At 38.2% G+C, this 1,153,433-nt stretch overlaps 8 protein-coding genes and 1 long non-coding RNA gene across 12 annotated transcripts in view; 5 read left to right on the forward strand and 4 right to left on the reverse strand.

Moving 5' to 3' along the window:
- The window catches only part of LOC131683202 (elongation of very long chain fatty acids protein AAEL008004-like), a 94,236-nt gene extending 71,637 nt beyond the window's left edge, over positions 1–22,599 (reverse strand). For both annotated transcript variants that reach the window (XM_058965038.1, XM_058965039.1), the window contains exon 1: positions 21,740–22,599. The gene's annotated coding sequence lies outside the window, so the exon portion shown is untranslated. The remainder of the gene's footprint in view (positions 1–21,739) is intronic.
- Positions 22,600–121,064: 98,465 nt separating this feature from the next.
- On the forward strand, positions 121,065–122,326 carry LOC131684529 (uncharacterized). Of its 2 annotated transcripts, XR_009304660.1 has the most exons (3): positions 121,065–121,662; positions 121,790–122,004; positions 122,096–122,160. XR_009304660.1 is itself a non-coding variant. In XM_058967488.1 (2 exons), the coding sequence occupies exons 1-2, from the start codon at positions 121,091–121,093 to the stop codon at positions 121,842–121,844; spliced, it is 627 nt and encodes a 208-aa protein (XP_058823471.1). In that variant the 5' UTR covers positions 121,065–121,090; the 3' UTR covers positions 121,845–122,326. The 2 variants fall into 2 exon arrangements, 1 of the variants encoding a protein (XP_058823471.1); XM_058967488.1 differs by having other exon boundaries at positions 121,790–122,326.
- Positions 122,327–143,182: 20,856 nt separating this feature from the next.
- Positions 143,183–718,471, forward strand: LOC131683213 (lachesin). Of its 2 annotated transcripts, none has more exons than XM_058965050.1 (12): positions 143,183–144,641; positions 249,949–250,858; positions 515,962–516,006; positions 530,276–530,376; positions 622,619–622,826; positions 624,561–624,716; positions 624,894–625,022; positions 640,790–640,927; positions 670,094–670,258; positions 683,024–683,083; positions 684,743–684,814; positions 717,799–718,471. In XM_058965050.1, exons 2-12 carry the CDS (start codon positions 250,753–250,755, stop codon positions 717,933–717,935), a joined length of 1,317 nt encoding a protein of 438 aa, XP_058821033.1. In that variant the 5' UTR covers positions 143,183–144,641; positions 249,949–250,752; the 3' UTR covers positions 717,936–718,471. The 2 variants fall into 2 exon arrangements, with proteins under 2 accessions (XP_058821033.1, XP_058821032.1); XM_058965049.1 differs by having other exon boundaries at positions 143,184–144,641; positions 530,273–530,376.
- LOC131683214 (serine protease snake-like) lies at positions 705,038–706,350 on the reverse strand. Its single transcript, XM_058965051.1, has 4 exons — positions 706,240–706,350; positions 706,160–706,180; positions 705,588–706,100; positions 705,038–705,527 (listed from the first exon to the last, which is right to left on the reverse strand). The coding sequence occupies exons 1-4, from the start codon at positions 706,307–706,309 to the stop codon at positions 705,130–705,132; spliced, it is 1,002 nt and encodes a 333-aa protein (XP_058821034.1). The 5' UTR covers positions 706,310–706,350; the 3' UTR covers positions 705,038–705,129.
- Positions 718,472–780,107: 61,636 nt separating the features above from the next.
- On the reverse strand, positions 780,108–780,905 carry LOC131679439 (uncharacterized). The gene has a single exon (XM_058960169.1). It carries the CDS (start codon positions 780,903–780,905, stop codon positions 780,108–780,110), a length of 798 nt encoding a protein of 265 aa, XP_058816152.1.
- A 139,027-nt stretch (positions 780,906–919,932) lies between these two features.
- LOC131679440 (multidrug resistance-associated protein 1-like) lies at positions 919,933–924,752 on the reverse strand. The gene is given in 4 exon segments (XM_058960170.1): positions 919,933–920,022; positions 920,072–921,429; positions 921,488–922,678; positions 924,542–924,752. Coding segments are annotated over 4 exon segments (2,850 nt in total).
- A 38,995-nt stretch (positions 924,753–963,747) lies between these two features.
- On the forward strand, positions 963,748–964,241 carry LOC131679215 (uncharacterized). The gene is made up of 3 exons (XR_009303811.1): positions 963,748–963,996; positions 964,057–964,129; positions 964,190–964,241. It is a non-coding gene; the product is annotated as an uncharacterized LOC131679215 (long non-coding RNA).
- A 16,236-nt stretch (positions 964,242–980,477) lies between these two features.
- Positions 980,478–980,849, forward strand: LOC131679441 (CCHC-type zinc finger nucleic acid binding protein-like). Its single transcript, XM_058960171.1, has one exon. It carries the CDS (start codon positions 980,478–980,480, stop codon positions 980,847–980,849), a length of 372 nt encoding a protein of 123 aa, XP_058816154.1.
- Positions 980,850–1,024,301: 43,452 nt separating this feature from the next.
- Positions 1,024,302–1,131,057, forward strand: LOC131683275 (neurotrimin-like). Its single transcript, XM_058965112.1, has 8 exons — positions 1,024,302–1,024,438; positions 1,111,358–1,111,455; positions 1,111,558–1,111,765; positions 1,129,699–1,129,857; positions 1,129,993–1,130,121; positions 1,130,212–1,130,349; positions 1,130,421–1,130,579; positions 1,130,641–1,131,057. The coding sequence occupies exons 1-8, from the start codon at positions 1,024,360–1,024,362 to the stop codon at positions 1,130,847–1,130,849; spliced, it is 1,179 nt and encodes a 392-aa protein (XP_058821095.1). The 5' UTR covers positions 1,024,302–1,024,359; the 3' UTR covers positions 1,130,850–1,131,057.
- The last annotated feature ends 22,376 nt before the right edge of the window (positions 1,131,058–1,153,433 follow it).

Raw genomic sequence — 1,153,433 nt, forward strand, 5'->3', positions numbered from 1 at the left:
AAAAAAAATAAAAACTCATCTACAACCAACACTACCAAAGAGCCTTCAACATCTGCTGATACACAACAGGCTGCCGGCCAAAATATAAATGCCGGATAAACAATATTACACGATATACCTCAGCTAATAGTTAACATACTTAAGGAAGAAATAAACAAGAAAGAAAACGGTTATACTAAAGTCACTTGAAAACACAAAAAGCACCTAACATCTAACAGCGAAAATCAAAGCTCTAACATCAACGACATGAACGCAAACACGAGCGTGCCAAAACTAGTCAACAAACAGAAGAATCACTAAGAAAAAAATAGTAAAAGAAGCGGAAAGTAGTAGAATAGACGGTACCAATAATATTAAGTTTTTTTCTATTATTTTTCATGAATTTTAATTTATTATTAATTTGATCTGAATATGATTTCCGAAAATCTAATTAAGAAGAATGATCCTTGGAGTTAAAACCCTAATAAAAGGACATAAAAAATATAAGTATTGAAGGTATACATTCCATCTATTTTACAAGCTCTAACGATTACAAATCTTTCCCTTCGTGTACATCAGTGTATAGTTTACTCCCTCTGATCAGAAAACAAACAGGTTAATCAGAGTATTAGATTCCTGAACTGCATGAACTGATATTACTTTCATTATTTCAAAAGTTTCCATTCACACCGTTTAAATGCGGCAAGCGTCGTACGTAACACAGTTCAAGAAAATAACAAACTACTCCGACGCATTTTTTCTCTCTCGAATCACGTTTACTTAATCTGTTAGCTAGCTGAACGAATCGACTCAAGTTCAACTGCCTAAAAAACCAGCAAGTTTATTGTAAGCCATTTAACAGATTATCGCGGTTCAGTATTGGTGACCCTGGAATCGAAGAAAATAAACGATCCGCTATGCGTTGGAGTAGGTACTGAAATTCTTACTCAAATTTCAGTGTCGATATTATACAGCTAGAGAAAAAAGAAGTCGGAAGAGAATGTCTCAAAAACCGTATCCGTCTATGAATCGTAAATCAAAGAATTGATTGTAACATCGCTTCCAAGCGTGTTTGGATGACAAGCACATTTATTGAAGAAGAGGCGTCAACCCACGTTTTAGTATGAAATCATTCCCAAAACAATGTCACAGTTCTGTTAAACATATATGGTAAAACCTGCAATAAATTTCCGGATTTATTAGTCAATCCGGAAAAAAATATTTGCATTCATTAGAACATGTAGTGTTTACACTCAATGAGTTTCTTTCATTTGTAACAACAAGGTTTTTCGATTCCCAAACATTGAATTCCACAAAAAAGTCAAAATAACCTGATTTTGGTTAAGACAAAAAAAGAATCTGGTCCGACCCAGATAGAGTCTCGTTCCGTATGCTCAAGTTAATCAAGCCAAGGATACCTTCTATTTACTAGGGTTTCGTCGAGTAATTGTTGTTTTTGACTTGAAAATGTATAACCGTATCAAAACCAGTACCGAAACTTGTTCGCAACTTGTACGAATCGGCAGTTCAGATCGAAACTTTTTTTTGTCGTAGATTGTTATGTGACTACCCACGCCGTAAACCACTTAGCTTAGACGAAAACAAAGGCAAAAAATGGTTTTCCCGCACGTCACAGCATCATTTTTTCGAGTCACATTAGTCATTATACTAAAGCACAGCAAGTCAAAGTCAATAGCTACGCACGCTACTGGATCTGACACACTTTCGTCGGCAAACGGTTTCGCAGAGCACTGTTCGATTTAGTATCGCCTAAACCAAAAAAAAAAAAAAAACTATCAGTCATTTTTGACTATTTATGTAATCAAAGACCGCAGATTCGAGCTCAAGAAAATCCAAAGGGGACTCGAACTCGATCGGCTGCGAAATTTCTTCAGTTCGCGGACACCGGCCCCTGCCATAGTTTTCGAGGTATGCCAAGGTTACGGAAGGTGTCCATAAAATCCATCATCATAAGAGATAGGGGTTTGAAAACGAAACGTATGTATAAAAACCCAGCTAGCTTGCAGTCAGAGTCAACTTCACGAACGACACCGCGCGCTGCACCGGCATGAGAACCTGACGACGACGACGACGACGGTGGGGCGATTTGGCTGCGAACTCTCGTAGGTAGGTTGCTGCTGCTTTGCTTGATTGATTTTTCCTGCGTGGAAAGTCGACAAACGGTTCAGAACAGAACTCGGAGAAGTGAATTCTGTAGCCGGTTGTGCTGCTTTGATTGTGGACATTCGTTAGGGTGACCGTGTGAAAACTGCTCCATTGAGCGAAAAAGGTTAAGCTTGACAGGTAATTACCAACACCAGCATGGAACTGGAAACACGCACGGTGGGGCTGAGAACCGACGATGCGAGGATTATTGTTACTGACGTGTTTGTGATTGTTATTTTGATAAGCAGGTGTTAAATGGTCGGAATTAAATGTTTGATCGTTTTGTTGAATCCAGTTAATCGAAGCCCAATACTTTTTTCAAGTTAGTAATTCAATTTATGCATTTATACGTTTTGTTGGTTTCTCGTACATTGCAAATTTGAAAGATCAATTGGGAAAATTTCGTTCATATAACAAATTAAAAATAAGAAGGAACACCACACATCGAATGCTGCACAAACCGGAATAAGCCATCACTAATTAGTTCCGAGTCTAGAAGCAACACATCACTCACATTCAGTGAACAACAAATTATCAACCTGATGTAAACTGCGCTTTCTCACTTATTAAGCCATTAAGATATTGTTTGTTCTACGGCGTCATGTGTGGGAAAAGCGTCTAATTTTTCAACCGGAATTCCCAACGGGGGTGATTTTTTGCCTGATGCAGCATGACTCGACACAATTTTTTTTCTCCATCATATTTCGTCAGTCAATTTAGGAAACATCCACAAAACAACAACAAAAAATCGATAGTCATTCTAGAGACGAACCGAGAGGAGGCGGAGAGGTGATCCCGGTTGGGTGGTTGGGTTTTCCAGTGTTTTTGATTTTTTTTCTCTTCCTCTAAATATGGGACTATTATTAATCGATAGTGATACGATGATTACATACCGTTTTCGATCTGGAACTGCTGCCGATAATCAGTGGTGGTTTTGCGACTTCGAATCGAGTGTGCAGTTCGGGCAGTAATCGAATGAGAAACGATCAAATCGATCACCCTGGGGGCGGGAAGAGAGCGGTTTGGCGTACGGGTTACGCGTTAATGGGTGATGTGTGTAATTTCCGATCGACTACCGATCGGGGGCTAATTGGTTCTAGAATGGACGAGAGTTGAGCAATTACAAAAATACTTGTCGCCTATAGTTGCCGTGGTTAATGGAATACAGTGATTAGTCTCGACAGGTGTAAAATTTCTATTTCCGAATACCTAAAATTTCACGGAAGTGCAGAGTGTGATCGTATCCAGACTATTTTTATTTGTCGTCAATTTCACATATTTTGGTTTGTGTACTATTTTATAGTCTAACCTGTATTGTTGCAGTGGATGTATTACATCCTATTCAGTCAGGGCTTGTTTTCAATGTTTCTGATTATTTTCACAAATGTATGCACATTTCAAATACGGAATGAGAAAGAACTTTTAATCTGGCAAATTGCGTATGAAATAACCGTCAACAGTTCATAAGAATTTACATTTAATAACATGTAAATGTTGGGGTTGGCTTGAATTCACTAGTATTGAGAGTAATTTTCAGAGACACCATATCTTAGTTACATGTTTAAACATACGTCCTTCTCTTATCCAGCAATTAAATACGTACCTTACGTACATTTCTTACGTAAATCGTTGAATAAATTTTATTTTATTTCGAGAAGTTAGAATAATTCAGTTTGAGTAATTTCTATCTAATTTAGTAATTCAATATTAAAATGCACTGAAAAACATTTTAAGAGCCTCCTTTTCGTAATAGTAAACGTATTTTTCTCTAATAGAATCTGAAATAACGTATACATTCTTTTCGAACTGACACCGTGAAAAAAGTTTGAGTCCGTATAGTACAGTATTAAATTGTTGAAAATTTAACATATTCCAAAATAGCGACTCCCCACTCCAGTGTATATAACATTACTCAGTTCCCCTACTTACTGTGAGAATAGTGATGAGTGTCGATTAGGGTATTGCAGAAAACCCTCACCTTTGAATTCTAAAAGCACACCCCCCCCCACCCCCTTCATGTTGCGTCAAATGTCAAAGCAAGCTCAGAAGCCAAATTTCTCATCATTTGGACTATTTTTGAATCCCGTCTACTACGATTAAATTTTTTACCATTGTTAGGGGAGAATGGGGTCAAATAGGTATGGGGGTACAATAGGTATAGGGTATTATCTTTGTTGTTTTATTGCAGAGGTCGCTCGTGTTGCGTGAATTAAATACTCGGTAGTGAACATCGTCGATGACTGTAATTTCGGCTGTTACCGTGGATCAGCTGTATTAGTTATGGCGTCGTTTAAGTTTTCGCGTGTTGTTTTGCGAAATCGTATTGTCTTTCGTCCTTATTACAATACATTTAATCAATGTAAAAAAAAGTTCAGTGAGGTTTTTCTTATGTAAAAATTAATGCTGAATACGAGTTTTGTATTGGTTTTTTGGAATTTTTGTTATTGAAAAAAATACGTACATCAACATGAAACATGCGCTTGGGGGCACGATAGGTCAGCCGTTTGGGGACACTATAGGTCACTACTATAATGTAAAATTGAATTATTTTGACAGGAAAATGATGCGCTTTTTTGTGCGAAATACGCAAAAATGAAGTGAAGAGGACATAAAGAACGCAATTGCATCTGTTCAAGATGGCGCCAGTAATCGATCAGATATGTAAACAATTCAAGTTTCCATTCGAAACATTACGTGCTCGGATGAAAGGAAAGTACTTGTCATCAATGAAAGCGCGTCAGATATTTTGCGTGAGTTAACAAAATATTAATTTGAGGTGTTGCAGTAGATAAACAAAAAAAAACATGATCGAAAAAGAAAAGGAAAAGGAATCCAAAAAATGCTACGAAGCTCAAGCGCGATCCTCGCACAGATAATCAACCACGTGAGCCGGAAAGCACAACTTCAATTCCACACTCTGGCGATGACGAAGGCACCGAAGAAGTCATTCGCAAGTACACAGCCAGACGCAGCTGCTGAAGAAACATGTTTTACATTTCTTATAGAAGAAATGTATAGAATTCGCTCAAACTTTCAAGATTTTTTCCGAGGACCGGAGGGCCGAGTCTTATATACCAATCGACTCAGCTCGACGATTTGGAACAATGTCTGTCTGTGTATGTAACGGACAAATTCTCATTCGTGTTTCTCAGCTGAACCGATCTTATCCAAACCAATTGAAATGAAAATGAAAGACCTATCACCCAGACAGAACGCTATTAAATAGTTTTCGTTTCTGATGTTTAGTTTCCAAGATATGAATGTTTGAAGGTGCAAGAATGGTGCTTTTGCAATTTTTTGAAATTTACTGCCGAAGTTGACGATGTAACTAAACAATTTATATACTTTTAGATAACTTATACGAATACCTTTCGAACAAGCTATAGATTGTTGAAATCGGACTAGCTTTCAAATGATTTACACTATCACCTTGATGTCAAAGGGAAAGTTACTGTTATTATGTTATGGAAATATTATTAGCCATTTGAAAAACCTATTGTTGTTGATGGAGAGACGCGAATAACTTATGAAAAGGTCGTAATAAAACAAAATATTTGTGTTGTTAAAACAAAATTTAAAACATCTCAAGAGCTACATTTCACGAAATTTTTGTTAAGAGCATTTTGATTTAAAATGGCAACAAGAAAAATGTATTTTTGACTGTAAACTGAAAAAGTTTTTTTTTCGTTTTTGAAACTATAAACTTTATATTATTGACATTTTATGATGGGGTAACGCGAATCATTTTTAAAAAGAGCATAATTACACGAATACATTGTTTTTGTTAGAGCAAAATTCCAAATATCTCGAAAGCTATCGCATTTTGGAAGATATTTGATAAAATGATACTTAATAAAATTTTAGCTTTGTATGATAATTAGTATTAAATTTAAAAATAGGTATAAAGTTGTTGTTAGAAAAACTTTTTTTACCGGCAAGCTCTCCATCATGCAATCACATTCAAAATATTTCTTCTCTTTAGGTTTTTGTTGACAAAATATAAAAAATTAGAAAAATGGGTTACTTTTGCAATTTAAATTCTTAACATAATTTTTTGTTTTTGTGAAAAAGACACAACATTTTTTTCAGTGTATATTTTTTTCGTGCTGAACTATTCATTCCCTGTAACTCGTTCTCAGATAGCTATACTGTTTAAGATACAGTAAGCGAAAAAAAAAATAATTGAATGCACCTAAAAACGTTAACGCCCTTTTGAAAAATTGTTTTTGTATCAAAATATTGCAATTGGCAGAGAAAACCCTGGGGATTCATAAACCGAACACAACTGCATAATTTCGTTCGAATCGACGATAGTCATATTTTTCGGTCGGACTGATTCACATGGAATCCCTCTAATTTTTTCGATCTTGCTTCATTTTTAATAAGTAGTCTTCATTTCCTAATTTTCAAGCAAACTTGCACATATTTTGACGCATATAATGTCTGTTGCTTGATGGCATTTTAAGGAAACACATGTCCACTGGATTATGCCAATCAATCTAACATTCATTTGGACTAAGCAAACTAATTTTGTTTGTTTGTTTGATGTTTATTTGACCAGCTGTTTATGTGCGTGGGTAATACGCATGATCTTGTCCGAGAGAATTATGACTGTTGTATCATGTATTAGGATCGAGAATTCAATTTCACGAGAAGGATTAGTTAGTTACAATTTTGCGGCAGTCATACCTGCACGAAGAACAAATGTTTTACTATCATATTTATTAGTTTGGCTTTAACGTGTGTTGCAATTGCTACTACTCAAACGTCTGCATTTTTAATGCTGGAAGGAGATTCTTTGTCCCTGTGGAGTGCGCATAAGAACTTCTGCTTAGGGATCCAACTGTTTTTCGTCCTTCATACAGCGATAAATCGAAAATCGTTTGCTGGCAACATTTGGATATGCTGTTAAAAGCGCTTGCCCTGAAGGTAGGTTCACTACATCATCATCATAATCATCTTATTTATTTTGTTTGCCTTTAGTCCGTTTGCCTTTAGTTCATTGTAATAATTACTCTCGTTACATTAATAACGCTCTTTATTATATTTAATTATTTTTGAAAGTTCGTATTCTGCCGGAAGTCGACTCGTTTGTATGAATCGTTTCTATGAACCGCGAGCTTCAGAATAATTGAAACTATTTGACTCGCCATTCCAAAATAGAAGAATCTTGATAAATGTTAGTTCGGTATACGTAAGCAGACAAACTGTGGGCTAGGAAAAATCCGTACACATTTCACCTCAAAATTTAAAACACAAAAGTTGAGTTAGTATTTCTCTTGTTTACAATATTTTTCTACAGGCAATGGAATTTTTAACAATGATTTTAGGGGTTGGCATAGCGTAGTTGCTAAAACGATAGGGGAAACCCACATTGGGTTTTTTTTTGAAAAGAGATTTTTCTACCCTGGAAAAAAGAGGCAAATGACCCTAATATTAATCGAAATATTTTCAGGATTCAGTGTAAGTGATGGAGCACAGAAACTATATGTCAGAGTTCCTGTGTTAGTGTTCAGATCGGTTTCCTCCATTTACGTTTGTTATTTAATTAGCAGTGCGTATTTATTGAACCAAACTATATTTAGTGTACCATCAAAGTCTAGTTCGACTATTCCGAGACATCGTTTCGTTCTTCGCATTACGCTTTAAAAAAATCCAGCAAAATTGTCTTCTGTTCAACATTTTTCATATCAAGTTTACAACGAACTAAAATTTCTTGCTATGCAGGAAGGTTCTTTGAAATTATATGGGTTTCTGTAGAAAATTAGATGTTCCGATCGAAATGAACTTACGAAATTATAACAGACTGTTGCTCAGCATATTGGATTCAAAATAATTAGGTTTCGAATTTAAATATGCACGACCATCCAATCCCGGGATTATGAATTTTGATTAGAATCTTAGTACAGATAATAAAAAGGATGTATTCTATACTTCAAATTCACAAAAACAGCTGTTCGTATGAACAGAGTTCTATACAAATCGACAAATTAAAAATTAAATGCTTATGCGTGTCGAATTCATCTCATCAGTACATGCACGGTTGGATCTTCTTTCTTTCTTCGTTCCAACTGAGAACTCTGGCTTTTGATTTGAAGTTGCACGCAGTTTTTACGGTTTTGCAGTTGCCGTTATAGCCTGAACAAGTGTCACAAAGTTGGCAATCATTTGGGGATCAGGCAACGGAATTGAAGACTGTGTATTGGTATTAATTGTCAGAGATGAGTTTTCTTAACGACTGATGTTACGGTTTATGATAGTGAACCGTTTCATCATAGAATGTGGAGGTAGGAATCTGTCATTGATAACTGCAAAGCGTTGTTTGTAATATAATACTGTCGTGTTTTGTATTGTCGGAACAGGTAGGAATCTTACCGCGTAATCACCATTGAAATATCTAGGCATAATTAGTTTGTTCATGTATCCTTTGTAACGATTCTACTTTTCTGTACAGCGATACTTTTAAAGACCGTATCACAAGTTCGAGGTGCCGTATCGGGCAGTTGAATCTTGATTTTATCCATAAACACGAGGAATTTTATTATAGTGCTTCACGATCAACATGTTGTAAATTGTTCTGCAAAATGATTTTGTTTGCCTGGCGCAATCTATCGAAAATTATCATTACTAAATGCCTAATATGATGGCATCTGATAGAGGTGACTTTCGCAAGGCTAGGCTGTGAAACCTGCAACTAAATATTCCAAAAACTCGGGCTAATACGAAAAGAATCGAAGTCTCGTTCTTTGACCAGAGTTCCACTTTTGTTTTTAATGTTCACACATCTCGACACTAAACGATCACTTTGGCAAGAATTAAAATATTACAGCGATTGTTGTTCAAATTGGCACTTCCTGACAGATTATACAATACACTAACTCCTCCAAACTCACCCAAAAATCTTTAAAATCGCGAACGACCATCTTCGATACAGTTGAAATATTAGACGTTTTATCAGCATGGGATCTGAGCATTTTGCACGCAAAGCAAAGCACTTTGATTCAAGCGCAATACTTTCAAAGGGCCTAAGAGTTTTTGCAGGCATCGTTTTTAAAAAAAAAAATGTTTTGAGATTTGTATTTTGTACAGCAAAACACTCCGAGAAAAAATTGCAGGGAATAATCTCTTCGCAAAAAACAAATGCTGTATAAAAAGTTCTGAATTTTTTAAAAAATTAATTTTTTTTATTAAAAACTAAAACTACAAAAAAAATCATTTTTAAAAAGCTTTACTTTTTGGCAACGAAAGTCTGAAGAGAATGAAAATATATCTAATGTGGTTGCATCGCGGAGAAGTAATTGGTAAAAATGTTTTTCTCGCAACTGCTTTAAACATGTTCCTAAATTTCATACTAACTGACAGACAAAAACATAATTTTATTACAGATTGCGATTCTCATAGATATTTTAAATTTTGTTTTCTTTCTTTCTTTCTTTTTCGAGAGTTTTCCTACTGGAGCTGTAGAGCTGAGTTCACGGAAGGGCTCCCCATCAGAATCAATCATTACTGCTACGTCCATGATTCTGATTGTGATATCGACTGTACGGTTCAGTTGTGTAGGGGTATGAACTTGACGATCGCGTTGGAATGAGCGTTTATTTTTGTGCGCTTGATACCGCGTTAATCGGATTAGAAGTGCTGTAGGGGTCACTAAATCATTGGGGGCGTTTTTGTGTTTATGAAATCTTGGGCGTAGTTGTGCGTGGATGATCGCGATTGTATGTTCGTCTTTGTGTACCATCGCGAGAGGCTCGGGTGTTTGGATGTTATTGTGTTCGATTGCGTGGGCGTTTGTTTGTCGCGTAGATGTTTGTGTGCCGCATGTGCTAGCGTGTCACTTCGCATGCTTAAATTCGATTTTAAAACCGGGTGCACATTTGCAGATTCGCGTTTGTTCTTGGATGATCGCACGGACCGTGAATATAATACTTAATTTTCAGTTTATGGTTCAGATGCTAGAAGAGAGTGAGTTCTCTATCACTATCAACTCTATCACTAGAATTCCCGGTCATGTCGCCATGGAACATATTGCCTAGTAGATATTAGCATCATTTTTCCTGATTAGTCCAGCTGAGGGCATGGACCTAGGCGAATGTAGGCTCATTCTTCAGACCGCGTTTGTAAATTTATAAGTGCTAGAACGTTCACTTAGTCACCGGAGTGTTATCCTGTTTGCAAGATCGTAAGCGTAGATATGCGGGGATTATCGCGAAGGGCTCAAACATTTGTATGTGAACGTGTTTGTCGCGTGTGCTAGCGTGTATGTAACTTCTCGTGTATAAATTCGTATTTACAACCGAGTGGCTAGTCCCATATTTGCGTGTATTCTTGCATGATCGCGCGCAGATCCTGAATCTGATACTTAATTTGCAATTTATGGTTCATATCCTAGAAGAGAGTGAGTTCTCCCATATCACTAGAGTTTCCGGTTATGGCCAAAAAGGCATCCACGTAATATAAAATCACCCCAATAACTGAAATAGAAGTAACAAATCTCACCACGACAACTTACAGCAGTAAATATGGACGGTTTTTGATACAAACGAACCTGATATATAACACAATTTCTATTATGCCGCTATTCTATTATGTACCGCTGAGACTTAGCTCAGCTTGTGGTGGAAAGCTATTTAAATACAAAATTGGTAAAGAAATGTGGGATCAGCGATCAGACAATGATTATATCGAGAAAGACTTATCAAAATTTTTAGATTCAAACGAGTGCGCGACGTTAGGCATAAGTACGTTAGGCATACATACGTTAGGTATAATGAATGTTAGGCATAATGGACGATAGGCATAATTCACAAAAATATAAGAGTAATCGCAAACCTTTCATTATTGTAGGATTCTCAGCCTTAAACTCGTTTTTGTCGGATTAGAAAACACTACGCTTGCTATACCATGCCTTTTAACGAGGGACAGCAAAAATACCGTCGGTTCTCATGGTAAAGAGGGACAGTCTGTCTTTGCCTTGAGATATGTTGGTAGACTTGAGCGATTCGTAGTAATGCTGCCTAAGCTCGACTCCTGCCAGCAGAAGACAAAAGATTAGTCCGTAAGATTTTAAGCCACTTCTAGTTTTCCGATCTGTATTTTATATATTTCGCATCCTTGCTCTCACCTGAGTACAATGGCTCTAAATTTTCATAATTCTCCCTACTTAGTAATCTGTAGCTAATTGAAGGTCGTTAAAGGTCGTTAAAAAGAAACTGTGATTACATATTAGTGGAAATAAAAAAGGCTATTAATACAATTGTATCAAAATATTGAAATTGTGAGAAAAACTAACGACTGTTAGTGGAGTTATGCTCGGCTTCCAGTCTTTGAAGTATTGACCAAACGAAGCATTCACTTTTCATCCGACATTTCGGCGGCATGTATTGCGCCTTTTTTAATGAATTATGCTAGTTACCGTGTTATCGTCAAGCACACCTTCGTATATTGGTGCAATAGTCATATTCAGCTATTTTTGCGTATTGCCACTGACTCACGAACGTTGCGGTTTAGTGATTATCCGAAAACGGTCCGTAACGAAGAAATCTATTTTGTGTTCTTTGATGACTTCGGGAATATAAACATTGATCTGAATAATATCGGAGATAATCAATATAGAAGTTATAATATTCGTATATTAGTATGATGAATAATAAAATTCATCATTCTTTATTTCATGAGCTGTTCTTCAAGGCATTTTTTTCTTTGACTTTTGCACCATTCATGTATGTAAAAGCTAATCTAAGTTAATGTACGTTATTCATACCTTAACCCCTTCATGCTCATGTTGTTTATAAACATAGCGTATTGCAATTAATCTGATTGGATTCCAATGAATCAGTGCTGCCAGAGACAGTTTATGTTGACGACGAACAATGAAATTTTAATATATCTTCGTTATTTTGCGATATTATTAAAACCTATCAATGTAGACTGGCTTCCATTACGTTTTCCACGCACTAGGACTATTGTAATTATTCTATCAGAATGGTATTGAGCAGAAGGCAAAATTTGAGCGGCTTCCAGCAATGCGAGGGAAGCACCTATCCTTATGAAAAAAGGTTATTCGTGTTTCTTGACCCCACCCTTTTTAAAGAAAAATAATTTTGGAGCTTTATATGCACTATAAAAAAGATGAACATGAAAGGGTAAATACATCTGGGATTGATTTTACAAAAGTAATAAAACTATTTTAGTCATGTGAAATTTATTGGTTGTACGCCGAGAAATTTACGCAATCTGAGTATGCTTTTATTTGAGCAAAGATTCCTTCAAGTATATACAGCAGAATAAAATGTTGACCGAGGTTGATCAGTTTCCAGTATAATTCTTCAACATCAAAAAAGTTCAAACATTCATATTCTTACCACCCGAGGCCATAATGGCAAAAAAATCCTTTAGGTGATATTTCAACATGATAATTTATGCCTATCGTTCATTATGCCAATCGTCCATTATGCCTAACGTCTTTATGCCTAATGTCCATTATGCCTAAGGTATGAATGCCAAACGACCGTATGCCTAACGTATTTATGCCTAACAGAGTTAAAAATAATCGAAGCTTTCTTTTGACGACTGAAAATGAACCTGATGCGACTCGCGGTGAATAGAAAAAATATTCATTCAAATAGCGATGTTATTCATTCAGTTGAATATCGTACAATATATTCGTTTCACTAATTATCTAGGAAAATGTTTTCAAATGCTGGTAAAGCATATGAAACAACAATCATCTTCTCTTACATTGTGCCAGGGCCTACTTTGATGCGTTTGATTTGTTTATGCACGGTCGCTTCGTGTAATAATCGGAGACGAATGAAAATCTGCATGGATGAATGGGCGATTTGTTCGTTTGACGTTTTCAGCTGCATCACTGAATATTGAAAATGAATGCGGCTGAATGTGGTCAATTTTCATTCAATGAATTTGAATATTTTTAACTCTGATGCCTAATGGGGTACACCCGATTCAAACCAATCTTAATGACAATAATGCTCATAAATCAAAAAAAAAAAAAGTTTAGGTAACAATACATTAATTTTCTTTTATTAAAACATCAAAAACTTCAAAAAAAATTTCCCATGGAAAAACCGTTTTAACAGGAAAAGAAACCTTGAGTTTTTGCACCAAAATTATAAAAACCCGTCTTGGGACATCACTGTACGCCATAATTTTATAAACGCACACATTATACTACGTTCACACTACAAGTTGAAACGTATTTTAACGCTATCTTGATGACATTTTTCTTGTTGTTAATTGCAATAAAGTATTTTAACTCTGTAGTGTGAACATAGTATTAAAGTCAAAAAAGCGTTTCTTTGTACAAGAAGAAATTGATTACGGAATAAAAAAATAAGTGTACACGCATTTTGTACTTATGCTCATAATGTTCCTTGTGTGTATCAAGCTACCCAATTCTGGCTGAAAATCGAACGTAAATTTAAATACTCTATTGTACTTAACAGTCTCGTTTCTGTATCTAATGTTTTTCGTGTATGATGAAATTTTTGGTTCAACCTTTCAAATGAAATTAAAGGAAAAACCTATTTTAATCCACCTAGCGGTGCAATTGTGCCTTTCTCAATCATGAATCACGAGAATGTGTGCGTTGTTTATATTCATTAAAAACTTTTAAATGCATATATTACATTTTATTATTATACAACACATGACAACTATATACAAGAAAATAAATCATTATTCGAGTTCTAAAATTTTGAAAAAGAAAAAACAGCCATGGTAATATTAAACTGAAAAACTTGTTTTAATCCACCTAGCGGTGCAATTGTGCCTTTCTCATTTCTCTAAACTATGGCACGGAGGCTTTTTAGGTTCAACATAATTGTGGAAATGTCCATTACATTCTTAGTACACTTTGCACTTATACACAATGGCATGCCAGCCACGAACTTGATGAGCTACGTGTCGACGGTGAAACACTTGAAACAAAAAAATATCATACTCCATTAGCCTAATCAGCATTAGATCAATGTTATCTACTTGCTAACTCATTTTGTCATGCGGGGATGGGTATGTGAGGAGGACGAAAGTCCCATGAACGAACGACTCCCCAGCTTAAATTGGTATGCTTTGTAATATAGTGGTGGTTTAAAGATGATGGGGTTGAAAGGGAGGGGTATGAGGTGGTGGTCTGAGGGGTGATTTAAGGAGATTTTTAAAGGAGGGGAGTAAACAGTAGAGGGGGAGTGTAACCCCTCTCCGTAAACCATCAACTACGCCCCTGTTAAAATCCAGAAACCTTATGCGAGTCGAAAAAAAATTTGGCCGGGATTAGGTTGACGTTTTTCAGAGTGATTGCATAACCTTTCTATATGAGAAAGGCAAAAATGTGCAAAATCCAAAAAAGTGAATCTTCGTCAAATTTTTTTCGTGTTTGCATCAAATCTCGACGTTTTATGCACCTTGAATACATTTAGCATCAAAAATAAAAATTCTATTTTTAATTTTTCCTATAGTGTTTATGAGAAATTTCTGTGTGGCCGCACTCTGAAACCCGTAATTCCGGAACCAGAATTCCGATCGATCCAAAATTCAATAGCAGCCGATGGGAAGGTTGCACCTTTCATTTGAGACTAAGTTTGAGCAAATCGGTCCAGCCATCTCTGAGAAAAATGAGTGACATTATTTGACACATACGCACATACATACACACACACACATACACACACACACATACACACACACATACACACACATACATACACACATACACACACACATACAGACTTTTTCCGATCTCGACGAACTGAGTCGAATGGGATATGACACTCGGCCCTCCGGGCCGGGATTAGGTTGACGTTTTTCAGAGTGATTGCATAACCTATCTATATGAGAAAGGCAAAAAGGTGCGAAAGTCCCAAAAAGTCGATTTTTATAAAAAAAAAATTTTCGAGATAACATAAAATCTCGACGTTTCATGCATTTTAAAGATGTTTGGCATCAAAAATACGAATTCGATTTCTGAAATTTAATGGGGTCCCCCCTTTGAAAAAAAAATTTGAGTTCCGGCTTATATGGGAATTTCATATGTGACCGGACGATTTAGTCTATATTTCCGGACCCATATAAGCGATCCGTACGAAATTTTATAGACATCTGTGGGGATATTATAGCTATCATTTGGGACTAAGTTTGTGAAAATCGGCTCAACCATTTTCGGGAAACTGATGTGAGTTCGTAAATTTTGAAAGATGGCCGCTTTTCCCGGGCACTTCCGGAACCGTCTATGGTGGTCAATGTAGTCAACGAAAGTTTGGTTGGCCGTCGGTGACCTAAAACAGCAAATTTAAGTTGTTTGAGAGACATTTTAGCGAAATTTTTACCTTTTTTGCTTTCATCGGAGTATCGGTTTGAATCACAATTTGCTATGTGATCGCACGCCACAACCTGTAACTCCGGAACCGGAAGTCGGATCGGGATGAAATTTAATAGCCATTTACGGGGACGCAATACCTTTCATTTGAGGCCAAGTTTAGTCGAATCGGTCTAGCCATCTCCGAGAAACCGATGTGACTGTTATTCTGAATATGGATACTTCCGCCGGGGCTTCCGGAACCGATGATGGTGGCCAATGTGGCCAAATAGACTTTGAATGGATGTTAGTGACCTAATACTACAAATCGAAGCAGTTGTGGTCATATTTTGGAAAAAATTTCACCTTTATACATTCATTGCAGAATTTATTAAAATCGACATTTTCTGCGTGATCGTACTCATCACCCTGTAATTCCGGAACCGGAAGTCGGATCCATTAGAAATTCAATAGTAGCCTATGGGAACGTTGCACCTTTCATTTGGGACTAAGTTTGTAAAAATCGGTTCATCCATCTCTGAGAAAAGTGAGTGAAATTGTGTTCGCGTACACACACACAGACGCACATACACACACATACATACACACACAGACATTTGCCGAACTCGATGAACTGAATCGAATGGTATATGTCACTCGGCCCTCCGGGCCTCCGTTAAAAAGTCGGTTTTCAGAGCATTTGCAATACCTTTCTATTGAGAAAGGCAAAACATATTTATCTATGTAAATGGAAGACAGAGTTCCAGAATCCACTGCAGATTTTAATTGTATTATATCTCAGAACTACAGAATAGAACCGAACTGCAGCGGTAATAATTTGGTTCCGAAAAAGATTTAAAATAGAAATTGTATAATTCGGATCATTTTGAGATACCTTCATAGGAGGCAAATTGAATTGAACCAAATGTGTACATCGAGCACTATATTTTTCATAACGGAAATTAATCGGGTAAATTGCGTTTCGACTTAGATAGAACGACCTGGCGGCTGCTAGACACTGATTTTCAAAATACCACCCAACTTGGGAGAACGACTTAAACAACTAGTCGAGGCGGATGGCGGGACACATAAAAGTTAAATTTTTTCTTTTATGTTAGAAAAAAATGCAAAGTTTGCTTAGTCCCAGAGCTTATAAAAAAAATTACAAAAATCAAGTTTTTAGCACTCTTCTTGTTCACCGGTTTCCTTTTGCTAACAAAAATTGCATTTCTGGAACCTGGGAAACTAGTTTGCAACCTTATTTGGTCTGTTTCCATTTGTGGAAGATTTTTTGTTGCCCGGGAATACTTCCACTTCTACTGAGGTTGAAAATTCCGTACAAATTCCGGACAAATCCGTACAAGTATTTTTTTCCGGACACGCGACCAAAAATCCGTGCTGTCCTCCCAAATTCCGTACGGTTGGTCAGCTTACCCGATCAGAAGGACATAACTGATTTATAACACCTGGAGTTATTTATTTCAAAAATATTGTGAAACAGAACCTGTTATAAATCTGGTTAGATGTTAAAATAAACAATACAGTAAAAACCTGGCTAATGATAACAAAATTGTAACAAAATTTGATATGATTTTATCAAAGTTAAAACTAAATGAGATATTTTTTTTCCAAAAGTATATACGTCCTCTGTGAGAGAACTGTATTAGATATAATCATCTAATGACAGTGACCTAGTAACAAACGATAAATTCATAAATTGGTGGTCTCATAATAGATTATGTTATAATATTGATAGTATAGAAAACTGTCGGCAATACACTTTCAATTCCGTTATCTGAATATAATTCCAGCTGTAATAAATATCAACCATAGTTATAATAGTGTTATTTTTTTGTTATGCTCTTCTGATCGGGTAGGTATATCCAAGTTGCAACTGAATAATACGTATTTTTATCCCACTAAAAAGTCGCACAAAATCGGTATGTGCGTGCCAAACTGGAGGCGAAATACGTACATAGCTATTGAAATTGACCATTTCTGCCAACAATATAAACATTAAGTGCGACAATTTCTAGTATTAAAGCTATTCTACCGAATGTATTTACGATTGGATATGCGAAACAATCTCAGATTATATACGATATCCACAACTAGTATACGATTCCGAAACATTATATACGCTTAACTCTGATTCGTCGGTAAAGAAGATTTTTTTTAAAAACTGTGATCGGCCCAGCAAACCAGCAATCGTATATAAAAGTTTACAATAAATTACATATAATGACAGACTAAATCAAAATTACAAATAGTGCAAGTAAAAATTATGTTTTGTTGTAAAAATTTCACATAAAATGCAAATCTGTGATCGAAATACAATTTTGACTTGAATTGTTATTTATTAGTCCACTACAACTTAAAACAAAATTGTACATGCGGAAATTTTGAAACATTGTATAGAAATTAATTTGCAATTGGATTAAACTGCAAAATCATTCAAAAAAAATAGTCACCTCCTTATAGCATTTCGCAAACTCTCTGCCAGACTAGTTTAATATTTGAGCAATAACAAATGGCTTGAGTAAAGAATGTAGGTTTTGATTTGACAGGTATAGAAGGTATCATTGGAGGGCTATATTTAGGTTGGATTATGGTATTTTTAGATCGTAATCACAAAGCGATAAAAATGATCAAACATAATCGTTGTTTGACAGTGTATAGATAGGTGAGTACATAGCGGCTATCCTGGGAATACGAAGATCTCAGGTTCGAAACTGTGGAAGTAAACCGTAGCAGCTGCTAGGTAATTTAATAATTGATGTTCCAGTAACTCCAAACTCACCCATGAAAAACATATCTACCAGTGTGGGTGTAACTATGTTATAAGACATAGAATTATAGAAATTTCATCCTGATTTTTTATTTTCATGTTATTTTTAAAAAAATACTCCTTGTTACCACATTGGGGACCTTAAGCTGCATAAACCTTCATGTGTGATTGTAAAGTTGATCACATATAAACAGATAAGCTAGATGATTGTATAATGCTTCTGATGAGATCAAAATTCGTCGTAAATCACATAGTTCTACTATACCGATTTGTTGTACGTATATGGCCTCCACTTTTGTTCATATAAAAGGGATCTGTGCATTTTATACAATCAATTTATATCGTTTAAGAGTACAGTTAATCAAATTGCAACTTATTAAAGTGAATCAAAATGTTGGCTGGGGGGCATATCAATTATTTCCAGTATAACAAAATACGTAAAAGCGGGATTTGGGGAGAACAAACGACTGCTGGATTGTGAACCCGATATAACCAAGATCCTTCCCATATTTAGATAAGATTCTAACTCGCGACGTTTGGATTATAGAGCAGGACTGACTACCAGGAACGATTTTAATTATTACAAGTGCAGTAATATTTCGTAATCATATGTATTCACGTAGAGAAACTTCATTCTGGTAAACTTATGCCATATATGCCGAAATCTGCATTTCAAAGATATGAGATAAGTCGTAAGTAATTTCGCGAACTCGGGTTTCTTATATGTTGTGATATATTAGGTCGTGTCCAACTTTTTGAAGTCGTTGTAATGTATATCGAAGTATGTTTGTATGTTTATGTTGATAACTGACTGTTCCCACACATTGAAACGACTACGATGATTTTATGTAGTTGTTAATCCGACACTTATCGAAGTAAAACACGAATAAATGTGAGCAAAAATACGATTTTTTATAATTTAAACATTTGTAGCTATATGAATTTAGCTTGTCAGTGCTCTACGAACAATTCAGATCGAACGCAATTTGATTAGTACATCAATGCGATTCTGAGTCAAAGGTCGTACTTAAATTATGTTTCTAGTAATATGCGATCAGAAATCAATTTTTGCAGACAAAATTAGACTCTCGTAACAATTTTAACTCTTTGTGGACATCATTACGAACCGTTTTCTACTTTGTTATACGTTTTGTGGTTTGCTGGGATGTTGATTATCAGGTTCGTGACAGTCGAGCACTTGTATGCTTACCAAGTGTAATAGGAATGCAATAGACATTTTCCCAATGTTATATTGAACATAATTAGGTATTAAATCATAGTTTAGATAAATGAGAAAGGCACACAATTGCACCACTAGGTTTTTTCATTCATTTTTTTAGTTAACCTCAATTCAATTTATTCGCTTAATATTGTAACTATTTTTGAATCTCGCTCATTGTTTCATTTAATCTAATTTCATTTATTCATTTTATTAATTTAATTTATATTAGCAATTTCATTAATTTTATGAATTTGGTAATTTTTATCTAACTTTTGCTCTAATATTTTTAAAAATTTCATTTCTTTTATTGACTTTCTATAATTTATTCAGTTTATTCGTGGTTTTATTCCTACAGGACTCGAAACCGTGTTCATCCCTTCTCTAGTTGGGTGCCTACTTTGCATATGTTCTGTAAACTAATGAATGAACAGTGAATTCTGTAACAAATGTCTCATCTCACTGCTAAGAGGCTTTCTAGAGATTCTACACAAAAGGTTTTTTTTATTGCTAATTTATGCTTGTACATTTCTAACGAGCTATATATCGTTTAAGCGAGGAATTACAGGCAGATTCCCAACACAATGTATAGAGGAAAGATTATTACCATATTTAATAATCATTTAACCTAAATTGGATTCTCTTCGGTCATTAGTGTGTTCGGAATATTTTATGGACGTAAGTGGATTTCATGCTGTGCTTCCCTTGGTTATTTGAATTTTCCTTTAAGCAAATGTAATGAAACTAAGCCAAAGATAAAGCCGTTTGCTACTTTTTAGCGATACAGAAAGTGTTAGTTTATTTAGTCCATTTTTGAATAGTAACGTAACATTTGAACAATATTTTCCCAAATTTTCACAGCAAAATATTGAACAATGTGCATGTGACAATGGATCTCCAAAGGCTCCTTGGTATTGTTATTAACTACATCTATTTCACCATATATTATTATAATATCATGTATGGACAAAGCCACCTACATGCAAAAAGTACTGCTCATACATAAAAATCAGTTTGCTACGCGTAAACTTATTCTTCAAAATGCCTACTAAAGGAAGCTTAGTGCTAGGAGGAAATCTGAGAAACACGTCACTGCAATCGGGATTATCAAATACAACTACAAACGATAAACCTGCTCAGATCGTACAAACAAACAACCTGTATACTAAGTGTTTCGCAACCAATACTAAACAATACCATAGAACCAAACCAATAAACCAACGGAAATGTAACGCCAATCGTAACTTGCATGATGATCGACGACACCTGCAGTAATGACAGCGTGGATAAAGACGACCCCCTCGGAGCAAGCGAATTCAGTGAATTGTAAGCAGTATTATACAATATGGTTAATTGCTTCGTCGCCGAGTAAAAAGATCCTCGTGCGCACTGTTATATAGTGCATATAATTTACAACTGCACCATGACGTATCATAAAGTCACTCGACGAAGGAACACCGTGTTTTAACTGAACAATTAAAAAAAATATCAATCAAAATCAGTTCTCGTTTCAAAGTAGAATATTTTGATCCATTCCTTTTAACGTTGTAATTAAATATTTTATGCGAGTGCACAACAAAATCTAAATTTGTATAATTATTTTTGGACAACTGGTTCTCTAATTCAAGAATATGCAGAACAGCAAGTGTCTGATTATTAACTTCATTCAAAACATTGCTCTGTCTAAGTTAAATTAAAAGTAATCAATTTTTGGATGACATTTCGATGAATCATCTTTTCGTGTTTGTACTGTTATTACGGAAATAAATTTATTGAGATAGTTATTTATGGGACTCTTGTAAGAGATTCAATTTTAAACTACTTTTCAGGTTATAATTTTTTCAATGTTAACATTATCTAAGAATCATTGGTGTTTGAAAATATCTTGCATGTTCTATACTTGTAAATTGTTCCAAGTGTCCAACACTCGAACTAACATCCACCATCCACCCGCCGTTAGCTACTAAGAAATTACAACACCCTTTCCTCACTGTTCCTCGCATGAACCACAGATCTGTGTGCACATGTAATTTGTAATCTCTGATGTATTTGTCGCCAGTTGCCAGTTCAAACTCGCTGAGCTGTTGTTATTTCGGCATATTATCACATTTCATTAGCGAAATTCAATCAAGAGTGCCCCAGTTTACAGATTAGCCATGTCATCGCCCCTGAATTATTCAGTTTATGCAACACACACCCCGCCGCTTATGTCTCCGTCCTTCCCGCAGAAGAGTGCAAGCCCGGGACCGGTGCGAATGAAAGTCAGAGAACTTACCACATTGGAAACACACGAACGTCAGCTACTACTAGTCTTCTGTTTTTTTCTCCAGAAACACACTCAACTGTTTCGGTTCGTTCGGGATCGATGGGGTTCTAAATTGATTGATCAATTCTTCACAAAAAAAAATCACAGAACTAACGGGAAGTCTCTCGGATCCTTACCACGAACTGTCACTGCGATTCACTGCCACACAGACACAATGTTTTGGCTGCAATCCGTGTATCCGTCAGTTCTGCTTCGGTCGCTAGTGCGCAACTGCGAGACTAAATCCTGCGGCTATTTGCCCCCCAAAAAAATGCAGACAGTAAGGAAATAATATCACAAACACCACCCACACACCGAGGACTGCTTTTGCACTGATGAGCCCAGATGAGCCTACCGTATTTAGGACAGCAATCGATTGACACTGCAGGACAAAATTGTTCCACACGGATCTTCCCCGGCCGACATATGCTTCACGACTGGCGGCTGGGATCGAGTTCTAGCCGTGTTTTCAAAGCACCAACACTAATTCACTCACTCGTTGAGGCTGTGTTCAACCGAAAATCGGATCACGTTTCAATCGAATCAAGTTTGGTGCAGTGTCAAACGCCAGAAGTAGGCAGGATCTTCTTGATCACGCTTCGTACCATCCGGTGGCAAAAAACGGAGTGTTTTCAGAACGCGATGAGCTGCGAACTTAGAACACGCTGCGGAGTAGGGGTTTTTCTATTACGCAAGATCCGCGACGCGACCCGCTGGAAGAAGTTCAATAAATTAACGTACGAATAAAAACAACATCGCACTTTATAAAAGCTCTCGGCAGTCACAAACCGCAACTCTCCGTTGACTCTCCAAGTTCTCCCAAGTGCAAAAGCTTCTGAATGTCGTTTATTGCTGCTGCTGCTGCCCCTACCGAGGGGGGTAGTTTTTCGCTCTCACTCACAGCAAGGGGTTGGATCGATCTAGCCGCTCACACGCAGAAACACATATGGAAAACTGCATACAATGTCGGTGTGGTTGGCCTCCAAGATCGGCGGCACCCTTGCACGGTTTGCTTTTCCTCCTCTTACGTTTGCTCTTGTTTGCTGACTATCTGACCATACGAGATAGTGTCAAAGAGGACCTTTTCGGTTTTCCGTTCGGCACAGGGGGGTGAGACAAAAACTAGCTGCGACTAACTTGGCTCAAATCTGCGACTAAACTGAGCGCGTTAGCCGTTCGGGTCAGGAATTAAAAAGTGAGTTGCGTGAAAGCCAACCCGCGCGCCAAGTCGCGACGCAAGTCGATCAAAAACAGAAATGTCGAGTGGTTTTGATTTTTTCGAAAAAAAAAGATCAACGACATGGAGGGCTTTTTCCGCTAGTTTGAATAGATTGAGATTTGCTAGAAGCGCGGGTTTTCAGGGCTTGTCTATACAGCTATGCGCGTACTGCATGAACGATGACGTTTTCATAGCGTTCGGGTTTAAGTTCCGCGGCGAATCAGATACATACACAGATGAACAGAAACTAGTTGCGTGCATTTTAGCTACGATGTTGGATGAAGTAATTTCGATTAGCAGCCGATTTGCCAAGTGTTTGTCGATTGAGTTATGCGTGCCTAAGTTTTATTACTAACTGAAATTGATGTTTGATAAAGTGAGCACAGTCTCTCGACACTAGACTCTAGCTCATCTTGGAACAATGATTGTTGATTCACCGCTTTGGGAATAAAATCTATTTACGATATTCACGTCTCTCCACCTGAATCTTTCAAGAACACGTAGAGTTAACATTCCACAAAATCCTCTCCTTAGCGTTAATTTGAATCACTTTGAGGTACTTACTTAATTCAAAAACGGTGTTACGATCAAAACTTAGTTAATCTGGGATGTAAATAAAATTAAATTAACCTACAAAGCAATGTCACCTTCTTTCTCCGAGTAGCCTAGATAAACCGTTTGGTGTTAGTAGCGGTTGTTTTAACCGGTTCCGGTAATAAAAACCCACCAAACAGGTAAACCCAATTCCATAGTTCTATGCGACCCGTGCTATGGTAGTTGAGTGGTTTTAAAATATCCTCAATTACGAACGGAGTTTGGAGCAAACACCGCAGCATGATGCCCTTCCTGCATTACGATAAGGCAATCATGCAGCGGACCGTTCGATCTGCACACACCAATCGTTTTACCGATCGGATTTACGTCGGCTGATGATTTGCGCTGGCTTTGGGCTGATGGAAGTTCGGTGGAGTTTTGCGAGGTTTTCTTAAAATGTTGGTGTGCATCAGGGCCGTCTTAAAACCACTCGGGGCCCCTGGGCACTATTGAACGAAGGGGCATCTATAGTTGAACAGATGTTGATTAATTTTTTTTTTTTTATTTCATGGACTTGTTGACTTTTCTCGGTGAAAATGAAAACTCCAAATTTTCCCATTACCACACGTAACGTTTCGGCTTACTGCTCTTCAGCCATCGTCGGACGCCTACAAACATTTATTTAGCATTAACGTTAACATCAATTTGTTCACAAAAAATTACAAAGCTAGCATTCACAAATTAAACACAATTTACAATTAACTGTAAATTGTAAATTGTGTTTAATTTGTGAATGCTAGCTTTGTAATTTTTTGTGAACAAATTGATGTTAACGTTAATGCTAAATAAATGTTTGTAGCCGTCCGACGATGGCTGAAGAGCAGTAAGCCGAAACGTTACGTGTGGTAATGGGAAAATTTGGAGTTTTCATTTTCACCGAGAAAAGTCAACAAGTCCATGAAATAAATATGTTGCGGTGACCATAAAATCTTATATAGATGTTGATTAAGCCTAACAGTACAGAGATGATGGTAAAAAGATAAGAAAACAATTGAAGGCGGAAAATATGCGTTGCGTTTCTCTTAATACCATCCGTATAATTGAATGCGCAGTTTTCAGTATACTGATCGAATTAACAGTAGTAATTTGACCACCTTAGTTACATTGCGTTAAAAGTTTCTTGACCAAGAAGGAGGAATAAAGGAGTAGAACAGATTTACCGCATATTTAACATCTTCTTGTCAAGGCCAGCAAAGAGTTCTTTGTACTTCATGATTAGGGTGTCCCAAAATGACATCATGTTAAAACAGTCATCGGGCTCACTTCTTAAATGAATGGTTAGGGTGTTAGGATCACTTTCTTCTTCGGAGTGAATTTGTTAAAACGCTTCCTACTGGTGGCGAATTTAGATTTTTTGAAAAATGGGCCGATTTTGTATAAAATTTCAAATTTATGCCTGTTGAAGTGGTCCGGAACTGTCTTAGATTTTTTCAGCATTTTTTTAAATTTTCTGAAGATCCAAATGGAGAAGTTTGGATAGTTAGTTTGCACAATTTTTGAATTATTGGAGCGGTAGAGCCATTAAAACTTAGTGAAATTTTTAGTATTTTTAAGTATTTTTTTCTTCAAAATTGGGTATCAAATTTTTTTTAAAAGAATAGAAAATACTTTATATAGTTGAGCCGTATACAGGGGCGTAATTTTGCTGAGAAAAGTGTATGGCTACGGCTAATGGGGTATGGGTTATTTAAGTTTTTGTTAGATAACCTTAGATATTTTTAGCAATTCATCAAAAATAATGCTGTCCCAAAATGTAAATCAGTTCAAATGTGCTTTAACCACACATTGTTTTTCGGAAAATAGAAAGAAAATGATGAAAATGACGTTTTATGTAAGTCTTTGGTATGTCAGGACGAGGTTTAATGAGCATCTGATGATTTTTTGTAACTTAAATTATAAAAATAATGATAACTTTGCTAATGACGCCAAGTCTCTAATTATTTTTTGAAGAGTTAATTCTCCATAATTACTTCTATAAGGCATCTTCAACAAAATAATTGTGTCAGAAGATGCGCTGTATTCTGTTGTAAAACTTTTTCGAGCATATTTGCCCCAAATTTAACTATTTCGGAATTATGTGATCTAAACAGTAAATATCAGTTTTTCAACACTCACCTCACTCTTCTGCATTTTTCTCCACTTTAAAGTTCCTAACATAGAAATAAGACCTTATATACAAAATGTGAATACGCCAATTAGTTCAACCTTCAAATATACGCCATAACTTGCCATTAACTCGACATATTTGTTTAATTTTAGTAATTTTCAAACCCGCTAGGCGGATATTAGTATACAAAATAATTTAAAAAAATCGTCAAATGCCCATAAAAACCGATTCTGATGTACTAGAGAGCTTGAGCTTGTGCGACCACCCCTGGCTGCTACTCCGTTATTGATCGGGACTAGCTGAAGTTGCACAGGGAATCAATAGGTAATTAATTATGCTTGGGATTAGCGAAACATCTTTGAATGTGCAACTCCTGGTAATCCTACAATGTTTCTGATCAATACCGGCGCCGGCCAGGCCCGAACGTAGATCGCGGAAGGAAAGGGAAGGAATGGTTAGTCCGATACTTGCTTTTGCTAGAGGCCGTATATACTACTGCGCACTCCACAAGTATCACAGGAGGAGGATATTTTTGTTAGTAAGATTATAGAAGTTGAATCACTTCTTCTTTACCGACGCCAGAGAGGTGACTTCACTATCTGCACTAGATATCGATCCACCAAACTCATAGACCGGGGACCAACGGCTTTACTTTCCTTCCGAAGGAAGACGTGACCACAGATTTTTTCACCTCAGAAAAATCTCAACGACCTCGGCTGGAATTGAACCCAGGCCAACTGGAATGAGTGGCGGTCGCGCTTACCACTCAACCACCGGCGCCGTCCAAAAAACCGATTCTGATGCACTAGAGACAAGCGGAAAACGCCATTTTTCATCATTTTCCTTCTGTTTTCCGAAAAATAATATGCGGACTAAACACACTTAAGTTGTTTTATTTTGTAGAACAGTGTTATTTTTGATTAATGTCATAAAATATCAAAAGTTTATTTAACAAAAACTTTAATAACTCATATCCTATTGACCGTAGCTATACACTTTCTTTAGCAAAATTACGCCCCTCTATTCGGCTAAACTACGTAAAGTGTTTTCTATATATTTAAAATTTTGTAGATACCCAGTTTTGAAAAAAATAAACTACTGAAAAACCCCAAAAATTTCCTTTTTACGAAGTTTTGATGGCTCTGCCGCTCTTATAATTCAAAATTTGAACAAACTAACTATCCAAACTTCTCCAATAGGACCTTCAGAAAAATAAAAAAATGCTGAAAAAAATCGAAGGTCGTTCAGGAGCACTTCAAGAGGCATGCATTTGAAATTTTATCCAAAATCGGCCCATTTTTCAAAAAATCAAAATTCGCCACCAGTAGGAAGCATTTTAGCAAATTCACTCCGAAGAAAAAAGTGCTCCAAAAAGCTTAACTTTTCATTTAAGAAGTGAGCCCGATGACTTTTTTAATATGATGTCATTTTTAGACACCCTAATGAACATACTTTCTGGTCTTGCACGAATAAATACTAAAAAATCAATAAAACGAGTGAATTTAAAAAAATAATAGAGCAAGAACAACGATAAAAAGTAAACCAATCTAACTCAGCCCATTAAATGAAAAAATTGCAAAATTTCTAAATAAAGTTACTCAATAATTGAATAAATTGAACAGAGAGAAATCAACAAATTGTATGAAACGAATAAAAGAAATGACTGAAAAGAATTAATAATATTAATGAAATGAAAACACTACATGAAATGCATGAACTGAAAAAATAGAATAATAAAACGAATTAAATGAATTAAATAAATTAAATAAATTAATTAAATTAAATGAATTGAATGAATTGGCTGAATTGAATGAATTGAATGAATTGAATGAATTGAATGAATTGAATGAATTGAATGGATTGAATGAATTGAATGAATTGAATGAATTGAATGAATTGAATGAATTGAATGAACTGAATGAACTGAATGAACTGAATGAACTGAATGAACTGAATGAACTGAATGAACTGAATGAACTGAATGAACGGAATGAACTGAATGAACTGAATGAACTGAATTAAATGAATTAAAAGAGATAAATGATTCAAATGAATAAAAGCCACCAGACAACCAAGTGACCCGAAAAACGGCACAGTAAATCCACAGGAGACCAGGATGGTGTTGAACCAATTCTAATACTTACTAATTACTCCTAATCAGGATATTGCAGAAATGATTCAAATTGTTTTGCATAAAAACCAAATAAACGGTTTCGACTACACGGGACGTTCGGAATCTTTAGAAGAAACAGCTCACGAAATGGTTCCGCATTTTGATGAGCACTCCTCCAAAACGACCATTCCTGAGAGTGTACGGACCAAGTAACTGTGGCAATTCGCTAAATAATTCCTTCTCTGGCAAGCGATCTGAGGATGTAATAATTTAGCTTTTATTCATATCATATATGGGCCTGTTAGCTGACTGGTAAGGACTGGTACAAACAAGTAATGTTTTTTCATTCAATTCGTTTATTTGATAAGGCACGTTTGCGTTAGCTTAAAGGTGCCAATTTTGTTTTGTTTTACATTTTGAATTACTTAAACTAGGGGATTACATATTGATTTTTTTAATGCAACTAAGGAGATTTTATAGCTATCTTATACTATTCGCAGGGAGTTTATTTTTTGTTAGATTAGGGGGGTCATTTAGTTTCTATGGCAATATGGTTTCACATTTTTAGCAGGTAGATTATTTGAGCAAATAATTTTTAACTAAGGTTGTTTACAACTATCTTAAAAGTAGGAATAACTAAAGGGCGCGATTGAATTTTGTAAAGATTCGGGGAGAATAATTAGAGTTAGTTATATGTGGTAGTAGAGTTGGGCATTTGCAACGAGAACGCGAAGATATTTGGGGGGGGGGATGGGGTAGGGGTTATGCTTGTGGGTGTAAGAGTCAGGGGAGGGAGTGCGGACAAAGATGACAGGGGGGAGAAAAATATAAACTTTCAGTTTCAAGCATCGGGAGATCAACGGCAAAGATTACAGACTCGGGTGGCCTTCATTAGGAAGAATCATGTACTGGGACGCTGGGTGGTCCTCCTCGATTTCGATTTCGTAGTACGGCTCAGATATGGATTGGCAACACTTCGAGTTGCGCGTGTGATGTTCGTACTGTAGGTCCCGTGTTTGTTGGCTCATTCGACAGAGATGTTTTGTGTCGCCTTGGAGTCGCATCATACCTTCGTGGGTGTATGGTACAGGTGGAAGAGAAAATTTTTAAATATTTATATTGATGGTTTTTAAGAAGGTGTAAACGAGGGACATATAGAGGACATCGCGGCTTGCCAGCACATCTCGAACCGGGACGTTGGTTGGTTTTCCTCGGGCCCGCAGGGTATCCATTAGCCGAGACCTGGCGGAACTGTATTCGGTGCACGCCCAGACAGTGTGCTCGATGTCGTGATAGCCGTCGCCACAAGCGCAGATACCACTCTCCACGAGCCCAATACGCCGGAGATGTACATCCAGCGTGTAATGGTTTGCCATGAGTCGGGACATCACACGAATGAAGTCACGACCCACATCCATCCCCTTGAACCAAGGTTTTGTCGATACCTTGGGGACTATCGAATGTAGCTACCTTCCTAGCTCCTCATTGCTCCACGAGTTTTGTCAGCTTTGGAGGGTACTCTGATGAGTAATACTGAAAAATTCGCTGAAGCAAATTGGTCTAAATTGGTCTTTCATAAACGTCACCTTCTAGGGCACCCACTTTAGCTAAGGAGTCCGCCTTCTCATTACCCGGAATGGAGCAATGAGAAGGGATCCACAGTAAGGTAATATGTAAAGATTTGTCAGATAAAGCACTCAGTAGCTCCCGTATTTTCCCCTAAAAATACGAGGAGTGCTTTCCATGTTTCATCGAGCGAATAGCGTCAATGGAACTGAGGCTATCCGAAACGATGAAGTAATGGTCTGCGGGTAATGTTACAATGACTCCTCAACAAATAATGTTGGTTTGAGCCAAAAGCGAAATAATCTCGAACCGATCGTTTATGATAGATTTCTGTGGTACTGCTGCTGAAAGATACAAACCAAAATATAATGAAATTTAAAATACATATGAACCAATACGGTTGTAAAGATACATTGTTTCAATCAAAACTTAGATTGAAAATTCAATTAAAATCAATGCATCAAAGCGTATCAAAAAGCATATAATATAATATAATATAATATAATATAATATAATATAATATAAAATAATATAATATAATATAATATAATATAATATAATATAATATAATATAATATAATATAATATAATATAATATAATATAATATAATATAATATAATATAATATAATATAATATAATATAATATAATATAATATAATATAATATAATATAATATAATATAATATAATATAATATAATATAATATAATATAATATAATATAATATAATATAATATAATATAATATAATATAATATAATATAATATAATATAATATAATATAATATAATATAATATAATATAATATAATATAATATAATATAATATAATATAATATAATATAATATAATATAATATAATATAATATAATATAATATAATATAATATAATATAATATAATATAATATAATATAATATAATATAATATAATATAATATAATATAATATAATATAATATAATATATATCATATAATTTCTCACGTCATATATTTTTCAATCAAATAAACGTAAATACAAACGCATCGGTTTTCATGCAATGAAACTGTAATTTTTTATCAACGTGTAAAATTGTGACAAATTTAATTTATGAAAGCACATGAAATGTAAACGTCCTGTGTATTTTTGGAAAGATTTAATTGTACATTTTAACGACATTTAATTAGCTAGAGATTGCTGGGTAGGGAAAGTTATTAAAACTTAGAACCATAGTACTCATGTGAGAGCAAGGATGTGAAGTATACAGATCGGAAAACTAGAAGTGGCAGGGTCATTAGAACAGGCTTAATATCGTACGGGCTTAACTTTTGTCTTCTGCTAATGAGGGTCGAGCTTAGGCAGCATAACTACGAATCACTCGAGTTCACAGCATGTCTCCTGGCATAGACAGACTTGTCCATCTTCACCGTGAGAACCGACAAAAGAAATGGCTCTAATTTTCATAACTTTCCCTACCCAGTAATCTCTAGCTAATTGAGTGTCGTTAAAATGTAAAAAAAAATGTTTTCGTAAAACACTTGTATCTCAAAATTTTCCCAATGCACGAATAAAATACTATACATAAAAAGTTGCCCAGAAGTCTAACTGGTCTTTTGGTTAATTGTGGGAATGGGATCTTATAACTGATCTTAGTGAAAATCTTATAGTTGACAAATCATGTCAATATCAAATAAAATACCTGCATGAAAACATCTACATAGAAACTGATGAAAAATAACGTTCTCCGTTGGCCTGTAGTAGATCAGGATCAGTTTTTATGAGCATTTGATTATCTTTTGTACCATAAATTATTTAAATACCCACTCTCGTCGTCTACTGCTATTTCGATGTTCTTCATAATACACTTATCGATCAACTCACACTCGGTCGTGAGAAAGTCTCCATTAGTATCTCTTCATATGTCGTCCTGGTGCACATAGCCTTCGCTCGAGCGATTTACCTACTCGTAGAATTTTTGTAACTCTGTATAGATGCTCCATCGCCTCGGTATCGCGATCTTCCTGTAGGCGATTCCGAATCTATATTCGCACTGCGGAAGGTGCGAACATTTGTGATGTCGGAGAAGAAATTTCGATTCATTAGAACGTGTTAAATTTGGTTCTCAGTAATCTCAAGGGTGGCGTTCATTTCGCTGATAAGGAGCTTCACATTCTGCCGTGGGCTTCAAATGCGTGTAAAATGTATTTTTCTCGTTCTCGGATTGCGTTTCTACTTCAGAAGACGGTAGTTCCCGGTCGATGCCGTCGTACAGATTAAATGTCGTCAATAGACGCATAGGGAAGCATGAGATAGAAGATTGTGAACACTGGGAAGTATTCACCATTTGACGACCAATCTTCGAAGTTGATGGCCCTTGTGATTATAAATTATGTGATGTTGACCGTAAGAAAAGTTGTCGAACATATATTCCTCTTTAAAAGTGTATATTCTTTGATTTTATTGCATTTTATAAAATTTTATTGTTTTCTCATTTGTAGAATAGTATGGCAACTGCTGAACTGTTTGTGTTTCTGAACCCCCCTTAACCCAAATTTCTGGCTACGCCACTGCTGGAAAGGAGCCAAAAATTCATTTGATTTCAGTTCAACTTTATATCTTTTGCAATATCCTCAATGAAACAGCGAAGGTCAAAACGGCTAATTCTCGCTGAAAACACGAAATGGGTAAATGAATAAAAGTAAAAGTTTAAATTGGTAAGGTGGACTTCATGCAACTTCCTTCGGCAGGATACCTTATCAAGCCACACAAGTGCGCGCAATTCGCCCCGATGGAATTGTTTCAACTAAGGGCAGTTGCAGCCAGAGGTCACCGGCGCAATTAGGGCATGTCGGATGGGTGCAGTAAATTGCAGACAGCGCACACGACTGGACGGAAACATATTTACGATTAGCAGCCAGAGCGAGTGAAGGTTTGCGGCCCGGCCGGTCCGCGGTGAAAACTGCGCCATCATTGTCATTGAGTGAGGAGGTAAATGCTAGAGACTCGAATAAGCAAGAGCTGAGGTTTTTGTATCTCTCTGTGTCTTTCTTGTAGTTAAGAATGTTTTGAAGGTTGTTCGGTTCGATGGCAGTACCTGATTTGAAGATGCGCAGTAGAAAGTAGCTTTTCACCTTGATTTGGTCAGAACTGTGGCATTGAAGAAAGGATAGGAATATAAACTTGATGCCGATTTAAGCGAAAGCAAAAGATTGGGGGATGCGTGGTAAAACGGGAAATGAACATGAATCAAGGCAACTAATGAGAATATGAAAAAGTATATATTTCCACATGACTCGTATATTTTTAAACGATTTTCAAATAAATAATATTTAATCAACGTATAAAACAATACCAACATTCGTGGGAAAAGCAATGAAAATGAGCAAAAGTCATGAATCAACTGACAGATTACACAATAACTTTAGCTATGTTTGACAGCCATATTTGCCTAAAGAATATTAACCACACTGTCTCTCAATTGCAATTAGCCAACCCAGCCGAAATCAAGACCGCCACAAAGAGCCATCTAGTTCCAGTTCATCAGCGTAAATTTGATGGCATTGTGGCGGTCACAATAACTGGTTTTCCGGCACGTGCTTGCCTCGAGTTCAAAGCCATCGTTTGTCTAACCGAAACCGCCACGGAGCAAAAAGACAGTCAGCAGATATCCAAAGAGTAAGTACAATTCACATAACTATATTCAATGATCACTAATCTTGAACTTCCACTAATCCATTGCATTGTTGCTTCCATCTCCAGTAGCGAACAGACGAAAAACAACGCCAACAACTGGTAATCGGTATAGAATCCAAGCCCATCGGCATCACTAACGGCGACAGTCAAAAGACGAACTACGTACAGGTACGTGAACGCGGTAAAGACATTGAATTAAACGTCAAATAGAATGGTTTGTCACTGACGGAGTGTCAAAAGGCGAGTTAAAAAATTTATCCTAATCATGGATTGCTTTCTGCTGCGAGCGGAGCAATGCTGTCCTAGCAACTTTGAAATGTTTCCAATCGAGCCTGGCGCTGCGTCAGTGACGGAGCATTCTGTTTGACCCTCATTAGTTGCATGCGGTATGGCGTTGCGTAAGATGGAAACTGTAGGTACAAACGTTTCTTCGGTGATCGATCACTACCATTTTTTTTTTTTCGTTCCGTCCGGTTTCGTCGAACGCCACTCTGAGAGTCAACAGAATTGTGCCATTTGTTCGCTCTTTTTTTTTCTCTGTCCCGGCTCGCCTCGGTACTGCCGACTGCAAACACAGTCGATGGTTAATCGTACTAATGCATTTGCCAGCCTCCCTTCACCTTCGAAAGCCTTCGAACTTGTCAGGTACGATGGTTACGGCATGTGTACTGCCGATTTTTGTGCGGGTCATTTTTATTTTTAAAACTCATCAAACGATTAATAAAATGATGGAAAGTCAATCAGTTCAAGCGGTGACATATCGCGTTCCTAAACGACGAACCCGAAATCGTATTTCTTTTCAACATTTCTGATACACCACCTCACCGTTCCGGTACTCGAATCTGCAACAGAAAGAACCAAGCATACGACACACTATGACCGGTGGTCTATTTGCAGACATTGAACTAAGAAGATTGGACGTATAGCAATGCGATTCGCTATTTTATATTTACGATTTTTTAGTTGTTGTTTCTTGCCCCTTGCCACTTGATCAAGCGCCGAACGGTCATCAATGGCTTCGCTGGCATTGACTGGCGCAGTTGAATGATTGCATGTACTTAGTCTTGGGCTTTCTATTTAACAATTTCAAGATCACCCGAACTGGTTCCAGGGACTCGTCCGATGCCTGACGGATGCTGTTTCGAGGATGGACCTTGAAATTCGACATTCATCATGTTTTGAGCACTTCAAGAACGCACAACAATCGGCTGACGGTGGTGTGAGGAAGACTTGAAGAGTAATTATATTGATTTGAAGGTGGCTTAAGTGAACGGAAGAAAACGAAACTGGCGAAAGGGGTGTTCGAATGTATTTTGGTAACCTACCGGAACGAATCGATCTACGTGCTTCGATTTTGTGTGCGTCCTTCTTTAGGATAATTTGGGAAGGTGCAGTGTTCATAGCTGTGGGCAGGTTTTGATTTATGGTCTTTGATTCTCTTTGATCTTTGATGATTTTTTATCTTTGATGATCTTTAATCTTCGATGATCTTTGATCTTTGATGATCTTTGATGTTCTTTGATCTTTGATGATCTTTGATCTTTGATAATCTTTGATCTTTGATGATCTTTGATCTTTGATGATCTTAGATCTTTGATATTTGATCTTTAATCTTTGATCGTTGATCTTTTATTTTCTAAATTCGAATGTTAAAAGAATATTTTTTATTCTCGAAACTTTTTAAAACTAAATTCTAAAAATAGAAAAAAAAAACTTCATCAAAATTTACTGATCGAAATATTTTTGATTTTTTTACTATTTTTGATTTCATGAGCTTCGAATTTGGATTTTGGTTTGAAATTTTAGATTGTGCATTTTGGATTTTGGCTTTTTGATTTCGGATTTTTGATTTTCGATTTCGATTTTCGGATCTTGCATTTTGTATTTTGGAATTGTCGTATCAAGATTTTCGATGTTGGACTTCGCGTTTCAGATTTTGGAATTTTTGTATTTTGAATTTAGATTTTGAATTTTAGATTGTGGTTTGTGGATTGTAGAACATAGATTTTTGATTATGTATTGCGGATTGTGGAATGTGTAGTGTGGATTGTGGATGGTGGATCGTCGATTAAGGATTGTGGATTGGGAAAATGGATTGTGGATTGGGAAAATGGATTGTGGATTGTTGATTGGCAATTGTGCATTATAGGTTTGTGATTTTGGATATGGGATTTTGGATTTTAGATTTTGCATTTTGGATTTTGGATTTTGAATTTTAGATTTTGAATTTTGAATTTTGGATTTTGGAGCTTGGATTTTGGATTTTGAATTTTGGATTTTGATTTTTGAATTTTGGTTTATGGATTTTGGATTATGGATTATGGATTATGGATTTTGGATTTTGGGTTTTTGATTGTGGATTGTGGTTTGTGGATTGTAGAACATGTATTTTTGATTATGTACTGTGAAGTGTAGATTGTGTAGTATGGATTGTGAATAGTGGATTAAGGTTTATGGATTAAGGATTATGGATTATGGATTATGGATTATGGATTATGGATTATGGATTATGGATTATGGATTATGGATTATGGATTATGGATTATGGATTATGGATTATGGATTATGGATTATGGATTATGGATTATGGATTATGGATTATGGATTATGGATTATGGATTATGGATTATGGATTATGGATTATGGATTATGGATTATGGATTATGGATTATGGATTATGGATTATGGATTATGGATTATGGATTATGGATTATGGATTATGGATTACGGATTATGGATTATGGATTATGGATTATGGATTATGGATTATGGATTATGGATTATGGATCATGGATTATGGATTATGGATTATGGATTATGGATTATGGATTATGGATTATGGATTATGGATTATGGATTATGGATTATGGATTATGGATTATGGATTATGGATTATGGATTATGGATTATGGATTATGGATTATGGATTATGGATTATGGATTATGGATTATGGATTATGGATTATGGATTATGGATTATGGATTATGGATTATGGATTATGGATTATGGATTATGGATTATGGATTATGGATTATGGATTATGGATTATGGATTATGGATTATGGATTATGGATTATGGATTATGGATTATGGATTATGGATTATGGATTATGGATTATGGATTATGGATTATGGATTATGGATTATGGATTATGGATTATGGATTATGGATTATGGATTATGGATTATGGATTATGGATTATGGATTATGGATTATGGATTATGGATTATGGATTATGGATTATGGATTATGGATTATGGATTATGGATTATGGATAATGGATTATGCATTTTGGATTTTGGATTTGGATTTTGGATTTTGGATTTTGGATTTTGGATTTTGGATTTTGGATTTTGGATTTTGGATTTTGGATTTTGGATTTTGGATTTTGGATTTTGGATTTTGGATTTTGGATTTTGGATTTTGGATTTTGGATTTTGGATTTTGGATTTTGGATTTTGGATTTTGGATTTTGGATTTTGGAATTTCGATTTTCGATTTTCGATTTTCGATTTTCGATTTTCGATTTTCGATTTTCGATTTTCGATTTTCGATTTTCGATTTTCGATTTTCGATTTTCGATTTTCGATTTTCGATTTTCGATTGTCGATTTTCGATTTTCGATTTTCGATTTTCGATTTTCGATTTTCGATTTTCGATTTTCGATTTTCGATTTTCGATTTTCGATTTTCGATTTTCGATTTTCGATTTTCGATTTTCGATTTTCGATTTTCGATTTTCGATTTTCGATTTTCGATTTTCGATTTTCGATTTTCGATTTTCGATTTTCGATTTTCGATTTTCGATTTTCGATTTTCGATTTTCGATTTTCGATTTTCGATTTTCGATTTTCGATTTTCGATTTTCGATTTTCGATTTTCGATTTTCGATTTTCGATTTTCGATTTTCGATTTTCGATTTTCGATTTTCGATTTTCGATTTTCGATTTTCGATTTTCGATTTTCGATTTTCGATTTTCGATTTTCGATTTTCGATTTTCGATTTTCGATTTTCGATTTTCGATTTTCGATTTTCGATTTTCGATTTTCGATTTTCGATTTTCGATTTTCGATTTTCGATTTTCGATTTTCGATTTTCGATTTTCGATTTTCGATTTTCGATTTTCGATTTTCGATTTTCGATTTTCGATTTTCGATTTTCGATTTTCGATTTTCGATTTTCGATTTTCGATTTTCGATTTTCGATTTTCGATTTTCGATTTTCGATTTTCGATTTTCGATTTTCGATTTTCGATTTTCGATTTTCGATTTTCGATTTTCGATTTTCGATTTTCGATTTTCGATTTTCGATTTTCGATTTTCGATTTTCGATTTTCGATTTTCGATTTTCGATTTTCGATTTTCGATTTTCGATTTTCGATTTTCGATTTTCGATTTTCGATTTTCGATTTTCGATTTTCGATTTTCGATTTTCGATTTTCGATTTTCGATTTTCGATTTTCGATTTTCGATTTTCGATTTTCGATTTTCGATTTTCGATTTTCGATTTTCGATTTTCGATTTTCGATTTTCGATTTTCGATTTTCGATTTTCGATTTTCGATTTTCGATTTTCGATTTTCGATTTTCGATTTTCGATTTTCGATTTTCGATTTTCGATTTTCGATTTTCGATTTTCGATTTTCGATTTTCGATTTTCGATTTTCGATTTTCGATTTTCGATTTTCGATTTTCGATTTTCGATTTTCGATTTTCGATTTTCGATTTTCGATTTTCGATTTTCGATTTTCGATTTTCGATTTTCGATTTTCGATTTTCGATTTTCGATTTTCGATTTTCGATTTTCGATTTTCGATTTTCGATTTTCGATTTTCGATTTTCGATTTTCGATTTTCGATTTTCGATTTTCGATTTTCGATTTTCGATTTTCGATTTTCGATTTTCGATTTTCGATTTTCGATTTTCGATTTTCGATTTTCGATTTTCGATTTTCGATTTTCGATTTTCGATTTTCGATTTTCGATTTTCGATTTTCGATTTTCGATTTTCGATTTTCGATTTTCGATTTTCGATTTTCGATTTTCGATTTTCGATTTTCGATTTTCGATTTTCGATTTTCGATTTTCGATTTTCGATTTTCGATTTTCGATTTTCGATTTTCGATTTTCGATTTTCGATTTTCGATTTTCGATTTTCGATTTTCGATTTTCGATTTTCGATTTTCGATTTTCGATTTTCGATTTTCGATTTTCGATTTTCGATTTTCGATTTTCGATTTTCGATTTTCGATTTTCGATTTTCGATTTTCGATTTTCGATTTTCGATTTTCGATTTTCGATTTTCGATTTTCGATTTTCGATTTTCGATTTTCGATTTTCGATTTTCGATTTTCGATTTTCGATTTTCGATTTTCGATTTTCGATTTTCGATTTTCGATTTTCGATTTTCGATTTTCGATTTTCGATTTTCGATTTTCGATTTTCGATTTTCGATTTTCGATTTTCGATTTTCGATTTTCGATTTTCGATTTTCGATTTTCGATTTTCGATTTTCGATTTTCGATTTTCGATTTTCGATTTTCGATTTTCGATTTTCGATTTTCGATTTTCGATTTTCGATTTTCGATTTTCGATTTTCGATTTTCGATTTTCGATTTTCGATTTTCGATTTTCGATTTTCGATTTTCGATTTTCGATTTTCGATTTTCGATTTTCGATTTTCGATTTTCGATTTTCGATTTTCGATTTTCGATTTTCGATTTTCGATTTTCGATTTTCGATTTTCGATTTTCGATTTTCGATTTTCGATTTTCGATTTTCGATTTTCGATTTTCGATTTTCGATTTTCGATTTTCGATTTTCGATTTTCGATTTTCGATTTTCGATTTTCGATTTTCGATTTTCGATTTTCGATTTTCGATTTTCGATTTTCGATTTTCGATTTTCGATTTTCGATTTTCGATTTTCGATTTTCGATTTTCGATTTTCGATTTTCGATTTTCGATTTTCGATTTTCGATTTTCGATTTTCGATTTTCGATTTTCGATTTTCGATTTTCGATTTTCGATTTTCGATTTTCGATTTTCGATTTTCGATTTTCGATTTTCGATTTTCGATTTTCGATTTTCGATTTTCGATTTTCGATTTTCGATTTTCGATTTTCGATTTTCGATTTTCGATTTTCGATTTTCGATTTTCGATTTTCGATTTTCGATTTTCGATTTTCGATTTTCGATTTTCGATTTTCGATTTTCGATTTTCGATTTTCGATTTTCGATTTTCGATTTTCGATTTTCGATTTTCGATTTTCGATTTTCGATTTTCGATTTTCGATTTTCGATTTTCGATTTTCGATTTTCGATTTTCGATTTTCGATTTTCGATTTTCGATTTTCGATTTTCGATTTTCGATTTTCGATTTTCGATTTTCGATTTTCGATTTTCGATTTTCGATTTTCGATTTTCGATTTTCGATTTTCGATTTTCGATTTTCGATTTTCGATTTTCGATTTTCGATTTTCGATTTTCGATTTTCGATTTTCGATTTTCGATTTTCGATTTTCGATTTTCGATTTTCGATTTTCGATTTTCGATTTTCGATTTTCGATTTTCGATTTTCGATTTTCGATTTTCGATTTTCGATTTTCGATTTTCGATTTTCGATTTTCGATTTTCGATTTTCGATTTTCGATTTTCGATTTTCGATTTTCGATTTTCGATTTTCGATTTTCGATTTTCGATTTTCGATTTTCGATTTTCGATTTTCGATTTTCGATTTTCGATTTTCGATTTTCGATTTTCGATTTTCGATTTTCGATTTTCGATTTTCGATTTTCGATTTTCGATTTTCGATTTTCGATTTTCGATTTTCGATTTTCGATTTTCGATTTTCGATTTTCGATTTTCGATTTTCGATTTTCGATTTTCGATTTACTCTTTACTCTTTACTCTTTACTCTTTACTCTTTACTCTTTACTCTTTACACTTTACTTTTAGGACATTGACTTAACAGCGTAGTTTCCTTGGTTCATTTGGGTGAAATACTGAAATCTTTTTTATAAGGGGTTACGCACCGCATTTTTTGGAAAAGTTATATGAAAAAGACGCATTAAATTATCGCATTCTTTTTTTTTACTTTATTTTTATTTACGTGACTTTATATCGCATTCAAGATTTTGTCGTTGTTCGCGAAGGAGAAGCGTGCCACCCAATTTGTGAGCAATCATATCATTAGAACTTTCAATTTTCTGCTGAACACCGTCTTTGCGCCATACAAAAATTCGAAGTTTATTTACGAAACGATTCAAAACAGAGAGCTGAAGGCTTTACGGCTTGTGGTTGAAAGGAAAACTCCTCGAAAAAAGGTAAAAGTTCAAACTATCGAAACTACTTACCACACCCCACCGCCACCGGATTGGCCAATAACCGAATCCGCTTGATGCTAATGTATATACTAAACTAAACTCGAAGCTAGTTTAACGCCATAAAAATAGGAGATCTTTCACTCAAACCGGCAAGCAAGATCACCAAACCCACGGCTACTAAATATGCGCATGCTCCAGTTGAAAATAGCAACCCAAGGCCATACGCAGGAGTTCAGCAAACTGGTTGTGCCAAGCTCCTGTTGAGAATGTGCCGAGCCACTCAGGTGTTCGTCGCTGTTGCTGTTGTGCGACTTGTGGCACGTATGGGAGGGAAAACTGGTGTTTAGATGGATTAATATATGACAACAAAATGGAAAAGATGAGACATATGTATCAGTATTTTTTTTGTTAATTACACATCGTAAACATTGCACAAAAGACTCGCCTTCGATTGTCTCTAATTTCCTGGACAAGATCAGTTCACCATTCTTATGGAAATATTGCTAACCTTATCGTCGTAAATATCAGATTATCTTTTTTGCACTAATGTTTCAACTTAATCTGGTCATTCTATCTGTCGGTCAGACTTAAGTTATCGGATGGTCCCCCCTTCCCCCTGAAAATAGCTAGTCCGAACAAACAACTTATTTGATCCCGTGAAATCGAAACGACTAAACGTCAACATTGCTTCCTAAACATTTTCGGCACGTATGCCCCAATATTAAAGTGCGAAAAAAAACTGGTCTTCGAAGATATTGCACATATTTCGCGGTTCAGCAAACCGGTAGCCTTGAAGAGCGAACCAGGCAAATTTGGATGGCATGTCAATTTAACCAGATCCTCAAATCACTTGTGTCTATTTTTATTTCTACTCATAGTTGATATTTAGATTGTTGAAGCCTTGTGTTAACATTGAAACGTCAATTCCGGAAATAGTAAGCTATGATCAGTGTGATACCTTTAACGTTGAGTTGATCATCTAATGTGATAAAAAGTGCATAATATGTGATGATGGAATTATCTAAATTAGCCAGTGCCGTGGCAATCAAAATCACGTTTGGTTAGTTGTGCAAAATAGGGCAGCGGTCTATGATTGTATTTGCAATAATTGAACGTGGCTTGTTACTTTGATTCCCTAAACTGATTTTTTTTGTATTTTTTAATTGTTCAAGGAATCTTTCGAGAAAATGAAAAAAAAATATTTTTATTTTATTTTTATTGATTATTATCAAAGTTGGCCATGATCTCAAACCCAGTACTAGCGAGCGTCCAAAAGGGGGTAGCCGCATGTTGCGTCTTTTGAAAACCCGAGATTTCATAATTCCATAAAGTATGCATGTATACGTAGAAAGTGATTCTTGAAAACTAGAAATTCTATCTTTATTTTTGATTTTAAAATTTGACTCTAGATCTTGTATAACGCCAACAAGGCGGAAAAGACGGACCAACGATGCGTATGACGGACAAGTCGGAATACTTAACGATTTATAGTAATTTTATCGATGAGTCGGTATTATTTCTTAAAAGCTATGAATAAGGTAATAAACTGAGCCGAAAATACTAAGCAATTCACCCATACTGTACAACTATTTCAACAAAATTATGGCTCTCTTCACCGAATAATTCAAAATAACTTACACAAATCTACCGCAGTTCATCGACAGGCAGTTTTTTCTTATCGAATGTCGCTGCAGAGACCTACCATGACCACAAATACCGTGTGCTCCAAATAAGTGACCAGTTCAGTGATACCAGATATAGACACCCATAGACCTCCACATGGCCACAGACGGAGCCTTCGCTGCCAACCGGAGTCAGCCAAGCTAGTCAGTCAGTCAGTCAGTCAGTCAGTCAGTGAGTTAGTAAGCCAAACCACAGATACCTTTAGACACTTTGCACTCGCTCGCAATCAAAACAATCCATCCATGCGATGCGTGATCAGCGCGCCGGGCAGAGGGGGTGGGGGTGGTGGGAAAATTCACGATTAACAGGTTCACCGGTAGGTGAAAGAGTGAGAGGTTACTTCGAAGTTTGCTTCTCTCGCAGCTCGTTAGCGGTAAAAATCTGGTCCGGTCTGGTCTGGTCGTCGTCGTGGCCAAGGGGTGTAGCTGTAGTGGATGCAGATTGAGGCGGCAGGGCCGATAGAGTGTTACCGGTTGCTTGCCTAGGCCTACGAACTGAGAGGCGATTGAACGCACAAGAAAGAAAATCTTGTGGCAAGGTCGCGTACCATAAAATAAGAAAAACGTGGAAAAAATCAAGGAGTGGAAAGGGGGAAACACGCGATCCGATTAGTTCGCCAGTTAGCTTGTCTGGCGGTGTTGAGGGAATTATGCAATGCATGATGATATAGTATAGCGGTAGGACCGAACAGCATCTTCGAAGTCGATGCTCGGTGGTGGAGTGCGTTTATTAGTTTTGCGGTTGCTTTACCTAACTTACAAGTGATTGGTGATCGATTGTGAATCGATACGAATCTAGTGGAATGTTATTCTAGTACAACGGTATTCATTTTCATTTTTGTTAAGTTTTCATTACTGTAATGTTCTTTTTTATAGATTTTGTTGATTTATGTTTTTGTAATTCCAACGAAAAATTAAAATCATTTGTCCATATTTTTAGCATAAATTGTTCTTCGAAACATACTCTAACGTTTTGCTTAAAAGGAAAAGCGTTTTCATTTGACGTTAGACGTTTGCGTCGGCGGTAAAACATGATGATGACTTATGTTCAATCGACGGCCACGCGGTAGACTTGGGTGGAACGGCCAAGCCCTATCAACAAAAGGCAAAATATTCTTCACATTTCCTTCCATATGAAGCTGCCTACTCCCAGTTTTCTGTTCTATGTTTAGAACTGATTCGCTACAGAATACCTATCCGTCTTTGAATTTCATTGGTTTCGTTTCTTTTAGTCTGAATTTTGCAGAAAAAAATCGATAATGTATGTACGGCACTTAAAACATAGTAACATTGACCCAATTTGTTGACTGGTTCACAGGATTCTGCTCTAGAAGCCCTGGATTTCCTTTTGTTCAAGGTTCCTTACGTTTCTAATAAAAAAGGAGTTCCTTTTTTATTAGAAACGAAAAAAATCTAAACCAGCTTCTTGAGATGTTTCAGCGCATCGGCCTAAATTTAAATAAAAAATGTAAAAACACCCTTTACTACGCTGGGTGTGATGATGTTAGGGTCAAGATATTGAAAATAACGCACGATCTGTCTCCAATTATTCGAAATGCTGAGAAGTGTTATTTAGCAAAAAGGATTATTGGGGAATGTTATTACCTGGTATTAACAATGTTGTTCGAGTAGTGAAAATGTGATTGGACACACTATTCATTCCTTCCTGCAACGCAGCCCACGCTGTATACTTATGACAATCAGTCTCCCACCTGTCAGTAACGTGAACAAACCCGGCGGGAGATTATACTGCTACATGACAGAAGCCTTATCATTTTCAGGTTAATCAATCGACTATGTCCCGCGCGCTTAAGAGGGGCGTCTGGCGTAATGTACTTAGACCGAAATCGAATTTACAGTTTTGAAGGCAAGGCAAATATGGAACTCTTGTGTGTTGTAAAGGTTTATTTATACATTCACTACGTACGAAAAAAAATATTTTCGATCACGCAACCACACATACGAGTGTTTCAGGAGTAGACGTTCAACCATTTCAACGTCGAGGAGCTCCATGGCGGACATGATAACTATTGACAAAATTTTCCGAAGCAGGAATTTCAATAAGATTTTTAAAACCTAGACTAATAGCTACTCGATGAGTCAATAATAATAGAAAAAAGTTTAAATTTCGGAAAATGGCATCATAAAAACCGAAAAATCTCATATTTTGAAAGAAAATTTACTCACTATTTATAAAAATACCGGGGAAAAATTATTGTCATCGGTTTTCCGTGGTTCATCGACTGGCCACATAGAGCCGTAGCATGATCTTCTGGCGCCCTTGACGGAAACTCAGTTTTGCATCCCTTTGGTGTATACTTTGGTTCCTTTTTAGTTCGAGAACAATAATTTGGAAATGGCAAAGATACTCCCTACTTAATTCATGTTCAACTGTCGTTCATATCACATAAATTCCAGCCACAAATTTATTTATGAAGTCAGTTAACTCTAGGTGTTTGAAGGCGCCGGAGGGAGCATCTATTCAGAACACTGTCAATGGCATGTTTGGGAAACAGGTGACCATCGAATATAATAACTGGACGCACCTCAACAGCATTAGCTTCTCGAAAAAAGCCTCTATGAAAACTTTAGCTCAATCGGACACGATAAACGGGTTGCGCAAAACGGTCAAAGTGCAAAATATTTTCACCCGTGAAAAAACAAAAAAGGACCCTTGAATATTCAGAAATTGAAGCCACCCTGAAATATTTTTTAAAGAGAGCCTCATAATCAAATTCCCATATAAACTGAAATGAAAGATTCTCAAAGGGAAAAGTAAGGGAAAATTTCAAAATCGAATTTGCATTTTTGATGCCAAATGACTTTAAAACGTTGAGATTTGATGAAATCTCAAAAAAAAAATTGTGACGAAAATTGACTTTTTTGGACTTTGGTACATTTTTGCCTTTCTCATATAGAAAGGTTATGCAATCACTCTAAAAATCGTCAACCTAATTCCGACCAAATTTTTTTGACCTATAAAGGCTTAGGTAGGGGCATGCAATGAGGAGTTGCTACTTTAACATTAAAACTAGTTTAAAATTACTTTTCAAGTTGAAAATTTTCGGCGTGGTCCGGACCCCCGGATCTTCCTCCTTGATCTGCCGCTAGTTTCAAGCGATGTTTCACTGTCGACACATAATATCTCAAGATCTTGGCTGTCGATCCATTGTATGTGTCTGCAAATCGTACTGAATATGTAGTATGTTGACACATTCACCGAAACGTACACGCCGCACCAACTGCTTACTATACGCCGCTCTAAGGTTGCCAGTAAGTTTTTTGTTTAACTAGTACTTGTATTTGCTATTTGCTGTAGTAATAAGCCTCCCATTTTAGTTTAAACGCAAGGACAATTTTCAAAACAGAATTTGATTGATAAATATAGCTCATTAAACCAATTTTATCAATTCTGTAATCTAAAAACGAATTTTTGGATTTTACTGAACGTGGTGAATTTGCCACCACTTGCATCTGGTATATTCAACCTGCACAAAACGTTACATACCGCAGGGCTGATTTTTGGAACAACTTGTTTACTTATTCAGCCCTTTGTTATACAAAATTGCAACATTATAACAGATTGGCTAAGCGCGGTGTTTCAAGAAGCGCGGCCGTTCCTTTCGATCGGGAAAGGCCGCGTGGAATTTTGGGCAAATGCGCTAATACATTTCCATCATTATATTGAACTTAACCAGCCATGGAATCGTAGTTTGGAGAAATGAGAAAGGAACAATTGCACCACTAGGTGGATTAAAACGTGTTTTAATAGTCTTATCAATTTCGCATTTTTTTTCTTAGATAAGTTTCTGTAAATTATCCGAAATGGTCGAAATGGCCGGCGTCATAGTAGTGTATCATAGAAAACTCCACAAATGTGTTTTGAAATCAAATCTTCAGCAAAGTTGTTTATATTATTATATTCTTTTGCTTCTCAGCTTAAGTGGGATTAATCACAAAACTAATGCTTTAAAAAGATGGAAAATATTTTATAGACAAACTTTGCCGAAGACATTATAGCTCGAAAATTGTTTTTTCGTGGTCAAAACAATTTCGATCACGTTTTTGTCTATTTGGAAACACTATGCGTCGGCGGTAAAACGTGATGATGAGTTATGGTTAATGAACGACTCTGCGGTTGACTTAGGTGAAACGGCCAACTCCTACCAACAAAAGGCAAAAAAATCTTCACATTTCCTTTCGATCATATACTTAGTCCTAGTTTTCCGTTCTAAATTTATAACTGATTCGCTCGTAAGTAACGGTTGCCCACTACTCAGGTTCTGTTTTCCCGGCGGACCCTATGTATTAGGGCGGCCTAGAAGCATCTACAAGAATTTCGGATTTTCGAATGTAAACAATAAGGGAAAAATAAATTAACTAATTTTTACCGTGTTTATTTTTCTCCGATCCACTTTCCACTGCTGGTCGTTTTTTATGGTTCGCTGCTGTTGACGATGGCGAGAGGGTGACGGTTTTTTTTTTTCCGACAGGCCGGGACTCCAACGGCCGTATTCTCCTGCTGGTTTTCGTTGTCTGCGCCGGCAGCGGTCCTTGACTGTTAGCTAGGGAGCTGAACTTGGCTCCTTTGTTGGAAACTCCCTAGTGTCAACGGCGAATTATCGCCGGATCAACTTGCTCCCCGCAAGAGATCCCAGAAGTCACCGTAGTATACTTCCAAGGCGCACCCTTGGCCGCTCTGCTTCGCTCTCTTTGACGTTTAGCTGTGAAAGAGAGCTTGGCTCGTCCGGCTGATCCTTCATAGCGAGAGCGGAAAGGCATCTTTTGGGTCCTTTATACTTAGCCGGAGAAGCGAGTGACTCCTTGACGCTTAGCTTCCTCTTCCGGCGACCCTATACCAAAGCACTAGTTCTTGAACCACAGACCGACACTTTTGCGGGAATATTCTTCCGCACACTAAAACTGGGTTTGTTCAGCAAAAAAAAACGTCCAAACGGGGCAAAAAAACACGACGTTGTTCACTCACTGTGGCTAGAAACTTTCTATCTCAACTACGATGGCCGCCTTCCTTACGACCAAAGAGAAGAGAAAACAATCGCGTAGCTAATTTGACCAAGTCCTAACCTCAATATTGAACAAGCTTCTGATTGGTTATTATGCCAGCCATGAGCGTTCATTATATTTACAATCGGGATGGAAAACAATGCTTCAGAATCAACAAAATTTCATGAAAATTGAAGAAAAGTTCTGAATGACGATATAATTACGTGTATTGTTAATAGAAACATGAATAAAATTAAATTTAATTTTTAAATGCAGCTAGCATTGTAAATTCTTTGGTAGAGGTGCGATCTTTGAAGTGCAATTATTTTCATCAATTGTGAAAAGCATTCAAAAGGAATCTGGCAACGATGAACGCTTGTTTTCTTTAGATTTACGGCAGCGCCAAGTCGAGAAAATTAAGAAGAGAAAGAAGCCTGCTGTCGTCTCTTCTCTTAACTTACGACCAAAACAAATCGTCCAACCCCATCGCCGCATAGCTGTCATTTACAATGCGCAGCATAATCAGCACTCATTTTCCAGCAAAAGGAGAATGGTGGCCTATCTAATCCCTATGTTACTTTTTCACAAACATGAAAAAAAATTATCTAACCTATCTGTACGAACAAAACCGTTCACAAACGTGAAAATGAACAAAAATTGACAACTAAATGTGAACGGTATCGAACAGCGGTGAGCATAATTTTACGTGAATAAAAACACTCTAAAAATGGTACATTACCACCCAGCGCTGAATTGTTACCCTGACCGGTTGCAAACATATGGGATTTTCCATTGATGTGCACCGGTGTAGTGGAGTGCACTGGTTTTGCACTTTCTAGCAAAAGTTTCAATGGAACATACCCAGTTTTCTGCACTTCTGCTAGAAAGTGCAAAAATGGTGCAGTTCCAGTGCACTCCACTACACCGGTGTCAATCGATCAAATATCCCAATAGTAACCCATTTCTCATTTATATTTACTTTTATTGAATGAATTTGTAATGGTCTGAGAAACCTGTAAATCGTCTATACCTTAACCGGAAAGCAGGATAAATCGGCGGTTAACGCATAGGGAAACAAAAGGCGTAATGATGACAGATTCAAACAACGTTGCCCGTCGCGCTTAACCACAATTACTCATTTTTTAGCTAAACGTGAACGCTGAACGTGAAGCTAAACGTTCCTGCAAGAGTAGTTTTGTATAATTTATTACATGTATTAAATTAAGCTATGCCAATTGGCAATTTGTATTCGACAATTTACACGACGCCACCCGCGTTACTGGTTGATACGGTCAAACTTGTGTGAAGGGTGTCATTAAAGGTTCTCTGAGGCGTTCCTGATGTTACATTATTGGTTAGGACGGTATGCGCGCCAGTAGAGATGCTAGCGATTCAAAGGTAGTGAAGTGGTAGGTTATACAGCCTTTTCAAGCAGCCCTAGTAACAATTGAGATTTTATGGTAGTTTTATAGACAGTGATAAAACTTAAATTGCACTTGCAATTAATTATAATTTCATGAAACTTTAACTTTTACTTGCGATGTCTGTCCCATGTCGTACTTTATCGATTTCGACGTTTTATCTCAAAACGTTATAAAATCAAATATATTTTCATGTAAATATTACAAAACGTAGGGCTTGTTCTAAAAATTTGGAAAAACATATCAAGTCATTTTGTCACACCGGAAGAGTTCCACGCATCTCTGTCCCGTGAAATAAAATCAACGAAATATTAAGGGACGTATAAATATTGTTTCCATTAAAATAAGAACTAAAAGCTAAGTAAAACCATAGTATTACATCCTCATGCCGAATTTGGATTCTTTTAGAAAAACTTTTCGAAGTCTAGCGTAAGGGGTGCCAATACAGCGTTCCCACTTACACGATGTAATTTACGGTTGATGCTCAAATTGAGTCTGTTCCAAAATAAAGTGCTATCAAATGAAATTGAATCCAGTTTCGAGCCTAGGTTGGTGGCCTTCGAATTGAATATCAGGTTGGGTGCTAACTCGTTAAAGAAATTAGGTTCGCTCTTACCACCGTCCATTTGCGATAACTCAACTCAGTTTTATTGAAATCGTTTTTTTAAGCAACTAATCTGTTTATGTTTTAATGGAAAACGAATTTCCAGAACCATAGCTTTACAGGTTTGCTACTGCGTGTACCGCACTGAGACAATCATGCTTTGATTGGGCACTAAAGAATTTTAACGTCAAAAGGAGAATTTTACGATAACAAGCAGTTCATTTCATGATGACGATTAGATCGCAGTAGTCCTACGCGTTGAATGTGAAAAATTTCTGCTCCCGTCAAAATTGTGCAAACCACATGTCGATTTCTAAAAATTCATAATATTTCCTCGGATATGAAAGGATCGTACAAGGAAGTGAAAGCGGTGTTTGGCCAACGAAGAGTGTTTGACGTAGGTGCCCAAGCACCCAGACGTACTCCGATAATAATCGCGAGTGATGAACTGGTGCTTGCCCGGAAAAGGATATGAGTTCGCTTCGATCTGGTTCTTGTCAAGAGGAACTTGGCAGGCTTCGGCACAGCAGTAAATTCAAAATCGACAGATTCATGATTTGCGTACGCTGAAAAGGAAGACTGAATTTAAAGAGAATAAATGCCGAATGGATGTTACGCTGCTAACAGTTTGAATGAACTTCCATCGCAGCTAATGGAATCCGATGAGGTCGTTTCTTTTCCTTATAAAACGTCTCCAAATCACTCCAATTTCTACTTGGTCATCACTGAAAACCTTATTGTATCGATATGAATTGGTTTTCGACATGCTTACATCTTTTTTCGAGATTTTTTTTTTCTCGATTGTTGTCAGCAGAAATGTTATCCTGGTCCGCTGAATACACTCATATATAATACACTCGAAGGTAAATGACGGTAGGTATAAGGTAATAAGGAACAGAGTTAAATCTTGAAAACAATTAATTATAATTTCATGATGGGAATACTCTGACAAACGGGATACTAGAAGCATTGTTTTGCTTTAAACAGAAGAACATGTTCTTTCATCGCATTTTTCTCGACTGGATGATTTCGAATATGGAACTGATTAGAACGGCAGTATATGTGACATCCATTCGTGTCACGAAGTTAAGTTAATTACTACAAAAAGGGACTGGGTGTTGTGTAAACAGCGTCAAATGGTGTGAAACCCGAACGCAAAAGTTTAAAATTTCAAAAACCCGGGCCCGACCCGAGCCCGAAAAATTCAAATTTGAAAACTCGGAACCCGACCCGAATACGAGCAGTTTAAATTTACAGAACCCGAACCCGACCCGAAATCCCGAGACTAGTTGAATTTATGCAGAGAATCATAGATCGCAGCAGAAAAGGAATGGATGTTGGCCCGGCATTTGATATTGCCAGAGGCCTTCTATACTACGCACTCCGTAAGTCTCATGAGACTAGGAAGATCGTTAGTAGGGATAGGGATTCTATTGATAATTATGCTGAAACTCGGACGCGATTTTGGATTTCAGCTTTCTCTGTGCGTCCAGCCATCAGCAGACTTAAAAACCAAATTAAAACCAAAAACACCATAGAAAGATCGTAATGGCTAGTAGCAAGAACTAATAGTGAATTCAAATAAAATTTACAGAAGGTCAAGGCTTATGTCTATCACGTTACAAGTTTACGCATATTTCATACGATAAGTTTGTAAAAACGATAAAATCAGATTCAATCACGATTGCACATTATTAAGGTCACTATACTCTACATTTATTGTCATTTTGATACGTCTGTCACGTTACACAATTTTCGCAGTGAGTTTGGGGGTTACCCGACTAAATTGCAAAAGTATGTTCCGTGGGCCCCCAAATTTGCGTGTATACAGCTTTAAGTTAAAGATTGGAAAACAAAGAAGAGTTTGTAGATTTCCTGAAGAAAAACTTTTTTTTCGATTTTATGGAGTATTCTCAATGATATGTGACTTAACAACCAGAATCTGTCACGTTACAGTTCTGTATTTAGGGAGTGGGCGTAGCGTATTGGTAAATCGACTGCCTTGTACGCAGCGCACCTGGGTTCGAGTCCCGACCCCGCACATAGGGTTAGAAATTTTTCCTAAGAGATTTTTCTAACCCGAAGAGGCGAATGACCTTAAGGTTAAAACCTCTATAATTGAAATAAAAAAAAAGTTCTGTATTTTTGTTGAAGCAATGATATCGAGAAAGTCGTACACAAATCATCCTTGATCTGGGAACTGAGTATTTACGGGAAATTTCATGTTTATTTTGAAAAACATATTGGTATTAATGAACAAACGTAATAAACTTATGAAAAGGTCGTAATTTCACCAAGTAACACTTTATATCGAAAGAAAATCTAAAATAAATTATAAAAATTTGTATTTTGAAGAACATTTTTCATGAGTATTTTGAATTGAAAATAACATTTTGAAATACATTCTGTAACTAAATTATTTAAAGAAAAAAAAATTAAGTAAAATTAAAAATTAAAAGAAATTTTTAAATATGTTTCAAGTTCTTGTTATAATTTTGTTGTTGTTATTTTCTCCACAATGCAATTATATTTTTGCCTTTCTCAATAGAAAGGTATTGCAATTGCTCTGAAAATCGACTTCCTAACGGAGGCCCGGAGGGCCGAGTGACATATACCTTTCGATTCAGTTCGTCGAGTTCGGCAAATGTCTGTGCGTGTGTATGTATCTATGTATGTATGTATCTGTGTGTATGTGACCAAAAATGTCACTCATTTTTCTCAGAGATGGCATAACCGATTTTCACAAACTTAGTCTCAAATGAAAGGTGCAACGTTCTCATAGCCTGCTATTGAATTTCTAATGGATCCGTTTTTCGGTTCCGGAATTACAGGGTGGTGAGCACGATCACGCAGAAAATGTCGATTTTAAAAAATTCTGCAATATATGTATAAAGGTGAAAATTTTTCCAAAATATGACCACAACTGCTTCGATTTGTTGTACATATTAAGTCACTAACATCTATTCAAAGTCTCTTTGGCCACATTGGCCACCATCATCGGTTCCGGAAGCCAAGGCGGAAGTATCTAAATTCAGAATAACAGTCACAGTCACCGTAGGTATTTTTTCTTTTGCAAAATTGTAGAACTCGAATAATGATTTCTTTTCTTGTATATTTGTCATGTCATGTATAATAATAAAATATAATATATGCATTTGAAAGCTTTTAATGAATATAAACAACGCAAACATTCTCGTGTTCATGATTGAGAAGGGCACAATTGCACCGCTAGGTGGATTAAAACAGGTTTTTTATTTGCAATTAAATTTTATACGTGTTATGTTTTTTGCGTTTGGTAATTGTGAGTAACTTATTAAAAGGGTTTATTTTCACTACTAGATATTCTTGTTAAAAAAAAACAAAATAATTCGGAAATTTTTTCTTAAGAGCATTTTGCTTCGAAATAACATTTAGTATTAATATTGTATAAGAAAATTATATTTAGGACCGGCAGATACTAAGTAATTTAGCAGCATATTTAATGCTCTCCTACTAAAAACTTCTTGATAATGCAATTACAGTTTCTTATGTTTTTAGGCTTGTGTTAACAAAATAAAAACATCGTTTTTTGTAATTGTACCTTTACAACATTCTTTTGCTTTTTTTTTTTAAATTTCACCAAAAGATATTCACACAGAATAATTAATTCCCTAGAACTCCCTATCATATAGTTTTGCTTCATAAATGTATAATATATTTTGAAAGTTCTGCATTCAAGATCTCATAGGCTCTTTTTAAATATTACTTTTGAATAAAAATTGTTTGTAAAAAGTTTCATCAGAATCGAAGATGGTCACCATCTTTGACGCAATTGAATCAATCTTGATGGAATTGCTTTACACCAGAAAAAATCTGTCACATTACATAGGATAAACTGTGTTGTTATCAAAAATGAATAAAACTTAAAGGTTTTTACAACACAGTTTCAAAAAGTAGACTAAAAGTAGTAAGAAAAACTTGTAGGTTAGACAATATATGGAAACTGTTGGTGTGGTCCATCAAACTTTTTCGAATTTTTGATCTGTCACGTTACAAGTTATTCGTTTTTAACCCATTATATCATAGCGTATGAAATTTCATACGCAGAACTATCAATCGTTTAACGCGTATTTACTGCAGAATTTTGGCATCTAACTGCTTTATTATTGCACTAATGGGATCAATTCACCTCATATTTCATTGTGAAACAAGACAACTGCCATTTTCAATAATTTTGTTTACATTTTTGAACCGTGTATAGTTGGGGCAAATGGCGGCTGAAAAGCAAGCAATACATTTAATTGAACTTTATTGTTGGAATTCGTGCTAATAATTCCATTATGTGACAAAACGTTCCTACATGTGTAAAACAAGTGTTGTCTATCAGAAAATCCGAAGAAATATGTCAAACAACTTAAAATTTGTTGTTTTTATTCAAGCGTACGAAATTTTTTGCGCGATATATTTTCATTCTCAAAACCATTTTAAGCGGTGATTTTATTTTTCCCATAATCTTTGATACATTTTTTGGTGGAATTGAAGATATCACTGCATTTGGCTCACTTTTTGAAACCCCTGGGTTATAATGGGTTAATTACTTCACAATTAAAAATAAGCATTAATCCATTTTTATCTAAAATCTTCGAACAATATTTTCAAATTTAAATTGGACTACGAACGAAAAATGTGGTTCTAGGTAAAAAGTTGAAAACATGGATTTTGTTTATCTTTTTTTATCCTCACGGTCTTTTAGTCATTTTCAGGTCATGCAAGAAGCATCAACAAAGTTTAATAATTGTCAAATATGGATTTTTTTTGAACTCGCCATTCATTGTTTGATAATTGAGGTTATATGCATACGAAAAAAAAACAGTTTGATGAAAAATTTGATAAAAAAATTTCGCCTGTGGTTGCCATTTTCGGAACCTACAAAAAAGTATGGAATGGTCTCGAAAAAAAATTATGACGGAGGGGGGGGGGGGCTAGAAATGAAACATGTATCAACTTGTCTTTGGTTCGAAATACTTTGCTGTTCTGAGATACATAGCACCTAAAATCAAATAAATGTTGTAAAATCAGCAGGGGAACGAGTCTAACTGCACGTACTATCGTGAATACGTGCTATTGTGATATACTTGTGCTCATAATGAGAATTGACAATTCTTCCAAGGTGTGAAAAGTAATTTTACGTGAGTTGGAGCGCTAGGTCTATCAGCTATCAAAAAGGTCTCAGCAATTACGAAGTATTTCCTTTTTAATAATTTAAACATTTCACTACATACTATCAAACAAAATATGCAAAATTTGACCTTTTTAATTGAGGGATTTTTTTTCTCATGAAATGGCAGAATTTTTCGTGATCTTCCTATGGAAACATAGCAAAAATACGTTTTTTGATTGGAGACACCTCTAAATCATACCCAAATTAAGCCATTTTTGGCGAAAGTTCTTAAATTCACACCTAGAACAAAAATTCGAGTTGGTCAATGTATATTTCAAAACTTTTTCAAATGTGGAGAGGTCTTTTGTACATAGAATGTGTATGCAAAATTTAAAATAAATCGGCTAAGTAGTTGTTGAATGGCAGTTAACACCGGAAATCGTGTTTTCTCCAGAGACTCACCGAGTCGCTTGTCGATATTTATGTATATAAAAATTACATAATGTTAATGAAATGGTACATTAGAGGAATTCCACGAAGATCCGTCCGAAAATCTTTAAAATCGTGACCGACGATCTTAGATTCCAATGAAACTTTACACGTTTCACCGTCATGCAAAACTAAATATTTTCCACAGGTAATAAGATTATTTTGACCCAAGAGCAACTTTTCAAAAGGGCGTAAACGTTTCTACGTGTACGAATTTCAAATTTTTTTTGTTCGATTACTGTATTTTATACCGCAAAACTATCTGAGAACGAGTTACAGGGAATGAATACTTCTGTCTGAAAAAAATATACACTGAAAAAAGTGTTGCGTCATTTTTCAAAAAAACAAAAATTTATGATAAAAATTGCGAAAAAACCCATTTTTTAAATTTTTTATATTTTGTTACCAAAAACCTAAAGAGAAAGGAAACATTTTGAATGTGATTGCATGATGGAGAAAAAATCGGTAAAAAAGTTTTCCTAACAATAACTTCGTACATGTTTTTAAATTTCATACTAATTGACATACAAAATTGTAATTTTATTACAGAATATAATTCTAAGCACCATTTAAAATCAAAATCCATTTAACAAAAATCTTCCAAAATGCGATAGTTTTCGAGATATTTGAAATTTTGCTACTTCAAAAACAATTAATTCGTGTAATTATGCTCTTTTTAAAAGTTATTCGCGCTACCCCATCAAAAAATGTCAAAAATTTAATGTTTATCGTTTTAAAGATGTAAAAGCAACCTTTTTAGTGTATTTGGATCATGGAGAAGCTTTCAATAGACAAGTTTTCCTAACAACAACTTTTGACATTTTTTTATAATTCTTACTATTTGCAATCAAAAATACAATTTTCTTTTTGAATATGATTCTAAACGCCATTTTAAATCGAAATGCTCTTAACAAAAAATTTCTAAAATGTAGTAGTTCTCGAGATATTTTAACTTTTGTTTTAACAACACAATTATTTTGTTTTATTACGACCTTTTCATAAGTTAGTCACGTTTCTCCATCAACAATAATAGGTTTTTCAAAAGGCCCGTAAACTCTCTTGCAACTTTCTCTTTAACATCAAGGCGATATTGTGAAACATTTTAAAGTTACATGAAAACAACCAACATATGATTCAGCTATAGAGTTTAATCAACAGACCCTATGGTTGAAATATATTTTGGTTGCTTTCATGTAACTTTCAAATGGTTTACAATATCGCCTTGATGTCAAAGAGAAAGTTGCACGAAAGTTTACGGGCCTTTTGAAAAACCTATTATTGTTGATGGAGAAACGCGACTAACTTATGAAAAGGTCGTAATAAAACAAAATAATTGTGTTGTTAAAACAAAAGTTAAAATATCTCGAGAACTACTACATTTTAGAAATTTTTTGTTAAGAGCATTTCGATTTAAAATGGCGTTTAGAATCATATTCAAAAAGAAAATTGTATTTTTGACTGCAAATAGTAAGAATTATAAAAAAATGTCAAAAGTTGTTGTTAGGAAAACTTTTCTATTGAAAGCTTCTCCATGATCCAAATACACTAAAAAGGTTGCTTTTACATCTTTAAAACGATAAGCATTAAATTTTTGACATTTTTTGATGGGGTAGCGCGAATAACTTTTAAAAAGAGCATAATTACACGAATTAATTGTTTTTGAAGTAGCAAAATTTCAAATATCTCGAAAACTATCGCATTTTGGAAGATTTTTGTTAAATGGATTTTGATTTTAAATGGTGCTTAGAATTATATTCTGTAATAAAATTACAATTTTGTATGTCAATTAGTATGAAATTTAAAAACATGTACGAAGTTATTGTTAGGAAAACTTTTTTACCGATTTTTTCTCCATCATGCAATCACATTCAAAATGTTTCCTTTCTCTTTAGGTTTTTGGTAACAAAATATAAAAAAAATTAAAAAAATGGGTTTTTTTCGCAATTTAAATTTTTATTATAAATTTTTGTTTTTTTGAAAAATGACAACATTTTTTTCAGTGCATATTTTTTTCAGACAGAAGTATTCATTCCCTATAACTTGTTCTCAGATAGTTTTGCTGTATAAAATACAGTAATCGAACAAAAAAATTTGAAATTCATGCACGTAGAAACGTTTGCGCCCTTTTGAAAAATTACTCTTGTATCAAAATATTCCAATTGCCAGAGAATATCATGGAGATACATACAGCGAACACACCTGCAAAGTTTCGTTCGAATCGACGATGGTCATATTTTGCGGTCGGCCGGTTTCTCATGGAATCCCTCATTATACACGCTAAAGACCTTACCCTTCCTTAAACTGAATATTCAAGTCTCCCAAATGATATCGATAATAAGGATTTATAACCTTAATGTATCTTACTCTGGTACTAAATATTATTCATCTTATAGACCTTTTGTGACAGGGCGGCACAGATACCATAACCTCTGCAGGCTGAAAATACGGTGGTTATTTCTTGTCCGACTGGCCGGATTAGCAACGGCTGTGTTCTCCTGCTGCCGGTGCCAGGCCCACTTTCCGATTTCAATCCATAAATACCATTGCTCCTTTTATAGTTACAGCACGATACTGAGTGACATCTTAGAACACCACCAAGCATAGTTTTTGTAGGGATAACATTGATTTTACAGTAATAGGATGGAGGATGGTCCCCGCAAAACTTAAATTCTCGTAACTAAGTTCATTTTGTACCGATTTTGACACCTTTCGATTTTTTGGATTGAAAAATTCATATACTTTTAGACCCGGCAAAGCAGAGATTGAGTTCACCTAGTTTTCGGGGATGCGCATTTTTGAAAGCATGTGAGATACTATTTGTAAATTTTATTAGAACTCTAGTCTTATTGGTGTTAACCTTTTTGGATTTTCATCAGGAGATCTTTTCATGGGCGAATGACTTTCTAGGAATGGTATCTCAATAAACAACAAATAAATAACGTACATCGTATCATTATGCGAGCCTTAATTTTTCTGACGCTGGAATGATGATACAAGACTGTACCGAGGTAAAATGTACAAATGGTTTCGTAACGATCAGTTACTGACTTCTGAGTAAATTGTACTGTAACTGGTCTTCGGAGTTCCAGATTTTACGGATCTGGATGAACTCATCCGATTCCTGTTATCAGTGTCCAAAATTGGTGGAGTTTCCGAATCTGAAGCATTCAAAAACGCCAAATCGGTTATCGATTTTGATAGTTATGAGTATTGAAAATTTGCGGGAGTGAAGTTATGTGGAATTATTTAACAATATCCTACGTATCTTGACGAACTAAATCGAATAATATATGAGATTTGGCCCGCTGAGCGTCGGTTAGCAATTCGAGTTTCCGAGTGATTATCTCTACTTGAGAAGGCAATTATTAGAAAAAGTTATGGAAAACAAAGAAATCGCAGAAAAATAAATTACCCGGCTTCGATTCGTCTGTCGACGAAATAATTTCATAATCACACCTTCATGATTAATTTCATTAGTCCCACCAGCAGCGTTCCGGCGACCTTCAGGGTCAACAAAGTTGTACTATTCAACATGGTACCGCCCACAGGTCACAAAAGACTACACATGCATACTCAGGTCATAAAACCGCTTGCCCTGCTAATAGTTATGATTTTAGTCATTACAGGCGCTTCTGTTGTGGCGGCGGTGGCGGCGGCGGCTGCTGCCGTCAGATACAGATCAGCTACTTACCTGGTGCAAAAGAATGACTAATTGTTTCTTATGGTGTGTGATTATTATTAACATGCTGTTTAACCTTCGCTGTGCTCCGGATTGTGGCCAAAGTGCACACACGAGATTTGCTGGGGTTGCGACGGCGTGAAATGACTATCAGAAGCGGATATAGCAATTGCGCTGGCTTTCCAGGGTTGTTTTTGGGTACCTTACGAAAGCACACGAAATTAAAGTCATTGTTGCAGGTCGCACGGAATAATTTGATTTTAATTGGATTGCCGTTAGACGGACTCCGTTGTCTCAGTGCCACAAAGGGTGTCTTGATTAGACTTGAGTGCCGATTACGTTATCAGATCAAATGGTTTTTATCGATATGACTCAATAGAGATTGTACATAATTACAATGTGCCAATGATGGTGAAACTTTGCCCATTGTACACGAGTTAGTGTTCTTCTTTAGATCTATTTCTCAAGCATCCAACTAACACTTCGTATATAACAAATTTCGAGAGCCATTCGAATGGTGCATTCCGGTTGGCCTTTGAAACCTCATTGACATTGTACCATGAAACGATGGCAGGTAGCCAAACGATCATTACTTTCGAGTTTCACCGCAATGACTGCACTTGTGCTTTCAATGTCACTTTCATTGTTAAGTTGGCGCTGGCTGGTGGCGACTCCAAGTCCGAGTATGCTTGTGTATGCTGGTAATCTCATTAACAAAATTATTTAACTTGGGTCCGTCCGTGATGGCGCTGCGTCGTCTTGTGCAGTGCTGATGATTAGTTGTACCTAGTGCTTCGACCTAGACATTAAACGGACAGCGGCAGCCGATTGAAGGATCTGTTCAATTACTGCCGATGTTGATTTTGCCGGGTTTTTGCCATATATAACGGTACCCTGAACGCTTCTCCGGTTTCGAGTAATGGCAACGAGTGATGTGTCTTTGTCTTGATTTAAAAAAAACTTGTTGTTTGTGCTATCCAATGACTATATCATCGGTGGATCATGTTGAATGTGAGGCTCTGCTGCACTTTTAAACACGCATTAGTTATCATTGGCGGTCTCCGACTGGCATTCATTCAATCCTACTATTTCCTTTTTCCTTGCGCGCTAAAGCAACAAAAGTTAGAACCACGTGTTCTATAAATTCTGCCTTGTGAAAATCCTGATTCAGAATTCTACAAATAAACATTAAAATTTATTGGACTGGACTTCGTTCGGTATAATTTTGCGACTCAGGGAAACTGATCAGAGCGTGAATTTTTAATGGCGAGATGAACACAGAAAACAGGTTCGTCTCTTTTGGCAAACTACGGGAAGACCTGATCAGAAGCGTGAGGGCGTTTATTTATAGCTGAACCTTAGAAAACGTCTGAAGAGGAATTATTTGAACGTATGGTATACTGCATTCGTTAGAATTTTGACCAGTCGGTTATCGTCGATATGTAAAAGCACAGGTGATTTAACATCCGGCAGCGTTTGCGGAACATATTTTCATGCAAGGGAACCATGGAAAAAATAACAGCAGAAAAAAGTACAAGAATAGTCCCTTTCACAATTTTCCACGAAAATGTTTTTAAGGGGAAGTTTGAAGAAACAAAAAATAAGCTTTTTTCGCATATTTTTGTGCTCACCGAAATTTTGGGATTATATGTACCGTAAATCGGGGATTTGATCACTTTTCGATGCAATCATTACATATTTTTTGACGCAACGCATTTTTTTCAAGTTTAACATTTTTAAACCATGTACTGATGTATGAAGAACAGGATTGGATATTTCCAACTGAAATTGTTCACTTATTTCCTGTTTTTTTTGAAAAATCATTACAATCATTACATTACAGTCCGTTTTCGTATTTCGGGGTGATTTTGATAACCTGTATGTTCACCCACACTAAGTTCTTGATGCCAACATTTTTCATTCAAATATTTGTTCATACTAATTTGAACCGCTGATTTTCTAGGCGAGTACATTGTTTTATTTAACCTCGAATATAGTGACCTGTCGTACCCCCAGAATTTAAAAACATCCAAAAAAGGAACCTTAGCCTTATTGGATTTAGCTTGAAAAATGTTTAACCAGGTATAAAATCATTACTGCCAAAACGTTGCCAGATGTATATCCTTTCCAACGAGTGCTTGTTTGTCAAAATTAGTGTAAAAATCACACGAGCTCGCAAAAAAACTAACCTAATTGACCCCTCTCTACTCTACTCATGGAAACTCACAGTATTAAATTGATTGTGTTATTGAGTTCAATTGTAGTTTCTGGCTACCCAGGAACTCTGAAGTGCAGGATTTCAGATCTACAAGCGTAATAAATGTCGTGTTGAGGATTTTATATTCTCTGCACATTCCTTGAGGATCATGACACCAAGTTCGAAATATTATTGAGTTTAATGGTTTTTATGGGTTACCCAGGAAAGCCGTGATGGGGTTGACAAATAGAAATCAAAGTCTGATGCCATTTTAAAATGTCTAAAATGTCGGCTGTAGATTGAGCAAAATCTTCTATTACCGCTTACGATATGGATATTTTCGTATGGAATTGATGAGTAGATAAATTGTACCGAAGTCTTATGCTATAATCAAAGATGGCGACTTATACACAACCGAGGGCCGCCATTTTTAGACTCTCGGGTGGTGTCCGGCGTTGGTTTAAAATACCCAGTACCCATACTGTTGTAGAGAATTTTGATCAACCGGAAGTGGCCATCTTGATTTAACTACTGAGAACTGACATACAAGTAAAGTTTTCAACTTGTGTAAGAAATTAAACTGTCGCTTTGAAATGACAAGAGCAAGTAGCAACTTGCCACTGGTTGGGGCTTCGATCGGCCAGAAATCGCTATACGGGACTTGTATGCAAACTTGGATGCGATGGTGACTTCATTTAAATGTTTACACAGGTTTTCCGGGAAAGTTTGTTCTAGCTTATATGTCTGTTCTCTGTGATTTAACAAAGCACTACAGTGATGACCCGTTTTATCCGCGTATTCTAGGATTTAAGATCATTTAATTCTACATAACATCTCCAAACATATTTTTGAACCAGATCTAGAGGTTTCGGAGATATAATTTTTTGAAAACAAAAAATCTATGTATACACCCCACATGCATGGAAACGATGTTTTTTTTTATTTTTTTTACAATGGAGAAGACCTTTACATCCTAGCCCAGTACACGTGCTATTGGTGGGGTCCAAGCTAACACACGGGGTGCACTGGGGGCGTGTTGGGCTCGAATGGTGACGCTGCCATTAATACCGACCAAACTCCATTGGGCTCCGCCATCGTTTCTGCCTTTTCCATCTATCGGGGAAACAGCACTCGTCAAGGCATCTTTGCATAGCTAGCCTGAACATTTTCGGGTTCCCTATGATCGCTGCCTTGAGAGCGCTGTTTGGAACTCCATCCGGCCCTAGAGCTTTGTTCATTGCTAGGGATTTAGCCACTGCGAGTAGTTCTTCATTCGTCACCGGAGCCATCATTTCGGCCGTGCCCGCACTGTCTCGTAGTGCAGGTGGCCAGGGGCTTGTGGCTCGAGACGGGAAGAGCACTTCGATAATCGTCGCCAACCGGTCCGGAGACCGTTCTGGGGGTGATGAGCCCCCTTTAGTCTTGGCCATCACGATCCTGTAGGCGTCACCCCACGGATTCGCGTTGGCACTCTCACACAGGTTGTCGAAACACGCTCTCTTGTTGCCTTGTTGGCCTTGTTTAGGGCCAATTTCGAAGCTCGAAACACTTCATGGCGGTTCTCTTTTGCATCCTCGGTGCGGGCTCTTTGCATCCTACGTCTAGCTCTGAGGAAGGCTGATCGTAGAGCTGCAGGGCCGCGGTGAAAGCTTCGCTGTCGAAGTGATTAGACTTCCACCGGCGTACCTGATAGGGATCTCCCGCCCTCGGGTGCTGCACACCATAGTTGATCCTAAAGCGGATTGCTAAATGATCGCTATGGGTGTAGCCTTCGTCTACCCTCCATTCCATGCCTGGAGCCAGACTTGGGCTGGCAAATGTTACGTCAATCCACGCCTCCACCCCGTTTCTACGGAATGTACTAGCGGAGCCATTATTAGCTATCACAGTATCGAGTTTCGCAAGCGCCTCCATTAGCGCTTGACCCCTGCTATTTGTACAGCGGCTTCCCCACTCTACTGCCCAAGCATTAAAGTCTCCTGCTATAACTACCGGTTTCCGGCCCACTAGGTCTGATGAGAGCCTGTAGGTCATCTGGTTGAACTGTTCTATGCGCCACCTTGGTGGAGCGTAGCAGCTGCAATAGAACACACCATTGATCTTGGCAATCGCAACACCCTCGGCGGAGGAATGTATTACCTCTTGAACCGGGAATCGTCCCGTTGTACAGATTGCCACCATCCCCGACCCATCCGACACCCAGTTACCGTTACCGGCAGGGATGTTGTACAGGTCTGATAGGAGGGCGACATCTGTCCTCGACTCCGAGACCGACTGCCACAACAGCTGTTGGGCTGCTGCACAATGGTTAAGATTTGGCTGTGTGACGTTCACGGCTTCTTCTTATTTGCCTCACCGAAAGGACACCCATAGCATGATTACGGGCTTGCTTCTTAGCGATGCAGATAAGGCATTTATGCGCCTTATTGCAGCCCCGCTCCTTATGCCCCTCCTCGCCGTAGCGACGACATAGTTTGCTCCTGTCTGTACCCTTACATTCGTAAGATGTATAGCCGGACTCAAGGCACCGACAGCACCTATCCACTGAAGGCGGCTGGGGTATGCTAATTGGGCATACTGACCAGCCGATCTTCAGTTTACCTTTCACGGTAACCTTTTTAGCATCCGCCTTAAATAGCCTGAAGTAGGCTACTTGGGTGCCGGAGGTCCTCCTCTCAAACGCACAGAGGCCCGCTCGATTGTTACGTCGCATTGCTCCTTGACGGCTGCGACGCCATCGTCTGCGGTCGTGAACTCGTCCAGATGCTTGCACTGGAGAGTCATTTCCACCCCTAACGACCTGACCTAGGCGCCTTCACCCAGGACCTCTTGGGCCAAGGCCTTATACACCGCACTAGATTGTGCGCCTCGCTTCAGCACCAAAAGCATTTCGCCTGTGTTGGTGCGTCTCACGCTGCGCACGTCTGGCCCGTGGGCCGAGAGGCTTTCGGCCGCCCTCATCGACTTCAGGACGTCGGCATATTTGTCCTTGTCGGTTTTTAACCACAAGGCCTCGCCTCTGTCCTTGGCCTTCTTCGCGGGCCACGGTGCATCCGGTGTCGGTGCCGGCTTCTTCTTGGTGACCAGCGTCCAGGGGTTTACGCCCCCCTGCCCCGGTTGCACCGAGTTGCTGGTACCTTCTCCCTGACCAGCGGGGTCATTCTCGCCCCGGTTTACCTCTACCAAACGGCGTTTGGCCGTAACGGTTACACGCCGTGAACACATAAGTCATTCGGCAGGTATAGACATAAGTCTCCTCCTCCGTCTATCAAACCACCCCCAGATCCCTCTCCGTCACACTCCCCCTTCATAATACGACCCCATCCCACCTTCTACAGACCCATAACCCTCTCACCCACCAGGAACACCAAATTAAGCCGACTGTGGTGCCTCTGGGTTTTTTTATATTTATGTTGTTTATTACTTTCACCAACAGGCCCCTTGGCCCCAATGGTGGTTGCTTAAACTAATTACATTTTAAAATTGACAACATTTTCACTTTTATCGCATTCCGCGTCCTGTTGAAGTCAAAGGCCGTCGCCACACTGTTAAAAATTCGTTGGAGTCCGGTAACAGCGCTCTGGCAACCATAGTTGGTTCTCCTGAACGGAACTCGCAGAAGGGAGTTATTGCGTAGAGCTCAAACGCGGGCTTGAAGATCCAGACGTCCGAGGATTGTAGGGCAATCCACTCTGGCAGAGAGTAAGTCCGAGACGAACAGAGCTCGAGAGCAGTCCCTCCGAATGCTGAGTATATCGAGGTGTATTAGCTGGCAACGGTTTTCATAGCTCGGTAGCTGAAATCTGTTTCACCATGGGAGATGCTGTAGCGATCACGTGTATCAGAAGTCAAAATGACTTCCAAATTCAGTAACCCAAGTTCCCTGTTGCAAATATGTGTTTACTTCTTCCATTCCGTAGGAGGAAGAATGAACACTAGGCGGCTAAAACGTACTATCCGCTCGCGCACGCACGTTTTTTCTCTTTCCCAATCTGTCTCACGATTGCACAAACTAGAGCAAGTGGTTGAGTTTCGGTCGCCGAACGGACCTCGTTGTCGTTGTCTTATCAACCGCCCGACCAGAAAAACTATTTGAACGCAAGTGAGGGTATTGGCGCGTAATGATCTGATGCAAATGTTTCGAGAGGGAATGAGATAGCGATTCAGAATCAATTGTCCAAGAAGTTCGTTTTTCGAAATACGTGTTTTACTTCGGTAAAATTACATACTTCCGGGTATCTAAAATCAAAAATTGTTTATCTGAGGGTTTTAGGAATAGCTTCTCATCCATTTCAATCTAGACTGTGAAAGAGGCTAGAGTGCGTGTTAGTTAAATTTGTCCCGCGGTGTCGAAAGGTTTGTCTAGCTTAAAAATGTGAGATGTCTTGCCGATTAGTAATTGTCTGTTCTTAGGTGTTGCGTGAAAGTTAGCAGTAGGAAGTGCGGAAATTTGTGTGCGTTAGAAAATCGAATAAAAAGGTAAATTAACAATTGGTGCTTATAAAAAAGAGACAATGCGTTCACGGTGTCGATAGCCGTGCGACGGCTTTTATTCTCCCATTTAGTTTGGTCATTCAACGGCTCACCACACCGCCCCTTCGACCACCGACGCGGTCTAGACACAAGTGCTAGCTTTGGAAATTCTGGCGCTTCAACCAAAAATCAGAAGTGCGACGATTTCTGCAACGCTTTGCTCACTGGAGCTGCACGTCACAATCATCCGGTGTGCACGTTTTTTGTTGCTGGCAGCTTGTCCGGCGTACCGACAGTGCCAGTAGTTATCTAATCCCGTACGCAGGAAGACATCCGGAGATCCTTAATCGCCGCCTGCGCAGATTCATCACCGCCGGTGTAGATACATCGCCGCCACCGCATCGCCGCATCAGGACAGTCTTCGCAGTAGTGCGAAAGTGAGTGAACAAACAGAAGAAAAACTGTAAGTACAAGAACTATAAAATTCATGCGCATGGTTCGTTAAAGTTTAGCCGATACACGCACCCGGCAAACTAAAGTTCAACCGAATTATGGCACAATAGCCCGGTAGGAAATAGCGATCGCTCATCCGCACACAGTAGGGAACAGAAATAATATATGCAACATCGCAGAAAAATCCTAGGTTAAGTTTTTGAAAATGCCAGTTACTTAAATAAATTAGTCATGTTAATTGTTCTTCCGGTAAATAATGTTTTAGTGTTAATGTCGTCATGTTAGCCAAGTTCCCATAGAGATTACGAATTTGAAGAGGTATCTCATGTTTCGCGTCGTTGTAGTTTTGTAGTTTTTTGGTGATATTTACTCCAAGTTGGGCTACTTGGGAATCTTAGCCCCACCACTCGAATCTCTTGTACGGTTTATTGTTTGGTTTTTGAGGTATTCTTCCAGTGATGAGACAATACGAGTGGTATTCTTAGGTATTTTGGGATAGGAAATCGAACTTCTTTGGGTTAATTCGTGGGTAATTTGATGCATGAAACTGAGTACCTCCCGATTCAGTTGCGTCTGCTAGGTCGTTCCTCCAAACCTTCACTATATCGACCCGCCCTGAGGCTGGGTTTCTGGTCGGGCAACCCTAAAGCACGACAAATAGTCCTCGAAAGAGGTGGCGCTTAAGCCATTTGTTCGGAAAGGTGGGACGATTGGGCAGACTGATTCCGTAGCAACGTCGTGCACGCTACAATGCCGAAGAGCGAAGCGTATGAACCTGCGTTGGACAGCCTCGATTCTGTCAATCCCGTTCTTGTAGTACGGATTCCAAACAGCTGAACAATATTCTAACGTTGAGCGGACCAACGCGCAGTAAAGCGATTTAAGACAATATACGTCCCTGAAGTTTTTCGCTATTCGGAAGATGAACCCAAGCTGTCGTGATGCCTTATCCACGATGTATGGCGTATGTGGTTTGAATGTTAATGCTGAATCCATGATGACTCCGAGATCTTTAATGTGAGAGTGTCTTGGAATGCTCGAGCCGAAGAAATGGTAGTTAAACTGAGTCGGTTGGCGTTTCCGCGTGAACGTAACGATTGAGCATTTGCTCGGGTTTAAAACCATTCTGTTTAGATCACACCACGTACTAAAGCTGTTCAGTTCCCTCTGAAGAAGCTCGGCATCGGTTTTATCCCGTATTTGTTGAAAAATTTTCATGTCGTCGGCGAAAGAAAGGCGGGGTCCTTGTAATGTGAAATTGACGTCATTAAAGTAGAGGAGGAATATTACTGGACCGAGATGGCTTCCTTGTGGTATGCCGGATGTAGCGAAGAAGGTGCAGATAGACAGTCCTTAATGCTGATTTGGAGTTGCCTTCCACCGAGGTAGGAACGAAACCAGCGCAGAAGTTGTCCATGAATGCCGAGTTTATCCAGCTTCGCTATTGCGATATCATGGTTGATTTTATCGAAGGCCGCAGATAGATCCATATAAATAGCATCGGTTTGCAATCCGTCAGCGAATCCATCCATTACATATGTTGTGAACGAGAGCAGGTTTGTCGTTGTCGATCGTTTAGGCATGAAACCGTGTTGGTCATCTGCAATGTAGTGTTTGCAGTGAAAGAAAATAGGATCTAACACAACCAACTCGAACAGTTTTAATACAGCACTTAAGCACGAGATTCCCCGATAATTGTCAATGTTCGATTTGTTTCCTTTTTTATAAACTGGAAACATGTGCGCTGCTTTCCAGCAGGAAGGCAATGTACCAGTAGTGAGTGATAGCACGAAAACTCGCCGAAGTGGTTCAAGAAGCCCGCTGATGCACTTTTTGACAAAAATCGAGGGAACACTATCTGGACCCGGGGAACAAGATGCTTTCAGTTTGGCAGTTGCTACAAGAATGGCAGCATTATCGACACAAATTCGGTTGATGGTTCGTCCTAGAGAAGGAGTTAAATTAGCGGCGGCAGCGACTTGTTGTGGTGGCAGGCGCTCGTTGGAAAAAACTCTTGAAAATTTGTCGGAGAATAGTTGGCAAATTTCCTTAGTGTTGGTACCTAAAACTCCATTAAACGACATACAAGATGGTAAACCGGATTCTTTTCGCTGCTCGTTAACATACTTCCAGAGCGACTTGGACTTGGATTTCGGTTGACGCTCGACGTTTCGCTGGTGTCTAAAAAAGGCGCGTCTGCTTTGTTGTTTGTATTCATGGTTGAGTTGAAAGTAGTGATTTCGTAATGCAATTGTCTTATGCTTCGAGAATTTTTTAAATGCAGCTCGTTTGGCAGATTTTAAACGTCTAAGGACGGTTGATTGCCAGGGAGGGTGTTCATCGGTACTAATTGTTCGTTTTGGTACATGACGGTCGATAAGGTAGTTAAGAATACTAGAAAACGTCATCGCTGCTTCGTTCGCGTCGTCATTGTTAATATTTTCGTCCCAGTTTATATCCAACAGCGTGCTAACGATGCTATCATAGTCAGCGTTTTTAAAATCGTAGACGATAGAGCTTGAGACGTCTTCAAAACTAACTCCTAGGTTACCAGCGAATACAAGATGTAGTGGGGGATGATGACGCACCTGCTTGACTAAAGGAGTCGGTGCAGTGCAGCAGTACGGAGCGCAGTCCCGGGCAAGGGTTGAGGGTTTTTCATCCTTCTCACGCACGGGGGTGGGTGCGTGCCAAAATAAGTTATCAAGAAGACAGCATTGAACGAATCTGAATTAAGCTAATTAAGAATGATATATTTTTTGTTTGTTTCAAGTGTTTCAGCGTCGACACGTAGCTCATCAAGTTCGTAGATGACGAGTTATTTTATGCACCATTAGATGAATTTAACTAGGCTTTTTTAAAAGGCGCATATCGAAGCACAACTTTCACCACTAAATAACGTGTATTTTCCTGACACATTTCTGCCACAATACTCTAAATCCGAGCATTAGATCCGTTGCTACAGAATAAATATTAAGCCCAATTTATAAGTATAGCAGACTATTCATTTTCGAGTAATAGAGCGTTCGGTTGCTATGAGTAGCCAAAGGAGATGCATGTAAATAATTTAATCGCCATTAAATCGATGATCTCGGGATTAACGTTATCTGAAAAAAGTTTTGAAATATGTCAATGCTTGAGACGAAAAAGAAGAAATTAGAGGTAAAATAAAAATCAACTTCCAAAATCGTTGAAATTAAGAACATATCTTTTAAAACACAAGCTAGGTTTCTCCGATATGCCCTTAAAACCCTGCCATGGCGCAACCCGATAGAGTTACCACCTTACATTGAACGCTGTCGTCTGCTCGATATGGACCCTCTTTCAAAAAGGCGAAATATATCCAGAGCCGTGTTTGTAGGGAAAGTTCTAACTGGTGAAATAGATGCCCCAAATATACTTTCTCAGATTAATGTAAATGTGCCCGCTAGAAGTATAAGATCGTGGAATTTTTTAAGACTTGACTATCAAAGTACTGATTATAATGTAAAAACAAAAGAATTCGGCACCGCCAAGCTAACGCATTTGTGCCTATCAAATAAACGAAATGAATAACAAAAAAAAGTACTGATTATGGACAAAATGAACCCATAAGGGCGATGTGTAGGGTGGATGTACCAATAGTCGCATACTTAAGGAAAACTTCTGCTAAAAAATCGATGAATAGACCTATGGGCAATGTTAATACATCAAACGAAAGCTTTCAATCCCTACTTCATAGAAAAAATATAAAGACGGTTTATTAACCAATTTATGTATTCAAAACCGGTTGTACCACTATAGGAACACATGTACCAATAGTGGTGCAATCGCTAAGTTCGGTTCCTATTGTTGCAAATCCCATTGATTTCTTATGGGACTTGCAACTATAGGTACATTAGATCAACTATAGGTGCAAGGGAGCTCAAAAATCAAAGAAATGAATTTTTTTCAATAGTTTTTTGAGCAAATTTCAAGGGTGATAGTTTCATTGTCGCATAAAATTAGTGCGATGAATCGATTAAAAAATATTTGTTGATGGTTGGTACCTTAATTAGGCGTATAACCCACTACTGCAACTATTGGTACACCTCAACTATAGGAGCACCCACCCTAGCGTATTTAATAATGTTTATGAATGTTTTGACTTCTCTGTATGAAGTGCGTTTTTAAAAATAGGCTTAAACGGCTAACTTAGTGCATAAGATGTGATTTAGATAGAGATTTTGATTTGTTAGATGTATTATTAGTAACACATTGTAATGTAGTGTATTGTAATGTAATGTAATGTAATGTAATGTAATGTAATGTAATGTAATGTAATGTAATGTAATGTAATGTAATGTAATGTAATGTGTAATATTGTTTAATATGTATATGTGAACAGATAATGAGATTTTCACGCGCATTTGGAGGTTGTTTGATGGAGTCCAAATGGGCTTTTCCTCATTCTATATTTCATGTAGACCATGTAGGTCAGAGGAAAAATAAAATAAATAAAAAAATAGATACGTTTGGTAACCCTACCCAATCTGCAAGTGTTTATACTCGAGTCCGATTGATTATTTTCATTTCGCGTTACCTCACGGGTGCACCTCATTATGCATAAATACGTTAGGCATTCGTACGTTAGGCATAAATTATCGTGTCGAAGTGTCACATGAAGGAAGTATCACGTTTTTGGCGGTGATGGCCTCGGATGGTAATAGTGTAAATGTTGAAACTTTTTTTGGTGTTGTAAAATTATTCTGGAAGTTGATCACAATCGAGCAACATTTTATTCTGCTGTATATACTTCAAAATATATTTGCTCAAATAATTGATAAAGACCGCACGCTTGGCATGGGGTAACTCAGTTTACGTTAATTTCTCGTCGTACAACCGACAAATTTCACATGACTTAAACGAGCTCAACGCTCTTGTCTAAAACCAATTTCATTTGTATGAATATACGAGTAACGCACATTCATTTAGATTAGTTTTTACCTACATGCATGGTGTAATTTTCCACGAACATATATGCCATAAAGACCAGCTCATGAAAGAAAGAATGATGCATTATATCATTCATTCAACGAATATTGCTGCTTCCATATTGATTATATCCCAATGCATAATAGTCAGTCTTCACATCATCAAAATAGAACTTCGGAACCTGATGCGAGAAAGAGTGTTTTCGTGTACTGTGGCCATTTACTAAAACAAAAACCTATTTTAATCCACCTAGCGGTGCAGTTGTGCCTTTCTCAATCATGAATCACGAGAATGTGTGCGTTGTTTATATTCATTAAAAACTTTTAAATGCATTATTACATTTTATTATTATACATCACATGACAACTATATACAGGAAAATAAATCATTATTCGAGTTCTAAATTTTTGAAAAAGAAAAAACGGCCACGGTAATATTGAACTGAAAAAAGGTGCGAAATCGGCAAAGTCCCAAAAAGTCGATTTTTATACAAAAAATTAACATAAAATATCGACGTTTCATGCATTTTAAAGATGTTTGGCATCAAAAATACGAATTCGATTACTGAAATTTCATGGGGTCCCCCCTTTGAAAAAAAATTAGAGTTCCGACTTATATGGGAATTTAATATGTGACCGGACGATTTAGTCTGTATTTCCGGACCCATATAAGCGATCCGTACGAAATTTTATAGACATGGGACTAAGTTTGTGAAAATCGGCCCAACCATTTCCGGGAAACTGATGTGAGTTCGTAAATTTTGAAAGATGGCCGCTTTTCCCGGGCACTTCCGGAACCGTCTATGGTGGTCAATGTAGTCAACGAAAGTTTGGTTGGCCGTCGGTGACCTAGAACAGCAAATTTAAGTTGTTTGAGAGCAGCCCCATGAAAACTGTTCGTTGCATGAAGCTACCACCAAATGCCATTAGCGCTAACTACGTTCCAAATATTTAAGGTCTGTTCACATGACCTGTACAACTCTGTTTGAAAGTGGGATTTAGAATAAATAAATATTAACAATATATGAAAAGGACCTTTTTCTTGCACTGCTTCTTCTCTATAAAATTCGTACGTTTTTATCGCCTGCATACCGGTTAAGCACATCAAAATGAAGTTTTTTCCATCGATAAGTTGCAGGTCGTGTTAACAACATTGGCTCGTAGCCATGTGAATGTTGCTTAACGCGCGTTCGCTGTCATTTTTGGCAACTATCCGAGCCAGGAAGCCAGCTTATATTGGCTTCACTCATTTTTCAAAGAAAAGTCAAAACATTCACCCTCTTGTTTGAGAGACATTTTAGCGAAATTTTTACCTTTTTTGCTTTCATCGGAGTATCGGTTTGAATCACAATTTGCTATGTGATCGCACGCCACAACCTGTAACTCCGGAACCGGAAGTCGGATCGGGATGAAATTAAATAGCCATTTACGGGGACGCAATACCTTTCATTTGAGGCCAAGTTTAGTCGAATCGGTCTAGCCATCTCCGAGAAACCGATGTGACTGTTATTCTGAATTTAGATACTTCCGCCGGGGCTTCCGGAACCGATGATGGTGGCCAATGTGGCCAAATAGACTTTGAATGGATGTTAGTGACCTAATACTACAAATCGAAGCAGTTGTGGTCATATTTTAGAAAAAAATTTCACCTTTATACATTCATTGCAGAATTTATTAAAATCGACATTTTCTGCGTGTTCGTACTCATCACCCTGTAATTCCGGAACTGGAAGTCGGATCCATTAGAAATGCAATAGCAGCCTATGGGAACGTTGCACCTTTCATTTGAGACTAAGTTTGTCAAAATCGGTTCAGCCATCTCTGAGAAAAATGAGTGACATTTTTGGTCACATACACACACACATACGCACATACACACACATACATACATGTACACATACATACACACACAGACATTTGCCGAACTCGACGAACTGAATCGAATGGTATACGTCACTCAGCCCTCCGGGCCTCCGTTAAAAAGTCGGTTTTCAAAGCAATTGCAATACCTTTCTATTGAGATAGGCAAAAAGGTATCGTCACAAACGTAACATACATAACCGATATTCAATATTTGGATACAATTGTATTGATAATACATTTCGTAGGCTTGAAATATGCTCTTGAACCAAAACTGTTCACTTATTTGAAGAAGGAAAGAAACTACTTTTGTAAGTGATAAACATCTTGCAGGGTATTTTTCATTTTGCAGTGTCTCATTAAAGTTATACGAAGGTATGGCATAGCAAAGCGTAGTATTTTGTAACCCGAAAGGTTTAAAGGTAAGGTTTATAGATCTACAATAAAAAAGCCTTGATAATACTGTCATATTTTTGTAAAATTATGCCTCTCGTCTATTATGCAGCCTTGCACTGAATTTTTACTTTCAATCATCTGAAATCTTTTCCTTTAAGCTTGGTTCGCATCCCATGATTGAAGTCATACGCCGTTTATATCAATGACATGCAACAAGAAATTTGTGTAGTTCAGCGTCGCATACCTACATGTTTGTTGCTAAAAGTTTGCTTTCTTTATGACAACACTATTAATTACACGTCGTGCGTAATCTTTGTTCACACTCCTAGATCAAGCCCTATAGCAATTCTAATCGACGCAAGAGCCATTATAAATTTTTAAAAAGTATTTAACAGTCATTAAGATGAAAATTTTAAGCATTTATCTTTTTTCAGTGTCATGTAAAGTTCACACCCAAAGCTTTATTACCGAATGAAGACGGTAAACATTTTAGTTCCCTACATTTAGGCGCTTTCAGACTAAGCTTTCATTCACCGCGCCTGGCTAAGCTGGCCAAACCAACGCAACAGTTGATGCCGACAACAGTTGGGCTTTGTTGAGTGCGGACTGTGCAATACGAAACCACGTAATACGTATTTGCATATCTGTACAAAATAATTATTATTTATGTAGTTAAGGATAACGCAGGCCTTTGAGTTAAGAATAGCAAGACCTCCGCTTCATTGTAACTATGATGAAATAATTACATATCTCTTGCCAGATGAAAGGCTTGATAAATGTAACTGTTTATGGCTATCTGACCAGTAGTCACCTAGTAGTCAACAGTTTTTTTTTAAATTTGATGCAAAAGTAATGAAATTTGTTACGCATTTGATATTCGATACATCGTTCAGTAATGGATGATACGATAAGCTCGAGGCGAGCTACACTACCATCCTTATTCGGCATTACGACGGAATGATTTTTCGAACGAATGTGGTTCGATCGAATCGGACTCACGTTTGATTTTGCTGTCGTTATTGAGAATGCAATCCCATTCGTTCGAAAAAGCGTTGCGTCGTAATGCAGAATAAGGCTGTACTTCTCAGTTGGATCATTATTGATGTGTGTCAATTGCATCACCTGGTTCACTGCCCATTTGAATCATCACGGTAGTCTGTATTTTTGAAAACCACTTCAGAGGTCAACCAGAAAAATAAGTCAGACATCCTACAGTTTTGGCTCGGTCGAGCAAATCCACCTCGCTGCCGTTTGGAAACGACAAACAGAAACGCCGCAGGAGCTAGCTGTTCAAACAATCAAAACTCTCAAACAACCTCAAATTGTTTGACGATATCATCTTCATGTATATATTTTGTAGCCCAAAGAACAGAATCAACAATCCGACAGTAAAAAAAAATCTGTTTGTGACATGAACAATTTATTTTGCCGAAAAAACAACACAAAAAATAATAATAAAACCGGAAAACTCATTCACGAAAGAAATGAAAGCAGCGGCAGCAGTGAGTGAATCGAAATAAAAGAAACGCCAAAGTGCCTTAACAATAAACAACTTGTCTGTTGCTCGCTCATCTTCGTTGCGTCACACTCCGCTCCACACAACTGGCAACATTCACCACCACCAGCCCACCATAAAGCAATGCGTTTGGTGCTTCGCCGGGAAATAACAAAGATGTCAAACAATAAAATCTTCATCGGTTAGGATTGTCGGTGACAAAGCTGGCATAAGGTTTGGAAAGTTTTCCGCTCGTTGGTTGTGTCATTTTTTTTGTGTCCACCAGTTCTGCTTCTGTCAGTCTGTATATTAACACTGCTCGCCGGATTGCAACAATATTGCGTTTTTTAATCGGGCACTGCTGTATGGTTTATTCACGAATGTTACTTTATTTTGAGTTGCGACGTTTACGTTAAATCAACACGGAAATAAACTGTATTTCTGTTCGAAGTAAATTATAATTTGAAATGTGGAAATTATTTTCGGAACTCTTTCCGAGTTAATTTGGGACAAGCTGTTCAATCTGGCTATTTCCAAGGTCGGTTCGAAGATAGGATCGAAAAGGGGGAAAAAGAAACCCGACCCAGCTAAAAGCCCTACGCACATCCAGTGTGCGTGCAGTACTGTTGGAGGAGCAGTTAAAGCTCGTTGCAGACAAGTTAAAAATGAGGGAACAACAGCTTCTAGAACAGGAAGAAATCGAGATGCGACGGCTGTAGGAAGAAGAACGCCAGCTCGAGGAAAAGCGTCTACTGCGTAAGCGCAAGCTAGAGGCGGAACAGACATCACAAAGGGAGCAGCAGAAAATTAGACAGAAGTCGTTCGATAAGCTAAATCCATCTCCGATTCCATTGCCGATACCAGTTCCTCGCGCACCGCTACCTTTGCCGCCAATTCCGACTCCAGTATCTAGGCTGTAGTCGCTACAAGCCTTCCCACTTTCTCCAGCACCCCCACTATCTTCACCACTGCTTTGATGCAGGCGCAAATTACAGCGCTTCACGTCGTGGTTAAAGACTTGCCAATATTTAGCGGAAATCCGGAGGAGTGGCCTATCTTTATCAGCAACTTTGAGCAGGCTGGTGTGGTTATACATAAGCAGAAAATCTTATGTGTCTACAAAAATGCCTGAAAGTAAGCGCACTATAATCGGTTTGTAGTCGCCTTTTTTTAGCCATTGGTGTGCCGCACGTCATTCAGACTCTTCGCACACGTGCAGCTCCGCGACAACTTTACTTTGGAGAACGCTGGAGTCCTGGGCCCATGTGTAGTTCCAGAATCCGATGACGACAAGCGTGCAAGTAAGTTACTACAGGAAACAACCAAGCGACTACCTTTCGGGCCCGGCTACGAGACGGGACTTCTATGGACAGGCCCGTGCGCAGAAAATGCTCATGGGGAGGGTTTTGATTTTTCTACGTTTCTCATAAAAGAAAGGTTAAACATTGAAGATTTTTATGAGACATGGAGGGCCGAGTATTGTCTACCAATCGACTCAGCTCAACAAATTGGGTAAATGTCTATTATCAAGAAGGAATGGAACTGGTTGGTGGTAGTGTCGGATTGGTTTGAAGTAGTTAATTTTACTGACTAAACTTAAACCTCTTGTATCTTGCCATCCTCGTCCAACCGGGGCCACTGTTACACTGAAAAACATTGTTCCTAAAATCTTGCATAGAGTACCATGAATTTTAGAATATTCACATTTTTTCGTTACGAAAGCAGGACTATGAACAAAAATCGTGTGTTTTATAATTATGTTCAATTTCGCTTCAGTAACGCTTTCATAACGCTTTTATTAGTGGAAATATTAGTTTTTGTGTTGTGAAATTCAATCACGGTTTCCCTATCATTACCAAAACGATTTTCTGTACGTGAACTAGTTCACAACTTTATGATCATTACTTGACTCATGATGTTATTCATAGATAGTTCGCAAAATCAAAACATAGTGGATATTTTCTCGTGCTCTATTTCACGATACTTGGAATTTTATTCATGAATCCATTCGATCCTCGTGAACTAATTCATGATTATATATTAAACGCAACTTACCATTCGTGCTCCTAAAATAGTTACCAAAATCATGAGATATTATTCATATACTCGTGAACTCGTTCATGATTTCTAGTATAATAGTCACGACTGACCATGCGTACCCGTGAAATAAATCACAAAATTATAAAATGTTATTCATGTCGTGAACTGGTTCATATTATCTAGTATAGTAGTCACAAGTTCCCATTCGTGCTTGTGAAATAGTTGTAATCGTAATCGTAAACAGGTTCATGATTCCTAATATATTAGTCACGATCCAATATCCGTGCTCGTGCAATAGTTCCCAAGTTCATTACATATTATTCATGTATTCATGAACTGGTTTATGATTTCTTGTACATGATTCACGATCTATTTTGCGTGAAGATAGCCCTAATCATATACAATTTCATGGAACATGGTAATGACATTTTCATGTGAGCTAGTTTCTCAAAATGTGGAGTAATAGTCGTGGAATCATTCTTGTTCCGTGCACTTTTTCATAAAATATCCAGCTGTCAGCGACCAATAACAGGTACGAGCAGTAGATATAAAAATTATTGGGACCATTATCGTTATTTATTCGATGCGGTTCAGTGTGATGTCTGATTAGGAAACGAAAACTTTGCTGAGCGCCTCAAATCGTGTTCGTAATATAGTTTACAGAATAAGATCCCGCGAACCCTTTTATGGTCCAGTTTACCTTGTCACGTTACTCCGAGTAAAAAACCGATAGTAACCAAAAAATACCAGATCGCGATAAGACGAAGAGAAATTACGAATATCACGACGAAACTGAAATCATGTCACATTACTTCACGTGTCAAATTCGAAAGTAAGGTCTAGACTAAAATATCAAGGTAAGATGAACAGAAGTTACAAAATTCGTGACTGAGGTCCTGAAATCATAAACATAAATCACACAACTCTTGACAAAAATATCAAAAATCGTCACTAAGATCCTGAAATCATGAACATAAATAAACATGAATCCCTATTCGCGACTCAAATATCACAACATGAACAGAAAATATGAAAACCAAAGTTCCTGCAATCATGCACATAAATCACATTACTCGTGATTGAAATATTCAAAATCGTTACTAAAATCCTGAGATTATGAACATGAATCACTTTACTCATGACTGAAATATCACGATAAAGTGAGTAGAAATTACGAAAATCGTGACTAAGATCCTGAAATCATTAACATAGATCTCTGACATTAAAATCCTGAAATCATCAAAATCGGCTGTGTATTCCCAAATTATGAACAAGATTCATAACAAAAACTAAACATATCCAGCGAACAACAGTAACCCAACCAAACATTCAAGTGTAACGCCATGTATATAGAGCGAACTAGTTTTGCAGAAACACAGATAGTTTCATGGATACGAGGTCTAGTATTCATAATTTTAGAAACTGTCACGGTTTTCGTGAATCGTTCACGAAATAGCGATCATTTTTTCATGAATTTATGAACGAATTTTTTTCCGTGTAGGCACAACTTCAGTGGGGATTGTACTCTAGCTCTTTTTATTTTGTGTTAATCGTTTATATTTTTTTTTCCAATGATGCTTTTTCTTGCTTGCTGTCCAACCTTCTCGGTATATCTGACCTGCTCTGGTCTGCTGCAAATATCGTCACCTGTTGAGACACGAACCGATCCGGAGGTGTCGACCATAATGATTTACATCTCTTTACAACCACCTTCCCGGGGTTTCTTATCCTTCTTGGTGCTACTCGTTCCTATTCATTTGGTAGCTGCTGCTGAGAATTTCTCAGCGGCGGTATTTCTGTCGATACCGATAACCATTTTCGCGAGTCATTTAGCTGTCAGTCACTCCGACGGAGAGATCATCGGTTGTAAAATTTCTGCAGATAACCATATCTCGATTTTCTTTAACATCATGCTTTATCCTTAGATCCCGTTGCTAGCCTGCTGACCGACCTTTTGCTGTGTAGTTGATCTACTTACAACTAGTGCTAATATCGAAACAAGCCGAAATGTGAACCGACCTAGAGATGCCGACCAACATAACTTACATCCCTTTCCAGCCACCTTCGTGGGGTTTCTTCCTTGGTTTTTTCAACGACTTGTTTCAAGAGTGATCAAACTCGAATGACATGGCTCACTATATAATTTCATCCCTGAACAGCAAGTTAATAATTTTTTAAAAGCAATTCAAAACCCTCATGGGAGGGGTTTGAACCCCTAAAACCCTCCCCTTGCGCACGGACCTGTCTATGGAGAACCGACAAACCAGACTTCCCCGACAGCTACCCTATGGCTGTTCGACGGCTGGAGGGACTTGAGCGAAATCTTCGAAAAGATCCGGCTATGGAGCAGTGAGCTCGCGAACAGATCATCGAATATGAGCACAAGGGCTACGCTCACAAGGCTACTTTAACTGAACTGACGTCTGTTGAGTCAAGCTGGATCTGGTATCTTCCCTATAATGTAGTTTCTAGTCCCCAGAAGCCAAACAAGATTCGTCTGATATGGGACGCGGCGGCAAAGGTGCGCGATGTTTCGTTCAATTCTAAGCTACTCAATGGACCGGATCTCTTGACGCCCCTGCCACGAGTTCTGTACCAGTTTCGTCAGTATCCTGTCGCCGTTTGTGGAGACATAATGGAGATAATCCATTTGATCAAGATTCAAGCTCCCGACTCCCAGTCGCAACGAATCCTGTTCCGGGACCATCCATCAGTTTGCCCTCAGGTGTACGTGAGGTGTAATCAGATACTATCGAAGTTGCCCATTATTGAGGCCCCTAAGCCCTACATTTTTTCCACAAAGAATTTTATTCTATCATAAACGGTTTTCGTTTTATTGACATTTTAATACGCCAGTTACGGTACGCAATTTTCGCAGTGAGTTTTGAATTTGAAAAAGTATGTTCTGTTGACCTCCGATCTTGCGTGACCTCAGTTCTAAGTTGAAGCTTGAAAAACCTAGAAGAGTTTAAAATATCGCTTTCCTGAAGAAAATCGTTTTTTTTTAAATTTTCTGCAGTATTCTAAATGATCCGTCACGTTACAACCAAAATCCGTCATGTTACAGTTAGCAGCGGCTGCATTTTGAAGGACATATTTTCATGAGAATTTTGAATTGAAATAAAATTGTGAAGTGAATTCTTTCAAGTTAAATGAATTTAAAAAATATCTTTAAAGTTATTGTCAGAGAATCTTTTATTGTGGTTTTCTCAATAATTCAACCACACATAAAAAAGGCGCATCTTTCTCGGTCTTCTCTATATATTACTATCGAGACGTAATGCAATAACCATCTTAGAACAATTGTCTATCAGAGGTTTAGTACTGAAGCACGCAATATGTTTGATGATGTTTTGTAATACTGTCAAATCCCTCAACCTAGAAGGGAATACAAGGTAGGATTTTTTAAAAACAAAAAATGAGAATAACTCAAGAACTGTTCGATATATCAAATTATTCAGTTCAATAAAATGGTGTATTTCTATGATGGTAACAACGTTGTGGAACTGAAATGTTTAAAAAAAAATTTTCGAGAGTTTTTTTTTTTTTTATTCATTTCGTTTATTTGATAGGCACTAATGCGTTAGCTTGGCGGTGCCAAATTCTTTTGTTTTTACATTTTGTATATTTTAAAACTAGGAGGTTACAATGTTGAAATATTTTTTTAAAAAAGAAAAATTTTACAGCTATCTTAAGACTAGAAATAAGATTCTATATACAAGAGAGAGGCGAAAGATTTTTTTTTTGAAAAAATTTTAAAACAAGGAATTCAATAGTAATAATTTTTAGGAAATATTTACAGTTATCTTAAAACTAACAATATAGTTTGGTACACAAAAGGGGGAACAAATATTTATGAGAAAATTCGCAGGTGTTTTAAGACTAGGGATACAATTCTATTTACAAGATGGGGGACAATAGTTTTAACAAAGAGGTAAAATTACAACTATCTTAAAACTAGGAATACAGAATACAAATTTGAACTTTTTTAGCGGAGACTTATGCTTGGTCAAGATATTCAGAGGGGGGCTGTAGAAGCAGTTGTATCAAGGACAGGGGAGAGAAAGCGTAGATGGTGACCGGGAGAGAAGAGCAAAACTTGCAACTTTCGCTCAAACGGGAGATCAGCGAAAGATTACCGCCTCAGTCTAGTAGGTCGGATTGGCGGATGGTATTCTTCGGACCCGCGGGGAATCCTTCAAAAGTCATCGGACCTTGAGTCGCTCTCGCTTCAGTTTCCGTAGTGGTAAGTGCGACGGCGGTTACATAGTTGCAGTCTGGAGCTGATCGGTCCCACAAGGCAAGAGAAAGCTTCTAAAACGAGAAATAAAAAGAGAGGGGCTAAATTGGGATATTTGTCGTTTTTATGAAAGTATAAATAAGGGACATATAGGGGAAATCACGATTTGCCAGTATATCTCGGACTGGGACATTGGGTGGTCTACCTCGGGCCCGAAGGGAATCCTTTAACTGAGACCTGGCGTCCAAGTACCCGGCGCATACCCAGACAACGTGCTCGACGTCGTGATAGCCCTCGTCACAAGCGCACAGACTACTCTCCGCAAGCCCAATACGCCGCAGATGCGCATCCAAGGTGTAGTGGTTGGACATAAGTCGGGACATTACTCGAATAAAATCCCGACCCACATCCATCCCCCTGAACCAAGGCTTCGTTGATACCTTTGGGATAATGGAATGTAGCCATCGTCCAAGTTCACCATTGCTCCACGAGGTTTGCCAACTGTTGAGTGTCCTCTGACGACAAATACTAAAAAATTCGTTGAAGCAGATTGGTCTTTCGTATATGTCACCATTTAATGCGCCCATTTTTTCGAGAGTTGTCCTACTGGAGCTGTAGAGCTAGGTTCTCGGAAGGGCTCCACGTCAGAATCACACACACTACAATTGTAGACGAGACAGGAAACGTCTCTCACTAAAACACTGTTTAAGACTAATTGCAGCGGGCCGTGATCCTGAATGTGATATTCATTGTACGGTTCAGATATGTGCGGACGTATAGATTTTGCGATCGCGTGTATCATCGCGAAAGGCTCGAGTATTTGTACGTTGCGTATGTTACGTTTTCTAACGTGTATGTAACTTCGCTTGTATAAATTCGATTTTATAACCGTGTGCCTTTCGCATATTCGCGAGTGTTCTTGGATGATCACGCGCGAACCGCGAATCTGATACTTAATTTTCGATGTACGGTTTAGATGCTAGTAAAAAGTATGATCTTGCATATCACTAGAATTTCCGGTCATGTCGCCATAGAACGTGTTGTCTAGTGGATATTAGAGCTTTCTAATTGGTTTAATTGAAGGCATGGACCTAACCTATTCATACCAAAGAAATAAACTTGCGGAAGTGACCGATTCATGATCGTGCAAGCGCGGGAGTTGTTAGGTTCATGCTTGAAATTTATAAGCGCAGAGACGTTCACCTGATCACCGGGATGTTAAAATATTTGCGAGATCGCGCGTGTGGGTGCCGTGGTTGGTCCCAAATGGTTCAAGCATTTGTACGTTAACGGGTTTGTCGCATGATCCTTCCCCAGAACTAAATAAAGAAGTAATAATAGAATATTTGTTTAATGACATAAACTCTTTTCAATGAGATTCTTGATTAATAAAAAATATACTTAGTTGCTAAATTAGACAATATCTTCAACTGAGTTTTATTGGATTCTGAGATGATTATGACTTTCATTGGTTTAGTTTTCGATAAAAATGCACTGAAAAAAAATTCAGGTTGGACAAGTAAAAGTTTTTTCAAATGCCTTTTTTTGCTTGAAAGTGGTCAATTTTTGGCAGTAGGTAGGGAACATAATTAACTATCTTAGAACAAAATTTCATCCAAATCAAAGATGGTTTTTTTGTAAATAGACTTTAAATTTTTCAAATCGATTTTTTTCAGTGTAGGAGTAAATGAAGAATTTTTTCAACATTTTTATTAAAAAAATTGACTAATTTTGTGAAAATCACTCCCACAACATTTTTTTTAGGATTTGTCATTTTTAGACTATAGTCTTTTGAAAAAAAAAATTGGTTAAAAAAGTTTGACCCTTTTCAAAAGGCAGTCTAGATCATTTTTGGAAAAACAAAATATGCAAAGTGGCTTTTTTGTGACAAAGTCTTCATGCACAGAAATTTTCATTAACATCTGAGAGGGTGCTGCCAACTCTGAATACGATTTAGCGCGAAATTCGTCCATGGCTAAATATTTTTTCAAGTTAAATCCAATAAGGCGAAGGTACTTTTTTCGATGTTTTCAAAATTATAAAATTTGTACGACCGGTCACTATATTCGAGGTTAAATAAAACAATATTCACACCTAGAAATTCAGCGGCTCAACTTTTATTTGAGTAGTACGAATACAGCAGATCATTTAAAAATGAATAACACAGATGCAATCCATTGACGTCAATCAGGCAAGAAAATGAGGAAGTGGCAGATGAGGTGAAAAATCACGAAACCGCGGAAATAAATGTTGAAAAAACATGTTTTTTTTCAGCAGCTGCGTCTGATCTTCTGATCTGACTTTTTCGGTATCGTCGTCATCGCCAGAGTGTGGAATTGAAGTTATGCATTCTGGCTAACGTGATTGCTAAGCTTTGCGACGATCACGTTGGCGTTTGGAAGCGCATTTTTGAATTCCCTTTTCCTCTCGTTTTTTCGATTATCTACTTCAACAACACCTTAAATTATTATATTGGTAACTCTCGCGAAATACTTGACATGCTTTTATTGATGACGAGTACTTTCCTGTCACACGAGCACGTAATGTGTCGGACGGAACCTTGAATTGTTTAGAGCCTGATCAAATACTGGCGTCATCTTGAACAGAGGCAATTGTGTTCTTTATGTTCTCTTCATTTCGTTTTGTAGTTTTCGCTCGAAATTGCGCACAATTTCCCTGACGAAATCATTCAAATTTACATTAAAATAGTTTCCTGTCGTGCCCCCAAACGTATGTTTTATGTCGATGACTGTATTTTCTTTAAAAATAAAAATATCGCAAATACCAACACAATAGTCATGATCAGCATTAATTTTTGTGTAAGAAAAAACTTCCTTGACTTTTTTTTACATTGATTCAAGGTATTGTACTGAACGCCGTAATTTATGTAGTTGATCCACGGAAACAGCCAAAATGACAGGTGTTGTATTGCAAGCTGTTGGTGTGGTCCAAAAGACTTTTTCGAATTTCCGATCTGTCACGTTACAAGTTTTTTATTACTTCACAATTTAAAATAAACCTTAATCCACTTTCATATCAAGTTTTAGAGCGATATTACCCAATTTAAATTAAACTACGATAGAAAAATGTAATTCCAGGCAAAAAGATGGAAATATGATTTTTTTTTTTCTTTTCGTGCTCTTACGGTCTTTACTTATTTTCAGGTCGTGCAAGAAGCGTCAACAAGTTTTAATAAATGACAGACATGAAAATTTTTTGGGTTCGCTATTCATACTGTTTAATATTAGAGGACATACGGAAAAAATCTTTTTGGTGCAAAAATCGTTAAATCTTACTTGTAATTCTCATTCATATAAGCTATTCATCACAGGAAATAGGTGACGTCCTAGTGAAACCATACCTACTCACTTTTAAAAAAGAAATGGTAAGAGACCGATATTAACTTGTGGCAATACGGACTCAATTTGACTGACACCAACTAGCCAAATAGAAAAAAAAACTTTACTTTTCGTGAGAACAAAAAGTTCCTTATGCAGCTCTTGCATTCCAACGAAATTTTCGCATGACGATGACGATCCAATCGGAGAAAAGGCTGCCCAGAAGCGAGCTCTCCGGTGGTGTAGGAGAACCAAAACGAATAAAAAAGTGGCACACTGTTTCACAAACTGCATGATGTCTCATTAAGTTAGTCGCTTTTCTTCCAGAAGGTTTTGTGTTCGCCGGGAGAAGGAAACTATTCTTAGAAACCACCCAGCAGCACCGAGCTGACCACACCACTGCCAAAACGGTGCGGGCGGGGAGCATAGGCTGGCTGACTGCGGATCGCGGGAGGAAAGTTTTTTAATTAAAATTATACTCAGAAAGGCTTGTTCGGTTTGACTTTTTTCCTGCGGTTCTTCGGATTCACGAGAAAAAAAAAGACAAGCATTTCCGTCTCGGTGCAGAGTTCTGCTGCTGGAAGTTTTCATGCTAAAGTCAGACCGCTCTGCTGTCTGTGTGACCACAAAAGCTGGCAAGTTTCCGCGTTCGTCCCATTGTTCCTTGAGCTGGACGATGTGTGGGGCTGGGTTATTTACTGAGTTTTGTCATGAAGAGTGCGTTTGCGACATGGGTGCAGGTGTTTTCAGATTAGCTGCTTTAAAGTTGCAGCCTTGCATAACTACTGAACTTAGTTGGTTTGGCAAGGCTTACCTGTGGAGAAGCCAAAGAAGCGGAAATTTTTCAGATGAATTTAACAATTGGTTCTTTTTAGCAGCTCCTCAAACACTTTCGTGAGCTAAAAAAATATCTTTTGTAAATAATTACTTGAAATCAATTTATATAAACTTTCGGTTGTCAGTGATAATTAGGAATACAAAAGAAATTATTTGCCTAGTGTATATGACGGTCTTATACAAGCCCCCAAAAACACATTCTATGGAATGAAGGACCTGAATATCATTAGTATTGTTCGGATACGATCAATATGCGTTAGAGTGACAGGAAAAATTGACCCCTATCGGCCCACTCCTCAGTCGATTCCTAGTCCCACCAGGAGTACTTCTTCCAAATTTGAAGCGAATCGGACAAGTCTAGCTACCGGACCAAGTTTGCATGAGATTTTTCGACAATTTACATGGAGAAAATCCACTAACTCGCTTTTTTGTCGGTAAGTGGCACTATATGGATCGTATTATCTTTGTAAGTAAAAATAAAAAAGATAATTTAATTGTCTACAACTTTGTCGAAGACTGCTTGTCAATCCGACTTTGTTAAAAGAAGTTATTAAACTTTTAACGAAGTGATGTCTGAGTCAGTTTTCCATGGAGCCTAGTTGTGCATGGTTCTGTATCAGTACTCGATTCCCACGAACTAAACATTTTTGTAAAATAACCGTTAGATTTAACTCAAAAGTATGTTCAGAACAGTTGTAATAAATAATACGAGTCATGTTTTGTTTAGAAAATTTTAGTTACACATTTTACCAAATAGAGGGCGCCAACACTAACTTTTAAACAGAAAGAGATAGATATTAGGTGTCTTCAACAAAGTTGTAGAGCAGGCATTTTTCAATAATTCTTCTGAACATTTCGATATTCTATCTCTCTTCTATGTAAAGAATACGCAGCCGAATCACGTTTTTTTACGTCATGCCTACCACAGTTATCAATCACACGTCACTAGTATTCCAAGATATATTAATTCGCGGACTAGCTCGATTTACACCTGGGAACTAACGCCGATCGCTCTGCTTCGCCTTTTGTCAGAGTTAAGAGCCAATTAAATTCTCACAGCCTCGCTTTAAAATGCATGAAATGCTATATATTAGAGAGCCCTGTTCCATCTAACGTTACAAACGAGTCGGATGTCTCTTCAACTATGTTTACACCTGATTTTAACCCATCCAGAAGCATATGAATAAGCTGAAACTGTTTTGTCGAAAAAAAGTTTTTTGACCAAAAATTGACTTTTTTGGACGTGTCACATTTTTGCCTTTCTCATATAGAAAGGTTATGCAATCACTCTGAACATGGCCAAGCTAATTCCGGCGAATTTTTTTGATTAAGATAGGTTTTCTGTCTTTTAACAGGGACGTAGCTAGGGCTAGGTGGTGAGGAGTTGACCCCCCACATTACGCCCCCCCCCCCCTTCACCTTATATTCTTGGCTGAAACAGCGAAAAATAATTTGGCCCACCGCACACCACATGGCTGTTAAAACAGGTTTTTTGGAAGCAGATTAAAACTTAGTTTGTTTAGAGTGCGACTGAGGAAATAAAACAGGAACATTTCGGATCGGTAAAAGTCGAGGAAAATAAATTTGAAATTAAAATTATAAAATTTCTAAACAGAACAGTAGAACAATAGAAATTGGACGAGATACAGACGGAAATGAAGGATAAGCTGCTGCAGTTGAAGCTGGAGTGGAGCGAGGATACTGGTAGCAGTAAAATGCAGGAAAGCGACACTCAACATGTGGATAAGGACGGCTCAAAGGCAAAGAAGCAAAAGAAGACGAAGTCGGAAAGTATACAATCAGGAAAACCAGAGCCCGGGAAGAAAAAGTTGGGAAAAGAAAAGCCTGAAGATGCAGATCTGCTGACTATTGCTGAAATTCGAAGAGCGTACCGTAAGCATTCAACACGCTACCGGAAAGTTTCCGGATCGGTCGATACAAAAAAGAAACGCCTTATGGGCACCCGGAAGTTCTTAGAAAGAAGAACAGTCGTAGCAGAAGAAAAATAAAGAAACTGAAAGAAGTTGCGGAGTGGCAATAGTTCTGAAGAAAAATCTTCGGAAGAGAACGAAAGCAGCGAAAGGAGAAGAGAGTTCCAGAGAGGAAGAAAATAGTGCAGAAGAGGAGGAAGATAGTTCCAAAGCGGAAGCAAGTGTCAAACCCAACGAAGTGAGTTCCGACGAAGGAGGAGGACCGACGAAAGATTCGACGTAGAAGCGGAGGGATGCAGAGATGGAAAAGCCATTATCAGGAACTCACGAAGGCTCAGTTGTCTTCGCCTTAGTTCCTTTACAAAAAATGGCCTGCCTTTTCTGGCAAGCTGGAGGAATGGCCGATGTTCATAAACAGTTATGAGACGTCGACGAAAGCGTGCGGATTTTTTATTTTCCATAACTTAGTGCGGCTTCAAGATTGCCTGAGAGGGGGGGGGGGTATTGGAAGCGGCCAGAAGCCGACATGCATCTAAAAAGGTCAGAAATGCAGCACCACCGAAAACAGACCGTCGAGTAGCTTCGGGATGGTAGTACAATAATTAACCGATCATCTCGATGCTACAAGTCGCGCCGCGCATTTAGTGAACCCGAAGCATATACTAGAGCTGACGGAGAAGATGCCCGCAGGAACTCAGCTGGAATGGGTGCGATATCTAAGGGAACGTGAAATCGTAATGTTGCGTACTTTACCAAAGTTCCTGACAAACATCGTGAAGGACACAAGCGAGGTGGCGTCGTACGGAGAAGCAACCTGGTTCATCGAGCAAGGTTTGCGAAAGAAAAAAAAACGAAGCACGAAGGATTTCTGTACGCTCATAACGTAGCGTAGAGTAGAAGTCAAAGTCCACCGGCGATGGAAAGGAAATCATGGCAGAACCGACTTGAAGCTGCGAAGTGGTTTGTCGATTACGTCTAGCCGACCATTGGGATGCGCTCCGAAGGCGATAACTTTGACAGGTGTGCCTGAACGAACGCGAAAACGCTCGATACAAACTAAACTTCCTTTGTAATGTCGACTCGTCTAAAGAGCGTCCCACCCGTTACTCCATTCAGTGGTATCCGTTATCGGCTCGAGCTATATCCTGCCTGTAACGCTTTACAATAGAAATTGCACCGATGACACGAACGCGTTCTTGCATGAAGGATCATCGTACACGCTGGTGGAGAAATGGTTTATGAACATTCTGGGAGATTAAGGTATGACTCAACCGCTTCCGGTGACGTAGGTAGTAGAAATTTTACGAACTTTGGATCTCGGCACGAGGATCAAAGCAATGTTTTTCACTGAAAGCTTCTACAACACTCGCTAAATATTTCGGAGCTGGTATAGGGGTACTCTCATCTCCGTGACCTACCAGTTACCGAATTTCAGCAAGCAGCACCTAAGATTCTGATTGGGTTAAAGGATATACACTTACATATACATCAAATCATGAATAGTTCGACCAGATGAACCGATAGTGGGTAGGTCGTAGCTTGGCTGGACTGTCTACGGGCTGACAGGCATACACCACTCGCACGTGGGTTTACTCGGACATCGTGTATGCAGTGCCGTGTTGCATCAAGAGCTTCACGACCCCTTAAAGAGCCCCTATATGATGGAGGAGCCGGAGATCTCCGTAGTCTTGCTTCCTGAATTGGAAGAATACAGATGATCGAACGAGATTAATTAATCTGCCTCACGATGTTGTTTACAACATTGAGAAAGCCTTCTCGCTCAAGCAATCTAGCTTGGGTGTATTCCTAAATATTGAGGGTGCTTTTGACAATTTGTCCTTCCAGTCTATTCTGCAAGCGATGCGCGGTCATGGGATACCTGCATGTATCTCGGGTTGGATAACCGCAATGCTTAGTAACCGCATAGTTTGCTCGTCACTACGACAGGCTGAGATACGGAAGTTGAGTATTTGCGGTTGTCCTCAGGGCGGCGTTCTGTCACTTTTGTTATGAAACTTGGTAGCTGACGGCTTGTTGAAGAAACTCAATGAGCTTGGATTTCCAACCTACGGGTTTGCTGACGATTACCAAATACTAATTACTGGATTTTGCATCGGAACAATCTTTGACTTAATGCATCAGGCATTAAGAGCTGTCGAACACTGGTGTCGACAAGTTAAATTATCAGTTAACTCAAGCAAAACTTCAAGGGTTCTTTTTACGAAGAAGCGAATAACAACCGGGGTCGTCCCTTACAGTTCTTTGATTCTGAGCTACTGTGTGCAGATCAAGTCAAATACGTTGGAGTTATAGTAGATTCCAAACTGAATTGGTCTACTCACATTGAGTTCAGAGTCAAGAAAGCGTGCATGGCCTTCGGGCAGTGCAGACGAACTTTTGGAAAGACCTGGGGTCTCAAACCTAAATACATCTATTGGATTTACACGACAATTGTACGTCCAATACTGTCGTATGGATGCCTTGTGTGGTGGCAGAGGGAAGAGGTGGTGACAGGCCAGTCAAAGCTAAACCATCTGCAAAGAATGGCGCTCATGGCGTTGACTGGTGCTTTCACCACGACTCCGACTGCTGCTCTTGAGGCACTTCTAAATATCAAACCATTACACATACACCTCAAACAAGAAGCACTATCATGTGCATACAGACTGCAGGTTACTGGACTTTGGAACAGTAATCATGTTGATCTTGCTACCAGTCATACACGATTGTGGTCACAAATGGTTACATGGGTGAAGATATTATATAGTGATATTACACTCACATGTAGTTTTCCTTAGAGGACATTCCATGTGAAGATTCCCTCTCGAGAGGAGTGGTTGTCTGGCTATATGGAAAGACAACAACAAACGCAAGTGGTCTGTTATACTGACGGTTCTCTGATGGAGGGACGTGCTGGTGCTGGTGTCTACTGTCGTGAAATGAGATTGGAACAATCTCACTCACTAGGTAGATACTGTACTGTAATCCATGCAGAAATCTTTGCGATTGTGTGCGGGGTGCAATCGGCCCTTCAACTGAGTTTGTCCGGCAGAGTTATAAACTTCTGCTACGATAATCAGGCTGCAATCAAGGCCCTTAGCTCAGACAAATCCCGGTCCAAGCTAGTGATCGCGTGCCGAACCCAAATCGAAGAGCTAAGCATTGTCAACACTATCTACCTTGTCTGGGTGCCCGGACATTCTGGTATTACTGGAAATGAATGGGCTAACGAATTGGCCAGGGCAGGTTCAGCGATTGACTTCGTTGGTCCTGAGCCCGCGCTGCCAATTTCAACAAGTTGGATAAGGGAAAAAATACGGTCCTGGGTTTTGTACGAGCACCGCAATTATTGGAGAAATCTACAAACGTGTCGCCAAACAAAGGCGTTTCTAGAACAACCGTGCCCAGTGATTTCGAAAAATCTCCTACATTTTTCGAAGCTCCCCTGCGGCATGCTGACCAGGGCTTTAACCGGCCACTGCAAACTCAATTATCACATGGCAACTATTCAGCGCGCTGAGTCTTTTTCATGTGATCTTTGTGAATCCGTCTACGGAACCTCATATCATCTGATATGCAACTGTCCAGCGGTAGCGCAATTGCGATTTCGAGTCTTTGGCCGTCCTTATATAGACGAAACCATGTTTGGACGACTGAAATTCAGAGACATACTAAAGTTTCTTATCCAATGTGGTAAAAAGCTTTAGGCTTTTTCGCAGGCAAGTTGAACTACTTGTGAGTTTAACTTACCTGTTGTTTATTTTTGTTTTTGCGCTGTTATTTTTCCCACCCTTTCAATTCTACTTCCCCACACCTCCTTATCCTTTCCTTCCGCTCAGGAAATGATGAAAACACACGGCAAGGCACAAATCCCCGACTACATACGGGGAACGTGCCATTGGAGCCAATATATTCTGATTTCTGATTTCTGAATATGACATCTCAGGTACTAGTGGAGTCAAACCTGACCCCGAGCTATTTGAATGTTACAACCAGAGCAATAGTTTGGCCCATCAATAGAAGCTATTGTTGCGCTGATTCACGCTTTCTTCAAAATACGATCAGTTCAGTTTTCTCCGTAGAGAATTCGATACCCATCTGTAGAGTCCCAGTGGACAGGTATCATGTGCAAATCGACTGCTTTGGGACCTGTAACAGAGACCACACCGTCATCCGAAAGCTGCCTTAGACTGCAGGAATTGAAATTCGTCAATGTCAATGTCGTAAAAGTTGTAGAGAAGGGGATTTAGGCATGAGTCCTGGGGAAGATCTCTATAGCTAATTCGTGATGTCGACAAATCACCATGCGAAAAATGAATGTGTTTTTCTAACAACAAGTTTGGCAGAAAGTTGTTTGAAATCGGTGAAAGACCATGCTGGTGCAGCTTCTCAGAAAGCATGTTGATGAAATGTGAACCAAAGGTCTTAAAAAACTGATGCCATTTGCTCTTTATTGACACACGAAATTGGAAATTTCGTTGTGAGTAACGCAAGGCAATCGTTCTTTCTTTGCCTTTGCGGATGCCAAATTGTGTATCTGAAAGTAAGCCATTTGCTTCGACCCAAATGTCGAAACGAGACAAGATAATTTTCTCGAACAACTTTCGGATACAGCATAGTATTGCAATCGATTGATACAAGTTGTGATCGGAGGCTGTTTTTTTTAATTTTTGGATAGCGATTACATTCATTTGTCTCCAATCAGGTGTGACAATGTTAACCTTGAGAAGCTTATTGCAAAATTGAATGAGCGCCTCTTAGCAGATTCTTCAAGTTGAATTTGATTCTTTTTGGCTTTATTGTTACGTGATAAGCGAGTAAGTATGAACTCCGCCATCGGAAAAAGTGTTTCGTTCGCGCTATCATGAGGAGCGCGGTAGATCTGTGCGGAGCGGAATCCGCACGAGCCTTCTTGGCAAAATCGAATATCAAACGGTTTGAATATTCCACGCTCTAGTATAATTTCGGTTTCGCATATGCCAAGCCGTCTCCCAAAGAGTGTTCATCGATAATTCTCTCGTTAGTTCGTCAACGAACCGGCGCCAGTAACTACGTTTTTTGGCTTTCATCAAACTTTTCGTTCGCGTTTCTAACGTCGCGTACTGTCGATAGCTAGCGGGTAAACCGTCGTCCCGGTAGGCCTTATACATGGCGGACTTTTCCGCGAGTACGTCTGAGCACTCTTTGTGCCGCCATTCGCGAGAGTTCGTGTCTTGCACGCGTTTAGTCTGAACTGAGAGTTAAGACAGCCAGGAACCCGTACTTTTCCTTTGGAAAAAGCTCTTGTGTGGGCTCGATTGGCCAAGCCTTGCCTTTAATTATAGTTGGGCAAGCGAAGGATACAATTGATGAAAGGAGTGGCCATTTTGTATTGAATTGCATCAAGAATTTTTTACTACGAGGAGAATGCTTATTAGGATGCTTTTAAGGGGGTCAGGAATATTTAAAGCCAGTGGCGTAGCCAGGGGGGGGGGGGCAAAATTCCATAGTTGTCAAATTACTTCAAGGTAAAATAAAATAACTGTCTGAATTATTATGAGCTCATTTTTGGAAAGATGCTTCAAAATATGGATTAGAGACAATTTTTCGAATGGGAATCTAAATTTGAATAGGTTGATTGCATATAAAACATAAGCTTGTTTACCGAAAACTTACATACATTTCAACATTTGCTGAAAATGTCTTTTTTTAGATTGTGTAGAGTTTAGACAACAATTCAATATGGTTAACAACAAGAATAACATTTCAGAAACTAGTTGAAAGCTGATGTAATTTTGTCTCTAGCAGGTCAGGATCGGTTTTTTGAGCATTGGATTTTTGTTGTATTATCAACTATATGAATAGCCTCTTAGCAGGATGCAATGAATGGCGTACTAAAATTTTGTGTGCTACGTACTAGTACTGCAAGTTGTGAGGTTGACTAATGAAGAAAAGTAAAATTAATGCTCGATAAATTTTTAACGGTCACGATCACATTCATTCGAAACTGCCAAATTTCGATGTTAAATAACATTGAAGAATTTCAAAACGTAAAACTGTTCATCTGCTGATAGAATAATTTTGACGGTTAATCCTCCTAGAAGTAATTATAGACAAGAATTACTCTTCAACCAAATTTGGGTCGAGACTTAATGTTTCCAGCAAAGTTTTCGAAAGTGCTATTTCAAACAACTTTGTCAAAGACATAAATATCCCACATATTCAGAGTATCGAAATATAGTAGTAGAAAACCTTTACAACAAGCTATTCTGAAATTACTGTATTAGATAAATCTCTTCTGCGGTAATTATATAATAAATTCACATTGCGTTCAAGCTGCCTTTGAAGCTTACAAAAAAAATAAGGGAACACAAATAATTCCCAGATATTAAAAAGACTCAAAAACACAAAGAGTGATTCCATTTTCAGGAGCTAGCATCAATTCGGGGCAAGCTTAGTCCGCCCACCAAGTTAGTGTCGGATTCTGATGAGATGAAGTCGAAACGTAAGTTTCAGTTCCATCCATCCATAATGTAGTTATAGGTTTTGTGTTCTCAACTCGCAATGATTGTTTCAAACAATTTTATCCGTTGCGCAGAAAAAAATAGTTTTCACCTAAATTTTTCTTCACTAAGAAGAAATATAGCAGGCCCAGTCCATTTAAATCCCTATATGTTGAATTCATGTAGCCTTCATATTTTCAACAAAATTGTTTGAAATGACATTATCAAAAACTTTGCTGAAGGCACCATGTCTCTTAATATTTTTGAAAAATTAATTCACCATAATTACCTCTATGAGAGTTAATCACTAAAATTTATATATCAAAGCAGGCGCTGTTTTATGTTGATAACTTCCCGAAGTTGTCAAACCTTCAAAGTCAAGGATTATTATATTAGGTGATCTTGAACGTTGAAAATTTTTTAGATCATTTATCCCACTTTAAAAGATCGCAATTTTTTACTTCATTGACATATTATACAAGAAAATAATCTATAGAGGTTTGAAAACTGTTCCATGTTGATCCTTCTTGTTTGTAGACTGGAATGACATCTGTTAGACTACTTATGTTTTTGAGTTTTCAATAATTTATCAAACTCATATTAAATTTTAGCATTTTTTTAAAAAATTTGCGATTGTCATCAAAACCCCCTCCAAACCAAATTTCTGGCTACGCCACTGTTTAAAGCTGTAAAAATACGGTCCACAATATCAGTGAAATTTATAAGACCAGTGGTTTCTTTCTCTGGCTGAGATATGGGAACACTTGGGGTTTTTGATGTCCCACGAAGTACTGGGAACTTCTTTTCTAAGCTGATTATGATTCTGAGACCAGGAGCGATTTGCTTCGGTTTTGCACCAGTCCTTCCTCGAGTATTCAAACTCGAGAAGGAAACGACCCCGTCCACTTCAACTTGGTTAGCTGGTACATATACTCTATGCTCCATCGTAAACGGCCCATAGCCGGCAATATCATTTGCCTGCTTCAGATTGTTGACCATCACCCTAAGCTCATCAGGGTTAATTGTCGATATTGCTGTAACGACCGAATATCGCTCCATCAAAGCTCGAAATATCTGCAATAGGTTTAAAAAAGATTGTCTTTGGTGCGAAAAAATCGAATAAGTCGAGACGAGAGTTCCCCACTATGAAATATTTGGTATGACTTTGACAGTAGGGGAAACCGAGCAGATTTGAAACGGAGGAGAGTTGAAACAGTACCCATTACTAGCGAAACAGTACCGTTAGGGATAAAACTATAATGCATTTGTTTTATTTACATCGTTCCCACAAACCCTCCAATATACGCCAACTACGTTAAATAAGTAGTTGAGTATTGACGGTAAACACACTAAAAAATGAGTAAAAGTAAGATTTCGTTATTTTCTTCAAATTGGTATAAAGAGAATATTAAGTGATGTTCGATCATGAAAATATCACTATTATGTAGCCTAAGCGTTAACATTTATGAATTGTATGCGTTTCTTTCTACCTTTGCGATGTATACACTCAGGTTTTTCGCGCGGTTTTTTTTTGCGCGGTATTTTTTTACGCGGTTTTTTTACGCGGATTTTGAAATTTACGCGGTTTTCATTTACGCGGATTTTGAAATTTACGCGGTTTTCATCTACGCGGATTTTGAAATTTACGCGGTTTTCATTTACGCGGGTTTTGGAATTTACGCGGTATCCATCAACGAGGTTCCCTTTAACGCGGATTCTTAAATTTAAGTGGTCTTCATTTACGCGGATTTTGAAATTTACGCGGTTTTCATTTACGCGGCATGTATCCCCCGCGTAAAAAACCTGAGTGTACTAGTTACCGTAAAATGGGGGAACATTATTCACTTTTTCAAAAGTTTTTCGAGCTATTGAAAATGTTCAAATTGTTGGGTATTTTATTTTGTTTTACTATAAATATAAAATTGCTTTGTTGTAAACTTTCATTGGTTGTTTTCGGGGTAATTTTGATCAGCAAAATATGTGTATCAAAATGAGAGATAAGGCTTAAAATGTTGTGTAAATTGCATATCCGTAGGCATTTTCATAGCCCGATATTGTGACATATCGTAAGAAAACAAAATTTTCTGGCAGGACTCAGCCGACTTTTATGGAGTTTTGTCGGGAAAATAGTCGAAATTAAATAGTTGACAATACAAATATTTACGGTTTCTAAAAAAGTGATCAGTTTAGTTGAAGTTGATTGATTTGATTAACCCTTAAATGCATACTGTTGCCATTTGGCAACATACCAAATTCTGTGATATAAAGTCTCAACAAGAGGTGAATATTGCATCTATACCGAAAAATCAGTACCAAAGAAAAGTTAGTTTCATGCATTTAAAGGTTAATATACAAGGTATTGTTTGAACAGATTTAAACGATTTCAATTTCAATTTGTGTTGATAAAAAGTACACTAAATGACTAAATAATCTTTGCCGATAGATGCTGAACATGTTTAGAATATGGTTTGTGTTTTGTTTGAATGATTTTGTTAGAGGGAATAATCTTATTGTACGTTACTGAAAAAAGTCTCATTTGATCAAACCCCGGTGATCAAAGATACCCCATTTTACGGTACACAAAAAACTTACTGGCAACCGAGGCGTATACTTTTCGGTTAATGTCTCAACACTCAGGTTTCGCAAAGATTCATCACACCACAAGACGAAGAGCAGAAAAATTTTGACCACATGAGACGTACAATCCCCAGTAACAATTTTGGTTATATTGAAGTTTTATAGCGTTTAATAAAACTAATATTTAAAACCTCCCATGCTAACTTTATGGTCTTATGTACTTCCTGCAGGCTGCTATAAACCCATGTTATGACAAATTGGCCCAGTTTTATTGTAATCAGTAGAACTTGTTATGCAAACTATCATAGGAGTAATAGTTTTATTACAGTTCTTTTCTTCTCTTCAGGTGTGATATTAACCAACAGCATAAAACCTTCTCCTGACCTAGCAGTGTGGAAAAGCACTATATGAGCGCTATTAAACCATCATAAAACTGTGTAAAGTCTTCCTGAAGAAGTCCATAAAACTTCGTATGCTATTCATGTTAGAATTTTCAGTTTTAACCTGAATTTTTTCACTGATTTGATGTATTCAATAAAATTTTATCGTGGTTTTATTCCTTAAGATCGCATGATGCCAATCATCGAACAAAATGCCATATTGTAAGGTATACATTTTTTCAGAATAGTGATTAAAAGAATTTTATTATTGTTCATAACACATCCATGCGTGTTTGAAGGCATGCCGTTAAGGATTTATGGTGAAACATTATGAATGAGCAACGCAAAATAAATGCGCCTCATGAATTCTACTAAAAAAGAGCATTCGGTAATATTTTTCTGCAAATATTGAAACAACACTTAACCAAGTTTTACTAAAAAAAAAGTGAAATGTTTTGTTAAAAAGTGCAGATTCTTTCAAAATATATCTCAAAACGTTTGATTCCACCCTTCATACTAACAAGAAGGCGTATATTGAAGAAATTTTACTTTGCAATTTTTGCTTCAAGGCGACATTTTTTTTAATAAAACTTGGTATACTTGAATAATTCTTTCATAAGACAAGTCCTCCTAAACGGTTATAACTGAGCAATTCATATAGCAAGCGTGTTTATCATGGCACTTCTGCATCTATGTTGAGAGTGACAAGTTTTATGCTGGACTAAATCACAGCTTGCTGGTTTTGATTATTTTGACAGTGACTTTGTCCAGGATGGTAAATGAAAGGTGGGGGTTTTTACTATGTAACGGTGCGGTTTTCAAATTTGAGCAGCGCAATAGATTAAACTAAACACACTGAATACTCGCCATCTCTATAGTGTGTTCACCATTTACTGTCAGTGTCATTCGAATCGAGCACGAGATTTGTCAATAGTCCTCGTTCAATGAAGATTCGCAGATATTTTCTTCAAATTGTGTTCAGAAATCTAGGGACAGATCTCTTGAGATGCATTTTTAAAAATCAACGAAATTAAATATTTACTTTCCATCGAAATAGGAATTTGAAATGCATTTTGCGTTGCGTGTAAGACGTCAAAGCCCAGCCACAAACTAATTTTACTCCAACAAAGTTTCGAACGAAGTAGATCAGCGTAAGACGCTTGTTGAACAAATGTTTTGGCAAAAGAGTGAAAGTTAATGCAATATGGAAATGAAATGCGTTTTTTTTTAAATTGGATTCAAATTTGTTATGCATTTCTAGAGTGATCTGACCCTAGACCGAAATGCATTTGTATGAGCTTATTGTTTATAGTGCTAAAACGCAGATTGACTTCCTTTTTAGTAATATAATGCGAGAAGTACTTCTTAACATTGTTGCAACGGCTGTTTTGTCGGCAAAGTCAATTTTTGTAAACAGTCAAAAAACAAATCATTGCAACCCTCCCAGGTAATTTAGCCACTGTAAGTGATGTAGAAATAATAAAAGTCCATTAATTACATTGCTGCTTTCAATATTAAAAATTACCATGCCCTATGAATCAACTACCAGTTTTTATTTCATTATCAATAATGACATAATTTTCACAAATGATCTAATTTCGATATTCACTTATTTTTCAAACGAATATTATTTTGTTAAATGTGTTCTCTAGCATTAACATAAGTCACCCAATCGCAAATCGTTTTAAAAATGAAACAATTAAAGATTATTGAGCTTCTCGTGATTGACAACTGCATCAGCACGCACAAAAAAGCTCTCACCTTTATTTACCATCTTGATAATCATCCTGGAGAAACGAGAAAAACAAACCAATCCTCCTGTCAGCGGTTGTTCAGAAATTCTTATTAACTTGCAAAGACGAAATAATCCTGACTTGATTCGTCTTCTGCTTTGAGCCAAAAGAAATTGAGGAAGAATTCCATTTCCAAATGGAATTTTCGAAGTAACTTAGTTGCACTACAGTTACTATATTACATGCAAGTAAACAATAAGATTCGAGTTTCTGATGACAATTTTATAGCTCCTTAGTATAGCTCATGCCTTTCATAAGAGTAATTATTTTAAAGAGGTTTTAATATAGACATTCCAAAACCTGAATACGTGCAATAATCTCCGATTAAACTGTCTTATAACTTAATTTCTTGTTGTGTGTTAGTTTTATTCCAGTTTTAACAAAGTATATAGAACCGTTTCACAACCACTATATAAACTTGTAATCTAAAGCTTTATCGTGGAAGTCATAACATAGTTTTATAGTGAAATTTAGGAACAAATGAAATGACAGCTGCATAAAACCACAATAAAATCACCAGTTTCAAGGATTCCTTCATAAAACCAGGATAAAACAATGATAAATCCCCGAGGCATTTTAATTGTTACTTGGGATATTAATCTCCATACCGAAGGCAGCTTTATTTGAATCGGAGTGCGGTTCTGAAAATATGAATTGATAATTGCGGCCATGTATTAAGTTCTCATATAAACCAGTACCACCACGATATGATAATTATTTGAAACATCCGTAAACGATACAATCTGCATGAATAGTATGATTACGAACTGCGAATTTTCGTTGTCAGGTGTAATGCGTTGACGAGGAGGGAAATAAAATTATGACCAATAAACGAAAATTATATATCAATTTCCTCCGAACCGAATACTCTCACACACATACACAAATCACTACGTCCCTTCGTAAAGTGGCTCCTAATTCCACTAGGTATTTTTATCCGCAAGAAAAAACGAACCGAAATAATCGTCTATGCTTGTGTGGTTCAGGGATGGTGGAGGGTATTTCCAAGAGCCATCTATCGGAATCAGACCGGAAATAGAATCTCAATCGATGTTATTTACGACTCCTACAGGGGCAGCGAAGGAACAAAGCGAGCAGCTGGCTGCGAAAAAAAAGAGACGTCGGAGGGTCGGAATGAATGCAGAAAGATTACCCCCACCGGAAACATTTAGATAAGCCAAGGGGTAAATACGGAAATGGTGGGCATAAAAAAAAGGGTTTCAGTATCATCTCGCCGAGAAGAACCGAAGAAACGAAGAACGGCGGTGGGTAGAAAAGAAACGAATCCTTTCGAAAACTCCGTCGTCACTTCTGGTAAAAGCCGAAGCTCATAAAGGCAAATTGGAATGCGATGGCCGATCAACCGACTGTTTTTTTCCTCTCTGTCACTCCAGAGTGTGTCCTTCCGATTCTGGATTCCCAGTGCGTGACGAATTGAAAGATTACTGGTTGGATTGGGGGCAGCCTGAACCGATTATGAAGCAGGAAATTTGATAAGTTTCAATATGTAATTGTCGTGAGGCAAAAGTATTTTAAACTTGCAATCGTGATCTGTAGAACACTAGCTGTTTAAAATCGATGAAACTCGCGCAAGCCTTGTGCCAGTGAGAAAAACCATCTGATCTTCGTACAAACGATATCCACCCGCCACCCACAGCGACATCACACATTGTAATAAATTCCACTCCAAATAGCTGCCACAATGCGCTGTAACGCAATTTTCTTGACTTTTAACATTTCTGAGACAACCAGAGCCGTAATGATGTGATTGTTATGTTCGCGCTTTTCCGCCCTATTTGCTGCGGGTGGAAGTTTTTACATTACTACGCACACTTACACGTGTGCTATTTCTTAGTACACCGCGATGTGGATTAGGGTGATTGTGGTCTGTTGAATGAGGCACAACTTTCAACGTATTTGTGTAAAGCTCAAATATTAATCGAAATCCTGAATGAAACACCTAAATAATGTTTCTGTATCACCCTAGTGAAACCAAGTACCCTTAGACGTTGCAGCTTGTTATCCATGGATGGCACACATTTACGAGCCATGTGTTTTCCGACCATTTCTGTCATTCAACCTCTCTGTGGATGGTGGCGCGTGGTGGCAGTGGGTAGCAGCTATAATGGAAGCCCTAGCAGAGTGTGACATTTGGAAACCGCGGTAAAAGAATGCTAACCAGCCTGAAATGTAGAGCTATATATCATATCTACCACCCTACCCACCCACGCTGAGTAGAGAAAGGTGAGTGGCGGAGATGGGATGGAAACGGAAGGGATTGGATAGGTTAGGTCGGAATAATTCCACCCCAGGCAGGTGTTTGGTGTGAATCTCGAGAACGATGATTAACTGTCGTTTGTGTGGAAATGAGCTTTTGAAGATGGGTGTTTTGAAATATTTGTCTGGCTGCTGAAATCAGAACAGTACGGTTTCAAAGGTATATCAAAAGCCGCAAAGTATGTTCCGTTTACAATTGCGTTTTGCGAGCATGAAATATTATATGGTAAAGCAAATATTTGAAACGTAGCAGAAATAGATGAAACGATATCTTCAGTTTGTAACCAGTGGAGTAGATCTTTGAAATATTTGGTGAAGAGCTTAAGAGTCTGGTTTTCAAAATTTGGTCACTGATCGATTTTGATGGACATTTCAACGTTGGTTTGTGCATATTTGGGATGGACTTCGATCAAATAATAGACTGACACTGATAAGGGAAGTGAGGTAAAACGGCCATTGAAAATTGGTCAGAAGAAATAGCCCGATATTATAAAATCTCCCTAACTCTGGTTTGCCTTGGTGAAACCAAATTCTGTTTTGTTTTGAAAGGCTTTTGGGAGGGATAAGTAATACAAAATACCTTTTCAGATTGTCATCGATACATTGAAAAAATGACAATTTTTAAAACGTTAAAGCTCTTCACAACAACCTAATCGAGGGTAGACTCGAATGGACGGACATTAGAGGAAATTTACACTAAGTTTTTGTTAATAACTTTTTGAGGTATACTGAAATTTACAAAATATTACTTTTTTTTAATTTCATATCTTCAGAGTATAGTTTCACTCTGGGTTCTATTCCAATCTGTTTTAGTCCAAAATTCTACCATTGCGAGATTACTTAGGTACCCTAATTTGATGAATTTTATTTTGTCAAAAAATTAGGGGTTTGAGACGTTCGAAAGACTTCCCTTTAAAAAACGTACATGGCATAAAGCAAGCGATATTTAAACGATAAAGATTTTTAGCTCATGTAGTATGTAATAACAAAACATCGCGAAACATCATGAAATAAATGTTCTAAAACAATAAAATATATTCAGTCTTGACAAAAACATTGAACATTCGCCCTGATAAGCTTCGGATGGTGCTGAATAGTTTGAAGCAGGCGAATGATATCGCTGGTTACGGGCCTTTTACGAAGCAGTACAGAGTATATGTACCGGCTCATCGGGTTGAAATTGACGGAGTCGTCTCCGATTCAAGTTTGAATTGCTGATTTGCTGCCACAGGGATTTTGCTGTTTTAAAAACCCCACACATAAGTCACTAAAGCTACTGGGCTGCAAACGTCTGCATTCAGCATTAGTCGCAGTCGACGGGAAGAAAACATATGTCAACTCGGACTCCTATCGGGTGACCTTCGCCGGTTTTGCTCTATCTAACTGCCTTATTTTTGGCAAGGTTCGTCTACCTGTTCGCTTTTTTGTATCGCGGGTTATGAACTGCCCTAGCTGCAAACAATTGGGACATACAGCCACCAATTCACAGTGGTCCAGATTGTGAATTTAGTAGGAATCTTCATTTTTTGGTAAAATTAAATAACTTAGCCTTACAATATGTTTGGCAAAGTTGTTGTACTTTGCAAGGTCCTTCTTTTTGTTTAAACAGATGCTAGGGTGGTTCTAATTTTTAGCAATATTTAAAATTGAACTTTTTAACGGTTCGAGATAGAGCTTTACTGTCTTCAATGAAGTTGTGGAGCAATACATTTTGGACAAATTTTTTGAAGACATGCAAGCTCTAGCTTTTATACTTTCCATTGCATGAGAAATCCAAATGTAAGCTTTAGGGTGCTTCTTACAAAAAAAGGTTTAATTTCTATAATTTTTGTAGTTTTTATTTTACACCAAAGTACCCTTTGGAAAATTGAAGATTATTTTAGGGCGCATAATTTGTTTTAAAACACCAACTACTAAACTCTTTTCGTTTCAAAGTTATAAGAACTTTTATATAAAAAATAAAGCTTTTTCAAATAGCATTATCTTCAATTAGGGCACTTAACATTAAATACCGTTGCTGCCATATGAAAAAGCATGCTTAGTAGTATAGAACACCAAAAAATGGCAAAAACGATATTTTTAAAAATCTTGCATTATTTACTCAATAAATAGTTTATTTTTAGTATATATATATATATATATATATATATATATATATATATATATATATATATATATATATATATATATATATATATATATATATATATATATATATATATATATATATATATATATATATATATATATATATATATATATATATATATATATATATATATATATATATATATATATATATAACTGTCTAACGAGAGAAGCTAGAGGTTCGGTATATCAAGACAAATTGTTCTTCTTCAAAATATCTGAAAGTTTTCTAAAGCGATCTTAATGAATAATCAAAACTGCAAAAATTATTCAAAGAAAACCATTTTTGCCTTTCTGAATAGAAAGGTATTGAAATTGCTCTGAAAACCGACTTTTTAACGGAGGCCCGGAGGGCCGAGTGACATATACCATTCGATTCAGTTCGTCGAGTTCTGCAAATGTCTGTGTGTGTATGTGCGTCTGTGTGTGTACGCGAACACAATCTCACTCACTTTTCTCAGAGATGGCTGATCCGATTTTCACAAACCTAGTTCCAAATGAAAGGTGCAACGTTTCCATAGGCTGCTATTGAATTTCTAATGGATCCAACTTCCGGTTCCGGAATTACAGGGTGATGAGTACGATCACGCAGAAAATGTCGATTTTAATAAATTCTGCAATGAATGTATAATAGTGAAAATTTTTCCAAAATGTGACCAAAACTGCTTCGATTTGTAGTACTAGGTCATTAACAGCCATTCAAAGTCTTTTTGGTCACATTGGCCACCATCATCGGTTCCGGAAGCCCCGGCGGAAGTATCCAAATTCAGACTAACAGTCACATCGGTTTCTCGGAGGTGGCTAGACCGAATCAACCAAACTTAGTCTCAAATGAAAGATGTTGCGTCCCCGTAAATGGCTATTAAATTTTATCCCCAACCGACTTCCGGTTCCGGAGTTACGGGTTATGGCGTGCGATCACATAGCAAATTGTGATTCAAACCGATACTCCGATGAAAGCAAAAAAGGTAAAAATTTCGCTAAAATGTCTCTCAAATAACTTAAATTTGCAGTTCTAGGTCACCGACGGCCAACCAAACTTTCGTTGACTACATTGACCACCATAGACGGTTCCGGAAGTGCCCGGGAAAAGCGGCCATCTTTCAAAACTAGCAAACTCATATCATTTTCTCGGAAATGGTTGGGCCGATTCTCACTAACTTATTCCCAAATGATAGCTATATTATTTCCACAGATGTTTGTAAAATTTCGTACGGATCGCTTATATGGATCCGGAAATATAGACTGAACCGTCCGGTCACATATGAAATTCCCATATAAGCCGGAACTCAAATTTTTTTTCAAAGGGGGGACCCCATGAAATTTCAGAAATCGAATTCGTATTTTTGATGCCAAACATATTTAAAATGCATGAAACGTGGAAATTCTATGTTATCATGAAAAATTTTTTTTTTAATAAAAATCGACTTTTTGTGACTGCCGATTTCGCACCTGAGTATTTTAATGAATATAAACAACGCACACATTCTCGTGTTCATGATTGAGAAAGGCACAATTGCACCGCTAGGTGGATTAAAACAGGTTTTTAAGGAACACTTTAATTTTATTTGGTAAATTTCTTATGAAATGAAAAGTACACGATATAGAGTTTCAGGGTCTTCAAAAAGTTTTTTAAATTTCATTTGTTTAAATTTTATGGAAGGCAGCGAAACACTATCTCGAGCCATTAAAAAGTTAATTTCCTGATTTGAATAATTTTTTTTTATTCATTTCGTTTATTTGATAGGCACAAATGCGTTAGCTTGGCGGTGCAAAATACTTTTGTTTTTACATTTTGGATATCTTAAAACTAGGAGGTTACAATGTTGAAATATTTTTTTTACAAAAGAAAAGAAAGTTTACAGCTATCTTAAGACTAGAAATAAGATTCAATATACAAGAGAGGGCCAAAAGATTTTTTTATGAAAAAATTCAAAACAAGGGATTCACTTTGATATACAAGAGGGGGAGTAACAGTATTTTACGAAATATTTTACGGTTATCTTAAAACTAACAATATAGTTTAGTACACAAAAGGGGGAACAAATATTTATGAGAAATTTCACAGAAATCTTAAAACTAGGGATTCAATTCTATTTACAAGATGGAGGACAAGAGTTTCAATAAAGAGTAAAAATTATAGCTATCTTAAAACTAGGAATATAGAATACTAATTTGAATTTTTTAACTAAAACTTATGCTTGGTGAAGATATTCAGAGGGTGGCTTATTTCCGCATCAGTGTAGCAGCAGTTGTATCAAGGACAGGAGAGAGACAGGGAAAGAAGAGCAAAACTTGCAACTTTCGCTCGAACGGGGGGGGGCGTTGGAAGGGGGATCAGCGAAACAAATTTGCGCCTCAGTATCGTAAGTCGTCGAGTACCGGATTGGCGGATGGTATTCTTCGGACCCGCGGGGAATCCTTCAAAAGTCATCGGACCTCGAGTCGCTCTCGCTTCAGTTTCCTTCTATGCAGGCGTAGTGGTAAGGGCGATGGCGGTTACATAGTGGCACTCTGGAGCTGATCGGTTCCACAAGGCAGGAGGAAACTCTAAAAACGAGAAATAAAAGAGAGGGGCTAAATTGGGATATTTATCGTTTTTATGAAGGTATAAATAAGGGACATATAGGGGAAATCACGAGTTGCCAGCATATCTCGGACTGGTACATTGGGTGGTCTACCTCGGGCCCGAAGGGATTCCTTTAACTGAGACCTGGCGTCACAATGCCCGGCGCATACCCAGACAACGTGTTCGATGTCGTGATAGCCCTCGTCACAAGCGCACAGACTACTTTCCGCAAGCCCAATACGCCGCAAATGCGCATCCATGGTGTAGTGATTGGACATAAGTCGGGACATTACACGAATAAAATCCCGACCCACATCCATTCCCCCGAACTAAGGCTTCGTTGATACCTTTGGGATAATCGAATGTAGCCATCGTCCAAGTTCCCCATTGCTCCACGAGGTTTGCCAACTGTTGAGCGTCCTCTGACGACAAATACTAAAAAATTCGTTGAAGCAGATTGGTCTTTCGTATATGTCACCATTTAATGCGCCCACCTTTGCTAATGAGTCGGCCATTTCATTTCCCGGGATAGAGCAATGAGAGGGGACCCAAACAAAGACAATCAGATAAGATTTTTCAGATAACGTGCACAAGGACTCCCGTAACTTCCCCAGGAAATATGGGAATTGCTTTTTGGGCTTCATCGCACGAAGAGCCTCGATAGAGCTGAGGCTGTCCGAGATGATGAAGTAGTGATCTGTGGCCAGAGTGCCTATGATCCCAAGGGTGTATTGAATTGCAGCTAACTCTGCGACGTAAACTGAAGCAGGATCATTGAGCTTGAATGAAGCGGTGATAGTATTGTTGAAGATACCGAAGCCAGTGGACCCATCGAGATTTGATCCGTCAGTGTAAAACATTTTGTCGCAGTCGACTTCTCGGAATTTATTATAAAATATATTGGGGATCACCTGCGGGCGTATATGGTCCGGGATTCCACGAATCTCTTCCTTCATGGATGTGTCGAAGAATACAGTAGAATCAGAAGTATCTAGGAAACGGACACGGTTGGGATTGTACGAAGAAGGATTGATGCTCTGTGCCATGTAGTCGAAGTACAAGGACATAAAACGGGTTTGAGAATTAAGCTCGACGAGTCTCTCGAAGTTTTCAATTACCAACGGGTTCAGAATGTCGCATCGGATGAGCAATCGATATGAGAGTTCCCAAAATCGATTTTTTAGCGGAAGAACGCCCGCCAGCACTTCGAGATTCATCGTATGGGTCGAGTGCATGCAACCCAAGGCAATGCGCAAGCAACGATACTGGATTCTCTCCAGTTTGATGAAGTGTATGTTCGCAGCGGAGCGGAAACATACACCCGTACTCCATCACCGACAATATCGTTGTTTGGTGTTCCAGTTATTGTTCGGAGAAAATTGATCCTTTGTTGGCATTTCTGTTTCAGATACCTAATGTGACATCCCCAGGTACCTTTAGAGTCGAACCAGACCCCGAGATATTTAAATGGGAAAACCTGGTTGATCGTTGCACCCATTAATAAAAGCTGGAGTTGCGCCGGCTCACGCTTCCTAGAAAAAACAACCAACTCAGTTTTCTCCGTGGAGAACTCAATACCCAGCTGAAGAGCCCAAGCAGACAAATTGTCCAAGGTATTTTGGAATGGTCCTTGCAAGTCGGCAGCTTTGGGCCCTGTAACAGAGACCACCCCATCGTCTGCAAGTTGCCTTAGCGTGCATGAATTGGCAAGACAATCGTCAATGTCATTCACGTAAAAATTGTAGAGCAGGGGACTTAGACATGAGCCCTGGGGAAGACCCATGTAGCTGAATCGCGATGTTGTTAAATCGCCATGCGAAAAGTGCATGTGCTTCAGGTTTAGCAAAAAGTTATTTAAAAATGATGAAAGACCATGCTGGTGCAGCTTCTCTGACAGAATGTTGATAGAAACTGAGTCAAAAGCCCCATTAATATCCAAGAAGACTGATGCCATCTGCTCTTTGTTAGCATAGGCCATTTGGATTTCTGTAGAAAGCAACGCAAGGCAATCGTTCGTCCCTTTGCCTTTGCGGAAGCCAAATTGTGTATCTGACAGTAAGCCATTTGCTTCAACCCAATTGTCGAGGCGAAACAAGATCATTTTCTCGAACAACTTCCGAATACAGGACAGCATTGCAATCGGCCGATACGAGTTGTGGTCGGAGGCTGGTTTTCCTGGTTTTTGAATGGCGATGACCTTCACTTGCCTCCAGTCATGAGGGACAATGTTACCCTCAAGAAACTTGTTAAATAAATTCAACAAGCGCCTTTTTGCAGTGTCAGGCAGATTCTTCAGCAAGTTGAATTTGATTCTGTCTAACCATGGGGCGTTATTGCTACACGATAAGAGAGCAAGTGAGAACTCCACCATCGAAAACGGTGTTTCGTTCGCGGTATCGTGAGGAGACGCGGCGCGGCACGTTTTCTGTACCGGGACAGAGTCCGGACAGATCTTCTTGGCGAAAGCGAATATCCAACGGTTTGAATATTCCACGTTCTCGTTGGTACTATTACGGTTACGCATACGTCGAGCCGTACCCCAAAGAGTGCTCATCGCTGTTTCTCTCGTTAACCCGTCGACGAACCGGCGCCAATAACTGCGTTTTTTGGCTTTCATTAGACTCTTCATTCGCCTTTCAAACGACGCGTACTGTTGATAGCTAGCGGGTAACCCGTCTTCCCGGAAGGCCTTATATGCAGTGGACTTTTCCGCGTACAGCTCTGAGCACTCTTTATCCCACCACAGGGTGGGAGACTGTCCATGGGTATTCGCGTTGGGTACTGGTTTAGTCTGAGCTTGATTCGCACTGTCGAGAATCAAGCCAGCCAAAAACCTGTACTCTTCCTCCGGAGGAAGTTCCTGAGTGGATTCGATTTTAACGGATATCGCGGTCGCGTAACTCTTCCAATCAATGTTCCGTGTGAGGTCATACGAGACATTGATTGTTTCCGATGGTCTTGAACCGTTAGCAATTGAAATCACGATAGGCAAATGATCGCTACCGTGGGGATCAGGGATCACCTTCCACATGCAATCTAACTGTAGCGATGTCGAGCAAAGCGACAAATCCAACGCGCTTGCGCGTGCTGGTGGTGTAGGAATCCGCGTCATTTCTCCTGTGTTTAAGATGGTCATGTTGAAATTGTCACAAAGATCTTGGATTAATGTTGATCTATTATCATCATGAAGACAGCCCCATACCGTACCGTGCGAGTTAAAGTCTCCCAGAACTAGCCGCGGTGCCGGTAAGGATTCCGTGATATTACAAAGCGTTCGGTGCCCTACCGAGGCTCTAGGAGGAATGTAGATGGAAGCAACGCAAACTTTGATTAGAACTTGACAAGCGACAATTTCAATGCCTGGTGTCGAAGGGAGGTTAATTCGGTTGAAAGAATAGCACTTTTTGATCCCCAAAAGTACTCCTCCATAGGGGTTTTCTCGATCCAGACGAATTATATTAAAGTCGTGGAAGTTGAGATTTATATCGGAAGTTAACCAAGTTTCACATAATGCGAAAGCATCACATTTTAAACTATTTAGTAAAAATTTAAAGGAAGCGATTTTCGGGAGGATACTTCTGCTGTTCCACTATAGAACAGTGATCGAATCGGTGACCTCGTTCGATGACTTAGCCATCGAAGGATACGATCACTGCAAGGAGGGGCCATTTAGCAGTCAACTGCTTCAAAAATGTTTGCACTATAGGGAGAAAACGTATCAGAAGGCTTTTAAGAAGATCAGTAACATTGAAAGCTGTGAAAATTAAGTCCACTATGTCAGAAAATTTCATTAGTCCGCTACTGGACTGAGTATCTGTTTGAAAAAAAGGGGACACTTGGAGTTTTTGATGTCCCTGGAAGTGGTGGGTACTCCTTGTTAGAATTAATATTTCCAAGTCCTGGAGCAAATTGCTTCGGCTTTTGTGCATCACTTCCATTGGATTTATTGATTGTAGTTGGCGCACTCTGAGTGGACGACACCTTGGTACCCTTACGAGGCAATGTAGGGGAGGCTGGATTTCTCCTCTTCCTGGATTCCCCTGGGTTAACCAAGGATGTTTCCTCTCGTGGGTCGTCAGATTCTTGCTCAACGTTAGCCAAACCAGCATAGGGATTTTCGGACAGGACAGATGGCGAAGCATTCTTTAGCATTTCTGCATAAGAACGCCTTGAGCGTTCCTTAAGGGCGCGCTTTATTTTATCCCCGCGCTGCTTGTACGCAGGACATGATTTAAGAGCATGTGAAGGGCCCCCGCAGCAAATACACTTTTCAGTTTCTTTGTCGCAAGAGTCATCCTCATGCTCTCCTTCGCATTTGCCGCATCGTTTCTTATTTCCACAATATGTGGCTGTGTGGCCCAACTGCTTGCAATTGCTGCAGCTCATGACCCGCGGTACAAACAGGCGAACTGGTAGGCGAACCCTGTCAAGGAGGATGTAGTTGGGAAGAGAGGACCCGGCGAATTTCACCCGAAGGGAGCCTGATAGAGAGTAGGTAGTCTTACCTCCTTCGGTGTTTGCGGTATACAATTGTCTGCATTCCAAGATCTTAATCTGTTCAAGTGAGGGGTCCTTAAAGCAGCCAACCCCGTGCTGCAACAGTTCTTCGCATTTCAGGCCCGGTTCGGACACTACCCCATCGATTTCACAGGCCACACAAGGCACGTACGCTTTAAATTCCCGCGTAAAGCGCTCACAGCAAGCAATCGCGGTTGCCTGGCCGAGATCATTCACTAGAACACGTATCTTGTTTGCCCGAACACGTGTTATCTGAGTTACGGCCGGGTAATTAGCAGTCAGATCTCGAGAAAGTTTTAATATATTAACCGGTTTCTCTCCGGTCCGAAAATATACCACCCATGGCCCAGAGGAACCTTCTGGGTACTGCTTTATACGGGGAGCAATGCGAGTATTAGGGGGATCAGGGACTTCCATGATTACATCAGATGGTATTTCGCCCTCGGCCATTTAAGCACGAGGGCAGAGCGTTATATAAACGGGAATGTGTCTTGTTATTTGATTTGAGTAAAAGTAGGGAAAAGGAAAGAAAGCAAACGAGGAAAAAAAATAAAGCAAAACTTATCTGCAAACAACGTCGATTGTTCCGCACCAGCGAAAACAATGTACTGGATTTACTGCCGGCACCAGCAGAACGGCAGCTAACGAACGAACAAAGGATGACCTTCACTCACTAAAATGTACACACCGAACACCACTGTGAAATATAACGATCCGTTCCGTTCAAAGGTTGGGAGACGTATGAGTTTTAATAAATTTGAAACCCACTATTTAAAATAATAGAAAAGTATTGTAAAGCGCAATATTTTATCATGAAAACGAATTTTTTTTATTTTATCCCCGGTGAAAGTAATTTAAACGTATTATGAAGGGTCAATTCATGAAAAACCAATTTTTTATATTATTTTTTTTCAGTTCTTGTTTTTTCCAACCTATCTTTCTGATGTTTTTCGAAGCTTTTGAAGACGAACATTTTTTTCTAACACATTAAAACTGTAGGTTCTATCATTCAAATATATAAGCACTTAATATATCAAAAATAATTATATTAACTCAATTTCATGCAATTTAAAAAATATCGTCAGGAATCAGGAATCAGAATATATTGGCTTAAATTGCACGTTCCCCGTAGATAGTCGGGGATTTGTGTTTGTGTTGTGAATTATCTTTTGTTTGCCCCAATGAGCCAATATTGTTATTCCTTAAAAACCCATTTTTGGCGGAAAAGTGCTTATAACTTTTGAACGAAAATAGTTAAATATGTAGTGCCATGAAACAAATTATTCGGCTTAAAACAATCTTAAAGTTGTTTGAAGACTATTTCTGTTTTAAATCAATACCGCAAAAGTTATTTGAATAAAACAGTTTTTCTGAGAAACACCCTAACCTTCGAATTTAAATTTGGTACAACTTTGCTGAAGCTTCGTTGACTATAGCTGAAATGATTAAAAAGTTAATTTTTTGATCTTGGTAAAATTAGAACCATCCTGACTGCCAAAAAAACGCTTGTTGATTTTTTTAATAAGTTTCTTGAGGGTAACATTGTTCCTCATGATTGGACACAAGTGAGTGTCATCGCCTTTCAAAAATCAGAAAAGAAGCCTCCGACCACAACCCGTATCGATCGATTGCAATGCTTTCTTGTATCCGGAAGATGTTCGATAATATGATCTTGATTCGCCTCAAAATTTAGGTCGAAGCAAATGGCTTAATATCAGATACTTAATTTTGCTTGCGCAAAGGCAATGGGACGAACGATTGTCTTGCGTTACTATCAACAGAAATTCAAATGGTCTATGCAAGCGAAGAACAGATGGCATCAGTTTTCTCGGATATTAATGATTCAGTTTCTATCAACATTCCCTTTGGGTCTTTAATCGACTCTAAACAACTTTAGCTAAACTTGTTGCCCGAAAAACATGCATTGGCGATCTATCGACATCACGAATTAGATACATGGGTCTTCTTCAGGACTCATGTCTAAGCCCCCTTTGCTACAATTTTTACGTGAATGACATTGACAAATGTGTTGTACATTCCTATACGCTAAGGTTCTGGTAATTTGCGCATTTATTTTCTTACAATTTCTGTCTTTCACTGGATGATTTCCACTGCAAATAGGTAATATCACACGTTCGTATTTACATTCAGCAATTTTATGTTTAAACTCACATCACTTGTAACATCGTGTCACCTCGCTGATTCTGATTCTGGCGTCGAAAATGTAAAATTCAAAACAGCGGATCCAATATGGCAACTGTGTTTTTATATTGGCCAAAAACGCCTAAAACTTACAAGAGGGTTTTCGGGGTCGCTGGCTATGATTCTGATGTCGAAAAGGTAAAATTCAAAATGGCGGATCAAATAAGGCGACTGTGCTTCTCAAAAAACCCCTGTGAATCGAGTTTTATACTGTCTGTAACAAAATTTGCCAATTTGGTAAAGAATGGATGACATTTTGTAGGCGCCATTTTGAATTTTCGAATTCTGACATCAGAATCGTAATCAGCGACCCCAAAAACTCTCGTAGATCGAGTTTTTTGCTCATTGTAACAAAATTCGCAAATTTCGTAAAAAATGGCTGCCATTTTATAGCCGCTGCTTTGAATTTTCTAATTCTGTTATCAGAATCGTAATCAGCGACTTCAAAAACCACTTAATCTATTTTTATGCTAGTTGAGAAGTTATTCCTGTCTCTCAGAATCTGTTATAGACCAACATAATAATAAACTCCATTTTTGCCTCCTTTGATAATTTTTTTTTTCGAAAGAACTGACCTTCGAAAAAATCTGCAAAAAATGAGATGCTCTCAAAAAAATTTTAGATCTCTGGGACTTTTAGTTCAGACATAGCCGAGTTTATTGCCAAATACGAGATTTTCAAGTTTTAATTGCTTGTAATTAATTAACAAATTCACTTTTTTGTGCCAATTGAACTCATTACATCCCTGAGAGTCAGTGGCGTAGCCAAAAATTTGGTTTAAGAGGGGGTTGATGAAAATCGATAGTTTTTCGAAAATGCTTCAATATATGTAATGTAAATTTGACAAAATATTGAAAGCTCAAAAACAATAACAGTTCATCAATTACCATTACATTCTACAAATGCGAAAAAATAATAAAGTATACCTTTCATATCTTAACAGATAACCTTCTTTTATTGAATGTTATAAAATCAAAGAATATACACTTTTTAATGTTCGAAAACTTTTCTAATGGTCACATAATTCCGAAACAAACTTCGAAGGTCGTCAAATGGTGAATACTTCCCAGTATTCACAAGCTCCTATCTCATGCTTCCCTGTGCGCCTATTGATGATTTTTAATCTGTAGGCCGGCATCGACTGGGTACTACCGTCTTCTGCAGTAGAAGCGAAATGATAAGGTGAGAGTAGGTATGGGCGCTATAACCTTATCGTAGACAGAACTGAGTAGGTGAGGTGGCAAAGATACCCCACATGGCTGTCCTTCGACGAGACAGAAGGTTGGGTCAAACCAAACAAGCCGCCCAGAAAACACCACGTTACGAAGAATCAGGAAGAAAAGCGGATCGGAACAATCGGTCAAAGCTTACGTAACGAAAAAAGGACTACCATTGAAAACTTGGCACATCGAACTGCAAGTCACCTTGCTTCCCTGGGTTCGAACGAATCCTACACGATGAACCGAAAACTCGCAACTTGAATGCCGTAGCATTGTAGGAACTTTGCTTAGCGGGCCAGAAAGTGTGGAAAAGCGGGCATCGAGCTGAGGCTGGAATATTTGTTAATATTTGACCTATGGCCACTAAGTCTAGTGCGAAGTTGGTTTTTGGTCATACCAATATATGACTTGCTACATCCCTCACAAGGGATACTGTATATAACATTGGATTGTTGTAATGGTTCTACGCTGTCTTTGACCTGTCGTAGTATGCCCCTGGTTGTTTTGATCGGTCTGTGGGCTAATTTTACTGCTGGGTAATCTGCTTGCAGAGTTGCTGTGATACATTTGCTGAGAAGTGGAATGTATGGTAACGATTTGTATGCAGTTTCTGGTGCTGTAACAACCAGGGGCATACTACGACAGGTCAAAGACAGCGTAGAACCATTACAACAATCCAATGTTATATACAGTATCCCTTGTGAGGGATGTAGCAAGTCATATATTGGTATGACCAAAAACCAACTTCGCACTAGACTCAGTGGTCATAGGTCAAATATTAACAAATATTCCAGCCTCACTAGCAACCCACCAGAACACGCAGACCAAGAAATCGCCAGCTTGGGGGAGAAAACAGCACTCATCCATCACATGATTAAACACGGACACAGCTTTGCGCTTAATCAAACGAAGATCATCGACAAAGCTTTCCGATCATCAGCATTACCACTGTTGGAGATGTGCCACATCACCAACACAGCCAACACCGTAAACCATCGCACCGATGTACAGGGCCTCAACACCACTTACGCTGGAATCTTACATTCTGTCAAAACAAGTCAGGGTAGTAGTAGACATAAGCCAAATAATAAAAAAGCCTCTAGTTATACTAATACCATATTGCTTCATCCGTAGATGTTTTGGGCCAAGATAGCGGAGCGTGAGCTTTGCACGTCAAACCTATTTTCAATTTTCAAACAACCGTCAAGCAGTGTAGTAGTGGCCCAATTTAGATCGATAAAATTTTAAATGCAAATTCGCATTAGTTTCGCGCATCCAGAAGCACATTTTTCATGTATCCAGACACATTCACCAGACACCGTACTGTCGGACAGCGACATTTTGACGATAAACAATAGACTTTAGTAAGTTCACAATGTAAACCCAATCTGTCCTCATGTTGTCTTCATGTTTTACATTTCTTATAAAAGAAATGTATAGAATTCGCTCAAACTATCAAGATTTTTTCCGAGGCCCGGAGGGCCGAGTCTTATATACCAATCGACTCAGCTCGACGATTTGGGACAATGTCTGTGTTTGTGTGTGTGTGTGTGTGTGTGTGTGTGTGTGTGTGTGTGTGTGTGTGTGTGTGTGTGTGTGTGTATGTATGTAACGGACAAATTCTCATTCGTGTTTCTCAGCAATGGCTGAACCGATCTTATCCAAACCAATTTTAAATGAAAGAACTAAAAAACAGTATGAACGCTATTAATTTGTTTTTGATTCTGATGTTTAGTTTCCAAGATATGAATGCTTGAATGCGTAAAAATGGCGTTTTTTGCAGTTTTTTTAATTTTCTGCGAAATTGACGATATAGATTAACAATTTATATGTTTTTAGACAGCTTTAACGAATACCTTTCGAACAAGCTATAGATTGTTGAAATCGGACTATTATCAAAAGAGATATTTAACATTAAATGCGGACGAAAGATTTTTATCATTTCCCATTGCCAGAAATATGACCAAAAACATGTAATCTATTTTTAACGCCAAAACGGCTTATTTTAGGTCAATAGTATCTTCGGTGAATTTAATGGAGGCAATATGCCCTTTCTTTTGGTATTGTGCTTTTGCTGATTAATCCCCCTATGAGCGAGATATTTTCACAAATTTTCTTGGAAGTGACTATATCGAAATGATGCCTTCAGCAAATTTGTAGCTCTTACTTTTGCGAATAACTTTACTGAAGACTTCAAATATCTATTTTGAATACTTTAAAAGTTATGGCTTGTTGTTTGTGGATTATTCTTTGTCGCCTATTTATTGTTCAATATAGTAATAATCCATTGAAATAAGCCAAACATTATTTCGATAAAACGAATTTTGTATTTCATTTTTCTATCTACAACCGCTAGAAATAATCACCGAACACTTCCAAGTTGTCTGGAAGGAACTTGATAACTTATCAGTGCAAAAATGTTCATTTGTGCGAACCTTCTGACTGCAATTTTTCTAACTAATGACCATCGGATCGATCTGAAACATATCGGAAAATGAGAAGCGAAATAAATAACTCCAAGCAACGGCGTAGCCAAAAGAAGGTTTTGGGGTTTAACACCATACAACTTCCCCCCCCCCCCACCACACAAAAAAATGGATTGAAGTTGAAAGTTTATTGATGCTGACTGATTTAATTCGACATTACAATAACAATTATCTGATCCGTACATTGATATCCTGTTGTTGTAAACATCATGAGGACTTTTGATAAATTGTCGGAATGGGGTCCTGATATGTAACTGATCTATTGATCTTGATTTCACAGTTGTCTAATTGCATCAATATCAAAATCCTGCCTGAAAACATTCCAATAGAAAATTGCAGAGTTCTGCAATCAATCATAATCCTCAGATTTCTTTTCAAATTGAGCTCGTTTTTGTAGATATGTACTGTGATAAGGGTCTTTATTTAATAGGAAACGAAGTTAAAATTGATTTAATGTCTATGAAACATAGAACTGCGCACCAAAAAAATGCATAACTTTCAACATTTGCTAAAAATGTTCATTCACACTAAAATTCGTCAATCTAATCCCGACCCGGAGAACCGAGTGTCATATGCCAATCGACTGAGTTCGTCGAGATCGGAAAATGTCTGTGTGTGTATGTATGTGTGTATATGTGTGTATGTGGAAAACAATATGACCTCTGTTAATCAGAGATGGCTAGATCGATTTGCACAAAGTTAGTCTCAAATGAAAGGTACAACCTTCCCATCGGCTACAATTGATTTTTTTATTGATTGGACTTCCGGGTCCGGAGTTACGAGTTGAAGAGTGCAATCACACAGCAAATTTCCATATAAACTAAAATGAAAAATTTTCAAAATCAAATTTGTATTTTTGATGCCAAATGACTTTATAATGCATGAAACATCGAGATTTGATGTAAACTCGAAAAAAAAAAATGCTTGACAAAAATTGATTTTTTTGGACTTTGGTACATTTTTGCCTTTCTCATATAGAAAGGTTATGCAATCACTCTAAAAATCGTCAATCATACCGGCCCGGAGGGAGTATGCAGTGAGGAGTTGCTACTTTAAAATTAAAACTAGTTTAAAATTTCTTAACAAGTTGAAAATTTTCGGCAGGACCCGGACCTCCCGGATCTTACTATGTGATATTGAAACATCGCTTGAAACCAACGGCGGTCAAGCGATGTTTCAGTACCACATAGTATCTCAAGATCGTGGCTGTCGATCCATTGTACGTATGTGCAAATCGTACTGAACATGTAATATTCATTTCCACCATTGTATTGAACATAACCCGCCATGGAATCGTAGTCTGGACAAATGAGAAAAGCACAGTTGCACCACTAGGTGGATTAAAACAGGTTTTAATTTTGGGAATGCGTCGAGTTGAGACGAAAACGTAATATGATTAATATCGAGGATAACACTTTCCGAATGTAGAGAGAAATTTATGAGAAATGACGATTTCCATTCGACTCTAGCAGGTCCTGATCGATTTTGATGAGAATTTGATTTTTGTTGTATGACCAATTATATGTATAGGTCAAATGTTCAAAATCAGTAATTTAAGGTCAAGATAACATCATTTTGAAACCGCCAATTTCGGAGGTTTAGTATCTTCGATGAGTTTTACAAACGTTAAACAGCGCACCATTTAATAAAATAATTTTGACGGTATACCATCCAAGAAGTATTTATGGTGAATTTTCTCAGGATAATATTCATGACTATAATAAAATCTCAACAAATTCGCTAAAAACACGAACTCTGTTACTATTTTCTGAAAAATTAATTCTGCATAATTTTAAAACTTCAAAAATTACGGTTTCGGAATTATGCCGTTTGGACAGTAAGATCGATTTTCACCAAACCCCCACCAATTGTAAAATTGGTATTGTAAAAAAACGTAAGAGCTATACTTCAATGCTGATAGGTGGGACCGAAAAAGTAAACAATCGTCAAAGGGGCGATACTATCATTTTGTCAATTTCAATAGCAAACACAAATTTTAATTTAATAATTTCAAATACTTCATGAAGTTTTGGGTTTCGATCACTGAATCATGCAATCTAGGATGTAAAAAACGCAATAGTTCTTAAATAGGAAATAAAACCAAGTCTGGAAATATTCACTGTTGATTTTCTTTGAATGGTGTCACTGCTAGTATCGCGTTTTTTCCAGAAAAAGCGTTGATTTTTAGATATCAGTCGCGTTGGAAATTTGAGTGAAGTATAAACTTCATTTCGATTCAAAAAAAAAAATCGATTTTTTGGCTCAGTACAATATACATAACCCCTTTAGGAAAATTCAGTATTCCCACAACAATGCATTGATTGAGGAATTTAGATATTTTAATTGCAGAGCATTAGCAATAATTCGTTTGTATGTCTATTTTATGGGCCATTTTTCGCTTTCCCATTGATTTGGTTTGAGATTTCTAGCACTGATGTTGTCCTATGCTGATTTGAGCGATTCTCTGTGTCCTGCCACAATCCCATGTAGTATGTTTTATCAAAAACATCGCGAAGCATCAAGTTCTAAATGTTCTCAAACGATATAATATCCGAAGAGAGTGATAAGAGTTATAAGAAATGTCTCATCACACTGTTAGGTGGATTAAAAGCGTTTTTATGTATTTATGTTAATGTTTCTCTCCAATAAAATTATAGTTTCCCTTGAAAAAGGCCACCACCAAAGGCCGAAACGTCGGGTAGTAAGAAACCCTTGTTTTGATTATCTAGACTGAGACAGCCGACTTCGTTCTTCCAGCACCATATACCAGTCGCAATCTACACAAACTGAGAACTAAATCGATCACGTTCTAATGAACGGAAGTTTCTTCTCCGACATCACAAATGTTTGCACCTTCCGCAGGGCGAATATAGATTCAGAATCCATTCAGGAAGATCGGGATATCGAAGCGATGGAGCATCTGTAGAGTTACGAAAATTCTACGAGTAGGTAAATGGCTCGAGCAAAGACTATGTGCCACAGGCTGACATATGAAGAGATACTGATGGAGACCTTATCACGACCGAATGTGAACTGATCGATGAGTTTATTATGACGAACATCGGAATAGCAGTAGACGACGAGTGTATCGCAAGAATCAACCTGTGGACATGCGTAGCCGACGACAGACGGATTTACCTACGATTTATGAGGACATCGTAGGTTGAGGACTGATAAAACCGCTGACAATGATCAAGTGTCATGTGAGCTGCAGAAACGCAAAAGAGAGATGTTGGTTAAAGCATTCCACTGGGTAGTTTTGAAGATCTGGAAGAAACAGATTTTAACGTAGGATTGGATGGAGGAAGAAGTATGTGTCATCTATTAAATATAGAATGGGTGTTAAGCGGGATTGCGGGGTCTTCGTTGCCTGCGAGGAGACAAACAGCCATGGACGGAGTGAACTGGTGACAACTTCTTGATACAGCAAATTACAACGCGGCCTTAGCCTGATTGGTAACTAAATAATTTAGGTGAAAGTTTAGCAACAATTTTTCCAATATAAAATAACACATCTTTAGGTATAATCATTTTAATGATAAATGTTCCATCGAAAATCTACTCTCCAAAAAAGTAGTGAGAGACTTGATGTCTTCAGCAAAGTTTTTGCGAATTCAATTTAAAACATCTTTGTTGACGATATGAACGCTCTATGTATGGAGCATATCGAAATATAAATCGCTATTTAGGAAATTATTCTTAAATTCAGTTTTCTTTATGTTACTGTAAGCTTCAGACACATGGCTTGGAAAAATGTTTAGTTTATTGTTTATTAACAGCAGAAGGGATTGATCATATACAGTAATATCAGAATAATTGATTTTGAAGGTTCACTTTCGCAAATAGCAAATACATCTCGATACCCTGAATATATGGGGCATTCATATCTTCAGCCACGTTATTTGTAATAAAATTCTTGAAAACTTTACTTTCGAGACTAAATATGTTTAAAGAATTAATCCATCTTGGAGGATTATTCTCCAATAATTATTTTACCAGAAGATGTTTTACGTTGCAAAATTCTTCGAAAATACTAAACCTCTAAAGCTGACTGTTTCGAAGCTATATGATATTGACCGTAAAACTGTTTTCCAGTATTTATTTTACTTTTCTTCGCTGTTAAAATTCATAACATAAGAACGAGTTCTTGTATACGAAATTGTATTACGCCATTTAATTCATTACTCAAATGTACATTTTAAATAGTCACTAGCTTGATTTTTTTAATTTTCTTCATTTCCAATTCTACTTAGTGGCTATTAAAAAATTGATAGTTTAAAAAATCAGATACTCCTAAAAACTGATCCTGGTCTACTGGAGCCCCAACAGAAAATGCCTTTTTGCATCAGTTTCAATGTGGATGTTTCAATGCATTTTATTTGATAATGACATGATTTGTCAATTATAAACTCCTCACTTAGAGATCAGTTAAAAATCCCACTCCCACAATTTACCAAAAGTCGCAACGGTATTTAAAGCATTAATTCCTCAATGTAATGATCAGATGATAAACTTCCAAAATTTTTATTTAAATATTAAATATTAAATATTTTTTTAAAAATTAAAGTGGTCATCGCCAATAATTATTTTTTTCAATTCAATTAATTTTGGTTTGGGGAGGATTTTAACCCCCAAAACCCCCTCCTGGCTACGCCACTGATAAGGGTTGGTTAAAAGAAAGAATTCGTATTTATACGTCAACGCTAACTAGAACTTGGAAGAAGCAGGTAGGACGTATACGTCCCACTACATCACAAAGGGTTAACTATAAGATTAAGGAAAAACCACTGAACGAATTCTGTATGTAGCCAGTAACTATAAAAACTCCTTGAAGATTTCAATCCCGACCAACAATTTTTCCGAAGACTGACCGCCATTCCGAAACAATCCGTGAATTCTTTCCACGCTGCATCGACGTTGTCACGTAACCACGTGCGCTCACACTTCAGCACGTACCGAGGTCAAGGAATCAATGGTCCATAAATCGTACTTTGTGACGGTAATTAACAACATATTTCTCACAGACCAAAGCCAGTGGTGCTCCAAGCAACAATCCACTTGTAGTCACGGACATTCCAAAGTGTGTTTTTATGGTGCGTAAACCATCATCATTTCCCGCTCCATTTCGAAGACGATTCAATGGCAACGGCACGAGCCAGCCTACCAGGACCATTGCTGGCTACGAAAGCCGAATTGCCCCGGGAAAGGTATACAGCTTCGTGGCACATAAACACAACCACGGCCATTATTCTTCTATTAAAAATGTAACTAGCTGAATGACTGTCTAATATCTTTTAGCTATGTTATTTCCGTTTGTCCCCATCCTGGTGAGGAGGAACAATCGGAAGCCATTCTGTGTTGGCAGCTGTGGCTGGCGTGCGTGTGAGTGTGTGTGTGTGTTTGGGGACATTAATATTGCAGGCGTGAAACAGCCATGAGCATCAAGTTTAAGTGCGTCGAGTGATAGCCTTTTTTTGGTTGCGTCCACTCGGTCCTCGCTCTCACCCACAAACAAGCTAGAACTTCCACAGTCGAAGCGGAAAAAGGATGACAAGTGGCGGGCGGTACAAAATGGGCATAAAGCTCGGACGTGACATGATAGCGATATTTATTTCTATAAGTATCTGAGACATGTGAACCGCGAGTGATGCGCGTTTCCGAGTGCTCTGTATGTGGATGATGCTTGATGGATTCGAGTGCAATTTTCATTACCGATCCCAACATATACTATTCACGCACGGATTGAGTCCAGAAATCCAGATTAGCACGCCCATTTGGAGCTTAATCAAGCTTAATCGAAATCCATCTAGTACTCCACGCTCGATAAAGAGCAGTTCTGTCGGAAAATGTTTCTCGTTCCACGTTTTATAACCTCACGTATTGTTCGCCTCCATGGCTACATCAATCAAAATTATCGGAAAGTTATAAGCCTTTGCCTGGCCATCGGCACCGCCACCGGTACGGTGCACTGGCTCGCCAGCTATCGTCCGGATTTCGTCGAAAACCTGAACGGCAACCTAACGGAATTCCCCTTCGGTGTCGCTTTCGGCATCCTAACGATAGTCCTCATAGCGACCATTCTCCTGTACGCCCTGCATCTGGAATCGGTGGAGAAGTCCCGCACCCGCAGCCGGACTGCTATTCGATTAAAATTCGTCGACTATATTTTGCTCTGTCTCAGCACCCAGCTGAAGGATGCAACCGAGCGTTATCTGCGCCAGGGTATGCTGGTGCAGGAGGAACTGGATGCGATGCACACGGAAATAGAAGACTGTATCGACCGATTCCGGGAAAGTGCCCGTAAATTGCTTGACACTCGGGCGACCTCCAGTGCTGCCACGCTCCAGGAGCTGGAGAACTTCTTCCGGCTGGACCAGCAGGGAATCCATATCGAAGAGGAGATCCTTAAATTGAAAAGGTACACAGGCACACATAGACAGTATAGCATCCACCGGAGGCATTCGAACAGGAGTCAATCTTAATTTATCCTAGTTTTTTGTGGCCGTTGTTTGCTTGCGTCACCAGGTTTTTTTTTCTCTTTGCAGAAACTCGAAATCGTTGCTCTCGGAGCGGACCATCAAAGAATTGCTAACCAAGTGAAAAGTGCAGGAGCGAAAAGAAAATTTACCAAACCAGCATAAATTAGAATCAATTAACAGATTTCCAAACAAGCTGCTTTCGAATGTTTGATTTATGTCATTTTTTGTGCCGATTCGCGTAAACCTTTACTAGACGGGAAAGAGAAACCGCTCGGGACTGGGTAATGTATTGGATTCGATGCCTGTAACTAAGGTAAAGGTGAACGTGTTTTAATTTCACATGCACCCTGTGGGTGCTATTATTGCGTTTAGGACCTGGTAGGCCTATTACGAACAATGTTCGAACTGTGAATTCGAAGTAACAGCAGACAAGGCGCATTCTGATTTGAGCATTTTTGGACAGATTGTCTATCATCGACCGTTGAATATAGCCGGGAGAATTTGAACTATTTGGGGAATCAACTAATTTCCCCGATCAAGGAAAAAGATTCGATTGTTACTGACTAAAGAGTGCTGTTTGTAAACAAAAACTTAACATTATAACGGAACAAAATAAAAATATGAAATTTACTGAGCCCTCCTAACTTTTACGAACGAACTTTTTAAAACTAGCAGAAGCTATCACTAACTCTGATTTATGACCGCTACAGTAAAAAGTGTAATGAAATTTCAACTCGAAATCAATATTTTATTTTCGTTTCTCAACATATATCGACTAATATGTGATTAAAGCCCAAATGCCAGCTGTCAAAATATGCTTTGGGGGGTAATATGGGACAGTTATTCGAGAAGCAAATCTGGTGACACATAATTAACAATTTAGCATCAACGCCCTAATCATCTGTTGAGATGATAGATACGGGTTTCGAGAAAGGCACCCTGAGACGAACCCATCACTATCAACATTCGGTATTTTATTGATATTGTTGGCACGGTGTGCTGAATTTGTGTAAGAATGCCCCAAGACGGAGCTTAAATAAGTGATCTCTGATTACATCGTGAATGACGAAACCTTTCCTACTATTAAAACTTATCTTCGACAGCCAAAGGTATACCTGATAACTCAGTTGGGTAATGGATGGTGTTTTTTTCGGCCGCCAAATAAAGAAAAAGACTCGATATAAAGGGCGAACACGAAATTATTGCGACACCGAAAATGTCATGCCAATTTTCTTATAATGTTTAAAATCAAATCAAAATTTTAGGGTAGTTTTATACATATATTTACTTCAAAAATCAAAAGAAAAGTTAATCGATGGAGCCTTGAGTGTAAAATTGAACGTATTTTTGCTTGATGCCCTCCATCAAAGTCTTTACAGTGTCATCCGGTTTTTTTTCCATTTTCTTAACATGTCCTTCTCGTCTTTGACTGCCCAGGTAACCAATAAGCATGCTGAATGCGTCTTAACGGCTGCTTGATAAGCACTTAAGTCGTTTTAAATGCTATTTAAAAGTCGCTTTTGGCAAAATATACGGCTACATTACTGCTGTGCTATGAAAATGCTTTTTTACTACTGTTGTGCATTCAGAATGCTGTTTACTGGCAAGAAGTTTTTAAACAGTTTTTCAAATGCTGATTAACAACAGTTATGCATAACGAATGCCAGCATACTGCAAGAAGCATCCAGAATGCAAATTTTACGCTACTTTACTGCATACACTAATGCTTGTTGGTTACCTGGGTGTCTTCTTGCTCTTCCGAAGTTCCCGCTTCATCATTGCCCAGTACTGCTCCACCGGGTGCAGCTCCGGAGAGTTTGGCGGATTCATGTCCTTTGGAACAAAATGGACAGAATTGGCCTCATACCACTCCAGGACACTTTTAGAATAGTGGCATGATGCCAAATCTGGCCAAAATAGCGGAGCTTCGTCGTGCTGCTGCAAGAACGGCAAAAGGCGCTTCTCGAGGCACTCAGATTTGTAGATCTCGCCATTTACTGTGCCCTTTGTCACGAAAGGCTCACTCATCAGTCCGCAAGAGCAGATGGCCTGCCAAATGAGATATTTGGAGGCGAACTTCGACATTTTCTTCTTCTTAAATTTGTCCACATAGAACTTGCTCTTGCCGGTGAAAAACTCCAACACCGGAATTTGCTTAAAATCGGCTTTTATATACGTTTCGTCGTCCATCACACAGCAGCCATATTTTGTCAGCATCCGTAGAGCTTCCGTGCCCGAGTTTTAGCCGTCGATTGTTGCCGCTCATCGCGGTTTGGGAAGTTCTGTACCTTGTATGTATGTAGTCCAGCTCTCTTCCTTGTATTCTGGACGTAGCTCTGCGACATGCCGATCTTTTTAGCCAAATCACGGCTTGAGACGATGGGATTTGCTTTAATCAACCGCTTCACCTTTCCTTCCGTCTTTTTGTTCTCCGGTCCCGGTTTTCTTCCAGCACCTTTGCCGTGGTCCAACGTCAACCGCTCCTGGAACGCTCTGGAGACGGTTGAATGGCGAATGTTCAACATTTTTCCCAATTGACGGTGCGACAGGTCAAGAAATTCCAGGTGTTTGGAAAGAATTTGTTCTCTCGACTCGCGTTGGTTCACCTCCAATTTCGTTGAATCGAAAAACACGATTTCTAGTTTGACAGCATGTAAACAATACACATCAATGAGAAAATGTGCAAAATTTGGTTGATTTTTACCCAATGGTAAAAAAGTTATGCCCTGTTGAATGTGTCGCAATAATTTCGTGTTCGCCCTTTAAATCGAATTTTCTGACACCTGATGGCACATTATTCGGTCGTTACACAAGCACGTAGCCAGGACGGAAGAAATACACCGTTAACCATGTGCCTGAGGTACATTTGCAGTGCCATTAGAAATTCAAATACCGTTATTTTCGTTTCTGTGCTATAGAAGTCAAGACCCACTATCCTCGTTCCGACAGTGATGATGAGATTTCTTTGCGGCGTATTTGCACTGCCGAAGTAGATTTTCATTATTCCAAAGTTAGACCACCTATACCATAAGTGGAGTGTTTACTAAAAATAAAATATGTTTCAAGCATACTGATGTTATTTCTATTCAGTTTGACAATGTACGTTATGTACTGGTAGGACTTAAAAGTAGTCACTTAGCCGAATAATTTATTCGCTATAAGAACATGCGTCACAATATTGAATTTGACAATATTAGGGTCAAGATTCCAGTGTATTATGAAGATAGCGCAATTGAGGTACACCACTACATGATCTGTCTGCGCAATATATTCGATAGCACTATTCGAAGGTTTACGTCGCAATGTGCAGAAGTTCTTTCCGTTCGAGATGATAACTGGAGGTGTTTTTCCCCAGACATTTACAATGGTATTCGAGTGCTTAGAATGTGGCTGAAGCACCTTATTTCTTCCTTCATGGCCCTGTGACCTCGCTGTACCTATGCTCAGACCACGCTGTGTACTTATGAAAATCAGACTCCCATTTGAGCGACCGAAAATAAAAGTCGCAAGGACAGAACATGGTTCGTAAAACCCGTTTCAAATATATTAGAATTCAAAAACCGGATATAAACTTCAAGCATAAAAATCGGACTGGGACATTCCTTTGTAAGAGTCGGGTAGAAAAAAAAATCGGTAAAAAACCGGAAAGAAATACATCCGATTCTTACAAAGTAGTTTTTGCTAGCCGACTTTTAATCTTGAACATCAAGATATACAGATGCTCCTACGAGCGATTTATTTATTTTTAAACGATTTTTATTCTGGAGGTTCACCTTTGCCGAGTTTTACGGATGAGAACTTTTTAAGCGATTCTTATACTGAAGGATTTTTATGCTTGAAGTTTATTTCCGATTTTTGATGTTGTCCAACTATCAACACATGTTGAATAATCCGTCAAGAACAAGACAGAAAACAAGGAGCACGGTTTCATGACCGTAAATCACAAATCAAAGAAGCAAACCAAAGAAATTAACAACCTCCAAGACAGTAGCAGTGCTGACAGCATAGACGAAAGTGACAATCAAATCAAGGAAGCGGGCACGTAGTCAGAGACCTCTCCCCATCAGAATTATTTTTTTGTAAAAACAATTCTACTTTCTACTTCTGCTCGAGTCAAAGCTACAAAGTAGCCTCTCGATTTAGTGTGCATCATCTCAAGAACATCCTTGCCGAAAGTATTACCACCTGTACAATGTAGTAATGATTTCATTCAACAAGTTAAATCAAGCAAAAAGATTAATTTTGAAAAACAACCTAACACAGGTAGATGAAGGATACAGCGTTGAAATTAGAGTGTACGAGAATTTGAAAACGACAATATGGAGGTAAAGCTACATAACCTATCACGGCGTACCTTACCCTCGTGAGTTAATTGCAAAATACAGGTTGCAATTTGGACAGGTACAACCCGCTACACTTGATACATGTAGGGAGTTCTTACAAACGGTGTTCTTGTGTGGAAGATGGGTGTAAAAGACTTATTCTGTCCTATTTGATCAACAATTCGAACCAGATGACTTAACTTAGTAAAATTCCTGACAATATGCTTCACAACCGATTTCCTAGTTATCTAAGGAAAATTGATCCTAAACACAGTCTTCAATACCATAACCTGAACAACAAATAGTTACCAATTTTGTGGCAGCAAATGCCACATCCATCATCTCAAAATCTGCCAGCGCCATCGTGAGGAAGTTCAAACCAATGACTCCAGATTTACGTAAGTGCAAAAGGCAAGGTAAAATATCTGATCGTGATTACCGAAACAGCAATAACGATGATGGCACGTGAACGACATGAAGAAAATGAAAGCTCCCTAGGATGGAGTGGGCGAGTAGCCATCTTGGAAAACCAAAAGCAGTTTTTTCTCATACGGTTGGAAAAATCTTCATGAAAATAAATCAATGTATTCAGGGCATTGGTAAAGTATTACTGATTCTTTTTTAAGGTTTTTTCAAACGGTGTGAGAAAAAACTGCTTTTTCGTTTTTCTCAGTTGGACTTTAACTACCGCAAATAAAGGAATTATAAAGAACGTATCCCAGTGGCTCTTAACAAACTAGCCTCTTGTGGATATTACAAAAAAAGCACATTGATGAAAAAGGAAAATTGAAGACAAATTTTTTAAAATATTGAGAAGAATCCAAAAACTAGCACTTCTTCGCTAGTGATTATCACATTTAAGCAATCGGGTGTTTAATAATGTTTAAATGATGTGCATATTAGAGTGGGACATGGTTATATGAAAAAAATAAAATTTCGCTCCGAGTAACTTTTTGGATCCCCATTTAGCTCCCAGAACAACTCTGCAAATTTTTAGTTCGATCGGTGAAACTATATTTTTGCGCCCACGGTTTAAAGTTTACATGGGATTTCGTATGGAGAAAACGTCTTTTGCAAATTAATTCTTCCATGAGTCGCCCGTTACCTTCTAAAAATAAATAGATGTCTGATTTTTAAAGGAAATTTGTCAAGGAAACAAAGTCTAGAAGACCACGAAACGATCTGATGCTTGTGGAAAAAGTTATTAAGCAAAAACCGATTGATGCCGTGAAGATTGATGAAAATTTCACTTTTCATAGCATCACTGCTGCTGACGGTCGAATTATATACAAAATCTTTAACTTTCTCTTATTATGTACAAAAGAAGCCTCAATTTATCCCTCAAAACTCTTGCGAAGTGGCCAAACCGTATAGATAAATGATTTAGACACATTAAGAGAAGATCAACACAAAATTGCATATAATTGGACAACCAACAACAGTGGTGCTAGAAAAAATGAATATTTTATCAATCGTCAGAGCATCAATTGGTTTCAGCTTAATAACTTTTTTCTCAAGCGTCAGATCGTTTCGTAGTTTTCGAGACTTTGTTTCTTTGTTAAATTTCCTACAAAAGCCACATAATGGTTTATTTTTAGGAAGCAATGGGCGACTCCTGGAGGAATTATTTTGTGAAAGTTAATTTTCCCATATAAAATCCCATGTAAACTTTAAACAGTGGGCGCGAAAATATAGTTTCAGGGATCAAGCTAAGAATTTGCACAGATGTTCTAGGACCCAAATGGTACCCAAAAAGTTGCTCGGAGTTGGAATCTATTTTTTGTCCCACCCTAGCATATGTCGTCTCGTAAGAAAACAAAATTGTCTAGAAGAATACAGCCAACTATTATCTAACCTTTCCCGGAAAATATTCGAAATTAAATAGTTACCAACTAAAATCTCGAACTTTTAAAATGAACTATTGGACAAAAATATTTTCGGTTTTTTTTAAAAAAAAGTGATCAGTTCAGTTGAAATTGATTGATTTCATAAATATACTAGGAATTGTTTAAACAGATTGAAACGTTGTCGGAGAGTTGTATCATTTTCAAATTGAATTTGTTATCATAAAAGGTACATTAAATGACTAAATATTCGTTGCTGATACATGCTGAACATGTTTAGAATATGATTTGTTTTTCGTTTCGATGATTTTGTAAGAGGGAATCATCTTATCGTACGTTTTCGGAAAAAGTCTCATTTGATCAAACTTACCCCGGTGATCAGAGATACCCTGTTTTACGGTACGCTTGTAAAACTTATGACTCTGTCGTTTTCTTCAATCGAATGCCGATTGCTGCTGAAACAATCAATTACTTTAGTATCTATCAATTTTGGCTGCCAATTTTCGCATTTAGATTACGTGTACATGCGGAACTTGTTGTTGCAACTATCAGCAGCACTTTATCGACTTTATCAGAGATGCATCAATGGGCCATTTCGGAGAGCGACTAAAATGTTGAAACTGGTTGCGTCCTTAAATTCGTAAGCTGACGGTAAAGTTTGATTTGAGGAGATTTTCCCTTAGAATTCTCGCATTTAAAATTATTATCCGATTCCTTTGAAATTGTTGGAAAACGTTTGTCAGTGGCGAAGTGCCAACTTTCTAATTCGTCCAGCAGTTGGATTTGCTTTGCTGATATGCAAGTCATCGTGTAGTCTTATCGTGGCTATGTTTCTGTTATTACCCAACTTTTCAGAGTAAAACGCAATCAGAGAAATAAGCTCGTAAACATTGAAATAACGTATTTCTGGAGCGTATTTGTCTTTTGGATCGAGAGGAGGGACGTATGTTTTTTATTCAATTACAATAAATCTTACTCGCTGCTGTTATGATCTGAATTATGACATTTTCAAAGCCAATTTGTGATTTCTCCAAACAGATAAATTGGCATTAATCTGCTTAGTAATTGATTTTTTTTATGAATAAAAATAATTAACTTTCGATTTTTTCAAGAGTCTTCTTGGAGATAACTGTAAGATTTGTTAGATTACAGATATGTTTTACCTTAATTTGGGTAACAGCTTCCATTGAAGTCGTTACTTATCCTAACGCAACAAAGTCGTACCGATAACGAAGACATAAAATACTTTCGAAAATGAAAAAAGGAAGAGGCGCTCTTGTGTCTATTTCAATTAATTGATTCAGTTTCATCTCTTTTCACTGTGATATCTAGTCAGTTCTCTATTTTTATTTCAGACTGTCACATACTGAAGACATGAAATCGAAACGTTAATCCCAGCTTCTTTACTTATAAATTCAACCAGTCGCAACATTTTAGTCACTCTCCGCGAATGACTATTAATGTTGGTTCGCTGCACCGACGCATCGTTTCCAAACTTACATGGACTCTAATTGGTCGGTGTTATGTCAGATTGGACTAAGTGACATTATATTAATTTCGAGAAAAACGAGTTTAAAGTTTGAATCGCAGCAGCATTTACGTTATAATTCTATATTATTTGTTGCCATAATTCTTGCTTATTATAAACTATTTCAAATTTGGCAAGAGCCGAATGTAGCTGAGAAAATTCTTTATCCAATGCTATCATTCTCATTTTTTCAAAATTTTGCGACTTAGTCCGGTCTGACTCAACACCGACCAATTGGTAATCATAGAGAGCGAGTAGATGCTGCTGCTGGTTGCAAGCTTACGTTCACAGAGTGAACCTAACCTATAGGAGCGACAGTTGTAAGGAAAACTTGATAAATTATTAGATGTTTGATTTAGTATCAATTGGCATTCTAGTGAAAAAAGGACAAAATTACCACACTGGGTTAGGAACAATAGCATATCCTTGAGTTTCAAGTCTCTGTACATAGGTTTCCCGTATCACGGTAAAGATGGACTTGTCTGTCTATACCAGGACACATGCTGTGAACTCGGGTGATTCGTAGTTATGCTGCCTAAGCTCGACCCTCATTAGCAGTAGATAAAAATTAAGCCCGTGCGATATTAAGCCTGTTCTAATGACCCTGCCACTTCTAGTTTTCCGATCTGTTTACTTCACATCCTTGCTCTCACTTGAGTACTATGGCTCTAATTTTCATAACTTTCCCTACCGAGTAATCTCTAGCTAATTGAATATCGTTAAAATGTATAAAATTTAAGATAATATTATTAAAAATACTAAGAAATGATATATTTCACATTAGCTAGAGTAGTCCTACGTCTACAGTTCGTGCAAGCCCATAGGGCTGGCCCTTGTTGTTTTTCTTTAGCTTTTCACTAAATTTTCAAAATGTTCGTTGGTCAAATATTTTCTATTTTGAACACGTTTACGAGTTGTTTTGACGGTGGTGTCAATACTAAAACTTGGGCTTAGGTCGGCTTAGTGAAATATGTTCACCTAATCTCAGTGGGAGCTAACTGGTAACACTTGTTAATTCCATTACAATTGATAGTGGAATTAGAAAGAGTGACAAAAAACCCTTACTGTGATTAAGTAATTCTAAAGCTTCAGAATTACAAGCTTGTTCAGAATGAATTTCAATAAAAAAATTCAAACCCTGCTAATATAGGACAATCACCACATTCGATTATCAGCACATCACGGCCAATTCGACAACCCTACACCCGCACTCCAAAGCTCCGCTCGAGAATACCACTAGCACAACATCTCGAGAAGTTCTGACAATTCTAGTTTAAATATTTACTTTCAGAACGTTTGTGGCATGAATAGTACCATCTCTGAGTATCTCCTGGCTTGCTCAGACTGTGAGTACGATATGTACATATTTACAGAAACTTGGCTGAACAGTAATACGTTAGCCAAACAGATTTTTGGAAGTTCTTATTCTGTGTTTAGGCAGGATAGAAACGAACAAAACAGCTGTAAGAAGTGGTGGTGGAGTGCTTATAGCATTGCGTTCAAAATTCAAATCACGTTTGGTGTCCCTCCGACCTGGCGGCTTCTAGACGATTATAACATCGCAGGTATTGTTCAACTAAACGATAATTGTAACAGCAACAATCGCCTGCTTGATCTGTGCTTTGCTAGTCAAGAACTTACAAACTTGTGTTCAACAATCGTTGCACCAAAATTTGTCGTCATCACCCTCCGCTTCAAGTTACTATTCAAAAATTCACACCTGCCGTTTTCGATAATATTGCCGAAATAACTTACTACGATTTTAAAACTGTAAAGTACGATTTGATGAATCTTTTTTTCATCATTAGATTGCGGTTTTCTATTATCCAATCGCGATTATAACTAAGCTGCTATGTTATGGACGCACATATTATTGTATTCAATCGATCAGTTCATGTAGTTTTTGGTGTGTACGTCAACAGATCGACTCTCTACCCCGATTTCACCGCAGCATTCGATAAAATTAACCATCAAATAACTGTAGCAAAACTGAATAGGCTCAGTCTCAGTGGTTCTTTTCTAAATTGGCTTCAGTCATATTTGACTGGTCGCGAAACGACAATAAAATTTGGAGACCATATTTCATCTCCCTTCGCAGTTCCCCTCTGGAGTTCCTCAAAGCAGTCATCTAGGACCCTTCATATTTCTGCTATATCTTAACGATTTAAACTTTGCAATAGACTGTTTGAAACTATGTTTTGCCGATGACTTCATTCTATACCACCTAGTTAAAAACCTTGCAGAGTTCGTACAAAAACGGTTAGAACTGTTCTCAAACGAGAAACTTCTGTGAAGGCCTTAATAGTTATTTCAGATCCCCAACTCAGCTTTAAAGCTGTTCGCTCACGAGGCGACAGGACACACGCCACAAAAATATTCACTATGGATTTTGTTCTACCTATTCCAACGCTGTTGCCGCGTTGGAATAGGTAGAACAAAATTCATTGTGAATATTTTTTGTGGCGTGTGTACTGTCGCCTCGTGTGTGTACAGCTTAAGGATCATATAGAATATGTTATTTCCAAGGTCTCAAAGCTTTTAGGATTCATTTTTCGTGTTCCTAAACATTTCGACGATGATCATTGCTAAAAGGCGCTGTATTATGCCTTAGTTCGCTCTGCTCTCGAATATGCTGCTGTTGTTTGGTCATCTCATTACCAAATTGAAAACCAGCGCAAGGTATTAAGCATAAATTTGTTCGCTTTGCCGTTCGTAATTGACCCGCTAAACCTCCCAAGCTATCAGAACCGTTGTCTATTTATCGACCTCGATCTGCTGTCAGTTTGCCGAGATGTTTCAAAAGCAGTTTTCATTGCTAATCTAATTCAATCAAGAAATGATTGCTCAGCTCTCCTTCAGCTTGTGGATTTTGACATTCTTTATCGTGGTCTTAGGTTTCATCAATTTTTGCGAATCCCTCGTGCCAGAGCCAATTACGCCTACCAGTATATGTCGTCTATTTAATCGTTATTTCAATGTTTATGATTATCACCTATCTCGCAATGCCTTAAAACGATTGATTCGACGATCCTTGTCTTAATAGTATTAGTTTAAACATTATTTCTAGGGATTTATTATGTTTATGTTAACGTTAATTTGTTTAGTTATAAGTTATATTTAATGAAATGTATCATTTGAATATTTGTCAATTTGTGAGAGAAAAGATGACGAGGTTTAATGCCTTCTGGGGAGTGAATTTGAGAGAAGCTCAGCTCCAGGAGGCTTTTCTCTGCTCCTAAAATAAACAAAATAAATAATCTGAATGCAAAAAACGGTATCTAAAACAAATAAGCGCAAACATCAGTCGTGGATTTTCCTCCATTTACCACCCCCAAGTAAATACTGATCTGCTTCACTTTCACTACACAACAACCGCCATGACCGTTTCCAATGATGATAACCCATTTACCATCGTCGCCATCGCAAACCCATAATACTTCATGCTGTTATGATCAATCGAATTATTGCACCATTTATAGCGCTATACGGTTCTAGTTTGCTATACTTATAGTTTATAGTTTTTGCGGTCAAGTTTATTCCGCCTCGGTCAGACAGAGAGAAGAATAATTGACTTTGATGCAGTTTTGATGAGATTGATGAATGACGGTTTTACGATTGTCGATCGTGCATTTAATAGCTCTTTTATTCGGTGCAGTGCCACCTGAGCGCAGAATTTTCCCTCGGTCAACGAGGTTATTATTTAGACTTAATTGACTGCACATTCTGGAATTTAGTTGTGAAACTCAGCACACTTTGTGCAGTTAGCACAACTATTTAGTGCAGCAGCAATTTGCCAAGTTCCGTAGGGGTTATCATTCGATTGCGAAATCTGCCCTTGATTTAAGTTTCAATGGCTCATTTTTGAAGATAAGTAAAACTCTTTTATTAAGCACATGAACAAACAATCAATTTCAATGGAAAGCAAAATGTTAGTCTACGTAATACTCGTATAGTCCCGCAAGACTTAAGCTGCAGTCATTCAAAATATGACTGCAATTTTTCGTTTCATTGAAATGTTTTTTTTTCTCTCCTGTTCTCGTTTCGCTTTCTCTCGTTCCAGAACAGCTTGACAACCATATTTCACTGCAATTTAAGCGAACTCCTAAACCCATCAGGTTGGCATCCCACCCACCCGGGGTCCGGTCAAACGAGAAGGGTAAAACACTGTTTATTTTATTTTTATTTGAACCAAATGTTTTCCGTCGGTTTTCCTGCTGTCGGGTAGTTTTGCTGATATTCTTCTTTTTTACATTTCAATTTCCGAGTCCGACCGACCGACCGAACGAGCGAGTTTCGACAGGAAGCTTCATCACGACCAGTCAGGCTTCCCATTCTCGGACAATAATTTTGTCAGGATTGGGCAATAAAAATACTCTAACCCTAGAAAAAATGAAGAAGAACGGCAAGGGAAGCTGGCTGGAGGGTGGAAAAATTGGACCAGTTATTTCCACACTTACTTTTTCGGTTTTCTTTGAATACCGACGGAATTCATCCCGTGGCTTGGGTTTCCTTCCGGTGTTACTTTATTCTTCAATTTGATTTCCCGGCCAAAATTGGACCAATCAAAACGAGAAATTGACCTGCACAAAAGACTGCCACGAGAAGTGAGATAATTTCACGGAAGGTCCTGTTTACTGATGTACCGAACCGTTTTGGCATTAATGAAGGAATGAAAGGATGTGGATTCGTCTAACGGAATAATGTAATTAGTAACAGTTGGGCGCGCTGTTGCGAATGTTCGCGGTGTACTTGACTGCAGGTGTGGCGTTGCCTTTTGAGAGTGCGAGAAAGGGTTGGCTTTTTGCTTCAATTTTTGTACAGTTTGTCCCATAGAAATACTGTCTTGGAAATTGACACTTTCCTGATATATCAATTGATTTTTCATGTTTTAATTTGTTTATTTGACATATCTTTTTACATCCAGATGATATGCGATATATCTACCCTTATATGGCGAACTTGATACAATGTTTCACTGGGTGATTTCCACTTTGGCCTAATCGTGAAAATCAAATATCGCCCTTCTTCATTTTGGTGTATGGAATCATAAAAGCTCTCCCCGAATCATCACTACGGAGGAATCCCGGAATAATTATTAATCCAAAACATGTGAAACAATGTGAAACAAAAATATGCATAGTTAGCTATTCCCTTTTTATTCCCGTCTCTTTTCTTCTGCTGTGATTTTTATGCATTTTCATGCATATACTTCTAGTAAGCATTCAATGAGTAGATAGACCGAATATGTCCAATGCATAAAATTTACAGCAGGAGAAATGAGAGGCAAATAGAAAAGTATGCTATCGATGCATAAATAAACTTCTGCGTGTATCTTTTTAATCCATTCGAATGGTCTACAAACGGTATAAAATGAAATTTCGAAACTTTTAAAAAAGAACAATTATTTGGAAGAGTGAAAGTTTATAAATCCGGTTTTGGAAAATGCTACTAAATGGGGTGGAAATTGAAATGAAAAAAATATTTCTGATCAGTAATACATTTGTAACACGCGGCGTTACTGTAACAGCAGATACTGTGCGCAAATTATACTTGCGAGTCATTATATTGAAAAACTGTTAAAAATAAACAATAAAACAATAAAAGTCAGCAAAAATGAGAACGATTTTGTTTCTACTTCAAAATAAAATTAAATTAATTGAATAAATGATTTAAAAAGAAAATATTATACTAATTGTTACTTACGTAGTAAAACAACCAGTTTTTAAACTGGTCTTGTCACGAATCACATTTCCACTGACAGCACGAAACCCGACGAAACACTAACGGCAACCGTACACTGGGGTACAAATGTACCCCACGGCAACTTTGACACCTGCTTCCACGAAGACTATAAGCAAACTTGCTATAGCACTTCCTACTCTTACTAGGAACTGTAATTATGGATAGGATCCCAGGTCAGTAAATGCCGAATTCTCGTCTTCACACGGATCCAAAGATGGCGTGGGGTATATTTTACCCCAATGCACAGTGGTCAAAATGTGTAAATTCATGCCTTTAATTATTTAGCGGAAAAACTATAAGGTTCTGTGTTTTGGTGGCTTCGGAAAAGTTGTTGGAGCTACCAAGGCGGATTTTCGGAAGTAGACAGCCATGTTCCAAAATACAGTGTAAAGACATTTCTGAAATCTAACTTTTTACTGGTAGCAGATAGACAATTTCAGTCTTCGGCAAAGTTGTAGAGAATATTATTTTTAGCAAATCTTTCATAAGAACTGACTCGCTAACTATAACCATTCCAATGTTATGCGGTGTTTTCACGAGGACCCCCTTCAAAATTGTTTTATTCATGATAACTCTTGTATTTATTTCTCCACAAATATGTGTTCCGAAATATTTTAGATATTACGAAAATGCACAACTTTGTTGAATATTTCAAGACGATATTATGTTTTTGGAGAGAGTTATAGCTTTTTTTATGATTAATATTATCAAACTTCATAGCCCGTTTTCTCAAAAAGTTGCAAAAATATGCAGATGAAATATTGCTATTTTGAAACTATCATAAATCCCCTACGCTGCCAAATCTGCCTACGCCAAGTATTTCAATTTAGCCTGAGACTCAACCTAGTCCTAGAACGTTGCATTGCACAATGGTCAAAATGTGTAAATTCATGCCTTTAATTATTTAGCGGAAAAACTATAAGGTTGTGTGTTGGCAGCGTTTCATTTGCATTTGCATTTAGTGAAATTCATAATCTGTGGTACAAAAAGCGAACATATAGAGGGACCTTGTTGACGGTAGCGTACTCTGACCAATCAGAACTAGCGAAAGTTAACCAAGTCTGAATGGGCGTAGTTTTTTTTCTCGTTCATTGTCACTGATTGCAATCACTTGCAATCCATAAGTTTTACTGGCTTTTAAAGAGCACATCCACGCATTTCAAGCGAATAGGTTAGTACGCTGTTTATCTCTACTCTGGGGGCGGGTACGTAGATATGATCTTATCCCTAGTGATGTAATTTGCTTCCTTTAGATCGGACACCACGCTCTGAGACTTCCGAAATATCGCTTATGTCAGGATTTTAGAAATCATTAATAAACATAGGACTTTATCTCTGGATCTGAAAAATACAGTAAACTGTCCAACCGAGTACGACGTGTAAGGAGATATGACAAAATCAAAGACGTATCAGAGTAGTTTTTAGAGTAAACTAAAAATATGAAAACTTATCTTTAATCGGTGTATGGCTGACAGAGCGATAGCGTGCGGTTGGCCCCCGCCAAGGGCGCCAACCTTAGAGGGCGCTACAATTTTGATCTGCTTTATAAAATAAGTGAGGTTATGTCATCAAAAAAGTCAGGATAGCAATTTCATTCCCAGGTACACACAAAATTACTGTTTCAAAGTCGAACTGAAAAAGAAAGCCAAAGTAGACAGCCAAGAGACGCATAACTGAGACTCTGTCACAAAGTTGTTGGTTCCCAGCCTATGTCCAACCACTCCTGCACTAAGTTGAAACTCTGGTTGAAATGTCACATGAGATTTTTGGTGTTTCTGGAAGCATTGGAAATTCCTTGTTTCTTCTCAAATATTCAAAGATCAGATGCTGATCGCTTCGAAGTTGTGTCAGAGTTCCATTTTGCTCTTGTATATTTGGCACCCTCTCAAGAAAGACCCGTTTGCTTGTAATTAGTGCAATGCTGCATTCATGACGTGCAGCACTAATTCGATTTTCATGCAAAATCATCACTCACTGAAACCAGGGGTCCTTGAAACAGCCAATCCCGTCCTTCAGTAGACCAAATCATGCCAAGTACGTATACGATAACTTTAACTACACCATCGATCTCAACTTTGAGAGCGGGTATGTAAACGCGTTAGTTCTTCTTGAAAGTCTTGTCGCCAGTAACGTCATTTGTTTGCTTTAGACAAAATATCGCAATTCTGAGCTCGTCTATGCAAACTTTCGAGATATCTGGCACAGCTGAATATTTCTGCGCTTGGCGGAATATTAGAATACTTAGCGGACTAGCTTTGCAAAAATGTAAGATATGATCGAACCCAGCTCAATGTGTTTGATTTGAAATGGAAACTTGGAGTCTTTGAAGACGAATTTTGTTAGACATCCATTTTAGCATCATTTGGGTCATTTCAGAAGAGTTCATTTATGAATGGGCCTAGAGCCAGGCGCAAGCTGAAAAATATGAAGGAAGACACAGAAATCATGGGGGATATAATTTGAAAATTTGAACGCAATCAAAAACAATGTCATGAAGCGTCGAGATCCGGTGGAATGTTGAAAAATGTCTTTGTGGCACAACAAAAAATTTTGAACTGAGATGGGACTTGAGTTTGGAAATGCGGCTTTAATTTTTTTTTGCATTTCAAATATTTTAGAAATCCATGAAATTTCGAAATCTGGTGTCTATACGAAAAAACAATATGCCTAATTTTTATATGAAAATCTCAGTTTAAAAATTAAAAGTACCATAGAGGCAACTTTTGCCAAAACAATTTTTTGTGAGAAGATGCAAGATTCGTTGTTTCATTAATTTCTAAGATATTTGGCATGGAAAATAATATAAAAACGCATAATATACCTATAAGTATAAGGTCACAGCACTAAACATCATTTGCCATTTCTCACACGCCGCCCCTTTCTCACTCTCACTTACTCTCTCTCTCTTCTCTCTCTCTCACTCTCTCTTTCTCCCTCTTTTCTATCTCTCTCTTTCTCCCTCTCTTCTATCTCTCTTTCTCCCTCTCTTCCATCTCTCTCTTTCTCCCTCTCTTGTTTCTCTCTCCTTTCTCTCTCTTCTCTCTCTCTCTTTCTCTCTCTCTCTGTACTCTGTCTCTGTACTCTATCTCCCTTCCTTCGTGTTCGTGGTAACTGTCACGACTCACATCTTTCTTGCTGTTTCTCTATCTATTTCTAAGTTGTGTGATAAGATCTTCTGATAATCTGAAATATTTATTAATGTCCAATCACGTGTACGATGTAATTCTGGAGGTTTGAGAAGACAATACTATTTTTTGTCTGCCGTTACTCTGCTAATAGTTTTTTTTTGCATTTTAGTGTAGAAGAAAACAAGTTTAATATTACATTCTACTTGGCAAATAAAATATTTTTAGTCCTGAGAAAATTTGCAAAATGTTTGTATTATGAGAAAACTATAACTGTTTTCAAATGTTCACACTATCAAGATGAAAGATGTATCTTGCCAAAACGTTGGACTATGGGTAGGCAGGCGACCAAAAATCGAAAACTACATCAACTCAAATTTAATTCAGTTCTATTCAGCGCTTCTACATACACTATAATTAAGGAAATTCATGGATATCTAGAAAAATATTTAACTTAACTGGGTAATACGGATGTTTGAAGATGAAAATTCCGTTATTTAAACTTTTCGTATCTGAATTGAATTTGAAATGAATCATATGCTCAAATATGCCATGTGAAAAGTAAGAACATCGTTTTTGAAATGTATTATTGACAATATGTAGTCACTGTATTGGTATGAACTATTATGAAGGAACGGATCAAAGTCTAAAAATATCCACGAATTAGCTCCGGGAAAATAAGTCTCCCAAAGACTTCACTTTCGATGAAGGATTTTTGATCTATACTAAGAACAATTCAATTGATGTTTCAATGGCAATCATAATTAGTAGAGAAGCCTTGGATGTACTGTGTACGGAAACGTTTGATCTGACTACATTTTTGTCATACACATTTCAGTGTAATAACAAATGAACCCGAAGGTACTCTTTTCATGACCAATATAATTAGAAACATATTTATTCGCAGAAAATTAAGACTTGTAATGTCAAGTATATCTATCCATCAAGAGCAGTATTATGTCAAGTAACACTTTCATTGGCCGCTTGCGTTTCCAACAAATTAAATACTTATTCTGAAAATTAGAACTAATTCTTTTTCGAAGTATTAGTTTGTATAGCACTCATTTATCCATATTTCCTGAACGAAAATTGCGAACGAAATAATTTACAAGCTATAAGGATGACTGAAAAGAGACTGCATTATAATCAACTGAATGGCTTTTGTGCTATCGACATAGCATAGATTCACACTATTCACGTCGATGCAAATGAAAACTTTGAAATGTCTACCTTTTCCATTCACAAATAGTCACAAAAATAAACATGTGACCTTGTCTTACTTTACTATCCAATATTGATTTCCAAATCAAATTGAACGTTCCAGGTTCCTTATAACTAATGAAGGTCCATCAATAAAGTAGAAACACCAGATAATCTTAAACGACGCCGCCAAGAAAAGAACAACGAAAAGGTGAAAAGGGATCATCCATAAATGACGTAGCATTTTTGAGTGATTTTTAACACCCCCCCCCCCTCGAGCAAACGAAAAGCCCATAATACCCCCATGGTCATGGGGTTTGGCATGGGTGTTCGAAATGGGTTCAAACCATGAAAACACCATCACCATGGTCCAGTAGATCCCATAAAAAATACCATATGTTGGTGTATTTATGGGTTATTGAGACCATTTTATGGTGTCTTTATGGTTGTGAAATTTGTTACGGACCATATTTAAGGTCTTTTCAAGGGGATATGTGGTGTTTGAACCCATAAGTATTTGCTCGGGTCCCCCATCGTAGCATTTCGTCACAAACCTCTAAATACCCCCTGGTAATTACGTAGCTTGATGGTAACTCTGTCCCTCCTTGTCCCCGTAAAATTAAAAAAAAAAACGATGTTAGTTATTCCCCTTCAAAAAAGCTACGAAGCATGACATGACCCCTACCCCCCCTGTCGTCACACATCATCGCAAAACACAAAACTCCCCCATATAATGCTACGTCGTTTATGGATGATCCCAAACAAAAAAGAATGAAAACTTTAGAAGTTCATACTAATTAGCCATATTTCAGATGATGAGATTTTCAAAAACAATTCATAACTTTCTGATACAATAGTTCTCACAATCCAATTTATTCATTTACTTTATTCAAAAACGATTTTTTAATTTCATTCTAAATAGTCAATTTTTTCAGTTTCTTCATTTCATGGTTTTTCCTGTTCTTGTTTATTTTATTTGTTTTGAAGATTTGACTAATTTTAAGTATGTGATCTTTGCATTTTAATTATTTATTTCATTTAGCATTTCTTTTATTAATTTTGTTCATTTGGATTCATTTAATCTATTTTATCTGTTTTATTCTTTGGACTCACTCTGACCAGTTTATTTTTTGCTTACATTTTATTCATATCATTTATTTAACTTATTTTATTCATTGTTTTCCTTCTTTCGGTTTTTCCCGTTTATAAATGTTTTCAGTTTTTTAACAATTTGATCAATTTTTCAGATTTATTCATTTCGTCCAAAATATTTATTTGACACAATTTTTTTTTCTATTATTTTATAACTTTTTAACATCACTGCTTAACTTTTTCATTTCAATCAATTCATTTTCTTTTTTTATTCATTTTATCAATTCTATTCGTTTTGTTTATTTGATTCGTTTGTTCTATTTATTCATTTTATTCAATTCATTTTTTATTAGTTTTATCCTTTTCATTCATTCCAATCATTTTATCCATTTCATTCGTTGTATTCACTGAATTCATTAAATGCATTCTCTCCATTTGATTCTTTTTTTTCAATTGGTTTATTTGATTCATTTGTTTATTTCGAATCATTTGATTCATTTGATTCATTTGATTCATTTGATTCATTTGATTCATTTGATTCATTTGATTCATTTGATTCATTTGATTCATTTGATTCATTTGATTCATTTGATTCATTTGATTCATTTGATTCATTTGATTCATTTGATTCATTTGTTTCATTTGATTCATTTAATTCATTTGATTCAATTGATTAATTTGATTTATTTGATTCCTTTGATTCATTTTGTTCATTTTTTTTAATTTTATTCATTTCATAATCAATCATTCCACTTATTAATTCATTAAATTTGTTAGTTTGAGTCAATTTAATTTGTTCATTTAATTTTATAACTATTTTTAAATATTGCCTAATTTTTCATTTAATGAGCTAATCTAATATGAGTTATGTATTTTATTAATATGATTTATATTATTCATTGCACTCATTTAATGAATTTAATTTTTTTTTATTTTTTGCTTTATTTTATTATTTTGTTTATTTTATTGATTTTCTATATTTTATTCAGTTTATTCGAGGTTTTTTTCGTACAGGGCTAGAAACTGCAAACTAATGAACGAGTTCTGCAAACTAATGAATGATCCAACAGTGGCATGTGTAAGAAATGCCCATCTCATTGCTAGGCGGATTAAGTTGGTTTTGCCTTTCTCATATAGAAAGGTTATGCAATCACTCTAAAAATTGAAAACCTAATCCCGGCCCGGAGGGCCGAATGTCATATCCCATTCGACTCAGTTCGTCGAGATCGGAAAATGTCTGTGTGTGTATGTATGTGTGCGTATGTGTGTATGTGTGTATGTGTGTATGTGGAAAAAAATGTCACCACCGTCATTCTCAGAGATGGCTGGACCGATTGGCACAAACTTAGTTTCAAATGAAAGGTACAATCTTCCTATCGCTGTTGATTTTTTTTGTTGATTGGACTTCTGGTTCCGGAGTTACGGGTTGAAGAGTGCGACCACACAGCAAATTCCCATATAAACTGAAATGAAAAATTCTTAAAGGGGGGAGTAAGGGAAAATTTGAAAATCGAATTTGTATTTTGGATGCCAAATGACTTTAAAATGCATGAAACGTTGAGATTTGATGTAATCTCGAAAAAAATTTTTTGGCGAAAATTGACTTTTTTGGACTTTGGCACCTTTTTGCCTTTATGCAATCACTCTAAAAATCGACAACCTAATCCCGGCGATTTTTTTTGACTTTTTTAAGCGTAGGTAGGAGTATGCAACGAGGGGTTGGTACTTTAAAATTGATACTAGTTTAAAATTTCCTAAGAAGTAGAAAATTTTCGGCAGGATCCGGACCCCCCCGGATCCTCTTACTTGATCCGCCGCTGGTTTCAAGCGTTGTTTCAGTGTCGACACATAGCATCTCAAGACCGTGGCTGTCGATCCATTGTATGTATGTGCAAATCGTACTGAATCTATAATATTCATTTCCACCGTTGTATTGAACATAACCAGCCATGGAATCGTAGTTTGGACAAATGAGAAAGGCACAATTGCACCACTAGGTGGATTAAAACAGGTTTTTTGTTAGGCACATAACAAAACATTTTTTTCATCATACAAACGTCCTTCTGTTAGGGGAGGGAGGCTTTAACCGCTAAAACCATTCATGGCTACACCGCTAAATCTTCGATTGAAATCTATCGCATACTTTTCGAAACTAAGGCCTATCTTTCAGTTGAATATCTTTAACATTGCTACATATACTAGAAAAATGTTCAAGTAACTTCTTTCCACCCACAATCTGGCACCGCTTCAGCACTTTTCCGGCCTGATTCTCGCCAGCAGTAACTCACGGAAAACGCATCCCCGTTCGGCCGGTGAGCACCGATGTGTTTATCCTTTTCCGGGAGTAGGAATTCGATACTCGGCGCATGCCCGCCAGCCCTCGCCTGGCGAACACTTTCCACGTGAGCGACCACCGTTGCCGGAACCCGAAGCCGAACCCGCACCCGAAGTTGAGCCCGCTAGCCGACTTCGGTCCACATCAGCACCAGGTCGGAAGCTGCCGTGTGGTTCGTTGGTAAAATGTGATGCTGTTTGTGCTGTTGGTGGTGGTGGCGGTGGGGCTCGAAGGCAGGAACCTTAACCTACGAGCCCGAACAACCAACGGCCAGGTTAGTTCTTGTAGTACCTTCACGCGGGACGAATGTTACTCTTCGATTCGGGAACAGAACGAGGTCGGGTATTTAGTGATCGGTTGCACGGTTCGCACGGGATGAGACAAAACTTGTTTCCACTTTCCTGGATTTGGTAATCGTTGTCGTCGTCGTCGTTGGAAAAAGTTAGTGTGCATCCTTCGGAATTGATACGGATTGTCACGGGAGAAACTTTTTCCGGTTGAATTGCCGTGCCAGTAGCCGGAATTCAGACGATGAATGAAGTTTTCTCCAGTCACTCAAATAGAAATAAGCTTTAGTGTTATCAATTATTCACCCCGTGGTTGGGGCAGTCACAAATTGGTGGCAGACCGGGTGATGCTGAAACGCCTGATAGGTAGACCAGAAAGTTGTGAAAGATAACAGACAGATCGCTGTCACTCGGTGTCATTTTGCGGTGGTGGTGCTGGTGGTGGTCTTACGACATGACGTGACCATTCACCGGAGGCGACTTCTGGCCCCAGGCGTGATGGTAATATCCGTTTCAGTCCCAGAACGTGACCAGAGGTTTGAATAACCTTACCGACTGCTATTGTTTGGGTGATTTCGTTCGGATTATTTGTGAATGTCGACGCGGATGTGCGTGTGTGTGTAGGGGGAATAATTAATTCGATAATGAAAACATAATCTGATTAAAGATTTGCAAGCAAAGGATCGGTGCTTGACTGACAGAGAGCAACAGAGCCGCACTGAACCCGGCATCAGTGTGTGTGCTCATGGCAGCATGAGTGATGTGATTATGCGCTCGGAGAACAGCCTGGGGGAACGATGATGACACACTGATGAGCGGAACTTCATATTGACGCTGCATTTGTGGCGATTATTAATTTGCGTATCGCCTGTAATGCCGTGAAATACTATTCCGGAGAATTCGCGTCGAAAGGTTGCCCCATAACCGTTTCGCCTGCAGGCACCGTAATCCGTGAACCCGTGACCGTGGCTGACGACTGGCGGTCAATGGGGATAAGAGTGGGTCGGCTGCTGGCAGAAAATCGGTCGTGATTTATGAGTTCAGTGAACATGATTCAGTGCAGTTTAAGCCGAGAGTTATTGCAACTAGTTGTGTGTCTGTGTGGGTGTAGATAGAAAGCTGAAATATAGTGTGTGCATGGCAGTGAAAACTGTGCGGGAAAGTTCAAATCGATTGTGCAAAATACTCGCTGGCTCGGAGAAGGGGGTCTCGCAGTAGCAGCGTATCAGGAGTGTGAAATTTGGAAAATATCCAACAGATAGATAGTTGCCGGAGTCTGTGAGGGGATGGTGGAATTCAGCTGTTGTTTAAAAGCAGGATGTTTTAGTGCAGCTTTTCGAGGGTGTATGTTTGGGGAGTCGGAAAGAGAAAAACAACTGACAAATTCCCAATCAAGTTGAATTACTTTGCTGTAGGAGCATCGAGGCGAAGTTGGATTCGAGTGTAAGTAGAGCGTAATCTCATTGCATTGTACTGAAAGTTTAAACTGTTCGATTACCTAAGCTCTGTTTGGGTATCTATTACTGATAAGTAATTTTATTTGGAAGCGATGTGACCATGAACTTGGAAATGAACATCACCGACTTTCTAATTTGAAAATAATCGTGTAACTTTGACTCAGCAACTGATAGTGGCAATAGTGTCTCATTCGAATTTGAGCTCAAATATTTTACTAATTTGATTCGCTCCAGCAAATAATCTAAATTTACGTTGTGTTTGGATAATGTTTAGTAAAAAACACAAATCGCGTCAGTTAAGTTGTTGTTATTTGTCTGAGATTCTGCAATCTACACTGGACACTCGAGAAGTATTTGTAGACTTGGCACTGTGAAACGACATGCAGTTTGTATGGGATATATTTTGGCATAAGCGTAAATTTGAAAGAATAACGAACTCACGTACGGCTAATGTAATGATTGCTTCACCTTTAAGAAACTGTGTTAATTTGTTTGTTCAGTTATGTGTGCGGTCAGACTTTTTTATAGATGCCTTTGTATAGTGTAGTTGAAACCAGCAAACTTTACTCCACACTTTCATGGGGACATATTTGACCCCTGATCAAACCTTTAAAAATTGGGACCCATTGCAAAATTAATTTTCAACGTGTTTTTATCAGCCAGTGAAAACCCGTTTTTATCAGCCTCTTGGTAAATTTTAAGCTGATGAAATGCGGAAATTGAAAAAAACGGGACGTATATTTTGCTTTCTTTTTAATAAAACGAAGCTAGTAAAATATTTTTCTGTTGTTCTTAGATATAGTCTCATAACCCTTTCTGATTATTTAATTCAAATTTTCCTTAAGTAACAAAGGCTGACAAAATCGGGTCAAAAGGCTGTTAAAATCGTGGGTAGACAAAATCGGGGGCTGATGAAATTGTATCTTCACTGTATTTTCAACGAATGGAAATCATGATTTTTTGAGAATATTTCATAAGCAAGGTTTTGAATTATGCTATATTTTTTTTAAACAGAAATTCTGCTCGAACGGGACATCACGTTTGATCAGTCGTTCGATTGAAACACAAGGTGTGTTTTAGTTTTAAGGGATTTGCGTCAAGCCGGCGCTAATCTATTCCGACAATAAATTAGTGTTGGTTTCTGATGAGGCGAAGCCGAAACGCAACACAGTATGAAGGTTTTGAATGGTTTCCGTTACTCGCTATGTGTCCACATAATTAGTTTGCTACTTTTCGGTTCACAGTTTAATCTTAATCTCTAGAGGAACGTACACCGATTTATTACCTAATTATTTTGAATTTGGTACCAGCGCGAATCGTTTCGAATGTTAAGGGGGAAATAGAGTTTCTGGTATTCACCAGTTTTGAATTCGCAGAATGTAGTGCCACTGAAAAGTAATTGAATCAGCACGCAATACCACGGAATCATCCGGAAATCCGATAAAATTCGAGATACCGTTTTAAAGCAAGTGACACATTTAACGTGCTTTGTTTATTTTGTTACTTAATAAGCATACAAAGTCTGATCAATAAAATCATGAGCAATTTGTTCAGCTGTTCGTCATTTCGAATGGCCAGCTGGAAGAATCCGGGCCTTTTTGTTTCCACGGGCTGCGTTTCCTGCCAGCTCCAATGTTTCGGAGGCGAGATATTCCAATCACGACCGCCAACTAAACGGATGCCCCGGCGTAGTAGCCCTTTCGCAGCAGACGGTGGATTCGACCGGTACAAAACGAGCGGGATTTTGGTTTTCCCTTCACCATGCCTCCTTTACCGCATCCAGACATGCGAATGTATGTGTGGTTTAGTTAGCATGACTGTAACACACGAATGACTCGCATACGCATACCCTCGGTTTTATACTCAGATCAGTTCGAAGTCAAATGGGCTAGCTATCGTATGAAATCAATTTACTTCCATCGTCAAAGAGGTGGAGCTTCGAACGAGAACTGTTCAAGATTTGCGGCTCGGTGCATTAAATTTTTCCAAGTGTTCATGTTAATTCCGACACGTCGAACATAAAAATAATAGGTGGTGAAGGAAAAGGTGTCCAAATTTTCCAGCAAACAATTTTGTAGTTATATCGAAATTTCAACCGAGTTATACCTGTAAATATACAGTACAACTAAATCGTATACAATGCGCAAATATGCTATATACGGACAAAATTGGAGGCAATATATCTACATTGAAATAAAATTGGGTTTCAAAATACGACGTAAACTGTACATAAACGCGACTGTGGTCGGTATTTAGTCTGATTCCATGTGGCAAGAAACAGATATCTTTTATACACTCTTACGACTCTATACAGTACTATATAAGATTCAATCACGCGTTCGAAAAAAATATAAAACAAAAGTTATGAATGAGACACATCTTTCAAACGACCGAACAAGAATTTCTTTGAAATTTTCGCACCCTAAAACGTTTCTAGTATTTGTTTCTACAAATTAGTTTACTCGGTCTCGAACCCTGAAGCATCCGCTTATCAGCCTGCAACATACTTCATACACCAATTGATAGGTGTGGTTAGTTCGGGCCAAACTCATTGACTCTTGTGAAAACGCTTATACCACTCTAATATACGACTTTATCTATGCAAACGCGAGAGAACTAACTCGTCTATCACAACATACTTTTAATGATATCTGAAATGTGTTGTAATCAACTCATATATTATAACATCTTCCTTGTGCTGATGAAAATGTGTGTACATGACCATATGTACATATAATATGTCAAATTTATTTAAACTCTTCGAGGTCTTTCGATCATTTGCTTTGTTATAGTAAAGAAGCTATACATCTTCGCCAAAAACAACGAAGAGAATGCCATATTATATTTTAAATAAATTATAATTATATAAATTGATTATAAACTTTTGCTTCGTTTCTACGAAACAAACAACTTAGCGTCAGAAACCCTTTGATATTTTTAATAAGCATTTTTCACTAATAGATACCTAATAAAATTGTTTGCAAAATTTTTCAAGTCATAGAAATAACCAAAAGAGTGTCTGAAACATTTTAAGTTTTCAAAATTTAGTTTAGGATACACTTCAGTTTCAACATGTTTCGAGTTCTGTGAATACTATCTACGCTTTTTGTTCTGTTAACAAAAGTACTTGCGCCAGACTTGAAATTAATTTAAGCTGTTTATAAACACAATATAGAAAAATTTCGCATTTACATCGTCCTAAAGTCCTATTTATGGTTCGATGCGACCATGCTGGCATGGGAACGAATTGAAGGCAATATCAACATATAACTGAGACCCTATTTTTTACAATGTATCAATTTTTTTAAACTTAGCAGAACTGATATTTTGTTTGAGGATTGAATTAAAGTCGGTACCAAGACAGCATTTCATACGAAATTAGCCCATCACCCTTTGCTTTACGATTATTGGCGTACAATACTTGGATTAGTTTGGCTATTACTGACAAACATTTGTGTAGTCGTAATTGTAGTATATTACTGCACTAATAACGATCATTATTATATATTAAATGACTTAGTTTGCACTCATATACGAGAATCGTAAAGGAGTCATCACAACGCACTAGTTAAGAAAAATTTTGTATAATGCGTATACATATGGTGTACCATTATACGATTCCGATAAAAATTGTACACTTATACGGTTTTTGTTGGTCATCCTTGTACGACCCCTGGTTAACTGGGTTAATTCTTGGTTGATGGTTTGATTGCGCTGATAACGGCTAATTTGTTTGCCAATGAAAATATTCTCTGGGAGGGAGATTCTCGTTCCAATTGGCCCTGGTTATTAGCATGGAGCTGCACAAACTAATCCACGGAGATCCCAATAATCACCTTCCCTCCCGGTGTTGACATGTAGTTTCCAGACAAGCAGAAACCGACCAAATTCACAATTCTTTCTGTTCAACCTTTTGCGGCTCGGTGCATGAATTTAGCGAGAGCCAATCACGAACGAACTTTGGACAGATGATTTAAAACCGACTTTCCGGTGTGTATACTACCTTCCACACAAATGATGAAAATGAAAATGATGGCCTCTGCTAGTAGCACGAAACGACACAAACTGATTCATCCACCAGCCGTGTACAGCTCACAAATATTTTCTTCTCGGTATTGTATAGCCCTTCGTTCGCTCCAAGTAGCCAAATACGAATGATAATAGAAACAAATCTGTAGCGGTCCTTTAAAAATCTTTTCGTCGTTTAAGTGTTCGGTTGGTGCACCATTTTGATGACTCTAACCGAGATGAGCTGAAAAATTTCACGTTTTCCGAGTAGTTCTCGAAAGATTTTTCAAAACACAGTTGTTTCATTAATAATGCACGTTACACATACTCCAAATTTTATTACTACTTTTCTGAACATATTTTCGACGAAATGGCGTAGAAATTGATTAATTCCATGCAGTACAACCAAAGATATAAACGTTCTGAACCTTATACGACTTTTCTTCCCAAATTTTATATTGAAGGGCAGGTCGTTAGTCATGACAAAAGATCACCATTGTGATAACTATGTTCTCGTCCTCTATCATAGCTCAGAGAAGGCTGATCATCTCTGGGTTATAATATCCCAGGAAGAGTTCATAATTATTACATTGGTGACCTTTAATCTATTTTAATTTCACGCTCGAGGTCGGTCAAAAATTGACTTTTTTAATCTTATAGCTTAAAGTATAGGTTCTTAAGAATATTTTTTCCAAATAAGAGGTAAAGTTATAGCGTTTTTCATCTTGCTCCCTTACGAGGGCCTGGGTATACACTCGAAACTTTAAATGCGATTATCTCAAAATATATTTTTCTAAAAATCGTTTTTGCGGTTACTACGGTTGCCGGAAGAGTTTTCAACCGATCTCGATTTTTTTAGTTGTTCGTAATTTAACTGCCGTGTCTTTGAGCGATTCCATTTTTTCGTCAAAATTTTCATATCAATGTTATGAATTTTTTGATGATTTTTTCTATGTGAATATAGTGGGTTTTTCGGAAAAAATGGCCGCGAAAATAAAAAAAAAATATTTACAATGAATCACTCAAGGACACCACAAGTCCCTGCACTAATATTTTTTTTTGTTGTTTTTATTCTTTCAGTTAAGAGGGTTCTGCAAAATGATTATTAAGGTTTCATCTATAAAATAAAAATTTTCGATCGTAACGTGTCAAAAAATGGCGTCCAAAATGGCGGCTCCATCAAATGGTGTTGAAGCCGACTTCATTTGGGGGCACGATGCAGGTCGCAATTCGTCCAAACCAGCAAACCAAAACGATCTTGAAGATTACAATCCGTAGAGGCGCCCTAACCTAAAAAACATGAAAAAATCTATATAGAAACAAAATGTCGGAATCTTGAAAATAAAGTATTGTTTTTTCGCATGATTTTTCCACTTTGGCCGGCTGTAAAAAATCGTTAATGATCAAAATATTGCGATTTTGTAGGTCACAGCGCCCGAGCATGTTATCTTCTTATAGGCGGGCAAAACCGGAAGTTGATTGGTTGAATGGTTCAAAAAAGAGAATGTCCGCAGATTCGAAAAACCTTATTCCGACAAAGCCGTCATTTTGGACACCTTACACTCAAAAATTTTGATTTTAATAGATGAACCCTTAATAAACATTTTACAGAAAAGCGCACATGTCTAAGCCATTTAATTGTTTCAAAAAAAATTAAACATTAGATACTTTTTGCCACAATTCTAAAACCTTCCGGAAGTCGGGCTAGTGCACTGCTGCTCGTTCAGTGGGCCATAAGCGCGATTTCCGAAGGGTTAAGATGCTAGACTGTAATCGTAATCACGGCAAACCTCCTTAAAAACGCGTTTTGCGGAAATTGTTATTACTTCGACAATTATTAATATTTTTTCATGCTTTTGCAAATTAAACATTGTACTACGTCAGACGTATAACAAGTACTTGATATAAATATGGCTACATACCTTTACAAAATTTTCCTTTTTTCCTGCACCTCAACATATAAAACACCTTAAGCTTAAACAACAATGTTAAAAACTATATACTGATTTTGATGGTACTAGTTGATTGTTAGAAGCACATACGGTTTTCTTGATATACCTCCTCCCAAATACTGACTCGTGATCTGGCGAATGGAGGTTGGTCTAAGAAATAACAGGAACTTATAATTTGATTTCCCTAGATCTGGTAGAAAATTTTTGTTCAGAGTTTTTGCTACGCATCACTCGAAACATCAGGAAAAAAATTCCTTCAAATTTCAAATCGTCGCTCCTTATTGCGACATCTCTGTCACCGTCTTTGTACCCACGCGTAGACGAATGGGTACGTCAATACTTAGCATCAACCGCTACGGTGTAGTTTCACATAGCAGGAGTATGGCATCTTGTGTTTTGTCTTCGTACAGTGTACAAGTGATCAAAAAATCTTACCCCTGTTGCTTTAAACGCTTCTAGTACCCTTTTCCAACCGAGTTAGAACAAACTGGACCACTGATTTTAAAGATAGAGTTATTTCACGGTACATGATTCGTTGTAATCAATAAAGTGCAGAACTGCCTGTCATAGCACTCATTTCTGGGGTTAATGTTTAGACAATTTTCAGTTATTTAGTAAATTTTATGTACTAAACCAATTTACTGATTTTCCGCATTAATTTTATACAAACAACAATTCATCGTTATTTCGAACAAATCCTCGCACTCGGCTCACACCTCTTTCAATCACGGCCTTGGCAAGCTAATTCCATCAATTTTGCGCCCGATCGTTTTCACTGGTGATTGCTCCTTTCATCTTCCGTTTCCACTTCAGTAGCGTCCTACATGTCTCTATTGGACGGAACTGGGGACAATTCTGTGAATTCATCGCTTTTGCGATGATCTGGACCCCATTATCGTTCTTCCATTGAAGAAAGTCCTTGCAGTTTTGGCTGTTGGTTAGATCTGGCCAAAACGTAATTTGACCATAATGGGACTTAATGAAGAGTAAAATCCAATTGTTGATGCAAACCCTTATACTTTCAAATCGATGATCTTATCCATCACAAAAATGCTGATTTTCCTTCCACAGGAACAATTCCCTTGCCAAATTATATTTTTTTTGGAAAATTCATCCGAGAAACCAAACTTTAATCCGTTATTAAGAAACACTCATTTATGTACTTCCGAATTCTTAGTCTTATCCGTCACAAAAATGCTGATTTTCTTGCCACAGCAACAATTTTCTTGTCAAATCATAATTTTTGTTCGAAAATTCATCAGCGAAAATAAGCTTTACTCTGCTTGAAGCCGCAATCCATAAGCAACAGAATGAAACGGATTCCTTGTCATCCTTCTATAACCTATAACAGTGCGCAATGTATGTATACACAGAAAAAAAATATTGGTAAAAGTAAGAGTGTTCCGCTCTTAGCAAAAAAACAACCAACGCCAACTATTAGGTTGAAAGTAAAACTTTTAAATTAATCAAGAATAATAATCAAAGTAAAAGTTTTCCTTTTAAGCAAATGAAGAATAGTACTCAAAATAAAAGTTTAATTTTTAATCTAAGACTATACGTTGTTTTTTGCTAAGAGTGAAAAACTCTTATTTTTACCAACATTTTTTTTCTGTGTGTAGCATATGAAATTGATTATTTAAGTTGCCGAAAATTTATTTATTAAGATTATGTCAAATGCCCTTGTTCCTGTAGCCAACTATTCGTTGTTTCGTTTCCCACTAGGCTTTGGCAAATATAGCGAGGGCTTTAATTTGTCACGTTACATTAATACACATATTTCATAAGATAACTCTACAAAAAAGCGATAACATCAGATTATTTCACATTTACACTTTATTGAGGTCCCTAGAGAACACATTTATTATGTAGAATGTTTTTTCTCCTATTTTATGAACGGTTTTCGATTTATTGACATTATAACGCGTCTCTCACGTTACGCAATTTTTGCGATGGGTTTTGAGGTCGACGAATTAAAAAAAAAAATCTGTGCCATTACAGGAACGTATCCAGAGCCCTGAAAGCTTTCAGATCTGACTGACTTTTAACAGACTCCTCAAAGTTTAAATAAATTCATGAGTATATATTGAAGAAGAACGTTTATAGAAGATTGAAAATTTTTATTTTCGTTACGATCATTACGTTTAACCGATATGTATCCGACAGGGTACCCGGGTATCTTCTCAAATTTCAATAGATGAAATTCCAACCTGTTAATTGGTTATTAGTGATATTTTAGAACATCACAAGTAATGCTTTCGAGCGAATAAAACAGATGACTTGGTGTACGGGAGCCTGATGAAGGGTTTCTTTTAGTCTCCTGGTTGAGAATCATTGGTTCAGAGAAAGAACCTCAATAACATTCGTTGTGCTACTCGTCATGAAGTGACACTGTGAAATCCGCTTTTCTTTAAAAGTACTAAAACTGATATTATGGCAGTAGAAACTACAAATTTTCTACTGCTTACAGAACAAAAACGAATAAACTTGCAGACTGTAAAAGTCGAACTCCATTAATGATAGTGGGTTAATATTAGTATTTATTCGATTTTCCAGCAACATTGCGACTTTCAATTCAATTCAAATTAATCAAATTCGAATTGGTTGCAAAACAAAAATCTTGGACAAACATAAGATGAAGACAGCGAGAAAAAAAAATCATCAACTTCACAGAACTGAGAGTTGAACTTGAATGAAAGCCATTCTAGATGATTGTGTCTCTTCACTTGGTGCACGGGTTGCATATGCTAGCTTTGAGCAAAGAATTATATAAACTTGTCTATCATTGTCCAAGCAGCCGAAAACTAAAAGCTATGGTTAAAACTGACACCTTAAGCTTTACACTTTTTCTAGATTACCACAAAACTAATAAAATTTAAATTTTTACGCTGAATTGTTCTTCAGAAAATGCTTAACAAGGCTTAATTTTTTCAGTGCTTCAAAAAATTAATTTCTTTAAAAATTATTGATTGCAAAACTTGGAAAACAAAGTGACTTCTTCTAAGCACAGCGGGTAAAACCGACACCCCATAGGGGTAAAATCGACACGACCCTTTGATTTATTTTCTCACCACTTTATTAAAAATTTATCTGCTTTTTCTAGCTTCATCAAGTTCGAAAACGTAGTATTATAAACAAGAGTATTTTGTGCTATAGGATTTTTTCTTGGTATGGATATTGCCAAGTAATCCTTACGCACATCATTGCAACCTTCAGTGTCACTTTTCGTAAGAGAAGATTTGCAAGTGTTCTACATTGTTCTAATAGGATTCATTCATTTATGAATGACACACACTGCGTTGTAAAACTACCTGGTTCAGACTTTGATTTTTCAGGACTCTTATCATCAACAAACTACCGGGGTATACAAAAGATCACTGCCTCACTGTGATAAAGTTCATCTATGACAAACCAAGAGAACACCTAGAAATTCGGTTTTTTGCAGAAATAGCATTCGATAGAATCTGACAAGAAAAAGTTCAAAATTTTTGAATTTGATCAGACTTATAAGAAATAAACACAATAAAAGTATTTCTGTGTATCTCTACACTCAGGCAAACAATACAGCGAATTTCATAGGAATATCGTATAATTTTTAGCCACAAGTAGCACGTATGTAAATCATAAGATTATCTTATGAAACGGCATTTATTTTGTTGAATCGGTTTGCTATGATTTCATGTTCCATAAGGTATCTTTGAATTATCATAAGACAATATTATACATTTCTCTTATGTTTATGAGAATCATAAGATGCCCGTATGAAATTCGTACGACTGGCATATGCAATAACTTATAAAATGTTAAGGTAATCATACAAGTCGTATGTTTTTCATATTAATCTTATGAAAACATAGTTTTGTTACTTTTCTATTCATCATAAGATAAATCTTATGAATTTCACTATGCGTTTTGCCTTAGTGTACTATTACTATAGTGTGCTAATAGTGTAATTGTAACACTTCACAAAAGATCTCAGCTCATTGTAATGCATCGCAAATAATCACAACCACGTTAACAGCGTGTCGGTTTTACCCCAACATCGAAAATTTTTTCTAAAAAAAATAAAAATATTGAATTTCTCAAACTCGTCTTCAATACACCCAGTTGATCATAAGAAAGTCCGATAATAATAGGTTCTGAAAAAAGTAGTGATTTGAAAAGGTATTGTTCGGTTAAAACCTTAAAATCTACCAACAAAATTTTACATCCAGACGAGTATAAACGCTGCTGTCGCATGTTTTGTTTATGTTTATGATATTCGACGTACTAAGGTAAATCCAATTTGTCTTGAAATGCTCTACATAATCGTACTAATAATGAAGTATTATTATGAAATGAACAAAAATTTGATTTCTAGGGAAAGTTATGGGGTGTCGGTTTTACCCACAGTGTCAGTTCTACCCATAATTCCCCTACATGAGAGTATGTTTTGGAGTAGCTGAGGTTGACTTGTGCACAACGGAGAATGAACGAGCCACGGACAAATTCATTGAGTAGAAACACATATAGGTATACACCAAGCTAAACGCGTGTGAGCCCACGACTATCTACCCATACGTCATCGAAACGCAATAAGCAGGCAGAGCGAGAGAATATATATCTCAGCGAATATAGGGTTACTGCTCCCTAATTCATCTTAGCACCTCTATTCATCTCACCCATTTGAACACATTAGTTAGAGCAGTATCTGCTATCTCTATTCAACGAATTAGCTCAAATGGTAGGATGAATAAGGGTACGTTGTACTAGACTTTTCGTTTCGCTAAAACGCGAGCATTTTACATTTTCCAGGTAAACATTTTAACTGTGCTGCTTTTTAGGAACGAAGCAAAGATGATGATACCTATTTAAGCGCAATCCAGTAACTCTAAGTCGAGTTATCAACGAAATAGTGTGCTATCCTGACTAATGAGATGAATAAGGGCTCGTCTACCCTACGTGCCAGCTGCACATGAGAGAATAATGGTGAGGGAAAATATGAGCTTCCAAGGTTGAGCTGGTTCACCACGATTAGGTGCACCAGTTCGACGAATACACATCGAAAAATTGGTTGAAGCGAAACGCATACAATTTAACAACTATGTTATATAAGAATGTGCTCAACCTGTTATGATTCCTTGGTAAACGAGTTCTACATCTCGTTCTCCCATTACGGTTTGTATACTGAATGTTTCAAAAAAATAACACTAAAGAAATATTTCGCTGATGCAAGCGTGGCTGCCTGTACTTAACTGATTTTGAACATCTCAGCATTCCGGCACACACAAAAAGTATTATATTGGCAATGCCAATTGAACATCCTTGTAATCCTTGAGGAACCCCCGATGTAACTTTTGTTATATCAGATTTCATCTCATAGAATTTTACTATTTGCTGGTGAGCTGTTAAATACGACTTAATCCACTTGAGGAGTCCGGGAGTGTTGATTCCTAATTTTTCAAGTTTGAAAATTAACATGGAAATGTCAAGTTTATCGAAAGTTTAGCTGAAGTCAGTGTAAAGAGCTTCTATATGAGTTCCTTTATCCATGGCATTTAACGAGTAATCAACAAACTCTAGAAGGTTTGTACTTGTTGAACGGCCTTGTTAAATCCCATGTGGTTCATTCGTTATTTTGTGTTTGATTTGGTTGAAACTGTTTTTATTTAAGATGCATTCGAAAAGATTAGGAAAGCAAGACAGAATGACAATACCACGATAATTACGAATATCGGATTTGTGACCCGATATATAAATAGGTATTGTAAAAGGTTTTTTTTTCGGTCTTTCGGGAAATTACCAGATTTAAGTGACTTGTTAGACAGCCAGAATAAAGCTGAATAATCAGGAATATAAGGAAAATATTTAAAGTCACGATCATTATCAGAATAGTTAAAATAAGTTTTTTTAAAAAAAAATGTTGCGGAGAGACAAGAAATATCTTTTGCAGATTCACCCTTATTTCTATCCAAAGATATTTTTGATGGAAAGTTGCATGAATTCAACTTTTTGATGCATTTAAAAAAGTGTTTTGGTATGACTAACCCAACGAATGTCAGGTGGAGGAGCTCTCATCGCAGTTTCATCTACATTTAATTCTTCTTACAGTTGCACCTAAATTTAAAAAAATTGAACATGGCTAATGCAATCCTCATTTTTGTCTCAGTGTATTTTCCACCTGGTCTAGCTTGCAAATCAACAGATGAAATTTTCTCTCACGCAGCTAATTTTCCTCCAGAATTTAATGTTCATAGATATGGTGATTTTAATCAGCGCAACATGGATTTTATTCCTGACTGAAAATGAGTGTACTCTTCTTCTTATCGTTGGTGAAAACGAAACATTTCAATATATGTTTGAGAAAATGGCATTGCTTATGAACAAAAAAAACCTTTCACGCAGCAATGGAATTCTCTGTTTTTGTGCAAAAAAATCATAATTTCGTTGACTGTGATTTCGAGGATGTCTTCGATTAATTGCACTAGTTTACAAAATAAAAATAAAATTCTGAACTTCAACATTCGAATACCATTTCTGATGTAAAATTGTGTGCTGAATTCGAAAAAAGAAGTTTAAAAAATCTATAGTAGAACAGTTGTCGAGTTACAGTAAAAAAATGAATTTCACCTTCAAAGTGAAAAGCACGTCCAGTAAAATCCTAATATCTTCGGTTGTAGTGCATCGATATATAATTTTATTATATTGAATTAAAGGTAATTGAATGCACTATTGGTTGTGTGAATATTTTGTTTTAGTACGACAACTCGCTTTGATGTTATTTACGAGTTTATTGAACTTTCTCTTTTATTTTCTTCTCATTTTTAAAGGAAAATGAGCTTTTAGTCACGATTTCGGTTAACATAGAGCATTCTTAAAAATTATATTTTTATTCGAAGTTAAAGCCTGCCAATAACCAATGAAAATAAGCTCTTACTAGTTTAAATCGGATGAAAATTGTGAAAGCTTTTAATTTTTTGTAGAATGGGAATTTTTTAGATTTTCTGGGTCAACTTATTGAACCGTCTCGATCCAAATTTTTTCTTGGGCTTGTTTCACTATTTATAAGGCATTCTCTGTTAGAACTCTGTTAAACAAATAAAATGAAGAATTTTGAGTGAATTTAATCCGGGGTAATATTCGACCTCGTTAAGCCAAATGATTCTCGACTTCTGATAACAATAACTTTAGGATCAAAGGAGTTATAAGTCATCGAATGATTGGCATACAATACTGCTTGTAATATTTACCAGTGTATTACGTAAAATAATACTCTTATGATACAAAATTCGTTATAAACTGAATCTTCACACGTCATAAAATGCGTATGTTGAAACGCTAGCTGCTCAACTGTGTTTTGTACAATGTTTATACAAACTATACGAATCCGTAGATGTGATACTACATGCGTCAAGTATTATAAAATTAACAATTTGCAAAACTATTAATTTATTTTCATTCCTAAAACATATTTTTTGAAATTATGTAGGACATCGAACAAGACTTATTTTAGGTTTAAAATCTCAAAATATGCATTTCAGGATGATTTGAAAAACGTACAATAATTTATAATTGCACTCAGATGTTTTACGCAATTTATTGAGGTATATTGAAGTTTTGTGGACCAGTACAGTAAAATCTGTACATCGTAGAAGTCAATGTGAATCCAATATAATTTCGAATTGCAAACTTCTAGACGTATTAATAACGTAGAATAAATTGTTAGTAGAACAAACCGTCACGAAATAGGTGGATAAGTCTTCATTCGCAAGGATGCAAAATGCCTACCTTTTCTGCGGCTGTAATTTTTCTGCCTACATTCTCGTTTCTCTTTCAACGCAGCTGTCGCTCACTAATGCAGGACGCTCAGCGCTGTACGGAAGTCTGTAAGCAAAGCAGTAATATGACAAAAAAATACTGCCCCCAGTACAGCCACCAGACACGAGCGGTACAGCTTTTCTTTCCTTATTTTATACTTTTTAATATTTTTGATCTATTCAATATTTTTTATCACTAACGACGACAATGAATGCGGTTCATTTACGCCACGACCGGCATTAACGCTTTCGTGTGCGGGCCTCTCCCTTTGACTATGCAGAGAAAAGTGTACAAAGCGAGAGAACAAACTTTACTATGCCATACTCTCACCGAGCAGTCGGAGTACAGCAGCAAAACAAAAATGTATTCTACTGCTGTACGGGAAAATGTACTCGGGTTGGCTACCACCAGTGCAGTGGCACGACTTAGAACAAAAGGTGGACTAAAGTCCAAACTTTGCCGTATCGGTTGAAAAAGGACGTTTTTATGTAATTTTGGTACGCTGAATTCGTTTTTGATATTAAAACATTTTAAAAATAAACATTTACTATTCATTAGGGTGTCTCAAAAATATTTTTTTTTCGAAATCATTCATAAAATGCAAATGTATAATAATTTTCGTATGCTAAATCGTTGTTGATATTAACACTTGTAAAAAAATTCATTATGCATTAGGGTGGCTCAAAAATAATTATTTTGTTGTGAAGGATCAAAATTTTTTTAAAGAAATTTTTGTGTGCTGAATTCTTATTCTAGTTATAAAAATAGAAATTTACTTTACTACTTATTAGAGTGACTTATAATAAATATTTTGTCTTTTATAATGATTTTTTTCTATTGTAATTTTGGAATTTATTTTCCACATCGAAACGAATTGATTGACATCTCATTATGGGGCTTTAGACTATTTTGTTTTTAAGGATCAAATAAGATGTATTCGACTAATTTTGGAACATTTAATTCACTAGTGGGTTACTTGACATGAAAACTACATTTTCTTCCATTTTCAAAACAAATATTTTGATCGTTTTAGTGGAATGTTGATTTACATTCACTCACAAACAAGATTTTTTTTCGTAGGTGTGTTTTTAGTTACTTGGATTGCTTATTTCGTATCTTAAATAAAAATAAATCCAAAACCCTTTTTTCGCGCATATGGTTCATTTAAAAATGATCTTATTTTATATGGATACCATCGCATACAGTGCTATGCAAACTCGAATCAATATAGTCTCACAAAATAATTAGAAATCAACTGTGTTCACTCAATTCGACAGATATTGCATAAGTTAGCAAAAAATAGTTCCAGAAACATTTTATGACATATTTCAGATGGTTGAAAATATTTACTGGTTTTTAAATATTCCTAATACCTTTACCACCTAAACAACCATACTTCCCACTCGGTTTCTTATTCTTGATCACTAGTAAAACCCTTGTAGATCATGCTCTCAATACTATTTGAAAGTTGTGCATGTATTAATGTCATTATTCTAGCTATAAAGTGATTATTCAAATTCAATACAGGTCGGACTCGATTATCCGGGGATTCGATTATCCGGGGATTCGATTATCCGGGGATTCGATTATCCGTGATTCGATTATCCGGGGAAAATGATTCGATTATCCGGGTGTTTTGAAAAAAAAATCAAATTTCAACTATAATGTCTTATTATAGTGCTAATTCGATCATTGCAGTCAATAGAATGTTTTTTTCGAGCAATTGGGGGGTCTAGGGTTACCTCCTCTCAAATTTTAACCTACCTCAAAAATAGCTTATATATGGGTTATTCCGCGCAAAGTGACCTAAAAAAACAAAACTTGGAATCGACCATCGTGGTTTGGAACCAGTTTTGAAGAAATTGTTCATTTAGAGATAATGTATAATAACCTAAATTGTTGTGTCGTTTAAACAGCCCCTCAGTCCATGGGAATACTCTTAACCGTTATGTGTCCGACGCGGTACCCGGATACCTTTTTAGGTTACAAATAATGAAATTCCGATGTTTTATCCGTAGCTGGAAATTGAAACTTTGTGACATCTTAGAACTGCACTAAGTCAAGCTTTTGCGATAATAATGTTTTTGATATAGTACGAAGGGAGTGAGGAGGGGCTCCTGAATTTTTTACTATGTCACAGGCCGATGTGGATACCCGGGTACCCCCAAAACTGAAATGCCAATAACTAAGGTAATTTCCAACCGATTTTGATGCTTTTGGGTGTTTTGGATTCAAGTACTCATACACTTTTAGACTTGGTAAAAATGAATCGGGTTATTCCAACCGGTTCCCGGGAATCCGAATTTCCGGAAGCATGTTCCAGTGCTTGGATACTATTTGTGAATTTCAATGGAATACTAGCAATATGGGTATCAAAATTCTTGGCATAGCATCAATAGGCTGTACCTCGTGGTATTGGAACCATTTGGTGATTTCACCCCGAAACAGACATTCCGGAGCAGGCTCCCGTAGGGCCGTGAATGGCTATTCCATTCCAATTCCATTTTTCAAACTACCATAGGATCTCGCAACAATAAATAACAGATCGGTTAAAGGAAGCCATAGTTATGAGCATTTTAATTTGTGGGTACACTGGTACCCTCGTTGGCCTGTTATAGGTTTTTTTTTTGTTGGACACATAACGGTTAATTTCAACAAATTGTTTAAAAAAATGTTTTTCTCCGGATTATATCTCTGGTTCTGTTTGCACTAGAATCAATCAGTGAGATATTTTTTTAAAGATTTGTTTAGGGATTCCAAAAAAAATGAAAGTTTTTAATGTCAATATTGCCAAATATGCAACTTTTAAATTTTGCACCAAAAGTACATTTTTCTCGTAATACATCGGTTACTGTAGGCCACATAAAACGTCATTATACCTACATTGCTCGGTCGGTTTCTGGCTATCTCTTGGGATAATGATGATATGCTTCTCAGGATTCTGTTTGGGATGCTTTTCAAGATTCTGATAGAAGTTTCCTTAGCATCCCAATGGAATCTATTTCAGAACTTCGATTCAATATTTATCCGTATTTCTTCGGTTTTTTCTCTAAATTTTGATGCAAGGTTCTAGAGAAAAGCTTCTTAAATGTCTAGTGGAATCTTTCTCAAGATAGAATTCCGCTGAAGATTATGCTTTATTCCGGATACTGACAGAATCATGGTCCTATTATCATTGGAATCCGGTGTAATGTTCTGATGAATATCCTGCTTTGAGTTCCAGTGGACTTTGACACAAACAATATTGCTCTTCTCCCATTATCCCCTTCAATAAGTGGTTTCTGCTCAGAATTCCAATAGAATCTTTAACCCGTTTGTGCCCTTCTGGTTGATGAACAACCATGTTTCTATATGACTATAACTTTTGGTTTACACAACGTCAAGTAAGGCTAATAACTGCGACTAAAATCTTTCATTTGAGCACTAAAAGTTATAAATATTAGCATTAGAACAGAAGTTATTACAATAAATCTGATTGGGTTCCGCTGAAGCAGTGCTGCCAGGGATAGTTTCTGTTAATGGCGAAAATGAAATTTTGGAATATGTTCTTAGCCTGGGAATATTATTGAAAACTGCTAAAACTTTCTAATTTAGATTGCCCTCAATTACCTTTTTTATGCAATTGGACTAGATCGGAAGGTAAATATTGAGCAGCTGCAAAAGAAGCACCTATCTTTCTTAAACCAGGTTTTTCGTGTTTCTTGACGCCAACAGTTTTAATGAAAAATAGTTTTGGGACCCTATTGGCGGTAGAAAAAAGTTGGTCAAGAAACGGTTAACGAGATTCTGAAAAGAGACCCGGCTTTGATTTCAATTCTTGGGTAGCTCAAGCAAAGATGGATGATAGGCTATGTAAAGAGGGCGCCAGAAGTACTTCTCGCTAAGGCGCCCGGGAACCTGGTAGTCCTTCCCTAGTGACAAGTATGAGTGGGACAGTTTGCGAAGACTACACGCGTAGTTATTACCTGACAATCCAGTATTGGTCAACTAAATGATGCTACAAGAACAAGGATCTCTTTGTGGGTGCGCAACACGCACTCTTCTAATTAGAATGACTAGACATGTTAGCTGTGCTATGTGACACTCCACGTAAATTAAACTGGAGCCAAGAAACAGACGACCCCCAGTTTACTTACTAACTTTATTTTTTCTGGTATTCGAGTAATCGAATCAGTTACCTCGGAAAATCTAAGCCCTGGGTAATCGAGTTTGACTTGTATTGCAAAAGACACACCTTATTAAAAAGTTTATCTTAGAATTCTTGTACAAATAGCTATAAACAACTGATACATATCGTTAACTCGTTACCAATATGAATAATAAATGAAAACCAACTGAAAATGCAAATCACACCCTGAAAGTCTGAAAAATCGACTAGGGCCAAAATAGGTACATTTACCATAATAGGAAAATTTGCCCTGGTCATTTTATTTCGAATTTCTCCACGAATGAAGCTTAAATTCATGAAATAACGCAAAAAAAAAGTTTGATTCGATTATCCGGGTGATTCGATTATCCGGGGTGAGATTTTTTTCAAATCCCCGGATAATCGAGTCCGACCTGTATCAGTACTAACCATGCGTCTCCATTCGCATTTTTTTTAAATTTTGACTGCTTATCGCAAGTTTTCGCAAAACTAGTATAGACTCATTTTAAAGAGAAAATTAAAAGCTTTCGAATGAGTATAGTGTGATCGCGGGCATTCACGGGCGTCGTTGTTGTTATCGTATTAGAAGTTTGAATTGAATAAAAAATCGTGACAAACAGTTATCTAAACACTAACTAAACCAACTAGTGACTTATTTTTGGCGATCTTACTATGTAATTTTATCACATGGATAATTTTGGTGAAGTAATGCGTTTCTTTGAAAAACGAAAATAACCGTATGTAATTCCAATGGTCAAATATTGCAAAAAACACTTCAAAAAGCTGTCCAAAATTCATTTTGCGTTCAAATCACCTAAAATCTCGCGAAAATATCTCTGATGGCCCAGCTGATACGAGAAAATTATTATTGAGAATATCGCATAACCTTGATATTTGGACTTAAGTCCGGGCTCGTCCCACTGTATACCGTTCTGGCAAGAGCTGTAGTGATGCGTCGCTGTAGCGGGCTGTACGGCTTGTGCAAATGTAAATATACCGAAAAAAATGTAGTTTACCGGTACCTTTGGCATCCCTGTTCATTCGTGAAGCAAGTGCCAGCATGTATCATTTTGCACCGTCGTAAGTTTCCTATATGTGTATTGGGGCGTTGTGGAGCTTGCAGTTTACAACGTATTATGTAGATATACGATTCTGTATGACACATGTAATTATTATGCGTATTTATTAATACCATTTTTTACGACATAATGCCATTGAGCCTGAAATTATTATTATCAGAAGTTTTGAATCATTTGGATAAACGAGTTCGAATACTATTCCGGATTAAATTCTTTCAAAATTCTTCAATTTACTTGTTTAACAGAATTCTGACACAGAATCCTTCATATATTATGAAACAAACCCTAGAAAAAATTGGAATCGAGACGGTTCAATAAGTTGACCCAGAGAAACTCAAAAATTCTCATTCTGCAAGAAATTGAATAACTTTCACAATTTCCATCCGATTTAACCTAATAGTAGCTTATTTTCATTAGTTATAAGCAGGTTTTAATTTCCGGCGATAAATATAATTTTTAAGATTGCTTTATCTTGTCCAAAATCGTGACCAAACGCTCATTTTTGCCTTTCTCATATAAAGAAAGGCTATGCAATCACTGTAAAAATCGACTTTTTAACCGAGGCCCGGAGGGCCGAGTGTCATACACCGTTCGATTCAGTTCGTCGAGATCGGCAAATGTCTGTGTGTGTGTATGTATGTGTGTGTGTATGTGTGTGTGTCATTTAAACTCACACAATTTTCTCAGAGATGGCTGAACCGATTTTCGCAAACTTAGTTTCATCTGAAAGGTATAACGCTCCCATAAGCTGCTATTGAATTTTTAGTTGATCCGACTTCCGGTTCCGGAGTTACGGGTTGAAGAGTGCGGTTACACAGCAAATTCCCATATAAACTGGTACCACCATGATGTTAAAATGGTGTAAAAAATATTAAAATTGATGTAACATTACTCTAGTTTACGGGTCTGGATCACTAATGATCAATTAAAGCAGCTTTGACCACATTGGCCACCTATGACGGTTCGTGACGCCCCCGGGGAACCCGCCAAGTTCCTAAGCTAATATCACACCCATTCCCCAACGAATTCTCTACCGATTTTTACAAACTTGATTTCAAATGAAAGATACAGTAATATCATTGACTGCTGCTGAATTTCATTCGGTTCTGACTCTTGCTTCCGGAGTTACAGGGGTGTTAGTAAGGATACACTGGAATTTCCCATATAAATCGGTACAATCGTAATACCTCAGAGGCTTAAAACTATTGAAATGGTCACCAAATTACTTATAATCGCAGATCTAGATCACTGATTGCCAATCAAACATTCTTTGAATATATTGTCCACTATCGACGATTCCGGAAGTCCGAAATTCCGGGCATATTCCACAATTAAAGTAACATCAGTTCTTCGGTGATGACTGAACCGATTTTCTCAAACCAAATCTCAAATGGAAGGCAAAATATGCAGTTGAGTATTGCGTCGCCGCCCCTCCCCCCTCTTGCCTTGCCCTTACACCTCCCTCCTTCATCGCTCCCCTCCCCTTGGACCACCCTCACGCCCGCATTTCCTTCATCCACCCCGTATACCGAAATAAGATGTAGGATTTTTGACGCATCCTCCACTCCCACTCTACTACTTTCAAACCCATTCCACCAACATTGCAAAATATAATCACATGAAGATAACATTGAACTCATGGTGATTAAGCTAATTAAATATTATTCTTTTGCCTTTCTCATATAGAAAGGTTATGCAATTGCTTCAAAAACCGACTTTCTAACCGAGGCCCGGAGGGCCGAGTCTCATATAACATTCAACTCAGTTCGCCGAGATCGCAAAATATCTGTGTGCATGTATATGTGTATGTATGTATGTATGTATGTATGTATGTATGTATGTATGTATGTATGTATGTATGTATGTATGTATGTATGTATGTATGTATGTATGTATGTATGTATGTATGTATGTATGTATGTATGTATGTATGTATGTATGTATGTATGTATGTATGTATGTATGTATGTATGTATGTATGTATGTATGTATGTATGTATGTATGTATGTATGTATGTATGTATGTATGTATGTATGTATGTATGTATGTATGTATGTATGTATGTATGTATGTATGTATGTATGTATGTATGTATGTATGTATGTATGTATGTATGTATGTATGTATGTATGTATGTATGTATGTATGTATGTATGTATGTATGTATGTATGTATGTATGTATGTATGTATGTATGTATGTATGTATGTATGTATGTATGTATGTATGTATGTATGTATGTATGTGTGTATGTATGTATGTATGTATGTATGTATGTATGTATGTATGTATGTATGTATGTATGTATGTATGTATGTATGTATGTATGTATGTATGTATGTATGTATGTATGTATGTATGTATGTATGTATGTATGTATGTATGTATGTATGTATGTATGTATGTATGTATGTATGTATGTATGTATGTATGTATGTATGTATGTATGTATGTATGTATGCATGTATGTATGTATGTATGTATGTGTGTGTATGTGCGGATTTGTTAACAAAATGTCCATATCGGTTTCTCGGAGATGGCTGAACCGATTTTTACAAACTAAGATTCAAATGAAAGGTATAATATTCCCATAGGTTGCTATTGAATTTCATTTTCAACCGACATCTTGTTCCGGATTACGAGTTGAAGAGTATGGTTCCAAACAAAATTTGTTGATTTGTCCACATCGGTTTCTCGGAATTTTCTGAACCGATTTTGACAAACTTGATTTTAAATGGAAGGTCCATCAGCTGCTGTTGAATTTTGTGTGGATCCGAGTTCTGGTTCCTGAATTACAGGGTGATACGTACGATCACGCAGCAAATCCCGATTCTAACGAATTCTGCGATGAATGTAAAAAGGTGAATTTTTTTCCAAAATGTAAACACAACTGTTGAATTTGTAGATCTAGGTCACCAACAGTCATTCAAAGTCTCTTTGGCCACACTGGCCACCATCGATGGATCCGGAAGCATCCAAATGCAGAATAACAATTATATTGGTTTCTCGAAAATGGCTAGACCGACTTGATCAACTTAGTCTCAAATGAAAGGTGTTGCGTCCCCGGAAACTTATATTAAATTCCATCTTCAGCCGACTTCCGGCTCCGGAGTTACGGGTTGTGGAGTGCGATCACATAGAAAACTCCGATTCAAACCGATACCGCAATGAATGCAAAAAGGTGCTCTTATATATACTTACCAAGTGTAATAAGAATGAAAGACATTTCCATAATGTTATATTGCACGAACCAGCTATTAAATCATAGTTTTGAGAAATGAGAAAGGCACAATTGCACCTCTAGGTGGATTAAAACAGGTTTTTTTTTAAATCGAGGAAAAATTAAGAAAAATAATCAATTCGTAAATAACGTCAGAATCAGTAATCGCACTAAAACAAAATGTTCAAACGACTAATATTGCATTCAATTACCTTTAACATAATATAATAAAATTCTATATCGATGCACTACAGCCGAAGATATTTGAATTTTTTTTAGACTTCATTTTCGGATTCATCACACGATTTTACATTGAACATGACCATTAACTTATTAGTGTTATTAAATTATGAAATGATTAAAGATAAATTATACAGCACAAATTGGCAGTCTCCTTTAACGAATCAAGAGAACTTTTAGTGTGCAGTGGAGATTTTTTGTAATATTTTGTAGCAAATAATACAGGAAGAAGTTCCACTCACGATAAAACGACTAAATCAAGCATCCAAGTTTGATTCAACAATGAAACCATAATTTAAAAAAATCTTAGCAAAAACATAAAAAAATCAGGAAGCAAAATAATCAGGATAATTTGGAAAAATAGTTTAGCATTCGGGATCAACTAACTTTGGTTATAAAACATTATAATCACTTCCAAAAACCTCTTCACTTTTTATGTCCTCATTCCAACTTGTTTCGGTTCCTGAAATTATAGACAATGAGGAGCTTAATATATTTTTTTGGCTTTCGTTCATCTTCACTGCGCTCTTTATTCTATTAAAAATAGTAAATCAAAATTGCAGTGGCTTTCGAAGAAATTGGTTGTGATTCGGTATGCGTAACAATATTGTCTAAAACAATTGTACTGTTACCAGCTGCGTCATGTTTGTCCTGTTCAGTCTCTGAAAAAGGCGTTGAAATTGACGAAAACACGAACGTTCACAGGAGCAAGATCAACAATGATGTCGATTGTTAACAGTCCTTGTCAACTGCAACTGCAAGCAAAAATTCAAACTGTTCTTACTTGGTATTCCTTACAAAAATTGTGCCCTCGTTTAAACCTTTCCTTACCAAATTAAAATAGACAATATCGGAATTCATTTAAATAGAGGCATTTTCTATCGATTTTTTGTCGGAAGAGTAAAATAACTCACCTTTTCCGCACACAAACAACATTGTCCTAATGGTTTGTATGAGAAAAGGAACGTAACCTTCGTCATTTAATAGATCTGACATTAGTGCCGGTTGGTACATGAGTGTGAAAAGTACAGGGATAGATAAACTTTGTAAATCTCTCCAACAGACACGAATTGTTTGCTTCGGTCCCTCCAGCAAACGCAGCACACAATCCAATTCGTCGCCAAACACCAAACAACAGAACGCTATAGGCTCCGAATCATGCCAAAAAGGTAGCAATTTCCCGTTTAACTCGTTGACAGTCTAACTTCTTCGAACTTGTCCCGGTGAAGTGGGACGAATAGGCATTCCAGGCCTCGTCTCGTGACTGGCTGGGAAAAGGGTTATGCAATACCTGACGCGATTGTCACCTGCTGCTCCGTTTCTATCTTCCACGGCACGGTCTCCGGAGATTGCGAGGAAGCTGTGGGTTGGGGTCGGATCCAGAAAGTAAAGTAAGGCGACAAAAAGTTGTGAAACCACGTGCCGACAGAGAAGGGTTGGACTATTCTGATAATGTTTGCGAACCGGCTTTTTTGGGCTTCGTGTGCACGACTAAACCGGTTACTGACAGAGTGCCTAATCGACTTTGCTTTTCGTTTAAAAAGCAACGGAACGTTCGGTGGCGATGACTGTTGGTCAGGAATTCTGGAATAGAAAAATCAGATATTGTATTCATTCTGAAGAAAAAAAAGCAATCTTCGTAATTGAATTTACCACCTCCGCGGCAATCATCATTAGTTCTGTTACGTTCGAAAGAGTACACTCATCAAACAACCGTACGCCCCCATTGAATCTTCTCGATTCAGCTTTTGGAGTGGAGTATAAAAATCACCATCATAAAGCCGTACATAATGAGCTAGTGCATACTGCAGCAAGGCTGAATGGGTGCCCTTTCGTGTCACGGTTCGGTCGACAGCCGGCGTTCCTGCCGCTTATTTACTTCACCAAGCGCCCTCACTTCAGACTGGAGCACTCTTCAACCATTCACTGCAAAATTAGCTGCAATTAAATGGAAAAAATGGGCGAAATTGGGTCAATTTAAATTCGCATTCCATCACCACTCAACGCTGGTTGGAATGGGTCAATGCTGTTGCAGCATGATACACTGCAGTCCACCCCCCGGTAAGTGATTCTTTTCGGGGTTAAAATGCGTGGAATGTTGTTCGAGTTATGATCAAAGCACGATTTATTTTTGAGAGGATTTTTTTTTTCAGATTAAACGATCAAAGACATCAAAGTGATTGGTTTTTAAGTCGCTTAAGATTTTACTTATTTGGGCCGATGCCAGTAACGTGGCTAATTTGTTTAAACTTCCATTGCTTCCAAATGCAGACAACCGCCGCCTCATTAAAGCATTAGCATTAAAATTTTTCCCTTCACAAAATCCTAACAATAGCAAAAAAGCAGCCAATGCCGTCGAACCATGATGTCCATCGTCGCAGATAAAACCTCCAGCCTTCACAAATCTCTTTTTATCTGTTTATTATTATTACATTTTCATCTGGTGGGAAAATCCCCAAATGGGTGTAATGGCATGACCATGGTGGCACTCGGCTAGTCGCTTTGCTCCAAACGGTCAACGCTTGATCCTCGCTGCTCTGCTCAAGCTTCCGTGAATACATATTCCAAAAACTGGCGACGGGGTGGAGGCTTACATCGCTTACATCGGATCCCGGCAGTCAGGACAAAACAAGAAAATCACAACTCACTGTTGAGGTCGGGTGGGGTTGGGGGCATCGGAGAATTGCGTGCATCGTGTTGGATGGAAATTACACGCTACATGCGGAAAGCTTTTTCCCCCACTGCACTGGTTGGCTGCATGGAAGCTGCATCGCGGTGCCGCTGCTGGGCGGGAAAACTGAAACTGACTGGCGGGTGGGTGGAAAACGAAGCGCCTGTAGCAATCCTGCTGGAAAACATTGCCTGCAGGTCATGTATTTTTAATGCTTGTCCAACTCCTACGCGCCAGATGCTGCTGTACTGTTGTTGCCATTACGGTTTTTTTTCTGTTCTGCTGTTACATTTGTTCTCCACCAGGATTTGCGATAGGAACTCCATACTTGGAATAAAGAGAGCAGAAGGTTGCAAGGTCTCGCACAGTGACGTTAACCTGCACTACCCTCGTAATGCGCTACGTTGCATAGCACGGTGATCAACGACTGTCATGTTTTTTTCTATATAGGGTAATGTGCTTATTTTTTACAATCGCCCTACCCATTTGAAGCCATTGGTTAGATCAGCATCTGCCATCATTGTTCAAAGTATTGACTCAAATGGAAGTGGAATAATTGTATTGCACTTGATGTGAGTTTTCATTGCGGTCCAACAGAAATATTTCACCATTTCCGTGTCATTTCTATTATAATATAAGCAATCGTAGGCCGCGTAATTAATGAAATAGTGCGGCGCTATCCCTAATACGACCAAAATAGGTTCTTTACCCTAAATAATTCAAATCTACTACCCATGAGAGAAATAATCGAGAATGGATATTATCTCTGCCATTCTTAGAATGGCAGGGGAAATGTTGAACTGAATACTTAGGAAGGTACTAACTCAGCATTAAGGGCTACTTCATTTATATAGTTAAATCTGGACCTTGTATCATGTTCTAGAACTCTGCCACGTATCACAAACTTCGAGCATTTGAAAATTATTATGACTCAGGCCCGTGCGCAAGGGAAGGGTTTTAGGGGTTCAAACCCTTCCCATGGGGGTTTTGAATTACTTTCAAAATATTATAAACTTCCTGTTCAGGGATGAAATTATACAGCGAGCCGTTTCATTCGAGTTCGGTCACTCTAGAAACAAGTCGTTGAAAAAACCAAGGAAGAAACCTCGCGAAGGTGGCTGATAAGGGGTGTACGTTATGTTGGTCGGCATCTCTGGATCGGTTGATGTTTCGGCATGTTTCGATATTAGCACTAGTTGTGAGTAGATCCGCTTCACAGCAAAGATCGGTCAGCGGACTAGCAAAGTGATCTAAGGAAAAAGCATGATATCAGAGAAAATCAAGATATCGTTATTATTTTTTATTGCCGATGATCTCTCCATCGGAGTGACTGACAGCTAAATGGCCCGCGAAAATGGTCATCGGTATCGGGAGGAATACCGCCGCCGAAAAATTCTCAGCAGCAGCTAGCAAATAAATAGGAACGACTAACACCAAGAAGGATAAGAAACCATGCGGAGGTGGTTGTAAAGAGATGTAAATCATTATGGTCGACATCTCTGGATCGGCTCATATCTCAACAGATGACGACATTTGCAGCAGATCTGAGCAGGTCAGATATACCGAGAAGGTTGGACAGCAAACAAGAAAAAGCATCAATGGCAAAAACATGAACGATTAACACAAAATAAAAAGAGAATGAGTACAATCCCCACTGATGTAGTGCTTACACGGAAAAAATCTGATCATAAATCCATGAAAAAATGATCGCTATTTCGTGAACTGAACGATTAACGAAAACCGTGACCAAGTTCCTGAAATTATGAGTAATAAACCTCGTATCCATGAAACAATTTGTGTTTCCACAAAACTAGATCGTCCCGACTATATACATGGCGTTACATTCAAATGTTTGGTTGGCTTACTATTGTTCGCTGGACATGTTCAGATTTTGTTATGAGTCTTGTTCATAATTTGGGAATACACATCCGACAGTCAAGCGATTTTGATGATTTCCGGAGCTAATCCCCGTTTTTTTTTGTGATTTCGTATGACGTTACCGTGCTATTTTATTCATGAGTTTACTATCCGATTTTTATGCCATGGTAGCGGGATCTATGTTCATGATTTCATGATCTTTGTCACGATTTTCGTAATTTCTATTCACGTTATCGTGAGATTTCAGTCATGAGTATGTATAGTGATTCATGCTCATAATTTCAGGATCCTAGTCACGATTTTGAATATTTCATTAACGAGTAATGTGATTTATGTCCATGACTGCAGGAACTTTGTCATGGTTTTCATAATTTCTGTTCATGTTGTCGTAATATTTTAGTCACGAGTAGGGATTCATTTTTATTTATGTTCACGAGTTGTGTGATTTATGATTATAATTTCAGGACTTTAGTCACGATTTTTGTAATTTCTGTTTATCTTATCGTGATATTTTATTATAGCGCTTACTTTCAAATTTGATACGTGGAGTAATGTGGCATGATAGCAGCAGTTTTAACATGGTATTCGTAATTTCTTTTCGCCTTGTCGCGATCTGTTATTTTTTGGATACTATCGGTTTTTTACTCGTTGTAACGTGATAAGGTGAACTGGATCATAAAAGTGTGACTGGTTCGCGGTATCTTTTTCTGTAAACTATATCACGAATACAATTTGTGGCGCTCAGCGCAGTTTTCGTTTTCTATCCAGACATCACACTGAACCGTATGAAATGAATAACGATGTTCGAGGTCCTAATATTTTTTTGTATCTACAGCTTGTATCTATTCTTGGTCGCTAGCAGCTGGATATTTCATGAAAAGTGCACGGAACAAGAATGATTTCACGACTAATACTCCAAATTTTGTGAAATTAGTTCACGTAAAAATTTCATTATACTATAAATCATGAACTACTTCACAAATACATGAGTAATATGTTATGAACTTGGGAACCATTTCACGAGCACGGATATTGGAACGTGAGCAATACACTAGGTTTTACACCAACCGACATAACCCTACAAAATGAGCCAGATGAACTTCGTTTGACAATTCTCGGTGGTTTGTTTGCATGGAAGTTACGTGAGTTCGAATGTTACAGATAAACACCCGTTGCACTCGCACTCACGCCGCTGACAAACCACCGAGAATTTTCAAACATGAATTTCATTCATCATTAGTTCATTCGTGTCGTCATTTTGTAGAACTCAATTAGGAATCATAACCCTGTTTACGATTACATGAATAATATTTGATGGATTTGTGAACTATTTCACAAGCACGAATGGTAACTTGTGATTATTATACTAGATAAAATGAACTAGTTCGCGACATGAATAACATTTTATAATTTTGTGATTTATTTCACGGGTACGCATGGTCAGTCGCGACAATTATACCAGGAATCATGAACGAGTTCTCGAATACATGAATAATATTTCATGATATTGTGAACTGTTTCAGGAGCACGAATGGTAAGTCTTGACTAATATATTAGGCATCACGAATTAGTTCACGAGGATTGAATGGATTCATGAATAAAATTCCGAGTTTCGTGAAATAGATCACGAGAAAATATTCACAACGTTTTGATTTTGCGAACTAATGTGCCTAAATCTATGAATATCATCATGATTCAACTGAGTTTAATGATCATAAAGTTGTGAACTAGTTGTCACGTACAGATAATCGATTTGGTAATGACAAGGAAACCGTGACTGAATTTCACAAAACAAAAACAAATATTTATACTATTTCCGCGTTATGAGGGCGTCACTAAAGCGAAATTGAACATAATTATAAAATACATTATTTTTGTTCATAGTTTTGTTTTCGTAGTGTAAAAACGTGAATATTACAGAATTAATGGTACTTAATTCACGATTTTAGGAACAATTTTTATACGGTTTAACGGTGGCGCCGGATGGATGAGGATGGCAAGATACGGGAGGTTGTTTAGTAGGTAGGATTAACTACTTCAAACCAGACACTACCGCTAACCAATTCCATTCCTTCCCGGTAATAGACATTTACCCAATTTGTTGAGCTGAGTCGATTGGTACACAATACTCGGCCTTCCAGGTCTCATAAAAAGTCATCAAAGTTTACCCTTTCTTTTATAAGAAACGTAGAAAAATCAAAACCCTCCCCATGAGCATTTTCTGCGCACGGGCCTGTTATGACTCGAATAAAGCACACGAAAACCACAGTTAAAAATTGTTCTATAAACTTAGATTAATTTGTAGTTCGTGTTTAAATTATCGGAATTCACTCAAAGTTTGCCTCGTTTATTTTGTATACCTTGATTCATTTTATGAGTAAAATTCTAACTTGGCAAACTGCTGGCCTAATGCTCACTCATTAAATACACGACTAGTTAGTTGGAAAAATACAATTCTAACGCTGAACTTATAATTTGGAAAAATGCCATGATTCTGAGTTGCTACGTTTTCAACTTTCTTTTAAGAAGTTAGATGCAGATAAAAATCGAAATTTTAATTTTGTCTTAAAAATGCTTTTAGGGGCTTAAAAATGATATGTCAAACTATGAAAGTCGACAATAATATACTAATGTTCAAATTTTCTATTTTGTTTCAACGTCTCTTATGCAAACACTGAGCGTGATGAAAACTTAAACCGTTATGTTTCCGACGCGGTACCCGGGTACCAATTTAGGTTTCAATTAATGAAATTCCAACGTTTTGCCAATAACCAAGGAAATTTCCAACCGATTTTGATACTTTTGGGTGTTTTGATTTCACTTTTGGACGTGGTAAAAATGAATCGGGTTACTTCATTCGGTTCCCGGGAATCCGGGTTTCCTGAAGCATGGTCCAGCGCTGGGATACTATTTGAGAATTTACTGGGATACTATTTCAATTTCAGAACTAGCCATATGGGTATCAAAATTCTTGGAATTGCATCAATTGGCTGTATCTCGTGGTTTTGGAATTTGGTGATTTGACCCCTAAACGGACATTCCAGAGAAGGTTCCCGTGGGGCCGTGAGTGGCCATTCCATTCCAATTTCATTTTTCAAATTGCCATAGGGTCCCGTAACATTAAATAACAGACTTCTGAGACAATTTGAAGAGTTTTGATACTCATATTACTAGGACATTATTAGAATTTACAAATCATCACAACTCCTAAAAATCCGGATTACCATGAAACAGATTTATTCAATTTTACAGAATAAAAAGGTGGACGAGTTCCTGAATCCAAAACATCTAAGAGGGTCCAAATCGGTTAATGGAAGCCATAGTTATGAGGGTACCCTCGTTGGCCTGTTAAAGATGTTTTTTGTTGGACACATAACGGTTAACCACGTTTTTCTTTAAATTACTTCTTTAAACTGGCGGAAAATGTAACATGAACAAATGTTTTTTTATCGCTCTGAAATTTTTACACTAAAAATTGTTTTCATCAGCGACGTACGCAGGATTTTATTTTTTCCTTGTATAATCTGACCTTCATAGTTGTACGACGTCGTTTGAGGATGAAAAGCGTCTCCGCCGAGAATGAGAAATCCATTATTTGAACATTGTGCAGACTAGTGAAAATTTATATGTAAATACTCAATACAATGTGCAAACTTAACTGTTAGGTGCCCGACAAAAAACATCCTTAACAGGCCAACGTGGGTACCCGGGAACCCACAATTTGAAATACTCATAACTATGGCTTCCTTTAACCGATTTGGACACTTTTAGATGTTTTGGATTCAGGAACTCGTCCACTTTTGATTCTGTAAAGTTAAACCGGATGAATGGATCTGGTTCTTGGCAATCCGGATTATCCGGAGTAATGTTCCAGTACTAGGGTATGATTTGTGAATTCTAATAATGTCCTAGCAATATGAGTATCAAAACACTTCAAATTGTCTCAGAGGTCTGTTATTTAATGTTACGAGACCCAATGGCAATTTAAAAAATGGAATTGGAATGAAATGGTCACTCGCGGCCTCACGGGAACCTGCTCCGGAATGTCCGCTCCGGGGTCAAACCACCAAACGGTTAAAAATTCACGAGATATAGCCTACTGATGCAATTCCAAGAATTTTGATACCCATATTGCTAGTATTCCATTTAAATTCACAAGTAGTATCCCATGTTCCCGGAAATCCGGATTTCCGGGAACCGAATGAAGTAACCTGATTCATTTTACCGAGTCTAAAAGTGGATGAGTTCCCGAATCCAAAACACAAAAAAGTATCACAATCGGTTGGAAATTACCGTAGTTATTGGTATTTCACTTTTGTGCGTACCCGGGTACCCACGTCGGCCTGTTACATAGTAAAAAAATTCAGTAGCCCCTCCTCACTCTCCCCTTTCTATATCAACAGTATTATAAACATAAAATCTTGTCTTGTGAAGTTCTATGATGTTACAATGTTTCATTTTCCAGCTATGGATAAAATATTGGAATTTCATTTGGCTTTGGCTGTTAAAATATGGAAACAATAATTTTGATAGTTTTCAATAGCTTATTTTTATAGCACTACTTTTGATTTAGTTCTAAATCCAATAAATATTCTGTTTCTTGAATTATAAACATTATAAACTACAACAATATCCACGATTCATTTGACTACACCACTATAATTGTCATTTTTTTGTTTTTTTTTTTTGACACGGCTCAAAAAAAAGTTACTGTTCACTATGCCTGTCCAGCGGATCTTGTTGACCTAGCTTGTTGTGGCGTATTGAGGTCCTCTTCCTTGGCGGCGAAACAGCTGCGTTGTCTGGCGCAATTCGAGGGTCATTCAGTTCACTTTCTCTCGTGTTTTCGTTCACGTCCATGTCCTCATCGATACTGCATTCATGTTGCTCACGGTCGGATGTTCTTATTTGTTTTTTTTTTGTGTTTTCTGATCGCTGTTGTAGATTGGTCTTCATCGGTATCTGATTCATTTTTAATGGTGTTGGTTTGGAAGCATTTGGTGTAATTGTTGTAATTTCGCTGTTCGTAACGGTAATTGATTTAGTGGCACTGAGTCCAATCGTTGTTGAGTTAATGTTCTTTAATGCGCGGTCCGCAATTTTGAAAAAACTGGGCACACTGTCTAGAAAACAATTCCACTTCCGATGAGGCTTTTTATTTACTTGATTGTAGTCTTGTTCAAAGTTATTCTAAAACTTTTAAAATGCTTAATACGTATAGCGAACATGTTTTTGTTTTTGGATGAGATGAAGTATGAAGTGAAAAAGTGTATTCATTTATTTATTGCTTAGTTGTCTTATTGATTTCATGAAACAAATGAGACGTATATCATATATATGGAGGCTTGCAGAGCTGTGTGCCGTAGATTTATCATTGTAGAGTATATGTGGGAAGAGTGCTAGCGGCTAGCGGGGATAGAATAGTAGTTGTCTGCCCGTTTTTTTTCTGACCAAGTAAGCGACCTCTCTAATCTATGTATTTGAGAGGTTGGTTAGGAACAATGGGGTAAGTTCTACTAATGTATGGCTATCCCATTCTCATTGAAAGCGTAGGTACGGAAAAAGGTAAACAATCTGGAAATAACCACTGATATCGCAGAATTTTTGTTTCCTTCGCACGGTTTGTTTTCACAAACACTAAAACAATATTTCGCAGGCATTCACGACACCATCAAAGCCTTGCCTCGGGATTACCACACCTTAGTGGAATTTACTTGAATGGTTTGGAGCTGAGACGAGACATGCAGATAGCAAAAAATCGAACGTCAAATGCAGCTAAGGGTTACTGTCGATGCAGCCATTTAAACTATGTGAGGCAAAAAGAGAGGGGCTATGTGAGACGAACGATAGAATGAACAGAAAGGGGAGGGGTACGATAATAAGTGACATTTTGTGGCATATGGAGAAGGGGGAGTAAGCTAGAACGTTATGTAACATGTTTCTATTGAAGGAAAAAAATTCAAGAAATTTGTTACGTTATAGGGGAGGGGGATAGAGAAATTTGTGATAATTTGTTACATGGGGGGAGGGGTGTCAGTTTTGGGCAATTTTTCGGCTACTTGATTTATGAATGGACACTATTCCTTTAACATCAAACGTTAAAATTTGTATGATGTTTATGAGTGTGGAAATGTGATCTGTGTTATGGAAAGTCTTGCTCAAGCTTGCGAACATTATACTTGTTTAGCCTATTATTGCAGATTTTTAAACACACAAATTAAGTTGATAACATTTTTTAACTGCCAATTGTCTGAGTAGATTAGTGTTCGAAATATAAAAATTCATCAGCAGCTAACAAAACGTAAGCGTTTATCTTCAAAGCCTCATATCTCCGGTCATAAGTGCGTACGGTAAACAAGTTTGATTGCGTCTTGATTGTTGAAGTTTTCCGCAACTTTGAGGGTATACTATGCTATATTTCACCCTAAGGAGGAAAATTGGGTAAACACCAAAATTTCTCACCAGGGCGAATTTTTTTTTGGTAAAACCAGTCTTTGCACTTGAAGGGCACTCATCCTTATTTGTTACACGGTTGCGTTTCGGCTTCGCCTCATCAGAAACCGACACTAACTTTTTGTCGGAATAGATAAAACACACTTTGTGTTTCAATCGAACAACTGATCAAACGTGATGTCCCGTCCGAACAGAAGTTCTGTTTATACCGATGAGACACAGTGAAGCCGAAACTTGTCTTGGCTTAACAGGCCAATGCAAAAGTACTATGCTATATTTCACCCTAAGGAGGAAAATTGGGTAAACACCCTTTTTTGAGGGTATAATTCTTTGTACTTTTACTGCGGCTTTTGAATGAGGCCTCTGATTTGATGAAATGTTCCGGATCTTCAAAGCCCTATATCTCCGAATACATTTGCGTGCGGTGAACAAATTTGATTGCATTTTTGTTTTTGTTGGAAATTTGTTTCCTAAAAAATCTGCAACTTTTGGTGTATATATTGTTATACTTTTTCAACGGCTTCCAATTAAATGCCTTTTTGGTCGGATTTCTTCCACTGTGCACTGTCCTTATAGCCCTGGGTCTCCCTACACATAACCACGGAGAACAGACATATAAGCTAGAAGTAACTTTCCCGAAAAACCTGTGTAAACATTCAAATGAAAATACGTTGAATGTTACCATCGCATACAGGTTCGCATGCATGAATCACCATTGTATTCAAGTTTGCACACAAGTTCCTTATAGAGATTGCTGACCGATCGTTGCGCCGGCCAGTGGCAAGTTGCTACTTGCTGTTATCATTTGGTCGGTGTTAAGTCAGACCGGACTAAGTGACAAAATATTGATTTCGAGGAAAACGGGTTTAAAGTTTGAATTGCAGCATCCTCTACGTTATAATTGGAAATTATTTTTTGCCATAATTCTGGTTTATGATTACATATTTCAAATCTGGCAAAAGTTGAATGTAGCTGAAGAAATTCTTTATCCAGTGTTGTCATCATCTCATTTTTTTAAGTTTTGCGACTTAGTACGGTCTGACCTAACACCGACCATTTCAAAGCGACAGTTTTATTTCTTACACAAGTTGAAAACTTTACTTGTATGTCAGTTCTCAGTGACATAACTAATTGAATTAAAAGAACACAAATACATAATTTTCTAATCATTTATTTTTTGATACCAATTATTCATCAGTTTTGGAAAAAGTTAGTTTCTTAGATCGAAGTACAAACGAGCAATGAAGTATCCATATGGTCGGTGTTAGGTCAGACCGGACTTAGTGACAGTGCATTGATTTCGAGAAAAACGCGTTTAAAGTTTGAATCGCAGCATTCTTTACATTATAATTGGGAAAAAAAATTTACCATTATTCTTGTTTATTGTTTCATATTTCAAATCTGGTAAAAGTGGAATGTAGATGGAGAAATTCTTTATCCAGTGCTATCATTAACTCATTTTTTGATGTATGTTATTATTATTTAGATATTTATTTTTTCAACAAAAAAAGTTTCAAACCCTTAGGAAGAACAATTCAAAACTTGTCGTGTTCGAAAGAGAAGCAAGTTCCCAGATAGTGAGTACATCAGCGATATTGCTTTTTTAAATATCAAGAAATATCCCGAGTAAAAATATTATTCAAATTTAAAATTTGAATTAATGCAAAGTTGGCTAGATGTCGGTTATTGGTGTCTTCGAAGTTATTTATTAACTTAACAAGTTTTTCCTTCTGCTACTCTATGTCTAAAGATTCAACCCCCTAAAAGTGAGATATCCTTTGAGAGTTAATCATTGAAACGCAATCTTCAATAAATAATCAACATTTAAAATTTAGTCTCAGATGAAAAAGGAATATCTAAACATTCAATTAGTGAGTACTTCAGCGATACTGATTTTTTTGACTAAATATCGTTCTACCAGAGACACCGTGCTAAGCAACGGTACCCAGTGACTAATAAGATCAACTCGAACCGCAAATCCATCAATTTTGTCCTTTATGGAGAATCTGCTTAGTTCAAGCCGAAAGTATGTTGGAAGAAACATCGTCAGGTCATATTTGAATCCATCATATCGTTATATTAGACAGAAGTGCATATATTGCGAATGACAGCTGAACATATATTAAATAATGTAATCAGCCTATTTGAACATTTGAAGCCGTTGGATAGTGGGAAAAATGGACACAAAGCGCGATTTTTTTTGAAAAGAAAAGGTGTTTTCATGTAAATGGTCTGAAAAATTGATTACTAGCATTTACAATGACCGCATGCTACGCTATCATACCCGTTTTGCCCCAATTCCCCTTTTCGTTTGAGTTCATTTTCAAAACTGAATATATAACCCGGAAGAAAGTTGAATTCAACTGACCAAAATTAGTATTTCTTATGTAGAAAAGTCAAGAGAATCGCTTGCAGATAATTATAATTATATTATAATTATTTCATTATTATTAGAATATTCTCACAAAACGTATATACCCAATATACCCCAATTCTTCGCAAAACTAATGTTTGAAGCTAATCCTGGTTTTATATTTCGATAAAAGGCTATATGCGGCTGAGCAAAATTCGTAATTTTTATGCATATTATCGTTTGAATATAGTTGGACTAACTGCCCGAAACGAGTGCACCCGTTTTTCCCTAATTCCTACAATAACTCAAGTATAATGTTATATCTGGCTCTACATTTCAGAAAGAGGCTGAATGCGGTTGATCAAAAGTGGTATTTCTTATGCTAAAAATTCTGGGAAATCGATTGAAGGTAATTATGATTATCGCACGAAACGTGTGTATCCATTTTACCCCCACTCTTCCTCAATCTCAAGTGGGAAGTTAAACCTGGCTGTGCTTTTTGGTAAGAGGCTGAATGTGTGCAGATGAAAAGTAGTAATTCTTGTATAGAAAAGTCCGGGGAATCGAATGAAAATGGTTAGAATGACCACACGAAACGTTTGTATCCGTTTTATTTCAATTCTTCACATAATATAAGTGTGGAGTTATACTTTACTCTACATTTCAGAAAGAGGCTGAAAGTGGCTGATCAAAAGTAATAATTCTTGTGTAAAAAATCCCGGAGAGTATATTGAAGGCAGTAACAACAACCGCACGAAACGTCTGAACCCGTTTTACTTCAATTCTTCCCCTAATTCAAGTGCGAATTTAAACCTGGCTGTGCGTCCTGGATTGTTTCTCACATAATCACATTGTTCTCACAAGAATACGGATGTCCAATAGTGTACAGTAAACTGCCCAGGAAAATAATGAATTTCTGAAAACCCAATCGGCCCACCCCTGAGTCGACTTCTAGTCCCACCAGGAGTATTTGCACCAAATTTGAAGCAAATCGAACAAGTCTAACTACCGGACCAACGTACCTGAAATTTGTATAGAATTTTTCAACTATTTACATGGAGAAAACCTACTATCTCGAAATTTTGCCGCTAGGTGGCACTGCATGCATCATATTATCAATATAAGTGAAAATAAGAAAGATAATTTGATTGTCTACAACTTTGTCGAAGACTGCTAGTCAATCTAGCTTTGTTAAAAGAAGTTATTAAACATTTAACGAAGTGATGTCTGAGTTAGTTTTGCATGGGGCCTAGCAGAGCATGGTTGTGTATCAATATTCGATTCCCAGGAACAATACACAATTTTGTGTAATAATGGTTAGATATAGCTCAATTGAAGAATTGTAGCACATAATACGAGTTATGTTTGGTTAGAAAATTTTAGTTCCACATGCGACCGCATAGAGGGCGCCAACACTAACTTTTCATAGAAGAGAGATAGAATATTAAGATGTTAGGAAGAATTATTGCACAATGCCTGTTCTACAACTTTGTGGAAGACACCCAATTTCTATCTCTTTTCGTTAAAAAGTTAGTGTTGGCGCCATCTATGCGGTAACATGTGGAACTAAAATTTTCCAACCAAAACATAACTCGTATCATGTGCTACAATTCTTCTGAATTTACTATTGAGCTAAACCTAACCATTATTTCTCAACAATGTTTAGTTCATGCGTATTGAGTACTGATACATAACTATGCACTGTTAGGCCCATGCAAAACTGACTCAGACATCACTTCGCTAAAAGTTTAATAACTTCTTTCAACAACGTTGTAGAAAATTAAATTATCTGTCTTATTTTCACTTATAATATAATATGATAAAATAATGCATACAGTGCCACCGAATGGTGACAATGCGAGGTAGTGGGATTTCTCCATGTAAATTGTCGAAAAATCTCATACAAACTTCAGATACGTTGGTCCGATAGCTAGACTTGTCCGATTTGCTTCAAATTTGGAGAAAATACTCCTGATGGGGCTAGGAATCAACTCAGGAGTAGGTCGATTGGGTTTTCAAAAATTCATTATTTTTCTGGGCAGTCTAATGCTAATCATTTTTGTATCACAGTAGCTCTAGGTTAACTCTGAACTGTCATTTTTATATGGCTTTTCTAAATATTAGAGCTACTCTGATTTGAAACCGATGTCAGCATTAGTTTGGAGGAGAGCGAGTAAAGGCGCCCCATCCCAAAAGACCAAAGGAGTGACATTAACCTTCTTAGCAAAGTCACAACCAATGTTTAACGGTCGGTACGGTTTTCCTCGTTTCTTCCTCATTCAAGTTTCGTTGGTTAAATTGTTCATTAAATGAATAATTCAATTGCCGTATGATATTGAAACATCTTCAAACTCAACTCTGCACAATAGAACTGGCCGTTTTAATATTTGCGACATATTATATATGCTTTAAATAATAATGTTAACAAAAACACTAAAGAATAACTGCAGTGTTTTCCAAGATACTTTTCAATACTGGCTGTGTAAGGGTTAGAATAGGATAGAATAGAACAAAATGGAATAGAAACCCCTTGTCCCGCGTGACGTCTCGCAAAAAGTTGCTAAGTTAATGTCGGATTCTGATGAGACGAAGTCGAAACGTAAATTCCATAACTGTAGTTTTAGGTTTTGTGCTCTAAATGCACAAAGGTCATTTTAAACAAGTTTTCTTAGTGGAAAAAATATAGTTTTTACCTAAATTGTTCTCTATTAAGGAAAATTACATCATTATAATTTCTTTTCCTCTAAGCAAATCTTTGAAATTTAGATTGTGATGTTAATTTTTTTTTCAACTGACCAGTAGGTACAGTTTCGAATTTTCCATCAACTGTTGTGGTAAGCTTGGGTATTGATTCTATATTTCATAATCTCAAATTCTTGTTTTGAGTTCAATTGTAATGTTGAACCAGCTCCAATTTTTAAATTGCTATCTCTGAAATAACTTTTGGTGAAACACTGATCGTTGAAAAATAAATTCGGTGAAATTATCTTCACTGCAACGACATAATACCTTTTCGTGAAAAAACCAAGACTCTTCACAAAGACAAATGATCTCGAGTATTATGCTGTCGTTTTCGTTTTATTAGCGATAGTTTTTTTTAATTTGAAATAGTAAATCTCAACATAAAAGGTGTTAGATTGATGGACCTGATACTATTCATGATATTTTTTATTCATTTTGTTTATTTGATAGGCACAAATGCGTTAGCTTGGCGGTGCCAAATTCTTTTGTTTTTACATTTTGGATATTTTAAAACTAGGAGGTTACAATGTTGAAATATTTTTTTTTATAAAAGAGAAAAATTTTGCAGCTATCTTAAGACTAGAAGTAAGATTCTATATACAAGAGAGGGGGCAAAAGATTTTTTTTTATGAAAAATTTTAAAACAAAGAATTCAATAGTAATACTTTTTTAGGAAATATTTACAGTTATCTTAAAACTAACAATATATTTTGATACACAAAAGGGGGAACAAATATTTATGAAAAATTTCACCGGTGTTTTAAAACTAGGGATACAATTCTATTTACAAGATGGGGGACAACTATCTTAAAACTAGGAATACGGAATACAAATTTGATTTTTTATCGGAGACTTATCCTTGGTCAAGATATTCAGAGGGGGGCACTATTCATGATGAAAGCAAACAAAAAATTATAAAAGTTGCCTTGAACTGAATTATTTGCACATTATGAATGATGAATTCACTCTGGAAAAACAACATACAACCAAAAACCAATTGAAAAATAATTGATGAACAAATGGTTGAAGCTAGCTAACAAAATTAAAAAAAATATCGCTCATGTCAGAATATGAATAATGTGTCAAAATAGCAAAAAACCACATGACGTTGGTGGACGAACACATATACTATGAAATCGAACGACATCAGTGAAAGCTTGAAAGGCAGAAATTGAAATTTTCATCATTTTCAGCATTCTGAGAAAAAATCGCTGCTTCACAAAACTGCAGCTAGCGGAACAATCAAAGATGAAACATTGCTGCAACAGTTGAGTGCGGTGCGAGTGATTGAGAGCCCCGAATGAAGCCGGTCCAGGATGGGGATGCAGTATGCGCGATGGGTAGAACTGATGGGTATGCAGCGAGTTTTCAGCCAACCGTTCGACGACCCAAGTTTATAACAATGAGTGCGCGGATAACAATGTTTGCCGTTTGGTAGAGAAAGAATCCGCTTCCTGGTGTACTGTTTTACTTTTTGCTGGGACTGAATTGAATGAATAGTCGGAAAGTTTTGCTTCCGGTTGGTACTTTTTGCGGACCTATCGCGGAAAATTTGTTCTTTTATTGCAAATTGTCGATTTAAATCCATTTTTAGGGTGCCAGTTGAAATAAGTTAGTTTTCCCATGGTAATTGCAAAACTAGCAACAGGTATATTTGCTTGTCTAATCAGTAGAAAGAAATCACACATTTTTCAGAATGGAACGAATTTAGAGAATTTGAAATAATTTGAACCTCAGTATACCAATTGTGTTTGTTTGAATTCCGGGGTTCAACTCGTTTGGGCACTAACTTCTATCGGACACATCTCCGTAACGGCTGAAAGCCGTAGCATACAATAAATTCTATCTAATATTCCTTTCTACCAACAACAAATTTCATTTCCCTCACTTATTCCATTATCTGACCGGAAGACTAATATGATCAACCGGAAAAGTTGAACCAGCTCCTATTATCCCCACAGAGATGGTGGAAATAAAGTAGCGAAGCCGTTCTACACAAAAAAATCCCTCCCCATTCGCTGTAATCACGAATCATCGCTTCTGCAATCAACCGTTCATCGCTTTAGCAACTTCGTTTTGACGGTTTACTCATCGGTCGCTTTCGTATTCCTCTCTACCCCGCGCAAAGCGGTCCCCAATTCCCTAACGACCCGTGTCCGCTTTGCCGCACAACAAATCGCTTCTAGTTTTTTTTATTATATCAGCAATCGGCCGAAAACATCGGCTCACCAAAAACTCTCGACGACCCATGCCCCCCTCGGCCCAACAGGGAGGACTTGGCTTTCTCCCGGAACGAACATTTCATCCCTCATACCAGATCATTATCCGCCGCTTTACACATATCGTGGTTCCGCCCATTCAACCATGGCCATAAGTGTGCAGCAACAGTAGCACCACAGCGGTGGGAAGTTCGTTAAACGCTTATCATATTTGTGTTTATCGTCGTCCCGTCTCGTCGTTCGTTCGGGGCTTGGAACCAGCCAGCCAGGAGTAGCAGGCAATCCGATAAAAACAAGTCTTTCCATCCGCATTTTGAAGTAAATTCCCGCACCGACAATAGACTGCCGCAGAAGTGCGTTCTGGGAGATGGGGGCTGAAAATAAATTCGTTGAACGAAGAAAAAATGCGCGTGGATGTTATTTTTTTTCCACGCTAAGAAAAAAGAAAGTAACAGAATAGCCAACAATTTTCACACTCAAGGGAATTTGCCCTACCGCCACCACATACACAATACGTCGACTGAGTTGAGCCGAAATTTAGATATACAAACTGTTTATCAGAAAATGATGTTAAGAGGATTTTCCCGACAGTTTTCTTCTCTCGTGAGGTCTTTCTTTCTTCGGTAACGAGTCCTGGTGGGTTGTGAAAACTGTTTGTCTACTTCGGTTCATTGTTGGCTGATATGGTGCTGCGCAAGAAAGGTAAAGTAGGTTTTTCGTTTTGGTTGGTTTGCATATTTTGCGTAAAGTTTTACATGTAGACGATTGGAGTATGTTTTGTGGCTCTATTCGCACAATCAACCGACAAAAGCGTATGATGAGGTAATATGACTGCTGTTGATTGTGACCGCTTATCTACGCGTAAAACTTGATCATATTGAATACATAACGTATGCGGAATAAAATTTGGACAAAATTCAAAAGGCAATATTTTTGTAGAAAACTTTTTATTAAATGTTCTCTCTATATGAAAACATTTGTCAGCTTATTAACTTAATGTAGTATAAAAATTGAGTCCATTCGAGAAGTTTTGTGACAGTTTGCAGAAACTTTTTGCAAAGGAGTCGAAAAAATTGATGTTGGCATATTCTTAATCTTTTACTTAATTTTGTTTATCGTGTTTGTTAGTTTTAGGTCCAAAATTACTGGCATATACACTCTGCATCAAATTATCACAGAAATCCTCATTTGGACGCAAATGCGGTACATTTGGAGGGTTATCAGCCTTTTGTACAAAAGGTATGCCATAATCCTCCAATGCGCCAAAACTTTTTTTTGGCATAACAGCTAGGTGCCAGATTGACCGTTCGCTGTCATTTTGTTCACATGGTTTCTCCTAGAGGGTCGAAATTAACACTAGATGTTTAAAATAAGTGTGCCTAGAGTATGACGTTTAGTACGGGGCCTTGCGCAGGGTTGCATTTTTGTTCTAATGTTGGAAGCGTTGTCCAAATTTCATTCCGCATACGTTATTCGTGGGTGTCGTTACGAATTTCGTTACTCCAGTAGGGTACACTCCTTCTTTAAGGATTTAAAAACTACCGAAACAAGCAGTCAAAATGTGCATATTACAAAACGTAATATTGGTATTTTTTATCATATTTTCAGTATGTGCAGTACGGGTGTACACCATTAGGCATAAATACATTAGGCATAAGGACGTTTGGGATAATATACGTTAGGCATAATGGACGTTAGGCATAAATTATCTAGTCGAAGTATCACTTCAAGAAACTTATTTTTTAAAGTGTTGGCCTCGGGTGGTTGCGTGAATATTTGAACTTTTTTGATATTGTAGAAATACTTTGGAAACTGATCCAACTTTATCAATATTTTATTCTGCTGTATATGCTTGAAGAAATTTTTGCTCAAATAAAGGAAGCAGATCGAATGCTTGGCATACGGAAAGTAAAATAGAATTGCAAAGATTCCATTGATAAGGCCCGTATATAATGACAACGGCATAGCGGCGTGTGAAAATTTACAGTGCATGGGAATACATGTGGCATCCCATAATGAGTGCGTTGCGGCAAAAGCGATGTTGCGGTATACTAAAAGATGAAACTACCTCAGATTGCATTAATTTCTCGACATACAACCGATTAACAGCAAATGACTAAAATAGGCTCAACACGTTTGTTTAAAAACAATCTCATTTGCATTAAGGCATGAATAATTCATAATAACTTAGATTAATTCTTCTATTCATGCATGGTGCAATTTTCCAAGAAGAAAATATGAAGACTTTTTTTCAATAGGTTCAATCTACAAAAGAGAGCCTCTCTTTGTTTACTTTCTCTTCCGCGAATCACTCGGTCACCTTTCTGATTTCCCTTCAACTATTTGCGTCAAAACCTTGGTCTTTCGAAACATACCGATAAATGTTTAAAAAGTGTTATGGTTTTGCAGTAATAAGCGAAAGAGAAAGCGAAAAAAGGGCTCTCATTTGCAAATTGGACCTATTGGAAAAAAGTCTTCGTATATGCCTTTAAGAACAGCTCATGAAAGAAAGAATGATGCATTATATTATTCATTCAACGAATATATTCATATTGCTGTTTTTATATTATCCAATATGGGAGATAATATAGAAGCAGCCATATTCATATATTCATTGAGCTGTATAACCTAGGATACAGTTCAATGATTATATCCATGAGGTCGTCAAAGGTAGAACTACAGAAACTGTCTGATACGAGATAGTTCGTGTACTGTGAAAAGTCACCGAAATAAAAAAGGTATCGTCACAAACGTAACAACCTTAGCCTAATGCGTCCATAATACTGCAAGTTTTCATAGCTCCAAAGCATAATTTTTGGTAATTATTCTGACTTCTTTTTCAATACTTTATTACAGTTATATTGGTAATACATCCAATAAACTTGAAATGTATTTGAACCAAAACTGTTGACTTAAATGAGGAAAGCATCCAGCTAATCTACGTAAAAAATAGAAAAAATCTACACTAGTAATGAATAAATATCTCGCATTGTATTTTTTATATCAAGGTGTCTCGATAAAGTCATACGATGGTATGGTATTGCAAAGTGTAGTTTTTTTCTAACCCGAAAAACGGGGGTAAGGTTGAAATATCTACAATAAATAAACGCTTGCGATTAATTTTATGTTTTTATGAATTATGCCTATCGTCCATTATGTCTAACGTCCATTATGTCTAACGTTCATTATGCCTAACATACTTATGCCTAACGTATGTATGTCTAACGTATTTATGCCGAACGTCGCGCACTCGTGCAGTACATTGTCCCGATTTTGTGATTTTGATTCAGTGTGTAGTCCATAGAGTGGACCAAACTAATAAGGCAGATTCAGTAAAAGATAGCACATTGGCGAGTATAGAATAAAGTCCATAGTCTTACCATAGGCGTCTCTAACCGGCTAGCAATAAATAAATAAAGTGCCATGAGTTCTGGACAATCACGTTTTTACATTGCGAAACAGGACCATGAACAAAAATCACGTGTTTTGTTTTAGTGGAAATATTTTATTTTTTTGTGAACTTTTGCCACGATTTCCGCCATGTCATTGCCAAATCCTTTTTCTGTACGTGAACTAGTACACAACTTTATGAACATTATTCATAAAACCAAAGGTTAACTTAAGGGGGGCGACTGGTGAAGTGGGCAAAAAATCGACTTCCTTTTTATCTGCTTAATTGTTAGTATTGATTTTCTAGAATACTTTCCCGCAATCTCGGTGGCCAGATTTCAATCTAACGGCAACAAATCTCGAAAAACTGACAGCTATAAACATACACTGTAAACAATATATTCTAAACTACTCCTACCCAAATTTTCAAGAGAAAATGCCTAATGGGTTATTTTCTACAGCGTTTTTTTTCCGTGATGCAATTTGATGTGAGACACCTTTTAATGGCGTTTTTTTTTTCAAATTGGTGAACACGATAACTCAAAAAGGTCAGTAAAGGCTGGGTAATGCGTAAGACAGAGCCTCTTCCCAGCAACTCCTATCCCTACCTCCCCGTGGTACTGGCCGGGAACTACGAGCAACCTTAGGGAATATCGGGTAACCAACCTCGGTGGGAACTTTGGCTGACAGGGAAGAAGGGGGGGGGGGGGTGCTACTGTAAGCCTAAGCGCCTGAGCGTCTGATCTCCAGGAGGAGCGGCTCAAAACAGCGTCTGTTCCCCATGTTAGGGGCGGCTGATCATCGTCCGAGTGCCAGTGAAGGACTCTAAGCTCAACTGTGCACTATGGTCCTCCGGAAAGTTAGGGGGTTGGTGCCAGGCCCTGCGAGCCAGCCGTAAAAAAACAATTGCAGCGAAAAGTCAACAAGATAAGAATGCGAACCGATATCAATGGCGACGACCACTGCGACGAAAAGAGACTAGCGATTGGAAGCTCGGAACTTGGAACTGCAGATCTCTCAACTCCATCGGGAGCACCCGCGTACTCGCCGATGTTCTCAAGGACCGCAGCTTCGGAATCGTAGCGCTACAGGAGGTGGGTTGGACAGGATCCATGCACAGTGGATCCACTCCATACAAAAGCTGGACAAAACCTCAAAAGTAGTTTAAAATGTCTGAAAATATCATCTAAGCGTAATTTTGGTGCGCTGAACTCGATTTTGATTAAATTCGGACGCTAAAACGAAAATTAGACAGCCTAGGGTGGTTCTAAAAGTTTTTTTTTTAGTTTCGCGAAAGTGGACTTTTTAACTTCTCAAAACAGATACTTCGTAAGTGAACAGAAACATTTTGATTTCTTTGGGTAGTCCTTAGTAACGAGTTAGATAGGGTGGTTCCAATTTATCGAAATCTGGTGAATAAAAAATGATGTAATTTTATAAATTTGTTTGTAGATCTTCAGTCCAATCTGAACCACCGTAGAAAAAATAATCCCTTCATAGCTCTTTTTTACTTATTTATAAACGTATGCGTTTAGAATAGTTATAAAAGATAGAATATCTTAAGGTGTTTGATGGAATGGCTTAAATTTTTAATGGTTTATTTATTTATAGTTATCGCCAAAGCTATTATAAATGACAGGTTTATTTGATTTTGATGAAGATCTCAAATCATGCTCTACTATGCTCTATTCACAGTTGCCTATACGATGCATACTGAAGCAAAGCCGCCCAATGCTTTTCCATTGATTTTCAGTTCCAATGATGATATGAATATCTCTCCTTATGGGTACTGACTTGGTTTTGCGTACGAAAACATTTACCATATTCCTTCCTATACTTTGCACTGTATGTGTATGCTTTGAAATAGAGGTGTGAGCGTTTTTGCATGAAACTCTCACCAATTTGGAAGTGAATTATTGAGGGAGATTTTGAATTTGATTGTTGCTTGTTGATTGTGATAGATTCAATAGGGAGTTTGCACTTGAAAATAAATGTTGCATTACTGGCCAATAACTAAAAATCGGGTAAAAAAGAACACTTCTCACACTCACGTATTTACTTTACATCGGTCACCAGTAAAGTTAACGACCAATACCTACCAAAGAGATAGGATTCATGGAAAGATATAATAATAGTTGCAGTTAGTTTGCCTCGTTGGCTTGTATTTATTTGAATTTTTCTATACTGCAGATAACTGTGAAAATGTAGAAACACGAGTCATAGTTGCAAGACGGTTAAGGCATACTTATATTTGTATCAAGGAAATCGCCCCAAACCCTGATTTTACAAGAAGTGTTCAGAAAAGAAATCCACCGGTGAATAATAATGCAAAACTTCATGAAATCAAAAAATACCATGCGTCTCCATGAAAAAACTAATTTTACAAATGTCCAAACATTAACCTTCGGCGCAAGATGGCACTATGATTTTTGAAAACTAGATAAAATTCTACGTCAGTTGTACTAGATGAGATCCTTCAACACGGTTTTACCGATAAAGAGATGACACTCTGAATGTAAATAAGTCCGCGTTAAACAACATAGTTATAATGATTTTTTTGGTAACTTTTGAAATACTCATTATTTCTCAAATCGAAATACACCATTGAATTCCTGAGATGATTTTCTATTAGAAAAGCCTATATGTGTTGTTAAATTAACGTTGTAGTACCTATTAAAGCGAGATTAATTAGATTGAACAAAAACTTTTTGTCACTCAAATTCTTGCAGATTTTCAAGACCCTGTACGGTTCAAAAAAATGTAGCACTTATATTTTTCAATCGATTGACTCAAAAATTTGGCGAATACAGCTTTAGGTAATGTACATTTAGAAAAAAAATATAAAAGGTGTGAAAATCGACAATAAATTTTGGAGGTTTTGGCCAGCCCGGCCCCACTGTGCCATGGTGCGAACGTTTAGAGGTAATCATACCATGATCGGTTGGTGGCCGATCGACGAAAGAATGTGCAGGTTGGGGATCAAGGGCCGTTTCTTCAACATCAGCATAATAAACGTGCACAGCCCTCACACCGCAAGCACCCCGACAGTGACAAAGACGGTTTCTACGCGCAGCTCGAGCGAGAATACGACCGCTGCCCAAGCCACGACGCGACGTCAAGATCATCATTGGGGACTTAAACGCTCAGGTAGGCCAGGAGGAGGAATTCAGACCGACGATTGGAAAGTTCAGCGCTCACCAGCTTACGAATGAGAACGGCCTCCAAGAACATGGCCATTCGTAGCACTTTCTTCCAGCAAAGCCTCCCTTATCGTTACATCTGGATATCACCGCTACAGACGGAATCGCAAATCGATCACGTCCTGATCGATGGACGGCACTTCTTCGACATTATCGACGTCAGGACCTATCGTAGCGCTAACATCGACTCTGACCACTACCTGGTGATGGTTAAATTGCACCCAAAACTATCCGTCATTAATCATGTACGGTACCGACGGCCGCCTCGGTACGATCTGTAGCGACTGAAGCAACCAGATGTCGCCACTGCATACGCGCAGCACCTCGAGGCAGCGTCGCCGGACGAGGGAGGGCTCGACGTGGCCCCTCTAGAGGACTGCTGCAGCCATCAACAACGTAGCTGAGGATATTGTCGGGTACGATGAACGGAGACGACGGAAGGATTGGTTCGACGAGGAGTGCAGAGCGGTTTTGGAGGAGAAGAATGCAGCGCGAGCGGTCATGCTGCGGCATGGAACCCGACAGAATGTGGAACGATACAAACAGAAGCGGAGGCAGTAGACATGCCTCTTTCGGGACAAAAAACGCCGCCTGGAAGAAGCACAGTGCGAGGAAATGGAACTGATGTGACGTTCTTAAGATACACGGAAGTTCTACCAGAAGCTCAACGCATCCCGCAAAGCCGCAAGCCGAAATATGTAGGGATAAGGACGAGAGCCTGCTGACGGACAACCGTGAGGTGATCGAAAGGTGGAAGCAGCACTTCGACGAGCACCTGAACGGCGAGGAGAATGTAGGTACAGATGACCAAGGCAACGGAGGATTTGACTACGTCAGGGCAGTTGAGGACGGGAATGAACCAACTCCCACGTTGAGGGAAGTTAAGGATGCCATCCAACAGCTCAACAACAATACAGCAGCTGGCAAAGATGGTATCGCAGCAGAACTCATCAAGTTGGGCCCGGAAAAGTTGGTCACTTGTCTGCACCGCTTAGTAGTCAGGATCTGGGAAACCGAACAGCTACCGGAGGAGTGGAAAGAAGGGGTGATCTGCCCCATTCACAAGAAAGGCTACCATTTGGAGTGTGAGAACTTCCGAGCGATCACCGTTTTGAATGCCGCCTATAAAGTGCTATCCCAGATCATATTCCGTCGTCTGTCACCTAAATTAAATGAGTTCGTGGGAAGTTATCAAGGCGGCTTCATCGATTGCCGGTCGACAACGGACCAGATCTTCACCGTACGGCAAATCCTCCAGAAATGCCGTGAATACCAGGTCCCAACGCATCACCTGTTCATCGACTTCAAGGCGGCATACGACAGTATCGACCGCGTAGAGCTATGGAAAATCATGGACGAAAACAGCTTTCCCGGGAAGCTGACTCGACTGATCAAAGCAACGATGGACGGTGTACAAAACAGCGTAAGGATTTCGGGTGAACTTTCCAGTCCATTCGAATCTCGACGGGAACTGAGACAAGGTGATGGATTCTCGTGTCACTCTGGAAGGTGTATTGCGACGAGCCGGGCTCAACAGACGGGGCGCGATCTTCATGAAATCCGCCAAATGTGTATGCTTCGCGGACGGCATGGGCATTATCGCCCGAACATTTGGAACGGTGGCAGACCTGTACAAAAAATCGCGAATAAACTCCCACAATCTTGAACATCGTTTAACTGTCGGTTTTGTATTCCCAAATTATGAACAAGGGTCAAAACAAAGCTAAACATATCCAGGAAACTACTACAGCAACCCTACCCAACATTCCAATCTAACGCCATGTAGAGTAGAGTGGGGTCAAGTACGTCAGTTTTTTTTTGCGAGCTCGTGCGATGGTAATTTTGCACTGATTTTGACAAACAAGCATTCGGGAAGGTTATAAATCTGGTAACATTTTGACAATAATAATTTTATGCCCGGCTAAATGTTTTTCAAGCTAAATCCAATAAAGCGAAGGTACTTTTTTCGGCGTTTTTAAAATCTGGGGGTACGCTATGAGGTTAAATAAAACAATGTACACGCCTTGAAAATCAGCGGTTAATCTTTTATTTGAAGAGTATGAATACTGCAGATTATTTAAAATTAATAACAAAAATAATACATGCAATCCATTGAAGTCATTCAGGTAAGAAAATGAGGAAGTGGCAAGTGATGTGAAAAATCATGAAACCATGGAAGTAAATGTTGAAAAAAAAATGTTGAAAAAACATGTTTTATCAGCCGCGCTGTGTCTGGCTTTGTGTTGGGAATGACATTTTCGATGTTTTTTTATTTCGATTATAGAGGTTTTAACCTTACGGTCATTCTCCTCTTTTCTGACTAGAAAAATCTTTTTAGATAATTTTATACCAACTACGCTATGCCCGCCATTAACTTCTTCGGTGCTCTCGGCATCGTCAGAATGTGGAATTGATGTTGTGCATTCCGATCACGTTTGCGTTTCGGAGCATTTTTTATTCCTTTTCGTTTTCGATCCTGTTTTGGCTTTCTCAATAGAAAGGTATTGCAATTGCTCTGAAAACCGACTTTTTAACGGAGGCCCGGAGGGCCGAGTGACATATACCATTCGATTCAGTTCGTCGAGTTCGGCAAATGTCTATGCGTGTGTATGTATGTGTGTATGTATGTGTATGTATGTGACCAAAAATGTCACTCATTTTTCTCAGAGATGGCTGGACCGATTTTGACAAATTTAGTCTCAAATGAAAGATACAACGTTCCCATAGGCTGCTATTGAATTTCTGATGGATCCGACTTCCGGTTCAGGAATTACAGGGTGGTGAGCACGATCACGCAGAAAATGTTGATTTTAATAAATTCTGCAATGAATGTATAAAGGTGAAAATTTTTCCAAAATATGACCACAACTGCTTCGATTTGTAGTATTAGGTCACTGACATCCATTCAAAGTCTTTTTGGCCACATTGGCCACCATCATCGGTTCTGGAAGCCCCGGCGGAAGTATCCAAATTCAGAATAACAATCACATCGGTTTCTCGGAGATGGCTAGACCGATTCAACCAAACTTAGTCTCAAATGAAAGGTGTTGCGCCCCCGTAAATGGCTATTTAATTATCATCCCGATCCGACTTCCGGTTCTGGAGTTACAGGTTGTGGCGTGCGATCACATAGCAAATTGCGATTCAAACCGATACTCCGAAGAAAGCAAAAAAGGTAAAAATTTCGCTAAAATGTCTCTCAAAGAACTTAAATTTGCTGTTCTAGGTCACCAACGGCCAACTTTCGTTGACTACATTGACCACCATAGACGGTTCCGGAAGTGCCCGGGAAAAGCGGCCATGTTTCAAAATTAACGAACTCACATCAATTTCTCCGAAATGGTTGGGCCGATTTTCGCAAACTTAGTCCCAAATGATAGCTATATTATCCCCACAGATGTCTATAAAACTTCGCACGGATCGCTTATTTGGTTCCTGGAATATACACTGAACCGTCCGGTCACATATGAAATTCCCATATAATCCAGAACTCAAATTTTTTTTCAAAGGGGGGACCCCATGAAATTTCAGAAATCGAATTCGTATTTTTGATGCCAAACATCTTTAAAATGCATGAAACGTCGAGATTTTATTTTATCTCGAAAATTTTTTTTTATAAAAATCGACTTTTTGGGACTTAAGCGATTTCGATCCTCTTCAATTCAATATTACCGTGACTGGTTTTTTTTGCAAAATTTTAGAACTCGAATAATGATTTCTTTTCTTGTATATAGTTATCAAGTCATGTATAATAAAATTGTAATGTATACATTTGAAAGCTTTTAATAAATATAAGCAACTAAAAAATTCATTATTGAGAAAGGCACAATTGCACCGCTAGGTGGATTAAAACAGGTTTTTTTTCTAAATCAATTCGTTTATTTGATAAGGCACGTTTGCGTTAGATTAAAGGTGCCGAATTCTTTGTTTTTCATTAAGCTCTCATTTGTTGAATATTACATGTACAATAACAAATAAAGCTAATAATATGATGGACTTCATGGCATTATTAATTTTGAAGTCCTTTATACAATTAAATCATCATACGAAACATAAGTCAGAATAATTCTGGAATATTGCAGCGTAGTATGGAGTCCATACACTATCCTGCATGAAAAGCGCATTGAAACAACCCAAAAACAATTTCTCTTATATGCAATTTGTAAACTCTATTGCATCGCATTCCCTTTTCCATCATATGAGGCACACTGCATATTCATTAACATACAAACACTTACAGAACGCCGCGCATTTACAATTATTAGTAATTATTAACGACAGTTTTATCCAACGCGTACAATGTGCATCATAACTTTCTCAATTAAAGTTTTATGCGGGGATCCGTCATTTAAGAACTCATAAATTATTTTAATAACTACTAACTAAAAAAACTCATAAAACTGATAATGCAAATAAAGCTCAATCAAATGATGCGCCCATACCTATTATCTCCAGAGAGAAATTAAAATTATTTTTAAACTGTTGAAATAACGAAATGCATTTAAGTAAAAATTGCAAAATCTTTTGTTTGACAAAAAAACAATAAAATAATCCAAACAGTTAAATCCACGGAACTTCGCTAATCATTATTCAATTAAATAGAGAAGTATATATCTGTAAGTGCTCGAGTGTAGCTTTTGTCCGGAAGCCCAAGGGCTCTGGGCAGTGTGCAATTATTTGTGTAAAATACAGCGAACATTTTGAACTAAATATATATTTTGATTTTTTCCTTTTTTTATTTCGACTATGTTAGTCACATTTTCTTTTTTACATTTACACGGCATTCAATTAGCTAGATGTTACTGGGTAGGGAAAGTTATGAAACTTAGAGCCATAGTACTCAAGTGAGAGCAAGGATGTGAAGTAAACAGATCGGAAAACTAGAAGTGGCAGGGTCATTAGAACAGGCTTAATATCATACGGGCTTAATCTTTGTCTTCTGTTAATTAGGGTCGAGCTTAAGCAGAATAACTACGAATCACCCGAGTTCACTAACATGTGTCCTGATAAAGGTAGACGTATCTATCTTCACCGTGACAACCGACACATGTTAGTGAACTCGGGTGATTCGTAGTTATTCTGCCTAAGTTCGACCTTCATTAACAGAAGACAAAGATTAAGCCCGTATGATATTAAGCCTGTTCTAATGACCCTGCCACTTCTAGTTTTCCGATCTGTTTACTTCACATCCTTGCTCTCACTTGAGTACTATGGCTCTAAGTTTCATAACTTTCCCTACCCAGTAATATCTAGCTAATTGAATGCCGTTAAAATGTAAAAAAATATAAATTTTGACATCGAAGCAAATTAAATCCACATCGCATATATTAACATGAAATACACCTAATCCGCGGAAAATGCGGAATCCAGTCTCGCTATGCACAATGCACAAGTATTCCACAATGTAGCTAAAAGTTTGTTTTGTCTTAACACAAACCGTACGTAATTGAGGTTCCTCGAACTTATTACGTTGTAAGTCTCAACCCGGTTTTAACGCGAATTTAAATCACTCTGCAACGTCATCTGGAACGAACTGCGGAGTGAAAATATCCATCTACAACTGCCACGCTCATTTCAAGGGGATGACATAGTTAAAACTTTCAGTATCACCTGCCACCGAAGGATTTTTCTTTCTTACATTATAGTCTTCCAGGTTCTTACCTGGAATCCAGTTCGTTCGTATTTTTTTCTGTTAAACCTACCGAGTGAACTTCCCAGCTGTTACCTTGGCTACATAGCGAAATAATTATGTTACTTTGGAGCGTCTCTACGGGCTGAATATAAAAGAAGGCAATTGGCCTTCTTTCGAGTAACAGATCCAGTATAATTGCTACAAAAGCCCTAAGGATAAAAATCCTAGTAGGCGCCTACGGGAGAAAAACTGAACGGTATATTTTGCATAAACAAAACCGTCCTAGTTCTCAACAGCTAGGGAGGCTTATCTTCCCCTTAGCGAGAAGAAAAGCATCCCTTCCGATGAAATTTTTAATGAACACGGTTGCATTCCTATCGAACAAGTATTTAATAGGAGAAATTTAATCGAGTCTGTTCTCACAGGAAGCTCTCGCTGAATATTCCATAATGTTCCACATTGTCCGGAAGCTGAGAAAAACATTACCAGTGAATGGCATTCCCGCGTGTATGTGTGAAGGGAAAGGGTTTCTTCAACACCTCGAACGACTCGTTCAACTGAATTAACTTGCCGGCGATAATAAGCGAAGCGTTTTCGTTACAATGGCCGAGCGAGTGAGCCATTCCGGCCGACAACCTGCACGGCAAGGAAGGAGAAGAAGAAGCAATTTAAAAAATTGTTTCCCCCCTAGCAGCTAACCGTACTTTTATACTAGGTATGATGTAAGTTTTTTTTCTCCCCGCACCGGTAAATAGTGGCCAGGTAAGGAGCGGTGGACGATGAACTGATGGAGATACTGGGGCTGCGGATTCTCTGTGGCAAATTCCCATATTTTCTTTTTCGCCCTGAAGACTTCACTGGCCCAGCCCGACACGATGCGATGGGATGCTGGTGGCGTCTTTGTTTTTCGTTTACCCTCTGCAAATGGTCGAGAAAAGGATTAGGTATATCGATTTTCGCAAGAGCTGGTCGAGAGAGGGTCTGCTCTAGGTTGCTTTGGGTGATGTTTTAGCGTAGGAATTATTCCTGGGAGGTGTGGTTGGATATGTCTGCAGATTGACTTATTCGCTGGAGCGTGAGGGGCTTCGATTTTTGGTAACTATATGATTTAATACGATTTTCATAGGTGAATTTACTAATTCTAAATTTTGGAAGAAATTATTCATTTTATATTTCCCAGTTTTTTTTAACAAAAACGGGCCCTTTGAAATGAATATACGATGGTGTTTTCGCACATCAAAGCGTCAGTATGGTTTGTCGGTGATATTTCCTGTTCTCGATGTAGATAAACTCGGTGGAATCTACTTTCACACTTTTCGTTTATTAGACTAAGCGGTACTGGTGCGGTTTGGTTCTCACTCACAATATTACTGGCGGACTGACAGACGCAATATAATACGTACTAAATATTATCTAAATGTATTTAAGGAACGGACGAACAGTATAAACAGAATAACTTACAAACGTAAAAACGTATGTGATCTGGTGTGAGCTGGGCTTTTATAGTCCTGATACACTTTTGGACGAACCCTATTAGTTCAACCCTTTTCTGACACAGAAACATATACTGACTTGGCAATACTACCAACAGAAGCGTAAATTATGCACACTACAACTACACGAAATAAATCTAATCTAAATGATATACAAATTGAACTATGTTATGTGTACAGTGAAACCTTATTATTCTGACGACGATAGATTAGAAGTAGGCGCAAACAGATGGTGATATTTTTTAACTGTAGGTCTCGGTGTTCTGGGATGTCGAATATAATAATTGATTTGTCCTGGTTTTTCTGCAATTTGTTTTCGTTGAGTTAAATTTATTCTAGTCCAGTTTGCAGCTACGGTCAACCGCAACAATAACTGCAACGCAATCTCACTCTCAAGCAGAGCACGAAAAACAAAGCATAGTATTCAGAAATTTCAAACGTCTTGAAATTCTGGGACCCAACAAATTCCCTCTTGTGCTTCTCAAAAGGCACGTTTGAAACTCGGCTTCATAACAACTTTCGATTATCTCTTGCCAGTGGCATTTTTCCATTTGCTGGAAATCCATAAATATATGTCCTGTTCTTAAAAAAGGAAATAAGGGAGACATCAATAAGTATCGTGTAATTAATTCATTGAACGTTGTCTCGAACTGGGTCAGACCCGTAGCCATGATTTTGTTTCAGGAGGGGCTTAACTTGTTGCATAAATGTGTTAATTCTGGCGACTTGAGATAGTCACTTGAAACTGAATGTAATTTTGAAAATTTCTTAGTGAAAACAGTTCCAAAACTGAGGCAATAGACAATATGTTATCTGATACAAAAATGGCATAGTACATCGACGAATTCTTGCTTTTGAATTTGGTTTTTGCTATTAATTTATAAGCTACCATTTTCACTGTTGGAATTTGCAAACGTGGTCTGGCGGGTGCCCCCATCATACAACTTGAAGCCAACGAAGTGAGGCTCTCCAGCGCAGATTCATACGATATGCGTTACGTCAATTGCCTGGGAACGTTGTCGATTATTAGGGCTACATACTTTAGAAGATCGTAGACCCGCGTCGTAAACTACCATCGTGTCTACGCTTCTTATGGCTGAATATGATGCTCCCGATCTTCTATCACAAATTAACCTCTACGCACCAACCCGTGTCCTTTGTTCTCGAACACTACGCTGCCAACAACCGATATTAGAAATGACCCGTCGCTTCAACGATTATAACGACATCTTCGACTTCGTCACATGCCACTTTGGGTCATTTCTTTTTAGTATAGTTCATTAGGACTCAATTATTTAAATACCAATAAAAATACAAGAGAATGTCGAAATTCGCTTCAAATCTTCTGATTGGGCAGGCGATTTGTAAATGTGCAGAAACGGTTTAACTCCTATTCAACTCAAATTTATAATAATTTTCAATTTAAATGATGATACATTAAAGACTATTTTCAGACATTGAAAGAGAAGCGAAATTCAATCCCTGCCCACCGCGATAAATGAAATGTTTGGTTCGTTACCCTCGTCATTCATTCTCTCGACATAGCGCATTCGGGTTCGCATATGTTCGGTTTCAGAATCAAACTGAATTTTGTTTCTATGCTAGTTCTGAGAGGGATTATTGAGCAAAAATGCACTAGACATAGATTACGCAGCTCACTAATGCTCGAACTGCCCACATAATAACAAATGCATGCTTTGGTTGGTGAAGGAATTTATATTTCCTCTGCGCTCAAACATTCGATTCTGCATGAAATTTCAGTCAGTTGGAAAGTTAATGCTATTGGACACTTTCGTGTCATAATCGTGGTTGCTGCCATTACGTTCGCAAACATGCTTGCTTGTTGCCTTTTTGATTGTGAATTTCCTCAATGATTGTGCTGGCTGTAGATTTTGAGATACTGACGCAGCTTTTGCCGTTGGCAATATTACCTGAACATGTGCCACATATTTGGTAATTGTTTGTGTTCAGCGGTAAATAAATCGTAATGTGACGTTTTTTCACAGAACTGGAACGTACTTGTTTGTCTTTGATATGTGCAAAGAATACTATGTGTAATTGTACTATCGCATTATATTTTGTACTGAATTTCTACCATATGTGATATGTATCTGCAAGTAAGCGGTATCCGATCTTGTAACCGAACATTGATTCTCAGGCCGTCCATTTATATAAAGATCTTCATTACAGCATTGTCACACACAACCATTAAAATTTAATGGCTTTAAATCATTCAAAATCAATGATTTTGCCTGATCCAATTTGTTAAACGCTATGAGCGCAGAATACTTGAGGCGGTAGAATTCAATAAAGGTGGCTATCGTAAGTATAGCCTCCATTTTTACTTTCAGAAAATGTTCCTCATCACAAATACTCGGTCTTATGCGAATCACCACTAATCACAGTATTTGGCCTGTGCACCACTTCTTGCTTCTGCGACTGACTCATCTCGATGGATTTTTAGGGCATAGTATATTAGAATTTCCTTTGTTACGATCCAATATAAAACTAACTTCGTTTGCTTCACACTGGCTGGGACAGAAGCATAAACCACACTGAATTTCGTGATCATGGATTTTGGTTGTTGGAAACAGCAATCTTTATCTCAAACCAAACGAGCTTCAAGCTAAAGTCGCTGATAATAATGTTTTTGAAATTTATTTTCAAAACATTTATGAGGGGCCCCCCCTCTAGCTACGTGCCTGAATTGGGTATGATGCTTGCATTAAAAACCGATTTGATCCACCAAAAGCGAGATGAGACATTTGTTGTACATATCACTGTTGGATCATTCATTAGTTTACAGAACTCATGAGAAGTAGGCACCCAACTAGAGATTGGATGAACACAGGTTCTAGTTCTGCACGAATTTTTTTTTTTAGCAACAATTTTTACTGTTTATATTTTTCACAAATGTTTTAGAAAACCTACAAAGTTTAAACTATGTTTTATTTTTTTTTTATTATTGAGCTATGGTTGTTAGTTTAAAACATTATTTTTCAGTTCGTTTCTAAATAAAATGTTAGCTCATCTGTATCTATATCAATATTACTTTGGTTAATATAATTAATATAATTTATAAACAATTTAAGCACTTTTACCCTAACATTTTTTGATAGACTTGAAAGAGATGGTTTGATCAAATCCTCGAAACACAGTCGTCTTCCACCTGGATATATCGTCTCAAGCTTTAGTCTGAAGAGAACCCATGCCGCTCTTACTCTCGGGCACTCAGAGAATTTATGCTCCAGAGTCTCTATCACTACGTTGCAATGTACGCAATATTCATCGTCTGCTCTTCGAATTGTGCACATTAGTTGTCGATGTTCAGTTTTTTTATTCACCAACATATATAATGCTCCTCGTTGTGATGATGTCAGCTTCTGTGTAGATATGTTGTTCCAAACGTGTTTCCAGTTAACGGTCGGGTTGTCGCGTTCGACTTTCGGTGCTTCTGTTTGCTCTACGTAGTATTGGAGAAAATTACCGGCAGATAAATTATGTAGTAGATGAGCTGGCAGCTGGTAGTAGGATTGGCGGACTAGCTTCAGGCATGGTATATCAGCTATTGGGACTGGTTGGTTAACAGCGTTTTGGAGGATCACAGCTTTGTAGATTGAAGATGACGATTGATTAAAAGCGCCTTGCACTTTTGAGCTGGAAGCTGGAGCTTTAATCCTCCCTTCTCGATACTTCGTGACAATTGTTGCATAGCAATCCGAGCTGGTACTCTGCTCCACAGAAACGTGCCCATCGTCGATGTCAGTTTTGCCGTATGAACGTTGAGTGGCACTAGGGTCGATGCTAAATACCAAATTTTGGATGTTATGAATGTATTGAGGAGCATTATTTTTTGATGAAGAGTCAGAACTCGCAATGAATGGAGCCAAACCAATCTAGAAAATTTGATGACGACATCATTCCAGTTTATGGATGTCATTTGTCGAATAGAGTTGACAAACGTTACACCTAGGATTCTAATTTGGTCGGTTGTGTGTAACCAAGGTACTTGCAATGCCAGTTCATCTACGAGCCCAACGTTATTTGCAGTCGTCTTGTTCCAATTGAGTTTCGCCCCAGCTATCTGCTCAAACCGAGAGAAAATGTCCCGAGTTTGCTCTATCCTGCGCGTTGATGTTACAATCATACTTATATCGTCCGCATAGGCCACCACTAGATCAGTATCACACACATTTTCAAGTTCTCTCACTAGTGGAAGAAGATAGAGAATGAACAGGTGCATGCTGATTGGGCATCCTTGTCTGACCGATCGTTGGATACGGAATGAAGGAGATAGATGGCCATTTACTAATATGCGGGATGAAGAGCGATCAGCTAATCGTGAGAGTAAATCTACAAACTGTGTGTTGAAGCCTAGTGATCTCATATTTCCATACAGGAACGAACGTCGTACGCGATCAAATGCATGGTCTAGGTCGAAGGAGATCAGCTTCCCCCGTTGCTTGTTTTTGATCATTTGGGCTATTCGATCTTTGAGAGTAAGTGTTGCTTGAAAGATATTCGCGTCAGGGTTTGCACATTTTTGTGCATTGCCTACAATCCGATGTCTTCTCATGACTGTCTCAAGTCTACTTTTCAGAATGCGTGTTAGTATCTTGTAATCAAAATTTAGCAGCGAGATCGGTCGGTATGCCCCATATGTCTCCGGTATTCTTTTTTTTCACCATTACAATTATCCCGTTTACGAACTCAGATGGAAAGTTTTCAGTGAGTGCTTTATAGAGGATCAGATTGAGTTCTCTGTGTATCACATCGAACAACTTGTGGAAGAACTCTTTCGGGAGGCCATCTGGGCCCGGTGCCTTTCTGGATGCGCTCGCCCTTATTGCTGAGAGTATTTCTGCTGTTGTGATGTCGTTCATCATAGTTTCGTTTATATCGTCGTTTTCTGGAATAATTCTCTCGCACCGAAAAACAGTTTCTGTTGGTTGATCTTCCCTCTCATTTTCTTTGTATAGTTCAGAGAAATATTTATATATATGCTCTTCTATTTCATCAGAGCTCTCGAGAGTTTCGCCGTGTTCATTTTGAAGATGAGTGATCGCTGTTCTCTTCTTAGTTCTCTCGCCTATTTGGAAAGTGGAGAGTGGTTCCCCGGATATATGCGTGTCGTTGATCCGCATGAACATTTGTGTATGTGTTCGTTGGAGTGTAAACATCTCTCCCTTCAACCGATTTATTGTTGTTAACATTCGAGGATTTTGATAGTAGTCATCGTATGCCTGTCGAAGTTGACTGTAGAGTCTCTGGTGCTCAAGATGGTAGTTATCATAGGCAGTTTTCGATTTCCACCGAAAGAAAGACTTAGTCTTTTTCTTGGCGTAGTACATCCACCAGTTGATCCAAGACGGATAATAGCGCCGTTGTCTGGTCCAATATTGCCATTGATTACGGAAATCGTTGATATTTTCGGGCGTTAGGAGGTACGGGCGAAGTGACCAGAACCCGTAGCCTTGTCTTCTACCTAGATTGGGAAGGCAGATTCTCGCTGTGAGCGCTTTATGATCCGTGAATGAACACACATGTGTATCCGCCACTCTCAGTTTATCCCGAAGATTAGAGCTAATATATATACGATCTAATCTCGACATAGTGCTTTGGGTTATGTATGTGTATCCAGGAGTACGAGGGTACAATTTCTCCCAGACGTCGTGTAGTTGCATGTGGCGTACTAGCGTTTGAAGAGCTGTGCTTGTATTGTGTCCTGTTGCATCACATTACCTCAGAACACAGTTAAAATCACCAGCGAGAATTGTGTGTTCTGTCTGATGACGTAGATAGTATGGTAGTGTGGAATTAAAGAAGCGTTCTCGTTCTGCACGGAGAGCCGTGCCTGATGGCGCATATATATTGCACAGAGTGGTGTTGTGTATTCTAAGTGTAGTTATTCTACCATCTAAACTTTTTTCAACGTGTGAGAATTTTATATGATCTCTGAGAGCAATTGCTGTTCCTCGTCGCGCGTGATCCACGTTGCAGATGATATTAAAACCAGGTAAGACCAACTGCTCGTTCTCCACCTCCTGCATAAAGATTAGGTCCAGATCCAGGGTTCGAACGAAAGTTTGAAGAGCATTTATTTTTGTCGTGTTTGTAATCGTGTTAATGTTTATTGTAGCAATATTATAACTTATTTGGTTCATTGCGAAGTATTCCCCTCTTGCTCCTGCAGGTAGTGTTTCATTTTCTTGCTCGCTTTTCGTCTGAGTGACCGTCTGCTGCCGTTAGAAGCGGAGGATCCATCGCTGTCCATGTCTACATCGTCATTTTTTCCAGTAAGTGCTGCTCTATGGAGAATATCTCTTCCTGCCAGTGTTGGTTGGAGGCTCAGTTCGGAAGCTGGTGTTACATCAGTGATCGCGCTTGTTCTCGTGTGGCTGTGTTCCTGGGGATTCTTGCTTGTATCAGTAGTTTTATTTTCTGCTCTCGTTTGGACTGTTCCAGAGGTGCTTGGATTCAGTGTTGTCGGTTTCGACGATTTTGGTTCGACGGGCTTCAGTACAGGTGAGTTTTGTCTTCGCCCGGTTTTGGTCACATTAGCGTATGTTTTCTTCGACTGGTCCGCCGTGAGCTTCTGGACTAGCAGCTTTTTGTTTTGTACACAGGATATTCCGTTATGTACAAACTCTGAGCAGTGCCTGCATGTTTGTTGCTGGCCGTAGTATGTAAGGAGAGTCGTTTCTCCTTCAACGGTAACAAAGGTTGGGATGTTTTGCTTGATCAACATCTTAGCAATACGGATCCCTGTTGGTATTCCTCCAAAGGCAAATGTTTCGTCCCACACTAGCTCGTGAATCGAAATCACTTCACCGTACGCACTTAGAAAATCCATGATTTGTTTGTTCGACACATCTTCAGATAAATCATGTAATTTGACATCTACTGCTCCATCTTCCATTTGAATCCGTATCGGGTATCGTTTTCCTTCGACTTCGATTTCGTGTTTGTTGTCATTTTCAGTGACCACTCTCTGTGCCACTTCGAGCTCAGAGGTTTTCACAAAAACACAACCAAGATTTCGGCTACACTGGATGCGTCTTACCTCCTCTCTCTTCAGACCAAGGTTGGTGCTAACAAAGACATGGATCTCTTCGAATGATGGTTTTTTCGGCACATTCGCAAAATCGACGCGGAAGGTATTTTCGCGTCGTTTCATGTCGAAATGTCCCAGCGACGCGATAAGCGCGGCGAAACCAGGGCTTGGCGATGCCCAACGAGCAATATGCTGTTAGGTAGTTTCAACAAGTCTGTGGACTATCTTCCGAACGTAAGCTCTCGCGGTAAAGACGTTTACTCAGCTCAGAAGTAGAGTGCTAACTGGTAGTACCTCGAATAAACTGAATAAATAACAGAAAATCAATAAAACAAATGGGATTATAAATTATTGAAGCAAGAGATTGATGAAAAGTTACTATATTAGTTTGTTTCTTTGTTTATTTTTTTTAATTCATCAACAGGCATATCAAAGCCCCAATGGTGTTGGCCTTAATACTAATCTTAATTCTAACAATCAAGTCGTACACAAAAACAATAGTCATACAATAATTAAAAACAAAGAATAAAACGATCAAGTTAGCTAATTGATTAAATAATCAGGAAAAACGTATACGCAGAGTTTGTCGAAATCGAATGCTGAAGCTGCCTGGTTAAAAATGCGTTGCAGACCAGTGATGGCACCTTACATACTATAATTAGTGCGAGGTAATCTGGAAATCCTTCGAACATGTAGGGGCTCTAGTTAAAACAGCTGATACTGACTCTATTCTCTCAACGCCGTTATTGTAGTTTGGATTCCAAGCATCAGAGCAATATTTTAGGATAAATCGCGGCAAAGAGCAGTAGAGCGATTTGAGACAATAGATATCTGTAAATTTTTTTGGCTATGCTGAAGATGCTTCCCAGTGCTTGAGATGATTTTCCAACTGCATAGTAGACGTGTTGTTTAAACGTAGAATCCAGAATCACTCCCAAATCGTTAACGTGACTGACGCGTTCAATGTCTGTTTCTAGTAGACAGTAGTTAAAATGAATCGAATCCTTTTTCCCTGAAAATGATATTACCGAATACTTCTCCGGGTTCCGAACATGCGGTTCGTGTTACACCAATTGCCAAAGACATCAAGCTGCTGTTGGAGAAATCTGCTATCTTTAATTGAACGAATCAGGCGAAATATCTTGAGATCATCTGCGATGGACAATCGTGGAGTCTTTAGAACTAGATGTACATCATTGACGTATAGCAGAAACATCAACGGTCCCAAGTGGCTTCTCTGGGTATTTCTGACGTAGAAATGAAGGTGGGGGCCTGATAATCTTCCGACAACCGCTATCTCTCGGTCGCTATCTGTGAGGTATGATCGAAACAACTGCAAAACACTACCATTTATTCCAAATCTCTCAATTTTTGCGATTGCGATATCGTTATTTATCTTATGAGCACGACGTTCCATACTCTCTGTTTTGTAGGATGTTAAACACAGCAGGTTGAACGATTTTAACCGTCCGGACGTGAAGCCGTGTTGATCGTCACTTAGCTACTGCTTACAGTGAGCCTGAAGAGGTTCCGTAATCACCAGCTCAAACAACTTCGAAATAGTACTCAATTAAGTTATTCCACGGTAATTATTGACGTCTCGCTTATCATCCTTCTTGTGGACTGGGAACATGTTCGCGTATTTCCAGCAAGATGGAAAAACACCTCTATAAATAGATACTCGAAAGATATGAAGAAGCGGAGTAATCAAAGCTTCAATATGCCTTTTCAGGATAGCGGAGGGGAACCCGTCCGATCCCGGATTGAAAGATGACTTAAGTCGAGGGGAAGCTCTGGTAATCATCGTTGCATCGACACCAATAGTACTCAGAGTTTGGCCTACTAGTGGAGCTAGCAGCGAATTCTATTTGCTCAATAGCTAGTGCCTCATCTATGAATACATTCGCGAATTTTTCCCATTGAAAATCATAGACGACGGCAGTCCACATTCCTAGCGCTGCTCATTCACGTATTTCCAGAAACGTTTAGAATGCGACTTAAGATTACGCTGAATATTTTGTTGATATCGAAAGAAAGTGTGCTGACTTTCTCGTTTATATGCATGGTTGAGTTGAGGCTGACGTAATAGTTTCTGAGTGGTATTGTGCGATACTTGGTAAATCTCCGCAGGGCAGCTCTCTTGATGGACCTGAGCCATTGCAGCGTATTGGTTAGCCATGGAGTACCGGTTTGTCGATGGTGAACTTTCTTCGGAACGTGTCTGTCAATAACGTATGCCAGAACGTTAGAAACAAGTTTGAACTGCGGTCTAGATATCTTCGGGGTCCAGAATATTTTCCCAATCGATGGTGGAAAGAAGGTCTGAGATACTGTGATGGTCAGCTTAACGAAAATCGTTGGAGACGGAGAGCGGTGAAATATCGAAATTATGCACCACAGTGGAGGATGCTACTGGTTTTACTAGAGGAGAACGAGCCATCACTATTGAGGAGGTGGCGGATACCTGATCGCTGACAAAACACTTGGATGGAGAACGGAATGGTCGGAATCCGGATAAAGAAATCCATTGCGGGAAAATTTATATGAAGTGGTTAAAGGTTAAAATCTCCTACCACCATGATCTCATCAACTGCATTAGCACCTTCGAGGATCGTAAAATCCGAGCTGCAGTGTGCTTCGACATATTCGATGTCACGAGCGCGGTTGGGTGGAACACAGGTACAACTTACAGTTGCCAAGCTCGACAATCGTCCAAACCTGCTCAACGCAAATCCAAGAAAAGTTTTCGACAGCTCCTGCCTTCAAGCTGGAATTAACTGCTACTAATACGCCACCTCCGGTGGCTGTTGTTCGGGCTCCGGTCACAACGAAACACCTCGTAGCCGGTACGTGAACATCTGACTGGAAAGCGTGTCATTGTTCAACCACGTTTCGACGAGGACAATGATGTCAAAACTCACATCAGAGACTGCAAGGCGATATTGTTCAACGATCCACCAAAGTTGTGGTAGTATAACGGCAGCTTGTCCTTTCGTTGACCAAGGCTGGAAACCGAAGGGTTTTGAGGCAAGGAAGAGCTCGCAGATGTATTGTAGTTGCTTGTGGTAGGCTTGCGGAAGACCCCTTGTACCAACTCCACCACAGGACCGGGACGGCTGCTTGTCGCTGGCAGGAAGGGCACGACTGTGATGGTGGGAATAAGGGCTTCCTCACAACTGTTCAAAAGTGTGCGTCATGGTGACCGAAGAGACGATATTTCATGAACCATGCTGGACCATGTGCCTCTTGTAAACAACTGCGAGTCGCTGACAGGAAATGCGACATCAGGTGCTGATGCTGGTAATGTACCGGTAATTAACGAAAAACTGGATTCGGCGAACATTTCAGCGCTTGAATTATTCAAAATAAATGGACACTTGCCGCAGTAATAAGTAGAGTAAATAAATCAATTTAGTTCAGCTCATTGAGTGAAACATTAGACATAAAAAACTTTTTTCGTGAATTGTCCTACTGGAGCTGTAGAGAAAGGGTGTCGGAAGGGTTCCCTGTCAGAATCACTCAGTCTCAGTTAGAGTCTGATACTTAATTTTCAGGGTACGGTTCAGATACTAGAGGAGAATTCCCTAATATCACAAGAGTTCCCGGTCATGTCGCCATGTTGTCTAGTGAATACGAGCGTCATTTTTTTATTGATCTAGCTAAAGGAACATGCCTAGGCTGCTAGGACCGAGGTTAGAGACTTCCGGACGTGAATCAGAATCAGGAATTAATGCTGGCGAGATCGCGGGCGTAAGTATGTGTGGATGATTGCAGTTGCATGTTCGCGTTTGTGAGCAGGTTTGTTTTATCGCGAAGGCCACGAGCGTAGGCTTCAATTTTCCACTTGCTGGTAAAAACGATTGCGGAATACGCTACTCAGCGGGTGAACGGTGGTGGTGGAAGGTGGACTGGCATGTTGACATCGAGCGGGAGGCAGCCATCTAGAGTTAGCTTCGAACCACGTTTGTGTGCAGTCGTTTTGTGTCACGATCAGGGATGTGAACGGTACCTGTAAACTACATTTTTCCCGGTATATTTACATATGCACAAGCCGTACAGCCCGCTACAGCGACGCATCACTACTGCTCTTGCCAGAACGGTAGCCAAACCGAGTACATTTTTCCGTACAGCAGTAAAATACATTTTTGTTTTGCTGCTGTACTCCGACTGCACGGTGATTGTGTGGCGTAGTAAAGTTTGTTCTCTCGCTTTGTACATTTTTCTCTGCATAGTCAAAGTGAGAGGTCCGAACACGAAAGCGTTGATGCCGGTCGTGGTGTAAATGAACCGCATTCATTGTCGTCTTTTGTGATTAAACATATTGAATAAATTTAAAATATTAAAAAGTGTAAAATAAGGAAAGAGCAGCTGTACCGCTCGCGTCTGGTGGCTGTACTGGGGGCAGCATCTTTTTGTCATGTTACTGCTTTGCTTACAGGCTGCCGTACAGCGCTGGGCGTCCTGCACTAGCGAGTGATAGCAGCGTCGTATGAGAAAAGAGAATGTAGGTAGAAAAATTACAGCCGTAGAAAAGGTAGGCATTTTGCATCCTTAGTCTTGATCGAGATCGATTTTAGAAGATTCACGGCAGTGCGTGTGTTGTGAGCAGAAATATATGCAAAAGTGTCTGCCTTGCATGGTGCTAGATCGCCGTTTGTGGGAAGCTGAGTGTAAAAGAGCTTTCGCTTCCCCAGATAACCGTAAAGGATCTAGAAGAACCGATCCGCCCTCACTGGGAAGGATTAACCGAACGAGCCTTGATCTCCTTTCCAGCTAACAAAAACAACACAGGTAGGACAACGGATCCGCCTGGGAAGAACACTGCGGTGTCTTCCGGGATTCTTTACGGGGAGAAAACGAATCCGGTGATTCGTCACCATCAGGAGCGGATCCAGAAAAAAATTTCGGGAGGGGTCTGAAATTTCGGGTTTTAAAAAACTTTGTACAGTTTGTTATACGTAATAACCATATTTAAAGAATATAAGTTTTGTTAGTAAAATTTGGTTTGGAACTATTTTGAGTTTATATTAGTATAAACTTGAAACTAATTTAAAATTTCTCAACAAGTAAAAACATTTCGGAGGGGGTCCGGACCCCCAAGACCCTCCCCTTGGATCCGCCACTGGTCACCATTGTCGCTAGGGAGGTTCCAACAAACGAGCCACGCTCACCTCCCTAGCTAATTGCTATGGGCTGCTGCCGGAGCAGCAAACAATAATCCAAGGAGAACTCGGCCGTTGCTGTCCCGGCCGAGACCACCCACCTTTACACCCAGCAGTGGCAGCTCAACAGCAGCAGCAGTGGAGAGAATTAGTAGGAATAAACACGGTGAAATTTATTTATTTCTTTATTTACCTTTTTTGTTGTGTTACGAAATTCCGGTAGAAGCACCCAGGCCGCCCTGATAAGAAGGGTCCGCCGGGCAATCAGAACCCGAGTAGAGGAAAACCCCTACTTACACAATGCACCTTCTAGTGCTTCCATTTTGTTGGTTCTCACTTTTTCGTTTTCGTTCTTCTGTTCTTGTAACTGTCGCTTAAGGCCCCCGTCGGGCTTCTTTTTCTTCTTATCTGCAGAATTGAGGATATCAATATAATACGCATATACGATACTCATATGAATGTATGCGTGCACGCTAATGAAATGAATGATTTCTTCAACCCGATTTTTCTCTCGCTTTTCCCATAACACTACCCAAGTATAGTATACCAATGGATTCGTAAGAATCCGAGGAAACTAATGGTAGCAAGTAAAACTTGATTTGAAAAATTTCATAACAGCGTTTTTCAATTTTTCCGTCGTACGCATTATATCGTCGTTTGTTCTGCGCAGTAGAAAAGCATAGGGTTTGTGCTAAATTAGTACTACCCGAAAGCTTGGTGTAGGGGCTATTTATAAATTATGTCACACTTGTATTGAGGGAGGGACAATAAAAAATTTCAACATTTTGTGAAATTTGGTGGAAAAAAGTAACCTGAAACATACTAAATGTATTTCTACCGAAGAAAAAAAAATTTGACATCTTATTCGTGACTTATTTACCAAGGAAATAACCAATGACCCTGAGAAGTGGGAGGGGGCAAATGAAATGAAAATTTTGTGTTACATCATTGATAGTTGCCCTGTTTGTATTTTAGAACTCACAGATAAAGCTTCGTTTGTGGAGAAATCTACTAAAAAGCTTCGATTGCCGATTTCTTTCCAATTGATACTATAAATTTATAAAAAAATTTATTAAATTGCTCATACTAGCTACAAGAAGCGCCAAAATATTGCACCCTTATAATAAATCATGATAAAAGAATGATTTCGTTTCGAAAACTACGTACTATATTTCTTTTGAGCTTTATGACTTTATGCTATGAATATATGCTAGGAATCAGTTTGCTCAAATCAATCTAATGATTATTCACCTCTGGCACATGGGCGGATTTTTCCTAAAATCCTATAGCGCATTTCCTGTTTTTCATGAGTATTTTTGCCCAAATTTTCGCACGGTTTTCAAAATACCACTTTTTTAAACATAACTATTCCTTTCAAGTAATAGTTGATAGACCAAAAAGTATTGAATCCACGAATATGAGGTTTGGGTTTTTAAAATATGCGAAATATGGTTATATTCAAAATCGTAAAAAAAATTCTGCCAAATTTCGGTACGTAACTTGAACAGTTATTTCAACGGATATCTAAGTGAAATCCCAACGTTTAGAGCTGAAGAACTACTTCTACTAACACAAAGCGTCTATCTAGGTCGTGACACGACAGAACAGACTAGCTAGTGGAACCAGTGATTTTCCTATTTCTTACCTCCTGATCAGGGTATATATTATTACCATCTTATTATCATATTATATAGACAAAATGTTAACGAAACTGATTTATACCGCAAGTAATGCACTGGTACTATGAGCCAGTATGTCCAGTTGGCCACCGACCAGTAAGTATGGACACCGACCAAGAAAGATCTTTGAAATTAGTAAGATTAGTTATACGGTAGAATAGTATTTTGATCTAAATATTTTCATACTACATAGAACAAGTTGTGTGTCATGAACAGTCCATACAACTTTATCGTTGACATTACAACATTATTTTACAATGCGATTGCAGGGTTAGTATTGCGACCCTACTTATCACTAAGAGTTCCTTCTGGCTGGGGCTTGAGCATACGCCGAGTGACTTCTAAGGTCATCTAAGTCTTTAGCCATTGAACCGCCGGACTAAGGCATTTACAATTACGTACATGTTGTTTTGGGGTTTTTAAAACACAAACAAGCATTCAATTGAATTGAACAGTCGAAATTACTTATTGTTAGTTTTTTGTCCAAAAACATTTGAAAAGTTAGTTGGGAAACTTAGTTGGGAAAAGTTAGTTGGGATCTAGTGTCATATACCATTCAAATAGTACAAACTTTCTCGGTTGTGGTCCATTAGGAGGTAGATAACAGTCTATTATCTCTCTCTGGACTAAATCAGCCTGGATGCCGTGTCGCTGGAGTCCTGCTCTCACGTCGTGGAAGGCAGCAGAAATAGGAGTCCCAAGTTAACCTCTAGCTGAAAACCAAAAGGCTGAAAAGACTAAAATAAGTCAGTAAACGGAGCATAATTGACCTTTCCCTCGCTGTGTCAACCGAAGCTCTAACATAATGGATGATTGTATGATTTTGTTGGTTATTTTCGGCAAATTTGAGACTAAGAGAAACGAAAGCAATGAAATTTAAAGACGGATAGGTATTCTAGAGTTAATCAGAACGGAAAACTAGGACTGATCGAAAGGAAATGTGCAGAATCCTTTGCCTTTTGCTAAGTAGGAGTTTGGCGTTATAATCATATTAAAACGCCGGCGTCGGTGGTAAAGCATGATGATGAGTTATGTTTTATCAATGACCATGCGGTAGACTTGGGTACAACGCCCAACTCCTACTTAGCAGAAGGCAAAGGTTTTCCTTTCGATCATGCCCATGACCATGCTTTCGTTTCTCTTAGCCTTAAATTTGCCGAAAATAGCCAACAAAATCGATACAGTAGAACCTTGCGGCAATTAAAACAACAATTAGCCATGCCCCTAATTAACACAAATAGGAGAGCATTATCCAACGTTTTCGATAGCTTCTAGTTGTTGTGGAATGTATTTTCATGAAGGATGCTATTATGTTGAAAACTTAGCAAACCCCGTTTTCATTGCATTTAAAAAAATTGCATGACCACTCCTTGTGAAATACCTATTGCATTCATTTTTGCGTATAGTGCACAGGTTGTATATTTGAGATAACAACTTACGATATTTTTGCTGTCAATCTGGTTGTTGACAGCATAGACAAGAAATACGTCTACTGTTCGGTAAATTTGTTACATATTACATCGCGTTTTGATGATTTTAAAAAGATTGTGTCATATTGTGGTAGAAATTGTTTTGTACTCATAACGGGCAGTGCTACAAATTCTCATAATAACATTTGGGACAGCTCTAACAGTATTACTCATCAATTGAGTAACGAGTTAATGCCAAACGAGCGCAAATATTCATTATATCATAAAACCTCAGCACTTGGAAACACATTATTTTTTTGCGATAAATGAGTTTTATTTGATTAGTTAGACTTTTCATCAGATGTCGAAGTGTGTCGTAGTCCCGGGTCTACAGGAACCTTGATGAGGAAGACTTGGTGAGCCATAAAACGTATTTTCCAACATTTGATTTTTGACTTGGATAAAGGCGTCGAATTACATATTTTTACATTTCTTATAAAAGAAATGTATAGAATTCGCTCAAACTTTCAAGATTTTTTCCGAGGCCCGGAGGGCCGAGTCTTATATACCAATCGACTCAGCTCGACGATTTGGGACAATGTCTGTGTGTGTGTGTGTGTGTGTGTATGTAACGGACAAATTCTCATTCGTGTTTCTCAGCAATGGCTGAACCGATCTTATCCAAACCAATTTTAAATGAAAGAACTAAAAAACAGTATGAACGCTATTAATTTGTTTTTGATTCTGATGTTTAGTTTTTAAGATATAAATGTTTGAATGCGTAAAAATGGCGTTTTTTGCAGTTTTTTTAAATTATCTGCAGAAATTGACAATATAGATTACCAATTTATATGTTTTTAGATAGCTTTAACGAATACCTTTCGAACAAGCTATAGATTGTTGAAATCGGACTATTATCAAAAGAGATATTTAACATTAAATGCGGACGAAAGATTTTTATCATTTCCCATTGCCAGAAATATGACCAAAAACATGTAATCTATTATTAACGCCAAAACGGCTTATTTTAGGTCAATTGTATCTTCGGAGAATTTAATGGAGGTAATATGCCCTTTCTTTTGGTATTGTGCTTTTGCTGATTAATCCCCCTATGAGTGAGATATTTTCTCAAATTTTCTTGGAAGTGATTATAACGAAATGATGCCTTCAGCAAATTTGTAGCTCTTACTTTTGCGAATAACTTTACTGAAGACTTCAAATATCTATTTTGAATACTTTAAAAGTTATGGCTTGTTGTTTGTGGATTACTCTTCGTCGCCTATTTATTGTTCAATATAGAAATAATCCATTGAAATAAGCCAAACATTATTTCGATAAATCGAATTTTGTATTTCATTTTTCTATCTACAACCACTAGAAATAATCACCGAACACTTCCAAGTTGTCTGGAAGGAACTTGATAACTTATCAGTGCAAAAATGTACATTTATGCGAACCTTCTGACTGCAATTTTTCTAACTTATGACCATCGGATAGATCTGAAACCTTTCGGAAAATGAAAAGCGAAATAAATAACTCCAAGCAACGGCGTAGCCAAAAGAAGGTTTTGGGGTTTAACACCATACAGCCCCCCCCCCCACACCAAAAAAAAATATTGGATTGGAGTTGAAAATTTATTGATGCAGACTGATTCAATTCAATATTACAATAACATTATCTGATCCGTAGATTGATATTCTGTTGTTGTAAACATCATGAGGACTTTTGATAAATTGTCGGAATGGGGTCCTGATATGTAACTGATCTATTGATCTTGATTTCACAGTTGTCTAATAGCATCAATATCAAATTCCTGCCTGAAAACATTCCAATAGAAAATTCCAGAGTTCTGTAATCAATCATAATCCTCAGATTTATTTTCAAATTTTCAGCTTTTTTCCTACACAATATTACGAAAGCTTATTAAACAATTTTTCCTAATAAGTTTGTGAAAATTATAAACTATTTGAAATTTTTTAATAGTTTTATTTTTTATTCAACCGTGATTTTTTAATAAATAGTGACCATCGCTTCACAACGTAGTCTATTTTTCATGGCTTGCGGTGAGCACGATCTCTCGAATTGCTGAACTGAAAAGTATGGAATAGAAATTAATATTTAGTATTCTTTACAGACCCGCTGGTGCCCTAAGACGATTTCGCTAGATTTTTAAAGCACTGTGCACTAGGCTGCCCAGAAAAATGATGAATTTTTGAAAACTCAATCGGCCCACCCCTGAGTCGATTCCTAGTCCCACCAGGAGTACTTGTACCAAATTTGAAGCAAATCGGACAAGTCTAACTACCGGACCAACGTGCCTGAAGTTTATATTGGATTTTTCAACAATTTACATGAAGAAAACTCACTAGCTCGTATTTTCGCCGCTAGGGGGCACTGTATACATCGTATTATCACTGTAAGTGAAAATAAGAAAGATATTTTAATTATCTACAACTTAGTCGAAGACTGCTAGTAAATCCGGCTATGTTAAAAGAGGTTATTAAACATTTAACGGAGTGATGTCTGAGTCAGTTTTGCATGGGGCCTAGCAGTGCATGGTTGTGTATCAGTGCTCGAGTCCCGCGAACTATATATTTTTGTGAAATAATGGTTAGATTTAGCCGAATAGTATGTTTACAAGAATTATAGTAAATAATACGAGTTATGTTTTGGTTAGAAAATTTTAGTTCCACCTGTGACCGCATAGAGGGCGCCACTACTAACTTTTCATAGAAGAGAGATAGAGTATCAAAATGTTCAGAAGAAATACTGAAAAATGCCTGTTCTATAACTTTGTAGAAGACACCAAATTTCTATCTCTCTCCGTTGAAAAGTTAGTGTTGGCGCCCTCTATGCGGTAACAGGTGGAACTAAAATTTTCTAATCAAAGCATGACTCATATTATTTACTATAATTCTTGTAAACATACCATTGAGCTAAACCTAACGATTATTTCACAAAAATGTTTAGTTCGTGTGAATCGAGTACTGATACACAACCATGCACTATTAGACCCCATGCAAAACTGACTCAGACATCACTTCGTTAAAAGTTTAATAACTTCTTTTAACAAAGTCGGATTTACTTGCAGTCTTCGACTAAGTTGTAGACAATTCAATTATCCTTCACTTACAGTGATAATACGATGCATATAGTGCCACCTAGCGGCGAAAATGCGTGCTTGTGGGTTTTCTCCATGTAAATTATTGAAAATTCCCATACAAACTTCAGGCCCGTTGGTCCGGTAGTTAGACTTGTCCGATTTGCTTCGAATTTGGTGCAAGTACTCCTGGTGGGACTAGGAATCGACGCAGAGGTGGGCCGATAGGGGTAATTTTTTTCCTGTCACCCTACTGTGCACCCAGTGCATTAACGCAAGTGACGGAAGGTTATCGAAAAGTTTCGTGAAAATGAAAATTCCAGTAATGATGATGATTTTCCCAAACGGTTCGTTTTCGTGAGGTTTTTATTTGTTCTTTTGTATTAGGATTAGCGATAATAATACAAATCAAGAATACTACTGGGAAGTCACCTTTAGAAAAAGTCGACGTCGAAGTAAAATTTGAAACTATGCACGCATGTACTTCAGAGATAGCGTGATATCAGGAGCTGCGATTTCATTTCAACGCTTTTTCGTGAAAAGGGCGTTACTTACAAATGGCTTTTTTCATACATGCGAATGAGGGCTTTGAAACGCAACAAATTAACCTTAAAAGTTTTGATTCTACGATATTGCTTTCTTAAACTACAGCAAACAATACAACGGGCGAAACTGTATTTTTGTTTGTTTATTTAAAGTTTCGCCCTCCATGCTCCATGCAAACAAACAGGGCGATACTTTTTTTGCTAGCAGTTTAGAGGCGAAACTGTTATTTTCGTATTTTTTTTAGGATTATCAAGCTGATACCAGCTGTAAATAGTAACAATGATCTCTATTGAAAATACACGGACGAAATCGGTGGTGTAGAACGGTAGTTATTGTAAAAAAACGTAAGGGCGATACTTCAATGGTGATAGATGGGACCGAAAAAGTAGACAATCGCCAAAGGGCCGATACTATCATTTTGTCAATTTCAATAGCAAAAACAAATTTTAATTTATTAAATTCAAATACTTTATGAAGTTTTGGGTTTCGATCACTGAATCATGCAATCTAGGATGTCAAAAAACACAATAGTTCTTAAATAGGAAATAAAATCAAGTCTGAAAATATTCACTGTTGATTTTCTTTGAATGGTATCACTGCTAGTATCGCCCTTTTCAAGAAAAAGCGTTGATTTCTTAGTTCTCAGTCGCGTTGGAAATTTGAGCAAAATATAAACTTCAAATCGATTCAAAAAAAAAAATCGTTTTTTTGTTTCAGTACAATATATTACCCCTTTAGGAAAATTCAGTTTTCCCACCACAATATAGATATTTTATTAACAGAGCATTAACAATAATTCGTTGGTATGTCTATTTTATGGGCCATTTTTTCGCTTTCCCATTGATTTGGTTTGAGATTTCTAGCACTGATGTTGTCCTATGCTGATTTGAGCGATTCTCTGAGTCCTGCCACTATCCCATGTAGTATGTGTTATCAAAAACATCGCGAAGCATCAAGTTCTAAATGTTCTCAAACGATATAATATCCGAAGAGTTATAAGAAATGTCTCATCACACTGTTAGGTGGATTAAAAACGTTTTTATCATGATAGCGGCATACGAAGGAAGCTGACCCTCTTTGATTTATGCGTGTGTCTCAAAGCCTACTTTTATTGATTTTGGGAAGCTGCTTCAGCAGCACAATTCAAATCAAGGATATGCAGAGTAGATCTCAATGTCGCCTAGACCATGATGGGAGCAGTAAAGGAAGTTTAGGTACACTTGAGAAAGATAGACCGTAAGCTGTCCTACTTTTTGTTAAATAACTACTAGATATAAAACTTATTTGTTATAATGAAAACCTACCCTGGGTTTTAGTTTAGTCCAGCTACTTCTGACTCACCCGTTATTTTGTCAAAAAAACGAAGTTGTAATCTTGCAAGATCAAAGCAAAATTGCAGACCAAAAATGCCTTGTCGGACAATACTTGAGATGAGTACAGGTATAGTGATGATTGGAACACTTTGCTGTTGCATTGACGTTCTCTTCAGAGATATTGAGATACTGACTGAGATATACTGCTATTCTAAACAAATATTGCTCTAATGACGAAATAACCGGTCAATATGCTATAACTAATTTGAAAAACCTGTTTTAATCAACCTAGTGGTGCAATCGTTCCTTTCTCATATATCCAAGCTATGATTCCATAACTCAATAAGTCTGCTACAGTCTTATTACGCTTGGTACCTATATGTATTTCGCTTTTGGCATTTGGCATGTGAAATATAAATTCGATTATTGAAATTTCTGGTATTTGAAACCAAGTTTGTAAAAATCAGTAAGCGTTTGCGGAAAGATAGGTGTTACATAAACTTAAGAACTTGGCATTGGTCATTAGTGATCTAGACCCGCAAATACAAAGAATGTTGCACCCATTTTAATAATCATTACAGTACCTATTTATATGGCAATTTACTGTGGGATCGCACTCTTCAACCTGTATCTCCGAAAGCGGAAGTCCGTGCAGTAAAAAAATTAACAGCAGCTTGTGGGAGCACTATACCGTTCGTTTGAAACAAAATTTTTCCATATCGGTTCAGCCATGTCTTCCTCCTCATACTCACTCAATGTTACACGGGTCAAGCAGCGTGCTAGCAAAAGCAACGGATTAGGGGAAATAAGAACGTGCCATCGTTGGACAAATGAGAATTCGGTGTCTAGCTTCTTTGCCAGGAACTATCACGTTGATCGCGACAAAGCAATGAGCTCACTGGCTCTAAGTTTCGGATCGATGTGGAACCTCAATGGCTCAACAAATGCAAGAGCCCGCGGGTTAAGAAAAGAGCAGGTACAAGAACACAATCCTTCCCTAAGTAATATTTACAGAAGGTGTAGATTTAGTCAGTTGATGTAATGGGGAAATAACAGTATGAATCCGACAGTACCACGTACCAAGTCGTTTAAAGTTTCCCACTCGAGAGTAACAAACACAGACATTTTCTGATCTCGACGATCTTTCTCGTAGGTTATATGGTATACGGTACTCGCCCCTCCGTCGCCCCTCCGAGACTTGACTGGAAAGTCGATTTGAAGTGATTAGAAAGCCTTTCTCTATATCAGAATGGCAAAGAGGGGAGACATAATGCTGCACCAAAGTAATGAGACCCGAAAAAGTTGTGTGTAAGAATCACAGAGGATATGAAAATTTCCGGAATCAAATTCAGGACGGTTTTCAAAGCAAATCTAGGACATTTCGGCGTGAATGTAACCACCAAACGAAGCTAGTCGCAGTATAGTTCGAAATATACGCCGGAAGATTTTTACAAAAATGAGGGTCTAAACTACATCTGGACTGAAAATAAAACATTACGGCTAAAACGCGAGTCAGCAAGCTGTACGACAAGGATCTGACCAAATTCAAAAAGTTTGACTTGAAACCGCTACAAGATGGGTTGACCAGCAGCTTGAGTGGAGGCTAATGGCGCATATCAAGCTTTGAATTCGAATTTTCTTTCAAAAGAATTAAAAATCTCGAAACCCATAACATTTTCTCCTATTAGCGTTTTATTCAAAACCGAACGGATTTCTAATTTCAAGCGCACGATTCTAAACATCTCGGGTTGCACAAATTTTGTAGCATCTTGTCTCTGTCTTGTCTTTGTCTTGTCTTTGGCTTGTCTTTGTCTTGTCTTTGTCTTGTCTTTGTCTTGTCTTTGTCTTGTCTTTGGCTTGTCTTTGTCTTGTCTTTGTCTTGTCTTTGTCTTGTCTTTGTCTTGTCTTTGTCTTGTCTTTGTCTTGTCTTTGTCTTGTCTTTGTCTTGTCTTTGTCTTGTCTTTGTCTTGTCTTTGTCTTGTCTTTGTCTTGTCTTTGTCTTGTCTTTGTCTTGTCTTTGTCTTGTCTTTGTCTTGTCTTTGTCTTGTCTTTGTCTTGTCTTTGTCTTGTCTTTGTCTTGTCTTTGTCTTGTCTTTGTCTTGTCTTTGTCTTGTCTTTGTCTTGTCTTTGTCTTGTCTTTGTCTTGTCTTTGTCTTGTCTTTGTCTTGTCTTTGTCTTGTCTTTGTCTTGTCTTTGTCTTGTCTTTGTCTTGTCTTTGTCTTGTCTTTGTCTTGTCTTTGTCTTGTCTTTGTCTTGTCTTTGTCTTGTCTTTGTCTTGTCTTTGTCTTGTCTTTGTCTTGTCTTTGTCTTGTCTTTGTCTTGTCTTTGTCTTGTCTTTGTCTTGTCTTTGTCTTGTCTTTGTCTTGTCTTTGTCTGGTCTTTGTCTTGTCTTTGTCTTGTCTTTGTCTGGTCTTTGTCTTGTCTTTGTCTTGTCTTTGTCTTGTCTTTGTCTTGTCTTTGTCTTGTCTTTGTCTGGTCTTTGTCTGGTCTTTGTCTTGTCTTTGTCTTGTCTTTGTCTGGTCTTTGTCTTGTCTTTGTCTTGTCTTTGTCTTGTCTTTGTCTTGTCTTTGTCTTGTCTTTGTCTTGTCTTTGTCTTGTCTTTGTCTTGTCTTTGTCTTGTCTTTGTCTTGTCTTTGTCTTGTCTTTGTCTTGTCTTTGTCTTGTCTTTGTCTTGTCTTTGTCTTGTCTTTGTCTTGTCTTTGTCTTGTCTTTGTCTTGTCTTTGTCTTGTCTTTGTCTTGTCTTTGTCTTGTCTTTGTCTTGTCTTTGTATTGTCTTTGTCTTGTCTTTGTCTTGTCTTTGTCTTGTCTTTGTCTTGTCTTTGTCTTGTCTTTGTCTTGTCTTTGTATTGTCTTTGTATTGTCTTTGTCTTGTCTTTGTCTTGTCTTTGTCTTGTCTTTGTCTTGTCTTTGTCTTGTCTTTGTCTTGTCTTTGTCTTGTCTTTGTCTTGTCTTTGTCTTGTCTTTGTCTTGTCTTTGTCTTGTCTTTGTCTTGTCTTTGTCTTGTCTTTGTCTTGTCTTTGTCTTGTCTTTGTCTTGTCTTTGTCTTGTCTTTGTCTTGTCTTTGTCTTGTCTTTGTCTTGTCTTTGTCTTGTCTTTGTCTTGTCTTTGTCTTGTCTTTGTCTTGTCTTTGTCTTGTCTTTGTCTTGTCTTTGTCTTGTCTTTGTCTTGTCTTTGTCTTGTCTTTGTCTTGTCTTTGTCTTGTCTTTGTCTTGTCTTTGTCTTGTCTTTGTCTTGTCTTTGTCTTGTCTTTGTCTTGTCTTTGTCTTGTCTTTGTCTTGTCTTTGTCTTGTCTTTGTCTTGTCTTTGTCTTGTCTTTGTCTTGTCTTTGTCTTGTCTTTGTCTTGTCTTTGTCTTGTCTTTGTCTTGTCTTTGTCTTGTCTTTGTCTTGTCTTTGTCTTGTCTTTATCTTGTCTTTGTCTTGTCTTTGTCTTGTCTTTGTCTTGTCTTTGTCTTGTCTTTGTCTTGTCTTTGTCTTGTCTTTGTCTTGTCTTTGTCTTGTCTTTGTCTTGTCTTTGTCTTGTCTTTGTCTTGTCTTTGTCTTGTCTTTGTCTTGTCTTTGTCTTGTCTTTGTCTTGTCTTTGTCTTGTCTTTGTCTTGTCTTTGTCTTGTCTTTGTCTTGTCTTTGTCTTGTCTTTGTCTTGTCTTTGTCTTGTCTTTGTCTTGTCTTTGTCTTGTCTTTGTCTTGTCTTTGTCTTGTCTTTGTCTTGTCTTTGTCTTGTCTTTGTCTTGTCTTTGTCTTGTCTTTGTCTTGTCTTTGTCTTGTCTTTGTCTTGTCTTTGTCTTGTCTTTGTCTTGTCTTTGTCTTGTCTTTGTCTTGTCTTTGTCTTGTCTTTGTCTTGTCTTTGTCTTGTCTTTGTCTTGTCTTTGTCTTGTCTTTGTCTTGTCTTTGTCTTGTCTTTGTCTTGTCTTTGTCTTGTCTTTGTCTTGTCTTTGTCTTGTCTTTGTCTTGTCTTTGTCTTGTCTTTGTCTTGTCTTTGTCTTGTCTTTGTCTTGTCTTTGTCTTGTCTTTGTCTTGTCTTTGTCTTGTCTTTGTCTTGTCTTTGTCTTGTCTTTGTCTTGTCTTTGTCTTGTCTTTGTCTTGTCTTTGTCTTGTCTTTGTCTTGTCTTTGTCTTGTCTTTGTCTTGTCTTTGTCTTGTCTTTGTCTTGTCTTTGTCTTGTCTTTGTCTTGTCTTTGTCTTGTCTTTGTCTTGTCTTTGTCTTGTCTTCGTCTTGTCTTTGTCTTGTCTTTGTCTTGTCTTTGTCTTGTCTTTGTCTTGTCTTTGTCTTGTCTTTGTCTTGTCTTTGTCTTGTCTTTGTCTTGTCTTTGTCTTGTCTTTGTCTTGTCTTTGTCTTGTCTTTGTCTTGTCTTTGTCTTGTCTTTGTCTTTTTTTTTTTTTTATTCATTTCGTTTATTTGATAGGCACAAATGCGTTAGCTTGGCGGTGCCAAATTCTTTTGTTTTTACATTTTGTATATTTTAAAACTAGGAGGTTACAATGTTGAAATATTTTTTTAAAAAAGAAAAATTTTACAGCTATCTTAAGACTAGAAATAAGATTCTATATACAAGAGAGGGGGCGAAAGATTTTTTTTATGAAAAAATTTTAAAACAAGGAATTCAATAGTAATAATTTTTAGGAAATATTTACAGTTATCTTAAAACTAACAATATAGTTTGGTACACAAAAGGGGGAACAAATATTTATGAGAAAATTCGCAGGTGTTTTAAGACTAGGGATACAATTCTATTTACAAGATGGGGGACAATAGTTTTAACAAAGAGGTAAAATTACAACTATCTTAAAACTAGGAATACAGAATACAAATTTGAACTTTTTTAGCGGAGACTTATGCTTGGTCAAGATATTCAGAGGGGGGCTGTAGAAGCAGTTGCATCAAGGACAGGGGAGAGAAAGCGTAGATGGTGACCGGGAGAGAAGAGCAAAACTTGCAACTTTCGCTCAAACGGGAGATCAGCGAAAGATTACCGCCTCAGTCTAGTAGGTCGGATTGGCGGATGGTATTCTTCGGACCCGCGGGGAATCCTTCAAAAGTCATCGGACCTTGAGTCGCTCTCGCTTCAGTTTCCGTAGTGGTAAGTGCGACGGCGGTTACATAGTTGCAGTCTGGAGCTGATCGGTCCCACAAGGCAAGAGAAAGCTTCTAAAACGAGAAATAAAAAGAGAGGGGCTAAATTGGGATATTTGTCGTTTTTATGAAAGTATAAATAAGGGACATATAGGGGAAATCACGATTTGCCAGTATATCTCGGACTGGGACATTCGGTGGTCTACCTCGGGCCCGAAGGAGTCTGGAGCTGATCGGTCCCACAAGGCAAGAGAAAGCTTCTAAAACGAGAAATAAAAAGAGAGGGGCTAAATTGGGATATTTGTCGTTTTTATGAAAGTATAAATAAGGGACATATAGGGGAAATCACGATTTGCCAGTATATCTCGGACTGGGACATTCGGTGGTCTACCTCGGGCCCGAAGGGAATCCTTTAACTGAGATCTGGCGTCCAAGTACCCGGCGCATACCCAGACAACGTGCTCGATGTCGTGATAGCCCTCGTCACAAGCGCACAGACTACTCTCCGCAAGCCCAATACGCCGCAGATGCGCATCCAAGGTGTAGTGGTTGGACATAAGTCGGGACATTACACGAATAAAATCCCGACCCACATCCATCCCCCTGAACCAAGGCTTCGTTGATACCTTTGGGATAATGGAATGTAGCCATCGTCCAAGTTCACCATTGCTCCACGAGGTTTGCCAACTGTTGAGTGTCCTCTGACGACAAATACTAAAAAATTCGTTGAAGCAGATTGGTCTTTCGTATATGTCACCATTTAATGCGCCCACCTTTGCTAATGAGTCGGCCTTTTCATTGCCCGGGATAGAGCAATGAGAGGGGACCCAAACAAAGGTAATTTGATAAGATTTTTCAGATAACGTACACAAGGACTCCCGTATCTTCCCCAGGAAATATGGGAATTGCTTTTTGGGCTTCATCGCACGAAGAGCCTCGATGGAGCTGAGGCTGTCCGAAATGATGAAGTAGTGATCTGTGGGCAGAGTGTCGATGATCCCAAGGGTGTACTGAATTGCAGCTAACTCTGCGACGTTAACTGAAGCGGGATCATTGAGCTTGAATGAAGCGGTGATAGTATTGTTGAAGATACCGAAGCCGGTGGACCCATCGAGATTTGATCCGTCAGTGTAGAACATTTTGTCACAGTCGACTTCTCGGAATTTATTATAAAATATATTGGGGATCACTTGCGGGCGTATATGGTCCGGGATTCCACGAATCTCTTCCTTCATGGATGTGTCGAAGAATACAGTAGAATCAGAAGTATCTAGGAAACGAACACGGCTGGGAGTATATGAAGAAGGATTAATGCTCTGTGCCATGTAGTCGAAGTACAAGGCCATAAATCGGGTTTGAGAATTAAGCTCGACGAGCCTCTCGAAGTTTTCAATCACCAACGGGTTCAGAATGTCGCATCGGATGAGCAATCGATATGAGAGTTCCCAAAATCGATTTTTTAGCGGAAGAACGCCCGCCAGCACTTCGAGACTCATCGTATGGGTCGAGTGCATGCAACCTAAGGCAATGCGCAAGCAACGATACTGGATTCTCTCCAGTTTGATGAAGTGTATGTTCGCAGCGGAGCGGAAACAGAAACACCCGTACTCCATCACCGACAATATCGTTGTTTGGTATAACCTGATCAGGTCTCCTGGGTGAGCACCCCACCATGTTCCAGTTATTGTTCGGAGAAAATTGATCCTTTGTTGGCATTTCTGTTTCAGATACCTAATGTGACATCCCCAGGTACCTTTAGAGTCGAACCAGACCCCGAGATATTTAAATGTGAAAACCTGGTTGATCGTTGCACCCATTAATAGAAGCTGGAGTTGCGCCGGCTCACGCTTCCTAGAAAAAACAACCAACTCAGTTTTCTCCGTGGAGAACTCAATACCCAGCTGAAGAGCCCAAGCAGACAAATTGTCCAAGGTATTTTGTAATGGTCCTTGCAAGTCGGCAGCTTTGGGCCCTGTAACAGAGACCACCCCGTCGTCTGCAAGTTGCCTTAGCGTGCATGAATTGGCAAGACAATCGTCAATGTCATTCACGTAAAAATTGTAGAGCAGGGGACTTAGACATGAGCCCTGGGGAAGACCCATGTAGCTAAATCGCGATGTTGTTAAATCGCCATGCGAAAAGTGCATGTGCTTTTCAGACAACAGGTTTAGCAAAAAGTTATTTAAAATTGGCGAAAGACCATGCTGGTGCAGCTTCTCTGACAGAATGTTGATAGAAACTGAGTCAAAAGCCCCCTTAATATCCAAGAAGACTGATGCCATCTGCTCTTTGTTAGCATAGGCCATTTGGATTTCTGTAGAAAGCAACGCAAGGCAATCGTTCGTCCCTTTGCCTTTGCGGAAGCCAAATTGTGTATCTGACAGTAAGCCATTTGCTTCAACCCAATTGTCGAGGCGAAACAAGATCATTTTCTCGAACAACTTCCGAATACAGGACAGCATTGCAATCGGCCGATATGAGTTGTGGTCGGAGGCTGGTTTTCCTGGTTTTTGGATGGCGATGACCTTCACTTGCCTCCAGTCATGAGGGACAATGTTACCCTCAAGAAACTTGTTAAATAAATTCAACAAGCGCCTTTTTGCAGTGTCAGGTAGATTCTTCAGCAAGTTGAATTTGATTCTGTCTAACCCTGGGGCGTTATTGTTGCATGATAAGAGAGCAAGTGAGAACTCCACCATCGAAAACGGTGTTTCGTTCGAGGTATCGTGAGGAGACGCGGCGCGGTACGTTTTCTGTACCGGGACAGAGTCCGGACAGATCTTCTTGGCGAAAGCAAATATCCAACGGTTTGAATATTCCACGTTCTCGTTGGTACTATTACGGTTACGCATACGTCGAGCCGTACCCCAAAGAGTGCTCATCGCTGTTTCTCTCGTTAACCCGTCGACGAACCGGCGCCAATAACTACGTTTTTTGGCTTTCATTAGACTCTTCATTCGCCTTTCTAACGACGCGTACTGTAGATAGCTAGCGGGTAACCCGTCTTCCCGGAAGGCCTTATATGCAGTGGACTTTTCCGCGTACAGCTCTGAGCACTCTTTATCCCACCACAGGGTGGGAGACCGTCCATGGGTATTCGCGCTGGGTACTGGTTTAGTCTGAGCTTGATTCGCACTGTCGAGAATCAAGCCAGCCAAAAACCTGTACTCTTCCTCCGGAGGAAGTTCTTGAGTGGATTCGATTTTAACGGATATCGCGGTCGCGTAACTCTTCCAATCAATGTTCCGTGTGAGGTCATACGATACATTGATTGTTTCCGATGGTCTTGAACCGTTAGCAATTGAAATCACGATAGGCAAATGATCGCTACCGTGGGGATCAGGGATCACCTTCCACATGCAATCTAACTGTAGCGAAGTCGAGCATAGAGATAAATCCAACGCGCTTGCGCGTGCTGGTGGTGTAGGAATCCGCGTCATTTCTCCCGTGTTTAAGATGGTCATGTTGAAATTATCGCAAAGATCTTGGATTAATGTCGATCTATTATCATCATGAAGACAGCCCCATACCGTACCGTGCGAGTTAAAGTCTCCCAGAACTAGCCGCGGTGCCGGTAAGGATTCCGTGATATTACAAAGCGTTCGGTGCCCTACCGAGGCTCTAGGAGGAATGTAGATGGAAGCAATGCAAAGGTCTTTACCTTTGATTAAAACTTGACAAGCGACAATTTCAATGCCTGGTGTCGAAGGGAGGTTAATTCGGTTGAAAGAATAGCACTTTTTGATCCCCAAAAGTACTCCTCCATAGGGGTTTTCTCGATCCAGACGAATTATATTAAAGTCGTGGAAGTTGAGATTTATATCGGAAGTTAACCAAGTTTCACATAATGCGAAAGCATCACATTTTAAACTATTTAGTAAAAATTTAAAGGAATCGATTTTCGGGAGGATACTTCTGCTGTTCCACTGTAGAACAGTGATCGAATCGGTGACCTCGTTCGATGACTTAGCCATCGAAGGATACGATCGCTGCAAGGAGGGGCCATTTAGTAGTCAACTGCTTCAAAAATGTTTGCACTATAGGGAGAAAACGTATCAGAAGGCTTTTAAGAGGATCAGTAACATTGAAAGCTGTGAAAATTAAGTCCACTATGTCAGAAAATTTCATTAGTCCGTTACTGGACTGAGTATCTGTTTGAAAAACGGGGACACTTGGGGTTTTTGGTGTCCCTGGAAGTGGTGGGAACTCCTTGTTAGAATTAATATTTCCAAGTCCTGGAGCAAATTGCTTCGGCTTTTGTACATCACTTCCGTTGGATTTATTGGTTGTAGATGGCGCACTCTGAGTGGACGACACCTTGGCACCCTTACGAGGCAATGTAGGGGAGGCTAGATTTCTCCTCTTCCTGGATTCCCCTGGGTTAACCAATGATGTTCCCTCTTGTGGGTCGTCAGATTCTTGCTCAACGCCAGCCAAAAGAGCAAAGGAATTTTCGGAAGGGACAGATGGCGAAGCATTCTTTAGCATTTCTGCATAAGAGTGCCTCGAGCGATCCTTAAGGGAGCGCTTAATTTTATCCCCGCGCTGCTTGTACGCCGGGCATGACTTAAGAGCATGCGGAGGGCCCCCGCAGTAAATACACTTCTCAGTTTCTCCACCGCAAGCGTCATCCTCATGCTCTCCCTCGCATTTGCCGCACCGTTTTTTATTGCCACAATAAGTGGCTGTGTGGCCCAGTTGCTTGCAATTGCTGCAGTTCATTACCCGCGGTACAAATAGGCGAACAGGTAGGCGAACCTTATCCAGGAGGACATAGTTGGGAAGAGCAGATCCGGAGAAAGTCACCCGAATCGAGTCTGACGGAGAATAAGTTGTCTTATCATCTTCAGTTTTTGCGGAATACAATTGCTTGCATTCCAGAATTTTCACCTTTTGAAGTGAAGGGTCCTTAAAGCAGCCAACCCCGTACTTCAACAGGTCTTCGCACTTTAGACCCGGTTCGGCGACGACCCCATCGATCTCCACAACTCTACAAGGCACATACACTTTGAATTGCCTCGTAAAACGCTCGCCGCGAGCAATCTGGTTTGCCTGGTCGAGGTCATTTACTATAACGCGTATCTTATTAGCTCGAACACGTGTTATCTGAGCCACGGACGGGTAGTTGGCAGTCAGCTCCCGTGAGATTTCTAGAATATTGGGCGATTTCGTGTTGGGCCGGAAATACACCACCCAGGGTCCAGTCGAACTGGCTGGGTATGTTTTAATACGGGGAGGACTGGGGGAATCAGGGGAGGGAGTAATTTCGGGTTTATCCGGTATATCCATGGGAATATCATTCCCATCCAATGTTACTTCGCCCTCGGCCATTTAGGCACGAGGATAACACGTGGTGTAAACGAGAGATGAAACTTATATTCAGGGGAAAGGGCAGAAGTAGAGACCGATCGGGGAAAGGGAAATGAAAGAAAAAAAAAATACTTAGCTTATATAGCGGCGATTCCGGCTATTCTGGTATTCACTTCACCAGCCTGGGCACCGGCGAACAAAGACTGCCTCGAACAATGGTTGACCTTCACTGACAATTTATTCTTGTTCACTTTATGCACAGCACCAGAAAACGAACTGCTTCGATCGAGAGCTCGGAGAGTTATGGTGTCTTTGTCTTGTCTTTGTCTTGTCTTTGTCTTGTCTTTGTCTTGTCTTTGTCTTGTCTTTGTCTTGTCTTTGTCTTGTCTTTGTCTTGTCTTTGTCTTGTCTTTGTCTTGTCTTTGTCTTGTCTTTGTCTTGTCTTTGTCTTGTCTTTGTCTTGTCTTTGTCTTGTCTTTGTCTTGTCTTTGTCTTGTCTTTGTCTTGTCTTTGTCTTGTCTTTGTCTTGTCTTTGTCTTGTCTTTGTCTTGTCTTTGTCTTGTCTTTGTCTTGTCTTTGTCTTGTCTTTGTCTTGTCTTTGTCTTGTCTTTGTCTTGTCTTTGTCTTGTCTTTGTCTTGTCTTTGTCTTGTCTTTGTCTTGTCTTTGTCTTGTCTTTGTCTTGTCTTTGTCTTGTCTTTGTCTTGTCTTTGTCTTGTCTTTGTCTTGTCTTTGTCTTGTCTTTGTCTTGTCTTTGTCTTGTCTTTGTCTTGTCTTTGTCTTGTCTTTGTCTTGTCTTTGTCTTGTCTTTGTCTTGTCTTTGTCTTGTCTTTGTCTTGTCTTTGTCTTGTCTTTGTCTTGTCTTTGTCTTGTCTTTGTCTTGTCTTTGTCTTGTCTTTGTCTTGTCTTTGTCTTGTCTTTGTCTTGTCTTTGTCTTGTCTTTGTCTTGTCTTTGTCTTGTCTTTGTCTTGTCTTTGTCTTGTCTTTGTCTTGTCTTTGTCTTGTCTTTGTCTTGTCTTTGTCTTGTCTTTGTCTTGTCTTTGTCTTGTCTTTGTCTTGTCTTTGTCTTGTCTTTGTCTTGTCTTTGTCTTGTCTTTGTCTTGTCTTTGTCTTGTCTTTGTCTTGTCTTTGTCTTGTCTTTGTCTTGTCTTTGTCTTGTCTTTGTCTTGTCTTTGTCTTGTCTTTGTCTTGTCTTTGTCTTGTCTTTGTCTTGTCTTTGTCTTGTCTTTGTCTTGTCTTTGTCTTGTCTTTGTCTTGTCTTTGTCTTGTCTTTGTCTTGTCTTTGTCTTGTCTTTGTCTTGTCTTTGTCTTGTCTTTGTCTTGTCTTTGTCTTGTCTTTGTCTTGTCTTTGTCTTGTCTTTGTCTTGTCTTTGTCTTGTCTTTGTCTTGTCTTTGTCTTGTCTTTGTCTTGTCTTTGTCTTGTCTTTGTCTTGTCTTTGTCTTGTCTTTGTCTTGTCTTTGTCTTGTCTTTGTCTTGTCTTTGTCTTGTCTTTGTCTTGTCTTTGTCTTGTCTTTGTCTTGTCTTTGTCTTGTCTTTGTCTTGTCTTTGTCTTGTCTTTGTCTTGTCTTTGTCTTGTCTTTGTCTTGTCTTTGTCTTGTCTTTGTCTTGTCTTTGTCTTGTCTTTGTCTTGTCTTTGTCTTGTCTTTGTCTTGTCTTTGTCTTGTCTTTGTCTTGTCTTTGTCTTGTCTTTGTCTTGTCTTTGTCTTGTCTTTGTCTTGTCTTTGTCTTGTCTTTGTCTTGTCTTTGTCTTGTCTTTGTCTTGTCTTTGTCTTGTCTTTGTCTTGTCTTTGTCTTGTCTTTGTCTTGTCTTTGTCTTGTCTTTGTCTTGTCTTTGTCTTGTCTTTGTCTTGTCTTTGTCTTGTCTTTGTCTTGTCTTTGTCTTGTCTTTGTCTTGTCTTTGTCTTGTCTTTGTCTTGTCTTTGTCTTGTCTTTGTCTTGTCTTTGTCTTGTCTTTGTCTTGTCTTTGTCTTGTCTTTGTCTTGTCTTTGTCTTGTCTTTGTCTTGTCTTTGTCTTGTCTTTGTCTTGTCTTTGTCTTGTCTTTGTCTTGTCTTTGTCTTGTCTTTGTCTTGTCTTTGTCTTGTCTTTGTCTTGTCTTTGTCTTGTCTTTGTCTTGTCTTTGTCTTGTCTTTGTCTTGTCTTTGTCTTGTCTTTGTCTTGTCTTTGTCTTGTCTTTGTCTTGTCTTTGTCTTGTCTTTGTCTTGTCTTTGTCTTGTCTTTGTCTTGTCTTTGTCTTGTCTTTGTCTTGTCTTTGTCTTGTCTTTGTCTTGTCTTTGTCTTGTCTTTGTCTTGTCTTTGTCTTGTCTTTGTCTTGTCTTTGTCTTGTCTCTTTGTCTTGTCTTTGTCTTGTCTTTGTCTTGTCTTTGTCTTGTCTTTGTCTTGTCTTTGTCTTGTCTTTGTCTTGTCTTTGTCTTGTCTTTGTCTTGTCTTTGTCTTGTCTTTGTCTTGTCTTTGTCTTGTCTTTGTCTTGTCTTTGTCTTGTCTTTGTCTTGTCTTTGTCTTGTCTTTGTCTTGTCTTTGTCTTGTCTTTGTCTTGTCTTTGTCTTGTCTTTGTCTTGTCTTTGTCTTGTCTTTGTCTTGTCTTTGTCTTGTCTTTGTCTTGTCTTTGTCTTGTCTTTGTCTTGTCTTTGTCTTGTCTTTGTCTTGTCTTTGTCTTGTCTTTGTCTTGTCTTTGTCTTGTCTTTGTCTTGTCTTTGTCTTGTCTTTGTCTTGTCTTTGTCTTGTCTTTGTCTTGTCTTTGTCTTGTCTTTGTCTTGTCTTTGTCTTGTCTTTGTCTTGTCTTTGTCTTGTCTTTGTCTTGTCTTTGTCTTGTCTTTGTCTTGTCTTTGTCTTGTCTTTGTCTTGTCTTTGTCTTGTCTTTGTCTTGTCTTTGTCTTGTCTTTGTCTTGTCTTTGTCTTGTCTTTGTCTTGTCTTTGTCTTGTCTTTGTCTTGTCTTTGTCTTGTCTTTGTCTTGTCTTTGTCTTGTCTTTGTCTTGTCTTTGTCTTGTCTTTGTCTTGTCTTTGTCTTGTCTTTGTCTTGTCTTTGTCTTGTCTTTGTCTTGTCTTTGTCTTGTCTTTGTCTTGTCTTTGTCTTGTCTTTGTCTTGTCTTTGTCTTGTCTTTGTCTTGTCTTTGTCTTGTCTTTGTCTTGTCTTTGTCTTGTCTTTGTCTTGTCTTTGTCTTGTCTTTGTCTTGTCTTTGTCTTGTCTTTGTCTTGTCTTTGTCTTGTCTTTGTCTTGTCTTTGTCTTGTCTTTGTCTTGTCTTTGTCTTGTCTTTGTCTTGTCTTTGTCTTGTCTTTGTCTTGTCTTTGTCTTGTCTTTGTCTTGTCTTTGTCTTGTCTTTGTCTTGTCTTTGTCTTGTCTTTGTCTTGTCTTTGTCTTGTCTTTGTCTTGTCTTTGTCTTGTCTTTGTCTTGTCTTTGTCTTGTCTTTGTCTTGTCTTTGTCTTGTCTTTGTCTTGTCTTTGTCTTGTCTTTGTCTTGTCTTTGTCTTGTCTTTGTCTTGTCTTTGTCTTGTCTTTGTCTTGTCTTTGTCTTGTCTTTGTCTTGTCTTTGTCTTGTCTTTGTCTTGTCTTTGTCTTGTCTTTGTCTTGTCTTTGTCTTGTCTTTGTCTTGTCTTTGTCTTGTCTTTGTCTTGTCTTTGTCTTGTCTTTGTCTTGTCTTTGTCTTGTCTTTGTCTTGTCTTTGTCTTGTCTTTGTCTTGTCTTTGTCTTGTCTTTGTCTTGTCTTTGTCTTGTCTTTGTCTTGTCTTTGTCTTGTCTTTGTCTTGTCTTTGTCTTGTCTTTGTCTTGTCTTTGTCTTGTCTTTGTCTTGTCTTTGTCTTGTCTTTGTCTTGTCTTTGTCTTGTCTTTGTCTTGTCTTTGTCTTGTCTTTGTCTTGTCTTTGTCTTGTCTTTGTCTTGTCTTTGTCTTGTCTTTGTCTTGTCTTTGTCTTGTCTTTGTCTTGTCTTTGTCTTGTCTTTGTCTTGTCTTTGTCTTGTCTTTGTCTTGTCTTTGTCTTGTCTTTGTCTTGTCTTTGTCTTGTCTTTGTCTTGTCTTTGTCTTGTCTTTGTCTTGTCTTTGTCTTGTCTTTGTCTTGTCTTTGTCTTGTCTTTGTCTTGTCTTTGTCTTGTCTTTGTCTTGTCTTTGTCTTGTCTTTGTCTTGTCTTTGTCTTGTCTTTGTCTTGTCTTTGTCTTGTCTTTGTCTTGTCTTTGTCTTGTCTTTGTCTTGTCTTTGTCTTGTCTTTGTCTTGTCTTTGTCTTGTCTTTGTCTTGTCTTTGTCTTGTCTTTGTCTTGTCTTTGTCTTGTCTTTGTCTTGTCTTTGTCTTGTCTTTGTCTTGTCTTTGTCTTGTCTTTGTCTTGTCTTTGTCTTGTCTTTGTCTTGTCTTTGTCTTGTCTTTGTCTTGTCTTTGTCTTGTCTTTGTCTTGTCTTTGTCTTGTCTTTGTCTTGTCTTTGTCTTGTCTTTGTCTTGTCTTTGTCTTGTCTTTGTCTTGTCTTTGTCTTGTCTTTGTCTTGTCTTTGTCTTGTCTTTGTCTTGTCTTTGTCTTGTCTTTGTCTTGTCTTTGTCTTGTCTTTGTCTTGTCTTTGTCTTGTCTTTGTCTTGTCTTTGTCTTGTCTTTGTCTTGTCTTTGTCTTGTCTTTGTCTTGTCTTTGTCTTGTCTTTGTCTTGTCTTTGTCTTGTCTTTGTCTTGTCTTTGTCTTGTCTTTGTCTTGTCTTTGTCTTGTCTTTGTCTTGTCTTTGTCTTGTCTTTGTCTTGTCTTTGTCTTGTCTTTGTCTTGTCTTTGTCTTGTCTTTGTCTTGTCTTTGTCTTGTCTTTGTCTTGTCTTTGTCTTGTCTTTGTCTTGTCTTTGTCTTGTCTTTGTCTTGTCTTTGTCTTGTCTTTGTCTTGTCTTTGTCTTGTCTTTGTCTTGTCTTTGTCTTGTCTTTGTCTTGTCTTTGTCTTGTCTTTGTCTTGTCTTTGTCTTGTCTTTGTCTTGTCTTTGTCTTGTCTTTGTCTTGTCTTTGTCTTGTCTTTGTCTTGTCTTTGTCTTGTCTTTGTCTTGTCTTTGTCTTGTCTTTGTCTTGTCTTTGTCTTGTCTTTGTCTTGTCTTTGTCTTGTCTTTGTCTTGTCTTTGTCTTGTCTTTGTCTTGTCTTTGTCTTGTCTTTGTCTTGTCTTTGTCTTGTCTTTGTCTTGTCTTTGTCTTGTCTTTGTCTTGTCTTTGTCTTGTCTTTGTCTTGTCTTTGTCTTGTCTTTGTCTTGTCTTTGTCTTGTCTTTGTCTTGTCTTTGTCTTGTCTTTGTCTTGTCTTTGTCTTGTCTTTGTCTTGTCTTTGTCTTGTCTTTGTCTTGTCTTTGTCTTGTCTTTGTCTTGTCTTTGTCTTGTCTTTGTCTTGTCTTTGTCTTGTCTTTGTCTTGTCTTTGTCTTGTCTTTGTCTTGTCTTTGTCTTGTCTTTGTCTTGTCTTTGTCTTGTCTTTGTCTTGTCTTTGTCTTGTCTTTGTCTTGTCTTTGTCTTGTCTTTGTCTTGTCTTTGTCTTGTCTTTGTCTTGTCTTTGTCTTGTCTTTGTCTTGTCTTTGTCTTGTCTTTGTCTTGTCTTTGTCTTGTCTTTGTCTTGTCTTTGTCTTGTCTTTGTCTTGTCTTTGTCTTGTCTTTGTCTTGTCTTTGTCTTGTCTTTGTCTTGTCTTTGTCTTGTCTTTGTCTTGTCTTTGTCTTGTCTTTGTCTTGTCTTTGTCTTGTCTTTGTCTTGTCTTTGTCTTGTCTTTGTCTTGTCTTTGTCTTGTCTTTGTCTTGTCTTTGTCTTGTCTTTGTCTTGTCTTTGTCTTGTCTTTGTCTTGTCTTTGTCTTGTCTTTGTCTTGTCTTTGTCTTGTCTTTGTCTTGTCTTTGTCTTGTCTTTGTCTTGTCTTTGTCTTGTCTTTGTCTTGTCTTTGTCTTGTCTTTGTCTTGTCTTTGTCTTGTCTTTGTCTTGTCTTTGTCTTGTCTTTGTCTTGTCTTTGTCTTGTCTTTGTCTTGTCTTTGTCTTGTCTTTGTCTTGTCTTTGTCTTGTCTTTGTCTTGTCTTTGTCTTGTCTTTGTCTTGTCTTTGTCTTGTCTTTGTCTTGTCTTTGTCTTGTCTTTGTCTTGTCTTTGTCTTGTCTTTGTCTTGTCTTTGTCTTGTCTTTGTCTTGTCTTTGTCTTGTCTTTGTCTTGTCTTTGTCTTGTCTTTGTCTTGTCTTTGTCTTGTCTTTGTCTTGTCTTTGTCTTGTCTTTGTCTTGTCTTTGTCTTGTCTTTGTCTTGTCTTTGTCTTGTCTTTGTCTTGTCTTTGTCTTGTCTTTGTCTTGTCTTTGTCTTGTCTTTGTCTTGTCTTTGTCTTGTCTTTGTCTTGTCTTTGTCTTGTCTTTGTCTTGTCTTTGTCTTGTCTTTGTCTTGTCTTTGTCTTGTCTTTGTCTTGTCTTTGTCTTGTCTTTGTCTTGTCTTTGTCTTGTCTTTGTCTTGTCTTTGTCTTGTCTTTGTCTTGTCTTTGTCTTGTCTTTGTCTTGTCTTTGTCTTGTCTTTGTCTTGTCTTTGTCTTGTCTTTGTCTTGTCTTTGTCTTGTCTTTGTCTTGTCTTTGTCTTGTCTTTGTCTTGTCTTTGTCTTGTCTTTGTCTTGTCTTTGTCTTGTCTTTGTCTTGTCTTTGTCTTGTCTTTGTCTTGTCTTTGTCTTGTCTTTGTCTTGTCTTTGTCTTGTCTTTGTCTTGTCTTTGTCTTGTCTTTGTCTTGTCTTTGTCTTGTCTTTGTCTTGTCTTTGTCTTGTCTTTGTCTTGTCTTTGTCTTGTCTTTGTCTTGTCTTTGTCTTGTCTTTGTCTTGTCTTTGTCTTGTCTTTGTCTTGTCTTTGTCTTGTCTTTGTCTTGTCTTTGTCTTGTCTTTGTCTTGTCTTTGTCTTGTCTTTGTCTTGTCTTTGTCTTGTCTTTGTCTTGTCTTTGTCTTGTCTTTGTCTTGTCTTTGTCTTGTCTTTGTCTTGTCTTTGTCTTGTCTTTGTCTTGTCTTTGTCTTGTCTTTGTCTTGTCTTTGTCTTGTCTTTGTCTTGTCTTTGTCTTGTCTTTGTCTTGTCTTTGTCTTGTCTTTGTCTTGTCTTTGTCTTGTCTTTGTCTTGTCTTTGTCTTGTCTTTGTCTTGTCTTTGTCTTGTCTTTGTCTTGTCTTTGTCTTGTCTTTGTCTTGTCTTTGTCTTGTCTTTGTCTTGTCTTTGTCTTGTCTTTGTCTTGTCTTTGTCTTGTCTTTGTCTTGTCTTTGTCTTGTCTTTGTCTTGTCTTTGTCTTGTCTTTGTCTTGTCTTTGTCTTGTCTTTGTCTTGTCTTTGTCTTGTCTTTGTCTTGTCTTTGTCTTGTCTTTGTCTTGTCTTTGTCTTGTCTTTGTCTTGTCTTTGTCTTGTCTTTGTCTTGTCTTTGTCTTGTCTTTGTCTTGTCTTTGTCTTGTCTTTGTCTTGTCTTTGTCTTGTCTTTGTCTTGTCTTTGTCTTGTCTTTGTCTTGTCTTTGTCTTGTCTTTGTCTTGTCTTTGTCTTGTCTTTGTCTTGTCTTTGTCTTGTCTTTGTCTTGTCTTTGTCTTGTCTTTGTCTTGTCTTTGTCTTGTCTTTGTCTTGTCTTTGTCTTGTCTTTGTCTTGTCTTTGTCTTGTCTTTGTCTTGTCTTTGTCTTGTCTTTGTCTTGTCTTTGTCTTGTCTTTGTCTTGTCTTTGTCTTGTCTTTGTCTTGTCTTTGTCTTGTCTTTGTCTTGTCTTTGTCTTGTCTTTGTCTTGTCTTTGTCTTGTCTTTGTCTTGTCTTTGTCTTGTCTTTGTCTTGTCTTTGTCTTGTCTTTGTCTTGTCTTTGTCTTGTCTTTGTCTTGTCTTTGTCTTGTCTTTGTCTTGTCTTTGTCTTGTCTTTGTCTTGTCTTTGTCTTGTCTTTGTCTTGTCTTTGTCTTGTCTTTGTCTTGTCTTTGTCTTGTCTTTGTCTTGTCTTTGTCTTGTCTTTGTCTTGTCTTTGTCTTGTCTTTGTCTTGTCTTTGTCTTGTCTTTGTCTTGTCTTTGTCTTGTCTTTGTCTTGTCTTTGTCTTGTCTTTGTCTTGTCTTTGTCTTGTCTTTGTCTTGTCTTTGTCTTGTCTTTGTCTTGTCTTTGTCTTGTCTTTGTCTTGTCTTTGTCTTGTCTTTGTCTTGTCTTTGTCTTGTCTTTGTCTTGTCTTTGTCTTGTCTTTGTCTTGTCTTTGTCTTGTCTTTGTCTTGTCTTTGTCTTGTCTTTGTCTTGTCTTTGTCTTGTCTTTGTCTTGTCTTTGTCTTGTCTTTGTCTTGTCTTTGTCTTGTCTTTGTCTTGTCTTTGTCTTGTCTTTGTCTTGTCTTTGTCTTGTCTTTGTCTTGTCTTTGTCTTGTCTTTGTCTTGTCTTTGTCTTGTCTTTGTCTTGTCTTTGTCTTGTCTTTGTCTTGTCTTTGTCTTGTCTTTGTCTTGTCTTTGTCTTGTCTTTGTCTTGTCTTTGTCTTGTCTTTGTCTTGTCTTTGTCTTGTCTTTGTCTTGTCTTTGTCTTGTCTTTGTCTTGTCTTTGTCTTGTCTTTGTCTTGTCTTTGTCTTGTCTTTGTCTTGTCTTTGTCTTGTCTTTGTCTTGTCTTTGTCTTGTCTTTGTCTTGTCTTTGTCTTGTCTTTGTCTTGTCTTTGTCTTGTCTTTGTCTTGTCTTTGTCTTGTCTTTGTCTTGTCTTTGTCTTGTCTTTGTCTTGTCTTTGTCTTGTCTTTGTCTTGTCTTTGTCTTGTCTTTGTCTTGTCTTTGTCTTGTCTTTGTCTTGTCTTTGTCTTGTCTTTGTCTTGTCTTTGTCTTGTCTTTGTCTTGTCTTTGTCTTGTCTTTGTCTTGTCTTTGTCTTGTCTTTGTCTTGTCTTTGTCTTGTCTTTGTCTTGTCTTTGTCTTGTCTTTGTCTTGTCTTTGTCTTGTCTTTGTCTTGTCTTTGTCTTGTCTTTGTCTTGTCTTTGTCTTGTCTTTGTCTTGTCTTTGTCTTGTCTTTGTCTTGTCTTTGTCTTGTCTTTGTCTTGTCTTTGTCTTGTCTTTGTCTTGTCTTTGTCTTGTCTTTGTCTTGTCTTTGTCTTGTCTTTGTCTTGTCTTTGTCTTGTCTTTGTCTTGTCTTTGTCTTGTCTTTGTCTTGTCTTTGTCTTGTCTTTGTCTTGTCTTTGTCTTGTCTTTGTCTTGTCTTTGTCTTGTCTTTGTCTTGTCTTTGTCTTGTCTTTGTCTTGTCTTTGTCTTGTCTTTGTCTTGTCTTTGTCTTGTCTTTGTCTTGTCTTTGTCTTGTCTTTGTCTTGTCTTTGTCTTGTCTTTGTCTTGTCTTTGTCTTGTCTTTGTCTTGTCTTTGTCTTGTCTTTGTCTTGTCTTTGTCTTGTCTTTGTCTTGTCTTTGTCTTGTCTTTGTCTTGTCTTTGTCTTGTCTTTGTCTTGTCTTTGTCTTGTCTTTGTCTTGTCTTTGTCTTGTCTTTGTCTTGTCTTTGTCTTGTCTTTGTCTTGTCTTTGTCTTGTCTTTGTCTTGTCTTTGTCTTGTCTTTGTCTTGTCTTTGTCTTGTCTTTGTCTTGTCTTTGTCTTGTCTTTGTCTTGTCTTTGTCTTGTCTTTGTCTTGTCTTTGTCTTGTCTTTGTCTTGTCTTTGTCTTGTCTTTGTCTTGTCTTTGTCTTGTCTTTGTCTTGTCTTTGTCTTGTCTTTGTCTTGTCTTTGTCTTGTCTTTGTCTTGTCTTTGTCTTGTCTTTGTCTTGTCTTTGTCTTGTCTTTGTCTTGTCTTTGTCTTGTCTTTGTCTTGTCTTTGTCTTGTCTTTGTCTTGTCTTTGTCTTGTCTTTGTCTTGTCTTTGTCTTGTCTTTGTCTTGTCTTTGTCTTGTCTTTGTCTTGTCTTTGTCTTGTCTTTGTCTTGTCTTTGTCTTGTCTTTGTCTTGTCTTTGTCTTGTCTTTGTCTTGTCTTTGTCTTGTCTTTGTCTTGTCTTTGTCTTGTCTTTGTCTTGTCTTTGTCTTGTCTTTGTCTTGTCTTGTCTTTGTCTTGTCTTTGTCTTGTCTTTGTCTTGTCTTTGTCTTGTCTTTGTCTTGTCTTTGTCTTGTCTTTGTCTTGTCTTTGTCTTGTCTTTGTCTTGTCTTTGTCTTGTCTTTGACTTGTCATGAAAATTTCTTGAAAACACATGGCAATAAAATTTTCTTCTTCTGATGGATGCAGGATAGGGAAACAGAATCATTCTGCAAGGATTCTTTCTATAAAAATCAATTGGATCGTCCTCCCATTTTTTCCAACCCACCAATTTCCACTGGTGATCATGGAAATTTCTTGAAAACATATGGCAATAAAATTTTCTTCTTCTGATGGATGCAGGATAGAGAAAAAGAATCATTCTGCAAGGATTCTTTCTATAAAAATCAATTTGATCGTCCTTCCATTTTTTTCCAACCCACCAATTTCCACTACTGATCATGGAAATTTCTTGAAAACATATGGCAATAAAATTTTCTTCTTCTGATAGATGCAGGATAGAGAAAAAGAATCATTCTGCAAGGATTCTTTCTATAAAAATCAATTTGATCGTCCTTCCATTTTTTTCCAACCCACCAATTTCCACTGGTGATCATGGAAATTTCTTGAAAACACATGGCAATAAAATTTTCTTCTTCTGATGGATGCAGGATAGGGAAACAGAATCATTCTGCAAGGATTCTTTCTATAAAAATCAATTGGATCGTCCTCCCATTTTTTCCAACCTACCAATTTTCACTACTGATCATGGAAATTTCTTGAAAACACATGGCAATAAAATTTTCTTCTTCTGATGGATGCAGGATAGGGAAACAGAATCATTCTGCAAGGAAAGGTTTCTATAAAAATCAATTTGATCGTCCTCCCATTTTTTTCTTCTTCTGATGGATGCAGGATAGGGAAACAGAATCATTCTGCAAGGATTCTTTCTATAAAAATCAATTGGATCGTCCTCCCATTTTTTCCAACCCACCAATTTCCACTGGTGATCATGGAAATTTCTTGAAAACATATGGCAATAAAATTTTCTTCTTCTGATGGATGCAGGATAGAGAAAAAGAATCATTCTGCAAGGATTCTTTCTATAAAAATCAATTTGATCGTCCTTCCATTTTTTTCCAACCCACCAATTTCCACTACTGATCATGGAAATTTCTTGAAAACACATGGCAATAAAATTTTCTTCTTCTGGTGGATACAGGACAGGCAAACAAAATCATCCTGCAAGGTTTCGTAAACAAAAATATTTCTTTCTATAAAAATCAATTTGATTGTCCTCCCAATTTTTTTCCAACCCACCAATTTCCACTACTGATCATGGAAATTACTTGAAAACACATGGCAATAAAATTTTCTTCTTCTGATGGATACAGGATAGACAAACAAAAGCATCCGGCAAGGTTTCCTAAGCAAAAACAATTGTTTCAATAGAAATCAATTTTATTGTCCTCTCAATTTTTCCAACCCACCAATTTACACTACTGGTCATGGAAATTTCTTGAAAACACATGACGATACATTTTTAAATTTTTGTTTGATATAGTGAAACAGAATTATTCTGTAAGGTTTTCTAAGGAAAAATAATTCTTACAATAAAAATCAATTTGATAGTCCTCCCAATTTTTTCCCACCTTCCTATTTTGGGATATTGAAATAAAAAAGTGTGTGCTCACTGGCGCCGCCTTGAGGGTGATATCCAATTTAATCATTACATCATTAAATAATCCTTGCCCCAGTAACAATTTAGGCTTTATGGTAATTTTATAGCCACTCATACAACCTAGATTGCACTTGTAGCGTGCAATAAAACTTCAGTTGTGACTTGGATTACATTACAGAAAACGTCACACGGTGATCACCTTCCATACAAAAGTCGGACAAAACCTCAAAAGTGGCCCGAATTTGATGAAAAACTTCACATTAGGGTAATTTTGTGACGCTGAATTCATATTTGATGTTTATTTTTTTGTTTTTAAAATCCTCAAAATTTTGGCACTTAGGGTGGTTCGAAAATTCAACATTTACGAATATAAAGTGCACTATTTCCGAAAATTCATTTTCAAAAAATTAAGTGCGGTGAATTTTTTAGCAGAATACACATTTTTTCAATTGTTGATAATGATAAGACACATCTATAAATTATATTGCGAACCCTGGGTAGTCAAACGCTACCATGCGTCTCCTTCAGACGTATCATGAAAAATCACCTTTTTTCATACCTCGGGGCAGAAAGGGGCAAAACAAGATACTCATTTTCGGAAAGTACACTAATTTTCAAGTATAATGAACAACAAGCGATCTTTCCGAACCGTTTCTAAAAAAAGTACAGCCACTTTGAATATTATAACTTTGAACTATTGCTCGATTTATTATTTGTTTTTCATGTCTGAGCGAGAAGAAAGGCTTGTATCGACTAAATCGAATGGCAGCTATAAGTCCAGCGAATAACCTTTCAAATGAAATCAGTTTGACCCCAATCGGAATCTTTGAAAAGAGTTTTCCTCAGAATTCATCATCTATTTCACCTTTGAAGTTCTGTAAAAAATTGAACTCTCGTCTTCGGGACTTAATATTTGAGAAGAGTCTATTCAACCTGTTAAGAAACAGAGAAAAATGTTAAATCACGAAAAATCTAAGATAAAATTTTGAGGTTTTGCCCGGCTAGGCGACACTATGCGTCATTTTCCTAAATTAATAAACTTTACCTAACATGAATTGGAAGTTTTAGTCTCCCTCGCGCCGCCTGATGGGCGAATTCTGTAATTATCTATTCGCCGTCGGGTAGCACTCGACTCGCTGATGAATATTGCCGAAGACATCACACTTCTAAATAATGTTCTCGAGATTCAGAAATTGAAAAATAATATATGCTCACTAGTGGCGCCTGGTCTATCTATTTCAATTAGTTTTGTCCATAATCGCGTAGCTCTTAACCTTCTCTAAATTTTTTCCGAGAACACCTTCTCCTCTAAGTTATTAGACGTTTGTGACATACTAAATTCCACAGTGTGCTGAAAGCTGGTACGCTCACGTTAAACTTATTCAATGATAGTTGCGTTTACGAGAGGTTAGATTTATTTACTCTATTGTATAGCACCCCTGGCGCTGCAGTTATCAATTAATTGGATATCGAATTGCTCTAAATTGTAGGTCTAAGCAAACACAAAACCACTTTACCAAATAAAGTATGGTGCTAAATGTTGACTCAGATGAAATATTCGAGCCCCAATTAGTCGAAATCCCATAAGCTAAGTGATTCCTATTAGGTGGGTACCGCTAATACGAATCTACATAGAAGGAATCAGCGTAGTAGGAGACCCGACTGTATCAAAATTCAGTATGTAGACAACCTTGGAGAACTTTTTCATCATTCAAATCCATATTGGAAATTGTAAAACAAAACGATGAAAAATTAATTGCGCTATTCAGAAAAAATATTATTCCTCGAAGAGCTCAAAATTAACCAAGTTTGTACATTTTTTTTCTGTCAGCAGTGCTACCGCCAGTTTCTGGACGTAGTCCTGGTAGCACAATCTTCCTGACCAATATAACTACTAAAGCATTTTCTGTTGATTTGAAAGTGATCGATTTGGATTTCAGATCCTTTGTCAGGTGATCTGCAGGGAGCCATGTGGGTATTTTTAAAACTACGTGACAGATTTGTGTATTCCAACGTTGGAATATTCAAACAAATCCATTCAGTCAAACCTTTAGACGTAATCAGCGAGAATGGTTTTATGGTAGTTCAAACTACGCATATCATTTACAATACACGATTAATCGTATCTCTTCTATAAATCGTTATAAGTCAATGGAAGTGTAGTAAGTAAATTGATTAGAGAGAGCCAAATAAAAGTTTTTCAAAAATTCAACGGAAAAAATGAAATTGATCTAATTATTATTTCCTTATTTCAATGAACTTTAACGTTCAATAAAGCGATAAAATATTATCAAGTGATTCATTTTCAATCGCCCTGGTCGGGACTATTGATTGATTCATAAATGAAATACGATACGACCGTTATTAAATATACTTCCTGAAAAACTCAAATTTTCATGGCGTAATAACGCTATGGAAACAAAAAAAAAGTTGTTGCTTTCAGCGTGATTTTCGTGATACCTACTCTCGAATCTCAATAAAACAAAAGAAAAAGAAATATTATCAAAACAAATATATTATTTTGGTTTACAATCTCACAAAATCATTTGAAATCGTCATTTAAAATTTTTTAAATCCAAATATTAGTATGATAATTATTCCCTGAGACACTGAGGAAACTTTGCTAAGCTTTCTTACATCTGTGTTCAAAAATGTTTCAAAGCAGTCAAATCCAGTATGAAAATTAATTATAGGGAACCCAAAAATTCGTTCGCTGGTATTTGTGGAATGTCGAAAATATTTGCTTCAACTGTTATAAATTTCATCAGCTTTTCATCAATGCTGTGTAGAAATCGGTTTCTGAGAAATAAAACCAATCTTACAAAAAATTGTGACATGTGATAATTGATGGAACTTCCAAATAATTTTCAATTTGGCAAGCCTCCATTATTGTTTGGAATAAAGCCAAAGATGTTTTTAAATATGTGTTATCAATTCAACACAAAACCGTTGGTTTCAAACGATCATCAGTTTCAAAATCATCAAATATCAACATGCAATTTCAAAATAGAAAATGTTTTTCCATTATTTGGCGTATAAAGATAAAATAGCATCGCGGTTTGTTTTCGTCTCATAAAATAATAAAATATCATAGATCTCCCAAGAGAATCGAAAATCATCAAGTTTCAATGAAGAAATTTATTTCAAATCATTTTCAACTATTTCTACATTCAGAATTACTCAAAAACAGTTGTGCTAAAAGCTTTCGATATTTCGAGCTTTCGTAGCACGCCATCTGCATCAACTCAAGGATAACTTTTAGTACACTTGTTTTTCTTTTCGTATCTTTCCACGCTATTTCGCGTGCGACGGTACACTGCGTATCGCGAGGAAAATTGAAAAACGCTGTTATGAAGTTTTCCAAAACGATTTTTTCTTTGTACCATCAGATTCCTTGGTTTCTAACGAATCCGTACATATGCAACACATGGGTAGTTTTGTAGGAAATATCGAAGAAACAGCAGGTTGAAAATATTGCTCCACTTTTGCGCACCTATACATACAAATTTTACTTTAGTTGTGTCTGTGCGGGTGGAAAAACTGCTTCTAGTAAAATGGAAATTTTTCAATGAAAAGCGGAAAATATGGAAAATCGGAGAAAATCACGTCCTAGAAAAATTGTTTAGCTATGTTGTATTGGAAAAATCAAAATTTTAAACACATGATTGCAAAAACTGTGTGCTTTTTCAACCGGAAAAAGCACACAGTTTTCCGAGTTGGAAAATTTTGAATTTTCCATTTCGGCCAATTCATAGTAAAAACAATTATCTAGGTCGTGATTTTTTTCTTTTTTCCATATTTTGTCATTTTCTTTGAAAATAAAATAAAAAACCGCAAAAAAACACGAAAAATGGCGGATTGCCCGACGGGGGCCTTAAGATTATCTGGTATTTCTATTTTTTTAAGGATCTTAATTAGTTATCAGGAAATTAGAACGTTCAATTTGTTTTGCAATGCAAAGATGTCTTTTTGGTCACAGATTTCAAAAAAAAAAATGTTGTACAGAATATTATTTTTGGCATCAGTATTTCAAAGCGAAATTGCAAATAGCATACTGAGAGTAACAGTAGAGTCAAATAGTATAGTGGGTCAAATGGTCTCCCAAGCCCCTTAGAAAACGAGCATCAAAGAGAGAAGCTATTCGTGAATGAGACAAGTAAATATTTCAAAGAATTCATTTGCATTAAAGTTAATAAAATGGATTGCAGTGTCTAGGCTATGTTGGTTTTTATATTATTGTCGATAGTACAAAAAACGTGCATTCAGTCGATTACTATGCAGTCTTTTTTCAGTTATCTTAATAGCCTGCGAATTGTTTGGTTCGGAATTCTCATTTCTGAGATATGAAATAAAGGGTCCCATACAAACAAATACCATGAAAATGAACACTAATTGTGACTACTATCGAAACTTCAGTTGAAGCGTTCTCAGCTAGAGCAAATTCTGACAACAGAAATCTTCACCATAAGTTGGAAGAAACATACTAGCATTCCGCGTCAAGAGTGCAGGGGGTCTTTGGGAAATTTTTTTACCGGATCTATTAACATATCATATCATCACAAAACAGGTATTTCTAGTTTTCAAAAGGCATACATGAACATATGCATGTTTCATTAAAAATTCAATAGAGATACGATGAATTTAAAAAAAACCTGTTTTAATCCACCTAGCGGTGCAATTGTGCCTTTCTCATTTCTCTAAACTATGGCACGGAGGCTTTTTATGTTCAACATAATCGTGGAAATGTCCATTACATTCTTAGTACACTTTACACTTATACACAATGGCATGCCAGCCACGAACTTGATGAGCTACGTGTCGACGGTGAAACACTTGAAACAAAAAAATATCATACTCCATTAGCCTAATCAGCATTAGATCAATGTTATCTGCTTGCTAACTCATTTTGTCATGCGGGGGTGGGTATGTGAGGAGGACGAAAGTCCCATGAACGAACGACTCCCCAGCTTAAATTGGTATGCTTTGTGATACAGTGGTGGTTTAAAGATGATGGGGTTGAAAGGGAGGGGTATGAGGGCTGGATGGGGTGGTGGTCTGAGGGGTGATTTAAGGAGATTTTTAAAGGAGGGGAGTGAACAGTAGAGGGGGGGTGTAACCCCCCTCCTTAAACCATCAACTACGCCCCTGTTAAAATCCAAAAACCTTATGCGAGTCGAAAAAAATTAGGTTGACGTTTTTCAGAGTGATTGCATAACCTTTCTATATGAGAAAGGCAAACATGTGCCAAAATCCAAAAAAGTGAATCGTCGTCAAATTTTTTTTCGAGTTTGCATCAAATCTCGACGTTTCATGCACCTTGAACACATTTAGCATCAAAAATAAATTTTTTTAATTTTTCCTATTAGTTTTGAAGCAGATTTTGTCACGAGCAGATCAGGAGATCAGAATATTAAATAAACGTGTGAAAGTTACTTGTGATAGTGCATTTATTTAAAGTAATCCTAGCCATGGCGGAACGACAACGATCCTCAAGTCACGACAATGGCTTTAACTATAGTTTATATGAGAAATTTTTGTGTGGCCGCACTCTGAAACCCGTAATTCCGGAACCAGAATTCCGATCGATCCAAAATTCAATAGCAGCCGATGGGAAGGTTGCACCTTTCATTTGAGACTAAGTTTGGGCAAATCGGTCCAGCCATCGCTGAGAAAAATGAGTGACATTATTTGACACATACGCACATACATACACACACATACACACACATACACACACACATACATACACATACAGACTTTTTCCGATCTCGACGAACTGAGTCGAATGGGATATGACACTCGGCCCTCCGGGCCGGGATTAGGTTGACGTTTTTCAGACTGATTGCATAACCTTTCTATATGAGAAAAGCAAAACACTTTTCAGGGGTTATGTTCGGTTTCCAGTCTTTGAAATATTTAACAAACGAAATATTTACTTTCCATCCGACGTTTCGGTGGCATGTAGTAGATATTCCGTTTGTTAAATATTTCAAAGACTGGAAGCCGAACATAACCCCTAAAAAGAACTCCACCAACAGTCGTTAGTTTTCTCACAAAATAAAAAAAAAACGCTGGTGGAATGGCGCTTTTCAGTTAAGTTAAGTTTTCCGGAGATTCTCACGAATTTTTTTTAATTATAGTGTATATAAACGCACAGTACAAAATTGAACTAAATTAGAGTTGATGTAGTTTTTAATTTTTTGTTCACATGCCTTCTCACAGAACGTTGGGGATGCCAATCATCTTGAAGAGAAAGAAGAGTTTGAACATTAGTTAGTTGTAGCTTTCTCATAACACAAACATTTCGCAAATTTTCACAGGACTTTAAATATTGTCTCTGCCAAGTAGATTGCGATAATAAATTTGTTTCAGTGAGTGACTCCGTTGTACCCAAAAATGCAAAAATTTTTTTTTAGGAAAACAGTAGATAAAGATAGTTTTGTCTTTTGACACCAACACAATTGCATCGCATACGTCAAATTAGCTTAGACTTCAGCAATTGTTTCAAAATAGTAGAAGATCTTACGGCACAAGTTAGAAATGGATAGATAAAATAGCAATATAGATGTAAGTAGTATGCGTCGTCGAAGAAAGATGAATAGTGAGAAAGCGAGGGGCCGGGGGGGGGGGGGGGGGTGTAAGGAATGGTAACTGATGGGAAGTGTCGTGACATTATTTTTACATATTGTACGATATTTTGATTCAAAGAAGTCAAATTTGCATTAGAATTTGAAATTTCAATTGAAGTTTCACTTACACGTTATTTTGTCATTAAATTAATGTTAATGCATTTTAATTTTTAAGAAATTTTTCTTAAATTATTGAGTAAATTCACAAAATGATTTCGGGATCAAATTTCTTGAATCTAGTAGATGTGTTTTCACCATCTTGATATTCAAAATCGGTTTAGTTTTACCCCCAAAACACCAGTAAAGCAGTAACACTGAATGTAACGATCTCAAGGCTTGGAACAATATTGCAACTTTGCCCTCCGTCTACTGCTTGTGGTCTTTCCGGTTACGCAAATCCGCTGGACAGCCGTAACTGGTTTGTGCTCTCACGTTTCTCCAGGAGCGCCACATTTTGGAATCCGGCCGGCATGCTGATGGACTTCGTGAAGCTGTCGGTGATCACAAACAAAGTACGTAGTTGCTTTACTATTTTTGCCGTTGTTACATTTTTTCAGCGATAATTAACCGGTTGACCGGCACCACTGTTCGCGTGATAATTGTAAATGAGATGATTGTCAGGACCCACATTTACTTCTACGTCAGGACAAGCTCAGGGAAGTTACCTGGGACCGTTGATGTTTCCGCTGCGCTCAATGACGTATATTTTGTGCCCTTTGCAGACGATCTCAAAATATGTTGTTTCTTCGTTCAATTGAGGATTGCAAATATCTGCAACAATAGCTTGAATCCATTGCAGAATGCGGTGTTGCAATAATTCGGATAATATTCTGGCATTGCTCTGCCTGTCAGGGCGCTAAAGTAGCTGGGATAGTACTTCTTCAACTGTTCCGGGTTTTTACTCGCCTGATATGGTCACTCTAATAACAATAGAAAATTATGAACTAAAACTATGACATGATTCTCCAAAATTCTAGTTCCAAATGTATCTAAGAATATCTATCTATATATATAAAATTCAATGTTTGTATGTATATGATTTATGGACTCCCAAACGGCTTAACCGGTTGCCGTAAAAATTATACGTAGTAGACATTTGATATGGAGCGTGTTTGTGTGCTATTGATTGGAGATTATCTACCCGCCAGATGGCGCTTCGGAACATATTGTGTTTTTCTCCTATATCGTTGAAAGTCGCAGCAACGCGCGATAGGTATTAGCTAGTAGTCTATAAATCATAAAAAATTACAGCAATCGCGTTAACTAAATTTCACCATGCCATGCCATGAAACCATGATTCTAGCCTTTCTATTTTTAAGTTATGAGACGTCATACTTGGTTGGCTTCGGCATTTGGCATGGCCAATTAGCTCTGCTCAGTATCTCCGCCTAACTGTGGATATAGCTTGAGCGTTTTTTCAAAACGTCATATCTGCAATGAGTTACTCTCTTTGTTTACTTTCTCTTCTGTTAATAATTCGGTCACTTTAACATTTATCCCTCAACTCTTTGCATAATATGCTAGTTAAAACCACTGTCTTTTGATCTGTACTATAAAATAAGTGAAAAGTGTTATAGTGACGCCGTAAAAATCGAACTAGAAAGTAAACAAAGAGAGTAACTCATTGCAGATATGACTTTTTGAAAAAAACGCTCAAGATAGGAACTATAGTATTGCAGAATATGATGTATTCAGACTTTGGACAACTTTACTTATATTGAAATATTTTTGGCATGGCAAATTTATATTTTACTACTATAAAAGTATTTTTGGGTCATCTTTCTAAATAATAAATACTCGAACTCTTTTTGAGCCAATGCTTTCGATACTACATTACTACCTCGAACAACTAAATTAAATTTCTATTCTCCATCACTCGCATTCCTAGCCATATCGAATCCTCTGAATAATTATTTCTCTTTTTATCATATTTCACCACAAAAAGCTCCACCACTTCAAGTTTTAAATTTTTCATTATTGTTATTTTCCACAGAGCATATTGCAACCGTCGTCAGCGCTTGTAATCCTCTGGAGAGCACCCGGAAGAACTAGTGGGGAGAAAAAAACCCCATCTCATACACATACACACTCACAAAAAAGCAGCATCCACCGAACGACGGAGTGGGAAAATTATTCATTCCGGGGCAACAAGAATATCCGGTAGCACTTGGACACAACGACTAGAACGCCAGGAAACAAAAAAAATCTGCTGAAAAACCCGATGAGAAAATAAAGTAGTTATACCTACTAGCGGTAGTGGTCCTATTTCACTGGCAGCAGAATATATATATAAAAAACAGCACGAAAACATCAAGCGACGAACAAAAAGCCAAGCGAAATTTTTCGTGAAGCAAAATTATGAAACGTGGAGTGTTGAATACATAGAAAAAAAAGAATACTGCACTATCCGGTGAAGTGAAGTGTTAGGAAAGAAGGGAAAGGGAAAAAAGCGCCAGTGGGTGTCCGCGTGAGCTTCCAGTGGAGAATGCTGCAAATCCTCACTCACCCTGAGCAGCATCAGCAGCGGTAGTGCATTCCCGCGAGGGAGGGGGATCGGTGCTGGATACTGCTAAAAAATACCATTGTTTGTTAGTGTTTCCAGTGATCGTCCTCGTACGTCTCACGTTTGCTGGCTGTATAGCAAGTGAAAACCCGCCCTGAAAGTGAAGCCCCCGGCACTCGTCCGCCGGTAGAGAGCCTGCCGTTAGCGGTGACCGTTTGCCAGTCCCCCTGGTTCTGACTGACTGTGAATGCGTTGCAAGTCGCCGTCAGTTCGTCATCCTGTCAGGACGCTGTTATGAGGGGACACCTGGAGCGGAGTTGCTGCTGCTGGCGACCGAGGAACATGGGGATTATTAAAATAACATTCCTGCTGGCTTGTTCGGTGCTGGGATTAGCGCAAGGTGAGTGCTTGCATTGCTATTGGAGGGAGGGGTTTTTGTTTGGAGTGCAATTCTATTAGTATTATGCTTTTTTGTTGTTGTTGTTGTTGCTCAAAGTAGCAGGTGGTTTTTGCAACTGGGCACTATGAACAGCTGGGAGCGAAGTGCAAAATTGAGTCGACTGTAGCCGAGCTTGATGACTTCACCTTTTGGAATGTTCTGCAATGCAATGTATTATAACTCGGAAGATTGATGAAATATTAAGTGGACTTATTGTCTTATGTTTTTATACTAGCAAAAGGGTGGTCAGCTTGGACTCAGATCGTACTGGGATGTATGATTCACAGATTAGACTGTATTACACAGATTTTCAGTGTGTCGCGCTAATTCATATATTAATGCGGAATGATGTAGTTAGTCTCAGTCCAAATACGCTTATCTAGTTCTGAGAAACTATCCGCAAGGGCCGCGTATTTTTTTCTTCTGATTCACTCAACTCTCGCAAAACTCGTGCCACCATAATGCTGTTTGCGCTTACATCAAATCTGTTTACACCTGCTGATTAATATGGTCTCACGGTACACATAGTATAAACACAAACGTTATGTGTAGTTGTGAGGATAATTTGAGCTTCTGTAATTCCAAGTCAGATTATGTTTGTGGTCTGAACCCATTATAATACTACGGTACAATGGTAAATATTGAGCGGACCCTCGAACCGATTGTCAGTTCAGCATAGGTAAACAGAAGCTTTCTCCAGAAATGTGGATGAGATTAGTTGGACTTCGTCATGAACTGTCGGATGAGCGGTTGAGCATCCACCGGATGCAGTCGAGGTTGAACCCACGTTACTTTTAGCGGGTGGTCGCGACGCAGACATCGTCCTACTTTTTGAGATAACTCTTTCTGCGATCTTCAACGACAGAATAAGCAATAGTGGAGTCTTTGGGTTTTAAAAGCTATTCGGTTGGACCCAGGGTTTTGGTGGTAGAGGATTGGGGGTCCCGGGGGAATTCAAAGGCAATTGCATCCGAATACAAAAAGGCTTCGGGAAAACTTGCGTGATTTCGTGAACGACGTAGCTCCGGTTACGAAGATTTCTCTTGTACTTTAAACTAATTATTCCATAGATCTGATCTTCCACTTCCCAGTTTCCGAATCGTGGAATTTTTTTTGGCATCTCGCATATCGATGTAGTAGTGTATAGCGTCGGTATTTCTGAATTAAGGTAAAATTCGGATGGTGGTGCGTGCTCTAATACCAACTCGTCGTTGGATGCGTGTTTTCTTGTGCAGTTTCGAAGCTGCACCCCGTCGCACCGATCATCATCCATCATCAACCGCTTCTGACTCGCCATCTGGCTACAAAGGTCCCGATAAACCTCCCAGAAGAGCGACGTTCGTCAAACTCGCGCTAGCCGCGAAGCAGCATCGTTGTCAGTATACGCCTATTTTGCTGGATTCTGACAATTTACCAACCCACGTGTCCACCTTTCACCATCATCAGGTCAGAGCCTGTCAGCAAACGACCGGGCTAATCGTTTGTGGCAACCGGGTCACATCTTCAGTGGACTGGATCGTAAAGAGACCCACGTAAAAAGCCATGGTAGTATGAGTACCCGTTTTTCTTTGACATGCGCATGATCAATCAATTAATTTTAAACTCAATATTACCGGTTCAGTGAGCTAAGTGACAGTTTTTTTTCCCGAAAAGCTCAGAACAAGCTTGGGTTCGAAACTCGTTTAGCACCGTTTTTTGTTAACGGTGAAGCCCCTGAAAAACCTAGATCAGTGATTTTTTATTTCGATTATAGAGGTTTTAACCCTCACGTCATTCGCCTCTTCGGGTTAGAAAAATCTCTTATGAAAAATTTCTAACCCTATGTGCGGGGTCGGGCCCGAACCCAAGTGCGCTGCGTACAAGGCAATCGATTTACCAACTACGCTACGCCCACCTATAGATGCACGTACTGTAATCCGGACACTCATTTTCTGATGAAAACCACGCAAATTAGTTTTTAATATGAGAGACAGGATAGGCGGTGACCATGTTGTTTAGCATGCCGCACGTAAAGACTAGCTAGCAAGTAGGCAGAGGGCCTGGGCTCGAGACCCGAAATGTAAAATAAATATTTTTTCTATTCGAATATATGAATTTTGAAATGATTATACAGTTTTTGGCTGTAAACTATTTTTTTTTGTATTTTCTGGTGCAGGAAGTTTTACGATTTTCGGTTGTTTTTTCACTTTGTGGCAAGCAAAGTTGACTCTTTTCCTTTTCGACTCTACGTTTCCGAAAACGGCGATAATGAGGTGTATCGTGTTTGAGAAAATCTTTGCTCGTGATGATAGAAAGGGTTTGGGCTAACCTACTATACCAGTTTGAGGCCTTTTGTGTACCGGTTTTGATTTTTAGCAAATGTTTTTAAACTATTGACGGACAATTAAGGTATCTGAATCCAGCCAAACCATTCTGGAGCCAGAACTCAGAAACAAACAGTAACCACCCGTTGGGGGGGGAGGGGGGGGGGCTGAAATCGCTAGGCAAACCTATCAAGCTATGGTCTTCCTCAGGACTGGAGCAGAAGCCATCTGTTAAATATTGATTGAGGCTACGGTTCCAACTGTCTCGAGTTACAAAATAGCGTACGTATTCTCCCTAGTAACAATTTTAGTTTTATGACACTCTTCAAGGCTTTCTTAAAACCTAGATTACACTTGTAGTGTGCTATAAAGATTCAATTGTTACTTGAGTAGGGCATCGCAATTTTTTTTTTGAATTCTCAAAGGCCCCCCTCTCATATTGTGACAAATGTCAAAGTAAACTCAGATGCCAAATTTCACATCATTTGGACAATTCTAGACTCCCGCCCCCTTCGCTTGAAATTTTTGAAATTGGTGCTATGGGAAAATATTGAGGAAAAATATATGAAATGCTATAACTTTTTAAGTAGCAATCAGAAAATTACAATTTTTTTAAAGGAAATAACCTTAGTATTGGAATATTCCTGCTCCTAGAAAAATACGCGAAAGTAGAGTACTGGGTCATTTTGGCCCCAAAATTCCCAATTTTTTTTTAAATTTTTCTGCTCCTTGGTTTATCACATATTTTGCAGTTTTTCTATTGTGAAAAAATCTCAGAAATCGAACAGAATCTTTTGACATTTATATTAAATTTTATCATTTTGTCGTGCATATATCTCTATTATTCTTCATTCAATGCTAATAAATTGTTCCTTGTTGAACGTGAAAAATTCTTAAGAATACCACAAAAATAGATTCGTTTGCGTTAAAATTCAACAGCATCAAATTTTTTGACATTAACTCTACAAACCACTTTTTTTTCATGAAATGTCCTAATACCGCAATTTCACTTATTTTTCCAGGTATGAAACATTTCTCATTTGATTCCTAAGCGCATTTTTCACTATAAGTAGTAAATTAACTAAGAATTTTGTTGTTAAATGGAGTTAATATGTGCGATTTTATGATAAAAATGTGAAATCGAGACTATATGTCAGATTATTTTGATGTGTCTGAATTTTACCGGTAACGAATCTACTTTTATTTTGTTCCTAAGGATTTTCCATGTTCAATTAGGTACAATTTATGAATATTGAATGAAGAATAACAGAGATATATGCACGAGAAAATGATAAAATTTAATATGAATGACAAAAAGCCCTATAACCCCAACTTCTCGTATTTGGACAAAGATCAAAAAAGTTTCGTTCGATTTCTGAGATTTTTTCACATTAGAAAAACTGCAAAATATGTATGGTTTGCATCACGGAGCAGAAAAATTTAAAAAAATAGGGGATTTCGGGGCCAAAATGACCCACTACCCCACTTTCCCGTATTTGTATAGAAACAAGAATATCTCCATTCTAATACTAAGGTTATTTCCTTTAAAAAAGGCATAAATTCTAATTTTCTGATTGCTACTTAAAAAAGTTATAGCATTTAATATATTTTTACTCCAAATTTTCCCATAGTACCAATTTCAAAAAATTCAAGCGAAGTGGGCGGGAGTCTAGAATTATCCAAATGATGTGAAATTTGGCATATGAGCTTACTTTGACATTTGTCACAATATGAGAGGGGGGGTCTTTGAGAATCAAAAAAAAAATACAATGCCCTAGTACGTATAAAAGTGTATCAGGACTATAAATGCCCAGTTCATACCAGATCAGACACGTTTTCACGTTAATAAGTTATGCGTTATTAAGTCCAATATCATTTGCACATTGCACGATCGTCCGTTAAATACATTCATATAAGTACGTATTATATTGACTTTGTGATTTCGCCAATTTTTCAGTGCGTCAATTCAATAAACCATGATAGTAGCTAACCGTACCTGTGAGTTTTACTCCGCGGCGACCGAAACAGTTTTCTCTACAAGAACAGATTTGGCACCTCCACAGACGCTTAAATGTTTGTAAACACATGCCAGGAATGAATTTCCAGTTTGCCCAAAGTCCTTATATAAGAAGGCCCTAGCATGCATCAAAACGAAAACTGCATCTGTGCTGGTATGTGTAACAGTTTCTACGGCGAATGGTAGCGTCTACGTCAACGATACCACGTTTTATAGACTGTCTTTGTTCACTACCACCATTGCATTACGCAACGGATTTTGATTTCTCGGCTTTCGATTATCAAATTTCGATGTGTACAGACGAACCTGCCCAAAGGCCGTGTGGTATCCCGCCAAGAATTGAGACACTGGGGTCCTGCTCCCATGTCGTAGGAGGTGACTGAAAATAGAAGTCCCTATGTCAAGGTTTAGTTCCGTGCCGAGGACTTAATGACTGGAGGGTCTAAAATATGTCTGTCGCGCACGGAGCATTTTGGGTGTTGCCCTTACTGTGTTATGAGAATCTCTGCCCCAGTGGACCATTATTTTCTTCGCAAATCGTGGGAATCAAGCGATCATGTCCCATTTAAACCTGATATGGCTCGCTATATGCATTAACATCCCAACTTTCTTGGTGTCCTCTAGTTGTTGTACAATTTATGTTGGAAATTAAATGTTCAGTTCTCTAATCAACAATGGTTAGAAGAGTATAATGCTGTTTTCGGTTTTAAAAAAGGAGTCGCCCTAGGTTTGCTCTAATGTTTACAGTTTCCATATAAAACTGACAGCTCCGAGCGAACCTAGAGCAACTCTGATTTAAAAACGAAATCAGCATAAATCAATCTCCAGCATAAACGTACAGCAATCATGAATTTATCTCGACTCATGCAGGAAGGTAAAGCTTCCATAGCATTGGTCCAAGAACCGTATTTCCATAAAGGAAACTTCTATTTTGGAAAGAAACTTAACACTGCCAACAAGACAGGCATGACTAACTCACGTGAAATGCCTCGTGCTGGCATTCTTGCAAATAAGGCTATTGATGCGTGTCTCATACGGGAGCTCACAACTCGTGATATCTGTGTTGTCACACTTACTCTGACTGTCGGTTACGTAGACAAAAAATATATATATTGTTCAGCACATCTACCGCATAACGAGTCATCTCCTTCTGATGATTTCAAAAGCGTTGTATCATATTGTAGCAGAAATGGGTTTCCGCTCATTATCGGCTGTGATGCGAATGCTCATCACATCATTTGGGGCAGCCCAGGCATCAATCTGAGAGGCTCTGATGGAGTACATAAGTTGTACAAATCTCCATATTCTGAATGTGAGAAAACGACCAACTTTTGCGAGGTCTGGGAGAGAGGAGGTGTTAGATATAACGCTCTGCTCTGATAGAATTTTGCATGAGCATGGGAAATTGGCAGGTTCGAAATGTAACTGAACCGTCTCTATTTGATCATAAATATTTATTTTTCGATCATTTTGATATCACCTTTAATGTGGTAACATATCGTAATCCTAAATCTACAAGCTGGGACCTCTTTTTGGAAAACCTGGCGACTGAATTTCATGGATATTTTCAACAATTAGTCAACTAGACGACTTAGATAACGTCGTGGATACAACAAACTCAATCATAGTAGCATCATACGAAGAAGCTTGTCCACTTTGTACTGTTAAATCGACTAGGTGGAGGGCTAAGCTTGAAAGAATGAAGAAGGATATGAGAAGAGCTTGGAACCGGTATCAGCTTGAAGACTCCAAGGCTTTCAGGTCAGCGCGTAGTGCATATAAAACATGTCTTAGATCTGCAGAGCGGGCTGGCTGTCAAAACCTATGCACTCACGTCTCAAGTCTGAACGAGGCAAGCAGGTTAAATAAAATTCTTTCGAAATCAAAAGATTCTTAGATGAACTCCTTAAAAACCAGAGATGGTATTTATGTGACGGACGAAAAAGATGTTCTTAATTGTCTCTTCGACACACACTTTCCAGGTTGTATCGATCCGATTCGAACTCGTGGGCGTTAGCACGCACATTGGTTTCCACTAAATAGTGGGCAGTTGACAGCTTTGCTCCATACAAATCACCCGGAAAAGATGGAATAATTCCCGTGCTACTGCAAAAGGGATTTGATATTCTTAAACACGTCTTGAAAAAGATTATGCTTTCCAGTATTGCTACTGGGTATATCCCGAAAGCATGGGAAAAAATAACTGCTTGATTTATTCTCAAGCTATGAAGAAGCCAAGAGTTTTAGGCCTATCAGCTTAAGTTATTTTCTTCTGAAAGCTTTGGAACGGATAATCGATTATCACATCAGGAACGTTTGTTTAATTGAATCTCCACTGCACAAAATGCAACATGCTTATCAGTGTGAGACAGCCACGATCACTCTGCTTCACGATGTTGTTTACAATATTGAGAAAGCCTTCTCGCTCAAGCAATCTTGGGCGTATTCCTAGATATTGAGGGTGCTTTTGAAAACGTGTCCTTCCAGTTTATTCTGGAAGCGACGCGCGGTCATGGAATATCTGCATGTATCTCGGGTTGGATAAACGCAATGCTTAGTAACCGCATTATTTGCTCGTCACTGCGACAAAACTTCATTGGTTCTTTTCACGAAGAAGCGAATAACAACCGGGGTTCGTCCCTTGCAGTTTTTTGATTCTGAGCTACTGTGTGCGGATCAAATCAAATACGTTGGAGTTATATTGGATTCCAAACTGAATTGGTCTGCTCACATTGAGTTCAGAGTCAAGAAAGCGTGCATGGTCTTCGGGCAGTGCAGACGAACTTTTGGAAAGACCTGGGGTCTCAAACCTAAATACATCTATTGGATTCACACGACAATTGTACGTCCAATACTGTCAAACGGATGCCTTGCGTAGTGGCAGAGGGGACAGTTTATGACATGACAGTCAAAGCTAAACCATCTGCAAAGAATGGCGTTTTTGGCGTTGACTGGTGCTTTCACCATTAATCCGACAGCTGAGGCACTTCTAAATATCAAACCATTACACATACACCTCAAACAAGAAGCACTATTATGTGCATATAGACTAAACGTTACTGGGCTTTGGAACAGTAACCATGTTGATCTTGCTACCAGTCATACACGATTGTGGTCACAAATTGTTACATGGAGTGAAGATATTCTTGCTCCCAGCGATATTAAACTCACTTGTAGTTTTCCTTACAGGACATTCCATGTGAAGATTCCCTCTCGAGAGGAGTTGTTGTCTGGCTTTATGGAAAGACAACAACAAACGCAAGTGGTCTGCTACACCGACGGCTCTCTGATGGAGGGACGTGCTGGTGCTGGTGTCTACTGACGTGAAATGAGATTAGAACAATCTCACTCACTACTTCCCCACACCTCCTTCTCTTTTGCTTCCGCTCAGGAAATGATGAAACACACGGAAAGGCACAATTCCTCGACTACATATGGGGAACGTGCCATTTAAGCCAATATATTCTGATTCCTGATTCCAGTTTTACAGTAATATTCATTAAATGGCATTTTTAAAATACTAAACCTATCGTGTATGCAATAATATTAAGAGTAAAATCTATTTTTGACGTAGGACTACGTCTTTGTTGTCGTTGCACTTTGTAAATTCAACAAATACGGTATGTAACGAAAAGTGGTCCAATTTTAAACCATTAAAATTCTGCCATTTCACGATAAATTTTCGAAATTTTTACACATATCGCTCAAAAATACTTCTAAGAACAGATTCCAATGAATAAACCCATAGATTTTTGATATAATGGCATTAAAAATTTGAATAATGTATTTGCACACAGAAGTTGGCGCCTCCCAAGCCTGGCACGACAGATTTGTGTACCTAGCGCGCTACGCTTCTATGAATGACGTCAGCACCGACTATTTAAGAAACAGATTTGGTCGGACAAGCTCAGTTGTCTGTGGAACGGCGAGCAGACAACTGCGCTGCGTGCTTCTACAACCAGTGTAGCAGACTGACAAGTCCATGTACGTGGGCTGTGGAAGTACGCCACGTAGTGCCGTTCAACAGGCGAGTGAGCTTGTCCGATTAAGCATTGTGCTGTGCTCGTCTCAAGCACACATTTTATGTACCGTAAAATGGGGGAACATTGATCTCATTTTTTTAAAAGTTTTCCAAATAACTAGCTTCAAATCAAATAGATGTAATTGTTTGCATTTTTAAAACAAGTGCTGCTACCCATAGATTGAAAATGTTCAAATTGTTGGAATACAGCTGACTTTTATCGAACTTTTTCAGGAAATAGTCTAAATTAAATAGTTAATAACAAAAAATCTCGGATTTTTAAAATGAATTTTTGGACAAAAATATTTACGGTTTCTAAAAATGTGATCATTTCAGTTGAAGTTGATTTATTTCTTTAATATACAAGGGATTGTTTGAATAAATTTAAACGATGCGGGATAGTTGCATCATTTTCAATTTGAATTTGTGATCATTAAAAGTACGTTAAACGACGAAATAATTGTTGGCGATAGATGCTGAATATATTTAGAATATATTTTGTTTTTTGTTTCGATGATTTTGTTACAGAAAATCATCTTATCGTACGTTACTGAAAAAGTCTCATTTGATCAAACTTACCCCGGTGATCAAAGATATCCCGTTTTACGGTACAATCTTTCGTATTAAACACGTGCACAAAATAGCTTGTACAGTCGATCTCCATGTGCAAACACGGTTAACATAGCGTCGTGGTACTAGTTGTCTCTTTCGCTCCACTCATCATCACTAGCGTTGACTCATTTTGCTTGATGCGTATCTTCCATTCGTGTACGGATACTATATAGGGTGATGAGCCTATTGTCACCATACTAAGCAAGGTGCCTCACTAATTCGGTAATTTCTTGCCTTACAATCAATAGAATGCGTAAAAATTGACATCAACCGCTTTGCTTCGTTGTTAAGAACCAATATAATAACACAAATGCGTACAGTCTCTACGCATCGCTCGATCGAGATAGAAGTGTTTTGTTTTCGGTCTGTTGGAAAAAGAACAGTGCAGTAATCCGCGTTCAAGGTTATTTTGCCATTCTCTGCCTCTTCGAGGTTTGGACTTTTATTTTCTTTTGTGCGTGTGTTAACCGTTAGGCCACATTCCTCAACCTTTTGTTCGTAAAGCGAGGATTGAACAATAACCAGCTATTTAAGCTGGACTGGTGCGTCGTGGGAAACGAGTATACAGATAAGTGAAATCTACCTTTTTGATACATTTACGGCTTTTTCCCGTCTGCGCGGGTGCTGACCCCGTGCGTTGACGGTGTCGATGGCTTCCTCCCCGGATGGCCAAATGGAGATCGAGTCGACTCCTAAGGCTCTCCCCCGACCCAAACAATATCCAGAGCTCTCGACCGGTCCCTTTGTGGTCTTCTTTCGGCCCAAAACAAAATCGCTGAATCTATTACAGATTTCAAAAGACCTAACGGAACGGTTCTCGGCTGTGATCGAAATAAAAAAGGTCCGGTCAGACAGGCTGAGGGTCGTGCTGACTAACTCAAAGCAGGCAAACGATATTGCTTGCTGCGAGCACTTTACGAAGGACTATCACGTGTATATTCCAGCTGTGAAAGTACAGTCTGAAGGCGTTGTCACCGATGACAGTTTGACATGCGAGGATCTGCTGCAGTACGGGGTTGGCCGTTTCAGAGACCGCTTACTTCAGCCAGTGAAAATACTCGAGTGCAAGCGTTTGCACTCAGTAGTAGTTGCGGGGGATGGTTCAAAAACGTACCCCCAATCAAACTCTTATCGGTTGACCTTCGCTGGTACCGCTTTGCCAAATTACGTCCTCTTGCACAAGGTTCGTCTGCCTGTGCGTCTGTTGTGCCGCGGGTCATGAATTGCACAAAGTGTAAACCATTGGGTCACACAGCCACCCATTGTAGCAATAAGGCCCGCTGTGGAAAATGCGGGGAGAATCATCTAGATGATTCGTGCAGTAAGAATGCTGAGAAGTGTCCTTACTGTGCAGAGAATCTGCATGATATCTCGGCATGTCCCGCGTACAAACTACGCGGGGATAAACTAAAACGTTCCCTTGCTGGACGATCCGAACGTTCTTTTGCAGAAATGCTAAAGAAAGCTACACCACCAACCTCAACAAACATCTATGCTCACTTGCCTCCTAACGAGGGCGAGGCTGATGACCCACAAGAGGGAACATCTACTAGGGCGCCTAGAAGTTATAGGAAGAGGAGGAACGGGACTCAGAAAGTCACATCTATTGGAAGTGTTGCAACCAAACCGAAGCAATTAGCTCCTGGTCTCGGAGGATTACACTCAGAGAAGGAGTTCCCAGCACTTCCCGGAACATCAAAAATCCCAAGTGTTCCTCTGTTTCAGTTCGAGAATAATCGCGGCACTGGAATTATCAAACTCTCGGACATTGTGGACTGGATAATAAAAACTTTCAATATAACTGATCCTATTAAAAGTCTTATGTTAGCTTTTCTCCCTACAGTAAGAACATTTTTGAAGCAGTTGACTGCTAAATGGCCCCTCCTTTCAGCGATTGTATCCCTCGATGGCTAACTCATCGAACGAGGTCACGGATTTGATCACTGTTCTACAGTGGAATTGCAGAAGTATCATCCCGAAAATCGATTCCTTCAAAATTTTAATAAATAATTTGAGTTGCGATGCATTTGCATTATGTGAAACTTGGTTAACTTCCGACATAGATCTCAACTTCCACGACTTTAATATTATTCGCCTGGATCGAGACACCCCCTATGGAGGAGTGCTTTTGGGGATCAAAAAGCGCTATTCCTTCTACAGAATTAACCTTCCCTCGATAACAGGTATTGAAGTTGTCGCTTGTCAAGTAACAACCAAAGGCAAAGATCTTTGCATAGCTTCCATATATATTCCCCCCAACACCGCGATTGGGCATCGCCGGCTACATGACATCTTAGAATCCCTGCCTGTACCGCAACTAGTTTTAGGCGACTTTAACTCTCACGGTACGGAATGGGGTTGCCTTTATGATGATAACCGTTCCTCTTTAATTCACAATATTTGCGACAACTTCAACATGACAATTCTAAACACGGGTGAAATGACACGGATTCCTCCCCCACCAGCGCGCCCAAGCGCATTAGATTTATCCCTTTGCTCGACCTCGCTAAAGTTAGAATGCGCGTGGAAGGTAATCCCTGATCCCCACGGTAGCGACCATCTGCCGATCGTAGTCTCAATCAATAACGGCTCAAGGCCATTGGAAACAATCAATATTTCGTATGACCTCACACGAAATATCGATTGGAAGAGCTATGCTGCCGCGATATCCGACAACATCGAATCTACTCAAGAACTTCCTCCGGAGGAAGAGTACAGCTTTTTGGCTGGCTTGATTCTCGACAGCGCGAATCAAGCTCAGACTAAGCCAGTACCCGGCGCGAACATACAAAAACGTTCTCCCAATCCCTGGTGGGATAAAGAGTGCTCAGACGTGTACGCAGAGAAGGCCGCCGCGTTTAAGACCTTCCGGAACGACGGGTTACCCGCTAGTTTTCGACAGTACGCGACGTTAGACAAGCGAATGAAGAGTTTGATGAAAGCCAAAAAACGCGGTTATTGGCGCCGGTTCGTCGACGGATTAACGAGAGAAACATCGATGAGCACTCTTTGGGGAACAGCCCGACGTATGCGAAATCGAAACAGTACTAATGAGAGCGTGGAATATTCAAACCGTTGGATATTCGATTTCGCCAAGAAGGTTTGTCCGGATTCCGCCCCGGCACAGAAGATCTACCGCGCCGCGTCCCGTCACGATAACGCGAACGAAACACCTTTTTCGATGGTGGAGTTCTCACTTGCTCTCTTGTCGTGTAACAATAAAGCTCCAGGGCCAGACAGAATCAAATTCAACTTGTTGAAGAATCTGCCAGACTCTGCCAAGAGACGCTTGTTGAACTTATTTAATAAGTTTCTTGAGGCTAACATTGTCCCACACGATTGGAGGCAAGTGAAGGTCATCGCCATCCAAAAACCAGGAAAACCAGCCTCCGACCACAATTCGTATCGACCGATCGCAATGCTATCTTGTATCCGGAAGTTGTTCGAGAAAATGATCCTATCCCGCCTCGACAATTGGGTCGAAGCAAATGGCTTACTGTCAGATACACAATTTGGCTTTCGCAAAGGCAAAGGGACGAATGATTGTCTTGCGTTGCTCTCAACCGAAATTCAAATGGCCTATGCTAGTAAAGAGCAGATGGCATCAGTGTTCCTAGATATAAAGGGGGCTTTTGATTCAGTTTCTATCAACATTCTTTCAGAGAAGCTGCACCAGCATGGTCTTTCAGCGACTTTAAACAACTTTTTACTAAACTTGTTGTCGGAAAAGCACATGCATTTTTCGCATGGTGACTTATCGACATCACGATTTAGCTACATGGGCCTTCCCCAGGGCTCATGTCTAAGCCCCCTGTTATACAATTTCTACGTCAACGACATTGATGAATGTCTTGACAATTCCTGCACGTTAAGACAACTTGCAGACGATGGCGTGGTGTCTGTTACGGGACCCAAAGCTGTCGATCTACAAGGACCATTACAGAATACCTTGGACAATTTGTCTGCATGGGCTATTAAGCTGGGTATCGAATTCTCCACGGAGAAAACTGAGCTAGTTGTATTTTCAAGGAAGCGTGAACCAGCACAACTACAGCTTCTATTAATGGGTCAAACTATAGCTCAGGTCTTCACAGTAAAATATCTAGGGGTCTGGTTCGACTCGAAAGGTACTTGGGGATGCCATATTCGGTATCTGAAACAGAAATGCCAGCAAAGGATCAACTTTCTTCGTACAATAACCGGAACGTGGTGGGGTGCCCACCCAGGAGACCTAATTAGGTTGTATCAAACAACGATACTGTCGGTACTGGAATACGGATGCTTCTGCTTTCGATCCGCCGCGAACATACATTTCATCAAACTCGAAAGAATTCAGTATCGTTGTTTGCGTATCGCCTTAGGGTGCATGCAGTCGACCCATACGATGAGTCTCGAAGTCCTGTCGGGCGTTCTCCCGCTGAAAAATCGATTTTGGGAACTCTCATTTCGATTGCTCATTCGATGCGATATCTTGAACCCGTTGGTGATTGAAAATTTCGAAAGGCTTGTTGAGCTCAATTCTCAGACCCGTTTTATGTCCCTGTACTTTGACTACATGGCGCAAAATATTAATCCTTCTTCTTACAATCCCAACCGTGTGCATTTCATAAATACTTCTGAATCTACTGTTTTCTTCGACACATCCATGAAAGATGAGATTATTGGAATTCCGGACCATATACGCCCACAAGTGGTTCCAAATATTTTTTATAATAAATTCCGAGAAGTCGACTGTTCTAAGATGTTTTATACTGACGGATCAAACCTCGAAGGGTCCACTGGCTTCGGTATTTTCAATCAAAAGTTCACCGCCTCCTACAAACTCAGTGACCCTGCTTCAGTTTACGCCGAAGAACTAGCTGCTATTCAGTATACCCTTGGAGTCATTGACACATTACCCGCAGACCATTACTTCATCGTCTCGGATAGTCTGAGTTCTATTGACGCTATTCGCTCGATGAAACATGGAAAGCATTCCTCGTATTTTTTGGGGAAAATACGGGAGCTACTGAGTGCTTTATCTGACAAATCTTTCCAGATTACCTTGGTGTGGGTCCCTTCTCATTGCTCCATTCCGGGCAATGAGAAGGCGGACTCCTTAGCTAAGGTGGGTGCCATTGAAGGTGACGTTTTTGAAAGACCAATTTGCTTCCACGAATTTTTCAGTATTACTCATCAGAGAACCCTCGAAAGTTGGCAAACCTCGTGGAGCAATGGGGAGCTAGGAAGGTGGCTACATTCGATAGTCCCTAAGGTATCGACGAAACCTTGGTTCAAGGGGATGGATGTGGGTCGTGACTTCATTCGTGTGATGTCCCGACTCATGGCGAACCATTACACGCTGGATGCACATCTCCGACGTATTGGGCTCGTGGAGAGTGGTATCTGCGCTTGTGGCGACGGTTATCACGATATAGAGCACATAGTCTGGGCGTGCACCGAGTACAGTTCCGCCAGGTCTCGGCTTATGGACACCCTCCGGGCCCGAGGAAGACCACCCAACGTCCCGGTTCGAGATGTGTTGGCAAGCCGCGATGTCCTCTATATGTCCCTTATATACACCTTCATAAAAACCATCAATATCCAACTTTAACTGCCCCTTTTTCCTTATCATTCTCAGAAGCGCTCTCTTCCACCTGTACCATACACCCACGATGGTTTGATGCGACTCCAAGGCGACACAAAACATCCCTGTCGAATGAGCCAACAAACACGGGACCTAAAGCACGAACATCACACGTACAACTCGAAATGTAGCCGATCAACATCTGAGCCGCACTACGAAATCGTCTGGAGAAACCCCTGCCATCTCGAGAACGACCACCCGGCGTCCCAGTACATGATTCTTCCTGATTCTGTAATCCATCCGTTGATCTCCCGAAGTCTGAAACTGAAATAATGTTCTCCCCCTGCCATGTTTGTCCACCCTACTTCCCCTGACTCTTATACACAGAAGTAACACCCCTTCCCCCCCCAAATATCTTCATGAAGCATTTAGCTCTTCTTGCCTTTTCTAGTTTTAACTATTATATTATATGATCTCGTTGAAAATGCCCAACTCTACTACCACATAAAATAACTCTAATTAATGTCTCCGAATCTTTACAAAATTTAATCACGCCCTCTAATTATTTCTACTTTTAAGATAGTCGTAAAAATTTTCCCCCTTAGCTAAACATTATTTGCTCCAATAATCTCATTGCTAAAAATGTCAAACCATATTGCCATAAAAACTAAATGACCCCTCTAATCTTACGAAAATTATACTACCCCCTTGTGTATATGTATAGCTATAAATTAGCCTTAGTTTAATTTCAAAAATCAATATGTAAGCCCCTAGTTTTAAGTAATTTAAAATGTAAAACAAAACAAAATTGGCACCTTTAAGCTAACGCAAGCCTGCCTTATCAAATAAACGAATTGAAAAAAAAAAAAAACATTTCAATTTTCAAATCAACCAACAATTTTGCGACTCCTCAGTACTTGATTGGGTTTCCATTCTTATTAATGACTGCGTAAACTCTATTTGGCATACTATTTATCAGGTTTTTAATCACATCTGCTTCAACGGAATTCCATGCTTCTGTAATCGCACTTTTAAGCTCATTCACGGCAGCGTGACGTTTGTTGTTAGCATAGATTCGACGTACGAGGATTTCCCACACATTTTCTATTGGGTTGCAGTTAGGAGAACGAGCTGGCCATGGAAGTACATCGATTTTTTTGTCCTTCAACCATCTCATGGTTTCGGTACTTTTGTGAATTGACGCATTATCTTGTTGGAAAGTGAACTTTAGGCGTGAATACCGCCGTTTAAATGGAACCAAACATGTTTCAAGGACATTTATATAATCTTTGCTGTTCATTTTGCTGGAAGTAAACGCCAAGTTCAGTTTTCCGCGACTACAAAATGCGCCCCATACCATGCAACTTCCTCCTCCAAAATTACGCGTAGAAAAATGTACCTCTTCCTTTCGTAGATCACGCCAATACGAATTAAATCCGTCAGGACCATCAAGGTTAAATTTTTTTTCGTCGCTAAAGATAACCTGTCGCAAAAATGTATTATTACTTTCGATGACAGACATATATCTATTATATTGCAACTATGTTTTCCCAATTTAGAAACTTACCAAGTTCCAGTGGCGGCTCATGTTAGCTCTTGCAAATTCAAACCTTGCCATTTTATGCTCTTGTTTCAAACAAGGTGCACGCATCATTTTCGAGCGGCAAATATTTGGATTTTTCACCAACACCTGTCGAATAGTCTCCCGAGATACATTTAAATCCAGCTCAGCCTTAATTTGACTAAGCGATTTTGTTGAATTGGATGCCGTGTTGACTATTTTCCTTTTATCTCGACTTGTTAGTTTGCTTTTGATGGTTTTCGGGTACTTTTTACCGTAATTTTCTGGATCCTCCAGAAAATTTCTGACCACACAGCGCGATCTACCAATCTCCTTCGAAATCTGATTGATACTCATATTTATGCGCCTGTATGCCAGTATGGTGGCCTTTTCCTCTTGCGAAAGGTACTTTCCCCGCGGCATAACTTTAAAATGACGTTAGAAACTAGCTAAAACAAAATAAAGTCAACAACTAATTAACTGTCTTAAAGGAACTTGACACTTGATAGTTTTGTATACATTCGCTGAGCTGATAGCACTGTCCCTATTTGCTAGTGCGGCCAGTAAAACAATTTTGTTTGCTGACTTCTTACTATCGATATAGAAAAAAATGAAAATAATACTTATGGCATTACATTTAGTATCAAATACAAGGGGTGTCTTAAATCAACTTGACGCAGTGTATAATAAAATGAAAAACTTGGTTCACATTCCCCAAAAGTTACAAGTTAAGATTGCCATGCATGGTTCTTGTGAACTCCGGTGATTTCAGTTGTGCAAGAATCCATACACTTGGAACACCAGCTTACATCCATGAGTGGTTTAGAGGTTGCGAATAGCTGTAACTCAAGTTGTTACTGTCCGATCTTGATGACATTTTTGGATTGTTTTAAAAGTATGTACAAGTAAAGTGCAAACCAAGCCTCGAAATGGATATCATATATCATCAATCGTGGTTAAAGGTCATTCGGATATAATTTGGCGGAAAAAAGAATTCTAATCGCAGTATTCTGCAGCGAATCAGTCTTCTAGAAGGTTACGAATATTATCGATAATAAACAATTCATCGGAAGCCTCGAGAAACAAACAGTGGCCCGAATTCAGGTCCGTATGCTGTTCGATGAAACTCGATGGATGCGCTTTGATTGACGATGAAACCTATGCTTTAGTCGATTTCGAACAAATTCCGTGGCTTTATTTATTCGTTGATTAAATCTCAATGAAGCGGAAACTTAGAATGAAGAGCTCAATCTCCAGCGACATTGGTCGAATGAAGAATTGGTGGAATCAGCAGGCCAAGACCGTGGCTGAAGAAGGTGTACGCCGAATGAAGAGCGACATCAACAAAAAATTCATGGATTTATTCGAAATAACAATGAATGATTTGTTTCAGTTGCTTCGCAAATTTTACTACTTTGTTAACAAAAACACGCACTTGAAAGTACCAGATTTCAAGAAGAATCTGGTAAGACTCTAGCCTTTATTTTAGTTGCATAGTTTGAATTTTTCTCTTTTGTGAACGTATATATTGACGATATACCTACTATGGAAGAGCTATGCTATAAACTGCTTGTCGTGAAAACGAGTGCTAATTTCAAACTCTGGTTGGTTACCACGAAAATCGAAGTCTTATGGCCACAGCTACAGATTTCTTGCCAGATCATCAACTTACCGGCAAAGTTATCCGCAAAGGTAAATTTATATTTCTCGGGGACATTTCAGCTGATCAGCACCTGATTTTGGCCGTACTGTTTTGCTTTACGATATCCAGCTCAAACCCCTTTTCGAATGGGCAGATTTTGAACTGTACAGTACAGAGTTTATTGACCACAACAACTATCGACGCATTGAAAACGGTGCCGGTGATTGAGTGGTAAGCGTGACCGCCACCCATCCCAGTTGGTCTGGGTTCAATCCCAGCCGAAGGCGTTGAGATGTTTTTGAGATGAAAAAATCTGTGGTCACATCTTCCTTCGGAAGGTAAGTAAAGCCGTTGGTTCCCGGTGCATGAGTTGATGGATCGATAACTAGTTCAGATAGTGGAGTCAGCTCTCTGGTGTCGGTCTATACCTACTAACATATATCCTTCTCCTGTGAAACTTGTGGAGTGCGTAGTAGTATATACGGCCTCTAGCAAAAGCAAGTATCGGACTAATATTCCTTCCCTTTCCTTCCGCGATCTACGTTCGGGACTGATCAATAAATAATGCTTCACTACTCCCAAGCATAATTATCTGCTGATTCCCTGTGCAGCTTCAGCTAGTTCAGATCGATAACGGAGTAGCATCCAGGGGAGGTCGCACAAGCTCAAACTCATAACCACCTCCGGTAAACAAGCGTTCTTTGAAATGTTTCGGAACTGCTTAAACGGTAGCTTTGACTATTTTCAATTCCTTCGAGATTCTAGTACCCGACCATGTGGTGATTACTCATTACTTTTGGGCAGAATTAATTCGCGCCATCGCGTGGTAATTCGAGAAAACACCAACCTTGTCAAAAAAATTTGCACAGGAATTTTAAGATAAAAACTATGTGAACGGATTGCTGTCAAGAGCAGGAACGGATCTGGAAACAAATTTCGTGAAGTGTCCGAAATTTCGATTTTGAAATGAACATGGCACAATACGTTATACGTAAAAACCTCATAAAATGGAAAAGTTTTGCTGGCCAAATTTGGTTTGAAATGGTTTTAAATTAGAAATAAATATAAAATTAAAACATATTTAAAATTCCTTAACAAGTTTAAAATTTTCCGTGAGTGGGGGGTTAGGTGTGTCGTACACGCCACCTGCGGACGGTTACATTTATTTCATACTATTCCGAATTTGAGAGATTTACTCGCATGAGTCATATTGTCAGCTTATTGATGCACACTTTAATACATCGAACCAACTTCGTTAACGTTCTTGCCTAGTTCTTATTGTTCCGACTGAGCTTTGGAACTGCCATTGCGTGTTCGTTACGGCGACCGGTTGTCTAAACCTAGCGTTTCAGAATCAGAATCACCGGGCATCGGAACAGCCGGCAATAGTCGCAGCAGCCCCTTCACAGATTAGACAGGTCAGTTTTTTTATCACTCTCTCATAATCCACGCCATGAATAGTGTCGGAGTCCGTTACATGGGATAACAAGGACCAAATTGGATGATACTTGGTTGCGTGCGTGAATACAAAAAATAACCTACCACCGTCTCATGTATGCCGACTCGGAGAAGATAGTCGGAATGTCAATTTCCCGGATGTTGAACACGGACACGGACATCTGCAGATTCGTGCTGTGGGCCCAGGCTTGCGGTATGTTCAGCGAGAATGTGAATCAGTTGAGCTCTTTTTTTGTTAGTGTTTTTCTGACACGGTTCGGCGTTGGCGCGGGACGATGAGCTCGAATCATTGTTAGCGAGTCGAAAAGCGAATGAAATTGAATTAGTGTCCTTATGAGGACTGGAATTAGGCACGTTACGTGGAATGTTCTGTTGATTTCAGACGAATTTCGTCGGAATATTTGTGCTCTCTTTTTATCCCATTTGCACCCTGATGACCCCGGTCCGACAAACCAACTTTTTCCAATCATTTTCAGCAGCAGCATGCTGAAGTCACTCCGATAAATCTCAGGCTATATTTTTCTTTCGTAGTCATACCCTCCAGACATTGATGTAACGAAATGTTTGGCGTGCATTTTTAATACTTGAAAAATCGCTCAACTTTTGGATAAGCTGCTTTATTTCTGCCAAGGCAAACTTTCTAACGACTTTCGCTGACGTTTCGATTCCCCTTCCTGCTCCATTAGTACAAAAGTTCTGTTCTACATGGCATTAATCCTCATCGATTGAACGTTGTTGCCTCTGTAAACAATTTTTCTTGCAAACCAACTCCAATCTCTTCAACCAGTCGGCCACCCTCTTCCGCTACCTTTCGAAGACATTCGAAAGAAAAAGGATCCTACCGTTCCGAATCAAATCAAATATGTATACGTGGCAGAAAACGAAATGAAAAAAAAATCCTGATGAATACCAATCACTTCGAGAGCAATTTTTCTCCGTCGCAATATTCTATTTATTTTCCGGTGAGTTTTCGTTTATTTCTCCAGCTTTTTTACATTCGTGCCAACTATCCTTTCCCGGGCACTGCTTTTAGTTTACATTTTTTCCCGACTCGAATGTTTATCGATAATTTATTAGCCGTCCATCAGGCGGAGATTTCAATTCGTTTCCACTCCGAACTGGAACTGGTGAACGAGCACTGGAAATGTATTTTGGATATCTACACGCCATCCATTTTGTATCAGGCCACCATTCGTCTTAAGTGTCCCTTTGCTTCGTCGCCTGTCGTATTTCCATCCGACCATTCCGGCAGTCCCCAGGATCGATGGTCCCGAACGATAGCAGGACCCCTTTCCCGTTCGACCAACGTACCCACCTACCATCCTACGGGCCAAGTTGGACCGTCGTTTCAGCTAAAGTGCTCATTTTCGGAAATCTAGTCACACATTTTGTCGAGGCTGTGTGCACTTCATTTTTCTTCGAATTCAGAGTAGGAATATAAAGCAAGGGAAAACAACATAACGATTGACTTCGGCGTTCGTGACGAGGACGTTCAATCAATGTTTCTTTTTTGGTTGGCGATGAATTTATTGCTGCAGGGCATGAATAGGTCGTTGGTATGCAATCGACGTGACGAAATTTAAAGCTTATTTAAAGAGAAAATATAAAACATGAACGGAATGGGAATGGAAATTAGATGATGAAACAAGGAACTAGAAACAAGAAACAAGAAACAAGAAACAAGAAACAAGAAACAAGAAACAAGAAACAAGAAACAAGAAACAAGAAACAAGAAACAAGAAACAAGAAACAAGAAACAAGAAACAAGAAACAAGAAACAAGAAACAAGAAACAAGAAACAAGAAACAAGAAACAAGAAAACAAGAAAACAAGAAAACAGGAAAACAGGAAAACAGGAAAACAGGAAAACAGGAAAACAGGAAAACAGGAAAACAGGAAAACAGGAAAACAGGAAAACAGGAAAACAGGAAAACAGGAAAACAGGAAAACAGGAAAACAGGAAAACAGGAAAACAGGAAAACAGGAAAACAGGAAAACAGGAAAACAGGAAAACAGGAAAACAGGAAAACAGGAAAACAGGAAAACAGGAAAACAGGAAAACAGGAAAACAGGAAAACAGGAAAACAGGAAAACAGGAAAACAGGAAAACAGGAAAACAGGAAAACAGGAAAACAGGAAAACAGGAAAACAGGAAAACAGGAAAACAGGAAAACAGGAAAACAGGAAAACAGGAAAACAGGAAAACAGGAAAACAGGAAAACAGGAAAACAGGAAAACAGGAAAACAGGAAAACAGGAAAACAGGAAAACAGGAAAACAGGAAAACAGGAAAACAGGAAAACAGGAAAACAGGAAAACAGGAAAACAGGAAAACAGGAAAACAGGAAAACAGGAAAACAGGAAAACAGGAAAACAGGAAAACAGGAAAACAGGAAAACAGGAAAACAGGAAAACAGGAAAACAGGAAAACAGGAAAACAGGAAAACAGGAAAACAGGAAAACAGGAAAACAGGAAAACAGGAAAACAGGAAAACAGGAAAACAGGAAAACAGGAAAACAGGAAAACAGGAAAACAGGAAAACAGGAAAACAGGAAAACAGGAAAACAGGAAAACAGGAAAACAGGAAAACAGGAAAACAGGAAAACAGGAAAACAGGAAAACAGGAAAACAGGAAAACAGGAAAACAGGAAAACAGGAAAACAGGAAAACAGGAAAACAGGAAAACAGGAAAACAGGAAAACAGGAAAACAGGAAAACAGGAAAACAGGAAAACAGGAAAACAGGAAAACAGGAAAACAGGAAAACAGGAAAACAGGAAAACAGGAAAACAGGAAAACAGGAAAACAGGAAAACAGGAAAACAGGAAAACAGGAAAACAGGAAAACAGGAAAACAGGAAAACAGGAAAACAGGAAAACAGGAAAACAGGAAAACAGGAAAACAGGAAAACAGGAAAACAGGAAAACAGGAAAACAGGAAAACAGGAAAACAGGAAAACAGGAAAACAGGAAAACAGGAAAACAGGAAAACAGGAAAACAGGAAAACAGGAAAACAGGAAAACAGGAAAACAGGAAAACAGGAAAACAGGAAAACAGGAAAACAGGAAAACAGGAAAACAGGAAAACAGGAAAACAGGAAAACAGGAAAACAGGAAAACAGGAAAACAGGAAGACAGGAAAACAGGAAAACAGGAAAACAGGAAAACAGGAAAACAGGAAAACAGGAAAACAGGAAAACAGGAAAACAGGAAAACAGGAAAACAGGAAAACAGGAAAACAGGAAAACAGGAAAACAGGAAAACAGGAAAACAGGAAAACAGGAAAACAGGAAAACAGGAAAACAGGAAAACAGGAAAACAGGAAAACAGGAAAACAGGAAAACAGGAAAACAGGAAAACAGGAAAACAGGAAAACAAGAAAACAAGAAAACAGGAAAACAGGAAAACAGGAAAACAGAAAAACTGGAAAACAGGAAAACAGGAAAACAGGAAAACAGGAAAACAGGAAAACAGGAAAACAGGAAAACAGGAAAACAGGAAAACAGGAAAACAGGAAAACAGGAAAACAGGAAAACAGGAAAACAGGAAAACAGGAAAACAGGAAAACAGGAAAACAGGAAAACAGGAAAACAGGAAAACAGGAAAACAGGAAAACAGGAAAACAGGAAAACAGGAAAACAGGAAAACAGGAAAACAGGAAAACAGGAAAACAGGAAAACAGGAAAACAGGAAAACAGGAAAACAGGAAAACAGGAAAACAGGAAAACAGGAAAACAGGAAAACAGGAAAACAGGAAAACAGGAAAACAGGAAAACAGGAAAACAGGAAAACAGGGAAACAGGAAAACAGGAAAACAGGAAAACAGGAAAACAGGAAAACAGGAAAACAGGAAAACAGGAAAACATGAAAACAGGAAAACAGGAAAACAGGAAAACAGAAAAACGGAAAACAGGAAAATGGAAAACAGGAAAACGGAAAACAGGAAAACAGGAAAAAAGGAAAACAAGAAAACAGGAAAACAGGGAAACAGGAAAACAGGAAAACAGGAAAACAGGAAAACAGGAAAACAGGAAAACAGGAAAACGGAAAACAGGAAAATGGAAAACAGGAAAACGGAAAACAGGAAAACGGAAAACAGGAAAACGGAAAACAGGAAAACGGAAAACAGGAAAACGGAAAACGAGAAATAGGAAACGGGAAACAGGAAACAGGAAACGGGAAATGGGATATTAGAAATGGGAAAAGGGGAAATGGAAAAAGGGGAAATGGTTAATGGGAAATTGGAAATCGGAAATGGGAAACGGAGAACGGAAACTGGAAAATGGAAAACGGAAAATGAATAGCGGGTAACGGGGAACGGGAAACGGGAATGGGTAATGGGAAACGAAAAACGGAAAACGGGAAACAGGAAACAGGACACAGGAAAAAGGAAACGAAAAACTGGAAACGAGAAACGGGAACTAGGAAATGAGAAATAGGAAACGGGAAACGGAAAGCTGGAAACAGGTAACGGGAAACAAGAAACAAGATACAGGAAGCAGGAAACGAGAAACGGGTAATGGGAAATATGAAATGGGTAACGTGAAACAGGAAACAAGAAACAGGGAACAAGAAACAAGATATTAGAAACGAATAACGAGAATTGAGAAACGTTAACGACACGAAAACGAATAAGACGGAAGCGCTAGCAAAAACTAATATGAAAACACCTGAAGAAACTATTTACTACTTTTGCAAAACATGCCACCTGAATTTTTCTTACCTGCGTACCATTCGTTGGGAACGCAAACACTTGTGCTCTAACCCCCTAGATTTCCCACTCATTTATCGTGAAACATTTTCAACTCCTTCAGCCACTAGTGACTATCGACGATCACTCGACCTTCGGCACGAAACCGTGCTGCAATAAAACACCCTCCTCCCTCAAACGCGAACAAAGCCACCACCCTCACCAGAATAAAAACAAAGCCAACAGCGGTAGCCAGTAAAGGGAAAAATCCGGCCTCAAACGAAACGAAGTTCATCAAATTGTTCGCTTCCCGGTACCTAGCACCGGGCCGCCATTTCCGACAACAGGCTCAATTGACGATCATTAATCATGCATTCAGAGCAGTTTTCTATTTATCAAACTCGATATAAAAATCCGTTGTTGGTTGCGCCAGAAGCAGCTGCTTGTCTGCAACGGGTAAATCCACTCAACTGACTGTGTGCTGATGTTCACTTCTCGAAGCCGGAACTTCCGACTGCTCCCCCCCTCCGGATACTCCACCAGCAAAAGCACCCACGCCTTCGGCTGTTTTGTAGTTAAGAAACTTTCCTCTGAAAACGCTTTGTTCCGCTTGCCAAAACCAAACGGCGAAACTTTGCTGCCGTCGACGAGCAAACGATGAAGGACGAGAAAAAAACATCGACAAACCAGCTGAGTCCCTTTCACGTCTGAAAAATGATGATGAAAAACTGCAACTAAACATGGATGAAGAGTGCACCTCGCCGACTCCTTCCACTTCCTACCACCTGGAAACGACGAAGGAACTTGAAAAAAACTTTCCCACAGTTCGGAAGTGCTAAATTTCGAGAAGCTACCTACTCACTTTTTCGTGCAGTTAATGAGCCAAAATGTTGTTGTACACTGACGAAGGAACGTTGAGGGATCATTGCGCGCTTCATGGCTTGCTGCCTGGATGGCGGACGGTGGACGACGAGGATGAGTAACTGCCACTCATTGACTTCCCTGATGCCAGAGCCAACTGCAGCGTACGGGAACCAACAGGCGGGTGCGTGACCGTTCACGGGGGGCCAGGTTTATTTGGTGCACGCTTTGTAAGCTAAAATGAAAAGCCACCCACAACGACGCCGTCACCACCGACAGCAGGGTTGATCCGTCGGTCCAATTTGATTGCAAACGGGGGACAGCCCGCAAATTTGGGGCGAAGTTTATGTCGGAAAAGCAAGTGCGAAGTGATTTATTATATTTTATTGATTGGCACATCGTTTTTAATGGGTGACCTCTCGTCGTCGCGAGGTACGGTTGCTAGGTTAACAGCGGAGTCGTTCTGTCAAAAGACTGGGCAGTACCAAATAGTTCGATGATGCGTTTAGTGCGAATGGCCGTTCTGAAAATTGTGAGAAATCAATTATTTTTGGTATTCATTCTATACGAATTAAGCTGTTTTGACCCGAGATCAATCTAACACTCTAACACATACCGGCAGATAGTGTGCAGCTCAAATGGAAGTATTGCAGAACTTTTTTAAAAGTGGATTTGGCCTTAAGCTAGTACTTGTTTTTAATGAGTTAGAAAAAATGATTAGTTTCAGGGAGGGGCACGTTTATCTATACTGCCTATACAGTCAAATAAAAAATTATTTGTCGCCGCTTATTATCATGCAAAATTTATTCGGGCAGTAATAAAAGGAAATTCGTGCGATGAAAATGCGGTTTACCTGAGCTATGCCATTCTTCATGCCCCTAACTATAGGTACTCTCTATGCTTATACCATGCGGTGAATTTATAAATGTAGGATTGCTAATTACGAACAAAATTCACGATGTTATGGGGTGTTAGCAGACTTAAAAATGTTCATCTAAACCACAACTATACTGTCTCCTCAGCTATGACTGTGCAACAAGTTACGGATATTTAAACAGCTGCGAATGTACAACAATTCGTTTCTGTACACTATCTAAGTAGGCATTTCTTTAGGACTAATGCCAGATTTTTACAATGTTTCTTCAAATATAGAATAAATATGTGTGCCAAGTGCTTAGAAGTTGTGTTAAACGGGATTGTTTTAGAAATTTGGTATCACAGCGTTCCGGGCTTGGAGTGAATTGTCGTGAAAACCATAGTTCAGGTAAAGTTCCTATTTTCACCCTTTTACGATGGTGCCTTACTATTTCATTACTATTACTAATTACTCGGCCTACAATCACAAAATGCCTATAAATTGGTATCAACAGCTTTGCTTTGCTTTGTTGTTCGGGTGATAATAGAAACATGGTGAAATAGGCTCATTACCCTACAGTATTATTTGACCAGAAGAAGATTTCTCGCATCGTTCTAATAGAGACCAACGTTCAATCTAATGGCATTTTCGATTTTGACAGTGCACTACACCGGTGTAGTCGGTGCTACACTCATTCAAACTTGGGTGTAATCAGTCTATCTTTTTCTTTGCACTACACCGGTGTAGAACCAAGAAAAAACGAAAACGCTATAACGTTAACTCGAGCGCTAGTCCAACACTAGCAATAGCAATCAACATTTTATCTTAAAGATGCAAAACTTTATAAAGTGTGTTCTATATTGCTTGGATTTATAGTTTCAGCTTACTGATGCCCAATCAAACTTACATTGACCACTTTGGAGACCTTCGCGGATTCGGAAGCTGCGGGAAAGTGGGAAGGTTCCTGAATTGATTTAACATCTGCTTCTTAGAAATGTCGGACTCGTTTTGCTGAAACTTAGCCTCAAATGAAAGCTTCAGCATCCATATTGTCTGCTATTAAACTACATTCCAATCGAAAATCTGGTTCCTGAGTTACGGGTTAAAGTATGCGGTCACATGCGAAATTCTCACACAAACCGTTATAATAATTATATTTAAATAAGCATAAGCATATGCATAAGCATAAGAGATCGCCCGTGGTTACTACTCCGTTATTGACCAGTACCAATTTAGATTGCAAAATGTTCATTGGAACAACATGCTTGGGAATAACGTGATGAACATCATTGTGCAATCGATATTGATCCCTGCATGCTATTCTATACCGACGCCGGCCACGTCCGAATGCAGATCTTCTGGTGAAGGAAGGAATGTTAGTCCGATACATGTTACTGCCAGAGACTGAGGAATCCTCTGCATCACCACATGTATCACGGGAAGGGGAGATTTTTTAGTAAGTGTGCTAATAGCGTTACCATGTTATAATTGGGCAGCCGGCTACCGAGAATTTGGGAAATTTAATTTTGTTGTATTAGTAAGATAGACCGAATAAGTAACTTGAATTCCTGACAGCCGACTACGAGGAGCATTGGATATTTTAATAAATCGGTTTCGTCCCCTTTTTATCACGCGACGAATTTTTAAATGATGCAAAACTAATTGAAATGAGTTCTAAATGGCTAGAAATTGTTGGTCCTGATTACTATTTGCAAGTCTTTGAACACAATTTTTCTTTGTTTACAACTTCTTTTGCATTTTTAAGCACAAAAATTGATGTAGGTTTAAATTTCCCAAGCAACCAATAAGCAGTATAACGTAGCCAAATATCTGCTTCTTTGGATCTAGATATAGGGCAGTCTTAAAAAGCCGCTAAGCCATATATTCTGATATAATGCCAGTATTATGCCAGAAATGCCTAAATATAGTTCTATTACTGTGCAGAGAATGATAGCCCGTTTTTGGGGCACTAATGGTATTATATAGCACCAGTGCACAAATGTCATGCTATTAGAAAGCTTGAATTGGCTTTTATTTTCCGTAATGTGGCTTTGCAACGATTTTTTATGTTTTCTATTCGGTATCCTGAACAAAAAGCAAAATTATAAAAATACTGATTGAAACTCCCTTCTAATTCATTGTAATGAATATCCTTGTCGGAATTTCGTTCTCACACGATATGAATGTTCTATGAAACTTAACTTTAGTAAGTCTCGAACATAGGTACCTTGCCTCGTCTCTCACGGCACGTGCGCAGCTTTTGCTCACTAGGATATATTGCATATGTTCGAATTAAATGAAATATGTCGAATATAATCTTCAAGAGAAATTGCATAACCAATAAACCCACAGCATTATAATAGCATTATATCAGCTCTATATAGCAAATATAGTGACACTAAATGCACATGTAAAGCATACATGCTTCAAAGATCCTTGAAGCATGTACGCCTTATATCTGCTTTATGTACGTATACAGAGCAAGCGATAAGGCTATATTTCTGTTGTGTGTGTGTGCATTTATGGGGCTAATATAGAGTTTGATTGCATTATTAATGTTATAACTGCGGTTCAATGCAACTTTAGTGCAAATGTATAGCCAATATTGTGCAATGGCTTAATGATAATGGTCACTTGGGTTATTTGGTCTGCTGGACATATTTCTAGAGAAGTTTGAAAAAGCTTAAGCTTTTCCATATTTTGTCTGTTTCTATAACACCCAGTCAATAGCAGAGCAGTCAATACAATAAACCTAACCAAAATTATTCTGAAGGCTTTTTGCTTAACAAAAGTGTATTGGAGGGTTCTGGAAGAAAAATTGGTCGGCACAATCCATCTTTAAGTGATATTTTCGTTCTATAGTTGTTGAATTCATATATTTAGCTAATATAATACATAATTAATATAATAGGGAATAATAGGTCGGTAAAGGCTGGGTAAGGCGTAGGTCAGAGCCTCTCCCCAGCAACTCCTATTCCTACCTCCCCGTGGTACTGGCCGGGAACTACGAGCAACCTTAGGGAAGATCAGGTATCCAACCCAGGCGGGAACTTTGGTCGTAGGCTGACAGGGAAGGGGGGGGGGGGGGTTTGCTGCTGCAAGCCTGAGCGTCTGATCTCCAGGAAGAGCGGCTCAAAACAGCGTATGCTCCCCATGTTAGGGGCGGCTGATCATCGTCCGAGTGCCAGTGAAGGATTCTAAGCTTAACTGTGCACTATGGTCCCTCGGAAAGTTAGGGGCTTGGTGTCAGGCCCTGCGAGCCAGCCGTAAAAAACCAATTGCAGCGAAAAGTCAACAAGATAAGAATGCGAACCGATACCAATGGCGACGGCCATTGCGACGAAAAGGGACTAGCGATTGGAAGCTCGTGGAACGTGGAACGTGGAACTGCAGATCTCTCAACTCCATCGGGAGCACCCGCGTACTCGCTGATGTTCTCAAGGACCGCGGGTTCGAAATCGTAGCGCTGCATGAGGTGTGTTGGACTGGATCCATGGTGCGAACGGCTAGAGGTAATCATACCATCTACCAGAGCTGCGGCAACACACATGAGCTAGGGACAGCTTTTATTGTGATGGGCGATATGCAAAGGCGCGTGATCGGTTGGTGGCCGATCGATGAAAGAATGTGCAGGTTGAGAATCAAGGGCCGTTTCTTCAACATCAGCATAATAAACGTGCACAGCTCTCACTCCGGAAGCACCGATGATGACAAAGACGGTTTCTACGCGCAGCTCGAACGAGAATACGACCGTTGCCCAAGCCACGACGTCAAGATCATCATTGGGGACGAAATGGTTTAGGGACAAAATGTCGAAAGACAAAAGGTCGAATGGATAAAAAGTCGAAAGACAAATGGTCGAAAGACAAAAGGTCGAAAGGCAAAAATGTCGAAAAGGACAAAACGTCGAAAGGGACAAAACGTCGAAAGGGACAAAACGTCGAAAGGGATAAACATCGAAAGGGACAAGCTATACTCTCTTCAAGTAAAATCTCCTCAACTTTGAAACTTGCGCCGGTCTTGGCAGTTTTTAAATTTAAAAATAATCTGAATAAAGCTATATTTTTGAAACTACTGAAAATCGATTTTAACTTATATGTTAATGTTTAAAAAATAATGAATTCTACCAGAAACTTCAATTTTTCTATACAAATTTTAAATCATGAAATACAATAATTTATATTTTTATTGGTGTTTTTCCTTCTTTATAACATGAGCTGTTCTTTATATGATGATTGATCTACCAATTATATTCCTTTCTCAGTGATGAATTGCGATTTGGGGTTCAACACGTCGTATTTTGATCGCCTGTTACAATTAATTGTACAGAAAATAGTACTGAAATTTTCAATAGTGCCAGGCACAAAATATGTTCTATGAAGCAAGGACGGAACTGCTTTGAAGTTGTTTGCATAGCCAGCGTGGTGCGATGTAACCGAGGCCAAGGAACCGAAGCGGCGCAAAGCAGCTGAGGATTCGCTGGACGAGGTGGCCGCCGACCCGCCGTCGGAAGCGGCGGCCCCTCGCAAGCAAACATAGGGTAGATAAATTAGTTTAGATCCGATTGAGTGGAGCGACGTCGGACAGCACACGAAGTAAAGCGATGTGGTGTAGCCCCATTAGGTGGCAGCTTTGATATTTTCATTTATTTTACTCTTATGCTTTAAAAATTATAAACTAACTATCATTGGTATGCGAAATTTTTATTCTATATATTAATTTTTTTCCTTTTTTATTAACGACTTATAGTGAGTCAATCTTTTTCCTTTTTTATATTGTAACGACATATAATTAGCAAGGGACTGGAAGGTGAAGTATTTTTCAAATATTAAGAGCCATAGTACTCAAGGGAGAGCAAGGATTTGAAGTAAGAAAGTTTAGAAAAGCGTGGAGTAGGGTCAATGAACAAGCTTAGAGTTTCCCGGCTACTTAACTCTTTGTTTTCTGCAACGCAGGAGTCAGGATCTTTTGGCATGCGAATCACCTGAGTCTGCGGCATGTCTAGATAAGCGTAAAGTCAATTTAATGACTGATGCTGTCGGAGCCGACAAAAAGTTAAGTCACGGAAAACTTCCACTCTATGCATTGTGCGACGATGAAACTCATTGCGTGCCGGGGTGTTTTATTTCATCGACTCTTGTGTCTGCCTCAACAAGTTGTGCATATATATAAATTCACGTTGTTTGAACTGTAGCCTGCAAGATACGAATATATCTGCTTTAGCGTTTCCCAGTTCACTGAACAAGCGGTTTAAGCACCACCTCTTACGAGGATCACTTGTCATGTTCAAGATTTCCCGACCAGAAACCCAACCCCAAGGCGGGTAAGTTTTGCTAAATTTTGGGGCAAACGAAACGGCAGACGCAAAAACCGAAGGGTACTCCGTCCCACGGGATGACACCAAGCAATAATCAAAAGATCGCGACTAAACTATTGGTTATCATCACAAGCAGAGTCCCCAATAACTACCAATAGTAAGTCAGCCTCCGAAACCAGAGTGGCTGTTAGGCTGTTCACTTCACATCTTTAAAACGTTGACGACTGCTGGTACCGCGCTGCTTGCACCAATTTTGATGAAAGCTATTCGACAACGACACGGCTGTTTTGCGCTGCCTTGCGCGAGGGTGTTGTTAAGGTCCTAGCTTGGAGTTCGGTAACGGCTGGTAGTGTCGGATCTCCGCAGAGCGTACCAGAAACAAGATACGGATTCAACGAACCGGCGGACGGCGTTTAGCGGTGCCGCTTTACGCACGTGGCGGTGCGTCTTCGTCCGCACTTCGTATCGCCTGTAAGTCCACAATCCGCGCTATAGTAAACAGAAAACGACATGGAGAGAAAACGTCGTTTAGCTTGTACGTAAGCAGAACATTTGTTCTAGCCGCCCGGTATTCATACTATATTTACAACAGGGAACTGGAGTTTCCGAATTGGAAGCTATTTGAACTCTGATACACGCAATTGCTACAGAACATTGGCAATCCTTTAAAGTTTTATCTATGAATATATTGGCTATGATATTTGATTTTTAGTTCCTGGAAGGGCACTTTTAAAAAAAAGAAAGGTTAAATATTTGGTTTCGACTTTAAATTTATCGGACCTTTCGTCTTTCGACTTTTTGTCCTTTCGACCTTTTGCCTCTTCGACCATTTGTCTTTCGACCTTTTGTCATAGATTCGGTAGGCCAGGAGGAGGAATTCAGACCGACGATTGGAAAGTTCAGCGCTCACCAGCTGACGTAATCGCAAATCGACCACGTCCTGATCGATGGACGGCACTTCTCCAACATTATCGACGTCAGGACCTATCGTGGCGCTAACATCGACTCTTACCACTACCTGGTGATGGTTAAATTGCGCCCAAAACTATCCGTCATTAATCATGTACGGTACCGACGGCCGCCTCGGTACGATCTGGAGCGACTGAAGCAACTAGATGTCGCCACTACATACGCGTAGCACCTCGAGGCAGCGTTGCCGGACGAGGGAGAGTTCGACGTGGCTCCTCTAGAGGACTGCTGGAGAACAGTAAAAGCAGCCATCAACAACGTAGCTGCGGATATTGTCGGGTACGAGGAACGGAGACGACAGAACGATTGGTTCGACGAGGAGTGCAGAGCGGTTTTGGAGGAGAAGAATGCAGCGCGAGCGGTCATGCTGCAGCATGGAACCCGACAGAATGTGGAACGATACAAACAGAAACGGAGGCAGCAGACACGCCTCTTCCAGGAGAAAAAAACGCCGCCTGGAAGAAGCGGACTGCGAGGAAATGGAACTACTGTGCCGTTCTCAAGATACACGGAAGTTCTACAAGAAGCTCAACGCATCCCGCAAAGGCTTCGTGCCGCAAGCCTAAATATGTAGATATAAGGACGGGAGCCTGCTGACGGACAACCGTGAGGTGATCGAAAGGTGGAAGCAGCACTTCGACGAGCACCTGAACGGCGAGGAGAATGTAGGTACAGATGACCAAGGCAACGGAGTGCATTTGAGGACGGGAATGAAGCAACTCCCACGTTGAGGGAAGTTAAGTCCCCGTCGAATCTCGACGGGACTGAGACAAGGTGATGGACTCTCGTATTTTCAACATCGCTCTGGAAGGTGTGATGCGACGAACCGGGCTCAACAGCCGGGGCACGATCTTCACGAAATCCGGCCAATTTGTATGCTTCGCGGACGACATGGACATTATCGCCCGAACATTTAGAACGGTGGCAGACCTGTACACCCGCCTGAAACGCGAAGCAACAAAGGTCGGACTGGTGGTAAATGCGTCCAAAACAAAGTATATGCTGCTAGGCGGAACCGAAAACGACAGGATCCGGCTAGGAAACAGCGTTACGATCGACGGGGATACTTTCGAGGTAGTGGAGGATTTTGTCTACCTAAGATCCTTATTAACGGCTGACAATAACGTGAGCCGTGAAATCCGAAGACGCATCATCGGTAGAAGTCGGGCCTAATATGGGCTCCAGAAGAAACCGCGGTCAAGAAAGATTCATCCCCACACCAAATGCACCATGTACAAAACGCTTATAAGACCGGTGGTTCTCTACGGGCACGAGACTTGGACCATGCTCGAGGAGGACCTGCAAGCGCTAGGAGTTTTCGAGCGACGGGTGCTAAGGACGATCTTCGGCGGTGTGCAGGAGAACGGTGTGTGGCGGCGAAGAATGAACCACGAGCTCGCTGCGCTCTATGGCGAACCCAGTATCCAAAAGGTGGCCAAAGCTGGAAGGATACGGTGGGCAGGGCATGTTGCAAGAATGCCGGACAACAATCCTGCAAAGATGATGTTCGCCATTGAACCGGCCGGTACAAGAAGGCGAGGAGCGCAGAGAGCACGATGGGCGGACCAGGTGGAACGTGATTTGGCGAACCAAACCGGGAGTTCGTAAATTGAATTAGTTCGTAAAAAAAGTGTTCGTTATTTGAGATTTAGTTCGTTTGCTCCACATTCTTATTAAAAATCGTTAGTTGAGCCATATGCCCGATAACCATAACAATATGGGTATTTTTGGAACGGGTTTGACAAGTAGATCATGGAAATGGACAAATGGAACCTTTTTTGAAATCCAAGATGGCAACTTCTAGTCGAGAAAAATTCCCGATAACCCTAACAATGTGACTATTTTTGGAATAGGATTGACAAGCAGATGATGAAAATGTACAATTTTTTAAGTTTTGCATTTTTACCTAACATAAGTAGTGGTGTGCCCCGTTTTATCAGCCTAAAATTCACCAAAGGACTGATAAAAAAGGGTTTTCACTGTAGCTATGCTTGGGACGGGCTTGACAAAGAAATGACGGAAATCGAGGAATGACGTCATTTTGAAAGCCAAGATCAGCTACCGGTTGAGCAAGAATTTCTATAAACATATCTATATCTGCTCTGTAATCATCCAATTCCGAAAATGCCCATGTTATTTAGGTTATAGAGAATTTATCTAAAATGGAAGTCGCCATCTTGGATTACGAAATGGCTCAAGACATCGATTTCCGTCATGTACTCGTCAACCCCATTCCGAAAATACCCAACTTTTATTAGTAACATCACGCTAAAAATACGTGAAACTTTATGCTGTACTGTACAACCTGAAACTTTTTTTTACGAACTTGGTTCTTAAAAAAAGAGTTCATTATTTCCAGTATAGTTCGTAAAAAAGTTACGTAAATCGAATATTACGTAAAAAAAGAGTGCGCAAATGGAGGTTTCAGTGTATATATCTCACTTTTAGGGAAATTAATCATCAAAATAACAACACCATATGAATGTCTTGTAATGTTCACAAATTCCCCCGAAGACATCATTGACCAAAACTAATAGATCGCATGATTTTGACGAAAAAAAAACCACTGTGCATTGCAATGATCAAAGCTTATGTCGTATTGGGGTTCATCAAAAAAACTGCAAAAATTCAGTGATGTGTTTTGCCCAAAATCAACCTTCTGTGTAGTCGTGAGTGAAGCATCAGCAAGTCATGCAACTGTTAACAGAGTTGTAGCATTGGGATCAGACAGATGAGACTTGTAATTTCATTCTAGTTATCGCTTCTGTTTCACATACGCTGTCGATAGAGATTGCTGAGACAACGGCTAATCGTTCATTTTACCGATTCAGTTCGAAATATCGACTAACATTAAATGAGTGAACTGAATAAGTATTTCTCAAAGGAAAAAAATTAACCTAACGTAAAAAAGTTAGATTTGAATGTTTCATGTTCCACTCGTCAGTAACTGATACCAACTTGCTGCCAGTTCGACGATATATTTAAACTAACCCAACTTTAGGGCGCCAGTTAAATACTAAATCCGAACAGTTCACACAACATGTGCGAACGCCCAAAGCAACTGGCTGGTAGCGAGTGATAACTCTTATGTGAAAAAGGCAGTCTGGTTTCCTATACTCGTCAGCGATCCAGAGCTTCTGTTCTTGGCTAACCAAGGTATCACTTGTTGTGTGAACTGTTCGCATATATCATCCAACTGGCAGCAAGTTGGTGTCAGTTACTGACGAGGGGAATATGAAATACTCAAATTCTATGTATTTTCCGTAAGCCTTCAACATTGTGTTAAATAAAAAATCAAAAATACTACAGGACATTTAGGCAGTACCCAACAGCGCGCGCCATTGGTGCACATGGTCAAAAAACAGTCCTCTGTACGTGTGCTGAAACATGCACGGAAGTTGCAACCACGAAAAATAGGTCGTGGCGTCAAATGCAATCAACTTACAATGAGTTTTTTTGTGGTAACGCAAACAAAAAAAGTAGTCAGATAATGGTTAGAAGTCAACGAAACGTGCAAGAAAAAAAAGAAATGATCTCAAAACAATCGATTTTCGGTAGACCGCATGACCACCGCCACCACCACCAACAGCAACAACCAGCGAGCAACAGGATAAGGTTCGAGTTGGCTGACTATCGGACGGAAATCGATACACTGCCACCATACGCGGCACCTACACCGGAATGGGCGGCCGAGAGAGACTTTTGGCAGCCGTGCAACTTTTGCCCGGCGCTGCGGCGTTCGCTTCCAGCATCCAAGTGCTGCTTCGGGGCGCGCTGGTTTCGACAACCGGCAGCAGTTCATGATAAAGCCATTATCCGATTGGCACTGTTGGAGCGGCACCCGCAAGGACCGTTAATTTAATCAAATTAAGGAGTTGGTTTTCCATCCCATTTAGCTGCCATGCGGTTTTACCAAGTGTTGGTTTGTTCGAGCTGGTTTGAGGTTTGCTCGTTTTGCAGTGATTTCCGTTAGTTTTGCTGTTTGCTATTTTTTTTCTATCGCAAATTATTCGATTGGATTGCGCTGCCACGGGATACGGTAGAATCGTTATCGGATTTCGTGGAAACTTATGTGCATTGAGAAAAATATTTCAACTGAATTACGGAACTATGGGAAAAATAATCGAACGTTGCCAAAATTAAATATATACAATTTGTGAAGCAATTATGGTAACATGTACAATCAAGTATCTGTTAAATGCTAATTGTAGATATACTCGTGTGCGTTGGGTTGATTATTGATCAAATAATCGATTACAATTTATTGATGCAATTGTCATAACTGGCTGATCTATATTGTATAAAATCAGTAACGAAACCAAGCAATATCACATATTTAAATTTCTTTTATTCATCTTTTTCCACTTCATTGCCTCAATAACTAGTGGAAAAAAAGCATGAACCGACTAGACTTAAATCAATGCAAATGTTTTTCAAAATTTCATTTTATACTCCACTGAACACAGTACACGTACAGCAAAATCCCCACATGAATTGCATCACAGTCTGAAGCTTGAGAAACGAGGGCGAGAATATTTTATTCTTCAAACTACACCAGTTCAGTCGGAAATCTACTGCGCTGTTGGCTGAGGCTGTTACTTCTGCTGCCCAGTTCCTTTCCCCTTGTGGAGAAACCGGAGAAACAAAATGTAGTCGAATAGGTACCGGAACGCTGCCAAGTCCACCGCCGCCGTCAGGACTCGTACTCACCTTGTGGATGTAGTGTTGGGAGGATGGGTGGGCAGACAGGCGGCTGTTGAGGAAGAAGATTTATATCATAGTATCACACCTCCGTGGGAGATAAAAAGCATAATGAAATGAGGTTCTGTTTTGTGATAGTTGTTGCATTCGCAGTTTGGTTTGTTGGCGAACTTTTCCCGGGCTTTGTTTGTCAGTTTGGGATACCACTCGCGAGGGGGAAATGTTTTAAATCAGATTTCAAATTGAGCATGCTGGGGTTTTTTTTTACTGCGGAAGAGTGTGCAAAATGTAACACAATTTAACACATTTGAATCTGTTTTCTGTGGGTCGGTGGGGCTACAGGATATTTCATGAATAAGTCAGGGGTGAGCAGCAGTGGTCCATAAAACAGTAGAAATAAAAGCTTTAACATATTGAAGGAAGTATTGTTGCAGCGCAGTGAACAAAGCAACTCGCTTCGAAACAACAAAGCAAAAACCACATCAAACCGCGTGAACAGTAAAATAAAGTTACATCAAAACTAGAAATCCCTTTCCGTTGTTCGCTGGCAAAAACATTTTCGTTTATAAACTTTACCCGTCTGCAGGCAAATTATTTGTATCGTGTTATTTTTTTGCCTTTTTCTTGATCTTGCGAGAGAATAGAGCACGTCTGAATTGCAGTTTCTAGACCAATTCCGTCGGTGATGGAAAATTTGGTTAAATCCAACTAGTGGAGGAAAAGTTTGCCTTTTTTGCCATATCATTAGGAAGATCTGCCGTTTTTCTGGTTTAAAATTTGCAATCTTTTATCTTTTAGGAAGGTGGACCTAATCCAGCTCAAAACTACCACTACAAACGAATATTCTGTTTGGAACGATTCAAAGATATTGAATGATCTTCACACGAGAAAGGCTAAACTGTCAATCACTTGGATTGTTAAAATTGTCTGTTTATTCCGCAACTACAGATAGGTGTTTTCCTATTTGCCCACAGCTATTCAATTTGTTCGTTGCGTCCTATTGGTGCATCAGCATTGGAGTTTCGCGGTTAATTGTGGAACCAGCTAATGCTCAGGCCCCTGGCCGCTATTGTGTTGCGTTGCGTTGTGACGATGATTTTGGCGGATTGCACACTGACTTCATCATGTTTGACTGCTGATTATCTAATAAGAGTTGCTTAGGAAGTGGTAAGTAGGAACTCATACCAATCCGACCCATATTAAAACCTCAACAGCATGATAGCCATCATTGCCGGCCGCCCCCATCTCCATCGTTCACGGGGAAGGATAAGGTAGACAGGAAGTGTTGATGCTCCATCTACTTAACCGACTCATCAGGCTCTTCCATAGGTGTCGCGAAGTTGGTCGTTTGGAAGGATATAAGGTCTAGGATTCGCTCCAAGCAAGCGATGCAACCTGTAAAGCATGGTTTATTAGGTAGTAGTTCAGTTGGTTTTCTAGTACACGATCACTCGAAAAAGAAAAGATCTTATTTAGTTTTTGGTTCTTTTTAAACTCTGGGTAGCCGGCTACCGAGAGTATCCTGTTTTCTAAACAAAATCAATTTGAACTCCACACAGCCGACCGTGGGAGTATTGCATAAGAGAGCTAATCTAAGCTAATGGGCCGGATCACTATTTATTGCGACAGTATTCAAAAAAAAATTGGCTATTCTTTTACTAACCGAAACTACGAAGTGACACGTTGTAGAGACAGAGTTATGAGAGCCCGAGATGTTATAAATCATGAAAAGTGTTTCATGTTTTCCAAATTGTTTGCGAAATACATGTATGTGAACGATACTATCGAACATTGACGGGAAATACAAAGGGTCGTTAATCTGATGCACGGGCTTGTTAGCAATAACGAAACTCGAAATTAGATTTATAAAAACAGACGCCGCATATTTTCAGTACGTTTTGACCCTTGATCATCGATACTAGTCAAATATTAATCGAAGGTTGTATACAAACCGAACCTACAAAAGAAAGCCAAGAAATAATTTTGAGCTGCCCAAAATAACCATTAAATGTACTAAAAGATTCACACTGCAAGACGGATACACTAGCAGTTTCACGCGCGCGTCATTTGTCAGCGTACGATCACAGATTCTAGACGATCTTCACTAATGCCGCTCCCGCTCGAAACGAAACTGAGACAGGCCCCAATCCGTCCACCTGTCGAAGTGAACAAGTTGACAGCGGTTGGGGATAGAACCCGACCCAGTCCCAAGTTGCAAAAACGGCAAAAGGAGGCCTGTATCCCGCACAGTGGCACTAGCCGACTTGGACTAAAGTCCAAACTTTTCCGTATCGGTTCATATAGGACGTTTTTATGTGATTTTGGTATGCTGAATTCGTTTTTGATATTAAAACATTTCAAAAATGAATATTTACTATTCATTAGGGGGTCTCAAAAATATTTTTTTTTCTAAATCGTTCTTAAAATTTGTGTATATTAATTTTCGTATGCTAAATCGTTTTTGATATTAACATTTGCAAAAAAAAAAAAATCATTATACATTAGGGTGGCTCAAAAATAATTATGTTGTTGTGAAGGTTCAAATTTTTTTAAAGACATTTTTGTGCGCTGAATTCCTATGTTGGCTATAGAAAATAGAAATTAACTTTACTACTTATTAGAGTGGCTCAAAAGTAAATATTTTGACTTTTATAAAGATTTCTTTCAATTGTAATTTTGAAATTTATTTTCCGCATTGAAACGAATTGATTGACGACTCATTATGGGGCTTTAGAAATGACTATATTATTTTTAGGGATCAAATAAGATGTGATTGTCTAATTTTGGAACGTTTAATTCATTAGTGGGTTACTTGGTATGAAAACTACATTTTTTTTTTCATTTTCAAAACAAACATTTTAAGCGTCTTAGTGGAATATTGACTTACATTCACTAATCAACAAGATGGTTAACGATTTTGTTTTCGCAGGTGTGTTTTAAGTTGCCTAGATTGCTTATACCTTAAATTAAAATAAATCCAAAATCCTTGTTTTGCGTATATGGTTAATTTAAAAATGGTCTTATTTAATTTGAATAATATCGCATACCCTTAAGCTATATCAGTGCTATGCAAACTCGGAAAAATAGTCTCACCAAACGACTAGAACTCAACTGTGTTCACTCAATTTGACAGTTATTGCGTAAGTTAGCAAAAATAGTTCATGAAACATTTTATGACACATTTCAGATGGTTGAAAATATTTACTGAATTTTAAACATTCTTAATTCCTGTACCACTTAAAAACCATACTTCCCACTTGGCTCCTTACTCTTGATCACTAGTAAAACCCTTGTAGATCATGCTCTAAATGCTATTTGAAAGTTGTGCATAAATTAGTATCATTATTCTAGTCATAAAGTGGATATTCCAATTAAATATCAGTATTAACCATGCGTCTCCATTCACAGTTTTTTCAAATTTTGACTGCTTATCGCAAGTTTTCGCAAATCTAGCATAGGCTCATTTTAAAGAGAAAATGAAAAGCTTTCGAATGAGCATAGTGTGATCGCGGGAATTCACCGGATGACAAACAGTTATCTAAACATTAAACCAACTAGTGACTTATTTCTGGCGATTTTACGATGTAATTTTATCACACGGATAATTTTGGTGAAGTAATGCAATTCATAAAATCAACCGTTTCTTTGAAAAACGAGAATAACCGTATATAGTTCCTATAGTCAAATAATGCAAAAAACAAAAAGCTGTCAAAAATTCATTTTGCATTTAAATCACCTAAAATCTCCCGAAAATGTCTCTGATGGCTCAGCTGATACGAGAAAAATACTAGTGAGAATATCGCATAACCTTCATATCCGGACTTAAGTTCGGGCTCGTCCCACTGTGCCCCGGTTGGCTCCTCGGGGAGGTAAGGCATAGGAGTTCTGTATCAGAGGTGAATGGCGACATAGATTGGCCTCATGTTGCATGATAATACAGCTTTGCCAACCACTCAGACCCCTGGTCGCTATTGAACTGAGAAACCCCTATTTGTAAGAAGGCGTAAAACAGTTATATAATTATATTGGATGCAAATAATTTAGTAAAATCCGTAGCCAATATTTTGTTTGGTGAGGGACCTGAAAAAATTTGTGAAATTTTGATGTCCTTTTATTTAGCCACACACCAAAAAAATCTGAATTTTGTCGTTGACGTAATTGCAAACATGACACAATTCAACAACTAGTAATTCACGAAATGACGAAACATTACCGTGTTCCGTTTAATTTTACATGCTACATATACTTTACATGCTCAATGACATAAAATTACACTTCCTACCATTCAGAACAAACGCTGTATGTGGAGTAATTTTACATGATTTACGAAATTAAACCTCATGTAAAATTAAAATCAAACGTAAAACTAAGTCATTTTTGATACTCGTATATGTCATGATCAGGAGACCTAAATTTACACTATTTTTTTCTAGGTGTGCAGGTCATATCTGTTACATTCCCTAAGTTTTCACGGTTGTGATTCTGACATTACCCAACTGCAGTTATTCACTAGGGTCCGTACAGCAACCTTTTTTACAATGACTGCGCGGGGGTTTCTGTCGCTCGGGGCAGAACGTTAAAGTTGCTGTCCCTTTTATTGCGAACTAATCAAAAGAATTCGATTATTTTCCACCTTTTCAGGTGTGGCAAATATGATGAACCCCCCCGTTTAGCCGAATGACGATTGGCCGAACGCCATTCAGCCGAATGAGTAATAAGGACCAATTAGAACATCCAAACCGGGAATTTATTTCCAGGGTAAACCGGGATTTTCTCAATTCCCTGGTATTCCCAAAACCCAGGAATTTACATTAACTTTTTCCCGGGACTCGGGAATCTCAAGAAAATCTCGATCAACGAACATCCGTTCACGAACAAAAAGTTTTGCAAATAAAGACAGCTACGAAAATGGTGTTGATTGATTCAAAAATATGAATGCTTTTCTTGAACAACTTCTTATGTAGGACACCATTGCAATCGGCCGATACGAATGGTGATCGGAAGCTGATTTTTTGAATTTTGATTGTTAGATAGTGATATCCCAAGAGACTTGTTGAATACATTTAGAAATGTTTCAGTACCAAAAAGTGCAATTTTCTTTCAATTTAAAATTCCTTTGTTCAAAAACTAGCTTTTATAGGATCCTGAAAAACTCAAATGGATCATTGGATTGATTGTGAAGATATAAAGTACAATAAAGTACAATTGAAACCAGCTGAACTTTCTGCGTTTATTGTAGATACTTTACCCCTTCATCTACAATAAACAATACAATAAAGTTTTCATTTAAATGTAGGCGATATCCAACATTGCTGATTTACTGTACTTTTTGTATCTAATCTATCAAAATGAATTACTATGGACGAATCCAAATAAATTTATTTAAAGTATTGTATGTATGAAACAGTCGAACAGATATACAGGATGTCGGATATTATATGCTTTCGAACTGTTTTTTTTTTGTCAATTTCGGGAGTGCCGTATTTTTGCCTCAAAATCACGTAATCTGGATACAATATAAACAGAACATAGACTTCTTTGGTCGCTGCATAGTTCGTGTTTTTTTCACTTGATGTCTATTCAATTTTGACTCGGAGAGGTGTTGATTCATGCTCTCGGAATAACCGCACGTATACCCTGGAGCCTTTTAATTATTTTATTTTATATACAAGACGACTAAGGAAGGTGCTTCGCATTAAATTGACCACAAACCATTGATATACTTTGTCACGAATTCCAATGTTGTACAACAACTCAAGCAACTGTGTTAATTTATTTTCTCTGTCGCAATAGTGATAACCTCAATTTTTAATGTACATCTGGGAAAAATCATTCAAAAGAGAATAACATGACAGTTAACAATGCGCAGGATTAATTTAATTTAGAACCAAACCGACGTCTTATGATGGATGCACTCTTTTAAGCCAAAAATACATATACATCAACCGGTTATACGAATTTATTCTTTTATTTCAAATAAAACGATAAATTTTAAAATTCTACGGTATTCCCGGGTACGGAGATTTCCCGGAAAATAATTTTTTTATTTCCTGAATCCCGGGAAGCTGAAAGCCGTCGAGAAATGAAAGCTCTAGGCCGAATGCTATTCTATTTATCTGAATAACCATAATAGAGAAATCCATAGATACGTACTAAGTAATAACGAATCTGATTTTGTCAAAAATTGAATACTGGTTATTTATTCATGTATTTACAATATGTGTAGTTATCAATCGTTCTGTGGATATTTTCCTTATTTTTAACATGAGCTGTTCTTTGGGTAATCCCAACTTATCGATTTGTATATTCAACCAGTCGCAACATTTTGGTCACTCTCCATGATTCCCTATTGCTGTCTATTCGCTGTACCATTGCGTGATTTGCAAACTTTCGTGGATATTTTATTAACCCTCAAAAAGGCAAGCTAAAATTATGACTTCAAGAAGTACCGCTCTTGAGACCCAATGAAATCGAAAGGTTCGTCGTTTTCAGTGAGAGAATCGACAACCCGATAACGCTCGATCATTTGTATTTCTAGTTACAAGTTCATTGAAACTAGTGAACTGTAATTAGCCGGGCCTCTGAGGGTTAAAAACCACAAGCGACTAAAATTCTGCTGGTGGTTACAACATTCAGTTTGTGGAAGTAATCATTGATGGATACTTATTGATAGATGGACTAATATGTGATTTAGTAGCACTTGAAAGAAAGCAAAAAATCACAATGTCTGATTATGGCTACATTCTATTATCCAGAAGATATTAATGCAACCTTGATTTAGAAAAATGAATGTGGGTCAGGGTTTCATTCGTTTGATATCTCGGCTCTTGTCCAGACACTACATGTTAGTCGCTCATCTTCGACGTATTGGGCTCGAGAAAAGTGGTATCTGCGCTTTTGGCGACAGTTATCACGATATTGAACGTATTGTCTGAGCATGCGTCGAGTATTGTTCCGCGAGATCTCAGCTGTTGCATTCTCTTCGGGCTCGATAAAGATCACCCATTGTTCGAGATGGACCTTATAAGTTCCTCGTATGCATTTGAAAACCATCAATATCCTCTACAGTACCAGGTTAAAATTTTTCTGAAAACTTTGTTTTAATGTTGCTCTCATTTCGTCAATTTTTGTCCGAATTGGATGGAACTGGCTTTAAAAGATTTGGAATTTAGTGCAGTTTCTATGTAGCGTTCAAATCCGTAGACCGGATCCGGAATTAATCCGAATTCCCGTGGGGTATATCCGGCATACCAGTGGGGTGACGGACGAGTTTTGAAGAAACATCCCATAAATTTAAGTAATTGTGTTTTGAAATGTGCTACATATGACTATTTCCCATTGATCCTTCACAATTGACATGAATTGGACCAATCTTGGACACCGGAGAACTGTTCCGGGAGAACCTAAGAAAATGTATATATTCTTTTATCATTCCAGCGATTTGGACTCATAGCTTTATACGAAATGCGAAGTTCTTCCAACCATACGGTTCTACAGTTCCCTCAAGCTATGGCCATTCCGGCACCGGTTCCGGACGGATGGACATTTGACGCCATTTTGAAAACCAAGATGGCGGCTTCCGGTTACCACAAAACAGTGAAAACCACCATCAATATGGGTGTTATTTGAAAGAGCAAAAGCCGGAAATTGATAATTGACGCCATTTTGAAAACCAAGATGGCGATTTACGATTACCACAAAACCGTAAAAAGCATAATCATGTGTCATTAGAAGACAGAAATTGATTTTTGACGCCATTTTCAAAACCAAGATGGCGGCTTCCGGTTATCACAGTGCAGTGCAAACCATCACCAATAATGGCATAATAGTAAAGCGCTAGCGGTCAGCAAAAGCCGGAAATTGGTTTTTTGACGCCAATTCGAAAACCAAAATGGCGGGTTCCTGTTCCAAAGAAACAGTAAAAACCGTCATCAATATGGGTGTCATTAGAAAGGAGATGGTCTCTTGAAAACCAAGATGGCGGTTTCCGGTTACCGCAAAACAGTCAAAAGTATTGTCAATATGGGTGTCATTTGAAAGGGGGGGGGAGGGGTTCAAGAGAAGACAGAAATTGATTTTTTTCGACATTTTCAAAGCATGTTACCACAAAGCAGTGAAAAACACCGTCAATAATGGTGTCATTGTAAAGCGGGTGCTCAGCAAAAGCCGAAAATTGGTTGTTTACGCCATTTTGAAAACCAAGATGGTGGCTTCCTGTTTGTTCCAAGGAAACAATGAAAACCATTGTCAGTATGGGTGGCATTTGAAAAGGGGTGATCAGTAGAAGACGGAAATTGATGATTGACGCTATTTTGAAAATCAAGATGGCGGTTTCCGGTTTCCACAAAACAGTGAAGACCATCATCAATATGGAAGTCATTTGCGAGTGGATGGTCGGCAGATACGGATATTGATTGACACCATTTTGAAAAGCAAGATGGCGGTACCACAAAATAGTAAAAATCATCATCGGTATGAGTTTTATTTAGAAATGAACGGTCACCCAAGTAGCAATTTTTATGTCAATAATTATTTCACACCAACAATAAATATGTGCTGTTGTGACAGGCAACTAAGATTCTTCGTGACTCAAAAGTTGCAGATTTAGACTGATTTTCAATATAGTTATAATTCAGCGAAACTTTTAAAACTTGCTCCCGTTCCGTAGTCGTTACGATGCGAGAATAACCGAATTAAATCATATTGTTGTCAACATATTGAACGCAGATCTCAACAAGATTAGTTCATTCTAGCCCATGTTCACATGGGCTGTCAATCGCAACTTAAAAGTAACGGCAATATTATTATAATAATAATTTTCGATTTGGACATGTGTATTTTTCCTCGTTCAATACAGCGGGTCGTGATCGTGCGTTGCATTGGAGATGTATTTGTTGATTCACGCGTTCGTAGTTGGTATCGGTGTCGGCTTCATAGTGTGGTATACGTGCAGGTGTGTGGGGCTTCTTCGATGACTCCATCGTTTATGGAGTGATTGCTGGACTCAATTAAAGCAGTGGATGCTATCAAGAAATTTTGACTCGTGAGCCGCTACCGAATAATGTGTTGGGTGAACGATGGCGACTGGGATTCCGCGGTTGCCTACTTTTTGCCTTTCTCACCTCTTCCTCTCACCGATCGGGTCTATAGGAGACATTGGGGGTCGATGGGTCAATTAGGAGGTATTGGAGGCTGCCGCGGTGATCACAAAAACTGTTGGGAACATGTGATGGCATCATCACAGTTCCTCGATGGCGGAGTGGTTAACGCACCCAACTAGAGACTGGGAGATCGCAGGTTCGATTCCTGCTTGAGGACATATCTTTTCTCAGTGTTTCCAATAAAGGTGAGTTTTCACCGTTTCTTCATTCTCGCTGTTCCGGACATTCTTTCTCTGTCTGTTTTCCGGGGGACACGTTCAAATTTGGAGCAAATGCTCCTGGTGGAAATAGGAATCGACTCAGGGGTAGGCCGATGGGGGGTCATTTTTTTCTTGTCACTCTAATGGACAATCTGTTGTTTTCGTGAACTTTCCAAAATTATTTTTTCTTTAAAGTGGTGGGGTCAAGAATCATGAAAAACCTCTTTTCATACTGATGGATACTTCCCTCGCAGCGTTAGAAACTGTTCATTCTTTACCTTCCAATGCTCAATACAATTCTCATAGAATATTTAAAATAGTCCAATTGCGCGGAAAATGTAGCCGACGATAGTCTAAATTGATCGGTTTTATCAGTTTCCAATAATATTACAAAATATAAACATCAAAATTTCATTATTTGTTTTGTGAGCAAATTTTGCCTAAATCAAAAGTTATAGCTGTTCAAACAATTTTTTTTTCAAAAGTTACTTTATTGCAAATATGTAATAGTCTTTATGTTATCACTTTCAAAATTTCATATATTTTGTCATATATAATTTTAAATATTCGTTGATGGCATTGGAAGGGAACACAATCGTGTTGACATTTCTTGTAATTGAGCAAACCACTTTCTTGGTTTATTTAGTATTTATTAGATCAACTGGGGAAGTAAACTACAGGACAATAAATGTGCATGGGAAACACGCATGGTTTTATCTGAGCGGAATGATGACTGTTGAATCATATATGAGGGTTGAGAATTGACAGTTCGTGAGGGGATCGAAAGTCAGCTAAAAATTTCGGTAATGACTTCAGAACGAATGACATGATTTATTGTCATATTTGTTTTAATATTAGTTCCATCAAGCATTTCCTATTATATTAATTGCAATTGAGCACTTTTATATACTTTTGAGTAGTACATAGTGATAGATAGTGCACCTTATACATTTTCTAGTTAATTATATTTCATAATGAGCATAATAATATCATAGCTGGATTATTTCGTAAAAGCTTTTAGCTGGTTTTGACAAACCAGAAGTCTTTTCTTCTTTTCTTGACTCTTCTAATGTTGCGGTTTTCGCACATTATTGCATTAATTTGTAAAATAAGGATGGATAGCTACTCACTGGCCCCATTCATATTCATATTCAGATAGTTTCAAAATTAGTTTAATGCCAGTTTTAAGGCTAAACTTTGGAAGATTCACAATGGTAAAAAAGAATTGTTTATGTTATTTTCGGATACATTCGAAACCGTTTATCTGACCAAACACACATATGTTATATTGTATATGAAACTTGTATAAATTCCAGATTAATTGCAGATGGTCTGATTGGAATTTATTTAGGATTATGATATATGAATATACACTCAGGTTTTTTTTTACGCGGGGGATACGAGCCGCGTAAATGAAAACCGCGTAAATTTCAAAATCCGCGTAAATGAAAACCGCGTAAATTTCAAAATCCGCGTAAATGAAAACCGCGTAAATTTCAAAATCCGCGTAAATGAAAACCGCGTAAATTTCAAAATCCGCGTAAATGAAAACCGCGTAAATTTCAAAATCCGCGTAAATGAAGACCACTTAAATTTAAGAATCCGCGATAAAGGGAACCTCATTGATGGATACCGCGTAAATTCCAAAATCCGCGTAAATGAAAACCGCGTAAATTTCAAAATCCGCGTAAATGAAAACCGCGTAAATTTCAAAAACCGCGTAAATGAAAACCGCGTAAATTTCAAAATCCGCGTAAATGAAAACCGCGTAAATTTCAAAATCCGCGTAAAAAAAAACCGCGTAAAAAAATACCGCGCAAAAAAAAACCGCGTAAAAAAAAACTTGAGTGTATATGAATTATGTTTTGATTTCTAATTAATTTCCTCTTCTTGTGTTTATTTTCTTTCTTGGTCGTGAGCAATGATCAGGTTTACGCTCTGCCACTTGCTGATCATTCGGTCTGCTTTCTCTCTCGTTTGTGTTTGTGTAAGTTTTGTAGTCGCTAGAGCTTTGATTTTCGCTGTTACGTGTTTGGTGCTTTCTATAATTTTGAGTAACTCTGGTACAACCGTCTTCTTTGTTGTGTATCAGGAGATGTCGAAGGCTGTTTGATGGTATGTTGGTTGTAGTAGATCAATGGGAAAATATACTTTTGCATATAAAATATTTAAAATAATCCATAAAGAATTGTAAAACAATCCATAAAAAAGTTGCCCATGTTCCATAAAACAAAACTGGAGATCCATAAAACAGTGTAAATGAATTACATGTTTCTAAACATGCAGCCAATCAATGTTTCTTTTCCCAACTGCGAATTTGCTACAAAAACGATTTTTGGTAACACTTGCATAGCTTTTCTTAAAAGCTAAAAACAAAAGCACTTTATATTTGATGCGATAACAGTTGCTGATCATCAAATTTTACATTGTTAGTAAAATTGTGGAAAAATACAATGTTATCCCTAATGCAACGAACCCGTTGCATTATACAAACCGCACTATCACTACACCGAGATCATATTGGTTCAGTAACGCTTTTTGCATCCTTGCTGTTCTGTGAAATGCGGGATCTTAAACCGTGACTTTGCATTCGTCTGCCAAGTCGGGCCAAGTGTTACGCCAATGGGAAGCCACAGCAGTGGGACTATGTTGCAATAGAGCACAACAGAAATCGTGGTTGGATTCCTTTCGCTTCTGTTTCGCTTGGAAATTCAGGAACATTCCTCAGCGTGGTGTCCTAACAATACAGCTTTGGGGTGCACTGGAGCAGCAGCAGTAAACAGAACGGCCATGCGGAATGTGTAGTTGTGTTTTATGTTGCCCGCTCTCTCAACTTCTTAGTGGAAATATTGTTGCAACTGCTCTAGTGTATTAACATATACGATTATGATGATTTGTGTCTATTTATGCAATGAATATCTACCGCTGGTGAGCGGCAACAACGCCAGCTTTCAGTTGATTCATTGTGCTGAGGTTGGTGATAAACCTTTTCAAGAAAGCTTGCTTGATAGCTAATCCTTTCTCATTTTCTCTGATTCACAAATAAGCCGTGTGTATATTTTTATAACAATTTAAGCGCAATGAAATAAAATCCAGTCAACATGCATTTTAAACGTTGATTACTATTTACGTTGCCGCTGTTGAAATAAAATTTTCCATCAATCCCTTTTGTTAGAACTTCACAAACAAACTCACAAATATCACTCAATTCAACAACTGCCGCAAGCAAAACATGCCATGATTTCAATTTTCCCTCGCTTTGTCCCTCTGTCCGCAACGGGAAAACAGACACACTTTTCTCAGCGCTCTACCCTTGGTCTCTGTAGCTCCGATGATGGTTGTCGTTGCACCAAAATAAAAAAAAATTATAAAAAAACGAAACAAGCGACGGGAAAAAATCTTGGTTATTTAACTTGTGCAGGAATCCGAAGCGCAAATCATTGTGGGAAAATACGCGACCCCGTGGATCAGCACCCCCTCCCACCCCGGTAAAAAGTATAGCTTGGAAACAGATGAACAAGGACGAAGCGAGCAAAAAAGCACACCTAAACACTTGTGAAACATGCGGCAAATGGCTCCTCGCGAGTTCACTGCTCGGTCCTCGAAAGAAACACTGTTAAAGGAAATGCACTGCACCCCACTCCATTTTCCGTCCCCTTCGTAGTCCCGGTCGAAGTTTAGTTTGAAGAGTGGAGATGTACTGCCCGGGGCGGGGATCCTGAGTAAACCAGCGACAGAAGAAAACCGAATATACGAGAATTGCATTTTGACCCACGTTTTTGCGCGGGGCAGATTTTTCATTCCACCAGCCAACTGTCGCTATGTGCTAAACGATTGACTGGAACTGGAATTGGATTTTGTATGTTTTTGTTTGATGATGTCATTCTGCTTGAAGCTTCCAGAGGAACAATATTTACGGAATGGACGTTTCTATTGATTGAAGAACAAGTGTTGAACTTTCAGTTGGAAAGTCAAAATAATTCTAATCAACTGATTTCGTAATCGATAACACTTTTTTCAATGTTTATTATTTAATATTCTGGTTTTCAGATTTGTAGGCAAAAGTACATTCCACGCAAAGAAATCTCGCAATTTTACATAAACTAGCAACCTTCAAAATCTGAAAAGATTTCGATTTTTGCGTATGTGTATATGTATTATATTTTCTGTTTTATTATAAATGGGAAGGGGTGTATTCCATTAGACATAAATAAGTTAGACATACGGATGCTTGGTATTCGTACGTTAGGCATGAAGACGTTAGGCATAATGGATGATTTGTATAAATTATTAAGTATCATTTAAAGGAAGCTATTTTTTAGTATGGATGGCCTCGTGTGGTGTATATACTTGCACAAAATTTTGCTCAAATGAAAGAAGTTAATCGAATGTTTGGCATGCGAAAACTCAACTTGTGTCAATTACTCAACGTACAACCAATAAATTGCACATTTCACTAAAATAGGGTCTTCATTTTTGTGTAAAATCAGTCTCATTTGTATTAAGGTATGAATAACGCACATTATCTTAAATTAGTTCTTACATAGTGCAATTGTCCAAGAAGACAATATATGTCTTGAAGAACAGCTCATGAAACAAAGAATGATGCATTCCATTATTCATGGTTCAATATTGATTATCTCCCATAATATTAAGTTCAATGACTATATTCTTGAGGCCATTAGAAAGAACTACGGAAGCTTTTTTGAGGACCCGCATTTTTATTTGAAATGCTAGTTGATGGATCGAAGTTGGGAGAAAAAAATCTGTATTTACACAAAAAAACAATATTCGCGATAAAATTCCTAACATCATGTATAATGCATTTCGTATTCATGAAACTATTCGTGTTTTTGCAAAACTAGTTCACGCTACCGTCAAACGTTTGGTTTGGATAATGTTTCTCATTATTTTCCTGTATTACGAACATAATTTAATAAGGAGACAAGTTTTGTGAAGCTCACTGATATTTTCTTAAACATGTTTTGTTTTTATGACGATTCAGGCGACTAAGATTGAGAAAATCCGCTCGGTTATCTCCGAGTAGCCGACGGGCGATCTTTGGTCACACACATACAAATATACACACACATATACGCACATATACAAGGGGGCAGCCGGGACTGGAAGACAGAGGTTCAGGGGCTTAACGAGCCTCCCCCGGATCATTGCTAGTTGGGGAGTCTTGCTAGTATATGGTGGGGCAAGGCAATATTGGGCTCTGCTAAACCTCCATAAAGCCGCTTCCGCTAAGCTTTTATTCAAGACTTTAGCATACAGCCCCCAACTGGAGTGCCACTAGGATCGATGACAGTAAGATCCTAATTACTGTATTCTGGCGGCGTACACGCAGTGAATAATTTGTGAATTTTATCGAAATTTATCCACGGACCGACAGCCACGCCATTCCAATACCCTAGTAAGGATGGGTGACACTTTAACGAAACGGCGAGTTGGCTAATGGTACTGGCTATCCCCCGTCCTAATAAAACCTTGGTAGGTCTCCAATTCAGTTTGAAACTCGGCACCTTGGCCGGTGGAAGTAGGCTCAGTTGAAGACTAGTGCCGATCCGTCTCTGAACGCGGTACCCCATGAAGGACCGCGTCAACCCTTGCATGCCACCTCACTGCTCCCAAAGGTAACCATGGGCTCATTAGAGGCGACTACTTAATACGGTAAGGTGGGCTATCGATATCGCCGACCCAGCATAATGAACAAGTGCAACAGAAAGTGCAACCGCAACAGCAGTATCAGCGATAGCAGCCCAGGAAGACCATACCGAGCACGAGCGGCGACAAACCAACTGGAAGCCAAGGACAGCTAGGGTTTCAGGTGCGCACACCGAACCCAAGCATTACCCAAGATAGACCAACAGTCTCGGTTACCTAAAGTGACGAAGTTGAGGCTTAGCGAAGCGAAGAGCTTTACGAATCCGTGAAAAGCAGAGGTAATGTGCACGGAGAGATCAAGGATCTAGTGATTAGTATCAAATCCGCCGTGGCAGCAGCCAAACAGATGGCGTTATTTTAGTGAACTAAAAATGTCGAAAAGATGCTGAAGACCACGGTGATAGCTAAAGCAATAACAACATAAAGGGCGAACACCAAATTATTGCGACACATTCAACAGGGCATAACTTTTTTACCATTGGGTAAAAATCAACCAAATTTTGCACACTTTCTCATTGATGTGTATTGTTTACATGCTGTCAAACTCGAAGTCGTGTTTTTCGATTCAACGAAAATGGAGGTGAACCAACGCGAGTCGAGAAAACAAATTCTTTCCAAATACCTGGAATTTCCTGACCTGTCGCACCGGCAGTTGGGAAAAATGTTGAACATTCACCATTCAACCGTCTCCAGAGTGTTGAAGCGGTTCCAGGAGCGGTGGACGTTGGACCACAGCAAAGGAGCTGGAAGAAAACCGGAGAACAAAAAGACGGAGGGAAATGTGAAGCGGATGATAAAAGCAAATCCCAACGTCTCAAGCCGTGATTTGGCTAAAAAGATCGGCATGTCGCAGAGCTACGTCCAGAATGCAAAAAAGAGAGCTGGACTACATACATACAAGGTACAGAACTTCCCAAAGCGCGTTGAGCGGCAACAATCGACGGATAAAACTCGGGCACGGAAGCTCTACGAGAAGATGCTGACAAAATATGGCTGCTGTGTGACGGACGACGAAACGTGTATAAAAGCCGATTTTAAGCAAATTCCGGGGTTGGAGTTTTTCAACGGCAAGAGCAAGTTCTATGTGGACGACAAATTTAAGAAGAAGTAAATGTCGAAGTTCGCCCCCAAATAACTCATTTGGCAGGCCATCTGCTCTTGCGGACTGAGGAGTGAGCCTTTCGTGACAAAGGGCACAGTAAATGGCGAGATCTACAAATCTGAGTGCCTCGAGATGCGCCTTTTGCCGTTCTTGCAGCTGCACGACGAAGCTCCGCTATTTTGGCCAGTTTTGGCATAATGCCACTATTCTAAAAGTGTCCTGGAGTGGTATGAGACCAAATCTGTCCATTTTGTTCCAAAGGACATGAATCCGCCAAACTGTCCAGAGCTGCGCCCGGTGGAGCAGTACTGGGCAATGATGAAGCGGGAACTTCGGAAGAGCAAGAAGACAGTCAAAGACGAGAAGGACATGTTAAGAAAATGGAAAAAAAACTGAGAAACTGGTACCGGATGACACTGTAAAGACTTTGATGGAGGGCATCAAGCGAAAATGCGTTCAATTTTACACTCAAGGCTTCATCGATTAACTTTTCTTTTGATTTTTGAAGTAAATATATGTATAAAACTACCCTAAAATTTTGGTTTGATTTTAAACATTATAAGAAAATTGGCATGACATTTTCGGTGTCGCAATAATTTCGTGTTCGCCCTTTAATAACATTCATTACCAACGATCGCATCAACGACACCTGGAGTGTTGAAAGTGGGATCCGCAAGCCGCACGTGGTGCGGGAGCTCCCAGCTGGTGATGTCCACTGGACGAGACGGTAGCATCCTGGTTATACACGGTAGAACGAGGAACGACATTTGCTTACGGTACGGCGAACATCGAGACGATACGAAAACTGCAACGGAACGCTCAACTCGAGTGACACTAGAACTAATCCCAAAGGCTCTACTCGCCTTTGGGCAAATGCAACCCTTTCGGGTACCTCTAGCGGTTTTTTGTCCTCGGTCGACATGCTTTCGTCGGAAAAGACTCGTTCAAATCTGCTTTCTTAACAATATGGAAAGGACCCACCTGAGTTTTGAGTGCGTGCAGGCTGGCTACAACGTTGAAAAGTCTGCAGCAAGTGTTGTAGTACAGGAACAGCAACAGGAACGGTACACAATATGAGCTGTGGCTTTCTGAGCCGCTTTCTTGCACTGCACTATCTTGAGCTTATTGTTTCACCTTACAACACTTTATGTCACGGTGTGGGCACCACCGTCATTTGTTTCACCTTTCTGGTGTCCAAATTCACTTCTCACTATAAGATTACCTCACTGTCGTGCGGAATACAATATTTGCACTTGTGCTAATACGGTGAAAATCGCGTCGACGAACGATTCGGTTCGAAGGATCATCATCATCGAGACGACACTTGGAATCTTCTAACGACACGGTTCGCGGCGGAAGGTTTGGAAGTTCTGCCGTTTTGTCGAGACCTAAAATGAGCCCACCTGAGGTTTTGACGCCCGATCACAGCTACCCAACGAAATAGTGCTTCTCTGGACAGCCATTGTCGATTTCGAGGATCGCAACGGTACAGCGAGTCAGGCTCGCATTCTTCTCGACTGCGGTACACAGTGTAATTTCATGACGGAAGCCTTATACCACAAGCTCAAGCTTGCGCCTGTCGTATGCCCCACTGAGGTGGCTGGGATTGGTTCTAGCTATGTATTTTATATTTATGTAGGGTGGATCTAAGCTGTTAATAATAAGATTATATTGCATGTTTAGCTTTAATAGAATTTAAGTTTAATATGAAATTTAGAATTTAATTATAAGTTAAGTATTTAACAAGGATATTTTACTACAAAAATTATGAAATCAAAGGAATGGGATTACTTAATAAATTGTTCTAAAAATCGTTGTAACCTAATAGATCAATAATTTTCATTAAAAAGTTATAAAACAAAGGTTTTGATTTATCAGAATCAGAAGGCTTATTTTCAGAAACATGTTTAGGAAAACCTGTAGGTTTAAGTGGTGGGCATTCTTTAGGATTAAAAAGGATCGATTTGAGAAAATGGTTATACTTTAGTACACGGTGAACATTGCTTCTTCTTCGTTTAATTGGAGGATCATAACTGCAGTGAGGTTGAGGATCATAAGAATTAGTATCATTATCATTAGGAAGTAAATCAAAAGAAATTTCAGTAGGAATAATTAAGGAAGAAGAGTTAAGTAATGCAGCATACGACATTTTACTTTTTGTTAATGTCTTTTGATGCAATTTAATTTGGCATTTAATACAAGCATTCAATTCTTTCTTTCAATTGAGAATGAATACTTTCAATTGAGAATGAATACCTTTGCATAAAATACATTTTTCATCAGAAGAATTGCAAGAAGACAGGCACCTAGCTAGAGGAGTGGCTAAGGAGCTAAAGATCCCCCCCCCCAAAGTGTTTTGAAAATAATTTGCAAAAACATGATTATCAACAACTTAACAATTCTGTAACTCGTTTGGTGTGAACAAATCATTGAGAAATAGTTAAAGAAGATTGTTGTTACCAACTACCAAAAACAACGGTCACGAAACTCAGTGGGGTTTATGGTTCTGCCCGAGCCAGTGCAACGCGAACGACAAAAATAGTTACTTTTATATTGTGTGCCTTGTCTGAAGAACAAGGGAAATTGCTACTATACTTCTTGCCAGGGATGTTATGCACCTCAGAGCAAATAAAGAGAAGAATAACAAACGCTCTTTGCACTTTTCATGCGAACCACCACTCTTCTCTGTCACAATAAACCTCTTCACTCCGATGCGTGTTCCTCCCACACGTGTATTCTATTCCATGGCTGCACGCCACAAAGAGTAGAAATAAAGAGGCTCTTTAGTGTGTATCTTGGTCCCACGCGCACGTAGGTAGAGAAGGCAACCAAAAAACATTTTTAAAACGTTCTTCCAATCAAACTTTATCTGAATTGTAGTTTGATTCGCCTTCCTACACATATCAAGGACAAACTATTACGCTCTAGATCTGTAAAAAACGGCACATTATGGTTTTTCATGATCAGAAACTGCTGAACACCAAAATTTTTAAATTGTTGCACCTGTTCAGGTAATATTGACAACGGCAAAAGCTGCGTCAAGTATCTCAAACCCTACTGCCAGCAAATTCACACTCGTAAAGGCAACAAGCAAGGAAGAACTCATCTGTTCGCGAACATAAAGACAGCAACCACTATGATGACACGGAAGGGTTCAATTGCGAGTTAGATATGAAAGTTAGATATTTCCACGCCTCGTAAACAGGAGGTATTCACGTGGAATGCCTAAGAGCCCATAATAACCATTAAAACTCGTTTTATTATTTTATTGTTGGAAATAGATAGAAATAGGTAAAAGAACTACTGCTCCGGAAGGCTAAAGCATTGAACCGAGGCCACTAAACGAATTTTTAAATTTATTTAAAAAATAATAGAATAGACTAAAATCTAAAACTCTCCAAAAGTGGACGCTTCATCCCAAATGATTGTCACGTTTAACCCATTATGTCCTAGCGTATGAAATTTCATACGCAAAAACAACACATTTCTGGATCATACCTATTATACAATAAAGGCGTTTTCAACCTTCTGGTCATCTGTGAAAGTTAATTAATACCCTATAATTTATAATGTGTATGCTCAATCATATTTTTTTTTAAGTTCCATAGTGTTTTCGAATGTCAAAGTTGGACGAAATTCAAACCAAAATATGAACAATACATATTATTAATTCTCTCTTCTAAATCATTAATTCTTCTTTCGGATTGTGAATGAATGGTCCTGAGAGGTGTTAAAGATGTGGCTCAGTGCGAAAAAACGGAAGAAATTAGTGAAACAAATGCGAAAATTCTGCTGGTAGTTCAAGGTATGAAATTTCATACGCTGGGCTGAACCGATATCTTTTTTCCTAAGGCAAAATTATTTCCTCTTTAGGACCAGGAGGGGATTCACAACTTTCTCGCTGATTTTAAAGTTGAATCAGTGCATTCAAGGCTAACAAATGCTTAATATGTAGTAAATCATACCTGGATCCACCCAGAATATTTTTTATGTAAATTCTCGTAAGAAAATGTCCTTTTTCTTAAAATAATTACAAAGTTTGAGGGAAAGATGGTTTGATGCAACGAACTAATCATGAGACGAAACGGCACGAGAGAGGAGAGAAGTGTTAAAATCATTCAAAAAATCTGCTTAATGAATAATCTCGCAAGGTTGAAGATATTATTCGATTTTATGCTGAATATAAAGATTTTAGCCGAATTTTCTCAGTAATGATTTTTTGATATCCTATCAGCCCACCGTATGAAATTTCATACGTTAGTTTTTTTCGTAACAAAACGTTCCAAAGTGGTTATTTTATTTTACCCATACTTAATTCGGCATAATATGAGGGCTCCAGAAGTATTTAATGAATTACGAAAAGTTTTAACATAGCTGGGTTATAATGGGTTAACAAAACTCATATGTTAGACTCGATATGGCAACTCTATTTTCAATTTAAATACTAAGATTTTTAACTGCACCCAATTTGAAATTCTATGCACCCAATTTAAATGATTGTGCACTCTGTACTCTTAGTATAAATACTAGCTATTACATTCAAGCGTACTAGCCAAAAAATATTTCAATTTACTGAGAACGATATAGCCGAGACGACTGTTTTTGTTTTTGCGTCATTTTAACGCCATATCATTTTTATTGACATTTAATTTTATTTTCATGCGAGGAATTCGTTCCGTATTAAAATACTGCGACTAAAACGTTGTGACTGGTTGAATCTATAAGTCCAATAAATTCGATTTCATATCTTTGGTAGAGCAGAATGCGGTTAAATAGGTATGGGGATACAATAGGTATAGGGCTAATAATATATTTTAGGGCTCTGCAAACAATGTAGGAAAGATAAAGTTACATTGTTGCAGAGGTTGCTCATCTTGTGTGAATTAGGTAAACGGTCGAAAACATCATTGACGACAGTCATATCGGATGTTACCATGGATCAGTTGTATTAGTTACGGCGTTGTTATGTTTTCGCGTACCACAATAGCTCTAAATACTGGTCGCAGTGGTTCGTCTCCAACAAAAAAAAATGTTTTCGCGTGTTGTTCTGCGAAAACGCATTGTCTTTCGTCCTCAGTACAGTACATTTAATCAATGTAAAAAAATGTTAAGTGGGTTTTTTCTTACGTAAAAATTAATGCTGGACACGAGTATTGTGTTAGTTGTTTTGATAATTTTGTTTTTGAAAAAAATACGGACATCAACATGAAACATTCGCTTGGGGGCATTATAGGTCACTACTGATCGTCTCACAGCTAAACAACCAAGTGAGCCGGAATTATCAACTTCAATTACACACTCTGGCGAAGACGAGGACACCGAAGAAGTCATTCACAAGTACAAAGCCAGACGCAGCTGCAGAAAGAACATGTTTTTCAACATTTCCTTTCGCAGTTTCATGATTTTTCATATCATTTGCATCATTTCATTTTCTCACCTGAATGACGTCAATTTAATTTTTAAAAAATCTGCAGTATTAATTTCCTTCAAATAAAAGTTGACCCTGTGATTTTCTAGGCGTGTGCATTGTTTAATTTAACCTCGAATGTAGCCTGGCATAAAACCATTATTGCCAAAGCGTTGTTGCCAGATGTATAACCTTTCCAACGAGTGTTTGTTAGTCACAATCAGTGAAAAAACCAATCTCAATGATTGTAAAAAAACTAACTAAAAACGAACTAATTACTGAGCAGATTAGTGTCAACATATTTGAATTTACTTAGAAAGTGTAATTGCATCATAACAAATCCAACTGCCAAAAGGAACTAGACAGTAAGCCATGCATACTGAGGCTGACAAAATTTTTGCAAAAGCTTCACAGGAATCGAATAAATTGTAATAATTTAAAAATAGAGAAATATAAAAGGAAGTCTCTTCGGCACAGAAGACAGCAAGTGAGATGTGTTCTTTTTGATTTGTCGGAAGCAAGTCTCATGCTAAAATTAAAGAACTCTCCCATATTTATAGTTTCTAGTTATTTTAGTGGTGTCATCAATGTTACATTTAACAAAACTTACGTGAATTAGAAGATAGCAGTAATCAGTACTGAGGAATTTCGTTATAATTAGTGAACAGTCTTTTAATAGATAAAATTCCGGACTAAAGGACTGACACATATTTTTTGTATTGTTCAAAAATTCTGAAATAAATCCTATAAGCGTGTGCGTGTGCTCAATTATAATATTTGCTTAATCAAGTTAATCTTATCGAGTTCCAATAGTTTTGCAAAATTGTGAGTTAATAGAATGAATGTTCTAATTTATGCTTTGTAGTGAAATGAGTAGTGTTTTTGCGCACACTTCACATGTAAACAAACAAAATTACTGGTGTGCCTTTTGCTGTAGTTTCAAGGATCTAATTGAAAAATCAGCCTGTCTAATAACACTAGTTTACAAAATAAAAAGAAAAATCTGAACTTCAATATTCGAGCACCATTTCTGATGTAAAGTTTCGTGCTGAATCCGAAAATGAGGTCCAAAAAATTTACAGTAGAGCATTTTTCGTGTTACAGTATAAAAATGAATTTCACCTGTAAAAAAAATAGTGCGTTCAGTAAAATCCAAATTTCTTCGGTTGTAGTTCATCGATATGAAATATTATAATGTTGAATTAAAAGTAATTTAATTCACTTTCGATCGTTAGAACATTTTGTTTCAGTGTGACAACTGGTTCTGGCGTTATTTACGAATTTATTGAACTTTTTCTTAATTTTTCGTGATTTTTTGGAGAAAAATGAGCGTTTGGTCAATATTTTGGGCAAGATAAAGCAATCCTAAAAAATATATTTTTATGGGAAATTAAAGCCTACTAATAACCAATGAAAATAAGCACTTATTAGTTTTAATCGGATGGAAATTTCGAAAGTGATTCTATTTTTAGTACAATAGAGATTTTTGTGTTTCTCTGGGTCAACTTATTGAACCGCGTCGATTCCAATTTTTTCTAGGGCTTGTTTCATAATATATGAGGGACTCTCTGTCAGAAATATGTTAAACAAGTAAAGGGAAGATTTTTGAAAGATTTTAAGGCAAGGTAATATTCGAACTCGTTTATCCAAACGATTCAAGACTTATGATAACAATAATTTCAGACTCAATGAAATTATAAGTCATCGAATGATTGGAATGCAATACTGCTTGTAATATTTACAAGTGTATTACATAAAATAACACTCGTATAATACAACTTTCGTTGTAAACTAATTCCTTATATGTCATAGAATTCGTTTTTTGAAACGCTAGCTGCTCAACTGGGTTTTGTACAATGTTAATACAAACTTACGTCAAGTGTTATAAAATTAATAATATATAAAACTTTTAATTTGTTTTAATTCGTGTTTTTAAATTATGTAGGACATCGAAATTTCAAAATCGGGTCTTCAGAATAATTTGAAGAACGTAGAATATTTTGTAATTGCGCTTAGATGTTCTACATTATATATTGTAGTATATTGAAGTTTTGTGAACCAGTACAGTAAAATCGATACACCGTGGAAGCCAATGTGAATCCAATATAACTTCAAATTATAAACTTCAAGACGTTTAAATAACGTAAAATAAATTGTTAGTAGAACAAAACGTGACGAATTCAGTGAATAAGTCATCATTCGTGAAGCTAGCGTCCAAATTTAATATTTTGCACCGTCATAAGCTTCCGATGTGTGTATCAAGGCGTTGTGGAGTGTGCAGCTTACAACGTATTTTGAGCATATACGATGCTGTATGACACATTTAAATGTTATGCGTATTTTTTAATGCTAAATTTTTAATAACATTATTCCACTGAGCCTGTAATTATTGTTATCGGAAGTTATTCAAATTTGGATAAACGATAAACGAGTTTGAATATTACCCCACAGTAAATTCTCTCAAAATTCTTCAATTTACTTGTTTAACAGAATTCTGACAGAGAATCTCTCATATATTATTAAAAAAAACTCTAGAAAAAACTGGAATCGAGACGGTTCAATAAGTTGAACCAGAGATACTCAAAAAATCTCCATTCTACAAAAAATTGAATAACTTTCACAAATTCCATCCGATTTAACCCAATAATTGCCTATTTTTATTGGTTATTAGCAGGCTTTAATTTCCTATAAAAATATAAGTGTTAGGATCGCTTTATCTTACCCAAAATATTGACCAAACGCTCATTTTTCTTCAAAAAATGACGAAAAATTAAGAAAAAGTTCAACAAATTCGTAAATAACGCCAGAACCAGAAGTCGCACTGAAACAAAATGTTCTAACGATCGAAAGTGAATTCAATTACCTTTAATTCAACATTATAATATTTCATATCGATGAACTACAACCGAAGATATTTGGATTTTACTGAAAGAACTTTTAAAATTTTAAATGTAAAAATTCATTTTTTCACTGTAACTTGAAAACTGTTCTACTGTAAATTTTTTGGACCTCTTTTTCGGATTCAGCACACGATTTTACATTGAAAATGACCACCAATTTATTTAGTTCAAAAATGCTGTAAACTAGTGTAATATAAATAGATAAATAATTAGTTGATCTCACTTGTCTGATAATATTGCCGAAAATAATGTAAATGTAATTGTATAATTGAAAATAATATAAGTAAGCCATTTCTACAAATCGCCTGCCCGATCAGATCATTTGCAGTGAATTTCGTCATTATCTTGTAATTGTATTTAAATAATTGAAGTCCAACTGACACTGAGTCTTAATGAACTAAACTATCGTAACATTTCTATACATATTTACGAATACTAAATATTATGATTCATTTTGCTCAAATTTTGGATGTAATTTTAAAAACCCTGATTACTGTTAATTGATAACCGTACATCATTATAATGTACGAATTTCAAGATAAATTGGCAAGATACTATCTTAGAAATTGAAACTCATTTTACTATGCACCGAAAGTGAACATGATTCACTACAAACTGCACTTAGTTTCTAAATCCGTGCACTATTTTGCTTGGTGTAAATAAATAGGAGCAACATGCTCCCAACAGCTGCACTGATTGGTGTTTGTCCATTTACCGTACATGCTAGTCAGTATGCCTAGCCTATGTGTGTCCTGCCGCTACAACCTAACAGAGAGTCGATGGTTTCGTGCTACCATACCAGGAGTGATACATGATTTTCGCTATTTTACACAAACCATCCAACGTTGAAGGGTGCGACAGTGCGGGAAGGCTGGTGGCTTGTTCAAAGGCATCCGCTTTGACACCGGAAGCTTACTGGTTCATGTTCAAGATTCCTCGAGTGTTGAAGTGGTGGTGTTGCTGCTGTGCCTGTGATAGCTGTTCAAAGAAGAGGGAGTGGGTAATGTGTCTTTCAGTTAAGCAAGGATTATGTTTTGTTAATGCTGCTTGATAGGATAACGGCCGTGTTCGCTCATTCGTTTCCACACCGGGTTAGATTGTTTTCATTACCGGGGAAATTGAAGGATGATTAAAACATGTAGATTGAGTGTCGTTAGTGGGGAACCGGGAGATTACCCTCATTGCAATGTTTACAAATAATGAATCTCTGTTTTTGTCATAAAACGTTTAAAGAAAACTTCTCAAAGGTTGTTCGGTATTATTTTGACATGACCGAATAATCACTAAAATCAAACGAAAATCCGCTGGTTTTCATACCCTTTAAAAACCATCAACTGAAGTCTTTAATCCACAACAGCAATATTGAAGCGAGCAACCATTTGGCAGCTCCCGTTTGGCTTCCAAAAAGCTGTACCGGGACGAACCACTGCTGTTCTGGCTTTCTTGGCTTGCTCTGGCTGTCTGTTGGCTGTCTGACAGCAGTGTCGGCACCGCGTGAAAATAAGTCTTCACCATCAGCATCTCCTCCCGAAGCCGACCGACCGAGGGTTCTCAGGGGTATTATAACACTTCCCGCTGCTTTCGCCGTCGTCAGTTTCGGAAGGGCTTTCGCTCACTTTGCCCGAGCTTGAGTGTATTATCCTTGGCTTTCGCCGTTCCGTACCGTCCCAATCCCGTCCCGTCCCAGCCCGACCCAACCGGAAGTTGCGTTTTCACAGACGCTTTGCTTTTGCTTGTGCTAAAACTTATTTTAACTTAATTTCCCCAAAGATTGAGCCGTAACCGGGTAAACGTCTAGTTGAGGGCTGCTTAGTCTTCATTATTGGCCGATTATGTGCGTGTGTTGGAGAGGTACACGGAAAGTTGCTGGTGTCGGATTAAATTAATGAGGATGTTCGGATGTGTTTTGGACCAAATAAAAGGAAATATAGCAACATTGATATACCGAACGACCTACAGACCGAAAGACTAAAAATATGAAAAACCGAAACAATTTTTAAGCAAACGACGTTCGTGACGGAAAGACTGAAATACTGACAGATAAAGACGGTAAAACGAAAGAAGGAAAATTGAAAAACGTGAAAATCGAAAGGCGAAAAGATTTCTCTGCAAGACAGAACCAACATAATTATTCCGTTCATATCTTTCTGCAATTCCGAGATATTGAGGCATCCATTCCATCGGATCAAATCGAATCGTCGGAAAATTGCCACATATTGCCTGAGTGTGGTAGAGGTGTAGTTGCAATTTCTCGCTGTTCCAGATACCGAGTAGGATGGGGTTATGAGGGGAGAATATTTTTTCATAGCCATTGTTTACTCTTTCATTCGTTGACCCCCGGAGGCTTTGTGTTTGGAGAGCCGGTTATCGACCAATGAATTCCAAATAGTCGAATGAAATTTCCCACTCGAAATTATCCCGATGTTGACCGTGGGATGTTTTCCGTCGATGTGGGATTCCGTTGCTGCGTGCTTTTTTTGTTGACGTTAGCAGGAAAATATTTTTATTTTGTTTAATTAATTCCGCGCTTTTGTTTGTGCCGGTAGAGGATGATGCGCGAGCAACTGGACGGTCTGATTCGCTGGTGTCTGATATCAATTTTATTAAATTAAGCAAACACGCTTCTGACTGATTAACCATATGCGAAGCGTACCGGGGCTGTCGGGCTACAAACGGTGATCAGCGGAAAACTTTACAAAGTTGAAGCGTACTAGTAGTTCAAATTGTGCATAATTCCGTTTAAACTAATTTCGACCCAAATCCATACAACTCTTGAACTTCTCTGGTGAAAAGTTTTACCCCATTCTCTCCAACTCTATCCTACAATGAAAGACCGGAAACGCTCCAACCAATTCCGCTCTAGCGTGGTCAAATATTACCAAAGTTATTATCTATAAATCGAAATCGAACCATTAATTTGATAAGTTTGTCGACAAGTTATTATTCGTTGAACCCACAGCCCCTCCCAATGATTCGTAAAAAGGAAGCGAAAAACCGAAGAAGGCCCATTACGGCAAGATATCGGTTTTCGCAATAATAATTGGCTGGAAAGCAAGGAACCTCCGAGGTTATGAAAGCGGCAAGGCAAAATTTGCTCCAACAGCAGCGACGGCGGGTGGTGAATAACCGCAGCAGCCTGGGAGCTACGTTAGACAACACACTCCCGGTAAAGACGTGTAGATCACTCAAAACTGATAACGAAGGCATTCAACAGAGGGGCCAGCCAGACACTGTTCCCCTAGGGGTTCTCCGATAAAGATTGCTCTTCAATTTACTAGAAGGGTTGGGTAATCGCTTGGAATAATGCGGAATAGCTCCCTGCAGTGGAGAGAAAAAATAAATAACGCTAATGAGGGTGCTGATTTGTTGCATAACTTGGATGAACATCTGTACCTGACAGTCTCTAATCAATAACTGAAAATGACATATTACATGTTACTTGTTCCGTTGGCACACCCCTCAGCAAGTGTTCACTGGAAAACTTTACCTTCCAAGCCGCATCCAGGATCTGGGCACAAAAAAAATGTGTTTCTGCCGGCCTTGTCTGGTCTTCGTGCTGCGAACAAGATCAGATCTGGTGTTAACTTTTTAATGAGTATTTATTGAATTTCGGAACAAGCCCACTTTCATGCTCGAGTTTTGATAGGGTATGGTTTTATGGTTTAATGTGGGAGGTGTTTGATTTTAGCATTTAGGTTTTCATTTCTTTCGATGGTTTTTATTTGGGAAAAAGGTCAAACAGATCGTTGGTTTGAAGAGGACTTGAACAATAGAACAATCATCACACAAAATAGTAAAAAACCTCGATTCTTCCATCTGAAGCATAAAGGTACCTCCAATAGATTAGGACTTTAGCGTCAACGTCGAACTGACAGCTAATTTGAATAGTAAGACATCAACGCTGCGGTGTTTGACGAATAATGTTGTATTGAAACGCTGATGCAGACGAAAATTTTGAAAAAAAAAAAAGTTGAATTCAACGCTGCGCTCAACAGGCAAGAAGACGTTTGCTTTATATCATGACCGATGTAATTGAATATTCTAATGCTACTTCATATTCGGCAACAACTTCACGCGAATGTTTCTTTTCTGGTTTTACATCGTCAGAATTTACTATATCTTTCTATCAAAATTCGCACTAAAAGATTAGTTCAATCGCATAATTCTTTTTCAACATTTTACAAAGAACTGCCATACTAGAGTGTTCTTTGATCAAAGCTGAGCAGAATTTTGTTTAAAAGTACTTGTGAGTTTAAGTTTAAAAATTTAGTTAACTGAAATGAGAGCCTTATCAATTTGTTGTTGTTCGTAAACCATTTTTCACGTTAATTTGTAATAAAATTTCTATTTTAAATCTCAAATTTGTGCTGCATTGCCTACCTTAATACACTAGCATTTCAAAATGACGTTCACTATAACATATATGTTAGTCTAAAAATATATGCTAGAAGATCATAACAACAAACCATAGTACGACTTTCACAGAAAACCATATTGGCATTAGACCAAATGGGGTTCGGCCAAATAGTATTCAACAAAATTGCATCCGACCAAACGACGTTCGACCAAATGGCATTCGGCCAAATAGAATTCGGCCAAATGGCATTCGGATAAAATGGCATTCCGTTAAAAGGCATACGGATACAATGGCATTCGGATAAAAAGGCATTCGGATAAAAAGGCATTCGGATAAAAAGGCATTCGGAGAATAAGGAATTCGGATAAAAAGGTATTCGGATAAAAAAGCATTCGGATAAAAAGACATTCGGATAAAATAGTAATCAGATAGAAAGGCATAAGGATAAAACAGTATGCGGATAAAAAGGCATTTGGATGAAAAGACATTCGGATAAAAAAGCATACTGATAAAAAGGCATTCGGATAAAACTGTATTCAGATAAAAAGACGTTCGGATGAAATGGCATTCGGATAAAAAAGCATTCGGATAAAAAAGCATTCGGTTAAAAGGCATACGGATAAAAAGGCATTCGGATAGAGAGGCATTCAGATAAAAAGGTATTCGGATAAAAAAACATTCGGTTAAAAGGCATACAGATAAAAAGGCATTCGGATAAAGAGGCATTCGGATAAAACGGCGTACGGATAAAATGGCATTCGGATAAAAAGGCATTCGGATAAAGAGGCATTCGAATAAAAAAGCATTCGGATAAAAAGACATTCGGATAAAAAGGCATTTTAGTCTAGTCTACACATACACAGCCAATGCATGCAGGGATCCTTGAACATTGCAGACGTTCGCCTACAATTTTTCTTGTCAATATTAATGTTTGTGGTACATATGATATGTGATACAATCACTAAAGCGGCCAGGCCAACTGTGCAGCATACAAAGTGAAGATGATTGAAAATTATACGGCAAATAAATTATTCAACGAACTTTTTAAAACCTTTAATAAGGAAGAAACGTGGACAACCGTACCGACCGTTTCAATTTGATGGGGATTTAATAAATCGTTGGGAGTGACTTGGTTAAGAGGGTTAATGTCACTCCTTTGGTCTTAGGTTTCTGGCATGGGATGGCACAGAAGTATTTAGCCCAGTCCTGGCTAATGAGGCTAGGTTATAGCATTCGGATAAAATGGCATTCGGACAAAAAGGCATTCGACCAAAAGGCATTCGGCCAAATGGCTTTCGGCTAATTGACTTGGTACCCATACGCCGCATAGTGGGACCAATCCGAAAAGAGTGGGACATCCATTTGAGGCCTTAGATGTTATTTTAAAGCCAGCATTTCTTCGTAGGATATATGTATTCACAATATTATTCTTCAGTTTTTTAAATTGAATATTTTTTGGTTATATTAAAATAGAGTCCCCAAGCAAAACTTTTTTCCAATTTTCTTTCAAAATTTTTTTTAGGGGGTGGATGTCTTCGGCAAAGTTGTAGAATATTATGCTTTGAATAACTTTCTCGAAGATACCACATACATCAGACCCTATTTTTGATGCGAAATTGTTGTTTTTTTGTAAATATGACCTAAATATAAGTTTTTTACTAAAATACAACTTTTTGTTAAAGGAACTAATAACGTAAAATCGATATTTATGGTATTAAAAAGTATTTTTCATATAATTTTACACTATTTTCATCAAAGATTTTTGTTTTCATGGGCACTACCGAGCAGCCAAACTTTGGCTATTCCGTTACTCTATTTTCCAAGAATATATTTAATATTACATAGAAACAGGATATAGTGGGACGCATTGTTTGGGTGAAAATTCATGTACGACGGTTTACATAATAAAATGTGCTTATATTATTTTTAATTTATATACATTATTAGTTATTAACAGAATGTTATATTTCACACGCACCTACAAGCATGTAGAACATATTGCATTGATCAATTACGGTTACAGCATTGAAAAGTTAAAAAAATACAAATTTGGAAAATAAACTGCCAAGGAACAACGATTTCGGCTCAAAATTGGATTGGTTTCATTGTGCGCCGTTCTCATATTCCGTTTTCCATCTGTGTCCTACCGTAAATCGTTCGCAACACATTCAATTCAAAAACACTACAAGCGCGTTGGTCCTACGCCAGCATGGTCCAAATTTCGTGGCCGTATGGGATTACCGGTCTATTGAGGTTTGTAGAAGTGCTGTAAGGTAGCGTACTTCGACCGAAGGGTTTTTAGACTGGGTAACCGGTTACCGCACACACCGCTAGCCACGCTTCTGTTAAAATCCAGAAAAACTAGTTTTGTAAAAAAAAATTATGTTGTCGATTTCCGAAGTTTAGTTTGACTGTTCCATATGAGAAAGGCGTGTGCAACTAAGCAAAAACAAAAATAAATTTTCGTCAAAAAATTGTTTTCCGGTATTACATCAAATCTCGACGTTTCATACATTTTAAAGACATTTGTCACCAAAAATACAAAAACAATTTTATAATTTTCCTTTACCCTCCCTTTGAACATTTTTCAGTTCCTGCTTATATGGAATCAAGAACCGTGGTGGTATAACCGACTTTGGTTAATCGTACCAGATCATGTTGAAACTTGCTGTCTGGTCGCACTCTTCAAACCGTAACTCCAGAACCGCAAGTCGGATAATCAAAAAAATCAATGGCAGCCGATATGAAGGTTGTACCATTGAGACCAGATTTGTGCAAATCGGTTCAGCTTTCTCTGGGTAAGAGTGGTGACATTTTTGCACTTTAACAAATACATGCGCGCACCCACAGACAAACATACATAAATTGCCCGACGTTTGCCGATCTCTCTTTCTCGGGATAACAAAAAGGGAACACATGGGATTGTTGATGTCTCTGGAAGTGCTGGGAACTCCTACTCTGAGCTCAAATTTATGAGACCACGAGCTACTTGCTTCGGGTTTGCACTATTACTTACTCGAGCAATTATGTTTGGAGGACCTTGAAGAAACACCTTTACAACGGAGCGTAGAGAGGAAATGGTCCTCCTTTTTTCTATTGCTTCTAGGAGCAGCTTTTATTCCCTCCTGGGATTCATTCATCCCTTCCACAGGAATCATCCACATGATTCCCACGGCATTTCCCACAACGAACCTTATTGCTACAATGGGACACTGTATGTCCCAGTTGTTTGCAATTAGTGATCCGCGGCACTAAAAGGCGACCAGGTAGACGAACCTTGTCAAAAAGGCAGTAGTAGGAGACCCAGCGAAGGTCACCCGATACGAGTCTGAGTTGACATATGTCATGTTCCCGTCAGCTGCAACTGATGCTGAATGCAATCGATTGCAGACCAGTATCTTCACTGCCTGAAATATGGAGTCTTTAAAGCAGCCAACCCCGTATGTCAGCAGATCCGCGCAATTCAAAATCGAGTCGCAAACGACCCCATCTCATTCAACCTTGTGAGTTGGTACATATACTCTGTACTTTTTCGTACAAGGCAACAAAATATACCTGCTTCAAATTATTTGCCTCAACCCGAACCTTATCTAGGCGAATTTTCGATATTTCTGTTACGGCGGAATATCGTTCTGTCAGAACTCGAGAAATCTGCAATAAATTTAAACACTTTTTGCCTTTGGTCTGGAAAAAGATCACAAAGAGCCCAGTTGAGGAACATGGATATAGCTTGAACCGGGGAGTTCGATTTAATTTTGACATCCGTCTCACATTGAAGCGAACCTTTGTCAGGGGAAACCATTTTTGCACGGGCCAATTGCCCAGTGTACGTTAGTAGGAGAGCCAAACAGAGGGAATGTAATATAATAGCCGTACTTATTTTAGAACGGTATCCAGGCAGCTCACAACAATAACGGTTAACGCACACACAAAAGAAGAAAAAAAATTCAAAACCACGAAGAGGCGGAAAATGATCACACTTTACAGACTGGAGAAACGTCTACCGTTCCGAGAGTCACCGTACGAATGATGGTACCGATGTATATATGTGAGAAAATATTTTAGGGTTCTTAGGATCAATAGTATTTGTATTGAAATTATTTTCAATAATAGCCTTTAGACATTTCGTTTAGTTTTCACTGACAAAATTTCATTTATGATTTCATTTTTCTATGCCCTCCCGAAATAAAATTCTGGCTTGTGTTCATCCGGGATCCTAACGCGGACTAGGACTACTAGTAACCGGCGCAGCAATGTGCAGTGTGTGTATTACACGGAAAAAATCCGTTCATGAGTTCACGGAAATAAAAACACGATTTCAGGAACCGTGTTCCTAAAATCGAGAATAATTAGCCTCATATTCATGGCACTATTTGTGTTTTTAAAAACTACATTCGAATGTTTGATTGGTATATTGTTCCCTGGATATATTTAACATAACATAATCCATGTTCATGATATCCCAATTTTTATTCTGATATTATTAATTTCTCTTCGACTCATTGCGATATGTTATTTTTTGGTTTCTTTTGGATTGCTTACTAGCACTACTTGACAACATGAGCTGTAAAAGTGTGACTGAATCGCAGTCTCTTATTGGTGGCTTTATAATAGATTTTTGGTGCGCTGTTTTTGTTTTCTGTCCGGAAATCACACCAAACCTTATCAAATGATTAATGATGTTCAAAGTACTAATAGTTTTCATATTTCTAGGACACATATTATATTGCATGAAAATTTCATGGAACAAAAATGAATCTTTGAATTATATTCCAAATTTCGTGAAATAGTACACGTGAAAATTTAATAACCATGTGTAGAGTTTCATGAAATTAAAAATGATTAGAGATATCTTCGAAATATCATATTAATATATGTTATGATTTTAGGAACTATTCACCGATATGTATGGTAAATCATGACTATTACAACTAGGGATAATGAACCAGTTCACATGTCCGTGAACAATATTTCGTGATTTCGTGAACTATTTCTGTAGCACGAATGGTGAATCGTAATTAATAAACTAGGAATCATGAACAACTTCATGTATCCATAAATAATATTGTATGATTTTGTGACCTATTTTACGTGCACGGATACTAAATCGATACTATTATAAATCATGTGTATCAATTAGTTCACGAGAAGTGAAAGGATTCAGTTTTGTGAATTAGTTTACAAGAAAATATCCGAACTGTTTTAATCTTATGAACTAATTTACAACCATCGCGATGTGAAAAATTATGAATTCATGTACTATACGATTCTGAATAATGTACCTAAGTCTATGAACATTTGCTTTATAAAAATGTTCATAAACTAATTCATCTACAAAAAACTGTTTTGGTAATGACAAAGCGAATACCGTGACTGAAGTTCACAAAACAAAAATAAATTTGAAAGCGTTATGCTGGCATTATCGAAGAAAATTTTTTGTTCATGGTCCCGTTTCCGTAACGTAAACGTGATTGTTGAAGAATTCATGGCACGATTTTGGGAACAGTTTGCTACATAATAGTTTTCCAAATGCTTTACTCACAAGAAGACACGCATTTCGCACCGCTAGATAAATGCCTATGCTTATGATTGTCTAAGGAATGTTTAAAAAAAGCAACAAGTATCGAAATCAGAGGTGGATTTTTTGTGTCTATTGCCAACTACACGAATCAACTAATCTACCAAAACCATCAGGAGTGGTGAAACGGTGAATCTATTCTCTTCAAAGCTGAATCTGAAAATTTTCCTATTTCATTGGATATTTATCAATGAGTACGATCGTGTCTGAGTATATATGTGCGTGTGTGTGTTTACCTCCGTTGTTTGTCTGAGCTCCTTCCGAGCATGCACAGAGAGCCTTCCAATTCAGGCAGAGGCTTGACCAGATCCCTCCGGCAATCAGATTAGCTAAGCCTAAGCTCTGGGTGAATTGTAGCTATCCCGTTCAAAATGTTGCCTTTTATGTGCTAGGACCATGGGTAAGATGGGAGGAACAGGACAAACACAGATACACCGAAAGGCAACAACGTGGAAAATCTGACACTGCTGTCGGCAGCGCTGGTGAATGGAACGGATGTGATGTTAAATACCTACATAACACATTCACAGGATGAAGGCTTTGTGCTGCTGATGAGCCGGGGAAGAATGCAAGCTGCCTGCCCCGAGTCAAGATTCACTTCAAGAGTCAGGTCAGTGGTTAGTCGGGGTAAGATTTAATCCGATTTAATCACCGCTACAAGCTATAAATTAAAATTTTACCAGTTAAGATTATCACGCTGGATGTAGTTCGTAGAAAGAGCAAGAAAGGATACCGTTTTATTTCGTTAAGTAACATTGTCTTTTGTTGCAGTTTTGATGCTGTTCCATTTATCAGCTCTGAACCATTAATACTTACAGAAAATTTATGCATGGTGATCAAAAAATTTGAGAGTTTACCAAAAACATTTTATGACCTCCAAAACTTGATAAATGAGATGTGCTAAAAATTGTACAAAAGTCTGAGATCAGGACGAAGGACTATTTCGGTTTCTTCTCCGGTATAATTTTGCTTACGATTGAAAGGTCTGGTAAGAGTATTTCCGAGCCAAATCTTCAACATAGTTCAGAGCTTAACCAGCTGCCTAAGGGTACGACTTTCTCCGGCGGTACCCAGTTTCTCATTCGACTTATGGAAGTGCCGAAACTATCAACTTTTATTATCACATCCTGCATAAAGTTTGAAAACTTATCCCGAACTTTCCTCATATAATCTTCTAAACTTTCGAGTGTACTTGCCCGTGAGGTAACTTTGCTTTAAACTTTGCATTCGGGATCCGCCGGCTGTTGGCGTGCAGTTATAGAGAAAATGCAAAACGAAATCACAACAGTTTCCGCCGGGTCACTTTTGGCTATTGTGCACGGGTTTCCGGCTGGAGCCAGCCAACTTTATACGACTTCTCGGCTTTCATTGCCACAGCAGAAAAAAAATCCACCACCATCATCATCATCATCTGTTGTGTCGTTATGGTGTTCCTTGGCAGTTGTTGAGTTTGGAAATGCTCTTATCCTCCAGCTCAACACGGTGGGAATGGGGCTGGTGTTCAAGTGGTCATAAACGGATCAATTTTGCTGATTTCTCTACCGCCAGTTATGCTGTGATAGTATCCATAGCTGTGGAATACCACCAGCCAGACTTGATAGCAAATTGGGCCAGAGGTAGTCCACCAAATTGAATAACAGCTTTACCACTATAGTCTGCCTTTTCAACCGGTGGCGGTAAAACTACTTTTGATTCCCATTTGCCCTCTAACCAGCACCAGCAGCAGCAGCAGCAGCAACCAGCTGCACGCCATAACAATAGCACTATGAACCGGTGCAAGAAGGCTCGTACAGAATCATTAGCTTCAATTTCCCCTTTCTCACGCCACACACACACACACACTGGTTCGGGGGTAAACTTGTAAGGTTGCGAGCAGCAGAATCGCAGACACTGGGAAAACTTTTCCGGTCTGGCAACAGAGTGCAGAGTCTTCTCGGAAGTTCCTTCTCTGCGCTTCTCGTTCGTGCTGAGTGTATCATGGCTCGACTGGTCGAATTATCCGGAAGAGATCCGAAAAACTCTCGAACCCTAATTGAATTTATTAAAATCATATGAACCTAACGAGATATCCACTTTCTGCTGCTTGGGTCTTTCGCTGACCTCGATTCTGTTTCACTCACTTAATTACATCTGGAGGGTTGTATCACTACTGTTAGCCATTAGTTTGAGGGTACTTTATCAACCTAATTACTCACATACAGCTACTATTTTTTTATTTCAACAGTTCGTTTATCTGATAGGCACGTTTGAGTTAGCTTGGCGGTGCCAATTTCTCAGTTTAACATTTTTTGTTTCTCAAAACTAGATGATCATTTCTTCTAATTTTTATGTTAAGCCTAAGAAAAGCAATTTGACAGCAGCTATCCTGAAACTACGATTACTATTTTTAAACACATTTATTTCACTTACATAAACTACATGAATAAAATTCGATTCTACACAATTCACTTACTGGATATTATGCTTGTCCGTCTAGTAAATTTTTGTTTGTTTGGCACGGATAGAAAGTTGGAGTGACTGACATATTTGCACCGTTCATCAGCTGGTGATATACTACCCATGATCGCATAGTTGTCCCGTTTTCTATGGGATTTCCTATCTTTATGGGACTGATATGCGATCATGGGCTGTATACACATGGTGCAAAAGAAGTATCATCAGGCATTGTAATTCTCTCTCACTCACACGAGAAGAAGCTAATCCGATGTCCAACTTTTCCGAGATAAGATGAGTCGCAAAATTCTCCGTCTCCACAAATAGCGTGAGAATAATTTTCCGGATTTGATTTTTTCCTTCTCATCGGAGAAGGTGATAATATTTTAATTTCGTGGAAATCAATAAAAGCGTCAAAATATACACTTAATTTCAAAGAAAAGCGCCAAAGAAGTTAGAAAGACTTGTTTTTTCGTGTTTTGGAATAGCGACAGCAAGGCAGCGAGCGCAAAAAGGATATCGTGATAAACTCATCCGCTCATTCTCCGGCGGTTTTATTTATCTGGATTAATAATACGTTGTATTTATTCGGAGAAGTCGTGTGAGTGCCAATAACTTTTCGTGTGAAAATGTGAGTTTTTATTGTCGCAGTAGAAAATTATCCGGACTCATTTACTCATATGAGCGATAAATGCAATGCCTGAGTATTATCCATCGATCAAGGCAATCGATTATACAGAAGTGCTCGACACTTGTGTTTAGTAATATGAAGACTCAATCCGCCTTTGCACGTAGGCTGAATGATTTGTTTAATCGACATTCTAGGTCTTCGCTTCCACATGAATTGACAAATCGACTTAGTAAGCTTTGCTGCATCCTGCTTCGAACTGCTAAGCACATATGCGACGTATCACAGTTTCGGCGAATTCGTTCAACAATGTAGCTTTTTGATGTAATAACATAAATCCTGGCATTTTACGTATAGTCTGGCTCCAGTTTTACTCTATAATTTTTTGTGATCATTGAGAAATATTATTCCTAAGATGTCGATGGATTCAGTGACGTTTAGCTAATATGGGCTTGACGCAGATGTTGCACCATCGCCAATTTAAATTGAAATCATTCTAGCCAAACTCAAAATAGCTCCAAAATATTGTTCAAATTCAATAAAAACTTGCCTCAATTTCTCCAGTTTCGAATTATGTACTACAACAACTTTAATATCTTCATCGTAAGCAACTAGTCGATTCAAGACTTCATTACAAACATCGGTAAGTTTCTCTAGAAGTGGTTGTCGTTTGACTGCAAACAATTGCATGGTAACAGGATCGCTTTGTCGTACTGATCGATTTTTCATTCCTGAGTAACTGTATCAAACCATCATCAAAACGCATATCGTTACAATACGAAAAAGATAAGAACGTTAAACTCGATTAAATGTGTGGTCTGTGGTTAAACGAAATTAAGTAGTCCTGTTTTTCTTACGTTTTATTATAGCGTTTCGATCTTAGAGTAGAAAATACTTCTACTTCCATTCGTGAACTTTTGAGAAGAGCTTACAAAGAAAAGCGCCGTCAGTATACTCTGCGTCCTATTTTCTATTATTCTACTAAGCAGTTTATAATCGGTGTTCAACAAAGTGTGAGTGCGTTACGCTTTTAACGTATTTTCAGTGCACCTTTTTTACAAAGCACAACATAGCCTTCAACAAACTTTCTCGGAACGTTACCACGGATATCATACGCCTTCACTACGAAGTTTTTTTTATTTTGATTATAGAGGTTTTAACATTAGGGTCATTCACCTCTTTAGGGCTAGAGAAATCTCTTTGGAAGGATTTCAAAACTATGTGCGAGGTTGGGAATCGAACTCAGGTGAGCTGCGTGCAAGGTAATCGATTTCACAACTACACTATGCCCGTCCCCTTTACTAAGAAGTCTTTTGGGAGGCCATCTATGCCACACGATTTTCCTGGGACACTTTTTTAAATTACCTTGCGAATCTCTTCTGTTGTCTGTAGTCTGGAATATTCCAGCATGCTGCACTGTTGTGAACGGTGCATGGCACTTGAATAGAAGCGTGCACGAGCGAGATAAATAATGCGCGTGATGTTGCTACGGTGTGCTATTGGTTGATGGTGATACGCGTTGCTTCCAATGGTTTCTGATACTGGTGTTTTGTGCTGGTAAAGGGCGAACACGAAATTATTGCGACACATTCAACAGGCCATAACTTGTTTTACCATTGGGTAAAAATCAACCAAATTTTGCACACTTTCTCATTGATGTGTATTGTTTACATGCTGTCAAACTCGAAGTCGTATTTTTCGGTTCAACGAAAATGGAGGTGAACCAACGCGAGTCGAGAGAAAAAATTCATTCCAAACACCGGGAATTTCCTGACCTGTCGCACCGGCAGTTGGGAAAAATGTTGAACATTCACCATTCAACCGTCTCCAGAGTGTTGAAGCGGTTCCAGGAGCCGTTGACGTTGGAGCACGGCAAAGGAGCTGGAAGAAAACCGGGACCGGAGAACAAAAAGACGGAGGGAAAGGTGAAGCGGATGATTAAAGCAAATCCCAACGTCTCAAGCCATGATTTGGCGGCATGACGCAGAGCTACGTCCAGAATGAAAAGAAGAGAGCTGGACTACATACATACAAGGTACAAAACCTCCCTAACCGCGATGAGCGGCAACAATCGACGGCTAAAACTCGGGAACGGAAGCTCTACGAGAAGATGCTGACAAAATATGGCTGCTGTGTGATGGACGATGAAACGTATATAAAAGCCGATTTTAAGCAAATTCCGGGGTTGGAGTTTTTCAAATATCTCATTTGGCAGGCCATCTGCTCTTGCGGACTGAGGAGTGAGCTTTTCGTGACAAAGGGTACAGTAAATGGCGAGATCTACAAATCTGAGTGCCTCGAGAAGCGCCTTTTGCTGTTCTTGCAGCAGCCCGACGAAGCTCCGCTATTTTGGCCAGATTTGGCATCATGCCACTATTCTAAAAGTGTCCTGGAGCGGTATGAGGCCAATTCTGGCCATTTTGTTCCAAAGGACATGAATCCGCCAAACTATCCGGAGCTGCGCCCGGTGGAGCAGTACTGGGCAATGATGAAGCGGGAACTTCGGAAGAGCAAGAAGACAGTCAAAGACGAGAAGGACATGTTAAGAAAATGGAAAAAAAAAACTGAGAAACTGGTAGCGGATGACACTGTAAAGACTATGATGGAGGGCATCAAGCGAAAATGCGTTCAATTTTTCACTCAAGGCTCCATCTATCTCCATTATCTTTTCTTTTGATTTTTGAAGTAAATATATGTATAAAACTACCCTAAAATTTTGGTTTGATTTTAAACATTATAAGAAAATTGGCATGACATTTTCGGTGTCGCAATAATTTTGTGTTCGCCCTTTAATGGAATGTCCTGGAATTTTCCGGAGCTGGCGCGAACAGAAACGGGTGCAACTTGTACACAGTTTAACTGTGTGCGGGTTGCAGAAATGCAATAGCGTCTACCGTTTATTGTACTATCTGGACAATATAGTCATGATGCTGTTCGTTTGGAATGCCGGCATCGACTGACTCAAACATACACGCGGTACGTCTATTTATGATCTCCTGGTATTTGATTGAGTCGCTAGGAGCTCCCTGTTGACGGCTCTGCTCGAAATACACTGGCTTATGTATGGTAGGTTTTACTTTTTCCGTTATCTATTAATTTTTACGGGTTTTCAATAGTGTATTTTTGAAATACATAAACTAAATATCAATAGAACATAATTTTGGTTAATTCGAAATAGTTTAGTAGTAAAGAGACGAAAATCCATCCATAATTAACAAAGATATTTGCTTGACGCAAAAAGTGGCATCGCTTGATTTTATATTCTAGAATGATACTCAGCCCAAAATAGCAATACATTTTTAACGTCAAATAAGTTGCGTTTTAGCATGAGGTTACTGGATAAATGCACGATTTTTTTGTTGTTGTTGTATATCTATAAATATAATTTATTTTAACCCTTTCATGCCCAACTTTTTTCTAGTGCACGTAGGATTTCAAAACTATTTTTCTTGAAAACGGTGGGATAAAAAAACTCGATGAGCCATTTTTCATAAAGATAGGTGCTTCCCTCGCAGTGCTAGAGGCTGCTCAATTGTTACCTTCCAATGCTCAATACAATTCTTTCAGAATATTTACAATAGTCCACTTACGTGAAAACGCAGCCAAAAGCATTCTAAATTGATAAGTTTTTTCAGTTTTCAATAATATTGAACACTAACGAAGATATATGAAAAAATAATTTTTCGTGGTCAACATAAACTGTCCCTGGCTGCACTGCTCCATTGGAATCCAATCAGACTAATTGCAATAATTTCAGTTCTAGAGCTGATCCTTGGAACTGTTAGAAATCAAATCAAAGGCAATAGTCACGTTTATTAGCCTTACTTATTTTTGTGAGCAAATCTTGCCTCAATCAAAAGTTATAGGTGTTTAAAAACGTTGTTGTATGAATGGGTTAAATAAGTTGAATTCTTTTTTTTCATTTTTATTTCGAATAATATGTAGTCACATTTTCTTTTTCTTTACTTTTTAACGATATTTAATTAGCTAAAGATTACTGTGTAGGGAATGTTATAAAAATTTGGAGCCATAGTACTCAAGTGGGAGTAAGAATGTGAAATATACAGATCGGAAAACTAGAAGTGCAGGGTTATTAGAAACAGGCCTAAAATCTTACGGGCTTATATTTTGTCTTCTGCTGGCAGGAGTCGAGCCTATGCAGCATAACTACGAATCACGTAAGTCTACCAACATGTTTCCTGGCAAAGACAAACTTGTCCCTCTTTTCTGTGAGAACCGACAAAACAGAAGCCACCACCAAGGAAAAGGAACTGATGGGAATCCGTCGGCAGCGGTGGGTAGTCGCTGTAGACAGAGCCAGCAGCTTACACACAGTAGCAAACACGCTACCACTGTAAGAGCAATGGAAATAGCCTTCCAAAAATCTACCTCGGCATTCGAAAGGTAAACAGAGATGAACAGCAGCATTTCAGTGATACTAATCATCGACAGGTTTGGCAGTGGTGACCTTACGTGGCTTCTCTTTTGTCGGTTCTTACGGTAAAGAGGGACAAGTCTATCTTTACCAGGAGACATGCTGGTAGACTTGAGTGATTCGTAGTTATGCTGCCTAAGCTTGACTCCTACCAGCAGAAGACAAAAGATTAGCCCGTAAGATTTTAAGCCTGTTTCTAATGATCCTGCTACTTCTAGTTTTCTGATCTGAATATTTCACATCCTTGCTTCCACTTGAGTACTATGGCTCTAAATATTCATGACTTTCCCTACTCACTAATCTCTAGCTAATTGAATATCGTTAAAAAGTAAAAAAAAAACAAATTGAATTCTTTTTAAGACTTGTCCCTTTTTACCGTTTTTGATTATTTTTTCTCTTTAAATATTAGGAATTATGTTTAAAAGATTGTGTAAAAGTTGTGAAGTGTATCTCAAAATACTTTGCAAGGTGTTAGTATTATAACATTTAAACGACGCACATTTAACGCTAAACGCCCTGTAATAGGCTAGCTATAATGAAAATATCTCGTAAAGTACTTCGACATCTCGCAAAGTACTTGTTACTTCTTTTATTTAATTGAAAAAATCAATTAGGTTTGATTTTTTGTGTTTCGAATTCATCTCGTCAGTAACAAGCACCAACTGGACGTCTATTTAGACGACGTATCTACACTAGTATCCCAATTAGGACTACTTAGACACAAAACAAATTCCAAGTTGTTCGCAATAGTTGCTTTGAACGTGTGTCGTGTGAAGTGCTGGGATTTTTTGTGTCTAAGTAGTGCTAATTTTGATACTAGTTTAGATACGTCGTCTAACTAAACATCCAGTTGGTGCTAGTTACTGACGAGATGAATTCGAAACAAAAAAATCAAACTTAATTTAAGTTAGGTTTTGTGCCTTTAATACGCAAAATAGTTCAATCTAATCTTCCCTGTTTGGATTTAATATTGCATAACATTTTTTTGGTTTATTTACAATATCTTATTTATTTTCTTTATTTTTGGTCGTCAAATGCCACAGTTATCGCAAGTCTTCTATCTCATACCTCCACGCGAGTCCAAGTCGAACAGTGCCATAAATATTTTGGGGATATCTCATAAAATATAGTTTATATTACCAAAGGCGTTCGTTAGGGTTTGAAAAAAAATTATACTCGAAGTCAAAAAAAATAAATGTTGAAATTAGCTCAGATGTCAAATTTCGCATCATTTAGACAATTTAAGACCCCGCCTACATCGGTTTTGAAATTGGTACTACGACAAAATATGGAGGGAAAATATATTAAATGCCATAACTTTTGAAATAGCACTCATAAAATTACAATTCATACCTATTTTAAAGGAAATAATCTTTGTATTTCAATGGAAGTACTTGATGTTCCTGAATTTTGCCGCCAAATAATCTATTTTTATTTTGTTCCTAAGATTTTTTCACGTTCAACAAGTTACATTTTATGAAAATTGATTGAAGAATAGTGAAAATTTTATTCACGAGAAAATGACAAAAATTTAATTCTAATGACAAAAGACCATGTAACCCCAACTTCTCTATTCCGACAAAGGTCGCAAAAGTTCCGTTCGATTCCTGAAATTTATTTATTACATTAGATATACTGAAAAATATGTATGATTTACAGCACGGAGAAGAAAAATTATGTAAATAGGTTATTTTGGGGTCAAAGTGACCCAATATCCCACTCTACCGTATTTTTCTAGAAATGAAATATCTCCATTCAAATACTTAGGTTATTTCCATTTAAAAAGAGGTGCGAATTGTAATTTTCTGAGTGCTACTTTAAAAGTTACAGCATTAAATATATTTTGTCGTAGAACTAATTTCAAAAACGAAGTGTCGGGGGTCCGAAATTGTCCAAATGATGTGAAATTTGGCGTCTGAGCTTACTTTGACATTTGTCACTATATGAAAGGTTAATTTTCGTTCGTAAAATAACACTCCTCTAACCAAATCTGCTTGAGTTCACTGAGACTGCATAGCATTTTTCCGAAAACAAAAGAACAAGGACATCGGGTAACTTCTATGTTGAAAAGCTACTTAACCCCATCTCCGCAACTTTCAACAAAAATGGCATCACAAAAACGTTCATGTACATTTGCGAATAATGCTATTGATGCATGTTTTATATCCAACCTCACAACTCCCGATATTCGTGCTGTCACAGTCAATATGACTGTAGATAACATAAACAGGAAATGCGTCCATTGTTCGGCATTGTTTGCCGCATAATGAACCATCATTTTCTGGTGATTTCTTAAGGGTTGTTTTATACTGTGGCAAACTGGGTTTCCTCTCATAAACGGCAGTGATGCCTTTGCCCACCACATAATTTGGGGCAGCTCAGATATCGATTTGAGAGGCGCCGAATTGATGGAATACTTAAGTAATACAAATGTGTATATACTTAATGTAGGAAATCGCTCAACATTTGCACGATCTGCCAGAGAAGAGGTGTTAGAAGTAGCTCTCTGCTCTGATGGAATTACGTATTAGCAAACTGGCTCGTACCAAACTAGCTCGAACCGTCGTTATCTGATCATAAGTACATCATCGATGATCATTTAAACGTCTCGCCAAATATCGTCAGATATCGTAAACGCAAATCTACGAATTTGAATTTCTATGAAGAGGACTTGGACTATTTTTCCAACGATTGAATCTCCTAGTGACATGGATGTGGTCGTGGATAAAACAAACTCACTCATAGTCGCAGCATACCAAGAGGCTTTTTCACTTCAAGTTATACGTGACTCTAAGGGAACTTCTTGGTGGAATGCCGAACTTGTTAGTAACAAAAAGTTATGTAGAAGAGCTGGGAATCGCAGGCGCAGGAACGGATCGGAGGCATTCGAGTTGACTCACAAAGCAAACAGATATACTCTTCCATCATCTGAGCGAAGTGGTTGGAAAAGTTTTGCTCCATATAAGTATTCGAGAAAAGAAGAAATCATTCCAGTTCTGCTTCAAAGATGATATGAACACTTCAAGCATATTTTGAAAAATGTTCTTATTTGAAGTCTTGCAACAGGATACATTCCATTGGCGTTGCGGCAAATAACTGTAAAATTCATTCTCAAAGGTGACCGTGTCACTTATGAGGAGGCAAAGAGCTTTAGACGGATCAGTCTGACCTCCACCGTTCTTAAATCATTGGAACGTTTAATCAACCACTACATAAGGGGTGTTAGGTTGGGCAAGCACCCGCTGTATACAGTGAAACATGCATATCAGTCTCTAGCATTGAAATATATTTTCCACAAAAGCAAGGATTTTTTCTTAATATTGAAGGTGCTTTTGATAACGTGTCTTGCAAATCTATTTTGCAAGCAGCACGAGATCATGGAGTACCCTCATATATCACGAACAGGATACACGCAATGCTTAGCAATCGACATCTGTGCTTAAGACAAATAGAGATAAGAAAAATGAGTGTCTGCAGATGTCCACAAGGTGATATGCTGTCACCACTTCTGTGGAACCTTGTCGTCGCTGGCTTGTTAAGGAAACTTAATGAGCTTGGGTTTCCGACATATGGTTTCCCCGATGATTATCATATAATGATCGCCGGTATTTGCATTAACATACTTTTGTTTTGATGCAGCATGCCTTATGTCTTTGTTTTGATGCAGCATGCCTTATGTTGAACATCGGTATTTTCACTTTCAGTTAATATTCAGTTAACCTTGAAAGTGAGGAATACTTCCGTATTGTCCATGTTAAAAATGTGTCGTTTTTTGTCTTATCCCTACCCTTAAACTCAACCTTCCCACCAGGGAAATGATGAAAAGACAAACTACGGAAAGGCACAAATCTTCGATCTCCATGGGGAAGTGCCATTTGAGCCAATTGCTACTGATTCCTGATAAATTGTCCGATTTATTCGGAATTTCAGTGGCGGGTATTTACACACATTTTGAATCTAGACTAAACGTCTGTTATCTGTGGTATCAACATATGTTGAAACTGTTACGCTTTTAGGTAGTATAAAAACAAATAGCAGATGTTTGGGCTGAATTCGAAATGTGTGTAAACACCCGCCACTGAAATTCCGAATAAAGTGGACGTTTGGAACACGTTTGGCAGTAGTGTCCGATGCAATGCAGTTTGAGTGGAGCTGTCAAGCCTGTGTAGAAAACGGTTGCGTAGATGGCAACCACAGATTTCCAACGTTTATCAATTTGAATGTTCACAAAGGTTTTTAAATAAATTTTGTTCTAGCCTAAATGTCTGTTACCTGTGGAATAAATATGAAAATGGGTAGCATGTTCCCATCAATATATATATATATATATATATATATATATATATATATATATATATATATATATATATATATATATATATATATATATATATATATATATATATATATATATATATATATATATATATATATATATATATATATATATATATATATATATATATATATATATATATATATATATATATATATATATATATATATATATATATATATATATATATCAATGACTACAATGGTACAGAATCTAGCATAAAAGTAATGAATGTTCATTTCCTTTCTTTCAGGTAAATCCTTCAACTTGGTAATTGAGTCATAACATCAGGCAGTTTCAACCTGTCCGTTCGTAAGTTTGCAATCATTCTCGTAAACCGCATCCACAATCAAGCCAGTACGCGTGCTGTTGTTATTGAGTAGTTCAATTGAAAAAACCTGTTTTAATCCACCTAGCGGTGCAATTGTGCCTTTCTCATTTCTCTAAACTATGGCACGGAGGCTTTTTATGTTCAACATAATTGTGGAAATGTCCATTACATTCTTAGTACACTTTGCACTTATACACAATGGCATGCCAGCCACGAACTTGATGAGCTACGTGTCGACGGTGAAACACTTGAAACAAAAAAATATCATACTCCATTATCCTAATCAGCATTAGATCAATGTTATCTGCTTGCTAACTCATTTTGTCATGCGGGGATGGGTATGTGAGGAGGGCGAAAGTCCCATGAACGAACGACTCCCCAGCTTAAATTGGTATGCTTTGTAATATACTGGTGGTTTAAAGATGATGGGGTTGAAAGGGAGGGGTATGAGGTGGTGGTCTGAGGGGTGATTTAAGGAGATTTTTAAAGGAGGGGAGTGAACAGTAGAGGGGGGGTGTAACCCCTCTCCGTAAACCATCAACTACGCCCCTGTTAAAATCCAGAAACCTTATGCGAGTCGAAAAAAAAAATTACTCGGGATTAGGTTGACGTTTTTCAGAGTGATTGCATAACCTTTCTATATGAGAAAGGCAAAAATGTGCAAAATCCAAAAAAGTTAACCTTCGTCAAATTTTTTTCGTGTTTGCATAAAATCTCGACGTTTTATGCACCTTGAATACATTTAGCATCAAAAATAAAAATTCTATTTTTAATTTTTCCTATAGTTTTTATGAGAAATTTCTGTGTGGCCGCACTCTGAAACCCGTAATTCCGGAACCAGAATTCCGATCGATCCAAAATTCAATAGCAGCCGATAGGAAGGTTGCACCTTTCATTTGAGACTAAGTTTGGGCAAATCGGTCCAGCCATCTCTGAGAAAAATGAGTGACATTATTTGACACATACGCACATACATACACACACACATACACACACATACATACACACATACACACACATACAGACTTTTTCCGATCTCGACGAACTGAGTCGAATGGGATATGACACTCGGCCCTCCGGGCCGGGATTAGGTTGACGTTTTTCAGAGTGATTGCATAACCTTTCTATATGAGAAAGGCAAAAATGTGCAAAATCCAAAAAAGTGAACCTTCGTCAAATTTTTTTCGTGTTTGCATCAAATCTCGACGTTTTATGCACCTTGAATACATTTAGCATCAAAAATAAAAATTCTATTTTTAATTTTTCCTATAGTTTTTATGAGAAATTTCTGTGTGGCCGCACTCTGAAACCCGTAATTCCGGAACCAGAATTCCGATCGATCCAAAATTCAATAGCAGCCGATGGGAAGGTTGCACCTTTCATTTGAGACTAAGTTTGGGCAAATCGGTCCAGCCATCTCTGAGAAAAATGAGTGACATTATTTGACACATACGCACATACATACACACACACATACACACACATACATACACACATACACACACATACAGACTTTTTCCGATCTCGACGAACTGAGTCGAATGGGATATGACACTCGGCCCTCCGGGCCGGGATTAGGTTGACGTTTTTCAGAGTGATTGCATAACCTTTCTATATGAGAAAGGCAAAAAAACATTGTTCTGATTCACTTGGTAACTGCATTTTTTAAACTGAAATCCGTTTTGATATCCTGTTTCCGACTTTTTGCCACACACTAACCATGATCCCGAGTTTTCATTTAGATTGGATTGATTTTTAGTTTCAATGCAGCCACTCAAATTTCCATCGTAAAACCGCCAACGTCAATTCGATTTCATCCAGCATCAATTGTTTTCAACTTCCACTTTTATAAATCAAATCCACTAAGCCGCCAGCGGGGCACGAGTGTTTTTTTCCACATTGGAATGCATTTTTTTGCCTCTACTTGATTGGAACAAAAATAGAAACATAGCAAATGCATCGATAGATCGACACAAATTGCCAACATTTGCTTGCTAACTCCACTTCAGATATCAGGTTCTACGACGGAAGACGAGGGGGAGTTAGAACGCTGCAACAGGACACCGACCGCCATTCACAAAACGGTCAACTATTGCGCCCGGGTTTGACACATTCTATTTCGTTGCCACAAAATTGCAACACAACATCATAAATCGATTCAATTGCTGGTATTTCTTTTTTTTTCGGATTGTTGTTTGTTTCACTTGCGCCATACGTTCTTCGTGGGTTCCTAGTTGGTTCAAAGTGTGGCACAGTTTGACCGCAACTAACCGATATCCGTGTGCAATTTTCAAATCGGCAAACTTGCAGAGTCAAAAAATTGATCACATTGGGATGGTTTAACCAACTAAAAATTGCCAACGTTGGGCTCAGAAAAAGCATTTTGGTGAATCCCTTTTATTTACATATTGAAAAATTATTATAAAACCAGCGTCATATTGAAACAGGACCGTCGAATGAAAAAGACTCGAAATTAATTTTAGCAGGAGCTAATACCACTTTTCCCAAAGTGCGGAGGTCGATGCTTTCAGCACCATTTGGTGAATCTATTTTAATTTTCGCATAACGTGCACAAATCAACCCGAATATGTTCGTATATGTGATGGCATAAACCAACACATTTATTTCGATTTCGATTTTTTGTGTGGTTAGAACCAAACAGCACTACTGCTTGGTCTGCACTGGATTGGTTTGATTGATTTTCCTGCACGAGTTTGTATGGTCGCATAGTTCGCACAATTCCTGAAGTTTTTCCGTTCGAATGAAATGCTAGCGAGTCGTTATAGTCATACACTGCACTGATTTGTCACTTTGAATACCTGGACAAAATAGAAATGACGGGCGAAACGAATTCGGTTCATGAAGAGAACAATTGACAAATTGTATGAAATTTAAAAACATGCTAAAATTGTTGTAAGAAATACTTTTTAAGTGACAATTTCCCCATAATACAATCATACATAGAATATTTGCTTCATATTTAAGCTTTCGCTGAAAAAAAGCAAAACATCAAAAAATGTTATTTTTTTAATTTTTAACCAAAAATTTGATTTTTTTTTGAAAAGGGCGGTGATCAGCTATTTCCTATCAACAATTTTTGTAAATTGATTCATTATCAGAGCCATCTTGGTAATGCAACCAAATTTTTCTGTTGTTTTCTTGTTGCAGTAGTAGTCTTCATTTTATTATTTTCAAAATTGAACATATTTTGTCGTATGTAATTTTAAATGAATTTTGATTTGATCGCATTTTAAGCGAACACGTATTCGTCGGGTGATGCCAATCGAGCTCACATTTCGTTGGACTGAGCGAACTAATTTCTTTGTTTGTTTAGTGTTTATTTGAGTAACTAGGGAACTCAGGGTATTAAATGCATGTGTAATATGCATGGTCTTGTCTGAGGCGGTAGGTTATTTTATGCGCATGGAATACGCATGGTCTTGTCTGAGTGGGATGATGACTATTGAATCATTGTTGACAATTCGCAGGACAGAACGTAAACCAGTTATCAATTTGTGGCAAATAGCATCACGGAAAAAAACACCGTGAAAATTATCTAGTGGACCATTTTCAGATTTTCAATAAAATATAACCCATTAGTAAACTTTTGGCATACTTATTCTAATCAACTTCAATACCATAACCGTACGCTCGCATCTTGCGATTAACTCCATTCATTAGGCGTTTTTTTATTTTGATTATAGAGGTTTTAACCTTAGGGTCATTTGCCTCTTTTTAGGTTAGAAAAGTCTTTTTTAGAAAAATCTCTAACCCTATGTGCGGGGTTCGGAATTGAACCCAGGATAGCTGCGTACAAGGTAATCGATTTACCAACTACGCTATGCCCGTCCCCACACTCACTCATTAGGTTCTATACAACATCTGGCTGCATCTTCTTTGCGAAAACCTGTCTTTCTCAGATTTGACCTCGTTGGGATGCGTCCGTAGTGCCTGTTTCATAAATGCCCAGTATGTTTCGATGGGCCTTATTTCCGGTGCGCTAAGCGGGGTTTATATCTTTGGGTACGATAGTATCATCCCGTTGGCTTCATATCACTCCAGGAAATCATTTGAATAGTGGCACGAAGCTAGATCCGGCCAGAAAACCGAAATAGCGCGATAGTCGCGAACAGCACACTCCATTTGCCACATGAGCAGATCGCCTGCCAAATCACGTATTTATTGGCAATCTATGTTTCTGCTTCGTTCCCTCCCTTGAACATCAAACTTCTGCCGGGTGGTGAGAAGCCCTGGTAGCCCCGAAAACTGAAGGTAGCTCGCCTCATTATTCATGATGAGACAGGGAAGCTTCGTCAGCTTCTGAGTGTACAGTTTCCAGACCCATGACTTTCCCACCATATTTTGCCGTTCGTCACGATTTGAAACCTTCTGCACTTTGTACGTATGCTGAGTCTCTGAACAAAAGACTTGGTCAGATTCAACTTTTTGGTCATATCCCTGACCGAAGCATTAGGATTTCACTTGAACGCTTTCACTACACACTTGTGATCCTGATCACTAGTAGAACATTCATTCTGAGCGCATTTCTCCTTCCGTTCGATGCTCGGAGTTTGGTAGTAACGTTTAATCACACGACTCACCATTGACTGCACGATTCAGAGTTGTTTTCCGATGTCCTGATGAGAGAGTTGAGGATTTTCCAGGTTCTGCGTAAAATCAATTCGCGACGTTGCTATTCGGGTGAAGTGATTTTTTCAAATTATCGAAAAACTGACAGCGATAAAAATACAGTGTAAACAGTACACTCTAAACTATTTCTACCTAAATTTAAAAAAAATATCCGGAGGGTTTTTTTCTACAGTATTTTTTCCGTGATGCAAATTGATGTAGGAAACACTTCATTGAGTACTTTTATATACATTGGAGCTGTACATGCACTATATAATAAATTGCAACAAAACCAAGTGTCTTTTCGTAATGTCATGCATTTTCTGCATTTTCAAAATTTAAGCACGTTGTTTTAAGTAGTAAACTAATTTCTTTTCGTTCTTATTGTCTCCAATCCTTCTCTAGTAATTAGCATAAAGAGAACGCGCTCGTGTCATCAAGGGCTACGAGGTTGATATCACTAATATCTTGCTCCGGACAAATCCAGCTTAGAAGCCGTGAGGCATCCTGCGCGTGAAATTGCTAGTATGTCCGTCATACAAAGCAACTATTTCAGTTTTAGTTAACCCTTAAATGCGCAATGTTGTTTTAAAACAACATTTCGAAAACCATCTCAAAATTATCATAGCAACGTACTAAAGCTGTGAGACAATTTTCAGAAAATTTAAAAAAAATCGATTTGCGCCTTTAAGGGTTAGAGCTTCTTTGGGTCCGCTCAAAATGATTCTATATTCTCGTTGCAAAGCAATGGATATGGCCTCCGTTTGTTTTCCACTCTCAATAATTTTGGTTTCCAAATTTTTTTGGTGCTTTCACTTTTTGTAGTTTGTTTCCTGTAAAAATAATATTTGAATTAAGTATATTTCTCGCTCCTTGCCGTAAATTTACTCCTGCAACGTATTTTAAATATCTTATGAGTCTCCAGGTGGCTGGGCAGCCCAGTGAAGCGTTTCGAGTCCCGATCCTTACTAACAATCTCCCCTCACTCGTGATACTTGTGAAGTGAGCAGTAGTATATACGGTATCTAGCAGAAGCAAGTGTTGGACTAACATTCCTTACCTTTCCTGCTGCTATCTACGTTCAAGAGTTGTATATTAAAGAATGATTTGTTAGTTCCAGGCATTATCATCTATTGATTCAATCTACGATTTCAGCTAGTTCCGATCTACAACGTACAAGCTCAAGCTCAAGCTACATTTTTAGTTTTTTTTTTTTGGAAAGCGTCAGTGTATATTTTTTTTCGCAAAGAAGTCATTTCCGGATTGTTTTGCTGAGCAAATAGCGAGTCTCGAACAATATTTTTATGGTAGTGCATGCAAGAACTCATCCGCCCTATTAAAAGTTTGCTCCAGGACAGCGGTTCTCAACCCTTTTCGTACCACGGACCCCTTAGAAATCACCTTGGGTTGTTGCAGACCCCTACGGATAAACATCGATTTTGTATGCTATCAATATGTTATTTTCAATTTATAAAGAAACAAGACTTGAAATTTCAATTTGCAGTCGGAAAGTATATTTTGCATCGCGGACCCCCAGTAACGACTTCATGACCCTTGGGGTCCACGGACCACAGGTTGAGAATCATTGCTCTAGAGTCAAAATGGCTTAATGCTTGTGGAAATTCCTTAGTCTTTCATTCAGATGAAACGTAAAAAGTTTCATCTGACTCAAATCACTCTTTTAATTTAATTAGAGACAAATTAAGCATACAAATCGCTTTTTAGCTAAAAAAAAGCTTTCTTTTCAATTACATTGAGATGGCTGTCAGCAATTTTTGTAGAACTATCTTTGCGAGCACATTGTACCGAATTCAGGCTAACTTTAACTTAACCGTGGATCATTTACATTTCAATTGAGTAAATAAAAATAATTAAATCGAATTTAGTTTTTGTTGCGACACAACTTAATTTATGGCCGCTCCCTTCGTTGTCATCAACAACGTTAGTGAGCACAATCTCACTTCTCTCACTCGTGATGGTGAGGAAAATATGGATTGGGCGAGTGGATAGCATATATCGTCCATGTTTCCAGGTTTTCAGGCGTGATTAAAACAATTTACTTTATCTAGAAAGAAATGTTATGCCTTGAACTATCTGCAACAAGTAGTCGTAGTCTAGGTGGGTCCTTAGCCCGTTTTCTGTCTAGAAGAGAGAGAGAGAAAAAGAAAAGAGAAGAGAGAGAGAGAGAGAGAGAGAGAGAGAGAGAGCTTCAGAAAAGGGTTTACGGGATTTGGTGGAAAGTTTACCCAAAGTTCGTCCCCCCTTCGTCGCTTCATCAAATCTGTTTGGTCTTCAAGCATGCAGCGTTAGTCCGTCAGGTAACATTAGCAGCAGTATATGTCCTGCTGAAGCTTCGATTGGAACTACTTGTCTCTCAAATAATGACAACTCTCAGGAGTATGGGTTATCTGGCTATGGGTTATCTTTGGAATGATGTGCAGGAATTTCAGGAATCAACTCAAAAATCGATGAAGTTTTCCTAGCAATCTCTTCTTATCATTACGACGTAATTGTTCTCACCGAGACTTGGCTAGATGATAGGATTCATTCTCGTCAGCTTTTTGGCGATACATATGCTGTTTATCGAAACGATCGCAGTTTTGAGAACAGTCGTAAATCACGCGGAGGGGGCGTACTCATCGTCGTGTCTACTGCATTGGATAGTTTCGTCGATCCAACACCTGTTGACGTTTCACTTGAACAGATAGGGGAACTCTGGGTAAGCCCGACACCCTGGGTAAGCCCGACACCCTGGGTAAGCCCGACACCCTACAACTTCTCCTAGATATCAAATTTTAAATCATACAATAATGACAGGATATTATTAGTACGATTATTTTAGGCATTTCGATACATATTGATGCCATATGGATTCATTAAACGTCAACGAAAAAAACAAAACAAGCGAAAGCAAAGTTGATGCGCTTTTGGATGTTATTTTAGTTGATACATTTTAAGGTTTTAATAACACAAAAGCTTTGAAAATAACCAGTTTTTGTGTCACACATTCTATTCTACTCTCCATATCGTTATTTGTGTGTATTGAAGATAAGTTTGAGTATTTCAATACTGTTAATTGAGCATTTAACAATAATGTGCGCTGTTGGGGTAAGACTGACAGTATTGGGCGGGGTAAGACCGACACGGTGTTTAGATGATTGGGTTCGTTTTTGATTCGATACAAACGACTGGGTATATTTTTTGTGTTCAATTATACCATAATTACGTCATGTTGATAATTGAAATACACAGAAACTATGTTTTTTTTGCATTTATTTATCAGTATTATCTGAAGCCGACCAAAAAAAAAAAATTAAGAATTAAATTGAACGTGATTCATAGTTATATTACAAAAAGAAATGAAAAGTATAATCTAATATTAGAGTTTGAAATGATATTGATGAAAAATTTTCATTGACCGTCGGATTATTGATCAACAGTGCTCCGAAAAATCACAACACGAACCGGATAGCTTACTACGAAGCGTGCGTCACTTCTAAGTGAATGAGTCCTAGTAACAGCGTATATAATCTGCTTGCAGAACAGCTCTTCTTCGTTATAATTGCTATACAAGTGGCAATAAAGCTCGAAAGAATTACTTGAGAAAACCGGTACCATAATATAAACCATGCGTTAAACATTATTTATTCATAACACCACGCATTCGAATGTTCTTCCTCTTGCTACGCGATGAAACTACAGAAATCATGCGTTTGCATCACACATACTCATATACACATAATTGCACTTTATCACACATACACAATACATTTTTAATGGAAAAAATTGACAAAAAGAAAGTTCAAAAGGGGGTCGCGCTTGCCCCTTTCGGGTGTCGGTCTTACCCGCAGCGTTTTTAAAATGTCATTTTTCTCCATTTTTTGGCAACCAATAATTTTTAATGAATTCAATTTTTTGAAACGCTGGAAAAATTATATTTTGTTAAAAACTACCTAAACAAGGATTATGCACAGAATATACAATTTTAGGAGCTTTGTGGAATTTTCGAAAAATTATTGCGCTTAAGATGTCGGACTTGCCCCGTGATCCCCTATTCGTTAAACTGAAGCTATCTGGTCGTTTTGTCAGCATCGTTGTAATTTACTTACCACCAGATCGTAAGAGTGATCTAATCAGTGCAAACAACCATATCCGATCGATTGATGCTGTTTTTTCTTGCCTTGTAAGTAATGATTGCGCATTATTGTTTGGAGACTACAATCAGTTTGGCCTCATTTGGGATACATATGACAATGTCGCACCTGTAGTCAACGTTCTTCGCTCTTATATTTCTACCGCTTGCGCTGCGGTATTGGATGGATTCAGCTTCAACTGTGTCACACAAATTAATAGCATTGAAAATCGTTACGGTCATATCCTGGACTTTGTCTTATTGATTGAGACAGCACTAGCCGACTGTCAGATCCACGAACCTACTGAATCTATTTCTGTGATTGATGCAAATCATCCTCCCGTAGAAGTTATTATCAGTCTGCTTAAACCTGTTATTTATGAGGATATCCCTGATGATCTTGGCCTTGACTTTCACCGAGCTGATTTCTTGGGACTTGCATCAGCACTACTTCATATCGATTGGCATTCACTTGAGGATACGGAAGACATTGACTCTGCCGTTGAACATTTCACTGCTGTGATTAATGCCGTCATGGCTGATTATGTTCCTCTGCGTAGGCCAGCTCGTAAGCCACCATGGGGTAATGCACATCTACGACATCTCAAACGACTCAGATCTAAAGCACTACGATTGTATTGCCGTACACGCTGTCGTTTCGCCAAATACCGTTTTGCGCTAGCGAGTAATAATTATCGATCCTATAACCTTTTATTGTACAAAAGATACTCCATTAGATCACAAGCAAACCTGTGCAATAATCCCCGACAGTTTTGGAAATTCGTGAACTCCAAGCGGAAAGAGAACGAATTACCTACTGATATGTTTTTGAAGGAGGAGAGTGTTAGTCTGGCTACGGAGAAGTGTGACCTATTCGCCACCCATTTTAAAAGCGTATTGAATGACACTATTTCATCTGCTGATCAAACTGCGCGTGCTTGTAGAGACACTCCATTAAATATTTGTCCTTTGAGAAGCTTCACTGTTACAGATCGTCAGGTTATAGCAGCAATCAGCAAGCTAAAATATTCAGTCACTCCTGGTCTTGATGGCTTCTCAAGAAATGTGTCATGTGTTCTCAAGAAATGCACGGATGCATTAATTTTGCCTTTGACAACTCTATTCAACAACTCCTATAGGCAGTGTTGTTATCCTTTCAGCTGGAAAAGGTCAGTTATATTTCCTGTATTCAAAAAAGAAGATCGGCGAAATGTTGAAAATTACAGAGGAATTACATCGTTGTGTGCCTGCTCCAAAGTTTTTGAGATCGTAATGAACGATGTGCTCTCTGCATCCATTTAAAGCTACATTTCTCCTGATCAACGTGGATTCATACCAAAAAGATCAATCTCCTCGAATCTCGCTCAGTTGGCTTCATTCTGTTTGCCTAACATGGACGCTGGTGCACAGGAATAATAGGTTGAAGAAGACAAAATAAATTGTCGAAACGTTGGACAACATAAACCTACGTCGTTTGTGCTGCAATATTTGACTGAATCGCCGAAAATCATTTCACTAAATATTCCGGAACAGTCGACAGGCTACACAATAGTGAAACAATTGCCACCATCTTCTAAAGTGTCTTTGAGTTGTACACAGTGGTTAAAAAAGACCGAAGGGAAATCTGAACAATTCTACCCACCAGTAAGTTTAGCAAAATAATATTAATTTATTTCAATTTCAACCCACTAACTTTCATGCAATTGCTTAGTAACGGCATATTTGAAGCTTATTTAAAAAAAACCTTCGATCGTCGGCAAACGACGCTCAAACGAAGAATGCTAACGTAGTGAGTAACAAATTGTATTTCCGTTTTATAAATATGTTATTTGTAACCGTGAATAAATTACAGTTTCCCTTGAAAAAGGCTATAACCAGTGGCCGAAACGTCGGGCAGTATAAATCACCCGTTCTGATTAATCAGACCGCAAAAGCCGAAAATCCTACGAAACAATTATATTTTCATCGGATCTTGTGTACGCGATTTGTCCTTTTCGCTTGAAGATGATTTTTCATTAGGTGCGTCGCCATTTGTTGCTCGGAGTCCACTTGGTCCACTTTCTCTCAGTTAATCGTTTTCTGTCATGCTGTCTTCGTTATTGAGTATAGGTTTTCACAATTAACCGAACTGAACTCTTTGTGAGACCTACGGGTCACTTGCCACTTTCAGACAAACGGACACATGACTTAGAGTGGTGTACCCTATTAGGCATAAATACGTTAGGCATACGATCGTTTGGCATACGTACGTTAGGGATAATGGACGTTAAGCATAAAGAGACGTTTGGCATAATGGACGTTGGGCATAATATACGTTAGGCATAATGGACGATTGGCATAATGGACGTTAGGCATAAATTATCATGTTGAAGTATCCTTCAAGGAAAATAACTTTTTGGTGGTGACAGCCTCGGGTGGTAAGAGCGCAAATGTTTAAATTTTATTGATGTTGTAGAATTACTCTGAAAGCTGATAAAACTCGATCAACATTTATTCCATTGTAAATAACTCAAGAAATCTTCACTCAAATTATAGATGCAGAACGAATTCACATCGAATGAACGAACGAACAAATTTCACAACTCTAAAATAGGTTAAATACACTTGTTTGAAATCAGTCTATTTTGTATTGAGGTATGAATAACGTACATCAACCCCTTCATGCCCATGTTGATTGTAAACAACAACGTTTTTAAACTGCTAAAACTTTTGATTTAGGCAGAATTTACTCACAAAAACAAGTAAGACCAGTAACTGGGACTATTAGAACTTAGAACTGAAGTTATTGCTATTAGGCTGATATAACTCTGCTGGAGCAGTACTACGAGAGATATTCACAGTTAGCGCTAGAAATTTTATTATATCTTCATTATTTTCCATGATTATTGAAAACTGATAAAACGTATGAATTTGGACCGTCTTCGATTATCTTTTCCTAACATATAGTATATTGAAAATTTTCTAGGAGAAATGTGTTGAGCACCGGAAGTCAAATATTGAGCAACCTCCAGCACTATGAACGCTAGAAAAAAGTTGGGAATGTAAAGGTTAACTTAGCTTAGTTCTTCATGCGTGCAAAGTGTAATTGTCCCAGAAGAAAATATATAACCTTGAAGAACAGCTCATGAAAGAAAGAATGATGCATTTTATTATTCATTCAACTAGTAGACGAATATTGCTGGTTCTATATTGATTATCTCCCATATTCTTAAGCACAATGATTGTATTCTCGAGGCCATCCCAAATAGAACTACGGAAACTCTTTGATATGAGAGAGAGTTTATTCCTGTACTGTGACGAGTTACCGAAACGAAAAATGTATCGTCACAAACGTAGAATCCGTAGCCTAATGTTGATCCTGTACAAAGCACTGCCAGTTTCCTGGGATTCAAAACTTAATGTCTGATTATTATTATGCTTCTTTTAAATATTTGTAATCAACTGTATTGGTAAATCATCTAAGAGGCTTGAAATGTTCTTGTACCAAAACTGTTCACTTAAATGAAAGGATATTTTCTTCATCTTGTCTACAGGAAAAATAAAAAACGCTGCACTTGCAAGGGTTAAATATCTCGCACGGTATTTTTCATTTTGGAGTCCCTCGCTCAAAACATCGAATTTTGACAGTTTCGAATGAATTTGATCGTGACAGTAAAACAGTTATCGAGCATTTATTTTACTTTTCTTCGTTATTCAAGCTCACAACTTGACGAGTCCTAGTCCTAGTAGTTTTATTAACTCCAATCCTGCTTAGCGGCAATTGATATAATTAATAATACAACAACAAGCCGAATGTTCATAAAGATCGATCCACTGATCAAATTTAATTCGTAAATCGCTAGGCATTAGTTTCGTACAGAAAATTTTCATAAAATATACAAATTTTTCGTACATATCATGAATCGTTCGTAGTTCTATTGAAACACATTTATTTTTTGTTATTAACTTTTCGTGAAAACCACGAAACGACTTTTGTTGGCTTATTACGAAACAGTTTCGGTCGGCAAACGAATTGTTCGCTGTTATATACGAATATCTTTATAATATTTACGAGCATTATTCGTCAAACCGTCAACGTCAAAAAGCTTCAATTTGGAGTTATTGTTGCTATACGTCAGATAATTGTTGATCATAACGACGGTCTTGGTCTGAATATTTAGTAGCCGTACCCGTGTTCGTCGGTTTCAGGAAAATTTCCTGAACCTCTTTCGCTTCCAGTTGTTCCAGAATCCGGAGCAGTACGGATTCAGTTGAGCCATCGCGAACTGCTCGTTGGTTTTGTATGAATTGGTTTGAGGTTTCTCTGTCGGAGCAAAACCAAAATAATATGTTACTTAATAGGTAAACTTCTTTTAGAAGAACGAAATGAATTCGAGCGACCAACGAAATTGTTCGTAATATACACAAACGTTTATTAAAATAAACAAAACATTTCGTTTTATTCATGAAAAATAATGTCGTTTTCAACGACAAAATTCGTGCAATGTACACTAAACAAGTAAAATTTATGAAAACTTTCGTTTATCAAGCGGCCATTTATTCATACCACAATAAAATCGATTTTACCAGATCTGTTGTTTTAATTAAAAAAAATCGATGTTGTCAAACATCGATCCTAAAAGATCGAATGCAAAAATTAGGGGAAAATAAATACGAAAACTTTTCTAATATGAACGAAATGAATTCATGCGACCAACAAAGTCGTTCGTAATATACACAAACATTTATTGAAATAAACGATTCTTTTTGTTTGATTCACGAAAAATAATGTCGTTATTAACGATAACAATCGTGCCATGTGCACTAGATAAGTAAAATTTACTAAAACTTTTGTTCATCAAGCGTCCATTTCTTCACACCATAATCTTTCTAGTCCTCAATAATGATAAACAGGTTGAAATAGAATCGAATTTACCAGGTAGATCCCTTTAATTAATAAAAAATCGGTGCTGTCAAACATTGATCCTAAAAGATCGAATGCGACCAACGAAATCGTTTGTAATATACATAAACGTTTATTAAAATAAACGAAACATTTCGTTTCATTCACGAAAAATAATGCCGCTATCAACGAATTCATTCGTGCAATGTAAACTGAATAAATTAAATTTACGAAAACTTTCGTTCATCAAGCGGTCATTTCTTCATACCACAGTAAAATCGATTTGGCCACATCGATTTTTTTAAATAAATAAAATCGATGTTGTCCCATCCCAAATGATCGACTGAAACAATAAAAGGCTAATAAATACGAAAACTTTTCTAAGATAAACTAAATGAATTCGCGCCACCAACGAAATCGTTCATCATATACATAAACATTTATTGAAATAAACTAATCATTTTGATTCATTCACAAAAAATAAAGTCGTTATCAACGTCGTCCAGCAAAGTACGCTAAATATGTAAAATTTACGAAAACTTTCATTCATCAAGCGGCCATTACTTCACACCACAATCTTTCTAGTCTTCAATGGAGGTGAGTAGGCTAAAATAAAATCGATTTTGCCAGATCGATCCTTTTAATTAGTTAAAAAAATCGTTGTTGTCAAACATCGATCCAAAAATATCGATTGAAAAAATAATATGCTAATGAATACTTTCCTATGATGAACGTAATAAATTCGTGAGAGCAATGAAATCATTCGATATACATAAACGTTTATTAGAATAAACGAAACATTTCGTTTCATTCAAGAAAAATAATGTCATCATCAACGATAACATTCGTGCAAATTAAACTAAATAAGTAAAATTTACGAAAACTTTCGTTCATCAAGCGGCCATTTCTTCGTACCACAATAAAATCGATTTGGCCACATCGATTTTTTTTAAATTAAAGCAAATCGATGTTGTCAAACATCGATCCCAAAAGATCGATTGAAAACAATAAGAAGATAACAAATACGAAAACTTTCCTAAGATAAACGAAATGAATTGGTGCGACCAACGAAATCGTTCTTAATATACAGACACGTTTATTAAAATAAACAAAACATTTCGTTTCATTCAAGAAAAATAATGTCGTTATCAACGATAACATTCGTGCAGTGTACATTAAATGTGTAAAATTTACGAAAGCTTTTGTTCACCAAGCGACCATTCTTGTTTACGAAATGAACGAAACCTACTATTTAGAATGCACGAAAATACTTCGTTGCAGAAAACGACGAATGAATTCGTGCATTGCATGATCGATTTCATTATATTTACGAAATTATATTATCAATGTCCTGACCTTCTAGAGACAAACTGAAAACATCATTTTTCATCATCTTCCATCTATTTTCCGAAATATTATTCTTGTTATAAACCATATCGAGTTTTAGTCGCAACTCTACGCAATCCAAAAAAAAAAACATTTTCTGCAAACTTTGAAATGTATGCAAGTTTTTGGTGAGCAAGTTTATGTTTTATAGAAAATCAACCTATTAAAATTTCCATTCGAAAAACTGTCCCTAATCCTTGTTTTGGAAAATGTCTCCAAAAAAGAGCTTATAATAATGCAGGCAATTATTTTATTTTATATTGATGTAATTTGACAACTATGGAATCTCGGCTAAGAGATAAGATACAAGATCCATTTCCCATAATTTTCCAAAAGTCGTCATGATGCTTAAAATAATAGGTTCTCAATGTTCTTAAAAATATGTTGTGAAATATTTAATTGAAATCGTCAGCATTAATTAATTTATTTTTCAATCCAATTCATTCGATAGGTAAATAGTTTACTGTATTTCAAGCAGCAGGGCTGTAGAGAGAAATTACGGGCCCGGGGAGTCCAACACAATGGCCCCCTCAATCATTGTAGATTTTTCGCACACAAAAAACTATTAAGCTCGAAATCTGTTGGAAAAAATAATTATCAGCTATTATGTATTTCATAGACAACTATAGAATGCACTTAGTGATGTTAATTTAATTGACATTTTTTTTTAATTTCAAAGGGTGTTACGGTCATTTTTTTTTCGTTTATTTTCCGTCGGTCTCTGTATGCACTGTGTGCCTATCACCGACACCAGAGAGATGTCTCCAAAACCAGATATCGGCTCATCTACACCGGGGCCAATGACTCTACGTCCCTTATAAAGGAAGTCGTGACACAGAATTTTCACCTCAGAACATCCCTACGGCGTCATCTATGAACAAAATTTGTCAAACAACAATTAGTAATTTTTTATATTATTTTAAAGTTGAAGCAGCACAAACTATAGAAAAATATTCAGCTAAGCTTTCGGTTGAGCGTCTTTTAATTACAGCCACCCGAGCAAATACTCATGGGTTCAAACACCACATAGCCCCTTGAAAAGACCTTAAACATGGTCCGTGCCAAAATTCACAACCATCAAGACACCATAAAATGGTCTCAATAACCCATAAAGACACCAACATATGGTATTTTATATGGGATCTGCCGGACCATGGTGATGGTGTTTTCATGGGTTGAACCCATTTCAAACACCCATGTCAAACCCCATGAGCATGGGTGTATTATGGGCTTTTCGTTTGCTCGGGCACCTCGTCCACTTTGTTCGCCACAGGCAGTTTTGGGTCTTCTCCAGGTTCCGCTTGACGATAGGGCCGAGTTCTAGTGTTTTTGGAGGGTTCTTGTCCTTGGGCGCCATCAGAACCTTGTAGGCGTTATACCACTACATGCCCTTCTTTCCGCAATGGCATTATTCAAAATCCTGCTAAAATGGCATGGAATAATCGTGTTGGTCATGAAAGGTAGCAAACTTTTTTTTCATGCACTTCTTCACATACATTTTCATTGTTGACGGGATCGATCGCAATGAAAATGTCGCATTTCAAACCACAGGTACAGAAAGCCAGCCGAACCAGATATTTCTGTGTGAACTTCATACAGTTTCATATGCTTGAAAATATCGGCCACTATTCCTCCCGGTTGCCATTACGCTGGGGACAGTTGATTTGGTCACTTTCAACGGTTTCACTAACTTGGCGTGCAAGTATTTCGAATTCAAGCAATACGCGAACAAAATTTCCCTGTGTTTCTTCTCTCGCTTGGACGACACTTCTATAACTAAACAGCAAATATCAAATAAAAAAGTTATCTTTTGGCCGAACACAGTTCACAGCACTAAATGCTAGAGAAAACTTTTCTCTTTTTTTACTACCAACACCTGTTATTGGCGAGTGACCGTTTGTCCGGAATTTTCATTTAAGGTGAATTTTGACAGTTGGTTTTTAAACCGTAATCATATGTTTGTCGCGATTTTCATATTTATCTAGAAGTCAGTATTGCATAGATTTTTTCGAAAGCAGACAACACTTAGATTTCGTTAAAGAAACAACACTAAGTCGGTGAGCTACAACATTGCCAGTCACTGAAAATAAATCTTTTCATTTGTTCGGTAGTCTTGCTGGCCTTTTATGTTTTCAGGAAAAACTGATTCAGGTGATTTATGAGAGTTCTTCATTTATATATTTATGTTATTGAAGAACTTATAATTAAAACTTTGCACAAATTACTAAAAATTAGTAAAATGGAAATGTAATAAATTTAAATAAAAACAAAAAGAACATTCAATAGAGGTAAAATTTAAAGAGAGAAAAATAAAAAAATAACAAACGAGAGAAAACTAATAAATAGATAAAATGAAACAAAAGAAGAAAGCTATAAAATGGCATTTAAAATAATGGAAAAAGATTAAAAATATGCAAATAGTCAAAACCTGCCAACTTAAAAAAAGATCGAAAAACGGAGAAACATCAGAAAAAGGACAAAATTAAGACAACGGAAAAATTAGAAAAAAATGAATGCAAAAAAACATCTTGAAGAAATAGCAAAATAAAACCGATTGTTTGAATAAAAACAATCAAATTAAACGAAGAAAATGAGAAAGGAAATTAGACAAACATTAAAGTAATAGAAAAATATTGCAAAATGGTAAAATATCGAAAAACGGGTAAATAACAAAATTAAAACTAAAACATCACGAACATAGAAAACGATAAGAATGACAAAAGAAATAAAAAGGAATGCAACGAAAATAAAAAAACAAGACTACATTAAACAAACATAGAAATGAACGAAATAGATCCACTGAGATAGACATAAAAATAACAATTATACAATATGTTTGAAATATAAAATTAGTACCGCATTAAAAAAAGAAAAGCATGAAAACAAAAAAAATAAGAAAATGTTAAAAATGTTTCCGAACAGAAGAAATGATACAGTACAAGAATTGGATAAAAGATAACATGTCAAATCAAAATGGTTTAAATAAGTAAAAATGAAAATCCTAGAAGAAATTGAAAAACAAGAATATTATCATGAAGAAAAAAAGATAAAATTTAAAAAATAAATGGGTTGAGAAATAAATAAATCTATGAAAAGTTAAATTGAAAAAATTTAAAAAATTGATGAAATGGAAAACCGAACACTTGCACAAACCGCAGAAAGATAAAAATAAAAAAGGAAAAATATTCAAATAAAAAATTAACAAAACAGAAAACACGGAATTCAAAATGGTTTAAATGAGTAAAAAAGAAAAATGCGAAAGGTAATGGAACATACCAATAAACAAAAATGTTAGGATATTGAAAAAAATCCATGAAAAAGAAAAACATAAATTTCAAAACTGAAAAATGGAGAACAGGAAATTTCACAACACGAAAAAAATTAAACGAAAGAAATAAAAAAGAGAGAAACCTAAAATGAAAAATATGAAAAAGAAGGATACAGAAATACTAAAATAAGTTTATTGGAAGATATGAAAAATACAAAGAAATAACAGAAAATAAAAATTTCGTTAAATAAATTAAAAAAAAAATAATGAAATCGATTAAACAAACGAATTCAAAAGAAACGAACAAAACTATAGAAAAAACGCAAAAATGGAATAAATATGAAAAATGCATTGAATTGAAAAATGGGACAAATGCAAAATATAGAACAAATTTTAAATGTCACAAAAATTGTAAATATAAAAAAAAGAAAATATGGGGCAAATATACGAAAGAGATTGAATGAAGAAAATAGAAAGAATAAAAAATCTGGATGAAATTGAAAAAGAAACAAAAAGCAGATATGAAACAAGAGAAAAAAAATGGAAAAATTAATTTAAATTGAGAAAGTTAGTTAAAGATGCTAAAAACTTTCTATTTCTCGTATTAAAATTAAATTTTTCTTAAAGTAAATATGAAAAATTACTGTGGATCGTTTTTTTACGTGGATTTTCATGTTCTTTGTTGATTTGTGGAGTTATTCAGAATTAGTTTCGCAAATCGTTTTTGACCAGTTGAGCTTTCTAAATGAAAGTTGCTGTGTTTTCTTTTTCGTTCTAATGGATTCTGTTGTGCTTCATTTAGCAGTCACGACGGATTGAAATAAGTAGAAATAGAAGTCACATATCATCCTGAAAAAATAAAACATCGCAATTGGACTATCCATTCGAAAAAATCTACTGCTTTTTGAAACCCATACACAGATTGAAAGTTTAAAATTAATTAGTAAAATACAAATCAAAATCAATTTCGAGAGCCCAGAACTTTCAACTTTAACTAACTCAATTCTTTAAATAGTTGGTCAAAATCCATGAGATAATTGTTGTGAAGTTCGAATTAGATAATAAATTTCAGTCTTTTAATAAACAATTTACAAAAAAAGATTTTGCCTTTTTATCCACTGCACGTTAAAATCGTTTTTAAGTTTCATAGTTTTATTTTGATTAGTCTTTCATCCAGTATAAACTTTATAATGTAATGTATGATTATGATAGAAATTGGAGGAAATTAAATCATACCAACATTGAAACTCTAATTGAATTTTCAAAAAAACTATTTTTGAATAAAATATTTGACAGACTCATTCCTTCTGTTCAAAGTCCGGGGTCCCCCTTCACAACTCCGGGCCCGGGGGGAAACACCCCCTCTCCTCTCGAAGGCCCATCAAAGCAGAAATCTTCCCGATTATGTGCGAGGTACAACCGGCCCATCAACCGAGCTTGTCCGGCAAAGATAGTGATCGCGTGCCGAAACCCAAATCGAAGAACTATGCATTGTCAACACTATCTACCTTGTCTGGGTGCCCGGACATTTCGGTATTACTGGAAATAAATGGACTGACGAATTGCCCAGGGCAGGTTCAACCATTGACTTCGTTGCACCGAAATTATTGAAGAAATCTACAAACGTGTCGCCAAACAAAGGCGTTTCTAAAACAACCGTGCCCAGTGATTTCGAAAAACCCCCTACATTTTTCGAATATTCACTGCGGCATGCTGACCAGGGCTTTAATCGGCCACTGTAAACTCAATCATCACATGGCAACTATTCAGCGTGCTGAGTCTTTTTCATGTGGTCTTTGTGAATCCGACCGTCCAGCAATAGCGCAATTGCGATTTCGAGTTTTCGGCCGTCCTTATATAGACGACACCATGTTTGGACGACTGAAACTCAGAGACATACTAGAGTGTCTTGTCCAAATATGGCAAAGAGCTTTAGGCTTACTCGCAGGCGAGTTGAACTACTTGTGAGTTTAACTTACCTGTTGTTTGTTTTTGTTTTTGTGCTGTTATTTTTCCCACCCTTCCAATTCTACTTTTTTCCTCTTCCTTCTCCTTTTTTCGCTCAGGAAATGACGAAAAGACACGACAAGGCACAAATCATCGAGTATATACGGGGAACGTGCCATTTAAGCCAATATATTCTGATCCCGGCTCATTTCCAACCACTGCACCTTGGATGCTCATTTGCGGCATATTGGGTTTGCAGAGAGTAGTTATCACGACATGAGCACGTTGTCTTGGCGTGTGCCGGATATTGCGATGCCAGGTCTCAGTTAAAGGTTTCGGGCCCGAAGTAGACCACCCAATGTCCCAGTTCGGGGTATGCTGGCAAATCGCGATCTCCCATATATGTCCCTTATTTACGACTTTATAAAAACGTAACATCCCAATTTAGCTCCTCTGTTTTATTTCTAGAAACGTCCCTGTCCTACCTTGTAGTGCCTATCAGTGCCAGAGTTCCGCTATGCGACCGCCATCGCCCTTTCCACTACGCCTGCATAGAAGAAAACTGAAGCGACCTGAGGTCTGATGACTTTTGAAGGATTCCCCGCGAGTCCGCCAACCCGGTACTCGATGACCTACTAGACTGAGGTGATCTCCCATTTGCCCGAAAGTGACAAGTTTAGCTCTTCTTTCACTATCATCATATACGTCTTCGATCCCCTGTCCCGGATACAACAGCTGCTACACCGATGTTGGAACTAAGCCACCCTCTGAATATCTTGACCAAGTATAAGTCTCCGTTAAAAATCAAGTTTGTATTCTGCATTTCTAGTAATTTTTATTTTTCATTAAAACTATTATTCTCCATCTTGTAAATAGAATTGTATCCCTAGTTTTAGGATAGCTGTGAAAGCTCCCCCTCCTGTATATCAAACTTGGTTTCTTATTTCAATTTTTTTCATAAAAATAATCTTTTGCCCCCACTCTTGTTTATCGAATTGTATTTCTAGTCTTAAGATAGCTGTAACCTCCTAGTTTAAAGTTATTTAAAATGTAAAAACAAAAGAATTTGGCTTCGCTTATCAAATAAACAAACCGAATAAAAAATCATTTTAGCTGTTTGCTTCCTTCTTAGCAACAAATATAATAAGACCAATGCACAATGGTCCAGAATGCAAATTTAGCAGGAATTTTGAGATTTTACTAAAACTAAACAACTTAGCCTTATTAAGTCTTTGGAGAAGTTTTCGTAGTTTATGAGCCCCTCTTTTTGTTAAAACAACAGTTAGGGTGTTCCTAATTTTACCAAGATCAAAAAATTAACTTTTTAATCATTCTTTTTCAACGACCTTCAGCGAAGTTGTAGAACGACAAATTTTGGAAAAGTTTGCTGAAGACATGTAAGCTCTATCTGTCATAATTTTTATTTTACAATAAATTTAAAGTCGGAGCTTAGAGTGTTTTTTCGAAATACAGTTTTATTCCAATAACTTTTGCTAAATTCATTAAAAACTGAAGTAGTCTTCAGATTGTTTCAAGGCGAATAATTTGTTTCATGGCACTATGTATCTAGCTATTTATGTTATGAGCACTTTTTCGCCAAAAAACGGGTGTTTTGAATAACAATATCACTCATTTGGGGTAAATAAAAGATAATTCTTTTTGAACTATAAATAAGGCCATGATTAGAGTTACAATTGAGCAAAAAATGGCGAATACGAAATTTTTTAAAATTTCATAAAATTGATTTAAAAAAATCTATCTTTGAATATTAAATGCTTCTTCTGAACAATAAAATCTAGAGTTTTGATGTATTAGAAGAAAATTTTCGTCTTCAAAAACTCTGAAAAACATCTGAAGGATAGGTTGTAAAAAAATGAAAACTGAAAAAGTTATATTAAAAATTTGGTTTTTCATAAATTGACTCTTTGTAATATGTTTAAATGACTTCCACGGTGAACAATATATAAAATGTATTTTCGTTTTCATGATAAAATATTGCACTTTACAATACTTTTATATTATTTTAAATAGTAGGTAGGGTGGTTCCAAATTTTTTAAAATCAGGAAAATAACTTTTTAATGGTTCGAGATAGAGTTTTGCTGTCTTCCACGAAATTGAAGATAATGAAATTTTGAGAAACTTTGTCGAAGACACTGAACATAGAGTTTCAGTGTCTTCGTCAAAATTTTTCAAAATTTCATTATTTTCAATTTCGTGGAAGACAGCAAAACTCTATCTCGAACCATTAAAAAGTTATTTTTCTGATTTTAAAAAATTTGGATACTTTTCATTTTAAAAGAAATTTACCAAAAAAATTTAGGGTGTTTCTTAAAAAATGGTTTTCTTTGTATAACTTTTGCAGTTTTGATTTTTCATTAAGATCACTTTAAAAATACTTTCAAATATTTTGAAGGAGAACAATTTGTCTAAATATATTGAACCTCTAGCTTCGCTCGTTAGAAAGTTATATATAGGGTAAGGTGTGGCAAATCCGACCTAGTAAATGGTTTTGGCTGTAAAATGCTCATTTTACATCGGATCAAGTCGTTTTATATACCAAATTAAAGGTTAGACTCCTGGGCAACTTTCTATATATTGCATTTTATTTGGATCTTGGGAATAACTTGTGATACAAGCGTTTTACAAAAATGTTCATTTTTGCTGTTTTCAAAAATGGTGGGGTAAACCCGACCCCCTATGTTTTTGGTTGATTTAGTGCAGATATTATCCAAATTTTATGGATTTACCCCAATATTTAGTGGTCGGATATGCCCCACCGCGTCATTTTTCATTACGATGCAATTAAAAAAATATGAAAAAGGTTGAACTAAATTCTTCTATGCACTTTGTAGGACTTTAATCGAAGAATTTAAATCCACGTACATTTATTATGCAATCACTTTAACAATCAGAAATATCCTGTAGTCAATGATGCACAAAAGTCAAATCAAAAGTTGTAAAAACACACTTTTTGTCGTTTGAGCATCTCAATGTAGACAAATGAAATGCTGTCATACCACCATTATGATTATTTTCGATGCTCTACACGACAACATTGATATTAGCTCGCGTAGTGCTTCTAATTTTCGATAACAGAGGGGGGTCGGGTTTACCCAACGGTTGGATTTGCCCCACCTTACCCTACTTTTTACTAAAAATAAACAATTTTTTGAGTAAATATTGCAAAATGGGAAAATGTACTTTTGCATATAAAATATTTAAAATAATCCATAAAGAATTGTAAAACGATCCATAAAAAAGTTGTCAATGTTCCATAAAACAAAACTGAAAATCCATAAAACAATGTGAATGATCCATAAAAAGGGGTGATTTGATCCATAGATTATGTAAAATTGAACCATAAAATGGTAGCAAAATAGCACTAAAATAGTAGTAAAAGAGCAATTAAAATCAACCAATGCCCCATAAAAATATTGGAAATGTTCCATAAAATGATACATTTTGCGCCATAAATTAATTGACATTGATCCATAGAATATTAACAATGTACAATAAAACACGTCGATATGTTCCATAATATCGACAAAAATGTTCCATGGTATACAAAATGGAGCAATAAAATGTCAGAAAAATTTCCATAAATTTGATGAAAATGTTTGCTAAATAATTTTTCTTGGTCCATAGAAGATGTAAAAATGAACATTAGAAATGATTCATATATCGAACGTTAAATAATGGTTCATGGATATTTACAAAACGATCCATAAGAAAAGAAAATGCAAAACGATCCATTAATATGTGCTTATGCACTAGAAAAATAAATTTAATGAATTCATGCGAAATTTTATGGTAAACTGAAAAAATAAGTTGTGCTTAATAATTCTCATAACAGTGACAGTGTTTTAACAAGTGAGCTTATACTGGGAGCTAGTGTGATGCGGCTTGGACGCATATCCGAGGCCAAGGATCCGAAGCGGCGCAAAGCCGCTGATGATCCGTTGGACGAGGCATTGATTAACCCGTAGCTGGAATTGCAAGCAAACCTGTGGTCCTCTCGTTTGCCCGGTTTACTTAAACATAGGGGCTATAGCTAGTTAAAAGCCGACTGAGCGGCAGCGAAGTCGGACAGTGCACTAGAAAGCGATGTGGCGTAGCCACATTAGTCAGTGTTCGTGTATAAAGTGTCCGTTTTCGCTACAGATAGTTATTCAGATAGTATTTGCGACTCATGCCAGCCTGTATCAGTGGTCTAATAACTCTCAGCGCTCTAATATCATAAATACCCTGACGTTTAAAGAGTTGCCATAATGATTTCAGGTTAGCTAAGGTCAGTTACCTGACTAGTGGGATACGGAAGCTTAAGTTTAACTATAATGTATGCATTGTTTGTTGTAGTTATATGCAGTGCATGTATGCATGGTTTGTTGTAGTTTGACATTACAACCAAATGTAATAAACTTTATTATTAGTTCGAACAGCAAAAATTTCGCATGAATTCATTAAATTTGATTTTTCTGGTGCATAAGCACATATTAATGGATCGTTTTACATTTTCTTTTCCTATGGATCGTTTTGTAAATATCCATGATCCATTATTTAACGTTCGATATATGAATCATTTCTAATGTTCATTTTTACATCTTCTATGGACCAAGAAAAATTATTTAGCAAACATTTTCATCAAATTTATGGAACTTTTTCTGATATTTTATTGCTCCATTTTGTAATACCATGGAACATTTTTGTCGACATTATGGAACATATCGACGTGTTTTATTGTACATTGTTAATATTCTATGGATCAATGTCAGTTAATTTATGGCGCAAAATGTATCATTTTATGGAACATTTCCAATATTTTTATGGGGCATTGGTTGAATTTAATTGCTCTTTTATTACTATTTTAGTGCTCTTTTGCGACCATTTTATGGTTCAATTTTACATAATCTATGGATCAAATCACCCCTTTTTATGGATCATTCACATTGTTTTATGGATTTTCAGTTTTGTTTTATGGAACATTGACAACTTTTTTATGGATCGTTTTTCAATTTTGTATGGATCATTTTTGTTGTTTTAGCGGCGCAAACTTAGGGCTGCCATTGCAAAATGTAAAAAAATATCGTATTTTCCATTTTTTGGTGATCTATACTACAAAGCATGCTATTTCATATGAAAGCAACAGTATTCAATGTTGAGTGCCCGAATCGAAGATAATTCTATTTGAAAAAGTAATATTTTTTATATAAAAGTTCTTATAACTTTAAAACGAAAAAAGTTAAGTAGTTGGTGTTTTAAAGCAAATTATGCGCCCTAAAATAATCTTTAAGTTGTCCAAAGAATACTTTAGCGTAAAATAAAAACTTCAAAAGTAATAGAAATAAAATCGTTTTTTTTAAGGAACACCCTAAAGCTTACATTTGAATTTCTCGTGCAATGGAAAATATAAAAGCTAGAGCTTGCAGGTCTTCAGAAAATTTGTCTAGAATGTGTTGCTCTACAACTTCATCGAAGCCAGTAAAGCTCTATCTCAAACCGTTAAAAAGTTCTATTTTAAATATTGCTAAATTTAGAACTACCCTAGCAACAGTTTAAACAAAAAGAAGGACCTCTCAAAGTACAACAACTTTGCCAAACATATTGTAAGGCTAAATCATTTAATTTTAGCAAAAAGTTAAAAATCCTGCTAAATTCGCATTCTGGACCACTGTTTGAGAGCAACGAAAACTTGGCTACAGTGACGCAATTATTGCCCTACCGTTTAAGCCAATGCGTTGAACCAAGATGGCAGAATCTTTTCTAACCAACGGCTTTAAATTGATAGGGTAGAAACAGAGCGATAATAGAAAAATACGTATCGAGTATTTTTGCCAGATTAACCATAAAAAATGGGAAGAAAAATTTCATGGTGGCGAATTATGCGTGGAAGACGCCATATACATTTCATTGTCTTTCTATTATTCAAATTAGGCCATTACAAATCTTTTTTAAAAATTATGTCCAAGTACAAATTTTTTTCTGAAGGGGGGTGGCAAACAAAAAATAAATATTTATTTTAATAAACATATTTTTTTTTTCTTTTTGCATTTTCTTTCGATTGATCTCGTGGACGTTTCCGCAGGCTGATTTCGTATAGCGGGGTTGAGCTATTTGTTTTACTAGAAAAATTCAAGCAAACATTACTGAATCAATCAAAAGTTCACATAGGAAAGGGATGCTAAAGTTTTCGTTTTAAATAATTTTCCCAACAGTGCAATTTTTAAATTCCCAATAAAAGCTTGAAAGTTCTCTAAGAACTTAATGTAAACATTTAAGAGTACTTTAAGGTATTTCCTTTTGGTTGCTTGAATAGATTTCGTTCCGTTGTGGCGGCACATGGACCGACTGTACACACACGGCATGAAAATCGGTCAAAGGTGAACCTGATTGAGAACAATGTACAGAAACAGGATTGCAACATTTCACTTATGGACTTTTGGAAAACATTCTGGAATGAATCCAAAGGTAAAGTGTGCGTCAATGGAATTATTCATCTCAGATATGGTTTTCTCTGATATTTTTTTCTATTGCGTATTTCGTATACAGTAGCCTGGCGAACGTACATCCTGTGCATACTATATTTTTTCGAACTCTAGTGGAAACATCAGCTTTGGTTTATCGCTTGTGCTTGAAGACTTGTAGATTTGTTTGTTTGGTACATGATAGTAATTCGGCTCGGTTCCGTGTACATCTTCGAAATCTTTGCATTTTTCTCCATCTTGTTGCGCAGTAGGTAACCACATCAGTTAAATTCATTTGATAGTCGTACGGATTTATGAAATGTATAGCAATCATCAGTTCATTTTTTGCCTTTTTCATATAAGGAAGACTGTGCAATCACTCTGAAATTCGACTTTTTAAACTACACCCGGAGTGTCGAGTGTCATATACCACTAGATTCAGTTCGTCGATATCTGAAAATGTCTGTATGTTTTATAGTATGGTTGAATAGCTTCAAAAGTGCATTGGCTCTAGGTGGGATTCACTTTTGTGCGTAACCGCTACTAATAGTCCTTACTTCTCTTCCTTCCTTTTGTTCCACGAGACTGCATCGAAGTGTTATATCGTGGAGAGGCTGATTCAGTCTAGACAAAATGATACATTAGAGCGGTTTAGCTCCGAACACATATCCGGCTAATCGCAGTGGTGAACTTCCGTTAGCCATTTGGCTTCCGTTTCTGTGAACCATTTAGTTCCTGTTTTCGCGAGCCATCTCAATTCCTCGTCGGAAGTTCTCCCGATACCGATGCTTGTTGCGTGAGTCATTTAGCTTCCAGTTTTGCATAGTCATAGTCGCATAGTCCATAAATCCTATTCAAAGGGCCAACCAGTACTTGGCGAGGACGGTTCGGCGATACCGGATAGAGCGTAGCTTCTGGTTCGCTGCTTCCAGATCGTTGAAAACTCGACGACCCACCGCTGGTGCTTCACTCGATCTTGTCCCTGACGGTGAAACTAGTCTGCTCACATGCTTCGGTCCGGCGATTCCAGCTGGTTCGTGGTGCCCAGTACACTGGCGCCTCAAGCAAAGCTGTGGTTGCTCTCACAGCCTTCCCCTTAACATAATCATCGTAACTTTAAAAGTTCAAATATTTTCCGACTTGGGAAGGTTCAGCTTCAATACTCCATCGTACACTGCGTTCTACAGCGTCGAGTCGAGGAACGTCAGTTGTAGTTGCGATTCTCCCTTGTCTGTCTCGTAGATCTGTGTTCGGTACTGAAAGTAGCTCTATAATATCCTGCAGAGTTACTCATGCTGTACAGCGAATGGGTGATTGCTTCCCAGCTAGTACTATTGAAGCATTCTTCACGTCTAAGGGAACCACCACGCAAAAACGATATCCTTATCTCTGCTGTCTCCAAAGCTCCCACAACCGTTTGGATTTCACTGTAGACCTGCCTACAAGGAAGCCGAATTACATGAGATGCCGTTCTCACGGTCCGCGTACTTCGTTAGCTTGTTCAGGATTACTCCTTCTCTCTAACATTACCAAGGGATAAATTGACTACGCTGAAAGATCTCCATGTTGTCCCGGCATCAGAAGCAACATCAGCTTTTGTCGCTTCCAATTATCGGATCGTTTTGAACATATCCGGGCTCTCATGTATCACTTCACTTTTATGACTTTCGCCATCTCGATAAGCTGTTTGTTGGTAAATCGATCTTCATCTTTGTGATCATCCTCCTCACTGTACGGCGAAAATAGATTCATGTTGTGGGGAAAACCTTTCGATGGTGACCTCCATCTTTTCCGGGCACCTTTCAGGTGGTGCAGCTGAGCCTTTTATCTTTGTTATGCCAACTTTGTAGGTCTCTCCTAAGGAAATTCGCGTTGGCTTTGTGGCAAGGCTTTCTTGTACAGCTTGACTGCTATGTTGAGAGCGGTTCTTGCAGCTCGCTTCCGTTGAGCTTTCTGACTTCTGTTTTAATTTTAAATATATTTGACACGGCTCAATGCGTTAGCACAACTGAGCCGTGGAGCGCACTTTGGGGGTCATTTGGTCCGTCTTCTCTCGCGTTTTCGTTTACGTCCATGTCATCATCGGTACTGCATTCATCTTGCTCATCGTCGGATGTTCTTATTTGTTGTTTGTGTTTACGGGTCGCTATTGTAAATCCTTCTTCATCGGTATTAGATTCCTTATTGATGGTGTTGGTTGTTGGTTTGAAAACATTTGCTGTAATCGTTGTTACTTCGATGTTGGTAATGGCAGTTGGTTTAGTGGTACTGGGGCCGATCGTTGTTGAGCTGGTGCTTGTGAATGCCCGGTCTGCAGTCGTTGGTTTACCAACTGGTTGTGGTTTAACATACGATGATTGTATACCGGCTTTGGTCGCATCAGGTGGAATTTCTTTAGCAGTCTCTGCGCAAGGTTTCCCGTGGTGTAGCGGATGATCACAATTTTGACAGGTAGGAATCTGTCCTGGGTGCGTGACTAGGTGCGTGACTAGTTCGTTGAGAACATTCAACACCATGAGGTGATTTGCATGTGAAAGTCAAGTAAGAGGGAATAGGTTTTGTCGGACGCATTCTCACCACACGAACGCCGTTGCGGAGTCTTGGGAAGAAGTTCCTCCAAGTATCGTCCTTAATACTATTCACCTCTCCGTATTTTGACAGGATTTGTTTGGTAGCGAAGGAACTAGGACGTGGTGCCAGGTCATGTATCTTTATTTCAATACTGTCAACATCTATATACGTTGGGATACTGTATAAAATGTCATTACATTCGATGACGTGTTTCATATTGTTCTGGGAAGCGAATGATTCTGCTTGACTCATGTTTTTTAACATATTCAGTACCGCATGACGTAAATGGTGGAATTGCACCGCATAAAGTACCGCAAGCTACGTTGAACTTCAAGTTCACCTTCAACATTTGCTCCCCTTCATGAATTGATGGTATTACCGGATATTTCGTGTAGTCAACAGCAACACAGTTTGCCCGCATCGTGATATACTTTTGCTTGGCATTGTTACTCATTGTTTATTCACGTGTCACACACTAGACAGAAGGAATCAATTTTTGCCAAGAGTCGCGCGGGTAAATTTGATTACTTGCCCTGCTATTGCAGCGGTGCGATTTCTAGCTTCTGAACTGAGCGAGATGAGAAACCGAAGTGATCTCCGACTTCTTCTCCAAGCTCGGAGGCAACTTATACGTAGATCGATAATCGTCGTATTGCACCCGGCGACCGTTTCTCGGTTTCCCATCCCTTGGTATGGTCGCATTACACGCCCTTGTTAGTAGTGCCGTGAACTCGTTCGCATTTAGGTTAAAGAGGATACCCTCAAATTCAAGTTCTTCGACGGACACGTTCCTGTGAAAAATCGCTGCTTTCCATCTTCACTCGTTTATATATCTCCCACATATTCATATTCATGTGTAATCCTGTTATCAATGCTGTACCAGATCGCTTGGTGGTCGCTGTGGATATATCCTCGCACACTTTTCAGTCCATCTTTCCGGTTACTCCAAGGCTACAAAAATTGACATCGATAATGGATTGCCGGTTCCCCCTGCGGTAAGTGCCGATGATACCATTATTTGTAAGATCTATATTTAGCTTTGCTGGAGTATTCTTGATCGCTGATGGCCAGACAAAGTTCTTTTGATTCCAGCGTCTATCTCGAAAATTTCGCATGTTTCTGGTTCTTGGAATATTTAAGAATTAATGTCTCTTCGGCTTCTTGGAAAACGACTTATTCGATTTTCACAAGCTTAGCCTTAAATGGAAGGTTTGGTAGCAGATTTTGATCTGATCAAGTTCATAAGAATCGCACATATAGCTGCGGAAATACGGTATGAACACTACGATCCCATATGAAATCTTTAATTGTCAAAAACTTTTCGGTAAAGCTCATGTATATTGAATATTGAACCACATATAAATCGCCAGGAGTCTGATTTGAATTCAGATTGTTTCCTCATCGAAATTATTTTCGAATGCAACGATCGATTATGTCTCTATCGACTGTTGTGTTTAAAATGGAATCGATTCAAAAGTCGGTCTGTATTAGCCTTTCCATGGGATTTTCGTTTGATAATACATACACAGATGGGTCCTTCCTTCCGCGATCAGTAAACGTTTCATTTGATGTTGGACTGGATCGATGATCTCATTTAAAATTCAAATTTACCCGAGAATGGTCAAAATAAAAATTATCATGGGATGGTAATTTCTAAAACTACCATAATAGTTTTCAGTTACGAAAAGCAAAACTCTATGGAAACTATTGTTGCTCTATAAAACGTGACAATTTTTTGAATTTTGGTTATTTTAAAAAAATTATTTGCCCCCTGATTTTTTTCAGCGATTTTGAAGGGGGGGGGGTGACATATTTTTTAAAAAAGATTTGCAATGGCATTATTGCCGTTTGGGGTGGAAGCAGAGTTGATGACTACCTCAAAATCGTTTCCTCTACGATTGCTAACAATCGGTGCTTTCATCTTTCAAAAGAAAGTTCCATACAATTCTCTATCTTAAATCTTATTTCAAAACGCAAAACGGTTCACGAAACATCCGTCCAACGTTTACACGCTGTACCGCTATCGCAAAATCCGCAACAATCAGATTGCTATCATCTTAAAATGCGCATCGTGTAGACTGAGTGAAAGAGAGGCCAGATTTCCGTGTACCGGTACCGATACCATCGCAAAGTATGTAGGTAGCAGAGAATCACAAGAAAAGAAAGCACCTCCCCAACCACTTGCTTATGTAGGCACAACCCCACTGCTGGTTGCTCGAACGATGCCCTAGGATCTAACGGATCCAACCAACGACCGGAATAGAACAGAAGCGAAAAAAAATAAATCCAAACTAGCTGGGCTTATTGATGTCAACTAGCTGGCTTTTGTGGCGCTGTTTCGTCCTCAGAAGTTGTTGGTTGGCGTGCTTTCGGGGCATATATTCTTTATTGTCTGCCGTACCTGGCACTCTGGGATAAAGGTTGCCAGAAATGCAAGGGGTTCCTTACCATTTGTTTTTTCAATGGAGACGCATGGTTTCCTACGAAATTTTAAAATGGAGACGGTCGTAGTTCATTATTTTTCCTCGCTCCAATGCAGATACTTTCTCTCTCGTCAATCATAGTAAATGAATAGAGTCCAGCAACCCTGTTCGAGTTACTAACCAAGCACCCGGCACCTCTGGCTGCCATATGGTAAACTATTCCATAGCTCTTATTCATCGCTTGCCATGCCAGCGGGTCATAAATCTGCAGACAATGGGAGCCGGAGATGTTTACGTGACGATCAACCGAGCAATAGGACAACGTGAACTGGTAGAAGAACCGTTCTTCAATGGTGTGATTCCTCCCTCTCCCCCCACACATATACCCACATACACATCCACAATGCGCACTGATAGAGTCAGAAAGCTTCCAAATCAAGAAACGTTCGGCTAACCGAACTGGCAGAAAAATAATCCTGATGCGGGCTGGTTTTTTTTTTCGCCATATCGAGATGGGGGGGTGAAACAAATAAAAAACGGAATGCTAGGTAAACAAACATACTAAAGGTATCACTTTGATATGATAATTTATTCAGTTATTCTTTCTCCTTGAAGAAGCGGTAAGAGGTTGATTGTATGTCAGTTTATTTATGTATTTATTCAGTCTCCTGGTTGTGTGGAACTGCTTCGGAAAACAAAACATTGAACAAGTTGAAGGATCCGGGAGGGGGCTCGAACTCGAGTGCGGAAAGCATGAAACCTTTTAGTTAAGTTTCACCGGGTTGGGGTCATACATGTGCCATGTTATGTTTTCATTCAGTGGTTCAGGAAATTATACATCGTTTCTTGAATTGATGAGATCGAACAAGGCCGAACGGGTCAATCGTCAGAGGTATTCATGTTTCGCCGAGTAGCAATTTTTCATCTGGTTTTATTGATGCTTTACCAAAGCGGCCGGGTTAACACGGGGTTTAACTGTATTAATACTAAATGCATAAATTATCTTTTGTCCAGTGTCTGCTAATTTACGGCACAAGTTACATTGCTGTGGGCGTGTTATTTAAGTATATAAATATTCATTAGTTGACAAGTATTACTAATTTGTGAGAAAAAATAATTCTTTTAACGTCTGCCTCGTGTTTCTCATTGAAGCAAAACCTGTCGAAGCTCTAAAATTAGTGAAATGAGAGCAAATTTACTTGGTAAATTTGAGTTAAAGTAAATTCATTTCAATTCTATTTTAAAATTTACAGATTAAAAATAAATACAAAATTTGACCTGCTTTTACCAATGACTCAAGGCTCCTGAGAATTTTAATGTGGCCAACGATTCAAACGGGGATCATCTTTCCAAACCCAAATTATTCAGCCTGAACCAAAAAAAATAATTGAGATTAACGAATTCCTGTGCCAGGTGCCACCATCCGCCGAAAAACATGCCGTAAATTCCCTGGCCGCAAATTAATCGCCGGCATTCCTTCACGAGTCAACTGCAAAGTAAATTATAATTAATTCATTTGCTTGAATTTACGATCCTCCACTTTTTGCAACCGTTGTCGCATCGTAATGTTTTCTTTTCCAGCCGCTCATCCTTCTCCAGCACAACACTACATACAATATACCCATCGAGCATTCGAGTGGGCGGGCTTCGTCGGCCCCTCAATTTTGCCCGCCCGATAATGTGTTCATCTTTCATTCCTTCCCGACAACCATCTTCTCACTTCCGAAGGCGAACCTCATCATCATCAACAACAACTTGTTTGTTTATTAAAAGTTTTTCTTAGTCTTGTCCATGGGGTTTTTGCTGTGGCTCCTGCCGGCAGTAACGTCAACAAAAAAGGCTCAACGCTCATTTAGGGGAATTATGGTTAAAACCGACACCTTAAGCTTAACACTTTTTCTAAGTTGCCACAAAACCAATAAAATTATAATTTTTATGCAGAATTCTTCTTCAGAAAATTCTTAACAAGACTTAATTTTTTCAGCACTTCAAAAAATTAATTTCATTAAAAAATATTGGTTGTAAAACTTGGAAAACAAAGTGACTTTTTGTAAGCACTGCGGGTAAAACCGACACCCCATAGGGGTAAGATCGACACCCCCTTTAATTTATTTTCTCTCCACTTTATTAAAATCTTTATCTTTATTAAACATGAGATATATGCTTGATTAATAAAGTGTGAGTATGTATGATGCAAATATGTGCTTTTTATTGCTTCATCATGTAGTGAGGGGAAGAAAGTTCGAAAGCGTAGTACTATAAATAAGAGTATTTTATGCTATAGGATTATTTATTGATATGAGTATTTCCAAATAATCCTTGCGCACATCATTGCAACCTCCAGTGTCATTTTATTTCATAAGAGAAGATTTTCAAGCGTTCTACGTTCTGCTAATTGGATTCATTCACTTGTAAGTGACACACACACTTCTTAGTAAAACTATCTTTTTCAGATTTGATTTTTCAGACTCTGATCATCAACGATCTATTGGAGTATACATAATATCATTGTCTCATTGTGATAAAATTCGTCTATGACAAACCAAGAGAACACTATAAATTCGGTTTGATGACCTTTTTGCAGAAATAGCAAAAGCTTCGTTAGAATCAGATAAGCAAAAATTCCAATTTTTGATTTTTAAAGAGACTTACAAGAAATAAACACAATAAAAGTATTTCTGTGTGTTTCTGCTAATACTATAGTGTTCTAATAGGCTAATTGAAGTGTCACAAAGATCCCCAGTATTTTGAAATGAATCGCAACTATACATCTTAACAGGGTGTCGGTTTTACCCTAACCATAGGGTGTCGGTTTTACCCCAACAGCGCACATTTTTTTATAAAAGCAATTAAAAATATTGAATTTTTCAAACTCGTCTTCAATGCACCTAGTTGATCATAGGACAGGCCGATAATAATAGGTACTGAAAAATGGGGTGATTTGAAAAGCTTTCGTTCGGTTAAAACCTTTAAATCTACCAACGAAATTTTACATCCAGACGAGTATGAACGCTGCTGTCGAATGTTTTGTTAATTTTTATGACATTCGGCGCACTAACGTAAATCCAATTTTTCTTCAAATGCTTTAAATAAACGTACTAATAATATTGTATCATTACGAAATGAATAAAAATTTGATTTCTAGGAAAAGTTGTGGGGTGTCGGTTTTTCCCACAATTCCCCTACGGCTAATGTGTTGCTTCTCTGGAGGAGCGTATTAGGGTAGGCTCTGACTTCTTGCTAGTGGAAAGATTAAATATAATTTATACCGATTTACTCACCATTTCGTACCTTCATCGCCTGGTGGCTGGTGGAACTTGGAATTTCTGAAACTGCTGCTGATTTTGGGGGTGGACTTTTCAGTTTGTTAAAGTCTTTTGCTTTTTCAAGCCTTTGGTTTCAGGTGTTCTGAGCTGAGCACCTGCTGGCCGACGATGGCATGTGTGGGCGTCGAGAATGTTTGCTCCGGTATAAGCCAGCGATTGATGAGATAGGGTTGTTCGAAATATTAGAGCGGATGTAGGATTTGTACATGGTTTAAGATGTTCACCGGAAGTTTTTATAGATTACAAATAAGCGAGGGATATAACGTTTAAAGTTATTGATAAAAATCTTCATAGATTGCAGACTGATGACTCCCATTCTTACACAGACTACTTGAGAAACAATGTTTGGGAATAACAATTGTCCTAGTCCAAGCAAGAACTGGCCTGAGAAGCACCATTGCGGACAACGACAATCTTTACCTTAACTTGGGATATTTGAAAGGAAGTGCAGATGCGGTACTTACTTAACGGAAGGCCCCGACTCAGTGACACTCCCGTTAGTACCACGGATTGGGTAGTTGGTAAGTATTCAGTCAGGATTCACTTCAAGCAGGCGATGCAACCGAGAAAGTAATTTTGCGTTGTAGAAGTTTCGTAATTACTTATGTCTGAGCAGTTTACTGATTGATTAAGTTCTATGTAAAATATTTGGACTCTGGATAACCGATTATCGAGAGTAAATTCCGTCAGAATCAACTTGAACTTCGGACAGCCGGCCATTGGGAGTGTTGTTTCTGATTTACATTTTATTGATTTATGAATACGTATATTTGTTAGGAATCCAGATTTTAATTTTCTTACCCGTGAAGATAATACTTAATATGGAATATAGTTATGATAGCGTCATCTTTTGAAGATCAAGAAAAGATATTCTACAATCTTACGCTCCTTCAATAACTAGGAAAACTCTTAAGCTAGATTTCTTCTGCAGAAAACCTTTTTCAATGTTACAGAAAATATTGTGTAAAAGCCTGGTAGTAAACTACCTCCTATTGAGTATTGCATCATATGGCGCGGGTAACCTCGAATTAACGTTCCACTGCCTTGAGAAGGACCCTGGTAACACGAGCCAGTCTACTCATGCGAAATACTGTCGGAGCAGAAAGTAATATCTAAAAGCTCTTCCTTCCAAATCGTGCAAATGTTTGGTAATTTTCTGCATTGAGTATACACGGAAAAAATCCGTTCATAAATTCATGAACAAAAGGTTACGATTTCGTGAACGGAGCGATTTACGAAAATCGTAACCAAGTTCCTGAAATTATGGATGTTTTCATGAAACTATTCGTGCAAAAATGTACATGGCGTTACATTGCAATTTTTGGTTGGGTTTTTTTTATTCATTTCGTTTATTTGATAGGCACAAATGCGTTAGCTTGGCGGTGCCGAATTCTTTTGTTTTTACATTTTGAATATCTTAAAACTAGGAGGTTACAATGTTGAAATATTTTTTTATAAAAGAGAAAAAATTTACAGCTATCTTAAGACTAGAGAAAAAAAATTCTATATATAAGAGAGGGGGCAAAAGATTTTTTTTATGAAAAATTTTAAAACAAGGAATTCAATAGTAATAGTTTTTTAGGAAATATTTACAGTTATCTTAAAACTAACAATATAGTTTGGTACACAAAAGAGGGAACAAATATTTATGAAAAATTTCACAGATGTTTTAAAACTAGGGATACAATTCTATTTACAAGATGGGGGACAATAGTTTTAACAAAGAGTAGAAATTACAACTATCTTAAAACTAGGAATACGGAATACAAATTTGATTTTTATCGAATACTTATGCTTGGTTATTTCCAAAATCGGTGTAGAAGTAGTTGTATCAAGGACAGGGGAGAGAAGGCGTAGATGGTGACCGGTAGAGAAGAGCAAAACTTGCAACTTTCAGGCAAACGGGAGATCAGCGAAACAAATTTGCGCCTCAGTCTAGTAGGTCGGATTGGCGGATGGTATTCTTCGGACCCGCGGGGAATCCTTTAAAGGGAATCCTTCGGACCTCGAGTCGCTCTCGCTTCAGATTCCGTAGTGATAAGGGCGACGGCGGTTACATAGTGGCAGTCTGAAGCTTATCGGTTCCACACGGCAAGAGGAAACTTCTAAAAACGAGAAATAAAAAGAGAGGGGCTAAATTGGGATATTTATCGTTTTTATGAAAGTATAAATAAGGGACATATAGGGGAAATCACGATTTGCCAGCATATCTCGGACTGGGACATTGGGTGGTCTACCTCGGGCCCGAAGGGAATCCTTTAACTGAGACCTGGCGTCCAAATACCCGGCGCATACCCAGACAACGTGCTCGATGTCATGATAGCCCTCGTCACAAGCGCACAGACTACTCTCCGCAAGCCCAATACGCCGCAAATGTGCATCTAAGGTGTAGTGGTTGGACATAAGTCGGGACATTACACGAATAAAATCCCGACCCACATCCATCCCCCTGAACCAAGGTTTCGTTGATACCTTTGGGATAATCGAATGTAGCCATCAGAGTTTTTGGTTGGGTTACTGGGGTTGTTCCCTGGACATGATTAGCTTTTGTTATGATTCTCGTTCACACTCTGGGGATGGTGGTTGGTTTGTAGTATATCAACTAAACACTAATAACAATTGAGGTTTTATGGTGGTTTTATAGCCACTCATAAAACTTAGATTGCACTTGTAGCATGCTCTAAAACTTCAATTGTTGCTTGGGAAACGACGGTCATAATTTCAGGAGTTTAATCGTGATTTTCGTAATTTCTCATCACGTTACTGTGATATTTTATTCATGAGTGTAATATCGGATTTTTCTGGCTCTACCCCATTTGGCATAATGTGATATGGCATAGTGCCATTTGGCATAATGTCATATGGCATAGTGCCATTTTGCATAATGTCATATGGCATAATGACTATTTGGCATAATGGTTGTTTGGCATAATGATTATTTGGCATAATGACCATTTGGCATAAAGACCATTTGGCATAACGCCATTTGGCATAACGCCATTTGGCATAATTCTATTTGGTATATTTTTTTTTATTTGGCAAAGTGAATATTGGATTAACGACAAGTTAGTATCTAAGGATTTCATTCTACTTATGTAGATTTTAAATAGAAATTTTGACAATCTTTCTATTTCAGAACAGCTCATGTTTAAAAGAAGGGAAAATCATCAATGATTTACACCGAACTATCTAGTCTGTACTTATCCTAATTATTGAAAGATAAATGACATACTTTACTGAAAATTCATTCAACCTTCTTTTAATTATGAGCTGTTCTTTAAGGGGTTATATAAAAAGTTTTGGCGAAAAAATGAGCTATGTTCGTAATTGTTTTAAAGTGCTTTATACAACGCTTATTTGAAAAAGCAAAAGACAGTTCGTTGGTAGTACTATCGAAGATAGAAAAACCAAATTGAATTTAAAAAATATTCAAGGTTGTCGGAGTTATGGCCCATCCCCCGAAGCGTGTTTTAGGCAGAGGTTTGCGGTGAACGCTCTTTAAGCCGAACCGCTCAACTGATTTCCAATAACTAAAAAGATAATTGAAGAAAAATGTATTGTGGTGTACTGGAACGGATCGGTTTTCTAATAGATTTTTTTTTCTTGCCAAAAAAACATGTTGACCAAAAAATTGAGTTTTTTGGTGTTCCAAATTTTTTTTTCCAAATTTCATGAAGATCGGATGAATAATTTTTGAGATATCACGTTCACCGCAACGGTACTTTTCAAAAAAATTCATTCCGAGATAATTGCGTGTAAAATTTTGTGTTAATTTCATTCGTGGAAGAACCAGCTCGCTACAAATGGCGGTAATTTGAAATCTAGTGCTCCGATCTGGATGAAATTTTGCACAGATACTTTCAAAGCATGTACTATCAGAATATTCAATAAAAAATTTCCGATTTTTTGATTTTCAACTATTTATATTTTTTCGGGCAGGTAAAAATGCGAGAGCCTGAGTTTTGCCCTTCTCATATATAAAGGTTATGCAATTACACTGAAAATCGTCAATCTAATCCCGGGCCGGAGGGCCTGAGAGTCATATCCCATTCGACTCAGTTCGTCGAGATCGGAAAAAGTATATGTGTGTATGTGGGTGTATGCATGCGCGTATGTGTCAAAAAATGTCACTCATTTTTCTCAGAGATGGCTGGCCCAAAATTAGTCTCAAATGAAAAGTGCAACCTTCCCATTGGCTGCTATTGAATTTTGTATCGATCGGAATTCTGGTTCCGGAATTACGGGTTTAAGAGTGCGGCCACAAGAAATTGCCCACATATAAACTATAGGAAAAATCAAAAATTATTTTTTTTATGTTTGATGCTAGATGTCTTTAAGGTGCATGAAACGTCGAGATTTGATGCAAACTCAAAAAAAAATTGACAAAAATTTTCTTTTTTCGATTTTGTCACAGTTTTGCCTTTCTCATATAAAAACTCTCTGAAAACCGTCAACCTAATCCTAATATTTTTTTTGTCTAGCATAAGGTTTCTGGATTTTAACAGGGGCGTAGTTAAGGGTATGCGGAGAGGGGTTCCCCCTCTCTACTGTTCACTCCCCTTCCTTTAAAATCCCCTTAAACCACCCCTCAGACCGACATCTCACCCAGCCCTCATACCTCCCCTCTCAACCCCATCATCTTTAAACCATCACCATATCACAATGCATACCAAATTAAGCTGGGGAGTCGTTCGTTCGTGGGATTTTCGCCCTCCTCACACACCCACCCCCGCATGACAAAATGAGTTAGCAAGCAGATAACATTGAACTAATGCTGATTAGGCTAATGGAGTATGCTATTTTTTTTTGTTTTTTATTTTTTTTTGTTTGAAGTGTTTCACCGTCGACACGTATCTCATCAAGTTCGTGGCTGGCAAGCCATTGTGTATAAGTGCAAAGTGTACTAAGAATGTAATGGACATTTCCACAATTATGTTGAAAATAACCTGCCACCAAGCCGTAGTTTATAGAAATGCGAACGGCACAATTGAACCGCTAGATGGATTAAAACAGGTTTTTTGTATGTATTTTCATTTTTGTTGAAAATCTGCAACAAACGATTTTGTTGGATATATTTCCACCAGTTCATGCTTAAATGAAAAAAAAAAAACATTCATTATGCCTTGAACCAGGGAACTCTTCGGCAAACGCCTTTCCAAATCTGTTAAAATCACTTCTGGATACAATTCATCGTCGATCTCATCAGCAATTTCGGTAAGCTTAGGCAATACTGCTCTATAGAGCGATTCTGATTTGCGTGTCATCAGAGCAAACACCAAAGGGAAGGTGCAGTGCTCTCCTCGATAGTAAAACGCAGACGAAATAAACTAGTCGAATTCATAACCCTCCGAGCTCTCGATCGAAGCAGTTCGTTTTCTGGTGCTGTGCATAAAGTGAACAAGAATAAATTGTCAGTGAAGGTCAACCATTGTTCGAGGCAGTCTTTGTTCGCCGGTGCCCAGGCTGGTGAAGTGAATACCAGAATAGCCGGAATCGCCGCTATATAAGCTAAGTATTTTTTTTTTTTCTTTCATTTCCCTTTCCCCGATCGGTCTCTACTTCTGCCCTTTCCCCTGAATATAAGTTTCATCTCTCGTTTACACCACGTGTTATCCTCGTGCCTAAATGGCCGAGGGCGAAGTAACATTGGATGGGAATGATATTCCCATGGATATACCGGATAAACCCGAAATTACTCCCTCCCCTGATTCCCCCAGTCCTCCCCGTATTAAAACATACCCAGCCAGTTCGACTGGACCCTGGGTGGTGTATTTCCGGCCCAACACGAAATCGCCCAATATTCTAGAAATCTCACGGGAGCTGACTGCCAACTACCCGTCCGTGGCTCAGATAACACGTGTTCGAGCTAATAAGATACGCGTTATAGTAAATGACCTCGACCAGGCAAACCAGATTGCTCGCAGCGAGCGTTTTACGAAGCAATTCAAAGTGTATGTGCCTTGTAGAGTTGTGGAGATCGATGGGGTCGTCGCCGAACCGGGTCTAAAGTGCGAAGACCTGTTGAAGTACGGGGTTGGCTGCTTTAAGGACCCTTCACTTCAAAAGGTGAAAATTCTGGAATGCAAGCAATTGTATTCCGCAAAAACTGAAGATGATATGACAACTTATTCTCCGTCAGACTCGATTCGGGTGACTTTCTCCGGATCTACTCTTCCCAACTATGTCCTCCTGGATAAGGTTCGCCTACCTGTTCGCCTATTTGTACCGCGGGTAATGAACTGCAGCAATTGCAAGCAACTGGGCCACACAGCCACTTATTGTGGCAATAAAAAACGGTGCGGCAAATGCGAGGGAGAGCATGAGGATGACGCTTGCGGTGGAGAAACTGAGAAGTGTATTTACTGCGGGGGCCCTCCGCATGCTCTTAAGTCATGCCCGGCGTACAAGCAGCGCGGGGATAAAATTAAGCGCTCCCTTAAGGATCGCTCGAGGCACTCTTATGCAGAAATGCTAAAGAATGCTTCGCCATCTGTCCCTTCCGAAAATTCCTTTGCTCTTTTGGCTGGCGTTGAGCAAGAATCTGACGACCCACAAGAGGGAACATCATTGGTTAACCCAGGGGAATCCAGGAAGAGGAGAAATCTAGCCTCCCCTACATTGCCTCGTAAGGGTGCCAAGGTGTCGTCCACTCAGAGTGCGCCAACCGCAATCAATAAATCCAACGGAAGTGATGCACAAAAGCCGAAGCAATTTGCTCCAGGACTTGGAAATATTAATTCTAACAAGGAGTACCCACCACTTCCAGGGATACCAAAAACCCCAAGTGTCCCCGTTTTTCAAACAGATACTCAGTCCAGTAGCGGACTAATGAAATTTTCTGACATAGTGGACTTAATTTTCACAGCTTTCAATGTTACTGATCCTCTTAAAAGCCTTCTGATACGTTTTCTCCCTATAGTGCAAACATTTTTGAAGCAGTTGACTACTAAATGGCCCCTCCTTGCAGCGATCGTATCCTTCGATGGCTAAGTCATCGAACGAGGTCACCGATTCGATCACTGTTCTACAGTGGAACAGCAGAAGTATCCTCCCGAAAATCGATTCCTTTAAATTTTTACTAAATAGTTTAAAATGTGATGCTTTCGCATTATGTGAAACTTGGTTAACTTCCGATATAAATCTCAACTTCCACGATTTTAATATAATTCGTCTGGATCGAGAAAACCCCTATGGAGGAGTACTTTTGGGGATCAAAAAGTGCTATTCTTTCAACCGAATTAACCTCCCTTCGACACCAGGTATTGAAATTGTCGCTTGTCAAGTTTTAATCAAAGGTAAAGACCTTTGCATTGCTTCCATCTACATTCCTCCTAGAGCCTCGGTAGGGCACCGAACGCTTTGTAATATCACGGAATCCTTACCGGCACCGCGGCTAGTTCTGGGAGACTTTAACTCGCACGGTACGGTATGGGGCTGTCTTCATGATGATAATAGATCAACATTAATCCAAGATCTTTGCGACAATTTCAACATGACCATCTTAAACACGGGAGTAATGACGCGGATTCCTACACCACCAGCACGCGCAAGCGCGTTGGATTTATCGCTTTGCTCGACATCGCTACAGTTAGATTGCATGTGGAAGGTGATCCCTGATCCCCACGGTAGCGATCATTTGCCTATCGTGATTTCAATTGCTAACGGTTCAAGACCATCGGAAACAATCAATGTCTCGTATGACCTCACACGGAACATTGATTGGAAGAGTTACGCGACCGCGATATCCGTTAAAATCGAATCCACTCAAGAACTTCCTCCGGAGGAAGAGTACAGGTTTTTGGCTGGCTTGATTCTCGACAGTGCGAATCAAGCTCAGACTAAACCAGTACCCAGCGCGAATACCCATGGACGGTCTCCCACCCCGTGGTGGGATAAAGAGTGCTCAGAGCTGTACGCGGAAAAGTCCACTGCATATAAGGCCTTCCGGGAAGACGGGTTACCCGCTAGCTATCTACAGTACGCGTCGTTAGAAAGGCGAATGAAGAGTCTACTGAAAGCCAAAAAACGTAGTTATTGGCGCCGGTTCGTCGACGGGTTAACGAGAGAAACAGCGATGAGCACTCTTTGGGGTACGGCTCGACGTATGCGTAACCGTAATAGTACCAACGAGAACGTGGAATATTCAAACCGTTGGATATTTGCTTTCGCCAAGAAGATCTGTCCGGACTCTGTCCCGGTACAGAAAACGTACCGCGCCGCGTCTCCTCACGATACCGCGAACGAGACACCGTTTTCGATGGTGGAGTTCTCACTTGCTCTCTTATCATGCAACAATAACGCCCCAGGGTTAGACAGAATCAAATTCAACTTGCTGAAGAATCTACCTGACACTGCAAAAAGGCGCTTGTTGAATTTATTTAACAAGTTTCTTGAGGGTAACATTGTCCCTCATGACTGGAGGCAAGTGAAGGTCATCGCCATCCAAAAACCAGGAAAACCAGCCTCCGACCACAACTCATATCGGCCGATTGCAATGCTGTCCTGTATTCGGAAGTTGTTCGAGAAAATGATCTTGTTTCGCCTAGACAATTGGGTTGAAGCAAATGGCTTACTGTCAGATACACAATTTGGCTTCCGCAAAGGCAAAGGGACGAACGATTGCCTTGCGTTGCTTTCTACAGAAATCCAAATGGCCTATGCTAACAAAGAGCAGATGGCATCAGTCTTCTTGGATATTAAGGGGGCTTTTGACTCAGTTTCTATCAACATTCTGTCAGAGAAGCTGCACCAGCATGGTCTTTCGCCAATTTTAAATAACTTTTTGCTAAACCTGTTGTCTGAAAAGCACATGCACTTTTCGCATGGCGATTTAACAACATCGCGATTTAGCTACATGGGTCTTCCCCAGGGCTCATGTCTAAGTCCCTTGCTCTACAATTTCTACGTGAATGACATTGACGGTTGTCTTGCCAATTCATGCACGCTAAGGCAACTTGCAGATGACGGCGTGGTCTCTGTTACAGGGCCCAAAGCTGCCGATTTGCAAGGACCATTACAAAATACCTTGGACAATTTGTCTGCTTGGGCTCTTCAGCTGGGTATTGAGTTCTCCACGGAGAAAACTGAGTTGGTTGTTTTTTCTAGGAAGCGTGAGCCGGCGCAACTCCAGCTTCTATTAATGGGTGCAACGATCAACCAGGTTTTCACATTTAAATATCTCGGGGTCTGGTTCGACTCTAAAGGTACCTGGGGATGTCACATTAGGTATCTGAAACAGAAGTGCCAACAAAGGATCAATTTTCTCCGAACAATAACTGGAACATGGTGGGGTGCTCACCCAGGAGACCTGATCAGGTTATACCAAACAACGATATTGTCGGTGATGGAGTACGGGTGTTTCTGTTTCCGCTCCGCTGCGAACATACACTTCATCAAACTGGAGAGAATCCAGTATCGTTGCTTGCGCATTGCCTTGGGTTGCATGCACTCGACCCATACGATGAGTCTCGAAGTGCTGGCGGGCGTTCTTCCGCTAAAAAATCGATTTTGGGAACTCTCATATCGATTGCTCATCCGATGCGACATTCTGAACCCGTTGGTGATTGAAAACTTCGAGAGGCTCGTCGAGCTTAATTCTCAAACCCGATTTATGGCCTTGTACTTCGACTACATGGCACAGAGCATTAATCCTTCTTCATATACTCCCAGCCGTGTTCGTTTCCTAGATACTTCTGATTCTACTGTATTCTTCGACACATCCATGAAGGAAGAGATTCGTGGAATCCCGGACCATATACGCCCGCAAGTGATCCCCAATATATTTTATAATAAATTCCGAGAAGTCGACTGCGACAAAATGTTTTACACTGACGGATCAAATCTCGATGGGTCCACTGGCTTCGGTATCTTCAACAATACTATCACCGCTTCATTCAAGCTCAATGATCCCGCTTCAGTTTACGTCGCAGAGTTAGCTGCAATTCAGTACACCCTTGGGATCATCGACACTCTGCCCACAGATCACTACTTCATCGTTTCGGACAGCCTCAGCTCTATCGAGGCTCTTCGTGCGGTGAAGCCAAAAAAGCAACTCCCGTATTTTCTGGGGATGATACAGGAGTCCTTGTGTACGTTATCTGAAAAATCTTATCAGATTACCTTTGTTTGGGTCCCCTCTCATTGTTCTATCCCGGGCAATGAAAAGGCCGACTCATTAGCAAAGGCGGGCGCATTAAATGGTGACATATACGAAAGACCAATCTGCTTCAACGAATTTTTTAGTATTTGTCGTCAGAGGACACTCAACAGTTGGCAAACCTCGTGGAGCAATGGTGAACTTGGACGATGGCTACATTCCATTATCCCAAAGGTATCAACGAAGCCTTGGTTCAGGGGGATGGATGTGGGTCGGGATTTTATTCGTGTAATGTCCCGACTTATGTCCAACCACTACACCTTGGATGCGCATCTGCGGCGTATTGGGCTTGCGGAGAGTAGTCTGTGCGCTTGTGACGAGGGCTATCACGACATCGAGCACGTTGTCTGGGTATGCGCCGGGTGCTCGGACGCCAGGTCTCAGTTAAAGGATTCCCTTCGGGCCCGAGGTAGACCACCCAATGTCCCAGTCCGAGATATACTGGCAAATCGTGATTTCCCCTATATGTCCCTTATTTATACTTTCATAAAAACGTCAAATATCCCAATTTAGCCCCTCTCTTTTTATTTCTCGTTTTAGAAGCTTTCTCTTGCCTTGTGGGACCGATCAGCTCCAGACTGCAACTATGTAACCGCCGTCGCACTTACCACTACGGAAACTGAAGCGAGAGCGACTCAAGGTCCGATGACTTTTGAAGGATTCCCCGCGGGTCCGAAGAATACCATCCGCTAATCCGACCTACTAGACTGAGGCGGTAATCTTTCGCTGATCTCCCGTTTGAGCGAAAGTTGCAAGTTTTGCTCTTCTCTCCTGGTCACCATCTACGCTTTCTCTCCCCTGTCCTTGATACAACTGCTTCTACAGCCCCCCTCTGAATATCTTGACCAAGCATAAGTCTCCGCTAAAAAAGTTCAAATTTGTATTCTGTATTCCTAGTTTTAAGATAGTTGTAATTTTACCTCTTTGTTAAAACTATTGTCCCCCATCTTGTAAATAGCATTGTATCCCTAGTCTTAAAACACCTGCGAATTTTCTCATAAATATTTGTTCCCCCTTTTGTGTACCAAACTATATTGTTAGTTTTAAGATAACTGTAAATATTTCCTAAAAATTATTACTATTGAATTCCTTGAATTTTTTCATAAAAAAAATCTTTCGCCCCCTCTCTTGTATATAGAATCTTATTTCTAGTCTTAAGATAGCTGTAAAATTTTTCTTTTTTAAAAAAATATTTCAACATTGTAACCTCCTAGTTTTAAAATATACAAAATGTAAAAACAAAAGAATTTGGCACCGCCAAGCTAACGCATTAGTGCCTATCAAATAAACGAAATGAATAAAAAAAAAAAAAAAAAACTAGTCGAATGTATTGTAGACCAGGTTGATCTTTCCCGGACCGTCAATCACCATTCTCCCTGCACTCATAACCCATAGGCATTCTCCTTGTTTGCGCACATTCAGCAAATACGGGGTGCTAATTGGTTATGCCAAATCATCCTTATGTCAAATGGCATTATGCCAAATGGCATTATGCCAAATGACCATTATGCTAAATAACCTTTATGTCAAATTGACATTATGCCAAATGGTCATTATGCCAATTAGCATTATGTCAAAGGGCATTATGCCAAATGACATTATGCCAAATGGGATAGAGCCGATTTTTCTGGCAGAGTAGCTTGATTTATGTTCATGCTTTTAGGGGTTTAGTCACAATATTCGTAGTTTATATTGACGTTTTCGTGATATTTTATTCACGAGTTTCCTGTTGAATTTTTCTTGCGGAGTAGTGTAACTTATTTCATGATTTCAGGATCTCAATCATGATTTTTGTAACTTCTTTTCACGTTATCGTGATACTGTGATATTTTGGTCACACGTAGAGTGATTTGTGTTCATGATTACAGGATCATAGTCACGATTTTTGATATTTTAATCATGAGTAGTGCAATTTATGTTCTTGATTTCAGGATGTTAGGCATGTTTTTCATAATTTATATGCACTTTATTATGATATTTTATTTTTGAGCTCACGTTCGAATTTGGCACGTGCAGTATTATGACTACTGTACATGTTTAATCACTGACAATATGATTTGGTTCATAAAACCGTAAATGGTTCGCGGTATCTTGTTTTGTGAACTACATCATGGACAAGATGCGTGGCTCTATAATATATTTTTGATACTCAGCGCAGTTTCCGTTTTCTGTCCACACCTCTCATTGAACCTTATCGAATGAATAATGCTGTTCGAGGTTCTAATAGTTTTCTTATATCTGCTGCTCGCATATATTACTAGGCTGTAGAGGAACATGGAGAGACTTGACCAGGTTTTCAGCTAAACCTACGTAAATGTCTATAAACATTTTCAATCCTTCAAAACTCATCAAAAGTATTAGTCGTATTTCATGATTTTTTGCAGAATTTTTGATTTACTTTATCCAAAAATATAGTTTTTCAAAAATGAGTTTTTTTGGCCAAGTCTCCCCACCACGGGGGGGGGGGAGAGTTTTGTAAAATCAAAACAAAAAATTATGACATAAAACATGCTGTCTTCGTATTTTTACATATTATCGAGATCCTTAAGTACCATTAATAAATATAAAAGGATTGCATTTCATAAATTTCGATTTTTTCATGCACTTCCTTTTAAGGATTAACTGCACTGCTTATACTGCATGTTCACACGTCACGAAATCAGCCATAATACTGCTAACTTTGTTCACTAGTACCATCGTGCGAGGCTTCTTTGCGCACTTTTTATCAATTTTTCAATTTAGACGAATTATAACTCCTTTAATAATTGATGGATTTGTATCATATCAGCACAGATTTATCGTCATCGTGTATGTACTATTTATGCCAAATATAAGCAGAATTGGTTCACACATAAAAAAGTTGTTCATATAGCGTTCAAAAACATTTTTTGTGGACTAGTTGGGGGCTACTTTGCACACTTCTTGAATTCGATATAAAATAAAAACTAACCAGTTTTATTTACTTTCATTAAAATATCATTAATTTATACTGATATCAGAGGCTTTTTCAACAATAAAGCATCACGCATTTATCGCATTTTCTAAAATAACGGTTTCATTTTAATTTAACATATGACATTTCACGACAAAACCCAAATTTTGTGAAATAGTTCACGTGAAAATTTCAAAACCATATACAGAGTTGTATGAAATAGAAAATGATACGGATGTCTTCTAAATATAACAAGCACTCAAGATAGATCGTGAATCATGTACTACGAATCATGACCCGTTCACAAATCCATGAATTAAATTTTCTGATTTTGTGAACTATTTTACGAGCGCGAATGATCAGTCGTGAAAATTGTGCCAGGAATCATGAACTAGTTCACGATCACATAAACGATACTTTTTGATTTTGTGAACTAGTTCACGGCCACACATAATGACTATTATATTTTATGAGCACCAGTGGTCCGTCGCTAGGAATCATGAATCAGTTCACGTATACATGAATAATATTTTTCGATTTTGTGAATTATCGCACGAGTTCGATATTGAATCGTGGCTATTATGTTTGTAATTATGAACTAGTTCACGATAATTGAAAGGATTCATGAATTCCGGGTTGCGTGAACTAGCTTCACAAATAAATGCGTTATTTAGGCGTTACTGATTGAAAATGGAACATAATTATAAAACACATGATTTTTGTTCATGGTCCCGTTTTCGTAACGTAAAACCGTGATTGTTCCTGAATTCATCGCACTACCATATCATGTGCATATACGAAGATATGGATGTAGCTCATTGCAAAGAGGAAGAGCGTTACCGACAAAATTAAACCATGAGAAACTCCGGAGTCTTCGAAGAAGGAATTAGAAAAAGTACCTCCGATGGCAATTCTGAATCGTCGGTTGGTCAGATGCCCACATATTTCATTTTTTACAGGAAATGGGTAAAACTTCCAAATTCCCTAAATAACTAATTTTTCCATTGCAAAATTACTTTATTTTTTTAGTAGTTCATTGATTGATCGTGGTTTTCGATCTCCCAGAAACGATCGAACTGATAATCGAGCAGATCTTTTGTGTAGACATGGATGCATTGTATGACTGTTGCTTCCAAGACTGGCTCGGCAACTATTCCACAGATGATGTATCCTAGCACAGCATTATGTAGACTCTCAGTGGTACTCATCGGCTAACGAAACTTATTGATTTACTGAAATAAGTCAGGATTAGTGTGCCCTTTCTAGGTACATACTAAATTTTTCTTAAAAATTTTAACTGAAAAAGAAAGGCAAAGCAAATATCAAAGGAGCGCAAAACTGAGACTCCGCCAAGGACGCCAGTAGACCAGACTACGACCTTGGCGACTGCTAGACAGTTGAGGTCATAGTAGACGTGAGAAGGGAGCTCTTTGAAAGAGAGAACTACAACGGAAGTATTTCTGGCTTCATTGTTGATTTTTTTGGTGATTCGGTGAACCTTACTCACGCTTTGGGAGGCGAGAATTTTTTGAGATCTTCTGAGTTCAAGTCAATGGTAGATGGAACGTGAACGAGATGGAATGTCAACTTCTAACACATCTGCGTCATGTGCTTTCCAGTCTTCATCGGGTCTCCATAGAACCAAGTTCGTTCCGATAACTATCACTAGAATCTATAGACTACTACATTTATTTAGCAAAATTAATGATAGATTTAGATAATGCTTTGACTAAACGATTATCAAATAAGAATAAAACCACCTTACATTTGGTTTATTGCTTAACGTAACCGCAAACTATGAACATCCCTGCCCTGACACCAGATGGAAAATCTTCCGTGCAAACACTGGCAACTTCTTTTTCTCTAACTTTTCTCATATCGTGAGGTCTAGCGACTTTTCATCAGTGCAGTGTTAATTGTCACATTGATCGGAATTAAACAAGTTATAAACCATCGATATCGTTCTGCATTTCGGAGATCGCCATGGTCCAGTGAATTATTCAGATAAGTACACGCATACAATATCGATCTACATTAGTGTATAACCCTCAAATACAATCAGACATGTTGTTCTTCTGTATTGTGATCCCTGGTTTGTGATATCCCTGGCGGCAGCTACTTGATCGTAATTTAAACGTGCTGCCCTGTCTCTCATTTTTAAAGAGGCATTGCGAGAAGAATATGGATGATCGTGCTTACACCGTTCATTCTGAGGTTTCCTTCCATCGTGTTGTTTTTAGGGTGCACTGTGCGTTGGAGGTCTAAACTGTCTGCAGAGGATGCAACGGGACACATGCCACAGGGAGGGTTCGCTGTGGATTTTTGTCTAGCTATTCTAACGCGGCCACGGCAACAGCGTGTGAATAGCAGGAACAAAATCCATAGTGAATGTTTCTCTGTGGCGTGTGTCCTGTTGCCTCATCTGCGGTCATAGTTAAAGAAGGGTACACATCGGCAACGTTTGATCGTGCAAGTTATATGGATACAAACTATAACACTTTCTCCCTGTCTGGAACTCATAGGTAGCATTACTCTTGAACGGCTTAATTTATCAACCTATTTATTTAGAAACTACTCTAGTATGCATGCAAATCTTTCGGTATTTGTATTGTGTCGTAGAGTGAGTGCTCTCTCTATCTCTGTCAGTCAGTAACCACTCTGGCCGAGAGATGTTTTGAGTGCGACATCCATGTGATCGGTATCGCTTGATCTTGGCGCTTGGGTGCGTGATGCTTTAGATCTGGTGCGTCGTTTCTGTATGTGTCCAAGGATAGGTGCAGATTTCTGTGCTTGTAGTGAGACGTTGTCATCGTTGTGTTGTATCACATCAGCATTATACAGAGGAATGGTGAAGATAGCAAGTATTGGAAACGTTAATTTCATTCGTGGTTAGTCTGTTGTAAACGAAAGGCGAGGTTTGTGTGCCACGAGTGATTTTTCGATATTTAGAGGTTATCCTGTCCCACCTGTGATTATGGACAATGAAGATGAGCTTCTGGCCATTGTTCAAGAAGAAAAAGGGACGCAGACTCCTTCATCTTTAGAACAAGGATCATCGAAGCGGGCACATGCCTCTCCTATCTTCAATGAAGACAAAAGAGCGCGCTTTCAAATGCTAAACGCATTGAAGATATCGATAAAGAGACCCAATTGTGATGTTGATGCTGATTTCTTCAACAAGCTTTCTCAAAAGCTTGCAACTCTGCAGCAAGTAGTGCCGCTTGATGAGCAACAACCGCTCTTTACCAGTTCCGGGTTCTCACAAGGACTTGCGTGGTTCGCTGCAAAGAATGAACATAGCTACAATTGGCTAAATAAGTCGTTAACAAATCTATTAAACGAGGGTAGTTTACCCCTTTTTGAGGTTATGCCGTTTAAACCTGTGCCTCCACTTCGTCGCGCCTTGATATCGCTTCCAGTCGTACCTCGATTAGGGAAGAATCCACAAGCAAGCGTTCTTGGCTTGATCGCAAGGTTGAACAAAAATTTGAACGTCAAGTATTGGAAGGTAATCACGGTGTATTTATTAGAACAATTTTATGCAAAAAAATTCAGCATCTTTGAAACTTCGGAATATGAAAGAATAGGCTTTCCCCTTTCATTTGAAACTAAGATCAAAATAATCCGTCGGGGGGTCCAGAGCAACTTTTTTTTTGAAGTTTTTTTCGTAACAATATAGGTTTTACTACTGGACATAGTTCATATTTCTGTCCCTAGATGGTGCTTTATACATTCGAACAACACTAAAAGTAAGAATTTGATAGAAAATTTAATTGTCTACAAGTTTGTTGACCACTAAAAACTGATCTGAAATCATCCGGAAAAGTTGTTTAAGATTTTAACAAAGTTATATCTTAGATAGTTTCACACGAGGCCTAGTGGTTTGGAAATATGTTTTCTCGCACTTATTATATTACCAAAAAAAAATAATTGGGTTTAGTGGCATAAAAATATTAGACGGGATTAATTACGTTGACAATTCTAATTGAACTTCTGAAAATTAGGATGTTTGACAGAATCAGAAAACTATTTGTGCTTTTGGTTTGTAATCCTTCCCGATAGCTTTGAAGGGACTACCATTCATCGGAAGGTATTGCTTGGTTACAAGGGTTTGCTTACATTTATGTTTTGTTACACGGGTGTTTTAGAAAGGACCATACATCGTATAATTTAGGTTATGATCGCTTAAGTCAGCTATTATAATTCCGTTCAAGACGAAATGTTGGGACACACCGTTTCTAGTTTAACGCAAACCACAGCAGTAACTGTCCAAATTAGTGGCTAGTGTGAAATGATTTATTCAAATTTTCTCCGCAAAGCATATTGTGGCAATTGGATTTTACGGCCATTTCCTATCAATTATTCGAGATATCGTTACTAAATTGATCCTAGATTATGCGATATGTATGGCAGCCCTAAGTTTGCGCCGCTAAAACAACAAAAATGATCCGTAAAAAATTGAAAAACGATCCATAAAAAAGTTGTCCATGTTCCATAAAACAAAACTGAAAATCCATAAAACAGTGTGAATGATCCATAAAAAGGGGAGATTTGATCCATAGATTATGTAAAATTGAACCATAAAATGGTCGCAAAACAGCACTAAAATAGTAATAAAAGAGCAATTAAAATCAACAAATGCCCCATAAAAATATTGGAAATGTTCCATAAAATGATACATTTTGCGCCATAAATTAACTGACATTGATCCATAGAATATTAACAATGTACATTAAAACATGTCGATATGTTCCATAATATCGACAAAAATGTTCCACGGTATTACAAAATGGAGCAATAAAATGTCAGAAAAAGTTCCATAAATTTGATGAAAATGTTTGCTAAATATTTTTTCTTGGTCCATAGAAGATGTAAAAATGAACATTAGAAATGATTCATATATCGAACGTTAAATTATTGTTCATGGATATTTACAAAACGATCCATAGAAAAGAAAATGTAAAACGATCCATCAATATGTGCTTATGCACTAGAAAAGAATTAAATTTAATGAATTCATGCGAAATTTTTGCTATTCGAACTAATAATAAAGTTTATTACATTTGGTTGTAATGTCAAACTACAACAAACAATGCATACATTACAGTTAAACTTCAGCTTCCGTATCCCACTAGTCAGCTAACTGACCTTAGCTAACCTGAAATCATTATGGCAACTCTTTAAACGTCAGGGTATTTATGATATTAGAGCGCTGAGAGGTTTTAGACCACTGATACGGGCTGGCATGAGTCGCAAATACTAGCTGAATAAATATCTGAAGCGAAAACGGACACTTTATAAACGAACTAATGTGGCTACACCACATCGCTTTCTAGTGTACTGTCCGACTTCGCTGCCGCTCAGTCGGCTTTTAACTAGCTATAGCCCCTATGTTTAAGTAAACCGGGCAAACGAGCGGACCACAGGTTTGCTTGCAATTCCAGCTACGGGTTAATCAATGCCTCGTCCAACGGATCCTCAGCGGCTTTGCGCCGCTTCGGATCCTTGGCCTCGGATATGCGGCCAAGCCGCATCACGCTACCTCCCAGTATAAGCTCACTTGTTAAAACACTGTTACTGTTATGAGAACTATTAAGCACAACTTATTTTCTTATGGATCGTTTTGTAAATATCCATGAACAATAACTTAACGTTCGATATATGAATCATTTCTAATGTTCATTTTTACATCTTCTATGGACCAAGAAAAATTATTTAGCAAACATTTTCATCAAATTTATGGAACTTTTTCTGACATTTTATTGCTCCATTTTGTAATACCGTGGAACATTTTTGTCGATATTATGGAACATATCGACATGTTTTAATGTACATTGTTAATATTCTATGGATCAATGTCAGTTAATTTATGGCGCAAAATGTATCATTTTATGGAACATTTCCAATATTTTTATGGGGCATTTGTTGATTTTAATTGCTCTTTTATTACTATTTTAGTGCTCTTTTGCGACCATTTTATGGTTCAATTTTACATAATCTATGGATCAAATCACCCTTTTTATGGATCATTCACACTGTTTTAAGGATTTTCAGTTTTGTTTTATGGAACATGGACAACTTTTTTATGGATCGTATTACAATTCTTTATGGATTATTTTAAATATTTTATATGCAAAAGTACATTTTCCCGGTATGTATTACTTTTGAAAACAAAATATGATTTGAGTACAACAATAACCTTATATACATAGAAGTCCTAGAATATATCCCAAAAAAAATTATCTTGATCCAAAAACTCAAAGTTTTTTGTTCACTGTTTGTTACATTGAGTTAATTTTGAAAACGGATAATCAGCGTTTTGAACCAAGCGTTGCAATGAAATCCGCGAAATATTGCTATGGTGCGTTAAAAGTTTCATTGAGTTTGTTCAAATATAAACGTTGAAGTTCAGGACAAGTCAATTTTATACGAAGATGCTAACAGAGTAGGAGATTCATGTAAGAATAGTTATCAGTCATCCCTGAGAACAATCGAAAAAAATGAAAAAGATGGCATACATAATTGAAAAGGCTGTTTCTGCGGGAGGAATCACTTACCATCATGAAAAAGAATATTAATATCATACTAGTTTGCTCAACACTTATCAAAAACTTCTCATCCCAAAAATATGAATGGTGCCCTGTATCAGGGAATTATAATTTTCAGCTAAAAGATGACTTTCCAAGCTCTCAAATTCCGCTGAATTCACTATTGAACTAAACACAACTATTTGGCAAATAAAAAAGTGCTTATGAATTAACAAACCACTAGGTCTTCTGTGAAACTAACTTAGACTTAGAATTCGTTAAAATATTAAACTACTTTTCGGGATAATTTCAAATCGGTTTTTAGTTGGTAACAAAGTTGTAGACAATTAAATAATCTATCAGATTCTCACTTTTAGTGTTGTTCGAATGTCTAAAACACCATCTAGGGGCAGAAATATAAACTAGTTCATTGTAAAATCTATGTTTTCACGAAAAAAAACTTCAAAAAAAAAGTTGTTCTAGACCCCCCGACGGATTATTTTGATTTTGGTTTCAAATGAAAGGGGAAAGCCCATTCTTTCATATCCTGAAGTTTCAGAGATGCTGAATTTTTTTGCATAAAGTTGTTAAAAAAAGACACCGTGTAATAAAAGTATTGCCTCCAGAAAACGGCAAACAGCAAATCATCATAGGACTGGATGAAGCTTCAATTTCCCAGATATCTGATCAAAATAATCGCATATTCTATGCTTTGTCGCAAATTTTCGTGAAAATTTTCGAAAGAAACTAAGTTTCACTGCACATTACTGCCGTGATCTGCATAACAGTCCCATTTGCTATGGGTTTCCTATGCAGGTGGGACTGTTATACGTATCACGGCAGATTACCACTGTAATATTTCTTTGAACGAACATATGATTGAAATAAATATTTTGAATGACTACATTGTTTGGATTTGAAAATTATTTTTCTCTTAATATAGATCTTCCAGCTTCAGTTTAACTGCTCCAAATAGTGTGAGATGTGTGTGTATGTGTGTGTGAATCCACCTATACTGCCCATATTTGCATAATTGTCCCATTTTCGGTGGGATTTCCTATCTTTATGGGACTGATTTGACTGATAATCAGTCTTCGTCATCATCGTAAATGAATGTACTCTAAATCTGATTTCAACCCAATTGTGGTAGAGCATGTCTGTCGTGGTGCGCGTAACTATGGTTTTCCTATGTTGCGGACTGTTATGCGTATCACGGTAGCAGTCTCTTTCAGAAAGATTTCTTTCTCTGTTTGGAAAACTGACATCTTTTCTGTTTTTACATGTGCGTGGCGTCATATTCCCATTCCTCGACCTTATTCACTGATTTCCCTTATCCTTCCCCATCCTTTCCCACAGGAATATGATGAAACCATAAGTATTATGAGGCAAGGTACAAATCTCCGAACAACATGGGGAACGTGCCATTAAGCCAATACTTTCTGATTCCTGATTCTGGTTCCAATGGTAGATGGAACGTGAACGAGATGGAATGTCAACTTCTAACACATCTGCGTCATGTGCTTTCCAGTCTTCATCGGGTCTCCATAGAACCAAGTTCGTTCCGATAACTATCACTAGAATCTATAGACTACTACATTTATTTAGCAAAATTAATGATAGATTTAGATAATGCTTTGACTAAACGATTATCAAATAAGAATAAAACCACCTTACATTTGGTTTATTGCTTAACGTAACCGCAAACTATGAACATCCCTGCCCTGACACCAGATGGAAAATCTTCCGTGCAAACACTGGCAACTAAATTACCGCTTCCTGATTATGAATAAACTTTCGGCACTGTACAACAGATTATGTGTCCTGAGCATACAAATTCCCCTTCTACCGTTTCCGTAGCCGGTACCAACAATAATACCACCCGTCCTTTTCAACCAACAACCCAGCTGAAGACGGCAAGATACTGCTACTACTCGGGCGGTACGATTAGTCAACGCCAGGAACTAATTAACGTTTGCCAGTACACCTTATTACCTGTGCGTGTGATTCTGTGTATGTGTGGCTCTGTACGTTAGTATGTTTGTATGCATGAGCATGGAACTTTGCGATCGCGTTGAGTCCACAAGCAAATTCAGCAGAACTCAAACCCATAAGCTTGTGCAAATACATACCAATCTGCCATCCATCCGTGTGAGCCGTGGATGGAGATTGGACCGCGCGCCGTGTTATCATCAATTCAATTTCGACACAGGATTTACGTTATGCACATGTTGTTTGTTTTCGGTTAGCGACGTCGTGCCATTTTCGGTTCTCGGGATGCTGCTACACTGGTATTCGGTGACATTCGGGGCTGGTAGTTTTCGATTGCGATGAGCGGAGCGGGTAATACTACAGAATATTAGCAAACAGTTTCTGCAGATTTCAGCAGTTTCAAGGATTCAGTCACGATTGAAGTTTTGCTGTCTGTTTGCTTTGAAATATTAGCCTATATATCATCTGTTCATAAATATTTGGCTTCTCGCTCTTATTTTTTCGCCAGCTAGAGGAAAAAATAAATTTCAATTTGAACTGAACCGAATAAAAATGATCCCTGCTCCCTAATTTACATTATTCTACCGAACTCCTCTACTTAGAGTAATAGGATTTTGAAATTAATTGGTACTGTGCTATTCGAATAGTCTACGCCAGGGTCGTAGAAAAAAAAGCGGATCCGAAGGGTCCAACGTACAGGATCCCGCAACTGAAGATTAGTCAATTATCAAAAAGTATACGTTTGAGATACATTGGAAACGTAGTTATCTGTCATTTTATAAATTAGTTATATAATTTGCGTTTCGACTTCGTCTCATCAGAATCCGAAACTAACTCAGTGGCAGAACAAAGCTAGCGCTGGAATGATGCTAGATCGAAGACAGAACTTGTGTTCCTGAGAAAACCCCTTGGCAAACGTGGTGTCCAGCAAGAAAAAGAGCTCATTTTAAGCTGATGAGAACTAATGAAATCGAAACATTTGGTCTGGTTTAGCAAGCCGATACAGGCTGCACTATGTTATATTTCTCCTTAGTGGAGAACTATTCTGGCAAAAATTATTTTTTTCTCCATTAATGAGAAAATTGTTTAAACCATCTTTGCGCGTGATGAGCACAAAACCTGTAACTAAATTCGTTATGGAATTTGAGTTTCTTGCGGGACATCTCGCTTGTCTAAGGGTTTTCTTGCTATGGTTGTTTGTAATATAAGCGACAAAATAAGTAGTAGGAAGGAGTATGGATTTTTTTATTTTATTTATATTATTTTTATTTATTTATTTTATTGCGATGAGTCATTTTTTCGATTGTTTCATTACCCAGATTTGGGTTGTGCATGAGTTTGGGATAAAATAAAAAACAAATTAAGTCACTAAAAATAGATAAGTGAAAATACATAAAATATTAGTAGAAGTTAAAAAGAGACAAAATTCAATAGATAATGTAGCAACGTCAAACCTAGAAAATGTTTTCCGAAGATCAATAGAAAACGAATAATGTAAGCTAAGCGAAATACAAATTGAATGAATGTACAAAATAGAAAAGAGTTAGCAAAATAAATAAAACAGATTTAAATTTAACAGAATGAAAAATTAAAAGCAAAGATGGAAAAAAATAATGAAAGAAAATCGCAAACTAGGACAACAAATAATAAAAAGAATTCGTTAAAGCTGGATGAAACTGAAAAACTCAATAAAAATTATGAAATGCGAAAAAACGAAAAAATAAAAAAAATGGAAATATTTGAACCCATAGAAAATGTAGGTAAAATGTTCAAATGTATAAAATTAGATGAATAGACAAAAATTAAATATAATAGTAAAATCAATATGAAAAATAAAACTAATGAACGAAACGGATATGAATGGAATAAGTAAGAAAATTGAGAAAAATAGAAAGAAGCTTCAATTGGAATGACGAAACGATGAAAAATGATGAAACTGGTTGTTATGGATTGAACAAAAAATGGATCAAATGAATAAAATGGATTACATTAAACTAAAAGACCAAAAGGAGGAAATTAAAAAGAAAAATCAAACATATTAAATAATTTCATCACTAGAGAGAAAACAAGAAAACAAATGTTAAATAAATTCAAAATCGAACAAAATGTAAAACGAAACTTTCGTGTATAACGGTATAATAAAGATAAATTAAATATTTTTTATAAGAATTGACGAGAAATGATAAATAATAGAAAAATATGCCAAAATAAGTAAAATGGAAAAATAAAGAAATAGACATAATTAACGAATGAAAATTTTGGGAAAAATACAAAAAAATTAAGAATGGAATAAATTCAACAATGGAAAAACCATACTTACTACAAATAAAAAAATATGGAACGAAATGTATAAATGCGAAAACGGTATATAATGGTATAAAACTATAAATTCAGTTGCATTAAAAAAAAATAGGAACGCTAGTAAATTTACGAAAAAATGAAAAATATGGAGAAAACTTGATAAAAGGTATAATTGGAATAAATTAGGCAAATAGGCATTGTAAAAACTGAAGTAAATTAACAAAGACCAAATAAAAAATGCGGCGTATCAAAATAACAATAAAATAAATAAATAATGGATTTCTCTGCAAAACTGCTAACAATAATTTATTAAATCAGAGAAAGACAATAATAAAAAGAAAGTAGTGGTAAAGTATGCAAAAATAGAAAAAAGTAAATTAAAAATATAAAAATTACGGAAAAAGGAAAAATCTATAAAAAATGATAAAATGTAAAAAATTTAGAAAAGCATAAAAATATGGAAAAACTTAAAAAAATGCGATTATTAAACAAAATTGTGAAAATACGTGAAATTTACAAAAAATGGACCAGTATTGAAAGATTGAATGAGTTGTACTTCAGATTTATTTCATGATGAAATGTGTTTAAATTTCCCGTTGAATTTTGACCCAAGGAACGGGAAAACTCTTTGCCAATTTTTTATGGAAGTTTTTCTGAGTTTTGAAATTATTTTCTGGTTTTTGGTTGTTGCAATCTTTGACTGGCCGATTTCGCTAAGCACTTAATTTTTCTTTATTTTCGTTTGTCGAGCCTACCCTCGTTGCACCAGTGAATCAAAATAAACTGAGAAAACCCACTTGTGCTTAGCTATTACCCAGCTGTATTAAAAATACTATAATTTTACAATTCTGGAAATTTTAAATCCCTGGGAAAATATATGGTCTCACCGCTTGAGCTTAGAATTTGAACAGTTGTTCTTCGGCTCAAATTGAACCCAAAAAGTTGTACTAAGCAGGAATCAATCAGAATTTCGAATCGAAGTGTTACCAAATAAATTGAAAGAAAGAAGGATGATCCTTTACTTTTCATATGTAATTCACCAGAAAAAAATAAGAAAGTAAAAAAAACAGTATCAGTAGGTAAAATATGACCACAGTTTTATGGCTTTCACATTTAACAGTAAATGTTGTTTGTTTTCGCATTTGTGAACGGTTTTGCTGGGTTTTCGCTTTCCCGGATCCACAGCGACTTCAAAGCACTAGCTACTCTCGCTGTGGATGCTTATCCGAGTGAACATTGTTACCCTGTACAGTCAACAGGCAAGGAAATGGCATCGGCAGAATTCAAACTGCCGTGTATTTTGGAATTCATTGTGGGGAGCTTTGAATCCGGCGAGTTTCATCCGCTATGAAGATTCAGGAAATGGAGAAAAATTCACCTTCCTAGTCAATCGTTTAGACCCATCTGGTCGGAAGATCAATCGCCGTTCTACTAAGCAGCAGCAACAGATAAGGAACTGCAAGGTGATTTGATGAAATAAAAAGAAGTTAATTCTTTTAGACAATTTTGAGTGACTAAGTGTAATGTACAACTACATTTTTTTTTTCAATTCGTTTATTTGATAAGGCAGGTTTGCGTTAGCTTAAAGGTGCCAATTTTGTTTTGTTTTACATTTTAAATTACTTAAAACTAGGGGCTTACATATTGATTTTTGAAATTAAACTAAGGCTAATTTATAGCTATACATATACACAAGGGGGTAGTATAATTTTCGTAAGATTAGAGGGGTCATTTAGTTTTTATGGCAATATGGTTTGACATTTTTAGCAATGAGATTATTGGAGCAAATAATGTTTAACTAAGGGGGAAAATTTTTACGACTATCTTAAAAGTAGAAATAATTAGAGGGCGTGATTAAATTTTGTAAAGATTCGGAGACATTAATTAGAGTTATTTTATGTGGTAGTAGAGTTGGGCATTTTCAACGAGATCATATAATATAATAGTTAAAACTAGAAAAGGCAAGAAGAGCTAAATGCTTCATGAAGATATTTGGGGGGGGGGGGGGAAGGGGTGTTACTTCTGTGTATAAGAGTCAGGGGAAGTAGGGTGGACAAACATGGCAGGGGGAGAACATTATTTCAGTTTCAGACTTCGGGAGATCAACGGATGGATTACAGAATCAGGGTGGTCTTCATCAGGAAGAATCATGTACTGGGACGCCGGGTGGTCGTTCTCGAGATGGCAGGGGTTTCTCCAGACGATTTCGTAGTGCGGCTCAGATGTTGATCGGCTACATTTCGAGTTGTGCGTGTGATGTTCGTGCTTTAGGTCCCGTGTTTGTTGGCTCATTCGACAGGGATGTTTTGTGTCGCCTTGGAGTCGCATCAAACCATCGTGGGTGTATGGTACAGGTGGAAGAGCGCTTCTGAGAATGATAAGGAAAAAGGGGCAGTTAAAGTTGGATATTGATGGTTTTTATGAAGGTGTATATAAGGGACATATAGAGGACATCGCGGCTTGCCAACACATCTCGAACCGGGACGTTGGGTGGTCTTCCTCGGGCCCGGAGGGTGTCCATAAGCCGAGACCTGGCGGAACTGTACTCGGTGCACGCCCAGACTATGTGCTCTATATCGTGATAACCGTCGCCACAAGCGCAGATACCACTCTCCACGAGCCCAATACGTCGGAGATGTGCATCCAGCGTGTAATGGTTCGCCATGAGTCGGGACATCACACGAATGAAGTCACGACCAACATCCATCCCCTTGAACCAAGGTTTCGTCGATACCTATCGGGACTATCGAATGTAGCCACCTTCCTATCGGGACTATCGAATGTAGCCACCTTCCTAGCTCCCCATTGCTCCACGAGGTTTGCCAACTTTCGAGGGTTCTCTGATGAGTAATACTGAAAAATTCGTGGAAGCAAATTGGTCTTTCAAAAACGTCACCTTCAATGGCACCCACCTTAGCTAAGGAGTCCGCCTTCTCATTGCCCGGAATGGAGCAATGAGAAGGGACCCACACCAAGGTAATCTGGAAAGATTTGTCAGATAAAGCACTCAGTAGCTCCCGTATTTTCCCCAAAAAATACGAGGAATGCTTTCCATGTTTCATCGAGCGAATAGCGTCAATAGAACTCAGACTATCCGAGACGATGAAGTAATGGTCTGCGGGTAATGTGTCAATGACTCCAAGGGTATACTGAATAGCAGCTAGTTCTTCGGCGTAAACTGAAGCAGGGTCACTGAGTTTGTAGGAGGCGGTGAACTTTTGATTGAAAATACCGAAGCCAGTGGACCCTTCGAGGTTTGATCCGTCAGTATAAAACATCTTAGAACAGTCGACTTCTCGGAATTTATTATAAAAAATATTTGGAACCACTTGTGGGCGTATATGGTCCGGAATTCCAATAATCTCATCTTTCATGGATGTGTCGAAGAAAACAGTAGATTCAGAAGTATTTATGAAATGCACACGGTTGGGATTGTAAGAAGAAGGATTAATATTTTGCGCCATGTAGTCAAAGTACAGGGACATAAAACGGGTCTGAGAATTGAGCTCAACAAGCCTTTCGAAATTTTCAATCACCAACGGGTTCAAGATATCGCATCGAATGAGCAATCGATATGAGAGTTCCCAAAATCGATTTTTCAGCGGGAGAACGCCCGACAGGACTTCGAGACTCATCGTATGGGTCGACTGCATGCACCCTAAGGCGATACGCAAACAACGATACTGAATTCTTTCGAGTTTGATGAAATGTATGTTCGCGGCGGATCGAAAGCAGAAGCATCCGTATTCCAGTACCGACAATATCGTTGTTTGATACAACCTAATTAGGTCTCCTGGGTGGGCACCCCACCACGTTCCGGTAATTGTTCGAAGAAAGTTGATCCTTTGCTGGCATTTCTGTTTCAGATACCGAATATGGCATCCCCAAGTACCTTTCGAGTCGAACCAGACCCCTAGATATTTTACTGTGAAGACCTGAGCTATAGTTTGACCCATTAATAGAAGCTGTAGTTGTGCTGGTTCACGCTTCCTAGAAAATACAACTAGCTCAGTTTTCTCCGTGGAGAATTCGATACCCAGCTTAATAGCCCATGCAGACAAATTGTCCAAGGTATTCTGTAATGGTCCTTGTAGATCGACAGCTTTGGGTCCCGTAACAGACACCACGCCATCGTCTGCAAGTTGTCTTAACGTGCAGGAATTGTCAAGACATTCATCAATGTCGTTGACGTAGAAATTGTATAACAGGGGGCTTAGACATGAGCCCTGGGGAAGGCCCATGTAGTTAAATCGTGATGTCGATAAGTCACTATGCGAAAAATGCATGTGCTTTTCCGACAACAAGTTTAGTAAAAAGTTGTTTAAAGTCGCTGAAAGACCATGCTGATGCAGCTTCTCTGAAAGAATGTTGATAGAAACTGAATCAAAAGCCCCCTTTATATCTAGGAACACTGATGCCATCTGCTCTTTACTAGCATAGGCCATTTGAATTTCGGTTGAGAGCAACGCAAGACAATCATTCGTCCCTTTGCCTTTGCGAAAGCCAAATTGTGTATCTGACAGTAAGCCATTTGCTTCGACCCAATTGTCGAGGCGGGATAGGATCATTTTCTCGAACAACTTCCAGATACAAGATAGCATTGCGATCGGTCGATACGAATTGTGGTCGGAGGCTGGTTTTCCTGGTTTTTGGATGGCGATGACCTTCACTTGCCTCCAATCGTGTGGGACAATGTTAGCCTCAAGAAACTTATTAAATAAGTTCAACAAGCGTCTCTTGGCAGAGTCTGGCAGATTCTTCAACAAGTTGAATTTGATTCTGTCTGGCCCTGGAGCTTTATTGTTACACGACAAGAGAGCAAGTGAGAACTCCACCATCGAAAAAGGTGTTTCGTTCGCGTTATCGTGACGGGACGCGGCGCGGTAGATCTTCTGTGCCGGGGCGGAATCCGGACAAACCTTCTTGGCGAAATCGAATATCCAACGGTTTGAATATTCCACGCTCTCATTAGTACTGTTTCGATTTCGCATACGTCGGGCTGTTCCCCAAAGAGTGCTCATCGATGTTTCTCTCGTTAATCCGTCGACGAACCGGCGCCAATAACCGCGTTTTTTGGCTTTCATCAAACTCTTCATTCGCTTGTCTAACGTCGCGTACTGTCGAAAACTAGCGGGTAACCCGTCGTTCCGGAAGGTCTTAAACGCGGCGGCCTTCTCTGCGTACACGTCTGAGCACTCTTTATCCCACCAGGGATTGGAGAACGTTTTTGTATGTTCGCGCCGGGTACTGGCTTAGTCTGAGCTTGATTCGCGCTGTCGAGAATCAAGCCAGCCAAAAAGCTGTACTCTTCCTCCGGAGGAAGTTCTTGAGTAGATTCGATGTTGTCGGATATCGCGGCAGCATAGCTCTTCCAATCGATATTTCGTGTGAGGTCATACGAAATATTGATTGTTTCCAATGGCCTTGAGCCGTTATTGATTGAGACTATGATCGGCAGATGGTCGCTACCGTGGGGATCAGGGATTACCTTCCACGCGCATTCTAACTTTAGCGAGGTCGAGCAAAGGGATAAATCTAATGCGCTTGGGCGCGCTGGTGGGGGAGGAATCCGTGTCATTTCACCCGTGTTTAGAATTGTCATGTTGAAGTTGTCGCAAATATTGTGAATTAAAGAGGAACGGTTATCATCATAAAGGCAACCCCATTCCGTACCGTGAGAGTTAAAGTCGCCTAAAACTAGTCGAGGTGCAGGCAGGGATTCTATGATGTCATGTAGCCGGCGATGCCCAATCGCGGTGTTGGGTGGAATATATATGGAAGCTATGCAAAGATCTTTGCCTTTGGCTGTTACTTGACAAGCGACAACTTCAATACCTGTTATCGAGGGAAGGTTAATTCTGTAGAAGGAATAGCGCTTTTTGATCCCCAAAAGCACTCCTCCATAGGGGGTGTCTCGATCCAGGCGAATAATATTAAAGTCGTGGAAGTTGAGATCTATGTCGGAAGTTAACCAAGTTTCACATAATGCAAATGCATCGCAACTCAAATTATTTATTAAAATTTTGAAGGAATCGATTTTCGGGATGATACTTCTGCAATTCCACTGTAGAACAGTGATCAAATCCGTGACCTCGTTCGATGAGTTAGCCATCGAAGGATACAATCGCTGAAAGGAGGGGCCATTTAGCAGTCAACTGCTTCAAAAATGTTCTTACTGTAGGGAGAAAAGCTAACATAAGACTTTTAATAGGATCAGTTATATTGAAAGTTTTTATTATCCAGTCCACAATGTCCGAGAGTTTGATAATTCCAGTGCCCCGATTATTCTCGAACTGAAACAGAGGAACACTTGGGATTTTTGATGTTCCGGGAAGTGCTGGGAACTCCTTCTCTGAGTTTAATCCTCCGAGACCAGGAGCTAATTGCTTCGGTTTGGTTGCAACACTTCCAATAGATGTGACTTTCTGAGTCCCGTCAAGGGATACCTTCTGGCCTTTACAACGAACTTTAGGAGAGGAAATGTTCCTCCTCTTCCTATAACTTCTAGGCGCCCTAGTAGATGTTCCCTCTTGTGGGTCATCAGCCTCGCCCTCGTTAGGAGGCAAGTGAGCATAGATGTTTGTTGAGGTTGGTGGTGTAGCTTTCTTTAGCATTTCTGCAAAAGAACGTTCGGATCGTCCAGCAAGGGAACGTTTTAGTTTATCCCCGCGTAGTTTGTACGCGGGACATGCCGAGATATCATGCAGATTCTCTGCACAGTAAGGACACTTCTCAGCATTCTTACTGCACGAATCATCTAGATGATTCTCCCCGCATTTTCCACAGCGGGCCTTATTGCTACAATGGGTGGCTGTGTGACCCAATTGTTTACACTTTGTGCAATTCATGACCCGCGGCACAAACAGACGCACAGGCAGACGAACCTTGTGCAAGAGGACGTAATTTGGCAAAGCGGTACCAGCGAAGGTCAACCGATAAGAGTTTGATTGGGGGTACGTTTTTGAACCATCCCCCGCAACTACTACTGAGTGCAAACACTTGCACTCGAGTATTTTCACTGGCTGAAGTAAGCGGTCTCTGAAACGGCCAACCCCGTACTGCAGCAGATCCTCGCATGTCAAACTGTCATCGGTGACAACGCCTTCAGACTGTACTTTCACAGCTGGAATATACACGTGATAGTCCTTCGTAAAGTGCTCGCAGCAAGCAATATCGTTTGCCTGCTTTGAGTTAGTCAGCACGACCCTCAGCCTGTCTGAGCGGACCTTTTTTATTTCGATCACAGCCGAGAACCGTTCCGTTAGGTCTTTTGAAATCTGTAATAGATTCAGCGATTTTGTTTTGGGCCGAAAGAAGACCACAAAGGGACCGGTCGAGAGCTCTGGATATTGTTTGGGTCGGGGGAGAGCCTTAGGAGTCGACTCGATCTCCATTTGGCCATCCGGGGAGGAAGCCATCGACACCGTCAACGCACGGGGTCAGCACCCGCGCAGACGGGAAAAAGCCGTAAATGTATCAAAAAGGTAGATTTCACTTATCTGTATACTCGTTTCCCACGACGCACCAGTCCAGCTTAAATAGCTGGTTATTGTTCAATCCTCGCTTTACGAACAAAAGGTTGAGGAATGTGGCCTAACGGTTAACACACGCACAAAAGAAAATAAAAGTCCAAACCGAAGAGGCAGAGAATGGCAAAATAACCTTGAACGCGGATTACTGCACTGTTCTTTTTCCAACAGACCGAAAACAAAACACTTCTATCTCGATCGAGCGATGCGTAGAGACTGAACTACATATTTAACAATTAACGAAATATGTGTTATTTTAATAAAATAATGCGACTCATCTTGGCCTCCTGGTGGTAAAAATTCTGCTTACGCTTCTTTAATATACCACGAAGAATAAAATTAATTCAGTTACCGCTGACAAGCTATTTAGGGGTCATTCATAAATTAATTAACGAATAAATTGCCTTGAATTAGTTCCCTCTTGTCATCCCCCCACTCGCCAAGTACGTAACAAATCATTTTTTAAATATTTTTCTTCAGCTCGAATATGTTACGCCACGTTTGGAATTATTATATGTAACGAAATGTCACATTTTGTTGTACCCCCTCTCTGTTTCATTACGTTACGTAGTATGTTAAAGGTCTATTACGGTAGAAGCGACTCCTTCGTTGATATCGCAGTGTCAGGTAGTTAACGGGCAATTCAGGGGTACGCCCAAAAAGATTAATCCCTTGAACTTTCATTTTTCTCCGATTTTTGTTTATGTATGTTGAGATTAAAAAGAAATGTTATGTTGTCAGTGCGAAGCCAACGGTAAACAAATTATATTATGTGCGTTATCTGAAGAACAAAAAAAAATGTTACTAATGGTAGTGATGATGTTCCGTCCAAATACGGTAATTCTTGATCAACTCACAACCGACCGAGCTTTTATGGTGTGGAACATTTTCTGACGGAGTATCGTGTTCTACCATGTCAGACATTCAGCGCTCATCACATTCAACACAGTGGCTGGCGAAACCATTCATGTTGAATAGTTTAAACCACAAGCTTTTGTGTGACAACGCTATAATTAAGAACCTCATACATATATGGACGATGAGTGAATAAATGTTCGGCTACAATATCAGACACCGACACTAGTCACATTCGGAAGAAACGGAACCAATTCCGGGAACGCATATAGGGACTAGTTCTATGTATTTCATTTAGTGTTTTTGTAGCGAGAATATCGGTGGATCGGTCCATTTCCTCCTATCTTGCCCGGCTGTACAAATGCGATAGTACCGTTACACAGAGAAATTTTTGCACATATAAAGAACAAACTAACATTTCTGTAATAAAAAGGCCCCATTACGGTGTACCCAGCTCAGAAACCGCTGAACCCAAACGATTGCCAAATTTGTGGTAGCTGCTCAAGAAATATTGACAACGGCAAAAGCTGTACCAAGTACCTCAAAATCTATTGCCAGCAACATCACTCAGAACGTTCACATTCGTAAAGGCATGAAGCAAGGGAGACATCAGATGCTCGCGAACATAAAGGCAGCACGGATGTGTGCATGTTTAATTTTTTTATTGTTTACTTAAAAGAAATATATAAAAGATCCACGGCTCTGTTTGTGATTAAAATGGCAAGTTTTTGAATTCTATGCAATTTGAATTTCTGTGTTAGATCAGTTTACATTGTGCTCTAGAATGACAAGAAAAAAACACTCCCACCCCTCAGTCGGTTCCTAGTTCCACCAGGAGCCTGTGTTCCAAATTCCATCCATCAAATCGTAGTCTAGCTGCCGGATCAACATGTTCGAAGTTTCTATGGGATTTTTCGTCTATTTATATCAAAAAAGCGCACTAACTTGTATTTTCACCGCTAGGTGGCACTTTATGCATCAGTTTATCACTGCCAGTGTAAATAAGAAACATAATTTCCTTCTCTGTAACTTTGTCGAAGACTGCAAACCTATCCAATTTCCTTGAGAGAAGTTATTAAACTTTTAATGGAGTGAATTCTAGGCAATTAAATTCACTTTCTTATTTTTAGTTGCAGTGCAGTAAACTGATGTATATAGTGCGACCTAGCGGTGAAACTGCCGCTTAGTGCGCTTTCTTCCTACCAATTTGCCGACAAATCCCATTCAAACTTCAAATACGATGGTCCGGTAGCTAGACTTTGATTCGATTTGATTCAAATTTGGAGTACAGACTCTTAATGTGAATAGGAATCGACTCAGAGGTCCAATTGAGTGTTCAAACATTACATTCTATTGCTGGGGCTGAGAAAACAGTTTTTGTTTTCGCGTCATTGGTGAACAAATCAATGAATTGATAGAAAATATTTGCTTTCAATTTTCGTACATAGGCTAAGTTCACACGATAATGTTGTGATCAGCAGTAGCATTTTAGTCGCTTTCTATTGTTTCCAATTAATGTCCATGTAAGTTTGAAAGTTACGCGACAATACTGCAAACAGACAGCAATATGCAATCACGAAGGGCGACTAAAATGTTGTGACTGGTTGAATATATAAGTCTATTGGTTGGGATAAACGTTTCGATTTCATGTCTTCATTATGTAACAGCCTTTTTTCTCGTTGTGGAATAAAATAAGAGAGCTGCCCGAGCAAATACTCATGGGTTCAAATACCACCTAGCCCCTTGAAAAGACCTTGAACATGGTTCGTGCCAAAATTCACAACCATCAAGACACCATAAAATGGTCTCAATAATCCATAAATACACCAACATATGGTATTTTATATGGGATCTACCGGACCATGGGGATGGTATTCTCATGGGTCGAACCCATTTCAAACACCCATGTCAAACCCCATGAGCATGGGGGTATTATGGGCTTTTCGTTTGCTCGGGTGATCAGATATAAAGGGAGAAAAGAGAGCCCCAAACGAGTACTTCCGGAATTGCGCTCTGATTTTCTCATTGCGGTTTTGAATAAAATTACTTTTCTAAAGCACTTACTTCTTTGTTATCTATACAACTTTGATGCGTTAGGTGCAACAACTTTAATTGAAACTCTGAAAAACGTCAACCTCTGAAAAACGTCAACCTAATCTCGGCCCGGAGGGCCGAGTGTCATATCCCATTCGACTCAGTTCGTCGAGATCGGAAAAAGTCTGTATGTGTGTGTGTATGTGTGTATGTATGTGTGTGTATGTGTGTGTGTGTGTATGTGTGTGTGTATGTATGTGCGAATGTGTCAAATAATGTCACTCATTTTTCTCAGAGATGGCTGGACCGATTTGCCCAAACTTAGTCTCAAATGAAAGGTGCAACCTTTCCATCGGCTGCTATTGAATTTTGGATCGATCGGAATTCTGGTTCCGGAATTACGGGTTTCAGAGTGCGGCCACACATAAATTTCTCATAAAAACTATAGGAAAAATTAAAAATAGAATTTTTATTTTTGATGCTAAATGTATTCAAGGTGCATAAAACGTCAAGATTTGATGCAAAAACGAAAAAAATTTGACGAAGATTCACTTTTTTGGATTTTGCACATTTTTGCCTTTCTCATATAGAAAGGTTATGCAATCACTCTGAAAAACGTCAACCCTAATCCCGTCCTAATTTTTTTTTCGACTCGCATAAGGTTTCTGGATTTTAACAGGGGCGTAGTTGATGGATTACGGAGAGGGGTTACACTCCCCCTCTATTGTTCACTCCCCTCCTTTAAAAATCTCCTTAAATCACCCCTCAGACCACCACCTCATACCCCTCCCTTTCAACCCCATCATCTTTAAACCACCACTATATTACAAAGCATACCAATTTAAGCTGGGGAGTCGTTCGTTCATGGGACTTTCGCCCTCCTCACATACCCATCCCCGCATGACAAAATGAGTTAGCAAGCAGATAACATTGATCTAATGCTGATTAGGCTAATGGAGTATGATATTTTTTTGTTTCAAGTGTTTCACCGTCGACACGTAGCTCATCAAGTTCGTGGCTGGCATGCCATTGTGTATAAGTGCAAAGTGTACTAAGAATGTAATGGACATTTCCACAATTATGTTGAACATAGAAAGCCTCCGTGCCATAGTTTAGAGAAATGAGAAAGGCACAATTGCACCGCTAGGTGGATTAAAACAGGTTTTTTAGTTATTTTTCACCGAACATCATCAACCTAAATCTGTGAATAAATTATGGTAAAACATCATGATCACATTACAATTTTCCTCAAGAAGTCATAGATCTCTTCCAATTTTGATTTTAAACCCTTTGTGCCCATCTTCTTTATAAACAACAACTATTTTAAACAGCACTAAATTTGGTTCAGACAAGATTTACACACAAAAACAAGTAGGCGTAATAAATGCGACTATTACCTTTCATTTGAACACCAACAGTCACAAGCAGGGCCGGCGGAGCACGTGGGTAGTATGGATAGTACTACCCACTCGAAAATTGCCGAAGGGGAAATTACCCACTCGAAAGTGTAGAACAAATCAAAACCTGAGATTAACTATGTATGTGTCTTGCGCCTAAAATGCGTCTGAAATTCTCGATGTACAACAATTTCTCATTGTGATTCAGGTACAAATTTCTTTGCTTTACAATTTATATTTCTTGAAAATATGGGATAATAATCGGGATTTGTTTGAAATTAGAATTTTTTTATATTTCTATTCAGGGGAATACATTTTGACACATCTACATCTTAAAACAATTCAGAAACAAAGAGAAACACTAGTGATACATTCTTTCGTGACGTTACAACGATTTGACGAATCTTCATTCGACAAATATTTTATAACTTTGTGAAATGAAGGCCTACATCAAAATTTATTACAGATTCAGAAAGTAGACTTTTTTCACGAAAGATTCAATCAACATTAACTGAATATACAGGAAGAGGATTGTTTATGACCGATAATGTAACGTGACGTTACAACGCGTGACAAATTAGAACTTTTAACGTATTTCAATAAAAGTCAAATCATCAAATTCTAGTATATTCAGTTTATGCTGGTTGAATCTTTTATAAGGAAGGCACACGACTTACACAAGAGGGATTGATTCCAAAATCAATAGCAGAGACCGTATCAGGGAAAGTGAGGAGAAGACGGACAACAATGACAATAAAAAAAGGAATAAAACTTGCAGCTTTCCAGCAAACGGAAGATCACTGTCAGGACATCATGAACCATCTTACCGACTTGCCTCCTTAGATTCGCTGGGAACTCTTGGGATCAGAGTCCCAGCTAGCAGTTAGCATGTCAACCAAAAGAGAAGAAATAACTAAATGTGGATATCTATCTCGTTAAAAAATTTCATATGAGAGACATCTACGAGAGACCGTGGATAACCAGCACATCTCGGACTGAATCGAGGCCGAAGAGATTCGTTTAACGGAGATCTGGAGCTAGAACGCTAGACGCACGCCAAGAAAACATGTTTAATTTCGCGATAATTGTCACCACAAGCACAGAGACCGTTCTCAACGACCACAATACGTCAGAGATGCGCATTCAATGTATAATGATTGGACATGATCATCCTCTCGGAGACTACACCTTCAATCTCTACTGCTCGGGCGGGTACATAGACAAAATACTTCTTCGTACACAGTCGAGTGTTGTTTTTTTTAAGTTGTAGAGCCTTGATTCTGAGTGTTGTTTAGTTAGATCACACGATATATCGACGATGTTAAATGGTTTATCTTTGGTCCGGAAGTGGACCATCCAGGGGCCGGTTGTAATTTGTAGAGAAAAGGATACTTATTAGCATTATTTTTGCCATCGGAGAAATATTCAAAACGGCATCCATTAAGCTTGAAAGGATGTCGGTCGTCAGAGATACCTGCCCATTAGTCAACACTACCCGTGTAAAAAAAGGTTTTATCGCAAGGAACTGAAAATTATTGCGATGAAAATTTAAAAGAATAGATACATTGATCACTATCCGTGGAACCTTTGTAGTATCAGTAAGAAACATATTTTCGCTGAGCCTTCGGTCATACAACCAAAGGGGATTTCCAAATAGTCACCAGCTATTATCAGGAAATTTTAATTTTTTCTTATCCACGTCATGTCTGAACTTTCGTCAGTACGTGTAGAATCTTACTACACACTCGGGAAAAAAGTGTTCCGCCGGCCCTGGTCACAAGTATTTTTTCAGATACTGGAGTTATTGCAATTAGTCTGATTGGATTCCGATGGAGCAGTGCTGCCAGGAATAGATTACTGAAAACTGATAAAACCTGTCAAATTAGGCTCTTTGAGTACGTTGCATACTTTGTTTTTCCAAAAATGATCTAGAATGTTTTTTGAAAACGGTTAAACTTTTATTACAATTTTTTTTCAAATGGCTATAGTCTAAAAACGACTTTTTTTTCTTGTCACTCTATTGTACACACACGATGCGACAAAAAATATTCACTTTGGATTTTGTGCTAGCTATTCCAAAGCCACAACAGAAAGAGTGTTGGAATAGGTAAAACGAACCAGAAATAATCTTTGTGTACAAGTTGTATAACATTCCACTAAAACAAACTGGACGAGCAGGATTTTCACTTCGATAAGACAAAGCTCATTCGAAAATTACTATCGTTACGATGAAACTTGATGTTTTCTCATTTGCCGATTTGACAGGCCAGTTTCCAGGTTTTCTATTTCTTCACATAAGGTGTACAGAGGGCGAAATACAACATTAAAACCAATTTTGAGAAAGTTTTTCGAAAGCGACGCGAAAATTAATGCAATCAATACGGAGCACCAAGAGAACACTACAGATTTGTTTTGTAATATCATTTGAAGTCTGGTGTTGGAAGGCGACCGATGGGAAATTTTTTTCAGGAGACTTCGTGAAATCAGTTGACGCTAGATGTTTGAAGGCGACGAACGGAAGATTTTTTTCGCAGGGACCACACGTGCGGATCTGTCTCACCATTCGTATTCTTCGATTTTTGCACTTTGCGTCTCAGTCCACGTATAAATGAATCCGTTTGTAAAAACACCTAGCGGGTGCAAAAGATGTCGAACAAATTCGTCATCGACGACTTCGTTCGCCGTTCAAAATCATATGCATTAGGGAATTGTATTGTTTTTATGAAATCTCGCTTTACTTTTAGTAAAAATTGACTGAAGAGTAATAGACGTATATGCACTAGAAACTGATTGAACTTGATATGAATGACATAATGCTCTAGAAGACTTCGCTCTCGTATTATGACAAAGGTAGCAAAGGTCCAAATAATATGAAATTTGGCATCCAAGTTTACTTTGATAAGTGTCACTATATAAAAGGAAGGGCCTTTGCGACTTCCAATATGAGTGTATTTTTGCAATGCCCTAATACGCATTGAACTCGGTCGTACCACATCTGATCTTCTTTCAGATGAGAAGAGAAATATTTTAAGGACTTTGAAAGAAATATTCATGCCTTACAGATTTACTGAATGTTCCTCAGATAGGCTCAGAATTGTGTTCTTCTGTCTAAAGCAAGCACATACCTGGCGACAAGTCTTTTATAAAGGACTACCGCGTCTACATGCCCGTTCACATAGTTGAGATTGCCGGTATGGTTATCGATATCGATGGTCAAGCGTAGGGTAAATGGGGTTGGCTGTATCACGGACCCCTGTAAATTGTATGTCCCTTCAAATTCGATGGCCTTTAACGCGATTGCTTTGCCTAATCACATGATCTTCGACAAGGTTCGTCTAAGTGTTCATCCCGTGAGTCATGTTTTGCACTAAACACAAGCAAACGGGCCATTGTGGCAAAAATATACGGAGTGGCAAGTGCGCAGCGAATCATGAGTATGAAAACCCTTAAAAGATACCCTAAGCACTCTTTTGAAGAAATGCTGAAGAGAGGTACACCACTCGCCATAACAAAATGTTATGCTATCTTGGCTCAGGAAGAGTATGACGCGACATTAGGCATAAATACGTTAGGCATAATGGATGATTGACATAATATGCGTTAGGCAGAATGGACGATTGGTATAATGAACGTTAGGAATAATGGACGATAGGCATCAGGAAAGTAATCGGAAGGTTTTTTTTATTGCAGAGATATCAACCTTACGCTCGTTTGCTCGGGTTAGAAAAAAAAAACTACGCTTTGCTGTATACAATTGCATACCTTCGTTTAACTTTAACGAGAGACTGCAAAATGAAAAACACCAAGCGAGATATTTATTCTTTACAAATGTAGTTTTTTTTTCTGCTTTTTCCGTGGATGAGCTGTAAACCTGCTTCATTAAAGTGAACAGTTTTGATTCAAACACATTTCAAGCCTATTGGATGTATTCCCAGTACGATGGCATACAAATATTGAAAAATAAAACCTAATAATGAACCAACGTCAAGTTTTGGATCCTATCGAAATGTGCAGTGCTATGAACAGCATCAGAATTGCTGCACGGATGTTACGTTTGTGTCGATATCGGTATCTCGTCAAAGTACACGAGAAAACTCTCTCGTATCAGACAGTTTCTGTACTTCGATCTTTGATGGCCTTATAAATATAATCATTGAACTGAATAATATGCGAGATAATCAATATAGAAGCAGCAATGATGCATCATTCTTTCGCCTATGAGCTGTCCTTCAACACATATATTTTCTTCGTGGGCAATTGCATCATACATGTATGTGAAAAATAATCTAAGATGATGTGCAATATTCATACCTTGATTAAAATGAGATTGTTTTTATTGTTTTGTTTCATTTATTTGTTTTATTGGGAGCAGCGGGGAAAAGCCCCCCTGGAGCTGGGTTTCATTCAAACGTATAAAATCACCTTATCTTTTTTAGCAACAGATTAAACAAGAGTTTTGAAATTATTTTAGTTATGTGCAATACGGTTGTACGTTGAGAAATTAACGCAAGCTAAGTTTCTGCATGCCAAACTTTTTTTATTTGACCAAAGATTTCTTTAAGTATATACAGCAGAATAAAATGTTGATCAAGTTAGGTCAGCTTCCGGGTTAAGTGATACTTCAATATGATAATTTATGCCTAACGTCCGTTATGCCTAATATCTTTAGACCTTGTGTCCATTATGCGTAACATACGTATGCCTAACGTACTTATGCCTAATTGGGTACATCCTGTGAAGATATCTGTTACTGTTCCTAAGAGCTATTGGAGAGATTCCTTGTAAAGGCTAAAGTTTTTCTCTTGAGAGGCCACCGAATATAACAGCTCGAGAAGCGCTGCCACAAAGCCGAAGAATTTGAGATAGAACAAGGAGCTTACAGGGTTTACAGAAACAACAAGTGGCTCAACATTTCAACCAGACCAGACATTTCTCCGTGTTGAGACATGTTGGTTGACTTGAGCGATTCGTAGTAATCCTGCCCAAGCTCGACTGTTGCCAGCAGAAGACAAAAGATTAGATCCGTAAGATTTTAAACCCGTTTCTAATGACTCGGCCACTTATAATTTTCCGATCTGTATATTTCGCATCCTTGCTCTCACTGGAGTACTATTGTTCTAAATTTTCATAATTTTCTCTACTCAGTCATCTATAGCTAATTGAATGTCGTTAAAAAATAAAAAAGAGAATAGTCGGAAATAAGAAAAAAACAATTATTAAAGAAATTCCACCTAATCGAAAAGTATCAGGCAATTATCAAGTGGAAGGTAAAAAAATGTAAGCACAACTCAAGACACTACACAAATGGCTTTATGTTGAATATCAATCCCTGAAGAACAGCTTGCTAAAACCGCCAAGGACCTTCGGGTTTCGTCACCCCTGTGGTAATGCGTCTGACTTTAAATACCCATCTCAAGTTTCTTTCACACCTGGTCGAGAAAATAGAATGAGTCTGAAACCAATATACATAGTCACGATGCAATGGTACATTCACAAAACTACCCTCCGACAATGCCACCAGAAAAACTAGTCCAACTTATTTACGTAAATGAATGCAAAATCACAGGCGTTGATCCAAGTGCTAAATGTAGCACGTTCTGGTCCAAAATGAATGTGCAGACAAGTTCGTGAAAAGTCCCACCAGCTGTGACGCAGCTTCACAAAGATACAATGCCACCTCACTCATGTGGGGTAGCATCCGTTTCATCTCCTCCCAGCAGCAGTTACGAAGCCAGCCCGACGCTGCTGCTGCGTTCGGCCGGTTCAGCTATCAACCGTAAGCACGTCGGTACACGTACTCACGCATACGAAAGGCAAATGAATTAATTTAAATTATTTCCACGCGTGCTAATGATAATCATAAAACAAATAGTCGCACCCGCCCATCCAGAATCCAAAATGGGAAAATGAATCAAGATCCCCTTCCGACGCCCCGTTTCGTTGCCTTGTACATTATAGTGCCGCTCCCGACTTGATGTGGGATAAAAAAGCGCCAGATTATTATTCCACTGGAGCAGCACGTTATCGCAGCAAGACGAAAAGCTGGTGCTGGCGCCGCCGCGGCTTTCAACGGTAACGAGTAGCGATGCGAACATGAAGCGAATCAAGTGCGCCTACCTAGCCGAGTAAATCCCTATTTGATTAAGCCGCGTGCAAATATGGAAAATATGTTTTCCACCTCCATTGACGCCTGCTATGATGATAGGTTTTGCTGAAGGTGCGAGCTGGAGTGGGTGGTAGTAGGTATTTTGAGTATGAACTGAAGAATGCTCTGTGGTCCTAGTAGACCGGTTATTAGGATTTTCGAAGTGACAGAAGTGACGTGGGAGTAGAAGCGGTACTTAATTAATTTCTAAAATTAGTGCGCGAATGAGATACAATAGATACAATCTTAATATTTTCTGCTGAGCGTTGAAAACTTTTCATTATCCTTTTTTTGATACTTTTTTATATTATTTTAAATGCACTGTAAAATATATGTAGTTATCAGCAGAGTAGATCTGCATACTTTTGAAATTAGTTACCCAAACTATCACATAAAATCCAAACGACACGAGCTAACCAACATCGAACACGAGCCCCAGGTCAAAGAGCTCTAAAAGACCTACACCGACAACGACCGTTGACGGGACGCTTAACGTAGGCGTCTGTCGGAAAGTGTTTTCCCTCAGTAAATAAATCAATTCGCCTTTTGTCCAGTCGACCGAGCTCACCATCGTTTAGGATCTTACGTTACATCTCCGGTCCGCCGGTTTTACGCACGGACGACAAACGATTAGCTCGGAGCTCCACTGCCCTTCCGATCTTCTGCTTCCGACAACAAATTTGCTGACTAACCGAAGAGCCCCCAGCATCAGCTTTTAGACCCTGTATCGCGCGTAGCAGACGAAGGACATTTTTTCCCGCATTTCTTTCCATCCTACTATTCACGAACACTGATTGACATGTTTTGATCCCGGTGCTAATCGTCGGCGAGTGTGTGACGATGTACCGCGGGTGCGGGTGTGGGGGACTATCGGAGCAAGGGTCTTTGCTGGAACAAAGTGATTTTCCGGTCTGTTTGAAAGTTAGCTTCAGCTAAAAGCAGAGCAATTCCAAGTTGAAAATCCGGAGACGGTTATGGTGACGGCATTTTGCTCCCTCGGCAGACAAAGCCGTGCGTCGTAAAGAGCTGAACATTTTCCTCAACATCATCAGTAAACAAGAGTGTATGATATAGTAGCTGACTTATGGTGTTTGTAGCTTGTAGTAAAAATTCACCCCAACATACCGGAAAATGAATGAATGCAAAAGAGGCGGTCGGCAGTGTCGTGTCTTATTCATATGGCTTATAGGAACAAATAAACGAGGCCTGCTTTGTCACCGAAAGGAAGTAAAGAAGCCGGATTTTCTCCCACCATCTTTATAGTACTACGAGTGCTTGGATGTAGGATTATTTTTAGTATCATATCTTTATTCGCACAGTCGTTTGACAGTATGATATGTTGTACAATGTTGTAACTTTAAAAGCTTTGTGCGTATCATGACGAGCTATCTTCTTCTAAGATTGACAAGTGCCAATATTTTATCATCAATCACATCACCGATGCGTAGCGAGGAGAATATTACCGATCAGGTTCAAACTCAAAACCGTTTGTTTTATTCTTGCGAAATTACGATGATATTGCCAGCAGCTGTATAACAGCTCTAGATTTGAGTGATATGAAAATTAGAATAATTATAATTTCAATGAATTTCGAAGAACCTAACAAATTACTTTAAACCATCACCCGTAGCCAGGCCCGTACCCAGGATTTTGTTTGCGAAATAAATATATTTTGTGGCGTGTCTTCCCGAGTAAAGTCGAACATCAATAAAACAGGTATAATTCATATTTTGATAATAGCATCAAATTGAAATCTTATTTTGCTCTCAGGATTTGATGACATCAAATTTTGATCGCATTTCTTGGAAGAACTTCTTTTCTTTATATTTTTTTGGTAAAATATCAAAAAGAATACATATCTCGTTATCAAATAAAAATTTCAACATCTTAATGAGCTTTCAATTTACTCTCACTGATTGGAGAAATAGTTTTCTGTTTGATGTCATAGGACAATTTTTCTGTTCTCGATTTTGATCTTTCAACCGTTAAAACGACCAAAACGAAAACAACCTGAGTAATCAATTGCCGAACATCACAACATCAAGCTTCGTTTTTAATTTATTATCAGACTCTGCTCGGGTTGTCGCCTCGTGTGCGTAGCATTACTAACCGCAGGCACGTAGCTAGAGGGAACCCCCCCCCCCCCCAAAATGTTTTGAAAATAAATTTCAAAAACATTATTATCAGCGACTTTAGCTTGTAGCTCGTTTGGTTTGAGATAAAGTTAGAAGATTGCTGTTTCCAACAACCAAAATCAATGGTCACGAAATTCAGTGTGGTTTATGCTTCTGTCCCAGCCGGTGTGAAGCGAACGACAAATAAAGTTACTTTTATATTGTGTTCCTTGTCTGAAGAACAAAGGAAACTTCTACTATACTATGCCCTAGTAATCTGTCGAGATGAGTGAGTCGCAGAAGCAAGAAGTAGTGCACCGGCCAAATACTGTGATTAGTGGTGATTCGCATAAGACCGAGTATTTGGGATAAGGAACATTTCCTGAAGGTGAAAATGGAGGCTATACTTAAGGTGGCTTTATTGAGTTCTACCACCTCAGGTATTCTGCGCTCATAGCGTTCACCAAATTTGATCAGGCGAAATTATTGATTTTGAATGAATTAAAGCCATTAAATTTTAATGGTTGTGTGTGACAAAGCTGTAATTAATATCTTCATATAAATGGACGGTGAGAGAACCAATGTTCAGTTACAAGATCGGATACCACTTACTTGCAGATACATATCACATATAGGAGAAATGCAGTACAAAACATAATGTGATAGTACAATTACACATAGTATTCTTTGCACATATCTAAGGCAAACTAGTACGTTCCAGTTCTGTGAAAAAACGTCACATTACAATTTATTTACCGCTGAACACAAACAATTACTAAATATGTGGCACATGTTCAGGAAATATTGACAACGGTCAAAGCTGCGTCAATATCTCAAAATCTACAGCCAGCACAATCATTGAGGAAATTCACAATCATAAAGGCAACAAGCAAGCATATTTGCGAACATAAAGGCAGCAACCACAATTAAGAAGTGAGATAGATATGAACGACCCCCTATACGCAGTTGGCGAGAAAAAAAGATTTTCCTGCTTCGTAAACAGGTATCTACGTGCAACGGTTAAGAGCTTGCGTGAGATCTGTTGGACAACCAGTAAAATTCATTTTATTATTTTTATTGTTGGAAAAAGATGTAACTAGATAACAGAGCACCTGTTTCGATTGGCTAAAGCATTGAGCCGAGTGCACTTATGAATTATTTAAAAACTAGTAGAAGAAATTTAATGGACTACTGAGTACTAAAATTCTCCAAAAGCGAACGCATCATCGCAAGTGATTGCCCCGTTTAACAAAACTCAGATGTAATACTCGATATTGGCAACTCTGTTTTAAATTTAAATGACAGGTTTTTGAATTTTACCCAATTTGAATTACTGTATTAGGTCTGTGCACTCTGTACTCTTAGTATAAATACTAGACATCACATTCAAGGCAAAAAGTATTTCAATTTACTAAGAACGATATAGCTGATGCGACAGTTTTTGCTTACGCGTCATTTTAACGCATCATCATTTTCATTGGCACTTAATTTTACTTTCATGCGAGGAATTCGTTCCGTTCATGCAATGTTGTGACTGGTTGAATCTATTAGTCCAATAATTTCGATTTTATGTCTTCAGTATATAGCAGTCTCACGATCTGTTTTTTATTCGTTTTGGACTAAAATGAGAGATGATCAGAAATCGCGGAGGAGGAAAAAAGAATCAGCTAATCTAAGAAACCTCAAGAGCACCTCTTCTATCTTTTCTATGCACTCAGAACGAGTGCTTTCGGAATTTCGCTCTGATCCTCTCAATTCGGTTTGAATTAAACAGCATTTTCGAAAACACATTGCGTCTTCGTTATCCGCACAACATTCAACGGTAGGTGGAACAACGTTGATTGAAATTGTTTCCTAAATTTTGGTAAAACAAACTTTCTTCAAAAAGTCATGCATCTCTTCCAATCTTAATGATGATTGTGAAAAAACTTTACCTAATTAAAAACGAACCAATTACTGAGCGGATTGTTTGAATTTACTTAGAAAGTGTAACTGCTAGCATCTTCGCATAACAAAAACTGCCGCTGACAATAAATGTTGCAAAAGATTCGCAGAAATCGGATAAATTACAATAATTTAAAAACATAGAAATCTGAAAGAAAGTCTCTTCGGCACAGGAGAAGCAAGTGCGATGTGTTTTCTTTGATTTGTCGGAAGCAATTGTGATGCTTAAATTATTTAGCTCACTCATATTTATAGTTTCGAGTAATTCTAGTGGTGTCATCAATGTTACATTCAAAATCAGTTAACTATTTCTGCTTATCGAAGCTGACATTAAGATTCAACGCCTCGGTCATTCATTAACTTTCCAACTGACTGAAATATCATGCAGAATCAAATGTTTGTGTGCAGAGGAAATATAGATTCCTTCGCCAACCAAAGCATTCATTTGTTATTATGTGGACAGTTCGAGCATTAGTGAGCTGCGTAATCTATGTCTAGTGCATTTTCGCTCAATAAGCTAGCATAGAAACAAAATTCAGCTTGCTTCTGAAACCGAACATATGCGAACCCGAACGCTCTATGTCGGGAGAATGAATGGCGAGGGAAACGAACCAAACATTTCATTCATCGCGGCGGACAGGAATTTAATTTCGGTTCTCGTTCAAGTTCACGCAGGGATGTCAATTTTTTTAAGCTCCGGTTACATTTAACAAAATTTACGTAAATTGCAAGATAACAGTAATCAGGGGATTTTCTTTCGATTAGTGAACAGTCCTATAGTAAATAAAATTCCGGCTAGTTTAGTAAATTTATTCATTGAGACATCTCTGTTGTATTATCCAAAAATCCATGAATTCCGAAATGAAACCTGTAAGCTTCGTGTGCTTAAATATAATATTTGCTTAATCTAGGTAAATACAGCTATAGTTCTTATTTATGCTTTGTAGAGAAATCAGTAGTATTTTTGTACACCCTTTACATGTCAACAAACAAAATTACTGGTCTGTCTTTTGCCATAGTTTCAAGGATCTCGTAGAAGAATTGCCTAGAAAAATAAGCCTGTCTAATGATATAAAAAGTATCAATTTCAAAAAAGAATAGGATTTAATAAATAATAATAGATAAATAATTAGTTGTTCTCACTTGTCCGAAAATAGTCTTTAATGTTGTCCATCCGAAATTTATTGTTGAACTTCCTGAGCATACTATTTTTATGGGCGGCTAGCTAGGCCTGCGCAAACCTTGCAGTAACGCTGAAGGATCACGGAAAGAGAGAGATTTGGGCTAAGCTCTTATTTAAAGGCGGCGCTGGCTCGCCTTGTCAGTGCTGCTTAAGGGTATGTGGTATTTTGGCCTAGAACATGTAGGGCCCACTACCTCGCCCTACTACACCCGCAATCAGCCTCCGCTACCGGTTCGGGTCGCGAATCATAACTAGTTGCCATCGCGACTAAGCATTATCCACCACCTATGACCCGCCCGGTTGCTTGCAGCGCAGCTTCCCACATAGTCCTTAATGTTTCATCATTTAAATTGAAAATTATTATAATTTTGAGTTGAATAGGAGTTGAACCGTTGCTGCGCATCTACAAATCGCCTGCCTTATCAGAATATTTGGAGTGAATTTCGACATTCTCTTGTATTTGTATTTGTATTTAAATAATTGAGTCTTAATGAACTATACTAAAAAGAAATGACCTAAAGTGGCATGCGCGGAACTAATGACGAAGTCGAAGATGTAGTTATAATCGTTGAAGCGACGGGTCATTTCTAATATCGGTTGTTGGCAGCGTAGTTAGTGTTGTGCATTTCAGAGTGCAGCAGTGTTCGAGAACAAAGGACAGGGGTTGGTGTGATAAAAGATCGGGTACATTATATTCAGCCATAAGAAGCTTAGACACGAAGGTAGTTTACGACGCGGGTCTACGATCTTATAAAGTGTGTAGTCATAATAATCGACAACGATCTTCGTATGGTTTAGGTTCAGCGGATCGTTCCAAGGCAATTGACGTAACGCATATTGTATGAATCTGCGCTGGACAGCCTCACTTCGTTGGGTTCAAATTGTATGATGGGGGCACCCACCAGACCACGTTTGCAAGTTCCAACGGTGAAAATGGTAAGCTTATAAATTAATAATAAAAACCAAATTCAAAAGCAAGAATTCGTCGATGTACTATACATTTCTTGTATTAGACAACATATTGTCTATTACCTTAGTTTTGGAACTGATTTCACTAAGAAATTTTCAAAATTACATTCAGTTTCAAGTGAGTATCTCAAGTCACCAGAACAAGTTTTAAGCCCCTCCCGAATCAAAATCCTGGCTACGGGTCTGACTATCCGGATGGATTGTCTTACAGACACTTAAATTCACATTTAACTACCGCAGTATATTCGCGGACAATGCTGCTAGCGTTGACAAATGCCGCAAATTTAACCAATTGCCCGTCAAGGATGCCAGCCTTCCAAGAGCACTGAAATCTTGATTTGCTTCATAAACCAAGTGAAGAAGAGTCACAAAATATGTCTGGATAAGTTTGCTATTTCCAACTACACACTACGATTAATTGTTCTAGAATCGAGCTTAAACAGAAAGCCTAAGTAAAGACCAAAAGGATGCAAAACTGAGATTTCGCCAAGGGCGCTAAGCAACCACGCTACGATACCGCTATACCAAATGGGTGCTAAAGGTTCCAGGATGGATCGAACAAGTGAAAAACAGAGTGCCCGCAAAACTATATGGATCAGTGAACTGTTTGGCGATTCCTATAATGAAGCCGATATTTTTATTTGCCTGTTATAGGAGTAATGATTTCTGAATACCAGAATAACTATCACTCTCACTAGCGATTCCGCAGGGATGGTGTAGCTCCAGAGCATTGGATCTTTTCTATGTGTAGAAGGTATTATAGAGCACTTGAACACGCTGAGAGCCAGCATTTTGCAAATACACCAATCATGAATTGTATCTAAGTGTCACTATAGTTCCGTGAAATCTTCTACACCCAGGTTATTTTTTACGCGGAGGATATGCACCGCGTAAAAACGCGGTGATTGGAAAATCCGCGTAAAAAACCGTACCCATATCGCATGGGTTATAACAAAATTTCGCTAAACCGGAAGTCGCCATCATGGATTTCAAAATGGCGTCAAAAATCTATTTCTGGTATCTACTCGTCATGCCTATTCCGAAAATATCCATATTGTTGAGGTGCGGGCCATAAGGAGTTCATCTTTCCGAAAATCTGTTGCATTCAAAAGGACTTGGAATATTTTTTGTTGATTGCGAAATCCTCGCCAAAAAACTGCCAACATTTTCCTAAGTTCATTTGTTTTAAAAGGACTTAGACAATTTTATGCATTGAACTTATTCGGTCTATCCATTCATTGGGTGCTTACTTAGGATAAAGAGGTATAGAGGAACCCGGGGCTATTCGGACCTACTTAAGCAAATCGCCCTTTTAGGTGGATAGATATAAAATATTACTCATCAAAGGTCCTAATTGTTAGTTTGAAACTTCAGATACATTTTGGTGCCATAAAAGGTTCATTTGCACCACTCAATGGCAGCGCTAGGCGAAGATTTGCAAATCTCTACGTTTTTCCATCCTTTTACAATGTAGGAATAATTCGGACCTCCCTACGGGGCAATTCAGACCGTCATTTTTCTTTAATTTTTTTACAATGGAATTATGTTTACCTATGAAATATTTATAAGAGACATTCCTTAGGAAGCAAAAAAAAATTGCTTTACAAAAACTTAATCTGGTAAGTCACAGCTGTCGGTTGACGGCCATGTGTTTTCTTTGCTGTGGCGTGTGCAATGGTGTGCGCAGTCGCAAGCCGCTGAACGGTGGTTGACGGAATAGGGTGTCCGAATAGCCGTGTACGTTCATTTCGCACAGAAGTGGTGAGCGTCTCGAAAACATCTGTGTTTTCAGCCAAACAAAAATCGTTCCATTAAATAGAAGCCTCAAGCTTTCCAAACACTTACTTTTTATTTATTTTTCACTTTTATTTATTGCTTTAATCAGCGTTTTATCATTATAATGATTTTTGTTTTCAGGATGGCAAAAAAATGAAACACGTTGTATCTCCTTTCTACAAAGAATAAAGAATCAAATTCAGCTCTCAAAATTAATGTTTCAAGCGGTTCCACGAATATGTACGATAGTCAGAAAGTCTTGCATTTTTCTGAGAAATTGTCTTAAATGCCCCGGGTCCTTCTATGTTGGAAGAGTCATAAAAATCATACCAGAAGAAAGAAAATTGCATACTGTGTATATTTTTGTTTCTCAGTGTACTTTGAGTACATTGAGTTTACCGTGTAGTACATTAAACGAATTCATCTTCTTAAGTAACTTGCGCACTGTTTGCCCATTTAACAGTAGTTATTTTTGTTATTGACCGCAGAGAGAATAAGAAGAGAGGAGAATAGGGTGAAGCCGAAAATACCTTATTGAGCATAACAATCGACTAAAGTAAATAAACATTACTCATACCACATTTGAAGGAGATAAGTATAGACTTTTGTACGGCTCATGTACGTACACGTCACATGACACAAACACTACATCACTAGCTGGTGTAGTAAACAAAGCTGGAAAAAGCAAATGGGATTGTTTTTAACCAAGAAACCGCATTAGCGTTCGTGAGGCCGACCGACCAGAACTCAATTGTACATTCTTCAAAAGAGAAATATAAATTTTTGATAAAATGTATACAATTCGTGATTGTAAGGGTTATTAATGAAAACTAATTTTAGAGTTGATTCATCTATTTGATTCGAAATGCACATAATTTGCAAGACAAATCCAATGATTTAGATACGATACATTTTCAAAATGTAATCGAAGTTAACAAAGTGCTACAGGCGGAAGCGGTTGCCAAAATGCTAAGGTTGAAATCGTAATAAAGGGAGTGTTGCCGTTACGGTTGATTTTCACTATTCGTCTCTCTTCCTATCCTCTCTGATTTTTATCATTTTTTTTCTGTTTGTCAAATATTTGACATAGGGCTGACGGCGCCGATGGTTGGGTGGTACGCGTGACCGCCACTCACCCCAGTTGGTCAAAATTCAATCCCAGTTTCCCAGGTCGTTGAGATTTTTCAGAGGTGAGAAAAATCTGAGGTCACGCCATCCTTTGGAAGGGAAATAAACAGAGTTCGAAGAGGAAGAAGAAAGTGAGTTTTCGCAGTTGTAGTATTCGCGATCTAAAGCTGGATGTAGACCGCAAGAGGACACGAAAGTGCAATGATGTTTTTATTTTCATTTGTCAAAACGAATCTAAAAATAATTTTTGAATTTTATTAACTCAATCGATATTATAATTAAATGTTATTGTTTCTAATGAAAAATAATATTGATGAAAAAAAAATTTTACCTCTGAAAAATATCTAGATGGTAATTTTTTTGTTACGTCACTAAGAATTCCTTTTTCCGGCTTCAGTTTATACTCAAATGAAATACAGAGATTGAAATCCTGATAAAAACACGATAGAGGGCGAAAATCTGTGGATTTAAGAGTACAGAACCTATGAACTGAGTTTCTCTACCCAAATGAGTAACGAGGTATAAACACTGATTCGCATGGCAACCCCACCGATGAAGAGGCAGACATAGACGTCATATCTCTATTTTATTTTATTTTATGGTATTGCTCTCGCCGTTCATCATCCACACAAAGGTCTTAATCCAGGACATGTGGGAGCAAGGCACCGATTGGGACTATATAGCGGAGATCCAAATTCCTAAACGTTTCTCCCCCACACCACGAGAATAACTTACCATGAAGTGAAGTAGCATATTCTTGCGCGATCTACGTATGCACCTTTAACGAACACGGTGAACCACAGTGCAGCTTAGTAGCGGCAAAATAAAAAGTCGCTCCTCTTAAACCCTGATTCTATTCTCGAGGCTTCGATTGGTTGTCAAGAAAGTGGGCAAAGAATGTCCGTCCTGCAAAATACGATTAGCCCGACCGATGATCCCTCCAATGCCACCTGCCGGCTTAGCACATCACGAGCGAGCTTTCACCTATACAGAGGTGGATTACTTCGGACAACTGCTGGTAAAGTTTGGGCAATCCAATGAAAAGTGATGTATCGCACAGTTCACCTGCCTAATGATTCGTGACGTAGGGGAGACTGAGGAGACTTGATCCCCTTTTTTATTTTTCAATCCTACTCCGTCGAATGATAAAAAACCATGTATTTTTTGTAGTTTTATATTGTTTCTAGGGTTGACTGATAATCATAAAAAATAACATGGAAATATTACACTGGACATGAGCTATGAGCATTTTTGAAAAACAACAAAAAATGAAAAAAAAAATTAATTAGTGTAGACTCGATCCCTAATTTAGGGACACTTGATTATTTTTTGAAAATGTGTTTAAAAGATAATAAGCCTATTTTTACCCTGTTTCTATTATCATCCTACCCATCTGAAGCCTTTGATTAGAGCAGCGTCTGCCATCTTGGCTCAACGCATTGGCTCAAATGTTGTTGCGATAATTGGGTTACTCGATTAGAGTTTTTGCTACACTCCAACAGAAGATTTTCACCATTCTCGAGACAATTTTGTTATTATATTGGCTTTTAATAAGAGTCGAATGATCTTAAGGCTAAAACCTATATAATCGAAATAAAAAATGGCTCCTAATAACAAAGCAAAGAAGCTGAAATAATAAAATTAATAATGAAATAATGTGGTACCTTCCCTAATAGGGCCCCATTCAATATGTATTGTGGTATTTATTAAATTGTTGTGATTAGATATTACTATTTTTGTTGCTACATATTACGCATCTCTCGCCTAATTTTTTTTACGAATTCCCCAATTCTCTGTGCAATTATTTGAAAGCTGTCGTTATTATGGTTGAGGAACGTCGAATGTGGGATGCATGGTTGCTACGTATACTGTAGTAAACAATTACAGTTAAGTTTTTGTACGATGAAGCGTTCATTTTGATATTTTTTTTGTTATTTTATGGCAACAATGACTTCAATTGTTCTGGTGTGAATTCGGTTATTTTCAGTGGTGTGTATGAAACAATGCGAAGGGGATAAAATCTCCACGAATTTGAAGGGATCAAGTGAACCCATAGCATCTATTTCAGCAAACTTTAGTACAAATATAGTTGAACAAAAAAATCAGATCAATAATAACGTATTCATATAATTGATATTCTCCTGTAATTCTGTATGCAAAAGTATAGTATGTAGTGGGTGACTTTATCAATTGTATAAAAGTTTGAAAATTTAGAAAATAAATCTTCTTCAGTTCTTCTGAGATTTTTTTCTTTAAATCGGTAAAAAATCGGTAACACATGTCCAATTTATCTTTTTGTGTTAAAGAAACTTATGTTTAGATAAAACTACGCAACTTTCTAGTATATTCGATAAATGTATTCTGATCCGCCTTTGAGTTACAATGATGGGGATCAAGTGTCCTCAGTCTCCCCTACACTTAGAAATTGCATACACACCAAGGGGTGAGTCGCTTAGCACAAATCGAATTGTGCTCACAAACAATGTGCCACGATGGGCCATGGTGTTCAGTAAAACAGCAGCAATGGTTGTTATGATTATTCAACTACACTTTGTTGACAATTTTTGAATTGTCAAAAGTGTGCCTCATTATGCCACACATTGTTGTAACGAGTGATATGATCGTGTATTATACCATGTTTACACTACAGAGTTAAAACGTTATAATAATTGGCAACAAGAAAAACGTCATCAAGATAGCGTTAAAACACGTTTTAACTCGTAGTGTGAACGTAGTATAACTGTAAATCGTAATCTTATATTGTGTTATCGTAGGTGAGGAATTTAAAATCGTGACCTTAGAAAAAAAATGAAAATCCTTAGATTCCAATGAAACTTTACACGTTTCACCGTCATGCAAGACTAAATATTTTCCACAGGTAATAAGATTATTTTGACTCAAGAGCAACTTTTCAAAAGGGCGTAAACATTTCTACGTGCATGAATTTCAATTTTTTTTTTGTTCGATTACTGTATTTTATACAGCAAAACTATCTGAGAACGAGTTACAGGGAATGAATACTTCTGTCTGAAAAAATATACACTGAAAAAAATGTGTCATTTTTCAAAAAAACAAAAATTTATGATAAAAATTTAAATTGCGAAAAAAACCATTTTTTTAAATTTTTTATATTTTGTTACCAAAAACCTAAAGAGAAAAGAAACATTTTGAATGTGATTGCATGATGGAGAAAAAATCGCTAAAAAAGTTTTCCTAACAATAACTTCGTACATGTTTTTAAATTTCATACTAATAGACATACAAAATTGAAATTTTATTACAGAATATAATTCTAAGCACCATTTAAAATCAAAATGCATTTAACAAAAATCTTCCAAAATGCAATAGTTTTCGAGATATTTGAAATTTTGCTGCTTCAAAAACAATTAATTCGTGTAATTATGCTCTTTTTAAAAGTTATTCGCGTTACCCCATCAAAAAATGTCAAAAATTTAATGTTTATCGTTTTAAAGACGTAAAAGCAACCTTTTTAGTGTATTTGGATCATGGAGAAGCTTTCAATAAAAAGTTTTCCTAACAACAACTTTTGACATTTTTTTATAATTCTTACTATTTGCAGTCAAAAATACAATTTTCTTTTTGAATATGATTCTAAACGCCATTTTAAATCGAAATGCTTTTAACAAAAAAATTCTGAAATGTAGTAGTTCTCGAGATATTTTAACTTTTGTTTTAACAACACAATTATTTTGCTTTTATCACGACCTTTTCATAAGTTAGTCGCGTTTCTCTATCAACAATAATAGGTTTTTCAAAAGGCCCGTAAACTTTCCTGCAACTTTCTCTTTGACATCATGGCGATATTGTGAAACATTTTAAAGTTACATGAAAACAACCAACATATGATTCAGCTATATAGTTTAATCAACAGACCCTATGGTTGAAATAATAACAAAATATAAAAAAATTTAAAAAAATTGGTTTTTTCGCAATTTAAATTTTTATCATAAATTTTTGTTTTTTTGAAAAATGACACATTTTTTTCAGTGTATATTTTTTCGGACAGAAGTTTTCATTCCCTGTAACTTGTTCTCAGATAGTTTTGCTGTATAAAATACAGTAATCGAACAAAAAAAATTGAAATTCGTGCACGTAGAAACGTTTACGCCCTTTTGAAAAATTACTGTTGTATCAAAATATTCCAATTGCCAGAGAATATCATGGAGATTCATACAGCGAACACACCTGCAAAGTTTCGTTCGAATCGACGATGGTCTTATTTTGCGGTCGGCCGGTTTCTCATGGAATCCCTCAGGTGATACTGTGTGTATAGCACATTGTTCTAAGCGACTCACCCCTTGATACACACTATCAACACAAGTCGGCCGACTTGGACCACCTGCCGAGTTTTTCTGCGACAATGGGACGAATTTCCGGGGAACCGATCGAGTACTGCAGCACCAGGTAGGTCAGCGACTCCAAGAGATGTATGACGACAAGAGCAGCAGAGAAGAGAAGCAGCATGCGGACGACAGTAATCGACTAGCAGACATGCTAGACTAATGAAGTCGGAGCAATACGGCAGTACGGAGCTTAATTCCGGGGACATACAAAGCAGAGCTTCAATGTACGCCTTTTCTCGTTGAAGAAATTATTATTTGCCGAAGAGTTGCGCTACTGTAGCTGTAGCCGGTCGTCGTAGATCATTTTGGCTTTCATATCATGGCGAACGGCGATAAGCACACCACCACCTGATGTCTTGTGGCTGTTGAGGGCGTTGCGGTCACAACGGTAGACATCGAATGTTGAACCAAACACCAGGCGAGACGGAGTACGGTTGTCGAGCAACGTCTCGGTCAAGGCGGTGACATCGTAACGGCAGCCGTGGTCGCGAGCAAATAGCTATCCGTTGATGAATTTAAGCCACCAACATTTTGGTAGTAAACCTCGATGTTGTTGGAGGACGGATCAGGATCATGTGTTAAGAACTGTGTCACGGTACTTTGGGGAGCTCCAACTTTGAAGAATAAGGTGTTCAAAGTGTTGACGTCTATGCCTTTTTAACAGGCGGAATAACTTTTATCTCCTCGTTACAATTAAGTCCTTCTTCGCCATTTTTTTGACAGTCTCTTTGCCAACGCTGGGATGGAAGCGAGAAAGATATATTCAAAACAAGGGCGACCGCCAACAAGAATATTTCTCGGGTCAAAACCATCCTCACGGCGACGTTCCTGAGGTGATCGAGAGGTACCGGGATTTGGTCGAACTAGAGACCTTTCCAGTGAAGCATGAAATTCGCTGGTTATGTTTGGATAGCTCGCCTTTAGTTCAGCACTGACGTTATCCGTTTTACCGGTGATAGTAGCGATAACACCCCCAAAAGAAGGAACGGTGTCGCGAAAGCGAGCAAACTTCATCATCTTGACACATCCATTGCACATCCACAATAAATTTGGGTTTTCATAAGAATTCTCAAGGATGGCTTGTTAAGTTCCCGTATTGCACATGCACTACATTTTTGCAAAAGCTCACGCATTCGACAAAATCTTCGTCTGATTTGACGATTTTTGCACAGTGATCGCATGCATTTGCCATAATGCGCCCATGGGGCCCATGCAAAAATGACTTCTCCTGATAATGATTTGTCACAAGGCGAAATAATTGTCGAAATAAAATCGACTCCCCGACTGAAATTGTACCCACTCTCCGCATCTGGGCCATTGGTTTTTTCCGGATCAAAGATAAAGTATTTTGAAAGTATTGCAGATTATTCGAGCTCTGACGAAACGATATTCGGCCGTGACAGAAGCATTCAAAATTCGCCCTGATAAGCTTCGGGTGGTGATAAATAGTGTGAAACAGGTAAACGATATTGCTATATATATTCGAGTTTTAATTGTGCGAATCTGCTGACACATGGGGTTGGCTGTTTTGAAGACGTTTAAAGAAGTTGAATTCATCAATACATTTCCAATTGTCGAATTGTGTAAGCTTCGGTAATAGCAGCATAATGCATTTTTGTACCGGACTAATAACACTTTATATGCATTATACCAGTTATAATACATATTTCGCATTAAAAACGTGCTTATTTGCATATTAATCATACAGGTCGTGTTCTGGGCACACACACACACACACACACACATATATATATATATATATATATATATATATATATATATATATATATATATATATATATATATATATATATATATATATATATATATATATATATATATATATATATATATATATATATATATATATATATATATATATATATATATATATATATATATATATATATATATATATATATATATATATATATATATATATATATATATATATATATATATATATATATATATATATATATATATATATATATATATATATATATATATATATATATATATATATATATATATATATATATATATATATATATATATGGAAAATACTGACGTTCAACCTTCCAGTTCGACAATAAGGCTTCAAAGACAAATTTACCTTCCAGCAGAGTTAAAAATATTCAAATTCATTGAATGAAAATTGATCATATTCAGCCGCATTCATTTTCAATATTCAGTGACGCAGCTGAAAACGTCAAACGAACAAACCGCCCATTCATCCATGTAGATTTTCATTCGTCTCTGATTATTACACGAAGCGACCGCGCAGCAACGAATCAAACGCATCAAAGTAGGCCATGGCACAATGTAAGCGATGATAATTGTTGTGTCATATGCTTTACTGCCCATACTCGCATATCAGTCCCATATGAAAAATCACCATGTCGAGAAAAAGACGAATTTATGCTTTGGCATTACTTTTCTTTTTTTGACACTTCTCAGAAGTAAATCTTTATGCTCTTGTACTATATACTTCAATTGATACCTATGCACTTCTTTCATACTGCAATATAATTAAAATTACTTTTCTGTTTTTGTAAAATCATTGATTGTTTTTGTAAAATCATTGATTGTTGACGAACTCAAATGTACCCGCATATCAGTCTCACATCTAGTATGCTTAGTTTTTCTCGTCCGTTGGCACATTGCACGTGGTTTGATTTTAAAATACCTGGTGTAAATAATAACAACTTCTTTAATTATGTCAGCTCTTGACGCAATTAAAGTGTACGAAAGTGGATCTGGTAGTGAAGATTCGGATTTTGGTGGATTCGTTTCGATCAACACTTGGGAGAAGTTCCCGGAAATTTCCATGCTTGGCACTTTTAGTCAGGTTGATGACAGAGAAACACACGGAACTTTTTCAGACGGCGACGATCTTTCGATGGACAATGCAAGCACTACTAATGAATCGATTAATTCGGAAGGAAGCTATTTTGGAGAGGTACGTAGAAGAAAACGCAGAATAACAAAAAAAAAGAACACCGTCAGGCTGTTGTCTTGAAGAACCGTCGTATTTTGCATCCGCCAAAGCTCGTCCTTTGTGAATGCCGGAAGGAATGTACCAATATAATATCGAAAAACGATCGCAAAAGTATCCATCGAGCTTTTTGGAAGCTGGACTACTTCGGACAGACTACTTTCATCCGCGAAAGGGTTCATCGGGTGCCCATTAAAAAAAGAAGCAAAAATTCCCATAAACTGATCGATCCTCGTAAGCTGCACTCTTATCAATTTTCCCTTCGGCTGACCGACAGAAGAGTCGTTCGAGTTTGCAGAATTTTTTTTAACACTATTGGCTATGGAAAAGACTGCGGGTAAAATAGTTCTTTTAGATGTTTATTTCATTATTTAGATAATTTTTATTCACAGAAATATAATATATCGGTGTCTTGAATCAGATAAGAATGGGTTAGTTAGGTCTAAAAAGCGAGGTAAATACCAGAGGCATACCGATAAAAAGGATGCTGTAAAAGCACATATACTTTTGTATAATCCGACGATTTCGCATTACCGCCGTGAACATGCTCCGAACAGGCTTTATTTGCCATCGGAACTAACAGTGAAAGAAATGTACGACCAATATCAAGATGCGCACCCAATGTTGAGGGTTAGTTACACATTCTTCTGAAGGATATTGAAACAACTTCAGATTTCACTCGTATAGCTTGGGCACGAGGAATGTGAAACGTGTACCATAGCCACGCTACATCGAAATAATTCTGGTCACAACGATGGAAATTCGATATCTGGTTGTTCTGTTTGTGAAAGGTACGTGAAGCATTTGGCGTTTGCAAAGCAGTCACGTGATGCATATCGCACGAATTGCGATATAGTAAGGCCGGACGAAATAGTGCTGGCTGTTGATCTACAAAAGGTTTGCATCATTTGATTCGTCTGTAGATATTTTCTCAAAAGTTTTTATAACTTTTTTCTTTAAAGGTTATCCAGCTGCCGCGCCTCGAAGGTTTCAAGACCATTGTCTTTTTAGCGTTTTATGAGTCATTTGCTCCAATCTCCAATAGATCTAACGATATCATAGCATGCCTGTGGAATGAAGCAGTTGCAGGCAGATCAGCAAATGATATCATCAGCTGTTTTAATCGGGTCATTAGGCACCTCGATAGTCTACGCAGAATTACTTTCTGGGTGGATAATTGCGCGGCTCAGAATAAAAATTGGGGTCTATTCCTTCATTTGGTTCTGTTAATCAACTCCAAGTCAGTTCAAATAGAAATAGTCCTCAAATTTTTTGAATCCGGACATACATTTATGGCAGCCGATTCTTTCCATGCTGCTGTAGAAAAGGCAATGCGTAAAAATCCGCCAGTTACTTTCCCGGAATTTATTAATACTGTTTCAATAGCGAAGAAAAATGTTGATGTTTTTGGACATGCAAGCGGAAAATTTCTTCCAAGCAACGTTTAGTGTCAGCCAATATACATTGAACCAATGTAAAAATCGCCCGTACATTGACCAAATCAAGCGGATAATTGTGAGAAAAGGAAGTTTGGGATTGCAGCACAGCGGTACTGTCTCTGACGATGGACAAAACTGTATGTTGTTTTCCAAAAAGCAACTAAAGCTGGTTACCGCTGAAGGATTCTGCTTTGAAAGCACGCTGTAGTATCAGAAACACCCAGTTGGTCTGGAGAATACTCGAAAAGATGTGCTGAATGGTGTAATTTTACCACTTATAAGAGAGGAGCAGAAATTCTTCTGGAGAAACTTGCCTGTATTAATACATAAACGCCGTAATACAAAAATTCTTTATTATTACAACGAAAAAAACTTTTTTTTTTGGAAATAACATATGGGACGGTTATACGAGTACTTTTTTATATGGGACATACATGGTTTGATATTTTTTTCGTATTTTGCCGATCAATCTCATCATTTTTATTTTGATTTCCGAAAGTATAGTAATAATAAGCATTGTTTGTGACGATAACTCAAAAATGATGGAAAATCATATGGGACTAATATGCGAGTATGGGCAGTTTACCGCCATTTGAAAACATTTTCGTAGATAATTAGTGAAATGAATATTATTGTACGATATTCAACTGAATGAATAACATGGATATTTGAATGAATATTTTTTCTATTCACCGAGAGTCGCATCAGGTTCATTTTCAATCGTCAAAAAAGAGCTTCGATTATTTTCAACTCTGCCTTCCAGATATTGCAAATAAAGTAATTGAAATACTCATTAGACCGGCAAACTTCAAGTCGCCCCACCCACAAAGCATTCTTTTCATCTTCAATCTAACAAATTTCGACCACTGAACCGCAAACTGGGTCCCAAAGTAGCATACCTTGAAAACGAGAAAAAAACCAACCCCGTAATTCATTATTTACGTTAAATTGTGCTACTGAATAAATTAAAAGGTCTTTTCGTGGAGTAGCCGTAAAAAGTCCACCACGACGAAAAGCTGTCGAACACACCATGAAACGATCCCGTTTCCCATTCGGTACGGCGGCCACTATCGAACTGGAACTTTGCAGCACTCTTCCACCGCCCCGTTCCGAGCATCCGTGAGCGACGATAGGAATGATGAATATTTCAAAGAAGCCCGCGTCCCGCGTCGCAAGCAAGTCCACTCCGCGGCGGAAGACTTGCGGAAAGCAAAGAAGCATTCACTGCACCAACTTTGCTCATCTTCCGGGCGATGGCTGTTTCATTCACTTACTTCTTCCAGCTGCTGCGCACCACTACCTACTATTACTTCTACTACTACTACTACTACTACCGAAGCAGAGTAATGGTAATCATAAGCATAAAAAGTACATGAATATAAATCCATTAAAAGAATTCATTAGGGGGAAAAGTTTACGACGGAAAGGGGCTAATTTGCTGGGGTGGGTTTGGAATCGGAAGAGCCGAGTAAGAAAGCTCGTGGCATCAGTGAATCAGCACTGTAAGGAAGGGTTTAATTTTTGCTGATTGTGTGGCATGACCTACAGTGTTTTCGCAGAGCAAATAAGGTCAAGGCTTTTCGTTTTGCCAGTGTACTTTCATCGCTTGCTGTAGTCTGCCACAAGAACAATATCGTGCTGCCTTCGGTTGAAATTCTAAGTAATTAAAGGATGTAGCATCAAAATTAAAAGTAAATAAATCATCAACGGAGATTTTCTATGACGAAGTGATACTAGTTTGTTTAGCATCAACTTCCAATATGTACCTAATACAATGAACTAGAACTGAGTCAACATTAATAAAAGCATATTGGCATACCAAGTTTACCTTAAATTGAACTAGAGTAGACATCAGAATATATTAGCTCAAATGGCAAAAACCTATGTACCCCGTATGTAGTCGAGGATTTGTGCTTTACAAACTAGACATGTGGGCCGATACATTTTTGATCGGAGGTAGCGTAAAAATAGTATTTTTAACCAGTGTCTCGTTATTGCGTTTGGTGATGATGTAACGATAGTGATCGGCGTGAAAATAGCGAGGAGCCCGTGATCCTAAGAGAATAAAGTTGATTTCATCATAATTAGTCACGTCGACTGATTTGAATTTCAGATGTTATTTTGTTTGGCATGCAGACATCTGGTATAATGAAGAGGAGTTTGTCTATTTATTTTTTGGGTATTTCTGGAACGGGCCTTACAAGTAGATGACGGAGATTGATGGACACTTCCGGTTATACAAAATTTGTCAAAAGTTTTACAATACGGGTATTTTTGGAACGGGTTTGTCGAGTAGGTAGCAATTGAAAGTCGCCATTTTAAATTTTTAAGTTATGTCGTATATTGACTTACGGAGTCCTTACTCATCCAGTTTAAAAGTATTGTTAGGGCTACAGAAAATTTTGCTTTGGCAGATAATGCTATTTAAGATTGTAAGATGGCATCGAAAGTCGCTTTCTGACATTGATTTTTGCACCCCATTCCGAAAATGCTAATAATGTTATGCACATCAATAATTTTACCAACCGGAAGTCGCCATACCATATATCAAAATGTATTTAATGCATCGATTTCTGTCATTCACTCGGTAACTTTCTTCCGAAAATCTCCATGGCATACAGTTAAGACTCGATTTGTTTACCACCTGGCAAACGAACTATGTAAAATTCTAGTAGGGGAACATGGGGAGGCTTGACCACGTTTTCAGCTAAAACTGCATAAATCTCTAAAAGGGCGTTCAATCCCTCAAAAGTCATTGGGATATGATGTGCAAAGTTATTGTGCGTCCTCATGATTTTTTGCAGATTTTTTATTTAATTTTTGTCCACACATGACAAAAAATAATGTCATAAAACATACTGTAATTATTTTTTTCCATTTTATCGAAATCTTTGGGTAGCAGTAGAAAATATAAAAGGGTTGCATTTGATAAATTTCGATTTTTTTAATGCATTTCTTTTGAAGGATTAACTGTGCTGCTTGCATTGCATGTTCACACGTCACGAAATCAGTCCTACTATTGCTAACTTTATTTACAAATACTACAATATAAAGACTTATGTTTGAAGTGGGATTTTTTTATGGCGTGACTAACATTAATATTAGATACCAAAGCATAATAAATATCAGAATTTTTGTATCTTTCTTCGGCCACTTGGTCCCCATAAAACTTGGTCAACCCAAGTAACAATATTGGTTAAATTGTAGTTTTATAGCGTTTGATAAAACTAATCTTTAAAACCACCATGCCTACCCCATGGTTTTAACATCTTACGAGCTGCTATAATCCCATATTATGACAAGTTGGCCCAGTTGTATGGTAATCAGTACAACATGATATGCGAGCTATTTTAGGAGTAAACGTTTTGTTACAGTTTTATCTAACCTTTAAAACGCCATTTTATATCTTCAACATAAAACCCTCTGCTGGCCCAACAGTTTAGAGAACCTTTATTTGTGCGCTATAAAATCATAATAAAACTACCTACAGCTTAAATGAAACATTCCTAAAAGCTTCTTATACTTACTATGTTATAACTTTCAGTTTTAACCAGAATTTTCTCCACGGGTTAATGCATTCAATAAAATTTATCTAGGGTTTATTCAACAACAGTGCTAAATTTCCATGATCAAATTAAATGTCAGATTGTTAGTTATGTCTGATTCCCCAAAATCAAATAACCAAGTGCTTTATAGATATTTATGTTCCATATATGCTTGTTTGAAGGTATACCATTTAATTTTTATGGTGAAATATCACGAAAAAGTAGCTCAAAATAATTGCGCCCCATGAATTCGGCTGAAAATGAATATTTTGTGAAAAAATTTCGACGAAAATTAAAATTACAATTCAATTCTTATTAGAAATTCTTTGATTGGTTGAAAAGTGAACTTATTTATTCATAAAATGTTTCGAAACGTTGAACACCATCGCTCAATCGAACGAAAAAGTACATATTTGTGAAATTTTTCCTAGCGGCTTGTCAATTTCAATTCTAGACGACATATTTTTTCAATAAAACTCACTACACTCCAAAATTACTTCCATAGGACACGTTTCTGAGTTGGTAATAACGAAGAAAATTATATAACTATTAGGTTTGTCATAGCACTTTCAGGTCAATGTTAAGATAGAGAAATTATATGTTGGGATCAATCACTGCTTGCAGGTTTTAATTATTTTGACAGCGACTTCAACCAAGATGATACATGAAAGGTGGGTATCATTACTAGGTAGCGATGCGGTTGTCAAATTTGACTAGTAAAATAGAAAACAATGCTGATGTTTTTTCGATAATTTTCTGACTTTTTTTCTACAGAATACTTTTAAATCTGTAACTGTTTTATTCTAACATGGTAGGTTTGTTCTAGTAATAGAAGAAATAGCCCAGTGAGACTCGTCTGCAATTTGAGCTAGAATTCGCAATGAATTCCGCCAGAATTCAGACTAGAATGACACAACCGATTCCAAGTCAAAATTGGTTGTGTCATTTGAATTGGCGGAAGCCAGCCAGAATTCCGACTGCTTTAACAGGGAGAAAATAATTCACAGCCGTTTTTGTATTCGATTCTTCGATTATTGTCTTCTTTTGGTAGCAAGCCGAAGTAAACAGAAGCGAGTTCTTGGCTTCTGTTGACTCTAGAGAAGTGGATTGCAAAACAGTTTGACTGTGACAGCTGCAAAAGCAAAATCTCATGCCGTACTGTCAAACCGTATGAACTGACAGTGGTTGGGGTTGCAGCCTGACTCAGTTTGGAGGTCAAGCAAAAACGGCATCTGTATGTGTGAGAAAATCCCGTAGAACTATATCACAAACAAGGGCATTAGTTTGTGCACGCTGACAAAGTCGACATAACTTTGACTTTTACTGTCATCCGTGTTTACCAACACTGCCATTTAGCTATGAAGCAATGTTGGTAAACACGGCTCACAGTAAAAGTCAAATTGATGTCGACTTTGTCAGCGTGCACAGCCTAATAGTATTTTGATAGGAACCACCTGTAATGAAGTCGGTTCTATCAAGCAGCGGCTACCATACCCTGTCACAGATGTCATCTTTGTGTTGTCAGCATCACTGCCATGGAAACCAAAACAACCAATCACAAATTTAGATTAACCATCATTAAGTGTCGATTTCTGTTATCGTATGCTATCCAATAAACCTAGCAAAATACAAAACGTTATTCACAATGCTTGAAGATTATCTCAAGTGTTGAAAACCATTTTGTTTGAGATTTACACTTCTGATTTGTGCTTTTTGTCTGAATCTATGCTCGTTGGTTTTGAGTAAATTTTGCTATATGCAATGATAAACCGCAATCTCAATAGACACCATAAAATTTAACGTATAAAGCAACTACTCTTGAATATATTCCGAAATTGTATTTGATTCTAAAGACACAAGCAGAGCCTTGTACAACATTTGTCAGTTTTATTCACTTGCGCTATTTAATCCAACAAATTTATAGGTATATCCACTAAATAGGTAATTTTGTATTTTATCATATATCAAAATGAAACATATTATATAATCGGTTTTATTGTTTCGCTTCTCAAGTTTGACAACCGCATCAGTAAATAAAAAAGCCTAAGCCCACCTATATGCATCATCTTGGTAATTACCACAGAAAATTAAACAAACTACCGTTGACAGGCAGCCAGTTGAGCTAAATTTAAAATCAAGTAAATATTGTATTTAATACAGTGTTAAATCAGTATTTACAAATATTTATTTTCTAGGATGCCGTTTAAAGTACTGCAAACCATTGAGGATGGAGAGCAGTGCCTCAGTATCGTTTCTTCCGGCTGGGAAAAAAGGGGAATCCTCTGGTGGCCAAAGACTACGAGTGCAGCAAAATTGATGCGAGACGAGAATTCTCTTCCTGCCTCTAACTGGCAACGGATTCAGTGCGTCGTGAAGCGCCAGTACCGCACACTGATGGAAGCAGAAACTGAGCTCCAAAAGATGGAGGCACTCTCTGATACGGAAGCAGATGAACGGTTAATTGCACCTCTTATTATTCCTGCGAAGAAACCCCGTAAAGATTTCACTCCAAATTCGAGTGCAAAAACACATACGCCGAAAAATTTTAACGAGTTTATACCTGCAGAGCATGATCTTCAGAGTGTGACACTGGTGATGCAGTCTGTCGTTATCAATAATTCGCAAACAATATCATTGGATGATATTGCTGCTAAACAAACAGTCATCATTGATAATTAAACCAAGATTATTACCAGCCTTGCTCAGCTCAAAACATGTATGGATTATCTTAATTCTAGAATGACGAAACTTGAAACAGGTCTTCGTGATAATGTTTCAACAGGACATTCTGAAGATTCTTTCATACCCATTGATTCATTGGAAATGCTCGATACTTTGGAGACAAGCTTGAAAGATGATTTTGTTTTTTCCAAATATATTAAAAGCATGAGTCATATTTGTGGAACAACTGGAAAAGAGTGTGGGATCGACTGCTGCTATCGTCTCATCGATCATTTCATTACTAGACAGTTCCTCACAAAATGTTCATGGACAGGGCTTTCAAGAGATAATTCCATCTTAGAAGAGCCTAATGGAAAATCTGAGCCGCAAATGAAAGTTTCGTTGATGGCCTACAAGCGTATTCGACAGCTGTTTTTGAAACTTATTCTGGAAGCCGATTACAACTTCACAGCAATGAAGTGTGATGAATTTTTTAAACGTGTGCTGAAGAATAGTAAGCAACGTCTGCTGTCTAAAACGACAGCAAAGCATAAGAATCGTCCGAAGAATTTGCAGTATGTTGTTCGTGCTAAAGAAGCGCAGGCTTGCAACGAGTCGGGTGGCACCTAAATCCATCAATCGAATACCTGCTGAATTTGTGCGGCTCTATTATAAGCTTTTTTTACAATATCTGGTTTCACAATAAAAATTCTGTTCAGTTTCGTGTTTTTTTTTTTTATTTTCCAGTCAGTTCCAGTGTTACAAAGTATGGAGTAGAGGAAAAAATACACAATTAGAGTCATCAAGCGGAATACTAACCATTTCGCATTTTAATTCGGCAAGATCGTATGAAGCAGCAGCACTGGTTTTTCCATCCGACAGATAAATATGAAACACATTTGGATCTAATCGGTGTTTCAAAAACACTTTCGTGGTATTTATCTTGCTACCTGAAATTGTAATTACACCATCTAGTTCAGTTATGTTATTTAGAGCTACTATTTGATTATCAGTGTCCAAAAACCAACGGTTGGATGGATCTGTACTCAAAGTGAAGTTTTTCCATTCAATTTTGGAAAATGATCTTGAGGTGTTTGAGTTATCTATGAGATTTTGATCGACCAATATTGTTTTAGTGAAGATTTCGTGTTCAATACTGGATGCCCGTTCTTTCGATCGAATTCGGCATTCTTAGTAACCTGATTTAACTCGCTTAAACGTTTAGCAATCTGAACAAGTGGTTTGTTACCAGTGCGAACAAGGTTTTTTATCTCGTATAACTTACTTTCGAACGGATAGGCATTGAATTTATGCAATGGACCAAATCGTTTGACGTCATCGGCCAGATGTAACAGGTTATGAAAATTACTTGTTATGTAATCTTCACCGTAGAGGTTTTTAAAAAGTTCTATGAAGTGCGTCAATAGTTTGTGAGCCAAATCAAGCATGCTAGAGTACATTTCTGATGAGCAAATTGTGATTGCACAGAAGAATACCAAAAAATGCTCGTAAACGTCTGGGGGCAGTACTGGTTTCAGGACGACGATAGATGCATAATGTAAAAACGTGCGAAATTCTAAGCCCTTCCAATGCGAAAGACAATCCAAACCGCGCATCGATCTGTGTATCTCAACAGGCATTCTAAGCTGTAATAGTTTCTTCGAAATCTCGACTGATATACAAGCTGGCCATTTTGTTTTGTATGTACCGATTTTTCCACCCAAGAAGCCACCCAAGAAGAAGTTTCTTTGTAATTCCGAGATCAATGAGGTGTAGCGAATCGCCTACTGGAAAGTTCATGATCATATCTATTGGAAGCCTCAGCAACGGTGAATCATTTTTGTGGTGAGAACCATAGGATTTATTTCGAAAACCAGCATCAGTGCGCCTTAGGCAACTGAGCTGTGAGTAGAAATTAGTATGTGACACATACGAGTACTCTCCTTGGGAAACGCATTTTAGACATCCATTTTGAGCATTAAAATTTGCCACTCCTGAATAATGAAATACACAAAACGTTTTATTCTTTATTAAATTGTAAGCACAAAGCTCTACCTACCCTTTACAAAAGCTCTAGCTGGTGAATCACACACGAAGCAGCGTATTGATACGGTAATTTTGAACCCATTAACAGTAATACCGTTTGCGCAAACGTCCACCATTTCTTCAACGAATGGACTAAGGAATGCATTTAGATCCGTCGGCTTATGTTTTCCACTATAAATCCCGATTACCATTGGCTTGACATAGGGGTACTCGTCGATATTGAAAAGAATAGGCCAACATTCATCTTTGGAGCTCTTATAGACAGGAAGCCCATCCATATTTATTGATATGGTTGTTGGCTCCATGACTTCACTGAATACCTTTTCAATACATGGTCTGAATCCGTGATGCCAATAGAAACCTTCTCCAACCGGGTTCAGTAAGACATTCTGCGGTGTTTGAAGTAGAGTTCGTGGATCTTGAGGAAGAGTGTTGAAAAGCCGCCTGTTCAATATCTTCAGAAGTTCCTTCACAGCAGTATGCCTTATGTTGAAAGACAGAGCCCATCGTTTAAGATCTCCAAGGAGTTCCGTGTCAGCAAGTGTCTCCTCTGCATGTTCAGAAGTATCACAGCGATTTTCACCTGTCCAGGCAAAATAGCCCTGTTCAGGTTCTTCTTCAGTTTCGTCTTCAGAATTCATGGGATTAGCTGATTCCATTGCTTCATCATCTGGATGGTTTCTTCCAATATATTCGGCTGCCAGATTTCCAGGGATTTCTTCAGAAGAGTTTTGTGCTGTTGAAACCGCATTGTTCTGTGACAAAGAGCGATGGATTTGTCTAACATTTTCTCTTACTTTTTTTATACGAGCTGTTCAATACTCACCTTTAATCCACCACAACATGAACCTGAAATGAAATGAAATTTTATGCATTGTACATACCTGTAAATACTCACCTAGCCCTAAGAAAAAGTGAACTAATCATAGAATTTTAGAAACAAAATGCAATGTAAAATACTTACCGTACGATTCGCACAGTCAGCCCACTGTGCAAACCCTAAGCAGAAATGGATTCTGCAAACAATAACATAGCTGTCAAACAGCCGCAGCATAAAACACACATAGACAAATGTACATAAACAACATAGAATAAAAACAGATAGTAAAACGCAATCGTTGGTGTCGGTCGCAGAAAAATAGTTTTTCGAGTTTTCATTTTCGCGATATCCAAAGTTCCCTACAAACCCGTTCATTTCGCGCGCGACAGCTGAAAGTGCAGTGGATGCAGAAAAAGTCCTGATTCAGCAGGTGAAAACGGCAAAAAACTTTCTAAAAGATCCAGAAAGTAAGAAGAGTGGTGAAGTGCGTGAACATAAATTTGGTCCTTCGAGCCGGATCTTGAAGAAAAGTGCCCGCGAGTGAACAGAAAACTGCCCAGAATAGGCAAAAAGTGAACTAAAGGTGCCCAGAAGAGGCAAAAGGTGAATGTAAATTGCCCAGAATAGGCGAAAAAATCGCAAAGAACGGCCCCGCTGTAGACGGGTAAAGCCAGAAAAAGTGCGCGAAAGGTGATTTTCGGTAGCGTCCCCAAGCGGCAAACTAGCCATTTTACGCGGTAGTGCAAACAAAACCGCATAGTGTTCCCTCCAAGAATCCACCATCGCAGAATATTTACATCGTTACAACGAGTAGTGCGTGCGAGACACAGCCAGCTGACGATAGCGTAGGTAGTGTGCATTGTTTACCTACGGCCTGAACGGTGCGCGCCGTGCTGGAACATAAAGATTTCTAAAGGAATACTTTCAAAAAAGTTTTTAAGTTTCGCGGTGAAATTTTTATTTTGCAAATTGACTGTTCGGGTGCATTTTGGATTCTTGGAGGTTGAAAAGTGCGTGAGTGAACGGGAATACGGCGCTACCGAAGAAGAAAATGGCCGACGAGAGGAAATTCAGTGAGTTGGAGCTGACGAAGCAGAATATTGTCGATTCAATGGCTTTGTTGGAATATTATGCGAAGGAGTTCGACAAGGACAGTAAGTTTGCGGGCCAAGTAGAAGCGTGGGCGGAAAAGTTGGAGAAATTTTACGACGAGTTTCACCGGACGGTGGTGAAATTGGAGATGTTTTCCACCGATAAGGAGCCAATCGACCTGAAAAAGGAACGGCAGTTGTTCGACGGTCGCTATTATGCTCTTCGGTCCTTCTACTTGGCCAAACTGGCGAAGAAAATACGTTCTCCCCCTTCTGCCAACCCCGCACCATCGAGACCAATGAACATCAGGCTTCCGGAGCTTAACCTACCCAAGTTTAGCGGTAAGTTGGAAGACTGGTGTGTTTTTCGCGATTCGTTTGAATCCGCTGTAGGTTCCCGGAGCGACATCAGTGCGGTCGAGAAGATGCACTATCTGAAGGGCCTCGTTCAAGGGGAGGCAGCGCGCATTCTCGACCCTATCAAAATAAGCGAGCAGGGCTACAAGGACGCTTGGCGAACGTTGCGGCTGCGTTTTGAGAACAACCGGCAGTTAATCAAGTGTCACATTCGGACGCTTTTCGACACTCCAGCGATGCGCAAGGAATCAGCTGAAGATCTGCTTGCGCTGATCGATCGCTTCGAGCAGCAGATATCCGTTCTGAAGAGCTTGGGTGAACCAGCTGACCGATGGAGCTCTATCCTGGTTTACCAGCTATCTATACGCCTCGATCCTTGTACGCTCCGGGAATGGGAGAACCACTGTAGCAAACTCGATGCTGACAACATCGCTTCGGTTCTGGGAGGAACCGCCGGTACATCAGAGGACACAAGCACTGGTGCGTCAACTTCAATGCCATCATACGTGACGATGGTAAACTTCCTCCAGAACTACGCTCGAGTTTTGCAAGCAGTTTCTTCAGCCACTTCGAACACCGCTCCTCCTCGCAGCAAGCCAAATCCGACATCCAAGCTAGCAGCCTTTCCAGTCGCAGCTACACAGCAAACTGCAGTATCCAGTACACCCTCTTCCAGCGCCAGCAAGCCGAAGCCGTGCGACAAGTGCGGTGAGAGTCACTACCTGTACAGCTGTCCGGAATTTCGGAAACTCAACCTTCGCCAACGGATCGATCTGGTAAGACAGAAAAACCTTTGCATTAACTGTTTGAGATCGAGTTCCCATTATGCCCGGAACTGTTCTGGGTCAAGATGCCGTACATGTACCAAGAAGCACCACACGCTTCTTCATACTGAGCCCTCTGACGACAATCCCGCTTCTGGTCAAGCCACCGGATCAACTTGCTGTGTTGCCCTCCAGCCGACTCTCACCGCAGCATCTGCGCTGCATGCTCCAAACTCACTGTCACCCCAGTCTGTTTCGCAAGCTCCCATCCAGCAACCGTCTACCTCTACCTCAATCGCAAACTTATCCCACATGCATGCGCCTTCCATGAGTTCTCAGACTGCTCTCGTATCACATACTGGTGAAGTGATTCCTGGAACCGTTTTCCTTCCGACGGCGCTAGTGAATATCCGTAACGGTAGAGGTCGCATCGTCACTGCTCGTTGCTTGCTGGACTGTGCTTCCCAACGCAACTTTGTTTCTGGGGCTCTTTGCGAACGACTGCAGCTTCCTCGCATCCGATTGCCGCATGCTATCCCGATAAGCGGAATCGGAAACACTACAACGCTGGTTGAATACCAGGCCACGATAACCATCTTCTCTCGAGTCACTCCCTTCTCCGTACAATGCTCCATGCTCGTTCTGCCTTCCATTACCGTCAAGCTGCCCCAGTCGACGGTAGAAGCCCGCCACTGGCCGATTCCAAAGCACGTGGAGCTTGCAGATCCAACATTCGCTGTTACTGGCGACATCGACATGATTCTGGGTGCCGCCCATTTCTTCCAAATTCTTCGATACGGCAGGATATCGCTCGGGGAAGAGTTACCGCTTCTGCAGAATACAGAGTTCGGTTGGGTCGTCTCCGGAGAGTGTTTATTGGAAAACCACGATCACAGCGATCCACGCAAGTGCCAGTTCAGTAATCCCTGCACAATCGATGAATTGGTCAACCGATTCTGGCAGCTCGAAGAAGTCCACGATGCAAAGGGATGGTCTCCGTCGGAACGATACTGTGAGGAACATTTCTTGAAGAACACCACCCGCAACTCCGAAGGCCGCTACGTCGTCAAGCTGCCCAAGCGTGACGAGCTGCTTTGGCAGTTAAAGGACAACAAATACAACGCCACCCGCCGCTTCTTCTCTCTAGAACGCTCACTCGGTGCGAGTCCCGATAAGAAGGCGATGTATCAGCAGTTCATCCACGAGTACGTGAGATTGGGACATATGCGGGAGATTGGCCCCGATGAAATCGACGCGCAACCGCAATACTACCTTCCACACCACGCTGTGATGAAACTCGACAGCACCACTACAAAGCTTCGTACCGTATTCGACGCATCATGCCGCTCGAAGTCCGGTATCTCGCTGAACGATGTCCTGCTTCCTGGTCCCACAATCCAGGACACTCTCGTGACGATTGTCCTCCGTTTTCGAATCCACCAGTTCGTGATATCTGCGGACATTGAAAAAATGTACCGGCAGATTTTGGTCCATCCCACCGACCAACCGCTGCAGCGAATTCTCTGGCGCGACGATCCCGAGGCTCCACTGAAGAGCTACCAGCTCCGCACCGTCACATACGGCACAAGCAGTGCTCCATTTTTGGCAACTAGGGTGCTGCAGAAGCTCGCCGATGATGAAGGGCAACATTTTCCGCTGGCGGAACCAGCTGTCCGCCACGACTTCTACGTCGACAATTTGCTGTCCGGTTCTGACGATGCTGAATCTCTCGCCGTTACCTGCAACCAGCTCATTGCAATGCTGGCATGCGCAGGACTTCCTCTCCGACAATGGTCTTCGAATTGTCAAGCTATTCTTGATACCATTCCGTTGGAGCTCCGAGAGACGAAAACACTACTCGATTTGGACCACGAGTCCTCCGTGACTGCACTTGGCCTCCGCTGGGAACCGTCGACCGATTTTCTTTCGTTCAAGACGCCGAATTGGAAGGAATGTACGGTTCTGAACAAACGAGCGATCCTCTCTCAGATCAGCAGTCTTTTCGACCCCTTAGGTTTGATTGGACCGACCATTGCAAAGGCGAAAATCATGCTGCAGAGTCTTTGGAAACTCCATCTCGACTGGGACACACCCGTGGCTAACGGATTCGCTCACGAATGGCAGGAATTTCACCAGAAGCTTTCAGCACTTGCCCACCTTCGAGTTTTTCGCCATGTGTTACGTCCGGGTTACGACCGCTTGGAGATTCACGGGTTCAGCGACGCTTCAGAGTCTGCATATGGCGCATGCATCTATCTCCGGTCAATACCTGCCGAGGGCCCTTGTACAGTTCGCCTGGTGATTTCTAAGTCCAAGGTCGCTCCGATGGGGACTCAAACCATTCCACGCCTCGAGCTATGCGCAGCTCAACTCCTGTCCAGACTTCTTAAACAAGTTCAGGACAGCATCGACATAACCGCCACCACATATCTATGGACCGATTCTTCCATCGTCTTGAACTGGATATCCGCAACTCCATCGACATGGAAGACGTTCGTAGCCAACCGAGTGGCTGAAATCCAAGAGCTGACGTCTCACGCCGTTTGGAATCACGTCCCATCCGAAGACAATCCCGCCGATCTCGTTTCTCGAGGAATGGACCTCGATGAACTCCTCGCTAGTGCACTGTGGTGGAACGGACCGCAGTGGCTAAAACCAATATTCGCTCCTTGGCCAGCGAAGTACGTCGTCGTAGCGACCTCAAACTCAGACCAACCGGAGGTCCGACAGACTATTGCCCTTCCGGTCGTGAGCGTAGAACCGTCAGATATCGTCGATCGCTATTCCAATCTTCGTCAGCTACTTCGGATCGGCACACTTCTTCGGCGTTTCGCCGCTAACTGCCTTCACCGGAAGAATCACCAACCAATTCTTGTCGGCCCGTTGACGGCTCTTGACATTGATCGCACTCTGCTCAATCTGGTCCGTCGCATACAACAGCAGTACTTTGCCAACGAGATACGCCAACTTGAAACCGTCGGAAAAGTAAACCGTAAATCCAAGCTACGGTATCTGCACCCGACACTCGTAGACGGCATTATTCGTGTCGGCGGCCGGCTTCACAATGCTGCGATACCTGTCGACGGAAGACACCCGATCGTCCTCCCCAAACATCGTCTCACCGACATGATCGCCACGAGAGAACACCATAAGACGCTCCATGCCGGTCCTAGCTTACTACTATCCTCGTTGCGCCAAAGATTTTGGCCCCTCGGCGGACGGAACTTGGTTCGCAACATTGTTCACGGCTGCATGGTATGCGCACGTACCAAACCCAAGCCGTTGCAGCAGCTGATGGGGGATCTGCCATCTGTTCGGGTCAACCAGGCGTACCCGTTTCAGAATGTTGGCGTTGACTTGGCTGGGCCAATGTACGTGAGAACGTCACTCCGAAATAAGAGATCGCCATTCTTCAAAGCCTACATCACCGTATACGTATGTATGGCTACCAAAGCCGTGCACTTGGACCTTGTGTCGGATCTGACCACTAGCACATTCATTGCGAGCCTGCGAAGATTTGTCGGCCGTAGAGGAAAGCCTGCGCATATCTACTGCGATAACGCCACGAACTTTGTTGGAGCACAGCGAGAACTGGAAGAACTGCGGAAGCTTTTCCGAACTCAAGTTCACCAAGATGCCGTAGCAAACGAATGCGCAGACAACGGAATACAGTTCCACTTCATCCCACCTCGCTCTCCCACATTCGGTGGAATCTGGGAAGCCTGCGTGAAATCCGTGAAGACCCTGCTTCGCAAAATCCTCGGAAATGCTCACCTAACCGAATCCGAGCTGCAAACCGCATTGATTCAGGTCGAGTCAATGCTAAACTCTCGCCCAATCACGCCGTTGCCGGACAATCCATCCGATGAGCTGGCTCTGACTCCAGGACATTTCCTGATTGGTCGTCCGTTGAATGCGGTACCCGATCCAGATTGCCGTGAAGTTCCTGAATCCCGGTTGTCTCGATGGGAACGAGTACAACAGCTAACTCAGCACTTCTGGAGTCGTTGGCACAAGGAGTATCTCACCACCCTGCAAAATCGCTACCGCTGGACAGAAGCCATGGACAATCTAGCCGTTGGTTCCATCGTCGCTCTCAAAGATGAGAGAGCACCGCCGTTGAAATGGCCCCTGGGACGCGTGCTCAGCGTTCATCCCGGCCCTGACGGCCTTGTTCGTGTCGCCACCGTGAAGTCGACCTTCGGCATCGTTCAACGCGCCATCCCAAAGCTCTGCTTACTTCCAGTTGAAGTGGCGCCACCCATCGTAGCACCGAGTCCCTCACCAACTAGCAGCCCTACGTCAACAACGCCAAATGAAGGCCCTTACTCAGGGAACCGAGCCGCCGGACGAGATCCCGGCCCTTGCTCAGGGAACAGAGCCGCCGGACGAGATCCCGGCCCTTGCTCAGGGTACAGAGCCGCCGGACGAGCTCCCGGCCCCTACTCGGGGAAATGAGTCGCCAGACGAGATCCTGGCCCAAGCTCGGGGGTATCGAGCGGTTCGTGGTTCACCTGTAAAGAACCAAGCTTCGCCGTGTGGGTTCCTAGAACCCCCGGCTGGGACTTGACTCGAGTTAAGTACCCCATCCTAATTTGTTAAACTAACAGTTCGCGTACAGATGTTCCTCCTTTACAGCACACCACTCCTGGACAGTATCCTGCAGTCGGACCCGACGCACCTCGAAAAATCATCCTGGAAGCTGTAAGGAGGCCTGTACCGGCAAGACGAATCCAGATCTCCATATCCCGTTGAACGTCAGTCATCGCAAGAAGCTCGAACTTCCGCCGCTAATGCCCATTGAATTCCTTAAAATTTCATTGGCGGCCGGAATGTTCAATACTCACCTTTAATCCACCACAACATGAACCTGAAATGAAATGAAATTTTATGCATTGTACATACCTGTAAATACTCACCTAGCCCTAAGAAAAAGTGAACTAATCATAGAATTTTAGAAACAAAATGCAATGTAAAATACTTACCGTACGATTCGCACAGTCAGCCCACTGTGCAAACCCTAAGCAGAAATGGATTCTGCAAACAATAACATAGCTGTCAAACAGCCGCAGCATAAAACACACATAGACAAATGTACATAAACAACATAGAATAAAAACAGATAGTAAAACGCAATCGTTGGTGTCGGTCGCAGAAAATTAGTTTTTCGAGTTTTCATTTTCGCGATATCCAAAGTTCCCTACAAACCCGTTCATTTCGCGCGCGACAGCTGAAAGTGCAGTGGATGCAGAAAAAGTCCTGATTCAGCAGGTGAAAACGGCAAAAAACTTTCTAAAAGATCCAGAAAGTAAGAAGAGTGGTGAAGTGCGTGAACACGAGCCACTCGCCTTAAAGTTTGCCCAGTTACTCATTTTTTTAAAATATTCTTGGCAGCCGATAGAACGCATTCATGTAAATAAATAGCTCATGTCTTTCATAAGATTAATGATTTCTACAAGGTTATAACAAAGAAATCGAACAGCTTGAGTGTTTCGAATAGACCACAATAAAACAGCCTTATGACTTGATAACTTGTTTTATATTAGCTTTATATTAGCTTTTAAAAGGTATACAGAACCATCTAACAACCTGAGTTAAAACATACAAACCATAGTTATATTTTGGAAGTCATAACATAGTTTTATAGAATAATTACGGAGCAAAATAAATAAGGACAACATACAACAATAATAAAATAATTGGCTTTAATGGTGCCTTTATAAAACCAAAAGAAAACAATGATAAATCCTTTCAGCATTTTGATTGTTACTTCGGCAAGTCTCCCCAACATTAGTTATTGCGTTCAATGTCATTCAAATGCTAGTTATAACTATTCCAGCGTTCCAATTTATGTAAAATCCTTTCACTGCTTCGCAAAGTTTAAGATGGTATATTAGTACATTAATAGTAATTGTTACTATGTTTTAATTGCCGCAAGGTTCTACTGTATCGATTTTGTTGGCTATTTTCGGCAAATTTGAGACTAAGAGAAACGAAAGCAATGAAATTGAAAGACGGATAGGTATTCTAGAGCGAATCAGTTATAAACTTAGAACGGAAAACTAGAACTAGGCAGGCTCATATGGGCATGATCGAAAGGAAATGTGAAGAATTCTTTGCCTTATGCAGAGTAGGAGTTGGGCGTTGTACCCAAGTCTACCGCATGGTCTATGGTAGAACATAACTCATCATCATGTTTTACCGCCGACGCCGGCAAAAAATTCTTCACAAATCCTCGCCTAGAACGACCATGCGATCATTCTTCTCCCTTTCTGCTAGCAGCTAGCCAGCTAGCCAGCATTAATAGTAATTAGTAGTCGAGTAGATATGTCCATACAAAGTTAGATAAAAAATTACATCATTTAGTGCAAATTTATTTATCACGTAATATTTTCTGTAAGGAAAGGATTTTTCATTCCAAACTTTTAAAATTACCTTAAGGCATCGAAACAAGTGTAAAAATTTAATTTGAAAAAAATTTAAGAATCGTATAGAAGACACCACAGCCAAAAATAGAATTTTGCGCTTGGTCAAGTCTCCCCTATTTCCGAATAGCCACCAGTTATTATCCGGAAATTTTCACTTACACACACCATGTCTGAGCTTTTGTCACTACGGGTAGAAACCATTTCGAATCTTACTACCCACTCGGGAAAAAAATGTTTCGCTGGCCCTGTTCTTGTTGTTATTATTAATCAGCATTAATGCTTCCTGTTGCGAATGTGAACTCACCTTCGCTGGTATTAGTATCCTCGCGGATTGTGGTGATGTATATCTTTTGATGCATCCGTAGTGTCTTCAGAGCATAATTTTTCGCAATGTGCCGTCCGATCGCAGAGCTTGTACATTAGAGTGCCAAGAAAAAAAATGACCCCTATCGGCCCACACCAGAGTCGATTACTAGTCTCACCAGGAGTGCTTACTCCAAATTTGAAGCAAATCGGACAATTCTAGTTACCGGACCAACGTGCCTGAAAGCACGGGTGTGGGATTTTTCTACAATTTACATGGCTAGCTCGCATTTAAATCGCTAGGTGCACTGTATGCATCGTATTATCACTGTAAGTGAAAATAAGAAAGATAATTTAATAATTTTTTCGAAGACTACTAGTCAATCCGGCTTTATTAAAAGAAGTAATTAAACTTTTAACGAAGTGAAAAAAACGAATATTGTATACATTTAATTTTCACAATATTACAAGTAACCTACCAGGATATTCTGCAGAAATGTTTGGTGGATGTGCAAGAGAGAGGAGCGTGCATTCACCGGTTTTTTTTGTTTCTACAAATCATACCTACTTTACAGACGGGATCTTCGAGATGTAGTATTCCAAATAAAATCGTGATCATATGACTTTAGAAGCCGTGTGGTGATATTCGATGTGAGAATTTTCTCGCCTTTCTTCCTTTACCATTGCAAACGAACCTTATTTGTCGAGGCATTGATGGCCTTCATAATAATGAAAAATCATTTTGCCGTGCATTGTTCCTAGTAAACGATCCAGTTCCTGAAAGAACATCTGTACACAAAAACATTTGGTTCAATCCAAATTTTTTACCTTTTGTAAATATTTTTGCATAGTTCCAGGCGGTTGGTCCTTGAACCAAAAGACAAGCTCGGATTCCGCATTCTCATCAGCAAACAAGAACTGCTGTGCTTGGCTTCCCGAGACATCAATCGGAACCAGCCAAATGTATGACTTTTTTTAATTAAGCGTCTAACTAGTGCCAGTTTTGGTGCTAGTTTAGATTTATTGTCTAACTAGCCCAAAGTCTGGTGCTGGTTACTCCAATTCCAAACTATATTTGTATAGTTTAATCTCTGAATCTTTGATTTGCTATTTAGATTAAAATACAAATAACTGAGGGTTTGGTATTAGCACCTCATCCTGACTCCGTTCAGTTGCTTTACAACTGTTTGCCTTCGGTTGAGACACGGTTGATGCATCCAATTGACTTTTGGTCTGTAAGAATATGTATTTAGCCGTTTTGAGTTTAGAAATGTTCAGAATAAATCGGACTTACCCTTTGCACGCACTTTCTAAGCTGTATCCGAACACCTAATGTGCTGAGCTTTGTTAGTTCCTTTATACCCTCTTCAGACATGGAAGAAAAGGTCTCGAGATCGTTTAAGTCCTGTTCTGTCACAGATTCCAAGAGACATGTCAATTTGAAGGAATCAAGCAAATCGGCCACCGTCAACCGGTAAACAGACCAGCATGTTACGTGTTTGAAAATGTTTCTTTGTAATGTTTTATCTAAATAATTGTGACAAGGTCCGAAATGTGCAAAATTCAGGCTGGAAAGAAATGTCATTTTCGAGTTAATGTCAATGTATAAAACATCCATTGACAGTTTTCTTTTAAGAACAGTAATTTTGGAGCAGTCTCGTGCATATATTGCGAAACATGGGCAAGCAAATATTATTGACGTTAACGAAATTTCACCTCCTCTAGGGATCCAAAATTAGTTACCCTAAAACACGGAGGTCCGGAGATCGCCCTCAAAAACCGAAGAGGGGTGGGCAGCCCTTCTTTCCAGAATTTTGCGCTCAAAATAACAAATCGCGTACACGGGATCCGACAAACACAAAAATAAATTCGTTTTTAATGTAGATCACTTTAGATTCGTTTCTTGTCATTAGTCTTGTAAAATTACATCCGGTTAGGTAGTGTGTGAAGTTGACCAGAGAGAATAGGGAGAGAGGCGAATTGGCTCAAACGTGAAACTAGATTTCATTATTGGTACCAGTCAAATGATGAAGGAAGTATTTTCTTGCATTGATGAGATGGGACGGTTGTTCCATTTTAACAGTTTTAAATTAAACATTACATAGTATCAGAAAAAGTTTAACTACAGGTTATGAGAAAACACCCGTTTTTCCGTTGGACACCAAAAAATTCGGTCGAATTCGATATTTTATTATGAATTATTGAGATCCGGAATTATTTTTGTATTGTTGAGGTTAGGTTGGTCGTTCCAGATATGGAAAATGTTTAACTAGAAATTGGATTTATCAGTAGATAGTTGTCAGTTCCGTCTGGTACTTCGTCCAGTTGCTTGAGGACCACGCTGTTATTTGCCCACAAATTGTGCGCTTTAAAGTCCCCTTGGCCGTGAACGTATCGTCCTCTGCAGATCCGAAACTCAACAGGTAGTCGTGAAGGTAAAGGTCAAGGACGTTTGTTTTTGATACCCCAGGAAACAGCTCAGTGTATTGTTTCGCGTTCCGGTTTTTGACGAATTGCGCCGAAGCTGGCGAACAGGTGCTCCCGAAGGTAGCTAAATCCATAAAGTAGATCGCAGGCATTTAAGATGGATAAACACGTCACATGAGCTCTGCGAATGTTTGTCTTCCTTTCGGTTACGGATTTGGTGGATATCCTGAATATCCACCAAATCCGTAACCTGAATATCCGAGCTCTCAGCAACTCCATACTGTCGAAATCGGCATAGTACGGCTGGAATTGAAGAGAGTTGAACCGAAATATTATAAAGAGCGCTTTTGAGTGAGACACCATCATTGACCTTGTCGGCCGCGTCCCAAATGACGGGGACCTTTGCTGATTTCTTAAGGTTTATTACCGCTCACACCGGGAGATATTATAGCCTTCTTGGATCTGCTTTCCTGGCCCTGTATGCGAAACCCTTTGCTCCATCAACAAAGCGCATTCGCACACCTGTTGATGGAGGTTCTCTTTTAGCGACGTACTGCCATCGTGTAGCTGTTCAGGAATTCTACATTATCTTCTTACCACAACAAATCCGTTTCAGAACGGCTCTCTACTCGTCAGATTGTAGTTTCCAGAATGCTTGTTGTTCTTCCGTAGTCATTGGAAAGTTTGACGGGCTAGAATATTCTTAAAAGTATATCATTAAACTAATGTTCTTACTCTAAATTATAAACTAAGTGAAGAAAACGTTTATTACTATTAGATTCGCTTATAGTAAAAAGTATTTATTGAAATTCGTAAGTTCCAAAATTGAATTTAAAGCAAACCAAACTTAATCTAACTTACGTTAACATAGTACGGATAAAGGAGCTAAAACTAATTTTTTCCTAAAACTACACGGATAAACTGATTTTGTAAACAACATATAATATGAAACCACAATGGAATTAACACAAACATAAAATTTACAGATAAAGCTACAGTTACAAAAGATAACTGCTGTCGTTGTATTCTTGCTGATCCCTCGTCCAAGAATGCAAAGGTGTCAATCGAGACATCATTCCCATATAGGGTCACGGGAATTGTCCGAAACAGCGTCGACAAAGTCAGAAGCCGTTGGGTATGATTCTCCGTGACTAATGCATTCGATGCTGGAGCCTTTGGAGGCTCACTTAGAGAGTGGTGCCGCGGATTATGACGGAACTGACAACCCTCGATGTCACAACTACTACGAGTACGACACGCCCTGCGTTCATTACTGAATAGGCAATTCTAACAACGAACCGAAGCTCGGACTCTTCTCCAATGGTCGTCGAAGTGCCACGCTTTAAATGCAATGCACTCGCGCACTCTATGACCAGTTTTGCTGCAGTTGCCAGACTTCTTGACTGTACTTCGCATTGTACTTTGGACGTGGGTTCTTTCTTCTGGATTCAGGTTTTAAGGTCGTTCGACGCGTCCTGCACCACCGACGTCATGTAATTGCCAACGGTTTTTAAATCGGGTACTTGAAAGCCACACTTATATCCTTCCCGCATCATTCTTTGTTCTGCGAGAAGTTTTGCAACGTGTTCCTGTAATAGTGAAGGATTCGATAAATCAGCGCATTCGTTCGCCGCTTCGATGTGGTTGCAAAACGCTTGCACTGAAATCGACGAGACCTTCCAATCTGTCGGACCGTGCTGCTGGAATGACTCGCACCTTTCATAGTAAAGCATTGATCAGCAACTCAGGACGCCCAAATTGCATTCGAAGTGTCCCGATCACTACTACTGCTGGTAATACCAAACGACTACGAACAGTCTCAAGTGCGGGACCAGACAAGCATCGGTCCAGGCGAAGCATGTTCTCACTATCCGATAAACTACTGGCTTCTGTTGTGTATCGATAGCTTGAAATAAAGATCGGCCAATCCGCTGGGTCTCCAGAGAATCGGGGACGTTCCTTAGCTGGGGACTGCCGGGATGATAACTGCTGCTACGTCGAGCCTCCAGGAACTCGTGGCGGAATCACTTGGTCTTGATATATATTAGCCGATAGGCGAGAGGGCAGGAGAAATTTATTTAATTGAACCGGGTATTTGGGGAAGTTACGCATTCGATGATCGATTGTGTTCATATATTACTAATTAGTAATAATTACTTACTGATGTCTACCTGGGGGTTCCATATGGCTTGGAGTGGTTTCCGTCACTACGATTGCTTGACTTACCACTGCCAAACTAGTAAGGCTTACCAGTTCCCTCACAGGCCAGCGACGATTCGTTCGGATCGATTCCACCTACTGTTTCAGTTTCAGACCATATTTAGACCGAATTTGCTCATCCTCCGGAACAGTTGCTAACGTTCGGTTAGCCTAGAGGATGGCACGCCGATCTGATTCCCCAAGTTCGTCTGGCTCGCCTCGCTTTGGTAGCTGCTCTGCCATTATACTGCTCGCTTCCAGTTGTCCGACTCGTTCGCATATTTCCGCACTGGATTGAAATCCCTCTACAGTTTCAACTGTGTTCGTAGTGCTGACAGCTGATCGTGTGTTAGTTTTACTCGCCTTTCGCACTGCTCCACTCGATGCCTGAGTTCTAACAATGCACCTTCAGAGGATTATCCAACCCCCACCCCCCGTAACTTCGACGCGGATGACTTCAACACCGCTAGGGGAATTGATACCATCGGTGGTGCAACCGATCTGGGTGTACCTGGCGCCGGTGCAAAGCGACGAACAGATGATGCTATTGGGCCACCGGCGGGAAGCGTAGTAGAAAGGCATTTACTCGCCGTAGGTAAAGCCGCTTCGTTGGTTGCCCTGTGCGATGAAACACCACTGCTATGGCTGCCATTTTCTTTCCCTTGTAGCGCCTTGTCGATCAATCTTTGTTGTTCATCAAGATGGCGACGTTGTAGCTTTATTTCCGCACTTTTCGTTCTAGCTGATCTTTCCACCAGCTGACTCAAGCAGACGGAAATCACCGATGCCACACGGGAACTACTAGAACCGCTCTTGAGGAAAATAGCATGTTCATGCATGGATGGGCAATCAGAGACCATTCATAAATGACGTAGCATTTTTGAATGATTTTAAATACCCCCCTTCCCCATCGTAGCATTTCGTCACAAGCCTCTAAATACCCCCTGGTAATTACGTAGCTTGAAAATTTAAAAAAATAGAAAAAAAACTATGTTAATTAGATGAAAAGGATGAGATTGACGTGACATCAGGTCAACTCCTATTCCCTTTTAAAAATTTACGTGGCGTGACATGACCCCCTACCCCCTGTCGTCACATATCACCACAATATACAAAAATCCCCCCTCCTCCATATAATGCTACGTCATTTATGGATGGCCCCTCACTGCACAACCATGACCGGTTCGACACACTTGCGTTCCCTCAGGCACATCTGTAGTGTCGTCATCCATTGCATTGGTCGCACTAGACCATAGTGTCCACACTATCTGGACGTTGTCAGGCCACACAATAGGATTTCTCCTGTTCCAACTCGTTACAGGATTTCCAGGCACTTCTATTTAATTCTATACCTTACACCTAACTTCACTTTCCAATCTTTACTTCACTTTGATACTTTGATTTTCAATCTCCTTTATTTTCGGCACTTTCCAGGATCGCTTCTGTTATCGTTCACTTCTAATGTGGAGTAGACCGAATGCGGCAACACGCGGTTGTGCCGTTGACAGTTCGGTGAGGTATCTCCGTCGTCATCAAATGACATCTGTCACCTACTGATGCGACGCTGCACTGTCATCGTGTTGCTTTTTACGGTGTCAGGCAATGTTGTCTGCTCGACGGTTTCTGCGTTGACATGCTGCGCTTGGTGAATATTGTCCAAGTACGGTGGTAGTAACGAGGCGGGGAACAGCTAACCCGGTCGAGGGATTTAAATTTTTAGCAGCATGATGAATTTATGGAACCGCATTCCAGCCGGCCATGACACAGAATCCAATACTATTTCCTTCGATAGACGGTTCTGACAAGTTGTTCAGATCGATGGGCTTTGTTTCGCTAGCAATTGGTGCTTCAATCCGGCCTGCGATCTTCCGGACGGCTTTTTATATCCATTAGTTAATACCAATGTTGACCCCTCCCCAAGGTTTAGGGGTTTGACGGTATTGCAAACATCATCAAGCATATTGCGTGCATCAGTCCTACAGAACCTCTGACAGACAATTGCTTTAAGATGTGTATTGCATTACGCCTCGATATTGGTGCATCGAGGAGACCGAGAGGGCTTATGCGCCTTTTTATGTCATATGTTTCTTCATACTCTGCACCTGCACATACCAATGCTAAACCACTGGTTTATGCGCGGTGGCGGGGCCGACTGGCGGACCGACGTAGATTGACTTTTGCTGTGTGCCGTGTTTGCAAATGTTGTTCTATTGGTGGTATTCATGGACGGGGCTCACAGAGGGAGTCATTTTATCGGTGTGTCCATTTATCGGTCGACTTCGTCATCGTGCATATACTAATTAAATTAATTTAATAATTATGTAATAAAGTAGAATAAGTAGAAACCTATTAGTTGTAGCTTTGTGATAATCGTAGTTTTTCGTACTAGTGTACAACTGTTATGTGTTAGTCGTATGTCTATCTGTGTATGTATTCGTCTGAGTATTTGTGACAGTTGGGTCAGGGAATAGATGCAGAACTGACGTATATGATAGAATAGTGGCTAATACTTTTGGTGATCAATCTGAGCAAGAACTGATCAATCTGAGCAAGACTTTCCCGAATGAAGAGAACCAATTCTCTTCATTCGGGAAAGTCGAGTTTGATAAATTAGGGTAAAATAAATTTACCGACGCACGTGAGTCATTCAATTGTCGTTAATGATAAATATACAACGTTTGCTGCATTTAGACGAGTTTGATTGCATGTTACATGTGTTTTTTCTATTATACTTCATTATTCTGTTTCTTTTTTACATCTATTAGTTTGCTTTTCCATAATTTATGTATACCAAAATAGTATTGTTCAATTTATACACTTCTAGTCAAGCACTTTGCATATTTTTTTTCTTTATTCGGAATGTTATGATTCCTTTTATTAGTATATCTCTACTATACGCTATCTATACTCATATAGGTACAATTGTTCGTGGCCTTCGCGATAACACAAACCTGGCCCCAAAGCGACAATGCAATTGCAATAATCCACATACTTACGCCCGCGATTTCGCCTACATGAAAACACCCCGGTAGTTAAGTAAACGTGGCATCTTCAAACTTCCAAACGCGGCCTCAAACATTAACCCACCATTCGCGCGATCATGAAATGGTCACGTTCGAAAGTTTTATCAGTCTGGATTAATGCCTTCAGTTGAACCAATCAAAAAAGTGACGCTCATATTCACTAAACAACACGTTCCATGGTGACATGACCAGGAACTCAAGTGATATGGGGAAACGGACTACCATCTGTACCAAACACTAAAAATTAAGCATCAGATTCACGGACCGCGCGCGATCAAACAAGAATACACGCTACATCATTATAAAATCAAAATTATACACGCGAAGTCACATACACGTGACAAACACGTTAATATACAAATGCTTGAGCCCTTCGCGATCATCCCCGGCACATACACCCGCGATCTCATAAACATGATAACATCCCGGTGATAAAGTGAATGTCTCAGCTGCTATAAATTTTCAAACGCAGTCTCAAGCGTGAATCTAAAAACTCCCGCACTCGCACGATCATGAATCGGTCACTTCCGGATGTTTCTATCCTTGATATCAGCAGACTAGGTCCATGCCTTCAATTGGATCAATTAAAAAAAGAAAGCTCTCATATCCACTGGACACCACGTTACATGGCGACATGATCGAGAATTATAGTGATATGGCGTAACTTACTCCCTGTCAGAATGTGAATTGTACACCAAAAACTATCAGAATGAAGGTCCGCGTGACCATCCAAGAACACACGCGTATATAGGAAATGCCACAGGGTTACAAAATCCAGTCTTGTACACGCGAATGTCACATGAACACGAGCACACGTGACAAACACGTTAACAACGCATACATACGATCGCGATCGTGCAAACTTATTAACACCCCGGTAATAAGGAGAACGTTTTAGCACTCACCAAATTTCAAACGCTGTCTCAAACACGAACCTACAAACGTCCGTTTTCGCGCGTTCATGAATCGGTTACGTCCGGAAACCATTTCTGTCTGTCCTAATAACTTAGGTTCATAAATTCAGTAGGACCAATCAAAAAATAAAGCCCATATCCACTAGACAACACGTTCCATGGCGACATCACCGGGAACTCTAGTGATATGGAAGATCTCACTCTCTTTTAGCATCGTAACCGTACAGCAAAAATAAAGTATTAGATTCACGGTACGCGCGCGATTATCCAAGAAGACACGCGAATATGCGAAAGGCACACGGTTATATAATAGAATTCATACACGCGAAGTTACATACACGTTAGCACAGGCGACATACAAACGCACACGCGATCGAACACTTTAACGTACAAATGCTCGAGCTCTTCGCGATGATACACGCGATTGCGAGTCCCTACGCCCGCACATACTTGAACCGTACAATAAATATCACATTCAGAATCACGGTCCGCTACAATTGGCCTAAAGCAGTGTTTTAGTGGGCGTCATTCCTGTCTCGTCTGCAAATTGTAGTATGTGTTAACACCAATGCACAGTGGTTTTTTTTTTGCCAAAAACACGCGATTAATTATTTACACAAAAACGGTCAAGTTTAGATCAATAATGTCTTTTGAAAGTTTTATCAGTATTTCAAGACCTTTCTTCTGGTTTAGTACATTGAGTGATTAATCTACCTAAAAGTGAGATATTTTTCTCATTTTTTTAAATGTATAGATAATGAGATCATATGTTCTGCAATGTTGTAGAGCTACTTTTTGCAAACAACTTTGCTTAAGAGTCCAAAACTGTATATTCAATACTTGTGAAGTTATAGTGCCTTGTTTGTGGATGACCCCTTAAAATCATTTTTTTAATATATTTTTTTTGGTATCGTACCTATGAATTTAGAATGTTCTACAAAGTTATTTGCGTCAATGCCACCCGCAACTCTTTAGAAGAACGTTTTGTTCTAGCTCTTCTATCTTCGAAGGTATTTAGCAATTTTTGAAAAAAAAAAAATAGTGCTATTTTCAATAGCAATAACTTTTGAACGGGCAAAAACGGGCTACCAGCTACAGTTATAAACATTAGTACAACAAATGAACTACAAAATCCAATTTATTTCATTTGTCTACTGTTGTCTCCGGTGCTGTTATGGACGGTTTAGGAAGTGCTTTCCGCTGCTTAGTATGCATTTTTCATTCAGTGGAATTGTTCATCTGTTCCTCGCTGGATTCTCTTTTTGCGTATGCGTGTGCAGGAAAGAAATTGAGGAGAGAAATAAAGAGAGAAAAAGAAAGATCCACAATCTTTTGAAATAAATGCAAGATTTCTTGACTATTTGTATTATTCCAGCGGCAGTATCGGGCATATTATGTTCGTCAACGTTATAATATTGAAAGACTTGTTGAGCTACAGAACCTATTTTCATACTTTCTGTCGCGGAAACCCAAAGGGAATTTTTGTGACGTTTATCAAGGGAACCTACATAGTATAACGAGTGTACTTTTCAATAAACAAGAATACAAAGTATATACAGAAATTATGTTTCAATCAATTACCTTGCATTCCAATTGTACACCTTTTGATGAAAATCCCTTTAAATTAGTATCGCTTAAAACGTTTCGTATCGTTGAATGTACGAAAAAGCGTGTACAGACACTCTCCCGCATACGTGACCGCGTCGAAGTTCGGGAATCTTCTAGTTTTGAGCGTTACCCTTAGTAACAGTGAAGGATTGCTACATCTCGGAGCTGTGTAACACTGATTTATGCGCTTAGCGGTCCTCTCCAATCTCTCTCTTGTTCTCTCCCTTTCTTTTTCTCTCTCTTGTTCTCTCTCTCTTTCTCTTTCTCTCTCTCAATTTGTTTCCTGCACACGCATATGTAAAAAGAGAAGCCAGCGAGGAACAGATGAACAATTCCACTGAATGAAAAATGCATACTAAGCAGCGGAAAGCACTTCCTAAACCGTCCATAACAGCACCGGATACAACAGTAGACAAATGAAATAAATTGGATTTTGTAGTTCATTTGTTGTACTAATGTTTATAACTATAGCTGGTTGCCCGTTTTTGCCCGTTCAAAAGTTATTGCTATCGAAAATAGCACTATTTTTTCAAAAATTGCTAAATTACTAAAGAGTTGCGGGTGGCATTGACGCAAATAACTTTGTAGAACATTCTAAATTCATAGGTACGATACCAAAAAAATTATATTAAAAAAATGATTTTAAGGGGTCATCCACAAACAAGGCACTATAACTTCACAAGTATTGAATATACAGTTTTGGACTCTTAAGCAAAGTTGTTTGCAAAAAGTAGCTCTACAACATTGCAGAACATATGATCTCATTATCTATACATTTAAAAAAATGAGAAAAATATCTCACTTTTAGGTAGATTAATCACTCAATGTACTAAACCAGAAGAAAGGTCTTGAAATACTGATAAAACTTTCAGAAGACATTATTGATCTAAACTTGACCGCTTTTGTGTAAATAATTAATCGCGTGTTTTTGGCAAAAAAAAAACCACTGTGCAATATTGACGTTTCTAAATTTACCTCCTAAACAGAAACATGGCGAAGACAACATTTGATGGTAATGTGGTAAAAATTCGATTTTTAAATTCGCTTTTATTTTCCGTCGACCTCTGTCCGCACTGAGTACCAATCACAATTCACCGACATGAACCGGGACCAACAGCTTTACTTCCCTTCCAAAGGAAGACGTGATCACAGATTTTTCAAAAAAAAAAATCTCAAAATCTCAACGACCTCGGCTGGGGTGGTGAGTGGCGGTGACGCTTACCATTCAACCACCGGCGCACAGTGGCGGGTCTTCAAACAAAAGTCGTACAAAACTTCAAATGTTACCTAATTTGGCTGAAAATCACCATTTAAGCTAATTTTGATGTGTTGAGCTCATTTTTGATGTCAAAAGTCATTGATTATGAAATGCATTTTTCCATACAGTGTCATTGAACCTTTCTTATAACTAGGATCCCGCTTTCATGATAGATTTTCCGTTACTGTTCACCAATGTCAGCAATATCATAAAAAATGAAGAACACTACTTCAAATCCACTATATAACGTGTTGGTTTACTGTAGATTGTCTAACTATTTTACACAAAACACCATGCGGCTCCATATCAGCAAGAAAGCTTCAAAATCTCCTTAAACCTTTTTGCGCACCTATGCGCAGAACGAGACCATGATATTCGAAAAGTAGAGGTTATTTCTCATAGAATGTATACTATGTGACCGTTTCGAAATTATTCCGAAATTTGTACAGAATACTTTAGTGAAAAAAGTATTTTTGATCAGACCACCTCAAACATATTTAAACTAAAAAGACATAGTTCCAATAAATTCACCAAATGTATATTATTCACTAACCATGTTCCTTTGATTCTCTACACAATGAAACTAGTTGTGCAAAAATCGGACCAAAATCAAAAGAGTAACATGCATTTGAAGTGAACAGAGCAATGGTGGTTTCGAAAATGAAAATCATTAAAAAGTCCGGACTTTGCTACGTTTAAACTCATGTTAAAAATTGTGTTCTTATCCAACGATCATAAAATTTTCAATATACATCATTCAATTCATGAGAAAGTTAGGAAAAATATAAAATATCAATATTTCAAAAATAAATTTTTGAGGATTTGGCCAGCCTCCAGCCACTGTGCGGCGCCGTCAAATAAATATTTGATGAAATTTTAAACCGCACAAACATTACAAACAAAACTCAATGCTACTGCAAACATAGTGTGACACTGCCAGGCACGTGTAAAAATGTACAAGGTCGGTGTCTGGAGTTACCACAGTGTAGCTTCATATGTCCCCATGTTTGCCACCATCATCTGTTTGTATGAACTTAGAAAAATAGCTTTTAACCGCGCCTCCATCCTTCTTAGCCAACCGTTCGTCGTTCTCCACATATGCGCACAAGAGCACAAAATATATTGAACAAGATTTTGTCACAATGAAGACATCATTTTTCCTTTCGGGATTTGCGTGGAATGTATTCGAATCGTTGGTTGGTTTGGATTTTTACTCGATTTAAAATAGGTATGAATAGGTTAGGTATGCAAAATATGAATGTCAAGAGCGGTGAACCCTTTCACAACCAAAATTTTTTGAAAATCCTTATTTTTGCGTTCGGATTAAAAACTCGACTCGAACAATAAAACCTGCTGGACCAATTCTACTGTATTTTTTTGTCTTCAACATTTTCAACTTCAAACGAAAAATTCAACAACCCGATCGGAAAGTAGCAGCAGCACTAGCGGCACTATCCGGAGGAAAAGGAAAATATCTCCCCCTCCCCAAAAAGGGATATTGCGGCGGAAGGTGACGACAGAGAAATGCCTTTCAACTGGCATCCTTCTGGTCCTCCGTCACAAAGAGAAGTTATTCAATGCCAATTTTTGCTGTTGCTGTCGTACCGTCGTTGTTGTCGTCGTTTCGTCTCGTCCCATTCAGCCCAACTTCCGTCGTTGATCTCTTGACGTGCGTCGATGGAGAAAGGATGATGTCTCGGCGGAAGCGATTTTTTTCTTTTGGTTGTGTCGTACCTTCGCATCGTCAGGTAGCCGAAAATCTGAGGCAGAATATGGCTGCGGAATTTATTGTCAAGGTTTTTTCCTGCATTATAAGATACATTATATTATGGAATTCGGTTGGAGATTATTGGAAAGGATTGGAATTCATGTGGCGCTGGATCTACTGGGAGAGAGATAGGAAAACAGTCCATTTGAAGCTTATGCAAAATATTCCCAAATTATTTTCAAATAATATGCCCGTAAGCTTTTAATTCCACTACAATTTAATTGCTCTATGGTATGCTCTAATGCTGCTGCACTCATTTGCTACTCCGGATGCAGCGCGGTAATCCCTTCGGCTGGGTGGTGGTTAGCAAACCGCAAGTGTTTTAATTCCATTTCCGCTGCTTCGCCACAAACAATACTTCCCATTCCGTGCACTTTCCGTACCGCTCCTCTATGTGTAGGTAAGCAAGCATGGCATTTCGGAATCAGGTTCGGTTCAGACCACCACCACCACCGGGAAAATTGGTGCAGTATGCTATGAAATACGGTAACCGAAGCCAACCTCCCGGAACCGTTCCTCCCCAAAAATCGTACCCAACCGAGCAAGCTGCCAAATCCCCAGGCACGGTAAAAAAGCAAGAAAATGGAATTCAAATATTTTCCCCACCGGCTCGTACCGGTTTTGCTGTTTCGATTCCATTGCCGATCCGATTTGGGCCAACGGACGAGGAATGAGTTCTGTGGTGGAGAGCGGGAAATTGGTTGCAATTTAGCTTGTCGCTAATAACCGAAAGATTGGCTGAAGTTGCGAGTGGCGAATGAAGAGTGAGCAGTAAAGAGTGAAGAGTGAAGAGTGAGCAGTGAGAAAGAAGAGTGAAGAGTGCAGAGTGAAGAGTGAAGAGTGAGCAGTGAAGAGTGAGCAGTGAAGAGTGAAGAGTGAGCAGTGAAGAGTGAGCAGTGAAGAGTGAAGAGTGAAGAGTGAAGAGTGAAGAGTGATGAGTGAAGAGTGAAGAGTGAAGAGTGAAGAGTGAAGAGTGAAGAGTGAAGAGTGAAGAGTGAAGAGTGAAGAGTGAAGAGTGAAGAGTGAAGAGTGAAGAGTGAAGAGTGAAGAGTGAAGAGTGAAGAGTGAAGAGTGAAGAGTGAAGAGTGAAGAGTGAAGAGTGAAGAGTGAAGAGTGAAGAGTGAAGAGTGAAGAGTGAAGAGTGAAGAGTGAAGAGTGAAGAGTGAAGAGTGAAGAGTGAAGAGTGAAGAGTGAAGAGTGAAGAGTGAAGAGTGAAGAGTGAAGAGTGAAGAGTGAAGAGTGAAGAGTGAAGAGTGAAGAGTGAAGAGTGAAGAGTGAAGAGTGAAGAGTGAAGAGTGAAGAGTGAAGAGTGAAGAGTGAAGAGTGAAGAGTGAAGAGTGAAGAGTGAAGAGTGAAGAGTGAAGAGTGAAGAGTGAAGAGTGAAGAGTGAAGAGTGAAGAGTGAAGAGTGAAGAGTGAAGAGTGAAGAGTGAAGAGTGAAGAGTGAAGAGTGAAGAGTGAAGAGTGAAGAGTGAAGAGTGAAGAGTGAAGAGTGAAGAGTGAAGAGTGAAGAGTGAAGAGTGAAGAGTGAAGAGTGAAGAGTGAAGAGTGAAGAGTGAAGAGTGAAGAGTGAAGAGTGAAGAGTGAAGAGTGAAGAGTGAAGAGTGAAGAGTGAAGAGTGAAGAGTGAAGAGTGAAGAGTGAAGAGTGAAGAGTGAAGAGTGAAGAGTGAAGAGTGAAGAGTGAAGAGTGAAGAGTGAAGAGTGAAGAGTGAAGAGTGAAGAGTGAAGAGTGAAGAGTGAAGAGTGAAGAGTGAAGAGTGAAGAGTGAAGAGTGAAGAGTGAAGAGTGAAGAGTGAAGAGTGAAGAGTGAAGAGTGAAGAGTGAAGAGTGAAGAGTGAAGAGTGAAGAGTGAAGAGTGAAGAGTGAAGAGTGAAGAGTGAAGAGTGAAGAGTGAAGAGTGAAGAGTGAAGAGTGAAGAGTGAAGAGTGAAGAGTGAAGAGTGAAGAGTGAAGAGTGAAGAGTGAAGAGTGAAGAGTGAAGAGTGAAGAGTGAAGAGTGAAGAGTGAAGAGTGAAGAGTGAAGAGTGAAGAGTGAAGAGTGAAGAGTGAAGAGTGAAGAGTGAAGAGTGAAGAGTGAAGAGTGAAGAGTGAAGAGTGAAGAGAGAAGAGAGAAGAGAGAAGAATGAAGAGTGAAGAGTGAAGAGTAAAGAGTTAATAGTCAAGTGTTGAAATTGAAGAACAAAGAATTATTATTAACCGTGAAAGGGGAAGAGATAATACTGATGAATGAAGAACTATTCATGTTGAGTGAATAATTGTAAATTATTTATTTGTTAATTATATTAGGATTACACAAATTAAAAATTAAAAATGAAGAGTGAAAATAAAAGGCGATGAGTAAAGTGAATATAGTGAAGGGTTTGGAGTGAAGAATTATAACTGAAGTGTAAATAGTGAAGTGAAACGAAAAGTGAGAAAGCAGTTAAGAGTGATAATCTACAAAAAAAAAACAGAAGATCGAAGAGAGAAGAAACGTAAGTGACGACAGTTCCAGTGAAAAGTGAAGAATGAGAAACGAAGTGTTATGAGTGAAAAACCAATTTACCAATTTACGTTCCAAATGTACAAAAGACAAACATGCCAAGCAATCCCTACCCGGCAATCGAAATGCTTTGAATCTTGCGGTAAGTTTTCCTTAACTTGCAACCAGGTTGGCTTATTTTCCGACCGGGTGCACACGAATTGCACTTTTCCCGCAGATTATTCTCGGTCATTCGTTCCACTTTTCACTGTACCACTTTTGCTGAATGGGTACCTCCGTCGGCACCCGGTTCCTCTCTGTGGTAATAATTTGCCAAAAATATATAATTTTCTCACCGATAGCATCGACCCCGGTTGGTTGGTCGGCCGGTCGTTCGGTCGGTCGATAGTGGTTGCTGACGAGCTACCCCTGAAAGCTTCTGGTATCCCAGTCGAAGACCGTGTAATATGTCTTCTCACCTGTCCTGCTGCAGTATGTGGCATGCGGGCAGGCTGGTCGAGTTTTCAGTTTCGTTTGCCTCTACCGTAAAATGTGGTTCCCGGACGATCGTAGTTGGTCCGTGCAGTGACCAGCTCGGTTTCACCTGCCACTGGCACCAGTTTGGTGCACCGGGTCCAGCCTAACACGGAATCGGTAGCACCACGAACGGAGTAGGTTGGTGGTTTTTTGGCGATCCGCTCGTTTCCACACACACGGGGCAGTACTAGCAGCAGGTAAAGGTCAGCACTCTATGCGGATTTGCCAGTGATAGTCCGCGGAAGTCCGACATTTTTCGGTGCACGGTATAAAGTGGATGACCGTTTCGAATCGAGTTGGAATAGATTGTGGGGCTAACGTTCGCGCAATCTTGTTAGCTTATCCTGGCGGCGGTGTGGGTGGTTACGATAATGGCCGGTTGTACTTTCCGTGCTGAAAGGTGAGAGATTGAAAAATTGTACGTTTGAGAGGGTCCATTCAAATGGATGGCTTTTTGGCACCTTGCGCCACACTATGCTGCTCTATTCGTACAGCAGTACGTTTTGTGGATAGGACAATTAGGGTAATGGTTCTATGCATTTATGGAATATTTTCGTTCGTTCACTCTCAAATGAAAACAATGTCCAAAAGCAGATGTTCGTAGTAACATAGTCCTTTTTAGTTTTTAGAAGGTAAATGAATAAATAAATAAAAATCAAGTTTAGAAGAATAAAGCATAAATTACTAAAAAATCTTGACATTTTAAAATTATTCTTTTAATAGAGAAATAAAATCTACCATGTGACAGAAAGATTTTGAATTGCTTTCATTTCAATGAAAATGATTGTGCTTGTTTCTTTCCGAAACATTTTGAAGATTCTTCTTGCACAGTTTCCGAGGAATGATGGTTGGAAAAATAAAAAAATTCAATTATTTACTTTGCGAAATGCACAGCTCTGATTTCAAATAGTAAGGTCTCAAAAGAAACATTCTTTCATGTAGTTTAATAGGAAAACCACGGAGATGTAATGTGAGTATGTATAAATATGCGCAAACAACGAAAAATTCAGTTTAAACTAAATGCATTATACCTGTTTCCTTAAAAGTTTTGACTTTTCTACAGGGTGATTTATTATAATTTTTTTTTAATGCAAAAATTTCTGTGAAATTTTTATTATCACTCGAAACTTCTTTGACGTTTAAGTTATGCAGAAAAATATAACTGTGAGCAGACATTGTGCCCTTCATTTGCATAACTTTATGCCAATCCTAAAGATCTGCTATATTGTCCCTAGGAAGAAAATTGAACAAAATCTTTTCTCCACACAGAATACACCAAACCTATAACTTAGTCATCGATTGCGTTTCGACTTCGTCTTATCGAATCATTACTTGTTTTTGTGTGGGATCGCTTGAATAAACGGGCTATCGTGTTCGGTCCAGCGTAGCAATGTATAACTTACCACACATAGATTCACGCTCTGGGAAAAAGGAGAGAAATTTCATATTAGGGAAACCATCTGGCGTAATGTGGTCAAATCTAAAGTTATTTTTTAACGATTTTGAAGGCGTAATGTGTAATGTCAAGATCTATTTATACATTTATAGTGCACAAAAAAAATATTTTCAGTCACGCAGCTCGTTGTTTGCGCACATACGAGCTTCCCAAGAGTAGACGTCCAACTATTTCCACGTCGAGGAGCACCGTGGCGAACACGAATTCTTGATAAAGTTGTCTGACACAGGAAATTCAATAAGATTTGTACAGCTTAGGCTTGTAGTTACTTGAAGAACTAAAAAAATAGAAAAAAAGTTCGAGTTTCGGAAAATGGCTTCACGAAAACCAAAAAATCTCATATTTTACTGTGAAATTCGCTTTTTTTCTTCGAAATAATAGTTAGAAAAAACTTTTTATTCGGTTTTCTGTGGTTGATCGACAGGCTACACATATTGTGTATTCTCATAAAAAAATCAAGTCAATTCGTTGATTAGTTTTTGAGTTATCGCGTTCGCCAATTTGAAAAACGCGGTTTCGAGAAAAAAACGCTAGTAAAGGGTGTTTCACATCAAATTGTATCACGGAAAAAAACGCTATTTAAAATGACCCATTGGGTATTTTCTCTTGAAAATTTGAGTGGAAGTAGTTTAGAGTGTACTGTTTGCACTGTATTTTTTTTGCTGTCAGTTTTTCGAAAATTTTTGCTAATAGGTTGAAAAAGAGGTTCAATACTAACAATTAAGCGAATAAAAAAGAAGTCGATTTATTTGCCCACCTCACCAGACGCCCCTTAGCTTGTGTTCAACTAAAAACAAGACGTGAGCTAGCTTTAATGAAATGGTTTCAACACCATGAAATGGTGTCAAAAATCCGTTAATACACCAGAATAAGGTTTTTAAATGGGATCTTCTAGACCATGGCGATGGTGTTTTCATGGGTTGAATTCATTCTAAACACTATCAAAATATCATGCACTAGGGGATGAATTTGGAACATTATCATGGGGGCATTATGGGATTTTCGTTTGCTCGGGTAACTCGGGGTTTTGTGAAGGCAACGGAGGGACGGCATCTATTCAGAAGACTGTCAATGGCATGGGAAACAGGTGACCATCGAATTTAAGAACTGGACGCACCTCAACAGCATTAGCACCTCGAAAAAATGAAAATTTTAGCTCAATCGGACACGTTAAAGGAATTGCGCCAAACGGACAAAGTACAAGATTTTTTCACCCATGAAAAAACACAAAAGGACCCTTAGAATATTCAAAAATTGAATTGAAATATTTTTAAGCTAAATGGCTTATGATATAATGAAACGTTGAGATCTACTGCCAACCAGAAATATTTTTTTAAAGATAGCCTTCATGAATCTTCTGGATTTGAGTTGATGCTGGGGTTTGAAAAGGCTGCTTATATATTATATTTTATGCCACATGTCTTATAAATGCATGGAATAACGGATCTTGCATCTTATCGTAAAAAGTTGCCCCTATGGTACTTTTCATTTTTAAACTGAGATTATCAAAAAAAAATCTTTTTTTTTAATTGACACCAGATTTTGACATTTTATGCATTTCTAAAATATTTGGCATACAAAAAATTTTAAACTGCATTTCCAAACTCAAGTCCCATCTCAATTCACACATTTTTCTTGCTGCACTTAGGCATTTTTTCAACATTACGCTTCATGACATTGTTTTTGATTGCGCTCAAAGTTTGCATGGGGTTTTTCCAGGCGCCAATACTTTTGGGGTGTGTCCGGTTTCAAAATTTAGGATGACTATAAATATTGGACCTCTACCGTATATCTAGTATACTGAGCAGGCCCGACGAGAGGGGGGGTCAGGGGGGGCAACTACCCTGGTGCCCGGGTCTGTTTTGGGGGCCCGCATTTTTAACTGAATTTATTTTATTTTAATTTAATTGTTGAAGTTTATTGTTTCTGTTGGTACTGCAAATATACCACAATCAACTACGTTCCAGTCGTTCCAATGGTTTCCTGAAGTACGTGAACGTAACCCTATTAGATTCATTGAACAGTGCAATTGAACCATTCTTGTTTCATTTATCGTAAATATTTTTGAAAGCGTTCGTAAAAAAAGTTTAAATACGCACAGTACAGTACAAAGTTGTATACAATTTAACATATTCTTAGCTAACTGGAAGAACGACCACTTTGTTTTCAACAGATGGAGATGGCTTTTGGTCACGGTTTTAGCCAATAAAAAACGGTTACAATAATTTTGCCCTGAAGATGAAGGCGTAGACCTTCGAAACGTAGGCGATAGACCAAATAAAATAATATTGGCTAAAACCGTGACCAAAAGCTCCATCTGTTCATATTCTTAGCTAACTGTTACTAATGAAAGTTGGATATTTTCGGAATGGGATTGACGAGTAGATGACAAAAATCAATGTATGAAGCCATATTGAAAACCAAGATGGCGAATTCCAGTTAAGATATCTGTATAACATAAAATATTGACATTTTCGAAATAAGATAATCATAGAATAGATATAGATATAGTGATTTGTGATGCGGATGATATGATTATAGAAAACTTTTCTCAACCAGAAGACACTATCTTGGCCTCCAAAAGGGCATCGCTCATTTACTCGTCAAATCCGCTAAAAATACCCTCATAGTTTATACAGAAATCGTTAGAAATAGCTCCAAGCTACCATTTCTATCATTTACTCGTCAAGCCCATTTTAAAAATTCCCATTTTTTTTTAACCCTATATGCTGGGGTCGGGACTCAAACCCAGGTGCGCTGCGTACAAGGCAATCGATGTACCAACTACGCTACGCCCACCCCAATTCCCAAATTGTTAGGATTATCGAGATTATTGTTCAATCGGAAGTGTCCATCCTGGATTTCAAAAAGGTACCAAATATTAATTTTCATCATGTACTTGTCAAGCCCGTTTCGGAAATACCAATATTGTTAGAGTTAACGATAATGTTGCTCAAACAATGAATTTTAGTAAGAATGTAAAGCGAACTTTTTTACCCATGGCTTGGTTCGTAAATGGAGGTTCCAGTGTACACATTTCATGAAGAAAAATATGGGAATTTAACTGGATACTTTTTCTACCCATTAGTTTTCACCAAAAGCTGAAGCTCTTTCTCTCACAACTCTGTGTCTCAGTCTTTTTAACAGCAGACTTCGCTGTAGGATCCCAATCATCGTCACCCTCTGAATGTCAGCGCAAATGTAACAAGCGATTCCAAAACCGTTTATACCATGTTCAGAAACCGGTAAAGAAAATTCGTTCAGGTCATAGTGACAAGTGCAATAGCTGCATCTAGTACCTCAAAATCAACAGCATGTACCAACAACAAGAAACAAGCCAGCATCAGTGGTGCGAAATTTCACATTTACTTACTTATTTCTGATTAATTTGCTGAAAACAATATTCAGTTTCAACGCTCCCCTCATTCATTCACTTCCAAACTGACTGAAATTTTATGAAGAATAGAATGGTTGAGTGTACAGGAAATATAAATTCATTCACCAACCAAAGCATTCATTTGTTATTATGTGGACAGTTTGAAGGCAGAAGTTCTTTTACATTTTCGAGCATAGCTGAATTGTGTAATTTATATCTGGTGCACTTTGCTTGATAATCCCTCTCAGAGCTAGCATAGAAACAAGGTTCAGTTTGCTTCTGAAACCGAACATATGCGGACATAAATGCTTTGTACCGAAAAAGCGAAGGACGAGGGAAACAAACCAAACATTCGATTCATCGCGGCGGGCATGAATTGAATTTTGTTTCTCTTTCAAGCTCACGCAGGGATGTCAATTTTTCTAAGCTCTGATTCTGGGCAGCATTAACGATGGTAGCATTAACGTGAGTCAAGGGAGCATGAGCGATGGCGATATGGGCTGTATGGCAACGCCGCAAAAAAGGATTCCAATTGCAATGGCAAGTCGGACGTAAGTCATTCTGATGGCCAGCCACAAATATTCTTTTATAAATTTTTATTTTTTCCATCTATTATATGTTTAAAATCTATTACATGTTTGAGCTAACGCATTGAATCGTGTCAAATCAACAATTTTCATAAAAAAATAGTTTAATTGAAACAATTGCATCCGTATAATTTCTCTAATCGGTATTGAAATAAGATGACTATGATAGGGCCCGTCAGTACTTCAAACCCCGGGGCCCGGCGCGGCTCTCGACGGCCCTGATACTGAGGAGACAATTTTAGGACTCTGAATTGATTGCTGGATTGGTAATTACGGTGCATATCATTAGAATTTCCAGTCTAAGGGCCGCCACAGCATTCCGGTTATATTCCAGACAGCACCCACCCATCTTTTTGCACAAGCAAGCGAAACAAATATTATTTTATGATCTATTGTTAATTAAGTTTTTAGCATATTCTTCCTTCTAGTTTCTAATAAAATAGGCTGCATCAAGCCTTAAGTTGTGTAACGATAGATGACCACATTATTTCTTTATTATCAAACTGTCTTTCAAATTTTATCCACCATGATTTCTGTCTCTTTTTTCTTTTTCTTCAATTTTCACTTTGAGTCTGGCTATAGGACCGTGCTTAAATAAACTCTCATGAAATGTCCCAAATGATCCTAAAATGAATGTTACGACGAGCAGTAGTTGAATCTGATTGGGAGCGGCTAAACTTCTTTCAGCAGCTATTTTCACACGGTATTGTGTAGGTCATCTAAAGCTGGAAACATTAACAACATTAACATTAACGCTTTGTGCTGGGATTTCCAATTGTCTAATTGTTCGAACCTCAGATAACGAAAACCTCTTCCTTTTGTCTGCTCCAGATATTTGCAGGTTTATAATTTTTGAACCAATTTCCTTCGATCTTGTACCATTGATCCAACGATGTTCGCAGCTCTTGTTTGCTCCTGCGATATCCAATTCTTTAGCTAAATTACTTTCTATTAACGTACAGTCCGATCCTTCGTCGATGAATGCTAGAGTTTTCAAGCTTTTAGATGCTCCGTATAATGTGACAGGAACATACTTGAGGGTGGCGGAAGCATTGGAAAAACATCCTCCAGACATTGAAGGGTAGTTTGATTGTGTTGAATGCAACATTGGATGGTGCTTGAGGCGACATACATTAACATTGCAATATTGTGCTGTCTTACACGGCTACGGAAGGTGCCGGTTCAAACAAGATGAGCAAAGTTGGAGACCGTTTACTATTTCCCAGCGTTGAGCCACTGTTGCGGAATTGAACTCCGCACAGTTGTGGGCACGATGGTTTTGTCCCTCGCATATGTTACAAATGTTTCGTTTCTCGTTGCGACTCATGGTGGATGGAGCCTGACACTCGTCCGTTTTGTACCTTCTACAATTATCATCATTGCTTTGCTCCGAATCGGACTTTCCAATTACCACTATCGAACTCACTTCACATGCAGCTTCTACTATCTCTGACATGAAATAGCTAAATGTGGATAAAGTGATGTATCGAATTCGCCGTTTGTGGACGGCCCATTGCAGCTTGAAGTGAGCTGGTAATTTATCCACGATTTCTTGTAGTAGGGGTTATTTAAATGATCCTGCTGTTCCGCTGCGATCATATGGTCAGTGAGATTTTTCACAGCAAGTCCAAAAACAATTAATGAGTTCAGGTCTTCTTCTTTTGGCGGGCATAACTGTCGTACTGTAGTTAGAAGTGTAGCTATCAACAGTTCTGGCCTGCCATATAGCATGCGCAATGTGTCAATCACCTGCGGAACACACTCCGGAAGCAAAAGTCTGCTGCTCACAGCTTCTCGTGCAGCGCCTCGCAGACATCGCTGCAATCTAATTAGGTTTTCAACATTATTGTATCCACATGCCTCGGGCGAATTATTGAAGCTACTTATAAATATTGGCCAGTCTTCTGGCTTTCCAGTAAACACAGGGAGATCTGCTGGGATCGACTGACGAGCAAACATTTTCCGAATGTCCATATCAGCCAATTGCTCACTGCTGTTATCTGGCAGCAGAGATTGTCCAGTCAGAACTTTAGCAACGGGAATCTTTTTACCTAGACTTTGTTTTGATCTGCCTTCCAAACTGTTCATATCTCCTTTCAACACATTTAAATGTTCTTGCAAGACACGATACTTTTTGTTCATTGTTTTCCTCTCCATTTCAAATTCTTCCTGAAGCCGCTGTAGATCCAAAATGATCCGTTAAGTTCGTTGTTGTAGTTGATCCATCTGCTTGTCTTCGTCAATGGAAGTTGATTGTGCGAAACAAGTATCACACTGCCAAGCTTGATTAGGTATTGAACTCGTTGCACCTATACATGATATATGGTATCGTATTTTGCATTTTGCACAAACCAATCTATCATCATTTCCCACTGGGAATAAGCACTTTCCAAAGTTTTCTTCCATCATTTGATTATTGATCACACACAATCCTTAGAGATAGTGATCGAGATTTAGTTAAAAAGTTCTTTAGAATGTTACGACGAGCAGTAGTTGAATCAGATTGGGAGCGGCTAAACTTCTTTCAGCAGCTATTTTCACATGGTATTGTGTAGGTCAGCTAAAGCTGGAAACATTTATTTATTTCATATCGTTTCTGTTGATTTTACATGTATTTACTTACAACTTTTTAGTGCACGATATAATTCTGATTCCTAACTCGGTAATTTCATTTGTCATCGGCCAAACCGGATCGTATAAAGGATTATAGCAATTATAATAATTTTCAAATAAACTTTAGGAATACTCTGTAGCGGTTGATTTCAACATGTGTTCCGTACCTAGTCTTCTATCCTTCTACCGTTTATTGTTCTTGAATCAGTCAAATAGCAATCTATACCCATTATAGCCCCTACCAAGAATAGACGGGCTAATTCTGTCGCAACAATGAATGTCAAACAAGATTCGTAATCAAAGACTCCGAGTTTCCATTTAAAATCAAACACAATGAACTGGGTTCGACCATATCCTATCTTCTTTCGGATAAAAGGTTCGCTAAGTATTCTAATATTCCGCATGACGCAGAAATAATTCAACTGTGCCAGATATCGCGAAAGTTCGCATGGATAAGCCCTGAATTGTGATATTTTGTCTAAAGCAAATAAATGACGTTAATGGCAACAAGACTTTTAAGAAGAACTAACGCGTGTACATGGCCGCTCATAAAGTTGAGATCGATGGTGGTGGGATTGGCTGTTTCAAGAAGCCCTTGCTCCAGTAAGCGAAGATTGCCAATGACAATCGCACCGGACGGGACAAAATGGTGTGTTCCCTTCAAGCTAGTGCTTTGACGAGACTGCTTTGCGTATTCTTCGACAAGGATTGTCTGCATGAGCGGTTGTTTGTGCCGCCAAATATACCAGCAAAAAAACAGCACCTGGTCTTACATTTCTAAATAAAGAAGGAGTTTCTGACGCTTCCAGGAACACCACAAATCTCATGTGATATTTCAACCAGAGATTCAACTTAGTGCAGGATTGGTTTGACCTAGTTTAGGAACCGGCAACTTTGTGATATTGCGGAACTTCTTCCGGCATCGAGGAGACTTCAATTTTCATGGTACGGTATGGGGTTTTTTTAATTCAATCTTCGATAGTGCTACCAACGAACGGTCTTTCGCTTTTTCAATTAAATTTTGCATGAAACACTTAAAAAATCACGAGTTGGCTCACTTTTTCGCCACAACTTTGTATATATCCCCTTAATTTACTTAAAGAACTAATTTGATTTACTTATTTCATTAATTTGATTTTTATACTTATCATTCTACTGACACGATTTTTCATTTTATTATTTTTTATTTGCTTTTATTGTTTTTCAATAGTTTATTTGAGATTTTTTTCAGACTCGAAGCAATGTTCATCCCACCACTAGTTGGGTGAGTTCTGCAAACTAATGAAAGACCCGACTGTAATATGTTTAAAAAATGTCTCATTTCACTGCTTGGTGCATTAGATTTTTTTTCATACCCAAATCGCATTTAGATGTACCCACTCAGTTGAGCTGTTGAGAAGCCTAGAGACAAAGCAATCTCAACCACTCTATCAATTTTGTTCCCAATTCTCACATTATCAATCTCTTAGTCTCATGCTCTGGCTCTCGTTCTAAATAAATAAATCATTCGGATTCCGAATGTCCAATTTTGCAATTCAGGTTCAGAGTTCCGGGTACCGAAAAACGTATGAACAGAAATATTAGACGGTAATATTCAAACTGCTACCTCATTTATTACGTTAGCCGGTCACACTCAGCAAAACCAATTCGAAAATATTTCTCATCCGCCTTTCCGATTAATCTACCACACTCATCCCAAGCCAATAGAAATTTATGTTTATTACCTTTCTATTTTTGTGATAGAATAGCTCCACTATACTGTTTGGTATTTAAGAGAACTTCCCTCCCACTTGAAAATCCGGCATAAGACGAGTGCAAGGAAGGAAGCCAATAAATTTTCCCTTTGTTTGCCAAGATGACGCTTACATATACACACATCAATTCTACTTTTTCCCTACAGTTCTACGTCCTATATCTGGTGGAAAGTTAGTGCTATGACTTCTTGAGAAATGGCCCAACCGATACAGTCACATATGGTGCCAACTCTGCACCCGTTCGACAGATAGCACATAGCAGCAAAAATAACGGCTCTGCTGATGGTCGTTATTTCAGCGTTCCGTGGCCGATTCGGAGGATGTCTATGGCAAGCCAACTAAAAACATAAAGAAGCACTTTTTAACGATTGAATTCCACCCCCTCCCCCCTCCACGAAAAGAGGCTTGTAAATTTTAATGGTTCTCGTAGAGGGAAAATATACTGTCCCCGACTGACGAAATTGGCAGCTGATGGTCAATTTTCTCACACCGTATCGAGGCTCGTTTTATCTTCATCATCGTCCGTCAGCGATAACGGCACACGGATATTTGTCATTCAAGTAGAAAATGATCTGAAAGCATCCGATATCGGTGCCATAATAAAGCGAGCTAAAAAGTTAACGGAGTTAAATAATCAGTTTGAGTAAAATAATCACAATTACACAAAGAACAAAAAAATCGAAATAATTAAAATTAATAAAATAAGCAAAATAGGAAAAACGATTGAAAACGCATGAAATCAAAATAACATTAAATAAGTTTAAGAAGTAAAGTGCAGCAGAATAAGCTTAAGAAGCTAAAAAAGTTGTGTAACCGAAAAAAGTAAAAGAAACTAAAAATATTTCTATGTAAATTCGACAATTACTTCAATATACTTCACCATCGAGAACGTTCTCGCAGTATGAAAAAACCCCGAGACAGCTTTAAAAATCCCCAGGCGAAAGCTCACAACACATTTTGATAAAGTCGAGACAAATTGTTACCGGGCATCAGCAAACAAATCAATTCTCATTACTTTTAATTGGAATTCCGTTTCTGGACCAAACAGACACCCCCGCCGGCTCCTCGTTCTGTTTAGCTCCCTCGAAAGTGTAATTGAGCACTTCATCTTTGCCCAAATAGCCAGGTTTACTGGAGAGCAGGTTTCTGGTGTCCGTTAGTCGCGCGGCGCATCGAGAGCAGTATCAGGCAGGACGCGAAACCACTACGATGATGATGATGATGACGATGAGATGATGATGATAAATGAGGAATTCGTGAGCTCGTCGCCTAATTGAGCTCTTGCCGGTGTGATGGTTGCACTGCTATAAGAGATTTTTTGTTCCTGAAATGTGGTGATAGGCTTTAGTTAAAAATTTTCGTGCTGAATTTTAATCAAAGAATTTTCAATGGTTTTCGTTGTATTCCGTTCCGAAACATTCGCGCGGAGTTCAAGCGAAAACATCTGTCGAGATCGATATCAGTTGGCTTGGGGAGGAGTTAATTAAAAATAGTTTCCTGTGGGGTTTCCTTTCATACAGCTAGGCCGATAGAGAATATACCAATATGTTCAGAGGCTTAGGGAAAATTGTTGTGTTGAACTTAGTCGATAAATTGATTGATGAAAATATTGCGCGCTGTCGATGGATAAAAACCACCCCGGGACGGTTTAATTGGAAAGCATTCCTGTGTGTATAGTGGGGTGTGTCTAGCCATTTTGCATAACATCACAAATGTGGGCAAATGAATTTCCTAGTTTTGTTTGTTTTTCATTTGAAGTGTATGGTTCCCTTGCCAGTATGGATCATTTAGTTATTTTTTCCACGGGAGCTCGCCGTGTTGCGATTGCTGACTGTGATGGTATGGTATGAAGTTTTGAAGTTGGTGCAATATTTTTCATAAATGAAAAAAAAGATTTTTTGTGCGGTTTTGCTTGAAAGTTTTCCGCTATGTTTGAGTAACTAATGAAATTAGGAAACCAGTGTCTATTTCAATATCGTTGTTATCACGTAGTAAGTTGGTTCGCACACCAGGCCACTATAAAATTTAAAGACGTTTTTAAACTTAAAAATGTATTTATTTACTTAATCAGGTTCAATAACTGCAATATCTTTGTATTCAGTTGCATCATCAAGTATTGCGTTAGTGCAAGCGTGGTTCATTAACCCTCAAAAAGGTCCGACTAGTTACAGTTCCCTAGTTGAAATGAACTTGTAATTTGAAATATAAATGATCGAGTGTTTTTGGGCTTTCGATTCTCTCGCTGATAAAACCCCAAAACGTACATGATGTCACAAATTATAGAGGAATTTCAATCTTGACCTGTCTTCCTAAAATTTTCGAGAGTATGTTGTTAGATGTTATGTACCCCATCAATCACTCGGAGTGAGTGTTTAGTTTGACTTTTTTTCGCTCTGGCCCGTGATCGCCCGAAACACAAGTGCTCGGCCTACGCCACCTGTATCTTTCTCTCGAGCTCGGCCACTGCCATCCGAAACCAACCGCTGTAATATCTCGCTACCCCGGCAATAGTTTACGCGAGTGCAATGTCCATTAACCAGATCTATAGTGCGAAAACCAAGTGGGTCGAAACTCGCTTCCCGGTGGGTCTGCTCCATTCCGAGGGACAGCGGAGCCGCCAAAGGGCCGTTTCCGACCTAAACCAGGGATATACCAATATTTACTACGGCTTTCCTGCGAAGTGATTAGAAATGGAAAATCGTAACCGGTAACAGAAGCGCAGACTCATAAGTAGGTAAATAACTCGTGCATCCACCAAAACTTTAATTTCAAACCGTTAAACGTGACCGCGCCTCCACCAATTCCACTTTTCAAATTAAGTGAAAAACTTTCGTCTCCACCAAGACGAATTTTCAAAACTTGTGAAAAACTTGCGCCTCCATTAAATTGCGGACCGCCGGCTATTTGTACGCGTGTGAAGCAGCGAACCCCAGAGTCGAATCAGTCTGCGCGTGTAAAGTGATTAGTACGAGAGTTTCGTGACGAACTCTTCGTCTATCAAGCAAAATGCCACGCCTCCCTCCACCCGATTGGAACGGGGAACCTCCCCTCAGACGATCTCTTACCGGCTACCTGAATTCCGGAGACGTAATAGACCAGCAGCCGCTATTACAGCGTGCCATCAGCGAACCAGGAGAATAGGAACAACACCAAAGACGTCGAAGAAGGTCTACTCCTGGAAGCGCTCAAGGCTCAAGGGGTTATGAATGTTTGACGTATAACAAAAATGATCTCAGGTAGACCGATCAAAACACCACTGGTCATTCTTTCCTTCTCTGGCTCCAATCTACCGGAAAACGTGTTCGTCGGCCTGATGCGTACTAGCATCCTTCCTTATATTGCCGATTATATGCTTCAAGTGCACGGCTGCCGTTTCTGCTCGAACTTCGCCGCATGACTGAACTGTAGTATCCCTGCAAGAACCCTGAAGACAAGGAAACTCGAATCTCAGCAAGAAGTACCCCAAATTTTTCGAGGAGGAAGAGATCATAATGATCAGAATCGACAAAAACTTGACTTTCTCTGAGGCTAGAACTCTAGTAACTAAATGGCAGCAAGGCCCCAGCTAGTCGAGCATTGCCGAAGGAAACACCAAGGATGACGAGCGAGACACGGTAATAGCCCATATACACAAGGAGTTAGCAAGATCGGACAAATAATTACCTGAAAGAACAATGCACCAAACAACAAAAACAGCTGGCAGTTGCCACGGCAGAAATAGCCAAACTGCGTAATGCCGTCACCAAGCTCCACCAAAAGCCGTCTGTCCACTCCAGTGAGAACACTCCCTCCGATGATACTGCTTCCACGGGAACAAATCCCAAGAAAGGAAAGGTCATCGAAACAGCGTAACCGTAACCGTAACCCCCGTTGGTCTGTGGAACCAAGCGGAGGTTAGGTGATCTAGCCGCCAGAAAGAGAAAGACACTAGGAAAACTAACATTGACCAATCCAGAAGCCCCAACCCCCAAAACAACCCCCGACATAACACTGCCTCTGCCGATCATGGACTCTACCATGTCCTAGTCTTGCTCCAACTCAACAACATCACTCAACACGCTATGTCAAGAACCTCCACCGAACGTTGACTACTCGAACCACATCTCTGAATAAACTCAACAACACTCAACCCAGCAGTCAGAAAACAACAATAGCAACAACATTCAATAATCGAAACCAAACAAACAATCCTCCTGCGTCGACCCTGACCGAGGACGTTCCGGGTTATCCCGATGCACCTCCGGCTGCTGTTGGCGCGGGCCCTGGCTTTACCCAGGCAAGTGCCTCCAGACTAAATGCAGCAGTCAACAACCGACTACCCTCGAATCTTTTTGGCAAATACTCGACAGGCGGCACTCCGCCGTCAACCGTCGAAACACAGAGCAACAATCCGTCACCTGACCCGTTGCTCCGGCTAAGAGCAAATAACAAACCTAATACCGAAGAATCGACCCCCAATCGACTGGACTAACATTCGGCTCCGCAATCTAAGCCTTGTCGGCGGTCGCTCCTGGCACGGCATGCACGCTGAAAAACGCTACAACTACATCGCATCTGCAGAATCCGTACACTCGAAATCACAATGGGACAGCACGAACAAAAAAAAATCTGCACACCGTACATGAAACAAGACCCTTTTCCCGCATCGCCCCCAACTCGGGAAGTTCCGGAGATACTCGATGAGTGTACATTCCCGCAGGACACCATGGTACAAAGCAGCGCATCATTGTCCGTCTTTCTTGTCATCCATGCGACACACATACAGGGAAACACGGCTCCATAACCTTGGTTCACTCACCGTTACTCTTGGCAATCAGCCAAATGTTCGAGCATCTACCAGACGGTCGGCCTAGGAACCTGAGCTGACCTGCCGTCTGAGTCGGTGAAATTTGACACCGACCTCATTGTAGTGGGAAGAAAGATCAACTTTCCCATAAGTCGTACAGCAGCGTCTATTTACATCCCTCAGGAAGTCAGTACCGTAGGAAATAAATTGCGGAATCTATTCAAGCAACTACACACCTCTGTCCTATAAATGAGTGACTTTAACGCCCATCACATAGCGTGGGGTTCGAAGAGGTGTTGCCATTGCGCTAATGCCATCATCGAGATGAGCGGTTCTCGCCGATACTGGAAATAGCGATCACTTCCCCAACGTAGTCTCCTATGACCGGATGCTCCCCTCTACGCCGCAGAGTCGCCATTGGCTCTATGATCGGGCAGAGTGGCCCATCTACGAAGATAACGTTTCGGATACACTCGATCGAGACCGGGACTATTCACCAGACGAGCTTGTAGAGATCATGACACAGGCTGTAAAACAATGCATTCCCCAAACCAGCGGAGCACCACGAAAGCGAGCGGTTCAGTGGTGGAACCCAGAAGTAGCGATTGGCAATCAAAGATCGACGAAAAACTCTACGAAATCTTAAAAATACCCCCCTTGACCATCATCGATGGGATGAGAGATCAGCGGGTTTTCGCCGCCTCAGAAACCAGGCCAGGCGGGCCATCGAGAAAGCCAAGGAGGCCAGATGGGCATCTTTCCTCGACGGAATCAGGTTCGATCCGTCGACTGCGTATCTCTGAAGAAGGGTCAATGCCCTAAGCGGCTAAAGAAGGCAAAACGGCTTCGCACTAACGATTAACGGTACCACTACAGTTGAGCCCTCTGAAACTGCTAATTCAATCGATCAACACTTCGCCCTTCAACAAGATATGGGAAGGCGGGGGACCTTCCCATACAGCTGGAGAATCCTTCCCACGATTCCCATTCCGAAGAAATGCGAGGGAACAAAGGAAACCTGAAGATACTCCGGCTGTGATTTTCTCCGATTCCCTCTCGATCATCAAAGCACTGGAATCGGGGGAGTCCAAGCACACCAACGTTCAAGCTATAGAGCAATCCTGCGACCCGTTTACTACTACATACTGGGTTCCCGGGCGCACTCGGCCACCATTCACGCGCTGTTTTCCAAAGAGGTCCCCATCATCTGACGTTATCAGGGGATTCAAGGCGAAATCCTCCGATCACTTTATCGCCCACTGGAGGAACCTACGAGGCTACCCACAGAAGGTAAAAAGAGATCTCGCGAAGTGGACAGACCGCGAAAACCGGAGGCAAAAAAGAGCACTCTCGCACTTACGGGTAGGACACACGAAGATCACCTATACCTATATCATCACTCGCGTCGACCCTCCAATGTGCCCGACCTGCAATATAAGACTCACGGTACAGTACCTACTTCCAAACTGTGGGGAACTCGAAGACCTGCGGCAACTCCATAGACAGCCCTCCTCGATTCGGTACACACTATCGAACAACTCATTCTGAAAGGATACCAATATTTTAGAAGCCATCTAAAGCGCTGAGGGGACTCTCCCGCGGCCCTTTATCAGCCAAAGCATGCCAGCCCATCTACCATCATCAATCAGCGAGCCCTCCGCCACACTCGGACCGGGTACTTGGGAGCTTGTTACGTGGCCCAACCAGCGTGCTGTCGCCACCGAGCACAATATCTAATCGAAGGACTCAATGACTTTGTAAAATGCAATATAACGACGCCTTTTTTCGAGGCAAATTACCCTCAGTGGTTAAAGCTTTAATAAATAATAATAATAATGTTTGTTTGTTTGTTTATTAATGATATTTTACATCATTTGGATGATGCATTCGTATCAGAAGAAAATTTGTAGTTTACAATTTTTGACGTAGGACTACGTCTTTGTTTTCGATATGGGGGTGCACTCTGCAAATTCTACAAAAATGGTATGTAACGAAAAATGGTCCAATTTTAAACGCATATAATTCAGCCATCTCACGATAAATTTTCAAATTTTTTGCGCAAATCGCCCCGAAATACTTCTAAGAATAGATTACAATAGATAAACCCAAAGATTTTTGATATCATAGCATTAAAAAATTAAATAATATACAACCTTGTCAAAATATCGCGCATTAACACACAGAAGATAGCGCTTTCCAAGCCCTGTACGACAGATTGGTGTACCTAGCGCGCTACGCTTCTATGAATGACGTCATCATCGACTATTTAAAGAACGGACTTGACCAGACCAGGGTTGCCACATATACAGATTATTCTGTATTTTACAGATTTTTCAAGATAATTTACGACTAAGATTCTGTATATACAGATTACAGATTTTTCGCTAAAATACAGATTTTCGGTGTAGGTTAGAAGAGAACCCAGTCTATCAGAATTTCATATAACGCTTAAAAAGCATCCTATGCAGTTCAGACCTTAAGTAACCGCTAAAGGCTAGTTTACAGTTCGGAAAACGTGTCATGGCATTTGGGTCCCTGTGTATTTTAAATGGATCTGGGGATTTCAAATCCCGTGACGGAAAATAAGACTACACAAAAACGACAGTTTTCATGAAGGGAAACATCACGGGATTTCATAACTCTCAACACAGAAATCTGGCCGGGAACAATTCAACACAAATTGGTGTTTTTCAGAAGCTTGTTTTGACAGTTTGGAGAGATCTCGACGGAAAATTTTCCATGATGAAATCCCGTGACTCATTTCCCAAACTGTAAACTAGCCTTAAGGTATGGAACAAAAACGCCAAATTTAGGTATCATTTGTTCTCCAGATAAAGAATAAAATCAATCTGATTGATATATTTGTGATCGGTTATCACAATTATTTTTTATTGTCAAAATATTGTTGTTTGCGAAGCTTCTAGTTAATTTTCGAATACAGATTTTCGATTCAGAATTTTTCTCCCGCGAAACAGATTCCCAGATTTTTTCACGAAAAAATACAGAATTCAATGTGGCAACCCTGGGCCAGACACGCTCAGTTCCCTGTTGAAAGGCTGGCGAAGCAGATCACTGCGCTGTGTTTTTTACAGCCAGTGTAGCTGAGTTAGAAGTCCGTTACACTGGCTGTGGAGGGACGCTACCCTGTCTCGTCCAACAGGCGACCGCTCCAACTGCTTCCTAAATGCCGCTGTAATGTTGCCAGTAAATTTTTGGTTTAACTAGCACATATATTTGCTATTTGCGCTTGAAATTAAGTAATATAGTGGTAGTAATAAGCTTCCCATTTTAATTTAAATGCAAGGACAGTTTTTAAAACAGGATTTGATTAATTAGTTTAGCTCATCTAAGCAATTTTATCAATTCTGTAATTTAAAAGGAATTTTACGCAACTTGGTGAATTTGGCCCCACTTGCAACTGGTATAATCAACCTGCACAAAGTGTTGCATAACGCTGGGCTGTTTCTACACGATTACTTCCAGAACTGCCGACAGCGACCGGCACTGGGGAAAGATTTCGTGTAGTTTTCGTTGTTTGCTTTGACGCTACTATTCTGGTGATAGCAGTTCCATCTCGAAACGAATATCTCGATGGGTCTTCTCCTGGCGACAGCGAGTGGTGATGTGGAAGGAGCGTGTCGTCGATGTTGTCAGTCAAACCTGGAAAAACATCAGAACAAGCAGCACCTGCAAGGGGATTGACAACTTCAGAACTGACCTGAGGAAGGTCCAACCCCACAGTGCCAACAGGTGTCGTACAAACTACACTATTATGCTCACGAACACCGACTGCGGTCGGCACTAGAGATAGACTTCGTGTAGTTCTGCTTATCTCCTTCTGTTCGTCGATCGTGGGTTTTTGGTCTGCTGGTTACAAGTTGTGGTGAAATCGGTCTTCCTATCGGCCACAGAGATGAACTCACTATCAACGGGTTGGGATATGACGGCCCGGAAAGTTTTTTCATCCTGCTGTGGAATGTACTGCCGGACTGGCTGCCTAACTGGATCTCTTCGTACCTTGCGAACCGTAACGCATCGGTGCGACTTGGAACTACACTGTCGGATCCTTTCCCCATTACATCGGGCGTTCCTCAAGGGAGTCATCTGCTCTTTGTGAACGACCTCTGCAGTGAATTATCGTCTTCTACACCTCAAAAAATTAATATTGTAAAAAACGTGAGGATTATTTTGCGCTAAAGATCACGATATTTTTTTCAAGGAAGTGTAAAATGTTTAATGTTAATTTCTTCTAGATTTAGGAAATAAATGAAAAAACGTAAATTTCAATTGCAAAATAAAATAACTGTTAGCCCCCTAATGGAAAAAACTGCGCTCGCCTATGTACGAAACGAACGTGCAACAATGTATTATTCCAGTAGACCCTTGCGTTATCTGAGGAATAATAATTATGCTTTGAAATTTTGGTGAAATCGATATTATTGTACGATATTCAATTGAATAAGTCACATGATATTATTACATTTAATATGATTCGCATAATGTTCATTCACAGCAGTCAAAAAAGAGCATGACTGTTCCGTTGTTGAGCTCGACCATCTGTTTCGATAGGCTTCGAATCCGATTCTTAATGTACAGGACAAGGGGACTGGTGCTGCGAACCTACTAGCTACTAAGATTCTGTTCGGGTTCGGGCTCGAACATATCAGAGCCACTGTAACTAAAAAGTTCAGATTCTATCATTTTCAAATTTAGTATGCAGATATGCTCCAGTAGACGAATCTTGTAGCTCACTGCCGTCGCAAGCAACCTTGGATACATTGACAAAATTTTCAACCTTTTGCAAGCAGTTGCTGGAGCCCCCATCCCCCTTCCCAACATCGCCACGGTCGATTGAGACAAACAAATCTCCAGCCGAACTCAGTTTCCACACGAACGGACAGAGCCGCCCGACAACAGCTTATTGGAATATTTATACTCAATATCTTGGTGCGGGATGCTTCCTCTAACCGCCCAACCGAGACGAGACTCGAAACGGAATGCCATGCTATTTCTTAGTTTTTTTTACCCCGAGTCAGCATTTTTCCCTCGACCCTGCAATGTTGGATTGGATTGTTCCGTTTCGCACAACCAGCTGAACTACATGACTCGAATGCTTGGGTACACAGAGCTCTGACTGTTGTAGTCCTATTTGATAACAGAACGAAGCCTCTTTGCAGCCACTTTGCGCCGGTAAGATCGGATGCAAGCCACAACTCGCTATAGGAAGGAAAGGGCTGCTCTGCTTTGTACACAAGCTGTTGTACCAACTACCTACCGGATGGTGGCAGCAAGTAATAGGCACTACATAAGTGGAAAGAGTGGGCATGAGTGAGGTTGGGCTAAAGAGCTCTTTTATCACGGAATAACGAACGGCAAATTATGAAAATTAAGTGTCATGATTTACCCTCACTCGCATAAATAACGACAGCGAATCCGGATCTGTTCGTACCTCTTGTCGTTTGGTGTTCTGTAAACATATCCGGGGTATCGGATGCGGTCCATGCGGAGGAGGTATTTTTATTTCAGCTACCCAAAGGTTCACTTTTGGGGTTTATCCTTGCTGTGTCTGGCCTTTCGGGGTGTGTTTCTTCTGGTTTCTAGTTCAAGTGGAACAGACCTTTCAGCGGTCTAATTAGGAGCTGAATAATTTTCCATCCTCAATTAATGATGGTGGGCCGTACCCGGCTTGGTCAGTCGGGTGGCAAGGATCGGAGGCGGTATTATGTCGGTTTGAATCGAGCCATTAAGTTGGTAATGGTGCTTGGGATTAGCTTTTGATTTTGGGTTTTCTATTTTCGCAAATAAAGGGGAATGTTTTGAATCGCTAATAGAAGTATAGGGGTTGAAAGATCTGATTTTTTATATTGTTGTATTCATTTTGTGCAAAGAGACAAACTGATGCTTCAATTGGTTTGAGCGCGACTTTAACTTTTTCACGAGATTCTAGACATGGGTTGTGTTAAATCGTCAACAGATATAAAATGAATTTATTGTATTTCTGCTTAACCCTAAAAATAATTAAAAATATTGAACTTAAATCTGCGGGTAACCCTAGAATCCTGTACCTAACATTTAAACTATACTTATATACTAGATACTAGATTTATATATCTACATGCTATGAAAGTGAAATCAAATGTACTGAAAACTACAATCAAAATTAACACTACCATAACTACACAACAGCAATAAAAAGGGGGACAATTTGGGAATAAAGTTTAGTTTTATATCGACAAGCACATCAAGCAGATAAGCTTTATCGGTTGAGATCCGAAATCCAACTAAACGGAAAACTATACAGTCCACCTTCAAAGTCGAAGGCCGGTTCGCGAATTGAAATTAAAGGTTCGGAATCGGGGGAAATTACTAAATTTTACAGGTTGGATTGTTACACTTCTTTATTCGGGTGTCTTTCCCATTAATAGAGTCAATAGCATGTAGAGCACATAACTAATCATAGCCCAATAATTTTTCTACAATAACCACTTTTCATTTCAAAAGCTGTACAATGAAAAAAGAACTTCTTTTAAGCTGATTCCAAATCAACTGCCTCTACTCCATCAACAGACAGCAAAATTGGCCGAAAAGAGCCAAAGTGGAACCATATTTGCAACCGCAAAAGCCAGCAATATTACAACTTACTTTATCGTAAAATTTCTACTGAGTCGCTTTGTGGCTTTGAACCGTAAACAAAATATTAAACTTTTCCTTTCGGCAACAAACAGAGACGCACCCATACACCCACATACAAACCAAATGCTATGTCAGTTCGAAAAGAAAGTTGCATGAATAAAATAACAATGTACCCTTCCGGCATTCCAGGGTACGATAGGAACCGCATTGTCCTTGGAAAGGGTTTGCTCGCAGTGTTGCCACATGAAATGTTTTTTTCAAGTAAAATATCTCTAGGGAACTTTTTTCTTCTTCTAGGTTGATATGTTTGACACCATCAAGAATATTTCGTGCATCAGTATTAAAGCTGCTCTGACAGCCAATTGTTTTAAGATAATTGTTGCATTACGACTCGATAGTGGTGCATCGAGGAGACCGAGAGGGTTTATTGGACCGTTTTTTATTATCTTGAGTTTTTTTTAAACATTACAACCACCCGAACTTACGATCAACCATTAAAGAAATGTAAAAGTAGAAACCCATTAGTAATATTCTTTGTAGTAATAATTATAGTTCTTAATCCTAGTGCACAATTGTGATTCTGATATAGTCATTTCTCCAGTCCTTTCTCCATTGTGGATTCGTCTGCACATTTTTGTGACTGCTGAGTCAAGGATTGTATGCTGAGCTAGCATATATGATAGAATAGTTGGAAATTTATTGTCTCGCGTACAACTTCATCTTTCTTGGTGATCGTTGGTCACTTTTTGAGGCATTCGGGAAGGTCGGATCGAATACATGAAGTTTCGATTAATTTACCGACGTACGGGAGTCATCCGTTCCCAGTCAGCATAGTATGATAAAATTCTAATGGAATGCAATAGTCGTTAATGGTAAATTAATATAATTTGCTTGCATTGTTAAGTGTTTATCTAATATCCTAGATGCGTTGAAGAGGTTTCGTTGCATGTTACCTGTGTTCTTTCCTTTCACTAAAGTCGTTTGATTCTGTTTTACCTTTTTAGTGTGCTTTTCCACTACTCATATGTCCCTAAAATAATCTCAGTCAATTTTTACGCTTCTACTTAGTTTTGCATCTTCGTTCGGTGCATGGTGATCCAGAATGCGAATTTAGCAGGAATTTCAACTTTTTGCTAAAATTAAATGACTTAGCTTTACAATTTGTTTGGCAAATTTGTTGTACTTTGCAAGGCCCTTCTTTTTGTTTAAACAGATGCTAAGGTGGTCTAATTTTAGCAATATATAAAATTGAACTTTTTAACGGTTCAAGATAGAGCTTTACTGTCTTCGATGAAGTTATAGAGTATCACATTACAGACATATTTGATAAAGACATGCAAGCTCTAGCTTTCGTACTTTCTATTGCACGAGAAATCCAAATGTAAGCTTAAGCGTGTTTCTTAAAAAACGGTTTTATTTCTATAACTTTTGTAGTTTTTATTTTACACTAAAGTACCCTTTTGGACAACAGGAAGACTATTTTAGGGCGCATAATTTGCTTTAAAACACCAACTACTAAACTCTTTTCGTTTCAGAGTTATGAGCTTTTATATAAAAAATATAATATAAAATAAAATATTAAAATATTAAATTTTTTATATAAAAATATAACAAATAGCATTTTCTTCGATTAGGGCACTTAACATTAAATACCGTTTCTGCCATATGAAATAGCATGCTTTGTAGTATAGATCATCAAAAATGGCAAATACGACATTTTTTATTCTTGCAATATATATCCAATAAATTGTATAGTTTCAGTAAATATATATATATATATATATATATATATATATATATATATATATATATATATATATATATATATATATATATATATATATATATATATATATATATATATATATATATATATATATATATATATATATATATATATATATATATATATATATATATATATATATATATATATATATATATATATATATATATATAACTTCCTAACGAGACAAACTAGAGGATCGTTATGTTAAGACAAATTGTTCTCCTTCAAAATATTTGAAAGTACTTCTAAAGTGATCTTATGGAAAATCAAACTGCAAAAGTTATACAAAGAAAACCATTTTTTAAGAAACACTAATTTTTTTTGTAAATTTCCTTTAAAATGAAAAGTACACTACATAGAGTTTCAGGATCTGCAACAAAGTTTTTTATAATTGTATTTACTTCAATTTTCTAGAAGACAGCGAATCTCTATCTAGAACCATTAAAAAGTTAATTTACTAATTTAAAAAAAAGAACCACTATTTAAAATTATAGAAAAGTTTGTGAAGTGCAATATTTTATCATGAAAATGAAACTGTATATTTTATATTGTCCACTGTGAAAGTAATTTAAACATATTATATACCACTGCATGAAAAACAATTTTTTTTATATAACTTTTCCAGTTTTCATTTTTCCCAACTTATTCTTCTGATTTTTTTTCGAAACTTTTGAAGACGAACATTTTTTTTCTAACACGTAAAAACTCTAGCTTCTATCAATCAAACGATATAATTACTTATAAGGGACCATTCATAAATTACGTAACGCAAAAATTGCCCAAAATTGACCCCCCCTCCCCCTATGTAACAAATTGTCACAAATTTTTCCATCCCCCCCTCCCCTGTTACGTAACAAATTCCAAGAAAAAAAAATTGTTTCTTCGATGAAAACATGTTACGATCTAGTTAACACCCCCTCCCCCCTATGTCACAACTTGTCACAACTTGCCGTACCCCCTCCCCCCAAAAGCGTTACGTAATTTATGAATGGTCCCTAATATCATGAATAGATTATTTTAACTCAATATTATGAAATTTAAAAAAATATCGTTTTCGCCATTTTTTGCTCAATTATATCTCTAATCATGACCTTATTTATAGTTGAAAAAGAATTATCTTTTGTTTTCCCAAATTAATTATATTGTTATATAAAAAAAACATTTTTGGCGAAAAAGTGCTCATAACTTTTTAACGAAAATAGTTAAATACGTGGTGCCATGAAAAAAATTGTTCGCCTAAAATCAATCTTCAAGTTGTCTGAAGACTGCTTCTCTTTCAAATCAATACCACAAAAGTTATTTGAATAAAACAGTTTTTCTAAGAAACACCCTAACCTTCGATTTTAAATTTATTGTCAAATGAAAAGTATGACAGCTAGAGCTTACATGTCTTCAGCAAACTTTTTCAAAGTTTGTCGTTCTACAACTTCGCTGAAGGTCGTTAGGCTCTAGTTGGAATGATTGAAAAGTTAATTTCTTGATCTTGGTAAAATCAGAATCACCCTGACTGTTGTTCTAACAAAAAGAAGGGGCTAAGAAACTACGAAAACTTCTTTAAAGACTAAATGAGGCTAAGTTGTTTAGTTTTGGAAAAATTTGCATTCTGGACCACTGTGCAGTCGCGGTGCGAGGCGTTTTACCGCTCGAGGCCAAACATTAAATTTGTCGCCCTTCTTATAATGAATTTTCTAAAGAGTTCAATTATTTCCCACCTCGTCAAATGAAACAAATATGATTAAAGTATTAGAAAGGGTCTACACAAAAATGAACCTTTTTACATTTTATTGTCAATATTTTGTCCTGGCGGTAGTGATGCGCATAAATTTCCTCTCGAAAGGTGTGGCTACGACTCCGTTCACATGTTCGCTCCGCGCTCATGTTCTTTAAAATGGCAATAATTGGTACCTAAAATTTTATTGCTTGAGCAAAGAGAGGCCATTCTTCAATTGGTTTGGTACACCTTCTATAAAATATTACATATTAAAAAAACTGATGAAAGAATTGGACAAATCATTTTAAAATATTATTCTTGTGAGATACTGGCGATCAACCTTTTTTTTATTTCTCTAATTATACGTTCAGAGAAACATAATTTACTTTTAACCCTTATTAAACCCATTTTTTGCCTTTTGCCTTTCTCATATAGAAAGGTTATGCAATCACTCTGAAAAACGTCAACCTAATCCCGGCCCGGAGGGCCGAGTGTCATATCCCATTCGACTCAGTTCGTCGAGATCGGAAAAAGTCTGTATGTGTGTGTATGTGTGTATGTATGTGTGTATGTATGTGTGTGTATGTGTGTGTATGTGTGTGTGTATGTGTGTGTGTATGTATGTATGTGCGTATGTGTCAAATAATGTCACTCATTTTTCTCAGAGATGGCTGGACCGATTTGCCCAAACTTAGTCTCAAATGAAAGGTGCAACCTTCCCATCGGCTGCTATTGAATTTTGGATCGATCGGAATTCTGGTTCCGGAATTACGGGTTTCAGAGTGCGGCCACACAGAAATTTCTCATAAAAACTATAGGAAAAATTAAAAATAGAATTTTTATTTTTGATGCTAAATGTATTCAAGGTGCATAAAACGTCGAGATTTGATGCAAACACGAAAAAAATTTGACGAAGATTCACTTTTTTGGATTTTGCACATTTTTGCCTTTCTCATATAGAAAGGTTATGCAATCACTCTGAAAAACGTTAACCTAATCCCGGCCAAATTTTTTTTCGACTCGCATAAGGTTTCTGGATTTTAACAGGGGCGTAGTTGATGGTTTACGGAGAGGGGTTACACCCCCCCTCTACTGTTCACTCCCCTCCTTTAAAAATCTCCTTAAATCACCCCTCAGACCACCACCTCATACCCCTCCCTTTCAACCCCATCATCTTTAAACCACCACTATATTACAAAGCATACCAATTTAAGCTGGGGAGTCGTTCGTTCATGGGACTTTCGCCCTCCTCACATACCCATCCCCGCATGACAAAATGAGTTAGCAAGCAGATAACATTGATCTAATGCTGATTAGGCTAATGGAGTATGATATTTTTTTGTTTCAAGTGTTTCACCGTCAACACGTAGCTCATCAAGTTCGTGGCTGGCATGCAATTGTGTATAAGTGCAAAGTGTACTAAGAATGTAATGGACATTTCCACGATTATGTTGAACATAAAAAGCCTCCGTGCCATAGTTTAGAGAAATGAGAAAGGCACAATTGCACCGCTAGGTGGATTAAAACAGGTTTTTTTATTAACAGTAACGTTTATCAAGTTTTGGCTAAGACAAGCCTAGCTTATAAAACTAATTATTGAGACTTAAATTTCATTTGAGAACTAGCATATATAAGTATTATTCGCAGAACTAAAGTACTTGCAATTTGTCTGGCTAGATCCCACTGGAGCAGTGCTGCCTAGGACAGTTTATGTTAGTGGCATTACATAATTTTTTGATATCTTTGTGATGAATCGAATTATTATGCAAAACTTCTAGACTCTATTTTCAACTAGCTTTTCCATACAATTTGATTATTGTAAACATAGTAGGGGAATTGTATTGAACATCCGATGGTAAATTTCGAGCAGCTTATAGCACTGCAAAAGAAGAACCTATCTTAATTAAAACAGGTTTTTCATGTTCATTGATTCCCATGCTCATTGATGAAAAATTGTTTTGGAGCCCTATATGTATCAGATAAAAAGTGGGACATGAACGGGTTAATGTATATATTAGCTTTTCAAACTAAAGTATCATAACGCTCACTTTCTTTATGCCTTTGGAGTATTACAAATAACACGGTGCTATAGTGATTTTGTATTTTATGCGACACCAGGTAACAGGGCGGCCGAGATGCATCTGCCATAATTTCAAATTTGCGTAAACAAATTAATAATCGTCATCATTATCTTAGTGACCTAGTAACCTAGTGTATTTTAGAGTTGCAGGTCACTTGATCTTGAATTGCCCACCGCACGCGCATCTTGCTCAATGCACCGCCAGCGATAGCGGGGTTTACGCCGAAGTCGGCGACCTCTTCCAGATTCTTTGCTGATCATAACTTTAGCTGGTGTTTTGTTTTGTTATTCCGCCCTACAAGCTCAGCTCACTGTAGTGTGCCGTGTTTTATCAGCCTTCCATTGCCAGCATGGTTCTATACTTGATACCGTTGCGACTGTGCCATTCTCCATTGTTTACTGTGCTGCCGAGTGTTAAACGCAGAATTCTTCTCTCAAACAAACCGAGCACTCGATAGTCTGCTTCCTTCAATCTATGCCTCATGGCCGTACATAGCAACAGAGAGTATCCGCGATTTTAATAGAGCAAGTCTTGCGCGCATCCTTAAGCTGTTGCAGCAGCAACATGCATTTTTCCATCGCGGTAAACATCGTTATCATATGTCCCTAGTGTTCTCAGATATATGAATTTGTAGTACCGCACCGTGCCCTATAGATTTCCACCTCAAACCCAACACGACTGCTACGTTCTCTACCAACTACCACGTACTTTGTCTTGTCAGAGTTTACAGTCAGCTCAATCCTTGCAGATTCTCTTTTAAAATGCAACAATACCTCCTCCACTGCTCTGCGACCAACGCCAATGATGTCGATGTAGATCGCGAAGCCAAGAAGCACGTGAGGTCTCGTCATGATGGTTCCATTCCATTTTATCCTACCCAGCGTCATACGAATCAGCTTAATCATATTTGTCGGGAAATCATGCTCAATCACTATCTGTCACATTTCGTTTTACTGATTCGTATGCCGCCTTGAAACTAACAAACAGATGGTGAGTCCGCAAGTTGTATTCCCGGAATATATCCTGAATTTGTCGCTGGGTAAACATTTGGTCCGTCGTAGATCGTCCTTCTCGAAGCCAGCTTTGATATTTGCCGACAAAGTATTCAGCCAACAAGCGTAGTCTCCTCAACAGAACACGAGACTCCACCTAGTAGGCGGCATTGAGTTATGCCTCGGAAGATATTATGTTTGAGTTGGTAGCCCTTCTTGAAGATAGGACATAATATTATGAGGCCATACAACCAATCCGAGCGCATTTTTTCTTCCACGTAGATCATCGCGATCACAGGTGGGTTGTTTCTCACAGCAGATCTCTTAGACTTTTAGAAGTTCACGCAGAATTGCGCCCTCCCAACGGCCTTATCGTTGTTAAGCTCTCGGATACCCTTCCGAGAAGATTCCGTCTAGCAATCAGTGCAAAATGCTGGTTTGTTTACCCCTTGCTAGTCGCCGGGTCCACTTACTCAAAAACCCTTCGGTCGAATAACGTACGCTGCCGCACGAAACTAACCTTCTATAGAACACTTATTTGACCGGTTGTCTTATCGACTATAGTACCCGATATTTAACAGGAACGGAAACACCTTTCCAATGGAATTAAAAGATTAAAAATGCAAAGTATACTTTTTGCGTTAGAGACATTTAAAAATAACCAAGTTGTTTACCAAAAAAAGTTCAATAACTTTGTAACAGTTGAGATTTGATAGTTTATGTAGAACGACTTTTTCCCAAAAAATGATTCTCTGTCAACGCTCGAGAGTTTCTTGCGTTGCGTTGCGTAAGCACGGTATACTTCGTAGATTGCAGACTGATGACTCCCATTTCCAGCCAGACTACTTGAGGAACATTGTTTGGGAATAACAATTGATCCAGTCCAAGCGAGAATTTCGCCTGAGAACCACCATTGCTGGCCACGACCATTTTTACCGTAACTTGAGATGAGAAAGGAAGTGTTGATGTGGTACTTACCTAACGGAAGGCCCCGACTCAGTGACACTCCCATAAGTACCACGGATTGGGTTGTGGGTGGGTTATTAGTCAGGATTCGCTTCAAGCGAGCGATGCGACTGAGATTATATTTTCGTGCATAAAACGTTTCAATAGTTTATTGACTGTAGGACACGTAGATCTTCTAGGCGTTTAAACTCTGGCTAATCGTTTATCGAGATTGTTTCATCGGTATGGTATGGTGGAACATTCATAAATTATATCACGCAAAGATTATCCAATACTAGCTAACTGTCAACGCTCGAGAGTTTCTTAACCATGAACTAAACACTCTGTATAGGATAGAGCTCCTTGATCCCAGCAAATTAGTTTACATACTCGCATTACATTACTTGAAGTGCGTTCGGAAACTCATCTCAGTTGAATCTTTTGAGACTGAGCAATTTGTATATAATTTTGTTCGATCGCATCCGTTTTCCCGATCCCCTACTTTTTTAATTGTCAACAGGCGCCAACATCATATAAATTCAAGTGTTTCACCCGCACTTGATTTTAATTGCGATAACAAAAAAATTGAAGAATTACTAAAAAATATTTGGTAGGAAATGCCGCCCCCTGATTTTGCGACCGGGGCGGTTTCCCCTTTCGCCCTTCTCCCCCTAGCGCCGCCACTGATACTAACAATCAGTTGCATGATCTCTCAAATACACTCCCTCATTCCAAACGTACAAATGCTCGTGGATATCGCGATAAATCAAACCTGGTCACAAACACAAACATGCCCTTTCGATCACCCACAGATCCCTACGCGCACAATCTCGCAATCATATAGGGTAATTTGGGGAGAGATGCCGCACATTTTTAAATATCGATCCTGCATCAAAGTGAACCATTCAATAATTGATGAAATCATTTTTATCAATTGCGACAAGTTTCTAAAATACTGTGAAATGGTTTTTGTAATAAAAAAAATCATCAAATTTCCATGAACATTTTACAAAAAAGCCAATTGCGGGAGAGATGTCGCATGTGCGGGTGAGACGCCGCACATGCGGCATCGCACCGTGGTCACAAACTGAAAAATGGTGAACAAAAGTATTTTTGGCTCTCATTGATGTTTTTGTGATTAAGCGTCTTCAGCTGAGTTTCATGAAGATTGATTACACCTATAAATCGACTAGAACCTTCACTTTTATTAAGGGGGTACTACCATTTCCAGATTCTATGTGTTGGTAGCAGTTCCTTAAAAGCACTGTTTGGCTGTTTCTCCCAATGAATTTATACAACTTAGGTTTGTTCTTGAAAGATTCATTTTGAAAAAGCATCAATTCGTTAATATTTTTGCTTTTATCTCAATATTGACATCACTACAAATCAATGCGTTCACGAAAATTAGTGCCTGAAACTTTAAAGAATAAACCGAAGTAACTAATACTTAGATACATATCGCCCGTTTAAATATATAGATAAATAGACTCATAATCCTATATGTCACTGTGTTAGGTCCGTTAGTTTGTGGATATACCTTATTAAGAACCTATACCTGACGCAAATGATCATTTAATGACATTCCGAGGTGAAAAAAATACATTTTTGCTATGCATCCTCTTCCATTGAGGGCGGCATCTCACCCGCAATTTTGATGCAGCATCCCAATTGAAGGGAAGAGATGCCGCACGACGACATTTTCTTCTAAAATTATGGATGATCGTGCTCATGATCAGAATGCCTTCTAAAAGGTCCCAGCTATTCAACCGATACATTATTTACCAAAAAAAAATCGAACAAATTAAAAAAACGAAATTTTAATGTGGTGCTCAGAGTTAAAAGTAATCGAAGCTCTCTTTTGACGACTGAAAATGAACCTAATGCGACTCGCGATGAATAGAATAAAATATTCATTCAAATATCCATGTTATTCATTCAGTTGAATATCATACAATACATTCATTTCACTAATGATCTAGGAAAATGTTTTCAAATGCCGGTAAAGCATATGGAACAACAATCATCATCGCTTACATTGTGCCAGGGCCTACTTTGATGCGTTTGATTCGTTGCTGAACGGTCGCTTCGTATAATAATCGGAGACGAATGAAAATCTGCATGGATGAATGGGTGGTTTGTTCGTTTGACGTTTTCACCTGCGTCACTGAATATTGAAAATGAATGCGGCTGAATATGGTCAATTTTCATTCAATGAATATGAATATTTTTAACTCTGGTGGTGCTGAAAAATTTTTGGCACTCCGTGATACAACTGAACACACAAAATCATTAATAACATTTTCGTGAGTAATTAAAAAGGATTATTTTACATCTCTAGAGTTATAATTCTTCGAAAGACAAACTCACTCCATATACGAGATATAGAGAGTGCGGCATCTCTCCTGACGCGGCATCTCTCCCGAAATTACCCCAAATACCCATATGATTATGAACCGTTTTAATAGCTACGCTTAATTTTAAGAGCTACGTTCCCACGCGTTCATAAATCTTTCACGTCTGGAAGCGCCTACCCACGGTCTCAGAAACCTAATTTCATGCTATCAGATAAACCATTCCTAAAAAAACAAAATAACACTCCTATACACTAGACAACAAGCTTCGCTATCACCCACTCACACATACCCCTGCGATCACGCAAACATGAAAACGATCCACTGATTGAGTAAACCTTTAAGCACCAATTTATAAACGCGGTCTCAATCGCAAACCTCTTGACGCCCGTGATCACACAAACATGATTCAGTAACGTTTGGAAGTTCCTACCTCGGTCCTAGCAGACTAGGTGCAGTCCTGGAGTTGAGCCAATCTAATTAATCTTTTAATGCTCAACTTTTTTCTAGTGTGTAGGGTTTCAAAACTATTTTTCCTTGAAAACGCTGCAGTCAAGAAACACGAAAAACCTTTTCTCATAAAGATAAGCGCTTTACTCGCAGTGCTAGAAGCTGCTCAATTTTTACCTTCCTATAATCAATACAATTCTCCGCGAATATTTACAATAGTCCACTTACGCGGAAAACGTAGTCAAAGACAATCTAAATTGATAAAATGTATCAGTTTTCAATAATATAGCAAAATAACGAAGATATATGAAAATTTCAATACGTCTTCAACGCAAAGTTTCCCTGGCAGCACTGTTCCATCGGAATCCAATCAGACTAATTGCAATAACTTCAGTTCTAGAGCTGATACTTGCAATTGTTTGTGCTCAAATGATAGGTAATAGTCACATTTGTTAGCGTTACTTGTTTTTGTGAGTAAATTTTGCCTAAATTAAAAGTTATAGCTGTTGGAAAACGTTGTTGTCTACAAACAACATGGGCATGAAGGGGTTAAGTGCACACCAAAAAATTATGAATTTTATCATTGACGTAATTGCAAACATGACACAATTTAACAACCTGTAATTCTCGAAATAACGAAACATTACCGTGTTCCGTTTAATTTTACATGAAACATATACTTTACATGCGCAATGACACAAAATTAAACTTACTGCCATTGAAGACAAACGCCATATATTGAGTAAAATTACACGATTTACAAAAATCAACGTCATGTAAAATTAAAACCAAACGTAAAACTAAGTCATTTTTGATGCTCGTATATGTCAGGGTCAGGAGACGTAAATTTACACGACCTTTTCTAGGTGTGTGCGAACATATAAACGCTAATTCCCACGCAATCGTGATGTCCCTACGCCCGCACATCTGAACCATAGAACCAATATCACGACCAGAATCACGACCCGCTATAATAGGGCTTAAACAGAATTCATTAATTAGACTCCTGAGGTGCAATCACCTTTTCACTATTTTTGCTGAATCTAAATTTGTACTGGTATCGAAGTATTGAATCGACGCCTGAATTGATTCAATACCATTTCAAACTAGTTGTGCCGTATCTCCTGCTGCTACCATCGTTCCACTTGGTCTTGATCATATGAAATACTATTGAAGGTGCGATTTAGAGCTGTTCTGGTGTTGATCCATCAATAAGAGGCGTTTGTAGGTAATCCTAATATTACACATAGCTCCAGATAGTACAGTGAGGTATTTTCAATACAAAAAAATGCTACAAATACAAATGTGGCAACACTGCTCGCTCTAAACCAGGTCAGGACGTCGAACACAAACTGAAATTGGTAAGAATAGTCACCGGCTATCCTCAAAGTCCATCCATCCCCACCCTTACAACTCATCGCTACGACTAACTCCGAATGCATCGATGAGTAAAACTTTCCTCAATAATTCGAACTCGTACTTGCGTATTTGTGTTTACTCTTTGTTTGCCCATCTCAGTTTGTTGAGTAGCAATTTTACTGCGCTATTGAAACGTCCCCTTCCCCGGGGAGTTGGGTCAGTCATCGTTTCCTTCCGAGCGCCCAGAAAAGCAAAGAAAGTTTTGCAACCCGTTCTTCCCGTCTGGTGGTGGTCCGGTCGTGGCGTGGCGGTATCCGGGAGACGTGGGTGAACACTAAAAAGCCCACTTGCTGGGAGTATGCCGAAAGCCAAAGAGCACTCGGTCGAGCCCTTGTCCGTTGCTTCCTGTGACAGCCGGTGCAAAACGGGCTCAAGCGACGACCGTTATTGGGTACAAAGGCTCTGCCAAGTGGATCAAAACATGAATTATGTGCTAAGAATGTGTCATCTTTCTTCTCTGTCTTGCTCCGGATTGTAGGTTGAGGGCGGGGGGAGCGGGGTTCCGATTTTACACTATGCGCTTGATGAAGTAAGTTGTGGCCATAAATAAAAGCTGTGCCAGAAGTGGGTGAAGCCAGGCTCAGTCTCGATGAGTGTTTTCCTCGTTCGGCAAAGTTCACCGGATCGAGAAGGGTTGGTTGGGGCGATTGGTCTGGTTTATGAGTTGAATTATTACCTCGACAGAGACAGAGGGTGCTTTTGGGTTGATTTGCAGAAGGGTAAATTGAAAAGAGTTCTGTGTGAACTTTGTTGGAAGCTATTGATATTTTGTCGAGGCTTGGGATGAAAATTGATTTATGTGATCGGATATGACTGGAATGTGATACTAAACTCAAGATTTTTCAACAATTTAGGCTTTATTAGACTATATTGAACTTCTTGGATAAATTACGTACGTATAATCGACTAAAGAGTGAATTATAAAGCGAATTTAATTAGGTATAATAAAAATGTTTACATTTCAATAAAATAATAAGGTCTTATTATTTTATTTATTTTTATTAATAACTTTACACTAATTAGTTTCTAAGTGTATTTTCATAAAGACTATTTATTATTCTAGGACACCTTCTAAGTCGTCATTTTCATTAATGAATTCACGTTTCAAAATTTTTCCGAGGCCCGAAGGCCCGAGTCCAATCGACTCAGCCTGTGTGTGTATTTAACGAACAAACTCTCATTCGTGTTTCTCAGCAATGGCTGAACCGATCTTATCCAAACCAATTTCAAATGAAAGGCCTACTACCCAGACAGAATGCTATTAATTTGTTTTTTATTCTCTTATTTAGATATAGATGTTTGAATACTTTAAAACTTATAGCATGTTGTTTGAAGATTATCCTTTGTCGCCTATTTTTTATTATATACAGGGTATTTTGTTCATGGTAAAGAACCTCGATGGGTGATTGACTGTCATATTTGGAGAAAAAAAATGTTCTACACATACCATCAAATCTCAACCGTTACAAAGTTATTAATCTTTTTGAGTAAAAAATTTATTTGTTTAAAATACCTCTATCTTAAAAAGTATACTTTGTATCTAAAATCTTTTAGTTTCATTCGAAAGGTGAGAAAATTCCCTATTGAATGGTTCTCTCATATCTTTCATTTAATTAGTTTGAATTACCTTTTAGTTGCATAGTAGTTAAAAGTTTTTTTGAGGAGGTTTTTGTTTATTTTCTTAAAATAATGAAATATAATTATTGAAATATCTATTATCCAAAAGTTGGGTTTTAGGACGATTCAAAATTTGTTCTTCAACATCAAATTCCCATCACCCGAACACCGTTGAGAATGCCAGGGGAAAAGTATCTTTTGTGACGGATTCCACTTTGCCATACTTCGAGGTGAATCTTTTAATATAATCCATACTAATACGAGGTGCCAAATCATGTAAGCGAATTTCCGTTCGATGAAGGTCCATGTATACGGGGACCCTGGATTTGACATTTTCATATTCGATGTCGTAGTGCATGTTGTGCTTCGCTTCGAAGCGTTCTGCCTCGGCAAAGGAGTTGAACGTTATTATTACTACTTGTCGCGTATGATGTAGCTGTATGTGCGAAACTTCCATAAGCACAAGTTCCATTTCACCTTGATCAACTGTTCCACCTCGCGCACTGTAGTTCTAAGTCGGGACTGCGAAAAGTCACTCGCTATTGTGTTCTCCTGTTATGGGCAAAATTTATTTTGTGGTTCACTCATTTTACTCGCATTAGAGAGCAACGGAACTTTGCTCTGTCTATATGTTACACGTACACGCTTGAGCGGTGCGGCGCGGATACCATTTTTTGTTTGTACGGTGTTCGCAAGTGGTACGCTTTTTGAATTCTGATCTGTACGAGATGAGGAAGCACGGACTGATGATTTCGCAAAGTTGAATGGACATTCAGTTTTCACTTGAAGTTTTAGAATTTTCCACACATGGTGACGGTAATGAGCCAAGTCATCTAAAGGGAATACTCCCTTCTATAGAACGCTTTGCAACGGCAAGAGATAGCACTAAGTTGTAGAGTACTAAAATATTATTTTCTCATTTGAAAAGTATAAAATTCGGTCACATGGTGGCACAAGGGATCACAACTAAGTTATACGTTATACGCTTATCTATTTAACGGCAAGAGATAGCGCAATCTTATGTTCTACAAAATTATAGAATACTCAAAAGGCATTCATTTTATAACAAGTCATAAAAATTGAAATTAGGTCGCATGATGCGTAGGACGTCAAACTAACCGCTTGCATAGAATTTCTGTAACGAAAAGGGTGTTTATAAAGTTACGCCGTGTTAAAAAGAGCAGCTATCGGAGACGCTTCGCTGATGGCCATTAAATACCCTTTAGAACAAAATTCTTTATCTGAAAGAAAGAAATTTGCTTCGAACCTATTTTTGAGGTGGAATAGGTTCATTTTCTGGAACAATTTCCGGATTCATGACAGCATTTCAATCGTCCAATACGAATTGTGGTCGGAGGTTTTTTTTCCTTCACTTGTCTCCAATCATGAGGGATAATGTTTCCTCCAAGGGATTTGTTGAATAAGTTTAACAAGTACTTCTTTGCAGAGTTCTACAGCAAGTTGAATTTGATTCTTTCTATCTTTTAAATGTGGTAGATTTTCTGTACCAGGACAGAATCCGGACAAATATTTTTGGCAAAATCGACTATCTAGCGCTTTGAACATTCCACACTCTCGTTGCTACTGTTTCAGTTTCGCATACACTCCAAAGAGTGTCGAAGCTTTCCATTGTCTTTTCTCGCGATATAATTCCTATAAAGCTGTCGGGTTTTCTATCGTTCTGGAAGCATTTTGTTCGCAGAGAACTTTTCCGCGTACACATCTGATCATTTTCGCCAGCTACAGGTCTAGTCAGAGCTAATTTCGAGAATTTTGCCGACCAAAAACTGGTACTCTTCCTTCTTAAAAGGATTCGATTTTTTCGATGTAGTTGGCGCACTCTCGGAGAGGAATACTTTGAAACCCTTACGAGACAATCAAGGAGGGAAAAGATTTCACCACGCCCCGGAATAGTTGACTCCTTTTGCGAATCATCAGATTCATACTCAACACGAGCGATAACAGCATAGTATTTTTCGGACGGTGTACCTATTTTTATCTCCTTGCTATTTGTATGTAGAACATGATTGGTGGTCATTCGGAGTAAAACCACTTTACAGTATATTTGCCGCAAGAATCATCTTCGTGCTCTCTCCCACATTCGCCTCACCGTAGGTAGCTCTGTAGACCAACTGTTTACAATTGATGCAGTTCATAATTCGCGGTACAAACAAGCGAATATCTTGTCCAGGCGAATACAATTAGGAAGAGAAGATCTGGCGACGGTCACCCGAAGCGAGTCTAATAGAGAATAAGTAGTTTTATTCCCTTCGATTTTTTCTGATTGCAATTGCTTGCAATCCGAAATCTTAACCTGCTGAAGTGAGGGTTCCTTGAAGCAGCCAACACCATTCTTCAACATGTCTTCACATTTCAGACTCGATTCGAAAACCACGCCATCAATTTCTACTACTTTTGCAGGCATATAAACACTGTGTTCCTGAGTAAAACGCTCGTAGCAAATAGCAAATCTGGTCGAGGTCATTCACTATAACATGTTCTTTATATGCTCGACCACGTGCGAGGTCGGGCAACAAACGGCATACACTGAACTTCTTTTTAACCCGAACAATATTTCAACAATGTAGCAACAACGGAGCACATGAGTCTCTAACTTATGTACTTAGAGGGATGAAAATCGGGGTGCTTGAGTAGAAGATTAATAGGTACTAATTTCCACGCATTCCATCAATTCCAACCCGAATGAATAATGAAATGGTCGAGCATCCTCCCTAAAAAAGAATAAAAAGAGAAATCACCCAACATGTAACATTGGGATCCATTCGAGAAAAAAACTGCTTTCCCTAACCATGAAATATTTCCCCTAAATAGGCATTCCAAAGGGGCACCCTACGTGGGGGGTGCCGTGCAGGACATGGACCTATTTCAACTGCCACGACCTCACGGTCGACTTTTATTTGATTGCCCATATTCGGAGTGGTGCTACGGGTGTGAGTGTGATGTGATTGGCTGTTGGTCTGGCTTCGGAAATGGCTTCTCCAACAACACTAAACGGTTGTTCGAGGCAGTCATTAGAACGAAATCATAATTTATCGATGCCAATTATTGACAGCTAATGGTCAGCATCGACAACCCGTGGCAGCTCAATGGCGTGCGTTCAAATTGCGGGGGTTGGAGTTGTGTGTGTGTGGTGCAGTAGTAACCTGCTTGATTGCCGAACGAATTCATATGAATTTATTTGAGTGGCTTATGTTTGTGGAGGATGCTACACCTCATTTTCCGAAAGACAGATATATTCACGTGGGAGAACTAATTTAGTAGCCATATTTCATCGCCTTCAGCTTAGTGACGGATTATTTGGTCAGTTAGAAAAGGGGTGGTAAGTATCTAGTATCATTTTGTCATACCATCACCCCTTAAAAGCGTTACATAATTTATTGATAATCCCTAACAAAAAAGTTATAAAAATAATTCCTGACATACTAGAGAAGGAGATGAAAGAAATTTATGACAATTTTGTTCAATTTTTGCGTTACATGATTTAATAATGGTCTCAAGGCTTTTATTTCAATTTGGAAGGATAAATTCAATTAAATTTAGCAAAGCTTAACCATTTTTTCCGGTCAAAGGCAATCAAATCACGAATTCTCCGAATCAAACAATTACATTTAGAATCAAAGAGGATTTCAGCGAATGGGATAGACTTAAACGTGTCCGCCAGTGACTGCGACTGTCGCTGTTCTTGTCAGGCGGTTAGTTCAGCCATCCGAAACCGTGATCGGGTTGGGGGCATATCACTTCATCATCAGCTTTTTCCCGTTCCCAAGCCGTCCGATTTTTCCTGCTTCCAGCTCTTGTCGCGGCGTTCTCTGCTGGCTATCTTTCACTCTGCTCAACCAGGCGGCCGAAACGCCGCAACGAAAGACATCGAAGACGTCCTGAATAATAGATGTACTTTCTTTCGCCGGGGCTCTGTTCAATGTTCCATCCTGTGGTACCTACTTAGCTTCGTAAATGTTCAGCAAGGGAATCACCGGCGAGCTAAGATTGCTCCACATAAATTTAAAAGATGAAATTTTCACTCCGTATCTAAGTAGTTGGCGAAAGATGTGAACCGAAAGTAGGACAATTTTTGTTGACAGATGTTTGTCGTCATCGGTCCCTTGGTGGGTGAGGCTATCTGTGTGTACATTTTTACTTTCGAATTGTTCTGATATTTAAAGAAAACTGCAGCAGAGCAGATTTCCCTTGAGCTGACCCGTGATTAACGGCGAGCTTTTCCGCTCTATACTTTTCCCAGGTAATGATGCTACTGCACTGCAATTTAGCCGTAAGTTGTACTAGTTTTCTGCGCTTGGAAGACCATTTGAATAACATTTTACCATGAAAGAGGCGCTCGTCATTCAGTCGAGAAACTTGCATAGATTGTATAGCTGATGCAGAACCGACTGAAAACATAGTTGGATTGAGCTTTAAGAATGGATTTTGAAAACACTCCTTTTGCTACGTTCACATACTGTCGAACAGGTAAAATTCCAATTTTTAAATTTTTGCGAATTTAAGAATTTAAAGCGATAATTTAATAGCATTCCCATTTTTGCCTGCAGCTACATCGGAATAGTATACAAAATAGATAGACTATTAACATCTAAGTGCAGTGCCGTCGGGCCCGTAACGTGCGGTTGGCAGGGTTGGCCCCGGCCAGGGCACCAGCCCCAGGGGGGGGGGGGGAGGGGGCGCTGAAACCTTGAGCTACTTTATAGAACAATTGGAATAAGTTAATTCATTTCCTGACTAACAACCCACCCACTACCCAATCTGTGGATCTTATAGGAGTGTCACTGAGTCGGGGCCTCCCGTTAAGTAAGTACCGCATCAACACTTCCTTTCTCGTATCCCAAGTTACGGTAAAGATGGTTGTGGCGCGCAATGGTGGTTCTCAGGCGTAATTCTCGCTTAGACTGGATCAATTGTTATTCCCAAACAATCTCCTTAAGGAGTCTGGCTGGAAAAGAATCAGCAGTTTACAATCTACGAAGTATACCGTAAACCGGGGTGACATTGATCACTTTTCGAAGTAATCATTGCATATTTTTAGACGCAACACATTTTTTTCAAGTTTAATATTTTAAACCATGTACTGATGTAAGGAGAACAAGATTGGATGGTTTTACCTAAAATTGTCCGCTTACAGCTATTTTTCCAAAAATGATTTAAAGTTGATGTCCGTTTTCGTATTCCGGGGTGACTTTAATAACCTGCATGTTCACCCACATTAAGTTATTGATGTCAATGTTTTTTATTCAAATGTTTGTTTTCACTAATTCTGGAAAGATGCTCATTGTTAAATAGATGTTAATTGGTATTATACAAAGAATTCAATGTACTGTAAAATTCGAGTAACCAAAATTCGTATAATTTGTGTCCAACTAGAATAAAAGATTCTGAAAACCTTTAAAACAGCTAAAATTGTTTTATTTCAGTGCTTTATCAATGTACAAAATGTTTTATCCATATTAACACGTTGGAATATTGAATAATAAAAAAAAGTTGCGAGTTTTAGCTTAAAAAAATTTGAAATAATTGCCAACTAGTTTCACAAAAAAATTGTATTTAAAATAGATAAACTCTTAAAAGTAAATTTGGTACATCCCACTCTAAAGGAAAATAAAATCTCGCTTGTAATTGATTACTCTTGCTCAAATTTGAGATTTATTTGTTTCATAAATAATAGACACTTTATGAAGCTTCGTAAAAATAAGGTAAAGTCAAATTTCGGTTTTTTGTAGTTTTTGTATCTAAAAACCGAACAAAATACTCAAAAAGTATAACCAACCAGTATTTCATAAGTTTAGAGTAAAAATCATTTCAAACTAAAATGATTCGGTAGACTATTCTGGTTTAATAAGCGATCAACGAAAAAAGTTTCGAGTGATCAAAGTCACCCCGATGATCGAAGTCACCCCGGTTTACGGTACCGTGCTTACGCAAGACAACGCAATTGGAATAAGTTAAGTCAATATCAGTGTGACACTTCCAATACTAAATTATTGTTCGCAAGTCAACGTCAATGAAAAAATCAAAGGGGCGCAAAACCGAGATCTCACGAATGCTTTCAGAAGATCACGCTACGGTGCTGTCAGTCCCATCCAGATTTATTCGCAATAATGTTGTTCTCAAATTTAAAGTGTATATAAAAAATTAATAACATACGTGATTGAGTTGTACAACTTACAAATTTCAAATCCAACGGCTACAAATTAGGAAAATAGCGAAAATTATTGCAAAGTTTATCGTTCGTTTTCTCAATTTTATAGTTACATAAATGGCACAGATCAGCGATAGCAAAGATCGTGGAGTGAGCTAAATTGATTGTCATGAAGAAGACAGGAAGTGGGCATGAAAGAGTTGGTAAATCGATTGCCTTATACGCAGCTCATCTGGGTTCGATTCTGAATCCCGCACATAGGGTTTTCTAACTTTTCTAACCCGAAAAAGCGGCAAACTTCTATAATCGAAATAAAAAATCGATATGATAAACCCATGCCGTACAAGTGCCGAGAGGAATTCCACAATATCATAGTATCACCCAGTCCTGGGCTTCGCTGAATCTCTTGTTTAAATGTTGGGCCAGATTTTTAGTGTTCCTGGAAGGGCTAGCAGCTCTTTGTTAGATCTAGAATTGCTAAGATCAGAGGTAGTTTTCTTAGGTTTTATATCAGCGCTTCCTCGCTGTTACATTTGGTGAACCTCCCTCCTCTTAAGAATTTTTAACTCCTTTCAAGGAAACTCATCTGTCTATAGTTTTTAAATGAAGTAACAAGGCGATGTCAGAATCGCACTCTTTCAGAGCCAAGAGATTATAATATTTTGTCGTGGTGAGTGGTGCAGTTCTCTTCAGTTTTTCTGCAAAAAAGTGTATTAGCATTTTCTATGCTTGACTACTTTTAATTAGCATTCAAAAATCAATTTCAAAACGTTTTATAGTAAACAGCATTTTGAATGACCAACAGCATTAAAAAAAGAATTTTAATGGGACTAATGTAACCGCATATTTTGCCAAAAGCGGTTTTGAAACAGCATTTAAAACTAGCACGCTGTCGATCTTTACTTTGTATGAGGGTATGTAGACAAGGTCACTTTTTATAAAATACTTGTCAGTAATATCATTATTTGCTTGCTTTAGATAGGATATCACAATACTGGCCATATTTTGATGCACTTTCCGTCGATTTCCGTCGCGACTGAATATTTATGTGTCAGCTCATTAGAATAGGTCTTTTTCAGGCTAGTGCATTGATGACTGGCGCAAAGTGGAAAGTGGAAGAGACAGCAATTGCGGAAGATATAAGAAATTCGAAGGCAAGTCAAGCAAAAATGTGATCACCTATCCTTTCTCGATGTATGACTGGATGCTACCCATACCAAATGGCAAGAAGAATCTGCTAAAACTTTTAACAGCAGCAAATCACAAAAGCGTTCTATTTTACTCGCTTGTGAAAAAAGAATGTGGTGACGGCATTTTGACTGGTAATTCAACTCTAATATTGTGTACCGTTAACAACAATCCACCAATCAAGTCAAAGCTCCTAAAAATAGTCTCGAAGTCTGCTGAGTATACGCTCTGTCCGTTGCCTTCAGCAACCTAGCGTTAACTGACTCACCTAGGGTTGGTTTAATTATAAATCTCTTCAATTAAAACCAAAAGAATCTTATCATAATAGGGTGATGTGCCTATTATGGCAGTAGAGCCTATTGTGACCCTATTTCGTACCCCTTGGTTTCGAACCAAGTATATGAGATAATGACAATATCGATTTGGCTAAAACAGGTGTGCAAAAAAAGCTCAAGTTATATTCTTTATTTGTTGTGCACATACGTATTCAGAACTATCCACTAAATCCAACTTTTAATTAAAACAAAATCACCTTATTGAAATATCTGCTAATCCGCCTCACTCGCGTAGTGAACCGAAACAGGACGCAACGGCGCTTAGCAAAATAAACACTTTCGAGCCAGCATTTACCGCCTCATATCTCGTTATTCCGGCACAAATATATTAAATATTGCACTGATACATACCTTTATTTTAGCTGGAGAACCTTTTTACGATTATTTCACTTTAAAAGCACTCGTCAAACACTAGAATAGGCCTAGTGTTATAATAGGATAAAACTAAATACGGGGGTTCCTATTATTGGCATGTTTTGCTGATACACTACCACAATCAAAACCGACTTTTTGCATCCATCATACAGAAAAGAATCACCAGTGCGGCCAAACCAAAACATGAACTTGAAAATATAATGTTATGCAATTTCAGGTATAAGTAATCAATTATTTCAAGTTATTCAACTAATTGTTGATCGCAGATATTTTATTTTCATCTGCACATACAATTTGGATCGGGAGAAAGTAATGTGTGATGTGAACTTTATATTCCAGTTGTTAACTTTCGCATGGTTATTTCCTGCATGCGCAATTCTGGGCGCTCTTCTACTAACAGCTGATGAGTTTCTTTCGTGTGCGTAATGTTTACGTTTGTTTTGATCGGCTGAAAAAAGCAGAATAATTCGTTTTACAAATCACGCGTTGGCGTCCATGATCTGGATACCTAGTTAGAATCGACGCAAATGAAATATGAGGCATTGCGTTTCAACTAGATTGTTTTTCGATGAGGTGGAAATCGGCACACCCATGAGGCGATAATTGGAACGTTCAGGTGGGAATAGATGCACAGAATAGAACATTTATTTTCATTTATGCTGAAAATTGAGACAATTCTGCCAAATAAGCATTATACAGATGTTTAAAAAACAGTACACTGATACTTTATTCTGAAAAAGGTTATAGGTAATATGGCTTCTTTTTAAGTTGTTCAAAAAATAGTGCGACCCTCTCCATAATGGTGCCAAAATAGGCTCATCACCCTATATGGGATCTTTCTCCACTGATTATAGCGTAATCTTGGATGAGTTTCGGCAGTGCAAATTGCGTTGAATATATTACTATCTCACCTAACGTTTCGACCTGTGCTTTGGGCCTTCTTCAGGGCTCGAAAAAAAAAATCGACAAAAAACTTTGTCGATTTTCACAAAATCATAAAATAGGCTTAAACCACGGGTCGAATCGTTGACGAAGATAATAATATAATCGACGCAATTTGTAACTGCCGCGAGACGGCTCATATACAGTCAGGTGCTTAGGAAAATCCTAGCAAGTCCTGGCATTGTTATGTGTATCAAAGCAGTACTGAACTTAGTACACATTCTCAACCCCGATTCGGGTATAACTGGTCTTTTGTCGTTAGTAACCTTTTTCAAAATTTCGGAAAAAATGGAGAGTAAGCTTTTGAACATTAATAATTATCACGGGATTACATCAATCTGGAACTAATCAATAGAAAGAATGGTTAGTGTTAAATTTCGACGTGCGGTTTCGACAAATACCGCAAAAACAGAAAATCATTCAAAAACGTTGCTGAAAAAGCGAAATTTTCCTGTCCATTTTAAACAGGGCCTTCAAAAAACCATTGCACCAGCCGATCTACGAAATGTTGGGAAATTGTAAACATTGGCAAGCGTTTGAAGCTGACAGACGAAGCATTTGTTTGAGAAACTGTAAGTCAAGGCGGGTTTAGTGAGAAGGTAATTGTTGGGATCTGATGGACTGATGCTGTATTTAATTTGTCATGTTCCGCGTCAACAGCAGAAGCCAATTTCAAAATGTTTCTAATACCGGAAAAATAATTGTTTCCCTGACGAGAGCTCTTATTAGTATTAGCATGGACAAATCTGATAGTTGATTTCAATATTTGTAACTTCTTTAACAGTTACGTTTATTTTCGCTAGCTGGACACTTTCATACACACCGAAGAAAAATGATTTCCTACTCAACCGAACGAAGCTGGTGGATGAATAGCTAGCGCCCATTTCTTTCAATCTCCAGCAGTAAATCTTGAACTGAATATTTATGCAATTATTTCAAGCTAGATCTTTGAAGGTCTTAAAACAGCCAACTACGTACGCTAGCAGATTCTCGCACGTCCAACAAACACCGGTGACCTCACCATCGATGTCGACTTCTCGAGAGGGGATATACTTTTGGACTTTTGTGAAAGCCAGCTTATAATTTGTCACCACAACTCTGATCTCGTTCGAGGGGACCATTGATAGTTTGGTCAGGAACGAGCAGAGTTCTGCTACGCCAAAGGCTTAGCTTTGGTTTAAACATAAAATACAAATCGACCAATCGAGAGTACCGGATATCTTTTGAATCGGGGATTGTCAGCAGAGCCAGGCCTGAGTCTTATAAGTCAATTCCATTTCTCCTTCATTTGGTCATCGCACTGGACCAGCACTCGCGCTAGTGGAAAAAGAGAAAAGGGGAGAAAAAATATATACGATATTGCTGGAGAAAATTTAAATAAGGACGTAAGTCTTTGGGGTCTGTCTCTTCAATTACCTCTCAACTTTTACATAATTTTCTAGTAAAATCCGCCGAAATGTACTACAAAATTAGTGAAAAGTGTTATACTGACATCTTAATCGTATTATCATTTTCTCTTAGCTTCCTTCCTTACTATGACACTTCTCTTATTTCACAACAACTTCCTCTGCTTCCTTTACTTTTCTGTTTCAACGATCTTCTGGCTAACTTTTCCTGAACCCTCCTTGTCTGTGATCAAGATTGTAAGAGTCGACTTCTTCTCTATTGGGCTTCAAAACCCCCATTGGTTATCCGATTTAACCCGATATCATTCGTTCGATTTCGGGGGCCCACATCCGCTTACGAACATCATCGAAAGTCGCGGAGTTGTCTCTACCCGGCGTCTTGCAGCCGTAGGCTAAAATCAGAGACCCGGAACGCGAAGCCGCAATTATGAAAACTGTTATTCTAATTCAAATTCTGATCGGTCCGTAATTAATTCTGTAAGTTCGTTACAGCATTTACAATACTATAAAGCCTTATATGAGAGTCTGACAGCAAGAGAAAGGTAAAATTTGTATTAAATGTATTAAATAAGGCAACGTCAATTGAAAAATCGAATTCGACAGTTTACACGATGTCACCCGCGTTACTGATTGGTACGGCCGAACTTAAACTTGTGTCGAAAGGTGTGAATCAAGATTCTCTGCCGCGTTCTTGATGTCACATCATTAGCTAATACGGTATGCGCGCCAGTAGATACTTCGACATCTCCAATGGAGTTCTCGGAACGACGCCATACTTCTACAAATCCGTTCATGGCTTGAACAGAACACACAATATTTTTACGATAAATTCATTGAAATAGTGGAAATTCATGTATTTTCATGAAGGATTCCGGATCATGCAACGGTCTAGTCCAGGGACGATCTGACAGAAAGTGCTTATTTCATATATGTACCACTGAATTGATAGTGGCGCTAGTATACTATTACCATATGAGTGTCATCGTTGATAGATTGTCTCTGCTTCCCGTAGATTTCTGCTTGCTTGAACCAATATATTTTACGACAAATTTACTTTGACTTGGTTTATTGATGATTACCTTGAAAAATGAATCGCATTGAGATTTTAGACGCGAAACACTTATTGTTGAATGCTCTCTCATGAGTGCTCGTTTAAAAAATAAAATTATTCGGGCAGTTTGCGAATTTGAAGAGAAGAAATTTCGTACATGATTAGCCCTCCGGAAGTCGCGCAAATGGACCACTGAACGAGCAACCGCTGGTGCGCTAAGACGATTTCGCTAGATGTTCAGAGCAGCGTGCACTCAGTGCACTAGCGCGACTTCCGGAAGGTTAAAAATACAGTAGTTGAGCATCAGAGAACTAACGAATTCTAGCGGTGTAAAGGTTAAATTTAATTCGGTTATATGTGTCATACATTCATATCACGAAGTATAGTAGAGTAAATAAAGTTAATACTACAAAAAGAGAGAGGGTGTTGTGTATAGACGTAAACAGTGTCAAGAAATGGTTGGGTGTGAGCTGTTCAAAACCCGAACCCGACCCGAGTCCGAAAATTACAAATTCGAAAACGCCGAACCCGATCCGAACCCGAAAGTTTAAAATTTCAACCCGGCACGAATCCGAGAAATTCAAATTTGAAAACCCGATCCGAACCCGAGAAGTTTAAATTTACAAAACCCGAAACCCGTCGGGTTCGTGTAGGGTTCGGGTTTCGGGTCCAAAAACCCGAACCCGACCATCTCTACTGCATTTTAAGATATTATTTTCGGGTCATTCGGTTGGATCTTCCGTATGATTGTTGAAGGAACGGACGGTGCATCATTTTTGGTGCTGTTCATCCTGTCGGCCAATCCGTCAATATCGAATAGTTGTCGGTTAGGGCATTGCAAAAATTTTTTTTTTAATTCTCGGAGGCCCCCCCTCTCATATTGTGACAAATATCAAAGTAAGCTCAGATGCCAAATTTCACATCATTTGGACAATTTTAGACCCCCGCCCACTTCGCTTGAAATTTTTTGAAATTGGTACTATGGGAAAATATGGAGGAAAAACACATTAAATGCAATAACTTTGGAAGTAGCAATCAGAAAATTACAATTTGTACCTCTTTTGAAAGGAAACAATTTTATTATTTGAATAAAGATATATTTGTTTCTAGAAAAATACTAGAAAGTGGGGTACTGGGTCATTTTGGCCCCAAAATCCCCTATTTTTAATGATTTTTCTGCTCCGTGATGCAAATCATACATATTTTGTAGTTTTTCTTATGTGAAAAAATCTCAGAAATCGAACGGAACCCTTTTGGTATTAGTCCGAATACGAGAAGTTGGGGTTATAGGGCTTTTTGTCATTCATATTAAATTTTATCATTTTCTCATGCATATATCTCTATTATTCTTCAATCAATTTTCATAAAATGTAACTTATTGAACGTGTAAAATTCTGAGGAATAAAACAAAAATAAAAACGTTAAAGGTAAAATTCAGAAACATCAAAATTTTTGATATTTACTCTACAAATCTCATTTTTTTCATTATTTGTCCTAATACCTCAACTTCCCTTATTTTTCCAGGAATGAAACTTTTCTCATGTGATCCCCAAGCATATTTTACACTAAAAGTAGTAAATTAAATAAGAATTTTGTTGGTAAATGGAGTTAATATGTGCGATTTTATGATAAAAATGTGAAATCGACACTATATGTCAGATAATTTAATGTTCTTGAATTTTACTGGTAACGAATCTATTTTTGTTATAATTCTAAGGATTTTCCACGTTTAACAAGGTATAGTTTATGAAAAATGAGTAAATAATAATAGAGATATATTCACGAGAAAATGATGAAGTTTAATATGAATGACAAAAGGCCATTTAACCCCAACTTCTCGTATTCGGACTAAAGTCAAAAGGGTTCCGTACGATTTCTGAGATTTTTTCACATTAGAAAAACTACAAAATATGTATGATTTGCATCACGGAGCAGAAAAATCATAAAAATAGGGGATTTTGGGGCAAAAATGACCCAGTACCCCACTTTCCCGTATTTTCCTAGAAACAAATATATTTTCATTCAAATACTAAGATTATTTCCTTCCAAAAGAGGTATAAATTTTAATTTTCTGATTGCTACTTCAAAAGTTATTGCATTTAATGTATTTTTCCTCCATATTTTCCCATAGTACCCATTTCAAAAAATTTCAAGCGAAGTGGGCGGGGGTCTAAAATTGTCCAAATGATGTGAAATTTGGCATCTGAGCTTACTTTGACATTTGTCACAATATGAGAGGGGGGGCCTTCGAGAATTCAAAAAAAAATTTTTTTTTGCAATGCCCTATTGTCGGTCAATATCGGACAAATTCACTGACAAAAATTTAGTCTGATAAACAGAACACGGGAGAGAAACACGGTAGTGAGAATCGTTGTGCCTCGATAATAATTCGACTTGAGTTTATGGACCTTCTTGTAAATTGGGCATATAAGGCCAACCATTTAATTTTCCAAACAGATTATCCCGAAAACGTAATGGTTCGTACAGCCGGTTATTCCAAAATTTAAGAAGATCAACTTGGATTACGTCCTCAAAGTGCTCCTCTATCTTGTTATTGATAGCTATGAAAAACATTCCTCCACCTTATGATGTTCCTTATGGTCGTTCCATCATTTCTTACACCGATGAAGTTCGCTCTCGTAAACAAGATTTACGAACTGTGAGAAAAGCGATGTTAAACATTTTCATGAAACTTTCTATAGTGGGCTGCTCGTGCTGAAAAGGATGGAGCTAAATGGAGGGCTTTATCACAAAAAAAATTTTCTCAGGAAAATTAAAACTGGTTTTAATTAGAACTACAAAAACAGGTTTAGTTCCAACTTTTATCATACTGAGATAAAATACTGAAAATTTCATCGATTTTACATTTCCAAGCCGTATTTAGTGAAGCTACTCAGCATTTAAATAATGGATTAGTAGAAGTTAATGGCACACTTTAACATGTAAATCACATTGAAAATAATTTTCTTGTAACTTTAACATAAACTTTGACCTATCTGCTTATAAGCATTATGTGTTTTGTTTTTTTTTTAAAGCGTGATCTTATCGAAACAGAACCGTGATATAATCTAGGGTGCTATAAACTGACGATATTGATATGAACGCGTAGTGATATAATCGAAACATTACTGTATATCAACACTGCTTTCAACTGACCGTCTCCTTTCTAATGACACCCATATTGGCGATGGTTTTCACTGTTTTGTGAAAACCGAAAGCCACCGAAAGATTTCGAAACGGCGTTCATCATTAATTTCTAGTGCCTACTAACCAACCTCGTTCAGTCATTTTTATGATACTTCTCTTTAAATTTTGTGGTACCCGGACGTCGCTCTCCTGGATTTCTAAACGACGTAATCTTTATTTTCCGATATCTACTGGCCACTTCCTTTCAAATGACACTCATAATGATATCTATTCTCTTTAGATTTTGGTAAGCGGAATTACATATTTTGGATTTCAAAATGGTGCTAATCGTCAATTTCTGATGTCTACTGATAACCCCTTTTCAATCGACACCAGGCATGAGTAAAAGCGTCCGGACAATTTGCTACTGCGACAATTAAAACTCACAATTTTACAGGAAAAGTTATTGGCACTCACACAACTTATCCAGATATTTCTCCGGATAAATACAACCGCCGGAGAATGAGCAAATTATTTTATCACGGTATCCTATTTGCGCTCGCTGCTTTGCTGTCGCTATTCCAAAACACGAAAGAACAAGTCTATCGCACTTCTTTTGCGCTTTTCTTGGAAATTAAATGTATATATTTTGACGCTTTTATTGATTTTCACGAAATTAAAATTTTATCACCTTCTCCGGCGAGAAGGAAAAAATAAGATAAATTTTATCCGGAAAATTATTCTCACGCTATTTGTGGAGACGGAGAATTTTGTGACTCATCTTATCGCGGAAAAGTTGGACATCGGATAAGCTTCTTCTCGGGTGAGTGAGTGAAAATTACAATGCCTGATCGACACACATATTGACGATGATGGCATTGTTTAGAGATAAATAATTTCTAAAATTATTCTTAGGACGAAAATGAAATATTTCTCTCTAAGGGTCTGTGATAAAACCCATAGAGTGTTTTCGCTCGTCAAATTCCGGACATCGAGTTTTCGCGGTCAAATTCCAAAAGAAGTCGGAACATCGTGTCCAATTCGGTCTTCGCGGTTTCTGTGTCAAATTCCGAACATTGTGTTTTCTGACGATATGAGCAATTCGTTATATCTTAAAACGGTAGAGCTTACTTGAGAATTTCAGTCATTGGTTGGCCACCAGGAGGCAGCACCCGCCACAAGTAATGATTTAGGCCGCTGTAATCGCACATGGGCGCTTTCTAACCGTTTTCATCAAGCCTAGCGTCAAATTAAATACGACATATTATCGGGACAGTGTTCTGGAGGCTGCTCTGAAGCCGTGGGCAGAGAAACATTTCGTTCGCAAACAATGGACGTTTCAATAAGACTTGGCACCGTCTCACAAAGCACTAGTTTACCAGGAATGGCTGAAAATCAACGTCCCGAACTTGATTTCGACCACACAATGGCTTTCGAATTCATCAGATGCGAATCCAATGAATTATTCTATCTGGACCATTTTGGAGAGCAAGGTCCGAAGTAAAATATACGCCAGCCTCAAAACGCAGAAGAAAGCCATTGTTCGTAAGTGGCCCAAAACACCGGCAAATTACATTCGGGTAGCTTGAGATTCGTTTTTTGACCGTCTATAGGTAAAAGGAGGTTATAGTGAGTAAAAGTGAATTATTTCTGAATTTTTGAGTATTTTCACACACACTCTTCTCTTTAATGTTAATAAATTTTGTTTCCATATTTTTTAGCCTTTTCAATTGGTTACACTCCAAGAGCAAGACTCCGTATCTATCAAAATGTGGCATTATTGAAGTAAGTAATAAGGATCTACGCTTAGCATTAAAACAACATGTAGAATACGGAGTGTTTGCACCAGTAAGCGAGGCAATTCTTCACACAATATCCTCAGTGTTCAATTTGTTCAATTAACCTGGGGATAAGCCAATATTTACAATATACAACAACTTTCAAACCATTTTAATAAGCACATATAATAATTCCAGGCCTCTGAAAGAGTATAACCGATGTTGCCCAAGGCGCATCGACAGAATAATGATATCATTGGAAATTAAATATCCCATGGACTGCTCGTAAATAAAACCTTCATGCCTGAATTTCATATCCATATTCAAATCCTCTCCGAGCATCATATGTAACCAACCAATTCCATACCATTAACTACGAAAGCCAAGAATTCATTCCAAACAACCGAAGAATTGAATTAATTTCCTGCGGCCTGTTGAACCAGTCGACCGAAACTGATTGCACTTAATTTTTCTACCGGCATCAGCAACGTGAATTATTCATCAATCGACCCATCACCATGCGATCTCCGGCTGTGGAGAATAAAAATTACAGCAATTCCCACCAACCGACCGGCGTATCAACCCGCGTATTAAAATTTCAGAATCGGAAAAATAAAGCTCCCGATTGCATGCTGATGAAAATATTTCCCTGCAATAAATTTGTAAATCCCGTAGACGGCAGTCGGTGGCAAAGGTGCGGCGGGACGTAGGTATAGGTAGCAAGCACAGCTCATGCATAGTTTGGCCGTATATCTTCTACCAACATGCCGGTATCGTATGCTATGCCGAACGAGAGCGCGCGCCAGGCTTTAGGGGGGAAATCCTTGCAATCCCAGCTTTTTTCGACACCTTCCCCCTAAGGGGTACAGATGTTCTTCGTAAAAGGGTTTCTTTTTTTGTTACTCCGGCTCTGCCTCGGCTACCGAGAACACGTGGAGGAACTAGTCAGCATGATAGTTTGATTTTTTTTCCTCTCCGGAGGATGGCTTGCTTCGGGAGACCCAACAACAACCAACCGAATGAACGGCTGTCTAACGGCACTCTCAGGTGAAAATAATCTGGAAAAGGTTGGCTTCTGGCAAGGTTTTGTTTCCTTTACCTTGCAGATTCTGGCAAACGGGGATTGAGTCGAATTGAGTTTGGGTTGGGTCCGCTGAGAATGAAGCGGTTTCTGGTCTACAGCTAGCTGGTTATTGTTGATTTGAAATTGATCTATTGATCAGTGGAGGGCAGGAAGTTGAGAAGAACGATGTTTTCGGGAATGGTTTTTTTTTGTTCGTTTGTCCTGCGGGTGCTATGAATTTTCGCTGAATGGGCGCGGTAATCTGCGGAATAGGGTAATTTTGGAGCTTTGCTGTTAGATCGTTGTGTTACGGGTTTCATTCTTATGCTTTGTTTGGAGTGTTACAGCTTTGGACTTTCAGCATATCGAACAGTCTAGGTACAGTTTCAATGGATTTGAATAACTTTTATAGTTTCGAGTTAATTTTAATCAAACAGGTTGGAATTAATTGTTTGCGTCCTCATGATCTGGTTATGTAACTGCTAAATCTACTGAGAATATCAAGCAAAGAGTGATATCCACAGTTATTTCTTTAGTCATTAGAGGCTTCGATCATTTATTCAAAATGATTTGGTTCTACCTCAAAGGAATATGTCGGCTTCTCTGCAGTTTATCCTGTATATAAATGGCTTTAAAACATTTTTAGTAAATGTATATTATGTCATAAGCTAAAATTAATTCCAATTAACAACAGCTCGAACAGGTATCTTTTAATGAACAACGGTAGACAATACATTGAAATAAATCAATAAAATTGCAGAACTGCTAAGCAATCAATTGAACTGCATTATATTGTTTCTGTCAAGAGGTTCCTGGAACAGAAAGATACGGTTATATCTCCCATTACTATAGTCATTTGTGATTCGTCGATCATACAACTAGCAACAAACAATAATTTCCAGTAGCTAAAATTATTTAGTAACATTTTTTCATTTTCCAATTCCAGGAAAGCAAACACGAGCTCACGAAACTCCACCTGACTTCAACAACGGTATGTATGCATATTCAAAAATATTTTTTTTGTTTTCAAAAGAGTCCGTATGATTTTTGCCTGTCAAATAATAAAATTAACTAATTAAAAAGAAGACCGTTTCATATAGAGTATTGCTTTACTAGTGTTTTAGGGGCAAAACTAAACCTATTTTGAATATCGGGGTATGAAAACACATCTACGTGATTCAAGGAATTCGATTTTGAAAACATTTTGTGCATTACCTATATAATAATTGAACTATTTCTCAAAAATCGATATGTAAGTTCACTTCAAAAACAAAATAATGCGTTCATAGTGATTTTTTTTCTAGAGTTCATGTATTTATCCCTTGGATTAGGCATTGCGTTCAATCGTGAAGTAAATATTGGATAATATATAACTATACAGATTATCAAGTAATTCACCTAGTAGTGAGATAAAAGACTTCTCATACAATTATACTCGTGGCATCACCGAAAGAAACTGAATCCCAAAACTCTAGCAAAAATTTAGCTCTTTGCGAAATTTAGATTATATTGGTTATGGCGCAAAAATTACAATATTTATAACAATTTATATAACAAGGATGTAAGGAATCAATATATCGCATAATATACCTATAAAAATAAGGTCTCGGCATGAACCATCATTTGCCATTCCTCATATGCCCTCCCCATCTCTATCTCACTCTCTCTCTTTCTCCCCCTATCTCTCTCTCTCTCTCCTCTCTCTTTCTTCATGTTGGTGGCAACTGTCGCGACTCACATCTATCTTGCTATTTCTCTATCCATTTCTAAGTTGTGTGATAAGATTCTCTGCTAATCTTTATTAATATTCAAGCTAATTTTATATGTGCGATGTAATTGTGAAGGTTTAAGTTGAAGGTTTAAGTTAAAGAAGTTAATACATCCTACATGTCAAATAAAATATTTGTAGTCCGAGAAAATTTGCAAAATATTTGCCTTATGGGAAAACTATAACTATTTTCAAGGTGAAATTGGTATTTCGAAACGTTGCACTATGGGTAGACAGGTGACCACCGAAAACTACATCAACGCAAATTTAATTCAGTTCTATTCAAAGCTTGTATAAACACTATAATAAAGGAAATTCATGGCTATCTCAGAAAAATATGTTGCTTAACTGGGAGGTGGGACATTCCACGTGCGATATTTCAACTCTTCGTATCTCTATTGAATTTTGAATAAAACATATGCTCAAATATGTCATGTGAAAACTAAGAACACCTTTTTGTGATGATATTATTAAAAATGCACAAACATTGTATTGGTATGAACTTTCATGAAAAATAACGGATCAAAGCCCAAAAATATACACGAATTAGATCCGGGAAAAGAAGTCTCCCAAAGTCCCCACTCTCAATGGGGGATGCAAGTACAAGGTGTCTTCTAACTTATCGTCGTCCATATCTGCTCTATACTGAGTACACTTCAATTGAAGTTTCAATGGAAGTCACAATTAGTAGTGAGGCATTGGATAATTCAGCACACGTTTCGTTCGAGTTTTCCATATTGTACAAGTAAATTAGCGAGGATTACAATCAGAGTTTATGCATTGGACAGATAGTTGATCTGACTACATTTTTGCATCCTGACAGTTTGAACCATTTCTTTTTCACAGTATTTGATTGTACAGGACTTATTCACCCATATTTCCTGAACGAGAATTCCGAACGAAACAATATTCAAGCTATAAGGATGACTGGAAATAGACTGCATTATAATCAACTGAATGCATCGACATAGTCTAGACACTTCACACTATCTATTTTAATTCAAATGAAAACTTTGAAATATCTACTTGTCTCTTTTACGAATCGCATTCTCCATCTTTTGTTCTCTGTTCAAAGGGCTTTCGTGAGATTTTGTCTACTTTCCGAATCTGTAATAAGTAATTGCTGTAGGCGTTCATTTGATTAAGTTATGACATATTTGTCGAATGAAGATTCGTCAAATCGTTGTAAACTTCACGAAAGAATGTGTCATGTGACCTTGTCTCACTTTACTATATTCAATTGTGCGTTACATTACTGGACCAGCAAATTCTATTCTGCACAACTTTTTTCGGGATTATGTGACCAAAAAGTAAATTTTGAATTCCAAAGCAAATTGAACGTTCCAGGTTCCTGATAACTAATTAAGGTCCAACAATAAGGTAGAAACACCAGATAATCTTAAAACGACGCCGTCAAGTAAAGAAGCATGAAAACAAAAAGTATAAAACCAAAAAAAAAGATGTAAGCCCTAGAAAGTCCATTGCATATTTATTAGCCTTTTCTCATAAGATGGGATTTTCAAAAACATTTCAAAACTTTCTGATGCAATGGTTCTCAAATTCGTACAATCCGTTTTATTCATTCTTTATTCAAAAATGTTTTCAGCTTCAAATATATGACCATTTCATTTTAATTAATTATTTAATTCAGCATCTTTTTATTCGTTTTGTTCATCTGCATTCATTTTACTTATTTTATTCGTTTCATTCTTTGGATTCACTCTGATCAGTTTATTCTTTTTGTGCATTTTACTCATATCATTCATTTGACTTATTTTATTCGTTGTTTTCATTGTATGCATTTTATTATTTTTTTTTCAGTTTATTCGTTTTGTTCAGTTTCTTCATTTTAATAATCTGAGTACTTTTTTAGTTTTAATCATTTCATCCAAATAATTTATTTGATTCAATTTATTTGTTTATATTAATTTATAACCTTTTACCATTGTTTAATTTTTCATTTTAATCAATGCATTTTATGCTGCTCATTTTCTTCTTTTTATTCATTTTATCACTTCAACTCATTTTGTTTATTTAATTCGTTTGTTTTATTTATGCATTTCATTTATTTTTCACTTTATTGTTCATCCATTCTTTTTATTCATTTGATCCATTTCATTAATTTTATTCATGGTATTCACTGGATGAATTAAATCAATTTGATTCATTTAATTCATTTGATTCATGTTATTCATTTGATTCATTTGATTCATTTGATTCATATGATTCATTTGATTTATTGGATTCATTTGATTCATTTGAGTCATTTGAGTCATTTAATTCATTTAATTCATTTGATTCATTTGATTCATTTGATTTATTTGAATCATTTGATTTATTTGATTCATTTGATTCATATGACTCATTTGATTTATTTGATTCATTTGAGTCATTTGATTCATTTAATTCATTTGATTCATTTGATTCATATGATTTATTTGATTCATTTAATTCATTTGATTCATATCATTAATTTTATGCATTTCATGTTCAGTCATTCGTTTTATTTCATTCAATTTGTTAGTATGAGTCAATTTATTCTATTAATCTTATAACTATTTCTAAATATAATTTTAATTTTTATTTAATAGCCTAATCTAATTTGATTCGTGTATTTTATAATTTTGATTTACATTAATTTTTCTACTCTTTTTATGAATTTAAAAACCTATTATTTAATTTTTTGCTTTACTTTTTTATTTCGGTCGCTTTGTTCATTTCTATAATTTATTCAGTTTATTTGAGATTTTATTCGTGCAAGACTAGAAACTGTTTTCATCCCACCTCTAGTTGGGTGCCTACTTCTCGTGAGTTCTGCAAACTAATCCAATAGTGAAATGTTTAAGAAATGTCTCATCTCACTGCTAGGTGGATTAAATCGGTTTTTTTTTGCAAGCCACTGTATGTTCAGTTTCATCGTATCAGGAACGTGGTACTGCTCCCTTGGTATGATACTGTACATTGATGTGGTTTAGGGGCTTCTCCATTACATAGAAACTATATTGTGCTCAAATTTAGTACTTAACATGACGACCTGGTTTGGGACTCTTTTAAACTTGATGTGCCCTATACCAAGACTCCTGAAGACGACAATATAGCAGATGATATTTGGTGACCTTCGTGATCATCCACGCGATCTCCCAAACATGATTACACCCTGGTGATAAAGTGTACCATCTAGCACTTATAAAGTTACAAAGTCTCAAACGTGACCCTACAAATGCCCACGTTCGCGCGATCATCTATCACTCACGTCCTGAAGTCTCAACTCTCGGTCCTAGAACCAATCAAATATCACTCTAATATCCACTAGGCAACAACACACTTTCTTCTAGACTTTAAACTGAACACTGAAAATTGAGTATCGTTTTCAATGAAAATTATGTATAGTATTCACGATCTGCGCGGTAACTCATGAACACACGAATATGCAAATGGTCACACGGTTACGAATTTGAATTTATTCAGACGAAACCACATACGTGCGGACATACGCGACAAACACTTAAGCCCTTCGCGATCATTCACGCACACTTACGTTCACGATCTCGCAATCTTGATACCACCACGGTGCTAAAGTGACCTTTTCAACACTTATAAATTGACATCATATAATCACAAAATAAAAATATTTAATATCAACCTTATAGAGAAACAATTTTATTTTGATTTCTGAACGATCAACAGTCCATACTGTTCAATTTACATTTTCATCACAATCTGCAGCGCAATTATTCGTCCTTAACCTTACCCCAACCCTCACTCTGATTTGTGGTCGCTGCATAGTCCACAGTCATGTTATTCTTGACTGTGAAGAACTTTTCTTCTTCGAGAACGGGAGGCTCAACAGATCGAAAAATTGCCGATATGCCCGGATAGTATTTCTCAAACGATTCATTGACTCCCTGGAATCAAAAACTAGCCTCCTGATTGAGCTTCCCTCAATCCTCGCTATCTGGCCTGTTGCCTCGTATGGCGGCGGTGGTGGTGTGCGGTAGGGTTCGTCGCGGTTGCGGTATTTACCGCAACCGCGCGGTATTTACCGCACCCGCACCGCAAAATCTGCGGTGCGGTAAGACACTTTTTCTTGCGGATGCGGTGCGGGAAATGAGCATTTACCGCGCGGTATTACCGCAACCGCACTTAAAAAAATAATTGATAAGTCTGCAGTCTGCATTAAAAAGTGAATTAAAACTTTGACTTTTACCATTTAAGAACGACGAAACTTATTACCTTACAATAGGGAAACATAATAAACATTTGATTGCTCTAATTTCCATGGACTTGACAATGATTGGAAAATAAATCCGAATATAATCTGTATTCGACCTATCGCTACTTGATTTTTTACATTTTGTTTATTCTAATATGATAAAACAATCTGTTACTAAGAAATAAAATCTATAAGCTGTGTCCAATATAAATTGGCATCAGTATTTTTACGTCATATTTTGAACACTTTTAAAAATTTACAAGCGAACCTTTTCAAATATATAAAATGCACAATACAATCATTGAAAAACAATTGAATTGCACTATCAAATCCAATTTAAAAATGCATCATTTCTCCCGATTCCTCTTGACAATCGTGGAATTATGAATCGTTTACGATGACATTTTCTCAACTGTGAATTTTGATTAAATTGGAGAACTTTTGATTAATTTGGAGAACTTAAAAGTTTTCCTATTGATTGCTGCGGAAGAACGTTTTTGTATGTATAATGATGAAGTACATGTAGGGTTCGCAGTACCGACCCTTTTTGTCGAGAAGCGGTACTACGGTACTGAAGCCCTTATTTTAAATTCGAAAAGAGCTTCAAAATGAAATTGAATGCTGAAACTGATGACCTCTTTCTCAGATAATTGATTTGTGCTGATCAAAAAAAATGTTTATTGTTTTTAATTGATTCGGAATGGCATGACTCATTTCAGCAGAAAATATTTTTCGTATGCGGCACCTTCTTTTATTTCGAAATCTAGGGCACTATGAAATCAATAACTGCTAAGCGGTGCGACTTTTATCGACTTTAATAGATGGTAAAAGTAAGAAACACTATTAATAACAGTAAATCAAAGCGAGAATGGCAGTAAATCCGAGCAGGTTGCTCGCTTTTCCTCTCTTGATTTGCTGTAAATTGGTTTCGACCTGCATACCAAGGCTCTTTGCTTTCCTGTAAACTATGGAGTTTTGCTGAATTTTCCTATCACTAATAATCACAAATCGCCCCATTTGGAGTAGCTCACCAAGTCTAAAATTGTTAGCTGCTAAATCGCTGTTCTTTATTTTATAAATAAAGGTTTAAAAGCAAACCAAAGACATGATTTAGACCATAGTCTTATTACGTGCCACCCAGTAAAAAATGGAAACCAATCAGAATGTCGCTAATAAAAAAATCATAGCAAATTTTTACGTCTCTTACGCTAGATGTGAATATTATGAAATTTAGTACAAGATCGTTAAAACTTAATAATAGCAATATAAAGAATTTAAACATTCCGTTCAGTACAACGGGAGCTAGTAATGTTTAACTTATAGAAGGTAATTAATATAATTAAAAGTCATCTTGCAGACCGATATTTTGAAACATGTCCCCCTAGAGAATCCACATATTTTTCATAAAAAAATTGTATGGTACCGAAAATACCGGTACTGGCTTTTCTTCAGTACCGGTATTACGGTACCAAAAATGGGTCGGTATTCCCGGGATTTTCGGTACTGGTATTACCGGTACCACAACCCTAAGTACAGATACATTTCATATCACTTCAGTGCTATGCTAAGATTTACCTTGTTTCGAAAGTATTTATCTCAAAATGTACGGAATTTTATTAATTAAACTTGCAAAGTGTCAACTTTTTTAATTTTTTAATAAATGTTACATTCTGAGGAGTCCGTCAAAGTTAATGTACGTGTAAATAAGAGTAATATTTTATTATATTTGGTTATTCAAAAAAATAATAATAATTTTTCAACACATTTTTCAAAAATACAGAATTTTACCGCATTTACCGCATTACCGCGCGGTGCGGTGCGGTAAATGCAGTGCGGTTGCGGTAAGCGGTGCGGTTTTATTATTTTTTTGCGGTTGCGGTGCGGACTATCCATTTACCGCCCACATCCGCACCGCGACGAACCCTAGTGTGCGGTTTCCATTTGTTATGGTGCGCTGACTGTCCGGTGAACCAAAAACTGTTCTCGCTCTCGCCTGCCCGAGTCCGGTGTAACTCGCGGAGGAAACTGTAATTGCGGTGTATATTCTTAGGGTCCTGGTTGAGTAATCGTAGAACTATCGATTCCCCGTACAGCTACTTCTTCCGATCTCGTAGTCCTTCGTACGGCTCCTTCTTCAATCGATGGTTGTTCAGCGTCCTTTTCTCTTTGCTCACTCTGCACTATGTTTGGTAACAGTCCCATCACATTTTTTCAACTGATAATTCACGTGTATGATTAGAGCTCTGCGAGAATGTCATAAAGTTCAACCGGGGGATTTATCAAACGCAAACGTTTTTGATAGTGTAAAAGTCGCGATCGAAGTTTGTACATATCGGCGGTATTGACTGATGAGCGCATTCTTGCTGTGTGAGTGCCGTAAGGCGAATCACCTTTCCTCGGTGTGAGTTGCGACCTGAATTTGCATGGCGTAATGCTAACTCATAGTCTATCTCTTCATTTGTTAGATGTGTGTAATCCATCTCGAATTTATACGTAAAGGTTAAAACCGAAATATCCTTGCTAGGATAATTGAGCACAAAACCAACTAATTCAACCTAACCAAAAATTTTGCTAACGAACAGCAAAAAAAATTGTTTCCAAAATCGTAGAGAAAGTGCCACGAATTCTGGAACAACGTATTCATGTTACAAAAGCAGAACCATGAACAAAATCATGGCTTTTAAAATTATGTAACGCCCGCGTAACGCTTTTATCAGTGAACAAATTTCGTTGAACGAAATTTAATTATTCTGTGTTGTTTGGTGGAGGACAAGTCTTTTTATTTTTTCGTGAATATTTTTTGGAGTGAGAAACTCGAAATTTTTGATGATAGTATGAACTAACAAAAATCAAAATAAACAATATTGAATTGTTCCCATATTTTGTCAGAATTTAATGTACTTCAGCGATAGTTTTTTGTTTCATTTTTATTAACGACCTTTTCGAGTTAATTTTTCAACTGTTGTAACGGCATTTAATTAGCAAGAGACTGGAAGGTGTATATTTTACAATATTAGGAGCCTAATACTCAAGGGAGAGCAAGGAGTTGAAGGAAGAAAGTTTAGAAAAGCGTGGAATAGGGTCATATGAGCAAGCTTAGAGTTTCCGGTCGACTTGAATCTTTTTATCTTCTACCGCTGGAGTCAGGATATTTTGGCATTTTAAATGTCCGGCATGTCCGGACGAGCGTAAAGTAACTTTGTACTTCATGTTGTCGTGGCCCTGAGTAGTTCTAAGACGGCCATTCCTTACATCTATAGTGCAATGGGTAAATAGACAAAAATTGAAATCGATTCTAGGATGGAGGACACCGTAGGAGTTGAGCGTCAAGGCGCCTGCACCAAACCAAAAAATTGGAACCACGAATAACCGTCCGTCTCCACCACGTAGGTACACCCGTTTGAGCAATTTCTCTTCTGTACGTGTAAATACAAATCAAACGAGTGTAATCATCTTCATAGTTGTAGTGTGATAACCCTTACTATGAGTTTGGTATATTCTGGAAAGCCATAATTCTGGTCTGTTCCCGGCTGGGGAATTTTTTGGGATAATTTTTAAATCCTTTTACGAGCCATTTTGTAAGGTTTTGAGTTGTAGCGGCCACAACTGAAATAATTTTCCTGATCTTGTTGCCAGACTTATAGGCACAATCCCCGACTATGTACGGGGAACGTGCCATTTGAGCCAATATATTCTGATTCCTGCCAGACTTATGGAGTTTCAAAAATCGTTTTATTCTTGGTAATGCGGGGTTTTAAACGTTGAGTGAAGTTTGATTATCCCCTAGAATCGGTTTGCACTCTTTGAGAGATTTATTCTCTTCTTTGATCATTTCATGGAGAGGATTTATTTTCTATGCTCTATATGGCCCATATGAAATTTTTTCACTCATGTCAGCGTCATGAAACTATTTGCGTTTTCAAAAAACTAATTCACGCCAAAAATATACATGGCGTTTTATTTCAATATTTGGTTTGGTTTCTGTGGTTGTTCCCTGATTATTTTGAAATTTTGTTATTATTCTTGTTCCTAATCTGGGGATAAACTGGTTTGTTTAAATTATATTAATTGAAAGAACCGTCATTTAAACCATGTTCGAGATTTCAGGAGCTTTGTTGCAATTTTCGTAATTTTTCATCACGTTACCGAGATATTTTATTCGTGAGCTTACTATCGGATTTTGCTGGTACAGTTGCGTGATTTATATTCTCGATTTCAGGATCTTTCGTAATTTGTGTTCTTTCGTAATCGTGTAATATGAGTTTCATAAAAGTGTGGCTCATTCGCGATATCTTGTTTTGTAAACTATATCGCGAACACGATTTGTGACTCTATAATATATTTTTTGTGCTCAATGCAATTTTCGTTTTCTGCCCTCACACTACATTGAACCTTATCAAATGAATAACTATGTTCGAGGTCCTAAAATTTTTCATATTTCTGCTGATCGCCAGAACGTTGATATGATATTTCATGAAAAATCCCAAATTGTGTGAAATGGTTCCCATGACCATGTGCAGAGTTGCATGGAGTTTAAAATGACTAGGGATATATTCTAAATATCACAAACACTCATTAGTGATCATGAACCATTTTACGAATACATGAACAATAGTTAATGATTTTATTAACCATTTCACGGCTACTTATGGTCAGGCGTAACTATTTTACTAAGGATCATAAACTAGATAACGTTTCCGTGAATATGATTAGTTATGATTATTATACTAGGAATCATGAACTAGTTCACGAATACCTGAATATTTTATGATTTTGTTCACATTTACATGAATAATATATTATGATTTTTTTTAACTATTTCAGCAGCACGGATATTGTATTGTGATGCATATATTGAAAATAGTTCACGATGATTGAAAGGATTCGTGAATTTTATTTCGAGTTTCAGGTAACAAGTTACTAGAAAATATGTTTTCATTTTGTGAACTAATTCACAATCTCGAAAACCAGACTATGTTCAAGATATAATAAATCATAAATCATTTCACGTCGTAGAGTCGGATGTTACTAAATCTGTGAATAAGCTCACGAGTATTCGATTTTAGGTTAAATAGGAGTGATTTTCACAAAATTAGTAAAAATTTTGGATAAAAATATTGAAAAAAAAATTTCATCGACTCCTACACTGAAAAAATCGATTTTAAAATTATAAAATCGATTTACAAAAACCCTATCTTTGATTTGGATGAAATTTTGTTCCAAGATAGTTAATTATGTTCCCCACCTACCGTCAAAAATTCAAGTTGGACACTTTCAAGGAAAAAACGTTACGCCGGAGATGGGTATTCTACGATTGTTCATGACCCGAGATATAACCCGAATGAAGTCATGACACTCATCCAATCTCTTGGACCACGGTATGTTGTTCTTGAACTTCCATTGTTCTACAAAATTTGCCAATTTTCGAGCGTCGAATTTTTTTTTAAAATCTCGTTGAAGCTATGCGATCTTTCATAAACATCACCCAAATGTCCACCTTCTCATTATCATTCCAATCCAAGTATCCGCCTTCTCATTGCCCGGAATGGAGCACTGCGAAACAATTCATACTAAGCTAATCTGTCATGATTTTTCAGATAAATTACTTATGTTTTCTCCAGAAAATACAAAGAGTGCTTTCCATGCTCCATCAAACGCAGAACCTCCTGTAACTGTAGCGATGTTGGCATGGTCGTTGATAGGTAAATATGAAACCATCAATTTTGTGGGGACAATGTTGGCAGCACAGCCTCTTTTATGATTGCACTCACTACTACTGCCATAATAATTAGCATAAAAGCGATACATAGCTGTCATCATATGACGAACGTTTCGTGAATTCCAATCACAGGATGAATCGAATACACAACGTAAGCCCCAGCCACCAGACGAAAATTCCGTTAATCCGTCGACGAACCGGTGCCAATAATCGCGTTTTTCAGCTTTCATCAAGTTTTTCATTTGCATTTGTAGCGTGGCGTATATTGGGAAAAAAAATGGACGATCCGTCTTTCAAAAGTCCCTTTCGCGTACAATTCTGCCCACCACGAAGTAGGAGACTGTTTACGGTTGTTCGCGTCGGGTACTCGTTTCGTCTGACCTTTAATCGTAGTGCAAATGCATTGTATAAAACCTGGGGGATAATGTAGGGACTGAAATATAGGGACACTTGGTGTTTTCGATATCCCATCTGGAAATTTCTGCTAGTTTCTAAGATTACTGAAACCAGAAACCACTTTCTTCGGTTTTGTAACAGCACCCTTCAAGAAACACTCTCAGGCCTTTGCGAGGAAGCTTAGTAGAGAAAACTGATTTTCCTTTTTTTGAAATTTATGGGCACATTAGAAGATGTTTCCACAATGGGATGGTCAGACTCTCGCTCATTAGTGTACAAGGAAACGTAGAAAATAGTCTTTTGCGGTGGCATAGCGCTCTTTTGCATGTCTTATCGGAGCGTTCCTTAAAAAAATGTTTTTATTTTATCTCCACATAATTTATATGCGTGATATGTCGAGAGAACTAGCGGAGTCTCTCTACAGTAGGAGTCTCTGCGCATATTCCACGGCGTGCCTTGTTTCTACAATAAGTCGCTGTAGGCCCGATTGTTTGCAACGATGGCAGTTCATGCCTCGCGGCACAAAAAGGCGAACAGGTAGACTAGCCCCGTCCGAAAAAAGATCAAAGTGTGAAAGAGCAGATTCGGCGAAAGTATCGAAATGAGGTCGCTGGAAAATAAGTGGTTCTCTTATACTCCTTCATTTTTCCTGTACCCAATTGCTTGCGAACCAGATTTTTCACTGGCCGAAGCAAAGGGTTCTTGAAGAAGCAAACCCCATAATTCGCAATTAAGGCCACTGTTGGAAACTACACCATCAATCTCTACTTCCCGAGCGGGTATATAAACAAGATACTTTTTCGTACACAGATGTTAAATGGCCTATCTTTGCCCTTATTCAAGTTTGTTGTGAATATATACCACAATCGTTACTGATACTTTTTGCATGTATCAGGCAACTAACAATTGGGAAATTGGATTCTTAGGTGATTATGGCATTGGTTTAGTTTTTGATAAAAACACACTGAAAAAAAATCAGTTTGGGCAAGGAAAAGTTTTTTTCAAATAACTTTTTTTTCCATGAAAGTGATCAATTTGAATTTTCGACGGTAGGGAGCATAATTTCCTATCTTAGAACAAAATTTCAACCAAATCAAAGATTATTTTTGTGAATCGACTTTAAATTTTTAAAATCGATTCTTTTAGTGTAGGAGTCGATACAGAATTTTTTCAATATTTTTATTCAATAATTTAACTAATTTTGTGAAAATCACTCTTAAAACATTTTTTATAGCATTTGTCATTTTTAGATTATAACCATTTGAAAAAATTGGTAAAATAGATGGACCCTAGACAGTCTAGATCGTTTTTAAAAAAAACAAATGATGCAAAGTGGATTTTTGTGACAAAATCTTCATGTACAGAAAGTTTCATTAAAATCTAATGGGGTGCTGCCAACTCTGAAAACGATTTAGCGCGAAATTCGTCCCCACCTTCTTAACGGAAAGGCGACGATTTATCAAGTTCTTCCATAGGTATCACAGAAATAAAGGTTTAGAAGGATATAACGTCTAGGATTCGCTTCAAGCAAGCTATGTGACCTCTAAAACATAGTTTATTATGTGGTTGTTCAATTAGACTTTGAGTACGAGATCACTCGAAAAAGTAAAGATTTTGTTTATGTTTTGGTTAATTTTTAAGTCTGGGTAGCCGGCTACCGATCTAGCAATTTGAACTCTACATAGCCGACTGTGAGAGTATTATCTAGAAAAGCTAAACTTATCTGCGTAATGAGCCTGTTAACATGATACACGGAGTTGTTAGCAATAACTGAACTTGAAATTAGATTCATAAAAACAGACGCGGCGAATTTTCAATATGTATTGACCCGTGATCATCGATACTAGACAGATTAAAGTCTCATTGTGGCTGATTTTCGATCCACCCTTCTTTTTGCGGTAGTGTTTTCTCAACTAAATCTGTTCACATTCTTTTATTCTTCCACTATCCGCAGAAGGTTGATTGCACCTAGTCGTCGCCGGTCTATGGAACAAACATCATAAATAGATTTAGACTCGCGTGAAGGCATGAAATAGGAAACTTGTGAGGACAATGTTATCTCACCATTTGACGACCAATAATGACGAATCAATTTATTATGAAAAAACTAACTTTAAGCAGTCTTCTTTATAAAACGATTCATAGCTTGAGAGCTATTAAAGCAGTATATATAATGTCTTCAGCAATTTTATTTGACACAACATAATCTAATAATGTACAAGCGCTATCATAAAGGCAACAAACTTCATCGAACAAAGAATAATTCTAAAGTCAACGGTTTGGGTGATATTAATTTTGAGAACGAAAATAGATTTCTAAATCAATGTGATCAATGAATTCGGTGTTACGAGTTTGCAGTTCATTGTGCGGGATTCGGTCGACCCCCTATCTACGGCAGAGTTTGCCAATGTTCGCTCGCTCATTCTCATTCCGCTACTACTTCAGAAGACTGTAGTACACACTCGACGCCGGCCTATAAATTAAATGTTATCAATAGATGCACCAGGAGGCAGGAGATGGGATCTTTTGAGTATTCACTATTTGACGACTTCTGATTCTTCATACATGGTGCATTATTCATGATGCATCTTACAAGCTCTTGTATAAGTTTAGAACATATTCCAAAGGGAAAACACTGTCATGTAACTCTGCTCATAGTCTTCGAATTTTCAAGTGACCTATTTAACAAAATTTGTAATATTGCCCATTATTTCACGTCTCAAATTCGATGGAACGAAGCTCAAGATTAAAATATTCGAAATAACAAAAACACTAGAAATTATGAACATGAATCATATTACTCCTCGCAAAAAAAAATCCCAGGGTGTGCTCATATCACGATAGCTCATATAGAAACTATGAAAATTGTTACAAAGCTCTTGAAATCATTTAATTCTTTTAATCTTTTAATTTTAAAATTCTAAAATTCTAAAAATAACTAAATTTGCTGCATCTTTACAAATTAAATTATTGTTGTTAGAATATATTGTTAGTTTGAAACATCAAAGAACTGCAACGTACAAGAACACATTCTGGAACCCGATCCAAAGCTTTTCTCAACACTTAGCTTCCAAAAATCTGTTTCACACAGTCAATATAACTAATAACCATATTATTTATCTAATCTATTTTCCCATCCTGTTGGATTGCATTTATTTCAGAAGCAAACTTTCCCCGGTTTGCAGAACCAATTCCAAACATCACAGTGACCATCGGCAGAGACGCGCTGCTGGCGTGCGTGGTGGAGAACCTCAAAGGATACAAGGTAGGTGATATTTATGTTATTTGCTGGAAGTTTACGGTTGAGCGCCTTTTTGGAAATGAAGTAAACATTTGAAGTAATAATCGATTGATATGAACGATATGGAGATCTAAAAATTTATTAGGGTTGTCTGCTAGATATTTTCTTTATCATAAAATTTATGAATAGGGAGCCGAAATTGAAACATTTATAAGCATTTCGGCTGCATTAATCGAATATCTATATATCTAATTAATATTGCATTAAGAGCTATTTTCTAGCTTTACGTACACTTTAATTAGACTATTCGTTCAAGATCTTTAAACCTATCACCAGTCCAACTACATGCTTCCTAGTTCTGCCAGCTTAAAGCACAAACGAATACCCTCTAACCTTCATCGGGATGTTTTTCGCATCGCTCCCGTACTGCAACTGGCAGGCACCATTTGTGGTCCTGATATCGGATCATATGTGCGGTTTTCAAGTTTGAACATTTCGTGGCAGCTGGCGGTGCTGCCCATACTGTGCCACAAATTCACCACATATTGCACGGCCACCACCCGGACCACGGAGCTTGCCGTCTGTCGGTCCCGGCAAAAACTTCATCCAAAATTTCGGTGGGTGTGCGCTAGTGCGAGGTAGGTTAGCCAGGAAACATCGCCAAGCTAAATATTTGATACTATTTATTTATGTCTATCACACACTCGGTTGGCTTCTCTCATGTATGAAAAATCTATAATCCATTCCACCGTGATTCGGTTTGAGACATGCGGTTCGTAGGCCACAAGCGGAAAGTTCGAGCAGCAGCAGCAGCATCACGTTCCAAAATGTGATCATTCGCCACCGTCGCAACCGCATCTTTTCCACAGATAGAGATACATCTGAGTGGGTCTGAATCCAGTTCGCCTTCTCTCTGTACCTACCTCACACGGCGCGATCCGTGGAGCTCTCGTAAGTGCTAGAGGAAGAGTATGTACTCTGCCTGCGAAATTGATTTTAAATCAATAATAAAATTATACTTTATTGATATTAAATCCAACCCACATCATCAGCACTCGAGACACTTTACGAGCTTCCACGTGAGAGCCCTATAACGGGGTGTATCCGTCCGGAATCCGCTTCTGTTTTGCGCGCTTTTCACAATAAGAGGGATTTCCACGGAATCATTGCAAATCCTTGCCGGATCACTTAGAGCACTCTACTTCCTCGCTGCTGCTGCTTGGGTTGTGTGAGAGCGGCTTCGGATTTGCGCTATTGTGTGGGAGAGGTTTCTTTTATCAACTATTTACATAGCTCCCGACATGGTGGCAGTAAGGGGCGGTTTGGTAAGCCTTCGTAGTGGTAATGATGATGATTTTGCTGTGGTGAATATATAAATTTAGTTACAGTTATAGGCTGAAAATCCTTTCTGGATTATTTTTCAAATGAGAGCGATGATTGATTTGTGGTTTCAGAGCATGAAATTTGCGTTTGCTTTTTGTACTTGATTGGTTTCGAAGCAATTTGGTTTATTCATTATGTACACGACAAGGATGTGCGAGAAAGAGAGAAGGAATCAATGAACGCCCATTTTCAACGTATTGTTAGTTGAGTAATTGGCACTTACTCAATAGATTAAATGAAAAATTTCTATTAACTTTCGCTCGATTTGAGGAATCATTTGCTGCTCGTTTGGAGCCTCATCTTGTCATACGCCATACGTTTGAAACAGTCCAAATTGAATGACTGTAGCCCGAAAAGGGCTAATCCACACCGCCCGCACTTGCACCGTGTACTCCAAAACACTTCTAATTAGGCCACAGCAAAGAGACTTTACTTATCTTACCGTTCAGACTAGAGCTTTGTTGTTTCTTGCTTTGTGCAGAAGCCGTCTCCATTCCACTCGGTCCATTGCTGCTGGTCGCCAGCCTCGCAGTCTTCGAAGGGTACGCAAGTCGTCCTCTATCTGGTCGATCCACCGTGCTCGCTGTGCGCCCCGTCTTCTTGTTTCTGTAGGGTCGCCACTTCCGTCGATCCATCGTCACTTTGACAAATCGTGTTAGCTTATCCGGAAAACCGTACTCGTGCATTATCTGCCATAGCTGATCTCGATCGATTGTGTCATATGCCGATTTGAAATCGATGAACAAAGGATGTGTTGGCACGTAGTATTCGCAGCACTTCTGCAGAACCTGCCGAATCGCGAATATTTGGTCCGTGGTGGCGCGGGAACCCATGAATCCCGCTTGGTAATGCCCCACGAACTCCCTTGCAAATGGTGACCCACGCAATCGACGAAGGGCAAACCGAACAAAGCTGCGCTGTACTGTCTTAAATCGATGGACAGCGTTGGGATAACGAGGATTCCACTCAACCGAACAATATTCCAGTGTTGAACATTACATTTTTTCGGTATATTTACATTTGCCCAAGCCGTACAGCCCGCTACAGCGACGCATCACTACAGCTCGTGCCAGAACGGTAGCCAAACCGAATAGGGGAACATGGGGAGACTTGACCAGGTTTTCAGCTAAAACTGCCTAAATCTCTAAAAAAGCCTTCAATCCCCCAAAAATCATTCAGATATAATGCACAAAGTTATTGCGCGTCTTCATGATTTTTTGCAGAATTTTTAATTTAATTTTTGAAAAGTTACAAAAGTTTTTCTGTGATCGTTTTTTCTGGTCAAGTCTCCCCGTTGCGGGGAGACTTGACCAAGGCGTGGGGAGACTTGATCAAGGGAATTTTGAAAAATCATAACAAAAAATAATGACATATAACATACTGTAATTATTTTTTCCCTATTGTCGAGATCCTTAGGTAGCAGTAGAAATATAAAAGAGTTGCATTTGATAAATTTTGATTTTTTTAAATGCATTTCTTTTTAAGGATTAACTGTACTGCTTGCATTGCATGTTCACACGTCACGAAATCAGTCCTACTATTGCTAACTTTGCTTACAAATTTTAAAATATAAAGACTTATGTTTGGGGTTGGATTTTTTATGGCCTGATTAACGTTAACAGTAGATACCAAAGCATAATAAATATTAGGAATTTTGCATCTTTCTTCAGCTGATCGCCACTTGGTCAAGTCTCCCCATAAAATCTTGGTCAAGTCTCCCCAACATTAGTTATTGCGTTCAATTTCATGCGAATTCTAGTAATAACTATTCTAATGTTCCAGTTTATGTAAAATCATTTCACTGCTTCACAAGGATTAAGATGGTATATTGGTCCTTTAATAGTAATTAGTAGTCAAGTAGATATAACCATACAAAGTTTGATAAAAAATTACATCATTTAATGCAAATTTATTAATCACGTAATATTTTCTGCAAGGAAAGGATTTTTTACTCCAAACTTTCAAAATTACCTTAAGGGATCGAAACAAATATAAAAATATTTTTGAAAAAAAAATAAGAATCGAATAGAAGACGCCATAGCCGAAAATAGAATTTTGCGCTTGGTCAAGTCTCCCCATGTTCCCCTACATTTTCCCGTACAGCAGTAGAATACATTTTTGTTTTCCTGCTGTACTCTGACTGCTCGGTGAGAGTGTGCCGTAGTAAAGTTAGTTCTCTCGCTTTGTACACTTTTCTCTGCATAGTCAAAGGGAGAGGCCCGCACACGAAAGCGTTGATGCCGGTCGTGGCGTAAACGAACCGCATTCATTGTCGTCGTTTGTGATTAAAAATATTGAATAGATTAAAAATATTAAAAAATGTAAAGTAAGGAAAGAGAAGCTGTACCGCTCGCGTCTGGTGGCTGTACTGGGGGCAGTATTTTTTTGTCATGTTACTGCTTTGCTTACAGACTGCCATACAGTGCTGAGCGTCCTGCACTAGCGAACGACAGCAGCGTCGAAAGAGAAATGAGAATGTAGGCAGAAAGATAACGTCAGTTTGAAGGCCGTCAGACATGGCATCTGTCACATATGTTGTGTACGACAGAGGATTCGTAGATGTTGAACATTTCGGCATAAATCCATGCTGAGTCTCGGAGATATACTGTTTGCAGTGGCTGAAGATGGGTTCAGACACAGTCATTTTAAACAGCTTAGGAACTGCGCTTAGCGTTGTAATACCACGGTAGATGTCGACTTCCTTTTGATCACCTTTTTTGGGAACTGGAAACAGGAAGGACGATTTCCAAAGTTCGGAAAATACTCCGGTTGTTAGCTACAGTTGAAACAGATGACAAAGAGTTAGACCGGCAGAGCATTTTTTAAGAATAATAGTTGGTATACCATCTGGGTCAGCCGAGGTTAAAGCTTTCATTTTGATAATCGCAAATTGTACCATATTATTGTCGATATTGATAGAGCTCAAAGATTGGTATGCTTGAGGTACATTGAGTGTCGAGCATGAAACCTGGGTCGGTGCCAGTTTCTCGTTGGAGAAAATACTCGCGAACTTTTCAGAGAATAGTTGGCAAATCTCCTGTGAACAAGAGCTCAAACGCCCTCCAAAGCTCATCGTTGAAGGCAACCCGCAGGTTGTCCAAGGTGTGCTCTCTGATCACAATGCTTACATGCCAGAGTTTGTTCCTCATAGGTACATAGCGTCAATTGTCTGACAGTAGTTCCGCGAGTTTTGAGATTTATAGTCAAGTAGGATGAAATAGGTCTTTCGACCCGCATCCTCACCACAAGAACACCGTTGAGAGTGCTAGGGAAGAAAATGCATTTTAGCTCAGTGATAGGTCTTGTAGACTCACCTCTATATAGTCATTTTTCATAAACACGGGAATCTTATTTACAACGGTGTCACTTTCAACCACGTATTTTAAGTTGTTCTGCAAAACGAATCGTTCGGCTTGCGCTAACGTGTTGAATGATATCAATACTGCACTGCGGAAATAATGATACCGATGGTCCTCCGCAAGTCTAAGTTGCATGTTCACGTTCAGAAGATATTCCACTTCACCGAAATTCGGTCGCACTGAACAAAATTTTCAATTGGGTCCTCTTTCCTCATGATGGCAAGAAAAATATAATATAGGAAATATTATCCTCGAAACAATGTACACTGGATCGACCGCGTCGTTGTAATTGAATTGTCTCGATTGTAGGTCTGACTCCGGCAGTAGTTGAAAGTAGACTGAACACGCCTAATGTTGGCTTCCATAACATTTACATTGACGGCAAAAATCCAACGATTTAATTCAAAAATCGATTTTTTTTCTTTTCATTATATGTATTCAAAAATACGCATGTGAAATTTCAAGCTGAATTCATGTTCTACCTGTGGCTTATGCAATTCAAAATTTCATCCCTTTCATGCCCAACTTTTTAGAGCTTACATGGTTACAGAAGTATTTTTCTTTACGACTGTTGGAGCTAAGAAACACGAAAAATCTGTTTTGGATAAGATAGGTGATGGCTTCGCAGTGCTAGAAGCTGCTCCGTTTTTACCTTCCGATGCTCAATACAATTTTCCTAGAATATTTACAACCATTTATTTATCAAGTGCATGGAAAAGTTAGCAGAAAATACCTTGATAGGTTTTTTCCAGTTTTCGTTTACATTGCAAAATGTCGAAGATATATAAATCCATTTTTCACCTCTACATAAATGACCCTGGCAACACGGGAAGTGGAAATGAATCAATGAATTGATCGAACATAAATAATAAACTTTCGTTGTGCTTTCCATCGATCCGTGTAAATTTGTTGCTAAGAAAGTTTACGCATGCAACCGCTAACAAACAAGGATGCCACATTAAAATCTGTGTTTCGGTCAAAAATATCTGATACAGGAAAAAATCTGTGTTAAATTCTCGAAAAATCTGTGAAAAATAACAATATTTCCAAAAATGTGCGAAATTTTCAAAAAATGCCAAAAATCTGCCATCTGTAAAAAAGAATCTGTGATCGAAAAATTGTGAAAAAAAATCTGTGACATTACAGAAAAGTCTGTGAATATGGTAACCCTCCTAACAAATTAGATACGCATAAAGCAAAATGAGACAACGCTAATGATGACGGGTAGAGCGAAAGAAACCACTAGTACCACGACACTATGTTAACAGTGTTTGCAAATGGAGCTCGGTTGTACAAGTGATTTTGTGTACGAATAATTGTGCTCGAGATTGTTCATAAAAGTGTGCTGGAAACGAGCACAACAAAAAAGAAAGCATAGTGTTTGAACGGACAAGCTCAGTCGCGTGTTGGACGGCACTGGGTAGCGTACCACCACAGACAGTGTAACGGAATTATAACTCAATTACCCTGGCTGTGAAAACACACAGCGCAATGATCTGCTCCGCCTGTCGTTCAACAGGTAACTGAGCTTGTCCTTTCTTTAAATAGTTGATGATGACGTCATTCATAGAATCATAGCGCGCTAGGTACACAAATGTGTCGTACCATACTTGGAAAGCGCTACCTTCTGTGTGTAAATGAGCGATATTTTGACTAGGTTGTATATTATTTAAATTTTTAATGCCATGATGTCAAAAATCTTTAGGTTTATCTATTGGAACCTGTTCTTAGAAGTATTTCGGGGCGAAATACGGAAAAAATTGGAAAATTTATCGTGAGATGGCTGAATCATATGCGTTTTAAACTGGACCACTTTACATACCATTTTTGTAGAATTTGCAAAGTGCACCCTCATATCTAAAACAAAGACGCAGTCCTACGCCAAAAAATACTTTTTGTTCCAGAATCAATTCCTGCAACTCTACAATGTAAGCCGTTTACTTCTGCAAAAACTGCAAGTTCCGCTTGGAACAATCACATCTCAGGAATGGCAGAATTTTTATAAAATGTGCATATTAGTTGAGTCCAATAAAGTATAATAACTACGATGAGTTGCAACTTTGGACAATGTATAGTTTTTTTTCTTCAAAAATTCTCGTTTACAAGAGAAGCCTACCAAAATTGTCGGGGGCGTCAGATCTTCAATAATTGAACTCTATGGGCCGTAGCTCAATCATGCTGAAGCCTGCACTCTTCAGGATCAATGCCATCGATGTTTCGGTCAAAACAATCTGTAACCATGGAAGTTACGGTATCGCAGTCCGTTTACTGTTACATTGATGTTTGTCTTATTAAAAGAATGAGAGCAAACTGTGAACTTTTGTGAGTATAACGGGGTTCCAAGAATCTTTTGAGGGATGTTCTCCTAACAGAAACGGCAAATTTGGTTGTTAACAAACCTTTTAAGTTAAAAATAAGTTTCGTTGTTGATCGCCGTACATTTGCTTGATGGACTTACGAAAAGTTGTTCGAGGATACGCTAGAAAAGCGAATCCTCGCACGGAAAAAAAATGTTTATAAAAAGCGTGAAAAAAGTTCCATTAATTCTGGAACAATCATGTTTTTGCGATACGAAAACAGGACCATGAACAAAAATCATTTTATTTGTAAAGATGTTTGTTTTTGTTTTGTGACCTTCAGTCACGGTTTCCGCCATACCATTACTAAATCGATTTTCTGTACGTGAACTAGTTCAGAACTTTATGAACATCATTCATAAAACCAAAGGTAGAATCGTGATTTTATTCGTAGCTTTTGGGAAACATATTTACTTGTGAACTATTTCACGGAACCCAGAAAATTATTCATGAATCATTTTAATCATGGTGAACTAGTTCATGACCCCAATTATAATGGTCACGATTCAATATCCATGCTCGTGAAATACTTCACAAAATCACACAATGTCATTCATGTATACGTGAAGTGATTCCTGATTTTTAACGAATTCACCATTCATGGTCATGAACTAGTTCACAAAATCATGAAATATTTTTTATATATTCGAGAACTAGTTAATGATTCCTAGTATAATAGTCACGACTTATCATTCGAGCTCGTGCAATAATTTACAAAATTGAAAAATATTATTGAAAAATTGCAAAATAGTATTCATGATTCCTAGCGACTAACCATCCGTGCTCTTGAAATAGTTCACAAAATCATGAAATCTTATTCATAGAAACGTGAACTGATTCATGAGTTCTAATATAATAGTCACACCCGACCATGTGCGTCCGCGAAATAGTTCACAAAATCAAAAAAATATCGTTCATGTGTTCGTGAACTAGTTTATGATTCCTAGTATAATTTTCACCACTGATTATTCGTGCTAGTGAAATAGTCCACAAAATCATGAAATATTATTCATAGATTTGTGAACTAGTTCATGACTCGTAGTACATGATTCACGATCTATCCTGAGTGCTGATGATATTTGGAAGGCATCCGTAATCATTTTCTATTTCATACCACTCTGCACATGGTTTTGAAATTTTCACGTGAACTGTTTAACAAAATTTGGGTTTTGTCATGAAATATCATATATTTATGTACGGTCTATAGCGACTAGCAATAGGTGCGAGAAGCAGATATAGGGTGTTTGATTCATGATTAAGAATCTCTCGAGGGGTGATTGACTGTCATATTTGGAGAAAAAAATCGTTCTACACATACCATCAAATCTCAACCGTTACAGAGTTATTGAACTTTTTGTGTAAAAAACTTATTTGTCTTAAAATACTTCTAACTTTAAAAGTATACTTTGTATTTTAATTCTTTTAGTTCCATTCGAAAGGTGAGAAAACTTCCTCTTGAACGGTGTTCTCATATTTTTAGTTAATTAGTTTTAATTACCTTTTAGCTGTAAAGTAGTTAAAAGTTAGTGTTTTTTGAGGAGGTTTTTGCTAATTTTCTCGAAATAATGAAGTATGATTATAGCAATATCCATTATCCAAAAGTTGGGTTTTATGACGATTCATAATTTGTTCTTGGACGTCATACTCCTATCTCTTCTCATTTATTTGTAATTTCATTACTATACTTTTTCTGTAACCGACTTGCAAGTGCTCAAAAGACTCTCATCTAAAAAATATGCTTTATATCGTTATTTACAAGATTCCTTTGGAAAGCTGAGAAAATGTCCTATCAGTGTATGTACAAATCTCTTTTAGTTAAGTGTACTAAATGATTTTTTACTAACGAAATAACTCAAAATTTGTGTTTTTTGGAGTTTTTTAATTATTCTAATTATTAATCAACAAAATTTATCGTTACTATTGTTCATTTGATGCCCCTTAATGTTATCTATAACTTTTTATTTGACACTTTGTTTATATCTCTTTTCATTTTGCTGCTATTTAATAGTTAACACAGCATGACCTCGCCACAAATGTAGTGGGTTCGAAATCGTTATTTTTGCATATGAAACGTTTTTGCGTCGAAATCAATAGAGATAATTGAATGGTGTCAAAGAAAGAACTATAGAACTTGCTGAGATGAATTATTTCCACGATAATAATGGTGATGTTCATTAATTACTATTTTAAGAAAACTAACGAAAATGCTAATAATAGCACTAGTTTTAAACTAATTTACTTCTAAAAGAATACTAAATTCACTTAACTGAAAGGTAGCAATACATTTTTCTCTGTAAAATTTTCCTGACTTTCGAATAAAAAGAAAAAAAATACAATAAGTGCCATACTTTTTCAATTAGAGCTGGTATTAGTGAAAATGAGATAAAAATATCTAAGTTCAATAACCCAAACTCATGAAAATAAGAAAAGGTAAGTGTATCATGTCAAAGAACGAATTATGAAGCTCTTCAAGACTAACAATCTGGATTATTAAAATGATGATGTTAACTATTAGGATTTTCAAGAAATGAACGAAAAATCGATTAAAATTGTTTAATTTTCAATAAATTACTTTGAAAAGTCTACTTAAACTCATTAACTGAAACATGTGAGGGCATCACTCATTGCGAATTTTTTTCACCTTCCTAGTGGACCTAAAATATTTGAAATACAAAGTATACTTTTTGAGTTGGAGGTATTTTAAGACAAATAAGTTTTTAACACAAAAAATTCAATAACTTTGTAATGGTTGAGATTTGATGGTATGTGTAGAACGCTTTTTTTCTCCAAATTTGACAGTTAATCACCGTTCGAGAGGTTCTTAACCATGAACCAAACACCCTGTATAAGAAAACTAGTAGGACCTTGAACATCATAATTCATTTAATAAGGCTAAAAGTGATATATGTCCAGAAAACTACGCTGAGCACAAAAATATATTATAGAGCCACGAATCTTGATCGTGATGTAGTTCACAAAAAAGATGCCGTGAATCATTCACGGTTTTCTGAACCAAATCATATTGTCACGTTACTCCTAGTTGAAAATCCGATAGTAATTAAACATGAACAGTAGTCACATTATTGCACGTGTCCAATTCGAACGTGAGCTTAAGAATAAAATATCACGATAACGTGCATATAAATTACGAAAAATGTGACTAAGATCCTGAAATCATAAACATGAATTAAACTACTCGTGATTAAAATATCAAAAATCGTGACTATGATCCTGAAATCATTAAAATAAATCAATCTACGTGTGACTAAAGTATCACGATAACGTGAATATCAATTACAGAAATCGTGACTGAGATCCTGAAATATGAAAAAATCCTGATATTTTATGTTCACATAAGTCACAATATTCTGTAACAAAAATTAAACACGAAACTCGTGAATAAAATATCACGAAATTGTGAATTTCAATTACAAATATTGTGACTAAAACCCTGAAATCATGAACATAAATCGTGCTACTCTGCAAGAAAAATTCGATATTACACTCATGAATAAAATATCACAGTAACGTGATGAGAAACTATGAAAATCGCGATTAAGCTCCTGAAACATGACCATGGTTTTGGTTGATATACTACAAACCAATGTATGTATAGTGTATGTGTAAGTATGAACAAGAATCATAACAAAAACTAAACATGTCCAGGGAACAACCACAGTAACCAGCCCAAATCTCAACCGACGATGACTGAATCAAGATGAAGCACAGCTCCATTATGGTTTAATTTTTAACCGAGGGAGCTAAAATAGTTTAAGAATTCTGTGTATATACATATTTTGGAAAAGATAAGTAGGTTTTTATGCCTTTTTGAAAAGAGATTGAAATGAAATTTCACTTCCCTACTTCTAAAAAAAATAAAAAGTAATAAATACAAATACAAAAATACAAACCAGCCCAAATCTTGCAATGTAACGCCATGTAGCGCGACTAGTGTTTTAAAAACACACATAGTTTCATGAATACGCGGGTTTTCGTAAATCGTTCAGGTCACGAAAGCATGATTTTATATTCATGAATTTATGAACGGATTTTTTTCCGTGCGGACAACTTCTCCATAGCTCAACAAGAATATGCATGGCGCTTTATATGGGGGGGGGGGCTAGGAGGCTAAAGCCCTCCCGAAATTTTTCAAAAATAAATTTAAGAAACAACATGTTTTTCGGTAACTCGTAAAAAAATTGTATCTTGCTTGGTTTCAACGAATTAATGGGAGAATGGTGAGGAAGATTGCTATGTCGAGCCACCGAAGACATCGGTCACGATATCTACTCAGTATGCCGAGTCTGATAACACACTTCCTTTCATATTGTGTGACTCGTCGGAAGAACAAAAGAAACTGTTACTTTAATTATTGCTGGGGTCATCCGTCGGATGATTGAATCGCAGAAGCAAGAAGTGGTGCTCCAGCCAAACGTGGAGGCTATTGAATAACCGAATTTCATGATGGGAAATATTTGCTGAAGGTGAAAATAGAGGTTATGCTTACGAACTTCGCCTTTAACGAGTTCTACCTTGTCAGGCATTCAGTACTCATGTTATTCAACAAATTAGCCTAGGCGAAACCAGTCATTTTGCAACTTGTAACACGTGGTTGATTCTCATATATATGAATGATGAGAAAATCAATGTGCGGCTACAAGATCTGATACCACTTACTTGAACCGCGGGCGAACGACCAGGAGGTTAAAGCCCCAATAAACAAACCTAACTTATTTGAACCGTGGCCATTAAAAGATTCCTGTCACATTTGGAAAAAATGGAATTTATTATAAAGGACACATCTAGGAATTAGACGGGCAGGGTCAGCTAGGGTTTCGCCCTAGCTGACCCTGCACGTACAAAACGCAATGCGATAGTATCATTATACACGTTACATCTTTGCACATCCATAGTCTCCAATACGATTACCTGAAAAACAAACAATTACCAAATTTGTGGCTGCTGTTCATATAATATTGACGGCAAAAACTGCGTCTAGTATCTCAAAATTTACAGTCAGCATCATTATTGAGGAAGTCGACACTGGTGGCCCGTAAGGGGACAAAACAAAAATGAAATCAGATATTCGCGAACATGGACATGGCAATTACCACGATAATAATACGGAAGTGTACAAGATAGATGTGAACGACCACCAAGACGCGGTTGGTTATGAAAAATATTTCTCAGTCAGTAAACAGGTCAATCGCACGAGATCTGTTGGACAACCATTAGCGTTTTATCATTTTCATTGTTTACATCGTGGAAATATATTAAAGACTCAAGGCTTCATTTAGCGAATGCATTGAACCGACGCAAATAAACGAATTGTATAATAAAAATTTAGAAGTTTCATAGAAAACTGAATACAAAAACTGTCCCAAAATTAACATTTATTGCTAGTGATGGCATCTAACAAAACTCATTTTATGCTAGATATTGGCCTGAATAAAGAAAGTTAGTTAAATCATACGCAAATTGGATTTCTGTAATAGATTAGAGCACTGTACGCTTAATATAAACGTTAGGCATCTCACTCAAGCGTGCTAAACAAAAACATTTCAATTAGCTGATGACATAGTTGTAGCCGAGACGACAGTTTATTGTTATTTTCGCATCATTTTAATGCAATAGTGTTTCTATTGACACTCAATTTCGTTTTATGTGGGGAACGCGGGCCGTATTGAAACACTGTTAGTCTGGAAAATCGAACAATAAGCAAGAAAAACGTGAAAAAGTAACAAGCCAAAAAGTGGTAAACCAGCGGTTTTCTTGAGGTGTTCTTCAACCCACGAATCGTATATTACTAATTTTGTTGATATACAAAAACGTACACAGTAGCGGTAGGACTAACTGACGTGATTTTACACTTACTTTCCTTCGGATGTCAATTGATCAATTGGTGCTAAACCACATATTAGTCAATCAACCATAATAAACTAAATGTTGCAACCACCTGCAGCATTTTAGTCGCTTTTGATGGTTTCTAATTAATGCCTATGTAAGTTTGAAAACGACGTGTCGATAGATTGATCAGACATCAGTAGGTTATCACGGAGAGCGACTAAAATGTTGTCACTAGTTGAGTCTATAAGTCAATAAGGTGGGATTATTGTTTCGATTTCATGTTTTCATTATATTACAGTCTTTCGTTTTATTTTTGGTCTTTATGGAATAAGATGATAAGACATCACGGAGAAAAAAAAGCAAAAAGGAATCAATAAATTGAAATCGAGGGGAAGTAAGTGCGATGTATTCCCTATCTATGTGTCGAAATTAAGTTTTACAACCAAACTTTCAATTCCTTCCAAAATGTTTTCTTACATTCTTTAGCTAAAAATAATTGACGTATTTTTTGGTTTGGCTAAATATTATATTTTTTTTCAAGTTATTCGCTTTTGAACTTTTGAAGTCTATAAAATTGAACATTTTTCAATCACTGATAGCTCGAAAACGACTCGATATATGGAAAAAAATATTAAATAAAAAAGTTGCGTTTTCAAATAAGCTTACCAAAAAAAAAATAATCAAAATTATTTTTTTGTTATATAACTTATGAAATTTGCAATTACTTGAAACAAATTGAATTTTTTTAAGGTTGGACCAAATTTTTTATTTATTATTTTCTTTAAGTATTAAAATCATGTTAAAAAGATTGTGTAAAAATTTGACAGTGGAATTCTTTGCGAGATATTACAATTATAAACATAAAACAAGACAATTTTACACTAAACGCCCAGTGAAAGGCCTGTTATAACTGAAATATCTCGTAAAACACTTCGAGTTCCATTCTGAAATTTTCACATAATCTTCGTAATATAGTTATGTAATCAAAATAAATTTGATTTCGGGGGACTTTAAAAATATTTGCTTTTAACATTAGAATACCCCCAAAAAAGTCTTAAATTTGCAGAATGCGAGTCATTCAACGATTTACAACTATAATTTTAGTTCCCTCCAATTTTTTTGCATTCTTTAGCTGAAAGTTATAGACGCGATTTTTTTTACTTTGGCTGAATTTGATTTTTTTTTTTTCAATTTATGAGTTTTTGAAGTTTATAAAATACTAGCTAATACCCATCGCGATGCAACTTTCAACGAAATAGGAGGAAAGCACAATTTGTTCCGAAGCGCCATCTTGTAGGCAGATAATCCCCACCAATAGCACACAAACACGCTCCATAACAAATTCCTACTATGCATAAATTATTACGGCAATTGGTTAAGTCGTTTGGGAGTCCATAAATCATATACATACAAATATCGACTTTTAATAATATAGTGATTTTTTAAAGTTTTACCAATTTAATAGAATTGGACATTTTTCATTCCCTGATAACTGAGAAACTATTAGATTTCTGGAAAAAAGCATTGAATAATAAAAGCTGCATTTCCGGAAGATCTCGGCGGATTTTTTTTGTAATATTTGTTTTTGTTAAATAATTTATGTATTATGCAAATATTAGTAACAAATAATTTTTTTTCAGGGTAGAGCCAAAAAAAATCTTTTTAGCTTTTTCAAATAATTTATAATTATATCGAGAGGATTGTGTACAAATTTCAGAAAGAAATTCGAAGTATTTGACGAGATATTTCAATTACAATAGGCCTAGCACTAGGCGTTTGGTGTATAATTCCCTTGTTTTAAGTTTATAATTGTAATATCTCGCAAAGTATTTTAATATCCACTCCCAAATTTTTGCACAATTATTTTTACATGATTCTTAATATTTAAAGAAAATAATAAGTAAAAAATTGGTCCAACTTAAAAAAATTCAATTTGTTTCAAACAATTGCAAATTTCATAAGTTATATAACAAAAAGATATTGCAATTTTTTTCAGTAAGCTCATTGAGTACACAACTTTTTTATTTAATATTTTTTTTCATATATCGAATCGTTTCCGAGTTATAAGTGATTGAAAAATGATCAATGTTATAAAATTCCAAAGTTCAAAAACTAATAACTTGAAAAAAATCATATTCAGCCAAAATAAAAAATACATATCAATTATTTTTAGCTAATGAATGCAAGAAAAAAAATTGGAAGGAATTCAAATTTTGATTGTAAATCAGACGTGGAATGACCCATATATTTTGATCCTATTGATCACCAAAGATCCTCCTTCCTAACTGGGGTATGCCAAAAAATTATGTTAGCATGATGCATTAGAACTGGTAATAGCCATAGGACGCCAGATCAAGAAAATAGAAGTTGAACCATCTACAATTCGTTTGCTAAATCAGAAGATTTTGTGCAAATTTCGACATTCTCTTCTATCGAACATTTTATGGATATTTTTCTACTCATTTCGATTTAGCGTCTTCTACACCTTTTAAACGTGTAGCATAGAACACCTTGCGTTTTTCAGCACCGTCAAGGATTGTCATATTCGGTTAGCGCATAAATACTGAGAACTCTAGAATATCCACTGTTGCAACGAGAGTAAATTGTAAATAAAAATAAATAATAAAAATCAAATTAAACATCAATAATTCGTTGATGTACTATAGCCTTTCTTGTGGCAAAGAACATGGATTGTCTTAGATTTGGCTTTGTTTTCATTAAGAACTTTTCAAAATTTCGTTTAGTTTCTAGTGACAATATGAAGTAATTAGAACTAAAAGCTTTATGCAGGGGCGGGTAAAGCGTAGTTGGTAAATCGGTTGCCTTGTACGCAGCTCATCACGGTTCGTTCATCAATCCCGCACATATAGGGTTAGAAATTTTTCTAAAGAAATTTTCTAACCCAAAAAGAGGCGAATAACCATAAGGTTAAAACCTCTATAATCGAAATAAAAAAAAGTTTTATACAACAATTTTTTAAGCTCCTCCCGAAATAAACTCCTGGCTATGGGCCTGATGGAAAACTTTTGTAAAAAAATTGTCGCTCGAGAGAAGGCGCTCCTCCAAATAAATAATATAGGGTGACTGTTACATAATCAATATCAATAAATGCAAATAAAATGTATTAGTGTGATTGGTTGGACAAAATGTATTAATTATTCAGGATGATGTTTCAACCCCCTGAACCGCTCCCTGCCTGACTGCGCCATCGTGCAAGAATTAAAATGTCGCTTGTCAAACCAATCAATCCCCTGTTCTTCAAAAGAGCTGTGAGTCTCACGTCTTCACAAGTCGTAAATCGTACAGCAAAGAAAGCACTCTTCCAACAGCTTTTCCAACTACGAGTGAGGAATTCCTTCTTCCTGTTTTGTCAACATTTTACCCTAACAAAACATTAGACAACAGCCACCCGTCGGATTTAGTTGCTAACTTCCCACCCGACACGACGCTTACTCGTTGACAACATCCTCCCCAACCAACCGTAGGCAATCATTGATCCGTTCGACCGGATTTCGCACGGAAGAATTTACGCCAACGCACCCACATCTCAGGACGCAAAAGTTGTCGGATACGTGAGGGGAATTCCTTCGTTGATTTGTCGGAACCATTTTTCTTTTTCTTTCCATAGTTTACCATCGTCTTTGTGTTACCGTAACCGGGAGGGCGGGCGGTTGGTAAGAGAAAATTGACGTCTCTAATCCAACAGCCGTCGCCCGTTCGCTGTTACCCAAAGAATAACAACTAGGTGAAACTAGATGATTCATATTTTTCTCCTTCCCCGTATTCCTACCCGTATCGGTCATAATCGACCGAATGCCAGTGGTTCTTGTGCCACTTATGGGACATGATTACCAGACAGAGAAAAAAAACGAACGATTGATCCAAATGTCTCTATCAGGAAACCTTCAATCCTAGCCGACATCCGGTCGGTGCAGTTTCCGATCGATAGAAAATAACATAGCTGTATGAAAATAAATGTTTCGTTACAAAAGTTTTTATAAAGTCAGCTCGGTTAGTAGTTAAATTAACAAAAAGAAATACCGCACATATCTTTAAGAGATGTAGTTTCGATACAATTTTGTTACGATCTACTGATCGGGTTAGGAAAGAATTGTGAGCGATATTTGCAGTGGCAGAAGTTTTTCACCAACCAAAAGCCCTGACTACTGCGTTCCTGCATTCCAGTATGACAGCCGATCTGTGGGTGCTTGTAAGCTGCATGGGATGAAGGCGGATAGAGTTATCTTTTACTGTCGCCAATTGAGCGGATCAATTTTCCATCTGAGTGCTGCTGCTTCGCTGGAGAAGTTATTCTGCTTGATATTTCTCAATTCAATTCAGCAAAGTCATATGGTAGTGGTATCAAGTGGAAACGTTCTCGAACGAGAAGGATTTAACTCTCGCCTAATATCTTTACTCGATGTATGGTTGGAAAATCCCGACTTTCGTGGTCTCGTAAGGCGAAGTTTTGTTTGCCATATGCCTGAAATCATATTCAAACATGAATGTCATGAACCAATCTTTTGAATAAAGCCATAATTTGAATAAAAAAAACAACCTGTATCAATCCACCAAATTGTCCAGATTTTCGTCCCATCCAGAATCTATTTATCATGCATCAACAATTTCACAACTGATTTTACAAAATTAAAACAAACCAGTTCCAAGCTATAAATGACATCGGTTTGTTTAACATCCGTTTTTACTCCTCCGCGTACAAAACAAAAATTATTCATTCAAATTATGCACAGCCAACGGGAGCTGTTTCCCGTCGCCTACTCAGACTCGCTAAAATGGACAAACAAATGGTGCAACAAGACTCCGTCATTTTGTCGCAATCCAACATCGCCAGAACAACCAGACGACTACCATCTATTTTTTTGCCCGTCAAAGTAGGCTGCATAATTTTCCGCCCCGCGCGGGTCGCCGCCATCGCCGGGAGTCTGTTCGTCGGTGAAATTCGAACAATTTGTCTGCTGAAGCGGTCGCCAACGGGCATCGGTTGAGGAGCAAAGGTGACCATCGCGTTCAATATGGATTGCCAGCGAACGGCACTTGGATTGGACACACAGTGAAAGTGATGCAATAAAGAAAACATGAAGCCAGGCGACAGAATTATGAGGAGTAATGATTTTTCTTTCGCTTGGGTTTGTTTTTATTGAATTGGCAGCGGACATTCAATTTTCCCTGGCGCTACTGCGACGATTTCCTGGGTAACGAACGCTACAGTCTCTACGTAACGTAGGTAGGTAGGTATGGCAACTGAGGTGAACTTCACCGTCAGTAAAAACAGCGCGGCGAATAAGGAAATTTGCCTTTCAAGTGACGAATGTTTTATTCATTATTCATCGTGGCTTATTTGACACCGAGTGTTGGCGGGACTGTGCGCAAGTGTCTGTTGTAGAACCAATATAGCATGTTCGCACCAAGTTCGAAGGTTGGACTGTTTTTTTCTTTCGATAGTCATGGTTGGAGGTGGCTTGGACTGCAATAAGGATGCAATTCACTGCCGCTAAGTTGGAATTTGAATTTAACACCTTTAGTTACAAGGATTGGCAAGAGACACCATGAAAGCAAAGTTTTTTGGTTGAAATTAGCAAAATGGCAAAGAAATATTCAAAATTTGATCAATATTTTGATTCTTTTCAACGACAAATTTTGAGAAATAAGTTTTATATCCAAAGGTTAATTTATATCAATGTGAAATGTAAAATGATCACTTGTAAAATCGTATTTATTGTAATCAAAATAAAGCGTTTTTTATCTTTTTTTTTAATTGTGAAATTTTAATCACTGAATTGGCATATCAACTTATTTTTTCAGTTTCTTCTACAATTTTATTGTGCCAAAATAACGTCTTCAAATTTTGGAATCTGCTCTCAAAAATTACCTCTCAGTAAAGCAAACTTTTCGTAATTAGCTGTCAAAAGCGAAGCTCATTTGTGGTGTATGGGGTATTAGACCGGCAACAATTTTGACTTTTTTTCGGAACACTGCTAATTGGAATGGTAATTGAATTGATAATCATATGCAAAATATGAGCTTTTTCCTATAGCTCTAGTTCACCCACAAAAGTTTTCAAGTTTCTATAGTAATTTATTTCGAAATTCGGAAATGGTCGCGTAACTTATTTTATAACGAATAGCTTTGTTGAAGATTGTATATTGATTGGAGGTTCCCCTAAAAAGTTATTTAACTTTGAGAACTAACCATTTTTTTTGAAACTTCCTATTCTAAGCATGTACGAGAAACAGAGGCAACACATAACTTTATATAAGAATTTCTTTTTACTGCAAAATCGGATGAATTCGCAGTCTTCGGCAATGTAGATCCTTACACCTTGTACTGAATTTATTGTTTCAATTGCCTATTTTTCATATATTTTCACATTCAAACTTAACCCTAGAACGTTGCACTGGGGTAGAATATACCCCACGCCATCTTTGGAGCCGTGTGAAGACGAGAATTCGGCATTTACTGACCTGGGACCCTAACCATAATACAATTTAGAGTTCCTAGTAAGAGTAGGAAAAGGTGGTATAGCTAGTTTGTTTATAGCATTCGAGGAAGCAGGTGTCAAAGTTGGGGTGGGGTAAATTTGTACCTCAGTGTACGGTTGCCGTTAGTGTTTCGCCAGGTTTCGTGCTGTCAGTGGAAATGTGATTCGTGACAATACCAGTTTAAATACTGGTTGTTTTAATACGTAAGTAACAATTAGTATTATATATTCGTTTTAATCATTTCTTGAGCGTTTTTTCAAAACGTCATATCTGAAATGAGTTACTCTCTTTGTTTACTTTCTCTTACGATTTTTACGGCGTCACTAACACTTTTCACTTATTTTACAGTACAGATCGAAAGACGGTGGTTTTAACTAGCATAGTATGCAAAGAGTTCAGGGATAAATGTTAAAGTGACCGAATTATTAACAGAAGAGAAAGTAAACAAAGAGAGTAACTCATTGCAGATATGACGTTTGAAAAAACGCTCAAGATTTATTCAATTTAATTTTGAAGTAGAAAAAAATCGTTCTCATTTTTGCTGATTTTTATTGTTTTATTGTTTATTTTTAATAGTTTTTGTTACGATTTGACGTCCTTGGAATTTTTTACAAAGTCCTTCGTTAATTTTCTCGTTTATACTAATAATAATACTACTAATAGACAGCAAGAAACAGCTGCGCTCCAGGCCAGCATCGAATGCGTTATTTACGAAATGTCTCCATTTTTTCTCGAAAAATTATCAAAATTAGACCGTCCGAAAGAGATTTTTAAAACACTCAAGGATGACGTTCAGATGACACCATTTCAAAACATTAACTTGTAGACGATATGCTACCGAGCTACACATTCAACAATGGTTGTCAACGGTTTTATGAAAAAAATGATCAAAAAACACTGCTTAATTCATCATTAAAAACGCAGACGAATAATCCAGGACTATTTCAGACTTCCAAGTTGCTCGATCTTGGGCCGTTACTCCTCAATCATTGAAGTATCTTCTTCTCATGCACACAGCGGTAATTTATCAGCCTCTGTCGATATCAGCATCGTTATATACTTGGTACAGCTCGAGGTTCATGAGTCAGTGACATTTCCCATTCTCCATTGTGCCACCGGTTATTGAATGTAGAGATGTTTTCTCACACTGAGCACTCGAAAGGCTGTTTCCCGCAACGGCCAAGCTTCATGGCCGTCCAGAGCAACAGGGAGTATCAGTGACTCGCTTTACTCGTAACTTTCGTGTTGTAGACAGTACATAGGTGAAGAAAGGAGACAAGAGCTATGTATACATGAATTTAAAATATAGTGTTGCCAGTATATGATCGTGAGGGGGTCTTCCGAACTCGCTTCTCAGGCTGATAATCCAGTCCCTGAAAACCTTTTAGTTAATAGCACACAGTCGCATACAGCACATGATTTCCTGTCCGTCTTCTATCTGAACGTTCGCGGAATGAGAACTAAAAGGCTGGCCTTCTTGCTTGCCCTTACTTCCTGCGACTACGATATTATCGTTCTCACCGAAACCTGACTACGTAATGATATATTAGACGCTAAGCTATCGACGAACTACGCAATCTACCGATGCGATCGCAACTCTTCTACCAGTCATCTAAGCCGCGGAGGTGGTGTTCTTTTAGCGATAAAGAAAAGTTCAACTGGAACTGTACTAAAGTTGCCTGGGTGTGAACATTTGGAACAAGTTGTCGTACGCATTTCACTGGCTGGCCGATTTATATGTTTGATTCATTTATCTGAGACCGAACAGCGATCTTGACATGTAAAACTTTCACTCCTCTGCGGTCCAGAATTGTCTTGAGCAGACCAACCGACAAGACAACGTATTTGTCTCTCTCATCTTCGGTGGATTTTCGATGACGATTTCAAGTGCTACAATCCTGAAAATGCAACATCGGAACAAGAGATGACTATCACAGAAACGCTAGTCACTGTCGGTTTGTATCAAATCTGCTCTCTTATCAACGTGAATGGACTAACCCTGGATTTAGCCTTCGTCTATCTATACTGAAGGTAGACCTTCACCATAAACCCATCGTTTTAAGATTTGATACGTGTTCTGATGGTAGTGACGCTTTTGATACAATCAACGACGATCTCAACTTTAACTTTACTCGAACCTTGATGATTTCTTAATGGCCATTGGCGCACTCAATTGGTGATATGCTGGGTGGAATCGATTTAGATCAGGCATTTGCGGCGTTTTACGAGAAAATTTATGTGATTCTTCGCCGAAATGCTCCTAAAAATGTATTAGCAGAAAAGCAGATAAGTTTTTGTTGTGGAATCCTGAACTTGGTTGGTTTTTTGCAGATCACTTCCCAGATGTGTTTACCAGCCCTCCTATTCACAGTGTTTTAAAACGTCGTTTTCATGTTCATAATTAAAATCTTCTAAGCCGTTAACTATACTCTTATAGTTTGCTCAAAGAGGTTCTTGTCTTTATGATTGTGCATATTTAGGAATATATTGTTCAGTGATTAATTCATCTTTAAGTGTTATACAAAATTTATTTCCTTAACTAATTAAGATAGAAACTTTGTGTCTTCAGCAAAGTTGTAGAAAATATTGCTACAAAAGAAATCTCTAAAGACAGCATGTATCTAACTTTAGTGGTTTTCGAGGTATGGAACAAGTTATATGGGAGACCCCTCAAAATTAGTTTTTTCATGATAACGTTTTTGGGTATTCTCCCGCGTTTTTGGAATCTTCCACAAAGTTGTTTGCGGTGTCGAATTACATATTTTGTGGAGCAACATAACTTCTTATCTGTTGCATTTAAAAATATATTCAAAATTTAGCGATATTTCTAGGGTAACTTCCACCTTAAATAAACTGTTAAGGAGTCGTTGCATCATAAAATGCTGAAAGTATTAGCTTTTTACTTTCATATATTGACTGACTTGTTTGTCGGCTCGGTTCTCCCTGAGTGTTATGTTTAAAACAAAATGCAACAGATAGCAAGTTACTTTGTTCCGCAAAAATATGTGATTCAACGCCGCAAATAACTTTGTGGAAGATTATAAAAACGTAGGAGAATGACTTAAAAAGTTTTTATGAAAACAACTAATTTTAAGGGGTCTCCCATAATGTTCCATAACTCGAACTATTAATGTTAGATATTCCTGTATAGGCGCGAAGAGGGGGAAAACAAGAGCTTCTCCAAACAAACTGTACTCCTAAAGTAAAGAGGAGTAACTGGGGTCAAATCCTGGCCAAAATTATTTGTTGTGACTATTGCTTTTATTATGCCTTAATATGAACAAAAAATAGACTATAACTAGTTTTTGGAACAATTTGGCGTCTATCACCTATTAGTGTAGAGGTCAGTTTTCTAAATCCTTTCGAATACTAGTAATTTCGAGGTGATCTTTGTGAATACATTTGTTTTTCCAGTTTCACAAACAGTTGATCAGTGGAAAAGGGGGAAGAAAAGGGCCGCTTGAGCATATTTTCATAGAGATACATTTTGAAAAACATAGTATTTGGCCCTACAGCATTTCGGTGTACCTCAAATTACTAAAAAATTAAATATTTTCAAATCGCTTGGAATTTGTGGATCGGACAAGATCGGAAGAGTTCTTAAGTTTTTCGGATAGCTGGAATCTTTTTTATCATAGAGGTTTGAAATAAAATGTTTAAAAAACGTATTTTTAAAGTTAGTGCAATGCACAGCAACACTAATACTTTCAGTTAGTTCTAGGCTGAAGTTATACAAATAGTTGTGTTCAACTACGCTTGCAATAATATTGTCTTACTTAATACAGTCATCATCACTAGAAAGCGATATTGCTGGATATATAATTAAAATGATTAAAAAAACCCCTCAAAATATCACCATTTTACATCCATGCAAAAAATCTTTAACAATTTTTGACATATTCCTAATTTTTCCACGTTATTCAGCAGGCTTTTAGGTATGTAAAAAAAATATAACGAAATAGAAAATCAAAAAAAAAATTTTGGTTATTGCTCAGGAATTTGTTCTAGTTAATTTTCTTTAGACTGATATGAGCACTGAAGAAGATTACAAGTAATATTTGAAATACTAGTATCTGATTGATGGTGAAAAGCAATTGTTTTTCATCATTTGCAATATAGTGGAATTAAACGGAAGACATCTACCTTAAGAAGATTAATTGTGACATTCCGCCAAGTCACTCAAAATGTTTTGAATTTTGTAAAAAAAATTATAATTCAACTTGTTTTTTCTCACTTTGATAGTACTCCTAACGAACTGTCTTTGGCTTTTTCAAATAAAATTTGCAGGAAGCCCTCTAAAAAATCTTGAACTAAGCTCATTTTATCGCCCCAACTTTGTATATAACCCCTTAAGGTATGAATAACGCACATCAATTTACATTAGCTCTTACATACATGTATGGTGCATACATACATGTCCAAGAAGAAAATATGTGCTCTTGAAGAATAGCTCATGAAAGAAAGAATAATGCATTTTATTATTAATTCAACGAATATAAGAATATTGTTGCTTCTATTATATTATAAGGTTCAATGATTATATTCTTGGGGCCATCAAAATAGAACTACGGAAACTGATACGAGAGAGAGTTTATTTGTGTACTGTGACGAGGTACCGAAACGAAAAAGGTTTCGTTACAAACGTAAAATCTGAAGCTGATGCTGTACAAAACTGTACAAGTTTCCATAGGCTCCAAAACTTAATGTTTTTTCAATATTAGGCTTTTTTAAATATTTGGTTGCAACTGTATTGGTTATACATATAAAAGGCTTGAAATGTGCTTGTACCAAAAAATAGAAAAAGAACTCTACAGTTGAAAACATATACACATATACACATCGCACACAATGTTCGCTTAGGTTCTGTGCTCATATTAAACACACACTTCGTGTACGAACTCTAACACGCTATTTTGTACCCAAACACGTGCACATGTTCGCTTGCACAACCGAACCCCATGTGCGTACACAGTTTGCGTACACGTAGGCTTGAGGCACCAGTTTTCTTTTATTCACTCTCACTCTTTTTGCCTAGGGCAAATCATTCTCGTGTACGAACCGAGTGTACGTACACGGATGTTTGAACTAGATTTTGCACACCGTTTGCTTGGGTTCGATGTTCGAGGAAAACCTGTACATCGAGACGAAGAATGTTTAAGGTTGAATGCGTTCACGAAATTTTGTACACAGGGTCAAAATTGTCGATGATCATGGGAAGCCTGGTTGCAAGGGATAAATATGTCGCATGGTATTTTTCATTTTGGAGTCTCTCATTAAACCAGAAAAAACAAGTGTAGGATTGATATCTCTATAATAACGAAAGCCTTGTGATTACTTTTATATTTTTGTGAATTATGCCTATCGTCCGTTATGCCTAACGTACATTATGCCAACCGTCCATTATGCCTAACGTATATTATGCCAATTTTCCATTATGCCTAACGTCCATTATGCCTAATGTACTTATGCCTAACGTACTTATGCCTGCCTTATGGGTTCTGTTTCCGTCATGCACTCGTCAATCCCATTCCGAAAATATCCAACTTATAATAGTAACAATTAACTAAGAATACATAAGTATATAACTTCATGCTGTAATGTACGAACTCAAACTTTTCAAAAAGAGTTCGTTATTTCGAATTTAGTTCGTAAAAAAAGTTACGTAAATCGAATATTACGTAAAAAAAAGAGTTCGTAAATTAAGGTTTCCGTGTACTAACCGCTTTACTGTTGGTAAATCCGTCTCCGAAAATGTTACCGAAAAAAATAAACAACTCAACCGAAGTCTCAAAGTGCTCAAAATGCGAGACCGTATGCTGAACGACCAGTTGCTGACGCAGCTTATTAGATGTGGCTAGATCGACGATGAACCATATGCGCATCTCGGGTTTAAACAAATCCTTGAGCTCCGCGGCAAGTTTTTTTTGGCAAATTCAAGATTGTTTTAACGAAAAAAGATTGTGGTTTGGCAAGAGATCAGCTGCTATGGCAAGAAAATTCACGTATTTGTGACGGATAAATCTACGGATTTGTGAACACTTCCAAAGGGATGCCATAACAAATATATTTATAGCCAGTCAAATCAGCTAGTCGAGATCGGGAACTCAAAACGATCGCCAGCTGATTAACTGACATTAACAGAAAGGAGCGAAAGTTTCTTCGAAATAACAATAAACGAATTTTCCAAACGAATTACCGCGCAACAGAACAAACCCAAACATTATCAAGGGTTTATCGTTTGTACTAAGTCGTTGTGAAGAAACATGTCCATACAAGCTTGGGATTTAAACCATGAAGCCATGTTCCATTTTATAAAAAAAAACTTTACCCCACGTTTCTTGGGTTTCCCAAACAATGGGTAGTTTCAGTTTTCATTTGGGTTCCAAAATTAAAAATTTTAAATTTGGTTTCTGGAGGGGGACTCTTCTAGCCAATTGGCTGACTGCGTTCTTGCTGGGGCACGTACTAAGGCTAGTTAATAGTTCGGGAAAAATGTCACGGAATTTGAGCTCTTGTGTATTTTGAATGGAGTCGAGATTTTAAATCCAGTGGTGGGATATGAGTCAACACAAAAGGTATTGTGAACTGTGAACCCAAACGAGAAAAACGTCACGCATTTATAAAACTCTCATCACAACAATCCGGCCGGAAAAAATCAACATTAATTAATTCTAACGGAAAAATGGTGTTTTTTAGGTTTGAAATATTCGGTGCTATTTTGAAACTGTTGGTTTTCTTTAGAAGCAGCTGGACTTTTGGTTTGACAGTTTGAGAGAGATTTTGGCGGAAGATTTTCCCTGATAAAACCCTTTTCCTGAAGTGTAAACTATCCTTTACCTGCTACGCTGTTAGCCGTTGAAAGAGGACGGCTGAGTTGAGGAACCACCGATAAGTTTCCTCTCATATCTACAGACAAGTAGGCTGTGAAATCATCAAAGTTGTATTTCTTAGTTGGTTAGTTTCAATAACAAACAGGCCCTTTTTAAAAAATTAAAAAGCAGTAAAAATGGTGTGATTGATTTGTTTTATGTCTTTTTCACTTGACCCCGAAACTGAATCAGGTTTAACTACAACCACTGTCTGTTCATAAATTTTGACATTAGTTGGGGTTAAAACCTGACTCAGTTTTGCCTCATGAAGAACGATATTAGTCTCCCATGATTTATTCAATCATGCTGGAATTACTCTACTTTGAAAGAAAGGTTCTATTTTAAAGTCGCTTTTCACAACTAATTATTAATGTGAAAGAGAAGGGTAATTCATTGCAATTGCCCTCCTCAGAACACATAATTGAGCAATTAGTTCACTACAGCTTCTACATAAAATCTACCGTTCCTAAGAAAGAGATAAACAAGTTCCTTCTATCGACCCCCCTATGCTCGGATAAACCGCACTGCCAAGACACATAGCTTTATTCGGTCAATGTGCTAAAGTGAAATCAGTATCCTCTCATCCCCAGTACACCGACATAATAAAGTCATCTAACAAAATAATCAAATGGCCGGATACACTGAAGTGGATGACTTGAGCAACGCCACCGCCATCCATTGTCAGTGGGATCGGCACTGTCACAAATAGACAATCCGGAAACCCGCAAATCGATTTCAAAGGGGGCTTGAGTCCCCCAATGCGGTCCCCTGCTGCTCGTTTGATTTTGGTTTGGCAGGACAGAGAATTGGCATACCATTTCGTAAGCTACATTGTACACCAACGATCTTGTTATTCGTCCCGCCCCCACAGATCCACCCGATATGGGCCCCTTTATTTAGTCTGACCGCACTTTCCCTCCAAAGACACATATAATAACATTAGGTAAATATAGAGATAAAGATATGTGGCCACCCGACTCCGAGCACGAGATCGTTTTCACTACGGCAAACAGGACACCCTCCTCCATTCCACCTATGTTCCAAACCTTTTCGCCACTCTGTGCGCCTGTTTGCTTTGCATTCAACATCAACGATATGAGCCATCGTCGTTCTCGTAGCCGAAGTAGTAGGGTAGGTAGCGAACCGGATATTCAAGGCCAGCCGAGGGGTGAGGTTTTCGTTCACACTTGCACGCCGGAGTGGGATTCTATCGTTTCCCGGCATTCGGCGCAGTGTCTCTCGACGACGGTTGCTCCTGACTTTGACCAGTGTGTAAATAGTACCTAGTTGTAAGGACCGTTGTAGGCAAATGTTTGCCCACGTTCGGTCGTGTGGAGCGGATCCGGAGAACCAACCGACACGGGGGTTGTCTGGGGTTGACTAAGGGGACAGCAGTTAAGCTAATATTTTAATTACGACAGTTAAGTGAGATATCGATTCGTTTTGGCAGTTTGGTGAGGATGGGTTGGGTGGTGGTGGTTGTGGGGTTAGTATCGTTAGCAGTTTTATTAGAATTAAAGTGGGGAAAACTTTGGAAATGTATTCAATGTTGGAATCTAATTTGTGAAAGAGTGAAACTCTTTTTTACTACTGATAGTGATACTGTAAAATCTTTTTTATTTGTGGCAAAAACTATTCTTAGTATGAATAAATGTGATTTGTCATCCAAATATTTAATAACACCGATTGTTTTGCTTGTTTTAATTAAATCTATCAAGCAGAGCAATTGTGTATTGTAGTTATTAGTATTGTAGTAAATTTGACGGAAGAATATTTTCCCAGCTCAAATACAATAATATTGCCACAGAGTGTAAAAATATTTAATTACCCACTCCATAATTTGAACGGTATACGGTATTAAGGGGTTGCATACCTTTTTATTTTTCAAGGTGTCGAATTTTTTTTATTACTTTATATGAAAGTACTCACTCCTTGAGAATATTTTCCCACATTTTTATAGAGATCCGAGAAATAGATCGAGAGTTACAGCGCTTCAGAACGCGCTTCGTCTACCAAGAGCAGTGGTAACTTGAAATTTTAAACTCGATTATCTCCAAATATAGTTTTTCAAAAATGGTTTTTCCGTGATCTAGATTGCCGAAAAACCACTCATCCGACTTTCTTAATTTTTTTTTCAATTGATCGTAATTAATTTTTCTCGTATCTTAACGATTCATTTTTATGCATAAATTTTTGTTTTGTGAATTTAAGTTTTTTAATGCAAGTTTTAGAGCTTTAAACAGCGATTTTTTGGGAAAAACGTTCCTGAATGCAGAAAAAAATTATTATTTATTCAATTTATCGTTAACGCACAAGAAATGCTTATATACTAATAGAATCTTTTGAGTTTTGGGATTATGGTTGATCTATTAGTCTTCAATCGTGATCACCGAAAACCTCCTAAACAAAAAAGGGTTTTGGGAAAAAAGCCATAACTCCGCCAATTATCGATATATTTTTATAAACTTATGCTTGCTTATTTTGCTGAAAAATGTGGTACCAAAATACTATAAGTTTGATGTAGTGTAGTCATTGCGTTATGTCTTTACGTAAAGTCAATTTTTTTGACAATTTTCGCACAAAAAGGTATGTATCCCCTTAAGGCGAGGGGGCAAGTGTCGTCAGCGTGAAAAAAATCAATTTTTTCGCGATTTTTTTTCGGATATTTGGGTGAAGTGGAGTGATTAAAAATTTTATATATTATAATGTATCATTTCAATAACATTCTGCAATTTTTCTAAGCAAAAATATCTACAAGCGTCTCTGTGACGAAGCTATTTGTAGAACGTCGCTGGAAAAACACGATAACTGCCAATCAAAAACTACTTAACCGATTAATTTCAAACTTTGCCTAAACATTCTATGTAAAAAATACTTAACTCCTGAGTTAAGTTTTCGAGATATTTTTTTCATGTAGGGATTTACTTACTTTTTATTTTTATTTATTTATTTACTCATAAAATGGCGGAATTTTTCGTGAAAATAGCAATTTTTATTTGAAATAAGTAAAAAAAAATTAATTAATTGAAAAATTAAAATTGACTATTAATACCACACATTGTTTTCAAAGAGCTTCAAATGAGATGGGTTGCGATAAGATTCGAACTAACTAGGATTCAACATTACAACAACAACTAGAGATGGTCGGGTTTCAATTTTTTCGAACCCGAACCCAACCCGAACCCGAGAAATTGAAAATTCAAAAAACCGAACCCGACCCGAGCCCAAAATATTGAAAAACCCGAACTTTGATGTTTGGAGAAAAAAATTGTTCTACGCATACAATCAAATCTCAACCGTAACAAAGTTATTGACTTTTTTGTGTAAAAAACTTATTTGTCTTAAAATGCCTCTAACTTTAAAAGTATACATTGTATTTTAAATCATTTAGTTCCATTCGAAAGGTGAGAAAATTTTCCATTGAATGTTCTCGTATCTTTTAGTTAACTAGTTTTAATTACCTTTTAGCTGTAAAGTAGTTAAAAGTTAGTCTTTTTGGTTTTTGCTAATTTTCTCGAAATAATGAAGTATGATTATAGCAATATCCATTATCCAAAAGTTGGGGTTTAGGACGATTCATAATTTGTTCTTGGACGTCATATTTCTATCTCTTCTCATTTCTTTGTAATTTCATTACTATACTTTTCCTGTAACCGACTTGCAATAATAGCACTAACTTTAAACTAATTTACTTCTAAAAGAATACTAAATTCACTTAACTGAAAGGTATTAATACATTTTTCTCTGCAAAATTTTCCTGGCTTTCGAATAAAAAGGAAATAAGTGTCATATTTTTTCAATTAGAGCTGGTATTAGTAAAAATGAGAAAAAAATATTCAAGTTGAATAACCCAAACTCATGAAAATAAGAAAAGGTAAGTGTATCATGTCAGAGAACGAATTATGCAACTCTTCAAGGCTAACAATCTGGATTATTAAAATGATGAGGTTAACTATTAGGATTTTCAAGAAATGAACGAAAAATTGATAAAAATTGTTCAATTTTCAATAAATTACTTTGAAAAGGCTACTTACACTCATTAACTGAACCATGTGAGGATATCACTCAATGTCAAAATATTCTCACCTTCCCAGTGGACCTAAAATATTTGAAATACAAAATATACTTTTTGAGTTAGAGGTATTTTAAGACAAATAAGTTTCACAAAAAGTTCAATAACTTTGTAATGGTTGAGATTTGATGGTATATGTAGAACGATTTTTTTCTCCAAATATGATAGTCAATCACCCCTCGAGAGGTTCTTAACCATGAACCAAACACCCTGTATTTTCATGAAAGAATCCGGATCATACAACGGCCCAGTCCGGGGACGATCTGACAGAAACTGCTTGTTTAATATATCAGTGGTACACTGATTTGATATTGGCGCTAGAATACCATTACCATATGAGTACCATCGTTGATATATTGTCTCCACTTCCCATAGATTTCTACTTGCTTGAACCAATATATATTTCAACAAATTTACTTTAACTTGGTTTATTGATGATTATTATGTTAAATAAATCGCATAGAGATTTTAAAACAAATTCGGACAGTTTGCGAATTTGAAGAGAAGAAATTTTATGCATGATTAAAAAATACAGTAGTTGAATATCCAAAAATATGACGAATTCTAGCGATTTAAAGATGGTTAAAATTAATACGGTTATATATGTCATCCATTCGTATCACGAGGTAAAGTAAATATAGTTTATACTACAAAAAGGGACCATTCATAAATTACGTAACGCGTTTGGAGGGAGAGGGGGTACGACAAGTTGTGACATGTTGTGACATATGGGGGAGGGGGAGTAAGCTAGATCGTTACGTAACATGTTCTTACTGCACAAAAAAATATTTCGAAGAATTTGTTAAGAAATAGGGGAGGGGGGGATAGAGAAAATTGTGGAAATTTGTTACATGGGGGGAGGGGTGGCAATTTTAGGCAATTCTTGAGTTACGAAATTTATGAATGGTCCCAAAGAGACTGGGTGTTGTGTATAGACGTAAACAGCGTCAATAAATGGTTGGGTGTGATCTGTTCAAAACCAGAACCCGACCCGAATCCGAAAATTCCAAATTCGAAAAACCCGAACCTGACCCGAACCCGAAAGCTTAAAATTTCAAAAACCCGGACCCGACCTGAATCTGAGAAATTCAAATTTGAAAACCTGAAACCCGACCCGAACCCGAGAAGTTTAAATTTACAAAACCCGTCGGGCTGGGGCCAAATTTGGTTTTCGGGTCCAAAAACTCGAATCCGACCATCTCGAACAACAACAACAACAACAACAACAACAACAACAACAACAACAACAATATTCAATGCGTACAAACCGTGGTTGAATTTTACTTGTAGCGTAAATATAACAGACTCTCCTCACGCGCAGCAATCAGTTTCCTGAGAGCGGTACATTTGAGAGCATTACAACCAATTAGAAACATGGAAGCAGGATGACCAACCCAACGGATTTTGCTGTAGATCAAGGGATTTATGTCCTTTCTACGGATTGACGTGAGGGATCTACAGAATTTTCATGACTTATTCAGAAGTTTGCGGAAGTTTGGCAAAAGTAATACGTATTCGAATTGGCCAGAGTAGGTTCAGCGATTGACTTCGTTGGTCCTAAGCTCGCCTTGTTAGTTTCGAAAAGTGGGATAAGAGAAAAAATACGGTCCTGGGCTTTGTCCGAGCACCGCAATTATTGGAGAAATCAACAAACGTGTCGCCAAACAAGGTGTTTCTAGAAAACTCGTGCCCAGTTATTTCGAAAAATCTCCTACATTTCGCGAAACTCCACTGCGGCATGCGGACCAGGGCTTTAACCTACCACTGCAAACTCAATTATCACATGGCTACTATTCAGCGCGCTGAGTCTTTTTCATATAATCTTTGTGAATCTAACTACGGAACCTCATATCATCTGATATGTAACTGTCCAGCGGTACCGCAATTGCGATTTCGAGTCTTCGGCCGTCCTTATATAGACGAAACCATGTTTGGTCGACTGAAACTCAGAGACATACTAAAGTTTCTTATCCAATGTGGTAAAAAGCTTTGGGCTTATTCGCAGGCAAGTTGAACTACTTGTGAGTTTTACTTACCTGATGTTGGCTTTTGTTTTGTGCTGATATTTTTCCCACCCTTATAATTGTACTTTCTCCCTCCTGCTTCTTCTTTCCTTTATTTCCTTGGTACCAAAATACACAAACAAAATAACAATGTTTATTAGCGGTTTTTGCACATTTTATTTCTTTTTGTAACAAAATGACAAAACACTCTTTAATAATTTTTTTTTGAGAAGCACGTACTTTTCAGCTACACTACCTACTACTCTAGTTTCTGATTCAGAATAATTTAGCCTGAAAACTACAGTCCACATCTAAAACCAAACTTAACCAACTCCCCTGCTAGCTAATCCATGACTGAATTAGCAACAAATAAAATTCGATTTACTGCTTTTCATTCCATTCACATACTTGAAAATAATTCGTCCCACCCCCGCCCCGGCTACACGAAAGAGACCAACTTGTTAGACAACAAAGCCGGTCTCTAGAGTGGGAACCCTCTTGAAAAAGTGCTCATTACTCGCTTCGTTATCAGCGAGAACAACATATCTCCGCATCGTCTCAGCTGCTAAGCCCCCGTTCCCATGCCACTGACCGTGACCATCCCGAAGGAGCGAGCGAGCGAGCGATCCCACGTCCTCCTAGATCCAAAAGAAGTATTCGATTTCCCACATAGCACAGGGTGGTACCGGCATCATGCTCGGTGTAACGAGGAATCGGTCCAAGTACTGCACTTCGCTTTTCAAGCTGCATCGGTCCTGCTTCTGAACCGGAACCAAGTTTTTTCTACCCCACCCAGCCAGCCCCGGCCCCGGCAGTGAAGCGGCACTCTAATCGGAAGCGGGTGCACTGTGCATCGGTATTCCTTCCGTCGCGTCGTACCTCACGATTCGCTTTCTGTAATTGACATTTATTTATGTTTTTCTTCCAATCAATTTACAACCGATGAACCTCAACTTCATGGGACTTTTGCTGGGCTGGAAAGGGGCCCTGGAACTGGTGACGGCAAGCCAAAAGCACTGTTGGCCAGCAGTGTTGAGTGGAAAATCAGAACGAAAGAACGGCAAAATGGGCACTGGAGGAAGAAATTGGGTTGGAAAAGAACCGGGGAAATCTCATTTGAGAAATTCTTATAATAACATTGGCTGCTTTACTTCCAGATTCAGTCGAAGAAAGCAGAGGAGTGTACTTAAGGAAGGAATCGGGCAAAAGTGCATTCAGAAGATGCTTGCACTAACACGGTTCGATCTAGTTTTTATTTATGTTTCCTTCGAATCAGTGCCTCCAGCTTGCTACGAACTGGCTGCTCTGTAACTGGTTGGCGACTGAACGGCGCAAATCTAACCCAAAAACCAGTACAAACATGTGGGGCAAGACTAACCCGGCTATACACAATTGAGATTGAGTAAACATAAGTAAAGTGAGGTACCTTGTTAGTGCTGGCAGGGAAGACTTCTATTTCGACGGCAAAAGGAGATTCCACTACCCATGCAGATTTTTTTCGGAAGGAATACACGAATCTCTTTAGTATTTCGTGTGATTAGTGCATTCAACATGCTTGAACTTTGCACGGCAAGTGCAAAATGAGTGAATAATCGTTATTGATCCATCATACACTTTGGATTTTAAGAATTATTATTTCAATTTCAGTGAAATATCATTCGAAACTCATTTCAATTTAATTTAAATCGCAAATGGATATTATTTTAACGTCAATCAATTAGCTTGTTCTGATTTCTCGATCGGTGTTGTGCTGAGACGAGGCACTTATGGAATGGGGTTGTTCAAAGTTGTTACTGGATGATGCCGTTAAACTGATCCTCTCAGCTAGCAACCAGCAGGCAATTCGTCAATCATTCGAAAAAATGTTGTATCATTTGGCATAAGAACAAAAAATTATGCTAAAAATTTTAAAAATTTAAAATGCAATCAAAATCCATTTTTTTTTAAATTTTTTATATTTTGTCAACAAAACTTATCGGTAATAAAGTTTTTCTAACAAAAACTTAACACATGTTTTTTTTTTAATTTTCTTACTTATTGACATACAAAACTGTAATTTTATCACAGAATATAGTCATAAGTATCATTTTAAATCAAAATGCATTTAACAAAAATCTTTCAAAATGCAATAGTTTTTGAGATATTTGGAATTTTGTGCCAAAAAAATTAAAAAGAATTAATTCGTGTAATTATGCACATTTCAAAAGTGATTGGTGTTACCCCATTATGAAATGTCAACAATCTAACGTTTATCGGTTTAAAAACATAAAAGAAAGTTTTTCAGTGTATTTGGATGATGATGGAAAAGCATTCAATAAAAACCTGTTTTAATCCACCTAACGGTGCAATTGTGCCTTTCTCATTTCTTCAAACTATGACTCCATGACCGATTATGTTCAATATAATTGTGGAAATGTCTATTATATTCTTAACCCTAGAACCCCAAGCAGCACTTGCAACATGTTCTAGAAAAACAACAAAAGTTATATGTTGCATTACAATGACAACAGTATTGCAAAAAACATGACTGTTGCATGTGTGAAACACAGCTGCTGCACGTTACATCTTAGTTATTTATTTGTGGTGCTTATGTTTTCTGAAACAATCAACTTTGACACATATTATTGATATTTTTGCAACGTGTTTGTGACTCTACTGCACAGCTAAAACAATTTTGTTGCGAGCATCATCGCGTAAACTGGAGATGACATTATTATTCAACTTGTCAGCAAATTTGATTCCGGATACACTTATAAAACTTTTACTCAACTTCAGTTTGTAACATAGTAGAAATAAAAACAACCGCCATATTTATTGATAGAATGAATTCTTTCTCGATAAAAGTTGCTGACGAACAGTTAATATGCATAGATTTTTTGATCGGAACCCAAAATTTTCATTATTAATATGTTTCAAATTTTTGATTACTCTCGAAAAAAGCATATTTGAGCACAGTTCTTTGCGTACGATAAATAATTCCCAAAATAAGTACAAAATTTATTGAGTTTATATCAACGTTGTTTTAAGGCCCTTTAAAAATATCAAAGTATTTTCAAAAATTACTCGATTCAATTTTGTTGGTTAAACATTTTCACCCACATTAATGATATTGTCATATTTGAATGTGAACATAATATTTATACTTTGTTTGCATAACAATTTCATGAAACACATTAAGTTTCATTTCATTTCGACAAAGTTGTTTTCAAAGCAATCGCTAGCATTATTGCAACAATCTTTGTTGTTATTATGATTCTTGGTACATCATTTGGAACAAATGAACATGTTGCCTATAACGTTTGCTGCAGTAATATTTTCACAAATTAATGTGTGGCATTGGTGTTGTGAAAACAGCTTATCAACCTACCGTGTTGCTTGGGACGTTGCACTTGCGTTTTCCACCCTAGAACGTTGCACTGGGGTATAAATGTTCCCCACGCGTTTGATCGCATTTTTCGCAGGTAAAAATGCAAACAAAAGAAATGTATAATACATCACTTTCTTCGCTTTTAAATTTCGAAAACAGCTGTGTAAGTGAAAGTAAGGAATTTATTGAATCAATGATACATAAATTGGTTTGAACAAAATAAAAAGTGAAAACATCGCTTACTATAATTTTGCGAATTTTAAACCGATTTGAAAAAATCAAATGATTCTAAAATTTCAAAGAATGGTCTTGAAATGGTAAAAAATGGAATTTCGATATTTTTGAAAAAGTGCAATTATTTTGAAGAGTGAAAGTTTAAAAATCGTGTTTTGGAAAATACCACGAAATGGGGTGGAAATTGAAATGAAAAAATATTTCTGACCAGTAATACATTGGTAACACGCAACGTTACTGTTACTGCAGTTACTGTGCGCAAATTATACTTGCGAACCATTGTTTGAAAAACCATAAAATATAAACAATAAAAAATGAGAACAATTTTTTGATTCGCTTCAAAATTAAATTAAATAAATTAAATAAATGATTAAAAACGATAATATAATACTAGTAGTTATTTACGCAATAAAACAACTAGTATTTAAACTGGTATTGTCACGAATCATATTTCCATTGACAGCACGAAATCTGACGAAACACTAACGGCAACCGTACACTGGGGTACAAATGTACCCCACGCCAACTTTGACACCTGCTTCCACAAAGGCTATAAGCAAACCACCTTTTTCTACTCTTACTCGGAACTCTAAATTGAATTATGGTGAGGGTCCCAGGTCGGTAAATGCCGAATTCTCGTTTTTATACGGCTCCAAAGAAGGCGTGGGGTACATTTGTACCCCAGTGCAACGTTATAGGATTAATACACTTTGCACCTACACACGCTCGCCGGACCTGACGTCCTCCTTACTTCCCTAGCTACGCTCCTGTAAAATTCATAAATCCTATGTCAGTCGAAAGAAAATTAGGTTGACGATTTTCAGAGTGATTGCATAACCTTTCTATATGAGAAAATCAAAGGCATACATTTGCCAAAATACAAAAAAGTCAATCTTGGTCGACTTTTTTGAGATTTCATCACATTTCGACGTTTCATGCACTTTAAAGGCATTTGGCATCAAAAATATAAATTCGATTTTTAAATTTTCTTGTTCAGTTCCTTCCACTTCTGTGAACTCAGGAACCGTCGTAGATGCATATCAAAAATATGTATATTATCGTTGACGTAATTGCAAGTATGATAGAATTTAACAAACCGTAATTAACGAAATGACGAAATATAACCGTGCTACGTTTAATTTCACATGAATCATATACATTACATGCGTAATGACATAAAATTGTACTTACTGCCATTCTGAACAAACGCTATATGTGGAGTAAAATTACGTGATTTACGAAATACAATGTCATGGAAAATTAAAATCAAACTTAAAAGTAAGTCATTTTTGATGCCCGTATATGCCGGTGGGGTCAGGATATGTAAATTAACACGATTTTTTCTAGGTGTCAAAGCAACTTTGTGGTGTCATTAGTGATTTAGACTGTTATAGTGGTATCAGTTTATATGTGTGGTCGCACTCTTATAATTGTGACTTCAAGAAGTATCACTCCGAAGATCCAACGAAATCGTAAGCCTCTTTTTTGTAGTTTTAATCAGTGAGAGAATCGAAGCCCCGAAAACATTCGATCATTTGTATTTCAAGTTAATTGAAACTAGAGAACAGTAACTAGCCGGGCCTCTGAGATCCCTTGTCTTTTTGTGGGTTAAAGCCATAACTCCGGAAACGGATTCAAATCGCCATAAAATTCAATAGCAGCCAAAAAAAATTTCGACATACCGCAATATCTAGTGCATTTTGGAGATATTTGATATTGAAAGTACGATGCTTCGATTTCTGAAACTTCATGTAGTCCCCTTAAGAAAAAAATGTTATGTGGGAATTTCATATGTGACCGGAGAGTTCGGTCTATATTTCCGGAACCATATAACCGAACCGTAGACATGTATTGCGATTATATACCTTTCATTTGGGACTAAGTTGTGAAGATCGTCTCAACCATCCCTGATAAACTGATGTGAGTTTGTTAATTTTTATAGGTGGCGATTCTTCCGGGGCACTTCCGGAACTGTCTTTGATGATCAATACGGTCGACGAGACTTCGGTTGGCCATCAGTGACCTAGAACGGCTAATGCAAGTTGTTTGACACAAAGATATATTCATTTTAGCGAAATTTTTACCTTTTTGCCTTCATCGAGGTATCATTTTGAGCTGGAATTTTCTATGTGACCGCATGCTACAACCCGCAACACCGGAACCATAAGTCGGATCAGAATTAAATTTAATAGCAGTTTACGGGGTAGTAAAAACTTTCATTTACGTTTGGTTTAATCGGTCTAGCCATCTCCGAAAAACCGATGTAATTATTATTCTAGGATACTTCCGCCTGGGCTTCCGGATCCATCGATGGTGGTCAATGTGGCCAAAGAGACTTTGAATGATTGTTAGTGACATAGAACTACAAATCCAAGCAGTTGTGGTCACATTTTTGAAAAAATTTCACCTTTATACATTAATCGCTGTATCCGTTGAAATCGGGATTTTCTGCGTGATCGTACTCATCATCCTGTAATTCAGGAACTAGAAGTCCAATCCACACAAAATTCAATAGCAGCCGATAGCAACGTTGTACCTATTATTTAAGACTAAGTTTGTGATAATCGGTTCAGAAAATTCCGAGAAACCGATGTGGACAAATTATAACAAGATTTTCTATGTAACCATACTCCTCAACCCGTAACTCCGGAACCGGAAATCAGAATTAAACTAAATTCAATAGCAGCCGATGGGAGCCGTGTACCTTCCATTCGTCATTAAGTTTACGAAAATCGGTTCAGCCATTTTAGAGAAAACGATGTGGACATTTTGTTAATATATCCGCACATACACACACATACATACACACACAGACATTTTCCGATCTCGACGAACTGAGTCGAATGGTATATGACACTCGGCCCTCCGGGCCTCCGTTAGGAAGTCGGTTTTTGGAGCAATCGCATAACCTTTCTATAAGAGAAAAGCAAAAAGTTTCCACTAATAATAACTTTTGACATATTTTTATAACTCATACTATTTGCAATCAAAAATACAATTTTCTTTTTGAATATGATTCTAAACGTTATTTTAAATCAAAATGTTCATAAAATTTTTTTTTTGAAATGTGGTAGTTTTCGATATATTTTAAATTTTGTTTTAACAAAACAATTATTTTGTTTTATTACTACCTTTTCATTCGCGTCTCTCCATCAACAACAATCAGTTTTTCAGAAGGCCCATCAAATTGCCTGTATGAAATCAAGGCGATATTATAAACCATTTGAAAGCTTACTCCAACGCACTCAATAGAATTGAAGAAAGGAAGTTCAATTCAACAAACTTTCAATATAATGACGAATGTCAATCATAACACTACTAAAAGCTAAATTTCGATCTCTCCTTATAATATTGAAAGAAGGAATACGGAAACATTTTGAATGGTCTAACCAAGTTTCACAAATACAAAAAATATCTACATTTTTATTAAATTTTCCAGAATAATGATTTCAAGTGATCAATTTTTAGAATAATGCTTGTACAATTCCATTGAAGAAAATTCAAACATTACTATTTTGCTGTGATGCCATTACAAATTTGATAATAATTGAACAATGAGAGCAAACATGAGGATATTTTACTACAAAAATGATGAAATCAAAAGAAATAAGATTATTTAATAAATTGTTCTAAAAATCGTTGTAACTTAATAGATCAATCATTTTTTTCTAAAATGTTATGAAACAAAGGTTTTGATTTATCAGAATCAGAAGGCTTATTTTCAGAATCATGTTTAGGAAAACCTGTAGGATGATGTAGGTTTAAGTGGAGGGTTTAAAAATAATCGAATTGAGAAAGTGCTTTTTCTTTAGTTCACGGTGAACATTGCTTCATCTTCGTTTAATTGGAGGATGATAACTGCAGTGAGGTTGAGGATCAGAAGAATTAGTATCATCATCATTAGGAAGTAAATCAAAAGATATTTCAGTAGGAATAATTAAGGAAGAAGAGTTAAGTAATGCAGCATACGACATTTTACTTTTTGTTAATGTCTTTTGATGCAATTTAGTATGGCATTTAATATAAGCAGGGCATTCTTTCAATTGAGAATTAATACCTTTGCATAAAATACATTTTTCATCAGAAGAATTACAAGAAGACAGGCACCTAGCTAGAGGAGTGGCTAGGGGGCTAAAGACCCCCTCCCCCGAAGTGTTTTGAAAATAAATTGCAAAAACATTCCGCAACTTGTTTGATGTGAACAAATCATTGAGGAAAAGTTAAAGAAGATTGTTGTTACCAACTACAAAAAACAACGGTCACGAAACTCAGTGTGGTTTATGGTTCTGCCCGAGCCAGTGCAAAGCGAACGACAAAAATAGTTACTTTTATATTGTGTGCCTTGTCTGAAGAACAAGGGAAACTGCTACTATACTTCTTGCCCTAGTAATATGTCGAGTTGAGTAAGTCGCAGAAGCAAGAAGCGGTACTCCAGCCAAATACTGTGATTATTGATGACTCCGAGTATTCGTGATGAGGAAAATTTTTTGAAGCTGAAAATAGAGGTTAGACTTAACTTAGTTGTGTGTGACAATACTTTAATTAAGAGCTTGATATATATGGACGGTGAGAAAATCAATGATAGGATACCGTTTACTTGCAAATACATGTCTCATTTGGGAGAAATGCGGTAGAAAACATAAAGCGATAGTACAATCACACATAATATTCTTTGCACATATCAAGGACAAACTATTACGCTCTAGCTCTGTAAAAAACGGCATATTATGGTTTATCCTGATCGGAAACTGCTGAACACCAGAAAAATATTACATTTGTGGCACCCGTTCAGGTAATATTGACAACGGCAAAAGCTGCGTCAAGTATCTCAAAACCTACAGCCAGTAAATCATTGAGGAAATTCACACTCGTAAAGGCAACAAGCAAGGAGGAACTCATCTGTTCGCGAACATAAAGGCAGCAACCACTATGATGACACGGAAGGGTTCAATAGCGAGTTAGATATGAACGACCCCCTTTACGCAGTTTGTGTGGATAAAATATTTCCACGCCTCGTAAACTGGTGTTCACGTGCAATGCCTAAGATCCAATGATAACCATTAAAATTGGTTTTATAATTTTATTGTTGGAAATAGATAGAAATAGATGAAAGAACTACTGCTCCGAATGGCTAAAGCATTGAACCGAGTCCACTAAAAGAATTTTAGAATTTATTTAAAAAATAGTAGAAGTATTATGGACGACTGAGATCTAAAACTCTCCAAAAGTGGACGCTTCATCCCAAGTGGTTGGCACGTTTAACAAAACTCAGATGTAAGACTCGATATTGGCAACTCTATTTTCAATTTTAATGCTAAGTTTTTTAACTGTACCCAATTTGAAATTCTGTGCACCCAATTTGAATGACTGTGCACTCTGTACTCTTAGTATAAGTAGTACTACATTCAAGCGTACTAGCCAAAAAATATTTCAATTTACTGAGAACGATATAGCTGAGACGACAGTTTTTGTTTTTGTGTCATTTTAACGCCATATCATTTTTGTTAACATTTAATTTTATTTTCATGCGAGGAATTCGTTCCGTATTAAAATACTGCGACTAAAACGTTGTGACTGGTTGAATCTATAAGTCCAATAAATTCGATTTCATATCTTTGGTAGAGCAAGATTCGGTCAAATAGATATGGGGGTACAATAGGTATAGGCCTAATAATATATTTTAGGACTCTGCAAACAATGTAGGAAAGATAAAGTTACATTATTGCAGAGGTTGCTCATCTTGTGTGAATTAGATAAACGGTAAAAAACATCGATAGCTCTAAATACTGGTCGCAGTGGTTCGTCTTTCGCGTGTTGTTCTGCGAGATCGCATTGTCTTTCGTCCTCAGTACAGTACATTTAATCAATGTAAAACAATGTCAAATGGGTTTTTCTTACGTAAAAATTAATACTGAACACGAGTATTGTGTTAGTTTTTTGATAGTTTTGTTTTTGAAAAAATACGGACATCAACATGAAACAAACGCTTGGGGGCACGATAGGTCAGCCGTTTGGGGACACTATAGGTTACTACTGCTAAACAACCAAGTGAGCCGGAATTAACAACTTCAATTACACACTCTGGCGACGACGAGAACACCGAAGAAGTCATTCACAAGTACAAAGCCAGATGCAACTGCCGAAAGAACATGTTTTTTCAACATTTCGTTTCGCAGTTTCATGATTTTTCACATCATTTGCAACACACTTAGAAAAAATGAAAATTTCATTAAGGCGCACCTGGGTTCGAGTCCCGACCTCGCACATAGGATTAGAAATTTTCATAAGAGATTTTTCTAACCCGAAGAGGCGAATGACCTTAAGGTTAAAACCTCTATAATCGAAATAAAAAAAAAAGAAAATTACATTTGACGTACACAGCATTGCGACGTATTTTTCTGTCTTATAATAGAATTTTACAGGTTTTTTCATGTGAAATAAAATATTGTGTCTCTTTTGATGTAGAACTCGGCTGAATGGAGATGGAGAATTGTGAACAAAGTGCATTTAACATGTTCTTTAATGTAAATTCAAGTGAATTGAGACGCTCCTTTTATGTGCATCTTGCGAGATGTAATTATTTTTAAGTGTGAACATCTCATTTTCTTAGCTAAATGACGTCAATTTGATTTTTAAATAATCTGCAGAATTAATTGCCTTCAAATAAAATTGATTTTCTAGACGTGTACATTGTTTAATTGAACCTCGAATATAGTTCCCTATCGTACCGCCAGACTTTAAAAACATCGAAAGAAATACCTTCGTCTTATTGAATTTAGCTTAAAAAATATTCAGCCAGACATAAAACCATTATTGCCAAGCCGTTGCCTGATGTATAACCTTTCCAACGAGTGCTTTTTAGTCAAAATCAGTGCAAAAATACAATCGCACGAGCTCGCCAATGTAAACTGACCTACTTGACCCCACTCTACTCTATATGCTAGTCTCTTGATCTGTTTTTGTTCGTTTTGGAATAAAATGAGAGAGATGATCAGAAATCACGGAGGAGAAAAAAAATCAGCTAATCTAAGTCGCCTCAAGTGCATTTCTTTCATCTTTTTTATGCACTCAGAACGAGTGCTGTTGGAATTGCGCTCTAATTCGCTCAATTCGGTGTGAAAAAACGGCAAAGAGGCGAGTGACCTTAAGGTTAAACCTCCATAATAAAAAAAATATATATATACAGTTCCCTAAATTTTGGTAAAACAAACCTGTAATCAAAAAGTATTATAGCTTTCTTCAAGAATTCATTCATTTTTTCCAATCTCGATGATTGTGAAAAAAAAACTAATTAAAAACGAACTAATTACTGAGCAGATTAGTGTCAACATATTTGAATTTACTTAGAAAGTATATCTGCAAGCATCATAGCAAATACAACTGCCAGAAGGAACCAGACAGTAAACCATGCATTTTTGCAAAAGATTCACAGGAATCGGATAAATTGCAGTAATTTAAAAATAGAGAAATCTAAAAGAAAGTCTCTTCGGCACACGAGAAGCAAGTGCGATGTGTTCTTTTTGATTTGTCGGAAGTAAGTCTGATGCTAAAATTAAAGAACTCACCTATATTTATAATTTCTAGTTATTTTAGTGGTGTCATCAATGTTACATTCAACAAAACTTACGCGAATTAGAAGATAACAATAATCAGTACTGAGGGATTTCTTTCCGATTAGTGAACAGTCTTTTAATAGATAAAATTCCGGACTACAGAACTGACACATATTTTTTGTATTGTTCAAAAATTCATGAATTCTAAAATAAATACTATAAGCTTTGTGCGCTCAAATATAATATTTATTCAATCAAGGTAATCTTATCGAGTACCAATGGTTTTGCAAGATTGTAAGTCAATAGACGATTCAAATGTTAACAAGCAAAATTACGGCAAAATAGTTTCAAGGATCTAATTGCCTAGAAAAATCAGCCTGTCTAATGATATAAATAGATAAATAATTAGTTGTTCTCACTTGTCTGATAATATTGCCGAAAATGGTCTTTGATATATTATATTATTGAAAATCATGTAAATAAGCCATTTCTACAAATCGCCTGCCCGATCAGATGATTTGTAGCGAATTTCGACATTTTCTTGTATTCGTATTCAAATAATTGAAGTCCAACTGACACTGACTCTTAATGAACTAAACTAAAAAGATGGCAATAAACGGTTGCGAAACTGTGTAGAACTTGAGCTTCAGCTTATGCGACCACCCCGGGCTGCTACTCCGTTATCAATCTGGACTAGCTGAAGTTGAGCAGAGAATAAGTAGATAATTATGCTTGAGAGTAGCGAAACATCTTTCAATGTGCAACTCCTGGTAATCCTAAAGTGTTTATTGATCAATTCTGGCGCCGATCGAACCAAACCGGGGGTTAGTAAATCGAATTAATTCGTAAAAAAGTGTTCGTTATTTGGGATTTAGTTCGTAAAAAAGTCAACTTTACATTCTTATTAAAATTCGTTGGTTCAGCAATATTCACGATAACTCTAACAATATGGGTATTTTTGGGACGGGTATGACAAGTAGGTGATGAAAATGGACAATTGAAACCTTTTTGAAATCCAAGATGGCGACTTCCGGTTGAGCAATATTCTCGATAACCCTAACAATATGGGTATTTTTCAAACGGGCTTCACGTGTAGATTAGAGGTGTGTGCCGCTGCGCCACCATGCCGCCGCACAGTTGTCGGAAACCCCAAAAACGTGAACTTAATTTACTAGAGGCCAAACCATCGAATATATTCACAGGGTGTCGTTAAACGAATTGTTTGGAAGAATATTCCCCACAACCACAAAAATTAAAATGAGGCATGGCTTACTACGATCGAACTTAAAAAAATTAACTTTTTATGCCGACGGGGTGTAAAGTTGGAGCCTTCGACAAAGTTTTAGAAATGCTCTTAATGAAGAATTTTGTTGGACAACTTGAACTTGTAGGACTTAAGGTTATCGATTTATAAAGCATTTTATATGGCAACCCCCATTAGATTTAGTTTTAATATAACTTTTTCCATTACGACATTTCGTGCGAACCGTGTTCCAAACAAATGTGGAGGCATTAAAACCACATAATATTATTGAAGACTGTATGTAAAAATACTCATTCGTTTCCGAGTTATTTAAGATTTCAACATTTTTTAGCCAACTTCAACAACGCAAAAGAAAGAAAGCTGCATACCAAAATACATGAGCAGGCACTTTTTTCAATGTCTAAGATATGCATAATAGAGACAAGAAGGTTGGATTCGTGGCACTCTAGAACCCTATGAATAGGGCTAGTTTACTACATTTTCCATACAAAAATCAGCAAAAAGATTTTTTTTTATGTTTTCGTAAATTTTAATAATTTTTGGTTTGATATTCAATTGGAGGAATGATTTATAAGTGATTATATCCGATTTCATAAACGTGGGAGCAAAAATATGGAGTTTCTTATATCATTGGAGATCCCAAACTGATATATACTCAAATACACAAGTCATAATGAATTTAATGCTTACAAAAGAATGTTAAACAATTAATTACAAAATTTTACGAAAAAATCCAAAAACAATTTTTATTGTTAATTTTTACAGGGAAAAGTCTAAAAGCATGAAAAAGTGAACTTACCCTATTCATGGGGTTCTAGAGTGCCACGCATCAAACCTTCTTACCTTTATTATATGTAGTCTGAATATTGAAAATAGTGCCTGCTCGTCCATTTTGGTTTGCACCTTTCTCTTTTATACGCAGTTGAAGTTGGTGTAAAAATTTAAAAATCTTCAATGACTCTAGAACGAATGAATATTTTTACATACAGTCTTCAAAAATATTATGTAATTTTCATACCTCAACATTTGTCTGGAACATCGTTTGTACGAGAAGTCGTAGTGAAAAAAATTATATTAAAAAAATAAATTTAAGGGGACTGGCATAGAAAACGCTTTATAAATTGATAACCTTAACTCCTACAAGTTCAAGTTGTTCAACAAAATTCTTTATTATAAGTTTTTCTAAAACTTTGTCGAAGACACCAACTTTCTACCTTGTCAGTATAAAAAGTTATTTTTTTTTCGTTTGAGCCATCGTAGTAAGCCATTGAGGCATTCATTTTAATTTTTTCAGATTGTGGGAATATCCATATGAACAATTCCTCCTAAGACACCCTGCGAATTTATTCGATGGTTTGGCCTCTAATGAAATAAGTTCACGTTTTTGACATTTCCGACCACTGTGCGCCAATTGCAGGTATTTTTTTTACCTGAAATCGGCGGCGAGCAGGCGCGTTCAGCGGCGCACACCTCTAGTGTAAATGATAAAAATGGTCCATTGGAACCGGTTGAGAAATATTCACGATAACCCTAACAATACAGTGAAGACCCAATTGTTTCAGCTCCCTATTTTATTAGCCCCCGGTTTTGTCTACCACCGATTTTGTCAGTGTTTTGACCCGATTTTATCAGCCTCAAATGAAAATTGATAGTTGATAGTTTGATAGGCTCTAACAGACGAACCAGGTTGAATTCGAGTAAATCCTTTCTTTAGCATATTTTTCTTAGAGATCCGGAATATGCAAAAATATTTTTTTTAAAATTTTGTGCTGTCAGACCCCCTTAAGGAAGATTTAAACAAAAAAATTAAAAAAGGTTATGAGGCTATATCGTAAGATTAAATAAGAATATTTTAAAAGCTTCGGTTTATTAAAAAGGAACATAAATATATGTCCCGATTTTGTCAATGACCCCATTTTATCAGCCAAAAATTTATCAAGGGGCTGATAAAAACGGGTCTTCACTGTATAGGTATTTTTGGGCGAGCTTGACAAGTAGATGGTGAAAATTGACAATTGGAACCCATCATGGATTACAAAATGCCTCAAAAAATCGATTCCCGTCATGCACTCATCAATTCCATTCCGAAAATATCCATATTGTTGAGGTTTTGGAAAATTTATCGAAATCAGAAGTCGCCATCTTGGATTTCAAAATGACTTCAGACATCAATTTCCGTCAATAACTCGTTATCCCCATTCCGAAAAAACATTCAACAACATCCATGATGAAATTGAGAAATTAAATTAAAATAAAGTAACTAAAATGGAGAAGACTACAGGAAACATAGTATAGAAAATCAATAAAATAAATAAAATAATTTAAAACAAAATTAAACTATAAAAAACAAGATACTTATCCGTTGCTAGTCCCTTTTCAGCAACTGAATAAATTCTTGAGTCCTGAGGAACACTATTCGCAATAGAGGAATTCCACGAAGTTCCGTCCGAAAATAATTAAAATCCTGACCGACCATTTTAGATTCCTATGAAACTTTACACGTTTCATCGGCATGGAAGAATAAACATTTTCCACAACCAGTAAGATTATTTTGACTCAAGAACAACTTTTCAAAAGGGCGTAAAGATTTCTACGAGCATAAATTTCAATTTTTTTGTTCGATTACTGTATTTTATACACAAGGCTTTCTGAGAACGAGTTTCAGAGAATGAATATTTGTGTACGAAAAAAATATACACTGAAATAAATGTTGTGTCGTTTTTTGCAAAAACAATAATTTGTGCTAAAAATTTAAATTGTAAAAAAACCATTTTTTCTCATTTTTTTATATTTTGTCAACAAAAATCTCAAGAGAAAAGAAACATTTTGAATGTAATTGTATGATAGAGAACTTATCGGTAAAAAAGCTTTTCAAACAAAAAATTTATACATGTTTTTAAATTTCATACTAATTGACACAATTAATTTTATTACAAAATATAATTCTAAGTCTCATTTTAAATCGAAATGTATTTAACAAAAATCTTCCAAAATGCGACAGTTTTCGAGATATTTGGAATTTTGTTCAAACAAAAACAGTTAATTCGTGTGTTTATGCCCATCAACAATAACAAGTTTTCTCCATCAACAATAATAAGTTTTTCAAAAGGCCCATAACATTTCCTGTAACTTTCTCTTTGACATCAAGGTGATATTGTAAACCATTTGGAAGCTATACGAAAACAATCAAAATACTATTCGACCATAGGGTCTTATTATTAAACTAAATAGTTCGATCATATTTTGTTTATTTTTTTCATATACCTTTCAAATGGGTTACAATATCACCTTCATGTCAAGCAGAAATTTGCAGGAAATGTTATGGGCCTTTTGAAAAACTTATTATTGTTGATGGAGAAACGCGAATAGCTTCTGAAAAGGTCGTAATAAAACAAAAGAATTTTGTTGTTAAAACGAAATTTGAAATATCTCGAGAACTACCACATTTCAGAAATTTTTTGTTATCAGCATTTTGATTTGAAATAGTGTTTAAAATCATATTCAAAAAGAAAATTGTATTTTTGACTGCAAGTAGTATGAATCATAAAAATATGTCAAAAGTTCTTGTTAGGAAAACTTTTTTGTTGAAAGCTTCTCCATGATCCAAATACACTGAAAAAGTTTCTTTTGCGTCTTTGAAGCGATAAAAATTAGATTTTTGACATTTTACGATGGGATAACGCGAATAATTTTTAAAAAGGGCATAAACACACGAATTAACTGTTTTTGTTGGAACAAAATTCCAAATATCTCGAAAACTATCGCATTTTGAAATTTTTTTGTTAAGTACATTTTGATTTAAAATGAGACTTAGAATTATATTTTGTAATAAAATTAATTGTGTCAATTAGTATGAAATTTAAAAACATGTATAAAGTTATTGTTTGGAAAACTTTTTTCACCGATAAGTTCTCCATCACACAATCACATTCAAAATATTTCTTTTCTCTTGCGGTTTTTGTTGACAAAATATAAAAAATTGGAAAAAATGGGTTTTTTACAATTAAAAGTTTTGTTATTGTGAAAAATGACACAACATTTTTTTCAGTGTATATATTTTTCGTACATAAATATTTATTCTCTGAAACTCGTTCTCAGAAAGTTTTGCTGTATAAAATACAGTAATCGAACAAAATATTTTGAAATTAATGCACGTAAAAATCTTTACGCGCTTTTCAAAGTTGCTCTTGTATCAAAATATTGCAATTGTCAAAGAAAATAATGGAGATTCATAAACCGAACACAACATTAAAGTTTCGTTCGAATCGACGATGGTCATATTTTGTGGTTGGCCGGTTTCTCATGGAATCCCTCAATAGTCCTCGAACACAGCTTGTCATGTCCTGTTCAGGATAATTTCCCTTGCTTCTTTCTTCTTTACGAAACTCTTCCATACTGGTCCTGGAAGGACAATATTTTTTTTCTTGAAACTGCCTGCAACTCTTCTCTTAATTTCACTCTGAAATGAAGGAATATTTTACGTTCGCAGCAAAATGTTCAATGTAACGTCACTTCCGTTCCGAGGCTTGCTGAGCAATTTGTCAAAAGTTGTTGGTAGGAAAAAAAGTTATTGAAAGATTCTTTATAATCCAATTTTACTGAAAAAATTTCTTTCACGTCTTTATAATGATAAACATTAGATTGTTGACATTTTATGATGGGGTAACGCGAATAACTTTTAAAAAGGGCATAATTACGCGAAATGATTGTTTATGTTGGACCCAAATTCCAAATATCGCAAAAGCTATCCATTTTGGAAGATTTTTGTTAAATGCATTTTGATTTAAAATGATACTTAGAACTATATTTCTATAACTAGATTTCTACGCACTAAAAGCACTCTACTGTGCCCTGATCAGAAGTGTTCTGAAGTATGCTGTGCAAGTGTGGGCACCATACCATGCCGTTCAAATTGACCGACTAGAGCGTATACAAAGATGTTTTGTGCGATTCGCCCTCAGGAAACTTCCATGGAATGATCCAGTTGTGTTGCCTCCTTATGCCGATAGATGTATGCTACTCGGTCTGCAGACTCTGGCGACTCGCCGTATCTTCCTGCAAAGAGTTTTTGTTTTCGACTTGCTGTCAGGTAATATCGACAGTCCCGATCTTCTCTCGGGCGTTAATTTGTATGCGGCTCCTCGTGTTCTCCGTAACCCCACTCTGTTGTGGATCCCTAGACACCGTACTTCATATGGACAAAACAATCCACTGGAAAGATGTTGCCGCAGATTTAACGAAGCTTCTTCAGTGTATGATTTTAACATTTCCAAGCATAGATATAAGATATTAATAAGAAATATATAGTTTTAAAATGCGTCTGTACGGTGTATACCGAAGATAAGGAAATAAATAAATAAAATAAATAAATATACTCTGTAATAAAATTACAGCTTTGTATGTTACCGTTGTGCTTTCTTTTGACAAGCGCCATTTAGCTCATTTTGAGAAAAACTTTTTTTAAAGTTTGAGATTGAATTTTTTGAAACTTATAGAAGGTAGAAACAAATTGAACAATTGATGCTTCTATCTATTCTGTATTATTCCCTCAAATATTACCAAGATCGGTTGACTAATAAGCAGCAAGGAATCAAGGCAGCCTTAGCATGCGTCAAGGCAGCAGGACGATATGGAGATGTATGGCAACGCCGTATAAGAATTCCAATTGCAATCGCAAGTCGCGCGCAAGTGGTTCTGATGGACAATAGGGCATTGCAAAAAAAACTTTTTTTTGAATCCTCAAAGGCCCCCCATCTCATATTGTGACAAATGTCAAAGTAAGCTCAGATGCCAAATTTCACATCATTTGGACAATTTTAGACCCCCGCCCACTTCGCTTGAAATTTTTTGAAATTGGTACTATGGAAAAATATGGAGGAAAAATACATTAAATGCTCTAACTTTTGAAGTAGCAATCAGAAAATTACAATTTATACCTCTTTTGAAAGGAAATAATCTAAGTATTTGAATGAAGGTATATTTGTTTCTTGAAAAATACGGGAAAGTGGGGTACTGGGTCATTTTGACCCCAAAATCCCCTATTTTTAATGATTTTTCTGCTCCGTGATGCAAAACATACATATTTTGTAGTTTTTCCAATGTGAAAAAATCTCAGAAATCGAACGGAACCCTTTTGACCTTAGTTCGAATACGAGAAGTTGGGGTTATAGGGCTTTTTGTCAGTCATATTAAATTTTATCATTTTCTCATGCATATATCTCTATTATTCTTCAATCAATTTTCATAAAATGTAACTTATTGAACGTGTAAAATTCTGAGGAATAAAATAAAAATAAAAACGTTAAAGATAAAATTCAAAAACATCAAACTTTTTGATATTTACTCTACAAATCTCATTTTTTTCATTATTTGTCCTAATACCTCAACTTCCCCTATTTTTACAGGAATGGAACTTTTCTCATGTGATTCCTAAGCATATTTTACACTAAAAGTAGTAAATTAAATAAGAATTTTGTTGTTAAATGGAGTTAATATGTGCGATTTTATGATAAAAATGTGAAATCGACACTATATGTCAGATAATTTGATGTTCCTGAATTTTACCGGTAACGAATCTATTTTTGTTATAATCCTAAGGATTTTCCACGTTCAACAAGGTATAGTTTATGAAAATTGAATGAAGAATAATAGAGATATATTCACGAGAAAATGATGAAGGTTAATATTAATGTCAAAAGGCCATTTAACCCCAACTTCTCGTATTCGGACTAAGATCAAAAGGGTTCCATTCGATTTCTGAGATTTTTTTTACATAAGAAAAATTACAAAATATGTATGATTTTCATCACGGAGCAGAAAAATAATTAAAAATAGGGGATTTTGGGGCCAAAATGATCCAGTACCCCACTTTCCCGTATTTTTCTAGAACCAAATATATCTCCATTCAAACACTAAAAGTATTTCCTTCTAAAAGTGGTATAAATTTTAATTTTCTGATTTCTACTTCAAAAGTTATAGCATTTAATGTATTTTTCCTCCATATTTTCCCATAGTACCAATTTCAAAAAAATTCAAGCGAAGTGGGCGGGGGTCTAAAATTGTCCAAATGATGTGAAATTTGGCATCTGAGCTTACTTTGACATTTGTCACAATATGAGAGGGGGGGCCTTTGAGAATTCAAAAAAAAATTTTTTTTGCAATGCCCTAATGGACAACCACAAATATTCATTTATTTAAATTAATTTTTTCGATCTATTAATTGTTTAAAAGACTCACGACTCTGTTAAGCTAGCGTATTGAGTCGTGTCAAATAAACAAATTATAAAAAAGTGGCTTAATTCCAATGGTTGAAGCCGTATACTTTCCCTAGTCGATATTCAAATGAGTAGTGATATATAGTAGGGATCGTCCGTAATTTAAGTACCGAAGCCCGGTGGGGCTCTCGACAGCCCAGCCCACCTGAAACTAGGGTTCGTCGCGGTGCGGATGTGGGCGGTAAATGGATTGTCCGCACCGCAACCGCACTTTATTTACCGCACCGCACCGCGCGGTAATGCGGTAAATGCGGTAAAATTTTTATATTTTTAAAAATGGTGTTGAAAAATTGTACATTTGTGTAACAATATAAAATAAAATGTTATTCTTATTCACACGAAATTTAACTTTAAGAGACTCCTCAGAATGTAATGTTTATGAAAAAATCAACTTTTGCATTTTCTATTAATAAAATTCCATACATTTTAAGGCAAATATTATACATTCAAAAACGTTCTACTGCAGTAATAGGAAAACTTTTATTTTAGCAACCCTTCAGTTGATTGAAAAATGTGGAATAAAAATGTAATAAGAAATTAAGTTGCATATTTTTTTCTTTAAATTTTCATATTTTCAATGTTTTTGACATATGAAAATGAAATGGATGATTTTCGCATTTACGTAGTAAACCATCTTTCATTATTAACGGAATTTCACCAAAAAAAATTTAAAGTCGAAATACCAGTACTTCTATACAGTAGCGCATATATTCCAATACAGTTAAATTAAAACATATTGTATTTTATTAATAAGAACGACGCCATATTTGACAAAAAAAATTGCCTATACATTACAACTAATCAGGAGTCCGGTCTCAACCGGCACAAAATTATTGAACATTAGAAAAACTGCAAAAAATGTATGATTTGTAGCATACAGCAGAAATGATTTTTAAAAATCGGGGGTTTTACGGATAAAATATCCCAAAACTCTAACTTCCGCATTCTTCAAGAAACAGATGTATTATCATTTAAAAACTAAGATTGCTCCCTTTAAAAACGAATGAAGTGTAATTTTCTAAATGCTAGTTCGAAAGTTCTAGCATTTAATATATTTTCCTTTAATATTTTGCCAAAGAGCCAATGGCAAAAACTTCAATTGAAGTGAACGGGAGTCAACCTATGTGGCATTTGGCAACAAAAGCTTCAAAAAAGCTACAAAATAGTCTTGACTGAAAAATATTAGGACCTAATTTGGTAGAAAATTATAATGAATTTGAATGGAAGTACGCGAAAAAAAGTTATGTAGCATTATGCTATATTTCACCCTAAGGAGGAAAATTTGGTAAACACCAAAATTTCTCACTAGGGTGAAAATTTGTTGGTAAAACCAATCTTTGCACTTGAGGGCACAAATCCTTATTTCTTACACAGTTGCGTTTTGGCTTCGCCTCATCAGAAACCGACACTAACTTATTGTCGGAATAGATTAGCGCCGGCTTGACGCAAATCCATTAAAACTAAAACACACTTTGTGTTTCAATCGAACGACTGATCAAACGTGATGTCCCGTTCGAGCAGAAGTTCTGTTTATGCCGATGAGACACAGTGAAGCCGAAACTTGTCTTGGCTTAGCAGGCCTATGCGAAAGCACTATGCTATATTTCACCCTAAGGAGGAAAATTTGGTAAACACCAACATTTCTCACTAGGGTGATCACGTTTGATCACGTGTTTACCAAATTGATATCGAAAACGATTCATAATTTCATGATTTCTAACAGAAATCGAGAGAAGTGATTCACTTTTAAATTGGATTTAAGAGTAAACATGTATTGTTTTTAAATGATCTAATAATTTTGTCTCTATTTGGATCTTGCATTTTATGTATTTGAAATGGTTAGTTTGTGAAGTTTTACTTAGAAGTATAAAATAACTAGTCCAAAATATTTCGTAAAAATAATAGCGTCAAAATATTTCGGACACAGCTAGATTTTCTTTCATTATCAATTAGAATAATTAAAATTATCAGTTTATCGTTTTTTTTGCGGTGCGGTTGCGGTAAAACCGCGCGGTAAAAGTTCTTTCCCGCACCGCATCTGCGGGAAAAAGTGTCTCACCGCACCGCAGATTTTGCGGTGGGGGTGCGGTAAATACCGCGCGGTTGCGGTAATTACCGCAACCGCGACGAACCCTACCTGAAACATCAATGTTAGTGCCTGAAATCTTCACCAAAAACCTTCACCTTGAATCGATTCAAAATTAGCAGACAAAATTTAATTCAGAAAAACCAACAAATGCCCATCCACAAATCTCCCCTCGACGATCCTCGTCGAGAGTTTGTGACAGCAAAAAAAGGGTTTCATTGTCGCGAACAAAAGCTGCTTCTCGGAACGAGCTCAGCCTGCCAGCGAAACAAAAACCCACACCGAAAAAAAATTGTACATTCTTTTGTTTTCCGTTTATATTTTTTGTCGCCCCACAAAGCACACAACGCGCGCTTCTCTTCCTACAGCAACGTCATAAACTAAACCAACCACCGCAGCCGTCCGGCTCTGGGACAGTCCCGTGTCGGGGTGGTGCTTGTTTTGTTTTTCCCCCTCAGGGGTACCGTGCCGGGCGGTTGGGAAAACTGTGTTCCCTTCTCGGATTTAATTTGTAGCTCACATATATTTTCTGAATTACGTGAGACAAATCGTTTTCCCTGCGGAGCTTGGGCCGGAGCCGTGTGTATTTTCCATTATAATTCAAACTTAATTTTTTCGTTTGCTTGTTGTATTTTTTCCCATCGTTACGTTTTCGTTTGTTCTTTATTTTTTGCACCGTTCTGCTGGCTCCGAAAAGGGATTCCAGATAGTCACGTTCTTGACCTGGATTTTCAGCATACCCCAAGTGTTGGTGGGGCTTTCACTTTTCAGATGTTAGATTGTTTGGAAGATTTATGGTTTGTGGAAGGGTTTAGAGATTAGCTGATATTTGTTATTTTTATTAAACATCAGCAACAGATCCGAAAACTGTATTTAACTACGCTAGTATAAAATGCATAACTGTGTTAAGTTGTTGCGCAACAATAACACCAAAAAATACACAGTTAACTAGTTTATAAGACAAATTAGCTATTGTCTACGCTAATGAATTTTCTCTGGGAACAAATTCAATTCATGTAACAAGCAAGATCACTATTTTCGCTTGTTTTTTCACTTCCATGTTGTCAAGATGAAGAATGGAAAGACTTCATACACGTAGGGTACGAAAAAATAGGATGAGTTGAACAGAGCAGTGAAGGATACTCGGGGGGACCATAATTTCCCAAGCGAGTAGAACATTCCTTGCCAGGTGCACTACGCTGACAGAGTTTTACCCCGTTACTAGGAATGAGCTACAACATGTGGCCTGCTGCGAACTAACCTGGTTGCTGCCTCTATGAACTCACGACGTATGTTTGACATAATTTTAGCTTGTTTCGTGTGTTTTTTGTGTTGTAGTAGTTGTTGTTGTTGTGTCTCGTCTAGTTGGAAACTACACGAAGCTAACAATATCAACCGGTTCTGGGGTTGGATGGAGGGCTGTTGTTTGCCGTCAGGATGAAAGATAGCTGGGGTGTGTGTATGTTTAGGCGGGGTTGTCGAGTTTAACTGGATGTCATTTGATTATGTTGGAAAATTTAGTGCTAATTTAATTCAATTCAATTTGCATTGGGGAGAAATTTGAGATGCAGTTTTGACGATTATGGATTGATCGCTTATTTGAAGTAGGTTGATAGGAAGGTAGTGCTGTTTTTATGAGGTATTCCATGTAAAATTTTAAACCCAATTTTTTTTCAAATTAAATTTATTTTGTCGGTTGGTCGTTGAAAGGTACATATAAAACCATCAATTTGGGCCTGGGGAGCATGTTGGCAGCACAGCCTCTTTTATGATTGCACTCACCACTACTGTCATAATAATTAGCATAAAAGTGATGCATAGCTGTCGTCATATGACGAACCTTCCGTGTGAATCGAATACATAACGTAGGCCCTAGCCACCAGACGAAACATTGTTTCTCTGATGATCTGTACGTTAATACGTCGACGAACCGGTGCCAATAATTGCGTTTTTCAGCTTTCATCAAGTTTTTCATTTGCATTTGTAGCGTCGCGTAGACTGGGAAAAAATCGGGCGATCCGACGTTTGCGTATAATTCTAAGCAATCTCTGCCAACCACAAAGTAGGAGATTGTGCACTAGGGTGGGACAAAAAATAGATTCCAGCTTTTTGGGTACCATTTGGGTCCTAGAACATCTGTGCAAATTCTTACCTTGATCTCTGAAACTATATTTTTGCGCCCACTGTTTAAAGTTTACATGGGATTTTATAAGAGAAAATTAACTTTCACAAAATAATTCCTCCAGGAGTCGCCCATTGCTTCCTATAAATAAACCGTTATATGGCTTTTGTAGGAAATTTAACAAAGAAACAAAGTCTCGAAAACTACGAAACGACGCTGAGAAAAAAGTTATTAAGCTGAAACCAATTGATGCTCTGACGATTGATAAAATATTCATTTTATCTACCACCACTGTTGTTAGTTGTCCAATTATATGCAATTTTGTTTTGATCTTCTCTTAATGTGTCTAAATCATTTATCTATACTGTTTGGCCCCTTCGCAAGAGTTTTGAGGGATAAATTGAGTCTTCTTTTGTACATAATAAGAGAAAGTTAAAAAAATTTATATAATTCGACCGTCAGCAGCAGTGACGCTTTTCGTTAATCTTCAAGGGAATATATCGGTTTTTGCCTTATAACTTTTTCCACAAGCGTCGGATCGTTTTGTAGTTTTCTAGACTTTCTTTCCTTGATAAATGAAATGGCTTTCTCGGCAGCAGTTTCAACACTAATAACGTTTCTAGAACACCTGTTTTTTGTGTTTTTCTAAATTGAAATATAAAAAGCTTCAAAAGAAAAAAAATCAAAATCTATTAAGTAGATACTTTCCAAATTATTTTCCTCAACCAACAGCTCAATTTCAGGCTGTGAGAGTAGAGGAACCTCTTTAATATTCAAAATACCGTTGTAAGTAATTTGCATGTTGTTAAAATAGTATGTCAGCTCATAATCATTAAAACATATAGCTTTACCCTGACGATGAACCTTCGAAACGTTGGTAATAGTTGAAATATTGATATGGTAAAATGCTTTAACAACGATTTCAACGCCGGATGTTAGGTCAAAAACCGAAAAATCTTTTGAACGGAACAATTTAGAATTATGTGTCGTTGATAAAACAATGCAAAAAAATAACCGAACTGGTAAGCGATTTGTGCATTGAGACCAATTCGTGCTCCAATTATCCCATCCGGTGCAACTATAAATAAATAAATCAACCCCCCCCCCCAATAGTATCTCCTAACGGCTTAGAGTATCACATTTAAATGGCAAAGCAATGTCGTAGGCTGACACAAAATTGATTTTAATTTCGTAAATTGATACTTGAGTCCGTCAATGCACAGAGTTTGTCGTTATTTTGAAAAATGTGTAATGTTAAGCTTCGTAAAATTTTATGCAGCTGAATTTAGTAGAGCCACTGCTCAAGCCGGGGGATCGTAAATTGAATTTGAAACTGGATGTTACTGGTCAATAAAGAACGTTCATGAACACAGGTCTTTAGATGTACAAGCTTAGTCAATACAAACAATATGTCATTAAATTAAATCATTATTAAATCAAAACAAATTCAGATATTTACGGAACGAACTTGACGGTTAGATGATAGAAATCGATGTCTTGGTCAATATTAAATCCCAAGCCTGAGCAATATTCCCGATATCCCTATCAAGATGGATATTTTCAAAACGGGCTTCCGAGTAGATGATAGAAATCGTTGTCTGACGCCATTTCAAATTCGAAGATGTCAACATGCGTTTCAGTGAAATTCTCTATAACCATAACAAACGAGTAATGAGTAGAGCTGTTTAAGGACTGTTAGGCTTTTTCGGATGCTGTATGATTTTTCAGTTGATAATGCGAATTGGCCTAATGACCATTTGGCCGGTCCATTCATTCGGTCTAATAGCCATTCGAGCCCTTCAAGCTAAGAACCATTCCACAGTGGCCGTGAAGGTATTAAAACGCGTGTTTTTTGTTGTACTTTGATTTCAGTATTAGGAATAACCCCTTCTTTTGATGTATTCTTAATTGTGATCAATCCACCTAAAAGTGAGATAGAAAAAATATTTGCACAACATTTTGAGTTAGAGTCATGATTTCAATGACGAAGTTATAGAAAATTATACTACGAGAAAAGCAGCTAAATATGAAATCTCTCCAAAATGTAACGATGTTAAGATAAGGCTCGTTGTTTGTGGGAAGCGCTCAAAAAATAATTTTTTTATTTTAATTTTTTTCAGAAAGTTTTTAAGTGTTCTGTGAAGTTGCTGGAATTATGAAAATAGAGATATTTGTCGATAATATGAACATTGAGCTTGAGTAAAATTCTCGATATCCTTATCAATATGGACATTTTCAAAACAGGCTTTACGAGTAGATGACAGAAATCGTTGTCTGACGCCATTATCGCATGTCAACATGCGTTTCAGTGAAGTTCTCTATAACCATAACAAATGAGTAATGAGTGTAGAACTGTTTAAGGACTGTTAGGCTTTTTCGGATGTAATATGGTCTTTCAGTTGATAAGGCGAATTGGCCTTATGACCATTAGGCCGGTTCATTAATTCGGACTAATAGCCATTCGACCTCAAGCCCTTCGAGGTAAAAACTATTCCGCAGTGGTCGTAAAGCTATCAAAATGTGCGTTTTTTAATTGTACTTTAGAAGAGGATTTCAGTGATATGGTGTGTTATGAATAACCCCTTCTTTTCATGTAACCTGAATTGTGATTAATTCACCCAAAAGTGGGATAGAAAAATTATTTCTACGAAATTTTGAGTTAGAGTCATGATGTCAATGACGAAATTATGGAAAATTATACTACGAGAACATTTGCTAAACATGCAATCCCTCCAAAATGTAACGGTGGTGAGATAAGGCGCATTGTTTGTGGCAAGCACTCAAAAAAAAAATTTCTTTTAATTTTTTTCAGAAATTTTTCCAATTTTCTAAATCTTCTGTGAAGTTGCTGGAATTATGAAAATAGAGATATTTGTCGCTGACATCAACATTGAGCTTGGGCAATATTCTCAATATCCCTATCAAAATGAATATCTTCAAAACGGGCTTCACGAGTAGATGACAGAAATCGTTGTCTGACGCCATTTCAAATTCGAAGATGGCAACTTGCGTTTCAGTGAAATTCTCTATAACCATAATAAAATGAGTAGAGCTGTCTAAGGACTGTTAGGCATTTTCGGATGCTATCTAGCTTTTCAGCTGATAATGCGATTTAGCCGGTACCTTTAATTCGGTCCAATTGCCATTCGACCTAATGCGCCTTTAAGCTATGAACCATTGTACAGTGGTCGAAATGCTATCAAAATGCACGTATTTTAATTTCACTTTAGGAGTTAAGTTTATTGATATGGTGTTTTAGGAATACTAAAACCCTCCTTTTGATTTTATCTGAATTGAAATTAATCCACATAAAAGTGAGATCGAAAAATTATTTCTACAAAATTTTGAGTTAAAATCATGATGTCCATGACGAAGTTATAGAGAATACTACGAGAAAAGTTGTTAAATATACAATCTTTCTAAAATGTAACGTTGTTCAGATAAGGTGTCTTGTTTGTGGAAACTTAATGGTTAAATATTTTTTTTTATTTTAACTTTTTTTCTGAGATTTTTATATTTTTTTTAAATATTCTATGAAGTTGCTTGAATTAAGAAAACAGACCTTCATCAACATTTTTTACTACAAAACTGCAGAGTTGTTGAAAAATGTAGTTAAAAATCGCCATTTTAAACACCAGTAAGAATAATTGAAAGATATAGAAATATGTGGAAGACAAATAACCATTTGGTCTAATATCTGTCGTCCTAATGACCATTAGGCCTAATGTTGAGACTTGGGGACGACTTATGTAGTCAAATCGCAATGTTTTCGAATCGCCATACGATAAACATGTGCTTTTCAGAAAATAATGTTCAAATCGATGAAAGACCATGTTGGTGCAACGGCAACAAAAGTACATTGGTAAAATCCTATAAAAATCAGACATCTACTTATTTTTAGGAGGTACCGGGCGACTCTTGGAAAAATTAATTTGCAAAAGACGTTTTCCCCATGCGAAATCCCATGTAAACTTTAATCCGTGGGCGCAAAAATATAGTTTCACCGATCGAACTAAAAAATCGCAGAGTTGTTCTGGGAGCTAAATGGGACCTAAAAAGTTACTCGGAGTGAAAATTTATTTTTTTCATATAACCATGTCCCACTCTACTGTGCATAGTTGTTCGCGTCGGATACTCGTTTCGTCTGACCTTTAATCGTACATTGTGTAAAACCTGGGGGAAAATGTTGGGACTGAAATAAAGGGACACTTGGGGTTTTAGATGTACCATGTGGATTCCTGCTAGTTTCTAAGATTACCGACACCAGGAAACACTTCGATTTTGTAACAGCTCCTTTCAAAGGACACTCTCAGGCCTTTACGAGGAAGCTTAGGAGAGAAAACTGATTTTCCTCTTTCGGAAATTTATAGGCACATTAGAAGATGTTCCCACAATAGGATGGTCAGACTCTAAACTTAAGTACAACGAAACGTAGAAATTAGTCGTTATCGGTGGCGTAGCGCTTTTTTGCATTATCGGAGCGTTCCCTTAAAGAATTTTTTTTGTCCCCACATAATTTATATGCGGGATATGTCGAGAGATCATGCGGAGTCTCTCCACAGTAGGAATACTTTTAATGATTCTCTTCGCATTTTCCATAGCGTGCTTTGTTTCTACAATAAGTCACTATAGGCCCAATTGTTTGCAACAACGGCAATTCATGCCTCGCGGCACAAAAAGGTGATCAGATAGATTAGCCCCGTCCAAAAAAAAACAAAGTTTGGAAGAGCAGATTCGGCGAAAGGTTCGAAATGAGGCTGATGGAAAATAGGTTGTTTTCAAATACTCCTTAATTTTTACCTGAACGCAATTGCTTGTGAACCAGAATTTTCCCTGGCTGAAACAAAGGGTTCTTGAAGGAGCCAACCTCATACTTCCCAATTGAGGCCCCTTTTGGAGACAACACCATCAATCTCTACTTCCCGGGCGGATACGTGGGCAAGATACTTCTTCGTACACGGGCAAGTGGTATTTAGTTAAATCTCGCATATATCGATGATGTTAAATGGCTCATCTTTGCCCTCATTCAAGTTTGTTATGTTATGAAAAAATTTGTTACTGATACTTTTTGCATGTATCAGGTAACTAGCAGTTGGCAAACTGGATTCTGAGATGATTATGACTTGCATTGGTTTAGTCTTTGATAAACATACACTGAAAATTCAGTTTGGACAAGGAAAAGTTTCTTTTTAGTAACTTTTTTTTCTTAAAAGTGCTCAACTTGATTTTTTTTTGTCTTGGAACAAAATTTCGTCCAAATCAAAGATGGGTTTTTCTTTTGTAAATTGACTTTAAGTTTTTAAAATCGATTTTTTTCGGTGTAGGAGTCGATGAATAATTTTACAATATTTTTATTAAAAAATTTGACTAATTTTGTCAAAATCACTCCTACAGAATTTTTTTGTAGGATTTGTCATTTGTGGACTCTAGCCATTTGAAAAAAATTGATTAAAAAAGTTTGACCCTCTTCAGTCTAGATCATTTAAAAAAAAACGAAGTATGCAAAGTTGTTTTTTGTGACAAAGTTCTCACGTACAGAAAGTTTCATTAAAATCTGAGAGGGTGCTGCCAACCCTGAATACAATTTAGCGCGAAATTCATCATGTATCACAAGCACTCCAGATATTTCGTGAATCACGTACTACGAGTTCTGAACCACTTCACGAATCAATGAATTATATTTTTTGATTTTGTGAACTATTTCACGGCCACACATGATCAGGTGTGACTATTATATTTCGAATCAAGAATCAGTTAATGTTTTTTGTATGAATAAAATTTCATGATTTTGTTAACTATTTCAAGAGCACGAATGGTCAGTTGCTAGGAATCATAAATCAGTTCACGTATGCATGAATACTATTTTTCGATTTTGTGATCTATTGCAAGAGCTCGAATGGTAAGTCGTGACTATTATACTACGGATCATGAACTAGTTCAAAAATATATGAAATTGCGACCTGTTTTATGATCATGAGTGGTGAGTTGTGACAAATTCGTTAGAAATCAGGAATCGGTTAATGTATACATGAATAACATTTAGTGAGTTTGTAAACTATTTTACGAGCACGGATATTGAATCGTGACTATTATATTAGGAATCATGAACTAGTTCACAAATATATAAAATTATTTCATGATGTTTTGCCTTTCTCATATAAAGAAAGGCTATGCAATCACTGTAAAAATCGACTTTTTAACGGAGGCCCGGAGGGCCGAGTTTCATACACCATTCGATTCAGTTCGTCGAGATCGGCAAATGTATGTGTGTGTGTGTGTGTGTGTGTATGTGTGTGTGTCATTTAAACTCACACAATTTTCTCAGAGATGGCTGAACCGATTTTCGCAAACTTAGTTTCATATGAAAGGTATAACGCTCCCATAAGCTGCTATTGAATTTTTAGTTGATCCGACTTCCGGTTCCGGAGTTACGGGTTGAAGAGTGCGATCACACAGCAAATTCCCATATAAACTGGTACCACCATGATGTTCAAATGATGTAAAACATATTAAAATTGATGTAACATTACTCTAGTTTGCGGGTCTGGATCACTAATGATCCATCAAAGCAGCTTTGACCACATTGGCCACCTATGACAGTTCATGACGCCCCCGGGGAACCCGCTAAGTTCCTAAGCTAATATCACACCCATTCCCTAACGAATTCTCTACCGATTTTTACAAACTTGATTTCAAATGAAAGATACAGTAATACCATTGACTGCTGCTGAATTTAATTCTGTTCTGACTCTTGCTTCCGGAGTTACAGGGGTGTTAGTAGGGATACACTGGAATTTCCCATATAAATCGGTACAATCGTAATACCTCAGAGGCTAAAAACTATTGAAATGGTCACCAAATTACTTCTAATCGCAGATCTAGATCACTGATTGCCAATCAAACATTCTTTGAATATATTGTCCACTATCGACGATTCCGGAAGTCCGGAATTCCGGGCATATTCCACAAATAAAGTCACATCGGTTCTTCGGTGATGACTGAACCGATTTTCTCAAACCAAGTCTCAAATGGAAGGCAAAATATGCAGCTGAGTATTGCATCAGAGCCCCTCCGCCCCCCCCCGTCTTGCCCTTACATCTCCCTCCTTCATCACTACCGTCCCCTTGGACCACCTTCACGCCCGCATTTCCTTCATCCACCCCGTATACCAAAATAAGATGAAGGATTTCTGACGCATCCTCCACTCCCACTCTACTAACCCCCCATTCCCTCCACTTTTAAACACATTCCACCAACATTTCAAAATATAATCACATGAAGATAACATTGAACTCATGCTGATTGAGCTAATTAAATACTATTCTTTTGCCTTTCTCATATAGAAAGGTTACGTAATTGCTCCAAAAACCGACTTTCTAACCGAGGCCCGGAGGGCCGAGTCTCATATAACTTTCGACTCAGTTCGCCGAGATCGCAAAATATCTGTGTGTGTGTGTATGTGTGTATGTATGTATGTATGTATGTATGTATGTATGTATGTATGTATGTATGTATGTATGTATGTATGTATGTATGTATGTATGTATGTATGTATGTATGTATGTATGTATGTATGTATGTATGTATGTATGTATGTATGTGTGTGTATGTGACCAAAACTGTCACTCATTTTTCTCAGAGATGACTGAACCGATTTTGACAAACTTAGTCTCAAATGAAAGGTGCAACGTTCCCATAGGCTGCTATTGAATTTCTAATGGATCCGACTTCCGGTTCCGGAATTACAGGGTGATAAGTACGAACACGCAGAAAATGTCGATTTTAATAAATTCTGCAATGAATGTATAAAGGTGAAAATTTTTCCAAAATATGACCACAACTGCTTCGATTTGTAGTATTAGGTCACTAACATCCATTCAAAGTCTATTTGGCCACATTGGCCACCATCATCGGTTCCGGAAGCCCCGGCGGAAGTATCTAAATTCAGAATAATAGTCACATCGGTTTCTCGGAGATGGCTAGACCGATTCGGCTAAACTTGGTCTCAAATGAAAGGTATTGCGTCCCCGTAAATGGCTATTGAATTTCATCCCGATCCGACTTCCGGTTCCGGAGTTACAGGTTGTGGCGTGCGATCACATAGCAAATTGTGATTCAAACCGATACTCCGATGAAAGCAAAAAAGGTAAAAATTTCGCTAAAATGTCTCTCAAACAACTTAAATTTGCTGTTCTAGGTCACCGACGGCCAACCAAACTTTCGTTGACTACATTGACCACCATAGACGGTTCCGGAAGTGCCCGGGAAAAGCGGCCATCTTTCAAAATTTACGAACTCACATCAGTTTCCCAGAAATGGTTAGGCCGATTTTCACAAACTTAGTCCCAAATGATAGCTATAATATCCCCACAGATGTCAAAAAAATTTCGTGCTGATCGCTTATATGGGTCCGGAAATATAGACTAAATCGTCCGGTTGCATATGAAATTCCCATATAAGCCGGAACTCAATTTTTTTTTTCAAAGGGGGGACTCCATGAAATTTCAGAAATCGAATTCGTATTTTTGATGCCAAACATCTTTAAAATGCATGAAACGTCGAGATTTTATGTTATCTCGAAAAATTTTTTTTTATAAAAATCGACTTTTTGGGACTGCCTATTTCGCACCTTTTTTCAGTTCAATATTACAATATTATTCAATAAACAACGCACACATTCTCGTGATTCATGATTGAGAAAGGCACAATTGCACCGCTAGGTGAATTAAAATAGGTTTTTTGAATTATTTGTTGATGAGGAGTTGTGACTAATTCGCTAGAAAGCAGGAATCCGTTCACGTATACATTAATATCATTTTGTGACTTTGTGAACTATTTCACAAGCACGAAGATTGAATTGTGACTATTATATTAGCAATCATAAACTAGTTCACGATGATTGAAAGTATTCATGAATAATACTTCCGGGTTTGGTGAAATAGTTCACTGGGCAAATATGTTTTCCAAAAGCTATGAATGAAATCGTGATTCAACCTTTGGTTTTATGAATAATGTTCATAAAGTGAACTAGTTAGGAATGGTATGGCGGAAACCGTGACTGAAGCTCACAAAACAAAAACAAATATCTCCACACTGCGTTACTGACTGAAATTGGAACATAATTATAAAACACATGATTTGTGTCCATTTTCGTAACGGAAAAACGTGATTGTTTCAGAATTTATGGCACTTTATTCACGTTTTTATTAACAATTTTTTTCCGTGTACTGACTGAGAATGAACGTCAATCTGTGAGGTTACGCGAATCCTGTCAAGCGGAAAGTAGGCCTCGCAAATATACAGAGTTCAATTTTTCGGCTTTATTGCCACCCTCGCTTGCTCTATTTTATATGTACTTCCCGATTATAATTCGAGATGTGTTGAGTTTTAAGCCCAACGCGCAAGGTTAAGAAAGCGCCTCCACATAATATTTTACGGCTATTGAGAGCGCATCGGTCGCATCTGAGGACTTCGTAACCAGAACCGATTACTTGATTTGACGCAGTTTGATCAGTCTTGATGAGTGAGTTTATGTCGTATCAGTGATCGGAGCAAGCCAGACGGTAAGCATTTGTGCAGGAATTGAATCCACCAACATCATGAAGCTTGTTGAATGAATTTCACCAGTGCCTTTTGGCAGAACATGGCAGATTCTTTAACAAGTTTAATTCAATTTTGTCTAACCTCAGGACATGACAAGAGAGCGAAGTTATTACTTATATCACTTACATCGCTCTTTGGAACCGGTGGTTCGCTCGCGGTATCGTGAAAAGATACGGAGCGGTAGGTCTTCCACTCTTGAGCAGAATCCGGACGAACCTTTGAAAGGTTTGAATATTCCACGCTTTCGTTAGTACTGCTTCGATTTTGTATACATCGTGCGGTACACCAAACAGTTCTTATTGATGTTTCTTTTGTTAATCTGTCAACGAACCGGTGCCAATCATCGTGTTTTTTAGCTTTCATCAAGCTCTTCTTTATCGACGCGTATTTCTAAAATTGTTTGGCCTCCCTACATTTCAAAACTCCTTATACGCGAAGGACTTTTTCGCTTACACTCTTGCCTCTCCACGGGTTTAGCGTTCGGCCGCGGATATTAGCTCCCGGCACTCATTTCGTCTAAGCTCGAAACGCGGCATCGAGAATCAAGCCAGCAATAAACTTGTACTCTTTCTCCGGAGGAAGCTCTTAATTTTGATTGTAGCGGTTTCAAGCATAGATATAAATCTATCACACTTGCATTGATGGGAGAGGAATTCGTTTCATTTCATTTCTTCGTTGTTCAAAAAGGTCATATTGACGTTGTGGCGAAGATATTGGATTATTGAAGATCTAGTATGAGTATCATCCTGAAGTCAGCCTTATACGATACCGTGCAGTTCATCGACTTCGGGCAGATCTAGCAATCACTGGTTATGTGTAATGGAGGAAGTTGCGCGTGTGGTGAGCGTTCAAGGAGACTGTAAACAGACAGTCTAAGATCGAGTGACATGAAAGCCTTAATACACTTGATCATGATTTGACCACAATGATGATTGATTCGTATATGATTGATATTTTAGAAATTTGTTTAACTATGTTTAAATTTGACAACTTATCAATCAGTACCAACCAAATATTTCAGTCGACGAATAAATAATTTCATTAAATTCAAATATGATATTGATAGTAGAACAGTTGTGAGATTCCTACACCATTCGCTAAGAAACCATTTATTCAGAAAAGAATAAATACATTGCAGAACACCCAACGGCACAAAAGTGTACACGTGCAAATCTTATTGACAGACTAATCCCCGTTAAATGGATGTTTTCCCATCCCCACCTGTCCGGAAAGCGACCAACCAACTGACAGAGGTCTAAGCGAAGATAAAAATGAAATTACCAGCAATAACTTTCAGCTCCGTCGTGTCATATCCCACCGGAGCTTCGTCAATTACCACCAACCCAGTTCGTTCGTCGCAGGCTAAGCAACGGAAAACCATTGGCGGCGGCAGTCTTTTTCTGTGTGGAAAGGAAGGCCGTGCTCGGTTCGGATCGACTGACCGAACAGAAACAACAGCATCGAGGAGAAAATTTTGCAAAAACAGATACCAATCCCAGCGAGAACAAGCTACCAACAACAGCAACACATGTCGAGATGGAACATGGGACGAAAACAACAACATAAACTATGCTACGTGACCGGACTATGAATTTTAATAATTTTTTACCCACACCCTCATCGAACAGTTTCAGGCTTCGGTTCCATTCTGTTGTTCATGAGAGTTTTATCTAGACTTCGAATAACTGTAAATTTCCTTCTACGGTCGTTTGCTGGAATATTTTGTTTTTTCCCATTGTTTGGTCTTAGCTGTGGATTTTTTGGCTTATTATCATAATTACTAGTACATAATTAAAGTAACAGTTTCTAATGCGTGTAAAAATCTGATCAGAATAAAAAAATGCACCATAAAGTATGAGCCCAAAATCCAAGACGCAGCGTAATGAACCGGCATTCAATTATGATAGCATGATTTGCAAAACAAAAGTTTTCTTCGACAAGTTTACGGTGTCACACGGTTAGCTGAACTCAATCTGGATGAGCGATATTCATTCCCAAATCACTTTGAAAGACAGTTTCTTGATCGCCTTTGCTTGGTAGTCATACATCGAATTGTTTATAGCTTTTTCACTTCAAACACTACCACCGTACCAATTGTTTAACCAACTCCTGGATCATGAAACAAACAGGCAAGTGATCAACTATCCCGAGCACATCCATAATCTTTCGGTGTCCGAGCGGCACAACACGACCAAAACCCCAACAAGTCGGAACAGTGCAGTTTTCACCCGGACGACTCGTTCCCGCATTGTCCCCGCTTCTCAAACACCCCGAAAGTTACCGTGAAAGAACTACACGGATTTTCTGTCCGGATTTTTATGGATTCGATAAAGAGGAAACATTCCTCCTGATTGCATTCTCGATTGTGATTGTTTTTAAAACCGGGTCCCGTGCACGGAGCGGTTCGAGTCGAGTGGCATCCGTGGCGACAGGCAACCAACAACGGGTACTGGTACTGAAGAGATCGAACGACTGCTTGTCAGAGCTCGGTACGTGGTTCTGCATTTTCCGCTGGGAATGGTCCTTCTGCCTGCTACTGCTACTGCTACGACGACGACGACGACTGATACTCCAATCACACAACCAATTGGAAGCGATTGGAGAAAATGCTGCCTCGGTTGTGTACCTGATGCATTTAGTGATTTGAAGTATTTTTTGCTTTAGTTTCAAACTCCTTTCCTCCTTTGGTGGTGCTGAAGAAGTCGAATGGCACTAAGGTGTGATAAAATATGAGATTGGGTGAGAATTCTTGCCGGAGTGGGAAAGAAAAGTCCGCTTTGGCATACCAGCTGGAACGGAGAGTTATAGAAATTGTGAAACAGCCATATCCATAATTGAAAGAACGTAATTTTGCTATGCGATTTCAATTCGAGCTAGCGATCGTGCTAGGAAAACTTGGTGGAAGATGAAAATGCATTTCTTTGATATGGACGAATTTTAAATTCACTTCGGTTTGGTTTGATTTCGATTAACTTCAAGATATTGTGACTTTGAATGTAGACATTTTAAAGACCTGAATATAAAACTTATTGCGAAATTGTACTTTTGAAATCCAAGCCCAAGTCGTTCTGGAAGTATGTTAACGAGCAGCGAAAAGAATCCGGTTTGCCATCTTGTATGTCGTTTAATGGAGTGTTAGGCACCGACACTAAGGAAATTTGCCAACTGTTCTCCGACAAATTTTCAAGCGTTTTTTCCAACGAGCGCCTGTCACCACAACAAGTCGCTGCCGCCGCTAATTTAACTCCTTCTCTAGGACGAACCATCAACCGAATTTGTGTCGATAATGCTGCCATTCTTGCAGCAAATGCCAAACTGAAAGCATCTTGTTCTCCGGGTCCAGATGGTGTTCCCTCGATTTTTGTCAAAAAGTGCATCAGCAGGCTTCTTGAACCACTCCGGTGAGTCTTCGAGTTATCACTCACTACTGGTACATTCCCTTCCTGTTGGAAAGCAGCGCACATGTTTCCAGTTCATAAAAAAGGAAACAAATCGAACATTGACAATTATCGGGGAATCTCGTGTTTAAGTGCTGTATCAAAACTGTTCGAGCTGGTTGTGTTAGATCCTATTTTCTTTCACTGCAAACACTACATTGCAGATGACCAACACGGTTTCATGCCTAAACGATCGACAACGACAAACCTGCTCTCGTTCACAACATATGTAATGGATGGATTCGCTGACAGATTGCAAACCGATGCTATTTATATGGATCTATCTGCGGCCTTCGACAAAATCAACCATGATATCGCAATAGCGAAGCTGGACAAACTCGGCATTCATGGACAACTTCTGCGCTTGTTTCGTTCCTAACTCGATGGAAGGCAACTCCAAATCAGCATTAAGGACTTTCTATCTGCACCATTCTTCACTATATCCGGCATACCACAAGGAAGCCATCTCGGTCCAGTAATATTCCTCCTCTACTTTAATGACGTCAATTTCACATTACAAGGACCCCGCCTTTCTTTCGCCGACGACATGAAATTTTTTCAACAAATACGGGATAAAACCGATGCCGAGCTTCTTCAGAGGAAATAGGACAGCTTTAGTACGTGGTGTGATCTAAACAGAATGGTTTTAAACCCGAGCAAATGCTCAATCGTTACGTTCACGCGGAAACGCCAACCGACTCAGTTTAACTACCATTTCTTCGGCTCGAGCATTCCAAGACACTCTCACATCAAAGATCTCGGAGTCATCATGGATTCGGCATTAACATTCAAACCACATACGTCATACATCGTGGATAAGGCATCACGACAGCTTGGGTTCATCTTCCGAACAGCGAAAAACTTCAGGGACGTATATTGTGCCTTGCAGGATAATCGCTCGATATGCGATTGTATGAAAGCTCAATTGAGATAGGCGCGTGACAGCCGCCTATATAAATGTATAGGCAGCTTTTTCCTTGAAGCTTTCGAAAAGCACACAGCTGGCAGAAAAATAAAGCTCCACTGAAATCTGCTTGCGGAGCAACTGCGGCTATATTTGATGCGCCTTTCAGACGCCCGCAATGTGAGATTTTATTATAAGCGCGACAATATTGTCTTAAAACGCTTTACCGCGCGTTGGTCCGCTCAACGTTAGAATATTGTTCAGCTGTTTGGAATCCGTACTACCAGAACGGGATTGACAGAATCGAGGCTGTCCAACGCAGGTTCATACGCTTCGCCCTTTGTCATCTCCCATGGCGAAACAGATTTAAGCTGCCTTGCTATGAAAACCGTTACCAGCTAATACACCTCGATAAATTCAGCATTCGGAGGGACTGCTCTCGAGCCCTGTTCGTCCCGGACTTACTCTCTGCCAGAGTGGATTACCCTACAATCCTCGGACATCTGGATCTTCAAGCCCGCGTTCGAGCTCTACGTAATAACTCCCTTCTGCGAGTTCCGTTCAGGAGAACCAACTATGGTTGCCAGAGCCTGTTACCGGACTCCAACGAATTTTTAACAGTGTGGCGACGGCCTTTGACTTCAACCGAACGCGGAATGCGATAAAAGCGAAAATGTTGTCAATTTTAAAATGTAATTAGTTTAAGCAACCACCATTGGGGCCAAGGGGCCTGTTGGTGAAAGTAATAAACATAAACGTAAACTTGGAAATAATCTGGGGTTACATTGCGCATCTCGAAAGGAAATCCTTCTGCAGAGTTATTTTGGGAGCCTACAGAACAGGATATAGACATAAACGATATAAGCAACCTATTTCAGCAATAGCGCGCTCATGCAGTGGCATGTGAGGCCTAAGCGGTTGAGAGGGAGGGATGGTATGCCATTAAGGGGGAGGTCCACCTTATAATATCGAAAAATAATCGAGTTTTGTATTACATCTATCAATAGATAAACTATCTAAGGATAAATCAATAATTTCAGAACATAGTTCGAAATGATTTAAAAGATAGAGAATAGGACGCATTAGAATGCCAAAAAAGTGTGAGAGCGCACGGACAAATTTGGTCATGGGGAATGACACTCACTCGTCCTCCTTTAATTTTCTTTCGTATTGGCAATTTGCCTTTTCGAAATTGATTTTCTTCTACATGAAGCAAACATCGTAGTTTAATGCAGCTTTTTAATCTTTTTATAGCACGTTAAAGTCAAAAATTTATCCTGAAGCTATGCATTTCTCAGAATTCGCAAATAAGAGATACAGCTGACCCATAAGACTGCAATTGTGTGAAATTTTTTAACGAATTTTTATTGTACTGTAATTTATCTAAATTTTCAAAAAGCTGGGTCTTGCCCTTCTTTTCCAAAAATCGCGAATAACAGCTGCATTTTGATTAATTTCAGCAATCAATACTATTAAGTCTTGCAGATCTATGAGTAGAAACGGTTGTTCAAAGGCCAGAGGTTGAACTGGAAGGGCGACATTCTCTTTCGAAATATTTACATCAACCGTATTACTGGTATTTCGCGGTATTTGACTGAATATAATCGTTTGACAGCCTTACCTTTGTTGAGATGCTTCAGAGGCACATTTGTTTATTTTGAACGCAACAATAACCATCCTAACGACGTAGTTTTGATCTGCCCTAATCAACAGTCAATTTTATTTTCAAGATTTTATAATGTCAAAAAAACAAAGTCAGCGCACCAAAATTACTTAAAAAAACCTGTTTTAATCCACCTAGAGGTGCAATTGTGCCTTTCTCATTTCTCCAAATTATGATTTAATAGCTGGTTCGTACAATATAACTTTATGGAAATGTCTTTCATTCTTATTACACTTGGTAAGTATATATAAGAGCACCTTTTTGCATTCATCACGGTATCGGTTTGAATCGGAGTTTTCTATGTGATCGACCTCCACAACCCGTAACTCCGGTGCTGGAAGTCGGATGGAGATGGAATTTAATATCAGTTTCTGGGGACGCAACACCTTTCATTTGAGACTAAGTTGAGCAAATCTAGCCATTTTCGAGAAACCAATATAACCGTTATTCTGACTTTGGATGCTTCCGGATCCGTCGATGGTGGCCAGTGTGGCCAAAGAGACTTTGAATGACTGTTGGGGACCTAGATCTACAAATTTAACAGTTGTGTTTACATTTTGGAAAAAAAATCACCTTTTTACATTCATCGCAGAATTCGTTAGAATCGGGATTTGCTGCGTGATCGTACGTATCACCCTGTAATTCAGGAACCAGAACTCGGATCCACACAAAATTCAACAGCAGCTGATGGACCTTTCATTTAAAATTAAGTTTGTCAAAATCGGTTCAGAAAATTCCGAGAAACCGATTTGGAAAAATCAACAAATTTTGTTTTGTAACCATACTCTTCAACTCGTAATTCGGAACAAGATGTCGGTTGACAATGAAATTCAATAGCAACCTAGTTTGTAAAAATCGGTTCAGCCATCTCTGGGGACATTTTGTTAACAAATCCGCACATACACACACATACATACACACATACACACATACATACACACACACATACATACACACAGATATTTTGCGATCTCGGCGAACTGAGTCGAATGTTATATGAGACTCGGCCCTCCGGGCCTCGGTTAGAAAGTCGGTTTTTGGAGCAATTGCATAACCTTTCTATATAAAAAAGGCAAAAGAATAATATTTAATTAACTTAATAAGCATGAGTTCAATGTTATCTTCATGTGATTATAATTTGCAAAGGTTGGTGGAATGCGTTTGAACGTGTAGGGAATGGGGGTTTAGTAGAGTGGGTGTGGAGGATGCGTCAGAAATCCTTCATCTTATTTCGGTATACGGGGTGTATGAAGGAAATCTGGGCGTGAGGGTGATCCAAGAAGAGGGGAGTGATGAAGGAGGGAGGTGTAAGGGCAAGGTGGGGAGGGGGGGGGGGAAGGGGCGGCTACGCAATGCTCAACTGCATATTTTGCCTTCCATTTGAGACTTGGTTTGAGAAAATCGGTTCAGTCATCACCGATGAACCGATGTGACTTTAATTGTGGAATATGCCCGGAATTCCGGACTTCCGGAATCGTCGATAGTGGACAATATATTCAAAGAATGTTTGATTGGCAATCAGTGATCTAGATCTACGATTAGAAGTAATTTGGTGACCATTTCAATAGTTTTTAGCCTCTGAGGTATTACGATTGTACCGATTTATATGGGAAATTCCAGTGTATCCTTACTAACACCCCTGTAACTCCGGAAGCAAGAGTCAGAACCGAATGAAATTCAGCAGCAGTCAATGGCATTACTGTATCTTACATTTGAAATTAAGTTCGTAAAAATCGGTAGAGAATTCGTTGTGGAATGGGTGTGATATTAGCTTAGGAACTTGGCGGGTTCCCCGAGGGCGTCATGAACCGTCATAGGTGGCCAATGTGGTCAAAGCTGCTTTGATTGATCATTAGTGATCCAGACCCGCAAACTAGAGTAATGTTACATTAATTTTAATATGTTTTACATCATTTGAACATCATGGTGGTACCAGTTTATATGGGAATTTGCTGTGTGACCGCACTCTTCAACCCGTAACTCCGGAACCGGAAGTCGGATCAACTAAAAATTCAATAGCAGCTTATGGGAGCGTTATACCTTTCAGATGAAACTAAGTTTGCGAAAATCGGTTCAGCCATCTCTGAGAAAATTGTGTGAGTTTAAATGACACACACACATACACACACACACATACATACACACACACACACAGACATTTGCCGATCTCGACGAACTGAATCGAATGGTGTATGATACTCGGCCCTCCGGGCCTCGGTTAAAAAGTCGATTTTTACAGTGATTGCATAGCCTTTCTTTATATGAGAAAGGCAAAAACTTATCAACCACGATAAAAATTTGTTGAGTCACCCTAATAAACAGTTAATTTTTTTCATATATTTTCCGAAGTCAATAATGTAGTCAACTTACCAAATCTACTTGAAACCACCTTTTCCGAACCATTAGAAAGCGGCGATTGTGGTCTACAATCTCTTCTATACCGGGCCAGACTGTGGTATGCCGTGTGCCCTGTTCTCAATTTATATTGATTTGATTTGTACATATCTAAATATTGTCAACTTCACATGAAGGTGAAACAAGAAATACATCTAGCTTGTCATTTCAAATCATTATTTTGAGTTATTAACAGGCTTAGAGGTAGTATAAATCGCTTTGTTTGAGCTTCAACAAACACTTCAGTCGCGGGGACAACACTTCATGTGTGACCGTTTGTGTTCATTTTGGTGTTGTCCCCTAACGCAGCGTTTGCATCGGTTGTTTTCATGAGATCTCGAAAATCTATGTCTATAGTATTGTTCTGTGACTATCGATGATCAAATTCCTAGAATAATAAGATGCTCTAAAGTTTGAGATAGAGCAGATTTTACGATAAATACAAGTGCAGGTTGAAAAATCAATATTTTGCTCTGTTGTCCCCTAACGCGACATTTTCACCTCTCAGAATGAAAAGACAACCTGGAAAATATCGAACCCATAACATTAACGTTGTGTTAGGACTTTTAAAGTACTCAATTAAGATTTTTGAGCGTACATCATAGGATTTTTCAAACGACGGCCTGTTAACAGTTGCATGATGCGTGCAAACGTTGTCCCCTAACGCTAAAATGAGTCTATAGGTTACAGGTCTGCCCAAATACAACACAAAATCATGTTTCAATATGTTTAATGTTTTGACGTGATTCTTTGTTTTTTCCTTTTTCAAGGATTTTTTTTATAAACGTGTCCACTAGAAAACAGACAGAGAAAGGATGACCGGAACGGTGAGAGTGAAGAAACGGTGACAATTTGTCTTTTTATTGGAAACACTTAGAAAAGATATGTCCTCAAGCAGAAATCGAACCTGCGATCTCCCAGTCTCTAGTTGGGTGTGTTAACCACTCCGCTATCGAGGAACTGTGATGATGCCATCACTTCTTCCCAATAGTATCGTGATCATCGCCACAATCTCCAATACCTCCCAATTGACCTATCGACCCCAAATGTGTCCTATAAGCAGATCGTCACCTCTCCCTCTCATCGATCGGGCCAAATCTCTCTCGTTATCTATCCTTAGGTGCAGTGGACTGCGCTCAAGGCTTGAGATATTTATTATCACTGTTTGCCCCCTTAGCTAACTCAGTCGCCACCAGACTTTGGCAGTGGGTAGAGCTATGGAGGGGCATGTTGAAATCTGCCCTCAATGCCTATCGGCAGATGCTTACGATAAATTCAGCCGTTAGCGAAATTTATATATTCCTTGTTTGGACGCGAGTCTTTGTTTTTTTCCTTTTTCAAGGATTTTTTTTTTGAACGTGTCCACTGGAAAACAGGCAGAGAAAGAATGACCAGAACGGTGAGAATGAAGAAACGGTAAAAATTTACCTTTTTATTGGAAACACTGAGAAAAGATATGTCCGGATTACCAAGAACCAGATCCATTCATCCGGTTCAATTTCACAGAATCAAAAAGTGGATGAATTCTTAAATCCAATGCATCTAAAAGTGTCTAAATCGGTTAAAGGAAGTCATAGTTATGAGCATTTCAATTTATGGGTACCGGGTACCCTCGTCGGCCTGTTAAAGGTGTTTTTTGTTGAACACATAACGGTTAAGCAAGTATAGCAAGCAAGTATATACCTTAAGGCTTAAGTTACTTTCTTTGAGCATGTGTTAGAATTGAACGCTTGGTAGTATGCGTAGGAAAAATTGTGTACAGCTTTACTGACAATTTATCTTATAAAGCATTTATTAAACTCTAAAAGAAGAAAATCAGTCGATTTATTAGATTATCAGGATTAAAATCACGCAAAATAGTTGGTGTAAAACCAATTGACCAAGCGGGATGGCGCTTTTGAAAAAGTGGCTGTGGTTTTTCACTACGCAGTTGTGTTGCGTGCCCCGGGATAGTGTGGTGGTGTAACAAAAAATCACCGCCACTTTTTCAAAAGTACCATTTCACCCGCTCAATTGTTTTTCCACCAACACGTGAAAAGTTATAGACTATTTTTTCTCCACTAAGGAGAAAATTGTGTTGAACCATATTTGCGCCTGAAAAGCGACTGTGTCACTAGTGTTAGAAATACTGTTTCTTTCATGCATAAGAGCGAAATTTTGTTTGGTTTTTTTTTTATTTTAATGTTATAAATACTTGATTCCGATAATATTTTGACTTTGTTCAAGTGAAAACTTTGACTTTATTCTAGTTAAAACTCCGAATCTCAATAACAAGGATTTCTACAGGAAAGTAATGCAAGCCAGTTACAATTTGATTTAATTTATTTGTAGATCAAGTAAAGAGAAACCACAGCAAAAATTGCAAAGAAAATAATCTCATCATCACCACTTCGGTTTCGCTGTCACCACATACATGATTTGAATCCTGATAATTTAATAAATCGACTGATTTTCTTCTTTTGGAGTTTATTATTTGTAATTCCTCCAATTTGATTCGATTGACGGGAACGAAAAGAATTCTAAATTCTTGGCTACTAGGATCGATCGCTTGAACAACCTGCCAAATTGTGTAATATAAACCAACCGAATTCCGCATATCTAATAGCGTTTTCGTTTTTTCTTGGTGCTACACCGGTGTAGTGTAAAGAAAGAGATAGACTGATTACACACAAGTTTGAATGAGTGTAGCACCGACTACACCGAGCTTTCGTTTGTGATTGTACCAAATGTGGGCCCTTGGTACTTCAACGATTTCAAACCGTCCCTGAAGTACTATGCGTTTCCTTGGCATCGAAGCTTCCGGTAAACCTTTAAAATTCAACCCGTCGTTATTATATAAGGAAAATCATAGCAAATACATTAGAGATGGTCGGGTTTCAATTTTTTCAAACCCGAACCCGATCCGAACCCGAGCGCATGAACATTTAAAAATCCGAACCCGACCCGAGCCCGAAATTATAAAATTTGAAAAACCCGAAACCGACCCGAGCCCGAACATTTTAAAACTTAAAAACCCGAACCCGACCCGTACCCGAGAATGAAAATTTTGTAAAACCCGAACCCGACCCGACCAGAGAATTTTAAAATTTGAAAACCCGAACCCGACCCGAACCCGAACGCATGAAAATTTAAAAACCCGACCGAGCCCGAAATTATAAAATTTGAAAAACCCGAAACCGACCCGAGCCCTAACATTTTAAAACTTAAAAACCCGAACCTGACCCGTACCCGAGAATGAAAATTTTGTAAAACCCGAACCCGACCCGACCCGAGAATTTTAAAATTTGAAAACCCGAACCCGACCCGAACCCGAAAATTTAAAATTTGAGAAGCCCGATCCGATCCAACTTGCTAATACGGAGAATCAACCAAAGATCTCGAAGATTTTTAATTCTAGGGACCCAACCTGGACCCTTGACTCATCTAAGAATAGTAGAATCACTAGAATCTGAAGTAGCACCATACGCATTGAGTTATATCTGCATATGGAAAAACAAATCACTGCCGAGTAGAATCCGCATTTATATTTATTATTATTGAACGTCAAATTTGTAACGTGCTGAGAGACTTGATAAATCGTTGATATCTTAACCGGAAATTAAGTTAAATCGGCGGCCAACTCATTGGGAAACAGAAAGCTTAATGGTCACAGTTTCCAACAACCTTGCCCGTCGTAATTAACCAAAATTTCTGATTTTTTATCAGAAACCATTCCTGCAAGGCAGTTTCGTATAGTTTATTACATGTATTAAATTAAGCTATGGCAATTGCCAATTCGTATTCGACAGTTTACATGACGTCACCCACGTTACTGGTTGGAACGGTCAAACCTGTATCGAAGGGTACACACTTAATTTGAATTACTGGGTACAGTAAAATTTTGCTGGGGTTTTGAACAGCAAATCGTTCGGTAATCAATTCAGTAAAACAATTCGGTTACCAAACTCTCCGCAATCGGTTCTCTCCAAACGTCAAAAAATACTGGTCAGTCAGCAGTTTCCTCTGAAAATGGCTACTTGACAGATGATTTGCTGTACCTGTTTTGTAAGTTTTTGCCGAGGTTCGGTAATGTTGGTACAATTTTGCCGAACAATCAGTCAGTATTTTACTGGATAATGTTTATGCACCGAAAAAAACAGAAGTGCTGATAAATTCAGTGAAAAATATCGCGGGTTTCAGCAAATTATTCGAAAAGTTACTGAAAATCGCTAAAAAGTGAAAACTTTACCGCAATTTTTTAAACAATTTGCTGATAGCTCCGTAAAAATATCACTTTACGGTTCATGTCGTCAAAAGAAATTACTGAACAACTTTTGGCTGGTTTAGTGTGTATAAATCATTTTCTGACGTTATTTTATGCTTCAGATTATACGGTTTGCGCGCCAATAGAGATGCTTCGACATCTCCAATGGAGCTCTCGGAACGACTCCAAACTTAAAAATCCGTTAATGGCTTCAACAGAACACACAAAATTTTTGCGATCATTTCGTTAAGTTCGTGGAAATTCATGTATTTTCATGAAGGAATCCGGATCATGCAACAGCTCAGCCCGGGAACAATCTGACGGAAAGTGCTTGTATCATATATGTACCACTGATTTGATAATGGTGCTATTATCCCATCACCATATGAGTGTCATGAACAACGAAACCTGGCGGAAGTGAAGCTAGGTTTAGGTCTGATGGAACAAAGACAGTCTCTAGAAAATAAATTTGGCCTAAACTATCTGCTTTTAAAAAAATAATGTGCCCTTTTTAAATTTGAGCCGCCATAATAAGCATAAGCATAAGCATAAGCATAAGAGATCGCCCGTAGTTGCTACTCCGTTATTGACCAGAACCAAATTAGTTTGCAAAATGTTCATTAGAACAACATGCTTGGGAATAACATGATGAGCCACATTGCACAATCTATTCTGATCCCTGCATGCTGATCAATACCGACGCCGGCCACGTCCGAATGCAGATCTTCTGGGAAAGGAAGGAATGTTAGTCCGATACATGTTGCTACTAGAGACCGAGGAATCCTCTGCATCTCCACATGTATCACGGGATGGGGAGAGTTGTTAGTAAGTGTGCCAATAGCGTTATCATGTAATAATTGCTCTGGGCAGCCGGCTGCCGAGAATTTAGGAAATTTATCATTTGTTGTGTTAATACGATTAGCAAAATAAGCACCTTGAACTCCGGATAGCCGGATATAAGGAGCACTGCTTATATTTTGTAATAATATTCAATCACACAATGAATTTTTTCGTGGTTTCTATCGTGTCGGTGCTGATTTTACCCGGCGATTGTTTGAATAAAATGAGGAATCTTATACAGAAGGCTCATCAGAATCTTCCACAGGTCTTTTTAAATTTGAGCCGCCATAATGACACCAAAGTACCACCAAATTTATGAGTCCAAATCCTTATTTTTCCGTTACAGTTTATTTTAATTGCAAGAAATCTTTATCATAAACCAATTTGATTATTAAACTTTCGTGAAGGCAGGTACAACCTATTTGTTTCATTTGACCAATTTAACAGTGCTTGATTAAAGTTTGTTTGGGGTACAAATGTACCCCACAAAACCGTTAGCGTTAGTGTTTTGTCATATGTACATAATTCAAAAAAATATATATATTTTTTTAAAAGCAAAATATCGATACATAGTAAGCGAGAAACTTGTGTAAAATTGTATAAGTTCCAACTCTGCTGAATAATAGTATCTGTTATTTGGTATAACAAAGCACTATAGCAAAGTAATTAGAAAATGCGTTTGGATCGAGATCGTAATTTTTGCTTTTGCGGATGAAAGAGTCAAAACACATTCGTGAATATGATCTAAATCTAAATTTAAATCTATACACGTACAATGCACCAGCTCTACCTATTCCTTCGACGCCTTCCTGTTTCATCTCTGTTACTGCATATTGCTGTATTTTTAACGTTTGTGTTGGCGTTTGGTTTTCAAAAAAGTATCGGAATAAATATACTTTTTGACCGGTTTTTGAAAAAAAAATGTGCAAAAGGAAATTTAATAAGCTTTAGAACGTCGTATAAAAGATCAAAATCGATTTTAAACTACCGGAGTAATAGCAGTATGAAGAAACAAGGGAATTTTGACGTATTTTAAAGACTTGTTTTATACAAAATGAAATATTACACACTTAAATAGTCAAAACACGAATATTTTTAAACAGGTTACTTTACGAATGATTTCAGAATAAAACTATCCAATTTTATTATAAATTTGATAAAAATTAGACCTACTAGAGCGATTTTAGTTCTGGGGTACGTACCCCACAAAACCGTTTACGTAGAGAAAAAGTCGCCGCGGCCTAAGTATCGGTTTTAAAGTACATGTCGAAATTTATATTCCATTAGAGAAAGTTGTACCGATATTTTCCGATAAATTCCTGTTGACTTTGTTTATTACTAATTATCATGGAAAATAATACGCAAAGAGATTTTAGATGTGAAACACGTATTGTTGAATGATCTTTCATGAATGTTCGTTTAAAAAATTAAATAATTCAGGTAGTTTACGAATCTGAAGAGACGGAATTTTATGCAAGAATGAAGAAATACAATATTTGAGCACCAGAAAATACGACGAATTCTAGCGATTCAGAGGTGCTAACATTTGGTAGGGCTATATGTGTCATCCATTCGTATTACGAAGTATAATTCACTACGACAAAAAAGTCTGCGTTTTGTGTATAGACGCAAACAGTGTCATGAAATGGATGGGTTGTTTTGTTCAAAACCCGAACACGACCCGAGCCCGAAAGTCCAAGATTTCATAAACCCGGACCAGACCCGAACCCAAGAATTTCAAATTTGAAAACCCGGAACCCGAGAAGCTTAAATTTACAGAACCCGAACCCGACCCGAAACCCGTCGGGTTCGGGTTTCGGGTCCAAAAACCCGAACCCGACCATCTCTAAAATGCATCTAGATTATTATGTATATTATGTTTTATAATGTAAAACAATAATTGAAAAAAAAATTAAAATGCAGACTCAGGTACTTACATTTTTCTACTATTTAAAGATGTACATGATTTACATATTCTTGATATTAAATAAAATTATTAAATTAAATAAAAAGCTTGTGTTCAAATTTAGTGCACAATTTAGAGTAAAAACTTTTTTCACAGAAAAAATAGCGGAACTTAAATCTTTATAACCGTAGAGGCACTGAATGGTACCTCAATTGAAACATCGAATTGACATATTAATTGGGTAGATATTCGTTTTCACTGGTGGCTGAAATCACGGTTATTCGGAAACCGAAAGGTACTTTTTCATATAAGTATACTACTTTACTTTTTCTTTCCAGCTACTGCAAGACATATTCAAACTGCTTGTTCCTTGAAATGTGTATGCATTCATGGTAAAGCTTCCTGCCTCAATGATTAATATCTTCCAACTGTATCATTTTCTCTTCTCCGCACAATCCAACCAGACTCGAAATGAAAAGTCGACCTGCTGCGGCAGCAAAACAGCTACTTTCAGAAAGCCACCTCCCGACTACGTTACCACATAATCTACTTCCATTTTTCGCACGCTCACTTAAGCATCATGTTGTGCCATGTCTTCTTGTTTTCGAACATCATGCAAAACAACCCGAAAGCTAACACCGTCGAACGTCGAACGAAGGATGGGCACCGGTAGGGTAGGAGGGTCTAGAATGGAACACGGAACACGTAAGCTTGTTTTATTCAGGCAATCAATTTTCCTCTAAATCATTGTCCCAGCAGCAGTAGCAACTTTGACTTTATTTTTCTCGTCCCCACCCGTCACGGTCGTGTGCACCCTGACCCCCATTTAACCGATCACGTCATCCATCTGTGGAAAAGTAGGGGGTCCCGTTTGGCATGATTGTAAAACTGTCCAGCAAGCCGAAAGGCGAAACTAATGGCACTGGGTGAGAATGTAGGAAAGTGAAGCGTGAATCGTTGCAAATAATTTAGTTTGAGGGATTTACGATCGTTTCTTGATATTTATGGTATATCCCAATATAAGCACTAAGGACAATAAACACGACAAGCAATATATAGATTTAACCGACGCACAGAACGAATAACTTTAATATTTCTTATAAAAATTCAACTAAAAGTTCAGAAGATTTCAGAAAACTGCACCTGTGGACACACACAAATTACATAATTCAGTAAGCGTAAATGCTTCAGGTTTTTAAAATATAAGATTTACCTTATTGGTAAATGATTAAAAAACTTTATTCCACAAAAATATTAATGTTTTGGTTCTAGTACGCCTACAGTTTAACGACAAATAATAAACTACAGCAAAGACCTACTAATAGTATTTTCCAAAATAAATCTTATTCCAGCAACGTCCCCTCAACTGAATCCCTCATGTAAATTGGCTTTCGCCGGCCGGAAGCTTTTGGGAAAGCTTAGTCCACAAGGCTCAAACCTTATAGCGAAAGCCAGCTGGTATCGGTGGAAAAACATCAAACCATGTGTAAGAGTGTGTAAATCCTTTCCTGCCGGGCGTTGGTTCCTCCTCTGCTCACTAAAAATGAACACACACACATACATTACATATTCATTCATTCATCCGTTCAGGGCATTTTTCCTCGGCTTCAGTCTGGCCATTTCCCGGCAACTGATGTCTGGATAGCCGCACCAGGAAGCAAAGGATATCAGCGAGCGACGAACGGCTGGAAGTGGTCGATTTCCCTTATAGATGGGCCACATATATTTCGGAACCAACATCATGTTTGCGGGAAGCATTACAAGGTCCCCTGTCACACATCTGCTACCTCCCCATCCGTCTACGTTTCTATTCCAGTCTTCCCAGGTCGGTAGCGAACGATGGAAAGAAAAAGCCGAATCCTCGCACAGCCAGTGATTGCAGCTTTGGCAGAAATAAGAAAAATGAAATTGAGCGTACGTAAGCTCACCTAAGGGGAAGATTCGGCGAGTCAACTAGCAAACCGAGCGTCTCCGTCTTCCGGCAGTGGACCTCGGGGATGAAATATACCGAGATTGAGACACATGCACGGTCGAAATCCCACCGCCGTTTATTCTATTTATATTCAAATTTTATCAATTTATTCTGCGAAATACGTGCCTAGTGGAGGAAGGAGGGATTTCTGTGGGGCAAAATCGAATTGCGTGGATTATGAGAAAGTGGCCTCAACATATGAAAGGCACGTGTGTGTATAGCCTGATGTTGGAAATTACCTGAAGAATAGTAAACAGATTTCTTTAGAAGGTGCGCAGAACACTATTGTGAACTATTACTTGGTTTATGATTTCTAGTATATTAGATACGACTCACCATTCGCGCTCGTGAAATAGTTCTCAAAATTATAAACTATTATTCGTGGTCTCGTGAATTGGCCCCTTATTCATACTATATTATTCACGATCTATCTTGTTTTTGTTCTAAGCATTTTTTCATGGAATATCACAGTTATATTCAGCTCCTAGCGACTATAGTAATAAACTATTAGAACCTCGAACATCGTTATTTATTTGATAAGGTTCTATGATGTCCGGACAGAAAACGAAAACTGTGCTGTGGATTATGGAGCCACAAATCGTGTTTGTGATATAGTTTACAAAACAAGATACCGCCAATGAGTCATACTTTTATGATCCAGCTCATATTACCAGGTTACTCCGAGTAATAAATCCAATTGTAACTAAAAAATATTATATTACGATAAGTCGAAGAGAAATTGCGACTACTATGGTAAAACTTTTGATGTCATGAACAAAAGTCACACAACTCCACGCGTAAAATTCAGTAAGCTGAAAAATAAAATATCGCGATAAGGTGCATTTAAATTACGAAAGTCGTAACTAAGATCCTGCGCAATCATAAGTATAAATCACACTGCTCTGCCAAAAAAATCGATGCGTGAATAAAATATCACGAAAATGGGAATAGAATTTACAAAAATCGTCACTAAGGTCCTGAAATCGTGAACATAAATCATGCCACCGAAAAATTCGATAGTAAAGTCATGAATAAAATACTACGATAGCGTGACGAGCAATTACTAAAATCGCAACTAAGCTTCTGAAATCCTGAACATCATTTAGCTGACGACTCTTTCGGAGATGCAATAGTCGATACGATTCAAGACTCATAACCAAAATTAAATAAGTCCATGGAACAACCACAGTAACCCAACCATACACTCGAATGTAATTCAAAGTGGATTTTTGGTGCGAACTAGTTACATCAATACGAGGCTCATTATCCATAATTACAGGAACCTGGGCTCCATTTTCGCATTTTACGAAATCTTGATTTTTTTTATGAATTTATGAATATGAACGGATTTTTTTCCTGCGGTGGTCAGCTTTTTTCGTTTTTTCCCTTATCACCAATTTTTATACAGTGATTCATCAGCAGTGCTATCTTTAAAAATGAACCAACTTGATTATGCAACTATTTTTTTCCGATCTTTTTTTAAATGCAAATAATTAAGCAATCTTTATTTAGTTTTATTCTAAATTGCACATATTTTGTCGTATGTAATTTTAAATGTACTTTCATTTGATGGCACTGTAAAGGAACACGTATCCGCCGGTTGATGCTAATCGAGCTGACATTTCTTTAGACTGAGCAAACTAATTTATTTGTTTGTTTAGTGTTTATTTGGCCAACTAGGAAACGAATCCACAGAGTCTTTAATGCGTGTGGGAAATACGCATGGTCTTGTCTGAGTGAATGACTTTTGAATTATGTATGAAGGTGGAGAATTGACAATTCGCAAGATCAATTCAAATCCAATTACCAATTTGCGGCAATCATTTCAGCACGAGGAACAAATGTTTTATGGTCATATTTAACGCTTTACTTTTAGTCCATTAACTCATCAGTCAATTATACTGAGCTAAGAATATGTACGTACTATTTGGAAACGGGGGGTGTTTGATTCGTGAATGATGTTAATATCGTTTAGGAACGCAGCATTTATATTTTTTCCTGTTTCGCGTTTTCATTGTAATATCGGAACGTTTTCGAGATTACACCTAATCTCCACGTTTCATGCATTTTAAAGACATTTGGCATCAAAAATACAAATTCGATTTCGAAATTCCCCTTTGAGCATTTTTCAGTTCCTTCTTATATGGAATCAAGAACCGTCGTTGGTGGCCAATGTGGTCAAAGCGACTTTGGTTAGTCACTATTGATCTGAACTGGCAAATCAACGCAATGTTGTACCCGTTTTAATAAGTTTTGCATTGCTGGTACCAGTTTATATGGGAATTTTCTATGAGGCTTAATCCTTAACTCAGGAACCGGAAGTCCAATCCTTAAAAAAATTCAATAGTAACCGATGGGAAGGTTGTACCTTTCATTTGAGACTAAGTTTGTGTTAATCAGACCTGCCATCTTTGAGAAACAGATGTGACTTTTTCCACATGCACACATACATACACATACATATATTAACATCGAGAATGCATGTAATTTCGAAAGATATTTTTTTGAAAAAAATCGACTTTTTTGGACTTTGGCACATTATTTGCCTTTGTCGTATAGAAAGGCAATTACTCTGAAAATCGTCAACCTAATCCCTATTTTTTTGGCCTATATATGTTTTCTGTATTTTAACAGTGGCGTAGCTAGGGGTATGCAGTGAGGGGTTCCCCTCCTCCACATTGTACACCCTTCCCTGAGCCCTCTACCCCCTTAAGCCTCCCCATCATGCCCCGCCTCCCATCAACCCCTTAGCAGATCACGGTCAAACCATCACATCATGCACCCTCTCCAGACCCACCCCTCTCTCATCCAATCACCTTCATCTAGTAGGAATACCAAGATAAGCTATGGGGGTGGTTCGGTTCTGGGTTATTCATCCCTTTCACACACATATCGCTGCATGATAAAATAAGTTTTCCGAAAGACAACATTTAGCTAATGCTAATTAAGCTAATTAAATATTATACGGACACCTCGAACCCTCCTCCTGAATCCGCTGCTGGTTTCGAGTGTTTCAGCATCAACACATAACATCTCAAGGTCGTGGCTGTTGATCCATTGTATGTATGTTCAAATCGTACTGAATATGTAATATACATTTCCATCATTAAATTGAACACAATCAGCCTTGGAATTGTAGTTTGGACAAATGAGTAAGGCGCAACTGCGCCACTAGGTGGATTAAAACAGGTTTTAAACTATGAACAATTTTTCATATTGCCCAAAAACTAAGTATACATAGTCCATATCTGGTACAAAATCGTGATTTTCGTAGCAAACACCAACAACTTTGACCAAAGGAAACTTGTTTTTGTCATTTTTTTCCTTTTATGAGTTGGGACCAAAAAATTATATCTTTTTGAATATTATTAAAAATTCAGTGGTGGAAAAAGTACCTTGTCGGGCAGTTCCAATTTAAGAACATGGTTATTTGAGCTCTCTTTTCCCCGTTCCATGAAAAAAAATTACAAATTGATCTCATTACCGCCTTTACAGAAGTAATTCTATGATTTTACTGAAATATGAGCTAGGTAAGCAACAAAGCTTTTTTAAGGCTATACAAAACATCTCAAGTAACAAGAAGAATTTGATTATGTGATGTTTGAAGGAATACAATTATTTGTCTATTGTCTCCGTTAGTATTTTCAGTTCTATTGAGATGTGGACACCTTTTCAATCAAGATAATAAAAAATTAAGACCTTTTGTTCCTTTATCTAATTAATTCATTATGACTATTGTACCTATAATTACATGCAGAATCTGCTCATTGACGAATATGAAATATAATCAACACGAATCTTACTAGGTATATAAATAGTCACTCACACAAACGTTGCCTTCTAAACGTAGGTGAATCGTCATTCGTTCAGGCTGTATGTGTTGTGAATTTGAATACTGTATATTAGAGCACAGCAAAAAAAATCTCGAAGTCCACCACCCCCCCCTCCCATATGCGTTGCGTTGCGTAAGCATGGTGGACTTCGTAGATTGCAGACTGATGGCTCTCATTTCCACTCAGACTACTTGCATTGTTTGGGAATAACAATTGATCCAGTCCAAGCGAGAATTTCGCCTGATAACCACCATTGCGGGCCACGACCATCTTTGCCGTAACTTGGGATACGAGAAAGGAAGTGTCAATGTGGTGCTTGCTTAACGGAAGGCCCCGACTCAGTGACACTCCCATAACTACCACGGATTGAGTAGTGGGTGGGTTGTTCGTCAGGATTCGCCTCAAGCAAGCGATGCGACTGAGAATATCGATGAAGCGTTCCTAAACGATATTAATATCATACACGAATCAAACACACCCCGTCTCCAGATATGACGAACTTATTCTTAGATCAGTATAATTGACTGACCATTTAATGGACTAAAAGTAAAACATTAAATATAACAATAAAATAATTCTTCCTCGTGCTGAAAAGATTGCTGAAAATTGGTAATTGGTTTTGAATTGTTCTTGCGAATGGTCAATTCTAAATCCTCATACATAAATCAAGTCATCATTCACTCAGACAAGACCATGCGTATTTCCCACGCGCATTAAAGACCTAGTGGATTCGTTCCCTAGTTGGTCAAATAAACACTAAATAAATAAATAAATTAGTTTAAAGAAATGTCAGCTCGATTGACATCAACCAACGGATACGTGTTCCCTTACAATGCCAATAAATCAAAAAACATTTTAAATCACATACGACAAAATATGTGCGATTCAAAATATAACGAAATGAAGACGGCTTAATTATTTGCATTAAAAAAGATCCAAAAATATTAGTTGCATAACCAAGGTGGTTCATTTTCAAAGATAGCACTGCTGATGAATCACTTTATAAGAATCAGTGATAAGGGACGCGGACGAAAATAGTTGACCACCGCCCACAGTAGATATTTATTATTTTGCTAAAGCCCATCCCGTATTTGCACAAACAATCGCTCAAACTATCATCAAAATCGGAGAACATCAATACGACCAGTGACAAAATTTAGAAAAAAATGGCTCTTAGACAGCTGCTGGGCAAGAAAATTTATATTGATGAAGGACACGGAGACATATCCGAGAAAAATAAAGATGTTTATGCGGATCAATATGCCGGAAAGCTGATGATTTGGCAGGAAATCTGTAGCTATTACCTCTAGACTCCGTTTTTCATTACTATCAACTGTAGGAACATTAACAAACAACTGAAAAACCTGTATTGATTCCGGACTCTTACAAGTTTTGGCCGGATTTGGCAAATATCCACAAGAATTTGCAATATCGTACCGCGATAATGACAATATCATTCTGAAAAGCTAAATGAAACTGCCCGGAATTCCACCCAATCGACATATATAAAAGTACATAGGGAGACTTGACCAAGCGCAGAATTCTCTTATTGGCAGACTTCCCATGAACATCGACATCGAGTTTGTACCTGTGTACAACATTTTGTGCTCGCGTTCAACCTCAAACATACTTCGTCTCGATGTACAGGTTCGTCTCGTGCATCGAACTCAAGCGAGTGATGTGCAAACTCTAGTTCAAACATACGTGTAAGTACACTGGGTGCGTACACGAGAACGATTCGCTCAAGACAAAAAGAGCCAACATTAGTGATGAAGCGAGTGAGAAAGAGAAAACTTGTATCACGAACCTATGCGTATGCACACCGTGTACGTACATGGGGTTCGGTTGTGCAGGCGATCATGTGGACGTGGTTTGGTAAGAAAATATCGTGTTCGAGTTCGTACATGAAGTGTGGGTTTAATATGAGCACAAAACCAGAGCGAACATTGTGTACGATGTTCATTTGGGAAGACTGTGGTTATGAGGTGTTCTATTCGGTTCATAATTTTTTTTTCAAAAATATATTTATACTTGTTTCGATCCTGGGTGTAATTTTAAAAGTTTTGAATGAAAAATCCTTTCCTTATAGAAAATATTCCGTAATTCATATATTTGCATTAAATTATGTAATTTTTTATCACTCGACTACTAATTACTATTAAAGAACTTATATCGTCTTATTCCTTATGAAGCAGTGAAATGATTTTACATAAATCGGAACATTGGAATAGTTGTTACTAAAATTTGCATGACATTGAACGCCATAACTAATGTTGGGGAGACTTGACCTAGATTTTATGAGGAGACTTGATCAAGTGGCAATAAGCTGATGTAAGATACGAAATTTCCGATATTTACTGTGCTTTGGTATCTACTGTTAATGTTAATCACGTCATAAAAAAATCATGCACCTCATGCATCAGCCTATATATAATAGTAATAGTTAGCAGCAATATAACTGATTTCGTGGCGAGTGAACATTAGAGTGGGACATGGTTATATGAAAAAAATAAAATTTGGCTCCGAGTAACTTTTTGGGTCCCATTTAGCTCCCAGAACAACTCTGCAAATTTTTAGCTCGATCGGTGAAACTATATTTTTGCGCCCACTGCCTAAAATTTACATGGGATTTTGTATGGAGAAATTGTCTTTTGCAAATTAATTCTTCCAAGAGCCGCCCGTTACATCCTAAAAATAAATAAATGTCTGATTTTTATAGGAAATTTGTCAAGGAAACAAAGTCTAGAAGAGTGCAAAACGATACTTGTGGAAAAAGTTATTATGCAAAAACTGATTGATGAAAATTTCACTTTTCATGGCATCACTGCTTTTGACGGTCTAATTATATACAAAAATTTTAACTTTCTCTTATTATGTACAAAAAAGCCTCAATTTATCCCTCAAAACCTTGCGAAGTGGCCAACTAGTATAGATAAACGATTTAGACACATTAAAAGAGGATTATAACAAAATTGCTTATAATTGGACAACCAACAGCAGTGGTGCTAGAAAAAATGAATAAATTATCAATCGTCAGAGCATCAATCGGTTTCTGCTTAATAACTTTTTTCTCAAACTTCAGATCGTTTTTCGTGGTTTTCGAGACCTTGTTTCTTTGTTAAATTCCCTATAAAAACCGCGTAACGATTTATTTTTAGGAAGTAATGGGAGACTGGAGGAATTATTTTGTGAAAGTTAATTTTCCCATACAAAATCCCACGTAAACTTTGAACAGTGGGCGCAAAAATATTGTTTCACCGATCGAGCTAAGAATTTGCACAGTTGTTCTAGGACCCAAATGGTACCTAAAAAGTTGCTCGGGGCAGGAATCTAATTTTTGTCCCACCCTAGTGAACATGCAACGTAAGCAGTACAGGTAATCATTAAAAAGAAGTGAATTAAAAAAATCGAAATGTATGATCCTTCTATATTTTTTATTGCTACCTAAGGATATCTACAACAGTGTGTTTTATGTCATTATTTTTTGTTATGATTTTTTAAAGCAATAAATGAAAGTGAAAAGATTAACAGGTAAATGTTTTGGAAAGCTTGAGGCTTCTATTTTATGGAATGATTTTTGTTTTTTTTTTCCTGAAAACACGGATTTTAAGACAAACGAGTGTACGGTGCTATTTGGACCCCCAATTCCATCAACCACTGTTCCGCGGCTTGCGGCTACGCACACGATTGCACATACCTTAGCAAGGAAAACACAAAATGTGCCAATCGACAGCTGGGACTAACCAGATTATGTTTTTGTAACACAATTTTTATTTACTTGTTAAGGAGTGTTTGTAATAAATATTTCACAGGTTAATAAAATTCTATCGTAAAAAATGACGGTCTAAATTACCCCTACATTGTAAAAGGATGGAAAAATGTAGAGTTTTGCAAATCGTCGAATAGCGCTGTCATAGAGTGGTGCGAATTAACTTTTATGGCATCAAAATGTAGCTGAGGTTTCAAACCAACAATTAGGACCATTGACCGGTAAAGTTTTTCACATCTATCTACCTAAAAGGGCGATTTGCTTAGGTAGGTCCGAATAGACCCGGGTTCCCCTATTGACACACACAATTTTTAGATTCAAAATGAGATGTTAAAATGATAGCACTTCTATCATACGTCAAGTAATGTCGTTTCCTAATTTGATTCAATCTCGGATATGTACACCGACCTCCTCTACCAAAAATGAAAGGTCACCAGATCTGACTGGAAACCGCTCAAATTCCAACAAAGAACAAATAACATAATCACTCAAACTCAAAGCTATCACTTTTGACCACAAACCATTCAACCGCATTAGCTACATCAGCAGGAGGGAACCGGGTGCTGTCGTACATGTGTGTGTGTTTGTGTGTGTAGGATTTCGATACGAGAGCGGAAATGTCCAGTTGTAGCTGTCAGGCAGGAGGTCGAACGACATGACCCAACATGGTATCAACGCAGCAATGTTTTCTCTGTTCCGTATTTAGTCTACACATAGAATACACATACATACGTATATGTACATGCAGGGTACAGGAACTGAGAATGTTGTCATTCCATGCCCGACTTCGCCTCGCCTGGCCCGAGTTTCCCGCAACACCCGCACACACACACGGGGTCAAATTTCTTCTCATTCATGGTGACAATTTGGTCTGGAAGTCCGATAAGAAGTGGATCTACACGCAACCCCCTCGAGCGGTACCGGGAACTGGACCGGTTTGTTCGTTGCCGGGTTTTGTGCTGAACGTACAATTTTATTCAATTTCTAAAATTCATTATTCATACAGTGGCGAAGTTTGAATTAAGCAATTTATATTATTATTCAATTTGTTATTTATTAGATCGTACATTTTGCTGGTCGCTTTTGCTTTTAGGCGCCATCGTCGTCGTCGTGAGTACCGGTAGTTTTGTTGTTACCGGCGTAATGTTACAGAACATGTCTCTAGGCAAGTTACATGCTGTTCTTAACCCGTTCTAAGTTTTGCGTCACCTCTCAAGAGAGAGCCTTCTGAAGGGAATGATTGTAGTAGTGTGGAATGGGATCGCAGACAATTGTATATTTTATTCAATTATTTAAATTTAAACATGCAGCACTCTAACTAGGAATGGATTTCATTTGTTAAATTTGATACTACAACGTTACATCATATTATAGACTAATGCTCATCAATCAATATTTATTCTATTTTGCAGGTCGCTTGGGTCCGGGTGGACACACAGACGATACTATCGATTCACCACAATGTGATAACCCAAAATCCCCGAATCAGCTTGACCTACAATGACCACCGGTCCTGGTATTTGCACATCCGGGAGGTGGAGGAAAACGACCGGGGCTGGTACATGTGTCAGGTCAACACCGATCCGATGCGGTCACGGAAAGGTTACCTGCAGGTCGTCGGTGAGTATGGAATCTGATTAAATGCAATTTCCTTTATCTATTTACCATATCCGGTTCATGATACGTTCGATATTTCCGCATTCCATTAACTGGGATATGCATTTACTGGGGAATTCATTTGCCTGCAGTTCCTTTTGCCTGTCCATGATTACTTTCTCCTTAGGGGATGGGGGACCATAATTCCTCACTGGATTACATGAGATAAGAACTAATAAGACATTGACAACGGGATTGCTTTGTTGAATTCCGGGCCGAAGCTGACTTTCGAATAAGCATATCAAATGAGTTAAAGGTGGAAATATGACAAAAAACTTACAAACTATCCGTTTAAATGTTGTCTTCTCCGTCGCCAATCATATTGACCGCAGTCAAGGTGTACGGTGATTGGTTCAAACCATGAAAATCGTCACCCGTACGCATTATTTACAATTCCTCTCTTCTCCACAAAAAAGAGTTTCCACCATAAAATTCAAACAACCGTGACAAATTGAATCTACCCCCACCCATTTTTTCGCGGTGATTTACATCCTTACCCGGTCGCCATCAAAAATCAAACAACGATTACAGCTCCGTCCAAACCGATACCGTCGTCGCGTCCGGTTCTAGATTCGTGGGTACCCGAAACACAAACATTCCACCCCCACCCCCCGGGTTTGATTGGGTCCAATTTATATTAAATTCAACCCCCGTGCCCGGATCGGTTCGCGCCAGCAAGTCATTAAGGATTTTATGGAACGTTTATCACCGGGTTCGCGTGCTGGCGGTGGAAATGGGAAATTGGTAGCGACATTTTTTGACTCTGTTTCCTAATGAATCAAATAAATTTAGCTACAGTTTTGGCTGGTTGCAAACTAGCACCAATTTTCGACCTGGCCGGTGACAGTAGCAGTGGCAGGTGGTTTAACGGTATGTCGAACGAAATTTGATTTTGTGTTTTCATCGTTTTGCAATCGGTTTTAATGTTCTCGTTTGTCCGTTGCCACCGTTTCTGGGTTTGGGTTGAGGGGTATCACGTCTGTTTGGATTGAGATCGTAATTTAACGTTATTTCATTTAATGTTTCATTTCGGTGACGCTCGACGAGTTTTGGACCTGGTTTTCGGCAAATTAAAGTTAATTTTAGTATTATGCACTAGATGGGATCAGAGTTAAAAATATTCAAATTCATTGAATGAAAATTGATCATATTCAGCCGCATTCATTTTCAATATTCAGTGACGCAGCTGAAAATTTCAAACGAACAAGCCGCCCATTCATCCATGCAGATTTTCATTCGTCTCCGATTATTGCACGAAGCGACCATACGGCAACGAATCAAATGCATCAAAGTAGGCCCTGGCGCAATGTAAGCGATGATGATTGTTGTTTCATATGCTTTACCGGCATTTGAAAACATTTTCCTAGATAATTAATGAAATGAATATATTGTACGATATTCAACTGAATGAATAACATGGATATTTGAATGAATATTTTTCTATTCACCGTGAGTCACATCAGGTTCATTTTCAGCCGTCAAAAAAGAGCTTCGATTATTTTTAACTCTGGATGGGATCATTAAATTGACCTTCGAATTGGGCAATATTCTGTACAGGAAGAGCAACTTTCTTTGCAAACCTTAACCGGCGCCGATAAAATTTATCCAATCCTAACCTTTCTGTGCTACACCAAATCCTCCACCGACAGGACAATTATAATCTAATTTTACGATATACATAATTTAATTTTCAATTAGTACCACCCGCAATCGTGGAATCACTGACGAGCAACGACATGGTGGTCCGGGAGGGCACCAACGTAACGCTGTCGTGCAAGGCGAAAGGATTCCCCGAACCGTACGTGATGTGGCGCCGGGAGGACGGCGACGAGATGGCCATCGGAGGTGAAAACGGTAAGCGACAGCGACTCCTCGATTAATTACAATTACAAAGAAACGATCCCAGAACCGCTTTGCTAACATATAATGAACTCGATTACCGTTTTTGAGTGGCAGATTGGTGTTAATTTTGAATTCTTGTTATTTTTGTCGTTATCTTTACGATCTACCGCCTACCTCGCCGACCCACAGTGAATGTGGTCGATGGTGAAATGTTACACATAACCAAAGTCAGCCGGTTGCATATGGCGGCCTATCTGTGTGTGGCGTCGAACGGAGTGCCGCCATCTATCAGTAAGCGGGTGCAGCTGAGGGTACAATGTAAGTAGTTATAATTATTATTAGTGACATGTTGTTCATCAAAATGTTGTTCGTGTGATATTTTGCTAAAAAAAATATTTTCCCTAGATTATGAGTTTACAAAAAAAGTATGGAACATTACGTTTTTTTTTTTTTTTATTCATTTCGTTTATTTGATAGGCACAAATGCGTTAGCTTGGCGGTGCCAAATTCTTTTGTTTTTACATTTTGGATATTTTAAAACTAGGAGGTTATAATGGTGAAATATTTTTTTTTTTTTTAAAGAAAAATTTTACAGCTATCTTAAGACTAGAAATAAGATTCTATATACAAGAGAGGGAACAAAAGATTTTTTTTTATGAAAAATTTTAAAACAAGGAATTCAATAGTAATAGTTTTTAGGAAATATTTACAGTTATCTTAAAACTAACAATATAGTTTGGTACACAAAAGGGGGAACAAATGTTTATGAGAAAATTCACCGGTGTTTTAAAACTAGGGATACAATTCTATTTACAAGATGGGGGACAATAGTTTTAACAAAGAGGTAAAATTACAACTATCTTAAAACTAGGAATACAGAATACAAATTTGAACTTTTTTAGCGGAGACTTATGCTTGGTCAAGATATTCAGAGGGGGCTGTAGAAGCAGTTGTATCAAGGACAGGGGAGAGAAAGCGTAGATGGTGACCGGGAGAGAAGAGCAAAACTTGCAACTTTCGGGCAAACGGGAGATCAGCGAGACAAATTAGCGCCTCAGTCTAGTAGGTCGGATTGGCGGATGGTATTCTTCGGACCCGCGGGGAATCCTTCAAAAGTCATCGGACCTCGAGTCGCTCTCGCTTCAGTTTCCGTAGTGGTAAGTGCGACGGCGGTTACATAGTTGCAGTCTGGAGCTGATCGGTCCCAAAAGGCAGGAGAAAACTTCTAAAACGAGAAATAAAAAGAGAGGGGCTAAATTGGGATATTTATCGTTTTTATGAAAGTATAAATAAGGGACATATAGGGGAAATCACGATTTGCCAGCATATCTCGGACTGGGACATTGGGTGGTCTACCTCGGGCCCGAAGGGAATCCTTTAACTGAGACCTGGCGTCCAAATACCCGGCGCATACCCAGACAACGTGCTCGATGTCGTGATAGCCCTCGTCACAAGCGCACAGACTACTCTCCGCAAGCCCAATACGCCGCAAATGCGCATCCAAGGTGTAGTGGTTGGACATAAGTCGGGACATTACACGAATAAAATCCCGACCCACATCCATCCCCCTGAACCAAGGCTTCGTTGATACCTTTGGGATAATGGAATGTAGCCATCGTCCAAGTTCACCATTGCTCCACGAGGTTTGCCAACTGCTGAGTGTCCTCTGACGACAAATACTAAAAAATTCGTTGAAGCAGATTGGTCTTTCATATATGTCACCATTTAATGCGCCCACCTTTGCTAATGAGTCGGCCTTTTCATTGCCCGGAATAGAGCAATGAGAGGGGACCCAAACAAAGGTAATTTGATAAGATTTTTCAGATAACGTACACAAGGACTCCCGTATCTTCCCCAGGAAATATGGGAATTGCTTTTTGGGCTTCATCGCACGAAGAGCCTCGATGGAGCTGAGGCTGTCCGAAATGATGAAGTAGTGATCTGTGGGCAGAGTGTCGATGATCCCAAGGGTGTACTGAATTGCAGCTAACTCTGCGACGTAAACTGAAGCGGGATCATTGAGCTTGAATGAAGCGGTGATAGTATTGTTGAAGATACCGAAGCCAGTGGACCCATCGAGATTTGATCCGTCAGTGTAGAACATTTTGTCACAGTCGACTTCTCGGAATTTATTATAAAATATATTGGGGATCACTTGCGGGCGTATATGGTCCGGGATTCCACGAATCTCTTCCTTCATGGATGTGTCGAAGAATACAGTAGAATCAGAAGTATCTAGGAAACGAACACGGTTGGGAGTATATGAAGAAGGGTTAATGCTCTGTGCCATGTAGTCGAAGTACAAGGCCATAAATCGGGTTTGAGAATTAAGCTCGACGAGCCTCTCGAAGTTTTCAATCACCAACGGGTTCAGAATGTCGCATCGGATGAGCAATCGATATGAGAGTTCCCAAAATCGATTTTTTAGCGGAAGAACGCCCGCCAGCACTTCGAGACTCATCGTATGGGTCGAGTGCATGCAACCCAAGGCAATGCGCAAGCAACGATACTGGATTCTCTCCAGTTTGATGAAGTGTATGTTCGCAGCGGAGCGGAAACAGAAACACCCGTACTCCATCACCGACAATATCGTTGTTTGGTATAACCTGATCAGGTCTCCTGGGTGGGCACCCCACCATGTTCCAGTTATTGTTCGGAGAAAATTGATCCTTTGTTGGCATTTCTGTTTCAGATACCTAATGTGACATCCCCAGGTACCTTTAGAGTCGAACCATACCCCGAGATATTTAAATGTGAAAACCTGATTGATCGTTACACCCATTAATAGAAGCTGGAGTTGCGCCGGCTCACGCTTCCTAGAAAAAACAACCAACTCAGTTTTCTCCGTGGAGAACTCAATACCCAGCTGAAGAGCCCAAGCAGACAAATTGTCCAAGGTATTTTGTAATGGTCCTTGCAAGTCGGCAGCTTTGGGCCCTGTGACAGAGACCACGCCGTCGTCTGCAAGTTGCCTTAGCGTGCATGAATTGGCAAGACAATCGTCAATGTCATTCACGTAGAAATTGTAGAGCAGGGGACTTAGACATGAGCCCTGGGGAAGACCCATGTAGCTAAATCGCAATGTTGTTAAATCGCCATGCGAAAAGTGCATGTGCTTTTCAGACAACAGGTTTAGCAAAAAGTTATTTAAAATTGGCGAAAGACCATGCTGGTGCAGCTTCTCTGACAGAATGTTGATAGAAACTGAGTCAAAAGCCCCCTTAATATCCAAGAAGACTGATGCCATCTGCTCTTTGTTAGCATAGGCCATTTGGATTTCTGTAGAAAGCAACGCAAGGCAATCGTTCGTCCCTTTGCCTTTGCGGAAGCCAAATTGTGTATCTGACAGTAAGCCATTTGCTTCAACCCAATTGTCGAGGCGATACAAGATCATTTTCTCGAACAACTTCCGAATACAGGACAGCATTGCAATCGGCCGATACGAGTTGTGGTCGGAGGCTGGTTTTCCTGGTTTTTGGATGGCGATGACCTTCACTTGCCTCCAGTCATGAGGGACAATGTTACCCTCAAGAAACTTGTTAAATAAATTCAACAAGCGCCTTTTTGCAGTGTCAGGCAGATTCTTCAGCAAGTTGAATTTGATTCTGTCTAACCCTGGGGCGTTATTGTTGCATGATAAGAGAGCAAGTGAGAACTCCACCATCGAAAACGGTGTTTCGTTCGCGGTATCGTGAGGAGACGCGGCGCGGCACGTTTTCTGTACCGGGACAGAGTCCGGACAGATCTTCTTGGCGAAAGCGAATATCCAACGGTTTGAATATTCCACGCTCTCGTTGGTACTATTATGGTTACGCATACGTCGAGCCGTACCCCAAAGAGTGCTCATCGCTGTTTCTCTCGTTAACCCGTCGACGAACCGGCGCCAATAACTGCGTTTTTTGGCTTTCATTAGACTCTTCATTCGCCTTTCTAACGACGCGTACTGTAGATAGCTAGCGGGTAACCCGTCTTCCCGGAAGGCCTTATATGCAGTGGACTTTTCCGCGTACAGCTCTGAGCACTCTTTATCCCACCACAGGGTGGGAGACCGTCCATGGGTATTCGCGCTGGGTACTGGTTTAGTCTGAGCTTGATTCGCACTGTCGAGAATCAAGCCAGCCAAAAACCTGTACTCTTCCTCCGGAGGAAGTTCTTGAGTGGATTCGATTTTAACGGATATCGCGGTCGCGTAACTCTTCCAATCAATGTTCCGTGTGAGGTCATACGAGACATTGATTGTTTCCGATGGTCTTGAACCGTTAGCAATTGAAATCACGATAGGCAAATGATCGCTACCGTGGGGATCAGGGATCACCTTCCACCTGCAATCTAACTGTAGCGATGTCGAGCATAGCGATAAATCCAACGCGCTTGCGCGTGCTGGTGGTGTAGGAATCCGCGTCATTTCTCCCGTGTTTAAGATGGTCATGTTGAAATTGTCGCAAAGATCTTGGATTAATGTTGATCTATTATCATCATGAAGACAGCCCCATACCGTACCGTGCGAGTTAAAATCTCCCAGAACTAGCCGCGGTGCCGGTAAGGATTCCGTGATATTACAAAGCGTTCGGTGCCCTACCGAGGCTCTAGGAGGAATGTAGATGGAAGCAATGCAAAGGTCTTTACCTTTGATTAGAACTTGACAAGCGACAATTTCAATGCCTGGTGTCGAAGGGAGGTTAATTTGGTTGAAAGAATAGCACTTTTTGATCCCCAAAAGTACTCCTCCATAAGGGTTTTCTCGATCCAGACGGATTATATTAAAGTCGTGGAAGTTGAGATTTATATCGGAAGTTAACCAAGTTTCACATAATGCGAAAACATCACATTTTAAACTGTTTAGTAAGAATTTGAAGGAATCGATTTTCGGGAGGATACTTCTGCAATTCCACTGTAGGACAGTGATCGAATCAGTGACCTCGTTTGATGACTTAGCCATCGAAGGATACGATCGCTGCAAGGAGGGGCCATTTAGCAGTCAACTGTTTCAAAAATGTTTGCACCATAGGGAGAAAATGTATCAGAATGCTTTTAAGAGGATCAGTAACATTGAAAGCTGTGAAAATTAAGTCCACTATGTCAGAAAATTTCATTAGTCCGCTACTGGACTGAGTATTTGTTTGAAAAAAGGGAACACTTGGGGTTTTTGGTGTCCCTGGAAGTGGTGGATACTCCTTGTTAGAATTAAAATTTCCAAGTCCTGGAGCAAATTGCTTCGGCTTTAGTGCATCACTTCCGTTGGATTTATTGATTGTAGTTGGCGCACTCTGAGTGGATGACACCTTGGCACCCTTACGAGGCAATCTAGGGGAAGCTTGATTTTTCCTCTTCCTGGACTCCCCTGGGTTAACCAAAGATGTTCCCTCTTGTGGGTCGTCAGATTCTTGCTCAACGCCAGCCAAAAGAGCAAAGGAATTTTCGGAAGGGACAGATGGCGAAGCATTCTTAAGAATTTCTGCATAAGAGCGCTTCGAGCGTTCCTTAAGGGAGCGCTTAATTTTATCCCCGCGCTGTTTGTACGCGGGGCATGATTTAAGATCATGCGGAAGGCCCCCGCAGTAAATACACTTCTCAGTTTCTCCACTGCAAGCGTCATCCTCATGTTCTCCCTCGCATTTGCCGCACCTTTTCTTATTGCCACAATAGGTGGCTGTGTGGCCCAGCTGCTTGCAATTGCTGCAGTTCATTACCCGCGGTACAAACAGGCGAACCGGTAGACGAACCTTATCCAGGAGGACATAGTTGGGGAGGGAAGACCCGGAGAAAGTCACCCGAATCGAGTCTGACAATGAATAAGTTGTCTTATTATTCTCAGTTTTTGCTGAATACAATTGCTTGCATTCCAGAATCTTCACATGTTCAAGTGAGGGGTCCTTAAAGCAACCAACTCCATACTTCAACACGTCTTCGCACTTCAAACCCGGCTCGGCAACGACCCCGTCGATCTCCACTGCCAAACAAGGTATATACACCTTAAATTGCTTTGTAAAGCGCTCGTTGCGAGCAATCTGGTTTGCCTGGTCGAGGTCATTCACTAATATGCGTATCTTATTAGCTCTAACACGTGTTATCTGAGCTACGGCCGGGTAGTTAGCAGTCAGCTCCCGTGAGATCTCTAAAATATTAAGCGATTTCGTAATGGGCCGGAAATAGACCACCCAGGGCCCAGTTGAACTGGGTGGGTATGTTTTAATACGAGGAGGACTGGGGGAATCAGGGGAGGGAGTAATTTCGGGTTTATCCGGTATATCCATGGGAATATCATTCCCATCCAATGTTACTTCGCCCTCGGCCATTTAGGCACGAGGATAGCCCGTGGTGTAAACGAGAGATGAAACTTATATTCAGGGGAAAGGGATCTAAGAAATAGCGACAGATCGGGGGAAAGGGAAATGAGAAAAAAAAGATACTTAGCTTATATAGCGGCTTGTCCGGTTATTGAACTATTCACTTCACCAACCTAGGCACCGGCGAACAAAGCCTGCCGCAAACAATGACTGGCCTTCACAATGTATATATTTATATTGATCCACTCTATGCACAGCACAAGAAAACGATCTGCTTCGATCGAGAGTTCAGACGATTGTGGAACATTACGTTAAGGAGGTGGACATGAGGCAAAATTGCTCAATATCTAGTGCAATTGATCTTGAAACAAACTTTTAATTTAGTAGGTATGTGCAAGGCCGTCGAGCGGGGAGAGGAACGAGATGTTTTCCCCCCAGGCCCGGAATAGATTTTGAACAGAAGGAATGATACTGTCAAATATTATTTCAATAACAATTTCTTTGAAAATTCAATTAGAGTTTTAGTATTGGTATTAGTTTCCTTCAATTTCTATCATAAAGTTAATCGTAAATTATATCATTAAGTTTATACTGCACGTAGTCTTTCGTCTTCTTTCAAAAGAAAACTTTGAAACATAGAAACGATTTTAACGCGCAGTGGGCAAAAAGACATAAGATCTCTTTTTGTAAATTGTTTGTTAAGAGAATGAAATTTATTTTCAATTTCATACTTTACTAGTATCATCTCATGGATCTTGAAAGACTTTTAAAAAAATTCTTAATCGTTTTTGAGCTCTGGGTTCTCGAATTTTTTTTTATTTAATAGCCCGCCTCTTACCCCCACACCAAAAAGCTCACAAACGGAGCCCCCTGGTAGTGGACACATCAGTTCTTAGCGTACAAAAAAGGTCAGCACAACAAAACAAAGTTACGAATCGCGGAAACGCTGAGAACAAAAAGAAAAACAATACGAGACCGACAAAACACAAAATTTGACAAGAAGCTACGGCGAGTACCCAGCGGAAAAAAATCCTTTTAAGGGTCCCATCGTAGCTTTGCAGGAAGCTTATAATAATTTAAATTTATTTATTACTTATTGCTAGAAAAAATGCATTTATCAATTGTTTTTATTAAAAAAATGTTAACCAATTATAACTAAAGGAATAAGCTCGATTGGTGGTGAACGAAGTTTATATTAAAAATTCTCCTATTTTATTTTTAAAAATTAGTTTCAATTTTGCTTGGAAACGAGTGCGACATGTTATTTGCTTTAAGTCAGTAGGAAGCTGGTTGAATAACTTAGGTCCGATGAAAGAAATTCGTCTTTGACCAAGGTTCGTGGATACTCTGGAGTATAATAAATGATTGGCTTGGCTGTGAGTTCGAATGCCTGTTGTAAATTCTAGATTATTATGAGCAATAGTATTATGCAAAGCATTGTGGATGTATATTATTGTTTGGTAGTTAGTCAACCCAAGCAAAGGTAATATGTTATGGGCTTTATTATTATATAACAAAATAGTAGGGTACATAATTGGTTTTTTATAAATAATTTTAAGACATCGGTTTTGAAGTGTTTGTAGCTTTTTCAGATTCGAAATACTGGCACGGCCCCACACAGATACAAGGTAGTTCAGCAATGAGTGGATGTGCGCATAATAAAACTTTAGAAGTACATGCTGGGGAACAAAAGAGCATACTTTACGCATAGCCCCACATAACGATGCAACTTTTCTCTCTATAGATGTTATATGCTCAATCCAGGAGAGTGTGGGGTCTAAGTGAAGTCCTAAATATTTGAAGCAGCTAGTTTCCTGAATTACAGACTGTCCCATTCTTGGGTCTGGATGCACGCCTATAGCTCTTCTAAATGAACGAAACAGCATATATTTAGTTTTTGATAGGTTCAAGGAAAGAAGGTTTTCGTTGAAATACGTCGTTAGTGTTTTTAAATCCGATTCAATGTCGCGTACAATATCCAGGCAGTTGTTGTTCGGGTAGAAAAACGCTGTGTCAAACGCGAAAAAACGAGGAGTCCCTTTTAACCCGAGTCTACCTAGGTCATTGATATACAATAAAAATAACAGTGGCCCAATATTACTGCCTTGGGGCACTCCTATTTCTATTGGTCTATAAGAGCTACACGAGTCTCCAATAGATACGAATTAGTTCCTATACGACAGATAGCTACGAATAATATGATTTGCTAATCCCCTGATACCATAGCATTCTAACTTCTTAAGCAGGATTGAGTGATCCAGAGTATCGAATGCTTTTTTAGGTCCAGAAAAAGGGCACCAACAATTCTTTTACTATCAATTTGACTAATGATGGAAGAAGAAGAATTTTATTGAAAACGCACAATATTGAAATTGGTCTATAGTTGCAAGGTTGGTTTGGATCACCAGCTTTGAAAATTGGAATTACTCGGGCTATTTTTAAACAGTCTGGGTACCTGCCGGTTTGAATTATTAAATTAAAAGCTTTGGTTAGGATGTTTGCAAAAGTGGTACAGTTACTCTTAAGAACACTAGCGGGGATCTTATCAGGACCACAGCTGTTATTTTTTTCGAGGTCTTTAATCAAAAGGATCACTTCGTTTATGGTTGCAGGACGCAAGAAGATTGTTTCTTGGACGTGTTGTATATTTGTAATAGGATTTGAGTTGGGACTCGTGGGAATATTGTCAGACAAATTTTTGCCAATACTGGAGAAATATTCGTTGAAAACATTACATACTTCTTTAGTCTCAGTGACTCTGATATAATTGCTAATTAGGCTGATGGGAACATGCGACTTTGAACGACCAAAAATGGTATTAATATTTTTCCAAAGTTTTGAATGAGTTGTGTTGGATATAAGGTTTTCAAAGTAAGCCTTTTTGCACCGCTTTTTCATTACATTAACTTTTTTAGTTATGTGTTGCAGAAGAGCTTTGAGGTTTTCATCATTGGGGTTATTTTTTACTCGTTTCAGATAATTACTTTTGATTTTAATCAGTGTCCACAAATCGAAATTGATCCAGGGGCAAAAAACGCCTTTACATTTCAAAGTTTTGGAGACCGTTCTAGTGTTTTCCGCAAGTAAAGAATTGTAGGTTGTGATGATATTTGTAGTACATACATCTACATCATCAATCAACTCGATGTTTTCTATGAAATTTTGGAAGTCGTTATTGAGTTTTTCATGATTGATTATTGATTTAGTCAATTTAACGGGTTCTCTTTTTACTGCAAGTTTATATGAAGATATAATTTGAACGTGATCACTAACTATGGTGTAAATTGATTTAGATTAATATTTTAATAAATAATTCGAAACTTTGCAATCTATGTGTAGGTTTCAAAAAACAGTGTTTTTTGCAGCTATACGGTTAAAATAAAATCATTAGTCCAATTGCGATTTCTTATGTTTTCAGGACGATATGTGCGTGACGGATGAAAAAAAAAAAAATTAAAGTCGCGTTAATAAAAATAAAAAAGAACGATATGTTACTTCTATTTCTAGTTATTTCAATTTACCGTAACTGCTAAATAAATAACAAAAAAATCTATTAGAATGAAAAAAATCAGTAATCTTCTTTACGAGTGCTCAATTGGTCAAATAGGACTTGAGATACGAATTCTTAATAATGCCATCAAACAAAAAATCACAAACACAAAACCACGAATAAAACGGTTCATAGTAATTTTTCGTACTCACTTGAAAAATGTTATTTAAATACGAGAACCCGAATGCTTTGTTTTTATCTTTAACTTTCTCAATTTAATTTTTTTCCATTTTTATCGCATTTCGTCGGAGAAATTCTATATTTCTTCATATAATCTAGAGTTTCTATTGATTTTAATTTTTTTCCTTTCCATTTTTCCATATTTGCTTTTTTGTATCATTTTCCACTTTATCAAGGTTTATCATTCTTTCCACTTGCTCCATTTAATCTTATTTTACACTTTTTGTATATTTTGCCCCTTATCTTCCGTTTCTATTTTTGCTTCTTTTTTAAAAGGTGTGTTTGTCCCATTTTCTCAATTATTTTCATCTTTTCATATTTTTTCAAGTCTTTCATTTTATATTTCTTTTTTGTTTCTTTTTCATGCGTTTGTTTAATTGATTTCATTAAATTTATCTAGTTTGTTTCACTAATTTTTGGTTTTCTTTTTTTGCATTTCGTTGTATTTTTCAATAAAACTATTTTTGTATTTCTCTATCCGCCTGTTTTCCATATTTTTCATTTTAAGTCTGTCTCATTTGCTAAAAAAATCATTTTTCTTTTTTCTTAGTTTATCTTTTTACATGTTGTGATTTTTTTCTGTTCTCCATTTATCAGTTTTGAAATTCATGTTTTTCTTTTGCGTGGATTTTTTTTTGCAATACTTTCCTATTTTTTAAATTTTATATTCTATTACCTTTAATATTTTGCTTTTCACCCATTATATATTGAATTCCATGTTTTCTATTTTGTATTTTTTATTCATTCTTACATTTTTCCCATTACTTTATTTTGATCTTTTTGCGTTTTGTGAATGTTTTCTGTTTTTCATTTCATCAAATTATATATTTTTTTCTACTTCAACTTTATATAGATTTATTTATTATTTAACCCATTTATTTCTTAATTTTTTTCTTATTTTTCTGTAAGGTAATATTCCTATTTTTCCATTTCTTCTAGCAATCTCTTTTTACCCATTTCAATCATTTTGATTTCACATGTTTTCTATTATTACTTTTGTCTGTTTGTGGGCTATCTCCATTTGTTACGGTTTCCTATTTTTTCTTGAATCTATTCCGTTCAATTATTCATATTCATTTCTGTTTCTATAATTCTATTGCACTTAATTTATTCTAAATGAGTTCATTTAAAAAAATAACTTGTCCACTTTTTGATTTTTCAAAGCTATTTTATTTTTATATAATTGTTACATCCTTGTTCTTTATCATTTTGCCTATTCGTTCTTGCAAAGAATGTTCATTTTCGATATGTTGTCGAACAATATTGACTGTCCCGACAATATCTCAAGGATTCATTTGTTTGTTCCCCCTCGTGATATAATGAATCGTCCGCTTCTGTGGCTTCTTAGGCACCGTACAGCATATGGCCAGAACAATCCGGTAGACAGATGTTGTAGTAGATTCAGCGAAACTGTTTTAGTTTTTGACTTCCATACCACTAAATCTATAATTATAAGTTGGCAATTAGAAATTTTTAACATTGACATTAGCAATAGCATTAAGTGTAATTTGCACGATATATATCGAAGATGTAATAATAATAATAATAAATAAATCTATTTTGAAACTTTTTCAACATTTTCCCATTTTCCAGTTTTCATGCTTTTAATTTTTTATTTTGTTCCTAATTTTAATATTTCAAACATGTATTATTGTTATATTTACGTCTAACTCAGCGGATCTATTTCTTTTTATTTCTATATTCTACTTTTTTGTAGCATCGTGTTTATATTTTTTGTTGTTTCATTTTTGTTCCATTTGCCGTTTTTCCTTTTTTCAATGCTCATGATATTTTTTTTTTCATTTTGATGTTTACCCGTTGTTTACTATTTTAACTATTTTGCAATATTTTTCTGTTCCTTCTATTTTGGTTTAATTTCCTTTTTATTTTTTTTGCATAATGTTTATGTTTATTACCTTCACCAACAGTCCCCTTGACCCCAATGCTGGTTGCTTAAACTAATTACATTTTAAAATTGCCAATATTTCCGCTTTTATCGCATTCCGCGTCCGGTTGAAGTCAAAGACCGTCGCCGCACTGTTAAAAATTTGCTGGAGTCCGGTAACAGTGCACTGGCAGCCATAGTTGGTTCTCCTGAACGGAATTCGCAGAATAGAGTTATTACGTAGAGCTCGAACGCGGGCTTGAAGATCCAAACGTCCGAGATTTGTAGGGCAATTCACTCTGGCAGAGAATAAGTCCGAGACGAACAGGGCTCGAGAGCAGACCCTACGAATGCTGCGTGCATCGAGGTTTTCATAGCTCATTCATAGCGGCTACTGAAATCTGTTTTGCCATGGGAACCGGCGTTGGACAGCCTCGATTCTATCAATCTCGTTCTGGTAGTATGGATTCCAAACAGCAGAACAATATTCTAACGTTAAGCGAACCAACGGGTAGTAAAGCGATTTAAGACAGTATACGTCCCTGAAGTTTTTCGCTATTCGGAAGATTAACCCAAGCTGTCGTGATGCCTTATCCACGATGTATGAAGTATGTGGTTTGAACGTTAGTGCCGAATCCATAATGACTCCGAGATCTTTGATGTGAGAGTGCCTTGAAATGCTCGAGCCGAAGAAATTTAAAACCATTCTGTTTAGATCACACGACGTATTAAAGCTGTCCAGTTCCCTCTGAAGAAGCTCGGCATCGGTTTTATCCCGTATTTGTTGAAAAAATTTCATGTCGTCGGCGAAAGAAAGACGGGGTCTTTGTAATGTGAAATTGCCGTCATTAAAGTAGAGCAGGAATATTACTGGACCGAGATGGCTTCCTTGTGGGATGCCAGATGTAGCGAAGAATAGTGCTAATAGACAGTCCTTAATGCTGATTTGGAGTTGCCTTCCATCGAGGTAGGAACGAAACCAGCGCAGAAGTTGTCCATGAATGCCGAGAATGAATGTCCAGCTTCGCTATTGCGATATCATGGTTGATTTTGTCGAAGGCCGCAGATAGATCCATGTAAATAGCATCGGTTTGCAATCCGTCAGCGAATCCATCCATTACATATGTTGTGAACGAGAGCAGATTTGTCGTGGTCGATCGTTTAGGCATAAAACCGTGTTGGTCATCTGCAATGTACTGTTTGCAGTGAAAGAAAATAGGGTCTAAAACAACCAGCTCGAATAGTTTTGATATGGCACTTAAACACGAGATTCCTCGATAATTGTCAATGTTCGATTTGTTTCCTTTTTTCCAAGCAAGCTCCAGTAGTGGGTGATAGCTCGAAGACTCGCCGAAGTGGTTCAAGAAGCCCGCTGATACACTTTTTGAGAAAAATCGGGAAAACACCATCTGGACCCGGGGAACAAGATGCTTTCATTTTGGCATTTGCTGCAAGAATGGCAGCATTATCGACACGAATTCGGTTGATGGTTCGTCCTAGAGAAGGAGTTAAATTGGCGGCGGCAGCGACTTGTTGTGGTGGAAGGCGCTCGTTGGAAAAAACGCTTGAAAATTTGTCGGAGAAGGGTTGGCAAATTTTTTTTAGTGTCGGTGCCTAAAACTCCATTAAATGACATACAAGATGGTAAACCGGATTCTTTTCGCTGCTCGTTAACATACTTCCAGAACGACTTGGGCTTAGATTTCAGTTGACGCTCGACGTTTCGCAGGTGTCTAAAAAGGCGCGTCTGCTTTGCTGTTTGTATTCGTGGTTGAGTTGTAAGTAGTGATTTCGTATGCTTCGAGAATTTTTTAAATGCAGCTCGTTTGGCAGATTTTAAACGTCTGATTGCCATGGAGAGTGTTGATCAGTACTAATTGTTCGTTTTGGCACATGGCGGTCGATAAGGTAGTTAATAAGCGCAGATTTTTCAATATCCAATCGTAGAAAACCATTACTTGCCTGGCACCACGTCAAGCCAGGTAAGTTGAAGTTGCCCAGTATAACAATATCATCAAACGGGGCGGCGATCGAGGCGATAAAAGAAACGGAGGAAAGATGTACATCGATCAGGCTGAATTCTGTCAGGTGGAAAATACACAACTCACAGGAACAGATTGCGATCGGCAAGTTTCACTGATATCCACACTTGCTCGGAGCTTGCCCACCGGTCATCGTTGATCACTCGGGCTTTTATACCACGGCGAACGTGATAAGCACACCACCGCCTGATGTCTTGTGGCTGTTGCAGACATTGCGGTCACAGTGGTAGACATCGAATGTTGAACCAAAGACCTGGCGAGGCAGAGTACGGTTGTCGAGCCACGTCTTGGTCAAGGCGATAACGTCGTAACAGCAACCCGTGGTCGCGAGAAAATAATTGTCCGTTAATGAATTTAAGCTACCAACATTCTGGTAGTAAACCTCGATGTTACTGGAGGACGGATCAGGTACAGCAGAGAGCGAAGCCATGTTGCCGTGTAGGAATATTCTTTCGTCAATCCCACGAACAGTATCGGAACGGCTCGCGGTCGCTTGGTCGACTGTGGTGAGGGAGGACTATCGTCGTCGGCGAGAGAAATGGTTGGCATCTGATAACAAGATGTCTGAGCAAAAGGCAAAAAACTGGAAGCGAAGGATATATCAGCACTTGAAGTGTTCGGAACAGATGTATACATGTCATTTGCGGCAGGTTGGAAGACCCTTTCACCTATCCCACACACAGGACCGGGACGGCTGATGGTCACTGGCTGCAATTGTTCGACTGTCGCGGGGGGATCGAGGGCTTCCATAGTACCAATTGCGTTGCATCCCAGTATGCGATCGGCATCGATACTCCTTCACAAGGGCGGTGTAGCTTGGTATAGTGGCATGGCCAATCGCTGCGGAGTCCTCTGCAAGACCATTGATGGGCCGGGTTGCATTAGAAAAGTACATGCTTCTTCTGGAGGCGGTGGAAAATCAGTCGGTGGGCTCTAAATATTCTAGCGAGGCGCGAAATTTGCTGGTTATTTTTGGATAACTAGGCTTTTAGTTTAGCTCAGAAGTCATTCGTTTTCCCAGCGATAACACCTACAAGCGAAGAAACGGTGTCGCGAAAGCCAGCAAATTTTATCAGCTTTACACAATTATTTCACATCCAAAACAAATTTGGGTTCTCCGCAAGCTTTTTCAAAAACGGCTTGTTAAGTTGTTTCCCACATTGCATATGTACCACATTTTTGCAAAAACCCATGCATTCGATAAAGTTGTCATCCGATTTGACGGTTTTCTGCGCAGTGATCGCATGCACTTGCCATAATGCTTGTCCAATTATCATGAAATAGACAACTCCATGCCGTATCGTGAGAATTGATCCTTGATGCCGGGAAGAGTGCCGCAATATCACAAAGTTACTGATTCCCAATCAACACCCAATCAGTCCTACACTAAGTTGCATCTCTGGTTGATATGCGACATGAATATTAGTGCAATGTTGCAATGCATGACACGCGGTATAAACAGCCGAGAATGGCCGACGATCCTTGTTGAAGATGATACAAAGCAATCCCGCCAAAGGTAATCCGCCACGAGGTTCCTTGAAACATCAAACACCGTACTTTAATAGGTCCGCACATGACAAGTTCGAATCGATGCCTTCACCATCGATCTCAACTTTGTGAGTTGGCATATTGACGTGATAGTTCATAAAAGGCTTGTCGCCAGTAACAACATGATATGATCTAATCGTTATCAACAATCCACTAACCAGATCGCAGCTCCTAACGTTGTTTCCTCAGCATTCTAAGGTTAGCGTAGGGTATTGAGCCAATATTTATGGTTACCCTGAATATTGAAACCGAACACACATCTACACTAAAAGTTGACGCCTGAAAAAAAGTTTCATGTAAAATTTGAGCTGAATCTGAAAAAAATGTCATGAAAAGTCGAGATTCGTATTATATTATATCGTATAAACTTATTATTCTGTGCGCCGAAAATCTACTAAGCAGTCTGTCGAAACAGAAGTTGTGTATGGACATTTTGTACCGAGACTATTTACATCTTTATGTACAACAACGTAGCTCAAAGCCAATTTAATATTAAAGAACAGTATCGAAGTAATGGCATTGAATATCACGCGAATAACAATTTATAATAATTTATCAAATATAACATCGTCACCCTTAATCTCTCCCCGCAGTTCCCCCCATGCTATCGATCCCGAACCAGCTGGAAGGAGCCTACCTCGGGCAGGACGTCATCCTCGAGTGCCACACGGAGGCCTATCCGGCATCCATCAACTACTGGACGACGGAGCGGGGCGATATGATCATTTCCGGTAAGTTGGCTCAAACTTTTCCCATCAGCTCGAAGAGCAAATAGCAATTTAGTCAACAAATCGAGAATCCGGTTCAATAAATTAGGACGACACTCCTCACCGCTCTGGCTGCTGTGGTTTTCTGTCATACTGTCACCAAGTTGCTCTTGGCAAAACCACCACAGCCCGGGAATCTGCGAAATTGGCACACGGTTCAGTTGCCGATAAGGCGTCACTCATTTAACACCAATCAAGCAGTAATCAATGGAACTTAGCTCAATCTAGCTGAATTAGTTTCAAGTGAGCAGACAGGCGAAACGAGATGAGACAAGAAATGGAAGCCGAGTCAGAAGTTGATTCAGTGCCAAATTGGCATCCTTTCTAGGGAACGCAGAGGTAGAAAAGAAAAAAAACTCAGGTACGGCAGAAGGACACTAAAAATAAATCACTTCGATAGCTTTGAAGTGTTTTTTTTCTTTTCCTCTGAACACCGGGGAGTAAAGTTAGGTAGATAGACAGACCATCCAGATTGGGTGACTCGGTTATCGTCGATTTAACACGTCATTCAATTAAATTGAGATTCGACAAATACTTGTGTCGCATTAATCTTCTTTGGCAATTATCAGGGAAATTGAAAGCAGTTTTTGCTTCTAAACTGTAGCTCCCAAACTCACTCTCTTCGAATCTAGCGTGAAGGAAGTATCCCATCATACGTTACCGCATTAAATACCGTATCTTTCATCTCATCATCCTTCAAACGAAACATTTCCAATATATTCAAAAGAGGAGGCTCCTATCAACCGTCATGAATGAACGTAAACTGACTGACTGACGGCGGGTGCCATGTTGATACAGAACATCAAAGGTCTACACTCACTCTCTAAAACCCCTCCGTTGACTGCGCTCAGTAGCAATTCACCACCATTTGATATTCTCGCACACGCTTGTCAATTACCCGATGAGCCACTCTCGCTGTCATTGTGGAAGGTACTCCAGTATTTAGTAGGTATGCGACGTTCGGCTACTTGCGGCATAACGCCCAGCCGGCCGTCGTGTAATCCGATAAATGTCGGTTAGTGGCTAAGCGGGGGAAATCACCCGGCGCCCAGCTATTGGTGACAGTCAACAGCCCAGACTTGGACATCAAAACGTCCACCGTCGCGGTCTTTAATGTCTCGGTCGGCGGCAATGGCTTAGTTACAATTTTCCACTAGTCTGCCTGCCAAATCCGTCTGTCCGATCCAATGTGCAAACATGGGGGGCGGGGGTAGAGCAGCTAGCGCGTGACCAACTTCAAAGAGTTTTCCCCGGTAGCGGTAGCGGATGACACATTCGGTTGGGTGTGTCGATGTTGTTACGCGGAGGAAAGCAACTCGAACAATGCAGATCGAATCTTTGATGAGAGCGGACCGTTATTTAAGCTATTTGGATGATTGGAAAGGGGAGCAAAATTGTTGCTTTGTAGCGAAATGGAAGTGCCACCACGAAAACAAGAATGCAATTTTGGGTAGAAATGTTCGCATTTCTGATCGGTTAGATTTAGGGATTGATTGTGATGCGACCGAAGCAAACCACAATTGCCTTCTAGTGTATGAGAATTGGAATTAGTTATTGATGTGCTCAAAGATAAAGACTTTTCAGCTGGCCGAGAAAATTTGGATAATTTTAGTTTTATTGTATTGATTTGAATATAACATTAACTTAGATAATTGATATTAATAATAAATTAACTTCCTTGACTTTCATCCATGAACATTTCGCAAAATGTTCTAAAATTGATATTTTCACTAATTATATTTGGTAAAGTCTTCGGAAGCGATGTATTGATTATACAGTTCGTTGGGTCGAATAAGGTTCAGCTACAGCGCTGTTTGGTGTAAGTGGTTTTAGTTGTACCGTCAAAATGACATTTTTTTGTGTTTAAGTGCATATTGGCATATTAAAAGCATTAAAAATGGATTGTTTTATTTATATTGATTTTCCGTCTGTCTGCACTGAGTTCCTATCACCGACTCCAGAAAGGCGACTTCACCATCTGGACCTTCAACACCATTCTGGAGTAAACAAGTTTTATTGTTTGGCCTAATGACCATTCGGCCTAATGACCATTCAGCCAAATGACCATTCGGCCAAATGACCATTCGGCCAAATGACCATTCGGCCAAATGACCATTCGGCCAAATGACCATTCGGCCAAATGACCATTCGGCCAAATGACCATTCGGCCAAACGACCATTCGGCCAAACGACCATTCGGCCAAATGACCATTCGGCCAAATGACCATTCGGCCAAATGACCATTCGGCCAAATGACCATTCGGCCAAATGACCATTCGGCCAAATGACCATTCGGCCAAATGACCATTCGGCCAAATGACCATTCGGCCAAATGACCATTCGGCCAAATGACCATTCGGCCAAATGACCATTCGGCCAAATGACCATTCGGCCAAATGACCATTCGGCCAAATGACCATTCGGCCAAATGACCATTCGGCCAAATGACCATTCGGCCAAATGACCATTCGGCCAAATGACCATTCGGCCAAATGACCATTCGGCCAAATGACCATTCGGCCAAATGACCATTCGGCCAAATGACCATTCGGCCAAATGACCATTCGGCCAAATGACCATTCGGCCAAATGACCATTCGGCCAAATGACCATTCGGCCAAATGACCATTCGGCCAAATGACCATTCGGCCAAATGACCATTCGGCCAAATGACCATTCGGCCAAATGACCATTCGGCCAAATGACCATTCGGCCAAATGACCATTCGGCCAAATGACCATTCGGCCAAATGACCATTCGGCCAAATGACCATTCGGCCAAATGACCATTCGGCCAAATGACCATTCGGCCAAATGACCATTCGGCCAAATGACCATTCGGCCAAATGACCATTCGGCCAAATGACCATTCGGCCAAATGACCATTCGGCCAAATGACCATTCGGCCAAATGACCATTCGGCCAAATGACCATTCGGCCAAATGACCATTCGGCCAAATAACCATTCGGCCTAATGACCATTCGGCCAAATAACCATTCGGCCTAATGACCATTCGGCCTTATGACCATTCGGCCTAATGACCATTCGGCTTTATGGCCCAGCATCGCTTTGATGTAGGTTTCGTCATCCTGTACCGTGCAGTCAAACTTCGTCAGCATCTTCATGTCAGCTTCCGTGATCGGTTTCTGGCCTACTCATTTTGATTGTCGTCGTGATTTGGAGACATCTTCTGGTTTTGTCCGGCTTGTTTTCCGAACACTTTATTATATTAACTGTAATTTGTCCACATTCAAAAAGTTCGCCATCCTGGCGTGCGTTCGGATTTTTGCGATGCGATAAAATGACTTAGGCCTGTGCGCTATTCTGAAAAATGTTTATGGAGGGGTCATCTTTAAAATAAAAATTTTCGAGCGTAAGGTGTCAAAAATGGCATCCAAAATGGCGGCTCCAGCAAAAGGTGTTTTGAAAAGCGACCCCGTCAGCGGTAAAGATCTTGAAGATTACATTCCGTAGAGGTGCCCTAACCTAAAAAACATGAAAAAATTCGATATGGAAACAAAATGGGGGCCACTTGAAAATAAAGTACCGTTTTTCGCATGATTTATCCACTTTGGCCGGCTGTAAAAAAATCGTTAATCATCAAATTTTGCGATTTTATAGGTTACAATGCCCGAAAAAGTTGTCTTCTATTAGGCGGGCATAACCCGAAGTTGATGGTTCAAAAACGAGAATCCCCGCAAATTCGAAAAATCTTGTTCCGAGAAAACCCCCTTTTTGGACGCCATTTTTAACACATTACACTCGAAAATTTTTATTTTATGCATGAAACCGTAATGTTCCGGAAGTCGTGCTAGTGCACTGAGTGCACACTGTTCTGAAAATCTAGCGAAATCGTCTTAGCGCATCAGCGGCTGCACGTTCAGTGGGCCATATGCGCGACTTCCGAGGGTTAATAAACATTTTGCAGAATAGCGCACATGTCTAAGTCATTTTACTGTTTCAAAAAAATTATTAAACGTTAGGTACTTTTCTACACAATTGTATAAGAGGACCACCCTTAAGCATTTGTGTTACTGGCGTAATGAAATAAATACATAAAGTTGTCGATACCGTTTTGTCGGACTTTTTCGGACACTAATTTATAGCCCCTATGTTTGAGTCAATATGGCAAACGGATGGTTCACAGGTTTGCTTGCGAGGAGCCGCCGCTTCCGATAGCGATTTCGCCCGGTGGAATTCGCCGCGAGCACTAGAGCAGTGTAGAAACCGATGGTACAGTACGTGTACATGTACTGGAAAAAAGACGCTTGTAGAACGTCGATACATCCCGAAATAATACAGCTGGTAATTATCTAATAGGACTGGCTGGATAGAAGGTTTTACATGATATGTAAGTCAAAAGAATAGCTCATGATCAAAAGAAGGATATAATAGAAAATCCCCGAAAGCTGAGAAGTGTTAGCTTTGACTTTCCCTCCCTCACTGTTAAACATACGATTTCTTGGTCTTCGGCCTAATGCCTATTCGGTATAATATGTATTCGACCTTCTGTTCATTCGGATTAATGTTCATTTGGCCTAATGTTCGGTCTAGCGACCGTTGACCTTCGCCCTAATGGCCGGACACCGTGCAGCATTCAAACTTCGTTAGCAACTTCATGTACGGCTTCCGCGATCGTTTTCTGGCCTACCCGATCAGAAGGGCATAACTGATTTATAACACCTGGAGTTATTTATTTCAAAAATATTTTGAAACAGAAACTGTTATAAATCCGGCTGGTTAGTTGTTAAAATAACAAAAAATAAAACAAAAACCTGGGTAATTATAACAAAATTGTAACAAAATTTGATATGATTTTATCAAAGTTAAAACTAAATGAGATATAATTTTTTTCCAAAAGTATGTACACACCTAGAAAAAATAGTGTAAATTTACGTCTCCTGACCCTGACATATACCAGCATCAAAAATGACTTAGTTTTACGTTTGATTTTAATTTTACATGGCGTTTAATTTCGTAAATCATGTAATTTTACTCCACATACAGCGTTTGTTCTGAATGGTAGGAAGTGTAATTTTATGTCATTGCGCATGTAAAGTATATGTTTCATGTAAAATTGAATGGAACACGGTAATGTTCCGTCATTTCGTAAATTACGGTTTGTTGAATTGTGTCATGTTTGCAATTACGTCAACGATAAAATTCAGATTTTTTTGGTGTGTAGGTATTCTGTGAGAGAACTGTATTAGATATAATCAATTAATGACAGTGACCTAGTAACAAACGGTCAATTCATAAATTGATGGTCTCATAATAGATTATGTTATAATATTGATAGTATAGAAAACTGTCCGCAATTCACTTTCATTCCGTTATCTGAATATAGCTCCAGTTGTTATAAATATCAACCATAGTTATAATAGTGTTATTGTTTTGTTATGCTCTTCTGATCGGGTACTCGTTTTGCTTATCGTCACGTTTTGACGTCCCCACCTTCTTGTAAGTGGGCAGTCCGGCTTGACTTTCAGCTCGATGCACGGTTGTAAACCACACTACCGATTTCCTCCAGTTGTCTAGTTGTCGACACAACGTCTGCCAAACACTTCGAACAACTTTAGCTGAGGAATTCCATGAAAACCTGCCCGAAAATCGTTAAAATCGTGACCGACCATTTTAGATTCCGATGAAGCTTTTCGCGTTTCACCGGCATGGAAGACAGAACATTTTCCACAATCAATAAGATTATTTAGACTCAAGAGCAATTTTTAAAAAGGGCGTACACGTTTCTACGTGCATTAATTTCCAAAATTGTTTGGTCGTTTTTTTTGTATTTTATACAGCAAAAATATCTGAGAGCGAGTTACAGGGAATTCATACTACTGTACGAAAAAATATACACTGAAAAAAATGTTGTGTTTTTTTACAAACACAAAAAATTATTTTAAATTTATTTTTTATTTTTTTATAATTTGTCAATAAAAACATAAAGAGAAAAGAAACATTTTGAATGTGATTGTATGATGGAGAAGTTATCGGTAAAAAGTTTTTCTAACAACAACTTTATACATGTTTTTAAATGTCATACTAATTGGCATACAAAACTGTAATTTTACTACAGAATATAATTCTAAGTATCATTTTAACTCAAAATGCATTTAACAAAAATCTTCCAAAATGCAATAGTTTTCGAAATATTTGGAATTTTGTTCGAACAAGAACAATTAACTCGTGTAATTATGCCCTTTTTATAAGTTATTCGCGTTACCCCATCATACAATGTCAATAATCTAATGTTTATCGTTTTAAAGACGTAAAAGTATTTTTTAAGAGTATTTGGATTAGGGAGAAGCTTTCAATAAAAAGATTTCCTGACAACAACTTTTGACATATTTTTATAATTCATACTATTGCTCACAAATACATTTTTTTATATATGATTCTAAACGCCATTTTAAATCAAAATGCTCATAACTATAATTTTTTGAAATGTAGTAGTTTTCGATTTTAAATTTTTTTTAACAACGCAATTAGTTTATTTTATTACGACCTTTTCATAAGTCCTGGCTATCGATCAGTAAGAACACGACGATGTAAACATACTTAAAACACGACGAATGTTAAAATAAAACGGTGCAACCAAAACACAACTACACGGAAAAAGTCAGTTCATAAATTCATGAACAAAAAATCACGATTTCGTGAACTGAAATATTTACGAACCAAGCTCCTGAAACCTCGTATTCATGAAACTGTTTGTGTTTTGAAAAAAACTAGCTCACGTTTCTAATATATATATATATATATATATATATATATATATATATATATATATATATATATATATATATATATATATATATATATATATATATATATATATATATATATATATATATATATATATATATATATATATATATATATATATATATATATATATATATATATATATATATATATATATATATATATATATATATATATATATATATATATATATATATATATGTCGTTAAATTCCAACGTTTGGTTGGGTTACTGTGGTTGTGCCCTGAACATGTTCAGTTTTTGTGGTGGTTCTTGTTCATAATTTGTTGATATACTAATCTTTTTAAACTATTTCAATAAAAAGAACCGATATGTAAACGATGTTCATGATTTCAGGACCTATGTCACGAATTTCATAAATTCTGTTATAAAATATTATTATTGTAATTATTGTAATATTTTAGTCACTAGTAGAGCGATTTCAGGATCCTAGTCACGATTTCCGTAATTTCTATTCACGTTATCCTTATATTTTAGTCACAAGTAGAGTAATTTAGTTTCAGGATCTTAGTCACGATATTGCCCTCCCTAATGTTGAGGGGTTTGACGGTATTGCAAACATCATCAGACATATAGCGTACATCAGCGCTAAATAACAACTGCTTTAAGATGGTTATTGCATTACGCCTCGATAGAGGTGCATCGAGGAGGCCGAGAGGGCTTATGCGCCTTTTTCATGTTCTATGTTTCTTCATACTTTGCACCTGCGCATACAAACGCTCAACCACTGGTCTGTGCGCGGTGATGTAGCCGACTGGCGGGTTGACGTGCATTGACTTTTGCCGAAGACAGCATATCAAGACGACTGGCAACTCTGTCCAAAATCTGGAGACAGTAACAGCAACGCCACTTGCGAGTAAAGGTGGTACTTACCATTGTGATGCACACACACATATACACTTTTACATTAAGCTTCCTACCTTCCTCCATTAGAGGCGCTGTAACCTCTGTCGCTTCTCGTTTGTATGGGGGAAGGGAAAAGATATCAGTCTTCTTAATATGTAGTTTTCGCTTTTGCTTTGTGCCGTGTTTGCAAATATTGTTCCACAATTTGATGGCGATATTCGTGGACGAGGCTCACAGTGGGAGTCATTGTGTGTCCATTTATGGGGCGAATTCGTCATCGTACATATACTAATTAAATCAATTTAATAATAACTAGGAAATCGTTGTTGCTTTGTAATAATCGTAGTTTTTCGTACTAGTGTACAATTGTTATGTGCTAGTCGTATGTCTATATATGTATGTGTTCGTCTGAGTTTTTGTGGCAGTTTGGTCAGGGAATGTATGCAGAACTGGCGTGTATGACAGAATAGTCGCTAATACTTCTGGTGATCAATTTGTGCATTTGGTTCTATTCATTCGGTAAAGTCGGATTGGATAAATTAGGGTACAATGAATTTACCGACGCACGTGAATCATCCATTCCCGGCCAGCATAGCACGATGAAAGTCTAACAGCATGCAATTGTCGTTAATGATAAATATACAACATTTGCTGCATTTGGACGAGTTTGATTGCATGTTACATGTGTTTTTCTATTCTACTTCGCTAGTCTGTTTCTTTTTTACATCTATTAGTTTGATTTTCTATTATTGATGTATACCAAAATAGTATCGGTCAATTTATACACTTCTAATCAAACTCTTTACATCTTTTTTTTCTTTATTCGGCATGTTATGATTCCTTTTATTAGTATATCTCTACTATAGGCTATCTATACTCATATAGGTACAAACGCTCGGGGCCTTCGCGATAACACAAACCTGACCACAAACGCGACCTACACATACTTACGCCCGCGATTTCGCCTACATAAAAAAAACTCCGGTAGTTAAGTAAACGTAGCATCTTTAAACTTTAAAACGCGGCTCATACATTAACCCACCACTCGCGCGCTCATGAAACGGTCACGTCCGGAAGTCTTACCTCGGTCTTAGCAGTGTGGACTAATGTCTTCAGTTGAACCAATCAAAAAAGTTACGCTCATATTCACTAAATAACACGTTCCATGGTTACATGACCTAAAACTCTAGTGATGTGGGGAAACGGTTTCTCTTCTACCATCTGTACCATACACTAAAAATTAAGCATCAGACTCACGGTTCGCGCGCGATCAAACAAGAATACACACTACATCATTATAAAATCGAAATAAGACACACGAAGTTACATACACGTGACAAACACGTTAATATACAAATGCTTGAGCCCTTCGCGACCATCCACGGCACATACACCGGCGATCTCGTAAACATGATAACATCCCGGTGATAAAGTGAATGTCTCAACTCCTATAAATTTTCAGTCTCAAGCGTGAGCCCAAAAACTCCCGCGGTCGCACGATCATGAATCGGTCACTTCCGGATGTTTCTATCCTTGATATCAGCAGACTAGGTCCATGCCTTCAATTGGATCAATTAAAAAAAGAAAGCTCTCATATCCACTGGACACCACGTTACATGGCGACATGACCGAGGACTCTAGTGACATGGGGTAACTTACTCCCTGTCAGAATGTGAATTGTACACCAAAAACTAACTATCAGAATAAAGGTCCGCGTGACCATCCAAGAACGCACGCGTATAAAGGAATGGCCACACGGTTTCAAAATCCAGTCTTGTACGCGAACCTACAAACGACCGTTTTCGCGCGCTCATGAATCGGTCACGTCCGGAAACCATTACTCTCTGTCCTAATAACTTAGGTCCATATATTCAGTAGAACTAATCAAAAAATAAAGCTCATATCCACTAGATAACACGTTTCATGGCGACATCACCGGGAACTCTAGTGATATGGAAGATCTTACTCTTTTAGCATACACCAAAAATAAGGTCCACGCGGCACACGGTTATAAAATAGAATTTATACACGCGAAGTTACATACACGTTAGCACACGCGACATACAAACGCACACGCGATCGAACACGTTAACGTACAAATGCTCGAGCTCTTCGCGATGATACACGCGATCGCACATACCTGAACCGTACAATGAATATCACATTCAGAATCACGGCCCGCTACAATTGGCCTAAAGCATTGTTTTAGTGGGCGACATTGCCTGTCTCGTCTGCATATTGTAGTATGTGATTCTGACGGGGAGCCCTTTCGAGAACCTAGCTCTACAGCTCCAGTAGGACAATTCTCGAAAAAAGGATCTTAGTCACGATTTTGGATATTTTAGTCACGTGTATGTTCATGATTTTAGGATCTAAGTCACGATTTTCGTAATTTATATGCAGGTTATCCTGATATTTGATTTTTGATCTCACTTTCGAAATTGACACCTGGACTCATGTTCATGATATCCCACATCAAATTGCATCTTTTTGCATATTTATTTCATTTTACTTCAATACCATAAACGAACACTCGCATCTTACGCTTAATTCCACTCATTTGGTTCCGTACAATACCAGGCTTCAACTTCTTGTGTACGGAAACACTCTTTTTCTTCATGTCTTCTTTGTGATGCTTTCGTAGTGGCTGCGTCATAAGCTTTAAACTCATCGCCAGAGCACTTGCAATCACAGTGACAGCAGGCCCGTTTAGTGCGGTTAGGAATGAAATTTGACCATTTTTTCTCAAAATTAACACAAATCAGACAACGAATGGATAAAATGAATACACACAGGATATTTAGAAGTACAAACATAAATACCACAGACATAGAACAGACCTTATTCAGTTCTTGAAAAAGACTAGAAAATATAGTCGAAACGTTGAAGAGAACATCAAAGCTATGTTCTACATAAATTTTAAGACTGGTGACCGCATTTCAAGAAGATCATAACCCAGACAGTCGGAACAATAGAATTAGGTATATCTTCTAAATATCGCAAGCTCTCATGATAGATCATGAAGCATTTACTAGGAATCATGAACCTGCTTACGAATATATGAACATTACGTGATTTCGTGAGCTATTTCACGGGCACGCATGGTATGCCGTGACTATTATACTAGCAATCATGAACCAGTTCCGTTTCGAGCACTCATATCGAACCATGACTAACATATTAGAAATCATGAACTAGTTCACGATGATTGAAAGGATTCCGAGTTTCGTGGAAAAGTCCACAAGAAATATATTTTGATTTTGTGAATCGTGTTCAAGATTTAATTAATCGTAAGTCAGTTCACGTTGTGTATTCGAGCTCTGGATATCATTCTTATATCTGTGAATAAAATCATCTTTGCTTTAATGAATTATGTTCATTAAGTTGTGAACTAGTTCATGTACAGAAAATCGACCTGGTAATGACATGGCGGAAGTGACTGAAGTTCACAAAACAAAAAGAAATATCTCAATATTATTAAAAAGCGTTATTTAAGTAGGCGTGACTGAAGGGAAATTGAATATAATTGAATATAATACATGATTTTTGTTCATGGTTCTACTTCGGTAACGTAAAATCGTGATTGTTCCTAAATTCATGGCGCTTTGCTAAAACACATCTCTATGCCTTGAGTTTTCGAACATCGTGCAAAACATCTTTTTAAAGATACTTAATCAAGTCGTGTGGATTTTGAATGTTACTCAATTGTGCATGTATTTTTATGTTCCAAATAAGTGCAAAAATTCAAAATACTTTCAACACCACGAATGAAACGAAAACAAAGAAAACCATCTTTTCCATTTCGTCGCGTCCCCGTTGGGGAAATGAGCAGTTTCCCTTGCTTGTTTTGTGTATTTTTTCTTTTGATGAAACCAAGATAAGCGATGATGAACTTTGAAAAAGCCGCGTTTGGGGCCATTCGATAATAAATGAAGTTATGGAATAAATTTTGATTGACTTGCCGTTTTCACTTGGGAACAGCAAACAGATCCATATTTGGATATACCGGTTTCGACAGTTTCGGGTACAATTGACACGACTGATCTTTTGACAGTTTTGTTAGAATGCCCTTGTCATCGTCACATTGCTTCGCAGATTTTATCGATTACTGGTGATAAACAAAAGGGAATCTGGTCACGTTGGGACCTCCAGCTGTTTCGCAGTCACGGCAAAAACACGCACAAAAGATTCACGGAAACTAATTCAGAAATTGCAAGCTGTCGTATTGATTTGAAATAACACACATAATGAAACGTTGCTCAGTCGTTGTTTCTATTAGTTCGAAGCACATGTTGTTTCGAGTCACTTTTTCGAGAGATTCACTTCGAAACGAACTGTCCTTCCACACTATTCTTGCTTTTACTTTTGTTACTTTTTAACGACATTCAATTAGCTAGAGAATACTGAGTAGGGAAAGTTATGAAAATTTAGAGCCTTTCTACTCAAGTGAGATCAAGAATTTGAAATATACAGGAAAACTAGAAGTGGCATGGTCATTAGAAACAGATTAAACATCGAGTCGAGCCCAGACAGCATTACTACGAATCGCTGAAGTCTACCAACATGTCTCCCGCAAAGACAGACTTATCCCTCTTTACCACGAGAATCGACAAAAGAGAAGCCACATAAGATCACCACTGAAAACCTATCGACGATTACAGCATCAATGAAATGCTCTGCCCATATATGCATAAGAGTCCCATACTGAAAAACAGCAAGCCGAGAAAAACGCTGTTCAAGATTTACATTTTCCATTGAGCCTTATGGATGGGACAACCATGTTTTGGTATTTTTTTCGATATTTTCTGAACAAACCTGGTAATCTTATTTGTGCATTAGGATTTAGTGGTGATACAGAATACAATAGAACAGATATCTCATTTTCGACAAAAATCCATATGGGACTCTTATGCTTATATGGGCAGTGCTGCTGTTCATCTCTGTTTGCCTCTCGAATGCCAGAGTATATTTTTATTAGACTATTTCCATTGCTCTAGCAGTGGTAGTGAATTTGCTACTGTGTGTAAGGTTGTGGCTTTGCCTTGTTTCTAATAGCATTTAGTTACAAATATATGATCAATACCGATGATGACTGATAATGAACAAAATCGCCGGGATTTCGACCATTCGGCTATCAAATGATTTGAAATTATTCGCAAACACTTCCCATAAACCCTGATTACAATACCAAAGCCAAACAAAAAAGCAATCAACAGCCAATTTAAATCGAGCAGCTATTCCAGACTCCATAAAATGTGCTATTAAATTCCGGACCTATCCGGAGGAACCTTTGCGATGCGGTAAATCAAAACCGGCAAATCGATAGACAGCATTATCTATGTTAACATTTCATTTGCCGTAATTAAATCAATTCAATATCCCGTGTACCAGCTTGTTCGCGGGTCATGTTTTCCCCGTCCCGGCCACGCTGACGCTGTCGGTCGGTCGGTCGTGCGAAAATTCAACGGAAGCGTATAGCTGATAGGAGAGATTCGATGCCCTCCTAACTCTCCTACGCTCGCGGCCTGGTTAGGTAATCGCGCGAAGAAGCTGTGGCAGGGTGGGAATGTGTTCCGGTCGGTAGTTCATTCTGTCAGTTGTATTGGAATGAAGGTACATGGGGTAATGGGTCGGTTTTGTATTATCACTCTACCAATTTCAAGCCGGCCATATTTGTTCAACACATTGGCTTAAATTATGAGGTATTTCACAATTTTGACACCATTTCCGTTAGTTCATGGCAACAAAGAAAGATATTTATACCAATTTATATGTATTCTATCAGATGTTGGCCTAGTAATTAACGAGATGGTGCAGCATCCTTCCTAATAAGGCCAAGACAGTATCTTTACCCTACATAGGTATAGTATGAACTATGTATTCCAGCTGAATTGAATAGGACTCGTGCGAGTAAAACACATGCTCCCACTTTGGTATGAGCATGTAAGCATAGACCGCCCGCGGAACTTTTACGTTCTATTTGGGCAGTCCTGGCTGCAGATTATTTTAGCGTACAGGACATGATTGAAACTAGCGCAAAGATGCAACTGATACTGAAGAATTCTTTCTGATCGAGCATCGACTGGCTTAAATTAAAGATGTACCCAATTCTGTATCAACAACTAGTGTCACACATGAACTGGGTACACTCACGATTAGTGGAATTATAACCTTTATTTTTTTTCAATTATGATTTATGTAGCTTTAGCAGCAAAGGACACTAGCATATAATTCGAAAATAGTTTTGTTTAATCAGCTCTCAAAAATTATAGACATGACAGATGCGCATAAGTTTCCAAGAATAAAATCAACTATTTATATTTTGTCTGAGACAAGAAACTATCAAGCTTAACAGAACTATTTCACTAAGCATTTTCTACCAAAACGAATACCATTTCTTCTCTATACCATTTCATTTTCTTTTATGTTAACCGCAATTTTGCGATAGTTGAAGTAGAGTATGGTACAGCGCAAAACCGGCGGAAACTCTGTTGGGAGGATAGAATACTCTAAAGCTAGAATTTTTTGAAATCTAAAAATTAGAAACACATTTTCACAGACGTTAAACATGTCAGCGCGAAATTTTACACTTTGAAACTCACATACAGCTACTTATCTGGAACCAACATATCGTTCTGTGCCAAAAATACCAGCGAGCTTAAGGAACGACAAATAAAAATTCGACAAGCGTTACGTGACCGTTTAGGTCTTCGTATTAGCGAACCTTTGCCAGGTGGCGGAAATTCTAACGATGGTAACACAGCTCGAAAATTTTTCAGAAACCGAGATGTCGTTGCAGAAGAAACCGGGTTGGACGAAATGTTGCTAGAACGTATGTATGTGCTATTAACAATCATCAACAGCAAATTGGGAATTAACGCGGATGCTTACCGGAGTTACGCCGAAGATACACGATTGCTTTATGTACGCCTGTATGGTTGGTACGCTCTCTCACCAACCGTGCATAAACTCCTGGTCCATGGAGGAAGCATTATTCAACATAACATGCTGCCAGTAGGTATGTGCAGTGAAGAAGTTCAAGAACCAGGTATTCGCAGATTCCGAGAATTCCACGCACGCAAATTCGATCGACTCGTCAATCTTGATGACGTTTTCAAGAGACTTCTTGTTTCATCAGATCCTATAATTTCTCTTAAATGTAAACGTCGAATTCAACGAGCACCGCTGGATATACCTGAAAATGCAATGCATCTACTTTTGAATTAATTGGCATTGAATAAATTCTCCTTATATAAATCATAAATTGTTGTCATAGCCAAATTATTTTTAATGAACACATTCTGTATTGTTGATATGTAAGCAAAACAGAAAAGGAAATACAAAGGCTTTAGGCAATTTCTTTTATGTCGCTATGCGATAAAATTTAAAACTTTGGTTAGTAAATTTAAAATTACATGCTTAAAAAAAATAATATTTTCCAATTTTTGCTCAAATATACTTAAAAGTATGTTCTTTTCTATGGTTCAATCCGAACTTACTTTTATTTGCCCCAATCAGAGATAATGACATTTGAAAAAGGGCTATTTATGAGCGAAAAGTTTCCATAACTTTTGAAAGTATAAAGTTAGACTTTCAGAGTTATGAAAAAACGTGGATTGAAGTTTTCTAAAAGCTGTTCAAAGGTTGTTTTAACAAAATATAAAATTTCTTTCGAACATTAACAAGTCTCAATTTTACATTTGGATTACTACTTGTAATGAACTTAAGCAGTTCATCTGTCTTTTTACCAGCAATAAGCAAATTCGCCAACTCTCTTCGACTAATATCCATATTTACTAGTTTTATTTAAAACGAATAAAATCAGAAACCTTTTTTGACAGTCGTTTCACTTATGCAAAGCTTGCTGCGATGAGAGAATGATATTTGAAAGTGGCATTTTTCATAATACAACGATATGTGTGTAAATGCTTTAATGCGTTGAACCTGCAAAACTACAAACTTTAAATCTAAATTGCAAATTTTAAAAAAATATCGTATTCGCCAATTTTTGCTCAAATATACTAATAAGTATGGTCTTTCATGTGGTGGAAACAGAATTCAATTTTAGGTGCCCGCATCAGCGATATTGAGCCTTGAAATAGGCTATTTTTTTAACGAAAAGTGTCCATAACTTTTTAAAGAAAAAAGTTAGACCTTCGGTGTCTTGGAGAAAAATACTCGGCTTGAAGTTTTCAATAAGCTGTTCAAAGGTTGTGTTAACAAAAAGTAAAAGATACGAAAGTTATACTAAAAAACGTTTTTTTCAGGAACACCCTAATCTTTTTTTTTAAATTTCTTGTATAACAAAAACTAAAAGAGATAGAGCTTTAATATGTTCAACAAATTTATTCAAAATAAGTTACTTTACAACTTTGTGGAAGACTGTGGAGCTCTATCTTTCATCAGTAAAAAGTTTATTTTCGTATTTTAGATAAATTAGAACCACCCTAATAACTATTCCAATAAAAAGAAGCATCTTCTAAAGTACACAAATTCATCCTAAGACATGATACGGCTAAATTATACAGGTTTGTCAGAAAGTAAAAATTCCTCCTAAATTAGCGATCTGGACCACTGTGCAATGGTGTCTTCATGTTGGGCTATCAGTTAATCCAAATAAAACATCAATGGTGCTTTTCACTAAGCGAACGATTAAAACCGGAGCTTGTCCGCTGCAATTCTTTGACTATGAAATTATTGTGGCATATCAAGTTAAGTACATTGTGGTAATTTTTGACTCAAAATTTTATTGGAGAGCACACATCGATTTCAGAATAAAAAGAGCTTGTATGGCTTTGTAGACGGGTTTTCTGCAAATCTTGGGGACTCAAACCCAAGTACATCCAGTGGACCTACACAACAATTGTTAGAATAATAATAGCATACGGGTGCCTTGTGTGGTGGCAAAAAGGAGAAGTCATGACAATCCAATCAAATTAAACCATCTTCAAACGATGATGAAAAAAAGAATCACGGAAAGGCACAAATCGCTGATACATATAGGGTACGAGCCATTTGAGCCAGTCGCTACTGGTTCCTGATTACCATACACGTTTCCACGATGTGTTACTTGGATGGTAATTGGCAGGATAAATTAATAAAAATATCCTTTCAGAATTCAAAACTAAGCTCGCGACTTCAAAATTATTTAACCGATATCGACGCTAAGTGCGACCCAACTTCGAAAGTCTCAATGCAAAGGGCTTTCAGAGTGGAGATTTCAATTTTTACCAGAAGCTGGTGAAAGCTATGACTGGTCATTACCAGGTCAAGCGGAGAAGGATAGCTAACAATAGCACAGAAAAGTGGTTTGAAATTTTAGGAAACGGTAGCTTAACAAACGGATGACGAAGTACTTTTTTTCTGCGCCCCTAAAAACAAAGGTAAAAGCGGAGTTCTACTCTTATTTTTTCAATGAAAAAACTCCCGCAAAAGGTAGAAATGAGTAAAGGTACGTAAGCTTCTTTACGACTGCACTTCATCATCGGTTTGTCTGCCAGCAAACTTGGAGTGGTTAAAGTTATGGGAAGTAATTAAAATTTATGAATTAGTACAGTGAAAATAAACTTTCGGTGCAATTTCGGAAAATTATCTTCCTTTTTCACGCCTTTCGCAGTTGGTGAAGCGCTATTTTTATGTCGAATGGTTTTCATTCCGTTCCGTGCTCAGTGGCCAGGCGGAGAAAAGCTGCTTCCACCGGAGTTTTGTTTGACTTCGTTGCGCAGAAATAGGTTGGAATCTTTCACGGAACTATACTTCATCGGCAAGTATTTTATATACGATAGGATACAAAAAATACAACTTTAATTTACGGATAGCGTTTTGATGTATACTCGGAACGGTGAGTTCAGTAAGTTCAATTCACGGAACCTCTACCTGATCGGAATACAACTGAAATGCAATATTTGCCAGAGATATTGGAAAACAAAATAAATAAGTATCGCATTAAGTACCGCAATCAAATTAATTAAACCGGCATCAACCCAAGCGTGATAGGCTCAAAATTCGCAACAACAATGAACAGGATATTGATACTTGCAGTTATTGTTGATGAGCTACATGGAAAGGTATTAATTTCATGGAAATGCAAAAGTCGAATTTTTTATTTATCGTTGAACCATTGGTGTGCTGTTGGTTTATGAATTAAACCGCACTGTAAATTGGTTCCCAACTAAATTTTTTTTCGCGTATCAAATAACGCAGACCCAATTCTTTCTAAATAAACGCCACGGGACAATAGATATGAGCAACGTGTTACTTTGGTAAATATGGTCCAATTCAATAGCGATTAAGCAAACGATGATTGATACGTGTCCACGTCATTCAAGCAAACCATCGTAACTGAATATTAAAATAATTCATCACTTTAATCCAACCTACTCCCTTCATCGCATCGTAAACCATTGCATCGGAGTTGAGTTAATAAAAATAAAAACACATCATCCAGTTTCCGCCGAGGTAACTGGTACACCAATTGGTAATTGTAAAAAAATAAAATATTTCCAATTCCGTGAATATTTATTACTCCACCCTGTGCTCGTAAAGTGGAGTGCATAATTTCAATAGGACTTCATTTCTTTCGTCGACCCGCTCTCGGATGCGGGGGGGGGGGGGGGGGTGCCTGTTGATGCAGTTATTTATTTTTAATTATTTTTCAACAACTCAAATCCCCCGTTAGATGCACAGCCTGTGTGGGTTGCGGGCAGGTTCAAACATTTTTGCTACCAGATAACGAAAAAAAAGAGAGAATAATTTATTAGCGCAAAATATCTCACAGTGCACAATTGGTTTTCGGTGGAGCTAGCTGGCAACGATAGCAGCAATCGGAAAGTCGTTTGATGAAATTGTATCGCGTTGAAATATTCTGTCAGATAAAATATGATCCGCAACGGGCATTGATGATGATTCCGGAGAGACATTTTGGTAAAGATCATCAATGCAGGTTTTGGCATTTTTAAAAATTTAAATTTATGCAGTGCTAGTGGATCTCGAAACAATTTGTAGGAGTCAATAATAGTTTTGAAATTCAAATGAACGTGACATTACCCATAGAACAATTATCTGCAATCTATTCCCTGAAATTTTCAACATATGAAATACAAACTTTGGTCAGTCGTATTCTGCTTTCTTCTTAGCTTTTATTCAGTCTTGAACATAAACTCAAGCCAAAAGAGGAGTTGGGGCATAACAATTATGATAGCGTACCGCGCGGTCGCCATATACACCAGTAGTCAATTTTCCAAACCCTCATACATACACACTTCTTGGTTCACTTTATCAAGCCTTCAAAAACGTAGTAGTTTGATAGCTTTTTTCACTGTGCGATATGATAAGTGAACTCGACGGTTTTCAGAGCACACTGATTGATTGTGTTCGTTCAGTTTCGATTGACTAAACTGAAATTGTACTGCACCACCTTATTCCTCAAACCCCGAACACGTTTAACCACTATTGTGTACACTTAATACAGTATCAAGCTATGTAATTTACTAATATGCTGATTGCTGCAACCAACAGTAGCATTTTTGTCGTTACCTATGATTGCCAATTGATGTCCACACGATGCGAAGAGAGGACATACAACAATGCGAATCATCCGGAGTGTAACTAAAATGTTGCGACTAGTTGCAGCTTTATACTAGAAAAATGGGATTCAATATGTGGTAACCGACTTATACCAGCACATCGTTAAATTACTCGTAAGAACCAGGTCGGGGAGGCAACGATTCCTTTCAATTATTGATTGCTTAGCGGAGTCTCTCGTTCTTTTTTGCCTTTCTCATATAGAAAGGTTATGCAATCACTCTGAAAAACGTCAACCTGATCCCGGCCCGGAGGGCCGAGTGTCATATCCCATTCGACTCAGTTCGTCGAGATCGGAAAAAGTCTGTATGTGTGTGTATGTATGTATGTGTGTGTAATACTAATAATAATAATACACTGTGTATGTGTGTGTATGTATGTGCGTATGTGTCAAATAATGTCACTCATTTTTCTCAGTGATGGCTGGACCGATTTGCCCAAACTTAGTCTCAAATGAAAGGTGCAACCTTCCCATCAGCTGCTATTGAATTTTGGATCGATCGGAATTCTGGTTCCGGAATTACGGGTTTCAGAGTGCGGCCACACAGAAATTTCTCATATAAACATTAGGAAAAATTAAAAATAGAATTTTTATTTTTGATGCTAAATGTGTTCAAGGTGCATGAAACGTTGAGATTTGATGCAAACTCGAAAAAAAAATTTGACGACGATTCACTTTTTTGGATTTTGGCACATTTTTGCCTTTCTCATATAGAAAGGTTATGCAATCACTCTGAAAAACGTCAACCTAATCCCGGCCAAATTTTTTTTTCGACTCGCATAGGGTTTCTGGATTTTAACAGGGGCGTAGTTGATGGATTATGGAGAGGGGTTACACCCCCCCTCTACTGTTCGCTCCCCTCCTTTAAAAATCTCCTTAAATCACCCCTCAGGCCACCACCCCATCCAGCCCTCATACCCCTCCCTTTCAACCCCATCATCTTTAAACCACCACTATATCACAAAACATACCAATTTAAGCTGGGGAGTCGTTCGTTCATGGGACTTTCGCCCTCTTCACATACCCACCCCCGCATGACAAAATGAGTTAGCAAGCAGATAACATTGATCTAATGCTGATTAGGCTAATGGAGTATGATATTTTTTTGTTTCAAGTGTTTCACCGTCGACACGTAGCTCATCAAGTTCGTGGCTGGCATGCCATTGTGTATAAGTGCAATGTGTACTAAGAATGTAATGGACATTTCTACGATTATGTTGAACATAAAAAGCCTCCGTGCCATAGTTTAGAGAAATGAGAAAGGCACAATTGCACCGCTAGGTGGATTAAAACATTTTGATATTCATTATGGATCAAAACGAGGAACTCAATACAAGGGCTTTCTGAATTGCGATCCGATTCTCGTATACAGGTTCGAAATAGACGAATTTATTGAACGCAATTGAATATTCTTGACTGTTCGTACGACAATGATGCATCAATTTCAAAAACTTAAAAAAATATATATATATATTTTGAATTGTCAAAAAGTCCCTGAAATTTGAAACAAAAATGTTTGCTGTTAAATATGTTGCAAAACTTGGAAGAATAATGTGTTCAGGAAAGGTAATTTTCCTACTCTAGGTAACGGGTGAAAAAAATTTAATATAATTCACCGATAGGACAAGGTACAATGTACAGGCTAAATGGACCGGTTATGTAAATAAACAATACATAATAAATAATAAATAATAAATAATAAATAATAAATAATAAATAATAAATAATAAATAATAAATAATAAATAATAAATAATAAATAATAAATAATAAATAATAAATAATAAATAATAAATAATAAATAATAAATAATAAATAATAAATAATAAATAATAAATAATAAATAATAAATAATAAATAATAAATAATAAATGATGAATAACAAATAAGTTATCTTGATGTTCGCGATCATATGTTCTTTCTTTTGGGTCACCAGTGGGATAAAATGTCAATTTTGAACGAAAATATAGATTGAAAGTGAAACGTCGCCAGTATATCAGCTTACTTTTTCTGCCGTCTGTATTTGAGTCATTCAGAGTGCACTGTCAATTGAATGATAACTTTTGGTAATTTAACTATTTACCGGTTTCGTTTCAATTGAAAACCAACCTCACATCAGCACCACCTCAGCTTATGGAAGTGATCCACTCCAATGAACCGCATTCAATTGAATATGAATTAACACGCACTAACATGAAAACAGGGTATAAAATACAGAGTAGAGGAAATTTTTAATGTAGTTTATCATTTGAATTATTTTCTTTAGAATGTTTTGGTTTCTGACGTCATTTTGAAAGCCAACATAGCGGCTTCCGGTCACCACAAAAAAAATGAAAACTATTATCAATATGGGTCTCACATGAAAGTTGGCGGTTGGCAGATGATGAAAATTGATGATTGACGCTATTTTGAAAACCAAGACGGCGGCTTCCAGGAAATCACAAAACAGTGAAAACTTACATCAATGTGGGTGTCGTAGGAAAAGCGATGGTCAGTAGGTGATGAAAATTGATGATAGTCGCCATTTCGTAAGAGTTGGAATTTTCGCGTTCCGATTCTCTTCATCAATATTTGATAAACCTAAACTAGCACCAAAATTGGCACTAGCTGTCTTGCAAGACATCTAAACAACTCGCTGATTCCGAAAGATGTCTCGGGCAGCCAAGCATGTAAGTTATTGTGCACCCTTGCACAAAAACTTTTGGATTAATTTAAAAATTTGCTTTCCAGTGGAATTTTTTTTACATAGCCATTGTGAAAAGCAGAATAACGGCTTCCAATAATGTACCGCAAAACACTGAAAATCAACATCAATATGGGTGACACTTGAAAAGAAAGTTGTCAGTAGATGTCAGAAATAGATAACTCCATTTTGAAATCCAAGATGGAGGCTTCCAGCTGTCATTTGAAAGGTGTGGTCAGTAGATAAAGGAAATTGATGATTAACACCATTTTACCACAAAACAGTAAAAGGATTCATCAATATTGGTGTCGTTTGAAAGGGAATGTCTGAACCTGTATATGGCGGAAATGGATGATTTTCTCCTCCTTGAATAAGAGGACGGCTTCTGATAACCAGTATGTACAGCCTTATGCTGCATAACAACGGAGCGAGTTTTCAAATGAATGTGATTTGCATTATCAATAACGACAGCAAAATCAAACGGAAGTCCGATTCGATTGAACCACATTCGTTTGAAAAATCAATCCGTCGTAATGCAAAATAAAGCTGATCATCTAAAATCGTATTCGTATGCTATTTTCGTATGCATCTGCCTTCTGAACATTTACTTACGCTTCAATTCGGTGCAATTTATACTTAAAATTAACAGCTTCATATTTTGTATAATTGTTGAATGTAGTGAATATTGTCATTATACATGTAATGATGTGAACATAATCAAAGCGACAACATCAAATTAAATGCCGGGAACTATACATTCCCGGATGATAATCGCAAGTCGCCATCTTGATGTTCAAAATGACTTTCAACGTCGATTTCACTGTTCTGTTTTCTTCTTCTTTTCAGAAGAACCCCCTTGCTCCATTAAGTTTTCGAAAGTTATCATATGCGGAAGTCGTCATCGCAAATTTCAAAATGGCTTAAATCACCAATTTCCGTCATCTACTGACCGCCACCTTTCAAATGACACATTGATGATGGTTTCCACTTATTTGTAATTACCAGATGCTACCGCCTGGAATCTGCCCACTATCTTCCTGCAAATTACAGTATCTTTCACTGTTTTGTGGTTACCGGAAGCCGCCTTCTCGATTTGTAAAATGCCTTCAATAATCTATTTACTTTATCTGCTGACCATCACCTTTCAAATGACATCCATATTGATGATGGTTTTCTTTTATTTGTGGTAGCCAGAAGCCGCCATATTGGATTTCAAACACCAATCATCAATTTCTGGCATGTGCTGACCACACTCTTTGATATTTTTTTTTAAATTTCAATTATAGAGGTTTTAACCTTAAGGTCATTCGCCTCTTCGGGTTAGAAAAATCTCTTAAGAAAAATTTCTAACCCTATGTGCGGGGTCGGGACTCGAACCCAGGTGCGCTGCGTACAAGGCAATCGATTTACCAATACGCTACGCCCACTCCCCATTTTTTGATATGATACTCATATTGATACTAGTTTTCACTGTTTTGTGGTTACCGAATGCCGCCATCTTATGTTTCAAAATTGCCTCAATCATCAATTTCTGTCAACTACTGTTAACCCTCCCTCAAATGACAGCCATATTGATGATGGTTTTCACGGTTTTGTATTCTCCGGAAGCCACCATGTTGTATTTCAAAGTGGCCTCAATCGTCACATTCCGTCATCTACTGACCACGGTCTTTCAAAAGTTACCCATATTGATGGTGTTTTCATTGTTCCGTGGTAACCGGAAGCCATCATCTTGAAAATAGCCTCAACCATCCAGTCTCGTCATCTCCTGACCAAACCCTTTCAAAGGACACCCATTTTGATGGTGTCTTTCACTGTTTCGTGGTAATTGGAAGTTGCCTTCTGGAGCTTCAGAAAAGCTTCAATCATAAATTTTCGTCATCTACTGACCACCCTCCTTCAAATGACACCCATATTAATGATGGTTTTCACTGTTTTGTGGTTACCAGAAGCCATCACGCGACTGCGTCCATTTAATTCGATCGAATGAACTGAAATTTTACTTTACTGGCTGGCAGTCCATCCTCAACAGTAGCTTACTCACTGATAAAACTGGTTATTGATTTTGAGGTACTAGACGTGATTTTTACAATTGTCATTACTGCCTTAACATCAGTCACAAATTTAGCACCCGTTTGTGGTTCAGGTTGTGGTATTGGAGACTATGCTGGACCTTATTTCTGTAGATGAAATATTCATAACGAATTCTGATTTTTTTGTTCGCAGAACTGGTATGTATCAATCGGTCGTAGATATGCGCAAAGATTTCTCTTTAAAATCGTATTATCATGTGGTTTTTATATTGCAGGGTTAAGTAGGAGTGTATGATCCATTTCCCGCTTTTTCATCACAAGAAAGCCATTTGAATGAGTTGGATTTTACCTTGTTGAACGTTACCAGCATTGAATGTCTGACATGATCGAACTGGATAAAGGCGACTTCCGTAACCTTAAGCTCTATTTTCGTCTACAGTCCTTGACCACTTACAGCATAAAGATAATTCTGCGTTGCATGTTCAATCCATGGTTGCTAAAAAATATATTGCAATGACAAACGGAAGGATTTACGAAAACTGTGACCAAGTTCCTGAAATTATGAATAATAAACCTCGTATTCAAGAAACTATTTGTGTTTTAAAAAACTATTTCGCGTCGAATATATACGTGGCGTTTCATTCGAATGTTCGGTAGGTTTACTATGGTTGTTCTCTGGACATGTTTAGTTTTTGTTGTGATCCTTGTTCATAGTTTGGTAATACACAGCTGACAGTTAAACGATGTTTATGATTGCAGCAGGTTATTTTTGTGATTTCTCATCGATTTACCCTGATAAATTCATGAGATTGCTATCGTATGTTTCTGTCAGAGTAGCGTGATTTATGTTCATGATTTCAGGATCTTTGTCACGATTTCAAAATTTCTATTCACGTTATCGTGAGATTTTGGTCACGAGTAGAGTGATTTATGTTCATGAATTCAGGATCTTAGTCATGATTTTTGATATGTTTGTCACGAATAGTTTGATTAATGTTCTTAATTTTATGATCTTAGTCACGATTTTCGTAATTTAATTGCTCGTTTTCATGATATTTTATTCTAGAGCTTATTTTCGAATTTGACACGTGGAGTGATATGACTGAATTATGTCGTAGCATTCTTAATTATGTTGTGGCATTCTCAGACTACAAAGACCTTTACTTTGGCTAGCAAATGAGAATCTAAAGAAAATTTAAAAAAAAATTAGCAGCCAAATAATTTATTTCATTATGACGATTAGTGACTTGCATGAATACTATCTGAAACACGAAACAACCTATTAGGCTGAATTAATAGCCTAAAGAATGTTTTACTTTACTCTGATTGTGTATCTGACATTATCCACCCACATTCAACCAAGTGATCATTTTTTGATAACGGAAGAATATTTAAATACCACGATTGTCGTTTTTTACCAATTTCTTTTGTTGCCATAAGTTTACCTTAAATCTATTACTTATCTGACAATGTTACCGATCACATTTTGTAAATGTACACTACGCACAAGTCACGAATGTAGTCTCTTTTTTAAATTGTAAGTGTCATGAAATTGGTTTGGTGTCAAATTTGCGTGAATCCAAAACGGTTAATAGTGGCAGGATGCCAGATCAGATCAAAACAGAGTTGAACTGCTTGACCACACGTTCAAATCGCCTGCCCGATTGGATATTCTCTGGAACGTATTTTGGGACGGTAGGTTTGATCTTAACCCTGAAATATTTGCTGTTCGGGGAGTTTCGGGAAATTTAACTTATAGTAGGTTTCGCCATCCATAACGAAGCTACAGTATTTTGCTACGAAATTTTTCTGCTTATTCCAATTATGTGTCTTCGACACCTGGTATACATGTAGTCCAGCAGAATTAATAAAAACACATCAACAATAAATATTTCCACGATATTTAGCCTTTTATGATATCTGGAATAGGTTTTAACTTGCTATTGAGGAATTCCACGAAGATTCGTCCGAAAATTTTTAAAATCGCGACCGACCATCGTCGATTCCAATGAAACTTTACACGTTTCACCGTCATGCAAGACTAAATATTTTCCACAGGTAATAAGATTATTTTAACTCAAGAGCAACTTTTCAAAAGGGCGTAAACGTTTCTACGTGTATGAATTTCAATTTTTTTTGTTCGATTACTGTATTTTATACAGCAAAACTATCTGAGAACGAGTTACAGGGAATACTTCTGTCTGAAAAAATATACACTGAAAAAAATGTTGTGTCATTTTTCAAAAAAAAACAAAAATTTATGATAAAAATTTATATTGCGAAAAAACCCATTTTTTATTTTTTTTATATTTTGATACCAAAAATCTAAAGAGAAAAGAAACATTTTGAATGTGATTGCATGATGGAGAAAAAATCGGTAAAAAAGTTTTCCTAACAATAACTTCGTACATGTTTTTAAATTTCATACTAATAGACATACAAAATTGTAATTCTATTACAGAATATAATTCTAAGCACCATTTAAAATCAAAATGCATTTAACATAAATCTTCCAAAATGCGATAGTTTTCGAGATATTTGAAATTTTGCTCCTTCAAAAACAATTCGAGTAATTATGCTCTTTTTAAAAGTTATTCGCGTTACCCCATCAAAACATGTCAAAAATTTAATGTTTATCGTTTTAAAGACGTAAAAGCAACTATTTTAGTGTATTTGGATCCTGGAGAAGCTTTCAATAAAAAAGTTTTCCTAACAACAACTTTTGACATTTTTTATAATTCTTACTATTTGCAGTCAAAAATACAATTTTCTTTTTGAATATGATTCTAAACGCCATTTTAAATCGAAATGCTCTTAACAAAAATGTTCTAAAATGTAGTAGTTCTCGAGATATTTTAACTTTTGTGTTAACAACACAATTATTTTGTTTTATTACGACCTTTTCATAAGTTAGTCGCGTTTCTCCATCGACAATAATAGGTTTTTCAAAAGGCCCGTAAACTTTCCTGCAACTTTCTCTTTGACATCAAGGCGATATTGTGAAATATTTCAAAGTTACATGAAAACAACCAACATATGATTCAGCTATATAGTTTAATCAACAGACCCTATGGTTGAAACATATTTTGGTTGCTTTCATGTAACTTTCAAATGGTTTACAATATCGCCTTGATGTCCAAGAAAAAGTTGCACGAAAGTTTACGGGCCTTTTGAAAAACCTATTATTGTTGATGGAGAAACGCGACTAACTTATGAAATGGTCGTAATAAAACAAAATAATTGTGTTGTTAAAACAAAAGTTAAAATATCTCGAGAACTACTACATTTTAGAAAATTTTTGTTAAGAGCATTTCGATTTAAAATGGCGTTTAGAATCATATTCAAAAAGAAAATTGTATTTTTGACTGCAAATAGTAAAAATTATAAAAAAATGTCAAAAGTTGTTGTTAGGAAAACTTTTTTATTGAAAGCTTCTCCATGATCCAAATACACTAAAAAAGTTGCTTTTACGTCTTTAAAACGATAAACATTAAATTTTTGACATTTTTTGATGGGGTAACGCGAATAACTTTTAAAAAGAGCATAATTACACGAATTAATTGTTTTTGAAGTAGCAAAATTTCAAACATCTCGAAAACTATCGCATTTTGGAAGATTTTTGTTAAATACATTTTGATTTTAAATGGTGCTTAGAATTATATTCTGTAATAAAATTACAATTTTGTATGTCAATTAGTATGAAATTTAAAAACATGTACGAAGTTATTGTTAGATAAACTTTTTTACCGATTTTTTCTCCATCATGCAATCACAATCAAAATGTTTCTTTTCTTTTTAGGTTTTTGGTATCGAAATATAAAAAATTTAAAAAAATGGGTTTTTTCTCAATTTAAATTTTTATCATAAATTTTTGTTTTTTTTTTGAAAAATAACATTTTTTTTTCAGTGTTTTTTCGGACAGATGTATTCATTCCCTGTAACTAGTTCTCAGATAGTTTTGCTGTATAAAATACAGTAATCGAACAAAAAAAATTTGGAATTCATACACGTAGAAACGTTTACGCCCTTTTGAAAAATTACTCTTGTATCAAAATATTCCAATTGCCAGAGAATACCATGGAGATTCATACAGCGAACACACCTGCAAAGTTTCGTTCGAATCGACGATGGTCATATTTTGCGGTCGGCCGGTTTCTCATGGAATCCCTCTATTATTTTATTTTCGAATTGTTTCGTTCAGTTTTCAGTGATTATATCGTCATCTGAATTAACCCCGTTATGCCCATGTTGTTTGTGGAAACTAGCATTTTTAAACAGCTATAACTTATGATTGAGGCAAGATTTGCTCACAAAATCAAGTAAGGCTAATTAATGTTACTATTGCCCTTCATTTGAGTATAAACAGTTATAAGGATCAGCTCTAGAACTGAAGTTATTGCAATTAGTCTGATGGGATTTCGATGGAGCAGTGCTGCCAGGGACAGTTTACGTTGACGACGGAAAATGATTTTTTCATATATCTTCGCTATGTTGCAATTTTATTGAAAACTGAAAAATTTTATCAATTCAGATTGTCTTTGACTACGTTTTACGCGTAAGTGGACTATTGTGAATATTCTAGAAGAATTGTATAGAGCATTGGAAGGTAAAAATTGAGCAGCTTCTAGCACTGCGAGGGAAACACCTATCTTTATGAAAAAACGCTTTTCGTGTTTCTTGACCCAACCGCTTTCGAGGAAAAATAGTTTTGAAACCCTACATACACTGGAAAAAAGTTGGACATAAAAGAGTTAATTAATTTATGTATTAAGCAAAACCTAGCCTACGAGCCTCCCAAAACAAAACCTTGCTCATGGGCCTGCTCAGAAAACCATATTCGATATTCTAGTAACTTACACCGACCACCCTCCTATTCCAAGGTCGCAGCAATTGTGGCTTGTCCGAATGTGGTCCGAAAACCTTGTACAGCTAATTAGACACGCCTGTCGATTGTGGAAACTAATATTCTCAGCTGGGCCTCACCAACCAGTGTAATTGACGACCATGTGCGACGATGTAATTTCCCCCGAGGAGCAACTGATTTATGTATGGCGAATCAATTACCCTCACTTTAACCCCATTCGTTGGAGTGGAGACGTCTCCTAAAATTACTGAACCGTGCACTATCGCTAGCTTCAATCCTTACTGCCGCGCATACACTAACCAGTTTCTATTCCCCCTTTTTTCCATTCCACAGACACCTCCCGCACCGGGGACAAGTTCGAGACCATGTCCCGCAACACCGGCTACACCAAATTCATGCAGCTGAAAATTAGAAGCGTCGGCCCAGCGGACTTCGGCTCGTATCGATGCGTTGCCAAAAACTCATTAGGCGAAACGGACGGGTTAATCAAACTGGATGGTAAAAAAATTGGACTGCACTCATATCCCTTTTTCAAAGTAGCGAAACGATACGACCGTCTAGCTAGCGCGACCTGGGGTCCCGGCCGAGGGTCGAGGTGGACGAAAACGCAATGCGGCTGATGGTAGTGGGTGGGAAATTGGTCCTATTCCCACAAACCACCATCATGACGGATGATGATGCGGATGAGTGTCGCAGCGGGTTCGAGAGAGAGACAGAGAGACGACGGGTCCACGGTAGCGCACCGTGATCCTCGTCATACATCTTGTTGGCTACTGCTCTGCCCTTTATCCTCGGTCGAATAAGAATGGGGAAGGGGGTGGGTGAGGATTCCACATGGAAAGCATTATCTTGTTTGGCGATGCTGATGTTCGTCGAAAGGACGGTTCGTTCTTTGTGCTGGGGCTGACGGATTTTTTTTGTTCGTATGCGCTTCCAGGGAAAGCGATCACATTGTTCGGTTAATCCTTTTATTTCGGCTGGGTACAATGGATGGCAATGGCTTTTTGCTGCAGTTTGATAATGGGATTGAAAATTGTAATCTTTCCCCGAATTACGGGCTACTATGGTTACAGGCTGGGTGAGTTCCGTTGTAAATTGGAATAACGATTGAATTAGCGGGGTTTATGCGGAAAATCGTGGAAAACGCCAATTGTGCAATATTCCACTTTTTTATGCTATCTTAGGGTAAATGACGTTTGAGTTAACAATTGTATTTCACTTCCATTGAACAGCACCACAGGGTGTGGTACACGGAATTAAAATTTTTTTGTAGGTTGAAAGGCCAAAAAACCCCTCACATTATAAACTGTAAAATGAAGCCATAACGTTTCTATTATGTTTTTTTACTTTTTAAGAACATTCAATTAGCTAGAGATTACTGAGCAGGGAAAGTCATGAAAATTTAGAGCCATAGTACTCAAATGAGAGCAAGGATGTGAAATATACAGATCGGAAAATTAAAAGTGCAGTGTCATTTGAAACAGGCTTAAAATCTTAGGGGCTAATCTTTTGTCTTCTGTTGGCAGGAGTTGAGTTTAGGCAGCATAACTACGAATCGCTCAAGTCTACCAACATGTCTCCTGGTAAAAACAGACTTTTCCCGCTTTACCGTGATATCCAACAAAAAAGAAACCACGTAAGATCACCACTGAAAATCTGTCGACGAATTGCATGAATGAAATGATGCTGATCATCTCTGTTTGCCTTTCGAATGCCGAAGTAGATTTCCATTAGACTTTTGCAAGCGCTTGCTGTGGTAGATGATTTGCTACTGTGTGTACGGTTATGACTTTTGGGGTTTTTCATTGAAAAACCCCGGGGCGGTGGATTGCACTGGTGTTGCATTTTCTAGCAGAAGAGCAGGCCACTAGACGTGTTTCATTCCCACTTCTGCTAGAAAGTGCAAAACCAGTGCAATCCACCGCCCCAGTGTTTTTCAATGAAAAACGACATTTGTCTACAGCGACTACCCACCACTAGAGATGGTCGGGTTCGGGTTTTTGGACCCGAAACCCGGACCCGACCCGAACCCGACGGGTTTCGGGTCAAGTTCGGGTTCTGTAAATTTAAGCTTCTCGGGTTCGGGTCGGGTTCCGGGTTTTCAAATTAGAAATTCTCGGGTTCGAGTCGGGTCCGGGTTTTTGAAATTTTGGACTTTCGGGCTCGGGTCGGGTTCGGGTTTTTCAAATTACAAATTATCGGGGTCGGGTCGGGTTCGGGTTTTGAACAAAGTAACCCATCCATTTCATGACACTGTTTGCGTCTATACACAAAACGCAGTCTTTTTTGTAGTAGTGAATTATACTTCGTAATACGAATGGATGACACATATAACCGTACCAAATGTTAGCACCTCTGAATCGCTAGAATTTGTCGTATTTTCTGGTGCTCAAATATTGTATTTTTTCAATCTTGCATAAAATTTCGTCTCTGCAGATTCGCAAACTGCCTGAATTATTTAATTTTTTAAACGAACATTCATGAAAGAGCATTCAACAATACGTGTTTGACATCTAAAATCTTCTTGCGATTTATTTTTCATGATATTTAGTAATAAACCAAGTTAATAGGAATTTATCGGAAATATCGGTTCAACTTTCTATAATGGAATATAAATTTCGACAGGTACCGATACTTAGGCCGCGGCGACTTTTTCTCTACGTAAACGGTTTTGTGGGGTACATTCGTACCTCAGAACTAAAATCTCTCTAATATGTCTAATTTTTATTTAATTTATAATTAAATTGGATAGTTTTATTCTAAATCATTCGTAAAGTAACCTGTTTAAAAATATTCGTATTTTGATTATTTAATTATGTAATATTTCATTTTGTATAGAACAAGTCTTTAAAATACGTCAAAATTCTCAATTTTCCTCATATTGCTACAACTCCGGTAGTTTCAAATCGATTTTGACCATTTATACGACGTTGTAAAGCTTATTAAATTTCCGTTTGAACAATTTTAAACCGGTCAAAAAGTATATTTATTCCGATGCTTTTTTGAAAACTAAACGTAGGGTTGCCAAATGGATCGAGAGCAAATTATGGACATCCCTGCCAAATCTATTCGGAATTTGAGCCGGGATTCTGGCTTATTTTCCAGCAGTTGATCTGGGACAAATTTAAATGGTGTAGTGCCAATATTGAACGAAGATATCCACTTTGGCCATATCATATCGAGCTATCCAACAAATTTTGGTTACTGAGTAAAAGAACTTTTGGTGGGAATGAGTCGCAGAGAGTATTCATTAACAAAAACAATCGCTGGAAGTATTTGAAATTGACAATCGAAATTGATTCTCTTGGAATAAAGTTGATCTGAATAATTTAATACAGGATTCATCATGACGTTTTTTTGATCTCGCAAAAATTTGAAAAATTGAGTAAATCGCGAAATATTTATTTGTCAATCGAAACAACATTTTTTTCCATTTATTGTTTGAAAACAATTTATTTTAAATATTGACCATGTTGGCGCTTGAGGTAATCCATTCGACTGGTCCAATTTTTGATGACGGATTTCAAGTGGTATCTGGCTAATTAGGCGAGTAATGCTGGTTTCTGATGCTTGGGAATGTCACCGCCGCTATGTTTTCTTCAATGCGTGCTGGATGTGGTCGATTTGTTCGCTAATCATCCAATAACGAGAATTGCAACTTTTACTCTTTGATTGTATGGCGAATAGTGGAGTCAGTTGGCCGATTATGTCGACCATATTATTGTCGGAGTGCACGAAACGCATTTCTCACAAATCGCTGATTTTCGAAATATAGTTGAATAATTTGAAAATGGTGAGCATACTGTGGTGGCAAACAATACTAAACTACAATAACATGACATGCCCTGTTAAAAAAACATCATGTTGAACCACCCTGTATATGCCAAGGTTTGAGACTAAAAATAAAGACATTTGAATTAAAATAAGGACACTTTCCAAAAACCTCGAAAATAAGGACATATCCTTTAAAATAAGGACGGTTGGTAACCCTACTAAACGCCAATACAAACGTTAAAAATACTGCAGTATCATTCGGATTTCTTCATGAAAATACAAGAATTTCCACGAACTTAACGAATTGATCGCAAAAATTTTGTGTGCTCTGTTGAAGCCATTAACGATACAGGTTTGACCGTTCCAACCAGTAACGTGGGTGACGTCATGTAAACTGTCAAATACGAATTGCTAATTGCCATAGCTTAATTTAATACATGTAATAAATTATACGAAACTGCCTTGCAGGAATGGTTTCTGATAAAAAATCAGAAAATTTGGTTAAGTAAGACGGGCAAGGTTGTTGGAAACTGTGACCATTAGGCTTTCTGTTTCCCCATGAGGTAGCCGCCGATTTAACTTAATTTCCGGTTAAGATATCAACGATTTATAAGTTTCTCAGAACGTTACAAATTTGACGTTCAATAATAGTAAATATAAATGCGGATTCTACTCGGCAGTGATTTGTTTTGTCATATGCAGATATAACTCAATGCGTATGGTGCTACTTCAGATTCGAGTGTTTATACTATTCTTAGATGATTCAAGGATCCATCTCGGGTGCGTAGAATTAAAAATCTTCGAGATCTTTGGTTGATTCTCCGTATTAGCAAGTTGGATTCGGATCGGGCTTCTCAAATTTTAAATTTTCGGGTTCGGGTCGGGTTCGGGTTTTCAAATTTTATAATTCTCGGATCGGGTCGGGTTCTACAAAATTTTCATTCTCGGGTACGGGTCGGGCTCGGGTTTTTAAGTTTTAAAATGTTCGGGCTCGGGTCGGGTTCGGGTTTTTCAAACTTTATAATTTCGGGCTCGGGTCGGGTTCGGGTTTTTAAATTTTCATGCGTTCGGGTTCGGGTCGGGTTCAGGTTCGAAAAAATTGAAACCCGACCAACTCTACCCACCACTGCCGATGGATTCCCATCCGTTTCTTCTCCTTTTTCCTTTTTTATTTCGACTAATATGTAGGAATAATTTCCTTTTTTTTGCTTTTTAACGACATTCAGAGATTACTGAGTAGGAAAAATTTCTATTATGGCAATAGATATCTCTGCTTTCATTCACAGAAATCGAGCGAAAAAACGAATGAACGATGCAACAAAAAAGCACAATAACATAATCATAATCTCTGTGACACTGATTTTACGATAATTTACGAAGTTTCATGTTTTGTTACAATACAAAACCTATTTCAATTCACCAAGTAGTGAAATTGTGCCTTTCTCATTTGCCCAAACTGCGATTCCATGGCTGGTTATGTTCAATGCAATGGTGGAAATGTATATTACATATTCAGTTCGATTTGCACATATATACAATGGATCGACAGCCAAGATCTTGAGATACTATGTGTCGACACTGAAACATCACTTGAAACCAGCGGCGGATCAAGGAGGAAGATCCGGGGGGTCCAGACCCAGCCGAAAATTTTCAACTTGTTAAGAAATTTTAAACTAGTTTTAATTTTAAAGTAGCAACCCCTCATTGTATACTAAGCCTATACAGGCCGGGATTAGGTTGACGATTTTTAGAGTAATTGCATAACCTTTCTATATGAGAAAGGCAACAATAATAAAATTTAACGTTTCTACAGTTAATTTCAATGTAAATTGATACCTGTAGTTTTATTGTACACCAAATTTTTTTTTTGCACGGGGGATGCGTTCCGTGCAAAAAAAAACCGTGTAAAAAAATCCGTGTTATTTTGAGAAACCGTGCAAAAAAAATCCGTGTTATTTCGAGAAACCGTGCAAAAAAATCCGTGTTATTTTGAGAAACCGTGTAAAAAAAATCTGAATTTTTTTATTAACAGCTATTTGGTTATCGTATTTAACAATGAATACTGTTGGACATTTTAAATGCACAAGGGGGCTGTCAATGTGCCCAGTAGAAGTTTTTTAATTATTCGAGGAGGTTTTTTTTAGAAAGATGTAAATTTTTTTATTCGTTAAAAGAAGTTATTGTCCGTTGAAAAGCAATAGTTAAAATGGTAAAATGTTTCAACTATTTAGAGTTTGTTAACTTTTTGTAGATTACACTGTGCTACAGCGATTTTAAATTTTTAAAATGAACTAGTATAGCAAATGCGATACAAAGTAATGTACACACGAAATTTTGAAGCGAAAAAACATTTTTTTGGGACCTTTGTCACAACAAAATTAGCTACGTTGTCATTTTCAGCCGATTTTCGGTTTTGTAACATTTTTTGAACGAAGAAAACTAGACCTTTCGAACAGTATGCGGTCATATACAGTTTGGTACGAAACATTGTTCGATTCTGGGACAACAATATCAAAATTGTCATTTTTTGCGATTTTTTCATGTAAATGGTTATCTTCTCATTAAAAGAATTTTCATGAAAAGTAAAAAAAAATCATTTTGATACAAAGACTCTCTTGCGCAATTGAAATGTCAGAAATTGTCAATTTTCAACGGCCTATTGATTGGCTTTTACTTAATTAAATACTCTTTCCTGATAAGAGGCAGCAATTGCCATTTTGCAATGTTGACAGACCCCTTCTTTGCAATTAAAATTTCCAAAACTGCACTTTGATGAAAAATTCTTTCCTGCAAAGCTGAAAATTCGCTACTTTACACTTAGCGAATCTAGTTTTTTTAACGACTGCAACCTGTGCCTGGGTGGATATCGGTCCGTCCCGCGAGGCAAACTTTGCAAAATCGTACGAAATGGCGACTATCTGCCAATTAAACACCGATCTTTAGGAGGACGATAAAGTTTTGTGCATGTGTGTCTCAAAAAGTGTGATGTCCTCTAATTTGTCTAATTCTGAAAAATTTTCTCCTGTCAGTGCGTTTGAGTCGTCTGTATCTATACTAAACCAATTTAGAATTAGAACCGCCTTTTGTCTTGTACCTATTCTTTTCTTTCGTCTCCTAGGCCTGAAGCGGATCAATCGACTATTAATAAGTATGATAAAAGATGCCAGCAGTATTGGCCCTTATTCGCAAATACTTTATTCACTACAACTGTGCTATATTTCTTCTCGATCTTATAACAGAATTTGAAAATTTCTGTTCTAAATAGTCCATATTGGTAGTTGTTATGATGTACCAATAAGCTAGAGTAGTGACAATATTTTTCAGTTCCACAGATGCAATCTCCCTTTATTGGATACTTCAGAGTTATTCGCATCTGCTCTCGGAGACCACCAATCCTCCAAACGACTCAATCTGCTCGAACCGAATGCACATTTATACCACTGAGCATTCAACTCGAACATATCACACCGAGGAAGCGATTTGTTATTTCCAAGAACCAAAGCTCGAGTGAAACAATCAACATTCTCGTAGGTGCCAGTCCTGCACATCTTCTTGGAACCAGCTAACATATCCAAGCTCGACAGCTAGCAGAATTCACATATATCTCCACCCAAGCGAAGTGATCAGTTCACTTGTAAGTAGAACCACTCATCCACAAACCAGTCATGAACACATCCGTACCAACGAGAATTGATCATACCAGTCGAAGGCCACAGGTCCAGCACCAACTTGTCCCATCTCAGTAAAAAAATAGACTTGTGCCTGTCCCTAACTCTTTGAAAGCTCTATTTAATCAGAGATCACTAATGGGTTGGTAAAAAGAAACATCAGTCGTTATCTACTCAGACCAAACAATACGTATTGCGTATCCCTGCATATTAAAATCTCCGCTATCAGTTTTTAGCTTATCAAACTGAACAAGCAAAATTAATATACTTTGTGTAGTGGCACTACCCGGGGGAACTTGGCCATATACCAATTGCTCCATTGCCAATGCGATGTGATATATGAATCGGAATATTATTTGATGATATCTAAAAAGCATGCAATCCTAGAAAAACCATTGCCCAACATTATTGATTTTCAACTACCATAACTTGAATTTTGAATAACAACTCATTTCCTAAAATTGAAAAATACGCGATTTTTACACATTGGCAGATCATCCCCATTTGCATTGCAAATATCCAATGCCATTTATTTTCATCTGCCGTTACTAAATGCCTATTAATTTTTTTTTGCCCGGTTTCTCGAAATAACACGGATTTTTTTGCACAGTTTCTCGAAATAACACGGATTTTTTTTACACGGTTTCTCAAAATAACACGGATTTTTTTGCACGGTTTCTCAAAATAACACGGATTTTTTTTGCACGGATTCTCGAAATAACACGGATTTTTTTTACACGGTTTCTCTAAATAGCACGGATTTTTTTTGCACGGTTTTTTTTTCACGGGATGATCAAATCATTAAACTTGTATATCGAAATAGGTATTTTATACATAAAAATCGTATTATTTTGCAAAACCGTGCAAAAAAAGTCGTGCAAAAAAAAACCGTGCAAAGAAAACCGTGCAAAAAAAGTGCGTGCAAAAAAAAGGATCCGGTGTAAATCTACTGCAAAACACTGCATCGCACAATATTGAAACAGTAATAACCATAGTATCTATTGTTTTATGGTTGTTTGTAGGGTAAATGATATAGTAAATTTCTATTCAGGCACTACCTTACGAAAACAAAAATGATACATCGGTCTAGGCCAAAGCAAGCGTGTATTTTCCATACTGAGATTTTTTTCTCGGTGCATTCGATTGCGGTTTTTGATTAAGAACGGAATTGGTGTCTTCGATATTGAACTATGGTATCAGAGAAACGAAAATACACTAGGAATGATATATGTTTTTCGCTGTTCGCTTCCGTCAATTTATGAGCTAGCGATGAAGTTAAAAATCTGAAGCATGACATGAGTGCATATTTTGTGCTTATTGTGTTCTAGTTGTATTGTATGACTTGAACTTAAAATTTACGCTCCTCTGCCCCTTGAGGCAGACCCTCGGTAGATTCTTGTGCCTTGTACTGTGTCACAGGTACAGCTTACATATGCGTCAGATTTACAACCAAAATTTAATTCCTTCCGAAATTTACTCTTGCATCATTTAGCTAAAAATGATTGATGCGTATTGTTGTTTTAGCTGAATATATTTGTTTTTTGTTTACGAATAATTGTGTTCGTGATTGTACATAAAAGTGTTCTGGAAACGAGCACAACACAAAAGAAAGCATAGTGTTTGAACGGACAAGCTCAGTCGCGTGTTGGACGGCACTGACTAGCGTACCTCCACAGCCAGTGTAACGGACTTCTAACTCATGTTGTTTAAAATTCATTATTTTTTGGTGTGCAGTGTGTCACCAAAAAATAATGAGTTTTAAACGACATGTAAATCAATACGATTGTAAACATACAATGATTGAATCAGAAATTTGATTGAAAATTACGTTAAAATCAATGCACTTAATTGGAGCATCAAAAAGCATACAATGTCATTCATTCATTCATTTTACAGCAATATTCGAATGAAAATACATTTAAGAGCATTAGTTTTCCGTTTAAAGAAACTGTAATTTTCAATCTACGTGTAAAATTACAATAAAATTTGTTGAAGAAAATGTTGTTGGATCTTAATTTTACATTTATATTCATGCTCCAAATATGTGCCTGAAAATACACTTAAAATCACAATTTTTTTTCTGTGTGTCTGTGAAAACACACAGCGCAGTGATCTGCTCCGCCTGCAGTTCAACAGGCAACTGAGCTTTTCGGGCCAAATCCGTTCTTTGAATAGTCGATGATGACGTCATTCATAGAAGCGTAGCGCGCTAGGTACACAAATCTGTCGTACCGGACTTGGGAAGCGCTGTGTAAATGCGCGATATTTTGACTAGGTTGTACATTATTTAAATTGTAATGCCATGATAGCAAAAATCTTTGGGTTTATCTATTGGAATCTATTCATAGAAGCATTTCGGGGTGATATGCGGAAAAAATTTAAAAATTGATCGTGAGATGGCTGAAATATATGCGTTTAAAATTGGACCACTTTTCGTTACATAGCATTTTTGTAGAATTTGCAATGTGTACCCCCATATCGAAAACAAAGACGTAGTCCTACGTCAAAATACGTGGTTTTCCTTTCAAAACGGTGTATCTCGGGATTGGCTTAAATTAATTAGAGATTGTGTGTGTTCTTTATGTAAAAATATCTGAGGAGCATTATGCCATTAAAAAGTTTAAAATTAAAAAATACGTATCGTTAGAAGAATGAACTTTTAATTTATAACTGCAAAATTCGCGTAGTTGGCAGGACTACCGTTAAAACTGATTTGCTGTACCTGTTTTGTAAGTTTTTGACGAGGTTCGGAAACGTTGGTATAATTTTACCGAACATTCAGTCAGTATTTTACTGGATAATGTTTATTTACCAAAAAAAACAGAAGAGCTGATAAATTCAGTGAAAAATATTGCGGGTTTCAGTAAATTATTCGAAAAATTACTGAAAATCGCTAAAAAATGAAAACTATTCTGCAAATTTTTAAACAATTTGCTGACAGCTCTTTAAAAATCTCACTTTACTGAGCAAGTCAATAGAAATTACTGAACAAGTTTGGGCTGGGTTAGTGTGTAGTTTTACGTTTGATTTTAATTTTTCATGTCGTTGAATTTTGCGATTCACGTAATTTTAATCCACATATGGCGTTTGTTTCAAATGTTGAAGGGTGTAATTTTATAGTACTGCGTGTGGAAAGTACATCTTTCATGTAAAATTAAACAGAACACTGTTATATTTTCTCATTTCGTCAATTGCGGATTATTCGATTGTGGCAATTTTGGAATTACGTCAGCGATAAAGTTCAGATTTTTTGGTGTGTAGAGTAAAATGAACCGGAGCTATCATCAAAAGAAAACAAGAGATTTGAGAATTTGCATTTTTACGCATTTCCAAATTAACATTGTTTTTATTGTAAAAATACATTATTTTATTAGTAGTTCATTGACCCATATTGTCTAGAAAAAATAAGATCATTACATGTACTACTTTTCAATTCACGAGAATTTTCGTAATTCAGGGGGGCTAACCCCGTGGGAACCTAGCGTCCAAAAGGGACTATCCCACAATTCACATTTTCTTTTCTTATCTTTCGTTCTATAGTTATGGTGTCTTTGGCAAAGTTGTTGTGTGACACCTAGCGCTTCATTTAATCATTTCATATTGGTTCGGAATTCAGTCGCTAAGGCGGCGCTATTATCAACATTTTATTGGATCGCAAAATCAACCTCAGAAGCTGTCGGAATCAGAAAAATATTGAACCAAAAAATAAAAATTTTTGTTTTGATCGAATTCTAATGGGATGTATGGATATACTCATAATTTAATTAGCAGTGATGCCTATGCCCGCCACATTAGTTGAGCAGCTGTTATAATAATATGAGAGGCTTTGAATTATTGGAATACTAATCATGCTACTTTAGTATCTGCATATACTTTATGCTTTCCATAGCGACTATGGAAATACCATAACAACTTCCCGAGAGTTATACAACTGGGTAGTGGAACAAACGGATAAAAATATCACAAAATTAAATTTCTGCTACAAATCCACTGAACAGTACAACAAATGAAGTAATAATGGAATATTTGTGTAATAACATGAACTCTTTTCAATGGGATAATGAGTAATAAAAATATATATTTTTATTAATCGAAAATCCCATTGAAAAGAATTCATGTCATTGACAAATATTCCATTATTACTTCTTAGTATATACTTAGATGCTAAATTAGACAATATTTTCTCACAAACTAAGTTTTATTGGATGCTGGGATGATTGTGACTTTCATTGGTTTAGTTTTTGATAAAAATACACTGCAAAAAATCAGTTTGGACAAGGAAAAGTTTTTTTCAAATAACTTCTTTTTCTTCAAAGTGCCCAACTTGAATTTTTGACGGAAGGTAGGGAACATAATTACCTATCTTGGAACAAAATTTCATCCAAATCAAAGATGGGTTTTCTTTAAATCGATTTTAAATTTTGAAAATCGATTTTTTTCAGTGTGGGAGTCGATGAAGTATTTTTTTCAATATTTTTATTCAAAAATTTGATTAATTTTGTAAAAATCACTCCTACAACATTTTTGTAGGATTTGTAATTTTTAGACTATATCCATTTGAAACAAAATTGGTAAAATAAGTTTGAACCTTTCCAAAAAACAGTCTAGATCATTTTTGAAAAAATTAAATATTCAAAATGGCTTTTCGTGATAAAGTCTTCATGTACAGAGGTTTCATTAAAATCTGAGAGGGTGCTGCCAACTCTGAATACGACTTAGCACGAAATTTGCCAAATGCTTCAGAAACTAACCTCAGAATTTATATTTCAAATATAATTATATTATACCTTTTTCTATAAGCACTATTAAATAAAAAAAATAATTTCTTATAAATACACTGTATAATATATTTGACGAAAAAAGGACGAAAACAGAAAATTTACGATAACGCTAAAGTTGAATTCAACGCAGTGCATTGACGATGACGATGAAATCAACGCCAAATTCAACGCCGATAATGGCGCTGAATTCATCGTTATCGGCGATAAAGTTGAATTCAACGTTAACAACCCTGGTGGTAATGGTTCGAACTCGTTCGTGATACTTTCCGAGCAGAAAGTTACATCTAACATCTCTTCCCAGAAGATGAAAATGATGGGCGATTTCAAGCATATGGTATATTCAGATACTAAAGTAGCATGATTAGTATTCTAATAATTCAGAACCGCTCAAATTAGTACATCAGCTGCTCAACTAATGTGACGGACATAGGCATCATTGCCAATTATGAGTATAACCATATATCCCTTTAGAATTCAATCAAAACTTATAGTTTATTATTAGGTTTGATATTTTTCTGACTTCGACAGCTTCTGAGGTAATTTTATATGATACAAAACAATGATTTTGTGTTTGACATAGTTTAATATATTCGTTATTTTTTGTGTAGGAATGGTTCCCCTCAATCAATCTCTGGTTGAAACGACGGATCCACCTATTTTTTCGTTACTGAGTATAAAATAATAATGTAGCAAAATAACTTTTCATTTATTCTGAGAACTTACAATTTACAGAGTCATATTTGCGTATTATTCCACACAATTAAATATAGAATAAAATTGCTCACTCCCGGTTTACCGCACCGCAGAAATCAATCGGATTGATGTTGCCACACTTTTATCAACTCAATTATCAATGCAATCGTACCACCTCGTCCCGATGACCCGGCGGACGAAATAAATCCGTAGTGAAAAAAAACCCGAACAAACACAGATCAAGTTCAACCAATTTCCTCGAGCAAATCGATATCTGATACCAGGATTTCCTTTCTCTCTTTTTCCCCCCTAACATGCATCGCCCACTTTTTTTAATTTAAATGCAGAAATACCAGCACCAACGACAATATTGACAACCGAATCACTTTATAACAATCGATCAAAAGGTAATTTAAATGTAAATTTTAAAAAAAAATTTCATTTCTCTCCTCTCGCACCATCCAACCAACATCCGATCCGGCACCGGTGAGGGTGGGTGCACCGTTGCGGGTTTACTCTATCGTACAACTGGAACCACCGCTCTCTTCGACATTTTATTGAAATATTTCTACCACTAGACAAAGATCGACGGAATGATGTAAAAAACCCTTCTCGCACCGATACCAGCTAGGAATGTGCTGAATTTTGCCAACTACTTTTGTGTCGGTATCTCCGATGGGTTCCGGCTAGCGGAGTCAGCGTCGAAAAAGGTGGAATTTCGAACTGGCAATTAAATAAGGCCAGGTCGATTGAATCCAGCGCGCTTCTATTTAATATCGATTTTCCGGGAAGCGTCTAATGGCTAAAGACCAAGTAAAAGTTGGTTGGTTATGTTTTTAATTAAATTCGGCGCTTAAATGGGGCTATTTTGATTTTAGTTGTGTTACCAGAAAGTTGTTTTCGATCTCATTAAATACTATCTGAGAGTTTAATGGCATGCTGTTTCTAATGATATGAAGTTTTCGTAGTTGGAAAATTAAGTGTTTTGCAGACAAAGAATTCTAATAATTCCCACTAAAAATAAGTTTTGAAATATGTGTACTGTTCACTGATTTTTTGTAGTAATACAGTTGCAGATAAAACTTAAAGTCGTCCTCAAGCTCCAAATATGAACTTAATGAAATGCGCAAATGTAAACGAAAAATAATTTCGTTAAATATCTTATACAACATGCTATCACAAAATGACCAAAACTATTACGCAGAATATTTATCTTGTTCCAAAATAAGAAAATTACTAATCTTTTTTTTTTCGTGTTAAATATGAACATTCTGCTCCAGCTGGCTGCCCCGGTTTTTTTTTCTTCGTAATCTGATCCATCAAGAAATATCCCAACCTGATTTAAATAGTTTAAGGTTAACAAAAAATAAACACTTAAAGTTATTTCCAAACGTTACCACATGTCTCACATATTCCCCATTGACTGCCATTTCCGAAAACATTCAAATTGATTCATTAAATACCCTGTCCAACATCATCCGCCAGTGAAGGACTACGACATAGTAGGCAGCATGACTTGAAGTTCCCATAGAACCACCCGCTCAATTTAGGTTGTTGGCTGACAAAAGAAGTGCCGATGACAATCAATATCGTTAGCTGGGTAGGTATAACAAAAAGAGCACGGAAGTCGATAGAGTAAACCACACAAAAGCAACCCCCGCCCCGCCGGGCCTGAGATCCGTATCTTCAACGATGCTTCGCATGGTTTGAAGTATACACGCTAAGCGAAAAATTACCGCCTTTGGTTGAAGCATATACTTTAAATTTCACTCCGAGCAAGTTTTGTCTAAATTCTCATTGGTAATCTCTATAGCATAAATTACTTTTTCAATATTAATTAAACCTATAATCAAATGCGATTAAATTTCACTTTAGCGTGTAAGCGGAGCTCTAATGAAAATCTAATGAAAAACGGAAACAGTCTATACTTCTACTACCCCGGCACTAGATGATACCAATTCATTTATCATTCTTTGTTCTCTCTCATCTTACCCCCATTGCCCCGTACGCTGCCGGCCGGAATCGTCACCGTCATCAAACCGTACGCCGAACAATACCGATTACAGGTCGGAAAGCAAACAAAAAGATCGATCCGCTGATGGTTGGCGATTACGGTGTGGAAGAGTGGAAGGAAAACGGTGAGTATGGATGGTGTTTGTACCGACAAGTTTCCTTGTCTCTAAAGTTGACTAATATTGTGTGTGTTTGTGAGTTTAAGAGTGAGATACCAAGCATAATCAAGTTAATTAATTGTAATCTGATGGGATCAATCATCCGAAAACATGACAATCTACAGACACAATCTGAAAGGATTATGTCCTCTCTCGAGTCCTTTGGAGAAGAGTGGCTTTAAACTGGGATTATCACACGCTGCCGTATTTTGATTGTTCATATACAATGGCGATTTAAATACATTTTAATTTCTCAGAATTAATTAAATATTTGTTAGTTTAAAATCACAACCACCTATATGCACAATTTGAAAGTAACCTCAAATCAATTTAAATTTTTAGTTTCAAGTAGTTTTGGTTCAGTAAAAATTTGTACTTCCACAAGCCTATTCAAATCCGTAAAAGAAAGTCAGGATTTTCTGGTATGGATTGTTTATTTTATTCACTTACACTAGATCACAATTATATGGGTGCCACAAACTCGAGTGTAATTTCGAATATCGATGCATAAACTTCAATATCGCCTTTAAGGTACTTTTACGCGTTCTGTTTAGTAGACTGCACAAGTTGCCTGAATCCTTAACCGGCAAATACCACATCGAGTTACAAGAAGAACGATCAACGATACACCAGATCTGCAACTAATCTTGAACATGTTTTGGGAATACAACTTGCGGATTGAAAATTTTAAGGCAGCGTATAATCCAGTGGAACGAAACGAACTGTGGCAAATAGTGCTTGAACGTAAATTACCATAAGAAAAAAAAAACAGATTGTAGTTATTCGTAACATACTAGATCAGCCGAAATCAAGCGTCAAATAGCCGGAACGATACTCGTCTCGTTTGTGGCGAGTGCGACACATTTTCCAACTTGTTGTTCAATATAGCGCTCGAAGACGCGCTACGAAGGTCTAGTGTACAAAGAAGCGGGACCATCGCCACAGGATCTTACGAGTTCATTGACTACCCGAAATACATCGACAACATTGAAGTCGATCGCAGAGCAGTTTAAGAAGTATTTGTGTCATTTAAAAGAGAGGCTACTACGATTCTTGCCTAACTCCGCCTATGGAAAAAAAATTGAAATGTTGCGCGGAACATCGAAATTTTCTAGCCTATTTCGCACAAAGCCATCAATATTGAGCACCAACAAAACATTAGGGTTTTGTGAAATCTTATATAGAGTGGCGTAGTAAGAAAATTTCTCGGGGGGACTTTGGACATTTTTTTAGAGAGCAGAAAAAATGTTCAAAAACACCCTGAGCAGGAAATTTTTTTACAAAAACCAACAACAGCAGCAGTTTGAGCAGCCAACCGATCCGCTAAAACAACGACTCTTGCACGTAACCTGATTGCTTCCCGGAGCTACGGCATTTCTTCGGGGAGAGATTTGTGCACAGCACACACACCAATCCAATAAGTTAGTTAGTTGCTCTTGGTTCACAACGTGGCAATTCCTGTATGGCACAAGGAAAGCTAGCTATGGGTCGAGAATCAGTGCTCTTCCGCTACGAGGACAATCTGGGCGGCAAATTTCAGGTTGTTTAATTTACTGAGCCCTTGTTTAATTTAGGATCACTTTCTTATTGAGCTCTCGACTTGTTCGCGAACTACTCGGTCTAGTCTACTCCGACAGAGAATTCCCGACGAGAGAAGTTTTCACGAAACCGAACCAAGTTAGGTGCCGAGGACAGTTCGTCGTTTCCATTGCAACAGGGCGCACAGTGGCTGGAGGCTGGCCAAAACCTCAAAAATTTATTTTTGAAATATTGATATTTTATATTTTTTCTAAATTTCTCATGTATTGAATGATGTATATTCAAAATTTTATGATCATTGGATAAGAACATGATTTTTGACATGAGTTTAAACGTAGCAAAGTCCGTACTTTTTAATGATTTGCATTTCCGAAACCACCATTGCTCTGTTCACTTCAAATGCATGTTGCTCTTTTGATTTTGGTCCAATTTTAGCACAACTAGTTTCATTGTGTAGAGGAACGAAAGAACTTCGTTAGTGAATAAAATACATTTGGTAAATTTGCTTAGAACTATGACTTTTTAGTTTAAATATGTTTGAGGTGGTCAGATCAAAAATACTTTTTTCATTGATGTATTCTGTACAAATTTCGGAATCATTTCGGAACGGTCACATAGTATACATTCTATGGGAAATAACCTCTACTTTTCGAATATCATGGTCTCGTTCTGCGCCTAGGTGCGCAAAAATTTTTAAGGAGATTTTGAAGCTTTGTTGCTGATATGGAGGCGCATGGTGTTTTGTGTAAAATAGTTGAGCAATCTACAGTAAACCAACACGTTATACAATGGATTTAAAGTAGTGTTCTTCATTTTTTATGATATTGCTGACATTGGTGAACAGTAACGAAAAATCTATCATGAAAACAGGATCATAGTTATAAGAAAGGTTCTATGACACTGTATGGAAAAATGCATTTAATATTTTACGACTTTTGACATCAAAAATGAGCTCAGCACCTCAAAATTAGCTTAAATTGTGATTTTCAGCCAATTTAGGTAACATTTGAGGTTTTGTCCGACTTTTGTTTGAAGACCCGCCACTGTGGGGCGTTCAGTTCAGTTCGCTAGTGCCCCGACGACCCATTCCGGGTGAAGCGAGGCGTCCGGTTCGATGGCGCCCCGGTGACCCAAACCTGGTGCTCTGTCGCTGTCTACTCGACTAGTCTCTGGCGGTGGATCTAGCCTACTCCGGCGGAGAGTTTCCCGGCGGTTATTGCTCATTGTTCATCACGCCATTTTCACAGTAAGGCGGTCACGATCTGCGTCATCACTGTGTTGACCGTGTTCCACGTGTTTACGTCGCTTGTCACAAGGGGTTTCCAACAGCATGGATTACATGTCACTCCCGAAAGAAATTACCTAGATTACTTCATGGTTATAAAGATTACTTCTTCGAAAAACAAATTACTAATTAATTACTCAATTACTGTAAAATTCCTCGATTACTCTGGATTATTTGGAAACAAAGCGAGGTCTTGTTGGAATTACTTCAGATTATTCAATTATTTTAAGCGGAAACTGTTCATGCCTAGCAAATTTATCGCTATTTTATTACATACACCTTTAATACATTCTAGCTCTGCTGGATTATTCTCACTACAAGAAACCCAAACCATGTGAACCGACCAAAAATTCAAAACGACTATTCGGATAAATAGTAAGCTGTGGTTTGCTTGTTTTTTTATCACTTCACACAATCTTTAACAATTTTTATAAAACTAGAAAAGGCAAGCGTCTTTCTCTTAGCCCCCTTTTGTACAATTTGCTTGTAAATGACATCTATGAATATCTTGTAAATATAAACACTCTAATGCCACTTGCAGATGATGGAGTGGTCTCCCTAATAGGATCCAAAGCCATCGATCTGCAAGATACTGTGGATAGTTTGTCTGCTTCAATTTTCAACCGGGTTCAATGTATCCATGAACAAAACAAAGCTAGCCGTATTTTCAAGGAAGCACGATTCAGCATAAGCTCCTTTCAATAGGTCAAACTATCGCTGGTAAAATATTTTGTCATCTGGTTCGACTCGAAAACCACATTAGAAATCTGAATTAGAGGTGGCAACATAGGATCAATTTTTCAAGTTTTTTTTTCAATTCAATAATCAGAATATAGTGGGGTGCTCCGGCTCATCAAAACTCGACGAGTCTCCTGGCTTCGGCACATTCAATCAAAATTCACCACTTTCCACAAACTGCTTCAGTTTATGTCTCAGAATCAGTCGTGATTTGCGATATCCTTGGGATCGTTGACAGCCTGCCTGTAGACCATTATTTCTTCGTTGCGGATAGTTTAAGATCGTGAAAAGTGCTCCTAGATTTTTTTGGGGAAATCACGGAAACTCCAGATTTTTTTTTTCTGAGAAATCATACCAGATTAGTGCCTTAGTTTTGGCCCCTTCTAATTGCTCCATTCCGGGTAATGAGAAGGCGCAAACTCTAGCTAAGGTTAGTGCATTAGAAAGTGATTTTTACGAAAGATCAGTTCACTTCAATGAATTTTACATTTTTTTTTCTTGTCACTGAATACTCGAAAGAAGGCAAATCTCGTTGAGCAGTAGAGACTTAGAAAGATGGCAACATTCTATAATCCCACAAGTGTCCACGAAAGCCTGTTTCAAGGGGATAGATATGGGTTGTAATTTAATTCGGGTGAAGCCCATGCCAAATCATTATACGTTGCATGTCCATTCCCAACATATTGGACTTGTAGAGAACGATATTTGAACTTGTGGCGAAGGATTATCATGACATCGAACATGTTGTCTGGTCATGAGACGAGTATTGTCGCGCCAGATCTCAAATAAATTATTTCCTTTGGGTTTTGGATGTGTTGGTGATAAATATCCAAACACAAGCTATTTCATCTCTTTTCTCTATCATTCTCTGATCTCTACTACAAGACCAGCAGAAAATCTATCGCTGCACTACTGAAAACCGAATGCTAATAATGGACTGGAAATCGGATTCTTTAAAAAAGACCAGCCGCGTGCCATAATGGTGCAAGTTTGTGTTCGTCTTGTTTCTGTCATAGTTGTCCGCCATCTCTTTGATGTCCCTTAATATGCTCTCTATTACTAAATTCCCCGTATGTCGCTCTTGTGAATGACCCCGTTGTGAATGTATTTCCAAAGAATTGATCCCCCATGTGAATGTCTTTCCAAAGAATATCTTGCGCACCTACCAAGAGCTGAAGTGTTTTCCTAGTTTCAATTGTTAAGGGGTCTGGTGTAGAGGGCAACAATAATCGACTTCTGTTTTATCCGCTTAATTGTTAGTATTGAGTCTCTAGAAAGGTCTCCCGCAATCTCTATGGCCACGCTGAACTTATTTTGTTTTAAACCGCCATGCATTCCACGTGTGTATTTTCTATAACACATGCAGATTTCAATCTAAAGGCAACAATTTTCGAAAAACTGACAGCGGTAAAAATACAGTGTAAACAATACACTCTAAACTACTTCTACCCAAATTTTTAAGAGAGAATACCCAATGGGTCATATATCATTTTTAGAGGATATCAAATGATTCTGAAAGATAATGCTATTATCAAATACGCGAATTATCAAATGTTTAAGCAAATCAATACTTGTCATCAAGGGCACGCTAATGGGTATAATTTTTAACACCAGCAAATAATGATTGATCTCGGAAATGGTTTGGACATGATGTACTGGTTATTTAGCACATGACTGGCGAAAAACAGAAATTTTAATGAGTCGTTCATAATCAAGGAACTTTTTTTTAAATTTTGTATCATTCTGGGTATAACGGACACAATAGGGTAGGGAAAGATGGGCATATTTCTTAGGTGAAACACTGCAAAATGCCGCTAAATTGTACACCCTTGTGCTATTTTTAAATATCGAAACGTTGTGATATACCGACAGAAAATTAAATTTATTAGTTGCGAAGCTTTTTACTCTTCCTATGTCCTATTTTCATCTTTATCAACATCACATGTCCATCTTAGCACTTTTGAAATGATGATTATGTTTTTCATTTTCACAACCATTTTAAACATCTTTTAGTTTGAAATTTAATTAGTATCAGTTACTGTGTTGATGAGACATGATCTCAAATCACGCTTGGCGTACAATTTGCGAGCACTGCATCAATCGATGAGTCGCATTTGCCATTTAACCATAAGGTGGCCGTCTTAGGCACAGTTCCCCTAAACCGCAAGTAAAATGTAATGTGAAATAACCAAAAAAATATTAAAAAAATGAGAGCAATAATGTGAAAATCAACATAGAATGAATCTTGTAGTAATAAATTACTTTATGATTAACTGATTACATTGTATTCATGGTTGATTACGCGAATTATTTTAAAAATACAGACAATTACCCTGCTGATTATTTATTACCAAAGTAATCGACGGATTACCGAATTATTTCGAAAAAGCGAAGTAATTCTTAATTAAGTGTCACTGTTTTGGCTCGTTGGAAACCCCTTGGCTTGTCATTCTGTCGACGACATAATCCGAGTTGATATCCGGTCCTTTCATTTCAAGCATCTCCCTGCGCATCGCTTCGAACCTCGGACATTTAAAGACCTCATGCTCCGGTGTCTTCCCGACGTTCTCACACTCCGTTGCGTACCCGAACCGTAGCCGTGGGCCGGCAGGAGCTGTGTCTGGTGGAAGTTCATCCCTCCATGCTTTCTATTGACCCACGTCGACAGGTTTGGAGTGAGCCTGCAGGTCCACCTTAAATTTTCCGTTTCTGGTGTTTCTCCGATTGTAGCACTCGATATCCTCCGACAGGGTGATGCAGATGGGGATCATCCCGGCGATAATGCATACTGACTCCGACGATATTGTTAAGTATGCGCTCGCGACTTGTACGTCTATCAGCCGGAACGTCCAATTCAGCTTTTCGCTGTTCCGCTTGGTTTTCAGCCCCGTACCCTAGGCAGGAACCTCATATCGCAGTACCGATGACGATATAATAGATAGTAGACTATCGTGCTGCTTCCCGGCCGGCCAACGTTTGGTATGATTCCTCGCTATTGCGTTCTAACGAGTCGACGTAGTCGACGTGGTTGTTAATGCTCAACCGGTCGTCGATTATCACTCCCACCTGCGTCAGTGCACACTTCGATGCAATCACGTGCCCTCCGACGTCAATCTTCATCCGCATTGCAGTTGTTGACCAACAACACCTTCGATCGCGTGTATTGTCTCTGTCACCTACACCGCCACTTCATCAACTGTCTCACCTATCACCATTAGTGACACGTCGTCGCCGAAACCCACTCTTTTCACTTTCCTTGGCATACGCTGTATCAAGACCCCATCGTACATCCCGTTTCAAAGAGTTGGACCGTGAATGGAGCCATGAGGAACAGCAGCGCTCTGCTCTGGAAGTAGCTCTTATGATCTGACATAGATCATTCGGGACCATCCATAAATGACGTAGCATTATATGGGGGAGGGGGAGTTTTGTATTTTGTGATGACGTGTGACGACAGGGGGGGGGGGGGGGGTAGGGGGTCATGTCATGCTACGTAGCTTTTTAATGTAGAATACATTTAAGCTTTCAATATAGGGGTCCCGTTTCAAAATATCGGCTGCGGCGCCGCGTCAGATTTTGAACGTTAATAACTTTTATCATACCTAACAGAATGATTTGATTTTTAGGCCAATTTGTTGCAAATATGTTCCTCTATGCTGTATTAAAATTTGAAGTATGTATAACATGCACTAATAACAAAAAATTGTGTTTTGAAAAATCTTTCGAAAACGACTCGGAAAAGTGAAAATTTTCAGCCCATCCCGCACAGAGCCGTCAAAATGGTGGACCAACCGAACAATAAAATAATGAAAAGTTTATATATAGGTCCACTACATGTTTGTTCCTATGGTTATTCGCATTGGGTTGCTTGACGAGAGCAGTTGGTGGGGGAAAGATGGCATATTCCTTTGGTTAGGCCATTAGAAGCCGGACGGAAAGGAAAGGCTCATGCACGGCACGAGAACGAGCGAGAAAGCGATAGTAGTGCATATTAGCGCGATTATATAAATATCTGTCGGTCGGTTTTTCTCATCATTCGTATTCGTTCAAGCACTAGCAAGCAGCCAGTCCACCGAAGGAAAGCAGTTGGCAATGACGACGGCGGAAAAAGTGCCCCAGCTACTGGTGACTCATCGCAACCCGATCAGGAACTGTCGACCTGCAAGAATTTCGCCCCAACTAAAGGGCAACAGAGTAGGCTATCGTTCCAGCGTCTGGGTCGTGAGATTGTGCAGGACTGCAAAATCGAGCCACGCTTACAAAGCTCAGTCGTAATGATGCCCCGAGAAGCCAACGATGCCTACTTGGTCGGTTTGTTCGAGGATGCAAAATAGTGCTTTGTGGCTCACCGTGTCCGCGGGGAGTGCGTCTGTATTATGCTCCCGCAATAAAACAATAAACGGTTCTTTACAGGACCAATTAATTGTGTTGTAATAAGAGTTAAACTGAAATTTACATTTTATGGTGTATAACAAATAATTTTCAGAAAGCTATATAAGAAATACGATGTGTGGAAAGAAAGAAAGAGAATTTAAATTATCCTCTCTCGCTCGTTTTCGTGCACTGCTTTTCCATTCCTTTCTGCTGCTACTACAATCATAACTAAAACGAATGTGCGTGTTCTCCCACCATCTCATGGCCAGTGTTGCCACAATTGCATGTCGCTATAACAATTTGAATTATTTTATTGATCCTCTCTAGTATTGATAAAATATAGAATGTGCAAAGTACACTAGTCGCATGCTTTTTTTCGAACTTTTTGGCAGCCTCCGTTGATTAACTGCATAAATCGATTTGTTTGTGCAGCTCCTTGCTAGTAGCAAACTAAATAGCCTTTATCAGCGCTAACAAATAACACGAAAGAATTTAAATTTGTGAAAATCATTTCCTTCTTTTCAAATCTGCAGCATTCTTTGAAAATATTGTTTGAATGTTGTTATTGAAAAACTGAACATGCAAGTTTGCTAGCACTGGCCACTAGATTGAAGGCGATGGAAAGACAGAATATTCGTTTTGGTTATGCTAGTATTGGTAGCCGAACGGAAAGGAAAGGCACAGGAATGGCACGAAAACGAGCGAGAGAGCGATAGTAGTGCTTTCTCGTGTTTTCATATATGAATATTGGTCGGTCGGTTTTTCTCATCATTCGTATTCGTTCAAGCACTAGCAAGCAGCCAGTCCACCGGAGGAAAGCAGTTGGCGATGATGACGGTCCGCAAAAGTGCCCCAGCTACTGGTGGCCCATCGCAATCAACTACCGATCAGGAACTGTCGCCGTGCTAGTATTTCGCCCCAACTAAAGGGCAACGGAGCAACTAATCCGCTGGCTAACATTCCAGCGTCTGGTTCGTAAGGTTGTGTATTACTTTAAAGTCGAGCTACGCTTACAAAACTCAGCCGTAATGAAGCCAGTGATGCCTACTTGGTCGGTTTGTGGGAGTGGGCGTAAATTACAATAAAAGCAACCGTTACGGTTCTTTTCAGGACCAATCAATTGTGTTCTAGTGAGAGTTAAACTGAAACTTTCATTTTAAGGTGTGTAGCAAATTTCCAACAAGCAACATAATACGTTGTGTGGAAAGAAGTAGCTTGCACACGGAACAAAAATTTAAATTATCCTCTCGCTCGTTTCGTGCACTGCTTTTCCATTCCTTTCTACTGTTATTATCAGTATTACCAAAACGAATGTGTCGTTGCATGTGTTTAAGAGAAACGTTGAAGTCGCATGCTTCTATTCAAGCTTTTTGGCAGCCCCCGTGAACTAACTGCATTAAATGGTTTTTTTGTGCAGCTCCGTGCTAGTAGCAAACAAAATGGCCCTACTAGTGTCTGATTCGTGAGATTGTGCAAGATTTCAAAGTCGAGCTAAGCTTATAAAGTTCAGCCGTAATGGTACCCGAAGAAGCCAGTCTTGTCGTTTTGTTCGAGGCTACAAAACAGTTCGCCAGGCACGTAACTATCATGCCAAAAATATCCAACGATCCAGCGCATCACCATCAACACCAACGCCGATACCAAAGGTTCTTTTCAGAACCACCATTATTACCATAGAGAATTATTTGAAAATTTCCCATTCAAACGTGATTCTGTTGAATATTATTAGATTTAAATTAACGTCTCGAATTGAAATCACGACGCTCCGGTTATGTGACAGACATTACCCACCCATCTTTTTTTATTGTGACCACGACTAACGGTTTAATATAGACACCCCATTTCAATATTTCTGAAGGAACAGAAGGTCGAGTTTGGAAAGTTTGTAACTTTCATTGTACTTAACCAAATTACACAATGTTCGCACTAATGATTCAGAAATATGATCAGGAATCTTCTGTTAGATTTGTAAGTATGTATAATTTACATGAATAAAGAAAAATTGATTTTCAGGAATCAATTATTATCTGTTCTTCCATTGGCCAGTACTACGCGACTTCCTCATGCTAACAATTAATTCATCGTTAGCCATCTCCCTCACCAAGGCCAACAACGCCAACAAAACCGGTCCTTTTCAGGACCACCATCATTTTTGTAAAGAATAATTTGAAATATTCCTCGCCCAAATCACCTTTTGTCCGAAAATTCCAATGAGTATCAAAATATTTAAAGAACGTGTTCCTTATGTATTCTACATCTCTCCGGTTATGTCGCAGACATTACCCACCCATCTTTTTAAAGGGGAAGAGGGGTTGACCTGATGTCATGACAATCTTACCCGTTTCATCTAACTAACATAGTTTTTGATTTTTTTAGATTTTTCACGGGGACAACGAGGGGGGTGAGAGTTACCGTCAAGCTACGTAATTATCAGGGGGGGTATATAGAATTTTGTGACGAAATGCTACGATGGGGGAGGGGGGGGGGGGTGTTAAAAATCACTCAACAAATGCTACGTCATTTATGGATCATCCCTTCTGTGCACCGCTGCTGTGGCGATGGTTCCCCAAGCGGCGATGTTAAGGACATTATACATGCGAGCCACAACATAGATTCTACGCCGCACACACCCCTCTCCCCTGCCCAACCATGTATCTGACATGAGCAAATATAAAAATACGTTTTTCAATACACTAACCTTGCCGGTGTACCACGAAACTGTTACTTGAGGAAGCTAGAACATTTTCCTATACAATCAACCCGAGTTTTTGACGGAATTCCATCTATAGCTCTTATTTTGTGCGAAAATATCACCCCTCTTCACTTGGGGTTTCTTTTCGAAACGCTTTTGTTTTTCTTCTTCTCATTTTCAGAACACTTTCCAATGCACTTTAATCACACACCACTGAAAAAACACCCACGAAGCTTTAATCGTTTACTAACTAAACTTCAAATTTTCTGCCAATGTGCAGATGACCGCAGGAAAATGCCCGAAACTCTTATTGGTTCGTTTAAATTTTCACTTCGAATTCCATTTTTTTTTTCTCAATGTAAACAAGCGCGTCGGCGCCTAGCAACAAGCGTGTGTTGCTGGCTTCCACTTCCAATGCATTCTTCACATCTACCGTGACCACAGCGCAGTATCGATTTCCTCTTCGCTTCTGTTCAGATGCCTTCTCCATGCATTTCGTCATCCTGTTAGGGATAATTCTTTACAAGATTTTCCGAGTGTATCCAGCAAACATATAGGCAAATATGAGGCTGGATCGCCCCGTTTCTTCCATGGCTTTGGCAGCAACACCTGCTTCTGTACCTTCCACATTTCGGTAAAGCTGCCTTCATCTACACACTTCTGTAGCACCATCCTGAACATGTCCGGGTATGTCAGGATCGCAGCTTTTAGCACCACGTTTGGTATTTCCTCCGGACCGGGAGCATTCTTTGATTTCAGTAGCTTTGATGCTTTTGAGAGTTCATCGTTAGTCACTTGCCGATCGACAGTATTTGCTCTTTCTTCTTTCGCCAGTAAGCTGGACGCTGTGTCCTGCTTGGCTCCAGTTTTCGCGTTCCTTGGAGCTGCGTAAACGCTGCACACGATGGCATAGTTGATTTTGGCGATCACGAAGTCTTTTGTCGAGTTTTCTGCAGTTAATACGGAATGCTCTGATGATTTTTCGTGGACACATTTTATAACCCAGGTAAACCGATAAAGGTACATGAAATGGTGTTACGACTGACCACACTGCAAATGGAAAAAATGGATATATGTTACTATAGAAATTGTTTATTATGTAGGGATTCATAAAATCTGAAAAAATATGTCAGCTCGAATTCTGCGTTGCTTTTACTTCATATTTTGAGAGTTAGTATGTGAACTAACTCATATTATCTGATCGTGGACAGATTTTTAAATCAATTATGTCGTAAATAAATCAAATGAAATAATATCAACAACTAATTTTTTTCAGAAAAATCAAAAAGCAATCGGCGTCGATGACAAACGGACCGCATATTCGATATCAGCGTTATCTGAAATATCAGGCAACAACACTCGTAATAGTGCGTCTATCGGGGACGAACTGGATTGGGTCAATGGTCGTTGATTGGGTTCGCAACATATTTTTCGAAGTGATTCTTGGTTCAACTTGCAAAACAGGCTTTATTTTTTAAATGTATGCAACTCAATTATTATGTACAATATTTTCATTATATTTCTTTTAGTTGTGTGTCATTAAATCTATCACCATCTCATTTCGATACATGACTGGAATTTTTCCGGTTGGCAATACAAATCGCACTTGTTTTCCGCTTAAATGCTGCGCCGTAACATCCAATGTGCAGCTTGGTTGCGACACGGCGGTGTCTTCGTGTTGCAGAATCTGTTCATGAACTAATTTCAGTACTCTTGCAAGCTAAGAACCGGTTTCGATCGAAGGATAACTTTGGACGACGCCTTCGTAATGGCGTCATCAATCTCCGGCAGTTTTTTACAAATATTTAGCTCCCGTTATGCAACACCTGCTGAAATTCAAGCAGTTTCAAATTTTTCTCCTTTTCAACCGTGGTCACATCGAAGTTGCCATCATGGTCCTCCAGTATACGATGGCAGTCCTGCATGACAGCAAATTTGCCGAAGTCGAAGATAAAGCACAAGGATCAGGAAAGCGACAAGACCTATTTGGATTTTTGAATAACTATAACAATTGATGTGTTACTTTCACCCCGATCCGATTACTCTCCATCTTTGCCGATCGCTGTGGAGAAAATTATGGTACCAATGGACTGACGGGCGTGGCTGAACAAACGTTCATCTTCTGAAGTACCGTTGCTTTCATTTTGGATCTCATCTGACATAACCGTCGAAGACAGATTCGTGCTAATCGAATCACGTTTAGATTCATTTTTAATTTCATCCAATAACACCGTCTGAGGTAAATTTGGAGACAATGACTGAAAACCAAGGATCGTTCGCTGAGAGTTGGCCAATGCGCAGCTTCAATGCGAAGTCTTCCAAGCGTAATTTTAATAGTATGAAATTTTAGAAGCAGGTTTGGATGACTCCGCATCGAAGCTGTGCATTCGGTGACTCTGCGCGTCTTAATCTATTCTCGAATCTTCTGACACTCAATGTCCTCCTTAAAGTCACCTTGTCCTATGTTCGAACAAAAATTTCTAGTGAACTGCTTACTCTCTTCAATACTGATCAATTTCTTAAGTTCACTCACACTGTTGTATTCCAGAATCAAAAACGAAATAGTTACTCATCCGACTTTTACACGCAATCACTCATAGAAATACCGGATTGGTCCGACGAATTTCTAGCAGAGATATACAAAAACCATCATAACAACCTCTTCTTAGCAACATCCGCACGCTTAGATCAAGATGCGTAGCCAGTTTCATTATGTTTCAGGAACTCTTATTTGTCAAGGCGAAACAGAGGAATTGGGTAGCGCATTTTTTGTTCTCTCTATTCTCTCCTATTCTATTCTAACCCTTACACAGCTAGTATTGAAAACATTCTGGAAAACACAACAGTTATTATGTAGTGTTTTTCGTGTCAATATTAACATTTGAAGCCTATTTTCATATGTCGCAAATACTGTGGCCTACTGTGCAGAGTTGGGTTTAAAGATGATTCATAAACGGCAATTAATTATTCAAATAATAAGTAATTTGATTAACGAATCATTTCGAATCGTAAAGGAGGAAGAAACGAGGACAACCGTACCAACCGTTTCCGTTTGAAGGGGATATGATAAATCTTTGGGAGTGACTTTGCTAAGAAGGTTATTGTCACTCCTTTGGTTCTTTGGGATGGGACAGAGGTATTTACACCTTGCCCTGACTAATAAGCCTAGGATGAAGCGCCTTTACTCGCTCATTACACTTTTATCTTTAAATTCTCGACAAACATATAATTAAGTTTATGGCACTTTATTCGCAATCCCGAGAACATTTTTTTCCCGTGCAACATACGCTGTTAGGCCCTTTGCAAGACTGACTCAGACACACTTCGTTAAAAGTTTAATAGCTTCTCTTAACAAAGCTGGATTGATTTGTAGTAATCGAGTAATCGACTAAGTTGTAGACAAATTAATTGGTCGGTGTTAAGTCAGACCGGACTAAGTGACAAAATATTGATTTCGAGAAAAACGGGTTTAAAGTTTGAATCGCAGCATTTTCTACGTTATAATTGGAAATTATTTTTTGCCATAATTCTTGTTTATGGCTACATATTTCAAAACTGGCAAAAGTCGAATGTCGATGTGAAGCTGAAGAAATCCTTTATCCGGTGTTATCATTATCTCATTTTTTGATATTTTGCGACTTAGTCCGATCTGACTTAACACCGACCAATTATCCTTCTTATTTTGAATTCTAGTGATCATCTGAATCATACATTGTTACATAGTGTTGAAAATGAGAAGCAGTGGACTTCAACATGTTAATTTTGAAAAAATCCCATACAAACTTCAAGCAGGTTGGTCCGGTAGTTAGGTATGCGCTACTTGGTATAAATTTAGTTGGACTAGGTATCGATTCAGGTATGGGTCGATTGAGTTTTCAAAAATCCGCCTTATGTCTGGGCAGTCTACTCCGCAATCTCTGGTTAGGAGTTCAAGCAATCAAATAGACTTATAAAGACCAAATTTAAATCCATTGCCAAATGTTTACTGATTTTATATTTGATTTACATTTAGTGTATTAAATATATAAATTTCACAGTTTTTTGATTTGTCACAACGCATATAAAATTCGCCTGGATAAGCTGCACGGCGTATTAAAGCACGTTTCCAATGCAGTGGCAAACATTACATCGATCACAGTACCTCGTCCCAAGACTTACACGCCCAATTAGCTGCAAACATCATCGGTACCTGTATTTCTCGCGTCAGCCGAAGGTCCAATATTATAACTCAAGAGAACGCATTTGGGTTTTTGTCTCTTGGGGGTCTTTTTAGAAAATGTAATCAAAACTGCTTGTGAAATGTGAAACTGCTTGTGAAATGCACGGAATAACTGACTTTAACAGAATGAAGAGTGTTCCTAGATATACCAAATGATTCCTCGAATGAGAAATGCGACGAAAACGTTGAAATAAAGATTTACCAATGTCTAAAAATACGGCCTACATGCAATCCGGACCAGAATTGTATGATTGTTTGATCTTGCTCATGACCTGAGTAATTTCCTCCTCGGTAAAGGTAACACGTCACTCAGTGCATACCGAAGAGCTCTACACTCATTTTCAGCTGTAGATGATTCGTCATTCTAAATGCTCGCAAAATGCCTAGCGAATAAGTAATAATTCGAATCGCCCGTAATCGCTTCATCTGCTTCCAAAAATATAGTTGAGGGTAAACCATTCTCTTTCTGTTTCTAGTTAACATTGTTCCAGAAACTCTTTGGGTTGCTTCGTAGGCTTCGCTCGTATTTCGTATCCGTTATTATAGTTTCTCTATCAATCTATTAGAAAATAAAGGAAGGATTTGCTCTATCTGTATCCTTTTTCAAGGTATACAAAAACTACGAAAAACTTGACCATGATATTGCAACAGCCTGCGTCAAGAAATAAAATACTCTGTCACATGTCCACTGAAGGTATCTTAAGTGCACGTGTGATCGACAACGGCTGAGCTGACAGAGTCATTTGAAGCCACTACTAATATGGGAACGTAGGCTAAGATGGACATTGTGGGTAAGATGGACACTGAATTTCTAGAAACTGGAAAAGAAACAGTAAAGAAACGAATGCAGAAGAGGACGGATACGTCCGTGTGCTTGCATTTCTGTTTGGCGCTGTTCTCTTCGAAAATACATTGAATTGGCTTCTGAACGTTTTGTAAAGTATTCTGCCAATTCAAACAAAAAACTCGGTTTTGTTGACCTAGCACATAAAGTAGACAACTCCTCTAAGAACGTTTGTTTTAACAAATGTTAAATATATCGTCGGTTGGCACGGTGAAGATGGACACGTCTATCGATACCAGGACACATGTTAGTGAACTCGGGTGATTCGTAGTTATACTGCCTAAGCTCGACCCTCATTAACAGAAGACAAAGATTAAGTCCGTACGATATTAAGCCACTTCTAGTTTTCCGATCTGTTGACATCACATCCTTGCTCTCACTTGAGTACTATGGCTCTAATTTTCATAAATTTCCCTACCCAGTAATCTCTAGCTAATTGAATGTCGTTAAAATGTAAAAAGAAAATGTGACTAACATAGTCTAAATAAAAAAGGAAAAAAGTTAAATATAAAATAAAGCTCTGGTATCCACAATTTCGAATTCTCAAGTTATTAGATTAAAATGTCTTTCAAATTTTTCTCCGCTTTCATCATATGACAATTTAATAGGGTGAATAATTACAAAGAAATTACAATTCTTATTTTTCTTGCTCTTCTGTGAATACCAGACGTTTTCACCCATCTTCCGGATAAAAATTCGGGGCCCCAAACGGGACCCGGGCCCCAGGGCAATTGCCCCGGCTGACCCCCCCCCCCTCTCATCGGGCCTGGATCTGCTGAAGTATACGGTTGGTTCTTCAAGAATCGTTTGCTTTAGTCAGCGGAAATTCTAGATTGCAAGCAATTGCCTTCAACAAAATTCGAGGTGTATAAGAAAGTAACTTATTTCCATCAGCCTCGCTCCGGGCCTTTCGCCGGATCTGCTCTTCCAAACATTGTTCTTTTGAGCTGGGTTCGTCTGAACATCATGAACATCTTTTTGAGCCCCGGCATGAATTGCCATCATTGCAAACAATAGAGCCATACAGCTACCACAATTTCTACAATGAGAAACAAGGCCCAGTGTGGATAATACGGAGAGAATCATGAAAATGATCCTTGCAATAGGGATTTTGAAGTATTTTTGCTGAGGGGTGACTCCGCATGATCTCTCGACATACCCGCGTACAAATTACACAGGAAAAATTGAAGCATTCGTTTTAAGGAAGGTTCCGAGAAGGAATGCTGAAAAGAGCTACACCACCGGCCACGACTTATATCTATGTTCCCTTGTGCACCAAAGAGCACGAGACTGACCATCCTATTGAGGGAACATCTTCTAATGTGCCTATAAATTTTTGACAGAGAAAAATTATTTCCTCTCCAAAGCTTCCTCGTAAACGTCAGAGGGTGTCCCTTGATGGGTTTATAAATATTATAACTCGAGGAAGTGCTGTTATCAAACCGAAGTCAGTTGCTTCTAGTCTCGGAAATCTTTGAAATTGGCAAATAATTTCCACATGGGATACCAAAAACCCCAGTGCCCCAATATTTCAGCCAAAGATTCAACCTACTGAACAGACGAAATTTTTTGAAATCGTGGACTGGATATTAAAAGCTATTAACAGTGAGAACATTTGAAGCAGTTTTCTACTAAATGGCCCTCCTTGAGTGATCGTATCCTTCGATGGCTAATTCATTGAGCAAATACACGGATTTTATCGCTGCTAAGTATCAATGATTCTTTGAAATATTTTTTAAACAATGTGAAATGTACTGCATTTCTATTGTGTAAAACTTGGTTAACTTCCGACGTAGATCTAAACTTCCACAATTGTCACGATATTCGCAAGGGCCGAACAAAACATTTGTCAAACCTGAGTCAAAGGCAAAGACCTTTGCATTGCTTCCATGTACATCCCTCCGAAGCCCTACCCGCATCTCAGTTGGTTCTAGAACACTTCAACTCCCATGATATATATGTCATGGGGATATTTTCACGATGATAACCGATCTTACTTACTGCATAACATTTACAAGAATTTTACTATGGCCATCTTGAATACGGGAGAAACGACAGGAATGCTAGTACTACCAGCGCACCCAAGCGCGTTCAAGTTATTGTTGTACTTGACCTCGCTACAATTTAAGAGTATCCATTGATTGAAAGAGCTACACATCTATTATATCCGAAACATTAGAATCAAAACAGGAATTTAGAAGCTTTATTTGAGCAGTTAGGAAAAGCCATTCTGCACCCCCGAAGGGATGCTGAACAGCCTTTTCGTACCAAATGGCAGAAATAAAACTACCAACTCCTTTAGGGATTTAGTGATTTTATTCAACAGTTAGTAATTTACGTCGAACCACTCTCACGATTATCTTATGAAATCCATAGTTCATCCGAAAACCCTGTTTCTCAAGAAGACCCAAAGATCCATCGTCAATGCTACAGAAATTCAAACGACTTCCTACAGCAGACGAGCTGGTTTTTAGAATCTTTGATCGAACAGGCTGGATCATCGGATCATGGAAAGTTAGCCTTCTCAATACATCGATTTCCTTCATATGTTCCTTGTCATCCCAAGACACATTCACGCTGATCTTGTTTTGATGCAGTCTATAAGGTTCAACAACGAACCTGTTTTCTCCTGCCTTCTCGTTTATCATCTCTAGCTTCTGCTTGAGCCAGGTACAGCTTTCGTCATTTTCCGGAGAAAACCTGACTATACCATACCTTAGAGCGAAGCATTTGAAGCTAGGCGGAAACGAGAAGAGGAGATTTTTAAAATCTCACAACAACGCATCTTTCAGATCCAGCGAGAACATATTATTCAGCAACCGAACCTGAATGCGCCATTGTTTCAAAAGCACATGGGCTTTATTGTTTGAGGAAGTATCGACAAGGCCAGTCTTTTGGCGTTTCAATCTCTTCCTCAGATTTTTGTCAAAGTTTTTTCCGTATTACGCTTTTCAGAAATAATACCCGAGGAAGTAGTTAATGAATTCTCAGCAACTGGAACTTTAGGGCTGACAGTTTTCAGTTTTCAGTGGATGAAGTTCGCAGCCATTTTCATGCTGAGCTTGGAACAAAACGAACCGTTTGCGTCGGTATTTATAAGCGAAAAGAATGATAATTAGTAATTCCGCAGCTGTACCCACCAATACTCTGAAGCCCAATGCCAAAGAATGCCCGTGCATAAAGCAAAAAAAAAGAACTTCAGAGAAAGTGGCGAACACCAACTAGCAAGATATGAGTGGTTCAATTCGGTTATTCACCCTGCGAGTGTAGCCGTGGAGGTAAGCGAGCCAGGTGTGGCTCCTTCCAATCGATTCGCGTCCCGACGGATTCGGCGGTGTAGAGATGCGAGTTACGTTTTCGGTATCACGGCGGGTCCCGACGTTGGCGATGGGACGGTGACGTGGCAAACTGTACGCGAGTAGAAAAAATAAAAAGAATTGATGATAACAAAATAAGAAAAATAATAAAGAAAGCATAAACAAATAGGAAAAGAAAATAAACGAAACATATGAATGAAAAACATAAAAACAAAAAAACACCCACACAGCGAACAGGCGCAGCCGAGGAGCCAAGAGGCTCTACGAAAGAAGAGATGCAAGAGCACAAACCCCCCCCCCTCCCCCCGAAGTAATACCCAATGGTGGTGCCGTGAGGAAAAGGATACAGTGATACAGGAATTTGAGGTTTAGTCGGTAGATTTGCTGGAGAAAGAGCTGTAGTAAGAATCTGACAGTACCACGGCCAATTCGGTAGTGGTCTCTTTTGAAGGTTCACCCATCTATAAAAAAATATCCCACACACACACACATACTGACTTTTTCCGATGTCGACTAACTGAGTCGAATGGCATACGACGGATTAGGTTGACGATTTTCAGAGTGATTGTATAACCTTTCTACATGAGAAATGCAAAAATGTGGTAAAGTCCAAAAAAGTCCATCTTCGTCAATTTTTTCTTTAGAAATTATATCATATCTCAACGGTTCCAACATTTTAAAGACATTTGGCATCAAACATACAAATTCGATTTTGAAATTTTGCTTTACTGACCCCCCCCCCCCCCTTGGAGCATTTTTCAGTTCAGTTTATATGGGAATTTGCTGTGTGGCCGCACTCTTCAACCCGTAACTCCGGAACTAGAAGTCCAATCAATAAAAAATTCAATAGCAGCCGATGGGAAGGTTGTACCTTTCGTTTGAGACTAACTGGACTTGTGCAAATCGGTCCCGCCATCTCTGCGAAGCAGAGGTGACATCTTTTCCACATACACAAAAACACACATGCACACACAGACATTTTCCTATCGCGACGAACTGATTCGAATGGTATATGACACACGGCCTCCGGCCTGGATTAAGTTGACGATTTTCAGAGTGATTGCATAATCTTTCTATATGAGAAAGGCAAAAAGAATTTTCGTGTTTCTTGACCCCACCGTTTCCAAGGAAAAATAGTTTTGAATCCTTACATGCACTAGAAAAAAGTAGGGCATGAAAGGGTTCACTTGTACAAATATGTAGATCGATTTATTTTGCAAAGCTTTCTCATAGTGCGGGGAACCCGCATCCTTCAGTATGCCCACCACAAATGACTAATCATTCGGAAAGACAATTCGATGGTTCGATCCCTTCGATCCAGCCGTGGATCCGATTTCCCTATACTCCTCCGGCCACACCTTCTGCTCGATCCAACCGACGTAACTAGCAACCTGTGTATAAACAGCCTCCGACCTTCCAGCACCACAGGAACCTCCCAGCGATGTAATTCCCACGATATAATAGGCACAGGTTTTCACATCAGTTACCACCTGAATCGGTCCCCCAGAGTCACCCTGGCAGGTATCCTTCCCACCTTTTTTACTACCCACGCAAAGCTGTTCGCCACGAATGCCTTCGCCAAACTTTCTATGTAAAGAGAATTTTTGCTCACATATCGAATTGGCCATCAAGTCTAGCCGAACCTTCATCAGTACCTTCGAAGCATTGCCAGCTGAAACAAATAGAAAAATGAATAACAACTTAACAGCTTACTCATCAATGTTCGGCTCACCAAACTCCGTTAATCCGAAACCGGTTGCCACCACCGACGTCACATTCAGCGGTTCGCTTGTCCAAAGGCACGCCGGCCGAATCAGATGTGAAAACATCACCGCCACAGTTACCTTAACCAGTGCAATATCATGATACGATCTGGATACACTATAATTCGGGTGCTTGACATAATCATCCACGTCGAAATCCACCTCATTTCCAATCTCGTCCATGACATGTGCCCCCAGTCGTACAACGGAAGGTCTTCCACAATGCGCTGCGGTTAGCACAAATCGGGGACTGATTAAGGATCCTCCGCAGCGAAACACCACCTCTCCGGTGGTGGAATCATCTTTGAGATAACCGAGCAGTGCCTGATGAGGGAATTCACCGACACTTGCTTCTTCGCCATTCACGATCAGATCGACGGACGTGGAACAGTTCGTGGTGGAAAGCTCTTGTACCTGTGGATTTATCAGCAGAGGACCTCCATAGGATTTCTGCGTGTTCTGCTGGATAAATTCGGCACATTCTGAAGCAGGAGGGAAGTGAGTTAGTCAGTGACGGAAAGGATGCTATTATAGCTCTTACTTTTGTTGGCAACTCGTTGCGCTGTGTGGAATAGTTAGGCAGTTTTTTAAATTAATTTGCATATGTATGAGAAATTTTACCTTGACCGACGACACCTTGGAAGCAGTGCAAGCATGTGACGAATATCACAATGTAGCGAATTGTACTCATTCTTCGTTGATCGTTTGTTTTCGACTGAATGCTCAGACAGGTTTGGAGAGCTGTGTGCCCCACGTTCTGTTCAGGCTGGTGTACCTATATAAAGAATTATATAGGTTAGTTTAACGACAGTTTTCAAACTTTCCATGCTTGATTATTTGTGGTAAAACCTATTATTATTGATATTTTGACGTTGCTTGGCTTGAAAACAAACACAGCGTTGGTCGATAAGTTTTCTTCGAAGCAACTAGGTTAAACTAAATTCTAATATTTCAAGTAAAGATCTGTTTTCATTTTAAAATTTCTACTGATCTATCTATTGCTAAATTTTGACCGTACCATTAATTGCAAAGACTTTTTGAAGGAGCTTCAAATTTTCGATTAATAAACTAATTTTAGTTTTCACAGATTATATTTGTGCTTTCAAGAGTACATAATAGGGACTGGAATCGATCACAAAAACTTATCTTTTGTCAAATAGCTTGTCTACAGGAGCATCGTCATCAATATTCCTTTCGAATCAATCAATGCAAAAGCAACTGTTATTGATTGTGGCAGTATAGTAACTCCGAACATTGATGAATCAGTTGAAAACTTTGCACTTAATCAATCATCCAACAGACAGAATTCAAGATACCGGGAAGGTCTCGTGATGGATGGGAATTTAATTGAAATAAATAGGAATAAACAGATACGATTAATTGCTTCGATTTAGAACCCCAGCGGTTTCGGTATCTATCCGCTGGACGCCAATTACGACACAAGCGCATATGTCCTCTACGCGATCACCGTAACAATGATGGCACAAACACAGGAACATTAGAGAATATCAGCAAAATCCTATGAACACACTGCAAGCAGACCGCTATGGGCAATTAATTAGTAATTTTAAGTAATTTATGAGCTGCAAATCCCACATCAGCATTCCGGGTTTCCACCGGAACAAACGGCCAACAAGGTTGTTAACAACAACTGAGCTACATTATGTGTTGCCTCTGTTTCCCTACGTATGTCTATTGTATATTTTCATGCGAATTTTGATGGAGTGAAGTATTCCGCCGACACTGACATAGAACACTGTGGATAATTCTTTTTTCGGAGCATTAATTATTCACAAATTGCCATTAAATAGAATAGTAGGTAGTACTATTAGCGTACTAGTACTAGTAGCGTTGTCATAAACTTAGTGGGGGCCTATGGTACAATAAATAATATTTCCTTGATAAAATATTGCAAGTTCTGGAACAATGTTAAATTGTTTTCAATCCTCCAGCTTAGTCCGCCTAGAATCTGAACACTTTCTCTACTCTATAATAGCACCTGTAGTGATCCGACTTGAAATATTTGAACAGCGAATTCTGCAATAATCACGTTTTTACGTTACAAGGACAACGAACAAAAATAATGCGTTATGTAATTATGCTCAATTTTCATTTAGTAACGTCTGAATAATATTAGTGGAAATATATTTTTTGTATCGTGAACTTGACTCGTGATTTTTTCTACCAACATTTGTGGCGGATTCCAGTCTGAATTCTGGTTGGTTTGACTCGATACTAATACTATCATAGAAATCGACCGAATTATCCTACATAGAAATAGAGCCGAGGTTGACACATACTGAAAAAGTGTTTGGTTGTGTTATGCACATACATGTATAGCTACCGAACTTCGTCATTCAATCGCTTATTACGGTATTAAACACATATTACCTTTGCGGTAATATGTGATCAATACCGCAATTTTCAATTGCGTGGTCTGTTATCAAAAAGACAATAGAGTCTTGCCCAAAAGTAATAAATACATTCCCGTCAGATTTTGGGTGCACTTTATGTCTTTTATTCATTTAGTTTATTTGATAGGCGCAAATGCGTTAGCTTGGCGGTGCCAAATTCTCCTGTTTTTACATTTTGGATATCTTAAAACTAGAAGGTTACAATGTTGAAATATATATTTTTTATAAAAGAGGAAAAAATTTACAGCTATCTTAAGACTAGAAAAAAGATTCTATATACAAGAGAGGGGCAAAAGATTTTTTTCATCAAAAATTTTAAAACAGGGGATTCAGTTTGATATACAAAAGGGGAGTAATAGTATTTTACGAAATATTTTACAGTTATCTTAAAACTAACAATTTTGTTTGGTATACTAAAGGGGGGAAAAATATTTATGAGAAATTTCACAGATATCTTAAAACTAGGGATACAATTCTATTTACAAGATGGAGGACATAAGTTTCAATAAAGAGTAAAAATTACAGCTATCTTAAAACTAGGTACACAGAATACAAATTTGATCAGTCATCATGTCACATCAGTGTAGCAGCAGTTGTATCAAAGACAGGCGAGAGAAGGCGTATATTGTGACAGGGAAAGAAGAGCAAAACTTGCAACTTTCAGGCAAACGGGAGATCAGCGAAACAAATTAGCGCCTCCGTCTAGTAAGTCGTCGAGTACCGGATTGACGGATAGTATTCTTCGGACCCGCGGGGAATCCTTCAAAAGTCATCGGACCTCGAGTCGCTCTCGCTTCAGTTTCCTTCCATTCAGGCGTAGTGGTAAGGGCGACGGCGTTTACATATTGGTACTCTTGAACTGATCGGTTCCACAAGGCAAGAGGAAATTTCTAAAAACGAGAAATAAAAGAGAGGGGCTAAATTGGGACGTTTATCGTTTTTATGAAAGTATAAATAAGGGACATATAGGGAAGATCTCAATTTGCCAGCATATCTCGAACTGGGACATTGGGTGGTCTACCTCAGGCCCGAAGGGAGTCCTTTAACTGAGACCTGGCGTCCAAATACCCGGTGCATACCCAGACAACGTGCTCGATGTCGTGATAGCCCTCGTCACAAGCGCACCGACTACTCTCCGCAAGTCCAATACGCTGCAAATGCGCATCCAAGGTGTAGTGGTTGGACATAAGTCGGGACATTACACGAATAAAATCCCGACCCACATCCATCCCCCTGAACCAAGGCTTCGTTGATACCTTTGGGATAATGGAATGTAGCCATCGTCCAAGTCCACCATTGCTCCACGAGGTTTGCCAACTGTTGAGTGTCCTCTGACGACAAATACTAAAAAATTCGTTGAAGCAGATTGGTCTTTCGTATATGTCACCATTTAATGCGCCCACCTTTGCTAATGAGTCGGCCTTTTCATTGCCCGGGATAGAGCAATGAGAGGGGACCCAAACAAAGGTAATCTGATAAGATTTTTCAGATAACGTACACAAGGGCTCCCATATCTTCCCCAGGAAATATGGGAATTGCTTTTTGGGCTTCATCGCACGAAGAGCCTCGATAGAGCTGAGGCTGTCCGAAATGATGAAGTAGTGATCTGTGGGCAGAGTGTCGATGATCCCAAGGGTGTACTGAATTGCAGCTAACTCTGCGACGTAAACTGAAGCGGGATCATTGAGCTTGAATGAAGCGGTGATAGTATTGTTGAAGATACGGAGGCCAGCGGACCCATCGAGATTTGATCCGTCAGTGAAGAACATTTTGTCACAGTCGACTTCTCGGAATTTATTATAAAATATATTAGGGTTCACTTGCGGGCGTATATGGTCCGGGATTCCACGAATCTCTTCCTTCATGGATGTGTCGAAGAATACAGTAGAATCAGAAGTATCTAGGAAACGAACACGGTTGGGAGTATATGAAGAAGGATTAATGCTCTGTGCCATGTAATCGAAGCACAAGGCCATAAATCGGGTTTGAGAATTAAGCTTGACGAGCCTCTCGAAGTTTTCAATCACCAACGGGTTCAAAATGTCGCATCGGATGAGCAATCGATATGAGAGTTCCCAAAATCTATTTTTAGCGGGAGAACACCCGCCAGCACTTCTAGACTCATCGTATGGGTCAAGTGCATGCAACCCAAGGCAATGCGCAAGCAACGATACTGGATTCTTTCCAGTTTGATGAAGTGTATGTTCGCAGCGGTGCGGAAACAGAAACACCCGTACTCCATCACCGACAATATCGTTGTTTGGTATAACCTGATCAGGTCTCCTGGGTGGGCACCCCACCATGTTCCAGTTATTGATCCTTTGTTGGCATTTCTGTTTCAGATATCTAATGTGACATCCCCAGGTACCTTTAGAGTCGAACCAGACCCCGAGAAAAAACAACCAACTCCGTGGAGAACTCGATACCCAGCTGAAGCGCCCAAGCAGACAAATTGTCCAAGGTATTTTGTAATGGTCCTTGCAAGTCGGCAGCTTTGGGCCCAGTGACAGAGACCACGCCGTCGTCTGCAAGTTGCCTTAGCGTGCATGAATTGGCAAGACAATCGTCAATGTCATTCACGTAGAAATTGTAGAGCAGGGAACTTAGACATGAGCCCTGGGGAAGATCCATGTAGCTAAATCGCGATGTTGTCAAATCGCCATGCGAAAAGTGCATGTGCTTTTCAGACAACAGGTTTAGCAAAAAGTTATTTAAAATTTGCGAAAGACCATGCTGGTGCAGCTTCTCTGACAGAATGTTGATAGAAACTGAGTCAAAAGCCCCCTTAATATCCAAGAAGACTGATGCCATCTGCTCTTTGTTAGCATAGGCCATTTGGATTTCTGTAGAAAGCAACGCAAGGCAATCGTTCGTCCCTTTGCCTTTGCGGAAGCCAAATTGTGTATCTGACAGTAAGCCATTTGCTTCAACCCAATTGTCGAGGCGATACAAGATCATTTTCTCGAACAACTTCCGAATACAGGACAGCATTGCAAACGGCCGATACGAGTTGTGGTCGGAGGCTGGTTTTCGGATGGCGATGATCTTCACTTGCCTCCATTCATGAGGGACAATGTTACCCTCAAGAAACTTGTTAAATAAATTCAACAAGCGCCTTTTTGCAGTGTCAGGCAGATTCTTCAGCAAGTTGAATTTGATTCTGTCTAACCTTGGGGCGTTATTGTTCCACCACCGAAAACGGTGTTTCGTTCGCGGTATCGTGAGAAGACGCGGCGCGGTATATTTTCTGTACCGGGACAGAGTTCGTACAGATCTTCTTGGCGAAAGCGAATATCCAGCGACTTGAATATTCTACGTTTCCGTTGGTACTATTTCGGTTACGCATACGTTGGGCCGTACCCCAAAGAGTGCTCATCGCTGTTTCTCTCGTTAACCCGTCGACGAACCGGCGCCAATAACTGCGTTTTTTGGCTTTCATTAAACTCTTCATTCGCCTTTCTAGCGACGCGTACTGTTGATAGCTAGCGGGTAATCCGTCTTCCCGGAAGGCCTTATATGCAGTGGACTTTTCCGCGTACAGCTCTGAGCACTCTTTATCCCACCACAGGGTGGGAGACCGTCCATGGGTATTCGCGCTGGGTACTGGTTTAGTCTGAGCTTGATTCGCACTGTCGAGAATCAAGCCAGCCAAAAACCTGTAGTTCTTGAGTGGATTCGATTTTCACGGATATCGCGGTCGCGTAACTCTTCCAATCAATGTTCCGTGTGAGGTCATACGAGACATTGATTGTTTCCGATGCTCTTGAACCATTAGCAATTGAAACTACGATAGGCAAATGATCGCTACCGTGGGGATCAGGGATCACCTTCCACTCGCGCGTGCTGGTGGTGTTGGAATCCGCGTCATTTCTCCCGTGTTTAAGATGGCCATGTTGAAATTGTCGCAAAGATCTTGGATTAATGTTGATCTATTATCATCGTGAAGACAACCCCATACCGTACCGTGCGAGTTAAAGTCTCCCAGAACTAGCCGCGGTGCCGGTAAGGATTCCGTGATATCACAAAGCGTTCGGAATGTAGATGGAAGCAATGCAAAGATCTTTGCCTTTGATTAGAACTTGACAAGCGACAATTTCAATGCCTGGGGTCGAAGGGAGGTTAATTCGATTGAAAGAATAGCACTTTTTAATCCCCAAAAGCACTCCTCCATAGGGGTATTCTCGATCCAGACGAATTATATTAAAGTCGTGGAAGTTGAGATTTATATCTGAAGTTAACCAAGTTTCACATAAAGCGAAAGCAACACATTCTATTTAGCAAAAAAATAAAGGAATCGATTTTCGGGAGGATAGTTCTGCTCTTCCACTGTAGAACAGTGATCGAATCGGTGACCTCGTTCGATGACTTTGCCATCGAAGGATACGATCGCTGCAAGGAGGGGCCATTTAGTAGTCAACTGCTTCAAAAATGTTTGCACTATAGGGAGAAAACGTATCAGAAGGCTTCTAAGAGGATCAGTAACATTGAAAGCTGTGAAAAATAAGTTCACGGTGTCAGAAAATTTCATTAATCCTTTACTGGACTGAGTGTCTGTTTGAATAAAGGGGACACTTGGGATTTCTGGTGTCCCTGGAAGTGGTGGGTATTCCTTGTTAGAATTAAAACTTCCAAGTCCCGGAGCAACTTGCATCGGCTTTAGTGCAGCACTTCTGTTGGATTTATTGATTGTAGTTGGCGCACTCTGAAGAGACGACACCTTGGCACCCTTACGAGGCAATTTAGGGAAGGCTAGATTTCTCCTCTTCCTAGATTCCCCTGGGTTAACAAAAGATGTTCCCTCTTGTGGGTCGTTAGATTCTTGCTCAACGCCAGCCAAAAGAGCAAAGGAATTTTCGGAAGGGACAGATGGCGAAGCATTCTTAAGAATTTCTGCATAAGAGCGCTTCGAGCGTTCCTTAAGGGAGCGCTTAATTTTATCCCCGCGCTGTTTGTACGCGGGGCATGATTTAAGATCATGCGGAAGGCTCCCCCAGTAAATACACTTTTCAGGTTCTCTACCGCAAGCGTCATCCTCATGCTCTCCCTCGCATTTGCCGCACCTTTTCTTATTGCCACAATAGGTGGCTGTGTGGCCCAGCTGCTTGCAAATGCTGCAGTTGATTACCCGCGGTACAAATAGACGAACCTTATCCAGGAGGACATAGTTGGGGAGGAAAGACCCGGAGAAAGTTACCCGAAGCGAGTCTGACAATGAATAAGTTGTCTTATTATTCTCAGTTTTTGCTGAATACAAGTGCTTGCATTCCAGAATCTTCACATGTTGAAGTGAGGAGTCCTTAAAGCAACCAACCACGTACTTCAACACGTCTTCGCACTTCAAACCCGATTTGGCGACGACCCCATCGATCTCCACTGCCATACACTGCCATACGCCTAAAATTTCTCTGTAAAACGCTCGCTTCGAGCAATCTGGTTGGCCTGGTCGAGGTCATTCACTAATATGCGTATCTTATTTGCTCTAACACGTGTTATCTGAGCTACGACCGGGTAGTTAGCAGTCAGTTCCCGTGAGATCTCTAGAATCTAGGCGATTTCGTGTTGGGCCGGAAATACACCACCCAGGGTCCATTTGAACTGGGAGGGTATGTTTTAATACGGGGAGGACTGGGGGAATCAAGGGAGGGAGTAATTTCGGGTTTATCCTGTAAATCCATGGAAATATCATTCCCATCTAATGTTACTTCGCCCTCGGTCATTTAGACACGAGGATAACACGTGGTGTAAACGAGAGATGAAACTTAAATTCAGGGGAAAGGAATCTAAGAAGTAGCGACCGACCGGGGGAAAGAGAAATGAAAAAAAAAAATACTTAGCTGATATAGCTGTGTGTCCGGCTATTCCATTATTCACTTCACCAGCCTAGGCACCGGCGAACAAAGACTGCCTCTAACAATGGTTGACCTTCACTGGCAATTTTTGTATATATATATATATATATATATATATATATATATATATATATATATATATATATATATATATATATATATATATATATATATATATATATATATATATATATATATATATATATATATATATATATATATATATATATATATATATATATATATATATATATATATATATATATATATATATATATATATATATATATATATATATATATATATATATATATATATATAATTATTTATTCTATGCACGGCACAAGAAAACGATCTGGTTCGTTCGAGAGCTCGGAAACGAATGACTTTTTATCTTTGTTTCCAAAGGTCAGGGTAACCGTGACAGCACAAATACCGAGTGTTGTGAGCTTGTGAGCTCCGCTATGAAGCACGCGTCAATAGTCTTATTTACAAGAATTCATGCACGAGGCATTTCACGTGGATTATGTCTGTCTTATGGCAATGAAGACGACATAGATCTTTCATTAGGGCTTAAATCGCAAATGTAAACAAACTGCGTTTTTGCTATTATGACATTATGCGACAAAAATACTACAAGATTGAGGTGAAAATTAGTTAAAATGGTTTTTAGTTCGATTTTTAATTAAAGAAAACAAAACGGCGAAACATGCATTTTCTTCGAGATTTCGACTTAGGCCCTTCTTCTCATATGGAATATAAAGGCTAAACTTACATTTTTTGACAGAACCGGGCGTACGGTTATTATTCACAAAATTATTCTTTAAACGGCGGTTCTATTATTTAAATGATAAGCAATATCTACTATGATCATGTCTACTTAATAGTTGTTGCACATAAACATTCAAATATTTCGATATTTTCATGAAATTTGAAGAAAAAATGCACGCGCCCTTTCATTTACATTGGGTTTCTATGCACCCATTTGCTGAGCCCTATTAAAAAGTATACTGTCAAGCTCGCCCATTTACCCAGCCCTACCTAGCAAGACAGAGTCAGTTTAGTCCATTTACCGCGCCCTTCTGAAAATTATGTACACAGTTTAGCCCTTCCGCAAATGATGGTTGCTGAAGGGCGAAATCACGACTGGGATGCAAATTAAGCGTAAGCCTTTTTTTTTAGTTTCTACCCACTAAAAGCACATAGGAATTAAATTCTTTGTTATATTGTCATAAGGTTTAACCAAAGATGCTTCCGGAAAAACATGATCGTAAAGTAATTTATACCTACAATAAAAACTACATTTAGGAAAGCATCGCCGAATATTGAAACTGATTTTTCTCCATTTTAGTACATTGCTACTTAGACCCTAATGAAAGATCTGTGTCGAAGTTTCTTTTACGGAATTACGCTTCTTAAACCAATGCTATGGAAGCTTTACCTGTCTGCGTAAGTCGAGATAGATTCATAGTTGATGTACGTTTATGTATCGTTGGAGTGTTTGTAATCTGTTGGTACAAAAGATGAGGAGGTTTTATGCCAGCTGGAGAAAGGGTTTGAATGAAACTTAGCTCCAGGGGGCTTTCCTCTGCTCCAAATAAAACAATAAGCCAATAAACCAATAAAACAATAAAAAATAAAACAATAAAACAATAAAAAAATAAAACAATAAGGCAATAAAACAATGAATCAATAAAACATTAAAATAATAAAACTATAAAAGAATAAAACAATAAAACAATAAAACAATAAAACAATAAAACAATAAAACAATAAATCAATAAAACAATAAAACAATAAAACAATAAAACAATAAAACAATAAAACAATAAAACAATAAAACAATAAAACAATAAAACAATAAAACAATAAAACAATAAAGCAATAAAACAATAAAACAATAAAACAATAAAACAATAAAACAATAAAACAATAAAACAATAAAACAATAAAACAATAAAACAATAAAACAATAAAACAATAAAACAATAAAACAATAAAACAATAATACAATAAAACAATAAAACAGTAAAACAATAAAAATGTAAATTTCTAACAGCGTTTTTCTCGGCTTGCTTTTTTTTAATTATAGAGAGGTTTTAACCTTAAGGTCATTCGCCTCTTCGGGTTAGAAAAATCTCTTAGGAAAAATTTCTAACCCTATGTGCGGGGTCGGGACTCGAACCCAGGTGCGCTGCGTACAAGGCAATCGATTTACCAATACGCTACGCCCACTCCCCTTCTCGGCTTGCTGTTTTACAATATGGGACTCTTATACTTTTATGGGCAGTATACTGTCGAAGCGTACAATAGTTTTTGTTTGGCATAATCGGGCAAACGTTCTGCTTTTGATCCTTTAAACGTAAAAACGACCAAAACGATATCAACCGGAGTAATCTCGCACAAAATTTCCATCAAGTTAAAATTTTCTGGAGGACAACTTTGGAAAAAAAAACTTTTCTTTGGACTTCGAACATTTTTTTTGATTGTCGAATTTTCCAAACGAACTGAACTGAACAAAACCAAAAATTGTTAGGGGTCTAGTGATTCTACTAAACCGTTGTGTAAGAATATGCAAATTTTGGGTTTTGAACTGTGAAGTCACGCTCCAATCTTTTTAAAATATTTTGTCTTGAAAATTTGAGAAAATATTATTCAATTGTGGCATTATTATATAGAAAATGAATTAATATGCTAACACTCTCTGTATCGCCATAACGATTTTTTCAAACAATGTGTCTTTTTACGGAGGAATTATTTTAAGGTAATGAGGAACTATTTTCAACAAGAGAAGATGCATACGACCTTCCGTTAAAGAAATATTTTTCGGGGTTGGATCATTTTTCTTCGTGCTATAAGTAATCGCCAACAGCGAAATTCTAGCTCCACTCAAAAAAGGCAAACAAACAACACTGCTCGTTGGCCACCAGCTGCGGTTAGTCGTTCGTCAATGGCAGCAATGGCAAATGTCAACCCATCAGTCAAGCGAAAACCACACATCACACAACACCAATGCAAATAGTTGGGGGGCCGACAGAAAAAAGGCACATTTTCCGATTGGCCCGATTGTCATCCGGTGCTTATTGTTCCATTATTCGCGTAATTTCCACCCACCAACTGTACTATATCCCATAGAATTTTACCGAACATGCCATTTGGTATTTTTAATCCCTTGCATCCCAAGCGAACGAAATCCCTCTCGTGAATGGATTATCTGACCTGGCCAAGCTGTTGAGGTTGGGAATTGTTTTTCCTATATATTTATATGTGTATATTTTTATTTTATTTTTCCTAACCGGTCGTGCACCAGTTCTGGACACATTCCAGGACACCGGAGAGTGCACCACATCAAGCTTTCGGCGGATCGGTAGGGCATTCAATTGGAACCGTCCACTATACATACGTGAACGTGAATGTGCTGATTTTGACCTTTTTTTTTATAAACCGCCAACTTGTGGAGGAGATCAGTTTGAAAATGACATTCAACTCGTTTGCAGTGTTCAGAGCACAATCGCGCCCTGAAAACGACATTCCTGGGAATGACTGCACTGGGCAAACGGTTTGTCACGGTTGACAATTAACGGATTATTTCGCATTGAAAATTTTCAATATAGTTTATGTTGAACAATGGAAAGCTGATTCGTGTGTTAGAGAAGTAGTTACCTGGAAAAAAACTTTACAAATATATTAATAATTAACGCTTTAACTGGAAAGATGTCTGTTAGAGAATCATTAATTAACTGACCTAGTTAGGGAAGGCTAATATGTATTGTCAAACAAACAAACCGCCTCTCACTCTTCAACTCCCACTAATAATCCGAATCCAGTTCGCGGAATGCTGTGCCCTGAACTGAACAATTAATCCATGACAATTAATTCTAATTCAATTATTTCTAATTCTCTCTCTCACTCCACAGGTGCCTCGATACGGCATCCCCCGGGGGCATTCCACAACGGCAGCTGGGGTCCATTCAGCATCCCCAGCACATTGCAGCTGCTGCTGTTGGGAAATCTGGTGACGATACTAGCACTGCTCGGTCGCATCAGCAGATGAAACTGAGAAAGTTATCGATTTCCATAAATCCTTCAGCCCTTCACACGACCAGCCTCCACCGCCGAGTACGTACATAGATAGGTACGCGAAGTACGCAGAGCAAAAGCGAGAATTAGACCGTGCAAATATCATCCATCACACACACACAGGTAACAGACTTCGGCGGTCGACGGCGTAGCGAATGAATGAACTCGAACGGGTCAAAGTTGACCCCCGCAAACGCGACTCCGCAGTTTTCGTACGCAGTGATCTACACAACAAACAGATACACATATAGCTTATTTATGTAGGTAAGTTAAAAGCTGAACCATTGTTTGTATACAAGAAACAGTAAAAGTGCAGATGATTTAGGAAAATTTCTATACAGAAATAAACGAAAGCAGAGCGATAAGAAAATAAGTATATGAGATATAATATATTGCTAATTAGTAAGACGCCAGCGTAAATCAAATTAGATTGTTTGTAGAGCTGTAAGAAACTGCTAGGGTATGCTGTGAGCTGTTTTGTAAATATACAGGTAAACTAGTGTTACGAAAGTGTGCTTCTCTCGATCATCATAGAAAATATTGGAAAGCCTGGTGAATTTAATTTATTTCCGAGTATTTGCGTCGCCCTTAACCATAATCCGCATCGACGATCGCAGTTCAAATTCACCTGAGACACCGTTGGCGATAATGCAGTTTCAATTAGCTCTAGGTACGCGAATGTGCAATTCAAATTCACCCGTAACCAGATATGCGTGCCATGCAAATAAGACGGTTTGTGTTCGGTGCTTACTTGGCAGTTAGCACCGTGTAATTTGAGTCAGTAGCAGTGGGCTATCGGATAGAGTTGTCGGGAGCTTGGGGTTAATGAAAACGTCCTTTGTAGGGAGGAATGGGACACGCTAATTGTAGACTACAACCAACGGTGCGGTTCGCGACCAATGGCGGCTCCAGGAGGGGCTTAGGAGCTCAAGTGGCCTACGTTCAACCAGATAGTGTTTTTATATAAAGGTTTGTAATCCTCTCTTACAATGTGTACGGAAATTCGTGGTATAATATGTAAATATTCCATTAATGAAGTCGAAGATTTTTTTAGGTAAATCGAAATTGTGCAACTGTAAGGCAAATATAGCATTGCGTTTAACAAAATGAAGGCGTTTGAAAGTAAACTTTTAAAATGGGATGGAAAATGTGAAGGAACTGTGAAAATATTTTATTTTCTGACATTTTAAAACCTTTTCAAATAGGATAAAATTTTTGATAAAGTTTGATTTATATGCTTCGAAGTCGTCTCATCAGTAACCAGAGTAACTTAGAGTAACTTAGAGTCGAGTACCGAGACTGAAAGAAAATGAACCAGGACCAGGATATTTCAGTACAGCAGTAGCTGATTTGAGATCGATTTTAACCAATCCAGGAATTCGCAAACGAAATATATCATCTCGATTAGCACGTTCCCCTGTTATATGGAGATAATTATCGATTTAACTGGAAAGATTGTTCTTTATCATGTCGTTTCATAATTTTTTCTGGTGAGAATGAAAATCAAGATGAAAGAAAAAGAAAAAGGTAGGAAAATAGAAAATTTAAATCATTACAATCACAACACAATGCAGCAAACAGCTCGGTTTCTTCACTCCTGAAAGAATAATGAACCTTACTGGTGAAGCCTATAGCAATGTACCCCATTGCATTAGAAACAATAAAATATCATTGAGTTTTAGCTCTTTATAGATTGTATCGCCTCTGTATAGAGAACGAAAGATCCGGAAACGTGATAGGAAGTTTTCAAATTAGTAAAGTAATCGGAATCACAAAGATCACGCGAATAATACTCAGCACTCTAAATAGTAGCCATGTGATAATTGAGTTTGTAATGTCCAAGCAGTACCCTGACTAGAATGCGGCCATTTTGCTTGGAAAAATGCAACAAAATCCTTATTTAAAGTAGGAATGCGCTGTACTTAAGTAAGTCCCTGTTAGTATATTAGGGGAAATAATGCTTTGTTGGTATTTCTGTTTCAGATACTAAGGTGGTATCCCCAGGTACCTTTAGAGTGGAGATGGTCGGGTTTCAATTTTTTCGAACCCGAACTCGACCCGAACCCGAGAGCTTGAATATTAAAAAACCCGAGCCCGACCCGTGCACGAAATTGTAAAATTCAAAAAACCCGAAACCGACCTGAACCCGAAAATTAAAAAACCTGAAACCGAGAAGGAAAATTTTTTAAAACCTGTACCCGAGAAGTTTTGAAATTTGAAAACCCGAAGCCGAAAATTAAAAATTTGAGCAACCCGATCCGAACTTGCTAATACAGAGAATCAACCAAAGATCCTGAAGATTTCTAATTTTAGACACCTGCGCTGGATCCTAGGTTTATCTTAAAATGATCGAATCACTCGAACCGGAGGTAGCACCATTCGCGTCCAGTTATGTATGTCTATGGCATAACGAATTACTGGCGAATAAAATTCACATTTAATTTCACTAATATTGAATGTCGAATTCATTATGATCTGAGAAGCTTAAAAAATTGTCGATATCTTAATCGGAAAGTAGGATAGATCGGCGGCTAACTCATGGGGAAAAAGCTTAATGGAGGCAGTTTCAAACAACCTTTCCCGCCGTACTTAACCAAAACTTCTAATTTTTTATCAAAAAGTAGTCCTGCAATAGCATTTTTGTATAATTTAGTAAATGTATTGAATTAAGCTGTGTAAATTGGCAATTCGTATTCGACAGTTCACACGACGTCACCCGCGTTATGTTTCAAATGCTTGCCACCTTTAAAATCAACCAATCAGGAGCGGATCAATAGACAGTTTTGTATTTGTATCATATTTTTTCAATATTTTCCGACAAATCATCTTTGATTTGGTTTATTAATGATAACCATGAAGAATAAATCGCAGAGATTTTAGATGTGAAACACTTATTGTTGAATGCGCTCTCATGAGTGCTCGTTCAAAAAATAAAATAATTTGGGTAGTTTGCGAATCTGAAGAGAAGATATTTTATACATGAATAAAAAAATATTATATTTGAGCATCAGAAAATATGACGAATTCTAGCGTTTCAAAGTTGGTAAAATTTAGTACGGTTATATGTGTCATTCATTCGTATCACAAGGTAAAGTTCATTACCACAAAAAGAGACTGGAGGTTGTGTATAGCGGTAAACAGCACCAAGAAATAGTTGGGTTTGATTTGTTCAAGATCCGAACCTGAAAATTCCAAATTTGAAAGACCCAAATCCCAAAATTTATAATTTTAAGAACCCGGACCCGACCCGAACCCGTGAATATCAAATTTGAAAACCCGGAACCCGAAGAAGTTTAAATTTACAGAACACGAACACGTCAGGTTCGGGTCAGGTCCGGGTTTCGGGTCCAAAAACCCGAACCCGACCATCTCTACTTTAGAGTCGACCAGACCCCAAAATATTTTACTGTGAAGACCTTTGCGATATTTTGACTCAATAATAGTAGTTATCGTTGTTTTTGTTTATGCTTCTTTGAATTCATTTTCTGCGTGAAAAATTTGATACCCAGATCGAGAGTACAGGTAGATAAATTGTCCAAAGTATTCTTTAATGATTTTTGTGAGGCGGGAAGTTTTGGGCGTCGTCTGCAAATTGCTTAGCTTGCAGCAATTGTCAAGACATTTATCGTTGTCGTTGACCTAAGAATTGAATAGAAGGGGGCTCACCAGCCCTGGGGAAGACATATTAAGCTAAATTACAACGTTGACGAATCGCTATGCGTGAAGTGCACATGCTTTTCCGACAAAGAATTGGTTGGTGAAAGACCGTGCTGGTGTAGCTTCCCGGAAAGGATGTTGATGGAAACTCAATCAAAAGCCCACTTGATAGGCATAGCATAGGCCATTTTAATTTGTGTTCAGAGAAACGCAAGGCAATCAGTCGTCCCTTTGCCTTTGCGGAAGCCGAATTGTATTCTGATATTAAGCCATTTGCATCAACGCCATTATAGAAACGGAACAGGATCGTTTTCTCTAGAATCATCCCGATAGATGACATCATTTCAATCGGCCGATACGAGTTGTGATCGGAGGCTGGTTTTCCTAGTTTTTTGGAAGGCGGTGGCACTCACTTGTCTACAATCGTATGGGACAATATTATCTTCGAGAAATTTATTAATTAAATTCAACAAGTGTCTCTTGGTAGAGTTTGGCAGATTCTTAAAAAAGTTAAATTTGATCCTGTCTAGGCTTGGAGCTTTATAGTTACATGATAAGAAAGCAAGTGAAAACTCCACCATCGTAAACGGTGCTTCGTTTGTGTTTTCGTGAGGGGACGTAGTGCGGTAGACTTTCTGTGCCGGAGCGGATTCTTGGCGAAATCGAATATCAAACGGTTTGAATATTCCATTCATTAGCACTGTTTCGTTGTCGTAAACTCCGGGCCGTGCTCCAAGGAGTGCTCATCGATGTTTTCTCATTAGCCCATCAACGAACCGGTGCCAGTAGCTGTGTTTCTTGGTTTTCATCAAACTCTTCATTCGTGTTTCTAACATTGCCTACTGTCGATGGCTAGCGGGTAGCCCGTCATTCCGGAAAGTCTTATACGCGGCGGCCTTCTCTGCGTACACGTCTGACCACCATGAGTTTGGAAGATTCCAGCTAGAGTTCGCTTCTCGTCTGAGCGTTTAATAGGAGCTCCTCCTCCGGAGGAAGCTTCTGTGTAGACTCGCTATCTGATATCGCGGGCGTGTAGCTCCTCCAATCAATATTTTGTGTGAGGTCATGCGAAACATTAGTTGTATCTGGTGGTCTTGAATCGTTTGAAATAGTAATTACAATTGGTATATAGTCGCTGCCGAGGACATCATGGTTTACCTTCCACATGCAATCTAACCGCTGCGATGTCGAGCAGAGAAACAAGTCTAAAGTGATGGGGTGCGCTTGTAGAGTAGGAATCCGTGTCATGTCATCCTTGTTCAAAATGGTCATATTGAAGTTGCCGTAAAGCTCACGGAGTGATGTAGATCGATTTTCATGATGAAGGCAACCGCATTCTGTACCATTGGATTTAAAATCTCCTATAACTAGCCTCGGTGTGGGGAGGAGTTTCGCAAAGTCGGTTGCCAACTGAGGCTCTAGGAGAAACGTAGGTGAAAGCAATTTCCTGAGCTCAGGATTCTGAGACCGGAAGCTACTTGCTTCGGTTTTGCACCAGTACTTCTACGAGCTATTATTTTTGGAGACCCTTGAAGAGACGCATTCTGGCCTTTACAATGCGCTATTAGTTAGGTGAAGGTGAAGATTTTAGTAATGGCCTGGTTACATACACTACCGGTCAAAAGTTTAAGTTCACTTGCTTTTTTGTTGAATTTTACATAATTGAGTGGGTTTCTCAGTAGACTTAGTCAAGCACGTGTGTCTTGACTATATCATGTTGCTACACGCTACTGGTCAGAGTATAGGAGAGGGTAGATCACCCAAAGGCGTCAAACCCCTCGGTTGTAATCATTCGATGCGCCGAGTACACAATACGCGTAACAGCGTGCTGCGAGAGCTCGCTCCAAAAATTATATTCCAAATAGTTTTTGTTATATTTTTCTTTACTAAGAGGTAAGTAGAAGGATTTTTATATTGAAAATCGTAACTGTCGAAGAAAAATATCTATTTAAATTGACCTAATTCGAAGATTACCACTCATCATTGAGCAGTGAAAAAACTACATATTTTATATGTATATCGTAGAGAAACGGATCGAAAAATAATTATAAGTAGTAATAATAAATAACGTTAAATGAAGAAAACCATAGCTTTTTGAATATTACATTAACATTGTAGGATGAACTTAAACTTTTGACCGGTAGTGTAGCTCACTTTAGCATTTGTGTAAAAGATCGCATCAGTTTCTACTCGTTTGTACGCGGGACATGTCAAGAGATTATGTGGACGTCCCCCGCAGTAGACACTTTTCGACATCCCTTCCACACGAATCATCCACATGATTTTCACCACTTTCCCCACAACGACCCTTATTGCTACAATGGGAGGCTGTGTGTCCCAATTATTTACTATTAATGCAGTTCATAACTCATTACAAGGTGAACAAATAGACGAATCTTATCAAAGAGGAGATAGTTAGATAAGAGTCTGATTTGACACATGTCCTCTTCCTGTGAGATCGTTTGCACTTCAGTGTTTTCATGGAAATGGAAATCTGTAAAACAGCCAACCTTGTGTTTCAGGAGATCTACGCAATTCAACCTAGAATCGGGAACGTTCTCATCTATTTCGAGCTGGTTAGCTGGTACATATACTCTGCACTTGTAGAAGGCCCGTAGCCATCTAAAATCATTTGCCTTTCTGTCACGGCCGAATCCACCAGTACTTGAGAAATCTCCAATTGATTAAAAAATTGTCTTCGGCCCGGAAAAAGACCGAGAAGGGATCTGTTGAGAAACTTTAGCTAGAAAGTCGATTTTATTACGGCATCAATCTCACATTGAAGCCAGACATTGCCAGGGGAAGTCATTTTTGAGTTAACGCGCAACTTGCAATGCCGGCCATTTTGAAATCTCTTTTATCAGCTGTCAATTCAATTAAATTCACGCACTGAACAAAATTGGCACAATAGCACACCACTTTTTCGCTTGAAATGAACGTCAGTTCTCTGCTCTATCCTTCGTAATAATATCTAAACCCTTGTATAAATCTGTTACGTCCGGAAATCTTTACCCTCCTTCCTAACAACTTAGCTCCACACATTCAGTTGAACCAATAAAAAATAACGCTTATATCCACTAGTCAACACGTGTCATGGCAACATGATCCGGAACTCTAGTGATATGGAAGAACTCACTTTCTTCTAGTATCTGAACCGTACACCGAAAATTAAGTATCGGATTTACAATCCGCGCGCGATCATCCAAAAACCCACACGAATATGCGAAAGTACACACAGTCATAAAATAGAATTTATACACGCGAAGTTACATACACGTCAGCACACTCAACATACAAACGCACACGTTAACGTACAACACTTGAGCCCTTCGCGATAATACACACGATCGCGAAGTTCCTACGCACGTACATATTTAAGCGGTACAATGAATATCATATTCAAAATCACGGCCGGCTGCAATTGGCCTTAAGCAATGTTTTAGTGGGTGACATTTCCACCTAGCTCTATAGCTCCAGTAGGACGACTCTCGAAAAAAATATACTAAGAATGTAACAAACATTTTCACAATTATATTGAACATAACATAACAGCCATTCAATCATGGTTTGGAGAAATGAGAAAGGCACATCCTAGGTGGATTAAAACAGGGTTTTCTTGTTATGAATGGATAAAAATAGCCTGCATTAGAATATGTTTTCATAATGTTTCAAAAAAAATAGTTTGCTTGTACAAAACAAACCCTCAATTTGAAACTTGCTTTGTGAAAATCGATCTGTCATCATCGAAAAACCGATGTGTCTTTAATTGTGGAATATGCCCGGAATCCGGGAGATCTGGAATTTCCGATAGCGGACAAAATAGTCAAATTAAAGGGCGAGCATAGCGAAGTTGGTAAATCAATTGCCTTGTAGACAGCTCACCTGTCAAAAGAGACTTTTTTAACCCGAAAAAGAGGTGAATGACTCTAAGGTTACAACCTCTATAATCGAATAGAAAAATATTCAAATCAAATCGAAGAAATTTCAATAGACCTTTAAGGTATTACGATTGTACCTGATTGTATGGGAAATCCCTATGCGAATCCGATAATAAATTTGTAACTGCTGGACCAAAAATCAGATCTGACTGAAATTCAATAGGAATATCTTTCCTTTAAAATCAAGTAACTCGTAACTCCAGAACTTGACTAGATTTCGGCAAAACTTCTTTCGCCGGGGATTCTCTGTCGAAGTACACTAGGTTCAGCGTCGGGAACTTGACCGAGTAGTGCGCGAACAGATCGGGAGCTGAGTAGCTTAAGGGGGAAGTGATGCTAAAAGACACAAGAAGGGAGCCAAAGAGTTTAAAGGAGTCGCGGTACCGAATGGCACAAGGGAGTCGAAGGGTTTATTTATTTTCGTCAAGCACATGTAGACTACATAGAATGGTTTTACAATATTTACTTATATACTATACATTATTTATACGGTTTAGTTCATTTTTGATTTGTTTTCTAGACATGGAAAGGTCAATTATTACACAATTTTCATTATAATGACGCATCATTCTATTGATGGGGCTATTTTTAGCATAGTTTGTCCTAAAAGATTGTTCTTGGAATAAATTACGAGTTCTTAGTTGTCGGCTAGGTACATAAAATTTTATTTGCGAAAGTAATGATGCGGATTGTACACGTTGAGAAATAATGTCGTTGATAAAGTAAAGCATGGCAAATTCGCGGCGTTCTTTGAGTGTTTGTATATTAATGAGCATGCAACGTGCTTTATACGATGGAAGAGGAAATGTCGTCCAGTTTAGTTTACGAAGCGCGTACAAAATAAATTGTTTTTGGACTGATTCGATGCGTTCTTCGTACAGGACAGTGTATGGGTTCCATACTATGCTGCAATATTCCAAAATTGGCCTGACATATGTATTGTATAATGATTTTATTGTGTAAGGGTCTTCAAAATTGTAGGTGAAACGTTTAATAAAGCCCAGCATACTATTTGCTTTATTTATTATTGTATTATAATGTTCAACAAATGTGAGCTTGGAGTCTAAGATTACGCCTAAATCTCGTACAATTTTGGATTTTTCTACAAGTTGGTTGCCTAAGTGTATGTCTATGTGAACATTTGAAATTTTTCTGCTGAAGGTTATTGAGTTGCATTTCTTTACATTAAGTTGGAGTAGACTTTTGCTACACCACGTGTGGAATATATTTTTTTCCCTTTTTTATTTCGACTATGTTAGTCACATTTTCTTTTTTACGTTTTAACGACATTCAATTAGCTAGAGATTACTGGGTAGGGAAAGTTATGAAACTTAGAGCCATAGTACTCAAGTGAGAGCAAGGATGTGAAGTAAACAGATCGGAAAACTAGAAGTGGCAGGGTCATTAGAACAGGCTTAATATCGTGCGGGCTTAATTTTTGCCTTCTGATAATGAGGGTCGAGCTTAGGCAGAATAACTACGAATCACTCGAGTTCACTATCATGTGTCCTTGATAAAGGTAGACGTATCTATCTTTACCGTGACAACCGGCAAAAATTAAGCCACGCAAGATCACCACTGAAAACCTGTCGACGATTAGCATCAATCTGAATGATGATTGCTGCTGTTCATCTCTGTATGCCTTTTGAATGCCGGGATAGATTTTTATTAGACTATTGTCACTGTTCTCACAGTCGTGGCGGGTTTGCTACATTGTGTAAGGCAGTGGCTGTGTCTACAGCGGCTACCCACCGCTGTCGATGGAATCCCATCAGTTTTCTTTTTTCCCGGCATTCAAAAGGCATACAGAGATGAACAGCAGCAATCATCATTCAGATTGATGCTAATCGTCGACAGGTTTTCAGTGGTGATCTTGCGTGGCTTAATTTTTGCCGGTTGTCACGGTAAAGATAGATACGTCTACCTTTATCAAGGACACATGATAGTGAACTCGAGTGATTCGTAGTTATTCTGCCTAAGCTCGACCCTCATTATCAGAAGGCAAAAATTAAGCCCGCACGATGTTAAGCCTGTTCTAATGACCCTGCCACTTCTAGTTTTCCGATCTGTTTACTTCACATCCTTGCTCTCACTTGAGTACTATGGCTCTAAGTTTCATAACTTTCCCTACCCAGTAATCTCTAGCTAATTGAATGTCGTTAAAACGTAAAATAGTATATTTTTTTCGTTTTGGAATATTTCAGTGTCTTTGACATTTCTTATTTCCATGAAAAGTTTCATGTCATCTACATATATAAACACTTTAAGATGTTTGAGTATAAAGGTAATGTCATTAACGTACGTAGTAAATTAGAAAACCAAGAGTTAAGCGCCCAGATTGTCCTCGTAGGGGAAGACCACAAATTTTCGAGCCACAGCTACTTTGTGCATTTGCAATCACTCACTACTTACTGTTATTAATACCGTCATGTCTAACTTATAAGATATAATAATATAATAATCACTATTTGAGACAGTACTGTGTGACAACCTTGCCTCCGGGAAAAATATCCAAAGCCGGCAAATAACTGTGAAAGTCAGCCTACCTTCCCATCTTGCATAGAACAAAAACAATAGTATCATTAAACTAAGTAAACAATTCTATTTACCACTTTGTTGCTTATCCACTGAACGAACAATATAAAGGGAGAACACGAAATTATTGCGACACATTCAACAGGGCATAACTCTTTTACCATTGGGTAAAAATCAACCAAATTTTGCACATTTTCTTATTGATGTGTATTGTTTACATGCTGTCAAACTCGAAGTCGTGTTTTTCGATTCAACTAAAATGGAGGTGAACCAACGCGAGTCGAGAGAACAAATTCTTTCCAAACACCTGGAATTTCCTGACCTGTCGCACCGGCAGTTGGGAAAAATGTTGAACATTCACCTTTCAACCGTCTCCAGAGTGTTGAAGCGGTTCCAGGAGCGGTTGACGTTGGACCGCGCCAAAGGACCTGGAAGAAAACCGGGACCGGAGAACAAAAAGACGGAGGGAAAGGTGAAGCGGATGATTAAAGCAAATCCTAACGTGTCAATCCGTGATTTGGCTAAAAAGATCGGCATGTCGCAGAGCTACGTCCAGAATGCAAAGAAGAGAGCTGGACTACATACATACAACGTACAGAACTTCCCAAACCTCGATGAACGGCAACAATCGACGGCTAAAACTCGGGCACGGAAGCTCTACGAGAAGATGCTGACAAAATATGGCTGCTGTGTGATGGACGACGAAACGTATATAAAAGCCGATTTTAAGCAAATTCCGGGGTTGGAGTTTTTCACCGGCAAGAGCAAGTTCTATGTGGACGACAAATTTAAGAAGAAGAAAATATCGAAGTTCGCCTCCAAATATCTCATTTGGCAGGCCATCTGCTCTTGCGGACTGAGAAGTGAGCCTTTCGTGACAAAGGGCAGCGCCTTTTGCCGTTCTTGCAGCAGCACGACGAACTTCCGCTATTTTGGCCAGATTTGGCATCATGCCACTTTTCTAAAAGTGTCCTGGAGTGGTATGAGGCCAATTCTGTCCATTTTGTTCCAAAGGACATGAATCCGCCAAACTGTCCGGAGCTGCGTCCGGTGGAGCAGTACTGGGCAATGATGAAGCGGGAACTTCGGAAGAGCAAGAAGACAGTCAAAGACGAGAAGGACATGTTAAGAAAATGGAAAAAAAACTGAGAAACTGGTACCGGATTACACTGTAAAGACTTTGATGGAGGGCATCAAGCGAAAATGCGTTCAATTTTTCACTCAAGGCTCCATCGATTAACTTTTCTTTTGATTTTTAAAGTAAATATATGTATAAAACTATCCTAAAATTTTGGTTTGATTTTAAACATTATAAGAAAATTGGCATAACATTTTTGGTGTCGCAGTAATTTTGTGTTCGCCCCTTTAGTGTCGTTACCAATCGACAGCGTAGACAAATGGGTGAGCAACAGAAATTAACAATGCCGGTAATACGTGTACGATGCACGGTTCGAGCCAAGTTACGGAGAACTAGTACAATCTAGACAAGTACAAATGTATGATATTTGGCAGGATATCTGCCGTTGCAGTCAGAACTGTAGCACATTTGTTCACAAAAACTGATCTTTGAACTAAATAAGTCGGAAAATCTACCAAAATAAATATTTCAATTGGCCTGATGGCACGACAGACCTACCGGTTTTATCTCTACTACTGAGAGCTACTAGTACAATTATTAAAACAGTAATTGCATGTAGAGATGGAATTCAACTTTCAATTCTAAAGTGTTATCCGGATAAATGTGTCGTTCTATAGAAGAATAAATGATGCGCGTTTTAAGTACCTCAAATTTAAAAAAATAGCGAACTATGGCTCGTTTTGTAAGTTTTATACATGGAAACTTAAATGGGACACGAAAATTGTATGTCCTTAGTGTTCCTAGAAGCGCTAGAATGTTCTCGGATGATCTCTAATTGCCAAAACGAGAGGTTGTTTGCTTCGGTTTTGCGTCAGCGTTTCCCACAACTATTACATTTGGTGGCCTCTCATGAGAAATTTTTAATCTTTACAAGCAATCTTATCTGCTTTAGGTCTTAGAAGCAATAGCAGATCTTGACAAGGGGATCGTCAGTCAAAATAACAGCTCACTTTTCAGAACTCCCAATGCAAGAGCTATACTAATAAATCTTCGGCATTTTCCACACCGTGTCTTATTACTACAATGATTCATTTGCGCGCCACAAATATGGGTTTGAAGGGACATAAAAATTTATCCCGTCCTATGCGATTGTCTTTCAAATTCTTAGCTCCCTGAAGCAACGGGTCCTTGAAATTGCCAACTTCTCTCTCCGGTAGATCAACTCATGACAAACTGGACTCGGTGACCGCACCGTCTATCTCAACTTTGTGGACCGGTATGTAGATGCGGAGGCTCTTCATGGAATACTTGTCGCCAGTAAAGCCATTTGCTTACTTTAAACAGGATATCATAATTCTGAGCTAATCTAGGCAATTTTTCAAGATATCTGTTACGGCTGAATATTTCTGCGTCAATACTTAGTGGGTTATCTGTTACCAGAAAGAATAAACGAACTTTGCTTGACATTCATTTTACCATCACTTGCGAAAGCGAATAACAGGAGGTATAAGAAATCCAAAAACGGGTCGAGGGATAGTAAAGCAAAGATGTAATAGATTTTCAGGATGTATGGATGCGGCAGATTTATTTAGTAAATGGCAAAAGAACTGTGTAAAAACCTTTAACAACATCATGAAAGTATTTTTGCTTAACTTGCTTGTGGTAAAAGAAGGGCCGGTATTATCTGGGATATAACTGGAATATCCTAAAATTGTCTGCTCAGTATATTAGTCTTGATATTTAGTCTCTTAAATAGGTGTTCCATCTGTTACCTTCAAAACTTTATTTCAAGATTCTAGAGTTCAAGATTTGCGGCTGGCTCTACATAAAATGACGACAGTCAAACACGAACGAGCTTCCATCGAATCTTTTGGAAATCTAGCGTTTCAGTATTTCCAACCATAAAAAATGAATATTATAGTTGGCGAAGGAACAAATATTCAAATAAATTCTTCGATTTTTTATATGATAGAGGCGGGTTGAATTTCCCAAGAAATAGCTCATATGGTGAACCGATCTGCATGTACAGTACAGTGACAGGAAAAAAATGAACCCTATCGGCCCATGCCTGAGTCGATTCCTAGTCCCACTAGGAGTACTTGCTTCAAATACTTGAAGCAAATCGGACAAGTCTAGCTACCGGACCAACGTGCCTGAAGTTTGTATGGGAATTTTCGACAATTTACATGGAGAAAACCCACTAACTCGCATTTTCGCCGTTAGGTGGCACTATATGCATCGTATTATCACTGTAAGTGAAAATAAAAAAAGATAATTTAATAGCCTACAACTTTGCCGAAGACTGCTAGTCAATCCGGCTTTGATAAAAGAAGTTATTAAACTTTGAACGAAGTTATGTCTGAGTCAGTTTTGCATGGGGCCTAGCAGTGCATCATTGTGGATCAGTGCTTGATTCGCACGAACTAAACATTTTTGTGAAATAATAGTTAGGTTTAGGTCAATAGTATATTCGTAAGATTTATAGTAAGTAATACGAGTCATGTTTTAGTTAGAAAATTTTAGTTCCACATTTTACCGCATCGTTTTGAAAACGATTCATATTCCTTAAAATAAATTATGCACTACAAGCAATTTCGTGGGTTGTTCCTCAAAGAAGTCATTAGGAACCACTGACGTTTGTTTTATACATCGATTGATTACAGAAACGATAAATCACTAAACGAGTCTACACAAAGGCTTTTCTGCTGAAACACAGTCTGGCTCTCCCCCTGAAGCCGCCAGTGGTCAACTCCACTAAAGTACCGAAGTGATACAACCTCCCTCTCTGGAGACCACCCGAGAGTGGTGAGTATCATTTAATTTTATGCCAAATGCCACCCATCATACGTGAAATAGGTGCGATCCGAGTGGCGCAGGTGTGCACAGCAAGTTCGCAGCTTTAGCTCCTGAATGTAATGACACAACAGAATTGAATTTCTTGCTAATAATTGCGATTATCTCTTCGCTGGGCCCTTCGGTATTCCTATCGTCGGAATCGGGAATCGGTTGGAATTACAATTTATGTACGGGGGTGGGAATGCAATGAAGCTAGCCGGCGGCGACGATTATTAATTAGCGTATGAGCTGATGTGTAGGTAATTAAATGGGAGATTTGTGTAAAGGTGCTTTCATTCTGTGAAATTCGCTACGTTTGGTGGTTTTGAGACTAGTTGTAATTTTTGTGATTTGCAAATTTATGGGAGACCGTGCGTCTAACCTTATATTTCCTTACAATTCTTATAATCAATGTGGTTACATTCAAAAATTATGTATCAAATTTATGCTCTGATATCCTTTTGATCTGTTCTAAACCACGTTTCAATGTATTGCACAAAATTTAAATATAAATCGCGGAGCGGTTTCAGATTAACAGCACGAAGGAGATCCGACTAATTGTGAGTCGAAGTAAATGCGATGGCGATGGTGAAATATTTTTATCGTTTAGAGGATCAAAATATTTGAAATAAATCAAAACTGTTTTTTATGTAGAAGAAAAGAAATTATATTACGTAAAAAAAATGAATTTCATGGGAATGATTTGCATCTTGTATTTGTATCTTAAGTGATTTCGCCGCTTTACCGACTATTCTCATGCTAAAGAGGGACAAGTTTGTCTTTACCGTTAGACATCTTGGTAGACATAAACGATTCGTAGTAACTCTACCTAAGCTAGACTCCTACCAGCAGAAGACAAAAGATTAGTCCGTAAGATTTTAAGTCTGTTTCTAATTACCCTGCCACTTATAGTTTTCCGATCTATAAATTTCAGTTTCTTGCTCTCACTTGAGTACTATAATCCTAAATTTTCAAAACTTTCCCTATTTCGTAATCTGTAGCCTATTGAATGTCGTGAAAAAGTAAAAAAAAAGTACGTGAAGCTAAAACTATAATTGCTTCCAACGTTACGGTTGGTTAACGAAGGTTTCTGTGAATCCAACTAACTGATTTCACCTCAACTTGGCGATGGTTTTTCTAATAACAGCTCATTATTAGGGGAAAAAATAGCAAATAAACACTTTAAAGCACTTCCAGAGCGATACCGAACGCACTAAATGGTTCGTCGATGTACTCCAGTCTCATTTTTGTTGTGTGTTCCCGAAGCCATTCCCGGGGTACGAAATCCGAGGGGCTAGCGGTGTGCTCGCGCAATTGGGATTTCGTTTCCGTTTTGCCTCCATTCATTTCCATCGAACAAGGCAAAATCGCGAACTGTGTTCTCGATCCCGCGTGATTCGCATGAAAAGTCACCCATTATTGCCGCTAGGGAAATATGCTACGATGATGGAAATGAGCAAAAAAAAACGATAACCTGAACGCGTAAAGAGCCCCCAATTACCATCGATGTCGTCGTCGTCCTCGTTGCCGGTCGATTCCGTCGATAAGAGATGCTTCTCGTTTTCAGTGAAAAATATGCTTGCAAATTGATTGATGATCATTTGCTGTTATTTTCCCATCCACACTCAAGAGGGAGCTGCTTTGCCGTTTACTTATTCCCGGGCGGAATAGAACAGAAATGCCGGTTGAGTGTTATGATTTCGGCAGAAAACGGAAATTGACGCAATTAGCTTGTGCTAGTGCCGATTTGGGAAAGTGTTTTTTTTTCTCTTCGATATGGCATTGCCGCATAACACTCAAATGATGTCGATTCGGGAAAAGGAAATGATGGCGACAGTCGTTTCGATTGCAATTGATTGAGCGGCATATTTCGAGGGTTTCCGGGAAGGGATTACCTCAGGTAGTATCAGTATTGCACGAAATAAAGTAATGGTACACGGAAAATCACCTCTATGGGAAAAATAAAGCCATATTTTTGGTTTAAAAATTAGTAGCTTTTGATAGAAAACACATTTAATCCACCTAACAGTATGATGAGACATTTCTTATCACTCTATCTTTGGATATTATATTAATTTTTAACGTTTAGAACATGATGTTTTACGATGTTTGAGTCTTCGAACGAATTTTGGACAAAACCAACAATATTGCCTAGCCAGGTTGAAAATCTCATGTTAAGCCAATGTTAGGGTGCTGAGTCCATTTTTAATGTCAAAAGTCATAAAACTACTTTAAATATCTATAAAAAAATGCTCGTTTACGTTCTTATATGACGTTACAAAAAATAATGTTCGAGAAGACGATTTATTGGGGAATTGAACCCATCTCTACCATGAAAAATTCAAATATTTGTTATTTCACCAATCATTGTATTTTGTCCAATGCACAGTGGCGGATTTCCCTAAAAACCTGGCCAAAAGTCGAAAACGATTTTGATTGACCTGCAAATGTACATACTACGGTTTTTGGGGTCGCAGATTACGATTTTGATGTCAGATTTTCAAAATTCAAAATGGCGGATACAAAGTGGCTGACAATTTAATCTAAATATAAGTAAATTTTCACGAATGAAGATTTAATGGTTCCAGTGTATGCCAATAAGGTTTATAATGTATCGAATTTTAAATGGTGTGTAGTTAAATGATAAATTTTATTGATTTGCACGCAGAAATATGTTTGGGTGCAGAGTTAAAAACATTCAAATTCATTGAATGAAAATTGATCATATTCAGCCGCATTCATTTTCAATATTCAGTAGCGCAGCTGAAAACGTCAAACGAACAAACCGCCCATTCATCCATGCAGATTTTCATTCGTCTCCGATTATTACACGAAGCGGCCGTGCAGCAATGAATCAAACGCATCAAAGTAGGCCCTGACACAATGTAAGCGATGATGATTGTAGTTTTATATGCTTTACCGGCATTTGAGAACATTTTCCTATATAATTAGTGAAATGAATATATTGTACGATATTCAACTGAATGAATAACATGGATATTTGAATGAATATTTTTTCTATTCCCCGCGAGTCGCATCAGGTTCATTTTCAGCCGTCAAAAAAGAGCTTCGATTATTTTTAACTCTGTTTGGTTGTCTTTACGATGTAGCTATTATGAGAATTGATGTTATTAGTCATTTCAAACAATGTTTTTTGAAATATTTTACAACATAGTTACAAAACTTTTAAACTCTCTGTAGAATTATTATTCACTCTGTACAATTATTATTTAATTACTGTCCGATGCACATATTTTTCAAAAAACGAAAAATAGTATTTTTCTAAATTATAGAAAATAAGCTGATTCTGCGACGAAATGCATGGAGTGAAAATTGAGAACAAGTTTGCATGCAAATTTCAGTAACTAAAAACATGAATATGACAAAAATACGAAAACAAGTGAAATTTACTAATATTCATAGTATTATATAAATTGTTAGACCGAGGAGTTGTCCAAAGTCCATTACTACGATGAAGCGTCCATTTAAATTCATGGGTTATGCTTGGTCTGAGCATGCTTGTACTGCTTCCTGGTATAGTTCTGAGCAACTGAGCAACCTTCTCGCAAACGAATTCGCCAAGCTGGAGTATACGCCAAAGAGAGCTTTTTGGCCAAATCACGGCCGGAGATTCCAGTATTCTTTTGCACTATTCTACTGATTTTCGCACGTAGTATCCTGTCATATATTCCACTTCTAGATTTGTTTTGCTTTGCATGATCAAACGTCATAGTTTCCTGGTAACTTTTAAGCATGGTATTCAAAATCGACTTTTGAAATTGGGATCCTTTGGCGGTCACTTCTGTTGACCTCGTTGGTCTTCAATATGAATGACCAGAATTATTTACGTCTTTTGCATTCCACTTTTGATAATTTTTGAATATGTTTATGAATCTTGATGAAATCTTCACCACTAAATACACAATTCTTCCTGATCAAAATGCAGTATTGTGCGACTCGCTATGACAACCAGAGGTGCAGTAATAATTAAAAGTACGAGTCCAAATTTTAAACTTAAAATCTTATAATCCTTCTCTGTTTTCACTTAATCAATAATTACTCAAAAACGGGCAAATTCGGGCAAGAATTCTATAATGTTCCAAATGGAGAATCGTTCAAGGAACATAAATTTCCTAGAAACATAGTGGACATACGTGGGCAAAAAAAGTATTTCAATAATTTAACAAAATGTGTGTTGAAACCGTTTGCTATAAAAGCATGAGTTACTGTTATTTTCTATAAACAAACAAAATAATATCTTTTGACATCAATACATATAAATAAAGTATATACCGTCAACATAACTTTCCATTATTCCACATTCGAAATCGGCACTTTTATCAAAATCCAGCTGCACTTGAATAATATTGATATTTCGAGCGCTCGATAAAAATATGAGCAAAACGCGATGGTTTAAACTGTTTGGATGTGCCAACACCTCAAATATGGAAACTTTGGAGCGTTTCACTTAAAATAGTATGCGGCAGCACCATCTGAAGGACAAAATATGTACTAGAACCCAAAGTACTACCATGCAATTTTCGACTTTTGGCCAGGTTTTTAGGCAAAGCCGCCACTGTGCAATGGTGGGAACCTACAAAAACACCAAAACTCGTTTTCCAAAAGATTCAATATATGCTTGTTTGCGTTTGATTGTCGCCCCCTTCATGTAAATTCCAGCCGCAAACTGGAGATTCGTGAAATCAGATGACGTTAGGTACCAACGGACGGTACATTTATTCAAGACACTGTATGTCAATACCAGTATACTGTGGAAACAATTTTTAAAAACTATGACTTGAAGATGGTAAATTGATTCCAGTGAATATCATTAAATTTGGATTACCAGTCAGAGTGCCGTTACGACATTCCGGTTAAGTGCCAGATATTACCCACCCATCTTTTTGCACAACCGAGTAAAACAAATATGCTTGTATGGTCTGTAGCTGTTAAAGGAATTTGCACATTCTATTTTCCATTTGCTAAGAAAATCTGTAGCATCCAGTCATACATCGAGTGAAGATAGGTGACTACATTTTAGCTTTACTATCTCTTGATGCATCTTTCAATTCATATCTCCTCTGAACTCATTCTCACCATATATGTAGTTTAAAGACTACTAACGAACTGACAGACTGTTCAGATTCGTAATAGATATCTCGAAAGTTGGCCCAGATAGGCTCAGAATGGTAGTATCCTGTCTACATCAAGCAAATGGTTATACTGGTGACAAGTATTTTATGGAAGACTAGTGTGTCTACAAGCCCGCCCACAAAGTTGAGATGGACGGTGTGGTCACCCGTTTACGTTTGTTTTGCGTTGATGTATTGAAGCAAGTGATTGGCTTTTTCAAGGTACCTTTGCCTCAGCGAGCAAAAATTTTGAAAAGCAATTGCACGGGACGGGAAAAAATTGTGTGTCCCTGAAACTCGCATCTGGTAACCTTTGGTGGTACTACTTTGCCCAATTACGTCTTGTTCAACAAGATACATCTGTCTGTTCGGCTATTTGAATGTACCAAAAAAACAATAGGCCAATAGGTTGTTGGCCAGAACGGATTGAAGACGGTAGTTGATGGAGGTTTCTCGCAGGTTTTGAAACTCTAGACAATCTACCTTAAGATGTTCCACAGTGAGTCTGGTTTGGCATATCTGTCAGACGGGGGGTGGGGCTTAGTTCGAGTGATCCGTATGTTCGTGAGTTATTTTGGTGTGTCCAACTCGCAGGCGAGAGAGTGCTCTCTGTTGGACCCCTTTTATTCCGGTCGGTCCATCGCTCTGGTCCTCCCTTGGTTTTTTGGAGGTGGCCAGGTTGGCCCTCCAGTGGCTTGAGCTTGAGCTTGTGCAATCACCACTGGCTGCAACTCTGTTATCGATCTGGACTAGCTGAAGTTGCACAGGGAATAGGTAAATAATTATGCTTGGCAGTAGCGAAACATTTTTCGATGTGCAACTCCTGGAAATCCTAAAGTATTTATCGATCTATGCCGGCACCGGCAAGGCCCGAACGAAGATCGCGGAAGTAAAGGGAAGGAATGGTTAGTCCGATATTTGCTTTTGCTAGTGGCCGTATAAACTACTGCGCACTCCACAAGTATCACTGGAAGAGGATATTTTTGTTAGTAAATATAGAAGTTGGATTCGACTTCTTCCTTATCGACGCCAGATAGGTGACTCCACTATCTGGACTAGATATCGATCCACCAAACTCATAGACCAATGCACAGTGGTCCAGGAAGCGAAATTAGCGGGAAACAATTGTTAACGCATTCATCTTTAGGTTTAGAGATTTGGTATCTTAGAAACATTTATTGTGCGTGAGAAACAGCATCTTTTGGTTGAAACGGTTTTAGGGTGGCCCTTAAAATGTCAAAGTTGTAGACATTATTTCAAATTATAGTTCAGAGAGAATGATACTTTCTTCTGCAATATTCTAGAACAATTAATTCTGAGCAACTTTGTTGAAGATACTAACTTTGTATCTCAAACCGTTTTCATTTTATAGTGAGTTCCATATCATAACTTAGGGTGTCTCTCAAAAAAGCAGCTTTCTCCGTACAGTTTTGCCTTTCTCAATAGAAAGGTATTGCAATTGCTCTGAAAACCGACTTTTTAACGGAGGCCCGGAGGGCCGAGTGACATATACCATTCGATTCAGTTCGTCGAGTTCGGCAAATGTCTGTGTGTGTATGTATGTGTGTGTGTATGTGTGTGTGTATGTGACCAAAAATGTCACTCATTTTTCTCAGAGATGGCTGAACCGATTTTGACAAACTTAGTCTCAAATGAAAGGTGCAACGTTCCCATAGGCTGCTATTGAATTTCTAATGGATCCGACTTCCGGTTCCGGAATTACAGGGTGATAAGTACGAACACGCAGAAAATGTCGATTTTAATAAATTCTGCAATGAATGTACATATAAAGGTGAAATTTTTTTTCCAAAATATGACCACAACTGCTTCGATTTGTAGTATTAGGTCACTAACATCCATTCAAAGTCTATTTGGCCACATTGGCTACCATCCTCGGTTCCGGAAGCCCCGGCGGAAGTATCTAAATTCAGAATAACAGTCACATCGGTTTCTCGGAGATGGCTAGACTGATTCGACTAAACTTGGCCTCAAATGAAAGGTATTGCGTCCCCGTAAATGGCTATTTAATTTCATCCCGATCCAACTTCCGGTTCCGGAGTTACAGGTTGTGGCGTGCGATCACATAGCAAATTGTGATTCAAACCGATACTCCGATGAAAGCAAAAAAGGTAAAAATTTCGCTAAAATGTCTCTCAAACAACTTAAATTTGCTGTTCTAGGTCACCGACGGCCAACCAAACTTTCGTTGACTACATTAACCACCATAGACGGTTCCGGAAGTGCCCGGGAAAAGCGGCCATCTTTCAAAATTTACGAACTCACATCAGTTTCCCGGAAATGGTTGGGCCAATTTTCACAAACTTAGTCCCAAATGATAGCTATAATATCCCCATAGATGTCTATAAAATTTCGTACTGATCGCTTATATGGGTCCGGAAATATAGACTATATCGTCCGGTCACATATGAAATTCCCATATTAGCCGGAACTCAAATTTCAGAAATCGAATTCGTATTTTTGATGCCAAACATCTTTAAAATGCATGAAACGTCGAGATTTTATGTTATCTCGAAAATTTTTTTTTTTTATAAAAATCGACTTTTTGGGACTTTGCCGATTTCGCACCTTTTTTCAGTTCAATATTACCGTGGCTGTTTTTTCTTTTTCAAAATTTTAGAACTCGAATAATGATATTTTCCTGTATATAGTTGTCATGTGATGTATAATAATAAATTGTAATATATGCATTTAAAAGTTTTTAATGAATATAAACAACGCACACATTCTCGTGATTCATGATTGAGAAAGGCACAATTGCACCGCTAGGTGGATTAAAATAGGTTTTTTAATATGATTTTTCTCACAAAAGTACCCTTCAGTGTACTTTTAGAGGATGATTAGAGGCAACTTTTGCTGAAGAAAGAAAAATTTTATCTTGTCTAGTTCAAAAGTTATACTTAATTTTCACTTAAAAATACGCCCTTTTCAAATGTCGATATCTCAAAAGGGGGCAAACGAAAATTGATAATTTTGATTGCATTTGAAAGGCTGTACTTTTGCCTACAATACATTGAACAATTGGAGAACGCTTTTTTGTCTTTCTCAAATAAATCTAATTTAAGTAAAAGCATTTTTGCGTATAATCCTACAGCGTTCATACTAAAAAATATTTGTTTTACGCGGATTCTGTGAATTCTTGTCAAAACTTTTCAAGGATCACATACATTTGGAGGTTTTTCATATTGCAAATAGGGCGATGACCCTATTTTGGGCTCACTCGTTAGGGTGGCACACTGTATCATTAATTACTAGACATATGTACAGTCGTTGAAATGCATATTAATTATGATCAATGTGTTAGGGTCAATATATTTGCTTTATTCCTGAGAACCAGTATATTAAATAACCTGTATACGAGTGCAATAGAAACTAGAATCGCTTTCCTCTTACTTCCACCCTACCATACCACCAACAAACATAATGGAGCTATCGAAAATACAAATATACACTGAAGTCTTTTTAGGCGTTTTTTTATGCGCGCATCCCCTACATAAAGAAGCCTAAGTGTACAGTATGTAAAATAATTAAAGACACCCTCGTTCTTTTCTATTTAATCCCATTACCACTACTAGACTGCCACACTTTATTACGACGAGTAACTTATTCAGTTTTTTATTTGTTGGCTGTGAAACGGTATATCAAAATTTTTAAAAGAATGCTCATCCTACAATACAACAAACCTTTCCTATGACCAAAACTACTGAAACGATAAAGGGGTGTCTTTAATTTTTTTACATACTGTATATAGGAATTGTTTCATTCGCGCAATTCTCTGTTTTCATCTTCGTCGATGAAGCTTTGATCATACCCATTAATTTTTGTAGTAGAAGATTAGTTTGATGATTTAAAAACCATAATAAGCGCGTCTTTTAAAGTTTACTGCTAGTGTGTGTAATACTGGAAATCGTTACATCTTAGCTGCAATGAGTCGAACTCTCATCAGTTCCCCATTTGATAATCGAAATCATGCTTAGTTTCTGGGTTTCAGTATTGCACTTGATACACTCAATTAAGCTCTTTGCAGAGTGGTCTACCAAATCTACGACAGTCGTTTTAAGTACTTGAATGATTCTCTTATTTCATTTAAAAATATTAAAAACTATGTTGAATAATTTGATGCATTTATATAACAGAAGGATATCAGATTTTTTTTACTTCAACAATATTGTTATATGAAGGTCAATTTTGTTTTTTGGTTTGAGGTTAGTAGATTGCAGATCTTGATACTGCTACCTGCTGAGACCGTTCCTGCAAATGAACCAAATCGCTTGTAAATTTGTGTTTGGGAAATCTTGGCAACAATTGAAAGCAAATTATAGGTGAAGTCATTGGTGATTGGTGGTATTTACCTTATCTGCATTATGAAAAACCTCCAAATGTATGTGATCCTTGAAAAGTCTTTATAAGAATTCACAGAATCAGCGTAAAACAAATATTTTTTAATATGAGCGCTGTAGGATTATACGCAAAAATACTTTTACTTAAATTTGATTTATTTTAGAAAGACAAAAAAGCGTTCTCCAATTTTTCAAAATGTTGTAGGCAAAAGTACAGCCTTTCAAATGCAATCAAAATTATCAATTTTCGTTTGCCCCCTTTTGAGATATCGACATTTGGAAAGGGCGTATTTTTAAGTGAAAATTAAGTATAAATTTTGAACTAGACAAGATAAAATTTTTCTTTCTTCAGCAAAAGTTGCCTCTAATCATTCTCTAAAAGTACACTGAAGGGTACTTTTGTGAGAAAAATCATATTAAAAAACTGTACGGAGAAAACTGCTTTTGCCTAAGTTATGATATGGAACTCACTATAAAATGAAAACGGTTTGAGATACAAAGTTAGTATCTTCAACAAAATTGCTCAGAATTAATTGTTCTAGAATATTGCAGAAGAAAGTATCATTCTCTCTGAACTATAATTTGAAATAATGTCTACAACTTTGACATTTTAAGGGCCACCCTAAAACCGTTTCAGCCAAAAGATGCTGTTTGTCACGCACAATAAATGTTTCTAAGACACCAAATCTCTAAACCTAAAGATGAATGCGTTAACAATTGTTTCCCGCTAATTTCGCTTCCTGGACCACTGTGCAATGGGGTTGCTTTCCTTCCGAAGAAAGACGTGACCACAATTTTTTTTACCTCAGAAAAATCTCAACGACCTCGGCTGGAATTGAACCCAGGTCAACTGGAATGAGTATCGGTCACGCTTACCACTCAACCACCGGCGCCATGTGCTGTCAGTTTGGCTTCTCTAGTGGTTAATAAAGTGAGCTGTGGTTTCTGCTTTGAAGTGGATGATAATATCCGTCGATGGGACCAATTTGGTCAGAAATCTTCGGGCCTGTCTCCCACGACCTGGCAATAAGTCGGCTTCCTCATTCCTGCTGATCTCGCAGTGACCGGGTAGGCAGCATATCGTAGTCAACAGATCACAGGTGTCCTCTATAGCCTGTATGTAAGGGTGGCGTAAGGTTTCTTTTCCAGGGCGGATATAACCGAAAAGGGTCCGTCAGAATGATAGTCGGTATTCCCTCTGGTCTCCCTACAATCGCGAAACTGATGGCAGCAGCTTCTGCCGAGAAAACGGAGCAGCTTGTGGGGAGGCGGTAGGCCAGACCAGCTCCTATTCCGCAGACCCCCACAGAAGCGTCAGTGCAGATCCTAGGAATTTTGCCTGAGCGACCTCGGAGGGAGGGCCTGCAAGTGTTGGTGTTCGGACTTCTCGTGTACCAGGGTCGGTCCCGGGTTCTGTGGAGGCGAACTATTTCTGGAAAATCTGTTCCGGTGTATTCCAGGAATATATTTTGACCTGTTTTTAGGAGGGTACAAGTACTACCAGAAGTTCTTTCGAGAAATCCCAGAACGGGCTTGAGTGTGATGTTCGCGGCTGCCCACCGAAAAGGTGGATGTCAGCTTCAACACAGGCTGTATCGGCAGTAGGTTAGCGGCCAACCGAGTCGTTCCGTTGTACAGAATATTTTGCTGTTGATGAGCGCACTACTGATGTTCAGAGCAGTTCTCCTGTTCCATGTCGGATGCCGGGCACTGATGGTTCAAATGAGTTTCCTGCTTTCACAGTCTTTTGACAGTCTGGAAGTGCGATACGAATGTGAGACACAGTCTATTTCTGAATTTAACCGGTCTGTTAGTGGCTAGGTGATAAGAATTGCAACAGCGCAATACTGAGCTTTTGGAGACGACTAAGTTGAATCCCACTGCTTCAGCCCATTTTCCGATGGCGTTTACTGCGGCTTGGAGCTTTATCCGCACTCGAGCGGTCGATCCTCCCACTACGACGATTCTGATGTCGTCGGCGTAGACGAGAATATAAACTCCCTCTGGCAGAGATGCAAAGAGGGTGTTGATACTGACGAGGAATAAAGTGACGGCGAGGACGGATACTTGTGGGATACAGTTTTCGTCCACATATGCTCTGGATTGCAGGCTACCGACTCTCACTCGGAGAAGACAATTGTTGAGGTAGTCCTTGATGTAGTTCCCAAGGTTTCCGGTGACTCCCCTGCTTGCTAGTTTCCGGAGAACCCCCTCGTGGTAGACTGTGTTGTAGGCCTTGGCGATGTCCAATATTGCTATCACGCCATGCAGATCGTCCGCCAGAACCTGTTCGAGGATTTCTCTAAAGGACCCAAGATGAGCTCCAGTCCCTCCACCCTTGCGAAATGCGAATTGGCGCTGGTCAAGATGGCAGTTTTCTTCGATGTAGGTCATAAGCCGTTTATTGACCATCCGCTCCATAGTTTTCGCTGCGCAGAGGAGCAGGCTAATCGGCCGGAAGTCTATCGCCGTACGGGGAGTGTTGCCAAACATTCCAATAGCACTTCTAGCCTCGGATGGAGCATAGGGTAGCCGACGTCATCTAATCCCGCGGAGTTGCCGTAAGCAGTAAGCGCTCTGTTAAAGTCTTCTACAGAGTTTGATGGGAAGGATATGGGCGCTCTTCTGAGTCTTCTGCATCGTGTTTAAAAGGTTGGAGGGAGGGTAGCGTCTGAGAATAGTTTAGAGCTGAAGTGTTTGTCGAGTTCTTCAGCAATTGCTTGGGGTTCGACTGTTGTGGCTCCGTTGACTTCGATGGAGAATCCGACTTGCTTTCTTTTTCCGCTGAGGGCGTCAACTCTCCTCAAGAGCTCAGCGGTGGAAACATCGGGAGATATCCCTTGGAGAAACGCGTTCCAGCTGTTGATTTTCGCAGCCTTTCTGGCCCGGTTTTGTCAACTACGAAACTTTGCGGCCCTTTGTTCTTTTTGAGTACCCGGAGTGCTTTACGGCGGTCTCTGTTAGCTTCACTGACCTCTGGGTTCCACCAGTGGGTGGCTCGGGGTGGGGGTTTGCTACTTGTACCAGGAATGCTGCACATGGCGGCTTGAACGAGTTTAGTCGTTAGTTGATCAGGTGTGTATTCGCGGCCAGGTGCGAGAGAGTCCGAGACTGCCTCATCGTAGGCTACCCAGTCCGCCCGATCGTATAGCCAGCGCCGACGGCGAGTCCACAGTGGCACGACTTAGAACAAAAGGTGGACTAAAGTCCAAACTTTTCCATATCGGTTCATATAGGACGTTTTTTGTAATGTTTGTACGCTGAATTCGTTTTCGATATTAAAACATTAAAACATTAAACAACATTAAAAAATGAACATTTACTATTCATTAGGGTGTCTCAAACATTTTTTTTTACTAAATCGTTCTTAAAATTTGTGTATATTAATTGTCGTGTGCTAAATCGTTTTTGATATTAACATTTGCAAAAAAAAATTCATTATACATTAGGGTGGCTCAAAAATAATTATTTTGTTGTGAAGGTTCAAAATTTTTTTAAAGACATTTTTGTGCGCTGAATTCCTATGTTGGTTATAGAAAATAGAAATTAACTTTACTACTTATTAGAGTGGCTCAAAAGTAAATATTTTGTCTTTTATAAAGATTTCTTTCAATTGTAATTTTGGAATTTATTTTCCGTATTGAAACGAATTGATTCTCATTATGTGGCTTTAGAAATGACTATATTATATTTAAGGATCAAATAGGATGTGATCGACTAATTTTGGAACGTTTAATTCATTAGTGCGTTACTTGGTATGAAAACTAATTTTTTTTTTTTCATTTCCAAAACAAACATTTTGAGCGTCTTAGTGAAATATTGATTTACATTCACTAATCAACAAGATGGTTAACGATGTTGTTATCGCAGGTGTGTTTTAAGTTGCTTAGATTGCTTATTTCATACCTTAAATTAAAATAAATCCAAAATCCTTTTTTCGCGTATATGGTTCATTTAAAAATGGTCTTATATTATTAGGATAATATCGCATACCCTTAAGCTATATCAGCGCTATGCAAACTCGGAAAAAATAGTCTCCCCAAATGACTAGAACTCAACTGTGTTCACTTAATTTGACAGTTATTGCGTAAGTTAGCAAAAATAGTTCATGAAACATTTTATGACACATTTCAGATGGTTGAAAATATTTACTGAATCTTAAACATTCTTAATTAATTTACCACTTAAAAACCATACTTCCCATTCGGTTCCTAACTATTGATCACTAGTAAAACCCTTGTAGATCATGCTCTAAATGCTATTTGAAAGTTGTGCATAAATTAGTGTCATTATTCTAGTCATAAAGTGAATATTCAAATTAAATATCAGTTATAACCATGCGACTCCATTCACAGTTTCTTCAAATTTTGACTGCTTATCGCAAGTTTTCGCAAAACTAGCATAGGCTCATTTTAAAGAGAAAATGAAAAGCTTTCGAATGAGCATAGTGTGATCGCGGGCATTCACGGGCGTCGTTGTTGTTATCGCTTTAGAAGTTCGAAATCAATAAAAATTCATGACAAACAGTTATCTAAACACTAACTAAACCAACTAGTGACTTATTTTTGGCGATTTTACGATGTAATTTTATCACACGGATAATTTTGGTGAAGTAATGCAATTCATAAAATCATCTGTTTCTTTGAAAAACGAGAATAACCGTGTGTAGTTCCTATGGTCAAATAATGCAAAAAATACTTGAGTTATGCCCTTCAAAAAGCTGTCAAAAATTCATTTTGCATTCAAATCACCTAAAATCTCGCAAAAATGTCTCTGATGGCTGAGCTGATACGAGTAAAATACTAGTGAGAATATCGCATAACCTTCATATATGGACTTAAGTCCGGGCTCGTCCCACTGTGGAGTCGTGGCTGGTGGTATGCGGTCGTATGTTATTTGAACTGGAAAGTGGCTGCTATTTTCGGTGTCTACGAGAACGGACCAACCGCAGGCCCCAGCGATCTCCGCGGAGCAAAAAGATATGTCCAAGACGGAAGATTATTGACCTCGGATATAGGTGAAGCTTCCATTGTTAAGTACAATAGCTTTACATTCTTCCATCACTTCGGCAATTTGGTTTCCCCGTTGGTCACTTCTGCCAGATTACCACAGTGGATGATGGGCGTTGAAGTCCCCCATCACCAGGAAGGAGGTGTTTAGTTGCTCCAGCATGTTTTTCAGTTTTGAACCAATATTGCACACTCCGGCGGAGATGTAGACAAAGGTCACTGTACATCTGACCGAACAGGATATGGTTCGTGCCACGACTATAAGTTCCGTATTGAGTTGCACCGGTGTTGATGGGATGTCAGTCCGGATTCCGAGGCCAATGGTCTGAAAGATCCCGGATATGAGTTTCTTGGAGAGCCAAGCATATTGGTTGAAGTTGAGCAATTTACAACTGTAGATCCCTCAAGCAATCCCGGAGGTCGTTCACGTTCCACTGTAAAGCGAGTGTGAGCTGGAGGGTGGAGTCGTTTTCATTGACTGATTTGCTACAATTGTCGGGACTGAGTGTGTGTTCCGCGGTTGGTTGGGTCCGGTAAGGTGTATGCTCGGTCGGTCTTTCCATGCTCCCTCTGACAGGAGCGTTGCCATGAGGTTTCGGCTTGCCGATAATATCACTGCTTTGGGTGATGGAACTCCATTCTGTTGAGATTAGCTCGATGGTCCTTCTACCCTGTCTTTCGTTGGTGGTTGTATTCGATGGACTGTGGGTGATCGTTACAGTCTGGAAAGGCGGCAGGAGCGATAATCTGGTCTAAGTTGTTTCAGTTGTGTAGGCGAATTACCGGGAGGGTAGCCGGGTCCCCTGCATCGGCAGCCGCCCGAGGCTTGTCGACTATGGTCGGTACTACCCTGGACAGGGCCGATGCAGGGACAAAGACTTTCTTCCTATCCAAACGGCTGACGGTTTCGGATGGTCTGTTTAAGGCCAACTCCTCGGTCGGTCTTCTGTTGGTGTTGGTGCTGCTGGTGTCAGATAAGGCGTACCTTTGTCGGTGATGGTGCTTAAGTGGACTAGCGAACTGCCCTTCCAGTGACCGCAGTCGGTATGGCAAGGGGTCCACGGGGGATAGATTAAATGTTGCCTCGATCGGTTGCCAGTTGTGGGACCTAATTGGATGCCAATAGCATCCGGCGATGGGGCTGGATGCCCGGTGGGCTGAGATTTCGGTGTAATATCTATTATTTGTTGGTTGATTTGTAATAGTGTTTGTCAGGTCAGGGGGCAGGTGAGTTGATGTGCTGAGCTGTCTGGAAACAGTTCGGAAGTACGGCTGTTCGTTGGTTGGAGAAGGTGTGTTGCGGGAGAGGGTCGGGTCCCCGGCACTGACAGCCGCCGAAGGAACGTCGACTGTGGTCGGTACTACCCCGGGCAGGGATGGTACAGGGGATAAGGCTTTCTCGCTGACTAAGCAGCTGGCTCATTCGGATGGTTTGTTGGGGACTCTTTCCCCGAGTGGGTTACGGTATTTCATGGGTTTGTTGGTATAGTGGTTGTTGTTTGGAACTGTGTCAGCTGCACTTGTAGATGAATCCTTTGTACTTCTTGTGTCTTTCGCTTTTGCTGTTTGTTGTGTTTGTTGCATAGCTTGGTTTATTGTTTTGCTGTTCGTATTTTCGATATTTAATCCGAAATGAGTTCTGCGATTGATTGGGTTTTGGTTTTTTAGATGCGGTTCCTTCCTGGGGATTTCCGGTTAGGTTGCTTTGGTGTTCTTTGTTGATCGGGCTGCGAGATTTGTCTGTGCAATTGCTCTTGTTTGTTTCTGTTACGGCTGGATTCTCCTTTCACCGGAGCATGAAGTTCCTGAGGTTGTTAGGTAGGTATGCATTCTATCGGTTGACGGTAGTCTGGGGTCTCGAGTGTTTGCCGGGAGCCCCATCGCCTTGAGGAATTCCCCTGATTTTTTGGCCATATGGTGTTTTCAATGTCTTCGGGGGATTTTCTGAACGTCGCCATTTAAGTTTATAGTTTCTTGTTTTCTTTTCTCGAGGAGGAACAGGGCACCGTCGATCTCTGGCTGAATGGTTGTCACCGCAGTTAATGCATTCCGTCGCTGTTGTGCTATCTTATGACAAGCGCCATTTAGCACATTTCGAGAAAAACTATCTTTAAAATTTAAGATTGAATATCTTGTAACTTATAAATGGTAGAACCAATTCAGAGAAGACAATTGATGCTTCTATCTATTCTGTATTAATCTCCCAAATATTACGAAGATCGGTGAACTGCATTGCGAGTTTTTACTAAAAATGTAAACAAAAGTCGCACTCACACGTGTCATAGTTGTGTATTGATGACAAAATTTGTATGGCGTGTCATAATCGTGCATGGAAAATTTTCCATAGAGAAAAAGCATCAATTATAAACTTTTATTCATATCTTTGGTATAATTTGGTCTATAAAAAATCGGTTAGAGGCATTTTGAAGGAAATGAATCAGGGAATCTAGAAAAAATAGTAACTTTTGGTTTGCCAAACATGCTATATTTCCAGTTTAAAACTTAAACTGTGTTTTTCTCGCAACTCGTGTACTTTTCTTTTGAAAATTTTTATGCCATTGTGTTCCTCAGACATTTTTACGTATAAAATCATCTAAAACTTCAATATAACTTGAGCAAATCTGAAGATATAGTGATTTGAAGCAAAAAACTAATCATTTCTCATCATATTTTTCGCTATATCTAAGTAACCAAGTAGAATTTCAAAATTCTGAAAATGCCACTTTGTGGAGATTTTTCAGATAAGTAATGTGGCATATCTAACTCAGTTTGCCCCAAAATGGCGTTTGTCATAAGATAGCACAACAGCGACGATTCACTCTTCTCGTTTCACGGGACTCCTTTGTTAACTTATTATTCCCCACTGCGATTGAGGCACACCTCCGTTTGATTGCATACCTCTCACATGTTTGTTATTATTTTTCTATTTCCTTCTTTCCCCCAGTTAAATCTATTATATACACTATTTTAAGTTTTCTCCTCTTTCCATTTGTCTATTCGATTCTTTTATTACGTGTTTTGCTCAATCCATTACATCAGAATTTTTCCCCATTTCGTCTCTCTTTTATTTCAATTTCCCATATTTATCTATTTTCGCATTTTCCCCACGCATTTCATTCTTTTTTTTGCGTTTCTCATATAGAAAGGTTTTTTACAGTTTTTATTTCGTTTATTTTTTATGTTTCATATTTTGTTTTATTTTTATTACTTTACCTTCTTTTTTTCTCATTTTATACGGTTACCAGCTCATTTCCTTCAATTTTTCATTTAAATTTCACAGTTTAATCCAGTTTCTTTATTTTAAACATTTTTAATTTCGATTAGAGTGGTTTCAACCATAGGGTAATTTGCCTCTTTTTAAGTTACAAGTATCACATTAGAAAAATCTCTGACTCTATGTGCAAAGTTGGAATTTAACCCAGGTGATTCACTTTAATTGCTCTGTTCATTGTTCCAATTTTTGTTGTTTTGGTAATTGTTCATGATAATTCTGTTTCTTAAATGTTTGCAATTAGTTTTTCTAGTTGCATATTTTTTTTTCGATTTTTGCGATCTTGTTTTGTTTATCTCTATTATTCTTTTCCTATTAATCATGTTTTCTTCTCTTGCTATTTTTAATTAATTCATTTTTAAAACTTTCAATTTATCTAATGTTTTACTCTGTCCGATTTTCCATTGTTCTAGTTCTAGGTAAGGCTTTCAATTTTTGACATTCCTAGGTTTTAAACAGATTTATTTACAATTTTCACTTTAACCATAATAATATTGTTTCATTTTTTTACGGGCGGTGGTCAGCTATTTTCGTCCGCGTCCCTTACCACCAATTTTTATACAGTGATTCATCAGCAGTGCTATCTTTGAAAATGAATCACCTTGATTATGCAACTAATTTTTTCCGATCTTTTTTTAAATGCAAATAATTAAGCAATCTTCATTTGGTTGTATTCTGAATTGCACATATTTTGTCGTATGTAATTTTAAATGTAATTTCATTTGATGACATTGTAAAGGAACACGTATCCGCCGGTTGATGCCAATCGAGCTGACATTTCTTTAGATTAAGCAAACTAATTTATTTGTTTGTTTAGTGTTTATTTGACCAACTAGGAAACGAATCCACTGGGTCTTTAATGCGTGTGGGAAATACGCATAGTCTTGTCTGAGTGAATGACTTTTGAATTACGTATGAAGGTGGAGAATTGACAATTCGCAAGTTCGGCAATCATTTCAGCACGAGAAACAAATGTTTTATGGTCATATTTAACCTTTACTTTTAGTCCACTAACTCATCAGTAAATTATACTGAGCTAAGAATAATTACGTACTATTTGAAAATTGGGGGTGTTTGATTCGTGCATGATGTTAATATCGTTTAGGAACTCAGCATTTATATTTTTTTCTGTTTCGCGTCTTCATTGCAATATCGGAACGTTTAACTCGAACGAGGTGGAAAATTTCAAGTTACGGGATCTCAATATGCTTGTGATTATACCAATAAGGACTATTTAAAAATTCTGCCACGCTATTAGGAGGAAGAGATATGATTAATTGTGACATAAATGAGAGGGGAGCACATCATGTGCTCTGACGCAATCGGCCGTTTTACGCACTATTGCGCTATGTATATAGGAAATTCCATAGAACATGAACACTTTTGCGAGTAGCGCCATAAAAGTACTACTACAAAATGAAGGAAAAACTAAATGAATTTGATTCGTATTAGACCAAGGGGAAAAATTACGTGGTAATATGACAGACAGTTAGTTAGTATTGGGCAATCTTTGCGTGACATAATTTATGAATGTTCCACCATACCACTTTGAAACTCATCGTTTACGGTCCATTTTACATTGTCGACAATACTCCCGACAGACGGCTGGTCGGAGTTCGAGTTGTTTTCGATGAGACAATCTCGATAAACGATTAGCCAGAGTTTAAATACCTAGAAGATTTACGTCAATAAACTATTCAAGCATGCACGAAAATATATTCTCAGTCGCATCGTTTGCTTGAAGCGAATCCTGACTAACAACCCACCCACTACCCAATCCGTGGTACTTATGGGAGTGTCACTGAGTCGGGGCCTTCCGTAAGTACCACATCAACACTTCCTTTCTCATCCCAAGTTACGGTAAACAGGGCCGTCGAGAGCCGCGTCGGGCCCCAAGGCTTGTATTACTGCCGGGCCCTTTTAAACCTAAGCCCTCTACTTCAGTATGAGTTAGTACCTCTTCATCCATGGAAAACTTGTTAGGTTTCTATTAGTCTCTGGTTGACTCATATTGCCACATCCACAGATAGCGTGCCAGATAGGTGCATTTCAACAGCTTCTTATTCAGTGGTATCCAAATCGGGTAAAACTGCCATAGCTACGAGTTTTTCAATTTGCGGATACTCAGGAATCAGTAGCGTCTAGTTCAAATAGTACGTTCCCCATGTTGATCGGAGATTTGTGCCTTGCAATGAATCGTCTTTCATGATTTCCCTGATGGGAAGGATTGGGGAAGTGGTTAGGTCAGGGGTAAGGAATATACCCAAGAGACCACGAACCATTATTTAATGGCTTTGGATATGTTCTATATTCGCATACAAAACATATTCTTTACGGCTTCTATAGAGATCACACACTTAGTGTCGGAAGACGCGAAATAGTGTGCCAGAATAGAGCTAGTTCAGAAGCACGTTAGTGGCTGTCAGCAATGTTAACATAGAGACGTGTTTTTTTTAAAAGTAACTCTTCCCTTCTTTATAGACACAGCAAAAGAAAAAAAAATAGCTTTCGATAATGTACCCACCCTTCCTCACTTCTTTCGTTTGACATGCCGACTGTTTAAATTGACGATTCAGTGCCTTTAAAAATGGGATTCGATCACAGTCGAAAACCTCGTCTCAATTTGGTATACGCGTTTGATCACTGATCTGTAAACAGATTTGCATGTATACTTTGTTTAATGCTAACTCTAGCCAGAAGAAAAATTCCTGGAGCTTGCTATAAAAACACAAAAATTATACATTTTAATCACCGATTAAGTAAGGTCGGTCTACCTTCTCATCTCGCCCAGAGTTGAAAATAAAAATCGTTCCGCTATCGATACACGGCAAAAACAATTGCAGACGAATTGTGTTGCTATTGATTTTTGGAAATGTCCTGTAAGATCAGTTACTTACTGCTTACACGAATTATCTACACACGCACCTGACGTCGTGATTAACAAATTTATGTCAAGATATGGAGAAGTGGCTTCCATAAGAGCTGTAACTTCGCATTTTCCCGGGTGTCCCTAACGTTGTTCTTGTGATGAGAATGATTCCGTATAAACCAACTTTTTCATACGAAACCATTTTATACGGATCAACCGAAAATGGGATGTTTCATCAGACAATACTGGTTATGCAGCCATGGTAGATTCCTATGCACGAATTCTTCAAAAAGACAATGCAGTACGGAAAACTTTGTGCAAAAGCAGCTAAGAAAACCCCACCTACTATAACCGTAAACAGCACATCGTTATCTTATGCCAAACAACAAACGGCTACAAAACGAATACCTACGAGTGTGACAGGAACAAATATTCACTCATCAACAATCACACCCAGTGACTCCAAGCCAACAACCGACACCACCAGCAAAGAAGCGAATGTAGAAGAGGACGGATGCGTTTGTCCGTTGGCTCGCATTTCTGTTTGACGCTCTATTGCTTTCTTCGAAAATACTTTGAATTGGCTTCTCAATTTTTTGTAGTGTATTCAGTCGATTCAAGCAATAATCTCGTATTTTAAACTTGTACACAAAGTAGACAACTCCCTTAAGAACGTTTGGTTTAAATAATATCAACTATCAAATAAAGTTTTCATTTTCTACGCTTTCGTGATCTAATTTAATAAGACGAATGATTACAAAGAAATTACTATTGCAATTTTTGCGCTCTTCTATGAATACCGGACGTGTTCGCCCATCTTCCGAGCAAAAACGCGGGCCCCCAAATACGAGCCGGACCCCAGGGCAATTGCCCTTGCTGCCTCCCCCTCTCATCGGGCCTGACGGTAAAGATGGTCGTGGCCCGCAATGGTGGCTTTCAGGCGAAACTCTCGCTTGGACTGGGCCAATTGTTATTCCCAAACAATGATTCTCAAGTAGTCTGGGTGGAAATGAGAGTCATCAGTCTGCAATCTACGAAGTATATCGTGCTTACGCAACGCAACGCAATAATATTGTTTCATTTTTTAAGCTTTCTTCATTTTTTAACTTTCTGCCCTCTAAAACTTTACTTATCTTAAAGAAGCTATTGTAGATTGCTTCTGTTATGAGCAAATCGAAAAACATATTGCCACTTCGCGAAAGTTATGGATTTTCCAAACAATTCAAATAGTGTGATATTTTTTATCTAAATTTAACAACCATACACAAAATAGTTTTTTTCTTTTTTTTGACATTCAATGTCCAATAAGCGATGGGTATGTTACAAAGACGACTTCGTAGTAGTGACAACATACAATCGTTATTTAATTATTCTACAACGAATTTCTCATAACTCACCAAAAGGCTTATTTAGACAGCGGAGTGATGATGATACTTTATTTTTTCATTAATTTTAGCCATTTCCTATATTTTTTGTATTTGTCCATTCATTTGGGGTTTTTTCTTCCTCTACAATTTGTCCAACTTTTTTTTCTGTTAACCTTCAAAAAGGCATCTGAGGCCCCGTGCCTTTTTGAGGGTTAACAGAGAAGTATTTTTCCAATAAACATCGGAAAGTAAATATTTTGATGGTCGGATAATCTACAATAATAAGGGGCCCTTATGTTGGACCCCCTCCCGGGCCCGAATTTTCTCTCAACGGCCCTGGCAGTGGCTGATCACAGTTTTACCACGTAAAAATATGGCCAGGATGCGTAACCAATGTTCGTTGCGAAGAAATTCTTCCAAGAATCTGTAATAGGAAACGGCGGTTAAATTCACTAGTTCGTAACTGTTTTTACAACCGAGTGTTTTCGAAATCCTACAACGAACTACCCTTTTCGAACCCCTTCGCTTAAGCACCAGTGCGACTAGTCGTACTGCGAAAGGGCCTGTTCCAGTCCCGCAGTGGCGTAGTAGCGGGGGGGGGGTTTTGGGGACGAAACCCCCCCCGAAATATTTTGGAGAAATTTGAAAAAATTGAATATGTTAAACAAAAATATGCCTAATATTTTAAATGAAATTCTCAAAGTTTCATTTGCAAAAGTTATCTTGTGAAAATATTTCCTTGTAGTGAAAATTGGCTGCAGACTCGACACCTACCTGTCGGCACGTTGTGGAGGCTAGCTTAATCGCCGAGGACTATAACGAGCAGATCGCGGCGAAGCGAGGAGCTAGGAGCTTAATGGTTCACGAAACGGATATCGGTACCGAGAGAAATTTCGCCACATTCTGTAGTCTTTGACTGACGGCGAACATGTACTGGAGAGTGTGAGAGAAGTATCCCCAGAGAGACCACCAGGCGATTCGCTACCGCATTGGCCAATGGAACCCTGCTGCAGCACGAAGAAGGACGCGCGGCAAGTTAAAATGGAAGACGAAAGCCTTTAACGAAAACCTCTTTGTTGAGTTACTTCGGCGAACAACGGAATCAAGTACGTTGATACGGCTGACGGCTAACAAGAAGGATTGTGACGGCTTGTGACGTTACAATGTCATGAAAACTAGGGCCATGCAGTAGACGGCGTGCAGCTTACTGGTTAAATGAGTAACCCAGTACGCTACACGCTGCTTGTCTTAGAGCCAGAAGGCGGGCTCAGAGCGCAAGATCGGAGAGTGAGAGAAGAGCGCAAGCGACGTATCTAGAAGGTAGGGACTCTTTAAAACGGGAGATCAAGCTTAGCAAGCCAATTGCCATAAGTAGCTGTGCTGAGAAATTAACGCCAATTCCTGGGGGACGCGTACTGATTCGTCATGACGAAGACGATGGTCCGTCGACACCAGCTGAAATATGCCCGGGTAAGCTAAAGATAATCGTTGAGGGTTTCTTCCCGAATCACGATTCAACTACCTGGTCACCGACACCGTACGGCGAAGAAGACGGAGGTAACACAGTCGAGTGGCAAATGACTAACGACGAGCTCAAAGACGCGTCGATGTGACTAAAATCAAAGCAAACCCTCGGTCCGGATGGAATGCCAACCGTGGCGCTGAAAGCTGCGATCCTGGCATATCCGGACATGTTCAGGATACTACTGCTGAAGTCTTTAGACGAAGGTAATCCTCGAAATGAGGAAGGTGCAGAAACTGATGTTGCTGCTAAAGTGTGGGAAGTCACCGAGCCATCCAGCCTCGAATAGACCAATGCTGCAACGTGACATAAAAGAATGAGCCAGATCATGAAGAGCTACTTCCAGAGCAGAGCACTGATGTTCCAGACGAACAAATGGGCAGAAGGCAATGTGAGTCGCAGCGGGCGTTACTCAGGGCTCCATTCTCTGTCCAACACTTTGGAATGGGATGTACGATGCACTGATAAGGGGCCATGCATAAATGACGTAGCATTTTGGGGGGTAGGGAGGGTATACCAAATTTGTGACGAAGTGTGACGAGGGGGAGGGTAGGGTCAAAAGTTGTGCGACGTAGCATTAAGTTTAAGACCCATTGTTTACAGACAACAATTTAATGATACTCCATTCCCAAGAGAAATAAATTTAAATTCATGCGGTTTTTCATGAGGTAAATTCGGTTGATGCGGTTTGTCATGAGGTAAATTCGCGGAATTACAAGTTCGTAAAAAAACGAAATGATTTTGTATGTGGATTTAACTTGCTACATTAGTTAGCTAATGTTGCTAACTAGTAGACTTAGTTTGGAAGCTGAATTAAATTTTGACTTCGGATTCAACTAAACAAAATTTAGTAATTTAGATGAACGTATGCTTCTCAGAATCATTGGCAGCTGCAGGATTGTGAACTGAGAGAACTTCTTTGCATACTCCCCTTGACATATAAAATTCAAAAGAAAACTATCAACACAATATTTGTCATGAAATGGCCTTATTTTGCACGCAATTTGCTGTTATAATGAAAATATTGATAAAAGTCGTCAAACATTTTAAAAGGACATGTATTTAAAATAATGGAAAAATATATATATATTTTCATCCCCGGCCGCTTTGCATGGGACTAGGGTGAGGGGGTAGGTAAATGCTACGTTATTTACGAGGGAGAAGTTAGAATTTTGTGACCAAATGCTACGAGGGGGGAGGGAGGGGTCAAAAATCGCCGGAAAAAAGCTACGTCATTTGTGTACGGCCCCTAATATAAATTTGTGAATATAATGAATCATGCAATGCACGAATTCATTCGTCGTTTTCTGCAACGAAGTATTTTCTTGCATTGTAAATAGTAAGTTTCGTTCATTTCATGAACAAGATTGGCCGTATGGTGAACGAAAGCTTTCGTAAATTTTACACATTTAATGTACACTGCACGAATGTTATCGTTGATAACGACATTATTTTTCGTGAATGAAATGAAATGTTTTGTTTATTTTAATAAACGTTTGTGTATATTACGTGATTTCTTTGGTCGCACGAAATCTTTTCGTTTATCTTAGAAAAGTTTTCATATTTATTAGCCACTTATTGTTTTCAGTCGATCTTTTGGGATCGATGTTTTTCATTTGGCCAAATCGATTTTATTGTGATACGAAGAAATGGCCGCTTGATTGATGAACGAAAGTTTTCGTAAATTTTACTTATTTAGTTTACATTGCCCGAAAGTTATCGACATTATTTTATGTGAAAGAAATGAAACGATCTTTTAGGATCGATGTTTGACAGCACCGATATTGCTCCGGCAGAGAAAAACTCAAAATTATTCATGCAAAATCAACGAACAGTTCGCGACGGCTCAACTGATTCTGTACTGCTCCAGATTCTGAATCAACTGGAAGCGAAAGAGCTCCAGGAAATCTTTCTGCAACCGGCGGACACGGATACGACTACTAAATAGTCAAACAACAACAATTATCTGACGAATAGCAACAATGGCTCCATATTGCTCTTTTGCGTGGACGGTTTGACGAATGGTGCTCGTAAATATTATAAAGATATTCGTATATAACAGCGAACGACTCGTTTGCTGAATGAAGCTGTTTCGTAATAAGCTAACGAAAGTCATTTCGTGGTTTTCACGATAAACTCGTAATAAAAAATAAGTGTTTCGATAGAACTACGAACGATTCATCATATGTACGAATAATTCGAAATTTTACGAAAGTTGTTTGTACGAAATTAATTCCTAGCGACTTACGAATATATTCTATCAGTGTGGGGTCTTAACACTGCGGCTGCCCAGGAAAATGAAAATCGTTGGTTTCGTGGACGATGTGTCACTAACGGTGAGATACTTGAAGAAATAGAGGTGTCGGTGACGGAGACAATAGATGCGATCGAGAGCTGGATGAATGGGTCAAGCTGCAAATAGCTCACTACAAGACGGATTTGTTGTTGCACAGCAACTGCAAAGCGGTTCAGCTGATACAGATCACCATCGAAGGGCTTTCGAATGCATCGAAGCGTGCACTGAAGCAATTGGGAGTGATAATCGACGACTGATTGAGCTGTCGGGTCTTTATCTAGTGTTTCGTCATCGATACTGCGATATGGGGCTCCTGCTTGGGGTGCGGCGCTGAAAACCAAGTGAAATTGCGAAAAGCTGAACAGGACGCTTCGACTGCTGGTCGTACGAGTTGCGATTACGTACCGTACCGCAGTATGCCTTGACGCCGAGATGATCCCCATCTGCATTACCCTGACGGAGGATATCAACTGCTACAATCAATGAAACGTCAGAAACGTGAGGAAGATGATGAGAATCGATTCGATGGTGACGCAGCAGCAGGAATGGGATAATACGGAGAAAGGAAAGTGGACCTACCGGCTCATCCAAACCTGTCGACGTGGGTCAATAGAAAGCACGGAGAGATGACCTTCCACCTGAAACAGCTCCTACCAAGCCACGGCTGCTTAAGGAGTATCTTCATCGGTGTGGGTACGCAACGTTAACACTGTGCTTGGAGCGTCTTTGAATGTTCGAGGTTTGAAGTCTTTGAATGTCCGAGGAGAGTCTTTGAATGTCCGAGGTTTGAAGTGACGTGCAGGGAGCTACTTAAAACCGGAGGACCGGACATCAACCCGGATAATGTAGCCTACAGAATGACAAGCGACGTAGAGACGTGGAACGCAGTAAACAGAGATATGATGTAGATCAGTGATTCTCAACCTGGGGTCTGCGGGCCCCTAGGGGACCGCGAAGTCATTGCTGGGAGTCCGCGAAGAAAAATATATTTTCCGAGTGCATATTGAAATTTCAAATCTTGTTTCCTAACAAATTTAAAATAACATATTCATAGCATATAAAATTGTTGTTTATCTGTGGGGGTCCGCAGCAACCCAGTGTGATATCTAAGGGGTCCGTGGTACGAAAAAGGTTGAGAACCGTTGATGTAGATCATGACCGCCGAGGACTAATCGAATAGACTGCAACAGAGCAGCGAGTATAGGTCGTCGAACCGCCAGCGAACCGGACGTCACGCTCCATGAGGATTTTCCAGACCGACCACGGCACCCCACCGGTTGTTCTGATAGAAAAATAGCGAAAACCAAAAAAGAATCGATATTGGGAAAACTTTTTTCGCTATGGAACTCTCCGTTAGCGTAAGCTAGATTCACCGCTGGGGACAGCTGAATAGACAGCGACGAGACACCACTCGAGATGCATTGGTGCGGCTCATCGGCGCACCAGTGCATCGGATACCCTGCTTCACCAGAATCGCCGAACTGACCTCGGCACCTAGCTGATTAGCTCGATCTCGGGAGGACTTCTCTCGCCGGGGAATTCTCTGTCGGTAGTAGGTCAGGTCCATCGTCGGGGACTAGACCGAGTTGTTCGCGAACAAGTCGAGGACTGAATGGACCATCAAGGAAGTAGTGCTAAATGGCCCAAGAAGAGAACTAAATGGCTTAAAGGAGTTGCGGTGCTAAATGGCACCGGTTACGGAGTCAAAGGGCTCAAGAAATTGTGGTACTGAAACCAAACAAGAATTGGTATCGGGAGAACTTCTTTTGTCTGAGACCTCTCCGTCAGCTTACAGTCAGATTCACCGACGGGAACGAGACCGTGTAGACCGCGACGATACACCACCAGTCGCGCCGGGGCTCCAGCAAACCGGATGCCCTACTCTACCGGAATCGCCGAACTGACCGCAGCACCTGGCTGGTTGGCTCGCTTTCGAACTTCTCTCGCCGGGGAACTTTTCGGTGGAGTAGGATAGATCTATCGTCTGGGACTAGATCGAATAGTTCGCGAACCAGTCGGAAGCTCAACGAGGAAGTGGTACTGAATGGCACAAGGGAACTGAAGGGCTCAGTAAATTAGACTGTCTGAAGTTTGCCGCCCAGATTGTCCTCGTAGGGAAAGAGCATTTATTCTATACCAACAGCTAGCTTTCCTACCTTGACTACCCTAACCCGTTCCCTGAGTTGTTGGTTTTTGAACATTTTTTTCCTGCTCAGAATGTTTTTGAACATTTTTTTTCGTATACATACAAAAAAAATTTCATATCCCCCCCCGAAAAATTTTCTTACTACGCCACTGCAGTCCCGTACCCGGCTGGAAGCTAAGTATCATGTAGCGGGCCAAATGGCCGTTTACGGTTTCCGTCTACCAAAACGCTCCTCAGGACGTTTTAAACGAGTAGCTTTAGCGCCACCCCCGAAGAGGACCACTCGTCAGGTTAGAATTGCCCAGCATGAAACCTAACCTCAGGGCAGGTTATAGAAATTGATCCCGAAATGGCGCAAAGGAACGGTAGGTAAACACAAAATGTGAAAAGATGCACTCCGTTTCGCGTATAGATGGAGCCACTACTATGTTTAGCAAAGACGCAAGAGAAATGATCGTTATACCAACTCGAAAGCTCATGCACTAAAAAAACAATCAGTTATCATCACAGGCAGAACTCAGTCGAACACTCTTTCCCTCTCGCTTTGTAAGTAGTAGTGGGGACTAATTCCCGATAGCCCATCGGAGTAAAACAAACACAAAGAAAATTCAAATCTACGGAAACGACGCGAAACGTGAGAAATCTTCTCGAAACAAATTCACTACATGGGAAAGCTAATCAACATAAAAAATACAAACATTTCAGGTAACACTAACTAACAGGAAAACATTTTATTGAACAGATTGAAATACGGCATTTTATTCTTAACCTAGGTTTCATATATTCATTTAGCTTTACATTTTCCGTGTTTATTTATTTATTTATTTATTTATCACGCACATCAACAGGCCGTACTCGGCCCCAATGATGGAAACTTAAACTAATTACATCTAAAAAACTGCAGGAATCGATTTCTCAATGATATTCGAGACAAATGAAAGTCGAACAAGTGCGACACACGATTGAAGAGGCGTTGTAGTCCCGTGATAGCGGCATTAGCTGTTTGAATAGTTCGTCGAAACGGCACTCTCAGAAGAACGTTTCCGCGTAACGTTCTGGACCTTGCTTGGATGTTAACTCGCTCTAGTAAATCTGGAGAATCGATGCGTCCTGACAGAAGATCAGAGATGAATAAGGCTCTTGCAGTTTCTCTACGACGCTGGAGAGTATCGAGCTGGATGAGTTGACACCGACTCTCGTAGCTTGGTAGACGAACAGGATCGCGCCAAGGCAGGCGTCGAAGAGCATACCGTATAAATCTTCGTTGAACGCCTTCAATTCGATCGCTGCTGTTCATGTAATTCGGGTTCCAGACCGCCGAACAATACTCCAGCGTAGAGCGCACTAAAGAGCAGTATAGGCTTTTGAGACAGTAAATGTCTGTAAAGGATTTAGCCGTACGGAAAATGAAGCCCAGGCTTCGCGATGCTTTACCAACAACATACGAAATGTGATTCTTAAATGTAAGTTTCGAATCTAACAGCACTCCAAGATCCTTAACGCAGCTCACCCGGGAAACAAGAGCTCCAGACAAGTTATATTCAAACTCAATGGGATCTTTTTTCCTGGTGAACGATATCACAGAACATTTCGCCGGATTCAGAATCATTCGGTTGTTTTCACACCATCTGCTGAAAGTGTCGAATTGCTGCTGCAAATATTGTGCGTCCGATCGGCTCCTAATTCTGTTGAAAATTTTTAGATCATCTGCATACGACAACCGTGGTCCTTTCAGCTGATAGTTTACATCGTTGAAATAGAGAGTGAATATTAATGGTCCGAGATGACTTCCTTGCGGAATACCAGTCGTTGCGGAGAACAGTTTGGAGTATGCATCACCTATGTTCACACTGAGTTGACGGCCAACGAGATAGGATTGAAACCATCGCAGGAGTGATCCACTGAAGCCAAGTTTTTCCAATTTAGCGACTGCGATATCGTGATTGATTTTGTCGAAAGCTGCAGATAAGTCAGTATATATAACATCAGTTTGTTGATTCGCATCAAACCCATCGGACACAAAAGAGGTTAGAGATAGTAGATTCGTCGACGTAGATCGATTCGGCATGAATCCGTGTTGGTCTTTAGAAATATATTCCTTACAGTGAAAAAACACTGACTCCACCACGACTAACTCAAAGAGCTTGGAAATGGCACAGAGCGCAGATATTCCTCGATAATTGTCAATGTTTCTCTTATCACCTTTTTTGTGGACAGGAAAGATGAAAGCTGCTTTCCACAATTGAGGAAAAATCGCGGTTGTCAGTGACATTTTGAATAGTTGACAGAGAGGTTCCACCAAACCAGATATACACTTTTTCAAAAACACAGCAGGGACACCATCTGGCCCAGGAGATGACGATGCTTTAAGCTTGGATGCTGCTGATACAATATCCGAGTGCTCCACATGAATCTCACTCACTGACCGTTCGAGTTGGGCCACGCCGCTAGCTGCAACGTCAATCTGCTGCGAGGACAGAGTCTCACTGACGAACACACTCGCAAATTTAGAGGCGAACAATTTGCATATGGCTTGTGAATCATGCCCAACTTCACCATTCAAGAACATTGTAGAAGGTAGGCCGGTTTCTTTCCGCTGCTCATTGACGTATCTCCAAAACGATTTAGGATCCGACTTAAGCTTACGTTGCATTTTTCGTTGGTAGTTTGAAAAACAAAAACTGTTCAGTTTTTTAAAATCGTTATTGAGCCTTACATAATAAGCTCTAAGTGACAAGGTACGGCGTTTGGTAAACTTTCGTAATGCTGCTCTTTTCGCAGTTTTTAGCTGACGTAGCTCGGCTGTCTGCCAGGGGGATTGATCACTTCGTTGATTACACTTTGGGACATGACGGTCGATAAGGTAGCTCATTATATGGCAGAACGTTTCAGCGGCGGAGTTCACATCATCCTTGCTTAGCACAGAATCCCAGTTAATACTTTGTAAAATATTCAAAATGCTGCTATAGTCGGCCCGCTTATAATTGTAACACACGGTGGGCGCGTGGCTCGAAAACTTCATAGGCGGTACGTCCTGGAGTGTAAGATGTAGAGGCGGATGGTGGCGAACATACTTTACTAGCGGGGTGAGGGCGGTGGAAATATACGGCGATTGATCTCTGGCATTGACGAAGCATAGATCTAAAATCCGGTCGTTCTCGTTCGTGGTGCTGTTGATCTGCTGAAGTGTAACCGTGCTATAGCCATCCAGAAGAGTGATGCTGCCAGGATGAAAAACAGATTCGTCTGGGTCGGGTTGTAGAAATCCGTTATGAACGGAACGCCACTTTATTGTAGAAAGGTTGAAATCGCCGATAATCATGATTTCGTCAGTGAGTTGCGCCATCGCGGAAACAAAAGTCAATGATTCAGAATGAGAATCAACTAGTGCAGAGTCGCGAATTTTATCGGGAGGGAAATAAACCACACATATATATAATGTTCGATTTCCCAATTTTATCGCTGCCCATACTTGTTCGATGCTGCTCCAAGCGTCATTTGTTATATGTTGAACTTTTAATCCACGACGCACAGTTCCTTCCCTTTCTAGCTTTCCCCTTTCCTGTCTACCTATGTGCGGTCAAAATTTCCTGCTAGCGGATAAAGCTGCGCTGAGCAGTACAAATGCGCGCTCGGCTTTAGCTTTCGAGCGGCAAAGAAAGCTTTCGAAGGTTTGAGTGTTGTGTGTGTATGGATCTACGTGCACGGATCAATGATCTATTTTTAACTTACATGCGTTATTTCAGGAACAGCGTCGATCTAGTAGAGCTGCATCTCAGCTGGGTGCTGACTGGTATTGCGGCTTCGGCACCGACTTCCTATCGCAAACCTGTTCAGCGATGGCAACGAACGGCGTCTACAATGGCGTCGCAATGATGACGCTAATTAGGCCTTTGCCTACTAGGTGTTGAATTCGGCCAACTTTCCGACGATGAAGATGGCCGTCGCTCTAACGAAGCGCGTTGATGATTTTGCAGCTTCCTTCCGACCTTTTGCCAAAAGCGTCGGGAACTTTCGAAGCCGGAACGTGGGGTCAGCAGGGTGGCAAACGAGACGGGCGGTGTGCCGAGCGTATGCGTCGCTAGAACGCGGATGGCGGAAAATCTCCAAACTTTCGCAATAAAAGAAAAGAAGCCGTCGATCGGCTATTCGACGCTTTGAAGCTTTTTATCACACAACTCAATTATTAATTCTTACCTTCTTTTCACACACAAGTTCGCAAGAAATGTAACGAATTCAAATTTGTTGACCGCACAATTCACTGACCGCACTAGCTATGCCTATCGGAAAGGAACTTTTTTAAATAAATTTAATCCTAAAAAACTTCTCACATTTTTAACAACTACCTTTTAAAACACACCGCGATACTAAAAAAGAACTTCACACTGCTGCCTCTTCCACGATCAGGATCGAAATGGACGAGTTGCAGTTCTGTAGATCCTCAGATAGGCGTCAAGTGATTCGAGTATTCGTAGTCGGAAGTACGTATTTTTACAAATACTACTCTTTCGACAACCATTTCTCTCGCTTGCATTTTAAGAATACTCTTTCCTCTTAACACATTCGTATCTATCCATTTCATTCTAATGCGCATTTGGGTTTCGGTGAGACGGAATATTTTTTGAAAGTTCATCCGAAATAGGCTAAAATTGCATGCAAGAGAATATTTGTACACAAGCGTCTGAATATTTCTTGATGTGATGCGTTTTGGCATAGTGAGCGTAGTGAACGAATAATGACAAAAACTACGAAAAAGGTGAACATGCTACAATCATCTGAAGTAAATTGGCAAAAGTCACGATAATATTTGTCGATTGTGTAACTACGAGCCCGAGAGCTCGGAACATATTCTCTGAAATTGTGCAGTACTGTTTCTTCGAAGGAACGCCTCACGAGATATAGCATACCTGTTCCAAACGAATCTTCAACTACATTATTAATGTACTACCCGGCTAGGACGACACATGTGGACAAACAAACAATTCGCTTCCAACTACATTGGATTCGGGCAATTCGTAACATGTAGAGCAAACAGGGTCAGTCACAAAAGATAACCTGAATAGTGGTCGCAGTGGCAAAGTTTCTCCTCTAAAAAAGGGGGTATAAGCCAACAATCAGCATTAGTCGACCTAGATGACGACGACCTAATCCTGACAAAATTCCCCTACAATACAAAGCTCATAACATAAAAATTATATAGCACATTGTTCCCGCTTTGGCTCTCTTCCCTGCTTCCGCTTAATTGAAGTTTCGATGCTTTTACGACCGGCCGGCCGACAGCGAAACAAACTTGAGAAATCAGACCCGGCTGCTGATTCGAAGGGGGAAACGGATCGTAAATCGACCACCAACCCAGGAAAGAACCTTTTCCGAACGGGAAGCAAAAAATTAATTTACGCATTTTCGCCCTTCGTTGTCGGCTTGTCGGCTCTCACTTGGTGCTTTACTAGGCCACCAGAGCGCAGTCCAATGGTGGTTACGGTAAATCCGGAAAGCATTTCGGAAATATCCATCTGGATTAGTGTCCGAGGTGAGGAAGGGCACAATCGGAAGAAAAACAACTTTCTTATTCTGTTAATAAAATTCGAAGGTTTAGCGTTTCGCTCACTCTTACCGACAAAAGCGTAAGGTTACAACTATGAAAAAGTGAATTTTCCTACTTGCGAGCGATCGTGAGTCGTAAATTTTACTGACCTCGGCCCGCGGCACCTACCACCTTTATCATTTTTTGCATTTATCTTTCACTCCCCATCAGGTGGATTAAGCGTCTTGAGCATAAGCTTCTCGTGAAAAGCTTCATATTTTCCCGGTGGTTTAATTTAAGTTAATTTCCATGGAAATCGTAATTCACAATGTGTTTGACTTTAATTAAACCGATTACATATGTGAGAAAATTTAAACATGAAAAATATTGTTCATCATACGACACTTATCAACTTTAAACAATTTCGGATTTTTTTCTGAATCGATTATTGAAAAGAAGTGATCAGGAGCATGCTGCCAACCCAAATGAATCTTCTATACCAGGGGCTTCTTGAAACAATAAATATTTAGATAGTTTATCGAAACTTACTTACCTTTGCGTTTAATCGAACAGATCTGTGACTCTTTCAAAAAACACACGAATTCAGCGAAAATGCAAGACTTAGATACCGCTTCCTAGGTTCAACCTAAATCGAGGATGCAGAGAACCATAGCTGCGCCAGCCATCGACGATCGATGGGGCACTTTATTTTCACCATCGTGGAGATAGTTATTCTATAGTTATCCGAACCGGCAAGCAGCCTTTGCTTTACTCGTGGCGCGGTCTGGTCGGAGGTATGTCGGTATGTAGTACCCCGGCCCGGGAAAGATTTATGGCTGACGATGTTGATTCTTTCCTCGAAGGGATAGAGGTGGGCGAACGAACAAAAAAAAAAACAGCTCGCCTGTTCGTTCGTTGTTTGCTCGTTACGGGGTTTGGAAATCGCTTTTTAAAGTTTTGTCTCAATTGACAGCCGGAAGAATTTATTGCGCGCCAGGCGCTTCAACAAGCTTGTACGGGGGCTACTCCAAACAGACACGGAGCGGCTTCGGCTTCCGGATCCCTCCTGGGGACACTTTGGACAGGCCAGGATAAATTGGCTTGGTTTGTGTCATTAGTGCTATAACGGAACGGGTTTGATTCGTGGCACAAATCGGTTCGGCTGTTTTATGAATTCGTTACCTGGTTGGGATTAATGGTGCCTTCCGCTGAACGGGTGGTTCTTTTTGCAAATAAATGGTGGAAATCTTTGTCCTAGTGAAAAAGTCTCGCGTTAAATTTTTTTTTGTTGGCTATTTTCATACATATTACATGAATTCATTCTTATTTAATGTGCCACTGGCATAATTTGACACCCCCAAAACTAAAAAAAATAGAAATAGAAATCTATTTGGGGTGGAGATAGCGTAGTTGGTAAATCGATCGCCTTGTACCTAGCTCACCTAGGTTCAATTCACAACCCCGCACATAGGGTTAGAGATTTCTCTAACCCGACAAAGAGGCGAATGACCCTAAGTTTAAAACCTCTATAATAAAAAAATAGAAATCTATTCAACATTCCTATTCTATAGGAGTAAAATTGATAAAATTGTGTTGCTATGCTCCGCAACCGTGGTAGTGGACTTCAAACAGGATCCGGTTTTGGCAACATTGTTCTTGTGCACAGTAATTCTTTTTAAAAATATGCAATACGTATCTTGTTGTTATAAAGGACCATTCATAAATTACGAAACATAGTTAGGGTGTTCAGAGGATCAACTGTTTAGATGTTAGATGTTTCCTGCGCAATGTTCTACAATATTATGAATCAATTAAATTGAAGTCATTTTGCTGAATAAACAAAGAATCTATAATAGTTAATTTGCTATTTTTTTATTTAGATTATAGAGGTTTTAACCTTAAGGTCATTCGCCTCTTCGGGATAGAAAAATCTCTTATGAAAAATTTCTAACCCTATGTGCGGGGTCGGGACTCGAACCCAGGTGCGCTGCGTACAAGGCAATCGATTTACCAACTACGCTACGCCCACCCCCTCATTTGTTATGATTTCTTAAAGATTTAAGGTAGGGTGGCTCTCGAATAATCGGCTTCCTTATATTATCTTTTCATGTATTAATTTATTAGCTTTTATTAGCACTCGTTTTTGCCGAAGCAATCAAGTTTCAATCCCCTTTGATTGGACAGATACATGTGATTTTCACAAAAAAATCGTATCCTTTGACCTAAATATATTCATTTGAAATCAGATTTTCAATCTGTCAACTCCATTTGAAAGCTCGACGATTTATTAGTGAAAATTCTTTTGGATTATGACTGAATTGGATAAAAGCATTTTTTTATTTCGATTATAGAAGTTGTAACATAATTTCCATTCACATATTTTTTCGAATTAGAAAAATCTTTTTATGAAAATAAACCGAGGCCATTACAAATACTGCATTATTGAAAGAGAGATTAAAAGATTATTGATGCGCAGGAAATTGGACTGATACGGTATTCTGTACTTTTTTTCATATATCCCAAAATTTAAATACCTCAAATTGATACTATAGTTTTGATGCATTGGACGAAATGTGCATTCGATGAATCGATAAAATAGTTCTGCATACGTTCTAGAAACTTCCTTATTTTAGTTATCGCTAAGCTTGATATCCGTACGAACCATTCCAATTTTTATACAAAAAATAATCGATTTTTTAGGAAATCAGCGCCATTTCCATGACTAATTTCTGGTTGAAAACCCTTTCCTTGAAGATCTAACTATTAAAATAAGAAAGAACTGTGAGACTCCTTAACTAAGGTAGGTGCCTTAGAAGGAGACGTTTACGAAAGACCAATTTGCTTCAGCGAATTTTTCAGTATTACTCATCAGAGAACCCTCGAAAGTTGGCAAACTTCGTGGAGCAGTGGGGAGCTGGGAAGGTGGCTACATTCGATAATCCCTAAGGTATCGACGAAACCTTGGTTCAAGGGGATGGATGTGGGTCGTGACTTCATTCGTGTGATGTACCGACTCATGGCAAACCATTACACGCTGGATGCACATCTCCGGCGTATTGGCTTCGTGGATAGTAGTATCTGCGCTTGTGGCGACGGCTATCACGACATCGAGCACATTGTCTGGGCGTGCACCGAGTACAGTTCCGCCAGGTCTCGGCTAATGGATACCCTGCGGGCCCGAGAAAGACCAAACAACGTCCCGGTTCGAGATGTGCTGGCAAGCCGCGATGTCTTCTATATGTCCCTTTGTGAAAACCATCAATATACAAGTCTAACTGCCCCTTCTTATTTTCCTTATCATTCTCAGAACCCTCTTCCACCTGTATCAAAGCAGCTGTATCGAATGAGCCAACAAACACGGGATCTACGGCACGAACATAACACGCTTAACTCGAAATGTAGCCGATCCACATCTGAGCCGTACTACGAAATCGTCTGGAAAAACCCCTGCCATCTTGAGGAGGACCACCCAGCGTCCCAGTACATGATTCCCCTGATGAAGGCCACCCGAGTTTGTAATCCATCCGTTGATCTCACGATGCCTGAAACTGAAATAATTTTCTCTCCCTGCCATCTTTGTCTACCCTCCCTCCCCTGACTCTTAGACCCAGAAGAAACACCCCTACCTCCCCCCCCCAATATCTTCACGAAGCATTTAGCTCTTCTTGTCTCTTCTAGTTTTAACTATTATATTATATAATCTCGTTGAAAATGCCCAACTCTACTACCAACAAAAATAACTATAATTACGAATCTTTACAAAATTCAATCATGCCCTCTAGTTATTCCTACTTTTAAGATAGTCGTAAAAAATTGCTCCAATAATCTCACTGATAAAAATGTCAAACCATATTGCCACAAAAACTAAATGACCCCCCTAATCTTACGACAATAATATTATCCCCTTGTGTAGATATATAAGATAGCTATAAAATCGCATTAGTTTCATTTAAAAAAAATCAATATGTAATCCCCTAGTTTTAAGCAATTTAAAATGTAAAACATGTAAATGTAAATTGGCACCTTTCAGCTAACGCAACGTGCCTTATCAAATAAACGATCTGAATTAAAAAAAAGAAAGAACTGTTAAAAAACAGATCAATCAGTTTATCGGTTGTGGAGATGTCGGATGCACCACTAATACTAATGTAAGAAAATGCTTCCGGGTAGCGCTCGGCAAATCCATTTTGGCATGAAACCATGAACATTCTTTACCAGTGACCTGAGTAAGGTTAGGACTATATACCTGAAAAATCACGAAAATATATCTACATTTTCGTGAGTTCAAAGATATATAGCACAATGATCTGCGAACTAGTCGAAAAAGTATAATTTTCAATTATTACTCACTTGAAATGTTTGTCGGTCGAGGCAATCGATTTACCTACACGGAAACAAAATTGTTCCCAAAATCGTGAATAAAGTGCCATGAATTCTGGAACGTTTTTACGTTACGAAAACATGGCTTTTATAATTATGTTCAATTTTCCATAGCTTTTGTAATTATGTTCAATTTTCCTTCAGTAACGCCCGCATAACGCTTTCCTTTGTGGAAATATTTGATTTTGTTTGTGAACTTCAGTCACGGTTTCCGCCAAGAACTAGTTCACAACTTTATGAACATTATTCATAAAACCAAAGGTTGACTCATGATTTTTTCATAGTTTTAGAAACAATAGTTCACAACATCGAATATTCTGGTTTTTTTTTTGTGAACTATTTCACGAAATACGGAATTTTATTCATGAACCCATTCAATTTTCGTGAACTAATTCATGATCCCTAATATATTAGTCCCAATCAAATATCCGTGCTCGTGAAATGGTTAACAAAGTCATCAAATATTATTCACGCATTCGTGAACTGGTACATGATTCCTAATATATTAGTTACGATTCTATATCCGTGCTCGTAAAATAGTTCACGACATCATGAAATATTATTCATGTATTCGTGAACCGGTTCATGATACCTAGTATAATAGTCACAACTTACCATTCGTTTTCGTGAAATAGTTCACGAAATCATAAAATATTATTCATATATTCGTGAACTGGTTCATGATTCCTAACATACTAGTCACGATACAATATCCGTACTCTTGAAGTAGTTCACGAAATCATGAAGTATTATATTATATTCTAATTATATTCCAATATGATAGTTACGATTCAATATCCGTGCTCGTGAAATAGTTCACGAAATCATCAAATATTATTCATGTATTCGTGAACTGGTTCATGATTCCCAGTACATGATTTACGAACTATCTAGTATCAATTTGCGTGATATTTAGAAGATATCCGTAATCAATTACAATTTCATGCAACATGGTAATGAAATTTTTACGTGAACTCTATCACAAAATTTGGAGTATTATTCGTGGAACCATTTTTGTTCCATGAACTTTTTCATGAAATACCCAGCAGCTAGCGACCAGTAAGAGGTACGAGCAATAGATATAAAAAAACTATTAGGACCTCGAACATCGTTATTCATTTGATAAGGATCATTGTGATGTCCGAACAGAAAACGAAAACTGCACTGAGAACCTCACACAGTGTGCATGATATAGTTCACAAAACCAGATATCGCGAATGAGTCTTATTTTAATGATCCAGTTCATATTATGACGTTATTCCGAGTAAAAAAACCATTAGTAACCAAAAAATAATAGATCACGATAAGGCGAAGAGAATTTACGAATACCATGATAAAACCGCTGGTATCATTAACATTAGTTACATTACTTTTTGAAAGTAAGCTCTAAAATAAAATATCATGATAACATGAACAGAAATTACGAAAATCGTGACTAAGATCCTGAAATCATGAACACAAATCACACAATTAGTGACAAAAATATCCAAAATCGTGACCAAAATCCTGAAATCATGAAAATGAATTGCTCTATTCATAACTAAAATATCACGATAACATGAACGGAAGTTACAAAAATCGCGACACAAATTACACAACTCGTGACAAAAATATTTAAAATCGTGACAAAGATCATGAACTCATGAACATGAATCACTCTACTTATGACTAAAATATCATGATAATGTGAATGAAAATTACGAAAATCGCGACTAAAATCTTGAAATCATGAACTTTAATCCCGCTAACGTCATGAGAATTTACAAGAATCGCGAATAAGCTCTTGAAATCATGAACAACGTTTGACTGTCGACTGTGTATTCCCAAATCATGAACAAGAATCACAACAAAAACTAAACATGTCCACTGAACAACAACAGTAACCCAACCAAACATTCTAATGAAACGCCATGTATATATTCGGGGCGAATTGGTTTTTAGAAATCACAAATAGTTTCATTAATACGAGATTTAACATTAATAATTTCAGGAACTTTGTCACGGTTTTCGTAAATCGTCCTGTTCATGAAATCGTGACCTTTTGTTCATGAATTTATGAACGGATTTTTTTTCCGTGTATACGCTATACTATTCTTATATAACTAAAATCCTTCTAACATTTTTAATGCCACAAATTGAATATAAAACTTTAAAAATAGGGTTCCATGTTTTGGCACGGTTCCTGCTTTGGAAACTGAAATAAAAAATATAGTTGCCACAAACAAAATCCTACTATATTGTGCTATTCGCCCGAGTACTCGGAAGATGGAAATTCACTGCTCATGGAAGTCGTATTCATTCAGTTCCATCATCTACGCAATGCACTACTGATATCATTTCATATGTTAACAATTTCGTTTCAGGTGCGGGTAAAGCGTAGTTGGTAAGTCGATTCCTTTGTACGTAGCTCATCTGGTTTCGATGCCCCACCTCGTACATACGATCGGAGATTTATCTAACAAAAAAGAGGCGAATGGACCCCTTTGAAACCAAAAAAAAAAAACAAGAAAAAAAAAGTTTTGCGCGTTGAAAGTGAGAGTGGGTTAATTTAAATTCCCGTCTTCATTAAAGATGACAAAATAGAGGTACGACATCACAGCCTTACACAATGTAGCTCCGGAGAGACAATTGTGAAACAGATCTGTGTTAATCTTTTATCTATTTGAATGACATAAACAGCTAGAAAAACATATGTTACCGGTAACATTAGATTAGCACTTGTTAGAATCCTATTTGGAACCAGAGTTAGCATGCTAAAATTAATGACCACTTCATATAGATGTAAATCTCACATTTTCCACCGTGTTTCAAAGCTTGGAGATCCTGACATGTAAACACCGAAAAATGTGAATTTCATCGTTGGCCCAATTTTAAACTCGGCAGAATTCAACAAACCCTAATTTACGAAATGACTAAGTAAAACCATGTTCCGTTTAAAAAAAATGTCCCAAAAATCTAACTGTATTTTTCAATTAACAAAAAAAAATCATTGAAATTTTAAGAATGTTGTCCAAATGGTGTGAAATTAGGTATCTGAGCTTACTTTGACATAATTCAGATTAAAAATACTTTTTTGCGATGCTTTGATAAACAAGCTCATTAAAAGTGGAATACAGCAAGCAGTGTCTTATAATTTTGATTCATCCACGGTACACGATACCAAAGAGCATCAGGTACCGGCAAACATCCATCGAAGAATTTTTGTTTGTCTCCTGTTGCGAATGGAAAGCTCCACGTTCTGAAAAAATAGCTACCCACTTCAGACTGTCTTGATCCATGGTACTTTCATCAACTTGTCATCGGTGGAGATTATTATTCCCTTTCGATTTGTCTGGACTGAAACGCGATTTGCATATTTCTTCGATTCCTTCCATTCATCTTAACCATCATTGACTTCCCGATTTCAGTGACTGCTATTGAATGGAACTTTTTTTTCGGTTTCTTTGTTTGATTTTCTCTTTTTCGAACCGTCTTGTGGATGAAGAAGCTTTTTGCTTTTTACTTCTTGCTGAGTTTTTTTTTGCTGTTGAGTGGCATAAGCTTTCTGCTGTTTCGTTGATTTCGATATTCTTTCAGCATTCTTTTCAGGCAGCGTTCCTGATCGATATGTACCGTGTTTTGCATGTCGGCTGTTATTTCAATGAGGATTAATTTCGGTATACGATGTACCATCTGTTGCAGTTGTCTAGCTAACAGAGTAGCAATACAACACTGTGTCTTATAGGCCAGATTCGTGTCAATTGGATCTTTAACCTCTTGAAAAATACAAAGAATGTAATTTGCTAGATAATTTTAAGAAACAACCAAAAACCAATATTTAAGTTCAACAGAAGGATTACTTTTCATCATGGCTCCTACCCAATTAACTAAAATCATAAATCACTACATGAGCATGGGTATGATGACCGTATAATTCGTAATGACTACTCCGCGATTGATCAGAAATTGCACAGCGAATCAACGAATGGGGTCTGGGAGTAGCTATACATCCTCAATGTGCACGTTTCGAGAGTTCCATACTTTGAAAAGCCATTAACGGCGTCGGCCACTTCCTTACAGTCATCGGGGAAGGGAAGGAATTTTAGTGAAACAAACTTTGTTTTGGAGACCGTGTATACAATATACATACCTCAGTGTCTCCACGCTTGCCACTGGAAGGAGTTTTTGTTATTAGGATGGGGTAAAGAGTTACACAAATCTAGATTCACCTTGGTAAGTGATACGATCTGTGCAACTCTCAGAAGTGTTAGTCTATATATCTATGTAATTAAAGGTTTCGCAATACACGCAGTACTTATCGTGTATAAATTTCGGTATTATTATTAATAACAATTATATATAGGTAGGGTTCGTCGCGGTTGCGGTATTTACCGCAACCGCGCGGTATTTACCGCACCCGCACCGCAAAATCTGCGGTGCGGTAAGACACTTTTTCTTGCGGATGCGGTGCGGGAAATGAGCATTTACCGCGCGGTATTACCGCAACCGCACTTAAAAAAATAATTGATAAGTCTGCAGTCTGCATTAAAAAGTGAATTAAAACTTTGACTTTTACCATTTAAGAACGACGAAACTTATTACCTTACAATAGGGAAACATAATAAACATTTGATTGCTCTAATTTCCATGGACTTGACAATGATTGGAAAATAAATCCGAATATAATCTGTATTCGACCTATCGCTACTTGATTTTTTACATTTTGTTTATTCTAATATGATAAAACAATCTGTTACTAAGAAATAAAATCTATAAGCTGTGTCCAATATAAATTGGCATCAGTATTTTTACGTCATATTTTGAACACTTTTAAAAATTTACAAGCGAACCTTTTCAAATATATAAAATGCACAATACAATCATTGAAAAACAATTGAATTGCACTATCAAATCCAATTTAAAAATGCATCATTTCTCCCGATTCCTCTTGACAATCGTGGAATTATGAATCGTTTACGATGACATTTTCTCAACTGTGAATTTTGATTAAATTGGAGAACTTTTGATTAATTTGGAGAACTTAAAAGTTTTCCTATTGATTGCTGCGGAAGAACGTTTTTGTATGTATAATGATGAAGTACATGTAGGGTTCGCAGTACCGACCCTTTTTGTCGAGAAGCGGTACTACGGTACTGAAGCCCTTATTTTAAATTCGAAAAGAGCTTCAAAATGGAATTGAATGCTGAAACTGATGACCTCTTTCTCAGATAATTGATTTGTGCTGATCAAAAAAAAATGTTTATTGTTTTTAATTGATTCGGAATGGCATGACTCATTTCAGCAGAAAATATTTTTCGTATGCGGCACCTTCTTTTATTTCGAAATCTAGGGCACTATGAAATCAATAACTGCTAAGCGGTGCGACTTTTATCGACTTTAATAGATGGTAAAAGTAAGAAACACTATTAATAACAGTAAATCAAAGCGAGAATGGCAGTAAATCCGAGCAGGTTGCTCGCTTTTCCTCTCTTGATTTGCTGTAAATTGGTTTCGACCTGCATACCAAGGCTCTTTGCTTTCCTGTAAACTATGGAGTTTTGCTGAATTTTCCTATCACTAATAATCACAAATCGCCCCATTTGGAGTAGCTCACCAAGTCTAAAATTGTTAGCTGCTAAATCGCTGTTCTTTATTTTATAAATAAAGGTTTAAAAGCAAACCAAAGACATGATTTAGACCATAGTCTTATTACGTGCCACCCAGTAAAAAATGGAAACCAATCAGAATGTCGCTAATAAAAAAATCATAGCAAATTTTTACGTCTCTTACGCTAGATGTGAATATTATGAAATTTAGTACAAGATCGTTAAAACTTAATAATAGCAATATAAAGAATTTAAACATTCCGTTCAGTACAACGGGAGCTAGTAATGTTTAACTTATAGAAGGTAATTAATATAATTAAAAGTCATCTTGCAGACCGATATTTTGAAACATGTCCCCCTAGAGAATCCACATATTTTTCATAAAAAAATTGTATGGTACCGAAAATACCGGTACTGGCTTTTCTTCAGTACCGGTATTACGGTACCAAAAATGGGTCGGTATTCCCGGGATTTTCGGTATTGGTATTACCGGTACCACAACCCTAAGTACAGCTACATTTCATATGACTTCAGTGCTATGCTAAGATTTACCTTGTTTCGAAAGTATTTATCTCAAAATGTACGGAATTTTATTAATTAAACTTGCAAAGTGTCAACTTTTTTAATTTTTTAATAAATGTTACATTCTGAGGAGTCCGTCAAAGTTAATGTACGTGTAAATAAGAGTAATATTTTATTATATTTGGTTATTCAAAAAAATAATAATAATTTTTCAACACATTTTTCAAAAATACAGAATTTTACCGCATTTACCGCATTACCGCGCGGTGCGGTGCGGTAAATGCAGTGCGGTTGCGGTAAGCGGTGCGGTTTTATTATTTTTTTGCGGTTGCGGTGCGGACTATCCATTTACCGCCCACATCCGCACCGCGACGAACCCTATATATAGGTAATTATTCACGCGCGTTGTTGTGCTATCCAAGGCATATTTTAAACGGTATCAAGTAAGTCCTACCGAAATACCTGTAAAAATGTAGTTGACGTGACAGTGTATGTATTACTCCAAAGCATATTCAAGGGCTCAATACAAAAACAACAAATTATATTATTTGAATGGCTGGCGTCCAAAAGGGGCCAACCCACATTTTTTTCCGAATTCGACATTTTTGCATTTTTTTATAGTTCTAAGTAATCCACGTGTACTGTTATTTAAGAAAATTGAAAATATATATTGAAAATATATATTTGACCATGGAGGAAACGCCAGTACTTATTTATCACGCACATCAACAGGCCGTACTCGGCCCCAATGATGGAAACTTAAACTAATTACATCTAAAAAACTGCAGGAATCGATTTCTCAATGATATTCGAGACAAATGAAAGTCGAACAAGTGCGACACACGATTGAAGAGGCGTTGTAGTCCCGTGATAGCGGCATTAGCTGTTTGAATAGTTCGTCGAAACGGCACTCTCAGAAGAACTTTTCCGCGTAACGTTCTGGACCTTGCTTGGATGATAACTCGCTCTAGTAAATCTGGAGAATCGATGCGTCCTGACAGAAGATCAGAGATGAATAAGGCTCTTGCAGTTTCTCTACGACGCTGGAGAGTATCGAGCTGGATGAGTTGACACCGACTCTCGTAGCTTGGTAGACGAACAGGATCGCGCCAAGGCAGGCGTCGAAAAGCATACCGTATAAATCTTCGTTGAACGCCTTCAATTCGATCGCTGCTGTTCATGTAATTCGGGTTCCAGACCGCCGAACAATACTCCAGCGTAGAGCGCACTAAAGAGCAGTATAGGCTTTTGAGACAGTAAATGTCTGTAAAGGATTTAGCCGTACGGAAAATGAAGCCCAGGCTTCGCGATGCTTTACCAACAACATACGAAATGTGATTCTTAAATGTAAGTTTCGAATCTAACAGCACTCCAAGATCCTTAACGAAGCTCACCCGGGAAACAAGAGCTCCAGACAAGTTATATTCAAACTCAATGGGATCTTTTTTTCTGGTGAACGATATCACAGAACATTTCGCCGGGTTCAGAATCATTCGGTTGTTTTCACACCATCTGCTGAAAGTGTCGAATTGCTGCTGCAAATATTGTGCGTCCGATCGGCTCCTAATTCTGTTGAAAATTTTTAGATCATCTGCATACGACAACCGTGGTCCTTTCAGCTGATAGTTTACATCGTTGAAATAGAGAGTGAATATTAATGGACCGAGATGACTTCCTTGCGGAATACCAGTCGTTGCGGAGAACAGTTTGGAGTATGCATCACCTATGTTCACACTGAGTTGACGGCCAACGAGATAGGATTGAAACCATCGCAGGAGTGATCCACTGAAGCCAAGTTTTTCCAATTTAGCGACTGCGATATCGTGATTGATTTTGTCGAAAGCTGCAGATAAGTCAGTATATATAACATCAGTTTGTTGATTCGCATCAAACCCTTCGGACACAAAAGAGGTTAGAGATAGTAGATTCGTCGACGTAGATCGATTCGGCATGAATCCGTGTTGGTCTTTAGAAATATATTCCTTACAGTGAAAAAACACTGACTCCACCACGACTAACTCAAAGAGCTTGGAAATGGCACAGAGCGCAGAAATTCCTCGATAATTGTCAATGTTTCTCTTATCGCCTTTTTTGTGGACAGGAAAGATGAAAGCTGCTTTCCACAATTGAGGAAAAATCGCGGTTGTCAGTGACATTTTGAATAGTTGACAGAGAGGTTCCACCAAACCAGATATACACTTTTTCAAAAACACAGCAGGGACACCATCTGGCCCAGGAGATGACGATGCTTTAAGCTTGGATGCTGCTGATACAATATCCGAGTGCTCCACATGAATCTCACTCACTGACCGTTCGAGTTGGGCCACGCCGCTAGCTGCAACGTCAATCTGCTGCGAGGACAGAGTCTCACTGACGAACACACTCGCAAATTTAGAGGCGAACAATTTGCATATGGCTTGTGAATCATGCCCAACTTCACCATTCAAAAACATTGTAGAAGGTAAGCCGGTTTCTTTCCGCTGCTCATTGACGTATCTCCAAAACGATTTAGGATCCGACTTAAGCTTACGTTGCATTTTTCGTTGGTAGTTTTAAAAACAAAAACTGTTCAGTTTTTTAAAATCGTTATTGAGCCTTACATAATAAGCTCTAAGTGACAAGGTACGGCGTTTGGTAAACTTTCGTAATGCTGCTCTTTTCGCAGTTTTTAGCTGACGTAGCTCGGCTGTCTGCCAGGGGGATTGATCACTTCGTTGATTACACTTTGGGACATGACGGTCGATAAGGTAGCTCATTATATGGCAGAACGTTTCAGCGGCGGAGTTCACATCATCCTTGCTTAGCACAGAATCCCAGTTAATACTTTGTAAAATATTCAAAATGCTGCTATAGTCGGCCCGCTTATAATTGTAACACACGGTGGGCACGTGGCTCGAAAACTTCATAGGCGGTACGTCCTGGAGTGTAAGATGTAGAGGCGGATGGTGGCGAACATACTTTACTAGCGGGGTGAGGGCGGTGGAAATATGCGGCGATTGATCTCTGACATTGACGAAGCATAGATCTAAAATCCGGTCGTTCTCGTTCGTGGTGCTGTTGATCTGCTGAAGTGTAGCCGTGCTATAGCCATCCAGAAGAGTGATGCTGCCAGGATGAAAAACAGATTCGTCTGGGTCGTGTTGTAGAAATCCGTTATGAACGGAACGCCACTTTATTGTAGAAAGGTTGAAATCGCCGATAATCATGATTTCGTCAGTGAGTTGCGCCATCGCGGAAACAGAAGTCAATGATTCAGAATGAGAATCAACTAGTGCAGAGTCGCGAATTTTATCGGGAGGAAAATAAACCACACATATATATAATGTTCGATTTCCCAATTTTATCGCTGCCCATACTTGTTCGATGCTGCTCCAAGCGTCATTTGTTATATGTTGAACTTTTAATCCACGACGCACAGCGAGCAAAACACCGCCACCGGAGGATTTGTTGCTGTTGAGAGGGCTACGATCACATCTGAGAACCTCGTAGTCAGAGCAAATAATCTGGCTGGATAGAGTCTGCTCATTTAGCCATGTTTCTGTCAATGCGATGATGTCGTAACAGCAGTCCGAGGTAGCTAGACGATAGGTATTTGCACAGGAATTCATGCCTCCCACATTTTGATAGTATAAGTGGATGGGCGACGATTTTAGGCACGGAAGGCTGACCGGCACTCCTCGATTCATTCGTCTGGAATGTACACCGGGGCGATTGGAATGACTGCTAACAGCGGAAGGAGCGGGTGAACTGCATGAATTGGTAGCACTCGTGATGGAAGTTGGAGTGCTCCTCAGGAGGTTTCCAGCTGACAGCTGACAGCGATGACTCATTAATTGACAGTCGGAAGCATTCGAGCTAGAACAAACAGTTCCATCAGGAAAAACGGTTGATTCATCAACATAATTTTGAAAATACTTGCCAAAGAGGGCAATTTGGAAGTCCCCCTCTCCATTCCCAGACACAGGGCCGGGACGACTGAAGATACTGCTGACTGCAAGGGGCACGACTGTGCTGGGAGGATTGGGGGATTCCATATTGCTTTCTACGGTGCGTCCCGGTTGCCGTTGATCAACAGGCGAATTGTCGGTGCGTGGTCTAAAATAACTGCTATTTGCGATGGATTTATCCCAGTCGAGGTGTTTTCCGAAACCCATGCTTCCCGTCATTATTACGTTCTTGCCGAAAGTCGATGAACTCGCGGAAATACATCCCATCCGGCCAGGTATCGGCATTGAGAGCCATTTCACGAAGTTGAGGGTCAACACCAATTTTGAAAGAAATGAAATTAAGCCCGCTCAAATTTGCGTCTTTTTTCACTAACTTCTTCACTTCGACCGGATCGTCCGTTGAAAGGCACTCCTTAACCATAGCACCAACCTCTGCTTCGGAAACGGTGGTAGCAATTCGTGACAAGTAAATCCAGCATTTACTAGTAGCGGGTTGAACAGTGATTGTGGGTACCTTTGCTACATCACCCTTTTTCTTGCCACACGTTAGACTGGGGACATCGGATTTAGAAGGAAATTTATCATCCTCCGTCTCGCGAGCACGTTTGGCTCCAGCTCTATTTGGAACGGGCCATGATATGGGAGTTGCAGGCAATGTCGTTGCGGATTCCACTGATTTTCTGGTTTTCTCCATTTCAGCCTTTAATGCTTCAAGCGCTGTTTTATGTGTGTCGGTCAGCAAACGGAACGCTTCGCTCAATGCTGTAAAAGCTGCATTCACTGCGGAGGATTTCATCAAATCCACACAGCTGTCGCAAAGCCAGAATATATTCGCTGAGTCGTTAATCATGTCCAATTTTGGGCGAGTGAGCGTTGAACACGATAGATGCATGATTCTGTCGCAAAATCCTTGGCATTTCAGCTGATTCAAAGTGGTTACCGGCTCGGAGCACTGCAGGCATATCGAATCCATTGCGAATCGCCTACAGGTAGGCAACAGTAGCTACTTCGCGAGTAAGCTTTCCCGATATGCATCCACGGTTTCACCACAAGGATTCTATCACTACCGACGACACTTTGGGAGAACAAAATGTTTATCAATTGTCACCGCACGACCAAGAATCACAAATTATCAGTCAATTGATCAATAACTGCAGCTTAGGCGAGGGCACAAACTCTATTCTAATTGAGAAATCGCTTAATATACACAAAAAAAACGATCCAAAATACGAGAACGAAAATAAACAAACTGATTCACAACAGTGTTACCAGAAATGTAACTAGCTGGCGTCCAAAAGGGGCTAACCCCACATTTGGTCTTATGGAAATTCAAGTTTTCTCGTTCGTTTTTAGAAAAAGTAGTTAATCGATTCGCAATCAATAAATTTGGTGTTGTAGCTCACATATCAATGAACTCGATATAAGACTGTTTTTAATTGAATATAGTACGTTGACGTTTCGGCCCATACAGTCGAGTCTGAAGGTAAGGGCCGCTCATACCCTTGTTATGTATGGCTATTTTCTAACTAATACATATATTTCTTGCACAAATATTATTGAGCATATTTTTTTAAAATTCGCTTGAAGGTGTCATGTACCTACATTGAAAGGGCAATAGGAAATTAAGAGAAAAACGGTCCATTGTGGTCAGAAAGTTAAAAACCGTGGAATCAATTATTATCTTTCGTTATAGAGTTATAGTGTCTTCGGAAGAGTTGCTGTATGGCACTTAGAGCTTTATTTGGTTGAATCACACTAGTTCGAAATTCAGTCGCTAGAGCGGCGCTGTTATCAACTTTTTCATGAAACTGGATAGAAATGTGGAGTCTTCGAGAAAGTTGTAGGTGCTATCATTTTAAACATATCTTCTGAAGATGCAAACTTTGTAGGTCCTGTACGTTTTGAGATAGAGAAGGTGTTAGTTAAAAACATTTACTTACATATTCTATTTTCAAAAATAGGCGATGTTTCAAAACCTTTAGAACCTACAAAGTTGGTGTCTTCAGAAGATATACTTATAACTATCTGATATATAGCTTGGCTGTAGACACCATCTTTCTATCTCGTTCCATTAAAAATTGATAACAGCGATGCCCTAGCGACTGAATTCCGAACTAATATGAAATAATCAAATGAAGCGCTAGATGTCACACAACAACTTTGCCAAAGACACCATAATTCTAAAACGAAAGATAAGGAAAGGATCTGTGAATTGTGGGTTAGCCCCTTTTGGACTATAAGCACCCCTGGTCAGTCCCCCCAATTACGAAAATGCTTGTGAATTGAAAAGTAGTACATGTGATGATCTTATTTTTTCTAGACAACATGGGTCAATGAACTACTAATGAAATAATGTATTTTTACATCAAAAATAATGTTAATTTAGAAATGCACAAGTTTTTTCCATTTCCTGTAAAAAAATCAAAATGTGGGTTAGCCCCTTTTGGACGGCAGCCATTCATTTTTTGATGATTCAATGTACTAAAATTAAACCTATGAATATGACAATGAAACATTTGTTCTTCGTGCTGGTATGACGGCCAAAAATTGATAACTGGCTTTGAATTCATCTTGTGAATTGTCGTTTCTCAATCATACCTAATTCAAAAGTCATCATTCACTCAGGCAAGACCATGCGTATTTCCGACGCGCTTTGAATTCCTAGCGGATTGGTTTCCTAGTTGGTCAAGAAAATACTACAACACATGCTCTATTAACATCAACCGGCGGGTACGTGTTCCCTTACGATGCTATCAAATGAAAAGAACAAATAACAATTACATACGATAAAATATGTTCAATTCAGAATATAACGAAATGAAGACTGTTTAATTATTTGCATTAAAAGAAGATCGGAATAAATTAGTTGCATAACCAAAGTGGTTCATTTTCAAAGATAACACTGCTTTATAAAAATATGCGATAAGGGATGCGGGCGAAAATAGCTGACCGGGCCAGATGAGAGGGGAAGTCAAACAGGGCAATTACCCTAAAGCCTGGGACAAATTTGGGGGTCCCCGTTTTTACTCGAAAGATGGGCGAATACGTTCGGTATTTATGCAAGAGCACTGAACATAGCAATAGTAATTTCTTTGTAACCATTCGCTTTATTTAATTGTATGTATAATGAAAGCCTAAAAAAGAAAGCTTGATTTAATAGTTGACATTTGTTACAACAAAAGTTCTCAGGGAAGGTGTCTGCTTTGTGTTATTGCTTGAATCGACGACATGTACTACAAAATATCGAGAAGCCAATTCAAAGTATTTTTGAAGAAAGCAGTAGAGCATCGAACAGGAACGCGAACCCACGGACAAACGCATCCGTCCTCTTCTACGTTTGCTTCTTTTTTGGCGGTGCCGGTTGTTGGCTTGGAGACACTGGGCGTGATTGTTGTTGAGTGAATATTTGTTCCTGTCAGATCCTGTTTACGATTATAGTATAGGTGGGCTCCTTTTAGCTGCTTTTGAACAAAGTTTTCCGTGGTGCAGTGTCTTTGTGCAGAATTCGCGCAAAGGAATCTACCATGGGTACATAACCAGTGTTATCTGATGAAACGTCCCATTTTCGATTGATCCGCACAAAATGGTTACGTATGAAGGAATTGGTTTGGACGGAAGCACTCTAACCACAAGAAAAACGTTACGAACACCCGAAAAAATGCGAAGTTACAGCTGTTATGGAAGACACTTCTCCGTATCTTGACATACATTTGTTAATCATTTTTTCTCCTAAAAATGCATTGTTTTGAGGTAAAACGGTGATTTTGGGCCTCGCCCAAGATGCGTGTGATGTCTATAACAACCCAATAATAATAAGCGAAATAATTAAATCAAATCAGTTTAGTTCATCCAACAGCAGCAGTTGCCCACTGTACTCGCAGTTGTTAATTTGCGTCTGATTACTGCGTTCTGTGTCTATATTGTTGTCGGGTCCTACATATTCTCATAGCCTATCAAAATCGGCTCTTACGTTAGACATATCACGCCATTTATTTTGTACACTAGGGCACTGAGGGAGCCGAAAAAATCTTTAATGGAACGGCACTGGGGCAAGTTGGTCGGGTTCCTTTCTTTCGGCACGTACGGTATCTTTTTCTGTTCAAGATACTCCAGCGTCTTCTGGGCGTAATGGGAAGACGTCTTGTCCGGCCAGAAGACGTACTTCCCATTCGCATGATGGTCCTTTAAGAAAGGCAGAAGAATTTTCTCAAGACATTTATTGATTGATGCCCAGACCGCTGGGTTTGAATCACAGCTTTGAAATCCCTCTGTCCAACATTACGATGCTCAGCATACGTTTTTTTGTCAAATTTATGTTATATTTATATTTTACTTCGAGGAGTGTGGCCGACTTATCGCTGGAATAGAAGCTGTCATTTCCTGGAATGTGGGTTTTCGAGAGCGGAAAGTAACTTTCGTCGTCCAGCACGACCGACGTCTCGCGGTAGTTCTTCGTCATCCACCAGCACTGCGATTTCACGATCGATATCTGCTCGTTCGTGTACTCAGGGGACCGAGTCTTCTTCCGATAGATGAAGTCCACTATCTTGAGGGTTCGGTGAATCCAGGTATGAGAGCAGTGATATTTTCGGTCGGCGTCACGCAAACTCGTTCCGTCCTTGTTGTCGAACAGCTTTTTCAACGCTTCCTTCTTCTTCGTGATTATCTTCGCTGGATGGCCGCTGCCGCCCACCGCTCTACGCTCAAGTATGCCAGAATCCAGTAAACTGTACTCACGGGCACTTTTTCGTCTCGAAAGTGGTCTACCATAAACTTTTTTCCATGATGACCATGTGTTTCGTAAAACCGTACAACACGCTCGCGGAGTGCTTGCTGTTTCGACGCCATCTTTGATTGAACTGACAGCATCCGAGCGAAAAGAAACACGCCACCCATTTCTAGGGGGTCCAGAGAGTAATTCTCTTGGATAGACAAAAATTTACGCTCTTTACTTTAATTACAGAAAGATATTTAAACCATTCTCATTTTTCATTGAACACCCGTTTCCCGTTCAATTTGTTAATTTGATAAGGCACGTTTGTTTAACTAAAGGGGACAATTTTTACGACTATCTTAAAAGTAGAAATAACTAGAGGGCTTGATTGAATATTGTGAAGATTCGGGGAGATCAATTAGAGTTATTTTTATTTGGTAGTAGAGCTGGGCACTTTCAATGAGATTATATAATAAAATAGTTAAAACTAGAAGAGACAGAAAGAGCTAAATGCTTCTGGAAGATAATTGGGGGTGTTACTTAAGGGTATAAGAGTCGGGGGAGGGAGGGTGGACAAAGATGGCAGGGCGAAAATATTATTAACTTTCTTTTTCAGGCATCGGGAGATCAACGGATGGATTACATATTCGGGTGGCCTTCATCAGGAAGAATCATGTACTGGGACGCCGAATGGTCCTCCCCAAGATGGCAGGGGTTTCTCCATACGATTTCGTAGTACGGCTCAGATATGGATCGGCTACATTTCGAGTTGTGTGTGTGGTGTTCGTGCTGTAGTCCCGTGTTTGTTGGTTCATTCGACAGAGATGTTTTGTGTCGCCTTAGAGTCGCATCAAACCATCGTGGGAGTATGGTACAGGTGAAGAAGGGCGCTTCTGAGAATGATAAGGAAAATAAGAAGTGGCAGTTATATATTGATGGTTTTTACGAAGGTGTATACGAAGGACATATAGAGGAGATTGCGACACCCAGACAATGTGCTCGATGTCGTGATAGCCGTCGCCACAAGCCCAATACGCCGGAGATGTGCATCCAGCGCGTAATGGTTTGCCATGAGTCGGGAAATCACACGAAAGAAGTCACGACCCACATCTATCCCCTTGAACCAAGATTTCGTCGATACCCACCTTTCTAGCTCCCCACTGCTCCACGAAGTTTGCCAACTTTCGAGGGTTCTCTGTTGAGTAATACCGAAAAATTCGCTGAAGCAAATTGATCTTTCATGAAGGTCGCCTTCTAGGCCACCCACCTTAACTGAGGAGTCCGCCTTCTCAAAGCCCGGAATGGAGCAATGAGAAGGGACCCACACCAAGGTAATCTGGAAAGCTTTGTCAGATAAATCACTCAGTAACTCCCGTATTTTCCCTATTCCATGTTTCATCGAGCGAATAGCGTGAATGGAACTGAGGCTATCCGAAACGATGAAGTAATGGTCTGCGGGTAATGTTTCAATAACTCCATGGGTATACTGAATGCAGGTAGTTGTGCGACGTAAATTGAAGCAGGGTCACTGAGTTTGTAGGAGGCGGTGAACTTTTGATTGAAAATACCGAAGCCAGTGGGCCCTTCGAGGTTTGATTCGTCAGTACAAAACATCTTAGAGCAGTCGACTTCTCGGAATTTATTAAAAAAATGTTTGGAGCCACTTGTGGGCTTATTTGGTCCAGAATTCCACAAATCCCAAGTACCTTTCGAGTCGAACCAGACCCCTAGATATTTTACTGTGAAGACCTGGGCGATAATTTGACCCATTAATAGAAACTGTAGTTGTGCTGGTTCACGCTTCCTAGAAAATACAATCAGCTCAGTTTTCTCTATGGAGAATTCGATACCCAGCTTAATAGCCCAAGCAGACAAATTGTCCACGGTATTCTGTAATGGTCGTTGTAGATCGACAGCTTTGGGTCCCGTAACAGACACCACGCCATCGTTTGCAAGTTGCCTCAACGTGCAGGAATTGTTAAGACATTCATCAATGTCGTTGACATATAAATTGTATAACAGGGGGCTTAGACATGAGCCCTGGGAAACGCCCATGTAGCTAAACCGTGATGTCGATAAGTTACCAAGCGAAAAATGCATGTGCTTTTCCGACAACACGTTTAGTAAAAAGTTGATTAAAGTCGCTGAAAGACCATGCTGGTTCAGCTTCTCTGAAAGAATGTTGATCGAAACTGAATCAAAAGCCCCCTTTATATCTAGGAATACTGATGCCATCTGCTCTTTGCTATCATAAGCCCTTTGAATTTCGGTTGAGAGCAACGCAAGACAATCGTTCGTCCCTTTGCCTTTGCGAAAACAAAATTGTGTATTTGACAGTAAGCCATTTGTTTCGACCCAATTGTCGAGGCGGAACAGGATCATTTTCTCGAACAACTTCCGGACACATGACAGTATTGTGATCGGACGATACGAATTGTGGTCGGAGGCTGGTTTTCCTGGTTTTTGGATGGCGATGACCTTCATTTGCCATTTGTGTGGGACAGGGTTAGCCCCAAAACAATTATTAATTTCGAGACGTTCCTTAAGATCTACTGTTAAAAGTATAAATGGAGCTAAAGATGGCAAATGTTTACACCCTACAATTTCACCATGTTAGACATAGTATGCTGATTATGTTCCAGACCATCAATCAAGCAGAAGCGTTTGTTTCGTGAAACGAAATATATCCGCTTACTATTAAAATAAAAATTCTAAATCCCTCCGGGGGTTGGAAGTGTTATTCCTGCTATTGTAGCACTTTCACATCGTTTAGCATCACTCCAGGGGTGCAGAATACTCTGTTTTAATTGTTCCGTGCCATTACCCAAGTAACCATAAGCACTAATTTAAAACTCTAGATAAGTTATAAGTTAGCATTTCCGTTGCTAACTAGCCGCATACAAGTATTAGCTTCAATGCACCTAAAATGTTAAGAATTAAATCTAGCACTATATCGACATACAGAAGATAGACAGACCTAAATTCGTATGTTTTTGTGTAATAAATGATGATGCAATAAACGTAAAATCAAAATATAAATTCTGCACGATTTAAAAAAAAATACAATTGCAAATATAATCCACAATAGACGTTTGCGTAATTTCAAACGCGTGTACCAAATTGAGACGAGCTTTTCGACTGCTTTTTTTACTTTTCTTGTAACTTTTTTCGTACAGAGAAAAAGTCAAGAAATTCCGAGCTTCTAGGAGCAAAACCTTAAAAGTTATCGCATTTTGTACATTTATTTTGGGTCATATTGACCCCAATACTTAAAGAAGGTTAAGTGACTACTTTTTTTTCTTATAGAAGGAATATACATAGTCAAAATTCAATTTTTAATGTAAATTAAATATCAGGGCTGATGCAGAAAATTGTTTCGAGCTTAATGGCTTAATTCACTCCAGCGTCAGTAAGTTATAGGGCAAGCAAAAATAAATCAAATATTTTTGAGTTCGTATCGCTTGTTTGATAAATGTGTTTATACATTTTTTTTAATTATAACAATCGTATCCCGAAAAGATTCAGTGAAAGCCTTACTTCAGAGCAGGTTTTATCTTCTGATCATCAGATTTGTTAAGTGGCAATGAAATAGACAAAACCAATCTTTTTCCTTCTATTATTTGATGAATTACGTAGCGAAGCGATCGTTCCACAATCAAAGGCCCCATTTTTCCATTCCTTACAGCTAAACCACACGTGTCACACTAAGTATGAGGTGAAAATCGGTATCGAACTCCAGTTAATAAATTTATCATGAAAATTGATGGATTCCCACTGGGAAAATGCAACCTGCCTTCCCGTGCCTCCGCTCAATACGAACACCGAAGCAGCACCGGGCGTTAGACTCCATCAATCATTCAGACACTGTTTATATTTTTCCTTTCAAGAGCACACATTCCATCGTTAATAGGCATCCCATCTTCATCATGCTGAAGCCTGGAAAATTCCCAAGGAACCTCCAGCTCGCCAGCCGCTGATCTCCCACACGCTTCATCACAAATCTGTGCTCGCTTACTGCCATCGCGTTGCCGCTACCACAGCGGCGGCGTCGCGCGCACGCCGCCTGCCGACAGAAGAACCCAATGGTACAGAAAATCACTCCCAAGCCGCCCCATTATGCGGTTTTAGCTCGGAATGGAAAACCCGGGGCTCAATCTATTTCCGCCGTCATCGGCTTCGTCAGGATTGGAACCTATACAAGATTTTTTTTTTCTATCAAAAGACAGCCAAGACTAACCTCGTCTTTATGCACAAAGCTTGCCGAAAGGGCTTACCCGGGAGTTCACAACCGACAGCCAGCAGGCACGCTGAGACTACCGAAATTCTTCGATTTTTAGGATTCTGGCAGTGATGCGATGATGAATTGATGAGAAAATAATCGGATCATAACCGAAGCAGAAGGGTGTGGAATTGAAATGTCTGCTCCTTTCGGCACCGATGAGTGTAATTTTGTTGCTAATGTCAGAATCAGGGTCGGAGCTGTTTAAAAAGATGCATACTAATAACCGTACGATTTACCAGGAACTAGGTATACTCGCTATCTGCGGTCCAGCGAAACGTCAAAAAGAGCCTAATTAAAATTTCAATTTGCGCTCCCGAAGTGACACTGTTTGCGCCTGAATGATTGATAGCTGACAGGCCCTGGTGCAGTTTATGGGATTTACGCAGTGATGACACGTCGTCATATGCAAATTTTGAGTCGGAAAAGGAAACCCCATTCGGTACTGTGTGTCGCATCGGCATATGTGATCGGAATCAACAAAAATCATCACTCGATTTTGGCGAGGGTTTTCCAGCATCAGCTGAGAAGAGTTTCTACCTATTCATATTCTGGTGAACGGGCGGGATCAATTTTCTTCTCGTGATTAGTAGCCTCGTCAGCTGCTGTATAATTTTTGCATTGCGATAGTGAGTTGGAGTAGTTGTCATACTTCATTAGAATTGCATTGATATGTGAATGCATGAATCGAATTGCGCACTGATTTTGCCTAGTGTGCAGCAATGGAATTGAACTTATGAATCTCAGGAAGCGCATATTCACAGTGGTGGGTAGAACTAGAAATCAACAAAGTTGTAGTTCAATCTCAAAATCGATAACATTTTCTACCTCAAAATAAATGTATATCGTTTTGTATAGAGAAGAGAATGTGAGATTGATTTTTTGGAAAATCATGCTGGTGAAGCTTCTCAGCAAGTATATTTATAGAAACTGAATCAAAAGCACCCTTAATATCCAAGTCAACTATGACCACCTGCTCTTTTCCAAATTGTGTATCTGACAGGATGCCGTTTCCTTTCAACCTATTGTCTTGAAGGAATAGGATCATTTTTTCGAACAGCTTCCGGATACAGGACAGCATTGCAATCGGCCGATACGAGTTGTGGTAGGAAGCTGGGTTTTCTGGTTTTGGGATGACGACCTTCATTTGCCTCCAGTCATGAGGGACAACGTTAGCCTCAAGGAATTTGTTGAATAAATTCAACAAACGCCGTTTCGCAGAGTCAGGTAGATTCTTCAACAAATTGAATTGAGCAAGTATGAACTCCACCATCGAAAACGTTAGTTCGTTCTCAATATTGTGAGGAGATATGACATGGCAGTAGACCGGCAACAATTTTGACCTTTTTTTTCGGAATACTGCTAATTGAAATGGTAATTGGATGTACATATGCAAAATATGAGCTGTTTCCGATAGCTCTAGTTTACCCAAAAGAGGTTTCAATTTCATATAGTAATATATACGGAAACCCGACAATAAAAACATAAAATCCAATAGAAAATTCCACAGTTAATCTGTATACCTTAAAACTTATAGTCGTGCAGCTTATTTTATAACGAACAGCTTTGTTGAAAGTTGTATATTGATTGGAGGTTCCCCGACAGAGTTATTTAACTTTAAAGTTCAACCGATTTTTTTGAATTTTCTAATCTAAGCATGCGCGAATATCTTTTTACTGCAAAATCGGATCAATTTGCAGTCTTCGCGATATTGATCCTTACAGCGCACAGTGGTCCAGAATGTAAATTTAGCAGGAATTTTGAGATTTTACTACAACCAAACAACTTAGCCTTATTAAGTCTTTGGAGAAGTTTTCGTAGTTCATGGGCCCCCTCTTTTTCTTAAAACAACAGTTAGGGTGGTTCTAATTTTACCAAGATCGAAAACTTAGCTTTTTAATCATTCTAGCTAGAGCCAAACGACCTTCAGTGAAGTTGTAGAACGACAAATTTTGGAAAAGTTTGCTGAAGACATGTACGCTCTAACTATCATACTTTCTATTTTACAAGAAATTTAAAGTAGAAGCTTAGGGTGTTTCTTCGAAATAGAGTTTTATTCCAATAACTTTTGCTATATTCATTTGAAACTGAAGTAGTCTTCAGACAACTTTAAGCTTGTTTCAAGGCGAATAATTGTTTTCATGGCACCATTTATCTAGCTATTTCCGTTGAAAAATTATGAGCACTTTTTCGCCAAAAATGGGGTTGTTTGGAATAACAATATCACTCATTTCGGGCAAATAAAAGATAATTCTTTTTGAACTACAAATAAGGTCATGATTAGAGTTATAATTGAGCAAAAATGGCGAATACGATATTTTTTTAAATTTCATAAAATTGATTTAAAAAAATCTATTTTTGAAATATTAAGTGCTTATATCTTCTGAACAATAAAAGCTAGAGTTTTGATATATTAGAAGAAAATGTTCGTCTTCAAAAACTCTGAAAAATATCTGAAGGATAGGTTGAAAAAAAAATGAAAACTGAAAAAGTTATAATAAAAATTTTGTTTTTCATGAATTGACTCTTTGTAATATGTTCAAATTACTTTCACGGTGAACAATATAAAAAATGTAGTTTCGTTTTGATGATAAAATATTGCACTTTACAATACTTTTCTATTATTTAAAATAGTGGGTAGGGTGGTTCTAATTTTTTTTTAAAATTAGGAAATTAACTATTTAATGGTTCGAGATAGAGTTTCGCTGTCTTCCAGAAAATTGAAGAAAATGAAAATTTAAATAACTGTCGAAGACACTGAAACTCTATGTCGTGTACTTTTCATTTTACAAGAAATTTACCAAAAAAATTTAGGGTGTTTCTTAAAAAATGGTTTTCTTTGTATAACTTTTGCAGTTTTGGTTTTTCAATAAGATTAATTTCAGAAATACTTTCAGATATTTTGAAGGCGAACAATTTGTCTTAATATATTGAACCTCTACTCGTTAGAAAGTTATATATACTTTTTACTAAAAATAAACTATTTTTTGAGTAAATATTGCAAGATATAAAAAAATATCGTGTTTGCCATTTTTTGGTGATCTACAAAGCATGTTATTTCATATGAAAGAAACAGTATTTAATGTTCAGTGCCTGAATCGAAGATAATTCTATTTGAGAAATTTATATTTTTTATATAAAAGTTCCTATAACTTTAAAACGAAAAAAGTTAAGTAGTTGGTGTTTTAAAGCAAATCATGCGCCCTAAAATAATCTTCAAGTTTTCCAAAGGGTACCTTAGCGTAAAATAAAAACTTCAATAGTTATAGAAATAAAACCGTTTTTTAAGGGACACCCTAAAGCTTACATTTGAATTTCTCGTGCAATGGAAAATATAAAAGCTAGAGCTTGCATGTCTTCCGCAAATTTGTCTAAAATGTGTTGCTCTATAACTTCATCGAAGATAGAAAAGCTCTATCTCAAACTGTTAAAAAGTCCTATTTTAAATATTGCTAAAATTAGAACCAGCCTAGCATCGGTTTAAACAGAAAGAAGGGGCTTGCAAAGTACAACAACTTTGGCAAACATATTGTAAGGCTAAGTCATTTAATTTTAGCAAAAAGTTAAAATGCTTGCTAAATTCGCAATCTGGACCACTGTGCAGCGTAAGCAATATATCTGCAGATTATGGGATGCACAAGATAATACTGGCATTTTTTACTGAATTTATAGTTTCGATTGCCTATTTTTAATATATTTTCACAAACTTTAAAACTATTGTGAGTAAAATAGAGTTTTCGGAAAAAGCTCATATTTGATAAAAGGTATGTGAAGCCAATTACCGTCGGATTTAGCAGTGTTCCGAAAAATAAGTCAAAATTGTTGCCGGTGTTATTGGCAGACTGTCTTGGCGAAATTTAACTTGAATATCCAACGGCTTGAACATTCCACACTTTCGTTAGTACTGTTTCGCATACGTCGAACCACGCTCGTCAATGTTTCTCTCGATAGCCGTCAACAATAACCATATTTATTGACTTTCATCAAGTTCTTCAATGCCTTTTCTAACTTCGCGTACTTCCTGAAGTTATCAAGTGTTTCGACCTACAGAAATTCTTTGTATGCGAAGGTCTTCTCTGCGTACACTCCTGAACCATCTCCGTCCCATTATGGGATCGGAGACCGTCCGGGGGAGTCTGCGTCTGTTTAGCGTTTAGTCTGAGTTTGAATCGCGGTGTCGTGAATCAAGCTAGTCGAAGCCCGTTCTGTTCCTCAGGAGGAAGCTACTATGTTGCTTCGATTTTATCGGACGTCGCGAACGCGTTGCTTTGAAATCATATTTCCTGTGAGGTTATACGTAGCGTTGATGGTGACCCTGAACCGTTAACAATAGTAGTAATGATTGGCAGATGGTCGCTTCCGTGGAGATCAGGGATTACTTTCCACATGCAATTTAACCGCAGCGATGTAAAACAGAGAGATAAGTCCAAAGTAACAATGAAATTGTGACAAAGCTCGCGGAGAGTTGTAGATCGATTATCATCATGAAGACAACTCCATGCCGAACCGTCTTTGCCTTTAATTAGAGTTTAACCAGTGACAACTTCTATGCCCGGTATCGAGGGGAGGTCGATTCGATTGAAAGAATAGTACTTTTTTAAATCTTCCCTCCTCCGCAAGTAGTTATGTTTCGTATAATGCTAAAGCATCACATTTCAAACGATTTAATAAAATTTTAAAAGAATCGATGGATACAAACGCTGAAAGGAGGGGCAATTTTGCAATGAACTGTATCAAAAATGTTTTTACTGTGGGGAGAATGCTTATTAAAATGCTTTGAAGAGTGTCATAAATATTTAATGCTGTAAAAATACGGTCCTCAATGTCGGAGAAATTTATTAAGCCAGTTTCTTTCTCTGCCTGACATATGATAACACTTGAGGTTTTTTGATGTCCCTGGAAGTGCTGGGAGCTCTTTGTCTGAATTCAGGTTTCTGAAACCAGGAGCGACTTGTTTCGGTTTTGGACCAGTACTTCCTCGAGTAGTTATTTCATGTCCCATGGGGGACCTTGACAGGCCCGTAGCCAGGAGTTTATTTCGGGAGGGGCTTAAAAAATTATTGTATAAAGCTTTTTTTATTTTGATTATAGAGGTTTTAACCTTATGGTCATCCGCCTCTTTTTGGGTTAGAAAATTTCTTTAGAAAAATATCTAACCCTATATGTGCGGGATTGATGAACGAACCGTGATGAGCCGCGTCCAAGGCAATCGTTTTACCAACTACGCTTTACCCGCCCCTGCATAAAGCTTTTAGTTCTAATTACTTCATATTGTCACTAGAAACTAAACGAAATTTTGAAAAGTTCTTAATGAAAATAAAGCCAAATCTAAGACAATCCATGTTCTTTGTCACAAGAATGGCTATAGTACATCAACGAATTATTGATGTTTAATTTGATTTTTATTATTTATTTTTATTTACAAGTTACAATTTCCTCTAGTTGCAACAATGGATATTCTAGAGATTCTCAGTATTTATGCGCTAACCGAATATGACAATCCTTGACGGTGCTGGAAAACGCAAGGTGTTCTAAGCTACACGTTTGAAAGGTGTAGAAAACGCTAAATCGAAATGAGTAGAAAAATATCCATAAAATGTTCGATCGAAGAGAATGTCGAAATTTGCACAAAATCTTCTGATTTAGCAAACGAATTGTAGATGGTTCAACTTCTATTTTGTTGATCTGGCGTCCTGTAACTATTACCAGTTCTAATGCATCATGCTAACATAATTTTTTGGCATACACCAGTTAGGAAGGAGGATCTTTGGTGATCAATAGGATCAAAATATATGGGTCATTCCACGTCTGATTTACAATCAAAATTTGAATTCCTTCCAAATTTTTTTTTCTTGCATTCATTAGCTGAAAATAATTGACACGTATTTTTTATTTTGGCTGAATATGATTTTTTTTTTTTCAAGTTATTCGTTTCTGAACTTTTGAAGTTTATAACTTTGATCATTTTTCAATCACTTATAACTCGGAAACGATTCGATATATGGAAAAAATATTAAATAAAAAAGTTGTGTACTCAATGAGCTTACCGAAATTTTTTTTTTTGTTATATAACTTATGAAATTTGCAATTGTTTGAAACAAATTGAATTTTTTAAAGTTGGACCAATTTTTTTACTTATTATTTTCTTTAAATATTAAGAATCATGTTAAAATAATTGTGCAAAAATTTGGGAGTGGATATAAAAATACTTTGCGAGATATTACAATTATAAACTTAAAACAAGGCAATTTTACACCAAACGCCTAGTGATAGGCCTATTGTAATTGAAATATCTCGTAAAATAGTTCGAATTTCTTTCTGAAATTTGTACACAATCTTCTCGATATAATTATAAATTATTTGAAAAAACTAAAAAGTTTTTTTGGCTCTACCCTGAAAAAAAATTATTTGTTACTAATATTTGCATAATACATAAATTATTTAACAAAAACAAATATTACAAAAAAATCCGCCGATATCTTCCGAAAACGCAGCTTTTATTATTTAATGCTTTTTTTCCAGAAATCTAATAGTTTCTCAGTTATCAGGGAATGAAAAATGTTCAATTCTATTAAATTTATAAAACTTTAAAAAATCACTATATTATTAAAAGTCGATATTTGTATGTATATGATTTATGGACTCCAAAACGGCTTAACCAATTGCCGTAAAAATTTATGCATAGTAGGAATTTGTTGTGGAGCGTGTTTGTGTGCTATTGGTGGGGATTATCTGCCTACAAGATGGCGCTTCGGAACAAATTGTGGTTTCCTCCTATTTCGTTGAAAGTCGCATCAACGCGCGATGGGTATTAGCTAGTATTTTATAAAGTTCAAAAACTCAAACTTGAAAAAAAATATCAAATTCAGCCAAAGTAAAAAAAATCGTGTCTAAAATTTTCAGCTAAAGAATGCAAAAAAATTGGAAGGAACTAAAATTATAGTTGTAAATCGTGGAATGACTCGCATTCTGCAAATTTAAGACTTTTTTGGGGGTATTCTAATGTTAAAAGCAAATATTTTTTTAAAGTCCCCCGAAATCAAATTTATTTTGATTACATAACTATATTAAGAAGATTATGTGAAAATTTCAGAATGGAACTCGAAGTGTGTTACGAGATATTTCAGTTATAACAGGCCTTTCACTGGGCATTTAGTGTAAAATTGCCTTGTTTTATGTTTATAATTGTAATATCTCGCAAAGAATTCCACTGCCAAATTTTTACACAATCTTTTTAACATGATTTTTAATACTTAAAGAAAATAATAAATAAAAAATTTGGGCCAACCTTAAAAAAATTCAATTTGTTCAAGTAATTGCAAATTTCATAGATTATATAGCAAAAAAAAATTTTTTTTGGTGAGCTTATTTGAAAACGCAACATTTTTATTTAATATTTTTTTCCATATATCGAGGCGTGTCCGAGTTATCAGTAATTGAAAAATGTTCAATTTTATAGACTTCAAAAGTTCAAAAGCGAATAACTTGAAAAAAAATAATATTTAGCCAAACCAAAAAATACGTGTCAATTATTTTTAGCTAAAGAATGTAAGAAAACATTTTGGAAGGAATTGAAATTTTGGTTGTAAAACTGACGTGGAATGACTTATGTATTTCAATGATTTAATCAACTAAAGGTAACTGCCCGGAATTTAATCTATTCAAGAAAATTGTCCACAAATCGAATGAAAATCACTTAACACTGTTACTACTATCATCTAATTTACGTAAAATTTTACTAAATGGTTCATTGCTGACAACATAACTAGAAACTATAAATGTGAACAAGCTCAATAATTTCAGCATCTCTTAATTTCGACACATAGAAGGGAATACATCGCACTTACTTCCCCTAGATTTCAATTTATTGATTCCTTTTTGCCTTTTTTTCTCCGTGATGTCTTATCATCTTATTCCATAAAGACCAAAAATAAAACGAAAGACTGTAATATAACGAAAACATGAAATCGAAACAATAATCCCACCTTATTGACTTATAGACTCAACTAGTTACAACATTTTAGTCGCTCTCCGTGATAACCTACTGATGTCTGATCAATCTATCGACACGACGTTTTCAAATTTACATAGATATTAATTAGAAACCATCGAAAGCGACTAAAATGCTGCTGGCGGTTGCAACATTTAGTTTATTAAGGTTGAATGACTAATATGTGGTTTAGCATCAATTGATCAATTGACATCCGAGGAAAGTAAGTGTAAAATCACGTCAGTTAGTCCTACCGCTACTGTGTACGTTTCTGTATATCAACAAAATTAGTAATATACGATTCGTGGGTTGATGAACACCTCAGAAAAACCGCTGGTTTACCACTTTTTGGCTTGTTTACTTTTTCACGTTTTTCTTGCTTATTGTTCGATTTTCCAGACTAACAGTGTTTCAATACGGCCCGCATTCCCCACATAAAATGAAATTGAGTGTCAGTAGAAATACTATTGCATTAAAATGATGCGAAAATAAAAAAAAACTGTCGTCTCGGCTACAACTATGTCATCAGCTAATTGAAATGTTTTTGTTTAGCACGCTTGAGTGAGATGCCTGACGTTTATATTAAGCGTACAGTACTCTAATCTATTACAGAAATCCAATTTGCGTATGATTTAACTAACTTTCTTTATTCAAGCCAATATCTAGCATAAAATGAGTTTTGTTAGATGCCATCACTAGCCATAAATGTTAATTTTGGGACAGTCCTTGTACTCAGTTTTCTATGAAACTTCTAATTTTTTATTATACAATTCGTTTATTTGAGTCGGTTCAATGCATTAGCTAAATGAAGCCTTGAGTCTTTAATATATTTCCACGATGTAAACAATGAAAATGATAAAACGCTAATGGTTGTCCAACAGATCTTGTGCGATTGACCTGTTTACTGACTGAGAAATATTTTTCATAACCAACCGCGTCTTGGTGGCAGTTCATATCTATCTTGTACACTTCCATATTATTATCGTGGTAACTGCCATGTCCATGTTCGCGAATATCTGATTTCATTTTTGTTTTGTCCCCTTACGGGCCACCAGTGTCGACTTCCTCAATGATGACGCTGACTGTTCATTGTGAGATACTAGACGCAGTTTTTGCCGTCAATATTATATGAACAGCAGCCACAAATTTGGTAATTGCTTGTTTTTCAGGTAATCGTATTGGAGACTATGGATGCGCAAAGATGTAACGTGTATACTAATACTATCGCATTGCGTTTTGTACGTGCAGGGTCAGCTAGGACGAAATCCTAGCTGACCCTGCCCGTCTAATTCCTAGATGTGTCCTTTATAAAAAATTCCATTTTTTCCAAATGTGACAGGAATCTTTTAATGGCCACGGTTCAAATAAGTTAAGTTTGTTTATTGGGGCTTTAACCTCCTAGTCGTTCGCCCGCGGTTCAAGTAAGTGGTATCAGATATTGTAGCCGAACATTGATTTTCTCATCATCCATATATATGAGAATCAACCACGTGTTACAAGTTGCAAAATGACTGGTTTCGCTTAGGCTAATTTGTTGAATAACATAAGTACTGAATGCCTGACAAGGTAGAACTCGTTAAAGGCGAAGTTCGTAAACATAACCTCTATTTTCACATTCAGCAAATATTTCCCATCATGAAATTCGGTTATGCAAAAATTCCGGAAGTCAATAGCCACCACGTTTGGCTGGAGCACCACTTCTTGCTTCTGCGATTCAATCATCCGACGGATCACCCCAGCAAGAATTAAAGTAACAGTTTCTTTTGTTCTTCCGACGAGTCACACAATACGAAAGGAAGTGTGTTATCAGACTCGGCATACTGAGTAGATATCGTGACCGATGTCTTCGGTGGCTCGAAATAGCAATCTTCCTCACCATTCTCCCATTAATTTGTTGAAACCAAACAAGATACATTTTTTTACGAGTTACCGAAAAACATGTTGCTTCTTCAATTTATTTTTGAAAAATTTCGGGGGGGGCTTTAGCCCCCTAGCCCCCCCTCTGGCTACGTGCCTGGACCTTGAAGAGACACCTTCTGGCCTTTACAACGAAGCTTGGGAGAGGAAATGTTCCTTCTTATTTCCAGAGGCCGGTCGCAAAGCTGTCTTTAGTATTTCTGAAAAAGATCGCTTAGAGCGTCCCTGAAGGCAACGCTTAAGATTCTCCTCGCAATGTTTGTACGCGGGACATGTCGGGAGATCAGTAGAGTACTTTTCGACATCCCTTCCACAGGAATCATTGACATATATCCACAGTTGACATATATCCTCTTTCCATCAACTGCGACTGATGATAAATGCAAACGTTTGCACTCCAGCATCTTCACTGGCTTAAGCATGGGGTCTTCAAAATAGCCAAATCCGTGTGTCAACAGGTCCTCGCAGTTCAGACTCGAATGGAAGACTACCACGCAGACTTCAACTTTGTTAGCTGGTATATACACTCTGTACTCCTTCACAAAGGGTCCGTAGCCAGCAATGTCATTTGCCTGATTTAAACTGTTTAGTTTGGTTGTGCCTTTTAGTAGGAAAGCTGTAAAATATTGGATTACCTACAAACTCTGACAAGATAAAGTTTATAGTAATTGGCGCAGAACGAGGCAGTCCGAACAATGTTGGTTCCGAGGTGGAAATGGATGGGGTGCGGCATGAGGTTGTCGTCGAGTTAATAATTTCGAGCAGGTGTGCTGCGTACCTGACAATCGAGTTACCAACTACGCTTTGCCTGCCTCGAGCGTGTTGCTTCTGCTAATGAGACTTTCATAGCATACGGACGCCCACATACCTTGATCTATACAAATCACTGATACTCCTTGTAGCTCTGTATGACTATGAGGAGTGGTCGTTGAAGGATTCAAACTATTACGTGCTCGATGTGTTTGAGAGAAGAATTCAGCGCTCAGCACTGGGCGCCACAACGAAGAATGGCACAGGCACATAAAACACGAGAAGTACAGTAAGATTCCGTTTTTGGCATGCTCCATTTTTGGCAACAAAAAAGTTCCGTTTTTGGCAACATTATTTTTGTTCATAGTAAATCTTTTGAAAAATGCATAATAATCGTTTTGTTGTAATAATGGATATCGCTTTTGATTTTATTCCAAACATAGGAGTCATATTTACTATATTTTATGGGGGTGGGCATAGCGAATAAAGTCAAGTTTGTTGATTTTTTCTATTATTTCATTCCATTTCACATATTCTTATATAATTAATGTTCTTGTAACATTTATGATGTCACAAATTGAAAATAAAAGCTTTTAAGGTAAGGTTCCATTTTTGGCACGGTTCCAGTTTTGTCAACTGAAAAAAATTGTCAAAAACGGAATCCTACTGTACCAACTGTACAAATATGCTTACATCGCAAGGTTGATAAAGAACGGCAGAACTCAGAGGGATGGGCATGTAGCGCTGATGTCGGAAGAGACCCCGGCTTAAGTAATGTTCAGCAGAAAACTTGGAAGAAATCGTGGACTTCGGTACCAATTCTGCCGAAAATCGAGCTCTATAAACACACCCGGCTATGATGATAATGATGATCCTTAGAAAATATTATTGATAGTTCCGGGTCAATATTACTTTGAAGCGAGAACAGATGGACCAGGTATGGTATCCATTTCTATGGCGTTTACTAAAAATGTTTTTGCAATACCCTAAGGGAACAGAACGAATCTTTCAAGTTAAACATTTGAACGAAAAGTTTTCGAGAAAGCATCAAGCAAACCAAAAGATGAAGGAAATTTTTCGAATTAAAAACTTTCTGAAATATTTTACTATCTAAATATCTAATTTTTCTCCCGGAAATGATAAAAAGATTCCAAATGGACCAATGTACTGAAATTGTGTTAATCAAGATTTCAGAAACGTGTTGGATTGTTAATATTAAGATTCATTTTTTTAATCTAACTATTATAACGAATTTCATGCTAATTTTTTCGTGTTCCTAAACTTTTGTCATTATTCTCAGCTCCAAATTTGTTTTCGAGCTCACTGTTTTTTATTACTACATTATAGCATTTTCCTAATTTTTGATGGTGTAATAATGATTGGTTGATTGAAATGCAAACTGAAATATTAGATCTTAAGGTATTCAGATGTATACAGGTAATTCATGTTCCTTTAATTTTCTTATCAATTTACGGCACTCGATTACTCTTTTTTGAAACAAACTTGCCTCTTTTTCAGTAATAATTTTCAGAAGCAAATGAGTAAGGGAACTTTTTGGAAAGGAATTTTGTTGTGAATATAGATCTCCGTCATTCCTTATCTGTCTCACCTTTTTTGCCAAAAACAAAACTATTGATTTGTTGTTTTCATTTTAAATCTCATCACAATAGCGTATTTAATACCCATAATAATAAAACAGAGACAAAGTCGTCTCAAAGATTTCTTATAATTTTTAACGTCCCCTGCTGGGATAAAGTGTGTTCTGATGTTCGAGTGGAAAATTGCAGATCATATAAATAATGTTTAAAGTGAAAGTTTTAGAACTTTCAAGCGGTACATGGTTTTTGACAGCATGTTTGATAGCTCGCGAAAATAAAAGATTGTTGGAGAAAAACATTCTACCACGCCTATATAATTGGGTTAAAGCAAACCTCTAGTAATCATTTAGCCTTTCGCAATAGAATGTATAGTCATTCCACGTTAGTATTAGGTTTACGGATTGAAATCTTTGCGTTTGTGGTGGGGGTTACCAAGATATAGAGCACGTTGTTTGGTCGTGGTCTCTTAGTACTAGGCCGATGATCGCCCAACGTGCCAATTTGTGTATCTTGATCTTACAAGTCATTGATCTATCTTTTTTGTAATTTACGAAAATGCAAGTTTTAACCGATGTGGATAATTTTAGGATCCGAGATCTATCTGGAATCAATTAATTCCTAACCGTGCGACCTTCACATTTTGGTATCTCTCGTACACCAGCAATCGAGTTTAGGGGACAACGCTTTCTCTCGCAAACAACATCGATCGAATGGCATTGCTCCTTCGCGGATCAATAACAATTACTATATACTCTCCGCTCACCTACCCTATATAAAATGAAGTCAGTGTTTATTCATTTGCATGTAAATAATACTGTGCACATCAATCAACGAATTAAACAATGTCAATTGGCACGTAACGAGCAATGGTAACCTATTAGAGTGTTCGTTTCAAAAGTTTTAAATTCGTGAGATGAAAAATGCAAAAAATAAGTCATTCCTTTCAGTGCAATTTATTTTTAAACATTTATTTTCTGATACTGCATAGCCAGATAAATTTTTGATACACTTCTTTCTTTTTTTAATTCTTTGAATTCGGAGATTAGAAAAAAAGTTGATTTTTAAAAAAACACCTACGAAAAACAAAGATATCTTTTGCAAATATTATTCATCATTCCACTAAAACAGCAAAAACTAGTTCAAAAACAAATTGGTAACGATTTTTTAATGTAAGAAGACAAAGTTTACAGAGAAATCACAGAAGAAACCCCATAAACCGAGAAATTCTTAAATTCTCTGTGGCACGCTCAGATAAATTCACCACTGCGCACGCCCCAGAGTACACTGCAATGTACACTAGAGTGACAGGAAAAAATGACCCCTATCGGCCCACCCCTGATTCAATTCCTAGTCCCACCAGGAGTTCTTGCACCAAATTTGAAGCAAATCGGACAAGTCTAGCTACCGGACCAACGTACCTGAAGTTTGTTTGAGATTTTTCGACAATGTACATGGAGAAAACCCACTAACTCGCATTTTTGACGCTAGGTGGCACTGTTTGCATCGTATTATCACTGTAAGTGAAAATAAGAAAGATAATTTAATTGTCTACAACTTTGTCGAAAACCGCTAGTGAATCCGGATTTGTTAAAAGAAGCATAAGCATAAGCATAAGCATAAGAGATCGCCCGTAGTTGCTACTCCGTTATTGACCAGAACCAAATGAGGTTGTAAAATGTTAATTGGAACAACATGCTTGGGAATAACACGATGAGCCACATTGTACAATCTATATTGATCCATGCATGCTGATCAATACCGACGCCGGCCACGTCCGAATGCAGATCTTCTGGGAAAGGAAGGAATGTTAGTCCGATACATGTTGCTACTAGAGACCGAGGAATCCTCTGCATCTCCACATCTATCACGGGAAGGGGAGAGTTGTTAGTAAGTGTGCCAATAGCGTTATCATGTAATAATTGCTCTGGGCAGCTGGCTGCCGAGAATTTGGGGAATTTATCATTTGTTGTATTAATACGATTAGCAAAATAAGCAACTTGAACTCCGGATAGCCGGCTATAAGGAACACTGCTTATATTTTAATAATATTCAATCACGCGACGATTTTTTCGAGGTTTCTAGCGTGTCGGTGCTGATTTTACCCGGCGATCGTTTGAATAAAATGCGGAATCTTATACAGAGGGTATTTGAGTGCGTCTTTATTTTTTTTCTTGCGTCGAGTACTATTTTTTAGATAGTTGGAATTGCACATGTATAATGATTTAGTAGTAAGAGGGGCTTTTATTAATATTAAACTGTATTAACCCTCCGGAAGTCGCGCAAATGGCCCACTGTACGAGCAGCCACTGGTGCACTAAAACGATTTCGCTAGATTTTCAGAGCAGCGTGTACTCAGTGCACTAGCGCGACTTCCGGAAGGTTAAGTATGGGTAAGGGTTTCAGCGAGAAAAAAAGAACACTTTTCTGCGATCCCCTCTAAAACCCCGCGTGAAGCGAACAGATCGAAACCCCTGTACACCACAGCACACCACCCCAACAACACGCTGCAATCCCTCCATGCAAAAACATCGACAAACGACTCGGTGACGAAACCTTCTGTACAACGTCTTCGGAAAAACACGACTTGTGTTGCCACCTGTCATTCCAAAACCACCCAACCGATCCCTTTCAAACCCTGCACACACATTCCATACCAAAACACCCAACCCCCATGTTGAGTTCCTGAGACAAATCTTCAATTAAAGGGGTTCCTAACTCATTTTAAATAAATGCTACTATTTTTCATGAAAAATTCCGCATTTTTATGAGTAAACACCCCCTCGCAAATACAACACTGCTCGAGCACGGTACCGCATCGGGTCGGATCGATCTATAACGCTGTATGCGAAATCTACCAAAGGAGATGGCAAGACAGTGAGAGCCAACTGAGGGTGTGTTGGTACTCACTGATGCGCTGCTGTTACAAAGTGTCATTCTGTAGAATGCCCTTGACAAGATATACAATCGACGAGAGCCCCGCATCGACCTCCTCTTTCATTCACTAGTGCGAAAGAGAAATAAAACGGTTCCCATCAGCCCACTACGCTGGGTCAACCACGAACGCACGCACACTCTCGTCCGAGTATGCAATGAGAGAAAGCGCAAATCACCCATCCTCGCACCAGACCCATCTGAGTACCTACGCGGCACGCACCAGTGCTGGTGAACAAAGATAGGACGCGACGGCGAGGTCCAAGTGTGCGTGGAGTATTGGCATTGGTTCCACTCACACTATGCGCAACGTATAGACGACAGACCGATGCACTACCGCTGGAAGCATAACTGTCCCATGTGCTATGGGAATCCCTATACACATGGGACAATCATGCCTCCAGCGGCAGTGCAGTGCATCCCTATATTGTTTCGATGCCCCTGGCTATATCCATTCATTACCATTCTTCTTTACGATATATTTATTTGGTGGAAAACTACCGAGTGATAACACGTTATACAGACAAAGAGCCATGATAGCGCGAGATGTTATAAATCAAGGTATTTTCCATCTTACGCATCGGATGATTTGTAAAATACACGTATACCAGTAATAATAACGACCATTGAAAAGGAATACGAGAAATTGTTAACCTGATACACGGGCTGGTCAGCAATAACGGAACTTGAAATTAGATCAATAAAAACAGACGCGGCGCATTTTCAGTTGTATTGACAGGTGATCATCGACACTAGTCAGATTAAAGTCTTGTTGCGTCTGATTTCCGATCAGATACGTTTACGGTAGTGCTTCCTTGATTAGATCTGTTCGCACCCTCCCATTCTACTACCGTCGGCAGAATGCCGACAGCAACCAGTCGTCGCCGGTCTAAGGACCAAATGTCATCAACAGTCCCAGACTCGCGTGGAGACATGAGACAGGAGACATGTGAGAGCTAAATATAAGAAACGGAAAACAAATGTAGCCCAAAAAAAAAGAGTAACTCGTCTCATGTCTTGGATGGTCCCGTTTCTATTAAGAATGTCGAGAGGTAAGAAAGTACACATTCTGCCACATAGCAGTTTGCATTAAAACAACTACTTCCGGTATAACAAGACTGTAGATACAGATACAGTTTTGAAACTACTATTAAGATAGATGAATGCGAGATTTTTCTGTAAAAGGAACAGATCGGCAACAGAGTGAAACTTGTTCATCGGTTTATTGTAAAGGTTTACATCCAATTACACTGTTGTGAAAGAACAATGACACTGTATACCCCACACGAGAACTTCCAGCAGAAAGTGAAAACTGTTATATCCACTAGGGTGGGACAAAAAATAGATTCCAGCTCCGAGCAACTTTTTGGGTACCATTTGGGTCCGAGATCATCTGTGCAAATTCTTAGCTTGATCCCTGAAACTATATTTTTGCGCCCACTATTTAAAGTTTACATGGGATTTTATATGGGAAAATTAACTTTCACAAAATAATTCCTCCAGGAGTCGCCCATTGCTTCTTAAAAATAAACCGTTATGTGGCTTTTGTAGGAAATTTAACACAGAAACAAAGTCTCGAAAACTACGAAACGATCTGACGCTTGAGAAAAAAGTTATTAAGCTGAAACCAATTGATGCTCTGACGATTGATAAAATATTCATTGTTTCTAGCACCACTGTTGTTGGTTGTCCAATTATATGCAATTTTGTTTTGATCTTCTCTTAATGTCTCCAAATCATTTTTCTATACTGTCTGGCCACTTCGCAAGAGTTTTCAGGGGTAAATTGAGTCTTCTTTTGTACATAATAAGAGAAAATTAAAGATTTTGTATATAATTCGACCGTCAGCAGCAGTGATGTTATGAAAAGTAAAATTTTCATTAACCTTCAGGGCATCAATCGGTTTTTGCTTAATAATTTTTTCCACAATCATCAGATCGTTTCGTGGTCTTCTAGACTTTATTTTCTTGACAAATTTCCTATAAAAATCATACATCGATTTATTTTTAGGAGGTAACGGGTGACTCTTGGAAGAATTAATTTGCAAAAGACGTTTTCCCCATACGAAATCCCATGTAAACTTTAAACAGTGGGCGCAAAAATATAGTTTCACCGATCGAACTAAAAATTTGCAGAGTTGTTCTGGAAGCTAAATGGGACCCAAAAAGTTACTCGGAGCGAAATTTTATTTTTTTCATATAACCATGTCCCACTCTAATATCCACCCATAAGGGACCCTCCACGCGCAATAAAAGTATCATTACTAAGTAGTGTCATTACTGGAATTGCATGGGAATTCCATCATTACTCGCCTTACACGTTCATTAAAAGTGACATTACTGCTCAGCAATGACATTACCAACGCCTCGTGTACGGGGCCCTTATGGTATGGTACATGCTCGAAGCAGAGCGGGCTCTGGGAAAACGCCTTACATAAGCCGAAACATCATGTACATACACCTACCCTACGTGGAAAAATGGTACAAAAATCATACAGAACTCGAAAAGTGTTCACTGCATGCCCGAACACGCACTCAATATTGTCACACTCGGTAAGAGTTCGGTTTATGGGAGAAACCACTCAATAAACAAGCACACTCCGATATGATCTAACCACGAGCTACATCCATACATAGACATACTCTCTCTATCATCTCTTCCACGTTACGCACACGAATACACCTGATTGATGTCTCGCATCCGTGGACTGAACACTGTTGCAGTAACTGGGCACGCATGCACACGAAATGAGAGAGCGTCAGTCCATTCCATCAACCCCTCTCCAATTTTCCTTCGATCCAATCACAGTTGCACCAACACCATCACACGTGTACTAGACCACAGCAATCCGAAAAAGACCAAGCAAAAAATACGATTCATTCCACGCTGTTAGCAACACTCAAAGTACGCTTCACACGACACATACACTTCCATCAACGGGCATGCAACTACTTTTGGCGTGGTGTGCCGGTGGCAGAAGACCAACGAATCGTGTAAATGGTATGTAAAGCAGAAACAAAAGACTGAAGCTCTTGCGTACCGTATGTCCAACGCCACTCTTTTCTTAGAAAAAAAAACTTCCACGACACCACATATTCATGTCATCATCTTACATCAGATCGAGCTAAGAAATAGTTAACATATACAATATAGAAAACATAGAAAAATACTCCCTTTTGCACTCCATATCACTCAATATTCACAGTTGGTTTATTTTCTTCATGCATAGCGCCACTGGACACACAACCGAAACCGGCAAACACAACACTTGGCAACAATATTTGCCATATTTCTACACTTAACAATCTCAGTGCTCAAAAACCGAAAGATGACATCGTTTTTTTATTGTTAAACCTCAAACGCACTATCCGGAATACCACTTCCCTGATCTAACTAGAAACGATGCGAAGCCACGGTGCTACACGTCCTCTCTCGTTGAAAGCACAATGAGAACTCCCGCTAGTGAATCCGGATTTGTTAAAAGAAGTTATTAAACTTTTAGCGAAGTGATGTCTGAGTCAGCTTTCCATGGGGCCTAGCAGTGCATGGTTGTGTATCAGTACTCGATTCGCACGAACTAAACATTTTTGTGAAATAACTGTTAGATTTAGCTCAATAGTATGTTCAGAAGAATTGTAGTAAATAATAGGAGTCATGTTTCGGTTAGAAAATTTTGGTTCCCCATTGTACCGCATAGAGGGCGCCAACTCTAACTTTTCAACGGAGAGAGGTACAAATTAGGTGTCTTCTACAAAGTTGTAGAACAAGCATTTTGCAATAATTCTTCCGAACATCTCGATATTCTATCTCTTTTCTATGAAAAGTTAGTGTTGGCGCCCTCTATGCGGTCACACGTGGAACTAAAATTTTGCAACCAAAATATAACTCGTATTATGTGGTATAATTCTCCTGAACATACTATTGAGCTAAATCTAACGGTTATTTCACAAATATGTATAGTTCGTGGGAATCGAGTACTGATACACAACCATGCACTGCTAGGCCCCATGGAAATCTGACTCAGGCATCACTTCGTTAAAATTTTAATAACTTCTTTTAACAAAGCCGGCTTGACTAGCAGTCTTCGACAAAGTTGTAGACAATTAAATTATCTTTCTTATTTTCACTTACAGTGATAATACGATGCATACAGTGCCACCTGGCGGCAAAAATGCGAGTTAGTGGGTTTTCTCCATGCAAATTGTCGAAAAATCTCATACAAACTTCAGGCACGTTGGTCCGGTAGCTAGACTTTTCCGATTTGCTTCAAATTTGGTGCAAGAACTCCTGGTGGGACTAGGAATCGAATCAGGGGTGGGCCGATTGAGTTTTCAAAATTCCATTATTTTTCTGGGCAGTCTAGTGTACACCGGCGTGTCCTCCTTGGTTCGTTTTCTTCTGGCGATACGGGTGCGATTGACGACTTGATTCAGACTGGTGGTTTTGTTGTGTATTGGAGATGGTGTTGGCTTATCGCATGCTATAGACGAGCCCTTATTCATGCATTAGTCAGAATGTCACACTATTTTGATTATAACTTGTCATACAGTGATTGAATTGCGCTAAAATAGATATCAGCAGCCTTGCTTCGTTTCTAAGAAGCAGTAACATCAAAAAATTTGGTTTGAAAAATGTAAAATACTCGCGTTTGAGCGGAACAAAAACCGGAGTACAACGCACCCTTATTCATCCGAACATTTGATCTAATGCGTAGAATAGAGATAGCAGTCACTGCTATAATGTATTTAAATATGTGGGATGAATACAGGAGCTAAGAAGAATTAGGGCACAGGGTATTATGATTTTCTGCTGATGGTATGATAAGAGTTGCTTCGTAAAGCATACTTACGAGGTTTTAGATTATTGTTATAGTACCCGGAATAACATAAAATGCTCCAGAGAAACTGGGAAAACGTTTCGCATATCATATTTTGTAACGATTCAGGTAAGATGTACAATAGATTTATCACGGGTTTTGTACACCAACATTATCATCAACATTAACATATTCGGCTGAATGACTCAATGACCCATGTTTTGCTCACATATTTCGATTGCGAATTTCGAGGATAGATAAGTAGAATTTTTCGTTAAAAATAATGTCCTGGTACTACATTCATTGTAGGTTATCAGCCGTGACAATTAGAGGGTTAGTGCTATAATTCTACTGACATTCAGAATTCTGCTTGGTCGAGGGTTGAACATATTATGATTTGTGGAGTGTTCGCCTTACCTCTCGAATGCTGTAGCATTATCGTGAAAGCGCAAATGCCCTTCTACTGGGGTTTAACTGGTGTGGAAGTGAGTTTTACTTACAATGGATTCAAAAAGTGTGTGGTATCCGATTTAACTCTGTATTTTCTTCACTTGTGCATGCCAAGTTTCACACTCACGTATTTCTGAAAAATGCAGGTAGACGAACACTTTTGGGTCCACTGTATGTGTAATGAAAATATTTAATAATCACAAGTAAAACTTATGCCTTGAACGCATGCTAGTTTTATTCTATGATCTTGAAAAAAAGTTACAGAGCAATTTTCAACCCACAACTTGTCCCAAGTTTTAGAGAAGTATTTCAAAATAAATAGTGAAACGAAGAAAAAGATCAGCTTAGGTATAGTTTTACAGTTCAGTTTCAACAAAATCATCACCCAAGAATGTTTGAATTGCAGTGAAATTTATTGCAACATACCGCATGCTTACCCATATCCGTCCGCTGGTCGGACTGACCGTAAGTTTACTTATCCGTGGGCTGCTTCCGTCGCTGATACTCTGTTTCTGGTAACAGATGGTACTAAATAAGAAGATAATCCCGTTCCGAATTCACATTTTGCCCCAACAGAACCAAAAATGAGCCTTTTCTAAAAAAAATATTACTAGCTGCAAATTGAAGATAAATGTAAAGTCGTTCAAGTGGATTTTTCTATAAAAACGTGTTTAATCCACCTAACAGTGTGATGAGACATTTCTTATAACTCTTATCACTCTCTTCGGATATTATATCGTTTGAGAGCATTTAGAACTTGATGCTTCGCGATGTTTTTGATAACACATACTACATGGGATAGTGGCAGGACTCAGAGAACCGCTCAAATCAGCATAGGACAACATCAGTGCTAGAAATCTCAAACCAAATCAATGGGAAAGCGAAAAAATGGCCCATAAAATAGACATACCAACGAATTATTGTTAACGCTCTGTTAATAAAATATCTGTATTGTGGTGGATTTTTTTTTTGAATCGATTTGAAGTTTATACTTTACTCAAATTTCCAACGCGACTGAGAACTAAGAAATCAACGCTTTTTCTTGAAAAGGGCGATACTAGCAGTGATACCATTCAAAGAAAATCAACAGTGAATATTTCCAGACTTGGTTTTATTTCCTATTTAAGAATTATTGTGTTTTTTGATATCCTAGATTGCATAATTCAGTGATCGAAACCCAAAACTTCATAAAGTATTTGAAATTATTAAATTAAAATTTGTTTTTGCTATTGAAATTGACAAAATGATAGTATCGGCCCTTTGGCGATTGTTTACTTTTTCGGTCCCATCTATCAGCATTGAAGTATCGCCCTTACGTTTTTTTACAATAACTACCGTTTTACACCACCGATTTCGTCCGGGTTTTTTCAATAGAGATCATTGTTAATATTTTCAGCTGGTATCAGTTTGATAATCCTAAAATATACGAAAATAACAGTTTCGCCTCTAAACTGCTAGCAAAAAAAGTATCGCCCTGTTTGTTTGCATGGAGCGTGGAGGGCGAAACTTTAAATAAACAAACAAAAATACAGTATCGCCCGTTGTTTTTTTTGCTGTAGTTTAAGAAAGCAATATCGTAGAATCAAAATTTTTAGGTTAATTTGTTACGTTTCAAAGCCCTCATTCGCATGTAAGAAAAAAGCCCTATGTTTACATTTGTAAGTATCGCCCTTTTCACAAAAAAGCGTTGAAATGAAATCGCAGCTCCTGATATCACGCTATCTCTGAAGTGCATGCGTGCATAGTTTCAAATTTTACTTCGACATCGACTTTTTCTAAAGGTGACTTCCCAGTAGTATTCTTGATTTGAATTATTATCGCTAATCCTAATGCCAAAGAACAAATAAAAACCTCACGAAAACGAACCGTTTGGGAAAATCATCATCATTACTGGAACTTTCATTTTCATGAAACTTTTCGATAACCTTCCGTCACTTGCGTTAATGCACTGGGTGCACAGTAGGGTGACAGGAAAAAATGACCCCTATCGGCCCACCTCTGCGTCGATTCCTAGTCCCACCAGGAGTACTTGCACCAAATTTGAAGCAAATCGGACAAGTCTAACTACCGGACCAACGGGCCTGAAGTTTGTATGGGAATTTTCAACAATTTACATGGAGAAAACCCACCAGCACGCATTTTCGCCGCTAGGTGGCACTGTATGCATCGTATTATCACTGTAAGTGAAAATAAGAAGGATAATTGAATTGTCTACAACTTAGTCGAAGACTGCAAGTAAATCCGACTTTGTTAAAAGAAGTTATTAAACTTTTAACGAAGTGATGTCTGAGTCAGTTTTGCATGGGGCCTAACAGTGCATGGTTGTGTATCAGTACTCGATTCACACGAACTAAACATTTTTGTGAAATAATCGTTAGGTTTAGCTCAATGGTATGTTCAGAAGAATTATAGTAAATAATACGAGTCATGCTTTGATTAGAAAATTTTAGTTCCACCTGTTACCGCATAGAGGGCGCCAACACTAACTTTTCAACAGAGAGAGATAGAAATTTGGTGTCTTCTACAAAGTAATAGAACAGGCATTTTTCAGTATTTCTTCTGAACATCTTGATACTCTATCTCTCTTCTATGAAAAGTTAATAGTGGCGCCCTCTATGCGGTCACAGGTGGAACTAAAATTTTATAACCAAAACATAACTCGTATTATTTACTATAATTCTTGTAAACATATTATTCGGCTAAATCTAACCATTATTTCACAAAAATATATAGTTCGCGGGACTCGAGTACTGATACACAACCATACACTGCTAGGCCCCATGCAAAACTGACTCAGACATCACTTCGTTAAAAGTTTAATAACTTCTTTTAACATAGCCGGATTTACTAGCAGTCTTCGACAAAGTTGTAGATAATTAAAATATCTTTCTTATTTTCACTTACAGTGATAATACGATGTATACAGTGCCACCTAGCGGCGAAAATACGAGCTAGTGAGTTTTCTCCGTGTAAATTGTTGAAAAATCCAATATAAACTTCAGGCACGTTGGTCCGGTAGTTAGACTTGTCCGATTTGCTTCAAATTTTGTACAAGTACTTCTGGTGGGACTAGGAATCGACTCAGGGGTGGGCCGATTGAGTTTTCAAAAATTCATCATTTTTCTGGGCAGTCTAAAGTGCTCTAAAAATCTAGCGAAATCGTCTTAGGGCACCAGCGGGTCTGTAAAGAATACTAAAAATTAATTTCTATTCCATAATTTTCAGTTCAGCAATTCGAGAGTTCGTGCTCACCGCAAACCATGAAAAATAGACTACGTTGTGAAGCGATGATCACTATTTATTAAAAAATCACGGTTAAATAAAAAATAAAACTATTAAAAAATTTCAAATAGTTTATAATTTTCACAAACCTATTAGGAAAAATTGTGTAATAAGCTTTCGTAATATTGTGTAGGAAAAAAGCTGAAAATTTGAAAATAAATCTGAGAATTATGATTGATTACAGAACTCTGGAATTTTCTATTGGAAGGTTTTCAGGCAGGAATTTGATATTGATGCTATTAGACAACTGTGAAATCAAGACCAATAGATCAGTTACATATCAGGACCCCATTCCGACAATTTATCAAAAGTCCTCATGACGTTTACAACAACAGGTTATCAATCTACGGATCAGATAATTGTTATTGTAGTATTGAATTAAATCAGTCTGCATCAATAAATTTTCAACTTCAATCCAATATTTTTTTTGGTGTGGGAGGGGGGGGGGTTGTATGGTGTTAAACCTCAAAACCTTCTCTTGGCTACGCCGTTGCTTGGAGTTATTTATTTCGCTTTTCATTTTCCGATATGTTTCAGATCGATCCGATTATTATAAGTTAGAAAAATTGCAGTCAGAAGGTTCGCATAAATGAACATTTTTGTACTGATAAGTTATCAAGTTCCTTCCAGACAACTTGGAAGTGTTCGGTGATTATTTCTAGCGGTTGTAGATAGTAAAATGAAATACAAAATTCGTTTTATCGAAATAATGTTTGGCTTATTTCAATGGATTATTACTATATTGAACAATAAATAGGCGACAAAGAGTAATCAACAAACAACAAGCCATAACTTTTAAAGTATTCAAAATAGATATTTGAAGTCTTCAGTAAAGTTATTCGCAAAAGTAAGAGCTACAAATTTGCTGAAGGCATCATTTCGATATAATCACTTCCAAGAAAATTTGTGAAAATATCTCACTCATAGGGGGATTAATCAGCAAAAGCACAATACCAAGAGAAAGGGCATATTACCTCCATTAAATTCTCCGAAGATACTATTGACCTAAAATAAGCCGTTTTAACGTTAATAATAGATTACATGTTTTTGGTCATATTTCTGGCAATGGGAAATGATAAAAATCTTTCGTCCGCATTTAATGTTAAATATCTCTTTTGATAATAGTCCGATTTCAACAATCTATAGCTTGTTCGAAAGGTATTCGTTAAAGCTGTCTAAAAACATATAAATTGTTAATCTATATTGTCGATTTCGGCAGATAATTTAAAAAAACTGCAAAAAACGCCATTTTTACGCATTCAAATATTCATATCTTGGAAACTAAACATCAGAATCAAAAACAAATTAATAGCGTTCATACTGTTTTTTAGTTCTTTCATTTAAAATTGGTTTGGATAAGATCGGTTCAGCCATTGCTGAGAAACACGAATGAGAATTAGTCCGTTACATACACACACACACACAGACACACACACACACACAGACATTGTCCCAAATCGTCGAGCTGAGTCGATTGGTATAAAAGACTCGGCCCTCCGGGCCTCGGAAAAAATCTTGAAAGTTTGAGCGAATTCTATACATTTCTTTTATAAGAAATGTAAAAAATGCATTGAAAGCTAAAGCAAATACAGTTGCAAAAAACCGCCAAATGAAAAGGACAAACATGCAATATATATGAACAACCGAAAATGAAAGTCGTATGAAAAGAGCATGCCCCGTAAAATCTGTTTCAAAAATATTAGTATGTAGAAATCGAATATAAACTTCAAGCATAAAAATCGGACAGGAGCTCTTCAATGTAAAAGTTGGTTAAAATAATCTTCACTATTAGGTTCTTTACTGAATCAGTTAATCTCACTTTTCTTGACAGTTCACTTATACTGTTTACATGGACTTAGAAAATTTTTGCGGACGACTATATTCACTCCAAGCAAATCTCAAAGCATTTCTCTAAGGCCATGTAAACAGTACAAGCGAACTGTCAAAAACGAGTACCCGAGTTCATTTGTGACGTCAGCGTAAAGTATTCAATTGAGTTCTACAAGATGACGACACGAATGAACTCATGATGAATGAGGTTCATGTTTGACAATTCTCAGTGGTTTTTGTTTACATTTCTGTTGCGTGAGTTCGAGTGCAACGGGTGCTCAATGAGCACTGCTCATCTGTTACATTCCAACTCACGTAATTTCCATGTCCACGAACCACCGAGAATTGTCAAATGAAATTCATCTGGCTCATTTTGTGGGGTTATGTCAGCTGGTGTAAAACTCAATAAAAACCTTAATTCTTACAAATTTCTTTATTTTGTCCGATTTTTAATATTGAATGTAACGTTATACGGATTTTCCTTCGAACGAATTATTTATTTTTAACGGGAATGTTATTTATTCTGATCAATTTGTTCAACCATGCCGGTGTATCGTTGACATCGAACTCCCGAACAAGTCGAAGAATCATTTATTGTATTTAACCTGAGCGCACCAGTCAGATTCACAAGGTGGTCAGAAAATCAGACACAAAAGTGCTGAGTATAATTTAAAGAATTGAACGGAACAACCAGATTGACGTGAAGTGCCAAAGAGGCTTGTACCGGTTTCACATCACTAATTTATGACGTTATATAGTTATGCAGTTGTATTTTAGTGAACAAAAGCAAACTAATAGTAAAGAAAAATCTATTCCCGATTGTTCATTCTAATTGTAAAGTCACTTATCTTTTTCTGCGGTGACAAGCCTTGTACGAAGCTAAATGGTGCGATCCTTATTCCTACAACCGCTCAACACATGTCATCCAATAAAATCCGTTGCACTCTCGCCGCATGCTGGATGCCAGGTCTTAACCCCCATTCAACGAAATGGTGCTGCTCCTCACCGAGAGATGGTGACAAAGCTAAACCAGCTTGAAAGCTGTAATATCATTACACCACACACATTACCAACCAGACAACCGCCATCCGGCTTGAAGCTCAGCTGAAACGACTCCTATTATGCAGCAGATTGCATGGGAATGCCAACCAAAAAAAAAGAGATACCAAGTGCAAAAACAAACAGTTGGAGATCCCGTCACCACGTCATAGCGCGCCGTATTGCAGACGCTCTGGTGGTTCGGTTATTCGTAAAAAGTGTAGCGAGAAACGAAAAATTATCTAGGGTAGGTAAGCCGCAGTTATGGCAATAGTACCCAACTTCGTTGAGTCCTGCTATTTATGGAAACATAGATTAGATCCCAACCGGATAATTTAGATCGTTAATGACACAGTCTCTCAACATACTGAATTAAAGATGAGTGTATATCCATAATTGGCCCACTAACCCTACCACACTCGAATCCCACAATTCTCGGGCAGATTCACTATGCACACATATCACATAGCATCGAAAAGCGAGGGTAAAACCGTCTTCTAATACCATAATCCTTTTCTTTCAACGTGTCCTTCCGGCGCGAAATGTGCAGCGATTCTCGAAAGCTGCGTCACCCCGCACAAGTGCGCACATAAAACGGATAACGGATTCCGTATCCTGCGGGTGGTGGCGAGACACCGCGGTGGTGGTAGCCCAGTGGTGCTGAGCATGCTGTGCGCTTTCACGATTCTTGCTCACACTTCAAATCAGTTTGCAAGCATCTCTGTGGCAGGGGAACGCACGCGTTGCATCACCAATTTCATCCACCAACAAAGAAGGCGCTGCTAGTGAAATGTCTTTGTCGCTCGTCTTCGGATAACTGGTTAAGATAAAGGTTTTAAAGCTTTGCCAAGGTTCAAGTCGTCTGTTAGGGTAGCCCTTATCTGGGACCATAGTTTTGCTAAATATCTATAGCGGAAGGGGAGTTCTAGATGGGATGAACATACATGTTTTCCTCCAATCTAACCGAAACATTGCTGTAAAAAACTAACATCCCTTGAAAGGGGTTGTTTATCGAGTGTGGACGCCTTCATTGAAAATGATAATGTGCCCCAAAAAGCAAGTTTTCTTTTTAAGGATTTGGATAAAATTTAGTAAAGCAACTTACAATTTTATTATAGAAGAGTAATAACGGTACTTTGCTCCTATTAGGTAGGCTATTTTTACATCTATCTATCTATCTATCTATCTATCTATCTATATATATATATATATATATATATATATATATATATATATATATATATATATATATATATATATATATATATATATATATATATATATATATATATATATATATATATATATATATATATATATATATATATATATATATATATATATATATATATATATATATATATATATATATATATATATATATATATATATATATATAAAAGTCAATGTTTGTATGTATATGATTTATGGACTCCCAAACGGCTTCATCGATTGCCGTCAAAATTTATACGTAGTAGGCATTCGTTATGGAGCGTGTTTGTGTGCTATTGGTTGAGAATTATCTGCCCGCCAGATAGCGTTTTGGAACAAATTGTGTTTTCCTCCTATTTCGTTGAAAGTTGCAGCAACGCGCGACGGGTATTAGCTAGTATCTTATAAAACAAATGTATAGGATTCCCTTATATTCCGATAAATGTTTGCGAATCCCGTGGGGCCGAGTCTAATATACCAATTGAATCAGCTTGATGAACTGAGATATGGTCTGTATGTGTGTGGGTTGTTGCCTTCCTCAATAGAAAGGATATGCAGTGTGTATGTGTGGTGTGTCTATGAATTTTCTAAACCCACACATTTACCTCAAAGATGGCTGAACCAAATCGCTCAAACTTAAATTCAAAAGAACGGCATAACGCTCCCACATGTGTCACATGTTATGTGTCCGACTCGGTACCCGGGTACCTATTCAGGTTTCAATTAATGAAATGCCCATGTTTTATCCATAGCTGGAAATTGAAACTTTGAGACATCTTAGAACATTACTAAGTCAAGCTTTTGGAGTTATTATATTGGTAATATAGTAAGGGGGAGTGAGGAGGAGCTCCTGATTTTTTTTACTACGTAACAAGCCGACGTGGATACCCGGGTACCAACAATACTGAAATACCAATAACTAAGGCAATTTTCAATCAATTTTGATACTTTTTGGTGTTTTAGATTCAGGAACTCATCCACTTTTAGACTTGGTAAAAATGAATCAGGTTTCTTCATTCGGTTCCCGGAAATCGGAATTCATGTTCCAGTGCTGGGATACCATTTGTGAATTTATTTTTGGAATACTAGCAATATGGGTATCAAAACTCTTGGAATTGCATCGGTAGGCTATATCTAGTGGTTTTGGAACCATTTGGTGATTTGACCCCGGAACGGACATTCCGTAGCAGGTTCTCGTGGGGCCATGAGTGGCCATTCCATTCTAATTCCATTTTTCAAACTGCCATAGGGTCCCGTAACAACAAATAACAGACTTCCGAGACAATTAGAAGAGTTTTGATACTCATATTGTTAGGAAAATCCAGAATACCACGAACCAGACCCATTCATCCGGTTCAATTTTACAAAATCAAAATGTGAACGAGCTGCTGAATCCAAAACATCTAAAAGTGTCCAAATCGGTTAAACGAAGCCATAGTTATGAGCATTTCAATTTGTGGGTACCGTAAACCGGGGTGGCTTTGATCATCCGGGTGACTGATCACTTCAAACTTTTTTCGTAGATTGCTTATTTGGCCCGAATAGTTTACCGAATCCTTAAAATTTGAAATGAGTTTTGCTCTATAACTTTTTTTTTTTCATTTCGTTTATTTGATAGGCACAAATGCGTTAGCTTGGCGGTGCCGAATTCTTTTGTTTTTACATTTTGAATATCTTAAAACTAGGAGGTTACAATGTTGAAATATTTTTTTTTTATAAAAGAGAAAAAATTTACAGCTATCTTAAGACTAGAAAAAAAAAATTCTATATATAAGAGAGGGGGCAAAAGATTTTTTTTTATGAAAAATTTTAAAACAAGGAATTCAATAGTAATGGTTTTTTAGGAAATATTTACAGTTATCTTAAAACTAACAATATAGTTTGGTACACAAAAGGGGGAACAAATATTTATGAAAAATTTCACAGATGTTTTAAAACTAGGGATACAATTCTATTTACAAGATGGGGGACAATAGTTTTAACAAAGAGTAGAAATTACAACTATCTTAAAACTAGGAATACGGAATACAAATTTGATTTTTTATCGGATACTTATGCTTGGTCATTTCCAAAATCGGTGTAGAAGTAGTTGTATCAAGGACAGGGGAGAGAAGGCGTAGATGGTGACCGGTAGAGAAGAGCAAAACTTGCAACTTTCAGGCAAACGGGAGATCAGCGAAACAAATTTGCGCCTCAGTCTAGTAGGTCGGATTGGCGGATGGTATTCTTCGGACCCGCGGGGGATCCTTCAAAGGGAATCCTTCGGACCTCGAGTCGCTCTCGCTTCAGATTCCGTAGTGATAAGGGCGACGGCGGTTACATAGTGGCAGTCTGAAGCATATCGGTTCCACACGGCAAGAGGAAACTTCTAAAAACGAGAAATAAAAAGAGAGGGGCTAAATTGGGATATTTATCGTTTTTATGAAAGTATAAATAAGGGACATATAGGGGAAATCACGATTTGCCAGCATATCTCGGACTGGGACATTGGGTGGTCTACCTCGGGCCCGAAGGGAATCCTTTAACTGAGACCTGGCGTCCAAATACCCGGCGCATACCCAGACAACGTGCTCGATGTCATGATAGCCCTCGTCACAAGCGCACAGACTACTCTCCGCAAGCCCAATACGCCGCAAATGTGCATCTAAGGTGTAGTGGTTGGACATAAGTCGGGACATTACACGAATAAAATCCCGACCCACATCCATCCCCCTGAACCAAGGTTTCGTTGATACCTTTGGGATAATCGAATGTAGCCATCGTCCAAGTTCACCATTGCTCCACGAGGTTTGCCAACTGTTGAGTGTCCTCTGACGACAAATACTAAAAAATTCGTTGAAGCAGATTGGTCTTTCGTATATGTCACCATTTAATGCGCCCACCTTTGCTAATGAGTCGGCCTTTTCATTGCCCGGGATAGAACAATGAGAGGGGACCCAAACAAAGGTAATCTGATAAGATTTTTCAGATAACGTACACAAGGACTCCTGTATCTTCCCCAGAAAATACGGGAATTGCTTTTTAGGCTTCACCGCACGAAGAGCCTCGATAGAGCTGAGGCTGTCCGAAATGATGAAGTAGTGATCTGTGGGCAGAGTGTCGATGATCCCAAGGGTGTACTGAATTGCAGCTAACTCTGCGACGTAAACTGAAGCAGGATCATTGAGCTTGAATGAAACGGTGATAGTATTGTTGAAGATACCGAAGCCAGTGGACCCATCGAGATTTGATCCGTCAGTGTAGAACATTTTGTCACAGTCGACTTCTCGGAATTTATTATAAAATATATTGGGGATCACTTGAGGGCGTATATGGTCCGGGATTCCACGAATCTCTTCCTTCATGGATGTGTCGAAGAATACAGTAGAATCAGAAGTATCTAGGAAACGAACACGGTCGGGAGTATATGAAGAAGGATTAATGCTCTGTGCCATGTAGTCGAAGCACAAGGCCATAAATCGGGTTTGAGAATTAAGCTTGACGAGCCTCTCGAAGTTTTCAATCACCAACGGGTTCAAAATGTCGCATCGGATGAGCAATCGATATGAGAGTTCCCAAAATCTATTTTTAGCGGGAGAACACCCGCCAGCACTTCTAGACTCATCGTATGGGTCAAGTGCATGCAACCCAAGGCAATGCGCAAGCAACGATACTGGATTCTCTCCAGTTTGATGAAGTGTATGTTCGCAGCGGAGCGGAAACAGAAACACCCGTACTCCATCACCGACAATCTCGTTGTTTGGTATAACCTGATCAGGTCTCCTGGGTGTGCACCCCACCATGTTCCAGTTATTGTCCAGAGAAAATTGATCCTTTGTTGGCATTTCTTTTTCAGATACCTAATGTGACATCCCCAGGTACCTTTAGAGTCGAACCAGACCCCGAGATATTTAAATGTGAAAACCTGATTGATCGTTTCACCCATTAATAGAAGCTGGAGTTGCGCCGGCTCACGCTTCCTAGAAAAAACAACCAACTCAGTTTTCTCCGTGGAGAACTCAATATCCAGCTGAAGAGCCCAAGCAGACAAATTGTCCAAGGTATTTTGTAATGGTCCTTGCAAGTCGGCAGCTTTGGGCCCTGTAACAGAGACCACCCCGTCGTCTGCAAGTTGCCTTAGCGTGCATGAATTGGCAAGACAATCGTCAATGTCATTCACGTAAAAATTGTAGAGCAGGGGACTTAGACATGAGCCCTGGGGAAGACCCATGTAGCTAAATCGCGATGTTGTTAAATCGCCATGCGAAAAGTGCATGTGCTTTTCAGACAACAGGTTTAGCAAAAAGTTATTTAAAATTGGTGAAAGACCATGCTGGTGCAGCTTCTCTGACAGAATGTTGATAGAAACTGAGTCAAAAGCCCCCTTAATATCCAAGAAGACTGATGCCATCTGCTCTTTGTTAGCATAGGCCATTTGGATTTCTGTAGAAAGCAACGCAAGGCAATCGTTCGTCCCTTTGCCTTTGCGGAAGCCAAATTGTGTATCTGACAGTAAGCCATTTGCTTCAACCCAATTGTCGAGGCGAAACAAGATCATTTTCTCGAACAACTTCCGAATACAGGACAGCATTGCAATCGGCCGATACGAGTTGTGGTCGGAGGCTGGTTTTCCTGGTTTTTGAATGGCGATGACCTTCACTTGCCTCCAGTCATGAGGGACAATGTTACCCTCAAGAAACTTGTTAAATAAGTTCAGCAAGCGTCTTTTTGCAGTGTCAGGCAGATTCTTCAGCAAGTTGAATTTGATTCTGTCTAACCCTGGGGCGTTATTGTTGCATGATAAGAGAGCAAGTGAAAACTCCACCATCGAAAACGGTGTTTCGTTCGCGGTATCGGGAGGAGACGCGGCGCGGCACGTTTTCTGTACCGGGACAGAGTCCGGACAGATCTTCTTGGCGAAAGCGAATATCCAACGGTTTGAATATTCCACGTTCTCGTTGGTACTATTACGGTTACGCATACGTCGAGCCGTACCCCAAAGAGTGCTCATCGCTGTTTCTCTCGTTAACCCGTCGACGAACCGGCGCCAATAACTGCGTTTTTTGGCTTTCATTAAACTCTTCATTCGCCTTTCTAACGACGCGTACTGTTGATAGCTAGCGGGTAACCCGTCTTCCCGGAAGGCCTTATATGCAGTGGACTTCTCCGCGTACAGCTCTGAGCACTCTTTATCCCACCACAGTGTGGGAGACCGTCCATGGGTATTCGCGCTGGGTACTGGTTTAGTCTGAGCTTGATTCGCACTGTCGAGAATCAAGCCAGCCAAAAACCTGTACTCTTCCTCCGGAGGAAGTTCTTGAGTGGATTCGATTTTAACGGATATCGCGGTCGCGTAACTCTTCCAATCAATGTTCCGTGTGAGGTCATACGAGGCATTGATTGTTTTCGATGGTCTTGAACCGTTAGCAATTGAAATCACGATAGGCAAATGATCGCTACCGTGGGGATCAGGGATCACCTTCCACATGCAATCTAACTGTAGCGATGTCGAGCAAAGCGATAAATCCAACGCGCTTGCGCGTGCTGGTGGTGTAGGAATCCGCGTCATTTCTCCCGTGTTTAAGATGGTCATGTTGAAATTGTCGCAAAGATCTTGGATTAATGTTGATCTATTATCATCATGAAGACAACCCCATACCGTACCGTGCGAGTTAAAGTCTCCCAGAACTAGCCGCGGTGCCGGTAAGGATTCCGTGATATTACAAAGCGTTCGGTGCCCTACCGAGGCTCTAGGAGGAATGTAGATGGAAGCAATGCAAAGGTCTTTACCTTTGATTAAAACTTGACAAGCGACAATTTCAATGCCTGGTGTCGAAGGGAGGTTAATTCGGTTGGAAGAATAGCACTTTTTGATCCCCAAAAGTACTCCTCCATAGGGGTTTTCTCGATCCAGACGAATTATATTAAAGTCGTGGAAGTTGAGATTTATATCAGAAGTTAACCAGGTTTCACATAATGCGAAAGCATCACATTTTAAACTGTTTAGTAAGAATTTGAAGGAATCGATTTTCGGGAGGATACTTCTGCAATTCCACTGTAGAACAGTGATCGAATCGGTGACCTCGTTCGATGACTTAGCCATCGAAGGATACGATCGCTGCAAGGAGGGGCCATTTAGTAGTCAACTGCTTCAAAAATGTTTGCACTATAGGGAGAAAACGTATCAGAAGGCTTTTAAGAGGATCAGTAACATTGAAAGCTGTGAAAATTAAGTCCACTATGTCAGAAAATTTCATTAGTCCGTTACTGGACTGAGTATCTGTTTGAAAAACGGGGACACTTGGGGTTTTTGGTGTCCCTGGAAGTGGTGGGTACTCCTTGTTAGAATTAATATTTCCAAGTCCTGGAGCAAATTGCTTCGGCTTTTGTGCATCACTTCCGTTGGATTTATTGGTTGTAGATGGCGCACTCTGAGTGGACGACACCTTGGCACCCTTACGAGGCAATGTAGGGGAGGCTAGATTTCTCCTTTTCCTGGATTCCCCTGGGTTAACCAGTGATGTTCCCTCTTGTGGGTCGTCAGATTCTTGCTCAACGCCAGCCAAAAGAGCAAAGGAATTTTCGGAAGGGACAGATGGCGAAGCATTCTTTAGCATTTCTGCAAAAGAGTGCCTCGAGCGATCCTTAAGGGAGCGCTTAATTTTATCCCCGCGCTGCTTGTACACCGGGCATGACTTAAGAGCATGCGGAGGGCCCCCGCAGTAAATACACTTCTCAGTTTCTCCACCGCAAGCGTCATCCTCATGCTCTCCCTCGCATTTGCCGCACCGTTTTTTATTGCCACAATAAGTGGCTGTGTGGCCCAGTTGCTTGCAATTGCTGCAGTTCATTACCCGCGGTACAAACAGGCGAACGGGTAAGCGAACCCTATCCAGGAGGACATAGTTGGGAAGAGCAGACCCGGAGAAAGTCACCCGAATCGAGTCTGACGGAGAATAAGTTGTCTTATCATTTTCTGTTTTTGCGGAATACAATTGCTTGCATTCCAGAATCTTCACCTTTTGAAGTGAAGGGTCCTTAAAGCAGCCAACCCCGTACTTCAACAGGTCTTCGCACTTTAGACCCGGTTCGGCGACTATTCCATCGATCTCCACTGCCCTACAAGGCACATACACTCGGAATTGTTTCGTAAAACGCTCGCTGCGAGCAATCTGGTTTGCCTGATCGAGGTCATTTACTAAAACGCGTATCTTATTAGCTCGAACACGTGTTATCTGAGCTACGGCCGGGTAGTTAGCAGTCAGCTCCCGTGATATTTCTAGAATATTGGGCGATTTCGTGTTGGGCCGGAAATACACCACCCAGGGTCCATTTGAATTGGCTGGGTATGTTTTAATACGGGGAGGACTGGGGGAATCAGGGGAGGGAGTAATATCGGGTTTATCCGGTAAATCCATGGGAATATCATTCCCATCCAATGTTCCTTCGCCCTCGGCCATTTAGGCACGAGGATAGCACGTGGTGTAAACGAGGGATGAAACTTGTATTCAGGGGAAAGGGAAAAGTAGACCGATCGGGGAAAGGGAAACGAAAGAAAGAAAAATAATACTTAGCTTATATAGCTGCGTGTCCGGCAATTCTGGTATTCACTTCACCAGCCTGGGCACCGGCGAACAAAGACTGCCTCAAACAATAGTTGACCTTCACTGTCAATATATATTCTTGTTCACTTTATGCACAGCACCAGAAAACGAACTGCTTCGATCGAGAGCTCGGAGAGTTATGAACTGCTCTATAACTTATAAAATACTAATTTGTTATATTTTTTGAGTATATTGTTCGGTTTTACATTTCTTATAAAAGAAATGTATAGAATTCGCTCAAACTTTCAAGATTTTTTCCGAGGCCCGGAGGGCCGAGTCTTATATACCGATCGACTCAGCTCGACGATTTGGGACAATGTCTGTGTGTGTGTGTGTGTGTCTGTGTGTGTGTGTGTGTGTATGTAACGGACAAATTCTCATTCGTGTTTCTCAGCAATGGCTGAACCGATCTTATCCAAACCAATTTTAAATGAAAGAACTAAAAAACAGTATGAACGCTATTAATTTGTTTTTGATTCTGATGTTTAGTTTCCAAGATATGAATGTTTGAATGCGTAAAAATGGCGTTTTTTGCAGTTTTTTTGAATTATCTGCCGAAATTGACAATATAGATTAACAATTTATATGTTTTTAGACAGCTTCAACGAATACCTTTCGAACAAGCTATAGATTGTTGAAATCGGACTATTATCAAAAGAGATATTTAACATTAAATGCGGACGAAAGATTTTTATCATTTCCCATTGCCAGAAATATGACCAAAACCATGTAATCTATTTTTAACGTTAAAACGGCTTATTCTAGTTCAATAGTATCTTCGGTGAATTTAATAGAGGCAATATGCCCTTTCTTTTGGTATTGTGCTTTTGCTGATTAATCCCCCTATGAGTGAGATATTTTCACAAATTTTCTTGGAAGTGACTATAACTTCAGCAAATTTGTAGCTCTTACTTTTACGAATAACTTTACTGAAGACTTCAAATATCTATTTTGAATACTTTAAAAGTTATGGCTTGTTGTTTGTGGATTACTCTTCGTCGCCTATTTATTGTTCAATATAGTAATAATCCATTGAAATAAGCCAAACATTATTTCGATAAATCGAATTTTGTATTTCATTTTTCTAGCTACAACCGCTAGAAATAATCACCGAACACTTCCAAGTTGTCTGGAAGGAACTTGATAACTTATCAGTGCAAAAATGTTCATTTGTGCGAACCTGACTGCAATTTTTCTAACTTATGACCATCGGATCGATCTGAAACCTTTCGGAAAATGAAAAGCGAAATAAATAACTCCAAGCAACGGCGTAGCCAAGAGAAGGTTTTGGGGTTTAACACCATACAGCCCCCCCCCCCAACACACCAAAAAAAAAATATTGGATTGGTGTTGAAAATTTATTGATGCAAACTGATTTAATTCAATATTACAATAACATTATCTGATCCGTAGATTGATAACCTGTTGTTGTAAACATCATGAGGACTTTTGATAAATTGTTGGAATGGGGTACTGATATGTAACTGATCTATTGGTCTTGATTTCACAGTTGTCTAATAGCATCAATATCAAATTCCTGCCTGAAAACATTCCAATAGAAAATTCCAGAGTTCTGTAATCAATCATAATCCTCAGATTTATTTTCAAATTTTCAGCTTTTTTTCTACACAATATTACGAAAGCTTATTAGACAAATTTTTCCTAATAGGTTTGTGAAAATTATGAACTATTTGAAATTTTTTAATAGTTTTATTTTTTATTTAACCGTGATTTTTTAATAAATAGTGACCATCGCTTCACAACGTAGTCTATTTTTCATGGCTTGCGGTGAGCACGATGTCTCGAATTGCTGAACTGAAAATTATGGAATAGAAATTAATTTTAAGTATTCTTTACAGACCCGCTGGTGCCCTAAGACGATTTCGCTAGATTTTTTGAGCACTGTGCACTAGACTGCCCAGAAAAATGATGAATTTTTGAAAACTCAATCGGCCCACCCCTGAGTCGATTCCTAGTCCCACCAGAAGTACTTGTACAAAATTTGAAGCAAATCGGACAAGTCTAACTACCGGACCAACGTGCCTGAAGTTTATATTGGATTTTTCAACAATTTACATGGAGAAAACTCACTAGCTCGTATTTTCGCCGCTAGGTGGCACTGTATACATCGTATTATCACTGTAAGTGAAAATAAGAAAGATATTTTAATTATCTACAACTTTGTCGAGGACTGCTAGTAAATCCGGCTATGTTAAAAGAAGTTATTAAACTTTTAACGAAGTGATGTCTGAGTCAGTTTTGCATGGGGCCTAGCAGTGCATGGTTGTGTATCAGTACTCGACTCCCGCGAACTATATATTTTTGTGAAATAATGGTTAGATTTAGCCGAATAGTATGTTTACAAGAATTATAGTAAATAATACGAGTTATGTTTTGGTTAGAAAATTTTAGTTCCACCTGTGGCCGCATAGAGGGCGCCACTACTAACTTTTCATAGAAGAGAGATAGAGTATCAAGATGTTCAAAAGAAATACTGAAAAATGCCTGTTCTATAACTTTGTAGAAGACACCAAATTTCTATCTCTCTCCGTTGAAAAGTTAGTGTTGGCGCCCTCTATGCGGTAACAGGTGGAACTAAAATTTTCTAATCAAAGCATGACTCGTATTAATTACTATAGTTCTTCTGAACATACCATTGAGCTAAACCTAACGATAATTTCACAAAAATGTTTAGTTCGTGTGAATCGAGTACTGATACACAACCATGCACTATTAGGCCCCATGCAAAACTGACTCAGACATCACTTCGTTAAAAGTATAATAACTTCTTTTAACAAAGTCGGATTTACTTGCAGTCTTCGACTAAGTTGTAGACAATTCAATTATCCTTCTTATTTTCACTTACAGTGATAATACGATGCATACAGTGCCACCTAGCGGCGTGCTGGTGGGTTTTCTCCATGCAAATTGTTGAAAATTCCCATACAAACTTCAGGCCGTTGGTCCGGTAGTTAGACTTGTCCGATTTGCTTCAAATTTGGTGCAAGTACTTCTGGTGGGACTAGGAATCGACGCAGAGGTGGGCCGATAGGGGTAATTTTTTTCCTGTCATCCTACTGTGCACCCAGTGCATTAACGCAAGTGACGGAAGGTTATCGAAAAGTTTCGTGAAAATGAAAGTTCCAGTAATGATGATGATTTTCCCAAACGGTTCGTTTTCGTGAGGTTTTTATTTGTTCTTTGGCATTAGGATTAGCGATAATAATTCAAATCAAGAATACTACTGGGAAGTCACCTTTAGAAAAAGTCGATGTCGAAGTAAAATTTGAAACTATGCACGCATGTACTTCAGAGATAGCGTGATATCAGGAGCTGCGATTTCATTTCAACGCTTTTTTTGTGAAAAGGGCGATACTTACAAATGTAAACATAGGGCTTTTTTCTTACATGCGAATGAGGGCTTTGAAACGCAACAAATTAACCTAAAAATTTTGATTCTAAGATATTGCTTCCTTAAACTACAGCAAAAAATACAACGGGCGAAACTGTATTTTAGTTTGTTTATTTAAAGTTTCGCCCTCCACGCTCCATGCAAACAAACAGGGCGATACTTTTTTTGCTAGAAGTTTAGAGGCGAAACTGTTATTTTCGTATTTTTTAGGATTATCAAACTGATAACAGCTGTAAATAGTAACAATGATCTCTATTGAAAAAACCCGGACGAAATCGGTGGTGTAAAACGGTAGTTATTGTAAAAAAACGTAAGGGCGATACTTCAATGGTGATAGGTGGGACCGAAAAAGTAAACAATCGCCAAAGGGCCGATACTATCATTTTGTCAATTTCAATAGCAAAAACAAATTTTAATTTAATAATTTCAAATACTTTATGAAGTTTTGGGTTTCGATCACTGAATCATGCAATCTAGGATATCAAAAAACACAATAATTCTTAAATAGGAAATAAAACCAAGTCTGGAAATATTCACTGTTGATTTTCTTTGAATGGTATCACTGCTAGTATCGCGTTGATTTCTTAGTTCTCAGTCGCGTTGGAAATTTGAGTAAAATATAAACTTCAAATCGATTCAAAAAAATCGTTTTTTTTTGTTTCAGTACAATATATAACCCCTTTAGGAAAATTCAGTTTTCTCACCACAATTTAGATATTTTATTAACAGAGCATTAACATTAATTCGTTGGTATGTCTATTTTATGGGCCATTTTTTCGCTTTCCCATTGATTTGGTTTGAGATTTCTAGCACTGATGTTGTCCTATGCTGATTTGAGCGATTCTCTGAGTCCTGCCACTATCCCATGTAGTATGTGTTATCAAAAACATCGCGAAGCATCAAGTTCTAAATGCTTTCAAACGATATAATATCCGAAGAGTGATAAGAGTTATAAGAAATGTCTCATCACACTGTTAGGTGGATTATACACGTTTTTAGATAAAAAAGCGAAATTTTACTTTACCTTATTTTACGAAGCTTCGTATAGTGTCTATTTTTTATAAAACAAATAAATCTCAGATTTTAACTAGCGTAATAAATTCTAAGTGAGTTTTAATTTTTCTTTAGGGTGGGGTGCGCTAAATTTATTTTAAATAGTTCGCTTATTTTAAAAACAATTTTCTGTAAAACTAGTTGGTAATAATTTCAGATTATTTCCAGCTAAAATTCGCAATATTTTTTTATATTCAATACTCCAAAGCGTTGAAATGAATGAAACTCATTGTACTTTGATAAACTACTGAAATAAAACGAGTGTAGCAGTTAAAAATGCTTTCAGATTCTTTTATTCTAGTTAGGCTCGAATTATACGAATTCTGGTCACTCGAATCTTACAGTGGATTAAAATACTTTTTACAATACCAATTAACATCTATTTTTAATATTTAATAATTGAATATCTTTTCAGAATTAGTCTAAACAAACATTTGAATGAAAAATATTGACATCAAGAATTTAATGTGGGTGAACATGCAGGTTATCAAAGTCACCCCGGAATATGAAAGCGGACTTGAAATTGAAATTATTTTTGGACAAATAGTTATAAGCGAACAATTTCAGGTAAAACCATCCAATCTTCTTCTCTATACATCAGTACATGGTTTAAAAATGTCAAACTTGAAAAAAAATGTCCTGCGTCGAAAAATATGTCATGATTACTTCCAAAAGTGATCAATGCCACCCCGGTTTACGATACTCGGGTACCCTCGTTGGCCTGCTAAAGGTGTTTTTTTGTTGGACACATAACGGATAAGCTTCTATTGAGTTTTTTGTCAATCGGACTTCCGGTTCCGGAGTTACGATTTGAAGAGTGCGGCCACACAGCAATTTCCCATATAAACAAGTGGGTGGTAAAATAACCGAGCGCCGAACAGTATAACACATTACCAAAGGGGGAGGAAAGCTGTTATAGGCAGGCGAAATGTGGTAGCGCGACACACCCAAAGTTCGCGCTCAGGAGGCAAAAGAAAACCGCCAAAATGTTATGAGTTCTTCTGAAAGCCCGCCAAGGATCAGAAGTAATCTGGCGTTCGTGTGCTCAACATCCTAGAAGTGAATCCAGTGAGTTTTAGAAAAGGGTAAAATTAACAGTGAGGTGTGATTAAACCGATATTCGTTCAGGTAATATGAAGGTTTGTCGTTGCAATTTGATGGGAGCACAGGACCTTTTTGGTTTCATATAAAATTTCCCGTGCCTTGGGTGACGCAATCATCACCACCCGGCAGCACATGATTCGGCCTAGTGAGCCCTGGATGCTCGCTACGTCTAATCTGTCAAAGACCAGCGATCGTCCTCTTGCCTTGAGCCATAACCGCTAAGGAGGGCTTACCCCTCTCGGCATGGTCACTCCGGTATCGTCCTGGGCCTGTCGATACTAGTCAATGAGGGAAGACGCCAGACGCCGCCATTAGACTCCAGCAACGCCGTCAAGAACCCGCCAAACCCGCCAGAGAAATATCGTAGCCACCATTGGAACCAGTTCCCGAGCCCCCTCGTCGTCAGCAGCAGCCACGTGAGCGCTCGCTGGACGGCCCCGAACCACCAGCAACAGCAGCGGTACGTACCGGTATAAACCCACAACCCACATACACACTCACACACAAGCAATAGTTTAAATAAACAGTGATTTAGTAAAAGTAAAATTCATTTAAATAAAACAAGTTTTCGAAGTTTATATTTCATTTTCGATTTGCTCATTTCACGACCCATTTTAGTAAAGTAATAGTACCCTGCACAGTTGTCCGCGAAACCCCTCCGATTACCCAGTAGTAAGCCGACCCTGAGATCCAGTTCGAGGGGGCTCTTGCTACTGAGCTTTACCGGGATACACAGTAAAAGTAAAAAGTAAAAGAGTTACAACCTTAAAATCTTCTTCACTTCGCACACAAGAATCGCCAAGCTAATTGGGTTGCACTATCAATTGCTATTCCGTTAGGGAAAGGAAACTGATTATAGAACATGGTGAAACTTTTAAGGTCGAATTTGATTAGCACGTTGAACACTCACGGTGCGAACAAATGACGAACCACTCTTGCCTCTTACACTGATTAGTTCAAAGTGGTTTATAGGACTTTGGAAATCCTCAGATTAACCGCGGTTTGAAGAGTTTCGCTAGCGGATTCGAAATATTTTCCACGAAGTGGACAATAGCGACATTCTTGATTCGCATTAACAGTCCCGAGTTTCCCCAGCTGCATAACAGCCTTTCATTTCTGCGGGTGGCCTCAATTGTGCCAGCCTGTCGCCCACCAGTCAACAGAGTGAAACAGACTCTTCACTGAAGGGTGCAAGAGTGCGTGAACTCTTGATAAGGTCGATAGCCTCTTTCGGTAGCCAAATTACACTCCCATCGGTAGCGATGCTAGGCGAAGAAATCTACAAATTGGCGCATGCGAAGAACGGTGGTAACTCAAGTGCATTATAGCAAGTCTATTTTCATAAAAACCTCTCGCGCTACTGTAGCTACTAAATTTTATGAACGCTGTAAGCCATAATAACGACAATTAAATATTAATATTATACTTTAACCCATTAATGCCCATCTTGTTTGCGGACAACAACGATTTTAAACAGCTGTAACTTTTGATTGAGGCGAGATTTGCTCACAAAAACAAGTAAGGCTCATTAATGTGATTATTGCCTTTAATTTGAGTATTATTGAGTAGTATTGTAATATTGAGTAGTATTAAATGAACTGAAGTTATTGCAATTAGTCTGATTGGATTTCGATGGAGCAGTGCTGCCACGGACAGTTTACGTTGACTAGGGAAAATATTTTTTTCATATATCTTTGTTATGGTGCAATATTATCGAAAACTAATAAAACTTATCAATTTGGACTGTCGTTGGCTACGTTTTCCACGTAATTGGACTATTGTAATTATTCTAGGAGAATTGTATTGAGCATTAGAAGGTAAAAATTGACCAGCTTCTAGCACTGCCATGGAAGCACCTATCTTTATGAAAATAGGCTTTTCGTGTTTCTTGACCCCACCGTTTTAAAGGAAAAATAGTTTTAAACCCTACATGCACTTGAAAAAAGTTGGGGGGAGGGCTTAAACTAAATAATAACAAAACTATATACATTTGTCGGCTGTTCGGCCATCCATGGAAGCTGTCCTTCAATGTCAGCTTCTTTCTCCGAACAGCCTAAATAAGCCGTGTAGTGTCGGTAGTGGTTGTTTCAACCGGCTAAGAATTACACTACGGACTACCTGTTCCGGTGGTAAAAACCTACCAAAAAAGGAACCCCAATTCCATAGTGTCATACGACCCGTGCTATGGGTAAAATTGTTCAGGGGGTTAAAATATTCTCAATGGCGAACGGAGCCTGGGAAGAGCTGGGCGCTGCATTACGCAGCAGAATGTCCACTCTACACACCGAAGTTTTTTCGCCGATTATCCGCTTGATTTTGCCGAATTTTTGTTGGCTGGGGGTGTGCTGAGACTCTCAGCTCATGGTAGTTCGGTGAAGTTTTTCTGGGTTTCGATTATCAAAGTTCGATGTGTATAGACGAACCTGTCCAGAGGCCGTGTGGTATCCGACCAAGAATTGAGCCACTGGGTTCCTGCTCCCATGTCGTAGGAGGCGACTGAAAGTAGGAGTCCCTAAGTCAAGGTGTAGTTCCGTGCCGAGGACTTAATGACTGGAGGGTCTAAAATATGCCAGTCACGCACTGAGCATTTTGGCTTTTGCCCTTACTGTGTTATGCGAATACACAGTGGACCATTATTTTCTTCGCAAATCGTGGGAATCAAATGATCGTGTCCCATTTAAACCTGATATGGCTCGTTAACATCGCAACTTGCTTGGTGTCGTCTAGTTGTTGTGCAAGTTATGTTGGAAATGAAATGTACAGTTCTCCAATCAACAATGGTTAGAATAGCACAAATCAATCTCCAGCATAAACGTACAGCAACCATGAATTTATCTCGACTCATGCAGGAAGGTAAAGCTTCCATAGCATTCTTGCAAATAAGGCTATTGACGCGTGTATCGGAGCTCACAACTCGCGATATCTGTGTTGTCACAGTTACACTGACTGTCGGAAACGTAGACAAAAAATATATATATATTGTTCAGCATACCTACCGCATAACGAATCATCTCCTTCTGATGATTTCAAAAGCGTTGTATCATATTGTAGCAGAAATGGGCTTCCGCTCATTATCGGCAGTGATGCGAATGCTCATCACATCATTTGGGGCAGCTCAGACATCAATCTGAGAGGCTCTGAACTGATGGAGTACATAAGTAGTACAAATCTCCATATTCTGAATCTGGGAAACCGACCTACTTTTGCGAGTTCTGGAAGGGAGGAGGTGTTAGACATAACGCTTTGCTCTGATAGAATTTTGCGTGAGATGGAAAATTGGCAGGTTCCAAATGAAGCTGAACCGTCTCTATCCGATCATAAATATATATATTTTTCGATCATTTTGATGTCACCTTCAATGTGGTAACATATCGTAATCCTAAATCTGCAAACTGAGACCTCTTTTTGGAAAACTTGGCGACTAAATTTCATGGATATTTTCCAACAATTAGACGACTTAGATGACGTCGTGGATACGACAAACTCAATCGTAGTAGCATCAAACGAAGAAGCTTGTCTACTTCGTACTGTCAAATCGACTAGGTGGAGGGCTGAGCTTGAAAGAAGGATATGAGAAGAGCTTGGAACCGACGTCAGCTTGATGACTCCAGGGCTTTCAGATCAGCGTGTAGTGCATATAAGAAATGTCTTAGATCTGCAGAGCGGGCTGGCTGGCAAAACCTGTGCTCTAACGTCTCTAGTCTGAACGAGGCTAAATTCTCTCGAAATCAAAAGATTTTCAGATGAACTCCTTAAAAACTAGAGATGGTGGTTTTGTGACGGACGAAAAAGACGTTCTTAATTGTCTCTTCGACGCACACTTTCCAGGCTGTATCGATTCGTAGCTGAACAATGTTCACAGATCTCATTCTGGTGATTCGGACTCGTGGGCGTTAGCACGCACATTGGTCTCCACTGAATCGTTCAAGTGGGCAGTTAATAGCTTTGCTCCTTACCAATCGCCTGGGCAAGATTGATTTTTCCCCGTGCTACTGTAAAAGAGATATTATATTCTCAAGCATGTTTTGAAAAAGATTGTGCTTTCCAGGCTTGCTACCGTGTATATCCCGAAAGTATGGCGTTAGATTTATTCCCAAAGGGGGGTGCTCAAGCCATGAAGAAGCCAAGAGTTTTAGGCCTATCAGCTTATGTTCTTTTCTTCTGGAAGCTTTGGAACGGATAATCGATCACTACATCAGGAACGTTAGTTTAGTTGAATACCACTGCACAAAATGCAAGACGCATATCAGTGTGGGAAATCCACACACCAAAAAAATCTGAATTTTATCTTTGACGTAATTGAAAACATGACACAATTCAACAAACCGTAATTTACGAAATGACGGAACATTACCGTGTTCCATTCAATTTTACATGAAACATATACTTTACATGCGCAATGACATAAAATTACACTTCCTACCATTCAGAACAAACGCTGTATGTGGAGTAAAATTACATGATTTACGAAATTAAACGTCATGTAAAATTAAAATCAAACGTAAAACTAAGTCATTTTTGATGCTCGTATATGTCAGGGTCAGGAGACGTAAATTTAAACTATTTTTTCTAGGTGTGCAGGATCACTCTGCTTCACGATGTTATTTACAACATTGAGAAAGCTTTCTCGATCAAACAATCTAGCTTGGGTGTATTCCTAGATATTGAGGGTGCTTTTGACAATGTGTCTTTCCAGTCTACTCTGGAAGCGACGCGCGGTCATGGGATATCTGCATGTATCTCGGGTTGGATAAACGCAATGCTTAGTAACCGAATTCTTTGCTCGTCACTGCGACAGGCTGAGATACGGAAGTTGAGTATTTACGATTGTCCTCAGGGTGGCGTTCTGTCACCTTTGTTATGGAACTTGATTGCCGATGGCTTGTTGAAGATACTCAATGAGCTTGGATTTCCAACCTACGGGTTTGCTGACGATTACCAAATACTTATTACTGGACTTTGCACCGGAACAATCTTTGACTTAAGGTAAATAGGAACCTCACGTTTTCGTCTACCTAGATGACACCATTGTGGTAAGCGAAACTTTCTAGCATCACATGCAGCTTCTCAAAGCGGTGGCCGATTGTCTAACAAGAGCCAACCTAACCATCAATTCGGAAAATTCTCGTTTTGGAGTCCCCGAACTAAAGTTTCTTGTTTTTTTTGTTGAATCAAGACGGACTCAAGGCCAACCCTGACAAATGAACATAACCGATCATGAAATCCCAGTGTTCATGATTGAGAAAGGCACTATTGCACAACTAGATGGATTAAAATAGGTTTTTATTTTATATTCGAATTTTTACATTTATTCTTATTTTTTATTTACTTCATTATTTAATTTTTTTAAATTTTAGTCGAGATTTTTTTTCGTACAGGACTTAAAACTGTATTCGTTTCATCTCTGTTTGGGTGTTTACTTCCATTAGATCTGAAAATAGTGATATATAAGGAAAGTTCTATCTCACTGTTATCTGGATTCAATCGGTTTTTTCCAAAAATAATTCAGCTTATTTTTTCAACATGTCTGGGTTCTCCCAAACGAGTATCTTCTTAACCCAAAAATCCAGTTGGTTATAGCAGCTCATTCGATGTTTTATCCGAATGTGATGATGAGAAATTATTTGTAAACTTTCAAGCATTGTACATAATGCCAAAGCTAAGAAACCCCAATCTCCTCCGCTGATTACAGTGATGTTCTCTGAATTCAGAGTCTTTCGAATTGAGCTTGCAATGTTCCTTCCGGACGTCACAGTCTCTTTTCCGATTAGTCGTTGAAGAGAACGTCGAGTTACATCGGACTACTATACAAATTATATAAATTTTATTCCTATGTCTTCAATACAATCGGTCCACTCAAGGCGGTCTTGAAAGGATTATCGTAAGGTCAAAGTATGGATGAAATACCTATCGAATTAAAAGATTTACTTGGCTTTTCACTTTCTCAAGTTGTGCTTATGAAGAAAAAATGTAATGTAATGGTAATAAATCACATAAAAAATAGATATAAATAAAGCTTTTGGCCGCAACTGCGCTTAAAATAACGAAATATTGATAAATACTTTTCATTTCATCATTCATATTATTTATGGGTGAATTTATGGCGATCTTCCAAAATATGATATACCTTAAAAAACTCTAATTATTCTTACATTTCTTACAAAAGAACTGCATGAGATTCATTCAAACTTTGAAAACATTATCCTATACTAATCTCATATACCAATCGACTCAGCTCTACAATTTTTTCAATCCTACTACTCTTCTCCATTTGCCTGTTTTGTTCGAATTAAACGACCAAATTCAGCTAAAGCACGTCGTTCATTTATGATCGGTAATTAGGACTCCGCATTTCTAATCGATTAAAACGGAAACAGAACTTTCCGCCAATTGCCAGTTACCAAACGTACGTACAGAGCACTGCCACTCGGTAACGGCTGGTGATGATGCTGATGATGACATCAGCGCTGCGATGAAGATATCAGAAAGCATTAACACTTCTCGGTGTGGACGTGCCTTCTGCTGACTGCTCCTTCATCCTTCTCTGTACCTACACTGTACCGTCCCCCATGTGTGCTGGTTTAGTACACATACAGGATGAAGACAAAATTTACCACATCTCAGACAAGCTGTCTGGCCCTGCGTTCTGTCCTCTGAGCTGTGGGCTGCTGTAAGTCGTGTAGACGGAGCCCGCTCTGCTGTCGAGGCGTGACGGAAGCCATCGAGCGTTGCACTTCCGGAAAGGAAAAAGCAGAGCTGGTATGAATTATTTATGACGAAAACTTGGTTATAACTTTAATCAAATCTTTTTCGACAGCCGGGTGGCGGTTAAGGATGATGACGAAAATGGCTGAAGACGAGTTCATTGTCAAGCGGTTCAGCTTTCGCTGACTTTAGATGGAGACGGATCTGTGTAAGGATGTGTGTGTGTGTCCGTGTGTGACGAGCAAAGTTCGTTTCAATGCTCTGACTGAAAATTGTGTGGCACAGCAGATAGCGGAAATTGCAGTTTGAAAAACTTTACAATTGCAAAAGAAGTCATGAAGCTATCTTTTGGTGGTTTCGAGAAACTTTAATAGTGAAAAGATGAGTGAAATTTCGCTTTTATAGTTTTGAACTCATCAAAGTGCAGTCGTTTCCCAAATTTTATCGTAAATGAAAACTTAATGAAAGTTTTGTTTTAACAGTGCAGTGGTGGAGATACTTCAAATCTATAACCATGAATCCTCATCGCAGCTTTGATTTGGTGGTCGGAGATAAGCTTCTTGACTCATAAATCATATAGTATATCTGTCTATAAAGCAGTCAGACTGATTTTTTTTACGAGCGAACAGATAGACTGGGAATGGTTTCTCCGTCTATTATTGGTGCAAAAAAGTCGGAAACACTGGTAGTCATGACAATACTTTCGAGACAGTCACTAAAATGGGTATAAAGCTCAGCAAAACCGGGAAAGAAAATAAGACAGTTTACGGTGATAATGACATAGGTAGATCACCACGTTTCAGGAAGCGCGAGAAATACTGGAAATCCCATTGGTGCTGGCAGAAAGATCCTACATTGAAAAGTACTAGGCGAATGTATCATTTTGATCAATTAATATTTTTAATTGACCATCTCAGAGGCAGATTCTCAAATCCAATAGGTTCGTTTCATACAGTTTACAGTTGTCTTTGCGTTTGAAATCGACAGCGAAGTCTATCGAAATAAAGGGTCAAATTCCTTAGCACTACATGTTTGTTTAACTTTGCGTCTCCACCGTTCATAATGACATGCTATAGTTTATGTGAAGCCAAAAAATAAATCTAGAAACAAACTATAAAACATCAACAACGACAACTTAGCCCCAATCCTTTCGCTCTTCCATCTTCCAAACAAATTGCGTGCATGTCACACGTGACGTGTAAAAATGTATGCAATTCTTTGAATGCGAAAAACGACAAGACACAATAAATATTCAGTACATATTCATCCGGAAACTCTTCGTTAACACGGCAGACAGCTCCACTCCCTCTCCGCCAACCGATCCAGACACCGAGTGACGCTGCCAGTGTGTACAGCGAGCGGCAAGATTCAACAGGATAACAACTCAGCCTGCTAGGATGCGGAGCAAAACAAACCGATTTTACCACCAATGTATGGTGCGGCTACCTCAAACAAGCCAGAAACAACGACTATCAATGTAGGCACTCACTCTGGCACTACCGAACGGAGCGTGTTATGCGGTAGCATATAACATATGTAAGGTGCCTACATCGAAACCAGAAAAGCTTGTAGTTTTGCCGGCATTTGGAGTGTGTGTGTGTGTGCTGCGCAAGTACCTACCACCAGAGCAATGGCAAGCACGAAGCACAGCCTCGGAATGATGAAAAATTGGAGCCTGGTACACATTTTTTCTCATTGAAGCCTTTTCAGCCTGCCAGTTTATGTTGTAGGTAAGTGCAGACGGATTGTGGCCAGGAGAAAGTTAGTTAAAAATGTTGTTGCTTCGTGGAATCTATGAGATGATGATATTTAATTAAATTTAGACTCATGTAATGAGCTTGTAGTGATGAAATTGTTGATAGAGTAGATTAACCTCACAATGCAGTAGGAGAAAATGTACATAAAACTCGATTTAATTCAATATACAGGGTGTTTGGTTCTCGAGGGGTGAAAGAGGATCATAATTGGGGGTAAAAATATATAAAATTCCAACCATGTTAACTTTTTGCCTTTCTCATATAAACAAAGGCTATGCAATCACTTTGAAAAGTGACTCTTAAACTGATACCCGTAGGACCAAGTCTCACATACCATGCTAGAGGTTCGAAAATTTCTGCGTGTGTATGCGTGTGTCTATTAGAGTGGACAAAAAAAGTTTTTCGTACTATATTTCCCCAACCGAATATTGATAATATAAGCAAAAACAAGTGGTTTGGAGGTCAAACTTCCTCAATGATAGATATTTACTACACCTAAAAGATCTGCGATCCCCAGAAAAAAAATTTCCACTTTATATTATCCCTTATGATAATTTATAAACATTATTTAGTAAAAAAAAACCTTGCAAATGAAATAAGGTATTTTTCGATATGAAATGTTTGGGTTGAAAATGGCGACAAAATTGTGCCACTAACTCCGGTTGTAATTTCAATGAAAAAACCCGGTTGGGGGATAATCGCTCAAAAATCTTTTTACCACTATAGTGTATGTGTCAAATAATTTTATTCAGAGATGGATGGGCCGATTTCATTAGAATTAACTTTGGATCGGAGTTCTCGTTACGGAGTTACATATTGAAGAGTGCGGCCAAACCAAGGGGTGAGTCGCTTAGCACAAATCGAATTGTGCTCACAAACAAATAGCGTGGTAGCTTGTGCCGCAATGTGCCACGGTGTGCCACGATGTGCCATGGTGTTCAGTAAAACAAAAGCAATGGTTGCTATGATTATTCAACTACACTTTATTGACAATTTTTGAGTTGTCAAAAGTGTGCCTCATTGTGCCACACATTGTGGTAACGAGTGAAATGATCGTGCATTACTGTGAATCGTAATCTTATATCGTGTTACCGTAGGTGATAGTGTGTATGGCATATTGTTCTAAGCGACTCACCCCTTGGGCCACACATTGTATTCCCATATAAACTGGAATTACTAAGCATTCCAAATGACGCAAAAATAATTTAAATATTTTTTTTAATTTCTCTATTTTGATTCTGTTTCATTGACGAACAATTAAGCACTCTTTGACACCCTATGAAGAATGCGAAGCTTCGAGGAAGTAACAAAATTCCTGAAAGAAATACACATCGCTGTCCACGGAATGCCAGACCCGATTTTCACAAACCCTTTTTCTGGAAAATACGGTATTCTTATTAACTGCTCTCGAGTTTCATTTGGATCAGAGGCTTGATTCAAGAGTTATGAAATGAAGAGTGCGATCACACATAATATTCTTTGAACCTTTATGTCAGTCTCATTTTCTCTGTCGAAAATGACACCGGAATCAACACCGAAACTCCAACCTCGGAATTCTAACATCAAAAATCGTCGGAATTTCAACGTTGACAATCCGAGGCCGGAATTACAACGTCAAAAATCCGACATCGGAAATCCGAAGTCAAATTTCTGACGTCGAAAATCTAACGCCAAAATTACGACGTCAAACATCTGACGTCGAAAATCCAACGTCGAGATGCCCGTGTCAAAAATCCCACCTCGAAATTCCGACGTCAAAGAACTTGCGTGGGAATTACGACGTCAAAAATCCAACGTTGGAAATTCGACGACATAAATCCGACAATTTCGACGTCGGACTCTGTTGAAATTTTTGACATCGGAATTTCAGCGTCAGATTATCGACGTCGAAATTCGGACGTCGGAATTGCAACGTCGAAAATTCGACGTCGAAGTTCCAACGTCGGAATGCCAATACGAAAATCCGACGTCAAAATTTTAACGTGGAAACCCCGACGTCAAAGTTTCGACGTCGAATTTGTGACATCGAAAATCCTACGTCCAAAATTCGACGTCAGAACTTTGATGTCGGAATTTCGATATTGAATTTTCGACGTCCGAACTGTGACGTCAAATAGATGACCTCGAAATTCAGATTTTCGACATCGGAATTACGACGTTCAAGTTCCGGCGTATGAATTTCAATATCAGATATTTGTTTTTGGAATTCCAACTGTTTTTCCGATGAAGGATTTTCGACGTCGGATTCTCGTCGTTGGAATTCCACGTCAAATATCCGCCGTCGGAATTCTGGCATCAGATTCTCGGCTCCAAAAATTCGACATCCGAATAACAACGTCGAAAATCAGACGTCGGAATGTCAACGTGAAATATCTCACGATTTAAAACTATGTACCGACGTCAAAATTCCGACGTCGGACATCCTACGACGGAATGTTGATGTCAAATTGTCGACACTCAACCTCCGAAAGACAACCTCGAAATCCGGGGTTTCGACGTCGAAATTACGACGATGGATGTCCGACGTCGGATTTTTGGCGTCGAAATTTCGACATCAGATTTTCGACGTCGGAATTCCGCCATCGGATTTTTGGCGTCGGAATTCCGCCTGTTTTTCCGACGTCGAATTTTGGACGTCGGAACTGCGACGTCGGATGGACGATGTCGATATTTCAACATCCGACTTTTGCCGCCGGAATTCTGGTGTCACATTTTTGACGTCGGATTTTTGACGTCGGATTCTGGTTGCTGAAATTCCGACGTCAGATATTCGCCTTCGGAATTCTGGCGTTAGATTTTCGGATCCGACGTCGGAATTCTAATGTCACAATTCTACAGTCCAAAATCCAGCTTCGGAATTGCAACGTCGAAAAGCCGGCGTCGAAATGCTAATGCCGAAAATTCTAAACCGGAATTTCTCACACCCAAATTTGACATTTCAACGTTGAAAATCCAACGACGAAAATTCAACGTTAGAATTCCGTCATCAAAATGGACATAAAAAATCCAACGTCGGGACTTCGACGTGTGAATTTTGACGTCATCCATCTAATATGTCGGTATTCCAAGGGCAAAAATCCCACCTCGGAATTCCAACGTCGAAAATCCGACGTCGAAATCTCCATGTCGGTTTCCTACGTCGAATTTTTGTCGTCGGATTTTCGACGCCGAATCTTCAACGTAGTAATTTCGGCATTGAAATTTCGACGATAAAATTCCGACGCCAAAATTCTTACACCGAAAATTCAACGACGAAAATCCGACGTTGGAATTCCGATAGGGAAATTCTGACATCGAAAATCCTACGTCGAAAATTCAGTGTCGTAATTCTCTATTCCGACGTAGAAATGCCGACTTTGGAAAGCCGACAGATAATGCGACATCGGAATTCCGACATCGAAATTACGACATTTACACTGACGACGTCAAAAATTTAAGCTCGATATAGGAATTCCGACGGTGATAATCCGACGTCGGGAAATCGACGTCAAAATTCCCAGGTCGGTTTTCTGATGTCGAAAATCCAGCGGCGAAAATCCATCGTTGGAATTCCAACGTCATAAGCCGGCGTCGGAATTCCAACGCTGAAAATCCGAGGTCGGCATTCCGACGTAAAAATTCCGATATCGAAATTCCGACATCGAACTTCCGACATCCAAAATCCGTCGTCAGAGTCCCGAAGTAGAAAATCTGTCACTGGAATTCCGATATTAGAAATCCATCTTCGGAAATCCGACGGAAAAAACCAACCGAGAAAGTCCGACATAGGAATTCCTACGTCGTATTTTCGACGTCTTCCATCTGACGTCGAGATTCGGACGTCGAAAATTCGACATAAGAACTCTGAAGTCGAAATTCGGACGCCAAAACTTCGACATGGATTTTGCACGTCAGATTTTAGACGTCGGAATCTCAACGCCGGATTTCGACGTGGAAATTTCAATTCCGGAATTTTAGATGTTCGAATTCCGTCGTCGGAATTTCCATGTCGCATTGCCGTCTAGAATCCGATATCAAAATTCTGATGTCGAAAAACCGACGTCCATAATCCGAAGTCGGTAATTCTACGTCTACATATTGTGACGTTAAAATTTCTAAGTCTAAAATCCGACGTCAAAAATCTGAGATATAAATTTCGCCGTTCAAAAGTCGACCTCGAAAAACCTGCGTTGTAATTCTGGCCTAGGAATTTAGATCTCATCCATCTAACGTCGAAATTTCGGAGTAGGAAAACCAACATCAAAATACAACGTTGAACACCCGACGTCGCCGTAAAAATGAGACGTAAAAGTTTTGACGTCGCTAAACCGATGGCGAAAACCCGACGTCAAAAATTCGGCTTCGAAAATTCGACATTGAAATTTCGGTATCGAAATTCCGACGTCGAAAATGGGGCGAAGGAATTTCGAGGTCGAAAATGCGATGTAAAAAATCCGACCTTTGAATTTCGACATCAGAATTCCGACGTCGAAAATTCGACGTCGGAACTCCGAAATCGGAATTCAAAGGTCGCAAACCCGGCGTCGAAATTACGAAGTCGAAAATCCAACGCCGGAAATCCGTCTTCAGAATTCCGACGTTGAAATTATAATGTCATATTTTCGACGTCGGAATCGATGCATTCCTAATTCTGGTGTCGAAAATCTGATATCAAATTTCCGGCCTCGAATTTTAGAAATCGGAACTACGATGTCGGAATGTCGATTTCGGACGTAAGGTTTTCCACGTTGAAATTCCGGCGCAGAATTTTCGACATTACCGATGTCGTATTTTCGACGTTGGAATTCCGAAGTCGGATTTTGGATGGAAGCATTCCGACGTTGGAGTTCCGACGTCGGTACTTCGAAGCCGAAAATCTGACGCTAGAACTCCGATGGTGGATGTCTGACATCGGAATTCCAACGACCAGAATCCGGTGTCGAAAATCTGATGTAGGAAATTCGACGTCGACAATCGGACCTCGAAATTTTGACATAATCTGACGTCGGAGTATCTGTCGTAATTCCGACGTCGAAAATCCAACGTGGATAACCAGAATTTCGAGAGGTCATCCATTTGACGTCGGAGTTCGGACGTCGAAAATTCGACATCAAAATTCTGACGTCGGATTTTAGACGTAGGATTTGCGATGTCGAGAATTCGCCGTCGAAACTTCAGCGTCGGAGTTTCCACGTTCAAATTTTAACGTCAGATTTTCTGCATTAGAATTTTGCCGTCGAATTTCAACCCAGCCATCTGATGTCGGAATCTCGACGTAGAAAACGCTACGTCAAACATCCGACGTTAGAATTCTGATGTTGCTAATCCGATGGCGAAAACTTGACGTCAAAAATCCGACTTCGAAAATTAATCAATATCGGATTTTCGAAGCCGAAGCTGGATATCGAAATTTCGACGTCAAAAATCGACATCAAAAATCTAACATCCAACATAGGGCGTCGAAATTCAGAGATTGAAAATAAGATGTAAAAATCTGACGTCTGATATCGGACGTCGGAATTTTGATGTCGAAATTCCGACATCAAAAATTTGATATCGGAAATCCGACGTCGAAATTGTCGGATTTTCGCATTCGAATTTCCAATATTGGATTTTTGATTTTGTAATTCCGATGTCGGATTTTAGCCGTCGAAATTACGATGTCGGAATTCCAGAGTGGGTTTTTGGCGAATCTCGACGTTGGATTTTCGACGTCAGATGTTCAACGTCGAAATTTCGTGATTTACAACGTCGGAATCCCGACGCCAGATTTTTGGCAAGGGATTTTACGATGCCGTGTATTTAACGTTGAAATTGCGACGTCGGCTTATCTACGTTTTAATTCCGACGTTAGATTTTCGATGTCGATTCAGGCCCGTAGCCAGGAATTTGTTTCGTGAGGGGCTTAAAAATTGTTGCATAAATGTATTAATTCTGATGATTAGGGATAGTCACAGGTAATTATGAAAAGTTCTTATTTCAAACAGTTCCAAAACTAAGACAATAGACAAATATTTTTATCTGTTACAAGAAGCTATAGTGCATCACAGGTTACAATTTTCCTCTTCTTCAAAGTGTTTAGGGATGCTTGAAAATACAACGTATTCTAAACTACACGTTTACAAGATGTAGAAGACGCTAAATTGGAAAAAAAACGTCTCACAAAGCTAAACGCATTTGCTAAACAAATCGTGTTCTGCCATGATGGAGGATGAAAGCAACGTGAAGGTTACCTCTATGGATCAGTGTAAAATCCAAGTTTACCGTTGCAAAGCATGTCCGAACAAAATTAATGTTGAAATTTGCTTTAAATCTTCTGATCAGGCAGGCGATCTGTAGATGCGGAAATAAATTCAACTCCTATTTTCACGATCAGGCGTCTTGCTACTATTACTAGTTATTTGATTTCACCCGAAGTTTGCGTGCACTCAACTTTATGAACTTTTCATTTTAAAGGATACTGATCATGGCGTAATCATAAAAATCCTGAGAAAAACACATTTTTTTTGTTGACTCTAATGGGGAATGGGTTAAAGACTATCTTCGATAATTTTATCAGACAACTGAGAATAACCATTTATTTATGTATTTAAGTAGATTCTTTCATAGATACTATTTTTTATGAAATTTATACTTTTTATATCATTGGACTTACGAATTTAAAAGATTGGCAAAGCTGTATTATCGTGCAACATAAGGCCAATCGATGTCGCCATTCACCTCAGATACAGAACTCCTATCCCTTACCTCCCCGCGGTGCCAACCAGGGTACAGGCGACCTTTTGCCGTTTTAGCTTAAACTCGGGACTGGGTCGGCTTCTATCCCCAACCGCTGTCAGTTCGTTCACTTCGACAAGTTGACGGATTGGAGTCTGTCTCAGTTTATAATTACCACCTTTTGGCTTACCCACTTTTAAACGAATTTTTCTTTAACACGTTTGTTAGTACGAAACGAATTGCTCGTAAAAATGAAATGAGGTATTAATAAAAAGGATATTGCGTTAAAATGACGCGAAACAAAACTGCCTTCTCAGCTATATCGTTCTCAGGCAAATTGAAATATTGATCGATGCCTGGTGTTTATCCTAAGAGTACAGAGTGCACAGTGTACACTGACCTAATACGGAAACTTTAAATTGTGTGCAATTCAAAAAAATTGTCATTCAAATAGCAAACGGAGCCGTGGGTCTTTTGTATATTTTCATTACTTAAACAATAAAAATAATGAAACGGGTTTTAATGGTTGCCTGGCAGATCTCGCGCAAATACTTAGCCATTGCACGTGGAAACCTGTTTACAAGGTTGTTCATTTCCATCTCGCTAATGTACATTTCCGTGTCATCATCATAGTTGCTGCCTATACAGGGTGTTTGGTTCATGGTTTAGAATCTCTCGGGAGGTGATACACTGTCATATTTGGAGAAAAAAATTGTTCTACACATACCTTCAAATCTCAACCGTTACAGAGTTATTCAACTTTTTGTGTAAAAAACTTATTTGTCTTAAAATACCTCTAACTTTAAAAGTATACTTTGTATTTTAAATGTTTTAGTTCCATTCAAAAGGTGAGAAAATTTCGCATTGAGTGATGCCCTCACATGTTTCAGCTAATGAGTTTAAGTAGCCTTTTCAAAGTAATTTATTGAAAATTAAACAATTTCAAACGATTTTTCGTTCATTTCTTGAAAATCCTAATAGTTACCCTCATCATTTTAATAATTCAGATTGTAGGTCTTGATGAGCTGCTTAATTTGTTCTTTGACATGATACACTTACCTTTTCTTATTTTCATGATTTTGGGTTATTAAACTTGGATATTTTTATCTCATTTTCACTAGTACCAGCTCTAATTGAAAAATTACGGCACTTATTGTACTTTTTTTTCTTTTTATTCGAAAGCTAGGAAAATTTTACAGTGAAAAATGTATTAATACCTTTCAGTTAAGTGAATTTAGTATTCTTTTAAAAGTAAATTAATTTAAAGTTAGTGCTATTATTAGCATTTTCGTTAATTTTCTTAAAATAGTAAATAATAAACATCACCATTATTATCATGAAAATAATGCATCTCAGCAAGTTCTACAGTTCTTTCTTTGACTCTATTCAATTATCTCTTTTGGTTTCGACGCAAAATCGTTTTTATCACATCGTTTCATATGCAAAAATAACGATTTCGAACCCACTACATTTGTGGCGAGCTCATGCTGTGTTAACTATTAAATAATAGCAAAATGAAAAGAGATATAGACAAAGTGTCTAATAAAAAGTTATAGAGAACATTAAGGGGCATCAAATGAACAATAGTAACGATAAATTTTGTTGATTAATAATTAGAATAATTAAAAAACTCTCCAAAAACCACAAATTTTGAGTTATTTCGTTAGTAAAAAAATCATTTAGTACACTTAACTAAAAGATATTTGTACATGCACTGATAAGACATTTTTTCAGCTTTCCAATGAAATCTTGTAAATAATGATATAAAGCATATTTTTTAGATTAGAGTCTTTTAAGCACTTGCAAGTCGGTTACAGGAAAAGTATAGTAATGAAATTACAAAGAAATGAGAAGAGGTAGAAATATGACGTCCAAGAACAAATTATGAATCGTCCTAAAACCCAACTTTTGGATAATGGATATTCCTATAATCATACTTCATTATTTCGAGAAAATTAGCAAAAACCTTCTCAAAAACACTAACTTCTAACTACTTTACAGCTAGAAGGTAATTAAAACTGATTACTTAAAAGATATGAGAACACCATTCAATAGGAAATTTTCTCACCTTTCGAATGGAACTGAAACATTTAAAATACAGTATACTTTTAAAGTTAGAGGTATTTTTATACAAATAAGTTTTTTACACAAAAAGTTCAATAACTTTGTAACGGTTGAGATTTGATGGTATGCGTAGAACAATTTTTTCTACAAATATGGCAATCTATCACCCCCCGAGAGATTCTTAACCATGAACCAAACACCCTGTATGTATGTTCGCGAATATCTAATTTCTTCTTGCTTCTTGCTCTTACGAGCGAGAACTTCCTCAATGATTGTACTGGTTGTTGATTTTGAGGTACTATATGCAGCTTTTGCCGTTGTCAATATTACCTGAGCATCTCCCACAAATTTTGCAATTGTTTATATTCAGTGGTTTCTAGGAAGGGTAGACCGTAATGTATTGTTTTTTTCACAGAACTGGCACGAATTAACTTGATCTTGATATGTGCAATTCTCTGTGTAACGGTACTATCGCATCATGTTTTGTACTGCTAGGTCAGGTAGGAGGAAATGGATCGGCCCACCGACATTCTCACCACATAAACACTATTCTAAATACCGGGAAGTAGTTACTGCACGTGCCCTGCAAAATGGATTCCATTTCTCCCAAATGTGTCATGAATCTGCAAGTAAGAGGTGTCCGATCAGGTAGCGGAAGATTGATTTTCTCAGCATCCATATATAGGAAGAACCTATTTATAGCATTGTCACACACTACCATGTGTTTTAAGCTGTTCGAAACGACTGGTTTCGTCTAGTTAATTTGTTGAGCGCTATGAACGCTGAGTACTTGACATGGTAGAACTTGATAAAGGCGGCTTCCGAAAGTCTAACCTCCATTTTCACCTTAAGGAAATGTTCCACATTGTGATTGCTGTCATTGCAAGTCATCAATAATTTATAATCGCCGTATTTGGCCTGAGCATCACTTCTTGCTTCTGTTACTTACTCATCTCGACAGATTACTACAGCAAAAATGATAGTAACAGTTTCTTTTGTTCTTCGGACAAGGCACACAATATAAAAGTAACTATTTTTGTCGTTCACTTCGCACTGGCTCGAGCAAAAACACAAATCACACTGAATTTCGTGACCATTATCTTCGGTGGTTGGAAATAGCCTTCTTCAACTTTTTTTCAATAATTTGTTCAAACCAAATAAGCTACCAATTTTGTTACAAGTCGCCGAAAAACACGTTCTTTTTAATTCATTTTTGTAAAATTTGGGGGGGGGATGATTTTGCCCCCTAACCCCCCCCCCCCCTCTAGCTACGTGTCTGTGTCGATTCCGAAGCAATTTTTTTTTATGTCGGAAAGCTGAAAACTTCGACGACGGATATCTGTCATCGGAAAGCCGACGTCGAAAATCCAACTTCGAAAATCTGGCGTCCAAAATCTATCGTCGGAATTCTGACGCCAAAAGTGCGACGTCATGATTCTGGCGTCGAAAATCCGAATACGGAATTCCGACATCAAAATTTTGACGTTGGGAATCGTCAGAATTCTAACGCTGAGAATTCGATTTTGAAAATCTGACGTCGTAAACCGCATTTGGGATGTCGAAAATACGATTTCAAAATTTCGTCGCCGGAATTTCCGACGGACTACGTCGAAATTCCGACGTTGGAATTCGACCCTAAAACTTCAATTTCTCGTATTTTGACAAAAGTCGAAGAGGTTTCCTTCTATTTCTGAGATTTTTTCACATTGCCAGAACTCCAAAATATGTGCTATTTGCAGCATAGAGCAGAATGGTTATTAAGAATAGGGGATTTTATGGACAAAATGTCCCAAAACTCTAACTTCCGCTATTTTCGAGCAACGAAAATATACTTATTGAATCGCTAATGTTTTCACTGAAAAAAGTTATAGTCCGTAATTTTCCGCGTGGTACTTGAAAAGTTATAGCATTTATTGCTTGTGGCACTAAAAACTGGATTTTAACCGCACTGTGCACTTACTATTCTTCTATTAAATCTGTGATAGAGGTGGTCTGTCTATGAAAGTACCACCGCTATCATTTGAAATACATGCGTTTTGACAGCTCGCAATTTTCGGTAGCAGTTTGATCACTCGCACTTTGAAAGTGCGGAGTCCAGGTTGGTAAGAAGTGCGCAATAATATATTTTTTTCCATACATTTTCCATAGAACTATTGTCAAAAACTTTAAGAGAATTGGACGGGGGTGTAAATTTGACTAAATTATGTAAAATTTGGCATCTGAGTTCACTTTGGCATATGGAGGGGGCGGACTTTGAGATAGCAAAAATGAGTGTTCTTTGCAATGCTAGACTCTATACCTATAAAGGAAAACATTGACATTTTTGAGACATTTTAAACATTTTGTTGATTATTACAAGTTAAGCTAGTATGAAAAAAGTTTAAATGAATAATACTCAATGCATCAACAACAATGAGAAACGTCTGGAGTACAGTTTATTGGTGGAGATCGCACGCGGTCTCCTTTTTTAAATCGAAAATATAATTTCACCAAGCACAGGTACATTTGTCATGTATGTATACCATGAACGCTCAACTACTGTCAGCATTAGCACTGTTTCCCTGCGACGCTAATTAGTAAATGTTAATCTCTAAAATCGATGAAAGGCGCCTGCGTACATCAATACTCGAAACATTTGTCTCTATTATAATAATAAGGAACCTGAAACAAAAGGAGCGCCAGTAAAATTAATATTGTTTGTACATTGGTTGCTTTAATTTTAAATATCATACAAAGAAAAACATGGCGTACTACTCAATCCTTGAATTGAGGCGATGTCAAATTTCCATTTTTTTCCCCTGCTCAACTGAATACCTATCACCAATAAAATACCGACCCGCATCGAGAAATAAGCATAACGGACTCTGCAATAACAGGTAATGATGGTAATATTCTACATATGTACAAATAATATGATAACGCGAACTTTGCATTATAAATGCATGGAATATATGCGAATAATTTGCATCTCGTTGCACTTCTGGTGCCACCGGGACCTGCGAAACCCGTGTTTTTTTTTCTCTCCGCCAGCCACTTCACAGCAGTGCTACCATAACAATATACAGGAGCTGGCGTTGGTCGCCGACGCAATTCCCACTTAAATGCAAATTGCATACGAAGGCTCATTTTCTCGCTCGATTTCCATTGGCACAGCTAACAACATCCTCCCGGAACGGGGAGGGGGGTCGCCTGTCTTCTTCCACTTGGCGCGAATGCTCTACCAATGTATGTACACTACTGTTTGTACCGGTGCACTTTCAGGATCTTCAGCGAAGCCAAAACAACCGGGGACATTAAACATAGAAAATAAGCCACTTTTATTCTCCGCCAACCAAACCACCCGCCGTCCACTTCTCGAAAGAATACACACACACACCGTTTATCCCTCACTATGGCACAAGCAGCTTCACACATAATGCTCATTGCAACAGTCAAACCAGCCTCGTCAGAGAGCAGAGAAAGAACGGATACGGCTTAGGCCCGCTGGCTGGCTGGTTCTGGGAAAAGCTCTGATCTGATGCCTGCCAAGTTTACAGACTAAGCCTACTAAAGTGCATCTCAACCGTGGAAGAATAAAATGCGGCAAAGCCGAGAGCATCCACTTGGAAAATGGCACATTAGGTACTACGGACGGCAACTACCTACAGTTGTGCCAGTACAATGTGGCCCCCTTCTGCGCGGCTTCTAGAGGCCTTTGGTGGCCACTTTTGCATGTTTTGCTTTTTCTTACCTTTCCTCGTAGGACAGGAAGATAAGTTTAGTATGCGGCTGTGCCAAATAGAATCTTTTAATTGAGACAACATATTTAGTTGGTATTAGAAAAGTTCATAAAATCCAACTAGTTGAATCAAATCATTCTCTGTGGCTGCACATACCTACGACCTGGCAGTGGTACTCATTTGTACAGTAGGCAAACTTTCAGATCTTGTGTTTTTTTCTACACTCATTGAAACAGCCACACAATCACTCCACTATGCGGAGGACACCGATTCCGGCGACTGGCAAAGTTAGCGGAAGGCAAGATAAGCCGACAAAAGGGAGTGCACCAGGTGTATGCATCGCACGCCCTTGGTGCGGATTGTCGGATTGAGGGATGCTGTCTCTTGTCGCTTCGGTTGGTAGTGGCAATACACAGGCTTAGTGTTGAGCCTGGAAGGATATGGTCGTAGGGTTGTTGTTTTTGATTTTCGTAAAGTGACCAAACTAAATTTTTATTATACTATCAGTGTTGCGGCACACCATCATTTTCGACCGTCCCCTCAGTTTGTCATCTTCATGGATCATGGATCGATCTAGACATGCATATGTGAGCACAATCTCACTAACGATGGTGAGAAAATCATATGGGATGTGAAAATGGACACTATGCATCATCCGTGTTGCCAGTCGTGCGGCGTTTAATTTATGCTCATTTAAATATAAATAGATTTTATGAATTGAACCAAATCAGGGAATTAGTATGTAGTCTAGCCACCGCTCTGGGCGGTCGGTCTTCAATCCGTCTTGGGCTTAGTCAAGAGTTACCCGTCTTGGGCTTGGGCTTCAAAGTTTTACCGTCGCTAGGCTTAGTGTTAATAAATAATAAGATAGATGAAAAAGTGTATTTACTTCTGTGAAGTGTTCACGAAAAATCCTGCTCGAAAGGAACAAAAGAGTCGCTGTGAAAGGAATCTCAGCTCCCTACGCCCGATTAAAACCGAACCTAGATAACACAACGTAGGCCCTAACCACTAAACGATCACGGTACCATATGTTTCGTCTAGTCATGCAATGCATGACGCGCTATGCAAACAGCCGAAATTACTTCTTCTTCGATCCTTATCGAAGAAGAAGCAATTAAACACAAAGGTAACCCGATATGAGTTTAGACACCCAAATAGTATCACAGATCGATTTCCATTCAAAACCTTCGCTCACTGGAGCAAAGTTTCCTTGAAATAACCAATCCCGTGTCTCAGAAGATCCACACATGATAAACTCGAATCGGTGATCACACCGTTGATTTCAACTTTGTGAGCGGCTATATAGACGCGGTAATCCTTCATGAAAGACTTGTTGCTACTAACGAATGTCACCATTCTGCGCTTATATAGGCGAACTGTCAACATATCGGCACGAATTTTCTTTGATCAGAAAGAAGATTAGACATAGTTCCACCAAATTCAAAGTGTATGTTTTACATTTCTTATAGAAGAAATGTATAGAATTCGCTCAAACTTTCAAGATTTTTTCCGAGGCCCGGAGGGCCGAGTCTTATATACCAATCAGCAATGGCTGAAGCGATTTTTTTCCAAACCAATTTTAAATGAAAGACCTATCACCCAGACAGAACGCTATTAATTTGTTGTTGATTCCGATATTTAATTTCCAAGATATGAATGTTTGAAAGTGTAAGAATGGCGTTTTTTGCAGTTTTTTTAAAATTATCTGGCAAAATTGACGACATAAATAAACACTTTATACATCTTTGAATAGCCTATACGAATACCTTTCGAACGAGCTATAGATTGTTGAAATCGGACTATTATCAAAAGAGATATTTATCCTTAAATATGGACGAAAGATTTTTATCTTTTCTCATAGCCACAAATAAGACCAAAAACATGGAATCTATTTTTAACGCCAAAACGGCTAATTCTAGGTCAATAGTATCAACGGAGAATTTGATGGATGTAATATGGTCTTTCTTAAGGTATTATTTTTTGCTGATAAATCCACCTACGAGTGAGATATTTTCATAAATTTTCTTAGAAGTGGTTGTATTGAAATGATGTCTTCAGCAAATTTGTAGCTCTTACTTTTGCGAATAACTTTACTGAAGACACCAACTATAACTTTAAAAGTTAAAGCTTGTTGTTTGTGGATTCCCCTTTGTCGCCTATTTATAGTTCAATATAGTAGAAAAGCATTTAAATTAGCCAAATATTATTTTGATAAAGCGAATTTCGTATTTCCTTTTTCTATCTAAAATTGCTAGAAATAACCGCCGAACAATTCCAAGTTTCCAAGTTACAAACATCGGATCGATCTGAAACATATCTTAGAAAATGAAAAGCTATATAAATGACTCCAAGCAACGGCGTAGCCAAGAGAAGGCTTCAGGATTCAACCCCACCCTCTTCCCCCACCCAAAAAAATAATTGGATTGATGAGAATAATTTGTTGATGCTGACTGACTTCATTCAATACTACAATAATTATTATCAAATCAATACATTGATAACCTATCGTTTTAAACATCATGAGGACTTTTGAAAAGTTGTGGGAATGAAATCTTGACTGATCTATTGGTCTTGATCTAACAGTTGTCTAATCACATCAATATTAAATACCTGCATGAAAACATTTGAATAGAAACTCATCCCAGAATTCTGAAATCAATCATAATCCTCAGATTTCTTATCATATTGAGCTCACTTTTGAATGGATGTACTGTAATATGGATTACGGTCCGAAGTTGGAAACACAGAAACATGCAACATAAAACTACTCACCGAAATTGCACAGCATTCAACATTTGTTGATCATGCCTTTATTTTGAGAATGCGTAGAGTTGAGACGAAAACGTAATATTATTAATAACGAGGGTAACACTTTCCGAAAGTAGAGTAAAACCTATGAAAAATTGCGTTTTCCGTTCGACTCTAGCAGGTCCTGATCAATTTTGATGAGCTTTTAATTTACAACATTGTATTACCAATTATATGAATAGGCAAAATAAATGTTCGCAAACAGTAATTGAAGGTCAAGATTCAATCATTTTGCAACCGACAATTTCGGAGATTTAGTATCTTGGATGAATTTTACAAACGTTAAACAGCACATCATCTGATAAAACTACTTTGGCGTTATATCCTCCAAGAAGTATTTATGGAGAATTTACTCTTCAAACAAATCTAGTTCGAGACTTAACATGTTCAGAAAAATTTTGGGGAGTGCTATTACAAACCACTTTGTTGAAGACATGAAGGCTCCGTTTGTTCAGGGTAACAACATATTTTAGGCTATTTGATCTTCTACTATTTAAAAACAATATATTTTATCCAAAGCTTGATTTTGTGAAGCTCGCAATAAAGTTCTTTAAGATAGAAAAATAGATTAAGGACCATTTCGTAAATATCATTTTAAAACTCGATATACTCCCTACGCGTAGTATTCATTCCTGCAATAAAGTTGTTTTAAATGATAGTCTCAACAAATTCGCTAAAGAGACGGACTCTGTTATTACTTTTTGAAAAATAATTCTCCATAATTTTAAAACTTCAAATATGACGGTTTCGGAATTATGCCATTTGGACATTAAGTTCGATTATCACCAAACCCTCACCAAACCGAATTTCTAGTTACGCCGCTGACCCTAAGTAAGTAGAAACAAAGTCGTTCTACACTCGTCCACAAGAAACTTCTTCGAATACTGCCTATCTATTATAATATAGTGAAGACCCCATTTAGCCCCCGATTTAGTCTACTCCCGATAAGCGTATAAGCTCATTAACATACAAACACTTAAAGAACGACGCGACTTTGCCATGCTTTGCTTTATCAACGACATTATTTCTCAACGTGTACATGTACAATCCGCATCCTTACTCTCGCGAATCAAATTTTATGTACCTAGACGTCAACTAAGAACTCGTAATTTATTCCAAGAACAATATTCTAGGAAAAACTATGCTAAAAATAGCCCCATCAATAGAATGATGCGTCATTATAATGAAAATTGTGCAATAATCGACCTGTGCAAACAAATTAAATTTGAACTTAATCGTAGAAATAATGTATAGTATATAAGCAAATATTGTAATACTATTATATGTAGCCTATGCTTGGAAGACATAGGATACTCTCGGTAGCCGGCTACCCAGAATTTAAAAAGAACCAAAAACTAAACAAGATCATCTTTTTCGAGCGATCATGTTCATGAAACATGATGAAGTCAGTGTGCATTCGCCAAACTCATCTTCACAATGCATACCGGCTTGAATCTTCGTTCGAACCGGTCACAAATCTTGATAGCTCCTGGTTTACCTAGAGTTTTTCAACAGCAACAGTTTTTTCTCACGGCTACCTATATTTTCGTTGGATCAGTCTTTCTCAAGACTTCTAGCTATATTTTTTCGACAATTAATTAGTCTTTCTCAAGACTACCTACTTTTTCTACTCAATCAGTCTTTTTCAAGACTAAAACATTTTTCAAGAACAATTAAGCCTAAAGAAATATTTAATTCTTCCAACATGCCTGGATCCTCCCAGAAAGGCCGTGTGCCAAAAATTAACGCTAAACGGAAGGGTATCTGCTCCACCCCAAAATTCAATTGACTGCAGCAACTCATTCGATATTTTATCCGAATGTGAAGCTGATGAAATTTCTAAATTTCCTCGCATTTTGCTTAATGCCAATGAGAAGAAAAATCAATCATCAATCGGATACCGTTACCACGCCTACAAACTCGTTTGCACCCTACGCTTCCTTTAGTCCAATGGATCTAGGTAGCGTAACGGTAGAAAAATTAAAATACCTGCATTACTCTATGTTACCTATGATGATTGCTATGTTAATTTCTATCTCCATGTTTGAAGCTTTTCAAGCGGGTTGGGAATTTGCTAACAAAATTGTAATGAAATTAAAGTTTAACAATGACTTTAAATAATCATTTAAATTTATTAAATTGGAATGCTCGTTCATTAAAAACGTGCGAAGACGAATTTTTCAACTTCTTGAGGATACATAATGTGCATATAGCCGTTGTGACCGAAACTTTTTTAAAACCAAATATTAAATTGAAGAGTAACTCTAATTTTTTTTATTCATCGATTTGATCGAATTGTTGGATTCGGCGGAGGAATCGCAATAGCGGTTAATCGTAGGATCAAACATTCCATTACGCCGTCTCTTGACACCAAGGTGATTGAGAGTTTGTTTATCGAAGTTGAAACTGATCTTGGTATCATTTTTATTGCTGCAGCCTATTTGCCTTTTCAGTGCACTGACGAGCAAATTAATTTCTTGAAGGGAGACTTACAAAAACTTACAAGAAATCGGTCGAAATTCTTCATAATCAGTGATATTAACGCCAAACACCGTGCCTGGAATAATGCTCAAAGCAATTCCGACGGTAAGCTACTTTTTAATGATTGCTCTGCTGGTTATTATTCAATTTTGTTCCCGAATGGTTCTACATGCTGTTCGTCTGTAAGGAATCCATCAACAATTGATTTGGTTTTGACAGATCAAAGTCACCTTTGTAGCGAATTGATTACACATGCTGACTTCGATTCTGATCATCTTCCAGTAACTTTTTCACTTTCTCAAGAAGCTGTTTCCAATCACATTAGCTCAGTGTTCAATTATCACAAAGCGAATTGAGAAATGTACAAAACCTATATTGAGAATAATTTCAATCATGACCTTGATTTGCAAAATTAAGCTGACATTTATACGGCATTAAGTATATCTATAGTTGATGCTAGAAATTTATCAGTACCAACAACACAGAAACAATTTAATACTCCTATTATTGACGACGATCTTCAACTTCTGATTCGCTTGAAGAATGTTAGAAGACGTCAATATCAACGTTCTCGTGATCCTGCTATGAAATGTATTTATCAGGATCTACACAAAAAGTATTAAGCATAGATCCACACTCTTAAGAAATGAAAATTTCACGAAAGAGGTTGAACAAATCAAGCTAAATGCCAAACCCTTCTGGAAACTTTCTAAGGTTCTTAAGAAACCTCAGAAACCAATTCCAGCTTTGAAGGAAGGTGACCACATACTTCTTACAAACGAAGAAAAAGCTCGAAAACTTGCTCAGCAGTTTGAAAGCGTCCATAATTTTAATCTCAACGTTGTGAGTCCAATTGAAACCGAAGTCTTACAAAAATATGAAAACGTTTCAAATCACGTATTGTCTCTAGACGATATTATTGAAACAAACTATGATGAGACCAAATCCATCATGAAAAAGTTAAAAAATATGAAAGCTCCAGGTTATGATGGAATTTTTAACATTCTTTTTAAAAACCTTCCCGAAATCACCATGAGATACTTGGTCAAAATATTCAAAGGATTAATTGCCAAAATGTGGGATTTCAATTTTCCAATTTACATAATTAAGATAATTAAAAATTATCTTACTAACCGTGCCTTACAGGTTTCTTATCAGAATTGTAAATCTAATAAGCTACCCGTTAAAGCAGGCGTCCCTCAAGGATCAAGCGTCGCACCAATCCTATACAATATTTTTACCTCTGATCTTCCAAATCTACCTACAGGCTGTAAAAAGTCACTTTTCTGTGATGATACTAGCATCTCAGCCACTGGAGTCTTCGTATTATCTGCAGTCGACTGCAACGGAGCTTGAATATTTTCAATGATTACCTGAAAGAAATGCAAAATTTCCACTAATGTGGGAAAAACATGATTGATTCCTGTTATGTTACACAACATGATTGATTCCTGTTTTCAAACTTCTTAATAAAGTTTAATATTAATAAAAACCCCTCTTACTACGAAATTATTATACATGTGCAACTCCAACTATCTGCAACAATAGTACTCGACAAAAGAAAAAAAAGAAAAACGCAGGCAAATACCTTCTGTATAAGATTCCGCATTTTATTCAAACGATCGCCGGGTAAAATCAGCACCGACACGATAGAAACCACGAAAAATCGTCGCGTGATTGAATATTATTAAAAAATATAAGCAGTGCTCCTTATAGCCAGCTATTCTCGGCAACCGGCTGCCCAGAGCAATTATTACATGATAACGCTATTGGTACAGCTATTAACAACTCTCCCCTTCCCGTGATACATGTGGAGATGCAGATGAAGTAGAACTGGAATGTTTTCATCTTTTCCCGTAGACTTATACGCAGCAAAACTTTCAATTGCCCATTTGATCGATTTGGTTGTCTCATTTCTACGAGCAAATGTCCTAGAACCAGAACTACCTGCAAAAAACTAAGGAGCAGTTGTTAGTAATGGCTCCTTACTGCCTGGAAAGCGTGGCAAAAAGACAGTTGAGTACTACATCTTCGTCAGACGAGTATTCACCATTAGACGAATTTCGCGCCAAATCGTATTCAGAGTTGGCAGCACCCTCTCAGATTTCAATGAAACTTTCTGTACATGAAGAATTTGTCACAAAAGCCACTTTGCATACTTTGTTTTCCCAAAAATGATCTGGACTGTCTTTTGAAAAAGGCCAAACTTTTTTACGATTTTTTTCAAATAGCTATAGTCTAAAAATGACAAATCCTACAAAAAGTGTTGTAGGAGTGGTTTTCACAAAATTAGTCAAATTTTCGAATAAAAATATTTATAAAATTCTTCATAGACACCTACACTGAAAAAAATCGATTTAAAAAATTTAAAGTCCATTTACAAAAAAAACCATTTTTGATTTGGATGAAATTTTGTTCCAAGATTGATCCAACTTGAATTTTTGACAGTAGGTGGGGATCATAATTACCTACCTACTGTCAAAAATTCAAGTTGAGTACTTTCAAGGAAAAAAAAGTTATTTGAAAAAAACTTTCCCTTGTCCAAACTGATTTTTTTCTTCAGTGTATTTCTATAGAAAACTAAACCAATGAAAGTCATAATCATCTCAGAATCCAATAAAACTCAGTTTGTGAGAAGATATTGTCTAATTAAGCAACTAAGCATATTTTTATTAAGGGCCTAATACTTTTTCAGTTTTCATGAAATCGAAATTTTTTTTATTACTTTATCTGAAAGTACAACTCCTTGAGAATGTTTTCGCAAATTTTTTATAGAGATCCGAAAAATAGATCGAAAGTTACAGCGCTTCCAAGCGCGCTTTCTTCTACCAAGAGCAGTAGTAATTTGAAATTTAAAACTCGATTATCTTGAAATGTCGTCTTACTAAAAATGGTTTTTCCGTGATCACGATTGCCGAAAAACTACTCAATCAATTTTCTTAATTTTTTTTTCAATTGATCGTAATTAATTGTTCTCGTACTTTAACGATTCCGTTTCTGATCATAAATTTTTGCTTCATGGATAAGAATTTTTGAATACAATTTTTAGTGCTTAAAACAGCGATTTTTTACTAAAAACGTTCTTGAATTCATGAAAAAATATGATTTATTCGACTAATCGTTAAGGAACGAGGAATACTCATATACTAATGGATTTTTTTCAATTTTGGGACTTTAGATGATCTATTGGCCTTCAATCGTGATCAAAGCATACCTCTTAAATAAAAAAGGGTTTCGGGGAAAAAGCCATAACTCCTCCAATTATCAATTTATTTTTTATAAACTTATGCTTATTTATTTCACTGAAAAATGTACTACCAAAATATTATAAGTTTGATGTAATGAAATCATTGCTTTATTCCTCTACTTAAATTCAAATTTTCTTGACATTTCTTTCATTTGAATTTTACATAATTATTTTTTTATATATAACGTTTGTCTTAAAACTATCTTCATGCATGCTATTTTGTATTATTTCTCAACAAGGAAAATATTTTTGGTTCATCTTCTGAATTAGAATATCTTTTCGTCTCTACTGCGCCACCTAGATTAGACACAAAACTGTGGAATTTTTGAGTTTCAGATATTGTTTTGGCGTTATTATACAGCTCTTCGAGTTCTTCTAACATTTTGTTGTACTGTTCAGTAAATATGTAGCAGAAAATAAATTTTGTGATATTTTTATCAGTTTGTTCAACTGCCCAGTTACATCGCTCTCGGGGAGATGTTATGATATTTCCATAGTCGCTCTTTTTGCCATTCGCTTGAGAGTACCACTAATAGCATCACAGGGTCCTTTTCCATGGGATGCTGCAACAAAATACCATTCTGCGCTTAACTCATACTCATAACTGCGACTGGAATCTACACAAGCTTGCGAAGTTTTGCTTATTTTTGTATTGTGCTGCTGCTCCATCAGACATAAAATATATTTTAGAAAAGTTTGTCAATTGTTTCATAAGATTTATCAGTTTTGAGAAGAACCAATGAACAACAGTCTTCAAGTCTTCCAGTCTTCTTGTCTTCCAGTCTTCCAGTCTTCCGATCTTCCAATCTTCCAGTCTTTCAGTCTTCATTCAAGTTTGTTATGAATATTCACCAAATTTGTTACTGATACTTTGTGCATGTATCAGGTAACTAGCAGCTGGGAAAATGGATCCTGAGATGATTATGACCTTCATTGGTTTAGTTTTCGATAAAAATACACTGAAAAAAAAATTCAGTTTGGACAAGGAAAAGTTTTGTTCAAATAACTTTTTTTCCTTGAAAGTGCCCAACTTGAATTTTTGACAGTAGGTAGAAACATAATTACCTATCTTGGAACAAAATCTCATCCAAATCAAAAATGGTTTTTTTTTAAATCGACTTTAAATTTTTAAAATTGATTTTTTTTTTCAGTGTAGAAGTCAATTAAGAATTTTTTCAATATTTTTATTCCAAAATTTGACTAATTTTGTAAAAATCACTCCTACAACAATTTTTTTTGTAGGACTTTTTTAGACTAGAGCCATTTGAAAAAAAATTGGTAAAAAAGTTTGGCCCTTTTCAAAAGACAGTCTAGACCATTTTTGGAACAACAAAGTATGCAAAGTGGCTTTTTGTGACAAAGTCTTTATGTACAGAAAGTTTCATTAAAATCTGAGAGGGTGCTGCCAACATTTGTACGAGTTGGCACGACATTCGTCATTAGCAGTTTTAACCCATTCATGCCCATGTTGTTTGTGGACAACAACGTTTTTAAACAGCTATAACTTTTGATTGAGGCGAGATTGGCTCACAAAATCAAGTAAGGCTCATTAATGTGATTGTTGTCTTTAATTTGAGTATTAATAGTCACAAGTATCAGCTCTAGAACTGAAGTTATTGCAATTAGTCTGATTGGATTCCGATGGAGCAGTGCTGCCAGGGACGTTGACGACCGAAAATGATTTTTTGATATATCTTCGTTATGGTGAAATATTATTGAAAACTGATAAAACTTATCAATTTAGACCGTCGTTGGCTACGTTTTCCACGTAATTGGACTATTGTAATTATTCTAGGAGAATTGTATTGAGCATTACAAGGTAAAAATTGACCAGCTTCTAGCACTGCCATGGAAGCACCGTTTTCAAGGAAAAATAGTTTTGAAACTCAACATGCACTAGAAAAAAGTTGAGCATGAAAGGGTTAATCGAACTGACATCAAAGTCTTTCGATTTCGAAAGTAACTTATTTAATCGGCTAGTCTGGAGACATTTGGTCGGTGTTAGGTCAGACCGGACTAAGTGACAGTGCATTGATTTCGAGAAAAACGCGTTTAAAGTTTGAATCGCAGCATCCTTTACAATATAATTGGAAAATAATTTTTACCATAATTCTTGTTTATTGTTTCATATTTCAAATCCGTAAAAAGTGGAAGGTAGATGAAGAAATTCTTTATTCAGTGCTATCATGAACTCATTTTTTGATGTTTTGCGACTTAGTCCGGTCTGACTTAACACCGACCATTTGTGAAGTGGATTTTTCATCCACCTCGCTCAGAGGATCGAAGCGCATTTATGTATGCTTTGCGAGACAACTTAAATGCCTCCAGCTCGTCCCTGCGTATTCCAAGCTTTTTGAGTAGAACAAGTTCGATATTCCACCAAGGTGTTCCCCAAGAAGCACGCATAACTCGAAGCTGGGAAATCTCTTGGTATGCTGGTACTATGAGTGAGTTTGTTTTATCCACGACCTTATCTAAGTCACGTGGAGATTCAATCGACGGAGGATACCCCGGAAACCTAGTCGCTGTCGTGGCCCTCTTCGTAGAGGTCCCAGTTCTTAGATTTGGGGCTACGATATGAGACAATATCTAGCCAGACGTTTAAATTATTAAAGACAATGGACTTTTGATCAGATAACGATGGTTCGTGCTCGTTCGGTACAAGCCAGTTTGCCAACTCATGCGTAATATTGTTAAGATTGAGAGTTACATCTAACACCTCTTCTCTGCCAGCTCGTTCAAATGTTGGGCGATTTCCTACATTAAGTATGTGCAGATTTGTACTGCTTAAGTATTCCATCAATTCGGTGCCTCTCAAATTGATATATGAGCTGCCCCAAATTTTGTGGTGGGCATTGACATCACCGTCGATTATGAGAAGAAATCCATTTCTGCCACAGTATGATGCAACCCCTTTCAAATCATCAGAAGTTGATGGTTCATTATGCGGAAAATATGCCGAACAATAGACGTATTTCTTGTTTATATCGCGAGTTGTGAGATCGAATATAAGACATGCGTCAATAGCACTATTCGCAAGTATACATGCACGAGGCATATCACGTGGATTTGTCATGCCATTTTTGTTGAAGGCTACGAAGACGGGGTTAAGTAGCTTTCCATCATAGAAGTTTTCTTTATGAAAATACGGTTCTGGAACCAAAGCTATAGAAGCTTTTCTTCATGCTCAAAGCGGGATAGATTCATAGTTGCCGTACGTTTTTGCTGAAGATTAATTGGTACTATTCTAACCATACTCGATCACAGCTATTGCAGGAAAGTTATCGCGAGTTTCGGTCATTATTCCCCATACACGATCATTAAAAGTGATATTACTGCTCAGTAATGACTTTACTTATAACTTGTACTTTTCGTACTGATAGGTATTTTGAAAACAAAAATCGATTTTGCCTTATCAGTATTTTAATTCGCGGATGGGAAAATCGATAGGTAAATACATGCAATGAATTCTATGGTCGACTCGATTTAATTCAACAGAAAGGATTCCACCAGTTGAATAGCGATTGGTTTATTACAGAAGGGAATGGGAGTGTGTATTTAGTGAAATGGAAATTCCTACTATGCTGCTTTCTAAGTGGCATATGATCAGCAGACTTTGTATGAAAATGGATCAGGATTTTTCCTATTAGTTATCGTGCTGATACTTGTGTCAATGATGAACTTGCGCCAAAACCATCGACACACCGCATTTATAATAAAATCAGTCAACCCTAGAACATCTAGGCAACAAGAAGCAATCAGCACACCAAAGCGTGAGCATAATCATGGCCACGGTAGCCCTTGAAACTACACGTTCATTGCAGACAGCGAGCAATAAACGCTCACTTCAACTCAAGAAGCACCCTTGGACTCATTCTTGGGCTTCTTTGCCAAGCACGACGTTTTATGCAGTCCTCAAGCAACACTAATGACGACTCTGGCAATGCTGAGTGGGGAATCTTTCCCTCGCGAGGGAGCAATTGTAGAGCAACATGTACATAAACGACTTGCGTTAGCTGGAAGAGAAAAAAAAAGTCGAAAGAGTCCCAACGGAAAAGAAAACCAAACCAACCCACTTGAAGTGATTGAAGAAACCACACGAAAGTGAAATCCATCAGCATCTGGTCGTCGCATCGCAGTCGATCATCGGAAAGTTTTTCGCCGCACTTACCACACCGAGAGGAAAGCAGTCGTCGTCAGGAGCTGCTACACGGTGTTTGCATTAAATTAAATCAAAACCGAGCAATAGTTTGCCACAGCTTCGCTTCGTTCCCGCCCGACCGACTGACATCGTTTTCTGCTAGATCTTCCCGGTTTCCGACACTGATAGCACGTGGTTGGTGGTGGTTTTTGTCGGAGTACCGTTCTGCTGATATGGTTACAGAAGAGAGTGAGACAGACGAAAGCACCAGCGGCAATCGGTTTAAAGTCATCAGCAACCGAGGAAGGCGATTGCAGCAGGGATGGTGGTGAGGGGGGATGGTAACTTTGGAAGATGGAGTGTAGAAGGAACAAGATGCTGAAGGAGAAAAAAGTAGAAGAAGGATGGTAGTCGAAAACTGCAAGATCACGAAAGTTTTACTACCAACACCAACACCAAGGAAAAGAAGCAGCAGCAGCAGAAACAGAGTGGCATTAGCAGTATATAGTCGGATAAAGGTTGCATCTTATGCCTGCATTTGAACTCGACAGTGCATCGAAACTCGAGGATGGGAAAGAAATAATGAGTTCAACTTTTTGGAAAGTTTTCGATTTCAGCATTCATTAATTTTCATTGCGCGGAAACGGGTCTGATGGGGTTTTTGTGTTGTTTTCGTTGTTGATGGTGGTCGGGAAATTGACTAACACTAACGAAAATGTGTTCCCTCCGAGTTCTAGATTTATCTTGATTTTCCTTCTATTTGCTGTAGCTGGCTGCTTGAAATAAGTTTGCTAGTTAGTTTAATCAACTTCAAAACTGTTCGAAGGAGGCGCTTGGTTGGTGGTGCAGTTCGAAGCGGACCATGTGGCTCCGTCGGAATGCGACTAGAATAAGGGAATTTTTTTCGAGAAGTCAGTGAAACACAACTTGTGTACCGTTAAGCGAAGAAGCTCCATACAAGAGGACGACTATTGTTTGCATTGTGAATTGCAAACTCAAATTGCTAGCTTTTCGATTTTATTAAAACAGAAACCGTAAAAGATATTCAAATAAATATGCAAAAATGTGGAACCGGCAAATCGCCTCCATGAAATCCGAAAGTTGGTGAAAATAAATGAAAAAATCGGCAGGACAGGCCGCTGACAGAACATCATCCACGCTGGAAGGGACACCAAACGGGGGACACAAAAAATCGTTATATTTGAGGATAAAATCGGGATTACGCTTTAAACGAACTTCTCTCCTTGAATAGGACGAGGATGGCACATTTGCTTATGAGTCATCTGCTTGCACACTGCTGAATCGAGACGAAGAAAGTTGCTGCCATTTCTCAATAAGACCCGAAAATATTACAGGTTTTCATTATGGTAATGAAGACGAGCAAGTTCCAAATTGGGGACGGTTTTCATTTCGCGCTCTAGAGCTACACCTCCCACTGACTGGCTTGCTGGCTGCCTAGCTGGTGGCACTTTGGCAAAGGCATGAATTTCTAATCTCGGTGCTCTGAGCGCGACGAAAGACTCGATGCGTTTCTTGTGGAATGTGAATGAATCAAAACCGAAGGTAATCTGTATAATCTTCTGCTATTAAGATGGTTTCAGACAAGCCGGCGGAGAGATAAGCTGTTGGATAAGTTGCCAGCCAAATAATGGCAACCAGGGGGTGGGGTAAAATGGGAAGAATTTAATCGTTATCGGTATTGCGGAAGACACATCATTCAGTGGTATGTCGATTTAAGACCTATCTGAACTGAATTGTATAAAGTGACTAGTTGTACGGAAAAAAAGTATTCAATCCACCGAGTAGGGTGACAAAACTATTCTTATAACACAAAGGTATAAACTTCTGTATCGCTTTTAAACTGTTAAACCATTCAACAATCTACAAATGAGATATCAAATAGATTTCACTACAACAATGGTGTTCAAGTGTTCTCACTTGACTCTGCTGTCTAAGCTGCGTGCCGTCAATTTTTTTTCTAACTCTCCCTCGTCACTGCTGTTGACACTCACTATGCTCAGTTTTGGTTGCTCAAATTCTCTCAACTGAAAAAGACGATCATTTTGATTTGTGACCGAAGTTTTACGTACAGTTTGATGAAAAAGTGATAGTGATTTCGTGCAACTCTGGTTAGCATCATTGAATACTAAGCATAGTACCAGTGCACGTCAGGGATGCCACACTGGAATCTGTGTTTTGGTCAAAAAAATCTTTTTACCATCTGTGATGACCAAAACAGAAACAAATCTGTGAAAATCTGTGAGAAATTTGCAGAAAATCTGTGAAAAATCACTGTTCAATACTCACCTCTAATTCTCCAATACGAACCTGAAATGAAAATGAAATTTTATGTTTTGTATATACTTGTAAATACTTACCTCGATTTAAGAATAAGTGAACTAAACTAACCCTAGAAACAAATGCAATGTAAAGATACTTACCATAAGATTCACACTTCAAACCCATTGTGCGAGCATAAGGCAGAAATGGATTCTGCATCGCAAAACCGCTGTCAATCAGCTGTACCATAAAACAAACGACGAATGTAAACAAAGCATACAATAAATAGATAGTTAAAAGCAATCAGTGGTGTCGGTCGCAGAAACAAATCCTACGAGTTCTTTTTCGCGATATCCAAAGTTCCCTACAAACCCGTTTAACTCGCGCGCGATCTCCAGCGGAAAGTGCAGTGGAAGCAGAAGAAAGTCCTGGTCATGCAGGTGGAAACAACGGCAAAAACTTTCTAAAAGATCCAGTAAGTAAGAAGAGTTGTGAAGTGCGTGAACAATCACAATATTTCCAAAAATCTGTGGAAATCTGTGAAATTTTCTTCAAAATGCCAAAAATCTGTCATCTGTGAAAAAGAATCTGTGATCAAAAATTGTGCAAAATATCTGTGACATTACAGAAAACGAGTTTAATCCACCTAACAGTGTGATGAGACATTTCTTATAACACTTATCCCTCTCTTCGGATATTATAACGATTGAGAACTTTTACAACATGATATTTTGCGAGGTTTTTGATAACATGGGACAGTGGTAGGCCTCAGAGAAACGTTCAAATGAGCATCTTCGGATATTATGTCGATCAAATTAGCATGGGACATCATCTTTGCGAGCAATGTCGAAAGTCAAATCAAAATAAAGGTAAAACGAAAAAAAGACCTTTAAAATAGGCCAACTGTCCACTTAATACTAATGCTTTGTGAATAAAATAATTAAGGAAAAACTGAATTTCCTTTTAGGAACTAGGTATGTGTGCTGGCCCAAAAAATGAAAAAAATATTGCGTATACTTGAAGTACATATCATTAATAGCGTTTTTTTAAAATTTTCATGGCGATTTGAGAGCTAGAACTGAAATTGCAGCTCTTCAAAACACACTACCTCAACGAAATTTTTTCGATATCGAATTTTTCTGAAAGCGATCTCATAGTGAACAACATATTTCGACTCACAATAGGCAGTGGTTGAAAAAAGGATTTTGATTTGAACCATCATCACTAATCATAATGGTTAAGCACAGAGAACAGATGTCCATCTTCAGAATTCAACTTTTGTAAAAATCTCTAACGGTTTCGAAGGTAGTTGGGATATCTAAACCAGGTGCGCTACTGTCGTCATGTTTTTAGTGGTTGAGTTCGACTGAATTGACAGCGGTTATATCTCTACCCAGTCAAACCATTCCGCAACCGGTTCGGACTTCTGAGTGGATTCAGCATGGAATCCAGCTCAAATGCATCAACCGATTGAGTCGGAATCGGTTGTTTCCTTGAAGCCAGAATCCATTCAGGATTCTGAACCGGTTCCGGAATGGATTTGACGGATAGTTGGGATAGGTTGGTGTGGCGGCGCTGGTGTTTTATCGTATATAAATTCAAATATTTACACACATTTTATTAATATATTTGTTCGATCATGGATGTCTGTTCTCTGTGGTAGGCCTTTGATAATATTCACACAAGTACTTAGTTATATTCAGACCTGACTGAATATACTAAAAACTTTAATTGTGTTTTTATATAAACCATTTTTTTTGCAGTGGCCGAAAATATAACTCAAATATTTTTTTATCGTTCTGAAATTTTCACAATGTATTCGAAATTTTCATTTTTTTGCATTTTTTAAAAATAAGCAATTTTGTATCAATTTTTATGAAATATTCAGCGAAAACGCTCTATTAAAAAGAATGCCATTTCGCGAAAAATCAAAACATCGTCTTTCTATCCTTCTATGGAATCGAAAAAACTTTTGTTTTTGACTTCTAGGTCAAAAATTACGGAAGATAGATTCGTGGACCTTTTCCAAAAGAATTAGTCTGTGTGAAAATGTTGTCCAGCCACAATATTGTGTTGAAAACACCTGACACTTTTGTTTTTGTACATCAAAACTAGTATTATAAATCGCATTTTACGAGATCTCGAGTTATCTTTACATTGCATTAAGTAAAATTTCCGAAATATGCATATGTTCTCGTGCTCTACAGTGGTGTAACCCCTTAATAAAATCTTGTTTAGCCCTCAAAAAGGCAAGGGAACTCACAGGCCCAGCTATTTACAGTTTTCTAGTTTCGATGGACTTGTAAATTGAAATACAAATGATCGAGCGTTTTCGGGTTTTTGATTTTCTCGCTGATAAAACGCCAAAAAAGAGGCTTTTGATTTCATTGAGTCTTAGGAGAGAAGTTTCTTTAAGTCACAATTTGAACCTTTGACGAGGTGTCCTGCTATACAAGATCGAAGGAATCGAGTTTTTTTACTTATGGCGATAGATAAATCACAACAATATATATAGATTTCTTAAGATTCTAACAAACATTTTAACCATTTCTGTGTCACGTTAGTATCAAAAATTCATATCAAAAAATGTAATTTCCAGAAGACTGCGGAAAAACGGGTACGGTACGGCAAACAAAAGGTATACTTACTTATGTAAATTGGAAATTTTGTTGTTTCACTGATATCAACCGTAACTACCAGCTGCACTTTTCCAGTAACGAAATATTCCTTTACACCACCATTTTGTGAAGCTTTTCAAGTAAAATTTTTATTTTAGCTTCCCAAATGTGTATATGTTTCTTCCCCTTTCAAAACACCTCGAGAGCAAGCCTCTTTTTTGTCTCCCAAAGCAGTCCACCTCCTTAATTGTACCTATTAATTTAGGGCACTTTTTTAACATAAATTACTCAAAGAAATGAAGGAATGGAAGATGCTTCGCCAAATTTTGAAAGAAACGGTGAAATTATTCTTTTAACTAACTACTAAAAATGGTGTGGATTGATGCAATAGACAAAAGATATTCTCAAAAATAGTCCCCAAGTAGTCAGTATTCGAAGAAGTTTCTTGTGGACGAGTTAATAATGACTTTGTTTCCACTTACTTTATCGATTTTGTTGGCTATTTTCGGCAAATTTGAGACTAAGAGAAACGAAAGCAATGAAATTGAAAGACGGATAGGTATTCTAGAGCGAATCAGTTATAAACTTAGAAAGGAAACATAGGACTAGGCAGGCTCATATGGACATGATCGAAAGGAAATGTGGAGAATTCTTTGCCTTCTGCTGAGTAGGAGTTGGGCGTTTTCGCGTTCGCTCTAGAATACCTATCCTTCTTTCAATTTCATTGCTTTCGTTTCTCTTAGTCTCAAATTTGCCGAAAATAGCCAACAAAATCGATACAGTAGAACCTTGCGGCAATTAAAACATAGCAACATTTTCACTTACTTGGAGTCATTTATTTCGTTTCTTGTTTTCCGAAATATGATCCAGATTGATCTGAGGGTCATAAGTTAGAAAATTAGCTGCCAGAAGATACTTGCAAATAAAAGATTGCACATTGACAAGTGATCAAGACACAATCAGACAATTTGAAATTGTTTGGTGCTTAATCCTAGCAGTGGTAGGTAGAAAATGTAGTACAAAATATGTCCCGATATCATCCTTTTTCGTTTCATCGAAATAAAAGTCGGCTGGTATATTTAAACGGATCATTACTATATTGAACAATAAATAACATGCTTTAACTTTTAAAGCATACAAGATAGACACTTGGTGTCTTCAGCAAAGTTGTTCGCAGAAGATAGAGCTATAAATTTTCAGAAGACATCATCTCAATATAATAACATAAAAAAAATAATGAATATATCTCACTTACAGGGAGATTAATCAGTGAAAGCATAATGTCAAAAGAAAGAGCATATAAAATCCAATAACTTCTCCGAAGCCACTATTGACCTCAACGTAACCGTTTTGGCGGTAATAGTCAATTTCAGGTTTTTGGTCTTATTTCTAGATATTGAGAAACGGTAAGAATCCGTTATCTGTATTTAATGTTAAATATCTTCTTCGCAAATAGTTCAATTTCAACAAAATATAGTTCGTTCGAAAGGTATTCGTATAAGCTGTCCGAAGATGTGTAGAGTGTTTATCTGTGTTGTTAATTTCGACAGAAATTTAAAAAAAAAACTGCAAAAGGTGCCATTTTTGGACATTCAAACATCCATATCTTAGGAACTAAGCATCAGAATGAGTGGGGTGTATGGTCTTAAACCCCAAAGCTTCTCTTGGCTACGCCGTTGCTTGCAGTTATTTATATCGCTTTTCATTTTCCAATATGTTTCAGATCGATCCGACGGTTCTAAGCTGGAAAAATTGCAGTCAGAAGGTTCGCGCAAATAAACACTTATGCACTGATAAGTTATCAAGTTCCTTCCAGACAACTGGGAATTGCTCGGCGATTATTTCTAGCAGTTGTAGATAAAAGAATGAAATACATAATTTGTTTTATCGAAATAATGTTTGGCTTATTTAAATGGATTATTACTATATTGAACAATAAATAGGCGACAAAGGGTAATTCACAAACAACAAGCCATAACTGTTAAAGTATTCAAAATAGACATTTTATGTCTTCAGTAAAGTTATTCGCAAAAGTAAGACCTACAAATTTGCCGAAGACATCATTTCAATACAATCACTTCCAAGAAAATTTGTGAAAATATCTCACTCATAGGGGGATTAATTAGCAAAAGCACAATACCAAAAGAAAGGGCTTATTGCCTCCATTATATTCTCCAAAGATACTATTAACCTAAAATAAGCCGTTTGGGCGTTAATAATAGATTATTGGTCATCTTTCTGTCAATGGGAAATGATAAAAATCTTTCGTCCGCATTTAATGTTAAATATCTCTTTTGATAATAGTCCGATTTCAACAATCTATAGCTTGTTCGAAAGGTATTCGTTGAAGCTGTCTTAAAACATATAAATTGTTAATCTATGTTTCGGCAGATAATTCAAAAAAAAACTGCAAAAAGCACCATTTTTACGCATTCAAACATTCATATCTTGGAAACTAAACATCAGAATCAAAAACAAATTAATAGCGTTCATACTGTTTTTAGTTCTTTCATTTAAAATTGTTTTGGATAAGATCGGTGCAGCCATTGCAGAGAAACACGAATGAGAATTTGTCCGTTACATACACACACGGACATTGTCCCAAATCGTCGAGCTGAGTCGATTGGTATATAAGACTCGGCCCTCCGGGCCTCGGAAAAAATCTTGAAAGTTTGAGCGAATTCTATACATTTCTTTTATAAGAAATGTAAAAATCTGTAAATATGATAACCCTGGTGCACGTACATGATTTTCGTCGAGCTCTTTCGGCGGATCTCACTCTGCATGCGTATTTAGGAAGTTCCTTTCTTTAACACGTTCACTTTTTCCAGATCGTGACTATTTACAATCAGTGATGACCGTAACATCCGAAGCCGGCTTGACTTTTATTTAGCGCCCAGTTCTGGCGCACATGTGCTGGAATCTTCTCCACCAGTTCCTGAAGTAGAACCGGGTTGCACAGACGCGCCACCTGTCCTGACGCTTCGAGATGGTCGCAAAGATTCTGAGCGGCCATCCAAAACGATATAAGTGTATCCAGTGGGTCCAACTTTGAGGCCGGGGTCTCGCGAACTTTGCTCAGCAGTGTTTGTATGATAATTTCGGGTTCTCCATAGAGCATGCAAAGCGTTGACAAAACCTTAGGTACACACGCTAGGAACAACAGTCTACTCTTCACCGATTCTAACACCTTGCCCAGCAGAGCTTTTTAAAGTCTGGTCAAGTTTTCAGCGTCCGAGTAACTGCACGCTGTTGTCGAGTTCATGTAAGTGCTATATCGCATCCCCACCAGCTACTCTGGTGTTCGCTGTATGATCTTGAAAGGATCGTGGATGTGTAAACTATGTACCTCCAATGCCTCCATTCGCCCGAGGGTGTGAGGCGGCTATTGGGTGAGCGAGGCGGTTGACTGTACTCCACACATGAAATCCACATTGTATACTAATTCGGGAAATGGTCGCGATTGTGGAAACAAAACTGCTGATAGATTACATAATCTAGTCCAATCAATCCCGATAAAAGAAATCACATTTGAGAGAAGATGTAAGTAGTGTGGGCAGGGCCGCCAGTGGAGAGGGGCGACGGGGTGTGTCCCTTTGGGGCCCTGAGTTGTAGAAGGGGCCCAAACTTTAAACAGAACGAATGATTCTGACAAACAACAACAATTTATTTGAAAATGCAATTAGAGTTTGAATATTAATATGCTTTAATTAGGATAGCTTGTCTAAATTCTAAATTCCAGCACGTCGAAAAACAAATAAATGATTTTCTCAATTAGATGATCAAACATTTCATGGTATGAATGGTGATTTTGGGAAATGTGAAGAGATTTTTTTTTGATTTCGTAAGAATGTTGTGAATAGTATAAAAATGTTTTTCTCTCAAAGCATGCGTTTTCGATTGTATAAATTATGACGACGTCGTAAGTTATTTTATGGACGAAAAAAATTGAAGGTGTTGCAACTGATAAGGCCAAACTGAACTGTGGCCAATCGTTATTCCTGGCAAAAACATAAGTTTTCAAATATTGTCCAATTTCTATAAAAAAAATAAATCGTAAATTATAGTACATATAAAGTTTATACTGTGTTGCAGACGAATCAAAAGAAAACTTTTAAACGTGCAGTGCGCGAAAAATAAGATCTTTTTTTAGAGATTGTGTATTAAAAACTGAAATTTATTTTCTATTTCATACTTTACCATAATTATCTCGTGGATTTTGACCGACTATTTAAATTTTTTTTAAGTATTTTTGAGTTCCGGGTTATCGAAAAATTGATTTTGATCCGCATTTTACAAAATAATTCGAAGCTTTGCAATTTGTAGCTGGGTTTCAAAAACAGTGGTTTATATTTCCGCTTAAGCTATACGGTTAAAATAGTATCATTAGTCTAACTGCAATTTCTTATCTTTTCTGGACAATTTGTGACTTCTATTTCTACTTATTTTAATCCGTTGAACCGCTAACTGAATCACTAAAGTATCAATTAGAAAAAGAAGAAAACTCAGCAATCTTCCTTTAGAGTACCCAATTGGATAAATAGGACTCGAGAAACGAATTCTGAATAACTTCACAAATCAAGAAAAAACATGAAAATCCACGAAGAAAACAATTCATAGTAATTCATAGCTCGTGTTCACTTAAGGGCTTACAACACTGTAAAGTGTTTTTTTTTGCCAACAACGCAACATTTTCAGTTTTGAAATTTATGCTTTTCTTTTTAAATGATTTTTTTCAATGTTCGTAAATTTTTCTTTATTGTTGTGTTTCATCATGTTATTTCATGTTTTATATTTTGTTCATTTTATCATTTAAACATTTTCTTCATTATTTTATTTTGATCTTTCGTTTTGTGCATGTTATGTTTTCCATATGATCTAGTTTTAAGCACTATTTTATATGAATTTATTTATTATTAAACTCATTTATTTTTAAAATTTCCTCTTATTTTTTTCTTTGTAATCTTCCTATTTTTCCCATTTCGTCTAGCATTTTCATTTTTACCCATTTAAACCATTTCGATTTTTTATGGTTTCTATGACATTTGTCTCTTTGTGGGCTATTTCCATTTGTTTCCGTTTTCTTATTTTTTTATTCATTTCGTTTATTTAATAGGCACAAATGCGTTAACTTGGCGGTGCCAAATTCTTTTGTTTTTACATTTTGGATATTTTAAAACTAGGAGGTTACAATGTTGAAATTTTTTTTTATAAAAGAGAAAAATTTTACAGCTATCTTAAGACTAGAAATAAGATTCTATATACAAGAGAGGGGACAAATGATTTTTTTATGAAAACTTTTAAAACAAGGAATTCAATAGTAATAGTTTTTAGAAAATATTTACAGTTATCTTAAAACTAACAATATAGTTTGGTACACAATAGGGGGAATAAATATTTATGAAAAATTTCACCGGTGTTTTAAAACTAGGGATACAATTCTATTTACAAGATGGGGGACAATAGTTTTAACAAAGAGGTAAAATTACAAATATCTTAAAACTAGGAATACGGAATACAAATTTGATTTTTTATCGGAGACTTATGCTTGGTCAAAATATTCAGAGGAGGGCTTCTTTCCAGAATCGGTTTAGAAGCAGTTGTATCAAGGACAGGGGAGAGAAGGCGTATATGGTGACCGGAAGAGAAGAGCAAAACTTGCAACTTTCGGACAAACGGGAGATCAGCGAAACAAATTAGCGCCTCAGTCTAGTAGGTCGGATTGGCGGATGGTATTCTTCGGACCCGCGGGGAATCCTTCAAAGTCATCGGATATATTTTTTATATATTTTTTATGTTTTTAGCGACATTTAATTAGCAAGGGACTGGAAGAAGGCTCAAAACCGTTTAGGTAACCTGCCTGTGGGGAAGAAAGTGGGCGAGTAGTCGCTCAAACGAAGGCTTAGTTGAATATTTTTCTGTGTTTTATACTAATTGAACTTATGGAAGAAAGTGTTTTTTAATAAAAAAAAAAAACAAACGCCGGTAGATGAATGGTAATCACGAATGCCAGTGCCAGCCCAGTGAGTCTCGGTTCAATTCTAGCCGAGGTCGATGAATTTTTTTGAGGTGAAAACCCTGTGTCACGTCTTCCTTCGCAAGGAAAGTAGAGCCGTTGGTACCGGTCAACGTATTGATGACTCGATTCTTAGTAATTTCTCGTGTCCACTTAAAAAAATATTACTTAAATACGAGAACCCGAACATTTTTTATCTTTAACTAACTTTCTCAATTTAATCAATTTTTCCATTTTTTGGAGATTTCGTTGGAGAAATTCTATATTCTTCATACAAGCTAGAGTTGCTATTCATTCCAATTGTTTTCTCTTGTTCTTTTGTTTCATATTTTAATTTTCTGCATTTTTTGTTGTTTCTTTTTCCATTTTTTTCAGGCGTTTTAGTTTTTCTATTTTTTCTATTTTTTCCATGTATTCTTGTTTTACATTTTATTTAATATAGCTTGCTTCATATTTTTCCTTCTGTATTTTTATCAAACTAGCTGTTATTTTAAATTTGTCCATGTTTTTTATTTGTGCCATTTTTTCGATTCATTTCATCTTTTCATGTTTTTTTTTTAAATTTATTTTTGCGTTTTATCTACCGTTTTTTTTGTTTTATTTTTGCATCCATTTTTTCAATTAACTTCATTAAATTAATTGAATTTATATCACAAAATTTGAATCCTTGCGAATATTTTTTCATGTGTTTTAATTTTAATAAACCTATTTCAGTACTTTCTCCATCCATACTTTTTCCAATTTTTTTATTAAAATTTTTTTTTCTATTTTCGTTTCAGTTTTTTTTAATTTTTTTGTGAATTTTTCTGTTCTTCATTCTTTTCTTTATTGTTGTGTTTCATTTAGCACTGTCCTTTTTTGCCCATTTAAATAATTTTTAATATCATGTTTTGCCTTTTGTTCATTTTATCATTTGAACATTCCATGTTTTCCATGTCATCTAATTTTAAATTTTACTTTATATCATTTATTCCAATTATTTTTTTAGTTTTCCCTGATTTTTATTTATTGTAATATTTCTATTTTTCTCCATTTCGTCTAGCATTTCCGTTTTTACCTATCTAAACTATTTTAATTCATACATGTAATTTCACTTTTGTATGTTTTAGTCTCTTTCTATTTGTTCCTGTTCCACTTCAATCAATTCCGTCCAAATGTTTCCATTTATTTCTACTTCTATTATTCCATTGTACCTATTCAGTTCTAAATTTGTTCACTTGAAATGAATAATTTGGCCATTCGTTTTATTTTTCAAATCTCAAAAAAATCATTTATTCCATGATTGTTTTGCATCATTTCTTCTATTTTGAAATATTTTCAACATTTGTCCGTTTTCCTGTTTCCATTCTCTCCATTTTTTTTATTTTGTTACAAATTTGTATATTTCAAACATTTTGTATTACACCCAGGTTTTTTTACACGTTTTTTTGCGTGGTTTTTTACGAGGTTTTTTTTACGCGGATTTTCCAATTAACGCGGTTTTTTTACGCGGATTTTCCAATAAACGCGGTTTTTGCAAAAATATTCTAAGTCTTTTTAAATGCAAAAGAGTTAGACTTTTTCTGAAAAAAAATTCTAAGTCCTTTTAAATGCAAAGAACTTAGAAGAATTTTGGCAGTTTTTATTTTGCGCGGATTTCGCAATTAACACGGTTTTCTAAGTCCTTTTGAAGGCAAAAGACTTAGAAGATTTTCGGAAAGATGGAAGAGACGGGTCTGGAAGATTCCTTATGGCCCGTACCCCAAAAATATGGGTATTTTCGGAATGGACTGGAAGAGTAGGCGCCAGAAATTGATTTTTGACGCCATTTTGAAATCAAATATGGCGACTTCCGGTTTTAGCGAAATTCGCTATAACCCAATCAATATGGGTATTTTTGGAATGGTCTTGAAGAGTAGGTACTAGTAATTGATTTTTGACGCAATTTTTGAAATCCAAGATGGCGACTTCCGGTTCAATGAAATTCGCTATAACCCAATTAATATGGGTATTTTCGAAATGGTATTGACAAGTAGGTGCTAGAAATTTATGTTTGACGCCATTTTGAAATCCAAGATGGTGACATACGGTTTAGGGGAAATTCCCTACAACCCATGCAATATGGGTATTGTCGGAATGGTCTTGAAGAGTAGGTACCAGAAATTTATGTTTGACGCCATTTTGAAATCCTAGGTGGAGACATCCAGTTTAGCGAAATTCTCTTTAACCCAATCAATATGGGTATTTTCGGAATGGTCTTGACGAGTAGTAGACAAAGATCGATGTTTGACGCCATTTTGAATTCCAAGATGGCGACTTCCGGGTTAGCCACATTCACTATAAACCAGTCAATATGAGTGTTTTTGGAATGATCTTAACGAGCAGGTTCCAAAAATTGATTTTTGATGCGATTTTTAAATCCAAGATGGCGATTTCCGATTTCGCGAAATTCGCTATAACCCAATCAATATTGGTATTTTTGGAAGTTGAAGTTGTAGTACAAATAGTTTTAATTAAACAGTTGAATTTACTTAAATTTAAGCAATATGTTTAATTTGAATAAATTCAAACCCCCAACTCACACCACATACGTCTCTTTCTTCTCTCTTCCATTCTCACCGCACTTTCCTGAATGAATACATAAAAATATTTTGCATTTTGCTGGTTTATGATTAGATCTTATATTTGAGGGTGATTTAGATGATTGCCCAAATTTTTCATGCAGGAATTTCGGTAAACCGGAAGTCGCCATCTAGAATTTTAAAATGACGGCAAATATCGACGCTTGTCTGCAAAATGGCGTCAAAAATCAATTTCTGGCACCTACTCTTCAAGACCATTCCAAAAATACCCATATTGATTGGGTTATAGCGAATTTCGCTAAAACCGGAAGTAGCCATCTTTGATTTCAAAATGGCCCTAAAAATCAATTTCTGGCCCCTACTCTTCAAGACCATTCCGAAAATACCCATATTGTTGGGGTGCGAGTCTTCCAGACCCGTCTCTTCCATCTTTCCGAAAATCTTTTAAGTCTTTTGCATTCAAAAGGAGTATTTTTTACAAAAACCGTGTTAATTGTGAAATACGCGCAAAAAAAAACTTCCAAAAATATTCTTTTGCTGAGAGTTTTTTTTGCGCGGATTTTCGAATTAACGCGGTTTTTTTGCGCGGATTTTCGAATTAACGCGGTTTTTTTGCGCGGATTTTCCAATTAACGCGGTTTTTTTACACGGATTTTCCAATTAACGCGGTTTTTTTACGCGTTTTTTTACGCGGTACGTATCCCCCGCGTAAAAAAAAACCTGGGTGTACTATCTCAGTGGAAACGCTAGATTCATTCTTATATTTGTTCACTTTTTTCTAACTTGGTTTCTATTTTTAGTTATGTTCATTTTCTTCCATTTGTCAATTTTCCTGTTTACTATACCTATGATATTTTATTTTTTATTTTGTTGTTTATCCGTTTTTCATTATTTTAACCATTTTGATATACTTTTCTATTTCTTAAATTTTAGTCAAATTTTCTTTTACATTTCCTTTATCTAATTTGATTGTGTCATTTATTCAATCTGTTGTATGTTGCTATTCATTCAAAAAAAATACAAACATTAAAATTTCAACTTATTCATTGTCTTAATTTTGTTCATTTTCTGTTGTTTCTCCGCTTCATATTTTTGATTTTGGATATTGATAGGTTTTTAACATGCAAATATGTTATTAATATATTTGCATTATTTGGAATGCCACTTTTCAGCTCTCTCATTTTGTTCCATTTTATCTACTTATTATATTTTTCTAGTTTTTTCCTCATTCATTTATTTTTTTTGTGTTTCCCTCTTCTGCAGCCCTACTGATAGCGCTAGTGACATTTCTAGTCTACTGCCTCGACGTTCATCAAGAATGGTATAACGAACGCAGTACAAGAGAAACACATCGATTTGTCAAGATGTAACTCACCGAATGGGAAGAGAAAGTGCCAAAAAACGTTAAATTCAAATACATCAATTACTTTCTCATTTTATACCAGCCTTCGAGCACGATCAGAGAACCGTCCCCCCATAGCGCAGATATGATGTGTTAGGGTGCTTACAGAGTGGCCGCGAGAAGCTGAGCTGGGGCTGGTACTGACATTAGAGTGCGAGATGCGAGAAACCTGCTCGCAGCATATCAAATGGAGCCTGTCAGAGTAAAAGCAGGCAGTCGGCGCCGATCCGCTCAGCTTTCACTCTGACATCATCCCTTTGGTTTGTAGCAAGCAGGTTTCTCGCATCTCGCATTCTAATGTCAGCATCAGCGCCAGCTCAGCTTCTCGCCGCCACTCTGTAAGCACCCTTATTCCATGAAAAGCGGTCGACGCGATGGGTGCATGAATGCTCGACTTTTCGCGAAAAGATCGGAAGTAAACAGTCAGTGAAATATAACCGTTATGTATCCGACGCGGTACCCGGGTACCTTTTTAGGTTTCAATTCATGAAATTCCTATGTTTTATCCATAGCTGGAAATTGAAACTTTGTGACATCTTATAACTTCACTAAGTCAAGCTTTTGGGTTAATAATAATGTTGATACAGTAAGGGGGGAGTTTGGAGGGGCTCCTGCTTTTTTTTACTACGTAAAAGGCCGACGTGGGTATCCGGGTACCCACAAAACTGAAATACCAATAACTAACTTAATTTCCAACCGATTTTGATGCTTTTGGGTGTTTTGGATTCAGGAACTCATCCGCTTTTGGACTTGGTCAAAATGAATCGGGTTACTTCATTCGCTTCTCGGGAATTCGGATTTCCGGAAGCAGGTTCCAGTACTGGGATACTATTTGTGAACTTCAATGGAATACTAGCAATATGGGTATCAAAATTCTTGGAATTGCATCAGTAGGCTGTATCTCGTGGTTTTGGGACCATTTGGCGATTTGACCCCGGAACGGACATTCCGGAGCAGGTTCCCGTGAGGCCGTGAGTGGCCATTCCATTCCAATTCCATTTTTCAAATTTCCATAGGGCCCTGTAACAATAAATAGCAGACTTCCGAGACAATTTGAAGAGTTTTGATACTCATATTGCTAGGACATTATTAAAATTTACAAATCATACCCTAGTACTGGAACATTATCCCGGAAAATACAGATTACCAAGCACCAGATCCATTCCTCCCATTTAATTTTATAAATCAAAAAGAGTTCCTGAATCCAAAAAATCTAAAAGTGTCCAAATCGGATAAAGGAAACCATAGTTATGAGCATTTCAATTTGTGGGTAGTCGGGTATCCACGTTGGTCTGTTAAAGATGTTTTTTTTTTGTTGGACACATAACAGTTAAAAATCTGCAATGCAAAACTGTAAGTGAAAACTAGTTTGGTAAAATTCGTGGAAACAATATATATACCTTTTCGGAATACACCCCTAATTCACTAACCATTTCCCCCTAACCAAGTGAACACATTGACTGAGAGTGACGGTGTGGGCCATTTTCCGCCAAATCAAAAATGATTCGATTGAAATACATTTTATGACAAAGAGTTTTCAAGTAGGACCACCACTTAACTTGTTAGTAAAAAGATTTTTATTGACACGTAGGTTCATTCGCCGTACTGATTTCCGCTTTCGTGCGCTTCTCAGTGCAGAACAAGTTGCTCGTGATACCGATGTTTTTATGGCACATCGAAAGGTTAGAGAGGATGGCCGCTTCAATGGAAAATATTTTCTGACGAGTGCTGAAGATCATGATTTATTTATAAGTATTTTGTCGATATTGCTGATAGGGATTTAATCTGCACGAAATGATAGAAGATGCCGGTAAAAATTATGTTTACTCGAATATTAACTGGTTCATTCCGCTGAAATGTTTTCGATATCTATATATAAGAGCTCTAGTCGGGATGACGAGATTTATTTGTTCGTGTTACAATTCCCGGTTTAAAACCTACTACGACTTCTTCTTAAATCATATACAATTTGTTCAAATGGTTTTATTTTTTAATTTCGACTTTATCCTATTTACAAAAACGAAAAACATTCCAGAATTACCAATGATTCTTAATTTTCGAAACCAAATCAAATTTTCTAAATTTTCGATATGTTCCATTCTGCATCCATTAAATCTTTTAAATCTTTTAAGTTATCAAAACTTCTAATTTTTGTAAAGCTGAATCTTTCAAATTTTATAAACTTTTTAATCTTCTAAATCATTCTTAACATCCAGAATAATCACACGACTTAGAAGATAAATCGTATGATAATTTTATTTTTTTTTTCTAATTTTTCTAAATGTAAAAAATCCTTTGAATATTTTATATCTAGCAAATCTTACGAATCTTTTAGATTTTTTATATTCTAAATCCTCTAAATCCTCTAAATCTATTAAATTGTCTAAATCTTCTAAATATTTTAAACCTTGACATCTGTTGGATTTTCTAGGTCGTTCAGATTTTCAAAATATATCCTTTAAATATTCTGAATGTTTGAACCTTCCAAATATTTTAGGTCGGCGATGCTTTCTAAATCATCCAAATCATTTCGATTAGAAAACAAACCTTTTAAGTCATCTAAATTTTTTAAATCTTCTGAGTCATTGCATATTTGAAATAAATAAAGTATTTTAGATCTGGTAAGTTCCCTGAATTTCTTGAATTTTGCAAATCTTCTTAGTTTTCTAAATTTTTTATGTCTCCTGAAATGTGTGAATCTTCTGTTTTACATTTCCCCAAATCTTCTAAATTCTACAAATCTTTTAAATCTTCAAACTTTTATTGAAATTTTACATATTTCGGATCTCTCAAGTCTTCATAATCATTAACATTTTCCGATGACGCGTTACAATCCAAGCAACATTCCTTAGATCGGCCATATGTTACATCACAATTTCGCCGACAATTGACGACTAGAACTCGAAAACGCTCCACCACGGATTCGTTTCTATGCTGCGATACCGCTATCGCACTGCTACTAGAACTCTAAACTGCGACAAGACGACCAGGCCACATTTGGTTACCGCACTTCTGCCGGGGTTTTTTTTTCACTGCACGACATTTTTCACCTGTCCTCGGAAACCCCCGAAAAGCGACATAAGAAGACATTAACCTAGACAAGACAGATGGATGACTTTGGGGTAAATAATAGAGGGTAATTGAGGTGAAATGAAACCAACTCCTTGAAAATATATAGCCATTGTGTGAGAGCGTGTGTCTGTCTGACTGTCTGTCTGTCGGTACTCTTCTGCTCTGCTTCAACCACAGCCAGCAGCCAAGATCGACTCACCACGGCGACGGCCATCAGGTTGCACAGTTATACATCTTTCTCTGCCCATTTCCGCCAAGTCGAGTATGTGTGTGTGTGCAGCCGTGGAAATTTTGCCAGTTGCGAATAAATCGCATGGAAGGAGGCACTTATTCCGTCTCGATGCTTTATTGCATTCAGCCCCCGGCGGTGTTTTTTTCCGCCTGAACGTTGTAAGGAGACAGAGGTTAGGAAACGTGAAACATATTCAAGTTGGTTGTAGAAAACCGTTGGCGACTTTAAACCATTTGCGAATGCATTGTGGTTAAATCGTCGAGGATCTTTCATTTCGTCGCCTTGCAGTAATAATGGTAGGTACAGATTGACGATAGTAGATCTCATCTGATAACCTTCAATTACACCTTTGTTCTATGGCATTATGGTGAATATAACGAAGGACAATGGATGACTTTTGAGGTTATGAAACAATCTATCGAGTTTCCATCAGTAAACTGTATCTGTTGAAACACATACGACAGATGTATTTATTATGCATGTCTACTGAGAATTAAAAAAAAAATTAAACCAAATTAATTATTCATTATTAGTTTCCTGACAGATGTGGTAACTCATTTCATTTGGCTTACTATAGGTAGATTTTGAGTTTGAGAGTAAAATTGAAACGTGTTCTATATTCACTACCAGCTGCCATGTACTTTGACTTATCAGACGCTATTGTCAGTCCGAATTTCGTAGCCACAGAGAAGTAACTGCAGTGCATGGGATTCAATCTTGGTCAAAATTGTTTACTGGTTATATTGCAGTTATTATTCCGTAATATGAGTTAAAATACTTTATGAGTTAAAATAGTTAGTAGTTTCCGTAATATGAGTTAAAATAGTTAAAATAGTGTGAAGACAATTTGGCTTAGTTCTTCGATTTGGGTTTGGGCACGCGATCACTAGCTTGGACCGTTAGTTGTCTAAGTTAAGGGCCTTGATTGCAGTCTGACTATTGGAGCAGAAGTTTATAACTTTACCGGGCAAACTCAGTTGAGGGGCCGATTGTACCCCGCACATAATCGCAAAGATTTCTGCTTGGAATACAGTACAGTATCTACCTAGTGAGTGAGATCGTTCCAATCTCATTTCACGACAGTTGACACCAGCACCAGTCAGTGTAACAGATTACTTGTGTCATTATCAAATAAGACACATCTATAAATTATATTACGAACCCTGGGTAATCAAAGGCTACCATGCGTCTCCTTCAGACATATCATGAAAAATCACCTTTGTTCATACCTCGGGGCAGAAAGGGGCAAAATAAGATATTCATTTTCGGAAAGTACACTAATTTTCAAATATCGTGAACAACAAGCGATCTTTCCGAACTGTTTCAAAAAAAAAGTACAGCCACTTTAAATATTTTAACTTAAATTTATTGCACGATTTATTATTTGTTTTTCATGTCTGAGCGAGAGGAAAGGCTTGTATCGACTAAATCGTATGGCAGCTATAAGTCCAGCGACAGGCACGTAGCTAGAGGGGGGGGATAGGGGGCTAAATCCCCCCCGAAATGTTTTGTAAATAAATTTTAAAAACATTATTATCAGCGATTTTAGCTTATAGCTCGTTTGGTTTGGGATAAAGCTAGAAGATTGCTGTTTCCAACAACCAAAATCAATAGTCACGAAATTCAGTGTGGTTTATGCTTCTGTCCCAGCCGGTGTGAAGTGAACGACAAAAAAAGTTACTTTTATATTGTGTTCCTTGTCTGAAGAACAAAGGAAACTTCTAATATACTATGCCCCAGTAATCTGTCGATATGAGTGAGTCGCAGAAGCAAGAAGTGCACCGGCCAAATATTGTAATTAGTGTTGATTCGCATAAGACCGATTATTTGTGATGAGGAACATTTTCTGAAGGTGATAGCCACCTTTATTGAGTTCTACCACCTCAGGTATTCTGCGCTCATAACGTTCAACAAATTCGATCAGGAGAAATCATTGATTTTGAATGATGTAAAACCGTTAAATTTTATTGGTTGTGTGTGACAAGGCTGTAATTAAGATCTTCATGTAAATGGACAGTAAGAGAATCAATGTTCAATTACAAAATCGAATACCGCTTATTTGCAGATACATATGGAGAAATGCAGTACAAAACATAATGCGATAGTACAATTACACATAGTATTCTTTGCACATATCAAAGGCAAACTAGTACGCTCCAGTTCACTGGAAAAAACGTCACATTACGATTTATTTACCGCAGAACACAAACAATTACCAAATATGTGACACATGTTCAGGTAATATTGACAACGACAAAAACTGCGTCATTATCTCAAAATCTTCCACCAGCACAATCATAAAGGCAACAAGCAAGCATGTTTGCGAACATGAAGGCAGCAACCATGATTATGACACGGATGTGTTCAATAGCGAGATAGACATGAACGACCCCCTACACGCAGTTGGTGAGGAAAAAACTACAAGGGGCAGCCCTATGGGGTTGCACGAACTGTAGACGTAGGACTATACTACTTAATGTCCGCTTTCGTCGCACCTCTTTCTGCTGCTCTATCTCGGAGCCTCGCTTGGTTCATGGAGTGACACGACCTATGAGCTTTGATTTAACTCTCGGTTCCTCTCCTGCTTCTTGTCTCCATCCATTACGTCGCCGTTTATTTCTCGTCCCTGTGGTGAGCCGTTTAGGTGCTGATTCCCTGAGCCATTCAGCTTATGTTTCCGTGAGTCATTCAGCTCCCGGCCTCATCAGGATCCGCTTGGATAGTGCTCAACGGTGAACTCACCCTACTCCGACCTATGGTTCCCCGACGGAGGAATTTCCCCCGACACCGATACCCGCTTTCTTGAGCCATTTAGCTCTACTAAAATCTTCCAGCTTTACCGCTTATCCTACTCCGATTGAGAGTTCCCCGACAACGGAATTTCTTTCGTTACCGGTGTTTGTTTCGTGAGCCAATTAGCTCCCCTTTTCGTCACGATTCTGTCGGGTAGTCCACGGCGCCGAATCAGCCCTATCGTGAATTCCCCGGCGGCAGACCGCTCCCGATACCTATGTACGTTTCTGTGAGCCATTAAGCTCCCCGTCTCGTCTACTCGGTCTAGTCCCAGGCGGTGGACCTAGCCTACTCAACGGCCAGCCAGCAGATGCTGAGGTCCATCCAGCGATTCCGAGTAGAGCGTAGCTTCCGGTTCACTGGCGCACCAATGACCCACTTCTGGCTATTCGACGCGGTCTACTCGGTCTAATCCCCGACGGTGGATCTAGCCTACTCCGACGAAAAGTTTCCCGGCGAGAGAAGTTCGAAAGCTAGCCAACCAGCCAGGTGCTGCGGTCAGTTCGGCGATTCCGGTAGAGTAGGGCATCCGGTTTGCTGGAGCCCCGGCGCGGCTGGTGGTGTATCGTCGCGATCTACGCGGTCTCGTTCCCGGCGGTGAATCTGACTGTACGCTGACGGAGAGGTCCCAGACGAAAGAAGTTCTCCCGATACCGATTCTCAGTACTACAACTTCTTGAGCCCTTTGGCTCTGTGACCGGTGCCATTTAGCACCGCAACTCCTTTAATCCCTTTAGTTCTCTTCTTGGAACATTTAGCACTACTTCCTTGATGATCCATTCAGCTCCTCGACTTGTTCGCGAACAACTCGGTCTATTCCCCGACGATGGACCTTACCTACTCCGACAGAGAATTCCCCGGCGAGAGAAGTTCTCCCGAGATCGAGCTACTCAGCTAGGTGCCGAGGTCAGTTCGGCGATTCTGATGAAGCACGATGTCCGGTGCACTGGTGCGCCGATGACCCGCGACTAGTAGTGTCTAGTCGCTGTCTACTCAGTCTAGTCCCCAGCGGTGAATCTAGCTTTCGCTAACGGAGAGTTCCCTGGCGAAAAAAGTTCACCCAATATCGATTCTTCTTTGGTTTTCGCTATTTTTCTACCGGAACAACCGGTGGGGTGCCGTGGTCGGTCTGACGAATCCGCATGGAGCGTGACGTCCGATTCGCTGGGCTTGGCGACGACTCATACTCGCTGCTCTGTTGCAGTCTACTCGACTAGTCCTCGGCGGTGAATCTAGCTTATTCCTGCGGAGAGTTCCCTGGCGGTGATTGCTCTCCCGAAACCGTTGTTCGATGCCCATTCCGTTGTAAGACTGCGGACCCCCATAGATAAACATCAATTTTGTATGCTATCAATATGTTATTTTCAATTTGTTAGGAAAAATGACTTGAAATTTCAATATGCACTCGGAAAATATATTTTTCTTTGCGGACTCCCAGCAATGACTTCGCGGCCCCCTAGGGGCCCGCGGACCCCAGGGTGAGAATCACTGATCTACATCATATCTCTGTTTACTGCGTTACACGTCTTTACGAGGCTTGTCATTCTGTAGGCTACATTATTCGGGTTGATGTCCGGTCCTCCCGTTTTGAGTAGCTCCCTGCACGTCGCTTCAAACCTAGGACATTCAAAGACTCTCCTCGGACATTCAAAGACGTCAAACCTCGGACATTCAAAGACGCTCCGGTGTCTCCTCGACGATCTCACACTCCAAGCACAGTGTTGACGTTGCGTACCCACACCGATGAAGATACTCCTTAAGCAGCCGTGGCTCGGTAGGAGCTATTTCAGATGGGAGGTCATCTCTCCGTACTTTCTATTGACCCACGTCGACAGGTTTGGATGAGCCGGTAGGTCCACTTTCCTTTCTCCGTATTGTTCCATTCCTGCTGCCACGTCACCATCGAAACGATTCTCATCATCTTCCTCACGTTTCTGGCATTTCATTGTTTGTAGCACTTGTTATCCTCCGTCAGGATAATGCAGATGGGGATCATCTCGGCGACAAGGCATACTGCCTCCGGTATGCAATCGCAACTCGTACGACCAGCAGTCGAAGCGTCATGTTCAGCTTTTCGCGGTTTCATTGTCTACATCACCGACACCTCCATTTCTTCAAGTGTCTCACCGTTAGTGACACATCCAGTGATGGCATTTCACCCTAGTGATGCACTAGCGCGCAAGTGTGATGCCTACACAGAGGATACAATATCACACACCACAGAAAAAAACAGAACGCTCTTTCTTTCGGAGCTGTATAGACCGATTTCAAGTGTGCGCTGGCGTTGGGGTAGTTGGGTGCGAGATAACCGTGCTCTCTTGCTCTTGAAATTCTCTGTGGCGCGCTCAGATAAATTCACCACCGCGCGCGCCCCAGTGTCGCTGCGGTGTATTCACTGGCGTGTGATCTGGTTTGTTTTTGTCTGGCAAGCGGCAGAGCGATTGATTTGATTTGCACTGGTGGCTTATTTCAAGCTTATATGAATTTCTACTGAAGATTTGATGCAAGTTGCTTGGTAAAGCTTACAAGCTTATAGAGTGTTGTTACACTACCTGCAAAATTAAAAGTACTCGGTCCTCGGAGCAAGCTGGGAAAACTTTTTACGTATCATCGTGTAGAGAGTTTTATAATGATCAGAGGCATCTGATATGCAAACTTAACTTAATCCTACAAGTTTAAAACGAAATTTTAGATTTCGTCCACATATTCAGTAAAATTAGATATACGCTTGTGGCGATAATTAATTTACAGACATCACAATTGAGCGTACACCCGTTATTCATTTGTTCATTTGTGTATTATTTTGCGTGGAAATCTTTTAAACAGCAGGTGAAAGTTTCAAGAGCATGGGAGGTGGGAAGGGGTTTCTGCGCGTTAATGAGCAAATGAATGGCTCAGTTTCGGGTTCAAGAAAACTAGTGCTCACTCCTATTTAAAATGAGCAAGGATCTCATGTTTCATAAAAGGGTGTTATAAAATGGGTCAGCAGGAACAATGTTTATTATGATATACGTATTCTAGATTTTTGCGTCAGTTTATATTTTAGACCGTAATTATAATGCATGGACGCATTGCACGTAATATTAACAGCAAAACAAAGTATTGGTTAGGTAGTATCTGTAGGAATCTCTGTCAATCTCTATGAAATTTTCGTAATTTCAGGTAACAAGTAAGGTCCCAACAAACATTAGGAGCTGAACTATAAGACTACGTGTTGATTTAAAGCAGATTAAAGGTTATGTAAGCTGAATAAAACTCGCTGAACTATCTAAACATTAACAGTTTATTCAGCCTATTTAAAATCCAGTATTCGCCAGTTCCAACTAGGCTGAACTATACTGCTAATAAATGTAACAGCGACAATATTAAAGCTTTTATTCAACCATCTTAATTAGACTGAATTGCGAGTTGAATAAACGATGCTGTTACCAATACTATTACCTTTAATCATTAAGCTGCACTACATGTCTTCAAAAGGTTGTTTCTACCTTTACGTTTGCCGTTATACCACCTTTGACTTTTAGCTGAATTATGTGCTTAACAAAGGTAATTGTAACTACTACAACAATTGGCGCGATTAGCAAATCATGAGGAATGGCAACCGACCTGGGTTCGAGTCCCAATACACACACAATATTTTTTTTACTATTATGTGAAGGATTTTTTTTATTATTTCGGTATATTTAAATTGAGATGTTTTGCATATATTACAGTTAAGGAGCAATAGATCAATAACTGAATAAAGAAATAAAGAAAGTTTATTTAGTTTTTTTATATCTACTGAGTTTTCACCACGGGAAATACGCGATTTACAGTTTTTCAATGTACAAGCTTAGCCCTCGTTTATGTAAATTTACCTTTTAATTCGAAACGGTCTGTTTACTTGTGAAACATGAATATTCTCATATTGAACACAAGAGAAACTTTTTTTCCAACTTTGCTATAATTTTTTGACACCAGCATTGTTACCATGATTTTTTTCTATCCATCGACTTGCCAAAAAAGGTACAATGAAATGATTATTCACGCTGGCGAACTTAATTGATATAAATTAATAAACTATTGAATTCGAACAGCGACTTCCGCTTACCAAAAAAAAATCACAATGCAAAAGAAAATCATTTGGCAGGGAGTGGTAAATAAATTGAGGAGATTGTCACCTTAGACTTATAAATGAATTCAATCTATCATTCAGTTACCACCACTTTCAAATAACACCCATTTTTACTTATCTAAATGTTTTGTGACTCACCTCCTCACCTTGGAAACAAAAACGACTATAATCATCATTTTTGAAATAAATAAATTATCTAATTTAAAATTCCCGAATGTTCTAAAAATTATTAATTAAAAAAAATTGAAATAAAAAAATTATCGTAGGTTGGGATTCGAACCCAAGCCAACTAGGTTCACTCAAATCTATAGAAGGCTACTATAGCCTTTGTACAGACTCTATTCAGCAGCCTAGACTTGTCGGTACATCGGTGAAATCTTAAGCATTCGATGTATGCAAGATTGGTGCAGACAGTAAGGTAAGTGCTTAGTATTCAACAGGTTGCTGGTTCGGATCCCAGGTACGTGATATTTGATATCCAACAAGGTAATACAATTTTTCTCTAACTGTAACGTAACACTAATAAAAGAATATGGCTTCCAAAGAGATTGATGGCGTGTGTAACTTGAAATAAATGTCTTTTTTAACAATTTTCCTATGATAATTCTCTCAGTTGAATAGCGGTAACGAAAAGGTTTATTGATAAAACTGAACTGTGGTTTTCTTCAGGCTGCATACGTGCTGAAGAATTGTTCTTTCATGTGTCTTAATCAGAAAAGCTGAATAAATTCTCCAAATCCCGGATGTTTAAGGGTGGAATAAACGATATATGATTGCACGTATACTTCCAATGTTCAGCTAGAGCTGAATAAAGCAACTGTTAAAACGTTTATAATACCACGAAATGTTTGTTGGGTATGTACCATAATATTGAAAGGATAAATGTATTCAAGATCCATACCTTTTGAAGTAGATTCAGTTTTCTATATTGCTGGAAAATTAAATTTGTTTGGATAGTCTGAATAATTTCGGTATAATTTTGTTCGACTATTTTTTCATAATTTTATTGAAATTTAACACCTAGTATTTTAATTTCGTCACTTTCCTTAATCAATTGTGGTCCAATTGCACAATTGTTTACTCTAAGAAAATAAGATTCTTTCAAGTTTAGTTTGATTTTTGAGTATAAACTGTAATAATTAATCAGTTCTAGTGTAACATTAAATTCATGATTATTTCTGATGAATACATTGATATCATCCGGGTATGCAATAATTTTTATGAATTGCTGATCTATTAATACACCACTGATATCTTGATCAATAAGTCTTAAGAGTGGTTCGATGTACAGTGTAAATAGGGCCATGCTCAACGGACAACCTTGGCGCACTGAGCAAGAAATTGCAAACGGAGATGTTAAAAAGCCGTTGTATAGAATTCTTGATGTTGCATTTTTGTATAGTTTATAAATACAGCTGATGAATAACTGCGGGAATTGAAATTTATTTAAAATCGTCACAAAAAATCATGATGCACCCTGTCGAATGCCTTTTCCAGATCCAAACTAAGTACTGCTCCTTTGAACTTTCGGTTTTTGTTTGCTGTGATAATAACATATCGCAGTAGTCACAAATTATTGATGCACGAACTGTCTGAAATACAAGCAGATTGTCCAAATCCAACTATCTTAGATAAAATCGGTTGAAGACGATTCCATAAAATTTTTGTGAAGATTTTTTGATCGGTATGTAACATACTGATTGATCGTTTGTTCAATAAATCAAACCTGTCCCTCTTCTTAGGTATTAACGTGATAACACAGACTAACAGACATAACACTATGAAGGAATTCCCTCAAAAAACATCGATCCGACAATTTTCCCAGAACACTAGCTCCACCTTTTATTTACAGTCCCAAACACTCACTTACTGCTGGGATACCCCTCAGGTTTGGGAACAATTTTTCACTAGTGGTCTATCCCCCATATGCTTGTTCATATGTCAGTGGCGCCATAATTTCAAATGTGGCCACAGTCCCAACTACAAATACATTTAAAATGACCGTTAAAGCGGGCGAAGCTTTGTTTTTGAGTGTTATATCTGTTAGTCTGTGGTGATAATGCCAGAAGTGAACAATGCTGGTGGGTACTCCCCACTTATCAAATATCCATTAAATAAATTTAGCAATTCATTCTTGATTAAATCGAAGAATTTAAGATAGAATTAATAACTTATACCATCGGGCCATGGAGAACCTTTTTTGATGCTGATTTTATAGCAAGTTCTAGTTCATTCATCTCTATGGGTTTTATCAATGCATTTGCGTCTATTTCGTTTAATTTTTTGTTTATTACCTTCAGTAGTACTATGTCCCGTAACTTTTGATCCAGAGCCAAAAACCAAAGCTTTTTAAACTCCTTAGAACGACAGCAAGCGACGCACGTAAAATTTTGTCTATGTCTTGATTTTTCGCGAAATGGCACACTTTTTAGTCGAAAAACTCTGAAAATGTGTTAAAAATTGCTTATTAAAAATTATGCAATGAAAAATTAAATCCCACGTACGTCGCTGGCGAAAGTAATCTTGAACATACTGTAAAAATTTTGGGCTGATCATAAATCATTTGTTCGAGATATACATAAGAGACGTGGCGGAAAATTTGAATATTTATTTATTGTTTTCTCGATTCATTTTTTGGAATATCATTTTCAAAATCCTAAAGCACATTTTAAACCAATAAATAAAAATTCAATGTTTTGAAAAATCTACAGTACTGTAACCCCTTAAGAGCACTGTACCGGACAAATAGAAGCGCTTCTAAACTGGCGCGTCATTATTTTTAATAACAATGTGAATCCTCGTGAAATTTATCTGGTTCTATATGGACGTTATAAACGTATGTGTTAGAAACAATTATTTTATTGTGGTCGGAATTTAACTTACTCCGTACATATACATGATTCTTTAGTTAAACTTGAGCTTGTAATCATATGTTTTACCTGCGATTACAGATACAGCAGACCCAAGAAATAATCATCTAGCTGTATTTTTAGAAATAAGCAAGTTTAAGGTTGCACAGAGAATGCGCAAAATTTGCAAACGAAAAAAGCAGTTTTTTTTCCACACCATATGTCAGATCTTCATAAAAATCAATCAGCGTATGTAGAATGTTCTTACAGTACTGCTGATTGATTTTTATGAAGATCTGACATACGGTGTGGAAAAAACTGCTTTTTTCGTTTACGAATTTTGCGCATTCTCTGTGCAACCTTAACATGTGTTAAGCAAATGAAGGATCAAATCAGATAACAAGTATTTTTTGGACCCACTGTAAGTAAACCATAAATAAAAATAGGTTCAATCCTCGACCAAGCAAGATTCTTAGTTTCAGTGGGATTGTCGCACTAACCCTTCAATTATCACGTATGATAATAATCGAAAACGCGTGTAATACCAGGACATTACTTGTAATGGATCACTTTACTTGTTGGCGTCGCCAAATTCGCAATCAAATAAGTAAAATACTTCAAGTTTCCCAGGGTAGTGTAACAACACTCTACAAACTCGTAAGCTTTACCAAGCAACTTGTATCAAATCTTCAGTAGAAAATCATATAAACTTGAAATAAGCCACCAATGCAAATCAAATCAATCGCTCTGCCGCTTGCCAGACGAAAATAAACCAGATCACACGCCAGTGAATACACCGCAGCGACACTGGGGCGCGCGCGGTGGTGAATTTATCTGAGCGCGCCACAGAGAATTTCAAGAGCTCTTCTCCACACTCTAGATCGTTCGAGTGTTGGGTGTATGAAAATTTACCTCTGATATCAGCGTGCGCTCACACATATCAAATACGGTGGTGTATATGAACGAAAGAGAAGCGCTCTCGTTTCGCTTGGCAGAGTGTGGGGAGCAATTTCAATTTCTCTTTACTGCACAGAGGATAGGGACATCACTGGACACATCGTCCACGAAACCAACGATTTTCACTTTCCTGGGAAGCCGCAGTGTTAAGACCCCATCGTACATCCCATTCCAAAGTGTTGGACAGAGAATGGAGCCCTGAGGAACGCCCGTTGTGACTCGCATTGCCTATTGCCCGTTTGTTCGTCTGGTACAGCAGTGCTCTGCTCTGGAAGTAGCTCTTCAGGATCTGGCTCATTCTTTTATACCACGCTGCGGCATTGGTCTATTCGAGGCTGGATGGCTCGGCGACTTCCCACACTTTGGCAGCAACGTCAGTTTCTGCACCTTCCTCATTTCGGGGAGTACCATCATCTAAAGACTTCAGCAGTAGCATCCTGAACATATCCGAATATGCCAGGATCGCAGCTTTCAGCTCCACGGTTGGTATTCCATCCGGACCGAGGGTTTTCTTTGATTTCAGTCACATCGATGCTTCTTTGAGCTCGTCGTTAGTCACCTACCACTCGGCTGTGTTACCTCCTTCTTCTTCACCGCACGGTGTCGATGACCAGGTAGTTGAATCGTGATTCGGGAAGAGACCCTCAACGATTATCTTTAGCTTACCCGGGTATATTTCAGCTGGTGTCGACGGACCCTCGTCTTCGTCATGATGACTCAGTACGCGTCCCCCAGGGATTGGCGTTTATTTCTCAGCACAGCTACTTATGACAATTGGCTTGCTAAGCTTGATCTCACGTTTTAAAGAGTCCCTCTACCTTCTCGAAACGTTGCTTGCGCTCTTCTCTTACTCTCCGATCTTACGCTCTGAGCCCGCCTTCTGGATCTAAGACAAGCAGCGTGTAGCGTACTGAGCTACTCATTTAACCCATAAGCTGCACGCCGTCTACTGCATGGCCCTAGTTTTCGTGACATTGTAACGTCACAAGCCGTCACAATCCTTCTTGTTAGCCGTCAGCCGTATCAACGTACTTGATTCCGTTGTTCGCCGAAGTAACTCAACAAAGAGGTTTTCGTTAAAGGCTTTCGTCTTCCACTTTAGCTTGCGGCCCGTCCTTCTTCGTGCTGCAGCAGGGTTCCATTGGCCGATGCGGTAGCGAATCGCCTGATGGTCTCTATGGGGATACTTCTCTCCAGTCCATGTTCGCCGTCAGTCAAGGACTACAGAATGTGATGAAATTTCTCTCGGTACCGATATCCGTTTCGTGAACCAATAAGCTCCCAGCTCCTCGCTTCGCCGCGATCTACTTGTTATAGTCCTCGGCGGTTGAGCTAGCCTCCACAACGTGCCGTCAGGTAGGTGTCGAGTATGCAGCCGATTTTCACTACAAGGAAATATTTTCACAAGATAACTTTTGCAAATGAAACTTTGAGAATTTTGTTTAAAATTTTAGGCATATTTTTGTTTAACATATTGAATTTTTTCAAAATTCTCCAAAATGTTCCGCTACTACGCCACTGCTTCGGAAGGTATGTAAGGCCGTTGGTCCCCGGTCCATAAGTTGCTGGGTCGATATCTAGTCTAGATAAGGAGAGTCACCTCTCTGGCGGCGGTGTTTAGCATCGTAGCGGAAATAACCAGAACATGAAGCAGAAGAAGTTGGATTTGGCTGGAGCGACGGATTGGAGAAGATCACAATAATTGCGAAGGAAACATAGAATAGCAGTATGTGTGGGAACATCCTTCGAATTGTGATAAGTTTTCACTAAAGTAGCTTATCGATAATAGAACACAACATATTAGCTAAAATCCACCACAAGGTGTTCTCATCGACCTTGTCCAGCATTTGGAGAGTTTTCTCGAAGTCAGTGATGAGTCTAAATATTTAACCCATTCATGCCCATGTTGTTTGTGGACAACAACGTTTTTAAACAGCTATAACTTTTGATTGAGGCAAGATTTGCTCACAAAAACAAGTAAGGCTAATGAATGTGACAATTGGCTTTCATTTGAGTATTAACAGTTACAAGGATCAGCTCTAGAACTGAAGTTATTACAATTAGTCTGATTGAACTCCGATGGAGCAGTGCTGCCAGGAACAGTTTACGTTGACCACGGAAAATGAATTTTTCATATAACTTCATTATGTTGCAATATTAGTGAAAACTGATAAAACTTATTAATTTAGAATGTTTTCGGCTACGTTTTCCACGGAGTTGGACTATTCTAAATATTCTAGGAGAATTATAGTGAGCATTGGAAGGTAAAAATTGAGCAGCTTCCAGCACTGCAAGGTGAGCACCTACCTTTATGAAAAAAGGTTTTTCGAGTTTCTTGATACCATCGTTTTAAAGAAAAAAAAAAGTTTTGAAACCCTACACGTACTATAAAACAGTTGGGCATGAAAGGGTTAACTAGGGTGAATTGCCTATTTTCACTAAACCAACTATGTATCTGACATGAGCAAATATAAAAATACGTTTTTTTAACACGCTAACCTTGCTGGTTTGCCACGAAACTGCTACTTCAGGGAGCTAGAACATTTTCCTATACAATCAATCCGAGTTTTTGACGGAATGCCATCTGTAGCTCCTATTTTGTGCGAAAATATCATCCCTCTTCACTTGGGGTTTCTTTTCGAAACACTCTTATTTTTCTTCTTCTCGTGTTCATTGCACTTTTTCAAATGCACTTTATTCTCACACCACTGCAAAAACACTCGCGAAACTTTAATCGTTTACTAACAAAACTTCAAATTTTCTGCCAATGTGTAGATGACCAAAAGAAAATGTTCGGAAACATTTGTGCGTTTGAAGTTTCACTTCAGATTTCAGTTTTTCTCAATGTAAACAAGCGAGTCGGTGCCTAGCAACGTGGCTTCCACATATCTTCACCTTAAGGTGAAGATTTGTAGAAGCCAAGAACGCACGATTGTTGCTAGGCACCGACTCGCTTGTTTACATTGAGAAAAATTGGACTTCGAAGTGAAAATTCAAACGCACAAATGAGAGTTTTCGGACATTTTAGTTCGGTCATCTGCACAGCGTGGCAGAAAATTTGAAGTTTTGTTAGTAAACAATTAAAGTTTTGCGGGTGTTTTTTCAATGGTGTGTGATTAAAGTGTATTTAAAAAAGTGCAATGAAAACAATAAGAAGAAAAATAAGAGTGTTTCGAAAAGAAACCCCATGTGAAGAGGGGTGATATTTTCGAACAAAATAAGAACTACAGATGGCATTCCGTCAAAAACTCGGGTTGATTGTATAGGAACATATTTTAGCTTCCTCAAGTAGTAGTTTTGTGGTACACTGGCAAGGTTAGTGTGTTGAAAAACGTATTTTTATTCTTTGACAAACTCACGGAACTAACCTCCTGCAATGCGTCTCCTGAAAATGACGGTCTCAGCTAGGTGAACCTATCTATGTGAGACAGCTGAGAATTGCCGTGAATTATAATTCTCTCTAATGGAGTTTTCTCGAAGACGAAACGCAAATTCCATAACTAATTTGAAAAGCTGCAAGCTAAAAATCTGGCAGAACCTCCGAGAAAAAAAATATATGAAAGAATATTGATACTGAACCGTCACTGAATCGGATCGAGAAGGTGCGAATTTGTGTTTTAAAATGTTGGAATACGCTTTAATTATTTATTTTCTGCACAATCCTCAACAAAATACTGTCGCACTTATTATTCGCTTGAGCTTGAGCTTGTGCGACCACCCCTGGCTGCTACTCCGTTATCGATCGGGACTAGCTGAAGTTGCACAGGGAATCAATAGGTAATTAATTATGCTTGGGATTAGCGAAACATCTTTCAATGTGCAACTCCTGGTAATCCTACAATGTTTCTGATCAATACCGGCGCCGGCCAGGCCCGAACGTAGATCGCGGATGGAAAGGGAAGAGAAATGGTTAGTCCGATACTTGCTTTTGCTAGAGGCCGTATATACTACTGCGCACTCCACAAGTATCACGGGAGGAGGATATTTTTGTTAGTAAGAGTATAGAAGTTGGATATACTTCTTCTTTACCGACGCCAGAGAGGTGATTCCACTACCTGGACTAGATATCGAGATCCACCAATTCCATGGACCGAGGACCAATGGCTTTACTTCCCTTCCGAAGGAAGACGTGACCCACAGATTTTTTCACCTCAGAAAAATCTCAACGACCTCGGCTGGAATTGAATCCAGGCCAACTGGAATGAGTGGCGGTCACGCTTACCACTCAATCACCGGCGCCGTTACAATTGTCGCACTTATTATTCGAACACTTTAGTGGTTGGATTTGGTTGGATTTGGAAATTTATAACAGGGATTTGTTTGGAATATACATGTGCTGCAGTGGGGAAAGTTTCGTCTTGATATGATCAATAAAAAGTTGTGCTAGATCGAAGACGAGAACATGCTCCCAGAACAGGTTTTATCTGGCTAAAGTACACATTCAACCTTGTTTTCGCTGAAAAATTTATCCAGAAACTATCATCCAACAAGATTGATTGATTAATTGCTTAGTTTATTAAGCAATGTCTTTAAACCGTCTAGCAAGAAATTTGCAGCTGCGGACTTAAAACTTGCTTGCTTTTCGCCGAAGAAAACGATGGACTCAAAACTCAGTTCCCATTTTCGGGGTAAATTGAGAAGGTTAAAACAAGATTTTAAAATTGCAAATTTCGAATAACAATTATGTAAAGAATACATAGCTGGAAAATGTCATGGTTATGACCAGTCATCTGGTGACTGGTCGCATGTTTGCTCGTGACATGTACAAGTTGCAGATTCTTGCGACATGTGACACAATCGCGTGTACTATGACACGATACATTTTCCCCGTGACATGTCATAAAATTTGTACATGTTTCAAAACAAAACAGGTTTGTCAAGCGGCTGTACATTTACTGAACTGTGACATGTATGTTCGTTTGCGAACGGTCGCGACAATAGAAAAACAGGTTTGCTTGTTATGTGACATGTCGACAATGAACCGGTATTGAAAATGGGTAAAATATTGGATACCGTACTTTGGCGGATAATTGGAAATATAGAAAATGAGAATTGTATTTCTTTCAACATTTCACAAATAAATATTGTTTGTTATTGCGAGTTAAGAGGTGTTGAAAATCAATAGTTTTAGACATTTTAAACGCACACTGGGAAGTAAATGAGTCAAAATCGAAATTTTTTCAACTTTTCACAGATAAACATTGTTTGTTATTGCGAGTTAAGAGGTGTTGAAAATCAATAGTTTTAGACATTTTAAACGCACATTGGGAAGTAAATGCGTCAAAATCGAAAAAAATTCAACTTTTCACAGATAAACATTGTTTGTTATTGCGAGTTAAAAATAAATAGTTTTAGACATTTTAAACGCACATTGGGAAGTAAATGCGTCAAAATCGAAAAAAATTCAACTTTTCACAGATAAACATTGTTTGTTATTGCGAGTTAAGAGGTGTTGAAAATCAATAGCTTTAGGCATTTTAAACGCACATTGGGAAGTAAATGCGTCAAAATCGAAAAATGTTCAACTTTTCACAGATAAACATTGTTTGTTATTGCGAGTTAAGAGGTGTTGAAAATCAATAGTTTTAGACATTTTAAACGCACATTGGGAAGTAAATGCGTCAAAATCGAAAAATGTTCAACTTTTCACAGATAAACATTGTTTGTTATTGCGAGTTAAGAGGTGTTGAAAATCAATAGTTTAGACATTTTAAACGCACACTGGTAAGTGAATGCGTCAAAATCGAAAACTTTTCAACTTTTCACAGATAAACATTGTTTGTTATTGCGAGTTAAGAGGTGTTGAAAATCAATAGTTTTAGACATTTTAAACGCACACTGGGAAGTAAATGCGTCAAAATCGAAAAATGTTCAACTTTTCACAGATAAACATTGTTTGTTATTGCGAGTTAAGAGGTGTTGAAAATCAATAGTTTTAGACATATTAAACGCACATTGGGAAGTAAATGCGTCAAAATCGAAAAAAATTCAACTTTTCACAGATAAACATTGTTTGTTATTGCGAGTTAAAAATAAATAGTTTTAGACATTGTAAACGCACATTGGGAAGTAAATGCGTCAAAATCGAAAAAAATTCAACTTTTCACAGATAAACATTGTTTGTTATTGCGAGTTAAGAGGTGTTGAAAATCAATAGCTTTAGGCATTTTAAACGCACATTGGGAAGTAAATGCGTCAAAATCGAAAAATGTTCAACTTTTCACAGATAAACATTGTTTGTTATTGCGAGTTAAGAGGTGTTGAAAATCAATAGTTTTAGACATTTTAAACGCACATTGGAAAGTAAATGCGTCAAAATCGAAAAAAATTCAACTTTTCACAGATAAACATTGTTTGTTATTGCGAGTTAAGAGGTGTTGAAAATCAATAGTTTTAGACATTTTAAACGCACACTGGTAAGTGAATGCGTCAAAATCGAAAACTTTTCAACTTTTCACAGATAAACATTGTTTGTTATTGCGAGTTAAGAGGTGTTGAAAATCAATAGTTTTAGACATTTTAAACGCACACTGGGAAGTAAATGCGTCAAAATCGAAAAATGTTCAACTTTTCACAGATAAACATTGTTTGTTATTGCGAGTTAAGAGGTGTTGAAAATCAATAGTTTTAGACATATTAAACGCACATTGGGAAGTAAATGCGTCAAAATCGAAAAAAATTCAACTTTTCACAGATAAACATTGTTTGTTATTGCGAGTTAAAAATAAATAGTTTTAGACATTTTAAACGCACATTGGGAAGTAAATGCGTCAAAATCGAAAAAAATTCAACTTTTCACAGATAAACATTGTTTGTTATTGCGAGTTAAGAGGTGTTGAAAATCAATAGCTTTAGGCATTTTAAACGCACATTGGAAAGTAAATGCGTCAAAATCGAAAAAAATTCAACTTTTCACAGATAAACATTGTTTGTTATTGCGAGTCAAGAGGTGTTGAAAATCAATAGTTTTAGACATTTTAAACGCACACTGGTAAGTGAATGCGTCAAAATCGAAAACTTTTCAACTTTTCACAGATAAACATTGTTTGTTATTGCGAGTTAAGAGGTGTTGAAAATCAATAGTTTTAGACATTTTAACCGCACACTGGGAAGTAAATGCGTCAAAATCGAAAAATGTTCAACTTTTCACAGATAAACATTGTTTGTTATTGCGAGTTAAGAGGTGTTGAAAATCAATAGTTTTAGACATTTTAAACGCACATTGGGAAGTAAATGCGTCAAAATCGAAAAATGTTCAACTTTTCACAGATAAACATTGTTTGTTATTGCGAGTTAAGAGGTGTTGAAAATCAATAGTTTTAGACATATTAAACGCACATTGGGAAGTAAATGCGTCAAAATCGAAAAAAATTCAACTTTTCACAGATAAACATTGTTTGTTATTGCGAGTTAAGAGGTGTTGAAAATCAATAGTTTTAGACATATTAAACGCACATTGGGAAGTAAATGCGTCAAAATCGAAAAAAATTCAACTTTTCACAGATAAACATTGTTTGTTATTGCGAGTTAAGAGGTGTTGAAAATCAATAATTTTAGACATTTTACACGCACACTGGGAAGTAAATGCGTCAAAATCGAAAAATTTTCAACTTTTCAAGATAAACATTGTTTGTTATTACGAGTTGTTTACTATTTTTACCTGCAACCGTCGGCGCGGCCCGGCGCTGGGCACTCCTCTAATTTTAAACGCATTTTTAAATTTCCGTTTTGTCGAAATTACTTCCCGTTGTGCATTTCAAATGTTCAAAACTTTTGATTTTCAAGTCCTAATAACTCTGAAAAACAAGCAACATACATCTGTAAAAATTGAATTTTGCGATTTTGACGCATTTACTTCCCCATGTGCGTTTAAAATGTTAAAAACTAGTGATTTTCATATCCTAGAACAGTAGTATTCCGTTTTTGGCAACAATTTTATTTTTTGCTGTTGCCAAAACCGGAACCGTGCCAGAAATTGAATCTTATTTTTAAAGTTTGGATTTTCAATTTACGACTTCAAAACTGTTTCAAGGATTTTTAACCATGTGTGAAATGGAATTAGATGAAAAGAAAAAAGAAAATTCAATTTTATTCATATGTTTATCAAATTCAGTCTTCGCACAGTGATCACCTTCCATAAAAAGTCGGTCAAAACCTCAAAAGGGATCCGAATTTGATAAAAACTTCACATTGGGGTAATTTTACGTCGCTGAATTCATGTTTGGTGTTAATTTATTATTTCTTTTTACCATGTACAACAAGAATGTTGACAAAAACGGAACCCATTTGTTGCCAAAATCGGAGTGTGCCAAAATGGGAGCATGTCAAAAACGGAACGTGCCAAAACGGAATCTTACTGTAACTCGAAAAACAAAAAAAAAAAATTAGCGAAAAGTTGAAAAAATTTCCATTTTGACGCATTTACTGTGTGTCTAAAAATTCCAAACTGTGTGTCTAAAAATTCCAAAACTATCGTTTTTCAACTTCACGTAACTAGCAATAACAAATAAAAATTTTGTGTGAACGTAGATTTTTTTTCCATTATGACGCATTTACTTTCAAGTGTGCGTTTAAAATGTCAAAAACTATTGATTTTCTACTCCTTGTAACTCGCAATAACAAGCAATATTTATCTGTGAAAAGTTGAAAATTTTTCGATTTTGACGCATTTATTTCCCAGTGTGCGTTTAAAATGTCTAAAACTATTGATTTTCAAATCCTCGTAACTCGCAATAACAAACAATATTTATCTGTGAAAAGTTGAAATGTCTAAAACTATTGATTTTCAAATCCTCGTAACTCGCAATAACAAACAATATTGATCTGTGAAAAGTCGAATTTTTTTCGATTTTGACGCATTTACTTCCCAGTGTGCGTTTAAAATGTCTAAAACTATTGATTTTCAACTCCTCGTAGCTTGCAGTAACGAACAATATTTATCTGTGAAAAGATGAAAAAATTCAATTTTGACGCATTTACTTCCCAGTGTGCGTTTAAAATGTCTTAAACTATTGATTTTCAACACCTCTTAACTCGCAATAACAAACAATGTTTATCTGTGAAAAGTTGAAAAATTTTCGATTTTGACGCATTTACTTCCCAGTGTGCGTTTAAAATGTCTAAAACGATTGATTTTCAACACCTCTTAACTCGCAGTAACAAACAATATTTATCTGTGAAGAGATGAAAATTTTCAAATTTTGACGCATTTACTTCCCAGTGTGCGTTTAAAATGTCTAAAACTATTGATTTTCAAATCCTCGTAACTCGCAATAACAAACAATATTGATCTGTGAAAAGTCGATTTTTTTTCGATTTTGACGCATTTACTTACCAGTGTGCGTTTAAAATGTCTAAAACTATTGATTTTCAACTCCTCGTAGCTTGCAATAACAAACAATATTTATCTGTGAAGAGATGAAAAATTTTCAATTTTGACGCATTTACTTCCCAGTGTGCGTTTAAAATGTCTTAAACTATTGATTTTCAACACCTCTTAACTCGCAATAACAAACAATGTTTATCTGTGAAAAGTTGAAAAATTTTCGATTTTGACGCATTTACTTCCCAGTGTGCGTTTAAATGTCTAAAACGATTGATTTTCAACACCTCTTAACTCGCAGTAACAAACAATATTTATCTGTGAAGAGATGAAAATTTTCAAATTTTGACGCATTTACTTCCCAGTGTGCGTTTAAAATGTCTAAAACTATTGATTTTCAACTCCTCGTAGCTTGCAATAACGAACAATATTTATCTGTGAAAAGATGAAAAAAAATCAATTTTGACGCATTTACTTCCCAGTGTGCGTTTAAAATGTCTTAAACTATTGATTTTCAACACCTCTTAACTCGCAATAACAAACAATGTTTATCTGTGAAAAGTTGAAAAATTTTCGATTTTGACGCATTTACTTCCCAGTGTGCGTTTAAATGTCTAAAACGATTGATTTTCAACACCTCTTAACTCGCAGTAACAAACAATATTTATCTGTGAAGAGATGAAAATTTTCAAATTTTGACGCATTTACTTCCCAGTGTGCGTTTAAAATGTCTAAAACTATTGATTTTCAACTCCTCGTAGCTTGCAATAACGAACAATATTTATCTGTGAAAAGATGAAAAAAAATCAATTTTGACGCATTTACTTCCCAGTGTGCGTTTAAAATGTCTTAAACTATTGATTTTCAACACCTCTTAACTCGCAATAACGAACAATATTTATCTGTGAAAGGATGAAAAATTTTCAATTTTGACGCATTTACTTCCCAGTGTGCGTTTAAAATGTTTAAAACTATTGATTTTTAACTCCTCGTAACTCGCTACATTTATTATCAAAAAGTTGAAGAAGTTCAAAATAATTGAATTTATATAGCGTCTACCATTCCGTTTATCTGCCACTGCACGGTACTTAAACGATCAAGAATAAGATACAGGTCAAACTAGCAAACCATAACAAAATGTTCATCTTTGTACAGGTTCGTAAATTTTGTGACTGGTATCGCCTTACCCGCGACAGGTAAATTATCCTCATGACCAGTCTCAAGACCGATGACGCATTTAAATTCCATGACATGTCACGAGACCAACCATCGAGGCTTGGAAGCTAACCTGTTTGAGACATGCGACATTTTCAGCAGAGCGTGAATGTACGGGTGGCTTGACATGTCGCGAAAAATGTACACAGGTTCCAACTATGAAAGAATATTCAAAATGTAGGGGAACCCGGGGCTATTAGGACCGTGGGGATAATTCGATTTCTCAGAAAATCGTAAGACTTTCTGACTGTCGTATATATTCGTGGAGCTATTCTAAAACATTAATTTTGACAGCTCAATTTAATTCTTTGGTTTTTTTAGAAAGGAGATACAACTTGTATAATTTTTTTGCCGTCATTAAAACAAAAAATGGTAAAATCGAGATTAATGCAACAAATAAAAGTGAAAACATTAACAGCTAAATGTTTTGGAAAGCTCGAGGCCTCTATTTTATGGAATGATTTTTGATTGGGTGAAAACACCGATATTTCCGAGACACTCGCCACTTTTGTGCGAAATCACATACGGGGCTATTCGGACCCCCTATTCCAACAGCCATCGTTCAGCGTCTTGCGGATACGCATACAATCGCACACGCCACAGCAAAGAAAATACATGATGCGCCAATCGACAACTGGAACTAACCATATATTAAGTTTTCGTAGCGCAATTTATTTATTTTTGCTTCCTAAGCAGTTTTTCTAAATAATAATTATTTCATAGGTAAGCATAATTCCATCGTAAAAAATAATAAAAATTGGCGGCCTGAATTGCCCCATAGGGAGATCCAAATTTTACATTGTAAAAGGATGGTAAAACATAGAGGTTTGCAAATCGTCGCCTAGAGCTGCCATAGGTAACTAAGGTCTCAAACTAACAGACCTTTGACCGACAAATTATTTCACATCTATCCACCTAAAAGGGCGATATGCTTAGGTAGGCCCGAATAGCCCAGGGTTCCCCTATGTTTATTGCAATTAAAAGACATTCCTTTCTTCAACCAAGAAGGCATCGAAGTTAAAAAGTTTCAACAGGCCGGGGGCATAAAACGGTGACGACTAGTCAACAGAACTAGCCGACAACAACATCGGTACCCATCCTAAATGCTGACAACCAAGTACGTGTGACCCGAACCATTCTTGCTGCGCTGGCATTGGCCAATGAGCTGGGCTATATAGTGTGGTCCAGCACCAACCGACCGAACTGACTGACTGTGTGTAGTAACTTTTCTCCAAATGAGCTTCGTTCATGAGATAAACTTATGTACATACACTTCTTTTCCGTTTGGCCCGACTGAGTGGCCGGTTGAGGTGGTCCAGAGGACAAAGACGAAGCACCATCCGCTTGCTATTTGATCTGACGCTCACTACATGGAACACATCCGATGGTTCGTCTTGGTCATGGAGTGGCAAGGAGCGAGTGAGAAGGAAGCAGAAGCACTTGGAAAAGTTTTATGAAGTGTATTCTCGGAAAACATGCACTTTGTCAACGTGGCAAACGATGATAATGGTAATAAGTTGTACTTTCCAGTGGGCCTTTTCCGGCCGGTACTATTTTCTGATGTTTGTCGTTGCTGCGGTCGAATGAAGCGACAACGAAATCGACTTTACTCGCCGGCATGGTTCGACTGTTGCTAGCAGCTGGCACGAAATAGTTTAGAAAAGTTGATATCGATTTTTATGGCGGAATAAGTTTAAATTGAAGCTGATTCAGGTGTTGGAAATGTCAAATTTATTTGGTTATTGATACTCTTTCTAATAAATTTGGCACGGCCTCATCGCAACGTGAGTATCCATGGTTTGTACACTGAATTAAATTCAATCGGATTGTCATTTTCAATCTCGACTTTGTATCCCGTTCATATCATAAAATGGAAAACTTGCCATCGCTTAACTTCGGACGCTTACTACTTCAACATGTCGCCTACGTCGAAATGTGAAAGTCACGTGCCCCGCCAAAAAACAAGACGTGACAACAGACCATAAATGTATAGTATCGATCAATTTTTCGCCGGTTTATTGTTGTGCACTCTCAGCTACCCGGCCAGGTGAAGGTAGGACAAGTGCACGAGTAAAGAATTCGATTTGCCATCCAATCCGATCCCGTTGGGATCGTGTGTCACATGGCCTCACATCTAGGCGAAAACAATCAGATTGCCGTTGTTTGGGCTGTGAGGGTGTAAAGGTTATATTTCACCTTCGAGCAGTCAAACGCCGGTAGGCTGATGGAAACATGTCAGTGTAGTCTGTGAGTTCACTGCGGCACAAGTGGCGACATCTATAATAAGGGTTTATACTGTTTCATATCAATATTTTGCGAAAACTTGAGTGGTGTTTTGATGCTCAAAGTTGTGCTCCGTCAAGTCATGGGTGTAGACGGTGTGCTTTTTACTGCTCGGGAATGGCAGATGATCCATTTTTTGGGGCGGTCGGGGTGGTGGAGAAGTTATATAAATAAACAAAAACGAAAATACCGTGAAAGCGAGCAGAGTGAAATTGAAGATATGGATTATTGATTTATGCAGATTAGATATCGGTGGCTGTATGTTTGAGAATGTATATTTATATGATACTGAATGATGATACATTGCAGTGTTTACTTTCCCTCTCCCTGTATTTCCATTCTACATCATTGAAAGGACTTGATGAACAAGGTAGCGAATCGTACGAGTGCAGCGTCCTTGTACCATAAGGATTTTCTGTTTACCTTTTTCAGCTATTTTTCGATGATTGAAGCTAAAGGTATTTACGTTCATAAAAATACTTGATGATTGTCAATGTCAGGCAGTTAAGACAGGCCCGTAGCCAGGATTTTGTCTCGGGAGGGGCTTAAAGACATGTATTAATTCTAATGACTTGAGATGGAAACTGAAATTTTGAAAAATTCTTAGTGAAAACAGTTCCAAAACTAAACAATAGTCACCAAAACTACTAAAAACATGTTATCTGTTACATGAATGATTATATCACATCGACGAATTATTGATTTTAAATTTGATTTTGTTAATTTACAAGTTACAATTTTCTCTCGGTACAAAAATGAATATTCAAGAGTTCAAAGCATGTAAGGCCTAAACGATTATGCAATCCCTGATGATGCTAGAAAATGAAAGGGACTCTAGACTACACGTTTACAAGGTTTGAAAATTTTTAATGAGTAGAATCCATCTGACTAAACTATACACGCATTTACTAGTCAAATAGTGTTCCACCTTCAAGGAAGATGTAATCTATGTCAAGGTTCTTTTCATGGATAAGAATATATCAGCATGAAATCTAAGTTTACCGTTGCAGAGAATGTTCGAACGAAGACAATATCTAAATTTGCTATAAATCTTTTGATCAGACAGGCGATTTGTAGATGCGGAGAAACGCTTCAACTCCTATTTTCTTAATCTCCACATAAAAGCTCATAGGGTTTATTTCGAAATTCATCGATTTTTGGGTAATACAAAATATATATTTAAATGAATTAATCTGCTAATATATACTACCCAGAACTCAATATACTACACGAGACTACTCAAAAATTGTTCACTAATCGAAAGGAAATCATTTAGCACCGATTACTGATAACGTAAATTAGTACAAATTGTTAAATGTTACATTGATGGCACCTTCAAAATAAACTATAAATATGTGTGAGCTAAATAATTTTAGCATCACTTGCTTCCGACCCATCAAAGAGAATGTATCACACTTACTTCTACTTCGCCGAAAAGACTTTTTTTAAATTACTGTAATTTATCCGATTCCTGTGTAATTTTTCCAAAACTTTCAACAACGACAGTGTGTATGCAGTGGTGGCGCTAAGGGGGGGGGCGAAGTAGGCGGCCCGAGCGGCAAAATTTCGGGGCGGCATTTCGTGTGTGAAATGCTCCAATTTATATTATTTTGGCGTCTGTTGAAAACGAAGGAGCTAGGAGATCGGAACGACGGATGTGACGCACAGTTCAAAACTATGTATTGCTCAATTTCAAAGGATGTGTCGGAAACTCGTTTCTGTTCACCTTGCGCATGATTGTCGTGTGACTAAATACCGACATAGGTTATACTGGGATGAACTTCCGAGCGTACACTGTTCCGAATGAAAACACGCCTGTATAAGATAATCGACATTTTTAAAAGGGTTGTTCTGTATTTAATCTTGATTTTGTTAACAATTTTGTAAAAATGTTTGTTTTGTCTATTTGGCAAACGTTTTACTCTGTGGATTCCGAATTGATAAAAAATGTCAAGGCAATGCCGCCCTCTGCTTGGTTAATTATTCCTATATTTTCTTAACTATGTATCAACTTAATACAAATTCTAATTCAACTTTTTCAAGTAACTTTAACAATTTTCATCAAAATATGAGTTAAAATGCATATGTGAGATAAAACGGTTAGTTGAAAATATGTAAACAATGCCCCTTTCGAATGCAGTTTTTCAATACCTACGCTAAGGAAAAGTGTGACTTCTACCTGCAGCGAAGGCAATAAAGATACAATTTGAAAATTGTATAACATATGAACAAGTAATAAAAATAATCAAAAAAACATTTTATGCAGACATTTTCTAATACTTTCATCGATTCCAGGTCAATTGGCCGAATGCCATTATAATTTAAACCCAATAAGGCATTTAGCTGAGTGTCGTTCGTCCGAATGTTATTTAGCCGACAGCCATTTGACCGAATGCTAATTGACGAACGCAATTTAATCGAATGTCAAGAATTTATTTATATGTTTTGGTTAGTTCATGTTGTAAGAAAGAAATATATAATTGGAAACATAATACAAATATACTTGTTGATTGGGTATATATACCCTTATTCTGGTTTACGGCGAACGCGAGATTTGCAGTTCGAACGAAGCTCATTTGATTTTGCTGTTGTGAACAAGAATTGACACAACTTTCGTTCGAATCTCGCATTCGTCGTAAACAAGAATAAAGGTGATATTATAACTATTATCCTACGATGATTTGTGCATGCCAATTAAAGAAATTATTTGTAAATAATTTAGATTTTTGGGAATGTTTAATGGCAAAACAAATCGAAATATTTCTATTCATTTATTAAGGCTGTAACCTCGAGAGTCTTTCGCCTTTTTGAAAATAATATATACGTTTCAAAAATACAATTAAATTAGCAATTCAAACTATCCTGGGTGCACTGCTTTCAGCTTCTTGTGCTAATTTCCTTTCTTGGTGGTGAGCAATAGTCGGGTTATCCTCTGCCGCTTGCTGACCATTCCGTCTGCTTTCTTCCTTGCTTGTGTTTGTTCCCATGTCGTCGTCGCTAGAGCTTTCATTTTCGCCATTGCATGTTTAGTGCATTTTGTGTTTTGGATTGACTCTGGTGTAACCGTCTTCTTTCTTGTTTATTTATTCCCTAGGTATATTGACTATTGGCATGGGGATACCGAGTAATATTGTTTGTTCGGTATTTGTTCTTTGGCCGGCTGTCTTTGGTGTATCAGCATATGTCAAAGGCTGTTTCGTGGTATTGATTGTAGTAGATGAATTTTCCTTTAGCTGTTTTGGCGAATGACTTACCGTAGTGTGCCGTCTGGTTACGAAACAAGTACGTGGGTGTCTGCCCAATTTACATGCATAGGGTTCTTTGTGTGCAGTTAACACCTTGAGATGAACTGCCCTTTAAAGTCAAGTAAGACGGTATAGGTTAGTTCAGAATAATAGGTAAAAAGGTTTTCCAAGTGTCGTTGTAGACGGATTCCACTACTCCCTATTTCGACATGAATCTTTGTGGTAGTACGAAGTGCCAAATCATGCAGGCGAATTTCCATTAGACATTTTCATATTCGACATCGTGATGCAAGTTTCTTCGCTAAGAAGCTTCCTGCCTCGGCTAAGGAGTTAAACGTTACTAGTACTACTTGTCTCGTATAATGTAGCTGTATGTGGGAACCTTCTGTAAGAACAAATACCATTGTCACCTTGATCAACTTTGCACCTCGCGTACTGTAGATGTAAGACGGGTCTGCGGAAAGTCAATCGCGATAGTGTTCTCCCATAATCTATATGTTACACGTACAAGTTAGAACGGCTCGGTCCGGGAAGTATGTTTTGTTTGTATACTGTTCGCAAGCACCGCGTTTTGACTAGGACTGATCTGTACGAGATGAGGAAGCAGACTTAAATCGAAATATGAGTTAAGTATGTTATTCCGTTGAAGAATGTCAAAACCTCTAAATCAAGATAAGGAAGATCAAGGTACTTATTTAAAACCAAAAATGAAGTTTATACTATTGCACTATGGAAAAGAAACAAAATATAAAATAGCTCAAACTTCTTGAAGTTCTTTTAATATTTTGTGGTAGTTTTGAAATCATTTTTGAGCCGAGCAATTCAGCAGACCACATTTCTAAGCTACAGTCCAGATTCGATTATTCGTAGTGCTCAGAAAAATTTCGCTCCGGTATATTTCGTGAAATCAATTTGCTATAGGTTAGAAAACACGATTTATGGTACATGCATACATGTATGACTCATGGAACTTATGTTCCTATCAAACCGTTTCACAGTGTGTATTTGTCCAAACCTAGCGTCAAACTATCCTAAAGCCTTAGTTTTAGTGAAATAGTTTCAGTGAATTATTCCTCTTGAAGTATAATAATTGTTTCCTTTTTTGAAGTTTTGAAAAACTAGAAAATGTAACCAGAAATGTTGAAGAGATTGTTTTTGCAACCATTTTTAATGAAGACCAGAAATCTCTACTTGTAATGCTCTCTAAATTATAGACCGTTACTTGTGACCCCTTAAAAACTTTTTTTATGATAACTGCCTAAATATAGTACATTACGCTTCAGTATGATATAGAACAGCGGCTCTTAACATTTTTTGTAGGACCCCTCCAAAAATACACGGTTTAACATCGATTTATATGCTATAAATATATTATTAGTAGCATGTTACGACAAAATATTATTTGTAGCATGTTACGAAAATTCCAACATACATTCGGAAATAAATATTGGGTTATAGTTGGAAGAAGTATTATTTTTCAAGATGTCCGCATCTTTTTGAAAATACTCGAGAATAAAATACGCGTTAATAATAGTTTTGTATTATGACGATTAGAAGAACTTAATTGAAAATTTTAAAAATTATGGGATTCATATTTGAAAAGATATAAAAAAATACAATTTTTTAGAGGCCATCCAAATATAACGAGCTTTAACTTCTAAAGTTCTGCTAACTTGTGTTAGCAGTTAGTTGAGAGATATTGACTGAACCGAATTCAGAGGGAAATATGACATATGACAATCCATTGTTGTACAACAACAGATCTGAAAAAGGTCCCAAACGGACCGAAACGTCGGATGAAGACAAAATAGTTTGTTTTTGCTTAAAAATTAGACTGCAAAGCCATACACCTAACCTAAAAATTGAAAACAGTCGACTCCAGTTCAAAGATTATTTAGAACTCTATTATGATTATGCAGATAAATAAAATAGCATTCGGCCTAATTACTCATTCGGCTGAATGGCGTGCGGCCAATCAGCACTCGGCTAAAAGCCACCCGTCTATTATATTTGTTATATATGAAAACGTGGGAAATATTCGATCTCTTTTGATACGCTCGTAACAAAAGGGGCGGCAAATTTAACTCTCTGCCCCGAGCGCCGCCACTGTGTGTATGGCCTACTGTATAGTTCCTTCTGGAAGTTTGATTTGCTATTTCGAAGTTTTGTTGAATGGCGGAAGTGAAATTGTGCTTTGAACTCTTGAATGTTCATATTTATTTTGTTTAAAAATTGAAATGTCTTCGACAAAGTTGTATAGGAGAGTATTTTTATAAATTTTGCAGAAGACATGAGTGTCTCTGTCACTCACAGTAATCGAGTTATGAGATCTTCTCTATGATCAACTCCTTCATTTCCTATTTTTACTTATAACTTTTTTGTTTCTGATTTTTCGTGTTAATAACATTCTAAGGTATTTTTTATCATTATAAAACACATAACGTTTCCGAAGAGACCAGATAGCTGTGAATGGTGTGTATAGACTTATAGCTGATTTTGATTTAATTTTGGCCTGTTTTCGAACCCGTGTAACTTCACTATCGGCAAAAATTGTAATTATACTATCAATTATTCTGATAGAACTGAGTTTCAACTACAAAACGAAAGTAAAACTGTTTGTCCATAAGCACCCGTTCAAAAGTTATACACTGTTGAAATTTTTATACCTGGCCCTCGTGAAGTCGCGTGAATGGCTCACTGAACGAGTAGGCGCTGGTGTTCAAAGACGTTTTCGCTTGCTTTCCCGAATAGCGCGCACTCTGTGTACTAGTGAGTCTGCCAGAAGGTTAACACCGATATTGAATGATTTTCCAACGGGTGATGTACAATTTCATCTCGGTCCGGATTATCGTATGAATGTTAGCTTCAGAACCAAGAAAATGTATGCATAAAATGGTAGTCGCTTTTTACACACAAACATTTTAGAATATGTTAAATCGCTAATATGGACAGTTTTGACTGCAATGAATTATATACCTCAAAACGCTGTTCTGAGCCACTGTGCATCTACAAGAAAGGGTATAGATTGGAGTGCGCTAATAACAGGGGGATATCTCTCATGAACTCGGCGTAGGATATACTGTCGCGTATCCTCTTTGGCAGACTGAAACCGCTTAAGGAGTCCTTCGTTGGCGAATACCAAGCTGGTTTTCGTGAGGGCCGATCAACCACGAATTAGATGTCCAGCCTGCGGATGATCCTAGACAAATCCCGGGAGTACAACTTGCATCACTATCTGTCCATTGATTTTAAGGCGGGGTACGACTCAGTGAAAAGAAATGAGCTGTGGCAGGTTATGTCAGAACTTGATTTTTCGGCGAAACTGATTAGACTGATACGTGCGACGTTGGATGGTTCAAAATCAAGTATCCGGATTGCAGATGAGATCTCAACCTCATTTGTGACCTTAGATGGACTGAAGCAAGGTGATGCATTTTCACATTCGCTGTTCAATATTGCTCTGGAAGGAGCTATCAGGAGAGATGGCGTGCAAAAGAATGGAACTATCATCACAAGGTAGCAGAGTTTACAATTTTCGCATTCATTAACAGAATAAGGCGATATTTCACCTACTACGACCATCAATAAAAAGCAACCATACGATGTAACATTGTTTGCTCTCCAACTTTTCTCGACAAGACAGCATTGGATCTCATCTTTTCGCGGTATAATATGAGATGATATTTTCGCGCCTAATGTAAAACTGCCGAATAACTAATGGTTTCGCAAAAAATCACAAAAATGAGTAGATACAGGTCCTTAGAATGAAAATACTGCAATAGTGTGGGGAAATAAATTCTATAATGTAATATAATAATGGTTTTTCTTGAACTTAATTTATCACGAGGTTCGATGCTGCGAAATTATCACGCTTCCATATTGCATGTCAGCACAAATTCTCGCTATTTCTTGAAAAGTGAAAAGTGGGGTCCGTGCCTACTAAGGACGAAAAAGCTGTGCGATAAACTGCTTGTCGTGAGAATGAGCGAATATTTTAACCTCTGCAAGGCAGCATATGCTCGTTGGTTTTGTGAACGATATTCATGTAATTGGAATCGATCGTGGAGCAGTGGTAGAGGCTTTCGTGCCTTTTAAGAAGGAGACAGCGAGGATGGTCTTAGTAATCAACTCAGCCAATACAAAGTACATGGTCACAGATAAAGAGAGAGAGAGAGAGAGAAAGATAGAGAGAGAGATAGAGAGAGAGAGAGAGAGAGAGAGAGAGAGAGAGAGAGAGAGAGAGAAAGGCAGGTCTAGTGGTGTTGATTCCGAGGTAGTGCTTGATGGTGACGTGTTTGAAGTGGTCGAAAAATTCGTTTATCTTGGCACACTTGTGACTTGCGACAACGATGTTTCCGTGAGGTTAAAAGGCTTATTGAAGCTGCCAACAGGGCCTTTTACGATCTACATAACCAGCTTAGGTCCCGCAACCTGTAAACGTTAACAAAATTCGCCTTCTACAAGACACTGATCCTCCCTGTCGCTCTTTATGGCCACGAAGCGTGGACGTTGAGGGAGGCAGGCATTCGGATTCTTCGAGCGTAAAGTGCTGCAGACAATACTCGGCGGGATATGCAAAAATGGAGTGTGGCGCAGACGCATGAATCATGAGTTATACCAAGTAGGGGAACATGGGGGACTTGACCAAGCGCAAAATCCTATTATTAGCTATGACGTGTTCTTTTGAGTTCTTAAAATTTTTCAAAAATATTTTTATGCTTGTTTCTAACCCTTAAGGTAATTTTAAAAATTTGGATTGAAAAATACGTTCCTTATAGAAAATATTCCATAATTATTAAATTTGTGTAAAATGATGTAATTTTTCATCAAACTTTTTAATTCCTCATAAACAAACTTATTTCTTATGAAGTGGTGAAATGGTTTTACATAAATCGGAACATTGGAATAGTTATTACTATCATTTGCACGACATTTTACGCAATAACTAACGTTGGGGAGACTTGACCAAAATTTTATGGGGAGAATTGACCAAGTGGATATAAGCATTTTTCATCATTTTCCTATTTTCGATACGAAAAACAATATGCAGTCTCAACCCACTCAAGTTTTTCTGCCAAGTAGCGTTGTAAATGTTAAATTAAAATTAATCCGTTATTTTACAAAATGCTATAAATGCGTGATGCTTTATTGTTGAAGAAGCCTCTGATATCAGTATAAGTTAATGATATTTTAATGAAAGTAAATAAAACTGGTTAATTTTTATTTTATATCGAATTCAAGAAGTGTGCAAAGTAGCCCCCAGCTAATCCACAAAAAATATTTTTGAACGCTATATGAACAACTTTTTTTGTGTGAACCAATTCTGCTCATATTTGACATAAATAGTACATACACGATGACGATAAATCTGTGCTGATAAGATACAAATCCATCGATTATTAAAGGAGTTATAATTCGTCAAAATTTGAAAATTGATAAAAAGTGCACAAAGAAGCCCCGCACGACGGTATTAGTAAACAAAGTTAGTATTATGGCTGATTTCGTGACGTGTGAACATGCAGTGTAAGCAGTGCAGTTAATCCTTAAAAGGAAGTGCATCAAAAAAATCGAAATTTATGAAATGCTATCCTTTTATATTTATTAATGGTACATAAGGATCTCGATAATATGTAAAAATACGAAGACAGCATGTTTTATGTCATAATTTTTTGTTTTGATTTTACAAAACTCTCTTGGTCAAGTCTTCCCAGGCCTTGGTCAAGTCTCTCCATGGTGGGGAGACTTGACCAAAAAAACTCATTTCTGAAAAACTTTTAAAACTTTGAAAAAAATAAACCAAAAATTCTTTAAAAAAAATCATTAATACGCACAATGCTGCTGCGCCTTATGTTTAAATGAGTTTTGATGGATTGAAAATGTTTTTAGACATTTACGTAGGTTTAGCTGAAAACTGGTCAACTCTCCCCATGTTCCCCTATCCAAAACAGCGGATATTGTTAAACAGATAAAATACGGCAGACTGCAATGGGCTGGGGGGTCACGAACACGTTGGCTATACGCAGTAGAAGAGGACCTGAGACCCCTGAACATTGAATGTTGTGTGGGTAACGAAGACGTAAGGTGTTTCCGAAAATACCGTTTTATTCAAACCGTATTCAGAGGATCAGAGCGCAATTTCGAAAGCACTCGTTCTGAGTGATGCTCTTAAGGCGACTTTGATTAGTTGTTTCTTTTTTCCTTCTCCGTGATTTCTAATCATCTCTGTCATTTTATTTCATAACGAACAAAAAACAGACCAAGTTATTGACTTACAGATTCAACCAGTCACAACATTTAAGTCGCAACAGTGTCTTAGTACGGAACGAATTCCTCCCATGAAAATAAAATTAAATGCTAATAAAAAAAACCTGTTTTAATCCACCTAGCGGTGCAATTGTGCCTTTCTCATTTCTCTAAACTATGGCACGGAGGCTTTTTATGTTCAACATAATTGTGGAAATGTCCATTACATTCTTAGTACACTTTGCACTTATACACAATGGCATGCCAGCCACGAACTTGATGAGCTACGTGTCGACGGTGAAACACTTGAAACAAAATATATCATACTCCATTAGCCTAATCATCATTAGATCAATGTTATATGCTTGCTAACTCATTTTGTCATGCGGGGCTGGGTATGTGAAGAGGGCGAAAGTCCCATGAACGAACGACTCCCCAGCTTAAATTGGTATGCTTTGTGATACAGTGGTGGTTTAAAGATGATGGGGTTGAAAGGGAGGGGTATGAGGGCTGGATGGGGTGGTGGTCTGAGGGGTGATTTAAGGAGATTTTTAAAGGAGGGGCGCGAACAGTAGAGGGGGGGGGGGGTGTAATCCCTCTCCGTAAACCATCAACTACGCCCCTGTTAAAATCCAGAAACCCTAAACGAGTGGAAAAAAAATTTAGGTTGACATTTTTCAGAGTGATTGCATAACCTTTCTATATGAGAAAGGCAAAAATGTGCCAAAATCCAAAAAAGTGAATCGTAGTCAAATTTTTTTTTCGAGTTTGCATCAAATCTCGACGTTTCATGCACCTTGAACACATTTAGCATCAAAAATAAAAATTCTATTTTTAATTTTTCCTATAGTTTATATGAGAAATTTCTGTGTGGCCGCACTCTGAAATTCGTAATTCCAGAACCAGTATTCCGATCGATCCAAAATTCAATAGCAGCCGATGGGAAGGTTGCACCTTTCATTTGAGACTAAGTTTGGGCAAATCGGTCCAGCCATCTCTGAGAAAAATGAGTGACATTATTTGACACATACGCACATACATACACACACACATACACACACACATACACACACATACACACACACATACATACATACACACACATACAGACTTTTTCCGATCTCGACGAACTGAGTCGAATGGGATATGACACTCGGCCCTCCGGGCCGGGATTAGGTTGACGTTTTTCAGAGTGATTGCATAACCTTTCTATATGAGAAAGGCAATATTTCGTTAAAATGACGTGAAAACAAAAACTGTTTTATCGGCTTTATCGATTTCAACAAATTGAAATATTTTTTGCTTAGCAAGCGTACTAAGCAAAAGTAATGTGATGCCTAGTATTTATACTAAGAGTAGAGAGTGCACAGATCTAATACAGAAATACAAATTTTGCACAATTCAAAAACTTGTCATTTTAATTTATTCTAGTATTACATCGGCGCTTTGTTAAACATGACAATCACTAGCAATGTTCATTTTTGGAAAGTTTTGGTGCACAAACTTCTATAAAACTTCTGCTACTTTTTCATTATATAATTCGTTTTTTGGACTCGGTTCAAAGCTTTAGCCAAACAGAGCCGTGGTTCTTTTACCTATTTCTATCTGTTTCCAGCATTAAACATAATAAAATGAGTTTTAATAGTTGTCCGGCAGATCTCGCGCAAGCGCTTACCAATTGCACGTTGCAGCCATTGACTATTTACGAAGCCAGGAAATATTGTTTCCTCTTTATAACTGCGTATTGGGGGCCGTTCATTTCTTTCTAGTTCTTGTACACTTCCGTGTCATGACCGTGGTTGCTGCCTTTACGTTCGGGAACATCTGATTTCTTCCTTCCTTGTTGCGTTTACGAGTGTAAACTGCTTCAATGATTGTGCTGGCTGTACATTTTGCGGTACGTAACGCAGCTCTTGCAGTTGTCAATTTGTTTGTGGTCAGGGTAAACCATAATGTTCCGTTTTTCCAGAACTGGCACGAATTAGATTATCCTTGATATGTGAAAAGAATTCTCTATGCAATGGTACTATTGCATTATGTTTTATACTACGGGAAGGAAATGGATAGGTTCATTGACATTGACTAAAACACTATTTGAAATACCTGAATGTGTCCTTTGAAATGAATTCCATTTCTTCCAAATGAGAACGGAATCTACAAGTAAGTGGTGTCCGATCTTGTAACCGATCATTGATTCTCTCTCCGTCCATATATATATATATATATATATATATATATATATATATATATATATATATATATATATATATATATATATATATATATATATATATATATATATATATATATATATATATATATATATATATATATATATATATATATATATATATATATATATATATATATATATATATATATATATATATATATATATATATATATATATATATATGGCTAATTTTAGATCAATAGAGGAATTCCATGAAGATTCGTCCGAAAATCTCTAAAATCGTGACCGACCATCTTAGATTCCGATGAAACTTTACAGGTTTAACAAGCATGGAAGACTAAACATTTTCCACAGTCAATAAAATGTCTTACATCCGATCTCAAAACTCGCGATATTTATGCTTTCACAATCAATATGATTACCCTAGTAACAATTGTAGTTTTATGATAGTTTTGTAGCCACTAATAAAACTTAGATTACACTTGCAGCGTGCTATAAAACTTCAATTGTTACTTGGGTACTGATAACATAAACAGGAAATACGTCTATTATTCGACATATTTGCCACGTAATCAACTCTCACCGTCTGATGATTTCAAACGGGTTGTATCATACTATGGCAGAAATAGGTTTCCACTTATAATCGGCAATGAAGCAAATTCCCACTACATAATTTGAGGCTGCTCAGTTGTCAATTTGAGAGGCACAAGATATCAATTTGAAAAACTTAAGAAACACAAATCTGTATATATAAACTTGCAGTAGTAAATCGCGCAACCTTCGCACGGTCTGGCAGAGAAGAGGTGATGTAACTCTCTGATCTGACAGTATTACTCATGAGTTGGCAAACTGGTTCGTATCCAACGACCTCGAACCGTCGCTATCTGATCATAAGTACATCGTTTTGATCATGTATACGTCCAGATGTAGCATCCTCTTGCGGTTCTATTTGGTGATACTTCAATTATGAAAAAGTGGCAATACAAAATTGTATTTAATTGTGGGACTGTGCTAGAATGTAAATTCCCACTCAATTTGACCAAACCGTTGATGTGTGCAGAACATTTCCACCTCTTTTCGAATTTTCACACTTTTTTTATTGGAATTGAATACGATTCATTTTTTTGTTTAATGCTCTTTTCTAGATTAAAGTGTGTTTTACTATAAACAATAAACCAGAATATATTTTGCATTCACATTTTAATTCTTTTTGAATTGCTGTTAAAAACATGAAAAAAATCTCCTGTGCCCCTTAATATTTATTAATATTTATAGAGTCACCTGTTCTCTACTTTTATTAATATCGTCATGTCTAACTCATATGCTACAAAATACTATTCAAGGCAGTACTGTGCGATAACCTTGCCTCAGAGAAAGGTAGCCAATCCCAGCAAAAACTGTAAAAGTCATTCTAACTTCTAATCTTGCACAGCGCAAAAGCAAAAGCTATCAAAAAAGTTACTAAACGATTCTATCCATCACTTTGCTACTTATCCACTGCACAAACAATGCAGTACCTCCGCCTGCGTACTCAAAAAAGTGAGCCACAGGAAATAACCACGGAACAGTTACTAAAAGCGAAAACGGAGCTTAATCTCAAGGACACATACAACTGTATCACGTCCGTATTCGTGTACTGCTAACGTTGAGAGGCAGAACACTTTATTACGAAGAACTGTATAAAACAGCAAGTTGAACATGTTTACGTTAACGAACGATACATGGTCCAAAACTATCGATTCCAATCCGACTATTGCGTTCAAAGAAGAAAAATACATTCACTATAGGCAAAGAGCCGGTAAAAAAAAATCAACCTACTACAATCAATGCTAACAAACTGCCTTCGACATACGCTGTTAACCCTTTATAAGGCCCAGAGTTTGGGGCTATTAATGAATTATATATTAATAGAAACACGGTTCTCTCACTTAGTTTAGAATATATTTACATTTATTTCGTAATAAAAACTGATTTGAAAATATACTGCTACCGTCCGTTAGAAAAATACAGTCTTTGTAATGTTTGATGTTTTTCCAACGAGATTGGTGCATTCTTTTAGAATTTCTGATCTTCTGAGTTACTGGTTTTTACCTGATTAACAGTAAATAACCCCTGGATTCTGAGGATAAGTTGAAAAATGATACCACAGATTACAGACGTTCATTTATTCATTTTATTTTTATGAACGTGTCCACTGAAAAACAGACAGAGAAAGAATGACCGGAACAGTGAGAATGAAGAAACGGTGAAAATTCACCTTTTTATTGGAAGCACTGAGCAAAGATATCTCCTCAAGCAGGAATCCAACCTGCGATCTCCCAGTCTCTAGTTGGGTGCGTTAGCTACTCTGCCATCGAGGAACTGTGTCATCACATATTCCCAACAGTATCGTGATCACCGCCACAGCCTCCAATACCTCCCAATTGACTTATCGACCCTCAATGTCTCCTATAAACAGATCCTATAAAGTAAAAAGAAGATTTGCCAAACTCCTAACAAGTGGATTTCATAAGAATGGAACACTTCTCACTTCATATTCCTGCGTTATGAACGAAACGAAAAGGTGGCAATATAGTTACCACTGCCTTATAAAGGGTTAAAATACGATGAAAAAGTTATCGAATAACTTTGTAGGTTCGAAACCAACTGCCAGTACCATCTAAGCAGTAACAGCTATTGCGTCCAGACCCTCCAAACCAACAACCAGTAACACTAACAGAGAAGCAAACGTCAGTGAACGCAGATATACAATAGCGACTCGTAAGTATAATAAACAAACAAAAATATACCAAGGTGAATATCAAGAAAGCAGTGGAGATTTTTTTGCTCAAGTACTTTGCTTTAGCCTAGCCAAAAAAATATATTAAAAAAATTGGTTTCGGTACACTTTTAGGACTGGTTCCACGGTGGGACATTTCGCAGGGAATAAGTCGTAGTTGCCTTGTACGCAACGGATTTGATTTTCAGCCACCGTACAACGGATTAAGCTTTTCTAACCCGATAAAGGAAGTCAATGATCCACTATCAGGAGGTACGATGCACAGGCCCACCTATTTGAGCCATGTTGACCCCGTCGACGACAATCGCACCTCCGGCTGCTTCCACAATTCTGAAATCGTTAGAATTTTGTGGTTAATTTGTAAAAATTTGCCAAGCATAGACTCAATCCCAGTGTTAAGCTTGACTTCCCCGCACCAGTCCTTCCAACGATTCCAATTTTCTCGCAACCTTTTACGTGCAAGTATATCCCTCTGATAACCAGCTCCAATCCTTCCCGGTACCGGATCTTCAAATACTTGGATTCCACCATTCCCTTCGTCGGCCAATCCTTACTCACCGATCCTTTCTGCCATTCCGCCTCCCGAGGCAGCTCCGTGTACTCTTTCAACCGTTCAACAGCCACGATATTCGTACCCACTTCAGCCGTCATTCTGACCACAAAACTCAACGCAGTGGAAATCTGTAGCGCATAGGAAATCGAAAGGCCAACCGTAGCCGGTCCAATCGATTCCCTGGCCAATACGGCAAATAAGGCAGCAAACAGCACCACCAGACTATCGATAATATCCAACCGAACTGCAATCCAACGAGCCGTCAATATTGTAAGATAATCTACCTTCTGATTGTAATCAACCTTGGCTTCGGATTCCGAAGTAAATCGGGTCTGCTAATTGAATGCTCGAATGGTAGACTGTCCGTTTATACTTTCTCCGAAATGGGAGTAGATCGGACTACGGGTAACAGATTCCAACCGTTTCAGCTGCCGCGACGTCGCAATGTAGATCTTCCGGATAAAGTAGTAAATTATGGCTAGCGGAGGTACGACTGCCAGGAAGATAGGTGTTGAGATGCCAATGACGATAAAGACTCCGATCCCGGCAAGGGAGAAGTACAGCCATGCCCGAATCGTTGCCGGTGGAACATTGTCCAGGACATCGACGTCCTTTGAAAAACGGTTTATGATTCTACCGAGCGGAGTCATATCGAAGAAGGACATAGGCATTCTCATCGAACTTTCCAGTAGTTTGTCATGCAGCTTCTTTGCTGCGTTAAGACAACCCAGACCCAAAATGATTGAACTGATGAAGAGCGCGATCGATTGGAGAGCTCCCAGTGCACGGTAGACTCCAAGGTACATATCCCGTACCGAAGTATCGGTGATTGCCTCCGGATCCTCTGACCAATCCGTTAACCAGAAGCTTTAGAATATTAGAATTGCGTGAGTGATGACGTTTAAAACAATCGACCACAGGCCCAGCGATAAACCAATGGCTTTGATGTACTTCAGATAGACGGCTAACGTGACGGATCCGGTAGCGGATTCCTCCTTGTCGATCAAAGTAGACTTGCCTGCTTTCGTCACAGCCGGGGTAGGTTTGTCCTTTTCAACGCTTGCTCTCGATTCTTGTCGGTTGATTTGCTTTTTTGGTGTTCCTTCTTCATTAGATGGCGTTGAGGTCGAACGTTCAACGCTTGTTCTGGATGATTCGCCTTTCAGAACTTCCTGAACTAACTGCAACTCTGGAAGAAAATAACGAATGTAACAGTTCAAAGATTTTCAATTCGGATTATACAATACCTTCATCTTCTTCGTCCAACTCTTGGAGGTGCTGAGTCAGAAATTCGGCAAACGCTCCCTTCTGATCCAGTAGCTGCTGATAGGAACCACTCTCCGATATTTCTCCATCTTTGACAACGAAAATCTTCTCAACGAATGGTAGAAACGAAATGCCGTGCGTAACCAACAGCCTAGACCTGCCTACCAGCATTCCCTGTGGACCGATCACCTTCTCGAAAATGTGCTTGCCAACGTGAGTATCAACCGCACTCAACGGATCGTCGAACAGATAAATGTCGGCATCGGCGTAGACGGCCCGTGCTAAGGCAACTCGCTGCTTTTGTCCACCGGATAGATTAATACCCTTTTCACCGATTTCCGTTGCATCCCCTGCCGGAAGCATATCCAGATCTGGTAGAAGAGCGCAGCCTTGGATGACTTTATCATATTCTTGTTGATCCAGCGGTTTTCCGAATAGGATATTCTCCCGGTGCGTTGTATTCTGGCTCTAAGCCTGTTGGGAAACATACGCGATCGAGCCGTCGGTATTCACCGACCCGTTCAGCTTCTCCATCTCTCCAAGTAAGGCGGAAATCAGTGAGCTTTTACCTGTTCCGACAGTTCCAACCACTGCAGATAATTGACCTTTCCGCAACGACAAATGGATGTTTTTTAATGTGGGAGTCTCATCGCCCCAGGAAAATGTTCCGTCTTTTATAGATAGCGCATTTCCACTCTTCTTATGGGTCACATTGTTAAGATCCAACTCGGCACTGTTCATAAATTTGTTTATACGTTGAACAGAAACCCAAGCCTGCATTGAAACGGGTATCATTATTGGCAGAATTTGCAGCGGGAATCGAAGAATGTTGAACAACGCCAACGACACGAAAGCGGTCTGTGGATCCAAATGATTATTCTCGTCCATTAGGACGTAAACTACGAACGAAACTAAGGTAACTAGAAACGGAACAATCGAGTAGACAAAGTAAACTCCCGCTCCATAGTATGCCATTTTCTTCCTAATTTCCTTACTACGAATTCCCAGAATCGATTCCAGCACTTTCATTCCACCGAGAATTTCGTTCATATTTTTCATGCGCTCATCCTTGATCTTCATCTGGTCCATCTGTAGGGCACGCAACTGTTTTGTGAACACTCCGGCAACTGGAATCGAACGTGTGAAATTTCGGATGGAATTAGTCCAGTTTACTTAGGTGCGATTCCGTCGAAATTTTTAAAAGCTCGTGTGGATGAAAATCAAAGATTATACAGTCGTTTCGGTTCTAAAAAGTTAGCAGTTTTCCAGGCTATTTAGTAGCATACCTGAGAATAAAAAAAATAACTATAATAGAATCCAAATTGTTGAAATTCCCGAAAACAAAATAAAGCTCGTCTCAACAAAAAAAACGATGAACATTTGTGCAACTGGTACCAGCAAACAATTTGTATCGTTCAACATCGTCTACTTAAACTAATGATCCCGTGCAATAAGTTGCCTTATTGTGCTCCCAGCTTTTACCAAACCAAACATCTGTGCAATAAGTTCTAATACGGAACGAAGTGTGAATGACTTTCACCGAGAGGCGACCCGATCCCGTCCAGGAGGGCACGAAACAGCGTGTGAACATATCAGAGGGATATAAAAATTTACGATCAAACACATTGCAGCTTGCCGTTTGCTGTTTTTAGGCTTCGCCACGCAAGCTACCCAACCGGTCGTCTTGCATAGGTTACCGAGACCTACGTATGTGCGAAAGTTTTTCCCCTGTCCCAAACGACCCACCCGACACAGCAGCTGGTGGGGATCGGTTTTTGATTCAATTTAAAAATGGTTATTATCCTTGCTATTTTATTTCGATTTCGTTTCCTTTTTTTCGGTCATCGCTGTCGCCAAAGTCGTTTGAATGTTGCTGCCGCTGGCTGCCTGGCTGGCTTGGTCATCTTGCTGCTTTCCAAAACGGCGAGGACTGGAAGGCAGCGGACAAAAAGCGAACAGCGAAGAGCCATTAAACCGTCAATAACTGTTAACGAGCGCAATAAGAAACCATATCCGGTCGGGACGATGGTTGACCTCCGGTTGTTCGGGTTTTTTTATTCTTCCTGGTTCAGCGTTAGTATCTCTATTAAGCTCGGCTAAGTTGCCTGTCCGTTCAATTGATTGCTTTAGAGGGGTAATTTTTCAGACTAAATTAAATTTCCATTTCCGGGTGGTCCGACGTGGCTGGGGTTGGTTAGAGGGTTATGGTACACAGCGCGGCGAAATTGGAAAGACTGCAAAAAAAAAGAAACAACCACACGAACAACCGGGCCTATATTTTGTCCGCCGGCTGGAGTGGGTTGATCTTGTGTGTCAGGTCAGGAGGGCACTTAACGCCGGACAAGCAATAGTGACTATTAGGTAAGGTTCAACTTTCCGGGCCATTCCCGGAACGGTGTAATTCGGTTCGGGAATTTGGGAAATTAGATTGATTGAATTTATGAGGCAGATAAAGGATTTTAATCAGTTTACACCGTCGAGGGGTTCGGAAGTTTTTTGTGAAGTAGTGGTTTAAAAAATTCAATTAGGCCGAAAGTCGAGAGCTGAAAAAGAAAAATTGGACAATTAAGAATGAGGAGTGAATATTAAAATAATTTACAATAAAGTGAAGAAGCGATGAAAAAGTGATGAGTAAATTCCCCCATTAGTGAGAAGAGTGAAATGTGGATGGTAAAATTCAGAGCAATCGTGAAAGAACATTTTCTCACACGAAAATCTTTTCCAATTATTTACACTTGGTACCCCTTCTTTACAAACTAATATTTATCGCGATACTTTAAAGATGTCACAAAATATATTACCTTAATATAGATTTTCAAATACGCATCAACATAAACTACCTTTATTGTCGCAATTGAAAACCCATTAAACACCCCCGGCACGGAACAAATGCAACAGAACTGCATTTATTCAGTACCGTTTTGCTACCCTGCCCCCATTTTCCGGCGGTACCACTGGATCTAAGACTCCTTGCTTCCCATAAATTGTGCACCATTTTGACGTTAAATTACGTGACGATTATACTTGTTTGATACTTCTTGCATCGCGCGGGCCGGCCGGTTGGTCGTTCAGTTTTGCTCGGTCGGACGCTTGGTTGCGCTTCTTCGGATTCACTTTATCATTCATACGCCCAGCTGTGGATGGCTTGGTATTTCGCTGAAGCCGTCCTCGCTTTCCGGTGCCATCGAACTGGCAACGGGCGAAGAAGGTTTCCTTTCTATTTCTGGCCGGTTCCACCAATGCCATCGCAGCGAGCCCTTGCTGCTTCGGTCGGTAACAGTTTCGCTGAAATATGTGTGCTCTGGTTCCGGACAGAAATCTTCGCAAGGAAGGAGGAAAACAGGACATAAGGCTGCCTTAAGTCCTCGCTTGCTGACTCGCGTTTGCTATTGCTATGTTCTGGTTTTTTTTAAGGGATGGGGTTGGAAAGGCGTCTGATATAGCCTTAAAATGAAATAACGTGCCAGAATCGGGGAAATATATGAACGAAAGCAGATGGTGCAAAATATTAGATATTTTATTTGCACACGGTGTTTTATTATTTTTAGTATCTTGCACTGTCCAGTGGTACGATGGTTGCTGATGATTGAGAGGTTTTCTACTAATTTATGGGAGGTGGGGGAGGGTGGTTAGTTAGGATAATTCGGTAAAAAGGGTTTAAAAAATGTTTTGGTGAGGCAGAGGGTGTTTGAATATTCTTTAATTGTTCATATATTAATTCAAATTTGAATTTTCAAAATCGTCTGGTGTTGCTTCAACGTTGTCCATCATTTCCATTTAATTCGTGGTGTGTATATATAAAGTACGATTCATCCTTGAATATGTTGAATTTCCAAAATTGGACTTTTCACAAAGTGTTTACAGTGAAGTGTACGGCAGCAAATTTTTTGAGTTGTTTCGCTAGATATTTTGGTACCTACTAATGATCATATGAAATTACGCTTTTCTTCAAAATACAGTAGGTAGTTGAGTTTGGAGCACAAAATTGGCGTGCCAATATGCATGTTGATTGTCCACACTGTTAAAAATTGGTCGGAAAACTTGTGAATAAAGTGCCGTGAATCACGTTTTTACGTTACGAAAATAGGACCATGAACAAGAATCAGATTCATGATTCATGATTATGTTGCATTTCCTTTTAGTAACGCCCATATAACACTTCTATTAGTGCAGAAATTTGATTTTGTTTTATGATCTTCAGTCAGTTTCGGTCATTTCATTACAAACTCGATGTTCAGTACGTGAACTAGTTCACAACTTTATCCGCATATTAATAAAACATTCATAAGTAAGACTCGTGATTTTGGTCATAGAATTAGGAATATGTTTCAGAGTCCGAATATGTAACGTGAACTGATTCAAGATTTATTGCAGCTTAAACATGATCTGATTTTCGTGGTTACAAATTAGTTCACAAAATCAAAATATGAGTTTTTGTGAACTATTACCAAAAACTCAAATTCATGAATTTCACCACAAGCAAGCAATGAGACCACGAAATGAATGTTTTTATGCTGTGGGATGCTAAGTCTCCTAGTATGCGAAGAAAAAAATAGCTGGCCATCAAGAAAGAATTACTTTTTCCCTAAACTACAGCCATTTTTACTCCAAACAGCCGGCCGTAGCAGTATTACTAAAACTGTGAGCTGGTCTGATATCAATAATCGTTTGAGAATAGAGTAATAGGACCACAAGATAAGAGTATTTTTAGCACTCTCCAATCAAACCACAATTTTGTGTTTCCATGCTCGATAAACCTTTTGTACTATATGCAAAAAAGAAAAAATTCGTTTGTGTACGATAGGAATTAACTTTTTCATGAAACTAAAGAATTCAAGCAACTGTCTCACCGATTTCTAGTATGCCGAGTCTGTAACCCTCCGGTGCAGTCAAACCTTTACCGATGCTTCCAATAGAGATCAGCTAGCAAACACTAGTTTCACTATTAGTTCTTACAATATTGTAAGCACACACTAACAACACTTTTCCATTCATAATAAAACCCGGAATTTGTCAGAATACACTAAAATAGTTAATTTAACACAAAAAGGCACTAAAATTGTAAATTTTCACAAAAAGATTGAACGAAGAAAATCACGTCGGACGCGTATGCCTACTACGATCTCTTTCCTATGTGAACTAATCCATGATTCCTAGCGAATAACTCACAACTCACTATTTATGCTCGTGAAATAGTTAATAAAATCACGAAACGATTTTCATGTATTCGCGAACTAGTTCATGATTCCTAGTATAATAATAACGACTTAGCATTCGTGCTCGTATAACAGTTCATAAAATCGGAGAATATTATTCATGTATATTGAACTGACTCATGATTCGTAGCGAATTAGTCACAAATTACCATTCTGATGAAATAATTCACAAAATCATAAAATAATGTTCGTGTATTCGAAAACTGGTTCACGATTGCTGTTCGTGCTCGTGAAATTGTTTACAAAATCGCAGAAGATTATTCATTGATTCATGAGTTGGTACATGAGTTTTAGTATATGATTCACGATCTATATTGAGTGCTTGGGATATTTAAAAGATATCCCTAATCATTTTCAATTTCATGGCACTCTGCACATGGTCATGAAATTTTCACGTGAACTATTTCACAATATTTAGATATTTTCATGAAATATACAGTTATGGCCATCTTCTAGCAATCAGAAGAAATAGGAAAACTATTGGGTCATTTCGCGCGGTTATCAAAAAAAGATCTTATCTTGAAATCGACCTTTACGGGTTTGAACCAATTATGGAGGAATTATTCGCCTAGGGCCAATATACAAAAATCCACATTTTTGTGTCAATTAAACCACACCGCGCTTTGACAAATTGTCAAAACTTTTGATTTTCATTTGATCATATCTCAGGTTCTATTTACTCTAGTGTCAAACTGATAGATGTATTTTGAAGGAAATTGTTCAAGGTGTCTCGAAAAAATACTAATGTATAGCGGCAATGCTGCCAACTATGTGATTTTTCCAGTTAAAAATTTAAAGTTCATTTTTCTCGAGCTAAATATATTTTAATTTTTGTAAAATTCTAAGACCGTCGTGTTCTTTACAATTTTTTACATAAAAATGCTAATCTCAATATAATTTGAGCCAATTCACTGTGTTAAAGGGAAAACTTGCAATGATGAGAAATTCTTCGAATGGTCGTAAAAACTGACACTGCTCTGCTAAGGGCAAACCATCATAGCTCATCATTTCTTGTCTACTTCACGATAAATTATGTATGAACTCAGAATACTCAATTTAGTTTGCGTCATTGTGCACTTGCGATATTATATGAGAAAGAGGGTTTTTTTTTGCTTTAAAACGGTGTATCTCAGGATACGCTCAAATTAAGTGTTTTTATGCAAAAACGTATGATAAACACGATTGCATTAGCATTTCCAAATTTAAAATATACGTTTATCGTTCATACTTTTAATTTTTCACTGGAAAAATTGCATAACTGGTAGCACTGCCGCTAAAATCTATTATTTTTTCTAGATTCCTTGAACAATATTCTACAGAAATATTCTTGCGGATTGATTCTAGAGTAAATAGAACCGGAGAAAAGGAGTGGTTTAATTGACACAAAAATTTGGATTTTCATATCCTGGTCCCAGTTGAACTCGTGCCTTGATCACTTCGCGCAGAATGACCTTTATTTATTTGATAAGTTTCAATGTGATGTCCAGTCACAAAACTAAAACTGCACTGAGGACCAAAATACCTGATAGTATAACAAATCGTGCTCGTGATATAATTCACAAAACAAGATACCGCGAATCAGTCACACTTCTATGATCCAATTAAAATTGTCACGTTACTCCGAGTAAAAAATCCGATAGTAATTAAACATGAACAAAATATCACGGTAAAGTGAAGAGAAATAACAAAAAGCGCGACAAAGCTCCATGAATCATGATTCTCGTTTAAATGTCGGTTCTTTTAGTTGAAATACTTTACACAAACTAGCGTATCTCCAAATTATGAGCAAGAATCATAACAAAAACAACAAAGGTGCCGTTGTAGATCAACTACCCAGCGAGCTATTAAAATACGATGGTGAAACACTGGCTAGAGCGTTTCACTGCGTAATCGCCAAAATTTGGGAGCAGGAGACTCTTCCGGAGGAGTGGATGGAGGGGTCGTTTGCCCAATCTACACAAAGGGTGACAAGTTGGATTGCTGCAACTACCGCGCGATCACACTACTTAGCGCCGCCTACAAGGTCCTCTCCCAAATTCTTTGCCACCGATCGTCACTATTTGCAAGAGAGTACGTAGGGCATTATCAAGCGGGATTCATGGGTTCCCGCGGCACCTCAGACCAAATATTCGCGATTCGGCAAGTTCTGCAGAAGTGATGCGAATACAACGTGTCCACACATCATCATCTGTTCATCGATTTTAAATCGGCATATGACACAATCGATCGAGATCAGCTACGGCAGATAATGCACGAGTGCGGTTTTCCGGATAAGCTAACACGATTAGTCAAATTAGTTGGATCGGGTGATGTGTGACACTCTCGAGTCCCTTTCAATCTCGAAGAGGGTTACGGCAAGGTGATAATCTATCGTGCCTGCTGTTCAACGTTGCGTTAGAAGGTGTAATAAGGGGAGCGGGGATAGACACGAGTGGCACGATCTTCAGGAAGTCCGTCCAGCTTCTTGGCTTCGCCGACGACATTGACATAAAGGCACGGAAATCAGGATCTTTTGGCATTAAATGCGAATAACCTTAGTCTGTGGCATGTCCAGACAAGCGTAAAGTCACTTAATGACTTATGCTGCCGGAACCGTGACTCCCCGGAATCGCAAGACTGACCTCGGCACCTAACCGACCAGGATCGAGATAACGATTTCGAGAGAAATTTCAACGTCGGGAAATTTCTCCGTCGGAGTAGACTAGGCCCACCGCCGGGGACTAGTTCGAATAGATCGGGAATTAGCTCCGGCAGATGCTCGTCGGGGCGCCTGTCAACTGGAAGTCACCCTCCACCCAGAATCGCAGGACCGACCTCGGCATCTGCCCTGGTAGTCTTGGTTTCGGAAGATCTTCCACTTCCGGGAAACTCTTCGTCGGAGTAGGAAAGATCCACCATCGGGGACTATTCCGAGTAGTCCATAGAGAATCGCCGGCTTGAATCATCGGGGCGCCAGTGAACCGGACGCAATCCTCCACCGGGAATCGCTGGACTGACCTCGGCATTCTGCCGAACTGCATCTAAGGAAGAATAACGTGTCCGTCAACGGTGGCAGGAGACATTCTTTCGTCGGGGAACTCTCCGCCGAGGTAGGCTAGCTCCACCGTCGGGAACTACGCCGAGTAGCACCGAACGTGACAGACCCTGTTCGTTGGGGAACCAGTGAACCGGAAGCCACCCTCCAACCGGAATCGCCAGATCGACCACGGCATCCAACTGGTCAACGTAGAGAGGAAGGCATGTAGAATATCATGTCGTGCAAGACTGATATGGCGGTTACGAGACTAGCATGACTAACTAGACCTGGAATCAAGTGAAGTGCATTAGCACGCCTCTCCCCAAAGTAGTCATTTCAAATGGAATCGGGGGGATCAGGCAAATGTCGGACTTCTTGGTGGAGTTTAGAGGAATAGGGTTCAGAGTTATCTTCTCTGTTCAGAGTCCCTCACTCTGGCACACGATGGACGAAATCGGTTGTATGGTCTAACTACTGAACGTGTGCCGGGTCGGCGTAAAAGCTTTATTACCAAATAAAAAAAATACACGCTCAGAGACTTTTTTCCTATCTCGCCGAACTAAGTCGAATGGTATAAGAGATTCGGCTCTGCGGGCCTCGGTTGAAAAGTCGAAATTCCGACCGATTGCATTAGTTTTATTATGAGAAAGGTAAAAAGGTATTCAGTCATTTTCTGTTTTTATTTTCACTGCATCAAGAATGCTTCTCATATCCTTAACCCAAAGACTAATAATTTATAACCTAAAATAAAAATATGAACATTTTATGTCTATTGTTTAAGCATGTGCATTCACGATAAAAGTCGCTTCCCTAGAGATTAAAAGGATGCTGCAATAAAAAAAACCGCATAGCTTTGAAAATCCTTATAAAAAATAACTTTGAAAATCCGCATAAAAAACCGCGTAAAAACCACATAAAGAAGACTTTAGTGTATTATAACTATGGTTGATGTTTATAACAACTGGAGTTATATTCAGATAACGGAATGGAAAATGGATAGCGGACAGTTTTCTATACTATCAATATTATAACACAATCTATTATGAAACGATCAATTTATGAATTGATCGTTTGTTACTAGGTCACTGTCATTAGATGATTATATCTAATACAGTTCTCTTACAGAGGACGTTTCTACTTTTGAAAAAAAATATATCTCATTTATTTTTAACTTTGATAAAATCATATCAAATTTTGTTTCAATTTGGTTATCCAGCCAGTTTTTTGTTTTATTTTATGTTATTTTAACAACTAACCAGCCGAATTTATAACAGGTTCTGTTTCAAAATATTTTTGAAATAAATAACTCCAGGTGTTATAAATCAGTTATGCCCTTCTGATCGGTATGGGACGCTCTCGGCTCTAGACGTGCGCCTCAGGTAGAAACCTTTTCATGCCATAATGCACGTACCCGGAATTCTTCGCAGTGCACTGTACATGTCTACAGGTCTCGAGAACGTATTTCACGGCTTGATATTTAGAGGCATCGCAGACTAATCATGAGTTATCAAACAACTACAGAAAATTGTGAAAAATGAAAATTTTGATCAAAATTGTTAAAGTCACATTTTAGTTTTAGTCGCCATGTTCTTTTTTTTATATTTTGATACACATTAACGCAAAATCGTCTTTATGAATCACAAAACCTTTCTTTTCTCGATTATGGGTGAAATGCCGCCATATTGGATCAGCCATTTAGAATTTAGGAAAAACTTATTTCATATTAGTAATCAGTATGTTCAAAATCCATAATTCCATGCAATTGTTACAAAATATTGACATTCTACCAGGAATAATTCATCGAAAATGTGCTCAAAACTTTAAACGCATTTATCTCAAAACATGAATTTTCAAAACTTCGTAGAATCTCATTTGAAAACGGCTAAATTTAAAAACATCATCTTTTGGCTTCTCGAAAGAAAATCTTATTCATTGGAGGAATGACCTATAAAATTTACAAGTTCTTTGTATTCACTATTTTTAGTGAAGTCTTAAAGTGGAAAGAAGACTAAAAATCGATCTCAAATATTGAGACCGCACCATTACGTCAAATTTAAAGTTTTTTACCCGGTCTTAGGTCATTCCTGCGATAAATTTAGTTTATTTTAGAGCCTTATTATTTTTTTTGGTTTCACAGCGATCCTGAAGCAGCTGGCTGTACGCAGTTTTGGATTCCACGCGCACCTGACATTGGAGAGAACGTCGCAACGGGTGCCATTTTTTCGTCTTGAATTTTTTTTTTTAATCAAGACAAAAATGTAACCCTTTTGAATCCTAAAACTGTTTTCTTTCTCATTGACCCACAAAAAAATTCCAAATCTTGCTAACTTTTTGGCCATTTGAATGAGAACCTCCCTTTTACTCTGCCCGGTAAGTCTTAGGTCGGCACAAGACCAATAATATTGGTTTTGCTCTACACTCCGCACTATGAAAACAATTTTTATGGGTTACATACCTTTTTGTGAGAACAATTTCAAGATAGTTTGAATTTACGTAAAGGCATAATGCAATGATTTTATTACATCAAAGTTTTAATGTTTTGTTAGCATATTTAGCCGTGTGGTATCCGGCCTAGAATTGAGCCACTGGAGTCCTACTGCCATGTCGTAGGAGGCGACTGAAAGTAGGAGACCCTAAGTCAAGGTGTAGTTCCGTGCCGAGGACTTAATGATTGGAGGGTCTAAAATATGCCAGTCGCGCACGGAGCATTTTGGGTTTTGCCCTTGCTGTGTTATGTGAATCTCTGACACAGTGGACCATTATTTTCTTCGCAAATCGTGGGAATCAAATGATCATGTCCCATTTAAACCTGATATGGCTCGCTAAATGCGTTAACATCCCAACTCGCTTGGTGTCCTCTAGTTGTTGTGCAATTTGTGTTGGAGATGAAATGTACAGTTCTCTAATCAACAATGGTTAGAATAGCACAAGTCAATCTCCAACATAAACGTACAGCAACTATGAATTTATCTCGACTCATGCAGGAAGGTAAAGCTTCCATAGCATTGGTTCAAGAACCGTATTTCCATAAAGGAAACTTCTATTTTGGAAAGTTACTTAACACTGCCTTCATTGCTTACAACAAGATAGGCATGACTAACCCACGTGAAATGCCTCGTGCTTGCATTCTTGCAAATAAGGCTATTGACGCGTGTCTCATATCGGAGCTCACAACTCGCGATATCTGTGTTGTCACAGTTACACTGACTGTCGGAAACGTAGACAAAAAATATATATATTGTTCAGCATACCTACCGCATAACGAATCATCTCCTTCTGATGATTTCAAAAGCGTTGTATCATATTGTAGCAAAAATGGGCTTCCGCTCATTATCGGCAGTGATGCGAATGCTCATCACATCATTTGGGGCAGCTCAGACATCAATCTGAGAGGCTCTGAACTGATGGAGTACATAAGTAGTACAAATCTCCATATTCTGAATGTGGGAAACCGACCAACTTTTGCGAGGTCTGGGAGGGAGGAGGTGTTAGACATAACACTTTGCTCTGATAGAATTTTGCATGAACTGGGAAATTGGCAGGTTCCAAATGAAACTGAACCGTCTCTATCCGATCATAAATATATATTTTTCGAGCATTTTGATGTCACCTTCAATGTGGTGATATATCGTAATCCTAAGTCTACAAACTGGGACCTCTTTTTGGAAAACTTAGCGACTAAATTTCATGGATATTTTCCAACAATTAGTCAACTAGACGACTTAGATGACGTCGTGGATACGACAAACTCATTCATATTAGCATCCTACGAAGAAGCTTGTCCACTTCGTACTGTTAAATCGACTAGGGGAACCCCTTGGTGGAGGGCTGAGCTTGATAGAATGAAGAAAGTTATGAGAAGAGCTTGGAACCGGCGTCAGCGTGATGACTCCAGGGCTTTCAGGTCAGCTCGTAGTGCATATAAGAAATGTCTTAGATCTGCAGAACGGGCTGGCTGGCAAAGCCTATGCACTAATGTCTCTAGTCTGAACGAGGCTAGCAGATTAAATAAAATTCTCTCCAAATCGAATGATTTTCAGATGAACTCCTTGAAAACCAGAGATGGTGTTTATGTGACAGACGAAAAAGATGTTCTTAATTGCCTCTTCGACACACACTTTCCAGGTTGTATCGATCCGGAGTTGATCAATGTTCACAGATCTCATTCTGGTGATTCGGACTCGTGGGCGCTAGCACGCACATTGGTTTCCACTGAATCGGTCAAGCTTTGCTCCATACAAATCACCCGGAAAAGATGGAATACTTCCCGTGCTACTGCAAAAGGGATTTGATATTCTTAAACATGTCTTGAAAAAGATTTTGCTTTCCAGTCTTGCTACCGGGTATATCCCGAAAGCATGGCGAGAAATAACTGTTAGATTTATTCCCAAAGGGGGGCTATGAAGAAGCCAAGAGTTTTAGGCCTATCAGCTTAAGTTCTTTTCTTCTGAAAGCTTTGGAACGGATAATCGATCATCACATCAGGAACGTTAGTTTAGTTGAATATCCTCTGCACAAAATGCAACATGCATATCAGTGTGGGAAATCCACGATCACTCTGCTTCACGATGTTGTTTACAACATTGAGAAAGCCTTCTCGCTCAAGCAATCTAGCTTGGGTGTATTCCTAGATATTGAGGGTGCTTTTGACAATGTGTCCTTCCAGTCTATTCTGGAAGCGACGCGCGGTCATGGGATACCTGCATGTATCTCAGGTTGGATAAACGCAATGCTTAGTAACCGCATACTTTGCTCGTCACTGCGACAGGCTGAGATACGGAAGTTGAGTATTTGCGGTTGTCCTCAGGGCGGCGTTCTGTCACCTTTGTTATGGAACTTAGTAGCTGACGGCTTGTTGAAGAAACTCAATGAGCTTGGATTTCCAACCTACGGGTTTGCTGACGATTACCAAATACTAATTACTGGATTTTGCATCGGAACAATCTTTGACTTAATGCAACAGGCATTAAGAGCTGTCGAACAGTGGTGTCGACAAGTTAAACTATCAGTTAACCCAAGCAAAACTTCAATGGTTCTTTTCACGAAGAAGCGAATAACAACCGGGGTTCGTCCCTTGCAGTTCTTTGATTCTGAGCTGCTGTGTGCAGATCAAGTCAAATACGTTGGAGTCATATTGGATTCCAAACTGAATTGGTCTGCTCACATTGAGTTCAGAGTCAAGAAAGCGTGCATGGCCTTCGGGCAGACTTTTGGAAAGACCTGGGGTCTCAAACCTAAATACATCTATTGGATTTACACGACAATTGTACGTCTAATACTGTCATACGGATGCCTTGTGTGGTGGCAAAGGGGAGAGCTTATGACGGTCCAGTTAAAGCTAAACCATCTGCAAAGAATGGCGCTCATGGCGTTGACTGGTGCTTTCACCACGACTCCGACTGCTGCTCTTGAGGCACTTCTAAATATCAAACCATTACACATACACTTAAAACAAGAAGCACTATCATGTGCATACAGACTGCAGGTTACTGGGCTTTGGAACAGTAATCATGTTGATCTTGCTACCAGTCATACACGATTGTGGTCACAAATGGTTACATGGGGTGAAGATATTCTTGCTCCCAGCGATATTACACTCACTTGTAGTTTTCCTTACAGGACATTCCATGTTAAGATTCCCTCTCGAGAGGAGTGGTTGTCTGGCTTTATGGAAAGACAACAACAAACGCAAGTGGTTTGTTACACTGACGGTTCTCTGATGGAGGGACGTGCTGGTGCTGGTGTCTACTGTCGTGAAATGAGACTGGAACAATCTCACTCACTAGGTAGATACTGTACTGTATTCCAAGCAGAAATCTTTGCGATTATGTGCGGGGTGCAATCGGCCCTTCAACTGAGTTTGTCCGGCAGAGTTATAAACTTCTGCTCCGATAGTCAGGCTGCAATCAAGGCCCTTAGCTCAGACAAATCCCGGTCCAAGCTAGTGATCGCGTGCCAAACCCGAATCGAAGAACTAAGCATTGTCAACCTTATCTACCTTGGCTGGGTGCCCGGACATTGCGGTATTACTGGAAATGAATGGGCTGACTAATTGGCCAGGGCAGGTTCAGCGATTGACTTCGTTGGTCCTTAGCCTGCGCTGCCAATTTCGACAAGTTGGATAAGGGAAAAAATACGGTCCTGGGCTTCGTCCGAGCACCGCAATTATTGGAGAAACCTACGAACGTGTCGCCAAACAAAGGCGTTTCTAGAACAACCATGCCCAGTGGTTTCGAAAAATCTCTTACATTTTTCGAAGCTCCACTGCGGCATGCTGACCAGGGCTTTAACCGGCCACTGCAAACTCAATTATCACATGGCAACTATTCAGCGCGCTGAGTCCTTTTCATGTGATCTTTGTGAATCCGACTACGGAACTTCATATCATCTGATATGCAACTGCCCAGCGCTAGCGCAATTGCGATTACGAGTCTTCAGCCGTCCTTATATAGACGAAACCATGTTTGGTCGACTGAAACTCAGAGACATACTAAAGTTTCTTATCCAATGTGGTAAAGAGCTTTAGGCTTATTCGCAGGCAAGTTGAACTACTTGTGAGTTTAATTTACCTGTTGTTTATTTTTTGTTTTGTGCTGTTTTTCCCACTCTTCCAAGTCTACTTCCCCACACCTCCTTGTCCTTTCCTTCCGCTCAGGAAATGATGACAACACACGGCAAGGCACAAATCCCCGACTATGTACGGGGAACGTGCCATTTGAGCCAATATATTCTGATTCCTGATTCAAGATAGTTTGAATTTACGTAAAGGCATAATGCAATGATTTTATTACATCAAAGTTTTAATGTTTTGTTAGCATATTTTTCAATGAAAAAAACAAGCAAACGTTTATAAAAAATATATTAATTGGCGGAGTAATGGTTTTTTCACCAAAAACTCTTTTTACATTTCTTATAAAAGAAATGTATAGAATTCGCTCAAACTTTCAAGATTTTTTCCGAGGCCCGGAATACCGACGGAATATATACCAATCGACTCAGCTCGACGATTTGGGACAATGTCTGTGTGTGTGTGTTTGTGTATGTAACAGACAAATTCGCATTCGTGTTTCTCAGCAATGGCTGAACCGATCTTATCCAAACCAATTTTAAATGAAAGAACTGAAAAACAGTAGGAACGCTATTAATTTGTTTTTGATTCTGATGTTTAGTTTCCAAGATATGAATGTTTAAATGCGTAAAAATGGCGTTTTTTGCAGTTTTTGCCTTTCTCATATAGAAAGGTTATGCAATCACTCTGAAAAACGTCAACCTAATCCCGGCCCGAAGGGCCGAGTGTCATATCCCATTCGACTCAGTTCGTCGAGATCGGAAAAAGTCTGTATGTGTGTGTGTATGTGTGTATGTATGTGTGTGTGTGTATGTATGTGCGTATGTGTCAAATAATGTCACTCATTTTTCTCAGAGATGGCTGGACCGATTTGCCCAAACTTAGTCTCAAATGAAAGGTGCAACCTTCCCATCGGCTGCTATTGAATTTTGGATCGATCGGAATTCTGGTTCCGGAATTACGGGTTTCAGAGTGCGGCCACACAGAAATTTCACATATAAACTATAGGAAAAATTAAAAATAGAATTTTTATTTTTGATGCTAAATGTATTCAAGGTGCATAAAACGTCGAGATTTGATGCAAATACGAAAAAAATTTGACGAAGATTCACTTTTTTGGATTTTGCACATTTTTGCTTTTCTCATATAGAAAGGTTATGCAATCACTCTGAAAAACGTCAACCTAATTTTTTTTTCGACTCGCATAAGGTTTCTGGATTTTAACAGGGGCGTAATTGATGGTTTACGGAGAGGGGTTACACCCCCCCTCTACTGTTCACTCCCCTCCTTTAAAAATCTCCTTAAATCACCCCTCAGACCACCACCTCATACCCCTCCCTTTCAACCCCATCATCTTTAAACCACCACTATATTACAAAGCATACCAATTTAAGCTGGGGAGTCGTTCGTTCATGGGACTTTCGCCCTCCTCACATACCCATCCCCGCATGACAAAATGAGTTTGCAAGCAGATAACATTGATCTTATGCTGATTAGGCTAATGGAGTATATTTTTTTGTTTCAAGTGTTTCACCGTCGACACGTAGCTCATCAAGTTCGTGGCTGGCATGCCATTGTGTATAAGTGCAAAGTGTACTAAGAATGTAATGGACATTTCCACAATTATGTTGAACATAAATAGCCTCCGTGCCATAGTTTAGAGAAATGAGAAAGGCACAATTCCACCGCTAGGTGGATTAAAACAGGTTTTTTTAAATTATCTGCCGAAATTGACAATATAGATTAACAATTTATATGTTTTTAGACAGCTTCAACGAATACCTTTCGAAAAAGCTATAGATTGTTGAAATCGGACTATTATTAAAAGAGATATTTAACATTAAATGCGGACGAAAGATTTTTATCCTTTCCTATTGCCAGAAATATGACCAAAAACATGTAATCTATTATTAACGCCAAAACGGCTTATTTTAGGTCAATAGTATCTTCGGAGAATTTAATAGAGGTAATATGCCCTTTTTTCTTGGAAGTGATTATATCGAAATGATGTCTTCAGCAAATTTGTAGCTCTTACTTTTGCGAATAACTTTACTGAAGACTTTAAGTATCTATTTTGAATACTTTAAAAGTTATGGCTTGTTGTTTGTTGATTACTCTTTGTCGCCTATTTATTGTTCAATATAGTAATAATCCATCGAAATAAGCTAAACATTACTTCGATAAAACGAATTTTGTATTTCATTTTACTATCTACAACCGCTAGAAATAATCACCGAACACTTCCAAGTTGTCTGGAAGGAACTGGATAACTTATCAGTGCAAAAATGTTCATTTGTGCGAACCTTCTGACTGCAATTTTTCTAACTTATAACCATCGGATCGATCTGAAACATATCGGAAAATGAAAAGCAAAATAAATAACTCCAAGCAACGGCGTAGCCAAGAGAAGGTTTTGGGGTTTAACACCATACAGCCCCCCCTCTCCCACAACACCCAAAATAAATATTGGATTGAAGTTGAAAATTTATTGATGCAGACTGATTTAATTCAATATTACAATAACAATTATCTGATCCGTAGATTGATAACCTGTTGTTGTAAACATCATGAGGACTTTTGATAAATTGTCGGAATGGGGTCCTGATAAGTAACTGATCTATTGGTCTTGATTTCACAGTTGTCTAATAGCATCAAAATCAAATTCCTGCCTGAAAACATTCCAATAGAAAATTCCAGAGTTCTGTAATCAATCATAATCCTCAGATTTATTTTCAAATTGAACTCGTTTTTGTAGAGATGTACTGTAATAAGGGTCTTTATTTAATAGGAAGCGAAGTTAAAATTGATTTAATGTCTATGAAACATAGAACTGCTTACCAAAAAAATGCATAACTTTCAACATTTGCTAAAAATGTTTTGACTTTCTCAGACACTCTAAAATTCGTCAATCTAATCCCGACCCGGAGGGCCGAGTGTCATATGCCAATTGACTGAGTTCGTCGAGATCGGAAAATGTCTGTGTGTGTATGTGTGTATGTGGAAAAAAAATGTGACCTCTGTTAACTCATTCATGTCCATGTTGTTTGTGGACAACAACGTTTTTAAAAAGCTATAACTTTTGATTGAGGCGAGATTTGCTCACAAAAACAAGTAAGACTCATTAATGTGATTATTGCGTTTAATTTGAGTATTAACAGTTACAAGGATCAGCTCTAGAACTGAAGTTATTGCAATTAGTCTGATTGGATTCTGATGGAGCAGTGCTGCCAGAGACAGTTTTCGTTGACGACGGAAAATGATTTTTTCATATATCTTCGTTACGTTGCAATATTATTGAAAACTGATAAAACTTAGCAATTTAGACTGTAGTTGGCTACGTTTTCTAGGTGATTGAACTATTGTAATTATTCTAGGAGAATTGTATTGAGCATTAGAAGGTAAAAATTGACCAGCTTCTAGCACGGCCATGGAAGAACCCATCTTTATGAAAATAGGCTTTTCGTGTTTCTTGACCGCATCGTTTTCAAGGAAAAAAAGTTTTGAAACCCTACATGAACTAGAAAAAAATTGGGCATCAAAGGGTAAATCAGAGATGGCTGGATCGATTTGTACAAATGAAATGAAAAATTTTCGAAATCAAATTTGTATTTTTGATGCCAGATGACTTTATAATGCATGAAACATTGAGATTTGATGTAAAATCGAAAAAATAATGCTTGACAAAAATTGATTTTTTTGGACTTTGGTTCATTTTTGCCTTTCTCATATAGAAAGGTTATGCAATCACTCTAAAAATCGTCAATCATACCGGCCCGGAGGGAGTATGCAGTGAGGGGTTGCTACTTTAAAATTAAAACTAGTTCAAAAAATTTGAACAAGTCCGGCAGAACCCGGACCTCCCGGATCTTTTTCCATGATCCGCCGCTGGTTTCAAGCGATGTTTCAGTATCACATAGTATCTCAAGATCGTGGCTGTCGATCCATTGTATGTATGTGCATATCGTACTGAACATGTAATATTCATTTCCACCATTGTATTGAACATAACCAGCCATGGAATCGTAGTCTGGACAAATGAGAAAAGAACAATTGCACCACTAGGTGGATTAAAACAGGTTTTTATTTTGGGAATGCGTCGAGTTGAGACGAAAACGTAATATGATTAACAACGAGGATAACACTTTCCGAATATAAAGAGAAATTTATGAAAAATGACGATTTCCATTCGACTCTAGCAGGTCCTGATCAATTTTGATGGGAATTTGATTTTTGTTGTATGACTAATTATATGTATAGGTCAAATGTTCAAAAACAGTAATTTAAGGTCAAGATAACATCATTTTGAAACCGCCAATTTCGTAGGTTTAGTATCTTCGATGAGTTTTACAAACGTTAAACAGCGCCTCATTTGATAAAATAATTTTGACGGTATATCGCCCAAGAAGTATTTATGGTGAATTTTCTCAGGTTAATATTCATGACTACAATAAAGTCTCACTAAAGACACGAACTCTGTTACTATTTTCTGAAAAATTAATTCTGCATAATTTTAAAACTTCAAAAACTACGGTTTCGGAATTATGCCGTTTGGACAGTAAGATCGATTTTCACCAAACCCTCACCAATTGTAAAATTGGTATTGTAATAAAACGTAAGGGCGATACTTTAATGCTGATAGGTGGGACCGAAAAAGTAAACAATCGCCAAAGGGGCGCTACTATCATTTTGTCAATTTCAATAGCAAACACACATTTTAATTTAATAATTTCAAATACTTCATGAAGTTTTGGGTTTCGATCACTGAATCATGCAATCTAGGATGTAAAAAACACAATAGTTCTTAAATAGGAAGTTAAACCAAGTCTGGAAATATTCACTGTTGATTTTCTTTGAATTGTGTCACTGCTAGTATCGCTTTTTTTTCAAGAAAAAGCGTTGATTTCTTAGTTCTCAGTCGCGTTGGAAATTTGAGTTAAGTATAAACTTCAAATCGATTCAAAAAAAATCGATTTTTTGGCTCAGTACAATACAAATAACCCCTTTAGGAAAAATCAGTTTTCCCACCACAATGCATTGATTGAGGAATTTAGATATTTTATTGACAGAGCATTAAAAATAATTTGTTGGTATGTCTATTTTATGGGCCATTTTTTCGCTTTCCCATTGATTTGGTTTGAGATTTCTAGCACTGATGTTGTCCTATGCTGATTTGAGCGATTCTCTGAGTCCTGCCACTTTCCCATGTAATATGTGTTATCAAAAACATCGCGAAGCATCAAGTTCTAAATGTTCTCAAACGATATAATATCCGAAGAGAGTGATAAGAGTTATAAGAAATGTCTCATCACACTGTTAGGTGGATTAAAAACGTTTTTTATTTAAGAGAATTGCGGTGACCAACAGATCAACTAAAATCCCAAAACTGGCAAAATTCCATTATTATAGGAAATACTCCTCGTACTTTAACAATTCGGGGACGTTTCCCCTAAAAAAATTCTTATCTAAAAACAAAAATTTATGCGTGGTCGTCAGTGGTATTATGAAAAAAAGTTTTCTGCATATGGTATTACATCCCCATGCAAACAACTTGATTTCGGGATGTAGAAGGTGTTAGCTCTGCTGATTTTCCAAAGACTCATTTCAAAATGACAGAGACCTAGCGGTACATTCCGAGGTCATTTTCCCGTCTGCAAGCCCCGCTCAACTATAATACGAGTATCAAATTTATAATGGTATTATTATTAAACTTTCGATTCCTTGCCACAAATAAGTGCGCATGGAAGTGACGCGTATCTAGTGTGTCATGAAATTCAAATGAATTGCTTTCAAGATTTACTTTATTAACTTATTACCTTATACCTACCACCATTTAGGGTGACTTTCCCGAAATTCCTCATATGGACGTGGGAACCGTTTCCCAATCGATTGAATCTATGACAGTATACAAGCTGTTGACCACCTTATCGCATAATACTTTCAAATGGATGTATCCAAAATCTCGTATGAGATAACGGTATTTGCATAAAATTCAACATTTCTACTGACAACAATTGAGAAAAAAGTGTCGAAAAAGATGTTATCATGTCGAATAACAATTTATATTGATACAATAAAGTCTTCGGTGATGACCAAGTAGAATTGAAATAATTTGGAGACGTTTTATAATGGAATGAAACGATCTCACCGGATTTCATTTGCTGCGATGGACATTCATCTAAGCTATGAGCAGCGTGAGATCTATTTATTCTCCTCACGGAAAGAACAAAATCAGCTTCATTGCTAAAACCGTTTTCTGTTTTTGAATTAGTTAAATTTAAGAAAAAATCGATAAAATAACTAATAGCTTTGTTGTTATTCAGCTCGTTTGTTTCTAAAAATATTTCTTAAATTTAAGAAATGTATTTAGTTGAATGAAACCCTGGACACAATCCAGCAAAACAAAAAGTAAAAATACAACTTGCTCCTTTAACTATGTGAGCGCTTAAAAACAGCAATTCGAATGAGGTTTTCAACTAAACAATGGAATAAAATTATTTTTTTCCTCTTGAGTTGGAGAAGAAGCTGTAAAAATACAGCACATTAAAAAACAAGAGCCTTTTGTAGGTTTTTTAATCAAAATCAAAGCTGAATACTACAAGTAAATCTTTTATTGTGAAATTGACGCTTTTCAGAGAAACGAATATGTTTCGTTTGTACCTGGCTGGTGTGCGGTTGAATGTGATCTGTTTTGCAAAAAGTAAAGGTAATAAAATCAAGATATTGGTTGAGTATTACGATATTTATAGATGATATTGAACTGCGAAGAAAATTTATTTCAATAATGTTTCTGTCTATCAAGCAACCAGTAGAGTAAAATGTTTGCACAAGGTTATCCAGTTTGTGGAACGCTGGCATTCCTCGAATATTTTCGTAAGTATTGCCTTCATATCAAATATCAAGTGATAGCACATAATGTTTGGCAATATCAGTGAACAAACTTATTAATCCATGTTCAAATTTGGAAGTTTGTTGGTTTTCAGCTGTATGCTTATTACGTGGCAATATGCAATCTCACCCAAGCTAGTGTAACAAGTAGCAGTGTAATTGTACTTCAGTCAGTTCTAAACTGTTCATTACGTCAAGATCGTCCATCGTACAAAATCTGGTTAATAAGCCTATCAAACCTTTTTGAAAAGGCCGACAGTATAAGCAAAGTTACACGATCTGAGTTTTCAATAATTTGATGGAGAAAACTCGTCTTAGTTCGAGCCCAGCGTATAATGGGAGTTTGTCAGAAAACATGGGAGTTTTTGTGAAGAAAATATGGGCATGCTTCAATGGTTATGATACTATATAGTGTGGGAAAAACCTGTAACTCCATATTGTTATCGATTTTGTTTTTGCATTGGTTCTAAACCAATGTAGTGTAAAAAAGACACTTATTTTACTCAAGTAAGAGAAAATGTCGGTACTACAGCAATGTAGCTCACAGACAAAACCGAATATACCATAGCACATACCGTGCCATATCAAATAAACAGGCTAAGAGTATGTACACCACAGCAAGCTTGGAAACATGATATCAAAACCGAATTCACCACCATTTCTTTGAATGTTATCACCTTTAGTACCGCCCTTTCCAACTAGCTGTTTTCATGTTACATTCCTAGACGAGGGTTCTAAATTTATTAGTCAAAGCTAAATCTCATGATTTATTATACATCAACTAGGGTAGTTGTCAGTAGGACATTGCATTTGCTTTAGTATTATCAAAATGATATGCTATGAATCGAATTCGAAATATGACGAAACACATTATAATTCCTCAATGGTATTGTAGCTCTGAAACTTTAAATATGGTATACATCCCCTCTATTTCGTGTTTTCGACAAACTTGCAAACAAACGATTTAGTAGACCATTTATACTGACGATGAAATTATTGGACTGATGTGAGCTATACTAATTTCACAATATTATACCTACATGCAAAAAATAACGGAATGACAAAGTTAAATACAGTTCATTGATAGTTCTCAGCCTAAAGCTTGTAGCATTGCACATCGTAAACGAACTGAGTCGACGACTTGCAAAAAACATCAAAATCTGCAAAAGCAATAATTTAATGCGATAATTTCAATAAAAATGAACACATTTTAAGTCCTTACCAATATGCCAAGTTCATTACAACAATGCAGAATAACAAAAAACTGCTAACGACACAATTAAATATATTTATGATTAAAACTGTAGTAGTTAAATGTATTTAAAAGGAATATAAAAATTATATTTAATATAATAGCAGCTCAAAGTCAACTGTTTGCTATCTATTGCAATTGCATTCATTTTGTTTTGTTCCAATACTGCCTTTGCAGCAAAAAATCCCTTTTGTTTATTCCCTCTTTTGCACCTTGCTACCCACTGAGAAGTCAAAAAATTGTTTCAATTTCGTTCAACACGGGTCCAACGTTGGACGTCTGTTGAACGGTTATTTGGACGTCGTCCAACATTGGTCCAACGAACGTCCTTCGTTGAACGATTTTGAAACCAACCGTTCTTAGAGGGTGATAAAGGTAAGAAAGAAAATACAGAAAAACTTGAATCTGAGTTTGTAATAGGTTTGTTCCAGATGCAGAAGAAACTAGAAGTACTTCGAAGCAAACATGGCAGAAAACCGTTCCTGTATTCTTTTCTCTTTGTTCTTCTCTGGTAGCATACCGAAGTAAAAAGGAGCAAGTCGACACAGATTTTTCAAAAGGGGCGAAGTCGCAATGCACTCAAATGGGGTAAAACTAGTTCGAATAATCGGCGATGCTTTTTCAAATTTAGCATTTATTGTGGATATAGATTATTTCATAATTATATTTTTCCTAATGCATCCATGGATAAGTATCATCTTAATACAAACACCTGTTTTAATCCACCTAGTGGTGCAATTGTGCCTTTCTCATTTGTCCAAACTACGATACCACAGCTGGTTATGTTCAATAACCTGAAACACTTGAAATCGGTTGCGGATCCAGAAGGAGGGTTCGGGGAATCCGGAGTCCGCCATAAATTTTCAACTTGTTAAGAAATTTTAAATTAGTTTCAATTTTGAAATAGTTTAAAATTTTTCAAACCAATTTTTTCACTGGTTTTTATTAAATACAGTTATTTCGTATTACGTAATGTGTTCATTTCAAAATTCAAGTTTATTCTAGAGGCACCAGGAAATTTTATTGGGAGGGGTTTGATGGGTGGGGACTTGGGGGGATTTAGGGAAGTGTGGTATGTGATATGAGGGGCGGGGGGTGTTGATCCGCTACGCCCCTTTCAAAAAAGAAAACCTATATTAGTCAAAAAAGGCGGGATTAACCTTTCTATAGGAGAAAGGCAAAGAGAATTAAATTCCAATATTTTTTGGCCACTAGAAAATAAAACAAATCATTCGCCCGTTTCAGATCATGAATTCGTCCTTCTGAAAAGCGCCCTATATTTTTTGACAGCACCATTTTGCCCAAATTATTTCGCCATTTGATTTGTTGGTCCAAATGTTTTCGTCCTGGTTGGATAGTTTATGTCAATATTGCCCTTATATAACTTTTTGACTGCAGCGGAGATTTCATTATTCTGCGGAAAAAAAGAACTGTTATCGAGCTTCAATGTACGTCCCTAAAGCTAAACCGGGTAGGGTGCAGTGTTCAAGTAAGTATTATAAACACCTGCACGTAGAGTTTGTTTACATCTTACTTTTTTACTACGTCAACCACGCACCAAAATGTAGGTGGAAAGCGGGAGCACTAGAGTGGGACGCGGTTATATGAAAAATTTTTTTTTGCTCCGAGCAACTTTTTGGGTTACATTTGGGTCCCAAAACAATCGTGCAAAGTCTTAACTCGATCGGTGAAACTATATTTTTGCGCCCATAGTTTTACATGGGAATTCGTATGGGAAAATCGATTTTCACAAAATAATTCCTTCGGGAGTCTCCCATTACCTCTTAAAAATAAATCGATATGTGGTTTTAGTAGGAAATTTAACAGTGAAACAATGTCTCGAAAACTGCGAAACGATCTGACGCTTGTGCAAAAAGTTATTAAGCATAAACCGATTGATGGTCTGACGATTGATAAAAAAATCTATTTTCATAGCATCACTGTTGCTGACGGTCGAATTATATACAACTTTTTAAACTTTCTCGTATGTGCCACCTACTGTTATGCCAAATGAACTTGTGCCAAATGAACTTGTGCCAAATGAACTTGTGCCCAATGAACTTGTGCCAAATGAACTTGTGCCAAATGAACTTGTGCCAAATGAACTTGTGCCAAATGAACTTGTGCCAAATGAACTTGTGCCAAATGAACTTGTGCCAAACGAGCTTGTGCCAAATGAACTTGTGCCAAATGAACTTATGTCAAACGAACTTATGCCAAACGACGTGCTCCCGTGGAAAACCAAGTACATTATATCACAGCTAAATCTAATAAATTATTTATTATTGATGTAATATATCCACAGTTTACAGAATAAGTTTGAGGATAATACACATTCGCCCTGGTACCGTTCGAATGTGTCAGGGTTGGCCTTTGTATCACCTCAGGCAAAAATACCTATAGAGCTTATTACAAAAATACCTATAGAGCTTATTTAGATTCTCAAAGAAAAATACTTGTTTAGCCGTATTGTTTTCTTTGATTATAAATCATTTATTATAAACATTTTGACTCATTTTCACCTCTATCTTATAGTATTTTTGCCGCATAATGTCATAATAACGAAAACTCAGTTTGTTTACATTAGCGATTTAAGTCCTAATGAAAGATATATGTCGAAGTATTTTTGCTCCTGTTTGCTTCGGAGCAACTGCCATGTACTGGAACAAACCTAGCATTTTTTCATGTTTCTTCGGGTGCAGGAACATTCGAGAGCTACCAAAACCAGAGATTCGCGAAGCCTTACACCAAAAGTTACATTCGAACCAGCGATGCCAGATTTGAAGACATGTCTTCATTTTGAAGACGTTTAAAATGTTTTTAAGACATTTTTTACAACTTGAAGCCAACTTTTTTTTGAATTCGGGCAGGTTTCTTGGCAGACATCTGGTTTAAAATCGATAACTTATTCAGAATCCTAGTAGTTGAAGACAAATGATGATTTTTTTTAATTAAATGTGAAGACATTTGAAAAATATACCTGGTATCCTTCAATCGAACCCAAAACAACGATTCCATTCAAGCAATGTAAACAAATACGATGGATTTAGTAAGTAACGCGTGGGTAGTATTGAGATTGAATTAAAAATAAATGCACGAAATTATGTTTACATACGAAGAGAGAAATTGTATATATATATATATATATATATATATATATATATATATATATATATATATATATATATATATATATATATATATATATATATATATATATATATATATATATATATATATATATATATATATATATATATATATATATATATATATATATATATATATATATATATATATATATATATATATATATATATATATATATATATAACTAAATAACTTTTATGATACAAATAAAATACAAGTAAAGTTAATCAAATTAAAAATAACAAAGCCATTGATCGACTGTCTAGTCTATCATTTTGTATGGCTGTTAGATGCGAACTCTTAACATTATAAAATTATCGAATAGTTTTCGTCTAATATCGTGACACTCTTCAAAAATATTAATCTTGAGTAATATCTGCAAAATAGCGAACTGTGCAGCATTACTGTTGTTTTTCACCAACTGCATTCTCGATATATTCTCGCGAAAATATTCTCTCTTGGGCAACGAAAAACATGTACATACACATGTAACGTAAATCAAGGCGTTTCCAAGTTGCATGATTGTGTATTTTGCGAAATATTTCAAAAAAAGTATTCATGAAGCATTCATAAAACTATAAGTTACTTGCTGTTTACACAAAACACCCGATTACCAAAACTAGCAGATAAAAAAACTTGGTAAGCCGTGCAGCCTACAGACACTTCATACACAGAGTAGCGAAGTATCAAAAAATACAGCCATTCGAACTGTCAAAAAGTGCAGCCGCATGAGCATGATGGTTTTGTGAAGGGAAGTGGAAGAGGTTGCCCATACAAAGCTTATGGGATCTTTCGTGATGCCAGTTTACATGCATGGTGAGACGACTAAATTCATCTCACCTTATATGACTTTTCTTACCCGATTCTGAGAGTCGACTCGGGTGAGGTGAGATTCCCCATTGCGGTTAAATGGGCGTCTCACGTCACCCGAAGTGACTCTTCAGAATTGGGCGAGAAAAGTCACGTAGAGTGAGGTGAGATTAGTCGTCTCACGTCACACGCCGCGCAGAATAGGGCCGTGTGTATAAAGTGCAACCAAGTTTACTGTTCTTCTCTCCGCGTGTCTTTATATTTAAAACATAATCTTTGGTTCCGAATGGAAAACAGAAAATCGATTTGTTTACATTTTGCTGTTAGGCCCTTTAAAACATTTGAGCTTGAAGTGACAGACCTATGTAGCAAATTCTGCTGGAGGGATGCTAGATACACAGATTAATGTGTGTTTCACACATTTTCAATGTTCTGCACAGATTTTTAAAACTGCATAGATTTCCAGTTGTCGTTTTAATGCGCAGATTTCTCAATTTTTTACCTCGCGCTTAATTTTTGCCCCGAGCAAAAACTAATAAAAGGTCCCCATTTCTTGTTTTGAGCCAAATTTAAACGTTGACCTTAACACAGATTTGCACAGATTTTTACATAGGCTGTGTACAGTTTTCAAAAAAATTGGCATCCTTGTTCTGCTGTATTTTACGTAAAAATTTCCATTAGTGATAAGTGCTATCAATATCATTGAAACCCTGTACAACTACTCAATACACATGTTAATTTAGTATAGTTGTGAGTAGATGAAATTGTTAAAATTTTAATTCACATGCGGAAAAAGAGATAATAATTTTTAAAACGTTGACAGCACCAGCAGAACAGCTAACTTGAACGTAACTTTCCTCACAGTTCAAATATGACGAAAACGGAAACACCAGATTCCCGAGTATGAACCACCAAAACTGGTAACGTGCATTCAATATGGACAGTAATGTGGGTAAGATTTGTTTTCCACGTTATGCTTAACGTATTGTACTAAAGAAAAATTATTTCCGTAGGATGTCGATCTGCGCATCTTTGTCCATGGTGCGTACGGTAAAGGATTGAACTATCTTGATGCTGGCAAGTTTTCGCGAATCTACGAAGCATCCATGACCTGTTCTTCTTCCATATCAAGCAGCAAACTTGTAGGATTGACGTTGTCTTCCAATATCTGGCTCAAGAACGAATCAAACTATTGAATGCTTCTTAGGATTGTACTTGTAATTTGTTTAATGGGGGCTTTAACCAGATGGTCATTCACCCAATTGCTTAGGATTGTCATCAGCTGGATTACCAAGCATGCGCATTGATCGACACCTGTTCTTTTTGTACGTGGTTTCAAAGTGTCTGGAACTGAATTCGCCCTTCCTGAAAGAGGTACTCAGCGAATCATGGCGGCTTTCCACCAGTCGGAGCACCATAACACCATACGGCCAAGATGGATCTGAAAAAGCATCCCAATTGTATTAGTACAAGTGGTGGTTTCGGTTCAGTGGTCGACGATAATTATGGTGACATACATTGTAGCCGATGAATACCTGATATTCTTTCGAATTTCTACGAATAAATCTTGCAGCTCACAGCTCGAACGTCTCACAGTATAAAAAAGTTGTTTTTGTAGAACTCGGACCATTTCTTGCAGCAAAGCTTTCTCAATTCTCGAATAAGCGGATTGAGTGCGATGTGAGGCACTAGAACCTAATCCACACAAATAACATCCACCGTTAATAGCATAGATAACACCATGACGGGCTATAGCAACTATTGTGTATCTAGCTAATTTAAGCAATGACATCTTTGACGAGGCCGTTCACGGTTGTTCTCATTTAATCAGTTTTTTCACCAAGATATAACCAACGGTTTAGTCGTTCGCTATACATATACTGAAAGGTGTTAGTAGCAAGATAAACATGAATGATAATCTATTATTCAATCGTTATTTATAAAAATGTAGCAAAAATAGCTCATTGAAATTAGCAAATTGAGGATTTTTTTAGTTGTCCTTCCTAAATAATAACTAATTAAAACCGAAAAATCATCTAAGGTTTTCGCTTTTGATCCTAATTTTCGTTCTCCATGTGCACTAAATATAAGCGATATCATGGTACTTTATCGATTAAGGATTTGAACTGTTTTATGATTTTAGATAGTTTCGTGCGGAGGATAAACAATACATACTCAAACCAACTATGTATATGGCAGACGAGCCCTTATTCTTCTCATTAGTCAGTATGTTACACAATTTCATTGATAACTAGGCGAACAATAAACCGAGTGTATGTTTAATAGGTATAAACAGCTTTGTTTTAGTCGTATATGTTTTGCCTTTCTTATATAAAGAAAGGCTATGCAATCACTGTAAAAATCGACTTTTAACCGAGGCCCGGAGGGCCGAGTATCATACACCATTCGATTCAGTTCATCGAGATCGGCAAATGTCTGTGTGTGTGTGTATGTATGTGTGTGTGTATGTGTGTGTGTATGTGTGTGTGTGTCATTTAAACTCACACAATTTTCTCAGAGATGGCTGAACCGATTTTCGCAAACTTAGTTTCATCTGAAAGGTATAACGCTCCCATAAGCTGCTATTGAATTTTTAGTTGATCCGACTTCCGGTTCCGGAGTTACGGGTTGAAGAGTGCGGTCACACAGCAAATTCCCATATAAACTGGTACCACCATAATGTTCAAATGATGTAAAACATATTAAAATTGATGTAACATTACTCTAGTTTGCGGGTCTGGATCACTAATGATCAATCAAAGCAGCTTTGACCACATTGGCCACCTATGACGGTTCATGACGCCCTCGGGGAACCCGCCAAGTTCCTAAGCTAATATCACACCCATTCCACAACGAATTCTCTACCGATTTTTACGAACTTAATTTCAAATGAAAGATACAGTAATGCCATTGACTGCTGCTGAATTTCATTCGGTTCTGACTCTTCCTTCCGGAGTTACAGGGGTGTTAGTAAGGATACACTGGAATTTCCCATATAAATCGGTACAATCGTAATACCTCAGAGGCTAAAAACTATTGAAATGGTCACCAAATTACTTCTAATCGTAGATCTAGATCACTGATTGCCAATCAAACATTCTTTGAATATATTGTCCACTATCGACGATTCCGGAAGTCCGGAATTCCGGGCATATTCCACAATTAAAGTCACATCGGTTCATCGGTGATGACTGAACCGATTTTCTCAAACCAAGTCTCAAATGGAAGGCAAAATATGCAGTTGAGTATTGCGTAGCCGCCACTTCACCCCCCCCCCTCCCCACCTTGCCCTTACACCTCCCTCCTTCATCACTCCCCTCTTCTTGGATCACCCTCACGCCCAGATTTCCTTCATCCACCCCGTATACCGAAATAAGATGAAGGATTTCTGACGCATCCTCCACACCCACTCTACTAAACCCCCATTCCCTACACGTTCAAACGCATTCCACCAACCTTTGCAAATTATAATCACATGAAGATAACATTGAACTCATGCTTATTAAGCTAATTAAATATTATTCTTTTGCCTTTCTTATATAGAAAGGTTATGCAATTGCTCCAAAAACCGACTTTCTAACCGAGGCCCGGAGGGCCGACTCTCATATAACATTCGACTCAGTTCGCCGAGATCGCAAAATATCTGTGTGTATGTATGTGTGTATGTATGTATGTGTGTATGTGTATGTGTGTATGTATGTGTGTGTCTGTGCGGATTTGTTAACAAAATGTCCACATCGGTTACTCGGAGATGGCTGAACCGATTTTTACAAACTAAGATTCAAATGAAAGGTATAATATTCCCATAGGTTGCTATTGAATTTCATTTTCAACCGACATCTTGTTCCGAATTACGAGTTGAAGAGTATGGTTACAAAACAAAATTTGTTGATTTTTCCAAATCGGTTTCTCGGAATTTTCTGAACCGATTTTGACAAACTTAATTTTAAATGAAAGGTCCATCAGCTGCTGTTGAATTTTGTGTGGATCCGAGTTCTGGTTCCTGAATTACAGGGTGATACGTACGATCACGCAGCAAATCCCGATTCTAACGAATTCTGCGATGAATGTAAAAAGGCGATTTTTTTCCAAAATGTAAACACAACTGTTGAATTTGTAGATCTAGGTCCCCAACAGTCATTCAAAGTCTCTTTGGCCACACTGGCCACCATCGACGGATCCGGAAGCATCCAAAGTCAGAATAACGGTTATATTGGTTTCTCGAAAATGGCTAGATTTGCTCAACTTAGTCTCAAATGAAAGGTGTTGCGTCCCCAGAAACTGATATTAAATTCCATCTCCATCCGACTTCCAGCACCGGAGTTACGGGTTGTGGAGGTCGATCACATAGAAAACTCCGATTCAAACCGATACCGCGATGAATGCAAAAAGGTGCTCTTATATATACTTACCAAGTGTAATAAGAATGAAAGACATTTCCATAAAGTTATATTGTACGAACCAGCTATTAAATCATAGTTTGGAGAAATGAGAAAGGCACAATTGCACCTCTAGGTGGATTAAAACAGGTTTTTAGTATTGATTTTAAACAATACAACTACTGATTTTAAAACAAATAATTCGAAAACGATTTTCTTAGTGGAAATTTGATTTGAATTATAAGTCTAAAAAGCAGAAATATTTTTTATTAGAAAAAACGCTACATTCAAAAAAGCTGCCTTAAATTCAAAATATTGACATACTAAATTTAACTAAGAAAGATTTTAAATTTAAAAATAGAATGGCTTAAGTTCAAAAGTGACATTTGTTGAAATCAACTGAAGAAAAAACTAAATGGAACAAAACAAGTCCCTAAAATTAATAGATTTGCATTAAAAATTCAACTAAAAAAGAGCTAATTTTAAAGCGAAAAAGTTTTGAATGTAGAGGATATATTGGTTGAAACCAACAAGAAATAGTACTAAATTCAGCAATAACTGTAGTTGAGAAGATGGAGAATGTGTCTCCGCTAAAAGTGAAAGCATCTTTTTCTTGCCAAATCAACAGAAAAATCAGAAATTTCAACTAGCTTTTTAGCTCTATTCAGGAGGATCGAGAGCAACTAATCAAAATCAGCAAAATGAGAATTTTCTTAGTTGTCCTAAATATTAACTAATAGAATTCAGAAAATCAACTAAGGTTTTCGCCTCTGAGCTGAATTTTGGTTCTCCGTGCTGAAATTCGGTCTAACTTTACAGCAATCCGTCGATCTTGCATTTACTGATGCGCTGAAACCTGCCAAGTTCCTCTTGATAAGAACGAGATCGAAGCGAACTTACATCCGCCTTTTCCGGGCAAGCACCAGTTAATCACTCGCGATAATCTTCGGAATACGTCCGGGTGCTTGGGCACCTGCATCTAACACTCTTCATTGGCCAATCACACCGCTTTCACTTCCGTACGCGATCCTTCTTACCCGAGGTAACATTATGAATTTTTCGAAATCGACACATGGTTTGCAAAATTTTGACAGAAGCGGAAAAGGTTCACTTACAACGCGTAAGACTGCTGCGTTCGAATTCATTTTAATCATACGCGAGTATTTCAAAATTCGGAACGTGTTTTTGGTATTTCAACCCTTTTCAAAGCTATAATAAATTTGAAAAAGCAACCCAAATGCACATCATTCTAATATACTAGCCGGAACAGCTTCTCGCATCCACATATGCACAGTCATCGGTTCCAACGTACCGGCAAGATCTGCACAGTTGAACCACATTGGGTGGTACACATTTTATCAAGAAATAAACAACCCCTGTTCACCCCATTATTCACACTTCTTCCTGTTGCAACTTTTGCAAAATATCGTTCCAGCCTGTGCCCATTGCAATGGATCAGCAGTCTGATGAAGATGGAACAGTGATGCGGAGCTATTTGCACGTCAATGGGTCCCTATTTGGACTTTTCCCGTAGCAGTAATAGTTGGTAGCTCTTCCAAGCTGAAAGTAGCTCACTTTTATCGTTCTGCTATGCTCGAAAAATCCCCCAGTAGGTCAGTTTTGAACTCAAACATTTGTGGTTTACCCAGAAACTATCATCCGGAATGCGAATACGGAACCAACAGCAAAGGGCTCGTAATTTCCAATATCACCAAGCAGCAGCAGCTGGATGGAAAATTCGTTCCCAGTGTTTGTATAATTTCCATGAGGGGTGCTCCCCCAGTACAGCAGAAGCCAAAGCAGGACGAGTGCGACAGATGAATATTTCATCATTTTCAGATTTTCGCAGAAGGCAAATCTATGAGGTAGGAGGTACCTTTCGCACCCAACACACACACATCACCTCAGCTTGTGGAGAGTAAATTTCTGTAACAAGATTGAGAAAAGGTAATGAAATTGAATTTTGCTGCTTGCATTTTTAATCAAATGCTTTGCATATCTCGGCACTCCGAACTGGGGGGGCGGTACGTGTATCGGAATAGCAGAGTGAATGAGTCAAATCTGCATGAATATGGGACGGAATGTTTGATTTATGCACAGTTGCACAAAGAATTCGGTAATGGGGTGAGTTATAAAATTTTCTTCACAGTGACATTGGAGCTTTCACTCTAGCCCCGGAATGCTCCTTCTAAAACAGAAGGTAACTGGGAAGTTAGAAGTTTCTGTTCGAACAAATTTTGTATAGTGTTTCTAACTACCTAACTATGTATGATTTCATTTGATCATGTTTGCGATGAAATATGCATAATAAACTTGGTTCTGATGTTTGACAATCAGTGCTTTTGGAAAACTTCATAATCAAATCTGAAAAATTGAACAATAATTATTATAAATAATTATTTTATTTGCTAGGTCAGCTCAAAATGCTACTAGTCGAATTACAAAAATCAGCTCCATATATATTCTATTTTCTCGTTTTCCTCTTTTCTACGTATTCTGTTATGTTCGAACTGATAGATGTACATAATGACTGTTCTTAGTTTTTGATCTTTTTTACCGATAAAACGCAGTTAAACGTATAAAGTGTTCCGCAAGCGCACACGAGTATGAATATCGCATATAATGTTAGATCGCGTGGCATATGGAATTGTAATTGTAATCTCCAGAATCGCTTTACTGTCCATGATCGTGTAGTTGTCCCGTTTTCTAATGGGATTTCCTATCTTTATAAGACTGATTTGCGATAATGGGCAGTATACTACTAGAAACTATCGCGCTTAAGATGTATATTGTTGTCGGAAATCGTTCATTTCAATAGTTATGTACTTATATCCCTTCCACTTTGGTACGCATATGCCGATTATGTGCATTTAGTGCGACTTTTTTGGTGGTACATAAACATGTCTTATTAAGTTGCAACTTGGATATACCATCAAAAAGGCTGCCTAGGTGTCCAATGTCGTCAAAGCTTCTTCGATTGGTCATTAATGATATAAACCCACAAATCCAAGTAGTGTGGCATACCTTTTAAAATGTATTGCATCATTTGGCCATCATGGTGGTACCAGTTTATATGGGAATTTGTTGTGTGACCGCACTCTTCAACCCGTAATCCCGGAACCAGAATTTCGATCAACAAAAAATTCAATAGCAGGCGATGGGAGAGTTGTATCTTCCATTTCAGACTAGAGTGGGACACCGTTATATGAAAAAAATAAAATTTTGCTCTAAGCAACTTTTTGAATTCCATTTAGCTCCCAAAACACGCTTTCCAGTCTGGTGTTCGGTACTGGATACGAAGTGTTTCGTTGCGACCGGAGCCCTAGCAATAGCCGAAAATCCACCGGAGGCGGCGTATTAGTAGCGGTTAGTACCAGTTTGAAGGCAAAAACTGTCGAGAATATTTCTTGGGCTTGCCTAGAGCAGGTTTGGACGATTATCGAGCATGGCGACCGTAAGTTATACTTGTGTGCGTTGTATGTTCCACCCGAGCGTGCTCGTGATATCGAATATGTTGAAGCACACTGCAGTTCACTTTTTACTATCCTCGAAGGCGCGAACGCAGTTGATGAGATCATGGTACTAGGAGATTTTAATCTTCCTAGCATTTCATGGAAGTCTTCCCGCAACGGATTCCTTTATCCGGATTCGGACCATTCCGTACTCCACCCAGCTGCAGTGAGGCTACTTGACAGCTATAGCTCAGCCACGTTACTACAAATCAATTCTATTGCCAATGAAAATAGCCGCCATCTCGATCTTTGTTTTGCCAGCGATCAGGTTTCCGCCACATCAATAGTGATGGCGCCCTCTCCTCTAGTAAAACCAGTGATGCATCATCCTCCATTGATCGCTACGATTGATAACACTGTGGTGCATGATTTCGATACTGCACCACGTTCTGTCACCTACGATTTCCGTAAAGCCGACCATCGCAGTATCGCAGACCTTTTTTCCACCATCGATTGGGAAAATATTTTGGACCTCGAAGATGTCGAATCCGCAGTCCAAACTTTTTCCAACGTTCTGGCATACGTTATTGACAGGTACGTTCCGAAGAAAGTTCACCATCGACAAACCGGCCCTCCATGGCAAACGAGTACATTGCGCCGGTTGAAGTCTATTAAGAGAGCTGCCCTGCGGAGGTTTACCAAGTATCGTACAATATCACTCAGAGACTATTACGTCAGTCTCAACCATGCGTACAAACGAGCCAGTCAAATCTGTTTCCATCGATATCAGCAAAATATTCAGCGTAATCTCAAGTCGCATCCTAAACGTTTCTGGAAATATGTAAACGAACAGCGCAAGGAATCTGGACTGCCGTCGTCTATGACTTTCAATGGTAACACAGCTTCCACATCACGAGATATATGTACACTTTTTTCGAAAAAAATTCGCGAACGTGTTCACAAATGAGGAATTAACTATTGAGCAAATCGAACTCGCTGCTAGCAGAGCTCCACTTGTGGGTCAAACTCTGAGTGCTATCGATGTCAACGCAACGATGATTACCAGAGCTTCCTCTCGACTTAAGTCATCCTTCAATCCGGGACCCGACGGGTTCCCCTCCGCTTTTCTGATAAGGCACATTGAAGTTTTGGTTAATCCGCTTCTTCACATCTTTCGAACATCTATTGACAGAGATATTTTTCCATCTTGCTGGAAATCAGCGAACATGTTCCCAGTACATAAAAAGGGAAATAAACGAGACGTCAATAACTACCGTGAAATAACTTCATTGAGTGCTGTCTCGAAGTTATTCGAGCTTGTGATTATGGAACCTCTTCAGGCTCACTATAAGCAGTACCTAAGTGACGATCAACACGGCTTCACGTCTGGGCGGTCAACTGCGTCTAACCTATTATGTTTAACATCCTTCATAACAGAGAGTATGGAACATCGCGCTCAAACCGACGTTGTTTACACCGACTTATCTGCCGCTTTTGACAAGATAAACCACGATATCTCAATAGCAAAAATGGAGAGATTTGGAATTAATGGTAGTATTTTACAATGGTTTCGATCCTACCTTACTGACCGAGAGATAGCGATTGTCATAGGAGAATGCCAGGCCCCTGCATTCTCTTCTACATCTGGAATACCTCAAGGAAGCCACTTGGGACCGTTGATGTTTCTGATATACTTCAATGATGTACATCTAATTTTGAAGACTCCACGATTATCGTTCGCAGATGACCTCAAGATTTTTCACCTAATTCGTTCAATTGAAGATTGCAGAATTCTCCAACAGCAGCTTCAAGTCCTTGCTGATTGGTGCAATACGAAACGCATGTATGTAAACCCGAAGAAGTCCTCGGTAATATCTTTTTCACGGAAGAAGGATTCGATTTATTTTAACTACCGTCTACTAGAGACAGAAATCGAACGTGTCAGTCACGTGAAGGATCTAGGAGTGATTCTGGATTCTCAACTTACGTTTAAACAACACGTATCCTATGCAGTAGGTAAAGCGTCTCGAGCACTGGGATGCATATTCAGGATAGCCAAAAACTTTACGGATGTTTATTGTCTTAAATCGCTGTACTGTTCTTTATCCCGATCAATTCTAGAATATTGCCCTGAAGTGTGGAGCCCGAACTATAATAATGGCGTTGAAAGAATTGAAAGTGTGCAGCGACGCTTTTTACGTTTCGCGCTCCGTAGATTGCCGTGGAGAGATCCTGTCCGACTACCTAGCTATGAAAACCGATGTCAGCTGATTCAACTAGAGCCCCTACATGTTCGAAGGAATACCGCAAGAGCTTTGTTCATCGCTGACACTCTGCAAGGCCGTATAGATGCCCCAACTATTTTGGAACAAATCAACATAAACGTCGCACCTCGAGCACTACGTAACAACAATATGTTCCGGTTGCCATTCCGACGCACAAATTATAGTATGTATGGAACCATCACTGGTCTGCAACGAATTTTCAACCAGGTAGCTTCAGCATTTGATTTCAACGTTTCTCGACATACTCTGCGTGTACGTTTCTCCAGATTGTTTAATCATTTCGTTAACAACACATGACCTTTTTATTCTTTGTTTGTAATTATTGTATGATTATTGTTTTTATGTGCGACTTCAGTATTAGAAATAAGATTAGTATTTAGGCTTGGCTTGGGGCTTTAATATGCCTGTTGATGTATTACACAAAATAAAGAAATAAACAAAAACAACTCTGCAAATTTTAAGCTCGATCGGTGAAACTAAGCGCCCACGATTTAAAGTTTATATGGAATTTCGTATGGGAAAATCGTCTTTTGCGAAATAATTCTTCTAATAGTCGCCGTTACCTCCTAAAAATAAATAGATGTATGATTTTTATAGGAACCATCGCGCGTTGCTGCGACTTTCAACGAAATAGAAGGAAAACACAATTTGTTCCGATGCGCCATCTGGCGAGCGGATAATCTCCAACCAATAGCACACAAACACGCTCCAGAATAAATGCCTACTACGTATAAATTTTGACGGCACTCGGTTAAGCCGTTTGAGAGTCCACAAATCATGTACATACAAATATTGACTTTTGTATATATATATATATATATATATATATATATATATATATATATATATATATATATATATATATATATATATATATATATATATATATATATATATATATATATATATATATATATATATAAATATATATATATAAATATATATATATATATATATATATATATATATATATATATATATATATATATATATATATATATATATATATATATATATATATATATATATATATATATATATATATATATATATATATATATATATATATATATATATATAGATTTGTAAAGGAAATAAAGTCTCGAAGACCGTGAAACGATCTTACGCTTGGGAAAAAATAACTGATGCTCTGAAGATTGTTGAAAATTTCAATGTTCATGGCATCACTGCTGCTGACGGTCGAATTATATACAATTTTTTTACTTTCTCTTGTTATATACAAAAGAAGTCTTTATTTATCCCTCAATGCTCTTGTGAAGTGGCCAAACAGTACAGATAATTGATCTAGACACATTAAGAGAAGATCAAAACAAAATTGCATATAATTAGACAACCAACAGCAGTGGTGCTAGAAAAAATTAATATTTTATCAATCATCAGAGCATTAGTCGGTTTCTTTTTCATACCTTTTTTCTCAAAGTTCAGATGCGGTCCTCGAGACTTAGTTTCTTTGTAAATTTCCTATAAAAGCCGCATAACGCTATATTGTTTAGAAGCAATGGACAACTCCTGCAGGAATTTTTTTGTGAAAGCTAACTTTCGCATACAAAATCCCATGTAAACTTTTAACAGTAGGCACAAAACTATAGTTTCAGGTATCGAGCCAATAATATGCACAGTTGTTCTTGAGCCGAAATGGTACCTAAAAAGTTACTCGGAGCAGGAATTTAATTTTTTGCCCACCCTAATGCACACACAGTTACCCATCTCGACGAACTGAGTCGAATGGTGTATGAGACTCTGCCCTCCGGGTCTCCGTTAGAGTCGATGTTTGGAGCGATTGCATTACCTTTCTTTATGAGAAGGGTAAAAAAATCAAATTAAAGGAGACTAACGGGCACGAGATGTTATTCAGACAGAGTAAACTGCCTATTTTCACCATACTAAGCAGGGTGGTTCATTAATTACTCGGCCTTCAATCAATGCGTACAAATTGGCATCACAAGCTTTGTTTCGTTGTTAAGAACCAAGATAATAACACAACTATGCTGAAAATAGTGAAATTGTCGTGTTTGAGCGTAACGAAAACTCGAATCGAGTGCCCCTATTGTTGCGCTACCATTTGACTCAATGCGTTGAACAAAGATGGCAGACGCTGCTCTAACCAACGGTTTCAAATAAGTAGGGTAACAAATGAAACCTGGCGGAGATAGGCTCATCACTCTATACTCTGAAACTTTGCAAGAATATTTTCTGATAATAATTCTAACGATTGAAGCATAAAACCCGGTTTTATTAAAATGCCTGATTAGAAGACCCCTTTAACACAACAAAGGCAAGATCCACCACACTCCGTGCGTGACTGGCATATATTAATCATGGTAAGAACGGGAAATGATTTCGGCAGTTCAGTCCCGTAAGAATTTGCGTCGATTCTAACTTATCTTGGCCAGGATTTTGTTTCGGGATGGTCTTAAAACTTGTTCTGGTGACTGTCACTTGAAACTGAATGTAATTTTGAAAATTTCTTAGTGAAAACAGTTCCAAAACTAAGGTAATAGAACATATGTTGTCTGATACAAGAAATGGTATAGTACATCGACGAATTCTTGCTTTTGAATTTCTTTTTTTATTATTAATTTATAAGCTACCATTTTCACCGTTGGAATTTGCAAACGTGCTCTCGTGGGTGCCCCCATCATGCAATTTGAATCCAACGAAGTGAGTCTGTCCAGATCGCAGATTCATACGATACGCGTTACGTCAATTGCCTTGGAGCGATCCGCTGAACCTGAACCATACGAAGATCGTTGTCGATTATTAGGACTACACACTTTAGAAGATCGTAGACCCGCGTCGTAAACTACCTTCGTGTCTCAGCTTCTTATGGCTGAATATGATGGTCCCGATCTTCTATCACACCAACCCGTGTCCTTTGTTCTCGAACACTGCTGCACTCTGATATGCACAACACTAACTACGCTGCCAACAACCGATATTAGAAATGACCCGTCGCTTTAACGATTATAACGACATCTTGCCACTTTAGGTCATTTCTTTTTAGTGTAGTTCATTAAGACTCAATTATTTAAATACACATACAAATACAAGAGAATGTCGAAATTCGCTCCAAATCTTCTGATTAGGCTGGCGATTTGTAGATGCACAGAAATGATTCAACTCCTATTCAACTCAAATTTATAATAATTTTCAATTTAAATGATGATACATTAAAGAATATTTTCAGACAAGTGAGAACAAGTAATTATTTATCTATTTAAGTATTCAGATTTTTCACAGATCCTATTCTTTTATGAAACTGATACTTTTTATATCATTGGACAGGCTTATTTTTCTATGCAATTCTTCTACTAGATCCTTGAAACAATGGCAAAAGACAGACCAGTAATTTTGTATGTTGACATGTAAAGGGTGTACAAAAAAAATTCTCTACAAAGCATGAATAAGAACTATAGCTGTATTTACCTAGATTATTATATTTGAGCAAATATTATATTTGAGCACACGAAGCTTACAGGTTTAATTTCGGAATTCATGGATTTTTGGACATTACAAAAGAGATGCTTCAATGAATTAATTTACTAAACTAGCCGGAATTTTATCTACTATAGGACTGTTCACTAATCGAAAGGAAATCCCCTGATTACTGTTATTTTGCAATTTACGTAAATTTTGTTAAATGTAACCAGAGCTTAAAAAATTGACATCCCTGCGTGAACTTGAAAGAGAACCGAAATTCAATTCCCGTCAGCCGCGATGAATGAAATGTTTGGTTCGTTTCCCTCGTCATTCATTCTCCCGACATAGCGCATTCGGGTTCGCAAATGTTCGGTTTCAGAAGTAAACTGAATTTTGTTTTTATGCTAGCTTATTGAGCGAAAATGCACCAGACATAGATTACGCAGCTCAGTAATGCTCGAACTGTCCACATTATAACAAATGAATGCTTTGGTTGGTGAAGGAATTTATATTTCCTCTGCACTCAAACATTCAATTCTGCATGAAATTTCAGTCAGTTGGAAAGTTAATGAATGACCGAGGCGTTGAATCTGAATGTCAGTTTCGATAAGCAGAAATAGTTAACTGATTTTGAAATTTCGAAGCACTGAATGTATCATTGATGATACCACTAGAATTACTCGAAACTATCAATATGGGTGAGCTCAATAATTTTAGCATCACGCTTGCTTCCGACAAATCAAAGAAAACACATCGCACTTGCTTCTCCTGTACCTAAGAGACTTTCTTTCAGATTTCTATGTTTTTAAATTATTGTAATTTATCCGATTTCAGTGAATCTTTTGCAAAAATTTTTGTAAGCGGCAATTTTCGTGATGCGAAAATGCTTGCAATTACACTTTCTAAGTCAGTTCAAACAATCATCTCAGTAATTGGTTCGTCTTTAAGTTTTTTTTACAATCATCATCAAAATTGGACAAGCTGCATGACTTCTTGATGAAAGCTGTAATGCTTTTTGATTACAGGCTTGTTTTACCAAAATTTAAGAAACAATTTCAATCAACGTTGTTCTACCTAACGTTGCATGTTGTGCGGATAACGAAGACGTAATGTGTTTTCGAAAATGCTGTTTTATTCAAACTTAATTGAAAGGATCAGAGCGAAATTCCGAAAGCACTCATTCTGAGTGCATAAAAAAGATAGGAGAGGCTTCTTAGATTAGCTGATTCTTTTTTTCTCTCTCCATGATTTCTGATCATCTCTCATTTTAGTCCAAAACGAATAATAAACAGATCGAGAGACTGCTATATGTTGAAGACATAAAATCGAAATTATTGGACTAATAGATTCAACTAGTCACAACATTTCAGTCGCAAAAGTTCCAACGAATTCCTCGCATGAAAGTGAAATTAAGTGCCAATGAAAATGATGATGCGTTAAAATGTCGCGAATGCAAAAACTGTCGCCTCAGCTATATCGTTCTCAGTAAATTGAAATATTTTTGCATAGTACGCTTGAATGTGATGGCTAGTATTTATACTAAGAGTACAGAGTGCACAGACCTAATTCAAATTGGGTACAATTCAAATACCCGTCATTTAAATTTAAAATAGAGTTGCCAATTGTAACCCGTCAGGGTAACAATTTAGCACTGGGTGGTGTCGCAACTGCTCGTTGCACCGCACCATACATCCAAATAAAATAATAGTCTGCACCTATATGTAAACATCTTTGCCGTGCGATCGCCCCTATAAATCGGGCGCCGCTGGCGTTAGAAGATGATCGAGGGAGAAACGTCAAAAAGAATTGCAAGTCAGCGAGGAAAAGTTGTACTCTACTAAAGTTTATTTGCCATTTGTAATTCACGATTAAATACTACAAGTACAGTTCAGTAGATTAATTATTCTAGTTAAAATCAAGTACAGTGCAGTAAATCTAAAATTATAGTTCTAAAAACAAGTGCAGTACGATAAATTGAAAAATTCTAATTAAAAGCAGTTAAATCCTACAGCTATTAGTACGGCTGATTGAAATTGGTTAGTTTAGTGCTATATATTGTTCCTAACTAAATTAAATTAAACCATAAAAATCCTTAGGTACTACATAGCTGCTATCCTTTCATCTACGGTATCGTAAAAACTAAATTAATCATACAACACACAATAAGAGGTAAAATATTCAGCATGAAAGCATGGTGAAACTAAACCTAACCTACAAACCTTATTTTAGCATTACCACCACCAACTGAACTACTGTAAAAGACATAAAAGGGACACTAAACGTAAGTTTTCTTAAATCTATTAACTAAAAATATGCAAACGTTATATCGAACCACTAACTAAAAGATGTACCACACTGAAAAATTATATATCCCTCCGGCAGGTATTTTTTAACGCTGTCATATACTGTAAAATACAACATTCAGAAAATCGGAAAACTGTCTCTTTTTCGTTGCAATCGCAACAGGTGGAAATATACCATTTATTGGGTATACACTCCGTAGAGTGTATTGTTTACATAAAATTAGACTCACCGCTGTTCAATATGTTCGTTCATGTTTTGATGTAAATTTCATTTGTTTTTTTATCCATGAACGTTTTTGTTGACATAGCTAGATTAGATAATTTTTGTTGCATGTTTCTGAATTAACAGTAGGGTTTAGATAGGCTTCAATTTTCCACTTGCTGGCAAAAACGATTGCTGAATACGCTACTCAGCGGGTGACAGCGACGGTGGTGGTGGAAGGTGGAGTGGCATATTGACATCGAGCAAGAGGTAGTCATCGGAAAAAGGAGAGTTAGCTTCGAACCACGTTTGTGGACAGTCGTTTTGTGTCTCGATCGAGATAGTTTTTTGAAGATTCACGGCAGTCCGTGTGTGGTGAGCAGAAATATCTGCAAAAGTGTCTGCCTGTGGTTCGAGTGCTCTTGTGTGGTGCTAGATCGCCGTTTGTGGGAAGCTAAGTGTAAAGGAGCTCTCGCTTCCCCGGCTAACCGTGAAGGATCTAGAAACACCGATCCGCCCTCACTGGGAAGGATAAGCCGAACGAGCCTTGCTCTCCTTCCCAGCTAACAGCGAAGGAGGGCGAAGCAGGTAGGACAACGGATCCGCCTGGGAAGAACACTGCGGTGTCTTCCGGAATTCTTTGCGGGGAGCAAACGAATCCGGTGATTCGTCGCCATCGTCGCTAGGGAGGTTCCAACAAACGAGCCACGCTCACCTCCCTAGCTAATTGCAAAGGACCGCTGCCGGAGCAGCAAACAATACTCCAAGGAGAACTCGGCCGTTGCTGTCCCGGCCGGTTGGACGAGACCACCCACCTTTCCACCCAGCAGTAGCAGCTCAACAGCAGCAGCAGTGGAGATAATCAGAAGGAATAAACACGGTAAAATTTAGTTTATTTGTTTTTCCCTTTTTGTTTGTTGTTACGAAAATCCGAAATTATGTAGAGGCACCTAGGCCGCCCTGAAAAGATGTACGGGCAAACCCGTACTTACATTTGGCGCCCAACGTGGGGCCCGAAATGTAAGTAAAGGTTTGCCCACTACTCGGGTTCTTGTTTGCCCGGCGTACTCTTCTTTTCAGGGCGGCCTAGGTGCTTCTACAGAATTTCGGATTTTCGTTTCACAACAAAAAGTAAACAAACAAATAAACTATTAAATTTACCGACTTTTACTCTCCGCTACTCTCTCAACTGCTACTGCTGCTGGTGGTCTGCTACTGCTGGCGGAAAGGCGGGCGGTTTCCTCCGACCGGCCAGGACAACAACGGCCGCGTTCTCCTTTGGTCGTTGGCTGCTCCGGCAGCGGTCCTTGACAATTAGCTAGGGAGGTGAGCTTGGCTCCTTTGTTGGAACCTCCCTAGCGACGTTGGTGACAAATCACCGGATTCACTTGCTCCCCGCAAGGAATCCCAGAAGACACCGCAGTGTTCTTCCCAGGTGAAGCCGTTGTCCTACCTGCTTCCCTCTCCTTGGCTGTTAGCTGCAGAGGAGAGCAAGGCTCGTTCGACTTATGCTCTGCAGCGAGAGGGGCGGGTGCGTCGGATCCTTAACGGTTAGCCGGGGAAGCGAAAGCTCCTTGGGAATTAGTTTCCCCCGACGGCGATCCAGCACCACTAAACAAATGAGCACCCGGACCACGGGCCGGCACTTTCGACGGAAATCGACCGTCGCACACGCGCACTGAACGTTGGTTACGGTGGCGGGAAACTGTCCCGAAATAAAAATAATAATTTTCTGGACGTCTTTTCGTTGCCGTGGTCCGTCACTTTCCGCTGGTCAAAACTCGATGGCCGCCTTCCGCACTCAACCATAACAAACTGCCAACCGCCTTCTCGCACAGCTGTCAACGATGAGCAGCATAACCAGTGCACACGAATTTCCGCAAGAGGAGAGCGGTAGCCTACCTAAGCCCTATGTTACTAATTCACAAACATAAAACAAAAATTATCTAACCTATCTGTATGAATAAAACCGTTCACAAACGCGAAGATAAACAAAAATTTACAACTAAATGTGAACGGTAGTGAACAGCGGTGAGCATAATTTTACGTAAACAATACACTCTACGGAGTGTATACGCAAAAAGGGTATATTTCCACTCAGCGCTAAATTGTTACCCTGACGGGTTACACAATATCGAGTATTACATCTGAGTTTTGTTAAACGGGACAATCACTTGCGATGATTTGTTCACTTTTGGAGCGTTTAAGTACTCAGTCGTCCATTAAACTTATTCTACTATTTTTTAAATAATTTATAAGTGAACTCGGCTCAATGTTTTAGCCAATCGAAACAAAGGGTTCTGTTATCTAGTTATATCTATTTCCAACAATAAAAATAATTTTTTTCCTTTTTTATTAACGACTTATAGTGAGTCAATCTTTTTCCTTTTTGCCTTTCTCATATAAAGAAAGGCTATGCAATCACTGTAAAAATCGACTTTTTAACCGAGGCCCGGAGGGCCGAGTGTCATACACCATTCGATTCAGTTCGTCAAGATCGGCAAATGTCTGTGTGTGTGTGTGTGTGTGTGTGTGTGTGTGTGTGTATGTGTGTGTGTATGTGTGTGTGTCATTTAAACTCACACAATTTTCTCAGAGATGGATGAACCGATTTTCGCAAACTTAGTTTCATCTGAAAGGTATAACGCTCCCATAAGCTGCTATTGAATTTTTAGTTGATCCGACTTCCGGTTCCGGAGTTACGGGTTGAAGAGTGCGGTCACACAGCAAATTCCCATATAAACTGGTACCACCATGATGTTCAAATGATGTAAAACATATTAAAATTGATGTAACATTACTCTAGTTTGCGGGTCTGGATCACTAATGATCAATCAAAGCAGCTTTGACCACATTGGCCACCTATGACAGGTCATGACGCCCCCGGGGAACTCGCCAAGTTCCTAAGCTAATGTCACACCCATTCCCCAACGAATTCTCTACCGATTTTTACAAACTTGATTTCAAATGAAAGATACAGTAATGCCATTGACTGCTGCTGAATTTCATTCGGTTCTGACTCTTGCTTCCGGAGTTACAGGGGTGTTAGTAAGGATACACTGGAATTTCCCATATAAATCGGTACAATCGTAATACCTCAGAGGCTAAAAACTATTGAAATGGTCACCAAATTACTTCTAATCGTAGATCTAGATCACTGATTGCCAATCAAACATTCTTTGAATATATTGCCTACTATCGACGATTCCGGAAGTCCGGAATTCCGGGCATATTCCACAATTAAAGTCAAATCGGTTCTTCGGTGATGACTGAACCGATTTTCTCAAAGTCAAGTCTCAAATGGAAGACAAAATATGCAGTTGAGTATTGCGTCGCCGCCCCCTCCCTCCCTCCGTCTTGCCCTTACACCTCCATCCTTCATCACTCCCCTCCCCTTGGACCACCCTCACGCCCGCATTTCCTGCATCCATCCCGTATACCGAAATAAGATGAAGGATTTCTGACGCATCCTCCACTCCCACTCTACTAACCCCCCATTCCCTCCACTTTCAAACCCATTCCACCATCATTTCAAAATATAATCACATGAAAATACTATTGAACTCATGCTGATTAAGCTAAATATTATTCTTTTGCCTTTCTCATATAGAAAGGTTATGCAATTGCTCCAAAAACCGACTTTCTAACCGACTCATAACATTCGACTCAGTTCGCCGAGATCGCAAAATATCTGTGTGTATGTATGTGTGTATGTATGTGTGTATGTATGTATGTATGTATGTATGTATGTATGTGTGTATGTGCGGATTTGTTAACAAAATGTCCACATCGGTTTCTCGGAGATGACTGAACCGATTTTTACAAACTAAGATTCAAATGAAAGGTATAATATTCCCATAGGTTGCTATTGAATTTCATTTTCAACCGACATCTTGTTCCGGATTACGAGTTGAAGAGTATGGTTACAAAACAAAATTTGTTGATTTGTCCACATCGGTTTCTCGGAATTTTCTGACCCGATTTTGACAAACTTGATTTTAAATGAAAGGTCCATCAGCTGCTGTTGAATTTTGTGTGGATCCGAGTTCTGGTTCCTGAATTACAGGGTGATACGTACGATCACGCAGCAAATCCCGATTCTAACGAATTCTGCGATGAATGTAAAAAGGTGAATTTTTTTCCAAAATGTAAACACATTTGTTGAATTTGTAGATCTAGGTCACCAACAGTCATTCAAAGTCTCTTTGGCCACACTGGCCACCATCGACGGATCCGGAAGCATCCAAATTCAGAATAACGGTTATATTGGTTTCTCGAAAATGGCTAGACCGATTTGATCAACTTAGTCTCAAATGAAAGGTGTTGCGTCCCCGGAAACCGATATTAAATTCCATCTCCATCCGACTTCCGGTTCCGGAGTTACGGGTTGTGGAGTGCGATCACATAGAAAACTCCGACTCAAACCGATACCGCGATGAATGCAAAAAGGTGCTCTTATATATACTTACCAAGTGTAATAAGAATGAAAAACATTACCATAATGTTATATTATACGAACCAGCTACTAAATCATAGTTTGGAGAAATGAGAAAGGCACAATTGCACCTCTAGGTGGATTAAAACAGGTTTTTTTTATATTGTAACGACATATAATTAGCAAGGGACTGGAAGGTGAAGTATTTTTCAAATATTAAGAGCCATAGTACTCAAGGGAGAGCAAGGATTTGAAGTAAGAAAGTTTAGAAAAGCGTGGAGTAGGGTCAATGAACAAGCTTAGAGTTTCCCGGTTACTTAGCTTTTTGTCTTCTGCAGCGCAGGAGTCAGGATCTTTTGGCATTAAATGCGAATCACCTGAGTCTGCGGCATGTCCGGACAAGCGTAAAGTCAATTTAATGACTTATGCTGTCGGAGCCGACAAAAAGTTAAGTCACAGAAAACTTCCACCCTAAGCATTGTGCGACGATGAAACTCATTGAATGAGTTAGTTTTTGCCCTTGCTAATTGCCATGCCGGGGTTTTTTATTTCATCGACTCTTTAAATAAATCGTAATGTGACGTTTTTCACAGAACTAGAACGTAGTAGTTTGCATTTGATATGTGCAAAGAATACTATGTGTAATTGTACTATCGCATTATGTCTTGTACTGCATTTCTCCCATATGTGATATGTATCTGCAAGTAAGCCCTATCCGATCTTGTAACCGAACATTGATTCTCTCACCGTCCATTTATATGAAGATCTTAATTACAGCATTGTCACACACAACCATTAAAATTTGATGGCTTTAAATCATTCAAAATCAATGATTCCGCCTGATCCAATTTGTTGAACGCTATGAGCGCAGAATACCTGAGGTGGTAGAACTCAATGAAGGTGGCTATCGTAAGTATATCCTCCATTTTCACCTTCAGAAAATGCTCCTCATCACAAATACTCGGTCTTATGCCAATCGTCACTAATCACAATATTTGGCCGGTGCACCACTTCTTGCTTCTGCAACTCACTTATCTCGACAGATTACTAGGGCATAGTATAGTAGAAGTTTCCTTTGTTCTTTCAGACAAGGACACCATATAAAAGTAACTTTATTTGTCGTTCGCTTCACACCGGCTGGGACAGAAGCATAAATCACACTGAATTTCGTGACCATTGATTTTGGTTGTTGGAAACAGCAATCTTCTCACTTTATCTCAAACCAAACAAGCTACAAGCTAAAGTCGCTGATAATGTTTTTGAAATTTATTTTAAAAACATTTCGAAGGGGGGGCTTTAGCCCCTTAGCCCCTCTCTAGCTACGTGCCTGGTCTGAGAGGGTTAACATCGGTTGTTGTCATGAGTTTACTCATCGAGTTTGTTTGTCGATCTAAAATCGCTCAAATTGAACAAAAGAATTCACCTGAGTAATAGTAATGGTTTGAATCTATTTCGGGTGAGTATTTGTGGTGTCTACTTGTTTGAGAGCGATCGTGTTTCGAGTATCGATCTCTCACATTTTTCCAATTGAATTCATGATGTGTGCGTAGGCGCGGTTTAGGTTGTAGGTGTCTGTACCACGGTTTACGGTGTGGGGAGTAGTCGAGATGTGACACATCTCCAAGATAGAGAGAGCACTGGATTTAAAGCTGGTATCGATAATCTTGGGGTTTTTTAGATCGAAACGGTGTTGGTGTGAGGTGCAATGCGCCAGGAGAGCGGTTCTCTCTTTTAGCTATTGTATTTCATTATCGTCATATTTGTGCCCATCTGCTAGTCTCTAATCTAATTTGGTTATCAGAGATTGGTGTCCGTACATACGGGTTTTTAACTGGTTTCGTGACATTCCGATATAGTATTGGTCACAGTTGAAACATGCTATTTTGTAAATAATATTGTTTTTCTGCATCTGAAGGAGAGGATCTTTGGCTGTGGGTAGCAGGGATTTGACTGTGTACCTACATGTAAAACAACAGTAACTTTCTGCCATAAATTAAGCCCTGAAGAAGATCCCAACCACGGGTCGAAACGTCGGCGAAGATAAATTAGAATCGACGCAAATTATTACGTGACTTCGCTGCCGAAATCATTTCCCGTTCTTACAATTTTCACAGTCGAAAAGAATCAATTTACCTTAATCACGATAGCTATTCAGTCCTTGGTACGGAGAATCACCTCGACTTAAGCTGTTTTGTTTTCGGTCACCTCGTATGACATGGCAGCAGAAACCAAGTGGATCAGTTCTTGGCTGAGATAGTTTAGCCCGCCGGATGCCAACATTTATGAATGTCAGAACGAATCAAAGCAAACGTTTGTTGTTCACAGCTCAATAAAGTTGAGATTGATTGAAAACGAGGGCCTATTTTAGTCATTTATCTATTTTCACCCTATTCATTTGAATTTGCGGCAATGTGAATGACAACCAGCAATCTCTCGGTCGAATGTGCATTGTATCAAGAACAAAAAGAGCCGTTGAGCTTATTCTTGTAATCATAAGTGAAGTTGAGTAAAAATGCTGCTCAGACCTAACAACGCGGTTCACTTTAAATTTTGAGATAAACGATCGAGTCATCGTGCGATGTAATATACTTTGAAAGTGAAAATATAGCTTAGGCTTACGGAAGTCGCCTATATTCATTTTCACCACATACACTATTCAGTACTGATGGCATTGAATACGTTAACCTAAGCAGAATGTTCCGTTTTGCTGGGCATCCTAAACCACGTGCTTTAAAGTCACAGTTGGAATGTAAGTGTAAAAAATGATAAAATAGAGCTTGCTTGTTCCAAGTTACCTAAAATTAGCACAACATGTTGAAAGAGTTAGACGAACTCTTTCTATTTGACGCCACCAAAATATTTTGACTATCGTTCATTTTGACTAACGTCTTAATGCCTAATAGAAAATCGTGAACGTGAACAACATCCAACAGACATCAATTGAATGTAAATGTAAAAAATTCCCAAAGACTCAGTCAAACAAAAGAAGCAAATTGTGTCAAATAATCGAATTAAAAGGAACAGTAATACACCTACAATTCAACCATATTAATCTGTATGCTTCGTTGAGATAGCTGTAAATGATTCTATCCCATGTGGCTATTACCTTTGTCAAGTAAGACCGATAATGCCAAACAAGGACCAGTTTACACTTTTGTTAAAAATAAATTTAAAATCGCTTAGAAGTTTTAAATTTTATTACATTTAGGAAGTTGAGCTCTATAGATGTATATAATAAAATGTAGATGGATTTAAAAAATAAATTCCTAAAATCTCAGACGCACTTAGCTATAGCAAGTACCGAGCTCTCTGATTCGAGCCCAGATTGTTCCCATGCATAAGGACGGCACTGGTTGCAATCACATCGTAAACCACTTTCCCAACTCGTTGCAGCCGACGACTAGTTTTTTTTCTGCTCTGGCACTAAATTTCAACCAGCGGAACTGCGAACCGATCCCGTCCACAGAGTCATAAATTTTATTCGCACATCATCGTCACTTTGTTTGAATAGAGTGAACTTGCCGTACCGATAGATGGAACCAAATGCTACTGGACATGGTGCAGCATTCGTGTGTCGTACGGTTGGACTTTTTAGCAACTTTTCAATACGATTCCACCGCAGTTCATATGGTTCCAATTGGTTTGAAAGATTGATGCTTTTTTCATTAGCTTCGAGGATCGACGCAAGTCAATAATATGTTGCAAACTTATGACGGACTCAAACTGAGAACTTTCTCTTCCTCAGCAGCTGGGTTCTATTACGATGAACGCTCTGCATTTCCGGAAATCATTTCGCTGGTCCTAACTTAATTGAAGCATGAATGCATCTATCGGAGGACGGGCGCTGCTAGGCAGTTACCAGAGAAGGCATAGAGAAGGAAAATTCGATCAGTGAAAGAGCTTCTGGCGCGTTCATGTTCCGGAAAACTTACTACAATGAAAGTTAGTTAGTTTGCCTGCGCTGGGAAGTAATCGAAAACGCTGGCAGGGAAGACAATGACACAATAGAACAATGTGTGTCAATGAAGTGGAAAGTAAGTTACGTGTCGCTATATTTATTGAAGGGTAGGGCAACATAGTTTTTTTTTACTTTTCGGTTGATGGATGGAAATCGTTTAAATATTGTACGGAGATGCAGGTTGAACAATTACCAACAACTTTTCGAGAATTCTGCACAACTAATTACGGATAACCAGAGGAACTTCAGGAATTCTTTAGTTACTACCTGTCCTGCCACTAATTACTGTAATCCACAACTTCTCAGTAGGATTGCTCCCAAAACCATATCATTAACAAATCGAGAAAGCTTCATGTTCGGTTCGCCACGCTCCCACTCTTCCATCGGTGCCTGCATCCATCGAAATTCTGCCCTTATCCGAAAGTTATTCCTTGGGGATCCCTACCGAATAGGCACCAACAGGACGCAGTACGTTCCTTAATGACTTGCTAGCTATACACAGTGTAGCAGTGGCCATCCTTCTTCCCGGCATAAGACTCGAAAATCTTCCAGCACCAGAACGATCTCAATCGTGTGCATTAAAACGAAACCGAACCCAACGAACCGGGACTGCTGCTGCTGCTGCTAGGCCTGACACCCGGATTCCACCAGTGTGCAATTGAACCGAACAAGATATGGTAATGCAAATTGCGTCGAATATATATAAATTTGCATTTGATTACGAAATTCATTTCTCTAAAGCTCCAAAACTGGCGGACACCGAATGCGGCACCCGAACCGGAATTGTCGAGCTTGTTATCGCAGACGTGAACCTGGTTCCTGTTTCTGAAAGTGAGATACTCATACACTGGATTCTCGGTCGAACACTAATGGATGGATGGTCCTCCAGCCAGCGTAGTTCCCCGGGTTGTCTGACGATTGTTCGCAACTTCGACTGAGTACCGGCTGTATCGGCAGGCAAATAAACGAAACCAAGGTTTGAATTTCATTTTCCATTCGGTTTGCAGCGGATCACATACCGCTCCTCGATGCCGGCGATAATGGTAGCGAATCTTGTATCGGAGGAACGGAGTAGAGCCGGCGGTTTTGGGACGACCCTGTTTCGGCTCGGCATAATATCACATGCACTCCCGGTCGGAGAGCGATATTGCGAGTTGAATATATGCCAGTGCATGGGCTATCTTTTCCGACTACGGTGTCCTTAACCCTACATTGTACAGCTTCTTGCCAACTGGCAAATGATTCCTTCCAAAAACGGCGCTTTCTAGGGAAGTGGTGCCAAATGGGCGGTGATTTATTTTCCAAACAGAAGGAAGATTTGCGTTTTAGTAATTGCAGGTATGAGAATTTATTTGTACAGAAACAATTAATTAACCTTCTTTCGGTGTTTACTTTTTGTAACCAATATGGTGTTAACGGGTCATATTAACCCGGATTTCGAGCTCAATTTTAAGACACATTTTCAGTCAAATCTATATAAACTTGTACCCTAATTGTTTTTTTTATAGTTTTAATTTTCAGTTTCTGGGAAGTATTACCGTTTTCACCTGGGTGACCAATGGGAATCGGTGCCGAATGGGATCATGTTTGGCATACATAGATGTATACATAACTGTCATCATAAATCACAGGTTTATTATAATAAATAATACAATAAATAAATAATATAATAAATACAAACAAACAAAATATGATAATGTAGTTTATATTATATTTATTATATTATTATATTTCCTGATTATACATCATATTAACATGATTTAATCTGTTCCACAATATTCCGCCACGTCATTCGGTCAGTTGCTGCTTGTCTCCAACCTCTCAGGTGCCCGATACTCGACAGGTTCTGCCCAACTTGGTCCAGCCACCGGGAACGCTGCGCTCCTCTCCGTCTTGTACCTGCCGGGTTGGAGGTGAAAACCAACTTGGTGGGGTTGTTGTCCGGCATCCTCCACCGTACCCTTCCAGCTTGAGCTACTTTCCGGATAGTTGGCTCACCATAGAGTCGCGCAAATTCGTGGTTCATCCTTCTCCTCCACACGCCATCCTCCTGAACACCACCGAAGATCGTTCTCAGCACCCTTCTTTCGAAGACTTCGAGTGCTTACAGATCCTCCTGTCCACGTTTCGTGCCCGTAGAGAACCACCGGTCTAATCAGTGTGTTGTACATGGCGCCTTTCGTGCGGTGGTGAAGCTTCCTGGATCTCAAAGTTTTGTGGAGCCCCATAGTAAGCACGATTTCCAGAGATAATACGCCTTCTGATCTCCCGGCTGGTATTATTGTCCGCAGTCACCAATGAGCCTAGATAGATGAACTCGTCAACCACCTCGAACTCATCGCCGTCAATCGTAATACTACTGCCCAAGCGTTCCCTATCGCAATCGGTTCCGCCAGCCAGGATGTACTTCGTCTAAGCCACTTTTATCTTCAGTCCTACTCGTGCTGCTTCGCGCTTCAGTCGGGTATACAGATCTGCTGCCGTCTCCTTGTTTCTACCGATTATGTCCACGTCGACAGCGAAGCACACGAACTGTCCGGACCTCGTGAAAATCGTGCCCCGCATGTTGAACCCCGCTCTTCGCATTACACCTTCCAGCGCTATATTTAACAGCAGGCAGGACAACCCATCGCCTTGTCTTAGTCCCCTGCGTGTTTCAAACGGACCGAGAGGCCGCCCGAAATTTTGACACAACACCTTACACCATCCATCGTAGCCTTAATCAGTCTTGCCACCTTCTCAGGGAAGCCGTTCTCTTCCATCATTTTCCATAGCTCTACACGGTCCACCGGACAGAGGAGTAACTAGAACAAATTCTTGGCCAGAACCAAAATTTTTTTTTTCGATTTTTTTGTTTCGTTATATTTTTTTTACATACCTAAGAACCTACTGTATAACGGCAAAATTAGGAGTATATCAAAAATTGTTAATGATTTTTTGCATGTATGCCCAATGGTGATATTTTAATCGTTTTCGTAATATATTCAGCAAAATCGCTTTCTAGTGATGATGACTCTATTAAATAAGACAATATAATTACAAACATAGTTCAACACAGCCGTTTGTTTAATTTCAGCTTAAAACTAACTGAGAAAAGTAGACCTTTTTTAAACTGTTTATTCCAAATTTTAATGATAAAAAAGTTACATTATACGGTTAGATTCGGCAAAGTTGCTGAAGCAGTATTACAAAACAAGATTTCAGCTATACAAAAAATATTCGAACTCTTCCGATCTTGTCCGATCCACCAATCCCAAGCATTTTGAAAATATTGCAATTTTTACTAATTTGAGGTACACCGAAATGCTGTAGGACCAAATATTATGTTTGCCAAAATGTATCTCTATGAAAGTATGCACAGGCGTCCCTTTTCTTCTCCCTTTCCCACTGATCAAATGTTTATGCAACTGGAAAAACAAATGTATTCACAAAGATCACCTAGAAATTACTAGTATTCGAAAGGATATAGAAAATTGGCCTCTGCACTGGTAGGTGGGTAGATGCCAAATTGTTCCAAAAACGAGTAATTGTGTATTTTTAGTTCATATTAAGGCATAATAACAACAATTGCAGCAGCAAATAATTTTGGCCAGGATTCGACCCCAATTACTCCTCTGTGCGACGTCTCTATCTACACCGAAGAGACTAAGAGCTTCACCAGGCGAGACCAGGAGGTTCCAAGAAGCACGAGGAGACTTGCGGCGTAATGGCAGGCGTAGCGAACGAAGCAACCACCAACGTGGTTGAAAACACCAAATGGGAAGTCGTCGGCAGCACCAAACGGAGGGCGAACAACAAGGATAGGTCCGAAAAGCGAAAGCTTTTCAAGGGACGAAACAAAGGTGAAGCTCTCATAGTCAAAGCAAACGATGACTCATACGAGAAGGTACTGCGCGCAATGAGGACAAACCCGGTACTCAAGGAGCTGGGTTCAGACGTCAAGAAAATTAGGCGCACCCGTACCGGAGAGATGATTCTGGAACTGAAAAAGGATCCGAAGTCAAGCAGCTCTACTTATAAGTAGCTCACCGAGAAAGCTATAGGCGAAGCGGTGAAAGTGAGAGCCCTGTGCCCGGAGGCCAGTGGCGTAGCCAAGGGGGGGTTTTGGGGGTTAAAACCCCCTCCAAACCAAAATATTTGAATTGAAGAAAAAAAAGTTTGATGCTGACTAGTGTATTAAATATTCAAATAATTATTTTCCAGTTTATTATCCGTTCATTACATTGAGAACCTAATCACGGTGTTCCTAAAACCGTTATTAACTAAAAAAAATGACCATAAATTTGGCATACGGCATTCGAAAGAAACAGTATCCAAGCATCTTCTCAGTGAATTTCAAAATGATCCATCGAGGGATTCGAGAGATATGGCGATTTGAAGTTTTATGATACGTTTCATAAGGCTACCAGCAAACACCCACGGGTTTGGTCCAATCTCCATAAACAAAAAAAATATTTGTCTACTTATTTAGTACATGGCATTCGAAAGATATAGTAATCAAGTATATCGCTTGCAAGTTTGAAAATATTTCATTGACGGAATCGAAAGTTATAACGGTTTGGATGTGGTATGCGGTCATAGATGGGTTTTCTACCAGACTTCAAGCGTGAATCCATGTTTGTCCAGTGACTATTTAGATCGTTTATACGTGTCGCGGTTTTTGAATGAAAACCTTACCATTTAATTACATAAATATAATGTACAAAAGGTGTTATTTATATGGTGCACTGAAAAATATGAAAATAGGGTTGTCTACCAAACGTTAAATATAATGTGTAAATTAAAAAAATAGATGAAAGTTGGAATGTTTACTTTAAAAGGCCATATCTCAATGGTATGTTGACTGATTCTAATTATTTTTTCATTATTGAACAGGTAGACGTTTCATCGTTAATTTTCATCAAGAAGAATATAAAATAGAGTTGTCTACGTAAATAAATAGACAATATAATTGGTCTCAACTATATGTATTATAATTATTTAGTGATTATTTTTGTATTAAAAATAGCGGCCTATCAATTTTTATATACTAGTTGATTGCAATTGCTGTTTACTACAAATTATGGATATATGAAATGTTAAAACTAACACAGTCGTGATTCGCTGGTCGCTCAATTTTTAACAGGAGCCGCTTTTCAGTTGTACCTCCGCTAGTTGGTTCATTGTCGACATCTGAATGTCAAATTCTCATGTTAAATTCAATTCGACAATAAAACTGACAATAGTTAGAGATATGAGAACTTGTACTAATAACATCCCCTTTGATCCCCCTACTAATAACATCCCCCAGTTTTAACATCTGTTAACCCAACCAGCGAATCACAATTGTACAAAATTTCCAACAAAAACCGTATCATAACATAAATTGATCTGAATCAGCAAATACCTTCATATTTTTGTATATATATATTGAATTTATGGTTTTATTTTTCCATGATTTGTAGTTTGCGTTTGTTGCATTCAACTAATGTATAGAAATTGATAGGTCGTCGCTTTGAATATAAAGATATTTACTAAATAGTGATAATACAAATAGTTGAGGATATTTAAGTTGTCTATTGTTTGAAGTAGCCAACTCTATTTTATATTCTTCTTGATGAAAATTAACGATGAAACGTCTACCTGTTCAATAATGAAAAAATAATTAGAATCAGTCAACATACCATTGAGATATGGCCTTTTGAAGTACATTCCAACTTTCATTTTTTTTTAAATTACACATTATATTTAAAGTTTGGTAGACAACCCTATTTTCATATTTGTTCAGTGCACCATATAAATAACACCATTTGTACATTATATTTATGTAATTAAATCGCAAGGGTTTCGATTCCGTCAATGAAATATTTTCAAACTTGCAAGGGATATACTTGATTACTATATCTTTCGAATGCCATGTACTAAATAAGTAGACAAATATTTTTTTGTTTATAGAGATTGGACCAAACCCGTGGGTGTTTGCTGGTAGCCTTATGAAACGTATTATAAAACTTCAAATCGCCATATCTCTCGAATCCCTCGATGGATCATTTTGAGATTCACTGAGAAGATGCTTGGATACTGTATCTTTCGAATGCCGTACGCCAAATTTATGGTCATTTTTTTTAGTTAATAACGATTTTAGGAACACCGTGTAATATTTTAAACGTTATGGCGACTTTTTGTAAATTGTGAGAATGGTATCTTGTAACTAATATTTTCTAATATTTTAGTGAGGATCCTATAGTTGATAAATCATGTAAATATCAAGCAAAATAGCTCAATGAAAACGCCTACATAGAAACTAACGAAAAATGGCGTTTACGTTTGTCTCTAACCGGTCAGAATCGGTTTTTATGTGCATTTGATTTTATTGGGTTATCACTTATATAAAGTGCCACTAGCTAGGATTGGTAATAAAAAAATGGAAAAATTTTCACGCTTTTCGCTATTTATGGTGTACATTTGGGTATCGAATTGAATGGCGCCAAGATTCCATAATTTGGAAACCATCAGCTTTTGGAGGTTTAGTATTTAGGAGCATAATTTTGTTGATTAATTTTTCCAGTTGGATGCATTACTAATTCCAATCAAATTTAGTTCGAAACTTAGTGTCTTCAGCAAAGTTTTCAAGAATATTATTACAAATAGCTTGGTTCAAGATATGAATGCAACCCGTATTTGTGCGTTATAGGCCATATTGCACTACGAATTCCCTTACTAACGGTTATAGGCGGCAACAAAGAATTTGAAAGAACACCTTGTAGATGACGTTTACTATCCTAGTATGCAAAAGTGACTTCAACGCCACTTTGGTCAAATTTAACTTTTTCATATTTTTAAGTTCACTACGAAAATTCACATTTTTCAGTGCAAACGACTTCAAATAAAAATAAAAAATAACCTGTTGAGATGCGAAAAGCAAAGTGGCCTATCAGGATGTTTATGTCACCGATGACGAGCTTAACATTCCGCCATAGGCAGCTATCATAGACATGCTCCAGCTGCGCATAAAATGCATCCTTTTCGGCTTCGTGAGGTCAGTGCACATTAATAATGCTCTAGTCGAAGAAATGGCCTTTGATCCACACTACACACATCCTTTCGCCTGCCACTTGATCACGCGTTGCCCAGCTCTTGTGCCGTCGCTCGATCCCCGCATTTCCACACCTTCTGCTCCGTCAATCAAAGCTCTTCCAATGTTACGGTTTCGAAGTTGCGAGTTTTCAGCTCATCCTTTTCTGCTTGATTGTTAGTAAAGTGGTGTTTTTGGGCCACTCGTTGAACTTGACCTATCGTGTCTCGTAGCCCGTCACCCAACATAACTGACACCTGCGACAGGTATTCTGCCTACGGTAGGGTTATAGCGCCCATGCCCGCTCACACCACCCCATTTCGCTATTACTGCAGAACGCGGTAGTACCCAGTCGATCGCGGCCTACAGATTAAATGTCATCAATAGACCCGCAAACATTTTTGAAAAAATCTAAGATTTTCGTCAAAACCCCCTCCAAACCAAATTTCTGGCTACGCCACTGCCGGAGGCAACCATCCAATGTAAGGACCTGGATGAGATATCCTTGGAAGAATAGCTAAGAGAAGCTCTGGAAAAACAGGGCGAACTTGGAGAAGTGCAGATGATGATCCGTTTGAGGAAGGGACCTTCCGGCACGCAAGCGGCTTCGGTTAGGCTTCCAGTCGAAGCAGCAAACAAGGCACTTAAAATTGGGAAGATCAAAGTTGGCTGGTCGGTATGTCCATTGAGCGTCTCCCAGCGACCGGAAGTGTGCTTCAAGTGTCAAGAGTTCAGCCACCTGGCGAGAAATTGCAGTGGACCTGACAGGAACAAATTATGCAGAAGGTGCGGGGAAGAAGGCCACATGGCGAAAGACTGCCGGCAGGCTCCGAGATGTCTGATCTGTGCAACCGAAGAAGGTAACAACCACGTTACAGGAGGCCCACGATGCCCGGCCTTCAAACAGGCGACTGCAACAAAATCACAGTGGAGCTAACGCAAATCAACCTCAACCACTGCGACACATCACAACATTTGCTGCGGCAATCTGTAGAGGAGTCTAAATGCGATATAGCCATCATTTCGGAGCCTTACCGTATCCCGGCCAGCGACGGAAACTGGATAGCAGATAACGCAAAATCAACGGCGATTTGGACGACGGGGAGATATCCATTTCAGGAAGTGGTCTATCGTGCAGATGAAGGTTTCGTAATCGCCAAAATCAACAGAGTCTTCTTCTGTAGCTGCTATGCACCCCCGCGGTGGACGACCGATCGATTCACAGAAATGCTCGACAAGCTGACAGAGGAGCTCATCGATCGGAGACCTGTCGTTATAGCCGGCGACTTCAACGCTTGGGCAGTAGAATTGGGCAGCCGATTCACTAACTCAAGGGGGAGTAGTCTACTCGAGGCCTTTGCAAAGCTGAACATAGATGTTGCAAACGATGGTACAACCAGCACTTTCCGCCGCGACGGCCGACATTCAGTTATTGACGTTACCTTATGCAGCCCAGGGCTGGTTGGAAGTTTAAATTGGAGAGTGTGCGAGGGGTACACCCACAGCGACTACCAAGCGATCCGGTACACTATCGGAAGCGCGTATGATCCAATCAAACGAGCGGAGGTGGAAAACAACGAAGTTCGACAAGGGAGTCTTCATCGAAGCGTTGAGGCTTGAGTGCAATCACATTGACTTCAGTGCATATGAAGTGACAACGGCATTAGCAAGAGCGTGCGATGCAACCATGCCAAGAGAAGGTAAACCAAGGTACACTCGCCGCCTAGCCTTCTGGTGGAATTCGGCGATTGCCGACCTACGTGCATGCTGCCACCGAGCCCGGAGGAAGAAGCAGAGAGCCCGAAACCTCGCAGAAAGAGATGCGTATAAGGCGGCAAGAGCCCCACTTAACAATGAAATCAAGCTCAGTAAGAAAGCCTGCCTAGAAGAGCTTTATCGCAACGCCAATTCGAACCCGCGAGGCGACGCCTATCGAGCTACCATGGCGAAGATAAGAGGACCGGCAGTGCCACCGGATAGGTGCCCGGAGAGGATGAGAGCCATCGTAGAAGCACTATTTTTTCGCAGCATGGACCGACAGCCTGGCCGCCCACGCCATACGGGACGCAGTATGACTACAAAGAAGAAGCTCGAGTAACCAACGAGAAGCTGATGGTGGTGGCAAAAGCCTTGAGAACCAAAAAGGCCCCGGGACCAGACGGTATTCCCAACGTGGCTGTGAAAGCAGCAATCCTATCGAATCCGGATATGTTTAGGAGTGCGTTGCAAAAGTGCATCAACGATGGTGACTTCCCCGACATCTGGAAGCGACAAAAGCTGGTGCTTTTACCGAAGCCAGGAAAGCCCTCTGGAGATGCTTCAGCTTACAGGCCGATATGCCTGTTGGATACAGTCGGCAAAGTGCTTGAAAGAGTAATCCTTAACTGGCTTACAACATACACAGAGGGAGAGAATGGACTATCCAATATGCAGTTCGGTTTCCGGAAAGGTAGATCCACTGTGGACGCCATACGAACGGTCGTGCAAACTATGGAGGCTGCACAGAAGCAAAAGAGAAGAGGAAACCGCTGCTGCGGAGTGGTTACACTGGACGTAAAAATGCCTTCAACAGTGCTAGCTGGGCTGCAATCGCCGATTCGCTGCACAGACTGAAAGTTCCCGAGTACCTCTGTAGGATCCTGAGGAGCTACTTCCAGAACCGGCAACTGATCTACGAAACTGACGCCGGAAAAGAAGTGTAACCGTAACAGCGGGCGTTCTATAGGGTTCCATTCTCGGTCCAACTCTCTGGAATGCTATGTACGACGGAGTGCTGAAGCTGAGCCTCCCCAGGGGCGTGAAGATTGTCGGTTTTGCGGACGACGTGGTGCTCCTAGTGACCGGCGAATCACTTGAGGAAGTGGAAGTACTCGCAACGGAGGCAATAGACGTTGTGGAAGACTGGATGCGCGAGAAGAAGCTGACGTTAGCTCACCACAAAACTGAAATGGTTCTGATAAGCAACCGAAAGGCAGTGCAACAGGCAAGAATTGCGGTCGAAGATTGTATCATCGACTCAAAGCGGGAAGCTAAATAACTGGGAGTGATGATAGACGACCGGCTAAGCTTTAATAGCCACATCGACCATGCATGCGGGAGAGCCGTAAAAGTGATCTCGGCACTATCTCAACAACTCGGCGATCAGCAGCAGTAAAAATCGGCTAGTGGCGAGTGTTTCCACATCGGTGCTCAGATATGCAGGACCTGCTTGGGTGACGGCACTGCAGACGAAGAGGAACACATCTCGGCTGAACAGCACGTTTAGGCTGATGGCCATACGGGTGTCTAGCGCGTATCGAACTATCTCGTCAGAGGCAGCCTACGTGATAGGTGGTACGATTCCCATAAACCTCCTACTCGAAGAAGATAGCGAGTGTTATACGGATCGAGGCACGAGAGGAGTCCGAGCTGACACCTTAATCAAGTGGCAGCATCAGTGGGATAACGCCGTTAACGGTAGATGGACCCATCGACTAATTCCACGCTTGTCGGTCTGGGTGAACAGAGCGCACGGGGAGGTGAACTTCCACATGACGCAGTTCTTGTCTGGTCATGGCTGTTCCAAAAAGTATCTGAACAGGTTCGGCCACGCGAGTTCGCCGTTCTGCATTGTGTGCGGTGATGCAGAGAAGACGCCTGAGCATGTGGTCCTCGAATGCCCGCGATTCGAGCACAAGCAAAAAATTTTCGCTGTTTATAGCGTACGAACAATCAGGGTATTTGAGCAACGCTTTCCCCAAGAATCGACGATGCCTTGCAGGTTGTCTACTGATCACTCTAGCGAGTATCTCTCCTGTGCACTACATGTCCAAAAGCCTTGCGACGAAAGCGTGCATGTATAGTCCATTCATGCTTCAGGGCCATTTTCCATTTTCTTTTCTTTTTCTTAGTATTTAGTAGTAAATAATTAGTAGTAGTTTGACAGAATTTATATTTAGTCATCTTCGACTGATCTGTGATCGGCGTCTATTCCGAAGTCTTCCATGAAGCCAAGAAGCATGTGATTATGGTTTCGTTTCTTCGTACACTGTATCGTATCGTATTTTCGAGTGCATCTCCATGCTTCAATTTATTTTTTTAGTCTGATTACCCGCAAGTGGTATTGTCATAAGACAATGCACAGTGGTCCAGATCGCTAATTTAGGAGGAATTTTTACTTTCTGACAAACCTGTATAATTTAGCCGTATCATGTCTTAGGATGAATTTGTGTACTTTAGAAGATGCTTCTTTTTATTGGAATAGTTATTAGGGTGGTTCTAATTTATCTAAAATACGAAAATAAACTTTTTACTGATGAAAGATAGAGCTCCACAGTCTTCCACAAAGTTGTAAAGTAACTTATTTTGAATAAATTTGTTGAACATATTAAATCTCTATCTCTTTTAGTTTTTGTTATACAAGAAATTAAAAAAAAAAGATTAGGGTGTTCCTGAAAAAAACGTTTTTTTTTTAGTATAACTTTCGTATCTTTTACTTTTTGTTAACACAACCTTTGAACAGCTTATTGAAAACTTCAAGCCGAGTATTTTTCTCCAAGACACCGAAGGTCTAACTTTTTTCTTTAAAAAGTTATGGACACTTTTCGTTAAAAAAATAGCTTATTTCAAGGCTCAATATCGCTGATGCGGGCACCTAAAATTGAATTCTGTTTCCACCACATGAAAGACCATACTTATTAGTATATTTGAGCAAAAATTGGCGAATACGATATTTTTTTAAAATTTGCAATTTAGATTTAAAGTTTGTAGTTTTGCAGGTTCAACGCATTAAAGCATTTACACACATATCGTTGTATTATGAAAAAAGCCACTTTCAAATATCATTCTCTCATCGCAGCAAGCTTTGCATAAGTGAAACGACTGTCAAAAAAGGTTTCTGATTTTATTCGTTTTAAATAAAACTAGTAAATATGGATATTAGTCGAAGAGAGTTGGCGAATTTGCTTATTGCTGGTAAAAAGACAGATGAACTGCTTAAGTTCATTACAAGTAGTAATCCAAATGTAAAATTGAGACTTGTTAGTGCTCGGAAGAAAATAAAAATCTTCATGTTGGAATTTAGAAGGTTGTGGATTCGGAGTAAGCGCACGCAAATTCGGTTTGAGCTGGAAAATTTTGTGTGGCTTGAAGGAAAGCTAAGATTCGAAGTCGAAGGTAAAGGTAAAGGCCGAAAGAGGAAACCATTTTCCGAAATATGTCGCAGAGCCAAAATAAAAAGATTAGGAAAGTTGCGCGATAAGTATTCCACGGAAGAACTTGGTTTAGCGTCAGCCGTCAACGCTAATTCTACTGGTTTCCGTTTAGTTGGCAGACAAATCGAACGATTGTCGAAAAGTCCCGTCAGATCTACCGTAGAGAATTTAGGATCTATGGCTGTCCCGATTGCAGAAGCGTTTACTGCGGAGGAGGCACTTAGATTTATTTGTGAAAATGATTTTTCTAAGGCGCAGTACCAAAACATACGCAGCTCAGTTATGCAGAAGGGTTTGGACATTTATCCCGCGTATAATAAAATAGTAGAAGAAAAGAAACTATGCTATCCGATCGGTATGTACTATTCTCAAAGATTCGTCCCTGAATCAACAATTTTTTTCAGGAATTTCTGTTCAGCCTTCTTGTGCGTATGTTCCCCTTCAAGCTCTTGTTAACCATACCGTGGAACGACTCATCTCGTTTCTGAATATTGGAGTTACCACTGCATCCTGAGGATAATACGTTTGTTATCTTTAAGTGGGGCTGCGATGGAAGCAGCAACCATTCCCGGTAGGCAACATTATTTTTCTTCTAAACTTTGACTGACAGTCTCTTTTCCACTTGAACATAGATACAAGCAAATGTGCGTTGACGAAGATGAAAATGGAGAACTATTCGAGTATAACGATTCGCATATATTTGCTCTATCTATAGTACCTTTACGTGTAGTTAGTCGCCGGAAAGATGAGTCAAGAGATTGCATTCTTTGGAATAATGATTTTCCATCTTCAGTATCCCTGTGCCGACCAGTAAAATTAATTTTCAAGAAGGAAAATCCTGAACTAACAAAGAATGAAGTTGCCGCGATGAACAAGCAAATCGATGAATTAGTCCCGACTATAGTAAATGTCAATATGCGCAAGATTCCGATTAGTTCAAGCTTCATATTTTCCATGGTTGATACGAAGGTAGTGAATGACGTAACAGGCACACCGTCTCAAGCGTGTTATATATGCAAACGCTCCGGAAAGCGATTGAATGATCCTTTACTGGAAGCCAGCGATCCACCGGATAGTTTATATGTTTTTTCACCTTTACATGCATTAATACGAGCAATGGAGTTACTATTGAATATTGCTTACCGTTTAGCTCTAGCAAAACCGCGTTGGCGCGTAGGCAAAAATACCAGCGAGCTTAAGGAACGACAAATAAAAATTCGACAAGCGTTACGTGACCGTTTAGGTCTTCGTATTAGCGAACCTTTGCCAGGTGGCGGAAATTCTAACGATGGTAACACAGCTCGAAAATTTTTCAGAAACCGAGATGTCGTTGCAGAAGAAACCGGGTTGGACGAAATGTTGCTAGAACGTATGTATGTGCTATTAACAATCATCAACAGCAAATTGGGAATTAACGCGGATGCTTACCGGAGTTACGCCGAAGATACACGATTGCTTTATGTACGCCTGTATGGTTGGTACGCTCTCTCACCAACCGTGCATAAACTCCTGGTCCATGGAGGAAGCATTATTCAACATAACATGCTGCCAGTAGGTATGTGCAGTGAAGAAGTTCAAGAAACCAGGAATAAAAGTATTCGCAGATTCCGAGAATTCCACGCACGCAAATTCGATCGACTCGTCAATCTTGATGACGTTTTCAAGAGACTTCTTGTTTCATCAGATCCTATAATTTCTCTTAAATGTAAACGTCGAATTCAACGAGCACCGCTGGATATACCTTAAAATGCAATGCATCTACTTTTGAATTAATTGACATTGAATAAATTCTCCTTATATAAATCATAAATTGTTGTCATAGCCAAATTATTTTTAATGAACACATTCTGTATTGTTGATATGTAAGCAAAACAGAAAAGGAAATACAAAGGCTTTAGGCAATTTCTTTTATGTCGCTATGCGATAAAATTTAAAACTTTGGTTAGTAAATTTAAAATTACATGCTTAAAAAAAATAATATTTTCCAATTTTTGCTCAAATATACATAAAAGTATGTTCTTTTCTATGGTTCAATCCGAACTTACTTTTATTTGCCCCAATCAGAGATAATGACATTTGAAAAAGGGCTATTTATGAGCGAAAAGTTTCCATAACTTTTGAAAGTATAAAGTTAGACTTTCAGAGTTATGAAAAAACGTGGATTGAAGTTTTCTAAAAGCTGTTCAAAGGTTGTTTTAACAAAATATAAAATTTCTTTCGAACATTAACAAGTCTCAATTTTACATTTGGATTACTACTTGTAATGAACTTAAGCAGTTCATCTGTCTTTTTACCAGCAATAAGCAAATTCGCCAACTCTCTTCGACTAATATCCATATTTACTAGTTTTATTTAAAACGAATAAAATCAGAAACCTTTTTTGACAGTCGTTTCACTTATGCAAAGCTTGCTGCGATGAGAGAATGATATTTGAAAGTGGCTTTTTTCATAATACAACGATATGTGTGTAAATACTTTAATGCGTTGAACCTGCAAAACTACAAACTTTAAATCTAAATTGCAAATTTTAAAAAAATATCGTATTCGCCAATTTTTGCTCAAATATACTAATAAGTATGGTCTTTCATGTGGTGGAAACAGAATTCAATTTTAGGTGCCCGCATCAGCGATATTGAGCCTTGAAATAGGCTATTTTTTCACGAAAAGTGTCCATAACTTTTTAAAGAAAAAAGTTAGACCTTCGGTGTCTTGGAGAAAAATACTCGGCTTGAAGTTTTCAATAAGCTGTTCAAAGGTTGTGTTAACAAAAAGTAAAAGATACGAAAGTTATACTAAAAAAACGTTTTTTTCAGGAACACCCTAATCTTTTTTTTTAAATTTCTTGTATAACAAAAACTAAAAGAGATAGAGCTTTAATATGTTCAACAAATTTATTCAAAATAAGTTACTTTACAACTTTGTGGAAGACTGTGGAGCTCTATCTTTCATCAGTAAAAAGTTTATTTTCGTATTTTAGATAAATTAGAACCACCCTAATAACTATTCCAATAAAAAGAAGCATCTTCTAAAGTACACAAATTCATCCTAAGACATGATACGGCTAAATTATACAGGTTTGTCAGAAAGTAAAAATTCCTCCTAAATTAGCGATCTGGACCACTGTGCAATGGTCCGTCGTTTGTCTTTTCGTAACCCGCTGTGGTAATCACTGACAAAACATTTTGTCAATGGGCGTGGTTTGCTAAACAGAACACGGAAGCGTACCTTATAGGCGATATTAAGGCGCGTTATGTCTCGATAATTATCACAGCCAAGTCTGTAGATAAGCCATATGAGGCCATCCAACCATTCCGAATGCATTTTTTTTTCATCCAGCATCATGATCACGTGGTGGATCACTTCGTGCCGCTTTTCACACAGCCTCCAATATGCTAGTTCATAATTCTCAAGCATTATGCGCCCCTGTCATGATCGTTTTTTTTTCAACGGCTCTCAGCTCACTACACTATTTCGGCAGGCTTGAAATTTTAGAGTTGTTCCAAAACTACGAGTACGCAATTACCTTCTCGCTTGTTTTCGAATGGATAGCTCGACCCTACTACCTACGTATTCCGCTGGTCCTGTACATCGAACCAGTTTCCTCGTGTGTTATCCGATAGTCATGTGACTGCTGAACAGATCGCCTTATGAACTTAGTGCTACGTTTTGATGAGGCAATCGCGTGTTGGTCGTTCCTCAGATGTTCAGATGTTTCAGAAGCATTTTTTGTGTGATTAAAACTTCTAGCTTCAATGTATAGGTTATACGCTAGGGAAAAAACCCCAATAGTTATGGTAGCAGATATTATCAAGATTTATTCCATTTTTATTAGATCACACTCAAATAAAAACATAACAAATTAACAAGAAAACTATAAACTGAATAAAGCCGTTTTTTTTCAAAAGTGCATCCCAAAACCATATAACCAACCATATTTTCATATTTCTCATTGATATAATGAAGAGTTCTTGCATTTTTCTTTTTTCCGTTCAACAGCATTAAATTAGATAGAGATTACTTTGTAGATAAAGTTATGAAAACTTAGTAGCGATAGTAATCAAGTGAGACCAAGGATTTAGAATATACAAATCGGAAAACAAGAAGTGAAAGGGTCATTAGGAACAGGTTTAAAATCATCCGGACTAAGCTTTTATCTTCTGCTGGTAGGAGTTGCGCTGCTACAGAGTTACTACGAATTGTTCAAATCTACCAACATGTCTCACGGCAACAGCAGAGTCGTCCCTCTTTACCATGAGAACCGACATACTTCCTATCTGTATATTCCAAATCTTTTCATAACAATTTTTTTTATAATTTTGCCTACTTAGTAGTCTCTAGCTAATTTAATGTCGTCAAAAGGAAAAAAAGGTAGAAATAGAACAAGTTGTTCTCGAAACTAATAACACCTATATAATTTCTAAAGTTTTTCTAACATTATATTACTGTTAAGTATCAGAAGAAAGTTGAAAGTTTCTTTTGTTATCGCTTTCCATGTAATACCTTCTGGAATCACCATATATGCTTTTACAGACTGCATTAATCATTCGCAATATGAAGTTTGAAATTTCTAGGCAAAGCAAAACATGAAATTGATCACCAGCACTCTTGTATTTTAAAGTCGGTAACCGAATCTTTGCTGCAGTTACCGCTTCCTCTCAGCAACCTTATCTTGTTATCGATAGAGATTCCTGGTTTCAACGAACTTGTGCCAACTGTAGATTTTATCGATCCGTTCTAAGATTACATGGTTTGCTTAAACAAAATGAGATATACAGTAAGTTGCACATTAGACTGGTTCAATTTTTGACTTCTAGCTCCACCAGGCTCTACTGATTCCTTTTATGGCCCTTAGTAATTGTGCAAATTTTGGTACCGATCGGTTGTGTCTGCGGACCCTCCAAAAATTTCAAAGTTTAATTGGAAGTTTGCATGGAAAAACGGTTAACATCGAAAATAAATTCTTAAAAAATCACCTCATCAATCAATTAATCGGAACACTATTTATTTTTAAAGGTATTCTTCTACTGAACACATTCTGGGAACATTGAAAGTTTATGAAAATTCATTGAGAAAAGTTATTAACTAAAGAAGCAGCATGACTTCAAAACAAGTGGATTTTATTATTAACCATAGCAACCATGTTTGAATAGCTGCATCTGCCATATGAGAGCGGTGGGTGGCAAGTCCAGTTTACACTTGTATAACGATGGAGCTATTCAAACAGGGTTACTATGATTAATAATAAAATCCACTTGTTTTGAAGTCACACTGCTTCTTTAGTTAATAACTTTTCTCAGTGAATTTTTATAAACTTACAATGTTCCCCGAATGTGTTCAGTAGAAGAATATCTTTAGAAATAAATAGTGTTCCGATTAATTGATTGATAAGGTGATTTTTTAAGAATTTATTTTCAATGTTAACCGATTTCCCATACAAACTTCCAATTAAACTTTGAAATTTTTGGAGGGTCCGTAGACACAACCGATCGGTACCAAAATTTGCACAATTACTAAGGGCCATAAAAGGAATCAGTAGAGCCTGGTGGAGCTAAAAGTCAAAAATTGAACCAGTCTATTGCACATGTTTCTCGTATGCCTTCAACATTATAATCATACTTATTAATATTTTTGAAAAAATGCGGAATATTAGAGGGAGCTATGCCCCCCGTGCGAACGCCAATGCACAGTGTTTCAAAACGCCGTTTTCACGATCAAAATTCAACAACTCCTGAACCGTTGGATTTGGAGATTGGGTTTCTTGGAAAAAGTTTCTGAATATAAAAAGATGTATTTTTTTTTTATATAATAAGTTAAGTGATTATTTCACCTAAAAGTGAGATAGAAAATTTAGAAGCTTACTTTCTTAAACAAAGTTCTATAAAATGCTGTTGTGAAGAACTTTGCTGAAGATACTAAAGCTCTATATAGCAAGGGTAGCGAGATATGGAGGGTTATTTGCGATAGACCCCTTAAAAACAGTTTTTCTAATATAACTTCTCACGATTATTTTTCATATTAAAAGGGTCTTCTACAAAGTTGTTCAGAGCGATAAAATACATATTTTTGGGGAAAACGATAAATCTGAAACTCTTGAAACAAAAAAGTTATTGCCAATTTTCGAATATTTTTAGGTCAACTTAATCCTTCGAAAAAGCCTAATCTCCAAATTCAACGGTTCAGGAGTTATTGAGTTTTGATCATGAAAACGGCGTTTTGAAACACTGTGCAATGAAGATAACCTTGAACGCACTATTATTTGTCACTATACACTGCACGGACTGAAAACAAAACACTTGTGTCTCGACCGAGCGCTCGAAATGAATATTGTTTCTATATATTGTAGCCTTTCATGCATATATTTTTAGTATTTTTGGTTTCTATTGTACTGGTTTTAGAATTGTTTTTACATTCCAAAATTTCATTCAGTTTTCAGCGACTCATCAGAGTAAGTTCATGAATGGCGGGTCCAGGTACCCCCCCCCCCCTGCGGGTACCCCGCCCCCCGAGAAATTTTCTACTTGAGTAATTTTAAATTAGTTCCAATTTTTCAAACCAAATTTGAACATCAGCACTGATTTTCATTACTTGAGGTGATGTTCATTTCAAAATCGAAATATCAGAACTCCCACCCTTCGAAATTGTTTTCTGGATCTGCCATTAAATTTCATTAATTTATTCAATTTTTAAGGCCCTCCCGAAACCAAATCCTGGTGATAATTATTAAGAGATAGTAAACATTAAGAGAAGAACTTACTCGTAAAACTTAATGACAATTCACTGCTATTGAGATTCCATATAACTGTCTAAAAACTTCTAATTGGTAGGTATCAGTATGGTGAACTCATTAATGTTATATGTATGCAAAAACCGATTCTTGTGTAGTATTTTACGACTTACGGTAGTAAAGTCTATTGAATATTGTTTTACCAACCATTATTGGCATCACTTTCCACTATTTGCTCGTACCAAAGCCACATTCTACCGCATCTCCACCATACGCCATCTTCCCCCGCGTGTATGTATGGAAATCGGAACACATCCGGCCAGACACAACAGTAACTGCAACTGTCGGATAAGATTCCATCCCGTGGAAGCCTTTCCCAGTGTATACGGCCACCAGCTAGAGCGTCACTATACTATACCGATTCAAATTGCGGCACCCGGCAGCAGAGAGCCGAGAAATGACCTTCTAATAGTTTCAGCTTAAGAAGAAAATTTATGTACATAAACTAGATGGCACACCGGCATAGCAGAAGTCCTGGGTCCCCCCCCCAACAGCATCATGCATCGGTAGGACTACTACTACTAGCGAGAAGGAAATGAGAACCGAGACTTGATGTTAGCTCGCCCGGGTGAAACATTAAGCAGGATGTGTTTTTGGCTCTTGAGTCTCGCTCCTCGAGGGAGGATTGTGTAGTGTTTGCATGACGACCTGGCTCTGCTAAGCTATCTGCAAATATGAAGAGATAAACAATCGTTATGGTAATCATCGAACGGGAAGTTTCATTTGGATGAGAGAACATTTGATCACAGAGCCATGTGTCTGCATATTGCATGATCGGGAAGGTACTTCAAACCCCACGACCGTCACTTCCTTCGAGTGGGAATGACGTACCGTATTAGCTTCGAAAATTGGCAAAGTTTTCTGTCTGCTTTACTGCGATTTGGTTACGATGCTTTATATTTTCGAATATAAGTGATCTGTAAAGCTCTATCATTATTGCATATTAATGTTACAAACTATTTCATACCATCTAGTTACAATCATTCAAACATCGTCACTCACATCATAATTACTACTCGTACTCAACAACGTAGCACTTGGTTTGTCTCCTCTTTTTATACTGCTCGTAGCAAGTGTCTATTACACTGATAATTGCTACTCTTTACATGGGAATTTATATATAATTGCTGTAAACTGCATCCGACTTTTGCGAAACGCCGGAGGTCGACAACGTTGTTCAACACAGTCATCACTTTCTCCGTACAACGAGGGTGCAGCATGGACCATTAACTTCGAAGGATTTGTACTCATTTCATGAGTGGATTCTCAATATCAAGGAAACTATTTATGGCATTTTGTTTTGCATTTCTCCTCTGCAACATCGTATTCTTACACAGTCCAATGCTTACCCCGATCGTTCTACGCAAGGGATGACTCTAATTGGACTCCCTCCATCAAGTCCACTCATCTTTTCCTTACCTCTGCTGTGACATCCGCCCAAACTGCACACATTTCAGAAATGACTGCAGTTCCAGTCGTAGCAGCAGCATGGGTGACTACCCAGAACCATCGAGATGCTAACGTTCTTCCTTTCAACAGCTGGTCCATCATCGCATCATTCCGGTAGAGAATGAAATTCGGTTTGACCGGACTGCAGTGTAACGTGTAGCGATTTTGGTCGAAAATGGGTGAAACAACCCGGTGGCGGTGTAGGTTCTCTGCAGCAATGCATCATATCACATATGACATATATGACAATGGAGCTCAAGCAAATCATCGTCAAAATCTGGCTAGCTACTCAGAGATCGGAGTTTTTCGCTTCGTTTGTTCATACACGGCAAGGAGTCTGAGCCAGATGATTTTGATGCGACGGTCCATTTACGGGTGAACTTTTCGGGTTTTTGCTGGAGGGTGTATCCGGGAATGCTGATTCAGGTTGAAAATTGGAACACGGAAATGATGCGAAAAGAATGTGTGCATCATTAGGATTCAGTGTATGTAGTGTCCCTAAAAAGTGACGGATTACAGTCGTAGATAGTAGAAGCAGTTGATCTATTATTAACTGAAGTCCACACTGCACTCCATTGATGTTAGATTCCATCAATAATAGTTAAATTCGTGTTAATTATATCTTGATGCTGATTCTATACAAATATGGTCGGTTTTAAGTCACACCGGACTAAGTCGCAAAACATCAAAAAATTAGTTAATGGTAGCACTGGATAAAGAATATTTTCATCTACATTCCACTTTTACCGGATTTGAAATATGAAACAATAAACAAGAATTATTGCAAAAATTATTTTCCAATTATAATGTGAAGGATGCTGCGATTCAAACTTTAAACGCGTTTTTCTCGAAATCAATCCACTGTCACTTAGTCCGGTCTGACCTTACACCAACCAGATGCACTATTATTCGCGCTTCTGCATTACCAGTACCTTTCCAACTAAATTTCGTGATGCATAAATAATTCTATTTAATATGTGAACATTGATTAACTACAATACTATATTTCAGTAAAACATTGTAGAATTTCTATTACATCCCGTAGGAGAATTTGTTAAGTAATAATTATTATACTAACATACATACATAGGCCAATGATCTTCCATTCCACCAATAAGATTCTCTCCCGTGTTCTGTTTAGCAGACTGCACCCAATAGTTGAATCCTTTTTCCGCGAATACTAAAGCGAACTTAGAGAAAGACGATCAACATCGAACTAGATTTGACAAACTCGGAAGAAAATTTCGGGTACAAAACTTGTAGACTCACCTTCTGTTTGTGGATTTTAGAGCAGCGTACGATTCAGTGAAATGAAACGAACTTTGGAAGATAATGCTTGAACATGACATTCCAACAATATTTGTGTACACATTGGAACATGTTCAAAATAGCGCTCGAAGGTGCGGTACGAAGATCTGGGGTACAAAGAAACGGAGCTATCATCACGTGATCTCATATGTTTCTTGGTTAAGCGGACATCGACACCATAGAAGTCGATCGCAGTGCAGTTGAAAAGTTATTTATACCTTTAAGGCGGATGCTGCGATAGTCGGACTGACTATAAACTCTAACAAGACGAAGTACATGGTAGCTAGTAGAGAGTGAGTCAACCCCAACGGTTCTGGTTACGAGGTGGAAATGGATGGGGTATGAGTATGTCAACGAGTTCATATATCTTGGAATGCTAGTCACATATGATAACGATGTTTTTTTTTCCTGGATCCTCCCCTACTTTTAATGTTAAAAAAGTTAGTTGGAAGACGAGAAAAGAAAATTGATTCTGCCCACCCACGTCGAAAACCCGACTCTAAACTAATCAAACTCAGCGGCCATTTTCTCCAACATCGTGTCATTGATGCAGTGTCTTTAACTTCCACTTGATAATTGGCCAATGTTTTTAGATTGAACGGAATTCTGGGAAGTAGGCTGGATTGACATCATTGTGATTCACGTTCTGTAGCACTTCTCGGCAGTAGTAGCAGCTTTTCAAATCTGGCCACTTCACTGGATCTTTGTGGGCCTTAATGAAAGGGAGTGTAGATTTCTCCATGCACTATGGCTTATTCAGCGTTGCGTTTATCATTTAATTGATGAAATAAAGCTTGATTTACTGGGAACATCACCTCGTGATGTGGCCAGGTAATGCTTTTGTCTGGGAAGCTGCAAAAGCGACCATTTTCAAAATAAGTTAAGAAATTTGCCTTTCGACTTCGTCTCATCAGAATCCGACATTGAGTTAGTGACAGGACTAAACTAGCGCTGGATTGACCCTAACTCCAGAAAAGGAAAACACAATTTTCCACTTTTTCGCGATGTTTCGAATTGACCAACCAGGAATTATTAATCTCGGATTCGAGTTTATGAATTTTCAGAGACAGATGGAAGAGCTCTTTTAAGCGTTTCTGCGTGTGCACAGTGTTTTAAAACGTTATTTTTGTGCCCAAAATTAATAGCGTCTAAACCCTAAACTTTAGGATTATAGGATTGTTCATAGAAGTTCTTGATTTTATGATTCCGCATTTACAGGAATATTTTGTTCAGTGATTAATTCACCTATAAGCAAATTACGAAATTGATTTCCTGAACTAATTAAGATAGACACTTCTAAGTCTTCGGCAAAGTTGTAGAAAATGTTACAACAAAAGAAATTGCAAAAAGCACCATATATCTAACTTTAATAGTCTTCGTGTTATGGAACATGTTATATGGCAGATCCCTTAAAATTAGTTCCATGTTGAATTTTTTAGTCATTCTCCTATGTTCTTGGAATCATCCACAAAGTTATTTGCGGTATCGAGTCACTTACTTTTGCGGAACAAAGTAATTACCTATCTGTTGTGGTTAAAAAAACCAACTTAATCCACCTAGCAGTGAGATGAGACATTTCCTACACATATCACTGTTGGATCATTTATTAGTTTTCAGAACTCGCACGAAGTAGGCACACAACAGTTTCTAGTCCTGCACGAATATAACCTCAAATAAACTGAATAAATTATAGAAAATCAATAAAACAAACCTTCGCCGTCTTGTATAAATATCAAACGACTTATTTTTTGATTGTCCGAGGTTTCATCCGTGTGCCGTGACCTTATATTTATAGATATATTATGCGATATATTTATTTCTTTACACCTTTATTGTAAATTATGCAACTAGTAGTTTTTGCGCTATGACCAAATCTTGCGAAAGAAGACAAATTTTCGCTAGAATCAAACTAACAAATTGAACAAAATAAATAAATGGAATGACTGATTATGAAATTATTAAAATTAAAGAAATGCACAAAACGAATCAAATGAATCAATTAAATCAAATGAATCCTATGAAACATATTAATCAAATGGATACAACGAATTTAATGAATCCAGTGTAAACAATGAATCAAATGAATGAAATGTATAAAATGAATAAAATGATTGGAATGAATGAAAAGAATAAACCTAATAAAAGAGTAAATGAATTGAATTAAAATGAATAAATAAAACAAACGAATCAAATAAACGAAACGAATAGAATTGATTAAATTAATAAAAAGAAGAAGAAGATGAATTGATTAAAATGAAAAAAGGCGATATTAAAAAGTTATAAATTAATTGGAAAAATAAATTGTTTCAAATTAATAATTTGGATTTAATGAATAAATCTGAAAAATAGTCAAATTATTAAAATGAAGAAACTAAAAACATGTATGAACTGAAAAAAAAACAAAGAGAATGCATAGAAGGAAAACAATGAATAAAATAAGATAAAAGAATGATATGAATAAAATGTACAAAAAATAAACTGATCAGAGTGAATCCAAAGAATGAAATGAATAAAATAGATTAAATGATCCCAAATGAACAAAATGAATAAAAAGAATGCTGAATGAAATAAATAATCAAAATGCAAAAACATATACTTATAACTAGTCAAATATTAAAAATGAATAAAATAAACAAGACGAATAAAATCCATGAAATGAAGAAACTGAAAAAATTGGCTATTTAGAATGAAATTAAAACCATTTTTGAATAAAGTAAATGAATAAACCGGATTGTACGAATTTGAGAACTATTGCGTTGCGTTGCGTTGTGACGATGATTTTGGCGGATTGCACACTGACTTCATCATGTTTGACTGCTGATTATCTAATAAGAGTTGCTTAGGAAATGGTAAGTAGGAATTCATACCAATCCGACCCATATTAAAACCTCAACAGCATGATGACCATCATTGCCGGCCGCCCCCATCTCCATCGTTCACGGGGAAAGATAAAGGATAAGGTAGACAGGAAGTGTTGATGCTCCATCTACTTAACGGAAAGACGACGATTCATCAGACTCTTCCATAAGTGTCGCGGAGTTGGTAGTTTGGAAGGGTATCAGGTCTAGGATTCGCTCCAAGCAAGCGATGCGACCTGTAAAGCATATTTTATTAGGTAGTTTCGAGTGCACGATCACTCGAAAAAGAGATCTTGTTTAGTTTTTGTTTTTTTTTTAAACTCTGGGCAGCCGGCTACCGAGAGTATACTATGTTCCCTAAACAAAAGCAATTTGAACTCCACTCGGCCGACCGTGGGAGTATTGCCTAGAAAAGCTAATCTTATCTGCGTAATGGGCCGGATCACTATTTATTGCAACAATATTTGGACAGAATTCGCTACTTCTTCTCTACGATATATTGTACGAATTTGAGAACTATTGTATCAGAAAGTTATAAATTGTTTTTGATAATCCCATCATCTGAAAAATTACTAATTAAGATGCAATCAACTTTCTAAAGTTTTCATTCTTTTTTGTTTTAACCTTTTTGTTTTCGTTGTTCTTTTCTTGGTGGCGTCGTTTACGATTATCTGGTATTTCTACTTTATTGATGAACCTTAATTAGCTATAAAGGAAGCTGGAACGCTCAATTTGTTTTGGAATTCTATGTTGTCATTTTGGTTACATATTCCCAAAAAAAAGATTTTTCTGCAGAATACGTAAATATGCGCAATTGGAAATAGTACAGTAAGACAAGGTCACATATGCTTTCAAACCCCTTAAACAGAGAGTGACAGAGAAAAAATGCGATTCGTGAGTGAGACAGGTAGAATTTTCAAAATTTTCATTTGCATTGATGTAGATAGTGTGAAGTTTCTAGGCTATGTTGATAGCACAAAAGCCGTGCATTCAGTAGATAATAATGTACTCTCTTTCCAGTCATCCATATAGCGTGTATATTATTTCGTTCGGAATTCTCGTTCAGGAAATATGGTTAAATGAGTCCTATACAAACCAATACTACGAAAAGGAAATGGTTCAAATTTTCAGGATAAGTATTTAATTTGTTGGAATCTCAAGCGCCATTGAAAGTGTCACTTGATATAAAACTGCTTTAGATGGATAGGCAAGCTTGACATTACAAGTCTTAATTTTCTGCGAATAAATACGTTTTTTCGTGTTCATTTGTTGTTACACAGTAATGTGTATGACAAAAATGTAGATCAAACAATTCAGTACACAGTACATCCAACGCCTCTCTACTAACTGTGACTGCCATTGAAACATCAATTGAATTTTGCTTAGTATAGAGCAAAAATGGACAACGATAAGTTAGAAGAAACATTGTACTTGTATCCCCCATCGAGAATGGGGTCTTTAGGAGACTTATTTTCCCGGATCTAATTCGTGAATATTTTTGGGCTTTGATCCGTTACTCTTCATAATAGTTCATACCAATGCAATGAATATATATTTTCAATAATATCATAAAAAAAAGATATTCTTACTTTTCACATGACATATTTGAGCATGATTCTTTTAAAATTCAATTCAGATACGAAAAGTTTCAATAACGCATGTGGAATGTCTCTTCTTAACATTTTCATTTTCAAACATCCATATTACCCAGTTAAATTAAATATTTTTCTAGAGAGCCATGAATTTCCTTAATTATAGTGTATATAAAAGCTCTGAAGAGCTATGAATTAAATTGGAGTTGATGTAGTTTTCGAATTTTGGTCGTCTACCAACCCATAGTTCAACATTTCGGAGGGATACATCTTTCATCTTAAGGGTGTGAACATTTGAAAATAGTTTTCTCATAATACAAACATTTTGCAAATTTTCTCAGGACTATAAAATAATTTACTTACCAAGTAGGATGTAATATTAAGCTTTTTTCATACACTAAAATGCAAAATCTATTTACAGAGTAACAGCAGACAAAAAATAGTATTGTCTTCTCAAACCTCCACAATTACATCGCACACATGATTGGACATTAATAAATGTTTCAGGTTATCAGAAGATCATATCACACAACTTAGAAATATATTGAGAAACAGCAGGAAATATGTTAGTCGTGACAGTTACCAGGAACATGAAGGAAGGGAGAGAGAGAGTGAGTGAGAGTGAGAAAGGGAGAGGGGCGTGTGAGAAATGGAAAATGATGTTTAGTGCTGTGACCTTATATTTAACCCATTCATGCCAAACTTTTTTCTAGTGCACGTAGGGTTTCAAAACTATTTTTTCTTGAAAACGGTGGGATCAAGAAACTGGAAAAAATACTCTTGCAGTATTAGAAGCTGCTCAATTTTACTTTCCAATGCTCACTACAATCCTCCTAGAATATTCTCAATAGTCCAATTGCTTGGAAAACGTAGCCAAAAATAGTCTAAATTGATAAGTTTTATTAGTTTTCACTAATATTGTATCACAACGAAGTTATATGAAAAATTCATTTTCCGCCATCAACGTAAGCTGTCCCTGGCAGCACTGCTCCATCGGAATTCAATCAGACTAATTGCAATAACTTCAGTTCTAGAGCTGATCCTTGTAACTGTTAATACTCAAATGAAAGCCAATAGGTAATCTTACATAAATCAAAAGTTATAGTTGTTTAAAAACGTTGTTGGACACAAACAACATGGGCATGAATGGGTTAAAGGTATATTATGCGATATATGATTCCTAACATAATTATTATAAATAATGTAAGTAGTAATTTTTACGCCATGACCAGTATAAATAACCTAAATCTTGTAAAAGAGCTAAATTTTCGCTAGAGTTTTGGGATTCCAACATACAGTTGCTTTCGGTGATGCCGCGAGTATAATTATATGAGAAATCTTTTATCTCATTACTATGTGAATTACTTGATGATCTATGTATTAATATACCATCAACATTTACCTCACGATTGAATGCAACGCCTAATCCAAGGGATAAATACATGAACTTTAGAAAAAATTTCACTATGAACACATTAACTTATTTATTAATTTTTGAGAAAAAGTTCATTTATTATATAGGTAATTCACATTTTTTTTTTTCAATATCGAATTCCTTGAATCACGTAGATGTGTTTTCATACCCTGATATTCAAAATCGGTTTAGTTTTGCCCTTAAAACACCAGTAAAGCAATACTCTGTATGAAAAGGTCTCCTTTTCTTTGCGTCCCCGTGATACTTTTCACTCATCAATATAGGTGCTCAATTCTCTCTAGTTTTAACAATTGTCAACGGATTTCAATCAAACCACTTACAAACGATCGGAAATTTATTCAAGTTTCTTAGACTGTATATGTTGGTCAGGTCAGATAACCGGTTCCGGATTTATACGGAAATTCCGTGGGGTCTGTACGAGGGTCATTTTAGCTATTTTCTTTAACTTTTCAACGTCTAGCTATAAGTCTGGTATTATTATAGCCCGTATGATCAAAACTTATATACGAACCCTTTGAAGTCATTTTGGGATGACAATGGCCACATTCGGGCATCCTGGAACCGGTTCCGGGGGACCTAGTAAATCCGAAATGTGCTATCTTTACCTAAAAGCATATCAAATATTACAAATTTTCATTAAAAAATACACAACGATGCAAATTGCATGCCCATAGACTATTCCTGGACCCTTTCGGGAGCATCCGGGACATCCAAGAACCGATTCCGAGAGATTTCCTGGAGCGTATTTCCGGAAACAGCAAGCCATATCTATGAAAAAATGAAAAAAACATACCTGTCATGCGGCACATCAAAATATATCACTGTGATGATGTATGAACAATGTAATCGGGATACTTTGGGACTTTAGGACCGCATCCGGATATTCCGGAATCCGGTTCTTCGGACCAAACATTTTTGGTGAATATGCCTGTCATGCGGTACATCAAATTACATCAATTTGATGATGTATGGACTTTGCGATCACGGTGTATGTAATCTGGTGAAAATTAGTAAGGGAGGAATAAAAATACAAAACGTTTAATATCTCCGCCACTCGTGAACGGATTTTGACAATATAGCTTGTTAGAAAGGTATTTTCATAAGCTTTTTACTTCTATCTAGTTTGTGTGATGCGATCGCTTTGTTCGAAAGTTATTTGCTTAAAACCCGTCTTGTTTTGATAAGATCACCCATATCTCAGAAAGTATACAACATATCGAAAAACAAAAATAATAGTGTCAAATGGTAACGTTGTTTCATTTGAAACTAGTTTCGTTGAGATCGGTTCAGCGGTTGCTGAGATAATTACATGACATTTTGTACATACATACATACATACATACATACACACATACACACACACATACAGACATTGTCTCAATCTGTCGAGCTGAATCGATTGGTATATGAGACTCGGCCCTCCGGGCCTCGGAGAAAGTTTTCAAAGTTTGAGCGAATTCTATACATTTCTTTTGTAAGAAATGTAAAAATATTCCAAATTTTGCGATATTTTTCCACCTTAAGTGACCCGTTAAGGAGAAAAAAACAACATAAGATGCTTAAAGTATTAGTCTTTTACTTTCATATAGTCGCTGACTTGTGTGTCGACTCGTTTCTCCCCGAGTGTTATGTTCAAAACAAAATGCCATCGCAGGGGTATAAAATGAAACATTCAAGCGCAATATGACAAGCAGTTTCATCTTTACATGGTGCATTGCATAGATCACATTCATCGTTGATATAATATGTGCAAAAAAGAAAAGGGATCTTTGAACTCCTACAAGATCCAAATACGGAACGTGGCCAATCAGATGTTTGAGAAGCGTGCATAGTGAAATTTAACTAATCCGTGAATACTGGAGAAGCTTGTAAAAAGCTAATACTTTCAACATCTTATGATGTTGTTTGCTCCTCTGTGCTTCTTAACGAGTTTTTTAAGGTGAAAGTTACTCTAAAAATATTGCAAAAATTTGTAAAAACCATTTAAATACAACATTCAGTAAGTTGCTTTGTTCCACAAAAATATTTGATTCGACACCGCAAACAACTTTGTGGAAGAACAAGAACGTAGGCGAGTGACTAAATATGTTAAGAACAGACACATTTTAAGGGATATTTCATGTTCCATAACTCGAAAACTATTAAAGTTAGATATATGGCAGCTTCACCAATTTATTTTGTTGTAATATTTTCTACAACTTTGCCGAAGACACAAAGTTTCTATGTTAATTAGTTCAGAAAACAAATTTCGTATATCACTTATAGGTGAATTCATCACTGAACAATATATTCATGTAGATGCGCAATCATAAAAGCAAGAATGTGTCCGAACAAACTATACTCCTAAAGTTAACGGTTTAGACGTTATCAAATTTGAGCACGAAAACACTATGGTGTGGAGCGATCTTGGACGGGTCGTATATACACTTCTCAGCGGTCATCCTACAAATATCGTTCGCATTAGTTTGCCCACATTTACCGTAGTTCAGTACTACAGTAGGTGACATATGGAACGTACAAGTAGGCGTACAAGTAGACGGCTCCCTCTTCAACGTAGCTAGCCAGCACAGATCCAGCGAAGGTTACGAGTCTGAAGGGTCATTTAAAACTCAGTACAATTGCTTTGCACTTCAACATCCTAATTGATTCAAGGACAAGGTTCCCTGGACCTCATAAAACATTGTCAGTCAAAACCTTGTCGCTAACCATACTGTCGATCTCGACATTCTAAGAAGGTACGTAGTTGTGTTACGCAATCGAGAATAACCTATAGATAGCGATATCATTGGTTTGTTACAAGTCGACCACGCGAAGTTTATCTGGCTTAACCTTTTTTAATCTCATCAGTTCCCGCGTAACAGAAATACTATTCAACAGTTTGTTTTTGGGTCAAAAGTGTTTCTTCAATGAGCCAGCGGATCCATCGTTCCTTATCGAAAAATATTGGGTACGTGTTTTTTTTCATTTCGTCATTAGGGTGCCGATTTTCACGTTAGACTGGGCCAAAAAGCCGTGATTTTTCGAACGTTGAATTTTTAAAAAAAATCATTATTTCTAAAGTGCTGAGCCTATTTTCATTGTTAACCTTCCGACAGTCGCGCTAGTGCACTGGGTGCACGCTGTTCTGAAAATATAGCGAAATCGCCTTAGCACACCAGCGGCTGCTCGTTCAGTGGGCCATTTGCGCAACTTCCGGAAGGTTAAAAGCTCAAATAAAAAAAATAAGTTCAAAAACAGGGAAAAATAAAAACAAAATCTGTCACAACTCTTTTGAAACAAACCAAAACCTTCAGGTCTCTTTAGCAAAGTTGTATATTTTATCACACTAAAAATGATTCTGAACATTGTTACAGCAAAAAATAAGAAATAAAAAAGTTCGGCTAAACTTTTTTAAATTCAAGAAGTTCGTCATAGAAAACGTCCCATAAATCGACAACTATAAGCGACAGACAAAATATGTCTTCAGAATCTTTTTTTTGAAATTTTCTCCTCTACAGCTTGCTTGAAGGTATTTATGCACTATCTCTTTTGGTTTGAAAATTTGATTTTCTATAGCTTACTATGATCAATTTCCTAAATTTCTCCATGTAATTAAATATGCTAGTCGAAGTAATAGTCTTGCAATATGCACCAGATAATTGTTGGAAAGCCTTATGAAATCGCTACACCTACATAATAATCGACAGAGGAAGTAAACAAAGAGAGGCTCTAATTTGCAAAAAGGACCTTTTCAGTAAATTTGCTCGAATTATCATATTTATTTCGTCATTGGAGAAAGTAGAACAAACAAATCAAAAATTCGCCACCTACCGGTTTCGCTGGTATGTTCACTCAATTCATCAGCTCCATCTGTATTTTCTGTTACCGTATGGAAATGACTCACAGCTCGAACCAGAATAAGTTTGGAGTAAACTAACGTAACCCCCAATGCCTGCAAAAGCATAACAGAATAGAAAGGGGCTGCGTTCTTTCTTCCAATTTGACACATGCGCAATGAGTTATTAGATAAAGTTTGGCAAAAGTGTCGATGCATGAAAGTTTATAATCAAGCTTTATCCCGCAATGACTGCACCCTTTTTTCGAGATATTGAATATTTGTTAACCATGATATGCTTTCTAGACTTTATCTGCGAGCTATCGGTATTCTCCAAACTAGGATTCCGTTATTCTATTCTATTCTATTCATATGTGAAATTGAAATATTCTTGCATTATTATAAGATCCATTATACAAACAGCTATATTCATTATATACAGAAAAAGTACATCAATATGCACTATACTATTTCTCACCTTAGTGGAGAAAATTTAGATAAAAACTATTTTTTCTCCACTGATGGGATAAATGCTTAAAACTATCTTTTAGTTACGAGATTTGCGTTTCGACCTCGTCTCATTAGGATCCGACACTAATTTAGTGGCAGTACTTAACCAGCGCCAGATTGACGCTAGCTCCAAAAAACCCGTTTTAATCCACCTAGTGGTGCAATTGCGCCTTTCTCATTTATTCAAACTACGATTCCATGGCTGGTTATGTTTAATATAATGGTGGAAATGTCTAATTCATATTCAGTGCGATTTACACATCGTCGCTGTTGTGCTATCTTATGACAAGCGCCATTTAGCACATTTCGAGAAAAACGATTTTTAAAGTTTGAGATTGAATATCTTGAAACTTATAAATGGTATAAACAATCCAAAGAAGACAATTGATGCTTCTATCTATTCTGCATTAATCTCTCAAATATTACGAAGATCGGTTGACTATGTTGCGAGTTTTTACTATGAATGTAAACAAAAGTCGCACTCACACGTGTCATAAGCGTGTATTGATGACAATATTTGTATGACATGTCATAATCGTGCATGGAAAATTTTCCATAGAAAAAAATCATCAATTTTTAACTTTTATTCATATCTTTGCGTTCATATGGTCTATAAACAATCGGTGAAATGCATTTTGAAGGAAATGAGTCAGGGAATCTAGAAAAAAAATCGTTATTTTTGATTGCAGTGTTGCCAAATATGCTTTATTTCCAGTTTAAAACTAAAACTGTGTTTTTATCACAACTCGTGTAATTTCCTTTTGAAAATGTTTATGCCGTTCCTCAGACATTTTCACACATAAAAACATCTAAAACTTCAATATACATGAACAAATCCCTAGATAAGTGATTTGAAGCAAAAAACACAATTTCTCATCACGTTTCTCGCTATATCTAAGTATCCAAGTAGAATTACAAAATTCTGAAAACGCCACTTTGTAGAGAATTTTCAAACAAGTAATGTGGCATATCTAACTCAGTTTACCCCAAAATGGCGTTTGTCATAAGATAGCACAACAGCGACGACATCCGTACAATGAATCGACAGCTACCAACTTGAGTTGCTATGTGTCGACGCTGAAACACTTGAAACCAGCGGCGGATCCAGCAGGAGGGTTCGGGGGTTTGGACCCCGCCAAAAATTTTCAACTTATTAAGAAATTTTAAATTAGTTTCTCAACTCAAAATCTTTTCAAACCAATTTTTTTCACTGGTTTGACCACATTGGTCAGCTATGACGGTTCATGATGCGCCAGGGGAACTCGGAAGAGGGGGGGGGCGACATATTCCACAATTAAAGTCACATCGATTCTTCGGTGATGACTGAACTGATTTTATCAGACCAAGTTTCAAATGAAAGGCAAAATATGCAGTTGAGTATTGCATCGTCGCCATCCCCCCCCCCCTTTGCCGTTACACCTCTCTCCTTCATCACCTCTTCAACACCGCCTTGGACCACCCTCACACCCGCATTCCCTTCATCCACTCCGTATACTGAAATCAATAAAAAGGATTTCTGACGCATCCTCCGCTCCCCACTCTACTAACCCACCACTCGTTCCACTTCCAAACCCATTCCACCAACATTTCAAAATATAATCAGATGAAGATAACATTCAACTCGTGCTGATTAAGCTAATTAAATATTATACTTTTTTGTTTAAAGTGAGTCAGCGTCTACTTTCGTGGTAGTCGTAGGATACGTGCTAAGTATAATAAGAATATATGTTTCCACAATTTTATTGAACAAAACCAGCTAATGAATCATAGTTTGGATAAATGAAAAAGGCACAATCGCAGCACTAGATTCTATTCTATTTCTATTCTAACCCTTACACAGCCAGTATTGAAAAGCATCCTGGAAAACACTACAGTTATTCTATAGTGTTTTTCTTGTCAATATTAATATTTGAAGCATATTTTCATATGTCGCAAATATTAAAACGGCCAAGCATACTGTGCAGAATTGAGTTTAAAGATGTTTCAAAATTAAACGGCAATCAAATTATTCAATTAATGAATAATTTTGTTAACGAATCATTTCGAACCTTAAAGGAGGAAGAAACGAGGACAACCGTACCAACCGTTTCCGTTTAAAGGGAATATGATAAATCGTTGGGAGTGACTTTGCTAAGTAGGTTAATGTCACTCCTTTGGTCCTTTGGGATGGGACAGAGGTATTTACACCTTGCCCTGGCTGAAAAGCCTAGGATAAAGCGCCTTTGCTCGCTCATTACACTTTTATCTTAAATTTCTCGACAAACATGATTAGGTTTATGATTAGGGCTCAACTGTCAAAACTCACTTTGGGGGACAAGTCCGGACGAACCGCTAATCGCCCAACACAGACAGCAAACGAAAGAAAAAAAGTTTTCTCTTTCGTTGACTGCTATGCACCGTGCTTGGGTACTGGCGGTTCCTTTAGAACTTCCCCTGAAAGTGAATTCCGACATCCGGCCCCTAAGCCCCAATCAGATATATTACGGGAATTGAATTAAATTATTATTTTTATATTATTAATAAAACAAGAAAAAAAACTAATAAAACGAAGAGAACACTAGACAAATGAAAATAAACCCTACATAAGTCGCATTACTGAGAAGCTCTAGCAAAGCCTCCCCATAGAGCTTCATGCGGTCCAAACGTAGACAATGACGCGACTACCGGAGGACCAAAAGTACCATTCAACGATTTAATTAAATACTCTGTTGCTGAACACATCAATCTGCAGACTTCGGGCCACTTCCTAACCATCCGTGGCGGCTCACTCAGCTTATATTGTATCAGTGGCATTGCTTGACTCCGCTCTTCACTTCTGGAGGTACTTCAATGGCAGGGTATGTATAACTTTCGGCTGAATCCAGTTTCTGCTGCCGTCTACACCACTCCCAGCGAATTCAGTGCATCCAGTCTATCAACTCGATTGGTTTCTTTCTTCACCGATCCATTTTCCTGAAATCACGACAAATGCTTCCACACTGAGACTTGTATAACATTAAATATCCGACCTCTTAACGTATTTATTCCTGTTCGCAGAGCAAAAATGTGACGCGAGAAAATATTTATGTCCACCTTCGGTCGATGCCTACTTCGATCTTCAGACACAATCGCAGCACTAGATGGATTAAAACAGGTTTTTGATTTTGAAACAGTTCTAAAAGATCACTTGTAGTACATGATACCTGAAAATGATTGTACTTTACGGAAACGGATGTCTTGTTTTGCCCCTTTTTCCAAAGTATGAAAAAGGACATTGTTCGAGATAAGTCTTAAGAAGACGCATGATAGTGCAGGGCCGGCGGAACACGTTGGTAGTATGGGTAGTACTACCCACTCGAAAGTTTGTAACAAACCAAAATCTGAGATTAATCATGAAAGTGTCTCGCATACAAAATGCATATGTCTGAAATTCTGGATGTAAAACAACTTCACTTTTTTTTATTCAGATACAAATTTCTTTTATTTACAATTTAAATTTCTTGAAAATATGGGATAATAATAAGGATTTGTTTGAAATTTGAATTTATTTTTCATACTTATATAAAGGGGAATAAATTTTGACATGCAAAATTTAAATTTTTATTTGATTAAAAATTGAAGCAAAGAGAAACACTAGTAGGCTGTTTATTAGAAAGACAAAAGACAGACACAAGAGGGATTAATTCCAACATCAGCAGCAAAGACTGTATCAGGAAAAGTGAAGAGAAGGTGAACAGGGAAAAAAGAAATTAAACTTGCAGCTTCTTGGCAAACGGAAAATCACTGTCAGGACATGATGAACAGGATCACCGACTGGCCTCCTTGGATCCACTAGGAACACTTGGGATCATATTTCCAGGTAGCTGTGAGCATGTTAATAAAAAGAGAAGAGCTAACTAAATTTGGATATCTAACGTGTTTAAAAATATAGGCATATAGGAGCGATCGAGGATAGTCAATTGACTGGAACGATGCCGAAGAGATGCATTTAACGGAGATCTAGCGCTAGAACACTAGGAGCACGACCAGACAACATGATCTCAATACGCCAGAGATGCACATTTAACGTACAATGATTGGACATGTCTCGAGATATCACCCGAGGGAATTCACGACCTTCATCCATCCCCTTCAAACCAAGGTTTGGGATTCCTAAACTTCCGTACAAAATTTACCAAGTTTCGAACGTCTTCTGACAAGAAATCCTAAAAAAAAATCATTGAAGCTACGCGATCGTTCATAAATATTACCTTCTAATGGTTAAGTGTCCGCCTTCTCATTACTCGGAGTAATGTGAAAGAACTCAAACTAATATTTGTATTTGGTAGGTAACCTGGTACGATTGTTCAGACAAAGCACTCTGGAACTCCCATTTCCCCAGGAAAAACAAGAAGTGCTTTCCATGCTTCATCAAACAGAGAGCCTCCTTGGAACTGTACCGATGCCGTTGATAAGTTAATATAAAACCATAAGCTTTGTGGGGAGAATGTTTGCAGCAGTCTCTTTTCTGATCGCCCTCGCCATTACTGTTGTAGGGCGTGCAAGACGCACTATCGGTTCTGGTCTGCAAAATTGCTCCCCAGAGAACTCAAACAAGCGATTTATGCGCCACCTCCGAAGAGGACCGCTTGTCACGTTTTATTTGCCCGGCAAGAGTCTAAACCTCAGGGCGGATTCCCGTAAAAGAACCCGAAAATATAAATGAACGATTTTGCAGACCTGGATAACCATCCAGTGACTTTGAATCGGACCAAACAGCGCCGAAAAGAAAACTAGGAGAATCCCGTCGTTCAGCCAGTCAAGAAATACCACCATTCACGTGTCTCATCACAGGCACAATTCTTAAATTCAAATTGACCCGTAATGCTTCAGAAGTGGAATTGGAGAGGGTTGAGGTTCCCAAGCAACTCAAGACTTGGAGTAAAAAAACAGAAAAAAAGAAACTAGAAACTACTGAACGAACGACGTGAAACTCCTTTTAAACCGAGCTAACCATTGCACAGTGGCTCAAAACAACGTTTAGAGGTACTTAATTCATTGGAGTCAAAACTGTTCATATTAGCGATTTTACATATTCTACAATGTTCGTGTGTGTAAAAAGCGCCATCTTTTGGCAACATTGTTGTTTAAAAAAATTGATCATAGTAGGCTATAACAAATTTAACTTTTGAACCGAAAGAGATAGCGCTTGACCGTCTTCGACAAAGTTGTAGAGGAGAATATTTTCATAAATTTTGCAGAAGACATGTTGTTTCTGTCACACACAGTTATTGAGTTATAAGATATTTTATATAATGAAGTCCTACAATTCTTATTTTTACTTATAACTTTTTTGTTTTTGATTTTTCGCGTTAACAATGTTCGAAAGTATTTTTTATTATTATAAAACACACAACTTTTTTGAAGAAACAAAATAGCTGTGAATGCTGTGTAAAGACTTATGGCTGATTTTGGTTTTATTTTAACCTATGTTTGAACCCGTGTAACTTTTCTATCGGCAAAAACTGTAATTATACTACCAATTATTCTAATAGGACTGGATTTCACCTACAAAACGAAGGCAAAACCGTTTGTCCATAGTTACCCGTTCAGAAGTTATACCCTGTTGAAATCTGTATGTCTGGACCTCTTGAAGTCGCGCGTATGGCTCACTAAACGAGTAGGCGCTGGTGTTCGAAGACGCTTTCGCTTGTTTTTCTGAGTGGCGCGCCTTCTGTGTACTAGCGCGTCTGTTGGAAGGTTAACATCGATATTGAATGATGTTCTAACGGGTATTGTACAATTTCATTTCCGTCCGGGTTACCGTATGAATGTTACCTTTGGGATAAATAAGATGCACAAAATTGCTGCATTCACCACGGTATGAAATATTTGAAAATATTCAGCCGGTTAATACAGCGATTATATGGAAAAAGTGTATCTTTTATCTCTTCTTCAATATCCAGAAACTAAAATTCATTCGATTAACTGGAAAAGTACATCACCCGTTAGAAAATCATTCAATATCGGTGTTAACCTTCCAGCAGACGCGCTAGTACACAGAGTGCGCGCCACTCAGAAAAAACAAGCGAAACCGTCTTCGAACACCAGCGCCTACTCGTTTAGTGAGCCATACGCGCGACTTCAAGAGGTCCAGACATACAGATTTCAACAGGGTATAACTTCTGAACGGGTAACTATGGACAAACGGTTTTGCCTTCGTTTTGTAGGTGAAATCCAGTCCTATTAGAATAATTGGTAGTATAATTACAGTTTTTGCCGATAGAAAAGTTACACGGGTTCAAACATAGGTTAAAATAAAACCAAAATCAGCCATAAGTCTTTACACAGCATTCACAGCTATTTTGTTTCTTCAAAAAAGTTGTGTGTTTTATAATAATAAAAAATACTTTCGAACATTGTTAACGCGAAAAATCAGAAACAAAAAAGTTATAAGTAAAAATAAGAATTGTAGGACCTCATCATAGAAAATATCTTATAACTCAATAACTGTGTGTGACAGAAACAACATGTCTTCTGCAAAATTTATGAAAATATTCTCCTCTATAACTTTATCGAAGACGGCCAAGTGCTATATCTTTCGGTTCAAAAGTTAAATTTTTTATAGCCTACTATGATCAATTTTTTAAAACAACAATGTTTCCAAAAGATGGCGCTTTTAACACACACAAACATTGTAGAACATTTAAAATTGCTAATATGAACAGTTTTGACTCCAATGAATTAAGTACCTCTAAACGTTGTTTTGAGCCACTGTGCATTGCGGGGAAAACTATCTACAAAAATTCACTCATTATACACATTTTACATTAATTACAACAGATTTTTATTTACGGACGGCATTTATGTCACCTCCTCATTCTCTTCCTTCACTTTTATTTTCCCCCTTAAAACGTTCTACCTATCGTGTGCGGTTTAAGTTCTAGCGACATTTATCACCCAAGAACCACCTACTCTACTAAAAGCTTCGTGTGCTAAAATATGGCTATTTGATCATACGCATGTCAAAGGTCTTCACTCACTTATTTGTTGGGCTTACGATCGCTGCAGCGCTTCTACGATGATGATGTCGGTATTACAGGTGCTCCGACGTGACGAAACGGCGCACAGTGGCGTAACTATATCAAATCCATGGCCAAAATTATTTCACATGTTTTTAAGCTTTTTTATTCTCTTCAAAACGGTGTATTTCAGGACGCGCTCATATTATATTGGGATGATAAGTGTTTTTTATATAAAAATGTCTGAGGAACGCGATGGCATTAAAATTTTCAAAATTAAAATATATGTATTGAGAGAAAAATAAACTTTTAATATTTAACTGAAAAAATCGCATAGTTGGCATCACTGCCGGCAAAAAATAATATTTTTTCTAGATTCCTTGAACAATTTTTTTTTAAAAGCCATCTTGTGGTTTGATTCTAGAGTAAATAGAACCGGAGATAAGATCAATAGAAAATCAAGGGTTTTGACAATTTGCCAAAACGGGGGGTGCTCCCATGACCCGAGGGGTGGTTCAATTGTAACAAAAATTTGGGTTTTTATATATTGGCCCTAGATGAACAATTCCTCCAAATATGGTACAAATCCGTGAAGGTCGATTACACGTGCCTTGATCACTTCGCATGGTATATATTGATTTCCAAGCAAATAACATATTAACATAGTGAGAAGGAAAAATTAGATAAAATTTATCTGGATAATTATTGTCACGCTATTTGTGGAGACGGAGAATTTACCGATTCATCTTATTTCGGAAAAGTTGAACATCGGATAAGCTTCTATAGCAGGGAATGGAAATTTCAAAGAAAGGAGTAATCGGGACTCAGCTGTACAAATGCTCCATCTAGTATCAGCAATCAACAACCACGTTTTCGCTGAGCCGTCGGTCATACAGACCGTTAACAAAGGGTGTTTTCAAATTGCAATCCGCCATTATCATGGAATTTCCATTTTCACTTAACACGCCATACCTAAACTTTCGTCAGTACGGGTAGATATCTTTCCGAATCTTACTACCCACTCTGTAAAAAAGTGTTCCGCCGGCCTTGTGATAGTGTTGGATTATCTAGGATTTGTAATGTAATTTATGGATTATATTGAATATGGAATATAATAATAAAAAATACAACTCCATTAATTTGTAAGAAATAACCCGAAACTTTTTTTACAATTTTCTTAAGATAGTTACTTCATGTTTGCATTAATTTTGGACCTCGTAATTGAATTTATTATTAAACATAGACACATAGCTAACCCATAAAAACACGTCCTGGTATGATGGGACCATGTCAAACTAATGAGCTATGGAGCCCTCTTAAGTATTGCTCATATAATTTCCACAAAACCGACTCCGATATGTAATGAACAAATCATATTATTACCAAATGGTGCCATTGAACATTTTTCTGCATATATCAGCAGTCTACATTTCAGTACAAGCAAGTCTGTCTGTATTTACACTTCCAGCTAAAATGAAACAAATATGCAAACATCAGGCAGCTGCCCAACCAACAGATAATCCCATTTCTCGCCAACTGTGCGTTCCCTAAAACACAACACGAACTCATAATCTAAGCTAGAGTTACTCAGAATCCTGCCATGCGAAGGTGATACAAGAAAAAAACCCAAACTCAGCAAACCACCCAAAATCAACTGCCCTAGTAAAATTTGCCCGCAATTTTTCGTTCCATTTTTTCGGCTGTTATTCCCCCCTGTAAAATAACAAACCGAGAAGCAGAGAAATCGCTGATTTATACTCTCAACTTTCCGATTCGTTTCCCGCGCTAATTAGGCGATAATTGTTATCAAATCGTCTAATGGCCAAGTTTGCTCATTCCCTATCACGTCCCGCTGTAATGGACGGTTCGGTATCTAGTCGCGGAAATTGGAAGGAAGCAACCAAATCAAAAAAAAATGCAAAGTGTAGACAGAATTTTCCGAATAAGCTTCGCGCGCCTTTGATGAAATGAGCTCACAGACAGAGAGATACACCTATTGCGAACCGGTCGGCTGGGTGGCTCGGTGATTGTTTGCTAGGAACAGGAAGGTGTTTTCCGTTCCCCTTCATTAACGAATTTCAAACTAACGCGGTACGGTGGCAAGTGTTTGCCCTGCTACCAAAAAGTGATGATTTGCTACTTGCTGACTAGCTGTTCCAATGGGATGTGGGCATCTGGGGCGGTGAAGTGTGTTGTTTCTGATGCTTTTTTATTCTCTGGTTTTACCTTCGCTTGCTGTAAATTAAACAGGCAGCATTCATTCGATTCATAATGCTATGAATGAGAAAAAAATTGTCGTGTGAGGTTCTAGTGTGCGGACCAAGTTATTTTTTTACATTTCTTATATAAAATTTGAGCGCACAGCCATTCCAATATGGTTGGGGTTGAAAGATCTGAGATACAGGAAAGATCTATGTTCACTGTTAAGTGAACTACGTCTACATTAATAACAATATTCATATTTGCCGCAACAGAATCATATTTTTTTAACAAAAACACTCTGAGCATTGTTCACCGCATGAATTATCGCAATTATGGTAAGTGGTTTCATTATACAACGTTTGATGATGGAGACAACGTAATAAACACTTCACCATCTCGAATGTTTGCTATTATAAGGAAATGGTTTATTGAAGTTGACGAAGAATGACAGAGTCTACTTAATATCACCGTCGTATGCTTTTCATGTGAAAAATATCTGAGTGTACTTCAATGATTTATATTTTTTTCATGTTTTTAGTTTCCGTCTGCCTCTGTCGGCACTGAGTCTATTGCATTCTTAGTATGTCTATACTGCCTATGATCGCAAATCAGTCCCATAAAGATAGGAAACCCCATAGAAAACGGGGAAAATATGCGATCATGGGTAGCATGTACAATAGCTCGCCATTCACGAACTTGATGAGCTACGTGTCGACGCTGAAACACTTGAAACAAAAAATATCATACTTAAATAGCTTAATTAGCATTAGTTCAATGGTGTCTTCTTGCAAACTAATTTAGGCATAAGGAAGGGGGGTTAATCCACAACTCGATATCCCTACACCCTTGTTAAAATCCAGAATACCTATATCAGTCAAAAAAATGGCTGAGATAAATTAGACGATATTTAGAGTAAAAGCAAATCCTTTCTACATGAGAGGCAAAAAGTAAGTTTCATGATGGTACAGGAATATGGGAAATTCCTATGCGACCGCACTAGCCAATCTGTCACTCCGAAACTGAAAGTCAGATCGGGATGAAATTCAATAGTATCAATCATTTCGAATTTGGAAGATGGTGGAAATCGGCTAAGAATTTTCTGAGCAACAGGTGTGAAATTACCTTTGAATATTGGTTCTCCATAGCATCAAGACCGTCCTAGGTGACCCAAGTGATCCAAGCGGGCCTGCATATCTGAGTATTTAACACCCATTTTAAAAAGTTTTGTATCATTCAAACATCACGGTTGTGCCAGTCTACCAGTGAAACTAATTTCCGAACATTTCCTCGGACTTTTCGGAATCCTCAACGGCTCTCAGTGTGGTTAAAGAAACTTTGATTTGGAATTAGTGATCAGGACTAACAATTTTAAGCAATTTCAGTCTATTCTCAACCACCAAAGGCATCAGTCACAATACCAGTGTGCTCTCTGCTGCTACCCAAGCCAACGCAAGCAGTTCCTTTTTTCTTGTGTACTTTGTCTGAGGAACAAAGGAAACGGTTACTATTATTCTACCAAGATGACTGAGTCTCGACAACAAAATGTGATTCTTCGGGCACGGTGGCCATTGACTTTCGGTCTTTCCGCATAAGACCGAATATTGGTGATGTGGAACATTTGCTGAAGGAGAAAATGCAGCTTCGGTTTTCAGACGTCAGTTTCATCCACTTGGAGCACGCCAGACACGCGGTGCTGATAACGTTCAACAAATTCGCTTAAGCAAAAAAATTCATTTCGCAAAACAACTTGAAACACTTTCTGGATTGTGACACCGCAAAAATCAAGATCCCTGTGTATATGGATAACGGAAACGTGGAAGTTAAATTACATGATTTGGCACCACGTACTTTCAAAGTGGCCATTAAAAGATTCATGTCGTATTTCGGAGAAGTGGAATCCATTAGGGAGGATACGAAGAGGAACTACTTTCCAGGTATTTCAAATGGTGTTTTTGTGTCGAGAATGCGGGTAGACCGACCCATTCCTTCCTACCTTACCCTGCAGTACACAACATACCATTATACAGCGAACTCTATGTACATATCAAACTAACACGTGCCAGTTCTGTGAACAAACGGCACATTACGGACAACCCTGCCCAGAAACCGCTAAGGAAAGCTCATCTACAGAAAGAAATACCAACACTCAGTCTCCAATATGATTCCCTGAGCCACAAATGGTTGCTGCTGTTCAAGCAATAATGACAACTGCGAAAGCCAGTTTGTCTTCACATCTCGCCCTGAGCAGAAGCAAAAAATCGTCCCGCGCAAGTGAAACAGTCAATTCTACCTAAAAATCAATCGGTGCCTATCACACAAGCAGTCCATATAACAATAGCCTATACCTACTGTGCGATTTAGTGATGAGTGACGGTGCCCAGCAAAAAGCAACCCAGATACGGCCGAACTGTGTTGCTGTTGATTTTTCGAAATGCCCCGTAAGACCAGCCATTCGGGAAGTGGAACAGTTATTAAAAGTGCAGACGAAACTCAATCTGGCTGAAGTGAAAACCCTACAAATGCACCATATCAAACATTGCGTGCTAATTTCGTTCAACAACATTAACCGAGCTGAGTCATTCGCCTCGCGAAACAACATGCAGCACACCGCCGAATGCGGCAATGTTAAATATAGCATTCCCGTATACATCGAGAACGGCGCTGTAGAAGTTCGTGTCCATGATTTGGCTACGCGTACCCCTGACGGCGCGATTAAAAAATGCTTGCAAAAATACGGAGAAGTAGACTCGGTTACACATGAGACTTGGAGGAATTTTTTCCCGGGCATCCCTAACGGTGTTCGTGTGGTGAGAATGCGTGTGACCAAGCCAATTCTCTCATACATAACCGTCACAGCGTTAGGAAGTGACGATGTTCTCATTCATCAAACATCACTAGTCACATACCCAGGGCAAATTCCTACGTGCCAGTTCTGCACGAAGAAGCTGCACCTCGGAAAACCTTGCGTAGAAACTGAAATCAACCCAGAACCATCTTACGCTAAACCACTAACAGCTGCAAAACCAACATCTTCGGATTAAGCACCAACAACCAGCAACAACAACAACGAAACGAATGCCGAAAAATACGAACATACAATGACGACCGATAAGAGTAAGACACAAAGGGATGATCCATAAATGACGTAGCATTTTTTGAGTGATTTTTAACACCCCCCTCCCCCATCGTAGCATTTCGTCACAAACCTCTAAATACCCCCTGGTAATTACGTAGCTTGACGGTAACTCTACCCCCCCCCCCCTTGTCCCCGTAAAAATTTAAAAAAAAATCCTTTCTATTCCCCTTTAAAAAAGCTACGTAGCATGACATGACCCCCTACCCCCCTGTCGTCACACATCATCACAAAATACAGAACTCCCCCATATCATGCTACGTCATTTATGGATGATCCCAAACTGGAACATCTGACCGCGAGCAGCAGGAAAGTAGTAGCAGAAAGCTGTGTCTAAACGAGACAAAAAACTTAACATAGTTGTTTTTTTATTTATTGTAAAAAACGAACAATCGGCCTCGTTGAGCTACCGCATTTGGGCCTAAATAAATTTAATAATTATAAAAAAAACTGCGAAAGCCGCGCCAAGTACCAGAAACTCAACAGCTAATTCCAGCAATGAGCGAGCTACTAGCAATGACGGAGGGTTCACGCTCGTGACTCGAAAGGGAAAGAAGTTAGGTACAAAACCTGATCGCGAACATCAAGGCAGTAACCCCTATGATGACCCGGACATGTACGATGACAACAGAGATACAAATGACCCCCATGATATAGTTGACGTGGATGCAAATATTTCCCCGACACGAAAACGGATCTCCGCGCGTACGGGATCGATCTTAACATTAATTGTTTATTATTTTTATTGTTTACATCATATAAATATATAAAAGACCCACGGCTGCGTGAAGCTAACGCCTTGAGCCGTGCCAAATAAACGAATTAAAAACTACAAGGGGCAGCCCTATGGGGTTGCACGAACTGTAGACGTAGGACTATACTACTTAATGTAAAATATTTATTTTCTTAGTACTTAGTTTGTGGGAAAAAACACCCGGACCGGTGAAAAAAAAATTAAATTTTAGACAATATAATTACATCTCATGTATAGACCAAGCTTTCTAGTTGCTCTCAAACAGATCCTAAAAGTTCAAACACCCATGGATAACCCCAAGTTTGTAGATGTGTTTCGATGGCACAGGATTGTAAAATAGTATATTACGTCATGAAAATTCAATTCTTCCGTGACATTTTTTGCATGCAGAATGCCCTGTATGTATGCAAAGCTCATGATTTGCTGGGATATCAGCATTGATCGGAAAATGCTTTCCAACGCTGCGCATTGCATACATACAGGGTGTTTGGTTCATGAGTAAGAATCTCTCGAGAAGTGATTAACTGTTATATTTGGAGCAAAAAATCGTTCTACACATACCATCAAATCTCAACCGATACAGAGTTATTGAACTTTTTGTGTAAAAAACTTGTTTATCGTAAAACACCTCTAACTCAAAAAGTGTACCTCGTATTTTAAATCTTTTAGTGCCATTGGAAAGGTGAGATAATTTCCTATTGAATAATGTTCTCATATTTTCAGATAATTAGTTTTAATTACCTTTTAGTTGTAAAGTAGTTAAAAGTTAGTATTTTTGATGAGGTTTTTGTTAATTTTCTCAAAATAATCAATTATGATTATAACAATATCTATTATCCAAAAGTTGGGTTTTAGGACGATTCATAATTCATTCTTCAACCTAATATTCCTATCTCTTCTCGTTTCCTTGTAATTTGACTTCCAAAGTTTCCCTGTAACTGACTTGCAAGTACTTAAAAGACTCTAATCTAAAAAGTATGCTTTATATCGCTATTATCAGGGATTCATTGGAAAGCTGAGAAAATTTCCTTTCGATGTATGTACAGATATCTTTTAGTTAAGTGTACTACATGTCTTTTTACTAGTAAAATAACTCAAAATTTGCGTTTTTTGGTGATTTTTGTAATATTTCTAATTATAATTCAAATAAATTTATCGTCACTATTGTTCATTTGGTGCCCCTTAATATTCTCTACAACTTGTTATTTGACACTTTTTCCCTATCGTTTTTCATTTCGCTGCAATTTAATAGTTAACACAGCATGGTCTCATCACAAATGCAGTGGATTCGAAATCGTTGTTTTTGCATATGAAACGAGAAGATAAAAATGATTTTGCTTCGAAACTAAAAGAGATAATTGAATGGAGTCAAAGAAAGAATTGTAGAACTTGCTGAGATGCATTAATTTCATGATAATAAAGGTGAAGTTTATTATTTACTATTTTAAGAAAATAACGAAAATGTTAATAATAACACTAACTTTAAACTAATTAACTTCTAAAAGAATACTAAATTCACTTAACAGAAAGGTATTAATACATTTTTCTCTGCAAAATTTTCCTGGCTATCGAATAAAAATAAGAAAAGGTACAATAAATGCCATACTTTTTCAATAAGAGCTAGTATTAGTGGATATGAGATAAAAATATCCAAGTTCAATAACCCAAACACATGAAAACAAGACAAGATAAGTATATCATGTCAAAGAACAAATTATACAACTTTTCAAGACTAACAATTTGAATTATTAAAATAGTAATGTTAACTATTAAGATTTTCACGAAGTGAACGAAAAATCGATCAAAATTGTTAAATTTTAAATAAATTACTGTGAAAAGATTACTTAACCTCATTAGCTGAAACATTTGAAGAAATTTTTCAGTGGAAAATTTTCTCACCTATCCAGTGGATCTAAAAGATTTGAAATACAAAGTATATTTTTTGAGTTAGAGCTATTTTAAGACAACTAAGTTTTTATCACAAAAAGTACTTAGTAACGGTTGAGATTTCATGGTATGTGTAAAACGATTTTTTTCTCCAAATATGACAGTCAATCATCCCTCGAGAGGTCTTAACCACGAACCAAACACCCTGTATATGAAATTTTGCAGGTCACCAAAAGCTGTTCATTTTATCACCGCCGCATGTTCATTTTACCCACTCGCTATAAACATGTCTCATTTTTGGACATGTTTAGAAATCAAGAATCATGTTTGAAAAAATGTGTTTATGACGAAGTATTTTACCAGATATGTACAAAACATGTCTAACAAGAAACATATAAGGTGATCGTAATATCTCGTATGAGTCAATGCTGATGATGATGGGCAGAGCGAAAGAGACAACTAGTACCACCACGACACTATTAGCGCATTTCAATTCCACGCGGCCTTTCCCGAAACGCCGCACTTAGCCCATCTGTTATAATATCGTGATTTTGCATAGCGAAGGGCTGAATGATAACACATTTTGTTCCAAAAAACAGCCCTGCGTTATGCAACACTTAGTGCAGGTTGATTATACCAGTTCTAAGTGGTGCCAAATTCACCAAGTTCCGTAAAATTCCTTTTAAATTACAGAATTGATAAAATTGCTTAAATGAGCTAAACTAATTAATTAAATCCTGTTTTAAAAACTGTCCTTGCGTTTAAACCAAAATGGGAAGCTTATTACTACCACTACATTACTTAATTTCAAGCGCAAATAGCAAATACATGTGCTAGTTAAACCAAAAATTTACTGGCAACATTACAGCGGCATTTAGGAAGCAGTTGGAGCGGTTGCCTATTGGACGGCACAGGGTAGCGTACCTCCACAGCCAGTGTAACGGACTTCTAACTCAGCTACACTGGCTGTGAAAACACACAGCGCAGTGATCTGCTTCGCCCGCCGTTCAACAAGCAACTGAGCTGGCTCGGCGAAATCGGTCCGTTTAAATAGTCGATGATGACGTCATCCATAGAAGCGTAGCGCGCTAGGTACACAAATCTGTCGTGCTGGACTAGGGAAGCGCTATCTTCTGTGTGTGAATGCGCGATATTTTGACTAGGTTGTTCATTATTTAAATTTTTAATGCCATGATATCAAAAATCTTTGGGTTTATCTTATGGAATCTATTCTTAGAAGTATTTCGGGGAGATATGCGCAAAAAATTTGAAAATTTATCGTGAGATGGCTGAATTATATGTGTTTAAAATTGGACCACTTTTCGTTACATACCATTTTTGTAGAATTTGCAACGTGCACCCCTATATCGAAAACAAAGACGTAGTCCTACGTCAAAAACTAGATCACATGAACCATTTTTGAATTTTTAAATGGATATAGTCAATGATTGTCGGAACAGTCTGATCTGGAAAGGCCGGAAGACACATGCAGTTTAATTTTTGAGCGAAAACTCTCATGTTGCATGAAATTGAAAATGATAAGGGAAATCTTTCAAATATCACAAGCACGCAAAAAGATAGTAAAATATTTACAGGGAATCATAAACCAGTTCACAAATACAATAAATAACATTTCACGATTTTGTGGATAATATTTAACGATTTTGTAAACTATTTCACAAGCACGAATACTGAATCGTGAATAAAATATTAGGATTCATGAACTAGTTCATGAGAATTGAATGGATTCACGAATAAAATTCCGAGTTTGCTGAAGTAGTTCACGAGAAAATGTCCAGAATGTTTTGATTTCGTTCCTAAATCTATGAATAATATTATGAGTCTAATTTTGGTTTTAAGAATAATGTTCATAAAGTTGTGAACTAGCTTACGTACAGAAAATCGATTTGGTAATGACATGATGGAAACCGTCAGAAAACAAAAACAACTATTTCCGCTATACAAGCATAATGCGAGAGTTACTGAAAGGAAATTGAATAAAGCACATGATTTTTGTTCATCGTTCTGTTTTCGTAATGCAAAAAAATGATTATTCCAGAGTTCATGACATTTAATTCACGATTTTGGGATCAATTTTTTCCGCGTAACTCTGTCCCTCCCATCAAATCAACTACAATCACGCATGATGTTTCTCTTTCATTAGGATCATTTGAATAAGTCAAGGAACCTGTGTACCCCAGGTTGAGAATACCAACATAATGTGAGTAGAAAAAAATGTGGTTTTAAATGATTCTATCAGTACTCAACTAGATTGCTACATTTACATTAAACATCCATTCATATTAGTCAAACAACATGTCCTTTACATCAAATACGACACCAAATCGCAGATTTTCATTAGAAGACACGTGTTTTGATTTGTCCCAACATTCTTATTTATGTTTTCCTTCCGCTACAACCTAAGTTAAAATCTATGCGTTAAACTTCTGGCCACCTCCCACCATAACCAAATGCAAGCCTTTTACATGTCACACCATAAAACCACAAATTACCGACGCGCCAAAAAGTCCCCACTCTGAGTACATACAGCCACACATGCAATCGTTTGTTGTGTAAACATGCGAAAATCGTTACTCGCTCCACTCGAACAGTGTCGCAGCGAGCTCCAAAAATAGCAGTTTTTTTTTTCTTCAGGACTCACTGCCTACAAGAAATTATCATCGTGGTGCCACCATCTATTAGCGCAAGCATGAATTACCACCACCTCCTCAAAGCCTGTCACCATCATCTTAGAATACCTTTCAACCACATCAAAACATTGTTTTACCTCCCTCCCCAAACGGGTGAAAATGAAAAAAAAAAAGAAATCAGGGAAAGCAGACTGCGATTAGGCTATAGATGATTGTGGCCGCCTGCAGCTCCAAGCTTCGGCAGTCCACCGATGATTTCGTGGCACGCGACCTAGCGGAACGAACACACAGTGCCGTTCCAAAGTGTTCAGAATCGACGCAAATCGAAGAATTGGTAAAATGTAATTCTTGCAACTACACTGCTAAAAATACAAACTTGTACGAGGGTCGTTCAAAAAGTCTTTAGAAAAAAATGAAAAATACAGTTTTTTTTGGAAATTGCAGACTATTTTATTGGTTATTTAGCTTCCAAGCAGTGGATTGCACTTAAATCGATATCAAACATATTCTTTGTTCTTCGAGGAAGTAACAAACCTTATAAAATAGAAAACTCGTGATGGAGTGGACCATAAATTCGAGTTCAATACTTCTTTTCCATCATATTAATTGAGATGATGCTTTTGTAAGAGATAACAGACTCTGGCCTAACTATTGTGTTCAAATAGATAAAATGAAAAGAGGGGCTGAGATAAATTGGAGATTAGTTAGCACTCAGGCGATTACGGTATTATTCAGCCTGAAGCGCTGAATAGTCAAACAATATGCTCCGTCACTGACGCAGCATCTAACCCAACTTGAAAATCTTCAAAGTGTCAACATTTTTGACCCTCCGATTTCACCTGAATGTTAGAACGTTATTCACTACACGGCTTCCGGAGAGTAAATTTGATACTAAAACAGTTGTTTGTAAATTCAATCTAATCGATATCATAAATATTTCTACCAACACTGTCACACTTCCATCCATAAACAATCTGACTCAAGTGCCGCCGTCGAACACAACCCCCTCCAGCATGACGACACCACACCACGAAGCGCCTTCGACCACGATGACGACATAAAAGGCAACACCGAGCAGCTGCTCGGATGAAGAACAATTTCTATCCCGTTCCCGGTTTTCGATCCCGAACCACCCAGCAATCAGCGTACCACCCCCCAATCCAAGCAGGCAGTGCTGTGAACGCACAACAACACCACCCGACCGAACTCGGAGAGACTTCGATTCCCAGTTGACGACGAAGAGTGTTCCTGCTTTGTACCGGTAAGTTTGCCGGCGAGTCAAGCCACAATCTGCCACCGGCGAAGGAATCTGCCAGCGCGGTTTATGCTGTCAGATTTTCGACTCAGTTGGGTGGGAAATTTTGCTTGAAATTGACTTGCCGCTGGAAAATTAGAGTCAGTTAATGTTTACACCTGGCGCGGGTCGGAGTTCGCGATAACTCTTTTTACCAACGCTTTCTGAACCTGGTCTAATCTGGTGATCAATGAAGCCAAAGTGGAAATGGTCAGCTAGAAATGGTTCAATTGTGTGCTGGAAGTGATTTCAATTAGGTATGCTGATGAGAGTGGATAATAATGCTGGCGGTCAATGACGGAGTTGACAATTATTTGGCACATGCGACTCTTGTGAATGCGGGAAAGGGTTCGATGTGTTGTTGTTGATGACGGTGACGACGACGACGACGACGACGACGGTGATGATGTTGATGATAATAATGACGATGTCGACGACCACGGATAAAGGTGTAATTAAAAGAGGTGATTAAACGGCGTGTGGCGCGCCAGTTTTTGGGCAATTGGAACACGGTGCGGGTGTTGATTTAATTGCTGCGTCTTAATCGACCCGAGAAATTGTGACCCACTCTAGAACGGGGAATCAGCCGGCGACAGCTGCTGCGATGGCTCCGGTGCTGCGAGTTGTGGCCCTGCTATTGCTCGAGTTCGTGGCCACTTGTGTGCAGAAGGATGTCTCTGGAAGTAAGTAGTTTCGTTTTAATTGGGACTAGTTTAAGAACATGCGGTAAAGATCTTGTAAGCAGAACATCATCGCAAAACAACTTGTTTCGAAGTAATTAAAGGATTGTAGTTATTAAATTTTCCGAAAACGGGATCGCTCATTACTAATCTGTTTTAATTAGTGGGTTATCCTTTTAACGGTGTCCGATTTATGTTAAACCTTTATTGGTTAAAATTTTTACATCAAGGAATCGAGCAATAAAGATATGTTAAGGGGTTCACGGTGTCTCTGGTAGAGCAATATTTACAATATTTAGACAAAAAAATCAGTATTGCTGAAGTACTCAATAATAGAAAGCTTAGACACTCCTCTTTCATCTGAGACTAAATTTGAAATGTTCTATCGGGGGATCTAGAACAATATTTTTTTTAACATTTTGAATATTATTTTTGAAGACTGCGTTTCAATGAATAGCTATCAGCAGATATCTCACTTTTAGGGGGATGAACCTTTAGACATTCAGTATCAGGAAGAAGGACTTGTTGCGATAATAAATACCTCCGAAGACACCAATGACTGACATTTAGCCAATTTTGTGTTAATTTAAATATTAGATTTCAATAAAATCTTTACTCGGTATATTTTTGTCTGTATTAGAACAAGATTATCACAAACAAATCAATATCACAGATGCACTCATTACCCGAAAGTTATGTTATAAAGTTATGAATTGTTCTTTCTAAGGGTCTAGAACTATTTTAATTTTGGAAAAATAAATATCTATGTTTAATTAATTTATTATTTTAATTTTGTCAATGTTTGTATGTATGTGTTTTATGTATGTATATGTTTTTAAAATGCATACGTAGTAGACAATTGTTATGGAGCGTAATTATTTGCTATTGGTTGGGGATTACCTATCCGCCAGATGGCGCTTCGGAATAAATTACGTTTTACTTTTTCGTTGAAAGTCGCAGCAACACGCGACGGATATTAGCTAGTGTTTATAAAAATATTACTATTGATTTGTACATCGATCTGAGAAACCAACTTTTTTTAACCTTTATGAATAGTTGGTACCAGTAAATAATTTTTCATTTTATGATGTAGTTGTGATCATTGAATTCAATTAGTTATGTGTATGTATTGTTTAATATTTAAATTTAGATAACTTTTTCACAACGAGCATCTCTTTGATCAAGAAGTCATTTTTATGTGTATCGATTTCAATAATTACAGTGTTTGTTAGTACATATATTATAAGAACATTGTCATATCTGTTTCCTACTTAAATGGAAAGTTAGATAAAACTATCTTTGTGAATTGACCTTTCGAAATTGGTTGAAATTTTTAATACTTTCTCTTTGCATTTGCGATCAATACACTAAAATATTATTATATTTTACAATGTAAATACCTCTACTTATAATTAATGTTATAATTTTTCGCATCTATCGAATTGTGAAAAGACTTAAACAGATGAGTTTTTGAGCCAATATAGGGCTATAATAACATTTTAGAAATTTTTCAATTTCGCGAAACAATACTCTTTTGTTTATATTTTATGTTATTAGAGACTTTTCGCTCTGGGTTCTTTTCCAATCCTTTTCTTATTCAAAATTATATCATTTTCGGACTTATCAGACAATTCTACCTTTGATGTATTTAGATCCTTTATTTCTTCAATTAATCAAATCGAAATACTCGATAAAGTGCACTTTAAAATTTCAACTTTCTTATATTTCCTATAATACTGCTACTTTGAACAAATACACAATCTCTTAAAACAAACAACACCCTGCTGCTTCCAAACATTTTCTCGCTGATTACAAAACAGAACATGAAATGATTTGTGGAAAATATAATTTTCTACAAAAATGTGGACCACTGATCATATGTGTTTCTAAAGAGGAAATATTCATCGATCTTAAGAAATCTTTTGATACTATAAACCACAGAATTTTGCTAGCCAAACTCGATAGATATGGAATAAGAGGTATTGCCAACGAATTGATTAGAAGTTATTTATCAGAACGAAAACAATTTGTGGTGATAAATGGCGCTCGCAGTACCTTACGACCGATAGACATTGGAGTCCCGCAAGGGAGCAACATAGGGCCTTTGCTATTCTTGATTTTCATCAACGATATAGCAAATTTGAAACTGCATGGGACACCAAGACTTTCGCTGATGACACAGCACTGTTCTATCCCCATTGTAGTGTTCAGTCTATTATTAATGACATTGAATCTGATCTTGCTACCCTCCTAGAATATTTTAACGGGAATCACCTCTCCATGAACCTGACAAAAACAAAGTACATGGTTTTTCACTCACCACGGAAAAAATTTTCACAACATGCGGATCGATGTGTCGGAACTTTGCACATTGAAAAAGTTTCATCATTCCAATACTTAGGACATTATTTAGACCCATGTCTTTCATGGGACAGTCATATACATCATGTAGCTACCAAAGTCTCATCATTATGCGGCCTAATGAGACGGGTGCGTTCTTTTGTGCCTAATGACTCATTGTTGCGATTCTATTATGCATGCATTCAGTCAATAATTCAATATTTGATTATAGTCTGGGGTCATGCTGCTAAATCGAAATTGAAAAGAATCCAAACATTGCAGAATAGATGCATTAAAGTAATCTACAATCTGCCGACCTTGTTTTCTACAGTTTCACTTTTCACTAGCTTACGCCACAGAATTATCCCCATTGTAGGTATACGCGACCCTCAGTCAATCATATTTGTACACAATACGTTACACAACCAGAAATTCCATCACAATCTTGTATTCGCGGCTCGGGTAAACATTCAGAACACTAGAAGCGCAAACGAACTATTGAGAAGCAGTGCATGTACCAACCTTGGTCTTGCGCGCATTACATATCACGGACCATCGAAATTTAACGTACGTCCCATAGAATTAAAAGCTATAACAAACAATATTCTTTTCAAAAGCAAGCTTAAGCAGCATATACTGAGGAACGTAAACGAATATATATTTTAAGCGTTTAAATTTAAATTTACTTTAATTTCCTTTTTTGTTTTAAACCACGTTATCATTAAGTTAATAATTAAATTTTTGATTTAAATTAAGCTCAATTTTGTGAATCCCTTCAAAGGAACTAAGTTCCATTGGGATTTCATATTATTTTGTTTGTTGTTTTGATCTCCGCGTTTCTTTTTGTTTACTTGTTGTGTCCATTACCAGGGGGCTCTCTGTGTGAGCTCTTTGGTGTGGGGGATAGTGGAGGGTATAAAAAAAAGAGATAATCTTTCGATCGCGTTTAACCCTTGTGAAGGCAAGCTAAAATCCAAACATTGAAGGGCAAGTCGGGCCTCTCAGGCCCGTTTAAATTCAAGCTCCTTTTTGCCTTTCTCATATAGAAAGGTTATGCAATCGGTTGAAATTTCGACTTTTAAACCGAGACCCTCACGGCCAAATCTCTTATACCATTCGACTTAGTTCGTCGAGATCGTAAAATGACTGTATGTGTGTGTATGTATGTATGGATCTAATATGTGGCAAACAATCTCACCGCTTTTTCTCAGAGATGGCTGGACCGATTTGCACAAATCTAGTCTCAAATGAAAGGTACAGCCTTCCCATCGGTCGCTATTGATTTTTTTACTGATCCGACTTTCGGTTCTGGAGTTACGAGTTGAAGAGTACAATCACACAGCCACAGTCCAAATGATGCAATTTATTAAAATATGTGCAACATTACTTGGCTTTACATGTCTAGATCATTAATGACCCACCGAAGGCGCTTCGACCACATTGGCCAGCTATGACTGTTCTTGATGTCCCAGGGGAACTTACCAAGTTCCTAAGATAATGTCATACCTATTTCTCAGCAAATTCTTTACCAATTGGCTGCTGTTGAATTTCTAATTGATCCGACTTAGGGTTCCGGAATTACAGGATGATGAGTACGAACGCGCAGCAAATCCCGATTTCAGCGTATAAGGCGATGGATGTAAAAAGGTGAATTTTTTCTAAAAGTAGTATTCGGAAGATCACGTCGACCGTCGATTGGTTCTGAGCTCTATTTCGATTGAATATGACCAATAAATGTTTCTGGGTTGGTATTTATTTCTTCTGATGCATAACCGGAGCACATGTTCAGATTCTTCTTGCGAGTCTGCTTCAGATTCATCGTCGGAAGCAATATCATTCGCATCTTCTTCCTCGCTTTGTAAATCAGTTTCAGAATCGTCTGCTGTTGAATTTGCTCGATTTTCTTCCATTATTTCAGATTCCTTGAGACGATTGAAAAAATGGGCAGATCGTCTTATAACCATTTAAATTTTTTTGTTGCTTCTAGATCCTACAATTTGAATAATTACGGCAACTATAACACAAAGAATAGACAACAAAAATGGACAATAACGACAAATGTTATGTTGTATCCAAATAATTGTCAAGTAGACCACAGTGTGTGAAATAAAAGTATTTACCCAAAAAATATGACACATGTCATTATCGCATGCTATTTTTTTTTCTTATAAGAAAAGATAAAAAGATAAAATCAATCAAAACTTGAAAAAAATACCTGCTAATATGAAGATGAGCTCTTCAAAATGTTTTTTTCAGATAAATATTAATGTATAAAACCCGTAGTATTCCTAGTAAATATTGCATGCACACCGGGACTGCCAGGCCCGGCTTGCCTTTTTGTGCATGTAAAAAAATCAAACATAGCTGCGCATCACTCCATAGATGAAAATTTCACAATTCTTTATTTTTGTTATAGATTTCAAAGCTACTTATCAAAATTTTCATGCCCAAACTTATACTGCATACACTTTTTTTATAACTAAAAAATTGTAACGTGCCGGGCCTCTGAGACCCGCGTGCCTTTTTGAGGGTTAAACTCGTAATTTTCAACGAAAATAAAAAATAAAAACAAATCTAATTAAGGTAAAATTGTTCAAAGAATCCATAAAACAAGGATAGAATGTTGAATATATCATTAGTTACATAGCAACCCCGAGCAAAAATATATTTCGAAGAAAAATAAATTGAAGGAATCGTTTTGTTTTGCGAATTTCAAAATACCTAATTACCAACGCGAAACTGGCTGAATAATGTCTGCGAAGGTGTACATTAACGTTTCAGGTCCGTTCCTCTGACAGTGTGTGTTCACTGAATAAACCTCCTAAAAGGGAGATATCTGTTTTGGGCTACAAATTGTAAAATTACCTAAAAAATGCTAAAAAAATAAATGTTCTAGACCCCCCGATAGAATATTTCAAAGTTATGCTCAGACAAAAGAGGAGCATCTAAGCTTTCTATTAGTGAGTAGTTTAGCGATACTGATTTGTTTGTTTAAATATTTTCTACCAGAGACACCGTGGGTTATATACCTTTTTGTTAGAAAAATGTCAAGAAAATTTGAATTTACATGAAGGTATAAAGCAATGATTTCATTACATCAAACTTAAAATATTTTGGTAGTAGAGTAAGGTGGGGCAAAAGTGCGCACCTCACAGTTTTCGTAAAATAACTATTGGTAGAAAAGCACTAGAAAATCGGCATGATTACAAATTAATACTCTCATCACACATCTTCAAAACGTAATACTAGATATCTCTTGGGTTTGCTTGTAATCCGAGAAATAATTATTTTCGTATGAATACTCAAATTCGCACTTGCCCCATGGTTGGGTCAAGAGTGCGCATAGCACGGGGCAAATGTGCGTACTCATTTAATAGCCGATTTATTACACCCCTTAATTTCAAGCCAAAATATTCAAACCTTTCATGCTTATATATGCGATTAGTAGACTTAATGATATACTAAATCCATACAGAGTTACCAGGTTCTAGCACTTGTGTGCTTCTAAAAATGCTAAGCGCATTTTTGCCCCACGCGCACTTTAACCCCACCTTACTCTATGGCGATTCCAGGAGGTAATACATGGAAAGCGAGAACAAGAGAAACTTTCAGTATTTTTTTCTAAAACTGAACAGTAATATAATCTTAGAAAAACTTTTGGTACTAAATAGATGTTATTTCTTAGGATAACAACTTCTTCTACTTTTACCTTTTTTATTTTAACAAGGTTATATTAGCTAGAAATTACTAAGTAGGAAAAGGTATAAAACATTAGTTATGAAAGGATTTGGAATATACAGATAGGAAAGCTGTCAGTTCTCATGGTAAATAGGGAAACATGGTAGATTTGAGCAATTCGTAGTAATTGTACCTAAGCACGACTTCTACCAGCAGAAAATAATAAAATAGTCTGGAAGCCTGTTCCTACCCAAGTAAAAATTGAAGTTTTATAGCACGCTACAAGTGTAATCTTAGTTTAATAGTGAATACGAAAAAATATATGTATAAATTTTTATTTCTTGGAAAGCATGCGATATATAATTCAGCCTTTAGGACAAAAAGTTATGGGGAACGATCGTCAAGAGATTGCCTGATCACAACGTAGCAGCAAGTTCATAAGGCGATCAGTTCAACAGTCATATGACTATCGGATAACACACGAGGAAACTGGTTCGATGTGGAGTGCCAATGAGAAACAGATGAGAAAAATCAGACTAGGAGCTTATTATCGCACTAATTATATGTTAGAACAGTGTAGTGAGCTTAATGCCGCTAAAAAGGATGATCATGACAAGGGCGCATAAGGTTTGTTAATTATGGACTAGCATGTTAGAGACAGTTTAAAATGTTTATTCAGTTTTGGGCATGTAGCGCGCAGGAGAGAGACTCGTTAAAGTGATCAGTAGATCACCTTTAAGGCGTCGTCGACTTTTGGGGAAAGCTTTGCTCTCGCTGGAGGTATGCAATCGAATAAAATATGTGTGTGGCACGTGACTGGAAAGTGGCAAATGTCTAATGCATTCATGGTTCGCATCAAATACACAGTCGCTATAAATAGCACTGGTTTACGAAAAAAAATTGATTGCTTTCCTAACTGTTTTCTAAATGTATTTTGGACCACTAACAAACCCCGAAAAGTGTTTTTGAATGTTTTCCTACAGAAAGATCACTTTCTATTTTCTACATGATTCTCGAGTTGCTCAGAAGTTTTTGTTTGTCATCATTTTTCTTACAAATTTATTAGAGATTCACCCAATACTATAAACAGTGATTTTTTTTTAATTGAAAAAGTAATTTTAGGTGAAAATCTAGGTCAGAATTCACATACCTAAAAATAGATATCATAAAATGAAGCTAAAAAAATTTAAAGTAAAATAAAAATTATTTTTAAAACTTGAAGCCTACAGTGAAACAAATATATCAGTGGGCCATAATCCATTACCAAATCCTGACGAGATAGATATAGAAATAATATATTTGGTAAATATTTTGATCTGTTTACCCAAATTCAAAAAAAAAACATTTTTGTTTTTTTATATCTCACAATGAATTTCGTATGAATTTTTCCACCTTTCGAGCTCAGTTCATAGTACGTTTTTATTGATTTTTTATTTATTTATATTTGCTTTTTGCTCAGTTGTAAAATTTTTCATTGAAACATTCCTGAGTTTTGGATGTTCAAGAAAATGTTAATTAGTATTAAAATAAGGTTTACAGCAGACGACCTATTTAAATTTATTTGAGATCCACTCTGATTTTTTAACAAAATTTTCCCAACATACATTCTAAAAATTTAAAAAAAATCCAAGTTGGAAACATTTGAAACTCTATGAATGTAGAATCGTTATGCGTCATCTTTTCCGGTATAGTGCTCTTTGTGGTCGGTTCTGGAAGTTTTTGACTGCAATTTGCTTACAATGTGCAACAAATTCGAAACAAGTTAATGTTTTCATAAATTATCACGCGATGGAAAAAAGAGAGAATTTTTTCTGCACAAAAGAAATGAAAACCCGAGTATGATGATAAACAATGACCAAACATTTATACACTCAAAAAAAGTAAACGTTATGCCTATTGATTTTACACATAGATTTCTGCAATTAACGGAGGCATATAGACACTATTTGCTGTGTGTATTTACAAGAAATATTAATCTTACATTCACATTTCATAACTATTAGGCGCATAAAACCCCATTCTATAACAATATGCACATATAATTTATGTGTGTGCATACATAGTTTAAACAGTTGATACATAGAAGGTATGTGTGCGCGTGATAACAATAGCCTTTCTTCTTCATATGAATTTTAAGCGGTTTGAAGCAAATAGAATTAACGTTTGGATTTTTTTCAGTGTATGTGCAGTACAAACAGATTTCATGTAATGTTTGTCTGCTGTCCTGAAGGTGCGTCGTCGTTTTCTTCAAATATAGGGTTATCAAGCAATCGAGCTGGCCGTAAAGCAAAACGTTATGCTCAAAATCGCGGGTCAGGGAGATGTATGATCAGGGTCTGAACAAATTTTAAAAAAAATGCATCTGAAAGGGTAATGAAAATTTGACTTTAACCAACGTCCGGAACAGAAGCTTTTTTTTTCCAAAGATCGCATGTTTGCAAGAAGTATAAAATTGTTGTTGCAACTCCGATTTTCATCACAACCTACAATCTGAACCGAGTTATACATCTACGATTCATTCGTTATCGAGCACTCAGTCGAGATAAGGGATGATCCATAAATGACGTAGCATTTTTTGAGCGATTTTTAACACCCCCCTCCCCACTCGTAGCATTTCGTCACAAACCTGTAAATACCCCCCAGGTAATTACGTAGCTTGACGGTAACTCTGCCCCCCCCTTGTCCCCGCAATTTTTTTAAAAATTCTATTCTATTCCCCTTTAAAAAAGCTACGTAGCATGACATGAGCCCCTACCCCCCTGTCGTCACACATCATCACAAAATACAAAACTCCCCCCTCCCCCATATAATGCTACGTCATTTATGGATGATCCCTAAAAGTCTTTTGTCATCGGTCCGTACACTCTATAGCGACAAATAGTGTTAATCCGCGTTCAAGGTTATTTGCACACTCTACGCCTAGTTGAGGTTTCAGTATTTTTTTCCCTTCTTTTGTGTTTCTGTTTCTGTACCGTTAGCCGGTCAGTGAAGTGAAGCAGTGTTCTTCTAGTAAGCCGTCTGGATACCGTTACCTCCACAAGCTAAGTATTAGTTTTCGTTTCGCTTTCTTGGTTGTCTTAATAACGTGCACTGGGCAATAGGCCCGTGCAAAAATGACTTCCCCTGACGGCGGTTCGTCTCAAGGTGAGATGGACGTCGAAACAAAATCGGCTCCCCGGCTCAAAGTAGGGTTCGTCGCGGTGCGGATGTGGGCGGTAAATGGATAGTCCGCACCGCAACCGCAAAAAAATACTAAAACCGCACCGCTTACCGCAACCGCACTGCATTTACCGCACCGCACCGCGCGGTAATGCGGTAAATGCGGTAAAATTCTGTATTTTTGAAAAGTGTGTTGAAAAATTATTCATTTTTTGTATAACCGTATATAATATAATATTATCCTTATTTACACGTACATTAACTTTGACGAACTTCTCAGAATGTAACATTTATTAAAAAATATCAACTTTGCAAATTTTATTAATAAAATGCCGTACATTTTGAGATAAATACTTTTGAAACAAGGTAAATCTTATCATAGCACTGAAGTCATATGAAATGTAGCTGTATTTCATCATTTTACATACAAAACGTTCTTCCGCAGCAATCAATAGAAAAACTTTTAATTTAATTATCAGAAATCGTTCTACACATAACATAACAGGACTCCATCCCATCTCAACCGGTACAGAGTTGTTGAAGGACATTTGAAAAACTGCAAAAGATGTATGATTTACAGCATACAGCAGAAATGTTATTACGAATAGGGGATTTTAGGAACAAAATACCTCAAAACGCTTACTTCGTATTTCTCAAGAAATGGATGTATTCTTATTCAAGTACTAAGATTGCTCCCTTAAAATTGTATGAGTTGTAATTTTCTAATAGCTAGCTCGAAAGTTCTACCTTTTTATGTATTTTTCTAACATTTTTCCATAATGCCAATGGCAAAAACTTCAATTGAAGTTGGTAGGGGTTAAAAATTGCCCAAACTGTGAAAAACTTGGCATCTGGCCTAACTTTGACACTTGTCACAATATAAAGGGAGGCTTTCAGAAACACAAAAAAATCGAAATACCCTAAACTAACTTCGAAAGCTTTAATTTCAAAAAGTTACAAAATACTCCTAACTGAAAAATAATAGTTGTTAATTTGGTAGAAAATATTCCCAGTTGGACGAACAATTGGCGAAAAAAAAGTTATGTAGAAGGAGTCTTAAAAACGGACTACAGAAAAATTCATTGCGAATTTACACAGAAACCAAAAGAGATAGAAATACGATGTTGAAGAACGAATGATAAGGTTATCAGCCTAATTTTAACCCCTTCCTATTTTGGACGCTTTTCAAACATTTGTCTTCCTTATTGCTGATTCCTCCCAATTCGTTTGGTTTAATGATGATAATTACATTCTTTGGGTTGTTTTTAAGTCTTAAGACTTTTTTAAGTTCATCTTTAAGTTCTCCAAATTAATCAAAATGCACAGTTGAGAAAATGTCATCGTAAACAATTCATAATTTCACGATTGCCAAGAGGAGAAATGATGCATGTTTTTCAATGATTGGATTGTGCATTTTATATATTTGAAAAGGTTCGTTTGTAAATCTTTCAAAGTGTTCAAAATATGTCGTAAAAATAATGATGCCAAATTATATTGGACACAGCTTATAGATTTTATTTCTTAGTAACAGATTGTTTTATCATATTAGAATAAACAAAATGTTAAAAATCATGTAGCGATAGGTCGAATACAGATTATAATCGGATTTCTTTTCAAATCATTGTCAAGTCCATGGAAATTAGAGCAATTAAATGTTTATTATGTTTCCCTATTGTAAGGTAATAAGTTGCGTCGCTCTTAAATGGTAAAAGTCAAAGTTTTAATTCACTTTTTAATGCAGACTGCAGACTTTATCAATTATTTTTTTAAGTGCGGTTGCGGTAATACCGCGCGGTAATCGCTCATTTCCCGCACCGCATCCGCGAGAAAAAGTGTCTTACCGCACCGCAGTTTTTGCGGTGCGGTTGCGGTAAATACCGCGCGGTTGCGGTAATTACCGCAACCGCGACGAACCCTAGCTCAAAGTATATCCGAGCTCGGCCACCGGGCCATTTGTGATCTTCTTTCGGACCAAAGAAAAAAAGTGTTTGAATCTGTTGCAGATTTCTCGCGTTCTGACAGACCGGTATTCGGCCGTGACAGAAATATCGAAAATTCGCCCTGATAAGCTTCGGGTGGTTGTTAACAGTTCAACTCAGGCAAATGATATTGCTGGCTACGAGCCCTTTACGAGGGAGTACAGGGTGTATATTCCAGCTAGCAGGGTTGAAGTCAGTGGGGTCGTTTCCGATTCGAGTCTGAATTGCGAGGACCTGCTAAAATATGGGACTGGCTGTTTCAAAGACCCCATGCTTAAGCCAGTGAAGATACTGGAATGCAAACGTTTGCATTCAGCATCAGTCGCAGCTGACGGGAAGAAAACATACGTCAACTCAGACTCTTATCGGGTGACCTTCGCCGGCTCTGCCCTGCCCAATTACCTCCTCTTTGACAAGGTTCGTCTACCTGTTCGCCTCTTTGTGCCGCGGGTCATGAACTGTACTAATTGCAAACAATTGGGACACACAGCCTCCCATTGTAGCAATAAAGCCCGCTGTGGGAAATGCGGTGGGAATCATGCGGATGATTCCTGTGGTAGAGATGTCGAAAAGTGCCTCTACTGTGGGGGAAACCCACATGATCTCCCTTCATGTCCCGCGTACAAACAGCGCGAGGAAAATCTTAAGCGTTCCCTTCAGGGACGCTCTAAGCGATCTTTTGCAGAAATGCTTAAGATAGCTGCGCCACCTGTCTCTACGAACATCTTTACCAGCTTGTCTACTGACGAAGGCGACTGTGATGAACCCCAGGAGGGAACATCTTCTGCTGTGCCTAGAAGTAGTAGAAAAAGGAAGAACATTTCCTCTTCCAAGCTTCGTCGTAAAGGCCAGAAGGGGTCTCTTCATGGTCCCCCTAAAATGAATACTCAAGGAAGTACTGTTGTAAAACCGAAGCAAGTCGCTCCCGGTCTCAGTAACCTGAACTCAGAAAAGGAGTTCCCAGCACTTCCAGGAACATCAAAAACCCCAAGTGTTCCCATATCTCAGCCAGAGAAAGAAAACAGTGCTGGCTTAATAAATTTCTCTGACATTGTGGACCGTATTCTTACAGCGTTGAACATTTCTGACCCCCTTAAAAGTATTTTGATAAGCTTTCTCCCCGCAGTAAAAACATTCTTGATGCAGTTCACTGCGAAATGGCCCCTCCTTTCAGCGATTGTATCCTTCGATGGCTAATTCATCGAACGAGGTCAAGGATTTAATCACTGTTCTACAGTGGAATTGCAGAAGTATTATCCCGAAAATCGATTCGTTTAAAATCTTACTAAATAATTTGAAATGCGATGCATTTGCCCTATGCGAGACATGGCTCACTTCAGAAATAACCCTACACTTTCACGATTTTAATATTATTCGCTTGGATCGAGAAGACTCTTACGGAGGAGTACTTTTGGGGATCAAAAAGTGCTATTCTTTCAATCGGATCGACCTCCCCTCGACACCAGGCATTGAAGTTGTCGCTTGCCAAACCAGAATTAAAGGCAAAGACCTTTGCATTGCTTCCACCTACATCCCCCCTAGAGCCTCAGTTAGCCACCGACGGCTTTGCGATATTGCGGAACTCCTCCCCGCACCGAGGCTAGTTTTAGGTGACTTCAACTCCCACGGCACGGCATGGGGTTGCCTTCATGACGATAATCGATCTACCATACTCCATGAGCTTTGCGACAACTTCAATATGACCATTTTGAATACGGGTGAAATGACACGGATTCCTGCCCCTCCAGCGCGTCCGAGCGCCTTAGACCTGTCCCTCTGCTCGACATCGCTGCGGTTAGATTGCATGTGGAAGGTAGTCTCTGATCCCCACGGCAGCGACCATCTGCCAATCGTAATTAATATTGCTAACGGTTCAGGGCCACCGAATACAATCAATGTTTCGTATGACCTCACACGAAATATTGATTGGAAGAGCTACGCGTCCGCGATATCCGAAAAAGTAGAATCGACACAAGAGCTTCCTCCGGAGGAAGAGTACGGGTTCCTGGCTGGCTTGATTCTCGATACCGCGATTCAAGCTCAGACTAAACGCGTACCAGACGCGTATTCACGCGGGCGTCCTCCCCATCCATGGTGGGACAAAGAGTGCTCAGACGTGTACGCGGAGAAGGCCGCTGCGTATAAGACCTTCCGGGACGACGGGCTGCCAGCTAGCTACCGACAGTACGCGATGGCGGAAACGCGCATGAAGAGTTTGATAAAAGCCAAAAAAACGTAGCTACTGGCGCCGGTTCGTCGACGGACTAACGAGAGAAACATCGATGAGCACTCTTTGGAGTACGGCCCGGCGCTTACGAAACCGAAACAGTACCAATGAGAGCGTGGAATATTCAAACCGTTGGATATTCGATTTTGCCAAGAAGGTTTGTCCGGATTCCGCCCCGGCACAGAAGATCTACCGCGCCGCGTCCCCTCACAATAACGCGAACGAAACACCGTTTTCGATGGTGGAGTTCTCACTTGCTCTCTTATCATGTAACAATAAAGCCCCAGGGCCAGACAGAATCAAATTTAACTTGTTAAAGAATCTGCCAGACTCTGCCAAGAGACGCTTGTTGAATTTATTTAATAAGTTTCTTGAGGGTAATATTGTCCCTCATGGCTGGAGGCAAGTGAAGGTCATCGCCATTCAAAAACCAGGAAAACCAGCCTCCGACCACAACTCGTATCGACCGATTTCAATGCTGTCCTGTATCCGAAAGTTGTTCGAGAAAATGATCTTGTTTCGCCTCGATAATTGGGTTGAAGCAAATGGCTTACTGTCAGATACACAATTTGGTTTCCGCAAAGGCAAAGGGACGAACGATTGTCTTGCGTTGCTCTCAACAGAAATTCAAATGGCTTATGCTAGCAAAGAGCAGATGGCATCAGTTTTCCTAGATATAAAGGGGGCTTTTGATTCAGTTTCTATCAAAATTCTTTCTGAGAAGCTGCACCAGCATGGTCTTTCACCGACTCTAAACAACTTTTTGCTAAACTTGCTGTCTGAAAAACATATGCATTTTTCGCATGGTGATTTATCGACATCACGAATTAGCTACATGGATCTTCCCCAGGGCTCATGTCTAAGCCCCCTACTCTATAACTTTTACGTGAATGACATTGACGAATGTCTTGTCAATTCCTGCACGCTAAGGCAACTTGCAGATGACGGTGTGGTCTCTATTACAGGTCCCAAAGCCGTCGATCTGCAAGGACCATTGCAAAATACCTTGGACAATTTGTCTGCTTGGGCCCTCCAGCTAGGTATCGAGTTCTCCACGGAGAAAACTGAGCTAGTCGTATTTTCAAGGAAGCGGGAACCAGCGCAACTACAGCTTCAATTAATGGGTCAAACTATTGCTCAGGTTTCAACTTTCAAATATCTCGGGGTCTGGTTCGACTCTAAAGGAACCTGGGGATGTCACATTAGGTATCTGAAACAGAAGTGCCAGCAAAGGATCAACTTTCTCCGTACAATAACCGGAACATGGTGGGGTGCCCACCCAGGAGACCTGATCAGGCTGTACCAAACAACAATATTGTCGGTGATGGAGTACGGGAGTTTCTGTTTCCGCTCCGCTGCGAACATACATTTCATCAAACTAGAGCGAATCCAATTTTGTTGTTTGCGTATTGCTTTGGGTTGCATGCACTCGACACATACGATGAGTTTAGAAGTGCTGGCGGGCGTCCTTCCGCTGAAAAATTGATTTTGGGAACTCTCATATCGATTGCTCATCCGATGCGATATCTTGAACCCGTTAGTAATTGCAAATTTCGAAAGGCTTGTCGAGCTCAATTCTCAAACCCGATTTATGTCCTAGTACTTCGATTACATGGCACAAAATATCAATCCTTCTTCATACTATCCCAACCGTGTCAATCTCTTTCATGCTTCTGATTCAACTGTATTCTTCGACACATCCATGAAAGACGAGATTCGTGGAATCCCGGATCACATACGTCCGCAAGTGATCCCAAGCATCTTTCATAGTAAATTTCGAGAAGTCGACTGCAACAAGATGTTTTACACCGACGGGTCAAGCCTCAACGGCTCCACTGGCTTCGGTATATTCAATCAAAACCTCACCGCCTCATTCAAACTCAATGATCCTGCTTCAGTTTACGTCGCAGAACTTGCTGCTATTCAGTATACCCTTGGGATCATTGATACTTTGCCCACCGATCATTACTTTATTGTCTCGGATAGCCTCAGCTCAATCGAGGCTCTCCGTTCAATGAAACCTAGAAAGCACATTCCATATTTTCTGGGGAAAATCTGGGAGCGCCTGCGTGCTTTGTCTGTAAGATCGTACAAGATTACCTTAGTTTGGGTTCCCTCGCATTGCTCCATTCCAGGTAATGAAGAAGCGGACTCTTTAGCTAAGGCGGGCGCTTTACAAGGTGACATATATGAAAGACCAATTAGCTTCAGCGAATTTTTCAGTATTACTCATCAGAGAACCCTCGAAAGTTGGCAAACTTCATGGAGCAATGGTGAACTGGGAAGGTGGCTACATTCGATAATCCCTAAGGTATCGACGAAACCTTGGTTCAGGGGGATGGATGTGGGTCGGGATTTCATTCGCGTGATGTCTTGGCTCATGTCCAATCACTACACGCTGGACGCACATCTCCGGCGTATTGGGCTCGTGGATAGCGGTATCTGCGCTTGTGGCAACGGTTATCATGAAATCGAACATGTTGTCTGGGCATGCGCCGAGTACTGTTCTGCCAGATCTCAACTATTCGATTCCCTTCGGGCCCGAGGAAGATCACCCAATGTCCCGGTTCGAGATGTACTAGCAAGCCGCGATATTCTCTACATGTCCCTTATATACACGTTCCTCAAAACCATCAATATCCAAATTTAAATGCCCCTATCTTTTCTCTTATCATTCCCAGAAGTGCCCTCTTCCGCCTACCGTACCCCAACGATGGTTTGATACGACTCCAAGACGAGACAAAACATCTGTCGAATGAACCAACAACACGAGATCTACAGTACAACATCACACACGCAGCGCGGTGTGTTCCCGATCTGTATCTGAGCCGTACTACGAAATCGTCTGGAGGAACCCCTGCCGGCTCGAGGAAAACCGCCCGGCGTCTTGATACATCCGTTCGAATCTGTAATCCTGGTCGTTGATTCCTGATGCCGGAAACTGAAAGTTTATATCCCCCCCCCCCCCTGTTCAGCCTTGTCCACCCTCTCTCCCATGTCTCTGATACACAGATGTATGACTTCACCCCATCTCCCCTTGAATATCTTCCCAAAACTTATGTGCCCCCCCTATTTGCTAGTGTTAGTTGATCAATCTGCTCGAATCTGTAATCCTGGCCGTTAATTCCTGATGCCGGAAACTGAAAGTTTATATCTCACCCCCCCCCCCCCCCCCCTTCAGCCTTGTCCGCTCTCTCTCTCCCATGTCTCTGATACACAGATGTATGACTTCACCCCCTTCTCCCCTTGAATATATTCCAAAACTTAAGTGCTTAGTTTTAGTTGATCAATATTTAATCTCGTTAAGAAATGCCCAACAGTACCACTACTTTAAAATAGCCCTAATTAATTCCCCTTAATCTTGAACCACTCTTTCTAGTTATTTCTAGTTAATAAGCTTGTAAAATGTTCCGCTTAGTTAATAATTAATTTCTCCTACAATCTCCCTTCCAAAAATCATAAAGTGAATTACTATACAAAGAACACACAAAATGACCCGTCCCCCAAATCTTACGAATATTATATTATACCCTCTTTTATATGTATAAGTTAGCTGTAAAGTTTTTTTTTTTAGTTTCATTATATAAAACAAAATAATATTGAAATGTGTAACCCCCTAGTTTTAAGAAATTCAAAATGTAAAACAATGAAAAAATGGCACCTTTAAGCTAACGCATACGTGCCTTATCAAATAAACAAATTGGAAAAAAAATACATCTACGATTGTCTCAAAATCGTCTAGAGCTAAATTAGGTCTCTCCGGGGCCCTCCAAAATTTTTGCCAGATTTGGCGAGTAGCCACTACAGTAAGAATGCGTAATAGCAGTACCGGGATAATAATGGAAACGTCATTGATAATAGGAACTCCCCAAACTGCCCGGAATTCCACCCAATCCAAATCGACACCCTCTCTAAATATATAGAATGGATACAAGGCTAGGGATGCTATTTCAAAGACCGGATACTGGAAGAAATCAGCCAGAGGTGTCCAGCAGCTTGTGCAGTAATTAAAGACAGGTATCAAGCCCAAAGTTCAAATTTTAATTCGTGACGAATAAAAACCGTGAAAACTCACAATGCACAGCGGTCATAAATATGTACAATGCAAATATCGTTGCTAAACTTTATTTCTTTAGCAAATTTTGGGTCGCTGAATCCGAATTTCACACTAAAAAATTGAATGTATCTACCTAAAAGTGTGATATGGCATTTCTTATTACACTAATCGTTCATATTTAATTACCATTATTTTTTGCTCTAACATTTTTAGAGTATCAAATAGTACATGTTTTGATGTACTTGCAAAAAACCATGATTTTTCATTCAAAATTCTCGTTTCCAGTGAGCATGATATCTCGTGAACCAAATCACAGGCCAATTTTTACTGGAAACAGCGATCACTTCCCAATCGTAGTCTCCTATGACCGGATGCCCCCCTCTACGTCGCGGCGTCGTCGTTGGCTCTATGATCGGGCGGAGTGGCTCACCTACGAAGATAACGTATCGGATGCACTCGATCGAGACCGGGATTATTCACCAGACGGGCTTGTAATGGTAATGACACAGGCTGCAAAACCATGCATTCCCCGAACCAGCGGAGCACCACCAAAACGAGCGGTTCATTGGTGGAACCCAGAAGTAGCGAGGGCAATCAAAGAACGACGAAAAGCCCTTCGAAATCTTAAAAATACCCCCCTTGACCATCATCGATGGGATGAGAGATCAGCGGATTTTCGTCGCCTCAGGAACCAGGCCAGGTGGGCCATCGAGAAAGCCAAGGAGGCCAGCTGGGCATCTTTCCTAGACGGGATCAGCTCCGATTCGTCGACTGCGGATCTGTGGAGAAGGTTCAATGCCCTAAGCGGCAAAAGAAGGCAAAACGGCTTCGCACTAACGGTTAACGGTACCACTACAGTTGAGCCCTCTGAAATTGCTAATGCAATCGGTCAACACTTCGCCCTGCTTTCTGGGGACTCCTCCCTCCCACTTGCCTTCCTGAGAACGAAGAGGACAATAGAAGCCACCCCTACAACATTCAGTCCAGACGATAGCCAGGATTACAACAAACCTTTCTCAGGAGTGGAACTGGCCACTGCACTGAGTACTGCAAAGGGCAACTCAGCGGGACTCGACAACGTTGGTTATCCCCTGTTAAGGCATTTACCACCGGTTGGCAAGCGAGCACTCCTAAACGGATTCAACAGGATATGGGAAGGCGGATCCTTCCCAGACAGCTGGAGAACCGCTCTCACGATTCCCATTCCGAAGAAATGCGAGGGAACCAGGAGCCCGAACGACTTCCGACCCATTAGCCTTCTCCCCTGCAATGGGAAGACGATGGAAAGAATGGTAAACAGACGCCTGATAACATTCCTCGAGGAACAGGAGCTTCTCGACCATCGACAGTTCGCATTCCTTAAGGACTCGGCACAGGAATTCATCTAGGCTGCCTCGGTGAAACAGTAAGTGACGCCATAGCCAACGACCTGCATGCGGACATTGCCATCCTTGATCTCGCCAAGGCATACAACACGGTATGGCGTGAAGGAGTACTTCGCCAGCTGCACCAATGGGGTGTTAGCGGAAACCTTGGCTGCTTCCTCAAACAGTACCTCAGTGACCGAAGTTTCAGGGTGGGCATTGGAGGTAAGCAATCGAACCTGTTTCGGGAAGCTAACGGCGTCCCCCAAGGGTCGGCCTTGGCAGTCACACTATTCTTGGTCAGCATGAATTCCCTATTTGCCACGCTTCCGAAAGGTATATACGTGTTTGTCTACGCCGATGATTTAATACTTATTGCTATCGGAAAAACAATTGGTCGCACAAGACTGAAGCTACAGCCAGCCGTGAATGCTGTCGGCCGGTGGGCTGACTCAGTCGGTTTCAGTATCTCAGCCACAAAATGCGCTATTGCGCACTGCTGCAATTCCCATCATGTAGCCAGTCAAACTTGCCGGAACCGTAATTCCTTTCCGGAAGGAACCTAAAATTCTTGGTGCGACTATCGACCGGAAGATGACTTTTCTACCGCACTTCCGGCAGGTGAAAAAGGACTGCGAAAGTAGAAAACGACTAATTCGCACCATCAGCTCGCGTCACCCAAAGTGGAATAGGCGAACCGCACTAAATATCAGCCAAGCCCTCATCCATAGTCGACTGTTCTACGGCCTCGAGATAACCAGTCTCAATTGGGAGGGATTAGTAGATATCTTGTCACCGTTGTATCACGGAGTAGTCAGACTAGCTTCGAATCTACTGCCCAGCACCCCTGCCGAAGCCGCCTGCGTCGAAACCGGAGTACTTCCCTGCCGATGGGCACTGGCGATAGCTGTCCTGAAACGAGCCGTTGGATTCCTAGAGAAAACATCTGGTGATGGATGTCACCTTCTACAGACAGCCAAGGACATCTATATCACATTTACCAATACCCCTCTTCCTACAATCGCACAGCTGCATCGGGTTCGCAACCGCGCCTGGCATGAGCGTGGGCCAAACTTAGACTGTAGCCTGGCTGTATCCGCCAGAGCAGGCGATCCTCCCAGTACTGTCAAAGCTAAATTCCTCCAAATGGTTGAACGCAAATACCCTAATCATCTGCACATTTACACTGACGGCTCGAAACTTAGCGAGGGCGTGGGGGCGGGTGTGAGCGGAATTGGAGAGGGCCTCACCCTTCGTCTACCCTCTGTTTGCTCAGTATTCTCCGCAGAAGCAGCCGCCATCGCCATAGCCATAACCAAGAAACCTGAAGATACTCCGGCTGTGATTTTCTCCGATTCCCTCTCTGTCATCAAAGCACTGGAAAGTCTAAGCACACCTACGTTCAAGCCATAGAGCAATCCTGCGACCCGTTTACTACCATATGCTGGGTTCCCGGCCACAGTGGAATTCGCGGTAACGAAGAGGCTGACCGTTTGGCCGCTCTCGGCCGCCATTCACGCGCTCGGTTTTCCAAAAAGGTCCCATCGTCTGATGTTATTAGTGAATTCAAGGCAAAAGTCTCCGAGCACTTTATCGCCCACTGGAGGAATCTACGAGGCTACCCACAGAAGGTTAAAAAAGATCTCGCGAAGTGGACAGACCGCGAAAACCGGAGGGAACAAAGAGCACTGTCGCGCCTACGGGTAGGACACACGAAGATCACCCACACCCACACCATCACCCGCGTCGATCCCCCAATGTGCCCGACCTGCAATACAAGAATCACGGTAGAGCACCTACTCCTTAACTGCCGGGAACTCGAAGACCTGCGGCGACTCCATAATCTGCCCTCCTCGATTCAGGACACACTATCGAACAACTCAACACAGGCAGAGACACTACTCGCATTCTTGAAAGATGCCAATATTTTTGAAGCTATCTAAAGTGGACCGAGAGCATACTGGCCTCAAACACCCTACCTACCACCATCACATAGCGGGCTGTCCGCCTCACTTCCAACAGGCGCTGAGGAGGATCTCCCGTGGCCCTCTATCAGCCACAACAAACTAGGCCATCTACCATCTTTCAGCGGGCCCTCTGCCACCCCCAGACTGGGTGATTGAGAGGTTCTTCCGCGGCCCTTTCAACCACAACCTGCCAACACATGTACCAATACTGCTCAGCGGGCCCTCCGCCACACTCGGACCGGGTGCTGGGGAGCTTCTCCCGTGGCCCTCTATCAACCACAGCATACCAGGCTGTCTACCATCGTTCAGCGGGCCCTCCGCCACACCCGGACTGGATTATGGGGAGGTTCTTCCGCGGCCCTTTCAACCACAGCTTGCCAACACATGTACCAACATTGCTTAGCGGGTCCTCCGCCTAGCCCGGACCGGGCGCTGGGGAGGTTGCCACGCGGCCCTACCAGCGTATAATCGCCACCGAGTGCAATATCTAATCAAAGAACTCAAGGACTTTGTAAAATGCAATGTAATGACTCCTTTTTTTCTAGGCGAATGACCCTCAGTGGTTAAAGCCTTAATAAACATAATAATAATAATAATAACAGGCCAATTTTCAATTTTGGAATGTTGTTCGTGATTATAATTGCAAGCTCAAACAAAATTTCAAATTAATTGTGATTGTTTCCCTAATTTTTTTAAGAATACAGTGTTTTGGCCACCGTAAAAATAAAGCTTTTCTCATAAATAAAAATACCATTATGAGTTATGGTACCAATACTTTTAAAACAGAGCAACAGTTCATGACTTCAACTTTATTTGTGAATTGGAACTACGGATGTGGCATGAATCGCAACGGGCTGTAGTGTGAGCCGTACATCGAATATTCCATCCCAACATGTGTTTCAAAAAGTAGCGTCCAATAAATTAATAAAACTCAAGTTGTAATGATCCGAAACTTTGGGAAAATAATAATTAAGCTATATAATTTCAAGATCTGCAGTGATAATAAATAATAAATTTTTTACATTTCTTACAAAAGAAATGTATAGGATTCGCTCAAACTTTGAAAACTTTTTCCGAGGCCCGGAGGGCCGAGTTTCATATACCAATCGACTCAGCTCGACAAATTGAGACAATGTCTGTATGTGTGTGTGTGTGTGTGTGTGTGTGTGTGTGTGTGTATGTGTATGTATGTATGTACAAAATGTCATGTAATTATCTCAGCAATGGCTGAACCGATCTTAATGAAACTAGTTTCAAATGAAAGGCCTAACGCTCCCATTTGACACTATTATTTTTGTTTTTCGATATGTTGCTTACTTTCTGAGATATGGGTAGTTTTGTCAAAACAGGGCTGGCTTGAAGCGAATAACTTTCGAACAAGGCAATTATATCGCACAAACTAAACAGAAACGAAAAGCTTATGAAAATACCTTTCCAACAAGCTATAGATTGTCAAAATACGTTCCCAAACGGCGGAGATATTGAACATTTTGTGTTTTTATTCCTCGCTTATCAATTTTCACCAACTGAAAACGAGATCGTTACGTACAGAGTATTTCTTTACTGGTGTTTTAGGGGTAAAACTTCACCGATTTTGAACATCGGGGTATGAAAACACATCTACGTGATTCAAGGAACTCGATAATGAAAGCATTTTGTGAATTACCTATACAATAATTGAACTATTTCTCAAAAATCAATATGTAAGTTCACTACAAAAACAAAATAATGCGTTCATAGTGATTTTTTTTTCTAGAGTTCATGTATTTATCCCTTGGATTAGGCGTTGCGTTCAATCGTGAAGTAAATATTGGATGGTATATAACTATACAGATCATCAAGTAATTCACCTAGTAGTGAGATAAGACTTCTCATAGAAAAACATAGAAAGAAACTGTATTTTTGAATCCCAAAACTCTAGCAAAAATTTAGCTCTTTGCAAAATTTAGATTATATTGGTTATGGCTCAAAAATTACTACTTACATTATTTATAATAAGGATGTAAGGAATCAATATATCGCATAATATACCTATAAAAATAAGGTCTGGCATGGCCTCACATGCCCTCCCCATCTCTATCTCACTCTCTCTTTCTCTCCCTCTCTCTCTCTTTCTTCATGTTGGTGACAACTTTCACGACTCACATCTATCTTGCTATTTCTCTATCCATTTCTAAGTTGTGTGATAAGATTCTCTGCTAATCTTTATTAATATTCAAGCTGATTTCATGTGTGCGATGTAATTGTGAAGGTTTGAGAAAACAAAACTATTTTTTGTCTGTTACCCTATTATTTTCTTTGCATTTTAGTGTAAAAGAGACTCGCGGAAACAAGTTTAATAATACATCCTACATGTCAAATAAAATATTTGTAGTCCGAGAAAATTTGCAAAATATTTGCCTTATGGGAAAACTATAACTATTTTCAAGGTGATATTGGTATTTCGAAACGTTGCACTATGGGTAGACAGGTGACCATCGAAAACTACATCAACTCAAATTTAATTCAGTTCTATTCAAAGCTTGTATAAACGCTATAATAAAGGAAATTCATGGTTATCTCAGAAAAATATGTGATTTGAATGGGAGGTGGGACATTCCACGTGCGATATTTCAACTCTTCGTATCTCTATTGAATTTTGAATAAAACATATGCTCAAATATGTCATGTGAAAACTAAGAACACCTTTTTGTGATGTTATTATTGAAAATGCACATACATTATATTGGTATGAACTTTCATGAAAAATAACGGACCAAAGCCCAAAAATATCCACGAATTAGATCCGGGAAAAGAAGTCTCCCAAAGTCCCCACTCTCAATGGGGGATGCAAGTACAAGGTGTCTTCTAACTTATCGTCGTCCATATCTGCTCTATACTGAGTACACTTCAATTGAAGTTTCAATGGAAGTCACAATTAGTAGTGAGGCATTGGATAACTCAGCACACGTTTCGTTCGAGTTTTCCATATTGTACAAGTAAATTAACGAGGATTACAATCAGAGTTTATGCATTGGACAGATAGTTGATCTGACTACATTTTTGCCATCCGAACAGTTTGAACCATTTCTTTTTCACAGTATTGGATTGTCCAGGGCTTATTTATCCATATTTCCTGAACGAGAATTCCGAACGAAACAATACACAAACTATAAGGATGACTGGAAAGAGACTGCATTATAATCAACTGAATGCACGCCTTTTATGCTATCGGCATAGCCTAGACACTTCACACTATTTATTTTAGTTCAAATGAAAACTTTGAAATATCTACTTGTCTCTTTTATGAATCGCATTCTCCATCTTTTGCTCTATGTTCAAAGGGCTTTCGTGAGATTTTGTCTACTTTCCGAATCTGTAATAAGTTTTGATGTAGGCGTTCATTTGATAAAGTTATGACATATTTGTCGAATGAAGATTCGTCAAATCGTTGTAAACGTCACGAAGGAATGTGTCATGTGACCTTGTCTCACTTTACTATATTCAATTGCGCGTTAAATTACTGGACCAGCAAATTCTATTCTGCACAATATTTTTCGGGAATATATGACCAAAAAGTAAACTTTGATTTCCAAAGCAAATTGAACGTTCCAGATTTCTGATAACTAATTAAGGTCTATCAATAATGTTGAAACATTAAATTATCACGACGCCGTCAAGTAAAGAAGCGTGAAAACGAAAAGACTAAAACAAAAAAAGGAAAGAAGCCCTAGAAATTTTGTTCATCTGCGTTCATTTAATCTACTTTATTCGTTTCATCATTTGGATTCACTCTGATCAATTTATTCATTTCGTGCATTTTAGTCATATCATTCATTTCACTTATTTTATTCACTGTTTTCATTCAATGCATTCTATTCATTTTCCCAGTTCATACATTTTGTTTAAAATGAAGAACATTTTATTAACCTGACTATTTTTCAGTTTTGTTCATTTCATCCAAATAATTCTTTTGACGCAATTTATTTTTTCTATTAATGTATAACCTTACAACATCGATTAATTCATCATTTCAATCAATAAATTTTCTTCTTTTTTATTCATTTTGTCAATTCACTTCATTTTGTTTATTTGGTTCGTTTGTTTCATTTATTCATTTAATTTATTTTTTATTCATTTTATTTTCTTTGTTCATTCCATTCATTTTATTAATTTGAACCCTTAAATTAAATTGATTCATTTAATTCATTTGATTCATTTAATTCATTTTGTTCATATCTTTAATTTTATTCATTTCAGGTTCAGTCATTCCATTTATTTATTTCATTCAATTTGTTAGTTTGAGTCAATTAATTCTATTAATTTTATACTTATTTCTAAATATAGTCTAAATTTTCATTAATTAAGCTAATATAATTTGATTCGTGTACTTTATAATTTTGATTTACTACTTCGCATGAGTTCTGTAAACTAATGAATGATCCAACAGTGATATGTGTAAGAAATGTCTCATCTCACTGCTAGGTGGATTAAATCGGTTTTTCGTCTTGTATTAACTCGTCAAACGTATACAACATCTTAGATTCTCCAGGCATTCTGGGCGCAGACTTGCGCAGCTGAAGTCTAGTTTAAGTGAAACTAAATAGTCTGAAGAATTTTTAAGGAAAAATTCGTGAGGGAAAAGTTAGTTTAAGCCAAATTCAATATTTTTAGTTAAATGGTTCGAATACATATACAAACATACTTATCTTTCTGCACTCCATATTCACCAAAACCCGATAATTATCGTACAATACACAGCTATTGGTAGCGTTGTCTGATTAAAATACTAATATTGATAAATTCTGACGAGCAATCAATTTTCAATATTAATTTACCTATTGTCATTATTGTCAAAATTAGGTTTGAAACAATAAAACGTATATCCATAATCATATAATCGCGAGATAAAAACACGCCTTTGCTGATTTCTTTTGTGCTATTGTACTATGGGGGACCACTGTGCAATGTATCTTTAAACTGCAATAAATACGCATTATTTTCTTGTAATAACGTTTTATGCTAAAGCATACTTCCAATTGAAAGCGTCAAATTGGCTTTGCTTATTGCAGGATACATAAGGCGAATGTTAAAAAAAAATTATTCGTAAAAATATTCCATGCATCAATAGTTTAAGAGAGTTATGTGGGACTGAAAACATGGTCAATTTTATTAACTTAAAAAAATCATATTGCAAAAAACGTGAAAATTGTATTGCGTCAAAGACCACGAGAATTTTTTTCCATGGAAGTTGAATGATTAATGTTAATTTTTAAACCTACTTAAAATGGGATGATAATAAGATACAGAAATACTTTGATTATCTTTTTTGAGGAACCAGTTTCTACATTTAAGAAATAAATGAAACAACGTAAATTCCAATATCAAAATAAAATAACTGTTTTACAATCGATGCTTTACCAGAAATCTAACATATAATGAAGGCTTAACATAATAACTGAATGTTTTTAAGTAGTTAGCCGCCCCTAATGGAAAAGGCTGCGCACGCCTATGATCGCAATGGTTAATGCAAGGGTCAAACACCTATTCTAGGATTACTATTCACATGACATGGAGTCCAATCTTGCAGTTTCCTAGAAAGAGGAAACTGATAAACAAAGCACATACATCCTACCTTCTGCAATACAAATAGTTTCAAGATAAAACAAACCTCAACATAAGTGTGCTATTTTACAAGTATATCCCTTAACCCAATTAATATGGTAAAGCACACACTAATCATGTTCGATTACCCACCAAGAGCTATCTATACCTACATATGATTTAACATTCCTTTTTCAAGATATCCCTCTGCCGTGCTCCATCTCGTGTTACTTCTTGATGGGAACAGAGTGTACACGGTAACAGACTAATTATTTAATGACTCAACTAATTATATCGAAGAATGATATTCTTCTGTTCGCGTACCGTGAATTGGCGTGAGATTATATTTAAGCATATAAGGTAATCAGTGCGTAACTTATAAAAAGCGCGCGAGTGTGATGTGTCTCCGGTTTACGGTTCACCAACATACGTACTCGCATAGATACAGAATTTCTGTTTAACATTTGCTGCAGGCACCGCGTATCTCTGTTTAGTTTCAAATGAGTCTGTGCTTGCCGGCGTCGGTTCCTTTGTTGGATAGAACAGAGACTAAACGAAATTAGCACCTACTTCAAAGACCACAAGCTGCCAACCGAATGGGATAGTTTCTGACTGAAGCGGTTTAGATATGTGCCTCAAATAATTAAAGCGATACCTGTGTTGATGTTGAGACATAGCTTTACAATATGTTTTATTTATCATTTCTAGAAACGGTTGGAAGTAGGTCGTAGGAGCCAACATTCAAAACAATTTTTAGGGATTGTTCCAAACATATTGTCTATCGTCAAGCACCGCTGTTCCTAGTGAACAAAGACAAAAAAATCTGTCGTTAACGTTTAATAGAACGTTCAACAAACGTCCATTATTCGACTAGTGTTGGATGATTGTAAGTAAAATGTTTTGCCAATAACGGTTTCTCCGGAATTTTCTCTCGAAGTGATTTTGGACAGTAGGCTTTTACGTTCTAATACTATATAGTTAGTCGTTGTTGTATTATTATCACAGTTACTATAACTGGGTATAGTACAATAAGCTTCGAGACGCTTGTATTGTGAGAAATCGCATACTGCCATGTCCTTATCAATTTCCCATAGACAAACAACTTTTTCCGATATACTTGTTGGATGAATATACAAAATAGAAATCTAATTATTTCCTATAGAAACTAAGGCCTAAAATAACTACAGCCACACAAAAACACTACTGAATCGGGAGCTTGCCCGCAACATCACCTTTCCAAGGTAATAACTTGCGATATTGTGCATCCAAATCTCACACCAATTCATGGTCTAATCTTCGAAAATGCATTATACACCAGGCATTTCCAGCTTACTGCCACTGTTCACATAATAACCCCTTATACATAAGAACTCCATGGTAAATGGGACCGTTATGCCGAAAACCGGCAGCGTAGTGCGTATCGCTTTCAACCACCCACCACCGCCGCAGGGACGATGGATTTCGTTGTTCGCTTGTTGCACTTGCACAATGCATGGCATGGTCCCGCCCGTGTTACCTTTCGTGCTAGGTACGCAAGCTAGTGTTGAACATCTTCCAGAAAATCCAAGACAGCAAACACAAAAGCACCAAAAGCGATTTGCACCAACAAGCCATGTCATGTCGTTTTAGCAATTTCGCTCTACGAACAGTAGTATGTTGCAAGTACTGCCAGCTCCAGCTACCAACTACAAGCAAAGTCACAACAGTCAAGTGATATAAACTTTGGTGTTAGCCTTTTTGCGGAATTAGTGATGTAATTATATAATTAGTTTTATTCACTTGTTTAATTAAAATTTGGTTTCTGGTCCCGGCAGGTCTGGCTTATTGATTCGTCCGTTCCGAAGCGTAGAGAGAGAGAGAGAGAGAAATTTGCTTTGTACCTACGACACATAAGTACACTGCTATTATTAGATTGTTTGAGGATGCTATGATGCTTAGTTTATTCACCGTGAAAGTGGATTAAGAAACGCGTGTCGTTTATTGAGCAGTAAGCAAACATTCGATAAGGAGTTTTCTATTGGAGGTGGATAGCAGATGATCGTACTCGAGAAGGTTTCTCAACCAGCAACTACACAGACGGCCGTCGTCGAGTTCATTGGTGTCTGGAGAGCGGCCTGTCGTCAATCATGGAGGAGGCTGGTTTCAAGGTTGTGCTCCATAGGAAACATGTGTTAACTGAAAACTGTTGTGACGGCGTTTCCAACAGAGACTTTGTGTCCGTTAATTTTTCCAAAACGGAATCGAAATATTTTCACCGAATCTTGTCGGACATTAAAAAACTTTTTGGCCTTTCTTATACGCAATTTTGGAGACCAAAAGTTAATGTTCAGTTTGTTGTTGAGCCAAATTAGGTGAAACTACAATTTTGATGGCCGATTCAATTTTTCAGTAGTATTTGCCATTGCAAAATCAAATCCAGATGAATTTAGTGAAAAAAGTTTTTTGGACCATAATATTGGCATTTGAAGCCCGTTTATTTTAAAAAATGCTAAGGGCAACCTAATTGACCGACTACAAACTAACCAGTAATAAAAATGTCGTATGACACAGATTATTCGTGATTTTTTTTTTTGATCCGAAAAGTTACTGTTTTGTATTTTTTTTCAACAATCAAATCAATTTCAACATCAACAAAACAACAATCAATTTCAAATTGAAATCGTGCGACTGACGAAGTATTCTTGTTCTACACAGACATTTAGTAAAATGACGGAACATTTCGTTTGATTCACGAAAAATAGTTCCGTCTTCAACGATAAATTTCGTTCAATGTACACTAAATATATAAATTCACGAAAATTTTCGTTCATCAAATCGCCATGGTTTTTGGTCGTAAAATGAACGATCCCAACTATTTACAAATTTACTATTATTTCGTAGCAAATTCGCGAATAAATTCACTCAACGATATGAGTTTTTGTGCATAATTATTTTAAGCATTCTTCGAAAAAAAATCGTTCATATTACGAAAGATATTCGAAAATATTAGAAATACTTTCTTATATTTCACCATACAATTCATTTGATTAATGAAAAACAAATTCCATGGAACTACGAATTATTCATCACTTGTACAAAAATCGTATATTTTACGGAAGTTTTCCGTACGAAATTCATAGCACATTTACGTATAGATTTGCTCAGTGAAGAGATATCTGAAACAATTTTCATTGAATTTCCCGAATGTTTTTCTGTATGAATAACTATATCGAGTTAAATTGTTCCGCTGTTATTCAAAGCTGTAACAGTAAACTATTCCAAACCACAGCTGGCAAAAAAATCACATTAGTTGGTTTAATTTCTTTAGTGAAAATTATATTAATTAAATATTTATACATTTTTCCGTCGCATTTCTCAGTGTGTGTTCATTATACAACAAACGGTTGAAACTGTGCTAGTTGTTATTGCAGTTGATAGACTGTTCTAAGAAGCACCTGCGTAGGGCTTTCCGTGAGCACAGCGTGATCTGGTATTGATATGGACGTACAAAGTCTTAGTGGTAGTAGCCGAACAAAATCGACACACTACAGCCGTTTGGGGGCACTATAACTATAAGTGTTTAATAAAAAATGAAGAATAAAATAATTAATAAAAAATGAGAATGATTTCAATACCTTTCTGTAATTAAAGTAAAGAGCGTAATTTTTTTTTCTCTCCCAGAGAATTGCTCTCCGGGCTCCCTAGAAATTGGTGGCATGATTCTTTTAGCTCGAGTGCTGTCAGTTCAATCGAAGATGGCGTCGAAACAGCCGGCACTCCGCGTACGTGTTGTACGGTTTTACGAAACGCATGGTCATCGTGGAAAAAAGTTTACGGTAGACCACTGTCGAGACGAAAACATGCCCGTGAGCACAGTTTACCGGATCCTGGCATCCCTGAGCGTGAAGCGGAAGGCCGGCAACGGCCGTTCGGCGATGACGATGACGTAGAAGAAGAAGAAGAAGGAAGCGTTGAAAAAACTGTTCGATAACAAGGACACTGCTACCATATCTTGATTCACCGAATCCTCAAGATGGAGGACATCATCTGTCGGAAGAGCACTCGGTTCCTCGAGTACATGGGCGAGCAGATAGCGATCGTGGAATCGCAGTGCCGGTGGATGACGAAGACCTACCGCGGGACGTCGTTCGTGCTGGAAGACGAAAGCTACGACCCACATTCAAGGAAATGACAGCTACTATTCCAGCGACAAGTCGGTCACACCCCCCGAAGTAAAATATAAGTTTAAGCATAAATTTGAGAAAAAAGTTATGCTGTACATATCGGTCAGAGGGATTTCAAAGCCGTGGTTTAAGCCGAGAGGTCTGGCCATCAATCAACAAGTGTACCAGGAGGAGTGTCTTGAAAAAAATCTTCTGCCGTTCTTAAAGGAGCATCATGCGGATGGGAAGTACGTCTTCTGACCGGACAAGGCGTCTTCCCATTACGTCAAGAAGACGCTGGAGTATCTTGAGCAGAAAAAGATATCGTACGTGACGAAAGAAAGGAACCCGACCAACTTGCCCCAGTGCCGTCCCATTGAGGTTTTTTCGGCTCCCTCGGTGCCCTAGTGCACTAAAATAATTGGCGGGCCAGGGATATGAACCAGTTCACCATCGGGATCCGGATTTGTATCCAGAAGATGGACGTCAGTGCAGTCCAGCGCTCTTGTGAGAGCATCGCGACTAAGTAGCGTCGTTCGGCTGACCAGGGCCCCTTCTCCAATGACATTTTTTGGAAGAGTAAACATTATGTTTTTAATAAAAAATACTGAATTTTGTTGGAAAAACTCTTTTTGTTTTTTAACTACATGACTGAAAAAAATCTCATTTTTTATTGAACACCCGTTAGGTCATTACTATAATGTAAATTAGAAGGACAGTACGATTCCGTTTTTGGCAACAATATTTTTTTCAGTTGCCAAAACTGAAACCGTGCAAAAAATGGAACTTTACCTTAAAAGCTTTTATTTTCAATTTGTGACATCATAAATGTTTCAAGAATATTAATTATATAAGAATATGTGAAATTGAATGAAATGATAGAAAAAAAATCAGCAAATTTAATTTTATTCGTTATGCCCACCCCCATAAAATATAGTAAGTATAGACTCCTGTGCTAGGAAATAATATTACAACAAAGTGTGTATTGAGCATTTTTTTAATGGTTTACTAGGAACAAACACAATGTTCCCAAGAGCGTAACTCATTTGTTGCCAAAAATGGAGCATGCCAAAAACGAAATCTTACTGTATTTTGACAGGAAAAGTGTGCGTAATTTCGTGCGAAAAACGCCAAAACGAAGTGAAGAGGACATAAAGAACATAATTGCAACTGTTCAAGATGGCGCCACTATTCGATCAGCCTCTAGACAATTCAAGGTTCCTTTCGAAACATTACGTGCTCATGTGAAAGTAAAGTGCTCGTCACCAATGAAACTGCCTCATATATTTTTCCCGTCATTTAACAATATAATATTTAAAGGTGTTGTTGAAGTAGATAAACTAAAAAAACAGAAATCCTAAAAAACGCTCCGAAGCGCAAACGTGATCGTCGCACATCTAAGCAACCGCGTTAGCCGGAATGCATAACTTCAATTCCACACTCTGGTGACGACGGGGAAACCGATTGACTTCTTATTCGCAAGTACAAAGCGAGACGCAGCTGCTGAAACATGTGCTTACAACATTTCCTACCGCGGTTTCATGATTTTTAACATAGTTTGCCACTTCCTCATTTTCTTACCTGCACTAAACCAATGGATTGCATTTACTATTTGTTTTATTAATTTGTAAATAATCTGCAGTAGTCACACTCTTCAAATAAAAGTTGAACCGCTGATTTTCTAGGCGTGTACATTGTTTTATTTAACCGTCAGTACCTCCAGATTTTAAAAACATCGAAAAAGTACCTACGCCATATTAGATTTTGCTTAGAAAATATTTAGCAACGCATAAACTCATTGTCAAAACGTTGCCAAATGTACTTTTTAACGTGTGCTTGTTTGTCAAAATCAATGCAAAAAGAACAATTTCAATGGCCACTTGCTGTTCCAAAAATTTAAATACTTATTCTGATAGTTTGAACCATTTATTTTTCGTGGTATTGGTTTGTATAGGACTCATTATTTCATATCTCCGGAACGAAAATTTCGAACGAAGAAATTCGTTGGCTATTACGTTGACTGGAAAGAGACTGCTTTGTAATCGACTAAAAGCACCGCTTTTGTGTCAAAAAATAATCAACAACATAGCCGAGATACTTCCTTCAAAGCAAATTATTAGGGGACCCGGAGCTAGTTAGCGATTGGGGTAAGTTGGCGGAATCCCTTTTCTCCGTTTCTATTAGACATATGGCGCTGTCTCTCGTTGTGTATCTCAATTAATGTTAACAGAACACATTATCCAATGGGTTTTTATTGCAAATGTTTTCGAGCATGCTAAGTAGTTTTTTTTAAATTTTGTGTTATTTAAGGTGATTTTTCATCCATTCCAAGAATGATTATAGGGTCTATCTTCTGACCTCGCACAAAGCAGAAGCGAAAAAAAATCGCTTCGCTATAGCAAGCTATAAGCACCAGTGACTCAAGCCAGCTTTTGTTCTATACTATTGCACAAACAAATTGTATCGTTGCCCCGGCTGCGGAGAGAAATGAGTTTGCCAAATGAAACAAAAGTGCCCGTGCTACGGGATAACACGATTTCGATCGATTTTAATAAAACTCGTGTTAGACCCACAGTTCAAGAAGTGGAACAATTAGTTAAAGTGAAAATGGAGCTTAATCTCGCTGAAGTTACGTACATTCAGCAAGATCACGTAAAAAAACTGTGTTTTGATCTCGTTCAGAAGCTTAGCACAGGCCGAAAGCAAAGAACAGCATGCAACACGAAGTCGAATTTAATAACACCACAATCAAGATCTCCGTGCATATGGAAAATGACATGGTGGACGTGCGTATCCATGATTTGGCCCCGCGCACTACATCAAACGAATCATGTCGCAATATGGAGAAGTAGAATCTATTACGAATGACACCTGGAGAATTTTTTTCACCGGCATTTCCAACGGCGTTCGTATTGTGAGGATGCGAGTGACTAAACCAATACCTTCTTACATGACTATCGAATGCAAATCACCGAAGGAAGGCGTGACCTGCAAGCAAACAACGCTAAGTACATATGCCGGGCAGACCCCAACATGCCAATTCTGTAACCATACAGCCCAGTACGGAAAAGTAGATATCGACTATTTATCGATGCCCAAAACTATGACCGCCATTGCACACACAGTATATATATATACAACAGGGCGCAAGGAGTAGATACAACAGCGCGCAAATAATTGAAATAATAGGTTCACCCAAAATTTATATTAGGCGACTTGTAAGCAATATTTCAAAATTTATATTTTTATTTTATTTTTTACAACTTATGGCACATATTACGTAAGATTTATATCATTGTCCATCCAGATACGCACAGATGTACAAACAACAAACAATATCTCAGACATTCAGCTTATCAAAGCATTTAGACAAAGGACGAACTATATTGTAAGTACAAGAAAAATGCATCAACTCAAAACCAATCATGACATTATAAACTAGTTTCCCCTGAAGATGATGCCAAAAAGCATCGAAACGTCGGACAAATATTAAAATTCGTTCCATTATTTATCAAAAGACTGACAAAGCCGTTAAAATAAATCTTACAACTACATAATAAACTACACACTAAAAAAATCTGAATATTAATGATGACTCAATTGAGAAATCTGACGCAATTGCATATGACGCAACTTTCAATGTGATCTATTTTTATGTCATAATCGACTCACTCATAATACTCTTTTTAATAAATTCAATATTCCGTCATTATGAACAAAATCGATTGTCACACGCACTACTTTTAAGTGTAGGAAATAAAATTTAAACCCAATGACTAAGTTTTCAGTGTAAGATGCCATAAAATTACACGTCTCGAATCAAAAACGCATCAAGCGAAGTGAATCGCGTATTTATCTAAAAAAATATCAAGGTCCGTCGGCTGCGCAAGGTGATTTTGCGTGTTAGGATAACAATGCAATTATATTGCAAGTTATGCGGTTTATCCACTGAAAACGTCGAGTTTTTTATCAAACATGTTCAGTTACACAAAAAAGAAAAGAAGTTCGATTACCCTTTCGACCAAGGTGCTTAGAGTTCTAAGGTGATTCGTCTTCGGCAGTAACTAGGCGAGGAGTGAGGTAAGCATGCAGCAGACTGCGGGGAAGAAAAATGACAGCGAACAACTTTGTTTACCCTCTGAAATCAAAGCAAACATATGGAGAGAACTAGTAAACAATGTTGTTAGCTGTCGTTTCTAAGACCAACATGGCTGATCAGCGTTTTTGAGGATCGCATCACCTGAGAATAAAAACTCCTTGCTTTCGACCACTGTCAGGTCATCTTTAAAATCGTTCAACTCGTTTTTGCAGCATATTCTTGACTCATAATTCCACAAAGCTTCGACCCAGTAAATGGTGGACCTATTCTGAATTTTGATGAAAATTCGCTTAGTTGAATTTTATTTGTATCTTCCATTTTCACGAAAATAGATAATGAGTAGATGATTTGTTGGTAAGAAGCTGCGTGGCGAGCTGCAGTAAGGTTATTTTTATTTTAGGATTGAAAATTAGTTTTACTTCAATTTTAATGGACAAATGTAATTTCACAGCGTTCTTGCAAATTTACATGTCGCATGAAATTTTACTGTTGGCCTAATGTAAAATTACGTTTTTGAATAATTTGGTGTCGTGTAAAAATAATAATGAACGTAATAATCGGTCATTTTGTTCGCCGGCATATGTCGGCGCAAGATGACGTAAAATTACAAGCGTTTTTCGAAGTGTGTATGCTTTATAGATCGCATCGCTTGCTTAGAGCGAATCCTAGCCCTTATACCCTTTCAAACCACCAACTTCGCGACACTTATGGAAGAGTCTGATGAGTCGTCGTCCTTCTGTTAAGCAGGTGGAGCATCAACACTTCCCGTCTACCTTATCTGGCAATGATGGCTATCATGTGTTTATGAGGTTTGCCGAATCCGTCGACGGTCTCAATTTTGACTTCAATCGCTGCAATTTGAAAGAAGTGTCTGCGGCCTTCGATGCTGATGACTGGTTCAATCTGTTAAGTGGAAACGATATGGATCATGCTGTCACGGTGTTCTACGGATCTCTATACGAGATACTACGCCGCATAGTTCCTAAGACTACAAGTATCCGTGGTGGAATTCCAAGCTTCGTCGTCTACGCAACATTCTCCGAAAACATCGCAAGCGTTACTTCCGTTACAAGACCGACGAAAACAAAGCTTCGCCGAACCGTACTTCAACACGAAACAGCCCGGAATAGTGCATTCGGCGAGTATATAAGTCACGTCCAAAGCAACTTTCGGAACAACCCCCCAACCATTCTGGAAGTTTGTGAACAGCAGAAAACGCGCTGGTGGTATTTCCGTAAATGTTTATCTTGGAGATGCCAGCGCGCAATCCACAGCCGAATCGGTAGACCTTTTTGCAGAACATTTTCGTGGGGTATTCACCAACCCAGCTATCTCTCCGTCACAAAATTAAATAGACGTGTTGAAAGCTCTATCAAGTGTCGACACATCGAAAGGACCAGGCCCGGATTGTTTGCCTCCGACATTCGTAAAAGGATGTGCATTGTCATTGCCAGTCAGCATTATTTTTAACCGCTCAATCACTGAAAGCGTCCTCCCGAGTGCATGGAAACAATGGCTATATCTCCGATTCACAAGACTGGAGACATTCATAATGTGGAAAATTACACAGGAATCTCACTTTTGAACTGTTTTACTAAAGTCCTTGAAAAATTTGTTTGCAATGAGATGTACGCTGCTGCTTCTCACATCATCGACGAATGTCAGCATGGATTTGTGAAGCAACGTTCTACAACTTCAAATTTGATGATGTACACTAGCATCTTGGTCCCCTCCGTTGAGAAGCGTCAACAAACCGATGCAATATATTTTGACTTCTCGAAAGCATTCGATAAAGTACCTCACAACATTGCTCTTCTGGAACTGCAAAGACTAGGATTTCCTACGTGGTTAACTGGATGGTTGTAATCATATCTGTCTAATCGGAGTGCTTTCGTTAAAATTGGTTCAATACGTTCTAGCTTGCTTGACTTGCCAACCGGAGTCCCTCAAGGAAGTCACCTAGGGCCGCTAATTTTTATTTTATTTATAAACGACATTTGTGATCGTATCAAATCTGGAAAACTATTCTTCGCCGACGATTTGAAGATTTTTCGTTCCATTGCTTCTGGACTTGACTCTGCTGCACTTCAAGATGATGTACTCAATATTGAACAATGGTGCCTGCTGAATGGAATGCAGATAAACGTTGACAAATGTAAAATGATAAGTTTCAGGCGATCATCCCCTCTATCTCATCATGAGTACTTGCTCCAAGAGCGCGTCATCGAATGAGTGGACTCCATTCGTGACTTGGGAGTGCTTTTTGATAGAAAGCTTAGCTTCTCGGATCACATCACCGCAACGACGGCGAAGGCATTCGCAACACTTGGTTTCCTGAAGCGAAATACCGCTGGCTTTGACGATTTCTACGTGCTGAAATCGCTATATTGCGGATTGGTGCGAAGCATTTTGGAGTATGCTGTGCAAGTGTGGGCTCCACATCACAACGTCCAAATAAACCGATTAGAATGCGTACAAAGATGTTTCGTGCGATATGCTCTAAGAAATTTGCCGTGGTAGATGGCTCTGCCCATGAACATGAAAGGATAGCAGCTACATAAAATCTAAACATTTTGATAGTTTAATTTAATTTAGCTAGAAACAAATATAGCACTAAACTAACCAATTTCAATCAGCCGTACTAATAGCTGTAGGAATCAATTGCTTTCAGATAGAATTTTTCAGTTTACCGTACTGCACTTGTTTTTAGAACTATAATTTTAGATTTACTGCTCTGTACTTGGTGTTAGGTAGAATAATTAATCTACTGCATTGTACTTGTAGTATTTAATCCTGAATTACAAATGGCAAATAAACTTTAGTAGAGCACAACTTTTCCTCGCAAACTTGCAATTCTTTTTGACGTTTTTCCCTTGGTCATCTCCTAACGCCAGCGGCACCCGATTTATAGGGGCGATCGTACGGGAAAGATGTTCACATATAGGTGCGCTATTATTTTATTTGGATGTATACGGTGCAACGAGCAGTTGCGACGACACTCCAGTTTTTGGCACACACGGAAAAAAATTGTTCCCAAAATCGTGAAAAAAGTGCCATGAATTCTGGAACAATCACGTTTTTACGTTACGAAAACAGGACCATGAACAAAAATCATGGCTTTTATAATTTTGCTCAATTTCCCTTCAGTAACGCCCGCATAACGCTTTCATTAGTGGAAATATTTGTTTTGCTTTGTGAACTGCGGTCACGGTTTCTGCCAAGAACTAGTTCACAACTTTATGAACATTATTCATAAGACCAAAGGTTGACTCATGATTTTTTTCATAGATATAGGAACATTAGTTCACAAAATCGAAATATTCTGGCTATTTTTTTGTAAACTATTTCACGAAATCGGAATTTTATTCATGAATCCATTCAATCCTCGTAAACTAATTCATGATCCCTAATATATTAGTCACAATCCAATATCCGTGCTCGTGAAATGGTTCACAAAATCATCAAATATTATTCATACATTCGTAAACTGGTTCAAGATTCCAAATATATTCGTTACGATCCAATATCCATGCTCATGAAATAGTTCACGAAATCTTGAAATATTATTCATGCATTCGTGAACCGCTTCATGATACCTACTATAATAGTCACAACTTACCATTCGTTTTCGTGAAATAGTTCATGAAATGATAAAATATTTATGTATTCGTGAACTGGGTCATGATTTCTAATATATTAGTCACGATCCAATACCCGTACTCGTAAAACATTTCACGAAATCATGAAATATTCTTTATGTATTCGTGAACTGGTTCATGATGCCTAGTACAATAGTCACAACTTGTCATTCGTTTTCATGAAAAAGTTCACGAAATCATAAAATATTATTCATGTATTCGTGAACTGATTCATAATTCGTAGTACAAGTTTTGCGATCTATCTAGTATCTATTTGCGTGCTGTTGATATTTAGAAGATATCCCTAATCATTTACAATTTCATGCAACATGGTAATAAAATTTTTACGTGAACTCTTTCACAAAATTTGAAGTATTATTCGTAGAATCATTTTTGTTCCATGCAGTTTTCATGAAATGCCCAGCTGTTTGCGTAATAGGTACGAGCAGTAGATATAAAAAAACTACTTGAACCTCGGACATCGTTATTCATTTGATAATGTTCATTGTGATGTCCGGACAGAAAACGTAAACTACACTGAGAACCCCAAATAGTGTGCGTGACATAGTTCACAAAACCAGATATCGCGAATGAGTCTTACTTTAATGATCCAGTTCATATTGTCACATTATTCCAAGTAAAAAAACCGTTAGTAACCAAAAAATAACAGATCATGATAAGGCGAAAAGAATTTACGACTACCATGATAAGTTAGTTACATTACTCTTTGAAAGTAAGCTCCAAAATAAAGTATCATGATAATATGAACAGAAATTACGAAAATCGTGACTAAGATCCTGAAATCAGGAACACATATCACACAACTCGTGACAAAAATATCTAAAATCGTGACTAAGATCCTGAAATCATGAACATGAATTACTCTATTCATGACTAAAATACCACGATAACACGAACAAAAGTTACAAAAATCGCGACTAAGATTCTGAAAGCATGGACAAAGATCCTGAAATCATAAACATGAATCACTCTACTCATGACTAAAATATCACGATAACGTGAATAGAATCTACGAACATCGCAACTAAGATCTTGAAATCTTGAACTTTTATCCCGCTAACGTCATGAGAGTTCACAAGAATCGCTAATAAGCTCTTGAAATCATGAACAACGTTTGGCTGTCGACTGTGTATTCCCAAATCATGAACAAGAATCACAACAAAAACTAAACATGTCCACTGAACAACAACAGTAACCCAACAAAACATTCTAATGTAACGCCTTGTATATATTCGGGGCGAACTAGTTTTAGAAAACTCAAATAGTTTCATGAATACGAATAGATTTATTATTCATAATTTCAGGAACTTGGTTACGGTTTTCGTAAAACGTTCAGTTCACGAAATCGTGAATTTATGAACGGATTTTTTCCGTGCAGATATTACCTACCCATCTTTTTTTCGATACATCAATTGCGAAAGTTTTTTTGGCGGATCTTATTTTTAATATAGCACAGTTCTAACTTTTTCCAAGCTTTCCAGTGAAACATTCCTTCAGATCTGCATATGAGCCCACCGCCTGGAAAGCAAAAACATAAATTCCCCTCTCGACAACTCTATTATTTGCTCGAGTAGAACCAAACGATGCACAGGCCCATATTTTCAAAACTGTAACGGCGGCGGTTCCCAAAAAATAAAGCTTATCAGCGCAGGCAAATAGTCGCCCCGTCGATGCCTGTCAAACATATGTGTGGCGAATACGCAGTGCGTGTTTACCGCCGCTCTGCTTGTAACTCGGGCAGTAGTGATGCCTCTCGAACGAACGGCAGCGAGGCCAAACGGTGAGCAAAGAAACGAACAAAGATGACGAACTTTTCATCCTAAATAAACGCAATCCCTTCGGAATGATAAACAATATGGGTAGAGATGTTTATGTTTGGATAAAAATTCTTGCGTGACTCACAGTGTGGGTTGCGATTTTGTATGCTCTTTCGTGACTAGATTGTTACTATCGAAAGAGGTGAACAGATTCGTTCGAGTGTTTGTCTTGATTGCTATTGCATACAAATTTTATTGGGATTCTAACTGTGTCTTCGGTTTCTGAAACATTTCAAATCGCTCAAACAAAGGCATGTCCAACCTCTTTTCCAAACTATTCAGTAAAAATTTATCCGATTCACTCCAGCATCGAAGGAAGCTAATTATTGAATCATTCAAAAATCAAATTTCCTCACAACATACTTCACCACCAATTAAGATCTACAACAAAGAAATCCTCACCAACCCTTAACCCACAGGGACATCGACAGCACTCCCCTGGGGTAGCAAGATAAGCCAAACTTTACAGACAGTATTCTCTAACCGGCACAACAAAAGAAATTCCCTTCCATTGCCGTGGACTGGCCGTAAACTCTTTTTGTCAACTGTACGAAACCCTTTCCCCATCCGGAAAAATATCACCTCTCACCCCCATTGTTCCAACTGAATCACTTTGTTTACGGCCTTGAAGAACCTGCTGAGCTTATCTGACCTCTTCTGCACTAACCTCCTCAAATTCATACCGCAATAAAGGGAAAACCTTTCATCCCCCCCACCCCACCTTTCCCGACAAACAGTTTGTTTTTGGTCAATGAATGAACGAGTGTGAAATTAAAGAAAATTGTCGGCAAATAGCGAACAGTTCAGCCTTATCAAAACACCATCTTGAGGTAAGTTCTGTGTGCCGCTGCTGCTGCCGTGTTTCTTTTGCTGCCCCGACCTGCGGTTATTACTGCCAGGAATGACTACTAATGGGGGTTGACTTCGTGATTTTGTTTTTGCGGCTAATGCGACACTGTACCTAGGCCAGCTGAAATTAGTGGGCTCACTGTCAGCGGTCAACCATTTCCGGAGCGCGTTTTGTTTTCGCAAATGTAGAAAACAATCGTGATTTTGAACTTTGACCAGTGATGTAACGAGAGGGGGTTTGTAAAACCACATCGCTATAGATTGTTCGAATTCGCTGTTTGGATGAATTTAGTTTTTATAGATTACTGCGACAACAATGACATGAAAATGCAAAAAAAAACTTATTGAAATATTTTGACTTCATTTAGAAGTTGGTTTGGTTTGGACTTACAAGACGCAACGCAAAGCCACCGCTTCGGGTCAGACGCTGTTTTCTGCCGATCGTGGTACTAGCACGTTGTGTTCTGTGAAATACGACCTTTGTTTCCAATTCATGGTTTGTTGCTTCTTTCGAATGCTGCAACACTGCATTAGTAATTCATATCCACAATAAAAACAGTTTAATAGTTTCAGAACCAAAAACTGTAAGAAACTCAATCAGAAGGCAGTTAGATTTAGAGAAAATTATATTTTAGACTAGTCCAAATTAGAATACTTAATTAGTAATGACACTGTTTATAATTCGTCTACACAGAAGCTCAAACCATTCTATAATAGCTAGTACCATTTTGTATAATCGAATTTTTAGTCTAATTTCTGTGTAAATATCAAACTTGCATGTTTAGGACTGATTTACTCCAGTGCTGCAACCAAGTCCGCCGTCAAACAAAATCAACAAACCTGGTAAATGCTAATCGAGTGTTTTTTGCCGCAAAAATTCGCTTGAAATATTCGAACTCGGCAACCAGAGCTGCCGAAAAGTTACGACACCTCTGCATCCATTATTGTCCACTGTATCGAAACATTCGAATAGGCAGGTACATACTCCAACCAACCCACCAAGAGAAGCGATTAATTTGATAAACTACCGACTTCCTTCCGCCCCGTTCGCGGTGAAGGGCGCCCAGGTGGAACCCACGGGCATCTCCATCAGCCCCCCCCCCCCCGGCTTCAACCCTAAGCGGGTGTGTGGTGTGAAAATTAATTTTAATTAGCAAAGTTCGACGTCAGACGGTGCCACCGAAGGGGTTCGGGCGGAAGAAGTCCTGCATGTGAACTGGCAAAGGTTGGAATTATTATGTAAAACTTTCCAGGCGAAACTTTAAGTCGCCTAGCTGCCGTCTTGACGCGGCTGAGAAAATGTGTTACATTCGACTCTATAGTATCTTTGATGAGGTGAAAGCATCAAACAGCTTTTATCGATGTTTGCTATGCGCTGGATGGCAGGAGCTAAGATAGAGTGGGAAGGGGAAGGGGAAGTGCTTTGAATGATTGCCGGTTGTTGCGTAGCGCCGAGAAGTGTTTGTATGACCTGGCAGGACCTAGTTTACGAGAAGCCTTAAAGTGATTTCGGCTCTAGCAACAGTGGAAGTTTGTGAGTTGCAGTCATAATTTATTACATAAACATATCCTTGCTATTCAAGCTGTGGTGGATAATAGTTGAGCAAGATGAATGCGCCTTGCTGTGGAACGAAGTGGATCGAACTCATAAACTTAAACTTTGTACCAGTAACAAGTCTTTGGTCATCAAATAAATACCGCCATAATGGGTTGCTGCCAGGTGGCCTAAGTGGCCCATCTAAAATATATCTTAGTTTAAGTAAATTTGGTTGCGCCAACACTCAAGCCGTGGTCAGCTATTTTCGTCTGCGTCCTTTATCACTTATTATCATAAAAGGATTCATCAGCAGTGCTATCTTTAAAAATGAACCACCTCGGTTATGCAACTATTTTTTTAAGTTTATATAAGTGATGTTCTTTTAATGCGCGTGGGGAATACGCATGGTCTTGTCTGAGTGAATGATGACTTATGAATTATGTATGAGGGTTAAGAATTGACAATTTGCAAAAAAAAATTAAAACCAGTTACCAATTTTCGTCATATCAGCACGAAGAACAAATGTTCCATTGGTTTACTTTAAGTCCATTAAATCATCATTAGATTATATTAATTGTTCTTAATGTATTGAGTACTTGCATATGCTTTGGAGTAGTATATGCACTATATTACAGTCACGTTAATCATATTTCTTCATGAGTATTAAAATATTGTAGCTTGATCATAGTTATACATCTTACAATTATCTCATTTACTATCTATCCAATTATCAGCCAAACAACGGTATTCATTATTTTACCTATTTTCAATACGGGTTCTTTTTCGACATGTCACATAATAAGCAAAGCTATTTTTCTATTTTCGCGACGCTTTCGCAAACGGACATACATGTCACTGTTCAGTAAATGTACAACCGCTTGACAAACCAGTTTTATTTTGAGACATGTACAAATTTTATGACATGTCACGGGAAAAATGTATCGTATCATAGTACATGCGCTTGTGTCGCATGTCGCAAGAATTCGCAACTTGTACATGTCACGAGCAAACATGCGACCAATCAACCAGATTGACCATGACATTTTCCAGCTATGAGCTTGATTGGTGACGCAAAAGATGACAAGTTAGTTTCTTTTCGTTCTTATTGTTTGTAATCTTGTTCTAGTAATTAGCGTAAAAAGACCGCGCGCATGTCATCGGTTGTATATCCGACATACAAAATTGGTCGTTTCAGGCATTTCAATTGGGCTTATTTTATACCATTTAAAATGTGCCTTAGATAGACCATAACAACGCGCGTCTATGATTATAACATAAGAGTGTCTCGAGACTCTAAAAGTAACCGCATTTCATTATATTGCATTGTTTTTGGAATGCCGTGTTTCACCGGAATGCAGGAGCAAGAAATAATAAAATCGTTCACCTGTCATTTGATTCAATTAAACATAAGCATCACTCCAGAATGTCGGCTGTCCGGAGCTGAAATTACTTTTTTACAAACCGAACATTTCCAAATTATGTCAACAAACGATAAATCTCTCATAAATTCTCAGCAGCCAGCTGCCCAGAGTAATAAACGCAAGATAACACTATTGAGAGTTGCATAGATCGTATCACTCATCAAAGTGAATCCAGATTTGTATAACTCTTTACCCCATCCTACTTACAAAAACTCCTTCCCGTGGCAAACGTGGAGATGCGGAGGTATACACAATCTCCATAACAACGTTTGTTACACGAACATTTCATCCCTTCCACGTCCTTACAGGCTGGCGTCCCATTCGTCGATTCTCTGTACAATTCCGCTTGTTCTGGCCAATCACGGAGTAGTAACTACGAATTGTACGGTCATCATACTCATGCTCATAAACTCCCATTCGAAAATTGTGTTTTTTTTTGTGAGACGACAGAACTAGAAAAAGGATACTAATTTGTGATTATATTTTTTTCTTTTGATTCTTAAAAATAACTAAAATTTTGTGAGAAAATTAAACTTACTTAAATTTATTTTCAAAGCCATAAGCAACCTGAGAAGAACGAAAGCAATTTTTCATTTAATTAAATTTTTCGTACGATATATAACTTGTTTACCTGCCCTCATATGGTATGTTTGTAACATGAGCCATAATATTGTACATGTAGAATGAAAAGTTGATTCAAAGGAACATAGCGGTCATTTACACCATTGTGTTTTGGCTGCAGGATGCAGCCATTCCTGCAATGACAGGTACTAATGACTTAAACCAGACTAAATTCAGGCTTTAAATCGAAGGTAATACCATGTGGCAATTAGGTCGGAGCTTACCGCTATCAATATCATTTTATTTAGTAAGGAAATAATTTTCAATGTTCTGCATTATCTGATATTAGGATTTAATCGCTTAGAAGTGACATACACTTCACAGTATAGCTACCTGATTGAGGTTGTGAAGAAATATGCAGTGAGGAGCATATTTTTAATTAGTTTATTTGATACGACACACAGTGGTCCAAAGTTCCAAAAAGCTGGCCAAAAAATCGAAGATGTTGTCCAATTTGTCTTAAACCTAGCATTCAGGGGTCACGAATTTAATATTCAATTTGTCGAAAACAAGATGGCGGATTCAAAATGGCGGACGAATTATGAAAAATTACAAATTATATACTTTAAAAATTGTACACGAGTGTTTTAGAGGCCGCGGAATACGAATTTGATATTGAATTGGTCGAAACCAAAATGGCGGACCAATTTTGGAAAATTACAACTGATTCGCTCTTAAAATTGTATGCGTGGGTTTTTGAGGTCTCTGATTCCGATTTGATACCTACTTCACAAGAAAAAATGTCGAGAATAACAATTTGAATTTTTCCGGAAAATAGCACGATATAGGACAGGAATTTTTTGTACCGCTCATTTATATTTATTTGTTCTCAGATATAGTGTTATTAATATACAGAACAATATAACTATTGTCAAATATAGTGTAATGAATTAAAAGTAACACAATTAATCATCGTCACTGGACAACCTTGACGAAGAGTCACTATCATTTTCACTTGAATTAATCGTCGAAAACAAGACATTCGCCTCCGATGCTAGTGTTCTCAATTTTTTCGCAGGTAATTTACGAAGACTTGAAATGACGAGATCGGAGGTTACCAAAAGTCTTGAGAAAACATCGTGCATGGTTTTGACTCTGTCACATTTTCGAGCAAAATCTTGCCGGAATTTCTTTATCAACCTATTTGACGATTCTTGGGCCTCTTCGGATATCTGCCCGATTTGACAGCAATAGCATGTCAATAATTGTGAAATAGTATTTTATAGACCGTAGTTGGCATGTAACGCTACAAATTTTCGGGCTGTATCTAATGCCTACTCTTCGAAAACAATTATTCTTATCTTAAAACTGCACGAGAGAACTTGAAGAATGGTATGAAATCTTTGAATCAACTTTTTGTCAGCTGCTGTGATTGACGCTGAAATCTCTGAATTTTGAAGAAAAAAACGACTAACTATGTTGTCATCATTTGAGATGCCACAGCCTTGTTTCGGTACATCTATTAACAGTTCTAGTTGAGTGCGAAAACCTGTTCGAATCTTTTTTTTTTGCGAGATTCAATTATTACTTTGTGTTCTTTGCCACGACCTTGCCAAGTTTTGATGACTAATTTGTAAGAAAGATATACAAGGCATTCGAAAAACCACGCATGTTGAGATACCAAACTGCAAATTTTCTTCTAATATTTTTGTTTTCAATACTTTATCGATGTTATTCAAATCTTTTGAGGAACAATTACGAATGTAGCAGCGCTGAGATGACGATGTGTCTGTTAACGAATTTTTCACGTCAATTACAGTTTCAAAATTTTGTAAATTTTGTTCCTGTTTCTTACTGTCTTTACTCTGATTTTAGTAGTCTCAACAGTTTTTACAAAAATTCGATTCTTAATTGACTTAAATGACTTTTATTTTCCTCTTCACTGTATGAAATCAATTGCAATGGCACTAAAGAAGTCACGACATGTTGGCCTCTATTGTCTTAACATCGTCATTTTGAAAAATTTGCTTAAGCGTACTCTGACCTAAGGTTCCGTCACATCCCCATTTGTAGGCTTTTGTTAACATCACTTTGAACTTACATAATTCGTTCTATTGTATGATTCAATAACTGTTGTAAAGTTACGGAAGCACTCGTTTCTGTGATAGTTATCTGAGATTGCATCGGATAACATTTTTTTGGCATCGAAAATTACCGTATAACCAGGATACAATTTTCTCTTTGTTGTACAGCTTAAAGATCTTATTCCAACGTATTGACTTTTGGACAAATTATTTTCAACGAGTGCGAGGTCTTCATCACCAGTGAAAGTTTTTCTGGTTCTACTGCAAAGGATGTTCGATGCTTAATCGCTTTTGATGGAGAAACTGCTATTACATCGATGATGACTTTTGTTGTCTCAGAGTTTCCCATCGCTCTTAGTTTCATTTGAGTAGCATAACTTAATTCGTCACAATCATATCGTCGACGGATATTTTCGGTTTTTCGACGCTTAGTTCGATCACTAGAATGATGAAACGATTGTTTCGGGCGACCATGGCCACTTTTCTTACTTCCTGTGATGTAGATAGCTGAGTAGACTCTGCATTGTTATCTTCTTTTTCGTCGTCCGCGTTGATGAAAGAAACCCCGATACCCAGCCACGAATCGTATTTGTCAAAAAAAACTTCTCTACTCTATGAACTTTTTGCCATTTTTTTCTCAATTGTGAAATTAAGTTGAGGTTTTTTTTTCTGTCAGTTTTCTCGATTTTTGAAATATTTCGGATAACTCATTTTCGAGAATTGTGAAACAAGTGTTTCTTCGACAATGACAAAATCTCTTTTAACCTTCCGGCAATCGCGCTAGTGCCCTGAGTGCACGCTGCTCTGAAAATCTAGCGAAATCGTCTTAGGGCACCAGCAGATGCTTGTTCAGTGGGCCATAGGCGCGACTTCCGGAGGGTTAATAGAAGTTTCAATAGAATCTGAATAACTCCGTTTAATGTATTAAAACACTGTTTAAAATCTGTATTTCCTATTAGATCTTTATCTGGCAGCACCGGAAATGCTGTAAAACATATCTGAAAATTAGCTGCAAATAGTTGCTAATTAAAACACAAAATGATATAGAAAAACGCTTTTAATCCACCTAACAGTGTGATGAAATATTTCTTATAACTATTATCACTCTCTTCGGATATTGTGTATATTTAAAACTTGATGCTTCGCGATGTTTTTGATAACATATACTACATTGGATAGTGGCAGGACTCAAAGAATCGCTCAAATAAGCATAGGACATCAGTGCTAGAAATCTCAAAGGCTAAACCAAGTCAATGGAAAAGCGAAAAAATGGCCCATAAAGTCGACATACAAACGAATTATTACTAATGCTCTGAGAATAACATATTATCTAAATTCATCAATCAATGCATTGTGTAGGGAAAACTGAATTTTCCTAAAGGAGTTATATATGTTGTGCTGGCCCTACTCAAATTTTCAACGCGACTGAGAACTAAGAACTGAAATTGCAGCTCTTGAAGTGTATGCGTGCATAGTTCAAATTTTACTTTGATATCGACTTTTCTAAAGGTGACTTCCCATTAGTATCTTTAATTTGAATAATTATCGCTAATCCTAATGCCAAAGAACAAATAGAAAAATCCCGAAACCCGTTAGGGAAAATCATCATTACTGGAATTTTCTTTTTCACGAGATTCTTCGATATCTTCCCGTCACTTGCGTTAGTGCACAGAGTGAACGCTGCTCTGGAAATCTAACGAAATCGTCTTAGGGCACCAGCGGATCTCATTCAAAACCATTTGCGCAATTTTCGGCGGGTTAGATGTTTGAAGAATGCTACAAACTAACTTCTATTACATAATTTTCAGTACAGCACTTAGAGAGATCGAGCTCACCACAAGCCATGAAAAAACTGCGTTGTGGAGCGACGGTCACTACTCCGTTTATTAAAAAAATAAAACTTTAAGAATTTACAAATACTTTATAATTGTCTCAACTTTATTAGGGAAAGTTGTTTAAAAAGCTTTTGTAATATTGTGTAGGAAAAAATCTGAAAATGTCTGTATTTTCTCAATCTGTAACACATAAACTTTTAAGTATTCCAATTAATTAATCTTTTTTTTTTCTTTTTTATTGCGACTATGTTAGTCACATTTTCTTTTTTACATTTTAACGGTATTCAATTAGCTAGAGATTGATTGATACTAATCGTCGACAGGTTTTCAGTGGTGATCTTGCGTGGCTTTTCTTTTATCGGTTCCCACGGTAAAGATGGACAAGTCTGTCTATGCCAAGGGACATGCTAGTGAACTCGAGTGATTCGTAGTTATACAGTAATGTTTCGATTTAATCATGACTAGTTGTATATATATATATATATATATATATATATATATATATATATATATATATATATATATATATATATATATATATATATATATATATATATATATATATATATATATATATATATATATATATATATATATATATATATATATATATATATATATATATATATATATATATATATATATATATATATATATATATATATATATATATATATATATATATATATATATATATATATATATATATATATATATATATATATATATATATATATATATATATATATATATATATATATATATAGGGATGGATGTATACATGTAAAAAACAATATTTAAGTTCATGCATGTATATTCATTTAAATATATACGTATGCACACTAAGAAACGTGCATACACATATGTATATACACAGTTACATGCATACATATATGGTTATATAAGCGTGATATAATCGAAACATTACTGTACTGCCTAAGCTCGACCCTCATCAGCAGAAGACAAAAGTTAAGCCCGTAAGATATTAAGCCTGTTCTAATGACGCTGCCACTTGTATTTTCCGATCTGTATACTTCACATCCTTGCGCTCACTTGAGTACTATGGCTCTAATTTTCATAACTTTCCCTACCCAGTAATCTGTAGCTAATCCAAATAATTAGTTTAGGAAACCCTTTTAACAATAACTTTCGCACGAATGGGAATAGGTTCGCCAAATTTTGCAAGAAGTTGATAAAGTAACCCCCTAAAAACTATTAAAAAATTCGCGTAGTTCGTTGCAATTGAAAAGAATAAAGGGTTACAGGGTACAGGACACGAAATATGAAATATTATCTTCCAATAAAACTTTTCCATTATTCATTTTTCCCGTTTATTTGACACAGCATTTGCAAAAGCTTTTTAACACCGGGTTTTCTTTTGGACATAATATGTTACATAACAACCACGTTATAGCAAAGTTAACTTTCTAATACTAAAGATCTCGTTTTGAAATTTTCAGTTTTATATTATAGAACTGTTACAATTATAAATCTAGAACTGTACTACAGAAGTTCGAAACGTGCTTCAAATGAAGCAATAAAGAGAATGGCAGCGCATGCCAGTTTTAATTTTTGCAATAATAAAACAATACACAAGGTGTTTGTTTCCGCTCCAGTTTTGCCTTGAACCTCCTCTAAAAAATACTACGCTGCTTAATATGCCCGAAGGAATTTGAACAAGATAAAATACTAATACTTGTAAATCCAACTAATCGATGTTGTCTTTTCGTCATATGGCTTTACTTTTAGGTTGATTACCAAAGATCGCTTTAGTTTAACTTTTTTAATCCAAAACTCAATTTTGAAACTGCTCTAACATAAACCCCCGCTCACATACCAACATCTCCAACACAGCCCCGCATTTCAGTAGACGCAAACTTAACTAAGTTTGCCCGTGTATTAAACATATAGGAACATGCCTAGGCCTTAAAAAAATGCCATAAATACTTCACGTATATTGTATATCGCGTATATAAAACTTGTGTGCCAATAGGCCATTACCCTACGTACACACCAACCACCAAAAACATTTGCGTCTCATTAACCGAACACGCACACAATCATAAAAATAAATTAATTTGTCCCCTTTGTCCCAGTCCCAACGCAAACTCACAAAAAGCGGCATGCAAACACGTCGCACCCTGCAGTGTTCAAACCAAAGGCCACCCTAGCCACCCACTTTGCATATCATCGTGTATACACGACTCGAACTTATCCCCCCCGTTTTTTCTATGTGCAATTGCGCAAAGTGTATCGCGTACTCTTCACCGAGCTGTGCGATTTGACGAATCAGTTTGTCTATGCAAAGTTTGCCATGCCATCACTGCCATGTCCCACTTATCGCATCGTCCGGATATTATTGTCTTGCTCGTGCGAAAATCGAGCAACGATTGACGCAAACGAACAAGCGGTACCTCTATAAATAGCCTCCCCGTATCTGATGGAGTTGCTTAGGTGCTCCCTATTGACGGCTCTGCCCGGGATAGATTGACTAATGTATGGGAGTTTTCACGTTTTCCGAGATATATTAATTTTTGCTGACTATATAGCAATAAAACATAGTTTCAGTTAATTCCGAATTGTTTGGTAAAAAACAGACGGAGTCTGTTCATAAACAACAAAGTTATTGGTGTTCAAAATAGTGACACAAAAACGTGACATCGTTTGATTTTATATTTTAGAATGACACCAGTAAGACATATTTAATGTCAAAACAAATTGATTTAAAAAAAATATTCAAGGTTGTCGGAGTAATGGCCCATCCCCGAAGCGTGTTTTTGGCAAAGATTTGCGGCGAACGCTCTCCAAGTCGAACAGCTCAACTGAAATCAAAAGCTAAAAAGATGATTGAAGAAAAATGTATTGTGGTGTACTTCAACGGATCGGTTTCCCAATAAAAAAAATTCATGCGAAAAACATGTTGACCAATAAATTGAAAAAACATGTTGACCAAAAAATTGTTTTTAAACAAAAATTCAGTGCAAAGACATTCAATTAACAAGGGACTGGAAAATGAAGTATATTTTTCAATATTAAGAGCCATAGTAGTCAAAGGAGAGCAAGGGGTTGAAGGAAGAAAGTTTTAGAAAAGCGTGGAAAGAGTCATACGAGCAAGCTTTGAGTTTACCGGCGACTTAACCCTTTGTCGGCTACCGTAGGAATCAGGATGTTTTGTCATTAGAAATGCGAATCACTTTTCTAAGACTTTCTTCCTTCAATCCCTTGCTCTCCCTTGAGTACTATGGCTCTTTATATTGGAAAATATACTTCATTTTCCAGTCCTTTGCTAATTGAATGTCGTTAAAAACATAAAAAAAATGAAAATTGACTCACTCTTAGTCGATAACAAAAAAGAAAAAAAAAATCATTGCAAAGAATCGAAAATTTTTTGATGAAGAAGGAACCGTTCAAGTACACGAGAAAGTAAATATAAACAATTAACAAAAATTGAAAATCGAATGAATTGTTTTTGAAAAATCATGTTCACCGTTTTCCGATCTGTATACTTCACATCCTTGCTCCTCCTGAGTGCTATGGCTCTAATTTTCATAACTTTCCCTACCCAGTAATCTCCAGCTAATTCAATTAATTAGTTTAGGATACCCTTTTAACATGAACTATCGCAGGAATGGGAATAGGTTCACCAAATTTTGGAAGAAGTTGATAAAATAACCCCCAACGGTACTTTTCAAAAACTTCATTCCGAGAAAATTGCGTTTAAAGTTTTATGTTATTTTTTGCCTTTCTCAATAGAAAGGTATTGCAATTGCTCTGAAAACCGACTTTTTAACGGAGGCCCGGAGGGCCGAGTGACATATACCATTCGATTCAGTTCGTCGAGTTCGGCAAATGTCTGTGTGTGTATGTATGTGTGTATGTATGTATGTGTGTGTATGTGTGTGTGTATGTGACCAAAAATGTCACTCATTTTTATCAGAGATGGCTGAACCGATTTTGACAAACTTAGTCTCAAATGAAAGGTGCAACGTTCCCATAGGCTGCTATTGAATTTCTAATTGATCCGACTTCCGGTTCCGGAATTACAGGGTGATAAGTACGAACACGCAGAAAATGTCGATTTTAATAAATTCTGCAATGAATGTATAAAGGTGAAAAATTTTCCAAAATATGACCACAACTGCTTCGATTTGTAGTATTAGGTCACTAACATCCATTCAAAGTCTATTTGGCCACATTGGCCACCATCCTCGGTTCCGGAAGCCCCGGCGGAAGTATCTAAATTCAGAATAACAGTCACATCGGTTTCTCGGAGATGGCTAGACCGATTCGACTAAACTTGACCTCAAATGAAAGGTATTGCGTCCCCGTAAATGGCTATTTAATTTCATCCCGATCCGACTTCCGGTTCCGGAGTTACAGGTTGTGGCGTGCGATCACATAGCAAATTGTGATTCAAACCGATACTCCGATGAAAGCAAAAAAGGTAAAAATTTCGCTAAAATGTCTCTCAAACAACTTAAATTTGCTGTTCTAGGTCACCGACGGCCAACCAAACTTTCGTTGACTACATTAACCACCATAGACGGTTCCGGAAGTGCCCGGGAAAAGCGGCCATCTTTCAAAATTTACGAACTCACATCAGTTTCCCGGAAATGGTTGGGCCAATTTTCACAAACTTAGTCCCAAATGATAGCTATAATATCTTTTTTTTATATATTTATAATTAATTATAATTAATTAATATCAACAGACACAGTGTGGTCCTAATGATAATTTCTTAATCTATTTAAAAAGTCAACATGTAATCTGCTACGTGGAATGTGAAGATCGAACTCGGATGACACTCTGTTGAAGGTCCGCTGCAAACCAATGATGGCACCGTTTACTCCATAGTTAGTCCGGCGAAGAGGTAATCGGAGGAATAAATTATTGCGAAGGGCGCGAGGGCGAACATTCATATTTATCGCACTGAGAAGCTCGGGGCAGTCAATTCGATCTTGCAAAATATCCGAAATCGTCATAGCACGGAATAGATCCCGTCGCACTTGCAATGTATCGAGTCCAATAAGCAAACCCCGGCTTTCATAACTTGGCAGCTGGTGAGGATTGCTCCAAGGCAATCGACGAAGGGCAAACCGAACAAATCTGCATAGATGTCTATAAAATTTCCCCATAGATGTCTATAAAATTTCGTACGGATCGCTTGTATGGTTCCGGAAATATAGACTAAACCGTCCGGTCACATATGAAATTCCCATATAAGCCGGAACTCAAATTTTTTTTTCAAAGGGGGGACCCCATGAAATTTCAGAAATCGAATTCGTATTTTTGATGCCAAACATCTTTAAAATGCATGAAACGTCGAGATTTTATGTTATCTCGAAAAAATTTTTTTTTGTAAAAATCGACTTTTTGGGACTTTGCCGATTTCGCACCTTTTTTTCAGTTCAATATTACCGTGGCTGTTTTTTCTTTTTCAAAATTTTAGAACTCGAATAATGATTTATTTTCCTGTATATAGTTGTCATGTGATGTATAATAATAAAATGTAATATATGCATTTAAAAGTTTTTAATGAATATAAACAACGCACACATTCTCGTGATTCATGATTGAGAAAGGCACAATTGCACCGCTAGGTGGATTAAAATAGGTTTTTTTTTATTCAAATCGTTTATTTGATAAGGCACGTTGCGTTAGCTTAAAGGTGCCAATTTTGTTTTGTTTTACATTTTAAATTGCTTAAAACTAGGGGATTACATATTGATTTTTTTAAAAATGAAACTAATGCGATTTTATAGCTATCTTATATATCTACACAAGGGGATAATATTGTTTTCGTAAGATTAGGGGGGTCATTTAGTTTTTGTGGCAATATGGTTTGACATTTTTATCAGTGAGATTATTGGAGCAAATAATGTTTAATTAAGGGGGACAATTTTTTACGACTAACTTAAAACTAGGAATAACTAGAGGGCATGATTGAATTTTGTAAAGATTCGTAATTATAGTTATTTTTGTGGGTAGTAGAGTTGGGCAATTTCAACGAGATTATATAATATAATAGTTAAAACTAGAAGAGACAAGAAGAGCTAAATGCTTCGTGATGATATTGGGGGAGGGGGGGGGTAGGGGTGTTACTTCTGGGTATAAGAGTCAGGGGAGGGAGGGTAGACAAAGATGGCAGGGAGAGAAAATTATTTCAGTTTCAGGCATCGTGAGATCAACGGATGGATTACAAACTCGGGTGGCCTTCATCAGGGGAATCATGTACTGGGACGCCGGGTGGTCCTCCTCAAGATGGCAGGGGTTTTTCCAGACGATTTCGTAGTACGGCTCAGATGTGGATCGGCTACATTTCGAGTTAAGCGTGTTATGTTCGTGCCGTACGTCCCGTGTTTGTTGGCTCATTCGATACAGATGGTTTGATACAGGTGGAAGAGCGTTCTGAGAATGATAAGGAGATAACAAGGGGCATGTTAGACTTGTATATTGATGGTTTTCACAAAGGTGTATATAAGGGACATATAGAGAACATCGCGGCTTGCCAGCACATCTCGAACCGGGACGTTGGTTGGTCTTCCTCGGGCCCGCAGGGTATCCATTAGCCGAGACCTAGCGGAACTGTACTCGGTGCACGCCCAGACAATGTGCTCGATGTCGTGATAGCCGTCGCCACAAGCGCAGATACCACTATCCACGAGCCCAATACGCCGGAGATGTGCATCCAGCGTGTAATGGTTTGCCATGAGTCGGGACATCACACGAATGAAGTCACGACCCACATCCATCCCCTTGAACCAAGGTTTCGTCGATACCTTAGGGATTATCGAATGTAGCCACCTTCCCAGCTCTCCACTGCTCCACGAAGTTTGCCAACTTTCGAGGGTTCTCTGATGAGTAATACTGAAAAATTCGCTGAAGCAAATTGGTCTTTCGTAAACGTCTCCTTCTAAGGCACCCACCTTAGCTAAGGAGTCTGCCTTCTCATTGCCCGGAATGGAGCAATGAGAAGGGACCCATACCAAGGTAATCTGGAAAGAGTTGTCAGATAAAGCACTCAGTAGCTCCCGTATTTTCCCCAAAAAATACGAGGAGTGCTTGCCTTGTTTCATCGAGCGAATAGCGTCAATGGAACTGAGGCTATCCGAAACGATGAAGTAATGGTCTGCGGGTAATGTTTCAATGACTCCAAGGGTATACTGAATGGCAGCTAGTTCTGCGGCGTAAACTGAAGCAGGGTCACTGAGTTTGTAGGAGGCGGTGAACTTTTGATTGAAAATACCGAAGCCAGTGGATCCTTCGAGGTTTGATCCGTCAGTATAAAACATCTTAGAACAGTCGACTTCTCGGAATTTATTATAAAAAATGTTTGGAACCACTTGTGGGCGTATGTGGTCCGGAATTCCACTAATCTCGTCTTTCATGGATGTGTCGAAGAAAACAGTAGATTCAGAAGTATTTATGAAATGCACACGGTTGGGATTGTAAGAAGAAGGGTTAATATTCTGCGCCATGTAGTCAAAGTACAGGGACATGAAACGGGTCTGAGAATTAAGCTCAACAAGCCTTTCGAAATTTTCAATCACGACCGGGTTCAAGATATCGCATCGAATGAGCAATCGATATGAGAGTTCCCAAAATCGATTTTTCAACGGGAGAACGCCCGACAGCACTTCGAGACTCATCGTATGGGTCGACTGCATGCACCCTAAGGCGATACGCAAACAACGATACTGAATTCTTTCGAGTTTGATGAAATGTATGTTCGCGGCGGATCGAAAGCAGAAGCATCCGTATTCCAGTACCGACAGTATCGTTGTTTGATACAACCTAATTAGGTCTCCTGGGTGGGCACCCCACCATGTTCCGGTTATTGTACGAAGAAAGTTGATCCTTTGTTGGCATTTCTGTTTCAGATACCGAATATGGCATCCCCAAGTACCTTTCGAGTCGAACCAGACCCCTAGATATTTTACTGTGAAGACCTGAGCGATAGTTTGACCCATTAATAGAAGCTGTAGTTGTGCTGGTTCACGCTTCCTTGAAAATACAACTAGCTCAGTTTTCTCCGTGGAGAATTCGATACCCAGCTTAATAGCCCAAGCAGACAAATTGTCCAGGGTATTCTGTAATGGTCCTTGTAGATCGACAGCTTTGGGTCCCGTAACAGACACCACGCCATCGTCTGCAAGTTGCCTTAACGTGCAGGAATTGTCAAGACATTCATCAATGTCGTTGACATAGAAATTGTATAAAAGGGGGCTTAGACATGAGCCCTGGGGAAGGCCCATGTAGCTAAATCGTGATGTCGATAAGTCACCATGCGAAAAATGCATGTGCTTTTCCGACAACAAGTTTAGTAAAAAGTTGTTTAAAGTCGCTGAAAGACCATGCTGGTGCAGCTTCTCTGTAAGAATGTTGATCGAAACTGAATCAAAAGCCCCCTTAATATCTAGGAACACTGATGCCATCTGCTCTTTGCTAGCATAGGCCATTTGAATTTCAGTTGAGAGCAACGCAAGACAATCATTCGTCCCTTTGCCTTTGCGAAAGCCAAATTGTGTATCTGTAAGCCATTTGCTTCGACCCAATTGTCGAGGCGGGATAGGATCATTTTCTCGAACAACTTCCGGATACAGGATAGCATTGCGATCGGACGGTACGAATTGTGGTCGGAGGCTGGTTTTCCTGGTTTTTGGATGGCGATGACCTTCACTTGTCTCCAATCGCGTGGGACAATGTTAGCCTCGAGAAACTTATTAAATAAGTTCAACAAGCGTCTCTTGGCAGAGTCAGGCAGATTCTTCAACAAGTTGAATTTGATTCTGTCTGGCCCCGGAGCTTTATTGTTACACGACAAGAGAGCAAGTGAGAACTCCACCATCGAAAAAGGTGTTTCGTTCGCGCTATCGTGAGGAGACGCGGCGCGGTAAATCTTCTGTGCCGGGGCGGAATCCGGAAAAACCTTCTTGGCGAAATCGAATATCCAACGGTTTGAATATTCCACGCTCTCATTAGTACTGTTTCGATTTCGCATACGTCGGGCTGTTCCCCAAAGAGTGCTCATCGATGTTTCTCTCGTTAATCCGTCGACGAACCGGCGCCAATAATCGCGTTTTTTGGCTTTCATCAAACTCTTCATTCGCTTGTCTAACGTCGCGTACTGTCGAAAACTGGCGGGTAACCCGTCGTTCCGGAAGGTCTTAAACGCGGCGGCCTTCTCTGCGTACACGTCTGAGCACTCTTTATCCCACCAGGGATTGGGAGTACGTTTTTGTATGTTCGCGCCGGGTACTGGCCTAGTCTGAGCTTGATTCGCGCTGTCGAGAATCAAGCCAGCCAAAAAGCTGTACTCTTCCTCCGGAGGAAGTTCTTGGGTAGATTCGATGTTGTCGGATATCGCGGCAGCATAGCTCTTCCAATCGATATTTCGTGTGAGGTCATACGAAATATTGATTGATTTCAATGGCCTTGAACCGTTATTGATTGAGACTACAATCGGCAGATGGTCGCTGCCGTGGGGATCAGGAATTACCTTCCACGTGCAATTTAACCGCAGCGATGTTGAGCAAAGGGACAAGTCTAAGGCGCTCGGGCGCGCTGGAGGAGCAGGAATCCGTGTCATTTCACCCGTGTTTAAAATTGTCAAATTGAAGTTATCGCAAAGATCCTGAATTAAGGAAGACCGGTTATCATCATAGAGGCAACCCCATGCTGTACCGTGAGAGTTAAAGTCTCCTAAAACTAGTCGCGGTGCTGGCAGGGATTCTAAGATGTCTTGTAGCCGTCGGTGCCCAACCGCGGTGTTGGGGGGAATATATATGGAAGCTATGCAAAGGCTTTTGCCTTTGGTTGTTACTTGACAAGCGACAACTTCAATACCTGTTATCGAGGGAAGGTTAATTCTGTAGAAGGAATAGCACTTTTTGATCCCCAAAAGCACTCCTCCATAGGGGGTGTCTCGATCCAGGCGAATAATATTAAAGTCGTGGAAGTTGAGTTCTATGTCGGAAGTTAACCAAGTTTCACATAATGCAAATGCATCGCAACTCAAATTATTTATTAAAATTTTGAAGGAATCGATTTTCGGGATGATACTTCTGCAATTCCACTGTAGAACAGTGATCAAATCCGTGACCTCGTTCGATGAGTTAGCCATCGAAGGATACAATCGCTGAGAGGAGGGGCCATTTAGCAGTCAACTGCTTCAAAAATGTTCTCACTGTAGGGAGAAAAGCTAACATAAGACTTTTAATAGGATCAGTAATATTGAAAGTTTTTATTATCCAGTCCACTATGTCCGAGAGTTTTATAATTCCAGTGCTGTGATTACTCTCGAACTGAAACAAAGGAACACTTGGGATTTTTGATGTTCCTGGAAGTGCTGGGAACTCCTTCTCTGAGCTTAATCCTCCGAGACCAGGAGCTAATTGCTTCGGTTTGGTTGCAACACTTCCAATAGATGTGACTTTCGGAGCCCCGTCAAGGGACACCTTTACAAGGAACTTTACGAGAGGAAATGTTCCTCTTCTTCCTATAAATTCTAGGCACCCTAGTAGATGTTCCCACTTGTGGGTTACCAGTCTCGCCCTCGTCAGGAGGCAAGTGAGTATAGATGTTTGCTGAGGATGGTGGCGTTGCATTCTTTAACATTTCTGCGAAAGAATGTTTGGATCGTCCCGCAAGGGAACGTTTCAGTTTATCCCCGCGTAGTTTGTACGCGGGACACGCCGAGATATCATGCAGACTCTCCGCACAGTAAGGACACTTTTCGGCTTGCCTACTGCACGAATCATCTAGATGATTCTCCCCGCATTTTCCACAGCGGGCCTTATTGCTACAATGGGTGGGTGTGTGACCCAGTTGTTTACACTTTGTGCAATTCATGACCCGCGGCACAAACAGACGCACAGGCAGACGAACCTTGTGCAAGAGGACGAAATTTGGCAAAGCGGTACCAGCGAAGGTCACCCGATAAGAGTTTGATTGGGGGTACGTTTTTGAACCATCCCCCGCAACTACTACTGAGTGCAAACGTTTGCACTCAAGTATTTTCACTGGCTGAAGTATGCGGTCTCTAAAACGGCCAACCCCGTACTGCAGCAGATCCTCGCATGTCAAACTGTCATCGGTGACAACGCCTTCAGACTGTACTTTTACAGCTGGAATATACACGTGATAGTCCTTCGTAAAGTGCTCGCAGCAAGCAATATCGTTTGTCTGCTTTGAGTTAGTCAGCACGACCCTCAGCCTGTCTGAGCGGACCTTTTTTATTTCGGTCACAACCGAGAACCGTTCCGTTAGGTCTTTTGAAATCTGTAATAGATTCAGCGATTTTGTTCTGGGCCGAAAGAAGACCACAAAGGGACCGGTCGAGAGCTCTGGATATTGTTTGGGTCGGGGGAGAGCCTTAGGAGTCGACTCGATCTCCATTTGGCCATCCGGGGAGGAAGCCATCGACACCGTCAACGCACGGGGTCAGCACCCGCGCAGACGGGAAAAAGCCGTAAATGTATCAAAAAGGTAGATTTCACTTATCTGTATACTCGTTTCCCACGACGCACCAGTCCAGCTTAAATAGCTGGTTATTGTTCAATCCTCGCTTTACGAACAAAAGGTTGAGGAATGTGGCCTAACGGTTAACACACGCACAAAAGAAAATAAAAGTCCAAACCTCGAAGAGGCAGTGAATGGCAAAATAACCTTGAACGCGGATTACTGCACTGTTCTTTTTCCAACAGACCGAAAACAAAACACTTCTATCTCGATCGAGCGATGCGTAGAGACTGTGGTAACGCGTTGTAATAACTTTAACAAAATCCATAGTGAATATTTTGTGCGGTGTATGGCGTGTGTCTTGTCACCCCGTGTGCGTACAGCTTTAGAGAAACTAAACCATGTATTATTTACTACCCATAATCTCATTATCACAATAATACTACGAAAAAACATAGATACTTTTTGAGTTTTTCACAAATTTTACCTTTGTAACATTTATTATTATAATTTGTAAGATAAATAAGAATTAACGTACTTTTTATCCGATTTGGCTCTTTGTTTGCATTATTTGTGTATGACATTCTTCCAACCTACCTATTTCTAACGAATATTCAGACAGACGAATACTTTTTGGACTCACCGTACTTGTTATAATTAGATTGTAAGACTCGAATCTTCAAAGGTTCGAACGTTTGAAACTGCAATGACATGTGTTTTTTATTATGATGCATTGACACAATGTTTGTTTATTGATAACGTAAGAAATCTGTCGAAATTGTGTTAATGCAGGCTCTTGATATATCAAAAGACTGTTACCCGTAAATATTAAAAACGTAAACGTGCTTCGAAAATTATACAGCGGAACCTTCTTGCCACCAAAATGACTTCCAACCGAGCGGTCATTGTGCTGACCTTTACGACCCTGCCACCAACTCAACTCAACACAGCACAACACGTCAATATTTGATTTTGCACGACCATGCTGTTACACGCCGGCTCTTCGATAAAGACCTTTCCAAACCAATTGCATACACCGGTGCTAAGCCGTGCGATGGAAGCAAATACCAAACGGCCAGCTTTCCGAACGAGTAAAAATCAATTGCAAATTCCCATAATCACGTCTAATTTGGAAATAATGATACCTTCCCGCCGTTAATCAATGCGTCCAGACAGAGGTGCTACACTGCTGCGAAGGACCCTAGCAAAGTGCATACCAGGAGCCCAGCCAACTCCGTCGTATATCGTGTCTCAATTACTTTCCTCACGCTGTATTTGGAGTTCCGAAGGGGCCACTACCAGTTAGTAATAACTTTCGCCATTTGAGCTACAAAAACTAAGTATAATGGTGGAATAGCTAACTAGAACACCTATGGGCGAACCATCGTCTTTTCGCGCGATTCCAGTCTCCTTTGATTAGCAACGACGTCCATTCGTGAAAAGAAGCGTTCCGAGCCGTAGGAAAAACTTGCCATCAATCCTATTTCGACCTTCACGAAAATATAACAAATTAACTCGTCGTTTTCGCTACCGCACTGTTGTTATATGCTTTCCTACTTCAAATTTGCCTATTTAAATCAGACATACTTATATCCTTTCCTTTTCGGGTCACAGATTCTTTACTACTGTGCCATAGAATCACCGGGAAAAATCAAAACACCATCCACCCTGGGCCGGTCTTTTTTTTGGTAGAGTGGGAAGCGTGTTCCCCTTCAATAACGACCAATTTTCCATTATTTACATACAGATGAACGGCGCACGGAACCAAAGGGTTCTCGCCTGAAGATTCTATACCAACAACATAATAAAAAGGGAACCGAAAACAGAGCCTTTTGCGCGCCGCACATCTGTTTGCTTTGAGCCTAATGAAATTGGACTTTTTTCGGAAGGCTCTTAGTATCATAAAATAAAGTTCTGTCTGGGTCTGGTCGCTAATTCTGCTGGAAAGTCGCCTTCCGGGACAATTTTATTTTTGTATCTCGAATGGAAACCTGTAAGTATGAGTAACAACTACGAGGACGAGACAGTCAGTTGGTGGAAGAAATTCGAAGCAGTCTGTCAGGAGCCACACTAGGCCGAATTAAGCGGTAATAGAGCAATAATAAAGCAATAAACCACTTCCGGATTATTAGTGCTAATTGATGTGATAAATTTGGATTTATTCGGCGTTTTCGTTTTGACGTTAGATTCTGATTGGCTTTCGGTTAGGAATGATTTGGAGAGTTAGTTTTCCAAAGAATAAGCTATACCGATTAATTCAATCCTTGAACGAATTGAGACAATCGAGTCAATTCATTCACGATTTGAGTTAGTCGAGTCGATTACTACCAAATTTTTGTGTGTGGAATTCCGCACCTGCAATTTTGAAATTATGGGTCTTTTTTATTTGAATAGCCCTTCACTATAGAAAACTTCTAAAAGGAGAAAGAAGTTGTATAAGAATAGACTATTTTCGACTATCCATCCCCTATTCTTTCAATCCTTTATCTTTAGTTTTATCATAGTAAACTCTACTAAATCTATTATTCACCAGAAACTGGAAAACATTTCAAGGACACCCCGTGAATATAAGCGATCGTTTGATCGTCTGGATATCTGAAATGCACTTGAAATTGTTGCTACTTAAAAAAGGGTCTTCGCTTACTTCAACCGCGCCGATGATAGTGAGATACCAAATTTAGAGCAAAGCATCCTTTCAAACTTCGAAAAAAAAAATGGCGATATGTGCATTGCATTTGGATACATTCCTCTCGCTGTCTGCAAGATGAAATTGAATTGAAGCCTTCGTTCTATTGTTGAACGTTTGATATGTCAATAATTTCAAGGAATTTCATCATTTATCATTCAAGGTATTTCATGTCAATAATTTCAAGGAATTTCATCATACACTTCAAAAGAAGATAACTTCGAGTTCGTAGCATTTATGAAAAATCTTCTGGAGACAGCAGGTATTCGTTTTCTAAAATATTGGTTTTACTAGCAGACACCTTTTGGAACATTTTTCGAACATCTGAAGCCAACACACTACCCCGAGTATCAGTAACGAATTTGGTATATATTCATAACAAACTTGAATGTCGGCCACGCCAGCGCGCACAGCCCAGTGGGCGTTTGTTTGAGCAGGTACGGAGTATGAAAAAACACCAAACATGAAAAAGGCCCATAAGCTATCTCGGTCTCCTCGATGCATTACTATCGAGGCGTAATGCAATAATCATCTTAAAACAATTGTCTGTCAGAAGTTCTTAGCACTGATGCATGCAATATGCTTGATGATGTTTGCAATACCGTCAAACACCTCAACCTAGGGGAGAATTCGAGGTAGGCCTTTTTTAAAACAAAACATTTGAATAACTCAAGAACTGTTCGGTATATCAAATTTTTCGGTTGAATAAAATAGTGTATTTCTATGATGGTAACAATTTTGTAGAACTGAAATGTTTAATTTTTTTTTCGAGAATTGTCCTATTGTAGCAGTAGAGCTAGGTTGTCGGAAGGGTTTCCCGTCAGAATCACACACTACAATTGAAGACGAGACAGGCAACGTCGCCCACTAAAACACTGCTTATGGCTAATTGCAGCGGGCCGCAATTAATAATGTGATATTCATTGTCAGGTTCAGATATGTGCGGGCGTAGAGATTTTGTGATCACGTGTATTATCGCGAAAGGCTTGACCATTTGTACCTTAACGTGCTAAATCGCGTGTGCGTTTGTATGTTGCGCGTGTTTAATTTCGATTTTATAACCGTGTGCCTTTCGCATATTCGCGTGTGTTCTTGGATGATCGCGGGGCAGCGTGAATCTAATACTTAATTTTCGCTGTACGGGTTAGATGCTAGAAGAAAGTAAGATCTTCCATATTACTAAAGTTCCTGGTCATGTCGCCATTTTAGTTTTGTTGTTTAGTGGATGTGAGCTTTTTGTTTTGATTGGTCCAACTGAATGTATGGACCTAAGTTGCTAGAATGGAGGGAAATAATTTGCGGAAACTTCGTAAGTGTTTGAAACTTTGTAAGTGTTCAAACGTTAAACAGTGTGTTATCAAGTTTGCGCGATAGGTGTGCGTGGTTGATCATGAAGGGCTTAAGCGTTCGTATGTTAACGAGTTTGTCGCGTGTGATCACGTACATGTGACTTCGCGTGTACAAAACTCGATTTTGTAACCGTGTCACATATTCGCGTTCGTTCTTGAAAGGTCACGCGGACCGTGATTCTGATATTTAGTTTACGGTGTACAATTTACATTCTGACAGGAAGTGTGTTACCCCATATCACTGAAGTTCCCGGTCATGTCGCCATGGAACGTGTCATCTAGTGGATATGAGAGCTTTCTTTTTTTAATTGGTATATTTGAAGGCATGGACCTAGTCTGCTGATACCAAAGATAGAAACTTCCGGAAGGGACCGATTCATGATCGAGCGAGCGCGGGAGTTTTTTTTAATTCGTTTATTTGACACGGCTCATAGCGGTAACTTAACGGAGCCGTGGATCTTTTATACGTTTGCAATACATGTAAAAATAAAAATACAAGCAAGAATTAATTAATTGGATCTCGTGCACGCAACTTTTTATTGCGAGCGGAGACCTTCTTTCGCGAGGTCTGTTGGCAAACAGCGTTAGGGGGGTCATTTATTTCTCTATTGTTTTTCACGTCCCGGTCGAAGCTGGCTGGGTGTCCGGAATCAGATGTTCTCCCTTGCTTCTTGCACTTATTGTTGATCAGTGTAAATCCGTCGTCATTGTTACTGCATTCGTTGCCGTTGTTGCTTACAGTTGCTTTTGGGGTGCTGGAAGGTTTTTTTGCGGTTGTCATTATGGTCTGAACAGCTGCCACAAATTTGGCCACCGTTTGTGGTTCAGGCATTGGTATTGAAAACTCAGTTTTCGGTTGGTTTGCCGTAGATGAGTTGGCAATCGGTTGAGATGCATTTTCCTCTGCATCTTCCGCGCAAAGTTGTCCATGATGAGCTGTCTGATTACAATACTTGCACGTAGGAGTTTGCCCCTCATGGGTGCATAGCGTAATTTGCATACTTGTAGTTCCGTGAGTTTTGAATTTTATTGCCAAGTAGGAGGGTATAGGCCTTTCAACCCGCATCTTCACTACAAAAAACGCCGTTAGGAGTACCCGGGAAGAAGTTTCTCCAAGTATCAGGTGTAACGGATTCTACTTCTCCGTATTGCGACATGCATTTTGCAATTGGCTCAGGAGGGGTACGAGGTGATAGGTCATATAACCTTACATCTATATAATCATTCTCAATATATACGGGAATCTTAATTCCAACGTTGTCACGTTCAACCACGTGTTTTAGGTTGTTCTTCAAAACGAAACGCTAGGCTTGTGCTAACGTGTTGAATGACATTAACACTACATTGCGAAGATGATGATACTGAAGGTATAAGACTTCCGCAAGTCTAAGTTGCATTTTTACCTTCAGAAGGTATTCCACTTCACTAAAACTCGGTCGTTTTAAACAAAATTTAAAGTCAACGACCGCAGCGTTGGGTCGGAGTAGAGCTTTTTCGTCAACTTTACTCATGATGACAAGAATAATCCGATATTTCCTTTGTTCTCGAGACAATGCACACTAGATCGAGAGGCCTGTTGTTCACTTGGCTCGATTGAACGTCTGACTGCGGCAGAAGTAGAAAGTAGACTGAGCGCAAGAGTTGTTCGGTTCACGCTTGAGACCGCGTTTGAAAATTTATAAGCGCTGAGACGTTCACCTGATCACCGGTATGTTACCATGTTTGCGAAATCGCGCGTTTAGGTGCCGTGGATGGTCACGAAGGGTTCAAGCAGTTGTAAGTTAACGGGTTTGTCACATGATCCTTCCTCAGAACTAAACAAGAAAATAAAGAAGTAATAATGGAATATTTGTTTAATGACATGAACTCTTCTCAATGGGATTCTTGAAAAATAAAAATATACTTAGTTGCTAAATTAGGCAATATTTTCTCACAAACTGAGTTTTATTGGATTCTGAGTTGATTATGACTTTAATTGTATTAGTTTTTGATAAAAATAAACCGAAAAAATAATGCAGTTTGGACAAGGAAATGTTTTTTTCAAATAGCTTTTTTTTCCTTGAAAGTTTTTGATGGTAGGTAGGGAACATAATTACCTATCTTGAAACAAAATTTCATCCAGATCAAAGTTTTTTTGAAAATCGACTTTAAATTTTCAAAATCGATTTTTTTAGTGTTGGAATCGATGGAGAATTTTTTCAATATTTTTATTTAAAATTTGCCTAATTTTGTAAAAATCTCTCCTACAACATTTTTTGTAGGAATTTCTAGACTATAGCCATTTGAAAAAAAATGATAAAAAAGTTTGACCCTTTTCAAAAGACAGTCTAGATAATTTTTGGAGAAATAAAGTATGCAAAAGGGGCCTTTTGTGACAAAGTCTTCATGTACAGAAAGTTTCATTAAAATCTGAGAGCTGCCAACTCTGAATACGATTAGGCGCGAAATTCGTCATAAGAGTTGTATCGTTTTCAATTTGAATTTGTGTTCATAAAAAGTACATTAAGGTGGTCTTCTATTATAATTGTGCAAAGAGTACCTAATGTTTGATAATTTTGTTTGAAGAAGTAAAATGTCTTAGACATGTGCGCTATTCTGCAAAATGTTTATTAAGGTTTAAACTATAAAATAAAAATTTTCGAGTCTAAGGTGTCAAAAATGGCGTGCAAAATGGCGGATCCAGCAAAAGGTGTTTTGAAACCCGACCTCATCTGCGGCCACGATACAGGTCGCAATTCGTCGTCTACAAGCAGCTAACCAAAACGATCTTAAAGATTACATTCTTTACAGGTGCCCCAATTTAAAAAACATGAAAAAATTTGATCTGGACACAAAATGGCGGCCACTTGAAAATAAAGTATCGTTTTTTTGCTTGATTTTTCCACTTTGGCCGGCTGTAAAAATTCGGTAATGATTAAAATATTGCGATTTTGTAGGTTACAGCGCCCGAGAATGTCACCGTCTCTTAGGCGGGCTAAACCCGAAATTGATTGGTTGAATGGTTCAAAAAAGAGAAAGCCTGCAGATTTGAAAAATCTTGTTGCGTTGCGTTGTGACGATGATTTTGGCGGATTGCACACTGACTTCATCATGTTTGATGATTATCTAATAAAAGTTGCTTAGGTAATGGTAAGTAGGAATTTATACCAATCCGACCCACATTAAAACCTCAACAGCATGATAGCCATCATTGCCGGCCGCCCCCATCTCCATCGTTCACGAGGAAGGATAAAGGATAAGGTAGACAGCAAGTGTTGATGCTCCACCTACTTAACGGAAGGACGACGATTCATCAGACTCTTCCATAGGTGTCGCGGAGTTGGTAGTTTGGAAGGGTATCAGGTCTAGGATTCGCTTCAGGCAAGCGATGCGACCTGTAAAGCATATTTTATTAGATAGTTGTTTAGTTAGTCTTCGAGTGCACGATCACTCGAAAAAAGAGAAGATCTTGTTTAGTTTTTGATTCTTTTTAAACTCTGGGCAGCCGGCTACCGAGAGTATACTATGTTCCCTAAACAAAAGCAATTTGAACTCCACACATCCGACCGTGGGAATATTGCCTAGAAAAAGCTAATGTTATCTGCGTAATGGGCCGGATCACTATTTATTGCAACAGTATTTGGACAGAATTCGCTACTTCTTCTCTACGATATATTTATTGGCTTGAAAACTACCGAGTGATAACACATTATACAGGCAAAAATAGCGCGAGATGTTATAAATCAAGGAAAGTATTTCTTATTTTCCATATCGGATTGTTTGTGAAATACAAGTATACGAGCGATAATAACGAACACTGAAGGGAAATATAAAGGATTGATAACCTGATGCACGGGCTTGTTAGCAATAACGGAGCTTGAAATTAGGTTCATAAAAACAGACGCAGCAAATTTTCAATACGTATTGACCCGTGATCATAGATACTAGTCAGATTAGTCGTATTGGGGCTAATTCCCGATCAACTATTCATTTTTACGACAATGTTTCCTCGACTAGATCTGTTCGCACCCTCTCATTCTGCTACTATCGGCAGAAGGCTGATAGCACCCAGTCGTCGCCGGTCTAAGGACCAAATGTCATCAATAGACTTAGACTCGCGTGGAGGCATGAGATAGGAAACTTGTGAGAATTTTGTTATCCCACCGTTTGACGACCTTCAAATAACTTTTTGCCTTTCTCATATAGAAAGGTTATTCAATCGCTCTAAAAATTGTCAAACTAAACCCGGCCCGGAGGACCGATTGTCATATGCCATTCGACTCAGTTCGTCGAGATAGAAAAATGTCTGTGTGTATTATGTGTGTGTGTATATGTGTATGTGGAAAAAAATGCAACCTCTGTTTCTCAGAGATGACTGGACCGATTTGCACAGACTTAGTCTCAAATGAAAGGTACAGCATTCCCATCGGCTGCTATTGAATTTTTTGTTGATTGGACTTCTGGTTCCGGAGTTACGGGTTGAAGAGGACAACCACACAGCAAATTCCCATAAACTGAAATGAAAAGTAAATAAAAATTTCAAAATCAAATATGTATTTTGGATGCCAAATGACTTTAAAATGCATAAAACGTTGAGATTTAATGCAATCTCGAAAATAATTTTTTGGGGGGGGTATTGACTTTTTTGACTTTGGCACATTTTTGTCTTTCTCATATAGAAAGGTTATGCAATCGCTCTAAAAATCGTCATCCTAATTTTTTTGGCTTGTATAGGCTTAGGTAGGAGTATGCAGTAAGGAGTTGCTACTTTAAAATTATAACTAGTTTAAAAGCGATGTTTTAGTGTCGACACATAGTATCTCAAAATCGTGGTGTCGATCCATTGTATATACTATGTGCAAATCGTACTGAATATGTAATATACATTTCCGCCATTGTATTGAACATAATGAGCCATGGAATCGAAGTTTGGATAAATGAGAAAGGCACAATTGCACCACTAAGTGGATTAAAACAGGTTTTTTTTTACTTGAAAGTGCGCAACTTGAATTTTTGATGATAGATGGGGAACACCCATCCTATCTATCTTGAAACAAAATTTCATCCGAATCAAAGATGGGTTTTTTTAGTAAATCGACTTTAACTTTTTAAAATCGATTTTTTTCAGTGTAGGAGTCGATGAAGAATTTTTTCAATATTTTTATTCTAAAATTTGACTAATTTTGTAAAATTTATTTCAACAACATTTTTTTGAATGATTTGTCATTTCTAGACTATGCCATTTGAAAAAAATTGGTAAAAAAAAGTTTAACCCTTTTCACAAGACAGTCTACATCATTTTGGAAAAACAAAGCATGCAAAGTGGCTTTTTTGTGGAAAGTCTTTATGTACAGAAAGTTTCATTAAAATCTGAGAGGGTGCTCCCAACGAGTTGCACAGTGGCCGGAGACCGGACAAAACCTATGTTTCAAATATTGATATTTTTTATTTTTCCTAGGTGTCTTATGTATTGAATGACAAATTCTCCAAATTTTTAGACAACCGATTGAGAATTAGATTTTTTATAGCAATTTAAATTCAGTGGAGACCCGATTTTATCAGCTTCATATGAAAAGTGATAGTTGACAGTTTGATGGGTTCTAGCAGATGAACTAAATTGAATCCTTTCTTGGGCATATATTTCGTATATTAGAGATTCGAAAAATGCGAAAATAAAAATATTAATTTATTTTTTAATTATGCGCTGTCAGACCCCCTTAAGGGGTAAATAATCAGAAAAGGTTGCAAGGCTATACTTCCGTTCTACGCATAATTGTCCCAATAATCCCCCATAGAACATGGGACAAATATGCTTATAACGGCAGTATATCTAAGGACCAAAGAAGAATATTTTAAGAGCTTCGGTTAATTAAAAAAACAAAAATATATGACCCGATTTTATTATTGTCCTTGTTTTATCAGCTTAAAATTCGCCAAGGGGCTGATAAAAACGAGTCCATATACCAGGCATGCACAAGAACGGTGCTGCTCCGTGTCCTATTGCTGTGCACTGGCTCATAATGTGTCAGAGTTAAATTCATTGAGCTAGTGCTTGTGCTAGTTTCCGACGAGCAAGACTTAGCAAGTAGCACGAGCACCGATGAGCGAGAGCTCTCGCCAGAACGGTGATAGCTAACACGCTGCACGGAGCTATAGCTCAGCTATAGCAAGGTAGAATAAAAAAAACAACGCGTTAGTGTGAGTAATAATGCCTGCATCGTTTTGTCGCACATTAACCAACGCATATTTCTTGCTTTGTCCTATTCTTTCGTTCCATAGCTAACACTACTGCACCGTTCTAGCTCATTGGACAAGCTTACCGTGCCAGCTCATTGAGTTAACTCGTGCTAGCTCAATGAGCTAGCTCATGGTGCTAGCTTATCGTGCTAACTCGTTGTGCTAGCTCGTGTTAGGCTCTCGTGCTATGCTTCATGCATCCCTGGTCTTCACTGTATCGCTGTGTCAGACAATTCTAATGAAATTCATTTTCGAAATCACAGTATCTATCCTCACTTCAAAAACATGTTGCTCCTTCAATTTTAATCCGATTTGAGCACAACTAGTTTCATTTTAAAGGGCATTTAAAGAACTTTGTGGATTTCAACATGTTCGCCAAATTTGATTCGAACTATGTAGTATTATTACAAATATATATTAAGTGGGTTAATAGCAAATTCTTTTTTCACAAATGTATTCCGTACAATCAGATAAAACAGTGCGGAACGGTCACTTATTATGAATTATATGGGAAATCATCTCTACTTTTCGAATAACAAGGTCTCGTTTTGCGCATTTTTGCTCGGAGGGATGTAAAATCGACATTGTTAGCTAACATGGAGGAGCATGGTGATTAGTGCAAAATATCAACTGAATAAAACGTAAACAAACACTTTTTTGTACAGATTGAAAGTAGTTTTATCCAATTATTATGTTGTTGTATCTAGTTTCTGTTATATCTGATCAGTAAAAAAAGATTTATTAAAAAAATGGTATTTTTTTTCGAGAGTTGTCCTACTGGAGCTGTAGAGCTAGGTTCTCGGAAGGGCTCGCCGTCAGAATCAAATACTACAATTTGCAGACGAGACAGGCCATGTCGCCCACTAAAACACTGCATTAGGCCAATTATAGCGGGCCGTGATTCTGAATGTGATATTCATTGTACGGTTCAGGTATGTGCGGGCGTAGGGACTCGCGATCGCGTGTATAATCGCGAAGAGCTCGAGCATTTGTACGTTAACGTGTTCGATCGCGTGTGCTAACGTGTATGTAACTTCGCGTGTATGAATTATATTTTATAACCGTGTGCCTTTCGCATATTCGCGTGTGTTCTTGGATAATCGCGCGCGGACCGTGAATCTAATACTTTATTTTCTGGTGTACTGCTAAGATGCTAAAAGAGTGTGCGATCTTCCATATCACTAGAGTGCCCGGTGATGTCGCCATGAAACGTGTTGTCTAGTGGATATGTACTTTATTTTTTGATTGGCCCTACTGAATATATGGACCTAAGTTATTAGGACAGAGAGTAATGGTTTCCGGACGTGACCGATTCATGAGCGCGCGAAAACGGACGTTTGTAGGTTCGTGTTTGAGATAGCGTTTGAAACTTCGTGAGTGCTAAAACGTTCTACTTATTAACGGGGTGTTAATAAATTTGCGCGATCACGAACGTAGGTGTGCGTTGTTAATCGCAAAGGGCTTAAGCGTTCGTACGTTAACGTGTTTGTCACGTGTGCTCGCGTTCATGTGACTTCGCGTATACAAGACTGGATTTTGTAACCGTGTGGCCATTCCTATATACGCGTGCGTTCTTGGATGGTCACGCGAACCTTCATTCTGATAGTTAGTTTTTGGTGTACAATTCACATTCTGACAGGGAGTAAGTTACCCCATATCACTAGAGTCCTCGGTCATGTCGCCATGTAACGTGGTGTCCAGTGGATATGAGAGATTTCTTTTTTACTTGATCCAATTGAAGGCAAGGACCTAGTCTGCTGATATCAAGGATTGAAACATCCGGAAGTGACCGATTCATGATCGTGCGAGTGCGGGAGTTTTTAGGTTCACGCTTGAGACCGCGTTTGAAAATTTATAGGAGCTGAGACATTCACTTTATCACCGGGATGTTATCATGTTTACGAGAACGCGGGTGTAGGTGCCGGGGATGGTCGCGAAGAGCTCAAGCATTTGTATATTAACGTGTTTGTCACGTGTATGTGACTTCGTGTGTATAATTTTGATTTTATAATGATGTAGCGTGTATTCTTGTTTGATTGCGCGCGGACCGTGAATCTGATGCTTAATTTTTAGTGTATAGTACAGATGGTGGTCCGTTTCCCTATGGGGAAACTTGAGTTCCAGGTCATGTCACCATGGAACGTGTTGTTTTGTGAATACGAGCGTCACTTTTTTTTATTGGTTCAACTGAAGGCATTAGTCCAGACTGGTAAAATTTTCGGACGTGACCTTTTCATGATCGCGCGAGTGGTAGGTTAACGTTTGAGACCGCGTTTGGAAGTTTAAAGATGCCACGTTTACTTAACTGCCGGGGTGTTTTCATGTAGGCGAAATCGCGGGCGTAAGTATATGTGGATTATTGCAATTGCATGGTCGTGTTTGTGGCCAGGTTTGTGTTATCGCGAAGGCCACGGGCGTTTGTACCTATATGAGTATAGATAGCGTATGGTAGTGTAGCAGGTTAGCTTTGTGGGTGGAGAAGGCTGTGATACCGTTGGTATAATTCGGTATCCATACTATGGTGGGTTACGAAAGTAATCACCAGTATGGACCGAATATTCAAGGTTCCGATTGCCTAAAGTTAACTGATCAACTGATCATTTATTTGTCGCAGCGCAAGTGTTTTTATACTGTTTTCCTATTTACATTTTGTGTTTACATTCTTATTCTAGCCCTACGCTTTGGGTCAGCGAGACCGCTGGAGTGCACATGTTCTAGCCAGTAGGTCAGTTGAGTTGTAGGTTGTGCAATATGAAACCTTTACCGCTCGTCGCGAGTGGGTCATAGGAATAGAGTAAAATCGTGTTGTGTGGCAATTGTCAACATATGGTTGCAATTGCTTTCTTAGCATATTTTGGATATTTAACTTGGGTCGGTCGATCGGTTGGTGCTTAGCTAGGGATGCACATAACACCTTCCCTTTTTGGACAAATGATGTAATGAAGTGAAAGTGAAATGTAATCATTTTAAATTTGTTTGGCTCCTCCAGGTGTCTCTGTTTTCTGTATTACTTAATTATTCTATTTTTATGTACAATTTGCGTTTCGTTTGATAATTGATGTTTGATTGTTACGTTTGGTTGTTGTATGCTAATAATGATGAAAGGTCCTGAATATACTGGATCTAATTTTCTACGGTTTTCTCTTTTTAACCATATTGTGTCTCCTATTTTAACATTGATTGGGTTTGATTTTGTGGCTTGATTCACTATTGTTTTATTTTTAGATTTGTCTAACAAAATTTTTGCTTTCTGGGCTGCTATTTGTAATTTATATTTTAATTCCTTATAATATGTTTCATAATTGTAAATTGGATCAACAGTTGTTTTTTCTTTTAAATTTGTTGGATAATTTGCTTGAGTTCCAAAAATTAGTTCGAATGGAGTAAACATTGTTTCTGTATGCGGTGTTGTGTTGTAAAAGAAAGTAAAGAATGGTAGCCAAGAATCCCAGTCATCATGTTGTTCGTTTATGAATTGTCTAAGGTATTCATTTAAACAACGATGACTTCGTTCGAGGGCTCCTATGGTTTCTGGATGGTAAGCTGTGGAAAATTTTTGATTTATTGATAATATTATGCAAATTTGTTGAAACACTTCGTTTTTATATTCGGTACCCATATCAGATTTTATTGTTTTTGGGCATCCGTAAATTAATATTAGGTTTTCGACTAATGCTCTGGCTAAAGTAATGGCTTGTTTATCTGCTATTGGTACGGTTATAATATATTTAGACAAATCACATTGGATTGTCAATGCGTAACGGTTTCCTTTAGTAGATCTTGTTAGTGGACCTACAGTGTCAATTGATATAAGTTCAAATGGTTTGTTTGGTGTTGTAGTTTTTTCAAAGACTTCTTTTGTCTTATTTTTATGTTTATTTTGTCTACATGATATACATTGTTTCACATATTTAGAGATACTGTCTTTCATATTAGTCCAGTAATAATTTCGTCTTAATTTCTGTAGTAATTTGTTAATACCTACGTGTCCTCCCGAAGGGGTATCGTGGTTCTCTTTAATCAAATTATTGATTTCATCTTCGTTCTTTATTATTTTTGCTGGTGTGTACAGTATAATTATGACATCACCTAGTGTTTCGTTACATGTTTTTTTAAATTGTTCCCGGGAAACGTAATCAAATATTGGATCTAGCTTACTGATCGCAATTTTCTTCATTTTCATTGTATTGGCCATATTATTTATCATTTGAATGCATTCCTCAATATATATTTTTCCTTTATTTTGAAATAGTTGCGCTAGAGCAAGAATTCCTTTCAGGTTTTTAGTTTTGATTGTTATATTCAGGTGTTCAGGTATTGGTTCAAAAACGATTTTTGGTAAGTTAAAAGCGTCCATGTTGTTAATTGAATCATAGGCTTTAAGTTGATCAATCTTATTTTCTACGGATTCACTAACTGGATTTTGTGTCGTAATTCGGGTTTTTGATCTTGTCTGTATTGGCAAGATTGACATGTTTTTAAGGTCTTCAGAATTGATTTCCACACGTGAAAGAGCATCGGCGCCGACGTTGTCTTTTCCTTTCACATGTTCGATATCAAAATTAAATTCCTCCAAATCAAGTCTCATTCGTGTCAGTTTTGACGATGGGTCTTTCATGGAAAATAAATGTACTAGTGGATTATGGTCAGTTTTGACGGTAAATTTTCTTCCGTAAAGATAAGGTTTAAAATGTAGTATTGCCCAATGAATTGCAGTAAGTTCTTGTTCTATTGTGGATTTGTTACTTTCGCCTTTTGTAAATTTTTTGCTTGCGTAAGCGATGGGTAGTCTGATTCCGTTATGTTCTTGTTCGAGTACAGCACCACTAGCTATTTTTGAAGCGTCTGTACTGAGAATAAATGGTTTTTTAAAGTCTGGAAATTGTAAAATTTTTGGGCATAAAAGTTCATTTTTTAGAGTTTCGAAACAATTTATGCATTCATTTGTCCAAATAAATTTAGCATTTTTTATTAGTAAGGCGTTTAGTGGGGCGGTTTTTTCCGAAAAATATGGTATGAATCTTCTATAGTAATTGCAAAATGCGACGAAACGTCTAACGTCATCAGCACACAGTGGCACGACTTAGTACAAAAGGTGGACTAAAGTCCAAACTTTTCCGTATCGGTTCATATAGGACGTTTTTATGTAATTTTGGTACGCTGAATTGGTTTTCGATATTAAAACATTTCAAAAATAAACATTTACTATTCATTAGGGTGTCTCGAAAATATTTTTTTTTTCTAAATCGTTCTTAAAATTTGTGTATATTAATTTTCGTGTGCTAAATCGTTTTTGATATTAACATTTGCAAAAAAATTCATTATACTTTGGGGTGGCTCAAAAATAATTATTTTGTTGTAAAGGTTAAAATTTTTTTAAAGACATTTTTGTGCACTGAATTCCTATGTTGGTTATAGAAAATAGAAATTAACTTTACTACTTATTAGAGTGGCTCAAAAGTAAATATTTTGTCTTTTATAAAGATTTCTTTCAATTGTTATTTTGGAATTTATTTTCCGTATTGAAACGAATTGATTGACATCTTATTATGGGGCTTTAGAAATGACTATATTGTTTTTAAGGATCAAATAAGATGTGATTGTCTAATTTTGGAACGTTTAATTCATTAGTGGGTTACTTGGTATGAAAACTACATTTTTTTCATTTTCAAAACAAACATTTTGAGCGTCTTAGTGGAATATTGATTTACATTCACTAATCAACAAGATGGTTAACGATTTTGTTTTGGCAGATGTGTTTTAAGTTGCTTAGATTGCTTATTTCATACCTTAAATTAAAATAAATCCAAAATCCTTTTTTCGCGTATATGGTTCATTTAAAAATGGACTTATTGTATTTGGATAATATCGCATACCCTTAAGCTATATCAGTGCTATGCAAACTAGGAAAAAATAGTCTCACCAAATGACTAGAACTCAACTGTGTTCACTCAATTTGACAGTTATTGCGTAAGTTAGCCAAACTTGTTCATGAAACATTTTATGACACATTTCAGATGGTTGAAAATATTTGCTGAATTTTAAACATTCTTAATTCCTTTACCACCTAAAAACCATACTTCCCACTCGGCTCCTTACTCGCTAGTAAAACCCTTGTAGATCATGCTCTAAATGCTATTTTTGCATAAATTAGTCATAAAGTGAATATTCAAATTAAATATCAGTAATGACCATGCGTCTCCATTCACAGTTTTTTCAAATTTTGACTGCTTATCGCAAGTTTTCGCAAAACTAGCATAGGCTCATTTTAAAGAGAAAATGAAAAGCTTTCGAATGAGCATAGTGTGATCGCGGGCATTCACGGGCGTCGTTGTTGTTATCGCTTTAGAAGTTCGAATTCAATAAAAATTCATGACAAACAATTATCTAAACACTAACTAATCCAACTAGTGACTTATTTTTGGCGATTTTACGATGTAATTTTATCACACGGATAATGTTGGTGAAGTAATGCAATTCATAAAATCAACCGTTTCTTTGAAAAACGAGAATAACCGTATATAGTTCCTATGGTCAAATAATGCAAAAAACACTTGAGTTATGCCCTTCAAAAAGCTGTTAAAAATTCATTTTGCATTCAAATTACCTAAAATCTCGCGAAAATCTCTCTGATGGCTCAGCTGATACGAGAAAAATACTAGTGAGAATATCGCATAACCTTCATATATGGACTTAAGTCCGGGCTTGTCCCACTGTGCGGCGGATCGACGTAGATTGACTTTTGCTGTTTGCAAATATTGCTCTATTGGTGGTATTCGTGGACGGGGCTCACGGAGGGAGTCATTGTGTGTCCATTTATCGTTCGACTTCGTCATCGTGAATATACTAATTAAATTAATTTAATAAAGTAGAATAAGCAGAAACCTATTAGTTGTAGCTTTGTGATAATCGTGGTTTTTCGCATTAGTGTACAACTGTTATGTGCTAGTCGTATGTCTATCTATGTATGTATTCGCCTGAGTATTTGTGATAGTTAGGTCAGGGAATGGATGCAGAACTGACGTATATGATAGTATAGTGGCTAATACTTCTGGTGATCAATCTGAGCATTTGGTTCTATTCATTCGGGAAAGTCGGGTTGGATAAATTAGGGTCCCGGCCAGCATAGAATGATGAAAGTCTAACAGCATGCAATTGTCGTTAATGATAAATATACAACATTTGCTGCATTTAGACGAGTTTGATTGCATGTTACATATGTTTTTCTATTCTACTTCATTAGTCTGTTTCTTTTGTACATCTATTAGTTTGCTTTTCCATTATTTATGTATACCAAAATAGTATTGTTCAATTTATACACTTCTAGTCAAGTTCGTTGCATCTTTTTTTCTTTATTAGGCATGTTATGATTCCTTTTATTAGTATATCTCTACTGTTATGTGCATCCCTAGCTAAGCACCAACCGATCGACCGACCCAAGTTAAATATCCAAAATATGCTAAGAAAGCAATTGCAACCATATGTTGACAATTGCCACACAACACGATTTTACTCTATTCCTATGACCCACTCGCGACGAGCGGTAAAGGTTTCATATTGCACAACCTACAACTCAACTGACCTACTGGCTAGAACATGTGCACTCCAGCGGTCTCGCTGACCCAAAGCGTAGGGCTAGAATAAGAATGTAAACACAAAATGTAAATAGGAAAACAGTATAAAAACACTTGCGCTGCGACAAATAAATGATCAGTTGATCAGTTAACTTTAGGCAATCGGAACCTTGAATATTCGGTCCATACTGGTGATTACTTTCGTAACCCACCATAGTATGGATACCGAATTATACCAACGGTATCACAGCCTTCTCCACCCACAAAGCTAACCTGCTACATGGCAGACCGTGACAGGTTAGCTCGCGTCGCGTCGTAGAAAAACCAGTAGTGTGACGAAATGGGAAAAACTTATTCAAAGACCGTAGAACACAAGGGTGATCCACAGGTCAATATTATCAACACATTAGAAGAACATACAGAGAATCATGATAATCATGAGGTGAAACTCTGGATACTAATCGCATTAGTATCATTACTACTATTATTCACGCTTCACCGAGAATATACCCGACGTCTGAAGCGTCACGCTATAGTAGCAGCCAAGTCATTGGCCAAACTCGAGGAAGTTTAGAGCGATGAATTTCAAAAAAGAGACGATGCAGTGTTAGGAAACAGTGGTCCGCAGGGACAAAAATTTAAAAAAAAAAAAAATTCAAAAATCCACCAGCGAGGGAACTCACGAAGCAGCCATTCAGAAATGTCTCGGTGGACAAATTCTAGGATTCTGCCAGTTGAGGACACAAGCCAAATGAAGTTATGTGATCGCCATCGGGTACAGGAGTGCCTAGACTCGACATACAGCAAGGAACAAACAACCTCACACACACACCTCAGCAGCAGCAGCAGCATAAAGGTAAATGGATGCAGAAGTAATAATAGAAAATAGTATACACGAGCTTATTAAATTAAAAAACAATTTTGAAAAGACTCCTTATCGAAAATATAAAAGGCATACGCTTAATAAAAAACTATTACAACTACAGATTAATTATAAAAACATAACTGACCTACTAGTAGAGTATGAGTCAGAAATTGAGGTAACAAGATTTGAAATTAATATAAAAATTAGCAGGCAGCTCTACAATGAAATAAGCCAAATTATACAATCAAAATTGAGAAATATTAAAGATAACTTTAAATTCAAAGCAGCAGTGAACTGTGTAATATTTTGTGTAAGGTTAAGAAAACGTTATAAAATGACAAGTATTTTAGAAATTATAAAAGTGATTACATCCCTTGTACCGCCTTACGACGGGAAAGGCGACAAATTAGAAAGTATAATTGCTGCACTTAGCGCGTGTAAACCCCTTATCACGGAGGCAAATAAACTAGCAGCAATACAAACAATACTTTCAAGACTCGAAGGTAAAGCCCGAGCAGCAGTATCAGATAACGCAAATAGCTTAGACGACATTATAATAAAATTAAAAGAAAAATGCGGAACGAAAATCGAACCAAACACAATAATAGCGAAACTAAACGCAATTAAGCAGCGTGATAGTTTCGAACAATTTACGGAAGGGATCGAAAAACTTACGCTAGAATTGGAACGCGCCTATATTAACGAAAACGTTCCTTTAGAAACCGCGTCAAAATTAGCCACAAGTGCGGGAATAAAAGCGCTTACAAGTGGTACTAAGCATGAAGACACAAAATTACTGCTAAAGGCAGGACAATTTGACACATTGTCCAAAGCCGTAGAAAAGGCAGCTGAAAATGAAGCCGAAAAGGGTTCACAGAACACAGCTAACGTTTTCCAATATAATAGAAGAAACGATAACAGACCACAAAGAGGACATAATTCTTTTCATAGGAACAATGTCCAAAATACTAATAACAATCGATATTTCAATCGGGAGAATGACAATCGAAATGACAATCGAAATCGAAACGACAATCGAAATTACTACCGTGGACAAAATCGTAATTATTACAGGAACCATGGTCAAAGAAATAATAATTTTTACCAAAATAATTTTAGACCTCAAAGCTACAACAGGAACCGAGGACCTAACGTTTATTACTTGACTCCGGAAAACCAACTGGTCCCTCAACAGGAACCAGTTGGGGGACAAGAAAATTTTCAATACCGAACTGCTCGACAAACCGACAGACAACTACAGCAACACCAATATCAGATAGCAAATATTCAGCATACACAGCAATAAAACATGTTTTCAACATAAGTACTGCCCTATCAAATTTTATAACTTTAGATTCTCAAAATTTTAGCAATGAATGTACATTCCTCATTGACTCAGGAGCAGAAATATCTGTTCTGAAACCTTCAAAATTAAAAAGCACAGAAAAAATCAACAATAATCAAAAATGCTCTATTACAGGCATACATCAACAAGCTATAGATACACTAGGATGTATAGAAAACCCTTTAAATTTAACTACGGATTGTATAGTATCCCACCAGTTTCATATAATTCCAGAAAACTTACCAATACCTACCGACGGAATATTAGGTCGTGATTTCTTAACCAAATTTCATTGCATAATAGACTACGATACATGGACTCTATCAAGTTTTATTAACTCACATCAAATTGAAATTCCTATACAAGACACTATAAATGAAGAGATTTTAATACCACCACGTTGTGAAGTATACAGACAAATTACAATACAAAACTCACACCAAGACTATGTAATACTATCAAAAGAAATTCAACCAGGAGTATTTTGTGCAAATTCAATTCTCAACACTAGTAATCCTATGATTAAACTCATTAACACTACAAATCATACCGTTAAAATTCGTAAAGATTTCACAGATTTCATTCAACCCTTAGAAAACTATAATATTTTTACGCTTAATCAAGCAGCTCAAACTAACAGAAAAGAAAAATGTATATCAGAACTTAAGTTAGACAATACTCCCACTTTTGCAAAAGAAAAACTTAAAGACTTATGCGCAAAATACAACGATATATTCACTTTGGAAAATGACACCTTAACGCACAACAATTTCTACAAACAAAAGATTAACTTAAATGACCAAACACCCGTATACATAAAAAATTATAGAATACCAGAAGTACACAGAACGGAAATTGACAAACATGTTAAGAAAATGCTAGACAATAACATAATACAACCTTCAACATCCCCTTACAATTCCCCCGTATTATTAGTTCCCAAGAAATCTACGAATAACGACAAAAAATGGCGTCTTGTAGTAGATTTCAGACAATTAAACAAAAAAGTAGTTGCAGATAAATTCCCACTACCACGAATTGATGACATACTAGATCAATTAGGCAGAGCTAAATATTTTTCTACGCTCGACTTAATGTCAGGATTTCATCAAATCGAGATAGAAGAAAATTCAAAACATTTTACAGCCTTTTCAACAAATTCAGGACATTACGAATTCAATAGATTACCATTCGGTCTTAATATCTCACCGAATAGTTTCCAACGCATGATGACGATAGCCCTTAGTGGACTACCGCCAGAAAGCGCATTTTTATATATCGATGACATAATCGTCATTGGTTGTTCCATTAAACACCATTTGAGTAATTTAGAAAAAGTTTTCCAAAATCTAAGACATTACAACTTAAAATTAAATCCAGCTAAATGTAATTTCTTTTGTGCAGACGTAACTTTCTTAGGACATCATATCTCAGACCAAGGAATACAACCCGACAAGACCAAATACTCAGCAATTTTAAATTATCCTCAACCCCAAAATGCTGCACAGTGGGACAAGCCCGGACTTAAGTCCATATATGAAGGTTATGCGATATTCTCACTAGTATTTTTCTCGTATCAGCTGAGCCATCAGAGAGATTTTCGCGAGATTTTAGGTAATTTGAATGCAAAATGAATTTTTAACAGCTTTTTGAAGGGCATAACTCAAGTGTTTTTTGCATTATTTGACCATAGGAACTATATACGGTTATTCTCGTTTTTCAAAGAAACGGTTGATTTTATGAATTGCATTACTTCACCAACATTATCCGTGTGATAAAATTACATCGTAAAATCGCCAAAAATAAGTCACTAGTTGGATTAGTTAGTGTTTAGATAATTGATTGTCATGAATTTTTATTGAATTCGAACTTCTAAAGCGATAACAACAACGACGCCCGTGAATGCCCGCGATCACACTATGCTCATTCGAAAGCTTTTCATTTTCTCTTTAAAATGAGCCTATGCTAGTTTTGCGAAAACTTGCGATAAGCAGTCAAAATTTGAAAAAACTGTGAATGGAGACGCATGGTCATTACTGATATTTAATTTGAATATTCACTTTATGACTAATTTATGCAAAAATAGCATTTAGAGCATGATCTACAAGGGTTTTACTAGCGAGTAAGGAGCCGAGTGGGAAGTATGGTTTTTAGGTGGTAAAGGAATTAAGAATGTTTAAAATTCAGCAAATATTTTCAACCATCTGAAATGTGTCATAAAATGTTTCATGAACAAGTTTGGCTAACTTACGCAATAACTGTCAAATTGAGTGAACACAGTTGAGTTCTAGTCATTTGGTGAGACTATTTTTTCCTAGTTTGCATAGCACTGATATAGCTTAAGGGTATGCGATATTATCCAAATACAATAAGTCCATTTTTAAATGAACCATATACGCGAAAAAAGGATTTTGGATTTATTTTAATTTAAGGTATGAAATAAGCAATCTAAGCAACTTAAAACACATCTGCCAAAACAAAATCGTTAACCATCTTGTTGATTAGTGAATGTAAATCAATATTCCACTAAGACGCTCAAAATGTTTGTTTTGAAAATGAAAAAAATGTAGTTTTCATACCAAGTAACCCACTAATGAATTAAACGTTCCAAAATTAGACAATCACATCTTATTTGATCCTTAAAAACAATATAGTCATTTCTAAAGCCCCATAATAAGATGTCAATCAATTCGTTTCAATACGGAAAATAAATTCCAAAATAACAATTGAAAGAAATCTTTATAAAAGACAAAATATTTACTTTTGAGCCACTCTAATAAGTAGTAAAGTTAATTTCTATTTTCTATAACCAACATAGGAATTCAGTGCACAAAAATGTCTTTAAAAAAATTTTAACCTTTACAACAAAATAATTATTTTTGAGCCACCCCAAAGTATAATGAATTTTTTTGCAAATGTTAATATCAAAAACGATTTAGCACACGAAAATTAATATACACAAATTTTAAGAACGATTTAGAAAAAAAAATATTTTCGAGACACCCTAATGAATAGTAAATGTTTATTTTTGAAATGTTTTAATATCGAAAACCAATTCAGCGTACCAAAATTACATAAAAACGTCCTATATGAACCGATACGGAAAAGTTTGGACTTTAGTCCACCTTTTGTACTAAGTCGTGCCACTGTGCGCCGGTCGGCCACGACACCGCGCATAGACCAGTGGTTTAGCGTTGGTATGCGCAGGTGCAGAGTATGAAGAAACATATAACATAAAAAAGGCGCATAAGCCCTCTCGGTTTCCTCGATGCACGACTATCGAGGCGTAATGCAATACCCATCTTAAAGCAATTGATGCTTGATGATGTTTGCAATACCGTCAAACACCTAAACCTTGGAGAGGGTAAAAAAAAGATTTATCATAAAAACGGTATTATGCTTAAAAGAAAGGTTCGATAAAACTGTATGGGAAAATTTATCTTATCTTTTATAACTTTTGACATTAAAAATGAGCACAGCACCCCAAAATTACCTTACATTTTTAGTTTTGTCCGACTTTTGTTCGAAGATTGTGAGTTGGTGCGAAATTCGTCTAATAGACGACGCCGTGATACATAATTCCTACTTATGGGGCACACTGGTAAATTATAGCACCGATTGTTTATTATCCAAAAAAAAAATTATTTCTCGTGAATTTTACCAGTTAGAAAAAAATATATGTATTAGTTAGCAACAGATTGTTACTATGGGACCATTCAAAAATTACGTAACGCGTTTATGGGGGGAGGGATTACGACAAATTGTGACATGTTGTGACATATGGGGGAGGGGGAGAAAGCTAGAGCAGTACGTAACATGTTTTTACTGAACAAAAAAAATATTTCGAAGAATTTGTTACGTAATAGTGGAGGGGGGGATAGAGAAATTTGTGACAATTGGTTACATGGGGGGAGAGGGGACTCAATTTTGGGCAATTTTTGCGTTACATAATCTATGAATTGTCCTTATGTACCACTTTTGGCTTCACAAATAACATATATTATCACCAAAATTAAATCATTTAAAAATGTGATTCACTGCAAAGTCCCTCTAAACAAGGTCCTAGCATGCGTCAAAACTGTTAGTGGTAGTGAACAGAGACAGACTATAAAAAGTGGTACGGTGACGTAGACGCTACCATTCGCCAATAGAAACTGTCACACATACGAGCGCAGAGGCAATTTTTGTTTTGACGCTTGCTTGGACCTTCCTATATAAGGACTTTGGTTTCACTGTTAGGGGAGAGTGAGGATGCTTGCTCCTTGGGGATATTTGATTCCCTGGCCATATCTCCTATTCTATACGCATAAAGTTATCGCAATATAAAAAGAAAATGAAGTATTTGATCGTTTATGATGTTTAAAAAACAAATCTGATGTATTACATTTGGTTTGGAAAAGTTGTATAATATTTTAGAAAATATGTGTTTAAATCCTTCTCGAAGATCTTTTCACAAATTTTTTGAACGGTTGTATGAGATCGTCGAACTAATTATTTATGAATATTTTCAAGTACGATTACTTTATAAGGGTTTTTGCCTAGAAAAACACGTATTTCGAATAGAAAGTTTCACTACACATGCAAAAAATTAAATTTTATTCACCTCATATAACAGGTATCTTTGATCCCTGTAAAAATAGGTATACTTGATCCCTATCATTAGTTCTCTCAAACACTTCCGAAATGCATAGAATTAGAAAAACATAATTTTCATAACGTACCGGGAATTATTAATCTAATAATGTTTTTTAATCTAATAATGTTTTTTTCCGTGAACAAATGATGGTATAAGTTATAGAAGATTGAAAAAGCCAGTTAAACAGCATTGATTTACCGCAAATACTTGTCTCGACTTTCTACTGTGCTTAAAGTTTGTCGTGCATCTAAAAAGGTAGTCTTATTATTTAATTTATCAGCATAGGTGGTTAGCTGAATTTTCGTATCTATAGGTCATAGTGGGCTTTGTTTCTTTAGCCCTAGTAGGCGGGGGATCAAGTTACCGCACGATTTTACGAAAACCTCGTTTTGGCATCATTTTCAAAACTGTTCATATTACTGAAAGGACATAGCTTTCCGATTTACACATTATTCACAGCTCCTACAATTCAAAGTAACTACAAGATAGCGAATATTGCAATTGAAATTTTAATTTCATTGAAAAGTTATAAGTAAAAAACAAAACTGGGATCAAGCGTACCCACTCTGCCCTACTGTTACTAACATTACGCATTCCTTTTTTCTTTTATTTAGCGCTGTCTGTCTACTCTGTCTATAAATTATCGACCAAGGTCATGGTTCCCAAGGCAACTAAACGCCTGCTAAATTGGAAATCAAAACTAAAATATTGTAAAAAAACAGCTTGTTGTTCGAAAAGCAACTGCCTCAGCTTATGTCAGGGAATTTAAAAGCTTTTAATTGAGCAAATAACTTCTTATCCTTCGATCCGGGTGTTTGGCCTTTTTTTCCTACCACAAAGCAAATCATTTCCTCAGTCTAAATGTTATCATCTGACATTTCGCTATATATACTACTACTGCTGGTTCCCGGGGAAATTACGTGGCTAGGCCGTGGATTGGCACGGTAGCTTTACTACCCTTTGGAAGCATTTGTTTCTTAACAGCTTGGGCTCGTTTTCTTGATTTGAATCACCGACAAACGTAGCCACACTCCTCGGGCGTCAGCGTCATCATAAAATAGATTGACTGCGACGATTGAGGGGAGGGTGCGATAGGGGAAGGAGAACTCAACCGGAAGTTAAAACATGATTTTGATACAACCTCGTATACAAGTAACGGCTTATTTTGCTTCGCCGCTGCGGGAATGGGAGGGTAACCGGGATCATTTAGTAGTGCGTTATGAATATTCAAAATGAATAATTGAGATGTTAACAAGACTGTTAGTCATGTTGTGGCTTGGGAGTTTTGTTTTACGGAATTATTGCTGCTTTATCGCCTTTCAGATATGTAATTGGCTATGAAAGAGGCCAACACCAACACCAATCCATTTTGAATAGAAAAATATCCACGTTTGTGGAATAAAACGAAACTTGCAGTGTGGTGTTTTTGTATGGATCCAATATGTATCGCTTACTGAACGATATTTACACAGTTTACTTCATGCTTACCAAGGATTATGATTTGTGTGAATCAGCAAAACTCTCGAGCTGCTCGACTGCTGAAACAGCTTCCTCAATGGCAAATTATACATCGAGCATGGAAAACTTTCCAGCATCATCTTCCGTTTGCAGAAAACTTAACCCCCAGAGTAAATCTCACCAGTTTGTTTTACCTACTTAAGTCGAAAGTTGGGTTGGTTAGCAACCTGCGCCTCCTCTCCACCACCGCCCAGCCAAACTGACTGAAGGCAATCATTTACGGCACGACTCATTGATTCATTACACCAGCAGTGGCAACCGCACAAAACTTAGCACTGACCACCCATCAGAGATCGCCGAGCCAATCAATTTCCGCAGGTCCGGCACTTAAGGACTCCGCCGGTACGATGCAACCGCAAGCCTTGCTCACTTCGGTTACACTCTGCGGTCGTCATGAAGTTGTTCATTCGATAAGTACACACATGTTTGCAGGAGTTCAGAGTACATATAATTACGGTTTGCCACAACTTCCGGGTCCCGGGAGACAGGCGTCGGTTGGGCAGAAACCGATGGAAACGGCGTGTGAACTCGGAGGGAAATTTCTATAATTTTATAAACTTTGGATAAATAAAGATTTTTGCCTGTTCGGCATACATTAGTTTATGATTGTCCAAAACACACAAACAATTGTTAGTTACAATATTCCTCAATCATACGATAATACCTAGCAATGAAAAATACCTTTTAGTTCAACAACCGACACGCCGTCCGTGTAACGAAAAAAGTCCCATTCCGACTGCCGTTGCAAAACTTTCCCAGGATGGGTAGGCGGTGAGCTAGCGGAAATGCCAAACAACAAGTCATAATATTGCACCTTTCATCGTTGTGTTCATACGTATGCAGTTTATTTGGCTAGGAAACAACTTAATTGACGTTTTATTCTTTTCTTGTTCTTTTCTCTCTTCCCTTTGCCAGTCGATCCCAAATTCAGTGCACCGATTTCAAATGTGACTGTTCCGGTCGGCCGGGAGGGCGTGATGACGTGCACGGTTCACGACTTACACAAATATAAGGTAATTTTTCCTCTAATAACGGTTCATCGGCAGTCGAAGAGGTTTAACGTTGCATTTAATCAATTTCCATCCAATTTCGTTTCGATTCTGTTCGACTTCCAGGTCGCGTGGCTTCGAGTGGATACTCAAACGATTCTGACAATCGAAACACTGGTGATTACCAAAAGTGAGCGAATTTCGATCACCCACACGGAACAACGGATCTGGCAGCTCCGAATCAAGGACATCAAGGAATCGGATAAGGGTTGGTACATGTGCCAGATCAACACGGATCCGATGAAGAGTCAGATGGGATATCTTAACGTTGTAGGTGAGTCAATTAAAGAACATTGAGGTCAGGTGACATTTGTCACCTTGTAGCTACTAAACACGTCCACACCAACTTCAAACAAACAACACAACCGGTTTCCTCTTTCGGACATATTAAGCGAACTTCCGTCCCACCATCAGCTTACCAACCGAAATATGGCATATTATTACTACAAATTCCTCTAATCACTGATTTGCGTGTCTGTAGATAGGATAATAATTTACCTTTAACTGCCAGAAAGCCAAAAGTCTGCTAGCCATTTGAGCGAGGGTCGACGGAAATGGTGTAGCAGCGAAGTGGGATTCGAATATTTGCCATAGTCGTACCTGCTTTGAATGTGGGTGGTGTTAAAATTTTAATCATAACCATTAACATTTGTAGTTTTAGGTCTTCACTATGCTAAAGTGTGCCGGCTTGGAATTTTACACATTGGATGTGGGTGATGTAAGAAGTGTTGCAAAGGAGGGCACAGAAAGCATTTGAAAATTTATTCATTTTATTATTTTTGCAATTGTCCTGTACGCTGAGAATCGGCTACGATGTTTGCCTTTGCCATTCTCGTGGTGAGAGATTATGCATTTTTCATTCTGAAAATCGACAACCTAATTCAGAGTTGTGCGTCATTAGGGCCGTATTAAGCTAACTCAGGGGCCTTGGTCATTATTGAACTAAGGGGCCTCAATGACTGAATAATATAAACAGTTGAAGAATTGAATTCGATGACAATACTTCATCACATAAATAATTTATTACCTCATTTAATTAATTCAAAGATTCTAAAATGAGACAGGAAACATCAATGTTAGAAAGCTACTTATATCCTTCTTCGTAGCTTTCAACAAATATTCCATGACAAATCCACGTGAAATGCCTCGTGCATGTATACTTGTGAATAGTGTTATTAACGCATATCTTATATTCAATCTCACAACTCGCGATATTTGTGGTATCACAGTAAATATATCTGTTGGTATCATATAGAAATAATTCGTCTATTGTTTGGCATATTTTCTGCATATTGAATCATCGCTTTTGATGTTTTCAAAAGGTCTGAATTATAATGTTGCCGAAATAGGCTTCCACTCATAATCGGCAGTGATGCAAATATCCATCACATTATCTCAGAGGCGACTCAGCTATCAATTTGAGAGGTAGTAAATTAATGAAATACTTAAGCAGCACAAATCTGCATATACCTAATGGAGGAAATCGCCCTACATTTGCACGATCTGGTGAGGAAGGGGTGTTAGATGTAACTCTCTGCTCTGACGGTATTACGTGTGAGTTAGCAAACTAGCTCGCCCCCAACGAGATCGAACCGTCGTTATCTAATTATAAGTACATCATCTTCGTTCATTTAAACGTCTCTTTAGATATCGTCACATAATGTAATCACAAATCTATGAACTGGGACCACTACAAACACACTTTTCAGGCTGTACGGAGCAATCATCGACGACAGCTCTGAGTAGTTGTGATTCTTGGGCAGTTGCTCGTAGAATTGTGACAACTGAAGCGAGCAAATGGATGATTGAAAATTTTGCTCCGTATAAGTCTCCGGGAAAGGAAGGAATCATTCTTATTCTACTACAAAAAGTAAATGAACTCTTCAAGCATATTTTGTAAAAGGTTCTTACCTCTAGTCTTGCTACAGGATACATTCCATTAGCGTGGCGGGAAATAACTGTAAAATTCATTCCCAAAGGTGGCCGCGTTCCTTATGAGGAGGCAAAGAGCTTTAGACCTATCAATCTGACCTCCTTCTTTCTCAAATCAGTGTAACGTTTAATCGACCACTACATTCGAGATGTTAGCTTGAGTGAGCACCCACTGCATATAATGCAACAAGCATGCCAGCGCGGGAAGTCTACTACCATCCTGTTACACAATATTGTCTACAACATTGAAAAAGATTTTTCACAAAAGCAATCAAGTTTAGGAGTTTTTCTTGATTTTGAATGTGCTTTTGACAACGTTACTTTCGAATCCATTGTAGAAACAGCACGAGGTCATGGAGTACTTTCATATATCACGAACTGGATACACGCAATGCTTAGCAACCGACATCTGTGCTCATCGTTAAGACAAGTAGAGATAAGTAAACTGAGTTCCTCAGGATGTCCTCAAGGTGGTGTGCTGTCACCACTTCTATGGAACCTTGTCGCCGATGGCTTGTTGAGGAAACTTAATGACGTATGGTTTTGCCGATTATTATGATATAATGATCACCGGAATTTGCATTAACACACTCTTTGATTTGATGCAACAAACCTTATGTGTTGTTGAGCAATAGTGTCTTCATGTTGGACAAAACATCAATGGTGCTATTCACGCAACGAAGGATTACAACCGGGGCTCGTACAATGCAGTTCTTTGACTCTGAAATTATTATCGCAGATAAAGTTAAGTACGTTGAGGTGATTCTTCAAACTCAAAACTTAACTAGGGTCTTTTTGTAATAGGAATCAGAAAGCTTGCATGGCCTTCGACCAATGTAGACGGGCTTTCGGTAAATCTTGGGGACTCAAACCCAAATACATTTAGTGGATCTACACAACAATTGCTAAACCAATACTGGCATGCGAGTGCCTTGTTTGGTAGCAGAAGGGAGAAGTCATGACAACCCAATCAAAATTAAACCATCTTCAGAGGATGGTCGATGACTAGTGCGTTCTCGACAATACCTACGCTCTAGAGGCACTCTTGAACATAAAACCACTATATGTGTTTCTGAAGCTCTTTCTTGTGCATACCGTCTTAAGGTTTCTGGGCCCTCAAACAGTAACCCAATAGATCGTGCAACTATCCACACACAGACTGTGGCCCCAAATGGTAACTTGGGATGAATATACACTTGCTCCTAGTGATCTTACACGCACATGTAGTTTTCCTTTTAGAACTTTCAATGTGAGAATTCCTCTTCGCGGGGAATGGCTGTCTGGCCAGATGGAGCGACAACTTGAAGAATGCGTCGTTTATTATACTGACGGTTCTTTGTTGGAGAGCCTAGCCGATGCTGGTGTCTATTGTCATGGAATGAGACTAAACGAATATCGTTCGCTTGGTAGATACTATACCGTATACCAAGCAGAAATCTTTGCGATTCTGTGTGGCGTACAATCAGCACTTCAACAGTAAATTTGCAGTTTTTGCTCTGACAGTTAGACTGCCCTGAAAGCACTTAGTTCGTCAGATTCGAGATCGAAATTAGTAATCGCATGCCGAACCTAAATCGAAGAACTCAGCATTTCAAATGCGATCTACCTTCCATGGGTACCCGATCATTCCGGTATTTCTGGAAATGAAGGGGTTTACGAACTAGCTAAAGCTGGCGCTGCGACTGATTTCGTTAGTCCAGAACCAGTTTAACCACAGCCGATAAGTTGGGTAAAGCACTAGATTCGCTATTGGGCTGCACCCGAACATGCCAACCATGCAAACTTACGTCCATTTAAAGATTTTTCTGCCGGATGTGAGTCCGAAAATGTCAAAGAATTTGTTACATTTTTCCAAGCACAATTTAGTGCGCTGAGTATTATTCATGTGATCTTTTTGAATCCAATTCCGGAACATCTTATTATTTATTGATATGCAACAGCCCTGTAGTAATGAAACTACGTACCCGGATTTTTGGTTATCAATACATAAATAAACCTATGTACAGAGAGCTGAAACTGAAGAATATGCTATTGTTCCTAACCCAGTGTAGTAAATAGCTATAGTTTTAGCCGTATTTGAATGACAATATCTCTTCGGGGGTGTGGTCGTTCTGTTATCTCAATATCCCCTCGGGGGTGTTGATACATCGGCTCAATGCTTAAATAAAAATTCCAAATCCCTCCGGGGGTTTGAAGTTTAATTTCTGCTATTGTAGCACCTGCAGATCGTTCAGCATCCCTCCGGGGGTGCAGAATGCTCTGTTTTAATTGTTCTGTGTCGTTATTTTCCTTACCCCTAACCACTTCCCCAATCCTTCCCATCAGGGAAATGATGAAAAGACGATTCTTGGCAAGACACAAATTTCCGATAAATGTGGGGAACGTGCCATTTTAGCCAGACGCTACTGATATCCGAACCTCTGATAAAGGCATGCTTTTACTTCTTAAGTTAATATTAAGAATACAATTTATTATTTTCAGGATGTGAAATCGACCGTAAAAATTTCGATGAATATGCGTTTAAAACTTCACAAATTGTCGTTGACCTGTATGATTGTCAGCGTCGGTACATATAATCGTATTTCATGGAGCCAAAGTGATTTCGTCTTTCCTAATTCCTTTTGGTCAATTGTCAGTAGAAACCCCGCAATCCTTGAACGAAGGCTCACGAAATTACAGAGAGTTCTCCAGGGTAGAAACCAACACAAATCTAGTACACCGATTGCTGGAGAATCCGATCCTCTAGTTTCATAAATCAGAGGATTTCCGTTTTCGGAGGATGCGAAAAATCTTTTGGTCGGCCCGGGTGACAACACAGTCACTGAAAGCGATACAAGTGGAGATGAAGACATTTTATTGTAATTTCAATCCAATCTACAAGATTTTAGAATTGAAAGCATAGTTGGTATATTTCTAATGCTTGATTCCATTTTGTAGTTGGTAAGCTATGTTAACCCCTGCCCCTTCCTTACTCTTCCTCATGTAACAAGATGCTTCATACTTCCTCTTTTTACCCTTAACCGTTGTGTGTCCGCCGCGGTACCCGGGTATCTTTTTAAGTTTCAATTAATTAAATTCCTATGTTTTATCCATAGCTGGAAATTGAAATTTTGTGACATCTTAGAACTTCACTAAGTCAAGCTTGTGGGTTAATAATATTGTTGATATAGTAAGGGTGGGAGTGAGGAGGGGCTCCTGAATTTTTTTACTACGTAACAGGCCGACGTGGGTACCCGGGTACCCACAAAACTAAAATTCCCATAACTAAGGTAATATCCAACCGATTTCGATACTTTTGGCCGTTTTGGATTCAGAAACTCATCCACTTTTGGACTTGGTAAAAATGAATCGGGTTACTTCATTCGGTTCCCGGGAATCCGAGTTTCCGGAAGCAGTGCTGGGGTACTATTTGCGAACTTCAATGGAATACTAGCAATATAGGTATCAAAATTCTTGGAATTGCATCAGTAGGCTGTATCTCGTGGTTTTGGAACCATTTGGTGATTTGACCCCGTAACGGACATTCCGGAGCAGGTTCCCGTAAGGCCGTGAGTGGCCATTCCATTCCAATTCCTTTTTTCAAACTGCCATAGGGTCTCGTAACAATAAAAAACAGACTTCCGAGACAATTTGAAGAGTTTTGATACTCATTTTTCTAGGACATTATTAAAATTTGCAAATCATATCCTAGTACTGGAACATTACTCCGGAAAATCCAGATTACCAAAAACCAGATCCATTATTCCGGTTCTATTGTACAGAATCAAAAAGTAGACTAGTTCCTGAATCCAAAACATCTAAAAGTGTCCAAATCGGTTAAAGGAAGCCATAGTTATGAGCATTTCAATTTGTGGGTACCCGGGTACCCTCGTTGGCTTGTTAAAGGTGTTTTTTGTTGGACACATAACTGTTACATGCGTGATGTAATTTTTGAATCTTTATAAAAGGTCGTCGTTTTTACATTTCTTATAAAAGAAATGTATAGAATTCGCTCAAACTTTCAAGATTTTTTGAATATATGTTTTTGCATGCAAGAGACAGCATGCGACAAATGGTTGTCCCTGAATTTGATAGCGTTTGCAAATGAACTTTGTATGCGGAAATTAGCGGATTGAAGTGTTATTTCATACCAAATGCTTTTGCTGTTACCATGTTACTTTTTTGGCACTAAAACTTCGATAACTCTACAGATATAAGAGATAGAAATAAACTTGTATAATAAAAAATTGTGCATTTTCTTATGACGAATAAAATTTTAGAACATTTTGAAATTCTAGAAAACCTCTCAGAAAAGTAATTTTACAAATAGTGGTGTTTCATAGACAACTCCACAAATGTGTATTAAAATCAAAAGATAGATACATAGTCTCTTCAGCAAAGTTGTTTCTTATTATATTACCTACAACTTTGCTGAATGCAGTTTTTTATTATTTCTATAAATGACCAAGCAAAAAGTTGCTTCTCAGCTTTAGGGTTATTAATCACTAAACTAATACTTTAATAAGATGGGGAAAATGTTATAGACAAACTTTACTGAAAACACTATAGCTCGAAAATCGTTTTTTCATGGGCAAACAATTTCGATCACGTTTTTGCCTATTTGGAAACCCTGTGCGCGGATTATTAATTGCACTAATTGTAAACAATTGGGACACACAATAAACAATTGGGACACAGTAGTAATAAGTCCCGCTGTGGAAAATGTGGCGAGAATCATGTAGATGATTCGTGCAGTAGAAATTCTGAAAAGTTTCTGTACTGCGCAGAGATTCTGCTTGAGGACTCGGTATTTCCCGTGTATAAACTATGTGGGGATAAACCAAAACCTTCGTCTCGGGGGAATAAGCTCAGAACAGGAGTTCCCAGCACTTCCCGAAACATTTTAAATCCCGTGTACCTTTGTTTAAGTTCGAGAATAGTCGTGGTACTGGAATTATCAAAATCTCTGACGTTGTGGACTGGATAATAAAAATTTTCAATATTACTGATCCTATTAAAAACATGTTTGCTCTTCTACCTACAGTACGAACACTTTTAAAGAAGCTGACTGCGAAACGGCCCCTTCTTTCAGCGATTGTATTTTTCGGTGGCTAACTCATCGAACGAGGTTACGGGTTTGATCACTGTCCTACAGTGTAATTGCAGAAGTATCATCCCAAAAATAGATTCTTTTAATTTTTTTAATAAATACCTTGAGATGCGATGCATTCGCTTTATGTGAAACGTGATTAACTTCCGATATAAACCCACTCATCCACAAGTTTAATATTATTCGCTTGGATCGAGAAACTGCCTACGGAGGAGTATTTTTGGGGATCAAAAAGTGCTATTCCTTCTACCTTGCGCGTGGAAGGTAATCTCTGATCCGCATGGTACCGACCATCAGCCGATCGTAGTCTCGATCGCCAATAGCACAAGGCCATTGGAATCAATCAATGTTCCATATGACCTCACACGAAACATTGATTGGAACTCGACACAGGTACTTTCTCCGAAGGGAGAGTACAAGTTTTTGTCCAACATGATACTAGATACAGAGATCCAATCTCAAACGAAACGAGTACCAGGCGCAAATATCCAAAGACGCTCCTCCAATCCATGGTGGGACAAAGAGTTCTCAGACGTCAGACGTATACGCAGAGAGAGCTGCCGCGTATAAAGCCTACCGCGCCGATGGGTTACCTACTAGTCTTCGACAGTACACGATGTCAGAAACACGAATAAAGAGGCGGTTCGTTGATGAAATTACGCGAGAAACAGCGATGAGAACTCTTTGGGGCCCGGACCGGCGTATGCGAAACCGAAACACTACTAACGAGAGCGTGGAATATTCAAACCGTTGGATATTCGATTTTGCCATGAAGGTTGGCCGGACTTCGCCTAAGCAGAGAAGATTTACAGGTCCGCGTCCCCTCACGATAACGCGAACGAAACACCGTTTTCGATGGAGGAGTTCTCACTCGCTTTCTTATAGTGTAACAATAAAGCTCCAGGGCGAGACAGAATCTAATTCAACTTGTTGAAGAATCTGTCAAGCGACGCCAAGAGCATGTATTTAATAATTTTCATGAGGGTAACATTGTCCCACACGATTGGGGACAAGTGGAGTCATCGCCATCCAAAAACCAGGAAAACCGGACTCCGACCACAATTCGTATCGAACGATTGCAAATGTTCGAGAAAATGATCCTATTTCGTCTCGACGATTGTGTCGAAGGTGGCTTACTGTCAGATACACAATTTGGCTTCCACTAATTGCCTTACGTTGTTGACAACAGTAATGCAAATGGCGTATGATCATAAAGAGCAAATGGCATCAGTTTTCTTGAATATTACGGGGATTTTTGATTCAGTTTCAATCAACAGTATTTCTGAGAAGTTGCACCAGCATCGTCTTTCAACAACTTCGAACAATTTTTTACTAAATTTGTTGTCGGAAAAGTAGATGCATTTTACACATGGTACTTTATCGAAATCACGATTTAGTTGCATGGGCCTTCCCCAGGGCTCCTGTCTAAGCCCTCTGTTGTACAATTTCTATGTCAAAGATATTGATGAATGTCTTAACAATTCGCCCAAAGCTGTCGATCTACAAGGACAATTACAGAATATCTTGAACAATTTGTCTGCTTGGGCTATTAAACTGGTTGTCGAATTCTCCACGGAGAAAACTGAGCTAGTTGTATTTTCTACGAAACGTGAACCAGCACAACTACAGCTTCTATTAATGGGTCAAGCTATCGCTCAGATCTTCACAGTAAAATATCTAGGGGTCTGGTACGACTCGAAAGGTATTTGAGGATGCCACATTAGGTATCTGAAACAGAAATGCCAACAAGGGATCAACTTTCTTCGTACAATAACCAGAACATGGTGGGGTGCCCACTAGAGTGGCTCGAAAATGACATTTTTCAGCACAGCACTTTTTGAGTTCCTTTTGTGGTCCCAAATGCCTGTGAAAAGTTTGGGAGCGGTCGGTTGCTTCCCGGGTTTGCGCATTGCGTTTAAAGTTTGTATGGGATTTTATATGGGGAAATCAATTATTTTGCATTTACGTTAATAAATATCGCTATTTCACTCAATATGAAAATCAGGTTTATAAAACGATAATTCAGACCTTGGTTAACAACTTTGTCGAAACCGGTAACTAGCTACGAGTTTTCAAAAAATAGTTATAACGATTTTAAAACTTATGGTTCAATCCAAATGCAGAAATTAATTATTTCTTCCAACACTGGTAGTACACCACGACACCGATACTTTAAACTTGAACAAATGAGAATATATTCATCGCAGAGACTTGGTACCTTTGAATGAAATGTTCAGAATGAATTGCTGAATAACACAGACGTAGTCAGAAAATGAAAAGAAGAGGGATGGGGGAGGCTTGTGTACTCCCCAGTTCCCTTTTTAGATAGTTTAGTATAACATAAGGAGCACATTTTCAACGCAGGTTTGTACCGTCGAATTAAAAATTAATCTTACGTGTTTGAGTGCTACTATTTAAGGGCTCTACTGTTATCTCATTTAAAATGGTACAACGGTTTATAAGTTCTACATATTTTAAAACCCTATTGCTTAGCCGTTCAGAGTCAGAATGTAAAAAAAATGCATATCCTTGAATTCCTTGAAGTCTCGGAATTGTTTTTATTGAAGTTTTCGTTTGAGAATCTAGGAACGAAACCAGGATAGTTACTTCAAACAAGCGTTTTTTGATGAAATTGAGTTAGGTTCACGCAAAACAGAGGTGATCTTGGTGGACCAGCAATATACTTCAGGTTAGAACCCAACACGATTTCCAGACCTGAGTTAGTTTTTGCAAAGCAAAAATAACATAAATTTGTGGGTGTAAATCCTAAATATTTTAAATGTTTTTTCCCACAACAAAGATTGTAGTATGATTCATATTTGGGTCTCTCAAAATATTAAGAAAGTTTAGTCGTTGACTTTTACAAGGACGTAATGATTCTTTGTCTTATGCAAAACAATCTAAAAAGGGACTAGGGAGTACACAAGCCTCCCTCCCTCTTCTTTTCATTTTCTGACTAAGTCTATTTTATTCAGCGATTCATTCTGAACATTTCATTCAAAGATACCAAGCCTCTGCGATGAATATATTCTCATTTATCTAAGTTTTTAATGTCGATGTCGGTGGTGCACCGGCAGTGTTGGAAAAACTAATCAATTTCTGCATTTGGATTTTACCATAAGTTTTAAAATCGTTATAACTATTTTTTGAAAACTCGTAGCTAGTTACGGTCTTCGACAAAGTTGTTAACCAAAGTTTGAACTATAGTTTTATGTAGCTGGTTTTTCATTATCAGTGAAATAGGGATCTTTATTAATTAAAATGCAAAATAATTGATTTCCTCATATAAAATCCCATTCAAACTTTGAACGCAATGCGCAAACCCGGGAAGCAACCAACCGCTACCAAATTTTGCACAGGCATTTCGGACCACAAAAGGAACTCAAAAAGTGCTCTGCCCGCTAGTTTAAATCATTTTGAAGTTTTCCCATACAACCGCGAGCCACTCTAGTGCCCACCCAAGAGACCTAATTAGGTTGAATCAAACAACGATACTGTCGGTAATGGAATAAGGATGCTTCTGCTTTCGCTCCGCTGCGAACATACGTTTCATCAAACTCGAAAGAATTCAGTTTCGTTGTTTGCGTACCGCCTTCGGGTGCATGCAGTCGACCCATACGATGAGTCTCGAAGTCCTGTCGGGCGTTCTCCCGTTGAAAAATTGATTTTGGGAATTCTCATATCGATTACTCATTCGATGCGATATCTTGAACCCGGAGGTAATTGAAAATTTTAAAAGGCTTGTTGAGCTCAATTCTCAGACCCGTTTTATGTCCTTTGACCATACTTTGACAGCATGGCACAGAATATTAATCCTTCTTCTTACAATCCCAACTATGCCCATTTCTTCTATACTTCTGTATCTACTGTTTTCTTCGACACATCCATGAAAGACGAGATTTGTGGGATTCCGGACCACATACGCCCGCAAGTGGCTCCAAACATTTTTTATAATAAATTCCGAGAAGTCGACTGTTCTAAGATGTTTTACACTGACGGATCAAACCTCGAAGGGTCCACTGGCTTCAGTATTTTCAATCAAAAGTTCACCGCCTCCTGACCCTTCTTCAGTTTACGCCGCAGAACTAGGTGCTATTAAGTATACCCTGGAGCATTGACACATTACCCGCAGACCATTACTTCATCGTTTCGGATAGCCTCAGTTCCATTGACGCTATTCGCTCGATGAAAAATGGAAAGCACTGCTCGTACTTCTTGGGGAAAATACGGGAGCTACTGACTGCTTTATCTAACAAATCTTTTCAGATTACCTTGGTGTGGGTCCCTTCTCATTGCTCCATTCCGGGCAATGAGAAGGCAGACTCCTTAGCTAAGGTGGGTGCCCTAGAAGGTGACGTTTATGAAAGACCAATTTTCTTCCACGAATTTTTCAGTATTACTCATCAATGAACCAGCGAAAGTTGGTAAACTTTGTGGAGCAATGATGAACTAGGAAGGTGGCTACATTCGATAGTCCCTTAGTTCAAGGGGATGGATGTGGGCCGTGACTTAATTCGTATGATGTCCCTACTCATGGCAAACCATGACACGCTGGATGCACATCTTCGGCGTATTGGGCTGCGCTTGTGGCGACGGCTATCACGACATCGAGCACATTGCACAGTGGCTCAAAACAGCGTTTTGAGGTACATAATTCATTGGAGTCAAAACTGTCCATATTAGCGTTTTCGTATATTCTACAATATTTGTGTGTGTAAAAAGCGCCATCTTTTGGTAATATTACTTTTTTTAAAAAAAATGATCATAGTAGGCTATAGAAAATTTAACTTTTGAACCGAAAGAGATAGCGCTTGGCTATCTTCGACAAAGTTGTAGAGGAGAGTATTTTTATAAATTTTGCAGAAGACATGTTGTCTCTGTCACTCATATTAATCGAGTTATGAGAAGTTCTCTATGGTGAGCTCCTTCATTTCCTATTTTTACTGATAACTTTTTTATTTATGATTTTTCGCATTAACAATGTTCTAAGGTATTTTTTATCATCATAAAACACACAACTTTTCCGAAGAGACCAGATAGCTGTGAACGCTGTGTAAAGACTTATAGCTGATTTTGATTTAATTTTGGCTTGTTTTTGAACCCGTGTAACTTCACTATTGGCAAAAATTGTAATTATACTATTAATTATTCTGATAGGACTAGGTTTCACCTACAAAACGAAGGTAAAATTGTTTGTCCATAAGCACCCGTTCAAAAGTTATACACTTTTGAAAACTTTATGTCTGGCTTTCCTGAAGTCGCGTGAATGGCTCACTGAACGAGTAGGCGCTGGTGTTCAAAGACGCTTTCGCATGATTTCCTGAGTGACGCGCACTCTGTGTAGTAGCGCGTCTGCCGGAAGGTTAACACTGATATTGAATGATTTTACAATGGGTGATATACAATTTCACCTCGGTACGGTTTATACCGTATGAATTTTAGTTTCAGGATATGGATAAAGAAGTAAAAGATACACATTTCCATATAATTGCTGCATTAACCGGCTGGATATTTTCAGACTGTGGTGAAGGCAGAAATCTTATGCATAATCTTTTTTGCCATGAAGCTAACATTCATACGATAATCTGGACCGAGATGAAATTGTATGTCACCCGTTGGAAAATCATTCAATATCAGTGTTAACCTTCCGGCAGACGCGCTACTACACAGAGTGCGCGTCACTCAGGAAATCAAGCGAAAGCGTCTTTGAACACCAGCGCCTACTCGTTCAGTGAGCCATTCACGCGATTTCTGGAGGGCCAGACATAAAGTTTTCAAAAGTATATAATTTTTGAACGGGTGTTTATGGACAAACAGTTTTACCTTCGTTTTGTAGGTGAAACCTAGTCCTATCAGAATAATTGATAGTATAATTACAATTCTTGCCGATAGTGAAGTTACACAGGTTCAAAAACAGGCCAAAATTAAATCAAAATCAGCTATAAGTCTTTACACAGCATTCACAGCTATCTGGTCTCTTCGGAAAAGTTATGTGTTTTATGATGATAAAAAATACCTTAGAACATTGTTAATGCGAAAAATCAGAAATAAAAAAGTTATAAGTAAAATAGGAAATGAAGGAGTTCACCATAGAGAACTTCTCATAACTCGATTAATATGAGTGACAGAGACACCATGTCTTCCGCAAAATTTATAAAAATACTCTCTTCTACAACTTTGTCGAAGACAGCCAAGCGCTATCTCTTTCGGTTCAAAAGTTAAATTTTTCTGTAGCCTACTATGATCAATTAAAAAAAAATAATATTACCAAAAGATGGCGCTTTTTACACACACAAACATTGTAGAATATGTAAAATCGCTAAAATGGACAGTTTTGACTCTAATGAATTATGTACCTCAAAACGCTGTTTTGAGCCACTGTGCATTGTCTGGGCGTTCACCGAATACAGTTCCGCCAGGTCTTGGCTTATAGACACCCTTCGGGCTCGAGGAAGACTACCCAACGCCCCGATTCGAGATGTGCTGGCAAGCCGCGATGTCCTCTATATGTCCCTTATATATACCTTCGTAAAAACCATCAATATACAAATTTAACTGTCCCTTCTTATTTTCCTTATCATTCTCAGAACCCTCTTTCACCTGTATCATACACCCACGAAGGTTTGATGCGACTCCAAGGCGACACAAAGCATCTCTGTCCAATGAACTAATAAACACGGGACCTACAGCACAAACATCACACGCACAACTCGAAATGTAGCCGATCCACAACTGAGCCGTACTACGAAATCGTCCGGAGAAACCTCTGCAATCTTGAGGAGGACCACCCGGCGTCCCAGTACATGCTTCTTCCCACGGTGTCTTTGTAGAACAATTTTATGCGAAAAAATCGGCATCTCTAAAACTTCAGTATGTGATAGAATTGACTTTGCCCCTTCATTTGCAACCAAAAGTAAAATATTCTGTCGGGGCTCCAGTACAACTATTTATTTTAAAGTTTTTTTTGTTTGAAAACTTAATTTTTACAATGAAACTCATTAAAATTTTTGCCTCTAGTGGGTACTATATACATTCAAATAATGCTAAATTTCAGAATCGGATAAACACTTTTATTGTCTACAACTTGGTAGAAAACTAAATATCGATATAAAATCACCGGAGAAAGTTATTAAAATTTTTATCAGTTTTTAGATGTGAACGTGGCATTCTGGATAACAGGTCGAATAACAAAGTCTTACAAAAACTGGATGAACAGAGTATTCAGATAGATTTAAATGTTTACAAATTTTTTAAGCAAAACAATTCTCTTCTCCAATTCAAAATTTCAATTTGAATGAACTAAAATTCGTTCATTGTTATAACTGAAAGATGTCGATGCAATTTTTGATTGTCCTTATCAACATTAAAAGAACGATGATTGAAAGAGAAAAAACTCTATGAGTTTTAGGTCCATGTTTTTATTTTGGGATAGATTCAATTCATCAGAATGTTTAGATGCAGAGTATTGCTTGCACTCTAATCGCATTTCATTTATAAAAGAAACACATGTTAAATAGTCTTGAGAAGAAGGATTAATTTTCATAATTTCCCTTAAAAAGAAGTTGATACTCGCTGCACACAGATCGCAAAAGTAATTTAAATCTGTCCATTGAAGATTTCGCTCATAATATGGGATAAGAGCGAAGATAACAGCAGGCTTACAATATTCATAGATTTTTCTGTAGCGTTGTGGTTTTTTCATAATTTTTGATCACAGATTCATTTTTAAGGTTGACAGATGTTTGATATTTTGATGTAAATTTCCACAAATTTTTGAAAATATTGTGATTTTTCACAGAGAAAAATCACAATATGTAAAACAGATTTTTTTTCTGTTTTAGTCATCACGGATGGTAAAAAGATTTTTTTGACCGCAATACAGATTTCAATGTTGCAAGAAGACAGAGTTGCTAGTTCAGTTCAGAATCTGGAAGCAGTAACAGTAACACCTCTTTCGGGTAAAGGTGTTAGTTTCTGTATCTACTTTTATATATCTTGTATCTTCATACAATAGACAAAACCATTATTTCTCATTTAATATTGCGATTTCTGTTTAGCGTAAAGCGATTCCGGAATTTCTCCCCAAAGAAAATAGTGACCGTAGATTTTGATGCCTTTTTCCTTAGCTTAGTTAAATTAATTCCTTTTGAAGTATTATTAAAGTACAAGGAAAAGCTTGCAGTTAAATTGTTCGATGAACAGAAGAGCCCGAATTTATCCCAAAAATTAACAAACTTTAATCTAAACCTCATCGAACTATTTTCTAACCATAATTTATTAATCATAATATTAAATTTGAAATGGTCTAGTACTTTATAGACCATTTCAAAATTAATATTATGGTTAATAAATTATGGTTAGAGAAATAGTTCAATACTTTTCTCAATTGAAATCAAGTCTAATGACTAAATATCCAATCAAGTTTAAATTTAAGCCAAATGTATCTATGAACTCGCCCCGTGCTAATCTAGAAATATTGATAAAATTTTAATAGCTTTCTCGGGAAATTTTAGATGGATTTGAGGTTTCTGCAAAGTTTTAGTCCATCAGATTCTCACTTTTGGTAATATTTGAATGTCAATAGTACACATAGGGGCAAAAATGTGAACCTGTTTTATCATAAAACTTAGTTTTCAAACAAAAAAAAAACTATAAAATAAACAGTTGTTCTGAAGCCCCCGAAAGAATATTTTACATTTGGTTACAAATGAAAGGGCGAAGCCAATTCTATCACATACTGAATTATTAGATGCCGATTTTTTTCGACTAAAATTGTTCTACCAAACACACCGTGCTTCCTGATGAAGGCCACCCGAGTCTGTAATCCATCCGTTGACCTCCCGATGTCTAAAACTGAAATAATTTTCTCCCCCTGTCATCTTTGTCCACCCTCCCTCCCCTGAGATTCTTGTACACAGAAGTAACAACCCCCGCCCCCCTCCCAAATATCTTTCCGAAGCATTTAGTTCTTCCTGTCTCTTCTAGTTTTAACTATTATATTATATAATTTCCTTGAAAATACCCAACTCTACTACCACATAAAAATAACTCTAATTAATGTCCCCGAATCTTTACAAAATTCAAGCGCTAGGTGGCGATTTGCAAAACTCTTCGTTTTTCTATCCTTTTACAATGTATAGGTAATTCGGACCTCCCAACGGGGCAATTCAGACCGTCAATTTTTTTTAGTTCTTTTACAATGTAACTATATTTACCTATGAAATATTTATTAGAGAAACTTCTTAAGAAACAAAAAAAAAATTCCGATACAAAAACTTAATTTGGTTAGTCACAGCTGTCGATTTATCATGTATTTTCTTTGCTATGCCGTGTGCAATCGCCTGCGAAGCCGCAAGCCGCTAAACGGTGTTTGATAGAATAGGAGGTCCGAATAGCCCCGTACGCTCATTTCGCACAAAAGTGGTTAGCATCTTGAAAATATATGTGTTTTCACCCACACAAAAATTATTAAGTAATAACAATTCCGTAGAATAAGAGCCTCAAGCTTTCTAAAAAAATTTCAATTTTATTTGACGCTTTAATTACGATTTTTGCATTACAGTGATTTTTGTTTTGAGGATGGCAAAAAAATGAAACACGTTGCATCGCCTTTCTAAAAAAACAAATAATTAGATTTGGCTGTCAAAATTAATGTTTTAGAACAGCGGTTCCACGAATATGTACGAAAGTCAGAAAGTCCTACGATTTTCTGAGAAATCGAGAGGTCCGAATTACCCCCACTGTCTTAATAGCCCCGGGTTCCCCTATATAAGATAGCTATAAAATCTCATTAGTTTCATTTAAAAAATTCAATGTGTGATCCCCTAGTCTTAAGTAACTTAAAATAAAAAACGAAGCAAAATTGGCACCTTTAAGCTAACGTAAAGGTGCCTTATCAAATAAACGAATTAAAAAAATTCCAAAGGCGTCACAAGCACCAATATTATTGTAAAAGAAAGCTGCCGCTCAAGTAGGTATCGATTATTACAAATCATTTTGTTGAATTTCCAGAGTACACTCTCCTGCCAAAAATAATCCAAATCCTAAATAACAACAAAAAAACTAAAGACAAACAATGAACCAAGTAAGATTTTCGCTCTTGAGCTATATTTATATTCATAGAAATGTGCGAACAAAATGCTCCACACCTGAAAAACTTTCGTGTCAACTGACAATCTTAAGGCAGGTCGCGTCCGTACTACTTTCAGACTCGGCTGTAATATTACGACGCAAGGTGTTTTCCGTTTTAAAAAGCCGTAGAAATAAAATCAACATAAAATTAATGATTATAAGCAATTAGCAGTGGCAGATGGGTGTCCAAGGTGGTAGAAACATTTCCGAGTAATTTCTTTAATCATGGCACTGGATAAAATCTGCAATGGGACTCTAATTCGAATTTGTGCGTGTATGTTTGTACGCATGTTGGTTAGTCATTGCCGGTTAGGGCTGTTATTTTTATTTCGCTTTAATGTAGAAAATTTCATTTGGTTTTCCCTCGCAATCTACAAGAATCTATAATTGCACTGATAAAATGCAAGATTTGTTGTCGCTCTAATTGCTTAATTAGGCTTTCGGGATTGACTGTATAGATATTCTCATCATATGAAATATATGGAACGCATGCCGTTAGGGTAGCAACCTATTTTCGAGGTTTTTACATCATTTCTTCGGGCCATTACATTCACAATTTCTCTAGCACAGTATTTAAATTGATTGAAAAAGAGTAGATCCAACCCGAGTAAGGTTTGGAAACTGCTTTGTTATATTTAGTGGCGAAAAATTTGGGCAAAAACTTTTTTCTTCACTAAGGAGTGAATTGTTTTAACCTCACTGCTCACAAATCCTATAACTAAATAAGTTATGGAATTTTCGTTTCGACTTCGTCTCATCAGAATCAGACACTAACTTAGTTTTTGGAGCATGAATTCGGCGCTAGTTTGGTTCTGTTACTAAGTTGGTGTCGGATTTTAGAGAGACGAAGTCGAAACGCGAATTCCATAACTAATCTAATTATAGGTTTTGTGCCCTTAAGGATCAATGTGGTTTAAACAATTTTCTCCTTAGTGGAAACAAATTGTTTTTATCCAATTTTTTCTACATTAAAGAAAAATATAGCATAATACAAATTTGATGCTAATTTCGCAATGTGATCTACGCAACTGAACCACTGTTCTCTATGTTTACAGTTCCCCCTGACATTCTCGATCACAAAACCAGCCAGGACATGACCGTTCCGGAGGGCTCCAACATCAGTCTGGCCTGCGTTGCAACCGGAGTTCCAGAACCATCGATCGTTTGGAAGCGTGCCGGCGAAAAGGCCCTGGCCGTGATGGAAAACTCAGGAAGTAAGTCCCCATCCTAACCACCTCCCACCGCAGCACCCAATTAGTCTGTGACGCAGTGAATTCATTAGCGATTAACCACCACTATTCCTTTGCTTTTCGGTAATTTTTTGTCCCTTCCCGCATTCCATCCTACAGTTACCACCCACGATGGGTCTGTTTTGAATATCTACAACATTCAGCGACACAATGCCGGAGCGTACCATTGCATAGCATCCAACGGTGTCTCGCCAACCGTGAGCAAGCGGATCATGGTCACAGTGGACTGTAAGTAGTTGGTCCTCATCCTGGTCCCGATTGGTTTTGTTTTTCTTTTATTTGGTAAGCCATAATTATGTATCGCTGTTTATGTCACAGTTGCCCCGATTGTGAGGGTGCCAATCCGGCAGTACACCGCCGAAATAGGTCAGCGCGTATCACTGGAATGTTTCGCCGAGTCCCATCCGGATCCGATTACCTACTGGATGAGGGGAAAGAATGAAATTATTCTACCGGGTGAGTTACGGATTGTTTGACTTTCTTTTTTCGTTGGTTTGTGTTAATGGAAAATCCTTCCCTACCAACAGGTGTCAGTGAAATGAAGCAATTTGCAGAAAATGTCTTCAAAGTGGCGATGCAGATTGGAGTTCATCTGCAGAAAAATAGCGACTTTGGAATCTACAAATGCGTGGCCAAAAATGAATTGGGTGTCTCGGAGGAGGCTGTTAAGATCCAAAAGCGAATAAGTGAGCAGTTTTCTTCACTACTTTTTTGATGAATATAATGTAACTATTTCTTTTGCGTTAGGCAAAATAACCATCCTGGATGAACCGCCTACGATAGTACTGGAGGAAACACCAACGAGCAGCAAAGAAGCTACCGTCAGCCGGCAGAACAAGTTCCGAGATTTGATACTTAGAACGAAGAGTTCGGCTGCTCCCCAAACGACACAGCAACGACGAATGGTGTTTCCGCTAGTGGTGCTAATTGTGATTTTTTGTGTTAGTTACTCCTGATTGGTGGCTCCCGGAGAGGAGATAATATCACACTCTTATACGAATTATTAACTCTAGTGCGGAGTTCTATGCTGAATTATACGACCTAAAACTGTTAACATTATGACATGAACTAGTCAGTTACAAGGCGCTTGCCACTGAGATACGATGTTAAGATGTATATAAAACCTAGAATAAGCCTATCGACATACCGAAATGATCGTCTTTCGAATAATTTGATGACCTTTCTCCTAAATTTCCTTAATAAATACATTTTATAGTTATCAGCAATAGGCTGGCAGATGACGCCATAAAGCTTCTGTTTAGTGTATCTATCTATTGTTTGACGCTGGTAAATATCTCAGGGTACTAAGATTTCTTAACCTTCCGGCAGTCGCGCTAGTGCACTGAGTGCACGCTGCTCTGAAAATCTTGCGAAATAGTCTTAGGCCACCAGCGGCTGCTCGTTCAGTAGGCCATAAGAACGACTTCCGGAGGGTTGAGTATCTTTCAACTATCAATTCGATCCACCTTTTTCGGTGTGCTTTGTACCTTTCTCTCATAAAATCATTGATTTATATTGCCGCATTCGTCTCGTCAGTAATTGTGCCAATTTCTTTTTATTGATTACTCGGACATCGACCATTGGTTTGCATTTGTATTTATATTGTTCCATGTTTATTTTCCGTCGGCCTGTGTTTGCACTGAGTGCCTATCACCGACGCCTAAAAAAACTACTAAATTACATATTAGTCAGCCAATCATAATGCACTTAATTTTGCTACCAGCAGCAGAATTTTAGTCGCTTTCACTGGTTTCCAATTAATGTTTATGTTTGAAAACAACGTGACAAATCAGTGAACAGGCATCAGTATACAATCATGGAGAGCGCCTAAAATGTTGTAGCTAGTTGAGTCTATAAGTCAATAGGTTTGGACTATTGTTGCGATTTCATGTTTTCAGTATACAACATTCTTTCGTTTTATTTTTGTGCGTTATGGAATAAAATAAGAGAAATGTTAAAAAATCACGGAGAATAGGGAGAAAAAAGAGTCAATCAATTGAAATCGACTCAAGAGCACTCCTTCTATCTTTTCTAGAAACTCAACTCGAGTGCTTCCGGAATTGCGCTCTGATCCTCTCATTTTCGAAAGACTCTTTTGTCTTCGTTATCCGTAGGACTTTGATGCACTATACGTGCAACAGCTTTAATTGGAACTGTTTTTCAAATTCTGATAAAATGAACATGTAATTAAACAGACACTACAGCTATGTTCAAGTAGTCGAAAATCTTGTAATCTTTGTTGTAACTGTGGAAAAAAAACGATTTATTCCACCTAGCAGTGATATGAGACATTTCTTACACATATCACTGTTGGATCATTCATTAGTTTGCAGAACTCATGCGAAGTAAGGCACCCAACTACAGGTGGGATGAAAACAGTTTCTAGTCTTGCACAAATAAAACTTCGAAAAAATCGAGAAAAATATAGAAAATCAAAAAAAACGAGCGAAATAAAAAAAATGAAGCATAAGATGAAATAAAAGCTTCTCAAATTCATAAAACGAGTAGAATGATTAATATAAAACGAAATTATAAAATACATAAATCCAACTAGATTACCTCATTGAATATAAAATTAGACAATATTTAAAAATAATGTTTAAAAATTAGTAAAATAAGTTAATTTGACTCAAACTAACAAATTGAATGAAATAAATAAAAGTAATGACTGAACATGAAATAAATAAAATTAAGGAAATGAAGCAAATGAAGAAAATGAAGAAAATGAAGCAAATGAAGCAAATGAAGCAAATGAAGCAAATAAAATGAACAAATCAAATAAACAGATCGAATAGAATTGGTAAAATGAATAAAAAGAAGAAAATTGGCAGAATAAAATGAATTGAATAAAATTAAAAAAAACTAGAAGATGTTAAAACGTTATAAATTATTAGAAAAAATAAATTGCATCAAATAAATAATTTGGATGAAATAAATGAAACTGAAAGAATCGAGGAACTGAATGAAATGTGTGAACTGGAAGAAATGAATGGAATGCATAGAATGAAAAAAGTGAATGAAATAATTTAAATGATTGATCTGAGTAAAATGCATGAAAAAAATAAACTGATCAAAGTGAATCCAAAAAAAGAAACGAATAAAATTGATAAAATGAAACAAAACGAATAAAAGAATGCTGAATGAAATAAATAATTAAAAAAGCTGATCATATATTTTAAATTAGTCAAATATTCGAAATGAATAAAATGAACAAGACGCATAAAATCCATGAAATGAAGAAAGTGAAAAAATTTAAGATTGCCATGAATTTCCTTAATTATAGTGTATATCCTTCTGGAAGTCGCGCTAGTGCACTGAGTGCACGATGCTCGGAAAATCTAGCGAAATCGAAAGCGCACCGTTCAGTGGGTCATTTGCGCTACTTCCGGAAGGATATACAGTAATGTTTCGATTATATCACGGTCGGTCTGTATTTTAGCGTGATATATTCAAAACAAATCTAAAAATTACATTAAAGCATAAACCTATGTGTTTCTATAAACAAAAAGTAATAAAAAGTTATAGTTAGTCAAAAAAATAAATCATAGTAGAGTAATGATCCTATTTTTGCCATGTTTCTATTATCACACTAGCCATTTGAAGCCGTTGGTTTAATCAGCGTCTGCCATCTTTGTTCAACGCATTGGGTCGAACGGTATGGCATTAGCGGATAATTTTCCCCACACAGCTACACTTTACGTATCCCGTACCGTTTCTTAAAATTGTTGAACCACCCACTACTAAACTTGAAGGAATCTGGCACGTTAAGGTTTTGGGCAAATATCTTGACTATTAAAATCAATGTATTCGAAGAGACTATGATTCAGTTCTCGTTGTTTCAACATCTATAGAAATAGTCCCATCTCCAATTGTTGATGTTGTCCTTTCAAAAAAATGTATTCACATCGATCGTAGAGATACCATATCTTGCGTATTTTGTTTTTCTCATTATTTTGTTAAATTTTCCTGCGGATACCCAACAATTTAAAAAAGAAGCCGATCTGTTTACCCGCTACAGGCGGCCCCTTAAGGAAACGGTAAATAAGTTACAAAGAATTTAAAACTAAAATTGTAATTGGCCGAAAGATATTTCGGCAATCCTAGTCATTGCAACAACGTCTTGGTAAAACATTATTCACGTTTAAAGTTTCGCGTGACACCCTCCGCTCACGCAAAGGAACAAGATGAACAGCGCTTTGCTTTTAGTGCTTAGACCTCTATAAAAATGCCAGATACTTTCTTAAGAATCGATACTTCAAGATAAAAGAATAAAAAAGTTCGACTTTTTGACCAACCTTATCATATATAAACCCTTAGCGAAATAGCCCGAAACCCAATAATAGGCTCATTACCCTACATGTAAATTAGCTTCATTTTAATTTCCTTCATTTTAAGGGTGTGAACATTTGAAAATAGTTATTGTTTTCCCAAAATGCAACATTTTGCAAATTTTCTTAGGACAACAAATATTTTATTTGCGATGTAATATTAAACTTGTTTTCCGCGAGTGGCGCTCTTCTACACTAAAATGAAAAAAAAACTGTTTGTAGGGTAAAAGCACACAAATAGTTTCGTTTTCTCGATCCTTCACAATTACATCGCACACATGAAATTAGCATGGATATTAATAAATATTTCAGATTAGCAGAAGATCTTATCACATAACTTAGAAATGGATAGAGAAATAGCAAGATAGATGTGCGTCGTGCCAGTTGGCACGAACACGATAGGAGAGAGAGAGAGAGAGAGAGAGAGAGAGAGAGAGAGAGAGAGAGAGAGAGGAAAGAGAGAGAGAGAGAGAGAGAGAGAGAGAGAGAGATGGGGGGCGTGTGAGGAATGGCAAATGATGGTTAAAATACAATATGTTTAATATCCCCGCAGCTCGTGAACTGATTTTGACAATATATAGCTTGTTAGAAAGGTATTTTTACAATCTTTCTATTTGTGTTGTTGTTGAACGAAATTCAGATTATTTTTACAATATTTCTATTTGTGTTGTTGTTGAACGAAATTGCTTTATTACAAAGTTATTTACTAAAAACCTGTTTTGTTTTGACAAAATCACCCATATCTCAGAAAGTAAACAACTAGTTTCATTAAAATCGGTTCAGCCATTGCTGATATAATTATATGACATTTTGTACATACATACATACACATACATACAGACATTGTCCCCCCGAGGATCCATCGTCATATAGACCAATATGCCTGCTGGATACGCTCGGGAAACTCTTGTAGAGGATTGTTCTTAACAGGCTGACAATGTTTACGAAAAGCGATAACAGGCTGTCGAAAAACCAGTTCGGATTTCGGAAGGGCAAGTCTACGGTGGACGCCATTCGGACAGTGATCGAGAGAGCCGATATGGCGCGGAAACAGAAAAGAAGAGGAAATCGATACTATGCCGTGATAACGATAGACGTAAAAATGCGTTCAATAGCGCAATCTGGGAAGCCATTGCGGAATCATTACGCAATATGAGGGTCCCTAGCTACTTGTGTAGTATTTTAAGGAGTTATTTCCAGAACCGGGTCCTGATCTATGAGACAAACAGGGGACCAAAAGCGATTTAGAATTACGCCGGGAGTACCGCAAGGCTCTATCCTGGGTCCAGCGCTCTAGAACGGGATGTATAACGGCGTGCTGACACTTAAGCTGCCTAGGGGCGTAGAGATCGTCGGGTTCGCGGACGACATTGTCATAACGGTGTTGGGAGAGACGCCGGAAGAGGTGGAAACGGAGACGGAGACAATCGACAGGATCGAAAATTGGATGCAAGGAGTGAAGTTGCAGATAGCCCATCATAAAACGGAGGTGCTATTGGTCAGCAACTGCAAAGTACTGCAGCGAGCAGAAATCACTGTCGGGGAGCATGTCATAGTTTCGAAGCGGGCATTGAAACAGCTGGGCGTAATGATAGATGACCGACTGAACTTCAACAACCACGTTGACTATGCTTGCGAGAAGGCGACCAAAGCTATAAACGCTTTATCCAGAACCATGCCGAACAACGCCGGGCCATGCAGCAGCAAGAGGCGTCTTCTAGCCAGCGTATCATCGTCGATACTGAGGTACGGAGGCCCGGTCTGGGTTACTGCGCTGGAGATACAGAGAAATCGAGCAAAGCTGAGTAGTACGTTCAGGCTCATGGCCATGCAGGTCGCGAGCGCTTACAGGACTATCTCTTCAGAGGCAGTCTGCGTTATCGCTGGAATGATCCCTATCGGCATCATCCTAGTGGAAGATAACGAATGCTATAAGCGGAAGGGGACCAGGGGAATACGGAAAATAATGAGAGCTGACTACCCAAGCAAAGTCGAACATCAAAATTACAACAAGTAGAAATCATATTTTGATAATAGCATCAAATTGAAATCTTATTTTGCTATCAGTTTTCAGTTATTTTTTAAATATGATATCAAATTTTGATCCCCTTTTGCTATCCTTGTTTCTTAGAAGAATTTTCTATGTTTATATTTCTTTGATGAAACATCAAAGTGAATACAAATTTTGCTATCAAAAATATTTTCAACATCTCAATGAGCTTTCAATTTACTCTCACTAATAGCAGAATTAGTTTTCTGTTTGATGTCATAGGACAATTTTGTTGCTCTCCATTTTGATCTTTTAACCGTTAAAACGATCAAAACGACAACAACCTGAGTAATCATTTGCCGAACATCACAACATCAAGTTTAGTTTTCAATTTGTTGTCAGACTCAGCTCGGATAGATGGCCAAATGGCAGCATGATTGGGACTCGTCGGAAAAAGGAAGGTGGACTCACAGACTCATACCGGTTCTCTCGACCTGGGTAAATTGGAGGCATGGCGAAGTGGCCTTCTATCTGACGCAGTGCCTGTCTGGTCATGGTTGTTTTAAGCAGTATCTACATCGGTTCGGACACGCTGTGTCACCCTTTTGTCCGGAGTGCATAAACGTCGAGGAAACACCGGAGCATGTGATCCTCGTTTGTCCTAGATTTGAAGCAGCGCGAAGGGAGATACCTTCGCTTAATGTAGAGAATATTGTTGCAGAGATGTGTCGAGATGAGGGCACATGGAATGCCGTCAGCAGCGTAGTGACACTAATGCTGTCGGAACTTCAGAGAAAGTGGGGAATAGAACAGCAAGCTGGCAACGCCAACTAGTAAGATATGGGCGATTGGTACAAGTCTTTTACAAACTCTATGAGCGTGGTCGTAAAGGGACGCGAGCCAGGTCTTATGGTTCCTCCAGATCGGTTTACTCCCCGACGGTTAAAAATCCTGCAAGGGTGGCTGTGAAGGGATGCGAGTCAAGTTTCGGCATCTCCGGATCGGTTCTCGTCTCAACGGGTTCAGACGGTGGCGACGGTCCTGGGGTCGTCTTGTTACGCATCGATCGTTGAATAATGTGCTGACTCAACGTATATATGGGAGCCAAAGGGGCCAGCGTACGTAGAGGGCCAAAGGACACCTAGGAGCTAAAGTCTGCAACACTAATTCTGCAGGAGCTCAAGCGCAGCGGAGAAACAAGCACTAAATTAGCGACACCAACAAGCAGCTTCACGTTGGTTAAAAATCCTGCGAGGGTGGCTGAGAAGGGATGCGAGTCCCGTTTCGGCATCTCCGGATCGGTTCACGTCTCGACGGGTTACAACGTTGGTGATCGGTTACGCAGGACAGCTAAGAGCTAATGACAGTAACATTAATTCTGTCGGAGCTCTAGCGCAGCGGAGATAAGAGCTTTAAGTTGGCAACACCAACAAGCAGTTTAACGTCGGTTAGAAAAGAAAAAAAAATCCTCCAAGGGTGGGGGTGAAGGGATGCGAGTTACGTTTTCGGTATCCCTGGATCGGTTCACGTCTGGACGGGTTCCGACGTCGGCGACGACAATCGCCGGTGGACCGGTAACGTTGCAAGCTGTAAGCGGGTGAAAAAAATAAAAAAATAAAATAAAAAGAATAAAAAAAAAAATAAAAAAAATATAAAAAATTTAAAAAAAAGAGAAAAAAATTAAAAAAAATGTAAAATAAAAAAACACCCAAACAGCGAACAGGCGCTGTCGAGGAGCCAAGGGGCTCGAAGAAAGAAGAGGTGCAACAGCACAATCCCCTCCCGAAGTAATACTCTACGGTGGTCCCGGGAGGAAAAGGATACGGAGATACAGGAGGTTAAAGTTTAGTCGGTAGGCTTACTGGAGAAAGAGGTGCAGCAAGAATCCGACAGTACCACGGCCAAGTCGGTAGTGGTTTCTTTTGAAGATTCCCCCTCGATAAAAAAAAAACATACAGACATTGTCTCAATTTGTCGAGCTGAGTCGATTGGTATATGAGACACGGCTCTCCGGGCCTCAGAAAACGTTTTAAAGTTTGAGCGAATCCTATTCATTTCTTTTGTAAGAAATGTAAAACCTGTTTAATCCACCTAGTGGTGCAATTGTGCCTTTCTCATTTTTCAAATAGCTGGTTGGTTATGGTCAATATAATTTGGGAAATATACATTTTTATTATGTTTTGAACATATTTACTAGGGCATGACTGTCACGGACCTGATGAGCAAAATGTCGAAGATGACGCACTTGGAACAAAAAATATAATATCATTTGAAATCAAGTTTGTAAAAATCGATAAAGAATTCCCTGAGAAAAATGGGTGCAATTAACATAGGAACTTGGAAAGTACCCAGGAGCATCAAGAACCATCATAGGTGGTCAATGCGGACAAATCAGCTTTGAACGATCATTAGTGAGCTGCAAATCCAAGTAATGTTGTACCCTTTTCCATACGTATTACACGATTTGCACATTTCCATGTTACCAGTTTATATGGGAATTTGCTGTGTGGTCGCACTCTTTAACCCGTAACTCCTGAACCGGAAGTCCGATCGACAAAAAAATCAATGGCAGCTTATGGGAGCGTTATACCTTTCATTTGAAATTAAGGCGTATCATTACAAAAATCACCGTTATTTCATTTTAATTTTCCTCGTCTAGTGTTTCAGTTAACTATCTCTCTCAGAAACCATACGAGAGAGAGAGAGCGCATTGAAATGATAGACAGATTGACTACCATTTATTTTGTATTGGTATGGTAAACGAAATATTATCAGTGTATTGTTTTCAGGCAGCATGCGGTGCTTTGATGATTTTTTCTCCACCTTTCTGTTTCTTTTATGTAAAGTTGTTAGTGTGAAACCGCTTGTTTGTTAATACTAGCTCGTTATTTGTAATAAGATGACCGTGGATGGTCAGTTTCAATTCCTCTCAATAATAATTCCAACGAGTGAAATATTCAGAAGAGAACCGTCTTGTCAATTCAATGGAGTGAGAAACGTAACTCAATAGCATCGCTTACTGTTTTCACTGCTAATCGTTTCATTCTCTTTTGTCTAGCAGGTTTGCCATCATTAACATGATGGAGCTCAGCACTGCCGTCAAGGATTGTCATATTCAGTTTGCGCATAAACACTTTGAACTCGAGAATATCCATTGTTGCAACGAGAGTAAATTTTAACCTGTAAATCTATCTATATATATAAAAGTCAATGTTTGTATGTATATGATTTATAGACTCCTAAACGGCTTAACCGATTGCTGTAAAAATTTGTACATAGTAGGCGTTTGTATGGAGCGTGTTTGTGTGCTATTGGTTGGGAATTATCAGCCCGCCAGATGGCGCTTCGGAACAAATTGTGTTTTCCTCCTATTTCGATGAAAGTCGCAGCAACGCGCGATGGGTATTAGCTAGTAAATAATAAAAATCAAATTCAACATCAATAGTTTGTCTATGTAATATAGCCTTTCTTGTGACAAAGAACATGGTTTTAGGTTTTAAGCTTCTATTGTCTTAGAGTTGGAATTAAGATCTTTTCAAAACATCATTCAGTTTTGGTGACTATCTCAAGCCATCAAAATGAAAAGATTTATGCAATAATTTTTTAAAGCCCTTCCCGAAGCAAACTCCTGGCTACGGGCCTGCCGAAATACCGATTTTGTAAGCATAAAAACGGCGTTTTCGGTATTTTGTGTGTAGATTAGGGCCGCCGAGCCTGCCGGGGTTAATTCTTTTTATAGAAACATTTAGTTCTGCATCCAACCACCTGGTTATCATCAAAATCGATCGAAAATGACCTGAGTTACACAATTTTTCCTAACTTACAAACTTCCTCTCACGAACGGGGACGGTCTTAAACAAAATTTTCAAAAATCGATTTACTTATCTCATAGTACGCGACAAAGCCTTACTAACCCCGTAAGAGTTCAGACGAACAAGTTTCTTATAATTTGGAGAAAAAAAAACAACTCTGGCATTTTTCAACCAGATAAACCAGATAAGATAAACAAGTCGTTAGATGCGAAACTAAATGTTTTCTTTATTTTTTTTTAAACAAAGACTCTCCTTTATAAAAGTTTTGAGCTATGTTGTTCATATTTTGATGAAAAAATCGCAAAATATTGGTTATTTTCATGTTTTTATTTCTAAACCCCATGGCATGTATAACAAAAAAATATAACGTAGAATACCGTTGGTAAAGTCTACTCCCTTTCCTTCCAGAACATTCAAAAATTGTAAATCGGTTGAAAAGTAAGGTTTTTTTAGTAGCTAATTTTTGAAAGTCCCAAAAAACTTGGGAAAAATTCAAACATTGTTCTGTGCTGCATTTGGTGAGATCTACAACCTATACCAGGTCCCGTGAAAAATACAAATTCATTGTAGCACCGTGTGATGAATAAAGTGTTTCACGAATCACACTCTGGTGAAGGATGATTCCTTAACAGTTTGTTCATGATCCACTTACGATACCTCTAAACAAGTAATAAATTAATTGCGTTAGTAAATATTAACACCTATACTCCAAACAATTTTTGGATGACGTGGAATATTCGTTTGTTTCAAGACAATACTTCCACTTAGTTCGACAAGTCAACAATATAATGTCCCATTATCGTGGACTACCTGATCTCTAGTTACTGTTATAGTCACTGTTCCATATACGAAAAAAAATAATCACATTCAATAACTCCCAAAAACTGCCGTTAGTCGTAGTATTCTCGTAAAATAAAACTGTGTTAATTCAAAAAAATCCTCACAAAATAAAACCTGAGTATACAAATTAAATACCCATACAAAAGGATCTCCACTGTTTGATTCACATATTGAAACTGACAAAGCTCCCTGATCAAAGTAGCTATTGGTATACTGCCCATAAAAGCATAAGAGTCCCATATTGAAAAACAGCAAGCCGAGAAAAACACTATTGAAGATTTACATTCTCATTGAGCCTTATGGATGGGACAACCATTTTTCGGTATTTTTTCGGTATTTTCAAAACAAACCTGGTAATCTTATTTGTTCATTGTGATTCAGTGGTGATACAGAATACAATCCAACAGATAACTCATTTTCGTCAAAAATCCATATGGGACTCTTATGCTTTTATGGGCAGTATAAAGCTATATCGGATTACAGATTTTAAACTATGCACATCCGATATTGTTTTTTATCAACAAAATCCACATCAACATACTCCGACCTTCGCTATTATTGATGGTGTTTACCAAATTTTAAACCAGCATTTTTTATAACAATTTCGTAAATGTAGATATATGTGTCGCCCTAATCATCAGTTGTACACTTTACTACTACGTGTCGCTATGTTACATGATAGAAAGCGTAACGGCTGCTACCGCACTGCCATCTCTCCTATAGTAGCGAACTTGCGTTTTTAGTCGTAGTAACGCAGGCGATTGTAATCAAGTGTTACTCTTCTCATGTTCTCATATCTCATACATAATATGATCATGCGCTGTCTTGAAAGTAACCGTTGAAGCTACAATACAGCCAGTTAAATTATGGGAGTTCTTCTAACAGCTGATGAGGTCCTTTAAGCATGTTTTCTTGCAAACAGAATGATTCCTATTACAAAGCATGCGACGGTATCCATGTTCGGCAAAGTTAGACATTTTTCAGCGCAACGGAGTGTAAGTTGCATTGCATTTCAATTAAGTTTTGTTCGATGCTGTGAAATTTAGCATAACAATGAGGCGACAATTGAATTGTTGCGGCGGGAGAAGATGTACGGAATAGAACTTTTATTGCCATTTAGGTGTAGAAAATTATTTCGTAGAAACGAACCCAAAATATCTGCTGGGTATTTAGGAATTATGACACTGATACTTTATTCTGTGAACGGGACTAAATAGGCTCCCTATCCTATGTTACAATTTGAAATTGTATTGTTTCGTAGAAACGAAGGCCAGATATCAAAATCTTTAGCTCGATCCATTCAATTTAGACCAAGCAATCAATGCACAAGTGTTTGTTACAGCCTAACTAACAAGACGAATTAGGACTCATTCACCCTAGATGTTACGCTAGCAAATCAAACATCATCCCATTATGGCAGAAACGCAAAAACCCTGAATGGCCGCACCTCCCAGGTCGCCATTGTGCCATTGAACTTGAAACCGGTTCTTCATACCAAAGCAAAACAAAAGGTGCTGCATAATAAACAATCACAGGCGGCGGTGAACCGCAACAAATTGAGCAAACCGATTCTGCATCGGTCGGTCGGAACCGCATGTAACAGAAAGATAAGAAGTTAGAAAAGTAAAAGTAAGTCTGAGTCTCAGTGAAAAAAAACCAAATGAAAGCGAAATTCGAATCGATTGTAATCGGAACGAATAATTTACTTCGCGATAAAACCTTATTAAGTGCGGTTTGAGGTGTGCAGTGCATGGCTTCGATAGCGATGAAATTGGAGACGAATTGATTAACACTGTCGAAAAGGTGGAGAGCCAGCGAGCAGTGATGGTTAGAGGTAAGTGGGCGAGATGCTGATCGACGCCGATCGCGACGGCTGACGCATAATAATGACTTTCTTCAAATTATAGATTTAAATGTAACAATCTTAGCGGTTACCCGATTTTAAATACACATTTGAAGTTAAATCACTTGAGACTTTAACGGAAAATCGTCGAAAGACTTCTTATCAACTACAACCTAGCATATGGTGGTATAGTTTCAGTACGCTCGTTAATGACCTACCAGTTCATCTACAAATTGCTATTGCTGTTTCTTTATTACTGAATCCTTTGCTGACGGCTAGTGTTCCGAAGAGGGTGGTAGGCTGACGATGGGATTTTGCTTTAATTGCGGCATTGTTTTTTTTCCTATGCATCAATTGATCGTGTTGTTCCGAGAAAAGAGTAACACACAGAAAAAGTTATCCCGCTAAAAGGGGAGTGTTGTCTTTTTTACAAGCACACGCGCCTCGTAATTTGCATCTATTGTGTAAGCAAAGAAGGAGAGTTTGACTGCAACCCGATCGAAGGGAGACGGTAATATAACCGTTCTAATGATATTACAAAATAGAAAATGTGTTAGAAGCAATAGAGGTAGCAAATTTATTTGATGATACTAACAAAAAAGCTGAATTTTACTTAAAAATACTGCAACCTTAACTGTTTATTTGATGTAAATATTATCTTCGGGTCAAATTACTTCATATGTTGTAATGAATGGAGAGTCAATGATTTCTTTGTGGAGCAACGGAACTGGAAACCTCACTCGTATGAAGCGCGAACGGAAAAGAATGTGGCAAACTCGGATAAGAGGGGTGGAGTGTGTAGTAGGTAGCTGTTCAATTGATCACAAGAAGCTTGTTAATTATTTTTTTTCCTTTCGTATTCAATTGCTTCATTCAAATAAAGGGAGTTTATTTATAGTTGTAGACCGACTGGAAGCTCGTATGTATATGGTCAATGGCTCTTTCAGTAAGTGATTAGACTATTAAACTATGCCACCGCTTGATCTAGTATAAACTTTTATCCACTCGACAGTAACATACAGTCTCGAAAGCTGGGTTAGAATTGATCTATTTTGTCGTTTGAGTTCGGAGGAAAACAAATAGCTTACCAGGCGAATTTGGAAGCAAAGAAACGACTTCTGGACTTAATTGAGAGAGTGGTAGGGTAAACGAAACCTCAAGTTGTGTATTTTAAACGTCATATATTTCAATTCGAAATTTCGACAATTTCGAAACAATTAGCGACAGCTAAATTCAAAAGAAAGCAACACAGAGATAAGACAAAATTCGTAATATATTTTATTTTGATTATATTTCTTTTATTTCACTTGTATTACATGTTTTATTTGTTGTTAGTGGACTAATCTTGTACTTCCATCACTACTACCAACTCTGACATCCCTATCTCTCCAAGTGAACGAAGAGGCGGCTAAGCGGGTTTACCTAGATGCTGGCGATCGGTAGGCTCATGAAACTTTGTTCTAGGCTACTCACCACAACTTGCCGTTTACTGTAAAAGTAGTATGGGGCTGCATACAGAGTTTAACAATAGCCAACATTGTTTTTCCACCGATCGATGGCTGGTAAAGCTGGTCTCTTCAACACCGTCAAATCGCTTGAAATGCCATCAACAAACAACAGTAGGATTAAACAAAAGAAAACAATGCACACTTTCTCTGATTCGATGCAAACTAAGTGCTCCTTGTTCGTATTTAGAACGAGTTATGGTCTTATATTGACTGCCTTTCTCCCCAGATACTGGTACATCATGTCACAGGTAGGCATATATCATAGCGGAGAGTAGATAAGGGTACAAGAGTCTATAGTTAAAATATAGGGTAAAGTGGGCAAATCCGACCTAGTAAATGGTTTTGGCTGTAAAATGCTCATTCTACATCGGATCAAGTCGTTTTATATACCAAATTAAAGGTTTGACTCCTGGGCAACTTTTTGTATATAGCATTTTATTTGGGACTTCGGAATATCTTGATATACAAGCGTTATACAAAAATGTTCATCAAAATGTTCATGTTCAAACGTTCGTTATACAAAATGTTCAAAACCCGACCCCCTATGTTTTTGGTTGATTGAGTGCAGATATTACTCAAATTTTATGATTTTTCAATGATAAATCAATGAATGTTGTGTTATTGAATGGTAACATGAAGAAAATGGAGTTCAATATTAATCTTGGAATGCTAAAATCACGAGCAGTAGCACGTAATGATATTCCTATTTGCATTGGAGCAATTGCTCGAGGAATACTATAATCATCACGTTTTTGTATCTTTCGTTTGTAATTATGAACCATTTTGCATAAAAATAATAAATAATAACAATAAAAATATATTTTAATTTGATAAATAAAAGTTTTCTTAGCAAAAAAGCGGTCGGATTTACCCCAATATTTTGAGGTCGGATTTGCCCCACCGCGACATTTTTCATTACAATGCAATTAAAAAATATATGAAAAAGGTTGAACTAAATTCATCTATGCACTTTGTAGGACTTAAATCAAAGAATTTAAATCCACTTACATTTATTATGTAATCACTATAAGAATCAGAAATATCCTGTAGTCAATGATGCACAAAAGTCAAATTAAAAATTGTAAAAACACACTTTTTGTCGTATGAGCATCTTAATGCAGACTAATAAAATGCTGTCATACCACCATTATAATTATTTTCGATGCTCTACACGACAACATTGATATTAGTTCGCGTAGTGCTTCTGATTTTCGGTAACAGAGGGGGGTCGGGTTTACCCAACGGTCGGATTTGCCCCACCTTACCCTATAGTTAAAATGATTTTGATATTATATACTTAAATGTCCATAATCCTTAAAATATCATTTTACAATCATGTTTCCATCTATACTTACAAACCTAGAACGTGAGATTCTATATGCTTTATTTTTGAACCTGGAATTATAACTAACTTAAACTACTTATACTATCCTAGCCTAAAATTCGCGGCACCAGCACAGTACAGAGGAGTTTTTTACCGTTCAGTACCATTTTATAATAATATTAAGAGAAACACTAAACTGTAGATGAACTACTTCAGCCAAAATATGAAACAAGTAATATAGTATTTATAACGCCGCACGCCATGATGGTGACCCGGACACCGACGACATGGGCTTTTTATAAGGAAGGCAAACGACACACGATTGATTCCAACATCAGTAGCAGAGACCGTATCAGGGAAAGTGAGAAGAGGGCGGAAAACGATGACAGGGAAAAAAGAAATTAAATTCGCCTATTTTTAGTAAACGGAAGATCATTGTCAGGACATCATGAACCGGATCGCCGCACATCTCGGACTGGAACAAGGCCGAAGAGATTCGTTCAACGGAGATCTGGCGCTAGAACACTAGGCGCACGACCATACAACATGTTTGATGTCACGATAACCTTTGCCACAAACGCAGAGACCGCTCTCCACGACCCCAAATCGCCGGAGATGCGCATTCAGTGTATATTGATTGGGCATGGCCCGAGATATCACCCGAAGGACGTTACGACCTTCATCCATCCTCTTTAACTAAGGCTTGTTTGAGCGTCCTGTGACAACAAATACTGTAAAAATCTTTGAGGCTACGAGATATTTCATAAATACCACCTTCAAATGCCTAAGTGTCCGCCTTCTCATTGCTATTCTAATCTAATTGTCCCCTTTATCGTTAACCAGAAGTGAAATTCATACATACATACAAGTTATACGAAAGAACTCAAACTAATATTTGTATTTGGTAATCTGGTACGATTTTTCAGATCAAGCCCTCAGGAACTCCCATATTTTGCCCACGAAAAACAAGTAGTGCTTTCCAAGTTTCTTCGAACGGAGAGCCTCCTTGAAACTGTAACGATGTGGGCATGGTCGTTGATATGTAAATATAAAACCAAAAGTTTTGTGGAGAAAACTGTTTGCAGCACAGCCTCTTTTATAATTACCCTCACCACTACTGTCATAATAACTAGCATAGAACATTACGGTGGTATTCGCACTACAATGCTTAGGGTGAGCATCTTTACTGCTACAAATCTGTTTGAAAAAAGAACAACCATGATGTTTATATACAGTATTATCGCGAACGTCTAACGTTTGAATGTGGATCTGTTGGGATCGAAAAAGGATTCCTGGTTCCGCGTATTTCGATAAAAGTTTGAATCAAGTACACAACATAGGACTGCCACATAGACGAAATATTGTTTTTCTCGCTATCCGTCGACGAACCGGTGCCAACAACCGCGTATTACAGCTTTCATTAAGTTTTTCATTTACGCTTCAAACGTCGTATATATACGGAAAATTTCAAGCGATCTGACGTTCAAAAAGTCCTTATAGGAACTTTTCGCATACAATTCTAAGCACTCTTTGCCCACCATGGAGTGGGAGACTGTACACGGTTGTTTGCGCCGGGTACTCGTTTCATTTGTTCTTTGATCGCAGTGTAGAGAGTCAAGCCAATCAAAACATTGTGCGCTTCCACCGAATGAATTTCTTGTTTTGATGCAATTGTTTCGGATGTAGGGGACGCAGAGCTCTTTCGATCAACAGGTACACTAATTGTAGCGAGGTCGATTATAACGATAAATCTGACGCACTTGACCACGCTAGTGGAGTAGGCATTCGTATCATTACCACCGTATTCCACATGGTTATATTGAAGTCGTCGCGAATATCATGCAGTAAGATAGATCGGTTATCATCGTGCAGGCAACCCGACGGCATACCGGGGGAGTTGAAGTCTTCTAGAACCAGCTGAGGTGTATATCGTAACAATGTCAATAAGCCTTTGCCTTTGATTCGGATTTGACAAGTGACAACTTCCATACCTAGTACCGAGCAGAGGCTAAACCGATCTTATTTTTTGTTTCAAAGTCTAATCCGATTGAGATAATAGCACGTGTTGATCCCCAAAACGCTTCTCCAGTGTTTTCTTGGCCGTGGCGAATAATGTTAACATTGTGGACGATCTACGTCCTAGTACAATAATAGGACTGACATATTAAAACACGTGGAGTTTTGGATGTCCCATGTAAACTTCCCGAGACAAGGAGTTTATAAAGACATTAGGTGGCGTAGCTTTCTTCAGTATTTCTTCGTGGAGGGTTCCTCAAAAGAATGCTTCAGTTCTCCCCGTATAATATATATGCGGAATATGTCGACAGTTCATTGGAAGTCTCTCCACAGAAGGAGAACTTTTTATGATTTTCTCAATATTTTCCTCACTGTGCATGGCTTCTACAATAGGTAATTCTATGGACCATTGATTGCAACGACGACAGTTTATGCACCGCGGCACAAAAAGGCAAAACCGGTAGACAAGCCCCGTTCAAAAGAACAAAGTTTGGAAGAACAGATCCTTCGAAGGGCTCAAAATGAATCTGATGAAAAATAAATTGTTTTCTTATAATCCTCGATTTTTGCTTAACGTAATGGCTTGCATACCAGAATTTTCACTGACTGACGTTCTGGAAGGAGCCAACATCATATATCGTACTTAAGCCCCCTCACTGAGACCATCAATCTCTACTTCCCGGGCGGGTACGTAGATATAATAAATCTTCGTACACAGTCGAGCGTTGTATAGTTAGATGATCCGATATACCGATGATTTTTTGTTAGGGGAAACTTTGCTACTGCGACCACTATTCAGGTTAGCTTTTGTGGTTGCCCCTGTTTGCTCTACATGTTACAAATTACCCGCATCCAAAGTAGTTGGAAGCGAGTTATTTGTTTGTCCACATGTGTCGCCCCAAATGGGTTGTACATTATTAATGTATCTAATGATCCATTTGGAACAGGTATGTCATACCTCGTAAGGTGTCATAATATGCCTTCCGAGGTATCGCTCCCTTCGAAGAAATAGTACTGCACAATGGCAGAGAATATGTTCCGAGCTCTCGGGCTTTTAGTTACAGAATCAACAATTGTTTTTTTGACTTTTGCCAATTTTTTTCATATGATACTTCGCAGGACAATGTCCCGTAAATAAACCTGTGATTATACGTAAGTCTTTACGTTTTAGATCCATTAGTTTTTTGGCTCTCGTTGAATCTGGATGTATGAATTTCTTAGCTTGTCGAGCGCCTTCTACGTTACGCCAGTCGTTTAGTAGTTGATCTCTTGCCCAAGCCGAAAGTTGTAGTTTAATGGCACAGGTAGATATACCTAGACATGGTTCTGGTCCAACAAACGTGTTTGATGAACCATGTCTGGCTAATTCATCAGCCACTTCGTTACCATCGATTCCTTGGTGGCCAGGTATCCGGAATATCATTACTTTATTCCGTGTTGCCAGTTGTTGTAAAGATGTGATGCACTCCCAAACCAGTTTGGACTCACATTTCGACGACCTTAATGCCAACAGTGCTGCTTAGCTGTCCGAGAAGATTGCGATTTTTGCATGTCTGTCGTTCTGTTTCCTACAGACCTCCGAGCAGTTGTATATTGCATATACCTCTGCCTGGAAAACTGTAGACCACTTTCCCTTCTTCAATTCTTGGTCCGTAGACTCCCGAGCCAGTCAGCTCACCCATTTCAGAACCATCCGTATAGAATAATATTGTACCTTGAGGTAGTATGGGACCCCCTATATCCCATATCTGACGATCCACTATGTGGACCTCACCTGAGATATCGAAGTTCGGTTTAGCCTCCATTTTATCTTGAACTGTAGTCAAGACAGGGTTTAGTTTGAGTTCCTTTATTATACTCAGGTGACCATTTGAATCCCCATCAAATAGTGGTTTACCCTTTAACACTCTCAGAGAGCCAAGTCTCGCCTCCCTCACAACATGTTTGTGCAATGAAGGTAGAAGAAGCGTGGCTTCCATGGCTTAAGATTTCATAGCGCCTGTGATAGAGAGACAGGCTAGTCTCTGAACTTTAGTTAGTTTAGCTTGGGCGGTCTTTTGCTTAACTTTAAGCCACCACACAATGGAGGAATAAGTTAATCGTGGTCTGGCGATGGTCGTGTAGGACCAGTAAGCCAACCTCGGTTTGAGACACCAAGTTTTTCCGAAGAGTTTACTGCACGCCCACAGTGCCGTTGTTGCTTTAGTAACGGCGTATATCAGGAGCGAGTTCCAATTCAGTTTTTTTGTCTAGGATAATACCTAGGTGTTTCGCTTCTCCTGCATAGTTGATTGTAGTTCCGCTGAGCGTTGGGAGAACTAACTGCAGTTTTTTTTTCCTTTTGGAAAACAGTACAATGGCCGTTTTTGCAGGGTTCACGTTGAGTCTCTCTTTGAAACATCATGCCATGATGAAGTTCAGAGCTAATTGAATCCGATCGCATAGTACAGATTCTTGTTTTCCCCTCGTAATTAGGACAATGCCATCTGCATATCCAACAATCGCGAAACCCATTTCAGTCAGATCATTGAGAAGATCGTCCATCACTAGTGATCTGGTCAGCCTCTATTGGCTGTTATAGTTGCTTTCGTGTCTCCCAACATTGCTGTGATCTCTCGACTCCTGAGCATTGTAAGATTCGGCGTTGGTGGGAAAACATGATGATCTATCAATGACCATGCGGTAGACTTGGGTGCAACGCCCAACTCCTAGTTAGCAGAAAGAAAACTCTTCACATTTCCTTTCGATCATGTCCATATGAGCCTGCCTAGTCCTAGTTTTCCATTCCAAGTTTATAACTGATTCGTTTTAGAATACCTATCGTTCTTTCAATTTCATAGCTTCCGTTTCTCTTAGTCTCAAATTTGCCGAAAATAGCCAACAAAAACGATACAGTAGAACCTTTCGGCAATTAAAACATAGTAACATATTTCACGGAATTGAACTGACAAGAGATATCCGTGAACATCTTCACAAGGTGGACATCCTAGAAGAAGATTTACCCACCGGAAGTCCGCAGCTGCTCTAAGACGATTTCACTAGATTTTCAGAGCAGAGTGCACTCAGTGCACTAGCGCGACTGCCGGAAGGTTTATAGTGCCAGCGGTTCTTCTGGAAAGACGACACCGGAGAAATTTCAACTTTCGTTATGCGTACGCTGTACTTTAAAAATACCAACGCCCAGCGTCAAGAACAACCAGCGGAATTCGTCATTAACCCTCCGGTACTCGCGCGAATGGCTCCCCGAATGAGCAGCCGGTGGTGCTGAAAGAAGATTTCGCTAGAGTTTCTGAAGGTGTTGCACTAAATACAACGGCGCGAGTGCCGGAGGGTGTGCAGATGAAATGCAAGTAAGCGTAAAAAAGAGCAACCAATCAGTTAGGCCAAAGATCAAGGCGGATTCGAATGTCACAACTGGTTAAATAGCTCTGGTCGGATACTGGCTGTCCCAAAGAAAAAGATCTTCGAAAACCTGGATCTGTCTTCCGGGATGGCCACCGAAAAGTTTCTAGGAATGTGAAGGGGTACATTTTCGTACACCTTCACTTCCAAAGTCCAGGTGCTCACGAGGATTTTCGACCCACTTGGACTGATTGTTAATTTCCTGATGTTCCTGAAGATCCTTTTGCAAAAAGTTAGGCGATTTAGCATTCAGTGGGATGATCTGATAGCAAATTTTCGTTCGAGTAGTGGAAGCGGTTACTGCATGTGCACGGTTATGCAGCAACCGTACGATTTGTCCGGAATGGTATCGTGGAGTTCACTGTAGTCTCGGCCAAGATACGGGTGGCACTGCTGAAATTGACTTCAGGCTTGAACTCCAAGCAGCCGCTGTAGGTGCAAGATTAGCAAGATCGATTTGAGAATCCCTCTCTATTTCAATCTCCAACCGTTTTTTCTGGACTCATTCTTGGGACGTGATGTGCTGGATAAGCTCGGACCATTGATGGCACTCTCATTTCGTGGTGTTTCGAGTTAGGGAGATTCTCTAAATCACCTACCAAGCTACCTGGGAACCTACCAAGCTGAACGTCGCCGATGACACTAACAATCAGTGCTGCATTCTGAAACCGTAAACAGAAAACCTTCATGCACAGTCAAAAGCACTCACATTCGACTGTCAGTCCGTGGAAGTTCTCACATTGAGACAGCAACACATACTGTCATTCATACTACGTGAGTGCCATTGCGCAAAATGTTCTGTCCTTTCGCTCTGTTGCTCATTTGAGTTCGGTTCATTTTGACTGAACTCCGTGACAGTCAGTTTTGAAAATTACTGTCGTTAGTGTAAATCTGGCAAGGAAATTCATATGAAAAACTTCTGCTCGAAGCATTTCATGAATTCTATATCACAGTTCAAATATGTTTTGAAGAAATTGGTTCAGCTTTCAATAAAAATTGTTTGATATAAATTGTAATTAAATTTCCGTAGTTCGTTTATTATGAGTTGAACTAACGCATGCACATTCATAAAACCATAATTGTACATTGTTAAAGTACAGATTCGATGTATTCTTCCCTGTATAGTATCATTGATATAAAAACAACGCCCTCGATTGAATACAATAATCTCATATTACCAGTACGCTGCATCACGAATAGATCATGCATAAATCGATTATATTAAGGCTCAAGTTACCTCAAGGCTTGGTAGTATGCGTAAGAAAAATTGTGTTCAGCTTTGCCACCAGATTATCCATTTAAACCTTTTCCAAACTCTAAAAGAAGAATATCAGTCGATTTAATAGATCATCACGATTCAATTCATGCAAAATACCTGCTGGAAAAACCATCGGCTTAGCTGGATGGTGCTTTTGTAAAAGTGGCTGTGATTTCTTATCACACTACCACACCGAGCTGGGGTACGCAACACAACTGCGCAATGAAAAAACCACAGCCACTTTTTCAAAAGCACCATTTAGCTAAGCCGATGGTTTTTCCAGCAGGTATTTTGCATGAATTGAATCGTGATGATCTAATAAATCGACTGATATTCTTCTTTTAGAGTTTTAAAAAGGTTTAAATGGATAATCCGGTGGCAAAGCTGAACACAAATTTTCCTACGCACACTACCAAGCGTTCAATTCTAACACATGCTTAAAAAAGGTAACTTGAACCTTAATTTCAAACAGCTTCTTCCACATGGCCTGAGCTGCACAAATGCGGTGCACAACCACGTGCCTAAAAATGAGCTTGTAAATATAATAGCTCACATACCTACAATGTATACTTCCCATATTTACTGAGCTAAGACGAATGATGCAATCAGTAGCTAGTTGAATCTTTACACATTCCTAAAATGGATCACAGTCAGAAATAAACTCAAATTGAAAGACAAAGATACTAATATCCTCCAAGTTGGCTTCCCGAACTTACACTTACTGTAAGCAATTTTGTAACAGCTTCAGTTTTTTAGTTTGTAACTAATCAAACAAATCAGCATAAACGAAAAGCTGAAAATTATTCCACCGTTTGTTTTGATTTTCCTTCAAGTTTTAACCATGCCTACTGCGATTGGAAATATGCTAGATAAACAAACACTCGGTCATTACGGGTACGGGGAAGGGGGCAGGTTTTCTATCTTCTTTATGTTCTCTGCGTTCTGTCGAGACCGACAAAAGCCTACTGACCTGCTGACCTATATTCCCATACACCAATACCATAGTACCAAGTCAGTCCTGTGTATTTAAGAAATCCTATAGAATACAAGATGGGTATATGCATCTTGTATTCTATAGGATTTCTTAAATACACATGACTGACTTGGTATTATCCGCAGTGTATTGGAATATAGGTCAGCAGGTCAGTAGGCTTTTTTCGGTCTCAACAGAACGCAGAGAACATAAAGAAGATAGAAAACCTACCCCCTTCCCCGTACC

The sequence above is a fragment of the Topomyia yanbarensis genome, chromosome 2, assembly GCF_030247195.1.
Source record: "Topomyia yanbarensis strain Yona2022 chromosome 2, ASM3024719v1, whole genome shotgun sequence".
Classification (NCBI taxonomy): domain Eukaryota; kingdom Metazoa; phylum Arthropoda; class Insecta; order Diptera; family Culicidae; genus Topomyia; species Topomyia yanbarensis.

What these genes read in the sequence shown, in the direction of transcription:
- LOC131679441 (XM_058960171.1), top strand. Translation starts at nt 980,478, where the DNA reads ATGATCCGTTTGAGGAAGGGACCTTCCGGCACGCAAGCGGCTTCGGTT.
- LOC131683213 (XM_058965049.1), top strand. Translation starts at nt 250,753, where the DNA reads ATGAGGGGACACCTGGAGCGGAGTTGCTGCTGCTGGCGACCGAGGAAC. An exon ending in AGAACCTCAAAGGATACAAG is followed by an intron (nt 530,377 to 622,618) that starts GTAGGTGATATT and finishes TCTATTTTGCAG; the next exon opens with GTCGCTTGGGTCCGGGTGGA. An exon ending in GGCCATCGGAGGTGAAAACG is followed by an intron (nt 624,717 to 624,893) that starts GTAAGCGACAGC and finishes GCCGACCCACAG; the next exon opens with TGAATGTGGTCGATGGTGAA.
- LOC131679439 (XM_058960169.1), bottom strand. Translation starts at nt 780,905, where the DNA reads ATGGATTCGATATGCCTGCAGTGCTCCGAGCCGGTAACCACTTTGAAT.
- LOC131683275 (XM_058965112.1), top strand. Translation starts at nt 1,024,360, where the DNA reads ATGGCTCCGGTGCTGCGAGTTGTGGCCCTGCTATTGCTCGAGTTCGTG. An exon ending in CGTGATGGAAAACTCAGGAA is followed by an intron (nt 1,129,858 to 1,129,992) that starts GTAAGTCCCCAT and finishes TCCATCCTACAG; the next exon opens with TTACCACCCACGATGGGTCT. An exon ending in TAAGATCCAAAAGCGAATAA is followed by an intron (nt 1,130,580 to 1,130,640) that starts GTGAGCAGTTTT and finishes CTTTTGCGTTAG; the next exon opens with GCAAAATAACCATCCTGGAT.
- LOC131683214 (XM_058965051.1), bottom strand. Translation starts at nt 706,309, where the DNA reads ATGAGTACAATTCGCTACATTGTGATATTCGTCACATGCTTGCACTGC. An exon ending in GCAACGAGTTGCCAACAAAA is followed by an intron (nt 706,101 to 706,159) that starts GTAAGAGCTATA and finishes CTCCTGCTTCAG; the next exon opens with AATGTGCCGAATTTATCCAG. An exon ending in TTTCGGATTAACGGAGTTTG is followed by an intron (nt 705,528 to 705,587) that starts GTGAGCCGAACA and finishes TATTTGTTTCAG; the next exon opens with CTGGCAATGCTTCGAAGGTA.
- LOC131684529 (XM_058967488.1), top strand. Translation starts at nt 121,091, where the DNA reads ATGTTTCTCGTTCCACGTTTTATAACCTCACGTATTGTTCGCCTCCAT. An exon ending in GAGATCCTTAAATTGAAAAG is followed by an intron (nt 121,663 to 121,789) that starts GTACACAGGCAC and finishes TTCTCTTTGCAG; the next exon opens with AAACTCGAAATCGTTGCTCT.